The 1,153,433-nt window shown below is 43.3% G+C and overlaps 3 protein-coding genes across 3 annotated transcripts; all 3 read left to right on the top strand.

The window, feature by feature from the left end:
• The first annotated feature begins 32,418 nt into the window (after positions 1-32,418).
• HNRNPA0 (heterogeneous nuclear ribonucleoprotein A0) lies at positions 32,419-35,219 on the top strand. The gene has a single exon (XM_068535933.1). It carries the CDS (start codon positions 32,725-32,727, stop codon positions 33,634-33,636), a length of 912 nt encoding a protein of 303 aa, XP_068392034.1. The 5' UTR covers positions 32,419-32,724; the 3' UTR covers positions 33,637-35,219.
• Positions 35,220-54,257: 19,038 nt separating this feature from the next.
• On the top strand, positions 54,258-165,445 carry KLHL3 (kelch like family member 3). The gene is made up of 15 exons (XM_068534470.1): positions 54,258-54,429; positions 65,895-66,014; positions 82,346-82,452; positions 96,736-96,857; positions 105,717-105,879; positions 119,662-119,771; positions 131,775-131,891; positions 135,554-135,703; positions 148,647-148,764; positions 149,189-149,386; positions 150,883-150,984; positions 154,149-154,277; positions 157,641-157,781; positions 159,885-160,028; positions 165,061-165,445. The coding sequence occupies exons 1-15, from the start codon at positions 54,374-54,376 to the stop codon at positions 165,087-165,089; spliced, it is 1,806 nt and encodes a 601-aa protein (XP_068390571.1). The 5' UTR covers positions 54,258-54,373; the 3' UTR covers positions 165,090-165,445.
• Positions 165,446-281,127: 115,682 nt separating this feature from the next.
• SPOCK1 (SPARC (osteonectin), cwcv and kazal like domains proteoglycan 1) lies at positions 281,128-826,004 on the top strand. Its single transcript, XM_068534468.1, has 11 exons — positions 281,128-281,226; positions 281,845-282,030; positions 544,624-544,669; positions 664,459-664,573; positions 693,186-693,312; positions 743,119-743,233; positions 807,245-807,361; positions 811,076-811,297; positions 815,369-815,431; positions 824,359-824,496; positions 824,956-826,004. Exons 2-11 carry the CDS (start codon positions 281,845-281,847, stop codon positions 825,144-825,146), a joined length of 1,320 nt encoding a protein of 439 aa, XP_068390569.1. The 5' UTR covers positions 281,128-281,226; the 3' UTR covers positions 825,147-826,004.
• The last annotated feature ends 327,429 nt before the right edge of the window (positions 826,005-1,153,433 follow it).

The following is a 1,153,433-nucleotide window of genomic DNA, read 5'->3' as shown; positions in this document are numbered from 1 at the left end:
TTCACTTTCAGTCTATATGTGTCCCTAGGTCTGAAGTGGGTCTCTTGTAGACAGCATATATATGGGTCTTGTTTTTGTATCCATTCAGTGAGGCTGTGTGTTTTGGTTGGAGCATTTAATCCATTCACGTTTAAGGTAATTATCGGTATGTATGTTCCTATTACCATTTTCGTAATTGTTTTGGGTTTGTTTTTGTAGGTCCTTTTCTTCTGTTGTGTTTCCCACTTAGAGAAGTTCGTTTAGCATTTGTTGTAGAGCTGGTTTGGTGGTGCTGAATTCTCTTAGCTTTTGCTTGTCTGTAAAGCTTTTGATTTCTCCATCGAATCTGAATGAGATCCTTGCTGGGTAGCGTAATCTTGGTTGTAGGTTCTTCCCTTTCACTTTAAATATGTCATGCCACTCCCTTCTGGCTTGTAGAGTTGCTGCTGAGAAATCAGCTGTTAACCTTATGGGAATTCCCTTGTATGTTATTTGTCGTTTTTCCCTTGCTGCTTTCAATAATTTCTCTTTGTCTTTAATTTTTGCCAGTTTGATTACTGTGTCTCGGCATGTTTCTCCTTGGGTTTATCCTGTATGGGACTCTCTGTGCTTCCTGGACTTGGGTGGCTATTTCCTTTCCCATGTTAGGGAAGTCTTTGACTATAATCTCTTCAAATATTTTCTCGGGTCCTTTCTCTCTCTCTTCTCCTTCTGGGACCCCTATAATGTGAATGTTGTTGTGTTTAATGTTGTCCCAGAGGTCTCTTAGGCTGTCTTCATTTCTTTTCACTCTTTTTTCTTTATTCTGTTTCACAGCAGTGAATTCCACCATTCTGTCTGCCAGGTCACTTATCCATTCTTCTGCCTCAGTTATTCTGTTTTTGATTCCTTCTAGTGTATTTCTCATTTCAGTTATTGTATTGTTCATCTCTGTTTGTTCTTTAATTCTTCTAGGTCTTTGTTAAACACTTCTTGCATCTTCTTGATCTTTGCCTCCATTCTTTTTCCGAGGTCCTGCATCATCTTCACTATCATTATTCTGAATTCTTTTTCTGGAAGGTTGCCTATCTCCACTTCATTTAGTTGTTTTTCTGGGGTTTTATCTTGTTCCTTCATCTGGTACATAGCCCTCTGCCTTTTCATCTTGTCTGTCTTTCTGTGAATGTGGTTTTTGTTCCACAGGCTGCAGGATTGTAGTTTTTTTCTCTTCTGCTGTCTTCCCTCCGGTGGATTAGGCTATCTGAGAGGCTTGTGCAAGTTTCCTGATGGGAGGGAGTGGTGGTGGGTAGAGCTGGCTGTTACTCTGGTGGGCAGAGCTCAGTAACACTTTAATCCACTTGTCTCCTGATGGGTGGGGCTAGGTTCCCTCCCTGTTGGTTGTTTGGTCTGAGGCGACCCAACACTGGAGCCTACCCAAGCTCTTTGGTGGGGCTAATGGCGGACTCTGGGAGGGCCCACACCAAGGAGTACTTCCTAGAACTTCTGCTGCCAGTGTCCTTGTCCTCATGGTGAGACACAGCCCCCCCCCCTCCCGCCTCTGCAGGAGACCCTCCAACACTAGCAGGTAGGTCTGGTTCAGTCTCCTATGGGGTCACTGCTCCTTCCCCTGGGTCCCAGTGTGCACACTACTTTGTGTGTGCCCTCCAAGAGTGGAGTCTCTGTTTCCCCCAGTCCTGTCGAAGTCCTGTAATCAAATTCCACTAGCCTTCAAAGTCTGATTCTCTAGGAATTCTTCCTCCCGTTGCTGGACCCCCAGGTTGGGAAGCCTGACGTGGAGCTCAGAACCTTCACTCCACTGGGGGACTTCTGTGGTATAAGTGTTCTCCAGTTTGTGAGTCACCCACCCAGCAGTTATGGGATTTGATTTTATTGTGATTGTGCCCCTCCTTCCATCTCACTGTGGCTTCTCCTTTGTCTTTGGATGTGGGGTATCTTTTTTGGTGAGTTCCAGTGTCTTCCTGTCGATGATTCTAAACCACATTTTATTTTTAATCCTGTGGATCCTTATTGGCAATATGACACAGATTATGAGAAAAGCTTGTTTATAACAACATAACTAATGATTTTGATGATATTAAAGTAAGAAAAATAAATTTTATGGAATATATTACAATTTATGAATTAAGTATGTCTTTATTAATTCATTCATACATTGCCAGCTTATCATTATATCCAGACATATGCAATAATACTTAAATTCAATTGTCTTTGATATTTTGTCAACTTTAAGTTATATAAGAATTATTGATTTACACATTTTTAATCTTATCAAGTTAAGTATGTTAAACATTTTATTTAATAGATTGTTTTATAACTTTTGAATTTTTAGAGATATGGTATGAGCTTCCATTTATAATGTTGCCCTGGACCCTGCAAGTATTAGGCATGAGTCTGTTTAGATGTATCTTATTTTATTTGTTTATTTCAAGGTTTAATTATTTTAGAGTAAATGTTTTTTATTTTAAATGTAAGAACATTATTTTTAAAAACGGGAAATAACTTGAGGGGGAAAATAATCTTAATATCACCACTGTAGTGCAATCAGTTTTAGCATTTTAGAGGATTATTTTCTCCAAAATGTGTCTTAAATCCATCCTCTTCTCTTCATTACTATTGTGCTCATCCTATCCAAACCATCATCATTTCTCACCAAGACTAAAGCAATAGTATAGTTACTTGTTGCTCAACATTTTATTTTACTTCCTCCAATCCTTTCTCCACAATGTATCAGAGTGGATTTTGATAAAATATAAATTAGGTCATGTCACTTCTTTACCTAAAGCCTTTCATCAGTGTTTAATTGCTATTGTAAGAAAATCCAAATTCTTTACTATTCCTGACAAAGTCTTGTATGAGGTAGTTCCTGTCTACCTCTTCAACTTTATCTCATATCTCTCTCCTTCCCCACAATCCATCAAGTCCTTCCCAACTCCAATTTTAAGAAGTTTTAATGGGGGACACGGTATCTTCTTCACTCTATAGGAGGAACTCTGTGAGCTGGTGGGTAGCTTGATTGTTGAATGGCAGCTAAAATAATCCTTTATTTTTATTTTGTTGACAATGCCTACTTTTATACCTATCTTGTTATAGAATCCCACCTTCTCCTATCTCTCTTTGATGATGGTTGATCAGGTTTGGAGGGGGAGAGTAGAGGTAAGGGTGGGAATTGGTAACATAAATCAGGACATACTCCTGATAATACTCTTTTAACAGTAATAATCCATTTTATGGGTAGACCGTAATTTAACAAGTTTCCTATTGACAGTCCCCCCCATTACAAACAACACCAAATTATAAACAGCAACTTTATTTGTGGCTAAATATTAGCCCACATTCATTTTTTTTTTTTAAAGATCTTTTTTTTTTTTTTTTAAATTTTTAAAAAATTTATTTATGACTGTGTTGGGTCTTCGTTTCTGTGCGAGGGCTTTCTCCAGTTGTGGCAAGTGGGGGCCGCTCTTCATCGCGGTACGCGGGCCTCTCACTATCGCGGCCTCTCTTGTTGCAGAGCACAGGCTCCAGACGCGCAGGCTCAGTAATTGTGGCTCACGGGCCCAGTTGCTCCGCGGCACGTGGGATCTTCCCAGACCAGGGCTCGAACCCGTGTCCCCTGCATTGGCAGGCAGATTCTCAACCACTGCGCCACCAGGGAAGCCCCCACATTCATTTTTAGAGATTATCCCAAGGAAGTAACAGTCTGGGATACAGTGATATTTGAACATGTTGAATATATCCATATATCCAGGCCTAATCAGTGTCCTGTGATGCTGTGGCAGACAAATATGTCAAAGCATAATAAAAACCTCCCAAATAACTTTTTATTAGAGTTTCATTTGAAATTTTGGGGTCTGTTAATTCCAAATATTTCTTTCATCTCTATCATCCTTAGGTATTCTCAAAATATAAGCCCCTCCAGGCAGTGTGCCCCTCCTGCACCCTCTTGCCCATTTAATTCAGAGCTTCACATGGTGCTTCTCAGAGAATATATATATTCAGTTGATCCTCAGTCAAGGATTACATATTTACAAATTCACCTACTCACTAAAATTTATTCGTAACCCCCAAATCAATACTCACAGTGCTTTCAAGGTCATTTGTAGACATGTGCAGAGTGGTGAAAGTTTGCATCACACAAGGAGCAAGCACATTGAGTTTAAATAAGGCAGCTGTTCTCCCTTCTTGTTTCAGCTCTCATACTGTAAACAGATGTCCTTTTTTTAGTTTATTTAGTGCCATATTTTTCACACTTTTATGCTTTTTGATAGTGATTTCACTGTTTAAAATGGTCCCCCAAGTGTAGTGCTGAAGTGCTATCTACTGTCCTTAAGTGCAAGAAGGCTATGATGGGCCTTACAGAGAAAATGTATGTGTTAGATGAGCTTTGTTCAAACATGAGTTATATGGCTGTTGCCATGAGTATATTAAATAAAGTATCTTTAAACAGAAACATTCAAAACAAGGTTATGTGTTGATCAGTTGATGAAAACATGACTAGAGGCTCACAGAAACCTAACCCCATATTTCCCCTAGGAACAATGTTTTAGTATTCACTAATTTAGCATTCATGGCAACTTTATAGACCATAAGTACCACATATAATAAGAATCAGCTTTATTGATTTATCTCTCTATTTATTTATTTCTAGCTCCCCATTGCCATTTTAAATGACTTCTTTTCCAACTTTGTGAAATTTCAGTCAATTTGGGTGTACCCCTCTAACCTTTTACTTTGCTATCATTTTCTGATCCAGTTTATTATCTTCTTTCTCACCCCAGAGTTCAACAAAGATTAATGGAGTTGAATTTATAAATCTTCAGTGTTTTTTGCATCTTACTTAAGAAATTCTTCCCTATCTTGAGGTCATGAAGATATTCTCCTATATAATCTTTTAAAAGCTTTTCAGCTTGACTTTCACATTTAGGTTTATAATCTACTTGGAACTGATCTTTGATGGTATAAAGTAGAAGTACAGTTTAATTTTGTTCTCATAGATACTTGATTGTTCCAGAACCATTTATTGAAAAGGCAGTCTTTCCCCCTAGTACTTTACAGTGCCATCTCTGTCATTTATCAAGGGACTAAATAGGTGTAGGTCTATTTCTGGCTATTTTGTTCTGTTTGTCTTTTTAACCACACATGTCAGTATAACACTATATTAATCACTCTATTTTATTAGACTTGATATCATAGAATAAGTCCTCCCAGCTTGTTTTGCTTTTCAAAAGCATTATGGCTATTTTATTTTTATTTATTTATTTATTTATTTTTTTTAAGAATCTGAAAAATTATATTTCAATTTCAGTATTCCCATTAATCACATCTATTTTTTTCTTATCATTATTGGAGTATAATTGCTTTACAATGCTGTGTTAGTTTCTGGTTTATAACAAAGTGAATCAGTTATACATATACATATGTTCCCATATCTCTTCCCTCTTGTGTCTCCCTCCCTCCCACCCTCCCTATCCCACCCCTGTAGGTGGGCACAAAGCACCGAGCTGATCTCCCTGTGCTATGCGGCTGCTTCCCACTAGCTATCTGTTTTACGTTTGGTAGTGTATATATGTTCATGCCACTCTCTCACTTTGTCCCAGCTTACCCTTCCCCCTCCCCATATCCTCAAGTCCATTCTCTAGTAGGTCTGTGTCTTTATTCCCATCTTGCCCCTAGGTTCTTCATGACCTTTTTTTTTTCTTTCTTAGATTCCATATATATGTGTTAGCATACAGTATTTGTTTTTCTCTTTCTGACTAACTTCACTCTGTATGATAGACTCTAGGTCCATCATGGCCACTTTAGATCCTTGGTGTTTCCTTATAAATTTTAGCATCAGCTTTTAAATCCTATGAAGAAACTGCTAGTGACTTTTATAGGGATTGCATTGAATCTGTACTTCATTTTGGAAGAGCTGAAATGTTTCCAGTGTTGAGTCTTCCAAATTCCATAGATGTGGTATATCTTTCTATGTATTCAGATCTGTAAATTCTCTCAATAAAGTTTATAATTTCCATATAGAGGTTGGCATATCTTTAAAGATTTATTTGTAGGTATTTCATATATGTTATGCTAGCGTAGTTGGTATTTAAAATTTTTTTCATTTTTTAAATTGTTGCTGATATATAGGAATAAAGTGGATTTTGCAAATTCATTTTATATTCAGTCATCTTACTAAAATGTCTTAATAATTTGTCTTTAGATAGTCTTAAATTTTCCACATTTTTGATCCTATCATCTGCAAATAATGATAGTTTTGTTTCTCTCTTTCCAAACCCAATTTTAAAATTTCATATACTTGCTTTACTGGACTGGCTCTTCAGTACAGTGTTGAATAAAAAGTGGTTTCAACAGGCATCCTTTAAAGGCAAAACTTTGAACATTTCACCATTAAGTGTGTTGTTTATTGTAAGTTTTTTGTAAATGCTGCTTTCAGGATAAGAAAATTCTTTTCTCAGTACACTAAGATTTATTTTTTAAAAATCTTGACTAGGTACTAACTTCTATCAAATACATTTTCTGTCATTATTAAGATAATCATAGTTTCTCCTCTATTCTGTTGTTTGGTTAATAAGATTGATATTCTATTGCTTAATCGACTTTGTGTAATTTCTATAAACACAAATTAATCATGATGCCTTATCCTCTTTATACATTGCAGTTTTCTGTGTGATATTTTGTTTAGGAAGTTTGCGTTTATGTTCTTCAGTGAGCTTACCTGTAAGTTCTCCTTTTTCTTAGTGTTCTTAGTGGAGTTATGTTAGAGTATCAGAGTTATGTTAGCTTCATAAAATAAATTGGAAAAATACACTCTTTTTTTAGTGTCTAAAAGAATTTGGATGTTATTAGACTTATTTCTCCCTTGAATATTTATAGGCACTGATGGTGAAGTCATCTGGGCCTATAGTTTTCTTTATGGGAAGATTTTTGGGAAAAATAGAATGTTTGTAGTGTGAGTTAGTTAATATTGGTTGCATTTGATAAGCTATGACAGGAAAGAGATGGGCTTGAAAAAGAATTGGCTGATTTGCAAGTCAAAAAAGAATTTAATTCCTTAATTTGAGAGGAAATTAAGAGAGCACAGAAGTTCAGAACTTGCAGGTTTGGAAGATGTAAGTGATTCTCATTTCCATCTAGTGAAAGATAAAACTAAGACCTTTGAATGATAAAGTTTGATTAAAATTGCTTAGCCTCTAGGGCTTCCCTGGTGGCGCAGTGGTTGAGAATCTGCCTGCCAATGCAGGGGACACAGGTTCGAGCCCTGGTCTGGGAAGATCCCACATGCCGCGGAGCAGCTGGGCCCGTGAGCCACAATTACTGAGCCTGCGGAGCAGCTGGGCCCGTGAGCCACAATTACTGAGCCTGCGCGTCTGGAGCCTGTGCTCCGCAACAAGAGAGGCCGCGACAGTGAGAGGCCCGTGCACCACGATGAAGAATGGTCCCCGCTTGCCGCAACTAGAGAAAGCCCTCGCATAGAAACGAAGACCCAACACAGACTAAAAAAAAAAAAAAAAAAAAAATGCTTAGCCTCTAAAGCAAGGATCACATCAAGGATGTGAACATACACTCATTGTTAAAACCTATGAATGGGGGCTTCCCTCGTGGTCCAGTGGATAAGACTCTGTGCTCCCAATGCAGGGGCCCCGGGTTCGATCCCTGGTCAGGGAGCTAGATCCCACACGCTTCAACTAAAGATCCCTCATCCTGCATGCCTCAATGAAGATCGCACGTGCCGCAACTAAAAAAAAAAAAAAAAAGTATGAGTGGATCAAAGTGATGTTTATTAAGTTCTTTTTAGTTTGACAAAATGATCAAGGAAAAGAGACTAGAGGTGTGTCTACCCCAACAGAAGCTTGGTAGCCTCAAGTATCTGAATGGATTCTAATGAGGGGGGATTGTCTTAAAAAGAACTGTGGATGTGGCTATTAGTATAGGGAGCTGACTAAAATAAAATAAATTAAAAAATCAAGCATATTTTTGAGAAAGAATTGTACATCAGAAATACCACCAGACTGGATTAAAAGAGTCTGCTCCTGTTTGCCCCAATGTTCTATAGGAAGGAAACATGCAAAGAAAGCTGCTGAGTCCCCAAGGAGGGCATATTTTCCAATGCCCTCTTTACAGTGACTAAGAATAACTGAAAAGGAATGTTCTGCCAAAGGGCAGAACCAAGGGCCACGTGAACAGTGGATTAGGGAGTGGAACAATGGATTATGGAAATCAGGACCTATTCAAGAAATATCCCCCCACCCCCGCCCCAGAGTAGGACCCCTTATAATCATCTGCCCAGTGGGATTTTAGAATTGTTTCTTTCATCTTTCTTCTTTCCAAGTGGAAGTATTTATTGCAACTATCCTGACCCTGTTCCACTATTGTATATATATCGGGGTGGGGTGGAACAGATAATGTGTATTATTAATTCAAATGAACCTCATCTAGACCTTATATAGCGATGAACACATATCACTCAGAGATCTTGGACTTTAGGCTCAAAGTAGTGACTGTGTGGAATTTTAGGGTTTTCTCCCTTGGGGAGGAGATAAGTTTATTAGTATGTGACAGATGGTAGGAAATGAATATTTAATGATAAGGTGTGCTGTGATAGACTTTTTATTACTCATGAGATTTGGTACCCTTCCTTACAAGAGGATTGTACTTGAAATGTGAGCAGAAGTGACATATGTCACTTTCTAGCAGAAGATTTACGAGTCAGCATGTGCTTGGCCATAATCTCTTTCACTTCTTCCATGACAAGCATTAATATTTCAGATAATGGCTTATCTGTCAGTCTTGGTCCCACAGCAGAGAAGATGTGGGTCAATACTGCAGCTGACCTACGCTGAACATAGGGAGAAAGCAAAAAATATGTGTTTGTGGTTGTAAGCCATTGTGATTTTGGAACCACTTATTACTGTCACATAACTTAGCCTTCTATGACTAATACAAATATGTTTACAGTGTTAAAAGAGATAAAATACAAGCCTAAACTGTCTGCAGGGAATAGAAAATTATAAAAAGGAGAAGAAAATATTTGAAAAAGAACCAAATAGAACTTCCAGAAATGATGAATAAATCATCCAATAAAAACTCATTTGAAGGGTCTGACAGAAGATTGAGCAAAGCTAAAGAGAGAATTAATGAACTAGAGGATACATCAGAAGATATTATCAATGCTTTGAAGAGAGACAAAAAGACTGAAAATGTGGAAGAGAAATTAAGATGTGTTGTGGATTGTGTAAGAGGGTTTATCATTCATTTAGTTGGGGTTTCATAAGGAAAGGAGAGAAAGAATGAGGCAGAGGCAGTATTTGAAGATGTAAGGACTGAAAGTATTTTAGAATGAATTGAAGAAGCTCTACAATCTCAAGTAGGATAAATAAAAAGAAATCCACCCAAGACACATCATAGAAATTACAGCAAATAATAGGCAAACAGTATTAGTAGCACCAGAGGAAAATAGTAGATCATTTTCAAAGGAGCAACAGTTGGATTAACAGTTGGCTTCTTAACTGCAACAATGGAAACCAGGTGATAGTGGAATGGCATCTTTATTTTATTTATCTATTTTTTAAATTTATTTTTTATTGAGGTAACATTGGTTTATAACGTTATATGTTTCATGTGAACAGCATTATATTTCTACTTCTGTATATCCTATAACGTGCTCACCACCAAAAATCTAGTTTTCATCTGTCACCAAACAGTTGATTCCCTTTACCCATTTTGCCCTCTCCCCACCCCTCTTCTTGTCCCCTGTTAACCACTGTTCTGTTCTCTGTATCTATGTGTTTAGTTTTGTTTGGTTTGGTTTGTTCATTTATTGTGTGTGTGTGTGTGTGTGTTTTATATTCTGCATATGAGTGAAATCATACGGTATTTGTCTTTCTCCATCTGACTTTCAATTAGCATAAACCCTCAAGGTCCATCCATGTTGTTGCAAATGGTAAATTTTACCTTTTTTTTTATGGCTGAGTAGTATACCATTTTGTGTGTGTGTTTCTGCATGTGTATGTGTATCACATCTTCTTTATCCATGGAATGATTATCTTTAAAGGGCTGACAAAATATCTGCCAATCTAGAACTTATACTAGACAAAAATATCTTTCAATAAAGAGGGCAAAGGAAAGACATTTTTGCAGACAAACAAAAGGTAAGAGAGTTCATCTGTAGCAGATGCTCACTATAGGAAATTGCAAAAGGTGCCCTTCAGAGAGAAGGAAAGTGATGCCAAGGGAAGATCTGAGATGAAGAAGGGAAGAAGAACAAAGAAAGAAGGTAGCAAACATAGGGGTAAATCTAACAAACACTAATTATATAAAACAGTAATAATAATGTCCCAGTAGGGTTAAAAAATTAAAATATACAACAGTAACAACAATAATATCATCCAGGAGGGGGGTAATGCATTTTAAATGATACTCATATCACCTAAGCATAGGATAAAGAGATTCATTAATTTTAGTTTTGATAAGTATGCATGCAGTAATTTCTGGGATAACTGCTAAAAAAAATAAAAGCAATGCATTATTTCCAAACTAGTAGATGAAGAAAAAGGGATAATAAAATATTCATTCTTTACAGTGTGAGGGTTATGGAAGTAACAAGGATGACCTGAGGATTCCTGGCTTTGGCAACCAGGTGGATGATAGTGTTCTTAACTGAAACAGGGACTAGGAGGAAAAGAGAGTATGGAAGGAAGAGGGTGAGTTCAGTGTAGGACAAGTTGAATTTGAGGGTCAGCCACATGGGATTGATCAGGAGGCAACCATTAAGTTTCCTCAAGGAGGTCAGGGCCAAGGCAGTGGGTTTTGGTTTTTTGAAAAATTTTTGTTTTTGGTAGCTTCTTTTTAAGCTACTGTGATTCTTAGTTTTTTCTGAACTTAGAACTTGCCTACTATTCTGAGGTCATCTTGGCTATATTGTCTTGATACACATTTTTAACAAGTTGTCCAAATATCAATTAGAGGAAAATTGTGAAATTCATGTCTCTTCAAGCCTTTGAAAATAAGGTGCTTTTCCAGCAGAAGAAACCATAAATGAAACGAAAAGACAACCCACAGAATGGGAGAAAATATTTGCAAATGATGTGACCAACAAGGGATTAGTCTCCAAAATTTACAAACAGCTCATGCAGCTTAATATCATCAAAACAAACAACCCAATCAAAAAATGGGCAGAAGACCTAAATAGACATTCCTCCAAAGAAGACATCCAGATGGCCAACAAGCACATGAAAAGATGTTCAACATCACTAATTATCAGAGAAATGCAAATCAAAACTACAATGAGATATCACCTCACACCACTCAAAATGGCCATCATCAAAACATCTACAAACAATAAATGCTGGAGAGGGTGTGGAGAGAAGGGAACCCTCCTACACTGTTGGTGGGAATGTAAATTGGTACAGCCACTGTGGAGAACAGTATGGGTGTTCCTTAAAAAACTAAATACAGAGCTGCTATATGATCCTGCAATCCCACTCTGGCATACATCCAGAGAAAAAACATGGTCCGAAAGGATACATGCACCCCAATGTTCATTGCAGCACTGTTTACAGTAGCCAAGACATGAAAGCAACCTAAATGTCCATTGACAGAGGAATGGATAAAGAAGTTGTGGTACATATATACAGTGGAATATTACTCAGCCATTAAAAAGAATGAAATAATGCCATTTTCAGCAACATGGATGGACCTAGAGACTGTCATATTGAGTGAAGTAAGTCAGAGGAAGAAATATTGTATGATATTGCTTATATGCAGAATCTAAAAAAAATGATACAAATGAACTTATTTACAAAACAGAAACAGACTCACAGACTCCCTGGAGGGGAGGGATAGTTAGGGAGTTTGGGATTGACATGTACACACTGCTTTATTAAAATAAATAACCAACAAGGACCTACTGTATAAGAAAAATGGAGAGAGGACAAGAGAATGATATAGATGAGATGAGATTGGCCATGTGTTGATAATTCTTGAAGCTAATTTATGGATTCATGGGGATTTATTACACTACTCCTTCAACTTTTTTGTATGTTTGAAATAGTAAAAAAGTTAAAAAAAATAAGGTGTTTTTCTATTCTAAGATGTTTGGGTTTGCCACCTAACCAGAGGGCTGGGCTTCTTCAAGTGTAGGAAAATGGTTTTTTGTTTTTTGTTTTGTGTTTTGGGTTTGTCTGTCTGTTTGGTATTTTGGAATTTATTCTTTGCTCTTTTCTGCCATCTGGTGGTATGTGAATGGAACATTGCATTTGGAGGGAAAATAAGGAATTTCAACTATTTTGAAATACATACTGAATATATATTATATTATACTGAAAACATAATATATATTATACTAAAAATATATATAACATATAATATATTATACTGAAAATTGTAATATAATATACTGAAGAGAAGCAATAAATGGTTGTGTGTGTTTGTGATTCCAAACATTGAAACCACCAAATCACAGCAGTAGTTTGAGGGCGTGGAGATTTGTCTGCCTGTGGTATTTTATGGTTTCTCTACCTACTTTCTTCTTATCTTCCTTGCCCTGCTTCAGCATCGGGCATTTTCAACCTCATATGTGGTGCTAAGTAAACTGAGTAATCAAAGTTAAAATTTTCCTTCAGCGCTTCTCTTAATTAAATCAGTGTTGGCTTTATGACCTGTACAAATGCGTGGCCTCCTTTACTCCTCCCTGTGCTTCTTCTCCTCTTCTGTGTCTGTAACCCTGTGGTAGGCAGGATAACGACCCTTCAAAGGTGTCTACATCCTAATCCCCAGACCTACAAATGTGTTACCTTACATGGCAAAAAGTACTTTATAGATGTGATAAGGTTAAGGACCTTGAGATAGGGAGACTATTTTGTATTATCTGGGTGGGTACAGTCTAATCATGTGAGCCCCTTTGCTGGTTGTAGTCAGAGAGCCAGAGGGAGAGAGAGAAAGAGATAGATAGATGGATAGGTAGATAGATAGATAGGACAATGAAAGAAGGAGCAAGAAAAATTTGAAGTGTGAAAGCAAATAGACTCACTGATGCTGGCTTTGAAGATGGAGGGGGATGGGGAGCATGAGCCAAGGAATGTGAACAAAGGAAACAGTTTCTCCTCTTGAGCCTCCAGAAGGGAATGCAGCCCTGCTAACACTTTAATTTTAGCCCAATGTCATCAGACTTCTGACATACAGGACAGTAAGATAATAAGCTGTGTTATTTTAAACCACTAGATTTGAGGTAATTTGTTATGGCAAGGATAGAAAACTAGTATTAGCCTCCACCCCATGTTTTGATTAGAATTGGGTCTGGAAGCTCAGATTGGGAGGAGTGTAGAGCTAGCTTGAATTTGGGCTAGTGGCAAACCTAAAGAACTGGAGGTAAGGTGGTAATAAACTAGTTTCTTTGGCAAATTAAATGTTGTTCCTCTCTTTCCAGGTTATGTTATGACCCTTCAAGTGCTCATTACCCTATTATTTTCACCCTTCTCTTCGAGGTTATGTTGTGGCTTCCTTTTTCATCCTTTTCCTCTATTCTTGCCTAAAGGCAAGTGTTTGGAACAGATTAAATTATATTACCAATAGTCATTGAATACCTATCATGTGAGGACTATTTCACAGTCCTTGACCTTGAAAGATTAATCATTTAGTTGGGGGAAACAGATAAGTAAACAGACACTGCAGATCTTCCTGATAAAAGATATAATACAGGTAAGCATAGGATGGTGGAGGAGCATGTGAAAGAGACACCTAACCCAGCCAATGAATTCAGGGGGCTGACTGTTTGGCCGCACCGCATGGCATGCGGGAATTCCCTGACCAGGGATCGAATCCGTGCCCCCTGAAGTGGAAGTTCAGAGTCTTAACCACTGGACCACCAGGGAAGTCCCCTGACTAGTTATTTAAATTCATTATCACAGATCTTAAATGGGAACTCAAAATTTTCTGGAAATCTATTCAATTTTCCAGTAATCTTATATTCATTTTCTTACTCTCAGAAACAGGTATTTCTCACCTTCTCTCTTTGCACGCTTTCTCCATTCCTCCTTAAGGTAGTTTAACATATGTCCACAGATTCTTTGGTTATCTTCTTTTCAAGTCATGGAGCTTCATTCCTCTCCCCTTGAGTATGGGCTGGACCTAGTGGCTCATTTCAAACAAACTAATATGGCAGAAGTGACTGGGTATATGTACGCATATCAAAACAGCACATTGCACACTTTATATTACAATTTTATTTGTCAGTTACGCCCCAATGAAGCTGAAAATAAAGTGACTATATATGACTTCTGAGACTAGGTCATAAAAAGCATGTGGCTTCCGTTGCTCTCCCTGTCTCTCGAATTGCTCACTCCAGGGGAAGCCAACCGCCATGTCAAAGCATCTCTGTGGAGAGGGCCACATGGCAAGGAACTGAGTCCAGCTGCCAAAAGCTATGTGAATGAGCTCTCCTGGAAGCAGATCCTCTAGTCCTGGCTGACATCTTGATGACAACCTCTTGTGAGACCCTGAACCAAAATCACCCAGCTCAGTACCTCACAAATTGCTGACTCACAGAAACTGTGAGATAATAAGTATTTGTCGTTTTAAGCTGTGGAGTTTGGGTAATTTGTCATAGGGAGCTAATACAGACTTGGCGCTTGGAAGTAGAATTCCTCTATAACAAAAACCTAAAAATGTGGGAGTAGTTTAGGAACTAAGCAGTAGGCAGAAGGTGAACAGGCTTTGAAGAGAATGTTAGAGAAAAGTTTAAGTGGCTTAAATAGTTTGTTAGAAGATGCATTATGGCCTTTCAGGAGACTGTGGGTGAAGTGAGGAAAATATTAGTGGAAACTGAAGGAAAGGGGATCATATATATGTAGAGGCAGAAAGTTTAGCAACACTGTCACCTGTGTTAATGTGGAAGGTAGCAAATATACATAAAGAACTTGTTGATTTCGCTAAGGAAATTTCCAGGCAGACTGTTGAAGATATTTCCTGGTTTCCTCTTGCTGCTTATAGTGAAATGTTAAGAGAGATGCTAAAGAAAAGCTGGTTAAACACAAAGAAGCCAGGACTTACTTACTGGTCTTAAAATTATTTCTAGCATCTCCAAAAAGCAATGATTCTAAGTTTAAGAACTGGCTTCTAGGCAAAGATCAAATCTAGGAAACTGTGGCGAAAGCATGATCTCATGAGCTGCTATGTTTTGGGGAGTAATTTTGTTATACAGCAATATAATCAATACACTTTTACATCCTTACCCTAAGTTGGTCACCTTGCTTCAGGCCTCATGTAGAAAACAGCAGCACCTCTCTCGTCTTCCTAACACTATCTACAGTCTACTGACATGTATGCCTCGGCTCTCTGCCTTCTCCCTGTTGAAGTGAAGGCATGCCAGCCTTTTCATCTGTGCTTTTTAATCATCCCTTTTTCAAGGACTTTGATTCAACAGCAAACATTTTCTCTCTTTCACTGTCAAGTTCTGCCTCCACATCGATTCATTCTCATCAACAAACATGCTGTATTATCTCCCATCTTATGAAACATCTTATGAAAACAAACCCTCCCTGTATTCCATATCCCTCTGTTTCATTACCCTGTTTCTCTGCAACCCTTAACAGCAAAACTTCTTTGACTCTACTTCCTCACTTATTCCCTCTCAGTCCACCCTATTTGCCTTCTGTCTCCATCACTCCACTAAACATTTGTTTCTCAAGGTTACACGTGACTTTGATGCTAACCTATAGAGTGGTCTCTACTCCATTCTAATCTTAACTGATCTCTCAGCAGTATTTGCTTTAGGTGACCTTTCCCTGATTTACATACCATGCTATTCACCTATTTAAATTGTACAGCTCAATGTTTGTAGTATATTCACAGGGTTGTGCAACCATCACCCACTCTGATGTTAGAACATTTTTGTCTCCTCTAAAAGAAACCCTGTACCCATTAGCATTCACTCCTTATTTCCCCCTCTTTCCCTGTTCCAGCCATAGGCAGCCATTAATCTACTCTCTGTTTCTGTAGACTTGCTTATTCTGAACATGTCATATAAATGGAATCATATAATATGTGGCCTTGTGTCTGGCTTCTTTCACTTAGCAAAATGTTTTCAAGGTTCATCCATGTTGTACCATGTATAAATACTACTTCATTCCTGTTTATTGCCAAATAATATTCAATTGTAAGAATATGCCACAGATTGATAATCCATTCATCAGTTGGTAGATATTTAGATTGCTTTCATTTTGGGGTTCTTATGAATAATGCTGCTCTGAAAAATTTGTGTTCAAGTTTTCATGTGGACATATGTTTTCATTTCTCTTGGATTTATACCTAGGAGTGGGGTTTCTGGGTCATATGGTAACTGTATGTTTAACCTTTTAAAGAACCACCAGACTTTTCCACAGTGGTTGCACCATTTTACATTTCCATCAGCAATGCATGAAGATTCCAATTTTTCCACATCTTCACCAATACTCGTTATTGTCTATCTTTTAGATTATAGCAATCTTGTATAGACTGAATGTTTGTGTCCTCCCCCAAATTCGTATGTGGAAACCCTAATTCCCAATGTGATGGTATTTAGAAGTAGGGCCTTTGGGAGATAGTTAGGGTTATATAGGTCATGAGGGTGGAGACCCCATGATGTGATTGGTGCCCTTGTAAGGGTGTGAAGAGATCAGAGTACATGCTGTCTCTGTCTCTGTCTGTCTCTGTCTCTCCTCTCTTTCACTCTCTCATTCAGCCATGTGAGGAAACAGTTAAAGACTGTATACCAGAGTGCTCTAACCAGAAGTCAACCATGCTGGCACTCTGATCTCGGACTTCCAGCCTCCAGAACTGTGAGAGATAAATTTCTGTTATTTAAGCCACCCAGTCTATGGTATTCTGTTACAGCAGACTTTATTCTTGAAACACTTTCTTGTTTTGGCTTCCAGGACATCATACTATCCTGGGTTTTCTCCTATCTCACTTGCTGCTCTTTCTCATACGCATTTGTGTGTTTACCTCTTCTTCTTCCTCTTTATTCTCCTTTACTTCCGCTAACCTTCTAAATGTTGGGGTGCCCTAGGTCTGTGTCTTGAGATATCTTCTCTGTCTACACACTCTTGCTGTCATCTTGTCTCATGTCTTTAAATACTATGTGCAGATTGCTTCCAAATTTATAACTTTAGCCCTGACCCTTCCCTCATCTCCAGAGCCCTATATCCATTTGCTTATTACTTAACAACTCTTCTTAGATGTCTAATAGGAATTTCAGATAACATGTCCAAAACAGAACTCATGATTTCATCCATAGACCTGCATCCTTTCCCAGTCTTCCAAATTTCAGTAGGTGGGATTCTGTCCACCTGCTTGCTCAAGCCAGAAGCCTATGAGCCATTCTTTTTTAAAAAAATTAATTTATTATATTTATTTATTTTTGGCTGCGTTGGGTCTTTGTTGCTGTGCGCGGGCTTTCTCTAGTTGCGGTGAGCGGGGGCTACTCTCGTTGCAATGCGTGGGCTTCTCACTGAGGTGGCTTCTCTTGTTGCAGAGCATGGGCTCTAGGTGCCCAGGCTTCAGGAGTTGTGGCTCGCAGGCTCTGGAGTGCAAGCTTAGTAGTAGTGGTGCACTGACTTAGTTGCCCTGCGGCATGTGGGATCTTCCCGGACCAGGGCTCCAACCCGTGTCCCCTGCATTGGCAGGTGGATTCTTAACCACTGCGCCACCAGGGAAGCCCCTATGAGCCATTCTTGATGACTCTTATTCTCTTATACCCTATATCATGTCTATCAGCAAGTTTCTTTTGACTCTGTTATCATAGTGTATTTGAATTCAGCTCTTTCTTTTTATGTCTCCTAGCCTAGTCCCAGACTAGCCTAGTCCCAGACATCGTTGTCTCTTCCTTGGATTACTATAGTAGACCCCTACTAGTTTCCCTGCTTCTATTCTACAGTTCATAATTCATATAGCCACCAGTCATCTTTTACATTTTAAGGCATCACATCATGTAACTTCCTTGTTTGAAATCCTTCAGTGGTTTCTATTGCTCTTAAAATCTAAACTTGTTTGCCTGACTTAAGACCCTGCATGATCTAGCCCTTGCTAGATCTCTATCCTCATTTCCTACCACTCTTCTGTCAGTAGTATCCAGCCCACTGGCCTTCTTTCTTCCTTGGGACCTTTACACTAGCTGTTTCCTCTGTCTGGAAGGTTCTTCCCTTGTTCTTCACATGACTGGCTTCTTCTTGTCATTTGTGTTTTAGCACCTATCGTTTCTAATTTTTTGTGTGTGTTTATTTATTGTCTGTCTGCTCTCCCAACACCTGCTTTACCAGCTGTAAAATCCTTGCAATGAGGGCTTTGTCTATCTTGTTCAGGGCTGCATTCCCAGAATTTAACAGGGTGCCTGGTAGACACTTTTAAAATATCTTCTTTTTAAAAAAATTTCTTATTGAGATATAATTGACATAAAACATTATATTAGTTTTAGGTGTACGATATGTATTTATATATTGTGAAATGATTACCACAGTAAGTTTAGTTAATATCCATCACCACACATAGTTACAACTTTTTTTCTTGTGATGAGAACTTTTAAGATCTACTCTCTTATAACTTTCAAATATACAATACAGAATTGTTAAATGTAGTCACCATGCTATACTTTATACCCCCAGCACCTATTTATCTTATAATTGGAAGCTTGTACCTTTTGACCACTTTTACCTATTCCACTCTCCCCCTACCTCCTGCTTCTTTTTCTTCTTTTCTTTTTAAAAAATGAATGAATGAATGAATTTTTGGCTGCATTGGGTCTTTGTTGCTGCATGCGGGCTTTCTTTAGTTGCAGTGAGCAGGGGCTACTCTTTGTTGCAGTGCACAGGCTTCTCATTGCAGTGTCTTCTCTTGTTGTGGAGCACGGTCTCTAGGTGCGCAGGCTTCAGTAGTTGTGGCATGTGGGCTCAGTAGTTGTGGCCCACGGACTTAGTTCCTCCATGGCATGTGGGATATTCCCGGACCAGGGCTCGAACCCATGTCCTCTGCATTGGCAGGCAGATTCTTAACCACTGCGCCACCAGGGAAGCCCCTACCCCCTGCTTCTGGCAACCACTAATCTGTTCTTTGTAGTCTATAAGTTTGTTTTTTTCTGTTAAATTCCATATATAGATGAGATCATACAGTATTTGTTTTTCTCTGACTTATTTCACTTAGCATATATTCCCTCAAGGTCCATCTGTGTTGTCTCAAATGACACAATGTAATTCTTTTTTATGGCTAAAAAATATTCCACTGTGTGTGTGTGTGTGTGTGTGTGTGTGTGTATATATATATATATATATATCACATTTTTTTTATCCATTCATCTATTGACTGACAGTTGTTTCCATGTCTTGGCTATTGTGAATAATGCTGCAGTGAATATGGAAGTACACATATCTTTCTTTCCTTTTTTTTTTTTTTTTTTTTACATCTTTATTGTAGTATAATTGCTTTATAATGTTCTGTTGGTTTCTGCTGTATAACAAAGTGAATCAGCTATATGTATCCATATACCCCCATATCCCCTTCCTCTTGGGCCTCCCTTCCACCCTCCCTATCCCACCCCTCTAGGTGGTCACAAAGCGGGAGTGCACATATCTTTCTGAGATAGTGATTTTGTTTCTTGCAGAAGTGGAATTGCTGGATCATATGGTAGTTCTATTTTTAATTTTTTAAGGAACTGCCATACTGTTTTCTGTATTGGTTGCACCAATTTACATTCCTACCAACAGTGCACAAGAATTCCTTTTTCTGTACCTACTTGCCAACACATTTCTTTTCTTTGTGATAACAGCCATTCTAACGGGTATGAGATGATAGCTCATTGTGGTTTTGATTTGCATTTCCCTGATGATTAGTGATGTTGAGCATCTTTTAATGTACCTGTTGGCTATTTGTGTGTCTTCTATGGAAAAATGTCTATTCAGATCCTCTGTCCTTTTAAAAATTGAATAGTTTGGTTTATTTCTGTTGAGTTGTATAAGTTCTTTATATATTTCAGACCTTAACCCCTTATCAGATATATGATTTTGCAAATATTTTCTCCCATACTGTAGGTTGCCTCTTCATTTTGTTGATGGTTTTCTTTGCTGTGCAGAAGCTTTTTAGTTTGATATAGTTCCACTTGTTTACTTTTGCTTTTTGGCATCAAATCCAAAAAATTATTACCAAGACTGATGTCAAGGAGCTTACTCCATGTGCTTTCTTTTTATAGTTTCAGGTCTTATTTTCAAGTCTTTAATCCATTTTGAGTTGATTTTTGTGTATGACGTTAGATAGTGGTCCAGTTTCATTCTTTCGCATATGGCTACCCAGTTTTCCCAGTACCATTTATTGAAGAGACTGTACTTTCTTCATTCTATATTCTTGGCTCCTTTAGTGTAAGTCAACTAACCATATATGCATGGGTTTTTTTCTGAACTCTATTCTGCTCCATTCATCTGTGTGTCTGTTTTTATGCCACCACCCTACCTTTTTGATTACTATAGCTTTGTAATATAGTTTGAAACCATGAATTGTGATGCCTCCAGCTTTGTTCTTCTTTCTCCACGTTGCTTTGGTTTTTCAGGACCTTTTGTGGTTTCATAGAAATTTTAGGATTATGTATTCTATTTCTGTGAAAAATGCCATTGGAATTTTGATAGGGATTGCATTGAATATGTAGATTGCTTTGGGGAGTGTAGACGTTTTAACAATATCAATTCTTCCAATCCATGAGCACAGAATATATTTCCATTTATTTGTGTCTTCAATTTCTTTCATCAATAGCTTATAGTTTTCAGTGTACAGGTCTTTTACCTCCTTGGTTATATTTATTCCTAGGTATTTTATTCTTTTTGATGCAATTGAAAATAGGATTGTTTTCTTAATTTATCTTTCTAAATATTTGTTAATTGAATGAATGAATGATTTTGAACTTCTAAACTGAGTTCTGAATCAGAATAAGACTTATCTAGGCACAGAAGGGAAGAAAAAGGAGCCAGAAATATCCAATCAGAAAGAAGTCCAGTGGGCTGGAGATTACTGACAGAGCAGGAGAGTGTGAGGATGGATTATAGCCATACAGTAGATGTTAATCCCCTCAGTCTTTGATATACTCAGGTACAACCTGGGAACAGTGTCAAGAGCATCCCAGTGCTGAACTCCTTAGAGGGCATTGATGATGGAGCAGTGTTTGACCATAAGACCCATCATCCCTGCAACTAGCAAATATTTTTAAGGATATCTGGCATTTGCTGTCACGATGCAAGGTACTGAGTGCAGCCCAAGGATGTCATCTACCAGTTGGACATCTGTTTAGGAGCCAGCTGCTGCCTGTTAAGGACAAGAGACAATGGAGTCAATGGAACACATAGTGATCCAAGAGTCTAATGAGTATAGTGTATAGCTGGTCTGGAATATGAAGCAGAGGGGCTGAGCAGAGGATCCTGGTGGGCACAGCTTGGGATGGTGGCCCTGAATTATTGTGTCCATATATAAATCAGATACTTTTGTCTCTACACTTGGGATACACTTTTGGTGGGATCTGAGGGTAACTACAAGGTAACTATTCTATAGTTTATAGTATAGACTGCAAATAAGAGCTTCTTCATTACTTTAAAAGCCTTGATAAAAGTTTGATTGAATTTGAAATCCTTTTGCATTAGCACAAGAAATCTCCCCTATCACTCTCCTGCTCTGTCAGTAATCTCCAGCCCACTCGACATCTTTACGCTAGTTGTTCCCTCTGCCTGGAATGCTTTCATTTGCCACTGAAGGGAAATGCAGAAGTACTAGATTTTTTAAAGTATAATTTCAGTTGTGGTTCATTTTAGAATGGTTATAAAAACTGTTTTATATTTTCATCTACCTACCCATGAATAAAGTTTCTTGTGGATGGTGATTGTCAAAAATTGGAGAGATTATCATTAAATAAGTTATCAGGAATTACACCTGGCCATTTCAATTATAAAACCAGTTTTCTCCCCTCCCCTCCCCTCCCCTCCCCTCCCCTCCCCTTCCCTGTTTTTCTACCTTATGATTTTCCTACCTTCTTTTCATCCTTCCTAAGTAATCCAATTAAAAAACCATTAGGTAGGGTTAGCAAGGTAGGCATGTGCATTGGAGTGTGGTGGGCTGTTGGCTGCCTGGCATGGTGTATCAGAGTCTGAGTGAAGTGAGAAGGGTGCTTATGAGGAGGAGGGTGGTAGCAGCTTGTGTGGTTGTTGGGAGCTTGAGAGAGGTGAAGAGGTTGTCTGCACAGGATAGTGGTGACAGCGGCAGTCTGGCACAAGGTGTTGGAGCTTGATTGAAGTGAAGGGGGCATCTGGGTAGCATGGGCACTGGGGTATCATGTTGGTAATTTACTCTCAAGGGAAAAAAAGTTATTTATAGTGTTATCATTGACACTCTTTTGTAAGTTCAGAATTATTTTAACATGAAAAGAATAAAGTTATGTTTAAATGAGCAAACTAAAGTTTCTCGTTAAAATGTTTTGATATCTTATTATATTTTCTCTGTTGAATTTTCTTCCAACAAGGCCCATATAGATAATTCCACATTCCTTCCAGTTTATCTCTGTGTGTTGTATAAATATTATCCTTTTTTGTTTGCAACAAATTATGAAAAAGGCTGTGAAACATTATTTTAGGCAGAGGGAGTCACATATGCAAAGCCCTGGAGCTCAGAGAACATGACTTTTATGAGAATTGCAAGCAGTTCTGCACATCTGGAAAGTGTGAAATTGGTGGTGGGGCAGCTGTCAAAGGAAAAGACCTCTAACAACCTCAGCTGGACGGTGGTACCATTCACTGACATAGGGGATATATTCACTTCTATGACTCTAAAACTGACAACCGAGAGCATAATGTCAAAGAAGATGCTCCCCAACTGGTACAGATAATCATTTGTCTAAAAACTGCACACGATGCTTCTTGAGCTGAGAATTCAATCACAAATTGCCCTAAACTTGTGCCTGCAGGAGGCACTCCTCAGAAACATGAATAGGGATGGAGAATGTATCCTCTGTCATATCATACCCACTTTCAAATAATTTAGCAAAAAGGACACCTTACAGTAGACATATGCGATAAGATAATTTATTGAAATATTAATTTGCTTTTTATTCTGTTTTCCTGCCCTATTCCAAGAATACTTTTCCACTTTCTTTGTTTGAGCTTTTGCTCAACTGGACCAATGCGGAAGTACAATTGCCTTTTGCTTTTTAAAGCCTGCAGGGACCTACTGTGTAGCACAAGGAACTCTGCTCAATATTACGTGGTAACCTAGATGGGAGCGGAATTTGAAAAAGAATGGATGCATGTATGTGTATGGCTGAATCACTTTGCTGTATACCTGAGACTAGCAGAATATTGTTAATCAGCTATACTCCAATATAAAATAAAAAGTTTAAAAAAATCTCATCTTCTAGTTCTGCCTTAAAAGAAAGAAAACAGTCAAGTTTTGATGTTTATTCTCAGACTTAGTGATATTATGATTTCATCTATTTTTATTTTTCATTTGCTGGAATAAAGAGAGGAAAATTAAAAAAAAGAAAAAAAAGAAAGCCTAAACTCATTGAAGAGCTTATGCCAGGTGTTCCCAGAGGAGAGGAGAGAGAGGCAAGAGCCTAAGAGGGAGAGTCTACTATGGAGACCTCAAAGAGCGATTAATTCGGGGAGGGAGGGCTCCATGGAGTATCAGCGACCAGCATCCAGTTCCTCTGAGCTGCTCTTTTGTAATCCCCTGGGGATGCGGCCTGTCCTCAGTGTGGAATGGCTTTGTGGTACAGTGGGAAGCTGAACCTTTGGTGTTGGGGTTTCTAGCCTTGGTAAAAAGGAGTCCCAGCTTGAGCTGGGCGGCAAGTTTCAGGAAACAGCAGAGTCACTTTCCTGCAAGAGACCCTGTAGTCTTATCAGGAGGGACCAATCTGGACCAAAGATCAGGGGCCTGTCCCTAAGTATTCTGGACTGTGTACAACCTGAAGTCTTTATCCTAGGGGTGGGACTTGACCCTAGTATTGATTGAGGTTAAATTTCTATCAACTTGAGGAGTGGTGGCTTAAGATGAGATTTGATAATAGAAAAAGAGGATGATGTTTCCTTCTCCTAGACTGTGAAGTAACTTTCATACTCACCATACACATTTATAGCTTGCAAGTTCTGGGGGAAATTACTTACACATGAAAAGACTTTTTTTCCCCAGAAAAATTCGGCATAAGTCTAATTGTACCTTTTCTGTGAAACAGCTGAGATATTTCAGTTTGATATGTGCCTCCAGAAATTAATGCCAGATGGACTCAATATACCTCAACAAGCTTGGTTTTCTATTATTTTTTCTAATGCAAAAGCTGAAGTGGTGGGAAAGAAGGAACAAGCCAGCCCAACATTTGGTAGACTCAAATGTTCTCTTCGATTTCCCAGTGCTCCTGCAGCTGACTTGGGGCTGGGAGCAGGTATGGGGTGAATACTGGTTTAATTCCAGTTTTCTTACAGCTTTACCTTCCAGGTACAAGTTGTCATTCAAATACCCAAACCTCGTATTTCTTTTAATCTTAATTTGAGCCAGGAGAAATTGAGCTCTGAATTGAGTCTACTTCAGTAGACTTCGGATGAATGATGGCTAGAAGGATAGAATGACAAACCAACTCATTCTTTAATGATGTTTTTATTTTCCATATAAGAAAGCCGATACAGAAACTATACGAGCAAGACTGTTATAGGCGTAGCCATGTGTGAAAAAGCCAGTTGACTGCAGATTAGAAGTTGTGACTCTGCCGCTACCTGTCTGTGTGGCCCTGGGCGTGTCATTTTAACTCTCTGGGCCACATCTGCACATGAAAGTTTTGGACTGGATGACCAATAAAAGGTCTCTTCATGCTCTATTCTTCTTGTGATTCTAGAATGTAGAGTAAGAAGATTCTTTTAAAATAGAAATACAGGGTAATAAAGGAGCCTTACTGACATTACATGCTTAGATATAATGGGACTTATTATTTTTGGTAGAACTTTTGAATGTGCCAGTAAGATCAGATGAGTTCAGTGTTTTTACAAAACCATGATCAAAACCTTGTGATGAAACTTAGAAATTGTATTACTATATATTTTGGCTGTATGCAGTAGATAATCATATCAGAGCTTGGTGAAACATAAACTCCTCAAAACCAATGATGGGAATTAACAAATTATTAGAATTTGAACTGAATAATATGCAGTTTTAATCCTTGAAAGAAATCACTTTATTTGATTCCAATGAATGAAAAGTGCTTTATATGTTATTTCAGAAGCTGGAAAATTGACCATATTTAGAATCCTGGGCAGCAAAGTAAAACAGATTTTAGGTGAATTTTGCTGTACAGATAGTCAATCCCAAATAAACAAATCACTGCTAAATATATTGAGAGATCTCAGTCAGTGATTATCATATGGAATAGGTTCCTCAGGAAGCATTTGATTCTTGATTTCATAGCTGCTAATCATTAGTATACTGTTGTTGCTTGTATAAATCTTGGCTAATTATTTTAATTTTTTTCCACTGTTTTCCTAGTTTTATTTGAAAAAAAAAGAAGCGTGTAATTTCCTTTCTCTAATATTAATGTGCTGAAATTATGATAATAAATATCATTTGACTAAAAATGTTTAGATCCCGAATGATCCAGAAAGGCTCTGTACATAACCGGAGCTCACTGAACAACTACTACTCTTAACAGCTTATTACTGAGTAGACTAACCTGTTCTTTGCACTGTTCAGTGTATATTTAGAAATTAGGAAGGACCAGATTCCTGACGACTCAAAATGTATATGGTAGTATGAATATTACTTTATTCACAGGTTTGAGTATAGAATACTTCACAAATTAAATCTTACTCTGATTTGCCACTCTTTAGGTTGATGGAAATTTGATCTCAATCAATGCACATTATTTCCCTTTTCTGTGTAAGTGAGGAAAAGAAGGCTTTATTAAGCTGTTATACACATTTTGAACTAGACTATAGGCTAAAACTAGAAGTTGAAATGGACTTAACAGGTAAGATTAAAAACCTTCATTTTCACATGGATCCGATACATGTCTCCTGGAGAGGAAAATATTCTGTATAAAATTTGCTGAAGAAAATACATATTTAAAAAATTGAAGTTCTTACTGGACTAAGTAAAACAGTGCACTAAAAAAAATAAACTTTAAGAGAAATATAAGTGAAAGTTGTAAAATTCAAAACCAAAAGATGAATAATTTATGTAATTTTTAAGGAATGTAATTTTGTGACCTTGTTATGGAATTCATAGGTAAAACACTACATCTGGTGTAATCTTATCTAGGCAAGATGTGTACAGGAAGCTTTGCATGGACAGATGAGTGAGGTCTGACTCCCTGAATAATGGACGCTGAGAGCACTTCTTTTCTAGGTGGGTGTAGTAGTTTGCTAGGACTGCCATCACAGAGTACCACAGACTGGGTGGCTTCAACAACAGAATTTTATTTTCTCACAATTCTGGAGGCTAGAAGTCCAAGATCAAGGTGCCGTCAGGATTGGTTTCTTGTGAAACCTCTCTTTCTGGCTTGCAGACTGCTGCCTTCTCACTCCTAGAGCTTGCAGAAAGGAACACAGCCCTGCCAGCTCCTTGATTTTAGCCTAGTGAGACGTCTGTCTGATTTCCTTACTACAGGATAATAAATTTGTGTTTTTTAAGGCACTGAGTTTGTGGTAATTTGTTACAGCAGCAACAAGCCAATATACCATACACCGTCATACCCTTGATCGTCTACTTGTGTGACTCCAAACACAGCATGCACACACACTGTTTCCTGTACTTGAAATGCCATTACCTTCTTGTAGGCCTAACTAACTCTTAAACCTACTTCTGAAGTTACCTTCTATTAGAAGAATTTACTGAACTTTGGGTTTCTGCCCATTTCTATCTCAACACACTATATTTACAACATCTGTCTTCTCAACTTATTACCGTTGTTGATTTCCCCTCTTTTCCAAGACTGTTGAGCTCATGGAGGCCAGGGACTTTTATTCACAGCATTTAGCCTATGAATGAATTAAGTGGAATGATGAATAAATGAAAATAGAATGTTCTAAATACTTTTAATTTAGAAGGCTCATATTCTGTGTGTGAGTCTGTGGATATGTTTGTACTTAGGTGTGTGTTCTTTAGGGAAGAGGTAGTCTGAGAAATGTCAATTTGTTAAGTCCTCTGTTTTAGTCTGTTTGGGCCGAGATAACAAAAATACCATAGACTTGGTGACTTATAAACAACCAAAATTTATTTCTCATATTTCTGGAGCCTGAGAAATCTAAGATCAAGGTGCTGGCAGATTGAGTATCTGGTGAGGGCCTGCTTCCCAGTTCATAAGTGGCTGTCTTCTTGCTGTGTCCTCACATGATGGAAGGAGAGCTAGAAAGCTCTTTGGTTCTCTTTATAAGGGCACTAATCCCATTCATGAGGGCTCCACTCTCATGACTTACCTCCCAAAGTCCCTACCTCCAAATACCAGCACATTGGGGATTAGGCTTCAACATGCGAATTTTGGGGGCACATTCAGTCCATAACATCCTTTAATTCTGGTAATCTTCCCCAACCTCCCACCCAAGTGGTTGGCAATTAAATATCCATTATTATTGGAGTTTTACATATAAGAATTCCAGGTTTATTTGGGGCTACAGATGTGCATCTGGTCCCAAGACTAAGGTGATAGCCCTTGCTTTCAAGATAGTGTTCAGCCTGCACTGTTATGTGTGTGTGTGTGTGTGTGTGTGTGTGTGTAGAGGGGGAGGGTAAAGTAGAATGATGGGCTGTACACTGGCTGGGCTACTGTTTCCTCCCATGGACAAAAGCCCAGAAGCTTCTGGTCGTGTCTTTTGTTTCAAAATTAATGTTAAAAACTGAGGTATAATTGACAGAAAATATTGTATTAGTTTTAGCTGTACATCTTAATGATTTGTAATATGTATATACTGCAAAAATGATCACCACAATAAGTTTAGTTAACATCCTTCACCACATACAGTTAGTTTTTTTCTTGAGATAAGAACTTTTCAGATCTACTCTCTTAGCAACTTTCAAATATGCAATATAGTACTGTTAACTATAGTCACCGTGCTGTACATGATATCCCCAGGACTTATAATTGGAAGTTTGTACCTTTTGTGTGGTCATTTGTCCTAGACTTGGGAAACTGTCTTTTTCCAAGCCCTCCTCCTTTGACATCCCCTCCCATGTGGAGGAAACAAATATAAATCCCTTCTAAAAGCCTAGATTTTGCACCTGAGGCAAGAAAATATACAGGCACTGGAACAAGATACAGTTAATATATACACAGATTGAATATGTCTGTGTATGTTTTTGCCTTAGGAGAGTCTTTTAAGTTCAGTCCTCATTGTCCCCACCTTTTTGTTTTTTTAAATAAAAAGCATTTTATCAAGGGTATTGCTCTTAGATTGTCCAAGAGGGGACGGGGAGAGAGGCAAGTGCCTTTGAGTGGAAAAAGATGAGAGGAGCCCCAATAATGACATGTTGACATTATTGCCATTCTGTCAAGTATGTGGTTTAAAGTCAGACTTAATTTGATATGGTAAAATAAGTAATGTGACCTTTCACACATCATCATAATGGTGTAAGATTCATACCCAAGTACCAGTCATTGTTTTTCCTATACAGTATCAATTTAACTGCTTCATAATATTCTTACCTGAACTATTTATTTAATTATTTCCTTATTTGTTTAATTAGTCAGCTATTTGGGGGCAATTAGATAGTTTCCTATTTTTTTTCTAGTTTAAACAGTATTGAGATGTTGTAGCTGAACTCTTACACAGATCCTCAATTATTTCCTTAGGATAAATTTCCAGAAGCATCATTGCTGGTTCAGAAGAATGGGTCAGATTTTAAGGCTGTTGATGTGAGTTGCTAAAGAGTCCATTAGAAAGACTGTACCTTATCACAAATGGCAGACTGCCCTTTTGGAAGGTACCTTGAGTAAATAAAAATGGAACATGTATTGGTTTGCTAGGGCTGCCATAACAAAATACCAAAGAATAGGTGGTTTAAACAACAGAAATTTTTTCTCCAACTTTTGGAGGCTGGAGGTCCAAGATCAAGGTGCCAGCAGGGTTGAGTTCTTCTGAGATCTTTCTCCCTGGCTTGCAGATGACCACCCTCTCGCTGCCTCTTCACATGGTCATTGCTCTGTGCACATATGCCCCTGGTGTCTCTTCCTTTTCTTATAAGGACACTAACCATATGGATTAGGGCTCCATCCTAAGAGCCTCATTTTAAATTAATCACCTCTTTAAAGACCTTATCTTCAATTATAGTTACATTCAGAAGTACTGGGGGCTAGGGCTTCAAAATATGAATATAGAGGGGAGGGTGGGGACACAGTTCAGGCCACAACAGAACTCTTAACTGCAAGAAGAAACTCTTGGATATAATAAAAAGTTGACTTAAAAAAAAAAAAAAGCAGAGTTGCTGCTTTCTGAAAATATAGCTGGTCATAGTTTCCCCCCTCTTCTTCAGCTCATTCTTTTTCCTTTTCTCTAGTTCTCTTTTTCTTTTTCTGGGTATATTTAGGTACAGTAAAATATGCCCTTTTTATTGTGCATTTCTATGAGTTGTTTAAACACCATATTCAATTAGGTTTTTGTAATCACATTTGCAGGAGGGATGGAAAACAAAGGTTGTCTAAATTTCAGTTATATTTTTAAACTTTTTTGTTTTGGAAGGCTGACATACCTGTAAGCAAGGTAAAGCCAAGAACCATACTCAGGCAATGATCTAAAAGGTAAAGTAGAAAAAAAAAATGTTTTTCTCCTGAATGATCTGAGGGGTAGGAAAGCGACAGCATCATTTAAATGTTTATATAACACTGCTTATTCACTGTCCCTACCTTTACCAATCTAATCTCTGAAAAGAATCTAACATCCCAATTATCTTGCATTTATCCTAGCTTTCTAAATGTCTTTCAAACATGCTTGTGTTGTCTCCCATCATCCCTACCCTTCTATATGTAAGGCTTATACTAGACATACACTTCTTTGAAGCTTTCCTAGTCAATAGAAATTAAAATAATGGGTCCTCAATAAGGTGGTATGGAGGATTATTTCAAAACAATGTAGGAAAAAACTGTTACTTTAGAATTTACAGTTTAGATGGAAAAATAAGTTATGGTCTTATTCTCTTTCAGAAATTCACCTTTTACTGTTTTACATTTATTTGGATGACTCAAAAATAAATTTCTTCAGGTCTAATCTCTCATCTGAGCTATAGTCTTGGGCATCCCAGAAAACACTGCCCCATGAATATCCCAGTATCACCTTAAACATTAACAACTATGTTCATCATCTCCCCCACTTCCTCCAAAATAGTTTCTTTTGTTAGATTTTTCTAGTTCTATTATGCTGCAGTTTTTGGCTTCCAGATTTCAAACACTGGAATGCTTTTATTTTCCTCATTCTTTATCTGTTGGTTAGCAAATTCTGACATACCTGAATTGTGTTTTGTAATGACAAGGTAGTAGTTTCCTATTGTCCTTCTCTTTTAATTTTTTCAGTGGCACTTATCACTAACATGCTGTATACCATTCTTATTTATTGTCTGCTTCTCCCCACAAGAATGTAAGTTCCATGAGGGCAGAGATTTTTGTCTATTGTTTACTGCCCTATTCCCAGCACTCGGTATAGTATTTATTGGATAAATTGAGTACTTACTATGTGCCAGGCACTGTGCTCTGTGTTTACATGCAGAATCTCATTTAATTTTTACCACACTGGGTAGGTGTTTTATGTTGATTTTCAGATAATAAAACTTATAATTTAATTTTAAAAAGGTTAGGTGACCTGTCTGAAGTCACACAACTCGATGGTCACATGGTTAGTAGGTGTTAGAGCCAGACTATAGATTGTCCCCAAACTTTGAAGCCTATCTATACGCCTTTGAAATAATATTCATACTCCTTAATCTAAATTTCAAAACATTCCATAATACCAATACCCTTATTTTACTTTTTTCTATCAGAAACCTCCTGATCCAGTCAAACTGGTCCACACATTGTCCCTGGGAGCTTATAAATTTCCTCCAGATTTTGTTCAGATAAACTCCCTATAGAAATCTTATCTAGCCTTTGACTCTGCGATTCAGTGCAACTTCTACCTCTTTAATCATTTCTGAATACATTCCATTCCAGGATACAGTGAGGAATTCCTCTTCTAATTTACCACATGGTTTTTGGGCTTTCGGTCACATGTCTTACACCGCGTCGCACTCCTTGTATCTTGCTTGGCACACAAAAGTTCAATAAATGGAAGCCACTAACTTGCTTGCATTCCCATCTGGGTCCGTAAGGCAGTTCTCAGGGGTGCGTAATACTTTACATACAGTGTTCATGTGTTTAACTCCCTCGGCTCCCAGTCCGATTGGAAACGCCTTTAAAAACCTAACGTTTTAGTTGGGAAGGAAGCTCGCACAGATAACGTAAACATATAAAAAGATGTGTACACTAGGGTAATATGAAAATGTCCTCTGTCTGAATGCGTGAAGGGAGGCTGAGAGAGGTGTCGCGGGAGGGCTTCACGGACGGCCTAGGGGTGGCGGGGGTTTCGCACCACGCCTTGGTCGGAAAGTCTGGAGGCACGCTGCTGTCCTTCACATGGCCTCGGGCTCTCTTTTGCGCAGGGCCACGTGCCGGAGTTTTAGTCTAATCGCCGCTCGGGCCCACTATAAACGGTTAATAACCGCCTTCCCCGACTAGGCCTCTTCCCTCCATCTTTGTGCGGACGGGAGGGGCGAGGACGCCAGGTGTAGCGGCCCGGCCGAAACACGGCAAGTAAATCCAGACCCCCAATCTCAACAGTCAAGTTTTCAAAAAGCCCGCGCGTGGCGCCCCAGGCCGCATCCGTTGGGAACGGCCCCCAGCGCGTCCCCGGCTCGACCCCACCCCCGCTTCCCACCCCGCGGCCAGCCCAGGGCGGGAGGAGGCGTGGGGGTGGCAAGCGAGCTCTGCACGCTAGGGGCGCCGGGGCCAGCGCGCACCGGGGAGCGCGCCCGTCCAGCAGCTGCCGAAAACGGAAGTGGGTGCGAGCGGATCGCCGTGATTGGCCGAGCTGACACGTCTCTCAAGGGGCTGGCGCGAACGCCACTGCGGAGGTTGGCGAGGGGATACGGCTAGGGGAGGGGGAAAATCACCGGGAACAGCCGCGGGGCTGGGGGCAAATGAATCGCAAAGGTTCGCTAAGTGCAGGGAGAGTCCCTAGTCAGGGCGCACTGAGGATCCCGGGGGTGAAAGCGGGGCGGTAGAAGCGGTGGCGGGAGCAGCGCAGGCCGATGGCTTGAATAGACCGCGGAGGGCGGGGAGTCCGTGACCTAGAGCGGCGCGGCAGCGCGGTAGGCGGGACTAATGAGAGCGAGGCGGGGATTGGCGGGCAGCCCTGGGCTGTCGTACGTCCGCGGTGACGCACGCCTCGGCGAGGGTGCGCGCGCGTTCAGCGGCCTCTTTGTGTGGTGCCCAGATAGGGGAGCGGAGGTGGCGGTAGCGGCGGCCTCGCTTTCCTTTGAGTCTCCTCGGCTCGTCCTCTAGCCGGCACCTTTCCCCTTCCCTTCCCCTTCCTCTCTTCCTCTTTCCCTTCCCTTCCCTTCTTCCCTTCCCCGTCGGTGACCGGCGGGGGCGGCTCCAGCGACGGCTGGGCCCAAGCTGTGAAGAAGCCTTAGCCAACGATAACGGCGACGGCGAAACCTCGGAGCTCGCAGGGCGGGGGGAAGGCCCGGGCCGTGGAGATGGAGAATTCCCAGCTGTGTAAGCTGTTCATCGGCGGCCTCAACGTGCAGACGAGTGAGTCGGGCCTGCGCGGCCACTTTGAGGCCTTTGGGACCCTGACGGACTGCGTGGTGGTGGTGAACCCCCAGACCAAGCGCTCCCGTTGCTTTGGCTTCGTGACCTACTCCAATGTGGAGGAGGCCGATGCCGCCATGGCCGCCTCGCCCCATGCCGTGGACGGCAACACGGTGGAGCTGAAGCGGGCGGTGTCCCGGGAGGATTCGGCCCGGCCCGGTGCCCACGCCAAGGTGAAGAAGCTCTTTGTCGGGGGCCTTAAGGGAGACGTGGCCGAGGGCGACCTGATAGAGCACTTCTCGCAGTTTGGCACCGTGGAAAAGGCCGAGATTATTGCCGACAAGCAGTCCGGCAAGAAGCGTGGTTTCGGCTTCGTGTATTTTCAGAATCACGACGCGGCAGACAAGGCCGCGGTAGTCAAGTTCCATCCGATCCAGGGCCATCGCGTGGAGGTGAAGAAGGCTGTCCCCAAGGAGGATATCCACTCCGGTGGGGGCGGAGGCGGCTCCCGCTCCTCCCGGGGCGGCCGGGGCGGCCGGGGTCGGGGCGGTGGTCGTGACCAGAACGGCCTGTCTAAGGGCGGCGGCGGCTACAACAGCTATGGTGGTTACGGCGGCGGCGGCGGCGGCTACAACGCCTACGGAGGCGGCGGAGGCGGTTCGTCCTACGGTGGAAGCGACTACGGTAACGGCTTCGGCGGCTTCGGTAGCTACAGCCAGCACCAGTCATCCTATGGGCCCATGAAGAGCGGTGGCGGCGGCGGTGGAGGAGGCAGCAGCTGGGGAGGTCGCAGTAACAGTGGACCTTACAGAGGTGGCTATGGCGGTGGGGGTGGGTATGGAGGCAGCTCCTTCTAAAATTTTTTTAATGCCTGGGAGTGGCTATAGGGGTAGCTGTTTTCAACCACCCAACTAGGGTCGATTCCTAAGTCCTTTCCCCTCCCACCGCCTTCCCCATTTTGCCCTTGGGGAAGCCACTTCTAAGGCTGCTCACCCTTGGGGGTGTTGCCCTGTTTGCCTGCCACCTCCCTTGTCTCCCTCTGAAGATGGACTTGGCCCCACATACACATTTTTGTGTTACAGTCATTGATGGACTCTATTTTTTTATTATTACTTGGACCTTGGTCGTTTTTATACTAGCAAGATGTCTTGTTTTAATTTGTGTTTTTTTTGGGGGGAGGGAGTGAACTTGCTGATTCTGTAGCAAAACCTGGGCGGGGGTTGGGCGGGTTAGTTTACTTTGTTGTAAGGACTTGATATCTGGCTACAGCGTTTTCTATGAAATCTCTTTGGATCCCATGCCCGAAATTTGGAAGCATATGTACAAAAATCATTTTTACGTTTTATTTTTAATAAATCATTGTGTTTGACCGTACATGTCTAACATTTTTTTCTAGGATCCATTCCGTACCGTTTTAAGGGATGTTAGTTGAAAAATTTTCTTGTTAATTCTTAATTCTTGATGTGTACTTCGAGAAACTTTTAAAAGGTCCTGTGGGTTGTTTTTTTTTTTTCTTTTTGCTGTTGCCCTGGTAGTGACGTGTTGAATTTTATCCCTTACAGGTAAAACTTTTGAAGTGGTGGATGTGGCTTTTTAAAATTTTTAGTTTCTTTGCATCCATCTCTTGTACTAAATAATTTGCTTATCATCTTGACATGGTTGATCACTTCTTTCTATGAGAATTTACCTCAAAGTATGTACCGTGTAGTTCTAAAGAAATAGTTTGTATTAAGCATGTGTTTTCATTCATATAAACTGTTTAAAAAATTTCTTTTGGCCTAGTTTCATCCCTCTTACTGGTTTGTCTGTAATGAATGGTTACAAATAAGGGTTATGTTTTATCTTCAAACTAAAAGCGTTTTTGTATTTTCAGAGCAGGTTTAGACGGTTTTTCTTTTTCCCCTCTAGCCGAACTGTTGTCCCTACGGAAATCCTTCCCCCAACTTTTGTGGCACCATCTATTGGCAGAATGGCAGTATATCTGCAAAAGAATTCGTTTAAAAACTTGTTTAGGACAGTTGCGTCAGATTTAGAAGTTTTGCCATCAAAAATCTGTGCAGACTTTGGTTATACATTTACTTGTAACTAAGATGGGTTTTACAGGAATGTAGTTAACAGTCAATATCACAATTGCCCTTTCTACATGAGATTTGAAAATGTAAACTGCTATGCATAGCTTGGGCAGTGGCCCCATATTGCTATGACGACTAATGAACCAGCTTCGTGTACTGGTATTTTAGGTGCAAGTTGTAAAGCAAAATATCTGTGTTTTCTGCTTGGTTAACAAATGTATATTTGTAGCCCTTTCATGCAATAGAATTCAAGTTGTTGTTTATAAAAAGCAAAACAAAACAGTGATACAGGAGAAAATTGCCTTCCTGGATAGACGTATAGAATAGCAACGTTTATGGATATCACAAATAAAGAATGCAATTCTTTACATGATTGAGTGAGAGTATGTATAACCTGGTGGTTGGGTTCAGAGTACCTATTAATCTAGTACCTACATTTTGATTTAATGTTATGGTGAAATATTCGACTGGAGTTTTGTGGTTGAAAGCCCAAAGCTAGCTGTATTAAGCTTTCTGAAGGGAGATTACTGGGCTTTAAAGCAAAAAAATATATTGACCCTTTTTCTCTTAATTCTTGTTGCTGTATATTAAGATTTAATTCTTGCCAAAATTTTTTTTTCTAATTGCTAGGGTTCTGCTTTCAGGAGACAGGAAGAACGGTCAAGATTGCTAAGATGCTTAAGGCTGCTTAGTAGTCACTTTGACAAAGGGTAGCTAATACTTGGTACAAATACTTAAGTACCTCTACAACAAATGGGATAGTTATTTTTGCCTATTGAATAAATAAACAATATAGTCAAATTTTGCACTCACACGGTTTTACAATTTGCTTAAATTTCTGTTTTTTACTCTTAGTAAAATGCATCATACTGCCTTTCTTCATGTGGTAATTTGGTCCAGCTTTTGGGGGGGGGGTCCTCTAAGATACAGAAAATGATATGTGTAAATTTTTTATCATAATTATTACTCTGCTTATATTTTACTCAGTTTTAGGGGGAAGATCTGTTTCTTCTGGTTCAATTGGAATAGTCCACCTTTTGGAGGGTTTTCAAAGTAGTAAGGTTACTGTCATTTTGTATTTCCAACGTAGTGACTTGTAAAAAAAATTATGTTAAAGGATTTTCTCTTAATTAGAAAAATGACAGCGTTCTGTTCGTGGCATATTACCACTTCATTGTCATGTATATACCTTTACAAATTTATAATCTGGATTGGTATTTAGTGAAGGAAAAAGTAGTGGTATTTAGTCTTCCCGGAATTCCTCTTGTCAATTTTATGCAAGCATTTTTGGCATGTGGGACTTATTTATTCTTATGTTTTGATTTCTTTCACCTGTGAGAACTATCTGAACATTATTACTTCAAATTTAATTAAGACTTCATGGGAGGAGGTGGTACAGAACCTAATCAGTATTGAATATAATTTTTGTGCTATGCTTAAATTTAATTTGAAAGATTAGAAAAATAAAAATGAACTTTTTTTTTTGTCTCCCTATCGTGAAGAACTTTTGCATTTACAGTGTTTTTAGTATAAAGTCAATGGTAATCATTAGTTGTGGTGGTTTAAAAGATTGATAGTAATTTCAAATATTAAAAAGCTTGCAAATGGTTAACGTTCATAGTGATAACAAATCAGGATGATATACTGATTGTTTCCTCCTATAACTTAGTGATTTAGAACACAGATTTCATATTTAAACCTTCACAGTGAATTTTTGTTTTTAAGCAAGTTTAAAGGATTGAGGGTACTTAAGAATTTGCTATTTATGATTATTTCCCTCAAGACCAGAAATGGCAGTGTCAGTTATTTGATTTGTAGGCTTATGTATCTTTTAAGTGTGCTTAATTTTCTCAAGTTTGAGAATTTGCATTTTAAACGTTGTATGTCTTTGCTGATTGAAAGTGGGCATTTGGATGTTGAATTGATTTAAGCAAAATTGCATCTAGATAATGTAAGGATTATTCCCCAAAAGACAGTATTTGCACTTAGAAGAGGTAAGTCTCTTTCTGGAAGAAATTCCATTTTAACCAACTTACTGAGTCAGTGTTAAGATTTTGGTCACTGGGAAAAATTATTTCTTTTCCCTGTTTTAGAAGGCTTTATTTTTTTTCTGAAGCAGGGCAACAAAGATTGCCTCTAAACCAGTGTAAGACAATGCCTTTTCCTTAGTGTCTTATTGCAGATTACATTGCTGTGCCTTTGTCTAATGCTTTCTATTAAAAGTGAACATACATTGTAAATTTTTTTTCCAATAAAAAGTCCCTTCTGTGTTATTTTAAAAAGTATAATACTGCATATTTGGATTGTATTTCAAGTCACAGAAAATACCAGTATTACTAGGAAATAGAAGAAACAAATGTTACTGAATCTTCTTGAGGCTGGTGTATTTTCAAAAATTATTAGAATTAAATACTTAAATGACTGCTTGTAAACCAAACTAAACAAAGAATGAGTAAAAACCCTGCCAATATGAGCAAACTCTCTTCTCAAGGATAATCCTTGTTAATAGGCGTATGTTCAGCTACATCTTTTTTGTATGTACCTACATTAATTTTTAAAAGTAGGATTATATAGTTTTGCAGTTTATATGTATATCGACATTACATCAGGGCAAATAGACCTTTCTCATCCTTTTTAATGCCTGTATAATGTTCCATAGCATGGCTGTACCATAGCTGTTGATGGACATGAGGCTTCTTCCTTCTCTTGCTGTTACAAATAATGCAGTGATTGTTCTTGTTGCACATCATGTTCTTGCTCATCACATACACACTTAGTTGATGAGATGGCTACCTTAGAGTTAAATGCGCTAGATAATGAGAATGCAGCAGTTCTCTGGTATCATGTATTTTTTAGTTCTCAGTGTATATTCAGGGAAGGATACATGCTCATTGGCAGCATTGTTAAAGCCTTAGGGTACATTCAACTAAAACATTTTACTGAAAAACTTCAAAGCTAGATTATACATGATAAAACAGTTAATGACCTATGAAGACCATTATATTGTTCCTTCCTGTTTTCTCCCAGTACCTGTAGATAACCTATGTTAACAGTTTGTCTACTTCTAGTTCTTTTTATTTGCAGGGAGGTACATTTATCTTTTCTTAGGAACAAGAATTGAGTCATATATACATACATATATATATATTAACTTCATTGAGTCATGTCATATATACATACATATATATATTAACTTCAAAGACACCCATATCTGTACATACAGCTCTGTCTCATATAACTGGTATTCTATAGTGGAGAGGCACTATAATTTATTGATTAGCATGTTTCCATATTTTCTCTGATTATAATTTAAAACTACTTTTGCAGGGCTTGTGTTGCAATTTGCAATGTACCAAAGAGGATCAGCCCATGCTCACAAGGTACCCATAGGTTTTGTTTGAGTAGCGAGAATTTAAATAATCATGATAGAGTGTGAACATTTTAGTCAGAGATAGGTATGAGCAGTAGTGATGACTTTTTGTGGGTCAAGAAAAATGTTAACATTTGGACTAGTCTTGACATTAGGACTAGGTAGATGAGTTGGCAAAGGGTGTTCCACAACTTATGCCAAAACACAGAGCATGATGTATTGGCCTCCTTACAGTTTTTTCTTAGATTGCTGGACCACGAAGACTTTAGAAGCACATCATCCATTTTTATTTTGCATTATTTTATGACTCACGATTTTTGCTAAGCATTAATAGAATCAGCTTAAGGGAGATGGGACATATTCAGTGATAGAAATACAAATCAGTTGAGATCTTCAATGGGAATTGATGATCACTATATTAATGAATATTTCCGTAAGGAGTGCAATTCATAGTTTGGAGACCTCCTTTATTAAACCATAGTTAACGGTATTCTCACTATTCTTCCATTTTCTTCCTTTAATATGTCTTCCCTATATTTTGACTTATTAGCTGATTTTAAAATATAGTTTCGTTAGTAACTTTTGCAGTAAACAGTTTCTGATAAAACTTAATTTGCTATAATTGAAAGCTTAATATGTACTGTAAATTTTGTTTTAAAAATTAACAGTTGTATAATTTGTGGGGAGGCAGGGTTAGTTTGAAGAATAATAAGTGGGCATGAATTATTAGCTTCAAATTGAATTTGAGTTTAGCACATCCTGAATGTTCTTGGTGCTTAAATATAGTCTCTTACTAAGTATAATGTGTGGAAGTATCTCGTTGGGAAATATGATTTATTGCTCATTTTCAAGAGGGGCACGCAACTGGTTTGGGAAAATTAGTCTTTGACATTTGGAGCCTACTTGTGGGTGAACTTCAGATTCTTCCTAAATGAGAAGTTAAATGCTACCAGATAAAACATTTATCATAAAAAAGGAGATATCAGAAAGCTGCTTCTGAGAAAGGAATCCCATATTAGGAAGACTAAAAAGGGCAGTTGAGTCTCTTATGTACTGACCTATTCCATATACTTTTTAAACTTGCACCTGGAGCTGAATGATTTGAATCTTCAGAGAGGAAAAAAGGGTTCAAGAAGATTCCTTTTTTTTTAGTTCTGTGCTCCGTTCTTTACTCAGGCAGATTTTCTTTGGCCTCTTTGATTCTTTTACCACTTTGTAAGGTTTGCTTAAAAAAAAAAAAAAAAAAAAAAATTACCTGTAATGGGTTTGTGTCATCGTCTCCTGCTCTAAAATGATCTGATGTGAACTTGTACCATTTGGACAGTATGCTTATTTCCCAGTGTTTACTGTCAATTTCATTAGGTATTGATTACCTTCTTCATGCAAAACACATCTAGGATCTGGAGATACACAGCTGTGAGTCTAACACGATTCCTGTCTTCATGTAACTTGCATTTTGTTGGGAATTCTGTTTCTTTTGAAATCTTGCATCCTTTTCAGCATCGAGGCATCATCTCAGATTGTTCACACCATACAAACAAATAGTCCCATTGTCATTTAGTATATATCCTCTGATTAAGATTGTCTCACTCCTTCATTGGTTACTTGTTATTTGGATACCATATGAAAGGTATATTTTTTTCTTTGATGCTTATGTTGCAAATGTAATTTGCCTCAGTAGGCATCTGATTTAGTATTTCATAGTCCTTAAGGACATAAATTTTGGTATCAAGTAGAACAGGTTCTTTTCTTGACCCGGTCACCTTCTTGTTCCATGACCTTGAGCTAATTGGCCTGAACCTCAGTTTCCTTGTCTTTAAAAAGGAGAGACTACTATTAATACCTGTCTCACAGAGTTGTTGAAGGAATTCAGTGAAAGAATACATGTAAAGGGCATACTATCATCTCTGGTATATAGTAATTTTAATATTATGACTTCTGATAAGGGATGTGACTGACTAGCAAAAGGTGTACCTTTTTTTCACCCCCACCTCAACCACAAGGTATTTGCAAAGTTAACGAGGTGAATGAATAACTATCTTAAAGTAGTGACATGCGTATGTAGTCCGTAGAGCACTCAGTATCTGAGGTTTGGTTTTTAACCTAGGCCTTGCTCTTGATTTGCTGGGTGAGCTTGGATGTGGGAACCCTCTATACCTCTGCTGCTTCAACTCTAGTAGGAGAGATATGAACCGTGTTAGCTATGTGTGTTTATTTGTTATTATAAGAAAGATATAAATAATGTGTTGAGAGTGACTTCCAGGTAGGAAGAAAGATCAGGAAAAGCATTGTGGTAGATGTGGTATTTAACTTAAAAAATTGGCCACATAGAGAAGGTGAGGGGAGAAAGAGGTAATTTCAGGTAGAGGGACAAATAGGCAGAGATATGGGGCATATACAGAGAACTATGCCTACTCTGTGCTAAACATTGTGCTAAGTACATTTACAAATGTTCTCACTGGATCCATTCAGTAACCTGCTTCACAGGTAAGGTAGCTGAAGCTCATCTCAGAAAGGTTAAGAAACTTTCCCAAGGCCACCCAGCTGGTGAAATGATTGAGCTGGGAGTTGAATCCAAGTCTGACTGATTCCAATGGCCATAGTCTGCACAAAACTTCTTTACAAATGAAGCTTCCAAATACAAGTGGCTAATTTGTATTAAGGGTAAAGGAGAGTTGTGGGAAATAAATTGGGAAAAGTCGGGACCATATTACTGAGGTCTTTGAGTAGTCTATCTGGCAGTCGGTGGAAGTCACTAAAGGTAGTGAGACTGTAATTTAGAAAGATTAATAACACTGAGCATAATAGATGGCATTTGAGTGATGTTTCAGGTGGTAAGGCCTCTAAGACAGCTGATGTTAACCAGGTAAGAAAATGAGAGCATGAACAAAGAAGTAGTACTGGCAATAGACTGAAAGGGAATTTGAGGGAAGTTGTGAAAGTATAATTGGCAAATGATCGGATATGGGGGGCGGAATAAGGAAGAGGGAGTAGTTGAATCAGAATTGCTGTGTGAGTAGGAGGATGGTGATGTCACCGAAAATGGGAAGAGGAGATTTAGAAGGAAGGTTTGAACATAGGAAGTTGAAGATGCTGGTAAACACATTGAAGCACTGTGTCTTTTGCAGAAAGCTTTACAAAATGGTTATCTCTACTGGATATTCTCTTTTTGCCCTTCCTGTTTCACTCCATACCTTTCTGTTCCTCGCTTTGTGTTCTTGGAAGGTTGATTCTTAAAGAACTGTATACTCTCTTCTTTGGTTTCATGTTGAGTTTGGACAGTGGGAGAAACCAACAGGAGGTCTGGAGAGTGACAAAAAGGTGAGGTCAAGATATTTGTTCCCCCTGTCCCCCAAGTACACATGCTCAGCAAACAGGTTATCGGGGGCTACAGGTCTGCTCCCGTGGCCCTCCCTTACAGCTCTGGGTCTTTTCTGGCTTCTGGTAACCACTCCATCCTATTGCTACCTCAGGCTCCCTTTTTCTAGCCCCAAGATAGTTCACCAAACCTTGTTGGTTTTCCTTAACTGTGCGCACATCCTTGTAATTAGTTCCTTTTATTAAAACTCTTTAATAACCCTGTTTGTGCCATCTGTTGTCATCCTTTCAGTGAAAAAAAATCGCTTCCACGTTTTCTAGTGACTTGATCTCCCAGGCACCACCAAACTTGAAGATCTAGCTATTTGCACTAAGTTACTCTCCCCACCCGTCATGAGTTTTCCCACATTGTTTGAAATTCAGTGTCTCCCTGTCTCCTACTATGTCAGGTTAAATGTATGACTTCTCTCCTTCGTGATTCAGCTGGAAATGCAGCAGTGAACAAGAGACAAAAATCCTTGCCCTCAGTAGAGCTTATATTTTAGTGGGGGGAGATAGATAATGAAGCATAATAAATTCTATGGTATTTAGAAAATGATGTGTGGTATAGAAAAATTAGGGTAAGGAGCTGGGAGTGCTGCAGGGCAGGATGTTTGTGAAGGTAGTGCAATTTAAAATGGGGTGGTATGGGTAGTTCTCTCTGAGAAAGTGGCATTTGAACATAGACTTGAAGGAAATGTGGGAGTGAGCAGTGTAGATGTTTAGGGGAACAGCATTCCAGGGAGAGGCTTAGGAAGAGCAAAAGCCCTGAGGCAGGATTGTGCCTGGACTTTTTGAGGAAGAGCAAGTTGGTCAGGGTGGCTGGAGTTGAGGGAAGAGAAGCAAAGGAGTAGATGATCACAAAAGAAAGGGCTTTGTAAACTGTTGTAAGGATTTGGGCTTTTACCACATGATTGGTGAACCATTTCACGGTTTTGAGCAGAGGAGGATCATGATCTGCCTTGAATTTTAAAAGATTCTCTCTGATTTTCTTAGAACAAAATTTCTATTCCTTTAGTTGTTATGGTTGGTTTCGATGAGGGTTTATGAGAAAAGCAATCAGAACGATTTGGATTAAGGTGTAAAAAGACCCACAATCTCTTTAATTCTATTATAGGCACCTGCTTTTTGGAGAGAGAGATTATTCTTTTTGACTGAAATGAATCTTTAATTGTGATATGCTGTCTTTAGAAGGAACTACTTGCAAGATTGGCCCTTGCCTGGGCACTTGGATTTAGGGAGTGTTCCCACTGTTCCCTAACTGATGAAGATGGTTCACGGTGTCTAGACTGTGCAAGCAGTATGATTTATGCTAAATACCGCCTTCCTTCTGGGACTCTAGAGTTTTGATAGGTGCTAGGCAGTGGGTACCTATAAAACTTGGGAGTACTTAGTCCTTGAGCAGAAACATGACACACAAGTGTATTCTGTGTGACCCCTCATGGTCAGAGAGAGCATAAAGAGGCCTGCACTTGGGTTCCTCCAGACTGTCTGTGTCTTTTCTCCAAATGATCCTACTGTGTATCTTCACTATGTGTCTGTAATAAACTGTATCTGTGAGTGTAAGACTTAGCAGTACTGAGTTCTGTGAGTTCTTTTTAGTTCATCTCTGAACCCGGTGTTGTACTTGGGAACCCCTGAAACAGCTAACTTTTTTTTTTTTTTTGTGGTGTGTGTGTGTGTGTAACCAAGTTAAGTGGAAAACATCAGGTTGTGGGTAGAAGTTGCAGTTTTGGAAAACCTATCACATAGGTCAGTCAGCTCTGTGTCTAGTGGAGAGCTCTTTTGAGCAGTTTCTGCTTTGTTAATTCCTTTCGTTTTTCCAAAAGCTCTAGGTCTTTTCATTATTGCAGCTTCTAGCAGTTTTGAGCATGTGGAGACTCACTGCCACCATGTAAATCCTTTGTAAGCAAGTTTATAAAAAGGACTGCCTTGTAAAGATCTTTAAAATAATCTTAGTGAAGGCAATTGTTGACATAGGCACCATAAGTAATTCCTTAGGGAGGTAGGAAGTACAGCTACTAGAAGCAACAGCATCTGACAACAGGTGTAGGTATGTCAGTATGTTAGAAGGATCACACTTCGTTTGCCTGTATACACTGCAGTGAAATGTGTAACAAGGTGGTCTGATTTAACTGCTTTGTATTACTCCCCTTGGAAGGAAGTTATTCTGTTCTCATCATGAAGTAAGATTTTGGTATGGAGAATATGAAACGTGGGTCACAGAAGGGAGATTGTGGCAAAAATGCCCATTTGACATACCTCTTCTGAATTTCTATTTATTGCTGACTTCAGAGTCACAACCAGTTCCCTTCAAATCTCTGGATCCATATATTCATGAGCTTGAAAGCTTTTATTTTCATTTGGTGGAACTATTTGTTTGCTTCCCTTCATTTGAGTTTAATCACGGTTTTGTACTTTTATAACTGAAATTGCAGACAGTAACTTCTCCATCAGGCTGGAAAAGATGATGAGTGAGGAGGGTAAATATGGATTTATTTGGTAGGAACCACTAAAGTATCCATACCTTTTCTCTAGCACTCCAATGCTAGGAATTTAACCTAAGAAAACAATTCAGTGAAAGAAAAACAGTCATTGCACAAAGATGGTCATTATAACATCTATAGCAAGAGATTGGAAACTGATGTAAATGTCAAACATTAGGGAAATGTTTACTAAATTGTGCTCTGTGAAAATGTGGGATATTAAAAATCCATTGGCCATCAACAGGTGAATGGATAAACAAAATGTGGTATCTATATACAGTGAATTATTATTCGGCCATAAAAAGGAATGAAATTCTGATACATGCTACAACATGGATGAACCTTGAAAACATTATGCTAAGTGAAATAAGCCAGACACAAAAGGACAAGTATGACTGCACTTATCTGAGGGATCTAGAATAGGCAAATTCACAGAGACAGAAAGTAAAATAGAGGCCACCTGGGGCTTGGGGAAGGAGGGAATAGAAAGTTACTGTTCACTGGGTACAGAGTTTCTTCGGGGATGATGAAGAAGTTCTGGAGATGGAGAGTGGTAATGGTTGCATAACATCGCGAATGTACTTAATGCCACTGAATTGTGCCCTTAAAAAAGTTGATGTAAGCAACTATACTCCAATAAAAATTAATTAAAAAAATAAAAAATGCCTGCAAAAAATAAATAATCTTGTTGGCAAAAAAAAAAAAAAAATGGTTGACATGGTAAATTTTATGTATATTCTACCACAATAAAAATTATAATAAAATATGCAATAATAATATGTATTTAGTGTAATATAGTATGTCAGTGTATTAAAGTAGTGAGATTAAACAATTAACCCTTTTAAATTATTTTTAAAAATTTTAAGTGAAATCATGACAAATTGAAATTATCCAGTTGCAACTATTTACACTTACGAATACTTTTTTTAAAAAAATTATTTATTTATTTATTTATTTTGGCTGTGTTGGGTCTTCGTTTCTGTGCGAGGGCTTTCTCTAGTTGCGGCAAGTGGGGGCCACTCTTCATCGCGGTGCGCGGGCCTCTCACTATCGCGGCCTCTCTTGTTGAGGAGCACAGGCTCCAGACGCGCAGGCTCAGTAGTTGTGGCTCACGGGCCTAGTTGCTCCGCGGCATGTGGGATCTTCCCAGACCAGGGCTTGAACCCGTGTCCCCTGCATTAGCAGGCAGATTCTCAACCACTGCGCCACCAGGGAAGCCCCCTTACGAATACTCTTTTTAAAGCTCCATGGAATTATTTACTAAATTCACAACTTTATATCTACTCCTTGTGTCCTACTCCCTCCTTCCTCAAACTGGAAGCTGTCTCTTACTCCACTGAATTCCCGTAGTACCTTTTCTTCATTTCTCTTGAGTCTCTTGTTTTCTACCATTATTTATATGTGTCCATGTGCAGTTTCCCCAGTCAGTTTGTAAGCTCTCTGGCATTCTGTTCTTGTACAATTTATGGCAGCTTCCTGGTACAGCCCATCACATAGAGTAAGATATTCAGTGAGACTGAATTATAAGCATGCAGTCGTATGAAGGCAGAGAGTGACCAGAATGTCTGAGCATACTTTCTCATGGGTTTTACATTACTTTAACCATGTGCCTGCCTCAGTTCTCTGTACCTGCTAGATGGGCAGACCTGACCTCACCCACATACGCATCCCTGTATTCTTGACTTTGGGGCTATGTCTCATCTGTATTTTACCTCTTCATGTAAAAAACAGCTCAGCTTTCTTTGTAACCAGAAAGGAAAGGACTAGAGAGATGAGCCAGGGGCAGCAGATAGAGGACCGATGGAGTCAATTTAAAGTTGCAAGTACCTATGAAAAAGTTGTAAGTAGGAATTAATACTTATTCTTGAAGGAAGCAGATTTTTGAACCTTCCCTAAGCCATTGATGTAGTCATTAGGTTTTGCTTTTCTCATAAAGATATGCACATATTTACCAGCAGAGGGCACCAGTTGCAGGTTGAAGATTAGAGGAAGATGGAATTCTTAGGGGGACCCCGAAAGACAAGTGTTTGCAATGTGCTGGCCTGTGTGAAGCACCCTGCTTGCTGCTATAGTTGGTCTGGCTTTTCTTTGACTCACCCGGGGTCCAGTGATGTGCCTCCAGTTTTCCCCAAGAGCAATCTTTGGCTAGGCCTGCTTGGTAAGCTAAGGGACCAGAGGAATCCAGGGTTAAGGACTTTATAATAGTAGGTGTTGGGAGCCTTGGATGCCAGCTTGTGTTAATACCTTTAGGGGTTCAAATGCTGTTGTTCCCCATCTTCAGGTGAGGTGGAGAGGGCATTAGGCCAGGCATCTGAGGATCTGGTCCCACGCCCCACTTGGCCACCAACTCACTGAGTGATCTTGAGCCAGTTGCTTTCTCTCTCTCAGCCTCAGCTGACTTTTCTCTAAAATGGAGGTAGTAAGATAGGGGTAGTGCCTGCCAAGCACAGTAGTTAGTAGTGGTCTCTGAGGTCAGGGAGACCCGGGGTCAAACCTATGGGGCTGTGGTCAAGTCCTTATAAGTCTCAGAACCTCAGTTTCCTCACATTTATTTGTTTATTTATGTTCCAGTTGAGCTTATATTTACTGCATTACTTTTGAAAAGAAAAACATTTTTTCTTTTTACCTTTTGACCCCCTTCACCCATTTCTCCCTCCCCCAACCCCCTGCCTCTAGCAACCACCAATCTCTTTTCTGTATCTGTGAGGTTTTTTTTTAATTAAAAAATTTTTTAGATTCCACATATGAGAGATCATACAGTATTTGTCTTTCTCTAGCTTATTACACTTAGCATAATGCCCTCGATGTCCATCCACGTTGTCACAAATGGCAGCATTTTAATGTTCTTTATGGCTATATAATATCGCTCTGGGTGTGTATGTGTGTGTGTGTATCATCTTTATCCATTCTTTATGGCTATATAATATCGCTCTGGGTGTGTATGTGTGTGTGTATCATCTTTATCCATTCTTCCATGGATGGACACTTAAGTTGTTTCCAGATCTGGGCTATTGTAAATAATGCTGCAATGAACATGGGGGTACATACATCTTTTTGAGTTAGTGTTTTCGTTTTTCTTTTTTTTTTTTTAAAGAATTAATTTTATTTATTTTTGGTTGTGTTGGGTCTTCGTTGCTGCACGTGGGCTTTCTCTAGTTGCGGCGAGCAGGGGCTACTCTTTGTTGCGGTGCGTGTGCTTCTCATGCGATGGCTTCTCGTTGTGGAACACAGGCTCTAGGCGCGCGGGCTTCAGTAGTTGTGGCAAGTGGGCTCAGTAGTTGTGGCTCGTGGGCTCTAGTGCGCAGGCTCAGTAGTTGTGGTGCACGTGCTTAGTTGCTCCGCGGCATGTGGGATCTTCCCAGACCAGGGGTCGAACCCGTGTCCCCTGCATTGGCAGGTGGATTCTTAACCACTGCGCCACCAGGGAAATCCCTTGTTTTCTTCAGATGTATACCCAGAAGTGGAATTACTGGATCATGTGGTAGTTCTATTTTTAATTTTTTGATAAACCTCCATACTGTTTTCCATATTGGCTGCACCAGTTTAAATTCCCACCATCAGTGTATGAGTGTTCCCTTTTTTCCACCTCCTCACCAACACTTGCTTCTTATCTTTTTTTAAAAATTTTTTAATAGATCTTTATTGGAGTATAATTGCTTCACAATACTGTGTTAGTTGATGTTGCACAACAAAGCAAATCAGCCATATGCATACACATGTCCCCATACCCCTCCCTCTTGAGCCTCCCTCCCACCCTCCCTATCCCACCCCTCTAGGTCATCACAAAGCACTGAGCCGATCTCCCTGTGCTATGCTGCTGCTTCCCACCAGCCAACTATTTTACATTTGGTAGTGTATATATGTCGATGCTACTCTCACTTCACCCTTCGCCCTCCCACTCCATGTCCTCAAGTCCGTTTTCTATGTCTACCTCTTTATTCCTGCCCTGCAACTAGGTTCATCAGTACCATTCTTATCTTTTTGATATAGCCTTTCTGACCGGTGTGAGGTGGTATCTCACTGTGGCTTTGATTTGCATTTTCACGATGACTCATGATTTCCATGATGTTGAGCATCTTTTCATGTGCCTGTTGGTCATCTGTATGTTTTCTTTGGAAAAACATCTATTCATATGTTCTGCCCATTTTTTAAATCAGATTTTTTTTTTTGCTATTGAGTTGTATGAGTTCTTTATATATTTTTCATATTAAACCCTTGTCAGATATATGATTTTTTAAGTATTCAAATATTTTCTCCTATTTTGTAGGTTGCTGTTTCATTTTGTTGGTTGTTTGCTATGCAGAAGCTTTTTAGTTTGATGCCATCTCACTTGTTTATTTTTGCTTTTGTTACCTTTGCTTTTTCCCCAGCATATATTCTTGGTTCCTTTGTTGTAGATTAATTGATCAGATACCTGTGGGTTGATTTCTGGGCTCTCTGTTCTGTGCCATTGATTTATGTGTCTGTTTGTATGCCAAAATCATACTGTTTTAATTAGTATAGCTTTGTAATATAGTTTGAAATCAAGGAGTGTGATGGCTCGGCTTTGTTCTTCCTTCTCAAGATAGCTTTGGATATTTGGGGTTTTTTTGTAGTTCCATACAAATTTTAGGATAATTTGTTCTATTTCTGTGAAAAATGCCATTGAAATTTTGATAGAGAGTGCATAAAATTGGTGGATTGCTTTGGGTAGTATGAACATTTTAACAATATTGATTCTTCCAATCTACGAGCATGGAATATCTTTCCATTCATTTGTGTCTTCTCCAATTTCTTTCATTAATGTCTTGTAGTTTTCAATATACAGGTCTTTCACCTCCTTGGTTAAATTCATTCCTAGATATTTTGGGTTTTTTTGGATGCAACTGTAAATGTGGTATTTTTCCATATTTCTCTTTCTGATATTTCATTATTAGTGTATAGAAATGCAATAGAGTTTTGTGTACCGATTTTGTATCCTGCAACTTTACTGAATTTATTAATTCTAACAGAGGAGGGAACTCTACTAAACTCATTTTAGGAGGCCAGCATTAACGTCTTACCAAAACCAGACAAGGACACCACAAGAAAAATATTATAGGCCAATATTCCTGATGAACATAGATGTAAAAATTCTCAACAAAATAATAACACATTGAATGCAGCAATATATTTAAAGGATCATACACCATAATCAAGTGGGATTTATTCCAGGATTGCAAGGATGGTTCAACATCTGCAAATCAATCCTTGTGGAACACCACATTAACAACACGAAGGACAAAAATCATATGATCATTTCAATAGAAGCAGAAAAAGCACTTGACAAAATTCAGCATCCATTTATCATAATAACTTTTAACAGAGTGGGTATAGAGAGAACATACCTCAATATAATAAAGGCCATGTATTTTCATATTCAAAGGTGAAAAGCTGGAAGTTTTTCCTCTAAGATCAGGAACGGGACAAGGATGCCCACTCTCACCACTTTTATTCAACATAGTATTGGAAGTCCTAGCCAAAGCAATTAGGCAAGAAAAAAGTAAAAAGCATCCAAGTTGGAAAGGAAGAATTAAACTATCATTATTTGCAGATGACCTGATATTATATATAGAAAACCCTAAAGACTCTATCAAAAAATTGTCACAACTAATAAAATTCGGTGAAGTTGCAGGATAAAAAGTCAATATACAAAAATCTGTTGCATTTCTGTACACCTCACATTTAAAACAAGGATAATAGTCCCTTCTCACAGGGTTGTTGTGAGGATTAAATGAGAGGGGTACATGTAAAGTCTTGAGTACAGAGTCTGGCCCAGAGTAAAAGGTTAAGGGCTGAGAGCTGTTATTACTATTTGGGGGATGTTGTCTTAAGTCCAAGGCGATGAGGGACATGAAGAACTCTGTAAGCTTTAAAGTGCAACACAGATGCCACGGGTAATTATTGTCTTGAATATGTTCAGGGCATGGGTTCTTCTACCTCACAGGAGGAGTCCTGAGGGAAGCCAAGCATCTCTCTGGATAATATGCTGTTCTCTTTACCTTTTGACTTTTTTGGACCTCAAATTCCTTTTCATTTTCTGCCTGGCTTCCTGTGCTGGGGGCATGCTAAGCAGCTACAGGGAGAGTCTACTCTCATCAAGGGTCCAGAATCTGAGGGAAAGTTTTGGTGATACAGGTGTGGTGGGTCTTGATTTAGCTTTGGTCTTGCCTGGTTCTTGGTGACCTGTTGGTAATAGTGACCACTGAATGGCTCCAAGAGAGGCCCAGGGCTGGGCTTCCTGGCACAAGTTACCCTGGTTGACTTTCTTCTTGACCTCAAAACTAAGGACTCACAGAGATATAGTTTGGTAGCATTGGCATAGGCAATGCAAATAATAGCTGCTAATGGTTACTCAGTGCCTATTACAGGCCAGGCTCTCTGCTAAGTGCTTTATAGTCTTGAAACCTAACAACACTGCAAGGTAGGTACTATTATTATCTTCTTTTTACAGATGAGGAAATTGAGACTTGTAAAGTACATTGCTAAGGGTCATGTTTCTGGTAAGTATATTCAGACCCTGGTCTGTCTGATTCTGTTGGTCTGAGCTCTTTTCTTTGTGGTCTTTCCATTTAGCTGTGCATTAGAGTCACCTATGAAGTTCACTAAAATTCCTGCTCCTTGGGCCCCAATTCTATAGGTGTGTGGTAGAGCCTGGTACTGTAGTATTTTCTTTCTCCCAGATTTATTGAGGTATAATTTACATAAAATAAAATTCACCCACTTAAGTGTCTAGTTTGATAAAATGTAGTAGTTGTATACAATTGTGTAAGTATCATCACAGTCAAGATATGGAACACTTCCATATCCCTGAAAAGTTTCCTTGTGTCTTTTGATCCTCTGATGCCTACAGTTTTAACCCACTGGGCAGATGGTTCTGATGCACAGCTAGGTGTGGGGCTACTATATGTGTTATGGTGCCCGCACATGTGAAGAACTGAGGCTCTAGAGAAGCAGGATAAAAGCAAGAAAAGAAGAAAAAGACACTTAGAAGGAAGAATGATGGGCCTTGCTACCTCCAGATAAGCTGTGCTGTACAGGCTCCTTGTGGAGAGATGGGGTGTGGAGAAGAGAACTCTCTAGACCAATCCCACTTAAAAGTTTTTTCTCCTCACATGGTTTCTTCCTCAGCCACATAGAGCTGGAGGATGCTGAACAAAGTTGGTGTACATGGCTGGGTAAATTGCTCTGGGATGGAGAGGTGGGTACTATTAGTAAGCTGTGGGAGAAGCTTTGGGTATGGGGAGGAGGGCTAGCAAGGAGGTGAGACACTACAGCTGGGAATTCCAAGGATGGGACCTCTTCCTCCAGGTAGAGATTACTTTGGTTCCTCTGACTTTCCTCTACTGCAGGAATCCAATAGTGACTCTCCTTAATCTGAAGTCCAGTTAGGAAAGTTAGCCTAGAGCAAGCAGGTTCAGGCTGTGGCCCAGAGAACACTTGGATAATAATGTAGAAAGTGTAAAGTGTAGCTCTGATACTAGAGAAGATTTGGGTGGCAACTTTGCGCCAGGAGTCTGGAGACTTTGATTCTTGGTTTAGCTCTGGCCCTGGTTTTGCCTTTCTTTTCTCAATGTCCTTCTTTAGGTAGTCTCTGTTCAGTTTACCTCTCATGGATAGAGTGGGGAATAAAGTGAGCAGGTGGTAGCAGTATGGTTTCAACACATACGTTGTAGTGACGTTGGTTAGCTTGGCAAAAGTAGGTTGCAAAGGAAATTGTGTAAAAATTTTATACTGGCTCTCAGTAGTTGTATGTTGAAACCTGAATATGCTCAGCCCTTCAGTATTTTCTGATCTTTAAAAATTTTCTCTCTGGTTTGTTAGATGTGACACTTCTCCCTTTCCTTTTTTTTTTTTTTTTTTTTTAAATAAACAGGATTATTTATTTATTTATTTTAAAAAATATTTATTTATTTAATTTATTTATTTTCCTTATTTATTTATTTTTTTTGGCTGTGTCGGGTCTTAGTTGCCACACATGGGATCTTTATTGAGGCATGTGGGATCTTTTTTTCCTTATAGCCTGTGGTCTGCTTGGGTGTCTCTCTAGTTGTGGTGCACAGGCTTCTCTCTAGTTGTGGTGTGAGGGTTTTCTCTCTCTAGTTGTGGCGTGCAGGCTCCAGGGCGCGTGGGCTCTCTCGTTGAGGCGCGTGAGCTCAATAGTTGTGGCATGTGGGCTTAGTTGCCCTGCAGCATGTGGGATCTTAGTTCCCTGACTAGGGATTGAACCTGCAACCCCTGCATTGGAAGGCGGATTCTTTACCACTGGACCACCAGGGGAGTCTCCCCCACATCCTTTCCTATATGGTGAAGTTGTGAATGAGGGTATGAAGTTGTGAGAGACTCATCTTATTCTCGTATCCCTTTTATGAATCACCCACTCGTCTTCCTGGTGGATGTCTGCACTCTGGCACGGATTCTGGGATTCAGTTTCCTTATTTGTGATGTTCAGCTTCTGGTCCCTGTGATTCACCTCAAGAGGAAATATCTGGAGCAGCGCCACAAGGCTGATTAGAAGAGGAAGGGGCAGAGGGAGAAAGATAGGAGGGGTATTGTTGTGAAAGGAAGAAGTTGTGATACAGGGCTATAGGTTGTAAATAAAATCACCCGAGCCTCTTCTCACTTGAGAACGAATGAGTTTGGGTAGTGGCCTAATGGCCTCATCTAAGAGTACATTGCGGTGTCAAGGGCTGGGGGTTATTTTTAAGGGTAACACGCTAGACACTTTGAGTTCAGGAGGCTGTATAAAGTTTAGGTTACTCTTAGTTTCTGTTACCTCAGTGTCCAGCTTCCCTCCCTGTGGTCTCAGGGCTTTCTGGCAGTGAAGACATTTATCAGGTCAAAATTATAACTATAGTAGGTTTACTAAGCATCCCTCATACTTTCACATACATCACGTTATCCTCCCTGAAGCCCCCTCAAAACATTGGAGTCCAGTAAAAATTTCTTCTTAATCTTACAGATTACTCTAATGAGGAGAAAAATGGAACATTTAAGACATTTTTAGCATCATGTGATTTTAGAGCCAAAAGGGACTGTAGAGTCTGACCCTATGTTATGGATGAGGGGCTGAGGTCCAGAGTGGAGAAAAGACTTATTGAAAGTCACTCAACCAGCTAGTGGTAGTACGGGTCCTGAAAAGCACAGATGTGACCCAGAGAATTCCCAGAATATAGATGCTCATGTATGATTTTTCTGAGGCATCAAGGAAGCTTCTTAACCCATTTTTGTGGCTAACCAAACACCAGTGGCTGATTGCCCCCATTTCCTCTATGTCCCTTGACTGTGGCTATGAGGTACAGACTGGCCTCCAGCGTGCCCCAGGATTATGTGTTTGCATTAGGTGGGTCAAAATTGAGGCTCAGAAACTAGAGATTACAGGGTGCGAGAGATCTTTGGCTGCAGATAGGGATTCAGTGGGAGACTTACTGGTTGGAGCCACAGCTTAAGTCAAATTTCAACACGACAGACTTTAAGAAGGTATTTTAGGGTTGTGCTATGGAACTTGTGGTCTTTTGGTGTGGCCTGGGGAAATAAATGTACGTGGTACCATTGTGGTGGTTTTACTGCAGTTTAGCCTCTTGTAGTAAAATAGTGTTTGTTTCAGTTCCCTTTTTCTAATTTCTCTCTGCGTTCTTCTCAGTTCTATCAGGCTCTTTTGCCCTAACTTCTCTCCATCTATCAGACTCTCAGAGCTGCTGTAGGTTTTGGGAGGAGGAATTGGAAAATGAGCTGTGACCTACAAGTCAATTTCCCCAGGTGGATAAAGTCCACTGTAAGCCACAGAGGGGCCTCCTCATTCCAGCAATCTGACCAGGCTGACGGGCTCGTAGTCTATGGGGGCAGGGGAGGAGGTGGGGGCCCGTATTTCTTGGGCTAGTGAGGGACTGCCTGAGTCTTTGCAGTCTAGGCAGAGGAGGCAGGAGGCACTGGGGTTGGGCTAGTCGCCTGGGCTGGGGATGCCTGGGCAGATGTGGAAGCGGCTGGAAAGGTGGCACCGTACTTGGGTTGCTGGCGCTGCGCTGTTCCTAGGAGACGGAGGAGCAGCAAGCCTGTGGGGGAGGGGGAGCAAGTGGGTTGCTGCTTTTAGCAGCTGAAAGGGCTGCAGGGAGCTCTGGGTAAGACATTTTCTGCTGCTGCTGCTTCTGCGGTAGAAGCTGCCGCCAGTAAGAGGAAGGAGGATCAAGAGGGGAGGAGGCTTCATTTGCAGCCATGCTGAATCACTGTTGCTGATCAGATCTCCCGCTGGTTGGCTGGGAGAACCGAGAACAGGGCTAGGATCCTCCAGTGCATGCACAGCTCAGCGGCTGCCACCCTGGCTGGGCCTCACACAATGGACGGTGAAAGGTATGTTATGTATAAGTGCGTGCGTGCACGCACGCACGCGCGCGCGCCTGAGTGTGTGCGTGTGTGTGTGTGTGTGTGTGTGTGTGTGTTTGTGTGCGCTCGCGGTGCAGCCACCAGCTTTGCGTTGGCATTGGTTAGACAGGGTTGGAAGACCTGGTCACTGATGGATCCCAGCGGGCAGCAGAGTCAGAGCAGGGAAGCCCCTTTCCCCAGAGATCTGGCTTCCACAGAGGCAGGTCTGGGTTTGCTGGGCAGCGGAGCACCCTGAAAAAAGGGACTTGCTGGCTGGTGTTCGGGAATAGTTTCAGCATGGGCTGAATCAGGCTGTTTCAAGGAGGCGTTTCCCTTTCCTGGCTACTTTCCCGGGGTGGTTTTTCTTTGGTGGGGGTTTTTTGATATCATAGCAGGGCTGGCCTGACATAGAGTGCTTGCATTTTCACTCTGAAGTGCTCAAGTCGTCAACACGCATGCCAAGCTGATGTCTTTCCTAACAGTGTGTGTGTGTGTGTGTGTGTGTGTGTATACCTGTATACACACACAAGTTCAAGTAAGAAGGAGAGAAATCCATTCAGGTGACACTTGCTCTGAACTGACTTCCATTTGCATTGAAAAGTTTACAAATGATACTGGAAGTTATATTCTTTAGAGAAACTCTTGCTCCTTCCATCAGGGGTTTCTTTATGAAATAGAAATTAACAGATGGGAATTTAAGTATTTCTGTTGAGCTGGATCTAACTAGCGAGGGATTGTTTCCCGGCAGGCACATGCATTTTAATAAATTTTAAGCTGTTATTTGAGGATCTGATTCTTTCATCGTGAAGGTGCTCAGTGTGGTGCAGGGGCGGGTCATTCCTCTGTGTGCTAAAACGTCCCCTCTTCATTCTGTGGGTCTGCGGCTGGTAGAGAACAAGGCTTGCCATTTTCCTTGAGGTGAGAAGACTGCAAGAGCGGTCAGGCCATGGTAGTGGACAGCTGAGGAGGGAGGGCTGCTGCTCTGAATTGCCAGTTTGATTCAGATGGTAACCAGCTGGTTAAATGATAACAGGTTCCACTAAGTCAACACTGTCTCGAGAGCACCTCAGTACACTTTCTTTTGCATGGATTGTCCCAAATCTTGCCCCATCTCATGGGGCAGAATGATGTCATTAAACATCTCTAGACCCCATTAGAACTGGCATGATTGTTTGGTGTCCTCTTGTCTGAAGAGGCCCCCAGGGATTGTATTTCTTGATGTGACTCCCAGGAAGAGATCGGGACATTTTAGACTGAGAGTGGTGCTGGTACAGCCTCTCCTTGAGTGCCCTTTGCAACAGGAGCTTAGTGTTGGACTCTGTGTGGCCACTGGCCGACAGAGCATCTGAAAGCCTGCTTCCTTGGGACAGAGGTGCACAGTGTCCCCACCTTCTCTTACTGGTCTGGTAGCCAACAGAGGGCAGCAGTGATGTGAATGGAGGTTTAGAGATTCTAGATTTGCTTACATATTGGGGCTGAAAGGTCCATTTCAAACTAGCAGCAGCAGATCAAAGTACTGCTTCCCAAGCATTTTGGGGTACTTATTGTGTCCTCAGTTTTGTGTTCAGAAATGTAATGGGTCCTTGCCCCCAGGAGCTCTCTTGTTCTTCAACAGTCTGGTGCCTCTCAACTGGGATGGCTGATGTCTTTGGCATTACAACACCTAGTTTTTACACATGTTCTTTTAGTTTTTCCTATCAAAGGCAGAGAAATCGAAACCTTGCAGCTTCCAGTGTTCACCAGGTCACGAAGCTCACTACCTTTTGTTCCCACTCCAAGACCAGCTTACCCTGCCAGGCATTCAAGTCTTGTGAAATTTGGCTCCAGTCTCCATTCCCACTGCTCACCCATACCGCTACCAAGAGATCTGTGGGTCTCTTTTGTGATCACCCATCCTGTACAGTACTCCATCCAGTCTCAGATCCTTAGCTTCCAGAGTTTGTTTTTGCCTGGAATGCCTTTTGCTTCTACTTTTCCAAAAGTTATTCATCTATCAAGGCTGTTTTAAAATTCCACTTTGTCTTGGAAACCTCAGCTTTTCTGGTTCTGGCAGATGTTCTTCCTAATTCCAATTCCATAGTTGGGTACTGAATAATAGGCCCACCCACAAGATGTTTTTGTGCGTTTGTTTCATATAAGTCCCCAAACTGGGAGGTAGGTCCTCAAGGGCAAGGATGCTGCCTATATCTCTGAATACTCCACATTAACTACTATGTGGCTGCACACATAGTAGGTGTTAGATAATTATTTGCTGATTAGCTGATAACTTTTGTGGGAAGCTCTGATAACTAAAAAGGAAGCTCATGAGAGAGGTGAATGAAACCTTTGGCCAATAGGTTCATCCTTGGATATCAGCCTTATTATCTCAGCATGGGTAATTGACCCCATGGAATGCTTTGAGGTGGGGGCAGAAGAGGGGGAAGTAGCCTTGTTTCACAAGTTCCCTGGGAAACTCAGGGCCAGAGAAGCTGAGTGACTGGCCTAGGATCACATGTCAGACCTCTGGGGACGGGAGGGATCCTGAGTCTGGTTCTTCCACACTTAACCCGCTGAAGCTTAATTGGAGCTGTTTTTAAGCATTAAAAATGTTCAGCCAAGAGATTTCTAATGAACAATTTTCTTTCTTTGTCATGAGGGTACGAAAATCATGGGCTTTGGGGTAACATAGAGCTTGCAGTAAATCTATTTCATAAACTGTATGACCTTGAGTGTGTCACATTTTTTTCAGAATTAATTTTTCTTTTCAGTGTAGAGGGACAGTTTCCATATCTCATAGAGTTGTTGTGAAGATCAAAGGAGGCAATTTAGATAAAGCACCTAGTAAGTTTGTCAGGCACAGCGTGAGTACTCAGTAAATGGTAGTTGCTGTTATTGTTGGTGTTCATCTATTGCCCTGTTGTACTCCATGGTTTGTGCTTGGATAGTACCCAGGGCTAATTTTAGGGCCTTCCTATATTTATAATCCAAAGAAGATTTTGTGGGGCCATTCCCATGAGAAAATTAGAGAGCTCTTATCAGGTCATCATCTCCCATCCACCTAAACTTGTCTCCTCACAGTAAGATACCACACAGGGCGTGGCACTTCATCTTGTAGGATTCACCAACACCTACCTTAGTCCTCCTTTTTATAGACACCCTGAGGCATCTGGATGCTTTAGTGGTTTGGAACCATGAACTGGATACTCCTTTGTTCAGGCCAAAATCTTAAGAAGAAACTGTGAATTTACACTCACCTTTGCAGTATCCCCTAAGCGCTCCAGCTCTCTACAGAACCTTCTGATGCCAAGTTTCCCATCTCCCTCTGTGAAGAATCATTGTGCCTTGATCAGTCAGAGGTAGATGACTTTGTCTTCTGTTTTGCATAGGAAAAGGGTCTCCAGCTCTCAGCCACTACAGTGATGAATTGTGTGTGTGTGTGTATAGAGCAGATAGACATTGAAAATGACAGTAGCTCTGGCTACTGGGACTTAATTTAAGTTCTGGAAATCAGCCTTGTGGTTGGATTACAATAAATTCCCAACTTATATGAGGCACCTAGAATGGTCAAATTCATAGAAGCAGAAAGTAGAATGGTGGTTGCCAGGGGCTGGGGGGAGAGAAAAATGGGGAGTTATTGCTTAACGGGCATGGAGTTTCAATTTGGGGAAATGAAAAAGTTCTGGAAATGCATGGTTGCACAGGAACATAAGTGTACTTAAAGCCTCTGAATTACACTCTTAAAAATAGTTAAAATGGTAAATTTCAAGTTACATATATTTTACCACAGTTACAAAAATTTACAGGCAAAGTCTCTGGCATATCCACAAGAATTGCAGAGAACCACAACTTTTGGCAGAAGCATCGCAAAAAGGGGAAGTTGGTTGTCCATTTTTCGTAAAATTGTGGTGGTTTTCTTCATCAGAAGCATCGGGATGCCCCTGATTGTGAGGGCCACTGCGCGCCCAGCAGTGTGCCGTGAACTTGTGTGAGCAGTCCTCAGAGGGAGAACGGCTCGTCCTTATGGAGGAGAGCCTGCTCCTGGAGCTGCAGGAACTTATCTTTCCATCCTTGATCAGGAACAGATAGAGCATATTTTTTGAAAGAACATGACATACACAGCCAATGCTCTCCAAATGCTGAGTTTTGCAATGCCAGGTGTGACACTGGCAAGACCTAGGGAAGAGCAAATGTTCAGTGTCCTAGCCTTTCTCTTTTCCTCTCAGCCCTCTCCCACCCCTAGAAGGCATGGGTGGAAACTTCTGTAGAAATTTTTGGGCATCACTGCTGCCTGAAGCATATGTGCATTTCAACCATGATAAATGAAACCAAAGTTTCCATTTTGGAAATACCTTTTGGTGAAGCAAGGTTTTCAACTGCAAGAAAACAAAGTCAGTTGAAAGAAACCTCTTGATTTCCCCACGCCCAGATTTGGGATTTTAGGCTTCTGCTTCTTGCTGCGTTTTAGATTGTTAAGACACATCCAGACAAGAACATTTTTGGGTAAGTTTTCTAAAGCAAGTGTTTTATTTGATGAAATTTGCCATTGTAGAATGACCTAATTTTTTTCAAATTCTGGGTAAACCCTAAAACTAGGTTAGACTTAAAAAAGCATTAATGCACTATGTAAAAAATAACTTAAACATGTTTTGTTCTTAGATATTTTTTTCCCTATCAAATAAGTTCAGTGGTTGTCAAGTTCTAACTTGACATCTAATCTGTAACTTTTTATAATTTAAAAGGATTTTCAGACTCTCGGCCCAACTTTCCTGGACTTTTCTTTTTAACTTGTGAAAGTCTATTGTAGCCTCTATCAAAACCACACACATGGAAGAGCTCAGCTCTCCTAGTCAAACCAAATAGAAGCTTAGCTTCCAAAATGCCACATAATGAGGCTGTGTTTTCTTTTAGCCTTTCTCTCTCCTTGTCTCATTCTATCTGTCCGAACTCAAGTGTTTCTCTTATGTTTTACGTTTTTTATGCAGCCCGCTTAAGCGATTTTCCCCTTGGTTTTGAAGGAACCTATCGGTGAATTGGACTCTTAGGAATGTGATTAGTAACATACCTGTTCTCGAGCTTGTTTATGAAGGAGCACATTATAAGAATGGCAGCAGCTGCTGGCCAGCTTTGATGAATCATGACGGGCTTGTGTGGAAATTCTAAGTTCTGTATAATTAATAATATCAACTCCCGTACATAATGCAGTTCCCCACAATCAGTGGAGTGAAACAGTGCTATGTCACAGGTCCTAGGGGATTCAGTCTGTTTCATTTAGCCTGGTCTGGCCATACCATGAAGAACCTCAGAGAGTGGATCATAAGGATTGAGCTCCCATTGGCCGATGGGCAGTGGACATTATCCCACGTCAGTGGACATTGCTATTAAGAGCATAGGCCCTGGAGTCAGACCTGGGGTTGAGTGTCAGTTCTCTACTTTGTAGTTATGTGGGACTTTTTGACAAGTTTTATCTCAGTGCCTCGGGAGATAATACCTCATAGGGTTGTTCTGAAGATAAAATGAGATAGTAGAGGTAAAGTAAGCTTTCAGTAAATGTTAACTGTTACTGTTACCCAGGAGCTGTAGCTTACTGATACATATCTTCCCTGTGTCCATGTGTCCTGTTGCAGGGAATCAGCTGATGCTGTGAACTGAGGTGGCACTGTGAAAGTGTAGGAGAATATGGAGCTCTATAGCAGCCTGTGTGTAGGGGGTGTTTTTTGATGACAGGACTGTACCATCACACCCTGAATCCTGCAGCCTGGGTATCTTCAAGTGCCAGGTCCTTCCTTCATCCAGATGCAGAGCTCTAAATTTGGTCATTTTGTCCTTGAAGTTTAGGATTGAGAAATATGCTAGATCTGCAGTTTGCCCAGAGCCTGGTAGGTTCCGAAATCCTCTCTTGTCAGTTTCCTTTGCTGCCCAGACTTGGAGAAGTGGAGTCATGCTGATGAACTCATCATGACTGAGGTACAGCAGTCAGAGTGTCACTTTATTAATTTGCGATGAAAAGTATTACCGGCACGATGTTCCTGAGGGCCTGCTACCACTTTCTTGCTTCCTGAAGGAGAACCGTGGGGGAGGCCAACTTGATCAAGAGGCTCCATTGCGAGCTGGGGACTGAGTTAGGGCATTTGAGTGTTTATAGGTTTCAAGTTCCACAACAGGGATCTGACCTGAGGCTGAACCAAATGATTGTCCGATGATTAAATCATATCTTTCATAGATAGTGTTGGATGAGCTGGACCAAGGGCTTTCTCAGTCTGATTCTTTTTTTTCGATTTCCCTTTCTAAAGGACACTTTTGTTGAGGGATTTTAATGCATTCGGCATAGTCTTAACTCCGACTCAGAGTTGTGTTGCCCTCTTTAGGTGACTTTGACTCTCTTTATTCTGTCTCATCTATAGCCTGACCATAATGTGCTTGGGCTCTGTGTGTGTGGCCCACGCTGCCTGAACTTTATTTGCATCTCTTGAAGACTTGTAGTGGGGATGCAGTCCTTAACCCTCAGCAGCGTTTCTTAGACTCCCATTTCCTCTCCTCCCCATTCTCTCACACCCTGGATGCTCTGGAGCTCCTCGTTTGGCACATCTCCCAAACACTTCTGCACAACTGGATGCTCAGAGGTTTTTATGTCTCCTGCTTTGCTGACATGCCTTCTACTGTCCTTTCCTTTCCATTTTTTGCCTGGATTTTCCTTAGTGATGGAAAGAGCCTAAGAACTGACACAGTAAGCAGCAACCTTTCTTGCTTTCTTCCTTCTACTCTAGTTGAGTCTGGCTTTCTCTTCTCCACCCGCCTCCACATCCTCCTGATACTGTATCACCAATGCAGAGGACTAGACTGGCTAAGAATGCCCCTCCCCTCCCCCCAGCACCTCCTATGGGGAGGAGGGTGGGGGAAGTTGAGAGGGATAAAGCTATAATTATTTTAATGAGGGGATGTGAGGAAAGATGGAATAATTGACCGTTATACCTCATTTACTTATCCATCCATTCAGTTACTCAGTAATCATTTATTGAGCACATGCCATGTGCCAGAGGCTAAGACTATAGAGGGAAATAAGACACCGTCCTGGTTCTCATGGAGCTCAAAATCTAGGGTGGGCAGTGGTGTGCAAGAGCCAGCACTCACCCACTTGCCGGAGCTGCTTGTTAAATTTTTAAGAATTTTGTGAGTCAGTTATTAAATACAGCCCTTATTAAAAATTAAACCATGTAACTTACTAATAAATTATATTAAAAACAAGTGTAGTAAAGACTTATCACTTTCTAATTATTTTGCTAATATCTATGCCCTTTAGATTATGTCTATTATACTTGTGTAGTGGGAGTACTATATGGTGGTATAATGCACATCTCTTCCCAACTCCATGTGTTCAGTGAGATCCCATTGGTGGCTTGAAATCTGCCATGGTGGAGCTATCTACACCAAGGAAATTGGCAAATGCTACAAATCAGGGCTCCCTTCTTTGTAACCAGCTGTTACACATTTACCAGCACACACTCTGCGGGGGAGAGAAGAAGTAAGAGGAGTAAGAGGACACAGAGAAGTAAGAGGTAACTACAATATAATACAGAGGGAAGCACAGAGTACTGTGGGAACACAGAAGAGGGCAAGTTAGTCCAGGGTAGTGGAGGATGATAGAGAAGACCTTCAGCAAGAAGTTTGAAGTGCTGGTGGGAATGAGCTAGACATAGGGGACAGTGGGTGGGGATAGGGCAAAAGAGCCTGGTTTATTAAGGCAATTGTGAGTATTTTAGTACCTCAGTAACAAGAAGTCTTCAGGACAATGATGAGATTATGCAGGGCCAGGCTGGGTCTCTGACTCTTATTCTGGATGCAGTGAGGAACCAGTGAGAGGTTTCACACAGAACATGCCATGCGCACAATGACGTTCTGTAAAGATCATTCTGGAGTCTGTGAGGAAGTTACCATAGTAACCCAGGTGAGAGATCATGATGGCCTGGACTGAAGTTGTGGTAGCAGTGATCGTGAGAAGGGAATGGGGTGGAGAGATATTAAAGGACCTAGGACCGATGGGACTTGTGGTTATATGCGAAGTGAGAGAGAGAGAGGGAGGGAAGAAGATATCAAGGATGATATCCCAGTTTCTGCCTTGGATAGGCGAGTGGGTAGTTGGTTATACCTCTGGGATCGAGAATATAGATAGAAGAGTAGGCTTGAGGGAGGGTGGGGAGCATGAGTTGAGTATAAGTTACTGTGAATAATCTAAGTAGGGGAGTCAATTCAGACACTGGATACATGGCTCTGGACTTTAGAGGAGAGGGGAGGGTGGGAGAAAAGGCTGTGGGAGGTGGCATGCCATGAAGAGGGCCTGATGTTTAGAGTTTATGTATTTTTATGTATAACTTTTATAATTAATAGTTTGTGTGTATTGATTTGTAGTTTAACTCTGAAGACCAGCTCTACTTTCATTTTTTAAAATTGTTGGATTGGGGGCAGTGGTTGGGGCAGACCATCCCTTTCTGCTGTGCTGTCTACCACTGTGGGGACAGTGAGAGGTCTTCAGATTAGAGTTCATTGATGAGAACGATGTAATGAAGACCTGCTGTGGCCATGGCCCTATGCTGGGAAGGCTAGGCTGTATGAGAGTCCTTGGACGCACAGTCCTTGCTCACCAGGAATGTCGAATCTAGCATGAGGGGGCTGGGTGGCTAAATATGTGCTATGAAAAGGTACTCAAACACAGGTCAGTATTCTATGTGCCAACTGAGTTACAGGCCAGAAATACTACAGTGGTTTAGGGAAGGCAGAGATCACTTAGGACTGAAGTATTCAAAGGGCTTCACAGAGGAGGCAAAACTTAACTCACTGGACCATTCTGGAAGTCTGGAAAGTGCAAAGTCCAACACAACAAGGGAGAGCAAGCTTCCCAGTTACTAGTCACAGTGGAGGCTCTTGTCAGTGCTTCCGAAGTGGCTCTATTTGGTCTACATCTCTTCCATGTATGTAAAATAGAACTAATAATTTCTGTCCCCTGGGCTTTTATGAGCTCTAATCTTACTAGTTCTCTGTCAGAAACCTTCAGTTGTTCCTGATCAGTACCAGATTATATTTTCTCTTCCTGTCTTTTAAGTCTCTCTACAGTTTGAAGACAACATTTATAATGAATATTTGTGCAGTGTTTTACAGTTTCTAAATTTACTCCAGGAATGCAAGTATAGTGTAGTATTAGAAAATATATGTCATATACCACATTAAAAGATTAAGGGGAAAAATCTGTATGATCATCTCATTAGATTCACAAAAACATTTGATAAAATTCAGTTTAACTTTATGATTAAAAAATAAAACACAAGGGAGTTTTCTTAATTTGATAAAGGCCATCTGCAGAAATCCTAAAATTAACACACAGTGAGGAAACACTACAAACATCTTTTTTAAAAGCAGGAAGATGACAAGAATATTCATTAGCACACTTTATGTTCAACATTCTGTGATATATGACTAAAGGTGGCATAACAGGTGAGTGGGAAAAAGAAGAAGTATTCAATAAATGGAACTTACAAGAAAAAATTAGATCCGTATTTAATATAGTGACATAAAAATCAACATCAGATAAAATAAGGGCTTAAATATCAAAAGCAAAAGTGTTAAACTTTTAGTATAAAATAGAAATTTATATCCGTCTGGCATGGAGTAGGGAAGGACACTAACTACAAAAGAAATTATACTTGTGGAATTCTTAATATGAAGTTTTTTATCTTTACTGGGTTCTCCCCTTCCTTGATAACATTCTCTGTTTTGAGATTTTCTTCACCTTTTTAAACACATGATTCTAATCATCTGTCTTGATATTTATCATACTGTGCTCAGCTAACTTCTTTGCACCCAGAATGCAGGCAGTCCCCAAGTTCAGAGGTCTGTAGCTTACATTTTCATGCTGAACTGAAAGTGGGAAGGAAGCCAGGAGAGGCATCTATCCTGGTCAGACAAGCTGTGGGTCTGGCATGCTGGTTATATTGGAATGTTCCAATGGTTACCAATCCCAGTGTGAAATCGAGAGAGACTCTCAGGTCCCCAGAACTTCTTCTTAACCATAGCAACGCCTATCTTGAGCCAATTTGCAAGGCTAGGTGGTAGCATAAACAGAGGCCCACTAGGGGAAGGCAAAGGAAGCTACTCTCAGTGTCTTAGAGTTGGAGTGAACTGTGGGTCCCCAAATCTACACAAGTAGAGGAGGTTCTGTTTTTCTACTATCAAAGCAGAGCTTAACCTGGTCCAAACAGACATAACTCCAATGTCCTGGACTTGACTTGGAGCTGAATAGTTTTATCAGTTTGGGGAGAAGGTCCTTTCCCTGCTCATTTTTTGGATTCTTCTTTCCCACCCCACCATCAAGTTGAGACTTGTTGCTCAGGAGTGATTGGGCATCTAGCTGGCATCCCATAGGAATCTTGAGTGTTTTGTCTTTGGTATAGAGGGCTTTGAGATTATGGGTGGCTCTTGCTAGTCACCACCTGCTCATTTAGCCCACATAGGTAGTCTTTTTATAACCATTACAATCCCTTGTCTTTCTATGGGATTATGGTTTTGCCAAAGCTTTCACTCTTGTGCTGCTGTTCTCCATGCTGTAGCCAATGTGATCCTTCTAAAGCACAAATGTGTTCACCTACTTCCTGCTCCACTTCTTTGCTTAAAACTCTGATGGCTTCTCATTGTTTTAGAATGAAATCCAAACTCCTTAGCTTTGTTTATGACACTTAAAAGACTGCTCAGTCTTCTAGCCTTTTCTCTTGATACTCTCCTTTAGTTTTACTGAACTTCCAGTGCTTTGAACATACTTGACTCCTTTTCTCTGGGTCTTTGTTCATACTGTTTCCTCTGCTGTTTCCCATCTTCCTTTTTACCTGGCTAATTTCTGCTCTTCCTTAAGACTTCTGTTTTTCCTCAGCTTCTAGCAAGTTTTTCCTCAACCTGCCAGCACTGGGATAGTTGCCTATCCTTTGTGCTTCTGAGAAATGTTTACTTGGCTTTCTCTGTCACTGAACTCTAAGCTTTGTGAAAGCAAGGTCTGTGATTTCCTTATTGTTGTGTTTCTCTGGAATTTAAATACAGTGCTTGGCACATAGTAAACTCCTTTAAATGTTTGTTGAATGAACCAACATCCCTGTGAAGTGAGTGGTATAGTGCTTAATCTCCCCTCACCCCCTACCCTTTTAGGGATGGAGAGATGGAGGATAAGGACCTCCCACAAAGTTACACCTGTTCTTGATGGAAGAAGCTGAGCTCGGATCTGAGGGGTGCATTTTCTGAGGGGTGCATTTTGCACTGGAAGATCCTGAAGAAATTCCTGACCCAGTGATTTCCTTCCCTGCTGGGTCTGTGGTGAAGAGAACAGGCTGACAGAGATGCCCCTGGTGGGTGGGCAAATGCATGGGTTTGTGGCAGTTGGATGAACGAGTTTACCAACATGTGATCCTCTCTTTCCCTTCCCACTCCCTTCCTGTTCACAGCATCAAGCTGAGCTCCCAGCCCCCAATACAGGCTGGGGATGACGAAAAGAACCAGAGGACGATCACTGTCAACCCTGCCCACATGGGGAAGGCGTTCAAGGTTATGAATGAACTGCGGAGGTACTTTTCCTATTTTGCTCATGCCCTTTTGGAAGGAACTTGCTGGGTGAGCGTCATCAGGGACTGAGAACAAAGGTCAGAACACCACCAACCAGTGAAGTCTGACTCTTCCTCACCCACACTCGTCAGTTGGCTTTCCCTTTCAAACTCTGATAGAGACAGAATGGCTTCCTCAAATCTCTCTCTTTCCTTTGTATTTATTTAACACCTATTGTTTCAGTGCTTAATCACTGGGGACAAAAATCCATTATGGTTACAGCAGTTCTGTTCATAAACTTGATTTCCAACTGAACCAGCTGCATGAAGACCAGTAATAGAATGATTGCAACACCTACACACAATTGCAGATTAAAGATTGTGGATGCCAGGCATTTTCTTTGGGCCTCCCTCTCTCATGCTTTGGTCTGAACTTTTGTCTTTGTCAAGACAACCACATGAATGGAAGAATACCTAGCTTCTAAAATGCAGTTTAACTCTATAAAGAAAGAAATGAAATGCAGAAGCACTCATCCTCACTGAGCTAAACAGTGAGGGGTGCGCAGGCTATTTGTAAGGTCAATGTGCATGTTTGCTGAGCTTTGTTGAGGGACGACAGGTTCAGGGCACTGAACGTGTTTTTCTGTACGAAGGCTGTGCATACAACCTCTTCTTTATCAGAGAGCTCAGAAGCTTCCTTCGCCCATGGCATTATTTGTTATCTTTTTATTGAAATACAGTTGATTTACAATGTTGTGATAGTTTCAGGTGTACAGCAAAGTGATTCAGTTATATATATATATTCTTTTTCAGATTCTTTTCCATTATAGATTATTACAAGATATTGAATATAGTTCCATGTGCTATACAGTAAATCTTGTTTATCTGTTTTATATATAGTAGTGTGTATCTGTTAATCCCAAACTCCTAATTTGTCTCTCCCCCACCCTTTGCTCTTTGGTAAACATAAGTTTGTTTTCTATGTCTGTGAGTCTATTTCTCGTTTGTAAATAAGTTCATGTGGATCATTAGTTTAGATTCCACATATAAGTGATATCATGTGATATTTAGCTTTCTCTGTCTGACTTACTTCACTTAGTATGATAATCTCTAGGTCCATCCCTGTTGCTGCAAATGGCATTATTTCATTATTTTTTATGGTTGAGTAGTATTCCATTTATATATATATATATATATATATATATATATATATGTAAAAAATGATGGTGTATATATATCTGTCTATATCTATATCATATATATATATATATATATATGGTATATATATACCATATCTTCTTTACCCCTTCATCTGTCAATGGACATTTAGGTTGCTTCCATATCTTGGCTATTGTAAATAGTGCTGCTGTGAACATTGGGGTGCATGTATCTTTTTGAACTAGAGTTTTCATCTTTTCCAGATATATGCCCAGGAGTGGGATTGCTGGATCATATGGTAGCTCTATTTCTATTTTTTTAAGGAAATTTCATACTGTTCTCCATAGTGGCTGTACCAATTTACATTCCCACCAACAGTGTAGGAGGGTTCCCTTTTCTCCACACCCTCTCCAGCATTTATTATTTGTAGATTTTTTGATGATGGCCATTCCGACTGGTGTGAGGTGATGCCTCATTATAGTTTTGATTTGCATTTCTCTAATAATTAGTGATATTGAGCATCTTTTCATGTTTCTGTTGTGCCCATGCCATTATTTACCACATATTTCATCCTATTGTGAGTTGTAACTGTTTATACCCTCTTTTTTTTTTTTTTTAATTTATTTATTTATTTATGGCTGTGTTGGGTCTTCATTTCTGTGCGAGGGCTTTCTCCAGTTGTGGCAAGCGGGGGCCACTCTTCATCGCGGTGCGCGGGCCTCTCACTATCGTGGCCTCTCTTGTTGCGGAGCACAAGCTCCAGACGCGCAGGCTCAGTAGTTGTGGCTCACGGGCCTAGCCGCTCCGCGGCATGTGGGATCTTCCCAGACCAGGGTTCGAACCCATGTCCCCTGCATTGGCAGGCGGATTCTTAACCACTGCGCCACCAGGGAAGCCCTATACCCTCTTTGTAGTTCATGTGTTCCCTGAGGGCAGGGGCAACTTCTGAATCATTTTAATCTCTAGCGCCTCGTACTTCATAGGAGCTTTGAGTTAGCCACCAAAGATGCCCAGACATACTGGCTAGGCTCTGGGATGCGTGGGTGGGTGAGGGTGCAAGGTAAAAAATGATGATAAGTCAATGAAAATGGTCTTTCTACAGTACAAATAGGTGTTATGAAGGAAAACTGCATTAGGTGCCTGCCAGGTGGTAGGTATGCAATAATTGTTAGTTTCTTAAAGGGTGTCGTGAAAGCAAGCATGTCAAACCGCAACTTTGGAGAACACTTCCTAAAGGGGAAGATGCTTGAGCTAAATTCTGAAGAACAAGTAAGAGTTAGAGAAATGAAAAGTGGTAAGGTTAGGGGAAAGTCTTCCAGCCAGAGAAAATGGCATGAGCAAAAGCACATATAGCTGAAGATGTGTTTTTTGGGTAGGGGCTTAAACTACTTGTAAACAAAAATTCTATATTAAAAAAAAAAAATTCTATATTCATTTACTCATTTCTCCTTTCTGCAAGGCCTAGTCTTTGGCATTAAAAACCAAGTTAAATTAGATTTGTCTTAGGCCCTACTGATCAAAATTTTTAAAATTTATTTATTTTATTTTTGGCTGCGTTGGGCCTTCATTGCTGTGCATGGGCTTTCTCTAGTTGCGGCGAGCGGGGGCTGCTCTTCGTTGTGGTGCACGGGCTTCTCCTTGCGGTGGCTTCTCTTGTTGCGGAGCACGGGCTCTAGAGCGCAGGCTCAGTAGTTGTGGTGCACGGGCTTTGTTGCTCTGTGGCATGTGGGATCTTCCCGGACCAGGGCTTGAACCCATGTCCCCTGCATTGGCAGGCGGATTCTTAACCACTGCGTCACCAGGGAAGCCCTACTGATCAATTTTTATTAGGCTTCCTGCCAGATTTCCTAGAAGCTCCATCCATAGTTGTTTTAGGCAGTGGGCAGTGCTAACGTTCAATCCTAATTCTCTTTTGTCACTAAAGAGTTTGTGTTGTGTTCCCTAGACACTGTTGAAGTTCCTCATTTAGTTCCCTTGAGTATGGCTTGTGTCCTTTGTCTGATTTAAGACTTCAGGTCTCCAAATAAACAACCTAACTTTACACCTCGAGGAATTAGAAAAAGAAGTTCAATCTAAGCTCAAATTTAGCAGAAGGAAAGAAATAATAAAGATTAGGTAAAATGAAATAGAGACTAGAAAGACAATAGGAAAAAAATCAATGAAACTAAGAGCTGTTTCTTTGAAAAGATAAACAAAATTGACAAATCTTTAGCTAAGCTAACCAAGATAAAAAGAGAGAGGACTCACAATTATAAATGAAAGAGGAGACGTTACAAATGTTATCACAGAAATACAAATCATTACAAGAGGCCACTATGAAGAATTATATACCAACAAATTGGATAACCTAGAAGAAATGGATAAATTCCTTGAAGCATATAAACTATGAAGGCTGAATCAAGAAGTAGAAAATCTGAACAAACCAGTAATGATTAAGGAGATTGAATTGGTAATCAAAAATCTCTCAACAAAGAAAAGCATGACCAGATGGTTTCACTGGTGAATTCTACCAAACTTTCAAAGAATAATTAACACTAGTCCTTCTCATACTCTTCCCAAAACTTGAGGAGGAGGGAATACTCCCAAACTCATTACCAGCATTACCCTGATACCAAAGCCAGCTAAGGACACTACAAGAAAAGAAAACTGTAGGCCAATATCCCTGATAAATATTGATGCAAAAATTCTCAACAAAATTCTAGCAAACAGTATATGTATGATCTGGTAAAATATGATCTGATAAAAGGGTCGTATACCATGATCAAGTGAGATTTATCTCTGGGATGCAAGGGTGGTTCAAGATAATGAAATCAATAAATGTGATACACCACATTCATAGAATGAAGGATAAAAATCATAAGATCCTTTCAATAGATGCAGAAAAGCTGTTTGACAAAATTCAACATCCTTTCATAATAAAAGACTCCCAACAAATTGGGTATAGAAGGATCATACCTCAACATGTTAAAAGCCCTGTATGACAAACCCACAGCTAATATCATAATGGTGAAAGTTTGAAAGCTTTTTCTCTGAGGTCAGGAAAAAGAAAAGGGTGCCCACTTTCACCCTTCTTTTTGAACATAGTACTGGAAGTTCTAGCCAGAGCAGTTAGGCAAGAAAAAGAAATAAAAGGCATCCAAATTAGAAAGAAGAAGTAAAATCATCTCTGTTTGCAGATAACATGATCCTATATATAAAAAACCCTAAAAGACTCCACCAAAAAACTGTTAGAACTTAAAAACAAATTTGGTAAAGTTGCAGGATACAAAATCAACATACAAAAGTCAGTTTCATTTCTATACAATAACAAACTATCTGAAAAAGAAATAAAACAATCTCATTTACAATAGTGTCAAAGCAATAAAATATTAGGAATAAGTTTAACCAAGAAGGTGAAAGATCTGTACACTGAAAACCGTAAGACATTGATGAAAGAGATTGAAGAAGAGACACAGATAAATGGAAAGATATCCCATACTCGTGGATTGAGAGAATTAATATTGTTAAAATGTCCATACTCTCCAAAGCCATCTATAGATTCAGTTCAATCCTATCAAAATTCCAATGACATTTTCCACAGAAATAGAAAAAACAATCCTAAAATTTGTATGGAACCACAAAAGACCCTAAATAGCCAAAGCAATCTTGTAAAAGAAGAGCAAAGTTTGGAGACATCACACTCTCTGATTTCAAACTACAGTTGGCCCTTGAACAACATGGGTTTGAACTGCAAGGGTCCACTTACCTGGATTTTTGTCATTAACTGCCCTTGTACTACACTATCTGTGGTTGGTTGAATCCTGGATGTGGAATTGTGGATATGGAAAAGTTATACGTGGATTTTCGACTGCATGGGGAAGGAGGAGTTTGCTCCCCTAACCCCCATGTTGTTCAGGGGTCAACTGTATATGACAAAACTATGGTAATCAGAACAGTATGGTATAGACATATAGACCAGTGGAACAGAATTGAGAGCCCAGAAATAAACCCACATGTATATGGTCAACTACTATTTACAGAGGAACCAAGAATACTTAATGGGGAAAGGATAGTCTTTCATCAAATGGTGTTAGGATAACTGGACATCCACATGTGAAAGAATGACATTGGACTCCTATCTTACACCACTTACAAAAATTAACTCAAAATGGATTAAAGACCTAAATGTTAAGACCTGAAACCATAAAACACCTGGAAGAAAACAGGGGAAAAAAAGAAACAAGTGAGACTTCATCAAACTGAAAAGCTCCTTCACAGCAAAGGAAATCATCAACAAAATGAAAAGGCAACCTATGAAAGGGAGAAAATACTGGCAAACCATAAATCTTATGAAGGGTTAATATCCAAAACACATAAGGAATGCTTGGAACTCAGTAGAAAAAAATGATTAAAAATGGGCAAAGGACCTGAATAAACATTTTTGCAAAGAAGATACCCAAATGGCCAACAAGTGCGTGGAAAGGGGATCAACATCACTAATCATCAGGGAAATTCAAATCAAAATCACAATGAGGTATCACCTCACACCTGTTAGAATGGCTATTATCAAACAAACAAACAAAAACAGACAAACAAATAAAAACACACAAGAGATAACAAGTGCTTGTGAGGCCGTGGAGAAAAGGGAACCCTTGTGCGCTATTGGTAGGAATGTAAATTGGTACAGCCACTATGGAAAACAATATGGAGGTTCCTCAAAAAATTAAAAATTGATCTGTGGGCTTCCCTGGTGGTGCAGTGGTTAAGAATCTGCCTGCCACTGCAGGGGACATGGGTTCGATCCCTGGTCCGGGAAGATCCCACATGCTGCGGAGCAACTGAGCCCATGCACCACAACTACTGAGCCTGCACTCTAGAGCCCGTGAGCCACAACTACTGAAGCCCATGTGCCACAACTACTGAAGCCTGTGCGCCTAGAGCCCGTGCTCCGCAACAAGAGAAGCCACCTCAGTGAGAAGCCTGCACACCGCAACAAAGAGTAGCCCCCGCTCTAAGCAACTAGAGAAAACCCGCATGCAGCAGCGAAGACCCAATGCAGCCAAAAATTAAATAAATGAAAAAAAGAAATTGATCTGCTATGCAATGTAGCAATCACACTTCTGGGCATATATCTGAAGGAAATGAAATCACTATCTCGAAGAGATATTTGCACTCCCATGTTCATTGCAGCATTATTCACAGTAGCCAAGACATGAACACAACCTAAGTGTTGGTCAGTGGATGAACGGATAAAGAAGATGTGGTATATATACACAATGGAATATTATTCAGCCATAAAAAAGAGGAAACCCTGTCATTTGCAACAACATGGATGAACCTCGAGGGCACTGTATTCAGTGAAGTAAGTCAGACAGAGAAAGACAAAGACTGTATGATCTCATTTATATGTGAAATCTAAAAAAGCCAAACTCACAGAAAAAGAATAGGTTAGTGGTTGTCAGGGACTGGGGGTTGTGGGAAATGGGAGATGTTGGTCAGAGGGTACAAACCTCCAGTTTTAAGAGGAATAAGTTCTGGGGATCTAATGTACAATGTGGTGACTATAGTTAGCAGTACTGTATTGCATACTTGAAAGTTGCTAAGAGAGTAGATCTTAAATGTTCTCACCACAAAAAATAAATGGTAACTATGTGAGATGATAGATGTATTACCTTATTGTGGTAATTATTTCACAATATATGTCAAATCATCACATTATATGCCTTAAACTTACACAATGTTATATGTCAATTATAGCTCAATAAAACTGGGGGAAAAAGACTGCCTGGTTTAGCCAACTGTAGTAACTGCTTAAAGGTAGAGCTCAGGAAATAGATATGCACACAGAATTCCCCCAACCCTCACTTTATATTATTAGCATTTTTTCTTTTTCTTAAATACCTAAAAAAAATCCTGTAATGTCTGTTCCTTCTTTTGCAAGTTACCACATTTTTGCATCTTTCCTCAAAAGCGTCAACTTGGATTTAACCTCCTCCAACAGTCCTGCTGCTTCTCTTTTGTATAAGTCAGCGTTTGCCAAGGCTGTTCTGAGGAACATTTCCTCAAGATGCTCTGTGGGGAAAAAAGAGATCTGTAACAAAATGAGTTTGAAAAATGCTATATAAAACTGCTATACCCACCCCCCGAGATTCATAATATATTTAGGCATATTAAAATCTCTGAGAAGTCATACAATAAACTTGTCTAACTGAGGGTTTCCCACATGGTTTTGAATCCTCTCCGGTTGTTGTTGTTTTGTGTAGACCGAGTGTTCTGTGAAACTTATTTTGGAAAACACTGGTCCTTTGCTGAAATTTAAGTGAATAATCTTTGTATGAGTCAGGGTTTTTCAGAGAAACAGAACCAATAATATATCTATTTATATATCTATTATTATTATATTATTTATATGTATGTATTGCTTCTGTTTCTCTGGAAAACCAGATATATAGACACAGATATGTAAGAGGAGATTTATTACAGGAGTTAACTCACATGATTGTGGAGGACGAGAATTGCCGCAATCTGCTGTCTACAAGCTGGAGAACCAGGAAAGCCAGTGGTATAATTCAGTCCAAATTTGAAGGCCTGAGAAACAAGAGCCAGTGGAGTATGTCTTGCGGTCCAAAGGCCCAAGAACCAAGAGCTTCGGTGTCTGAGGGCAGGAGAAGATGGCCAGTACAGCTCAAGAAGAGAAAGAGAGAATTCACCCTTCCTCCACCTTTTTGTTCTATTCAAGCCCTCTGTGGACTGGATGATGCCCACCTACACTGGTGAAAGAGATCTTTTCTCAGTCTACCAGTTCAAAGGCTAATCTCTTCTAGAGAAACCTTTGCAGACACACCCACAAATAATATTTTATCAGCTATCATCTGGGCATCACTTAGCCTGGTTAAGTTGACATATAATATTAAGCATCACAGTCTTGTTCTTCCTCTTTTTGATTTTTTCAAATGGACCACAATCTGTTTATGTTTTGGTTGGGAAAATTTTAGTTCAGGTTTAGGCATGGATTTCCCTTTCGTTTTTCTTTTAATTTAAACCCTTTAAATTTTTCTTTAAAAATTTGTAAATTTTGTAAATTTTTTGTAAAAAGAATATATTATAGAACATTTAAAAAATACAGGTGAGCAAAAGGTCACAGTGCTAACCATTGTTAACCCTTAGGAGATCTTTTTTTTCTTTAAAATATATGTCTCAACCAGATTTTTTTTCCTATGGGTGATTTTTATTTTTGTTTTATTTTTATTTTTTTAAAAAATATTTTAATTTTATTGGAGTACGGTTGATTTACAATGTTGTGTTAGTTTCAGGTGTACAGCAAAATGATTCAGTTATACATATACATATATTCATTCTTTTTTAGATTCTTTTCTCATATAGGTTATCACAGAATATTAGGTAGAGTGCCCTGTGCTATATACAGTAGGTCCTTGTTTATCTGTCTCATATATAGTAGTGTACGTGTTCAACCAGATTTTTATTCTTAACATTATGTTGAACAAATTTTTTATGTTACTGTTCTACAACTTCATTTTAAGTGGATGAATGATATTCTATTTTTGTTCTTTTTAAAACAGTTCCCTGTTGTTGGATGTCTAGGTTTTCCAATCCCTCAAATAAATAATACCTGCAGTGGTTATGTGTGGAGCAGTATAACACAGTGGTCACAAGCATAGACTCTGGAGCCAGGCAGCCTGGTTTCAAATCTTGGCTCCAGTGCTGACTAGCTGTGAACCTGGGCAAGTTCATTAATATCCCCAACCTCACTTTTGTCAACCATAAAATGAGGCTAATAATAGTTCCAGTCTTGCTGGCTTGTTAAGAGGATTAATAAGTTAAGTGCTTAGAACAGTGACAGCACATATATTACTGTTGTTAAGTACTTGTGCATATTTACAATTATTTCTATAGAATTAATTCCTAGAAGTAGAATTGCTAATTTAAACAGCATGTTGCATAATAATAATAACAATAGCTATTCCTTAGATATTTTATGAGTCCTTGCAACATAGTGAACATTCTGTGTTAGCTGTTATTATGATGGTGATTTTTTTAAAAAGAAGTCTTTATTTATTTATTTAATTTATTTTTGGCTGCGTCGGGTCTTAGTTGCGGCACGCGGGATCTTTTGTTGCGGTTGTGGTGCGCGGGCTTCCCTCTAGTTGTGGTGTGCAGGTTTTCTCTTCTCTAGTTGTGGCGTGCAGGCTCCAGGGCACCTGGGCTCTGTAGTTTGTGGCACGTGGGCTCTAGCTGAGGCGCACGAGCTCAGTAGTTGTGACACGCAGGCCTAGTTGCCCCGTGGCATGTGGGATCCTAGTTCCCCGACCAGGGATCGACCCCACGTCCCCTGCATAGCAAGGCGGATTCTTTACCACTGGACCACCAGGGAGGTCCCCTGATGGTGATTTTTTTTTTTAATGAATTAATTAATTAATTTATTTATTTTTGGCTGTGCTGGGTCTTCGTTTCTGTGCGAGGGCTCTCTCCAGCTGCGGCAAGCGGGGGCCACTCTTCATCGCGGTGCACGGGCCTCTCACCGTCGCGGCCTCTCCCGTTGCGGAGCACAGGCTCCAGACGCGCAGGCTCAGCAGTTGTGGCTCACGGGCCCAGCCGCTCCGCGGCATGTGGGGTCCTCCCGGACCGGGGCACGAACCCGTGTCCCCTGCATCGGCAGGCGGATTCCCAACCACTGCGCCACCAGGGAAGCCCTGATGGTGATTTTTTGCTTCAGGAGTATGACAGTAGGTGAGACAAAGTCTTGCCCTCAATCTTGCTTGCATTCTAGTGGTGTTCAAAGACTATATCAAATTCTAAGGTATTTAAATGGCTAACTTAAAAAACTAGAGTGGAATGGGGGAGGCAGGGAGAGAAAGGGGGCCTGAATAGACACTTTATTGATTTGGGTGAGTTTAGTGGGAGCTGGAGAGAGGCATACTTTGTTTTGATGTAGGCCAGGGTGAAGCACCTTGCCATTCAGGACTCAGGCTAATGAAATGTTACCTGATATTCCAGGGACCTAGGGTTATTTCTTGCATTATTTTCACATTCCCCTCCCTCAATTTTAAGCTATTTTAGTTCAAGCACACATGTTCTTTGCAATTTATGAATCACGCAATTCTCGTGTTTCCTATTCTTTATACTTGCATTGTAGAAAATGGGCTGCTGACATGGTAACCAACCAGCTTTCCTCCTTTTGTACTTCCTCGCTCTGCTCTGGTCAGACCAACAGCTGCTTCTGGGCAGTAGAGCCCTAATGGCTCTTTGTCTCCTGACTTACCAGCCAACCAGCAAGTGGGCACGTGGTCCTTGTTGGAATAGCACCCCCTCATCAGGCCTGAAAAGGAGCGACAATCTTCTATCTTATCTTTACAGTTTGAATCTCTCATTTCTCCACTGCAAAAAGTTCTCTGCTTCATCTTTTTTTCTTAGATTGTTTTCCAGTATGGCTTTATTACTAGTAACGAGCCATTTTAGCACACCTCTTTTTGTTTTTCTTTTCTTTTCTTTTTTTAGCCTTTAAAATTTTTATTGCTTCTTGCTTTTAGTATAACTTTTTAAAACTGAAGCATAGTTGATTTACAATATTGTGTTAGTTTCAAGTGTACAGCATACTGATACATTTTTTTTCAGATTATATTCCATTATAGATTATTACGGGATATTGAGTATAATTTCCTGTGCTCTACAGTAAATCTTTGTTGCTTATCTCTTTTCTGTATAGTAGTTTATATCTTTTAATACCATACTCCTAATTTGCCCCTCCCCCCTCCCCTTTGGTAACCATAAATTTGTTTTCTATGTCTGTGAATCTGTTTCTGTTTTGTATATACATTCATTTGTATTATTTTTTAGATTTCACATGTAAGTGATATAGTATTTGTCTTTCTCTGTCTGACTTATTTCACTAAGCGTAGTATTCTCTAGGTCCATCCATGTTGCTGCAAATGGAGATTTTTCATTCTTTTTTATTGCTGGGTAATATTCCATTGTGTGTGTGTGTGTGTGTGTGTGTGTGTGTGTGTGTATCACATCTTCTTAAGCCAATCATCTGGACACTTGGGTTGCTTCCATGTCTTGGCTATTGTGAATACTGCTGCTATGAACATTGGGGTGCATATATCTTTTTGATTTAGAATTTTCATTTTTTGCAGATGTATATGCTGTTTTTCTTTTTTTGGTAACAGCTTCATCAAGATATAATTCATATACCATACAATTCACCCATTTACAGTGTACAATTTAATGGCTTTTATTATATTCACAGAATTGGGCAACCATCAGTCAGTTTTAGAATATTTTCATCACCCTGTATACTTTAGCAGTAATCCCCCAGTTATCCCTATTCACTCACCCCCCAGTACTAGACAACCACTAATCTACTTTCTGTCTTTATGATTTGCCTATTTTGGAATCATATAATGTATCTTTTGTGACTAACATTTTTTACTTAGCATAATGTTTTCAAGGTTCATTCATGCTGTAGCATGTCTCAGTATTTCATTCCTTTTTATTGCTGAATAATATTTCATTGTATGGATATACAGATTTGAGGCCATTTGGATATTATGAGTAATGCTGCTGTGAACATTCAGGTACAAGTTTTTGTGTGGATGTATGTTTTATTTCTCTTGGGAGTGGGATTCCTGGGTCAAATAACAGCTCTGTGTTTAACCTTTTGAGGAACTGTCAGACTGTTTTCCACAGCAGCTGTACCACTTTACATTTCTATCAGCAGTGTATGAAGGTTCCAATTTCTCCATATCCTCATCAACACTTGTTATTTTCTGTGTTTTTGATTATAACCATCCTAGTATGTGTGAGGAGTTATCTCATTGTGGTTTTGATTTACAATTCTCTGATGACTAATGATGTTGAGCACCTTTTCATGTGATCATTGGCCATTTCTGTATCTTATTTGGAGAATGTCTATTAAGATACTTTGCCTATTTTAAATTGGGTTATATGTCTACTTATTATTGAGTTGTAAAGTTTCAAGTTCTTTATGTATTCTAGATACAAGCCTCTTATCAGACATATGATTTACAAAGTTTTTCTTTCATTATGTAGGTTTTCTTCTCATTTTCCTGATGTCCTGAAGCACAAAAGTTGTAAACTTTGATGTCTAATGTATCTTTTTTTTGTTTGTTTGTGCTTTTGGTGTCCTATCTAACAAACCACTGCCTAATCCAAAGTCATGAAGATTTACCCCAATGTCTCTTCTAAGAGTTTTATAGTTTTAGCTCTTACATTTAGGTCTTTGATCCATTTTGAGTTAATTTTTGTGTATGGTGTGAGGTAGGGGTCCAACTTCATTCTTTTGCATGTGGATATCCAGTTATCCTAGCAGCATTTGTTGAAAAGATTATTCTCTCCCAATTGAATGGTCTTAGCATCCTTTTCAGAAATCAATTAACTGTGAATGTGAGGGTTTATTTTAAACTCTCAATTCTATTCTGTTGATCTATGTATCTATCCTTGTGCTATTACTGCACTGTCTTTAGCTTTGTAGTGTTTTGAAATTGGAAAACCTGAGTTCTTCAACTCTGTTCTTTTTCAAGATTGTTTTGGCCATTCTAGGTCCCTTGCATTTACATTTGAATTTTAGGCTCAGCTTGTCACTTTCTGCAAAGAAGCCAGCTGGGAGTTTGATAGAAATTGTATTGGATCTGTAGAACATTTTGGGGGAGAATTGCCATCTTAACAGTATTAATCTTCCAATTCATGAACACTGGAGATCTTTCCACTTATTTAAGTCTTCTTTAATTTTCTTCAATTGTGTTTTATAGTTTTAGGGTATAGGTTTTGAATTTTTTTGTTAAATTTATTCCTAAAGTATTTTATTCTTTTTGATGCTATTGTAAATGGAATTTTAAAAATATCATTTTTGGATTGTTCACTGCAAGTGTACAGAAACACAGTTGATTTTTGTATATTGATCTTGTATTCTGCAACCTCCTTATACTCATTTATTTATTTTAGTAGTTTTTTAGTGGATTCCTTGGGATTTTATATGTACAAGATCATGTCATTTGTGAATAGAGATAGTTTTATTTCTTTCTTTCCAACTTGGATGCCTTTTATTTCATTTCCTTGCCTAATTGCCCTGGCTAGCCACCCTAATGTTATCTTACTTATCAGCAGTATTTAGTACAATTGATCATTCCTTCCTTTTTGTAGCCCTCTCTTTACTTGGCTTCTTGGACACCACACTCTTTTGGTTTTCCTCCTATCCCACTGGCTGTTTTCTCATCTCTTTTGTTGGCTCTTCCCCTTTCCCCCAACTTCTTAACCATTTCCCACCTCTGAACTCCAGACCCTAGTATCCACTTGCCTACTTGACAGCCCCACTTAGATGTCCAAAAGGCAGCTCAAATTTACCATGTCCAAAACTTACTCTAATCTTGATTGAAGTATTTTGTGGAAAAAAGGAAAAAAAGAAATAAATATTTACTGAATGTTTACTATTAGTGCTATTCATTATGTTGTTTACAACACATGTCAATTCTATGATACTCAGGGGACATGAACCCTGGTCAGTTTGATTCCAGGGCCTGAGCTCCTTCCTAACAGCTCTACTCTGTTTCCTACAAATCACAGTGTGTACAGCCCTACTTTTCTCTCCTCAAGACTGTCCTTTGGAGTAGTGTATGATACTTCAGAAAAAAGGATCTCACAGGATCTCTGGTAATTGGAATTAGAAGTGCTTGTGAGCCATGCAGTGCTTGTAGAGCTGCCTCTTCCCTTCTCCCTGCATAGTGGAGACTGAGGTGTCTCCAGTGTGTAGACAGGCTTTCCCACCACCTGGGAAAGCCTACCTTGACTTTGTGGCAAGTTTTTCTTGGTCAGTCTCCCAGGTTAGAGTTTCTCTGGCCTTGAGATACACTTCCCACCTATCAGAACTGCTCTCATTTATTTGCTTGACTGGATTCTCCATCTTTATTCCTCATTCCTTCTTGTCTCTTTCCCATTTGTTCAAGAATTATCAGCTCTTCTGGGTTTGTGTAAGATATCCCACTTTGACATTTGCTTGCCCATCACCTGGCACTGAAAATTTGCTCAGCATTTCTGACCCATCTGTGTCAACACTTTTCTTATTAAAATACTGGTTACCAAAAAAAATTACTTGTACTTTTAAATAGCAGTGATAACTCTATTTTCTCCCCCAAATCTTTAATAGAAGTGGAAATGTCCAAGGTGAGTCTATACTGTTGGGAATACATTTTTACAATATATTTTATCCATATTTAAACAAGCCTATTCTCAAGTGGCATCTGCAATCTCATGTGGTCCCCACGGTATATGTCCCAAGGCAGCTAAGAAAGATGAGAAAATTGATGGGGTCAATTTGTCCATGTTCTTGTAGCCTGTTGGGGCAGAGCCAGTTCTGTTCCCAGTTGAGCTGGTTTGTTCTGATAAAGTTCGTGTGTAGGGTGTGCTGTTCACTGCAGGATGAGGTCCCACCCCCAGGTTTTGCCTCTTGGTGCTCAGAGGTCTCACCCTTCCCAGAAGCCCCCTCACTGGTACCTTATTCCATATGCTGAACCTTTCCTGATCACCTTTCCCCGTTGGAGATAACCTAGCTACTGTTTTTTCCATTCTAAGTGTCAACCAATCATGAGGCATTATGGTACTGTACCTGGAGTCAGAACTAGATTCAAGACTAAGGCTTCTGTGGCTTTGGGCCACCTCTCTGAGCTTCATACATAGGGTGATCTCTAAGGGCATTTGCGGTTCTAGCCTTCTCAGGCTTTATGACTCTATTTCTCTGAGAAGTGAACCTGGACTAATGTCTGAATAGTTGGCAATGGTTTAATATGCTATACCAGGGAGGGCAAATATGTAGCTTCTCTTCCATCTATTAACCATGACGTACTCATTATATTTATCTCATCACTGTCACGTGGAACCCAGTCATGACCTCAGACTTCTCAATCCAGTAGAGTGTGCTAAGTAACCACTACCAGTGGATCATAGTTGAAATGTGTTTATCCTCCCTGTCTTCCCTCCCACTTCTAGTGCTTCAGTCTAAAGCAGGGACTAGTGGTGACCAAGATACTATAGAAGTTAGGAGCATGGGTTCTTGGGTTCAGCTGCTTATATTCAAATCCTGAATCCACTGCTCCCTTTCTGTATGCCCTTGGGAAAGTTACTTAGCTTCTCTGGGCCTCAGTTTCCTTTTTTAGTAATATGGGACATAACAGTAGTCATACTTCATAGGGTTGTAGAGAGGATTAAATGAAATAATATGTATTTTAAAAAGTGCTTAGAACAGTGCCTGGCACATGTAACTCAAAAAATGTTGACTATTGTATTGATAATAACCATGATAAGAACTTGAAAGGCTGGTAGAGGAAAAATTCTTGGATTGATAGGGCTTGTGGTACCCCTTCAGTCTTCAAAGTAGTCAAATATTCATTCTGTCTCTGAGTGTGGATTGATCCTATTTAAAATTTCATTCCTTTATTCATTTATTTAGTAGAAGTTTAGGGCCTACTGTGTGCTATACATGCAACCGGGTGTCTAGGAAATAACAGTAAACAAGTCCTTTTTAAAGTTCATTGTGTATGGGGGTGACAAACAAGTAAAAATGTAGTTATAGTTTTCTTAATAATTGCAGTAATTGGAGTTTGCCCAGGGTCTTTAGGGAGCGCTGTGTGTACCGGCAGAGTCTTTTTGATGTTAGTGTTAAACCTGGGTGGGAAGAAATATACTTGAGTCCTCCAGATCTGGCTGGCCTCTTACCAGTGTTTCACAGGCAGTGGATTCCTTGGGGAAGAGTTAGTACCTGTTCTAGCTGGTGGCACACCTCAGTGGTGTGCTCATGCTCCTTGGCATTCATTCAGTTACTCAACTAACAGCCCAAAGCTTTTCCCACTGCTCCTTGAGCTGCTATCCCCCTGTCTCAGTCATAGCTGGTAGAGTTGTGGAGCAGAGATGTGAAGACAAATGAAGGAGCCCTGAATTTGCAGCTACATAGTAGTTAGATCTCTACAGAGTTGAGTGCCTTAGGAAAGCATGAATGTGGGGTTTATTAGGCACTTGGAAAAGTTAAGGAGTCCATCTCCCTGCCTAACTTAAGATATGGTAGGTCTGTATGACAGCTGTGGGTGGTGATATTATGGAATGTGGAGGGTGGGGGAGAAAAAATACCCTTGTGTGGCTGGGGGTGGGAGTTGGTGCTGTGACCCATCCTTTCTCCCACTGGTGTCTTGCAGCAAACAGCTATTGTGTGACGTGGTGATTGTGGCAGAAGATGTTGAGATAGAAGCCCACCGTGTGGTCCTGGCAGCCTGCAGCCCCTACTTCTGTGCGATGTTCACAGGTATGGTGAGGGGCAAACAATAACCCATGGTTGTGGGGCTGCAGCCCCACTGGGAGAATATTGAGGGTGGTGGCATGAGAGGGGGGAGGAAAGAAGGCTGTGACGCCCACCCTGAGGAGCTCCTGTGTGCCAGATTCTTTGCTTTGCACCATGGAGATGCAAAGCACCATGACAGGCCCTCAGCCAGGCCAGTCAAGCATGCAGTCCCTATTGCAGTTAACTCTGAGGAAAAAATGTAGAATCATATAGTCCATGAATTCTCAGACTTTGTCATGCATCATAATCACGTCAGGGAGCCTGTTAGAAGTGTAGACTCTTGGCTTCATCCCCAGGCTTCTGAGCTGTCATTTTGCAGATGGGGGGCCCTGAGGCTGAGAGAAAGGAAGGGACTTGCCTGAGGTCACACGGTGAATGAGTGGAACTTGGCTTCTGGATGCCTGGCCCAGGGCTGGCTGGCCTAGCCGGCCCACATCTTATTATTCCTTAGCTGTTCTTTCCAGGCAGGGACCTTGAGTCTCCTCTAGCCTTTATAGGAATGCGGTAGAGTTGGCAGAAGTGATCGTGGGGCTTGGGGTGGGGAGAGTAAGACAGAGGTATATTCACCATCTGCATTCAGTTTCAGTACCTTTGCCAACTTTCCAGGGAGTCCCTGTTTCCTGGACATGCCAAATAGCCTTGTCCAACTATTGCACATGTATTATTTCTGAGACTGAATTCCCTGAAACCCATGGGCTGAGCTTCTTGTCTGCAGTATCTCGCAGCACCTCCCCTGAGCCAGGTGCAGGCAGTGCTGTATCCATCACTGCTGACTGAAAGCCAGCTGGATGATGTCAGGTGTCTCTTCCACACACTCATCTGTACCCTGTGCTTCCTCTGATTGTGGTCACTATCACTCTGCACTCTCATCTGTTTCCTGGTGTTTGCGGTGGTCATGCTCTGGGGTCTCATGTACCTGCTGCTTCTCACCCTGTAGTTTACATATCAAATGTTGCCTCCTCTCTGACCACCCGAGCCATAGTTCCCCACTAGGTCTCTTCCTATTCCATAACTTGACTCTATTTTTTTCATAACATTTATCACTGTCTGAAAATCACGTTGGTTGGTTGTTTGTACATTTTTTACCTGTGTCTCCTTACTGGAGTATCAGTTCCATGAAGACAGGGATCTTGTTAGATTTGTTTGTTTCTGTACCCTGAGTACCTGATACATAATAGGACTAAAATATTGTTTTAATGAACAAAATGTCTCCCACCCTTGATTGTGAGCTTTGGGTGCTTGCGGATTATGTCTTATGTCTTGTCACTGTTGAATCCTTAGCGCCCACCCCAGGGCCTGATGTTTAGGAGAGTGAATAAGTGAAGGCTGAATGAATGAATGTGGGGTTGCTAAGGATGGGTGAGTGCAGGCACATCTTTGCTGAATAGGCTCTTGCCCTTTTCCTAATATAGTACACAGCCTGTGCTGGGCAGGAGTGGTTCTTGGTGGGGCGGGAAGTACTTAGCACTTGCGTTTGGAGAGTTCCTCACATGTATGTCTGCCTTGGCTCATCATGTGAAGGACCTGGCCTCAACTTGGAGCAGTGCTTTTGCTAAGTGGACCAAGCCACACTTACCTCACTTTGAGCCTTGGGCCAGGAATTCCACAGTGCAGCCTGGAAAACCAGCTAATTGCACTACCTGGAAATTTTGAGCCACATTCTCTTTGGAGTAGCCTCAGACTCTAATAGTAAGGTTTTTATTTCTTTTTTTGTCCTTGTCCTTCATCCATCTCTCTTTCTTTTAAAATAATTTATCTTGTCTACAGTAGTTATTTAGCTGCAACTTCAGTAAATAGCTCTGCCAGTCATTCTTCTCTGTTTGTGTGGTTTGGAAAGTCCAGAGTTGAGAGAGGAGTCTATTTGGAATTACAATAAATTGTACTGTTGGCTCCACTTTTTGCTAATGAACTTGACTCTGGGGGTAGTGGAAGTGCCTAAGCAAAACAAGGTGATTTTAAAAAGGGAGAGAAAAGGTGCTTCTGGATCAGGTCTTGGATTCTAGTGATTGAAGGGAAGAGGGAATCAAGAGAAGAAAGCAGTCTAATGTGTTGCCCAGCCCAAGCTTTCCATTGAATCTGGTTACCATTCATTCTTCCTTCCTTCCTTCCATCCATCCATCCATTCATCCATCATCTCTGTCTGCCCATCCATCCACCCACCCACCCACCTACCTATCCATCTACTCATCCAAACACTATTCACATATGTTCATTGCAGAATAAAAATTAGAAAATGTGGGCAAGCAAAAAAAATACATGTAATACATTTACTCTTGTGATAGCTTATGCTTCTCTTTAATATTACTACTTATCTCATTACTTCCTCACTGTCTGATTTGCCTGGTCAGTCATAAACTTTATGAGGGTAAAAACTGTACCTTTTAAATTCACTGCTGTGTCCCTGCTGCCTAGCGTGATCTTACATACAGTAGGTGCTCAATGAAAATTTGCTTAATTGAACTTAGCGCTATATTGTCAATATATTTTCATGGCAATGAAATCACATCTACATCATTATTTTAATGGCCTCATAAGATTCCATCATATGTATCTGAATTGAAAATCCATTTCCTTACTGGCTGGAAATTATAGTTCTTTCTAATATTTTGCTATTATAAATAATGCTAAAATGGGCATCCTTGCAACTTAGTCTTTACTTACATTCCTGATTATTTCCTTAGCTCCCTAGAATAAGAAATACTTGGTTAAAGTGTGTGCACATTTTGAATTCTTGTGAGACACGTGCCTCAATTCCACAACACTTAGAACAGTTGTACCAGCTTATGCTTCCATCGGCAGTATATCAGATTCGTGTATTTTCTGAGGCCCCTTGGTTTTGCTTAAACCTTGGTAAACGGGTACAAAAAAAAAAGTAACATTGCAAAATTTTGTTCTAATTATCAGGTTCAGCTTCAAAATGCATAAAATTAGTAATGAAAAGGCCCCGCTGACTCTCGTTGAGTCCATTTCTATCAGCATGTTTAAGGCCCCAAAGAAAAGGAAATACATGTGACTTTCTTCTGACTTGAGTGGTGTGATTAAGATCTTTTACTGAGGCTTAAAGTGTTTTTATTTCTTTGTCCTCTGAGTTCATATTGCCCAAATGTCCTGTGATGGGTCCAAATACCAGCTCCACTCCTTGACCATATCCTTCCCAGAATAACTTGTAATAAATGTGAAACTGAGGTCTGAGTGCCCACAGGAGAGTGTCCAAAGGCAGCCAACCTGTGAGAAGATCTGGGATGGGCAGTCACCTGAGCTGCTCTCCACTCCTTCAGCATAGTGTGATTGGAGAGGCCAGAAGGGCTGGTCTTGTCCTTCTTTTCCCTGCGAGTATGGAACACTTAAGATTCCCCTTGACCCCATCCTCCCCATCTAGCACCTCCATCCCAGGGGAAGATAATTTCCCCAAAATAGCCCAGTCAGTCTTTTTTCCCTCTTTTTATCATGCCCTTTACTATGGGTTCTGTGTACTATAGTATTTGTACTCCATATGGATCCCTTCATGTCATCCAAAACTTTGAAAACACCCATGTTATGGTGTTGAAAGAACCAAGTTCTAAAGAATATGTGGGCTAAGTGTCTTAGGCTCATCACCATGGCTAAAAGACATTTGAACTCCATCCCAAAAGAAGCCCTGGGAGTGAGCTGTCCCATCTTCTGGTTCTGTTGTGCTACATGCAGAGGCTGATTAAATTGGCTTTGTTTTTTTATTTTTTATTTGTTTTTATTTTTCTATTTATTTAGGCTCTGCTGGGTCTTCATTGCGGCATATGGATCTTTTAGTTGTGGCATGCGGACTTTTAGTTGTGGCATGGGGACTTCTTAGTTGCAGCATGCAGACTCTTAGTTGCGGCATGTGAACTCTTAGTTGTGGCATGCATGCGGCATCTAGTTCCCCGACTAGGGATTGAACCCGGGCCCCCTGCGTTGGGAGCACAGAGTCTTACCCACTGGACCACCAGGGAAGCCCCGGCCTTGTTTTTATAAAGAAAAGTTACTGTCCAGTTTTTATTAGATGTAGGCTGATATTCAACTGGTGTCTTCGAATATATGGTGAACAGAAATAGGGAGGAGAGTCAGGAATGTGCTGGAGGTAAGAGGCAAGGGGCTTGGAATGTGAGCACCAACTAGCCGCAAGCAGAAAAATGAGAGCCTGGCTCTCTTACCTCCAGGCATGCACTCATCCCATAGAACCATTGTTTCACCCTTTCTTTATGCCTGACTCTGCCAGGCCCTGGCCCATGTTTGTGTTCTGAGTGTTTGTATGATGTATTGATGTCTTTGAAGATCTTTGCATAACATGCAGTTTAGCAAGACTTAATCCAAGGCAGTGGGGCAGGGAAGGAGGGAGCCCTAGGGAGTAGAATCCTTTCTTTGTATAAAGAGGGCCTTGAAAATTAGAGTAGATAGGGTCTGGTTTCTGAGGGTTTTGCCTCTAAGGAAATGGTGAATTTTTTCAAGAATTGATTTGGATGTAGTTCAACATAGGCCTTTGTAGTGTCTAGGAAAAGAGACCACTATTCAGACACCCACCAGCACCCATTAAGGTGCAACTGATTTGACCAAGGTGATCTGCGGTAGACTTGTCTGGACTTGGAGTAGCTCAGCCTTGAAATTTAGATCATCATTGGAGAGGATCACTGGTAAGAAATGCTTTATGAATGTTCATAGAGGAGGTTTGGAGTTATTGATGCAGTGGGCTCTTTGCTAAGGATTAAACACAGGGGTGGTAATGCCACCTTGCATTGGGAGATGGTGTGGTGTCTTGGAAAGGGCTTTGGAGCCATCATGACCTGACTCCAGCACCTGATAGGTTTGTAGGGAATTCACTTAACCTCTGTGATCCTGTTTTCCTGTTTATGAGACTGGAATAATAACAATAAAACAATAATAACAATAACCAGGGAACAGATACAGGTAAGGGAAATAAGCCACCCAATACAGAATAGGTAATTAATAAAGTTTACTCTTATTATGTGTAGAGCACATCATAGTTTACAGGGCTCATGTGGATGTGTGGGGTGGCTCTGATACCAGCTGCCCTGATGGTGGTTAGGGTTGATATGAAACATCTCCGTTTCATATCAGGAAGGCATTTCCTTCCTGACTTGGTGCTCCATGTGCCTCTAGCTGAGCAGAAAGACCTTTCCAAGTGGAGGAAGGACAACATTCCAGGGAGGTTGGGTGCTGGGGTGATATCCATCATTGCAGCTCTGCTGAATCCTGCTGCCACAGTTCTCAGACTCTCATTATCTCCTTTGACTCTCACATAGCCTTGGCTTAAAGGCAGGGCCGGGAATGTCCTTACTTTACAGGAGACAGAGGTCAGCCTTTTGCAGTTAAATGGCATAGGCTGCTCACCTGCAGGAGGTTTAGCTGGGATTCAGGGAGGTGACAGGGTATTTCTTTTTCTCATGTGATGTTAACATGTGACATTGGTCTCAGCTTTAGCCAAATGAGTTGGCAACCCAGATATTAGGACTTAGACAGATGAAGGTTAGTGGTAAGAGAGTTTAATAACCATCTTAACACCCATGCAGGATCACTGTGCAAAGGATAAGGACCTTCTGTTTTCTTTTAACCCAGATCATGAAACTAAATTAAAACAGTAAGGATTCAGCTGAGGAGTGAGGAAGAGTTCCATAACACAAGGCTTCCTGAATGCACTTTTTCTTCCCTTTGCCATACAACTTTGTAGGGGTGGTTGGTGGTCTATGTCTGGTTCTTCAGAAAGACTTCGCAGCCACTCTACCATTCCTTTCTCACTCTTGAGGCTTCTTTGGCTGAATAATAGGGTTGGGTTTATACCAGTGATCTGGAGGATGAGCCAGTGATTTTATAGCCTTCCTAAATCTTCTGTGATGGTGAAAGGTTTTCCCTCCTGGCTGCTCAAGATGCACCTCCTCCCTCCTGTTCCCCCTTGGGCAATCTTCCACCTAAAAAGAGCTCTGTTGTGTATGTGGTGTGCTTGCTAGTCGAGAACCATGACTTGCTTTCCTGGGCTCTTTATTGTTCTTGGAGACTTCCAGGTGCAAGGTCTTAAAGTAGAGCCTGAGGATTTAAAGAAGTTCAAGACACAGACCCTTAGTCCAGGCTGCCATCATCTTTCACCTGATTTACTGCAGCAGCCTTCTAATTGGTCAACCTGCCTCCTATTTTGTTCCCTCACCCCCAACCCATTTTCTGTGCTGTAGCTTTAGTGATCTTTCCAAAATAAAAAATCTAATGTATCCCTTACTTGCTTAAAGTCTGTCAAGGGCTCCCCATTGCCCTTAGGATGAAGTCTAAACTTCTCAGCATGGCCCACAAGGCCCTCAAGTGGTCCAGACCCTGCTTGTATCTCCAGCCTCCTCTCCCCCTTCCTCCCTTTTCATGTTGTGCTTCTGCCAGACTCAACTTCTTATGGTTTCAGAATAGGTCATGTTCTTTCTTACCTCCGGACCTTTACATACACTGTTCTATCTGCCTGGAATAGTCTTCCCTCATACTCACTGCTCTTCTGAACAACCATGACTCCTCCAGATCTCATGTTAGATCAGTGGTTCTTAACCATTATGAATCAGTCTGATGAAAACAATGGATTCTTTCCACAAAAAATAGTAAATGTGTGCTCCTGCGTGCTCATCATTTTGCATACAATTCAGGGTATAGGCTTCCCTGCTTAAGAACCTTTTAAGCTGAACCTCCTTTTCTAGCATTTAACATACTTTGTAATTGTTGGTTTACTTATCCCTCTTTCTACTAGACTGAGCTCCATGAGGGCAGGGAACATGAGTTGTTCACCACTGTGTCCTCTGGGCCCTGCCCATGGGCACTGTTTGATACTTGTTTGTTGAGTGAATGAATGAACAAATATCTGCCCTTGAGTAGATCATGATCTATCTGGAAGAACAGGATATGGTGTTAACAGAGGACAAAAGATGTGCAACAAACAGACATTTTCTTTTTTTTTCTTTCTTTAATTCAAGTATAGTTGCTGTACAATATTATATAAGTTACAGGTGTACAATATAGTGATTCACAATTTTTAAAGGTTATACTCCATTTACAGTTATTATAAAATATTGACCGGGCTTCCCTGGTGGCGCAGTGGTTAAGCATAGACCTGCCAGTGTAGGGCACATGGGTTCGAGCCCTGGTCCGGGAAGATCCCACATGCTGCAGAGCAACTAAGCCCGTGTGCCACAACCACTGAGCCTGTGCTCTAGAGCCTGCATGCTACAACTACTGAAGCCCGCGTGCCTAGAGCCCGTGCTCCGCAACAAGAGAAGCCACTGCAATGAGAAGCCCACACACTGCACCGAAAGTAGCCCCTGCTCGTTGCAACTAGAGAAAGCCCACGCGCAACAACAAGGATCATACACCATGATCAAGTGGGGTTTATCCCAGGAATGCAAGGATTCTTCAATATCTGCAAATCAATCAACGTGATACACGATATTAACAAATTGAAGGAGAAAAACCATATGATCATCTCAATAGATGCAGAGAAAGCTTTCGACAAAATTCAACACCCGTTTATGATAAAAGCCCTGCAGAAAGTAGGCATAGAGGGAACTTTCCTCAACATAATAAAGGCCATATATGACAAACCCACAGCCAATTGTCCTCAGTGGTGAAAAACTGAAACCATTTCCACTAAGATCAGGAACAAGACAAGGTTGCCCACTCTCACCACTATTATTCAACATAGTTTTGGAAGTTTTAGCCACAGCAATCAGAGAAGAAAAAGAAATAAAAGGAATCCAAATCGGAAAAGAAGAAGTAAAGCTGTCACTGTTTGCAGATGACATGATACTATACATAGAGAATCCTAAAGATGCTACCAGAAAACTACTAGAGCTAATCAATGAATTTGGCAAAGTAGCAGGATACAAAATTAATCCACAGAAATCTCTTGCATTCCTATACACGAATGATGAAAACTCTGAAAGTGAAATTAAGAAAACACTCCCATTTACCACTGCAACAAAAAGAATAAAATATCTAGGAATAAACCTACCTAAGGAGACAAAAGACCTGTATGCAGAAAATTATAAGACACTGATGAAAGAAATTAAAGATGATACAAATAAATGGAGAGATATACCATGTTCTTGGATTGGAAGAATCAACATTGTGAAAATGACTCTACTACCCAAAGCAATCTACAGATTCAATGCAATCCCTGTCAAACTACCACTGGCATTTTTCACAGAACTAGAACAAAAAATCTCACAATTTGTATGGAAACACAAAAGACCCCGAATAGCCAAAGCAATCTTGAGAACGAAAAACAGAGCTGGAGGAATCAGGCTCCCGGACTTCAGACTATACTACAAAGCTACAGTAATCAAGACAGTATTGTACTGGCACAAAAACAGAAATATAGATCAATGGAACAGGATACAAAGCCCAGAGATAAACCCACGCACATATGGTCACCTTATCTTTGATAAAGGAGGCAAGCATATGCAGTGGAGAAAAGACAGTCTCTTCAATAAGTGGTGCTGGGAAAACTGGACAGGTACATGTAAAAGTATGAAATTAGAACACTCCCTAACACCATACACAAAAATAAACTCAAAATGGATTAAAGACCTAAATGTAAGGCCAGACACTATCAAACTCTTAGAGGAAAACATAGGCAGAACACTCTATGACATAAATCACAGCAAGATCCTTTTTGACCCAGCTCCTAGAGAAATGGAAGTAAAAACAGAAATAAACAAATGGGACCTAATGAAACTTAAAAGCTTTTGCACAGTAAAGGAAACCATAAACAAGACCAAAAGACAACCCTCAGAATGGGAGAAAATATTTGCAAATGAAGCAACAGACAAAGGATTAATCTCCAAAATTTACAAGCAGCTCATGCAGCTCAATAACAAAAAAAGAAACAACCCAATCCAAAAATGGGCAGAAGACCTAAATAGACATTTCTCCAAAGAAGATATACAGATTGCCAACAAACACATGAAAGAATGCTCAACATCATTAATCATTAGAGAAATGCAAATCAAAACTACAATGAGATATCATCTCACACCAGTCAGAATGGCCGTCATCAAAAAATCTAGAAACAATAAATGCTGGAGAAGGTGTGGAGAAAAGGGAACCCTCTTGCACTGTTGGTGGGAATGTAAGTTGATACAGCCACTATGGAGAACAGTATGGAAGTTCCTTAAAAAACTAAAAATAGAACTACCATATGACCCAGCAATCCCACTACTGGGCATATACCCTGAGAAAACCATAATTCAAAAAGAGTCATGTACCAAAATGTTCATTGCAGCTCTATTTACAATAGCCAGGACATGGAAGCAACCTAAGTGTCCATCATCGGATGAATGGATAAAGAAGATGTGGCACATATATACAATGGAATATTCCTCAGCCATAAAAAGAAACGAAATTGAGTTATTTGTAGTGAGGTGGATGGAGTTAGAGTCTGTCATACAGAGTGAACTAAGTCAGAAAGAGAAAAACAAATACAGTATGCTAACACATATATATGGAATCTAAGGAAAAAAAAAAAAAAAGGTCATGAAGAACCTAGTGGCAAGACGGGAATAAAGACACAGACCTACTAGAGAATGGACTTGAGGATATGGGGAAGGGGAAGGGTAAGCTGTGACCAAGTGAGAGAGTGGCATGGACATATATACACTACCAAACGTAAAATAGATAGCTAGTGGGAAGCAACCGCATAGCACAGGGAGATCAGCTCTGTGCTTTGTGACCACCTAGAGGGGTGGGATAAGGAGGGTGTAGGAGGGAGGGAGATGCAAGAGGGAAGAGATCTGGGAACATATGTATATGTATAACTGATTCACTTTGTTATAAAGCAGAAACTAACTCACCATTGTAAAGCAATTATACTCCAATAAAGATGTTAAAAAAAAAAGACCCAATGCAGCCAAAATAAATAAATAAATAAATAATAAATAAATAAATAAAATATTGACTGTATTCCCTGTGTTGTACAATATATCCTTGTAGCTTATTTTATACCTAATAGTTTGTACCTCTTCATCTCCTACCCTATATTGCCCCTCCCCACTTCCTTCTCCCCAGTAGTAACCACTAGTTTGTTCTCTATATCTGTGAGTCTGCTTCTTTTTTGTTGTATTCACTAATTTGTTGTATTTTTTAGATTTCACATATAAGTGATGTCAAACAGAATTTGTCTTTGTCTGACTTATTTCACTTAGTATAATACCCTCCAAGTCCATCCATGTTGCTGCAAATGGCAAAATTTCATTCTTTTTAATGGCTGAGTAGTATTCCATTGTGTATATAAACCACATCTTCTTTATCCACTCATCTGTTGATTGACGCTTTGGTTGCTTCCATATCTTGGCAATTGTAAATAATGTTGCTGTGAACATTGGGATGCATGTATCTTTTCAAATTAGTGTTTTGGATTTTTTTTTTTTTTTTTTTTTTTTGCTGTCTACCAAGGAATGGAATTCCTGGGTCATATGGTAGTTCTATTTTTAGTTTTTTGAGAAACCTCCATACTGTTTTCCACAGTGGCTGCACCAATTTACCTTCCCACCAACAGTGGTAGGAGGGTTCCCTTTTCTCCACATTCTCGCCAGCATTTGTTATTTGTGTTCTTTTTGATGATAGCCATCCTGACAGGTGTGAGGTGATACCGCATTGTGGTTTTGATTTGCATTTCACTGATGATTAGTGATGCTGAACATCTTTTCATGTGCCTGTTGGCCATCTGCATTTCCTCTTTTCTGGAAGTTCAGAGTCTGAAGTGGCTGGGCTGGGCCTCTTGAGAAAAACCAGCAGAACAGGTCTCTTGGGTTGACCTTGAATAGAGAAGGACTTATTGGCCTTATGTTCTGTTCTCTAGAAATATTTGTCAATGTAGCAGAGGTGAGTGAAGGAGTAAGAATGACCAAGCCTTTGATGATTTCTCCCTCTTTAGAATTATCAGAGTCTGTGGACTTATGAGAAGTCAAAAGAAAGCCTCTCTTCTTTCTTTCTTTCCCTGTACCAACAAATATTTTTTCAGTGCTTGTTATATGTCATGCACTTTGTTAGGTGTTGAGGACAAGATCCCATCTCTCTTCGTTCTTGCTTACTGGGTAATAAGTATAAGTTTGCTCAGAATTTGGACGTAGGCTTTGTTTGGGAATACTTTTACCAAAGCTATTAGTTAGGGTCAGGTTTAAACTATAGAGGGATTTATTAGAAATGACATGAGGTCTAGAGTTAGGCCACGGTTCAGATCCCGGCCCTGCCTCTTACTAGCTGTGTGCAAGTGCCTCTTGATATGCCAGTTCTATAATTTGTAAAATGGAAGGAATATCTAGTACCTCCTGGGGTTGTTGCAAGGACTAAATGAAATAATGTGTGTAAACCCTGAGGGCCTGCATGTAGTAGCAACTATTACTACTGCCACTTTCAGGGTTTGTTTAAACTGATGTCTTAGTTTGGTGCAGTGATTTCTACTGGTTCATAGAGATATTAAATTGCATTTTATGAGTCCTTATGATTTATATAGGTCTCCAATTTCCTATAAGGTAAATTTCTCAGAAAATACATGTCTTTGAGGCCCTAGGTTTTTTTTGGTTTTTTTTTTCCTTGCTTGTTGGAGTTTTAAGTACTTAATGTAGAAATTAGAAACTTTTGATTCCCATAAAGAAGCAAGAAAAAAAATCTCCCGAAGTCCCACCATCTAGAAAACTGTGTCTTAATGTTTTTTGGACATTTGAGACTGATGAAAATGATTTGTTCATCCCCCTCAGAAAATCAAACTTTTGCCCACATATACAAATGTTTTCATGCAATTTCAGGAGTTTCCATTTGTTTACCCCCAAGTTACAAAACCCTAAGCTGACTCCCAAGCTCTAATTCCATAGAGAGAAAGCAATCAGGCCAGGCTCTGATTTCACACTCACTAAGGGCTTCTGAGTCTCTTGGTTCTTGCAGTCAGGTTGCTGGTTGCTCTTTTTTTTCAGTCTTTTTTCTAAGGTCCAAGTTTTTTTTTAAATTAAATTTATTTATATATTTATTTATTTTTTGGGTGTTGGGTCTTTGTTGCTGTGCGTAGGCTTTCTCTAGTTGCGGCGAGCGGGGGCTACTGTTGGTTGCCATGCGCAGGCTTTTCATTGCAGTGACTTCTCTTGTAGAGGAGCACGGGCTCTAGAGCGCAGGCTCAGTAGCTGAGGTGCACGGGCTTAGTTGCCCCGCGGCATGGGGGATCTTCCCGGATCAGGGCTCGAACCCGCGTACCCTGCAATGGCAGGCGGACTCTTAACCACAGCGCCACCAGGGAAGTCCCTGTAAGGTCCAAGTTCTTAAACTAAGAATTGGCTATCTTTGATGATCTTTTGCAATATAATTACCAACTGGACCTTTATTTGTGAACGTCTTAGTAGCTGTTTGGAGAGATGAATTTAACTTCTGATTTCCTTGCGTGTATGTTCTTGTTTGTCTTGGAGTAAATTCAAGAAAGAGATTGTGAGAGCCTGTTTTATAGGTAGAGCAGAAACCCACCGTCTTTTCCTGTTTCCTCTTTGCCTCTTCGTCCTGTCTCAGGGCTGTTTGTGCTGAAGCCTTTTCACTGGCTTCTACTATAGTCAGAGAGAAGAGAGAACCAACTGGGGGTCTCTGGGCTACCTGATCTGGCAGCAGTGGGAGCCGGCAACGTCTGGAATAGGTCCCCCGCCCCCACTTTTCCTCCCTATTCAGAGTCATTCATATCTAGAACTGTGTCAGGGTGGGAACTGGGGATTGGTGGAGGAATCATGTGCAGTCCACGCAGCTTGGAGGTGGGCGTCTGCAGCCCACATGCTGTACTGTATTTTCTTGGCTCCAGTGCACAGATTCCACAGAGAGAAAACAACCGCCCAGGCTCAGTTTTCACACTCACATAAGGACTTCTGAATCCCTGTTTCTTGTAGTCATGTTGCCCTTCATTTCAGTCTACAAAGACACATGTCTTGCCTGTCTTTTCCTTCTGAAATCAGCAGCCCTTGTTGAAGGAGCCTGGCTCTAGATAGAGCTGTGTGCTGTATAGAGAGGGTGGGCTGAAGTCAGGGGCCTCGGGGCTGCACATGTGGTGCCACTGCTGCCCTAGTTCGCAGGCCTCTGTCTTCTCTTTTTTGGATGATTGTCAGGGCCTCCCATCTGTTCTCCCTACCTCTGACCCAGCTTCCACCAGTGCATCCAGAATTTCATTCAGAGACTCCCATCTGTTGATGTCATTCCCTCGTTTAAAACCTTTCAGTGGTGCTACTCTTAGGATAAAGTCCAAACTCATTTGCATGGTTTACTGGGCTCTGCAAGTCCTGGCCCCTATCTGCCTCTCCAGCCTCCTTCCTCTCACTGTCACCCCACATACCAGCCATGCTGCCCTCTCACTGTTCCCCACATTTATCCTTTTGGCACTTTTCTATCTTTGCACTGATGATTCCTGCATCCAGCTCGTCCTTCCTCACCTCTGCTGCATGTGGAATACCCAGCTCAAATGTGACCTCCTATTAGGATGCCTTCCTGGCTTCCCCAGACAGGGTTTGTTGCTCTATCGTCTGCATTCTTGGGATTCAATATACCATAGTGATTACAAGTGTGGGGCTCTAGAGTCAGACTCCCTGCTTTCAATCCCAGCCTGGCCCCTTCCTAGATGTGTGACTGTAGGCAAAATGAATTACCTACACTCCTGTGCCTCAGTTTCTTCATCTGTAATATGGGGATGATATTAATAACACTCATAGGTTGTTGATTAAAATAGGCAACAGTTTAAAGTGCTTAGCACAGTGCTTGGCCATAGTTAGCACTCAATAATTGTTTTTTTAAGAAATTGTTGTTCTACTGGTACTTTGCATATACCTCTATTAAGCTCTTATCATCTCATATATTTTTATTTATCTGCCCTACTAGAACAGGTGCTCCTTCTTGAGGACAGGTGCATATCTCGTTCACTTTCCCTGGCCCCCGTGTACAAGTTTGCAGTAACTTGGTTGAATGCTTTATCACATATAGATTTGCCTTCAGAGTGGAAATGGGCAACAGATAGAGTGGGGAATGCTTGAAATTGGGTTTGTGGATGATCGCAGACCCAGAGTTGTTGTGACCTTGATGTCAGCTGGTCTATCTTCCTCTGTGCCTGAGCCCTTCTGCTGCCTCCGGGAGCACAGACAGTGCTTTTATGTTGCCAAGACAGGGCAGGAGGCCACGTGAAAGTTAAGCACACCCTAGGCACCAAGTTCATGTCCATTTTGTTTTTGTTTTGAACTGTAGGTGACATGTCTGAGAGTAAAGCCAAGAAGATAGAAATCAAGGATGTGGATGGGCAGACCCTGAGCAAGCTGATTGACTACATCTATACGGCTGAGATTGAGGTGACTGAAGAGAACGTCCAGGTAAACTCAGCTCCAGCTAATAGCTCAGTGTATCGTATATTCAGGGCCCCCTGTTTTACATCATCATTTCATTTAACCCTCACAACAACTCAGTTGGTAACTGGAGAGGAAACTGGAGCTCCAGAGAGAGTAAGTGACTTGCCCTGGGTCACATGGCCAGGGTGAACGACCCTCAGACTCCTGCCTGCCTGACCATGGGACCCACGTTCTTCACCACTAGGCCAAAATCCCTCTGAATGAGCTTGGGCTCCAGAGCAGAAAGTCTTTAACTCATGCTGGTTTAAAGTCTTGGTGAAGGAAGAATTAGAAGCCTGGGTGACCCCTCTTCTCCCCAGTCATTATCTCATCTCAGGGATTTTGAGTATTGGCTTGTGAGGCTGTTAAAAGTTTTTCTTGTCTCACTGTTCGTCAGCGAAATGCCTCTGAGCCTGTGGAGGTGCCAAGCACCAGGCTTGAGTGTCAGTAGGGGCATGTTGCTCTGAGACATGTTGTCTGTGCCTTTTCCTCCTTTCGCCGCCCCGCCCTCATCCTAAGCCATCTGGAGCCTTGAAAGAGGAGCCAGCGAAGACACTGCTTCACCCAAAGGTGTGGATCTTTACTGTGGAGACGTGAGACATCAGCGTCATGCTTCAGAAGGGAAGATGGTTGAGGGTGTGGCCCATTCTGGAACGCTATGAATCACCGGGCCAAACACAGACGCAGGATACACTATTTCTTGTCATTAAGGATTTTACCATTTAATTAAAGTAATGGAAATTGTATGGGATATGGAGGTTTTTTCTTCCTTTTTTTTTTTTAAAGCAAAATTTCACCTTATTTAGGTGAATAGGCCGGTACCTCTGTGGTGACCAAAATACCTATTTCCCTTATTCAGAACACCATCCCCTTTTCTAGGATTGAGGTATTTGGGAGGCCGAATTGATAATCGTGTATTGATTCCATTTGGCCCAGATGTTTGAGTGCCTCTTACATGCCAGACACTTTATTGGGCACTGTGTTTGTACCAGTGAGCAGAGGTCATTCCATTGTCTGCTTTCATGGAATTTGTGGTCTAGGGGTGAAGACGGACACTCATCAAATAAGCACACAGGTAATGTTTATGCACAAATTGTGATAAGTCCTTTGAAGGAAAGGAACAATTTGGATGAAGGAGGGAATCTAGGAAGGGCTCTTTCAGGAGATAAGATTTGAGCTGAGGACTGCAGGATGAGTGGAAATTAGCTTGGTGTGGTGAAGGGTACTCTGCTGGGGGTGTCAGGGTACAGGCAGACTGAGGGTCTGAGACACCCTGCATTTGGGCCTGCAGAGCCTGCCCCAAGGTACAGATTGCTTTTGTCTCTGGCCCCTAGACAGACTTTTGGGTGGCATAGTTTCTACAGAGATCTGGTATAATCCTCCCCTGCCCTTTTAAAATTGAGGTTTATTTTATACACAGTAAAATGCATAGCCATTCCATTATTTCTGGTCTTTCCCATCCAGAGTGGGCGAGGTCATGGTTACATACTAGGTCTAGCAGCGGAATTTGAACAGCTGAATGACTTTTGGGCAGTAACAGTAAGTGCAAAGTAATTTAGTATAAAATATGTATAGGGCATGTATGGAAAAACATTTTTTTAATGGGTGATAGTGATTTCAAATCACCACGACATTTAAATTCATTTAGGTATTTTTGAGACTGATATAAATATTGAGATTTACAAAATGCCAGAAATTACATCCTTTCAACTCTAATGAAAAATGCTAGATGTCAACCTAAAAATATTCAGGGGTAAATAATTTTTAAAAATCTTGCATTAGGGTATATCAGTAACTCATTAATCATACAGTGTGGTAGGCAGAATAGTAGCCCCCAAAGATGTTCGTGTCCTAACCCCTGGAATTTTGTGAATATGTTAGGTTGAATGTCAGAGGAATTAATATTGCAGGTGGAATTAATGTTGCTAATCAGCTGAACATGTGATGGGAGATTAGCTTGGATTATCCAGGTGGGCTCAGTGTAATAGCTAGGGGTATTTAAATCGAAGAGGGAGGCGGAATGAGAGAACTAGAGCGATGTGACCTGACAAGGATTCAGTTTGATGTTTCTGGCCTTGAAGATAGGGAGGCCATGAGCCAAGGAATGTGGGTGCCTCTAGAAGCCTGAAGGGCAAGGAAACAATATATTCTCTCTCAGAACCTCCAGAAGGAACTCACCTCTGCTGACACCTTGATTTTAGCCTGGTGAAACCCATTTGGGACTTCCGACTTCCAGATGTAAGAAAATAAATTTGTTTGTTGTTTTAGGTCACTAAAACAAAACAAAACAAAAACAAACAAACTTAAAACACTGTTTAGGGGAGATTGTAGAATTGTATAATTGGAACCAGCTTTTTTCTCCCTTTTCTACATGTGTTTATTTAATAACCTTATTTTTTCCTGTAAAGTACAAAGTGTTTACAAGCTTAGATAGTTAGAAGATGTTCCATTCTGGATCCTTTTTGCCTGGCTGGGTATTTATCTTTGCAACTTTGGTCTAACCCAGTGGTGGTCTCTACAGCACCAGTTACCTTAAGGCAGGTAGCAACAGATAGCGTAATTGGAGGACTCTGGAGAAAATGGCGTCACCATTACTTTTAGAAACTACTTTGTAGGGGTGGGGGGGAGGGAGCCAGCGTGAAGACGTGCAGCTTCAGAGGGCATGCAGAACTAAAGATGAGGCAGGAATCAAGTCTGAATGGAGACCTGGCTCCAGGCCTCAGCTTTGACGTTCATTCACACAGTACTCTTATTCTTGCCTTTTCCCACTGCAGGGGGTCAGTCTCCTGACTGTAAAGTGAGGGCATGGGACTCAGTGACCTCTGATCAGAGAAGACTCTTACTCTGCCAGCCTCTGGTTTGTTCTGCTTCCTTCCTACTAGAGCTTCTCTGATACCCCCCCCTGACATCCCGCCTCAAGGATCAGTTTTCTCTTCTGTAAAACAGGAATCATAATAGTACCCATTCTGTTGGGTGGTCATGAGTTAGACTGTCTGCCTTCAAACCTTGACTCCACCATTTTCTAGCTGTGTGACCCCAAGAAGGTACTTAACCTCTCTGTGCCTCAGTATTCTTGTCTGTATTATGGGCACAATAATTGTACTGAACCTCATAGGGTTGGCGTGAGGGTTAAATGAATTACTATAGGTAAAGCACTTAGAGGAGTGCCACCCTGTGCCAACAGACAGTATGGGCACAGAGAGCACTGTGAACACAGAAGCTTTTTCATCTAGGAGCACATGGTCTGAAGGTGGAGACAGGTGGCCAGGCAAATGCGTGCCCTCCAGTGTGGTAGGGGCCAGGGTGGAGGTACCCAGGAAGCAGGCAATGGTCATCACCCCCTTGATGAGGATGGTCAGGGCAGGCCTCACTGAGGAAATGTTGTGTGTGCTGGGTCTTGAAGGAAGGTCTGGGAGGTCAGGCCTGCCTCCTCTTCCACCTGTCTGTGTCCCTACTGGTGTGTGAGCCCCTGGAGGGGCCTGTTGCGTTCATTTGTATGTGGGAGTGGGGAGGGGGCTCCCCTGAGAAGCACAATGTGGAACCTTCAGGAAACTGCATTGTTTGGAATCAGTCAGATATATGAACTATTTTCCTTTTTCTCCCTCACTTTAAACTATGGTTTGGTCAGGGGTGACCTTGGGGGAAAACAAAACAAAAAAAGTTGAGAAGAGAAAGTTTAGATCAAAATGTGGTTGCTTCTTACTGCTGTGATGCTGAGAGTTGCTCACAAGCTGTCTGTGAGGACAGTGTGTGTTGAGGATTTGGTGCACTGAGGCGGTGAGCATGGAGGCACCTGGGAAAACAAGGGTCAGAGACTTGGGGCTTGGTTAAGTGACTGGGAGATGATGCCCTAAATCTCTTCCCAGCCACATGTACCTTGGAGAGTCTGAGCTGCCCTTCTACGGTGGAGGTAACAAGTCATAACTGTTACTTATTGATACTCATTGTAAGCCATACTTATTGATACTCATTGTAAGCCAAGCATGTGTTGATTATTTCACATGCATTATTTCATTTAATTATCGTAACCACCACTGGAAAGTTCTACTATGATTCTTCTCTTACAGTTGAAGGAACTGATGCTCCAAGGGGTTAAGTGGGTAGTACCCACGGTCACACAGGTAGTAAGTGGTGGAGTTGGGGTTTGAATCCAGCTCTCCTCAGCTCACTGTGCCCTGTTGATGTGGTCAACTCGAGTTTCTTGTTCAATGAATGATCACAATCTTGACTTCAGCTCGTAATAATTAATAATAAAAAAAAACCAGTTTAACTGAGGAATTCCTATGCACCAAACACTGGGTTAGCTGCTTTAAATGTATTATCTCATTTAAGCCCAACAACAAGCCTTTAAGGCAGTACTATTATTTTCATTTTACTGTTGAGGAGTCAGAGGTACAGAGAGGTTAAGTAATTTGCCTTTAGTCACATGGCTGGTAAGTGGAGAAGTCAATATTCTAAGTGACACTATACTTCAGTAAAAAAATTAAAAAAACATTCTAAGTGACACATTTAATCACAGTACTGTTTTGCTAGCTCTCCTGTTCATCTATCTGTACACCCCTCTCTCTCTCTCTCTCCCTCTCCCTTTCTTCTTTCTCTCAGTAGATTTTTATTTAGCACTATTTCTGTGCCAGGCCTCATGCCTGGTGCTGGCAGAGGCAGACCCCCTGCTGTTTGGTGCGGGCAGAGGCCCTGGGCAGCCTTGCCACCTGGCCCTCTGGCTGGTACCCTCCCTCTGTGCATGGCCCTGCCTCTCTGAAATTCCAGGAGTAGGTGCATTCTGAGGCAGGGCATTTCCTTTTGTTTTTGTTAAAGGAAACAAACTCTGTGACGGGATATCCTCTGCTGTGTTTTCATGTTATCCGAGGGAGAGGAAAAAAAACAAAACAGCGCCTGCATGTGAAAAATGGAGGGAAGCCATTTGCAAGCTGGAGGGGAACCTGTAAACTCTCTGCTGAGGGTCATTCCAGGGCCTGTTTTCCCAGAACCAAAATGCTGAGACGGCGAGAGGCAAGCTGAAAGCTTTTAACCCAGGGTCGTCTTCTCTTCCTGCAGTGATTCCAGCCAAATGCTCCTTCTCAGGTCTCAACCTCCTTCCAGGGGCCAAGCAGCACGGCCCTAGTGATTCCACCAGGACAGTCTTGCTTCCAAGCTGAGGACCCGAGCTTGGCCTCTTGTTCCTAATCTTGTTACTGCTGCCACTTGAGGGAGTCGAGTTGCAGGCAAGATAAGAGAAGAGGAAATCCTCTTTTAGCCCGTGTTGTGGGAGAGGGAAGCGAAGACCACCTCCTGGACGTTTTTCCCTCTCTTTTCTTTTGCAGCCTCTGGGGATTTGTGTTGACTCGCCTTGTGTGCAGCCCCCAGAGCCCTACTGGGCCAGGCCCCCGTTTATCCCTGAGACTCAGCATTTGAGCAGTGATACATCCTCCAGCCTCTAAACCCTCCTCAGCATTCTGAATCCCTTTGCTTTTCTTCACGCCTTCCTGTATGAAGCAAGTGGATCGCAGCATAAGATCAAAGAGAGGGAGGGAAGGGGCAATTAGAGAAACCACCAGCCCCGCTCATTTTGGGAAGTCACCTTGGGAATGCTTTCGGGCAGAAGTGGACCCAAACAGGATGGGGGGAGGGTGTGTGGAGAGGTGGAAAGGCTGATCATTTTTGTCTGCTAAGTGGGTTTTGTGAACAGTAGGGAAGTTGAAAGCTGTGTGGGTAGCTCTATCCAGGGAGGTTCTAAAAACTGAAAGTATAACCTAAGGAATGTGTTCAGAAAGTATTTATTATTTCATTTCTTTGGATGGTTGTCATGAGCTTGAAAAACTAAGCACCAAACTGTGCGGCTGTCTTTGTGGGGAAGAAGAGGGCAAGGAGGCGGAGGAGGTGTGTGTCCCTGGCGTGATCGCATCTTGGCTTGGCGGGGATGCAATCTGGGAGCGGATTGGACTCTCAGAAATTCCTCCTCTGCGGACCTAAAGGGCTGCTGTCCATTTCGGCCTCTAGTCACACTTGACTCTTGGGGGCTTGCCACACCCGAGTAGGGTGTGTGCTGGACAGCATTGGATTACTCCTCTCCACCAGGGTTTCTTAGTGTAACTGGATACAGGTTTCTGGTCTCTGGGGTGAACCAACACCCCAGTTTGCCCAGGAGTGAGGGCTCTCCGGGGACACAGGACTTTGAGTGCTAAAACTGGCAAAGTTTCAGCAAACCAGGATGGTTGGTCAACCTATGGCCCTCACTCTAGGGTTTATAGCTGGTGCTGGTGTGGGCGGGTGTCATGGAGGTCATTTGGGGGTTTGGAACACGACTTTCCATTCCTGGTATGTATTCAGCAAGAATGGTTAATGGTTCTCCACTTAACTATCAGGGAGAGACTAATCTGGTCCTGGAATCTGTTTGGCTAGGCTGAGCAAGCTCACAGGTTAATTGAGTTTCCTAGTTTATGGCTGCTCCGTGGGGACGTGGCTGTCTAGTGGGGATGGAGCTCAGGTGGTCAGATTTGGAGCCTGGCTATGTTCACTTATGGTCTCAAAGTCTCCAGAACGGGTGATCTTATCTTTTTCCTTCTCTGGAATGAATCAGTGGTTCAGAAAATACCAGGGACAGGATGGTAATTTACTGCTGTATTGCTGGGGACATAGGGTAGTGGAAGAGAGAGGGCAGAGGAAGGAGAGAGGAGATGTTTTCTAGAATTTGGCTATCGTGAGGGAGAGGTTTAAGCCTGCAGGTAGGAAGAGCTTCCCTTTGAGAGCAGGCTTTTAAGCTTGGGAGCAGGACCACTGTTAGTGGAGGCTCTTGGTGGCATCTGTGTGTGGGCAGGAATGAGGAAGGGTGGCTAACTGCCCCAGTTTTTGCACTGAAAGTCCTGTGTCCTGGGAAACTCTTCGGTCCGGGGCAAACCTGGATGGCTGGTTACCCTAGTGGTGGGACAAGGCCCAAGAATGGGCAGTGGGGCAGAGTTTTTGGCCTTAGCCCATGGAGGTGAGGAGAGCTAGAGATGAGGCTCAGAGCTGTTTTGGGAGACAATCAGCCTCCAGGATTTAAATCACTCAAAAGAAAAAAAAAAAAAAAAAAAGACTTTTGTAGTGCCCTGAGTCAAGAAATTAAATGCATCTGCAGCCCTTGTCTTCCTGGGCAAGCCCGTGTGGATGGGAACACCTGGAGTCTGGCTGGCCCAGACAGTCCCCCTGAGAGTCAGGGGGGCAGCTGAGAGCAAAGGCCCAGGACACGGGGGTTGTTTTGGGGTGAAATGGATGCTGGGGGTCCCTGAGCAATGCAGTCTCAAGCCAAACTGTTCCGCTCTGATTTTTTTTTTTTTCTAAATTTCTTTTTGTTAAGTCACTCTCAGAACATCTACCCCTCCCACAGGGTCGGGGAGGGAGGGGTAGCAGAGCTGGCGTCAAGAAGGTCTCTGACAACTATCATGGTTTTTGATCCGAGGGCAGGCTTCGGCAGCTGTGGCAAAGTCCTAGGGAGCTTGACCAGGGTTGACAGTCTGAGCACCCATCTGGCCTGTTCAAACTAGTCTTCCCTGGCTTTTAGGAAAAACACATGCACACACACCAGAGCAGGAACTATTTCTGTCTTCCAGGATACAGCATAAATACTCATGTGTCTCATGACCTTTTAAAAGGAAACTGAGCTCTCCTTTTGCTGAGAATGTACTCAGAAATGTTCTTTATTATCTGTTGGATGGGAGAGTAGAGTGTGTCTGTTTGAGTCCCAGTGGATTTGGGGATGATGCTCTTGTTCCAGTAGATGATAAACTCTGTAAGATCAGGGGTCTGATTTCTCTTGCTTACCTACCACTGAATCGTAAAGGCTGGCACACAGGTGCTCAGTAATTAAATGGTGAATGAGCTTGTGAGCAAGTCAGTAAAGGCCTTTGAGTGAAGACAGTAGCTAAAGGCTGTAGGGCAGTGGTTCTCAAACTTGGCTATACATTAGAAGCACCTGGGGAACTTTAGCAATATCTCACTGTCCAGGCTACACCCCATTCCTATTAAGTTGAATCTTTGGGGGTGAGACCCAGGCATCAGTATTTTAAAAATTCTCCAGGTGATTCTCCAGGTAGGAGGACCAATTTGTCTTAGCTTGGGCTGCTGTGACAAAATACCACAGAGTGGATGGCTTACACAACAGAAATTAATTTTCTCACAGTGTTAGAAGTACAAGATCAAGGTTCCAGCTGATTGAGTTTCTGGTGAGGGTTTTCTTACTAGCTTGCAGAAGGCCACCTTCTCCTTGTGTCCTTGCACGGTAGAGAGAGAGAGAGAGAGAGAACTCTGTTATCCATTTCTCTTCTTATAAGGGCACCAGCCCTGCTGGATTAGGGCCCCACCCTTCTGACCTCGTTTAACCTATCTCCAAATACCGCCCAAATTTGGGGTAAGGGCTTCAACGTATAAACTTTTGCGGGGGACACAAACACTCAGCCTATAAGGGTCTTGTTACTCAAAGTGTGGTTCGTAGACCAGCAGCTGCAAGCATAGCCTGGGTATTCATTCGAAATGGAAGCTCTTGGGCCCCACCCTAAACCTATTGAGTCAGAATCTGCATGTTAATAAGATCCCAGGGGGAATTCATATACACATTAGCCACTGGGAGGCACTGCTGGGCTGTAGGGAGACAGAATCTGTTGGTGTTTAGGGTCCATGAAGTGGAGAGTAGTGGGGACTAAGGCTGGGCTTGCCTCAGTCTAGGCCAAGAAGTTTGGACTTACTTGGGCAGGTAGTGGAGAGCCGTGCAAAGACCTTGGGCTTGGGTGTGGTCTGATTAGAGCACTGCTTTGGGGAGATGAGACCCTGGCGTTGGGATCCTGCAAGTCAGAATGTCACCTTCTCTTCCAGGTGCTGCTCCCAGCAGCCAGCTTGCTGCAGCTCATGGATGTTCGCCAGAACTGCTGTGACTTCCTGCAATCTCAGTTGCATCCCACCAATTGCCTGGGTATCCGCGCATTTGCAGACGTGCACACCTGTACCGACCTCCTGCAGCAGGCCAACGCTTATGCAGGTAATGGGGAGTGGGGTGGCTGTACCTCTCTGAGCTTGTGGATTTAATAGCCTAGTCTGTGGTGGACTCCTCAAAGATGATGAGAAGTGTGCTCTGCTATGAACAAGTTATAATTTAGTCAGGGAGACAAGACACAGGTGGAAAGATAATTAACAATAGAAGAGTTCAGCTCATTGCCAAGTGGAATGCGATTAATTGTCGGATGAATGGTACAGACAGTGATTTTCATGAGAGAAGAGGAAGGAGATCTGAGAAGACTTCGTGGGGGAAGAGTAATTTGAGCTAGGTCTTGAAATAAATCTTTGTCATTTAGGAAAATTTCTATTTTGATCAATGTGTTCTATGACCACGATTTGAAAAGTCAAATACTATTGCAAGGCTTATAATGATAAGTAAGAGTCTCCTGCTCTGCTTTTCCACATGAAGTCTTGCTCTCTAGAGCCACTCACTTGCAATTCTAAAAGAATTAAAATACATGTGCTGATTTAGCTAAAAGCTGCTTTGTCTGATATTTGCCTCTATTTACCTAAATAAAATGTTTGTACCACTATTTTTGGATTTACTAGTTTTAGATGTTATCTGTTGACTTCTCACAGGAGAATAATTGTGCTTTCATAGACGTCCCCCTCATATACATACACTGTTCCCCTCTCTTTATTCTTCTAACATCATTTCTACAGCTGAGATAAGTTATAATTAGTTTTTTATCAGAAAACTTTTTATTCAGTAAGGCAGTTAATAAAATGCTTTTTCTTTTACACAGTGACTTCTACAACCACGAACTCTTGTAAGACAGATACACTGAACGGTCTTCTCAGTATATCAGATAATCTGTTGAGTCCGTTTTATTTTTCTTGGCGACATTCTCCCTGCTAGAGCTTGTCATCTTGCTATTTTAATGGGGTTTTCGGAGGGAGTAGTGATGAACATGAATGTTCAGCCCACCATGTTTAGCTGGAAAGAAGTCTTCATTGGTATTTATTTCAACTTGAGGACGAAGGTCATGAGTGACCTAGGAAACAGATCTGGTCATATGAATCAATAGATTCAGTCACGGCTACCTCCTTCCCTTGCAGTAAAGCCTCTCATTCTTCCCCCTGCCCAAACAAACGCCAGCATAGCTGCTGTCTGTTCTGTGTCTCATGTCCAGCTAATGTCTGGAAGTTAACTGAGGACCTGCTGGCTGCCCACCTGCCAGCCCCCTGCGCTGTGTTAGCCCCTTGATCCACAAGTCAACAAGCATTTCTTCTGTTTTCCAGCATCCTTTTTTGCTCTCATCAAGCCCCAGACCCCAGGAGCCTACACAGACTCTCATTTCTTCCTGAGGTCTGTTTCTGAGGGCACAAACGGGACCAGTTGTTAGGATGATGTCAGTGATGATGATTTTTGTGAAGGACATTCCCCAGACACCCCAATTCTGAATTCCTCTGACTCTTCCTGGCCCTAATCCTTGACTCTCCTGTTTCTCTGCTATCCCTCCTGTGTCTGCCTTTCCCAGCGTTGTACCCCACTTCCTTTCTGTTCTCAGGGAGCCGTCGCTAGTCCAGCCTTCTCTAGTCTAGCCACTTTCTTGAGGGATGTGTGCAGACTTTGCTTCAGCAGGAGCTGAGAACTTGGCCAAGGCCCAGATCAGCGTGTGGACATCTGCTGGTGCAGTGGCAAAGGGAGAGTGCTTAGACGCCAGAAGGTCTCTGTCTCTCTTCCTGGTCTCCCCTCCCCAGCCCTCTCCTTCTATAGAGTGCATATGCTTGCATGCACACAGCAGGTATCACATCCTTTTGTAGTTGGCTTACAAGGTCGTCTGAGGTTTGGGCCGTGTAGCGAACCCCACCTTTAACAAAGGCTCCCAGGTTCTTCTGGCCTGGCTCTCCCCTACTTTCAAAATCTGTGTTTTCTCCCTTTGCCCTTTTCACTGTCTGATGGTGAGACTCACCTGTGGGAGAGTGGGGAGGATGCAGTTGGGAACATATCGTGGTCTTGGTGCTCCTGGGTCCTGATCTGGGCACGGTGATCGGGTTCTGCAGCATTGTGGGTGTGTGTATGCAGTGTCCTGGTGAATTACTTTTAGCTAACGTTTACTGAGCTCTACTTTGGGTCACATCCTAGGCTAAGCATTTTATGTGCATTTAATGCATACAACAGCTGAGGAAACTAAGGCACAGAGGGGTGAAGTAATTTGTTGGGGTCATCTGGAAGAGACAGAGACAGGATTCAAACCCAAACAGTGTTTACTCCAGAGCCATGTTTTTAACTGCTACATTCTGTGGCTTCCAGGCCCAGTTTGGACGTAGGGTGGCTCTGTGAATCAGTAACTGTGGAGTGTTGGTGGCTAGAGCTGGCATTTTCCATCGGAAGTGTGAGCCTCGAAGTCTGTGCCATGCAGTTACCAAATCCCAACAGCCAGGCAGTGTAGACAGACGGCCAGCTGTCTCTGCTAGATGTGGGGTGTTTAGTCATCTTGGGGTGGGGAAGTGAGACGTGGATATCTTCTCTTCCCCCTTGGGAGGCTGCCTCCCCGGAACACGTGGAGGCAGCCCCCTCACTGCACGCGTGAGCCCTCCTCCTTGCCCTGTCTCGGTCAGCGTGACTTAGGGCTGAGAGCCTTCTGCCTGTCGTTCAGGCCTTCTGTGGAGCCTGGGACCAGCTCCTGGATAGTTTTCTTTGCAGCCGTCAGCTGTGCACAGCAGGGGAAATAAAAATCATATTTTTAAGGTAGTGTGGTAACGCAGAGGTTGATAAGACCATGATGAGAAGACAGAAGAAGCAGTGTGAAGGTAAGACTTCACACGGTGCAGTGCTTAGAGAAGGAAATAAAAAATGATTATCTGTGCTCCCTCCCTCGCACCCACCCACTGCTGTGGGCCTGCTTTGTGTCTTTGATCTTGCACCTCCTGACCTGAGATGGAACCTGGCGGCTCTGCCATTGCTGCCTGCTGAGACGGAGCAGCCACCTCGTCCCATTTTAACTGTGGGGGTGTGGGTACCGGCTGGAGTCACACACAAGGGGCAGTGTCAGCCCCTGTGGTCAAAGCCTTCCCTGGCCCGATGCCTCGAGTTAGGAGGTATTTTATCCCACAGACTATGAGGAGACCCTCCAGGTCAGAACCAGGGATCACACCAGCCGACACTTCGGAGCTGAGTGGCCCTAGGCCTGTTTTCTTCTCTCTCTGATGGGGGTAGTTCATCCTGCCTTGTTTCCAGGATGGTTTGGGGGTCGGGGGGACAAGGAGGAGAGCCCCCTGCAGAAGTAGGTGCCACCCAGGGCCGTGCTCTGGAGCCTCCCTGCCACTCACGCCGTCTGTAGTAAGAGAGCCTCAGAGCTGGGACCTGGTGGGGAGATGGGACTCCTCGGGTCACCACCACTGCCCCTGCTGCAGACTGCGTGCACTTTGGGGGAGGAGGACCATTTCCAGAGCTTCTGATTGTGGTTTCTCTGTATGCAGATACACAGCTGGGTATGTCCTGTCTCCCCCTCTTCCCTAGTCTCTGGCCAGCTGGCCTCTGCCTTCACCTGTCCATAGCCCCAAGCTGTGCCTCAATTCTGTTCCTCTTCCTTCTCTAAGATGAGCTTTCTTTTTCTGTTTTTATTATTATTGCTATTGTTATTGCTATCTTAATACAAAACCACCTGTGATTATTACAGAAACAGCTGACAGGCAGAAAGAGCAGGAAAAGCGCCACAATCCTACCCAGAGGGAGTCACGGGCAGTGCCCTGGTATATAGCTTTCCCAGTCTTTTTCATTCCACGTGTATGTTTTCCAGCCTAAAAAAATCTTAGCAGTATATTCTGAACAACTTTCCATGTTAGCAGACATATTTCTATACCATTATTTTAAAACTTTAGAGAATGTATTCAATAAAAGCAACTTGTACCCGTGATAAAAGTTTCAAACAGGACACAAGGTATAAAATGCTCAGCTGATCTTCCCCAGCCCCTCTTAAGGGAGCAGGGGACTCTCTTGGGTATCCCTACAAAATATGTATATATTACGCTTTTTAACTTACACAAATAGAAGACTTCTGTACTCATTATACTTAAAAAAAAATTTTTTTTTTTTTACTTAGTACAATATCTTGGAGTTCTTGGCAGACCCTTGTGTATGGCTACATCTTACTCTTTTTGTCTACTGCATCATAGGGATGAACTGTAATGAACTACAATTTATGTAACTAGTCCTCTCTTGATGAACATTAATGTTACCAGTTTTTTTCTTTTACATAAAATGCTTTAGCAAGAATTATTTTATGTAATATTTTGGAGTAAACTTGCTGCTTTGTAAGTAATAGTGAGCTTGTACCTGTAGGGTACCATCTTAGCAGCATAAAGTAGCTGAAAGAGAGTGAGCATTAAAAAAAGATACTGCCAAATTGCTGTCTAAAAGAGGAACTACTTTTAAGGTCGACAATGGCCTTCTGATAAGTCTTCATACCCCTGGCGAAGGTGGACACAGCGTGACTCTGCCGGGCTGGAGCACGACCTCTTTCCACCCTATTTGATTTCCTGTTTGGAATGGGCCTTTCTCTTCCTGCTGTGGCAGTCCCTTCTGCTTCCTCTGGGTCCAGTTTCCCCTTCAGGGTTATGCCCCCAGATTTTTGCTGTGATATGTATCATTCTGGGCTGGGGGAGAGTGAGCCCCATAGTTAGAAGCTGACTGCTCAGACCCTTGCCCCCAGCTGATGGTATCATAGTTCTCCTGGGTAACTGGGAAAAGGACCCTAGTGTTTTGCACAGACTGTTTCTTTTTCTTTTTTAAAAAATTTTTATGGGAGTATAGTTGCTTTACAATGTTGTGTTAGTTTCTACTGTACAGCAAAGTGAGTCAGCTATACGTATACACATATCCCCTCTTTTTTGGACTTCCTTCCCACTTAGGTCAACACAGAGCACTGAGTAGAGGTCCCTGTGCTATACAGCAGGTTCTCATTAGTTATCTATTTTATACATAGTAGTGTATATATGTCAGTCCCAATCTCCCAATTCATCCCACCCCCTCCCCCTTGGTATCCATACGTTTGTTCTCTACGTCTGTGTCTCTATTTCTGCTTTGTAAATAAGTAGTCTATGCCAATTTTTTCAGATTCCAAATATGTGTTAATATACGATATTTGTTTTTCTCTTTCTGACTGACTTCACTCTGTATGACAGTCTCTAGGTCCATCCACGTCTACAAATGACCCAATTTCGTTCCTTTTTATGGCTGCGTGATAGTCCATTGTATATATATGTACCACATCTTCTTTATCCATTCCTCTGTCGATGGACATTTAGGTTGTTTCCATGTCCTGGCTATTGTAAATGGTACTGCAGTGAACACTGGGGTGCATGTGTCTTTTTGAATTATGATTTTCTCTGGGTATATGCCCAGTTGTGGGATTGCTGGGTCGTATGGTAATTCTATTTTTAGCTTTTTAAGGAAGCTCCATACTGTTTGCCACAATGGCTGTATCAATTTACATTCCCACCAACAGTGAAAGAAGGTTCCTTTTTCTCCACACCCTCTCCAGCATTTATTGTTTGTAGATTTTGTGATGATGGCCATTCTGACCAGTGTGAGGTGATATCTCATTGTAGTTTTGATTTGCATTTCTCTAATAATTAGTGATGTTGAGCATCTTTTCATGTGCCTCTTGGCCATCTGTATGTATTCTTTGGAGAAATGTCTATTTGGATCTTATGCCCATTTTTTTTTTTTTTTTCCACACACACACACTGTATTTTATTTTTACAAGAGATAAATAGACTGACACCAAGCATTGTACATGGATGACCACAACAAAAGCAACAATGATTGCTTATGCCCATTTTTTGATTGGGTTGCTTGTTTTTTTGATATTGAACTGCATGAGCTGTTTGTATATTTTTGGAGATTAATCCTTTGTCACTTGCTTCGTTTGCAAATATTTTCTCCCATTCTGAAGGTTGTCTTTTCATCTTGTTTATGGTTTCCTTTGCTGTGCAAAAGCTTTTAAGTTTCATTAGGTCCCATTTGTTTATTTTTGTTTTTATTCTCATTACTCTAGGAGGTGGGTCAAAAAAGATCTTGCTGCAATTTATGTCAAAGAGTGTTCTGCCTATGTTTTCCTCTAAGAGTTTTACAGTGTCTGGCCTTCCATTTAGGTCTTTAATCCATTTTGAGTTTATTTTTGTGTGTGGTGTTAGGGAGTGTTCTAATTTCATTCTTTTACATGTAGCTGTCCAGTTTTCCCAGCACCACTTATTGAAGAGGCTGTCTTTGCTCCATTGTATATTCTGTCCTCCTTTGTCATAAATTAGGCGACCATATGTGTGTGGGTTTATCTCCGGACTTTCTATCCTGTTCCATTGATCTATACTTTTGTTTTTGTGCCAGTACCATATTGTCTTGATTACTGTAGCTTTGTAGTATAGTCTGAAGTCAGGGAGCCTGATTCTTCCAGCTCCGTTTTTCTTTCTCAAGATTGCTTTGGCTATTCGGAGTCTTTTGTATTTCCATACAAATTATACAATTTTTTGTTCTAGTTCTGTGAAAAATGCCATTGGTAATTTGATAGGGATTGCATTGAATCTGTAGATTACTTTGGGTGGTGTAGTCATTTTCACAGTATTGATTCTTCCAATCCAAGAGCATGGTATATCTCGCCATCTGTTTGTGTCGTCTTTGGTTTCTTTCATCAGTATCTTATAGTTTTCTGCATACAGGTCTTTTGTCTCCCAGGTAGGTTTATTCCTAGGTATTTTAGGCTTTTTGTTGCAATGGTAATAAATGGGATTGTTTCCTTAATTTGTCTTTCTGATCTTTTGTTGTTAGTGTATAAGAATGCAGGAGATATCTGTGTATTAATTTTGTATCCTGCGACTTCTTATATCTCACTGTTATTGTTTCCAGGGACTGCTTAATATTTAACTTCAGAGGCTTGGGCCCAGGTTTATGGGGACTTTGTTGTTTGGTAATTGGATGGCCATGCACTGGACCATCAGCAGAGCTGGTTGGGAGGGATATTAATGGGACCCTGTTAATGAAATGGCAATTAAAATTCTTTGGACATTTTGTTCACATCAGTCTGCCAAAGCTGAGCTGAAACCCTCCAGCCATGGGATGGAAAAGCCATCGAATTTCACGTGTTTGTGGAGAGAAGTGGCCTGTTTTTCGATTGATGGAGTCATTTGAGACCATGGAATGAAGTAATTAAACTAAGGGCAGCAAAAAACTTTGACAAAGCATTTTAAAACACACGAACCTCTGACTCATTGAGGGTCATCTTGTGAAATTGCTGCCTCCAACTTGGCATCATAAAGTAATAATGGTGGTGATGATCATGGTGGAAGTTTCTACCATTTCTGAACACTTGCAAGGTGCCAGGCATGGTGCTACACACTTCATAACTATAAGAGGCCACATAACTATCAGAAGTAGTTATTACTTTCCCAACTTATAGATGAAGAAATGGAAACCCCAGAGAAGTTTAGTAACTTACTTCAGATCACATAGTTTGTGAGTGGCAATGCCAAGATTCATGATGAGGCTGTCTGTCTCCAGGGCCTGTGCTCTGAGCCCACTGTTTATTTTCACATCTTCCCAGGCCAGTTCAGCCTCTCTGTCCATGGCAGTTGCCTCATTCCTACCTCTGCTTCTACCTTGAAGGTGGCAAGTGAAGCATTAGTGCAGACACAGGTATTTTTTGTTGTTAGTTGTTCTCCTTGTTGGGATTTTAGGAAACTTCCCTGTTCCTTCCATACTCTGGAGAACAGGGAACTTTGTTGTTGAATCAGTAGCACTGATAACTGGGTAGTTTTGATATAGCCCTTTGCTCTGTGTGTGTGATAGAGAGAAAGGGGAAGTACAACATATATACTTCTGGAATTAGGTCGACATGGAAAGAGAGCTTGTATCCCACCATCCCAGGGAGAGTGGAGTCAGTGAAATTTAGAGTCTGAGGGCTGGTGGTCGTGACCCCTTGTGGGAAGACGTCAAGGTAGATCTGTGTTACTTCTCTGTGGGAGCTGAGCCTTCTCCCTGGAGCAAGGAAACTGTGGGCCCTGAAAGCCAAATATTGATTAAAGAAAGCTTACCTCTGCCCTCCCAAAATAGGGTAATGGAGAGAGAAATTTAAATTAGCTGTTTTCTTTTTTTACCCTGCTAAAATGTTTTGATTCTGTTTGTGTGTCCACCTGTGTCAGCCATTCTTTCCTGGGGGCATGATCAGTGGTTCCATTCAGAGGCACTCATACCTTTTTTGCTGGGTCCACTGGCCCTGGAATAACTGGGTTCATTTCGTCTCTGCAGGTCAAAGAAGTCGTAGATGGGTTGTTGTCTGGGCTTGTAGTTTAGATGAACCTGATCAAAGGCTTAGGTTTATTTCATCCCATCAAGAGGGAGGAATGGACTTGGGACTTGCTTGAGAGGTTGCCTGAGCCCTAGGCAGTCCTGAAGAATGGACAAGGAAGCACAGTAATTTCAGAGCTCAATATCTGCAGACATTGTCCTGGACACTGAGGATTCACATTCACACAGACAGACTCAAATAAGACAGACCCTGCGCTCTTGGGGCTCATAGTCCCAGTATGAGAGGAAGACCTCAGGTGGTAAGACAGGTTGACTAGCAGTATGAAAATTTTAATTTCCTATTTGGGTGGCTTTGGGAACACAGAAGAATATCACGTCATCTAGCCTGGAAGACAGGTGGATTAGAGAAAGATTTCAATCCAAGGGTTGGGTCTGAGATTTGAATCCAGGTCTGATGCCAAAATGTTTAGAACACTACTACACTAAGATTTTTTTTAAAGAAACATCTTTAGATTCCTGTTTCTTTCTCTCTCTGCAGTATCCCTAAGAGGGATTCTTAGGGTGCTCTGATGTCTATATTGAATTTTACCAAAATGGCCTGCTCAGGACAAGTTTTTATTATCTTGAAGACTATAATACATATCAGAATGTTTGTTATTATATTCAGACAGCCTTAATTTCAAAACCTGGCTCTACCACTTTACTACCGTATGATACTAAGCTCATAACTTAGGCTTTCCAAGCCTCCATTTCTCCATCTGTAAAATGGAGATATTGATATTCACTTCAGCTGGGCTTTTGGAAGATATAAGTGACATAATATATGTAAAATACCTAGTACAGTGTTAGCTGTTTTTAGGAAAAGCCATTAACTTTCTCCAGGCCTGCTTCCTTGAAAAGACCCAATTATGCCCCCTTTCCTAGGAATGTGCCACCCAATTTCCTCATCCTTTCAACATTGGGAAGATATGTGTGTGTTGCTTGCCGGGGAAAGGATTTGCAGTTGTCTGGTGCCCCTCCCCTTCTCCAAAATTTCTCATCCAAATGGACAGGAACAGATCCATTAATGTTTCATTAATCAAAACTTGGATTTTTTTTTTTTTTTTTTGGAGAAGGAAGGCTTTATTATTATTTGCAGCAAGTAGGGAGAACCCTGGAGATCTTTCCCAAAGCAGTGTTTCCAAAACTTGGATTTTTAAAATATTTATAATAATAATTTTTATTTGAGTACAGAGGGGAAATAAAGAGCCATCTTTTAATCCTGATATTCTAGACTTACATATTTGTGATCAAACAGTATCTATAAATTTGTATTCTGCATTTTCTCTTAATGTTATGATTTTTTGTTATTATTATAATCTCTTAAATCATGTTTTCCCTCTTTATATTCCATAAGCAAAAAATTAGTCAAATGAAGAGAAAAATTAAATACCTAATAACTTAAACAACTCACTATTTCTATTCCAAAACTTGGATCCTAAACAGTGTTTGCTACTTATAGTAAAGCCTGGTTAATTGGGACTCTCAGTCAGAATGGTTAATTAATTGACTTTTTTTTTTTTTTTCCTGTTTACACTCCTCCCTAAAGGAAAAAAAAGCAAAAAGACAAGAAAAGTTAGAGTTTATTTTGGAGAGTCCCCCTTCAAGGGACTAGCCCATGGTTAAAAGATACTACGCCCCTGCATATTTCACCCATCCCCTAAGATTGAGCCTTGCCTGCCTCTCTTGTATCTCTGGGAGCCTGGCACAGGATGCTCTATACGTATTTGCTAGATGAATGAAGACACAGCCTAGCCTCTAGCTAGACTGAGCTATTGCTGTTCTCTAGTCATGCTCTGAATTTGCCTGCTTTTATTTAACTTGGAGTGCCTCTCCCAGTCATGGCCCTGTGGACTTTGGGTTGAAGTTGCTGGTGCCTTGTTTTACCCTTTTGTAAGCCAGTGGCCTCCTTGTAGGCATCGGCTCTGCTTTCTTCATTTTTGAAGAAACACTGTATTTGGCACATCATGTATGAACAGTTATTGAGCACTTACAGTGGTCTCAGGAAATGTGAGTTACATATATTTGCTTATCTAATGCCCATAACACCCCTATGAGATAGGTGCTATTATTTGCTCTATTTAATAGATGAGAATACTGAAGCCTTCAGTATTCTCATCTGAAGAAATTGAGTAACTTATATCACTAGAAAGTTTGTGGAACTCAGTGGAATAAAGTGGGTCTCTTAAGACCTTTGAGGTCCACAGCCTTGCCTGCAGGACCTGCAGTCTCAAAGGATGACTCTGATGCTGTGGAAGCGCTTCTCTGTTGGAGATCAGTCCTGCCCGCAGAACTGGACTTCGTGACTCAGGAACATGGGCGCATAATATTCCTCCTTCATTTCTAAAGAGTTTCCTATAGATCTCAAAATGGGCTAATACATAGTATCATTTTTGAACTTCAGAACAACCTGGAGACTGAGGTCAGGCATTACCATCCCATTTTATGATTCATGAAGCCAAGGCCTGGGAAGAAGTGACGGTAAGAGGTGGAGCTGGGACTGGAACCCAGGTCTTCTGATTGTTAGCCACAGTTTGTCACTACATTGTCCCTTAATACATTCACAGCAAAGCAAAACAAATTAAAAAAAACTCCAAACAAACAAACAAGTGTTAAAGGTAGAAGCTGATTCTCAGGGCGGTATCTTCTGGTAGCATAGTGGGTTCTTTCCAGGAAGAGGCTGGGAAGAGCGCTGACTTGAGTACAAAGTCTTCTGGGGAACTCCTGTTTCCCAGGAAATTGAGTTAGCCAGAGCATCCTGTTCCTGTGTTTTCTATCCTGTTGTGTCTTGAGTGTTGCTAACAGAAAGGGAGCTCTGGTCCCCAGACTCTGGGCCCTGTGTCCTCAGACCAAAGGGGGAAGGGAAGGAGTTTCTGTCTGGGCCCCCTTCTTTGTGTCCTCCTGCTCATGCCTCGCAAATCTCCTGGATCTCGGGGTGCCAGCCCTGGGTGAGAAGCTCCTGCCCAGTACCTCCCTTGTTGCCTCCTCCCCACCAGATGCTCCCTCCTGGGAGGATTTCTGAAGGTTTTCAGTGGGAGGTTCTTGATGGGCAAATAAGCAGCTGACTTCAGAGAGAAGGGACCCAGATTCATATCCTGCAGTGCCCCAGAGTGTGAAAGATGGGGAGGTGTGGGGGGCTGACTACTTCCTGCCTTGGTTTATCTTTGACGACTTCTGGTTTGTTCACCAAGTCACCTAGGATACACATCACTGCACTTCTATTTTCCTCCTTTTCAAAACCCAAGCTCATCTACTTTTGGCTTTCTGAGCTCTGAGGAAGAATTCCTTACAGCTCAGAATTTTACTTTCTCACCTCCTCCTGTTCTTTTCACTCCTCCAAATGTTAGGTTTTTCAGTCAACCAAAGATAAAGGTGGGAAGACCAGGTATGGCTCTGGGCCACAGGGATGTAGGCACTGGTTTGCCTGACTCACCTGCTGAGCTCAGCCGAGGCTGGTCCACAGAGCCTCCCTGTCCTATACTTTGTCAGTTTTCTCTCTGCTGTTTCTTGGGTGTTGCCAACACATTGGGAGACTCTGGTCCAAAGACTTCTTGGGCTAGAAAGAGTGTATAGGGAGAATCCTGTTACTTTCCAAGCCTCCGGGCCAAGAATGAATTCCCATTGTCCAAAGAAAATTGTTCACTTGCTTTTATTTAAAAATCTTTAGGAATGGACACTTTAAAAATAACTATCTAGTCTTAAATATTCCCATAGTTAGGGAGGTGCTTTGAATGTCATACTTAAAATCTATGCTTTAACTAAAGGCTTTTTTCTGTTGACATATAGAGAAGTAAGACCAGCTTCTTACGTTTTGACGGCTGCTTCCATTTGTAAAAGATCTGAACTTTTAAATTTGTCTTGTCTTGTACAAGCATCCCTGAGCCTCAGGATGGGTGAGCTTTAATTGTGGCTTCAGTTATATCCTTAGGCTGGTGGGGAGCAAGTGGGGAGCCCTTTTTGTCCAGTGAAAGATGGAAAAGATTATTTATAACTCAGTCATTGAGAGTAAAGTATTAACATTCAGGAAATCTGGATGAAAGGCATACGGGAATTCTTTGGATCTGAAATTCTTACAACATAAAAAGTTAAAAATGATTTTTGCAAGAAATTATTTAAACCTTAAGTTCTTCGTTTGTTTGGTTTTTAAGAAGTTGATGAGTGTGATTAGCATGCTCTGATTTTCCTTTTCATTGTGCAGCTGCGGCAGAGTTGATGTTTCAGCAGCCTCCCAGGCATGGAGGGACTCAGGATCTCACTCCAGGGGCCAGCCAGGCCAAGTGGGGGGTAGGGAGCTTCTGGAATTATCCAAGAAGCTCTCAGGGCAGAGCGGGGCCACCACAGAAGGAAGGGGAGAGGTCTGGAGGGCAAGGAGCACAGATGCTCCTGGGGCGATGGTGCAGGGTTGTGAGAACCGAGGAAGGAGCAAGGTCTGGGGCAAATGACAAAGGACGCTGTGACCTTCAGAGTCTGCTACACCAGGAATTGTCAGCCCTTGGGCTGGTTCACCTTCAAGGCGCTTGCAAAACACGTTCTCAGTTCCTCTCTCATCAGAGCATGGGAAGGGAGTGAGACGTGGTTTTTACCTCCACTGTACAGATGGGGATAATGAGACCCAGGGAGGTGATGCCATTGGCTCAAAGACACAACTCATAAATGGCAAAGCCGGGACTTGAATCTAGGTCCTTCTTTCTGAAGTGCATGCTCTTTCACTGGCAAATGCCTCTGTAATAGCCGGATGGCGGCCTGGGCGAATGTCAGGGTAGGAATTGTCCTTGGCATTTCCCTTGTGTGGTCCTCGGGCCTGTGAGTTTTATCTTGTTCTAGTTGTCCCCGAACTCCCCTCCGTCTTATAGCCTCTATAGGCTCAGCTGCTGTGGACTGTTCCCAGTGGTGGTGGTGCCAGCTGTGTTGGTGCCACACCTGGACAAAAGCTTAGTTGAGCCTTCTTGTGAACCAGATTCTCACTATAGCAGGCTTGACTTGGGCAAGATGGGATGAACCCTTCTGCCAGCCTTCTAGTGTTGACTTCCTACCAGAACCCCAGAGACTTTGAGCGACACAGCAGTTCTGACCCACTTTTGTTTGGCTGAGCTGCAGGGGGCACCGTCTGCAACTCTGCCAGCCTGTGCCTTGAGGGGAAATGAGCTCAATTAAGTAGGCAGGCCCCTGTGAGGCTTCTCTGCAACACCATTATTAATCTCATGGAGCATGGAAAAAATATAACCTTGCATCTCTCTGCCCCATTTTCCTCTGTGATGATGTTCAGGACAGAGGGTCACACAGGGGGATGCCTTTGCTGCTGAATTAAGAGGCTGGTTTCCCTCCAGCCAGGATGTCTGCCTTTCTCTCTGCCTCCTGCCTCCCCCAGAGCTCCCAGGACTCTGCTCTGAATCCCACAGATTGTCATGGCCTTGGTTCATGGAAGGGCAGGAGTGTGTTATAACTTTGTTTTCTGAACTTCTGCTTTTTTTGGAACAGAGCAGCACTTTCCAGAGGTGATGCTGGGGGAAGAATTTCTTAGCCTAAGTCTGGACCAGGTGTGCAGCTTGATATCCAGTGACAAGCTGACCGTTTCTTCAGAAGAGAAGGTATGACATGGCCCTTCTTTGAAACAGGAGCCTCTCTCGTGAGGTGGTCATGGGAAGGACTTGTGGTTCAATGAGACCTTTTCTCTTTTTCAAATAAAAAAAAAAAGATCTTATTTTTTTGTCCCTTTTTTTTTTAAAAAAAAGGCTTTCTGGCCCATGACCACTACATTCACTTTATGGACCCTTTAAAGAAGGAGTAATGGTGATGATGATGATGGTGACAAAGCTGCCTCCATTTCTTAAACGTTTATAGTTTGCCAAACCCTGTGCTAAGTTCACTCAGCCTTCACCTCAGCCCTGTGAAGCAGGCATCGCTGTTGTCCTCACGTTACAGATGAGGAAACAGACTCAGAGGATTTAATTAGCTTGTTCAAGGTCACTCAGCTGGTTTACATGTCACCTGGTCTTAACCACAGTCCCACACGGCCTCTTGTGAGTATCACTGAGCATTTAAGCCAGAGCAGACCTTTGGGGAACATCTACTCCGATAGGGAATTGGAATTTTTACTGATGAGGAAACCGAGCCCCAGAGAGGGGATAGAAACTGCTGAAGGTCACACACAGTTTTTCGGTGGCCAAGCCAGGACTAGAACCCAGGTCTCCTGACCCCAGTCCCCTGACTCACTGACCACACACCTCTTCCTCTGTGCTAGAAGCTTGACTTCTGCCCCTGCTTTAGCTGACCTGTGACTGCTGATCTATCCTACTTCCCGGCCTTCCTTATCTCTGACCCTCTGCTAGGAATATTCTCTACTTCCCTCTTCACCTGGTTGAATTCCCAAACAGTTCAGATTTTTCTTCTACCAGGAAGAATTTCTTTACTCCAGGAGATTCAGTCTACTATACTGGAAATAACATACGCTTCCATGTTGGCCACTGGGGTCCAAATCTCATCTCTAGTATTTACAAATCAGTTATGTGACCTTGGGCAAGATATTTTGCTTCTCCATCTATTTCCTCATTTGTAAAGTGTGGGTAGTAATAGAACATGTTCCACAGGGTGGTTGGGGGGATTGAATGGGATAAGGTATATACAATGCCTAGTATAGTACCTGCTACCTAGTGGGTGCCTAGTCAGTGTTAGCTGGATTGATTATTGACTGTGCTTCTGGAATTAATCCCTTTTTCCCCTGGGATAACACTTAACCTTGTTGTGCTTTATATTGTAGTTAGTTCTGAGCTGGTCTTACCTCCTCCACTCACTTGTGAGTTCCCTGATGGTAGGGACCACACCTTACTCACCTCTGCATCCTCAGAGATGCTCAGTAAATGTTTCTGGAATTGTCCTAGTCCAATCTTAGCATACAAGCTTGAGGCCCTTTCCTGAGGGAATATTCAAGGAAAAGCCCTTAAGAAGGATTTTATGTTGTAGATGAGACTGCATCCAAAGGTACATGTCCAGAGAATGGGTGTGAAATTCACAAGCCCCTGCCTGTTGTCCTGCAGAAATTTCATCAAGAAGAAAAGCAGTTGTCAGTTGGAACTATGGGCTGTCCTGAGACTTCAGGGAGATCCCCAGAAGGTGACTGGCACAAGCTGGACCCTCCCATAGGCTTAGGGAGGTCTCTGCTCCCATTAGCTGATGTGAAACAGCACCTCCAGGGGAAAGAATGCTTCTGGCCAGGCCACAGGCCCCTTCCTGCCCCAGCCTCAGAAATGGAGAGGCTTTCCTCGCTTCTTGCTAAGCTTGTGTACTTTCTTCTCTGGACTGTGCTACCAAATTGGCACAATTTGAAGGAATGAACCAGTCAATTGGCTCTGTGAATGTTGGGCTGTTGGCCAGTTTAGGGTCTGCTTGATCATGTCCTCAAGTGTAGTTTGAGAAAATGGAAGCAGGCACATAAGTAGCAGGAGTTGAATCAACTTAGGGTGTTGGATTGAGAGGGAGACCCTTCTATCTTAAATTCATCCTGGCCCATCCTTCCCTGAGATCATAGTAAGTTTTAGGTGAGGGCTTATCTATGCGTGCTATGCCAGGACAGGGGTGGAGGTGGGTTGTTAGTAGGGAGGGGCATTATAGTGCCCTGGAAACCACTTGGGTTTTGGACTTGGGCAGAACTGGTTCCGCACTCAGCTTGATGCTTACTGACTGTATGACCTTGAGAAGTCACTGGTTTCTTTGAACCATAATTTACTTACATGTAAAACTGAAATACTACGAGTGCCTCCCTTATAGAGTTGTCACGAGGATTAGAGATAATGGGTGAAAAAAAATCAAATACGGTGTTTGATACGGTGCTCAATAAATGGCAGCTATCATTGTAATTATCACAGTTCTCTATTTGGAGGTACCAGTGATAATGGTAATGGTATTGATTTGCCATTGGTAATGGTGAAACAAATCATGGTTTTAATTGCATCTTTCCAGAAACAAAGAAACATGACAATAGATGTACACTCTTAAAACTTTTCTATAGTGACTTTCATTTATTCATATGCTTACATATGGGTTCCTCTTTCTGTAGAATCAGTTTGGAGTGTAGGTATTTTTCACATTATTGATGTTGTGTATCATGTTTGGTTCTCAGAAGTTATGTGTAACTTCAGAGTTACGTGATGCTTTTCAGAAAGTATATTACTCATGATCTTGAACCCTTTGGTATGTTTAAGGTTAGCTATGTGATTTTGAGTCTTATTAATGAATAGTGGGGTTTGGCCTGCATTTTCTCTTTGGCAAAACGCATATTTTTTTTTTCCCCTTAATTGCTCACATATTGCTGGAAGTTAAATAGCTGGAAGCTTTTGACAATTAGATGTTTGTCATTTGAACGCTAGCCCTTAAGGCTTTGAAAATTCTGTGATCTGTTCCAAGAGGTTTGGTGATTTCTACTCCCTTTAATTACATTGCGTGTGATAGGCATAATCGCTTGCATGCACAATAGCTTTTTCTTGCGATATAGTGAAATTTTTTGAGTGTATTTGAAGTAGTATCAGGGATCTTCATTTAAGTTAAAATCCAACTGATTTAATGTTAACATTTGCAGAAAATTCAATTGCGTCGGCAGTCAAATAACCTGTATTTAGGGAAATTTACGCTTGAACCGCAGTATCAGTTATATTATGACTTACTTCTCTACCAGCAGCCCACAGGTTTCTTTCAACATATATTATAAAATGCAGCCAGGTTTCAGATGCATCTTAAAACTATGCATCTTAAAATAGAGGAAATGTGGTATCTTACTATTAATGATGATTTTAAGTGTCTGTGGCTGGGCCCAGGCAGCTTGCTTGTTGGAAGTTTGAAAGTATAGGTTCTGCAGCCAGAAGAACTGAATTCAATCCTGGCTCCACTACTTTAACAAGCTGAGTGATTGATCTTGGGCCAGTTATTTATCTCCTACCAAAATGTATACACCATGTATAGTCAGGAATTTTGACTATCTTATGGTTGCTGCCAGAGTGGTGTCAGAGTAGATACCAAAAAATATCTGTTGAAGGAATGAATAAAAGAGCCTAAGTCTCAGTTTTCTCATCTGTGAAGGAGGGTAATGATAGTGTAGTATCTATCTTATAGAGCTGTTCTGAGGATGAAATGAGGTGATACATGTAACCATTGACTGGGGCCTTTCTCAAGGGGAAGCTCTTCCCGGGCCCCATATTGGTCTGGGTGGTTGGCGTGACCTGCGGCTCTGTGCCAGGCAGGAGCTGAGGGTGGTAGCTGTCTCTGTGTCGCCAGCACCCTCAGCGCCACCTGGGCCTCTCCGAGGGCTCAGGTGCTGTTCTTCCTCCAAGAGCACTTGCTTTTGCCCACGACTCATCCCCTTCACTACGCTCAAGCTCCTTGAGGGCTGTGAGGGTACCTTAGCCGTCTCTGTGTCACGCACAGTCCTGACACAGAGCCCTGGGAGGCACTAGGAGGTGCTCAGCAGACGTTCCCCGAGGGAATGAAGAGGCAGACTGGGGCCTGACTCTGCCCTGAGCCAGCTGATATTATGGGGATAATTTTAATATTTTTCCAGAGAATAAGGAGAAATGTGGGAACTAGAGGTCGGAGGGAGGCATGGATCTTTGCCATTTTTTCTCCTGTTTTTCCTCCATGTAGTTTTTGTTTAAAAATTCCTGTTATTTGAGAGAGGACAAGTGGATGTGGTAGGAATCACAAAATCACTAGCTCTTTGGTTAGGACTTTCCTCCCCTCTCCCCTGCTCACCCCTGCCCAGTTGGAGGGAAAACACAGAGAAGCAAGCCCCTCCCAGGCACCTGATTCTTTCCTATGGGAGGTTTCACAGGGTTAGAGCTAACCCTGTGAGCAGATAGCCTGTTTTTTGCATACCCTTTGCAGACCCGATGTTCAGCTGTCACCGTGGGCAGCCTCATTGACCCAGGGGCAGGGTAAGCAACCTTCCAGGACAAACACACTGCAAGGAGAAGAGATATGACTCCTGAGTTCTACTGCAGTTTTGCCACTGAGCTGCTGGTTATTGGACTTTTCGGAATCTTTGCTTCCCTAGCTGGTAAATGTCTTTCTACTTCTCAAGAATTCCATGCCTTCTTATGAAACACTATTGAGGCTTCTCAGAGTAAGAACTAACGGGGAAATGGCCACATGTTAGATACAGGTCAGGAAGAAATTGGTTGAGTTTCTTCAAAAAATTAGATTAGTGCCAAGTATGTGTTATAGCGAGAAGAACAGGTTAGTTTCTCTCTGCATGATCACATTTTTATGTACTTATATCTCCTAAAACTCTCATCAGGGGACAAATTCTGATATTTTATCTCCTGGAAGGGATTGGACCTTGTCTTCTGGGATCATTAGTGTTGCAGGCTCTCCTGTCTGAATTCCTAGTCTCTCCCACCAGCGCCAGTGGTCGGTCTGGGGTGTGGGCAGGAGCTCCTCAGCCAGTAGGCTGGGCTTTAGTGCTTGCTGCTGAGGCATCATCCAGCGCCCAAGGAAGTACATCCTGTGCTTAGGCCGAGCTGTTGGCAGCCCCGCCACACTCTGAGGTCAGCATTCGAGTTGCCACATCCTCAGCCTGCAGACAATGATGTGGCCTGGGCCCCTGAGTCAGTGTTACTCTTCTTACTGCTCTCCTTTGGAGAGCGCAGTTCAGTAAGTGCCTATGACGGGAGTACCACCACGCTAGGACCAAAAATCTATCTTGGCTGATCACTGTGACTATTTCACACATCGTTGAAAAAAAGCTCAGAGTAAGTGAGCTTGGAGTAAGCTCAGAGACATGAGCAAATACAAAGTGCACGGCTCAACTTTTTACAAGGTGCAACACCCACAAAGCCAGCATCCAGATCAAGAAACGGAGCTCCAGGCCTTCCTTCCAGTCACTGCCCACCATCCCGAGAAGCCAAACTACTATTCTGACTTTGCAGTAGATCAGTTTTGCCAGTTTTTGAACTTTGTATAAATGGAATCCTGGTGTGTGCATGCTTTTGTGCCTGACTTCTTTTACCCAGCATACTGTTTTGCATATCATTTCTAATGCTTACAACAGCTCTCAAGGCCATTTGGAGAGGAGGAGACCAAGGCTTATTGACAATAGACAGCTCTGTGATTTGAAGCGGACTGTGTCTGCCACCCAGGCCCCTGGTCTTTATTAATGAACCCCCACCCCGATGGGGAGACCCTTACTCATTACTATTCAAGAGCTTGTTGGGAGTTCCCTGGTGGCCTAGTGGTTAGGACTCTGGGCTTTCACTGCCATGGCCCGGGTTGAATCCCTGGTTGGGATCCCATGAGCTGTTGGACCTTTCCCCTTGCCAGTAAAGGGCTCCCCCCTTTACTCAGTGTGCAGGAACATCTGGCTTGGCTGCCTCAGTAACTTAGGGGGTGGGGTAGAAGGATCGGGTTCATCTGGTATTTTCTAGCCAAGGCTTGTGCTTATGTTGGAGGTGTGAGCCGAGGACTATGAAATCCAATTTCCTCCATCTCCTTTCCACATAGCAACCTTGTAGCACTCAAGAAATTGGTTCTGGAACATGAAGCAGTGAGGAAATGATGCTATTTCTTTGTCTAAAAGTGAAACCCTAAGTGTGCCGTGTGGGCAGCCAATTATTTCATCGTGGGGCCCATGAAAAGTATTTTCATCTGAGTAGACATCACCCTGTCCCATGATTGAGGCCACAGGGTCTCTGCTTAGATTTTACAGACCAGGGGTTGACACAGTTTTCCTTTAAAGGGCCAGATAGTAAGTATTTTAGGCTTTGTGGGCCACAGAGTCCCAATTCAGCTCTGCTGTTGAAGTGTGAAAGCAGCCGTAGACGATTTGTCATGAGTGAGTGTGGCTGTGTTCCAAGGAAATTTTATTTACAAAAACAGGTGCATGTGGCCTGTTGGCTGAGGTTTGCCAGCTGGGTAGCTGCTGAGAATAACGGGTAAGAGCCTGAGCGCTGGCGATGGGCTGGTGTGGGCCCAGCCCTGCTGCTTTCTGGCTCTGGACTTGGATGAGTCAGTCAATAAGGGGCAGGAGTGTCTACTCAGTGGCCGTCAGGAGAGTCCATGGTTACAGTGTCTCTGGGGAGTGTGGCGCAGGGCCTGGCACGGCACGGACATGCACTGCTGCTGCCGCTACCTGTTGCCCCTTTGCCTTGCCCAGTCCTTTGATGGCAGGGGCCGTTGGGAGCGATTTTAGGCACATAGGCTAGTTGGAAGTTTATTTGCTTATTTTCCAAGCATGACGTCTAAATGAAAAAAAATACGCGGCCTTCTCTAGCTGCTGAGAAGGTCACCGTTGCTGCCGAGTGCTGTGGCTTTCACAGCTGAGTAGGTAAACAGTGCAACTGAGTGGAACCAGTTAGACAAGTCAAGCCAAAAATAAAGATAAGGTTAAATATCAATGTCATTACACTCAGCCTGCTTTGCAGCTTTTATAACAAAGACTAAGCTGGTTGACAGCGAAGGGCGTGATCAGTAAATCCCACCTACTCAAGGCCTTGCAGTTCATTCTTCGTGAAAGCTTTCTCAACCGGTCACCCGCTCTGTGCCTGGCACTGTGCTCGGTGGCAGGAAGTGCAGGGGCAGAGCTGGTACACTTCTCACGCTGCAAGCGTTGCAGTCCAGTAAAGGGAAGTGGAAGGAAGTGTGGGTAACCACAGTGCAGGGCAGAACGGGACCATGGCTGCCCACCTCCTAACCCAGCAAAAGCAAGGAGTCTCCAGCATCCTTTGGTCTGTGGCCTGGCTCTGCCCTCCCCACCAAGATACCAGCCTCTGCTTCCCCAATCCTGCTGTCTGTTCCAGCCTGCTTACATGCTTATTCTGAACTCATTTGTCCATTCATTCATTAAAACATATTTGAGTGTGTGTTATGCACCAGCAAGTAAGACAAGGTCCCTGTTCTCAGGGATCTTAAGGGCTACTTGAAGAAACACACAACTGTTTACAAAATAATGTGATAAGGGTGAGACACATAGCTCTGTGACAGTTAATAATTTTAAAAAATGAACTAGACAAGGAGGATTTCCATGGTGTGTGTGTGTGTCTGTGTTTGTACACATATAGGTTATTTTATATAGAAATGATAGCAAACTATACATACATACTGCTCCTTCCCTTCTGTTCCATTCCACTCATCTCTCTTCCCTTCCCTTCCCTTTCTGATGGATTCCTTCCTGATATCTTGTTCAATCTGAGTATGCTCAGCCTGACTTAAGTATATGTTTAGGAAATAGGGCCAAAGCATTATTAACATATCAATACACACAAAAATACAGTTAGGGTAAGAAAAATTGGAGGTTTTTTACCCACCCCGGGAGATGTAGCTTTCAACTTTGAATTTTGAAATTGTAAATTTTGTTGTAGGATTGAGATCAAATCGAGAAATTAATTGAGAACAATCAACGTTATACCACGTGGGAGATAGCTGACATACTCAAAATATCCAAATCAAGCACTGAAAATCATTTACACCAGTTTGGTTGTGTTCTTTTCTTCTCCCTTCCCCTTTTTATTTTGAAAAATTCCAAACCTATACTAAAGCTGGAAAGAATGAACATTCATATACTCTTTAGCTAGATTCACCACTTGTTAACGTTGTGCTTCACTTGCTTTCTCTTTCTCTCTCTATTTAATCTTTTATTTTGCTGAACCATTTGACAGTAAATTGCAGACATCATGACACTTTACCCCTAAGTATTTTAGCTTGCACCTCCTAAGAACAAGGAAATTCCCTTTTCTAGCCATAAACCATTATCATACCAAAGAAATGTAACACTGATACAATAATATTTTCTAATATCTAGTCAGCATTCAAATTTCCTAACAGTCTCAGAAAAAGTCTTTCATGGTTGTTTCTTTTTAATCCATGATTCAAACAAGGATCATGCCTCCCGTTTAGTTCTCATGTCTCTAAATCCCCTTAATCTAGAACTATCTCCCTGCCTTTTTTTTTTTTTTTTAAGTGTTTTTCATAATGCTAACAGTTTTGAAGAATCCAGGACACCTGTGTTGTAGAGTGTCCCACACATGGAGTTGTCTGATTGTTTCCTCACTATAAGATTCAGGTTAAACATTTTAGAAAGAATACTACCTAGGGGATGCTGTTTCCCTCTCATTAAATCACATTCAGGAATGTATTGGATTGGCCAAAAGGTTCGTTTGGTTTTTTCCATAAGATGGCTCTAGTAGCACTTAGTTTTTTGTTTTCCTTTTTTTAAGACTTATTATTTATTTATTTTTAAAATTTATTTTTGGCTGCATCGGGTCTTGGTTGCGGCACATGGCATCTTTGTTGAGGCATGCGGGATCTTTCATTGCAGCATGTGGGCTCTTTGCTGCAGTGCGTGGGCTTCTCTCTAGTTGTGGCATGTGGGTTTTTTTCCCTCTCTAGTTGTGGCGCGTGGGCTCCAAGGTGCGTGGGCTCTGTAGTTGTGGCATTCGGGCTCCAGAGCCTGTGGGCTCTGTAGTTTGTGGCACACAGACTCTCCAGTTGAGGCGTGCAAGCTCAGTAGCTGTGGCACGCAGGCTTAGTTGCGCTGTGGCACGCAGGCTTAGTTGCCCTGCAGCATGTGGAATCTTAGTTCCCTGACCAGGGATCGAACCCACATTCTCTGCATTGGAAGGCGGATTCTTTACCAATGGACCACCAGGGAAGTCCCACTTAGTTGTCTTTAACTTCATTTGAAACAACTTTGTTAGATTGTATTGTGACAGCTGTCACATTTGCATGCATTTAAAAAAAAAAGACATCAAAATTGGTGAATTTTTGTGTAACCATTTTAATATTGAAGATGGAAGGAGAAAAGCAACATTGTCAGCATATTATGATTTCTTATTTCAAGAAAGGTAAAAACCAACTGAAACACAAAAAAAGGTTTGTGCAGTGTATGAAGAAGGTGCTCTGACTGATCGAACATGTCAAAAGTGGTTTGCGAAGTTTCGTGCTGGAGATTTCTCGCCGGACGAGGCCCCACGGTCGGGTAGACCAGTTGAAGTTGATAGCGATCAAATCGAGACATTAATTGAGAACAATCAACGTTGTATTTTGTGGGAGAGAGCTGACTTACTCAAATACCCAAAGCAAGTGTTGAAAATCATTTGCACGAGCTTGGTTGTGTTCATCGCTTTGATGTTTGGGTTCCACATAAGTTAAGCGAAAAAAACCTTCTTGACCACATTTCTGCATGTGATTCTCCACTTCAATGTAATGAAAACGTTCTGTTTTTAAAGCAAATTGTGATGGGAGATGAAAAGCGGATACTGTACAATAATGTGGAACGGAAGAGATCATGGGGCAAGCGAAATGAACCACACCAAAGGCCGGTCTTCATCCAAAGAAGGTGATGTTGTGTATATGGTGGGATTGGAAGGGAGTCCTTTATTATGAGCTCCTTCCGGAAAACCAAACAATTAATTCCCACAAGCACTGCTCCCAGTTAGACCAACTGAAAACAGCATTCAACGAAAAGCCTCCAGAATTAGTCACCAGAAAATGCATAATCTTCCATCAGGATAACGCAAGACCGCATGTTTCTTTGATGACCAGGCAAAAACTGTTACAGCTTGGCTGGCAAGTTCTGATTCATCAGCCGTATTCACCAGACATTGCACCTTCGGAATTCCATTTATTTAGGTCTTTACAAAATTCTCTTAATGGAAAAAAGCTCAATTTCCTGGAAGACTGTAAAAGGCACCTGGAACAGTTCTTTGCTCAAAAAGATACAAAGTTTTGGGAAGATGCAATTATGAAGTTGCCTGAAAAATGTCAGAAGGTAGTGGAACAAAACGGAGAATATGTTGTTCAATAAAGTTGTTGGTGAAAATGAAAAATGTGTCTTTTATTTTTACTTAAAAACCAAGGCACTTTTTGGCTAACACAATAATACAAATTTGTCCTATTTATTAGTGGTGCTGACTTTGACCACTTGTTAAAGGTGGTATCTGTCAGATATACCCGTTTGAAGCTCCCCCACTCTCCCCATGTAATGAATAAATAATCTGTCAGGTGGCACTTTGAGAACCGTGAATATCTTTTTTCCCAACAACTTTTCACCCAATGATTTCAGCCTCTATGGGCGATCTTTGCTGAATCAGTTATTACATTGGTGGTTGCAAAACAATGTTTTTCTAATTCTGTCATCCCTTTTACCTTATTAGAAGGCCTTTCTCTGGGAACAGCAGCCCTTCCCACACTTTTTAAAGTGTCCTTATAGACTCATGGATTCTTTTTTTATTCTTTGGGTTATGATTCATTACTATCCTTTTCTTTTAACTAAAAATATTTTAAATTGAGGTATGATTTACACACAGTGAAATGTATAGATATTAAGTGTAAAATTAAATTCATTTTGACAAATGCATATGCTTACATAGCTCCCGCCCTATCAAGATAAAGAACATATCCATTACCAGAAGAAGTTTCCTTTGGCCCCTTCCCAGTCAGTGCAGAACTGATTTCTTCATCATTCTTTTTGATGTTTAAATTGTCCCAAACGACGGCAATGAAAAAGCGCCATCTAGCTCGCTCTGTGTTCGTTGTGTCCCCCTTAATCTTTGAGCACTTTCTTGCTTTCTGGCACAAGAAAGTGTTTTGTCTTATTACTAGTTGTTATTGTTATTATTGTTTTTTAACAGCTGAAAATATCCCATGGTATCGATACTAGTTTAATAATTTCTCCACTAGTGGATTTTGGATTGTTTCCTTTTTTATCCTGTTACAAAAACGCTGCTGCAAACATCTTGGAACACATATTCTTGCACCACTTTTGTGAATGTTTTTGTTGATTGGAGCTCTAGAAGTGATATTTCTAGGTCAAAGATATGCACATTTGAATTTTTGATTGATATTGCCAAATTCTTCCTTCCCTTCTTAAGCCGTGTTAGTTAAGTTTCCATTAACAGTGGTGGTTTCCCCGCTGTCTTACCAACATTGAAGTTTATGTGTCTCTGTGTATATGGTGGTGCAGAGTTTGAATTTGAACTTAACCTTGAGTAAGGCAAACATCCAAACCATAGATTCCCCTTTTTGGTTCCAAGCCCCATTTTGATTTGTATAGAAATGAAATCTCTCCTCAAAGGAGAGGTTTGACCCAAGGAGAAATTTTTGCCATTTTCTGTCATTCAGTGTCACATTCACCATTACAGTCAGCTTTTGCAGAGGATATCTTTATTGTTTTTATTCTGCATTAAATGAACATGGGAGATAGATGAAGAGATGGGGATGTGTGATGGGCATGATGACATTACCCCCAGGGCTTCTGGTCCTCTTAGACAGTCTTTGTAAAATTTGGTTCAGAGTTACTGCTCTGTATTTCTACCCTGAGGTAACTATTGGAATTGATTTTCATTTTGCGATGAACCTTGATGATTCTGTGTTTGGGGTAGCAGGTTTTTCTTAGCGTACCTGTGTGTGTGAGAGAGAGAGCACTCTCTGACGTCAGATAGTAGAGACTTTGTGTTTTTAAGTATTAAATTTAAAGGTGTTTAAATTAGCTTAAACACCTTTGTGGGTGACTTGTAACTTTTCTTTCTTTTTTCAGGTTGAGGAAGTTGTTTGAAAGCTGTTTAAAGTCATTGTCTCTTTGCAAAAGTTACCTATGTTGATTTTCCTTACAGGTATTTGAAGCTGTGATTTCATGGATCAATTACGAGAAAGAAACCCGTTTGGAGCACATGGCAAAGCTGATGGAACACGTCCGTCTCCCTCTCTTACCAAGGGATTACCTTGTCCAGGTGAGTGCTGTGTGAAGAACTAAGCACTTCCCTGCTCACCCAGGCCTCCTAGGAGTAGCAGTGGGCAACCCCGGTTGTATGGAGTGGCGAGTTTCATGGGTCTTTTCTGTGGAGTGAGGGCACCAACCCACTGGGTTCAGTGTGAGGCATGGTAGTGTAAGGTTTAAGAGCATAGGTTTGAGAATGAGACACTTAGGTTTAGTTCCTCCTCTTCTATTTCTTAGCTTTAAGCCTCAGTTTCTTTTTCTCCAGAAGGGAAATTATACTAGAGCCCAGCAGGGTTGTTGTGAGGACCAGAGGAGTTGTAAGGATGCAGTTCAGGTGTTAGCATGGAGCTGGGGGATAACACGTGTTCAACAGAAGTTATTAGCTGCTTTTGTTGTACAGGACTGAAGCAAGAAGGGTCATTTCCATCATGTTTCTATGTTCCCTTTTTGCCTTCGTGTTAGGCAACTTGGGGCCCAATTCAGGACTGTAAAAACCAGCTCTTAACAAGTGCCTGGAATACATACTGCATCTGCTTCCTCTAAAACATGGCGCCACATATTTTCTCATTTAATCCTTGTAACAACCCTGTGAGCAGAGGTTAAAATCCCCCTTTTACAAATGTGGGCTTTGAGGCTTATGGAGGTTGGGATTTATCTGGAGTCACCAGCTAGTAGGTGGCAGGGTCAGGATTCAAATCCAAGTCTGTCTGGCTCTAGAGCACCCACCTTCCCTAAGCAGGTGCCACCTTTAATACTTTCTCTTCTGTTTGTATATTACATGACTTAACTTTGTAGTGTCAATGGCATTAGATGTTTTCCAAGCAGGCAGAGGATAAAACTTAAATAGATAAATAACAAGTGCCAAGGCAGTAGGCCAGCCCTCAGCCATCCTCAAGAAGTCTCTGCGAGGAATGGCAGATGTGAAGCCAGGATAAGAGGAGGTTCAGCAGCCCAGCAGCTGAGCTCTGTCACTTCTTGACCGTAAGACACTGGGCGAATCCTCAACCTTGCTAAGCCTCTGTCTTCTCATCTGGTGAAAATAGCCCCTGCCCTTATAGGGTCGTTTGGGGACAGAATGAGATGAACCACGTAAAGCCTACAACCCTGTGTTCAGTGATATCTCTGTTGTCTTCACGACCACTGCTACCGTTGGTAGTAGCGGGAGAGAGTATCCTTACCAGCACTTATAAAGTCCTCAGCTTGTGATGCTGTTGATCACAGGCCTCAGGAGTCAGTGGAATGTTCTCTGAATCTCTGAACCTTAGCCCTCTTCTCAGGGGCTGGGGCGTATATTCTCAAGCCTTCAGACGTGCCCTGCGTTTTACACTTTGGATGGCACCACTGCCACCTGGTGGCCGCACATCCTTCGTGTAGGAGAGGCCCCCTCAGCAGAGGTACCGAACCCACCTGAGCTCCCCGTGTCAGAGCCAAACCTCCCACTATCCTGAGTGGGGCCTGACCACCGGTGAAGGCAGACACCTGGCCTCCAGCACAGTCTCACTTTCACAAGGAGGAAGGGCGGCTTGTGGACTTGGGTTCCGGAGAAAGCTAAAGGGGCTTTAGATACCCCTACGCACAACCTCCGTCAGGTGCCCACAATGGAAACTTAATGAAGACTTTAGGAAATAGTTCCTGGGTTATTAGGGCAAGGTCAGGTTTAGATCTGGAGAAGAAGGAGGTCAGAGACAATGTGCATGAGAACTGTTGTGTGGGACTTTTTTTTTTTTTTAAGGTTTTTTTTTTTTTTTTTCCAGAACACCTCTGGAAGGAGATGTTTCATTAACACTCATTTGACCTTGAAACGTCAAACTAGTCTAACCACTGGGGATGGCTGATGGTAGAGGAGGAGGAGGAGAGAAAGGAAAGCTCTGGGCAGACCTATACCAACACTGACTTCTGGCGGAGTTGTTTTGTTGTTGTTGTTGCTGTTTTCTTTTAATAGCTAACAGTTATTAGGCTTTTATTAAATATTTACAAATATTGTGCCAAGTGTATAACATGCCATGTCTTATTTAAAAATTTGTCCTTGTGATAAAATATGTACAATATAAACTTCATCATTGTAACCATTTTAAGTGTACAGTTCAGTGGCATTAATTGCATTCACTGTGCTGTACAACCATCACCATACCCATTTCTAAAACTTTTTCATCATCCCAAATTGAAACTCTGTACCCATGAAATACTAACTCTCTCAGGGAGCTTTTCATTCAAGCCGAATGAGTTCTTTGGGAGAAGTAGCTATTCATGCATTTTTCCTTCTTCCCAAGCTTTTAAAGAGATCCTCTCCCACCCTTTTTAATTTTTAACTGACCCCAAACGTTTATGATTTGTCCCTACCTGCCTCAATCCCTCAGTAAGAGGGAAAAAAACCTTCCAAGAAAACGGAGTGTCCCTGGGGATCGTCTGTGGGGAAGGAGGTCCAGAGATAACAGAGGCGCTCTCACTGATCCTTCTTTTCCTGCCATCTCCAACACTGCCCAGCAGGTGATGGCCCTGGCCACATTCGCATTCCTAGTTACAGGTGGGGGACCCAGGAGCGGCTCAGCCAGGCCTGTGCATGACAGCTTGAGGGCTGAGATAATTGAGGTGGGGAGGCCCTTCTCATTCTCTGACTGGACCTGAGGGCCTCTGGGTCAGAACCCTTGTCTTGTTCATCATTTTCTCCCTGGCGTCCAGCACTGAGCTGCCCAACCAGGAGACATTCAATCACTGTTAGCTGCTGAATGGAGCTGACCTTGCCAACAGCTCCCAAACAGTCCAGCAAAGAAGACATGAAGTAGCCTCCGAAGACCACACTACCCCTTACAGATATGCCACGTGGCAATCTGACCTGTGCCCAAGGGTGGAGATTTGAGAGTCAGGGTACCAGCATGGTTCACCCTTAGCTTTGCTTGTGAAATATTTAGGCCTACGCTTGCTGAGCACCTGCTTACGTCCTTGGCTCTAGAATAAGGCATGAAGAAGCCACTGCCCCAGCTTAGATGGGGTCCAAGTGGAGGTCAGTTGGTGGGGCTTTTGTGCAGGACATTCTTTCTGCTCTGATACCACTGCTCCGTTGGAGAGTGCCTCACTGGACACTTCTCCCTGAGGCTTGCGCTGTAAGATAATGAATATGAATTCTTCTTCTTGAATATCGCCTTATTATACCCAGTGCCTCCAAAGGTTGGCCGATGCATCCCACCATTTTCCTCTTTCCGTCCCTCTCCTTCTCTCAAATATCTGGCCATTTGCCTTAAACATTATAATACGTTCCAACCAGAAGGCATGTGGAAAGAAGCTTTAGGGACAATCAGCTGTCTTTGTTTTGCATAATCTCGTTAAGCCTATAAACAAGCAAACAAACACAACCTGTGAGGTTGTGGGGGACTTTAATATGCCCATCTTACATCTTACAGGTGAGGAAACTGAGGATCAGAGGAGTTAAATGGTAGAGCTGGGATCTGTATCCCTGTCTGCTTGATGCCAGAGCTTAATCACTTACTCCATTGTGCTCTTGAGATGCAGGAGGTGGGCACTAAGCTGTAACTCTGTGGACCTTTGTCTTAGGGTCTGAGATGGTGCGGTGTGGGAACGAATGAGTGTGAGAGTACAGGAATGACTCAGCCCAGGGAGATGGCTTGGGAAATGGGGCCGAGTTCTGCACCAGGATCACCTATGGGTTATTACCTCTAGACAGTTGAAGAAGAAGCTTTGATAAAGAATAACAACACCTGTAAGGACTTCCTCATCGAGGCCATGAAATATCATCTGCTCCCTCTGGATCAGAGGCTCTTGATTAAAAACCCAAGGACCAAGCCCAGGACTCCAGTTAGCCTGCCCAAGGTAAGCCTCAGCCCAGTCACTGCCAAGAGTTGGAACTGTGATCTGGGAAAATGGCCTTGTACTCCTTTCTCCAAGTCTCTCCTCACCCATGGCTGCCCTGCATCTCGGTTGTATTTACCACCTGGGAGATGGAGTCTGCTGGTTCCTCGTGAATCTGCTGGTACCTCTCTCTTCCGGGGTCTTCCTTTCCTAAGGGTTTCAAGGTAACCTTCACTGTCACTAGGGAGGTTTGAGAATAACTCAGGTCTCTTTCTTCTTCCCTTCCTGTTTTGCACCATGGTTTGGACTCTGTTTCTTTTGGAAGCAGAGGACTAGCTGGGTGGGTCTTGACGTAGTGATGGCCACAGCAGTCCTCTTTCTAGGCCATTCTTTGAGTCAGAACAGTCCTAGTCTGGTTTCTCCCCTCACCACAGAGCCATAAAGGACAATTAGGGCTGCCAGAGGAGAAAGGGGCCCATAAGGAGTCCTACAGGTAAGGAAGTGGGGGAAAGATATGGGGGAAATGAGAGCGTGTGAGGGGGCAGCCAGGGGGAGGGAAGGATGAGCGTAGGAGGGGACACCATGATGGAGGCTCTGTGCTGGGTACTGGCGCTCTGGTTCCCTGCAAGTCCCCTCCCCTCCGTGGTCCTCAGGTTCCTCCCCTGTAGAATGAAGGATGCTGCACTAGATGGTCTCTAAAGGCCTTTCTAGCTTGGCATTCGAGTCGTCTTTCCAGGATCCTAACGCGAAGTCTAGGGGGAGGTCCCAGCCAACCCAGGAGGAAGGGTAGAGGAGAGGAATGAGTCGTGTTGGCTCATCCACTACCAGTAGGCAGCACCCAGGGATTACCTAGGTCCTTGCCTTGTCCTTCTCTTCCTCTTTGCGGTTGGCTGCCTTACTCCTCGCCTGCTGCTTCCAGGAAGGGTTTCACGGGGCTAGAGAAGCATCTTGTCCAAGACCAGATATTTGGATTTTCCGAGGTTTGCTTCTCTCCACTCTGCTTTGTGACCCCAGATCATGGAGAACATAGTGGTTGCAATGTGAACAAGGGTTACAAATGTCCCAGATAATAATATAAGCAGCTGACATTTATTGAGTACTTACTGTGTGCCAAGCAGTGAGCTGAAGATATCACATAGAAAGTAGAGGCAGTTATCCTAGTTCAGGAAGGAGGAAACTGAGGGTCAGAGAGATTAAGTGACTTGCCCAAAGTCAACACAGCTAATGTGGTGGAACCAGGTTTTTTTTTGTTTTGTTTTAATAAATTTATTTATTTTATTTATTTATTTTTGGCTGTGTTGGGTCTTCATTGCTGCGTGCGGGCTTTCTCTAGTTGCAGCAAGCGTGGGCTACTCTTCATTGTGGTGCGTGGGCTTCTCATTGTGGTGGCTTCTCATTGTGGTGGCTTCTCTTGTTGCACAGCACGGGCTCTAGGTGCACGGGCTTCAGTAGTTGTGGCATGTGGGCTCAGTAGTTCTGGCGCATGGGCTTAGTTGCTCCGCGGCATGTGGGATCTTCCCAGACCAGGGCTTGAACCCGTGTCCCCTGCATTGGCAGGCGGATTCTTAACCACTGTGCCACCAGAGAAGCCCCCTGGAACCAGGTTTTGAATTGAGTCTTTCTCCCGCTCCAAACCTGTTCTTGAACCCTTACCATCCCGCACCTGCTCCACCTTTGTAAACCTGATTTTTACCTACCTGTCTGCCTCCTGTTGCACAGTGCCAGCTAGGAGGGGCAGCCACAGGGCATGGGTCTCAGCCTTGGGACCATTTGCCTTATTGCATGTTGATGCGTTTTGTTTTGTTGAAATATTGCATCAAAACTTCTTCATATTTTTCAAAATGAAAATAACTTAGCTTTCTTTGATTATAGAAATGTATGCTCATTGTAGATTATTAAAAGGATACTGCGATTTCGAAATAAAGTAAAAATCACCTGAAATCCCTCCACCCAGGGACAGTCACTGCTATCATTTGGATGAATTTTCTTCCAGACATATTTCTGTGCACTTATTCACAAATAGGTCAAACTGTACACTTTTAGATAAATGGACTCTTGCTACACAGATTGAAATCTTTTTCTCCTACTCAACCAGATGCTACAGACTGCATTCAATGTTATCAGTATAGGTAAAAACAGCATTTAAGTTGTAATAGGTGCATGGCATTTATTATATTTATGTGCTATTATTTGTGTAACTGTCATCTATTGATGGGCCTTGCAATAATTTCCATTTTTTAAAATATCTAAACATGTATGTGTCAAATATCCTTTAAAAGATGGCATCTTGTTTTGGTTTGCATTTCTTTAATTGTGAGTAAGATTAATCTTGGTTTCATAGGATTATTGGCATTTGTATATTTGGGGGGTGTGGAAATTCCCTGTTCATGTCCTTTGCCCATTTTTCTGTTAGACTGTATGTATCTTTTTTATTAATGGTTTTTACATGCTATTTTTAAAGAGTTTAGGTCCTTGTATGTGTTTTACATATTTTTTTCTTAGTTTGTAGTTTGTCTCTAAACTTGTTTGTAACATTTTGAATCCCGAAAAATAATAAGTAGTCAAATTAATCTATCTTCTGCTTTATAGCTTAGGTTTTGCTTAGAAATGTTTTCCCTGCTCTGAGATTTAGAAAAAAATACTCTGTGTTTTCTTCAAGTACTTTTATGATTTCTGTTTTACGTTTGAATCTTTGATGCACTTAGAATTTGTTTTGGTGTAAAGAGTGAGGGTAGGAATTCAGGTTTATTTGTATTGCAGATCATGAGGCTGTTGCCTCAAAGTTATCTTATTAAATAATCTCTCTCTCCCATGGACTTGAATATCACCTTCATTATGATCTAAATTTCTGCCAGTTTTGTGTCTGGAGAATATTGATTCTAAGGTGCGCTGTTGTTTTGTGTGCAGGCGTTTTTTTTTATATCCTGGGTTTTCAGCTGGCCTTATTGCTTGTCTGTGACTTTTCTCTTTGAAAATTGAGGTTCTCATCCTATCTAATATCAGGTTAATGACGTCTTTTCCTGGGGAGTGTATTCTGGAGCTAAGGAAATGGTGCAGAGCTGGCCCATTTTCTTTGTGTGGTGACCCTACCCAGTGGCCTCTCCTTTTCTAGGCTCCACGTCTGGCTTTTACCGCATACACCCATGAAAAGACAGTTTTGAAAATCAAAGCCAAGTTTGTGTCTGAGCCTGGACTAAGCATGCTTGAGACAACCCTCCCCCCGCCCCCCCCACCTCTGCAACATACCTTGTGTCCCTTCCCAGATATTGAGTCTATAATTGAGAAGAATCCACCCCTTGTTTCAGGAGGCCAAAGTTGTCCCCTGTCGCCTCTACTCCTTAGGAACCATTTATTTTCCAAATGAAAATGTTTAGGTTTCTGAGCACATAGCCTTCTGCAGGCGACTGGAACCATGATTTCCTTTGAATCTGTTGAAGGAATTTAAAAAAAGGCGTTGCTGCTCTTTGCCTCATTGTTCCCCCAGCTTTAATCCTTAAATGATTTAAGGTTATATTGTCCACGCTGCTTCTCAGACTCTACTCCTGTCACCATTGTGTGGGCACTTGAATTAACAAGATCCCCACTGTGGGTTTGAGGAGTGGGGTGTGCTGAGGGGAGCTGTCACTTTGAGGATTATGGACTGTGCCTTATCTCATTAAATCATGATAATAATAGGTCAGTGCTAGTCATATCCCTACTTTACAGAGTTTAATCAGAGAGGTTAAGTAACTTGCCCAGTGACACAGCTAGTAACTGCAGAGCTGGGGTTTGAACAAGGTCTGTTCCACTCCAAAGTCTCGTACCAAACTGCCTTCAGGGACAGGCTTTCAGGTTTTGGTGGCAGATAAAAAAAGATTCTTTTCTTTCTCTTCCTTTTCTTTTCTCTTTTCTGTCTTTTCCCTTCCCTCCCCCTATTTTCCCTTCCTTCCTCCCTCCCTCCCTTCCTTCCTTCCTTCCCTTCATCTTTCTTTTTCTTTCACATCAAAATATTCTTTAATTAAAGCTCTGTAATATCTCATTCATCTCACTGAGATGCATTTCTAATACATTTACTTCTTTTTTTTAAAGTTAAGACTTTATATTTTTAGAGCAGTTTTAGATTCATAGCAAAATTGAAGGGGGACTTCCCTGGTGGTCCAGTGGTTAAGACTCTACGCTCCCAATGCAGGGGGCCTGGGTTCAATCCCTGGTCAGGGAACTAGATCCAGCATGCCACAACTAAGAGCCTGCATGCTGCAACTAAAGATCTCATGTGCCACAATGCAGATCCTGCATGCAGCAACAAAGATCCCGCGGGCTGCAACCAAGACCCGGCGCAGCCAAATAAATAAATATTTTTTTAAAAATTGAGGGGAAGGTACAGAGATTCCCCATATACCTTCTGCCCCCGCACATGCGTAGCTTTCCTCATTATCAACATCCCATATTTTTTTTTAATTCCTATTTATTGAGGTACAATAATTTATTCCCAGTAAAATTTGCTCTTTTTAAAAAGGGATGCAGTTTGATGAATTTTGACAAATGCGCGCAGTCATATATCCACCATCCTCATCAAAATATAGAATATTTTAATCACTCCAAAAAGTTCCCTTGTGCTGCTTTGTAGTCAAGCGCCTTCTCCCACCCCCAGCTCCTGACAGCTACTGATCTGATTTCTGTCCTTACAGTCTTCTCTCTTCTAGAATGTCATAAATGTATTGTAATTATGCCATATGTAGCCTTTTGAGCTTGCCTTATTTCTCTTAGCATCATGTTTTTGAGACTCATCCATGTTGTTGCATGTATTAAGAGTTAATTCCCTTATATTGCTAAGGAATATTCCATTGTGTGGATGTACTGTAATTTGTTTATCCATTTACTGGTTGATGGACATTTGGGTGTTCAGTTTTTGGTTATTACAAGTTAAGCTGCTTTGAACATTCACTTACAGATTTTTGTGTGGACATGTATTTTAATTTCTCTTGGGTAAATACTTTAAATTCTCTTGGGAGTAGGATTGTTGGGCTGAATGGTAACTATAAGTTTAACTTTTTCAGAAATTGCTAAACTGTTTTTCAAGATGACTGTGCCATTGTGCTTTCCCATCAGCAACGTATGAGAGTTCTTGTTACTCCACTGTCTCACCACTCCTTGTATTATCTATTTTAAAAAAATTTGGCCATTCTAGTAGGTATGTGGTCGTATCTCACTGTAGTTTTAATGTGCATTTCTCTAATGATTAATGACGTTGAGCATCTTTTCATGTGCTTATTTGCCATTTGTTTGTCTTCTTTGGTGAAGTCTTTGTTCAAATCTTTCCCCATTTAAAAAATTATTTTCTAATTATTGAGTTGTAAGAGTTCTTTATAGGTCTGGCCAACTCAAAGTCTTTGCTTTTGACCATGACATGGTACTAACCCCACAAAGATGATAGGAGCAGGTCTAATTGCTGAGCACGTGCCAAGCACTGAGCTGAGTGATTTACATTTATTATCTAATAGGATTTTCAAAATTGTCATTATCCCCCTTTTACACATGGGGAAATTGGATCTCGGGTTATGTCACCTACTCGCTGTGTATTAGTTATCAATTTCTGCATTTCAGATTACCCTAACCTTGGCGGCTTAACACAACAGACGTTTGTTATCTTAGTTTCTGTGGGCAGGGATCCTGGAGAGGCTTAGCTGGGTCATCCTGGCCCAGGGCCTCTCGTGAGGTTGTAGTCGAGCTGCTGGTTGGGACTGCAGTCACCCCCAGGCTTGTTTGGGGAGGATCTGATTCTAAGCTTACTCTTGTGGTTGCTTGTAGGTATCAGTTCCCCACCCCACGGGCCTCTCCATAAGCTGCTCGGGTGTCCTCATGACATGGCAGCTGGCTTCCCCAGAGTGAGTGATTCTACAGCAAAAGAATGAGAGAGCACGCCCATGACAGAAGCTGTAGTCTTTAAATAACCTTCTCTCAAAGTGATGTCCCATCGCATCTGCTGTATTTTATTTGCTGGGTGCGAGTCAGCAGGTCTACCCCACACTCAAGGGAGGGGGTGGTGATTAAGTTCCATGTCTTGAGTGGAGGATTATCAAAGAATTTGTGATGTATCTGGAAGCACAGCTAGTAAATAGCTAAGCTGAGATTTAAGTCCAGGGTGACTGACTTCAGACCTTGCCTCCACATTTCACAAAAGCATTTTAGCTGAGTACTGGGTAGAAAGAAACCTGATTCCTACCCTCTGAGGGCTTTTAAGAAGTTCCTCTGAGAAAGTAAGATAGAAATATACAAGTGGCCAAATAAAAGGAGGAAGAAGAGAAGTTGAGAGACAATGGGGCTACTTGGAGGAGTGGCCACAGGAATTCCAAGGGCCAGCTGGCTTGTGCTTTCATGAATTCAGTCCAAGTTGGCTTTCTGACAGAGCTGACTTTGAGAAACAAAGGGGTGGAGAGAGATTTGCACACTGTTCTCAGCAATTCTCAGCAGAGAACCTGTTTGCCAGCCAAACCTCCTCCCTGAAAGAAACAAGACTCTGCCTTGGGATAGCTGCAGAGGCTAATAAGGGTGTTTTTTTTCTTGTGCCATATATGCACTGATCATACGGACATATTCAAGCCAGAACAGCTAATGGCATCGTCTAGGCTCCCACACGCTCACCACCCAGCACTTTCCCTGAGGCTGGGTTGCCATGGACAACCAGGGGCTGTCTCCCAGCCACTCACGATACTCCTGTGTTACCTTGTGCTGCAGATGGCAGCAGAGAAATGAGGTTCCAGGAAGATGCAAATAAACCCTTTGGAGATGTACTGAATCTGGCACTTTTCACTGTCATTTCAGCGCAGTTGACATCTTTATTCAACTCTTTAAAATGACACCAAAAGCCATTTGGGCTGGGAGTGGGTGGCTTCCTCCTGAGTTGGTCTGTCCTGCTTTCAGAAGACAGTGTCGGACACAAGGCTGTTGGCAGGGTGGGCAGGATGACTTCTCACCTGGGCCAGGCCCATGGATGGACACTGCTCCTCCGCGTCTCGGTCCTTTAAATGGACCCAGGCAAGACCCTGGGAAACACCCTGGGGTCCTGAAAAACCCCCATCATTATCCCTGGAATTACTGGCGCTCACTTTCCCATTCGCAGATCATAAGCGTCCTTCTCTACCATTTGTTGGGAATCTGTTTTAGCAACTGCTTTAAACGGTAGTAATGATGCTGGTGTTGATCAAATAATAGAAGTTAACATTTAGTGTGTGCTGTTTACCAAACGCTGTGCTAAATGCTTTATATCATTTAAGCCTCTTGACACCCATGGGAGAAACATCCTATTATCCTGATATTTTAGGTGATGGAAGTGAGCTTGGCAAGGTTAAGTGCCTGCCCAGGTTCACACAACTAGTTAGTGACGGGGCTGGTATTTGAGCGCAGGTGTGTCTGACTCCAAAGTCCGTTTCCCACTCCCACTCTCCTCCCTGGGTCTTGCTCCCGCGCTGCTGCTTCTTCACCCCTCGTGGTCCGTGCACCTTGGCTGTCAGTCCTTGCCTGGAGCACCTGTTGCTCAGAACCTGCTGGGACAAGTCTTCTGCCTCGACCTCGACATGCTCCTTCGGATGAATTTTTGGTGTTAGCCCTGCGGCCCCACGCACCAGGGTAAGAGAGACTCTCGCTTCCTGCCCTGGCCCGAGGGACCGACTGGCTGGGCCCGCCTTCTGCCCAGCTCACCGGTCATGGAAGAGAGTTTGGACACACACTCTACTCTTGCCTGATGAACAAGGTGTGCAGAGCCTGGGTTGTTCCACTCCCCTGAGTGCAGAGTCTAATGACTTAGGGTTAGGGTCCTGATGCACAAACGGGCTGCAAACCTCTGCGCTGTTCACTTCCTGCCCTTCCCCTGGCTAGTCTCTGCTACCTGATGGCTCTCAGACACAGAGCAGTTGTCATATTGTGAGGAGGGACCAACATGCCTTCACTGCCACAGTCACACTGGTGGAGTTCAGACTCATCCAAGTGAAAGAAACAGTGTTAAATGTTTTTTTAAAAACCATCTTGTTATGCTGGGAGTGAAATTTCCTTCCCAAGGAATCAGGTAGTCTTTACATGGTCTCACTAATGTCCTTAAAGTAAATGGCCATTTGACTTTCTAAAATGAGAGTGTTTTCCTTGGGAGTGGCCCAGTAGCCATGCCGCTCACAGTCGAGTCTGGCTCGCCAGTATTGTGTCACCCAGAGCTCTCCACTCACCAAGAGGTCTGCAGCCTTTAACACAGTGATGACTGAGACTTGGGGTCAGGACCCTGGGTGCCCTGCAGGGCTCCCAAGTACATTGCTGTCCTTGAGTGTGATGAAGTTATGTTTGGTCTAGCGTAATTGTTAGCCTGGAACCAGTTCTTTAGTATTTTATGATTCCCATATGACCACTGGTAGTTCTTACTCAGGGTTACCTTGAGGGATAAATGTTAAACATAGTGATCATTTAATAAGCTGATCTGATTCAGTAACTTCTTTTTTTTAATTTTTATTTTTATTTTTTATTTTTGGCTGTGTTGGGTCTTCATTGCTGCGCGCGGGCTTTCTCTAGTTGCGGTGAGCGGGGGCTACTCTTTGTTGCAGTGCGCAGGCTTCTCATTGCGGTGGCTTCTCTTATTGTGGAGCACGGGCTCTAGGGTGCGCGGGCTTCAGTAGTTGTGGCACGCGGGCTCAGTAGTTGTGGCTCGTGGGCTCTAGAGCGCAGTCTCAGTAGTTGTGGCGCACGGGCTTAGTTGCTCCACAGCATGTGGGATCTTCCTGGACCAGGGCTCGAACCCGTGTCCCCTGCGTTGGCAGGCGGATTCGTAACCACTGCGCCACCAGGGAAGGCCTGATTCAGTAATTTCTATTAAAGACATTACACATCTTTAGTAAAGTGGAACTTAGGGGTGTCAGGGGAAGAAAGAAATATGCCTATTGAAGTCTTTGGGCCTGAGTTTTTCCGGAAATGTCAAATGTGGGCTTGCAAGAAAGAACGGTTCAAGTCTCTTCTTGCCCTGACAAGAAGAGACTTAAGTAGCTGGAGGTTTACAGTTTCAGAGATGTAATACATGTAGACTTTGGAGAATACTCGTTTTTGTCTAATTGGTTGCTAAAATCAGGTATCTATGGAAACAACCATCCGTTAGCAGTCAAGATAGGAAACTTATTCTTTTTATGCTGCACAAGTACACAGTGATGAGTGTAGTGCTCCTTGTATGATGGCTTTTTGTAAGACCTGCCATAGAAATTGGACTTCTTTTGTCTATGAGAGAAGGAGAAAGTATACCTACTCCTCCCTCTGCCTTGAGCTACCTCCACATTTTCAGAAACCAATGGTCCTACCCCCACGAAACCTCATAATTGCTCTTCCCAGATTGTTGTACAAGTTTGGAATTTTAAAAGTCGTCTCTCACCAGTGGTTTTATAAGCTCAAAGGCAAGTTTATTTTGAAAACCTTGTTCTGTATCTTTTTTGTCTTTCTATGCAGGTTTTACTTTAACATTAAATTTTTTGCATTTCTATAATATCGCTTCTGTGTTACTATGAAAATTCTCAGAGATGAGTGCTGGATTTTCTCCAATATGAATGTACCTCCCTACCCTGGCGGAAGATGGTTTCTGGGACATGGTTAAGTCCCCTGAAGCTTTGCCTTTTTTGTTTATAGAAGAAGCCTTGATAGCTTATGGAAAGAATAAACAGCCTTCTGGTGGTTGAGTCAAAAGATGGGAAAAGCTCTCTCTTTCTCTTTTTGTTTGTTTTCCTCAGATTCTGTCCCCAGAATTGTAATCTGGTGTCTAACATGTTTTAACCCAAGAAAGAGACTAGCTCGTGTTTGTTTGTTTTTTTAATTTAACTGTGTATTTTTTTTTTTATTTAAAAAGTTTATTTATTTAATTTATTTATTTTTGGCTTTGTTGGGTCTTTGTTGCTGCGTGCAGGCTTTCTCTAGTTGCGGCGAGTGGGGGCCACTCTTCGTTGAGGTGTGCAGGCTTCTCATTGTGGTGGCTTCTCTTGTTGCGGAGCACGGGCTCTAGGCACGCGGGCTTCAGTAGTTGTGGCACGTGGGTTCAGTAGTTGTGGCTCACGGGCTCTAGAGCGCAGGCTCAGTGGTTGTGGCGCACGGGCTTAGTTGCTTCACGGCATGTGGGATCTTCCTGGACCAGGGCTTGAACCCGTGTCCCCTGCATTGGCAGGCAGATTTTTAACCACTGTGCCACCAGGGAAGCCCCGTAACTGTGTATTTTTTCATTTAACTCTTTGCATGTGGTCTTTACTATTCATTTATTCTTTATTCCAAATAAATATTTGAGTCATCACTTTTACCTGGTACCCTAGGGCCCTAGGGTTATCTTGGTGATTGAGGCAGGTACATTTTTGTGCGCTGGCAGGGCTCACTGTCTAGAAGGGAGACAAGATTACTGGACAGTTACAGCACAACATGGGGCACTTTTAGTGGGAGAACCCAGGGCATATGTGATCTCAGAGAAGGACCTGTAACTCAGCTTTGGAGGTCAGAGAGGTCCTCTTGGAGGAAGTGACGTGTAAACTGAGACCTGAAAGATAAGCAGGTATTGTGGGCGGTTGGGGGGGGGGGGAATCAGATGGGGGAAGAGTGTTTCAAGGAGAGGGTGTTGGGTACTTGATGTCACTGCAGAAAGAAAACTAAAAACTAGTTTTATTCCCAGTTAGCCCCAAAATCAGATTTCAAAGAAAATCCTTGTAATGGTTTGACTTCATTTCACCTTTACCAACTCAAAACCAGAAAGACAGTACAAGTTCTAGGTATGTTTATGAATGCGGGTCATTCAGCCCTGGAGGAATAAGTTGGGCATTGTCTGAAGTTTGCCAAGAGGCTGTGTTCATTAACATCCCCCTTGAACTTGTCATGGATGCCTAGCTAAGCAAAGAATTACAGATGGGAAGGAATGTAGAATTCTGCATCTCTCTGAAAAGGACTGCTCTTGACACAGAGCAGTGGACCTTCTGAGCAGAGGAAAGTCAAATGCAGAACATTTATTTCTGGAGGCAACAACAGCTCTAAGTCTGGACTATGTGTCCTGGGTTCCTTTGGCATGCTCCAGAAGTCAGAACAGAATTCTGAGTTTTTGAACATTGGTCACTTACATTCGGTCACAGAAGCACTGTAGACTAACTCTGATGACCAGTGACCACCCACATGGGCAGTAGGTGAGCCTGAATCTAGAATCTTGGGTCATAAATAATTGATCTTGAGCAATGATTGTCAGCCCTATACCTGTCTCCCTATATGGTGGATAATGTTCAGCTGAGGGCTGTACTCCTATGCACTCACGCAGATTTTGATGATCACTCTTCTCCCCAAAAATGCTTTGCAGGGAAGCAAAGAGCACTATGATAATTATAACGGCAAAAATGGTTGATGGCGCATCATCAGGAAATCTCTATGTCTGTGGGTTAAAACAGGGGTTGTCAAAGTATGACTCTTGGAAATGCAGCATCAGCATCAACCGGGAACTTGTCAGAAGGGCATATTTTCAGTCCCGCTTCAGACCTACTGAATCAGAAACTCTGTGGGGTAGGGCCCAGCAATCTGTGTCTCAGCTAGCCCTCAAGGGGATTCTGATGCACACTGAAGTTTGAGAACCACTGTGGTAAATCAGACGAGCCACAGATAATGAGAAGATCCTGTGACTGATATTGATTGTCTGCCTGTGACTTCATCCCTTTCTCTCCACTTAAGAAGGCAACTTGGAATGAGTGAGTGAGAGTGAAGTCACCGTGGGGACAGCCATGAATTTGTACAGACTTACTGACATATGTAAACTATTGTTAACTTTGGTGCTTTAATTTTTATTTATTAATAACACATGACAAAAGTCACAGCAATGGGGATACCACAGTGAACTGCTGAAGTTCTGTTGCTGCAGCCAGAACAGTGGCTTTCGTTGTTTTTTTTAAATACTACATCCTACACTAAGAAATATGTCTAAATTGCTCTCTAGGAGATACATACATGTATGTATAACCAGAACAAGTATTTCATGAAATAACATCCTTACTATATTTTCTGTGCTGTACTATTAAAAAGTATGCCGGTTGAAACCCGCTAAATTGATCTAGTGACCCACCAATGAAATGTGACCTGCAGTTTGAAAAACACGGTGTAGTGAGCTGTCCTGGCATAGACCCTGTCTCTGGAGCAGGAGAGAGGTGGGGCTGCACTCACCCCTGTGTCGGGTGCACTTGGCTCTCAGTCTCTCTTCTGCTGCTCTTAGCTGTGTGACCTTGGGCAATTTACCTATGTTCTCTGAGCTTTACTTTCCTGACCTGTCAATGTGGACGATAATATCTACCTTGCAGAGTTGTGGTGACAAACAAATGACAACATACTTCACAAGATGACTGGCAGTGGTGGCTACCACCTTACTTGTGGAAATAATACTATAGCACTGTTTTTTCACAACTTCATCAGTTACATGCATTTTTGTGGTGACCACCACAAAGCGGTGTTTTACAAATTTTTTCCCATACTGCAGTGAATAAGTGCCCCCTATAATCTATGCATTCAGAAATATTTTTGAATTAATTTTATCTTAAAAATGCATCCAAATTCTGTACTCTATTCCAAAATATATTCATATTTTGATATATATATATATATATATATGGGAATATTTTGTTTTGATTTAAAATTTAGTCCCCTTGCCCCCAATGCTTAAGGACACTCAGATTGCAGAAGATGCCCCAAGTGGCTATACCCCCAACACAGCCCTGAGCAGGGGCACTTGGGAAGCGTAGACTTTATGGTTGTGTTTCTGTGGGAAGATGCTCGTTAGACTTTTCTTGAATATTCAGACCTGTTGGTGATTAGGGGCAGCACCTTCATGTATATAGCTCTGTAAACTGGCATCTCAGATCATCCACGGACCCTGGGCAGTGAGCATGTGGACGTAACAGGGATTGATGACCCATGAATCTGGATGTTGGGGAGACCCAGCTAATGTCCACTTGTCTTTCTGGAGGTCATGATCGTGGTTGGCGGCCAGGCACCCAAGGCCATCCGCAGTGTGGAGTGCTATGATTTTGAGGAGGACCGGTGGGATCAGATTGCCGAGCTCCCCTCCAGGAGATGCAGAGCAGGTGAGCCGCACTGCCTCCCGGTGTGCAGGCTGCCTTTCTACTCCGCCCCACCCCTGCCGCCACCACAGGTCTCTACTGGGTGCCACAGTCCTGCTCCTTGTTTCCAAAAACATCTGTGCATTCCACACTCCCTTCCTTTCCCTTCCCCACCTGCACAGTTTCTAGCTGCACCTTCTGGGGTCAGTTCTCATGTGCTTAGGGACTTCAGGCTAATCCAAGTACTTGCTTGAATCAAACAAAACTAGAAATGCAAATGTGAGAAGAAATCCAGTGAGTCCCATAGTGACTTCCAAATATCTAAAGTTGGAGATCACCTTCTGTGGTGAATTATTTACATGCCTGCCTCGTTCCCCCATTGTCACTCATTAACGTGAGTTATCAGCCGTCTGAGATGACCTTGATGTCTTGGTTTCCTGTGCCTCAGGTGTGGTGTTCATGGCTGGCCACGTGTACGCCGTGGGCGGGTTCAATGGTTCACTGCGTGTGCGGACAGTGGACGTGTATGACGGGGTGAAGGACCAGTGGACGTCCATCGCCAGCATGCAGGAGCGCCGGAGCACGCTGGGAGCAGCTGTGCTCAACGACCTGCTCTACGCCGTCGGGGGCTTTGATGGCAGTACTGGTAGGTCCCGGACTCAGTCCCCATCCAGCCTAGGACACAGCTTCCATGCAACCCTGGTTTGGTCTGCCATTTCTTGGGCCAACCGCTGGTTCCTCTGCAGCTACTGCCCCAAGAGCATACCCATCCTTCCTCCTCCCCCAGCTTGCGCGTCAGAGGCACACCTTCCTACACACAGAATATGTAACTGCCCACGTGCTGTCATTTCTAGGGCTCTAGGAAGGACCCCACCCTCAGAAGAGGCCCTTTTCTCCTTTCCAGTGTCTGTTAAGCCATTTATTCTGGAGATGAGACTTAGAGCAAGCTCAGCTGGAAGGTGTCTCAGAACTGTGGTCTGAACCCTCCTCTGAACAGATGAGGGAGCTAAGGTTCAGCTATGGGAAGAGACCTGGCTCAGGTCACACAGCCTTTGCCCATTGCCCTTTCTACTGCCCCACCAAAGCTGTACAAGGTTGTGCCACTGCAGAAGTGTCCCCTTGCTCCTGGCTTTCATCTAGCTCCAAAGTGAGAATCACAAACTACTAGTGGACATGGACTCGGAGAGATTATCTCCAGGTGGATGTCTCTGTTGACAGCAACTCTGTTAAACTAAAGTGATATCTTTTGGCCCCCAGTGACATGAAAAACAATATATTTTACCTCTCTGAAATTTCATTTGTGTCTTCACCAATTGGTAACCTTTTTCAGCCTTCTCTTTGCCTGTTTCATTAATTCCAAGATCTGTAGCCCCTCCAGAGGCTGCTTCTAGTGAGTGGGAACTGGGAATAAAGAGAACAAAGGATAGTGGGGCATTGTTTCTTTTAGGCATCGCTTTTGGCTGCTAGTAGAAAACCTGACTAAACTGTGGCTTAAACAAATGAGAGCTTTTGTTTTGTTCATGAAACAAGAAATTCAGAGGTTGGCAGTTGCCACCTTCGTCCAGTTGCTCAAGGATACTGGGGCCAAGTTCCTGAAGAGTCTTTTGGACTTATCCTCATGGTCACAAGGTGGCTGTTATATACAGCCAACACATTTGTGTTCCAGGTAGCAAGAAGCAGGAAGGGGGGGTGGGGGCTTATCAGAAAAGCGAAGGCTGTTTCAGAAATCCTGCTTAGATTGCATTGACTTGGTCACCCACAGCTCCAAGGGATTCTGGGAAGACAAGTTTTCAGCTTTCCAGCCTCTAAAATAGAGGAAGACAAGGGAAAAGAGGGATAGAATAGGTGTTCAGCGAGGCAACCTCAGGTATTTATTCCATTCTGTCGGTTTTATGATTTACGTTATACCCCTGGGCCTCTCACAGCCCACCCTCTAGGTCAGGTCTTAGTGGTCCCCTCAGGCAGACACAGTGCAAAGGTGTTTAGGGAGGTGCCACGGGCTGCACAGTGAGGCAGAGGTAGTGCTGAGTCATACACCCAGGTTTCCAGCCCCCAGGTCTGCACAGTTCCCCCATCCTCACTGTTCGCACAGCAGGATGAGGCCTGGCACCATAGAAACCTCATGAGTCTCTTGTCTCCCAGGCCTGGCGTCGGTGGAAGCCTATAGCTACAAGACCAACGAGTGGTTCTTCGTGGCCCCAATGAACACACGGCGGAGCAGTGTGGGTGTGGGTGTCGTAGAGGGTAAGGAGCGGCAGTGGGTGGTGGCCTGCCCTGGCCCCTGGGCCTTCTCCTGGTGTCCCGACTCTATTCCTCCCGTTACTGCTGAGTCTGGTACTAGTATCCTGATTAGCGGATGAGAAAAATTGAGACTCAGAAAGGTGAAGCTACTGGCCCAAGGCTGGAAAGTGGGTGAGCTGGGTTGGGGGGAGTGGGAGGAGCCTAGAGGGGAAATGCTGGCCTGTTGCTTTGGCCACTTGTCTCTATTACGAGTTGGGGAATCCAGAGTCAAGATATAGCCTAGGAGTATAATGTGGAGGGGGTGAGAGTCAATTGTTTCTTTAATTTTGTCCTCATGTTCATATGTTGAGCATTATTAACAGAGCCCCGAGTGAGGTGGGCACCTTTCCCCAGTTCTGATTAGTCACTGCAAGGCAGGTTGGTGGGTCCTGCTCTAGTCAGGAAAGGTGTGTGCGGTGAGACAGGAGCGAATGGTGAGGTCTGGGGCCTGTTTAGATAGTGCACTGTAGTTTTTAAACGGTTTTCATCTCCAGTTTCTCATTTTGTTCCTAAAACTCTCCTGAAGGAGATGGGCAGGACTTAGATTTTTTCCATTCTCCAGAAGGGGAAACTGGTCCCAGAGGGGTAATCAATGTGCCCCATGCTAGTAAATAGCACAGCCACTCCTTGAACCCAGGTCTTCTAACTCCCAACTCAGACCATTAGCAAATGCTAATAGAGAGACGTTTTAGAAATATGTATGAATTCAACGTATTAAAGCATAGAGTATTATTTGCACTAAAACGCTATACTTTGCAGGACAACACTGATTCATTAGCCTGTCCTGAAGTGGGAATTTAGCTGGAAATCTGTGCATTCACACATGTACACAGGCATTTTCTATGTCACGTGCACACACAACACATACATGTGCTTCGGGGAGAGAGTAACGTGCGGTGAGTTAGACATTAATATAAAGATTCTTTTCTCTCGCTGCATTTCTTGGTCCATACCAGTATTATGTAGTTTAAATTTTAATTTAAAAGTATATTGTTCTAACATACTGAATGAGTCATCTTAGTGAGTGCAAGGATTTTTGTCCTCCTACCGAGATAAAATTGTTTCTTGCAATCTCATCCTCCCGTTGGAACAGAAATTGATTTGTCTGCCAAATGCAAGTGCTTTGTCTAGCCACCTTCCCATTTCCCCCCTTTTTTCCTTAGCCAGGAATATCAAACAATAGAGTTGGGGTTAAAAATAGCGTATCCCTGAAAGGAGAAACCTTGAGTGGGTATTTTTTCAGCTGAGGCAGAGTTGGAATGGTTGATGGGGGTTAGAGGAGATACCTTCCTGGTACTCATTTGAAATGCTCCCCTTGACAGAGCCTTCTGCGAGCATGTTCTGTGTGGCAGAAGTGCTGTGTGGTAGCACGCCCTGTTGACCCGGAGGACAGACTGGGGATTTATTTATCTTGTCCAACCTGAATCTGAAGCTCTTTCGGCTGAGAGTCACCCTGGGGCAGCAGAGTCCAATGCACAGCTTTGGTGAGAATGTCCAGGGAGGATCTTAAGTGGACGCTCCTTCCCCGTGGCCCTGAAGATACAGCTCCCCACGCTGTCTGCACAGAACCCGCCTCCCTCTCATCGTCTCCTTACCATGGCTACATAGCCTAAATAACACTGGGGAAAAAAGAAAGAAAATCAGGATCATCCGCTACTGGCTGCCTTGAAGAATCTCTACGTAGGAAGAGGGACAGTGAGGCTGGGAGATTAGGCAGAAGCTCTCCGCAGAGCAGAGGTCGTGTGTTACAGAGACTGGGGTTGCCCTCAGGAGCTTCTCTTCTCCTCCACACCCCGGGCCTGTCTCCTCCCTAGTGATGGACAGCTGGCTGGGCAGGTGGTTACCTCTGAGCCAGCACACACCACGAGAGTAGCCTGGGTCCTGGAGGAGCTCTGAGTCAGGATTTTGCCCTCCGGCTTAGGCGAGGGCAGAGTCAGGAGGAGGTGTCCCTTTCTTCTAGAAGGGCTGGTTGAGAGGGCTGTGGGGGCAGAACCCAAAACCAGGCTCAATGATAGAAGAAGAAATAGTTTTACATCTGATGCAGCAAACGTCCTGATGGTACAACATAGTTCTGAGCCTGAGAATCTCTTCCTAACGTAAAATAATTGCAGGTTTTTCACATACTGGTTGTACTCTTGGTACCTCTCCATTAAGAAAGCACATAGTGACCAAAAAAATCTTTTGATTGAGTAACCCTGTCAAGTAGATTTGCATCTGGTGGGGTTTATTTAGTCTGTAGCTAGTGTTTAAGATCCTTATTATAATTCCAGGGTCCCCCATAGGACTGAGACCCCAGGTGAGGTAGGACACCCACACCCAACACACACACACACCCCACACACAGAGACCTTCCCACTGTATTCTAAGACTACATGTTAAACCCAAATGTTTGAATCTCTCTCTGAAATCATTCAAATACCAATTTCCTGCCCCCTTGACCAACCTCACCGCCATCCTCAGAACAAACTGATGCTCTTTGATAGCCGTTTATGGTATTTTATTTTAAAAATAGGTGGTGGTGCTTCAGGGGTCTTGTGCATGGCTCAGAGATTGCAAGGGGGTCTGCAGATAAATTCCAGCCAACCCAGCCCACAGTGCACACAGAGCACTCCATTCACACGTTCTGCCTGCCTGGGTTGTGGACAGAGTACAAAACATGGAGGAGACAATGTTTGGGTTCTTGTTGGAGAATATTTTTCCTTATTTGTTCTGTCTGCTGTTGTGAGCCTTTACCCAGAAAGTCTGCCTGCCTGGCTGCACCTGGGGCCCTCAAGCTTTCCATCTCTCCGGTGCCTTGTTCTGGAGAAGATCTAATGAGTTCGCTAGCAAGAATATGTTGAGCCCCAGTGACAGCAGGCCATCGCTTTGCACTGGGTGTTTGGGGTGCTTTTTGAGAAAGAGGCTCAGTACTGCTTTGAGGAGGAACTCAGAGCTTAAGAGGAAGCAGGAGACAGAGTCATGAAGCATGCTTACCCTGGTTGGGGAGGGAGTTGTGGTCTTCCTGGGGGAGGGGGTCCTGAACCCTGATGGAGGTGAGGGTGCCCCAGTGAGTTACAAGTGGAGTTTCAGCCATGCTCCAGTTCCATGCGAGTCTGAAGCACCACCCTCAGCCACTTTGTCTGTTCCAGGGAAGCTGTATGCCGTTGGGGGTTATGATGGGGCTTCCCGCCAGTGCCTGAGCACCGTGGAGCAGTACAACCCAGCGACCAATGAGTGGACCTACGTGGCAGACATGAGCACTCGCCGCAGCGGCGCAGGTATGGGGCGGGGGAAGGTCAAGGGGCAGGCTGTGTCTGATCTCACAGGTGGGTCTGGAGGCCAAGAGCTTAACATTCTACCTTATTTTCCCTCCCTCTTCTCTCCTTTCAGTGTATATAATCCCACTTGCATCTTTGCAGCTGACACAAGCACTTAGGAGTTAACCCTTCTCGGGGGGATCCCTTTGGTAGGGAACAGATGAGATCATATTCCCTTCATCGTCATCTCTTCCATTTCTTTGGAGGCGTCTGCGTCTCTTGAAGAGTGAAGCTTGCTATGTGCCAGGCGCTGTCCTAATAAGCGCTTTCTGTGCCTCATTTTATTTAATCCTCTTCACAGCCCTGCAAGGTAGACACGACATAACTCCACTTAACAGATTTAGAAAGTAAGTCAACCAGGGGTTGAGTAATTAGCCCAAGGTCGTATCATTAGTCACTGGCAGAGTTGGGATTCCTACTCAGGTTTGTTTCATTTTGACGTTAGATTTTTTTGACCCCAGATTATCAGAGTCTCATTCTCATGAAGTAGCGTGACAAGCATGGCTGTCCCAGTCTTCCTTGGAAGAGCTAAACTTGCCTGTCTCTGTCTTGGGGGCTGAAAGCCAAGCTATTAGTGTTAGTATTTGGAGATAAACTTATGTCTCCCCCCAACTTTTCTTCACTTCAGCCCCCTCCCCCGCATGGGAGGAGAATAAATCCCCACATGGGGCCCACTTCCGCCTCCTGTGGGAAGACCAGGAGCTGTGTGGTCCTTTGGGATTTTCCAGGAAGTGGAGCAACAGCCCCTTCTTCCCTGCTCTGTCTGCCCCATCACCTAGGGGCCCAGAGGAAAGGGTCTGGGAGGGCAGGTGGAGACGCTGGAGGCTGGGCACTGGCTCTCTGCTCCCGGGTCCTGTGGGAGTGGTGGCTGATGACCAACCTGGCTGGCAGGAAGGCCACGTGACTTCTGGGAAGGGAAGCCACAACTGGGAGCTTTTCCCCACCATGTTATTACTTTATCTTTTTTTTTTTTTTTGTATTTTTGAAGATTGAGTTGTGATCTCATTTTATACAACCAAACACATGACCACTTCCTTAGTATTCCTTAAAAATTATGTTATTTTAATATTTTGCAAGAACCATTGTATGCTCACTGGTTAGAAAAGAAAATGCTGTATGATTCCATTTAAGAAACATTTGTGTTTGGAAGGCTATTTTTAGGGAGCTCGTCTCTGCTGATCCCAACAGGTTGGCCCTTCCTGAAGGTGCAGCAAATGCATGGAAGTCAGGAGGGCTGGATCTTGGTTCTGGGTCTGCTCGAATGTCCCTGTGGTCTTGGCCTCTGATTCCTCAGATGTGAAATGAGTGGGTTGCAATAGGCGTTCCCTAGGGCCCAGTTCAGTTCACAGATCCTCCGGTTCTCCTGCCATCATAGGGCTCTTTTAGTAGTTTTGGTTTATGGTACTGGTAGAGTCTTCTTTGTATTTCCTGGAAATCCTGTGTGTGACTTGAGGTGTGCAAGAAAGTGTTCAAAGCCCAAGGAAGCAGGGGCAGCTCAGCAGGAGTGGAGCAGCACACTGAGGTCTGTGGCTGTTTCTAGGAGCGCCTCAAGCAGGAAGCGTGGAGGGCCAGCTCCGGACAGAGCCACGCGCACAGACCCACCTTACAAAGTTCAGGCTCATCTTGTGGACGGAGCTGCCTTTGGAGGCCTTGCTGCTCTGTCTCTGTCAGGCTGCCCAGTTGTTATTGCTGAGTGGAGATCACTGGGGCTGCTCCTGCCTCTCACGAGGCACAGTGACCTCGATTTAGGGGGTGGTATCTCTCCCAGAGGTGGGTTCTTTCCTCAGGTCACTGTCAGTGCTCTGGCCTCAGGCTCCCAGGGCAGCCTTTCTTTAGTGCTTCACATCCCTAAGATTTGGAGAAACCTCACATCTGGAATTGGGAACCCACATACTCGTCCTCATAGGTGTTCTTTGGTGGCTAAAGACCCAGAGACCCTGGCAGCAGGGGCCCCTGTGGCTCTAGGTCCAGGAAAGCTCTGTGTGAGCATTGGCAGAGGAGGCGGCAGAAGGGCACTGGTGCCCCTGAATGCCTGGAAGGCTGCTTGCTTCCTCAGCAGGGTGTGGGCAGTGCTAGCAGATGGCTGTGAGGAAAAGAGGCCATTTCTGGGTCCCAGCATGTGCTAGTTCCTCCTGCACATGGAGGTGAGGAAGATGAGGCAGCTTGGGAACACACTGAATTCTATTTAACTCAAGTCCGTAAGGTAGCCACTGTTGATACACCACCACCATCTGCTGTTAGTTTAGGGCAACTGCGAGGAGCCATTTGCACACCTGCATAATTGCTGGTGGGATTTTACACATCTTGTCATTCAAACAATATTTGTTGAGAGCCTACTACGTACCGTCGCGCACAGGGAAACAGTCATGATTAGACAAACATGGTTCTTGTCCATATGAAGTTTATATTCTGGAAATCTAGTCCTTGGGTCTGAAACCTGGCTGCACGTTCCAATCGCCTGAGATAACTTTTCTGATTCCTGACCGATGTCTCTGGGAGTGAGGTTGTGGAATCTGTGTTTTCTAAAACTCCCCAGCTAATTGAGCTGTCCACACAGTGGAGTAGTCTGTGGTCCACTGGAACTACCGATCTAGTCCAGCTCCCTCACTATACAGTTGGAATACTGAGGCCCCGAAAGGGAAGCACCACCTGGCGGGCAGGTTAGAGACACAGGTCCAGAACCCAGGTGTCCCGGCCACCACATCAGCTGCTCTTTTTAGGCACTCCTGCTTTCTGGATTTTATTTCCTTGACTTGTATTAGAGGATGTTAAAAGGTTATGCTAAAACCTGTAAATGATGCAGTCCTGGCTCTCAGCTCAGGCTTACCACCATCGTGAGTGATTCAGTGACCCTCTGCCATCTAGGGAGGAGAGCACGGGGGCAGAAAGAACAGCTTCTGCTTCAAGACAAGCAGGGAGGTCTCAGCAATAGTGATCTCAGTACACGTGCTGTGTAGTTTCCATTTCAACTCTTCTTACTACACGCACACACAAACACACACCTATATATATTATATATATAATACTACATGCACACACAAACACACGCCTATATATATTATATATATACTATTTATTTTTATGTGTCTGAATGGAAATGAGGTTATATTTGCTTTATAATTGGCGGTTTTCAAGTTGATTTTATGAGGCAGGTAGGTGTCATTATATTTGTTTTATAGACGAGGACCCTGAGTTCCAGGGTGACAAAACAGCACTCCCCCTGTCACCCTGCCGGTGACGGCTGTCCAGGACTGGACGCCAGGCCTCCTGGTTTCTGGTCGCTGCAGCCAGCCTGAGGCTGGGACTCTGTGCTCTGCCTTTCAGGGGTTGGGGTCCTCAGCGGGCAGCTGTACGCCACAGGTGGACACGATGGGCCCTTGGTGAGGAAGAGTGTCGAGGTTTACGATCCTGGAACAAACACCTGGAAGCAGGTGGCAGACATGAACATGTGCCGGCGCAATGCAGGTAATATGACTGCTCCCTCCTTCTCTCCTTCCGGGGGAGGTTGTGGGTGTTTTCTCCCTGCAAACACTAGCTCTAGAAGAGAGGCAGAGAGGAGAGGCTCCCAGGGCCTGGGGCTGAGCTTGTACCCTGAGTAGGGAGTGTCCATTTGCTGGGCAGGGGAGAGCTTGGAACCCACAAAGCTAGCCACGGGGTGCCTCACAGGGCCCCCTCTTAGATGCAGAGGGTTCCTTCCCTCCCAGTGAAGGACGATGACTTTCACTGCACATAGATGGACACAGACCCAGAAGAGCCTCTGGTTGCCATCTGTGCCCCCGGCCCAGTGGCTTTGTTGGCTAGCTAAGCATAGGGCTGTGTGGACAGTGTCAGACAATCACACTGGTTCTATCTTTTCTTTGCCAGTGTCTGGCTATGAGAACCTCTCACCTCCCACCAGAAACCAATTTCCCTCCTTTCAGGGGTATCCATGAAAGGATTCGTGATCCATTCTCCAATAGGACCATTTTCCTTATTCCCTTCTTTGTATTTTCTGTCTCTCCTTCCCTTCCCTTCCCCTTTTCCTTCTTGTAGGAATGATTTTCCTTAGAGTGTTTAGGTTTTTTATGCCTGGAGCCTGACACCCCTATTAAACCATTTCCTTTTAGAACTTGGCCCTATGGGTTGTGTCCTATGTTGGTATATCTTGCTTTATGCCTTCTTACTCTATCATAGTGTTGGGTTAGCCCAATTTCCCAGGCTGGAAATACAAGCAGGTGACTTTCAGGCAGACTTATTTCCTTTTTACTCAAATTACCTGCTTGCTAAACCCATTTGGAGCTGACTTTTTGAAAGCGTAAACAAGAAAAAGAGGGGAGTTTATTAATTTGCTCATTGTCTAAGCCTGCTGTGATATAACCTGGCATTTGGCCTTGAGCCACACAAGTGAGGAATTATAGAACCTTCAAGCAGCTAATTCAAGAATTAGGTTTAGATGTAAATGCATGTGTATACACACATTCACATATAGATATTTCTATTTTTTATAAGAAAAATGGAATCATACTGTAATACTGGTTTATAACCTGCCTTTTTAATCCACTTTACAATCTTCTATGAATATCTTATTATAACACTAAACATATTTACATAATATTATTCTAAATGGCTATAGCATAATTTAAATAACCAAGCTACTATTGGACTTTTAGGTCATTTCCATCTTTTCTCTAAGTAATGCTTTGGTTATTATAAATAGTCTTTATAGCTGATTAATGCACACATTTAAAATTATTTCTTTAGAATAAAAGGCCAGAAGTGAAACTTTTGAATCAGAGGGAGTATATGTACTTTTGACACCACCCAGGAAGGTGATGCATTTTATACTCACCAGTATTTCAGAGTATGTTCACCAACACTGATAATTACTACTTTTTGAACATCGTTAATCCCTGAGTCTAATTTTGAAAAAATACACAGTATATTGGACTACAGCCTTTTAAATCTTGATGAGCAGTACTTACATTTTCCTACTCTTGAGTCCCTGCTACATGAGACCTTGCCGCCAAACCAGCTCACTCTGAGATCAGGGTGGGTAGGAAGCCTTTTCCCTGGGAACTGTATGTGGATTCAGACCCCAATTGTGTAAAGGGATCACAGACACAACCACTAGTGCCCCACAGTGTGGATAAAATGGTTTATCAGGGAACAGCTAACAAGCAGAGTAGAAGTAGTGTACGTGAAATCCCCTGAGTTGTCTCCTTCCGCACGTAGCTCAGACTGGGCGTGGGAGGCCTGCATGCACCAGTGGGCAATGCTGCAGTAGAAGGGGGTCTGTACCTACAGGGCTCTGCCTATTTATAGGGTCAAGGGCAGGGAACATCTGTGGGGCTGTGTCGTCGTGAAAGCTCCCTCGTCAGAGACATGACCTTGTTAGGAAGGGGGATCCTCAGATCCCAGTGGCTGTTGTGTGTTCCCCTGTTGAGCAAACTTAAACCCGAGGAGCCAGTTGTCTGTTATTCTAGCAGGGAGGGGAGGAAGAGCGCCTCCAGGGCCATCCAGACTTGTCTCTGGCCCATCCCCTTGGTGCTCCTGCTGTCATGCCTTCTCTGGCCTCTGTTTGATTCCCAGGGGTCTGTGCAGTGAATGGGCTCCTGTATGTGGTTGGAGGGGATGATGGATCCTGTAACCTGGCTTCGGTGGAATACTACAATCCTGTCACTGACAAGTGGACACTGCTGCCAAGCAACATGAGCACAGGGCGGAGCTACGCAGGTCAGTGTGCTCCACCCCCATCCTGGGGCGCAGGTGGGGTGGGGCAGGTGGGCGCTAGGTTAGCTTGCTTAACTTGGGGCTGAGTGCCTCCTTCAGGCATGGCAGATGATTGTCACATGTCACCACTCCTTCATTCTGCGCCCACGACAGATACCCATAATTAGCACTCGTTTCCCCAGCAAAGCTGAATGTAGCCATAGAATTCTTCTTGACACAGTGTTCCAGGGAGCCGCTTCCAACTGATCTGAGTTGTCATAAGAGGTTTTAGAATTTCATTGCCCTTCCTGATTTGTTTTGTGCTGGGCCCCTAGGTGGAATAAGATACAGTTCTTGCTTTCCAGAAATTAAATTGGAAAGATAAGACCTGCCTACAAAAATAGGAAATACAAGATGATGTACATGTAAGATCTAAATGAAATGTACTGCACAGGCTTTAGGACATGACATGCGAGAACTGGCAGAGTCAGGGAACACTTCCTGGAAGAGGTGGAGCCTGATTAAACTTTGAGGGTGGATCACAGTCATAGAGGTAGCTGCCCTTTGCCAGGTGCCCACTCCCTGGGCCACAAAGCAGTCTGTTAGGTACAGTGTATACATACACTCTTATCTTTTCAACAACCCTCTGGCTGAATGAGACTCTATTCCATTTTATAGATGATGAAACGGAGGTTTGGAATGTTTAAGTAATCTGCCCAAGACCATGTGGCTAAAAAAGTGTCAAAATCAGAATTCAAACCCAGGTCTGAGTCCCAAGCCCATGCCTTTTGTGCTACTCTAGCTCAGGGTTGGGGGAAAAAGCATTCTAAGCAAGAGGCTGGAGGGAAGAGGGAGGAATGAGGCGGCTGTAGAGGCTTATTCCTGGTGGGGTGTGGGATGGTTTTGACGAGGTGTGGGAGACAGGATCAGAGTCAGTGGGGCTGAGGTTGAGGGTCTATAGGGAGACAAGCAAACATAGATATCTATGAAGTATTGGTTTGGCCAAAAAGTTTGTTCATTTTTTTCCATAAGATGGCTCTAGTAGCGCTTAGTTGTCTTTAATATCATTTGAAACAATTTTGTTAGATTGTATTGTGACATCTGTCATATCAGCGTGTATTTTTAAAAAAACTTATCAAAATTGGTGAATTTTTGTGTAGCCATTTTATAATATTGATGGAAGAAAAAAAGCAACATTTTCGGCATGGTATGCTTTATTATTTCAAGAAAGGTAAAAACACAACTGAAACCCAAAAAAAGACTGTGCAGTGTATGGAGAAGGTTCTGTGACTCATCAAATGTGTCAAAAGTGGTTTGCGAAGTTTCGTGCTGGAGATTTTTCGCTGGACAATGGTCCACGGCCGGGTAGACCAGTTGAAGTTGATAGCAATCAAATCGAGACATTAATTGAGAACAAGCAAAGTTATACCACGTGGGAGATAGCTGACATACTCAAAATACCCAAATCAAGTGCTGAAAATCATTTGCACCAGCTTGGTTATGTAAATCGCTTTGATGTTTGGGTTCCACATAAATCAAGCGGAAAAAAAACCCTTCTCGACCGTATTTCCGCATGCGATTCTCTACTTAAACATAACGAAAACATTCCATTTTTAAAACAAATAGTGATGGGCGATGAAAAGCGGATCCTGTACAATAATGTCGAACGGAAGAGATCGTGGGGCAAGCGAAATGAACACCACCAACCACACCAAAGGCCGGTCTTCATCCAAAGAAGGTGATGTTGTGTATATGGTGGGATTGGAAGGGAGTCCTCTATTATGAGCTCCTTCTGGAAAACCAAACAATTAATTCTAACAAGTACTGCTCCCATTTAGACCAACTGAAAGCAGCACTCGATGAAAAGCGTCCGGAATTAGTCACCAGAAAATGCATAATCTTCCATCAGGATAACGCAAGACCGCATGTTTCTTTGGTGACCAGGCAAAAACTGTTACAGCTTGGCTGGGAAATTCCGATTCATCCGCCATATTCACCAGACATTGCACCTTCGGATTTCCATTTATTTAGGTCTTAACAAAATTCTCTTAATGGAAAAAAATTCAATTTCCTGGAAGACTGTAAAAGGCACCTGGAACAGTTCTTTGCTCAAAAGATACAAGGTTTTGGGAAGGTGGAATTATGAAGATGCATGAAAAATGTCATAAGGTAGTGGAACAAAACGGTGAATACGTTGTTCAATAAAGTTCTTGGTAAAAATGAAAAATGTGTCTTTTATTTATACTTAGAAACTGAAGGAACTCTTTGGCCAACCCAAGAACTCAGCTCCTTGTATTTGGTTCTCCAGAAACTGGAAGAATTAGAGCTAACGTTTATTTATTGAGCATGTACAATGTGCCAGCCATCATCCTAAGTATTTTATGACCATTATCATGTATAATCTCCATCACGACTCCAGTGGTATTCTTATTCCGTTTTCCATCTTGTTTGGATTTCAGTGCAAAGGAAGATTATGCCATGCAGGCTCAAAGGGGTTTGTATCGCATTCTGTCTGCCCAAGGCTTCAATTTATGAACTTATTTAAAATTTTTTTCTCATTTAGGATTTTTCTCAACTAAATAGAAAAGGTTTTAGAGGCATTTTGGTCCTAGAGTGGTTCTGTTCTCATGGTTAATTATTAAAAACCAGCACTGTCATTTTCTCTCCAAAGCTGAAGTGGGAAGTACAGGGCATTTTCCTGTATGAGGCAGTGAGGCCAGTGAGCGATCCCACCTTGGCTCCACGTGAGGCTTAATGAGAGGGGAAGGTGCAGGTGTGAGTAGTTAGAATTTTGTGTAAGTGCTGAGTATTTCATGTCCATTTCTTTAGTGTTTGCCCACCCCGTAAGTAGGTGGGAAGGAGATGAGCAGAGGTGCGATTTGTGTTCAAACCCATTGACTGAGTGAATCTCTTATCTTAGAATCTATGGATATGGCCTAAAATGCAAAGATGTATGGACAAAGTTATTTATTGGAGCAAAAAACTGAGAATTACTTAATGTCTGGCATGAGGGAAATAGCTAAATAAGTTGTGGAATATTTATACAGTGGACGTGTTTTTAATATGAGAAGATGTTTGTGACAGACTGGTTGAGAAAAGGATGATGCAAAATGTACGTACCGCGTGAGACTGGTTGAGAAAAGGATGATGCAAAATGTACGTACCGCGTGAGCTCAGTCGAGCAGTCCTGGGTCACGGGGGTTAGAGTAGCCCCTGCTTACAGAAATGGATGCTGGAGTCACATCTGAATTTGAGTCCCAGCTCTACCACTAGCCCTGGAACTCTGGGCAAGGTAGTCAGTCTGACTGAACCTCTGTTTTCTCATTTGTAAAATGAGAATAAAATCATATCAAGCATCTTAGGGCTGTTGTGAGAATGAAACGTGATAATACGTGGAAAGCACTTAGCACGGTGCCTGCCTGGCAGGTAGAAACCACTCAGTCAGTGATTGTGGTTATTATTAGAAGCCAGGAAATATTCCAAAAAAGATAACGGTGATTCTCTTTGTATGTAGGGATTAAAGTTCTTTTTCTTGGTGTTCTTCTGTGTTTTCCAAAATTTCCATAATGAGAATATTTTATTTTTAATCAGAAGAGAAAGTTTATATAAAAAGCAGTACAGGAGCCTGCTTTTTAAAGACATGCTCCCTTGAGAAAGAGGAGCCTCAGGTGCAGGCAAGATGTTCTCAAGGTCAGGCAGCACATCTGGGTCTGAGGACTTGGGTTCTCCCCACTTCTCATCTTTTATGTCTGTGGCTTTATCCAGGAATTAACATGAAATGCATGTCTTAGCAGCATGTCACCATTGGAGTGTCCTGGGCTTTCTTTTAGCAATGTTCTCTCAATCTCATCTTCAACCAGAAGATTTGATAGTGGTGGTAATATGTTAAAATAAGGCTCCTAGTTACACCTTAACTATAAGTTAGAATTTGGGTCAGCTGCAGGTACCAGAAAAACTGACAGATACTTGCTTAGACAAGGAAGTATCTTTTTTTATACGTATGTATTTGTCCCAGGCAGAAAGGAGTCCAGGGCTGGCCTGGTGGCTCAGACTGTCATTGAAGAATCAGGTTTCTCCTGTGTTTTCTGTTCTGCCAGCTTTATGAATAGCTGCTTCTGCTGCCCCTTGCACCTTGCGTGAGCTTCTTCCAGGCAGGACGAGGAAGAAAACCAAAGTTGCAGCACTGGCAGACTTGTAGTTACAATCTCATGGGCCAGGACTGGGTCACATAGCACCTCCAGCTGCAAGGTAGTCTGGGAAGCTGAGCTCATAACTTGCTGGTCTCTATAGCAGAGGAGAGCAAGTAGAAGGGATGTTGGATGAATCAGCCTATAGTATCTGCTGCATAACTGCAGCCCATTACAAGCAAGATTTTAGGCTCATAAGTTAGCTGTTGAGTATGGTTCAACCTGACCAAAACAGTAACACATACAGACATGTCTAGAATGTTTCTCCAAGTATAGAATTTAGTATTGGAGGGGTCTTTCAGTTAGATGACATTGAATATATGGGAATGGAGCCTAAAGAAGTACATGGACTTGCCTGAAGCCACAATGCAGCTTGACTGGTGGCAGAGCTAGGATGGGAATTCAGTTGTTCTTGCTGCCATGAAGTCAGTCTATTGTTCTTTCTACTTCATTTCAGTGTCTTCTAAAAGGAGACATGTATCACTCATCACTTCTCTTAAAGTGATACAGATTTAGAGCCGTGAGGTTTCCAGCGCGGGTGCTGAGTGTCATTACACTGAGCGCTGGGGTTGGGAAAGGGGGGTCACTACGATATGATGTGAGTCAGTGTGATGATGCAGGGTGAGATCACTCACCTGTGGTGTTGAGGGACTGTGCTCTGTGTTTAAACATCTTGTGGAGAATTGGCTGTTAGAGCGGGAAACAGCCAGCTGCTGGCAGCCTGAGTCCACAGGCCCTTCAGCATTTGGGTACAAATCGTGCCCATTTCCCATGGCTATGGCTTGGGATGTTGTGGGTCATGAACTCCTTGTGACTCTGAATAAGTTCGGAGAAGCTCAGATGGTAACTTTCTCCCCCTTTCATCTTAGGTGTTGCTGTGATTCACAAGCCCTTGTGACCCCAACTCCCACTGCCAGGAGGTGGAGGAAGGGAGGGGTGCTGCCTGTGACTCGGCACAGTGGGACCACGCTGGCTGGGTGCCACTCGCTGCCGGAGTCTGCAGAGGAGCGGGGACCGCCCTCCTCCAACTTGGCAGTGTCGTCAGGGTGGGAAGACAGTACCCACCTCCTGCTCCCGCAAGGTGTTTCATCTTCTGCCCTGAGCAGTGGGTTCCTGATAGCTCCGGCTGCACCTTTGAGCGTTCTTTTGTGTGTTTCTACAGGGACATCAGAGAACCTGGAACCTCTGTGTGTGTGTGTGTGTGTGTGTGTGTGTGTGTGCAGAATGTGGTGATTCACTAAAGTGGGGGGTGGTGATGGTCTGCTCCATTTCTATACTACTGATCCTTCCGCTATGCTAAAAATCAAATCACAGAAACCTCTCTTATGGATTTGCCCCACGGGGACCTTGAGACTACTTGAGCTGCTGTCTACTGGAAGTGCAGTTGGACATACCGGGAATGTCCAGAAATGACCAGGCCCATGTACCGGCCTAGACTACTGGCATTGTCTGCAGAAGAGTGGGGTGTTCTCGAAGCTGCCCCGTGTCCTCTGTGTGCTAGGACCACAAGTTCTCTAGCCCCTCAGCTGGGTGCTCTTCCTTGTGTTCTCCTCCTGGAACTTCTTATCAGAACTGCCCAGTCTCTGGGCTACTGGTCTTTGAGGTCAAGGATTCCAGGTTTGGGAGATTTCGTGTCTCTTCAGCTGGGAAAACTAGCTCTTCAGAGAAGCACTGAGTAACACACTGGAGGAAAAAAATACATGAAAAACAAAAACACAAGAAAACAAAGTGGTAAGGCTTCAGTCCTTGTCCATAGTGGTCCCAGAGAGGATCCTACTTCTGGGTTTTCCTGGGATAGGACAATCCCTGTTTATACTTATTATGCAGGTTTAATTTTTCAGAGCATCCCGTTTTACTCTCAAAAGTGTTCTGGTTTGGAGGCTAAGTAAAAGGTCACCATATGTCCAAACCCAAAGATAGGTTTGTCCCTGCACTGGATGGGGTCACGTGTGATTTACATGGACATGGATGACTTCAAAGGGGTGTATGCTTGGCACCCTGGGCCTGGCCCTCGGCAGTCGGTCCAGGCTGTCTCACATCCTTGTCTTCCTTTCCTTGTGCTCTCCCCCACTCCAGGCCTGTACCCTCTCGCCAATCCTCAGAGCACCCCCCTCCCACATGGCGGTGGGCCCTGAATGTGTGATCTCTCTCAGGAGTACTTGCATTTTGAGAGAGGAGCTTGATGAAAGCTTTGCTAATTCACGGGTAAAAATGATTAATGACAGAACTTCAGGCATCCGGAGGAGGGAGGAGGGTATTTGAGGGCTCAGGGAGTCATCTGCATTAAAAAAAAAAAAAAAAAAAAAAGAACCTTAAAGCTGTACTGTTCCTGAACTAGCAAGTTGCTTATATTGGAATTTCCAGCATAAAGAGGGGAAGTCTTGTGTCTGGAGAAGAGTCTCACAACTTGGGGGGCTGGAATTTACCCTTCCTGATGTCAAGGTCCACCTTCAGGGAGCCAAGGGGCTTTATGAACTCTGATGTCGGACTTCTCATACAACTGGGCAACTTCCAAGCAGATTTTGTAGGAGACTGTCATTCTCCCCACTTCACCCTGAAGTTATAAACCCAGGACTTTCCTCAGCGAGTTGGACACTTTGTGTATTTACTGTATATTTATTGTGCGTGAACCACTCAACTCCCCTGAAGGGGAAACATCTTCTGATGTTGAGCAGATGTTACTTCAGTGAGACATTTTGGAGAATACCAAGGTACCCAGAATTTTTAGTAACCTTGGGCAGAGGCTGAAATATCCAGCTTTGGTGGACTTGGAAGAACAGCTCCAAAGGGATCAAGACATGCTGTTAGCTCGTTTGTTCTGCTCTTACCTGGCACGGAGGTGACTGTGGTCTCAAAGCTCTGCCTGCCTCTGGATCGGAAGCTGATGGAATGCGCTTTCTGTTCCAAATGTTCTTCCTCCCTCTCCGAGGAAGATTTGGGACTTTGTTTCAGGGTGTGTGTGTGTGTGTGTGTGTGTGTGTGTGTGTGTGTGGGGATGAGGTTGGGGTCCAATGTGTGCCATCACACAGCTTCTGATTTCAGACGAAAGGTGAAGTTCCCCCCCAACACCTGGAAGCTGAACTTCCAGGCTTATCATGCTTATGTGGGGGGAGGCTATTGTTTGTGTGTCATCTTCCCAGAAAGGATCCCCTCCCTGAGAGCTAGCCAGCTGTGTTTCCTGCTTTTGGATTTTTGCTATTGACCCCACCTCCCGTCTCCCTTCCCAGGAAGCACTGCCCCTGCTGGTAGTGCTGCTGAGGGCATGTTCGTTTTATCCTCATGTGTCCTTTCTCATGGGGACTAGAACACTGGTACGTCATCACCAAATAGTCAATCTGCTCTAGCTGCCCACAGATGCCATCCAAAACCTGCTGTCCCTTTATCACCAGGTACAATTCTCTCTCCACAGTGGGCACAACAGACTTATTTTCAAGTCTGTGCTAGTCATGTGGTAGGTGAACCCCCCTGCATCCCCTCTTCTGGTGGCCACACCTGCTTGTGAATGCAGCTTTGCCAGTGGGATATCTGAAGTCTGATTACAGCGATGAAATGGAATTGCAGCCCAAGGTTAGAAGCAGCTTAGACACCACTTGGATTCTGATTTGGACACCAGAGAAGTCAGACTCTGAATTCCAAAGTTCTTTCTCATAAGTACCCAATGGCATCTCTCCGTCTAATAAGTTGCAGTATTATGCAAATGAAAGTGACCTCATTTTCTGCTATGCAATAAGAATACTTAATTCTATTTCATGACAGACCAGTTGCAATATCCCCTAACATGCTTTTTGAGCTGTCTTACTTTGATATCTGTTGTATAATGTTTGTATATTCCTGAGCCAGATCCTTTCAAAGATTGCCTTTTTATAAAACTGAAGCTACAGCTTTCAGGCTAAAATTTTAATGTAGATATTTTTATAAAATAATTTTTCACGATATTTGAATTGCTTTTTATTGTCCATGGTAATGAAATGTTATGTTCTATGCATCATTCACTCTCGAACATCGTTCATGCCTGTAGCTATCTTCCCTTTGTTTCCCACCCTCCCCAAACTTCAGTAGCTCCAGGTTGACTTGGAAGCTTCTTTCTTACACCACATTCAAGGGAGATTGCTGAAAAAACACAATCACTGGTGTTTCTTGAATTGTTTAGGGACTAACATTAAGCCTGACTCAGCACTTACACATCTATGTTGCCTATCTGCTTTTTTTGGAGTCTGTTTTTGGCAGGGTGAGGCAGGAGGGAGTCTGGTTGGCCCATCTCCTGGCATCTCTCACAGGCTGGCACGGAGCCTGGCATGCTGTGGCATGGAGAAGCCCAGGGAAAGGCCTGCCCTTCAGCACATAGTCCCGGGAGTTTTCCTAGGTCGAGCTGACTAGTCTTCATTCTTTTCTGTCTCCTTGTTCTTCGGAGCTTCAGGCTTAAGGCTTTTGCTGCTGGATGATGTCCCTTTGGAAGCATCTTGTTGATGAACTTTAAAAGAGGGGTCACTCCTCGTGATCCCCACTGAGAATGTGATCAGCATGTGCTTTGCAGATGTTCATACTACACTTTCAACTTACTTGTTTCTTGAGCTGTGTCTACACTCCAGGCTCTGTTTTGTGTATTTATCTGCCAATTAGTCTCATTTTAAAAAATCTTTATTTTTATTATTGTTGGGACAGGTGCCATTTGAATTGCCTCCACACTCCCCATTTGCACCTTGACAGATCAAATTGGGAAGTTGAGCAAATTCATAATCCAGTTAGCTGGAGGTTCTCTGTTTGCCTGCAGAAGCGAGGAGGTTGGAATGTGTGTGTTTTTTTTAAAGTGTTTGCACTATTTAGAGTCCTAAGCCCCTCATGTTCAGCTGTGCCGTGTATCTACTGACCAAGCAGGAGAGCCGGCAGCACTTCTGACATTTGGGAGTGCCTGAGGCCTCTTCTGTAGTGGATAATCACAACCTCAGAGCCCCTGTGCAGCCTCCATCGTGGGGCTCAGTGACTTGTAGATACAGCATCTGCCAAGGCAGTAACGCATGGGACAGTGGCACTTGGAGCAACAAAGTGCCCTAGTGCGGTGTTCTTGCCTTTGGTTTTGAGATTTCAAATTATTTTCCCCCCTTTTTAGTGGCAATAAGGACCCTCGTTGGACTTCTTGTTTAATTCGTATGTGATGTGTAAAATACTTTCTTTGAAAGAAAATTCAAGACACTGAATTTGTATGTCTGTGTGGGTGCCATGTCCATGTGGTTGTCCATAGGCAGGCAGACTTGATCCCTGACACCCTGTACACCACACTGCGTAGGTCGGGTCCTTGATCTGGTGGTCTCTGCTTGGACGGTAGGGACCACAGAGTTTGTAAAAGAAGACTTGCCACGTGCTCCATCAGTTACAGTGCTAGCTGAAGAAACAGTTCCTCACATGTATTCTTTTAACAGGAATTGTGTTCTAGGTTCCCATACTTTGTGTTCCTTTAACTTTAATAAAAGCTGAACTGTGAGAACCTTTCTCAGTATTTCATTTCTATAGTCCAGTCTCTTTACTCTGTCTCAGACATGAAAAGGGCAGACTTACTCCTGCATGTCTTCAGATTCAAAAGATTTTCCCTTCGAGATCTGCTGGACAGAGTCTGGGCTCCTTTGGTCTCTATTATCTGGCACAGTGCCAGACTCACAAAGATCTTCAGTGAGGCCCAGAGAGGCCAGTCTCTCCAGTGGGTGTTCGGTTGCGTGGACAACTGCCTGGTGATCACTGTGAGGCGGGTGAGATGGTCCCAGCACAGGAGGAGGAGGCAGAGATTTGGCTGTTAATAAACATTGATTTTTAAAAGTTTGTTACAATACCTAGAGATTTTTATAGATATTTTGTTATGTTTGAACCATTAAAAATGCAAATATTAATTACATTTATTAAATATATACAACTATTAAATATGTTGACTTATAAAATATCAACACGTATGAAATAATAATAATAGCTAACATTTATTGAGTGTTTACTATGTGCCAGCACTCTTCTAAGTGCTTTACTTATATCAATACATTTAATCCTTATCATGGTCTTCTGAGTTACTATTATTATCTTTGTTTTACAGATGAAGATGTGAGATGCACAGGGGTTAAGCGACTTGCCTGTGGTATCAGTGCTGCAGGATATTGGTTGCACTCCAGAGTCTGTGTCCTTAGTCTTCTCACTCCAGCAGTGAGGCGGTGATGACGGGAGCAGGGCGTGCTGAGAAGCACCAAGGAGAGGGAGGCCCTAAGGGTCGCTGGGAAGTGCAAACTTGGCTCAAGAAAAATACTGAAGCCCAAGTTTTCAGGCCAGTTGGACCACAATGTCCCAATCTTACACTGTTGGCAAATAATCACGTTTGTTACTTTGGTGATAGTAGCAGTAACCACTATTCATTGCGTCCGTACTGGGACAGAGGAGGCCCAGAGAGGTGAATCCGTTTGTCTGAGGGTATGTTATAAGTGAGCAGTGGAGCAGACCCAGATGGAAACTACTAGCTCTTTTGGCTCACGATTGAGTTTGAGAATCAGCCTGAGAAGAGGGCTTAGGATGCACTTGTTTCCATCATCACAGTGGCTAGCGTTTATTGTGCATTTACCACGCGCCAGGCCCTGTGCTTTAATGCCCACAACACCTCATAGAGGCAGATGGTGCCCAATTCACAGGATCGCAGGGCCTAATAAAGTGGCTCAACGTCATACATAACCTTGAGAAGCGATGCAGTCCCCATCCTCCCGCTGAGGCTGATTGTTGAACTGTGGCACTGCCAATCCCGGAGGGGCTGTACCTCGTGGGCACATTCTAGAGTGAGGAGGGTGCCAGTGTCTGGCCCTCCAGGGCAGGCAGTGAGGCAGAGCCCAGCGCCAGGCTGGAGAACTGCTCCGCCGCCGCCCTGCCGTGGGCCCACCCACTTGGGCCCTTGTCACCCCTGCTGAGAGGGCCCTGGGGAGGGACAGATGAGCAAATGAGTGCTTGTCCAAGCACACACACCTTTCCCTCCCCTTGACCCTTTGACCTGGTTTCCCCTTACCTTACCCAGAAGTTCCACAGTGAAATCATATTTGGTGGTTTCTCTACCAACTTATTCTTCTACAGTTTACAAATAGTGTCTTTCGACCCTACCTAGCTGGTCTATTTTAATATGAAATCTGTTGTTTCTGCCTGCCTCATGAGATTTTCTGTGAGCAGTCTGCGTCCCCCACTGGCCATTCCCTTCTGCCCAGGCGGCTTTCCCTGTAATGCTCTATATCAGGGCCCAGGGGGTGGGGCACCTGGCTGGGACTCTCGACATCGTCCACTCCAGCCCCTGTGTTTGCAGAAGTGGGGACTGGGGCTTGGAGCTGCAGGCAGGCCAGAGCACCTGCGGCAGAGCCGGGTCCCCCAGGAGGCCAGCGGAGGCTCCAGGGCCCGTGTCTGCCTGCCTGCCTCTGATGTTGTGCTGGGGCTGAGGAAAGGGAGTGACCACAAGCTTGAGAGCCACCACCCTTTCTGGGGTGGACAGAGGAGAGGTGGTCCTGTTGCGGTGGGCCTGGTCTTTCTGAGACTCCTGTCCTGTGGTCACTCCAGCTTCGAGGGCTGTTCCAAACTCCCAGGTGGATGGAGGGCCCAACTCCTCCTCAGTTGTCTGAGTCCTCCCCCGGCCTCAGGTGGGAGGAGGCCTTGTTCACGGCTGTGTGGCCTGCAGGGAACCCCTCCCCCTCTCTCGAGCTCCGTTCCTCATCTGTAAACAGAGGGCTCTTGTATCCGTAGGAACATTTACTCTACTTGCAGGGTCTTGTTCTTGCTCCCACCTGACTGGGGAGGAGATGAGGCTCAGGAGGCCAAGTGACAGTGGGGAGCTAGGTTCCGAACCTGCATCTTCCATGGAAGTAGTTTTGGACGACTATGCCCCGCATGTTTTTAAGCTCTTAGGCCACTGGGCCCTGCCAGTAAACACGCACGACCAAGATGGTTTGACGAGTCCTCTAACTGTGAGTTTTGTAAGGACTGGAAAAGTTGGCTTTAGACCTCTTTCCTTCGCTTTGTTTTCCTTCCCTTCCCATTCTCAGTTCCCAGCTGCCTCTGAGAGAGACCCTCCCCCATCTTTCCAGTGTTGGGGATCTTTTATTCTCCCTTCACGGTATGTTCAACAAACAGTTATTCGTTCAACAGAAATACATTCAGCATCTACGCCGCACATTGTGGTGGGTACTTGAAATGCAACTGCCAACAAAGCAGATGGTCCCTGTGGACCTGGAGGTTGGAGTTCCATGAGGGACACAGTTGGTAAACAGCAGGTACTGTATGATGTGCTAGTGAGGGGGTGGGTGTGGGGAGGACAGAGAAACACACACACCCAGAGAGAGAGGGACAAGCTCACAGAGACCTGGGGAAAGGGTGTGAGATGCACACAAAGCAAGAGAGGCAGAGACCAAGAGAGAGAGACTGAGGCACACAGAGACAGAATCAGAGGGAGACAGAAACACAATGAGCAAGACACACACACACACACACACACAGATGCACCCGTAGCAGACAAGGTGCCACTCATATAGAAATACATAGGCAGAGACCTAGAGCAAGCCAGACAGAACCAGTGTCATTTCTTTAAGTGGCAGGAGACAGGTCAGCCTAGAGCTTCAGATCAGAAGCTTCCGAGTCCGGAGATGTGGGTTCAAATATGACCTCAGTCAGGCGGTCTTGTGGTTTTGAGCCGGTCTCTTTGCCTCTCAGCAACAGTGCCCTCAATTTTGTGAGCTTATGCAGAAGACTGCATGAGAAGACCCTAAAACGTAGAAGGCAGCCACTCAAGGCCCCGGGGAGGCTGGACCCGGCAGAACAACCTCTGGAATGAGAAACCTAATCTCTGCAGTGACAACACAGAGGACATCCTGACTGCATGCGGTCACCACACCAGGCATATGAGCAGAGGGAAGACAGACATGAGAAAGGAGGCAAGCTCTCTGCCCAGGGTCTTGTCTGGGCTGGGGATTCACCCAGGGCTTAATTTCTGAAGGAGGTCCCTAAGGGAAGCAATGCAGTTGGGGCCTGCTTTCACCCGGCAGCCATGTGGCTTCTTTCTATTTGACACAACTGTGTTTCAGTCCCTGTTGTTTTCTCCTTTCCTCTGGGTGGTGACGGGGGCTTGTCTCATGAGCTTACTTCCTGCTCCAGGAGTACAGCATCTCCCTGGATTTGATTCCATCGACTGCAAAGAATGTGGGATTTAGTAGGCACTTGTATAGCTCTTTATTGCTAAGGAATTTCAAACGTGGTCTCATTTGATTCTCAGAAAAGCTCAATGAGATAGCCAAGGCAGGTATTATTTTGTGCAGCGTGTCTCTACCTATTATATACGATGGTCACTTTCTCAATGCAGTGGGTGGGACATTTGAAACACTGCATGGTGCCTGCACGTAGTGGGTGGTTTATTAGTGGTAGCAGTTATTACTCTCATTGTTCCCTTTATACAGAAGGGGAAACTGAGGCTAGAAACAGGTGAGGCAACTCACTCAAACTCCCAGTCAGTAAGAGCTTGGACTTTATCACCAAGATTGTGTTTGGCTCTGTGTGACAGCAAAATGACAACAGTGGCTTTAAACAAAGAGTGGATTTTTTTACCCAGATAACCACAAGTCTAGAGGTAGGCATTCCAGAGCTGGCACAAGCAGTTCCATGGTGTCATTGGGATCCTAGGTCCTTCTGTCTTTCTGCTCTTCCATCCTTAGCATGTTGCAAGATAGAGGCTTCACAGCTGTTTTCACATCTGCAAAAGGCATGAAAAAGAAGGGAGGGGGAGGCAGAAGGAGCAGTACCTGTAATTGGAAAGTAAAACCTTTCCAGAAACTCCTAACAGAATTCCTTGCAGTGCCACCAGCTGCCAGAGAGTCAGAGGAGGTGAATGCTTTTAACTGAGCACATTGCTGCTCCAAACAAACTCAGAGTTCTGCCTGGGAAAAAGAAGGGGAGAATGGACATTGGGTGGGTAATTAGCAATGTTGGCCACAGTCAAGGCTCCTATTAGCCTCCTGACTCCAAGTGCCATGTGACTCCCTCTCCAGCGGTCAGCCTTCTTGGATCCAAAGTCCACATCATTTTGGTCCATAGTCTAGCATCTGTCCCTGCAGTTAGTTTGGCTGGATACTGACCATATGCAGGGCCCCTTGTCAGTGAGGGATAATGGTGCTCCCTGTGTGCTTGGCATCTGCTGAGGAGGTACAGAGTTGGGGCTCTGGGACAGGGCTGGGTGGGGAAGTCTTCCTCTCCAGCCTCACTCAGCCATCTTCCTTGCTGTGTTGGCATCAAGGGTGGATGTCCCTCTTGCAGGATGAATGAGATATTCTAAACAATGGAGACCTTTAGGAGCCTATCGCTGAGGCTTTAGGGACAGCTCATTTAACAGCCGTGGATGCTTTACTGAAGCTCTGATTGAGGAGGCCGGTCAGCTGCAAGATCTATGACCTTCATCTCAAGAATGACCCACGTGTGCGGCACCATAAGTCTTTCTGAGCCGCAAACTGGGAGGTGGAGGTGGGTGAGATTTGGTGTTGGCTTTTTGGAGGCATTTCCCCAACTCCCATGTCATCCTGTACTCCAGGACATCCTCATATTTAATGGTGGCCCATCGAGTGGTGTCTGAGGTGTGCTAAGTTAAAGGAGGTCAAGAAAATGATGTGCACGGTCTGGCTGCCAAAAGGGGCTGTCCTAGGGCTGTCCTTGCCAAGTGAGGCTGCTGCTTCAGCCCTGGCCATGGAGTGGGAGGGGTCCTATCTGAGCTGGAGCGGCCTGGGCCTTCCCTGAACCTGTGAGGAGGGTGTGTGGCAGCATGGAGAGGGCCATGGAAGAACTGGATGATCTAGTCGCAAAGTAGAGTTTGACAATGTAGCATAGTGGTTAAGAGCTAAGGCTCTGAGCTGGACGGTGTGGGTTTAAACCCATGCCCACCAATTGCTAGCAGGGGGACCCTGGTAATAAAACCAGGCCCAGCCCCAGGCCCTCTGAGGACAAGGACAGACAGGCATTGCACCCCAGTCTGGAGGGAGCCTGCACTCTTGGGAGTTAGTGGTCCCCTTGAGGGCCTTCCTCTGGTTCTGGGCCTCATCTTCACCTTCAAGCTGCAGCCTGGACCTGGGAGGAGGGGATCTGGGGGGGGAAAGGCTGAGGCTACAGAGGGCATTCCAAATGTATTTTTCAGGCACAGATCCATCATTTTAATGTACCCCAGCCTCTTATTGAATGATTAACTAAAGAATGGTCTGTCCTGGTGCCTGTGACTTCTGCAGTGCCCTGATAAGGCAACCCATAAAACCCTCTCCAGGCAGCCAGAGGAGGTTTTATGCATGTCTCAGAAAGGGTGGTTTGATTTCTAGCAGCTTCTAGCAGAATTTTTTTGTGTGGACTTTTGTGAAAATGCTAGGCACCGGGATCCTGTGAATGCAGGAGGGCTTGCCCTGGGGGCATTCAGGAGGCCCAGGTAGAGACGGTGGGATGAGCAAGAGAACTGGGGTCTGCTGTGGTGCTGACTCCACAATACAGGGATGCCCAGTGGGCTGCAGACTCTGGAGTGGCTTCACTGGAGCCCTCCCACTGTTGGCCTGGGGGCTCCTGTGCCCTCTGAACCCTGTGCAGGAGCTTCCCTGTCCCTTCATGAGACAGTCCGTAGTTAGTCACTGCATTCTCTGGGCTGCTTCTGCACTTTGTTTGTATTCAATACATATTTATTCATTCAATGCATGTTTACTGAGCTCTTCTTGGATGTCAGGCTCTACACCAGGGGGTAAATGAGAGGGTCCCTGCCCTTGTGGGGTTCATGTTGGTCATGCAGACAAAGTAATAAGGAAGGCATTAGAATCAGTGTGGTACGCATAAGGGTGGGGTGAGTGAAGGGGCCTGTGGATGTACACAGAAGGGTCAGGGAAATCGTCCTGGTGGAAGTGATGGGCAGCTAGGGTTCTACTTTGAATGGATGATGGATGATAGCCAGGTGAAGGGATAGATGGAGGTGTGGGGGAGGGAGGAAGAAGGAATAGCAAGTGTAGAGGTCCAGAGGCTACGGAGATGGCCTTTCTGAGAGAGCATAAGTAGTTCAGTATGGCTGGATCACAGCGCATAAGGGGAACTTACGCAAGAATGGGGCTGGAGAGGTGGGTTGGAGCCGTGTCACAAAGGACTTGAAACCATGGGGAGGAGGTAATTCTCTTTCTTGAGGTCAGTGGGAAAACACTGGAAGTATTATCCCCAAAACATACTCCTAGATGCTGAGGTATTCATGCAGAATGTTTTTGGCAAGTGCTCTTAGCTATAACCCCCGTGAAGGAGAGAGGGAAGCAGGAAGAGGCAGAGGGAGAGTTGGACTATAATGCAGTTGCAGCAGAGGCCTCAGTCCATCAGGTGGGGAATTCTGGAGCTGGGATGGCCTTTCAGTACTGTCCTGAGTTGACACAAGGGGACTACTTTTTGAATCTTTGCAAAAATCAGTCACTGACAAAAAAAAAGAAGGCGAATTGGACTTCATCAAAATTTAAAACTTTTATCCTTCAAATGATACCGTCAAGAAAGTGAAGAGACAACCCACAGAATGGGAGAACATATTTGCAAATTATATATCTGATAAGGATTTAGCATTCAGAATATATAAAGAATTCTTACAACTCAACAATGGAAAGATAACCCAGTTAAAAAATGGGCAAAGAATTTGAATAGACAATTCTTCAAAAAGATATACAAATGGCCAATAAGCACATGAAAGGATGCTCAACATCATTAGCCATCAGGAAAATGCAAATCAAAACCACAGTGAGACACCACTTCACACCCAATAGCGTGACTATTATAAAAAAGACAATAACAAGTATTGGCCAAGATGTGGAGAAATTGGAATACTCATACATTGCTGGTGGGAATGTAAAATGGTGTAGCCTCTTTGCAAAATAGTTCGGCAGTTCGTCAAAAAGTTAAACATATGACCCAGCAATTCCACTACCTGTTATACATCCAAGGGAACTGAAAACATATGTCTACGCAAAAACTTGTACACGAATGTTCATAGCAGCTTTATTCCTAATAGTCAAAAAGTGGAAAGCTAAATGTCCATTAGCTGATGAATGGATAAACATAAAAAGGAACGAAGCAGTGATACATGCTACAACATGCGTGAACCTTGAAAACATTATGCTAAGTGAAAGAAGCCAGAATAAAAGACCATATATTGTATGGTTTCATTTGTATGAAATGTCCAGGATAGGCAATTCCATAGAGACAAAAACTAGATTGGTGGTTGCACGAGGCAGGGGGAGAGGGGAACAGGGAGTGACTGCTAATGGGCATGAAGTTATCTGGAGTATTTTTGAGGAGATGGAATGTTCTGGAATTAGATAGTGATGATGGTTATACAATTTTGTGAATGTATTAAACACTACTGAACTAAACTTTAAAAGGTCAAGTTTTTATGGAGTGTGAATTATAACTCATTGAAAAAGGTCATTTTTTTTATAAGAAACTATAGATGAGTGATTTTTTTTTATAAGCAGATATTCATTTTTAAAATTATTTATTTATTTATTTATTTATTTATTTATTTATTTATTTATTTATTTATTTATTTATTTATTTATGTCTGTGTTGGGTCTTCGTTTCTGTGCGAGGGCTTTCTCTAGTTGCGGCAAGCGGGGGCCACTCTTCATCGCGGTGCGCGGGCCTCTCACTGTCGCGGCCTGTCTTGTTGCGGAGCACAGGCTCCAGACGCGCAGTCTCAGTAGTTGTGGCTCATGGGCCTAGTTGCTCCACGGCATGTGGGATCTTCCCAGACCAGGGCTCGAACCCGTGTCCCCTGCATTGGCAGGCAGATTCTCAACCACTGCGCCACCAGGGAAACCCCCAAAAAGGTCATTTTATATGCATACTCTCACCTCCCACCCCTGCAGGTCATATAACCTTGGGTGAGGCAGCTCCCCTGGGCAGACAGCAATTTCTGGTGAGGGGCTGGGCTGTGAGCCATTAGCACACGACACTGTAGGAGGCTAGGGGAATGCGTGCCTCCAGGGAGCTTGGTTATGCACCAGTGCGTCCGCCGTAGGAGGCTTTAAGGGTGGAAGCGGCACAGAGTTTTGCTTTTGTGGGTGACCTTCATGACAACCATGAGAGGCGGGCATCATTTTCCCCCCTTTTCAGTTGAGTGAACTGAAACTCAAAGAGGTTAAACCACTTGCACAGGGTCTCCACAACTAGTGGAAATTTGCACAGGATTGTGATGTCGCATCTATCTGAGTCTGAAGGCCATGTTCTTTGCTATGATTCCATGCTATTTTGCACTCACTCATTCACAGATTTGTTTCTCCTGAAAAATTAATTGGTTTGAAAGCAGGGACCAGGTCTGAATGTGTCCTTAGCACCCAGTACAGGGCATAAATAAGGTGCTAAAAAATGTTTGTCGAACTGAAGTAAGCAGTTCCCTTTCCAACTTCTTAAAGATGCCATGCCATGGCTAATGTTCAGGGAGAGCAGTTTTCTCCAAGTTACAGGAAAAAAGGAATGGCATGAACAGAATTTCCTCATTGTTAATCCTTTTTATTGGGTGCAAATTTTTGCTCATACTTTGACAAAATCAAAGTACTAAAATCTAGTATCGGAAGGCATGTTATTTATCAAAAATTATAGGCTTATCTTCATCAATATTTCAGTGTCCTCTCAGATGCTCCCACACCTAAACACATTCCCTTGAAGACATGGGGAGAGTTATGGATTTCAATAAATTGAAGTCAGGGCTGACGAAGATGCAATCTGACTGCTGTTTTCCCCTAGGCTTCCCCAGGAAGCTGCTTCCTGGAGGCTGATGTAGAATCAAGGACATTATCCTTGACATGTACGCCACATACGCCCGCTGTCAGGCCTGCTGCTGCTGAGGCCCCAAGTTGCTGCCTCTTGGATACATCCTGGCTAGGGGTGGGTGGGTATCAGTAAGTGCAGCTGGGTTGCCTTTGGTAGATTTTTCTCCCTATGGGAGAGATTGGGAGGAGGTGTACAGGCGTGGGGAGGTTAGCTGGGAGACAGTATGAGTACTTGGAGAGACTAGGTGACTGTGGGGTGGTTTTCCAGAACTCAAGAAGGCCACACACATCTCACTCTGCTTACTTTACTCTGAAGTTTTATCCTTCAAGCTCAGAGGATCTTGATGCTGTTAAAGTGATAACGCCCCTGCCTGTCAAAGTTGACGGCTCAGCAGTTGTTCCTCTCTGAGTGTGAATGCCTAAGTACATTTTGAAAGGGGAGGGAAGCAGAGGGCACTGGGGACCTGAGTGGAGGCCAAGCGGGCAGGGAGGGGAAACTGGGGCCAGAAGAGCATAGCAGTGAAGAGCGAGGCTCCAGGGATATGCTGTCTAGGTTATATTCCTGGCCCTACCGCTTATAGGCTGCGTGACCTTGGGAACTATCTCTGAGTTTGTTACTTCATCTTTGAAGGGGGAGCAATAATAGTCCTCAACTCAGAGGGTTATTGGAAGGACTAAATGAGATAATACATATATGATGGGTATAATGGAAAGGCAGTCATATGAACAGAGAAAATGCAGTCTTGGTTTCTCTAATAGTGCTCTGGTTTTCCTCACAAGTCATCCACTTTCTGGCTAGCGGGAGGGAAAAACCCTTCAATTTTTAGTCCAATCTGGTAAATTCAGTCTTACTCAAAATTTTTAACAATCCCTTTTTAGGTAGTTCTTAGCCTCTTACATTTGTCTGGTCCCCTTTTCTTTTACCCAGAATGGCATCTAAGAATGTGAGGGGTTGGATCCTCATGCCAGTGGAGAATTGGTCCTTGTCTAGTCAGGGTTCAGTTGTAGAGAGAGCGACATGTAGCAGGATATTTAATGGCTTATGAAATTGTTGGGAGAGGTAAAGAAAGAGGCTCGAGGCTGCTGTGGCTCTCAGAGCTGTGCTGCACAGCTAGGCTGCCAGAGCCCGGCTGCCTCTGCCCCAGGTGGGGAACTGCAGAATCAGAGACGGCTGTCGCAGCTCCTGGCTGGATGCCTCCCACCTCGGCCACATCCACACCAGGAACATGGGTGCCCACCTCTCTCCCCATTCCCTTAGATCCCAATCCCTGTTTTGCTTTAGTGCATCTCATTAGCAGAACCTAAATCATATCTAGAAACATTAGTTGTAAAATGAGTCTGGGAAATGTAGTTTATTTTTTATTTTTAACATTTTTTATTGAAGTACAGTTGATTTACAATGTTGTGTTAATTTCTGCTGTACAGCAAAGTGATTCAGTTACACACACACACACACACACACACACACACACATTCTTTTTTATATTCTTTTCCATTATGGTTTCTCACAGGATATTGAATATAGTACCCTGTGTGGGAAATGTCGTTTTTTTGCTTTCCAGCATCTGCAATGTAGGAGGGGACAAGAAGGCCTATTGAGCTTTCAGTCCTCATGATCTGCCACATTCCTTCCATCCGCTACTCAATATCCATACATACCCTTCTTCCCACCTGTCTAAACAACCACAGCAAGAACAACTTGCTCTTTTCTAACCTAATGCAACTATCCTCTGCAAAAATTGCAATGTCCTTAACCTGTTTCCCCAAAGGGAAAGCAAATTTCATCAGTCACTGCCTCTCTAAGTGATATTATTCCTTTTCTAGTTCAGTGACAGTTCTGCCTTGATAGCATATAATCTGAAGCCTAAATATACACTTAACGACCTCAATCTATACCAGCGCCTCTATAAAGTGGAAAAAAGGAGAGAAAAGGGATAATTGGGGCGTGTGTGCTTGTGTGTATGTATATATGTATGTGTGTACTGTGTGTTACGTAACATGCATATATACACACGTGTCAGTTTCTGCTGCATAACAAACACTTCAAAACCAAGTGGCTTAGAATAACTGCTATTTATAATTTCTCACTATTCTGTGGATTTGCCAGTCTGTTCTTCTGGTCTGATGCAGACTGGCTGGTCTCTGCTGGGATTGCTCCTGTGCCTGGGGTCAGCGGCAGGTCAGCCAGTGGCTCGAGGATCTAGGATGGCCGCACTCGAATATCTGGTGGTTGGCAGGTTGTTGGGACGGGGCTACTTCAGGCTTGTTCACATGGTGATCTCTTCAGGCACAGCAAGAGGTCAAGCCCCAAGTGACAAATGCTTCTCTCACATTTGCTGATGTTCCATGGCCAACCCTGACTCAGAGAATGGAAAAGGAGACTCCACCTTTTGCTGGGCCATTGCTGGGTAAATGGCTTTTGCCATTTACCACAGCATATCTATACACCAAGGCCAACCACATGCAGGCCATAAAACAAGTCTCAATACATTTAAAAGTCCTGAAATCAGTCTACAATCCTGCAGCCTGTGGAACATAAACCACATTCACAGAAAGATAGGTAAGATGGAAAGGCAGAGGGCTATGTAGCCAATGGAGGAACAAGATAAAACCCCAGAAAAACAACTAAATGAAGTGGAGATGATAGGCAACCTTCCAGAAAAAGAATTCAGAATAATGATAGTGAAGATGACCCAGGACCTCGGAAAAAGAATGGAGGCAAAGATCGAGAAGATGCAAGAAATGTTTAACAAAGACCTAGAAGAATTAAAGGAGAAACAAACAGAGATGAACAATACAATAACTGAAATGAAAACTACACTAGAAGGAATCAATAGCAGAATAACTGAGGCAGAAGAACGGATGAGTGACCTGGAAGACAGAATGGTGGGATTCACAGCTGCTGAACAGAATAAAGAGAAAAGAATGAAAAGAAATGAAGACAGCCTAAGAAACCTCTGAGACAACATTAGACGCAACAACATTCGCATTATAGGGGTCCCAGAAGGAGAAGAGAGAGAGAAAGGACCCGAGAAAATATTTGAAGAGATTATAGTCAAAAACTTCCCTAGCATGGGAAAGGAAATGGCCACCCAAGTCCAGAAAGCACAGAGAGTCCCATACAGGATAAACCCAAGCAGAAACATGCCGAGATGCATAGTAATCAAATTGGCAAAAATTAAAAGACAAAGAAAAATCATTGAAAGCAGCAAGGGAAAAATGACAAATAACATACAAGGGAACTCCCATAAGGTTAACAGCTGATTTCTCAGCAGAAACTCTACAAGCCAGAAGGGAGTGGCATGATATACTTAAAGTGATGAAAGGAAAGAACCTATAACCAAGATTACTCTACTCAGCAAGGATCTCATTCAGATTTGATGGAGAAATCAAAAGCTTTACAGACAAGCAAAAGCTAAGAGAATTCAGCACCACCAAACCAGCTGCACAACAAAGCTAAAGGAACTTCTCTAAGTGGGAAACACAAGAAAAGAAAAGGACCTACAAAAACAAACCCAAAACAATTAAGAAAATGGTAATAGGAATGTGCATATCGATAATTACCTTAAATGTGAATGGATTAAATGCTCCAACCAAAAGACACAGGCTTGCTGAATGGATACAAAAACAAGACCCATATAAATGCTGTCTACAAGAGACCCACTTCAGACCTAGGGACACATTCAGACTGAAAGTGAGGGGATGGAAAAAGATATTCCATGCAAATGGAAATCAAAAGAAAGCTGGAGTAGCAATACTCATATCAGATAAAATAGACTTTAAAATAAAGAATGTTACAAGAGACAGGAAGGATACTACATAATGATCAAGGGATCAATCCAAGAAGAAGATATAACAATTATGAATATATACGCACCCAACATAGGAGAACCTCAATACATAAGGCAACTGCTAACAGCTATAAAAGAGGAAATCAACAGTAACACAATAATAGTGGGGGACTTTAACACCTCACTTACACCAAAGGACAGATCATCCAAAATGAAAATAAATAAGGAAACAGAAGCTTTAAATGACACAATAGACCAGATAGATTTAATTGATATTTATAGGACATTCCATCCAAAAACATCAGACTACACTTTCTTCTCAAGTGCACATGGAACATTCTCCAGGATAGAGCACATCTTGGGTCACAAATCAAGCCTCAGTAAATTTAAGAAAATTGAAATCATATTAAGCATCTTTTCTGACCACAATGCTATGAGATTAGAAATCAATTACAGGGAAAAAAACCTTAAAAACACAAACACATGGAGGCTAAACAATACATTACTAAACAACCAAGAGATCACTGAAGAAATCAAAGAGGAAATCAAAAATACCTAGAGACAAATGACAATGAAAACACAACAATCCAAAACCTATGGGATGCAGCAGAAACAGTTCTAAGAGGGAAGTTTATAGCAATACAAGCCTACCTCAAGAAACAAGAAAAATCTCAAATAAACAATCTAACCTTACACCTAAAGGAACTAGAGAAAGAAGAACAAACAAAGCACAAAGTTAGCAGAAGGAAAGAAATCATAAAGATCAGAGCAGAAATAAATGAAACAGAAACAAAGAAAACAATGGCAAAGATCAGTAAAACTAAAACCTGGTTCTTCGAGAAGATAAACAAAATTGATAAACCATTAGCCAGACTCATGAAGAAAAAGAGGGAGAGGACTCAAATTAAAATTTGTGTGGAGACACAAAAGACCCCGAATAGCCAAAGCAGTCTTGAGGGAAAAAAAACGGAGCGGGAGGAATCAGACTCCCTGACTTCAGACTATACTAGAAACCTACAGTAATCAAGACAATATGGTACTGGCACAAAACAGAAACATAGATCAATGGAACAAGATAGAAAGCCCAGAGATAAACCCACACACCTATGGTCAACTAATCTATGACAAAGGAGACAAGGATACACAATGGAGAAAAGACAGTCTCTTCAATAAGTGGTGCTGGGAAAACTGGACGGCTACACGTAAAAGAATGAAATTAGAACACTCCCTAACACCATACACAAAAATAAACTCAAAATGGATTTAAGACCTAAATGTAAGACCAGACACTATAAAACTCTTAGAGGAAAACATAGGAAGAACACTCTTTGACATAAATCACAGCAAGATCTTTTTTGATCCACCTCCTAGAGTAATGGAAATAAAAACAAAAATAAACAAACGGGAGCTAATGAAATTCATAGCTTTTGCACAGCAAAGGAAACCATAAACAAGACCAAAAGACAACCCTCAGAATGGGAGAAAATATTTGCAAACGAATCAACAGACAAAGGATTAATATCCAAAATATATAAACAGCTCAATATTAAAGAAACAAACAACCCAATCCAAAAGTGGGCAGAAGACCTAAATAGACATTTCTCCAAAGAAGACACACAGATGGCCAAGAAGCACATGAAAAGCTGCTCAACATCACTAATTATTAGAGAAATGCAAGTCAAAACTACAATGAGGTATCACCTCACACCAGTTAGAATGGGCGTCATCAGAAAATCTACAAACAACAGATGCTGGAGAGGGTGTGGAGAAAAGGGAACCCTCTTGCACTGCTGGTGGGAATGTAAATTGATACAGCCACTATGGAGAAGAGTATGGAGGTTCCTTAAAAAACTAAAAATAGAATTACCATATGACCCAGCAATCCCACTACTGGGCATATACCCAGATAAAACCATAATTCAAAAAGACACATGCACCCCAATGTTCACTGCAGCACTATTTACAATAGCCAGGTCATGGAAGCAGCCTAAATGCCCATCGACAGACGAATGGATAAAGAAGAGGTGGTACATATATACAATGGAATATTACTCAGCCATAAAAAGGAACGGAATTGGGTCATTTGTTGAGACGTGGATGGATCTAGAGACTGTGATACAGAGTGAAGTAAGTCAGAAAGAGAAAAACAAATATCGTATATTAACTCATATATGTGGAACCTAGAAAAATGGTACAGATGAACCGGTTTGCAGGGCAGAAATTGAGACACAGATGTACAGAACAAACGTATGGACACCAAGGGGGGAAAGCGGCAGGGGGTGGGGGTGGTGGTGTGATGAATTGGGAGATTGGGATTGACATGTATATACTGATGTGTATAAAATGGATGACTAATAAGAACCTGCTGTATAAAAAGTAAATAAAATAAAATTCAAAAATTCAAGAAAAAAAAAAGTACTGAAATCATACAGAGTACATTCTCTGATCACAGTGCAATTAAGTTGGAAATCAATAACAATAGTATATCCAGGGGGGAAAATCCCAAGTATGTAGAAACTAAACCAAAGTTCTCATCAGTTTTGGAGGAGGCTGACAGGAGTCTATCTTCATTTTTCTTCATCCCCATTTGGTTTTAATTTTTCCATTATTTTGGAAAGATTCAGGAAATTCATCAGCTAAGAGTTCTTTATGATCTTGGGCACAACCCGTTGCTACATTTGCTCTTTTTTTCCCCCCAAATTTTCTATTGACTAATGTGATCAAACGGCTATTTGTTAAGATGTTGTATTAGGATTCTCCAGAGAAACAAAGCCAAATAAAGCCAACATATATATATGGAAATTTATCATAGAAATTGGCTTCTGTTGATATGGAGGCTGAGAAGTCCCACAATTTGCCATCCGCAAGGTGGAGAAGCAGAAAAACTGCTGGTGTAATTCAGTCCCAGTCTGAGGCATGAAAACTCGGGGGGGGGGGGTGGCAATGGTGTTAAGTCCCAGTCTGAGTCCCAAAGTCCGAGAACCAGGAGCACCAAAGTGCAAGGGCAAGAGAAGATGGATGTCTCAGCTCAAGAAGAGAGCAAATTTTCCCTTCCCTCATCTTTTTGTTCTATTCAGGCCCTCAGTGGATTGGGTGACACCCAACCACATTGGGTGAGGGCGATCTTCTTTACCAAGTCTACCAATTCAACTGCTAATCTCTTCCAGAGACACCCTCACAGATTCACCCAGAAATAATGTTTTACCAGCTATCTGGGCATCACTTAGTCTGGTCAAGTTAACATAAAATTAACCATCACAGATGCCTCTCATCATGGCCCAATTGACTAAGTTTGGTTCTTCCACTTCCTTCTGAAAGGAGGTACATTTTCACCAAGCACTAAGCATTGGTCCATCCTCCTCCTGAGTAGTGCCTCTCCTTGGGGCACTCCCCTGCCTGCTTTAGCAACTGTTGAGCAGAATCTGGTCATTATTATTCATCTTCCTAAGTAGGTGGAGAATTAGCAGAGAATCTAGTGATGTCAAAAACATTATCACTAGAATCCTAGGTACCCTATTCTGCATCCAAGGCAGACATCACTAATCAATTATGACACCTTCTCACTGACCCCTGCAAGACAAGGCAACAGGCAGCCTCTTGCTAATCAATGAGAGTTGGCACCAGTGATGAACCTGATTTGTCATCTCAGTTTTGAGTACTTGTCCTTGTGTTCTTTTGCCTGGGGCAACCCTAATATATCGTTTTGATATTCCATGTATGGGAGCAGGGGAAGAGAATCATGTCTTAGAGATATGCTACAGTTGTCAAAAGTGCGTGATATTGGCTATGTAAAAAGGTGAAACAAGACACGACTCTTCTCCCCCTTCCCCCCCACCCCCTGAAATAGTGTAAAATTTGCAATGTTTCTCACAGTGGGAGAATTTTTTAAAGTTACCATAAACAATGTTATGCGGAGACTTAACACCAGGTTGTCTGTGACCCCCGCAAAGCATTTTTTTCCTAAAAGCTGTTTTCCAGCCTTATTCCTTATTGTATCTTTGAGAGATCCTAGAAGCTTTTTCCTTTTTGTGTGAAGAGAATCTCAAAGATTTTAAAAGGCAGTTCTGTCCTATAACTTAAGAAAATACCTTCCTTGCACACCAGAGGCCCCTCTTTGATCTAGAAATACAAATTGTTTAACAGCTACTGGCCCTTGAATTTCTTTTGAGTGCCAGGCACTCCCCTGAGTGACTTATCTACATCAGCTCATTTACTCCAGCAGTCCTGAGAGCCTAGTGTTCGCATCCCCCTTCTACTGATGATGAAATGGCTCAGGATCGTCAAGTGATTTGTCCAAAATTGCACAGCTAGGAAAGGGCAGAGTTAGGATTCAAATCCAGGTCTGTCTGGCATCAAGGCCTTAACTAATACTTTCCCTGGACTCTCTTTTAGGGGGCATGGTCCTCTGGGTTTGGTGGCATATAGACCCCCTCTGCCTTTCCTCTTGCTTTCCAGCTTCTTTTGCTTGAACTAAGTCAAACACTTTTCAATCTCTTTCTCTCCCCCTTTCTCTCTTCCTCCTTTCCTCTCTCCTTCCCTCCCTCCAGCCTCCCTCGTTCCCTTCTCTGTTAAGCTTGACATTGTTCAAATAGGGACAACACCTTTCATCCCAGGGACACAGCTTAAAATGCAGGAGTCCCAGGGCAGAGAAAAGAGCTAAGAGCTAGGTAAGTGATGGCATCAGGTCCTTCTGGGGGAGCAGAATTTGAGAAAGGTAGGAGGAAACTCAGTGGGGTAGGGGAGGAATGGGAATGGAGGGGGTAGGAATAGCAAAGTGCCTCTTTCAGTTAACCTCACAGACTTCAGGCCTTAGACCTAGTGACTTGGTCATTGTTTATCCAGTCCCAAGCCCTCCCTGGAGCACCCATTGTGTGCTAAGCCCTGCGCAGGACTCTGGGCACATCAGGGTGATTCAGCCCTGCTCTAGGCAGTTGCATTCAGAAGAGAGAGAAGGACAGGTACACATGGAAGCCTGCCACCCTGGAGAGGTGCATTTAGGGTAGGAAGGCAGGCAGAGGCCACAGGAGGAGAGAGCCTTTCCTTGGAGGTGGGTCCTGTTGGTACCAGGCCATACTGAAGCTTCAGGCCATGCTCTGCATCGTTCCTCTCTGCTCTCTGCTTGGCTAGTTGTGAAGACCAATTGGCCTCCCCTTTGAGGCTCAGGTGAGTCATTAAACACCATGAAATAAGTAAATCCCTGGTACTACTCGCTGCCCAGTAAGAAACTGCCCCATCACAAACCGTATCCTGAGGGCCAGGCAGTCTGTGTTTGAGACTTTCAGTTGAAGACCCACACTGAACACTCCTATTGTTTTCTCTGCCTGTATTGTCTTAATATGAATGTAACTATTTCACTGAGGGCCTGGCCTGTGGGCGCCAATAGATGCTTTGGAGGAGGAGGAGTTACCTCTCGGTGCTTTTAAAGTGACGAGTCTATGTCCCTGTGTTTTAAGTCAAACTGTCTCAAACACACCCTTAATTAGAAGGAAAGATATCACCAGCCTTTTTGGTGTACTGTGCTGAGACAGAAATGGAATTGTCCTTATGTACGTGCTTAAATACATTCTCTGCCCAGTTTCTCCCACTCTAGCCTTTGGAGGAGCCTTGCACATGATTTGCTCGAATCCCTGGTTCCAGCAGAATTCGATTCTACAGGCACCCCTGCAAGTCCCATCTGCTGCCTTTCTCTGCTCTCAGCCCACTGGGTTCCAATCATACACAGATTTGCCTGTGGGCCCACTCCATTTACAGACCCCAAACCAAATGGGAAAGCTTCAACCCACTGGACTGGACCCAACTGGAGAGGACAAAAGAGTGGCTGTTTGTTCTGATTTCCTCGAGGTCTGACACAGCCTGGTTTTGACTCCTTGGTGTTGGCCAGGCTTTCTCTCTTCTCCTGTTGTGTGCTCACTCACTTAGCACTTAACATTGGACCTGGTCCCCATGTTATCCTGCGGGACTGGGTAGGGTGGGCATCTGCAGCCCCCCCAGCCTCCGCCTCCTGTGTAAGCCCTGTGCTGACAATTCCAGCACCGTTTTTGCAGAAGTGCTCTCTCGAAATGGCAGGAGAGCGGCAGAGTACTCCCGAGGTCTCAGCATAATTTGGTTTTATTACAAGGGTTTTCATTTTGATGGCAACATTATTCTTTTCATGGAAGAAATTATCTTCAAATTATTTAATCTTACTCTTTTATCTCTGGGGATACTTTGGGGTACATTGCCGCAGTCTTTACAGATTGCCGGAGAATAGCAGCCCTGTCTATCATTTTATTCTCACAGGCCCACATTTGGAGGGGGGAGAAAGGACCTTGTTACCACAGAGACGTTTGGTCCCTGAAATAATCCTGAAATATCCATTCTTTCTGGAGTAGAACCGTTCAGGTTCTTTTATCACTCCAAAGGAAAATATGATTAGCCTATAAAAAGTTGAAATTTCCTCTCAAGGAAGGTTCTGAAGGAGATAGACTCAACTGTCTTTCTTGGGTAGCATGTGTTAACCATGAATTGCAGATCCTGGACAGAATATTCATTTTAACTAAAACAGTTGTTTTCCTTGGCCTGGAATGTAGTAAGCATTAAAAATTAGTAGTGGTTGTTGTTGCTAATAATAAAGCAGCTAGATGAGCTGGCTCAGTGAGGCCTGGGGAGGACCCTGGAGCTGGGAGTGGGAGAAGAGCCCTCAGGAATGAATGCTGTGACTCAACCTGGCCACGCCAGCACAGGTGGCACTGTGGTCCCCAGCTCCTGGCCCAGAAGCAGCCCTAGAGGGAGGAGCAAGGCGAGGGTTTCGAGTGGACCTGAGACCAAGGCTGCCTGAACCTTGGTGGCTTCTCCTGCCACAGTCGGGAGCTGAGCATGGCTGGACCACAGTGGCCTCCCGGAGGGCAGCACTTTGTGGGGTATCGTGCCTACTGGCTGGGAGAGTATTAGGTGATCTAAGGAGCAGCTTCTGGGCATTAACCAGGGGGAATTCTAGGAGAGTGGACCAGGGCAGCGCACAGACACAGGGAGACAGGAACCCAAGGCGTAGGTGACTGCTCCAGGCTCAGACTCTTGAAGTAGCTCTCTAATGCCTGGGTCTGTATTGTCCTCCCCAGCCTTGCTTGTCTTCCTGGCTGTGGTGTCTCTCCTCATGGCAGCCTTTGCTTTCTATCTTCCTCTCCCCAGCAGGGTTGATTGCCACCTCCTATGTGTCCCTAAGGGACCTTGTGCAGACACCCACGCCGTAAATTGCAATCATCTGTTTACACCGGTGTGTTCATCTTTGAGGGCAGAGCATAGCACAGTGTCTGGCCCAGACTGTGTTCTCCATAAATGAATGGTAAGATACTCATTGGCATGCTTTACGCAGGAAGGACAAACGATGATGTGAAATGATGGACCATGCGCTGGATCAGGGTTCACTTCTTCCTGGAGCACTGCTGCCTGGCTGTGTAGCTCTGGGTAAATCACTTTGCCTCTCTGAGCCTCCATTTCCACATCAGTTGCATAGAAAGGGTGATTTCAGAGGGTCTCTGGTGAGGCTCTAATGGGCTCCTGATCGTGCTGGTCAGGTGGAGGGCTGGTGCTCTGCCCTGCTCTCCCGCACGCGGATGTGTGCACACCCACAGCCAGAAGGGCTTCTTGGCAGAGCTAACGTGATCAGTGTCATTCTCGCCGGATGCATGAGCCCTTTCCGGGGACGGAAGGTGGGATGACGGCTAACACAGCCTGCCGTGTGCCAGGCTTCACCTGCACTGTCCCACCCAGCACTCACAGCAACCCCCACCCAGTGAGGACTATTAATGTCATTCCCATTTTGCAGAAGGGGAAACTGTGACCTCAAAAAGGGAAAGTCATTTTCTCAAGGTTCCCAAGATTAGAACCCCAGTGGTCTGACTCCAGGGCCCTGCTCTTAACCACCACACTCCACTGCCTCTCTGTACCTGGGAGGAATCTGAGGGCAGTAGGACAATGTCCAGTTAGACCTCCCCGCCAAAGGCCCTGGGGGATAATAGTGTCTGTCCTGGAGACAAGTGGAGAGGGGGCAGGGAGAGCCATCAGCCTCCACCCTGGATTTGGGGTTCCAGGGCCATCCTTTCTGGGAGCTGCAATCCAATGGCCTCTGACTACCCAGCGCCCAGGCCCTTGGCTTTCAGCTCTGAGGTTGTCTCTCCTTGTTTCAGCCCAGCAGGCAACAGGGGGCTTGCTGTCTGGCAGAGGACGGAGTGAGGACCATCATTCTCATTCTCATTACGGAAGAGGACACTGCCAGCCCTTTCTCCACTCTCTGGGCCCCAGGTGATTTATGCAAGAGTACCTTGAGGGGTGGCCCAGGGCGCCCAGTGGGAGATATAGCAAAGTGGTTAAGGGTGGCTCAGAAGTCAGACAGACCTGGGGTTTGAGTCCTAGTTACATCGCTTACTAGTTGCTTAACCTTTCTGAGTCCCAGATCCATCGTCTGTATAACTGCGACAACACAATCTGAAGTGTGGATCTGGCTCCCAATAGATGCTCCATAAATTGTAGCTATTATTCTCACTAGTGATGGAACCACCAGCCCTGGGGTGGGTGTGGGGTGATATTGAAAAGGGAGCTGTTCGCTCGGTGCTTTGTGTCCACCTGGAGGGCTGGGATAGGGAGGGTGGGAGGGAGACGCAAGAGGGAGGAGCTATGGGGATATATGTGTACGTATGGCTGATTCACTTTCTTATACAGTAGAAGCTAACACAATATTGTAAAGCAATTATACTCCAATAAACATGCTAAAAAAATAAAATAAATTAAAAAATAAAAACAATCCAATAAGACAACACACACCCCGCCCCCCCCCAAAAAAGAAAAGGGAGCTGTTCTGTGAACTGTTAGTGGGGACGGCTGTGTAGGGCTCTGGCTGGTCTGAAAGTGGGGAGTGACCTGGGACCTCCCCGTGGTCTCTGCCGGGCATGCAGCCTCCCTGGATGGAGTCATCACCTCTGCTCCTCTTTCTGGAGTCAAGCGTTTGATAAGGGCAAATGTGTCTATTGATCCTCCCTAGAAAAGTTGAGATGATATAAAGGATGGCATTTAGAAATGACTGGGTATATATTTGTAATCGTATCAGGATTTTTCTTCAATTAGAAAGCATTTATTTGGAGCTGGGCTGGGTTTGGGTTGGGTCTCCCTGCCTCTTCATATCTGAAACTTCTCTCTTTTGTGAGGCATATTGGCAACTTCTTGTCCTCTCGTCTGCTTTTTATCTGTTTTCCTCTCAGGAGTGCGACCCCCTCCCCCTGCTCCAGGGAGCCCTGGTTGGGGACTGCCGCTTAGCTCTCAGTGGGAAGGGTCCCACATGAGAGTGAAAGCTCGGGGAGCAGGTACCCAGACTCTGCTTAGCTTTCTGCACACGTGAGGGAGTAGTGTCGGAGAGGCTGAGACCCCCATCTCCTCATGCCTGGAGCTGCTGCGAGGTGGAGATGGGAAGGTATGTGGCTCCAACTCTTTCCAGTCTTATTTGTTACCCCCATCCCAGTCCCTGCCAAAAATGTCACCTGACTCACTGTATGTCTCACCACCATAATCTGCTACCCTTTCACTTTCACCTGGATGGAAGCATTAGCCTCATAACTCATCTCCCTGCTTCCAGCTCCCCCAAGCCCCCATCCATCCTCTGCACAACAGCCAGCGTGGCTTTTCCAAAACGAGAAACTGCTCCTGTCTCTTGCCAGCTTAGTAACTTCCCATGGTGCCTGCAAAGTGACAGAACACCCTGAGCATAGCCTTCAGAACTTGGTATGATCAGGTCCTGTGGGAATCTCCAGGCCCGTCCCTTCTGACTCACCTCGTCACAGTCTTCCACACTGGCCTTCCTTCAGTGCCTCAGACTTCAGGGCTTTACATATGCTGTTCCCTTATCCTGTAATGCTTATCCCACCTCCACCCTCCCTTTCTCTACACTGGGCTCACGCCACCCCTTTTCCCTCTTAAGACCTTCTCTGGAGATGATTCCCTTGTATTTTTTGAAATTTGTAAATTTTGACTGTACGGTGAATGGACACTCAGGAAAAAAGAAGCTCCTCTAAACATAAACACCAGGTGCCACCCACCCTATGTCCCTGTTCACCTCCAGCCTTTGGCGAGGGCATGGCTCGTCTCCCCAGGGTTGTGTGCAGGGTCTCCCTCATGTTTTGAGCACTGCTTTGCTTGCAGCCTGTTTGCAGCCCTGTGTGTTTCCTCCCAAAGCCCAGGCACTCTTCCCTTGCAGGGCTCCTGTCCTTCTACCATATGGACACCCCCGCTTTCCAGCAGGCGCTTGGTGAGCACCGGGCCCGTTGCCAGCCGCTAAGAGTACAGGCTGTCAGGTCAGAAAAACCTAGATGCAGCTCCCAAGTCCTTTACTTCCTAGTGGCGTGACTTTAACCAGTTAACCTCTGAGCCTCAGTTTTCAAACCCATAAAACAGCGATTACAAGCAGTGCCCACAGCACAGAGTCATGGAAAGGACTGACTGGGGTGGGCTGTGCAAGACACAGCACTGGGGGCCATGGGTGGCACGAGGTAAGAGAGCACAGATGGCCGTAGCTGCCGCTCTTATTAATATCAGGAAAGGGAAGTTAACCTTGGTTGGGCCAGACGCTTCCATAAATCCCTTCCGCGGTGTGGCTTGGTCTCTGGGGCTGTGGCTCTTGCTGTGAGGAGTGGAGGGCCGAGACAAGTGGGCTGTGGGGAGGCGCACAGAAAGTGGGTGTCTCCGTGGGGCTCTCAGGAAGTTTGTTTCAGTTGTGTGTATGTGGGCCTCCCACTCAGCATATGGGGCTGCCTGGCTGGGAGCCGCATTTCCATGGGAATCCGTGGGCTAGTGGGTCTGGGCTGCGTGCTGAGCATCATGGAGATCTTTCACCTGGAGAGGGACAAAAGAAACTTCCACGGGGCTTCTCGTTTCTCAGAGGACACCTCTCCCCCTCTGGCCTAGGAGGGCTTCAGGCAATGGGGGTTGGCCCCTGCGCACCAGGGAGAGAGCCAGTGAGCGTGCAAGATGAGACCCAGGTGTTCCTTCCACTGCCTGGGGGAGGTGGCTTCTTTACTTGTCTTGGAATCACAGATCTTAGAGATGGAAAAAACCTTATAGATCCTCAAGTTCAATCCTACAATTTCATAGATGAGGAAACTGAAGCCCATGCAAGTCATTTTGCTTTTCTGTGACCCAGTTTCCTCATTTGTAAAATGGGGCCATCTCCCCATAAAATAGCATCTCCATTGCAGAGCCTCCATTGTGAGAGTGTAGTGCATGGAACAGGCCCAGCATAGTGCTTAGCTTGCAGCAGGTGCTCAGCAAATTTAATTTCTTTCTGCTAGATTTCTCTGACTGAATTCAAGTGACAGGGAATTTCCTGGGGGTATTTCCAATATAATTTGTGTGTGTGTGTGTGTGTAATGACGAGCTTTAGTACTGGAACCACAAAGCTTGAATTTGAATCCTTCCCCTATTATTATTAGGGAAAAAACCCCACAAACTTGGGTAAGTCACAGAACTTCTTGGGAATGCAGCTTCTTCATCTGTAGGGCTGGTACAAAGCTTGAACAGAATCATGTACACTAAAGAGCTTCAAAATATACAACATCTCTGGCAAGTGGCAGGCACCATCCTTCCCTCTTAGTCTATGTTGTCTCTTGCCTGCCCTAAAGTGACTTTTTCTGCGAGAGGAATATGAGGTCTTAGGGAATGAGTGATGAGTGGGAGTATGAATTGGTGTTGGATCTGGTCCTTTGAGTGAGACTTAGAGCATGCAAAGGCTGTGAGCTAGTCTAACTGATTCCCACCTGCAGGTTTTCTCCCCTTGTCTCTTCCCTCTCCCCTGATTTGTGTGGAAGCTGGGTCTTCTTCCCTATATTTTAATTCTGTTAATGATCTAAATAACCGAAAGTGAACAGCTTCTGAATTGGCTGGAAATAATTCCACACTTATTGGACAAGAATGTTACAGTCTGGTCCTGATTCATAAGAGCCGAGGGTTGAATTCCATTACAGAGGAGACAAGTCTCTGTTTTATTTTCAGGAAAAAGGAGCAATTTAATCTGATGCATGTGATGAGGTTTTTTTTTTTTTTTTTTGTGAAAACAACAATGGTAACTGCATCTTTCTCATGCATAGTTAATCACATCCTTTAATATTTTTCCTCTATCAGCTTTCATTCTTTTATCTTCCAGGCATCCTTGGTAAATTCATCTCTTTTTTTCTTATTAACACGTTCATTAATCCTCAAACATTTATTGTGCTTCATTAAGCAGGTTAGAGGATTAACAAAAATTGGGATTTTGAGCAATGAAAGTTACAGGCAGGTCAGATATAGAATTTCAGTCTGCTGATGGCTTCATTGCCAGCCTGGGTTTTGAGGATGAGGAAACTGAAAGTGAAGGGCAATTTGAGTTTAGTTTTCTTTCTGGATATTAGAGCTCTCAGCCCAGCCCTTGGGGGCACTGGGGGTATGCGAGGTACAATCTTGCTGGCTTCAAAACATGTTTGTCCCAAAAAACGTATTCCTGAGAGTAATCATCTCAAGGGTCCATAACAAGTAAGGGTTTAGAGTTCAAAATCAATTATTTTGAAATCTTTTTCTCTTGTCAATCTTCTCGAGGCTCTAATACTTAGTTTCTTCACATGTAAGGTGGAAATATTAATAATAACATTAGTAATAATGAGAGTTCTCATTTGTTGAATATTTACTATGAGCCAGACACTGTGCTATGCATTTTACATGAATGATCTCATTTTATCCTCACATGAACCCAAAGAGAGAGAGGGGTTAATTATGTCTCCATTCAACAGATGAGAAAACTGGGGCCCAGCGGAGGTAATTAGCTTACTCATACTCATAGACAGTGAGTGGTAGAGCCCAAGTGACCATAATGTAATAAAGTAGGCACTGGATTGGGATCAGAGCCTTGGATTCCAGCCTTGATTATCTCACTAATTCTGTGACCTTAGAAGTCACCCAACCTCTCGGGGTTTCGGGGTTTTATTGTTGTTTGCTTGTAAATGAGAACATTGGAAAACGTGGAGTATATTTAAGCCCTTTCTATCTCTGACACTCTGGAATACTGAAAAATTATACTGAGAATAAAAACGGCCACCAAAATGGACTGAATAGAATTATCTCCCATGCGGAACACTCCATCTGACCTTGATTTCTATGTGATCCCTCTGTGCTGGTGCCCATGATTACTTTGCAGAGAAGTCCTTGCCAGGCTCTGAGAAGTTCTCAGCCATCTCATGCTCCAAGCCCCTTGAATACTGCCCTTAATTTTGCAGTTTCTCCTCATACGCCCTGAAGCCCAGATGACATGTAAACAAACAGACTAAGAACAATAATTCTGCTTTATGATATTGAGGAGCGTATCAATTTTCTGTAATTCCTCGTAGCAGAGTGAGCATACATTATAGAGTTCAAATGTTTTGAAAACAGGCTATGAAGAATTGTTATCTGCTGAAAGAACTGGCTATCTGTCACCTTCCGGTGGCTGAGTGGCTGAGTGCACTCTATGTGGTGTATGCTGTCAGTGCTGGTCTCGGAGAGGTATGGGTATGGGAGAAGGGGGACAGGGAGGGGACTGCCTCTTAACCTCTCAAAGAGAAAAATAATTTAGCTGTTGGAGACGTGATGGAAAGAAGCTATGAAGATGTAAAATAAAAGTAAAGAAAACCTGTAAAAACTTTGGTACAACACAACTCAATCATATCATCTCTACCTACCTGCTGTTCTCATCCAGCCCCAAGAACCTATTTACTGGTATCAACACCAGCAAATCTTCGCGTCACTTGGTACTCTTGATAAATTTACTACTTTCCTTCAGTAATTTTGTAATTCATTGTTCAGTTATGATTAGTCATGCCTTCTTGGTAACTACAATTGTTTGAAAAATAAAACAAAAAAATTCTTCTTTTTCACTTGGCTATTTATCTTTCAGTGGTCTCTACATTTGCAACTGTCTTTGCTTTTTCCCTTTCTCTTTCTCCCTCTCCCCCTTTTTCTCCCTTTCTTTCTCTCTCACCACTGCCTTTTCCCTCATATTTTAAAAGAATTCTTGGAAGAGGTTGCTCAGTGATCACATTGTCCCAGATTAGGAGAAAAAAAATGCACTTTAGCAGGCAGGATCAGAACCATCGACAGCACCACACACGCACATATATTTCCCCAGATTCATCATTCTTTAAATTTTTACTGACGTTTGGTTGATTTATAATATTATATTCGTTTCAGGTGTACAGCATAGTGATTCAGTATTTTTACAGATTATACTTCATTAAAAGTTATTACAAGATAATGGCTGTAATTCTCTGTGCTATACCACATAACCTTTTTGCTTATCTATCTTATACATAGTTTGTACCTCTTAATCCTACACCCCTATCTTGCCCCTCCCTACTTCCCTCTCCTCACTGGTAACCACTAGTTTGTTTTCTATATCTGTAAGTCTGTTTCTGTTTTTGTTTCTGTTTTTTTGAAGTATAGTTCGTTTACAATGTTTCAGCTGTTTAGCAAAGTGATTCTGTTACATATATGTGTATGTATATGTATATGTGTATATATATATATGTATATATATATATATATATATATATATATGAAGAGAGAGAGATTATTTTTCAGAAAAATTTCCATTATAGGTTATTACAAGATGTTGAATATAGTTCCCTGTGCTATACAGCAGGTCCTCATTGTTTATCTACTTTATACATATTAATATATATCCGTTAATCCCAAATTCCCAATTTATCCATCCCCTGCCTTTCTCCTTTGATAACCATAAGTTTATTTTCTATGCCTGTGAGTCTATTGCTGTTTTGTAAATAAGTTCATTTGTATCATTTTTTTAGATTCAATATGTAAGTGATATCACGTGATATTTGTATTTCTCTGTCTGACTTACCTCACTTAATATGGTAATCGCCATCCATGTCACTGCAAATGGCATTATTTCATTCTTTTTTATCACTGAGTAATATTCCATTGTATATATACCACATCTTCTTTACCAATTCTTCTGTCAGTGGACACCGAGGCTCCTTTCATGTCTTGGCTATTGTAAATCATGCTGCTATGAACATTGGGGTGTATGTATCTTTTTGAATTAGAGTTTTTGTCTTTTCTGGATATATGCCCAGGAGTGGGATTGCTGGATCATATGGTAACTCTGTTTTTAGTTGTTTAAGGAACCTCCATACTGTTCTCCACAATGGCTGCACCAATTTACATTCCCACCAATAGTGTAGGAGTGTTCCCTTTTCTCCACACCCTCTCCAGCACTTATTATTTGTAGACCTATTAATGATGACCATTCTGACCAATGTGTGGTGGTACCTCATTGTGGTTTTGATTTGCAATTTCTGTAATATTTAGTAATGTTGAACATTTTCCATTTGCCTGTTTGCCATCTGTATGTCTTCTTTGGATGAATGTCTGTTTAGATCTTCTGCCCATTTTTTGATTAGGTTGTTTTTTGTTTTTTTAAAAATATTGACCTGTATGAGATGTTTGTATATTTTGGGAATGAATCCCTTGTTGGTTTCATTGTTTGCAGATATTTTCTCCATTCTGTAGGTTGTCTTTTCGTTTTGTTTACGGTTTCCCTTGCTGTGCAAAAGCTTTTAAGTATACCACCACCAGTCCCTCCCATCAGGAAGCTTGCACAAGCCTCTTAGATAGCCTCATCCATCAGAGGGCAGACAGCAGAAGCAAGAAGAACTACAATCCTGCAGCCTGTGGAACGAAAACCACATTCACAGAAAGACAGACAAAATGAAAAGGCAGAGGACTATGTACCAGATGAAGGAACAAGATAAAACCCCAGAAAGACAACTAAATGAAGTGGAGATAGGCAACCTTCCAAAAACAGAATTCAGAATAATGATAGTGAAGATGATCCAGGACCTCTTAAAAAGAATGGACGCAAAGATCAAGAAGATGCAAGAAATGTTTAACAAAGACCTAGAAGAATTAAAGAACAAACACCTAGAAGATTTAAAGAACAAAGAAACAGAGATGACCAATACAATAACTGAAATGAAAAATACACTGGAAGGAATCAATAGCAGAATAACTGAGGCAGAAGAACAGATAAGTGACCTGGAAGACAGAATGGTGGAATTCACGGCCTCAGAACGAATAAAGAAAAAAGAATGAAAAGAAAAGAAGACAGCCTAAGAGACTTTTGGGACAACATTAAACACACCAACATTCACATTATAGGGGTCCCAGAGGAGAAGAGAGAGAGAAAGGACACGAGAAAATATTTGAAGAGATTATAGTCGAAAACTTCCCTAACATGGGAAAAGAAATAGCCACCCAAGTCCAGGAAGTGCAGAGAGTCCCAGGCAGGATAAACCCAAGGAGAAACACACTGAGACACAGAGTAATCAAATTGAAAAAATTAAAGACAAAGAAAAATTATTGAAAGCAACAAGGGAAAAACAACAAATGACATACAAGGGAACTCCCATAAGGTTAACAGCTGATTTCTCAGCAGAAGCTCTACAATCCAGAAGGGAGCGGCATGATATACTTAAAGTGATGAAAGGGAAGAACCTACAACCAAGATTACTCTACCTGGCAAGGATCTCATTCAGATTCGATGGAGAAATCATAAGCTTTACAGACAAGCAAAAGCTAAGAGAATTCAGCACCACAAAACAAGCTCTACAACAAATGCTAAAGGAACTTCTCTAAGTGGGAAACACAAGAGAAGAAAAGGACCTACAAAAACAAATGCAAAACAATTAAGAAAATGGTAATAGGAACGTGCATATTGATAATTACCTTAAACGTGAATGGATTAAATGCTCCAATAAAAAGACACAGTCTCACTGAATGGATACAAAAATAAGACTCATATATATGCTGTCTACAAGAGACCCACTTCAGACCTAGGGACACATATAGACTGAAAGTGAGGGGATAGAAAAAGATATTCCATGCAAATGGAAATCAGAAGAAAGCTGGAGTAACAATACTCATATCAGATAAAATAGACTTTAAAATAAAGACTGTTACAAGAGACAAGGAAGGACACTACATAATGATCAAGGGATCAATCCAAGAAGAAGATATAACAATTATAAATATATATGCACGCAACATAGGAGCACCTCGATACATAAGGCAAATGTTAACAGCTATAAAAGAGGAAATCAACAGTAGCAAAATAATTGTGGGGGACTTTAACACCTCACTTAACACCAATGGACAGATCATCCAGACAGAAAATTAATAAGGAAACACAAGCGTTAAATGACACAATAAACCGGATACATTTAATTGATATTTATAGGACATTCCATCCAAAAACAGCAGATTACACTTTCTTCTCAAGTGCACATGGAACATTCTCCAGGATAGATCACATCTTGGGTCACAAATCAAGCCTCAGTAAATTTAAGAAAATTGAAATCATATCAAGCATCTTTTTTGACCACAACGCTATGAGATTAGAACTGACTTACAGAGGAAAAAACGTAAAAAACACAAACACATGGAGGCTAAACAATACATTACTAAATAACCAAGAGATTATTGAAGAAATCAAAGAGAAAATCAAAAAATACCTAGAGACAAATGACAATGAAAACACGATGATCCAAAACCTATGGGTTGCAGCAAAAGCAGTTCTAAGAGGGAAGTTTATAGCAATACAAGCCTACCTCAAGAAACAAGAAACATCTCAAATAAATAATCTAACCTTACAGCTAAAGGAACTAGAGAAAGAAGAACAAACGAAACCCAAAGTTAGCAGAAGGAAAGAAATCATAAAGATCAGAGCAGAAATAAATGAAATAGAAACAAAGAAAACAATAGCAAAGACCAATAAAACTAAAAGCTGGTTCTTTGAGAAGATAAACAAAATTGATAAACCATTAGCCAGACTCATCAAGGAAAAGAGAGAGAGGACTCAAATCAATAAAATTAGAAATGAAAAAGGAGAAGTTACAACAGACACTGCAGAAATACAAAGCATCCTAAGAGACTACCACAAGCAACTCTATGCCAATAAAATGGGCAACCTGGAAGAAATAGACAAATTCTTAGAAAGGTATAACCTTCCAAGGCTGAACCAGGAGAAATAGAAAATATGAACAGACCAATCACAAGTAATGAAACTGAAACTGTGATTAAAAATCTTCCAACAAACAAAAGTCAAGGACCAGATGGCTTCACAGGTGAATTCTATCAAACATTTAGAGAAGAGCTAACACCCATCATTCTCAAACTCTTCCAAAAAATTACAGAGGAAGGAACACTCCCAAACACATTCTATGAGGCCACCATCACCCTGATTCCAAAACCAGACAAAGATACTACAAAAAAAGAAAATTACAGACCAATATCACTAATGAATATAGATGCAAAATCCTCAACAAAATACTAGCAAACAGAATCCAACAACACATTAAAAGGATCATACACCATGATCAAGTGGGATTTATTCCAGGGACGCAAGCATTCTTCAATATACGCAAATAAATCAATGTGATACACCATATTAACAAATTGAAGAATAAAAACCATATGATCATCGCAATAGATGCAGAAAAAGCTTTTGACAATATTCAACACCCATTTATGATAAAAACTCTCCAGAAAGTGGGCATAGAGGGAAACTACCTCAACATAATAAAGACCATATATGACAAACCCACAGCAAACATCATTCTCAATGGTGAAAAACTGAAAGCATTTCCTCTAAGATCAGGAAAAGACAAGGATGTCCACTCTCACCACTGTTATTCAACATAGTTCTGGAAGTCCTAGCCACGGCAATCAGAGAAGAAAAAGAAATAAAAGGAATACAAATTGGAAAAGAAGACGTAAAAGTGTCACTGTTTGCAGATGACATGATACTATACAGGGAGAATCCTAAAGATGCCACCAGAAAACTACTAGAGCTAATCAATGAATTTGGTCAAGTTGCAGGATACAAAATTAATGCACAGAAATCTCTTGCATTCCTATACACTAATGATGAAAAATCTGAAAGAGAAATTAAGGAAACACTCCCATTTACCACTGCAACAGAAAGAATAAAATACCTAGGAATAAACCTACCTAAGGAGGTAAAAGACCTGTACACAGAAAACTATAAGACACTATTGAAAGAAATCAAAGATGACACAAACAGATGGAGAGATATACCATGTTCTTGGATTGGAAGAAACAGTATTGTGAAAATGACTCTACTACCCAAAGCAATCTACAGATTCAATGCAATTCCTATCAAATTACCAATGGCATTTTTTACAGAACTAAAACAAAAAAATCTTAAAATTTGTATGGAGACACAAAAGACCCTGACTAGCCAAAGCAATCTTGAGGGAAAAAAATGGAGCTGGAGGAATCAGACTCCCTGACTTCGGACTATACTACAAAGCTACAGTAATCAAGGCAATATGGTACTGGCACAAAAACAGAAATATAGATCAATGGAACAGGATAGAAAGCCCAGAGATAAACCCACGCACCTATGGTCAACTAATCTCGGACAAAGGAGGCAAGGATATACAATGGAGAAAAGACAGTCTCTTCAATAAGTGGTGCTAGGAAAACTGGACAGCTACACGTAAAAGAATGAAATTAGAACACTCCCTAACACCATACACAAAAATAAACTCCAAATGAATTAAAGACCTAAATGTAAGACAGAACAGTATAAAACTCTTAGAGGAAAACATAGGAAGAACGCTCTTTGACATAAATCATGGCAAGTTCTTTTTTGACCCACCTCCTGGAGTAATGGGAATAAAAACAAAAATAAACAAATGGGACCTAATGAAACTTAAAAGCTGTTGCACAACAATGGAGAGTATAAACAAGATGAAAAGACAACCCTCAGAATGGGAGAAAATATTTTCAAATGAATCAACGGACAACGGATTAATATCCAAAATATATAAACAGCTCATGCAGCTCAATATTAAAAAACAAACAACCCAATCCAAAAAATGGGCAGAAGACCTAAATAGACATTTCTCCAAAGAAGACATGCAGATGGCCAAAAAGCACATGAAAAGCTTCTCAACATCACTAATTATTAGAGAAATGCAAATCAAAACTACAATGAGGTATCACCTCACAACGGTTACAATGGCCATCATCAGAAAATCTACAAACAACAAATGCTGGAGAGGGTGTGAAGAAAAGGGAACCCTTTTGCACTGTTGGTGGGAAGGTAAATTGATACAGCCACTATGGAGAACAGTATGGAGGTTCCTTAAAAAACTAAAAATAGAATTACCATATGATCCAGCAATCCCACTACTGGGCATATACCCAGAGAAAACCATAATTCAAAAGACACATGCACCCCTATGTTCATTGCAGCACTGTTTGCAATAGCCAGGTCACAGAAGCAACCTAAATGCCCATCGAGAGATGAAAGGATAAAGAAGATGTGGTACATATATACAATGGAATATTACTCAGCCATAAAAAGGAACGAAATTGGGTCATTTGTATAGATGTGGATGGACCTAGAGACTGTCATACAGAGTGAAGTAAGTCAGAAAGAGGAAAACAAATATCGTATATTAACGCATATATGTGGAATCTAGAAAAATGGTACAGATGAAGCATTTTGCAAGGAAGAAATAGAGACACAGATGTAGAGAACAAACGTATGGACACCAAGGGGGGAAAGCTGAGGGGGCGGGTGCTGATGGTGGTGGTGGTGGGATGAATTGGGAGATTGGAATTGACACATGTACACTAATATGTATAAAAGGGATAACTAATAAGGCCCTGCTGTACAAAAAAAATAAATAAAATAAAATTCAAAAAAAAACCCTACCCTCTCTCTAATGTCACATTTCCTTCTTAATCTGAATTCAGTCAGTCCTCATGTATGTTATACAACGTATGCTTGATAATTAAAAAATAAAAGCTTTTAAATTTAATTAGGTCCCATTTTTAAATTTAAAAATTTATTTATTTATATATATATATATATGTATTTTTAATATATATATTTTAACATCTTTATTGGAGTATATAATTGCTTTACAATGTTGTGTTAGTTTCTGCTGTACAACAAAGTGAATCAGCTATACGTATACATATATCCCCATATCCCCTCCCTCTTGTGTCTCCCTCCCACCCTCCCTATCCCACCCCTCTATGTGGTCACAAAGCACCGAGCTGATCTCCCTGTGCTATGCAGCTGCTTCCCACTAGCTATCTATTTTATATTTGGTAGTGTGTATATGTCAATGCTATGCTTTTATTTCCATTACTTTACTCTAGGAGGTGGATCCAGAAAAACTACTGCTGCGATTTATGTAAAATGGTATTCTGCTTATGTTTTCCTCTAAGAATTTTATAGTATCCAGTCCTACATTCAGGTCTTTAATCCATTTTCAGTTTATTTTTGTATATGGTGTTAGAGAATGTTCTAATTTCATTCCTTTACATGTGTCTGTCCAGTTTTCCCAGCTTCACTTATTGAAGAAACTGCCTTTTCTGCATTGTATATTCTTGCGTCCTCTGTTGTATGTTAATTGACTGTAAGTGCATGGGTTTATTTATGGGCTTTCTATCCTGATGCATTGATCTATGTGTCTGTTTTTGTGCCAGTATTATACCATTTTGATTACTGTAGCTTTGTAGTATAGTCTGAAGTCAGGGATCTTTTTTGCTATATACATTGGTTTGTTTTATTTTTTAGATTCCTACAAATAACAAATGATGAAATTTTGCCATTTTCAGGAATGTGGATGGACCTAGAGAATGTTATGCTTAGTGAAATAAATGAGACAAAGACAAATGCTATATGATATCACTTACATATGGAATGTAAAAGATTTGTCATTCTTTTTAATCGAAATGTGTTTTGGGGAGGGTTAAATTAGGAGTTTGGGATTAACAGATACACACTACTATATATAAAATAGATAAACAACAAGGATGTACTGTATAGCACAGGGAACTATATTCAATTATCTTGTAATAACCTATAATGGAAAAGAATCTGAAAAAGAATATATATATAAACGAATATATATGTATTTATATGTATATATATAAATGAATCACTTTGCTGTACACCTGAAACTAACGTAACATTGTAAATCAAGTATACTTAAATTTTAAAAATGTTAATACAATATGATACTTAAAAAATGCATTTAACTGTATCATCGTAGGGCATGACTGAACTTATAGAAAAAATTTATATAGTCATTTAGAAGCTACAGTGCTGAAACTGGACTACTATGTCCTCTGTTGTTCTAGGAAATAAAATAGTTTATGCTTAGGAGCCTGACAGCCAAAATTTGTGGCAGAAAGTTAATTGTTTCTAGTTTTGAGTAGGGAGGGAGGATGTGACACTTGATGAGATTGAAAAAGGAAAAAAATCTAGAGTTGACTTTGATCAGAGGTTGTGGGGCTGGAATTGGGGATGTGTATTCCTTAGAGGAGAGTAGTGACTGGTAAGCTAGGAATCTTGGGCAGCCTGCCTGAGAAGGAGACTTGTGGGCATTTATTTGTAGGAGTCATGGGTGGGAAGCTGGTACATATTTTGTTCTCAGAGGAATAGCGTGTTAAATAACATGCAAATTGGCTGCCACTATTTTGCTGCCATTAGCCCATGTGGTTTTCAGAATGTCACAGAGCTAGGGATGTAATAATCTAAATATCAATAACATCACCCAGAAGCAAAGGAGGATCTGATGGGATACAGAACCTTTTCCCAAGTAGCCATGAGTAAGGGAGGCCCTCTGTTGGGGGGCAAAGGCTGGGATGCTTTGCTACCCAGAGAAACTGGTCCTAGGATGCATAGTAAGGTAGAGAGAGGGACAGGTATGTTATGGGAATTTAATTAATTTAAATTAACATCTAAATATTAATTTTTTTACTATTAATTTTTGAATAGGTAGGACATGCAAAAGATGTGATATTTTTATTGTCCTCATGCAGGAGCCTTTAACTTTTGGGTATTTGAATTTCTCAGTCTATTCTTTTATGATATCTAGGTTTTGTGTCATATTTTTAAAAACCTTTGACTTTAAGACTTAATAAAAATTATAAAAATATACATTACTGTATACTTTTTCAATCATTTTTATGGTTTTATTTTTAAAGATGTCATGAAAATGTTCAAATAAGTCTCTTTTTCCTGTCTCCCAGCTATGTACTTCTCCTACCCAGAGACAAGTATTGTTATCAATTTTTTGTGAATCTTTCTAGAGATAGTCTATGCCTATAAAAGTATATACCTACTATATTCTCTCCCTCTTTATACACCAGAAGTAGCCTGCTATACACACTGTAATATATCTTACTTTTTTTCAGTTAACAAAACGTCTTGGAGGTATTTTCATATCAGTACACATCAGGTTGCCTCATTCTTTAGAGATTTCAAAGATTTTTAGGATATGTGATGCTTTTTTAAAAAACTTTATTTATTTATTTATTTAATTTTGGCTGCATTGGGTCTTTGTTGATGTGCGCAGGCTTTCTCTAGCTGGAGTGAGTTGGGGCTACTCTTAGTTGCGGTGCCCGGGCTCCTCATTGTGCTGTCTTCTCTTGTTGCAGAGCACAGGCTCTAGGCATGTGGGCTTCAGTAGTTGTTGCACACAGGCTCAGTAGTTGTGGTGCACGGGTCTAGTTGCTCCGCAGCATGTGGGATCTTTCCTGACCAGGGATCAAACCCGTGTCCATTGCATTGGCAGGCAGATTCTTAACCACTGTGCCACGAGGGAAGTCCAGAATATGTGATTCTATTTAAGCTTTGTATCAGCTCTGTGAGGTAAGTGGGCAGACATTCCTGTAATACAGATGAGGAAACTGAGTTGCCTAGAGATTTTTCAACTTGTCCAATTTTTATTTTCCCTAATAGTAACAGGGCTAGGATTCACATTCAGTTCTTGTGGCTCCAGCGCTAAAGCTCTTCTTCTGTTACACACAAAAATTATACCAAATATTCCCCAGAAACTTCCCTGTCATCTTATTTTATTAGAGTTGAATTCTCTCAGTGATCATTTGTCTTTATTTTATCTATATTGGTAGTAATTTTCTTTCAGTACATTGTACATGTAATTTCTCCATCTTCAGGCATTTATTGTTGCTGTTGATAAGTCAGCTGTCAAACTAATTCATTCCTCTTTATCATTTTCCTCTGAGTGCTTTTATGTTTTTTTTTCTTCCCCTTTATTTTTGGTGTTCTATGGTTTCATTATACCACATCAGGTGATTAAAAAAAAAACTTATCCTTCTTGAATTTGTTTGGCTTCTTGAATCTGTGGATTGTTATCTCTTACAGATTTTCTTTTCTCCTACTTTTGGAACTCTGATTAAACATGTTATATATATTTTTTCTACCCCCCTTGTGCCTTTGTTTTTGAAATAGCTTTATTGAGATATAGTTCACATACCATTCAATTCACTAAAGTATAGAATTCAGTGGTTTCTTAGTATATCCACAAAATTGTGAAGCCATCACTGAATCAATTTTAGAACTTTTAATCACCCCAGAAGGAAAGTACATGTCCTTTAGCTGTCATCTCTCAACCCACTATTCCAACAGTTATGGTCTGAATTTTTGTTTTCCTCTAAAATTCGTATGTTCAAATCTAATTCTCAATGTGATGGTATTTAGAGGTGGGGCCTTTAGGAGGTGAGTAGGTCATGAGGATGGAGAGCCTCATGCATGGGATTAGTGCCATTATGATAAGAGACCAGAGAGCTAACTCTCTCTTTTTCAGCCATTTGAGGATAAAACAAGAAATCAGCAGTCTGTAACCCAGAAGAGGGTCTTTAGACCCCAGCAGTGCTGGCACCCTGATCTCAGACTTCCATCCTCTAGAACCATGAGAAATAAATGTCAATTTATAAGCCATCTAGTCTATGGTACTTTGTTATAGTAGCCTGAACTAAGAAACTGTCCAGTCTTAAGCAACCACTCAACTACTTTCTGTCTCTATATATTTGTCTGTTCTGACATTTCTTATAAATAAAATTATATAATATGTGGTATTTTGTGAGTAACTTCTTTAACTTAGCATAATGTCTTCAAGGTTAATCCATGTTGTAGCTTGTATCCATATTTCATTCTTTTTTATGGCTGAATAATATTCCGTTGTATAGATATACCACATTTTGCTTATCTCTTTATCAATTGGTGGACTTTTGGGTTGTTTCCACCTTTTGGCTAGTATAAATAATGCTGCTATAAACATTCATGTACAAGTTTTTGTCTGGACACGTGTTTTCAGTTCTCTTAGGTATACAGCTAGGACTAGAATTGCTGAGTAACTCCATGTATAACTTTTTGAGGAACTTCTAGTTTGTTTTCCAAAGTGGCCATGCCATTTTACATTCCTACCAGCAGTTTGTGAGAGTTCCAATTTCTCCACATCCTCACCAACACTTGTTTTTTCTGACTTTTTGATTATATCCATTCTACTGGGTTTGAAGTAATATCCCATTCTGGTTTCAGTTTCCATTTCCCTGATACTAGTGATGTTGAACATCTTTTAAATGTGCTTACTGGCCATTTGTATATCTTCCTTGGGGAAATGTCTATTCAGATTTTTTTACCATTTGAAAGTTGTTATCTGTTTTTATTAATGAATGTGTTTTTTAGATTTTAGATACGACTCCATTGTCAGACACGGTTTGGAAATATTTTGTACTATTCTATGGTCTGTCTTTCACTTTCTTGATAGTGTCCTTTGAAGCAAAAAAGTTTTTAATTTTGATGAAGTCCAATTTATCTATTTTTTCTTTTATTCCTTGTGCTTTTGGTGTCATATCTAAGAATCCATTGCCTAATCCAAGGTAATGAAGATTTCCTGCTATGTTTTCCTCTAAGAGTTTTATAGTGTTGGCTCTTACATTTAGGTCTTTGATCCATTTTGAGTTAATTTTTTTTATATGTTGCTAGGTAAAACTACAACTTCATTCTTATGCATTGGCTTATCCAGTTGTCCCAGCACAATTTGTTGACAATACTATTCTTTGCCCCATTGAATGATCTTAGGTCCTTTTTGAAAAATCAACTGACCATGAATTATGGACTTACTTTTGAATTCTCAGTTCTAATCCATTGATGCATATGTCTATCTTTATGCCAGTACTACAGGGTCTTGATTACTGTAGATGTGTAGTAAGTTTTGTTAAACTTATTCAAACTCTTTTACTCTTTATGATGCTGTTGTAAATTGAACTGTGTTCTTAATTTCATTTTCAGATTGTTTATTGCTAGTGTATAGAAATACAACAAATTTTTAAATTAGTCTTGTATTCTGAAAACTTGCTGCACTCATTTATTCGTTCCAATAATTTTTTAGTGGACTTCTTAGGATTTTGTACATACAAGATTATGTCATCTGTGAATAGAGATAATTTTACTTCATCCTTTCCAATATGGATGTCATTTATTTATTTCATTTTCTTGCCCCGGCCAGAACATCTGGTAAAATGTTAAATAAAAGTGGCAGAGTGTACATACTTCTGTTGTTCCTTATCTTAGGAGGAAAGCATCCACTTTTGGTACTATTAATATGATGTTAACTGTATGTTTTTTCTAGATACACTTTATCATGCTGAGGCGATTCCCTTCTGTTCCTGGTTTGTTGAGCTTTTGTTTGTTTTTTATCATGAAAGGGTATTGGATTTTGCCAAGTGCTTTTTCTTCATCTATTGAGATAATCATTTTTTTTGAATTCTATTGATATGGTATATTACAGTAATTGATTTTCATATGTTAAATATCCTCCTTATTTCTCTTCCATATTTCCACCTTATTATAGCACTTATATTTTATTATAGTCTGTGTCTCCCCTATAGAATATGAGCCTGATGAAGGTAGATACCGCATCTACAGTAGATTCTTGACTTTCAGGAGGGAGACCTTTGTGGATCCTGAAATATCTGAATCCCTCTGCCAAACGCCACTGAGGAAAAAGAGAAAAACAAATTGAATACAGCTTGTATTCTGGGTAGTCATGGGGCCCAGTCACTAAGCAAGTGTTTTTTTCTTGTATACCAATCTTCAGGCAAGTAATTTGAATTTGTGCTTCAGCAAAACAACAAACCAGGGAACTTCAGGATCACTCTTGATAGCGTAAACTTTCATCGCTACATTCTCTAAGGCCATAGACCACTGGTGTTCATCCCTACAGTACCTGGCATGAAAGTTTGTTCATTTTATTAGGACTGTGTATCCTGTGCTAGGCACTGGGTTAGCTGCTGAGATTATAGAAATGCATAAAATAGGGTTCTTACCTCTAGGAGCTCAGAGTCAGTGGAGGGAAAGAGACAATTAAAATACAGGGTGAAAGTGGTATGATGGTGCAAGCACCACAGAAGGGGAGAGAATGAGGCTTCCTATAGTAAGTGGGGTGTGAGCTCTCCTCTCACCACCTTCAGTGGTATTTCTGGCCCACTCTCTCCTAGAATAATGTAGGAACCTCCTAACTGACCTCTCTGCTTCTACCTTGCTACCCACGCAGTCCGTTCTCAGTACACCACCCAGAGTGGTCCTTTAAAAGCTTAAGTGAGCTTATGTCTCTCTTCTACTCATAGTTCAGACTGACTGCCTATCTTTCCAGAGTTAAAGACCAAGTTGCCTCCTTGGTTCACAAGTTCTGCCTGATCTGACCTTTCACTATCTCTCTGACCTCTTCTCCTTCTTTTGCTCTTGATAACTCCACTGCCTGAACTCTGATCTCCTGCTGGTCTTCCAACATATCAGACTCATTCTGCTCCAACTTGGGGCCCTTGTATTTGTGGGTTCCTCTTCCAGAATGCTCTTCCCAGATATCATTCCCTCACTCTCTGCAGGCCTCTGATCAAAGCCTTTGGGAAAAAGTCCTACAACTACTCTACAGAAACTGATGGACTCCTTCCCTGCTCCCTTCCCACCTGAACTTGCTTCATTTTTCTCTATACCACTCACTCATTTAGTTGTTTATTGTCTGTATTCCCTAAGTAGAATATAAGTTCCATGAAGTCAGAGATATTTTTGCCCATGTTGTTCATTGTTGTTACTCCCATTGCCTAGTATGCTTCCTGACACATAGTAGGTACTCATTAAATATTTGCTGACCCAGCTAATATACTGCCATTCCAGAGGATGAGTGGGAGTGACTTAGGAAGAAGAAATGAGCTGGGATAGGAGGTAGATAGGGTGTTTATTGAATTGAATGATTTAATTTCCCCTTGTGTGGGGTTTGGGTTTTGGACTAGATGGTTGCTGATACCCACTTTCATCCAATCAACCCTGAAATAACACAACAAAATGGCAATTTTGCAGCTCAGAGTGGACCAAGAGTCTGTGTGAAAGCCACTGACAGCTTTAAGCAATCTGAGGGTGTAGGGGTGCCTGAAGTTTGGTGGCACCAAAACCTATTACCAGGCAGTGAAGATGGTTCCTGAGATCACAGCTGAATTATGGATGCTACCCAGCACTGTTTAGGAAGGCACCTGGTTCTGTCATCCCAAGAACAGCCCCTGCACCAAATCACAAAGCTCAAGGTTTATAAAAGACATCCCCAACATAATGTATAATTAATAACTGTTGTTTATTGAGTGCTTCCCCTATGCCTTGCTCAGTGCTGGGAGCTTTATAATGTTCTCTCTTATAACCCTGTGAGATAGGTACTGTTGTCATCTTCATTTTATGGATTAAAAAAACAGGTGCTGAAAAAATTCATAACTTGCCTAGGGCCATGGGGCTGGTAAGTGGCTAAGCTAGTAATTCCAGTCTGATGGAGTCTAAAACCCATGTTCTTGGCCATATTGTTTGTGTATTCTCCAGATCAGCCACCTGCAACAAATATTTTACCTCTGAGGGCAAGAACACATCCCTCCAGTTTCTGTACTTTTCTGCTTTCAGAAATGAGGTTTGGGATGTTCCAGAAACTGCAGGTGTGTATTTACCCAACAGCTTTGACAGTATAAGGGGAAGTCATTAGGAGTACAAGGGGCAAGGCAGATTAAGAAGGTAATGCTTCTTAGAATAAATATATTCTTGTCTAGGAAATGTGTTTTCTATAATTATTTTGGGAGTCCAAGCTCCATAAACTTTATTGAAAGGAGCCTGATATAGACTGGAGAGAGAGTTTGGAATAGCCCAAGTTCCCTTAGGGAAAGAGCAGGAGGTATGTATTGAAGTGTGATGGTGAGTTTCTGTAATTCTCCTGCAGAGAATTAGGGGGCTAGACGGGAGGGTGTGAGCTTGAGAAAAAGAAATGCAGACCACAAGTGATTGTAGACATTGTTTGCAGTTCAGATGATAAAAAGATTCTTTCTTTTGGGGGTTGGTGGTTCTTTTCATAGGCAGCTGGGGGAGGCTCACCCCACGGAGACTGTTCTTGGGATTAAGGAACCCAGTATTTTCAGAAGAAGTAGTGCTGCAGTTTCTGGTTATATCATGGGCAATGTTGTGACATCTCTGGATTATGTTAAGGGACAGTGTTGTGACACCCCTGGATTACATCATGGGCAGTGCTATGAGGCCCCTTGGTTTTCAGCACACTGTGAAGCATTGTGGAAAGAGTTGTGGCATTTGAAGTTAGAGAAGAACCACTCATGGGGGACTTAACATATCTGAGACCTGGTGCAAATCCCTCTACGTGTATTATCCTTTGATAACATCTGCCTCCTGGGGTGATCCTTAGAGTCCTGGCCAAGGCTGGAGGGGAACCCTGGGAATATTGAGAAAGCTATGACTTTGTCCAGCTTTCAGGGAGTTGCCTCTAAGCCTCTTTTTAAAAAATTTATTTATTTATTTATTTTTGGCTGCATTGGGTCTTCGTTGTGGTGCGCAGGCTTCTCATTGCGGTGGCTTCTCTTGTTGCGGAGCACAGGCTCTAGGCGCGCGGGCTTCAGTAGTTGTGGCACGTGGGCTCAGTAGTTGTGGCATGTGGGCTCTAGAGTGCAGGCTCAGTAGTTGTGGCGCACGGGCTTAGTTGCTCCGTGGCATGTGGGATCTTCCTGGCCCAGGGCTCGAACCCATGTCCCCTGCATTGGCAGGCGGATTCTTAACCACTGCGCCACCAGGGAAGCCCTAAGCCTCTTTGAGATGAGAAAAATACTCAGGATTGTCATGAGGCTAAAATGAGTTTTTGTAGGCTATTAAGTCAATTGCCAACAAGTTCAACAGATTGGGAGGTTGTGAAGAAAGCATGATATTTTGGCCTCTGTTTCAGATTCTTCCTCTTCTCTCTTGTGCTGGGGCTGTGCCCAGCCAGTCAAGCAATTTCCAAGGTGAGTCTGGCCAGCTTATGCTCATTAGCTTTATCAGCAGCCTGTTCTGTGGGGGAACGTGTGTGTGTTTAGAAGGCAGCTGGGAGGAGTCGAGGCCCGTGAGACTCTGTGAGGCTGTTGCACTGCCTCCACGTGGCGTAGGCACCCCACACCAGGCGGAACTCTCTTCTGAGCTGCTCACCTTAACATCCCCTACACCACCCTTCACCCCAGACCCAGCTGCCCACTCTCCAGGTGCATCTTTACATTTTCCTTTATTTGGACTTGAGTTTGGTTCCTCCATTCAATGTCTTAATTGAGTTCCCCCTTGATGGAGTTTCCTTACTCCATCGGAATTTAACTCTCAAAGAAAGCTGTCTGACATATCATTAATACTGCTTAATTCTTATGGTGCACTCTAACAGGGGCTTTATGGAGACAATGTCTCACTCCATGGAAGAACTCCAAAGATGACTACTGCAGTCACTGGGCAGGTCAGTGGTCCAGGTCCATGGTCACCTCACCATAGAGAGGAAGATCTGGCTGGGAGAGCCATCACCCTGAGAACAGGAGGGAGGAAAGAGGGAAGTGGGAAGGAAGAAAGCCCCATTGTGTAGGAGATGCTATTGTGCAGGGTAGGTTGGGCTCTGTGTATGTATCACAAGCTAATTAGTAGAATAGATTAAGCTGCGTTGGTGTCAAAATAGCTGTGGGGAAAACAACCTTCATAGCAGGTTGCAGATGAAAGAAAATGAAATGGGAAAGAAATGAGGAGCATGTAAAAGAAAACAATCAGGCTGGAGGGAATGGAGAGAGGAGGAGAGAGCAGAGCGTTTAAAATATTAAAGAAGTTGGTATGGGATGGCATATGCATTGCTGATGAGCACCAGGGGCAGAGAGCCTAGTCCCACATTTCCTCAGCCTCAGTGTTTGTCATGTTCAAAGCCTCAAAGTTCCTAGGGGACAGGAGACAGGAGAAGGGAGGTGGTAAGAAACTTCTGGGGCTCAGCCAGGAGGAGTAGCTTTAGGTGGCCAGGCTGTGCTCTGTTCCCGCTGCGTCTCAGCTCTGCTACTCCCTGTGATTCTGTGCCCAGTTTTCCTCTTTTCATTCCTCGCAGTGAGATCCCTGGTCCTTCCACCCCCTCAGGGCTTCCATCACCATCCCTTGGTGCATGACTCTCAGATCTGGGTTTCCAGTCCAGGTGGGTCTCCTGAGTTCTCCAGCTGCTACCCACCCCATCCTGCATGATCTTACCTCACACATCCAAGATGGACTCGCTTCTCTCCCCATGATGCCCATTCATGCTTCTCCTCTAAACTTCCCCATCGCAGCAATGGTTCTGCCATCCACCCAGTCACCCAAGCCAGAACACTAGGAATCTTTCTTGACTCTCCTCTCTCCCATCAGTCACTGCATTCTGTTGACTCTACCTTCTATATGTACCTCAAGTCAGCTCAGCATTTCTCTTCACCTCACTGCCAGTCTCTTGGTCATCACTTACCTGTACAGCTTCAGTAGCCCAAAGAATTGTTCTGCTCCATTCTCCCTACTCCCCAAACCATTCCCCACACAGCTCCTTCTGTAACAAATCTAATCATGTTACTCTCCTTTCTAAAAACCTTCATTGCTCCTTTGCTGTTCTGGATACTTATCGCTGCATAAAAATACTACTCCAAAACTTAGTAGCTTAAGACAACAGTCATTTTATTATACCTCATAAACTGTGGGTCAGGAATTCAGGCAGGGTTCAGGTGGGCAATTCTTCTGTTCCATGGGGCATCAACAGAGGTCATTTGGTCATATTCAGCTGGTAATGGGCTGGTCTAAATCCAAGATGGCTCCACTTACATATATGGCACTTTAGTGGGGAGGACCAAAAGGCTGGGCTTAGGTGGGACTGTCAGCTGGAGCACCCACATGTGGCCCCTCCAGCATGGTGGTCTTAGGGTAGTTGGTCTTCTTACACAGCGGCTCATGGTCCAAGAGTGAGAGTTCCAGTGAAGAAGGTGGAAGCTATGTGGTGTTTCATGATTCAGCCTCATAAGTCATATGCCATCATTTCCATAGTACTGTATTGGTTGAAGGAGTTACAAACCTGCCAAGATTCAAGGAGGACAGACAAAGACCCTACCTCTCAGAGGGAGGAGTGCAGCCATGTCTTCAGAGGACGGCCTTGGTATCATGGCGTGTGTGGCCCTTCATGGGCTGGCCGCTGCTGGCCTCCTCTCTGCTCACCATTCCCTAACTTATTGGATTTTATGCTCCAAGGGTCCAGCCATCCTTAGCAACTTATAACTCCTTGAGTAGTCTGAGCTCTCTCGCACTGTTGGATTCCTCCCTCTTTTTAGAGTGGCTTTCTTACCCCTTCTTCATCTGACAAACTCTTGTTTCCCTTCAAGTCTCAGCTTAAGTGCTATTTCCTGTAGGAGGCCTTCCATGAATCTGTTAGTCTAGGTTAGGTGGTTTCCCATGTGGCCAAGTAAGACTCATTACACAGTATTGTAATTACAGTCTACATCTCTCACTAAACTGAAAGTCATTAGAGCACAAGACTGTCACATTCATCTTTTTATCTTCAGGATCTAACACAAGACCTGGCACGTATTAATTGCGCAATATATGTTTATTGAATTCCATAGTCTCTCTGGGTCTCAGTTTCCTCATTTGTAAGTTTGGAAAGCAAATAGATTTATCCAGTATGCCGTTGTCTCACTCACTTTCTTCCTCAGAATAGAATTGAAAAGGATCCTGAAGCTACAACTGGGCTCAGCAAGAAGGAGGATTGTGATCCATTAGTGATATCTGCCATGGGCACAGCAGAGGGAAGAGGTAGCTTGTATACTGTGCATTTGGCATACCTAGATTAGATCATCTCCAACTGTAAATGTCTGTCCATAGCACTATCTATACCACATCCACCTAGAATCCTAGACTAAGAGCTGGAAGTTTTCCATGAGATCACTTAGTCCAATATTCTCATTGCATAGATGAGAATGCTAGCACTCAGAGAGAAAGGGATTCACCTGAAGTCTGAACCTGATTCCAGGGTGAGATCTATTATAATTTGCAGTCATGTAAACAGGGCAGGAATTGAGGTTTAGTGTCTAACATAGTAGATGTTAACTCCAGCTCAGTATTAATTTCCTCTCTTGTCAATTCTGAAGTTTCAGACAACTTGGCAATAGAACAGACTGGGTTTGAATTCTGAGCACAGTCACTTCCTAGCTGCGTGTTCTTGAAAAAATTACTTGACTTTACTAAACTTCAGCTTTCTCTTCTGCAAAATGTGGGTAATAGTAATACCTACCATATAAGTGAGATAATACAGGGAGAGACCTTTTTAATTGTTTCTGGAACATAGTTAGGACTCAACTGTTAACTATTATTAGTAACAGTTTAGTATCATGACCACCTGTACTATCAACACAAGGCTTTGATCTGGCTTACTGCCTCGAGTAACCTCCCTCGAGGCCTGGGCGGCATGGGTCGCAAGGCACAGGGCACATGTCATCTGAATTCTCAGGGCTGACTTGAGACTTGTTAAGGAAAATATAAAGGGTCTCATTTCCCCCAACCAGAAAGCTTTGCAGCTGAACCCAGTGACAAATTGTGGCTTGCACCTGGGAACTCTCTATCCCACTATCAGAGCAGAGACATTTTCAATCAGGATTTCTATAAGGCAGAAAGGAAAGCTCATCTAACAGGCCAGATGCTTTATCAGATCTAAATACTTTTGTCTTTGGGGAAGAGAAGGAAGAAATGGTAAAAGTTAATAGAAAACAATTGACTTCAGACAAGTTTTACATACATACATACACACACAAGCAAATATATACACATACACACACACACATACACACACATATATATTTTTTTTCCCCACGTATTAGGGGACAGGATCAGAGCTCCCTGGGGTTTGGGAGTTTGTTCCTAAATGTTGAATAGTAATGAATTAAGGTAAGCTGATTATGAAGTTTAAAAAATAAATAATTTGGGAAAAAGATCAATAGAGGGTTATTACTGCAGAGGCTGGCACTGCGGTGAGGACTTGGGGAGCGGCAGGAATGGTTAGGTGTTGATCTAATTTCTGGAGGGCTAATGAGTGAAGCTCTCCAGGCAACAATGGCAAATGCACTTCTAATCATCTCCATATTAAATTTAGCATCAAGGAGAGGGGCACTTCTCTCTCTTCAATTTCATAGGAATGTGATTAACATGGATATAAAAAAAGTTGAAGGAAACAGAATTTGATTTGAACTTCATAGTCTATTTCAGAGTGAAAACTAAGATGTATTTGTAGGATTTTCGTGGATAAGTTTCCAGGGACTCTAAATTGTGATTGAACCAAGTTCATCTTGTACTTTTCCTCCCTCCCTTTCCCCTTTCCAGGAGGTTTAAGTCTGCTGGTAATGAAGCAAGAGGGAGAAAAAAATAAAGCAGTGGAGTGTGAGGAGGATGCCATGCTGGGAGTGGGGAGGAAAGGCGCTTTAGCAACACTGCAGTGTAAAGGATTTCAGGCTGGTGTAACAGGGGAAGTGAGCCCCTTGGTTGGCAATGAACCCTCTGTCAGCCTGCGAATGGGGCTCTATGATTTTGGAACAAGCAAGTTGGACACAACCAAAAAGGAGTATCTCTAAATTGTATATCTGGTGGTCAGAAGTTGGCTTTAGTGCTGACATGTAATAGGCTGCAATTCCGTTGATAGTCATCCAGGTTGGGGACAACTCCAAATCCTCTTCTTTCTCTGGTCCCTCTCCCTCACCTTTTGACTAAAATATTTTGGATTCAGACACAGAGAATTTGAAAAGTTCTATGGGCATCTGCACCTGGAAAGGTCTCTTCTCTCCTAAGATTCTTTCTCAATAATTTGGAGGAATAGTGAAGGAAAATAAAGGGGGGGGGGGGGAGAAATAGGGCATCTCTGGCTTTGACAGTGAAAGTGCCTGTAGTTTTCCTGTCTTACATCATGTAAACAGGCTGTGCTTTGTAGCTCTCACCCTGTGGTATTTGAGATTTACTTTTTATAACAGAGATGCTTTTTTGGAATATGCTTACAAATTTATCTCCTTCTTTAGGGAGGGGCCTTCTTTGAACATGCTCTTACCTTTAGTAAGTAATTTAAGAAATATACTCCCTTGGTCTGGCTAAACATTAGATAACAGTGTAATTCAAGGGATGTATTTAGTTGGGAAATTGACCCGGAGCCCCATTTAGCATCATCATCTAGGACAGACAGGGCCAGGCTGACGTCAGCAGGAGTCTGGCTGCCTGAGGAGTCGGGACAGAGCTTGCTTGATTAAGATGTTTCCTGGGAAATGGAATTAAGCCTAATGATTTCCAATGGAAGGGACTGCTAATTGGGAAGGCAATGCTGCTTAATTGGGACACTTGCAGGTAATTAAAGGTTCCCTCCCGATAGCCTTCTCTGTACTTACGACTCTGGGAGGTTCAGACGATGTGGAGAACATGGGCGTTCTCAGCCCCTGTGCTGCGTCTTGGCCTTGACCCTCTGTCCAAGGCCTCTCAACTAGGCCACTTTTCTACGCTTTGGCAAACAGTGCTTTATGTGAGGCCTTCTATGGACTTTTAGGAGCTTGAGTGAGTTTACGTCTCTGGCGCTAACCTGCTTCTGGGAGTCTAGTGAGCTCCCTGGAAATGGGTGAAAAAGGCAGTGAGGTAACATGGCAGTGCCCAGGAGGGGCCCTGTGTTTGATCTTGACACCAGACCTTAGAGACTTCTGTATCAAGTGACTCTGGCTGAATGGGACTTAAGGTTGAAGATGTCACCTTCTGCAGAGATGGGCAGGCCCAGCCCCATGTGGAAGGGAGCCCTAGTGGAAAATCCTCTGGATTAAGAGTTGGATAAACTGATTTCTAGATCCAAGTCTATTGCCAATAGGCATTGTGACTCAGCTCTTTAGGCCTCACTTTTTTCAACTGTAAAATGGGAATGATTCTATCTAATTATAGACAATAAAAAGATCCTTTCATTCTAGGTGCTGGGTAAGGGACTGGAGAAGGATGAACTTCTAATCTATGTTCTAAGGAACTCAGTCTGGTGAGGTAGACAAACCTGTAAATCAACACTTGCCGTTTGTTGTTACAGGTCGTACTAGACAATAGAGGAGCAGACCAGTTATCAGAGAAGAACAGAGAAGGCTTCAGAGGGAGGTAACATTTAACTGAGTGTTTATGAACAGATAAGGCAGAGAGAGAAAACATCCCAGGCAGAGAGAAGAGCATACGCAAAGGCACAGGCATGCAAACCCTACGGCACACCCAGGAGTTGTCTCTGGTGGTGCATTTCTGTTGAGGGGGAAAGATGTGCATTTTGGGGAAGGAGAAGAGTGAGGGGAATACGAGACAGTGAAGGTCACAGGAGATGGATCACAAAAGGCCATATACATTACTCTAGGGAGATTGGTTGGACTTTTTCTAATAGGCAGTGGATGGTTGTTGAAATGTTCAGTGTGGGAGTGACAGAGTCACAACCGAGTCTGGGGAAAGTCACTCTGATAGAAGTGACTATGGGGGAGCTGGATTGGAGAGGCCAGGCTGGAGGCAGGGAGACTGCTACGATAGCTCAGAAGATGGGTGGCAAGTCCCTAACTTCAGGCAAAGCCAGTGGAAAGTGAGAGGAGAGAACGATTTGAGTTTGTATCATGGGTTGCTTTGTGCGCTGGTATTTATATTTTTAAGCTTTTGAGAACTCTGCAATCACAGCCCCGTTATAGCTCTTGCTTCCCTTTGAGCCAAAGGCACCTTGTTCATACTCATTTACCTGCTCTAACCCTTTGCTCTGCAGAGAGAGGCTCCTGGACCCGACTTTCCAAAGGAGCCTTTGGCAAGGCTTGGGACTCCCCACTCAATGTCCTCAGACAAGAGGAGTGATATAGGACAAGAATTTGAGGCCTCTGGCTTTCCTGGGAGGCTTAGGAAAGAGAGCTCTGGCAACCCACAGGAACACAGCCCAGCGCTTGAGTTTCAGTAGGTTTGAAAAAAAATACCTGATTGAAAAGCAGCGGAGATGGGGAAGCTCAAAGGTGAGCTGGAGCTGTCGGTAATTGCAGCTTTCACTGTGACAGTCATCTCATGTTCTCTCCTTTCATAGCTGGCAGTTTGGGTAATAGGCACAGTATTCATGCCTCAATGGATAAGATAGGGGCCCATTTCCAATTTTTTTTTTTGAAAAGCTGTTCCCAAGGATTGGGTCACCTTAAAAGCTCTGTATAGGCTGTTGATGCCAGTGAAAACTCTTGGGAATAAAGCTATTACCTTCTAGGCCCCATCAAAAAGCATCTTCAGTGTTGAAGCTTTTTGAAGTGTTCAGCTATGATTCTCCATAAAGTGCTTCTTTGAATAGCCCATGTGCAGGATGTGAGTTAATGGGGATGAGGTAAGCTAGATGGGGGATTTTCTTGCTTTTCCATCTGAAGAAGCAGAGACCCATCCTTCCCCCTCTTAACTCTTATAGCACTGACTATCAGGACCACCCTTTAGCTGAGAATGCCTTAGACTGAGATTGGAATGTGTGTGTCCATGTGACAGTATTGCTTGGTACATTTTCAGAATTCTCATTCCTAAGTAAAGTTCAGCTCCTTTCAACTTGTTTCATTTCCTTCTGAAGTCCTAAGTTAAAAGAACCCCATTAGAGCAGGCGTCTAAAAGGGCCTTTCTTGTCTGGGGAACCACAGACTGACCTGCCTTTTCTCCCCAGCCCCTTGAGGTCAGGAGCCTGTGTTTCCCGCTGTGGCCTCCATGTGCCCAGGCAGTGAATCACCTAGAATTTCTTTAGGACAGGCTCTTCCACTGACCATATGACACTGATTTCACCCATGGTGTGGGAGAGTCAGTCTTATTACCTTGGTATATAATTGCTGGATGAATGAACGAATGAATGTACTTTATTCTGGTAAAGTGTTTTCCAAACGGGAAAAGTAGGGACGGTGCTATAAAGTTTATGCCCAGACATCTTGCCAAAACCACAGAAAGGGCCGTCCCGCCGAAGTAAGTAACTTCCCATTGTGCCTACCCAGTGTGCCATAATCCAGCCTCTGTGGACTTCTGGGGCCTCTTCGTGCTTTGCTGTCCCCTTTGCTGGCTCTGTGTCAGCTGTACTAACCACCTGTCACAGTTCTGCCCCAGGGACGCAGCACAGACTGTTCCTCTGACGGGGATGCTCTTTTTCTCCATATCCAGCTAATTCTCACTCCTCCTTCAGTTGGCCCCACGGAGGTCTTGTCTGACCCCTAATCTAAATTAGGTTCCCTCTCTTCACTCTACCATCCACCCCCCACTCTCACTTCACAGCCCTTATTAAAATTTGTTGGGCCATGTCTACATGTCGAGATTATTGACTTAGTCTGTCTGCCTAGACTCTAAACTCCCGAGGGCAAGCACCTTGTCTATCTTATTCTCCAGTAAATTCTAGTTTGCAACTCAGTGCCTGGAACATAGTAGGTGCTTAACAAATATCTTTTGAGGAAATGAATGACTTTTAGTCTAGCGTGGCAGCCAAGGTGGGCAGAGCTGGAAAGCATTAGCCACAGTGCAGATGGTCTAGGTCTGGCCCATCTCAGAAACAACAATGGCCACACTGCTTCTAGAACTTTCCTGTGTCTACCCTATAGGGGCCATTAGAGTGGGGCAAAGAGGCTCGATCATTTCTGATATTTCTGACTCAGGAATAGTTCTGCTTTGGCTTCTCCCATCTTCTTTGAGTCCTGAGAGTGTCCTTGGTGTTTTATTCTGTTCCTGCAGGGTTGGGTGGTCTGATGGGCTGGGAGCCAGGGTGGGGAAGGAGGAGGGCAGAAATTGTTTGGCCAGATTGGAGGCTGGCAGAGCTGTTTCCTTAGCAGGATGTCTGTTGATGAAATACTCAAGAGTCAGTTGTGAGAGGTTATTAATCTCACTTAAGCCTGATTAGGATGTGATTGGATTTGGGCTGAGACTGTCCAAGTCAAGCCTGGCCCACTTGATAGTCTACTCAACAGCTGGCTTGTATCACACAGACTGGCTTTCACATTGGGACAGAAGGAGAGCTTCTGGCACCTCTGGGAAGGAGGGTCCAGATGCAGTGACTATTCAGGACCCCAGCCCCAGGGAGCTTCACAGATTGTAGGGACCTAACTTCTGCTGACTTCTTGGGAAGATGTGACATTCACAATAGGGAGATTATTAGTCATCACAATTATGGGATTATTACCTTGCAAAAAGATACTTTCATCATCTTCCTACTGAGGAGGTATTGGGAGAGGACTTGGTACTCAGTGTTGAGCCAGAGGAGCAAGTTGGCACGAGCAGCTTCCTGGCTCATACTGAGGGGCAGGTAGATTCCTTAACAGATAGGAGTATTGGTCAGTCCTGGCAGGCTGCTCAGGGCTCCAGCTGTTGAAAATCATGGCTCAGCTGTTGTTATCATAGGGAACAATGAATGAAGTCATTAGCATGTGGGCCAGACAGGCTGGACCAACCATGAAACTATGAGTCCAAGCCTGGACTCAGAGCTGCAGAGGCCTGGGGACCCTTTAGCTACTGAGTGGTAGGAAAATGTTAGCAGTCATACCCCTGCTTTTGTCCATAACATGTGCCTGAACGTACAGGTGAAAGTCAGACGTGATTAGGTGGATGTTCAATGATGGATGTTGAACGATAGACATGTGTTATAAGAGTGTGTCTGTTCTCAGAGAACTGAAAATGTAACAAAATCCTTAAAGCCTATTACCATTTAAACATACTCTTAAATGATATGGTCATGTTTCATGTGTGTTATTTTAAAAAATAAAATTTACTTTTATCAAGGTAGTATATGCACCGTCATTAAATACTTACAATGGAAAGTAGCAGTCAAATGTCCCCCCTCTCCTTACCTTGTGCCTTTTCAGTTCTGTCCCCCAGAGTCGACTGCTTTCCACATCTTTAATATTTCTTTGGGAACTTAACTCTGTATTTATAGGTAATATGCTAATACTGCCATTTCTTTCTGTTTATTTATTTATTGAGATAGAGCTGATGTACAATGTTATATGTTACAGATGTACAACATAGTGATTCACAATTTTTAAAGGTTGTATTCCATTTATAGTCATTATAAAATGTTGGCTATATTCCCTGTGTTGTACAATATGTCCTGTAGCTTATTTATTTTACCATTTCTTAATTTATCCACTTTGGACATTATTGAATTCTAATTTGAGTGGGTTTAGAATGCTTACACACAACCCTCTACTCACCTTCCACTCCTTACCACACTGCCGCCTCCCCATTCCAGTATGATTATGTAGTGTATTTTGCTTGAATTTGAAGTCAGTGGTTACATGATTATGCTTAATTTATGGACAAGCCAAGTTCAGTACTATAGTTGTTTTCTGGTTTTTTTGAGGAATTTTTATTTATTTATTTTTTCTAGAGTTAACGTCTCTGCCCACCCCCACTTTTTACTTGAAGAGTTTTCTTTTTTTTTTTTAAAAGATTTATTTATTTATTGATTGATTGATTGCTATGTTGGGTCTTCGTTTCTGTGCTAGGGCTTTCTTTAGTTGCGGCAAGCGGGGGACACTCCTCATCGCGGTGCGCGGGCCTCTCACTATCGCGGCCTCTCTTGTTGCGGAGCACAGGCTCCAGACGCGCAGGCTCAGTAGTTGTGGCTCACGGGCCTAGTTGCTCCGCGGCATGTGGGATCCTCCCAAACCAGGGCGTGAACCCGTGTCCCCTGCATTAGCGGGCAGACTCTCAACCACTGCGCCACCAGGGAAGCCCGAAGAGTTTTCTTTTTATGTAACCTGTATTTCTTTTTTGTCAGCAACCTCCACACTCTTATCAAAATTTTTTTCTCACTACACACATAGATATTCTGTCAATTCTGTGAATAGATATTCTGTCAATTCTGTGATGTTGTGTTCCTCCTAGAGTCCTCCTTCCTGGGAGCTTCCATCACCCTGCTTCTAAATTGGACGGATTATTCTTTAGGTCTGTGGCAGTGTCACCCAGAGGTACTGCAGCTTTCCTGCTTCAGAACCCCTGCTTAAGTTTCGAGTTATTTCAAGTCTGAAAATGAATTTATTTACTCTCACATGAATGATACTTTAGCTGGTTATGAAATCTCAGGTTAAAAACTCATTTGAAAGTGTTGCTCCATTATGTTCTGCATCCCAGGTTCAATTCTGTCCCTTTGTTTGGTCTCTCTTTCTAGAAAACAGGAAACTAGGTGAAAACTCTGCTTTTGAGGTAAATTCTTTATCTTTGTTTACCAGGCCTTCCATTGAATTTTTTATTTCCGCTATTTTATTTTTAATTTTAGATTTCTTTTTTTCAACTCGGTACACTTAACAAAGAGAATCCTATTTTTTTCTTGGATGCAGTATCCATTTTTAATTAAGATTTTGACATTTATTTCTCTTGATTAGCTTAGTTTACCTGTTTTTACTTTTTTGTTTGTTTTGATCTATCTTTCGTATCAGAAGAATTCCTCAGATGTTAGATGATCTTTGGTTGGCTGTTAATGTTTCACAGTAGGGTCCTAAAAAGCTGTTTGCTATGTGTGTGTGTGTGTGTGTGTGTGTGTGTGTGTGTGTGTGTGTGTGTGTTTGTGATTGGTCAAGTAGTATACTTCACTGTAGTGATATGTAGGAATCTGGCTAACTTTTCTCTGAATATGAATCCTCTAATCTCCAGCCTGGGAGGAGAATGGCCTGTTTCCAGCTTTCTGGGAATAGAGAGGAGGAATTAAGACTGCAGACTTTAAGTTAACCTATGTTATATCTCTAATATGCCTGACGTTCTTGAGTCCAGAGCCTGTCTGGATGGACTTCTGCAGAGAATAAACCTTTGGGAATAGGGTCGGTGGGGCTAGTCACCTGGTTGTTTGGGGATGTGGAGGCAAAATAATTCTGTGTTCACTTTCCACACGTCCTCCTTCTTTCAGCTTTGTGTCTCACGCTCCTCACCCACTGCCTTTGATGGCACCTAGAACCTTAAGTCCTCAGTCTTTCTGAGGTCTGTGTTGGGGTGGGTGAGGGAAGAAGGGATTAGTTTGTATATCACAGATATCTCTATTTTGTGGGCACATTGGTGGTTGTTTTTTTGCCTAGCTGTGTGGTTTACCAACCCTGCATCCACTTTCTGTCTTCCCAAAATCTGTGGAAAACGTTTATTCCCTGGTATCTTCTTTCTCATTCTCCTTTCCCTTGGTAGTTATACTTAAAAAATTACTAAGTGCTTAAGTACTAAGACATAAGTGCTTGTGGTCAATGGGTCATATTTAACTGCAAGTCTTATATGTTTATGTTTTTGAATACATAGTGGATTGGCTTAAGCCCATTGAGTACTATTGGGACTAAAGATGTACTACTCTGGGCTCACAAAATAGTTCTCCTCTTTTTCTAAATTGTACAAAATTTATGTGCTTTTTTCCCTCTTGTTATAGGCCTTTGTTTTTTTCCCCCATAAGCTAATATCAAAGTATTTGTAAAAATAAGGAACTACACACAAATGTAGTAAAGCTAACAAAACTGGACTGTTGTTAGGGAGCAAGGCCACCCAGTAATAGTTTGAAGTGTTTGTCCATTAGTTAGGAGAGTCCAGCTTTGGGGTGTAAGGACAGTCTAGCGATAACAGTATATAATGTACAAAAGTCACAGACATAGACAATAAGGGCTGTTGGTAGATACAAGAGTTTTGAAAAAATGAGGTTGGCACTGTGCTTCTCACCAACTGCCTTCCCTTCCAGTGTGTCTGCAGGGTTCTATCAACCACACCGATGGGAGCTCTTTTCATCCTTCAGCACTCAGCCTGGGTAACTCCTCCACTGGGAAACCTTCCTTTTTCTGTCCTGGGCAGGGCTAATTGCTTCTTATACAATCGGCCCTTGAACAGCAAGGGTCTGAACTGTGCAGGTTCCCTTACACAGATTTTTTTCAATAGTGAATACTAGGGTACTATGTGATCCATGGTCGGGTGAATTTGCGGATGCAGAACTGCAGATGCAGAGGCACCCTGTATACGGGGCACTGTGTGTACAGAGGGTGGACTATACATTTTACCTGGATTTTACATTGTGCAGAGGGCTGATGCTCCTGACCCTGCATTGTTCAAGGGTCAATTGTATACTTTGATCATGTTTTATTTTTCAAACCCTTATGTGGTAGTTTCTAAATTCTCTTCTGTGACCTGTAGGTCTCTTCTGGACTCTAGGGTCCTTAGAGAATACTCAGTACATGGATGAACTTGTCACATTCTCTGGTCACTGGGTCAGGCTCAAGGGCTTGCCTGCAGGGGGTCAACATTCCTAGCATGGGATTCAGGTCTTGGCATTAATGCCATCGTTGCATGTCTGTGCTGAGGCATTTCCCTGCCCTCCCACCCCGGCTGCAGCTTTGTTATGGCAGCAAGGCCAAGCGTGGCAGCATCACAGGGACCAGCATTCTTCCAGTGCTTCCCCCCCCCCTTCCTTCTCACTATAACGTGTCCTCCCCTTGCCTCTCCCACTGAGCTGTGAGTTCCTTAAGGGACCCTATCTGATTCATCACCACAACCTAGCTCTCTTCTGGCAAGGAGCTCAGTGCCTGAAATATAGTAGGCGCTTAGTTATTGTTTGTAGAATGAATTGTAAATAATTACGTCTAAAAATTTCATAGTGCCTGTATGAAAAACCCGAACAAAATTTTTGGCCAACCCAATAACTTACAAGTACCTCTATGCTTTAGCCATTTACTAGAAACAAACAAATGAATGTTGAGAAGCTTGCAAATCATAAATCTTAAGGAATTCATGGATGGCCTTATTGAACTTGTGAGCCTCTTAAGATTGTATGCAAAATCTTAGGTATATTTGGCATATGTGCCTTTTTCTGGAGACGAGTTTTCATAGCTTTATCTTTAAAAGGTTAAGAACCACCAGAGAAAATGAGGCTTGGAGCTATGCACAAATACATCTGAATATATGTATGAAGTGTTCTATCAGTGTAAGGAATTATTTTTGTCTGTAGGTGTCTCCTGCTTTCAAATAGCCATCCTTTCTTGGAAGAACCGTAGAGTTTGGGTCTATGGACCCAAAATATCTTTGGGTCTATGGTTACCGGAAACTAACTCTAGGATCTTAGGTTCAGAGTCTCTGAGCCTAGTGCATGTGAAGCTCCAGGTGACTCGAGGAGATTTTTAGGTTAATAACTAACCGGATTGGATAGAGCATTTTGTTTCACAAACATGAACATAATTTGTTATTGTTTACTTTTAAATTATAAATGTTATTCAGTAGTTTTTTTTCCTTCGTTTAAAACAGGCTCTTGAAAACATTGCTTTAATGAAAAATAAAACTTAAAAACAGCTGTGGTGTTGGTACGTAATGATTGAAGTATAATTAAGAGTTGTAATTATTCCCAATTAGGCATTTGGAATGCCAAAGTAGGGACCCCAATCAACTTAACCCAGGCAAGGGAGCATCAGGCCTGAGCCAGGGACAGGGTGCAGGGTAGGAAGGGGTTGACTTGGGGACCCTCTGGGATGGGACACCTCGGGATTGATTCCCCTTGTGTGCTGGGATGGAAGAGGCATGATCCCATCCTTCCCAGGCTCTGGAAGGAAAGAAAGCTCTGCCAAAGGGAAGACGTTTCTGAATAATATTTCCCTGAAGACTTCTGAGTCTTATCTACTTGAGAACATACCCTGGCAGAACCTCCTCCCCTTATGAAAATGTAACTCACTTGAGGGCATACCAGGGGCCAATATCCCCTTCCCCTGTTGCCCACAGAGGCCCCGTGACCTGGTGCAATTTCCAGGCTGCCAGCCCTCCTACTCTCATAATTTTGTGCTACCTTACTCACAGCCACTTTCCCCATGGCCCCACTAGAAACCATTGTGATCACCACCTTCCTTTTTTCACGGTTAACATGACCAAGATTCCATGACCCCATGGCCCTACTTTTAGCTTATGAATGAACTCAAGCTATGACCCGATGTCATGGTCCTAACATGGAGAGCAGGGGGTTAATGCCTGAATCATCTGGTTTATTGGGCTGGTCTTCCTGAGGTATTATTTCCCCTTGAGCCCTTCTCCTGCAATTGGGTGATACTGATGCCTAGATGGGGTGGGAGTAGAAGGCATATCTGAGAAATGACATACCTGGCAGATCTGTTAGTTAGCGGCACAGGCACCTGTGGCAGAGCCGTGGTGAGATGTGGCTGGAAAGGTCCCGTACTACCAGGTCACAGCAGTGGACTTTGACACTGGGGTATTATCTACCAGTATAGGCTAGTATGGGCTCACTGGAGGATTTTGAATGAAGAAGAGATCTGGCCAGAATTGGGCTTTGGAAGATTTGTCAGGTAGCCTATTTGTGGGGGGTCAATAGGTGGGGAGAACCTGGAAGCAGAAAGATGTATGGAGACCACTTCTGCAGTCCAAGGGAAAGTGGGGATGAACTGGGAGCAGGTTGGCCGTGGGCCAATGGAATGGTGGGGTTAAGAGGTGGGGTGTGGGAAGTGGCAAGAGAGGAGACCAGGTGCCTAGCAGGATGGTATGGTGTGGGGGGCTGGGAGGAGGGGGCGGTCAGCCATGTTGGGGTTAGGATATTTTGAACTTAGTTAACTGGAAGTATTAAGAGAGAGAGGAGGAAGTGAGACTGGGTGAGAGGAGGGAGAACATGAGTTTGGGATGAGTCATTATCTGAGAATGTCCATTTGCAAGTGTCCAACTGGCATTACCAGTATGGGGTCTGGGTTGGGGCATCCTTGGTGAGAGGGCAGAGCGGAAATATAAGAGGACTGGGGACCAAGTCCCTGGGGGATGCTGTGTGAACCCAGGGCCGGAAAAGGGCCAGCGGGAAACAGCCCTGCTATGTGACCTAATGGCTTTCTTTGGATCTTCATCCTTATGGACCAGCAACAGCTGTGAGTTGGGCCTGTGGACTTAGTGTGACTCTTATCTATCAGACCACGACAGGGAGCTCTGTGCTGGTTAGCATGCTCTGACCTTGGAACTGGGCAGATCTGAGTTCTCATCCCACCTCTACCACTTCTAGCTGTACAACACTGGCTAATTTATTTAATGTTCTGAACATCAGTTTCCTTATCTGTAACATGGGATCATAATAGGACCTTCCTCACAGGTTCATGTAGCAAATATTTCCCTAGCACTTTTTGTGTGCTGAGCACCATGGGTTTACAGGGATGACATGTGACACAGTCCCTGCCCTCAAACCACTCACCACCTAAAGGGAGACAGAGAGAATACCAAGTACAGTAGCACGTGGTGGGTGCTACAGAGACTGGGCCAGGGAGCTTTAGAAGCTCACGAGAGGGTCACCTAGACGTGTGTGTGCGTGTGGGTGTCTGTCTGTCTGTCTGTCTGGAGGGGCTGTTTCAGATGAACTTGAAGACTGAGCAGGAATGAGTCCAGGGCCTTTCAACCCCTGGCTGAGAGTGAGAATCACCTGGGAGTTAGGGCCCCACCGTGACCAGTTACATCAGAATCTGGGGCACTGGGGGCCAAGCACTGGCATATTTTTAAGGCATCCTATGTGAATCTAATGGGCAGCCCGAGACTGGAAACAACCGAATTAGCAAAAGAAAGGGCAAATAGGGAAGAGAAAGGGAATTCCACCGGGAAGAGCTGCATGTATGAAATCTCAGAGGGACAAGAGGGAGAGATGACTCAAATGGACTACAAAATCGGTTTTGTATATTGTTTTACAAACTGGGGTTCATGACTTGTTCGTGGGTCATGAAGTCAATTTAGTGTGTCATGACCAGCTTTAAAAGCAAATAGAATGATCTGGAATCAAAAGCATCAGGGCTTGTATATGGTAAGGATCAGTGTTTCTTGAAACCTGTGTCTCACGAGCCTGTGTGGGTATGTGTGCTGGGTCTCCCGCAAAGCCTCCTTCTTGCCCTGAGCACAGTCCCAGGTTTGTGGGAAATGCTGGCTGAGCTGGGCTGCGTGTAGGAGTGGGTGGTGGGAGGGAGGCCGGATGGACTGTGAAAGGTGCTTGGGCTCTATTCCTAGGGCAGTGGCAACCTCTGAAAGGTTGTAAACAGAGAGCAGCGAGGTCACGGCTGGGCCTTTGGTCTGGGCAGTGTGACGTGGGACGTGAGGCTGCCGCTGTGGTGATACTCCGCGTGAGAGGTGGTCAGCAGCTGGGGAAGGAGCGGAGGGGCTGGGGGACGGAGGAGGACCCCAGGGCCGCACTGCTGGCCTCTGCCCTGGCCTCTTCTCTTGTTTGCTCCTTCTGGGGCAGGGCCGTGGTCTCTAGCGTAGGTGCAAACTGCCCCTGCAGGCCCAGTCATAAGGGCTGATTAAGGACCATCTGTCCACCCTTGATGTTTCCATCTGGGGAGCTCAGCGTCCCTTCAGTGATTCAAATAGGGGAGAGAGAAGCCTCTGGAATCTTCTTTAAACTGAGGCACTGTTTCCCTAGATGTAGAAATAGCAGAACAGAGGTAACTGACGCTTTGAGACAAAATTTCCTTTGAGCTGGTGCCAAACACAGATGTTGGGCCCAAAGGGGATGTTCAGAAAGTTCTGGGTCGGAAAGTACTCCATTTTATCTCGTTGAAGGATGGGTGCTCTGTAGGTCTTCTCTCTGAGCAGGATTTGTGGGGTCTTAGTGGTGCTGGAGGCTCAGGGCAGGAGTAGGAGCCTTGCCCTCACATTTCCCTCCGGCGCTGGCGCTGGGGGTAGAAAGATGAGTAGCAGGTGGGTCTGTTCCCGGAGCAGGTGTGCCTGATAAATGGTGCCGCGGTGCAGCCCCTCCTCCCACGCTCCTCCTTCCGCGACTGGCCTTCCCGCTCTTCCTGCTGGACTCACTCCTGCCTTAGGCCTTTTGTGTCTGCCCTTCCCCCTGCTTGGAACACTCATCCCGGATCTTCACAAAGTCTCTGCTCAAATGTCACCCTTCCTGCAGGTGACCATCTAGATGCTTGCTCTTCCAACATTTTAAAATTCTTTCTTGCTTTACTTCTCTTTATTTGCCCGGATCCCTACCTGAAATGGTTCATTTGTCAGTTTTGGGTGGTCTTCTCCCCCATCTAGAGGGCAAGCCTCATGAAGGGGGGCACTGTGTCTGTCCATGTCTCCCTGGTTCCTGCTGTATCTCTTGTGCCAGAGCGGTTGCAGGGTGTGTGGCAAGTGGCAACGGGTGCAGAATGAATACTTCTTTCGTGGATGAGAGGAACAGGTAGGCCTCACTGATGGATTGACTCATTCATTCATTGTTTTTTATTGTTGTTCTTTGTGAATTTTCCTACTTATTTGCATGTTATGGGGAAATTATATACATAGTTTATTGAGGTATAGTTGATTTACAATATTATATGTCTCATAGGTACAATAGTGTGATTCATAATTTTTCAAGGTTATATTTCATCTATAGTTATTATAAAATATTGGTAATATTCCCTGTGCTGTACAATATATACTTGTAGCTTATTTATTGTATACATAGTAATTTGTACCTTTTAATCCTCTACCCCTATCTTGCCCCTCTCCTCTTCCCTCTCCCCACTGGTAACCACTAGTTTGTTTTCTATGTCTGAGTCTGTTTCTGTTTTATGTCCATTTGTTTGTTTTATTTTTTAGATTCCACATACATGTTATCATACAGTATTTGTCTTTGTCTGACTTATTTTACTTAGCATAATACCCTTCAAGTTCATCCATACTGCTGCAAATGACAAAACTTCACTCTTTTTTATGGCTGAGTAGTATTCCATTGTGTATATATATACACCACATCTTCTTTTTTTTTTTTTTTGATAATTAAACCAAAATGATTTATTAAGTAATACATAAATTAGGTAAAATACTTAGCGTGGTGTTGAGAATACAAGTAGTGTTTAATAAATTGTGGAAATTATTATTTTTATAATTCTTATTATTATAATCATCTAGCAATTTTTGATCATACAGAAAAGAATACTTAGGCAAATTTTTATTCTCTCCAAGTGGTAAAAGTATATGTGCTAGATTTTTGAACATATTTTCTTAATGGAATAAACACAAAACATATATCTGAGACTACTTATAGCATATAGATATAAACATATTTTCAGTTCAGTTAACAGGTCAAAATACGTCCAAATTGGGAAGCACACAGAATTGCTGATTACATGAAAAATCTAAAAATTACCCCTTGAATACATAGGCTAACTTATCAGTCTCTTTATGGCATTCTTAATCTCTCTCTTTTTTTTTTTAACATCTTTATTGGAGTATAATTGCTTTACAATGGTGTGTTAGTTTCTGCTTTATAACAAAGTGAATCAGCTATACATATACATATATCCCCATATCTCCTCCCTCTGCGTCTCCCTCCCACCCTCCCTAGCCTCCCCCCCAGGTGGTCACAAAGCACCGAGCTGATCTCCCTGTGCTGTGCGGCTGCTTCCTTTCTTCTTTATCCATTCAACTGTTGATGGACACCTAGGTTGCTTCCATGTCTTGGCTACTGTAAATAGTGCTGCTGTGAACATTGGGGTACATGTATCTTTTCCAACTAGTGTTTTTGTTTTTCCTGAATATATGCCCAGGAGTGGAATTGCTGGATCATATGGTAGCTTTATTTTTAGTTTTTAAAGGGACCTCCATATTGTTTTCCATAGTGGCTGCACCAATTTACATTCCCACTGAAAGTGTATGAGGGTTTCCTTTTCTCCACACCGTCTCCAGCGTTTGTTATCTGTGGACATTCATTCATTCTTCATTCAGCCATGTGCCAGGCATGCTTCTTGCTGGTGAAAGGGGTTTGGGGAAACTTGGTTCACATCCTGCAGCTTTTGTGGCGGGACAGCCACTTGCAGTGTGACATGGCATGGTTTTGCACCCCGGTGTCTTCCCTGAGATCACAACTCTTTGCTCAGAAGGTGCCCTACTTCCTTGGGGGCTTCCAGGTGGCCTTTAATGGTTTGTCCTTGGGGACAGAAAATAGTGTTCTGGGTACCTATTGAGACCAGTAGAGAAATTATATACAAATAGGCACTGTGGTTCCATAAGCAAACCTATTCTGCTGGTCCCAGACTTGGGGCACACTCATGCCCTATTTTCTGCTCCTAGAGCCTGTGCTGCAACTTCCTCCCACACGTTCTCAATCCCTCCCTCCACTGCATTGAGGATGACAACCTACACTTCATTTCTCGTGTCTCTGTCATTCGCTCAATTAGATTTGAGGCCAATGGGAATCTCTGGTCACAAACTCAGATGTGTAACATGTTTCATTTCTGTAAATCTGAGTCCTCATCCTACCAGGCTGGTTGAAACTCAGCCTCGGTCATTCCTGGGTCCTGCCTCTCCTCTGGGGAGTGCCAGGGTGCCATGTGTTGGGCAGCCAAAGGGTTGGGAAAGCCCTGGCCATTGGCAACTGAGATGCCCATCCTCCCAGCCACATGGTCCTCCAGGCCCGCGCTTCTGCTGTTTATTTGCCGCCCTTGGAGCCCCTGAATCTCATGTCCAGAATGCCTTCTGCATAAGCATGGCCATTCCAGCATCTGTCCAGGTTTTTACAAAGAGAAGTAGGAGGCCCTATTCTGCCTTGAGGGACCAGCCTGTTTAGCTGCCAGTCACAAAAAGATCCACATGTAGAAAAGATAATTAATAATTCAAGGAAGCAGACCAAGTGTTAAAAAGACCAAAGACTCCAGCAGTTGGGAGGAAAGTGAGAGTGGGGAAGGTTGGAGAGATGGTGGAGGGCTCCCTGGAGGAGACAACGGTGAACCTGAACCTGTAAGGCAGGCTGACTTGAGAGTTCGCTTTGGGGAGAAGTTAATTCCCATACCCGTGTAATGCCCAGCCGACCAACTCCACAGCCGGAGTGAGGTGAATTTACTGGAAGAAAGAGCCAACTTGAACTATTGAACTCTGAAGGACTTGCAAAAGTGTGCTTGGCGATTTCTGCATCAGTATTGTCCCCCCGGTGCCAGCCAGACCTGATAAAGTTGGGACTGGGGTGCTGCTGCCCGGGATGGAATTGCCTCTGTTTAATGCAGTGTGTGGCTTTGAAATGTAATGTGATAAGTTCGCCTGTCACATGCCTGAGAAGTTCCTCGGCTGTCGCTCCCAGCTCTCCTCCTGCTGCAAAGGGGCCATGTTAGAATCCAACCCCAGAGCAAACGAATCTGGAGTTCACTGAAGACAGCAGGTGCTTTTTATAGCTTTCGATGGGTTTTGAGTGGTGCACAGAGCTGACAAAACACCTCTCAAGGCAATGGCTTCGCTGGACACAGTGTTTTGAAATGGATTCAATTACATTTAAATGATGGCACTTTGAGTATTTTTCACATTCCGTACCCTCTGTCTTCCTTTTTATTTTCTATAGGGAAAGCTCACATGTGAATTAAAATCGCCCGGGAAAGTCTAGGCATAAATATTAAAACGTTTGGCTGCTGGTTGAAGGGAATTTATGTCCGCTTTTTCTCTTTGTTGCAGAAACTTGCTTTTAGTTTTGGCAGAGGTTGTTCTTCCAGACCTCAGAAGATGTCCTTCTCGGTGCTTTCTCCCTCTTTCTTTCACTGTCCCTGTGTCCCTCCATTCTGCCCCCACCTCTGAGTCTTGTGGTCTTGGGAACAGGACCATCATCTACAAAGCAGGAGGTCAGACTTCAGCGCCCGCAGGGCCCAGCGGGTAAATAAATGAGTGATGTAGGCTGGGGGCCCTGGGATGAGCTGGAGGGGTCGTGCCTGTCCAGAAGGACAGAGCGTACTGTGCCACTGATGCTGGCCACAGGAATGCAGTCCCCGGGTGGCCAGGTCTCCGGAGTTGATATTAGAATGCAGGCAGCTAAGAAACAACACCACTATTTAGACTGAACAAAACCCACTGGATTCAGCTCAGAGGTTACCTGTTTGCAGCCTCTGCCGTTGATGTGTTGGGCTCTCCCGGCCCATGGTGAGCTGGGGTTGTCTCCCTGTGTAAGGGAGTTCTCTCTGCTCGCAGACCTGCTTGGGCCAGCAGCTGTCTCTTCTGGAAGAGTCTTAGTTTGAAAGAGTGACCTCGTCTTGTAGAGGGAAGAGCCTCGGCCAGAGAGGCATAGGATCTGTCCTTTAGTTCATGCTCTGTAACTTCTGGGGCTGAGTACTTAGAGCAAGTCACTCACACCCCATGGGTCTCAGTGCCTCTATTCTTTCAAATAAGGAAAATTATATCTGAATTACCTACTGGGTTTCTTGTTAGACAAAAAGGACAACATCAGTAATGTGATTTGAAAAGTGTAAATGCCAATTGCTGTTCTTATTTTGTGTGGCCAGCATGTGATATGAAGGAATTGTGAACTTGAAAAGGACAGTGTTCCAGGTCTGTGCAGGTTCCAGCCTGGCTCTTAGTCCTGATTTAAACCCAAGGGAAGTGAGCCTGGGGCATTCTGTCCACATCTATCAGCGTGTTTTTTTTTGAACCTGGCACAGACCATGGAAGGAAGGGCAGGGATGGGGCAGGTAGGAGTCAGAGCCTGGGAACAGAAGATCCTTCACACCCCACTGTTACGGCTCAGAGCATTCTTGAAAAATTGCAGGTTCCCCAATTTGTTTAAATAGGATATTTAAAAACAGAAACCTTACCCAGGATAGTGTTTCCCAAACTGGTATTCTATGGCACACTATTCTCTCTAGGATATTGAAAGGAATGAGAAAAGGATTTCACACTCAGGTAACTTGGGAAACGTTGGATTAAAGTTGAATGAGTTTCTTTCTTGCAGGACCCCTCAGAGTTTTAAAAATAACATGTTGATGTGTATTGTGAGGTGAGAGTATTCTGTTGCTCAAACCGTTGTCTATTGAGCATGTGGTATCATTTTCTTACGACTCAGTTTGGGTAAGGCACGCCTAGGTCAGCTGATCATTTCCTCACTCTGCAGACTTCCGTTGTGCGTCACCCGAGTGCCAGGCACAGGGGACAAAATGGTGAGTGGAAGCAGACCTAGGCTTGCCCCTGCCCTCAGGATGTTGACTGCCTAGTGAGGGAAAACGGCATTAATCAAGTAAGCACACCCTGGATGTAAAATGACAACAGGAGAAGGTGCGCGCAGGAGAGGAGTGTGGTGCCCTCCGGGGATTTGCCCATCTTTGTGGCTGAGGGAGCTGTGAAGGATGCAGAGGCATCAACCAAGCCGAGAGGCCCTGAGCCAGGTGCGGGCACTTCCTAGAGGTGGGGAGAAGCCAGTGTGGCCAGAGCTCTGGGGGTGAGGGCTTGTGAGGGTCTGATGGAGTGGAGTGGGGTGGGGTGGGGGGGGGTACTAAAGCTTCCCTCGCCGCGTGACTTGGTGCAGCTCTTGCCTGGCTGGGCCGGGAACGGAGTGTCAGCACAAGGTGAGCTCCCGATCCCGCCCCAGGTGCAGGGGGCCTCTGTGGGCTGGGCACACAAAATAACAAATACACGATGGCTGCCTGGGGCCGTTCTGAGTTTCTCGCTGCTGTGTCTGGTGCCTTGACCTGTGGGTACAGTCAGCTTTCCAAGCAGTTGGAATGTTTCCCCGGGAAGGATGCAGCTGCCTGCTGGGAAACTTGTGCTGGGGCCTCCGACTGGTGACTCACTTCACAGTCAGGTTCTTCTTGCTCCCGTTTGCTCTGGAATCAAGAATTTTGTTGATTGTGCCTCCCTGGGGACTAATATTCTCCTGAATTTCATGTTCCTGAAGTGCAAAGCAGCAGAGCATCAGCTAGCAAATAGCAATGCCCTCTGTGTGTTCAAAGTTTACTGAGTAAAGATTAATTGAGTGTTGTTCGGGACACGGGAGGTAGAGGGGGTGAGCAAGGCCGTTGGGATCCCTGCTCCACTGGGCTCTCCTTTGGTGGGGAAGGGGGTAGGTTGGGGTGAAACAAGGCTGGTGAGACTGAGGGCTGTGGGAGGACCTGACCTCTTCCAGCAGCATCAGGGAAGGCTTGGCGGGCAACGCTGGCTAAAGGGAGACCTGGAGGTGGATGTGCCAGCAGGGGTGAGGTCAGGGACAAGAGAACCGGAGAACGGACGTAGTTCTAGAGCAAGGAGACTATGGCTCAGTTGTGTGGCTGGAGCTCGTGTGCACGGTTGGCCAGGGCACTGAGATTTCTGCTTTTCCTGGGTCTCCTGAAGACGCTTCTCTGAACTTTGTTGGGGGTCCTGAGAGTCTTGGTTACAATCATCTAATGCAATTGTATTTTTTCTTCTGAGCATATCAGGTCCCAGACACACCAAACCAGGCTATATTTCTCAACTACTGCCTGTATGAGGGGTTTGCCATACTTGTGGTGTCAGAGGTCGCAGGAAGTAATCATTGCAAACTCCTGGAGCATGCTTCCCCCTGAGAAGCCTTTGTATGGGTGCTCTGAGCCCGGCACCAAAGAACTGACAGAACTGCAGTGACAAGGGACAGCTTTTTTCATTGAACGAGAGGGATGGGGGTGGTGGGAATATATCGGCTGCAGTGACCTTTCACGGTAGGCAGAAGATATGCCAGTGTTGAAACAATTATCTCAAGTGCCCGTGGGTACCAGCTTCCTGTTGATAACATGTGGTGCTAATTACCTTGAAGTATTCAGGGCAGATGTTGGTGCTTGGAATTAAGTGGCCAGCAGAAGGGCTGAGCCTGGCTCAGGACCAGGAGCCAAGGTGGGGAAGCTCCACCTTCTCACAGCCCCCTTTCACGACTGCAGATGTGGTTCCTCTCCTCCTTCAGACACTGTGCTTTATTGCAGTCTCTTAACCTTTTCAGCGAACCAAAAATGTGATTGACTGACCAGTCACCCGCTCTCTGCTGATAGCCTTTTAGACCTGCAGGGGAGGAACAGGATGGCCAGTTAATCAAAATATCCTGCGTGGAAAAGGTCAGCATGGTGGGGCTCCTACTATATATTTTCCCAGAATGAGAGATATTAACATTCTGCCCCCTCCTTCCTTGCAGTATTGCCCAAGTTGAACCACGTGGTCTGGACATTGCAGCAGTGCTGTGCATCCTCGGTGGACACGATTTTAACGAAAGAGGGTGCTGGTGCCACATCTGATGACAGTTTCCCTTTTTCCTGTTGAACCACTTTTATCTGGAAAGGTGGGCAGCGACCCTGCTGCTAGCTCCTCAGCTCTGTTCTCTACGTTCTCTTCATTTACACAGCTCACTACGCGTGCAAGCGCTTGTGACAATGGTAGTGAACCTTCACCTGGGGCTGCTTCATGTCAGGCCCTGTGCCAAGCATTTCACCTCATTTAATCCCCTCGCAGCTCCACGAGGTTTATTACACCCCTTTAACAGACAGGGAAGCTGAAGCCCAGAAAGGTTAAGCCACATCCCCACGTGACCCAGCTGGTCAGTGGGATCCCAGGACTTAAACACAGGGAGTTTGACTCCAGAGCCACCTTTGTTTCAGCCCCCTCTCCCACCAGGTCCTGACCACGAGGATGGAGACAGTACCTGTCTTGCTCATCTCTACACCTCAGTTCCTGACGGAAGCCGAGCACACAGGGGAGGCTCAGTATGTGTTTGTTAAGTGAATCAATGACCCTAAACCCCCAACCTTGCTTGGGTGTGAGAGCAGGAAAGGCGGATCCGAGGCAGAGGATCTGGGCTGAGTGGATTTGCTGGGTGCTTTGTAGACATACTCCAGAGGGCTGGAGTGCGTGAGGGGCTGGCCAGAATGGTGGAGGCGGGGTTTGTTACTCTTGTAGAATCAAATGAAAGCTGCTCAGTTAGTCAAGGGAAGCTCACTTTTGCAGAATGGGGAAATTGTTGCCATTGTTGGTAGTGAACGCTGCAGGCCATTTGGTATCATTTCTTATTCTCCAAAATCTTTAGCTTTTTTTAAAAAATTTAATTTAATTGTTTTATACAGCAGGTTCTTATTAGTTATCTGCTTTATACATATTAGCGTATATATGTCAATCCCAATCTCCCAGTTCAAAATCTTTAGCTTTGAAAACCTTGGTCCATTTAGCTAGCTAGCTAACGAAAAATGGAAGAAAACTCTAGACACAGTCATTCACCTTTCACATATCCGTAGAGAATCTTGCACTCCAAGTGAGTTGGGTGTGTATGGGTGCATGTGTGTCTGTGTGTGGGAGTATCTCCATTACTGAATTTAGCAAGTTGAATTTTCTACTGTGAGTGCCTCTCCTTTTTACCATAGAAAGATGTTTCCTTTTGAAAAAATTACATTGTATAAATATAATGGAAAAGCATGAAGGGTAAAGTAAAAATCACTTGAAAACATACCACCCAGAGCTAACTGGTAGTTTGGTGAACATCCTTTCAACATTGGTGTGTTTGTAAAATATAATTTTACAGAGAGCAAAATAGTGTAAATACTGTTTTGCAATCTGCTTTTTCTCCTCCATTTAATATACTGAGATCTTTCCCTATCAATAAATATGATGCTGCATCATTCTTTTTATTTTTTTACTTTTTAATAAATTTATTTATTTCTTTCTTTTTGGCTGCGTTGGGTCTTCGTTGCTGCGTGCGGGCTTTCTCTAGTTGAGAGTGCAGGCTCGGTAGTTGTGGCGCATGGGCTTAGTTGCTCCGCGGCATGTGGGGTCTTCCTGGACCAGGGCTTGAGCCCGTGTCTCCTGCATTGGCAGGCAGATTCTCAACCACTGCGCCACCAGGGAAGCCCCTGCATCACTCTTTTTAATGGCTATGTAGGACTCCAGTGTATGGCGATTTCATGCTTAATCTAACCTGTCCCTTGTGATGTACGTCTATCCACACTTAGACGACACTGTAATTATCCATTTAATCATCTGTCTCTCGCTGTAGGCTGTGAGCTCTTTGAAAGCAGGGACATTTCTGAATCCACAAGCATCCAATAGGTGACTAATAAATTTTGGATGGATGGAGAGGAGAGTGAGAAGGAGAGGAAGAGGTTTTGTTTTGTCATTGCTGTGGTTTGTTTCTGGCTAAACCTGTGTTCTGAATGACAGCCCGGGGCTGGTGAGGGCATTTTAGCGATTATAACGCTGGACATTCACTGTTCTTTTGGTGTCATGAGTTTAAATCTTGGTGCCACAAGGAAGTATTTCTGACACCAATCAGATTAAATTCTGATCTTCTTGAAGGAAAGTGCTTGGTTTCTTAACCCTGTGGGTTACCTTCCATGCAGTTACAGCTCTGCTCTGCTCATCTCTTCCAAAGCCACACTGGCTGCCCAGGGAAAAAGCCTCTCACACATTCAGGGAAACACATTTAGGAACTGGCTTTTCGAGGGGAATTAGGGTGTAATGGCTTACCCTCTTGTCTTTCCTTAGAGTTATGAGCTGGGTGCCTTAGCCCCATTCCAGGGGAGTAGAATGTGCTACAAAATGAAGATGAAAAAAAAAAAAAACCTAACCATTCAAGACCATTAGCTTAAAATTCTACATGCCTGCTTCTGGGGAGGGTGAAAGACATTGTTAAGTTGGGATTCTTCACCTGGGATACACCAATAGGGGGCATATGGATTCCTTCACGGTATCTGCTAATCCCTTGAAACAGTATGCAAGACTTAGCATTGCATGCATATATGCATTATATATAATATATAGTATATTATACATATGCATATGTAATATGGTTCTATTATAATTCTTAAGCACATGTATTTTTCTGGGCGAGGGGGTCCATAGCTTTTGTTAGATTCTCACAGGTTTTTGAGACCTCAAATAGGTTTAGAACCTTTATTTTGGAGGAAAAGTAATTTAAGTGTATGAACCTCATTTTTCTTATCTGTAAAATGGAGCAATAACTCCTACCTCACAGAGTTGTGTGAAGATTGGTACACTAAAGTATTCAAAGTGCCTGGCTCAGGTGTACAGTAAATGGACACTACTGCTGATGCTCATGGGGTAATAGAGCATGACTCTTCTCTGTTCCTGGGTGACTGTCTACTCCAGCACTGCAGTGGACATGTGGAATGGGCTGTGACTAGAGAGGTGCTTTAGCAGCTTTGCTCTCACTGAGCTGTGGTCCAGCTATGGACCAGAGGGAAAGAGAGAGAGGAAGGCTGGAAACCAGTGAGGGGCTGTCTCATTGTCTGGGCATGAGGTTGGCAGAGCTGGGGCTGGAGGAAGAGGGAAGCGAGCAGGAAAGACCATTAGGATTTGGTGACTGGGGTTGGAGTTGAGAGACAGGAGTCAAGAGAACTCTGAGGGTCTGGTTCCCTCTGGGGAGAATGAAAATTTTGCTAACAGACACAGAAAGGGGGTAGTGGTAGGGAAGAGGTTATGCTTGCAGGAAGGGTTCAGTTTACCCATATTGAATCTGAGGAGAGATGGGCCATATGACTGAAAATATCTAGCAGGAAATATAGGTCTTGGACCCCTTTAGTTCTTTATTTGCAGGAGTTACAATTTATGCATCTTTTTGGATTTTGCCTAAAGGATGAGAGCTGACTTCTAGCAGCCAGAGCACCTGGAGCAGAGTGAGGAGAGGACAGGTGTGGTGGAGAGGATGCTCTGGGATCTGGTCTCAGCCCAGTCCCTAAATTTGATGGCAAGAGGGCTTAGGGATGGAAGCTGAAGTTGCTGTTTTCACAAAGGACCGCATAAACCATGGCAGTGCTGGAGGATGCTCTGGTGCCCACAGGATACAGAGACGCATGGTCAGGGAGGGGGCGTCCTCCCACATGGTTATGGAAGGCGGGTGGCTCTGTAGGCTCTGGGGGTGTCAGGAGAGAGCACATCTGGCGTGGATGTTGGTATGGATCGGTGAGGGTTTTTTTAATAAATTTTTTTTAAAATTTATTTTTGGCTGTGTTGGGTCTTCGTTTGCTGCACGCGGGCTTTCTCTAGTTGCGGGGAGAGGGGGCTACCCTTCATTGCGGTGCATGGGCTCCTCATTGTGGTGGCTTCTCTTGTTGCGGAGCACGGGCTCTAGGTGCTCAGGCTTCAGTAGTTGTGGCATGTGGGCTCAGTAGTTGTGGCTGGCAGGCTCTAGAGCGCAGGCTCAGTAGTTGTGGCGCACAGGCTTAGTTGCTCCGCGGCATGTGGGATCTTCCTGGACCAGGGCTCGAACCTGTGTCCCCTGCATTGGCAGGCGGATTCTTAACCACTGGACCACCAGGGAAGCCTCGATCGGTGAGTTCTGATGGGCGCTGTCGGAAGCAACAAGGGTAAGGCTGTCTTTTGTTGCAGCTCATGGGGAGGACATTGATAGGCAGAGGAGGGATGTGACGGGTCCTGCACAGTGGCTGCAGGTGATAGATGGGCCTATGAGCCTAGAAGGGACACTTCTTGGGGACTGTTTGGTGATGGAGGATCTCCAAGAACTGAAGGGCTTTTGTAAGTGGGTGGGGTAAGAGTAGGAAATCTGAGTTTTTGAGGTCAATGTGCCTTCATCTCCATCTGCAGGCTGGACAGGTCAGGGGATTTTTTTTATAGTGAGAGTAGCTCTCTGAATGTTGAATTCAAGGAAATTCAATTCAAGAGTTTGGGGACTCAGCTGATAACTTTATTCCTTTTTCTTAGTATCAGTGAGTCCTTTGTGAAATGCTTTCTCTCAGCAAAAATCTGCACTTCAGAGCTGTGTCCTGGCAGCAAAAGCTCATGGCTGGGGAGCCTCCCACTCTTTCTGGCCCACTGATGCAGACCTATCTCTTGGGGCTTTATCACCTCACAGTCTTCCTCAGGTGTGTGTGTGTGTGTGTGTGTGTGTTCCCCTGGAATGTGACCCTGTGGGTAGAAATATCTGGAAGCCCTCTGTTGAGAAGTGTATTCATATCCCAACCAACCCCGTGAGACTTGAGCTCCAAAAGACCTACTAGGCAGAGGTGTCCCGTCAGCTCTGAAATCCACTGATTCTGTTTACACTGTGGGCAACTCCCAACAAATCGGGGGCTGGACATACAGCCTGCAGGTCTTGTGAGATTACTAGATCAGATTGTAGAGTTGTTGTTTTAAAGCTCTTGATACATATGGCCACATGTCTTTCACGGACAATACCAGTTGTTGGTGATGGAGGAATTGGAACTCTATGTTGCTTGTGAGAATGTAAAATTGTACAACCTCTTTAAAGATGTGGTACATATATACAATGGAATATTACTCAGCCATAAAAAGGAATGAAATTGGGTCATTTGTAGAGATATGGATGGACCTAGAGACTGTCATACAGAGTGAAGTAAGTCAGAAAGAGAAAAACGAAATATATATTAACGCATATATGTGCAATCTAGAAAAATGGTACAGATGAACCGGTTTGCAGGGCAGAAATTGAGACACAGATGTAGAGAACAAACGTATGGACACAAAGTGGGGAAAGTGGCGGGGGTGGTGGTGGTGGGATGACCTGGGAGATGGGGATTGACATATATACACTAATATGTATAAAATAGATAACTAATAAGAACCTGCTGTATAAAAAATAAAATAAAATAAAATTCAAAAAAATAAAGTAAAATTGTACAAGCTGTTTAGAAAATAGGTTGTCAGCTTCTTAAAAATTTAAATATGCACCCACCATATGACCCAGCCATTCCACTCCTAGGTTTTTACTCAAGAAAAAAGGAAATACATGTCCATACAAAGACTCATATATGAATGTCAATAGCAGCTTTATTTACAGTAGCCCAAATTTGGAAATATCCCAAATCCCTTCAACTGGAAAATAGATAAACAAATTGTGCAATATCCATACAATGGAATACTACTTAGCAATAAAAAGAAATAAGCTATTTCTACCTGCAACAACATGGATGAATCTTTTTTAAATTGAAGTATAGTTGATTTACAATGTTTCATGTGTACAGCAAAGTGATTCTGTTATACGTGTATGTGTGTATATATATATTCTTTTTCAGATTCTTTTCCATTATAGGCTATTACAAGATATCGAATATAGCTCCCTGTGCTATACAGTAGGTCCTTGTTGTTTATCTATTTTATATATAGTAATATGTATTTGTTAATCCCAAATTCCCAATTTATCCCTCCCCCGATATCTCCTTTTGTAACCATAAATTTGTTTTCTATGTCTGTGAGTCTCTTTCTGTTTTGTAAATAAGTTCATGTGTATCATTTTTTTAGATGCCACATATAAGTGATATCATATGATATTTGTCTTTCTCTGTCTGACTTGCTTCACTTAGTATGATAATCTCTAGGTCCATCCATGTTGCTGCAAATAGCGTTATTTCATTCTTTTTTGTGGCTGAGTAATATTCCATTGTATATATATATACCACATCTTCATTATCCATTCATCTGTCGATGGGCATTTAGGTTGCTTCCATGTCTTGGCTATTGTAAATAGTGGTGTTATGAACATTGGGGTACATGTATCTTTTTTGAGTTAGCGTTTTCATCTTTTCCAAATATATGCCCAGGTCTGGGACTGCTGGATCATATGGTAAGTCTATTTTAAGTTTATTAAGGAATCTCCATGCTGTTCTCCACAGTGGCTGCACCAATTTACATTCCCACCAACAGAGTAGGAGGGTTCCCTTTTCTCATGGATGAATCTTAAAATTACTATGCTGAGTAAAAGAAGCGAACCAAAAAAGAGCACATTCTATATGATTCCATTTACATAAAATTCTAAAAAGTAAAAACTAATCTAGCATAGAAAGAAAGCATTTCAATGGTTGACTGGGAATGGGGGGGCAGGAAGAAGTGATAAGGAGGGTTTACAAAGGGACACAAGGAACCTTCTGGTGGGTGATGCATATGTTTGCTATCTTGATTGTGGTGATGATTTCACAGGCATACATGTATGCCAGATTTTATCAATAGTACACTTCAAATACGTGTAGTTTATTGTATGTTGATTATACCTTGATGAAGCTATTTTTTAAAGAAGGTCTCGTTACACATGGCCAAATTTCTTTCTAGAACACAGTACCAGTTTATATTGCAACTAGAAGTATGTAAATGTCTTTCTCATTAGGTTCTTGACATTATTAGGTATTATTTTTAAGTATCTCTGACCAGTTGGATAGGTAAGAAGCGATATCTAATTGTTTAATTTTGTACATGTTTGATTTCTGGTGAGTTTGAATTTTAAAAAGTGTTTATTGGTCATTTGTACTTCTATGCATTTTATTCATGTCCTTTATTACTTTGGGGTTCTCTGCTGTCTTATACATTAAGAGGTATATATGTGTGTGTGTGTGTGTGTGTGTATATATATATATATATATATATATATAATGTTAAGGTTATTAAACCTTTTGCTTATATTTATTTTCCCAGTTGGTGATTTAAATTTTTATAGAGACTTTTTGACTCACAGGAATTTTTAAAAATTCTATAGTTAAATCAATTGAGTGTCTTGAGTGTCCTTTATGTTCTCCCACATTACTAATTTGTAAATTTTATCTCTGGAAAAATAGGTAATCAAGCTTCTTAAGATTTCTTTCTAAACAAGAGTCACTGAGGCTGTAGCACAGGCCTGTGATTTTTTTCCTACATAGTAATGCATGTGAGTATGGTGACAGCTGTTCCAGCCATTTTGAGGTCACCACTTTCCAAGTTTATTGCATTTAGGAAGTCTTTTTAAGGTAAAAAACACTGTGGACCCCAACAGGATAGTGATTATACCTTTAGAGTCTGTTGATGGAGAATATATTGGGCTGGCCAAAAAGTTCGTTCAGGTTTTTCCGTAAGATGTTATGGAAAAACCTGAACGAACTTTTTGACCAACCCAATATAATGACCAAAACCTACACATTCAGATACTTTGAAATATGAATCTGCATTGTATTAATCACCACAGCACTGACACCCATTTGAGAAACAGCGCACCTAAGTGTGAAGCATGCATTCTGTCTACAGACAAATTTGGTGTGCATGTGGACGCTGGATCCCTCTGTAATAATTTTAAGACCCCAGGTTTGGGAACCTCTGTTGGGAATCACATCTTAGTAGGTGAAGAGACTCAGAACGTTTGCTGGTGCTGAAGCCTGCCTCTTCGTCTAAACTGTTTAGCTGGGAATTGTGAGGACGTGGGCTCGGGGCTTCTGGGAAGCCTGAATTTGGGATGAGTGGCAGTATTAGTAGGCTTCTAAAAAATTTTGTCTTCAACCCACCTTTTTCAGCTTTGAAGCACTATCTTATTCCGGTGTCCAGGGAGCAGATGAGAAAGACATGAACTCTTCTCAGCCATTTTCTTTCCAAAGGGAATTGTCTTTACCCAGAATGATCGGCTTGTGGCTTTTCCTGGTCCCTTTGTCATTTTCTCTGAGGGAATTCAGAGCATGCTTGTAGCAAGGGGATAACACATGCGAAGCGCCTAGCACAGGGCCTGGCCCACTTTCCAAGTGGCCCAGTTCACGCCGGAGGAGTCTTAGTTCTCCTTCTCCTCCTCCTGTGTTTGACAGCAGGTTTCAAGCTCATTTACAAATGTAGCATTGATCCCACTGCAAATATGTTTTGGCTTAGCGATGAGTCCACTCAAAAGAAGGGAGAGAATTGTTTAAATTATTGAAACACCTTAATCCATAAGCTCACATAAATATTGTTTTGAACTAATAGATTTATGCACTTCGCCTTCTGTTCCATCTTACGGGTGGTTAATGTCTCTTGCTGTCACCTACTTTAAAAATTCAGGCTTTTGAAATTTTCTTTTGTGTTAAACTTGCAGTGGAGTACTGGATTCCTTGATTTTTTGAAAAAAAAAAAGGCCCTTTATCAAAATGTTGAGCTTGGTTAATTTGCATAAAATATTTCCTCCGCAATGTACTCTCTCTTACTTTTGAAACGCAAATTGCCTCGGCTGCAGCGTGGGGTGGTTGTAGTGACATGCAGGCTATTAGAGCTCTCAGTTCCAGGGAATGAACAAGTCTCAGGTTTGGAGCGCAAAGAAATACATTGGAACCTGGCCTCGCCTCACTCCCTTGGGGTATCTGAGCTCATCCAGAGAAGAAAAGGAAGAAGAACCCAGGGTTGCCAAGGAAGGGTTCAAAGCATGTAGAAGTGTGTGGTGGGGAGCTGGGTGTGGCTGTGTGCTCAGGGAGCGCAGGCGGGAGGAGGGGAGGCCTTGGGCTGTTTCCAGGAAGAGGCTCGGGGAGGCAAATCTAATGGACACACACACCCAGGTTCTTCTGCCTAAGACACAGCTCCTGCCCCACCATTCCTCTGCCTTTACTGCCTCCCCACCAGCCCAGAATCAACTCTACATTCAGACAGGGAATCAGAGTAGCTGGTGGATGTCAATGCTGCAGGGAGTAAGCTTCAGCGCACCAAGCAGGTTTTGGGAAGCCAGTGGCTGAGAGATTTTCCTGGGGACAGGGACCAGGGTGGTCCTACTTTGCCCAGAGACACCGACTTCCAGCCTGGGTCTGAACACTTCCCACGCAGGGCTGTGGAATGGAGCCTTTTTGGACTTAGTAACCACCTCCAATTAAGGCAAAGCTTCTCAGCCTGAAAAAAAACACTGATATTCACAAATAACAGATGGGCAGGTGAGGCTGCAATTGGGTAGCTGCTGGCTCCTCACGCTCCCTTCTCCTAGAAAGGGGAAGACTCACAGAAGAGAGGGAGGGCTTCCTTGTTGAGGAGGGGTCTTCCCTTTGCACATAAGAAGCTCCTTCCCTGAGTCACCCTAGGCTTTTCTCTGAAAGCTCAGAAAGAGCTAATGTTAGTAGGAGCGAATGAATGTATCCGGTGAAAGGTGGGGTTGTGTGCAAGGAGATGGGGTTATATTTAGACCCTGTAATTAAAGATCCATTTATGTCTGAGCCTCCTTAAACAGACAAATATAAAACTCAGGAATACCAAATTCTATTTGGGTAACTGGCTGGAAGCACACATACTCACGCGTACATACTCCAAGCCTGTCTCTATTCAAATAGAAGAAAAAGCCACCCTCAGTCTCGACTGAGGTCTGATGAATTTCCAGCCTCACTCCTTAGGGCTACAATAAAGAATTTTGTATTTCTGGCTCTTTCTGCTCTCTCTGATTTTGAAAGTCTGATTCCCTGTTGCAGCATGAAACACTAGATGATTCTAGATTGATACTGACAAGGGAGAGACCAACATTTCTTCTGAGTTGCTTTTCCCTTGGGACCCAAGTAGATGTGATGTTTAAAATTTTAAAAATAGATGTCAATGATGTGTACTTGTGATATAATAAAAAATATAACTGGTCTTTGTGCCTGGTTCCATCACAGAGCTCTTAAAACCCTTGGATTCTCCTGAGTGATAGGAGTGTCTTTTGTTATTTATAATGAGCCCCTGTCAACCATACTTAAGTTTATGCTAGTGAGGTGACTAGCTAGTTGGTGGCCTTCAGGATGGGGCTGGTAGCCAGAGGAACCAGCGATTCAAGGGCTGGAACTTTCCGGTCACCCCCTGAGCAGGAAGAGTGGCTGGAGGTTGACTTCAATAACTAATAATGGCCAATGACTTAATTCTGCTTACTCAATAAACTTTCATAAAAACTCCTGAACCACAATGTTCAGAGAGCTTCTGGGTTGGTGAATACACTGCAGTGCTGGAGAGTGGTACGCCTGGAGAGGGTGTGGAAGCTCTGTGCCCTTTCCCCATCCCTTGCCCATGTATCTCTTCCATTTGGCTGTTCCTGAATTGTATCCTTTATAACAAACCGCTAATAGTAAGTTAAGCATTTTCCTGAGTCCCGTGAGTTGTTCTAGTGAATGATTGAACGTGAGGAAAGGGTCATGGGAATCCCCAGTTTATAGCCAGGTGGTCAGCAGTACGGATGGTCTGGAACTGGCACCTGGCATCTGAAGTGGGGGCAGTCTTGTGGGACTGAGCCCTGTGGGATGTGGTGCTAACTCCAGGTGGTTAGTGTCAATTGAACTGAATCGTAGGGCACGCAGCTGGTGTCTGGAGAGTTGGAGAATTGGTTGGTGTGAGGGAAAAAAAACCCCCAAATTTGGTGTCAGAAGTGCGGTGAGTAAAAATAGCTTAGCACCTAATGAAAAACAATTAGTTTTTCTCTTAAAAATACTTCAAAAAGAAGAAAAAACCACATTTACCTGATCTTTAAAAAGCCCAGCCAGCCTAGAAACTGGAAAAAAGTTTCCATTTTCAATGCCTTAGTGGTAGTGAGAGAAAAAACACTGATAGCTGACTTTTCCATCCGATATCACATCAGAGACAATCATGTGAAATGACTGCAGTCGTGTTGATTCCCTAAAAAGTAGGCACAGGCACATCTTTGGATTTTAAATGTGCTGGAGTGTGACGGCTGTATCCCAGCAGGGGCTCTTCTCCCTCCCTTCCTCCACCCTCCGAGGGCCACTGACATGGGGACACGTTCCATACAATTCTATCCTATTCTGCCTGGTGTTTACACCCCCTGTGATGCAGGATCTGAAGGAGAGAAAAAGCAGCCAGGGGAATCATGACTCTGGGTGTCATTCTGAACCACAGAAGGGGCTGCATGGGAGAGTAGAAGTGCCAGAGAATGTAGGGGCAAGTGGCCATGTCCTCCTAGAGATTTCTTCTCAAGGACTTGGGTGAGGATAGAGAGGGTCTGCTCATCAATTTGTAGGTGGCATAGATGGGAGGGTGATCAGTATACTCAGTGACAGATGTAGGAGTCAGAGAGATCTTGACTGGGCGGAGCCAAAGCCTGAAATCTGATGAGGTAAAAGCTAAGGGGGCAAAGGTCAGGTCTAAAATACCAAGGGCACAAACACGGCCAGGGGAGGGGGGGGCGGGACTTGGCCCGAGTGGATATAATTCGGGGTTTTAGCTGATGGTGAGCGCGTGCTCAATCAACAGTGGGATGTGGAATGTGGGGAAGCACATGACCTGTGGCAATGTTATTAGAGGCATGCTGGCTGGAGTGAAGGAGCTGATGGGCCCTCTTTAGTGCAGCCTGGTCCTGCTGGGGCATCCTATTCAGTGTAGGATCCCCACTGAGATCTACACAGACAGATGGGGGGCGTTAGAGGAGGGTTCCAATGGAGCAGCTGGAGACCATACCAGCGAGAAAGGAAGAAATTGGACTTTTTTGATCCAGAGAATAGAGGAGTTATTGAATTTATCTTACAGTATCTGTAGGACTGACCTGTGAAAGACAGACTTGACTTATTCTGGGTGGTCTAATGCAGTGGTTGACAAACTTAAGGTCTGCTGGCTTCCTTTGTAAATAAAGCTTTATTTGAAACAGCTATTCCCATTCCTTTATGTATCGTCTATGGCTGCTTTTGTGCTCCAATAGCAGAGTTGAATAGTTCCCAAAGAGAACATATGGTTCACAAAGCCTGTTTACTATCTGGTCCTTTCCAAAAAAAACATGTGCTGACTTCTGGTCTACTGTATGAAAGAAGGTCTAATTTGGAGGATTTGATGGTGGACACTTATTTTTATACAATAAAAGGAAGAAACGTTAAATTTAAGGTATTAATTGAAGGTAAGAGTTGAGTTACCTTCTTGGTGGGATTGATGTAGAGGCGATTTAAACATTGGTGGGTGTTTGGACTCAGGTGGCCCTTGATCCCTTTCCCGTTTTAGAAGTGTCTGACTTATTGCCTTGTGGCGTTACTTATATTACTTCTGGGTTTATTTTCTGACATATTTCAAATATGTCTCACCTCTGCTCTTCCCTGCACTGCCCCCTCTCCTTGTGCAGAGGGTCCACATCTCACTCTGCTTCTTAGTGCCTGCTGTGGCTAAGCTAAGTCTGCCCTGGATTCTCTCCACGTGTGTTTATAATGGGAGTTCCAAGGGAGCTTCTTCTTAGGAGGTTTAACCTACAAGGATGTCCAAAGGCAGGTACTTCAAGGGTAGTATTGTAACAAGAATCTAGGGTGGTGGTGTGGATTAAACATAAAGGCCTTAGAGCGAGGCAGCCTTGGGTTTGAATATCAGCTCTATTATGATATTAGGACAGTTTTTCTTTCTTCCCTTCCTCCCTCCCTCTTTCTTTCCTTCTTTCTCTTCCTTTTCTTTTCCTTTCTTCTCCTTCTTTCTTTATTTTTCTTTCTTTCTTTTCCTTCTTTCTTTTTCTCCCCTCCCTCCCTCCCTCCCCCATTCCTTCCTTCCTTCCTTCCTTCCTTCCTTCCTTCCTTCCTTCCTTCCTTCCTTCCTCTCTTTCTTTCTTTTTTCAGAAGCTACTATGGCCAAGCACTATTTAAGGCACTTATGATATATCAGTGAACAAAGGTGTAAAAATTGCTGCCACCCTGGAGCTTATAGTTTTTTGGAGGAGACAGATAATAAATAGTAAACATGATAAATATAGAAATTATATGTTAGAAGGTGACAAGTGCTATAGAAAAAGAAAAAGCAGAGCAGGGTAAGGGTATTTGGGAGCTGGGGCTTGCAATCTTAAAAACAATGGTCAGGTAGGCCTCATTGAGAAAGTGAAATTGAATCAAAGTGTAGAAGGAAGGGAAGGAATCGCCATCCAGATCTCTGCAGAGGGCCCTGTTGTGGGAGTGTCCCTGGTGCGTTCAAGGTAGAGCGAGGAGGTCCTTGCGGCTGGAGTGGAGGGGCAGGAGGGAGAGCAGGGGGGAGGGTGTCAGAGGAGTAATGAGTTGGGAGAGGTGGGGAGCAGAGCCTCTGGTGATCCAGAAGATCACGAGGGACATGGGAAGCCGCTGTAGGAACTCCCCTCATGAGCACAGGAGTGATCAAATCTGATTTGTGATTTAAATGGATCCTCTGGCTGCTCGTTGAGAGTAGACTGTAGGGGGATATATTAGTTTCCTGTGGCTGCTACAACAAATTACCACACATTTGGTGCCTTAAAACAACAGGAACATATTTTCTCACAGTTCTGGAGGCCAGAGGTCTGAAATCAAGGTGTTGGCCGGCTGCACTTCCCTAGGGTTCCAGGGCAGTATCTGTTCTTTGCCTCTTCTGGCTTCTGGTGGGTCCAGGTATTCCTTGGCTTCTGGTTGCATAATTCCAGTCTCTGCCTCTGTCTTCACATGGCCTTCTCTTCTTTCTCTCTCAAATCTTCCTCTGTATTACTCTTACAAGGACATTTGTCTTTGGATTTAGGGCATACCTAGATAATCCAGCGTGATCTCATCTAGAGACCTTAACTCAATTATATCTTCAAAGACCCCTTTGTCACATAAGGTCACATTCCCAGGTTCTGGGGATTGGGACACAGACACATCCTTTGGGGGGTGGGAGGGACATTCAACCCACTACAGGGGGCATGGGCAGAAGCAGGGAGACTGGTTAGATGGCTACTGCAGCACCCCAGGCAGGAGATGATAATGGTTTAGGCCATAGTGGTACCAGGAGAAATGGTGAACAGCCAAAAAGATTTGATGACAGATGGGATGTGGGTGTGAGAGAATGAGGAGTCAGGGTGACTTCAAGTTCTTCATGTGAAGAGTTGAAAGGACAGGATCGTTTTCCTCTGGGCTAAGGAAGGCTGGTGGTGAAGAAGCTTTTTGTTTGTTTGTTTGATTAGCTGTTTTAATATTTTTTGGTGGGGGTAGATCCGGAGTTCAGTTTTTGACACGTAAGTCTGAAGTGTCTATTGGACACTAATATGGAGATATTAGGCAGTGGTATTTACCAATCTGGAACTGAGGGGAGACATCTAGACTGGAGGTATGATTTTGGGAATTGTCAGTGTATGCAAGGTATCTAAAACCATGAGATGAAGTTTCTAAATCTCAAGGAATAAGGCTCCAACTATGGAAAATTGTGTGGGATCCAGGTTGTCTGTGAAGGATGAATTTCGAGTCCATGGGTTGAGACCGTCAAGTCCTTGTTACTCCTCAGACCAGCGGCATTGCCATCACCTGGGAGCTTGTTAGGAATGCAGACTCTCAGACCCCACCCTGACCCACTGAATCAGAGCCTGCATTTTATAAGCTCCCAGGTAATTTGAATGCACCTTGAAGTTTGAGAAGCTGCTCTTATCTGTGGAATTACCTCATTTTAGAGTTTCTGGGAACACTCAGCATGCCTCCTGGAATGAAACAAAGAATCAGGGAATGTTCTTTAGGAAAAGGCCAACCTCTGGTTTTAGTGACATTTGGGCCGCTTCATCATTGCAGTCTAAAAAGCCCCCAACCCTGTGGCCCAGCAAGGTGCATTAGCTTCGAAGGAAAGCAGGTGTGTGGAACGAACCTGGGAGAGGAGAAGTGACCCTCACTCCTTATACCAGCCTTTTCCCGGCAAGGAGTCCTTGTGCCCGTTCTTCTCTTCCTCCAGTCCCCTTTCTCCACCTCCCCGCATGCCAATTACAACCTGCACAGCCCTTAAGGTCTGCGGGCCCTCAGGGGAGTGGAGTAGGTTTCTTAATAGATAAAATGTGATTTCTCTAAAAGTCTTAAAATATGTATTTTAGAAGGCAAGTTTACCTCCCCCCCATCCCCAATAGTTCAATGATGTGTATGCCAGAATAATCTGTAAATCCTTGTGTGTGGAGGTGAAAGGACTTATTTTAGATGCTCTCTTCTGAGAGGCTGGCTTACAGCCTAAGGACAGAAGTACTGAAGTAATTCCTTTTGACCTGTGATTTAAGAAATCCACTTTCAAATACTTGATTTATGGGGATTGTTAATAGGTACGTCTTGCTTTATGTAGGAGACCCATTTCAGAAGATTTCTCCTCAACTATAACTTTAAGACCTATTTCCCCATTAACCTCTGTGATCATTACAGAGACACTTCACCCCCATTTCTGAGTAAGGCACAAGCAGAACTCATCCCAGCTGCTATCTGTTAGATCAATAAAGAATAAGAAAAACAAAAGTTTCGAATTTTACAATTTTGTATTCTTTCTCCAATACTCTTCCTTTCTTCATGTAGATAAGAATTTTTGGCCTGTATCATTTTTCTTTTCTTTCAAGAATTTCTTTTTAACATTTTCTGCAAGGCAGATCTAATAGTAATAAATTCTCTCAATTTTTGTTTATTTGAGAATGTCTTTTACCTTTACTTTTGAAGGATAATTTTGTAGGATACAGAGTTCTAGGTTGGTGGTTTTTTTCCCCTCTCAACACTAAATATTTCACTCCATTCTCTTCTTGTTTAAATGGTTTTTGAGGAGAAGTCAGATTTAATTCTTATCCTTGTTCCTCTATAGGTAAGGTGATTTTTCCTCTGGATTCTTTCAAGATTTTTTTTCTTTATCTTTGATTTTTTTTTCAGTTTGAACGTGATATACTTAGGTGTAGTTTTTTTTGGCATTTATTCTGCTTGGTTGTCTCTGAGTTTCCTGGATTTATGGTTTGGCATCTGACATTAATTTGAGGCAACTTACCAATCTATATTGCTTGATATATGGCTTCTCTTCATTTCTCTGTTTCTTTTCCTTTTGGTATTACCCATTACATGTATGCTATACCTTTTGTAGTTGTCCTATAGCTCTTGGATATTCTGTTCCATTTTTTTCAGTCTTTTTTTCTTTTGACTTTTTCAGTTTTAGAAGGTTCTATCGGGGGAGGAGAGAAGATGGCGGAAGAGTAAGACGCGGAGATCACCTTCCTTCCCACAGATACAGTAGAAATACATCTACACGTGGAACTGCTCCTACAGAACACCCACTGAACGCTGGCAGAAAACGTCCGACCTCCAAAAAGGCAAGAAACTCCCCCCGTACTTGGGTAGGGCAAAAGAAAAAAGAAATAACAGAGACAAAAGAATAGGGACGGCACCTGCACCAGTGGGAGGGAGCTGTGAAGGAGGAAAGATTTCCACGCACTAGGAAGCCCCTTTGCGGGCAGAGACTGCGGGTGGCAGAGGGGGGAAGCTTCGGAGCCACGGAGAAGATCGCAGCCACAGGGGTGCGGAGGGCAAAGCGGAGAGGTTCCCGCACGGAGGGGCGGTGCCGACCAGCACTCACCAGCCTGAGAGGCTCGTCTGCTCACCCGCCGGGGCGGGCGGGGCTGCGAGCTGAGGCTCGGGCTTCGGTCGGATCCCAGGGAGAGGACTGGGGTTGGCGGCATGAACACAGCCTGAAGGGGTTAGTGCACCACAGCTAGCCCGGGAGGGAGTCCGGGGAAAAAGTCGGCAGCTGCCGAAGAGGCAAGAGACTTTTTCTTCCCTCTTTGTTTCCTGGTGCGCGAGGAGAGGGGATTCAGAGCGCCGCCTAAACGAACTCCAGAGACGGGCGCGAGCCGCGGCGATCAGCGCGGACCCCAGAGACGGGCGTGAGACGCTGGGGCTGCTGCTGCCGCCTCCAAAAAGCCTGTGTGTGAGCACAGGTCACTCTCCACACCGCCCCTCCCGGTAGCCTGTGCAGCCCGCCACTGCCAGGGTCCCGTGATCCGGGGACAACTTCCCCGGGAGAACGCAGGGCGCGCCTCAGGCTGGTGCAACGTCACGCCGGCCTCGGCCGCCGCAGGCTCGCCCCGCCTCCTCTGTACCGCTCCCTCCCCCCGGCCTGAGTGAGCCAGAGCCCCCAAAGCAGCTGCTCCTTTAACCCCGTCCTGTCTGGGCGGGGAATAGACGCCCTCAGGCGACCTACACGCAGAGGCGGGTCCAAATCCAAAGCTGAACCCCAGGAGCTGTGCGAACAGGGAAGAGAAGGGGAAATCTCTCCCAGCAGCCTCAGAAGCAGCGGATTAAAACTCCACAAACAACTTGATGTGCCTGCATCTGTTGAATACCTGAATAGACAACGAATCATCCCAAATTCAGGAGGTGGACTTTGGGAGCAGGATATATTAATTTTTCCCCTTTTCCTTTTTTTTGTGAGTGTATATGTATATGCTTCTGGGTGAGATTTTGTCTGTATAGCTTTGCTTTACAATAGCTTTATTTTACTTCACTATATTATAGCCTCTTTCTTTCTTTCTTTCTTTCTTTCTTTCTTTCTATTTTTTCTCCCTATTACTCTGAGCCGTGTGGACGAAAGGCTCTTGGTGCTCCAGCCAGGCATCAGGGCCGTGCCTCTGAGGTGGGAGAGCCAACTTCAGGACACTGGTCCCCAAGAGACCTCCCAGCTCCACGTAATACCAAACGGCAAAAATCTCTCAGAGATCTCCATCTCAACATCAAGACCCAGCATCACTCAATGACCAGCAAGCTACAGTGCTGAACACCCTATGCCAAACAACTAGCAAGACAGGAACACAGCCCCATCCATTAGCAGAGAGGCTGCCTAAAATCATAATAAGGCCACAGACACCCCAAAATACACCACCAGACGTGGACGTGCCCACCAGAAAGACAAGATCCAGCCTCATCCACCAGAGCTCAGGCACTAGTTCCCTACACCAGGAAGCCTACACAACCCACTGAACCAACCTTAGCCACTGGGGACAGATACCAAAAACAACGGGAACTACAAACCTGCAGTCTGTGAAAAGGAGACCCCAAACACAGTAAGATAAGCAAAATGAGACAACAGAAAAACACACAGCAGATGAAGGAGCAGGGTCAAAACACACCAGACTTAACAAATGAAGAGGAAATAGGTAGTCTACCTGAAGAAGAATTCAGAATAATGATAGTAAGGATGATCCAAAATCTTGGAAATAGAATAGACAAAATGCAAGAAACATTTAACAAGGATGTAGAAGAACTAAAGAGGAACCAAGCAATGATGAAAAACACAATAAATGAAATTAAAAATACTCTAGATGGGATCAATAGCAGAATAACTGAGGCAGAAGAAAGGATAAGTGACCTGGAAGATAAAATGGTGGAAATAACTACTACAGAGCAGGATAAAGAAAAAAGAATGAAAAGAACTGAGGACAGTCTCAGAGACCTCTGGGACAACATTAAACGCACCAACATTCGAATTATAGGGGTCCCAGAAGAAGAAGAGAAAAAGAAAGGGACTGAGAAAATATTTGAAGAGATTATAGTTGAAAACTTCCCTAATATGGGAAAGGAAATAGTTAACCAAGTCCTGGAAGCACAGAGAGTCCCATACAGGATAAACCCAAGGAGAAACACGCCAAGACACATATTAATCAAACTGTCAAAAATTAAATATAAGGAAAACATATTAAAGGCAGCAAGGGAAAAACCACAAATAACACACAAGGGAATCCCCATAAGGTTAACATCTGATCTTTCAGCAGAAACTCTGTAAGCCAGAAGGGAGTGGCAGGATATACTTAAAGTGATGAAGGAGAAAAACCTACAACCAAGATTACTCTACCCAGCAAGGATCTCATTCAGATTCGATGGAGAAATTAAAACCTTTACAGACAAGCAAAAGCTGAGAGAGTTCAGCACCACCAAACCAGCTTTACAACAAATGCTAAAGGAACTTCTCTAGGCAAGAAACACAAGAGAAGGAAAACACCTACAATAACAAACCCAAAACATTTAAGAAAATGGGAATAGGAACATACATATCGATAATTACCTTGAATGTAAATGGATTAAATGCTCCCACCAAAAGACACAGGCTGGCTGAATGGATACAAAAACAAGATCCATATATATGCTGTCTACAAGAGACCCACTTCAGACCTAGAGACACATACAGACTGAAAGTGAGGGGATGGAAAAAGATATTCCATGCAAATGGAAATCAAAAGAAAGCTGGAGTAGCAATTCTCATATCAGACAAAATAGACTTTAAAATAAAGACTATTACAAGAGACAAAGAAGGACACTATATAACGATCAAGGGATCGATCCAAGAGGAAGCTATAACAATTGTAAATATTTATGCACCCAACATAGGAGCACCTCAATACATAAGGCAAATACTAACAGCCCTAAAAGGGGAAATCGACAGCAACACAATCATAGTAGGGGACTTTAACACCCCACTTTCACCAATGGACAGATCATCCAAAATGAAAATAAATAAGGAAACACAAGCTTTAAATGAGACATTAAACAAGATGGACTTAATTGATATTTATAGGACATTCCACCCAAAAACAACAGAATACACATTTTTCTCAAGTGCTCATGGAACATTCTCCAGGATAGATCATATCTTGGGTCACAAATCAAGCCTTGGTAAATTTAAGAAAATTGAAATCGTATCAAGTATCTTTTCCGACCACAACGCTATGAGACTAGATATCAATTACAGGAAAAGATCTGTAAAAAATACAAACACATGGAGGCTACACAATAGATTACTTAACAACGAAGTGATTACTGAAGAAATCAAAGGGGAAATCAAAAAATACCTAGAAACAAATGACAATGGAGATACGACGACCCAAAACCTATGGGACGCAGCAAAAGCAGTGCTAAGAGGGAAGTTTATAGCAATACAAGCCTACCTCAAGAAACAGGAAACATCTCGAATAAACAACCTAACCTTGCACCTGAAGCAATTAGAGAAAGAAGAACAAAAAAACCCCAAAGCCAGCAGAAGGAAAGAAGTTATAAAGATCAGGTCAGAAATAAATGAAAAAGAAATGAAGGAAACAATAGCAAAAATCAATGAAACTAAAAGCTGGTTCTTTGAGAAGATAAACAAAATTGATAAACCATTAGCCAGACTCATCAAGAGAAAAAGGGAGAAGACTCAGATCAATAGAATTAGAAATGAAAAAGGAGAAGTAACCACTGACACTGCAGAAATACAAAAGATCATGAGAGATTACTACAAGCAACTCTATGCCAATAAAATGGACAACCTGGAAGAAATGGACAGATTCTTAGAAATGCACAAACTGCCGAGACTGAACCAGGAAGAAATAGAAAATATGAACAGACCAATCACAAGCACTGAAATTGAAACTGTGATTAAAAACCTTCCAACAAACAAAAGCCCAGGACCAGATGGCTTCACAGGTGAATTCTATCAAACATTTAGAGACGAGCTAACACCTATCCTTCTCAAACTCTTCCAAAATATTGCAGAGGGAGGAACACTCCCAAACTCATTCTACGAGGCCACCATCACCCTGATACCAAAACCAGACAAAGATGTCACAAAGAAAGAAAACTACAGGCCAATATCACTGATGAACATAGATGCAAAAATCCTCAACAAAATACTAGCAAACAGAATCCAACAGCACATTAAAAGGATCATACACCATGATCAAGTGGGGTTTATCCCAGGAATGCAAGGATTCTTCAATATACGCAAATCAATCAATGCGATACACCATATTAACAAATTGAAGGAGAAAAACCATATGATCATCTCAATAGATGCAGAGAAAGCTTTCGACAAAATTCAACACCCATTTATGATAAAAGCCCTGCAGAAAGTAGGCATAGAGGGAACTTTCCTCAACATAATAAAGGCCATATATGACAAACCCACAGCCAACATTGTCCTCAATGGTGAAAAACTCAAACCATTTCCACTAAGATCAGGAACAAGACAAGGTTGCCCACTCTCACCACTATGATTCAACATAGTTTTGGAAGTGTTAGCCACAGCAATCAGAGAAGACAAAGAAATAAAAGGAATCCAAATCGGAAAAGAAGAAGTAAAGCTGTCACTATTTGCAGATGACATGATACTATACATAGAGAATCCTAAAGATGCTACTAGAAAACTCCTAGAGCTAATCAATGAATTTGGTAAAGTAGCAGGATACAAAGTACATGCACAGAAATCTCTTGCATTTCTATACACTAATGACGAAAAATCTGAAAGTGAAATTAAGAAAACACTCCCATTTACCATTGCAACAAAAAGAATAAAATATCTAGGAATAAACCTACCTAAGGAGACAAAAGACCTGTATGCAGAAAATTATAAGACACTGATGAAAGAAATTAAAGATGATACAGATAGATGGAGAGATATACCATGTTCCTGGATTGGAAGAATCAACATTGTGAAAATGACTCTACTACCCAAAGCAATCTACAGATTCAATGCAATCCCTATCAAACTACCACTGGCATTTTTCACAGAACTAGAACAAAAAATTTCACAATTTGTATGGAAACACAAAAGACCCCGAATAGCCAAAGCAATCTTGAGAACGAAAAATGGAGCTGGGGGAATCAGGCTCCCTGACTTCAGACTATATTACAAAGCTTCAGTAATCAAGACAGTTTGGTACTGGCACAAACACAGAAATATAGATCAATGGAACAGGATAGAAAGCCCAGAGATAAACCCACACACATATGGTCACCTTATCTTTGATAAAGGAGGCAAGCATATACAGTGGAGAAAAGACAGCCTCTTCAATAAGTGGTGCTGGGAAAATTGGACAGGTACATGTAAAAGTATGAAATTAGAACACTCCCTGACACCATGCACAAAAATAAACTCAAAATGGATTAAGGACCTAAGTGTAAGGGCAGACACTATCAAACTCTTAGAGGAAAACATAGGCAGAACACTCTATGACATACATCACAGCAAGATTCTTTTTGACCCAGCTCCCAGAGAAATGGAAATAAGAACACAAATAAACAAATGGGACCTAATGAAACTTAAAACTTTTGCACAGCAAAGGAAACCATAAACAAGACCAAAAGACAACCATCAGAATGGGAGAAAATATTTGCAAATGAAGCAACTGACAAAGGATTAATCTCCAAGATTTACAAGCAGCTCATGCAGCTCAATAACAAAAAAACGAACAACCCAATCCAAAAATGGGCAAAGACCTAAATAGACATTTCTCCAAAGAAGATATACAGATGGCCTACAGACACATGAAAGAATGCTCAACATCATTAATCATTAGAGAAATGCAAATCAAAACTACAATGAGATATCATCTCACACCGGTCAGAATGGCCATCATCAAAAAATCTAGAAACAATAAATGCTGGAGAGGGTGTGGAGGAAAGGGAACACTCTTGCACTGTTGGTGGGAATGTAAATTGATACAGCCACTATGGAGAACAGTATGGAGGTTCCTGAAAAAACTACAAATAGAACTACCATACGACCCAGCAATCCCACTACTGGGCATATACCCTGAGAAAACCATAGGTCAAAAAGAGTCATGTACCAAAATGTTCATTGCAGCTCTATTTACAATAGCCAGGACATGGAAGCAACCTAAATGTCCATCGACAGATGAATGGATAAAGAAGATGTGGCACATATATACAATGGAATATTACTCAGCCATAAAAAGAAATGAAATGGAGGTATTTGTAATGAGGTGGATGGAGTTAGAGTCTGTCATACAGAGTGAAGTAAGTCAGAAAGACAAAAACAAATACAGTATGCTAACACATATATACGGAATCTAAGGGAAAAAAAAAAAAAAAAAAAAAGGCCATGAAGAACCTAGTGGCAAGACGGGAATAAAGACACAGACCTACTAGAGAATGGACTTGAGGATATGGGGAGGGGGTGGGGTGAGATGTGACAGGGTAAGAGAGTGGCATGGACATATATACACTACCAAATGTAAAATAGATAGCTAGTGGGAAGCAGCCGCATAGCACAGGGAGATCAGCTCGGTGCTTTGTGACCACCTAGAGGGGTGGGATGGGGAGGGTGGGAGGGAGGGAGATGCAAGAGGGAAGAGAAATGGGAACATATTGTATATGTATAACTGATTCACTTTGTTATAAAGCAGAAGCTAACAAAAAAAAAAAAAAAAAAAAAAGAAGGTTCTATCGACATATCCTCAAGCTCAAAGATTCTTTCCTAAGCCTTGGATCCAGTCTACTAGTAACCCATTAAAGGAATTCTCTATTTTTGTTACAGTGTTTTTGATCTCTAACATTTCTTTTGGATTCTTGGAATTACCACCTTTCTGTTTATGTTATCCCTCTGTTCCTGTATGTTGTTTACTTTTTCCAGTAGAGTCCTTAGCATATACATCATAGTTTAAAAAATTTCTTGGCCTGATAATTTCAGCATTCCTGCCATATCTGACTTTGGTTCTAGTGCTTGTTCAACCTCTTAAAACTGTGTTTTATTTGCATTTTAGTATGCCTTGCAATTTTTTCTTGAGAGCCAGACATGATGTACTGGGTAAAAGGAACTGTGATAAATCGGCCTTCAGTGGTATGGTGGTGAGGTATAGGGGAAGAGAAGTATTCTATGGTCATATGATTAGGTCCCAATCTTTTAGCGAACCTGTGTCCCTGAACTGTGAATGTCACAATGTTTCTTGGAATTTTTTCCCCCTTGTGTGAGACAGGGTGGTTATTTCCCCTCTTCCATGTGGAAGGCTGGAGCAGGTTGGAATTGGGTGTTTCCCTCCCCCAGGTCAGCTGGGCTCTGATAAAACCCCAGTAAAATAGTTTCTCTTGTGGGTAGGCCTTGTCAGTAAGAGCACAATACTCTGGTGTATTTCAAAATGGCTACTTCCCCCTCCTCCTGCTTGAAGCATGAGGGAATTTCTCTTCTATCCTTACTGTGACTTACCTGGAGGGAAATCTCACAAATGTTAGGAGCTCCCTGTGACTGGGCCCTGCCAGTGTTTTTAACTCTCAGACTTGTCCATGATGAACCTTCAGTAATTTATCAGTTATAGTTCAGGTTTTCCTATCCTAGTACTGTTTTCTGCTTGTGGGTTTCTCTTCTAGTAAGTTATAATTTTCTGTATCTGCTTGTGTGTTTCCCCAATTTTGGGGGCAGTGGTTTGCCCTGTGACCTCTCTTCTCTGATAGATCTAAGAAAAGTTGTTGATTTTTCAGTTTGTTCAGCTTTTTACTTGTTGTTAGGATAGGAGTGAAGACTCTGAACTCCTTACATGCCAGACCAGAAACTGGAAGTCAGATGAGGGACTTGCAATGTTGAAATGAGTAGTTCTAGGCAAACCAGGATGGTTGGTTACCCTACTTGGGAGTAAAGAGAACTGAGATCTTGTCTGGGCTCTGGAGAGTCCCCTTGAGCATGGTGTTCAATGTCTTGAAGCCTCTGTTTCCTTTTGTGTGAAATGAGAGAGGGTTGACTTTGGGCTTATTTTCAATCCATAGGACCTGATTTTCTTTATGTTGGGTATTTTTAAGGCAAGGCATTTTTGGAACTAAACTAATGGAGTCTCCTTGCTAGGAGATGAATCGTAAATTCTCTTGTTAAACATCTTTATTTTTTGACTTGGAATTATCTTGGTTTGGAAGACACAGTGACCCTTTGCTCTCAGAGAAAGGGCTTCCCTGCTGCTTTTACCCATTATGAGGTTTGTAACACAGCAGGGTTTTTTTCCCCTTTGACACCGTCTATTTGAAAACAGAACAATCCCTGTTAAGAATGGACTTCGGATCTTCTGTCCCTTTTGGTTGAATTTGACTTAAAGGAACCAAGGTAGAAGTAGGAGTGAGGTGGGGGGATGGTGTGAAGGTCTGGGCCAAGCTGTGAGCTGAAGACACAGGTCTTAGAGGATGGCCTCTGGTTTACTTCTTTCCAAATACCTTTCAGTCTCTGCTTCTCCAATTATTCCATGGTCCCCGATTTGCCCAGCAACATAATCAGGAACATTAAGCACATCATTATCGTCCCAAGTCCACATCAGAGAAAGAGCTAAGACAATTTTTATGAAACTGTAATGTGCCCACTTGAACACAAACCCTAAAAGTCTAGCTCTAGTTTGAAGAATTGCCTGATTTATTTTAAAATTGAATTTTGCTGTCAGGGAAGCCGCCAGTACTTACCGCCAGCGTTGTTATTTTTCTTTACGTATTTTAGTCTTAGCTTCTGAGTATAAAAAGCTCTCTTCCTCCTTCTCTTCCAAGAGTTGAGTATCAACTGCGTGACCAGATTGTACAATTTTGCATGGGTTTCACATGCATCTTCTACTTCACAGGGAAGTAGAAGATGCTGCTGGCTCATTGTCTCTTCTCACAAATGACAGACTTTCCAGTGGCAAAGAGACATAGGGGGAGGCAAAACAATTCTAAAAAGTAGAAAGGGCCTGAAGAGGTGTCCTGCTGCAACTCTCTGTCCACTGGCAGGACAGTCTTCAAGCCATTTCAGGTAGGAAAGGGGATGTCACAATGTCCTTTGGTAATCATTTCATTCTCAAGAGGGTCTTGTCCAAGGTCTTTAATTTCAAGCCAATTCAGTCAACAACTGTAGAGGACAGCACTGTGTAACAAATATGGTTTCAAGTACTTGGGATATAACAATGAGCAGGACAGGGGAATAAATAAGAAAACCAGGGATTTTTGTTATCAAGAAAATGAAACAGGGACATGTGGTAGAGAGACCTAGGGGTTGATACAACTTGCAAGGGAATAGGCAAGGAAGGGTTGGGTTACATAAGTGCTGATATTTAGGATGCAATCTGGATGACAGTCATTTAGCTTCTATTCTATAGACAGCCGGGAACCTGCTAAGCTTTCTCAATTGGGTGACCACAGTGCAGTGTAGTCAGTCATCTATAACCACACCTAGATGAGTGTACGTGTCTCATCTTCTTAAAAGAAACTCTGTGAGGTAACCATTATTCCCATTTTACACATAAGAACACTGAGATTCGGGGGCCCCCAGTGACCTTACGCCTGAGGGGTCCTAAGTCCCTTATTTCTTTTGATTCCAAACATTGAGATTCCTTTTCCTTTGCCCATTCCTTTCCTTTGCCCAAAGTTGTACAGGTCGTCAAAGGAATCGGCCCTTTCACACATGTTGTGATTTGACCTTAGGTCAGTCACCTTTGGGACCAGTTTGCCCATTTATAGATGGATGAGATGCCCTTAAAAGACCTCACAGCCTTTAGATATTTTGAGTTTGAAATTCAGTCTTACACTGTGCCCCTTTTAGGCCCACCTAATCAGATCATGTCACTCCTCGCTCATAACCCTCCTGAAGTGGTTCCTGTTTCATAAAATTCAAAGGCCTTACAATGGCCCGAGAAGTCCTTCAGGATCTTGGCCTCCTTCTGAGCACCCCTTCTTCCTGTAGCCACACTGACATTCTTGCTGTTCTTTGGGTGCATGGGTAAATCCTTCCTGAGCGCCTTCACACTTAATGTTTCTTTCCCTTGGAGCGCCCTCCCCTTCCCCACTGACCCCGACTCCAGCTGCACGGCTTGGTCCCTCCTTTTCTTTCTCTGCTCCAATGTCACCTTCTCAAAAAGGCCTTTCTGGATGACCCTATTCAAACCTTTAATCTAGCACCCTCCCCATCTTCCTACTCGCTCTACAATTTCGTCAGAGTCCATGTCTCCATCCTCACATTTGTCTGTCTTCTGCCTCCCCCAGAATGTCAGCTCCATGAGATCTGCAACCTTCTCTGTTTTGTTAATTCTGTATCTCAGAACACTAAAAGTGCCGGGCCTACGTGGGCATTCCTATCCATTGTTCTTGAATACATGTTCATATCTGTGTTTTCATATAGCAGTGATAAACACTTAACAGAGAAGGCTCTGGGGTAAAGTTTCCCTAGCTTATAAAATGAGTTCCAGTTTAATTACTTTGGGCACTGTACTCAACCTGAGCCTCAGTTTCCTCATCTGAAAAATGGGGAGGAATAATAATGCCTACTTCATAGCATTACAGTTGAGGATTCGGTGAGGTAATCCAAGTAATGTGCCAGTCACTATATCCGCACATACTGTATGATCAAAAAAAGTTATTTTATTTAACTGATGTTTTTATTCTTCTGGTTCCTGCTTTTCTTTTTCTTTTCCCTTGATCTTGTTTCATGTACACAATAGCAAATATCATTTTTTAGGGCTACACGCTCTCTGTCCTCGTGATCTATGGCACTTGGCTTAGCCATTTCCCAGGTGATGGTTCCAGATTTTTTTTCTTCATTATAGTGTTGTGATTTGCCCCTTGGTACGCATTGGAAAGTTGCACTTTTTCTTCATCGTTGCTAATCTAAAGCGCTGGGTGAAAGTGTGGAGGTGGTTGTCGGGTCCTCTCTCCGTTTGGCAGACCCAGCTCTCCCAGCCCAGCTCCAAAGACACCAGCTTAACACACATGATCACGCCTGTGGCTCTTCTGCTCAGACTGGAAGCTGATATAGAGCGAGATGTAGAGGAAAGGGAGAGGCTCTGTGGTGAGGCAGACCCGGATTTGACCAATGGTGCTGACATCTCCTCGCTGTGGGATCTCAGTCAAGTTATTTAACCTCTTTGAACTTCAGTTTTCCTGTTTAAAAAAGGAGACTAAAATGACCTATCTCAAAGGGATGCTGCGAGGATTGGAGATACAGTTAGAAGCGTGTCTAGTGTAGTGCCTGGCACATAGTAGGTATGCAGAAAGTGTTTGCTACCAATGTTGCTATTCTTTGCTTGCAAGCAGGTGGTCTCTGCCCTTTTGGACGCTGGCTAATGGGGGAAGGTGGGTAAAATGTTAAGGCTGAATAAGAACATCGGGACTCAGGAAGTAAAAGTTTGTCTAGTTTCTTGGTACACTAGAAGATTATTTTCCTCCCTGCAACTTCCTGTCTGGAGGATGATGTGACTTGATGAAAAGCATGTTGGTGGAAAAAGCACCCTCTCCCATATAGTGTAACCCTTCCTTTCATGGCCTAAGACCTGAAGCCTATGCCTTTAGGTGTCTTGTCCAAGACTTCTGAACTGGTTAGTGGCTGCCATGAAAACACAGGCCGTGGCAAATTCCAGTCTGGCTTTCTCTCCTGTTAGAATAAACTTCCACGTTTAACCCCAGGATGACCATGCAAGTCTTACTCTTTTCCCCATCTCCCTTCCTTCCTTCCTTCCTCCCTCCCTCCCTCCTTCCCTCCCTTCCTTCCTCTCTCTGTCTCTCTCCTTTTTACTATTTATTTTAGAGCTTAGAGAAAATTCAAAGTCTGAGTTACAGAGATTTCAAATGTGTGACCCTTGGGGAAATGGGCAGGCGGGATGCTTGATTGCTCTGGGGAGAAGTGAGATTCATAAGTGTTGTTGAGGTGTGAGGTGAGAGGGAAGACCAGGAAAGTGAGGGAGAGGATAATTAAAAGAATTAGCAAGATAGGATTGCTTATAATGGTATAATAACAGAGTGAGTGAATTCAGAGATAGATCTGGGTGCTGACGTTTCAAGTAAATAATATTTTTTTGGCCTGGAAATCTTTCTTTTCAATTATTTACTCTGTAAGTATTAGAAACCAAACTAAAGCTGGCTTACAGAAAGAAAAAAACAAGAAAGAAAGAGAAAGGCAGAAAGAAAGAAAGAAAGAAAAGAAACATGACAAATGTACCTGGTTGGTCACCATCTCTCTTAGCTCTGCTTTCCCCCCGTTGGCCTCATTCAGAATCTCTTCCAAGATACCAGCAAGATGGGCACCCCTGACTCTGGGTTTACCCCGTATCATCTTAGTACCACCTGGAAAGGAGGAGTCCTTCTCTTTCCTAACAGTTCCAACAAAAGCTCTAGAAGGGAACCTTGTTGGCCAGGCTGGGGTCCTGGGCCCATGTCTGGAACTAGGGTGTGACACCTGCCCTCCTGAATTATATGGGCTACAAGAAGGGAGGAGGTGGTTTCTCAAAGGAAAATCAGGGTATATTTAGCAGAAGAAAGAGAAAAAATACTGGGCTGGCAAAAGCCACAGGCCTCTGCTCCATTGATTATGTGCTGATGTTTACTCAACTGAACATTTTCCTCTGTGCAAATGAAAGGGTGCCCCATGAATGGCTTGTGTCAATGACAACACCCAACTGTCATAGGAATATAATGATAATGTATCACCTTTTATAATTTTCCTACAACCTTTGTACATAGCACAAATAGGGGAATTGTACATGACTATTCAATTTGAGTTCAATAAAGGATTTGTACCACCTGAATGACACCTCTATACACAAGATAGGATACATTAACTTAATTACTGTTGGATTCAATAACATAGGACACTGCCCTGGGAATTTATCTTGTGTTGTACCTAGAGAGAGAAACTGGGCATCATTTCTAAAGGTAGTCAATTTCCAATGATCCATGCTAATGGAAGAACACAGCATGTGGAGACTCTAAGTAGAATTTCTGTTTGGTTAGGGAGTAAACATAATTTTTATTTTTTCTACCTGAGTTGTTTGTTTTACTTGGGCTTAGGTAACGCTAAAAAGAATTTGCATTACCTGGGCCTACACTTTCTTTTCCTTTTTCCTTGGTTTATAAAATGTGAAGTGTATTTTATTTTATTTTTGGATGTTTATTTTTTTTAACTTTTTCATTTTGAATTAATTTGAGACATAAAGGATTGCTGTGAAATTAGTATAGAAAGTGCCCTTATGTCCTTTACCCAGTTCACCCTAATGTTAACAGCACATATAACCATAGCACAAAACCGGGAAAGGAACATTGGTACAATACCCAACCAAACTATACACTTTATTTGAATTTTACCAGTTTTCCACCAATGTCCTTTTTGTGTTCCAGAATCTCACATTTATTTATTGTTTATCTTTAGTCTTGACAATTCTTCAGTTAAAAAAAATTTTTTTTCATGATCTTGACATTTCTGAAAAGTACCGATCATTATCGTATGGAATATCCCTCAATTTGGTTTGTTTTTTCCTGTTTGGAATGAGGGTATGTATGCCTTTGGGGGGCAAGAATACCAAAGAAATTAGTTACGTCCTTCTCGTGCACCAAATCAAGAGGTTCATAATGTCAAAATGTCTTATTACTGGTGATGCTGACTTTCATCACTTGGTTAAGGTGGTTTCCGCTAGGTTTCTCCGCTGTAAGGTTACTATCTTCCTTTTTTACTTAATATCTAGAAGAAGATACTTTGAAACTACTCACATGCTATTTCTCTTCAAACTTTCACCCACTAATTTTACCACAAATTGGTAGATATTGTCTACAAAAATTATTACTGTAGTGTTTGAGTAATGATGATTTTCTACTTCCCTCTTTTTTCTGCCTTTATTAATTGGAATCTACTGCAAGAAGAGCTCTCCTTTCTCCCTCCCTCCCTCCCTCTTCCCCTCCCTCCCTCTCCATTTTTTTCCTTTCTTCATTCGCTCATATCAGTATGGACTCATGGATATTTATTTTATTCTATGGGTTAAATTGAGTACTGTTGTTATTTTTTTCCCCCAAATTTCCCAGCTTTGGCCATTAAGAGCCCCTTCAGGTTGTACTCTGTTCTTTGGACAAGCCCACATCTTTTCGAGCACTTTCTTACTTTCTCGCACTACAACACGTTCCAAGCTCATCTTTTATTTTCCCTGCAGTAGTTCTACTATCGACCACTTCATAAGGAGCCCTAGTTTCTTTTATTAGAGAATAGCGTTTATTTAATTTATTTTTTAAATTTTTGGCCACACTGCATGGGGCATGCGGTGATCTTAGTTCCCCCGACCAGGGATCAAACCCTCGCCCCCTGCAGTGGAAGCGAGGAGTCTTAACCACTGGACCACCAGGGAAGTCCCGAGAATAGTGTTTAGAAACCAAGACCTGGCACTGGGTCTGCTCATTGCTACTGAGGTGTGACTGTTCTAACCCTCTCAGTAGACAGGACTAGGAAATATATGTATGAGTACTAACCCACACATGTACCTATATTTATGTTAGTTGCACAATGGGCTGATGTATGGAGTGGCCTTGGTGGCGAAGATGAAGGCTATTCATAGTCTCAACAACATGGGTTTTCTTCCCCTAAGGTTGATTAACTACTGCCATAGCTGAATGTTTGACCTGCGAAACCCAGAAATCATTGCTGAATCCTTTACATATCAGACCTCTTCCAACTTGGGGTGGGCAACATTTCTTTCTGACCGGGACTGACACATTCTGAGTTCAGGTTTACCTCTTCTGCCTGCAGTGTCTCAGCCAGCACCACCAACAAATATAAGAATCAAATCATTGTCAATTGTCAATTGACACGGGATACCATACAACATTGCCTTGGACCAGGGACCCATTTTATGGCAAAGGAGGTATGGCAGTGAGCACATAACCATGGGATCCACTGATCCTTTGATATATCGCACCCTCTGGAAGCTGCTGGCCTGACTGAGGATCGGAATGGCCTCTTAAAGATGTTGCTGAGGTATCAATTTAGAGATGACACCCTGCAAGGATGGGGCAACAGCCTTTAGGCTGAGTATACATCTTAAACCAATGGCCATTATATGGTGCTCTGTTCCCAGTAGACAGATGACATAGGTCTGAGGATCAAGGGGTGTAAAAAGGAGCATCCCTGCTCTTCATCTCTCTCTCTGACCCACCCAGAGAATTTGTGCTTCCTGTTTGCAACTTCAGTCTGTCCGTCTAGAGATCCTGGGTCCCAGAAGGGAGATGCTTCCACCAAGGTACATCGTAGGTGTTCCACTAAACTTAAGCTATGGCTGTTGCCTCATCACTTTGGATTTCTCGTCTCACACCAGAAGACCAGCAAACACAGAAAGGAGTGATTGGTCCTCCTCATCATGAGGAGGTAGGATTGCTGCTCTGTGACAGTGGTGAGAAGAAATGTTTTACATCACACGATCCTCTGTGGCCCCTTGGTACTTCCATGGTCCATTGTAACAGTAAATGGGCACGTACAGCAGCCATAGCCTGGTAAGAGCATGGTCATCAGGAGCTCAGACTCCTCAGGGATAAGGACCTGGGTTGCTGCACCAGGCAGGTCACCTGGGCTAGCAGAAGTGCTCGCCCAGGGGAAGGAAAGGACAAGGATCAGCCATGACTTCAATATCACGTGCAGCAGCAACTAAACACTGCTCCCCACTTGATTTCCCAGAGAGTGTAACCTGTCAGAATCCTGAAGAAACTCTGGGTGGATGGGGTGATCTTCACATGGAGAGCAAGTGGACAGGAGTGGTGCCCCTTCTCAGGAGACGTGCCCTTGGCAGAGGTATCTGGGGAAGTTATGCAGACGTGCCCTTGGCAGAGGTATCTGGGGAAGTTATACCCTGCTGCCTGCGGTTAGCAGCCAATGCTGTGGGGACGCAAAAGACCAGCTTCACAAGGGGCACCAACAAGGGGGTACAAGTCTGTTCCAGAGCTCCTGAGGGACCACACCCGTGCCTGGCTCTCTTCCCCTGCAATCTCTCATTCCCTTTGCTCCCTTCTCCCCACAGCATGCTCTCAACAAATCACTTTCTCAGGAATCCTTGTCTCAGGCTCTGATTCTAGAGAACCACCCTCAGGTAATACTGACTGGTTATTTTTATTCAATAATGTCATATGTTCCAGGCTGTTAGATATTCCCCCAAAACATGACTTTTAATGGTCACATAATGTTCTATTATATAAATGTAGTTTATTTAACTAGTCCTGTTTCTAGACATTAAGATTGTTTCCAAGTTTTCACTATTATAAATAATGCTGAGAAGAATAATATTGTTGATCAACCTTAGTAGACATTCTTAATTATCTTATTAGGTTAAATTGTTATGGGCGAGGTTGTGAAGTCCAAGGTCAGAAATATTTTATGGCTTTTAATGTAAATATCATGAACTTGGCCTCCAGGAGGATTGTGCCAGTTTATGAGCCCACAAACGGTGTAGGAGGGTGACTTTTCCCCATATCTGCCAACTAGAGAATAATGAGTTTTAAAAATGTACAAATTTGATAGGTGACATTATTTTAATGTACTTTTTTGGTTATGAGGCTGTTGACTGGTATATAGTTCGACGCTGTATTTCTTGGTGAATTGCCTGCTCAAGGCCTTTGCCTGTTTTCCCATTGATGTGTATTCTTTCCCTCGCTGATTTGTTTGACTCTTTTAATTGATTCAAAGGATATGGAGCTTTCAATTGTTAATGTCAAGGGCACCTCACGCTTCCTCAGAGAGGAATGCTGGGGTAGAGGCGCTGTGGCCCTCTCCCCTCCTTTTAGAGAGGAGAAATGGAGTCCCAGGGACAGCCAGGAAAATATGGCATGAATTGGGCCTCACAACTCCCAACCTAATTCTCTCTACCACCTTCATCAGAAGTGAGGACTGAGAAGAACTGACAGAATAGCAGCCACTATTGGCCAATCCCCACTGACAAGGAGGAAAGAGGCTCCACTTCTTATGCCTACTCATTTAACAGTAATTGAGAACTTAATACATGTCAGGTGTGGTGCAAACACTGTGTGTGTGTGTGTGTGTGTGTGTGTGTGTGTGTGTGTGTGTGTGTGTGTGTATGGTATTATTGTCTCAAAGTCATGATGGGTATGTGCTATCATTACCCCCATCTTTTTTTTTAATATATAAATTTATTTATTTATTTATTTATGGCTGTGTTGGGTCTTCGTTGCTGTGCGCAGGCTTCTCATTGCGATGGCTTCTCTTGTTGCAGAGCACGGGCTCTAGGCACGTGGGCTTCATTAGTTGTGGCTTGCGGGCTCTAGAGTGCAGGCTCAGTAGTTGTGGCGCACAGGCTTAGTTGCTCCGCGGCATGTGGGATCTTCCCGGACCAGAGATTGAACCCGTGTCCCCTGCATTGGCAGGCAGATTCTTAACCACTGCGCCACCAGGAAAGCCCCATTACCCCATCTTACAGATAAGGAAACTGAAGCTCCCAGAGAGTGAAAAAGTTATGGAAATCACACAGGCATTAGGTGATGGAGCTGAGATCCAAATCCCAGTCTCTCTAACTCCAGAGTATATGTTCTTCACGAAGGTTATACTGTTTATGTTACACTTCCATGTTGAGATATCTTTGGAAGAAGGAAAAGAACATTATGCACAGTTCGCCCCTAACATTGTCACTGCCAGTCCCCGGTGTGTTTTCTTTCTCTCTTCCCTCCTTCCTGCTGAAATCATTCTGTACATCCAAATCTGTAACATGACTTTTTCCACTCTATGTTTCTGCATATTGCTTCACAGATTTTATAGCCATCATTTTAATGACGTGCATAATATTCCATTGTTGGGCAGATGCTAACTTCCTGAGTTTAGTGTTCTCCCACTGCAGATCTGGGGAGAACTGGGGACCCCCCTGTCTTGTCTATAGTTCTCCCTGACTTGATAGCTCCCTTTTCACTTCATGCCTTGAATGAAATGATACAGATTTAACTTGCAAATTGCCTAAGGATGTCTTTCATAGTTGTAGGCATCTGTAAATTATATACGAATATGTGTGTAGTCAGGCAAATTCTTGCTAACACTTTGACTTTAAGAAACAGCTAGTGGAGAGGAGTGTGTAAGTGATTAAAATTTCTTCTCTGAGTTTAAGTTTTTCAGTTTTTAAAGGGGTGACTGACCTGCTTATGTGAGCCTCATATGTGAAACTTTAATAAGACATTGCTGGGTAAGTTGTTAAGCATCTTACAGGAATGGCAGTGACACTCCTGCGTCATATTTATAGTGCTTCTCATGTGCAGACACTAGGCACTGGGAGTTTTACATACCTCTTTATCCTCCCCATAGCCCTGTAAAGAAGGCACAACATTATTATGCCCGCTTTACAAGCAAGCAAATTGGTCTAGAGGGGTTAACTGACTAGTCTGAGAATCCATAGCTAGTAAGAGGCTGAGCAGATGTTTGAACCAAGGTCCCCAGAGCCTCTACTCCAGGCAGGTAGCACAGTGATGAAGATTTGGGTCCTCTTATCGAGCTGTCCAGCCCTCCGAGACTGTCTTGCCTTCAGATGATGCCTTCTTAGAGTTGTTCATTCTTGGGGGCTTAAGCTGGTTCAGTTTAGTGTATAGGACTTGGTGACCCATCTGTATTCCATTTTGGAAGTTGTGGTAGGAAATATTTACAGAAGGTTTCTTTTTGGTTCAAGCTAGTTTGCTGGGTGGTTTTAGAAATCCTTTTGAGTTAGTTCATGTTCCATCCAATAAGACTGTTAATGCTTGGGCATTTCTGGGGGCTGGGCAAACCAGTCTGGTTCATTGTGTTGTGTTTCCAAGGCTCACCTGGCTCTGTGTGGCTTCTCCAGCTCCAAGTTTGCTCTCTTGTTTCCATCCCAGTTGGAGAGCTGCTTTCACGAGGTACCCCGTTTTGCTCTCAGTCTTGGGATCATTGCTGAGTCGGGGCCTCTTTCAGAAGCCTTGCTCTCTGGAGGCACAAACTCTCCATGGGCCCGGCATTCCCCAGCCTCCATCTCCCAAAGGTGTGAACCTACGTCATCCCAAAACGGCAGCCCTTCTAAAGGCAGAGACCTGGCGTTGACCCTGAGAGGGAAGGAGGCCCGTGCTGGCCTATTCTGAATCTTTGTAGTATAGTGCGGAGGCTGATGCCAACCCCAGGGGTGCAATTCTCTTCTTGAAATGAACGTAAAAATGAGAGTGGGAAAAGGAAAAGGAGCTTGGATAGCTTTTCTGGGAGAGGAAAAGAAAATTGTCTTCAAGTCTCCGAGGGTGTGTTCTTCAGTCAACAGAGAGCAGGTATCTTCATATTTTCCATCACAGAACATAGTGTACGGGGAAGAGGGTGAGGCAGCCCCACATCGAGGTGTAGACGTGGACTCAGGAGCCAGAACGCCTGGGTTCAGGTCCCTCATGATCTTGAGCAAGTCATTTAACCTCTCCCGACCTCAGAGTCCTTAACCACAAAGTGGGAGAACTGTGGCATTTGTTTCACAGGGTTGGGTGAGGAACTTTTAATTTAACAGACAAGCACTTAACATGGCATTTATTATGTGTAAGGAACTGTTCTAAGCACATCAAAAATATGAAATACTTTAATCTTCTTGATACCCCTCTGAGGTAAGGCATTACACTATTCTATTGATTCTAAGATGTGCGCTGTGTTAACTTCTCTGAAATGGGATGCAGCTGACTGCAAGGATCGTTTTAACTGTTGGAGAATTGGGAGACCATTCCAGGCAGAAGGATGTCCTAGCTTTTTGAGAACCTGCAGGAGCACAGAGGAATCAAACAAAGAAGAACTCTTTCCAGCGGGGCCAGGCACATTTGCCTCCAGTGCTGCAAACAGCTGCTAAGGCTCTCCCTGCTAGAGGGAGCTCCATGAGGGCAGGGGCTGTATCTGTCCCATCCCCCTGTTGTGTCCCCAGCATCATCTAGCCTGGCACAAAGGGCCTGCTCCAAAGCTGATTGTTGAATGAGTAAATGAAGACTCTGAGGTTGCCTTCCCCGGAGTAACCCAGGCCCTCCCTTCCCACCCCCAGCGACTTTTCACAAATGCATCAGTCCCTGGAAGTCTCTCTCCCATGATCCCTGGCCACCTCATTAGACTCTGCCTGGAGGACCGCAGAGGTGGGTCGAGACACCACCTCACCTTGTTTCACCAGGCATCTTGTAAGCAGCCATCACTATTAGAGGTAGAGAGCGCCTCCGTATTCCTGGGTGAGGACCAAACATGTGGCCCCTGATAGCCAAATACTGTTTTACACTTAATATGACCCTGTGTCATATTAAGTTTTTTGGTACCATGTTCAATGAGTCACAGTTGCCAGTGCCTTTTGAAGCATATACGATCACAATCGTAAATAATTAGTATGACTTTCCATTTAAATCTTGCCGACTAGACCCTACATTCCACGGGAACAGACACTAAACTTCATGACGACAACATATACTGTGTATAAATGAACTAGTAACAGCATGTGTGCATCAAAAGGTACCTTTCCAGTGGTGTGAAATTTATCGTGGGAGGTGAGGGAAACAGGACGCAGTGAAGGAGACGGCAGCTGTGAGGTGAGGGCTGTGGTGGGTCATAGTGGGACTTTTGACACCAGGTAGCAGCCAGTTTAAATCCTGGCTCTTCCATTTCTTCACCAAGGGATACTGAATGGGCAATAATATAACTCTGGGACTCAGTGTTTCCATCTGTGAAATGGGGCTTATCTTGGTGCCTGCTTCCTAGGGGGTTGTCGTGAGGATTACATTAGATAACACACAGGACTGCGGTATCTGATACATCATAATTGCTCCGTGCACATCAGCAAATGTTACCGGTATTGTCACCTTCATGATTTTCTCTCTGTGGTCAGGACTTCAACCCCCCCTGCGCTGTCCCTGGCTAGTTACTTGGCCATTAGGCTTTTCTGCCAGTTATTTTCATTTATTTGTGAGGTATTCATTTGCTTAAAATCAATTCCTCCCAAGCTAGATTGCCCATCTGCCATGGCTCTGCATGGAGGGAAGAAAGCAAGAAAGTATGTGTGTGTGTGGGGGGGGGGATGGTGATGGCGATGGGGGATGCGGGGAGATGGAGTGAGCCTGGCTCTGCTGAATACATATAATCAATAGGTGAAATCGACATGTTCATAAAAGTAGCAGGCCCTGCTGGGTGAGCTGTTTTCAGCGGTGTCAAGAAATGCATCTATTTCATTGTCCTCTTCTTGGGGCCAGGAGAGTTTCCGGCATCACCCTCAAATCAGCAGAACAGCCTGTGAGTGGAGAGCTCAAGTCATCCCCCACTGTCACCACCTTCCATCCACGGAGCGTTTGGGGGTTAAGATATCAACATAAACCTGGCAGCTTCTTTGCTTCCAAGAAGAAAAGGAACTAAATTCACTGAGCCGTGAGCATTCATTGATTCACACAATATTTATTGTGTACCTGTCCTGTACCAGATGCTTTTTTAAGCACTATGGGTTCAGCAGCAAATAAGACAGACGCACAGCTGGACCCTGCCCTTGTGCCCTGAGTGTCTGGTGGGAGATGGACATTATACAGCTGTCATGAGTGCCATGAGGTTGTTGGGGTCAGGGGAGCCTTTCCTGACGACTTGGAGTGAAGCTGTGACCTGAAGGGTGAGTGGATCCTGGCTAGGAAAAGGCAGGGAGGGAGGAGAGCATCCAGGCTGTAGCAAGCCCCCCACAAAAAGGCCCTCAGGTGGAGGGGGCAGGGTGCAGGTGATCAGAAGGGGAGGGTGAGGGATGTGTGGGATGGAGGGGGCTGGCAGCATCCAGGCTTAGCAGGTGCATGGGGAGTTACAGTGGGGTGCCTGATCTTCACCCTGAGAGCACAGGGAGGTCAGTGAAGAGAGAGAAGTGATCACGCTTATACTGAGATAGGACTACTCTGGCGCCTGTATGGAGAATGAATTACACCTGGCCAACTGAGAGGCAGAGACCCTTGTAAGGGGCCCTGTGGAGTGGCGGTGGGACGTCATGGGAAAGTGGACTCTAGAAGTACAGGAAAGGAAAGGAGTGGGTGGAACTGGAAATATTGCAAAGCTAGACTTGACAGATGGGTGATTCATTAAATGTGGTAGCTGAGAAGGAGGTCAGAATGACGCTAGCATTCGGGCTAGTGGTGGTCGCTTTCCCGAGGTGGGGTTGTGGGAAGGGGAGCAGGTTTGGCTAGAGGATGCAGCTTAAGCATTCAGTTTTGGACACAATGAGTTCAAAATGCCAGTGAGACAGCCGCCAAATGGAGATGCCATGTAGCAGGTAGGTATATGAGTTTGCAGCTAAAAATAAATCTGGGTTGATGGCAATGTAAGTATTATAGGCACCTCTTTTATCAGATGGAGTCCAAAGGGTGCTTCCCATTCTAGCCAGCATAGAGTCATGAAGTGGGGGCTACACCTAGAAGTGTCCACTGCGAGATCCATCTTTCTCTCTGCGACCTTCAGCAATTCATCTAACCTTTCTGTGCGCCCCTGTCCCCAGCATAAAATGGTGGTAGTTATGTCTGCTTCAGACTACCAACAGCACATGTTTGAGGATCCATTAAACTGAAAATAAAACATGTGGGGCTCTTTGGAAATAAGAACTACGTTAAAACAAGGAGTTATTATAGTTGTGTGTAAGCCAATGACAAGCAGAAATACAGCCCCAAGGCTCAGTATTGATTTTGGTCCTGGTCCTTTCCGAAGCCAAATAAATCTGACATTCCTCCCCTCAAGTGCTGGCTGATCTGATGGCAGGTCTCCAGCTCCTAGCTCCTTGCCCCTGCTCCAAGGTTACGTCCTTTCTCGGCTCAGGCCATATCCAGCACCCCTACACCTGCCTGGGCTGCTCTGGCTGCCCTTGCCACCCTGGTGGGTGGTTACAGGGAAGATTCCAGTTGTGAAGTTGGAGCTTGGCCAAGAGCAGATGCCCTCTGATTAAACTGGGGACGGCCTGCCAGAAAAGCAGAACTTGGATCTGCAGAGCAAGGGGTTTAAGGGCAACCAAAGGAAACATCTCCAGACAATTTTCAAACGTTAGGGTAAATTGAGGTTTATGCAATTTGCTTCAATCATTCATGCAGGGTCTCCCCTGGTGGCGCAATGGTTGAGAATCCGCCTGCCAATGCAGGGGACATGGGTTCTATCCCTGGTCTGGGAAGATCCCACATGCTGTGGAGCAACTAAGCCCGTGTGCCACAACTATTGAGCCTTCGATCTACAGCGTGTGAGCCACAACTACTGAGCTTGCATGCTGCAACTACTGAGTCCACGTGCTGCAACTACTGAAGCCTGCGTGCCTACAGCACGTGCTCCGCAACAAGAGAAGCCACCGCAGTGAGAAGCCCGTGCGCAGCAGCAAAGACCCAACGCATGCAAAAAAAAAAAAAAAAAAAAAAAATCATTCACTCAATTATTGGATATTTATTGAATGGCCACTGGATGTCAGGCTGTGAGTTAAGCCTGGGGATACAGGAGTGAAAAAGACATTATTTTTGTCTTCCTGGAATTAATATTTGAATTGGAAGAGAATCAAAGGGACAAAATACTCTTAAAGGAACAACCAAATGCAAGGATGGAGAGTAGTGATGTGGTTGGGATGGGGAGGGCCTATTTTAGATGGGTGGTCAGGGAAGGCTTCAATGAGGTGGTGTCATTTGGGCTGAGATCTGACGCCCAAGGAGCTGACCTTTGAAGAGCAGTGAGAGGACCGTTCAGGCAGAGGGCACAGCCAGTGCAGGGGACCCAAGGTGAGAACATGCTTGGTGTGTGTGCAAAGCCATGAGCAGGAGTGTGGCTAGAATCCAGGGAATCACGGCACGAGGGCAGGGGCCAGATGGGGCAGGGCTTTATTGATCATGGGAAGGAGTTTGGAGATTTGTTTCAGTGTCATGGTGAGCCACTGAGCAGTTTTATACAAAGGAGTAATTTCTGTTTTAAAGATTGCTCTGACCCCTGAGTGGATATGGGTTGGAAGGGAAAGAAAAGCGTCAATGAAACTAGCCAAGAAGACACTCTTCCAGGTGGGAAGTGACAGCCAAGTGGACCTGGTGGTGCCCGTGGAGGTGGAGGATGAGGAAGGACTGGAGGGGAGTCTGGAAGTGGAGGGGATCGGCTTGCTGATGGACGGGCAGTGAGGGACCTGGGAAATGGAAGGACTGAAGATGACTTGTAGGTTTCTGACTTCAGCAGCCATGTGGGTGGGGAGACTGTTATAGGGAGGACTCAGAGCACAGGTTCATGGAGGGAAATCTAGACTTCTGATTTGACCTGGTAAAGTTTGACATACCCATGGGGCACCCAGAGGAGATGTTGAGTATGAAGTTGGACATACAGCTGGAAGTTATCAGATACTTCTGGGCTAGAAATGCAACTGGACCATCTCAGCACAGGACAGGATAGGAACACCCAGGGAAAGGGTTTAGACAGAAAGGACAGAGAGCTTTGGCTTGAGCCCTGAGAACTTCTGGTATATACGTGGGAGCGCCCAGCGGGAAGTAGGAAAGCCAGGAGGGATGGTGCCACGAGAGCCTGAAGGAACCTCTCAGAGGTTAAGGCGGGGTGTGGGGGACCGAGGGCTGCCCACGCGGAGGAGGTTGCTGATGGTGACAAGTCATGTCTGTTAGTTAGTGAGGATGAAAGACAGAGTGGGTGGAAAAATGAATTGGAGCTGAGAAGGCAGAAATGACACCTGGGGATGACTCTCTGGAGAAGTTTTGCCATCAAACTGGGCAGAGAAATGGGGCAGTAGCTGCTTACTTGGGTTTCTATGTGAAAGTAAGAAATGTACTCTCCATCATTTCTAAACCTCTCTCCTGCTCTGATACCCCCAGGACATGATATTGAAATCCCTAAAATAGTCCCACGGTAAAATAAACTGTGGATGACGTGCAGTCCCCAATATAATAGTTGTGACGTCACTCCTTTTCTCCCTTTTAAGAAAGCTTCTAGGAATGTAAATCAGTCAGAGTAATGTTGGGATAAGCATCTGCTACTTTTTAGGAAAAAAATCGTAATCCAACTTCTACACATTAAACTACATGCAACCAAATTATTCGCAGTACAACTGACAGCTGACCGTATCGCACATGCTGGGGCATGTGGGCTGAGAAGCGTGTGGTTCCAGACTATGGTTGGGTACCATTCATTCATTCATCAAGTATTTTCTGAGCAGTTGCTTCATGTCAAGAGCTTGGCTCTGGGCACGGGGAACAGTGGTGAACAAGCCAAACTTGTCCCCTGCCCTCACAGAGCTCCAGGCAGCCAGGGGCACAGACATGGAGTGAATGATTTCAAGTGCAGTAAGCTTACCGCTGAGAAGCATTGTGTTCTCAAGGAGAAAGTCACCAGCATCCTGGCCTCATCCACAGGTTCAGCAAGTCTGCCTGGAGAAGCCAGGGTGACTAAGCCAAGGGGTGAAATCAGTGAGGCCAGTGTTGGGGGTGGGTGTGGTCAACGGCCCAGGCAGAGGTCAACGCCCAGTGCTGGATGGAACCCATCTCCACGGAGGCCCATGCCAAGGCCAGTCTGTCCAGGAAGTCAAGGAAGGAGGAGGGGGTGGCATGAGAGGCAGCTGGAGAGGGGGGCAGGGCCAGCTGTGCAGGGCCTGGAGCCCTAGTCTTGAGTTTAGTCTTTATCAGAAAGCAACATGAAGAGATTTAGGAGTGTGCTGAGGGGAGATGGGTGACTGTGTCCCACCTGTGCTAAAAGAGCACCCAGCTGTCTGCGGAATGGGTTGAGATTGTACAGGAGAAAGGCAGCAGGTAAGTGTCCCCTGCACCCAGGCAGGGGCTGCACGAATCCCTTCCAGCCCTTTCGATCAGACTTGCCTGAGGATCTGGAAAGCCGATGGGGGTTGGGTCTCCTGCCTCTGTCTCCTGTCCCTGAAGCCTGGCCTGGTTCTCCTCCTTCCCCTCCCTCCCCTCTAGGAAAACCCAACAGGCTGGTGCTGGGGCTAGTTCCCAAGGGGGTGGGGACAGAAGTAGATAGGGGCTTCTCTGTATAAGAACACCAAGGGATGCCCACAGGGTCAATGTGGTGACACAAAGCTGTGGAAATGATAGAAATGGAGGCCAGAAGGACTGTCTTAAGAGACTGACAGCAGGTGGCATGGGCATGGACGTGCAGAGATGCGGGTGGGTGCATGACCTGGGATGGGCAGTGCAGAAATTCATTCATCTCGGGGAGGCTCTCCTAAGGAATGCTGATTCAGCAAGTCTGGGGCGTGAGCCAGGAATTCCCATTTTTAAGAAGCCCTCCCCTCCCCCTATCGAGGTGATTCTGACTTAAGTGGCCCCACCACCTTGCTTTTGAGAATGCCTCACACGTTGGTCCGCTTCTTGGCCTTGATCCTCAGTCTCCTCAGCCGTCTCTCACCAGCTTGGGCCTGAAAGCTTATTTCATCCCTGCATTGAGATGTGGCTAACCAGATCCCCGGCAGCTGGACCAGGGGCGGCGGGGCTTTCAGGCGCGTCCACAGCAGCGCGCGGCCGCCAGGGGTCGCCAGAGGCCTCGGCTCGTGCGCTCGGGATCCTCCGCCCGCGGACGCCGCGCCCGAGCGAGCCTGCGAGCGAGCGGAGTCAGAGCGCTGCGGGCTCACAAAGCGGCAGGACGCTGGGCGGCGGGTGGCAGGAGCGCAGGGGAGCGAGCCCGCCGGTCAGCCTTCTCGGCGACCGCGCCACAGGAGCTTGAGCAACTCGGACGCGGGGACCCGGGCCGGGCCCCAAGGTACGTGTCCCGCAGAACCCCGCGCCCCAACTTGGCGTAGTTGGGACCTCCTCGCGGCCACCGGGGGGCTGGCGGGTCAGGGCCTGGGGCTGTCTCCGCGCGCCCCTCTTTCCCCGAGGCGGCAGGGCGGGCGAGGGGAGACCCCCCCCCCATTCAACTGGAGCCTGGACTGCTGCTCGGAGCCCTCTTCCCCGTCTCCCTACCCCGGGGCTCTGGGCACCGTCTCTGGGAGTGCCGCTTGCGGACCGAGGGCTCTCCGTTTTTTGGGGAGGGGTACTGAAGCCCCTATCCGAGAGTGGCGGCCAGTGGGGCACCCGGAGAATAGATGACAAGGTCCTCTGTAGTTTGATAGCGGCCCCTAATTTGTGACGCAGCCTCTTCATTTGTAACTGAGCCCCCCATTCATGAGCGGGGTCCCTAGGTCTGTAGATCCGCCCCCGGTGTGCGAGGGCTGACCCTGTCCCTGCTGGGAGATCCCCCCACGCCGACAGCGGGGGCCGGTGGCGGAGGCGCTCAGCCCAGGTCGCCCGGCGCGGGGCTCGCCACCGCCCTGGCCGCCGGCTCACCGCCACCGCCCTGGCCGCCGGCTCACCGCCCCCGCGTGCCCCTGCCCCGCAGATGCCAGCCATCGCGGTGCTCGCGGCGGCCGCCGCGGCGTGGTGCTTCCTCCAGGTCGAGAGCCGGCACCTGGACGCGCTCGCAGGAGGCGCGGCCCCCAACAACGGCAATTTCCTGGACAATGACCAGTGGCTGAGCACAGTCTCCCAGTACGACCGCGACAAGTACTGGAACCGCTTTCGAGACGTGAGTACAGCCGCCGCCGGGCCCTGCGGGGGGCGGGGGAGCCTCTCGGAGGGCGCCTCTGAAGCGGGTGGGGAGGGCACTGGGGCAGCCTTCGCAGGCAGCTTGTCGGTTCGGGGTTCCTGGGCTTCATCTTGCCTGAGAGGAACTTTAAAGAGAACTTCGAAGGCTTGATGCTCTCCGCCTGTTACCTGTGGCCCAGGTGTGTGTATTCATAGGACTGGGGGAGGTGACTGTACTAAACATGGTGTAAATAGCGAGCAGCTGCGGAGGGAGAGGCTCCTTAAGCTTCCGAGTTCTCCTAACGCTGGTGGTTGACTTTGCCAAGCCCCCTGGAAGACCTCCCTAGGCAGCGGCGATTTAGACCATCTCTAGGGTGTTCCAGAAGAATGCCTGCTGCAGAGGTTAGGTTTGGGGTGAGCCCAGCTCATTGAGTAGGGAGGCAGGTGTCCCAGGAGGTTCGGAGAGTCATGGCCACAGGCCTGATACAATGTTGGGTGGGAGCATGGTGGTTTTGACCCTTGGCGTCTTTAGGGGAAGGGGAAGGGAAAGGGAGCAGGCAGCTCGTGGAGTTGGTCCACCGCCGTGAGGGGGAGCCTGGGTGGCAGAGGATTGCTCCTCTGAGGGAGCTGTAGGAGGGGAGAAAGTTATTCCTGGGCACCCAGAGGCAATCTGCTGCCCGTTTCTGCCTCAGGCTGGCTGCTGCTCCCCAGGTACGCCCCAGAGGATGCCGGACGAGAGGCACCTGACGCAGTCTTTCCAGCAGATGGCATCCCCTCTGTGCTGTGGGAGCTGCTGCCAGCTCTTTCAAAGGCCGCCCCAGGTGGCTGGGGCCTTGTGCTTCTAGGGGACTAGGAAAAACTTTGGTGATACTTAACATCGGGAACTCCTGCCTTTGGGAGAGACCCATACCGCCGAGCCCCTGTTCTTGGCACAGGGCTCCTTGAGGTGGGAGATGTGTGCGAGTCACCTCCTACGCTGGATTCCTCTTAGCCCCATGCCCGGCATGCCCAGTCCTTGCAGAGGGAAGGCCTGAGGAATCCAATGAACCCAGGTGTCTTCTAGGACTTTCTAAAGAGCACCTCTTCAGGTTCCATTCCACAGGAGCCTAGGCCTTGAGTGGGGGCTTACTTATCTCTCTTCTCTCTGTTCCTCTTCCCTCTCCCTCTAGTTGATGATGGTCTTTTCCTTGAAAGAGGCTATCAAACACTTTCATTGAACAAGTTATTTGAGGCCTTACTGCTCCCCCCACCACCTGCACCATGAGATCCCTGCCACACGTCCCCCTGTCCCTGATCTAGTCTGTTAACCATCTTCGATCCCCTTTTGGTTCCGCTCCAAGGAGCCCTGCACTGACTGCCTTTGCCTGCGGCTGAAAAAGATGGCCAAGATGCCCAAAAGATGCCCCAAGGAAGCTTCCATTCCCAGACTCATATAGGGTAGGAATTATCTTGCGTTTTTCTTTCTTTTTCCATTACATTTCAGATAGAGTTAAGGGCAGATGCTTAACTCGGCTGGAGCTGGAGAATTGGGCCAGGTGTGTAGGACAAGGGCCCCTTTGCACACGCCTTGGTTCGCGTGGCAGCTGGGTCAGATGGAAAGCGGCTGTGCTTGTTGGTCTTTGGGTATGGAATGGTTTACTCTGCTTTTGTGTCTGTTCAAGGTTTTCTAGTCTTGGTGTATCATAAATATGGAATTATTCTTTTTTCCCATTCAGATTTAAATTTTGAAAGATTGGGCTTTTCTTCAGTTCTCATCTTCCTTGCAAATGGTGACATTTTAAATTCTTGGATCAGTGTTTTTATTGATACAAACCCGGCTGATCATGAAGCTCTCACCTGGGGTGCTTGTTAAATTGTAGCACCCAAACTCACCCCTTCCTCCTCAGAGATTCTGATTCTATAGTTCTGGGATGAGTGCTGGGAATCCGTATTTTAAATGAACATTCTAGGTAATGCTTGGAATGATTAGGAAGTTCTGCCTCGTAAAAATGTCCAAAGCTTAACAGAAAGAGAAAAGCTTCTATGTTCAAATGCACAGCTTTTTTGTTTCTGGAGCAATTTTAGGTGTTAGACTAATACTTTTAGCAGCATATATTCTTTTAAAATGATAATTTAATCCAGCATACTATTTTAAAAACATCCAAAATGCTTCAAAATCACAAATATCTTCAATCATCAACCATTTTATATGCTTCCTGGAGTCTTCTGTTGCTAGCTGTGGGTCAGACATAATTTAATGCCATTAACCTCCTTAAAGTGTTGTGAAATGCAAACTAGATGCTCTTTTAGGCCAAGTCCAAGTGTCTTCAGTTGGGCCTTTTACTTGGAATGACCACAGAGCCTCGGTCCCCTGGGACCAGGGACTAAAAGTTGCTTCCTACAGGAGCCAGTAGTTCACTGGACAGTCGGTAAAGCCCCAGCTAATGGTGTCATTGCTCAGCCAGCCTGGTCGTTTTTCACTGAGCCAGGCCTTGCTTGAGGTTAGCAAAGCTCAGCTTCTCTGCTGTTGTTTTTGAGTTTTGTGGAAACCACTGATAACTTTGAAAGACCGGGCCCTGAGATTGTTATGATACTTGTGAATTTTTGAAAGTCACCGTGAAAGAAAACTTCTTGCCTTTCCCCTGACTTGTCACTTTTTTTGCATTTGGGGGAGAGATATTTAGAAGGGATTTTTGAACTTGTGAAACTGAAAACTAAGGGCTTCTTTTAGAGAGTTGATGATACCCATTGGCGGTGGTTATTGGCTAAATTTGAAATGGAAATGGTGGCGGGCCGTGTGCTCCGTGTTCCCCTGCCTGTTGAGTGTGCTGTGATGTTGCCAGAGATGACCTGATAGCCCCTACTTAATGCTTTGAAGAGGTCCTGTTGTTCTAGATACACAAATAATCTGTCGCCTTCTTTCCAGAAGTAAAACTTTCACAACTACTCTGTGGCTTGTTGCCTGGGGCAATGGAGCCAGGAGGAATATAACAACATACAGATGTTTGCTCCTAAATGTACTGGTGGCCTGTTAGTTTGGTCATTATTCTTTTATAAAGACTAGCAGTTGGGATGTTTTGGCCAGATGGAGACCCAGACTTTTGCACAGATATAGTATTAAGAAGGAGAAGATAAAGAAGGCAGATGTTTGTTTTAAGTTGTACAGTAATTTCCCACCTCCAGCTGCTCCAACTGGCGTGCTTTTAACTCCTCTGTGGTTTTTCCTGATTTTTTCTGAATCTCATTTGGCTTTGCATAACCATTACTATAAGGAAATTTCCTCTGTTAATTCCTACATTCATTTGTACGTCCATTCATTCCAGCAAATATTTGACTGTCTGCCATGTGCTAGGCAGTGGCCAAAAGGGTGAGCAAGTTAAATAAATGCGATCTCTTCTCTCAGGTAACCACTTGTCTACTGGATGAAATCCTTTAACTTACGCTGTCAGTATTTCTTTCTTATTCTGTTTTCTTTTTTAAAAAGTTTTTTTCTTATAAAAGTAATACATGCTGGTTGAAATTAAAAAAAAGAAAACATTGCAGAAATAGATGATACCTAACATTTACCCAGCACTTAATGTGCCAGGCATTGTTTAAGGTACTTTACATATAGTATCTCATTTAATATTCGTAACGATGCTAGGAGAAAAGTACTATTGTTCTTATTTACTGGGAGGTGAGGTCTCTTGCCCACAGAGCTGGGCTGTGGAGCAGCTGGACCGGACCCAGGCATTCTGACTCTAGACTCTTGCGAGACTCTTGCACTACAGCCCATCAAGAGCGGAGTGGATTTTGGCTGTGAGCCTTCACTGGTATCACACTGCAAGTCTTTGCTGCTTTATGTCTGAGGGAAATCAGTGAAGAGCCTTAGGTTGAGACAAAGTGGAGTGGGAAGCCAGGCGCTGGACACAGCTTATTGTCGGGGTCACATCAGGCCTTATCTTCTGCTAATAATGAGCTTCTGATTTGATTAAAATAATATTGTTGCTTACACCAAACATGACATTTTCTTTCTTTTGCACTCATGAAACTAGCCCTGACATTTAACTCTGGGATAATTACCTTTAGCAGGCCCGAAGACTCAAGTGTTGCCTTGGCTGGCATTTATCTTACTCCAGAGTGACCTGAGTTTGTAATTCTAATGAGACCGCAGGACCCAGCCCACGTGCTTTTTCCTTCTTGTGCACACGCTGTGGGATTTGGTGGTCTCTGTAGCAGAACTGGGGTGGCAGTGAGCATCTGATCTGCTCATTTGATCTTAACGTCTCAGCTATAATGAGTTTCAAGGGCAAGTGAGGCTTGTTGACAGAATGGTGGCTGGCTTAGTCGGTGGGGTTGGTGACAAGAGAGGTGATGTGGCTTAGTGGATCAGTCATTAATCTGTCACCACAGAAACTCGGCTTGTAATAGAGAGTAGCAGAAAATCATTTTGATTAAACAGGTTCAAGGAGAATTAAATGAGTTTGTCATCCTGACTTTGTTTAATGAACCCACTATCTTAAATCCCCTGTACTAGACGACCACTGGCAGAAGTAATTATTTCACAGGAATCATTATAAAGGGACAGTTTAAAAGTTGATAGCCCTAAGACCACTCTTGTATTTTCTGTCCTAACCTTCAGTTTGCCCTCGTAGAGAGAAGCTAGTTTTTGCCTGGCAAGGATGGCAGAGCTTTTGCCCCAGCTGACCCTCCCAGGCTGAGTTCCCCCGAGTCTCCTGGGCCTCCCAACCGTGCCTCCACAGTGCTTCAGCAGAACTGGATTGCTAGGAGGATAAGTATTCTCCTGTATGCTGATGAGATTATTGTCAAAAGCAAGAACTGGTCCCAAATGGATCATCGGACCTGTACCCGACCCCGGAAGAGTGGGACATAAACATTAGCTCAACTATTTTATCTCGCTTGGGGAGACACAGTAATGTTAGTAGTTAAATATTTTATAATAAATCATTTCTTCCTCATTTACTCGTTGTAGTATGTTTCAAACCAAACACACTCAATGTCTAAACTTGAACACCTTCAGGTATGGCTCATTTTACCTTTCCTCTGGGGAGGTGACTTTATATTCCTTAGGAGATTCCTCAGACCCAAGCTCATACTTGGTCTCATCTCCCCAGGTGAGATAATTACAAATGGAAGAGATTTCCTATAAGAGATTGAATAATTTGCCCAAGGTTACACGTATTTATTTTGGTCATATTTCCTCCAATATAAGATGCCGTCACTTGTAGGGTGTACCATTTTTGTGCACTACTAAGAAAGAAGACAGTGTCCAGAAGGAAGAGTTTAATAGACCCCTGGATAAAGCCGGGACCCTAGAGGAGTACTCCCTCTGGGTAGAGGTAAACAAGAAGTAAACTCACGATGCAGAAAAGGGACCATAGCCGGGCGACTCATGTGTCCCCACCTTGGAACTGGTGGATGAAGGGGAAAAATAGGCTCTGAGCAATTGACAGGCTGACTCTTTTGCAGGTTTCTGGTCTCAGTGCACACAGTCATTGTGCTCCCCCCCCCCCACGCCCCCCCACCCCGCCCCGTCAAGAAAAACAAACCTTAGACAGTTAATTTAGCTTCAGGCTGTTTGTCCTCTCTGAATCCCTGACTTCTCATTTAGTAACTGGGGGATGATCACTTTATATTGGTGAGGACTCCAAACTGCAAGTGACTGAAATCTAGTCCAAGCTGGCTTAAATGGAAAAGAAAACTTACTCACTTGTGTTAACTGAAAATTCCACTGATAAACTATGCATCTAGATAAGGCTGGATCCATGGGCTCGGGTTGCACCACCGGATTTGTGTGTGTATGTTTATCATTTTCTTTGGGCTTTATTTCCCCCATCTTTGGGCTTTATTTCTCCCATGTTGGTTGTGTTCTCAGGCTGATTAGTTCCATGTGGTGACTTATGGCAACTACACGTTTATAACATACTGTAGTTTTTATGTCTCCATATTGCCACAAAAGTCCCAGAATTGAGACTTGTCAGATTTACCTGTATTATGCACCCATTCTCCAGTAAATCACTGTGGCCAAGTTGGTAGAATATATGCTAATTGGCTGGGCCTGGGTACATGCCTAGTCCTGGGGCGGGGCCTGGGACCTGGGCATAGAATGGTGGTGGGGACTCCATTGGATTACATGGTTAAAGGAAGGTTAAAGGGTAGTTTCTTAAGGGGAAATGGATGCCTTGTGGGCAAACATCACAGGAGTCCACTATGTTGGTCAGCCTCCCTGGGTTGGCATGGCGAGTAAATTGGCTAATATAAGTGAAGCTGTTAGCAAAGCGTCTGGCTTAATACTCAATTAAGTGTTAATACTTAAGTGGAGGCTATTATTTTTATTAATATTAACAACTCCTATTACACTTTCATGCATTATTCCTCAATTTATGGTTGTATGTATTTATATTTTAGCTTCTTTAATAGTTGTATTCTTCCTGAAGTAAGAGCCTGAGTCTTATGATGCCTTGCACACAGTAGGTGGTCTGTTAGCATTTTACTGATTTGAATTATTACTTAAGCACACCTCTTGATGAATCGCTGGGGAAGGAAAGCCTGTAGAATTACTGGCACATGTGCGTTTATAGTGTTTGGTAGGTGGAAATTCTAGGTTACACACACATTGAAAAACATCTTTTTTTTTTTTTTTTTTGGTCTAACCCCTGTCTCTAAGCAGGACCTTACAACTTTATAACTCCTTTTAGTTATAGCTCTGATGTCCAGAGCTCATTGTCCCCAGACCTTTACCACTGAGCCCAGCACAGAAATCTGCTCAGTGAACATTTGATTGAATTTGAGTGAATGAATGAATGAAGGAGTGAACTATTCCGTACCAGGATTTTGCACGCCTCCAGGATGAGGAGGCGGTGTTCTTTGTAGAGGGCTGGGCCCAGTAAGTCATGCTGGCTTTTGACACGTGTCTTTCATTCTGTTAGTAATTGACAGTGATTATGGATACCAACAGATGGGCCGTGCTGTCGAGAGGCAGGGTGAGCCTGACAGAGAAGCTCACCCCCTTCACAATTCAGGTACAGTCCCTGAGCCTGTGAAAAGCTCTTCCTGGTGAAGAGGCCCCTCTTAACCTGTGCTCACCGTCCAGTCTTGTCATGAATAAGCTCGGGTCTTGGCTACAGCACCACTTTCCTCATCTGTAAAACTGAGTGATCATACGTGCTTTGTGGGGTTTTCGTGATCTTTCAGGGACTGGCGTACCTGTGATTCTGATACAATTTCTGAGGGTTACTTCTCTTACCTTGGGCCCTGGGAGCATGAGTGAGTTGCTGACACGCAGCTATAGATGTTGCTTTCTGTCTCATGTCTTGAAGAAATGTTGGGGAAATTGGTTCCATTTTCCTTGAGCCTGTCTTTATTCCTTGCTGGCTGGAAGGCTGTCTGCAGTTCTCTGTGGTTCGTTTTTTAAATTTTCTGGTTGTAGGTCCTGGCACAGACATCTCTGTTGTGTAAATAGCCCTCGCCCTGCCTCCCCCTTTAAAAAATACTTCCTGCTCCTCTGGTGTCTGGGGCCCATGAGTTTCTCCTTCCCTCTGTGGTCAAGTGTCCTGGGCTTTAGCGCTCCTACAGTTCCCACTGCTCTGTAGAAATCAGGGTACCATAGAATTTCTTGGACAGAGTGATTTGTGAAGTTTCTGTTTCAGAAACGAGACTGGTATATATGGACTGCTCCTTGCCCTCCTCCCCACCCACCTCCGCCCGCTACCATTTCTGAGAACCAGCTGGACGCCAGGCTTGGCAGCTAAAGATGGAAACCAAGATTTCCACACACAAGGGTCAGAGTTTAGACATGCATGCAGTTGGAGGGCGGGACAGTACGTGGCATCATAGCTCCTGGGTCTGGGTCCTTCCAGTGTCCTTGTGACAGACGTCAGGATGTTGATTTATTTTGAGGGAGGAGGTAAGGTGCGTTCACAGACTAGTGATGTGAATTACTGGGGACTGTCCTGCAAGGATAACACTGATGTCCAAATTAACTTCACTGGGTTGCTTTCCTTAGGATTCTATGCAAATACGTCCCTCAGGAGACCCTCTCCCTTGATCCTTTAGGACGAAGTTTTCTTTGGTGCAGTGGGGAAGGAAGGAAGGAAGGAAGGAAGGACATATTATACAATTATTTGTAATAATTTGCAAACTCTTCCTGTGTGATCTGTGACACGTCACACTACAGAAGACACCATCAACATTCCCCAGCATAATTATGTGGTGGGTGAGCAGGAATTTATGCAAAGTCCATTGGCGCCTATGACTGGAGCAGGGAAGTAGAACTTATTGCAGGTGTTCCAGGCAATCTTTGCAGAGATAAAGCGTGGAGAAAACAAACAGGCAGAGAGCAAACGACTCCACTTTGTATTTTAGCTCTACCCTTCCTTTCCCACCATGTAAATGGAATCACTTTAACTCAGTTCTAAGAAAGGCCAGGCCAAGTTGCTGATGACCCTTCATGGCCAAAACAAAAGGGAAGATGCCCAGAGAAAGGTGCTAGAGCAGCAGTTCTCAGGCTTACATCTTTATAATATTGAAAAAAAAAATCACTGGTGGGGCTTGTTTGAAATGCAGATCTCAGCCCCCTAGTCCAGAGCAGTCTCGAATAGGTCAAGGGTGGCACCCAGGAACCTGCATTTTAAATAAGCAATCCAGGTGATTCTGATGCAGGTGGTTCTCAGACTGTATTTTCAGAAAAACCCTGGAGAATTATTATTCATCCCTAATAGCCAACACCATTAGCGCCCATGAATAATACAAGTTTAGACAAAATGAGCATTTGAAGATGTGGAGTAAATTATGATGAGTGCTGTATTTCCCCCTTATGTCAACAGGGCTACCATTGACATCAATAGAAAGAAAGGGCTTGCTTTCCAGTGTGTGTATGTGCACGGGTCTCAGCAGCAGCCATTGTCATGAAGTGTTCCTGGAGTAGAATGACATTTGACTTGTCACTGCTTCTAGGGCATCAGGACTGCTTATGCACATGAGCTTGGTGGAATTGATGTGGGACCTTCTCCATGACAGACTCCCAGGTGGTCATCTCAGCAAATTTCCTGTCTCCAAAGGGGCCTGATCACAGCCGACTCTGGTCTGACTTTGCATCTTCTCTAGCAGGATTGATAATGTTTTGTGCACAGATGAACTGAAGGACATTGACTCCATTGACCCTGACATTGGCTTTGGTTTATGGAGAAGTGGGTATTGAAGATGGTGGATGTAGTAAACAGTGTTTAGTTTCACAGGAGGTGGGAACAGAGATGTAGATAACAGTCGTCCCTTGGTATCAACGTGGGATTGGTTCCAGGACCCCCTGTGGATACCTAACCCCACAGATGCTCAAGTTCCTTATATAAAATGGCATAGTACGGGTGGCCCTCCATATCCATGGGCTCTGTATCCATGGATAGAGAGGGAAGACTGTACTATCAGTTGGAAACACAGAGAAGGTCTGAAGGATATGGGCTGGACAGTGGTACTACCTGCAGCTCTCTTCTTGGTATAGTAAATCTTCATGCTTGGTTGGCCAGATCATTTTGGAAAGATCAGGGAACAATAAAAGCAAAGACTAGTCAAAGTTTAGAAAATTTATGAGGATCAGCAAGACATGGCAGTATTCCTTGTTGCCCACTGAACAGACTCTCAAACTTTGCTTTACTCTATGTTGCTGAATTTCCTCTAATTAGTGGCACCTACAATTGACAAAACTATTGCCAAGAGGAAGAAAATAGTTAAGTGTATTGAACAGACTTGTGTGGTTATTTGGAGTGTTTCAATAGCCCCATTGTTAAGGGATAATTGGGAAGTCTCCAGGTCTTTCTGTGCTCATGGGACATGCTGATTCCTCTGTGACTTTGGTGGGGTTGGTGTGTCCAGTACTTCCGTCAGGCCAAGGCATTGCTTCCCATCTGAGCCGGGCAGCCTTGCTGTGACTCTGCACCTGGTCTGTAACCTTTGACCAGCTATCTTGAATGAGATGAAATGAGTGAAAGTGTGAAAATGCCATCCATGGTAAAGATAAAATAATGCTGTCTTGCCTGGTGTTACATAAATTGTGTGATTTTTTTTTTATAAGATTAAGTTGGTAGTTTAAAAGTTCCTCCTACCTCAGAAAGACCTTTGCATGTGTTTTAAAAAATATTTCTTTCTTTCCATAGTCATCCTGAACCTAGATCCTCACCTTTCTAGTAACCAGAGCCTGGTGCACAGATTCAGTAGTTTTGTTTGTTCATGTATTCACATGTTCATATCACAGATACTCATTGGCCAGACTACTATGTACCAGGCCCTGTGCTGGGCAAGTAAGATGTAGCAGGGAGCAAAACACCCTCCCTGTCCTCTGGAGTCTACAGCCCTCTTGTCTAAGACCAAGAGAAGAAACAAAGGTGCTTGGTGTCTATTGAGGGTTCCTCTGCAAAGGGAAAGGCCTGGTCTACAAAGGGACGAGAGCAGTCCTGGCAAGCTGGATGTCCAGAGGCCAGAGGCCTTGGGACCTGGGCCATGTTTCTGGGAGAAAGTCACATAAGCCTTCATCTCTGAATCTGTCTGGTGGTCAAGCCACATGAGCTTAATTCAACTCTTACTGACATACATGAGCGGCCCCTACTATTTTGCCTGAGTTTAGACTCAGACACTGACAACAAAAGGGTGTCGGTCTATACAGTCGAGGTGGAGCATTTAGGTGAGACAGGACTTGATGCGTGTAAATGCTGAAACGTGATGTGTCGAACCTTGTCATGGCTCCAGGTCAAGGCCTGTAGCGAGTGGAGAGAGAATCGCAGAAGAGTCCTGGTCCTCAGCAGCCCTGCATAGGTAGGGAGTATGTTTCGCTGGAGTGGAAGGTGTGCAGGGTGAGGGTACCAGTCATGCATGTGCCGCCTGATGTGCTCTCACGCAGTGAACACACCACACATCCAGCAGCCCAGTCAGGGGACAGAATGTTACCAGCATCTGAGAAGTCCGTCTTGTGAGCCCCACACTCACTGCCTGTCCCCCTCCCAGGGAAGAGCTCTCCTGAGTTACAACGCTATAGATTAGTTTTGCCTGTTTTTATACTTTTATAGATGGCATCATAAGGATGTATTTTTGTGTGTGTGTCTGGATTCTTTTGCTCAATATTAAGTTTGTGATACATTGTTATGTGTGGCTGTAGTTTGTTCATTCTCAGTGCTGTGTAAATACTCCACAACTTATTTACCTATTCTTTTGTGGAGGGACACTTTGGTAGTTTCTGGGTTTTGGCTGTTATGGAATAGCAGTTTCTTGGGCATGTCTTCTGGTGCATCTATGTGTACATTTTTTCGGGTGCATACCTAGCTGTGGAATCCATTGCTCATACGGTAGGTGAATGTTCAGTGTTCAGAGATGTGGTTAAATCGTTTTCCAAAAATGGTTCTGCCAGTTACTCTCCCTCCATTAGTGTATGAAAGTTCACTGGGAGCAACATTTTTGTTTTACTGATTGTAGACTTTAAAAAAACTTTCACAATCTAATTCATAATCCAATTCAACCAAAATGTACTGAGCATCTATTACGTATCAGGTACTTGCCTACCCTTATGGAGCCTATGTTCTAGTCGAGAGAGAAAAACAATACACAGATTAAGATACAACAGTTGCTTGCAAGTGCTAAGGGCAAAAATAAACTAGGGTAGCTTAGTTGGGAAAAAATAGTCTCTTCAATGAATGGTGTTGGGAAAACTGGGTATTTGCATGCAAAAAAAATGAAATTGGACCCCTATCTTACACCACTCACAAAAATTAACTAGAAATGGATTGAGGACTTAAACATAAGACCTGAAACTGTAAAACTCCTGGAAGAAAACATAGGGGGAAAAACTCCTTGACATTGGTCTTGGCAGTGATTTTTGGAATATGACACCAAAAGCATAAGCAACAAAAGTGAAAGTCAACAAATGGGACTACATCAAACTAAAACGATTCTGTAGCAAAAGAAATGATCAACAAAATGAAAAAGCAGCCTACAGAATGGGAGAAAATATTTGTAGACAATCTATCTGATAAGGGGTTAATATCCAAAATGTATAAGGAACTCATATAACTCAATAGCCAAAAAAAAAAAAAAAAAAAAAAATTCAAATGAAAAATGGGAAAGGGACCTGAACAGACATTTTTCCAAAGAAGATATACAAATGGCCAACAGGTACATGAAAAGATGCCCAGTCTCATTATCAGGGAAATGTAAATCAAAGCCACAATGTGATATCACCTCACACCTGTTAGAATGGCTATCATCAAAACAACGAGCGATAACAAGTGTTGGTGAGGATGTGGAGAAAAGGGAGCCCTTGTGCAATGTTGGTGGAATTGTAAATTGGTGTAGCCACTATGGAGAACATGAAGGTTCCTCAAAAAAATTAAAAGTTGAACTACCACATGATCCAGCAATCCCACTTTTGATAATATATCTGAAAGAAATGAAATTACTGTCTTTTTTTCCTGTTTATGTGCACTTTTTAAAAATTGAGATACAGTTGACATGTAACATTATGTAAGTTTAAGATGTACAAAGTGTTGATTTGATACATGTATATATTGCAATATGATGACTGCTGTAGCTTTAGCTGACACCTCTATCATGTCACATACTTATCATCATCATTATTTTCTTTGTGCTGAGAACATTTAAGATCTAGGCTCTTAGCAACTTCAAAGTATATAATACAGTTGGTTATATCACTATGCTGTGCATTAGATCTCCAGAACTTATTCATCTTTTAGTTACAAGTTTGTACCCTTTGATGACATCTCCCAAATTCCCCCACCTCCCAGCTCCTAGTAACCACCATTCTACTCTCTGTTTCTGTGAGTTTAGTTTTTTTTAATTAATTAATTAATGAATTATTATTAAAAAAAAATTTTTGGCTGTGTTGGGTCTTCGTTTTCTGTGTGAGGGCTTTCTCTAGTTGCGGCAAGCAGGGGCCACTCTTCATCGCAGTGCGCGGGCCTCTCACTATCGTGGCCTCTCTTGTTGCGGAGCACAGGCTCCAGACGCGCAGGCTCAGTAGTTGTGGCTCACGGGCCCAGTTGCTCCACGGCATGTGGGATCTTCCCAGACCAGGGCTCGAACCCGTGTCCCCTGCATTAGCAGGCAGATTCTCAACCACTGCGCCACCAGGGAAGCCCGAGTTTAGTTTTCTTAGATTCTACATGTAAGTGACATTTTATGGTATTTGTCTTTCTCTTTCTGACATCTCAGTGTAATGCCCTCAAGTTTCACTTATGTTGTCACAAATTGAAGGATTCCCTTATTTTTCATGGTTGAATAATATTCCATTGCATATATACACCACATCTTCTTTATCCCATCTGTTGATAGACACTTAGGTTGTTTCCATATCTTGGCTATTGTGAATAATGCTGTAAGAAACATAGGAATGCAGATATCTTTTTTAACTCCTGTTTTCATTTCCTTTGGCTGTATACCCAGAAGTGAGATTGCTAGATCATATGGTAGCTTTATTTTTAATTTTTTTGAGGAACCCTTCACACTGTTTTCCATAGTGGCAGAATCAGTGTACATTCCCACTAACAATGAGCAAGGGTTTCCTTTTTTCCACATCCTCGCCAACACTTGCTATTTCTTGTTTTTTTTTTTTTTCTTTTTTTGATAATAGCCACTCTAACAGGTGTGCAGTAATATCTCACCATAGTTTTAATTTGCATTTCCCTGATGATTGCTGTTGTTGAGCGTCTTTTCATGAACCTGTTGGGTATTTAGATGTTTTCTTTGGAAAAATGTCTACTCAGTTCCTCAGCCTATTTTTTAATCAGGTTTTGTTTTGTCATTGAGTTGTATGAGTTTCTTATATATTTTGAATATTAACCCCTTATCCAATACAAGGTTTGCAAGTATTTTCTCCCATTTCATAGGTTGCCTTTCCATTTTGTTGATGGTTTCTTTCGCTGTGCAGAAGCTTTTTAGTTTGATGTAGTCCCACTTGTTTTGTTGCTTGTGCTTTTGGTGTCATATCCAAAAAATTCCTGCCAAGATCAATGTCAAGGAGCTTCTTCCCTGTAGAGAGGTGGATGGACCTAGAGTCTGTCACACAGAATGAAGTAAGTCAGAAAGAGAAAAACAAATATTGTATATTAATGCATGTATGTGGAATCTAGAAAAATGGTACAAATGGAACCTATTTGCAGGGCAGGAATAGAGATGCAGACGTAGAAAATGCACATGTGGACATGGCGGTGGGGGGAAAGGGGGTGAGATGAATTGGGAGATTGGGATTGACATATATACACTACCATGTGTAAAACAGATAGCTAGTGGGAACCTGCTGTATAGTGCAGGGAGCTCAGCTTGGTGCTCTGTGGTGACCTAGATGGTTGGGACGGGGGTAGGTGGGAGGGAGGGAGGGAGGTCCAAGAGGGAGGGGATATATATATATATATACATAGCTGATTCACTTTGTTGTACAGAAGAAACTAACCCAACATTGTAAAGCAACTATAACCCCCGCCCCCCAAAAAAGACCCGATACCATAAAACTCCTACATGAAAACACAGGAAATTACTGTCTTCAAGAGATATCTGCACCCCTATGTTCATTGTAGCATTATTTGCAATAGCCAAGACACAGAAACAACTTTAGTGCCCCTAGATACGTGAATGAATAAAGAAGATGTGGGATATATGCACGACAGAATATTATTCAACCATGAAAAAGAAGGAAATTCTGCAATTTGTGAGACTATGGATGAACCTTGAGGGTGTTATGCTAAGTGACGTTAAAGTCAGAGAAAGAAAATTGCTGTATGGTATCATTTATGTGGAGTCTAGAAAAACCAAACTCATAGAAACAGAGAGTAGAGTGGTATTTGCCAGGGAGTGGAGGAAATAAGGAGATATTGGTCAGAGGGTACAAATTTCCAGTTAAAAGGCAAGTAAGTTCTGGGAATCTAATGTGTAGCATGGTGACTATAGGTAAAAATACTATATTGTATACTTGAAACTTGTTAGGACAGTAGATCTTAAATGTTCTCACCATAACAACAACATCAAAGTGGTAATTATACGAGGTGATGGATGTGTTAACTAATTTTATTATGGTTGGTAATCATTTCACAGTATGTACGTGAATCAGATAATCACTTGTGTACCTTAAACTTACACAATGTTCTTTTGTAACATTGGGGGGAAAACTAGGTTAAAGGGAATATGGAGGGGATGTATTTATGCTCTATTGTGAGTTTTGTTCTTTTGACTTTAAATTGTTCTTTTCCTAGTTGAAAGACAGAGCTAATTTGGAAAGAGGATTTAGACGATACAGAAAAAGAGAAATAATTTACTTCCTTCCCATATGCAGTCACTGTTAACATTTGTGTGTGTGTGGGGTGGGGGGGAGGACTATTTGCTTCCCAAAGTCTTAATGTCAGAGTTTTTATTCTCATGGTTGATATCATGCTGTTAATATGATTTGGTTTTCTCTCTCTCTCTCTCTCTTTTTTTCATTTAATGACACAGCATAAACATTTTAGTATAGCATGATGCTGTTGTTTGTAAATGACATCTTAATGGTATATATTAGTCCATTGACTGTACATACTGCAATATACCAGACTAAAATATCTGACAGTAAACAATTGGTTGCTTCCATTTTTCCTTAATGTAAATAATTATATGATGAACATTTGGGCATATGAGCCTTTCAACAGTTAGATTTTCTTACCATCTATTCCCAGAAGTAGAGCTACATGGTGTACTGACATTGCATTTTAAAGGCCATTGATGTATGTTACCATGTTGTATTGATTCTACCCCCAGAATTATGGAAGGTACGTTTTATTGCACCCTTGCCAGCATTGGCTATTAGTGATTTTTTTGGTAAAGAAGGAGAATGTGATAGAAGCTTGACATGCCAAGATATGTGCAGGTACTGAGTTAATACAGGTAAGATGATGCCTGCAAGAGTCCCAAGTGGGAGGAATGTTTCTCTGATCCCTCCTGAGTTTGTTGTGGAGACCTTAAACTTGTTGTGGAGATATTAACAAATCCCAGCCTTGTTCATAATTAGGAGCAGGAGCAGATGCTCCAAGTCTGATTCTAAGTGAAATTGCTACCGACAGATCCCCTGCTACTGGTACAACGTATAGATGTTTTCATACCCTTGTGGTGGACGAGGGTGAGAGGAGATCATTAAAAACCGACTTCATTCCCAGCCTGGTGGTAAAATGGTTTCTCCTGTCGAATACAGACAAGGCTGGGGCCCCCATCTCAGTCTTCATTTGTGTTCAAGACATCTGCCTGAGTTTCATTACCCAGTATTTCCTCCTACCTCAGGCCTTCCGGTGCGCTCACCTCAGAAGACGCAGGGAGAAGGGTTTCCCTTGGCTGCTGTCTCAGCATCGTGCAGGAGATGGGAAACATGAGTTCTCTGCATCTGTCAGCTCTTTGGGAGCTGTCTGCAGGCCTAGAGCAGTGATTCCCAACTAGGGAAGAGTTTGCCCCCAGGGGACGTTTGGCAATGTCTGGAGACATTTTTGATTGCCACCACTGGAGGTGGGGTGCAGGGGTGGGGGGACGGTGCTACTGGCATCTAGTGAGTAGAGGCCAGGGATGTTGCTAAATATCCTACCATGCTCATGACTCCCTGCACGCCCCCCTACCCCGCAGTGTCAACTGTACCAAGGTTGAGAAATGCTGGCCTTAGAGATATGGTTGTTCCTTTTATGAGGATGATTTTTTAATGTGAGGTGTAGTCCAGGTGGATGAGGTGGAGGGTGAGGGGCATATGGGGGGGGGTGTCATTCTTTTCATCATTCATTTAAGGAATCAGTGTGACAAAATTCTCTGCCCCAGTGGAGCTTACATTCTAGGACACGAGCGCCTCAGGTTCTAGATACTTGACTTTGCCAGTGCCAAGAGAAGGAAGAATGAATCAAACACATATATTATTTTTTATATCTTGAGGAAATATGATGCATCATCGCAGCCAATCAGGTATGATAAAAAACCATACGATTTTTATTATTTTTTGCCAAGATAAATGGCCACAGGGAGTTTTTGTGTGAGATGTTGTGTATTTACCTGTGAATCAGGGTAAATTGCCTGCACTGTGAATCAGAGACACGGTTTGATTTTGTTTCCCTGAGGAGCAGGAAAATGCAGCATAAAAATATTTCTGTTCCCCCAAAGAACTGACAGTCTCCAGATGGTTGGGCTGGTGACTCTCCCTTGAATCTCGTTTTGCCGCACATCTTGGGCAGTAGCCGTTACTTCCAACGAGATGATCCTTGTTCACAACTCACTTCTTTCTCATATGCTGCACAGCAGATTTTAACGACCTGCTCCTCTGAATTCTGTAGCAGTGGCAGCCTGCACCACGCAGCTTCGCACTAGAGAGTGTATTCCTCACCCTCGGTTCTTGTTTTGCCTGTTGGAGGCACACCTGGCTTGTGAGCTTCTGTATTACAGGACCTTGGCTCTTTTTTTAAAAAAATTTTTTTTCAATTTATTTTAGCATCTTTATTGGAGTATAATTGCTTTACAATGGTGTGTTAGTTGCTGCTGTATAACAAAGTGAATCAGCTATACGTATACATATATCCCCATATCCCCTCCCTCTTGTGTCTCCCTCCCACCCTCCCTATCCCACCCCTCTAGGTGGTCACAAAGCCCCGAGCTGATCTCCCTGTGCTATGCGGCTGCCTCCCACTTGCTATCTATTTTACATTTGGTAGTGTATATATGTCCATGCCACTCTCTCACTTTGCAGGGCCTTGGCTCTTGAATTCTGGTCTCTCTGAGGCTGCCAGATGTTCATTACATGTTTGAGGATGTACTGGGAGGCCTTTTCTCTTTCCCTGTGTAGTTGTAGCACTTTGGGATGGGAAAGGGGGCAGAACCCATAAGAAAGTGACCAGGCCCACTCAGCCTCCCAGAGGCTAGCTGATCAAGCCTTTACTTCTGGTTTGCGTAGTCTGCCAGTCTGCACTGAGTCCATATGGTAGCGGAGATGAGGAGAGTAGTTTGTCTCGCCTATTTGCATGTTTCCCTGGCTTCTTTTCGTGGATGTGAAGCCTTAGGTCAGGATGACGGTGTACCATGTGCCCTGTCCCACTGGGCATTTCCATCGTGTCCCCCTTCCCCATTAAAAAGTGCTCTTCTTTTTGTCCTTTATTCTGCATCCTCCTCAAGGCCCATCAGTTTCTGTCCTTTACATCCCCCATGAGTTGCTATCTCTGCCCTGCCTGGTCTCACCCCTGGGGAAGGTTGGATGTCTTAGGCATCGGTAGGAGTGTGGAGAAAGATCTTCTTTTTGGTCTGGTCTGAAAGACCCTTTCCACTTTGAAGATTAACTTGCCGCCAACATAAGTCGTGTGTGATGCTAAGCTAAAAGTGGGTCATTCTCCTTTCTAGCCTTGAGTTAACGTCAAAAGGCTCATTGAGTTCTTGGGCGTACTTTTGGGGACAGGGAGCAAAGAGAAGAAAACCCGTGTTGCCCACCTCTGCTCCCCTTTCCACAACTCTGGAGGACCCCTTCTGTTGTGGCCTTTATACAGACCTGTGGCAGGCTTGGCCACTCTGTTCCTAGTTGTCTAAAGTGGGACCTTGACACACAAACCAATCTGCAGTAACTTTTTAGATACTTTTCTTCGGTCATAATTTTTAAATCACACACACTCTCCACTCTCCTCCCCGCTCCGCAGAGTTAGTATTTATGTGAGATGTTTTCACAGCGTACAAAACTGACACGCAGAGTAGCTGAGGCTCTGCAGAGGTAGCAGAGATGCTGGCGTACAGGCAAGAAACTCAGCTTGTGTTATGTGGCTAGGGGAGCAGGTAAGAATCACTTTCCTTTCATTATTTTGGTCAAGTAAGTTTTTGAGCTTGAGGGAGACTAGATCATCTTAATTATTGAATACGTGTGTGCTAGACATGGTGCCAGGCTCACAAATGTGGAAATTCAATACTAAATCTTGGCCCTATGGAGCTGATGCTCTACTTGGATAAACAGAAAAATAAACAGTCGTAACACAGGCGATGTGAGTGAACGCAGGGAAGCACAGGATGCTGTGCGGACCCCGGCAAGGATCATCCAATCCCATAAGAGAGGTCAGGAAGGCTTGTGGGGAGAAGGATGTTCTGAATTGTGCTGTGCCTTTTGGGGAGGATCGGATAAAGAGGGCAAGGGGAAGGATGTTGTGAGCAGAGAAGTTTCTGCAGTAGGATCTGCCACCCAGATAAATCCCAGGGCCCCACACAGTCAAGGCTTTGTTTAAAATTCCGCTCACAGATGCACAGTCCAGCAGCCAAAGGATTTCAGAAAGAATTCCAGTTTTTCTTTCTGTCTTTCAAAGTGTGTTAGGGAAGATCCAATTCATAACCCACAACTACATTCTCAAAACCTCTGTTCTCCACAGAGACTAGATCATCTTAATTATTGAATCTTTTGGTCCCTATGTTACTCAGGAGTCTTTTACATGACAGCCCCGTAAACCCTTCCTCTTCTCTCCCTTCCTTTTCTTCCAATAGCTTGTTATGTAGTTTGACTTTGTCTCTCTTGGCTGAAGACATGGAGTAGAAAGTCAGAGAACCTTTACATGTTAATGGGTCTCCTCCCTGTAACACCTGATGTCCACACTTTGGCTGTTCAGTGTACACCCTTCTCAGTAGCATGGTTGGGCTCTAAGCCTGCTTCTCTTGGACACATTATTTCGTGATATCATAATCGTTTCTATCTCCCTGTAGGGTGTAACTTCTTTGTGCAAAGAAAAACAACTCTCTCTCTAAAAGAAGCAGGAAGGCCACATAATAGGATTACTACACTATGGCTGGTAGGGCCAATTAGAGCTGATTGTCTTGGGGCAATATTGATTGTCTTTTTTGGATTATTTCAGTAATGTGTGTGTGTGTGTGTGTGTGTGTGTTTTAAGGAAATGGTGAACAGCTGCAGTTTTCTGAGATCAGTCATAAACACATGTCCCTGTTTGCCAAACATGTATGGGCAGCCAGCTTATTGAGGAGCTTCAATTTAGGAAATAAACATGAGACAATTTTGTTTATTTTTAATCGCCGCTTTCCCTTAATAACATCTTGGGCACATTCCATAGTTTTCCATCATTTTTAGCTTTAAAACTAAGGCCAGTTGAGTTTAAAACTTGCATCTCGTGACAGATTTGGAGTTTTCTCTTTCACTTCGCCTGCGTGGTCTAGACTTGTGGCTTGAGGAGCTGGTGTGGTGGTGAATATATAATTTATTGTTTAATCCTTTTCCTCCCAGGGTTGGCATCAAGGTGGGTTCTCTGGAGGGCCAGGCAGGGGACCTGCCTACTACCTAATTCCTTGGTGGGGTTGTTTGACTCCAGATCAACCTCTTCCTTCCTTTTGCTTTTTTATCAGTCAGGATAGGCTAGGTTATGCCGTGGTAACAAATAACTCCAAAAAAAGATATTTATGGCTTAAAACAAGGGCTTATTTCTCCCTGGTGCACCCATCTCTCACGGGTTGGTGGGACTCTGATCTGTCTTGTCCACAGGACAGCAGGCTGATGAAGACTCCATCTCTGTGGGTTCACAATCACCATGGCAGGAGGAAGCGTGTGCTGCAGGGCCTTGCACTAGAAGCTCAGTGCTTTGTCTTAAATGAGGCATTCTTTTGAATAAAGCAAGTCACGTGGCCAGATTCCACATCAGTGGGACAGTTAAGGGTGATCCTGCCATGTGCCTGGAAGGAGGGGAAGTCACCTGTTTGGCCAGTGGCATTAATAACATCCCTAGAGCGTCCTCTCCCAGATGTCTGTCCCATAGCCTTATGCTAATAAGGTCCTGTCACCTGGTCCCCATGCAGGGATGCCCATAAAATGGCTCCAGTTGAGCTGCCTTCTATGTTCTTTTGTTCCTTAAGCTCTCATCTCCTTGTTCTACTAAATAATCTGGACAGATGCTCCCCCAGTGCTGCCTGTTCTCTGTTTGGCCAGTCCTCTTGAATTCTCTCTTTCCTGTTCAATTAGTCATGGGACAGATGAGCAAGTCCATTGTTTGAGAAGATTTCCAACTGGGGAAACAAATCTTCCCCCCTTGCAGGTGCCCCCAGTTTTTAAGCTGTTCTGTAATACCCTCTTAAATTGCACTTGAAAGGGGAAATACACCTCACTGGGGGAACCTGGTCAACACTGCATATTCCAATGACCACCTTCTCCCCACTCTGGTCCTCTTCTCATACAGACTGGGGAGAAGGTGAGGGCCAGAGTGGGGTAATGGTGGGATCAGTTCTGCCCCGTTTTAGGAAGCCCTCTAGGTAAGAAGCATTCCTCAACATCTGGACGCTTGTTGCTTGACACTTTCTTTTTTTTAAAAAAAAAAAGAATATATAGGAATTTAGTGCTCAGCTTTGGTATTAATCATATTTGGAGGGCATCAGAAATCCCACTCACGCAACACACTCGTTATTTAAGGGGCCTAACTCTCTGCTTGGCAAAATAGTTCATTGATGAATAGGAAGTCCTACTAATATATTTACTTACTAATTTAAACAACCTCTAGACTTGCAACCTAGCTCATGTTGGTCAACATGGGAAGCTTTGCTGAATGCAATTGTTTTTTTTCTGTTCAAATTAACTAGGGACATGAGAGAGTTTAATTTCTTTTATTTTTTTAATAACATCTTTATTGGAGTATAATTGCTTTACAATGGTGTGTTAGTTTCTGCTTTATAACAAAGTGAATCAGCTATACATATACATATATCCCCATATCTCCTCCCTCTTGCGTCTCCCTCCCACCCTCCCTATCCCACCCCTCTAGGTGGGCACAAAGCCACCAAGCTGGTCTTCCTGTGCTATGCGGCTGCTTCCCACTAGCTATCTGTTTTACATTTGGTAGTGTATATATGTCCATGTCACTTTTTATTGGGTCATTTAGTTTATGTTCCATTTAAAGTAAAACCAGTGGTTATTTCAGATCTTATGTTCCTGATATATGTGGGACTTGGGTGTGATTTTTTTTTTTTTTTAATCCAGTAGCTTCTTCCTTTTTTGAGATACCAGTGCCAGTCTTATGTCCTGGCACTGGTATCCCCACAATGCCCACAGGGGATTGTGTCTCAAGCCCTCATGTTTGGTTTCTGGTCTGTTGGTGGATGACTCTAGCTCACTAATTTTTGTTCTAGCGATAGTAATAATTTATATTTACAGAGATTTAGTATCTGCCAGGTGCTTTTCTCATTTAGCTCTGTCACCATTTTGCTTTCTGTTTATGCATCCTCCTTCTGCGCATGTGCATACCCACACATAAACTAAACTTCTCTACCACGTGCTTTGCACATAGTTTGTTTCGTCTTCATAGCTCTCCTGAAGATCCGCGAGGAGCCTGAGGCTCAGAACGGGTAAGACACTTGCCAAACAGAAGAACTAAAGAAAAGAAGGGGAGCTTCAGATCTGGGTTGGACTTCAAACTTCCATTCTCGAGCATGCTGTGCTGCTGGTGGAGATAAGCCTCATTCTATTAACTGGCTCGGCAGCCAGCAAATTGATGGAAACTGGGGCTTTTTCAGCTTCATTACATGAAGCCAAGCGTCCCTCTTTCCAGAGTCACGAGGCTGTGCTGATGTGTGGGAGCTGCTTCTGTCAGCTTATTACAGGAGTCCTTAGCTTCAGGTGCTGTCTGAGCTGACATGCCAAGCTTAGCAAGGGGCCCGTGGTTGAATTGAGGCTATGTTTCCCCCCTCCAGTGTGATCATCCCCTGGGGAGTTAGCGGGGAAGCGTTGTCATGGTCCAGTGGACGTTGACCTACTCTTGTGGCAGAGCTGCTCTTAGGGGTTGTTGGCGGGCTGACAGGTTTGCTTTGATATCCTAGCCAGTGTGTTGGTTCCCCTCCCTTTTCCCCTTCCGCAAGTTATACTGAGAAACGTTACAGGCGCTAGAGACATGAGTTGGCAGTCCCCAAACTCTGAGTGATCTGCAGGTCTCTTCCTGACCTTGAAGTTGGTGGGAAAGGTGTCTGGATATACCTCTGTAGAAGCTTTCTGCACAAGGCTTTTCCAGTCCTATTTACAAAAATAAATTCACTTCTTAAAAATTATAGTTATTAAAATCTCACTTTTTTGAGGAAATTAAAAAATAGGAGGAAGAAGAAGTATCTGTAATCCCATCACCCTAAGATAGCTATATTGGTTTATGCATTTATTATACCTACATGTATATAATTTTAAATGAAATGATGTAATGCATATGCTCTTTTCACTTTAAAATGCTGCATAAACATCTTTCTATGTCATGGCATATACTTTGATCACGTCTTCCTAGTATTTCTTTGGGTAGATATTCCATAATTTATTTAAATAAGGCTTTTTTTTTTCTTAACATTTGGGCTTTTTCAGGTTGTCCCTATTATGACAGTGATGTGATTAATATTTTTTGGTGATTAAATCTTTGTTCATCTTTATAATTATTTCCTTATGATAAGTTTTTAGGAAAAGAATTGCTGAATTGCCAGGGAACAAGAATATGCAAACATCTAAGACTCTGGATGTATTTTGTTGCCCTGCACACCTGCTCTCCCCCACTCAGACTAGGAAGACCATGTTTTCCAAAACCAAGAACATAGTGACACCTCTCCTTAAAGGTCCCTAAGTTCTTTCACTGACCTAGTCCTTCCACTTTCTAGGTCTTTTTGTTTCTTTTCTAAAAAACAATGTTCACTGGTTTTTTTTGAGTAGATAATATCTACTCATGGTTCCAAATATTTTAAAAAGTACATGGTGGGTATACTTGCTCCCACCTCTACCTCTTATCTCCCTTGTTCTGTTCCCTGCTCCTCTTTGCTACCTGCCACAGGTAACCACTGTTATTCATTTCTTGTATATTCATCTAGAAATTTCACGTGCACATACAAGCAAATAAAACTGTGTATTTCCCCCCCACCCCACTTTTAAAACCAAGGTAGGATTCTTTATACACTGTTATGTATCTTGCCTTTTTAATGTAGAATAGTCTGAAGAGACTTTCAGAAATATTAGAACATAGAGAACTTCTTCATTCTTTATTTTTAAGACACATTATCTGATACGTTTTCTAAGAACCCCACATTTTAAATAATAAAATTATCAGACCCAAGAAACTTAACCTTTAATACAATAATGTTATCTGGTCTACATTACAATTTCTCCTTCTTTCTAAAAATACTATTAGAGCTTTTTTTTCCCCCCATTCTAGGAACTAGTCAAAATTGAATATTGAATTTGGTTGTCGTGTCACATTTTGTCTAGAAAAGAGGAATACCTCCACGTTTTTTTGGGCAGGGAGTCTTTTAGGACATTGAAATATTTAAAGAGTTAAGGCCAGTTGTTCTCGTGAATGTTTCACAATCTGTATTTATGTGATTGCTTCTTCACAATTAGATTCAGATTAGACATTTTGGCAAGAAGACCACATGGGTGATGTTATGTACTTAGCACTATATCGCATAAGATACCTAATACCAATCTGTTTCGCTATTACATGGGTGATGTTATGTACTTAGCACTATATCGCATGAGATACCTAATACCAATCTGTTTCGCTATTGGGGATGCTTAGTTTGATCATTTGGTCAAGGTGGTGTCTGCCAGATCCCTCATTGTAAAGGTATTCTATGCCCTTTGTATTTAATAAACAATCTGTGGGGTGGAATTTTGAGACCGTGTGAATATTCTGTTCTTAAAAATCTTTTATGCAGTGGTTTTAGCATGCATTGATGGTCCTTGCCTGTATCAGTTACTACATTGGAGATTGCAAAGTGATGATTTTCCAACTATATTCTTTCTATATTTTGTAGCTGGTATTTTTTTTTCTTTAGCAAAGAAGTATTACTTTTTAGTAACACTGTGGACACATGGATTTTTAAAAAAATTGAATGTGTTACCATTCAGTGTGTTGTCATTATTCCTCTTGATGCTCACGTTGTCCCAGGTTTGACTGTGGGAACCCATTCAAGCTTCCTTTTGTGTCCTTTTGGGCACTCTCTTGCTTTCTGGCATAGTAAGATGTTCTAGGATTATCTCATGTTTCTCCCTCTGCAGTCCTGGAATCAGACATTTATTCAAAGAGTCCTGGTTCCTTCTAATGAGAACTGATATTTAGAAACCAAGATCTGGGTGCTGGGTGTGCTTGTCAGTACTGGAGCTTGTCATTACTTTTAGGCTCTGTAAGTGCGTGAAGGTAGGGATTGTGTAAAATGTGTGCTCATACCAATACTTTCAGTGTAAATTGAACACCACGCTGCTAGATGCCATAAATTTGTTTTTCCTGCAATGAGAGCCCTGATTCCTAATATCAATACAATTACTCATGTTTTTTATTCTCCTTTGTACACAAAAGAGTCTAGGAACTACAGCATCAATGCTACTACTCACAACAAACCTGCTAAGTAAAGTTCAAGATTTGTTTGCAGTTCTTTTTGTCCTTAAAATGTGTCCCACTAAGGGTTTGTAGTCAGAGTAGTGTGTGTTCAAAATTGCTTGAATAAATTCTTATTTTTAAGTGATTTTGTTACCACTTTAACAGATGTTTGGTTTCATTTATTATTGTTTGTATTCAACTTTAGAGTTTGCTTTCTTGTCATTGAAATTTTTTTTTATTGAAAATGTGAAATATCTACATGTTCAAAATCAAAACTATATAAAAAGGATTATTTAGAAATCTTACTCCCTGTAGCTGTGCATTGCTGTCTGTTACACCTACCTACTATAGGTAACTGTTTTTATTAGCTTATAGTTTTTATTTCTGTGTTTCTTTCTATAAGTACACATATGTGTATGTTTTTATTTCCTCTTTTTTTAGTGTGTGTGGGTCTACGGATATATATCATATGTACTTTTGCATCTTGCTTTTTTCACTTAACAATATATCCTGGAAAGAGTCCCATAGCAGTTGATGGAGATCTTTCTCACTTTTGAGTATGGCTGCAGAGTTTTTTCCACCATGTGGATTTATAGTAGTTTATTCAGCCAGTCTTCTATGGAAGGGCGTTTAGGTTGTTTCAGTGTTTTCTGGCAAATTCATGAAGGCAAGTGAATAACTATGTGCATCTGTTGTTTTGTGTTTGTGAAGTTCCATCTTGGGGGTAAATTCCTAGAAGTGGGATTGCTAGGTCAGAGTAGAAGCATATGCAATTTTGTTAGGTGTTGCTAAATCCCCCTCCATGGAGTTGAATCATTTTGCACTCCTACCAGAGATGTGTGACAGAGCTGGTTTCCCCACAGCCTCACAGACAATATGTGATAAAGCTTTTGAATTTTTGCAAATATGATAGCTAAGAGATGGTATCACAATGTAGTTTTAATTTCCATTCTTCTTGTAACAAATGAAGTAGAGCATCTTTTAATATATTTTGCGTGTCTTTTCTTGTGGATTGTTTATAAATTTTGCCGGTGTTTCTCTTGGGTTCTAATTATTTTTTTAAAGTTACATAGTATTCCATTGTCTGGATATATGTACTTTAGTTACTTAGTTTCCTGTTGGTGGAAATTGGATTCATTCCTGTATTTTGCTGTTAAAAACAATGCTGCAATGAATGATTTATGGAAACTCCATTTCACTCATGTGCAGCTGTATCTGTAGGTTAAATTTCAGAAGTAGATTTGCTTGGTCAAAGGGTGTATGCATTAATAATGTTAATAGGTCTTGCCAAATTATGCTCCTCTCCCATGGGTTGCCCCAATTAACACCCTCACCAGCAATGTACGTGAGTACCTATTTCCTCCCAGACTGGGTTATAGCGTTTGCATTTTTGTCCTGATAGGTGAAACGTGAAATCGCAGTGACGTGTTAATTTGCGTTGAGCATTTTTCATGTACTTCAGATATTTGTATTTCTTTTCCTGCATTATATCACCTACGTTCCAAGGTTTGCTCACCTTTTTTTCCTGGCAGATCGCCCTTCTACCTGGACAAGGGGGCTAGGGGTGTCAAAGGGAAGATAGTGGCAGGGATAGCTCCTGTCTGACCAGGAACTCTGCCTCTGGAGAATTGCAGCCCCAGACCAAACCCTTCCTGAAGTGTCTCCATGCCTAAGGTCCAGTGTGAGTGTGCACATGGTCTGTGGGCAGTGCTTGACCGAGGTCTGCCTGATGGTGTGTCCTTGCATGAATTCATGGCAGCGAGTCCCCGGCGAGCTGCTCTCCAGATGAATTCCTTGGTGGAGAGAGTGCCTGCCACCAGGACCACAGCTTGCAACTTGAGCATTTTCATCACCCCTCTCTCTGCTCACCTTGTCAACTGCTTGCTTCCCCTCTCCTGCCCAATCTACCTGGGCTAAATCACTCTGTCCCATTATTTTCCATGCCCTCAGGGCCCGTGGACATGTAATTACCTCGGTGCTGATTGCCAGGCTGTAGAGTTCCCTGATCACCTTGTTCTCAGCCTCTCATTTCCCCGCTGAGAGGTGGAGAGAGGGCCAAGGCCCCTCCCGCTCTGAGGAGGTGCTCCTTTTCTTACTGCTGTGACTCTCCCCTCCTGCTTGGCTGCATTTGTGCTGGGTCTGATCTACTGACTGCTGGTCCCCAGGAGCCATCATTATGCTTGGTGGTAATGGGACTGCTTCTGGGTTTTCACATGAACTCAGAACAGCCACCAAGGCCCTGCAGTTTCCAGCCATCTTTGTTAACCATGCTACGGCAGCAAAAGCCATGGTGGTGGATCTTTCTCTTGATTCTGGAAAACGTAGCCACACAAATAGTAATAGCAACTCCTATTGATTGCGAATTTCCTATGTGACGGTCACTTGCTGTGTATTTCCATTTAACCTTTGCAGCAGCAGAACAAAGTAGGTGCTATTATCATCTGCATTTTTACAGATGAGGAAGCTGCCCAAGCCCTCACAGCTATTAAATGGCAAAGCAAGAAAGTACACAAGTACTTTGCCTTTGGGGAGTATTATCATCTGGTGGGGAGGGCAGCAAAATTTGCCAATCTAATTATGCAAAATATAATTTTCATTTCTTAAGCATATGTCATCGGAATAGATCAGGCCTGGATCACCCCCTGTGGCCGTGGGGACCTCAGCTTGGGGTGGAGAGTTGATCAGAGCTAAGTCTTGCATCAAGCAGACCGTGGTTAGGGGGAAGTGGTGATTAGTAAGAACGGCCAGTGTTCAATGAGCATTTACTGTGTGCCCAGTGTGGGCTAAGCGCTCTGTGCAATTGTCATATATTCTCACAACTTTATAAAAAAGGAACTGTTTTCACCCCAGTTTACATATGAGGAGACTGAAGCTCAGAACATTAACTGAATTGCCCAAGGACACTGGTAAATCACAAGAGAGCCATGATTCAGACCTAGGTGGCCTGTCTCCAGACACCCATGCTCCTGTCATGTGGCACCACCTCCCACTGGGGCTCGGGAAGTTCCCCCAGACCTTTGGGCGGCGCCTCCAGGTGGACCCTCCCTTCGGGTAGTGGAGGGAGGGAAGCCAGGATCTGTTGCTGTTCATTGTTGGTGAATTCCTTTCCGCCTCTGGAGAGCCTGCACCAAGGTGGTCTCCAGGCACTGCAGAGGGCGTGGCTCTAGGGCAGCATGAGCCCCCAGACTGGACTGGGAGACGGCTGACCCCCGTCAGGCGCTGCTGGGGTCTTGGAGGCACCATGCTCGGCAGCCACCGCTTCAGAAGCCTTTTTCAGATGTGCCTGTGGCCTCCTCCACCTCTGTTTGGATTTGGCCTTCTTACTGGTAACCGCATCACAGCAGGCGGGCTGGCCTCCCACACTGTCCCCAAGGATAAGACAAATAGCACAGCTCTTATCTCAGGAGGGCCAGTGCTGGGCTGGCTGACTTCTTTTCATAACAATACCTTGCATTTTTCTTTCAACTTTTCTTGGTCAATCAAGAAAAAATTGAAAGCCTATGTTCTCAGTGCTGCAGGGAGAAGCAAAGTCTCTGTCCTTGTGGAATGCATTGTTTAGTTGAGGATGTGCCTACAAATCCTTCCACAAAGAAACGGTCCAAGAGGACAGCAGTCATAAGAGGAAACATAGGAAGTGTCATAAGGCAGTGCCCGGGTAAGTGCCAGGAACATCTTGCAGGCCATCTGTGCTCTGAGTGGAGCAGGAAAAGGGCAATGTGGTCTGGAATCTTCCTAAAGGAGCTGGGACTTTGAGGGCAGGCGATACCTTGCATTGGAGTTGCATATGGGGGGTGGGGTATTCTAGGTCCTGAAAGGTTTTCATAGCCCGCCTCTGGGTTCCAGATCAGAGTATGAAGGTTGTGCTGCCCAGAAAGCCCAGCCCTGCAGCACAGTCAGTCGTGCAGCATGACTCGGGGGTGTCCAGTGCTGCCAGCAGGACCCAGCTGCTTGTTCAGGGTGGCCAGTGGCAGGAAGGCACTTTCTGTGCAGCAGTTCATCCTCCTCAGCAGCCCGTCGCAATGACTCAGGCCCGTGATAAGACAATTCTGAGCTATCAGGAGTGTTTATTTAAGGTGAAAGGGAAGTGTACAGCACAGTCTTTCCAAAGTACACGGTACAAAACCTTAATCCCATGAGAAAAATGATTCCCTGGAGAAATATGTCATGTCTCCTTTTAGATGCTCACAATACACATTTATTTTTTAAAAGGCTCTGAGAAGTCCTATAGTAAAGAATCCTATTTAATTTTCAACCCATTGTTTCTAAAACTTACTGACTGTGAGACCACCCAACTTTTTCAGACAATAATTAATATACAGCAGAACCTGTGTGTGTGTGTGTGTGTGTGTGTGTGTGTTTAAACACTTTGGAAATGCTGAGATAGTGTATTTCTGAAAGATTTCCATCTTAAAAGCACTTAAATGTTAAAAGCTCTTATACTTAAAGCTTTAACTCTCAACTCATGGAAGACTGAGTAACAAAGAGTCAATCCTGGCAGGTTCTGGAAGGTTGAGGTTCTATTGCATATATGTTTTTCATCCTGAGTTAAAAAATGAAGTTCCTTGAGGGCAGCGATGGAGCCTTAACTCCCCTGGTGTCAACCCCGAAGCTGGCTCAGTACTGAATACATAGCAGCTACTCAATAATTACTTGCTAATTGCTTGGTTGAAGATGTTTGCTAATGGCCAAAAAGTTAGTTAGTTGAGGTTGGAATCCAGTTCTTTCAACTTCTAGCCAGAGGCTTGTTTTGCTAGCCAACAAACTCTAAATTTAGGGGCCTCCAGTCGTCCGCTGTTGCCCAAAGCTGCTCTAAAAGCTTACTGAACTCTCTCATTTAGTAGTTTTCTCCTGGTCCATCATTCTTGACTCCCTTTCTCCACCGTATCATGGCTGAAGCTGTCATGATGCAGGTGACTAGACAACCTGTTTCTTTTTGTTTTTTTGTTTTTTATGGGCAGCCTTTCTTCCTCAGTTTTATCCCACTACACCTTCTTGCCCCAGAAAAGCATGCAACTTTGATCTGGTCTGCTTTGTTCTGACTGTGAGTTTTACCTTGGGAATTCCATCCTGGAGTTAGGTGTGAGGGAAGTGGGGCTGGAGGCGTGCTGTTCCCAGAGCTGACTTACCGTCGACACTCAATTTTTGAGCATAAGAAACGTGTCACCTTAATTGCATAATTATGTGTGGATTGACTACTAACAGTGTACTAGGGGTTTTCACAGCCTCAGTAGGAAAGATGGCCCTTTGTCAATAGGATTACAACGTAGGCCATTTATCGTAAGTATCTCAGCCCAGGTTAACATGAATATAGTGAGGATCTACAAATTTCTTTTCCTGTATAAATGTATCGGGTTTCAGATACATTGAGATGTGTCCTTTTGTGGCTGTTTGACACCTGAACCCGCAGCTTGCTGGCAAGCAAGAGAGGGCATTGGGCAGAATTTGAGTGCCTTGAAGGAAAGTTCTTTAAACTCCCACTGGGCTGCATCTGTTTTTGGTCTGTTCTCTAACCTTGAGAACCAACAGAAAAGAAGCTTTATTTTGAGTGTTTCGTTCTCCCTCGATTCCCGTGTTCTCTTTAACTCCAGGAGTCAGTTAGCCTCATTATTTATGGAAAAATGGATTGCACTTAATGAAATGGAATGAGAAGGAGTCGTCATGGTTCTAAGTGAGCGCTCTTGGTTAGCAATAATTCATCGGAATGAGATCTGCTTGTGGTTAGAGGTAGTGTGTCCTTTATGGAAGCCTGTCTTCATGGACACATTATTAAAATACAAGACATTGGAGGTTTGAAGGTCTGGAAAATTGAGACCAAAGTAGGTTTTATTAATTGTTTCTGCGGTAGTTTGTTGGTGGATATAACCCAAATCCTGGAGGGGCTGAACTATCTGAATTGTACTTCGCGAATTTAATTTAGTTGAGAACAGGGGCCGGTTAGAAACTTTAATGATGCCGGGCCCTGTCCTGCCTCCATCCTTCTGTCGGTGAGCCCGCCATGTGCAGGGTGTGCTGACCTCACAGCCTTCCTGTTGTCGTTCTGTTGTGTCTGGACCTCTTTCCTGGCCCTGCCCTTTACCAGGTTGACTCTTGCTCACCCTTTTGGTCTCAGCCTGGCTCTCTTCCTCTGGGAAGCCTTACATGAATCGGAGTGGCTCACATTCTTCCTGCGATATTACGTGATGTATTTTTTTCTTCATGGCACTTGTCACAACTTAAATTCCATAGTAATATGTCTTATTTCTTTAATGTCTCCTGCTAGATTATCAGCTTCCTGAGAACAAAGGCATGTCTCTGTTCTTTAATATATTCTCAGGGCTTTTGTGCAGAGCTTGGTACAAAGTAGGTACTCAAATATGTGTTGAAAGATGGAAAGAAGGAGTTGGACGCTCATTGCGAGGAGTTTGGCTTTTCACATTATAACTGGCAGAGCTCTAAGGTGTCCCTCAACGATCCCCACCTCCCGGTGTTCATGCCCTCGTGTGAGCTTTTCCCCTTGAATGAACCTAGTGACTCATTTCTGACAAACAGAATATGGCAAGAGTACAGGGTGTCACTGGTGAAATTAGGTTACAGACAGAATGTAGCTTCCATCTTGTGTGCCCTTTTGTGCTCTGTTTGCTTGCTCTGATGGAAGCCAGCTGCCTTGTTTTGAGCTGCACAATGAGAGGCCTAGGCCACGTGGCAAGGAACTGAGGGAGGCTTCTGGTCGCTAGCCCACTAAGACCCTCAGCCCAGTAGCCTGGGAGGAACTGGATCTTGCCAACAACCACGTATGTGAACTTTGAAGCAGTTCTCCCTCAGCTGAGCCTTCAGATGAGACCCTGACCCATAACTTGATTGCAGCCTGTGAGGATCCTTGAGGCAGAGGCACTGAGCTAAACTGTGCTGAGATTCCTGATGCACAGAAACTGAGATAATAAATGCTTGTGGATTGAATCCACTGAGTTTTGGGGTAATTTGTTATAAAGTCAGATCGTGAATACACAGATTTTTCTCTGTGAGGTTATTAGATATTATTAATGATGATAATGGGAACTTAATCTAGGCCAGGTCTTGTGCTAAACACTTAATATGCGCATTCTTATCTATTCCTCACATAAGCTCTCTGATGTAGGTTCTATTATTATCTCCAACTTACAGATGAGAAAAATGAGGCAAAGAGAGGTGGAGTAACTTGTCCAAGGGTCTTGGCAGAGCACGGGGAGCGTGATACTAGAGCCTGTGCTAAAGGCAGGACAGAACCTGAAGTGCTTTGGGGCTCCTTCCTCACCTAAAGACCAGGGCTCCTGACAATGTGGACTTCCAGGACTTAGTGCAGTGGGGTGTGCCACCATTCGGGATGAGGATTTGGGCAGTGGCTCAGCTTGGACCCTGTCTCTTTAAGGAGCTGGAACAAGCCCATCCAGGAGCGATCCAGCTGTCGCCTGATTTAGGCCTGGCCTCCTAATGCCCTGTGAGTTAGCATGCTTAGTGTGGAAGCCCACTCCTCCTGCGTCCAAGAATAAAATCCAATCAGGAAAATAAAAGATGGTGGCTTTTGGAATAAAATGAACAGCATCCACCGTGATTACAGCTTGTTTTTCAACTTCTGCAAGATGAAATTTAATTGAGTAATTGTTTGCACATTTAACCACATGACTCGGATCTGTCTGCGGCAGATTGTGGCATTGTGAATATTTAAACCAGTAATAAAGCCCTTTAAGCTTATGTCCCATTTTATCTCATTTATCTGTAGATCTAAAATGCAACGGAACAGAAGATGTTTTGGGGGAAAGGCTAATGTGGTGTAAGATCACTATGGATTGAGGTTACGCAATTCCAAGGCTTTGTGTTGGAAATGAATTTTGTATGCAGAATGATTCTGAGCCTGGGATTCTGGAATATACGTTCTTTCAGGGAAATTTTGGAAGACCAAGACTCCATTGTTATCCATTTTTCTGCCCCGTGGTGTGCTTGTATATCTCCCGCCTCAGAATTGATTTCTGCCCACTTCTTGAGTACTGTGGCGTTGCATCATAATTGCTCACCCAAATAGATTCACTTTGAGTGATGGACAAATAACCAGGCATGTATAGATTGCAAATAAGTGTTGGGTAAAAAAAGTATGTTGAATGTGTAACTATTTGAAATGTTGCTTCAGAGAAGACCTTATATTCTGCAAGCAGACCTGTGTGTCTGATGGTAAAACCCTCTAACAGTTCAACAGAACTTTTCTAGATAAACAATAATCAAGTCTGGGCTCTCATGAAAAGATCAGTTTACAAGTTGTCAAGAGTATATGCTTGTACGTTAATGGTCTTAATGTTGTTATGCGAGGGAGTTTGGATGGAACTTGGATTTTATATTCCAAGGCTCTACTTGGCCTACAGTGTTCAGCTGTCATGATTTTGGCAGCCTTTTGACACTGGAGTTGTTTTCTAATCTGAGTGAGATCACAAGTGAATTAAAGGAGTGTTTGATTTGGTATCCTGTTCAAGTATCTACATTTGGAGAAATGTGTTTTTATATTGGTAACTTATATTTTCCTCATGGAAGGAAATATATTTTATGAATATAACCAGAATGAATGGCCTAGGTGCTTAACAGTTGCTTCTTCCCATTCAGCCATGACCCTGGATTCTAGCATCACCTGGTATCACCCTCTTTTCCTTTAGCTTCTGCAGCACTGAGCTCTCATGGTTTTCTGATGTGGCCTCCCTGATATCTCTGGCTCTGGCTTTTTGTCTGGGTCCAGTTCTTCCTCTCAGCCTTTAAATATTAATGATTACCTGGGGGTTTATCCTCAGGCCTCTTCTCACTTTATTAATCTCTCCTGGATCATTTCATTCACTAGCGAAGTTTTTACAACCACATACCTGCTCACCCTCTAAATAGATATCTCCAGCCCAGGTTGGAGGTTCACGACACTGCTCATCCAGTTGCCTAGGCACATCGCCACATGCATGGCCTCTCTGCTCCGGCAGTTTGAACTCAGCATGTGCAAAGCTGAGCTCATCTTCCTCCTGCTTCTTGTCACTGTGAGTGGCATTGCCATCCATGCAGTCACCCAGGTCTGTGGGCTGGTGTTATCCCTGGGTCCTCCATCCCCAAGCCTGGCCATTGTATCTCCAATGCTCTCAAATAAATTTTTCTTCCCTGGCTTCCTGCGAGTCTCTCAAATTAGTACCACCTGCCCTCCACCCCACTTGCTGCACCATCTTTAAGCCACGTGGCTTCCAGCTCCATATTTCTGAAACCCACATCTGATCTTGTCGTGTCCCTGCTTAAAACACCTCAGCGGCTGTCCACTGTCCTCTAGGTAAAGTCCAGATTCTTACTGTGGGCTGTGACACCTCTCTATGATTTGGTTCCTGCTCACCCCTTTAACCTCATTCTTTGCCATTCCCTGAATTGCCCCAGCTCCCAGCCACATCACGCTACTTGTACGTAGTTCCGCAGACCTGCCATGCCACTGCCTGCCAGGGCACCGTGGGCATGCTCTTCCTTTATCCCAGTGGTTCTCAGCTGGAGTTGGTTTTCCCCTCCAGGGGACATTGGGGAATGTCTGACGACATTTGTGTTTGTCATAACAGGAGTTGGTGGGGAGGAGGTTGCTACTGGCATCTGGAGGCCGGGGATACCGCTAAATTTCCGACAATTCACAGGCCAGCCGCACAACAAAGAATTAACTGGCGCCAAGTGCCAATAGTGCCGAAGTTGAGAAACACTGTTATACTGCTTGGTGACTTCTTTTACTTTGTCCCAGGTCAAGCACAGTCCATTCCTGCAGTCTTTGACTAGCTCTGTGACCTTGAGCAAGTGAGCTAACTTCTCTGTGTCTCAATTTCCTCATATATAAAATGCAAGTAATAATAATTCGACCTCATATGTGTGTTGTGAGGATTAAATGAGTGAAGAGTGTTAGGACAGTGTATGGGAGGTAGTTAACTGCTCAATAAATGTTAGTTGCTGATATTATCATTATTATTGTTTGATCTATTCTTTAATTAAAAAAATTGTTTTTTACCTACTCAAGCAGAAATGATCACTCCTTCCTTATATCACACACAGCCTGGGAGCACCATGAGGAAATGATCTGTGACTTTTTTAGCATATCTCAGTGCCTGGCACAGACGAGGCACCTAATAAATGTTTACTGAATGAATGATTTCATTTGCATATATTTTTATATTATAAATTCAGAGTTCTCTGATGCAAATCAACAAAACTTTTAAGCAGGGGCTTAATAAATATTAAGTATTGCCATGAATACTTGATTGTGAACATAACTTTAGTTATGTATTATTAGATAAAATATAGTTCTCTCCTAATATAATTCTTAATTTTCAAACACTTGAGATGTTTTGATGTCAACACTTCATTACAAGTGAATTTTCCCCATGAAGGCTGTGGCTGGGGACACAGTCTCAGAGTGGACCATGAGTCCCTTGAGATCTTGGCAGTTTGCTGGAGGAGGCCCCTGGCATGAGGTTGTCACATGCACATACATGCTCCTTTCCTCAGGGAGGTGGATGAAGACCCAGGTTTTTCCTTCTCACATGGCAGATGTCCACTGGGTGCTGGTGTGCCCCTGCCCCTTGCTGTGATGGGGGGTACTGGGATAGGGGGTTAGAGTTGCCTGGCCGAACTGTATGAATGCTAGGCTCTAGGAGGACTGAGAGGAGGTTCAGAGCTTAAAGACAGTTTTATCACCCTGTGGAGCCCATGTCATGGGAGATCATCTGATTTGACATTAGACAGTCCTCTGGGACTTCTGCTACGGGCAGCACTTCAAGTCAGATATACATTTGTCCTCACGGTTCCCTACCGGGCACATCCTTTCTCAACCTGGGAAGTTCCCACTCCTTCTTCATGGCTCAGTTCAGTGTCCAGTTATTGGTTCAGCCAAATTTTTTGGTGCCTCTACTCTGTGTTAGGCATTCTTATGGGCCCTGGCGAAGCAATAGTGAGCAAAACACTCGAAGTTCCTGGCTTCATACAGCTAATACTCTGGTGGAGGAATTGGGCACTAAGCAAGTGAACACGTAAGATCATTTCAGAGAGTGACAAATACTGTGAAGACAGTGCAACAGGGTGATGTGATGGAGGGTAAGGGGAGGTCCCTTCAGATGGGTGGTCGGGGAAGCCCCTCTGAGAAGGGGACATGGGAGCCAGCCATGGGAGGATGGGGGCAGAGATCTTGCCAAGCAAGTGCAAAGACCTTGAAGCTGGAATGAGCTTGATGTTCTCAGGGAAGCTTTCTCTGTCTCTTCCAGTGAGTTTTTGGTTTGGTATTTGGCTTCCAGTCTGCTTTGTTCATCTCTCTGCAGTATTACTAAGCACGCTGCGTCCTAACATGTGTACATGTTTCTTCCCAGCTCTCATGCTTTGGAGATTCTCTTAACCTTTCAAGAACATTGTAACTGAATGAGAGCAATTAATGGCAACAGCTAACATTTCTTAAGCCCCTGCTTGACAGTGCTAGACACTAAGTGCTTTGCAGGTGTTTTCTCCCTTAATACTCACAGTAGGCCCCTGACATCTGTACTGTTATAAGCCTCATTTTTCAGAGGAAACTGAGGCACCAGCTAAATAACTTGCCCTGGGTCGTATAGCTGGGAGGTGGCCGAGCTGGGGCTCCGAGCCAGGCAGTCTGACCACAAATCTGCCCTCTGAGCAGTGCATCCTGCACTTGCCAGGGCTGCGGCCCACAGGAATCCGTCAGATCCAAGGAGGTTTTTGTCACCTAAGTGTGTGAGCTGGAGCCTTTTCTGCATCTAGCCACAGCGTCCCCAACGACCTGACAGCCTGGAGGTACGGGCCTCTGGCTGCTGCCAGGGGAATAGCAGGCACGGTGGGCATGGCTGTGCCTCTGGGCCTCTCCGTGTTGTGGTTGTTGAGGAGAAATGAGCGTTCGAGAAAAAAATTGGAGGAAGTTATGAAACAGCAAATCCCAGCAAGTGGGAGACAGGAGAAAATGAATACGTCTGTGAGGACTCAGGGGCGGTCCAGGTGGGAGGCGCCCGGTGCTGGCCCAGGGGACCGAGATCGGGGCCCTGCGGGACCGTCCCAGGTGCTCTCACGCCCACCATCGGGGAGGAGTGCGGGCCAGGTGGGGAGTTAATCCGGCAGCAGGCACAGGGTCTTGCCCCTTGTTCTGCCTCCTGTCTAGGACTCAGGTACGTCTCCTGTCTGGCTGAGCCGCAGCGTCTTCATCTGTAAGATGCCAATGATGCTAACGATGGCCTCGCGGGGAGTTTGAGAATCACAAGAGATGGTGGGATGTGAAAGTGCTTTGTGAGTGATCCCATGCTACAGAAATGACAGAAGTTTTTATTATTCGATCATAGAGAGGTTTGCTGGAAGGTATTTCTGAATTATCTGAAGGTTTCATTTATTTTTTCTCCACCTTGTTAGTCCAGTAGTTGAGACTTGGCTGCATTTTGCTGTTTCCAGGTTAGGATGAAATTTTCTTAAAAGGCAGCTCTGCTTTTCATAAAGCCTCATTAGAGCCCAGACGCAGGAGCAGAACAAGGTGTGGGCCCGGGACCCTGCCGGGACTCAGGGCCTAAGCCTTCCAGACTCTCTCCCTTCAATCGCGGTGGAATGCCAGCCTTCTTACCCCTCTCCCTGCCCTTAACTCCACAGTTAGGGGAGTTTTATTACTGACAATGATGGCATTTCAAGGGGCTGCCCCACAAGCCGCTTTCTTAATGAAGACATTTCTGGAAGTTTCTTTCTTTTTTTTTTTCACTGACCGCGTGTTCAGCACGTTCCCATTGCTTTCCCCCCATTTGATGCGAACACATATAATATGCAGCTGCCGACATTTTGGATGCAGATGGTTTAAAAGAAACTCTAGAGCTCTAGTCTCTTTAAGATCTGCCTGAGCATCACATTCTCAGACCAGATTTTCATCCATGACCCTTCAGGGAGGTGAAGGGTCATGGATCTCCCAAGACATGGATTGATTGATTAACTTTTTCACTTATTTGACAAATATTTATTGAGCACTAATATGGGCCAGGGACTTTTATAGACACTGGGGAGGCAGAATTGGGCAAGAGTGAAAAAGCCCCTGCTCGTCTAGGTTTCAAATTCTACTAGGAACACAGACAACACACCAGACATTTAGGTAAGTTAGGATTTCTGATAGAGCTGAGTGCAATTCCGAAGCCATCACAGGGTGATGAGATAGGTGTGCTGGTGTGGAATACTTCTGTGGACACAAAACTTAAATGAGAGTGGTCAGGAAGGTCTCACTGAAGAAATGAAAGTCGGGTGGAGGCGGCTGGGTTAAATCTGGGGAAACGCGTTCTAGGTGGAGGGAACAGCAAGTGCGGAGGCCCAGAGGTGGGAATGAACTTGCCTGTTTGAGGAACAGAAAGTGGTGCGTCTGGAGTATGTTCAGTGAGCAGCAGTGTGGCAGAATAGGTAGGCAGGGTTCGGTAGACCGTACAGGGGCTTGTAGACAGTATAAGGATTTAGAGTTTGCTCGAAATTAGAGATCACCTTCTCTACTCTTCAAGTTCAAGAGTCACAGGTAGAACCCCACTGAGTGAACTTGCCTGGAGAGGCTTTGTGACCCTGCATTACCTGCCTGTCTAATGGGGATGGTCAACCATGGTCCTCCCTCTGTGTGCAGGATGTGCCTGGAGCCTGGCCTAAGTCTGTTGGCTGACTGGACAAACTGGCCTTGTCTCCTGTGGGGTTGGGGCACAAGGGGAGGGCCCTAGGCCCTTCTATGTCCCCTAAACTGACTGGTCCTTGCCTTGTTCCTTGACCTAGAAGATTCTGCCTGGGGACCTCACATCCTAGGGGCTTGCTCCCCTGCCAGGAAGATGGTTAAGCTGATGGGACTGATACCGAAACTCAGGTCTGGCTGCTTGACGCTCAAAAGGTAGTACTCGAGAGGCAAGTGTTGGTGGAAGGGAAAGTTCGCTTTATTCCGGAGGCCAGCAATCAGAGGGGGAGGGCAGATTCGCGTCCACAGGCCAACTGCCCACCGCTGATCAGTGGGCAAGAGCTTTTAAGGGGGAGTCTCGGGGGTGTATTGGTGGAGGGGAGGGGGCTACGTGTAGAGCACCACAGACAGCTCTGACAGTCATCTTGAAATTGGGCATGCAGTGGTCTGATCTGCATCATCTTGATTGTTTTAAGTACAGTTAATCTTCAGTTCCAGGGTTCATTTGTTCCCATTTCTTTGAGGCCTCTTCTCGGACTTGTAGCAGCTTATGTCATGGCTACAGTCTGGTCATCATGTAGTTAATGCCTTCCACCTGGTGGGAGTTTCAGTATCTAAAAAATAGCTCAAAGGATATGGCTCAGGCTATAATCTATAGCCCTTGAGGAGGAACAGAGATCCTTGGCTTTGTTTAATAACTAAACTATTATTATTTGGTCTTGACTGTTTTCCTTTGCTTCTGCATTTTATCACTTCTCTGATTAAATTTATTCTTTGGCTAAAGTTTTTCTAGTCAAAAGGCAGGTGGAGGACACTGGGGGTGGGGGTCCTTCCTGGGAAGGCCCCATAGGGTCCTGCTCCGTTTCAGGGCAGGAAGGTTCAGAAGAATAATGGTCGGTAACCTCCTCAGCCCTGCAGATGCAGGAGGCAGGCATTCCGGACCTCTGGAGCCTTTCCCTATCCTCCAGCATAGGCTTTCCCCACCCCAGACCATGTTGTGGGCTGCTCCATATCAATCTGCCATATGGTGTTTAAATGTACCTGCTTGGGTGCTTTCACAACCAGCCCACTGTTGATGAATTAAATCCACACTCTCCGCCTGACCTTTAAGGCCCTTTACAGTTTCGTCCTATTTACTGCCCCATCCTTCTCACTCTTCTCCTACACAGATTTGCCCACACCCCAGACTTATTTATTACTTGCGGTCTCTAAACACCACTTGTACTTTCTGGCCTCATGAATTTGTGCAGGCCAAGCCTCTCTCCTAACACACCTTTCTATCATCCTAACACCCCCGGTGCACCGTGAATTTCTAGTTCAAACCTGCCCCTCCAGGAAGCTTCTCCTGATCGCTTTAGTTGATGAAGATCTTTCATGTACCTCTGAACAACTCAAGTGCTTACAGTTTTCAACTGTAATACCTCATGAGGTAGTTACTATTTCTTTGTGTCTCCCCCAATATACCATCAGCTCCTGAAGGAAGCAGGTGCCTTATTGATGATGATGATGATAAAAACCTCAGGGATGGTAAACATCAGTGAACACCCTGGAAACCACATGCACCTCCTTCAGGTCGCGCTGGGAGTCTCTTCCATATGAAACAGTTCAGAGAGAGGGAGCAGCATTGTTTAAATTTCTAGGCAGTCCCGGTCAGCTTTATAGATAGTTTCCAAAAGGAGTCCCTTGCTGAAATCTCTCTCCAGAACTCCAGCTGTGAGGAAAGGTGTTTTATCTCACCATAGCCTTGAATTAGCTTCCATCCCTTGCAGAGTGCAAGGACATCTTACTCTTGGAACCAGCTCTTCACTGATGGAAAAATTCCCTGAAGGCTTGGGGTTGAAGGTGCCCTTTTTAAGAAGTCTGGAGAGGAAGGTCAATTCTAGAGTTGGTTGAGCCTGGTCACAGGGACCGTCTTGTTGCTTCTGGCAATGATTTGATGAATGTTCTTGTCTCAGACCTCTGGGAGCTTCCCCTGCCCTTGAATTCAGTAATGAGTCTTGTTCTCAGGGGACCACGTGACACATACATCCACACCCACTCATCTTGTTCACCCTTTCTGTCCACCGTGCAGTCGCCAACACGCTCACTTGATACAGGGCGTTTAACCTGGGCTGCCTGTTCACGGAGCTGCTTACCCACGCCTAGTTGTGTGTGTGGCTTCAGCGAGGAGTGGCCTGGTGTGGCCAGCATTTGAGGAACACGCACTCTTCCCTCCTTGTGTGTATTCTGTTTCTCTGTTCGTAAACATCGTTTCAAATAGCACAACCAAGTTGGTGGTCTACGCATATGGGCTAAGAAGATAGTAAAACCATCCAAATCAGCTTTCCCTAATGTTCATTTTGGCATAAATGTTTCTAAGTGTTAGAAATAAGTATTTTATATTACTTGGGGGCTAATAGGTATGCTTTTGTCGGTGGTCAAGTATTTCTCTTTTACCCACAGATCGCATGTGTTTCCTCAAAGGTACAATAAGATATACTCAGGAATGTTAGATGTTTTCCTGTCTTTATTGGAAAAAGCTAAAAAAAACCAAGAAATGAAACTCTTACCCCAGGAGAAATTTAGGTGGAGGAAAATCAGATAACTGAATAACAGAAATGTTTCGCAAATTTCATGGCACACAAGTTCTTACTGTAAACACTTGACCGAAGGCCTAGACTCACTGACGTTTTCGGGAAGAATGGCTTATTTTGCAAAGTTAAGGCAGCTAGGGACCAAAGATGTTGCTCCAGGCGATATTTGGTACTTTTCTGGGTTTTTTCTTTTTAACGTTGTTTTTCTTATTATAAAAGTAATAAATATTCACTGTACGAAAGTTAGAAAACAGAGTTATCTCTTGGTTTCTTTCTGAGACTCTCCCAGGGTGGTCGGGATAACCTGATCTTGGAGCCAGTTTTGGCAATGATGACCAATGCTTGTAGCTGCTTCAGGAACATTCTGCTGGCGCAGTGTCTGTGTCTCGAACCTTACAGAAAAGTGTGTTTATTTATATGAGTCCTTTGCCAGGTTCAGCTCACCCGTGTTGTCTTCCCTTTGAAATGTGCTTCTCTGACTCATCAAGGAGATTTCAGCCTAATCCAGAATGAGGAGTCACTGGAACGATGGTGCTTAGTCCTCAAAGGAAGAGTCTTTGTTTAAGAAAGACACCTCAACATTACTCTACGTACCTGCTTGTATTGCCTGGCAATGAACTGACTGCCACTGTTTTATCTTCAGTAACCGCCGAACAGAAGTGAGTCACTTCTGTGGATTTTCTCATTTTGTGTCCTTTGGTTTATCCTCCACACGCAGCTCCCACTTAGTTTTGAACTGAAGGAGATTTATCTCGTTCGAGGAACAGGTTTCTCTTTTTGTTTCTTTGAGATAATTAGCAAAGCCAGCGCACTTTTGTTGAAACATAAGGGACCTGGTAAGTGCTTTGTAAGCTTTGCATCCCCAGTGCCTTTCACACTTTTTAGCACATAGTAGATACTCAAACGTGGCTAGTTGAATTACTGAATCAAACATCAACACATCTTTATTGGTTTATTTCCTTGATATAGGGCTGTCACACTGCGTAACCCCTGGGACATCTTTCACACGCCTTGTCCTGCCTGTGTGGCTGAGTGTAGTAGACCTGTCTAGAAACGATTGTCAATCCAGGGTATTAGATTTGATTAGCTTCTTGATTCTTGGTATCGTTTTAACAATCTCTGTGAGTGGCATTAGGTTGGAATAGTTGGGAACCGCTCAGACTCTCCCACTGTCCCACACTGATATGACCCGTTTGTCTCCTTCAGCCTCGGAACATTGTATTCTGCTCAAGCTCACCCTGCGTGGATAGACTTTATCTAAATTCCAATCCATGCCAGCACTGCTTCCACTTCATACCATTCTGCTCCAACCCATTCATGTCTATTTTCTCTTTGATCTTCCTCTGAAAAATTCATAAGGACCTCTGCAGGTATCTGCTTCTGTGTGGGTTTCTGCTCAGAACCAGCCATATGTGAAACTCCTCCTTGATAGTGAAGTCTCATCTTACCTAGTGATTTCCCCATAGGATGAGTTGCTCTCAAATTTCAGTTTTCTCTCTCCTAGATATCAAGCTAAACTGAAAAGCCCTAGACCATTAAGTGGAATGAGTAGGAGAAGACACTAGTAACTCAACAGCTTGCAGACTTTATTTCAGATTTATTGAACAGTCTCTTGAAACAAAGGTTAATATACCCACTACCAGATGTGTAGTAGTTGGTAGTGTGTTAGCAATGAATTTCTTCTGTAGATGTGAAGCTATCCTACGTGGAAGTAGAATGTTTGGTATAATTATTGTAGTCTCATAGATGAAATAAAATTTATACAGCTTTTCCATTGGATTTAGGTGGCCAGTTATTGTTTGGGTCCACCATCACATCCATGACAGACTTCTGTTGTAGTTCCTATAGATCATCATTGTACTGGCGATGGGTTCTTGCCCCATCATTAGTTGTTTTCTCCTTGAGGACAAGAATAATCTCTTTTTGTATACATTCCCAGTGATGATCATTATGCCAGGACAATTCTGTTCAGTAAGTGTTGATCGATTGAATAAATATATCAAAAGTCTTAAGCTGGCGGGTCAGAACACCCTTGGGTAGTTGGGTATGAAGATACCATCGGGGATCAGGGGTTACTGAGATTCTTTAGCATTCAATACGGTTGGAGAATCCGAGGGAAGGCATGAGGGGCACATTGCCTCTCGATGTATGGAAAGGGGAGAAGAAATCATTATATTAGTAAATAGTAAAAGATGTGTAGGCAGCTACATAAATTGTGATGCATGAGTTATTGGTGATGTTAGTTTCGAGGTACCATAAAATCATAGTTTTCACTCCTGTTAAAATGAGAACTATGAACACTGGCCTGGGCAGGAATCACCAGTGTCTGAGGATTAGAAGAAGCGACCGAGTGAGTGCCAGGGAGCAGTGCAGGTAAGGACTCCGGACAGCTACAGAGGTTTCTCCGGCCCATCCTGTGGCCCTCAATGTGACCAGTATGGCATATTAAATTAGACTGGGAACATAAATTGGTCTCTGAATTCTAAGCCATGAAGAAAGTTGGTGGCTGCCAGGAAGGAATGATCCCATTTTAAGAGCAGATCCTCCGAGCATCTCCGATTTCTGGGGCGGCAGGTACTAGAGCCAAGGAGCAACCTGCTGTTGTGGACCACGTCAACCCACAAACTTGAGAGTGGTTTCTACTGTTCCAGGCCATCTCAGGGTTGTGACTTTGACCACTGTCTCTGTAGCATTGTCTTCATTTAGGAACCACGAAGCAGCCCTTCCTCTCATATACCCTTTTAGGCCAACATGGTCCTGTCTCCTAGGAGACATGCTCAGTATTCTGAGAGCAGCTACCTTTGTTTGATTCAGGCAGCCTGGTGTCTATAGGGCTGCCCTGGAAACAAAACCATCTGTAAGGAAGGATCCTTCCTTCTTGATGAGTTACTGTGGGACTCCGGGCAAGTCCCTTAACCTATTCTGGCCTCACATCCCTCTCAGGTGGAGAAAATAACTTCTGTATTGTCCTTATAATAAGATCCAAATCCTTTGAGGAAATATGCTCTGGAAGATGACAGCGAAGCAGTGTCATCATGATGAAAAATGGGTGTGTTTTCTGGCGTAAGACACAAAATCTGTTGTTAATGCCTCAAAACTTGGCTTCATTTCTCCACAGTTTCTAGCTGAATGAACTCATCAAAGGATTAAGAACTGCATATGAATCTGGAGAAGCTCTTTAAGACAGTGGAGGTCTGGTTTGGTGATACATTTAATTTGGAAAGAAGAGATTGTTTTCTAGTATATTATTTTCTCTGGGTTAAAAAAAGAAATAGATTTATGCTTATCTTCAGGTGCTCCAAATTTTGTGTGACAGCTTTTCAATAAGCTGGTATCTGAAGGCAAAAAACCAACCTCTTTGCATATATATGACTTGACAGCATTCTTGGCCTGGGATTGTAGAAGAGCTGTCATTTATTGGTGTAATTCAGCAATTGTGATGAATTGTTCAAGGGCCTTCATTGTACTTTGCCAAAACAAAATTAAGGGAAAACAACATTCTCATCATGCAAATCATGTAACTTTCATGTTTATTAATTCTTCCATGGAGGAATCAACATCCACTCTTAAATGAGAGTGCTAATCACTGTGAACCCTTCTCAAACATTGCTGGGAGAAATCATTTTGAATTTTTCTAGGGGACTCACCTCATTATCCCAACAAGTTAGATCTCTTTGTGTACCTCTCCCATATCACAGGATTGTGAGGTGTCCTGTGGATTTACAGGCATGTGACATTTGCTTCAGGGTCTACTGGCCATGTGAAAGAGATTTTAAATGCTCTTTCATGTGATTGTTATTAACCCACATCTAAGAAGCAGCTCAGTGACCCTCTGAATGTGTTTTCCACTCTCCTAGGTACTTTGGAGGGTCCTGGTAGTTGAATTCACCTTGGTGATTCCAGTGATGGTGTTCCTATCTCTTGTTGAATTCTCGTGAACACCCATCCAGGCCCAAGTTTTGCTTGTCATATAAGCCAGCCTCAAGTTGTACAGACTGGACCACCCTAAAAGGGACAAATATCCTATTTTATTCTTCACTTTTCTCACCTACTCTATCCTTGAATACAGTGGATGGACTCAGAGATTTTGTTTCTCCTACATTTTCTTTTCCTGATCCCAAATAATATCTGTCTTCTATTACAGCTTGTGACATCCTTATGAACCATAATGTTTACCATTAGGGAACATGGTATATGTTTGCATTAATCCATGCGCAAAGAGCTAAATTTAGCTTGGAGAAGTGAAACCCAGGGGTCATGTTAGAATTCTAAGACCTTGATTTTTCATTTATATTTTCACTCCTCTTCCAACAAAACAGGGCAAAATAAAGCACACAGTGACATCATTATCCCTTGTCAGTCTACTTCCTAATTGCATCACGGTCATGATGTGGATATCTGTGGTGCAGTGGTTAATATTTATTTCTCAGTAACGCTACTCTGAACTGTCCATGGTGCTGATAGGCTTAAAAGAAAGCTCTTCTTGAGCGAGGACAGCCTCAGATGGAATCAAACCTTTTGCTCCTTGCACTTAGAGCTTTAGAGCCCCATGGCTGGGTTTTGCCATACTGAAAGGAGTGGGGAATTGAGGATAATTATTTCACTGGTTTGACCCAAACTAATGGTTTTTTTCTTTGAGTACGTTGATTTTTTGGTTTTAAGTTCTCTTGGTCCTAGATACTGGGAGAGTTTCTCACTTCTGGACTGTCTCTGGTAGGTACAGCTCATGTTTTCATTTTTCCTTTCTTGTAGCTACCCCAGAGGATCACAGAGAGCACACAGGGAATTGACAATTATTTTTAATGAGACGTGTGTGTGAAGCGGCTTCTCATTTTGAATTCCCTGCACTGCTTTTTAGTGGAATCAGGGGGTTTGGGATGTGCTTCTAGCGCTGTTTGCACTGACAGTGAGTTCCATAGTCATTTTCTGGCAGCACCAAATGGGCTTTGGTTTTGAGTTTTATTTCAGGAGCATGTCTTCCTTTCCTAAACAAAACAACTAGTTGTGACATTTGAGGAAAACACAAGCCGTCTAATATTTGTCTTTGGTTTGAATGAAGGTGAAGAACACTGTATGGTGGAAAGGGATTTAAAAAAATTAAATAACCTCCAACTTCTCTTTTCCTAAAAGCCAGATTCATAGGCTTGCAGGTGTCCTCGATTCATAGGCTACTAGTGCCCTAGAAGATTCTCAGGAAACAAGGGAAGGCTTTCTTTTTCACCTACATAGCTGTGCTACGTTGATACCAACACCAGGATCAAAAGTGATATTCAATTATATGTATTTTTTGTAGCTGGCCCCTCACATAGCCAACAGTGCAGTAGAAAAAACAGACATAAGATAAATGTCCATGTACTAAGGATGCCATATAAGCAAAGGGTGAAGCTATATGTTTGCAACTGAAAAGCTAGTCATAACAATACAAATACCACTGTCAGAACTATGTCCTGGGAATTTTTTCCCACTAAGAATTATTATATGAGTGTCAGTTGGAGCATTTAACATTACAATCTCAATTATTATGATGTCTCCTAGACACACCCAAAGTAAAAAGGGGGAGTTCTTCCAAAACTATTATGTTTAAAACCTTGACTCGGATCCATTTTTATTATGTTCTTTAAGTGGCAGTAGGCTGTAGCCAACTCAAATGGAAGAATAGATAATTAAATCACATGGGGTTCAATAAGCCCCACCCTTTCAAAAATGACTGCTTCATAATAACTAGGCAATGCACTCTATTTTTCTTTACTCTGTGTAACGATAAAACAGCAGAAATGGTACAAAAATAAACTTCCTTGGCAAAAGGTTGTCTAATCAGGATACCATTGTAGTGATATGAAAAACACAGCATATAGTGGTGAGATTACTGCAAATATAGATCATTAGATCTTGGTTTATTTTACAAACCACATCTGCAAGTTTCTCTATTAGCTAGTGATCTAAAATAAGCGATTATTATCATGTCTGAAATTATCCTAATCTGTAGAATTAGAAAACATACCATACATATTTACTTAGCTAAAAAGTTATAGGACTAGGCTTCCCTGCTGGCACAGTGGTTGAGAATCCGCCTGCCAATGCAGGGGACACGGGTTCAAGCCCTGGTCTGGGAAGATCCCACATGCCGCGGAGCAACTAGGCCCGTGAGCCACAATTACTGAGCCTGCGCGTCTGGAGTCTGTGCTCCGCAACAAGAGAGGCCGCGATAGTGAGAGGCCCGCGCACCGCGATGAAGAGTGGCCCCCGCTTGCCGCAACTAGAGAAAGCCCTTGCACAGAAACGAAGACCCAGCACAGCCAAAAAAAAAAAAAAAAAAAAAAAAAATTATAGGACTCACTGAAGGAAACTCATATAAATGGATGAAGCAAATCAATGGATTTTGCTGGCAGCATTTCATATAAACCAGAATTAACGTGCTGCAATAGGATTAAGATTTCAAATGGAGGCATGAAGTGTACGTGCAGGGCCAAACACAGCCTGAATGGGCTAAATACATTTTTTATTTCTACGTAGATCAAAGGAAAGAGGTTTTCCAAGATGATGCTTGTTAAGTATTCAAATGAGAACTAGATTTCAGTGGGTGTTGGAAGGAAAGCACATTAGCTGGATTAGTAAAGATCTTTCATATTACTTTGAGGTACATTTCAAGAGTCTGTTTATGCTTAATGTGATTCCCCGGTGTTTAATGTCACGAGAAAAAGGAAGAAGAAAAGGAGATGACAGATGTCCTGCAAAATTGAATACGGTGTAAAGAGTACCGTGATAGCATTGAATTCACCCCTGCTAAGGCTGAAACGTGAGCTTGGGGCAACACTGAAAATGTGTATTATGAGAAGTCACTTTTAAAAAATTCTGCATTGTGCTGGAGTGCTTGGCGTAAGCAGAGATGGAGTGGTTCAAGCATGGGTTCTGATCGCAGGGTGCATACAGTATAGTAAGGACGGTATGTAGATCAGAAAGAGGGTGCTGTTCTCTTGTAGAATAAGGATCAAGGAGGGAGAGGAGACCTTGCCCCTAGCCTGTGGCTTTCCTAAAATGTTGCAGAGTCCTGGTTAGGGTGGGTCTGTTGCTAGTCTGGGCCAGGGATGGGGTTGCCAGTAGCTTCAGAACCACAGAACTGCTGCGCTGGGAGAGAGCGAGGCACTGGGCAGGAGATGTTGTGGCTACTCCTGCCTGGGTGAGGTCCATCTGGCATGGGCGGGAAGGGTGGTTGAGTGAGAGAAGAGCCTGGAGGAGAGGGGAGGAGTTGGGAGGGTACTTTAATAATCCAGGTGAAAGAGAGAGCAGTAGAGCAACCATAATGGGGATGGAGAGGAAGATGTAGATGCAAGGCTGGAGCAGAACTGACAGTACCTGGCAGCTTTCATTGTTGCAGGGGGTGGGGGGTGGTGCTGGTGGGGGTGGCAGGGCTTGTGGCTGCAGAGTGTCTATGATTTTCAGGCCAGGCTGTGGGGAAGAGAGTGGTGCCATTATCATGAACAGGAGAGTAGGTTTGGGAGAAAAGGTAAATGCTGTGAAGATGGAGCTCAAGACTGGACTCAAAGCATGGGCTTTGTGCGAATGCACAGGTGCTCACCCATGAAGTCGGCCCTGATAGAACCAGAGGTACTGAAATGCACGTGCACCCCACGCTCGTCCTGGGCACCTGCCCGCCTGCCTGGGAATGTCCGGTAAGGGGACAGAGCAGGATTGTGTGCACTGGTGCGGGATGCCGCGGGGCTGCAACTGTGGCTGAGAAGGACAAGAATCACAGGCATCGCTGAGTGGAACGGAACCCATTCTATCCCAGTCATTGGTGATAAGCTCATTATCGGATGTGATTAATTCCTCAGAATAGGTGGGGACCCAGAAGTCCTCTGACATTTGTCTCAGTTGAAATTTGAATGAAAACTATGAAAGCTGAAGAGCTTTTAGAAGGTTCCCCATCTTTTTTGCCCTTTCTCCACACCAGCATCTCACACTCTCATGTGTATTGCCTGAAGGTTCTCTGGGCATTTTTGTGTTGAGGAAAGAAGATACTAACCTTTTTTTCTGGATATCTACCGAATTTGTGTCAGACACACTCTTCTAGAAAGCGTTTATGAATGCTACCTTATTTAATATTTTTTCCCCTTGATGCCTTTTTTAAAAAATTATTTTTTATACAGCAGGTTCTTATTAGTTATCTGTTTTATACATATTACTGTATATATGTCAATCCCAATCTCCCAGTTCATCCCACCACCACCACCCCCACTTTCCCCCCTTGGTGTCCATACATTTGTTCTCTACATCTGTGTCTCAATTGCTGCCCTGCAAACCAGTTCATCTGTGCCGTTTTTCTAGATTGCACATATATGCGTTAATATACGATATTTGTTTTCCTCTTTCTGACTTACTTCACTCTGTATGACAGTCTCTAGCTCCATCCGCATCTCTTCAAATGACCCAATTTCGTTCCTTTTTATGGCTGAGTAATATTCCATTGTATATATGCACCACATCTTTATCCATTCATCTGTCGATGGACACCTAGGTTGCTTCCATGTCCTGGCTATTGTAAATAGTGCTGCAAGGAACATTGTGGTACATGTGTCTTTTTGAATTATGGTTTTCTCAGGGTATATGCCCAGTAGTGGGATTGCTGGGTCATATGGTAATTCTATTTTTAGTTTTTTAAGGAACCTCCATACTGTTCTCCGTAGTGACTATATCAATTTACATTCCCAGCAACAGTGCAAGAGTGTTCCCTTTTCTCCACACCCTCTCCAGCATTTGTTGTTTGTAGATTTTCTGATGATGCCCATTCTAACTGGTGTGAGGTGATACCTCATTGTAGTTTTGATTTGCATTTCTCTAATAGTTAGTGATGTTGAGCAGCTTTTCATGTGCTTCTTGGCCATCTGTATGTCTTCTTTGGAGAAATGTCTATTTAGGTCCTTTGCCCATTTTTGGATTGGGCTGTTTGTTTTTTTTAATATTGAGCTGCATGAGCTGTTCATATATTTTGGAGATTAATCCTTTGTCAGTTGCTTCATTTGCAAATATTTTCTCCCATTCTGAGGGATGTCTTTTCGTCTTGTTTGTAGTTTCCTTTGCTGTGCAAAAGCTTTGAAGGTTCATTAGGTCCCATTTGTTTATTTTTGTTTTCATTTCCATTACTCCAGGAGGTGGGTCAAAAAAGATCTTGCTGTGATTTATGTCAAAGAGTGTTCTTCCTATGTTTTCCTCTAAGAGTTTTATAGTGTCTGACCTTACATTTAGGTCTTTAATCCATTCTGAGTTTATTTTTGTGTATGGTGTTAGGGAGTGTTCTAATTTCATTCTTTTACATGTAGCTGTCCAGTTTTCCCAGCACCACTTACTGAAGACACTGTCTTTTCTCCATTGTATATCCTTGCCTCCTTTGTCATAGATTCATTGACCATAGGTGCATGGGTTTATTTCCGGACTTGCTATCCTGTTCTGTTGATCTGTATTTCTTTTTTTGTGCCAGTATCATATTGTCTTGATTACCGTAGCTTTGTAGTATGGTCTGAAGTCAGGGAGTCTGATTCCTCCAGCTCCGTTTTTTTCCCTCAAGAGTGTTTTGGCTATTTGGGGTCCCTTGTGTTTCCACACAAATTTTAAGATTTTTTGTTCTAGTTCTGTAAAAACTACCATTGGTAATTTGATAGGGATTGCATTAAATCTGTAGATTGCTTTGGGTAGTATAGTCATTTTCACAATATTGATTCTTCCAATCCAAGAACATGGTATATCTCACCATCTGTTTGTGTCATCTTTGATTTCTTTCATCAGTGTCTTGTAGTTCTCTGAGTACAGGCCTTTTACCTCCTTAGGCAACTTTATTCCTAGGTATTTTATTCTTTTTGTTACAGTGGTGAATGAGATTGTTTCTCTAATTTCTCTTTCTGATATTTTGTTGTTAGTGTATAGGAATGCAAGAGATTTCTGTGCATTAATTTTGTATCCTGCAACTTTACCAAAGTCATTGATTAGCTCTAGTAGTTTTCTGGTGGCATCTTTAGGATTATCTATGCATAGTATCATGTCATCTGCAAACAGTGACAGTTTCACTTCTTCTTTTCCAATTTGGATTCCTCTTATTTCTTTTTCTTCTCTGATTGATAGGACTTCCAAAACTATGTTGAATAATAGTGGCGAGAGTGGACATCCTTGTCTTTTCCTGATCTTAGAGGAAATGCTTTCAGTTTTTCACCATTGAGAATGATGTTGGCTGTGGGTTTGTCGTATATGGCCTTTATTATGTTGAGGCAGTTTCCCTCTATGCCCACTTTCTGGAGAGTTTTTAACATAAATGGGTGTTGAATTTTGTCAAAAGCTTTTTCTGCGTCTATTGAGATGATCATACAGATTTTTTTCTTCAGTTTGTTAATATGGTGTATCACATTGATTGATTTGCATATATTGAAGAATCCTTGCATCTCTGGGATGAATCCCACTTGATCATGGTGTATGATCCTTTTTAATGTGTTTTTGGATTCTGTTTGCTAGTATTTTGTTGAGGATTTTTGCATCTATATTCATCAGTGATATTGGTCTGTAATTTTCTTTTTTTGTAGTATCTTTGTCAGGTTTTGGTATCAGGGTGATGGTGGCCTCGTAGAATGAGTTTGGGAGTGTTCCTTCCTCTGCACTATTTTGGGAGAGTTTGAGAAGTATGGGTGTTAGCTTTTCTCTAAATGTTTGATAGAATTCACCCGTGAAGCCATCTGGTCCTGGACTTTTGTTTGTTAGAAGATTTTTAATCACAGTTTCAATTTCATTACTTGTGATTGGTCTGTTAATGTTTTCTATTTCTTTGTGGTTCAGTCTTGGAAGGTTATACCTTTCTAAGAATTTGTCCATTTCTTCCAGGTTGTCCACTTTATTGGCGTGGAGTTGCTTGGGTTAGTCTCTTATGATGCTTTGTATTTCTGTGGTGTCCATTGTAACTTCTCCTTTTTCATTTCAAATTTTATTGATTTGAGTCATCTCCCTCTTTTTCTTGAGGAGTCTGGCTAAGGGCTTTTCAATTTTGTTTACCTTCTCAAAGAACCAGATTTTTGTTTTATTGATCTTTGCTATTGTTTTCTTTGTTTCTATTTCATTTATTTCTGCTCTGATCTTTATGATTTCTTTCCTTCTGCTAACTTTGGGTTTTGTTTATTCTTCTTTCGCTAATTCCTTTAGGTGTAAGGTTAGATGATTTGAGTATTTTCTTGTTTCTTGAGGTAGGCTTGTATTGCTATAAACTTCCCTCTTAGAACTGCTTTTGCTGCCTCCCATAGGTTTTATTTATTTATTTATTTTTATTTATTTATTTTTTTAAGCTGAAATCTTGAGTGTTACATCTGTTTTTTTTTTTTTAAACTTTGGGTTTATTTATTTATTTATTTATTTATTTATTTATTTATGGCTGTGTTGGGTCTTCGTTTCTGTGCGAGGGCTTTCTCTAGTTGCGGCAAGTGGGGGCCACTCTTCATCGCGGTGCGCAGGCCTCTCATTATCGCGGCCTCTCTTTTTGCGGAGCACGGGCTCCAGACGCGCAGGCTCAGTAATTGTGGCTCACGGGACTAGTCGCTCCGCGGCATGTGGGATCTTCCCAGACCAGGGCTCGAACCCGTGTCCCCTGCATTGGCAGGCAGATTCTCAACCACTGCGCCACCAGGGAAGCCCCATAGGTTTTATATTGTTGTGTTTTCGTTGTCATTTGTCTCTAGGTATTTTTTGATTTCCTCTTTGATTTCTTCAGTGATCTCTTGGTTATTTAGTAATGTATTGTTTAGCCTCCATGTGTTTGTGTTTTTTACGTTTTTTCCCCTTATAATTTATTTCTAATCTCATAGCTTTGTGGTCTGAAAAGATGCTTGATATGATCTCAGTTTTCTTAAATTTACTGAGGCTTGATTTGTGACCCAAGATGTGATCTGTCCTGGAGAATGTTCCATGTGCACTTGAGAAGAAAGTGTATTCTGCTGTTTTTGGATGGAAAGTCTTATATCAATTAAATCTATCTGGTCTATTGTGTTATTTAAAACTTGTGTTTCCTTATTAACTTTCTGCCTGGATGATCTGTCCATTGGTGTAAGTGAGGTGTTAAAGTCCCCTACTAATAGCGTGTTTCTGTCGTTTCTTCTTTTATAGCTGTTAGCATTTGCCTTATGTATTGAGGTGCTCCTGTGTTGGGTGCATATGTATTTATAATTGTTATATCTTCTTCTTGGATTGATCCCTGGATCATTATGTAGTGTCCTTCCTTGTCTCTTGTAACATTCTTTATTTTAAAGTCTATTTTATGTGATATGAGAATTGCTACTCCAGCTTTCTTTTGATTTCCATTTGCGTGGAATATCTTTTTCCCTCCCCTCACTTTCAGTTTGTATGTGTCCCTAAGTCTGAAGTGGGTCTCTTGTAGACAGCATATATATGAGTCTTGTTTTTGTATCCGTGCAGCAAGCCTGTGTCTTTTGGTTGGAGCACTTAATCCATTCATGTTTAAGGTAATTATCGATATGTATGTTCCTATTACCGTTTTCTTAATTGTTTGAGTTTGTTTTTGTAGGTCCTTTTCTTCTCTTGTGTGTCCCACTTAGAGAGGTTTCTTTGGCATTTGTTGTAAAGCTGGTTTTGTGGTGCTGAATTCTCTTAGCTTTTGCTTGTCTGTAAAGCTTTTGATTTCTCCGTCGAATCTGAATGAGATCTTTCCTGTAGAGTAATTTGGTTGTAGGTTCTTCCCTTTTATCACTTTAAGTATATTGTGCCACTCCCTTCTGGGTTGTAGAGTTTCTGCTGAGAAATCAGCTGTTAACCTTATGGGAATTCCCTTGTATGTTATTTGTCATTTTTCCCTTGCTGCTTTCAATAATTTTTGTTTGTCTTTAATTTTTGTCAATTTGATCACTGTGTGTCTCGGTGTGTTTCTCCTTGGGTTTATCCTGCCTGGGACTCTCTGCGCTTCCTGAACTTGGGTGGGTATTTCCTTTCCCATATTAGGGAGGTTTTCGAGTATAATCTCTTCGGATATTTTCTTGGGTCCTTTCTGTCTTCTCCTTCTGGGACCCCTTTCATGCAAATGTTGGTGCGTTTAATGTTGTCCCAGAGGTCTCTTAGGCTGTCTTCATTTCTTTTCATTCTTTTTTCTTTACTCTGTTCCATGGCAGTGAATTCCACCGTTCTGTCTTCCAGTCACTTATCCGTTTTTCTGCCTCAGTTATTCTACTATTTTTTTTTAAAGTATTTATTTATTTATTTATGGCTGTGTTGGGTCTTTGTTTCTGTGCGAGGGCTTTCTCTAGTTGTGGCAAGCGGGGGCCCCTCTTCATTGCGGTGCGCGGGCCTCTCACTATCGCGGCCTCTCTTGCTGCGGAGCACAGGCTCCAGACGCGCAGGCTCAGTAATTGTGGCTCACGGGCCCAGCTGTTCCGCGGCACGTGGGATCTTCCCAGACCAGGGCTTGAACCCATGTCCCCTGCATTGGCAGGCAGATTCTCAACCACTGCGCCACCAGGGAAGCCCTATTCTACTATTGATTCCTTCTAGTGTATTTTTCATTTCAGTTATTGTATTGTTCATCTCCGTTTGTTCTTTAAATCCTGTAGGTGTTTGTTCATTAATTCTTCTAGGTGTTTGTTAAATATTTCTTGCACCTTCTTGATCTTTGCCTCCATACTTTTTCCGAGGTCCTGGATCATCTTCACTATCATTATTCGGAAATCTCTTTCTGGAAGTTTGCCTGTCTCCATTCATCTAGTTATTTTTCTGGGATTTTATCTTGGTCCTTCATCTGGTACATAGTCCTCTGCCTTTTCATTTTGTCTATCTTTCTTTGTAATTTTTTGATATGGCTATTCTTACCGTATTTTACAGATAAAACTGAGATTTAGAGAGGCAAGAGTGTCTAAAACCTCACAGCTCCCAGTTGGCAAGATCCGTCTCTCCTTGTGTTGCTGCCCTCCTTTCCTGGTCATGAAAACACACATAGGCTGCTCAAGATTTTTTAAAAAGTTGTGGCAGAACTAACGTTAAAACTGTTTTCTGAGGGAATCAACTGGAATTTGGATGCAGGGCCTAGAGAGAGGAGAGGCTGAGTATGTTCTGGGGTGAAAATTGTTGTCAGGTGGCGTCACCTCTGACACAGGAGGCCTGTGGTCTGCCGGAGGACACGGCTCTTTTTTTGTCTCACTGGGCAGAAGTGTTTGGCCCTTGGGTCAGTTGAAGAGAAATCATCTTCCAGCGTGTGGATTGTGACCAGCCAGGAGGCTGTAGGGAGCATCAGGACAACGGGTCCTCCAGACACCCTGGAGGCCCAGACAAGGATTTTTCCTGGCTTCTTGGCTGCTCCAGTGCCTGGGAGCAGGGCCCGAGGGAGGGAGATCGTTGGGAGCTTGTGGAGAAGAAATCAGCACTTGAGTAGAAATGGCTTGGTGCCCAACTGACAACTCGGGATATCAGCTCTCACCTCCCTTGGTGCCCAACTGACAACTTAGGGGATATCAGCTCTCAGGCCAAATTGCTGCTGCACATCAGACCTTCCTCCTGAGGGCACGGCTTTCCCAAAGAGGGACCCTGCCTAGAGCTGAAGCAGGAACACTGGGAGGGGGTGGAAAGCAGAGCAGCTGCCAAACGCTGGGTGTGTTTGTACAAAGTGTCTGCTAAATCTATGAATGTCAGAACAACAGAGAACCTGATTGTTTTCGAATCTGAAATCCATCATTGAATTAATTCTAAATTAGTGGTTCACATTGACTGATAGGAAAAATAGGTCCTTCAGTGTACGGCTGTTTGAAAACTTAAGGTTCAAGGATATCTCACTAGGAAAATTTAAAAACATGTCTGATTTTTTTCACTCGCACATTAACTTAGCTGTATTTGGATTCTCTGGGGTGACTGTGCCTGGTGGAAAGGGGTGTGCAGACTCCCAGCTCCACTGACCCAGGTGTGGAGGAGCTCAGGTGGCCTCTGCAGGGGTTCAGGGATCACAGGCTGCACTTCACAGTGGGATTCATCTGTCCAATTTTCCTCATCCCAGGGGACCTGAAGAAACTGCCAGGTTTCTAATCAAATGAGGTTTGGACGGTGCCTCGCTCTCAGGGTGAGCGCCTCTCCATAGCACAAACGTGAGGTCAGGTGAGGTTCTGATTGTGATGCCAGTGAGCTTGTATTTATTTTTTCAGTACTAGTGCTTAAACCCTACTTGATGTGAGAGACTGAAGGTGAATATTAAGGAAAACCAGGCATTAGGCCCTTGGCCTTTGAAAAGAGCCAGATGATGTCATATACCTCAGAGTTATTAATGTTTCTGGCTGGCCTTACAGAGGTGGGTTAAGTTTATTTAGGAATTTTTTGCAGGCCTAGATGGAACGCTCATCATTTCTCGTACAGGTATGGGTGAAAGACGTCTGACCTGGTGGATAAGGGTGGTGCAGGGAGGCATTTCCCACCCCTGGACCTCAGATCCCTGGCTGGGGTGGTGGCTGTCGTGGTAGTGGTGTGTATCATCTGTGGGGTGGTTTCAAGTCTGTGACCCCTTATGCCTGCCAAGCTTTGCTTATATTATTTGTATATATTAGAGGATGCCATTGATGTAATACAAAACCAATTAATTTTAAACATCTCTGAATTACTAGTAGCTTTTTGTTACTGTGTACTTTTTTAAAAGTTTTTTTTTTTTTATGTTTAAATGCGTCTCCGTTGACTGAAACAAATACACAACCTAAAACTTGAGAGTTACATTTTATTCAGCAGACAAAACTGAGGACTTAAGCCTGGGACACAGCATCTCAGCTAACTCTGAGAGACTGCCCTGAAGAGGTAAGGGAGGGAGCCAGGATATATAAGAGTTTCTGCAACAAAGACCAGGTAGTTGGAACATCAAAAGATTACTGTTAATTAAGGAAAACTAAATATCTCAAGTTAAGGAATTTAGTGCTTTTCTTTTGAACATTGGGGTGCATTTATTTATTTATTTTTTATTTTTTAACATCTTTATTGGAGTATAATTGCTTTACATTTTTGTGTTAGCTTCTGCTGTATAACAAAGTGAATCAGCTATATGTATACATATATCCCCATATCCCCTCCCTCTTGCATCTCCCTCCCACCCTCCCTATCCCACCCCTCCCAAACAGCATAGGGCTGATCTCCGTATGCGATGTAGCTGCTTCCCAGTTGCTACGGATTTTACATTTGGCAGTGTATGTATGTCAATGCTACTCTCTCACTTCGTCCAAGCGTACCGTTCCCTCTCCCCATGTCCTCAAGTCCATTCTCTACGCCTGTGTCTTTATTCCTGTCATGCCCCTAGGTTCTTCAGAACCATATTTATTTTTTTTAAGATTCCGTGTATATGTGTTAGCATACAGTATTTGTTTTTCTCTTTCTGACTTACTTCACTCTGTATGACAGTCTCTAGGTCCATCCACCTCACTACACATAACTCAATTTCGTTTTTTTTATGGCTGAGTAATATTCCACTGTATATATGTGCAACATCTTCTTTGTCCATTCATTTCTCAGTGGACATTTAGGTTGCTTCCATGTCCTGGCTATTGTAAATAGAGCTACAGTTAACATTGTGGTACATGACTCTGTTTGAATTATGGTTTTCTCAGGGTGTATGCCTAGTAGTGGTATTGCTGGGTTGTATGGCAGTTCTTATTTTAGTTCTTTAAGGAAGCTCCATACTGTTCTCCATAGTGGCTGTATCGATTTACATTCCCAGCAACAGTGCAAGAGGGTTCCCTTTTCTCCACACCCTCTCCAGCATTTATTGTTTGTAGATTTTTTGATAATGGCCATTCTGACTGGTGTGAGGTGATACCTCATTGTAGTTTTGATTTGCATTTCTCTATTGATTAGTGATGTTGAGCATCCTTTCATGTGTTTGTTGGCAATCTGTATATCTTCTTTGGAGAAATGTCTATTTATGTCTTCTGCCCATTTTTGGATTAGGTTGTTTGTGTTTTGGATATTGAGCTGCATGAGCTGCTTGTATATTTTGGAAATTAATCCTTTGTCAGTTGCTTCATTTGCAAATATTTTCTCCCATTCTGAGGGTTGTCTTTTCGTCTTGTCTATAGTTTCCTTTGCTGTGCAAAAGCTTTTAAGTTTCATTAGGTCCCAATTGTTTATTTCTTTTTTTGTTTCCATTACTCTATGAGGTGGGTCAAAATGGACCTTGCTATGATTTATGTCATAGAGTGTTCTGCCTATGGTTTCCTCTGAGAGTTTTATAGTGTCTGGCCTTACATTTAGGTCTTTAATCCATTTTGAGTTTATTTGTGTATGGTGTTAGGGAGTGTTCTAATTGCATTCTTTTACATGTAGCTGTCCAGTTTTCCCAGCACCACTTATTGAAGAGGCTGTCTTTACTCCATTGTATATTCCTGCCTCCTTTGTCAAAGACATGGTGACCATATGTGCGTGGATTTATCTCTGGGCTATCCTGTTCCATTCATCTATATTTCTGTTTTTGTGCCAGTACCGTACTGTCTTGATTACTGTAGCTTTGTAGTATAGTCTGAAGTCAGGGAGCCTGATTCCACCAGCTCTGTTTTTGTTTCTCAAGATTGCTTTGGCTATTCGGGGTCTTTTGTGTTTCCATACAAATTGTGAATTTTTTTGTTCTAGTTCTGTGAAAAATGCCAGTGGTAGTTTGATAGGGATTGCATTGAATCTGTAGATTGCTTTGGGTAGTAGAGTCATTTTCACAACGTTGATTCTTCCAATCCAAGAACATGGTATATCTCGCCATCTGTTTCTGTCATCTTTAATTTCTTTCATCAGTGTCTTATAGTTTTCTGCATACAGGTCTTTTGTCTCCTTAGGTAGGTTTATTCCTAGGTATTTTATTTCTTTTGTTGCAATGGTAAATGGGAGTGTTTCCTTAATTTCTCTTTCAGAGTTTTCATCATTCATGTATAGGAATGCAAGAGATTTCTGTGCATTAATTTTGTATCCTGCTACTTTACCAAATTCGTTGATTAGCTCTAGTAGTTTTCTGGTAGCATCTTTAGGATCCTGTATGTATAGTATTTGCAAGCAGTGACAGTTTTACTTCTTCCTTTCGCATTTTATTCTTTTATTTCTTTTTCTTCTCTGAATGCTGTGGCTAAAACTTCCACAACTATGTTGAATAATAACAGTGAGAGTGGGCAACCTTGTCTTGTTCCTGATCTTAGTGGAAATGGTTTCAGTTTTTCACCATCAAGAGCGATGGTGGCTGTGGGTTTGTCATATATGGCCTTTATTATGTCGAGGTAAGTTCCCTCTATGCCTACTTTCTGGAGGGTTTTTTTTTTTAATCATAAATGGGTGCTCAGTTTTATCGAAAGCTTTTTCTGCGTCTATTTAGATGATCATATAGTTTTTATCCTTCAATTTGTTAATATGGTGTATCACATTGATTGACTGGCATATATTGAAGAATCCTTGCATTCCTAGGATAAACCCCACTTGATCATGGTGTATGATCCTTTTAATGTGCTGTTGGATTCTGTTTGCTAGTATTTTGCTGAAGATTTTTTGCATCTATGTTCATCAGTGATATTGGCCTGCAGTTTTCTTTTTTTGTGACTTCTTTGTCTGGTTTTGGTATCAGGGTGATGGTGGCCTCATAGAATGAGTTTGGGAGTGTTTCTCCCTCTGCTATGTTTTGGAAGAGTTTGAGAAGGATAGGTGTTATCTCTTCTCTAAATGTTTGATAGAATTTGTCTGTGAAGCCGTCTCGTCCTGGGCTTCTGTTTGTTGGAAGATTTTTAATCACAGTTTCAATTTCAGTGCTTATGATTGGTCTGTTTATATTTTCTGTTTCTTCCTGCTTCAGTCTGGGAAGGTTGTGCTTTTCTAAGAATTTGTCCATTTCTTCCAGGTTGTCCGTTTTATTGGCATATAGTGGCTGTAGTAATCTCTCATGATCCTTTGCATTTCTGCATTGTCAGTTGTTACTTCTCCTTTTTCATTTCTAATTCTGTTTATCTGAGTCTTCTCCCTTTTTTTCTTGATGAGTCTGGCTAATGGTTTATCAATTTTTTTTGCCTTCTCAAAGAACCAGGTTTTAGATTTATTGATCTTTGCTATTGTTTCCTTCATTTCTTTTTCATTTATTTCTGATCTGATCTTTATAATTTCTTTCCTTCTGATAACTTTGGGTTTTGTTTTGTTTTGTTTTTTTTCTTTCTCCAATTGCTTTAAGTGTAAGTTTAGGTTGTTTATTTGAGATTTTTCTGGTTTCTTGAAGTAGGATTGTTTGCTATGAACTTCCTTCTTAGAACTGCTTTTGCAGCATGCCATAGGTTTTGTACTGTCATGTTTTCATTGTAATTTGTTTCTCAGTAACTTTTGTTTTCCTCTTTGATTTATTGAGTGATCTCTTGGTTATTTAGTAGCGTATTGTTTAGCCTCCATGTGTTTGTATTTTTTACAGTTTTTTTCCCTGTAATTGATATCTAGTCTCCTAGTGTTGTGGTCGGAAAAGGTACTTGATATGATTTCAGTTTTCTTAAATTTACCACGGCTTGATTTGTGACCCAAGATATGATCTATCCTGGAGAACCTTCCATGAGCACTTGAGAAGAAAGTGTATTCTGTTGTTTTTGAATGGATTGTCCTATAAATATCAGTTAAGTCCATCTTGTTTAATGTGCCATTTAAAGGTTGTGTTTCCTTATTTATTTTCATTTTAGATGATCTGTCCATTGGTGAAAGTGGGGTGTTAAAGTCCCCTACTGTGATTGTGTTTCTGTCGATTTCCCCTTTTTTGGCTGTTAGCATTTGCCTTATGTGTTGAGGTCCTCCTATGTTGGGTGCATAAATATTTACAATTGTTATATCTTCTTCTTGGATTGATCCCTTGATCATTATATAGTGTCCTTCTTTGTCTCTTGTAATAGTCTTTGTTTTAAAGTCTGTTTTGTCTGATATGAGAATTGCTACTCCATCTTTCTTTTGATTTCCATTTGCATGAAATATCTTTTTCCCTCCCCTCACTTTCAGTCTGTATGTGTCCCTAGGTCTGAAGTGGGTCTCCTCTAGACAGCATACATGTGGGTCTTGTTTTTATATCCATTCAGCCAGTCTATGTCTTTTGGTTGGAGCATTTAGTCCCTTTACATTTAAGGTAATTATCGATATGTATGTTCCTATTACCATTTTCTTAATTCTTTTGGGTTTGTTTTTGTAGGTCTTTTCCTTCTCTTGTGTTTCCTGCCTAGACAAGTTCCTTTAGCCTTTGTTGTAAAGCTGGTTTGGTGGTGCTGAATTCTCTTAGCTTTTGCTTGTCTGTAAGGTTTTAATTTCTCCCTCAAATCTCAGTGAGTTTCTTGCTGGGTATATTAATCTTGGTTATAGGTTTTTCCCTTTCATACTTTAAATGTATCCTGCCACTCCCTTCTGGCTTGCAGAGTTTCTGCTGTAAGATCAGCTGTTAACCTTATGGGGATTCCCTTGTATGTTATCTGTTGCTTTTCCCTTGCTGCTTTTAATATTTTTTTCTTTGTATTTAATTTTTGTTAGTTTGATTAATATGTCTTGGCTTGTTTCTCCTTGGATTTATCCTGTATGGGACTCTGTGCACTTCCTGGACTTGACTGGCTATTTCCTTTCCCATATTAGGGAAGTTTTCAACTATAATCTCTTCAAGTATTTTCTCAGTCCCTTTCTTTTTCTCTTCTTCTTCTGGGACCTGTATAATTCAAATGCTGGTGCGTTTAATGTTGTCCCAGAGGTCTCTGAGACTGTCCTCAGTTCTTTTCATTATTTGTCTTTATTCTCCTCTGTGGTAGTTATTTCCCCTGTTTTTTCTTCCTGGTCACTTATCCGTTCTTCTGACTCAGTTATTCTGCTATTGATTCCTTCTAGAGAATTTTAAATTTCATTTATTGTGTTGTTCATCATTGTTTGCTCTTTAGTTCTTCTAAGTCCTGGTTAAACGTTTCTTGTATTTTCTCCATTCTATTTCCAAGATTTTGGATCATCTTTACTATCATTACTCTGAATTCTTTTTCAGGTAGCCTGCCTATTTCCTCTTCATTTGTTTGGTCTGGTGGGTTTTTACCTTGCTCCTTCATCTGCTGCATATTTCTCTGTCTTCTCATTTTGTTTAACTTACTGTGTTTGGGGTCTCCTTTTCGCAGGCTGCAGGTTGCTCAGTGGCTTGTGTAGGCTTCCTGGTGGAGGGGACTGATGCCTGTGTTCTAGTGTATGGGGCTGGATATTGTCTTTTTGGTGGGCAGGACTGAGTCTGGTAGTGTGTTTTGGGATGTCTGTGAACTTAGTATAATTTTAGGCAGCCTCTCTGCTAATGGGTAGGGTTGTGTTCCTGTCTTGCTAGTTGTTTGGCATGGGGCGTCCAGTGCTGGAGTCTGCTGGTCGTTGGGTGGAGCTGGGTCTTAGTGTTGAGACAGAGATCTCTGGGAGAGCTCTTGCCAATTGATACTAAGTATTGGGACCGGGAGGTCTCTAGTAGTCCAGTGTCCTCAACTCGCCTCTCCCACCCCAGAGGCGCAGGTGTGATGCCATGCTGGAGCGCCAAGACCCTGTCTGCCACACAGCTCAGAAGAAAAGGGAGAAAAAATAGAGGAAAAAAAATAGTTATTAAAAAAATAATAGTAATAAAAAAAGAGGAGAGCAACCAAACCAATAAACAAATCCACCAGTGAGTGATAACAAGTGCTAAAAAGTATACTAAGATAAACTTAGAAATTAGAAACAAATCAGTCGCAGACAGCAAACCCCACGTCTACAGTTGCTCCCAAAGTCCACCGCCTCAATTTTGGGATGATTCGTTGTCTATTCAGGTATTCCACAGATGCAGGGTACATCAAGTTGATTGTGGGGATTTAATCTGCTGCTCCTGAGGCTGCATGGAGAAATTTCCTTTTCTCTTCTTTGTTTCTCTTCTTAGCTCCTGAGGTTCAGATTTGGATTTGGACCCACCTCTGCATGTAGGTAGCCGGCAGACATCTGTTCCCACCCAGACAGGAGGGGGTTAAAGCAGCAGCTGAGTAGGGGGCTCTGGCTCACTCATGCTGCAGTGGGGGTGGTGTATGGTAGTTGTAATTGGAATGCGGGGTGAGCCTGTGGTGGCAGAGGCCCGCATGACGTTGCAACAGCCTGAGGTGCGCCGTGTGTTCTCCTGGGGAAGTTGTCCCTGGATCACGGGACCCTGGCAGTGGCAGGCTGCACAGGCTCCCGGGGGCATCTGGATAGTGACCTGTGCTTGCACACAGGATTTTTGTTGACTGCAGCAACAGTGTTAGCTTTTCATGCCCATCTCTGGGGTCTGAGCTGATAGCTGCGGCTTGCGCCCATCTCTGGAGCTCATTTAGGTGGTGCTCTGCCTTCCGTGGGCAGTCAGGGAAGCAATCCCCTCTCCTCGCGCACCCCGAAACAATGGCCTCTTGACTCTTAGGCAGGTCCAGACGTTTTCCCGGACTCCCTCCTGGCTAGCTGTGGCACACTAACGCCCTGCAGGCCGTGTTCACGCAGCCAACCCCAGTCCTCTCCCTGGGATCTGACCTCCGAAGCCCGAGCCTCAGCTCCCAGCCCCCACCTGCCCCAGCGGGTGAGCAGACAAGCGTCTCAGGCTGGTGAGTGCTGGTCGGCACCTATCCTCTGTGCGGGAATCTCTCCACTTTGCCCTCTGCACTCTTGTTGCTGCGCTCTCCTCCATGGTTCTGAAGCTTCCCTCCCACCCACCCCCCCATCTCCGCCAGTGAAGGGGCTTCCTAGTGTGTGGAAACTTTTCCTCCTTCACAGCTCCCTCCCAGAGGTGCAGGTCCCATCCCTATTCTTTTGTGTCTATTTTTTCTCTTTTTATTTTGGCCTACCCAGGTACGTGGCGAGTTTCTTGCCTTTTGGGAGGTCTGAAGTCTTCTGGCAGCATTCAGTAGGTGTTCTGTAGGAGTTGTTCCACATGTAGATATATTTTTGATATGAAGGTGATCTCCACGTCTTACTCCTCCACCATCCTGATGGTCCCCCCCCCCCCCGCCCCCTCCCCCCAGCGCTTTTCTATGTATGGGAAGATGCAAGAGTCTGGGCTCACTGAAATCACTCCTTTGCTACGCACCTCAGCTATCTGGGGCCAGTATCCTGTGTTTCCTCATCCTGAGTCTCCTTTGAACCTTTCAGCGCTCACTACTGGGGCAGCTGTAGTTTGATGACTTGATGGCTGCAACATCCTTTGTTTCCTGATATGGCAGGCAGTATTTTTCATCCACATCTCCTTATACAAACAAAGAAACAAACAAAAACAGCAAATAGGGAACCACTGGTTTAGGACCCTGATGCTGGGCTGTGATGGCACATTTTAGGAAGCACTGTGACATTCTTCCAGGGCAGGCAGTCTTCTCTTTGCTGCTGAAGGTCTTTATCAGTTCTTTCCCACCTTAGGCAAGAAGGAGTGATAGTTTATGTTAGGAATCAGTAAAAAAAAAAAAAAAAATTAGGCTGACTTTTTGGGTCAAAACAGGCATTTCGAGGGAATTCCCTGGCAGTCCAGTGATTAAGACTTACATTTTCACTGCTGAGGGCCCAGGTTCAGTCCCTGGCTGGGGAACTGAGATCTTGCAAGCCCCACGGTGTGGCCAAAAGAAAAAACAAAAGACAAAAAACAGGCATTTCGATTTATGAAAATCTACTTAACAAGAATCATTGCCACATTCATACAGCCAGGATGTAATCAGGGATTATTCACAGTGGCTAAGAGGTGAAAGGTACCCAAGTGTCCATTGATAGATGACTGGATAAACAAAATGTGGTATATACACAATGGAATAGTATACAGCCTTAAAAAGGAAGGAAATACTGACACATGCTACAACCTGGATGAACCTTGAGGATGTTATGCTAAGTGAAATAAGCCACTCACAAAAAAGACAAGTGCTAGGTGTTCCACTTATATGAGGTCCCTAGTGTAGTCAAAATCATACAGACAGAAAGTTGAATGGTGGTTGTCAGGAACTGAGGAGGGAGGGAGGAATGGGGAGTTGTTGTTTAATGGGTACAGAGTTTTGGTTTTGCAAGATGAGAGAGTTCTGCAGATCTTTTGCACCAAAATGTGTATGTATGTAACATCACTGTACTGTATGCTTAAAAATGGTTAAAACGGTAAATTTTATGTGACTTTTTCTTTTTTTACCCCGGTTAAACAAAAACAATCTTTTTTCTTTTTTTTCAGTCTCTAAACCATGTTTATCTGTGCCTGTCTTTTGTCTCTTCCCTGGTGTTGGCACATTTCCAATTTTCTCTTACTGTGCATCTTATATACCTTTTTCCTGTGGGGTTCCTCAGAATCCAGGTTGGACGTATTTTGGGATTGCTCACCTGTGGGCTCCTACAGAGACCAAAGGGAAGACTGCCTTCCCCTCTGGGGCCCTCCTGCGATGGTTTCTACTCTTCATCACTGGGTACCACCTATGATCTGTTTCTTCCTGGCCCAATGACTCTCCGGAGACCCAAATGCTGTGTTATTTTCTGTAGCTGCATTGATTAGTTGTATCACTGGGGTTGGTTTAATTGAAGTGACTCTGCTGTTAACAAATGTATACAAGGTTCATGAAGAAAAAAGTCTTTGGGTACTTGCATTTCCCCCAGAGAGAAAATGTAGCCTTTTTCCTGCATCTTTTGAATTTTTACTGCTAATAAATGCCTGACACTGCTTTCTGGTGTGATGTTTAGGTCCAAAGGGATATTGTGGCGCCTGCATGTACATGATTTAACGTAGAACATAGAATTTTAGTGTTGGAAGGGATCTCGGAGGGTTTTTATTTCAACCTCCTTGTTTTATAGAGGAGGAATTTGGGGTTTTGACTAGGGGAGTGGTCATGACAGAGCCAGAACTAGGCCAAGGTTCCAATTTGTATTGTGGGCTCCTTCTATTCCTTGATGCACCCTCTTCGTACTTATAAAACTGTATTTAGTTCCGGTTATCCAAACACCATCCATTTCAGAGCACAATATATCTATTAGCTTGAAGTGAGTGTGCGCTGGGTCTGAGAGCTACGAGAAGTGACTTTGCACCATGTTTGAAGTCCTACATGGGTTGCCCTCCCTTTACCCAAAAGATGTACTTCTGATGTCATGTATTGAGGAGGAAGTCAAGACTAAGCCGTGGGGATGGCAGTGTTTAAGGGGAAGATAAGAAAAGATGAGTCTACAAAGGACACTGAGAAGGACTAGCGGGAGAGGGAGGAGGAAATCTGTAATCATTAATTGAAGATCTAGAATGACTGAGGCACCACGCTGGGCACTTCATGTACCTCACTCTTGAAACCTGCAACAGCCTTCAAGTGGGTATTAGTCATGATTTATGGGCTCAGAGTTTAAGTAACAAGCCCAAGGTTAGCTGTCTAGCCAACATGGTAGACCTGACTTTTTTCAAAGACCATGTTCTTTTCCACCCCATGGGAAGGGTGGCTGCAGTAGAGAGGGAGGCACCAGAGTCCAGAAAACCCTCCTCCTTCAGGTGACCTCAGTAACTTGGGCAGATGTCAAGTTCCAGGAACTTAACCATTGCACATACAAGTCGGAGGTGGGGACCACTGACCTCCTTTCTCACTGACTAGGTCATGTAATGGTGACCTGGACCAGGAGACTGTTTAAAATGGAACATGGAAAAGAATGCCAGTGATGTAATTGCATCATGAATTGTGGCCAGAAAAGAAACCTAGCAACCAACTCATTTTCTGTTGAGCACAAGACACAGAGGACCTACTATAATTAATTCTGTTTTTTTTTTCTTCTTGTTGGCAAGTGCCTCTTTATTTTTTCTTCCTTGAGTGCACCTGATGGATTAGCTTTTACCTACAGTCTCAGTGTTGGCATTGTCTTGCTGGGCTGTGAAGGGTTTGGTGATGGTGGTAGTGGGGTGGTCCTCAGGTTGCATGAGCGTGGCCACACACCGCGGTGTGACATTTATGGAGCACTTAGTGTGTGCAAGGGAATGTACTTGAGTGTTGTCGCTGTGTTCTGGTATTTATCTCGTGTCACAACCCTGTGAGTTAGTTAATACAATGATCATTTGCTGATGGAGAAACTCTGCTGAAGGAAGTTAGCAACTTGCCCAAGACCCCTTGACAAATAATGGTGAATTAGGGATTTGAACTCAGCTCTCTGACCTTACCCTTATTCTCTACATCTTCCCTCATTTGTTGTGGGCTGGCATCTTGTCCACTCAGTCTCCTTGGCCTGAATCTATTTTTTTTTGGCCCTCAACTATGATCGTCCTGGAAGACCCTGCAGGGCTAGCAAGGTTGTTGAAGAGGTAACTGGTTGAGTGACCTGGAAGAGTTAAAGTAACTTGTGCAGAGGCCTTCCTCTGCAGCTGGAGTAGCTGACGCCTGGGGAGTAGGTGGAGGCCCAGGAGGAGTGGGCCACTTTCTGCAGGACCATCACCAGTAAGTGAGCACTGCAGGCCCATCACCAACGAAGCTTTGTTCTTCTGCTTCTTTAGAAGTGGAACGAGGCTCTTGCTGAGACTCTGGAAATTGTGATGTGACTGAACACCCTGGGCCTTTAGGGGCAGTTCTGGGGGCCCCTCATTCCTGCAGCGAGCATGCTTTCTGGTTCTGCCAGCAGCTCTGCCCCTGCCTGGTTGAGAATGGGTAACTGCTCATCCCCAGGGACCTGGACTGAATGTCTTATTGAGAGCCAGTGTCTTAATACTTAGAAACATTTCCTCTATTTGAGGCCTCTTGCTTATGGATTTCCATCTGTCACCAGGGTGATTCTGTGCTCTCTTGCTAATGAACTCTCCGGGAGTCAACGGCCTGGGCACAGTGGATGGGTATTACCATCAGTGTGGCATAAGACACAGCTGCCAGCCCTGTGGGACTGGAACCTGGGGTCAGAGCCTCTGAGGTAATTAAAAAGATGCACCATTGGGCTTCCCTGGTGGCGCAGTGGTTGGGAGTCTGCCTGCCAATGCAGGAGACACGGGTTCAAGCCCTGGTCTGGGAGGATCCCACATGCCGTGGAGCGGCTGGGCCCGTGAGCCACAGTTGCTGAGCCTGCGCGTCTGGAGCCTGTGCTCCGCAACGGGAGGGGCCGCGATAGTGAGAGGCCCGCGCATCGCGATGAGGAGTGGCCCCCGCTTGCTGCAGCTAGAGAGGGCCCTCGCACAGAAACGAAGACCCAACACAGCCATAAATAAATAAATAAATAAATAAATAAAATTTAAAAAAAAAAAAAAAAGATGCACCATTAGCCACTTTCCCATACCCTTCCTATACACGGTGAGTCCTGCAAATACGCCTTTGCTCACTAGCCTGTGGTGAGCAGAGGTTTAGGCCTGGCAGGCGGCCAAGACTTCTGATTGGATTTATCTTCCTAAGTAGTGTGATTTGATAAATGTTGGAATCGCAGACTTGGCGAGCTGAACGAACCGTGGTTCAATCCCTTTATTTTGCAACTGAGAAAACAAAGACAGGAGACAGGAGGTCATTTCCTTCGCTAGGTCTTGTGGGAGACACAGGGGTGAAAGCTGAGGCAGCCCCCTGCCTTGTGCCCCCAATTTTTCTGGGCTGCCACTTCAGCTATCTCAGGGGCAAATGCTTCTAAGGCTGATCCTGTTGCCTAAGAAAATGGGAAAGGAAGATGATAAAGACATTGGAGAAACCTCATCAGTCTTCCAGTAGACATTGGGTGGGTTTCTTCTCAGATGCTCTGATGTTGAACATTTGATTTTGCCTCACTTATTTCTATCCAGAATCACAGGAATAGTGGTGATGAATGCTCAACCACTCTCTGCCAAGTAAACAAGGATCAGCTGTTATGTTAGAACACTCCCTTGTTCTTCAGGTTATTAAAGAACTATTAGTGCCCTCTGACAGGCATGTAATAAATGAAGCCTCCCGAGGCTTCGATAGCAGTCATAAGTGCCTCATTTGCACCCAAGGATTCGCCTGCTCACTCAGCAGGATCTGGGTCAATAGACATCATTTTCATAAGACACTTATCCATCTTTTTCATATTAGGCTTCTGTTTTTCGGGAATTTGCTTTTGGGGCAGTAGGCTTTTGGGAAAAAAATAAAACTGGCAGATTATAAGAATAAAGCTTGAATAAAATTTAGGTATGAGAAGTAAAATATAGGAGGAGGACCTTCAAAATGGCAGAGGAGTAAGACGTGGAGATCACCCTCCTCCCCACAAATACATCAAAAATACATCTACATGTGGAACAACCCCTACAGAACACCTACTGAACGCTGGCAGAAGACCTCAGACTTCCCAAAAGGCAAGAAAATCCCCACGTACTTGGGTAGGGCAAAAGAAAAAAGAAAAAACAGAGACAAAAGAATAGGGACGGGACCTGCACCTCTGGGAGAGAGCTGTGAAGGAGGAAAAGTTTCCACACACTAGGAAGGCCCTTCGCGGGTGGAGATGGGGTGTGGGCAGGGGGGTAGCTTCAGAGCCATGGAGGAGAGCACAGCATCAGGGGTACAGAGGGCAAAGTGGAGAGATTCCCGCACAGAGGATCAGTCCCGACCAGCACTCACCAGCCTGAGAGGCTTGTCTGCTCACCCGCCGGGGTGGGTGGGGGCTGGGAGCTGAGGCTCTGGCTTTGGAGGTCAGATCCCAGGGAGAGGACTGGGGTTGGCGGTGTGAACACAGCCTGAAGGGGGCTAGTGCGCCACGGCTAGCCGGAAGGGAGTCCGGGAAAAACTCTGGACCTGCCTAAGGGGCAAGAGACCATTGTTTTGGGGTGTGCGAGGAGAGGAAATTCAGAGCACCGCCTAAATGAGCTCCAGAGATGGGCGTGAGCTGCAGCTATCAGCGAGGACACTAGAGACGGGCATGAAACGCTAAGGCTGCTGCTGCAGCCACCAAGAAGCCTGTGTGCAAGCACAGGTCACTATCCACACCTCCCCTCCTGGAAGCCTGTGCAGCCTGCCACTGCCAGGATCCCGTGATCCAGGGACAACTTCCCCAGGAGAAGATACGGCACATCTCAGGCTGTTGCAACGTCATGCCGGCCTCTGCCGCCGCAGGCTCGCTCCGCATTCTGGACCCCTCCCTCCCCCCGGCCTGAGTGAGCCAGCACCCCCTAATCAGCAGGTACTTTAACCCCTGCTGTCTGGGCAAAGAACAGGCACCAGAGGGCGACCTACACGCAGAGGTGGGGCCAAATCCAAACTGAACCCCAGGAGCTGTGCAAACAAAGAAGAGAAAGGGAAATCTCTCCCAGCAGCATCTGGACCAGTGGATTAAATGCCCACAATGAACTCGATGTACTCTGCATCTGTGGAATACCTGAACAGACAATGATTCATCCCAAAATTTAGGCGGTGGACTTTGGGAGCAACTGTAGACTTGGGGTTTCCTGTATGCGACTGACTAGTTTATGATTTTTATGTTTATCTTAGTATAGTTATTAGTGCTTGTTATCATTGGTGGATTTGTTTATTGGTTTGGTTGCTCTCTTCTTTTTTGTTAATTACTTTTAAATTTTAATAATATTTAAAAAATTTTTTATTTTAATAACTTTATTTTATTTTATTTATTTATTTATTTTTCTTCCTTTTTTTTTTTTCCCTCCCTTTTCTTTTGAGCTGTGTGGGTGACATTATCTTGGTGCTCCGGCCTTGTGTCAGGCCTGAGCCTCTGAGGTGGGAAAGCCGAGTGCAGGACATTGGACCACCAGAGACCTCCCAGCCCCATGTAATATCTATTGACGAGAGCTCTCCCAGAGATCTCTGTCTCAACACTATGACCCAGCTCCAGACAACGGCCAGCAGACTCGAGCGCTGGACGCCCCGTGCAAAATAACTAGCAAGACAGGAGCACAACACCACCCATTAGCATAGAGACTGCCTAAAATCATACTAAGTTCACAGACACCCCAAAATATACCACCAGATACGGTCCTACTCACCAGAAGGACAAGATCCAGCCTCACCCACTAGAAAACAGGCACCAGTCCCCTCCACCAGGAAGCCTACACAAGCCACTGAGCAACCTGCAGCCTGCGAAAAGGAGACCCCAAACACAGTAAGTTAAACAAAATGAGAAGACAGAGAAATATGCAGCAGATGAAGGAGCAAGGTAAAAACCCACCAGACCAAACAAATGAAGAGGAAATAGGCCGTCTACCTGAAAAAGAATTCAGAGTAATGATAGTAAAGATGATCCAAAATCTTGGAAATAGAATGGAGAAAATACAAGAAACGTTTAACCAGAACTTAGAAGAACTAAAGAACAAACAATGATGAACAACACAATAAATGAAATTAAAAATTCTCTAGAAGAAATCAGTAGCAGAATAACTGAGTCAGAAGAACGGATAAGTAACCTGGAAGATAAAACAGGGGAAATAACTACCACAGAGCAGAGTAAAGAAAACAGAATGAAAAGAATTGAGGACAGTCTCAGAGACCTCTGGGACAACATTAAATGCACCGGCATTCGAATTACGGGGGTCCCAGAAGAAGAAGAGAAAATGAAAGGGTCTGAGAAAATATTTGAAGAGAATATAGTTGAAAACTTCCCTAACATGGGAAAGGAAATAGTCAAGTCCTGGAAGCACAGAGAGTCCCATACAGGATAAATCCAAGGAGAAACATGCCAATCACACATATTAATCAAACTATCAAAAATTAAATACAAAGAAAAAATATTAAAAGCAGCAAGGGAAAAGCAACAACTAACATACAAGGGAATCCCCATAAGGTTAACAGCTGATCTTTCAACAGGAACTCCGCAAGCCAGAAGGGAGTGGCAGGACACGTTTAAGGTAATGAAAGGGAAAAACCTACAGGCAAGATTACTCTACCCAGCAAGGATCTCATTCAGATTCGACAGAGAAATGAAAACCTTTACAAGCAGGCAAGCTAAGAGAATTCAGCACCACCAAACCAGCTTTACAACAAAGGCTAAAGGAACTTGTCTAGGCAGGAAACACAAGAGAAGGAAAAGACCTACAAAAACAAACCCAAAACAATTAAGAAAATGGTAATAGGAACATACATATCGATAATTACCTTAAATGTAAAGGGATTAAATGCTCCCATCAAAAGACATAGACTGGCTGAATGGATACAAAAACAAGACCTGTATATAGGCTGTCTACAAGAGGCCCACTTCAGACCTAGGGACACATACAGACTGAAAGTGAGGGGAGGGAAAAAGATATTCCATGCAAATGGAAATCAAAAGAAAGCTGGAGTAGCAATTCTCATATCAGACAAAATAGACGTCAAAATAAAGACTATTACAAGAGACAAAGAAGGACACTACATAATGATCAAGGGATCAATCCAAGAAGATATAACAATTGTAAATATTTATGCACCCAACATAGGAGCACCTCAGTACATAAGGCAAATGCTAGCAACCATAAAAGGGGAAATCAACAGTAACACAATCATAGTAGGGGACTTAAACACCCCACTTTCACCAATGGACAGATCATCCAAAATGAAATTAAATAAGGAAACACAAGCTTTAAATGACACATAAAACAAGGCAGACTTAATTGATATTTATACGACATTCCACCCAAAAACAACAGAATACAATTTCTTCTCAAGTGCTCACGGAACATTCTGCAGGATAGATCATATCTTGGGTCACAAATCAAGCCTTGGTAAATTTAAGAAAATTGAAATTGTATCAAGTATGTTTTCCAACCACAACACTATGAGACTAAATATCAATTACAGGGAAAAAAACGGTAAAAAATACAAACACATGGAGGCTAAACAATATGCTACTAAATAACCAAGAGATCACTGAACAAATCAAAGAGGAAATCAAAAAATACCTAGAAACAAATGACAATGAAAACATGATGATCCAAAACCTATGGGATGCTGCAAAAGCAATTCTAAGAGGGAAGTTCATAGCAAAGAATCCTACCTCAAGAAACAAGAAAAATCTCAAATAAACAACCTAACCTTACACCTAAAGCAATTAGAGAAATAAGAAAAACAACAACAACAACAAAAAACCCCAAAGTTAGCAGAAGGAAAGAAATCATAAAGATCGATCAGAAATAAATGAAAAAGAAATGAAGGAAATGATAGCAAAGATCAATAAATCTAAAACCTGGTTCTGTGAGAAAATAAATAAAATTGATAAGCCATTAGCCAGACTCATCAAGAAAAGAAGAGAGAAGACTCAAATCAATACAATTAGAAATGAAAAAGGAAAAGTAACGACACTGCAGAAATACAAAGGATCATGAGAGATTACTACAAGCAACTATATGCCAATAAAATGGACAACCTGGAAGAAATAGACAAATTCTTAGAAAAGCACAACCTTCTGAGACTGAACCAAGAAGAAATAGAAAATATAGACAGACCAATCACAAGCACTGAAATTGTAACTGTGATTGAAAATCTTCCAACAAACAAAAGCCCAGGACCAGATGGCTTCACAGGCAAATTCTATCAAACATTTAGAGAAGAGCTAACACCTATCCTTCTCAAACTCTGCCAAAATATAGCAGAGGGAGGAACACTCCTAAACTTATTCTACGAGGCCACCATTGCCCTGATAACCAAAACCAGACAAAGATGTCACAAAAAAAGAAAATTACAGGCCAATATCACTGATGAACACAGATGCAAAAATCCTCAACAAAATACTACCAAACAGAATCCAACAGCACATTACAAGGATCGTACACCATACTCAGGTGGGGTTTATCCCAGGAATGCAAGGATTCTTCAGTATATGCAAATCAGTCAATGTGATATACCATATTAACGTATTGAAGGAGAAAAACCGTATGATCATCTCAATAGATGCAGAAAAAGCTTTCGACAAAATTCAACATCCATTTATGATAAAAACCCTCCAGAAAGTAGGCATAGAGGGAACTTACCTCAACATAATAAAGGCCATATATGACAAACCCAAAGGCAACATCGTTCTCAATGGTGAAAAACTGAAACCATTTCCACTAAGATCAGGAACAAGACAAGGTTGCCCACTCTCACCACTGTTATTCAACATAGTTTTGGAAGTTTTATCCACAGCAATCATAGAAGAAAAAGAAATAAAGGGAATCCAAGTTAGAAAAGAAGAATTAAAGCTGTCACTGTTTTGCAGAGGCCATGATACTATACATAGAGAACCCTAAAAATGCTACCAGAAAACTACTAGAGCTAATCAATGAATTTGGTAAAGCGGCAGGATACAAAATTAACGCACAGAAAGCTGTTGCATTCCTATACACTAATGATGAAAACTCTGAAAGAGAAATTAAGGAAACACTTCCATTTACCATTGCAACAAAAGGAATAAAATACCTAGGAATAAACCTACCTAAGGAGACAAAAGACCTGTATGCAGAAAACTATAAGACACTGATGAAAGAAATTAACGGTGATACAAACAGATGGAGAGATATACCATGTTCTTGGATTGGACGAATCAACATTGTAAAAATGACTATACTACCCAAAGCAATCTACAGATTCAGTGCAATTCCTATCAAACTACCAATGGCCTTTGTCACAGGACTAGGACAAAAAAATTTCACAATTTGTATGGAAACACAAAAGACCCCCAGTAGCCAAAGCAATCTTGAGAAGAAAAACAGAGCTGGAGAAATCAGGCTCCCTGACTTCAGCCTATACTACAAAGCTACAGTAATCAAGACAGTATGGTACTGGCACAAAAACAGAAATATAGATCAATGGAACAGGATAGAAAGCCTAGAGATAAACCCACACACATATGGTCACCTTATCTTGGATAAAGGAGGCAAGAATATACAGTGTAGAAAAGACAGCTTCTTCAATAAGTTGTACTGGGAAAACTGGACAGCTGCATGTAAAGAATGCAATTAGAACACTCCCTAACACCATACACAAAAATAAACTCAAAATGGATTAAAGACCTAAATGTAAGGCCAGACACTATCAAACTCTTAGAGGAAAACATAGGCAGAACACTCTGTTTCATCAGTCTCAGCAAGATCCTTTTTGACTCACCTCCTAGAGAAATGGAAATAAAAACAAAATGAACAAATTGGACGTAATGAAACTTAAAAGCTTTTGCACAGCAAAGGAAACCATAAACAAGATGAAAAGAGAACCCTCAGAATGGGAGAAAATATTTGCAAATGAAGCAACTGACAAAGGATTAATCTCCAAAATATATAAGCAGCTCATGCAGCTCAATATCAAAAAAACAAACAACCCTATCTAAAAATGGGCAGAAAACTCAGATAGACATTTCTCCAAAGAAGATATACAGATTGCCAACAAACACATGAAAGGATGCTCAACATCACTAATCATTAGAGAAATGCAAATCAAAACTACAATGATGTATCACCTCACACCGGTCAGAATGGCCATCATCAAAAAGTCTATAAACAATAAATGCTGGAGAGGGTGTGGAGAAAAGGGAACCCTCTTGCACTGTTCGTGGGAATGTAAATTGATACAGCCACTATGGAGAACAGTATGGAGGTTCCTTAAAAAACTAATAATAGAACTACCATATGACTACTGGGCATATACCCAGAGAAAGCCATAATTCAAAAAGAGACATGTACCACAATGTTTATTGCAGCACTATTTACAGTAGCCAGGACATGGAAGCAACCTATGTGTCCATCAACAGATGAATGGATAAAGAAGATGTGGCACATATATACAATGGAATATTACTCAGCCATAAAAAGAAACGAAATTGAGTTATGTGTAGTGAGGTAGGTGGATCTAGAGACTGTCACACAGAGTGAAGTAAGTCAGAAAGAGAAAAATAAACACCGTATGCTAACGCATATATATGGAACCAAAAAAAAAAAAAAAATGGTTCTGAAGAACCTAAGGGCAGGACAGGAATAAAGACGCAGACCTAGAGAATGGACTTGAGGACACGGGGAGGGGGAAATGTAAGCTGGGACAAAGTGAGAGTGTGGCATTGACATATATACACTACCAAATGTAAAATTGATAGCTAGTGGGAAGCCGCCGCATAGCACGGGGAGATCAGCTCTGTGCTTTGTGACCGCCTAGAGGGGTGGGATAGGGAGGGTGGGAGGGAGACGCAAGAGGGAGGGGTATCGGGATATATGTATACGTATAGCTTGTTCACTTTGTTATACAGCAGAAAGTAACACACCATTGTAAAGAAATTATACTCCAATAAAGATGTAAAAAAAAATAAAAATAAAACGTAACTTTCAGGGAACCAAAGCACTATGCCATTTCCATTTATACCAGCACTTCAGCATAATGAGGTTTAGAATCAAAATTCAATTCTGAGTTCTGTAAGATGATTGCTCATAAGGAAGCGTGCAGATAGGCCCACTAATAATAGTGATCAGGGAGGTTGGAGAGAGTGTGTAAGGAAGGTGATGAACAGCAAGTGGTAGAGGTTAACCCCTGACACAATCAGAAGATTCCACAGGTGAGCCTCCCGGTTACTTGCTCATTCCTGTTGATCTTGGTTTTGGTCTTTTTTAAAAAAAAATTTTATTGGCGTATAGTTGACTTACAATGTTGTGTGTTTCAGGTGTACAGCAAAGTGAATCAGTTATATATGTATATATCTATATATGTATATATATCCATTCTTTTTCAGATTCTTTTCCTATAGGTTATTACAGAAAATTGAGTAGAGCTCCCGGTGCTACAGAGTAGGTCCTTATTAGTTACTTATTTTATATATAGTAGTGTATGTATGCTATTCCCAATTTCCTAATTTGTCACTTCCCCCCACATTTCCCCTTGGATAACCATAAGTTTGATTTCGAGATCTACGACTCTGTTTCTGTTTTGTATGGGTTTTGCTCTTTGATGAATGTCCTTCCAAGGTAGGCGTACATACTCTGCCCTAGAGTTACATTCTTGGGCCATATAAACTCTTCTTCCATCTGCATGAAATGAATTGTGTCTCCCCAAAATCCAGGTGTTGAAGCCCTAACCCCCAATGCGACTATGTTTGGAGATAGGGCTCTTAGAAGGTAATTAAAGTTAAAGGGGGGGTTTGATAGCATTTCAGAGATTTCCTTCTCTCTCTGCCACATGAGTACACAGAGAGAAGACAGCCATCTTCAAGCCAGAAAGAGGATCTCACCAGTGCTCACCCATGCTGGCACCCTGATCTTGGACCTTTGGCCTCTAGAACTGTGAGAAAATTAATTCCTGTTGTTTGAGCCACCCAGGCTATTGTAGTTTATTATGGCAGCCCAAGCTGACCGATATCCGTCCTTCCTCCCTCCCTTCTTCCTTCCTCCTTCCCTCCCTTCTTTCCTTCCTTCCTTCTTATTTCATGTGAGCTTTTCCAACTTACATCTATAAATTTTGTTTGTTTGTTTATAAGTGAATCATTAGGCAGCTTTGGATGCATTTTGCCCTGGAAATAATGTTGTAGGTTATGACTGGGTTACCAAATGGCCCTGAAAAATCTGTGTAAGCCATTATGTAGCTAAATAGATTGTTGTGAGGAGTCACATGGTATTTAGACACCATTAAAGAAAAAAATGGATAACACATTCACATTGTTCAAAGAGGTCTAAATGGAGAGTTTCATTTTTATCCCATCCACCATCCGTCCCATTTCCAATGCTGCCTCCCCAGGTAACCGTTTGTACTAGTTTGAATACACACATGTACATAAATTTAACTTCCCAAGACCTTTTTTTTTAAACATCTTTATTGGAGTATAATTGCTTTACAGTGGTGTGTTAGTTTCTGCTTTATAACAAAGTGAATCAGCTATACATATACATATATCCCTATATCTCCTCCCTCTTTCGTCTCCCTCCAACCCTCCCTATCCCACCCCGCTAGGTGGTCACAGAGCACTGAGCTGATCTCCCTGTGCTATGCGGCTGCTTCCCACTAGCTATCTATTTTACATTTGGTAGTGTATGTATGTCCATGCCGCTCTCTCACTTGATCCCAGCTTACCCTTCCACCTCCCTGTGTCCTCACGTCCATTCTCTATGTCTGCGTCTTTATTCCTGTCCTGCCCCTAGGTTCTTCAGAACCATTTTTATTTTATTTTTTTAGATTTGTACATATGTGTTAGCATACGGTATTTGTTTTTCTCTTTCTGACTTACTTCACTCTGTATGACAGTCTCTAGGTCCATCCACCTCACTACACATAACTCAATTTTGTTTCTTTTTATGGCTGAGTAATATTCCATTGTATATATGTGGCACATCTTCTTTATCATTCATCTGTCGATGGACACTTAGGTTGCTTCCATGACCTGGCTATTGTAAATAGAGCTGCAGTGAACACTGTGGTACATGACTCTTTTTGAATTATGGTTTTCTCAGGGTATATGCCCAGTAGTGGGATTGCTGGGTCGTATGGTAGTTCTATTTTTAGTTTTTTAAGGAACCTCCATACTGTTCTCCATAGTGGCTGTACCAGTTTACATTCCCACCAACAGCGTAAGAGGGTTCTCTTTTCTCCACACCCTCTCCAGCATTGATTGTTTGTAGATTTTTTGATGATGGCCATTCTGACCGGTGTGAGGTGATGCCTCATTGTAGTTTTGATTTGCATTTCTCTATTGATTAGTGATGTTGAGCATCCTTTCATTTGTTTGTTGGCAATCTGTATATCTTCTTTGGAGAAATGTCTCTTTAGGTCTTCTGTGCATTTTTAGATTGGGTTGTTTGTTTTTTTTTGATATTGAGCTGCATGAGCTGCTTGTAAATTTTAGAGATTAATCCTTTGTCAGTTGCTTCATTTGCAAATATTTTCTCCCATTCTGAGGGTTGTCTTTTCATCTGGTTTATGTTTTCCTTTGCTGTGCAAAAGCTTTTAAGTTTCATTAGGTCCCATTTGTTTGTTTTTATTTCCATTTCTCTAGGAGATGGGTCAAAAAGGATCTTGCTGTGATGTATGTCATAGAGTGTTCTGCCTATGTTTTCCTCTAAGAGTTTGATAGTGTCTGGCCTTACATTTAGGTCTTTAATCCATTTTGAGTTTATTTTTGTGTATGGTGTTAGGGAGTGTTCTAATTGCATTCTTTTACATGTAGCTGTCCAGTTTTCCCAGCACCACTTATTGAAGAGGCTGTCTTTTCTCCATTGTATATTCTTGCCTCCTTTATCAAAGATAAGGTGACCATATGTGTGTGGGTTTATCTCTGGGCTTTCTATCCTGTTCCATTGATCTATATTTCTGTTTTTGTGCCAGTACCATACTGTCTTGATTACCGTAGCCTTGTAGTATAGTCTGAAGTCAGGGGCCTGATTTCTCCAGCTCCGTTTTTCTTCTCAAGATTGCTTTGGCTATTCGGGGTCTTTTGTGTTTCCATACAAATTGTGAAATTTTTTGTTCTAGTTCTGTGAAAAATGCCAGTGGCAGTTTGATAGGGATTGCATTGAATCTGTAGATTGCTTTGGGTAGTAGAGTCATTTTCACAATGTTGATTCTTCCAATCCAAGAACATGGTATATCTCTCCATCTGTTTTTATCATCTTTAATTTCTTTCATCAGTGTCTTATAGTTTTCTGCATACAGGTCTCTTGTCTCCTTAGGTAGGTTTATTCCTAGGTATTTTGTTCTTTTTGTTGCAGTGGTAAATGGGAGTGTTTTCTTAATTTCACTTTCAGATATTTCATCATTAGTGTACAGGAATGCAAGAGATTTCTATGCATTAATTTTGTATCCTGCTGCTTTACCAAATTCATTGATTAGCTCTAGTAGTTTTCTGGTAGCATCTTTAGGGTTCTCTATGTGTAGTATCATGTCATCTGTAAACAGTGACAGCTTTACTCTTCCTTTCTGATTTGGATTTCCTTTATTTGTTTTTCTTCTCTGATTGCTGTGGATAAAACTTCCAAAACTATGTTGAATAATACTGGTGAGAGTGGACAGCCTTGTCTTGTTCCTGACCTTAGAGGAGATGGTTTCAGTTTTTCACCATTGAGAACGATGTTGGCTGTGGGTTTGTCATATATGGCCTTTATTATGTTGAGGTAAGTTCACTCTATGCCTATTTTCTGGAGGGTTTTTATCATAAATGGGTGTTGAAGTTTGTCTAAAGTTTTCTCTGCATCTATTGAGATGATCATATGGTTTTTCTCCTTTAGTTTGTTAGTAGGGTGTATCACATTGATTGATTTGCATATATTGAAGAATCCTTGCATTCCTGGGATAAACCACACTTGAGCATGGTGTATGATCCTTGTAATGTGCTGTTGGATTCTGTTTGCTAGTATTTTGTTGAGGATTTTTGCATTTGTGTTCATCAGTGGTATTGGCCTGTAGTTTTTTTTTTTGTGACATCTTTGTCTGGTTTTGGTATCAGGGTGATGGTGGCCTCGTGGAATAAGTTTAGGAGTGTTCCTCCCTCTGCTATATTTTGGCAGAGTTTGAGAAGGATAGGTGTTAGCTCTTCTCTAAATGTTTGATAGAATTTGCCTGTGAAGCCATCTGGTCCTGGGCTTTTGTTTGTTGGAAGATTTGTAATCACAGTTTCAATTTCACTGCTTGTGATTGGTCTGTTTATATTTTCTATTTCTTCCTGGTTCAGTCTCAGAAGGTTGTGCTTTTCTAAGAATTTGTCCATTTCTTCCAGGTTGTCCATTTTATTGGCTTATAGTTGCTTATAGTACTCTCTCATGATGCTTTGTATTTCTGCAGTGTCAGTTGTTACTTCTCCTTTTTCATTTCTAACTGTATTGATTTGAGTGTTCTCCCTTTTTTTCTTGATGAGTCTGGCTAATGGTTTATCAATTTTGTTTATCTTCTCAAAGAACCAGCTTTTAGATTTATTGATCTTTGCTATGGTTTCCTTCATTTCCTTTTCATTTACTTCTGATTGATCTTTGTGATTTCTTTCCTTCTGCTAACTTTGGGGTTTTTTTGTTCTTCTTTCTCTAATTGCTTTAGACGTAAGGTTAGGTTTTTTTATTTGTTATGTTTCTTGTTTCTTGAGGTGGGTTTTTATTGCTATAAACTTCCCTCTTAGAATTGCTTTTGCTGCATCCCATAGGTTTTGTGTCGTCGTGTTTTCATTGTCATTTGTTTCTAGGTATTTTTTGATTTCTTCAGTGATCTCTTGGTTATTAAGTCCTGTATTGTTTAGCCTCCATGTTTTTGTATTTTTTTTACAGATTTTTTTCCTCTAATTGATATCTATTCTCATAGCATATTGCTCAGAAAAGATATTTGATATGATTTCAGTTTTCTTAAGTTTACAAAGCCTTGATTTGTGACCCAAGATACGATCTATCCTTGAGAATGTTCCATAGGCAGTTGAGAAGAAAGTGTATTCTGTTGTTTATGGATGGAATATCCTATAAATATCAGTTAAGTCCATCTTGTTTAATGTGTCATTTAAAGCTTGGTTTCCTTATTTATTTTCATTTTGGATGATCTGTTCTTTGGTGAAAGTGGGGTGTTAAAGTCTCCTACTACTATTGTGTTACTGTCGATTTCCCCTTTTATGGTTGCTAGCATTTGCCTTATGTTTTGAGGTGCTCCTATGTTGGGTACATAAATATTTACATTTCTTATATCTTCTTCTTGGTTGATCCCTTGATTGTTATGTAGTGTCCTTCTTTGTCTCTTGTAATAGTCTTTATTTTAACGTCTATTTTGTCTGATATGAGAATTGCTACTCCAGCTTTCTTTTGAGTTCCATTTGCATGGAATATCTTTTTCCCTCCCCTCACTTTCAGTCTGTATGTGTCCCTAGGTCTGAAGTGGGTGTCTTGTAGAGCGCGTATATACGGGCCTTGTTTATGTATCCATTCAGCCAGTGTACGTCTTTTGGTGGGAGCATTTAATCCATTTACATTTAAGGTAATTATCGATATGTATGTTCCTATTACCATTTTCTTAATTGTTTTGGGTTTGTTATTGTAGGTCTTTTCCTTCTCTTGTGTTTCCTGTCTGGAGAAGTTCCTTTAGCCTTTGTTGTAAAGCTGGTTTGGTGGTGCTGAATTCTCTTAGCTTTTGCTTGTCTGTAAAGGGTTTAATTTCTCCGTCCAATCTGAGTGAGATCCTTGCTGGGTAGAGTAATCTTGTTTGTAGGTTTTTCCCTTTCATCACTTTAAATATGTCTTGCCACTCCCTTCTGGCTTGCAGAGTTTCTGCTGAAAGATCAGCTCTTAACCTTATGGGGATTCCCTTGTATGTTAGTTGTTGCTTTTCCCTTGCTGCTTTTAATATTTTTTCTTTGTATTTAATTTTTGATAGTTTTATTAATATCTGTCTTGGCCTGTTTCTCCTTGGATTGATACTGTATGGGACTCTCTGTGCTTCCTGGACTTGATTGCCTATTTCCTTTCCCATATTAGGTAAATTTTCAACTCTAATCTCTTCAAATATTTTCTCAGTCCCTAATATTCGAATATTTCTTCTCTTCTTCTGGGACCCCTAATATTCAAATGTTGGTGCGTTTAATGTTGTCCCAGAGGTCTCTGAGACTGTCCTCAATTCTTTTCATTCTTTTTTCTTTATTCTGCTCTGCAGTAGTTATTTCCACTATTTTATCTTCCAGGTCACTTATCCGTTCTTCTGCCTCATTTATTCTACTATTGATTCCTTCTAGAGAATTTTTAATTTCATTTATTGTGTTGTTCATCATTGTTTGTTTGCTGTTTAGTTCTTTTGGGTCCTTGTTAAACGTTTCTTGTATTTTCTCCTTTCTATTTCCAAGATTCTCGATCATCTTTACTATCATTAGTCTCAATTCTTTTTCAGGTAGACGGCCTATTTCCTCTTCATTTGTTTGGTCTGGTGGGTTTTTACCTTGCTCCTTCATCTGCTGTGTGTCTCTTTGTCTTCTCATTTTGCTTAACTTACTGTTTTAGGGGTTTCCTTTTCGCAGGCTGCAGGTTCATAGTTCCCGTTGTTTTTGGTGTCTGGCCCCAGTGGCTAAGTTTGGTTCAGTGTGTTGTGTAGGCTTCCTTGTGGAGGGGACTAGTGTCTGTGTTCTGGTGGATGAAGCTGGATCTTGTCTTTCTGGTGGGCAGGACTGCATCCGGTGGTGTGTTTTGGGGTGTCTGTGGCCTTATTATGATTTTAGGCCGCCTCTCTGCTAATGGGTGGGGTTGTGATCCTGTCTTGCTAGTCGTTTGGCATAGTTTGTCCAGCACTGTAGCTTGCTGGTTTTTGAGTGGAGCTGGGTCTTAGCATTGAGATGGACATCTCTGGGAGAGCTTTTGCTATTTGATATTATGTGGAACCCGGAGGTCTCTGGGGGAAGTGTTCTGAACTTGACTTTTCCACCTCAGAGGCACAGACCTGACACCCAGCCAGAGCACCACGACCCTTTTGGGAAGTCTGAGGTCTTCTGCCAGCGTTCAGTAGGTGTTCTGTAGGGGTTGTTCCACATGTAGATGTATTTCTGATGTATTTGTTGGGAGGAAGGTGATCTCCACGTCTTACTCCTCCACCATCTTGAAGGTCTCCCCCTTCCCAAGACACTTAAAAAATTTTTTTCCCGATGGTCTTTTATTGTACCATGCTGTTCATATTTTATAGTTACAGTGTCTTTTTTTATCCCTCTGAGGATGTTAATCATAATTATTTTTGCTTTTTTCCCTCCCTGTAGAGTCTTTTTTCTTCCAAGTTTCTCACTTTACTTTCCCCTCTGTTTTGATCCCTCTCTCTCACGTTCACAGCTTTCCTCCAGTGTCTGATAATATTCAGCTGTTGGTTTGTCTGTAAGAGGGACTGTGAAGCTGTTTGGAGGCTCTGGTGTGTGGGTGGGGCTTGTTGATGCTGCGTCTCCCTGTAGGGTGATCTGGGTGGGATGTCTGAGTCTCCCTGTAGGGTGGTCTGGCTGTGATGTCTGAATCAGTGTTGGCTGAGTAGTATTCCATTGTCTTTATATAGACCATGTCTTCTTTATCCCTTCCTCCATCAGTGGGCACTGAGGTTGTTCCCGTATCTTGACTATTGTAAATAATGCTGCAATGTACAAAAGGATGCATGTATCTTGTTGAGTTAGCGTCTTTGCGTTCTTTAGATAAGTACCTAGAATTGGAATAGCTGGGTCATGTGATAGTTCTATTCCTATTTTTGAGGAGTCTTCGTACTGTTTTCCTTAGTACCTGGTGGGTGGTGGTGATGCATACATATGTGAGCACGCATATCCTGAAGTTGAAATGTCACATTGTACACATGAAATTTATGTAATGTTATAAACCAGTGTAACCAAAGAATCAGTGCTGATATCTTCTGATCTCTCCTCTTGGGCTGCTCAGACTCTCCAGAGAAGACTCTTAACATCTCTTCCCTGGAGTGTGAAGGTCAGACCGTCACTGTTACTGGTGGCCGGTGGAGAGGAGAGGGCTGGGGTGTGTGTATGTGTGAGATTATCTCAGCATCCTTCTTTGTTCGCTTAACCCTCTATTTTATGTGAGTTATCCTAACCTTCAACCTGTGCTAGGGTCCCTCAATGAAGAAACCCTCTAATAGCCCCTCTCCTGTGATCAACCTCATGTGTTTTGCCTTGGTAGAGAAAGTGCAGTACTCAGCTCTGCAGAGTGACAGAGGGCGTCTAGGGGCCCCAATTGCTTCTTGATCAGAATTTCAATTAACCCTTCTTACTTTAGGCCCTTACCCCATAACTCAGGAGGAACCCAAAAGGATGAATTCCTCAGCCTTTTGGGATTGAAGTGATTATGGGTTGGTTCTTAGCTTTCCCTGATGCTAGTTTATAAGTCTGTTTATCAGGTCAGTGAGACTTTAATGAGTGAGGAAGCCCAAGGCAAGAGAAGGCAGTAACTTGTCTGTTGTCACATAGCTAGTTAGTACAGAGCTAGAGGAGAAGCTAGGTCTTTTGACTCCCTGTCTAGCACTGAAACCACCCAGTGTACTTGACCACCCTGTAATGCACGTGCACACACACACACTCTCACACTCACACACACACACTCTCTCTCTCTCATTTATTCACTCACTCACTCATACTCTTCCTCCTCCTCTCTGTTTCATGTTAACTCTCCCACCAGTCCTTTAAGGTAAGCTTGATTATCTTGATTTTATAAATAAGGAAACTGAAAATCAGATAAATGATAGGATTTGCCTGTGGCCACAGAGCTATTTGGTGGTAGAGCCAGTGTCAGATCCCAAAGTGCACACTCTTAACCATTACATTGAATGCTTTTAAGTCCTGTGTTGGGCATTGACTGAAAGACTAAACTATCTGTATGCCTTACTCACTCTTGTGATGGCTTTGATAGCCAGCCTTGACTTGGGAAACCTAAGGAATGATTCTTTTTCCTATGACTGAGTGTGATTGTCTGGTCTACTTCTTACTACTCTGTAAGGCGGCAGCTTGCCCTTCAACTCCTTTTGGCTAAGAGAAGACTCTTTATCTTCCTTTTTTAATCTTTTGGTGAGAATTCAGACACATCATCAGGTTGAGCTTTGTGGCTTCTGTGTATGCATGTTTGTATGAGTGTGTGCATACGCACTCGTGTAAACACCTGGAAAGGAAATCTGATGAATAAAGTTTTCTTATAAAGCAAATAGTGGTGGTGAATTGGCCAACAGATTTTAGGGAAGTCAACTATAGACACTCCCTCCCAGGGCAGCCTTGATTTCACTGAGACGAGGCACTTGTACTTCTTCTTGGGCTTGTTTAGGTGTAGCTCCTGGGGGCTGCTTGGCTCTGTATTACCCTCCCCTCCTTTATCTGTCCCCTGCAGTCTTCCCTCTCTCAGGTACTCAAGGTACTATTCTGTAGTATTCCTCTCCCTTAGTCCCACATCACATCCATCAGCAAGTCCTGTCATCCTATCTTGAAGTATATTTCATTAATCCAAAATATATCTGAATTCACCTGTACTGTCCATCTCCCCATCTCCGCTGTAGGACAGACCACTATCATCTCCTGTCATGACCACTGCAGGAGCCTCCCAACTCCTGGTCTCTGCCCTTCATCCCTGTATCTCTCCTTGCTTCTCCCTCCCTCCCTTCTCTTCCCTTTAAAAAAGCTTATAATTTATTCAGCCTTAGAAAGGAAGGAAATCCTGATGCATGCAACAATATGGATAAACCTCGAAGACATTTTGCTGAGTGATGTAAGCCAGTCACAAAATGACAAATACTGTATGATTCCACTTACATAGAGTAGGCAAACTCATCGCAACAGAAAATAGAATAGTGGTTGCCAGGGGCTGGGAGGGAGGGGGAAATAGGGAGTTGTTGAATGAGTTTCAGTTTTGCAGGATGAAATGGTTCCAGAGATAGGTTGCAGAACAATGTGAAAGTATGTAACACTACACTACTGAACTGGACAGTTAAAAACAGTTAACATGATAAATATTATGTGTGTATTTTACCACAATTAAAAAAAAATAGTTTAAAATGCCTACAGGGTTTCTTTTTGGGGTGATGGTTACACAATTCTGTGTACTACAAACCATAAAGTCATACACTTCAAATGGATGAGTTATATGGCATGTAGATGGTATCTCAATAAAATTATCCCTTTTTTTTCAAACCACCTTTTTATAGTATTCATCAGGACTGATACCACCCTCAGTTCCAAAGGCCAGTGTCCTTCTGTTCAAAACTGAAGTTTCCTAGAAAGACCTTGGCTTGCTTGTGCCCACCCCTTGGGTTAGAGTTGACGATCAGGAATCTTGGGGAGAGTGTACCATGATGGACAGAGCTACCAGAGGTAGTTCTGTGAATATTTTAAGATGATTTCTTTTTTTATGAAAATATGAAGGGGGGTATTGATCATGATAGAACCGTCATGAGTCTGCTGTGTGGTCTAGCCAACCCAGTTCTTCAGCACCAGGGCTTTGGACCCATTTGTCATCCATTCGCTGTTCGTCCTTTCATTCATTTCTGAAATGGTGAGCCTCTCTGTCAGGGCCTGGAGAGACAAGCGTATCCTTCATGATGTGGTGTTGAAATTTAGCCTATTATTTCAGACCATCCTTGCTTGGTGTAGTTTACTTATGAGTAAAAATAAGTAAGACACACAGGAATAACATAACAAGAAATGTTGCAGAATCCATATGAAGAAAATCACAAAAACGTACTGACTGACAAAAAAGAAGACTTGAATAAATGGGGATGAGGGCTGCCAGTTTTTCCCAGTATGATAAAGATGTTAGTTCTTTCCGAATATTTTATCGTTTCACCCCAGTCCAATCAACATCTCAGCTGAGGGTTTCTTTCTTTCTTTCTTCTTTTTTTGGAATGTGTCAAATTATTCTCAAATTCTTGAAGAATCAGCCAGCTGGAATTGCCAAGATAGTTTTGAAAATGATGTATAATCAGAGGAGATTTGCATTTCCAGATATAAAATGTACTCAAACTATGCTAATTAAGACCATGTGGTTATTAGTGCAGGAACATACTGTTGAATGGAACAGAATAGTCTAGAAACAGAGCCTAATGTGAGAGAGGGTTTAGTGCATGATGAAGGGAAAGGAGGAACTGTTTAATACATCCTAAATTAACTACTTGGAAAAATATGATTATAGCCTTTCCTCACACAATATACCAAAATAAATTTTGGTTGGATTAAAGAGTTAAACGGGAAAAAAATTACCATCATAGAAAACAAAAACAAAAGTTGTATATGATGCTGACATTGGAGTCAACAGAATGAAAATTTCAAAGGAGGAAAATTATTACTTTACATAAAATGGACATTTCTAGAAGTCTAAAAACTTCCCCAAGAAAACAAAATTCCAGTAAAAAAAATCTAGGACAAAACATACCCGATAAAGGATTAATTTTGTTAATGTATAAATAAATAAGAACGACCCTAAAACCCTAGTAGGAAAATTGGCAAGGGCTATAACCAGGCAGTTCACAGAAAAGGAGATACAAATAGCTAATAAACGTGAAAAACGTTTCCAACCTTTTAAAAATCCCTCCCCTTACTTAAAGAAATACATTTTATATGATGGTCAAAAAGTCCTCACTAAGAGAATCATGTTTTCAAAGAACCTTTAAGGTCCCAATGTTAATTGTAATATTAATTGAAAACAGGACAAAATAGTATATCAAGATTTGTAAAACAAAGAGAAGCGTACAGGAAAAAATTGGCAAGGCATTCACTGAAAGTTTAATAATGCTTTTGGAAAGAAAAAAAAAGATAGTTCTCAATTTGGGCTATTCATTACACTGTTGGTAGAAATGTAGATTGGTATAACTTTTAGTTAAAGCAATTAGGCTCTTCTTATTAGGAACCTTAAAAAGTTAATGAACATTGTCCCAGAAGTTTGTTTCTGAGAATCTCTCTTGGAATGAATCAGAGCTGCAGATACAGGTTTATGTAAGTGGATGTGAATCAGTTTACTGATGAAAGCTTAAAACTTGGGAACAAGCTATAAATGCAGAAATAGGGTATTGTTTAAAAAATTATGTTAAATGTGCTTGAAATAATGTTTAATGATACAATGGGATATAAGACTATAAATATATTGATAACATGTTTACATTGTGATAAAAAATATGTATGCTTAGAAAATACATTGGAAGGAAAGAGACCAAAATGTTAATTGTGGTTAAATATGGTGGTTGTCGGGATTGTTGGCGATTTTAATTTTCTTTTTTGTATCTTTATGTGTTTTCTATGTTTTTTTCTTTGAGCATTTACTAGTTTCCTAATGAAAATCTTGTCCTCATGGATTACTTAGTATCTAAACAAGCAATTCATTGAGATTTCAGGAATTACAGAACTTATTGAGGCTCTTAATATTTGACTGTTAACCATTCTTAAGAAATTGAAGAAGGAAATCTTTTCTTCAACCACTTAATGATTTGCACCTTCTTCCTTGAGACCTGAGATAGTTTGGATGTAAGACCTGAAAGGTAAGTAGTGGGGGAGTTTCCACTTATCCTGGTCATCTGTCGAAGATCATTAGAATGAGGGATGTGTTTTAGAAGTTGAAGTAAATTCTATTGTGAAGTAAATTCTATTCTATTGACTGAAGATCAATAGAGAAATGTCTCTCTTTTTTTTTTTTTTTTGAAATGACAGTCGAGCAAGAAAGATAGATCATTACTGACTGCCTATTTGGAGGCTGTTCACGAACTGCTTTTAAAAACCAGCGCACGGTTCAGCAAGTTTGCTATTTCTTCAGCTGGCCGGTTTCTGTGGATCTATTTAATTAGATTTCAACACGGCATCTGTAGCCCCAGTAAATTCAAAAAATTAAGCTTCATGATTTCTTGTGTGTTATAAATGTCACTAAAATTGCCGTTGCAGAACAGATCATTTCTTTGGTAACTGCAATTTCTGTCATGAATTGTTTCATCACTTACAGCAATTAGAACTTTGAAATAATTTCTTAAAATTGGACTCATTTGAGGGTTTTTTTTGGCATTGGATCTCCTTATCCATTTTTCTTCTTTTTTCTCTCAGTTATTTGCAGTAGTTTACTTGCCTTCAATATAGAGAAGGACAAGGGCCAGTGCTCTCAAGGAGCCAGATGCCCAGATTTGGTGTTGAGCTGGGAGGAAGGTGGGCCAGTCTCCCTTTAGAAGGGAAGCCCTGCTCTGTCTGGTGGGGTTGACCCCATCTGGGAGCATGCATGTTAAAGGCTTTTGGGGGGCTTGGACTGGCCCGTGGTGTCCATTAGTAACCGAGGTCTTTGGAGGTGATTGTCGTGGCTCCTCATTCTTTGTGGAAGTAGCCCAGGTACCACTGTAGGAGGTGTCTTGGCAGCTGAGTGGGGCCTGCCCACTCTCATAACCAATGCTAGTCATTTGGAGCATCTCTCCAGATGCTGCAGTCCACTGAATGAGTTGACAGTTTTTGAGGACTCGAGTTGTGCTTAGAATAGTCTTAGGTGCTGTGGGTACAAACACACATCTTTATCTCAGGCGTCCTCTATTGAAATAAAGATATGACTTCCTTCCTGGTGCTTGGAGCTTTGTCTGGCTCTTATCTTTCCTGTTCATCCTAATGCACAATTACCTCCAACCAGACGAATGCTCTCCTACCTCTGCTCACATTGCCATTATTGCTAGCAGGAAACATCTTTAAAACTACTTCTGTTTCAGCAATAAACGTTCTTAATCTCCAAGTCTAGCTCCAGTGCCATCTCTCCTTTGGAACTTTCCTCAAACTCCAAAGCCATGAGCATTGGCTCCGACCTTTGAAAACTGCATCGTTTCTACCTTTCTGGGGGACAGGTGTATTCTCCCTTACGGGTGGCTATTTGTGGATATCTTTTTGACTTCCTCAGGGCAGGGAACCATTTGACTCACGTCTGGTGTCCTAGAGAGGAGAGTAGTTGTCTTTATTTGCTGCACGAATGAAATACTTTTTAGATCCTTTGGTCTGGGACAAATCCATAAGGAGGCAAGCATTGCTGGACTTCACCCAGGGTGGTGGTCAGCCAGTGGTGTGGTCTGACAAACTATGAATTCATTAAGATGGTTTTTGCATTTTATTTATTTTCTAAAGTTATGTTTTATTATTTATTTTTATTAATTTAAAAATTATGGTAAAATCAATGTAACATAAAATTACCATTGTAGCCATTTTTAGGTGTGCTGTTTAGTCACATTGAGTATAATCACACTAAGAGAACCCATCATCAGCACCCATCTCCAGAACTTTTTCCATCTTGCAAAATGGAGACACCATTCCTCTCCCCACGTCTGGCTCCTGACAACCACCATTCTACTTTGTGTCTCATGAGTTTGATTACTCTAAGTACCTCATATGAATAGAATCACATAGTATTTGTCCTTTTGTGACTGGCTTATTTCACTTAGCATAAAGAACTTTGAGGTTCATCTATATTGTAGCATGTGTCAAAATTTCCTTCCTTTTTAAGGCTGAATAATACTCCCTTGTATGTATACTGTTTTGTTGATCCATTCATCTGTTGACGGGCGCTTGGGTTGCACAAGGCTATTGTGCATAATGCTGCTGTGAGCATGGGTGTACAAATATCTTTTTGAGTTCCTGCTTTCAGTTTTTTTTTTTTTTTAAATATATACGCAGAAGTGGAACTGTGGGATCTCATGGTTGTTTTATGTTTAATTTTTTGAGGAACCGCCATACTGTTTTCCATAGTGGCTGCACCCTTTTACATTCTCGCCAGTAGTTGTAGTATTTTCATTTATAGAAGATGGAAACTGAACTCTGAGGAATTAAATAACTGTCCAGACTCATGTAGCTTATAAGTGACTGAGGTGGTACATAAACCCAAGCGTGTCTGGTTCAAAGGCATGTGCTCAGTCATGCCCTGAACTATGTATTCCAGGACTGTGTGTCTGCGGGTTAACAGAAATCCTCTGCTACAGTGGTTTACAATCAGGGCTTGGTTTTTCTTACTTCATAAATAGTGTGAAGGGATAGAGCTGCTGTCATTGTCTCAGCAGCTCAACTATAGCAACAAGAGTGATTCTGATTCTCTGGGTCTTTCCCTTCTGACTTGCTTGTTGCCTCTTGTTGGCAGGTTGGTTGGCTCTTACAGCTCCAAGCATCACATCCCTGTGTTGTGAACACAGCGATGAGGATTAGGGCCAACCTAGCTGGGACTGTCTGTTCTTAAAATCAGACCAAAAGCTTTCCTAGAAGCCTCAGAACAGATTCCTACAAATGTTGCAGTGGCTGGAACTAGGTGACCCCTCAGTGAAAAGGAGGCGGGCAAGTGTCTGACTCTTCAACCTCTATTGTGAGAGGTAGCAAAGGAAAAGGGGGTTTGCGATGGCTTTTGGACAGCCACTCAACAGTCTGCCACACTGTACATTTCTAGAGGAATCTATCGATTTTTTTCTTCCCTACTTAGAATTCTTTAGCCAAAAATGAGGGTAATTAAGCTCTTCTGCCTGATTTTAATCGGAAACAAATTTGACGTCAAATTGTTCTCAGACCAGAGAAGCCATAACAATAATAATAAAAATACAAGGAAAGATGGATAAAGGTTGAAGTGCAATCACTTAGTAGATTGTGAAGTACTGTGTAAATATAGTTCACAGGACTGTGAACTTCCTGGAGCAGAGGCTATATCTCATCATGGCTGAATCCCCGGGGCCTAGCACAGGGCCTGAAACATCATGAGAAAAAAATAGGTGATTATAGAACTGGCTGAAACTTCATTTTAATATGCCAGTGGTGAAAAAGCTTCCAGGACACTGATTTTCCTGCAAGAGGCTGAGGCTGTCTGGGCGTTGACTAAGTATGACCTGGGGTGATGGATGGTCTTGTTTGTCCATGTGGAAATCGAGCCTTTGGTATATTCAATAATGATGCTATGAGTACATTTGAATCAAAATTTAAATTCCTCATAAATACGTGGCTGGCAGAAATCAGTTAGCTGGCAATGCCATCTTTTTAAGATGGATCACCTGCCACGTGGCTCTGTGTGCCCGCTGTTGAACACACATCTGTGTGGTAAGATTAGTATCCTGTGTTTATCATCTTCATCCAACACTGTTTGCTGGCTGCCTGGCGGGGGAACAGTCACTGCTCATTTGGAGATGCTTTCCTGCCTTCCTAAGGACTTGGCTCTTCTGGCCTGATCAAGACGATGTGTGGGAATTGAAGAACACACTTCACAAGTTGTTCCAGGAACAGCTGGTCTCTAGAGAGGTTATATGTGCTTGATCCTATGCCGATCACAGTATACACATCACCTCATTTAATTCCTGCCACAGCCTTGTAAGGTTTAAGTGGCAAATCTAGGATTTGAATACACATCTTTGGTCTCTGTAGTTTAAGTTTTATTCTCTCCTTTGGATTATGGGTGGATCGATCTCTTGGTGCTAGAGCGACTTAGGTGTCAGTATGGGCTAAGGATTGCAGAGTCTGGGGTTCAAACTGTGGCTCTGACAAAGATAGCAAGATTTTGGAAAAGCGCCTTCCCTTCTCTGGGCCTCGTTTTTTTTTCATCTATGACATGGGGGCGCTGAGTCGACTAAGCCAAATTAGACTTACTGAGTGTCTACCATGTGTGGAGGTGCTGGGCACCGGGGACATAGCACAGAATAAGTTGAACACATGCCTGCCTTCATGGGGCTTAGATTCTAGCAGAGGAGACAGCTGTTTAAAGATTACCCAAATAAGTATTTAATTACAATTGCGATCAGTGCCACAGAGGATAAGTACAATATAATGGGTTTATATGTATTTTTCTTACATGTAATTATTTCCATTACATTATATATAATCTATTTACATGCATTATATTGTATTCAAAGCACAATATAATGTATATTACATGTAATATGTAATGAGAGAACTGAGGTAGTGAGGGTGGGGTGTGGGCTGGGAAAGCTTCTCTGAGAAGCTGACACTCTCTGCCACACACAGCTGTAGTGTAGTATCACCTCTGGGTTGGTGGTCTTGGAAGCCCTTGGAGACTGTATCCTTCGTGGAGATAATCAATGCTCTTGAGGTGCTGCTTGGGTAGAACGTTGCAATAGAGGGGAGCCAGACCGGGAAGGATTGTGTGTGAGCTTGTGTGTTTTGCTCCCAGAGATTCCTAGAAATAACTGGACGAGACTTCTGGAAGTCAGAGGTCTTACGTCTTGTTGGGACAGGCAGTGGGGAAAGGCCCCTTTGTTGATGAGGTTTGAGGAAACTCAGGTTTCATGTAATGAGAGTTCTCCATTGTTTTGCTAGGGGAGACACTCCACATTCTTTAAGTAGAAGCATCCTTGAAATGTAGTAGAATAACTCATCAGGCTGCCATTGTTAGAAATATCCTTTGAAAGTATGCCATTGCCTTGGCTCTCATTCTGTACTTATAAGGCAGACTTCTGCTGGGTGCTTTGGTCTCCTGGGAAGCCCCATTCAGCATGAAGGGGCCTCTTTGGTGAATGGCTGGCTCTTGATCATAGATATTCCTGTTGCATATGAATATGTAAGTGGGCATTCTAAGTTATAAATTGGTCTTATGTTTGTTCAGAAGGATTGAGTTAGTTCTTAAGCTCATCTCCACTGCAAAACTGAGCACCAAAGCTCGCTTCAGGTCACCTTTTGAAGCTCAGCCAGAAAAGAGTCTTTATTTCTTTTGCGGATATCAGCTGCTTTCCAGGGAGCATACTGTGTCTGAGTAAGAGTTCCTGAAAGGCTGTGCTTCCAGATTGGGTGTCCAGAATTCCCTCTGCATTTGAGGGTGAATAGTCAGGCATCTATTACTGAATGGATTGCAGTTGATATAAAAAAGTTGTGCTGTGGTATATAGAAATTAAAAACCATAATAAAACAGCAGTGATGATAAGGCAGCTAACATTTATTGATCACTCACTGTAGGCCAGGCAGTTGAACTGCACAATGCTTTATAAACTAGGTACTATTGGCATCTCTATTTTATGGATGCAGGAACCCTGGTAGTTCTCCCAAGATGGTAATGTAGATTTGTGGCCAAGCCAGAGTTGGTGTCCTGGCTGTTGGGCCTGGCACCTGACCCTGCATAGGCACTGGGGTAGACTGAGTTGGTCTAGGAACGTGCCAGGACCTGGGTTTTCAGATCTCTATCAGTTTAATGGCTTTGATCATACTCTGGTTCTTCTGGCAGCATTGTTTTTTTTTTCTGGACAATATAGAAGAGGGAACGTATACCCTAAAAGGATTTGAGGATTTTGGAATTGAACCTGAAGCAGCTATTGAACGTAGGAAATGTCTTGGAAGTGTCTTTTTAAAAATCTTAACCAATTATGTGAGTATTGCTTTTTATTCTGTAATATTGCATGACTGTTGTACCATAAAAACATCTTCTCTGTTCTAAGTTTCCATGTAAAATTCATGCTCCAGAGAAGACGCACCATGTTATTTTGTGGTTTTCTGTCCTCCCTAGTAAAACACAGGACACTGCTTGGGGTAAGCACTTCCCAGCTTGAGTACCTTCAATATGTTTTTGGCTAAACTAGAGGTAAAAGATGTATCATCAGGGGCTTCCCTGGTGGTGCAGTGGTTAAGAATCTGCCTGCCAAAGCAGGTAACTCGGGTTGGAGCCCTGGTCCGGGAAGATCCCACATGCCTCAGAGCAGCTAAGCCCGTGCACCACAACTACTGAGCCTGCACTCTAGAGCTCACGCGCCACAACTACTGAAGCCCGTGTGCCTAGAGCCCGTGCTCCACAACAAGAGAAGCCACTGCAATGAGAAGCCCGCGCACCGCAACGAAGAGTAGCCCCCGCTTGCCGCAACTAGAGGAAGCCCGCCCGCAGCAACGAAGACCCAACGCAGTCAAAAATCAAATCAAATAAATAAATTTATAAGACAATATGACTCGGGGCTTCCCTGGTGGCGCAGTGGTTGAGAATCTGCCTGCCAATGCAGGGGACACGGGTTCGAGCCCTGGTCTGGGAAGATCCCACATGCCGCGGAGCAACTGGGCCCGTGAGCCACAATTACTGAGCCTGCGCGTCTGGAGCCTGTGCTCCGCAACAAGAGAGGCCGCGATGGTGAGAGGCCCGCGCACCGCGATGAAGAGTGGCCCCCGCTTGCCGCAACTAGAGAAAGCCCTCGCACAGAAACGAAGACCCAACACAGTCATAAGTGAATAAATAAATAAATAAATAAATAAAAAACAATATGACTCTTAAAAAACATGTTCTTCAGGCTGTGCTACAAAGCTATGACACTCTGAAAAAACAACTATGGAAAATAAATCGGGATCACCCAAGTCAGTTTCCTAACTCATGCAGTCATGGGGTCTTAACAAAGTCTTAAAAAAAAAAAAAAAGGACGTGTCACCAGCCTTCAGGAACTGGGGTGTGAACATGGCAGCCTGGGCAAACCTCTGTACTCTGCAGAGCTGAGTCGTATTTGTGCTTCATCAACATCATTATGGATGCCGTTTGCTTCAGAAAATGCAAACCATATTTCTTTTTTTTTGGAAGTGAATTTGGTAGCAAAATTCCAGGTCATTCTCTTTTGCAGGGCAGGTTGGGAAGGATGTTTGCATGGTGCACAGACAGGAAGATACACATGTGAGCAGAAGATGTTATGCAGTGGGACGTATTTGTGTTGAATATTTCTGCTGTGTCTCTGGCATCATAGTCTTTTGCCATACCAATGGCTTTGTGGAACTCTGGAAAATAAACAACCAGGGCAGATCAATAAGTACATGAGTAATAAATGTTTCTCCACTAGGTAAGGCCATCCATTGTGCTAAGTCCAATATTAAGTGTGAGTTCAAAATATTAGCCTTGTGAAAGCATCTAGAAATAGTTGCTAGAAATAAGGGGTAGCCCAGACTCTTTATAAGTGTGATCTTTGATACTTAGGAATGTAGACAGACTCTTGGGTAAACTTTTAGAATAGAAATCCCATACTGATAACAGTGAAGACTGCTTTTTGAAAATCAATTTTATTGAGGAAAAATTTGCCTGCAATACAATGCACCCATTTTAAGTGTTTCAGTTTTAAGAAATGTACACACCCATGTAAATACCACTACAATTGAGATTTAGAACACTTCCATTACTGTAAGTTTCCTCTGGCCCCTTTGTAATCAGTCCCTTAGCCCCAGGAGACCTGATCTGCTTTCTGTCACTGTAGATCAGTTTGCCCTATAAGTGAAATCACACAGCGTTTAGTCTTTTGTGTCTGGCTTCTTTCTGTTAGCATAATATTTTTAAGATTTCTTTATGTTATAGTGTGTATCAGTGATACTTTATATTTAATTGCTAACTGCTATTCCATTGCATGGATATATCATAATTTGTTTATCCATTCACCTGTCGATGGGCATTTGGGTTATTTCTAGCTTGGGACTATTCTGAATAAGGTTGCCATGAACATTTACGTACAAAGCTGTTGTGGACATACCTTTTAATTTGGGGGGGTAAATACCTAGTAGTGGAATTGCTGAGTCATACTTATAGATCAGTGGAACAGAGTAGAAAGTCCAGAAACAGGCCTCTACATACATGGTCAGTTGGTTTTTTAAAAACAAAAATGCCAAGGTAATTCACTGGGAAAGGCAGACTTTTCAACAAATGGTGCTGGAACAACCAGATATCTATATGGAAAAAAATGAACATACCTCATACCACATAAACTTTAAATGGATTGCACACTTAAACATTAAAGTAAAATGTAAAACTGTAAAGCTTCTAGAAGGAACATAGGAGAAAGTCTTCGTTACCTTGAGGTAGGCAAAGATTTTTTAGGTAGGATACAAAAAACACTTATCATAAAAGAAAAAAAATGTATGGGACCTTGTCACTGTTAAAAACTCATGTCGGGAAATGGGCAAAAGGTTTGAATAAAAACTTCACAAAAGGACATGTACAGATGGCCAGTGAGCACATGCAAAGGTATTCATTGACGAAGATATTCAGTACTTTAAAGATGTTGCTCCTTTGCATTGTTTCCAACAAGAACTTTTTTTTCTTTTCCTTTCCCCCGTTCCTCTGTATGTCACCGTAAGTCATCAGGGAAATGCAAATTAAAACCATAATAATATACTGTTTCACATCCACTCTACTTGGTAACATTCAAGAGGCTGACAATACCGGGGTGCTGGTGAGGACGTGTAACACCTGGAACTCTAATGGATTGCTGCCGAGAGTGTGAAATGGTACAAGCAGTTTCAAAAAGTGTTTGGCAGTTTCTCATTCATGTTATCATTGATAGCCTTCTGATTTTTTTCAGTGTGTTAGTGGTTCCTTCTGTCACTGTATGTTTTATTTAATTTCCCCCAATTTTGTAGCTCTTTAGGGAGAGTAGTACATTTTCTCAAGTCCTGCCATTGTTATCTTTGAGCAGGGTTATATGAAGTTACTACTTTTGCTCTTCTGCTTAACCCAAGGCAATGTCAAAGAAAGCCACACTATACAGGCAGGAGTTAAAAGGTTAAAACATATGTTCAATAACATAATTACTGTGAAGAAAGCAGTTAATATATATATATGACAGTGTTGGTTCTGATAACCCATGGAGTTTCCTTTTCCAGAGCTCTTTATATCTTTGTGTAGATCCATATTTCCATCTGCCATAGTTGTCCTTCTGCCTGAAGCGTTTAACATTTATTGTAATAGTTCACTGTAATAGTTTATTACACTGTAATAATATTTATTGTAATAGTTCACTGTAATAGTTTATTGTAATAGTTCCCGTCTGCTGGTGAGGAATTCTCTCAGCTTTTGTTTGTCTGAAAAAGTCTTGATTACAACTTCATTTTCGAAAGCCATTTTTGCTGGGTATAGGATTCTCGGTTGACAGTTTCTTCTTTCAGTACTTTTAAAGGTGCTGCTCCTTTGTCTTCCGTTTGCATTGTTTCAATCAAGAAATTTGTTTGTTTCCTTTGCCCTTGTTTCTCTGTGTGTGACATATCTGTTTTCCCCCTGGCTATTCTACAGATTTTCTCTTTACTACTTGTTTCGAGCAATTGATTAAGATGTGACTTCAGATAGTCTTCTTCATGTTTCTTGTGCTTGAGGTTCATGAGCTTCTTGGATCTGTGGGTTTATAGTTTTTATCTGCTAAGATCTCTGTGAGTTAACAAGATGACCTGAGATTTTAGAATATTTAGGAATATGTGGTTTTTCAGGGTTGCCAAGGTAACAATCAAGTGTGCTAGCTAATGAATTTTCGTTCAGTTGAATGAGCAGGGAAGCAAGTATGGTGGTTCAGTGTCTTTGTTTTTTGTTTTTATTTTGTTGTTTGTTTTTTTTGTTTTTTCCAGAAGCAAGGTGGGCTTGCTGCCAGACTTTGGGCTAAGAAAATGAACTTTCTTAATGAATGAAATGAAAAGAAATTAAAATTTTGATTCATTTGGGTAACTGACTAGTTAGAGATTTCCCATGTGTGGCTTTATGGCTTGATCCTTGGGGTAGAGCTTCTGAAGTGTAACGAATGGCTTGTCTGGACCCAGGAATGACTGCCTATTTACCCCATGAGGGGGATCCAGGTGGTTTCCACTATTCTTTATAGTGGAGGGAGAAGGCAAGATCTAGCTGTCACCTTGATCTCACCCTGGAGGACCTTTCCCCCTACCTGTGGTGTAAGTCACTCCACCCTGGGCCTGTAGAGATCACAATTTTTCCCTCCGTTAGGAGCCTTCAACAGCTGCACAAACACACAGGTTGGATTTCTTCTCCTCATCTCATGAATTGTATTTCAAAAGTCAGCCCAGGGGCTTACCAGTAGCACTGATTCAACTTAGAAGTATCTGTGTGCTTGTAGTAGGAAAGGGCTGCCTTTTATGGTAGGAATCTTAAAACATTTGGGACCTTGTTTATCTGTCTTGCCTTTTTCTCTAATCCAGGAATTAGTCATAAATACCTATTTATCCTGAAATGCCTTTTTTCCTTATCTACTTGAAATTTGACACACACACCCCCCCCCGCCCCCCCGCAAATGGCTCAAGTCCTCAAATTAGGACTTAAAAACATCAGCCTGTATTTTCTGGTTTACTTATAACTGTGCTAGTTCCTAAATCTGAATGCTTCTCTGCCCTGAATTGAATGCTTCTCTGCCCTGAATTGAATGCTAATTTGTGGGTTCAGGCCAAATTCAGAATCAAGGAGGTCTGTGGTCGAGCAATCGTTGACCAGCAAAGCTGTAGCACACGGGGCACGATGTGTAATGTCCTCCAGTTAGTAAGGCTTTGGTGGGGAGGATACTGGGGATCACCTGTGACTCCTTTTAGCACCAGAATATGCAGCATTTGAAGCTCTGCACCTTAGGGGTTAAAATGTGAGGTCTTTGAAAATATTTTCTAACATCTCCCAGGAACACAGAGCGCTTATTGCAGGAATTACTGAAAATGTAAATTTCTGTTGTTTTCTTTTTCCAGTGATGCAGTCGATAGCTAGACACAGAGTCACATCCCAATTTAATAAAATTTCTCTAGCAATAAATCATGACCAGAAGGGTATTTTTGACGTTTTGCCACCAGCAAGAGAATGTCTTCCGTTTAATATAGGGAAATGTAAACAGAGCAAGCATTCCTGTTTCTTCAGGTTTTAAAGTCATTAATAAAGATGTCTTTACCCTCGAAGGGAAGGGTGGTGAGCAGTCACATTTTTATTATTCTACTGAATAAGTGAATTTACCCGGCACATAAATTAGCAAATGCATTTTCTCCCTGCAGCACATGTTGACATTTTCCTGCAGATGGCTCAGCAGAAGGGGAATGAGAAAGGTGGTTAGGGACAAAGGACAGGCATGTTTGGTCACTGTCTTTTACTGCCCAGGGACAATGGCCTGCTCGCCCCTCTCACCCAGCCAGGGGGCTTGCTGGACGGAGAAGGGCCTGAGGTTGCAGGTACTGTTGTAAAGAACAGAGTCGGGGTAGGAAGGAAGTCAGATCTGCCTTTCCCCGTAGAATGAACTTTTGTATATTAAATTTGTCCATACTGTTATGAGTTGGACAAAGCATTTTCTGTGTTTTCTTTCCATTTGGAATCATTTCTCATACTTTGTCTACAGATGATCTTTTCTTGTACCATTAGTTGGAAACAGGCTATTTGACCTGCAGAGTGCTCAAATTTTGCTCTCAGGAGAATCGGAGGCAGGATTTAGGGATAACAGGTGGGTGGACAGGGCATGATCTCTGTAAAAACCAAATGGGTCCAGAGATGAGTAAATACAGCCTGTTGACATCACACACGTGTTGGACCCTGGTGATTGACGAACTGGTTGTTTATGGGAACAGGTAGGGGCTCTGTATGAGTTGTTCGGTATTTCAGGATTGTGAGGGGTAAAGGTTTATTCAGGTATTTGGGACTGAAGTTTGTCTAGAGGCAGCAGATTTCCATGTAAGACTGTGAGATCTGGGTGTGGCACAGCTCTCTTCAAAGGTTGTGGTTTCAGAGAAGCCAAGAACGTAGCTCAGATCTTGGTTGAAGGCCTATGATTTATGCCCAGGGGGGATAAAGCTCATTCCAGGAGCTAGGAGTGAGTAGGTGTGGCAAAGAAGAACCTTCAGGAAGGTGGGAAAAGATCAGCTGGGGCTACCCAGATGTGTGACTATAAATTCCAACCATCTAACCACTCACCCACTGACTTATTTAAAATGTTTAAGAGCAAAGTCACTTTTTAAAAAAATACATAAATTTATTTATTTTTCACTATGTTTCATCTTTGTTGCTGCACATGGGCTTTCTCTAATTGTGGTGAGCAGTGGCTACTGTTCATTGTGGTGCACGGGCTTCTCACTGCGGTGGCTTCTCTTGTTGCGGAGCACGGGCTCTAGGCATGTGGGCTCAGTAGTTATGGCTCCGCGAGCTCTAGAGCGCAGGCTCAGTAGTTGTGGCGCACGGGCTTAGTTGCTCCGCGGCATGTGGGATCTTCCCGGACCAGGGCTCGAGCTCATGTCCCCTGCATTGGCAGGCGGATTCTCAACCACTGCACCACCAGGGAAGTCCCCGAAGTCACTTTTGAAATAAGGGAAGTTAGTAAAATCATGGATTATAGTGTATATGTGTTTGTTTTTTGCTCGTGTGTGTGGGTGTTTTTTCTACAAGCAAAAGAGAATCAGCGTGTGTACACTTTGAATGAAGTGTATACATAAGTGTATATGTACTTTTTGAATGAAGAATAATCCTGGGGGAAGAAGATAGAATAAAATTGCTTGCACTGATCCGTGGGAAGCAGTTCTGTATTCAGCAAACTAAGAGTTTTCAACTCATGCTCTCAATTATAAAATGAATTAGTAGTAGATACCTGTCCCATAAAGGATTAAATGAGATGGTGCCTATAAGTTCTTGGTACAGCACCCCAAAAAGTGAACTCTTAAGATTTTATAAAAATAGGGTCTGACTAATACACATTGTGTTCAAAAGTACTTTTTTTTTTTTTTTTTGCCCCCCACCTAACGTTAGATTTTGGCCAGCTTTCTATGCTAGAACACAGAGATCTAATCAGAGTGTGCTTGGACTCTTTTATTTTCCAAAGTTTTTGTTGAAATTTAGGTCCCCTGCGCTTGTCTCCCCTCCCAGGATGGCAGAGACCATTCTTGCACGTGTGTCTTGGTGTCCTTGTCACGCTCTTCTCTGGGGTGACATCTCTATCTCTCGTGCTTGAGGCCTGTGAAAAGGCAACACACACTCCCTGCCTTGGATCACAGGCCCCAGTGGAGACTCCACGGATGTTCCCAGGCTTCCTCGGATGTGGGGAAGTCGGGAGGGGCGGGGGGGAGTCTATCCTCTTTCTGTGCTGGGCGGGGGTCTTAGTGTCAGTGCTGTTTCTTCCTGTTGGTCTGGGAGTGATGCTTTCCAGGAAGAGACCTTGTGCTTCCCCTGTGTTCCTCCCTAAAGTAAAATGGACAGCCATACTGTTGCTCTCTAACTGCTTCATGTCAGGGTGGTGTATTTTGTTTGGGGAATATCTCCCCACACCTAGCTGTCTCCCGCGCGTCCCCTTCTTCAGGCTCGCCAGCTGTAGAGTGGAAGTCCAGCTAATGTCTCACTCTGGCCCAGCTTCTTCAACAGGCTGCCAGATGTTCAGCTTGGAGCAAGGCACTGCAGCTGGCAGCGCTCGGATGGCAGCATCAGCTCCACTCCGGCCCCTCGTCAGTGAGCTCCTCAGGCAGAAGGGGCCTTCAGGGCGCGCATCTGTGCTCTGATGAATGCACAGTTTCATCCGAGCTGAGGGAGACCCGGTGGTCCTGGAAAATGACTGTCCGGTGAGAGAAGGAATATAGAAGGGCACTGTTGCCTTGGGCTCACTCCATCTTCATGACATTTGGGTATTTCCCTCAGCACTTGGCTGTTGGGGTGGATTGTTCATCTTGGGGGAGACCTGGAGTCCAAGGGCTCTGCCTCACCGAGTCCTCGAGTGCCTCTTGTCCCACGTTCCTCTTTCTCCTCGGTGGCTGCATTAGCCACTCAGACCTCCTCTTCCTTGTGGACGTGAGGGCTGGAGAGAGCAATGGAAACTCCCATTCAACACTTATTTCTGTTTTTAGGTCTAAATAGATTTTTTTTCCTGGAGACGGCTAGAGCCGTGGGATGAAGTGAGACTTGGGCGTTCTGGGGACTGTCATCATCCGTTGCATTGGTTTGACCCGTTGCAGTTCACGCTGCTCTCATTTGGTGCCTGGAGCCTCACATGCCCTGGTGAGGGCATCAGGGCCTGGTTGTGCTTAGCCCCATTTTACAGATGGTAAAGTGAGGCTCATGAGGGGAGGCAAGTCATCCGAAACCACACAGCTGGCAAGCGGCAGAGGGGCCGGAAGCCTGGGCCTCCTTGCTGCCAGTGCAGGGTGCATTCCAGAACTTCATATTAGTTAACCAGAAGGACTGTCTTAAAATGCCAATCTAATTGCCCTTATTGTTCTTGAAATCCTTCAGGGCTCCTTGTTGCATTCAGAAGAGAGCCCAGATTCTTAACGAGCCAGGCAAGGCCCTGGGTGACTTGGCCTCACCTCTCTTTCCGCCTCCATCACTGTCACTTTGCCCTTCTCACAGGCTTGCTCCAGCCATATCAGTGCGCTCCGTCTTGGCTTCTGCCCCGGGAACATGCCCATCTCTCCGCTCTGCCCTGTTTCTGTGGATGCTCACGACCCTTCCTTCAGGCCCCGGCTCCGAGGCCCCTTGGTCTGGGAAGCCTTGGCTAAATCCTGATCTGGGTTAAATAGGTCTCCCAGCTTCTCGCACAGCAGCCTGTTGTGCTGTGCTGGTGTGTGTCCCCAGCAGGACCCTATAAGGCCTACTCAGGACAGATCCCTCCCCCATATCCTCTACCGTAGCTCCTCTCTGCAGTACCTAGATAATAGTATCCGATGCACATTTCCAGAGTTGTTTTACAGATGCTAAGACCCCCACCAAATGGAAGAAATTAACTACTTGATGCCCATGAGCACACAGCCCCCAGACCTACTGGCACCTGAGGACTGATAATGTTAAATTAACCACCCTGTTATCTCACCATCAGCCAGTCAGAGAATTGTGCACGAGCTGATCACAGACCCTGGGACGCCCGTCCCTCACCTGGCCTTTAAAAATGTTTTGCTGAAATCCTTTGGGGAGATCAGGGTTTTTGAGGCACGAGCCACCTGTTCTCCTTGCGTGACCCTGCAGTAAACCTTTCTCTGCTCCAGACCCCGACGCTTTGGTTTGTTTGGGCTCACTGTGCATCGGGCACGCAAACTTTTGTTCGGTAACAGCTGGACTTTGAGGGCAGGGACCTTGCTGTCCTGTTCTCCCCTGAATCCTCAGTAGCCCCCAGCACTGTGCCCGGTCTATAAGAAGGGACCGGGTAAGGACCTTCCTGCTGGAATCCGTGCTGCCACTGGTACCAGGAGCAAGGGAATTTGTGACTTGACTCTGGCTTTTATTCAAAGCGCAATGGTAGGAAACTTCCTTTCCTGAGGTCCCTGAACTTGATGTGCTCATCTGGGAGTATGTGTCCTTCTCAGGCAGCATTTCTGCCACTGCTGCCGTGTGTACCCCTTCTCCCTCCCTCCTCCGGTTGCTTCCTCTCCATCCTGGCCTCTGAGGGGAGAAGAACACCCTCCTTTGTGCCTGGGGTGTCTCTGACTGTGCCCCTCAGAGCGTGGGCCCGGCACACACCCCTCCTAACTCGAGCTCCTTCTCAGGGCCATGGACCGCAGGGGCAGTGCCCATTCTGCTTGCTGTCTCTTTGTGATGTGCTCTAGACTAAGTGGGACTCAGTCTGTAATACTTGTTGGCTCCATTAAAAAACAGAGATGTTTTTGTGGCCCGTTATCCAACGGGCACGAAACTGAACTTGTCTGGGGTAATGAAACTAATAACAGAGCCCGATGGCCTTGACCCCGCAGCCACCGAGGCAGTGATCAAAGCAGCCTTTTGTAAGTAGGTTCATTTGTACCATTTTTTTAGATTCCAAATATAAGTGATATCATATGATATTTGTCTTTCTCTGTCTAACTTACCTCACTCAGCATGACAATCTCTAGGTGCACCCATGTTACTGCAAATGGCATTATTTTGTTCTTTTTTATGGCTGAGTAATATTCCATTGTATATATGTGCCACATCTTCTTTATCCATTCCTCTGTCGATGGACATTTAGGTTGCTTCCATGTCCTGGCTATTGTAAATAGTGCTGCAATGAACATTGGGGTGCATGGAACCTATTTACAAAACAGAAATAGAGTCACAGGTGTAGAAACAAACTTAATGGTTACCAAGGGGGAAAGGGAGAGGGGAGGGATAAATTGGGAGACTGGGATCGACATATACAAACTACTACGTGTAAAATATATAACTAATAAGAACCGACTGTATAGCACAGGGGACTCTACTCAATACTCTGTAATGATCTATATGGGAATAGGATCTAAAAAAGTGGATATATATATATATGTATAACTGATTCACTTTGCTGTACAGCAGAAACTAACACAACGCTGTAAATCAACTATACTCCAATAAAAATTAATTAAAAAAAAAAAAAAAAAAAAAAAGCAGCCTTTTTCCCGCCTCCTGCAGCCGGCCTGCTCATACCATTTTAAAAAGGCCCTGTTGTCACGACAAACCTCCATGGCCACCAATTTCCAAAGGCTGGTTCCCACTAACATCTTGATCAGTTATGAAAGTTAATCATCATCAGGAACAAAGGAAATGATACCTCGGAAAGGTCTTTTTAAACACTAACAGGCGTGGCGGTGGAGTTCCCAGATAAGGGGAAATATGTCAGCTGGAAGATGTTATAATAAACCAGTCCAGCCCCTTGATTAAGTGCCTGTGAATGCCGTATCTCAGGAGCATGATAATAAGGGTATAAAAAGGGAAGACTTGAAAAGGTAGTAATGTGTTGGTGTGATGATTTGAGGTGTGATGGCACCCAGGGGGACAGTGAAGGTTACAGGGTGAGAGAAGGCAGCTCACGAGGGTCCATTGCAAGACCATCCGTATCTGATTCAGCTTCGCATCTCTTCCCCAGCCCCCTTTCTTGGCCCTGGCCTGAAACATACGAGGTGCCTGGTAAATGTTGAACTGAGCTAAACTGCATTTCCATTCACCCCTAAGCTCCCCAAGGGCCAGACATCTCTTTTGCTCAGCACTTCCTAATGAGCCTAGAACTTCATAGATGTTGAATCATTGAGTGAATGTGGGACTTGCATGTGTATCCTTTCAAACTGACAGAGAGACAGAGGAACCTCAGAAAGCAAAACAAAACTAGTGTTACCAACCCAATGACTGCTAACACGACAGCTAGTCTTCCATGAGCAGCTGCTACATGCCTCTTGTCCACGTAGTTATTTATTGTGTGCTGAGTGTTGTACGTGCATCACCTCAACCCTTTCAACGACCCTATGGGGTGGGCACTATTGTGCCATTTTACAGAAAGGAAAACAGAGGCATACACAGCGAGGACATGGCAGATTTGGGATCTGAGGCCAGCGGTGCTCTGAATCACTTGGCCAGACTGCCTCCCCCGATGTCCTCTGGCTTTCAGTTCAGTCCCACGCAGGTTTAGGAGCCTCAAGCCAGTGTATTCAGTGCAGCCTCCCTCCCTGTACACTGCTCGTGGATCTAGATTTCTCTGAACCCATGCTTTTGTTCAGCCCTTCTCCTCAGGCTCTGAAGCACATACCTCCTGTCAAGGGGATGACAAACAGGACTTGAACGCACCCTCTCGGTGTTTCAACAGTACTGTCTCCTTCCAGGCTTTGAATGAAGAAAGGGAAATCCTCTTGAAGGATGGGGAGGTGGGGGACCATGTCTGGCATTTCCTGGATGGGGTTGGGGTGGGTTGTCGTGACACTCTGGGGGTGTGGAGGTGGCCTGGGTCCCCTCAGACTTGGAAGTTCCTGCTCAGGAGTCTGATGGGCTGTATTCTAAGGTACATATTGGGAGAAGGGGTTGGGAAGGAGATGGGACTGACTTTCATGGACCATAAGCTGTGTGTCAGGCATAGTACTGGGCCCTATCCACCCACCGCCTGCACCTACCCACCCCCACCCAGAGAGGAGGGTGGGCTTATCCTCCCATTTTGCAGTTGAGGACTCTGAGGCTCAGAGGGTCTAGGAAGCATGGCCGAGGCCACACAGCTAGTGGGTAGTGGAGATGGTATGTCCCACAGTCTGTTTCATGCCAGAATTCGTGTTCTTTCCTTGACATCTTGTTCCACTTTCCAGGGGAATCAGTCCTTGGTGGATTTACCTGGTGTCCTTTACCACGACATAAAATCAGAGAATGTATGAGCTGCAAGTGACCTTAAAAGTCATGCAGTCTCACATAGCACAGGGAGATCAGCTCGGTGCCACCTAGAGGGGTGGGATAGGGAGGGTGGGAGGGAGACGCAAGAGGGAGGAGATATGGGGATATATGTATATGTATAGCTGATTCACTTTGTTATACAGCAGAAACACACCATTGTAAAGCAATTATACTCCAATAAAGGTGTTAAAAAAAAAGTCATGCTGTCTAAAAAATAAAGTAAGTGGGGTCCGGAGAGTCTCTTCCTTGTGTGTTGGCCACAGCTGGGAGCTCCAGGCTTTTCCCCTCTTCCTTTTCTTTCTTTTTTCTAAGGGTAGATTGGAGTCAAATATAAACTCTTTATCCTTGAGGAGGAGGGCAAGGAATGATGTGTTTCAAGGTCAAGAACACTGAGGAGGTATTGGTTTCCAGAGGTGGAGCTTACAAGGTGATGACGGTCCCAGCAAAGGGGCGTGGTCTCTCGTCTCTCTTCTTGGACATCAGTGGACCTAGGGTACGGCTGAGCCATAAGAGAAGCCCAGACATCTATCCATGTGTCCCTGTCTGTCTGTGTTCTCTCCTCACCCCACTCTCTTCCATCTGGTAGCCAGCCCCTGTCGTCATGGTGGAGTTGGGGGAGACTAGCCACTCTGCCTTCTGTTATATCTTCTGAGTGCTACGGACACTGCAGTGAATGACACAGACAGGTCGCAGTCCTCATGGGACTTACAGTCTAGTAGGGCAAATCGACAGTAAGCCAGAAAACAAACAAATCATATGTTTTCAGAAAGTCGTAAGTGCCAGGAAGGAAATACATCAGGATGAAGTGAAATAACCTTCCAGGGAGATGAAACGGCATTTGTGAAGGCTCCAAGCTGGTGAGAGCCGGGCCTGGTTGGGGGGAGATAGCAAGGAGGCCTGTGTGGTTGGAATAAAGGAAGGGGGAGGCGTGGGAGAACGGGCGAGCAGCACAGACTCTGCAGAGCCTGTGGCTTGGTAGCAGGACGTTGGATGTCATTCGATGCATGGGGGACGCTGCTTATGGGTTTTAAGCTGGGGAGTGATCTGTGTTTCAGATGTTTTCGTAATCTCTGTGTCCCTTTTCTCTGATGCTGGCAGGTGTACAATGGCTTGTTTTCTTGCAGAGCAGAAGAACTTGAGATCCAGTTTCATGTTAGGGAGAGAACGTGGCTCTTCGTAGCCCAGGTGATATAAATTCTCCATGTGGTCTAGCCTGGGTCACTGGGATTTTATGTTGGGGTTTGGACACAAGAAAGCAGTTTGTGCTTTTTTGGTCATATTTTTTCCCCAGGGACCTTGAAGAGGAGGGCAAGGTGGGCCTGGACAGGATTTAGGTATCCCTGGGTCACTACCTAATGGGATCACTGCATTGTTCTCTAAAGTAATCACCACTTCCCCTTGTCAGCTGCACCACCTGAGAAATGCCTGCGAGAACCCCAGGGGCTTGGGTCCCAGGCAGGTGTAATCTTTACTATAACGTCCTGCCCTCTGGGTTAAGCCTGTCACTGCTGCCCTTTCTCTGGCTCCTGTCTCTTCCTAAGTTCCTCCCCAGTTGTGAAATGTAGTTTAAAGTAGAAAAGCACAGTGTTGTCACTTTTCCCCAGAGAAAAAAAGATCAATTGCTCTGAAATGGCCCATTCTCCTTGGAAGAGAGCTGGTTTAAAGTGACAGCCGTGGACTTGAAGATCTTATACCTCTTTTTCCACACCATGAAATTATGTCCTATACCAGTACGTACTTCACTGCTATAATTAAGCTGTTAGTTCTCCCTGAGTTTATTTCAACCATGTTTCAGCAGCATCCCGGGATGCCGTTAGTGTTTCACAGTGGTTAAGGGTGAGACCTCGGTTCAAGACCCAGCTCTGCCACTTACTAGCTTTTTGGCCTTAGGCAAATTACATTTTTCCCCCTGAGCTTCTGTTTCCTCAATGTAAAATTGATATAACAGCAGGAGCTAGTGGTAGCTAATGTTCACACTTAGGCTATTGAAGCACTTACTTGAATAATTGACTTAATCCTCTTAACAACCCGACATGGCAAGTACTGTAATTATTTCCATTTTACAGGTGTGAACACTGAGGCATAGTTCAGTCATTGGCCCAAAGTCACTCAGCTAGAAACTAGAAGAGCTGGGATATGAAGTCAGAGCCTGTGCTCTTAGCAACTAACTAAAACCTCTTCGCGGGTCCTCCCTTGGAGGCATCAGTGGAAAATGCGAGCTCTGCCCTTATCACAGTGCCTGGCAGGTATTCTGTGCCCTTCTGGTGTTTTCCTCTAATTCTGAAGAGTTGTCCTGTTGGAAGCCTTCTAAGGAGAAGGGCAGAGGCCTTGAATCCAGATGGGCTTCCTGCTGATGGCAACAGTCCCTTGGCTCCCGGTGCTCAAGATGGATTGTGTGCTCAGCCGGCAGGCACGGACCCGGCAGAGCTGTCAGGAAAGTGGTGATCTGCTGGGACCCCCAGCTGTGTCGGCAGCCTTCGGGATGGTGGGCAGGTGTCCACTTCAGCCTGTCTTGGCTGCTCCTGTTGGAGTCTGGCATGCTCCTCAGCCCCAGAATTAATACCTCCCTGCAGATGTCTTCAGCACCCTCGCAGGCTGGCACAGGCGTGGAGCACCAGGGCCGACGCCACTTCTGTATGTTCCTGAGCGTGACTGCCCTGGTAAGAGGCTGTGTTGGTGAGGACGCCTGGCCCTGGGCTGCAGGTTCCTGTCTGTGGAGAGTCTCCTCCGTAGGATGCTGGGCCCCTCCAGTGGGGAGACTGCATCTTCTCATTTTGCCTCCTGGAACTGTGGATGTCGTCTCAGCGGGAGTGGGGCAGGACCCTGGAGGGCAGCGGCTTGCCCGGGGCACTGAACTGAGGGGTGATGGAGTCAGGCTGCTGCCCGGCCACATAAGCTTCTGTTTTCTCTCTCGTCTCAGTTGGCGGGGCCAGATTGGTGAACAGTAGAGCTGGGGCCTGGCTCTTGCAGGAAGCCTGTGGGTGACTCTGCTCGCCCCGTCTGTGTTCCTGGAGGCGTGGTGAGGCTTCACGGTTGATCCACAGCACAGCTGCGGGTTCCTTGCTTCCTTTTCTAGCCATGAGTAAATACGTGTCCTCTCAAATTAGGAATTTTACTGTATTTGGCTAAACTGGGAAGGGAATTAGCCAGACTCGTCTCTGTCCTTTGTCTCTGCAGTGGTAGCCTTGTCAGCAGGCTTGTCCCTTGTGGTCCTTCTCCCTGGGCTGCTGGGAGGACATCTGGAGCCTCGGAGAGCCCCAGGTTGGGGGAACAGGGGGAACCCCCTTTGGCCCAGCGGGGACCAGGGCAGCTCCTTGGCTTGTTCCTGGTGAGAGGGGTGGGACTGGGGTGGGAGTGTGGCACTTGCCCCTACGCTGCTGTTGGGAAGACCCTCGTTGCTGCCTGGAGGGCAGGACACGGGATAAACAGTTGCCGTCTTTGCCTTCTGCCTCCCGCCTCTGGCCCTTCTCCCACAGTGCACACCTCAAGCTTCCCTCCCCTTTCAGAGACATAGTAACTTACAGCTCAGCTGATTTATGGGACTAAAATAAGCTCATTATGTGAGTTGTCAGTAATTATATGAATTGATGAGGGGATTTCCCTCTTCCTTCCCTTGGATGCTTGCAGAATCATTGCAGGTTGATTTTGCATTTTTGACCTAAACAGTGATGGGTTTAGACATTAGCTTCTTTCCGTTCAGGATAACTTCTGAGCTCTGCATCCATCGCTTTGTAACAAACTTGTCTTAGGTGAGGTTTCTGATGACGTTTTCCAGCACCACAGGTGACAGAGGCTCCCTGCATCTTTGATGAGGTTGTGATGTCTTTATTTTCCTAATTATCAAATATTTATTAAGAGCATTACCTCAAAGAACTTTGGCCTTCTGGTTCCTTTTGTCAGTGCTGCTTGCATTTATAGTCAGGTTCAAAGTGACTGATGGGGTATTCATGAAGATAAAAACCGTAAGCCCCTGGAAATGTAGCTTTGTGGGGAGTGCTGATGCAGTGTAAGTCTTCAGATGTTAGTTGGCCAGTGTTTCAATGATGACTTAAACTGGTTGCATCGGTGCATCGGAGGTGACAAACCCATGGGTCAAGTCCAGCTCTCAGATGTGTTTTGTTTGGACAGTATGTTAAAAAAAAGTTTTTTGAATCAGTTGTTAACATTAAAAAATTAGAAGATATCATCCAAAACCCCACATATCTGGATTTCCTGTTTCTCTCAGGAAATCCTCAGACACGGCCACAGGGGCTCGTGGTCCATTAAGGAGACAGTTGGCTGGCGGACAGTGGCTGCCCCTTCCAATGGGGCACGCGCACCTTCTCTGCCAACGCACCTCCGTTTGCACCTGATCTACTTTGTTTATTTAATTCATCAGTTTGGCCCTACTTGGCATTTGAGTTTGCAACTCTACAACCGGAGTGAGTGTAGATATAACTGCCCAGTGGTTGACTGCCCATCAGCTCTTGTTGCACCTGTCCTGGCTTGAGCTAACATCTTGCTTCTGGATTAGTGCAGACGCCTGCCCACAGTTCTGCCTGCTTCCTCTTCCTTTGCATCCTCACTGCTCCGCAGGCTGTGCTCAGCACGGGAGTCAGACTGGACCTTTTAAAACATGTCAGACCATGTCACTCCTCTGCTCGAAACCTTGCTATGGCTCCCCGTTTCTCCCAGAGGAAGGGCCACAGTGCTCACTGTCCTACAGGCCCATCACGTCCTACAGGCCTCCTGTTACCTCTCTGAGCTGGTCTTCTCTCTCCCTCACTCATTCTGTTCCAGCCTTACTGGGCCCCTTGCTGTTCCCTGAATGTGCCAGACCTCAGGGGCTTTGCTCAATCTCCCTGGAAGCTCTTCTCCTAGATACCTGCTTGGTTAATTCCCTCACTTCCTACAGGTCTTGGCTCAGATCTCACCTTATCAATGAGATCTCCCTTCACCATGTTATTTATTATTGCATCCCACCCCTGCCCACCTTCTGTATTTTTTCACCATGTACCTGGCTCTACATTTTCATTTTTCTATAGTATTTATTACCTTTAAGCACACTAGATGCTTTCTCTAACACATTTATTGTATGCCTCCTCTCTCTGTTAGGATGTGAATTCCACAATGACAAGGCTCTTTGTTTTGTTCACCATTTTATCCTAAGCATCTAGAACAATGCCTGCCTGGCACACAGCAGATAGTAACCAATGCCTGTGGTTGGATGTTGCTGAAATCATGGAGTGTTTTCCGAGAGCTCCAAGGTGCTTGAAACTAAGAATGATGGAAATGGGGAGTTGTTTTTCCATCTCAGTGGTTGCCGCCCGGAAGGTGAGCTCACCAGAGGAAGTGGCAGCATGGGTGCAGTGGAGCCTGAGACGAGAGGGCCGGGACTCCAGGGCTTTCCCTGGTTCTTGTTTCCTACGTGGTCTTCTCACTCCTGTATCTTTTCCTCTGTAACTGAAGATGAAGGAGTCAGCGTCCTTGTCAAACAGAGCAAAGGGGAAATGGGGAAGGAGAGGGGAAGGGACACAGGTAGGTGGCTCCAGTTCTGAGTTTATCCAGCTGTGTCACCATTAGCACATTTTTCTGGGCTTCAGTATCAGCATCTATGAAATGAGCCTGTGGCTTTAGACCCTCTCCGAGGACATCTCAGCTCTTTATTGCTGTGGATCAGTAGTTTTGATGAGGTCTCCGTCCACACTGACCGTATTTCCCACTTTAAAGGAGAACCTCCAGGTAAAATCACTTGGGCCTCTCGACCTGCAATGTAACGTTCCGAATTGTTATTTTTGGACATCAGTGGACTTAGGGTACGGTTGAGCCATATGAGAAACCCAGACATCTATCCATGTGTCCCTGTCTTTTTCTTATTTTCCATATTTCCATTAGCAATTCCTCTTGGGATCAGACACTTTTTCCTTCCACTCAGTGAAATACAACATGATTCCCACGTGCTGCCTTACTCAGTGTGGTTTCATGTCCTCTCTCTTGGAGACATGCTGAGTTCTGACCCCCGGGGTTGCTTTTGGGAGCCCAGCATTCACACTGTGGTGTCTAATATAGTTGTGCAGCTTTTCACCTCCATTCGTACTTACTGATAGAAAATTAATTAGTCAAATATGAAATAATATGGGCCAATCATCACCTTGGCCAAGTGGCATAAAACACACCTCATCCCCACCCCAGATGGTTGTCAATAAAAAGTGCCATTTAAAAATGCTGACTAGGGGCTTCCCTGGTGGCGCAGTGGTTGAGAATCTGCCTGCCAATGCAGGGGACACGGGTTCAAGCCCTGGTCTCGGAAGATTCCACATTCCACGGAGCAGCTGGGCCCGTGAGCCACAATTACTGAGCTTGCGCATCTGGAGCCTGTGCTCCGCAACAAAAGAGGCCGCGATAGTGAGAGGCCTGCGCACCGCGATGAAGAGTGGCCCCGCTTGCCACAACTAGAGAAAGCCCTCGCACAGAAACGAAGACCCAATACAGCTATAAATAAAAAAAAAAAAAAAAAAAAAAAAAAAATGCTGACTAAATTCAAACCTGTGAGGTGCTTTCTTCCATAATTTAAATTCATTTTGGGGGAGATGCGCAAGTCTGTTTTGTTATAATGCCCACAAGCAGATTAATCTCACAAGAACTAGAATATTTGCAGTGGTCGTACGTTTTCCTAAAAGCTTTTCCAAGAGAAACCTAACAGCTTCTCCTGAAACAAATGCACACCCCCTCTGACTCAGGGGAACTGAAATAAATGGGTCTGTTTTCTCCCAGACACGACAACGTGGCACTCATAACCTGTCTTCCCTGGCTTTTCGGTGCTGGCCTCAAGGTGAAATCTTCATGAACAGATGGGGCTCCTTGGAGCTCCTCGGGCAGGGGATAGACATGCTTCTGAGATAACACTAGTAAATGTGCTTTCTCAAAGTGCCCCTTTCTTCCCAGAGAAACCTGAGGCTCAAATCTTAAGATCTCAGATGGATAGAAGCCTTTGTTATGTGGCCTTGAGCAAGTCATATAATCTCTAAACCTCCGTTTCCCAACTTTAAGACAAGAATGTTAATAGTACCTGCTGCACTGGGTCATTCTGAGGACTAAGTAAGACGATGTAGGTAGAGCCAGCACGTGGCTAGCACTGGATACATTTTGTTTTTATTAGCTATCATTTTGCCAACTTTCCCCCGCCCCTTGCTTTAGATTATTTCTTAACCATGTTAGAATAATGAAAATGTATAAACGCCCTCAGCACTACTGCTTTTTCTCCAGCTGTAGTGTTTCCATGAGTAGGACTTGGTGTATACCTCCCCTGATGACCAGGTCTACTAGAACCACCAGGGATGGCCCCTGGTTCTATGTCGGGTGTGGTGCCAGGGTGCTCTGTGGCCTCTGTTGGGAGACAGATTCTCTCTTTCCTCTGCCCTGCCCCATCCACTGACTCTTTCTAGGAAAGGCAGGACACCCAGGGGATGGGTTGGGGAGGGGTTTCCTGCAGATGCTCTGCTGGTTAAGTCTGTAAGCAGCTGTGGAAGGATCTCCCTCTGGGCAGCAGAACACCCCTGATTTCTCTGGGGCTGGACTTTCTTCTTCTCTTTGATCCACTCTTTTCTTCCCTCTTTGCCAGCTTTTCTTGGGACTATCTGTGCTTGTGTGTTTACCCACACAGCACCCAGCTCCTTGGCTGGAGCAGAGCTTAAGTCTTCTCAAGGGCCCTCTGAAACTGTGAGTGCTGTGCTAAGGGGTCCTGGCCACTATGGTGCTCAGCCCACACGCTATCTGTGAAACCCTAGAGACCAGTTATGGTAAAAGCTCTTCCTCTTGATCCCGCCAAGTAGGAATAATAGGTTGTAAGTCAAAGGCCCTCCTTTCGAGGAAATGCAGTGTTTCTTGGAGAATGGCTGTTGTGGCCGGATAGGGTGGACAGGGCAGGACGGGGCATGTCTTGGGCACAGGCGGAGGTCCAGACTCCATGTAGCTTCCCTGCAGACCTCAGTGGTCTCCTAGTCTGTTTGTGAATCTTCTCATACAGAGCTGGCCTGAGCCTTTTCTCAGTGGAAGCTCCGGTAGTCATGAGGATCTTTCCGTGAGTCACTTGCACGTGTCATGGGGACCTGCGGGCTGGCTGGGGTTACAGTAGGCTCCTAGGTGCAGCCTCTGCCTGTGGGGACAGGCTGCGTGTGGGACACTGTCCTCTTCCACCCTGTGGCCTGGCGACTGCCTGAGCTGGCTAGAGGTGGCCGGGTCCATGGCCACAGCTGCCCACAGAGAGGTGAGAAGACCACGGTCATCTTAAAGTCCATGTGTGGAAACCAGGCCTTTGCAGATGAGCCAGCTTATTTGTAGTTCAGTGGATGAGACTTGCTTCAGGACAGACAATTTTGAGAGATTGAAAAGTAATTGTGTTCATTTTGGGGGATTTTGACCTCAGAGATAGTGAGTCAGAAAAGAAGTTAGTTAAACTCCCCCAGAGTTAGCAAGTATTGTGATCTCTTTATTCTTTATTAAAAATAATTTTAAAAATAACATATATTAATTTGAAAAATATGGTTTGGAAAAGTCAACTGTTAATCCCTACACAGAGCTTTCCTCTGTTGCTGGTGGGGTCTTCCCTTTCCAGTGCAAATGATCTGGTCTTCACCCTGGACCTCAGCCGGTTGGGAGCTGCTATGGTGGTGGGCTTCTGCACGGAATCATTTTTCAATGCTGGAGACAAAGTCACAAGTTTTTTTTTTCTTTCTTTCTTTCTTTCTTTTTTTTTTTTTTTAATACTTAAAGAGGCAGTATAGCCCAGCAGTGAAGAACCTGGACTCTGGATACTCCCTGGTAGGTTTGCTAGAATTAAAAGAGCTCTTGCTTGCCGCACACAATGCCCGACTCTCAATAACTCTTAGTTATCATGGTTACATTATGCAACCTTTCCTTGACATCTCCACCCCTGGTATATTTCAAACACTTTTGGGCATCACTTTCAGCATTCTCCGTGGGCTGCTGTGTTTCAGAAAAATAGAACTTTTAGGGAAAATAAGAAGTTTACTGAAATGTTGATGGTAAGTGCACATCTCCCAGGTGACATGCATCCTCTCCCTGCCTTCCAAGGTGTACCCTTTGGGATGGTGTCATTGGTACACAGATGGCCCTCCCCCACCCATTCATTTGGCTAAAACCTCTGGCTGTCTTAGGTTTTCCCAGCTGCCTGCAGTGTCAGTTTGTTGGGAGAGCCACACGGTTTGGTGCACGGTGTACCCACCAGGTTGGTCTCTCTTTCCTGCTGTGGTCTCCAGGTTACCCCAGGTTGGTGCATTTGGAATCCATCATTAGGTGTTTTTCATGCCGCTTGTTCCTTTTCAAGAATAAACAGGTGCTATAGTATTAGGTTTTATTGATCACTTAACCAGCAAGAAATTATGGAAATAATATCCATAAAATCGCCATAAAACCCTGTTAACCTGCCAGATTTCCAAATTAGAGAATCAGTTAGATTTGTTGGGTATTTGTTTAGCTGTGGTCTCCAGGTGACTCCTGCTCTATTTACTCTCATGATTTCCCCAAAGATTTGTTTCTGTCTTCCTGAGAGAATGATGTGTTCTGCATATCCTATCAGAAACTGCTAGAAGGGATAGGGGCACAAAGATAAATTAAGCAAATATTTCAGATTTGTTACTTACTTTTGTGAGCCATATAAGTTAATGATCCAAGGCCAGAGACATTGCTTAATGCCAGATACAGTCACGCTAAGTTCTGCTTTTCCTGGGGGAGCTAGGGATGGATGGCAGTTCAGGTTTCTCTGGCCTGTCTCCTGGGGTGACAGGGACCTGCCTCGTGCCACTTTATCTTGGACCGAACACTCGGTCTCCAGGCACCAGTTATTTCAAAGGCACGAGTTGCTGTCATGGTGCCACCTTGTCACGACCCATCAGCTAACGAGACTGCCTCGCGGAGGTTTGCACATACCCGGAAACTGCAGGCAGGTCTCACCGAAAGTGCCATCAGGTAGCAGAACGGGCCCACGTGTGGGTGAGAGAGGCAGCCCCCTGCACCGTGGGAGCTGGTGGGGAGAGGGTTTCCTGGGCAGGCTCCCCGGGCTCCTGAAGATCGACCCTCCCACTACCCTTTCAGTAGTTCCTCTTCCTTCTTTTAGTGTCTGAGGATTCTCTTCTCTTTTGGAAATTCTCATTAAACATTCACTTGCTAAATATTTATTGAGCTTTCACTGTATGCCTGGTGTGGTACTAGCCTCTGTGGGCAGGAGAGCGGGTGTGTCTAAAAATGCTTCGTGGAGGAAGTGGTGTCTGGGATGAGTCCTGAAGAACGTGTAAGAGCCAGGTGGAATGATTCCTGCCGATTTTCTCAGTTGGACCCCTTCCAGCCGTGGGTAGTAGGCACTGATGTTATTTCTACTTGATGGAGGAGGAACTGAATCTCAGAGAGGGTGAGTGACTTGCCGGAGGTCAAGAATGGGTACCTGAACTCGGAAGTCTCTCTCTCTCTCGAGAGCCCACGTGTTCAATCACTGTAACTTCACACTGGACAGACAGGCCAGATCCACCCTTTGACTCTGGGTTGGCAAGGAAAAGAAGGAGGCATTTCGATGAGTGAGAGGACAGTGAGTAAACCTCACCTCCTTCAGGGCTGACTGTGTGAAAGGAGGGCAGCTTGAGGTGGCAAGAATGGCTTGATCCCCATCCTTAGGAGCTTATGATCTAGTTAGAAAGATAGGGCTCAGAAAGCTCGAGGTGAAACCTCATTTCTGCTCCTGCCTCTGTTGCTTACTTTACTGGGTCACCATGGGCAACCTGCTCACCATCTCTGGGCCTGTTTTCTTTTTCTGTTAAATGAAAGTAATACTTAAGGTAAGGGGTTGTTGATGGATGTGAACATGGTTTGAAAAGCTCAAAGTATAGAAGTGTAAGGCTCTTTGCAGAGCACATTCTTAATGCTATATAATACTTTCTTATTCTGACGGGTGGAAGGGGGTAACTTGCCGCTGACGTGCCCTCTCTTGTGTGGCAGTGCATTGGTCCAGCCACATTTCCAGGCCAGGTGACCCACTTCATACTCTTGGGATGAATAGGTGTGTTACTTTGGATGGCTGCCTGACCTCTCTGTGTTTCTCTTCTGAGTATCAAGTGAGGAGACGTGATCCTTGCAGGATCATTATGAACGTTAAACGAGATGACACATGAAAGGCTTCTGAAGCAGAGTAGGTGCTCAGAGAATGTTGGTTGCCCTTCCTCATCACACCTGAGCTGTTGTGTGTGCTCATAGGCGGCTGCAGGGGCAGCGGGTGTGGATCTCCCATCTCACGTCCAGTCCTGTGTCTCCCAGACTTGTGGGTACCACTGTCCTGATTTCTGCCCCATCTCCAAATACTTGAATTTATTTAAAAATATATTTTTCTTTAAAGCAATTCTCCTTTCCCTCCAATTTAGTCTTAAGTAATAATACATGTGAAACCACAGGTTTAATACACATAACAAATTATACAAATAAAAAAATTTGGGTACTTCTTAAAATCCTCAGTGATGTATGTGCCATACTTAGAAAAACACAGCGCAAATTGGATTCGTTTATGGTAACTTCATACCTATTCCAAGTATTCTCTCTGTTACTTCTCAAGAGTAAATACTGGGGTCATGTTGGAGGTTGGTTGGTGGAGGCAACACTTTTATCTGAGGGAGTTTAAGGAATAGAACTGGCTGAATTGCAGTGGGGAACCCCAAATCCATTTGGGCATTTGGGTCCTGAGGTTTGAAATCTCCATCTCTTTCCGAATAGTGGAACCCAAAAGTCTCATCCGAGGTAGTCCTTGACAAAGCTGCAAAAAATTGAGTAGTAGTACAGGCTGCAAAGAAATGTAACTTGTTTTGGGGAGACTTTCAGACCTCTGAATGGGCACCACTAACAAATGAAGCAACTGACAAAGGATTAATCTCCAAAATTTACAAGCAGCTCATGCAGCTCAATAACAAAAAAAACAAACAACCCAATCCAAAAATGGGCAGAAGACCTAAATAGACATTTCTCCAAAGAAGATATACAGATTGCCAACAAACACATGAAAGAATGCTCAACATCATTAATCATTAGAGAAATGCAAATCAAAAGTACAATGAGATATCATCTCACACCGGTCAGAATGGCCATCATCAAAAAATCTAGAAACAATAAATGCTGGAGAGGGTGTGGAGAAAAGGGAACACTCTTGCACTGTTGGTGGGAATGTAAATTGATACAGCCACTATGGAGAACAGTATGGAGGTTCCTTAAAAAACTAAAAATAGAACTACCATATGACCCAGCAATCCCACTACTGGGCATATACCCTGAGAAAACCATAATTCAAAAAGAGTCATGTACCAAAATGTTCATTGCAGCTCTATTTACAATAGCCAGGACATGGAAGCAACCTAAGTGTCCATCAACAGATGAATGGATAAAGAAGATGTGGCACATATATACAATGGAATATTACTCAGCCCTAAAAAGAAACGAAATTGAGTTATCTGTAGTGAGGTGGATGGAGTTAGAGTCTGTCATACAGAGTGAAGTAAGTCAGAAAGAGAAAAACAAATACCGTATGCTAACACATATATATGGTATCTAAGAAAAAAAAAAAAAAAAGGCCATGAAGAACCTAGTGGCAAGACGGGAATAAAGACACAGACCTACTAGAGAATGGACTTGAGGATATGGGGAGGGGGAAGGGTAAGCTGTGACAAAGTGAGAGAGTGGCATGGACATATATACACTACCAAATGTAAAACAGATAGCTGGTGGGAAGCAACCGCATAGCACAGGAAGATCAGCTCTGTGCTTTGTGACCACCTACGGGGTGGGATAGGGAGGGTGGGAGGGAGGGAGCCGCAAGAGGGAAGAGATATGGGGACATATGCGTATGTAGAACTGATTCACTTTGTTATAAAGCAGAAACTAACACACCATTGTAAAGCAATTATACTCCAATAAAGATGTTAAAAAAACCCCAAAACAAACAGGAAATCATAGCCGTCACATGGTAATGTGGGGTGTGGGATCATTTTGGAAGCAAACTAAGTGGTTGACCTCTGGTTGACATTCCAGGCTTTTCTCAGGGTACAAGTGCACCCCCAGGATAGAATCCTACCAGGCTAGCAGCATGCCTTTGGACTAGCCCCCTAGGCTTACCTCCTCACCTCCCAAGAATTTAGCCCCAAGGCTTTGCAGGGGCTGAGCTTGTGTCTCTGTCAGGCTGCATTGTAGGAACGCTATTTCTGCTTTGTCAGCCACCTCACCCCATCATATAGTCCTGCCTTCTCCTGTTTTCCAGGGCACGCACAGCGTAGCGGCTGCCTGCAGTTTGGCCGTAGATGCGTGATGGTTGTCATTGTTAAATGTCGGCCCTGGGAAGGAGTCACCGGGCACTGGGTGCCAGACGTGGTGCTGTGGGATGTGGGGAGATGGCAGGCCTGGATGGGGTGCCCTCCTGTTTACCACTCTGCCTCCTGACAGGGACCTGCTCATCCCAGACTGATGAAAGTGCATCCTCTTTGTCAAGACTGCACATTCATTCTCTTCTGAAGAGAAATGTGGTTTTAATTTCAGAGATCAGATGGGATGACTTGTGTTCATATGGCTGATAAATCATTTTAAAGAAAATTACTTTGGCATGCTTGACATTTGTATGGATGGCTGATGAAGGAAAGGAATGGATCCAGGTCACGTCAGAAATATTTTACCATTACAAAAAATTGCTGTCTGCGGAAAACAGAATCCAATAAAGCCATAAACCTGTCTGACCATCCTTCTAAGCTGTAGAAATGCGGCATTCAGGGACCATGACATTGGCATAAATATGCCACACGGTGAGCACTTTGTAAGAAAGAGAATACCCCATGATAGAAGTGAGGAGGCCTGGGTCCTGGCCCCAGCTCTGCCCACCGACCACAACTGCCATTGGGCAGAAGTCATTGCATCTTGCTGGGCCTCAGCTTCGCGGGGTTGGTGACTCCCCTTGAGAGTCAGATGAATGCTTTGCCCTCTCCCTGAAAAACATGCACACATCCAAAAAGTATTTTTCACGCAACGCCATGGCTTGGTGGACCTCTCAAAGCCCATCCGTGGGCCTCAGGTCAAGGGCTCCCAGACCCAGTGAGCCCTACAGTGTCCCTCTGCTCTAGAGACCATCTTGAATCCACCTACTTCGTAACACCCTTCTCTAGAGGAGGAGACGAGGAGAGCTGACCTCCTCAGTTCCCTGGGCTCAGCTGCCTGGTTCAGTGCAGGGAACATTTATTGAGCACCTTTTGTATGTGAGGCAGTGGGCCGGGTGAGGGCGTGCCAGGATGGACGCGACACACACCCGATCTCCTAAGGGAGGTTGTTCTCGTGGTCACGAGCTTTGTGGTGGGTGAAGGCCGTGAGGGTGCTGAACCAGCAGTGGGGAGAGAGTCAGGATTTGAGGTCCAGTTCTCGTCTTGTGATGAGTTCTAATTCTGCACTTCGTGATCATAGACAATCCACTGGGCCTCGGTTTCTTCATAAGTACAGTAGGGTCAGTAATTCTAGAACCTTCTGCCTCTCAGCATTGTTGTGAGAATCCAATATGCTCATGTGTTAATTTTAAATAAACTTGGTTGATAACTGCTCTGGGACTGTAGTGTTTAAACGGGTTAAATTATAAGCTCCTGTTATTATTAAGAGTTTTGCTATATACCCATGGAAACAAGACCTTTGCCAATAAAAAAGCAAATTAAAAATGTGAGAATGGATGACAGCAGACACAGAGTTGGGAGAAGGAGGGCATTGCCTGGGGGGTCCGGTCAGCTGACTGAGGCAGCTTCTACCCTGAATCCAGGGTCTTCACCTTGAAGGATTTTATTTGAACTCTTAGTCCCTTTTTATAGAAATCATCATGTTAATTGTAGAAGAATAGAGAATACTTTTTACTAAAAACCAGAAAGTAAACCTAAAACACATACCACCAACTGTGTAAGCAATTGAAGATAACCACTTTCGATCATTTGGTGTAAAACCTCTGGACCTTTGAATGCATGCACATACATGGAAATTCACTCATTTATTCATTTAACAATATTTATTCAGAGTATACTAGTTTTCCTGGCCTGGAGTTAGGCACTTCAATCTATAATGGTAAACATAGTGAATGTGGTTCCTCCAGGACCTAGTCGTCTAGGCTGAGAGACAGTTAAGTAAATAAATACTGCAATTGTGTCACTTCCTGTGAACGTAAGCACGGGCACGCACACACTCTCTCAGCTGCAACTGTGCTCTACGTTATTGCTTTGCTGTCAGTCACTTTCCCTCTGTAATGTGCTGTGATCTTTTCTCCATGCTGGTTAATACATGTATCAGTTACCTGTTGCCTGTCAAACAACGACAGAGCGTTATTGCATCAGTGAGCTTTGATGCCTGCAGTTAGCTAGGCTGGGCTCATCTTGGCCGGTGTTGCTTGCTGTGGGTCCTCTGGCTGTCCGCTGATCTAAGATGGCCTTGGCTTGGGAAAACTACACGTGTCTCACCTCCCTGCAGCTAGGTCAAGCATGTTCTCATGGTCATGGCCAAGGCACAAGAGCAGAAACTGAAATGCTCAAGTGCTGTGTCAAGCCTCTGCTTGTGTCATGTCTGCTAACAAGTCACATGGCTGGGTCAAGGGGCAGGGTGTGAGGGAAACCACTACAAGATTGTGTGATCAAGGGTGTGGATGCAGGGAGGAGAGAGGAATTGGGGTCTTTAGTGCAGCTGATGTACTGCAGTCTCCATCCTCATTACCCTTCTTAGTTGCTGCACAGGATTCTATCATGTGCCTGTAGACGAGTGAGGTTTTAAACACAGGCTGTTTTTGGCAACGGTGTGGAGGGAGCATGGGGTTTCTGGGAGCTGGATCTGCCTGTGTGCCAGGAACAGCGGGTGGAGGACATCGCATGCTGGGAGGAGGAAGTTGGACTTTATCTTGTAGGTAACTGGGGATGAGACGATAACAGTGGGACCTCAAAAGATAAATCTGAAAGAGGTATTTGGCATGTATTTAGGTGAAAAGAGGCTGGAGAAAGGGAGACAAGTCAGTATGTATTGGAATAATCCGAGTATGGGCCTAGAGGTAGAAGGAAATGGAAAGGAAGGGATGGACCAGGACAATTGAGTTAATAACTGCGGCTTTCGTTAGTTGAATTCTTCCTGTGTGCTATCACATGCTGTGCCACATGCTTTGGGTTATCACCTGGAACCCTTAGAACAATCCTATGAACTCAGTACTTACATCACCCTCCTTTTACAGACCAGGAAACTAAGGCATAGCCATGAGGCAGCTGGTCTACCTAAGGTCTCACAGCTCCTTAGTGGCAGTACCAGGATGTGACCCGGTGCAGTCTGTCTCCAGAGCCTGCAGCGTTTGCTGTAACTCCAGGAATCATCCTGGTAGCTGTTGAGGGAGATTTGCTAAGACATGGTAACAGTTTATAGAGGAAAAGAGGAATGTTCTGGAAAGAACTGAGTGTTCTAGTCATAGGACTAGTATTCTTGACAGAAGTAGGAAAACTTGATGAAAGGCGTTTTGTGTGCTGGGGTTTGGGTTTTTTTTTTTGTTTTGTTTTGTTTTTTAAAGATTTTTGTGATGTGGACCATTTTTACAGTCTTTATTGAATTTGTCACACTATTGCTTCTGTTTTATGTTTTGGGTTTTTTGGCCCCGAGGCCTGTGGGATCTTAGTTCCCCAACCGGGGGTCAAACCCACAGCCCCTGCATTGGAAGGCGAAGTCTTAACCACTGGGGCACCAGGGAGGTCTTGGGGTTGTGGTTTTTGAAGTTGCTGAGGTCAAGATGAAGGTGGATGTCTGTGGATGGTGAGTGGAAGCAGTGGTGAAGCGGTGGTCCTACAAGGTCTGGCTGAGAACAGGGAAATGTAAAGGGCCGTGGAGCCTGGAGGCCAGTTTGCATTGGGCAGTAGGAAGAGGAAGTAGAGCCAGTGAAGGGGTGATCTGAAAGGTAGATGGAAAACACGGGTAGAGTCCGTGTTTTCCATTCAGTTGTTCCGTTCAGACTGATGGAGGAGAGTTTCAAGATGGAGGGCTGGTCTGTGGTCTGGAGTGGGGAAGGCCATTAGGAGGAAGAACACTGAGAAGAGTGACAGAATCTGGCAATGCAGAGGTCACTGCAGGTGTTGAGCAGAGCACCTTTCAGGCAAGCTGCGGAAGCAGAAGGCAGGTCGCATTGCCGCCCGGGTGGAATGACTGAGAAGGACAGGACTCGCGTGTCCACTTTACAGCCTGTGCTGAGGGCGTTTGGCAACCCAGGCAGGACCACTGTGGCTGGCAGTGCCAGGGGCTCCTGTACATCACGGAGCTGGGGGGCGGTCAGGAGGAGACGGTTGGGGGCGATGGAGGATGCCTGAGAAAGGGGAACTAATCGAGGGTGCAAATCCCAGGGGGGGGACACGTGAGAGGGATGGAGATCAGGGACAGGCAGAGGAGGGGGGGATTAGCCGCAGAGAGCAGCAGGGGGAGACTGGTGGAAGCGATCTGGGAGCTCCGTGCCTGGGTTTGAGGTTAGGTGGGGCTGGGGGGAAAGGGAGCCGCCTTCAAACGCGGGGCGGCAGCATCATTGCTTTGCTTAAACTCTCTCACGGTTGCTCACCTCCCCCACAGCAACCAGTGGATCTTTTGAAAAGAAAACCAGTGATGGTCCCCATGCCCTCGGGATGAAGCCTTCGCTCCTTGAGGTGGCCTGCATGCTGGCTGCCCTTCATGTTGTGGTTGCTGCCGGCCCCTCGGCCCCGTCCAGCCGTGCCCTCCCCCCAGTGCTCCCGCCAACCCTGTTCCTTCTACCTGCAGTGCTCGACCCCCCCGCTCCCACCTGCTCCTTCCTTTCTAACTCCAGGCTTCTGTTCAGGCGCTTGACCTCTGGCTTCTCTCCTGCATTTCTCCTCTGGAAAGTGCCTTGATCTCTGCTGAATCCCCAGCACTCAGCACCATGCCTGGCACACAGAAGGGGCTCTGTACAGCTTCGCCGAAGGCAGTCAAGACAGGCAGCGTGAACACACGAGAAGCCCTTGCTGCCGCTGCTGGCTGAGAAGATCTCTGGAAGCGGGATTTGTCGGGTGTTTGCCCTTTGTGATGCTCGCCAGGAGAACTACTGTGTGTTTTTCAAGCCTGACCAGCTGCCCTCTGCCCTCTGATGCCCTTTTTCTCTTTTCTTTTTAAAAATGGAAACAGAACAGGCAAAGCAGACCTCGCAAGGACCTTTTTTCCTTAGACAAATAGCTGGTATTCCTATTAAAATGGTAATTTCCTTTGTTTAAAAAGGCAGATGTGGTCAAATTAAGCTAATCTAATTTGCAATTTTTCATTAAAAATATATAAGACTTAGGCTGGGAGGCTCTTTTGGTCCCAGGGGTCGTTGTGTTAGCAGCCGCGGGAACAAACGTCCTTTATCTGCTTAGAGATACATACAGCTTCCGGCAGGCATCATTTCCTCACGGTGACTTCTCCGTGACCTTGCTTCAGTCCACAGGGGATTTCTGTCTGCCAGCTTGTCTTCTATTTTGCCCTTTTTATTAAATAGAAAAATCCCTAAGTACCCCCAGGTTGCAGAGTCCCTTGTAACAGAGAAGAGGAGGAAGGGTCTCCTCTAACTTTAGGGAACGCAGGACAAAGACATGGGGTTTTATATGAGAGCAAGGAAGCATGCAGAATGCTGTGTGAAGCCAAGGGGAGGTACGGGTGCCCTGGACTCATATGCGTGGATCTGGGTGGGCAGGACCCTAGAGGGTGGAGTAGGGCAGGGGTGGTGGTATCCCTGCATGTTGAGAGGGCCCCGTAACATTCTCACAAAGCCCAGAATTCGTTGGTACCACTTATAGCCTAGGGCTTCCCCCACAAAAGGCCATCAAGCATGCCTGAAACCTACATGCCCCGTCTGAACCCTGATGAGAGTTCATGTGCTCGTGGCGATCGGGACAGCCCAGCTAAGCTGTGTGGAGCCCACGATGTTGTGCTCAACCAAGGTGATGCAGCTTTCCTTCCGCACTCCAGCCCTGAGGAGCTTGAGTCAAATGCATTCCTCAGCCGTAGTCGTAAACTGTGGCCCCCACCACCAGCACCAGCTCTGGGATTGCTTGTCAAGCGTTGGGACCAAGCAGGTTAAGTCTTCAAAGCCAGGGCTCCCTCCTGCTTCTGTTTCACCTTGGCAGTGACCCCTTGAATCCCGATGGGAGGGTGTGGTCCAGCATTTCCCTGTGCGGTCAGAACTTAAAACGAGTCAAAGTAGGATTAGAGCCCAGGGATGGAAACGTTTGGGGTCCACAGAGGCAGGCATCGCCTAACAGAGGAGAGGCTGTAGGCTTCTGAGGGGCAGACAGGACCTGGGCAGAGTGTCCTGGGAAGCATAGAAAGCCCTTGACCCTTCTCGTAGTCCAGTGTGACTCTAGAGCACGTGAGAAATTGGAGGTGCTTCTATACTATTTTAAAGAGGGCTGATATACCTGGAACTACAAGTTCTACTTGGATTAGCATTTGCAAGCCTGGGATAAAAATCATCTCTCGGGAGGTGTTTGGCGGTGTGCTTTATCTGTACCTCTTACATCCTGTCTTGATTGGTCTTTGGGACGAGCCTGCGGTATTTGGCCGTAGTTGGCCTATTTTCTTGCCTCCCTAAATTAAGCCAATCTGTGCAAAGCACGGGATATGATGACAAGTGAATGGTGTGAGGCGAATTCTCTGCAGCCCTTTTCTTGTCAGTGTCACAGCTGTGAGTGTTGGCAAGTCCTCCAGATAGATTTTCTTTTCCTCTTAAATGTTTGTCTAAAATTAATTTTGCCTGTTTTGAAGAGGTTGTCGAGCAGTCAGAGGGCTTTGCAGAGCAGAATCTGCAGCCCTGGCAGAGGAGCTGAAAGCTGCCAATTCAGTGGGATATGTGTCAGTGCCCCACCAAGATGGAAACTGGGTCCACGTCCGTGTGGAGCTGGCAGGTCAGAGCAGCCCTCGTGGCCATCGAGCAGACCTGGGCGGGGAGCCCTTGAGGTTGGAGCCTTAAACCCATCACACCGTGTGGACTTCAAGGGCAGGAGATGGCATGGGTTATCATAGGCCTACAAACTCTGGGCACCAGGCTGCATATCAGGAAAAATAGTTTTTGAAGCATGTAATTTTGTGACTTTGCTTTTTCTCTACAGTATCTTGTGAATTGAACGGCAACTCTCCCCATGCCCCTGCCCCCCCAGAGATCACATCAGAGAGCACAGGAAGAACTTAGCTCAACATTTGAAAAGGCTGTCAGTGTTCAGTGGGTTTCTTTGTATTCCAGGGGTTTGTATAATTTGTGTGACTTCCAGTAGCGTTTAGCTCAGTGCTTTCACCGACAAGATGAAGCTCTCATCCACTGGGTTGCGGGCCCCCTGAGGAGCTGGGTCTACTTTCCTTGCTGTTATGTCTCTGCCGTCTAGCAGAGGCTTGGCACACAGTAGGAACTCACTGAATACCTGTTGAATGTCTGTATGAACAGACTCTTCCAACTTGTTGGTCGGATTTTATATTACAAGTATTTCCTCTGTGCCATTGACACATGGTTTTGGTTTAACTGTTACTATTTTTCTCCCTGGTTTAAGTGTACTTAATTTTTCTTTTTAATTTTTAAAATTTAACAATTTTAAAGTAAAAATTTTAATTATTATACAATTTTTTAAAGGTTAATTTCCATTTACAGTTATTACAAAATATTGGCTCTATTCCCCATGTTGTACAATACATCCTTGAGCCTGTCTTATACCCAGTAGTTTGTACCCGCCCCTCCCCACCTCTATACTGGCCCTCCCCCCACTGGTAACAACTACTTTGTTCTCTATATCTGTGAGTCTGCATTGAAGTGTACTTTTCATCGATCCTGGGTGGACAAGGTAAGACATAGTTCGATAGCCGGATGTGGGGATGAGACCCCTGGATTCTGTTCTCTGCTTGTCCTTTCCTCTCCGTGTGGATGCTGAGTCTTACTCGTTTATATATCCTCAAAAGCAGGGGTCACAACCCATGGCCCAACACTTGTTTTTGTAAATAAAATTGTCCTGGAGCCCAGCCTTGCTCATTTGTGTGCACATTGTCTATGGCAGCTCTCGTGCCATGACCCAGAATTGAGTAGTTGCAGGAGAATCCTTATGGCTCAGAAAGCCTAAAATATTTACTCTCTGACCCTTTCCAGAAAAAGTTTGCTGATCCCTGCTCAAGACCATCCAAGAGGTGCTTGGTATGTGGTAGGTACCTACCTGGCAGAGCCTGAAGGACGGATGAAGGAAGTGGTTTATCAATTTGGGGGGGGGGGGTTCATTCCTAGGGCTGTGGAGGAGGTGAGGTAGTGGGCTCAATGCCTGCCCTGCCCGTGAGGTCTACGCAAGGATGTAGATTGGCTTAGTGTGATCTGGTGCCTTGATTGGACAATGAGGAGGAGTGGCTGGTGGCATCCACTTATTTTGTGATCAGATATTTATTGAACCAGACAGTTGCTGAGCACCAACAGTGCATCATGACTCTAGTTACAGAGCACATACTGTTTGCTGGTCACTCTGGACTATGTGTTATCTGAGGTGCTCATAACATTCCTGTGTGGCTGTAATATTCCTGTTCCTCAGATGGTAGTGACTGATAGCAGACCTTGATACACAAGTCTAAGGTCATATCATTAAGGTGGCAGAGCCAAGTTCCAGACATGGGTCTGTCTGACCTGAGAATCCATGATCTCGCTGCTGAGACCATGTTCCCCTACAGTCTTACGGGTGCTTGGGAAAATGTCAATAAGCACGGTCCCTGCTCTTAAGGAGGTTGTCATCTAGAGAGGCAGTTTGAATTGTCTCAGATTCTTTTTGGAATGAGGTATCAGGAAGGCTTCCCGGAGAGGGAGATAACGATGATGACTGTGATAATAGTAACTTATAATTTTTTTTTGTTTGTTTTTTGCTTTTGTCTGAGTTGGGTCTTCGTTGCTGCGCACGGGCTTTTCTCTAGTTGTGGCGAGCGGGGGCTATTCTTCGTTGCGGTGTGTGGGCTTCTCATTGCGGTGGCTTCTCTTGTTGCGGAGCTCGGGCTCTAGGCGTGTGGGCTTCAGTAGTTGCAGCTTTCGGACCCTAGAGTGCACAGGCTTTAGTAGTTGTGGCTTGCGGGCTTAGTTGCTCCATGGCACGTGGGATCTTCCTGGACCAGGGATAGATCCCATGTCCCCTGCATTGGCAGGCGGATTCTTAACCATTGCACCACCAGGGAAGTCCCACTTATAATGTTTATTGTTTACCTTGTGCCTGATCTCATGCAAAATATGTTACAGACATTATCTCTTTTAATCTGAGTCACCCTGTGTGATAGGCGCTATAGGGTTGAAACATGTCTCCCCAAAGGATATGTCCAAGTCCTAACCTCTAGTACCAGTGGATATGACCTTATTTGGAGATAGGGTCTTTGCAGATGTCATTAATTTAAGGATCTTGAGATGAGATCATACTGGATTTAACGTGGGCCCTAAATCCAATGACTGGTGTCCTTACAAAAGAAAGGATGAGGGGATTTGATACCCAGAGATACAGAGAGGATGGTCATGTGAAGACAGACCAGAAGGTGGAGGACGAAAGGAAGGGTTGTCCCTGAAAGCCTGTGGAGGGAGCATGGCCCTGTCAACACCTTGGGTTTTTGATTTCTGGCCTCTAAAAAGGTGAAAAATAAAAATTTAAGCCACCAACTCTGTGGTAATCTGTGATGGTAGGCACAAGAAACAAATACAGGCCCAATTACCATCCTACTGGGAGACGTTGAGTTAGTTGCCCAGGGCCACACAGCTGGCGAGTGCTGGAGCTTGGACTCAGACCCAAGTTAGTCTGCTTTAGCCGCTGGGCAGGGTTTGGGCTCAAGGTGGGACAGAGCCTGACTAGCAGACCGTTGTTGTGGGCAGAGCCCCACTGGTCAGCTCTGCCGTCCTTTCTAAGTGAGCATCTGTGGTTATTTCTGAGAGACCCCTGAGACGCTCCCAGCCCGAAAGAGAAGGCACCTCTCTGCCCCCTGTGTCCCCATGTGAGCTCGCCGGGCCATATGTCCCTGCTGTGCTGACAGCCTCGGCCCCAGCCCTCATGCCTGGAACAGAGCCCGTGTGGCTTGTGCCAGCTGGGGACGCAGAGGGCAGCCTTGGAAAATGTGGCCTCCATCCCGACTGGCTCTCTGCGGCACAGGACACAGAGATGGCAGGAGAGAAAGGCCTCTGTGCTTGTTCTGGGGGATGGGGAGGACAACGTGTCCCTTTTCTGGCACTTGGAATAACAGTGACCTTGCTTTGGTGATGAGGAGGGAGCCGGTGGCTGAGTTTCAGTGGGAGCTTGGACTGTAAAATTGCTGCTGCTTCAGTGCTCCTTGGGGAGGAAGGAGGTGGAATAGACTCCAAGGCCTAAAAGACTGAAGGCATTTCCTGAGAAGGAGCCGCTGGCTGGTGGTCTCCCCGGCCCGTGGCAGGTGCCTCCTGGCGCAGAGAAAGGGCAGGGCGATGCCCGGGGTCCGGCCTCAGAGGCTTCAGATGCCCCCAGTCTTGTTAAGTCATCTCCCTCTGAGTCAGGGCTGAGCTGACTTCGGGGTGCTCCCATCTGCCCTGAGCCTGTGCGCTGCCCTCTTGGGTCCTGGCCTGTGTCCCCTCCCTGGCCTGGGGGAAGGAGTCAAGTCGCCCTGACTGGCTGGCCTTGCGAAGGCAGCTTGCATCCTTGGGCGTGAGGAGTGTGATGAGGGGGATGCCGAAGGCTGCTCCTACTCTCCCCTCCCATCCCCTCTTGGGGAAGAGGAGTAGGTAAAACTCAGCTGCTGGTGTTGACGGGAAAAAAGTCATCAGGTCAGCTGTGGAAATCGAGGGCTGGGAGGGTGGGAGGAAGACAGTTGGGGCTGCCGTTTGTGGAGCCCTCTGTGGGCCAGGCAGTGTGCTGAGGTTTTTTAAAATTTCTGCATGGTTTTTTTTTTTTTTTAATTAATTTATTTATTTATATTTTATTTATTTATTTTTTTGGCTGTGTTGGGTCTTCGTTTCTGTGCTAGGGCTTCCTCCAGTTGCGGAGAGCGGGGGCCAGTCTTCATCGCGGTGCGCGGGCCTCTCACTATCGCGGCCTCTCTTGTTGCGGAGCACAGGCTCCAGGCGCGCAGGCTCAGTAGTTGTGGCTCACGGGCCTAGTCGCTCCGCGGCATGTGGGATCTTCCCAGACCAGGGCTCGAACCCGTGTCCCCTGCATTGGCAGGCAAATTCTTAACCACTGCGCCACCAGGGAAGCCCTCTGCATGTTTTTATATAACTTGAGCTTCACAGCAGCTCCTTGAGAAGTTCTTATATCCCCATTTTACAGATGGGAAGAGGAGGCTTGAAGGCCTAAGTGACTGACTCCAGGACTCACAGTAAGTGGCAGTGCTGGGATGTGAGCCCACGGTCTTTCTGACTCCAAAGGCCATGCTCGTCACTGTGCTTCTGGAGCCCGAGTTGCTGTCTTGGAGGGGCAGGCCTGGTGGGTAGTCTATGTGGAGATTGCGGAAGAGGGAAAGAAAGACAAGGGGACAATCTTTACCTGTTTCACAATTTTAACCAGTCCTGGCCCAGCAGCTAATCAAACTTCTGAGACCTAGTCATGTATTACATGCTTCCATCTTAAGGTGAACATATATAAGCTACTTTCTACCACTGGGCAGTTCTACCTACTCTCTTCCCTGGGGTCTCTCTTCCTAAGCCTCAGCTTCTTTCGGAAGGTCACGCTCACATATTAGATACACACAGACCGTTTCATTACCTGCTTAGGAAAATGCACCCAGATGACTACACCAATAAAGTAATTACATGAATGCATCTTCCTTTGAGTTACATCCATTTTTGGCTTTGAATGTTGTCTAACGTGTCATATTACCTCTCTGCACATTTTCCCCTCCCCCAGTGCCCCACCCTCTCTATTCCCACCTCTCTGCCCTTAGTGATTCCTGCTGGTAGAAGGCGGTTCTCTTACACTGCAGATGGAGCGTGATTCACACGTGTGACACTTGCTCTGTCAAGCTGTCGGTCTGGTGAGTTTATTTGGTGTGGGTCTTAGGCGGTTGTTATATCAGTATCTTAGTGGAAAAAGAGGGGAATGATGAATGCCTGGAAAGCTCTTCCCTGACATTCTAATTCTTACTAAGTGTTAAAGCGGCAATATTTAGTCCGATGATTCAGTCTGTGCAGGGGAATTGGTTTTAGTGCTCTCACCATTGGGGCTCATGAAGTGATCCACCACTAAGGTCTGAAGTACCTGAGAGATGAGTTTATTTGGACTCTGGAAAGAGAAGATAGTTTTCCTTTTTTTTTTTTTAAATTAATTTATTTTTATACAGCAGGTTCTTATCACTTATCTATTTTATACACATCAGTGTATACATGTCAATCACAATCTCCCAATTCATCCCACCACCATCACCCACCGCTTTCCCCCCTTGGTGCCCATATGTTTGTTCTGTACATCTGTGTCTCTATTTCTGCCTTGCAAACCGGTTCATCTGTACCATTTTTCTAGATTCCACATACATGCGTTAATATACGATATTTGTTTTTCTCCTTCTGACTGACTTCACTCTGTATGACAGTCTCTAGATGCATCCACGAAGAGAAGATAGTTTTCAACCACACTCATTCCACAGCCTCAGACGGTCAAGCCCTGGCTGGCGACTTGCATGATGGTACTGCCAGATGTGTCTCGGCTTATGGAAGGAAGATTTCACATTCCAATCAGACGCTGACTTAATGTATGATTTATAGCTATTAAGCCAAAGCAGTGAGTAAAAAGTTTAAAATCATGAGCTTGTCTTATGTGATTTTTAAGTAGCACCAGTACCCTCCAGTGGGCAATGGATGCCGTTCAACAGTATTTGCAGCTTGCTTGGGAAGCAGCAAAAGTCTTAAGAGACCTTGTCACTTAAGCAGTGTCTTTTTGAACATGAAACCCTCCTTTTTTGTTAGTTAAAGCCACAGGATAGCATAGAAACACATTCGCATATTACCCAGGATTTTTTTTTTCCCTTTGCAGTAAAGATAAATCTGTGTGTGTTTGATCTCTCTTGTGTTTGAAGGAGATTAAAATAGATTCATTATGATGAAACTCTTTTCAGATGGTTAGTCTGTCTTTGTTGCGCTGGAAAGGCAGAAGGAGTTTTCATGCTAGTGGCTTCCAAACAGGATCCTGACACCCTCAGTCCCCGGCGTGGGGGAGGGTCGGCCGGTGCTCCCTGCCCACCGACCACCATGCACTGCCTTGTGTAGCGCCCCCTGGAGGTAGGCCTCCACGTTAGATGGTGCAGGGAGCGGGTGCTGGGTTCTTTCAGGCTTGCTCAGGGCGCTGCAGGAGCGTGGGGTGTATCGCATATCTCGGGGCGGGGAGGGGAAAGGCTCAGGAAACAGTTGTGCAAAAGCCAAACCCCTCCAACAGCCAAGGCTGCTGAGAGCTGGGAGGTGGTTCAGGATACAGCAGCAGCCTCTATGGGCGCCTCAGAGTGTACCAGGCTGCCTTTCTGACCCTCTGCCGCCTCTCCCTTCTCTCCACCCGGCTGGGCTGGAGAGGACTCATATTCCAGCTCCCCAAGAGGGAACTGCGTTCCTTCTCGAGCTCACCATTTGCTGGCTGTTCTGTGGAGGAGAGCCTTTGCCTCAGGCGCTGAACCCGGCTTGGCCTGCCAAGGCCCGGGAGGAGGAGCTGCGTGCCACAGACACGCTGACCTGGGTCCTGGAACCCGTCTGGCCGCTTTGCTCAGTAAGGGGCCGTCTGCGCGGAACTGCGGGCAGCTCCTTAGTCTCCTCTCCCGGCTCGCTGGGGCGTCCGACCTCATCTGCGTGAAGGGCCTTTGGGTTCATTTGTGTTTCCAGCTCAGATACGGAAGCCATCCTTGTCTGAGACAAATTGCTGCTGCTCAACCTTCAAGATTGGCTTTGATCATCAGCCGGCCCATCTACATCTTACGGAGCTGGGGTGGCTGTGCCTGTCCCTCCTGTACTCCCAATGCCGCCTTGTTCTCCCCTCCCCATCCCTGGTCTCTCCCCTTCCTCCTCCAGCCCCATAGCCCAAGCATCTGCCTAGGTCTCTCCTGGGCTTGGTGTCCCTCAGGCCACAATTCCCATGCAGAACGAAGCTAAGAAACGGCGGGGAAGCGGTGATTGTGCTGCGTTTCTTCTAGCTCTGTCTCCTGGTTCTCATTTGTTTAGTCTTGCCTGATTTCTTTCAGACCTGGGCTAATTTCTCTTTGGGACAAGGACTGCCTTTCAGGACTGATCTGGTTAATTTGTTGCCTTTGGAATCTGTCCAGTGTAGAGAACGTGAAGGGGTTTCTTCTGAACACGTTCTGAAGAGAATCCTGAGTTCTGCTACAGCTGGTGATCAAGCGGAAGCATAAGAAGTAGCCCCCGCTCCCACGATTCACCTGTCAGCTTATTTAATGGCTCATGTCTTGCCTTGTTCCAAAAGTGTACTTTATTATTCCACGAGTAATACATGTTCCTTGTAGAGAATTAAAAAAAAAAAATAAAAAAGTAACAGGACCAAATTGTTTTTCAATGCTGGGAGAGCAAGACATCACACATTAAAATTTTTTCCTAAAGTTGAATCAACTTGAGGCACAACCTGCTGAGATAGACGAGAGGCCTGGTGTCAGGCATTTCTCAAGGCTCCTTCCCTTGAGAGAGACTTGGGAGGCTGAGAAGAAAGGAGGGAGGCGGGCCCTGAGGGCCTGGCCTGCACAGATGCCTCCCTGACCAGGGCCCTGTGGCCCAGAGGAGTCAAGCTCCCCCAGCCCACCCTTGGAGGCCTCCATTTGCTCATCCCTGCCCAAGACAGCCAGCTGTGTGAGGCCGTGCCCTGATTCAGTGCTAGAGCCCAGACCGGCATCTCTCGCCATGTGGAGATGCTCATAGAGGTAATTTTCCTCATTGGGCCAAGAAATTGAAAACACAGAAATTGGAGGAGGGCTTGTCCTCTGCCTCTCAGTTCCTCCCCCCTCATTCTGAAACCCACAAATAATAACATTTACTCCTCTGTGGAGCAAGGAGAACCCAGATCTTTAGAAGTTCAAGCTGGACTCCTCTTCATGGGTCAGGGAAGTGAGGTGCCATATTGGTGAGAATACTGCAGCAAAAACAAAGGGGCGAGCAAAAAGACACCATTACAGCTCTTAATAACGTACCCTTTTATGTACAAGTACGTACAAAGAGGAGGGCACAAGTCACCCTTGAGTCTGTTACCCTGGCTTCACAGCTGTTAACATTTTGTTGTCGACCTAGTCTTTTTTCTAGGCACATACAGAGAGGCACACCGGAAAGGGTGGGGACAGAGATCCAGTACACAGCACCATCTAAGAAAGAAGAAACTGATAGGGAAAGAACACAAGGGCATGAAAATAACATGCATCCACGACTTACTTTTCCCGTGAGGCTTACCCAGCGCCAGAAGGGGGTTTCTGCGAAAAAGACTCTTCCCCAAGGAGCTTGGAAGGGAAACCTGTTTGTTTGGTGGGTCAAATTTCCTTTTGAAAAGCCCCCTTCCTCCCTGCTAATCCCAAGGGCCTCTACTGTCTGAGGACTTGGTAATTGCTGAACTGTAATTCAAATCAGAGTGTGATTGTGATCAGACCCAGCGACCCTCATTACTCCTTAGCCTCTTGCATCAAAACCGTTCACAATGACGGCAGCAAAGGCCAGCACCCTGGCCTGTGATTCTCTGCAAGCCGGCTTTGCGTGTTGAGTAAGCGGGTGGGGAAGCAGGAGGGAGAGGGGCTTTGCTGGCTGCCAGGGGAGGCCAGGCTATATCTGTGCTGCTCTCTTCCTGGGACCAGGAGTGCCTGGTGTCCTGGGTTGCTTCCAGGGGCTGTGACTGGGTGGGTCCCTAGCTTTTATGCTAAGCCCAGTTTGTTCCCAGAAATAATTAGAGGCAAGTGTGCTCGGAGTGGTCTGCTGGGTGTGAGAGCCTGGTGGCCGCTGGTTTCCTTTTGTTATGTATGCCCATTTTACCTCATGTACTTGGTTGCTGAGATGGCCAGCGACAGTTTTATTGCATTCAGCGCTTTTAAGATTGCTTTTGAGTTTCTTGCGGTGCCTTCTGAAAAGGCCTGATGCTCCTGGGTGCAGAGGAAGAGAATATTCTTCCAAGCCCCTTTGAAGTGGTGGGCGTGGGCTTTGTTCTCTGCAGACACGTCTTTCCAGAATCAAACTGCATCTCCCCAGCGGGGCAGGCTGGGGGTCGCTGGAGGTCACGTATGACCCGTGCAGACCTGGAGCGTGAGGCTTCCCCTGGCTAATTCCACTGCTGAGTGTTTGATTGTTGCGGCTGAATTTTTGTTTTGGGGTTTAAAAAAAATCTTTATTTTTATCTTAACAACCAAGATAGGCAGTTGCCTTCTTTCTTAAAGGAGTCTGGGTTCATTCTTCCCTAAAGGCAGGATCCTGGATTAAATAACTTATAGAGATTTTCTTGGACTTTTATTTTATATTTTTATTGAGGTATAATACAGAAAAGTACACAGATCTTAAGTGTACAGCTCAATAAATGTTTATCTCTAATATTGCTCTGAAGCCTAGTCTAGATTAAGACATAAGATCGTTTGCAACACCTGCAAAGGCTCACGCCCTTCTCAGCCAATGCTCCCTTACCAAGGGTAACCACCATTCTGACCTTTATCACCATTGATTAGTTTTGCCTGTTTTTGAACGTGATATAGAATGAATTCATCCAGTATGTATTCTTCTGTGTGTCTTCTTTCATTCATCATGTCTGTGAGATTGCCATGTTGTATCTAGAAGTAGTTCTTTTTCATTGCTGTGTTGTAGTCCATTGTATGAATTTATTACCACAATTCAGCTCTTCTCCTGTTGATGGGCATTTGGCTTCTTGACATTTTTAAACATTGGACGTATAAGCCATCCTTCGATACTGGTCATCATTTATTTGAATGATTTTTTACAAATTAGCAATGGAGCTTTCTTTTTTCCCAAGTGAAATTCCACATGGAATTTGTACCTAGGAGCTAGATTGAATGTGACTGCTGCGGGTTGGTGGCTTCAGCTCGGCCCCTTTGCCTTCCCTTTCCCCTGGGGTGACCGCAGGTGGGGAGGTTTCACTCACACTGTGTCAGGATCTGGCCTCTAGAGTTGGACCACCTGCCTGGTTTCCCTTGCTGTGCATCTTTGGACAAATCGCTTAATCTCAGTTTCCTTATTTACAAACTGGAGGTTGAAAAAAGTATTGCCATCATAGGGTCGTTGAAAACGTTAAGGCAATAAATGCAAAGCAGCGTTGACACTTAGCGAGTGCCTAGTAAGTGGTATGCTAAGTGCTTCTGCCATCCTTGTAGGCATCCTCATGTCCATCTCTTAGGGTCCTAGTACTCCCTGGGGCGCCACTGCAAAGCCATGAACTCACGCCACTGGCGGGATCGCAGCCCTTACTGTCCTTGCAGCCCCATGAAGATGCCACGTGCCACATGCCACAGAGCCTTGGGGTAGCTCTGCGGCTCTTCTCCCTGCCGGTGTGTGAGCTCCTTGGAGGCAGGTACGTGGCTCCTCGTGGAGCCTGGCAGAAAGCTGGCCCTTTCCTGGGTAGTGGAAATAGATCCCCCGGAGCCCTATCCCAGACCCACCTTTTGCTGTGAACCTGGGCTTGATGGGACTGTTGAGCTTGCTAAATGAAGGCTGTCTGGGGCCCCATCCTTGTGGCAGGATGCCCTTGTGGTGCGAATCCAGAAAGATGTTAGGATGGGGAGAAGGGAGCCCCGCCTGTCCGACTTTTATCCCACTCTGGCTTCCAGCCAAATTGGATTTTTGGAGCCATGCCCAGCTGTAGCTGAAAGGATAGCTATAACTGTTATTACTATTCATATTAACAATAGCTTACATTTATTTAGTGCGTGCAGTCTGCGTTAGATGTGCTGTTTAATGGAATCTTCACGACAGCCCTGTGAGAGAGGCCCTGGGGTTATATTTGTGGATACATGTTGATCTGCCCACTGGGTACCTCCTTCTCCAACTAGGATTAAGTTCCACGTGGGAGAAGTTTTTTTTTTTTCTTTTCTTCGCCATTGTATCCCCCAGAAACTAGGAAGGGCCAGGCTCAATAAATATTTGTTAAATGAATAAATGATTCTCTCTATTAAAGAAGAAGAAATGGAAGCTCAGAGAAGTTAAATAACTCAACCAAGGTCCCTCTGTGAGTGAGAGCCGAGCTGGGTGTGTGAGATGCTGAGCTCCTGCTGGTAACTGCTGCCTGTGCAGGAGTTGGGGGCCCCTCCCAGATGGACAGAGGCCCAGGTTTGGGATGGGATGGAGAGATGTTACCCTGAGCTCAGCGTTGGCATACATCCCTGTGGTAATGAAGCCACTGTGCGTCAGGGAGGACCCGTCACCCACCACCCAGCTGGGGTCGTTCAGGACTCTCATCTGTCGGGGGTTGAGGCCTTGGCCGCCCTCACATGGCCTGGCAGGGCAGAGGCTTGGTGGTGGGCCTCAGGCTTGGCCCATCACTCATGTGCTGTAGGTCCTGGGCAGATGTTTCTGTCCTGGACCATTCTACGGGGATGCTGACGGGGGCTGGGGGGCAGGAGGTGAAACCCACCCTTGCCTGACGGGGACACTGGGTCAGTTTTGTGCTTTAGTTCCAGACAAAGCAGTTCACACTCGGGGGTTTTCACCCTTTTTGTCTTTAAGCTCTGGGTGTTCCCAGCAGCTGTCTCTGGGCTGGAAACTCAGCTGGGCATGCCGATCTCATGGAGGCCTTTCAAGCCATGTTGGTCCTTGAGTGCAGTTTTACTCACAGCACGATAGGAAGCAAGTAATTAGCATGATGCCATTATACCACACGTTACAACTGCCGAGAGTCTCTGGGCTGAGTGATTTCCATGTCTGTGAGGAGGCAACTCAAGATTCTGAGGTGAGATGCAGGCCGGGGAAGGGCTGCTCACCCGCAGCCTTCTTCACCTGCAGCTTATCTCTTCCGCTCTGTCTCCAGGGAAATATGCACTTACCTGTTCCCGGTTAAGCGTGTATTACTTCTTCGTTGACTCCATATTTTTCTGTGCTGAGCGTTGTCGTTTTCTGGTATTTTACTTTGGGATCCTTACCCAATCGTCTCTAGTCTCTAACACTCACTCTCGCCTCCCTCTCTGGGAAGTTCTGACACAGATTTGGACTTTTTTGGGACAGTTGTGAAACTACCCTCTGATGTCAGTTGGGTGCTGCTAAAAAATGCGTGTCTCCCCTTCTTATCTGTTTCTCACCCTGGGGTCATTTTTAGCAGGTTTTAGAGATGGTGCCTTGTCAGGATCTTTCCAAGTGAAATCGCAGGTGTCTCCCTCCATGCGTTTTCAAACCTCAGCACGCAGGAAGGGATTTGGAATGAAGGATGAAGCCCCTATTTCTTGGCACATGTGGTGGGCTGCAGAATGTGGGGTTTAATGGATTCAGCAAACAGGAGGCAGGAGAGCATCTGAGCTAAGAGCTTGGCTCTGGACGCCCTGCTTGGGTCCATGTGGGACCCCGACCAAGTTTCTTCATGTAGTTTCCTCATTGTCTAGACCTGCATGGTCCACCATGGTGACCACCAGCCACATGTGTCTCCTGAGCATTTGAATTGAGATATGCTGTGAGTGTAGAATATGCACCAGATCTTTTTTTTTTTTTTTTTGGAGTATAGTTGCTTTACGATGTTGTGTCAGTTGCTGCTGTACAGCAAAGTGAATCAGTTATACATATGTGTATAGCCCCTCTTTTTTAGATTTCCTTCCCATTTAGGTCACCACAGATCACTGAGTAGAGTTCCCTGTGCTATACAGTAGGTTCTCATTAGTTATCTATTTGATACATAGTAGTGTATGTATGTTAATCCCAATCTCCCAGTTCCCCCCTTACCCATTTGGTAACCATAAGTTTGTTCTCTATATCTGATGCACCAGATTTCGAAGACTTAGTATAAAAAAAAAAAAAAGGTAAAACATATCATTAATATTTTAAAATACTGATGACATGCTGAAATAATATTTTGGATATGTTAGGTTAAATAAAACACTAAACTTAATTCCACCTGTTTCTTTTTACTTTTTAATGTGACTGCTAGAAAATTTAAGTGACGTACATGGCTCATGTTTGTGTTCACATTATATTTCTGTTGGGCAGCGCTGACCTGGACTGATAGAGCCCTTTCTCCATGAGTTCTTGTGAGGATTAAACGGGCAAATAGATGAAAGTGTTTAGTTTGGTACTTGGCATGTAGTAAGCATTCAGGGAAACGTAGAGGCTGTCACAGTCAAGATGGTCATCATCTTGTCATCAAGGGTGGAAATCTAAGCTAAGAGGAGAAAATTTGGAGACATCTGGATTATGGTTCGAGGTGAACTCCTCTCCTTCCTCCAAAGAAATTATATATGATTGGGGGGTGCTCTAGTGATAGAATCCTGCTTCCCTCGGCTTCCCATTTGTGTTTTTCATGGAAGGTTGTTTGTATAATCCATGGTGAACCCTGTTACCTAAAGGGATGGCCTCTCACTGCAAAGTGCTTTGTCGAGCCCCATGAGGCCTCCTTATTTACCCAGCTACTTTGACTGTTGTACTGGAGAGAAAAACCCATTTTTTATGAAACCAGTTATAAGAGCTGCCCTTTATGAAGTGCTCCTCACATGCCTAGCCCTGTGCTCAGTGCTTTCCATAGTACAGGCCTCCCCAATTTGCACAGGAGTAAAGCAGGGTTGAGCATAAGACTGTGCTCAAAGTTTCATATCCAGCAAGTGAGGCAGTTGGGCCTGGAATCCAGGTCTGTCTGATTGGGAAGTCACTACACTCTTTATTCTGCCTCATTAGCACTCAGAGCAGGTCTCTCTTAATCAGGAAATCCAAAGCAGCCACAGACTGGGTGTTTCAGGATGTCTGGGAGGCTGGAGAGGCCATACGTCTGAAGGCATAGGAAGCCCAGAAAATGGCTGAGAATCCTCAGGCCACGGCTGCGCTGGGTTCTGGAACCAGAGTGAAGTGCAGGGTTGTGGCCAGGAACGATGACCAGCAGTCAGAGCAATGCTCACAGCAGTCAGAGCAAACCAGACAGGCCTGGTCTTGGGCTGTCCCTTCCTCCCAGCCAGGTAGATAGATGTTCTGTGATTCTTCTGTGGATGTGAAGTCCGTCCACGAGCAAGGCTTTCCTGAGACCCTGCAGAGGGAGAGAAATGCGCAGCCCCACACACTTGACACACGCATTAATTTTGTCAGTGCTTTCCTGCAGGAGGCATTTGCTATGACATTTCCAAGGCCACAGTGTTTTCCCGGAGAAATTTCACCGCAGCTCAAACTCTAATGACCGCGTGTGTCAAGAAAGGACCTTATCTTTCGTTGAGGCCTGGTGTAAATTTGCTGGTGACTTTACCGCGTTAGCTAAATGCCAGGAAAGGTACATGTCACGAATCTGGGTGTTTCTGTTGCTGCGGGACGCCGAGCGACACATTCTTTAATGAGTGAGTGTCACTGATTGGAGCAGCTGCCTTTCAGGGAAGCCCTTCCTCTTGAACAAAAGATTTCTATTTAGTATCCCGGTTATTTCCTCTTTGACCCTCTTTCAGTCAAAATATGCAAGGCTCATTCCTCACCTCTTGACCTCCAGTGCCTGTTAAGGCCTTATTAGCATTTGTTCTCATTGATGTTCAGTGCATTTTAAATCTGGCAGGGACGTGATTAAGAGGAGGAAAATTGCCAGACTTGGTCGGCATGCGACTGTCGGATCCCAGCATGATGACCAGCTCAGTCAGCATTTAATCACATCTCTTATGTGTTGCGTTTCCTTTCATACCCCTGGAGGGAAAAAGTTCAATTCCAAGTCACTCTCTGGTTTGGCAGAAGGAGGGAGGAGGGGTCGGTAGGGGTTGGGAGGGAGTGTGGATCCGGAGAGGCAGGCTGGGGCCCGGGAGACAAATTCCACCCGCCGCCCACCCGAGGCACCAGACCCGTGTCGATCGCAAGACCAGGCACGTCTCAGGGCGTTTCCATGGGCTCCGGGCTGGTCTAAGTTGGTGACTCTATGGGATCCTAGTTAGTGCCCATGCTAATTCTACCAAGCCAGGCCCTCATGGTGGGATGACTGTCCTTTCAAGAAGAGACACCAGAGAGCTTGCCGCTTCTCCCTCTGCCCTGTGAGGACACAGTGAGAAGGCAGCCACCTATTGATACAAGTCAGGAAGAGAGTCCTCACTGGGGAACCTTGATCTTGGACTTGTAGCCTCCAGGACTGTGAGATAGAAATTTCCATTGTTCAAGCCACCGAGTCTGCGGTAATCTGTTACAGCAGCCTGAGCTGACTAAGTCAGTGGTCCTGGTTGCTTTTACCACTGTGAGGATTTTACCCGAGTTGCCTAGCCAGTTAGTGCCCCCGGGGTCAGTCTGGGTAATGATCTGCCGTGTGGTCTCCCTGGCTCCTCTTCCCCTCTGGGAAGTGCCTGGGGATGGTGCCGGTGGGCATTTTGCTATTTGTGTTCTCCTTGGGAGGATTTCTCACGGTTCTGTCATTTGCCTCTGGGTCCCTCACAGAGCCTGTGCAGAGTAGCCACAGAGAAGATACCAGCAGAGTGAATGAATGACTGGGATGAATGAGTGAATGAATCAGTGAGTACGACAGCCTGGGATGAAAGCCAGCTAAGAAAAGAGACAGATGGAGGGAACCACGAGGCCCTCGCCTCCCTTCACGCACGTCGTGGGCGCCGCTCTCCATGAAAAACGGTCCCCAGAGAAGTTTCCCCTGCTGCATCTGGCCTCCCCAGAGACACCCGCCTGGCAGGGGGCATTGCCCTGGTCATCTGGAACAGTCCTGAGTGGTCTCACATTGTCCTGTCCCAGCTCAGCCGACACCTTCCCGTGGGTGCCCAGACCTCTGCTCCCACCTGGGCACCGGGCTGATGGGAAGGGAGGGGTTAAAGCCTGCAAGTGTGAGTCTGTGAGTCTGTTGTACAGAGCAGCATCTAGGTCATTCCTCCAACACAAAAGAAATGAAATACAGCTCGCCCAGCTGCCACTTGCCGCGTGAACCCCGCTGCTCTGTGCAGAAGAACACCAGGCGGGCACCAGGCCGTTTTCATAAGATACAGCAAGATTAATAAGGGAGCAGAGCACGCCCTCCCAGGGAACAAGCTGTCCTGTATGCAGGAGAAGCAGAAGCATCAGGGACTGAGGGCCTGGGGGCGGGAGAGGGCGGCGCCCGCCCGGGCCAGCAGCCCCAGAGGAGGTCGGCCTAGAAAACTTCCTGGGAGGAAGAGTAGCCTAGGCAGGGGTCCCAAACCTGGGTGTGTCCTGTGTTTCTCATGGTGTGGGGACGCCCTGGGGTGGTTGCAGGGTGCTCCGTGTGTCCCCGCAGCCCTGCCTCCCGCCTGGCTGGATTCGTGTGGGTGGCGTGGGGCCTTTGCTCGTGCTGTTCCTCCTGCCCGGGGCATCCTGTCCCTCTCCTTCTGGGGAGTCCCGCTCTTCCTTCAGGTCTCCTTTCTTGGGGGGAAGCTTCCCTGACCCCCAGACTGGGTTCCAGGTGCCCATTGTTCACTCTCAGGGGCCCATGCTCTCCTTTGTGGCACTTTGCACAGTTGTAATTTTACCTTAACGTATAACCCCTGGCCCCCATTTTCTTGGCTTGTCTAGTTTATTTTCACATGTCACTAGGTAAACTGGAATTCTCTTCTGGTTCGTTAGTATGTGCGTGTCTGAAAACAATTCTCCCTGCCCTCGCTCAACATCGTCTTCTGGTTCAAAAGCCCATCATTAGCTAACCACACTTTTTGAGGGAGAATTTGGTTGGATTATTTTGGACTATTGAGCGTGTCTTCTGGGGTCAGGTGTTCATCCCAGATCAAACAGTGTAGTGAGGAGAGGGTCATGAGATAGAGAAACGGCCTTTTGGGGTGGTTGGGTATAGGTTAAGCAGGGTGGGGAAGCCTGGGTGGGCAGGCATATGGGCTGATATTCCCTGTGCGTTTCCTAACCAGAGGTGGGCTCTTGCCCCCCTTTTCTACAACTCGGTTATAGCCCTTTTCCTGCCCCCAAAGCAATAGCTTCTCTGCGTCCTGCCCTAGACTTTGAAGGTAGCAAGATGCTCTTTATTTTTCTTTGTTGTTGTTGTTTGCTTGTTTCTTTTGTCGTTGTTGTTGTTGTGGAAGTGTAGTTGATTTATAGTATTGTGTTTCTGATGTACAGTGAAATGATTTTTATATATATATTTCAGATTATTTTTCATTACAGGTTATTACAAGATATTGAATATATTTCTCCGTGCTATACAGTAAAACCTTGTTGCTTATATATTTTATGTGTAGTAGTTTGTGTATGTTAATCCCATGCTCCTAATTTCTCTCTCCCTCCCCCCCTTCCCCTTTGGTAACCGTAATTTTGTCTTCTATGTCTGTCAGTCTATTTCTGTTTTGTGAATAAGTTCATTTGTATCATTTTTTAGATTTCACATATAAGTGAACCATATAATATTTGTCTTTCTCTGACTGACTTAGTATGATATTCTCTAGGTCCATTCATGTTGCTGCAAGTGGTAATATTTCCTTCTTTTTTATGGCTGAGTAATATTCCATTTTACATACACACCACAACTTCTTAAACCAGTCATCTGTTGATGGACACTTGGGTTGTTTCCATGACTTGGCTATTGTAAATAGTGCTGCAGTGAACATTGGGGTGCATGTATCTTTTCAAATTAAGAGTTTTCAGCTTTTTCAGATATATGCCCAGGAGTAGAATTGCTGGGCCATGTGGTAGCTTTATTTTTAGCTTTTTAAGGAACCTCCATTCTGTTTTCCATAGTGACTGTACCAATTTACATTCCCACCAACAGTGTAGGAGGGTTCCTTTTTCTCCACACCTTCTCCAGTGTCTATTACTTGTAGACATTTTGATGATAGCCATTCTGATCGGTGTGAGGTGATACCTCTTTGTGATTTTGATTTGCATTTCTCTAGTAATTAGCAATGTTGAGCATCTTTTTGTGTGCCTGTTGTTCATCTGTATGTCTTCTTTGGAGAAATGTTTATTTAGGTCTTCTGCTCATTTTTTGATTGGGTTATTTGTTCTTTTGGTATTCAGTTGTATGAGCTGTTTATATATGTTGGATGTTAACCCTTTGTTGGTTGCATGGCTTGCAAATATTTTCTCCCTTTTTGTAGGTTGTCTGTTTGTTTTATTGATGATTTCCCTTGCTGTGCAAAAGCCTTTCAGTTTGATTAAGTCCTGTTTGTTTACTTCTGCTTTTATTTCTTTTGCCTTGAGAGACTGATCTAAGGAAATGTTGCTATGATTGATGTCTGAGAATGTTTTGAACCTGTGTTCTCTTCTAGAAGTTTTATGGTGTCATGTCTTATATTTAGGTATTTAAACCATTTTGAGTTTATTTTTGTGTATGGTGGGAGGGAGTGTTCTAACTTCATTGATTTACATGCTGCTGTCCAGCTTTCCCAACACCACTTGTTGAAGAGACTGTCTTTTCTCCATTATATATTCTTGCCTCCTTTGTCATAGATTAATTGACTGTAGGTGTGTGGGTTTATTTCTGGGCTCTCTATTCTGTTCCATTGATCTATATGTCTATTTTTGTGCCAATACCACACTATTTTGATTACTGTAACTTTGTAGTATTGTCTGAAGTCTGGAAGGGTGATGCATCTAGCTTTGTTTGTTCTTTTTTTCCTCAGAATTGCTTTGGCAATTCAGGGTCTTTTGAGTTTCCATGTACATTTTAGTATTATTCGTTTTAGTTCCGTGAAAAATGTCATCGGTGTTTTGATAGGGATCGCATTAAATCTGTAGATTGCTTTGGGTAGTATGGTCATTTTAACAATATTAAGTATTCCAATCTCAGAGCATGGTATATATCTTTCCATTTCTTTGAATCATCTTCAGTTTCCTTTATCAGTGCTTTATAGTTGTCAGTGTATAGGTCTTTTACCTCCTTGATTAAGTTTATTACTGGGTTTTTCTCTTTCTTTTTCTCTTTTCTTTTGATGTGATTTTAAATGGAATTTTTTTTTTTACTTTCTCTCATTTTTTTTTATATTTCACTGTTACTGTAAAGAAATGTGACAGATTTCTGTATATAAATCTTGTATCCTGCTACTTTGCTGAATTCATTTATTAGTTCTAATAGATTTATGTGGAGTCTTTTGGATTCTTTATATAGAGTATCATGTCATCTGCAAAGAGTGACAGTTTTACCTCTTCCCTTCCAGTTTTGGATACCTTTTAGTTCTTTTTCATGTCTGATTGTTGTGGCTAGGACTTCTAATACTATGTTGAATAGAAGTGGTGAGAGTGGGCATCTTTGTCTTATTTCTGAACTTAGCAGGAAGGCTTTCAGTTTTTCCCTGTTGAGTATTATGTTGGCTGTGGGTTTGTTGTAAATGGCTTTTTATTATGCTGAGGTGTGTTCCCTTTATACCCACTTTGGTGAGAGTTCTTATCATGGGTGGATGTTGAATTTCATCAAATGCCTTTTCTGCTTTATCTTAACATCCCAACAGTTCAGCAGAGTTCCTGACAGGTAGTTGGTGCCTAACAAGTTTTGGTTCAAACAGTATGAAAGAGAGGAGAAGATGTATAGAGAGATTTCCAAACTTTTTGTGCTGAAAAACTTTGTTGGGATGTGTGGTTTATGTGGGACAGCGTGAAGGACTGTGAGCAGATAAAAATGGGGAGCAAGAGGAGCTTAACATGGGGTAGTAATGGTAATAATAGGTCCCATGTGTTGGCACTTCTGATGTTCTACTCACTGTATGCCCGTGATCTTATTTAATGTTCTTAGGCACGTCTCTAGTGGAGTTACTTATATTTTTTTCCACTAAGCTGTAAACTTCTTCAGCAAAAGTGTCTCTCATGTGTTTCATCCAGGGCCATGATCTGTTTGGAGCTGCTCTAGAAATGCCCAGAGACTTGATTTCTTTAAAATTCAGCTTTATTTTCTTTCCTGCACAGTGCTCAAGTGCTGCTTCCTGCTGACTGTTGACCACAGCATTGAGTGTGATGGTTCAGGGATGTTGGAGGCATAAGGGGGGGTCCAGGAGAGGCCAGGCTGCTCCTCTGCATCATACATTTCTCACCAGTTGTTGCTGACTAGTGATTGTCAGTGGTTCACTTTGGGGAGCCAAGGAGGGGACCCTTGGTCAGGGAAGCCTAGAGGGGGACAAACTCTAGGAAGTACAGGCAAACTCCCTCCCCTGTATCCAGGTTGATATAAAGTCAGTGCAATACAAGTAGTTTTATTTCATCTACACCAAAACATACTGAATAGGCGAACAAACAAAACAACACCACTCAAAGCACAGAATCACTGCTATTTGACTCAGTTGTCACAGCTTGTGCTCTCTCTCCCCCTCTCCCCTTCTTCTCCCCTTCTTCTCCCCTCCTTCTCCCCTCCTTCTCCCCTCCTTCTCCCCTCCTTCTCCCCTCCTTCTCCCCTCCTTCTCCCCTCCTTCTCCCCTCCTTCTCCCCTTCTTCCCCCCCCTCCCTCTCCCCTCCCCCTTCCTTTTCCCTCTTCCTTAACAATTGCAGCCATGGTTGTTTGCTGTTCTCTTCATTTACTTGGTCTGATTTGGTTTTATTTTGCTGCCAGCTGGTTCACACTGAGCTGGAGCATCTATCTCCCTTTCTCTCACCTTTACTTAGAGCCATGCTCCTTCTCCTCTGGTTCCCTTCTGATTTCCCTGGAAGCTGGAGATGGGTTCCCTGCCCCAGCTGTTTCTAATTAAACTCCTGCTCAATCGCGGAGGTCTCAAGGGCCTGCCTGTTCAAAGGAGCTGAACTATTTTGATGGATATTGATAGTTGACTGGTGGTTGATGGCAATGACTCTTCACCTGAACATAGTCCCATATGGTGGAGGTGGGAGTGGGGCGGGACTCTAGCTTTGACCTTCTAGGCTGGTTTGGAGTAAGGACTTAGGGCCTGGGTATTGGGGTTGAACAGGCCTCTGCTTCCAGCCTGGCTCTGCCACTCTCTGGTGTGGTGGCCATGGGCTAGTTGCTAATATCTCTGGCTGTCTTTTCTTGTCTGAAAAATGAAGATGATAATGCCCGTCTCATAGGATTATCGTGAGGATTAAGGGAGATCTTAATCTCTACGCCATTTAGCGCAACGCTTGGTAGTGAGTGCTCAGTTAATCGCAGCTACTTGTGGTATTATTATCTGGTTTATAGATTTTGATGAGAGGTTGTTCCAAGTTTTCCATTTTGAAAACATCACATTGTCCTGTTACCCCCTTGACATTCTGGACCTTAATAAGATTGAAAAATACTGTCTTGTCCTTGGAGTGCTTGGAGAGTGTTCTCGGAGAGAATTCAGTGAAATTCTTGATGAAAGTAGAGAACAGCCAGATCGTTGTCTGCTTGCCTACCCACGGAACTTCTGCGCAAAGAGTTCTTCTGGGGACCCGTCCCCTGTCTCTGCCTCCCACGGCATCTCGTGGGAGTCCATGCCCTGCTCAGAGCCTTTGATGCTCCCCCTGGACGATATATGAGGAGTCCCTTTATCCCATTGCTGCCCGAAGTTTTGGGACTGTACTTTTGTGTGCCATGATGTGTAAGTGGCGCTACAGAATATTTAATAAGGTCAGCCGTAATACAGGTTTGAAAACTGTGTAAGTTGACTTAGGAAGACAGCTTTGATTGCGTGAGTAATATTTAAAGCGCCTGTTAAAAATGCAGTAACTTTTCTGTCAATAATAGAAAATCTTCTGAGCTCTGGAGAGATTTTTAAAGCAAGATCCAGTGGCTCTTGCCTGTCTTGGTAAAAGTTTCCTTTAAACAGATGATTCATGTTACGAGAGTGGAATGATTAACGTGAATTATGGGGAAATTATTCTAAGACTCAAATGTCTGATTTATGAATGCATTAGGTGGCCGATTGTTCCACAATTAGCTTTTTTAAAGGGAGACTTTAGCTCATAAAGGAGGTTTGCCCCAATATTGGTGTTACTTTTAAGGGGCTATCTCAGGGTCCTTTACTCAAAGAGGGAAAATTTGTTTGCAGGGGAGAGAGGCTATCCACTTCTGTCACTTCCAGAGTAGACTCTAGAATTCCTCCCACACCTGACTTAATTAGTAAGGTTGAGGTCAGAACTCCCTCTTGAGGCGTGAACCTTTGAGTCCAAGGCCCGTGTGTGTGGAGGGCTGGGAAGAACCCAAGACTCATTTAGGTTGGCCAGAGACTCCCGTGCTGATGAAGGAAAAGGCTGAGGCTCTTCTCCTGCTCACCAGCCACAGCACTGCGCTCGGGAGGTTCTTAGTGGAGACCCCTGGGCTGAGCACTGCAGCCGGGAGGAGAGGGGAGGCTGAGCAGGGGGCAGCGGCGGAGAGCTGGGTGTTCTGCAGATGCAGCCTACAAGCTTGTGTGAGTGTCCTCATCAAAAGCATGACCTGTGCTGAGCGCTTGGATGCTAAGTGGAACCTCTCATGATTGCTCCCTGGGAGGAGCTACATTCCTTCAGGGACCACAGATGATGGGGTGACAGTTGTCACCCAGGGAGCACTAACAAGCAGTTTGCCTGCATCTAAGTCACCTGGTCCTGACAGCACCTCTTGGAAGGAGGCACTAGTGTTAGCCTCATTTTGCAGACGAGGAGACTTAGGGCCACGCAGACAGTGGTAAGTGAGGGAGTCATGCTTTTTGCCCAACTCCAACCTTGGCTCTTAAGTCCTGTCTGGTCCTAAGTGTAAAGCATTGGGCACAGTTCCAACAATATAGGCCCCAGGAACAGGGGGAGGGGAGGGCGGTCAAGATCCTGCCCTTTTTATACTCATCACTGTAGGTGTTAGTTGAGTGAGTGAGTGAATTTGCCCTGTTGTCTCTTTGCCAGGTATCATCAGGGCTCTGGGACCTTTGTGTAAAAGCTCTTCACGTTCTGTAGCCTTTTGTGTATCCATTCCTCACCCAAGTGCTTTATAAAAATGAGTCCACTTTTCTTTTCTTTCTTTTTCAAAAATTTTTTTTATTGAAGTATGGTTGATTTACAATATCATGTAAGTTTCAGGTGTACAGCATGGTGATTCAGTTATACATGATATATACAGTCTTTTTCAGATTCTTTTCCCTTATAGGTTATTACAAAATATTGAGTATAGTTCCCTGTGCTATACAGTAGGTCTTTGTTGTTTATCTATTTTATATGTATAGTAGTGTGTATCTGTTAACCCCAAACTCCTAATTTATCCCTCCCCCACCCCCCTTTCCCCTTTGGTAACCATAAGTTTGTTTTCTATGTCTGTGAGTCTCTTTCTGTTTTTGAAATAAGTTCATTTGTGTCTTTTTTTTTCTTTTAGATTCCACATATAAGCAATATCATATGATATTTGTCTTTCTCTGTCCGACTTACTTCACTTAGTATGATAATCTCTAGGTCCATCCATGTTGCTGAAAATGGCATTATTTCATTCTTTTTTATGGCTGAGTAGTATTCCATTGTATATATGTACCACATCTTCTTTATTCGTTCATCTGTCGATGGACATTTAGGTTATTTCCATGTCTTGGCTATTGTAAATAGTGCTGCAGTGAACATTGGGGTGCATGTATTTTTTTGAATTATGATTTTCTCCACATATATGCCCAGGAGTGAGATTGCAGGATCATATATGGTAGTTCTATTTTCAGTTTTTTAAAGAACCTCCATTCTGTTTTCCATAGTGGCTGCACCAATTTACCTTCCCACCAACAGTGTAGGAGTGTTCCTATTTCTCCACACCCTTTCCAGTGTTTATTGTTTGTAGACTTTTTGATGATGGCCATTCTGACCAGTGTGAGGTGGTACCTCATTAAAGTTTTGAGTTGCATTTCTCTAATAATTAGCGATGTTGAGCATCTTTTCATGTACCTTTTGGCCATCTGTATGTCTTCTTTGGAGAAGTGACTATTTAGGTCTTCTGCCCGTTTTTTGATTGGGTTGTTTGTTTTTTGGATATTGAGCTGTATGAGCTGTTTATATATTTTGGAAATTAATCCCTTGTCATTCGCATTATTTGCAAATATTTTCTCCCAATCTGTAGGTTGTCTTTTTGTTTTGCTTATCGTTTCCTTTGCTGTGCAAAAGCTTTTTTTTTTCTTTTTAGATTTTTTTTGATGTGGACCATTTCTAAAGTCTTTATTGAATTTGTCACAATATTGCTTCTGTTTTATGTCTTTTGGTTTTTTGGCTGAGAGGCATGTGGGATCGTAGCTCCCCGACCAGGGATCGAACCCTCACCCGCTGCACTGGAAGGCGAAGTCTTAACCACTGGACCACCAGGGAAGTCCCTGTGCAAAAGCTTTTAAGTTAACTTAGGTCCCATTTGTTTATTTTTGTTTTTATTTCAGTTACTGTAGGAGGTGGATCCAAAAAGATATTGCGACAGTTTATGAAAAATGACTCCACTTTTCTCTGGCATTGTGTGAATTCTTCTTTCAGGTCATTTGAATGGCAATGGCAGATAAACTGAAGTGGCAGTAGCACCTAGAAATGACACATGCAAGGTTCAGTATGGAAACTGCAGGGTGGGACTGTGCTATAATTTGAAAAAAGTGGTGGGCGATTTGTAATCTTGCTTTTCAAGAACTTAACATGGGTGGCAGATTGTGTGGATGTGTGCACGTGTGATTAATGCTTGTGCTAAACTCAAGGAAGATGATGTTTGGGCCTCCTGTCCGGGGAATATGTGTAGATGGTAGTTCGTTTGTTCGTTTGTTCATTCATCAGATTCAGTTGACCACCTGCCATTTGCCAAGCACCATGGGAAGTGCTTGGGTTTAGTAGCGTAGAAGTCAGGCATAGTTACTCCCTTCCTGGAATCCACTGTGTTGTTTGGTAATCAAACCACAAGAAAATATTCATCCACCTTGCCATTGGATTATAAATGCTATGAAGGAAAGACCCAGGGCCCCAGTGGAGGAGAGAGTGGTGAGGGTGGAGGGTTAAGCTGGACTTTTGTCAGGGGTGGTGGCCAGGAAGACTTTCCTGAGCAAGTGATAACTGAGCTGAGAGCCACAGGTTGAACAGGTATTAACCAGGTAAAGAGAAGGGGGAAGAACATTCCAGGGGAGGGGAGCAGCAGATTCTTAAAACAGAAAGGAGACCGCTATGGCTGGTGTACAGTGGACAAGGGGGAAGTAGGGCAAGATGGGCATTGAGTGAAGGTGAGCTGGAGAGCCCTTGGGCTTAGATGGACCTAGATTTGCCACCTACAAGCTGTGTGACCTTGGGCTGATGACATAACCCCTCTGTGCTACAGCCCCCTCTTAAACATGTGGGTGAAAACACTCTCAGGGTTGCCATACAGAAACCATCACAGAATTTGTGTATTTAGCCCCATGGTCCCTGGCATGCTGCCGATGCAGAAAATGTCACTTTTCTTGCCCATTCCCTTGTCTCTGGCTTCGGAGTTGATGAAGTAGCCACAGGTGTGCAGATGGTAGTTCAGCATTAGGGAAAAATGCTTGCAAATCTTCCAGTTTGGCAGCTTCCCAGAAAGGCTTGTGGAAGGGGAGTGGGGGGGAGGGTCAGGCTGGGTATTCACTCCCCTGCTTGCTGGAGGTTAATAAGGTCAGAGTTTATTCTAGAGTGGGAAACAGGAGGCGGGCAGCTTAGGGAAATAAACCAGCAGCAGGGGCTGGAGGCAGGACCAGGGTCCTGGAACCTCAGGCTGTGTTGAGATGGGTAAGCAAAAGCCATGTTGTACCCTCACTGCTTGCTTTAACTGCCATCCACACCTGCCTCGGGCAGAGAGAGAGACCTCCTGGGCTCACTCAGAGGGTATATTTGTGTATCTCCAGGCTGGTCCCTGGCCCTACAAGACAGCTGTGCCTTGCTTCCCGTGCTAGTCCTATTTTCCTGCTGACTTAATTTATTTCAGAAAGTCTCCATTTTAATTTCTCTTACTTCCGTTTATTTTGTACTTCCTGTTGATCCTGGTGTTGTGGATATGATGATGGACAAGATAAACACAGTCCCTGCCCCCTGTCTTGTGTCCTAACATCCCCAAGACAGTAAGGATTCCTAACCTCGGCTTACAGGGGAGATGGCTGAGGCTTAGCTCATTTGCTCAAGGTCACGCAGAGCTGAGATCCCCATCCAGGTCTTCCTGACCTCAGGTACTATGCTGTTAACCCTGAAGTGAAACTGTGACCTGGTACAGTGAATTTCCGGTAAGGATTCCTCATGCTCTGTCTTTGTTTCTTGGCTTCTGCCCTCATGACTTACAGATGTATAAACCAGTATTTAAAAGCCCCAAGTGAGCTCACTTCCTAGCAATATCCTTTGTGGAGAGCGTGAAACCCTTTTGTAGAGGAACTGGCACACTCAGTGTGTGTCTGGGCTGTGGGTGTTAGAGCTCCTGACGCCTGTTTTCTTCTGTTGGGACATACTTGTACTGGGGAGCGGGTGCCAGGTAGATACCTGTGGGGCAGATGCCCATCTTAAATTCTGAACTTCAGAAGGCAAGGTCTGGGTCTTGCTCACCCCTGGGTCCCCACCCTGAGCATGATGCTGGCACGAGGATATGCTCAGTATGACCTCCTGGTAAAGAGTGAGCTCTTTGGAGTCAAACTGACGTGGAGTTGAGTCAAACCCTGCCACTTTCTGGTGACGTAGCTTGGGCAAGTGACTTATTTCTCAGAGTTTGTTTCCCCATCCTAGGGTTGTGGGAATGAAATCAGAGGTTTAATAATGCCTGCCTTGTGAAGTCAGAGGTTGGCAAACTATAGCCCTCGGGCCAAATCTGGTCTGCTGCCTGTTTTTGTGTACAGAGTGTTATATGAACACAGCAATGCCCATCCTTTTATGTGTTATCTGTGGCTGCTTTGCACGACAACAGCGGAGTTGAGTAGTTGTCACAGAGACTCTATGGCCCTCAGAGCCGAATATATTTTCTACCTGGCTCTTTACTGTCGGAGTTTGCCGACCTCTGTGTTAAGCTCTGTACAGATGGTAGCTGGAGTTGTTACAATTATTATCGTACCTATAACTTCAGCCCCTTCTACTCCATAAAAAAGTTACCTGTAGAGCAGTGACCGTCCTCTGTTCCTTAGAGCTTTGGCAGGATCTCTTCAATTGCTTGGTGAACAGATTTGTGATTCCTTTAGTCTTGGTCTTCACGGTTCTCAAGATTTGGGTCAGCTTCCTTCCCCATCTTTTTCTGCTGGTCTGATGATTCCTCACAGTTTTTGGTCTGTCCTCAGAGGTGGCCCTTCCTTCACCTCCATCTCTGAATGGCTGAAGCTGAAAGAACGCTTAACAGGGAAGCCCTCTGTGAAAAGAGGAAGGCTGCGTGTGAGGATCCTGCATGCTTCCGGGAGACCCGGAGAGGTGTGAGCACCTGACCTCCGGGCACACGAATCTACCCGTGTCTGGGCTTCCCCACCCCAAGTCGCTCTGATTTTAGAGGAGAAAATCTCCTAAAATGCAAAGGCATTTGGTGTTTTTTCTCTTAGTAATTTCCTTTTGAAAAATGTAATCTTATTTTGGATCACAAATGTAATGTAATACATGCAATTTATGGAAACATGGGAAATGGAGAGAAGGGCAACAATCAATCCTAATCTTACCACCCAGAGACAACCACTATTAGCATTTTTAGCTTATTTCCTTCCAGATCCCTAATCATGTGTAAGTGTTCACATAATTGAAATCACATTGTTTATATAATTTTGTTTCCTGCATTTTACTTATTATGTCATAACCATTTCCTCCAGCATTGAATATTCTTCAAAACCATAATTTTCATCTTTGCTCGTACACATAAATCCATTCACTCACTCACCCACCCACCCACCCATGCATGCACCCATCCATCCATCCAACAGATATTTCCTTAGTGTCTCTTACCTCCCAAACCCTATACTAGGTGCCAGGGATGCAGCGGAGAGCACAAATAGACCTTATCACTCCCTTTACAGAGATCACAGGGAGTAGAGAGAGAGAATTAATCATTGTAACATTGTCTTAGTCAGCTTGGGCTGCTGTAACATAATACCATAGACCGGGTGGGTTAAACAGCAGACATTTACTTCTCACTGTTCTGGAGGCTAGAAGTCTGAGATAAGCATGCCAGAATGGTTGAGTTCTGGTGAAGACTCCCTTCCTGGCTTACAGATGGCTGCCTTCTGACTTGTGTCCTAACTTGGAAGAGTGAAGAAGCTCTGATGTCTCTTCCTCTGCTTATAAGGACACTAATCTCATCATGGGACCCCACCCTCACAACTTCCTCTAAACTGGCCCCACCCCCTAAACACCATCACCAAGGGGTTAGGGTTTCAACATATGAATTGTGGGGAACACAGACATTCAGTCCATAACTAACATCATACGATAATGCTTTAATGTGGGGAAATAAAGGATCTGTAGGAACATGTATAGAAGGGACCCATCATTGAACTCGGAGTGGTGCAGAAAGGCTTTCCACAGGAAGTTAATCCTAGTTATCTCGTTGAAGGAAGCTTGAGGAATCCAGATAAACAGCTCTCTTTGGAATGATAGAGTCTTCTGAGAAATGTGCACTTGAATGGGATGGAAGGAAAGGAAATTAGTAGTTACTGTTAGTGGTGGAACCACCTCCCCCCCCCCCAATTGCTATACTATGTTATTATCAAGACTGTCTTCCCAGCATGGGGCACTTTAGAAATCAAGTGAGGCACTGCAGAGATAAAAGCAGGCAGACTCATTTGGAGATGCTGAACTTACTCCTGAGACAGGAGACAACGTTCCAAAGAGAATCCCCTCCATAGACTCAAGAGCACGTGTGAGGATGGGTAGTATTTGGAGAGGCTCTTGTGTTGTGAAGATTCCACAGCACTGTGGAGAAATCCTGGTTCCCCTCTGCTTCCTGGTGACTTTGGAGATGCCCCAGACCCATGTGGTCCCGATGACCATGGGTTTACTGTGGAAAAGGCTGCATGCCTTGTAAAAGGCGAAGGGACACACGACATTATTTCAAGGTCAAAGCTCAGACCCAGTGCTCTTCCAAAGCTCTGAGCACCCACATGCCGCTGCCTTCTGCCTTTTGTCTTGATTCTTGTATGTGTGTTTGTTTTTACATTGTTTCCCCTGAGGAACGGCAGAGTGAGCGATGGCTGTTGTGACAAACTGATTGCAGATTGAATCTTGCACGTTTGTGTTTGACAGCTGAGCTGGGCCCTAGAGTGATGCATCTGCTGAGGGAGTAGTGGCACCAACTGCTATTTTTCTTAAATCCTCTCTGAGTTATTGAAATGGAAGTTGGCCCTCTTTGTTGCTTAGACATTCAGGGGATGAAATTGGTCAGGGAGGGCCTGGTGGGTACTTAGTCCGTAGCGCGTTTGTCACCACGAGGATCTCTGAAGTTGTGGCAGGGTGAATCTCTGGGTCATAACCACCTCCCAGCAGTGGACAGGGCAGCCACTGTCACACTGGGTGTGTAAGTGATGTGAGGAAAGCTCAGTGCTACATTAAGTCCATCACAGAGGGGAAAAAAATCCACTTCAGGAAATGTATCAGTCTAGGTATCTCCTCCTGGCTTTTTGTCTTTATCCAAGTTGGGCAATGATGTAAAATGCTGGCTGCATTTGCTTCTTAGTATGGAATGCAGTGTTTCATAAAAAAAAATAAAAATAAAAATGACTTTTCATTAACAAAGGCCTGCAAGCAAGGCAGAAACTAACAAAATTTGCATTTCCTCACCTTCATCTGTACAGTGTGGGAGTTATCACTACCCTGTAGGGTTTGCTCTTAGATTAAATTAGAGAGCACCTGTCCTGGTGTATGGTAGGTACTCAGGAAATGGAAGTTATTATTTCTATTGATATAGTAGCTAATTTTCATTCAGGGTTCAAAGTGCTTTCTGTGTACTAACTCTCTTAATTGATTTTATATGCTCTGGATCACCTCTATTTTGGTTTTGAATCAGAGATGGAGCTGTGCATGAGAATGGCATGACCATGCCTTGCTTACCTTTCTGGGGGTTGCTGCTGTCCTGATGATGAAAACTCAGAAAAATATTTTGTAATCAAATGAGAGTATCATCCAAACGCAGACTTCCAGTTCAATCCTTAGGTTGCTTTCTAAGATACAGTAACATACTATAACATAATCCAAAGTTTCATTCCTAAGAGGGTCCTGTGCCCTAGTTAGAGGGAGAATTCTTGCCTCATATGGACACAATGCTCAGAAGATTGCTCCTGATATAGGCTTTATGTTCCACTGGCTCCCCAGTGGGCTTGATTTATTTAGGCTTCCTTTGAGGCTAACTGGCTGTGATAGACAATTTTTAGCCTTCATCCTAGACATGATACCTTAAGAAGCTGTCCTCTGTTCTCCCATACTGCAGGCTTTGTGATGCGTTCATACCTTCAGTGCCATCTGAAAGTGCCTATTAAATTGGAGTTCAGGGTATCTAGGTTCTTGATTTGATCGTGGAAGTCTTGAAATTTTGTCCGGGAGGCATAGAAAAACCCTTCAAAGTTTTGAGTGTTTAATCTATTTGAACAGAGTCTCAGAAAGGGTTTAGCCAAAGAATATCAAACTGTGATATAAACAGCTTATCAAAAACCAATAGAGAATTTCCCTTAAATACACAACCACCTGGAGCACTCAAGTTTTGGAGGACACAGATGAAGAACTGTTGGATGGATTCAATTTCTTATCCTGGTTGGTGGAACGTTATGGCTGCCCGGGGAGATATTGTTGGGGAAGAGAGCAGGTCTTTGTCTGTCTGTCTGTCTGTCTGTCTGTCTATCTGTCTATCCACTGTCTATTGACTTCGTTGCATGAAAGTGAACAGAGCCAAATGTGGTGACAGATGAAGGGCCGAAGAGCCATGCCCTGGGTCAGTACTGTGTCCCTTTCTGTCGAGGGGGCAGTGGTGTTGGCCGAACCTCACCTGGACACAGCGCCTTGTGCTGGGCACAGTTGGCAGGTATGAAGGAGGATAATGAGATGTTTTACCTGGGGGAAAGCGACTGGGCTTATTCTGTCCTTGTCTGGTGACGTCTCGCAGGGACACACGGCATGCAGCCACAAAGCCCCTTCACCCTTCCCCTCCCTGCTAAGCAGGCCTAATTGGGTCACCTGTTGCTTGCTGCATAGAAAACCCATCAGATTTTCAGTAACTGGTATAGTCTTCAGGGAAGAAACAGGGCTCCAGAAGTCCTTGTTGGAAGGCAAAAGCTTCCATTCTTTCTTTCGCATTTGTATCTCAGGATGGGGTGAGTTTGGCAATGATCTCTTGGTTGCCAGGAAGATCCATAAGGTTTAAGTGGAATGGTACCTTAGAGTTATAATATTTTACTCTGGTGAAGGGTGGGTTATTAACAGAGGGCGAGAAGAGGGGGCTGCATGGGTTCTAGTTCTTCTGTTACGAAAGAATGAGAAAAATTCCATTTCTTTCCACCTTCACAAAGATTCTGTGAGAATCATCAGTCACAGATGAAGCGGAAACACACTGACCTCTTTAAAGGAAGAGCATATATCTCGCCCCCCGCACTGCTCCCCCCGACAGCAGCACCCTCAAGGCTGCATCTCGCCCTTAAAGTGTTCATGTATGCAAGCCCACCTGCAGTTCCCTCTGTGTGCTGCAGTTACCTGACTGCAGCCTTTGCGCATGTCGGGCCTTCTTCCCAGAATGCTCTTTCTCCTTGTCTGCCTGGCAAACTCCTACTCATCCCTCAAGACCCAGCTCAGGCATCTCTTTCTTGGTGCAGCCTTCTTTCACCCTTTCCCCATGCGAGCAGAGCTGATCACAGAATCTTTTGCATCCCCACTGACCTTGAATATAAATGTATTACATAGAGTTCTCATCGCCTCAGATTGTGCCTAGAACAAAGTGGACCTCAGATCTCATTTGTTTTGTAGTGCTGTGTTTGCATGAGCATCTTAGCCTCTGGTCTGTGAACTTCCTAACAGGGAAGGTATTCTGTTCATGTTTGTGACTTAGCAAATAGTACAGTACCTGCATCATAGTAGTAGACATTCAGTTATGATTACTCAAATGGGTGGATTCGGCACAGTGGCCTAAGAGAAGGATGCACTAGTGTCCAATGGCAAACTCCATGAATGGTACCCTCATTGGGTTCCATTGTCAGCTCTTATCCCCTTTTTAGGGGAGCTTCTATTGTGAATACTGAGCTGTGGGTGAGTGAAAATCAGTTCTTTTTATCAACTTGAGGGGAAGAGAGGAGAAGTCTCTGATAATTACCAGGTCAGCAGTAGGTGATGGTTCTCTTTGTGTTCTTGGGAGATAAGACAGGCTCCTGTGATACATGTGCCTGTAGCTGTTGTGAAGGTGGAGCAGGGGAGGGACTTGGGGAGGGAGAGGGACTGGGCGAGTGGCCGCCCTCAGGATGGGCAGCGCACAGCTCTCCAGTGGCTTTAGGTGGAGGGGAGTGGGGTCCATCTGCTCGGGTTCCTAGCAAATAAAACGGCAGCAACAACAACCAAATTGAGTACTCTTTGCTTACTGACACGATGCTGGGCAAATGCCCGCTTCCCTTTTAAACGTCCCCCCAAGTTCCCTAAATGTCCAGACGGCAATTTGTGGTGAATAATTTATAATAAGATATCTTATGCATTATGCAGTGAAGTTTTAAATTATGAATTGACCTCGCTTGGCAGTGTACCTTAGTTGATAGGTGGACTTGGTGGGGGGTGGCCTTGAAAGGCCAAATCAGGCCTGAGTTACCGTTAGTGAGATGGAAACGGGACGCCTAGCCTCATCCAACTGCAGCAACAAGGTTGAGCCGGTGGGAGGAGGGCCAGAGCGTGGGGTGCTTTGGCTCAGAGGAGCCTCTTCTCTGAGGGTGAGCTCGGGGCTCACTAGGCCCGGCACCTCAGTTGTGGTCCCATAGCAGCAGCAGTGCACAGCTCCCTTCGCATGGGAGGATGGGGGGAGAATGGAGCCGCTCCACCAGTCTGCTTCCTTCTCAGGGGAGCTTGCTGCCCCCCAGGCCGAGTTCCAGGGGGGCGAGTTCCTAGAGCCCAGCTCTGATCCGCATGGCCTGCCGTGTTCTAGACTCTCTCTTGGCGAGGCGTGCAGGACCCCACCTGGGGGATGGGCGTGAGCTGGGCCCAGGGAAGCAGAGAGGAGGGTGGAGGGCGCTGGGGGCACAGCCCAGAGTGCTTCGAGGTGCATTGAACTGATCAGATCTTTAAAGCAAACCTAATGAAAGAGGTGTGGCGGGAACGCTGTGACAGTGTCACTGCAGACATTTCTGGTGTCCAGCCCCACCCCAAGCCCTGGACCTGCATCACTTCACTGGGGCCTCATGACAGCTCTTGGAGAGGATACTGCACTGTTCTCCTGTTTTACCGAGATGGGAACTAAGGCTTAGAGCGAGTCCCTGACCCAAGGTGACACAGCTAATATAACCGGCAGAGCGGGGACTTGAGAGTGGATCACTGAATTAGTAAAACATTCCCTAAGTGCCTCCTGGGGTCTGGCTCCTCCCCTGGATGCTGAGGTGCAGGGGGGACCAGGCAGACCGACAGGCCTGTCTCCTCAGGCAGGTTACCTTCTAGAGGTGGAGACACAAAATAAAGCCGTCAGCAGGCAAGTACCGGATATCTGCGCTGCTGCCAGGGCCCTCATTCTAGACATTATGCTGTGTCGATGGATTAGGTAGTATGTTCAGCGAGTATCGATCAAACACTTGTGGTGTGTAAAACTCTCGACACCTCGAGAGGTGTATGCAGAGGTGATGAGGCCTAAGCCGTACCTTCAAGGAGCTCCGAGCTGGGGGTGGTGGGGAGAAGCAGAGCGCACCGTGAGGGCTGAGTGGAGGTCGGCTTCCAGGCAGCCCTTGGGGAGTGTGGAGAGGATGGGGCGGGGGCGGAGGCTGCGTGGCTGGAGTGAAGGGTGTACGTGGAGGAGTGCAGGAGCCTGGGTGGGCGGAGGCCGTGGTCAGGGATTTGTGCTCAGGATGGCAAAGCGGGGAGGCTCCGGCCATTGGGTTTCCTCCAGCGGTGGGCTGGAGGCCCATTTGGGACGAGTTTGGGGATGGTGTTGGGAGGCGGGTGCGGGCTGTGGATTCAGGGAGACCTGATGCCGGAGCGCCTGAAGATCTGGATGTGAGGGAGGGTGCTGGGTGTGCAGAGAAAGGGGCTGCAGGAGCTTCCGGCGGGCAGCCTCCCTGGGGCTTTTTTTTGTTTTTTAACATCTTTATTGGAGTATAATTGCTTTACAATGGTGTGTTAGTTTCTGCTTTATAACAAAGTGAATCAGTTATACATATACATATATCCCCATATCCCCTCCCTCTTGCATCTCCCTCCCACCCTCCCTATCCCACCCCTCTAGGTGGTCACATAGCACCGAGCTGATCTCCCTGTGCTATGCGGTTGCTTCCCACTAGCTATCTATTTTACATTTGGTAGTGTATATATGTCCATGCCACTCTCTCACTTTGTCCCAGCTTACCCTTCCCCCTCCCCGCGTCCTCAAGTCCATTCTCTAGTAGGTCTGTGTCTTTATTCCCGTCTTACCCCTAGGTTCTTCCTGACCTTTTTTTTTTTTTTCTTAGATTCCATACATATGTGTTAGCATACAATATTTGTTTTTCTCTTTCTGACTTACTTCACTCTGTATGACAGACTCTAGGTCCATCCACCTCACTCCAGATAACTCAATTTCGTTTCTTTTTATGGCTGAGTAATATTCCATTGTATATATGTGCCACATCTCGTTTATCCATTCATCTGTTGATGGACACTTAGGTTGCTTCCATGTCCTGGCTATTGTAAATAGAGCTGCAATGAACATTTTGGTACATGACTCTTTTTTGCTGGAGAGGGTGTGGAGAAAAGGGAACACTCTTGCACTGTTGGTGGGAATGTAAATTGATACAGCCACTATGGGGAACAGTATGGAGGTTCCTTAAAAAACTAAAAATAGAATTACCATACGACTCCCTGAGGCTTTTTAAGGACTGTGAGTGACTTGGGGGGATACTCACCGAGGAGCCCAAGGCACCTTTAACACACACATTGAGAAGTCCAGCTGGCCGTGCTGCTTGGAGGGAAAGGGTGGTGTTCAGCTTTGCCTCGTGGTGCTGGAGAGGCTGGCAGGTATCTGTGGAGGGAGGATGTGGTCCAGGAATTAAAGCCTGGAAGGAGATGGGCCTGCCGGGGAGCAAGACGTGGGCCAGAGAGCCGAGGAAGGGCCATCTCTGCTCGCCCCTGCTGGGCCTCCCGTCCAGGAAGGGGTTTTAGGTCACGAACTTGTGCTCGCCGAGTGTGCTGTGTTCTAGGGACATTTCATTCGTACGTGGCTACCGTGCCTGCTGGTGGGATCATAATGTGGTGCCCAGGGGTGATCTGGCAGTGTTACAGAGTTCTGACGGACTGAATAATCTGTATCTGTTTAAGGGGCTGCCCTATCTGATCCGGAGCCCAGTGTTATCTGATCAGAGACGTTTGTTTCCGATGTGCAGAGGTAACCCCACCGCTGAGGTGGTCGGTGGCCCGTGTGGGCCCAGCAGAAGGCTTTGTGATCAGGCTGCCTTCTGGTTTATCGGGAAGAAGCCAATGGGTCCACTTCTCATCCTGTGTTCCCTGAAGCTCTGCATATTTTTCTGTCAGTCTGTCTGCTCTGACTTGACCAGAACGGTGGTGGTCCTGGATAAATCCAGAACTACAAAGCTGTGTGCTGTGTAAATGCCAGAAAACGGCTTTCAGGAGGACTTTGTACATTTTTTGCAAGTACAGAAAATAACGTGTGTATGTGTGAAGAGAGAAGAGAACGTGGAGGTAGGTCACTGCCAAGCCCACCCCGTCCAACCCACACGTGAAAAATCACCCATTCTACCTTCCCCGTCTTTATTTTGAGCTAGAGAAGTTGCTTCACTAGCCTTTACAGGAAGTGCCGAGTTCTCTTTGACTACAGCCTGTCAGTAAGTGGTGTGGCTGTTTTTTTTTTGTTTCAGGGAGTTTCTGACTTGAGTGTCTCCCCACCCTCACCCCCATCCCCATTTCTCCTTGCTGAGCTCCTCCTATGAGGGCTGTGCTGGGCACTCTCCCAGCTCTGTGACAGATGTGGCCTGGTCCTTCCAGGGGTTTCCCTTTAGTGGATGCCACGGTTACATCCATAAAAAGATTATTCACAACTTGATGAAAAATACAGAAAATTCTTTACAAATCATGTGACCAAGAATGGAGAATCTTCAGCCGTCATGACATTATAGCCACCTTGAGGTTGAGACATCATGCATCTTGTTTGTTTTTCTCCTCCACAGTATTTGACTATTTTAGGGGCTCATTAAATATTTAATGTGTGATTAACAGAGATGTCTTTTTAGATGAAATTTAGTTCTCTGCCTTGAAGAAAAAAAAATCTATGAAAATATTTACTAGCACAATAATAACAATAATAGTAGCTGCTGTTCGTTGGGACCTACCTTTTCTCAAACCTTCTCAACAATGTGGCAAGGCTGGATTTTAACTCATGAGGAAGGGAGGCGGCACAGAGGAGTTGAGAGACTTACTTCAGGACACACAGCCAATAAATTGCAGTGAGGGTTCCAACGTTGTTGTGATTCCAGAACCTGAGCCCTTCGTGTCTCTCCACGTGGCCTTGCTGGTGATTGGCCTTCAGGTCTCCCAGAGCCTCAAATAAGGAAGCTTCTCATGCAGCATCTCTGCTATGCCTTCTAGAGCAAGGCTGATTAGATGCGAAGTTATGACTGATAGTTCCCTATTGCTGTCATATAATTTTGGTTTAGACGGGCCCTACTTATATCAGGGTTTTGTAGATATTCTGATCTACATGACAAAATTACGTGTCCTTTAAGTGTTTTAAAAGGTGCTGCTGTAAAGGGTGGTGACACTTGACATGTTGGGGAGACATTTTATTTCCATATGATTACAGCAGTGTGTGTGAAATTACTGTCCTCTGATGTAGTCGTCCCATGTCATGGCTGTGCATTCACACCGCCGAATGTTGGGCCTTTTTGCACAGAGGGTGGCTGGTGGTGACACAGAACTGGGAGGGCCTGGAGGGCGTGATGCTGGGGTTTCTTCCTCTCCGGGAAGATGGATAATTCTCAAGCTGGATTCTGGCCCAGCTTGTGTTCTCCTGTCGGGAGGAGGTGGACCCTGACAATGAGAGTATCTTGCATAGAGGGTGCTTTCCACCAATCAGCCTGTTGTCACGACGCCCTGGTGAGAAGCTGCGTTGTGTTTCTATGTGATCAGTGGGGAGGCTGAGAGCTGAGCGCCCGGCTGCAGCCATGGCGGTGAGTGCCAGCGCCAGCCATCGGGCCGAGCTCTTTCTACAGCCCCCCTGCTCTGCTGGGAGGGGGCATTGCATCCTCGATGTTCTGCCTTTCCTGGCCGTCCTGTTTCCACGCCAGCATTCCTGCTTCTTTGATGCGCTTGTCTTCATCCAGATTCTTCTCCATCTGGGATCACCTCAAGTGCAGTGATATTTGATGGCTCAGGGCTGTTTTCATGCCTGTTTTCTGGAACAGGTGTGGCCACTTGTTGAACCTGCTGCTCAGTCCTAGTTGGAAATTATGACCATCTGCACTCTACCGGGTCCTGATGGAATCAGCTGTCCTGACCTAGAATGAAATATGTCCTTCATATGGCATTCATGGGAAGCATGCCTATTGATAAGATAGAAACTCACATCCCAACCAAATGCCATGAAAACGGGTCAAATTTAATGCTTTTAGTGTAGTGGTACTTTCATGAGGACTTTAATACCAAGTTTTACATTTTTTCACTTTTGATTTTTAAAAATAATTTGATATTTGACAACATAAAATGGCATCAAATATATTTAAATATGAAACATGTAACTGCATTTTCTAAATCACATTTTAAACCAATATGTTTAAGTAACTTGGATGCTGTCAATAATAGTCGTGCCTGAATAAATTAACTTGCTTACCTCTGATTCACTCAATAGCAATGCTATTCTCCTTGTAAGAGCTTTTCTTTTCAGGGAGAGTATACCATCCTCTAGTTAACTGGAAGTGTGCAGATTTTCTTTAAGTTTTTTTGTTTTTTCTTTTTTAAGTCTTAACCATTTTTAAAGCTTTATCATTTTTGAATTTGAACAGACTTATTCCCTAACTCCCTTTATGCCCAGCCCATCCCTCCAAAAGGTAATGCTGGTTTATAAAAATAGCTACCAAAATGCCTCTGGAGAGAGGGAAATGGATGTGCATATTGCTTTTCATAACAAGCCTTCTAGAACTGGCTAAATCATAGCAACCGTATAATGGATGATTAATGTGTGCCAGACCCTGTACCTGGTCTTTACCTGGTTATCTCATTTAATCCTTTTCTTTTCGTTGTGGTAAGAACCCTTAACATGAGATCTATCCTCTTAACAAGTTTTTAAGTGTACATTATTTTTCTTACTTTTAACGACACTTTTTCCTTCTTTTTGTACAAGAAGTCCCGCGGTTTCATTTTGCAGCCGAAGATTGATTCCGCTGGGACCAGAAGGATAAAGAGGCACAAACCAGATAGAACCTGCCCCTGAGACCACAGGCTGCAGAGTCCATGGGTGGGCGCTCCGCAGGACACGTGCGGCTGAGTCCAGCCATTTCCCCTGCCCATCTTCCACCCCCAGGTGCCAGACATGGGAGGGAACAATATTGGACCCTCCAGACCAGTTCATCCCCCAGGTGAATACCACCCAGTGACCCCAGTTAGTGCCACGTGGTGCAAGAGCATTGCTCCAAGCCCTGCTTAGACTCCTGCCCATGGAACTGAGAGATAACAGGTGATGGTTGCGTTAAGCTGCCAAGATTTGGGAAGCTCGTCATACTGTCATGGACAACTGGGATTCCTTGATGGAAGCAGTGACCCTTCCCTTCAGACCTTCTTTTCCCTGGGCCTCAGCGATGTCACCCTCCTGGGTCTTCTCACACCTCCACAGCAGCCCCTCCTCCCTCGTCTACCTCTCAAGTGCTGATGTGCTGAGGGTTCCCTGCTCGGTGCCCCTTCTCTCCGAAGCACTGTAACTTCTCTCGGGGCAATCTCATTCATGTCACAGCTTTAGCCACACCATCCTCACCGAGAACCTGACCTTCGAACATCTGTTTCTGTTTGAACCGATACATGAACATATCTCTCTCGACTCTATCTCTCGTTCAAATTTTTCTCCTGGTCTGAGGACCCATGCATGCACAGATAGCTCACCCTCACCAGGCCGAGAACCGGGCTTATCATCTTCGCTCGCTTCCGTGTTAGACGGTGAATTGTGCCCCTCAAAAAAGATGCATTGGGGCTTCCCTGGTGGCGCAGTGGTTGAGAATCTGCCTGCTAATGCAGGGGACACGGGTTCGAGCCCTGGTCTGGGAAGATCCCACATGCCGCGGAGCAACTAGGCCCGTGAGCCACAACTACTGAGCCTGCGCGTCTGGAGCCTGTGCTTCGCAACAAGAGAGGCCACGACAGTGAGAGGCCCGCGCACCACAATGAAGAGTGGCCCCCGCTTGCCACAACTAGAGAAGGCCCAACATAGCAATCAATCAATCAATCAATAAATCTTTAAAAAAAAAAAAGATGCATTGAAGTTCTAACCCTTGGGACCTCAGAATGGGCCTGTGTGTGGAAACAGGGTCTTGGTAGAGGTTAAAATAAGTTAAAATGAGCTCATTAGCCCTTAATCCAATATAACTGATGTCCTTATTATGAAAAGAGTAAATTTGGACACCAAGATAGATGTGCACAGAGGGAAGATTATGGGAGAATACACAGGGAGAACGCCATGTGAAGATGAAGGTGAAAGTGGGGGTGGTGGATCTACAGGTCAAGGAACGCCAATGATGGCCAGCAAACCATAGGAATCTAGGAGAGAGACCTGGAACAGATTGTCCCTCACAGCCCTGGGAAGGAACCAACCCTGCCAACACCTCGACTTGGACATTTAGCCTCCAGAACTGCGAGGCAGTATGTTTCTGTTGTTTAAGCCACCTAGTTTGTGGTGATTTGTTACGGCAGCTCTAGGAAGCTAATATACTCCTCTACGCCATCCGTGCTGCCAGCTTACACTTCCTCTTGTATTCCCGGTCTTGGTGAATGGCTCCTCCACTTGATCAAGCCAGAAACCTGAATTCTCAGCACAGAGAACCGGGCCAGCTTGAAGTTAGGCACTCAATAATATCGACTATTTAAATAGATGCCCTCAACTATTGCAGGTCTTGGGCAATTATAGATATTAGCTCGAGGATGTGCAGAATTGGAATTAAAAAGAGATACAAACCCCAAACTCCTTTTATATCCATCCTATCCCTCTGTACTTCAGGTTTCCTGTGGGAAACTATTGATTTCTTCTTTCTGCCATGGGGCAGGCATATACTGAGAGCCACATGTATGTAAATCAACACTCAGCAGCATGCCTGCCTGCCTTTCTATTCTTCAGAGAAATATCGGTTTTGACTTGGGAGAGTTACCTAAAATTTCCCTTTTCACCAGTTCCTTCTTCATTGTGTACGAGCTGAACCAGTGTGTTGAGTTCTACAATGTGATCTTTGTAAGGAATCGTGCAAGTCGGGCTGAGTTCTTTGGAAGGCTTAGGGCGAGGAGGGCAGCTTTCTAGCTGTATTGATCTGCTGCCGGTTATTGGAGTTGTTGCAGATGCTTACCTCCACTTTTCCCATTCAGTGATATTGAAATCATTGGTCTGCAGAATTAAGAGCCTGGCTGCCGAAGAGACGTTATGCTACTTTTCTCCTTTTCTCTTGATAGTGATTTAAACAAGACCCAGTGCCTCATCCTTTCAGATTACCCTTGGAACGGAGGCGCAATATAATTGTTGCAATTTCGTTTTATATTGAAACAACTTCAATACATTTTCTATACTAGGTCTATGCAAATTGGTTTTTTTTTTTTTGCAAAGAAATTATAGTTGTGTGTGTGCAAGCCCTAAGCAGGGCACAAAGACATCAAAGTCAGCCATAATCATAAAAAGCACATGCAAATCTTTCACATTAATAATTCACAGTTAAGCACAGGTGCTGCGGCCCTCTGCCTGAGATTGCAGCAAGTAGCAATTTGTTTAGCTTTGGTAAAGGGCACAAAATCACCAAGTTCAGATGTTCTATTTTGGTCTTATACTTGCTCTGTGAATTGGATTCAGGTGGGAAATCAACTTCGTAAATGGATACTTGCGTATTCCTCAGGAAGGTCTGATCTGTAAAGGACAGTATTAATTTTGTGGACACTGTCAGCCTCACTATCTCCTATGGCTCTAATGAAACTCTTATCTGAACCCCAAACTGCCGAGTGTGTGTCTCCATCCCCTCCACCTTCCTCGTTGATTCGTTCTGTCACAGTTTACTGAGTGTCAACACGTGCTAGGTTAGGACCTGGTGCTAGGGTTATACGGTGAACAAGACGAGCCTGGCCCTGCCTGGTCCATCGTGGCCCATCCGTGGTCCACAGCCCAGCAGCATCAGAATCAGCATCAGCATCACCTGGGAGCTGGATAGATGTGCAGCATCACGGGCCCCACCCCAGACCTACTGAATCCAGTTAACAAGATCTACAGGTGATGCCTATTCCTTATAGAAGGGGAAATCACATTAAATGAGTAATTATAATAGGATGTGAAAACGCTCCGGTGTGAATTGCTTTACCTGTAGGGCAGACTGACAGGGCAGAGCAAGTAATGCCTCTGCTAGAATGGGACGGGCTCAGGGAAGGCTTCAGAAGGAAGAAATCTAAGGATACGGAAGCATGATCCAGGCAGAGATTGAGTGGGTATGTGACATACTAGGTCCCATGTAAGCCGCTGTGCTTCAACTCTGAGGGAAGAGATTCCAGCCTGCTGGAGGAGCTCAGAGCACAGTAGGAGGCTGGGAGAAGAGAGGCAATGAACTTTTTAGTGGGCTTCAGACAAGAAGTTTGAACTTTCCCCAGAAAGTTACAAGGAGCCATTGAGGTGTTTAAGTGGGGTTGGATTTCAAAACATGATGGATTGTAGAAAGATGACTTTCTCTGCAATGTGGGAGATGGATTGGTGCAGGGGAGAGTGGAGCACCGTCCAGGCAACAGATGATGGGCTTGGACCGAGGGAAGACAGTACAGGGAGGTAAGTGGATGCCTGGGAGACAGGCCTAGGGGCCAGAACTGGAAGGTCTGGGTAACCTCTTCTGACTCTCACCTCCTGTAGACATGTGCCCTGGGGCTTGGGGTATTTCTCTCCTCCCCTGTTCCTTAGATCATGAGCTTCTTGAAGCCAAGGCCATGTCTCACACATTTTGGTTTTCCTTAATGGCGCTTAGCAACAGAGCCTGGTACTCGGTGCTGTCTGGAGTCCTCATCTTGAGCTGTGACCCACTTTTCTGAAGAACTTGCCCTTCTTCAGTTGAAGAAGGTGAGTCTCAGAGAATTGGCTGGAGAAAGCTATGTTTCCCTCTTTGTTTCTCTTTAATGTGAATGATAACTCCTCTTTGTGTGGCGCTTTCCAATTCAGGCAGCATTTTCCTAATGCCGTCTCATTTGCATTCCTCCCATCAGCCCTCCCTGCAGCTTTGGAAAAGGTGGTGCTTTCACAGCTCAGTGTTAATCAAGGGCTGATTATCTCAGTCCTTCTCTCCTCCCTGTTCTGACTTCCCGCCTTTTGACTTGGGAGTTGCAGCTGGAAGCAGGTAGTAGGTCAAACAATGCAGAGTTGAGGCCAATAAATTCTCTGCATGTGAATCAGCCATCCAGGAGAAAGGACAGGGCAGAGAAGAGGCTGAGTGAGGAGGGGAACAGGTTCCTGCTCAATTTGTGGTTCAGGCTCCCATGGGACTGGTAACCGAATCTGAGGACCGGAGGAGACGGCAGGGAAATGCGAGCTCCCAGCCTTCCTGGGCTTCGCATTCTTTGGGGGGTGGAGGCGGGGGGGGGGGGGGGGGGGGGGGGAACTCTTCTGTTGTGCCCTGGGAGAGGAAGCTGAAAGGAATTGAGTGCAGGGAAAGGGAAAGTCAAGGCCTTGGTGAAATTGCCTCTCACCTGTCAAATGAAGACCGGGGCTTTCGGTGCAACAGACCTGAGTTTGAATCCTGGCTCTGCCACTCACTAGCCCTGTGGTCTTGGGCAGCTACTTAAGTCTGTTCCTCATAATGAAATGGTGGTGAGAATCTCTTTTGCACAGGTGTGAGAGGACTAGATGAGGCAGAGATGTATGCTAACAAGCAAGGTGTTGCCCCCAGTGTGGGTGGAGTGCGTGCAACAATCTGACACATTTGTGTCTCCCCAGCTTCCCCCAGCCCCTTGCTCGAGATGATACTCCCATCAGACAAGGAAGGGCATCATGCCATAAGTGGTTTCCATAGAGAATGTAGGGGTCCTCAACCTTAATGTGCAAAAGGATCGCCCAGGAGTTTGTTAGAATAGACAGTCCTGGGCCCAGCCCCCAGAGGGTCCGATCGATCTGACATGGTGCCCAGGTGATTCTCATAGGGACCACATTGTGGGAAACTTGGGGATGAAGCCGGAGGTGGAGCGTCCTCTAGCCTCAGCGTTTGCTCAGAGGTATTCTCAGCCCTGCTCCGGACCTGCTGCAAGGGGTTCTCCAGAGGGAGGTCCTACATTTTCACCAAGTCCCAGGCGAGTCTTAGCATGAGGCAAGTTTGGCTAACACTGGGCTGTGGAATCCAGGTAAGGCCCATCTCTGGGGGGGCGGTATTTTGTGCAAGAGGTTCAGGCAGCTGGGGATATGTTTTTAAGCCATGCGGGTTCAGCGCATAAATGGGAAGAGCCCCTCAGAGGCGGAACTCTGTGGTCTTCCCTGAAGCGCTGACGGCTGGGACTCTCGGTGGGCACAGCCTGGCAAGGTCACAGGCTCTAGAAACCAGCATGTCCTTGTCTGTTCAAATGAGGCTGTAGGACTGGATGACTTCAGTCCTTCCATTTCTGAAGTTGCTTGACTTTGAAAGATTCGGTTTAAGTTAATTTAGGCAGAGGAGAATATTTGCTAGCAGGTGCCTCCAGTGTTTGACGTTTGCATTCCTTTTGCCCTTGATGTTGCACTGTATTATGTGGGTTTATTCAGTTTCTGTATTTAGTCCATATTGCTCCTTAACTGTGGTATGAAACAGAACATATGTGGTTCTATGAGATTCTCCCCAAGAACTTTGGGTGAAGTGTTTGTTGCCCAAGCTAAGAACACTGCTCCCTGGTGGCAACTCCTGGAATTGCAAGCCCATGCTTTTGAGGCATCAGCGAAAACAAACCCCTTGCGGAAAGGGGAGCAGTTTCTGTTGTTTTATTTGAAAGCACATTCCCACCCTAGACCACCTGAAACAGAGTCTCTGGGGGTGGGATCCAGAAACCTGCATGTAAAGTCTTCATGTAGACCTTATGCCCAGTGTGGTTTGAAACCTGTTGCTCTGCATCAGGGTTTCTTAACCTCAGCACGGTTGACTTTTGGGGCTGGAAAATTCCTTGCTGTGGGAGGCTGTCCCGTGTAGTTAGGACGTTCAGCAGCATCCCTGGCCTCTCCCCAGTAAATGTCAGTAGCCCCTCCCACTCCCCATTTGTGACAATCAGAACTGTCTCCAGACATTGCCAGTGTCCCCAGGGGCAAAATTGCTCCTGCTTAAGCACCACTGCTCTGAAGCATGCTGTGAACATCCAGACCATTTCAATGACAGCACGTGTCACAGGGTCACTAAAAGCTAAGATATGTCAACTGTCTTTACACGAGGTTATTAATGCAAATGTGAAATGACTTCTGACTTGTAGTAGAATAAACATGCTGGCTTTATGACCTTTGTTTTGATTCTGGAATAGTCATAGAGGAGAGTCATTCATGAAGGATGGACTGGCATTAATGACTCAGCACACTTGGATGGGGACATCTGGTCATACTCTCGGAGGCCACTTTCCCAGGTTCACGTGTTGGCTTCACACTGCTGGTGCCTGGAACACTTGGAGGAGGGAGTGGGGAAGGTGTAACTTCATTTCTTCATTTCTCTTAGAATCTCTCTGAAGTAGTTAAATTCTATTAGCTTTTTCAGCTTTTTCAGTTGCAAGAGAGGGCTATTTATTGCATGAAATATCTTTCTGTACTGCAAACACATATTCCAAGAGCGTTACGGACGAGATTCATTGTGAGGCAGAGAATGACTGGTCCATGTGGACCACAGTCTGGTTAAATGAACGTTGCTAAGCCTGCTCTGGGAGCTAGAGCTGAATTCTCCAGTGTGTACCTGTTGCGTCCAGAGATGAACACCTGGACTTAACACCTTCAATGAGAATCAGCTAGCCAGGGAGGGCACCTCCACAGCATGGATAGCCGAGCCTTCCGGTCTTCTCATACTGGGACAGAGGGTCTTGTTAGCAGCCTGATACTCAGGGACCTGTCACAGGATGAGTCCTCGGTATTGCAGAAGGGATTGACACCTTGTTGTCTAAAAGCAGAGGAGACCCTAAAGAGGATCTGTGTGCGTATGCTTCCTGTTGCAGGTGGGATTTCACACAACAGGGCTGAGAGCCTGGAGCCTCCCAGGTGGCTGTGATGGGGAGTTGGAGTAGATGCAGCTGACGGGGTTGGAAGCAACAAGGGGCTTTTTGTAAGGCTCTTCGGCCAGTCCTCTGAGTGAACCTGGGAAGCCCCTCCCCTTCGGTCCCCGTTTCTTCCCCTGTTGGATGGGAGTGTTGAACTTGGACATCTCCAGGGCACTTAAAACTCCACTGTGTGTGGTTCTTGTGCAGGGAAAGATGGTGGCCTTTGTAGCTCTTCTGCTGTGGGTGAGCCTGAACTAGAGGGTCCTGAGCAGGGAGGGGAAGGAAATGCTGTGGGGTTTCTGATCTCAGTCTGCTCTGCTCTTCCCCCTCAGCTCCTCTTCCTCTCCCAAAGCTCTGCAGATGCAGCTGGTCTCTGCCTCAGCGTGGACATGGCGGCTTGACCTGCACCAGGTGTGGCAAGCCCGCCCCCCCCGCCGCCACCAGTGACTGGTGCTCCTGCAGCATCTTTCTCTGACACCTAGGGGGGCAGATAAGTTTCGCGATGTACTTGGACTTGATCGAAGGCGCTTCTGCTCAAAGAAACTTACCCACCAGCTCTCTGATGTCCAAAACCCTGCTTTGGCCATTGCGGTTCTTTTGCTTTAATACTGAATCTAGGACAAATCATTTATCTGGTATTAGTCATTACATTCTGGTGTGAATGAAGTTGAGCTTATTTCCTGAGATGCGATGAGATTGTGCTGGGAGAGGAGGATATAGGTATTGCACTCCCGGGCGGGTCAGGTCAGCACAAGGGGTGGAACAGAAAAGCCGGGAGGAACTAAAAGGGCACAGGGCTTGGAGACCAGAGTTGGTAAAAGAAACTTCCACTGCCCAGTGTTGCCAAGGGGCAAGGTTCTTGGACTCCTGCGTCAGTCACGGGCCGTGGACTCTGAATAGCCGAGCATCTCCCATTTCAACCTGCTCTGCTCTTCTGGTCTGAAACTCTAGCCCGACTTTTTTTTATTTTAAACAATCCATGAAGATCCTCATTCTCTTGCAGGACGTACAGCTTCTGTTGCTCTACAGCACTCTTGTTCATCACTTTCGCTGGCCACTCTTTTTGGTCCTGAATGGGCAGGAAGGAGGTCACAAAGATGCCTCTTGAGATAACAACAATTTCCACCTTCAGTGGACACCATAGTGATTGGCTGGACCACTAAACGTCTTTATTTATATTGTCACTTATTCACGGTGATGAATTTTGTGAGGTGAGCTGACAGAAGTACCCAAGATAAGATACTTCTTAGTACCCTAAGGAATAAAATGCCTTTCAGATGGCTTTATTCAATTTAATTTTCCTCCATGGGAAAGAAATTCTTGTTCTGAGAGAAACATAGGAGTGAGTCTTGGCATATCGAGGAGATGGCATAGGCAGGTGAGCAGGGACCAGGTGGTGCAGTTTTCTTGCCACAGTGGGTCTACTTCAGCCACCTGCTTGATGGCAGTGTTTTTACAAAGTGCTTTCTGTGGAATGCTGGTCCATCAAAACACCCCATGGATAAGAGTTTGCCTGATCACATACGTTTTTGCAAACCTTTGCTGGCCTCATAGGGTTGGGCGGGCCCTGTGCGCCCACACGCTGCAGCCCTGGTACCCTGTTGGCATGTGACCAAGCACATTCCCGAGGTAAAGGATGGGAGACATCCTTCAGTAAAGAAACTGGTGCGCCGGCTTTAAAACCAGTCCTTCTAGGACTTCCCTGGTGGTGCAGTGGTTAAGAATCTGCCTGCCAATGCAGGGGACACGGGTTCGAGCCCTGGTCCAGGAGGATCCCACAAGCCGTGGGGCAACTAAGCCCGTGTGCCACAGCTACTGAGCCTGCACTCTAGAGCCCACGTGCCACAACTACTGAGCCCTTGTGCCACAACTCCTGAGCCTGTGTGCCACACCTACTGAAGCCTGCGTGCCTAGAGCCCATGCTCTGCAATGAGAGAAGCCACTGCAATGAGAAGCCCGTGCACCGCAACAAAGAGTAGCCCCCGCTCGCTGCAACTAGAGAAAGCCCGCGTGCAGCAGCGAAGACCCAACACAGCCATAAATAAATAAATAAACAGACAGACAAACAAACCAGTCCTTCTTAACTAATTTGGCCACAAAAGCTTTTTGTTTTCTTCCCTTGACACCTTATTAGAAGGAACAAGTTTTCCGAAATGTTGCTGCATGAAATGATTTTCTCTTGGGATTAGCTGTTCGCCACATCACTGTGAACACGCAGTTTTTGCAAACCTGTTTGAGCCACTGGCAGGGAATGCAGGGCCCTGGGAGGTGTTGGCTCTGCTCCCTATGGGAGGGCAAGGGCCGTACCTGGCACATTTAGGGTTATAACCTGAGGTTCTCCTGTAGTGCCTGCCATGTAGGGTCTCAGTGAAAATTCTTGGAAGAAATGAACACAGGAAGGTATGTTAAAAATTTGGTAGTCCTGTGGCACTCTTATGGTTTATGTAAATGTCCTCTGTGCTAGTAGGCACAGCCTCAAAATTCAGAGAGTTGACACTTTTTTTTTTTTTTTTTGGCCACGATTTTTTCAAACCTGAGACAATACAGTTGCATCCTTCAGGCCTAAGGCATCTGCCCTGGCAGCATCCTAATTTCCTTTGTATGGCAATAAACCTGTTCGATTGCTGGGGCACCTTGACCTTTAGGAAGAGTAAAGGCTCCAGGAACAGGTTTTCTTTATTCTGAGCAGACCTTAAAATACAGCTACATTTATAATATGCCTGCAAGGCACCCCGAGCAAGCACACACATTAGGAATTAGAACTTGCTTCTCATCTCTGAGACCTTGCTTCCTAGAACATAAAGTTGCTCCCAAGTGTGTGCAGAACAGTAATGTTTGAAGCTGTCCCCCTCGAGAGACTGCAGGCTGGATGCCACAAAAAGTGCACGTGTAGAGCCAGTCAGGGGAGCATCGCAGGTGGTATGTGCACTGACTGTCAGAGTTGTGGGACGCCAGAGAAACAGCCTTGCAGACATGGGGAGGGATGCAGAGGGTCGGGGATCTGATGTCAGACCGAGATGCAAGTCCAAAATCCTGAAATCCTTACCTCCAGGACCTTGGCACGTCACTTATCCGCTCTGACCTCTGCTGTCTTCTTGGCAGAACTAAGTTAAGACCTGCTCCCCACTCAGCCTGTAAGTCACTCCTCATTTCATCCTTGCAACAACCTTGTGAGAGGGTAGGGTTACTAGCCTTGTTTTACAGATGCAGAACCTGGGGCTCGGAGAGGTAAAGTGACGTAGCAGGGTCAGGAATCCAGTGCCAGCAGTGCTAAAGCTCTAGAATGTGGCACTAGCCACTCTCCCACATGGCCTCTTGGTAAAGACCAGCTTGTGGGGAGCTGGCTGGGGCCAGAAGGGGCCGACAAGAGTTCAGACGGCCTTGATGTCAGGATGACGACGCACTGCACCTGTGCCGTGGGGTAGGGCGCTTCACCCCAGGTGTTCAGAGTTCCTTGTCACAATCCAGGATCAAGCTCTCCTCCAGCGATGACAGCTAGAGATCCTAAGTCCCTTAACGGTCCACCTTCTCCTGTGTGCGTTTTAACCACGTGTTTGTTTTTTTCCTTGAAGGCAGTCAGTAAAGTAGAATTTATGAGGAGCTCCCAAGCTGTGCTGCAGGGAGCTTGGCCCTGGTAAATGTCCCGGTGCCTCCCACCCAAAGGATGGGATGGAGAGGAAGTCAAGCGCTGTTCTGTGCAGGGGCACCTGCACATCAAACCCGGGCTGGACCCCACGGCTGGCCTCGGGTTTGCGGGTTAGAGGGTGGCGTCCTCAGGTTAGGAGCATGCCTCCCAGGGTTTTGGGTTTGCTGGGTCAGGTCCGGCAGCTTCTCCACAGTCCACAGTGAATCTGGGCCTCTCTGCTTGCTCCCTCACCTCTAACCAGCCCCACATCCTTTCACTCTGTGTATCAGTCGGGTCTCTCCCAGTATCGGGAGACACAATTCTGACTTACAATTGATTGGGGGAAAAAACCCATTAAGACAAAACCAAGAATTCAGCAGGTAGCTGTGACTTGAGATCTAGCTTGATGCAGGCTCATAGATACCCACAGGGCCTGGTTTCCCACCTTCCGTCTCCGAGCTCTGTTCTCTTCTGTGCGTTGCATCTGTTCTCAGGTGCACGATGTCCTCATGGGGGTGAGCTGGCAGCAGTGGCTCCAGGCTCCTTGCCTCGCACACTACCATGTCTTAGCAAATGCCTTCTAGCCATCCTGGCAAACATTTCTCATTACCTTTCATTGGCTCTGATTGTACCACGTGTCCGTCCAGATGACCAGAAAAATTCAGTGCATTGAGGGGCTTAGGTTTGGGTCCCATGCTCTGTCCTTAGCTGGGGTGACCCAAAGCCAAGAACTAAATGAGGGGGAGAGCTGGTTCTCCAAAGGAACCCAAAGAAGGGGAGGTAGATGCTGGTGGCCATGATGTGAAAAACCACTCACTGCACTTGCTGTTCTGCTAGATCTCTTTGATCCCCAGTCACCGGCCATTTCTGGGTTCTGTGTGCACTTGTGACTATATTCCACAGGCAGGTATGTGGTTGTACCCTGGCCACTGCTTAAACTGACATGATAGCTCACACTAGGTAAAATCAGTACTTATGGTCACAGATGCCATTTGTTGAGTCCCTGCCACGTGACAGGCACTGCTAGACTCTCTGATGTGCATTCTCTGAATTAATCTTTGAAATAACACTGTGAGGGAGTATTATTAGCCCCACTTTACAGATGGAGAAACAGACTCTGGGCGATGAAATGCCTTGGAAAGTTGCATAGTTACCTGGGTTAATTAGCGGAGAGGCTACAGTGAAAACTTATTCTGGTCTAGTGGCCGGTACTCTTTCTATCGAATCACTCGCCCCCTCCTATAGACATACTTACTGAAAAGTTAATTGGATATTTATTAATGCTTCTTGCTAGGCAAAAACTGGAAAGTGTCTTCATTTAGGAGGGCCAGGATTCCATGCAGTTATCAACTGAGTTCTCTGTGTGTGTGTGTTAGTGTACAGGTGTGTGTCAGTGTGCTGTTGCAGAATGGAGAGAGTTGAACCACTGGTCTTCGGGTGAACTGATAACTTGTTCTCTGCCTTGAGCTGGATGGTTGCTGAAGCTGATGGGGCCTCTCCTCTCCTGTCACGTGAGCTGTTAGGTGCCTGTGGTCAGAACATCCAGAGGTGGAAGGTGCTGGCGAGTCTGAGACCATATAGGTCTCTGTACACTTAGGATCTTCATGGTACGTGATACGGAAAGAGAAGGTGCCTCAAAATCTTCCTGGTAAGTAGGAATATCTAGAAGGTAGAGTGACGAAGCAAAGTAGGAAGTGTGATTTAAGGAACTGCAGTGGAAATGACTTCCGTTCCATAGATATTTTAGCTGTGGTGTGTGTGTGATCTGACCTTCAGGTGAGTCAACTTGAAGATGACTTCTTTAGCTTGATACTCAAGGCTTTCTCTCTTGTAGTTGCAATCTGTAGCTCTGCAAACATGCTTGGTATTTCTCCCAGATGGGGCTGTTTCCTGCTTCCTGGAAAGACCCTATCTTGGGATATGGAACTTCTGGATCCTCTGCCTGGAATGGGTTTTTGCACAAAGTAAATGCTCACTAAGTGTTTAGGCATCTGCTGGTTAATTCAGAGGGTACTAGTTGAGCCCCTTCTATGCTGCAGATGCTGTTCTAGGTGCATGAGTTACGACGGTGAGCGAGGCAGGCGCTGTCCCTGGTCCTTGCCATTGGGGAGTATCATTCTGATCCATTGAGTGAATCGATCACTCTGGAGGCTCCACTGGGCTTCCAGCCTGGACACCTGACCTGGGCCCCCTTTTCTGAGGAAGCTTGCCTTCAGTCCTAGAGAGGAGAACATTCATTTTTCTGCCTCTCTCTTTGTTAATGAGTCCAGGCAGAGAGCCAAGGGAAGTATTTCCTATTTTCAGAGTGGAATGTATTTTGTACATTCTTTATCGAAGGCTCCTTTGGATGCAAGTCACAAAAACGAAGGCTAGTTTAAGCCAAAACAAGGAATAAAGGAATAGTTTGTACAACCTGAGAGCTGATCTCACAGGGACTGTCACGAGGACCTAGCAAACTATTGGAGACCGAGAAGGCCACACACGCTTTCTCACAGCTGTGTTCTCTGCATTACCGTGCTGTCCCCTGAGCCTGGCTCTACCTGCTTCACCAGGCGCATTGCTGGGACATGGCTGCTCTGGAATTTATAGATCCATGTTTCAAAGGACCAATGGAGAGAATAATATTGCCAATCTTGGTTCTAATGTCAGGAGAGAGGATAATTGGGCCGGGGTTTTGCCCACAGCCCCGGCAGCTGTGGTCTGAGAGGGGATATGGGTTCTTGGTGCAAACCAGGCTGCAGGGCCTGTCCGTGTGATAAGTGGGGGGCAGTTCTTGGAAAACTGCTGACAGGCTGAGGATTCTACCCTCAAGATTCCCTACTGGGCCAGGTCAAGGAAACATGCTGTTTGCCTCAGTTGAGAACACTTTTTCAAACCAGCAAATGGCAGGAATGGCCTCGGGTGACCCTTGTCCTCAATCTTAACACCCCTGATGGAGAAACTCCTGTGTTAGCATGGTCCAAAGTGTTTATTGTTTTAGAAAATTCTGTATCAGCAAAGTACCTAGAGATCCAGTGTGTGATATTAATTCTGAAGGATAGGAACTCATTAGTTGGGGCCAGTAAATCCTCTATTACGGTAAGCCTGTGTATTCCAAGAAAATAAAGAGCCCTTCTCATGGGGGAAAAAAAGCCTTTGTACAAATAGGCTGTGTTGTGGGTTAGGGATGGGCACCTCAGGGCTCACGCTCGCTAATGTCATTCCAGCTACTCTCATCCACATTTAATTGAATTGAACACATTGAAATTTGTTCCAGTGCATTAACAGGGAGCTGGTGAATGCGTGTGCAATCCATGACTTAATTAATGTTTGCTTTCCCTGTGCTGACCCCCTTCTGGGAACACACACTGTAGACCCACTGAGGAGAGAGGGATGTGCTGACTTGAAGAGAGAGGCCTTAATTCTTTCAAGCCCCTGGATTGCAGCAACAGCCAGGGAATTAAGAATGTACTCAGGTGATGGGGCCCAAAGTGGTATCTTCTCAAATATTGCTGTTAACCCTTCCAGTTGTGTACACTGGGCTGATGACTTCATACATGCATTATTGAATAAATTCATTTCTTAATTATGAGAGTAGTACATGTTCATGATCAAAATTTGGAACATACAGAAATTGTAAAGAAGAAAATTAAAATCTAATAATATATCTATAATCTAATCGTATATAAAATAACCACTATAAATGTTTTGGTTTATCTTTTTAATTGAAATACAGTTGATTTATAATATTAGTTTCAGGTGTACAGCATAGTGATTCAATATTTTTATAGATAATGCTCCCTTTAAAGTTATTAAAAAATAATGGTTATAGTTCCCTGTGCTGTACAGTATATCCTTGTTCTTATCTGTTTTATACGTAGTAGTTTGTACCTTTTAATCCAATACCCCTGTCTTGCCCCTCCCTCCTTCCCTCTCTTCATTGGTATCCACTAGTTTTCTATATCATGAGTCTGTTTCTATTTCGTTGTGTACATTTATTTTTTTAGACACCACATATAAGTGATAACATACTTTGTGTGTTTGACAAAGTTAGCATACATTTGTCTGACTTCTTTCACTAAGCATAATACTCTCTAGGTCCATCCACACTGTTGCAAATGAATGGCAGAAATTCACTCTTTATGGCTGAGTAATATTCCATTGAGTGTGTATGTGTGTGTGTGTATCACATTTTCTTTATCCATTCATCTGCTGATGGACACTTGGGTTGCTTCCATATCTTGGCTATTGTAAATAACGCTGCTATGAACATTGGGGTGCATGTATCTTTTTGAATTAGTGTATTTCTTTCTCTTATTTCTCTTATGCCTTTGTGTGTGCCAATATGTAGTTTTAGCAAATTACCATGTGATTTGACAGCTGGTGTTCTGTTTTGTTGTTGTTGTTTTTTTACTTGTCTCATTTTCCGTATCTTTCACTACTCAGTGAATGCACTTTTTAATGGTTTCATTGAAGTATTATTTAATATCATAACATTAACCCATTTAAGTGTACAGTTCAATGAATTGTAGTAAAATTTTAGTGTTGTGCAGCCCATCATCACAATCCAGTTTGAGAACATTTCCAGCATCCTGCCAAATCCCCCGAGTTCCCACTTTCACCCCGGTCTCTCTGTCTCTATAAATGCACCTTTTAGCAACATGCCACGTGAGTGGACTCATACACATGCAGTCTTTTGCATCTGGCTTCTTTCCTGGAGCATGATTATGGCCTCTGCATCACTGAGGAGGGCCCTCGGAGGCAGCACTGGCATGCCAGCAGCGTATATACCAGTGTTTGGTTTAATGGGCAGTGCAATCTGAATGGTGTGGGCATCTCTCTCTCTAGAGAAAGGCAGGACAGCACAGGTGTCTTTCTTCAGGATTGGGCTGGATTCTTGCCTAAGTGCCAAGACAAATGTTGACATGATTGTGAGAAAAAAATGAGGTGTCTGTGTCAGCATCCCATTGACCTCGCCAGGGAACCTCATCTTTGGGCCAGGGTTATTGCTTCATTCTGAACCAAAGACTGCATTACAGCTATTGATTTTCACCATGAAGGTTATCTTTGAAGCCAGAAGGGCCAGAAAAGCATTTTCTTCTTTGGAGAGAACGTGAGGCGACAGGGCAGGAAGCACGGGGACCTGATTTCATGACAAAATTCTTCCTGGAAGATTTGCCTGGAATTGAAATATTTTTGCTCTCTCTTTGCCCTCAGCTAACTGGAGAGACGTTTCTCAAACCATTTCCTTTCTTATGTGGACCTTAAAGGAAGGACTCCCCCCAAATCTTGCTGGAATGTTTACAGCCTGTCTGCTATCAGACAAGTGGAAACAATGTCAGTTCTTTTGGCTGGAACCTTGTTCATGCATTCCAAAGAGGGAAGCTTTTAAAAAGTCACCTGTTCTGTTTATCTCAGCACAAAAGGAAGTTGTTTGGATGTTCATACACTTCATCCTTTGGAGTCCAAGTTATGTAACTACATTGTTTTGAGGCGAGTCTATCTCACAGAATCCATGTACTCTTGTAAAGATAGTCAGTAGCAATACTCACAGTATGAGAGCCATGTAGACGTGGGATGGAGGGAGGGAGGGAGGGAGGGAAGAAGAGACGGCTCCCTTGACAGAGACCCCCAGAGAACGAGGCTCTGCTGGGCTCTAATGGGGCCTCTTTTAAATTCCCCAGTCAGGATAGAGACTATCCGCTGTGCTTCAGTTTAATAGTGATGCTTTGGATGTGATGTTTCTATATGCACCCTCTCCTGATTTCTTTCTTTCTTTCTTTTTTTATTAAATAGTAGAGGCCATTGAGATTCACCTCCCAACAAACAGATGCGTCTGTTTAGAAAATAACGCTCTTACATTCAGTGTTGATGGAACTCTTTGCTCATTTATAGATGCAACAGGCACGTGCCGGCTTTCCCCCAAAAAGCAGGTTCTTGGCTTTGACCGGATTACGGTTACTATTTATTTGTCTCCAGGAACTTGGGCTCCTGGCATACTGCCCATCTCTGCCAAATACCAGTGCTTGAGCACTTGAATTCTGAGGGATCTCTTACTCTCTTGGCCTGCAAATAAGATTTTCTCACTTGTGCCTTGAGATCCTGTGTGTTTCCTCTGTCAGAGCGTCCTCAGGCCTGGACTTATCAGGAAGGCCAGAGAGGATGCCTGTGAAGGAGACTTGGTGTCTGTGTGTGGTAGTGGCCAGTGGTAGCCACCCCCGTGAAATCCTTCATGGGGCCCTGGGAGATGGGGGGGGGCCCTGGGAGACAGGAGAGGGCCCTGGGAGACAGGGGAGGGCTCTGCCGACCCAGTGTCTGCTGGATCCTTCTGTGACTCCCTGACTATCTCCTCTGCTCTCATCCAGCTCTCTTCCCCATCCTTCCTGAGCTGTTTTCCTCTCTTTCTGGAATATTGCAGTTACTGTGTCATGACTTTGTCCCTAAGTCCTTTCCCTATAGAATCCGGACCTAGCTCTTGAACCTGACATTCAAAGCCCCTCATTATTAGCACTAACGTGTATTTCCAACTTTTAATTCCCTTTATGCTAGATTTTTCCAAGTTACTGTCCTACCAACACTGCTGGGTGCCCTCAGGCCCTTTTGCCTGGTGGGCTTCCGTTTAGCTGGGTGATTACTTTTCTTTAGTGAGCATCAGAATCACTTAGGGATGTGGTGAAGCGTACAAATGCCCAGAGCTTAAGCCGGTGAGTCGGGGGTGAGGCCGGGATCTGTGCTCTTAACCAACGCCTCCGGTGATCACCCCTGCACTGGGTAGGGACCACACTTCAGCTCTTCCACCTATTGATGTGTCCCGGGGCTGTGCCTCTTTCAGGGCCCGGCTGAGTTCTGTTTCCCCGGGGAAACCTCACCTGCTCCCTCTTGCACTCTCTCACCCTCGTTTGTGATGCTCACTTTGCACTTAGCATATTCTGCCTTGGACCACGATTTAAGTGTTTGTCATAGATGTATTTTCACACCAGTTATTTATATCTAAAAGAACCGCCTCATATTTGCATGGCAGTTTATAGTCTGGAAACACTGTCGCGTGTGTGGCTTTGCTGCTACAGAGCAGGGAGCTTGCTTTTCTGCGCGGATCTCGGCACCATCGCCCCCTCCCGCCAGGCAGCCTGCAGCTGCTGAGGAGGACCCTTGAGATTGGCTGGCCGTTTGCTGCGGCAAGCGGACAGGGTTGATCAGGATAAGCAGTGTCGTTCTTTCTGACGTTGAGCTCGTCTTAACCGAGGCAGGTTTTGCGCTGGGCACTCTGCTGGGTGCAGGTGGCAGGTGAAGCAGAGTCTTCAGCGGGGGAGCCTCAGTAGAAAAATGACTGACTGTGGCACCTGCTGTGAGGAAGCAGATGGGCTGAGATAGCGAATACCCAGTGGGATGGCCTCTCACAGGAGGGGACCCGTAAGCCCAGGCCTAAAGGACAGGGGGGCTGTGCCGTGGAAAGAGAGGGGAAGAGTGTTGCAGACACGGAAGGGCAAGAGCACCTGGTGAGGTTGGAGGAGGAGCCGGGGCTGTGGGCCCAGGTGGGGCCGGGGGCCAGAGTGAGCCCCTGGGGCTCGCAGGTCGTGCCCAGGGGTTTCCGTCACCAGCGACTGGGGAATATTACCTTTAATGCAGGGGAGAGATGTGATCTGAGTTTGCTAAAATTCTAATGTAAACTACACAGCGCTCTGTCGGCAAGGGCGGTGAGCTAGGGGAGGAGCACGAAGGGCAGCCTTGGCTTCATGTGTGACAGGGACGTGGCTGGGCAGTTTTCCTGGAGCCGGCTTATCTCTGGGTGGCTGCCCGTCAAGGCCTGGCTGTGGGGCTGCGTGCCCTGGGAATGAGCTAGCACCTCTTGGCCGCACCTTGGCAGGTCCTCCAATTGCAGGGATCCAGAAGACCCTGAGGCTGGAAGACATCCTTTGGATCCCCTTATTCCACTTGCTCATTTGATACATGACAGGGCTGACTCAAGGAAGGGGAAGCAACACGTCTGGGGCCTGCTGCTACAGCCCTGCCACTCACGTAGCTGTTCTCAGAGGAGTCAACAGTCCCTTAGCCTCAGGGGCAAAGTGGTGTGAAGGTGATCGTATGGCTGAGTGAGGAGCAGGCCTCTTTTGAACCCGTTGGGAGTCATAGCAGATGCCCGGGAAGACCAGAGCTTTGCCAGCAGACAGATGAGGAGTTTGAATCCTACCTCCACCACCGTTTGCTGGCTCCATGACTTTGGGCAAGTCATTTAAGCTCTCTGGCCCTCAGCTGTAAGCTAGTGGTGCTCATACCTACCTTGCAGAGAGGTCAGGCGGATTAAAGGGTATCATGTGCATAGTGCGTACCTATCACAGTGCCCGACCCAGGTGCTCAATAAACAGAATGATGACAACTACGTATGGCTGAGTTATGCTCGGCATGCAGCTCCCTTAGATAAAAGCTCTAAGATTATCAAGATGAATATTGGGCCAGGCAGGTCTCTGCCCAGATTCTCAGAACCCTTTCTTGGCAAATGGAGGGGGTTTGGCAGAGTCTATGAGTGGATGGGGACTCTTGCAGACCTCCCCTGTCCATCTCTGTGTCTCCACGGCCTGTGCCTGGCACGTAGTCAGTCCTCAACATGTATTCATTGAAGCATTGCATGGATGAATGTTTTTACTATCGAGAACTTAAAACAGGCTGCATAACCAAGTACCAATCCTGCATTTACATCCATTTTAAAATTTCTGCTTCTAGCTTTCCATGTGATTTTTCATAATGCATCTGATGATAGATTTAGAGCAGGCTCATGTCTTGAGATGTGAGAGATAGGGGGCTTTAAAATAAGTGCTGATGTATTTAAAAAGTGAGTTCAGCTGGCTTTATCCTAGTATAACTGTGGACGTAGTGTCAGTTTGCATTTTGGTTAAATTTGGTGGAAGGAGCTGGGAAATGTGAGGAGCACAGTAGATGCATAGCCCTCACCCTAAAAGTTGCCCACGATTGGGAATTGCAGTTAAAATTTCCATGGCCACAATGTCTGGGGGCCTCTGATTCAGCCAGCCAGAGATACTGAGCAGAGATAGAAGGCAGGGAAGTGGCAGGAACATAAATGTTGTGAATTGGGCCCATAGGTCAGCTCTTAACTTCTGAGCTTTGGGCAGCTTGTCATGATGAAGGAGCTAATTTTCAGAAGCAGAGCCCTGGCGGGAGGCCTAGCAGGGCAGAGGTGGGGTCCCAGGCCTGTTTTCTGTGCAATATGCAATAATGGCTGGTCTGACTCCAGCCCCATGACAGATGAATCCCCACTGAGCCTAGCTGGAGGGCCAGGGGAGTCTGTCTTGTACCCAGAAGAGAGACAGGAACTGCAGAGGAGGTTCTGACCCGACCATGACTTGTCCAGGCTCTTCCAGACCCTTCGGTAGACTCAGTAAGATGAGGAGGCCTGTGGGTGATATGCTTCTCAGGCCTGCTCCATGGGGTAGCGTTTGCGCTCCAAGGGACATGCTGTGTTAGAGGAGCTGATGAAACAACAGTAATGTGGAAAGGTACTGAGTAGGGCCACAGGAGCACAGCTCTCTTGTATCCCCCTTCCTCTCCCCCTGGAGCTCCCTCTTCAAATCACTTCCCATTTTATTTTCAAAACAGCATTTCTTCCTGTTGGACATTTACTTAAGGTTCAGTTTTAAAACTGGGCTGTTGGATGCTTAATGTGTAAACAGCCCATAAGAGGGCTCCACTGTTAACAAAGTGGAGCCTTCGGTGATACTTGGCGTCTGTTATTATCCAGGACTCTCCAGAGAAAGAGGACCAACAGTATGGAGATAGATAAATCCATGCAACATGCAGTAATAGCTGATCTGACTGGGCCGATGACAGATTAATTCCCACTGAGCCTAGTTTGAGGGCCAGGGGAGTAAATATAAATATAAGAATAAATAAAACAGAAACTGGCTTATGCAGTTATGGAGGCTGAGAAGTCCCAAGATCTGCAGTCGGCAAGCTGGAGACCCAGGAGAGCAGATGGTGTAGGTCGGGTCTGAGTCTGAAGGGCCTGAGAACCAGGAGAACCAGTGGTGTAAGTTCCAGTCCAAAAGCTGGCAGGCTTGAGCTCCGAGGAGAATCAGTTTTTCCATTTAGGTACTAAGGCAAGAAGAGCCCAGAGGCCCAGCTCAATTAGGCAGAAGGAATTTCATCTTACTCAGCCTTTTGTTCTATTCAGATCTTCAGTTGATTAGATGGAGCCCACCCACGTTAGGGAGGGCCATCTACTTTACTCCGTATACTGATTCAAAGGTTCCTTTCATCCAGAAACACCCTTACAGACACACCCAGAAAAATGTTTGGTCAAATGTCTGGGTACTCCATGGCCCAGTCAAGTTGACACACAAAATTAACCATCACAGCTTCCAGAGTCTGGCATGGGGGAAGCCTGCCAGGTGAGAGGGGCCATTTATGGCTTCATATATCATTTCCAAGTCCCCAAAGACTTTGACATAGCAAAACTATTGTTCAAAAATCACGTGGTCTATGGAGACGATACAGTTTAGAGGGAGTGTTGCAGAAGGCTTGGCTTGGTGGTGTAAATCTGCCATGAACTAGTTATGTGATCCAGCAAGTCTCCTGGCCTCTCTAAGCTTCAGTTATCTCGGCTGGAATGTGTAAATGATAATAGCACCTGCTCCTTGGCGCTGTTCTGAGGAGTGAATAAACAAGGCATGAAAGCACTTAGCATCACGCCTTGGCCTGCGGCATGCTGGCTGTTGTTGTAGCTGTCTTCTGCGCTGAGGAGGTGGGTCAATGTTTATAAAGTGAACACTGTGTGCCTGGTACTGTGTTAAATGCTTTCTCTGCCAGGACTCCCTTGTGGCCTGTCTGCTCGGGAACCAGGTTCAGGTCTTAGCATCTGATCTGTTCTCTTCCCTGCAGACCACGTGGATCATTTTCTCTTTTCCGGAATTTTTCTTTTGTCATTTAAAGAAAATTTTTTTAAAAATTTTTAGCTGCATTGGTTCTTCGTTGCTGCGCACGGGCTTTCTCTAGTTGCGGCGAGCGGGGGCTACTCTTCATTGTGGTGCGCGGGCTTCTCATTGTGGTGGCTTCTCTTGTTGCGGAGCACGGGCTCTAAGCACACGGGCTTCAGTAGTTGTGGCATGTGGGCTCAGTAGTTGTGGCTCGTGGGCTCTAGAGCACAGGCTCAGTAGTTGTGGCACACGGGCTTAGTTGCTTCGCGGCATGTGGGATCTTCCCAGACCAGGGCTCGAACCCGTGTCCCCTGCATTGGCAGGCTGATTCTTAATCACTGCGCCACCAGGGAAGTTCTCTTTTGTCATTTTAACAAGAGATTTATTTCTTTGAGGAGGAGGTAAGTCATCCTTTGGATGGCCTTGGCCAACGGTCACTGTTCCCGGGTCCGTCCTCATGCTGCTCTCCCTCTCTCCAGAGTGCAGAGGAGGATGGGGGGGTTGGAGACAAGGGCCCTGATGGGGACATGGCCTAGGGATCGAGGTCCCTGACCTAGGGACTCCAGCACATTTGCCATCCAGCTGGGTAGTATTTACAGATTCTGTAAAATCACAAGTTTGTCCTTCAAGAGGGTTCCTGGCACATATTTACTGATCCGCCCAATCATGTTTCATAATTGGTTCCCCGGTTACCAGGAAAGAGTAGTTCAGCGATCAGTTGGATGTCAGGCAGCCCAGACAGCTACGAAGAGCCGCTGCTCTTTTCACCTGCAATGGTGTCACAGGTGGGCAGGGACAGTGGACAGTTAAATCCAAGGGGTGATCTTTCAGGATCTGAGGGGCTGCTGCTGGAAGCATACATTCGTGTTCTTTTTTTCTTGCCAAGACATTTTCCTCCTGTTTCTTTAGCTTGAGAATCTGGATTATTTCCCGAGTTATAAAGACTCACTCCATAAAAGGCAGGGGGATGTACCTTCCCCGCAGTTCATCAAGCTGGCCAACACTACGTGTGGGTGGCAGGACTTACCTACTCTGACATACTAGTTCATTTTCTTCACAGCAGCTCTGGCAATGGTGTATTTTTATTATTCCCCACTTTACAGATGAGGACTTTGAGGCACAGACCGGTTATTTGCTTTGCCCAAGGTTACACAGCTTGAATGTAAAATTAAGGGTTATATTTAAAGAATGTACTGGCCTATGGGGTTAGCAAGCCCCGAGGCACCGTACAGAGAGTTGTGGAAGGCTGGGCGTCTTCCTCTGTGTCCCCTTCCTTTTCTCTGGGATGTTAAGAACCAGTTCCTCAACCACTGGTATCTTAATTTTCCTGATGGCAAAATGAATGTAGTTGTGTTGGCTTTTGCCAATGCCATAGGGATATTTAAGACTTCATTATGTTATATTTAAGACATTTTTAAAATTATTCTTGTAGGTTAAGATTATGAAAATAAACTATTATTTTTATATCAGAAAAATAAAGTTATTAAAAACTGCTAGTTACATGTTTTGACTAATATCAGTCTGCATTATTGGGGTGCACCAAACCATAATAATTGCAGCTGATACTTACTAAGCACTTACTATAGGGCGGGCAGCACATTAGGTGATTTACTCATGGATTCTTTAAAACCTCCCTGTCCTCATTTTACTATTGGGAAGTGGTGGAGCTGCGGCAGGGACTCAGTATGACTCAAGATTTTGTGCCCTTAGCCATAGCGCTCCACCCCTCCTGCAACAGAAAGCACAATGCTTGGGCTCTTAGAAAGGTTCTGTTTAAGTCAGTGATGAACGCAAATGATTACTTTTCAGAATTTAGGTGAAGTGTATTTAGAGTGAGGCTCTTTTAGACAGCGTCTCATCCCAAATAATGAGGTTTAATGTAATATGTATTGAGATGCCCTCTGTTTGAGGATGTCCCAAGATAAATTACTTGGTTGATTCTTACAATGGGCATAAACACAATGGGATGATAGACAACGCGAATTCAGGTAATGTCTGGATTAAAATTCTGAGCAGTCAAAGAGCATCTTTTGCAAAAGGTTGAATCTCCTGATAAGCTCCAAATTATATTCCCACCTTATTTAAGAATATGTGTTGGCAGGTTTAACAAGATCTTGGCACATTCTATCTAATTTGAGATTTATTACAAGATGTGTGCATGTTTAATAGGGGCTTAATTATTCATAGCCACATCTTCCTGACAGTAACTTACTTCAGCTGTAGATAAATTCCTGGTGCATTGGGAAACACTGGCTTCTAATGTTGAAAAAATCCAGTGAAAGGAAAATTAAATGCGTATGCAAGAAATTACCCAGGATAATGAGCTCCACTCAGGCGGGAGGAGCTTTGAGTAGGTCCCCGTGTCACTTGTATGGCATTGCCTAGGGCGCTTCTGTACCTCTGGCTGGGAAGCCCAGTGTCACAGAAAGAGTCCAGGCTCTGGAGTCAGGCTTACTGGAGGTCAATTCCAGTTTTGTCCTAAGGATTGAGTGCCCTTGGGCTGATTTCCCAAAGTCTCTAGGCCTCAGGTCTTTTGCATGCAAAAGAAGGTACCTATGCTTATCTCTTGAATGGTTGATGTGAGGATGAATTGAAACACCTGTAAAGTAAGGAGCAAAGTGCATGGTATGGGAAGCACCAGATGGAAGCTGCCTTCCTTTCCTGTCCTCTGCTCCCATCATCCATTCCTTTGAGTCCATCTAGCCGAAGCTCTTGAAGAAAACACAGCGGTCATTGTTTTCTATAGAAAATTAAAAAAAAAAAAAAGTTAAATGAGATGCTCGTGAAAATGTAGGGAAAGAGGCACTCCCGGATGCTGCTGGTGAGTGTGAGCTGGTGCAGCCCTTTTAGAGGTCAACTTGTTGATACCAATCAAAATAAAAGGCCCCAGGGCCTTAGCACTTGCTGTTTCCTCTGTCTGCGGTGCTTTACTCACAAGTGTTTGCATGGCTGGCTCACTCTTTATTTCAGGCCTTGGCTCTGGCATGACTTTCTCAGAGAGGTGGTACCTAACTATCCCATGTAGACTAGCACCACTCATCACTCTATAGATTATTATTATTATTTTTAAAAATTTTATTTAATTATTTATTTTTGGCTGCGTTGGGTCTTTGTTGCTGTGCGCGGGCTTTAGTTGCGGCGAGCGGGGGCTACTCTTCACTGCAGTGTGCGGGCTTCTCATCGTGGTGGCTTCTGTTGTTGCGAAGCACGGGCTCTAGGTGCGTGGGCTTCAGTAGTTGTGGCGCGTGGGCTTCAGTAGTTGTGGCGCGTGGGCTTCAGTAGTTGTGGTGCGTGGGCTTCAGTAGTTGTGGGACGTGGGCTCAGTAGTTGTGGCTCGAGGGCTCTAGAGCGCAGGCTCAGTAGTTGTGGTACATGGGCTTTGTTGCTCTGTGGCATGTGGGATCTTCCCGGACCAGGGCACGAACCTGTGTCCCCTGCACTGGCAGGCAGATTCTTAACCACTGTGCCACCAGGGAAGTCCCTCTGTAGATTATTTACCCCTCCTTGTTTTCTCCATAGCTCTTAACTCTCTGTGACATTGTTACACATCATGTGTGAGTTGGTGTGCCCATCTCCACACCACTCACAAAGGTGAGTTACAAGAAGGCAGGGTCTTTTGATTTGCTCTTAGTGCTGTGTATCCAGCACTGAGAGCAGTGAAGTGTCTGGCACAAAGTGGGTACTTGATAAATAATTGTTGAATGATATAATCACAAGTTATTGCCTTCGAGTTCTGTTTGGGCAAACATTCCATAAAGCTGGGCTATTAGTTCTTGGGAACTGCATATGTGCTGTTAGTTTGAACAAAGACAGGGGTGCTGAGAAGAAGTGTCTGTACATCAGGTCTGGCTCCCTTGATAAAGGGTGGATGGGATACTTTGTCCTGGTCTCAAGGAACAAGGACAATGAACTCAGTGGCCAGAAACAGTGTGGATTGTCACGGACAGAAAGGTGAAATTTCCCTGTCTTAAAAAGGGATGTCATGCAAGAGAGGGCTTAGGTGTTTTTATGTATCAACGACATATATTGAGAGATAATACCACAACTGATGGGTAAATAGTGTTTTTAATCAAGAAATTTTACTTTCATTGTTTTAAATTACACAATTAAGTCATTACCATTTTTCTTTTAAAAGATTCTCTTACTACTCCCAAGGCTAAAGTATCCTGACCATCTCTTGTCTCAGTTGTCCCCACCTTCTCCCTCTCCCCCCAGAATGTCAGCACTGTTATCAGTTTGTCACCTCTGTTTCCAAGCATACTTTTGTGTGTTTACATACATGTATGTCAAACTGAAGGTCTGTAAGTGGATTGGTAAATGTTTATCTTCCAGGACGAGTGCTGACCCCTCATTCTGCTTTGGGGATTGAGCCATCAGACTTTCCTGTATGGCTTAGTGATGGTGGTGCGTTGCTGTTGTTCCTTTGGAAGCTAAATTTAGGATGGAGAAAACTGCTTGTGAGATGGCATGGGGTTCGGATTCTTCTGAGACTTTAGGCTGGGACAGGAAGTATTATTTTTATTTTTTATTGTGCTGAAAGTATGTAACTTGAAATCTACCTTCTACAAATTTTTTGTATACAGTACAGTATTACTGGTATGCATGTTGTTGTACAGCTGAGCTCTAGAACTTTTTCATCTTGCATGAACATTGAACAGCAGCTCCAGTTTATCCCCTCCCCCAATCCCTGGCAACTGCTAATTCATGCTTCTAAGGTTTGACTACTTTAGATACCTGATAAGTGGAATAAAGCAGTGTCTGTCCTGTGATTAGTTTATCTCACTTAGCGTAATGTCCTTAAGGTTCACCTCACTAGAGATGGTCATGTGATTTTTATCCTTCATTCTGTCAGTCACATTGATTGGTTTTCATTTGTTGAACCATTCTGGCATCTGAGGGATAAATCTCACTTGGTGTATGATCCTTTTAATGTGCTGTTAAATTCAGGTTGCTAGTATTTTGTTTAGGATTATTGCATCTATATTCATCAGGAATATTGGCCTATAGTTTTATTTTCTTGTATTGTCTTTGTGTGACATTGGTGTCAGGATAATGCTGGCGTCATTAAATAAGTTTGGAAGTGTTCCTGTTCAATATTTTGGAAGAGTTTGAGAAGGATTGGTGTTAATTCTTCTTTAAATGTTTAGCATTCTCTAGTGAAACCTTCTGGTTCTAAGGTTTTCTTTTTGGGTAGGTTTTTGATTACTGATTCAATCTTCCTATTCATTATAGGTCTGTTCAGATTTTCTGTTTCTTCATGACTCAATCTTGCTAGGTTGTGTGTTTCTAAGAATTTTTCTATTTCATCTAAGTTATCCAACTCGTTGGCTTATAACTGGTCACAGCACTCTCTTATAATCCTTTTTGTTTCTATAAAATTAGTGGTAATGTTCCCCCATTTTTATTTCTGATTTTAGTAACTGAGTCTTTTTTTTAAGTCTAGCAAAAGGCTCGTCAAGGTTGTTTATCTTTTCAAAAAACCAACTCTTAGTTTCATTGATTTTTTTTCAATTGTTTTCCTCTTCTCTATTTTGTTTATTTCTGCTCTAATACTTATTTCCTTCCTTCTGCTAACTTTGAGCTTAGTTTTTTCCCTAGTTCCTTGTGGTATAATGTTCAGTTGTTTATTTGAGCTCTTTCTTCTTTTTAAATGCAGGCATTTGCTGCTGTAAGCTTTGCTCTTAGTATTACTTTTGCCATATCCCATAAGTTTTGGTATGTATTTTTGGGTCTCAAGGTGTTTTCTGATTTCCCTTTTGATTTCTTTGACCCATTGTTTGTGTTGTTTAGTTTCCACATATTACATTTTTTTCCATTTTCTTTCTACTCTTGACTTCTCCTTTAACTCCGTTGTGATCATAAAAGGCGCTTGATATGATTTCAGACTTCTTAAATTTGTTGACTTGTTTTATGCCCTAACATGTGGTCTATCCTTGAGAATATTTCATGTACCCTTGAGAAGAATGTGTATTCTGTATTCTTGTTGGGTAGGATGTTCTATATAGGTCTGTTATGTTCATTTGGTCTATAGTGTTGTTCAGTTCTTCCACTTCCTTATTGATCTTCATTCTGGATGACTTATCCATTATTTAAAGTGGAGTATTGAGATCTCTTCCTATTACCATGTTGCTACTTTTTCCTTCAATTCTGTCAATGTTTGCTTCATATATTTGATTGTTCTGATGTTGGATGCATATAAAATCATCCCTCAGTATCCAAGAGCTCCTGCTTATTCCAAAATTGATGGATGCTCAAGTTCCTTATATAAGATGGCATAGCACAATGAATACAGTCTGCCCTTCATATCCACAAGTTTCACATCTGTAGATTCAACCAACTGTGGACAGAAATTTCAATATTGGGTTGGTTGAATCCATGGATACAAACAGGGAGGGCCTGCTGTGTGTTTGTTTATTGAAAAAAAAATCCCTGTATAAGTGGACCCACGCGGTTCAAATCCACGTTGTTCAAGGGTCAACTGTATATTTGTAACTGTTATATCTTCCTGGTGAATTGACCTTTTTAATCATCATATAATGTCCTTCTTTGTCTCTTGTGGCAGTTTTTATCTTAATGTCTATTTTGTGTGATATAATTATGATCATCCCTGCTCTCTTTTGGTTGCTATTTGCGTAGAATATCTTTTTCCGTCCTTTTGCCTTCAGCCTATGTGTGTCCTTAAATCTTGAGTGAGTCTCTTTTAGACAACATGTTTTTGGATTAAAAAAAAAATCCATTTAGAGACTCTGTCTGTTGATCTGGGAGTAATTACTCAGAGGGGAGGGCTTAATATTGTCATTTAAAAAAATTGTTTTTAAAAAATGTTTTATTTCTTTCTTTTAGCCTTTTCATCCCTATTTTCCTCTCTCACTGTATCCTCTTTTCTTTTCTTTTCTTTTCTTTTCTTTTCTTTTCTTTTCTTTTCTTTTCTTTTCTTTTCTTTTTGGTAGTGATATGCTTTGACTCCCTTCTCAGATAATCTCTTTGTGATTATCATGAGACTTAAATAAAACATAATTATAACAATCTATTTTGAGCTGATAACTTCCATTACATACAGAAACTCTACTCTTTTACTTCTCCTGCCATGCACTTTGTATTATTGATGTTACAAATTATATCTTTTTATATTGTGCAGCCACTAATTAATTTTTAGTTATTTTTGTTCTATTGTCTTCTAACTCCTATACCAGCACTAAAGATGATTTATGCACCATCATTACAGTATTATAGTATTCTGTATTTGTGTATATATTTACTCTTGCTGGTGAGCTTTATACTTTGATATGCTTTCTTGTTGCTGTGTAGCATCCTTTCATTTTAACTCAAAGGACTCCCTTTATCATTTGTTGTAACACAGGTCTAGTGGTGATAAACTCCCTTAGCTTTTGTTTGTCTCAGAAAGTCTTTATTTCTCCTTCATTTTTGAAGGACAGTTTTGCTTGTTACATTACTGGTTGATACAGTATTGGCAGTTTTATTCTTTCAGTTTCTGAAATATGTCATCCAATTGCCTTCTGGCCTGCAAGGTTTCTACTGAGTAATCCACTGATAGTCTCTCAGGAGTTCCTCTGTACACCACGAGCCACTTTTCTCTTGATGCTTTCAAACTTATTTCTTTGACTTTTGACAATGTTATTATAATGTGTCTCATTGTGGATTCCTTTGGATATGTCTTTCTGGGATCTGTTGGACTTCTTGCATGTGGATGTCCATTTCCTTCCCCTTTTGGGAAGTTTTCAGGCATTCTTTCTTCAAATAAGCTTTCTGCTTTTTCTCTTTTATTTTGGGAATCCTATAATGTGTATATTAATCTTCTTCTTGGTGTCCCATAACTCCTTCAGGCTTTCTTCACTCTTTTTCAAAAAAAATTTTTTTGTTTTAATTTGTTCCTCTAACTGGATAATTTCAAATGACCTCCCTTTAAGTTCTCGGATCTTTCTTCTGCTTGATCAGGTCTGTTATTGAACTCTTCTAGTGACTTTTGCAGTTCATTTATTGTGTCCTTCAGCTGCAGAATTTTGAGTTGGTTTTTCTTAAATTCTCTGTCTCTTTGTTGATATTCTCATTTTGTTCAAGAATAATTTTCCTGAGCTTGTTGAGCATCTTTATGATGGTTATATTGAATTCCTTGTTAGGTAATTCATATATCTCTGTTTTTTGAGGGTTGGTTTCTGGAGATTTATTTTGTTCCTTTGCTTGCGCCATGTTTCTTTGTTTCTTCATGAGACTTGTAACTTTGTGTTGGGATGTGTGCATTTGAAAAAAAAGTCATTTCTTTCAGTCTTTACAGATTTGCCTCATTCAGGGAAAGAACTTCATCAATCAGCCGGGCTAGAGATTTGGGGAGCCTCTCAACTATTTTCTGGGGATGTGTAATCTCTGGGCTTGTGCAGTCGCTGGGCTTGTGCAGTCGCTGGGCTTGTGCATGTGATTTCCCAGTTAGAGAGGTTTGCCAGTTTCTTTTTCAGGAGTTTCTTGTCTCTTGATCCCTCTGGTGTCTGTCTGTGGCACTGCAAGTTCTCTGGCACTGCCACAAGCCACTGAGCTCTGTTTTGTTCTCTGTGGCTCCCAGGTACCCAAAGTATGCCATTTCTGTCAGTGCTCTGAGTCATGTGAGACAGAAACCCGTCCCTCGGGCAGCTCTCCAAAAAGCTAGAATGTCTGATGCACGTTTCAGTGTTCTTTTCTTCTCCCAAGGGAGGAGCCACAGCTGGGCACTTTCTCCCAGTTGCAGCGAGCTGTGTCCATTTCTTTCTGCAGTATTACAAGTTCTCTGGTGTTGCCATAAGCTGCTGAACTCTTTTTTGTTCTCTGCTGCCCCCAGGCATCCAAGGTATGCTGTTCCTCATCAGTGCTCTGCGTTGGGCAAGACAGAAACCACTCTCTTGGGCAGCCCCCCAAAAAGCCAGCGCACTGATGTATGTTCCACTGTTCTCTCTCCCTTCCAAGGGAAAAGCCACAAGTAGGGCTTTTCCTCCCAATCATGAGCATTACCAAGGTAAGGGAGGGGCTGACATGGTTGCAAAGAAATGATTTTTATTACCTCCTTTAATGTATTTGTTTTTGGCTTTGAGCTTGCCTAGGCTACGATGACTTTCCGATTGATTTATGGAGTTCTTATAAAGGCTTTTTGGACCATATGTTGTTCTTCACTTGGATTTTCTGCAGGGGAATGAAGTCTGGGGCTTTCTGTTTTGCCATCTTTGCTGAAGTCACTTGAACACTAAGTATTGTTTTATGGGATTTCCTAAAATTGTAATGCAGCATTACTCAAGTGGTGTCATAGCTAGTTTTATAATTGATGCCTTCCAAGAAACCATTTTACAAGTATTAAAAAGACTTTCTCTTCAAGGGATGTCAATCTATTACTTATAATGAGCAATAAACATATTGGAAAAATGTGCTGGATGAAAGGAAGTGGTAATAAATGGCTTTAAATTAATAGGTATTTCATCCAACACTAGGCACAGAGTGTTGCTTGCAAATCAATTAAAGACCAAAGGGGAGCTGAATCATTGAGCTCTCTCTGGATTTTTACTCACAGATTTTCCTCCAAATGTAGTTTATCTGGGAATCCATGAGTCCTCAGTTCTCTGGGGAAAAGCAGCTTAAAATTCAGCTGGGTAGTTCTCATGATGTCTCAAACAGGCTTCATAGCCTTCATGATATACAGCCTTGGAATTTGGGTGCATCTCCTCTTTTCTCTGAGGCAGAGATTCAACAAACTGGAACTGCTGAGGTGGAGAAAGTGACTGATTATGTTTCTTAGCTTACAACTGCATCCGTTGGCAAATTTTAGGGACAAAAATGTGACTTGTTTGCCCTAGGTAAAATGGTGTTCACGAACCCTCCTCAGTGACTGAGCAAGTCTGTAAACGAATGAAGTTTTATTTCCTGCAGAGAAGCAGGTGAATCGCTCAGCAAATCCACATCACTGAGTGTCTCTGCCTTCAGCGGCATGTCTTGGAGTTAGGAAGAAATTTTATCTTGACTAGGTGAAATGTCCAAAATGGGCCTTCTCTGTGCTTTCCCATGCATGCCTTGGTTTACAGAGTCCCAGCTTTCCGCCTGTGTACTCTGTGTATAATGGAGGGAATATTCACAGATAGGCAATACTTGTTTCATCTTTGATTTCCCTTTTCGTCAGAGGGTGGTTTTCTCTCTTCTTTATTTTTTTTTAATTATTTTATTTTATCTGTTTATTTTTGGCTGAGTTGGGTCTTCACTGCTAAGTGCAGGCTGTCTCTGGTTCTGGTGAGCGGGGGGTACTCTTTCTTACGGTGCGCGGGCTTCTCATTGCGGTGGCTTCTTTTGTTGTGGAACACAGGCTCTAGGCAGGTGGGCTTCAGTAGTTGTGGCTCGCAGGCCCTAGAGTGCAGGCTCAGTAGTTGTGGTGCACAGGCTTAGTTGCTCCGTGGCATGTGGGATCTTCCTGGACCAGGTATTGAACCCATGTGCCCTACATTGGCAGGCAGATTCTTAACCACTGCTCAACCAGGGAAGCCAGAGGCTTCTTTTTTTTTTTTTTAAGGGACTTATTATTTATTTTTTTAATTATTATTATTTTTAGGTATCCAGTGGTTGATGGGTTGCTGTTTTATTTATATGGATGCTTTCCATAATTTACTTAAAATTCATTTTTTAAAACATCTTTATTGGAGTATAATTGCTTTACAATGGTGTGTTAGTTTCTGCTGTGTAACAAAGTGAATCAGCTATATATATATATATACATATATCCCCATATCTCCTCGCACTGCGTCTCCCTCCCACCCTCCGTATCCCACCCCTCTAGGTGGTCACAAAGCACCGAGCTGATCTCCCTGTGCTATGTGGCTGCTTCCCACCATCTATCTGTTTTACATTTGGTAGTGTATATATGTCCATGCCACTGTCTCACTTTGTCCCAGCTTACCCTTCCCCCTCCCCATATCCTCAAGTCCATTCTCTAGTAGGTCTGTGTCTTTATTCCAGTCTTGCCACTAGTTTCTTCATGACCTTCTTTTTTTTTTTTTTAAGATTCCATATATATGTGTTAGTATACGGTATTTGTTTTTCTCTTTCTGACTTACTTCACTCTGTATGAGAGACTCTAGGTCCATCCACCTCAAAACAAATAATTCAAATTCGTTTCTTTTTATGGCTGAGTAATATTCCATTGTATATATGTGCCACATCTTCTTTATCCATTCATCTGTCGATGGACACTTAGGTTGCTTCCATGTCCTGGCTACTGTAAACAGAGCTGCAATGAACATTGTGGTACATGACTCTTTTTGCATTATGGTTTTCTCAGGGTATATGCCCAGTAGTGGGATTGCTGGGTCGTATGGTAGTTCTATTTTTAGTTTTTTAAGGAACCTCCATACTGTTCTCCATAGTGGCTGTATCAATTTACATTCCTACCAACAGTGCAAGAGGGTTCCATCTCCACACCCTCTCCAGCATTTATTGTTTGTAGATTTTTTGATGATGGCCATTCTGACTGGTGTGAGATGATATCTCACTGTAGTTTTGATTTGCATTTCTCTAATGATTAGTGATGTTGAGCATCCTTTCATGTGTTTGTTGGTAATCTGTATATCTTCTTTGGAGAAATGTCTGTTTAGGTCTTCTGTGCATTTTTAGATTGGGTTGTTTGTTTTTTTGATATTGAGCTGTATGAGCTGCTTGTAAATTTTGGAGATTAATCCTTTGTCAATTGATTCGTTTGCAAATATTTTCTCCCATTCTGAAGGTTGTCCTTTTTGTCTTGTTTATGTTTTCCTTTGCTGTGCAAAAGTTTTTAAGTTTCATTAGGTCCCATTTGTTTATTTTTGTTTTTATTTCCATTTCTCTAGGAGGTGGGTCAAAAAGGATCTTGCTGTGATTTATGTCATAGAGTGTAGTGCCTATGTTTTCCTCTAAGAGTTTTGTAGTGTCTGGTCTTACATTTAGGTCTTTAATCCATTTTGAGTTTATTTTTCTGAATGGTGTTACGGAGTGTTCTAATTTCATTCTTCTACATGTAGCTGTCCAGTTTTCCCAGCACCACTTATTGAAGAGGCTGTCTATTCTCCTTGTATATTCTTGCCTCCTTTATCAAAGATAAGGTGACCATATGTGTGTAGGTTTATCTCTGGGGTTTCTATCCTATCCATTGATCTGTATTTCTGTTTTTGTGCCAGTACCACACTGTCTTGATTACTGTAGCTTTGTAGTATAGTCTGAAGTCAGGGAGCCTGATTCCTCCAGCTCCGTTTTTCTTTCTCAGATTGCTTTGGCTATTCGGGGTCTTTTGTGTTTCCATACAAATTGTGAAATTTTTTTTTTCCAGTTCTGTGAAAAATGCCATTGGTTGTTTGATAGGGATTGCATTGAATCTGTTGATTACTTTGGGTAGTACAGTCATTTTCACAATGTTGATTCTTCCAATCCAAGAACATGGTATATGTCTCCATCTGTTTGTATCATCTTTATTTTCTTACATCAGTGTCTTATAGTTTTCTGCATACAAGTCGTTTGTCTCCTTAGGTAGGTTTATTCCTAGGTATTTTATTCTTTTTGTTGCAGTGGTAAATGGGAGTGTTTCCTTAATTTCTCTTTCAGATTTTTCATCATTAGTGTATAGGAATGCAAGAGACTTCTGTGCATTAATTTTGTATCCTGCTACCTTACCAGTTTCATTGATTAGCTCTAGTAGTTTTCTGGTAGCATCTTTAGGATTCTCTATGTATAGTACCATGTCATCTGCAAACAGTGACAGCTTCACTTCTTCTTTTCTGATTTGGATTCGTTTTATTTCTTTTTCTTCTCTGATTGCTGTGGCTGAAACTTCCAAAACTATGTTCAATAATACCGGTGAGAGTGGACAACCTTGTCTTGCTCCTGATCTTGGAGGAAATGGTTTCAGTTTTTCACCACTGAGAACGATGTTGGCTGTGGGTTTGTCATATATGGCCTTTATTATGTTGAGGTAAGTTCCCTCTCTGCCTACTTTCTGGAGGGTTTTTATCATAAATGGGTGTTGAATTTTGTTGAAAGCTTTTTCTGCATCTATTGAGATGATCATATGGTTTTTCTCCTTCAATTTGTTAATATGGTTTACCACATTGATTGATTTGCATATATTGAAGAATGCTTGCATTCCTAGGATAAATCCCACTTGATCATGGTTTATGATCCTTTTAATGTGCTGTTAGATTCTGTTTGCTAGTATTTTGTTGAGGATTTTTGCATCTATGTCCATCAGTGATATTGGCCTGTAGTTTTCTTTCTTTGTGACTTCTTTGTCTGGTTTTGGTATCAGGGTGCTGGTGGCCTTGTAGAATGAGTTTGGGAGTGTTCTTCCCTCTGCAATATTTTGGAAGAGTTTGAGAAGGATAGTTGTTAACTCTTCTCTAAATGTTTGATAGAATTTGCCTGTGAAGCCATCTGGTCCTGGGCTTTTGTTTGTTGGAAGATTTTTAATCACAGTCTCAATTTCAGTGCTTGTGATTGGTGTGTTTATATTTTCTGTTTCTTCCTGGTTCAGTCTCGGAGCATTGTGCTTTACAAAGAATCTGTCCATTTCTTCCAGGTTGTCCATTTTATTGGCATACAGTTGCTTGTAGTAATCTCTCATGAGCCTTTGTATTTCTGCAGTGTCAGTTGTTACTTCTCCTTTTTCATTTCTAGTTCTATTGATTTGAGTCTTCTCCCTTTTTTTCTTGATGAATCTGGCTAATGGGTTATCAATTTTCTTTATCTTCTCAAAGAATCAGCTTTTAGTTTTATTGATCTTTGCTATTGTTTCCTTCATTTCTTTTTCATTTATTTCTGATCTGATCTTTATGATTTCTTTCCTTCTGCTAACTTTGGGGTTTTCTTGTTCTTCTTTCTCTAATTGCTTTAGGTGTAAGGTTAGGTTGTTTATTTGAGATGTTTCTTGTTTCTTAAGGTAGGATTGTATTGCTGTAAACTTCCTTCTTAGAACTGCTTTTGCTGCATCCCATAGGTTTTGGGTCGTCGTGTTTTCACTGTCATTTGTTTCTAGGTAATTTTTGATTTCTGCTTTGATTTCTTCAGTGATCTCTTGGTCAGTAAGTAGTGTATTGTTTAGCCTCCATGTGTCTGTATTTTTTACAGATTTTTTCCTGTAATTGATATCTAGTCTCATAGCGTTGTGGTTGGAAAAGCTACTTGATACGATTTCAATTTTCTTATATTTACCAAGGCTTGTCTTGTGACCCAAGATATGATCTATCCTGGAGAATGTTCCATGAGCACTTGAGAAGAAAGCGTGTTCTGTTGTTTTTGGAGGGAATGTCCTATAAATATCAATTAAGTCTGCCTTGTTTAATGTGTCATTTAAAGTTTGTGTTTCCTTTTTAATTTTCATTTTGGATGATCTGTCCATTGGTGGAAGTGGGGTGTTAAAGTCCCCTACTATGATTGTGTTACTGTCGATTTTCCCTTTTATGGCTGTTAGCATTTGCCTTATATATTGAGGTCCTCCTATGTTGGGTGCATAAATATTTACAATTGTTATATCTTCTTCTTGGATTGATCCCTTGATCATTATGTAGTGTTCTTCTTTGTCTCTTGTAATAGTATTTATTTTAAAGTCTATTTTATCTGATATGAGAATTGCTGCTCCAGCTTTCTTTTGATTTCCGTTTGCATGGAATATCTTTTTCCCTCCCCTCACTTTCAGTCTGTATGTGTCCCTAGGTCTGAAGTGAGTCTCTTGTAGACAGCATGTATATGAATCTTGTTTTTGTATCCATTCAGCCAGTCTGTGTCTTTTGGTTGGAGCATTTAATCCATTTACATTTAAGGTAATTATTGATATATATGTTCCTAATACCATTGTCTTAATTGTTTTGGGTTTGTTTTGGTAGGTCTTTTCCTTCTCTTGTCTTTCCTGCCTAGACAAGTTCCTTTAGCATTTGTTGTAAAGCTGGTTTGGTGGTATTGAATTCTCTCAGCTTTTGCTTGTCTGTAAAGGGTTTAATATCTCCATTGAATCTGAATGAGATCCTTGCTGGGTAGAGTAATCTTGGTTGTAGGTTTTTCCCTTTCATCACTTTAGATGTGTCCTGCCACTCCCTTCTGGCTTGCAGAGTTTCTGCTGAAAGATCAGCTGTTAACCTTATGGGGATGCCCTTGTATGTTATTTGTTGTTTTTCCCTTGCTGCTTTTAATATTTTTTCATTATTTAGTTTTTTCTGTATTTAATTTTTAATAGTTTGATTAGTATGTGTCTTGGCGTGTTTCTCCTTGGATTTATCCTGTATGGGAGTCTCTGTGCTTCCTGAACTTGATTAACTATTTCCTTTCCCATATTAGGGAAGTTTACAACTATAATCTCTTCAAATCTTTTCTCAGTCCCTTTCTTTTTCTTTTCTTCTTCTTGGACCCCTATAATTTGAATGTTGGTGTGTTTAATGTTGTCCCAGAGGTCTTTGAGATTGTCCTCAATTCTTTTCATTCTTTTTTCTTTACTCTGCTCTGCAGTCATTATTTCCACTATTTTGTCTTCCAGGTCACTTATCCGTTCTCCTGCCTCAGTTATTCTGCTATTGATTCCTTGTAGAGAATTTTTAATTTCATTTATTGTTGTTCATCATTGTTTGTTTGCTCTTTAGTTCTTCTGGGTCCTTGTTAAACGCTTCTTGTATTTTCTCCATTTTATTTCCAAGATTTTGGATCACCTTTACTATCATTACTCTGAATTCTTTTTCAGGTAGACTGCCTATTTCCTCTCCATTTGTTTGGTCTGGTGGGTTTTTACCTTCCTCCTTCATCTGCTGTGTGTTTCTCTGTCTTCTCCTTTTGCTTAACTTACTGTGTTTGGGGTCTCCTTTTTGCAGGCTGCAGGTTTGTAGTTACCATTGTTTTTGGTCTCTGCCCCCAGTGGCTAAGATTGGTTCAGTGGGTTGTGTAGGCTTCCTGGTGGAGGGGACTGGTGCCTGTGTTCTGGTGGATGAGGCTGGATCTTGTCTTTCTGGTGGGCAGGACTGTGTCTGTTGGTGTGTTTTGGCGTGTCTGTTACGTTATTATGATTTTAGGCATCCTCTCTGCTAATGGGTGGGGTTGTGTTCCTATCTTGGTAGTCATTTGGCATAGGGTGTCCAGCGCTGTAGGTTGCTGGTCATTGAGTGGAGCTGTGTCTTAGTGTTGAGATGGACATCTCTGGGAGAGCTTTTGCTATTTGATTTTATGTGGAACTGGGAGGTCTCTGGTGGACCAATGTCCTGAACTCGGCTCTTCCACCTCAGAGGCACAGGCCTGACACCTGGCCGGAGCACCAAGACCCTGTCAGCCATATGGCCAGTTACATGGGGAGTTCTTTGCCTTTTGGGAAGTCTGAGGTCTTCTGCCAGCATTCAGTAGGTGTTTTGTAGGAGCTGTTCCATATGTAGATGTATTTCTGATGTATTTTTGGGGAGGAAGGTGATCTCCACGTCTTACTCCTCTGCCATCTTGAAGGTCTCTCCAGAGGGTGGTTTTCTTAGTGACATCCTGAATCTGTTTCTTTTCCCACTTCAGATCCACTTGCGCATGTAAAGAATTATCTGGTTCATCACTCAGCAGAAACCTAGTTATAGGGAGAGGCATATTGAGCCCTCTTACCTCTTCTCAAGGCACTTGAGAGTGGTCCTGGGGAAGAGAGCTGAGAAGACAAAGCCCCTCATGACGAGCACGTGGTCCTTTACTCTTGCTTTATGGAAATAGGAACTGTGCTTGCATTTGAGACAATAGAGCCATACTTTTTTTTTAAAAAAAATAATTTAAAGACAGCTGTTTCTTTCTTCTCAGGTTGACAGCTAGCAATTTAAATGAGTTAGGTTTATGGATGGCTGCAGAAATCATCCTCACTCAAACCTGGTGTCTATGCATCAGGCACCATGCAGCCCTTTACTGAGGAGGCAGCAGGGCAGGGGGACAGCTCTTCAGAATTGCCCCAGTGGAATGTAATGACAGAAAAAGAGAGGAATAGATTACATAATTATGTGGTCTTTGAAAATGCAGTGGGACAGGACGATTGCTTGTAACGTCTGCAGTTCCATTAAGTGACTATTAACCTTCACTGGTTGCAAATGTCTGGCAAATATGTTTGTACCTGTGTGTGTTGCGTGGCTTGAAAAATTAATGAGACTTTTCAAATAATCAAATTAAAAGTGCTTGTTACCCTAGGTTTTGGTGAGCTATCAAAACAGAACTGGGTACAGTTCTCAAAAATAAAGTGTCTGCCAAGAGAAAGAAAAATGTAAATTGCTGGGGAGGTGGGGTGGGAAATTATAGCTGTTCAGATCTTGGAAGCTGGCTTCATCTGATGGAGTAAAAGAAGAGAAAATACGCCTATTGTAATTTGGTTTCACTTGCGGGTCACGGTTGGTGAATTCCTTCTTTTGTCATAAATGCATCACACTGGTGGAAGGAGGCAGCCTTTGCAGTAATGTTTTATTTCTGTGGGTGTCAGACTTTTCTCTAGCCCACTGACTTGTCCGGTTGGTTTGCCAGACACGATGAAGAATGGTACCTGCTGAACCGAACTTTCACTTCCTGAAGCAGGATGTTTCGAAGATGCTCTTCAGATAGACAATTTGAATCTGCTGTTGTTTCAGTCATACCAGTAGACTTTTAATTTTTCACACATTCTCACCTGACTTTCATATAACCACCCCCCATCCGTTTTTGGAACGCATGCACTGCTGATAAGCTGGAGGCCACGTTCTCCCTAGTATCCTGCACTGCACCAAAGCAGCGGCAGTGTAGGTCAGGGACGAATTCTTGGAGCCTCTGAAGGTCAGAGACCATGAGTTCTCTGTGCCCTCATTCTATGGTCGTGAGACGGGAGGGGTGAGAAGGTAAGGGATTCTAGCAGTTTCACTGGAGGGGCCAGCAATAGAGGCCCTTTCTCTTTTGATTTTAACATTTTTTTTTTTAATTTTAGTTATTTATTTACTTATTTATGGCTGTGTTGGGTCTTCGTTGCTGTGTGAGGGCTTTCCCTAGCTGCGGCAAGCGGGGGCCACTCTTCATCGCGGTGCGCGGGCCTCTCATTATTGCGGCCTCTCCCGTTGAGGAGCACAGGCTCCAGACGCGCAGGCTCAGCAGTTGTGGCTCACGGGCCCAGTCGCTCCGCGGCATGTGGGATCTTCCCAGACCAGGGCTCGAACCCGTGTCCCCTGCATTGGCAGGCAGATTCTCAACCACTGCGCCACCAGGGAAGCCCTGATTTTAACATTTTCCACAAAGCCTTTTAATTTACCTAGCTGTAGTGGAAGCCGAGTGGGGAGACAAGGGCTGTAGATTGGTGACTGGGGACTGCCGGTAGGACATCAGCATTGAACTCTGCCTGAGGAGCTGCCCCTCCGCGTCAGCCACGCAGCACAGGGAGGGAGCAGGTGGGTTGTACCCAGAGCCCTCGGAAGACAGGTGGGCTGCCTGTTCTGCCGGACCCAGTGACCATTCAAACCTCTTAGCAACGAGGAGAAAAGCGTAATCTTCAGAAGTGTCCCCGGTCTTCTGCGACAAGGCACTGTGAGGGCTGTGGCTCTTTCATGCATCTCCTCCGAAGGCAGGTGGGTTTGCTCTCTAGTGGGACACAGCAGGCGCATGCCCAACACAGAAACCATGTCATTCCAGTTGCAAAACGAGAAAAACGACACATTGTGAGTTAGGCTAATTGATCTGCAGAGTTCCGGTTTCCTGCAATTTAAGACGCAGTCCTGGGCATGAATGAAATATGCAGAGGGCAGAGAAGCTAGAGATGAAACCTGCAGGGAGAAAAAGTTGTTACAGTGAGGCTCGCCGTCTACAGTTCTGAATTCTGGGGATTCGAAAGCAGAAGCATCTGCTCACGCCCCTGTGGCCGTGGCTGGGTTGTTAGGAATAAGCTGTGTGAGCCCTGGGTCCTGGCCGTGGGCGTGGAACCCGCAGAGAGGGGAGTAAGCCCAGGGGCTCCCGGCCTTTCGGGACTGAAGCTTCACTCTGAGTTTTTGGAATCGCAATAGCAAGCATCAGGAGGGTGTTCTCATGACAGAGCTGAGAGAAGGGACAGCTCCAAGTGCCTAGGAATGAAAAACAAGTTGTTTTTTGAAAAGAAGAGGATTAGCTCAAGCTGGCTGAGCCTCCAGTGACGCTACCCTCACGTCTCAGAGTGTGCCCTGCTTTCCAGCCGCCTTCATATCACCCAGGACTTGTTAGAAATAGAGACCGACTCTCGGGCTCCACCCCAGCCCTAGTGAATCAAAAATCTGCGTTTTAACCAGCTCCCCCTGGGATTTGAAGGCCCAGTAAAGTCTGACAGGTGCTGAGGGACAGGTAAGCCATTGCCTTCTGGCAGCAAGTTTTATGGGAGCCCAGCCTAGCCACCCTGTTGGGCTGGATGCCGTGAGAGGAGATAGACTGATGCCGGGTATTAGGGAGTATACCATCTAGAAGGAGGAAGCAAATAATTATGAAACAGGATAAACTGATGTCATAGGTGTGTTCTGACAGCCTCAAGCCTCCAAGGCCGCAGGGGGCCGCCCAGTGTGCCCTAGTGGCAGGTGTCCTGGCGTGGAGGACTCCTTTCCCCCCTGTGTGGAGCAGAGGTATCCCAGGTGAAGTGCTAAGCCCCTCTCACCTTCGGTTTTCTTGTGTACAAAATGCAGCGGAAAAGCAGTATCAGCTTCACAGGCTAAGATCGTTCAATAAAAGTTCGTTGAGTGTCTGCTGCGTACCCGAAACCTTACTCGGTGTAGAGTTGAAGACATCTCACAGCTCACGGCTTTGTCGGGGGGTGACATATGGGTTGCAGAGGGAATTACAGTCCTGTGGAAACTGAATTGGGCGGGGCCGCTGAGGAACAGCATAGAATTCTGTCCGGGTGGATCCTGGAAGGCTTCCTAGTGGAGAGAGATGGATTTTCAGCTGAGACGACGCAACTGTTCATGGGCGTAGTTCCAGCTCCAGCTTCTGAGATTCTTTGCTCCTCTCGGAGTGGCGCGGTCATTGCTAAACTCCTGCGGAGGAGTGTCGCGGGCTGACGGAATTGGCAGGGGTAAGCAGACAGAGGAGGGTTCTGATTTTAGAGAAGCTGCGGGATTTCTCACACATAGTTGGATTTGGTGCCTCACAGCAACTTTCCCAAATGTTCCTGAGGACAACTCATTTTTTGCTGGTGTTGAGACCGAGCCGGTGCATGTTGATGGACAGACAGCTTTCAGTGCTGCTGACTTCACTCGGGCCAGTTCAACACGTGAGACTGGCTGGGGTTCTCCTGGGAGCCTCGTTTGTGGAGTACCTGCTTGGTGCTGAGCTCGGGAGGAGGTGGGGTTCGGGGAGTGAAGAGGGAAAAGGCGGTCCATGCACTCCAGAAACTTCAACTGTAACAGGATTTGTATGTCTTTTTAAATAAAGCCAGGGTATAAATCCATAGCCAAGGATTCCACCTGGGGAGAAACAATGGGCACATGACAAATATTAGTCCTAACTGTATTTCATAGAGGACGGGGTGTTATCTCCATACCTTTTGTGTGGTATTTAATTTTTTTAAATCCCCAAAGCGGCTTTGATTATCTTTGACGTATAGGTGAGGAAAGTGAGGCTCAGAAAAGTTACGAGGGCCAGAGCTGGGATTTGAGCACAGCTTTGTCCTGTGGCAGGTCCCGTCTTCTTTCTGGTGTACCATATGTCAGTTTTTAATCAAGCCGGGAGAAGTTGGCAGGGTTACTATAGTGCAAAACTGAGAGTGTTGGTGAGGCTGGATTTTGGAGCTCTTTGAACTGTTACCAGGGAAGTTAGGATTTTCCCGGTGTTGTATGAGGGAATGATGTTTCCGTGTCCTTTATTCACCAGTGAGCAGGGATGGGACTGTGTGCCTCGCTCAATGAAATAAGCCCGGTGGGGGAATGAGGTGGGTCCTGCTTGTCGGGAGCAGAGAGGTCCTTCCAGGCCTCCTGATGGCAAGCTTAGGATCAAAAGGATCAAACACAAGGGCAGGGAAGCCTGAGGGGTAGGGTTCCAAGCCTGAGGCCAGACCAAATTGAGAAGATGCAGGGACCAGGAGCTCCTACTGAGAGAGAGGCTGCGTGTCTACAGGTGGGGCAGGGGATGGGGGCAGGACCCATCTGGAAGGACAAACAGCCAGCTCCACATCTCCCAGTGAGGAGCTTCTGTCAGTTCTACTGCTACTGTCTTCCACAAGGAGCACTTGCAACAGGGTTGGTCTTCATTTCCCTCAAGATGCGGGCCCCTGAGTCCTGCGGTAAATGTACTCGTTAGGAGAACCGTCCTTTTTCCTGTCCTGCCTGAACACAGCCCCTTGGTCCAAGGAGCTCTGAGAGAACTGTGGGGACAGCCCATAGGGCAGGGTGGGCTCCTGGCCAAGGGGTGAATCGTAGCTTGGATAGATTTGAACTCTTCTTTCCCAGAGCATCAGTAGGTGTGCAATGTGGCAGTGTGTTCTGGGAGCTTAGAGGAATGGGGTCAGGTTCCTTTTGAGGGGATGGAAGGGAGGCTGGAGCCGGGATTCTCCTTCTGAGGTGTTTGGTGACCCTGCAACCCTCCATTGTTTGGGTGACCCAGGTACCCAGCCTGCTCTCCAGTTATTCTGGAACCACCACTTGCAGCAGGCGAAACACCTTCGGCAGCAAGATGCCAGGCTGGGCTCTACCCTATCTCTCTTCCACCTCATCCTCCTGTCAAAGCCTGCCTCTTGGGTGTGGCCATACCTCATCCCTGCTTGCAGCCAGATGATGGGAGTATCCTACAATGCACTGAGTGAACTAGTTTAGTATGGACCAGTTGATGCGTTACCCCTTCAATTTCGCAAAAGCATAATGCTTTATACTTATTAAAACTCACACATTCCCACTGGGTGCTTAGCAGAGACTCTAACTTTGGGGATTTTAGGTGCTTCAGAGAACAGGTGGTAGGGGCGCGTTTGGGTTCAGTATACCTAAGCCCCACCCTCTGTGACCCCATGTAGTTGAACCATGTTCCTCTGCTGGTCCAGACTCGCCCTAATCCAGGATGATGCAGAGGAGAACAGTCACGCAGGGTCCTCGGGATTGGGGTTTATGTCCACCTGATGATGGAGAAACAGGCCTCGCCCAGGAGCCACCGTTGTCTGTGTAGCTCCAGTTATTCAGTTCCAGTCATAAGTGGGCATTTCTCTTCCAAGGGTATCTGAAATCCTTCTATCACAGAGGAACCTCCTGTTGGTGGAATATTTACCAGATGGGATGGGAGAGGGTAGGATGGGGAGAGAAGAGGGTTTGGAGCCAAGAAAGCATTTGTTCTCAGATCCTCAAGGCTTGAGCCCCAGTGGGCCTCTGTGATGCTTCCTGTGCACCGTCCCCTGGCTGCTGGACCACGGGGCTCACTGCTTCTCAAAGAGCCTGGGTTCCCGACCTGAACCATCCTAGGCTCCTGGTGGCTGCGGGCTACTGTGCTGGTGCTTCTTGGCATAGCCTATTTTATAACTTGATTTCTGAATTTGGATTAAGAAAAAGAATAACAACAACAAATCAGGTCCCTTCCTCACTGGTGTAGTGATAAAGGGCCTTGAATGTTTACAGCCTGGTTTTCCCGAGGGGTTCTGCAACTTTCTGCTTTATTCTCAAACCCTCCTGGAGGAGAGATTCATTGGTTGAGGGATGCTGCTTTCATTTGAGAGCCGCAGGGATGAAACTGCGTGGATCTGTGACCCTCTGAGATCACGAGCCAAATCAGACCTGGGCCTGAACCCGGTCCCTGGAACCTGCAGTGTTGCTTTTCTCACCACTTCACAACTCTCTGACAGGAGGCTGTCCTGAGCCTGGCACTGGGAGCCCTTTCAGTGCTGTCTTGCTGCTGGCAATTTAAGGGAGCTGAGTTTTGAATGTGGAGACACATCCTAGGCGGTTTCCAGGCAGTTTTTGCCATGAGATGTGTCTCAGATCCCTTTGAAAAAGAAGTACCCTAAAGAAGTGGCATATTAATGCAGCGACATGCCAAGCAATGAAAGGGTCTCCACACTTTCAAATACCTGAGTACCTGCTTCTTCTGGTTCGGGTATAGAAATGGAAGACTAACTTTTGTCAGACAGTAACCCCTAGTTAATTCAGACGAGCTAAGAAAATGAGGGCACACACATACACTGCGACCCTAGACAGCCACTCAGATGATGCTGTAGACTATTTAATGACATGGGGAAAAGTTCATGCTTTATTAAGTGTAAAAAGCAGGTTACAAAAGAGTAGGTACAGAATTATCCTATTTTCTTGTAATGTAAAAAAATATATAGAAAAAAACTGACAAGGCAGGCATCAGATGTGAACAGTGGCCCTTCCTGGAGTTCACTTTGCAGGTGATGATTGTTTTTTCTCATTTCTACATGTTGGTTATTTTTAGTATACATGCGATAGTTCTCAAATAAGAGGAGGAAAAAGCAATAAAAGTATGTGTGTGTATAAAGATCGGACGTGAGAAAAGAGGAAGGGAGTTGACACTTGGAACTTATTTAAAAGTATGTTCAACAAAATGACTTCTGCTTACAGATGAAGAAACTGAGAGATTCAGCAGAGTGGGAGTAACCTTATCTGTTATACAGGCTTGTTGGAATTATCAAATGGGAGTGTCTCTGAAGAATCTAAGACATTAGTATTTTTTAATACTTTCCAGGTGCTTTTGATATATAGACAGGATTGAAAGCCAACCAATAGCATGGAGCTCAGGAATAGACATCACTTTGGCCAATCTTCTTTCCCCACTGCCACCCCCACCCCAAAAAATCTAAGGCAGTGGCTGATACCTAGTCAGTACATAGAAAATTGGCTTCCCTGGTGGCGCAGTGGTTAAGAATCCGCCTGCCAATGCAGGGGACACGGGTTCGAGCCCTGGTCCAGGAATATCCCACATGCTGTGGAGCAACTAAGCCCATGCGCCACAACTACTGAGCCTGTGCTCTAGAGCCCGTGAGCCACAACTACTGAGCCCACGTGCCACAACTACTGCAGCCTGTGCGCCTAGAGCCCGTGCTTCTCAACAAAAGAAGCCACCGCAATGAGAAGCCCGCGCACCGCAACGAAGAGTAGCCCCCGCTTGCCACAACTGGAGGAAGCCCGCGTGCAGCAACGAAGACCCAATGCAGCCAAAAATAAATAAATAAATAAATAAAAATTTAAAAAGACAAAAGAAAATGGTCAGCCATCATTTTCTGAAATCAGGGTTTACCTCTAATTACAGTAAAACCCTGACATCCTGCAGCAAATGGGAAAAAGAAATGACTTTGAATTTATCCCTTTGGATTCGCTGTGTTTGTTAAACCGACAATGGAGGCTCTACCTTATGGCCTGAGAGATTAATACCCGCTTTGAAACATGTGCTTTTTAAGATGAAAACAACAGAGATTTCTAAACCAGCCTGTAGGAGGTTTGTTCTTGAATGAGCAGAGGGTTCCCTGAGGCCTGTCCTCTCTCAAGGAGTGCCTGTGTTTGGGAACACAGTAATCCTGTTACCTTCTAGTAAGCGCCAAATTGATTTTAATGCCGTGTCTTACCTGCATCTGGGAGATGCAGCTTTTTCTCGTGTTCAGTGTCACAGCTTCTCATTTCCTGGGTTGCTTTTGCAGTATTTCATGGACAGTACTCAGTAGAAAATAACAAGTAATGTTTGCTAAGTTAGTAATTCATTAATAAACCCATTAGACTCTTGCTGCTTTGCAGTGATTAATGATGGAGGCCCATCCTCCCCTGGAACTGTCATCCCCAGGCACAGAGTCCCACTGCTGTGGAGTGAAGCAGGGCAGGGCCGGGAGAAATGCTGATGAATTGTTTGATGACAGAGCTATACCGTAGATTTTTGTGCAAATTCTCCTTTCATCACAGAAAGAAAGCTCCGTGGAGGCCTTCTCATCAAATGTATGTTACTATTCTGATGATTAATGATTCTGGCATGTTGATCCACCCTGTTTTCTTCAAAACAATTATTTCAACTGTAATCTCCCCTGAGGAATTGCTTCTTATGGTTAATAAATCAGTTGACAATATGAAATTCTTAAATGAAGATGACACTAGCGTGGTTCCACCTGGGTGCCGTTATACTGTGGTGTTCATAACTGCAGCAAGGTTAGCTTGCTTATTTTCATGAGTTGAAAAAAGACTTGGTGTCATCCATTTAAATGGGAGGGATTCAGGCCAGTATTTTCAGAGCCCTCCCATGCCAGGAGCTATGTGATGCACTTGGTATACATTTTCTTCTTTAATCTTTAAGAGAATTCTTTTCAGAAAGTATCATCCCCCTTGTACAGAAGTGGCTCAGAGAGGTTCAGTCACTTGTTTTGAGGCACACAGCTAGTGAGTGGCACAATCTGAATTTGAACAAAAGGGCCCTGTATCCAAAGTCTATACCCTTTCTAGGCTTTTGTGGGATTATTGTGCAATGAGGCAGGCATTTTCCTGTGAGGGTTCCTTGATGACAAGATGATGACGACTGTGTGTACAAAGGGACATTGAACAACAACTGTTTACAGAATGCCTGCAGTGTGTCAGCCCCGTTAGTGAAGGCTGGTCCTGTGAATGATGGGGGAGCCCAATGTCTGAGTGCCTACTACGTGGCAGCTTTAATACCAGATAATTCACCTGAGTTCTTATTTAATCTGCGTGATAATCCTATGTGATAACTGTCTGTAGTCTGAAGTCACAGCTCAGTGAAGAAGAATGATCTGCTAGAGGACACACAGATTTGAAATGGCAGAACTAGGACTTGGACTCAGGTTTGAACTTCTTGTGAACACATAGTTATAGTCGGTGGGAATCATGCCATAACATGCTCAACCCGCAGTAGAGGATCAATGTATTTAGCAAACGTTTATGTTGTGCCTTCTTCTCGTGCCGAGAAGAAAGGGAGCAGGCACGCTTGGGAAAAGTAATAGCATTGGCTGAGAAGGGCGGGGAAGGCTTCCGGAGGAGGAACTGTTTGATTTGGTTTGTAGGAGGGATCTATCTGGAGGGAGCCGGTGGAGAAGTGGCCGGGGAGGGCAGTGTGGGGTGATGGGGAGAGGCCCACAGAGGGGGTACATGGTACCCATTACTCTGAGCGGGAATTCTGGTGACTCTCTGCCACCCTTTCTCATGGCCCGTACCATCTTCCTGTGGGCTCCCTGCTTCCCCCCTCCTCCTGCCAGGAACAAGGTTGGAACGCCGTCTCCATTAGGAGTCTCAGTTAGGCCCAGGAGACAGATGGCAATGGGATACGTGACCCATCACTTCTTCCTGAAGATCAGTCTCCTTTTAGGCGATATTTTCCCCTAAAGTAGAATTGCCTTTTTTTTTTTTTTTTGGTGTTCTGATAGAAAAGTAATTCCTACTTATTACAAAAGAATGAAACTCCAGAGAAGCACAAGGAAGTTAAAAAGAAAATCATCATCTCACCACCTGGAGATAGTCAAAATTTCATATATACTTAGGTTTTTTTTTTTTTTTAAGTGCATTTTTTTCAGTGCCTAAATGAACTTGCCTCTCACTGTCTGTCTTTCCCTAAGTACAGTAGTGTTTCACATCGTCTTATTCTCTTAACCGTAGCCCTCAGTCCTCTTTATATGTCTGTACATTGAAGTGTGTATCGTTGCTGCTGAGTGCTCCATTGAACGGTTGTGTAAAAGTTCTTCTGAAGATGGTGTATCGGTCAGGGTCCAGTTAGGAAAGCAGAAACTATTGGGTGTTCTCAATGCGGAAAACTGCATACAGAGAGTTGGTTACATGGGAGATGGAAGTGCTGAGAAGAGCAGGAAGTTGTTCCACTCCTGGGCTGGGGGGCATATGGGAGGAGGTGGTGGTACCGGAGGTCGGGAGCCAGGACCAGGGTGAGGGCGGCGGCCCTGCCTGAGCTGGGACCGCAGGGAGTTGGGTCATGGTGGAGACACAGTGACTGCTGAGATGCCACTGGAATCAGGGGAAAGTGGGGGGAAACACCCTGGCTTCTCCCGTCCCCTGCCGTTCATCCCGCCTGTCGCTGGACAGCCTTGCTGCAGCCAGTGGTCAGAGGAGTCAAGAAATGCCTCTGTCTCTCATACAGAGCAGAGGAAGAGCAAGGAATTGTTCTGAGACTGGCACGTATGGGAATTGGGCAACTTAGTCTAAAGGCTTTTTTTGTGTGTCTGAAAAAACTTGGTAGAATGAATCAGGTGCTATCTTTTTAGCACTACTGTATGCCCTGCGCTGGCAGAAGTCCAGTCGGGAATACAAAGAACTATAGGCCATTACCCTGCCCTGTAGAGAAGTTGAGCAGGGGGCATAATAAGAATTGCTAACAGCTGCTGTTTATTGAGCATTTACTAACTGCCAGGCACTGTGCTCAGTACTTTATGTATATTATCATTTTAATCTTCATGGCTCATAGAACAGCATTCCATTTCTTCTTAATGCTGATCTCATTCTGTCATTATATAAACGCAGACCTTGTTCGGTGCAGGATGTGTTCCTGGAGAAGAAAGTGCGCACCGAATCGGCAAGGTCGCCGTACATGAGCCCCTGCAGTGCTGCGTCCTAGGCTGCAGACGCCTGCGGTCACCCTTCAGCTCAGACTCCCCGAGGTCGTGCCAGACGTCCATCTGCTCTCACTCCTCTCCCTGTTCCTGACAGCTGTGGGCTGGTCCACCCAGGCTGCAGTGGCTTTTATGATGCCCCCCCCGAGTCCCCAAGGTGGTCACCAATCCCGAAGGGTCTGCTTCTCTTTGCTCCCTGTGTCCTGTAGTTTTCATCTGTAAACTTTGCATTTTTATCACCACATGCCAGATTCTCCCTTGGCTGCCTATCTTTTGCCAGCCGTTATGGGTGTAAGCCACAATAAGTAAAAGTTGTTGACCAGAACACAAACTCCGTGGTGGAAAAAGAGGCCACAGCAGAGTAAACACACCACAGAGTAGAATCAACTCAGGGTCGTGTGGCAGAGCACAGGCTGCCCGAGAGGCTCAGCCGTCCCGCGAGCTGTGCTTGTTCTCCCTGCCTGGGAGCAAAAGTAGTTCTTGGAGAAACATAGATGCATATGAAATCTGTACTAATATGGCTTGTGTGTATGTATGTATGTTTTGGGTTGTTAGGAAAAGATTTCAGAGGCAGGGGTTAAGTGGATGGGCGTTAACAAAGGCCTGCTTCCCCTCCAGTCTCTATGCCTCACGACAACAAGGGCCATGCTTTTATGTCCGTTTTTGCTCACGATTTTATCTCTAGCTCCTAGCGCAGTACTTGAAAAAGCAATATATATATATATATATATATATATATATATATATATATGGGGCTGAATATGTAAGCTGCCATATAATGTATCCCCGTTTTATTGCAAAAAATCGAGTCTCAAAGAGGTTGGATAAACATCCACGAAGGGATAGAGTTAGATAAGGACGGGGTCTGCCTTGACCCCTGAGTGGTCCTGCCTGAGGATCTGTGTGTGCACAGTGTGTTCTGAGACCACTTGATTTTCCAGTGAGAGTAAACTCAGAGATCCACAATAGTGTGAGCCTGGGTGGATCCAGGTTTTGCGGGGTATGAAGTTTATATAGGGGACCCTCTTTATGAAAAAGAACACAGATATGTATATATATACACACACACACACGCACACACAAATTTAGGAGTAAAATTATTTGTTGTTTAGGCTGAGAAAATAAATCATCACAAATTTACAAATTCCAGAAAGCCTAAATGACTCAGCCCAGTAAATAACAGATTTATATTGTAAGTTAACTGCCTGACACACCTCTACAGTAAATTTTCCCTGTATGTGTTTTGGGGCTGTTCATATGACATTAATTTTGTAATATTTGCTACAGAGAGATTAGAAAGAATTCAGTCTTTCCTCCAGCATGGCTGGTGAAATTTGTTTTTTATTTTTGATGATTGGATGCACAAAGCACACAACGTCTCCCACAGATCTCTTCTGCCCACTGTTCGTAATGTTGTACCCCTGAAGCACAGGGATTCTAATTAATCTGATGTCATCTGACTCCCACCGAGAAAGAAAGGAATTAAGCTTGAACATTTGCAATCGTGTGTGCTGCATTATCTGGGATCCTTCTGTTGGGAGAGAGCTTCCATTTCGAATAGGCCTTAACAAGCGCCGTTGTACGTGTCTGATTTCTTACTGGCAGATTGTTCCGTGGCCTGGATTCTGTCTCTGTAAGTTTCGGACCTTGGTTCTTCTCCACCCACATACTTCCAGTGCTGGGCCCTGGAGGATGTGTTCCTATCTTGGTGTGACTTCCAACCCTGTTCTTATGTGTCACCATGACAGTGGGTGAACGGGATCATTCCTAAAAACCATTCCCATACCTTGACGGCTAGTGGTAATTTTGCCCCTACATAGAGGTGCCCACAAACTACATAATCCATCCCACTGAATTTTCCCTGCATGTATGTCCACCTGATTCCTCTTGGCTGGATTCCGGTGCTAGCTGGAACCAGCTGGGGTGTGACAGATTGATTTTGGATTTCTATTGTTTCTGTTGTTTCCCGCCCCTCAGTTTGTGATGCCCTGTTACAGCAGCCCTAGGAAACCAGTACCCTGCCCTCTCCAACAACCGTATGAGGGCAATAAAATCGTAACCGCCACTGGCAGATGAGGAAGCTGAGGCACAGAAAGGTAAAGTTGCTCGTCGAGGGCACACAGCCAGTCGTGGTAGCGTCTGGTCAGCTCTCTCCCCTCTTCTCTGGGAGAGGCTATCCTGGTGGTGTTCGTGCAGCAAGTGGATCACTGGCTCAGAGCAGCGTATGGATTTTGCTCCTCTTTGGACCAGGACGACCTGCCCACTCAGGGCATCAGGATGGGAGCTGCTCCCTTGTCAGCCCTGCTGGTTCCCAGTGGCACAGACCCCACCACAGTGCCTTCTGGGGGACATTCATATTCCTGCCACTATAAAAATCCTATTCCTGACTGTTCCATACATTCTGCAGTTTCTGCCCCCAGCCCTGCACAGCTACACTTATATTTCATTGGTCACACTTGAAACTGCTGAACTTGGCAAGTCACATGCCTTCCCTTTGAGAACCCTGGAAGGCTGTGGAGGCCAGAGTGCTGGGGGGCCTGGGAGGAGATGCGCTGGAATGGGGTTTGTGTATAGCTGTTAACAGGGGTTCATTGGCAAGCCTGCTGTGTGCAAGGGCCTGTGTGAGGGGCAGAGATAAACAGAACATTGTTCTTTTTCTGCTTTCAGTGTTAGGTATGCATTCGGGCCTTAGAACATCAAAATCGAATTTCTCATGGATGAAAATATTTCAATCACTTTTTATTACCAGCAACGCCGTCTTTCGTGTTTTCAGTAGGTAAAGGCTATTTAATGTTTCACTGTTTATTTGTTTGTTTGTTTGTTTATGCTCTCCTTGTTTGAAGTTTCTGTTTGCTGATTCATCAACAGTATTTTCAACCATCTGTGTTTAGGGAGCACCTACCTTGTACGAGCCCTGTACCTGTTCAAGGCTCTGAAAATGGGGTGCTGAAAGTGACTGCAACTCCCCTAGCCTTACAACTCCCATCTTTATGCACCAGGATGGAGTGACAGGGTGGGAAAGGAGAGATGCACTGTTGAGCTTCTTAACCTTGAGTTATGAACTTCTAATGAATGTGAACATTCATGGGCACTTTCAAGTGTGTACCAAACCACTGAAATTATTTGTAATGTATGTGTGTGAATGTATGCTTTTTAGAGAACTTATAATGTAAGTAGACTTTCAGTGGGATCTAAAACAGCTTTAAAGGAACCCCAAGGTTAACTCCTTTTGTAAAGGAAAGGAGTCTCCTACAGTATGCATGCCCTCCCACAATTTATTTGTTCAGAGCAATTTAAAATCTAATTTGATTTTTGTCTTTGCCTTTACATTCTGATTGTAAAAAGTCCATGAAGGAGGGCTGGACTTGGTAAGACTTTTCTGTGGCTTTTTGCTTGCGGGTACACTCCAGTTACTGCAGCATGGGTGGTTAGAGGTCAAGCAGAGAGCTGTGATGCTACTGAGTTGAATAGTTGGAGGACAGAGTTCAGAGCTGCCAGAACAGCTGGAAAGTGAGGGGAGATATTTCAGAAAGGAGGGAGCTTGAGAAGGAGGATCGTGAACATCTTGTAAACTTTGCCCGAATCATTGGCTGATGCCTGAGCTCATGTGAATGGGGGAGACTTCAAGGTTCCCAACAAAAAGCAATAGCTGAAAGGCTGAAGAAACTGAGAAGTTTTAGCTGCTACCCACTGCAGGGGATACTGAATTTGCAGTTTGAGTCTAGCCAAATTAACTGCCTGCCAGAACACAAAAATAAATATTTTTAAAAGAGATAAAAGATTTTATACCCTCTGCATTGTATCCTACACAATATCCACTATACAATAAAAATTACTAGAGGAAACAGGAATGTATAAGCTGCAGCTAAGAGACAAAGCAATTAAAGCTGACTAAGATGATCCAGATATTGGAATTAAGAGATAAACACTTTAAAGCGACCATTATAAATATGTTCAAAGACTTAAAGGAAAGAGTCTTAATGAATAAACAAATGAGGAATCTAAGCAGAGAAATGAAAACTATTTAAAAAACGAAAATTCTAGCATTGAAAAGTATAGTATCTGAAATAGTTTATTAGATGGGGCTAAGAGCAGATTGGAAATGGCAGAAGAAAGAGCCACTGAAGCTGGAGTTAGATCAATCAAATGTTATCCAATTTGAAAAACAGAAGGAAAAAAAAAGATAGAAAAAAATTAACAGAGCATCAGGGAACAGCGGGACAATATAAAGTCTAATATGTATGTAATTGGAATCTTGGAAGGAGAAAGGAAGAGAAAATGAGGCAGAAAAAATATTTGAAGAAATAAAGGCCTAGCATTTCCTAAAATTGGAGAAAAAATCAACTTAAAGATAGAGCAAGCTCAACAAACTGAAAGCAGGACAAATACAAAGAAAGCTGCCTTTTAGGTACATTACAGTCAAAAGTGTTAATAACCAAAGAAAGAGAAATCTTGAAAGCAGCCACAGTGAGGAAAAAGATACATTATATACAGTGACAATAATACTAAAAAACTGACTCTTTATTAGAAAGAATGGAAGTCAGATGAAAATGAAACATTTAAAATAGTAAACACTAAAAAAATCTGTCACTGCTTGAATCTGTATCCAACAAAAATATCCATCAAAAATGAAAGTGAAATATTTTCAGGGAAGTAAAAGCAGAAAATTTGTTACCAGCATAATTGCACTGCAGAATATGCTAAAGGAAGTTATTAAAGCTGAGGGAAAGTGACACTGGATGACAATACGGATCGACAGGAATGAATGAATTTTATATATATATATATATATATATATATATATATATATATATATAGAGAGAGAGAGAGAGAGAGAGAGAGAGAGAGAGAGAGAGGGAGAGAGAGAGAGAGGACTGTTTAAGTATATATTTTTCTTCTCTTTATTTAAAATCTCTTGATCTATTTAAGACATAAAACTATTAAAAGCAAAATATACCACTGTAGAACGAGACAAGGATGTCCACTCTCACCACTATTATTCAACATAGTTTTGGAAGTCCTAGCCACGGCAATCAGAGAAGAAAAAGAAATAAAAGGAATACAAATTGGAAAAGAAGACGTAAAACTGTCACTGTTTGCAGATGACATGATACTATACATAGAGAATCCTAACAATGCCACCAGAAAACTACTAGAGCTAATCAATGAATTTGGTCAAGTTGCAGGATACAAAATTAATGCACAGAAATCTCTTGGATTCCTATACACTAATGATGAAAAATCTGAAAGAGAAATTATGGAAACACTCCCATTTACCATTGCAACAAAAAGAATAAAATACCTAGGAATAAACCTACCTAGGGAGACAAAAGACCTGTATGCAGAAAACTATAAGACACTGATGAAAGAAATTAAAGATGATACCAACAGATGGAGAGATATACCATGTTCTTGGATTGGAAGAATCAATATTGTGAAAATGACTATACTACCCAAAGCAATCTACAGATTCAATGCAATCCCTATCAAATTACCAATGGCATTTTTTACGGAACTAGAACAAATCATCTTAAAATTTGTACGGAGACACAAAAGATCCCGAATAGCCGAAGCAGTCTTGAGGGAAAAAAACGGAGCTGGAGGAATCAGACTCCCTGACTTCAGACTATACTACAAAGCTACAGTAATCAAGACAATATGGCACTGGCACTAAAACAGAAACATAGATCAATGGAACAAGATAGAAAGCCCAGAGATAAACCCACACACCTATGGTCAACTAATCTATGACAAAGGAGGCAAAGATATACAATGGAGAAAAGACAGTCTCTTCAATAAGTGGTGCTAGGAAAACTGGACAGCTACATGTAAAAGAATGAAATTAGAACACTCCTTAACACCATACACAAAAATAAACTCAAAATAGATTCGAGACCTAAATGTAAGACCGGACACTATAAAACTCTTAGAGGAAAACATAGGAAGAACACTCTTTGACATAAACCACAGCAAGATCTTTTTTGATCCACCTCCTAGAGTAATGGAAATGAAAACAAAAATAAACAAATGGGACCTAATGAAACTTCAAAGCTTTTGCACAGCAAAGGAAACCATAAACAAGACCAAAAGACAACCCTCAGAATGGGAGAAAATATTTGCAAACGAATCAACGGACAAAGGATTAATCTCCAAAATATATAAACAGCTCATTCAGCTCAATATTAAAGAAACAAACACCCCAATCCAAAAATGGGCAGAAGACCTAAATAGACATTTCTCCAAAGAAGACATACAGATGGCCAAGAAGCACATGAAAAGATGCTCAACATCACTAATTACTAGAGAAATGCAAATCAAAACTACAATGAGGTACCACCTCATACCAGTTAGAATGGGCATCATCAGAAAATCTACAAACAACAAATGCTGGAGACGGTGTGGAGAAAAGGGAACCCTCTTGCACTGTTGGTGGGAATGTAAATTGATACAGCCACTGTGGAGAACAATATGGAGGGTCCTTAAAAAACTAAAAATAGAATTACCATATGACCCAGCAATCCCACTACTGGGCATATACCCAGATAAAACCGTAATTCAAAAAGACACATGCACCCCAATGTTCATTGCAGCACTATTTACAATAGCCAGGTCATGGAAGCAGCCTAAATGCCCATCAACAGACGAATGGATAAAGAAGAGGTGGTACATATATACAATGGAATATTACTCAGCCATAAAAAGGAACGAAATTGAGTCATTTGTTGAGATGTGGATGGATCTAGAGACTGTGATACAGAGTGAAGTAAGTCAGAAAGAGAAAAACAAATATCGTATATTAACACATGTATGTGGAACCTAGAAAAATGGTTCAGATGAACCAGTTTGCAGGGCAGAAGTTGAGACACAGATGTAGAGAACAAATGTATGGACACCAAGGGGGGAAAACCGCAGTGGGGTGGGGATGGTGGTGTGCTGAATTGGGCGATTGGGATTGACATGTATACACTGATGTGTATAAAATTGATGACTGATTAAAAAAAAAAAAGAAAATATACCACTGTATTTGGTTTATAATGTATGTAGATGATGTGTATAAAATATATATACATATATTCATATGTATGAACATCAACAAGAGTTCATAGGAAGAGAATGGGGGAGGGGGAAATGTAAGATCTGAGTCCAACCATATCCATTATTACATTAAATGTAAATAAACATTAATTTAAAAGGTAGAGATTGTCAGACTGGATAGAAAGGAAACACAACTAAATTCTGTTTACAAGAGGCCCACTTTAAATATAGAAGGTTGGATAGGTTGAAAGTAAAAGCATGGAGAAAGGCAGACCATGAAAAAATAAGCATACGAAAACTGGAGTGACAATATTAATATCAGAAAAAGTACACCTCAAGACCAGGAGTATTATCTGAGATTAAGAGGGACATTTCTTAATAATAAAAGGGTCAGTTCACCTAGAAGAGCAATCATCAATGTGTATTGCCTAATAACATAGCTTCAGCATACTTGAACAGAAACATACAGCTGAAGAGAGACATAGATTCTTCATTGTAGCTGGAAATCTTAACACTGCTTTCTCAGTAATTGGTGGAACAACCAGACCGAAAAATCAGAATACAGAGGATCTGGCAAACACTATCAGCCCTCTTGACCTAATAGATTTTTATAGAACACTTCACCTAATGGAAGGGTATACTTACTTTTCAGGTGCATGTGGAAATATGCCGAGGAAGACCATCCTGTGTCATAAAATAAGACTCAAATTTCAAAGGATTGAAATCTTAGAGTTCTCTGACCACAGTGGAATTGAATTAGAAATCAATATCAACCAAATCCCAAGTAAATGGAAATTAAATCATGCCGTGTGCACAGTTCCCACAGGACCTCTGGGAAGACCCCAATCTGGTGTCCAAAAGGACACCCTGTACTCGGGGTTGGGTATGGTCAGCCCACCACAGTGAGAGGGGAAGGCACTCAATAAGTCCTCACTGCACACATGGCTCTATGTTAAGACGTGCTTTAGACTCAGTAATTCATGTCATCCTCCCACAGCTATCCCTGTTGGAAGGCTGAGACTGAAGTGACTTGCCCAAAGTTTCATAGCCAGTGGGTGGGACAGCTGAGGTCGGGGCTGGGTCTCTCTGACTCCAGAGGCCCTCCTCTGGACCACATTAGTATGGTCTCTTAATCATGTTTGTATAGTTGCATTTCCTTTCCTGATAAGAATTTTGGAACTATGGTCTTGTCTGATGAAAATGTGTCCGTTGTCAACCCTTATAGTTTATAGCTGTACTTTTTCTATTTCATGTAATTATTCTGTTTCTATTAAAATTAAGTGTGCACAGAAGTTACCCTTTTGCACCTCAATTGAAGGTACCCACTGACCTCCCTAGTTGTAGGTGAGGTAACCTCTGACACGTATGTACACACACGTGTATGTATATATGTGTATGTGTATATGTACCCACACACATATGTATGTATACATGTATATATATGTATCATACGAATAATGTAAACAAATTATGTATATATGTAGTCTCTTCTGTCATTTCTTGAGGTTCACTCAAACTAAAATTCTGTAAGCAAATGTATTACAGTTTATTGGGGTTAGCTGTGCTACTCATTGTTTTGCTGGAGGGCTCGGGAAACCTGCTGTGCAGGTCTGTGCTCTTCTGTCTGTGTGCCTTATCAAATCCCAGGTCCCCAGTCCCTGCTGTATGAGCTCGTGTTGAGATTCTACGTGGTATTGAGTGCAACTTTTAACCTGTTTCCCTGGGATGATGAATTGTCCTAGTGGAGTGTCAGGACACCTCCACTAGCCCTTCCAGAGGAGAGCCCTAAACTGGGATTTATCTGTACTTGTCACAGATGAGTGCTATTTACTTACCTGACCTGCATTAGTGTCAGGCCAGTGGGAAAACCTTTCCATCTACCAATTCACTGGGCTGCACTTGTCAAACACTAATGTTCACAGGCAGAGCCCGGAGCACAATTTCACAGCCTGGATGCTGCTGTAGTTCGTATTCAGTCAGCCATGCCACACTTTGTAGCTGCCCATCACGTCTTCTCTATTGTCTGGACACCCTTCCTTGCTACTTTGCTCATAACTCTCAAAACTAGAGATTATGTCCTTTAACTCAGCTCCACCTACATGACTGTCTACCTACGTGACTTGGGACATGTGAGGAGTCATTTCTTTTCTGTGCTTTAGTTTCCTCAACTTCTTAACAGGAATACAAATAAAACCCACCTTACTGAGTTGTTGATAAGACTCAATAAGGTAACGCAAGAGGAAAAGCCTTTTGTAAAATGAAGGGATACACCATGTGCCTTTACTGTTTTACGTATGATGCAACTCTGCTGATTGATTGATATTAAGCAGAGACCACATCCAACAATGCTTTTTTCTTTTTCCAGTAAAACAGGCGTTATCTAAGCATGCTTGGTTAGTGAGGTTGAGTATACCCCCAGCTTCCTAATGCTAGCATTAAAAAGAGTGTTTAGAGTTGGCCTTTAGTGGGAGAACAATGTGTAGCTATTTCAGCAAGTATGGAGCCTTTTAATTCTTAGCCTCTGATGCAATTGTAAAATTGTCAGAAATGATGGAGTTATATTTTTTAAATGAATTTTGATTTTCGAGTATGATTCGTTGGCTGGCCTCTGTGGTTAAGCTCCTTGGGTCCAGCAGTTATGATGAAATACAGACGTGACCATCTCTGTCTCCAGGGGCTAGTAGCTCCATGCTGTTGTTAGTGGAGCTCAGAGGAGGAAGGGTGGAGAGTAGGGGCAGGTATGAGATAAGACTTCATGGAGGGGGTGGCATTAGGGCAACACAATGATAACTGAGTAGGATTATGTGAAGAATATTTGTTGATTGAATTATTTATTGATTTATGACCGCAAGGGACATAGATGTTTATTGTGGAATATTGGGGAAATACAGAATTGTGTGAAGAATGAAAGAATAATACCTATATTGCAGCCATGAAAGAAAACTTCTGTTGTAAATTTATGTATTTATCCAGAGTGTTTACTGAGTGCCTCCTATAGGCCACGTGGTGGGATACATTAGTGAACAAGACAGAATTACTCTCCCCATTGCAGCTTATATCCCAATGGGAACAGAGAAAGACAGACGATAAACAAGTGATAAACACTACAAAGAAAAATAAAGGGAGAGAGGCAGTGCCAGGACTAATGGCTTGTGGGAGTGGAAAGAGGAATTTAAAAAATAATAATAGTGAAGGAAGGACTCATTTTAAAGGGACAGTCGAATAGAGTTCTCAGGAAAGAGAGAGTAAGCCATGTGGATATCTGAAGACAGAACATTTCAGGTGCGCAAACAGCTAGTGCAAAGGTCCTGAGGCAGGAGAGTGCCTGCTATGTTCCTGCAGCAGTGTGGCTGGAGCAGAGGGGAGAACTGGAGAGGAAGAGGATCAATGAGGGCCAAATCCTGCAGTGTGTGGTTGGCCCTGGAACCGTTTCCTTTCTCAGTGTAATGCTGTGTTTGTTTATTCATAGAACCCTGCATAGGAATACCAATTGATAGGTGGAAAAACAATGAAAATTTTCAGGAGTTTAGGATAAGGGAGGTGACAGTTCCATTACACTTCCTTTGTGTTTTAGGTTGAGCTCATATATGTGGAGGCAGCGTGTTGTAATGGAAGCATCACGGTGCTGGAATTGCACGACTTGGGTTCGCATCTTGTCTCTGTTATATCCAGCCATGTGACTTCATTTAGCTTCTTTGAGCCTCAGTTTCTTCATTTATAAAATTGACCCGATAAGAGGTTTTGAGAATAGCAGGTACTCAGATCATGCCATTTTGCATATGTTAAAGAAATAGCTGACAATTTGCTGAAGATAGAAAGGAATATGTTCTAATACAGTTAACTTCCATTTTTTTGTTCTTAAATGCTGCTGTTTTATCGAGAGCTGCATAGTTCAATAACTAAGCCAATAGACACATGTGACCATTTAAGTTAAAATTAATTGAAATGAAATGAAATGAAGCATTCAGTTCCTCAGTCCTACTACTTATATTTCAAGTGCTCATTACCCACATGTGGCTCCTGTACGCGCCATGCTGACTACAGAACCTTGCCGTCATCGCCGGAAGTTCTACTGGACGGTGCCGCTCTAGAGCAAGTGGAACACCTCTATTCATTCTGAGCTCTGGTCCATGTGTGTGGTGAGAGCAATAATACCTTTCTTCGTAGTGGCATTTCAGAATACTGTCCCTGGACCTCCACGATCACCGTCACTTGGGAGAGGAAGTGGGATGGGATTTCTAAGCCCCGTGACAGATTTCCTGAATCAGAATTTCTGAGGGTAAGGCCCTGGGATCTGCCTCTTCATCATGTCCTCTGTGATTCCAGTGCAGGGTAAAGTGTGCGATTTGGGGCTCTAAAGGGCACTGTCAGAATTAATTAAGGCGTGTTGCACATCCTAATATGCTCTGGTGTTGCGAGCTACAGCACTGCACAATATCATTACTAATTGCAAGTTGCTTTGATGAATCAGTTCCCTTCCTCCTGGTCCACTTGAGATTAGACTAATTCGTTGGGCCCTGTTAACTCCCTGCAGATAGCATTTCATGTGTTCTCACAAAAGCTGCCTGTGTCTTATTTGTACTTTCAAAATATTCCTGAAATAAATGGTACTCAGTATTGGTTTATTAGATTTATTAAAAAAAAGAAAAATACCAATACCCAACGGCCTATAGTTTACATTGAAAAAAATTCCACAAACCAATCATCAAGTTGGATTACATAGTAGTGGCCACAGTTTTCTTCTAGGAACATGCCAGATGGGCGGTGGCCACAGGGGATTACTAGACCAAGAAGATAAAAAAGATTAAAATGGAATTGTTTCTCATTCCAAATCAGGATTTTCCACTGTGTTTGCAGTGATGACTCTGGGGGAAATACCGCCTGCAAAGAGTTTACTGTCATGGTGCCTGTTGTGTGTTTGTGCAGTGATAAATCAGTGGATTTATGGATTTAATTTCCTCTTACTGCTAACCCCCTTTCTATCTGAAGATACGAATTTAAAAGGTAAGGTGTGTGTCTGCAGGTAGTAAAATACCATTTTGATCGTTCTCACTGGCTGAATCTTGTATGGAATTAAAATCGCAAAAAAATTCTCGTTAAAGGTGGGTCGATTCATTGCACCATAGAGATTCATTTGTTGGAGACAAGCCTGGCTGTGCATTTAGTGCTGCCACAGAAGAGCTTAGTTCTGACATCTGTTTGCGCTGGAAGATGATGGGTGACTCAGCAGTTTCAGATCACATCTGCGTCCCTGGTAGTTGCCCCAGCATTTTGGTCTGCCTCCCTTTCACTTTTTCTTTTTTTTTAAACTATACCAATGAGTGGGAACAGCATAGAGTTTTCTCATGACACCATGCTGCCTTCCTTTCTTGGAAGCTGAGTAAGAATTTTGGGGGTTCAGCCTCGGGTGGTTCCAATTTGAAAACCTCCTTGGAGGTAACTCAGACAACTTGGCCTCACCCCATCCAGTTTGCCACCTCTTGTTTTGAAAAATGTCCGTACTCTACATCATACCTTATTCAGAGACCTCTGCTATGTTAGGACCTTTAGGGTTGCAGGCAAATGAAACCTGATTTAGACGAGCTTAAGTAGAGAGCCAAGTTAATGGTCCACATAATTTGAAAGTCCAGCGGTGGACTTCAGGCAGGGCTGCATCCAGGGATTGCTCTCACTCTCTCCTCATCTCTCTGCTGCACCAACGTTGGTACATTGGCTTTATTCTTAGACACGCTCTTCCCAGTGACTGGAAAGATGTTCTGTGGCAGTTCCAAGATAACTCGTCCTAATGGAGAACACTGTCTTTCCCGCATCCATATGCAAACCCTAGGAAGACTCTTACTAACCTGTGGGATCATGTACCCCTTCCTGGGTGAATCCCTGTGGTGTGGCAAGGAGGGAGAACTCACATTGGCCATGCCTGAGTCATGTGGTTCTCTGTGTGGTTGGGGAGTGTGGTCAGCTAGGCCTCAACCAAAAGTAAAGGGTTGTCTTAGAGGAAAAGGAGGACCCTGTGGGCCAGACGAAACATGTCTCCCCCACCATGCTGGCTGGGGCGTCTTCAGACCTCACTCCAGCTTTTGTCTGTGTGGGAATCCTTATGCCTTAGTCTACCCCTCTCCCAGCTGCACTCTTACTAGCTGGGTTTGGCTCTGGCCTGGGTCTGTGAAGCAGCTGTGCAAGCATGAGCTTCCCCTCCCATATGCCATTTCAGTGGGGTGGCCTCCTGGAGTTGCCGTGGAAACACCATGATGCCAGGGCCTATTCTGGCTTGTAGGATCTGGGAGACTACTGACCTTTTAGGTGGGGGAGTTTTGGGTTCAGATCCTGCCTGTGCCCATCACTGGCTGTGTGAAGTTGGTTAAATTTTCTCAGCCCATTTTCTTCATCTCCCAAATAGGGATAATACTACTAGCTACTTCATAGGGCTGCTGTGAAAATTAAACCAGGTTTGGCACGAGGAGGGTATTTAGCCCATTGCTTGGCACATAGGTGCTCTGTGAATGGTGGCTCTTCTCCTCCTGGCCTCTGTCTTCCCTCTCCCCATCACTGGCATGAATGCCTCTGCTGAGGCAAGTGGTTGGATTTCCTGTTCTTCCTCAGATTGTCAGGTAGTCTAGGGAGGTGGTACAGCACGTGGCTAAGTGTGTGGGGTTCTGGAGCAAGAACACCTGGCCTGGATCCACACTCTGGCTCTTGCTAGCTGTGTGACTTTGGGTTGGCCACTTAACTCCTCTGTGCTTAGTTAGCTCGTTTGAAAAATGAAATGGGGACTTAGGAGGATTACACGAGTTAATACATTCTAAGTGTTTAAAACAACACCAGGACTTTAATAAGTGATTAATACATTTGTTGTTATTTGTGCCATTATTAGGTTTTCCGTGTACCTTTCTGGCTTCCCATGTACCTTTCTGTCAGGGTTGAGACTAGGACAGTGCCCCTCCCTTGCAGTGACTGCGGGGTGTACCCATCCAGCAGTGCCCCAGGTGTCAGAAGAACACGTTCTGCCATGTGAATGTTTCCCTGGAAATGGCTGTTTCTGGTTCAGAGTACACCTGACCCTTGAACAGTGTGGGAGTTGGAGCGTCGACCCTCTGTGCAGTCAAAAATCCACATATAATTCATAGTCTGTAGATGTGGTTTCTCTGTGTTCACAGTTCCTCATGCATGGATTCAACCAACCCTTGACCATGTAGTACTATAATGTATGTATTTATTGAAAAAAAAAATCCACGTATAAATGGACCTGCACAGTTCAAACCAGTGTTGTTCAAGGGTCAACTGCATCTCTTTATTTCCAACTAAGCAATGACCCAGCTAGATCACATAAATACAACAGAATGTACTGTATCTGTTTCACTCATTTCTTAAACTTTTGTATTGGAGTGTAATATGCATATAAGGTGCACAAATACAATAGACTTATTACCAAGTACGCAGACCCGTGTGACCAGCCCCTAGATCAAGAAACAGGACATGAGCAGCACCCCAAAAGTCTCACTTATCCTCCCCTAATCTTATTTCCTTTCTGACCTCTGCTCCCTTCTCCCCAGAGGTTACCATTAGTCTAACTTTGCAGTGAACGCTAGTTTTGCCCTTTTCTGAATGTCATGTAAATGACATCCTACAGTTTATATTTGTTGGTGTCTGGCCCTTTTTTACTCTGTATTATATGCATGTGGTCTCATTCAGGCTGGAATGTATAGTATAGTTCACTGGTTTTCATTGCTGTCTAGTATTCGGTTGTGTGAACAGACCACAGTTTATCCATTTTGCTATTGATGGATTTTTGAGTTGTTTCAAGTGCAGATTACTTTGAGTGCTGCTGCTTATGAACATTCCTGTATCCATCTTTTTCTATACCTGTACTCATTTCTGTTGGATATATTCCCAGGGGTGGGGTTGCTGGGTCACAGGGCCGATAGGAATATCTTCCGTTCACACTGTCCCGTGGTTTTCTGAACTGGCTGTACCACTGCAGGGCTCCACTCCAGCCAGTGGGGCAGGAGAGTCCCAGTTTCTCTACATCTTTTCTTATACTTGGTGTGGTCAGAGTTCCCCGTTTTAGCCCTTATGGTATATTTTGGCCTAGGGGTATCCTATTATGTAAAGTGCCTGTTCACATCTCTTGCCCTTTACTTTTAACTGGGTTGTCTGTCTTCTTTTTAATTGATTTGTATAAGTTCTTTATATATTCTGGATGCAAGCCATTTGTTGGTTTTAAGTGATGCCAATATCTTCTCTCACTCTGTGGCTTGTTTTTTTTCACCCTCCTTATGGTGTTTTTTGATGAGAAAGATTGCTTTATGAGTTTTTGTCTTTGCATACCATTTCCCTTACATATTTCAAAGAAGCGTCTAGGGAAATGTGGTTGCCTGCTCTTGTTCAGCAGAATGCACAGCTCTCTGTGGGTTTATTCTGGCTTCAACCAACACAGAGACATGTGGGTCTTTCCTCCTGAATTGCTTTTTCTTGATTGTAAAACAGAACCACTTTCCCTCACCTTTGCCTCTGACTTACATGTTAGGGTATTTTTTCCCTCCTTTTTAAAAGACTAAGTCACTGTCTTTTGGGGCCTGTTTTCAGACCATGGAGCCAGAGAATGCTGTTTTTCAAAGAAAAGCAAGAGGCCAAGCAAACCTTCCTTTTAGACTTTTCCCCCTAAAATCCTAATATGATGGGCTAGCTTTGGAAAGAAGAATCATCGAGGGTTAAAATGAACATAAATGAGAATCATATATTAAATAGCAGTACTATTTCTAATGGCTACTCTTTATGAGCATTCGTCAGTCCTTTACATGGATTACCGCGTTTGGACTTTGTAAACTCTATGAAGTTGGCCCTATTAATAACCTTGTTTTATAGATTGGAAAAGCGAGGTTCAGTACCTTTCCAAGGTCACACCGTCAATGAATGTTGGGGCCGAGGTTCAGAGTGGGCTCTGTTGGACCCCAGAGCTCAGTGCTCTGCTGTGCTGCCCTCCTGGTGAAGATGCATTCTTGCTCTTTGCAGTTTGAGTCAAGCCAATCAAACCACAAGTCAAGCCTCCTGCTATGAATAGCTCAGTACTGATGAGAAACTGGTAGCTTCTCCTTCCTCAGTTTTCTATCTCAGAAATGAATCAATGGAGCTGACTGTCTCCTTAGTGCCTTTTGAAGTGGTTTTATTTCTCCTCATTCCAGAAGGCATTGCATCTTGTTCCCCAGGTGCAGTCCGGAGGACCTGGAAGTTTTGAGTAAAATAAAGCAGACTTCAGTGCTTAGCAACAACCTGGTCTAGAATTATGTCTGTTTAAAATCATTCTGAGTCCAGATTTCCCTTTTAAATGTAACCTGATGTCCAAGCTTGGCAGCAAATGACTGCCTTGTCTCAGGAACCTAGGAGAGGCCAGTGATTAGAACCTCTGGCTGCTTCTGGATGCTCTCTGTATTCATTGGTTAAGGACCATTACCTTCCAGCCCACTGGACCAAATTCTCACAGCCATGAGGGTGGGCATTGGCCCTGGTTGGGGTGATAGGACCTTCACAAGCAAAGCACTGAGTAGGATTCAGGATGCTGTGCTGGGCCCTCTCTGTTGCGGGCAGCTTATTGTCAAGATTGGGACAAAGTCAGGGTTGGGTATGTCCAGGGGTTCCCAAATCTCTTAGATTCTCGGGTTACGGCTGGGAGGGAGTAGTAGCTGCCATCGCCTGTTCTTTCAAAATGCCGCAGAGCTGCTCCTGGAGCAGCACTGATTACCACAGTTGATTTAGACGCTCTCTCTGTGTTGTAGGGTTGTGCGCTTGGAAGGAGAAAATCATCCAGAAGCTGGGGGCTGGGCCTGGCTCCCTCTTGCTGGGTGAAGCACCTTCGTTGCTCTGGGGCTGGCGACAGTGGTGAAGTCCAGTCCCTCTGCAGCTATCGTAGCTCAGTGACTGGTCACTCGGAGGTGACTCGTGCCACTTTCCTTCTCTCCGTCACCAGAGGGTCTTGTCCTGTAGTGCTTCTCCTTGACTATTGATTACCTCTTGCAGAGGGAATTCCCTTCACGTGTAACCTGAAAATAGTATTTTCTCAATTTTATGGCTTGTGACTTCCACCGGCCCGTCACTTCTCTCTCCACGTAGGTACCACCTAAAGCATAAACAGCTGTTCTCTGGGTAATTTTCTCATTGCCTTTTGAACATTGAGCAGTAAGGGAGGGCTCAGGGGATGATTGCCCTCACCTGAAGCAGCCGTCCACAGACACAGCTACACTGGCGGCATAAAGATTGGCTGTTTAGGGAGTTTGGAGCTTAGTAATTGCAGAGAGCGATTTACTTTCTCTCCTCACTAGTGTCTGGAGACAATAGCAAAAACTTTTAGAGGCATCTGAGAAAAATCTTGTCCTTGGAGTTGGAGATGATAAAGGAAAGAAAATGCAGTTTCTTCCACTGGTTAACTAATTCCCAACAATTTAAGTTTTTGCCTGCTGAGGTCTCAGGAAGACAATTATGAGTGTTTTTTTTTTATTTACTTACTTATTTTTTATTAAGCAGTTTTTTGTGTTTTTTTTTTGGCTGCGTTGGGTCTTTGTTGCTGCGCGCGGGCTTTCTCTAGTTGTGGCGAGCGGGGGCTACTCTTTGTTGTGGTGCGCGGGCTTCTCACTGAGGTGGCTTCTCGTTGTTGCACAGCACCGGCTCTAGAGTGCAGGCTCAGTAACTGTGGCTCACGGGCTTAGTTGCTCCGCAGCATGTGGGATCTTCCCGGACCAGGGATCGAACTTGTGTCCCCTGCATTGGCAGGCAGGTTCTTAACCACTGCGCCACCAGGGAAGTCCCTATGAGTGGTTTTTTTTTTTTATTTTCCCATTTGGGTAGGGTGTGGGAGAAAGGAAGTCTCATGGGTCCTTAAGGACTCTTTCCCAGCGCTGCCCCTCCTGGGACGTGTCACCATGTGCTGAGGCAGGGACAGGCCTCTGTGTTTCGGGACCTCCTGCAGCCTTTGGCTCAGCTTGCCTCCTGCAAGTTAAGACCAGGGCATCTGAGCCCAGGAGGTAGAGTATGAGGCAGGTACACATGGGCCGTCTCAGGGCTGTGCCTGGGCTGTCTTCTGCCGGGGCACTCTGGGTGGAAACGGTTCATGCCACGACAGCTGTGTGGGGTGCTTGTAGGTCCCCGGTCCCTGTACTGTGTGAGTGATGGGGAGGGGTTATAATGGCCTGGGCTGCAGCGGTCAGAGCTGCAGCAGAGGAGCCCGCAGGAACCCAGCGGTCACACTGGGTCTCACCCATTCTGCTTTGTGATTAAGAGTCCATTTTTGTTAAGGATGACACCTACACCATGTAAACTTCATGATGTTAGGGAAATTCTGCAGCTGCTCCTGGCTTCCTTTAATAAACTCTTAGGTCATGATCACTAAGAGAGTCAATAAGTGTCTGTTGAACTGAATAGAATTTGTGTAAATCTTCCTTTAAAATACCTGTTTTCCACTCTTATCACCTTTGGGAGTAATGAAGTCCATTAAGTCACGTGGTGTGTGAAACTGGCCTTTCTCCTGACTGCAGAGCTCTATCCTAAGACTTGAGGGTCGAGTGAGCTTGGTTTTCCTTAGCGACTGAGGCTCGGAGCCGTGGTTCCTGTGTCTGGCTTCTCCTATCGCCCTCGTGTTCTGCGAGTCTGCCCGCTTGGACTCTATTCTGTCTCCCTTGGCTGTCCCAGGCTGCAGGTTGCCCTGGCTTTTGGTGAGGCTCTTCCTCTCGCATCCTGCCCTCTGGGAGATACACCAGCGGGACTGCTACAGCCACCGTGGTGCCTTCGAAGTGGAAGGAGGTGCTCCCTCTGGGTGGGTGCAGCCTTGCTCCAGGGTGTGATTGATGCATGCAGTGCGCATGACATTTCAGCCCCCACTCCTTTCCTGACCTGGCAGTCTTTTTTTTTTTTTTTTTTTTTAATTGAATGACAGAGTCTTTAAATTCTTTGGTGCTTTACAATTTTCAAAAGTTTCACGTGTGATTTCATATTATCCCATAATAACTCTTCCCCCTACCCCTGTGTTGTCCCCCGCTCCCCGCTTCTCTCTCCCCACTAATAACCACTACTGACCGGGCATTCCTGTACAGTGAGTGACTTATACAACTATCCACGCTGGCCCTGTGCACTCTCATGTGTAAAGTCCATGGCCAGGGCTCAATACACGCTAGATGTTCAACAAATATTAGTTCCTTTGTCATCCCTTCTTATTCATAATATAAATTCACTCTTTGCTGAAAAGAGAGTTGCCAAATTCAGAGTCTTTTTGAGGCCATGAGGTATGGTGGGAGGAGTATGACCTTTGAGAACCAGTGGGCCTAGGCTTGGCTCCTGCCTGGCTTTGTACTTTGACATTTAAGCCAAGTGTGTGAACTCAAGCAGGCTTCCTAACATCTCAGCACCTCGTTCCCTTTGTCTTTAAAATGGGAGCCCAAACAGCATCTACTGCAGAGAGTAGTGGAAAGAATTGAGACAAGTAGTCTGTTTAGAGCAGGGATGGACAAACTCAGCACGAAAGCCAAGTCCAGCTGAGGTCACTAGTTTAGAGTGATTGGTACATTTTTTTTGAATTTAATTTTTATTTTATATTGGAGTATAGTTGATTTACAGTGCTGTTAGGCAAAGTGATTCCGTAATACACATATCCATTCTTTGTCAGATTCTTTTCCCATATAGGTTATCACAGAATATTGAGTAGAGTTCCCTGTGCTATACAGTAGGTCCTTGTTGATTACCTGTTTTATATATAATAGTGTGTATAGAGTGCTTGATATATTTTTAAAGGGGGCAGGGAGAAGAGGGTGTGGTAGAGTCTGTTTGTGACCCACAAAGCCAAAAAAATGTACTCTCTGGCCCTTCATAGAAGAAGTTTTCTGACTCCTAATTTGGGGGGTTGAGCTCTGCCTGGCTCAGAGTAACAGCTCTCCATGTGGTATTTTCCCCTCTTCCACCTCTTACGAATCTTTCCCCAGGGTTCTCTCTGTCTGAGCATTTGGTGCAAGAGGCTCCCATCACCAAGATCAGCCCCAAAGGCCAAAGAAATGAAGATCTGTTCAAAGTGAAAATCTGTAGCAGTTGTGTGTTTTACGTCTCTTTCCCACCTTTCAGTATAAAACTCACTGAGGACCTTGTGTGCTTATAGTTACCACAGGTGTGAGTAGCTTTCGATAATTTCTAATAAATAGTCATGTTTAACCTGAGTACCAGTGGAACATTTTTCTGACAATCTTTAAACGGGTTATTTATTTTCTTGGAGAAATATAACCCAACATGGCTCAGTAATGAGCTGCTATTATGGGACTTGTTCACCTTATGGTGAGGAAGATTTACGTTCCCAGGTAGATTTTAGTTGTGGAAAATTTAAGAATAACGTGGTAGAGAGGCATTGTTAATAAGCACAGGAGGTCTGGGTAGCTGTGGTTGAGTGTGTGTCCATAATTTATTCAATATTTTCTCCAGTTCTGTCATTCAGGCCCCAAGGTTGTGTGGCAGAATGCAGGGACCAGCAGGAAGGCAAGCAATGACCCAAATCAAATTTGTGTCTAATTTTTAGTTAGTTGGGCCCCAGGTCTGTTAAGGTGTGTGTGCTCCCGTACACGAGCACGTGGGAGCCGCCCGTGGCCCGCGTGGCTGTTGGCCGGGGGAGGAAGCACGTTAGTCTGGGGTGATTCATGGATCAGACTGCAGGCTGGTGCGCTTAGCAAGCTGCTCTCGCTTAGGATGGGAACTGGCCACTCCTGGAACGTGCTCGATGCTGTACATCTTATGGGCAAGGATCCTGCTTCACCCTCTGTCCTCCAGCCCCGACACCACACAGACATCTGGTGTAATAGCTTGTTCCTCCCCCATCCCTCCAGATGCCTCCTGGGATTTCTCTCCCCTCCCTTTCTATACTCTGGCTTCACCCATATCTTAGCCCTAGAGGCTCAGCTTCCCTGGGCTTTGTCAAAGGTGGGACTTTGCCTTCAAAAGGATTAAATTACGAGTTTCCAAGATAATCATAATTTCTCCACATACCAGCTCTGATTCAACCAGTAGCTGTTCTGAGTCTTCGCAGGTTGATCAGGTCTGAGTCGGGTCCAGTGGAGTCCATCCTTCGGGAGCTGATGGTCTAGAACTTGGTGGGGTGCTCAACCGACTGGTGGCACTGGGCTGTCATGGTGTGTGGAAAGAGCCCAGGGCTCTGCTGTTGGACAGAGCTGGAGCTGACCCCCTGCTCAAGTTACGCAACCTCCCTGAGCCATAGTTTTCTCTACTGTAAAATGTAGAGGCTACCTCCATCCTTGCAAAGTCATTGTGATGATTATGGGGGATAACGTAAAGTGCAGAGCAGAGCACCGTGCTTGGCTGGCAGTAGGTGTTCAGTGGACACTTGTTACTTCCCACTGTAGGCTGAATACAGGCTTGAGTAGCTATTTCTTGATCTTCCTTTAGAAAATGGCAAGTTCCCAGCACCTCCCTAGGACCTGGGTCCTTGCTGTACTGCCCACTGGCTCCATTTTGGGTCTGTAGTAGAAAATATTCTCACATTGCCCGTGTTCATTTTCCTGGTTGCTGTATCTTTTCCCTTCAAAACCATTTGCAGACTCTTTTCATTCCCTTTCCCCGACTCCACTAGTTTTTTTTTTAATTAGAGTACAGTTGATTTACAGTGTTTTGTTAGTTTCTGGTGTAGAGCGAAGTGATTCAGTTATCCATATGTATACATATTCTTTTCCATTATGGTTTATTACTGGATATTGAATATGGTTCCCTGTGCTATACAGTGGGCCCTCATTGTTTATCTGTTTTCTGTATAATAGTTTGTATATGCTAATCCCAAACTCCTAATTTATCCCTCCCCCCAGCGCCTTTCTCTTTTGGTAACCGTAAGTTTGTTTTCGTAGTCTGTGAGTCTGTTTCATAAATAAGTTCATTTGTGTCATATTTTAGATTTCCCATAAAAGTGATATCATATGGTGTTTGTCTTTCTCTTTCTGACTTACTTCGCTTAGTATGATAATCTCTAGGTCCATCCATGTTGGTGCAAATGGCATTATTTTATTCTTTTTTATGGCTGAGTAGTATTCCATTGTGTATAGATACCACATCTTCTTTATCCATTCATCTGTCGATGGACTGTTAGGTTGCTTCCATGTCTTGGCTATTGTAAATAGTGCTGCTATGAATATTGGGGTGCATGTATCTTTTTGAATTAGAGTTTTCTCTGGGTATATGCCCAGGAGGGAGATTGCTGGATCATATGGCAACTCTATTTTTAGTTTTTTTGAGGGAATTCCATACTGTTTTCCATAGTGGCTGCACCAGTTTACATTCCCACCAATAGTGTATGAGGGTTCCCTTTTCTCCACACCCTCTCCAGCATTTGTTATTTGTAGACTTTTTAATGGTGGTCATTCTGACTGGTGTGAGGTGATACCTCATTGTAGTTTTGACTTGCATTCCTCTGATAATTAGTGATGTTGAGCATCTTTTCATGCACCTATTGGCCATCTGTATGTCTTCTTTAGAGAAATGTATACTTAGGTCTTTTGCCCATTTATCGATTGGGTTATTATTATTTTTTTTGTTGTTATTGAGTTGTATGAGCTGTTTGTATATATTGGAAATTAAACCCTTGTTGGTCTCATCATTTGCAAATATTTTCTTCCAGTCTGTAGGTTGTCTTTTCACTTTGTTTATGGTTTCCTTTGCTGTGCAAAAGCTTATAAATTTGATTAGGTCCCATTTGTTTATTTTTGCTTTTATTTCTATTGCCTTGGGTGACTGACCTAAGAAAACATTGGTGTGATTTATGTCAGAGGTGTTTTGCCTATGTTCTCTTCTAGCAGTTTTATGGTGTCATGTCTTATATTTAAGTCTTTAAGCCATTTTGAATTTATTTTTGTGTATGGTGTGAGAGTGTGTTCTAACTTCATTGATATACATGTGGCTGTCAGCTTTCCCAACACGACTTGCTGAAGAGACTGTCTTTTCTCCACTGTACATTCTTGCCTCCTTTGTCAAAGATTGACTGTAGGTGTGTGGGTTTATTTCTGGGCTCTCTGTTCTGTTCCATTGATCCATATGTCTGTTTTTGTGCCAATGCCACACTGTTTTGATTACTGTAGCTTTGTAGTATTGTCTGAAGTCTCCTACACTAGTTCTTAATCCTCCTCACCTTCCATCTTTACCAGGACCCAGGCTGATGAGTGTGTTTTAAATTCAGGGGCTAGCAAAGGCCCTCTCCCCAAATATTTCTCACCTTTCTACTGGCAGAAACTCTGGCAGGATTTTGTCACCTTGGGATTGGATCCCTTACTGAATATGAGTGGAGCTGCCCCAGTCCTCTTTACAAGTTTTGATGAGAAAGAGTAGAGGAGAAGACCATGAGGGCACCCTGCTGGGAGGTAAAGGCGGGAAGGGCAAAATCTCTGATTGCCTTGTTGCAATCAAAGCTGCCCATGTGTAGGGAGATCTGTGTGAGCAAAGGCAGCAGGTGCCTTGGTGAACCTGGATTTCACATTAAGAAGTGACCGTCACGTCCTTTCCTGTGGGTATTCCAGCCCGTGCCCCAACAGACACACACATCTTTCTTTTTTTAATTAATTTATTTTTTCAACATCTTTATTGGAGTATAATTGCTTTACAATGGTGTATTAGTTTCTACTTTATAACAAAGTGAAACAGCTATACATATACATATATCCCCATATCTCTTCCCTCTTGCGTCACCCTCCTTATCCCACCCCTCTAGGTGGTCACAAAGCACCGAGCTGATCTCCCTGTGCTATGCAGCTGCTTCCCACTAGCTATCGGTTTTACATGTGGTAGTGTATATATGTACATGCCACTCTCTCACTTTGTCCCAGCTTACCCTTCCCCCTCCCTGCGTCCTCAAGTCCATTCTCTATGTCTGCGTCTTTATTCCTGTCCTGCCCCTAGGTTCGTCAGAAACTTTTTTTTTTTTAGATTCCATATATATGTGTTAGCATATGGTATTTATTTTTCTCTTTCTGACTTACGTCACTCTGTATGACAGACTCTAGGACCATCCACCTCACTACAAATAACTCAATTTCATTTCTTTTTATAGCTGAGTAATATTCCATTGTATATATGTGCCACATCTTCTTTATCCATTCATCTGTCGATGGACACTTAGGTTGCCTCCATGTCCTGCTATTGTAAATAGAGCTGCAGTGAACATTGTGGTACATGACTCGTCTTGAAGTATGGTTTTCTCAGGGTACATGCCCAGTAGTGGGATTGCTGGGTCGTACGGTAGTTCTACTTTTAGTGTTTTAAGGACCCTCCATACTGTTCTCCATAGTGGTTGTATCAGTTTACATTCCCACCAACAGTGCAAGAGGGTTCCCTTTTCTCCACACCCTCTCCAGCATTTATTGTTTGTAGATATTTTGATGATGGCCATTCTGACTGGTGTGAAGTGATACCTCATTGTAGTTTTGATTTGCATTTCTCTAATGATTAATGATGTTGAGCATCCTTTCATGTGTTTGTTGGCCATCTGTATATCTTCTTTGGAGAAATGTCTGTTTAGGTCTTCTGCCTATTTTTGGGTTGGGTTGTTTGTTTTTTTGATATTGAGCTGCATGAGCTGCTTGTAAATTTTGGAGATTAATCCTTTGTCAGTTGGTTCATTTGCAAATATTTTCTCCCATTCTGAGGGTTGTCTTTTGGTCTTGTTTATGGTTTCCTTTGCTGTGCAAAAGCTTTTAAGTTTCATTAGGTCCCATTTATTTTTGTTTTTATTTCCATTTCTGTAGGAGGTGGGTCAAAAAGATCTTGCTGTGATTTATGTCATAGAGTGTTCTGCCTATGTTTTCCTCTAAGAGTTTGATAGTGTCTGCCCTTACACTTAGGTCTTTAATCCATTTTGAGTTTATTTTTGTGTATGGTGTTAGGGAGTGTTCTAGTTTCATTCTTTTACATGTACCTGTCCAGTTTTCCCAGCACCACTTATTGAAGAGACTGTCTTTTCTCCACTGTATATTCTTGCCTCCTTTATCAAAGATAAGGTGACCATATGTGTGTGGGTTTATCTCTGGGCTTTCTATCCTGTTCCATTGATCTATATTTCTGTTTTTGTGCCAGTGCCATACTGTCTTGATTACTGTAGCTTTGTAGTATAGTCTGAAGTCAGGGAGTCTGATTCCTCCAGCTCCGTTTTTCTTTCTCAAGATTGCTTTGGCTATTCGAGGTCTTTTGTGTTTCCATGCAAATTGTGAAATTTTTTGTTCTAGTTCTGTGAAAAATGCCAGTGGTAGTTTGATAGGGATTGCATTGAATCTGTAGATTGCTTTGGGTAGTATAGTCATTTTCACAATGTTGATTTTTCCAATCCAAGAACATGGTATAATACCTCTCCATCTGTTTTTATCATCTTTAATTTCTTTCATCAGTGTCTTATAGTTTTCTGCATATAGGTCTTTTGTCTCCTTAGGTAGGTTTATTCCTATGTATTTTGTTCTTTTTGTTGCAGTGGTAAATGGGAGTGTTTCCTTAATTTCACTTTCAGATTTTTCATCATTAGTGTATAGGAATGCAAGAGATTTCCCTGCATTAATTTTGTAACCTGCTCCTTTACCAAATTCATTGATTAGCTCTAGTATTTTTCTGATAGCATCTTTTGGATTCCCTCTGTATAGTACCATGTCATCTGCAAACAGTGACAGCTTTACTTCTTCTTTTCTGATTTGGATTCCTTTTATTTCTTTTTCTTCTCTGATTGCTGTGGCTAAAACCTCCAAAACTATGTTGAGTAATAGTGGTGAGAGTGGGCAACCTTGTCTTCTTCCTGATCTTAGTGGAAATGGTTTCAGTTTTTCACCATTGAGAACGAGGTTGGCTGTGGGTTTGTCATATATGGCCTTTATTATGTTGAGGTAAGTTCCCTCTCTGCCTACTTTCTGGAGGGTTTTTATCATAAATGGGTGTTGAATTTTGTTGAAAGCTTTCTCTGCATCTGTTGAGATGATCATATGGTTTTCCTCCTTCAATTTGTTAATATGGTGTATCACATTGATTGATTTGTGTATATTGAAGAATCCTTGCATTCCTGGGATAAACCCCACTTGATCATGGTGTATGATCCTTTTAATGTGCTGTTGGATTCTGCTTGCTAGTATTTTGTTGAGGATTTTTGCATCTATGTCCATCAGTGATATTGGCCTGTAGTTTTCTTTCTTTGTGACATCTTTGTCTTGTTTTGGTATCAGGGTGACGGTGGCCTTGTAGAATGAGTTTGGGAGTGTTCCTCCCTCTGCTATATTTTGGAAGAGTTTGAGAAGGGTAGGTGTTACCTCTTCTCTAAATGTTTGATAGAATTCGCCTGCGAAGCCATCTGGTCCTGGGCTTTTGTGTGTTGGAAGATTTTAAATTACAGTTTCAATTTCAGTGCTTGTGATTGGTCTGTTCATATTTTCTGTTTCTTCCTGGTTCAGTCTCAGAAGTTGTGCATTTCTAAGAATTTGTCCATTTCTTCGTGGTTGTCCATTATATTGGCATACAGTTGCTTTTAGTAATCTCTCATGATCCTTTGTATTTCTGCAGTGTCAGTTGTTACTTCTCCTTTTTCATTTCTAATTCTGTTGATTTGAGTCTTCTCTCTTTTTTTCTTGATGAGTCTGGCTAATGGTTTATCAATTTTGTTTATCTCCTCAAAGAACCAGCTTTTAGTTTTATTGATCTTTGCTTTCGTTTCCTTCATTTCTTTTTCATTTATTTCTGATCTGATCTTTATGATTTCTTTCCTTCTGCTAACTTTGGGGATTTTTTGTTCTTCTTTCTCTAATTGCTTTAGGTGTAAGTTTAGGTTGTTTATTTGAGATGTTTCTTGTTTCTTAAGGTAGGATTGTATTGCTATAAACTTCCCTCTTAGAACTGCTTTTGCTGCATCCCATTGGTTTTGGGTTGTTGTGTCTTCACTGTCATTTGTTTCTAGGTATTTTTTGATTTCTTCTTTGATTTCTTCAGTGATCTCTTGGTTATTAAGTAGTGTATGGTTTAGCCTCCATGTGTTTGTATTTTTTACAGATTTTTTCCTGTAATTGATTCTAGTCTCATAGCGTTGTGTTTGGAAAAGATAGTTGATATGATTTCAATTTTCTTACATTTACCAAGGCTTGATTTGTGACCCAAGATATGGTCTATCCTGGAGAACCTTCCATGAGCACTTGAGAAGAAAGTGTATTCTGTTGTTTTTGGGTGGAATGTCCTATAAATATCAATTAAGTCCATCTTGTTTAATGTGTCATTTAAAGCTTGTGTTTCCTTATTTATTTTCATTTTGGATGATCTGTCCATTGGTGAAAGTGGGGTGTTAAAGTCCCCTACTGTGATTGTGTTACTGTCAATTTCCCCTTTTATGGCTGTTAGCATTTGTCTCATGTTTTGAGGTGCTCCTATGTTGGGTGCATAAATATTTACAATTGTTATACCTTCTTCTTGGATTGAACCCTTGATCATTATGTAGTGTCCTTCTTTGTCTCTTGTAATGGTCTTTGTTTTAAAGTCTATTTTGTCTGATATGAGAATTGCTGCTCCAGCTTTCTTTTAATTTCCATTTGCATGGAATATCTTTTTCCATCCTCTCACTTACAGTCTGTATATGTCCCTAGGTCTGAAGTGGGTGTCTTGTAGACAGCATATATACGGGTCTTGTTTTTGTATCCATTCAGCTAGGCTATGTCTTTTGGTTGGAGCATTTAATCCATTTACATTTAAGGTAATTATCTATATGTATATTCCTATTACCATTTTCTTAATTGTTTTGGGTTTGTTATTGTAGGTCTTTTCCTTCTCTTGTGTTTCCTGCCTGGAGAAGTTCCTTTAGCCTTTGCTGTAAAGCTGGTATGGTGGTGCTGAATTCTCTTAGCTTTTGCTTGTCTGTAAAGGGTTTAATTTCTCCATCGAATCTGAATGAGATCCTTGCTGGGTAGAGTAATCTTGGTTGTAGGTTTTTCCCTTTCATCACTTTAAATATGTCCTGCCACTCCCTCTGGCTTGTGGAGTTTCTGCTGAAAGATCAGCTGTTAACCTTATGGGGATTCCCTTGTATGTTAGTTGTTGCTTTTCCCTTTGTGCTTTTAATATTTTTTCCTTGTATTTAATTTTTGATAGTTTGATTAATATGTGTCTTGGCGTGTTTCTCCTTGGACTTATCCTGTGTGGGACTCTGTGCGCTTCCTGGACTTGATTGACTATTTCCTTTCCCATATTAGGGAAGTTTTCAACTATAATCTCTTGAAATATTTTCTCAGTCCCTTTTTCTCTTCTTCTTCTGCGACCTCTCTAATTCAAGTGTTGGTGTGTTTAATGTTGTCCCAGAGGTCTCTGAGACTGTCCTCAATTCTTTTCATTCTTTTTTCTTTATTCTGCTCTGCAGTAGTTATTTCCACTATTTTATCTTCCAGGTCACTTATCTGTTCTTCTGCCTCAGTTATTCTGCTGTTGATTCCTTCTAGAGAACTTTTAATTTCATTTATTGTGTTGTTCATCATTGTTTGTTTGCTCTTTAGTTCTTCTGGGTCCTTGTTAAACGTTTCTTGTATTTTCTCCATTCTATTTCCAAGATTTTGGGTCATCTTTACTATCATTATTCTGAATTCTTTTTCAGGTAGACTGCCTATTTCCTCTTCGTTTGTTTGGTCTGGTGGGTTTTCACCTTGCTCCTTCATCTGCTGTGTGTTTCTCTGTCTTCTCATTTTACTTAACTTACTGTGTTTGGGGTCTCCATTTCGCAGGCTGCAGGTTCGTAGTTCCCATTGTTCTTGTTGTGTGCCCCCAGTGGCTAAGGTTGGTTCAGTGGGTTGTGTAGGCCTTCTGGTGGAGGGGACTAGTGCTTGTGTTCTGGTGGATGAGCCTGGCTCTTGTCTTTCTGGTGGGCAGGTCCACATCCGGTGTTGTGTTTTGGGGTGTCTGTGACCTTATTATGATTTTAGGCAGCCTCTCTGCTAATGGTTGGGGTTGTGTTCCTGTCTTGCTAGTTGTTTGGCATAGGGTGTCCAGCACTATAGCTTGCTGGTCGTTGAGTTGAGCTGGGTCTTGGCGTTAAGACGGAGATCTCTGGGAGGTTTTTGCCATTCGATATTACGTGGAGCTGGGAGTTCTGTGGTGGACCAGTGTCCTGAACTCGGCTCTCCCACCTCAGAGGCACATGCCTGACGTCTGGCTGGAGCACCAAGACCCTGTCATCCACAGAGCTCAGAATAAAAGGGAGAAAAAAGAAAGAAAGGACGAAAAAATAAAATAAGATAAAAGTTATTAAAATAAAAAATAATTATTAAAAATGAAAATTTTTTTAAATATTAAAAAAGTAATTGAAAAAAAGAAAGACAGAAAGAAGAAAGCAACCAAACAAAAGAATAAATCAACCAATGATAACAAGTGCTAAAAACTATACTAAATGCTAAAAACTATACTAAAAAAACATACAATAACAAAAAAGACACAGACAGACAGAACCGTAGGACAAATGGTAAAAGCAAAGCTATTCAGACAAAATCACGCACAGAAGCATACACATACACACTCACAAAAAGAGAAAAGGGGAAAATATATATATATTGTTGCTTCCAAAGTCCACCTCCTCAATTTGGGATGATTCGTTGTCTCTTCAGGTATTCCACAGATGCAGGGTACATCAAGTTGATTGTGGAGATTTAATCCGCTGCTCCTGAAGCTGCTGGGAGAAATTTCCCTTTCTCTTCTTTGTTCGCACAGCTCCTGAGGTTCAGCTTTGGATTTGGCCCCGCCTCTGCATGTAGGTCGCCTGAGGGCGTCTGTTCTTCACTCAGACAGAACGGCGTTAAAGGAGCAGCTGATTTGGGGTCTCTGGCTCACTCAGGCCGGGGGGAGGGAGGGGTACGGATGTGGGGCGAGCCTGCGGCGGCAGAGGCCGGCATGACGTTGCACCAGCCAGAGGCCAACGTGGCGTTGCACCAGCCTGAGGAAGTTCTCCCTGGATCACGGGACCCTGGCAGTGGTGGGCCGCACAGGCTCCCGGGAGGGGAGGTGTGGAGAGTGACCTGTGCTTGCACACATGCTTCTTGGTGGCTGCAGCAGCAGCCTTAGCGTCTCATGCCCGTCTCTGGGGTCTGCGCTGATAGCCGCGGCTCGCGCCCGTCTCTGGAGCTCCTTTAAGCGGCGCTCTGAATCTCTTCTCCTCACGCACTCTGAAACAGTGGTCTCTTGCCTCTTCAGCAGCTGCAGACTTTTTCCCGGACTCCCTCCCGGCTAGCCGTGGCGCACTAGCCCCCTTCAGGCTGTGTTCATGCAGCCACCCCCAGCCCTCTCCCTGCTATCCGACCAAAAAGCCCGAGCCTCAGCTCCCAGCCCCCGCCCGCCCCGGCGGGTGAGCAGACAAGCCTCTCGGGCTGGTGAGTGCTGGTCGGCAACGATCCTCCGTGCGGGAATCTCTCTGCTTTGCGCTGCGCTCTCCTCCGTGGCTCCGAAGCTTCCCCCCTCTGCCACCCACAGTCTCCTCCCGCGAAGGGGCTTCCTAGTGTGTGGAAACCTTTCCTCCTTCACGGCTCCCTCCCACTGGTGCAGGTCCCGTCCCTATTCTTTTGTCTCTGTTTTTTTCTTTTTTCTTTTGCCCTACCCCAGTACGTGGGGAGTTTCTTGCCTTTTGGGAGGTCTGAGGTCTTCTGCCAACATTCAGTAGGTGTTCTGTAGGAGTTGTTCCACATGTAGATGTATTTCTGATGTATTTGTGGGGAGGAAGGTGATCTCCACGTCTTACTCTTCCACCATCTTGAAGCTCCTCCCACCCACATCTTTAGAGCATGCTTGTGGTTGGATTCTGAATTGGCTTTTCTAGAAGTTCTGCATTTATCCAGAGTGTAAATGGTCTAAGGACCAAATATCCCCAGTTAGTGCTTGGCACCCTTGAGGGCAGCTCTGGTTAAATGGAAAATGCTGAGATTTCAGAGCCCCTCCTCAGAAAGAAGGTAGATTTAGTCCAGCATTGCCGGTTGTCTCCTTTGGTGTTTAGTCTGGTACTCAGCACTGCTGAGTCAAAAGTAGGCCATATCACGGCATCTGAGGAGACTCCATCCCTGCCTGGCAGGGGCTGGGAAGATTCAGCTAGGGATCCCAGACTGCTCTGGGAGCCCCTGCGAACTGAGGAAGGGACATTTAATGGCCGACCTAGAACCTAGCAGCCCTTCCCCAAGCAAACGTTTCTGTTTGTATTATCACCTTATTATGAAGGCATCGCCTCCTTCCTGCTGAGTCTGTTCTCATTGATAGTGGGAGTGTGGGTCCCATCAGGAGCTAATGTAGACGTTCCCAGTCAGGATGCCTGCAGACGCTTGGATGGGCTGCAGTGGCAGCCGACAGATGAGAAATCCATCACAGACCTGCTTGCTTGTAGCTCTGGATCACATGCATTAAGCTATGAGTAATGTGATTATTTAAGTGGCATTTTATTTACACTTTTGCACTGAGCAGTGGCTGCTGCTTTTCCAAAGCAGCCATTACCCAGATTTGATTTCTTAAAAATTTCTGCAGAGTCAGGATGGCAGTATCACAAATATACTAATCCAGAGGAAACTAGCGTTATTTATTTATTTATTTATTTATTTATTTATTTATTTATTTATTTATTTATTTATTTAAATTCTGTTATCAGCTTACAGCAGAGGATGTACTGAGGTTAGTTAAAAAAAGCAGTGACCGGGCTTCCCTGGTGGCGCAGTGGTTGAGAATCCACCTGCCAATGCAGGGGACATGGGTTCGAGCCCTGGTCTGGGAAGATCCCACATGCCACGGAGCAACTAATAAGCCCGTGTGCCAGAACTACTGAACCTGTGCTCTAGAGCCCGCGAGCCACAACTACTGAAGCCCGTGTGCCACAACTACTGAAGCCCGCGTGCCTAGAGTCCGTGCTCAGCAAGAGAAGCCACAGCAATGAGAAGCCCGTACACCATAACGAAGAGTAGCCCCCGCTTGGTGCAACTAGAGAAAGCCTGCGCACAACAGTGAAGACCCAACACAGCCATAAATAGATAGATAGATAGATAGATAGATAGATAGATAGATAGATAGATAGATAGATAGATAGCAGTGACCATGTTTGGATATTTGGTGCATACTACATGCTGGACATTTTGCATCTATGTCCCAAGTAATCCTCCCAGTAATCCTAGTAGAGTGGGCACCATAGCCTTCATTTTACAGATAAAGAAACTGAAGCTCGAAAAGGTTGGAATGTTTACCCAGAATCACTTAGGCAGTGACAGTGGACATCAAGAGGAGTTACCAGTTAAGAAACTGCCATAGGCTTTTATGTTTGTTTATGTTCCAGATCCAGAAGCAGAACCATTGATTTTAGCTCCAAGCTGGGTTAAGAGCTGAGTTTTGTTAAAAGAGAGGTGTGTGAAACAGACGTATGAGGCTTTGATGGGCAACACCAAAATAACCCATGCAGTGTTGTTCCCAAATAATTCCAGCAGGCAGCCCTGACAAGGTGTCTCCGATTCTAGCTGTGATTTACGTTTCCTGCTGGTAAATCAGATGAGGCATCTGAGCCTCGGATGCCTTATTAAATTGAACCACAATTTGGGTTTGTTGCAGGAGCTGTCACTGCCTTGTGAGTAAATGTATGATTTCTACTGTGAGCTCTGGGTCCTTCTCCTACCTGTTTTTGGCAGGGGCCGGGGCTCTGTGCTAGTGAGTGAGCTGAAGGTCACGCCGTGCTTATTCCAGATCTTTCATTCCATAATAGGGTGCCAGGACAAAAGGAATAAATGAATGCTTACCCTATGTGCCAGCCCAGAGACAGGGTAATTAGAAGGGCTTGTGATTCCATTCAGCTGCCTGGAAAGGTTCCTAGTCATTGTTCTAGGTCATGGCCCAAGAGGTTCTTCCTTCTTATTCCCCATGTCTGGGCTGTGAGTACAGCTCTCAGTCTAATCTTTTGGTGTACGTAGATCTTATACTGCAGATTTTAGTGCTGTGTGAATTCATTTAGAAATGATTTTACCTCTCTGGCTAGAGTTGCCCCAACCATAATGTTAGGGTAATGCTGTCTTCATTTTCCCTATCCCATAGAACTTTGAATGAATGAATGAATGAAGAATGGGTAAATGGATGAATGAGGAGACAACATACAAACACATGAATTAATACAGGTTATTTTTTAATTGAAAAATAATAAAGTAGAAGCAGGAAGAAAACTCTTGTATTCCTCCAACCATTGATAACCATTGTTACCATTTTGACTTTTCTCTAGTTCTTTTTTTGTATTTTTTTTCTTCTTATGGTAAGTCATGGGCACTCTTTTATTTTTTTAAATTTTATTTATTTATTTATTTATTTATTTATTTATTTATTTATTTTTGGCTGTGTTGGGTCTTTGTTTCTGTGAGAGGGCCTTCTCTAGTTGCGGCAAGCGGGGGCCACTCTTCATCGCGGTGCTTGGGCCTCTCACCGTCGCGGCCTCTCTTGCTGCGGAGCACAAGCTCCAGACGCGCAGGCTCAGTAGTTGTGGCTCACGGGCTTAGTTGTTCCGCAGCATGTGGGATCCTCCCAGACCAGGGCTCGAACCCGTGTCCCCTGCATTGGCAGGCAGACTCTCAACCACTGCGCCACCAGGGAAGCCCCCATGGGCACTCTTTAAGGACAGTTGAGATACCTAGAAAATGTGACCATGCAACTGGCTAAATGAGAAGATCGATTTTAATGAGCAGGACCCAGCGCTGCTTCACGCTTGCTGGTGGCCGTGGCTGCCCCTTCTTTCTTCCCAGGCCTCTGAGGGGTGGGCTCTGGGCATGGGGAGGGTGTGGTTATTGAGTGGAAGAGACAGTTACATTGCATCGTTGGTCCTTTTTATTGCTTCTTGGTTTCTTTCTTCCCATGTTTTTGTATGTGACTTTCTAGGAGTCTCCACCTCTCACAAGAAGGTAATTTAGCTAAAGAATTAGATCTTGGAAATTTTTTCCAAAAGTTCTCTCTGAGTAACATCATGTGAAAAAACCCAACTGGACTCTTTCTTTAATGCTCATAAGTTATTTAATAGGAAAGGGATTTTAAAGATCTAGGACATAACTACTGTTTGTGTTCTTGCTGGGCTCTTAAAATTTGGAAGCAGAAATAAAAATCAAAGACAAAGCAGCTTATTGCTTTGGTCTTCCTTGGATTCTTCCAGTATACTGTAGTCCTTGCTAGTCTGAAAATTGCTCCCACTTTATTTACACAGAGCTGTCAGGCGTATTTGATTTATTATCTGACACATTTAGAATCATTGAATTTTAGGACTGGAAGGGGCCTGCATTGTTATTAACATTCCTCTTATTTTCCAAGTAATAAATTAAAAGGAAGCATAAAAATAAAAATATTGCATGGCTTCTGCTGGCTGAGTACTCTTCCACAAGAAACAAATATGTCCTTATTGATGTGTATTTTGTTACCATATAAATGGTGTAACCTGATAATTTTGCCCTGGAGTGTTTTGATTTTGAAAGATGGGTAAAAGGGAACCCTGGTTCCCTACCACTGTCCCCTGCAAACAAGAGTGGAACCTTTCAAAGGCATGGTGAGAGCAAGAGGCCCTTAATTGTTGTCATTGACTGCGGGTGTGGAGGGGGCACCTCCAGGGTCTTGGTTCCCAGAGCATGGTCACATGGCATGGCCTTTGTTCTCAGGGATCTCAACTCCAAAGGGAGAGATGTTTATTTAATAAAGGAAGGTGGAACAAGCTGGCGGTGTGTCTCTGCAGCACAGAGAGAGGGACAGGCACAGAGACTAGTTGGTTCCAGTTGTGGCCCATATGACTTACACATGTTCGTAACAGGTGGCATGGGGACGCTTGCTGGTCGGAAGGGCCAGGATGTGAGCTGGCTCTTGTCCCTGGGGTGGCATGCCATGGGTCAGTGCGTCTTCTCTAGACATAGTGTCATTGCTCAGCCTTCCAGCTGGAGTGGACAGACCAGCCACAGCAGCTACAGGATTTCTGGTCGCAGAGCAAATGGCACACCTAGTGGTGTGGCCGTGGTGGGTTGGAGACCCTGGGCAAAGCCGGCAGATGTCTCCTATTGTCCTGTCTCTGTGGCTGCACCTGGGCTCAGGCTTCCTCTCCTGTTGCCTGAGCTGAGGGCTGCTGCAGCAAAGAGCCCTGCTCATTGCACTTGCTGGCTCCTTGTCCCACCTACTCCACGTTCCTTGCCTGGAAAACTCCTTGTCCGTCCAGACCCAGCGTTAAGTCCCACTGCTTCAGTAGACTCAGCCCTGGTTCCCTGGAATCGTTGGTGGCTTCCTCCTCTGTGTTCTGTAGCTATTTTCTTTTTATAATGAGCACATTGCCTGGTAGTATTATGCCTTCATCTGCTGACATTTCTGCTTCCCTTTCCCCGAGCCAGACTGTGGGCTTCTGAGGGTAAGGGCTGGGTGTTCCTCGTGTCTGTTTTCTGGCACGAAGGCAGATGTGCAGCAAATGCTGTAAGTGATAATGTGCGCACGTGGAATGAACTTCTTCATTGGTGTCCTTGGTTTCGGTTGGGCTCCTTCTAATCTGTCCCACACTCAGTCAGCCCAGCTCCTTCGGAAAGTACTGGTGTGATGGGATCCACCTCCAAGTCCGCCCACCTGTGGCTCCTCAGTGCCTGGAGATTAGGCGTGGATATCTCTTCAGGCACTGAGGTCCTCGAGTCTCTGCCCCCAGCTTCCTTGCAGCTTCGACCTTGCTCTGTCTCTGTGGGTGCCCCAGGCCCTCATTGAACATGGACAGATTATGGAAACAGCCCTGGAGGGCAACAGGACAGCTAGATGTTCACAGAGCACACAGATCCCCATTAGTCAGGGACTCACGCACACTGATCTTGGTATGAGGACAGTTCTCTTATAGCTTCTCTGGACTCTCTGTCTTGTCATACGACGTAAGTACATCATCTACCTGTCCAAGTGGCCAGGTGAGCAAGTTCCCAAGTGTGGAGCCTGGCTGAAGTCCTTTGGGATTGTTTCTCTAAGTCTCCTGAGTCTACCAGGCATCTATTTGGCAGTGCTGAGCGAGAGAGACTGGGTTACATCCATCATAGAGTTGCGTAAGTGCTTGTTGAGTGAGAGGAAAATTAGCCCATCTCCATGGTCCAGGATTGGTTGGACCCAGCGGCCTTTGGGAGTGTGGGTCCCATGGAGGGTTTTCAGTCAGTGTGAGAGGATTGTTCTACCCTCGTGGCGAGCCCTACTTACAGCAGTGGCTGCACCTCAGACAGGGCACACTCCCCCTTCTCTGTGGAAGCTTTGCCAGTGATCACAGAGGGAAATTGTGGCTTGGGAGTGTGGCTTTATTTGGCAGCCTTGTCTACTCTGGTGACCTCTTACCATGGGGGAAAGAAGTTCAGAAGTTGCAGATTTCAAATGAACCCTCTCAGATTCTGACGGTAACATCATTGCTTTGAAGTGGACGAAAGACCTTGACCAGATTTATTTCTGGGGCTTTGGTAAGGAGCATCTGCTGTGTACATGGTCCAAGGGCCAGAGCCTCAGGATGCAGAGGAGGGCAGGCAGGGAGGCTGCTAGGATGCTTTTAGGGACCCAGTGAGGGAGTTTTTATTGCTAACTTTCCCAGATGCTCCTTCCAAGAGAAGAGGCTGAATGGTAGGGCTGGGAGGAACCGCAGCAGGCCTTGCTGTGCTGCTAATGAAAATTTCATGCAAAGTCTGTGGCCATGGCTTCTCAGAGAGTTAGGCAGTGCCGAAGCCACCACGTCCTCTGTGCAGTGGCTTGATGTCGGCATTGGATGCTCTACTTTGAAGGGGGCCCCAGAGAGTGTGGTGGCAGACAGATGTGGTGGCAGTGCTTGGTCCAGAGCCCACAAAGTGCTCCTCAGGGGGGCTTGCTCCTGAGGCTGCTGTCATCAATGCTGCTGGCCATGATTCTGAAGCCCGGGGAACCATCTGGGGTACGGGGTGGTCAGGACATCTGGATGTCCTGACTGCTTTCTTGGGGCCAGGCACAGGACAGATGGACCTGCTGTCCAAGCTCACAAAGAACCGTGAGGCAGGTGTTTGAATCCCCCCTTTCACAGATGGGAAAACTGAGGCTCAGATGAGAAAGATGAGCCTCTTGGGAGGCCTCAGGCCTCTGTGCTCATCTCCATCCCTTGGCATCTCCTGCAACCATCGTGTTCCATCTCCAATAGGGAACGAGCCCCGTGTTGTCTCCCAGGGCCTCCAGTCTTCACATACCTCCCTGGTCCTCCCTTCACATGGTGCCGTTAACGCAGCATGGAGTGGTTAGAGCATGATCTTCGGAGTCAGGCAAAACTGAGTTCAAATCCTCCTGCTTCTCGCTAGCTGTGTGACCTTATATAGAAATGCGATCTCTCTAAGCTTGCTTTCCCAGCTATGTCATCGGGGTGCTGACTGTGCCTGCCTCACACGGTTATCATATGAGTTCAGTGAGCTAAAACACAGTTGGCTTGGACAGCGCCTGGCGCATGTGGAGCGCTCGGAAAATGGTAGCTGCCGTTATTCCTATATGATCAACGTTAACGTTGCTATCAATATCACTTGGATTTTTTGGATTGGATTTCAACTTTTTCATTTCAATTTCAACTTGATGCAGGTCCTGAATCTTGCATCAGATTTCTGCCAGCTGTGGTGAGCCAAGTCATGAAGTCTGTTTGTTCCTTGCGGCGACTCGGGGTGTTAGCAGACGTGGGGCGAGGCTGTCGGGCAAGGGTCCACCTGTCCTCCTTGGTCGATCCCTCCAAGGTCTTCTGCCGTCATCCCTGCTGGTGCCAGGTTCCCGTGACTGCCCCAGTTTAAGTTACACTAAGGGAGTTGCCCATTTCACTTTCCTCGGAAACCTCCAGGTCACGGAGCCTGAAGTTCTGAGTCAACGGGGAATTAATGGGGGAGTTGCGGCCCAAGATACTGGTGTAAAAGAAGCAACAGAGGTTGAATGGTTCTTTCTTCACAGGAGGTGCTCACTGAGTACCTGTTGCAAGATGGGCATGTGCTGGGCTCTGGAGGTGTGGAGGTGAAGGTGTGCCGCCCCTGGCCGTGGGGACTGCCGGCTGTGTGGTTGAGCGGCAGGAGAGTGGTGGGCCACTGCAGAGCAGTTGCGTCAGTGCTCTGCTGGGGGCTGCACAGGGGGTGTAGACCACACGGCTGAGATGTCTTTGGTGTGGAGGGATTGGGGATGCAGAGGTTTGCGCACAAGGAGCATCGTTTAATCTAGACTGGGATTTGATAGAGCAGTGAATGTTCATCAGAGGAGGGCGAGGAAGGGTACTTCAGGCACAAAAGGAGCAGCATGTGCAGAATTTCAGAGCTCGAAGTAAGCATGGCTGTCGCAGAACCAAGAAGTGGTTCATGTGGGGCTGGAGCGCAGCGTGTGGGCTGGGGTGTGGCTGCAGGGGGTCTGGAGGATGCAGCAGGGACTGCACCTTGCAGGGTCCTGTAAGCTGCTCCTGGGCTTGGCCTTTGCCTGGGAGCTGTGGGGAGCAACTCGAGTGTTTGATACTGGGGGCCGATGAGGACAGACGTCCCTTCAGAGGGTCCCCGTGGGAGCAGCATGGAGAACAGCCTGAGCAGGGTGCAGGGAGCGGAGGCTGGCTGGGCACATGGTAGTGACCCGAGGGGCAGCTGGGGGCCCGACTGAGGGAGGGGCTGTGGGTGCAGAGAGTGGGAGGTGTGACAGGTCCAGGGAGGGAGGGGGCCTGGTTGATGCCGGAATGGCAGAGGGAGGGAAGAGGGACCAGTCCAGCCTGGGTCCTGGCCTGGCCAGCAGGGAGCCCAGAGGTACCGTGTACTGAGCCCGGGAGGTGTTGAGGCCGGATCTGACAGTGGAAGGTGAATTTAACTCTGGAAAGCTCCGGAAGCTGGGGGAAGGGAGGCCTCTGATGGGCCGCACCGGGTTTGCTGTTTGTGGTGGACCTGATGGTCCCCTGGTCGCCTTTCAGTCACTGTGACTGAATCAGTGTGTGGCTTCCTTTAGCCAATGGGGGCTACTCATTAGAATCCTCTGAGGAACTTTAAATGTCCCATTGTGGAGGCCACGACGCAGACCACCGAATCAGCATCTCCCAGGTGGTGCCAGGCATCAGTGTCTGGAAGGGTCCTCAGTGACCCCAGCGGTCAGTCAAGGATGAGAACCACTGCTTCCCAGTGCCTGCGGCTGGCACCTCCCGTGCAGGGTGGGTGGGGAGGAAGGGGTGTGGTGATAGTTCATAGCCAGTGTTGTATACTCCAAAAGGCAGCATCTGGATGTTGATGGAGGCCTGCCGGCCTAGGGGGTGGTAGGAGTGGCATTCTCAGAAAGACAGAGGGACCTAATTAACTTGGAGTTCGTGAGACTCGGACAGGGCTGGGCCTTCGGCAAGTACAGTTTGTATTTTCTGTAAAGTGAAGGTTTACATGCTCCAAGACGGCAAGGGCCTTACTTGGTGTGTCAGTGAGATGGACCTTTTCAGGGTTCCTTCCTCTGTTTTCTACATGTCAATTAATGATTATGTGGAAATTTTACCTGTTCAGAGCAGGTCCAGTCCACTTAATGGGATATAGTGAGTCAAAATTGAAACTTAAATTGACTTAGAATTATATGATGTGTAATTGCTAACAATGGTTCAAAACACCTCACTGGTTGCACAGAACAGCTCTATGGTGTAAGTATTATCTTTTTCTAATAGACAGGGTCACTGAATCTTAGAGAACGGGTGCCTGACCTTTAAACAGAGATGTGCCTGCAACTCATGCTTTCATATTTCACTGCATTTTTTCTAAGTCACTCTTCATTCATAAGACTAATAAAATTGCATGCATTTGAAATATTTCATAATTATTGTTCCCAAGTGCAATTGGTCTCCCTTCATTTGGGCCTATTTGGTAAGATTCAAATGCGCAAGAGTCACATTACTGAAATTTTAAGCATGTCATTGTTTCTATAAAGCCTGTTTCTCTCAATGTTTTTGAGACATGTCAACATTATGAACCTCTGGAGATGGACACAAAAGTGTACATTTTTATTTATTGAGTCCTTCTTTGTGCCTGGTAATACGCCAGTCACTTTGCCACATTGTCGCGAATCATGGTGACCCATCCTCCAAGGCAGGTGCAGCGGTCTTGCTTTGTGGATCAAGAGACTGCATCTCAGAAGCTGAGGGGTTTGTGCAAGGCCAGCTGGCTGGTGAGTGTTCAAGGCAGGATGTGAACCTGTATCTGCTTCACAGCCTGTCCTGTTCGTAGTGTCTCCTCTGTCTTTGACACCATAGTCCTGCCTGCTTCACTCCCATCTGACATTCAGAAGCCCGCTCCTGGCTAGCTCAGGTGTTTTGATCATTTTGCTAATGAGGTCAAGGGTGTGGGTGGCTTTGCGTCTGGGGAGACGCCCCTTGTCTTGGTCAGAGTACAAATGCAGCATCGTAGGTCCATTTGTATTTCCAGAAGAAGAAGCCAGATATAGGGCACACTTTCTGGAATGGACCCCAGACTCAGTTTTTCTCTTTGAGAAAAGCCCAAATCAGCCGTCACTCCCCCTGACCCCAGCTTGGATGGACAGAAATGGACAGGCAGACATCATGAGGAAGGGGACTTTGTGGCAGTTATAATCCATTAATCACCTGAGGGGCCATGACAGTCCTATTCACTTTACATCCCAAGACCGTAAATCCACGTCTTTCTCAGGTTTTAGACCCCTTCAAGCTATTTTGGAGCTGCGAGACAAAAGAATTTCTTTGCAGAAATGCAGAAGGTCTTTTATTCTCTCTCTCTGATGTCACCTCGGGACTTTTATTGAATTTCACCCTTTGGACCAGTGTCATAGGAAATTAATCATTTGAAATTCTCAAAGATAATAATCATGCCTGCGTATTTGGGTTTAATCATGATGTTGCTATTTGTTCTACAGTAATGACACAGATCACCAGAGGACCCTCTGATTTCCCTGCACTTCACTTATTCCACTGAGAACCTAATGTTCTTTTCATGAACTTAGTGAACAAGGGGACCTTTTCAAGGGAGTGATGGTCGGGAAAATGTCTACCTGTGACCTTTCTAATGTTATGATAATTTGAAGTTTTGATGCAATTATCGAAAATGTTTACATTCCTTCCTATTGTTTGATGTGATTCTTTTATTTTTTTCTCATTTATAATGCTTTCGTACTCAGGAAGTTGAGGTAGGTTTTTGATTTTTCCACTGTGTGTAGACATAGCATCAAAATAGTTGCCAAATAGAATGTAAATTTCACTCTAAATCCTAAATCTCAGTGGTAAATATTTGTTTTAGTTCAGTGAACCAGGACCACACACATTTATTTTTCATGGGTATATCCAGGGGATGCAATTTATCAAATGCATATAAACAGTCCATTTGCTGCTTTATCTTTTCTCATTAGTTATAGTACAAGTATGATTGTCAGTTATTATCTGTGTTTTACTGGTGGGTTATTTATTGAAAGAGCAGAGCAGCTGACATTGTTATTTTCTAAATCATTTTGTCTGAGGCCTGCAGGACTTTATACCAAATGTCAGACCAATTTATCAAAGAATCACTCTATTCAGGAAGAAAGTGGTTTAGAGTGTCTGTATAAACCTACACCCACCTGTCCTTACGTGCACACCAGGAACAGTTATGGGCATTTCACAGGGACACGGAGATGTTAAAGCTGGAACAGCTTACTTAAATTATATACAGTTCGGCCAGGACTTACTGTGTACTGTTGAGTGTTGCCCTGGGGGAATGTGCAGGTGAGTAAGACCCATCCCTGTTCAGAAGTAGCCTGGGCCCAGGTGTGTGAGTGTGATATGTGCCAATGGAAGATGTATTCATGGCCCAGCTTCCAGTCTCTGGTGTACAGGGTTCGCACGAGTGGGGTCTGTGGAGTGATGGGGGGTGGGCGGGGGACCTCAAGTCACTGCCCAAGCTGGGCTGGTTGGTCGATCGCTTCGTTCAGAAGGATTGTCACTGGGGCTTTTCACCGAGGGTGGGCAGGACAGGCCTGATGGAGAGGAGACCGATAGCACATTGCTTGCCCAGAGATGTGACTGGAAATAGCTCAGAGGTAAGGTGGTGTCTGGGAAGCTAGCTCCTTCCCAATAGATGGAATGTTTTGTATTTCTCAACAGCGTGATTAGTAGGGGTTTCCACTGCACACAAATTGAAATTACAGGAAAATTTCACATCATACAGCTGATGCACTTAGATAATGTCATCTGGAAATCTCACATTTCCAGTGACTTCTATTGTCATTTCAGAGATACTTTTCCCACCTGCCAGCCACCCCTCCTTCCTGTTCTCCCCAGTCAGTTAGTGTGAAAAATAACTAGTGTGCACTGAGTCCTTTGGAGAGCAGTTTGCCTATAGCCTCTTAACTAATCTCTTTGTAAAGGTTTGGGGTTTGATAAAGTGGGATTAACCTCCATCTAGGATCTATAAACCTGGCTTTAGTCCACCTGGCCCTGCAGGGCAATGCTTCTCCTTTTTGTATTTATCTGCAGGGGGTCTTCAGATGACCCCAAGGGGCTGCCTGCCCTCAATTCACCTTACTTCCTTCTGTACATGTCTCCACTGCTCACTCCTGGTCGAGACAAAGGAGGCTTCCATTTATTTTCTAGGCTGGTAATTTTTATTACCTCAGGTAATCTGCAGATGATACTTCAGTGTTCAAACAACTTAGCTAAAATATGTGTGAAGGAGAAATGATCTGTTCCATGAGAGCTAAGTGTCTTTGATCTGTAGTAGCTAAAGCTGTAAGGTATATATAAATTACATCATCATCTTCATAAGTGGGAGTAAAGCATTTGGATCTCAAAAGTGGTTTCCATTTGATTGTGCCACTTCATCTCTTCCTCAGAGTTGCTTTGACATTCTTTGGAGCTGAAATAAGCATCTCTGGAAAGGCAACCCCATGGGGAATAGTTGAGCTAAATTGCATCAGCCATTTGGGGGCTGTGAGACAGGGGAAGAAAAATTCAGGTTCCCAATCAAAATGGGCTAAACCCAGAGACTTTCCAATTCGTTATGACATCCATGATGAGGGGACTTAATCACTAAAATTATGGCAGGAATATTTTTGCATCATTTCATGGTAGGGAGGCTTCAAAGTTTTCTTGGAAGATGCATTATAGATCAGAATGTCCTTTGGTATGTATGTATATATACATATTTTATTAACATGTCCTGATAAATATATCCTTATTAATATCTATTATATATATAATATATATGTGTTATATATGTATATATTTTTAAAAGATTTCGCTTCCCATGGATATTTATCAAAACTGGGTATCTCTAAAGTAGTTGAAAAACCAGAGTTAAATTCCTTTGCACCAGCCACTGGGTGCCAATAATTTCACAGGATCCAGTATTGTGTTTAATGGAATATTTATTTAGTGAAATGAATATGGTTTTACCTCTTTTGATCAGCAGTGGAGGATTTAAAATAATAATTGGGGCCATGATCATTCACACGACTCTCCCTCCACCACCAGCACCACTCCCTTCGTCATTCTAGACGTTATCATTTGTCGCTTTCTTACTGTGATCTGTATGCTTTTTTTTTTAAATTTTTATTGGAGTTTGGTTGCTTTACAAGGTTGTGTTAGCCTTCACTGCACAACAAAGCAAATCAGCCCTACACATACAGATATCCCCTTCCTTTTGGACTTCCCTCCCATTTAGTTCACCACAGTGCATTAGGTAGAGTTCCCTGTGCTATACAGTATGTTCCCATCAGTTGTCTATTTTATACATAGTATCAATAATGTATATGTGTCAATCCCAGTCTCCCAATTCCTCCCACCCCACCCCTTTCCCCCTTGATATCCATACATTTGTTCTCTACGTCTGTGTCTCTATTTCTGCTTTGCAAATAAGATCATCTATACCATTTCTCTAGATTCCACATATATGTGTTATTATACAATATTTGCTTTTCTCTTTCTGACTTACTTCACTCTGTATGACACTCTCTAGGTCCATCCACGTCTGTACAAATGACCCAGTTTCATTCCTTTTTAATGGCTGAGTAATATTCCATTGTATATATATGTACTACATCTTCTTTATCCATTCCTCTGTTGATGGACATTTAGGTATGCTGACTTTTGATGTGTTTTTACTATGACTGTATGCTCACCTGGAATGTTTCATGATTTTGGACATAACTCAATATGCTCACATTTGAGAGTCTTTTTAAATTTATAGGTTCTTCCGGGTTTTAACAGTCCCTAAAGAGTTGGGTGATTTTCATGTTCAAAGTGGTATCATGAAATGGAATAAGCCCTTCCTCGTGTGGTGAGAATTTAGAGGAAGACTGTTCTCTGCCTTGTCCAGCAGAGGCCTGATATAATTATCCTGTGCAGTGTAGCCCATAAAGTATACATGCATGGTAACCTGCCATCCTTCACTCTTCAGCCTGTAGAATGCACTAATAGGAGTTACTGAATTTAATAAATGACTGTATCTAGGTGTGCGAACTTCTATTTAGGTGTATGTTTTAAGAATTAACTGTTGCTGAGGTCCTTGCAAGTCATTTTTAAAAGCTTCATCAGTAGAGATAAAATTACCAGTTAAGAGGCCAACACAGGCAGATACACCTTGCCTGGCAAGTGTGATCTAGTACGTCCACCATGCCTTCCACCACAGTCTGAATTTTAACAGGCCACATCTTTATTGGGCCAGAAGGAAGATCAGAGGTGAGGGCTTTTCAAGTCCTGTGCTTTTCCGGTCTCTGGACCAGGCTCTGGGGTCCATGCAGCATAATGCCCTTAGGTACCGGGCAGCACCTGGGTGGTGTGGGGCTGGCACACTGCTTCCCACGGTGGGATTTGTCACTGTGAGAAAGGAGGTAGAAGTGTCAACAGCACAGCAAGTCCTGGGTCTGTTTTAGGATAACCTAAAATATATGCTATATTTAAAAATTGTAGATAGAAAATAAGATGAAGAGCTGGGCTGGTGCCCCTGGATGTTAAGCCCTGAAGAAATGACCAGCCAGCCGTCCTTTGTCCCTTGAGCATAATGACTGTTAAGTGGGACTCAGGGGTGAGGTGAAGCTCTAGAAGGGCGTTCTTCTAGCTTTGGCTTTTTCCACACGGGTTTGGATGCTCCGCCACCAGACGTTGCCCCAGAGGCAGAGTGGATTGACTGGCACAGGCCCAGCTGCTTGGACTGCCCATGTCTGCAGACCTGGCTGGTCCAGTGTGGAAGGCTGATCCGTGAACTCCGGCCGCTCACATTTGGACCTCGCTGCTGCAGTGACCGCTAAGTGGCCCCTTTCCCCGTGCTCAGCGGCCATCCCCCAAGTGGGCTCCGGTGCCTCCCTCTCAGCTGTAGCCACAGCGGTCACACCCAAGGTTGTCCGGGCTGCTAGCTCATTGGGTTCTGCTTTGGCACCCGCTTTCCTAAGGCAGGGCAAAAGCAATCAGATGCAGGGAAATCATTTTCCTTCCCCACTTGGCCTTGCTGGGCAAGAGGCTGTTTGAAGGACTCATTTTGCATAATGAGCTTTGACTCAGGTGTACCTTCAGATTTGGGCAGCAGTTAGGCAGTATTATTACATGTGCAATGAGTTTTTAAATATTCTCATGCAGATAGCCACTTTTAGAGGTTTTATATTTAAAACCATGATTTTCCCCAAGAAATATGTAAAAATGGCAGTTATAGTTAGCCCGGAAATGTGGCAAGGTCCAGAAGAATACTTCACGTTCCATCCAAGTTATAACGTATGTTGAAATCACTAGGGAATATTCAGTTCTTGAGACTGGCTCAAACCTCACTTGGATATCAAAGAGAATGTGACATGTGAAATTAAAGCAAAGGAACTTGTCTTTGGCTCCAGTCCTTCCTTGTTAGACACACATCCTAAGCTTCCAAGGACTTCCATGTATTAGAACAGCATGTTCAAGTAGAAAATAGTTCACGTGATTTTAGATTGCGGTTGGGTGGTGCCATCCTCTGGATGTGCAGAGGGCACTGATGAACCACAATTGGAAGGGCAGAGGTTTTGTTATGTTTTCTCCAGTGGTGAGGGTGAGTTCATCCTGGGTTATCTCTTCTCTTGCCCTTGTGAACAGCAGAATGTCTGAGTCACTTGCTTATATTTAGTGCTGAGTATATTGGCCATCAAAGCTGAGAAATCAAGTGGTAAATTTCCCACCAATCATCCAGCACTTAACTTAGAATCATTAACTCTGGCTGCCACATAATTCAAAAGACTAGGATTATATTTAAAATAATAAATGGAGGGAGATGTGGCAGAGGGATTCTTTTAAACTTTCTCAGTGATATTTCATGGTGTAGACCTCAGGGACTTCCTAACCAGACGGGTGAGAAGACCAGTTATGCCATAAATTTAAAGCCAGAGCAAAGTGGGCCAATTCCTCGGAGTTAAAAATGATTTAATGCTGAATCCCCAGGATCTGGAGGAACCCATTCATGTTTATTCATGCTCTGGAAAATGGAATCACTGCCCAAGGAGCAATGTTCTGATTTTACTCTAAATCCAGTTTCCTAAAATCTATTTAAGAGCTTAGGTGAACTCAACCAGGATCTAATAAAGCCAGGTAATTGAATGACACAGAGGCCAATAAAATTCACAGGAGATGGTGTCAGAGATAAACAGCCGCAGGAGATGGCATGGACCATAGTTGAAACTAATTGTGCACTTTGATCTAAATGAACTTTTCTGGAAGAGGCATCAAGGCCTCATTTTGGACAGCTTTCTGGAACTGCAGCATGCAGAGTACCAGCCGAAAACACATCCAGCAGATCATTTGAGTATATGCAGGAGGAAATTAACTGCATGGTGGGGGCACATGCCCTAAAAATGGTGTGGAGGTGTTTTCCACGGGTGAGGCCTCTGCATGTTGCAGACAGTTGAGCTGAGCTCGGCCGCAGTGGGGTGGGTGAGCACTTATGGGGAGGAGGAAGAGCGGACAGTGGAGGTTTGGAAGGGAAGGGTCATTAGAAGTGGGGAAGAGGTTAATGTGACGATAGAGAAGTGAGTGACCTGGACCCTTGCAATTTCAAAGTAGTGAAGTGTCTAGCCTCAGAGCATAAATCAAGGCAAGCTTCATGCAAGAAGGACATGGTTATGAACGAACCAGATTGACCAGCCTTTGTGTTTTTATCTTTACACACCCGGGACACATGGTATTAAGCTGAATATATGCCTGTGGTTAATTCTCACATTTGAATGGCCCTCTGTTTTTTGGTTTGGGGAGTGTTAGAAAACTGGAACTGTGCGCCAAAATTACATGTCTTCGTGTAGGAGAAATGTTGACAGTTGAATTATCAGTGGTTACAAACACAGAGGCTTAATCCCAAATGAGAACAGCTAGGCATCACCACTAGCGGTATAATTGATAGCAAATACGTCTTGCACTTAGAAGGTGTCTCCGTTTATCTGTCAAACCAGGAAGAGCAGTGCTGTTTCCATATTAGGCTGAAATGTATTAACTCTTCCTAGTGTATAATCCATACAGTTTGAAAGACAAGAATTTAAAAAGTCAATTGATATTTTTGATTGCACGTGAACGCCTTGGAAAGATTTCTAAGCCCTTAGTGTTTTCCTTTGTGTTTTGGGAGGTGGGGGGAAAGGCAGCTTTTTATGCATTTATGTGCGAAGCTTCTTGAAATCTGACCTTTGTTTTCTATTTTTTTTCCCTCATATAGGATGATTATTTCAGAAACTGGAATCCCAGCAAGCCTTTTGACCAAGGTAAAGGATGCACTATTTCTTGCTGTATATTCCATGGGAAATGCTGTCTCATTTTTCCTTCCTTGAATGCTGATTCACTCTTCCCTTAAAGGCCAGCTAGCTGTCTTATTTTATTGACTTTTGTGGACTGAATTGAGTGGGGTGATAGAAATTATTTTTATCAAATTGGTTATTTGTCTGAGGTTGTCTAAGACAGATTAAAAAATGTTTTTATTGAATTGACCACTATAATCATTGGTTGGTTTTGTTAGAGAACAAACACATAAAGAAACAAAATAGTAAAATGCTTATCAGACTAACCCGGTGGATTGTTGGGCTGAGTCCAGTGATTTCATTCATGGAACAGACTGTGCCTGGAGACGCTGTCCAATTCACAGGAGCCCCAAAAATGAAACTTTCCTGTCTAGAAATAGGCTAATCCCGGGAGGCTTTCAGGGGCGCTGATATTTCCTTTGTTAAATAACTTCATCATGTTTCTAAATAGAAGCTTGTTTCAGGGGCAGCTCACTGACCGCTTGGGTTTTAGCTTGGTCTTCAGAGGGCTCTTTCCTCTCACACCAGCAAGCACAAAGCCAGGCTCCTGAAGGCCATTGTAAATCTCTGTCCTCCTGTGAGTTATTTAAGACACAGCGAGGACCTGCTGTGAATCACATCCCTGTTTCTATTGTTCCATGTGGGGCTGCTGTTGGCGCAGACCCTGCTGCTGAAATGGTGGCAGATTGTACTTCAAGTACATATATGCAATTAATGCTGCAACTCAGAGGGAAAACGTTACCTACCAAGTCTCAAAGGTTCACGCTTCTGAGAATCAGCTTCAGTTCTGTAGATTGAGTATTTCATGTGGTCACGATGGTCAACTTGACACAAAGAAGTCAAGGAAAGCATTGACGTGTAACACGATAGAAGGCGCCCCTTTCGGCTCTCTCCTTTGTCACTTTAATGGGTCACTCCATCCGGACTCTGGTTTTCTTTTAAGCAAAATTGGCATTAAAATTTTCTCATAGACATTTAGCGTATGCCCTCAAGTAGTGCAACACTTTGTTCATTCATACATGCATGCATTCATTCATTCTCAAACATTTATTGACCTAGCACTCTGGAACAAGCACCAAGCCAGGTCCTGGGGATAAAACAGAAAACCTGTGGTGCCCATCCGGGAGGAGCTCAGAGTGGGGAGTGGGGAAATAGCTCAGTGAACAATTGCAGTGGGAGATGTGTTAATGGCTATGATGCAGGTATGTGCAGGTGAGACTATAGGTGGGAGACTTAGTGGGCATGCATGTGTGTGTTGTGGGCAGGTGCTAGGGAAGGCTTTCTTTTGAAGGCCCCGTCTGGGCTACACCTATGCCAGTGGGCTCCAAGGGCCTCACACTTAAGCAACTTTAAAAAAATTAAAAAAAAATTTTAATTGAGATATAGTTGATTTACAATATTGTGTTAGTTTCAGGTGTACAGCAAAGTGATGAAGTTATACATAGGTATAAATATTTTTTCCAGTTCTTTTCCATTATAGGTTATTACAAGATATTGAATATAGTTCCCTGTGCTATACAGTAAATCCTTGTTGTTTATCTATTTTATATATAGTGGTGTGCATCTGTGAATCCCATACTCCTACTAATTTATCCCTTCCTCACCCTTTCCCCTTTGGTAACCATAAGTTTGTTTTCTACGTCCACGAGTCTGTTTCTGTTTTGTAAATAAGTTCATTTGTATTATTTTTTAGATTCCACATATAAGTTGTATCATATAATATTTGTCTTTCTCTGTCTGACTTATTTCACTCAGTATGATAATCTCTAGGTCCATCCATGTTGCTGCAAATGGCATTGTTTCATTCTTTTTTACGGCTGAGTAGTATTCCATTGTGTATATATACCACAACTTCTTTATCCATTCATCCATTGATGGACACTTAGGTGCTTCCATGTCTTGGCTATTGTAAATAGTGCTGCTATGAACATTGGGGTGCATGTATCTTTTTGAATTAGTGTCGTCTTTTCTGGATTATATGCCCAGGAGTGCGATTGCTGGACCATATGTTAGTTCTATTTTTAGTTGTTTAAGGAACCTCCATACTGTTCATAGTGCACCAATTTACCTTCCCACCAACAGTGTAGGAGGGTTCCCTTTACTCCACACCCTCTCCAGCATTTGTTATTTGTAGACTTTTTGATGATGGCCATTCTGACTGGTGTGAGGTGGGTGGTACCTCATTGTAGTTTTGATTTGCATTTCTCTAATAATCAGCAATGATGAGCATCTTTTCATGTTCCTGTTGGCCATCTTGCTGTCTTCTTTGGAGAACTGACAACTTTAACAGTGACTGAATCATCACAGTAAATCACAGTAAAACATATGAAGGTATTTGTAATTTAGAAATTTTCCATCAAAAATGGTCAAAATTTCTAAAAATTTCTCAAAAGGCTACACCTTCATGTTGGAAGAACACTCAGATGTAGAGCAACACGTCCCCTGTGTGTACCTGGTAAATGAGCCCTTCTGCAAACACCCCTACCAGGATCTTTCTTATGGAGCTACCACAGGTGATGGCGACCATGAACTGACGCTTTCCAGTCCAGAAAAAGATTTAGGTTCTAGTCCTGTAAGCATCAAATGTTGCCTAAATAAATGCCAGATTTACTCTTCCCCAAGGCCTGCAAACAAATACTAAAACTTTACCAAGGAACATTTTAATTTTTACTAATTCACATTGGGAAAGGTTATACACGAAGGTGGGCATCATTTGTCACTTCATATATGTAAATGACATATCTACATATATGATATAAATGATAGCTTCCTTTGAACATGCTATTTAAATCTGCCTAACCAAAAAGTCCAAACAGGGATTTTTCTCTCCAAGGAATGTTAGCGACTATATCCAGCAGCGTCCTGCCCCTGCTCCCTCTTTTCCTAGCTCTGCAGGCTTGAAAGCTCGATCTGCTGAGATAAATCCTTGCAGAAAACCTCATGACTTTCTGGGGTGTAATTGAGGACCTTAGCTGAGAAGGCCCACTTTGTACCTCAGGTGTAGCTGCTGTTGGCTATTTATATCCCGAGCTGGGGGGAGAGCAGGCAGGGCTGAGAATAGCCTTCACTTAAAATATTGGCTCCAGCAGATGTCATCAATTACACTGGGTGCCGCTCAATAAAAATGGGAGGTTACTATATCAGCGCTGACGCGGCCTGGCGCAATATAAACCACCGGCATGGAAGAGATCGGGCGTTTCATCTTCCAGAAAATAGGAGGATTGCCGAACTCCAGTGGAGATTGTCAGCTGCAGAGAGAAGTCGTTTCCCCTCCCGAGCTAAAAAAGAATCCAACGTGGTTCAGGCAGTTTTGTGGTTGGGGATGACTTTCAGTTTATAGAAATGGAACTTGCTGGAAAGCATGTTAGAGGGCCAGATGACAAGCATGTTCTGAGATGGAGGTGGAAGTGGCTTCATGATAGAGGTGGGTGTGAAGTGGGCTTGAAATGCAGGGGGAGAAAAGGGGAAGGAAGGCCATACACGGGGGATTCTGGTAGAGAGTAGCCAGACAGGGGGATTTGAGGCAGGCTGTGAAGGGCATTTCATACCAATCTATGAAGTTTAAACTTTGTTTTCTTGGCAGTGGGGACCCATAGAAAGTTTTTGAGCAGAGGAGTGACAGGTTGAAGGCAATACTTTAGAGGACCTAGTTTAGTGGCTCAACAGCAGTGATTCGGAACCCAAGACACACCTGCTAAATGTTGCCCCTCCTACCGGACTCTTAGGTAACTTCTCCATTGCATCATTCACTGTCTTGGATCCCTGGGCTTTGGTCACAGATGGTCAGACTTAACCATTCAGCTCTGTAGCTTGACCTCTGAAATGCCCTGTAGCTCCTGACTGCCTCAAGTATTGGTGTGAATAGTAAGGACACACGTAGTATTCAAGAAATAGTTACTTCCCTGTAATTGCTCTTTCTGCTGAAGGATAGTTACTGAACTTTGAACAACAGGGCTTCATAGAGCAAGCACTTATCATGTAATGACTTCAAGGTAGTTAGAAGAAAAGCGCCTCACTGGAAGTCTCCTTCCACAAGGCTGAAAACGTCTTTAACGTGTTATCTTTAAGAGGATCACGAATGTTTCTGTCAGCGGAGTATAATAGCTATCACCTTGAGGCTTTTCTAAGAATTCTCTCAGAGATTTGGATAAAGTAGTCTATCCTTTTTGATTGTAATGACTTAACGCCACATCTCCTCACAGACGGGACAGACTGGGAGTTCAGAATTGAAGGCAACAATTATTAACTCAGGTGAGAAATTTCCTTTGTGAAGTCCACAAAGATAGATGCCCTGCGGGGAGTTTGACAGGCTGTATAGTTCAAGAGGGCAACTGGCAGATGCAAACGGCTTCCTGTCTTATATGGGCAGGAGGAGTGGAGGCCCTCAGAGTGGACCTCTGCAGGAGGCTGGCCGAGCCTGGAGGGCTCTGGAGTGATTCCAGAGTTTTGGGTGGCCTCTGCCGCTTTTGCCTTTGGCACCTTCCCTCCACTGGCCCCTAGCAAACCTGGAGCACAGAGTGGGTGTTGAGCAGACGTGAGTTTTATGCTTCTGAAAGTGGCATCTGGTCCAGCAAGTTGCTTCCCCAAGAAAACAGTCCCTGCGCAAATAAGTTTGGGACACACATATGCTCTGTTCATCTCGTGGAGATTCACAGTGTTTGTTAGCAATTTAAAAGCTCTAAGAAGTCTTTTAGTAAAGAAGCCCATTTAACTTACCATGTGCTAAATTTGCCTTTGACCACATGCTTTTGCTGTTATTTTTTTCACACCATACCTGTCATGTCCCCAGCAAAAGTGGTATCTTCTGTGGGATACACTTTGGTGAGTGCATTATGGGGTCCCTGGGTTTGTAGTCAGATCCTCTAAATTTGGAACTTGACTCTGCCAGTTACTAGCTGTGTGATTCTAGGCAAGTTGCTTAACCTCTCTGATTCTAAGCCTTCCCATCTGGAAATGGTAACAATAAGAGCACTGAGAGGATTAAATGAGTTAATGTGTCTGGCAGATAGCAAGCGCTCCGTTAAGTGTTGTTTTAGCCAGCAATTGATCTTTTTCGCTCCCTCCTCTTCCTGTCTAGCTGCCTTTCCGTGTTGCTTCCCTCCCTTCCCATGCAGGTTTTCTTTCTTTCTTCTTGTATTCCCTCATGGGGGCGCTCACAGTTGCAATGCTCTGGAGCTCCCGGGCTAAATTAGAGCTGGCCTGTCTTACACTAGGCGAGTCATTGCCTTTGCGCCTCCACATCCTCATTATTGGGGCTGAAAAGGTTCAGGCACTTAATGCTCATTCATTCATTCATTCATTCATTCAACAGGTACCGAATGCTGATGTTTAAACCCCCTACGCTAGATAGTAGGGACCACACTAAAGAAGGTCTTTCTTGGGACACTCGGGATTATAAATCATTAGTCATCTGTCCAAGTTCTCACACCAGCACGGAGTGTGTGTCCGTACTGGGGGTGACGGGGTGGGGAGCAGGGACAAGTGCTGGTGGGGGTGGGAAAGCGAAAAGTATTGGCCTGGGAAGCTCATATGATGTCAACTGTTTTACCCTAGTGACACAGGGCAGTTTTAGTTGGGATGACAGTTTTTGCGACCCCCTGGCCTCACTCAGTCTGTGTCTGTTGACTGCGGATCAGGGTGCCCCCAGCCTTAGCTGATCAACATTCCCTTCGGGGAGACGCTGAGGGTGCAGTCTCACAGATCCTCTTTTTCCTTGGAGTCGGGTGGCTGATGAGGAAGGTTATTCAAAGGGCCTGGAGGGGAAAGAGAGAATTGGTTGAACCACAATACTGTGGTACAAAAATAAAAGGTGTTGCTTTGGGGATTCACCGAGGGAGGGGATGAAAAGGAGCAAAGTGAATTCTAACAGGCAGCTTCAAAACTTCTAGACCAGTCCTTTTCGAAAAAGAAAATTGGAGCTTATTCATAATGCTTTTGCCAAGTAAAAGGTTTTTATTGTTGTTGTATTGCGGGGTTGAGAAGGTAATTTGTGTATAAAACCATTGCATCACTTTAATATAAAATTCTGATTACCTGAAGATGTCCGAAGTGATGGAATGCAAATTAATCTAGGTTCCATACTGCAGCCATGGTCTGCTCAGGAAAGAACCCACTGATGTACTTGGGTAAGAAGTTCCACTTGATGGGACAAACCATTTTAGGAAAAATGGCTGAAGGGGATTTATCATGGAACTTTTTCTGAGACGAGTGGCTTCCTTTAATGTGGAATAAATGAATGTTTGAGGTAAAGTGTGGAAGTGTTGGTTTAAAGGATAACGCTTTTCCTTCTGGAGTGAATATTAATCATTTTTCCTCCAGAGCGGCCCGGCTGTGACTAAATCTCAGATGATGCTGGTGATCTTCAGAGCAGAATATGAACTCGTAGAAATTGATCTCCAGATAAAAATAAAGCTCCGAAAGGCAGGGTCCCCTTTCATTTATGCTGTTCACTTGAGTAGAATAAAAGAAGAAAAACCTTGCCCTTTGACTTCCAATCTATTATACCAAGATCCTGACAAGCTCAAATCCTCACCAAAGCCTTGAACTGTTTTCAGGCGAAAATTCTAAAACTCGAAAGGAGAGAATTCTTCCTGTGTTCCAGCCGTGTTTCTGGAGCCAGAGCCTCGTGGACCATCACAGCAACATGTTTTGTCCAAATTTTAAAGAGCTCCTGGGGGAGCCAAGATTGCTTATTTCTAATATTTTTCTTTAGAAGGAGATTTCTTTCCCTCTAGATTAATCTGAAATTTTACATGATAGGCTTTATAGAAATCTTAAATCCCCATAGCTTTCCTCTTGATGTGGAATTTAACCTCACCCCAAAAGGAGCCTCTGATTCGCATTTGTAGGGCCTTGAAAATTTTTCAGTGTTTAAGGATCTGTTCATCCTATCTGATCCTTCGGGCTACTGATTCTCAGAGGCAGCTGGCCTGGTTTGTGGGAAGCATCTTAATTTTCTCCGGGTTCCCTCATGTTTGGTCTGGTTGGTTCCTCCCTCTCACCTTGGCCTTTGCACATAAGTTAAGGACCATTCTCTCCCCTTAACAGAAATAACTCCTGTTATTTAAAATAACCAATTCCTGCCCCAGACATTCACACCTCACTCCAGCCACCTCAGCCTCTCGCCTCCTGCCATCTCTTCTTCTCTTTCTTGATTATGACCATACAATGGTTACTATTTTTAAACATTTAAAGTATTGATTTTTAAATTTTCCAAGTCAATTCTGCCAGAGAAGCAGCAGAAAATTGTTAATTCAAATATTGGTTTGCTCCTCGTTTAACTCAGCCTATCTGCTTTGAAGTTAGATCAAGTTGAAAGTTTTATCTTCCATCTCTGGCTGCCTTTGCCTGTTTGCTTATTTTAAGGAAATAAAACATCAGATATAAGACTGAAATCCCCCAGGGGCCCCTCCTTGGTCCTCTTTCCCATTTTCTTTTCTTTAAAGGTGACCGTATCGTTAACATGCTTTTCTTTCCATGTTCTTGTCCTTTTATGTCATACGTGCATGTCTACAAACACTGTTATACATATAGAAATGAGTGTTTTCTCCTCTAACCTGTTTATTTCACTGAAAATCGTTTTCGATTGGTTAGCTGTCGATACAGTTAATTCCTTTATATTGTGATGTTCTGTGGTACTAATATGCTCCAATTTATCCACTTACTCCCCTGTTGGTGGACATTTATGTTGTCTCATTTGCTTTGCTGTTGGAGCTGCTTTCTCCTAGCATTTCTAACACATGCTGACTGATTCGTCCATCCAGCCCCTTGGCCTGGAGAGTGTGGTGTCCCCCAAGGGAGGCCGAGGTGGGACAGGACTCTGCCACTCTTAAAATGTGCGACTTCAGGCAAATCACTGGCCTTTCTTGACTTCCGTTTGCCCACCTCTGCGATAAAAGGGGTGGGCCAGGTGGCCCCTGAGGTCCTTTCCTTCTGATAGCCAAGCTATCATGGTTTCAGGCAATGTAGAATCTGTGTATGTTTTCCTCATGAAGGAAGGAAAAATGAAAAATTTGAAGTCTGATGCTCTTATTTCAAAGGTCACAGTTTAACCAATGAGGTATGAATATCGCTTCAATAAAACCAATGGAATTAAATGAGCCTTTTAACCATCAGGGGTGGGGAGGGAGGCTCAGAATAAAAAGCAAAAAGGACGAAAGCAGGAGGTACTTTGTTTTCTGACAGAGTCCTGAAGGCACTGCAAGAGGTGGAGGAAAGAGCCAGGGTTTAGAAGGCTCGAGTTCGAATTTCGGCTCCCCCGTGAATGTGGGACATCCACTTGAGGCATCTGACTTATCTAGGCTAACGATATCCATCTGGTGGACATTTGTGATGACTGTGTGAGCTCATGATTGCACAGAGCTGGGGAGTTGGTATGTGGCGTGTGCCCAGGAAAGCTCAGTTTCTTCTTGGCTCAGCCCTGCCGGGGACCCCTGTGCAAGCTCCATCTCCTCACAGGAGCCTGCCACTGTCGGTGTTAAGTTCCCTGCTTCCTCTGGCTCCTCTAGCAGCTGCCAGCACCCTGGCCCTTGAGAACCAAGGAGCCAAAGCCATTCTGGGTTGTGTTCCACCCTTTGGATGGAATCACGAAGGCTAGTAAAATTTCCCGTGCAATTATGGGGCGCTGTGGCTTTCTATTACTGTGTTTAAGAGGTTCTTTTAGCATGAACAGATCCATTTAAAAGACATGTTTATCACCTTTCCCCAAACTCATAAAACGTAGTGTTAGTTTTATAAAAAGAAAAAAGAAAAAAAAAAAAAAAGCCAAACCCAAACCTTCGGCTATTCCATCTGCTAGAACAACAGCCCCTGAATTAATTACATAGTATTTGTTGAGTCCTAATGAAACAGCCTTGGTTTGGGGAAATTCTCAATAGGGGAAAAAATGTCAGTTGAATTTTTAAATGGATCAGTAATGCTGGTTAAATTGTCCTCACTGGAGACCACAGAGTGGATGAGAGCATTTTCCCAATGGGAGATGGCTGCCTGGAGAAGCACTCGCCAGAATCACCTGTGCCCCATAGCGCTTCTGCCTAAGATCCAGAGTTTTCTTCTGTTAAGTTCTTCAGTGTGTGTTATGTAACACTTCATTGCTGGAGGCCTATCAAATGTTTGTCCTGCCCTAATAACCGTGTATGATGAAAGGCAGTGTGAGGTATTGGGAGGACCCTGGGCACTGCAGTCTCAAAGATTGAGTTCAGCTCCAGCTCTTCCCTCTAATAACTGTGTGTACCTAGGCAAACGCTTCACTTCTCTGGGCCTCAATTTCCTTATCTGTAAAATAGAAATTATGATGTTTTTCCCAGCTGTGACATGAAGGGTCTGTAAAACTCTGGATGTAGTGCCTGATCCAGTCTTATTATCACGTACATGAGAAAGGCAATAAGGCTTTGGTAAAAGGAGGAGGGTTGATGTTTTGTTCTGGACTCTCAGTGTGAGAGGCTCTTAGGGGTTTTGATGTGTCTGCTTCTCCCTTTTGGTGTGTGAGCTAATTGATCAGTGAATTGTTCCCTGATCACTTAGTAGGTGCTGAGTTGGTTTCATGCAGGAACATGATGAGGAATGTGACGGCAGCTTTCTTCGGGGCGCTTGTAGTCTGTGTAGCCGAGACAGAGACAGAGGGACACGTGAAATAAAATAACCCAGGGTGTGTGCTTGGGACGCCCAGACAGAGTCTTGCAGATGGGGGCGCTCAGGGGATGGGAGAGCCAGCCCTTCCTGGGTGGGAGTCAGGAAAAGGATGGTGGAGAAAGTGACCTGGAGCCTTTCTAAGGATGGGTAGATGCTGGGAGGTGAGCTGGAGGGACAGCCTCTGACGGAAAGAAACGTTTCCTGATGGGTGAGACTTCGGTTACCAAAGAAGTGAAGTTTGATAGGATGCTTTAAAAAAATACATTTATTAAGAGAGAGGAAGAAAATGTAAGTCATGACTTCAGTAGGCTGCTTCTGTCTGTCGCCAGTTATCTCTCCAGATCCTTCTGATGTTGAAATACCCCTAGAGTGGGGACTGCAGACGGTGAGGTAGGTCTGGTGCAGGAACACTGGGGGTGGGGCGTGGGGTCTGGGACAAGCCAGCACCTACTCCACCTCCAGAGAGTGACCGTGACCCGGCTGTCGCCGAGGGTGGTCCTGAGGGTGCTGGGGCCCAGCATCGCCAGGACTTCTGCTTGCTGCAGAGGAACGAGAAATGAAGAAGTCTTTGTATGTGGGTACAAACTCCTTATTCGTCAGTATTAGCAAATAAGTCCATTATTTAAAAAAAAAAAAAAAAAACGAGAAGAGGGTAAACATGTCCTTGGACTGTCTGTGGATTCTCCTAGAGGAGAGCCGAGGGTCTCGTTGTCAGACCTCGTCTCTCGCCTGTGGTGTGTAGGCTCTGGAGGCTGATGAGTCCTTGGCGTGCCTCTGACCTGGAACAGCAGGGTGGCCCGAGGGTAGAGGCAGCGCCTGGCGGAGCAGGGGCATGCGGCCTGGATGGAGTCATTGTTGCCAGGCTACGATTAGATGCCAGGAGGCCTGCAGCCACGTGTAATGAGCAGGGGAGCCTGAATGCTGGGCCGACCTCTGGGTTATTACTGCTGTTTCTCTGCGGCCTCCCACACCACTTGCAGATGGATTGTTTTAATCTCGAGAAGAGGGAAACACACCCCTGCCCTCTCACGTGCATTCAAGCACTCACACAACTCACACGAAATAAAGTGCTATGGGGATTTAGAGACACAAACCGTGTCCCAGAGAGCCGGAGCCAAGTCCCTTTGATCTTGTGGTGATCATGTGAGGCGCTGAGTCTCCTCGCCGTGGGGCAGCTTGGGGCAGGGCTGTGGGCAGTGCCATCCCTGAGGAGCCCTCAGCAGGAGGTGAATGCTGTGTACAGCAGTTGGCCCTGCGCTGCCCCTGCTCTTCCTTGGCCAAAAAATATTGGTAGAAAGGGATCAGAAAGGTGGGAAATGTCAGATGCCCTGAATGCCAAGAGGAGAAGACCCCAGTTAGGTGGAGGGTGGTCCTTCTGAGCCGACATTCTAGCGCCGAAGTGGCCCAGGGTTTGTGCCACCCACGAGCCCTGGCCTCTACTCCAGCCCCTGTCTTTCCCCCTAACTTCAAAATGTGGAGATAACTTCACTTGAGTTCTCCTGCTATATTCACTTCAGGTCTGTAAATGCTCAGTTTCCGTGCAGGAACTTACTTGAAATGTCACTCAGCTGTCCTCAGATTTGTAACCAAATGATGGTAACCTGACATTTCTGTCTTTTTTAAAAAATATGTTTTTTCTGTCTCATTCATGAAAGGGTAACTTTCAGGAATTTATAATATCAGGTAATAAATGAATAGATGACAGTATTTGGATCTAAGGAAAAAATGTGAGTGAATTAAATAAAGCTGCAGCAAGGGTAACACTCAAAACACACGCACAGTACATTTCTGTGCACTTCTAGAGCGGGCCCTGGGGCTTCCTAATAACCAAAGGAAGGAAGGAAGCACACGGCCTTATGTGCCCAGGAGATGAAGAAAAGGCAGCTTTTCATGAGAAATACAAGGTGTTCCTGGTATGGAGACCAGAGATGCCTTCCTTCAGTGAGTTCTCAAAAAGGGAGTTGTGTGGGCATGGACCACTTTCTTGACAGTGTCTGACAGTAAATACCACAGTAAATTTTTACCATTGCTCCCTCCAGGATCTCTCGGTGTATGCCAGTGGCATAGTGCCAAAGTGCAGTCCTATAAGGTAATTCGATGATAAGCCAGGCTAATAAAGAGTACACAGTCTTCTAAAGGTCTGGCTTGATACATGGATAAAATTGACAACATCCGGAAGAATGGATGGCCTGTCTCCATCAGAGAATACTCTGATTGTTTTGTTTCTGGTAACTGATTAGCATTGGGAACAGAGAGTTCTGGGCTTTTCCTGGCAGAAACAAGGAGTTCAGATCATCTGTGCTGCCAATTAGTGGAAGCAAATGGGTCTCCTTCATCAGCCAAGTGGTGGGTAGAGCCAATGTCCTCAGTCAGACATGCAGAATCCAACCCAGAACTATGATACCTGAACACAGAGTCACCTTCCTGCATGCCAAGCCTGTAGGTGAGTTCAGACCCACAGACAGTGGATGATTATGAACATCAGTGTTCTGCCCTATATACCACTGGAACCGCAGGGGGTCACAGAGATGTCACATGGGAGCTTTATAATGTGATTTAGGCTTTACGAGGATGGGAAATGCTTTCCTTGCACACACTTATATATTTACACCCCTGTTTCTCAAATGTGGGCAGATGCTGATGTGCTCAGTAAAACTGACATTTTATTTAGAGGTATTACCTTTACGGTTACCTTTATGGAACTTACGGTTACCAGGGGGGAAGGATGGAGGGGGGAGGGATAGGGAGTTTGGGATGGACATGTACACACTGCTGTATTTAAAATGGATAACCAACAAGGACCTACTGTGTAGCACAGGGAACTCTGCTCAATATTATGTAACAACCTAAGTGGGAAAAGAATTTGAAAAAGAATAGATACATGTGTATGTATAACTGAATCACTTTGTCGTACACCTGAAATTAACACAACATTGGAGTATCAACTGTACTCCAATATAAAATAAAAAGTTTAAAAAAAAGTATTACCAAATTCATATTAGATTTAGTTGTTATGAAATTCTCAGCCATCAACAGAACTATTAGCATGATAGGTACCTTTGGAGGGTGAAGGGGAGGGTGCCGTTTACAGGTGTTTTTTGACAGTTGAAAAGGGGTCCTCATGGTAGAAGGATTTGGGCATATTGCCACAGCACATAGACACAGGAATTTTATTCCGGAATATTTTCAAACAAGTGTTGTGAAGCACTCATTGAGAACTCAATAGAAACTCATAGAATGCCTAATTTTCAGCCGTGTCTCTTCTCAGCAGTACTGCTAGGATAAATTATTTGAAAAATAAAGATATATATTTTTCCCTTAGGAAAAAATACAATTTGGGGGTGTGGGCCATATAAGTGTCGGCAGGCATCTGCTAATAATGATGATTTTCACTTTTAGAGAGGTCAGTCCTTTCTGTTAGTGATGGGCCTGGAGGAGAAAGTCCCAGTTAGTGATGACAGAATTACACTGCCAGATTAGGGGTGAACATTCATCATTCTGTTGTCACAGCAAGGTGTAGATTTCTTCATCCAGGAAAGGTTTCAAGTGCTTTATGTATAGTTTTGAAAGTAGGAGTGGGGTGATAAGACGCAGGGATGTGGGCCAGTCGCCATATTAAGCCAGCACAGTGCATGGCGTTTTGAACTCCTTCTGGTATAATAGCTGCACTTGGATATTTGTTGGGTTGCTTGTGGAGAGGGAGTTGAGGACGCTGTCTGGCTCCCCAGGACAGCCCTGGAAGCAGTGGGTGGGAGTTGCAAAGTGACAGACTTTGGCTGAGTTCAAGTTTGGCTGTTCTACAGCCCAAGCTGTGTGGGGACAGGATGGGCCACCTCGGGGTAGGTGGGGGTAAAGTCACCATTGCTGGGATATGCACACCTAAGACTGGCCAACCACCTGGTTGAGGGAACCAAACTCTGGATGGGGGTAGGAGCACTTACCATTGACATGGCTTCTGACTTTGAGTTGATGTAGTTCTAAGATAAGGCAGGTCTGTTGAGAAGCGATCATTTATTTTATAATAGAAATTATCCCCTTTAGGGTTTTCTCAAACAACTTGCCTGATTGGTACATCTGAGGTGGATTCAGTTTACCAAAGCTATGTCTGCGCAGCTGTGTATAGATTCCTGATCAGTAGGTGGGGCTGATCAGAGGTGATTGAAGCCTCATTCATTGCAAAGACAAGGGACTGAGAAAGTAAAATGGCTGGCTTACTGGGTGTTCCTAGTAAAGGAAAGTAATATATCTAGTCAGTTGAAGGCTTCGGTTCCTGCATTCCTGCACACTGCATTTGAATAGATTCTGTTGTCTTTGGCAAGAATGGCTGGGGAATAAATGGCCCTGGTGCTATGTTTTATTTTGCCAGAGCCATAGATACAGGCATAAATTTCCAAATGCACTGTGATTTATCAGCATGAGACTCACATAGAGAGATCGGTGTCCTCTGTGGAGAAAGAAATGTTTTTGTCTTACATTCAGATGATGGAGCAAGGGGGAGTGAATAAAGTGGGTCTGGGGAAGCCTTCTTCTTCACAGAGAAGCCAGGGAGGGCCTGTAGGAATAGATTAGGCTGGTCTCCGCCCTCCAGGAAAGCCTAGAACCTGCCGTGGGCTGTTGTCCAGATTCAGAGTCTAGCGCCACATCCTTGGATCCCCTCCCACAGCCCCAAAGGCATGCTTTGACAAACGCCTGTCATCTGACTGAGCTTATGTTGTTGGAGAAATCTGCAGTGCAGGCAGGATTAAATGTGGTTTTGTTAGCGTATCAAATGATGACTCTCGAGATATTTAGAACCTTGTGCTATCTCAGACACCAAGGAAGAGACCCTGCAACTCTCAGATAAAGATAAAGCAGAAACTAACAACAACAACAAAAAGATGGATTCTTGTGTGTTGGGAAAGTATGTGCCTAGTGTCAACACTGAGCGGTCTGCTCTGGAGGAAAAACAGGAGGGACCATCCCTGCCTCTAATGCCATTCAGGCTGAGCCATCAGGTCAGGGGAGGGAGGTGGGGTATCAGTCAGAAATGATAATGCCCACGCCTTGCTTTCCCTCGGAAGCACTTGGGAAAATCAAGGGCTAGCACGTTGAAAGTCAAAATTGTTGTCTTCAGGGGGTCCACCTCCTTCTTTATGCTGTCCCATGGAGAACACAGACTCACTAAATTGCATTCTACACCTTTTCATTGAACGAGCAGAGTTGCCTTGAGCCAAAGTGGAGCCCAAAAAGTCCTCCCGAGAGGGGCCTGGTGAGTCCCCACTGTGCTGTTGCTTCTCCGGAAAGCAGACTCGTCGTGTAACTAGTCTTTACTTTTACCAACCTGCTTTGGTAGAGTGATGATAGAAAAAGTCATACACTTGGAGGCTGGGGACTAGTAAAGCATTTGTCTAAATATATTAGAGAACGAGAATAAGGCAGACCTAGAATATAAACTCAAGCCTATCTAATTCCAGGTTCCTACACTATAGTAAAATCACTTCATAGATTTTTCTGCTTATATAGTGAAATAGAGTACAGAAAGGACCTAGCACATATAAAGTACTTAACAAATGTTAGGAAGACTTTAAAAGGGAGGAGAACAAACCATGATTGGTGGCCTTCCCTTATCTCAGACTTTCTTTAGTAGTAGTTGTTATTACAGTAGCAGTCATGATAATATTTACAGCTAGTGTTTATTGAGTGCTGACCATCAGGCGTTTTGCTAAAAATTTTACATTCATCGTCCCAGTTAAGACACTTCTGGTTGAATATGAGGTTAACCTGTGGGTTTGTCATAATGGCCTTTATTATGTTGAGGTATATTCCTTCTATACTTATTTTATTGAATTTTTATCATAAATAAATGTTGAAACTTGTCGCATGCTTTTCTGCATCAATTGAAATGATCATGTGATTTTTTTTTATCCTTCATTTTGTTAATGTGGTGTATCATGTTGACTGATTTGCAGGTTGAACGACCCTTGCATCCCTGGAATAAATCTCATTTGATCATGTTGTATGATCCTTTTAATGTGGTGTTGTATTCGATTTGGTCATTTTTTATTGAGGAATTTTTGTATCTATGTTCATCAGTGATTTGGGCCTGTGATTTTTCTTTTTTGTGTGTTGTCCTTGTCTTGTTTTGGTATCAGGGCAATGAGCCTTACATGAACAGAGGAATCAGGCGAGTTATGAAGGGCCCGTTTATCAAATGTAAGGAGTTCAGGTGCAAGAGACCACGGACCGACCCAGTGATTCAAGAGCAGGAACAGGTTAGAAGGGGAGAGCTTGGTGACCCAAAGGAAAAGGATTACGTCACTGAACGCAAAGTTGGAGTAGAAACATTTGCATGTTTGCATTCATGCTGTGCCCCCAGCAACAGGTCATTATAGCCATGAAACCCTGCCTCCTTGGTCTGGTCTCAGGAGGTAAGCAGGGATCAGACTGGTAGTTCTTGGGTGGGAAACCAGGTGAGATTGGTCTGCTTAGCGTCAGCATGGATCCAAGACGGAGTCATCCTATCCTAGATCTAAACTGTGAGTCCACTTTATGACCTTGGGGAGGTTACTTAACATCCCTGACTTCAGTCTGTAGATTGGAGAAGGCTAAAACTACCTTATTTGGTTGCAGTCAGAGATTAATTGAGCAAAATGTATATGAAGGTTCTACTTTGATGCCTGCCCATGGCAGGAGCTCAGGACATGTTAGATCCCTTCTCTCTAGTTGATGGGCTGAGTATCAGTGGAGCTGAGTGCCCATGGCAAAGCAAAGATGCTGGGAGGTGCGCTCCAGGGAGTTTCACAATTGACCTGGCAAAGTGGGGGAGGGGACCGGGCTGTTCTCCAGAACTGCACACAGAAGTGAGTTCTCAGCTGGAGCGCCAGTATTTGAGTCCTTGGGGATTTGACAGTTAGACATTTTTTGCAAGGACATCATTTATATACCATTATGGAAATCACCATGACTTACCCTCCCCCACCAAACAAAAAAAAAGAAATGATAATGCCAGTCATCTAATCGTGCTATAGGAGCTTTTCTGTAGAATATTCTTAGCTGTTGGTATGTTCATAACTCTGTGGTTTATATTTTCTTCTTTGTATGTTTTCCATTTTTCTTAGAGAACCATGTTTTCCTATATAAGTGTGATTCTTTAAATGTACAAAATGGAAAGTTATCTGGGTGGTATAACTTTTCAGATAGTATGGAGGGAGATAGGTGAATTGTAACTAAGAGCAAATTTTAGTTATTTCATCTCTTGGCTATTTGACTATTCCTTTAAGTATTAATATTAATGCTATAATATTATAATAATTTGCAAATAGTTTGCACCAGGGCCTTTGCACGTTCTGTGCCCTCTGCTTAGCATATTTCTGGCCCCCTGTCCAACACATCCCTGAGGTCTCAGTTTATGTCACTTACTCAAGGAAACCTCCTGTCATTGACCCTAGACTAGATTAGATCACACTCTCCTAATAGTCTATGCTTTGCATTGTTACACAGTTGTAGTTTAATAATTTTTCAGAATTATTTACTGTTTGTATCCCTGGTAAACTGTGATCTCTTCAGGACGAGGCTTATATGTCTTGTGTACTTCTGTATCTCCAGGGCCCGGTGTAGGGCTGGGCACAAAGTAAGTGCTGAGTTAATACTTGTTGGAAAAAGTAGTTACTGTTTATTGAGCACCTATTGTATGCCAGTACTATCTAGCCCTCTTTAAAAAATGTGTGTGCACAGGCATATAACCATTAATACTTACAACTCTATAAAGAAAACAGGTTCTTCCCATTTACAACTGGAAAACTGGGTTCAAATCTTGAGAGTAGAATATTCAGGTTTAAAAAGGGTTCAGGAAATTCATAAGTAGTCATCTGGAAAAGTATTCATGATATAAATGTGAAAAAGCAAAACTGTACCTAATATGATTTTACTTATGTGAAACAAAGTGTTTATGTATGTATATAACTGATGAATGTGCTTGTATTTGCGTACAAAATACCTTAACACCAAATTGTAACCATTTATCTCTGAGGAATGGGCTGGGAGGGGCATGAGCAATTTTACTTTGCAGTTTTTCATATATTGTCATCTAAAAATTTTTATTGTAAGCCTCTCTTTTTAAATAAATAGAGAAAGAAGACGCCTTGCCTAAGTCCACGTAGGTGGTTTGGTGATTGAGGGGGGATTTGAACCCCAGCCCACCTGGCTCTATAGCCTGGGTTCTGTTCCCGATACCTTTGATGTGTCTGCAACAGTAGTTTCAATACCCCCCAGAGAACATTTGGCCGTGTCTGTAGACAGTTTTGGGTTTTACACTGTGGGGGGCGGGTGCTCCTGGCATCTGTGGGTTGAGGCCAGGGGTGCTGCTAACATCCTACACTGCAAAGGACAACCCCCAGTCCCCACCCAGTTATCCACCCCACCAGGTCAGTAGTGCTGAGGCTGAGGAAGCTTGTTCCAGAATGGCGTCCTGTCCTATCCTGATTCTGGTGAACTTGGTGCCCAGCTAGGCCCCACAGGGCCATCAGCCATGTGGCCAGGGGATGCCCGGCCCTGGCCTAATGAGCCCTGGTAGCAGAAGGTAATTTCGGTGCCCAGTGGAAACAGTAAAAGTTACACCACCTATCGGCGTTATCCCCAACCAAAGCTTTTAAAAGAGAGCTGGAGACAGACAGATGGTAATTGGGCTGTTAGGGAGGCGATCGCTAGGAGAGAGAGAGGGTCTTGAGGAGGTGCAGGGTGGGTGGGAGCCTCTGTGTGCCTTAGCACGACCTGAGGGAAAACTGAGAGTTCTTTTAGGAGGGAGGACGATTCCCATCACCTCCTTTAGTGATTTACGAGGTTATGTGCTACCTGAGATCAGGCGTCGTGCTGGCCTCCAGAAGCCAATCAGCAGCGCTGTTCTGCGGGTGCCTGCATGGCGAGGTCTCATCCGTCAGGCCGTTCCTTAAGGGGGGACCCCCCTCAAGGAGCTGCGCGGATCCACAGTGAGCGCTGCGGGTGAGAAGGCTGCTCTGCCGGCATCCTCGCATCGACCTTGCTGTTCTGCTGGGAGTGTTCTTGAGAATCATCCCATTTGACCTTCTCACATCACAGAGGGGAAACGAAGGCCACAGAGGGGAAAGAATGCCTCAAACCACCCAGCTAGTTGCTGGCCAGTCAGGACTGGACCGCTGACCCCTGGCTCCTGGTGTTGCCATCAGCCCTAAGACAACAGTGGGAAGAAAAGAGAGATCTTTTTCTTAAAGACAAAGAGACAGATAGACAAGAAAACCTTCTCCTTGTGTGGGTGAGGTTGGAGAGGACCTGGTTCAGCGGGCAGGACGTGGGGGTGATGGTGAGGGGGTGAGGGCTTTGCTCTCCCGTGACTCAGCAGTGTTCGGCGGCTCTCAAAGTGTGGCCCTCCGGCGAGCAGCATGCCTTCGCTGGAGAGCCTGTTAGAATGAAAATCATCCAGCCTCACCTCAGACCTGCTGAATGGGAGCCTTTGGGAATGGGACCTAGCAATCTGTGTCACCTTGACCTAGCCCCCTGGGTGATTCTGATGCACACTCAAGTGTGAGAACCAATGGTGAAAGGGAAAGACGATGGGACTTTGCTTTCCCATGTTGCCTTTCCATTAGCTGGGACCTGGGACGTGTCACATGACTTCTCTGGGCCTCAGTTTCATTGTCTGTAGAACAGACAATATAGCAGACAGGAGAGCTGTGCTGTGAAACTGAGCCAGGTCTGTGCATGGACCATGCAAACGACCTGGGGAGACTGGCTCTGAGAAAGGAGGGCAGTCACAGCGAGAGACAGGTGAGCGTAACCTGTGTAGGATTACGGTGAGGGTAGTGGTCATCTCAATTATAGTCAGAAGTATCAGGCAACCAGCATGTGGTAGGTTCAGCTTGCTTTCATCTAATCTCAGACACCACGGTTTGAAGATACATTAGCACCACTAAAAAAAACAAACAAAAAAATACCCAACACGAATCAAACTGGCATAGCATTGATTGTTTTTAAAAAAAATCCTGGGACTTCCCCAGTGGTTAAGACTCCGCACTTCCACTGAAGGGGGCACAGGTTTGATCCCTGGTCAGGGAACTAAGATCCTGCACGCTGCATGGTGTGGCCAAAAAAAAAAAAAAATCCTGATTTCACTGTTAAAATATGAAAAACTATATAAAAAACAGTAAGTGCTGAGTACTATTCACACATTATTATGTTCAGTCTTCACAGCTGCCCTGTGAAATTAGTGCTATTACTGTACCTACTTTACAGATAAGAAAGAGACTCATTTGAGTCCATTGTGTAGAATAGGGATTCGGCAAACTTTTTCTGTAAAGGGTCAGGTAATGAGTATTTTAGGCTCTATGTGGTTTCTTCCGCCACGATGCAATCCTGCCTTGCAGTGTGAAGGCGGCCACAGGTGACGTGCAAATGATGGGTGTGGCTGTCTTCCAATAAAACTTTATTTATGGGCACTGATATTTGTATTTCATCGAAGTTTTGTGTGTCATCAAACATTAGCTTTAATTTTCAACTGTTTAAATAGGTAAAAATTATGCTTAACTCTCAGGCTATGTAGAAACCGGTGGCAGGCCAGATTAGTCCTGAGTGTAGCCCCTGGGGCAGTAGGTTTTGACCCCTGGTCTAGAGTCACCTGGAGTCAGGGTTCAAATCCATGTGTGTCTCCACAATGAGGATTTAATCTCCACTACACTGTGCTGTCTATAGTAAGGAGAGGTAGATGATTGTCAACTTACTTGTTTCCAAAAACAAAGAAACAAAAAGTCCTGCACTAAAAGTACTATTTGCCTTAATCATGGAGTTTGTCAAGTTTTTCAAGGGAGATCTAGTTTTAATTCCCTCTGAACTTATTCTTAGCTCAGTGTTCATTATAACTGGGAGATGCATTTTGACCTTGGAACTGACAGTTTGAAATTGTCAAGTTATAAAAAGTGAAACAAACATGTACATGGTATACAAAATTCATGTCAAAAGTGTATAAAATAAAAAGTAAAGTTCTTTTACTCCTTTGTTCCCTTTTGTTATGTAATTCCTCTTGCCATAGATAACCACCACCGTGAACAGGTCCTTGGGCATCCTTCTAGAAGTTGACTAGGTGACTACAGCAGTGTGTGTATGCATATTCATTTCTCTTTGCATACTTTCTTTTTCACGTACTACATCTTGGAGAGCTCTCCTTATCAATTCCTCCACTGATACATTATTTTTAGTGGATGCATAATATTCTCCTGTGTATGTAACTTGTGCAGTACTGCTAGTTATTTAACCGTGTTCCCATATTTGGATTTGAGTCATTTCCAGTTTTTTAGTTATTACCAAAAATGGTTCAGTGAATATTGCTGTAAGTCAGTCTGTCATGCTTCTATAAGTATTTCTGTAGGATAAGTTCCTGGAAGTGAAGTCTCTGTATCAAAGGAGATGTGCTTTTTTGGTACCTTAGTTAATGTTTTTCTTACAAGAAATTTCAAACAAGTTATTCCCTGGAGCCAAGAAAGTCTGCAAAGAACAGCATTGCTGGTGGGAAATTGTCTCCCTCCTGCCTCCTGTAATATTTCCAGTTATCTGTTTTTTTGTTTGGTGAGAAAATAGGTCATGTTTCATCTTCAAAACAGTTAGTAGAGAATTCGTACATGGTGACACTGAGGTTTTGGGCTCTGGATCTTATCATGATATTTGACTTCTATTTAAAGAACAGTCACCTTTTATTTAAGAACATAAGAAATGTGTTCTGGCCTGCCTGGCCAGAATTCTCTGATGAAGCAACAGTGGTTTGTGAAAACTGTGCTTAATCTCCATGAAGTTTTCTTGAGGCCTAAGGGAGGATTCGTTAATAGCTTATACATCCATTAACCCTAGTAATTTTGAGTATTGCCTCTGTGCCAGCTTCTGTACTAAGCCCTTTCTATGAGTGATCTCCTTGAATGTGCACAGTGATCCCAGAAGGCTGGAACTCTTCTCATCTCTCTGTTCAGATGAAGAAACTGAGGTTCAGAGAGACCCACATAGCAAGTAAGTAGTAGGGCCAGGCTTTGAACCCAGCTCTAACTCCACAACTCCCATTCTTGACCACCAAGCACACCGTTTTCTATCACTAGTTGTCTAAAAATCGTGGAAGTATCTTGTGCTCCGTGATAGAAATTGATCAGTCAGTAATTATGGGGGAGCCCATAGAAGTAGGTGCTGCTTCTGCCTTTGGCATCACAGCTCGTGGTGGGAACAGGCTTTTTCACTAGACTGTGAGTTCCAAGGACAGGATGGTACGTCACTTATACTTGCGACCCTAGCGTAGAAGGGTGCTCGGGAAATGTTGAATGAATGAATGAATTAGGCAAATCCATACGAAGTAATGAGAGACCCCTTTAAGCCTTGGTATGATTAGGGGCTAAGTAGTAGGGTATAGAGAGTAGGATGTTACAGGTGTTTAAGGGAAAAAAAGGCTAGACAAACGTATACTTCCCTATATTTCCTCACCTATGAATGAAACCAAAAAAAGAGCGAATTTTATTTTTAGTATGTTAAACCTTTGCTTGGTAGCTAACTTTTAGCCTCCAAGTTATATGTAGGAAAATAGGCAAGAGTTAACACAAGCCCTTTTTTTCTAGGAAGGAAACATCCCGCGCGCGCGCGCGTGTGTGTGTATCTTGTGAACTTCTGTGACGATGACTGGTTGTGTGGCTGGGGTCCAGAAGAGGTGTATCTGCTTTGCTTTCTGCGCTTGGGATTGTTATGGGCAAATAAGCAGAAGGGATATTGCAAAGAAAATACGCAGCTGCATTAATTCCACACCATAAGGTGGTGTGGGTCCTAATCAAATCAGAAACAGAATTTCTGGGTGGCTGGTGGCACCTAAATCCGGAGTGGGTGTAACCCAGGTGGCTTGCACAGGAACTGTGGGTCCTCCCTGGGCAGGCACCGCCTCCACCTCGTGGAGCCCTGCCCCACCCTTTCCACACTTTGCCACCTGGCCTTGCATCGTGCCTTGGCCACGCTCTGCCTTTGCCTGCCATGTTCCCCCTTCCCCCCGTGGTCTCTTCTTTGATCTGGTTAATGCCTCGTCATCCTTCAGATAGTTCTACCGGTTCTTCATTGAGTTGAGTCCAGCTTCAGACGTCCTCCACACTGTGGGGTAGTGGTCCTCCAACTTGAGTCACTGGAGTGCTTGTTAAAACACAGATACTGGACTCCACCCACAGAGGTTAGTATTGAATAGGTCTACGGTGCTGATTTAGGTGTTTCAAGGACCCACCTGAGAACTGAGGAAGCAGGAGCTCCATACATGTGACTGAATGCAGCTGCTAGAAACGCACTCTGGCCTTTAGCTTCTTCTCCCTGACTTCTTGCTTCCACTGCCCCATCTGCCTCAACCAAGGTTGCTTGCACAATTTCGGGGCAGGACGTGTGGGGCAGAATAAGATCCAGGGTGGTGAGTGAGTGTGGTCATTCATGGCAGACTCCAAGTGTGAAGATCCCCTCAAATCACACTGTCCTCACCTGGATCACGCCTGGGCCATCCATCAGATTTAGGGAGTCCAACAAAAGTGGATAACAAACTCGCAGATAAGAGAAGCAGTGAGATGTGGAGGTGACAGTGAAGGGTCTGGAAGCCATGGGGAAGAGCTGGAAGACCTGAAGGTGTTTAGGAAAAAGCCACCATGGAGGATGGAAGTGGGATAGGATATGTTCTATCTGATTCTGAGAGGTAGAGCTAGTTAACTTGGAGGTCGACTTGAGCTCAGTGTAAGGAAAATGTTACATCATAATGACAGTTGTAATAGATGCTAGGAAACTGACTGGTCACTTTATATGTAGTGTCTCTTGATATTTACAGCATCACTGTAAATAGTTACTATTGCCCTACTAGATAGATAATGGAGCCGGGGCTCAGAAGTAATTAAAAAGGTTGCCAAGATTATACAGTGATTAAATGGTTAGTGAGAATTCAAGTATTGATCAGATTCACTTTAAAACCTGAAGTGTGTCCCCTGTGCTGTTTTCTCTTGATAGTTAAGAGTTGTCTGTAATGATGTTGGGTGCTCGTGGGGTGCTGAGATCTCAGCACTGACTTAGTGATGTAGAACGGGGAGACCTACATCACTTGAACAAGAAGTTCCTTGTACTGTTAATAGGTATTAATAGTTATATATGTATGTATATTGGGGTGACACTGATTTAAACGAAGTTAATTAGGTGTTTTACCGCTAGACTTCTCAGAGCCTTTAATACACTAATGCACATTGTGGTTCTCCGAAGACAGCGTCATAGATGGTGATTCCCAAACTTAGTTGATCATGGATTCCATTCTTGAAGAGTATCTCAGAGCAGTTAGAATTCCTTAGAAGTTTTTTTTGTTTGTTTTGTTTTTTTTAATACAGATGCAGCTGTGAGAGTTCACATTTCAGAGATTACATGATTGGGCCGTGTGACCACAGATCCTTTGATGTTGCTGATGTCACTGTAATTCCCATTTCATAACCAGCTGGTGGGCTTTGCAAAGCATGAGCCCTCCGTGCCTGGGCGATATTTTACAGAACTTGTGTTTTTTTCACTCCCACAAGTTCTTGAGGCTTGTGTTGCCCTCAATTTTGTTTTCATTTTTAAGGAGCAATATTGAATGTGTAATTAATTCCCTTTCCTGCTTGTGTCCTTAACTATTGATTAGAACCAACAATTGGTATAATAATCATTTGAAGTATAATTATTTCTTATAAATGTTATATGAGTCCTGGGAATGGCCTTGAAAAGCTCCAGAAAGTAATGGAAAGATACTTACGACCATTCTTTTTTCCATTACTGAAACCAATTATTTTTCTAAAATTGCTTTTCAGATTGGCTATTAAGTTGAAAAGATCATTGATTTTTTTTTTTTAATACTAGCATCAAGGAGAATCCTAATGAAACATGATGTGTTTACAATTAATTATGTTAGCTCTCACCTGGCAGCATAATACCAATGATGTTTATTTTCTAGTTCTGCTAGGACAAGTGGTCTTGTTCACTAATATCCTCAACTTTGTGGCGGTTGGAAAGAGGGAGTGAATATCTTTTTATTGAAATCCTTAGAGGATTATTTTCTGTTACTCAGAGTTTAAAATCAGACCTTTAAATTTTTTATCCATTTTTGTGAGCTATTTTCTCCTGATAGATGCAGGTAAACTTTGTCCTGGACATTGGTAAGTTGTCACATTTGTGCTTAAAAAATAATTTATCAAAGGTCTTTGTTGATAATCTGGCTTCCCCACTCTATAGGGGGTTTGATCTTTAGTTCCCATGCTGGAGGACACTAGGCCAAGGTGACAGGTGCTGGCACCACAGCGCTTCTGGTGGCAAGAAGCCTGCCAGGAGCCAGCAGTCATGTAGAGCCTTGCCCAGTGGAGTCATTGGCAGTCGTAAATGCAGGTCTGGCAGCCCCAATTCCTTTCCTCTGGGTGTTAGCACCGTCCTTTGAGGGTGGAATAAAACCTTGAGGACCAGGGTCAGGTGGGATTCCATCTTCTGACAGGACACTCTGAAATTGAGAGCCACAGACTTGATGTTCTACTGTTTTTCAGCTCAAGACTGCTACCTCCATTTTTTAGTTCTTCTCTCAGTAATCAATTTTTCCATTTTGGCGCCATGGCTTTGGGAAGACACCTAGAAATCAGCCCTGGTTTTGCTGATTCCTTTCAAATACCTTCAAAACATTTTTTTTTCTAGTTCTCTTATGTGCCTTTTCTCCGAATGTCCTTCATTTAGTAAATCCAGTCGGTCGTGGAAGCTTCAGGCTCAGTTACCTGAAGGACAGTGTGTTTCCCAGCATGGTCTCCTAGTCCCAGCTTCAATCTGAATTTTGTACATGTTGAACTGTGGAGGTTCATTTTCTGTGGATGCCTTTGCCACTAGCAGTCTCTTTAAATCCCTTGCTGTGTGTGTTTGTGTACCTGTATCGAACGCAATATAGTTTCTTTGTAGCCAACATGTTATTTTTATGTGCCTTACTTTATTACACATGAAATGAAACCGTCTCTGACATTTTTATATGCACTGAATTTTTATTAGAGTTATATCTTTCATCAATAATAACATAAGCTGCAACACCCTTCTCTCCAATATTTACTGAGATTGCTGCCACTGTTTGCATAGAGTGCTGTTGCCGCCTTATTAGAAATGGTTTCCTTCTCATTGCTTTTATCTCGTTAGATAATCCTTTAATCCCTGTTCATTGCCCATAGATTCTGACTCTCCTTGTCAGTGCTGTGAATGCAGAGCCCCCAGAACAGTGTGGTGGGTGAGGCTGGCCGGCTAGTTGATCATTTTCAAGTCATTACAGAATCATCAGTTCTGGTGGCTGCAGTGATTAGAACCGGAGGTCTCATACCTGAGGCCAGCCGTGTTCATTCATAATAAGGGATTTAGCAGATATTTATGCAAGCAGAAAATTGAATCAGCAGCGCCATCAGTGCATTAAATTATGGCGTTTTCCTGCAGAATTCCTGTAAAAAAGTGTAATAGCAGATTTGGACAGAACCATTTCTTATGCAAGTTAGTTTAGGGCCCTTGGTAACACAGTAAGATAGGAAGTTTTCTCCATGAATAAGTCCTCCCTTATCTCAGAGACTCCAAACCAGTTTGTTCTGGTTGGTACCCACATACAGATATGCCAGTCCGCGATTAGATACTAACCATTTTTCTATCAATTTTGGAAAATCACCTTCTTGATGACATCTTTGGTCCTAGGAGAATGAGACTGAAAACCCAAGGAAACAGAAAGGCTCTAGTGCTGCATTTAAAAGGCAGGCTCTAGCCTGCCTTTGACATTTTGTGGAGTTTTAGCGTAACTTTGAGAGATGTAAAATAACTCCCAATTATGTGGTATCCTAAGACCTCAGTGTGTTCTTCCCTAGATGCTAGCTGTGATGAAAAAGGGAGCAGGGGCTCAAGAGAGAGCCAAGGCGAACATCAGAGGCTCAGTTGTAAGTTGGATGAGGCACCTCCTGGGGTGTATTTGGATAACAGTTTCTAAAAAAGTCACCCTACAAAGGATGATCACATTCATTTTTATTTTCTTTGTTCTTTAATTAAGATTTTTAGGTAGGGGATACATTCAGATGGTTCAGAAATAAATAGGAAGGAAGACAGGAAAAAGTCTCTTTGTGCCCAGTTTTCTTACCCGGTAACTACTGTTATTAGGTTCTTGTGTATCCTTCTGGAGATAAATTTAAGCATTTATTAATTTGTGTGTGCATGTATATTCTTTTTCTTTCTTTTTTTTGAAAAACATAAAAGGATGTTATAGGCAGTGTTTTGCACCTGCTTTTTTTTTACAAGCATGAATATATCTTGGAGATCTTTCTAGTTAGGTACACAGACACCATTGTTGTCTTTTTTCTTCTCCTTCTACTATGTGGTAGTCCAATGTAAAAGTGTACCATAATTTATTTAATCAATCCCCTATTGGTGGGCATTCAGGTTGTTTCTAGTGTTTTACTATCAAAAGCAGTGCTAGAATGAATAACCCTGTATCTGTGTCATTTCACACATCAAGTGCAAGGTCTTCAGTATGCTGAATCCTCAGAAAAGAAATTAGTGGATCAGAAGATAAATGCATTTATAATTTTGATGACTGTTATCAAATTGCTCTCCCCGCCAATAATGGTAAGTATTTGACACTATCCAAACAGCCTTGCCAATAGATATGTCTATTCAAGTCCTTTGCCCATTTTTCTAGTAGGTCCTTGGTTTTTCACGTGCTAAGTTCTGGGAGATCTTCATATATTAGAGAGATTAGCCCTTTGCCTCTAATTTGAATGCAAATACGAGATTCCCAGTGGTGATGTTTGCCTTTCAATTCTACTTATGGTATGTTCCCAGGTAAAAACTTCATTTTTATGTGTTCATATTTATTGACCTTGACTCTTGTAACATCTGGATTTTTAGGTAAGACTCAAAAGGCCTTTTCCACTTCAAGGTTAATAAGGAGTTTTCTCATTTTTTCTCCCACCATGTTTTTACACATTTGGCATTTATTTTGGTGTATGCTGTAAGATACAGAAGCCACTTTTTCCTTCAGGTGCTATTCAGTTGTCCTTACATCACTAGTTGAATATATATATTTTTCCCCACTGATATGAGATGCCCACCTTTACTGTGTTCTGAGTTTGTATTTGGATTGACTTTGGACTTTGCACTCTGATCCATGTGTTTGTCTTTATAGTCATATTCCACTACCAGTACCATGCTGTTTTAACGTTATGGCTTTATAATATGTTAGACTCTTTGATAGGGCTGCCTTTAATTATTCTTCTTTTTTCAGTCTTGTATATTTTTTTTCTTTTCTTGATAGTCTTACATATTTATTTTTCAAAATATGCTTACAGATAAACTCGTGTAATTCCCAAACTGAAAACAGTGTTTTCATTAGAAGAGCATTAGGTTTATAAATTACCCTCAAGAAAAAATGGACGTCTCCGTAAGTTTGTCTTCCTGTCCAGGAAAAGTGTGTATCTTCTTATTCGTGCAAGTCTTTTGTGTCCTTTAGAAGGGCTATAAAGTTTTCTTTTATAGGTTTGTACATTTATTATTTAGTCAGTTTCTTGATAGTTTATTCCACGTGTGCTACAGTAAAAGGAATTTTTTTCTTGGACAGATGTCCTAATTAGTGGAGGTTTGTATAGAAGGAAATTATGGGTATCTTCAAGTTAATTTTTGTATCTTGCTAGCTTTTTGAATTGTCTGATAGTTTTTAGTTGGTCTTTTTTTTGGCTTTCCAAGAGTATATGTAACTTGTCTTTAAACAGTCCTAGTTTTATCTACTCTTTTCCAATTCTTATACTTCTTAAGGCCTTCCCAGGTTTCCCTTCATATGATGTGAAATAATAGCAGTGATAGTGAGCACCCTTGTCTTGGTCCTGTCTTGGCCCTGATTCTTTTTTTTTTTTTTTAATTTAAAAAATTTTTTTATTGGGGTATAGTTCTTTACAATGTTGTGTTAGTTTCTGCTGTACACAGAAGTGAATCAGCTATATGTATACATATATCCCCTCTTTTTTGGATTTCTATCCCATTTAGGTCACCACAGAGCATTAAGTAGAGTTCCCTGTGCTGTACAGCAGGTTCTCATTAGTTATCTATTTTATACGTATTAGTGTATAAATCTCAATCCCAATCTTCCTTTTCCCCCTTGGTGTCCATACATTTGTTCTCTATGTCTGTGTCTCTATTTCTGCCTTGTAAACAGGTTCATCTGTACCACATATATGTGTTGATATACAATATTTGTTTTTCTCTTTCTGACTTACTTCACTCTGTATGACAGTCTCTAGGCCCATCCACGTCTCTGCAGATGACCCAATTTCATTCCTTTTTATGGCTGAGTAATATTCCATTGTATATATGTACTTGGCCCTGATTCTTTTTTTTTTTTCGGTTCCTTCTTTTTTTTTTTTTAAACATCTTTATTGGAGTATAATTGCTTTACAATGGTGTGTTAGTTTCTGCTTTGTAACAAAGTGAATCAGTTATACGTATACATATGTTCCCATATCTCTTCCCTTTTGTGTCTCCCTGCCTCTCACCCTCCCTATCCCACCCCTCTAGGTGGTCACAAAGCACCGAGCTGATCTCCCTGTGCCATGCAGCTGCTTCCCACTAGCTATCTATTTTACATTTGGTAGTGTATATATGTCCATGCCACTCTCTCACTTTGTCACAACTTACCCTTCCCCCTCCCCATATCCTCAAGTCCATTCTTTAGTAGGTCTGTGTCTTTACCCCTAGGTTCTTCATGACCTTTTTTTTTTTCCTTAGATTCCGTATATATGTGTTAGCATACTGGCTCGTATTCTAGTGTTGCCTCATTAAGTATGATCCTAGCTTTGGGTTTGTGTTAAATATATTTTATCATGTCAAAAAAGTGTACATTTTATTCCTGTTTGATTGATTGATTCATTGTTGTTAAGAATGATTGTTGAATTTTGCCCAAATTCAATTTTGCCCAAATTCATCCCGTATTCTCTGTCTAGGGGATGGTTACATGATTTTACACTAGAGCTCTATTAATATGATGAACTAGTTTGATGGATTGACTAGTATAGTACTGAGCAGTCTTTGCTTGTATAAATCCCACTTGGTCATGATGTAATGTGCTTCTTGATACCATGTGTTAATTTTTTTGTATTGATATTCATGGATGAAATTGGTCTTGAGTTTTCTTTGATACCTTATAGTTGTGAGGTTTTTACTTACTTTGTTTAATAACTTACTTTTTGTGTGAAGGAGGGTTTTCTAAACAAGTTTGTACTGTGAACAAGATTTTAGGAAACATATTTGACTTAAGGGAACCAGTAGTTTCTAGGGCTACTTACAAGTATGTGCATGTATGTGGGTGCCAGTTTAAACTTAATGAAGGTAAGCTTTGTCTCTTTGGGGAGGCAAAGTATGGAAAATAATGTATTAGTATTTTACTGGTACTAATAAGAACTAATAAAGTCAATCATTAGTTAACTAAATTAATTAGTTTAATACATAGTAGGTTGGCTTTACATGTATTAGCCCATTTTAATCTTCCGTAATCCTTAAAAGAGGCATTTCTTTTAACTTACGGAAGAAAAAACTGACTTTGAAGAGGTGAGCATGACTTGGCCAAGATCACACAGCCAGTAAGGGATGGAATCACACTTTAAACCTAGATCTCTTTGACCTGGCATACATATGCCTAACCTCCATGCTTGGTCCAAGCTTGGTCCTGTCTTGGCCCTGGAACTATATACCCCAAGTCCTCCAAGCTTCCCTTTGGAGGCCTTATTAAAACACAGACTGTTGGGCCTCATCCCTGAGTTTCTGCTTCAGATGCGGGTGTGGGCTTGAGAATTTGCGTTTCTAACAAGTTCCCAGGTACATTTCTCCAAAGAAGATATACAGATTGCCAACAGACACATGAAAGAATGCTCAACATCATTAATCATTAGAGAAATGCAAATCAAAACTACAATGAGATATCATCTCCCACCGGTCAGAATGGCCATCATCAAAAAATCTAGAAACAATAAATGCTGGAGAAGGTGTGGAGAAAAGGGAACACTCTTGCACTGTTGGTGGGAATGTAAATTGATACAGCCACTATGGAGAACAGTATGGAGGTTCCTTAAAAAACTAAAAATAGAACTACCATACGACCCAGCAATCCCACTACTGGGCATATACCCTGAGAAAACCATAATTCAAAGAGTCATGTACCAAAATGTTCATTGCAGCTCTATTTACAATAGCCAGGACATGGAAGCAACCTAAGTGTCCATCATCGGATGAATGGATAAAGAAGATGTGGCACATATATACAATGGAATCTCACTCAGCCATAAAAAGAAACGAAGTGGAGGTATTTGTAGTGAGGTGGATGGAGCTAGAGTCTGTCATACAGACTGAAGTAAGTCAGAAAGAGAAAAACAAATACAGTATGCTAACACATATATATGGAATCTAAGGAAAAAAAAAAAAGGTCATGAAGAACCTAGTGACAAGACGGGAATAAAGACACAGACCTACTAGAGAATGGACTTGAGGATATGGGGAGGGGGAAGGGTAAGATGTGACAGGGTGAGAGAGTGGCATGGACGTATATACACTACCAAATGTAAAATAGATAGCTAGTGGGAAGCAGCCGCATGGCACAGGGAGATCAGCTCGGTGCTTTGTGACCACCTAGAGGGGTGGGATGGGGAGGGTGGGAGGGAGGGAGATGCAAGAGGGAAGAGATATGGGAACATATGTATATGTATAGCTGATTCACTTTGTTATAAAGCAGAAACTAACACACCACTGTAAAGCAATTATACTCCAATAAAGATGTTAAAAAAATAAAATAAAATAAATAAGGCCTCCGGACGATGCTAATCTCCATACGCTGAAGTTTGGGAACCGCTGCTTTAGGAACTTCAGACTACTCTTTCTTTCTGCAGTCTGAATTTTAGGAGTTGTTAACGTGTTGACTCTATGAATAGGGCAAATATTCTTTATTTTCTCCATTTACTCTTCAGAAATAAAGGCTAATCATTTGTGTAACACCTTATGGCTTGCTCACAAAAGAGAGTATTTGCTGAGCCTAGCTCCCTAGGAAACTTGTGAAAATTAAACATTCTTGTGAAATGTCAACAGAGCATCATTTACTCACAGCCTCAGTCCAGGCAGAGGTCGTAAGTAAACTAATTAGACTTCATTTTAGGAGTGTGAAACAGTTTGAAGATTTGCATGTTTTCTGCCTATGGCCCCAGTGCAGGATGTACTTTGCTGGGACTCAGTGTACGTAGGAAAGGGGCTGTGATGGCAGGGACCCAGCAGCCTCAGGTCTCTGCCTCTGACAGGCTCACGAAGACTTTGTTCTGTTCCCCTGAATAAGTAAACGCCAGGAGGAAGGTGAAGTGCTGGCAGTCTGCCCACTAGACCTCATCTCCTCACAGTGCCACCAGACTGAGGAAATAATGATAATTCACTTAACCTAAAAGGCTCATGCCAATTAATGATTTCCATGCAATTGACAGTTGCTTGCCCTTCTCTTCTGGGTGCAGAATTCATTTCATTGGCATCACTGATTTACAAAAGGCAGTCTGCTTGCAAGCTAATTGGGTGAAGTCAGTACAGAGGGCAGTGTGGCTGGGAGCGGGAGCGCTGCTAAAGTGGTTTTCGATAACGTGCCTCTCGTCCCTGCATTATTTGTCACCCCCAGAGTAATTAGATCGGAGTGGTGTCAGCTCGGGGCTCTGAGGGTGCTGTGGGTTTACCAGCGACCAAGTACAGTTTGCTGAAACTAGCTTTTAATTATATTCAGGTATCTTGTCCAGTTCTGGGAGCTTGCAGACTGACGTATTTCTGTGCTTAGTAAATGCTTTCCTGGTGGGTGTGCGCATCTGTTTATATGTGTGCATGTGCATGTATGGGTGTGTGTGTGTGTGTGTGTGTGTATGGGGTACGTGTGTATTTGTGTGTGTGTATGTACAGGGCGCGTGTGTGTGTACATGTGTATATATGATGGGTTAGGATTGATGTGTTAAATGAACCACTTCCCAGGCACTGCAAGTTGTGTGTCCCTGTGTGAGCTGACTCTAATTGAACCACACCGCCCAGCATCCGGGACAGAACTGACCCACCCTCGGTCCATAGTTCTTCTGGGGTGAGGCCTGCGGGCTGGAGACTGGGGTTGGCAGGACGCAGGGGAGCTGGGGAGCCTGCCCCCACGCGAGTCTCCGCACAGGCTGGGTCTAATGACTGCGGGGACCTGTGACAAGAGTGTAAACAGAGACTCATATTACCTGACGTCTAAAGAGCCAAGTTACAGTATAAGCAGGCCGACAGACTCTCCAGCGGCAACATATGCTCTGTCCTCCTACCTTGACAAAGGAACCTTCATAATGACCTGGATGTGGCTGTGTGAACAAAGAGCCCCTTCTCATCCCACCCTCGGCCTCCTCCTGCTCCGTGCAGGGCCTTGCGTGCCCGCTTGCAGGCACCCAGCCTTCTCGTCCAAACTCTCATCCTAAGCCCCCTCCTCACTGTGGACCCCTGCCCTGTTATAGCCTCTTAGGCTTAAGGGGCCCTCACTGGCAGCTCAGGCCACCTGTCAAGGTGTCAGTGCACCTCGGAGAAAAGGCCCTGGAAGTTGGCTCAGGCCTCTTTTCGCAGGAAATTCTTATTCTAGGGAACAAGGACGGCCCAGAAGGGGGAGCATGAGTTCTGGGGAGGCCTGGCTTCCAGATGAGGGCCAGAGGCAGGTGTCCCTCTGCCTGGTCTAACTGGGTCTAAGTGAACTTGTGAAATGTTAGTAGGATTTCATTTGTCCAGGGCCTCAATCAAGGGAGAGGCCTTAAACACGGGCTTGTGTATTCATGCACACCCCGCCCCACAGATGTTTCTATCCTGTGATGGTGCACAGAACCTCCTGTGTGAGCCTCACGTGGTCCTTGTGCGTTCTACCCTTACACACACACACTTTGACACACTCCCAGCAGATGTATCCGTGCTACTCTTATATATACATACACACACTCAGCAACTGTCACTTGTCTGCTTTACTGTGGTACCCACACACCTGTCATCAATCTTCATGCACAGACATGTGTATCTCTTAGCCACGCACACGTATGCACGCCCACAAACATGTTGCTTGTTCACACGTCCCCCAACCTAGGCCTCTTTCTGCCCATACTCACTTCTCTGACATGTAGCCCCACTTACTTCATCTGGCATGTTTCTCTTGTCACCGGTCATCATCGGTGTCATCAAGGATCAGGTTGAGACTTGCAAGTGAAAGTAAGGCTTCCGGATTTTAGGAGCGGTTACTTTATTGAGATTCTACTTACGACTCATCGGCGGACAATGAAAACTGAACGTGTTGCATTTACTGATGACCATTGGGTAATCCAGACACAAACATCCACACATCTGCTGTGTTTCTGTTGGTGGCGCAGTCCTGCCGAAGGTTGTCGTGTGTCATCCCGCAGGGCAGAGCAGTTGGCCCTGGCTCCCTTGTCCGGGTATTTTAGGAGCAGCACACAGGATTCCTTATAGCATCCCACATCCTTTCTCCCCTGGCACAGAGAAACTCATGCATGGGAGACTGAGTGACCCCACATGTTCCTGTGGCCTCAGCTCCTACTTAGCCAAAGATACGGCTCCAAAAATCTCATCTCCGGGTCACTGCCTCAGAGGCAGATGCAAATAGCTCACTCTTTCTAGTCACTTCCATCACAGCACCGTCTCTGTGATGGAACCATATGGGCTTAGTGAAGCACTTTCAGGTCAGCAGTAGTTGGGCCAAAGCCCTTTCATGTCGGTGTCTTGTCTGCCTTAAAGTAAAAGATGTCCAACTGTGTGATGGGACATTTTGTTGGAAATATGTTTGGTATTCAGTAGTAGGATTCTGTATCATTTGACTTAACTTTGTAAAAATGAACTTCACGTTGGAATGCTTTTAGATTTGCAGAAAGGTAAATCTGAAGTGTATCTGCAAAGATACACGGAGAGTTTGTGTATACCCATCACTCAGTTTCGCCCATTGATAGCATCTCATATAACCACGGGACACTTGTCAAAACTAAGACACTGGCATTGGTGCATGACTGTTAGCTTAACTCCAGACTTTCATCACTTGGTAAAAGCAGCGTTTTCCAGCGCTCTCTTCTGTAAAGCCACTTTTCCCTTTCTTCACACTCTTCTTCGGCAGCAAGTCACTACTTCTAGTCTACCCTCAAATGGGGAGGGCAGGAGCTAAGCCCCACCTCCTGGAAGGAGCAGTGTCTACACATATTATTTGGAATTCTGCTGAAAGAAAGACGTCACTCCCTCTCACTTTTAAAAAGCTGTGAAGGTATTTGGTGCAACTTCTGGGTCTGGATGAAATGGCATAGATGTGTTTATCCCTGCTCCTCCCTACTAAGAGTGACAGTAAACCCTGGATAAAGCATTAAGAGGCAACCGAAGGCGAGTCTGAAAGGTGGTAAGAGGAAGGTGTTGGCTTGCGACCCAGGACTGGAGGAACAGCACAGTGGCAGAGTGTCTTACGGCCTTTCCTGACCTACAGCTTAGCACCAGGAAGTAGCCCAGGTCGGCACATCCCTCCCTTGATACAATAAGAGTACCTTCAACGTTTGGTGAACCCAGTACCTTGGCTTCACCAACAATGGTAGCCACGGGAAGTGTTCTTTCCTGCTGGTGCCTGAAACTTTTGTTTCTCACTGAGGATTACAAGAGTGGCTGGGGGGCCACCAGCAAAAGAGGCCCTTCCACAACATGCGGCCTGGCTTGGGAAGCTTCTTTGTTCTCCCCTCCCCTACCCAGAGACCCCTGGATGGCTGGAGGGTGGCCTCTACAACAAGCACTCAGGGACACCTCTTTATCCTCATGGCCCAAGACTCTCCTTCTCAACCAAGAGACACCGGTGGCTTGGACTGGGGAACCCCTTGCTTTGAGGAGTGAGGCAAGGAAGTCTGCTCTCACCACTCTTATTCACCATAGAACTGGAAGTTCTAGCCCTTGCAATAAGGTGGGAAAAAGAAAAGGCATTGGTAAGCAAGAAACAAAACTGTGCCTGTTTGTAGATGACACGGGGTTCTATGTAGAAAACCCCAAGGAATACTTTTTTAAAAAAAGCCTCCTAGAACCAATAGGTAAGCTCACAAAGATAACAGGATATAAGACAAATGCACAAAAATCAGTCATGTTTCTGTACACTAACAATGAATATGTGAAAATTGAAACTGAAAACACAATACCATTTATGGTGACTCCAAAGAAATGAAATCTTTATATATACGCTTAAGTCACGCATAGGATCTGTGTTCTGAATGTTACAAAATACTGATGAAAGAAATCAAAGAATACCTAAACAAATAGGCATATCTTGTTCATGACTTGGGAACCTCAACAGAGTAAAGATATCCATCGCCCCAAATTGGCGCACAGGTTTAAAGAAATTTCTATCAAAATTCCAGCAAGGATTTTTGTAGATGTAGGTAAGTTTATTCTAAAATTTATATGGACAGGCATAGGCCCAAGATAGGTAAAATGATCTTGACAAAGAAGAATAGGAGGACTCCCTCTATTTTATATTAAAGCTTACTAATTATATAGCTATAGTAATTAGTCAGTGTGGTATTGCCAGAGGGATAGATTTGTGGAACAGAATAGAAAACCCAGAAATATAACCAGACAAATACGCTCAAGTGATTTTTGACAAAGGTACAAAAGCATTTCAATGGAGGAAACACAGCCTTTTCAACAAATGATGCTAGAGCCATGGTCATCCATGAGGAAAAATCCTAAACCTCATGCCTAACATAAAAGTTCACTCAAAATGGATCATGGACTTAAATGTAAAATGTAAAGCCATACAAATTTTATAGGAGAAAAAAATATAAGAGAAAGTCTTCAGGATCTAGGACTAGACAAAGAATTCTCAGATTTGAGAACAAAATCATGATCCATAAAAGGAAAATTTGATAAATTGGACTTCATCAAAATATCAACAACTTGTAGTCTGTGAAGGACCTTGTTAGAAAGATGAAAAGACAAGCTATATACTGGAAATGCTTGCAGCACACACATCCAACAAAGGGCTAGCACCTGGCCCTGTATAAAGAACTCTCTAAAGTCAAGAGTCAAAAGACTGGCAAGCCAATTAGAAAATGGGCAAGAGTCATGAAGAGACCTTTTACCAGGGGGGATACACAGATGGCAAATAACCACATGAAGTGGTTTTCCGCATCATTAGCCATCAGGGAAACGCAAACTAAAATAACCATGAGATACCACTACACACCTAGCAGAATGGCTAAGATGAAAAAAATAGTGGCAACACCAAATGCTGGTGAGGGTGTGGAGACAAAAATTACTCGCAGTTGCTGGCAGGAGTGTAAAATGGTATAGTTGCTCTAAAATGCAAGTGCCATACAATGCAGCAATTGTACTCTTGGGCGTTTATCCCAGAGAAATGGAAACTTGTGTTCATGTGAAAACTTGCACTTAATTTTTTAACATAAGATTGTTTTATATGATTGACCAAGACTCAGTGTATAGGAGATAATCTAAATCAAATGATTTTTGTAACCATTGACTTTAAAAGCATAGAAAAAATATACAGCTCACATATAGAAAAATATACCAGTTTCCAAATGGCCAGATGAGTCCTACCACTTTTTTTCCCTGTTATTCGCCTGCCCCCTCCGGCTTTATTGAGATAGAATTGATATATAACATTGTGCAAGTTTGAGGTGTGCACGTGAATGTTTATAGCAGCTCTATCTGTAACAGCTAAAACCTGGAATCAGGCCAGAGGTCCTTCAGTGAGTCAGTGTTAAACTGTGGTACATCCACACCATGGAATAGTACCCAGCACTGAAGTAGGAATGTGCTATTGACACATGCAATGGTCTGGATGAATCTCCAGGGGAGTTTGCTGAGTGAACAAAGCCAATCCCGTAAGGTTCCGTACTGTATGGTTCCATTTATAGATAAAATTTTCAAAATGACAAAATTTTATAAATGGAAGAAAAAGTAGTCATTGCCAGTGGTTAGGGATGACTAAGAGGGGTCAAGAGGAAAAGGGTGTGGTTATAAAATGGTTATGCCAGGGATCTTTGTGGTGATGGGACCGTTTTGTATTTTGACTGTGATGGTGGATGCACAAATCTACATGGGATGAAAGTATATAGAGGTAAACTTCACACAGTGCAAGTAAAATTGGGAGAAATCCGAGTAAGATGGATGGAATGTATCAATGCAGATATCCTAGTTGTGATTCTGTACCATAGCCTTGCAAGAAGTTACTGTAAGATGAGACTGGAGAAAGGTATATGGGATCTCTCTGGATTATTTCTTACAGTTGTTTATGAATCTACAATGATTTCAATAAAAGTTTCAGTGAAAAAAGATATATGATGTGATGGAATCAGGTTTAATATATTTTTGAAGGCATTTCAAAAGCATTTAATATCCTGTGAAAACATTTCATAGTCCTATGAAATTTTCATAGAAGTATATAGAAAAGGAATGAGCAGTATGCCATCTAAAATTCCTGTCCCCAAATTGATAGATTAACAGAAATTAATATATATCCATTTTATTCTGATCTAATGCTTCAATATATTTTTTTAAATGAAGCAACTTTTATTTTTCTTCTTACAAAAGTACTAAAGATTCATTGTATTTGGAATTTCCAAGTAAGCCCAAAGAATAAAATAGACATCCCTTGCGCGTGTTTGTTTTTAATAGACATCAGGCGGCGGTCCTGTGGTCTTTTGCTCTCACTGGCTCCTCTTACTGTTCCTTTTGTCGTGGGTGGGTGAGGCGACCTTTCCTTTCCAAGGAGAGTCCCCAGGTCCTTGGGTGTGAAGGTGTTTGTCCACTGAACCTAGTGTGTCTTCAGGGATGCTGTTGATTTGAGACAAGGCTCTTGCATAACATTTCAGAAGCTAGCTGCTCACAAGATAAAACCAGCCTTCCTCCATGCCCTTAGCAGCTCTGAGCTGACAGTAGGTGGTAACTCAAGGGGTGCCAGTGGATGTCTGTATATAAAGAAAGATGGGGAAGGCTTAGGGTCTGGAGTATGTAATCCTGTATGTGACGAGCCCCTTTCGTTATAAGGGCTTCTCTCCTGCATCTAAATAGCAGAGTGCTAGGGAGTCTTGGTTTGCTTTTCTTTCAGAGGCAAAAGGCTATCTTTGTTGCCCATCACTCTATGGCAATGACAAGACTGCTCTCAGTGTAATTCCTCTCCTCTCTGAGCCCCCTGTCCTGGACCTCTGTCGTTTTGTCTGCCCAGAGCAGTAGCCATCGCATCTACCTTTCTAGGAGATGTGTCTTTCCTTCTCTGTAACCCTGTGATTCAAATGAGAGTATCATCTTCCCATAGAATCTGTGCCCCTGATGGCGCTAGGGCTCTGAGCGCTTCCATGCCTCCCTGACCTAGTGATGAAGCAGCCCCTGGTACCAGTCACCCCTAAGACTAGCCACCCTTTGAGCTGGCTGTTTACAAAAGCTAGTGAAGTGTGTTCCTTGGCTTAGCTAGCTCATGTTGAATTCCCTTCACGTGTGTTCAAGTGTCCTGACTCATACCCTCTGTAACATCGAAATTCATTATTTTCTTTCTCAGTTCTTCCCTACATCTTCCTGTTCTTAGCCATAGAAGGAGAGGCCAAAATAAGTGCCTCGTTTTATTCTGTTCTTTAAGTTTCCTGCCGTGTCCCAGACAAGATTAGATGACGATTCCCTTTGTGTGTCTAGCGAGCACCAGGTGCTTCTGCAAGAGCGGCTCCAGTCTCATCAAGAATCCACCCACAATCAGAACTAAAAAGGCCTGGAGCAGAGCAGCTCAGGCTGCTCCCAGTGCCTTTTTTTTTTTTTTTTGCAGTGTCTGTGCTCACCTTGTTGCTGAAGAGACCGATGTCATCACCCAGTCCTAGCGAATTCATGTATCAAGACCGATGAGTGATTGCGGAGGTATATTTAGATTGTTCCTAAATTCTGACATTGCTTGGAGGTAAATCCATTATCTGGGCAAGGGCTGCTATGTAGTAATTAAACTGAAAATATTATATTTGTAGGTGCTTTCTGCCCCTCGGCAAAACATTTAAAATATTCATAGAGGTGATTTTTTTAAATCTTTGCACTTTGGTACTGCAATTCCACTGGAGTAACACGCAAGCAGTATTCTGAAGATGATTAGTGTTTCTATCCTGTTGGGTAGTGTTGGGTGGGATCGCGCTTCCGTGGTGTGTGCAATCTGAGTCTCACTCGGATGGCCTGGGAGCCACCTCTACGGAGGGTGGGCCACTGCAGCCTCCTCGTCCTGGAGTTTGGCCAGAGTCCTCCCTGCTCTTGCACCGGTGATGTGCCATTTGTAAGTCCCCAAGCTTGTTTGAGTCATTCAGGGCTTCTCAGGTCAACTGGCAACAATCAGAAGCCTCGCATTCCTCTCTGCTGGTAAGTGGAGAGGGGGACATGAGAAGAAAGCAGGCTTGGTTTGCTCATCATTGCTTTTTGGTCTCGTCAGCTTTGTTAAAGAAATGGAATTTACACTTTTTCTGCGTTGGACATTGATGGGGAAATGTCTAGGTCGCAGAGTTTTGCAGTTCCTGTTCATAGGTGTATCAGCCTCGCAACAGCCCCTGTTAACCACGGAAGCTCCCAGGGAATAGGACAGCAAAGATCCAGGGGATGGGAGTGTCTGAGAGGCTTGCTAGTATGTCACAAACCTGCTTAGGTGGTCTGTAGTCTATAATTAATGGCAGTATTGGCTGTTGTTGCTTTGCTTCTACAAGCCCTATGATAACGTGCCTGATCTCTGTTTGCGAAGCCCAGGGGTCTGTTCTGAAGCCATAGGCCTTTCTTCCAAGAGAGTCCCTGGTTCAGGTCATTGCCTCTGTTCCCTCGTCCTACAGACACTGATGCGCGAGTTGGCTTGTTCTTTAAACCAAAATGGAAGGACCTCAGGCTCCTTTGCGCATTTCAATGCCTGGCACTGAGGTGGGCAATAGATGCCAGACTCTCACAGATTCTTGTTTTATTTTGATTCTGCCAGAGCCAGAGGATCATCAGGATTTCAAGACCCTATGAAATGGTTGGCTTAAGTCATAATATGGCAAATAATTCAACTTGCTATCCTTACAAAGTTCTTCCTCCTCATGAGTAATGCCAACTGGTGGGATTGAAGCTTTAGAAAACAACCACCACTTTCTTTTTTTTTTTTTCCTTCTAATTTCTATTGGAGTATAGTTGATTTACAATGTTGTGTTAGTTTCTGCCATACAGGAAAGTGAATCAGTTATACATATACATATATCAACTCTTTTTTAGATTCTTCTCCCATGTAAGTCCTTACAGAGTATTGAGTAGAATTCCCTGTGCTATACAGTAGGTCCTTATTAGTTATCTATTTTATATATAGTAGTGTATATATGTCAATCCCAATCTCCCAATTTGTCCCTCCCCCCAACTACCCCAAAAATTAAATTTAAATTTAATTTTTTTCTGCTAAGCAGAAAAATCTATTTTTCTGTCAAATAAAATTGCACCTAGGGCCTAGTACATACAACTGATTAAGAATTCCTAAGGCTAGCCTAGCCTTGCGCCTACTACAGTAGATCCTGAGGCACTTTCTTGGATGCTCAGGGTTTGAGGGTCCTTCCTTTGTGGGCTGCTGGCTTTCTGAGTCCTTCTGCACTGCCTTAAATGCTGAGGTCTGAGCAGCTCACATAGTACAGAATTAGCGTGGGGTAGGGTCTTCTGATTCCCTGTATGCTCTGAACTTGAGGCATTGCAGCAGCTGTGGAGCCTCTGCTGTATCCCTTGTTCACAAATTTTGTTAGAAATCCTCAGTCAAAATGGCTCACTTTTCAGATGGATAAAGGGAGGCTCTGAAAGGGGTGGGGAGGTACTCAGAGTTACCCATTCATTCATTCGTTTGTTGGTTTGTTCATTCATTGATAAATATTTGCTTTACTATGTTCTGGAGATACCCTGGCCAGTAAGTGTCCTTGGATTCACACAGTTTATAACCTGGATACAAATAATTATCAGAAACAGGAATGCTATGGTGGGGACGTATAAGTCAGTTTGGGCTGCTATAACAAAATACCATAGACTGGGTGGCTTAAATAATAGACATTTATTTCTCATAGTTCTAGAGGCTGGAAGTCCAAGGTCAGGATGTTGGCTGCTTTGGTTCCTGGCTTGTGGGTGGCAGCCTTCTTGCCGTGTCCTCAAGTGGCAGATACAGAGCTCTGGTGTCTTTTCCTTTTCTTATAAGGGCACAAATCCCACCATGGGGGCCCTAGCCTCATGACCTCATCTAACCCTAATTATCTCCCAAAGGCCCAGTCTCCAAATACCGTCATATTGGAGATTAGGACTATTTTTTTTTTTTTTTTTTTTTTTTTGGTTGGGGACACAATTCAGTCCATAACAGGCACTATTGAGGCACACAGTAGTGATACTTACACTAATACCAGAAGGATGAGTAGGAGTTAAACACACAGAGAAGTGAGGAGAGGGCAGTGTGTGCACAGGCGCAGAGATGGGGGAGTCCTGAACCCTTGGTACGATGCCTAGAGCACAGGGAATGGGAACAGAAGACATGAATGCTGTGGGAGTAGATGAGAGTCTGAGCATTTGGACTCACACCGTGCTAGAGGGTTTGGCATAACCCTGAGGGACGTGGTGAAGCATGGTGGATACACGATGACCCTGTATCCTTGTCGCTTTCTGAGCATTAAGGCCCCTGCCTGTGTACGGGGCCGTTCATGGCCCAGCATTACTTACTGAGAACAAATGTAGACGCCTCTGCAGCACGACACTTCAGCCCTCAGGGCAAGAGGATCAAGCCACAGTGTATGTGGTAAACCGATTAATTTGGTCAGTAGTTTAATTCTGGCAGTAGCCGAATGACATTATAAAGAATGCAGTGGCATTTCTACTGGAAATGTCTGCCATCATTTTCTTCTTGACATGAGGAAAATAAAAGCTTCCCAACTCCAGAAAGAATTAGCATGAAATGTGCCCATCAGTCTCCCTGTGAAGAAGCATTAGGCTGCGGCATTGTAGGTACACGGAGGAGGAGGCGATCCCAGAGCAGGCTGATGTACAGCTCACTGGTGGTCTTGTGTCCAGAAACCCCCTCTCTTCAGGGCCCGGCTGTGGTCTGGATGTCCCTGTTGCGCGGTGGCCTTGGGTCAGCCCCACAGCGCAAGTTGCAGGAGTGTGGTGAGGTGCCTCGAGAGGGAGGACGCCTGCCTACAGCCTTTCCGGATGCTCACGTGGGGTCCCCTCCTGGTTTTGTCAACGGCTGGACTCCAGCTGGTTCTGAGCTTTTTGAAGGTAACTTTTGTTGGCACATTTCCCTTTCTCAGTTCTTGAGCTTGTCTCCTATTTCTCCTTCCTTTAGCGCAGTGGTTCTCAAAATGTGATCCTTGGACCAGCGCATCAGACACGCCAGTTCTTAAGTCCCACCTAAGACATACTGCATCAGCATCTTTGAGGATGGGGCCCAGAAACCTGGGTTTTAACAAGCTTTCCAGGTGATTCCTTCGCAGGGGGAAACCCCTGCTTTAGCAAGTGTGTGTGCACCGGGGCGTCACGCTCCATGCCTCAGCATGCGAATGTGTGGAAGGTCGAAGTTTGTGTTGGGGTGTGGGTGCACACGTCTGAACCACTTAGGAAAGGTTCTGTGCAGGGAAGTGACTATAGGGGGCACCTGGGTAGGGGCTGAGTGACGATGGAGAGATCTTCCATACCTCTTGGTACCTAATAGTGATGTTGATGATGATCGCTAACAGCTGTTGAGCGTGGCGTGTGCCCGTCACTGTGCCAAGCATGGTGCGTGTTCTCATTTTATTTTCATGATACCCTCTATGAGGTAGTTTTATGATCCCCAATTTATAATGAGTTAGAGTGAGGCTTATAGCAGGTAACTAACTTGCTCAGAATCGTCCCACTAGAAAGTGGCAGAGAGGGAACCCAAGCACAGATCTGCGCTGTGTCCAAAGCCTGCGCTCCCGGGAGCTGCAGCCTGGCCTTCCTCCTGCTCTGCTCAGGTACTGGTACTTCTGGGCATGGCCGGTCTCAGCACTGCCTGGGTTTCCTGGGGGCCCCTTGAGCTGGCGTGGTGGACGTGTTGCAGTACAGAGCCCTGCGAAGGCATTGAGTGTTGAGGGCTTTCATGCTGTGGGGGGAGAATGGTACTTCATCTCCTCTCCACAAGTAAGTAATATTAGAAGCACAAACAAGAACCAAGAAAACCAACTGAACTGTTTCACACTTGAAATGCACCGCGTGCAATCGAGTGCCTATGAAATTGGACTGGGCCCAAGCTCCCAGTCTCCAGTGACTGAGGCCCTTAAAAGAAGGAGCTGAACTGCGGGGCTGGCTGGTTAATTGTTTTCCCAGGTGGTTGGAACAGCCTGCGAGAGGGACGTGGGCGTCTTGCTGCCTGCACATCTCTCCATGCACTTTCCTCTTGTTATTAAACAGGCAGCAATAACAATTTTATTTTATTTAAGGGGAGGGGAAAAAAAAAAAAAGACTGGGCTGAGATTTAGAAATCGTCATGAAGGCATGTGTGTGAGTTTACTGCTTTATTAGGCTTAGCAGAGACAGTTTCTGAATCACAGCTTGCTGCTTCCAGGGTGATCTCTGATGCTTTTTCAAGTTTCTAGCTGTCCCTGAAATCTGTAGGAAGGTGGGTGCTTTGGGACCTGGGTATAAACTGGCCTTTTGAGTTATACCAGCTTCCTTTCCCAGCTTACATTCTTTAAGGATTTCTCTTTGGCTGTTTCCTCCTTATGGACCATGATTTTGCAATCTGCTCCTTGAAAGCATGTCACTTATTCCAAAGAAGAATTTGGCAAAATGCACAGTAAGTCACATGTACCCATATATCCTGCCTACCTGGTAAGCAGTCCTCTGTCCACTAAGTGTCTTAGCATTTTCCAGATTTGTATTGGCGACACCAGCAGTAAACAGCATTTCCCCATGATCTCTCTTTCCCAATTAGCTTGTAGTCAAGTTCCAATAATATATTAAGCCGAGAGCTTTTCTTGTTAATTTCCCCGTAGAAAAGATGTGGCAAAGCTACAGGGAGGCTGAACTCAGCCTACAAACCGGGCTGAGCTATGCTGTTCTTCCTTTCAAATCATAAACTGCTCCCCTGGAGAATAACTTTGCCTAGCATCTGTAAAGATGTTCCAGTGTTATGGGAAACTGGAAACTTTGTAGCATTATTAGTTAGGAGAAAACTACCTCTGGAGTAAACTTCCTGAAGTGACTCTTGAAACTTCTCTTATGATCTAATAGGGGATGCACTAAGGTGGTCCCGACTTTTTCAGATTCAACTTTTGCGTAAACTTCGTTTTAGTACGCTATGGATTGATGCCCCTGTGCATCTTTACGTTCGCTAGTTTTGTGTCACTGTTCAGATGTGCCCTGGCAGACAGACATTCTGAGCTCTGGCAGAGCCTGACAGCCAAGAGTTCATGTTATTGGCAAGATCATCATCTCTGCTTGTATAGCCTTACATGTTCCAGCAATTCTTTAAACTTTCAGTGCATTTTTCCTCATGATTTCATAAACATGTGTGATAAAATGAGAATAATGGTGTTGAAGCTTGGGTCTCATAAATGTGAAGATAACACTGGGAATCATTAAACATGCCCCAAGTAGCAAATCATTAGTCTCAAATGGGTGGACATTGGAATTAAGATAGTCAACTGTGTATTCAATTGGGAGGAAAGAGAATATTAAAGGACTCATATGAACTGCTGAAAATATGTCATCAAAGATGGTGTTTAAGATGGGGTCATTAGGAATTTCATGCTGTTTTTCAATACTTGAGACTACCCCTGCCACGTATAAATCTCTTGTTTGACCATAATACTTCTTACTTTTTTTCTATATTATAGCACATTATGTATTATATAATGGAGCTGTGCTGAGTTATAGGGACTACCCTTTTAATTTGTCATCAGATTTTAATTTTTCTCACATGGAAGTTACATTAGCAGCCACAATTGGGAGGAAAATTGATGAATTAATCATAGAACTGGTAGTTTTCTCCTGTTTCCCTCCTTTCTGTCCCTTCCTGGCCAGTCTTTACTTGCTTCCTCTGCTTCATTTTCCTCCATAGCGCTTATCCTTAATAAACCACATTTTACTTGTTGATCGTCTGTCTGATACCAATAGAGTATTAGCTCCATGAAGGGAAGAATTTCTGTGTATTCATTACTCTAGACCAGTGTTTTTCAGCTTTTTCCCCACATTATCACTCTCCTATGGAGACTTTTCAGATTTTTTTTTTTTTTTGCTAATTGCCCCCCTCCATGAAATTTTATTGTCACGCATATACCATACATCTGTTTATGTACTATATCTGTACTTTGTATATAAAAGGAGTAAGAATTTTTTCATCCCTCAAAAAACCCCTCGAGGAGCAGTGGTGCCCCTTTGAGAATGCACATTCTAGACCTACTGCCCACAAGGGTGCCTGGAGCATAGCAGGCGCTCAATAGTAGTTTACATGTGTCTATTTCTAAAATTTCATCTTCTTTTTTTTGTTTGTTTCAGTAGCAGCCAAACAAATGTTGGCTAACCACTTGCTAGGTATGTGAAGGGATCCTTCGCACAGTGTGTGAAGTGCTCATTCTTCTTATGAGTCTGTGATCAACCAGTAAAGGGAATACTTTGATAGATGGTCTTATTTAAACCTGTAATCATCCTTGACAGTTGATGCATGAACAAAAAGCCAGCGCACAAATCTACTAACTGCTCTAACTACTGGCATTACCCTTTGTTACCACTTAAGCTGTGGTCCTGAAACTGACCTGTTTGATGACAGAGCTCCCCTCCCCCAGTGGTGGCCTTACCCCAAACAGAGGATTACCCCAGAATGAGGGTGGGGACCAAACAGAGGCACTTCAGAAAGCTTCTTAGTATGCTGTGGACTTACCCAGACACCTTGCATGTTTTCAGATCACTTGATAATCTGCAGCTTCTCTGTCCTCCTTCCTGATGGACTATATATGTGGCATGATAAAAGCCAGCAATTTCTATTGCATTAAACAAAATAAGAAAACTTGAGGCTTCATGCTGTCCTGTGTGTGTTGGGAATAGTAATAAAAGCAAGGTAATTGGTGTGTGTCTTTTAAGATGCCAGAGACCAGGAAGACCCTCTCAGACTAAGTCTGACCAAGGCTTTCCCATCTGATACAAACTCAGTGCCTGAAGCTTTGTGCAGGTGTAGATTCTGCTTTCCTTGAGAGGCCTTGGGAGAAGTAACTGGCTGTGTGCTTTCCCAGGAAGGGAAGTGTTCATTCATCATTTTAGGTAGCTTGTTTCTCCACAGAAATATTTCAAATGCTAATTTCCTTAGAAGAGAAGGCCAACATTCTCACTTACTTTTATACCAGCAATTACAGGAAAATATGAATATTCATGTCGAGAAAATGAATTTAATTACAGGCTAAGCAGTTATCATAATGAATGGTTCTGATCGTCTGACCCTCATGGCTTAATAATGAAGTTAAATTCCTAAAATTGGGATCTGTTGTCATCTTAGTCATCGACTGAAAGTGAAAAGACCTTGAATTTTTTATTTGCTTTGTTGGGGCAGATTCCTTTCAATGAGACCTAAGTGTGTCATATAATACTGCCTTGTAAGAATCCTCGTTTTGGTGGGGTTAGGAATGTTGTTACATCTTCTGGAGCTTTGTCACAGACAGATGTCCCTAAAAGTTTCTGATATTGGCTTGGACTTTTATGACATGAAGCCTTGTCCTCTTCTTAATAAGTATAACTAATTGGTCATTTTCCTTAGGATGGACATAGCTCAAAAGATGTGTTTATTGAAAGGTGTTGAAATCAGACATTTAAACCCAAAATTTCCAAGGCAATGGGCTATTTGGAGGAAACTTATGGTGAATACTTTTTATAATAAAGTGCCTCTCCTTATATAGGTTTCTACATGGATACTTGGGATTTGTATCTCAGTTTTTCTTAAAGTGACACATACTTGTCTAAGCAGATGTATTTCTGTTGGCCCTGCTTCTGTGGCTGTTGTTTTACTGTAGGGGGATGTTAATTTAAGTGAGTCATTTTAAAAGAGAATTATTACAAAAAACTTTGAAAACATGGATATTAAGTCAAACATCTTAATAAAGTTGAGGGACTTTTTCACTTGAATTTCATTTGAATGTTGCATGTTTCTACTCTGGAACTGTCTTAGATGGCCGAGGATTCAGCATGGAGACCAGCAACGTTCACCAATTGGCTCACTCACTTACTCGCTCACACATCTACTTGGTGGCCATTTGCTAAGTGCCCACTGTGTGCTGGTCCCTCTGAGAGGTGCTGGGGAGGCAGAAAAGAATCTGACTCAGTCCTGGCGTTCAGTGTCCTCACAGTACAGTGGACACTGTTACGTAGTCCAGTGATTACAGTAGGACGCAGTGGAGTTCAGTGGTTAGGAGACTAGATTTAGGTGTCAGCCCCGTGTGACCTCGGCCAAATGCCTTATATCCTCTGAGGCTTAGTTTGTTCATCTTTAAAGTGGGGTCAAAAAGAGGACCAACCTCACAGGATTCCTTGAGAATTAAATGATCTAAATCCATACAAAGTATAGTGCCAGGCACCTGGTAATGCCCAGAAGATGTTCATCCATTTGATAGATGGACAGACAGGTCCTGTAGAGAGGGACTCACCACACATCCAGGTACATGCCACCAGGCAGGGCAACTCAAGTGACAGAATCACCTGTGTGCCCATAGGAAAACATGGGAAGGGCATTTTCTTTTTCCACAGCACTTACCAATATAGTGCTTTGGTGGGAATGAGGGATGGTCAGCACAGGATGTGTAGGATGTGACTTGGAAGTTGTTTGATTTTGTTCTTCACTGCTCTGTCTTTGTTCCCGTCTTCTTCCTCCTGCCCCACCCCCCAACTGCTCCGCCCAGAAACACCAGCCTCCAGGGTCAGGAGATGCAGGGGACCCCAGTAGAGGAGGGCCCTCTACTGGGGTAAAATTCATGAATTTTACCTTCATGAATTCAGACTCTTTCAAGATTCAGACTCTTTCAGGATCTGCTGCTGAGGCAGACAGAGCTGGGTCTATTACCCCAGACTCTAGAGCCAGAGAATCTTGCAGGCCGGGGCTCTGTAAAGGTTCATTTTTTTTTAAAAAAGTGGCTTCTGCAGGACCTCCTCACTTTTCGAAGGCAAAGCATCTCTAAAAGCCAGGACTAGAACCCTATAAAACCATCACATCACTCCTGGAAAAAGTTATCTTCAGTAAACTAGGCTGGGACTGAGACCTCTCTTCCTAAGCACTTAACACAGGGCCCCGTGCTTGGCAGACATTTGTGGACTGAAGGAATGGATGAGGGATGAATGAGTCTTTTGACTGTGATGAGACACAGGACGTTAAGTAGAGGCCCCGTGCCAGTCAGTGTTTCTCCACATCTGTGTGCATTTCTGGTAACGTGGTACGCTTGCTCGTGGAATTTGACCTGGGATTTTGTTTGGCAGTATTTTGAGCTTCTATTCATTTGGCGAAGAAAAGGCATGATTCTTAACTGCTGTAATTTTACCTTCATGAATTCAGAAATGTGATTCTGGGAATAATGAGTTCCCTTTTTAGAAGGAAACTTATTCGCAGAAATGCCAATTCCTGGCTCATTAGACCTGTTCTAACCCTGCAGACACATGACTATCCCTGGAGCAGGCCCTGTCAAGTTTGGGGACAGTCTTCCATTTTCCATTCTCTGCTGCCCCCAGCCAGCTCTCCCTCTCACAAGTAAGAGTTAATATTTAATGAATGGACCTTTGAGACTTTCACCGTCAGAACCCTGCTTGCTTACCGCTCTGCAGATAATTTTGGATGAGTGATTTTTATAACCTTAGTATCATTATTCCTGTTCACACAAAGAGCACAGTGTATTTGTGGAAACAGGCTATTGCACAGGTTGATCCGGTGATGAGAGCATTTCCTGGGTGCAAAGTTGTCAGGAGTCATCTATCTGGAGAGGTTCCAGGTATGCTTCCAGGGAAGAAAGCTTGGTATCAAACAGGTTTCTTCTGATGTGCCTGCTTAAGACCCCCCTCTCCCCACACCCAGAGATTGCAAAGAGGAGTACCTCGGAGGGAACCCTGAATTTTCTGATTGCCCTATTTCTGATTGCCCTTTTGGAGGCAGCCTGGGCGCTGCTTTCTTCCTTGCTAATGATCTTCCTTCCTATTTCCGTGCCTGCCTCTGCCTACATGCCCAGCAGCTTGGTTACCTGTTCCTGACTTTTGGTGGTGCTGTCTGGGCTCCCCTACCCCCTCTCCTGACATGGTGTCTGATGAGGAAGAACTCCTTCTGGGCATGTCTGGGACCACCTGTCCTGTATGCCTCAGGGGTAGGGGAAGAGTCTGGCTGGTTCCTAAGGACCTGATTCTGGGAGCTTGCTTCTGCCATGTCCTGGGAATGGGATGGATAGCTACTCCTTTGGGTGTAGGTAGCTGAGTCGCTTAACTTGTCAATTTTCCCTGTAAAGCTTGAAGAAAATCCAGTCTCTCCAGAAGGAACTAAATAAGTAGCATTATTGTTCTTTTGTTTAATTCATGAGTTTTCTGGGATTCCCATTTCAAATATTCGTTAGCTTGAAAAAAAAGTTAATTTCTCAGCTGTATGAACTATGTGTTTCAATCAGAATTAAGCAGAAATGCTGTTCTGTAGTGGGCCGTTAGTTGGAGGACTTACAGTATCTGAGAACCACATGTTAGGGCTAGACACGGGACATTCTCCTTCTGGAACTTGGTGTTGTGGTCATCTTAGGTGTATCTCTTCTCCTGTTTATCTCTACTCCATTAGAAGAGGCTCTGTCCTTTGCATAGGGAGGTCTCCCCCTCAGCCTGCTAAACTGGGAGTCAAGAGATGAAGATGCTAGTTCCAGCTCTCATGAACCAGCTGTGTTACCTTAAACACATCACATCCCTCTAACAGGATTCAGTTTTCTCTGGCAAAGGTGAAGACAAAAGATCAGGTTTCATCTTGAATTCTGACCAGTTAGAAATGGATCTGTGATCATAAGTCAGTTGGGGAAAATTCTGTGATTGATTAGCCATGTCTGCCACAGGTAAGGAGAGAGTGAGGGGTGGCATCCCTGAGCCAGGTAATGCCAAAGCCCCTCCTGTTTCTGATGTTCTCTATCTGTATAGAAACGTCAGAGAGGTGGGCTTGTGCAAGTGAGATAGTACGGCGTAGGGGATGGGAGTGTGGTTGGAGCCATATGGACTGATTTCTGTCCCAGCTCCATCACTTACTAGCTAGGCTACCTTGGATGAGTTACCTATCCTCTCTAAGCTGCCGTCTCCTCTTGAGCAAAAGGAGAATGCTGTAGTCCTTACCTCATGAGAATGGCACGAGGGTTGAGTCAGGCATTTTTAAGTCCTTTGCATAGTAGGTGATCAATACAAATGTGATTGAGCTGTGTAAGGAGTGTACTCAGTACCTCCTCCGGTAACAATGGCTGACTGCCAGGCAGTCTTCGTTTCTTATTTTTTTTTAATTTTTAAAATTTTTTAGCCACGCCGCACGGCACGTGGGATCTTAGTTCCCTGATCAGGGGTTGAACCAGCGCCCTCAGCAGTGAAAGCACAGAATCCTAACCACTGGACCACCAGGGAAGTCCCTCAGGCAGTCTTCATTTCTAAACCGTAGTGGATTGGTCCACATTTTGGGTGTGGATGATGACTTCAGAGAAGTACAGGTGTCATGGCCAAGCCTGGAAAGGAAATTCCCATCGTTACAATCAGGGAGCATATGAGCTACAAGGGGTCACAGGAGCCCTGTTTTCCAGGTGGGACGTTAAACTTGAGGCTGGGGTGGGGAGGGTCTTGTCCAAGGTCACCAGGTGAGGTGGAGGCAAGGTGGGCCCTTTTCCTGAACTCTACCCTCTCTGCCCTCTGCTTCGAGCTGCCTGGCTAAGTGGCCCCTGCAGGGAGAGGAGGGGGCTCAGCTCCGTGTGCTGGGTGTCACGCAGGGCTCCTAGGACTGGCTCTGGGGAGCGATTTAAAGGGAAGCAAAGTGTTGCTTTGTAGTCATTGGAAGCATATTTATTTATTCATTATGTTTGAGGAGAGCCTCCAGTACTGGAAAGAAATGCTTCAGTCAGCTGAGTTTTATTTTCTCTGTCGGTTTATCTTGAGTCTGCATGGTTTCCCCAGGCCCCCCTGTCTTCTCTCTGTTTGCAGCGTGAAGTCTCGACTCTCCTGCCCCTTCTGCAGAAGGGCACCTTTAGAATCTCGCCTCCTAACCCACCTCCCACCCTCTGGATTCCCTCTCGATGCCCTTAAGCCCCCAAACTCCTGCCTGATGCCTATTTTAAAAACACACATCTGAGCACATCGTGCCTCTGCTTAAAACTTGGCCCCTTGTGGCCTCTGGCACCCCCACCCCCAACATGGCCCTGCCCCCAACACAGCCCCACCAAGCTGCATCCTCCAGGCTCTGGCCTCTGCCCATGCCTTCCTCTCTCCTTCGTGCCTTTCCCCCACTCCTTTCCTTGTGATTTCCTATTTAGTCTGAAAGATAGGCAAGTGTCACCTCTCTTAAGCCTTCCCCACTGATGGCTTCACAAACCACCCCCAACCTGGGCCCATCCAGGCAAAATTGGGTGGGGATTTGCTCACCTTTATTCTCTGCTCTCAGTTCATACTTGTTTATCTTACTAATATGTTGCATGATCCTTAATGGAAATAATGTTATATTATACAATTCTTTATCTACTATTTGCTATTACAGGGGCTTTCTTGGAGCAAATATTTAATAAATGTTTGAATGACTGAATGAACCATAATAGCTAATGCTTGGCCATGTACAAATATCTCACCTGATTATCTGGAGATTTTTTTTTTTTTTTTTCGCTGTAATGATGTTGAACCATGCTCCTATTTTTTTTTTTTTTAATTTTATTTTTATTTATTTATTTATGGCTGTGTTGGGTCTTCGTTTCTGTGCGAGGGCTTTTTCTCTAGTTGCGGCAAGTGGGGGCCACTCTTCATCGCGGTGCGCGGGCCTCTCACTATCGCGGCCTCTCTTGTTGCGGAGCACAGGCTCCAGACGCGCAGGCTCAGCAATTGTGGCTCACGGGCCTAGTCGCTCCGTGGCATGTGGGGTCTTCCCAGACCAGGGCTCGAACCCGTGTCCCCTGCATTGGCAGGCAGATTCTCAACCACTGTGCCACCAGGGAAGCCCTATCTGGAGATTCTTGTGTGGTACTGTCAATTAGGATCTCCACTTGAGAACTGAGAAAAAAGGACAAAGAGAATAAGTTGTCTACAAGGCATAGGCTAGTAAGTGATGGAGTAGGGATTTGAATGCAGGATATGAGATTTCAGATCTCCTACTCCTTATGCTATGGTGAATGAAAGTCACGCATGGCAATCAGTCTTTGTCCAGGATGGTCTTCACCTAGCAAATGCATTGCCCACTCTCACCTGTCTGATTCCTTTGTGTCTTTTAGGGTTTGCTTTAGTGCCCCATCCCCCTGCCATGCCTTGGATCGCCCTGTGGTCACCACTCGTTTGATAGGGAGCATTTTGTGAGGAGTCATCTTTTCATTGTACATTTCACTGTGCCACCTGGATCATTTGCTCCTATAAGTGAGAGACCGTATTTTGATTTTGAACCTGGATCGACCCCCAACCCTGCCACTTTTTGACCTTGGTCCAGTTACTGACCTCTTTAGATCTCAGCTACTTTATCTCTAGAATAGGGAGTTATATGTTCCCACGCACTTGTAGCTAGCCTAGTGTCTGGGGATTCCCCTCCACAGTGAACCCTCATGCATCAGATCAGAAATAAGCAGTCACCGCAAAGATACTTTGTGGTTTCCAGATCTGCCTGGAAACTACAACATTTGACTAACACAGGGCCTTATGGAACTTTCTACCACAAATACCCAGGTAGAGGAACATGAGCCACACTGCTGAGAAGTTTGGGGTGTGGCCTGAAGCAGTCTTCCACAAACCTTAAATTCCTTTGGAATCTCAGGTTTCATCTTTAAAAATTCATACACATTTTGAATTATATTCCTTAATGTCTGTGTTTACTGTGGTATGAAAATGTGTAAAATTGCCACCCACTAAAATTTATATTCCAGGAAGGTGCTACCATCATAGCTACTCTGGTTTCCTTTGTACATTAGATATGGTGGCGCTCCAGCTTTCTCTCTTGTCCCAAGAGCTTAGTTGATGTGTCTTCTCTGGGTGAATGGGGGGAGTCTAATCTCAGGGGCCCTACAGAGTGCGGTTCTCCTTTTGCTGGCTCAAAGGCTGTACCTTGTTGGAGTGTGAATTCTCTGAGGGGTTGAGGCTGCTTACCTCTTTGCTTAGGTGGAAGCTGGATTTTTGACATTTCTTAGAAGGAATAGACCTGTTTTCTATAGGGGCAAAACCAGCCTCCTCTCAGGTCCTAGATGAGAAAGCCTAGACAAAGCTTGGTTCTTGGCATGTAATAAACGTTCAAAACGTTTTCTCCCACTGAAATTACATACCCTGCCACCCATCAACCCCGGCTCGTATTTATCCCTCACTGGACAAGGGTTTATCTTTCATTTGCCTGAGTCATAGTGCTTGTGAACGTTTAGTACACGGTATTCATTTGGTCTGCACCTAATTAAGGAGCAAATATTTATTTTTTCCTTGGAATGGAAACATTGAGGATTTTTTAAAAATTGGGATAGAACTTGCTAATTAAAACATATATTTGCATAGGAATGGAATATTTCTACAATAAAATTATCATGATTTAATGTGCTGTGAATTCTGCCTCCCATTATCTCTAATTCACATATTAACTTCCTTAAAAATGAGCTCAAGGGCAGATTCCTCCTCAGGCCCCAGCAATTTCTCCCTCCACCCCTGTTATTAGCCCCGATCGTTTATGTCCTGAAACTGGCACTTGGTGTGTGAGGCATTGGTTTTGTTTGTTTTATTAAGCCTTTGTCTCATTATTGATCCTAATTGGTTTGAGGGCCAATAGACCACAGCTATCAAGAAACGCTTATTCACTCATTGAATATTTTGTAGTTGTTGAGTAATTGCAATGTGCCAAAAGTGTGCTGTAGGGAAATAATGGTGAACTAGATAAACTTGAACCCTTCTTTCTGAATGAATAATGAAATCAGTGCCCCCTGTGAGGGCACACTGGTCCTCAAGAAGTGACATAACTTTCTGGTGTCTGAATGGTTCTGATTGTACTGAGGTGGCAGTACATACTACATAGAAGGGCTCTGGGTTTGACTCAGACAGGCCTGGGTTGGTCTGGTTTCACCACTTAGCAGCTCTGTGACCGTGGCCGACTTATTTCTCCTCTCTCAGCTTCAGTTTTTTCATTTATAAAATAGGAATAAAAATAATATCTCTTTCATAGGTTGGGAAGATTATAGTAAGTCCCCTACCTACGAATGAGTTCCGTTCCGAGAGTGCGTTCGTTAAGTCCAATTTGTTCCTAAGTCCAACAAAGTTAGCCTAGATACCCAACTAACACAATCGGCTATACAGTACTGTACTATAATAGGTTTATAATATTTTTCACACAAATAACACAAGAAACACAAGAAATAAAACATTTTTAATCTTACAGTACAGTACCTTGAAAAGTACAATAAGACAGTACAACAGCTGGCATACAGGGGCTGGCATTGAGTGAACAGGCAAGAAGAGTTACTGACTGGAGGAGGGAGAGGAGGTGGGAGATGGTAGAGCTGAAGGATTGTCAGCAATAGGAGACGGAGGGCAAGCTGCAGTTTCACTCACGCCTGACGTTGATGGAACGCACGTTCACATCTTTGAAAGTTTGCAGCTTGAAGGTTCGTATGTAGGGTACTCACTGTAATTGAGATAAGACAGCACCTGGCTCTTAGCAAATAATAGTAATTGGTTAACTATTCAGTATAATTTAGAAATATTTGAGCTCCTATTGTGTGATAGATCCTGGGCTAGATGCTATGCCAAGTATTGGGGTCTGTGTGTATGTGGTGACAAAGCTCCTTACCCTTAAAGACTTCTGGTAGCAATTTTCTTTGGTCTAAAGTTTCCTAGTGCTGATATAAATTGAATGCAGACATGAATGGACGCACATTAAATTTGTGGCTTTTTTTGGGTGACATATTCTGTTGCTACCCTTCTTGCTTTAGGAATAGAATGAATAAAAATGGTAGCACCAGGACAGTATTTTGGTCTGGTCTGGGACCCTGCTGCGTCGAGCAGCAACCTGGGCCAGGAGGAAGGTCATTGCCATCACAGTGATATCTGCTCTCCCAGGTGTGTGTGTTGCCCCCTTCCCTGGAGCCTTGCTAGAACTCCAGGAAGCAGGGATTGCTTCCCTGTTTCACAGATGGCACCAAGGGCCCATCCAGATTGCTGACTTAGCTGAGGACGTGCGGTCAGTGAGTGGCAGAGTGGGGACCAGGGCTTGGTTTCCTGATTCCTAAGCTAGTCCTTTCCCGGTGCTTTGGAGACTCAGGGTTTAGAGTCAGACGCCAGCCGTGGCACCCATTTTGAGCTTCAGTTTCCTCTTCTGTACAATGGGAAATAGCACTCATTGCTAGAGGTTTGGTGGAGATGACGTGAGAGAACGTAATGGCCCTGCACGGAGCTTGGCTCCTGAGTCTGTGAGTATGAGCCGTTGGGAGTGCTCTTGTCGGTATAGACATGCGGAGAATCTCTGAGGCCCCCTGGGTGTGAAGTCTGTTTCTGCAGCTTACTTGCTGTGTGACCTTGGGTTAGTCACTGATCCTTGCGAAGCCTCAGTGTCCTCATGAGTGAAATGGGGACGGTGCCAATTAACACACGCAGTCCAAATAGCAAGTGCTCAGCAAATGCTCGTTACCACTGTGATGGCGATGATTTTGCTTTGCCTCTCCGCTCTTTCCCCCTCATCCAGAATGAAGCCCATGACTGTGGGCCTCAGACCTGGGCCTTTTGTCATCTCTAGCTGCTGCAGTAGCTGGCTCTTGCCTTCCTGAAAGGGTCCTCAGTGAGTTGCAGAGGCTGCTGCAGTGCCCTGAAACCAGGTCTCATTCCCTTGACCTCTCCCAGGCAGCCAGCAGCTGGAGTCTGGGAGGTCAGAGGCAGAGCCTGGGGCTGTGGATGCCTCCTGCAGCAGACAACCCAGAATCCTTGGTCCAGCCACCGCCTGGAGCTGTTATCCGTGTGTAAGACGCTGAGCCTCTGACCTTGTCTACTGCAGGGAAGCTCGGCGGCAGGGGAAGCAAATCTGCCAATGCACGAAACACTAATTCAGGAAATTTTGGAAATTCAGCCTGAAAGGGCTAAGACTCCTTGCCCCTGGCCCTGGGCTTTTAGGTCAGTCATGGACTAAACAGGTAACCACCTGGTGTCCTCCTCACCTGACCAAGATGTGATTGTTAACCCGGCAGCCTGCAAACAATTCGGGCCAAGGTTGATGAGAGATTCCTGCCGCGGTTTGAAGGAATACCAAGAAATTACACCATCATCACCAGGTTAGCTGCACTGTATTGCATTGCTTATTACATACCAGGCACCGCACTAAACACTTGATGCAAATCATCATGGATTCTTAGCAACACCCCTATTGAAGTAGGTGCCATCAGGCCCCTCATTTTATAGTTGTGGGACCTGAACCTCAGATGCTTAGTGACTTACTTGCTCAAGGTCGCACAGCTAAGGAGTAGCTGAGGTGGAAATCTGAGCTGTGTTTGACATTGAAGATCTTGCTCTTAACTATTACGCTAAAAACGTGACCCAGGGTAACGGGGGCTCAGGTGAAGGATTGTAGTCCCTTACCTCTCTGAGCCTTAGTTTCCTCATCTTTAAAGAAATAGCACCAGAGTGGGGCTTGGGAGTTTCCTTCCAGAGCTGTCCTTCTCGGTCTTCTTTCTCTGTGGGCATCAGGTGTGCATAGGGCTGAGTGCTACCCCAAGCTCGTCTCCCAGCAATGATGTTCCAGCTACTGAGGAGAGGGGGACTGTGTTTGCATATTGTTTTGGCTCATTGGCAGGAATCATTGCTCACTGTCTTGTGGACAGACTGCTAAGCGGGATGAGATAAGCTTGCAAACCCTCATCACATCATGCAGGCCAGGCTTATTGGCGGTTCTGGGTCCTTAACTGGCACAGAACAGGACTGGAGGAACGCAGTTAGACAATTAGAAGACGAAAGCTGTAACATGGACCCCTGGGCAAACTTTCCCCTCACCCCAGCCACTCCCGCACACCTTGCCTGACGGATGGCTTACGTTGAATATGAAAGCTCTGGGACTCGCAGTGATGACTTACTGGGTAAAGGCTTTCGTTCCCTCTCCAGATGACCCCTCGTCCCAGACTGGGTGCTCAACCTGTGTTATAATTGTATCTTGTATTCTGTGTTCTCTCCTGTACTACGCTGAGTTAATAAACAGGGTTGCTCAGAGGTTCTAAGGAATAGAATGACATGACTCTTGAACAAAACTGATCATTGGCAAGCATTTCAGACACAAGTGCACATGGTTCAGTCTTAATTCTCCAAAGACGAAGATGTGATATTGCTTTGACTCCCTTACCAAGTTAAGTAGTTTACTCAGTTCTAGCCTGAGAAGTAACAAGGAAGTAAGGGAGCTCTCTGTTCTTTGATCATTCCATTTTCAGTGTTTCTTTGAGATGAATTCATACAAAACTTGGCCCAGTTTCTTTTGCCTGTTATATGATGCGTGGGGGGGGGGGGTGGGTATGTGTGAACATGTGTGTATATGTACAAAAAGAAGGGAAATTGAAAGTCGCTTAACTGATATTATGCAACTGACATCTCCCATCACTTTGCCTCATTGTCCTGTGTATAACAGGGTGAAAATGTCACCCTGAAATTCTGTAGAATTGGAAATACAAGGAGGAAAATCAGCTATCCTGGATCATATATTTGGTCCCAAGCTCTTTCAGTTCCTGGCTTTGTAACAAAAAATCAATATCAAATCTAGTTGTGCTGACAAAGACACAGGCTCGAAAAGGCTACAGTGGAACATTGAAAGCACTAAAAGTCCTTGAGTCTTAATGCCCAAAAACATAAAATATGGATTTATTACATTTAGTTTTCGGAAGAGTTTATATTTCCCTGCTTTTCTTGTGGTTTTATATTTGGGTACGAAGTGTAGTATATGAATCTTTTTAAACTTGATCCCAGTAACTATGTGCTCATTGACCATATGAGTCAGTTTTCCGCCTTCTAACATAACATAACTTTCCTGGCCATTCTCAGGCTGGAAGGTTGGGTTTTGTTTTGTGTTGGATTTGACTGACACTGGGACTGAACTCCCAGGGGCCCAGAATGGAAGCACAGAACAGTCAAGCATTTCATGGTTGGTCTGATTTAATCAAGTTTGGCTTCTTCTTATCTGTCGCATGAGCCTCTCTTGTGGTTCTTGGCTCAACAAATCATTATGAAAATGGTTTCACATTTGCTGCCTGCTTCCAACTTTGGGAAGGATATTTACAGTGTTTCTATCAGTCTGAGTCATATCGGAGCAACATCAAGTACCCTCCATATCTACTTAGGGTTAGAACTAATTTGTTTATAGCCGGAGGGTCATATGCAGTGCTGGCTCCAATGTGGCCTGGCTCTTTAGGGCTTTGGGAGCCTTAACAGCTTTGAAGTACCTAATGGAAAATATATTTTGGAAATAGGAAATAGTAAACACTCTTTGTGAGTCATTCTTACCATGGTGTGGGATTTGATAGTGAAAGGGAGAAAACGTTGTTGCTGCCACATTCAGGAGAGGACAAGTAGAATGTATCTTTTGTTTTTTTTCTTATTAGTCATCCGTTTTATACACATCAGTGTATACATGTCAATCCCAATCTCCCAATCCATCCCCCCACCCCCCCCACCCCCCCCACCGCTTTCCCCCCTTGGTGTCCATACGTTTGTTCTCTACATCTGTGTCCCTATTTCTGCCTTGCAGACCGGTTCATCTGTACCATTTTTCTAGGTTCCACACACATGCGTTAATATACGATATTTGTTTTTCTCTTTCTGACTTACTTCACTCTGTATGACAGTCTCTAGATCCATCCACGTCTCTACAAATGACCCAATTTCATTCCTTTTTATGGCTGAGTAATATTCCATCGTATATACGTGCCACATCTTCTTTATCCATTCGTCTGTCGATGGGCATAGAGAAGTCTTAAAAGGACTTTTCCAAGAGGACTTTGCCTGCTGTGGTGAGGCAACCACAGACTACAAAGGCTGATTTTTTTTCCAGATTCATGTATCGTTTTTTTTTTTAAGCTGGCTCATCAGGTGAAAGGGAGGAAATAACCTTTACTGAGTGTGCGCTCTGAATTCTCACAGCAACCCTATGAAACAAGAATTATTATCCCAAGTTCGTGAATGAGGAAACGGAGGTGGGAGGGGTCAGGGAACTCGTGGATTGGTGCTCACGCCATCAGGAAGGGATGAGACAGGGCTTCACACTCGGGCAGCGCTCTCTCACATCTGCATTCCTTTTGCTCCACGGGTAGAGTTCTTTGTGGTTTTATTTCAGATATAGAAAAGGTGTCTGGATGGCACAGCCTCTTTTAGGGAGGCTGAATGGAGTTGTGAAAACCTCAGTCTCTCCCATCTATGGGCGTGTGGCCTGGGCAGTTTTCTTAACCCCTCCAAGGTTTCATCTCCTCATCTATAAAAATGGGGACACTATCCCGAAGTTCACATGGTTGTCCTTATTAATAATAGATACCAGGATTGGACAAAATTATTAATATGGGCGTGTCCATGGGGCTCCCTGCTCTGTCAGCCACCAAAGAGAATCCTGGAATTGCCAACCCCATTTTTTCTCTCCTCCTTCCTTGTAAATAGGGCAAAAAAAAAAAGTCTCTCTGGCTGGGAGAGAGGCTAAGCCGGTCAAAATAATTAGGGCCAAAGAAAAAAAGACATTTCAATTGGGAGAGGATGAGGGATTTTGGTGGAGAGTGTGTGGTGAGGCCAGGCTCTTCTGGGGGTGGTGGGGGGAGGATGGCATGTGGATCACTGTGGCTGGGGACTCTGTGTTTGCATCCTTTTCACATGCGTTTCAGAGATATTAAAGGATGGAATTCATTTTTTAAGTTAAATGAATAAGCTGTGCTCTGATTTTAAGCCATGTAGGATTTGGGATGCGTAAGGGATGATCTTTAAAAAGAATAATCATGATAGTAAATCACAGAAAGTACAGTCAGCGTGTGTGGAGCGTGGGCTGAGCCCTTCACATGCTTTTCATCTCGTGTAATCCTCAAACAACCTAGGAAGCATCCAGCACAGGGCCCAGCATATCTCCTACGCTCAGGAAACGTTCCTTTGTCCCTCTGTCATAACGCAGGGTGGCCACTTCCTCCGCTGCCCCGCTCCTGCTGCCACCTCTCCTTAATTCGGCCCCTGGTGGTGCCCCGTTTACCATCTCACGCTGGGGGAGTAGGAACCTAGGTGGCCTGTTGTAATCTGGAGGAAAAGCTAATGCAAACCCAGGGCCAGTCTTCAGTGAAGTGCTGTAACTGAAGCCTATACCTCTTTCCTGACAGTTAAAAAAAAAAGTTTGATTGAGAAGATCATGAAGGAAATATATGTGCCTCTATAAGTCATTTATTCACCATCCCTTACACATAATAATAAATCAGGAGAATGCTGGTGCTGGTATTTTGGTTCCAGCTTACAATAGACCCCACTGGAAAGGCTCTCTGCTGGTGGGCCTGCTCCGAGCCTGCAGGTGCCCTTCGTGGTCAGTGCGGGATGTCAGCAACCCAGACAGAAGGACAGTTGTGCTGACCTCTGATAGGACTGGACAGGACTTGTCAACAGGCCATTCAGAGACCCCAGGCTGGATACCAGAGAACCTGGACAAAAGGAGACTCCAGCGGCCTGAGTTGAGACTGGACCTGAGAAAACCTATGTCACTTAGGACAAAGGACTATACTTGTAAAAAAAATATGTGTGTTCAGTGAAAGTGTGCTGTACTCTCCTATTCCAGAGAGGCTGGTGCGATTCTGGTTTAGCGTGTGCCCTCTGCCGTCACATGGCTGGGTTCGTCTCTGGGCTCTGATACTTATTCGGCATTGTGTCCCTTTGGCAAGTTCCTTGATTTCTGGTTCTCAGTTTCCTAGCTTGTGAAATGCGGTTAATTGTCCTATCTTTATGGAGCATTTGAGAACTAAATAAAACAACCCAAGTAGATTGCATAAGACATTGTCTGGCACGTAGTTAATGTTTAGTAAATGTCAACTATGATGATATTTATGTGCAGTTTTTCCTGTTTATATTAATTACGCTGGTTGTAACAGATTAAAAGCAACTTCAGTTGTAGGACTATACTAGCATTTCCTAAATATGTCTGTTAACTTGTATCATAACAGCCCTAAGAAGCAGTCGGGTAACACAGGTGAGGAAACAGAGACCCAGAAGGGCAAGTCATTTGTCTTACGTGCCCACGTGGTAAAGAGAAGGGCCAGAAATTCAGCTGAGTGGCTGCCTGGGCTTCTCCCTTTCTTCTGTGAGCCTCTCTAAAAGAATTTCCCCTTGTCTGGCTTTTCCAGCTGGCAGGGACTCATACCTACCTCTCGGTGTGTTTGGCAGTCCCCTGTAATTGAGAAGCCCTTGTGGGGGGCGTGCAGGTGGGCTCAGCACGGGCCGCCTGGGAGGCCCGAACACCTTGGTACATAAGCTGCAGGTGCTTGACTGGAGTTCTCAATCACTCCAGGGCTCTGTGTTTGCATTCTTGGGAACCCCTTCCTTGAACCCACCCTTCCGTGTGCTCTGACTTAGGGGTTCCAGTTGGCTTCTTGGAATCCATTCTCGTCTGTCAGCCTTATTAACAAGTGTGTTCAGTGGGTTTTTGAACACCACTGATGGTTCTTCTAGAGCAATTGAAAAAGATGATACGTAGTGAATCTTGCCTTTCGAGTTTCTGTGCTACAGGATAGTGTTAGGGTTATGAGTGTGTTTTCTGGTCTGTCTGCCCAGGTCCTCATCACGGCTTTACCACTTGCAGAATGTTTGACCTTGGGCCTTGTGTGTTGACCTCTCTTGGCATCTTCATGTCAGCTCTCCATCCAGTCGTGGCAGTGGCAGTGGCAGCGATGGTACTTTTCTCCTAGGGCTCTGGTGACTACCAGGTGAATTAACTCGTGCAGAGCGCTTAGAACCTTGCCAGGCACCTGTAAGTGCTCTGTAAAGCTTCGTTAGTCGTTTGTTTTTCCTCTCACTTAACTGTCGCTCTTTCCGGAGACTAACCTGGGCCAGCCTGCCACAGACATTGGCCTCTGTCTGTGTTTGCGGAGCAGTGAGAGGTGTTGTTTTGCCTTCACCGGTAGCTGGACCTGACTGTGCATTTCTCTAAAACTGAGGCCAGGAAGCCGTTTCAGGGCCTGAGGACACTGGGACGCTTGCAGCCACAGCCGCAGCTGGTAGAACTGCTGGATCCCGGTGCATAGTCCTGCCATCTACTTTCTGCCGCCCTGCTGCAAGGACTCATCGCTGCCAAGGCCTGAGCTTTTTCATCTCGTAGAGTCTTGGAGGTGAAAGCCACCTGCCAGATTGTATGGTCCAATCAGTCATTTCCTGTGAACTGTTGACTAGTCTCTGCTTGAATACTCTAAAGGACAGGAACCTCACTACTCAGAGGGAAGGCAGGTCTTTTGCGACAAGGAAGCCTTCCTTTCCCTTAGATGTGTCGGCTGCCTCATAACTTCTGCTCATATGAGTTTTCTCTTTACCCTGAAACCGTGCAGAATAAAGTCTAAATCTTACTTGACCCTATGACAACACCAGACTCACTCATTTTTTATCAAGTTACTACTGTTTGCCAAATACTTTGCTAAGTGCAGGCAGCACAACAGTAAATGAAAGGCGGGCCCCAGTTGCTCTTGCAAAGCCTGCGGTCTCGTGGAGAGATGCAGGTAAACAAGCAAAAGTGGCATTCAGTTGGAGAAGACTGTTGTAAAGAAGCAGACGGGGCACCGTGACAGGAAATAAATCATCTTCTTCGGAGCCACTGGATTCTCACTTCTCAGGAGGAAATGTTTCAGCTGCATCCTGATGACAAGGAGGGAGCCCGCTGAGCAAAGGGCGAGGGAGTCGCCTGTCACGCAGAGGAAGCCACCTGTGTACGGCCCAGGGGTGGGAGTGGGCCGATGTATTCGGGGAGCGGGGATGGTGCCCCCGGAGTGCACAGGGGGAGGGGACCGTGGCGGGATGTGAGATTGCAGGGTCAGCAGAGGCCTGTTTGAGAGTTGGACTTGACCCCAAAGGTGATGGGCGGCCATGGAAGGGTTTTAAGCTGATGAGCCTGGCAGTTGGATGGAGACTGGATTTGGTGGGGCTGCAGGGGACAGGAGATAAGAAGTGGGGGCTAGGAGCAAAGCTAGTTGCAATATTGCAGGTGAGCAGATAGATGACACCCGGGGTCAAGGGCCGGAAGTACGAGCAAGGGAGGAGTGGGGAATTGGGGATGTGATTTAAAGGCAGAACGTATGGGACGGCACGATGTGTTGAACAAAGGGTATCAGAGAAAGGAGGTGAAATGAAGGCTGACTCTTAGATTTCTACCTCGACTGTGAGGTGGGGGCGTGATGCTATTTATTGATGACTCTTAGAAACCAATCAATATGTTTCCCTTTTGTCAGCCTGCCGCCTTGCTTCTGCATCAGAGCTGAACCAGATCTGGCAGGGCAGTGCTTTCTCCCAGACACAGTGGGGGGATGCATGCAGCTCTCTAGGTTTTGTTTGATCAAGTTTACAAAAACCTCTGCTCTTTTGAAAACTGTTATGCTGCTGGCTGGACATTACTAATAATATTAAGAATAAAATTAAAAATAGCATTAGCATCTATGTTTATCAAGCCAGTGCTAAGGACTTTGGAGGCATGATATTAATTGATGCCTCATAACAAAGCAAGATTAGGGGTAATGATTTCCATTTTACAGAGGAGCAAACCAAGGCTTGAGCTGATTTATTGAACCCGCCCAAGGCTGCCAAACAAATATATAGCACGGATTAAAATCCAGATCTGTCAGGATCCAGAGCCTAAGCTCTTACCCACTAGCCGGAGGTATTCCTCATGTTGACAATATCCCATCTTTTGGAAGAATTCTACTTTCCCCCTCCTTTTGGAAGTGGCAGCATGTCATTAATCCACATTACTTAAGAGGGATTTTCTCTGATGTCCCTCTCATCAGCCTGATTAATTTATGAAGGAGAGACAGTTATGCAAGAGTGACATCGCTCCTCATCTAAATAGTTTCTTGTTTACATGTGCAACGTTAGAAAGCACGCTACAAATCAAAAAGTTGTAAGCCAGGTAGAGTAAACAATTTTTGTTGATGACTTGGTGAGATACTTTAAATTGATTTAAGCAGTATCGTATGCAAAATTCTTAAGGCTCAGAGAGACAGAATGATTTTCTCATTTAGCTAAAGCACGCATTACCCTTCAGGTAAACACGGTAATGCCATCCTAAGGAAAAAGGGGTAAATAGCAGTAATGATAAGGAAATCATACACTGAACACCAGTAGTTAGAAGCAGCTCTTGGGATTTCCCTAGGGAGGTAACGAGAAGACTCTCAGGCCTGGAATCCCTGCGTTGTCCTTTTTACTGAGAGACAGTCGTCTCATGCTTTAGCCTTGATTTTGGGAAATGGCCTCATCCCAAGCGGATAGTGATACTGAAGCTCTCATGAGCCTCATTGTCGAAGGTACCAGATCAGGCACCCCTTTCCCTCCATCCTGAGGCTGAGCAGTCACTTTGTGGGGTGGGAGGACCAGATCATCACCCTTTGACTTGTCAGTGGCCAAGCCCAGAAAAGTGTTCAAAGTTTATCAGCCATGTCCACAGTGTCAGTTACCAAATTTAGGGCATTAAAAGACAGAAAGTCCTCAGTTAGTTGTTTGTTAAACCGAGGTAATCATTAGCCTAAATGAAGTTTCATTAAGGGTAATGTACTCATTAGGCATAAAATGGCTTGAAAAAGCTTAACTGTCATCATTTCTTAGAATAACTCCAACCTTGGCTAATATGGTTGACTTTCACCCTTGTGCAACAAGCAATCAGCATTTAATTAGTCGAGCACTTTGATTTGTTGATTAGAGCGCATCCAGGACGTGAATATGGATGACGCTCTTCAAGTAACATGTTCAGATCAGCCGCCGCTTTTCTGAAACTACTTGTCCAGCGAGTTTCAAAGGCTCACAATGAATATGGATGTTAGTGATTATTTATAGAAGAACTCCTCTATTCCCATCCTTAGCCTTAACAAAGTTATTTTTGAGTTAGCTGTGACCTGATTTTTAATTCCAGGAAAAGAATGCTTTGCTGTTATTTTCCTTTTCCAACTCTGAGCTCCTCAAAATGAAGGAGACGTCTCAGGCTGGGAACATCTAACTCATTTACAAATAGGGGAAACCATTTTTGAGCTCAAATAAAGCCTCCAAGCGCTGTTCAGCACGATTTTTACTCATTACTGCTCCTGGAGGCATGTATGCATGCTGGAAACACCGAGAAATTGATATGTCACGTGCGTTTGTGTGTGTATGTTCTTGTGTACGTCTATATCAGGGTGCATAAATCAGGTCTCAAGGGGAGCTGCATACCGGCTTGTCCTGGGCTTTAGTCTGGCTTCTCTGGTTTGTCCTGTTGCATGATACCTTCCGGTTTTCCCTTTTATTTCCAATACAAGGAGGACATTAAAATATGTATGTGTATACTAGCAGTATATTCCCATGACAAGTGTTTTGTCCAGATTATGAACAAGCAGGCAACACCTCCTCCTCCTCCTACTCCTTTTATTTACCATTTCACTTTCTCCTTCGCACTATTCTGTTACTTGTTTTCCCTGCCTTGGGATTGGAAGTCCTGAGGACTTGCTGCAGCTACAGGAGGCTGGGCTGTCATTAGAGACTGAGTCGTGGGAATGGGATCAGAATTGTTTGGACATGATTGTATCCAGTGACGCAGGGCCAGGTTCTGCTCACAGGGTTGGCAGCACACTGTGCCTTGAAGCCCTGGGCATCCCTGTGCGATGGAGCATTCACCTTCACCCTGCGAAGCTGCTGGGCAGGGGGCCGAGGCATGGGTGCCACATCTGGGCCTCGCCTGGGTTGGGAGTTGCGTGGCCTGCTCTGTTGCAATTTCAATGTATATAGAAGTCACATGGGTTTTCTCTTCCTATTTTCCCCTCTGTGGAGTGGAACTGGCTATATTTATAATACAGATTCTTTAGCACTGAGGGACAGTTGATGTTGTGAAAAAGATGCAGAGAAAGAGGCAGAATGTACCATTCACTGTAGTCTTTGTCAAAATTGGGATTAAACAGCCTTTTTCACTGGGGTACAGAATTTCCTTTTCTTTTCCTTTTCATTTTTCTGGGGGAAAGCTTATATTGCCTTACTTGTTCAAATGAAGTGTCTACATGACGTATTTTCTAATGTTAACACTGGAATTGGCACCGGGGCTTAGATTACATCCCAAATGTCACATCTCTGGGACCCACTTAATAAGGTTCTATTTATATTAACAGGGAGAATATTAAAGTTCTCCCCAAAACAGCTTGAAATGTTACAGTGGCTCTGTTTCTGAGGCATGACAGGAATGAAGTGCATTATTAATTTAGAAGCAGCTAGGTAGAGCGGGCTTCCTCCCCCCTTAGAATTAAGTGATGAGAACGGGCATTTGTGAAATTGGCTGAATGCTCTTTGGGGGATGCTTATTAAAATCCTAACATCATTCCAGAGTTTTGTAGCAGATTCATTATCAGCTGTAATCTTATTAGGACTGTTTTGTTTGGTAATCACCATTCCATTCATGGAGCCCCTCCATGTGTATCATGCTTCTCTGTTGGTCTAGGCCTTCTGGTCTCTTTTGTTCTGATGAATTAATTCCTCTCCTTTTCTGTCAGTCAGGTCCCTCACCCTCTCTCTCACTCGCGTTGGGCATTGTCTTGCTGATGCCTTTTTTTCTTCCTGGGCCAACTCAAGAGGACAGTTCCCCCGTGTCTACATTGTTCCTTTTAAATTTTTTTTTTTTCCTGCGAAAACTACATGCTAAAGCTGTCAGTGGAAAACTTGCCTACTGCATTGTGAAACAGAGTGGGCTTGCTAAATAGATCCCGTTTCTATTCATGGTGTCACCGTCTCAACCCCTCAATTCGTATTCACGGTGTTATGAGCAGAGGCCTCCTTGTAGAATCAGTTCTGGGCTCAAGTTCCAACCCAAGAAGGCTTTCTAATTACTCGAAGCCTCCACTTCCTTGTTTGTAAAAGAGGGATTCATAAATCCATCCATCTATGCATCCATTCATTCATTGAGTACCTATTATGTGCCAAGCAGTGTTCTGATACTATCCTATTACACCTATGGCAGTAAACAAAAATGCCTGCCTTCGTGGAGCTTAGATTCTGGTGAGGGAGACAGTCGACAGTCAAGCTAAATAGGTAAAATCTAGAATCTGTTAGTACAAGTACCAAGGAGAAAAAGTAAAGCAGGGAAAGGAGATATAAAGTGGAGAGTTGATACTTTTTTTTTGGCGGGGGGTGGTGGTTGACATTTTGGATGGGGCTGGGGAAGGCCTCACCGAGAGGGTGACAGTGAGCAAAGACCAGGGGAGGTGAAGAGTCAGATGAAGGGAACACTGGGGTGAGGGGGCAGCAGGTACAAAGGCCCAGTAGAGGAGGTGAGCCTGGCTGGTCTGAGGGATCGCAGGAGCATCTGGGGGAGAGTGAACAGAGGGGAGAGTATTGGGAAATGAGAACAGAGAGGTGATGGGCCGTGTAAATATAGTAAGACTCTGACTTTACTCTGAAGAGGGTCAAAGGGCAAAAGCAGGGAGACCACTTAGGAGACTTGTTCTGCCATAGGCTGGGGTGATGGTGGCTTGGACCAGGGTGGTGGTAGTGAGGGCAGTCAGAGGCAGTTGAATTCTCGCTGTCTTTTGGTAAATTTGCTGATGGGAGAAGACTCTGGGAGGAGCTGGTTTGCCTCGGGTACGTCAGGAGTTCACGTTGGGACATGTTAGAATTTCTCTTGTTGATTGCTGGATATATTGGTCTGAATGTCAGGAAGGGACCCAAGTTGGCTATGTAAAGGTTTTGGGCGTCATCAGCCTGTCCTTGGCTTTTAGAACCATGATGTTGGATGAGATCACCATGGGAGTGAGTGTAGGCAGAAAAACAAAGAGGTCTGATGACTAAGACCCGTGACTCAGGTCCCCAGTGTTCAGAAGTTGGGAAAATGAGGAGGAAGCACTAGAAGAGGCTGAGAGGAAACTTCTCGAGAGAGGGAGGAAAACCAGGAGAGTGTGATGTCCTGGAAGCCAAGTGGAGAAAGTGTTCAAGGGAGAGGGGGAGATCAACTGGGTAAAATGGCTGATGGAGCAAGTAAAATAAAGACTTAGGACTGATGGGGTTTAGGTAGCGGCCATAGATAGCTGAGAACCATCCTTGACATCATCGACTTTTCTCTTGATGATGGCTCTGTGGTGACTCAGGCAGCCAGCAGGTTTTTTCATGACCAGTCTGGACTTGAGATAATATACACAGGACAAAACAAATCATGGCTTGGAAGAGAATCTGTGAGGGGAGGTGCTGAGCCTGAATGATATTAACAAAGCAGAGACATGTGTCAGGCTGGCACTCGTTTTTCCACAGCACGGGGTCGTCATACTATGCCCAGGCTGGTTCTGTGACAGGTGGTGGTTGTCTGAAGGAAGACGGCAGCAACTCAGGTCCTCTGGGTCATCATCTCACAGCATCCACCGACTCAGGCTCTGAGGAAGATGAGTTTTTTCCCCCTTAAGAGTTCAGTGTGAATGATGTAAAAAATCAATGGACAGAACGGTGGACTGGAATTCACAAGTCAAAAATAAACCCTCATAGTCATTGGAAGGTCTTTGGCGTATGATTACAGCAACAGCACAAAAAGGATTATTTTACCGATGGTGCTGGGAGATTTTGCAAAATACTTTAAGATAGGTAGTTCTCACATATAAATCACTCAAACACATTTAGTCATATTGTTAAGTATTTATTCAGAAGAGTTATGTATAAAAAAATGAGAACACATAAAAAACGAAGTCATGGTTGAATTCGCGTCTAACCTAAGGACCCTAGACCTTAAAAGTAAAACTAGAAATTTTGACTACACTAAAGTTAAAATATGATCTGGGTCAAAAACAAACCACAAAGCAAATTAAGAAAAATATTACCGCAAGTAAGTCAAAGAGATGATAGCCTTAATATATAAAAAGCACTTACAAATTAATAAAAATGCTAAAACTTTACAAGATGGACAAATACATAAATATAAAATTTCATAGGAGAAATATACACAGCATGAAAAAATGTTTAACTTCATTGGCATTCAAAGAAATATAAAATAAAGATACGATCTTTCTTCTGTCGTTAGACTATATTTTTTAAAAAGACAATGCTTATTCTCTTCTCTCCTTTTGACAGCTCTTTGTCCAGCCCTTCAGTGGGTTAAGTACTCTGCTAGGCACCATATGAATTCTGGAAAGCAATTCATCATACCCAGTACTGAGAATAGAAAAAAAATTTACTCTGTTAAACAGTAATTCATCCTTTAAGAGTATGTCCGAAAGAAATAATTTGAAATGAGGACAAATGCATATGTAGAAATGACATTTATTGCAGCATTATTTACAAGACCAACATTTGGTTAAACTTTATGATGGATTAATTTTGGTCCTACCACATGATGGAATAGTACAGAAACTTTAACTTCTTGTTCTTAATAATTAGGACATAAGGAGACAGAAAACATCAGAATACAATAAAGTTTATATTGTATGAGCCAAATTTTGTAAAATTAAAATAGTGATGTGATTATTAGAAGAACACTAAAATGTTAAAATGTTTATTTATGGATGGTGGCATTTCAAATTATCTTACCTTCCCCATATTTTGTATCTTCCTGACTTAAAAAAGTCTCAACAATAGTGATGATGATGATGATTGAAGTAGTGTTTACTGAGTCCTCACCATGTGTCAGGTGTTATATCAAGAACTTCACATAGTTTATCTCATTTAATTGCTACAACTAGGCTATAAACTGGAGGATACCATCATCTCCATTTTCATGGATGTAGAGACTGAACTCCAGGAAGTTACGTAGCTTGCCCAAGGCCAAACAGCTGTGAGGAACTGGTGCTAGACTTGAATCCATTTAATGGGTCCTCATCTCCTGCGTATTGCCTCTCAATGAAAATGCACTGCTGTGATAATCAGAAAAGAAGAATCTTAAAAAAATGTTTTAAAGAATACAATGTGTTCCCAAATTTTATTTTTAAGCTTGTCTATTTTTGTAGAGAAGTAGTATCAGGATTTTTCTCTTGTAGTGGAGTCTGGAATTTGAGTATCTACTTTGTGCCAGGCATGCTGCATATATTATCTTAGTTAATCCTCAGAACGGCCTTGGACAGTAGATACAGTGATTCTTATCCTGACTCTATGCATGAGAAAACTGACCTGGAGTGGCACAGTGGCTTGTCCGTGGCTTGTCGTGCATAGCAGAGCTGGGATTCAAAGTGATTCTGCTTCCTTTCTAAGCAGGAACCCTCATACCTCATCCCACAGGGTATCGTGGTCTTTCTGTGTTTGTTGAGCAACAGTTTTTTTTTTTAGTTTACCAAAAGCAAGCAGACATCAGTATCTCGCTCAAGACAGTCTCTCCTGTTGATGCACATGGGCCCTGGAACTCCAGCATGTACAGGGACCAGAGTAAGTTTTGGTTGTGCGATTGGAGAGACACATGCCTAAGTGGGTTCTGAGGGCTTTGCAGAATCAGTGAGCTTCCCACAGTGGTCCAAAGCACCCAAGATCCTGACTGTGTTGTCAAGATGGAGGTGATCGTCCTCTTATGGGTATCTTGCCCAAAACATTCTCTTTAGGTCACAGGGCAGCTTGAGTCATACTCATCACCCAGGTCCTCCAGCTTTTTTGGGTGGCTGTGTTATTTTCATTGCTGGATGTCAGTTTTCACGGAGCTAGTTGTGGGTCATCTCGTGAACTAGACAGCTTTTGCAAGCCCCTGGGGGCCAAGATTCTTTAACTCAATGAATATACATCAAACTCATAGTGTATGTGGGACACCCTGTTGAGTACTGGCCACACAATGATGACAAAATCAAGCATGGCTCTTGCTCTCCTGGAGCTTATAGTTCAGGGAGGACACATAGTAGTAATCAAATGATCACATAAGTCAGTGTAGTGTTTAAACAGTGATAAGTTCCAATTAGATACACAGAGCTCCAGCAGGTTATAAAGGGAAGATTTGACGTAGTTAGAAATGACCTGGGGAGGCTTCCCTGTGGATGTTGCATTGGAGCTGCAACTTGAGGGAGCCGAATAAGTAAAGCAGAGAGGAAAAGCATTGCAGCCAGAGGGAACAGCATGTTTAAATGCCCTCTCATCACAGGTAGTGGGGTAAGCAAGAGGGTTTAAAGGAAGGCCAGAGTGCAGAGAGCAAGGGGGCGGGGCAGGAGATGAGGAAGAGGGACTGGCTGGGGCCAGACCACACAGGGCCATGCAGGGCACCTTAAGGAGTGTTGTCATTACCCTGGCAGCAGTGGGAGCCCACTGAAAGGTTTTCAGCTGGATGTGGAGGGTTGGATGACAGATTTGCGATCTGAAAAGTACCCACTGGCTGGATAGGAAGGGCTGGGGCTTGGGGTCTGCAGGTGGGAGATTGTTTCTCCCAGCCTTAGGCTGGGCTAGGAGGGATTGCCTGCAGGGAGATGGACTCAGTGTGGGGAGGGGCGGGAGGGACTGAGGCCGTGATTGACGAGATAATGGGGAGGAAAGGAGAGTTTCTGAGACTCCTATTTCTTAGTATACTTCGCAGCGCTTAGCTTAGTATTGTGCTGGACACACAGTAAATGTTAATTTTGTTAATTTGATGGACTCAGGGGCCCTTGGATGGCCTGAAAGAGTAATTCTCTTCCTTCAGGAACCTTTTCCACTTCCCAGGCGTGGGGCATCTTAGTTACCTTAAGGTAACTAAGGTCCATGTTGTCACCTGTGCTTCTAATCAGCCAGCTATAGATTTGAGGTTCCCATGGGCCCCAACTTGGGTTCAATTGCTTTGCTAGAGTGACCCACAGAACTCAGAAACTTTTTGCTTACTAGATTACCGATTTGTTATAAAAGGCTGTAACTCAGGAACAGCGAGATGGAAGAGATGCACAGCGCAAGGTGTGGGGGGAGGCGGAGGAGCTTGCAGGCTCTCTCCAAGAGCGCCACTCACCCTGCACATCCCTATGTTCAACAACCCAGGAACTCTCCAAATCCCCGTCCTTTTGGGTTTTTAGAGAAGCTTCATTACATAGGCATGAGTGATTAAGCCATTGACCATGTGTGATTGAACTCAGTCTGTGCCCCGCCCCCTCCCTGGAGTTCCGGGGATGGGAACTGAAAGTTCCAACCTTACAATCACGCAGTTGATTCCATGGGCAACCAAGGTGTTTTCCAAAAGTCACCTCCTTAATATAACAAAGACACCTTTGTTGTTCTCATTACTTGGGAAGTTCCAAGGGTTTTAGGAGCTCTGTGCCAGGAATGGGGTTGAAAAAGAACTACCCCATTTCTTATTATAAATCACAATATCACGGGGGTGGGCGGGTACACATGATCCTGCATATTCCCTGCCACCCAGAGTACTATATCTGCATCCTTGGCTTGGAGTAGCCTACACCAGCCATCTCTGGAGAGATGTTACCCCTGCTGCTTCCAACCAGCACGTACTCATAACTCTCTCTTATTTCCAGCTATAGGGGGCGGCGAACCTGGCTGGGCTGAGTCACCTTCCTTGGAGTGGACAGTTTGGGTGACACATCTGGAAATGTGGGCCACCCCCATGTCATGCCATACCACTGGCAGCTGTCCAGTCTCAAGGCTGGCCTGCTATAGCCTGTGGCCAAATAAGGTGGCCACCATGCCTGGGCCCCATCCTTCATCCATTGCCCCAGCTCCCACATCTTCTCTGCTTCCTGCCCTTTGAAGGTGATAGTGATGTTTGGGCTGGATCTCAGCTAATTTCACAGTCACCCATGTGCTTTGTTAAGATATCTTTTTTTTTTTTTTTTTAAATGATGTTAGACAAAACCAGAGCTCTGCACAGTTACTGTTTTAAGTGTCTGTGAAATTCAGGTGAATTGCTTATTGCCTGTATCAAGGCAGCTTTGGCAGGGTGGTACCTGTGAAGATCACCTTCTGTGGAATCCACACCACTGAGTAGACAGAGAATTATTATGGCTGGAAAGAAGTACAGTTAAAACTCGGAGAGGGGATATTGGAAACCTGTGCACAGGCAGTGGGTATGCTTTCAGTGAAGGGGGATTAAAAGGAGAGGCCAGATCAGGTTATTCACGTCAGTTTTTTAAGAGGGTAATTTTACACTGTTAGAGCGAGAAGAAAACAAAAGAAGTGATGGATGACCCCTTTGCTGCTTGGTGAATTTAATCACGGACTGCCGCCAGGCTGTTCTGTCGTCCTAATTACATGCTGGATGTGGAGGGAGTCCGGATCGTGTTGGGGGGGAGGCTGCTCTTAGCATTTTATTTTCATTACGGTTAAACCCGCTGACCCTGACCAGACAGGACCGGGGACCCTTGTGCTGCTGTACGCAGTGTCAGCACCCTTTACAGAAGGCTCTGCCCAGAAATGCGGCTGTAACTGCTGGCCCAAGAGGTGGTGTTTGTGGAGGGATCAGATGGAAACTTTCTGCTGAGTCCTGGTTTTTCTCTGGGCCTGGGCGGATAGTGGTCAGCAGAGGCTCTATGGCAGAGGGGTGAGAGCTATCTTCCTGGAGGGAAATCAAGAGGGGCCCAGTGGAGGGAGCAGGGTCTGGGGGAAGGGGAGGCTGTGGGAAGAAAGACAGGAGCCAGGAGGGAGAGGGCAGGAAGGGCGGGGCCGTCCACAAGTCTCTCTCTGCCCAGCACAGGGTGGCCTGGGGCTGAGTCTGGGGAAAGCAAAGACCGTGCCCTTGCTCACCCCGCCACTCTCATCTCTGCACGTGCCACCCGCCACTCTCCGCTCTGACAAGACTGAATCGCTGCAGTTCCGCTGACAGGCCACGTGTTCTCTTACGCCTGGGGCCTTGCACATGCTGTTCCCTCTGCCTGAAACACTCTTCCACTCCCTTCCTCTGGATAACGCTCTCTGGTCCTTCATGTCTCAGCTTCTGTTGGGAAGCCTTCCCAGCTGTGAAGCGGGCTCCCCTAGACACCCTGTGTCTCCCTGTGCTGTCGCCCTTCTCCCACAGTTCTTTGTTGCCTGCTCACTTGTCTGTCTGTCCCCTGCACCAAGAGCCCCCTGAGAGCTGGGCACAGTGCCCGGTATAATCAATACTTAATGCCTTATTTAACGAATGTGAATGACCAAGTCTTCAATGCCACTTCTCTCCCTTTGGTGATGAAAGAAGGGTTATTGATGCTAAAACATGTGGGAAAATAAGTTGCTGTTGCAGCCATCTCTTTTTTCATCTGTGGGTGTTACTGGGCAGAGTGGCTGGCCTCGGCAACTAGCCCTGCTTCTAGGAATATTCAGTCTGAAACAGGCACATTGGTGTATCAGATACACAAAAACCAAGACCCTGGGCGACTTGTGAATTAAGTGAGCAATTAAGCACTTTCCTATTCAGCCTAACAGAATGAGGTGTGCATTTGGGGGGGGTGGGGGTGGAGGAAGAAGCTTTGCAGGGGGCCTCAGAGGTGCCTATGAGAAAGGAGAGCAGACCTAGGGCCGTCTGGGGGCTGGGGTAGCCTGATGGGTTATCTACACAATTGCAATATCATCTCTCACCCATTCTCATTTCCACACTATTAAATCTGCCTTTTCTAACATATCCTTAAAGGGGAAATAAATTACCAGCACCCTGTACCTATAGCCTACCATGTTATTACCGCTAATGTAACTTCTCAGGGGCAGCCAGACGCTGTCCATATTTCATAGTCTTTGGCACCCCCAAAGCTATATTGAGCTATCAAGTATTCATGGACACCATCCAGACCTCCCATTTTTCTCTGCTGGTTGTACCCAGAGGTTTGAGGGCAGAATGAAGCACCGGCTGCTTTATTTTACTGGGGGGCTTCAGCTCTGTCCTTCCCATCCCTTTCTTAATTGGGTTATTTCATCAAAGCCAGGTGCCAGGCATGGCTTATAAAAGAATTCTCATGATATTCTATGGTGACAGCCCATTATGAGTCTGGGGAGATGTCCGTCTCACTTCATTTGCTGGGGAATGGTGCTGGGGGCCATTGGTTCTGGATCTGTCCCTGGGTTGACCAGATGTTTCTCCTCCACTGCTTTCCGCCAACTTCAGTGTTTCTACCACCCACTTACTTAACCAGGAAACTGGACATCACAATGCCTCCTCCCCATCCATGAACCTCCAGCTACCCTAAACATCCCATCAATACCCAAAGCCTGTTGGATCACTGCCAAGATGTGTGCTGAGTCTGCCCATTTTACATTACTTCCACTGCTCTCCACCCCCGTCGTCTCTTGTCTGAACTGTGGCAGTAACCTCCTGGTTGGTCCCTCTGCTTCCTTTCTTGCCCCCTCCAATCCCTTTGCCCCATAGCCATCAGAGTGACACTTTCTTCTTTATAACTAACATAGTTTTTAAAAACGTATGCCTCTATCTGCCTACCAGCTCTAACACAGCTATGTCAGCTTCAGATCATTTACTTAAAGAAAAAAAATCATAGATTTGTTAGTAAAGACCTCAGTATGCCCTTCTTTTCTCCCAAGAGGTAACTGAATTTCTCATTGTATGTTTTGCTTTGTATGTGTATGTTTTCACTACATATGTATCCATAAGTAAACATATGTACTAATGTTTTTGTGTGTTCTAAACCTCACATTACGGTATCATACTGTGCTTTTTTCATCTCAGCATTTTTTTGAGGTTTATCCATGTTGATTCATGTAGTTCTAGCTCATTCACTTTAGCTTCTGGGTGGTGGTCTATTGTGTACACAGTTTATTTGTTCATTCTCTGTTGATGGATACTGAAGCATGTTTTCAAAGTATAAGTCAGATTGTGTTTCTTCCTTGCTTAAACCCTTCAGTGCCCTGAGAGGCAGCTGTCCCAGCCCACGTGGCCTTATTTGTCTGTGCCCAAGCTAGGGACTGCACAGCCCAACACAGGCAGCCTCCGGAGTGGGAGAAACCCTCTAACTTAGGCTAACTCTAGGCTTCTCTTTATTCTCAACTGGCACTGGCTGCTCGTGGTGGGTGAATAACAGATCACATTGGACTCCGATGCCCTGGTCTTCAGGTCTGGGGAGCTCTGTTTATACTCTTCTGATGAGCTTTCACATGTGCCAGGCTCTCCTACAAGACTCATCCCCCCTCAGTCCCTTTGCATAGTGAGGATTACAGAACAAAGGGATGGAGGGAAAGGCATGTCACATTAACTAAGGGCTCACTATGTGCTTTATAAGGCACATGGTAACTTACTTCTTCTTCTTCCAACCCATTTGTGGGAAGTTTAACGTTTCTCATTTACAGAAGCGGAAGTGCTCAGAGAGGTTAAAGAACTTGCTCAAGGTCACATAGCCGGGAAGAGTTGGAGTCTTTCTTCTGCGTCTGCCAGGTCCTGGCCCTTTGCAGCTTCTAAGTGGGAAGATAAAACAGAGGAACTAAGAGAGAAGAGGATTAAAAAACACCCTAGAACATTCTGTCCTTAGATGCAAAGTGGGAACACAGACAGGAAGCCCTTTCAAAGCTCCCTTCTTGCCCTGTGCAGACTTGCTTCTCCTGGCCCTGCAGCAGGTGGACCCCACAATGAGTTCTTTGTTTGCCCAGGAAATACGTGTGGGGCTGTATCCATTGCCAGAGGCTAAAGTAAGCCCTGGGTAGACAGGGCAGGATCAGGCTCCAGCCCTGCCCCACCATGTTCTGGATATCATGGTGGATCGGGGAGGAAGACCACGGACAAATGGAGCTCTGGAGGCCCTGAGGAGGGAAGCAGGTGGTCATTTGTTCCTGGGCTGTAATCTGTGACCTGAAGGATGGTAGACATGGTGGAAACAGCATTTCAGGCAGGGGATAACAATCTAAGAAAGGTCCCAAAGTCTTGGGATCAGAGTATAGTCAGAAAATAGTGATCAGGTATGGCTGGAACAAGGAGCAAGTTGGGGACAGGTGTGAGATGGATGGACCTGGGCTGGACATGTTATGTGGCCCTTAGACACCATAGCGAGAGTATCTCAAAGGCCAGTGGCTCCCTTCCTTTCTCCTACAGTGACTACCTGACCCAGGATGTCCTGTGGACTTGTCTGGGATGTTGCTCACCTTATAGGATTGTACTTCCTCCGCTGCAGACTGCAACTAAGTAACAGGGCTATTATTATCAGGCAGCCTTATATCTGTTCTACTGTATAGAAAGATAATGGTCTGAAAACTCCTGTTCTTGGGCCCTAATTGTTTTCACTAATATAGGCTAACTAATTACTTGGGATACCTCATAATGGGTCCCCCTCTCCTGTGTGTCATGACACCACCACTGGCGGCTCTGTTGAGGGCATCTACAGGGGAGTCCCTGAAGGTTGTTGATAGGAAGTGACACGATTGGCTTTTTCAGTCTCCTTTCCACACTCTCACAGCACTCCACATAACTCCCGTTTTAATATATTTAATTTTAGTAGTCTGTTTATGTCTTTTGTAGAATTTACAGCCACCAGGAACATGCCCAGAGTGAAAGTATTTTTTTTTATAGTGCCCAGAACACAGTGGGTGCTCAGTGCATGTGTGAGTTATAGATAAGGATGGCAGTTTGGAAGGTGGGTCAGAGGGAGATTAAGCTTGAACCCAGCAAGATCTCAGTAAGGAGGTAGTTGCTGTAGGTCAGAGGAGAAACTAGGATGGGTTGGTGGGGAGGGGGACAGGTAAGGCGGGTACTGGAGGGTAGAGAGAAGGGTGAGTTTCGATGTAGGGGGACAGAGAAAAGAAGGAGTTACAGGTGATGAAGTTCCTAGAGTTACAGGGTGACTAGACAGGAACATGGAAAGAAGAGATGGTTTGGGGAGAAAAAGGGTGAGGTGAGTGTAGGGCCTGGGTCGCTGTCATATTGCCTGTGGATCGTCCCTGGAACGAGGACCAGCAGGTAACTGGACAGACGGGCTTGGAGCTCAGTGGTGAGGCTGGGCCTGGAGAAACATTTGGGAGCCATCAGCACGAGGGAGGTATTTGAAGCCATGGAGCAGGGTAGATGGTTGCTGTGCTCTTTCAGGGAGAGCAGACTGGGTGAGAGAGAGAATTAGGAGAGAACCCCAAGGAACAATAATATAGAAGGGATAGAAAGCAGGAGGAGTGCTCACAGGAGACAGAGGAGGCGCCAGCAAGGCAGGAAGTTGACTGGGAGCGGCATAGCCAGAGTGTCATGGGAACCACAGGGAGGGACGCATTCAGGAAGGAAGGTGTGGTCAGGGGACCGGAAGGAGCTGAGAGCCAACCCAGGTAAGGATGCAGATGTGGCCTTTGGAGTTAGGAGCCTGGAGGTTGTTGGCCTCCTGGGAAGAGTGGAGTAAAATGATACAGAAGGAAGGCCAGGTGGGGTCCGGGGCACTGGAGACAGCGGGACTAGACCAGATGCAGATGAGCCCGGCTCACCGCCTCATCCCTCCCCAAGCTGGACACCTGAGGATTCGGAGATAATGAAAGGGATGTGGGGAACACTCAGCTCACAGACTGGGAATCTTGGTGGCTTCACGTGTGTCAGTTGTGCCCTCGTTTAAGCCTGCCCCAGCTAGTGAGCCTCCGTGAAGTTTATAGTTAACAGTTGCAACCTCCCAACCCCCATTCCTTCTGTCCCTTTCCTGATGTCTCCTGGGGCTAGAGGAAGGTTACCCATGCTAGCTTGTCCAGTTTGGTCCAGAGCTTTGCAGGTGTTTTCGTGGAGTGAAATTGAGTCCTTCCAGGACAATGCTGGTGACAACAGGTGCAATCCAAACAGAGAGCTGGAACAAGAGCCATAGCTAATATGTAGCTGTTTCCACCAGGAGGAGGCCGGGGAAGGGCCTGGCTTACTGGCCTCCTTATGGTCATCAATGTTACTGCTCCACAGACCCCTTTGAGAAGGTTGCTTGTGAAAGGTAAGCAAGAGGAAAGCAGCTGAAGGGGGCCGTGGGCCCAGAGGTGTTGGGTTCGAGGTGGGGGCGGCTCAGCCTGTTCAGCTGGCGCACGCGCCGGTCCCGACTCAGGGAGGCATCGTGCCCGCGAGGACGGAGACTCGTTGGATGCCCGGTCATCGCCTTTGTCCTGCGGCGCAGATAAATTTGGTCTCAGAGGGAATTGGCTTCCACACGCTGCCATCCCCACTTCAGCCCCTTAAGAAGACTTCATTTCTCATGACTTACCGGGATGGAGCAGTGTATTTTGTTACTGCCTGTGTCTTGTAGCAATCCCTCATTCATTTTGTTTTCAATTACCAGGCTGTACCTTGAAAGGCCTTATCTAGCGGACTCAAAGCTTGCATCTTCCCTGTGTGGTATTGCTCTGTGGTCCTGCAGGAGCCTCCTTAGATGCCAGCCCGGCTCACATCTCTTTTCTGTCCCCTCAGTGAGATGGCCTCCTCTGGGCACCCTGGCACCACTGTAGCCCATCACCTAATCACACAGCAGTCCCCACTGTGTTCATCTCCTTCCTCCCTGAAGATTTTCTTTCTTTCTTTATTTCATGAAGACTTAGAGGGCCCTGGGTTGAAAACCCGATTGCTACAAGACTGTCAGGTATTGAAGTCATGCAAGTGTAGCTTGTAGCTAATTTGCCTGCATCTATTTCCTGAATTCAAAAGAGAAACTCAACAGATTAAAAATAATCGCCGGGACTCCTTCAGTGCTGGAAGCCGGTGCCATCTGCTTGAGAAATTTCAGGATTCTGCCCCGGCTCAGAACCTACAGGTTTCTTCCCAGGGGCAGCTGGACAGTGTGTGGGGGGGGGGGGCAGCCAGTGATGGTAGTGGCTTCAGAGAAGGGGGCCTTAGCGCTGGAGCAAGTCAACTTGATACGGATGTAGTGGAACCTGTGTAGTGCCTCCAAGCAAAGAACAAGAAATAAAACTACCCCTGGCCACCCAGGACCCAAGAAAGGCACTTTGTCTTCTGTTCTGTTTTGGCCTCGCTATTTCTTCCTTTCCCTCCGTCTCCCAACGGAGCCTTTCTGTTTCCTCCTCCTCCTGCCTTGATTTCACCCCCGCCCCCTCCCTTTGTTGGTCCTTTCATTCACTCACTCTGGGCCGTCTGCTCCGCTGGGTGCTGGAGGTGCGATGGTCAGCAAGATAAGCACAAAGCGGAATAATCGCAAGCATGGTGAAGTTCTCTGGAGGGGACGTGCAGGTTCCGGTGAGAGAGAATAAAAGGGACGGGGTCGCCAGGGGTGGCCTCCCTCTCTGAGATGGAGCCACTGAAGATGAGGCCTGGAGGATAAGATTATCCTAAGGGGCAGGGCGAGGAAGCAGGGGCAGGGGCTTCTGAGAGGAAGCAGCAATCTCAAGGCCTCCGAGCAGGACAGAGCTTGGAATCCTCTAGAAACTGAAAGGGGCATTGAGGGTGAGATGGGGGGGGAGGCCAGAAGGGTGGTCGAGGAGGTCGGAGAGAGGCTGGTGCCAATCCACCTACTTCTCGATTTTCTTGGAGAAGCCCCTTGTCTTAGTGCCGTAGGCCTTCCGTGCTCGTGCTCATGCCCCGAACCGGACGCTAAGTGGCTGCCCTAATGTTCTCTGCTCCGGGCCGTGAAGGGCCAGGAGGCCTCTTGTTTGATTTCATCGGTGTATGGACATGGGTGTTGATTTTACTTGAAACCCTGCGGAGCTCCAGCCTGGGGAGTTCTTTACCTTTTCCCCAAACGACAGGAGTGTGGGTTGAGGTGGGTAGCAGATGCCAGGAGATGATGGGACATTCCGGGTCAAGGAAAGGGGTGGATGTCTGGGTCAGGAGTAACTCGTGTGGGGCTGGGAAAGAGAAGGGCTTTGCGCGGCTGGGCGCTGGGGTCAGTCGAGGAGACTGGCGGAACCGCTCCTGCGCCAGGCTGGTGCCTACTTCAGCAGCTTCCTTTGGCTCTGGGTGTCTGAGTCACATCCACTCAGGAGCTGATTCCGCTAGCCTCTTCAACAGCTGTGGATCCTTGGGAGAAAGCCCAACCCCAAATGCTCACTGGAGAATGCCTGCTTTACATAGTAATTAAAGAAATCAAAGCTATGTTTTAAAGCTCTGATAAAGTTTGTTCCTGTCCTGGGGAACCCTCCTTCTGTTGGTGGTCACTGGGCTAAATCCTAAGGCCACACCACCATCCCACGGTGAGGATGGTGGTCGTAATGGCAGATAAGCAGTTCGTGAATGCCGGGTATCAGCCGCTGTGCGAAGTGCATTGTGGATCTTCTCCTCTGAGTGGATAGTATTCATAGCTCGATGTTATAAGGAAGGAAAGCTCCAGCACAGAGAGGGCACGAGTGACTTGCCCAAAGTCACCCCACGGGGAAACCAGGCAGTCTGACTCTGAACCTTCGTACCTTCCAGCCTGCCGGTGAGGACAGGGGTTCCGAGAGGCTGAGTGACTTGCCCTTGTCTACACAGCTAGCAAGAGCTGGAGGTTGAATGTAAATGCCAGTCTCTTCGCTTAAGAGTCTGAGGCTCTGCAGCCTTCCCTGAACCACCTGCAGCCCCCTCAGTGTTCTCGGGATCCCTGTATCCTGGAGCAGTGGCTCCAGGACCCCATCCCTAGACCTGTGAGAAACAGGCTGCGCAAGAGTCACCTGGGGAACTTAAAAGTGCAGAATCCTGGGCCCTGCCACCCAGGTTTTGATTTCAGGAGGTGAGATCTAGGAATCCATATTTGGTTGTGCAGTTTAGAACATGGACCCAGATACTAACAACTATGAATAATGTTTTGCAGGCCAGGATGTCTTCCGTGTCCCTTTTCCTGACCTTTTCCCAACTTTCATCGTTCCAGAATTGGCCGGTCCTCCATTTGCATCCCCAGGCAGGTCTCTGTCTCACCAGGGGCTCTGTGGTACTGGCTCTTATTCGTCTTTTTATGCATAGTCTCTGCCACGTAGTGAGCACTGTGTAAAGATTTGTGGGAGTAAGGGGTGTTTGAAAGGGATATATTTATACAACACATAATGAGATGTCATGTGTTTACACACAGAGTTACCCGTTCTTTCTTGGTCGAGACTGGGGGTTCTTATCCCCTTCATACCAAGAACACAAGTGCTGGTACCTTGTCCCTAACAAGTACACTAGGAGTTGTTTCTGAAATGGAGTGCCCCTCTACTAAACCGTTCACACTTCTTCATCAAGTCTCCCTGAAAATTGACGACCTGGGCCTAGAAGTTGGTTGGCCAGAGTCCAGGGCGTGTGGGTCTAGAGAGGAGAACATCCAGAGTGGAGGAGCTTAGCCTGATGGTGCTGTGGGACCGCTGGCTCTGGGACTCTTTTTTTTTTTTTTTTAATAAATAAATTTATTTATTTATTTTTATTTTTGGTTGTGTTGGGTCTTTGTTGCTGCGCGCGAGCTTTCTCTAGTTGCGACGAGCGGGGGCTACTCTTCGTTGCGGTGCACAGGCTTCTCATTACGGTGGCTTCTCTTGTTGTGGAGCATGGGATCTAGGCTCGCGGGCTTCAGTAGTTGTGGCACGTGGGCTCAGTAGCTGTGGCTCACGGGCTCCAGAGCACAGGCTCAGTAGTTGTGGCACACAGGCTTAGTTGCTCCGCGGCATGTGGGATCTTCCCAGATCAGGGCTCAAACCCGTGTCCCCTGCATTGGCAGGCGGATTCTTTTTTTTAACATCTTTATTGAAGTATAATTGCTTTACAACAGTGTGTTACTTTCTGCTTTATAACAAAGTGAATCTGCTATACATATACATATATCCCCATATCTCCTCCCTCTTGCGTCTCCCTCCCACCCTCCCTATCCCACCCCTCTAGGTGGTCACAAAGCATCGAGCTGATCTCCCTGTGCTATGCGGCTGCTTCCCACTAGCTATCTGTTTTACATTTCGTAGTGTATATATGTCCGCGCCACTCTCTCACTTCGTCCCAGCTTACCCTTCCCCCTCCCCGTGTCCTCAGGTCCATTCTCTACGTCTGTGTCTTTATTCCTGTCCTGCCCCTAGGTTCTTCAGAACCATTTTTTTTTTCTTTTTAGATTCCATATATATGTGTTAGCATATGGTATTTATTTTTCTCTTTCTGACTTACTTCAGTCTGTATGACAGTCTCTAGATCCATCCACCTCACTACAAATAACTCAATTTCGTTTACCTTTATGGCTGAGTAATATTCCGTTGTATATATGTGCCACATCTTCTTCATCCATTCATCTGTTGATGGACACTTAGGTTGCTTCCATGTCCTGACTTGGCAGGCTGATTCTTAACCACTGTGCCACCAGGGAAGTCCCGGCTCTGGGGCTCTTGACTGAGCCCCTGCAGCAGGCCAGTATCCCTGTGCTGGCCAGAGAGATGCGTTGGGCCATCTCTGCCTTCAGGGACTTGACCATCTGGTGGAAAAGACAGACTAAGACAGAGAAATGTTGGTGCAGAAGTTAAGTGTGAACAGGGCAGTCATTCAGACCACAGCTCCCAAATCCAGACTGGAGTGTGGAGTGAATCCAGACTTTGTTTCTGTGACCTCCAGCAAGTTAACCTCTCTGATCTCCCTCAGTGTAAAGCAGGGATTGTAATAATACTTCGTATACATACAGTAAACGCTGACAAGTATTGGCTGAATAACTGAGAGCTGAAAACTGTTGAGGAAACTTCCCAGAGAAGGAGATGTGTGAGTTGTGTTTTGAAAAACAAGTAAAATTTAGCCAGGAGAAGAGGGGCAGCGAAGGTGGAGGGAACTGTCAAAGCCAGGGTGTGGAGATGTGTGTGTCTCGTGAGGGGGGCTGCAGGCTGCTCATTTATTAAGGGGTTTGGAGTTTTAGGTGGTGAGGAGCCACAGGTGGCGAGGGCTGGACAGGTGTGCCCGACAGCGCATTTTAAACTTTGTCTCAGACTTGATGGAATCTTCCAGCAGATGTTAAGCAAAGGAGGAGAGGGGCACAGTTGAGCTTTATGTATGGTCTGTATACAGAGGGGGACTCTGAACTCTTTAACCATGCACTGATCAAGCTGTAGGTTTCTTCCTACGGACCCACTGCTGCAGAATTATCGGCAGATTGTTATCCTCATGTCCCTTCTAGCCAACAGTGGAGGTCCAGCAGATGGGTGCCTTGGGGACTGGAGCACTAGGGACGTGTCAGCTTTGTGACTAGGTCTTGGTGTGCCATGTCCTGCAATCTCCTGGAGGATGGAAGGGAATCAGCAAACAAATCCCAATCAGATTTCCCAGGCAGGCGTTTGCCGGGCCAGATTTAGTTTACCATACATTATCCTCAGCTCAGAGAACTTGTAATGATGGCAAGATTAGCTCACACTTTGCATTTGCCCTGGGAGTTTACACAACAGTGAACCTGTTTGTCAGCTAATGCTCCTAAGTTTCTAGCTTCCATGGGGACCACAGTTCCAGCTCTGTTTAATGCTTCATTCGAACGCAACAGAAGAGAGGGACACAGCTGATGGCAAGTTGGAAGCTTCGAGCATGGGGAAGCTAGCCTCGGGGCCCCTGTGACTGTTTCTCTCAATCCAGCTCAGAGGTTTCATTTCTAAGGCTGGAATTGGAGAGAGCCCCGTGTTGTCAGTAGAACCACGGTCACCACTGTCCCCTGTTGATTGGTCCTTCTAGTTCATAGCAATCCCCATGGCTGATGGAGTGAAGGACCCTAAAGCACATCCCTTGGTGTCACTCTCCCCCCAGAAACTGACAGTGGGGCTTGCACTGACTATGGAAGAAAGTCCAAACTGACTAGTGCAGGGCTTAGTGGTTCTTCTGGTCTACTTCCGGCCTGGGCCACCCTCACACGCATCCAGACTAGAACATTCCACTCCACATCTTCAGTTTCCTCTCTTCCCATGTTCTCTCTTGCTGCTGCTTCTACCCAGGGTGCCTCATTCCTGCTGGAAATCGCATCTTCTTCTCAGTGCCCAGCGTAATACTTGTCCTCCCCTGAGCCTTTCCCTTTCTGCGAGGGGGCATCCGTGTTTCCCCTCTGTGTTTTCGGCCCTGAATTAGGGTTGTTTGTGAGGGTCGCGCTCTGAGATGGAAGATCCTTGAACTTACGAGCCCAAGGTCACCTTTACTACCCACGTCTTCCCCCAGTGCCCAGCCCAAGACCTCACACGTAGGTAGCATTGGATTCTGTTCCAAGTCAAATCTAAGCAAGCCATCTACTCGATCACACATTCAGTTTTTTGTTTTGAGGACAAGGATAGTGGGCAGCTCATTCATGGCCTTTTTGTGTTTTTCCATCATCCCAGTGCCTGAACTCTGGGGGTTTCTATTTTGAGACTGTGCTCATCAGAGTGTGGGAAGGAGGAAAGCTGAGGAGGGGAAATGAGGCCTCCTCACAGCTCTGACCTGCATATTCTGGAGCCACTAGCTCTCCTGGTTTTCCTTCAGCCAAGCATTGGAGTGGGGGGTCTTGGTCATAGCTGGAGGTGGCCAAGAGCATGGTGCCAGGGAATCAGACGGCCCCGGGAGTGGTGACTGTAATCCCTGAGGATCTTACAGCAGGGTCTTTGGGAAATAAAACCCACTGGCTTCAGGCTTAGGAAGCTGGAGATTTCTTTGAGTTTGATGTTCTACCCTATAAAATGAGGATCATAATGTATAACCCAGGGTCAGTGAGGAATAAGATGCGATAATTCAGGTAAGGGGCCTGGCGCTCCAGAGCGTCAAACTCTTCTTTCTTTCCCACCTCACCCCTTTATTTAGGCTGCTCAGGGGAGACTTATAAACACTGTCATTACAAAAGGTAATAGAAGTGGACAGCAGCATCTTACAGTCGCATCTTTCCTGCTTGCTCTGAAAAGTGTGTTCAACTCAGCTCGGTAAGTGCTGGCGAGTCCCGGGTGCCCCGTGTTCCGGGCCAGCTGTGAAAGAGAAGGGGGGGGCGGGTAAAGCTGGGGCTGTCACCGCTGCAGGATTCCAGTGCCCCCAGCTCGGCCACTTGTTGATGGTGTGACCTTGGCAGATGATGTAACCTTTTGGAGTCTAAGTTTCTTCGCTGTAAACTCATGACACTGACAGGCCCTGTGTGGAGTTATCCTGGGCAGGGAAGGAGATGGTTCCTGTCAAGCTCTGGTATCTGGCATCTAGTGAGGGCACAGTCCACGAGTGAGGGGCCTTATTGGAGGGAGGCATGGGCCAAGGGGGAGGTGGCCTCACTTAGGCTGACTCCTCACAAAAGCCCTAAGCGTTAGAAAGACCCAATGCTGTAAGTCCATCCTTCTCCATAAAGTCAGGGCCCTGCCACAGATGTCACCACTGGCAAGTGGCTGAGCTGGGGCTTGGAGCAGCTCTGCTTCCTCCCACTCTTGCTACCGAACCTGGGAATGAACTTTGGTCCATCTCTGCTGGGGAAAGAGCAGGGCAGACAATCTATTGGTATTAGTGCTGTGCGGGACTTAGGCTGCTGCTTGGAGGAATTTTGGGCTGTAAAAGTGGTTGGAAAAATAGGTGTCATGAGAAGGTGTCCCTCCCTTAAAGACAGGAATAGTTCTTAGGGCTTCAAGACACCCCAGCAAAGCAGGGAGGAGACAGGAGGACCCCTGAAGGTCTGCCAGCTCTGGGAGCCTGTAATTCACCCTGTGTGTCACCCTGTGTGGGTCAGTTAACTAATTGGTGACATTATGCCCTATTAAGGGTGAGCAAATGGCAGAGCCTTTCCTCACACAGAATCAGAACTTAGACTCTCTCTCAGGGACTCAAAGCAGGGCCTTTATTTTTAGATCAGATGAGGAAAAGGGGACAGATATCTTGCTTTTTCACTGGGTATAGATAGACAACTGGTCCCTTTAATTTTTTTAACCCATGATGAGTGTGGTTCTTAGCAGACTCAGGATGGAGTTGGCCTTTTCTGCACAGTCCCACTTTTGTAATCAAAACCTATTTTTCATATTGGAGGAAAATAATACCAGAGTTTGAAAAACCTGAATGGCCTTAGAAACGCTCCATAACCAGTCACTTATTAATTGGTGTGGAAACGAAAGTTGCCATCCTCTACCAAACATGTCTTCATGTTTCTGGGCACCTCCTTTTCTGGGCCAGGTGTGATGCAGAGAGACATTTAACCCCTTGTTAATTTTACACTGAGCTCCTGCCATGTTCTAGGCATTTTTCTAGATCCAGGGATACACAACAGAAAAGATCACTGCTCTCATGGGCATGCATTCTACTGGGAGAGATAAATAATAAAATATCAAAGACTGCTAAATGCTGCAAAGAAAAGTCAGGCTATGGCAGAGGCGGCTTCTTCAGAGGGGTGGTCTAGGAGGGTCCTTAGGAGACACAGAGAATGTAAATGACAAAAGGAGCCAGCAGGCGGTGACCTGGGGAGGACCATTCCAGCCATAGTGAAGGCTCTGAGGCTAGAACTAGCTTCCTGGCAAAGGGTCAGAAGGAAGGTGAGCTGCCATTGTGGCTGGACCAGAGGGTGAGGGGGGCCAGGGATGAAGGCAGAGAAGTGGGCAGGGTCCACATTGTGTAGGATGTTATAGGCCATGGGAGAGGCTTTCTGAGTCACGGGGACAGATTTCAAGCAGGATTCAAGTGCTAATGGGATTCACATTTCTGAGCGATGACTCTGGATGCTGCATGGAAGGGAGACCACAAGGCCCTAGGGGAGGAGAGCGAGTCCAGTTAAGAGGCTGCTGCAGGTGTCCAGAGAGGCCAGGAGGATGGAGAGAAGAGGCCACTTGCAGGGTGTGTTTAAGAGGGCCAGTGAGACTGATGGGTGGATGGACGTAGGAATCGAGGTGACCTCCTAAGTGTCTGGCTTCAGGGCAGAGTCAGTGGTGCTCTCGTTGACTGAGATGGAAAAGACTGGACGAACATGTTTTGCAGAATCAAGAATGTTGTTTTTGGATACACGTGCCCCTATGTTCATAGCAGCACTATTCGCAGTAGCCAAAACATGGAAACAACCTAAATGTCCATTGACAGATGAATGGATAAAGATGTGGTACATAGATACAATGGAATACTACTCAGCCATAAAAAAGAACAAAATAATGCCATTTGCAGCAACATGGATGCAACTAGAGATTATCACACTAAGTGAGATAAGTCAGAAAGAGAACGACAAATACCATATGATATCACTTATATGGAGAATCTAAAATAGGGCGCAAATGAACCTATCTTCAAAACAGAAACAGAGTCGCAGACATAGGGAACAGACTTGTGGTTGCCAAGGGGGAGTGAGAGGGATGGACTGGGAGTTTGGGGTTGGTAGATACAAACTATTACATTTAGAATGGATAAACAACAAGGTCCTAATGTATAGCACAGGGAACTATATTCAATATCCTGTGATAAACCATAATGGAAAAGCGTATTAAAAAAGAAGGTATGTATGTATGTAACTGAATCGCTTTGCTGTACGGCAGAGACTGGCACAACATTGTAAATCAACTGTACTTCAATTAAAAAAAAAAAGAATGTTGTCTTTGGACATGAAGTGTGGGCTCTGAGCGGACACGTGGAGGTGTCAGGTGGGCAGTTGATGTCACAGGTGGGCCCTCGGGAGAGGTCAAGCCCGGAGCCGCAGAGCTGGGGCCCAGTGTCCTCACAGAAGCCCAGGGCGCCTTCTTTCCCTCTCTAGCCAAGGAACACTAAATGCTACTCGTGTGCCCCCAGAAGGCTTCTCCTCTGACACTTGCTGTGATTCCAGAATTGGTCCCTGCGTCCACTGGAGCTGGGAATCCAGAGGCAGAGATGTTGTCGGTGTTGGGCCAGCACCAAGCTGGGTCTGAACAAATCACGCTGCTTATCTCTGCCCCCTTCCCACCCTGAGCGTGCGGGACCAGGATGAGGGTGACTCCAGCTGGGCTCTCAGGGCAAGACAAGATGGCTGGGCTGCCGCCAGACTCTGTCATCCCCCAAGCTCTGTAGAGAAGGACCTTGGGCTTCTGAATTTGATTTCTTGCTCTGCTATCCAGGTATGCAAAAAGTCAAGTTTCTCGGCCTCCCTGAGCTTCAGTCTCTTTATGGTGAGATGTGCCTAGGATGCTTTCCTCTGGGAAGCTGTAGGGACGGCTTGCGGTCAGGTGCCTGCTGCCTAACAGACTTCACGAACAGGCCCAGCACGACCGTTCCCCTCTTCAGCCCCTAACAAGGTGGTACCCACAGCAGTACACTTCTGTGAGTAACAGCTGGACGAGTGGAGAAATCCTTTGGCTTGTTCCACAAATATGTGTTTACCATGTGTTAAGCACAGGGGTTTGAGAGGTAAACAGACAAATTCCTGTTCTCGTGGATCTTGTGTTCTAGCGGAGGAATCAGTGGTCAGTAATCAAACAGACAGATGAGGCCATTTCTGGGCAGTTTGGTGTGAAGGCGCTGGACGGTCGGGATGCCTCTTTGATGAGGCGGCCCTGGCTGTGAACTGGGCAGTGAGATGGGCTGACGGTTCTGGGGCGGGGTGGGTGTGTGTGTGTGTGTGTGTGTGTGTGTGTGTGTGTGTGTGTGTGTGTGTGTGAAATGGCCCCAGGGATTCATCTCTCTAAAGCCGCCGCCCTTCCTCTCCTCCGCGGGTGTGGAGGTGATTTCTGGAAGGTGGCCACAGAGCAGACGCGTCTCCCTCCCAACCTGTGGCCCTGGAGGTCCTTCCCTTTCCTTGGCCTAACGGCCACACCTTCTCTTACCTGGACTGGCTCCACGTAGGACCAGAGGCCATAGGATTTGTTTCTCTGAGCCCCCACCTGGGAGGCTTTGCAGATAACTCTCTGCTCGCTGTCTCCACCCCCGTCCCATGCTCCATCAGAGATCTCCGTCCTCCCCAACTCCTCCTTTCTCTCACGGGCTGACACCAAAGACATGTCTTAAAAAGACTCTTCAAAGTGAATGCTTGGGGCTACCCTTCCTCTTATCTTTGAGTCTGACAGCATTTTGGTGAAAGAATTTTTTTCAACGTGCGTCCGTGTGAAAGGGAGGTTTATTTTATTTTATTTAAAAAAATTTTTTAACGTTTTTATTGGAGTATAATTGCTTTATAATGGTGTGTTAGTTTCTGCTTTATAACGAAGTGAATCAGTTATACATATACATATATCCCCATATCTCCTCCCTCTCACCCTCCCTATCCCACCCTTCTAGCTGGTCACAAAGCACCAAGCTGATCTCCCTGGGCTATGCGACTGCTTCCCACTAGCTATCTGTTTTACGTTTGGTAGTGTATATATGTCCGTACCACTCTCTCACTTTGGCCCAGCTTACCCTTCCCCCTCCCCATGTCCTCAAGTCCATTTTCTAGTAGGTCTGCGTCTTTATTCCTGTCTTGCCCCTAGGTTCTTCATGACCATTTTTTTTTTTTAAGATTCCACATATATGTGTTAGCATACAGTATTTGTTTTTCTCTTTCTGACTTACTTCACTCTGTATGACAGACTCTAGGTCCATCCACCTCACTACAAATGACTCAATTTCTCTCCTTTTTATGGCTGAGTAATATTCCATTGTATATATGTGCCACATCTTCTTTATCCATTCGTCTGTTGATGGACACGCAGGTTGCTTCCATGTCCTGGCTATTGTAAATAGAGCTGCAGTGAACATTGTGGTACGTGACTCTTTTTGAATTATGGTTTTCTCAGGGTATATGCCCAGTAGTGGGATTGCTGGGTCATATGGTAGTTCTACTTTTAGTTTTTTAAGGAACCTCCATACTGTTCTCCATAGTGGCTGTATCAATTTGCATTCCCATCAACAGTGTATGAGGGTTCCCCTTTCTCCACACCCTCTCCAGCACTTACTGTTTGTAGATTTTTTGATGATGGTCATTCTGACTGGTGTGAGATGATATCTCATTGTAGTTTTGATTTGCATTTCTGTAATGATTATTAGAGAACGTATAATGAGCATTCTTTCATGGGTTTGTTGGCAATCTGTATATCTTCTTTGGAGAAATGTCTACTTAGGTCTTCTGCCCATTTTTGGATTGGGTTGTTTGTTTTTTTGATATTGAGCTGCATGTGCTGCTTGTAAGTTTTGGAGATTAATCCTTTGTCCGTTGCTTCATTTGCAAATATTTTCTCCCATTCTGAGGGTTGTCTTTTGGTCTTGTTTATGGTTTCCTTTGCTGTGCAAAAGCTTTTAAGTTTCATTAGGTCCCATTTGTTTATTTTTGTTTTTATTTCCATTTCTCTAGGAGGTGGGTCAAAAAGGATCTTGCTGTGATTTATGTCATAGAGTGTTCTGCCTACGGTTTCCTCCAGGAGTTTTATAGTGTCTGGTGTTACATTTAGGTCTTTAATCCATTTTGAGTTTATTTTTGTGTATGGTGTTAGGGAGTGTTCTAATTTCATTCTTTTATATGCAGCTGTCCAGTTTTCCCAGCACCACTTATTGAAGAGGCTGTCTTTTCTCCATTGTATATTCTTGCCTCCTTTATCAAAGATAAGGTGACCATACGTGTGTGGGTTTATCTCTGGGCTTTCTATCCTGTTCCATTGATCTATATTTCTGTTTTTGTGCCAGTACCATACTGTCTTGATTGCCGTAGCTTTGTAGTATAGTCTGAAGCCTGGGAGCCTGATTCCTCCAGCTCCGTTTTTCTTTCTCAAGATTGCTTTGGCTATTCGGGGTCTTTTGTGTTTCCATGCAAATTGTGAAATTTTTTGTTCTAGTTCTGTGAAAAATGCCAGTGGTAGTTTGATAGGGATTGCATTGAATCTGTAGATTGCTTTGGGTAGTATAGTCATTTTCACAATGTTGATTCTTCCAATCCAGGAACATGGTATATCTCTCCATCTGTTGGTATCATCTTTAATTTCTTTCATCAGTGTCTTATAGTTTTCTGCATACAGGTCTTTGGTCTCCTTAGGTAGGTTTATTCCTAGGTATTTTATTCTTTTTGTTGCAGTGGTAAATGGGAGTGTTTTCTTAATTTCACTTTCAGAGTTTTCATCATTAGTGTATAGGAGTGCAGGAGATTTCTGTGTATTAATTTTGTATCCTGCTACTTTACCAAATTCATTAATTAGCTCTAGTAGTTTTCTGGTAGCATCTTTAGGATTCTCTAAGTATAGTATCATGTCATCTGCAAACAGTGAGAGCTTTACTTCTTCTTTTCCGATATGGATTCCTTTTATTTCTTTTTCTTCTCTGATTGCTATGGCTAAAACTTCCAAAACTATGTTGAATAACAGCGATGAGAGTGGGCAACCTTGTCTTGTTCCTGATCTTAGTGGAAATGTTTTCAGTTTTTCACCATTGAGGACAATGTTGGCTGTGGGTTTGTCATATATGGCCTTTATTATGTTGAGGTAGGTTCCCTCTCTGCCTACTTTCTGGAGGGTTTTTATCATAATTGGGTGTTGAAGTTTGTCGAAAGCTTTCTCCGCATCTATTGAGATGATCATATGGTTTTTCTCCTTCAATTGGTTAACATGGTATATCACATTGATTGATTTGTGTATATGGAAGAACCCTTGCATTCCTATGAGAGGGAGTTTTAAACTTGGTTATCTTACAAGCTCTCCATTTTCGTGCCCCTCCTTCCCGGACCCCTACATTTCCTCCCTCCCAACCTCCTTAAGCCTCTTTTCCTGAAGTATTTTTGCCTTTTCTTTCCTTATCTGTTTTCCTCCTTTCCCCTGTGTCACTCCCTCTTGATTCTCGCCTCTCCCTGTCATGTGTTGCTCCCTGGTTCTCTCTTATCCTCACTCTTGTCCAAACTGGGCGCCCGCCCCCGAGCTTCTTAACCCAGCTGCCGCCCGGGGCTGTTTTCCCAGTGAAGGGGCCTCTGGACTCCCTCCCACCCCGGATCCCTTTGAAAATGCCTTCGATAATGTGGAATGGCTCCCGGCACACCTGTGCACAGAACATCTGCTTTGCCCACTGGCTGAGGTTGCCCTGATTTCAAAGAAAGCAAATGTTGTCTTTAACTCCACATGCTGGATTTTCTCTGGGAGGAATTTCTGCAGATGCTAAGAGAAATGCGCCCCCCACATTCCATTATCGAGGGGCAGACCCTGCTCTATGGGCTGACCATTCTCCGTTCCCTGAGCACACTGTGTCCAGCCTTACGTTAATTAATTCCTCTAGTCTCTGGGGATTGACTCCCTTCTGTAAGTTGCAGTTCCAGGCATTGGGTGCTGCTAAAAAAATTCTGGCAGAGGAGAACATAATCAGAACTTGCAAAAAAGGAAAGCAGAGGGAGTTGTGGTTATGCTCTTATGTTGTCAGACCCGGTCACCACCCTTCTGCCCACCCCTGGCCACCATCACCACCACCACCACCACCACCTCTACCACCAGGAATGCCCTTTAGGAGAAGGTCATAAGAAGGGGACATGGAATCCTCAGGATTTTGTTGGCATTGCATCAACTGTCGTTGCACTCGATTAACCATATGCAGTTTAGTAGCATCATTTTTCTTTTTTATTCACACTAGTCTTCGGCCTGTCCTCCTCCTATGGCTGATTTTTATTGATGAGAATATCATTATTACCTTTAGGGTTATTGCCTTCTCTGATGAAGGAGTAATCTTTCTGAGTACTTAACAGGTGGTGGGTTCTTATCAGTTTTAATTATTGATGAATAAAGTGTGTGTGTCTGTATACATGTACACATATACACACACACACGAAAACACACAGTAGATTGAGGTGAGGGAGATTTTTGTAATCACGGGAAGCCTATCAGGATTCTGAGCCTTTCAGTAACAACATTTCAGGTTCATTTTACCAGAGTCTAAATGTCCCTGGAGACACACACAGATCTGCCCAGCTTAGCATGTGCTAAGTCGTGTCACCAGCCCACTTGTTACTGTGTCCACAGCCAAGGAAGGAGCAGGGCTTCTTCTTCCAGGAGTTTTGGGAGGCCTGAAGAGAGCCCTCACTCTGAGCCCGTTCAAGATAACCTTGATGGCATACGCCTAAAAGAATTGAGGACAAACTGGCCATTTGTGTGATTAAGGAATGGGCTTTTTCTCCCTTGAAGACAAGTAAAACACGTTGTGGGATTTGCTGTGTGCTTTTCATTGTAGGAGCTTATAAAGCAAGACGGGTTACTGATTTTAATGGTTGTTGCCTTAGGTTAATTCAGTCATTAGGAAGATTGGGTAAAAATTTAACGGTGTTGGCAGCCCCCTGGGGTTGCTACCCAGGTCTAGAGGCCTCTTTTTATAGCAGTAGAATTAGCATCAGTGTAGTCAAAAATAGATGTGGGCAGTGCAAGCCTTCTGCCTTTACTCTTATTGCAAATACATTTTAATTTTATTGTGCGTTTTGAACAAATATGTGTCTTTTCCAAAGGAGTCACTGCTTATTGCTTGTCATAAGCAGATATGTGTGTGTTGAGGTATATCTATTATACATACACAGATCTAAATCATGCTCATCCAAATGGATAGTCTTGGGGACATTGCTGGGGCTTCAGGGGGTGGTTTAGCAGCTTTTTTGTACACTGTCATATGCCTGGTTCTCTGCGAAGCGCTTTGTATGGATTGCCTGCCTTATTACTTGACAACTCTTTGCAGTAGCTGTAATTATTTTTCCACTTCAAAGATTAAGAAATTGAGGTCAAGAAAAGTTAAGTAACTGGTTCAAGGTCAAGTGAACGGTAAAGCTGGGATTAGAAACTGGAGCCTAAGTTCTTAATCACTACACTATATTGGCTGACAGTAACACTTAATAGAACAATCCAGCAATTCCCAGTAGTGGATAGACCAAACCATAACACACAGTTATCAATCTCCTACTGTCCTTTTTCACTGGTGCAACATTACTCTGCCCCAAGCGGCTTACATGGGAATTATAGAGATCAAACATTTGCGCTTTGTGAAGATGTTGCATTTAATTGTAAATCATGTGCAGTTCCACTTATATCATGATTTTGCTCATAGGCCTCAGTCCCCACCCACCCACCAAGCCAATCTACCAGTGCTTTTATTGTTGCCTCTGATCACTTGTTTTCCGTACGCACAATTTCTTCATGTCTTAGACTACCCATTTTTCAGAGCCTACTTCCAATGTCCCCAGTTCCATTGCTCCCTTTCTATAAGCCTTCTTCGTGCCTGGTGTAGGTCACAATTTCTCTCTCTTCATGACTCTCATTCCCATGGTAGTCTGTCATTTTTTCTCTCTTGGACACCTGGCACCTTTCGTTATGTAATTATGTAAACTCCTCGAGGGCAGGGACCAACTGAATTGTAGACACCTGAAGAATGAGTAGGAATTAGATCTGCCTGGGGGGGGGCGGCGGGGGGTGGGGTGTGTGTGTGTGTGTGTGTGTGTGTGTGTGTGTGTGTGTACCTGTGTTGTTTGAGACACGGCATGTGTAAGAAGGTGATGGTGGCCCTGTCCCTGGCAAGGTATCATTCCTTGGTGATGCCCTCTCCATGGGGCACATGGTACCCCTTCTCCTTTCACTCCTTTCCATGGACGTGTGCTGGACCCCTCTTTTCTGGCTGTTTCTGTTACTCATCAGAGGGCACCAGGGCTGGTCAAGGGCCAGGACTTCCCTGATGCCAAGCCCGGATGGTGTTTCTTCCCTATCTAATACCAACTCCTGGATGCTTGGACCTGCCGATGAACCAGCTTTGGAACAGAATCTCTGATCAAGGCACATGCTACCTTTTGGAGTGGAGGCCATCACCCATCTTGGGCATGAACCTTTTTACCTCTGCCCGTCTGATACAGATACCTAAGTCGGGCATAAGAGGATGGATAAAACCGGGCACCAGGGCGTGATGCCATGTGTCAGGACCACTAACCGCAAAGGACAGCTAGGACACGGTTCAAAGGAGAGCAACAGATTTGATTGTGGAGTTGGAAATTAGGGCATGTATGAAAAATAATTAGGAATTGTAGCCTCAGGAAAAGAAGCCTGCAGGGAGACCTAGTAATTGTCTTCAAGCACATGAAAGCGAATTATACCACCGAGTCAGGTCAGCCTGTCTCTTTCCCATGGAGAGGAGAGAAGAGTACGTTTAAACTTGAAGAGGAAGGGTTTCCGCTAAATGTGGGATAGTTCCCTGCTGGCACGAGCCATTTCAAGACTGCTCACATCAAAGTTGCAGAAGGTGTCCCTCTTTCTAGAGGAAAAGCTTAGGCAGAAACTGGGGACTGGCTTAGTTATAGCTCACCGTTTTTTTAGCCTCCAGGACTTGGTCATTGGATTTGACTGTGAAAGGCACCGTCATAGGTGCCTGCGAGTAATCAGTAAGTGACATAATTTGGTGGTGAGGTTAGACCCAAAGCTCTTGGCTCTGCCTCCTACCAGCTGTATAAATTCGGACAAGTTACTTACCTTCTCTGGGCATCTCTCCCCTTTACTACAAAATGGAAATAATAATGCACACTTCGTGGCATTGTTGCGAGGATTAAATGCTAACAGGTATACACAGAATATAGTAACTACCTAACACAGTGGTAGTGCTAAATATATAGTAGCTAAATATTTAGGACAAGAAACATCCAGTCTTTACCCTGAAGGACTCGGTACCCTGAGTTAGGAGATGTGATAAATGCAGAGATGTGTGTTCAGCAGGCAGAGCCAGACGACGATGGTTCAGATCCCTAAGCTCTGACCCCATAGATAGGCAAGTCAAAATGAAAACCAAAAGAAAACCATGCGAAACTACAGAATAAATGCAAGAAGGACCAACACAGTTCTCACATTTACCCTGATTCTAGTCCACAGCCTGATGGTGTTGAGTTGTTTTTGAAATACCAGTCTCATAAAAAATACTTTTGTACCCTAAGCACATGCTTAGTCTGATGGCTGGCTAATCCGGACTGGTGATGAGATGGATTGCAGCTTCCAACTTTTGCTCAACGAACAGTTCTTGATTCAGGCAGCATCTTGGGTGCAAGAAACAGAAGCCAAGTCTCTTGGCTGAAGAAAGCTTCAGAAACAGGTGATTTGTGGGAAGGATGACAGGAGCTCAAAGAACAGCTGCGGTTGGGGGTGGGCTTGAACATAGGGCAGAAACTGAGAGCCCTGCTGAAGGCCGTGCATTGGAAGCCATCAAGTCCAAGTGCTCTCACCTTGGCTGTGATGAATGTAATCTTCGGATTTTCTGAAGACTCTGAAAGAGGTCTGGGGCTGGGCTCAGACCGCCTGCTTGTCCACTATACCAGGCCTCAGGAAAAAGAAGGATCTGGTTGCTTCACCGCGGGGTGAAAGGCAAGCATCAGTGGAAACCACATTCCCACGAATGCTACGCACAAACGGGGAGCCTGCGTGCTGGAAGGAAGGGAGTGAAACATTGCATGGAAAGAAGAAGGCAGATATCTACACGTCATATTCACGTGCCGGGCCCTGTGCACCACCGACGTGGTAAGCTAGTCGTGTGCTTATCTGGTTTGCAGCCTTCATCATTTGCCTGCCCGTGTATTTTCATCCTGTTTCCACAGGGAGCCTCTAGGTTCCACGAGGGCAGGCATCCTTGTTGATAAGCTTTGTATCCCCCAGCGTGGCACTCAGTAAGTGTCTGGTGATCTGGTGATCGATTGCATCACTGTTGATTGGATTCTGAAGGTAGTTCACCTCAGGCAGTGGGAACAGAGGATGCCTGGGTGTCCCTGGGGTCAGACACCGGGAGTGCGTAGTTAAGGCTGGAAACAGCCCCTTGGTCTCAAAAAAAATCCGCAAATACATCGCTCTGATTGCCAGCTGAGTTCCAGCATCGTGTACTGTAGGCCTGGGTCTTTGGTGCGGAGGTTGAAAAATAAAAAAACCCTCATCCCCTCAATTGCTTTATTAAATAATGTACAGATGACAGGGCATGAAACATTGATGCACAGAGAGCTCGTCCTCCTGCAGGGGAGAGGGACCGCTGGATAATTGGTTTTTACCTAGCAACTAAGCTAGCTCGGGTATACTGTTACTATCCCCCATCTATTAGTGGAGGGATGGACCAGGTGAGTCTTGTTCTCCAAATCCTCATTATCCTGCCCTCACCTAGGCAGCCCAATGAATGGAAGGGCACAGCAAAGTATCGACGTTTCCATAGAAATCAGCTTGCAGGATCAGACACTTCTTGTGGGTTCAGTCTGAGGGCCATTCTGACCACCTTTTTACCGATTGGTGGAGAATTATTACTTTTTAAAATCCATCTGGAAACTTGAGAATTGTTGGTGTTGCAGGCCGGAGCTGCATTCTGTGATGCTGAGGGTTTCACTGCAGTCATCACTGAATTCCTCGAGAAGGCTGTTCTGCGGAAGCAAAGTAGGAAAACGTACAATTCAAAGGCCAGATGCTCAGGCCATTCGATGGCCGGGGAGGCAGACTGTCCCTGGTGATTTAATACATGAGACGTGCATGGTGCACTTGAGCAGCTGCCCTGGTTCTCGGACTGGAAATTTAAGTCACAGTAACCTTTATAATTGGAGGCACACAGATAACATATGTTTAGTAGAAAGGTATGGTCGTTGTCATGCTGCCCTCTCAGACGTGAATGGCACTTCAAACTCCAGCGTGAGTTTCTCTTGGTAGGAATTGTTAGCTGATGAGTTCAGCAGGCCAAGGAACACTGTTGGATGCCTACTGTGTGCCAGCATGGGCTGTCCTCTCTTGCCTTTTTTTGTTGTTGTTGTTGCTTTTTGTCATTTGTAATGTTTTATGACAGCTATTTTGATCCAGGAATAAGTGAAAGCTGTCTTGATGTAAATACAGGTAGCTCTCAGTTACTTAAAACCCATGAGTGTGTTTTCCTCTATTCAGCAAACTTTTACAGAGCACCCATCATGAGCTAGATTCTGACACCACTTAAGAGACTGGTGTAATGGAAACACCTGTGAAAGGAGAGCAAGAGCTTGGATTTAGAACAATAGATTTGCTCTTGGCCTGGCCATGTCCTAGCTGTGTGCCCCAGGGCAGTGACTGAACCTCTCTGAGCCTCAATTTTTTTCTGATCAGTGAGATGGGAGAACTCTTGATTTCCCAGACTTCTGGGGAGGCTTAAATGAGACAACCTGTGTGAATGCACCTGTATTTTCTGATACATAGCGGGTGTTCTCTAAACGTTGGCGGGATGAGGTGCTCACACATTTATCCATGAGGCGTTCCTAGAGCTGGCAGAAGTCAGTCAGCTTGTGGTCTTAACTCCTGTGTTGCCTGGACTCTCCTGCTCTTTGAGACCCAGAGGGTGTGAGCCTGGGCATGTAGCCCTTTGAGGAGATTCTTGAGAGGGATTAAAAAAACAAAAACAAAAAAACAAAACTTAATTTGGTAGGGGAGTAATGATTTAGATCCAATATTCACATAGAAAAATGGGTTATTTTGAATGTTCTTGATCCCATTAACAAAATTTAATCTGGTGATGAAAATTTATGGGGCAGCAAGCAATCTGTCTTGCCTGATGGTGCTCAAAAGTGCAAATGAATACTTCATCTAACCTCCCTGCTTTTCAGAGTTTAGCAGCGTGCGAACATTTACATTTCATACAAGGTGGTCCTTATGCTGATGTGTCTTTTTATGGTCTGTATGAAATACATGGCTTTGACATAGATGGTCTGCTGACAACTTAAATTTTCTGAGAAGCCACATTGAACAGACAGAAATACAATGTATATTAACGAAGATGGTTGTTTGTTTGGTATAAGACCTTATGGGTAAACTGCAGGTATGCCGTTTGGCCCATGTAGGAGGGACAGGAAAATTGAGAGTCCCACACTGGCGCAGAGTGGCCGCCATGCTGACTGTAGGTCTTAGGCTGAAAGCTTAGAAAGTCATGATGTCATCCAGCCTCATCATTAAGTCTGGGAGGCAGACAGACCAGGGTGTGAGTTCCTCTTGCTATGTGACCTTGGACTAGTTATTTGACATCCCTGACCCCACTTTCTGCATCTAGCAGTTAGGGTACTGATACCTCCATCGCAGGGTTGTTAGGAGGATTTAATGAGATGGATGGTGTATGTAAAGTGCAGAGCACAGTACTCTGCACGTACATCCGTATCCGGGAAATGTTGGCCATTATTACTACTACTACTACTATTGCATTACCTAGTAGTGCGTTGCTAGGTAATTACTAAGTAATGGAATAGTTAGTGACCTGTGAAAGCTTTAGAGCTTGAAGCAAAATGTTGCATCAGCCTGTAACATCCTTTTTAAAGGTACTTAGGGAGTTTGCCTTTTGATAGGTCTCTGAGCCCTGGAGGGGATATTAGAGTACCGGACTTACCTTAAACTTCTGTTTACCTTTGGCCTTAGCTTTCCTGCCTTTCCCTGGTGGCCACGCCTGCCACTGTTGCACCTATCACCAGGAAGTCTGTCACGTGACAGCAGGCACTTTGTCTCTCCATTCACTGGTGTGCTTCCAGCACCTAAACCAGAGCCTGGCATATAGTAGGTGCTCTACATATTTTGTGTTGAATAAATCCATTGCCTTTCAATCTTCATATTGTATGTCTGGTTCCTTCCTGGGTCAGAAAGGTCTCTTCTTACTTCCCATCTCTCCTAATGAATTTAAAGGCCAGTGGTAGTTTTGGAGCTGTATTTCCTTTTCTCTTTTTCTGGAGATCAGCGTGACAGAGTAGATGGAGCAGTGGGCTGGGTGTACGAGACCAGGTTCTGGTTTCAGCTCTGCAGGCAGCTGGCTTCGGAACCTTGGACAAGTTAGCCTCCCCTCTCTGGACATCACTTCCTCAACAGTGTCATCTGGAATTTGGTTTATTAATTTATGAATGACCTTCCAGTGCTGATGTTGGGCAGAGATGTTCTCTGAAGGTTCTTCTTAAGGACAAACCCCACTTTCCTGCTCCCTCTTTTTCATGCCTCCCTTTCCTGCCAGGCTCACTTACTTCTCATCCTCCACATAGACGTGAATCCAGACCCAAAGGATGTTTTCAACAATAGCTCCTACCAACACACCTTGCCTGTCTAAGCTAGGCTGTATCAGTCTCAGAGCTATGGACGTTTGGGGCCAGATAATTCTTTGTTGTGAGGGGCTGCCCTATAGATTGTAGAATGTGTAGCACCATCCCTGACCTGTACCCACTAAATGCCAGTAACATCCTCCCCAGCTCCCCCCCACCCCCAACGCCAGCTGTGACAAGTGCAATGTCTCCAGACATTGTCAAATGTCTCTTGCGGGGGGTAAGGGTGGCGCTGGGGTCGTCTGTAAATAATCCCTGATGGAAGCACAAATTCTTCCCTAGTCTTATTTCAGATGGTGTTGTAAGAAGACAGACGATTTTCTCAGGAGACTAGAGCAAATAGGCAGAGTGTATTGATCAGAGGCTTCTTTTCCCCTGAGGGATAGAGGAAAAGAAAAGAAGAAGAAAACAACTTTCTTACCCGCTTAAAAGTAGAAATATAAAGCTAGCCCAAATATTGTGCTGGGGCTCTGGATTCACACCAAGATAATTCTATGTATAATACATCACCAAAGACGAGATTAGAGAATGACAAGTCTTAGATCTTACCCAGACTTTGACAGCTATTGCATCTTATTCTTACATCATGGAAATTGGATAGTGGTGGCACTGAATACTTGATGAAAAAGATAGGTTTTTAAAATCTTCCATCTTGCTCACATCTTAGATGTAGGAACATCCTAGAGATTTTTGAATACAGGAGCAATTTGGACAAAACATTTTCAGTGGTGCCAGGATATTATAAACAATGTGTTATGTGTTTATTGTAAACTGGATGGTAACATTTTGTCAATGGAAGTATGATATTGGCTGCTCTGAGGCAAGTCAAAGCTGTTTATAAGACAGGAGCTCATAATTCAGTAGGTGACACAAGATAAAAGTTGGTGGAAATTTAAACCATAGCTAAATGTGTAGGTGAAAGCAGTAATGGTTTTACAGCATAAGCAGTAATTGCCACTGGAGCCCAAAGAGATACAAATGTGAGCTCAGATTGACAGGAACAGAGGCGAGCCTTACTTGGGGAGAGAGTTTAGAGGTTCCCGACGAACACGGGATACCCTGAAGGACTCTGTCTCGAGCATCGGGGGGTTGATTATGATCCTAATTAGCTCTATTTGGTGACTGGTGAGACAACATACCCTTGACATCAAGTGTCAACTCTAGTGTGTTACAGTGGCTTAGACTATTCAAAACAGAGGTGAGCCCATTTTAAAAGGCACGTCTTTTCTTGCCTCATGTGCTTCCTGAGGCTGATATCCTTTGAGGTATCTTCCCAACTCAAAATGACCCATTCTCTAGGAATATTGTGTCTCCATCAAAAAAGAAGAAGAGAAATTCCCATGGGTGGGCTTCTGGTCGCCATGCTTGCTTTCTGATAGCAGACCCCCTCATCCCAGGCTGTAGGTGACTGGGTCAAGGTGGACACCTTATTTCAGCTGGACCTGATTCTGGCCTGAGACTTTCGACTTAGGACTAAGAGGCTCACGACTGGAACTGTGCCTGTGAATCTGGGAGTCGCTGCAGCCACCTCTGCCCTGTGAAGCCTGAAAAACCACCTGAGAAGTTGGTGGTTTGCCTTCTCTGAACGAGATCCTGGGTATACGGGTCACCGGTACCCTGACCCGGTCATCACAGGGCCACCCTGTGGAGAATGGGGTTTGCCTAGGGGTCTTCTCACAGCCCAGCCTGTTCTCTCTTAAAGGACCCTCCCTCGTCACAGTGCCCCCAAGGACTCCTGCCCTTCTAAGGCACAGCCGGCAACCCCTCCCCTGCTGACCTTCGTGGGAGTGTTCTGCGGAAATCTCACGACCCACATTGCCATGATACGCACAGTATTTTTCATCTCCAGGGAGCAGCCTCTGAGAGCTGTAATGTTGAGAAGGGTCTGCCCACCCCAGTTACTCTGCGCCTTCACAGCAGTGATGGTTCAGTGCATTAACTTTCCAGATATGGCTGCATTTCTACTAACAAGGACTGCTCAACACCCTGAAACTGTGGTTTCTAACCACAGAGCCTGTGATGGTCTCTACAGACCATGAATCTGTATTGCTTAAGGGTTCTCTGGATGGTAGCAACACAGCCTGGCTCAGGTATCTCGGGAAGAATATCCAAGACTCACAGAGGCTGCGAGAGGCCGGGTGGGAAAACCCTGGCTTAGAAATGGGAGAGGACTAAGGCAGCGCCAGAGGGTCGGGCAGTGGGAGCCACAGACTAATGATCCCCAATGTCCCCTCTGCCCTGGGGCCCCCCTTCACCTTGCCGAGTCACTGGGATTGAATGAAGCAGGGCACGGGGAGGAAGGATCAGATGGCACCCGTCACTCCTGTCTTTTTAGTGGGAAGGAGGCAATTTGAACGACTGTCCCACCTAGCCCGTGCTCAATGGGGAGAGGTGATTCTGCGGAAAGGAAAACAGGATGCTGCTTGGAAGGGGGGATTGAAGGACTCAAGGTAAACATCCACGCGGGGTGCCTTGCATCACAAAAATGTCCATAAAATTTGGGGTGCAGGTTTTAGGCCCCCTGAAGCCTGTCCACAGACCCCTGGTTAATAACCTTTCGTCCAAAGGAATTTCTGTTTGGTCATATCATTCCAGACATTAGTGCCCAGGGAATGGGATTTCTGTGGGTTGTGATGTGGAGAGGATATAAATTGCAGGCCATGCGAATAGCAGAAACCTATACAGGGAGGGAGGCCACGTAGAAGATGTCCTTATCTGCCACTTGGGGATACATTGATGGTGAATGCCCCACCTCAAGGAAAATATCGGGGGGATGAGGCCCCTTGGTTGCTCCCCTGCCAGAGAGTCACCTCTGGGATCTGACAGCACTAAGACTGATGTTCAGCACAGTCAAGACTCTAAGAAGAAAAAGCAGGGTAAAGCCTGTTAGGAGGGAAGAAGTCTGCAGGGCACAGGATTGCTAAATTAGTTACACAGATGCGAAAATTCAAAGGAAGAAAAATTAGTTTGTTAAAGCTAAAAAAAAAAAAAAAAAAAAAAAGTATGTTGTTTTGCCAAATGCTGAAGTGCTTTCCAACTAAAGAAGACTAACCCTTCAGGAACACTTCATCCTGATTGTCTTGGGAATCTTTGCTAAGAGAGGGAAGTATAGAATTTGCATCGTGCCGTTGTTCATTTTGTAAAGAAAAGGCATGTTCTTATGAAGCCGTGGGTGATACAAACACTAGTGCCTTCAGGACCAGGCAGGCGAGTCCTGTAGGAGAGAAGGGGAAAGGAAGGGACCGAGGTGAAAGCGAGCGTAAAGGGGGCACAGAAGATACGGTGGAGAAGGCAGCCACGTGGGAATGCAAGCCGGAGTGGCCAGCTCTTCCACTAAAAAGTAACGCAGAAGTGTGTGCTGGAGTGCTATACGTTATTCTCTAATTCGTTACTGCTAACAACGTATTCAGACTTTCAAAGCCCTGTCTCGGCTGGTCAAAGCACGCCAGTGGGATGTGGACCTGCCCTCTGGAGCCTCTGGAGCCGGGTGGCTCTGGATCCACTTCTGTCTGATTTCTTGCTCTGTCTCTTCTGGCCCTAGATGCCTGAGCAAGTTCTGCGTCCTTTCTTTACAAGGTCCTCTGTTACCTTAGCTGTAAAACTAGCATGATGGTACCACCTGTCTCATGGGGTTGCTGTGGGGATTCTGTGAGATCAGATGTGGCAGGTACCTGGCATCACTCAGGGGCCTGGCAGTGCCACAAGCATGGGGAGAGGCTGTCTCTTGTTCAGCACCCGGAATGATGGCTGGCACATAGTAGGACTCAGTGAGGGTCTGTGCTTAATCAGTAGATGAATTATTAGATATCAAACTCCTTTAGAGTAAACTGTGTTCTCCTCTCGATTTCTTCTTGAACTCATAGGGAAGGGGTTGCTAAGGAGAGGTGTTCCCATAAGGAATTATCCGCTAAGAGATGAATATGGAAGCTCTTGGTGGGGGGAGGGATGGGTTGAGACGGTACTTCTGACCTGGGAAACGTATAGTAGCAGATGCCAGTGGGGCACATCAGACCATGTCTGACATGTCGCTTCATTTCTGCAGCAAGACTTGATGGTCATCCTGCCACCGCCCCTCCCCACATCTCAGGATGCAAAGGCACTTCTGTTTCCCCGTGAAGGTACTCCTGAGGTCCCTTATTCTGTGGTTCTGGGAATTTCTCCCGTATCTGTTGAAGCTTTGTCATACTCCCATCTTGTTAATACCATTGCCTGACACAGTAGGGAATTCAGTCTGAAATGTTGTCAGCTTGCAATTTTGAAATGAGTTAAAAATCACTGGGCTGCTTCATCAGTCTGAGTTCAAAATCTGGGATTTGGGCTTGGCTTCCAATGAGGGTAACTTATTAGGAGGGAGTGAGATGGCCCAGTGGGGCTGCCTTTGTGACAGTGACTTTGAATTGGCATCAGGGCCCGTGGCCCTTTGATTGGACAGGACCCACAAAGAGAGCAGACAGAGTTTTTGTTTGTCAGAGGAAGGAACACACCAGGGAGATTTGTTGCCCGTTTTCAAAAACAGTTGGGCATGAAATGGATACTGTTTGGATTACAGAGAAACACATCTTCTCATTAGCTTTTTCAGGATCACAAAGGGCCTGATGGCTGATTTAGCCCCAGCCAGTGGGATCTGGCGCCAGAAAATCTCTGTTACCCATTTGCTTAGGGAAGCAGTGTTCAGGACAAAGGGAATCTCTTTCATGTCATCATTGGTCTTCTCGTTTCACTCTGTTCCGTGTATTTACGGAGTGCCAGGTATGCGTTTCCAGCGTGACCTCACTGAGAGGAGGGGGGAAACCTTCCAGTCACCTTCGCCACGTTGGCTGCCTGCTTGGTGATGGGTGCTGAGTGGGGCGAGCAGGTTTCTGATGCAGGGGGTGGCGGGGGGGGGGGATGAGGAGGGTGGGCTGGGGAGACAGTCACAGGCGGGAACGGCTGCAGAGAGCAAGACCAGGCTGGCAGTGGAGGTGGCTCTCCGGAGGTCCCCCTGGGAAGTAGAGAATAGAGGCAAGATGACTTCAAGGCTGCACTTGGCTTAAAGATGACCTAGTAGAGAAATCTAGAGAAGAAAATGGGTCCATTTTGGGCTGGTGCCACTGTAAGGAATGTTTAAGAGGAATCCTATGGGAAAGAGTTGAAACTAACATGTGTTGATTACTTGCTGAGAGTAATGTTAAGCTTTTGATATGTTGTCTCCTGCAGCCCTCCTAAGCACCATGTGAGGGAGATGTTACCCCTCCCCTTTACAGCTCAGAGAGGCTGCATAACTTGCCCAGGGTCACACAGCACCCAAAGGAGCTGAACTCATATGTGAAATGGGATCTCTCTGGAGCCCATAGTTCATGCTCCTTTGACCTTACCGTATCATCCATATCACATGTATTGGTGATTTGCTTGTATGAGCAAAGACGTGTCCAGGAAGCCTGAGATTTGGGTTCTCTGCAGTCTGTTCACCTTTAGCTTGAACAACATGAGCAACAGCCAGTCAAGAGCCCTGCATTGAAGCACAGTCCCTGGCCTGCCATGTCTTGGTGGTCATGAAGATGGATCCAAGTTCCCTGACTACTTAATCCATCGGGGCTACTCAGGAGCTCTCTTTTGCCTCACTCTTTTAAAATGAGCTGCTTAGCTTTCACTAATGTCTAACGTCCCCTCCCTCCCTCCCTCCCTTCCTTTTTCCCTTCTTGCCTTCCTTCCTTCTCTTTCTTGTTATTCCTCTTTGAGAATGTCAGTTCCTTAAGAGCAAGGGCTTCTTTTCTCTTGCCCATCTCCAAATGCCCAGTGCTTATGACAGTACTTGGCATGTAAAATGAGTTTCATAAATGTTTGCAGAATTGATGGGCTAAAGTCTTTCCTATGCTAAATACAAACATGTTTGTCTAGAGGCAGACGCTTCAGGGACACCTCTAGCTCTAAATCTTTGTGACCTAGAAATAAAAGATTTATCGAAAGATACTCCTGGCACAGACAGTTTATTCAGCCTTAACTGAATATATCCCTTGGAGCAGACATAATGTCAGGGGACTTGGGGTTCAGAAATGATGAGCCAGACTTGTCCCTGGCCTCACAGAGTAAGACAAAGGAGTGATTAAGCCCATGGGCTGGGGGCCATTCACGCACTCATTCAACAACCGTTAGCATCCCCATGATATTCCAGACTGTGTGGAGGCGAGGGGCAAGCAGGTGTGAGGAAGAAAGATACTGTCTGTGGTCTCCTGAGGCTTCTACTAGATTTTTGACAGACTTAAGAGTCACATCCCAGCTTTGCCACTTACTAGTTGCATGACCTTAGGCAAGTTCTGATATTTTTTTCTCATCTCTCAGGTGGAGAAAATACTGGCCTTATAAGGTAATTTTAAGAATGGAATGGTTCTTTGTATCGGATGTTGCAGTCTAGGCTCCAGAGGCATGAAGGAATACCAGGTGTTTGAGGGCTTATGAGTTGTCTGCTGTAACTGAGGGCAGGGTAAATCTTGGAGGAAGAGGAGAGAATGGGCAGGGAATGGGAACTAAATTTTGGAAAGGAAGTTTGAGGCCAGACTGTGGAAGAGAGAGTCATGAAGCTCTTTCTTAAAAAAATTGTTTTTAAAATTTAGAATCCATAACTTTAACAAAAACAAGAACATCAATTCCCCTCCTTTAGTGGGGGGAAAAAAAACCCCAAAACTTTGCAGCCATTATAGTATCTAAAGATGATTGTCTCCCCACTCTGTCTTACCTGCTGGGTACCCAGTATTTATTGGTAAAGAATGAAAATGAAAGATTTTACTCCTTGTGTTTATTCCACATTTGTCTTAGGGAAACCTCATAGGTACTTGCCCATAATTTATTATTGCATCTGTCTTCCATGTGCAGTTTAGACCTGATTTATATTTTATATTAGCACTACCAGCCTTAGCTTAGAGTAGTGCAAGGGGTGGGGGGGGGGGGGGGAATTGGCCCTTGAGTGGCACATTGGTGAAGAGACAGGCAGGAAAGAGAGATAGTTGTGAGCAAGGTTGGAACTGTGAATTGCTCAACTTATTTGGATGCATGTGGAAAATTATATTTCGAAATGATTGAACAGTGTGGGACACAAAAACCAGAGGAACAAGAATACACAAGATTTAAATGATACGGCACTCTCTAAAACCTACAGTGGGAGATGCAAGCATTCTTTTCTCAGCTTGAGTTGGTTTCTAATAGCTTAGAAGGTGCTCCAAGAAACCTCAGCTCCAATCAGCACTAACTTTGTCATGACTGCTTCAATGTTAACAGTTAAGGAATGGAATTTAATAACCTTGGGAACCATCCCGAGAAAGCAGAAATGAATCTGCCCTAATTGGAGAAAGAAAGGACTTGGAAATGAATAGTCTCCGATTACCCATTTTTAAATCCGGAGCTAAGAGTTTCTGAAAACAGTGGGAGGGATGAAAGTAATAACAGCTTTAATTTTGATAGTTATACCTGGAGAGCCACAAATGCTTTGTAGCTCATTTATAAACCTCACCCGATGCTTGGCACTCTTGAAAGCTCTCAAGAAAGCTTTGGATTTTGCAGGTTTAGTTCTCTAAAAAACCCTGGGGCCTTTCACCAGTGGGACTGTGATAGAGCCCTGGGACAGATGGCATTGGGCGGGGAGGGGGTCTGTTCTAGGGGGCATGGGATATGTTTTCGATTGACCAGCTTTAACTGGAGCTGCTTTCTGGTCTTTGCAAGAATGAACAATTTGCTTATGAAGGTTCTTTGTATGTACTTATACTGCTATAGATTTTTCATCTTAGATGTCACTACCCTGGAGGGCTCTCTGCTTCATTCTAGGACCCTTTAAACTCGGTAAACCCTTTAAACACTTCTCAAACTTTTCTACTAAAACACCCCTAAGGGCAAGTGAGAGCAAATACCTACTCTGAGGTTTAGGGGGCAGAATCCACTGTGAGCCCATACATTTTTGAAGCCTCTTTGATCCAAGTTTATGAGAATTTTGCATCGTATTCCATAGTAGACCAGTGACTGACTTAATAATAAAAAAGTTTAAAATTACCTACCATCTGGTAACATAGATGTTGCAGGCAGAGTCACTGTGAATGTGCAGCCTCCTGGGCCCACCACAGTCTGAGAAGCAAGGACTAGATTAGATTGTGGAAAACAGGGAAAGGAGACCAGGCTGTGATAGACACATATGGTGTGTGACCGCCCGTTTCCCCACCTTCCACTGATTGTTAGACTTGTCGGGGGTGTCCAGTGAATGAACACCATGTTACTTAACTAGAGCTCTGCACCGAGGTTCTGCCCCTCAGAATGATGCCACACTACGCAAGGCTCTGAGAGGTCACTTGAGCATCTTGATCTCCAAGCTGGGGCAGGCTTTCCCCGCAGACTTTACTGTTCTGGTTTCAGTTAACAGCTGTTCCTGCCAGCCTCTCTAGGGCAAGGCAGAAAGAGGCCAGATGGACATCCTCTGGCTGAGGATCGGAAAGCACCAACTTTGTCCACCAAACCTGCCTGGATGAACCTTGCTGCCCATTTATCCCCAGCATACCACATGTTACCAACCTTCCTGGGCTCAAGCCCTTGGCTGCTGGGATCAACGGTGTCTGCCAGATTCTCTCCCCTTAATTATTCCCTCTTTTTCTAGCCTTTTGCCAGTGACGCTTGAATGTAGGCCCTTAGGATACCTTAACACTCAAACTCCTTGACTCTCCGGTAGAGACTTTTCAAAGCCCAAAGACCTTCTCTTGAAAAAGAGAAAAAAAAAGAGTATGACCATGTAGGTTGTGCTCTTGGTGAACATAATTTAGGGGAAGGAAAGGTTATTATTCTTCATTTGTAGACCTTACAGTCTCTGAGATGAGAAAAGGCAGAGCACAGCCCTATTAGAGATATACGAATGCCTTAGTTGTCATACGCTGGCTTCAGCAGTGGTAAAGATCTGGTTAGTCAGCAGAAGTGTTCTGGGTAAACTGGGCCCTGAGCTTGATGTTCAAAAAGAAATTTTAATGTTTCTTCCTGTGGAGATGAGTCTAATATTTGGGATTGGAAAGGCTGAACAGTATCATAGCTCCAGGATCTTGAGTCTCTGAAATACCTGGGGTCACTTGCCCTTGGTATACATCCCCTTTCTTTATCTGAAGAGCTGGTAAGAGTGGTGAGGATGAGAATTTGCCCCATATTCCAGGCCCTGTGCTCAGCAGCTTTCTGCGTTATCCTGTCAGATCCTCATGACACCCCAGTGAGGTACATTTGTTGGTCTGCAACTGAATCCTAAGGAAGTGAGTGACCCGTCAAGAGCACATCAGCAGGAAGTAGCCAGCTGTGCCTCTCCTCTCAAACCCACACCTCTCTGATCCAAACCCTTGGGCAATCTTCTAGGTGCACTAATTTTTATTCTTTTGGAAATTAGTGGAGTTTCTGAATTTCCACATTCTTACATGGTCAACTACTACAGCTGCAGAATAATGGCAGAATCATGCTCATTAGCACCAAAGGAGTTAGTGCTCTGAGGAAAGCTATGTGCTTTATAGGAATTTTAATGGCAGTGAAGTGAAGCGCAGGTACAAAAGATAGACTTTATGAGCTATAGCATTCTTTTAAGTATGCCTTTTTCCTGGAAATATTTGATTTTTGTTGTGCTTTTTGTATCCTCTTATTTTCCTAGGTTATGGAGCTGGTCTTAAGTAATTCTGTCCCCTTTGTTCATAAATGTCTGATGAATAATTTCTGTCAATTACAATGAAATAGAACCCAAGTGCTTCAACTATTACAACATTTTAATAAATTCGGGCCATTTTGATGGATGAGAAGGTTAAGACTTCTCTGTGCATGGTGTCTTGTCCCTCTGCTGAGAGTTGTGACTATTCCCAGGTCCCATTGATCATGCTGCCTGTCCCGTGTCACCGCCAGCCATCCTGCGTTTCCCCAGTGACATGGACCATATAGATGCTTCACAAAACCCACTCCCAGAAGGAACGACGAGGTTCACTCGTTCCGTGTTGTTTCTTATGTCAGAGAGAGAGAGAGTGTTAAGTTCACTGGGCATCGACATTGCCTTGGAAAGAAACTTTGACTTTTGTATTCATTATAAAAATCATATAAGTTTATCCACACATCCAAGCAGTTGGCTTTGACTTCAGTTGGTACAATGTTTTCTTCACAGTGAGAAGTTCTCTTAGGGATCCTATGGGTGACATGATTCTTGGGGGAGGTGGACAGAGGGGTTCCGTATGCTGCTGCTTGGCACTGTAGTCATGACTTTTACCCCCATCATAAGCTGTTTTTGTGAGAGGTGTAGTGGCTCCAAGTATCATCTCTGGTGTGAGACTCACCTAGATTGAAATCCAGACTTAGCAACTGTGTGACCACAGACAAGTTACTTAACATCGCCGTGCCAATTTCCTTATTAGTAAATTCATATTAAACTGATCTGTATATCAGTTACCTCAGTGGTGAATTAGAATAATAGTACATTATTCTACAGGTCGGTGGATGTCACTGTCTCTGTCAGCCCCCTGACGAGGTGATGCTTTATGTGATAAAATGCTCTTTTCTTCCCTTTTTTCCACTTAATTCTTCTCCTCTCCTCTCCTTTTTCTTCCTCTCCTCCATCCCACTTTTGAAGGGAAGTCAGTTTCTTGGTGAAAACGCAGAGTGAGCGTCCTTGCTTTCACCATCCCAGAGCAGCTGGGGGACGGGAGAAGGTGTGGGATGAGAGCTTTGAGAAAGAGCATTGACTGGCCAGGCTAATAACATTTTGGCCTGTGGCCTGTGATATTATGGCACCTATTTTCACAGCTGCCCTAGTAGACCCCTCTGAACACGTTCGTTTCTAATGATCAGAATGTGTAAATTAGCCATGTTGGACTTATCGGTGGTTGCTCATAATGTCTTGTTTTGCACATGAGCAGGGGGTTAGAGCTCTTCCCTGCCACTGCTATTACTTCTAGCCCAGCATAGGGCATCCTTAACTCTTACGTCTCAGAGGCAGAAGTGCCATACTCTCACAAGGCTGGACACTTGCTCTTGCCTCCAGCGATGGTCATGACTTGTCATTGTCTCCCTGCTGTAGAGATTCTCCAGGAAGCAGGAGACTCTGCCTTTTGTGGGTAATGTTTCTAGCCTACTCAGTGACGGGCTGCAGTGGTGGTGGCCCGCAGCCGTAGGGCATCTGAATTGATTCACTGCCTGTTGCAGAGATGGCCCCAGGAGATAGAGGACATTCAGGAGGATGTCCTTTGTGTGAATGGGTGGAGGTTGGGGCTGGTGCTTCTTTTCAAGGGAAGCACGATAGGAAAGGGAAAGGACATCTCCTTTGGATGTAGACAGACCTGGTTTTGAGTACTGGCTTTGCCATTTATTAGCCGTGTATTGTCAGAAAGTTACTTATCTTTTTCAAATCCATTTTCTCATCTTTACCTTCCTTTTTCACTTAATGTACCATAAACATCTACCTATGTTAATACATATAAACCTACTTCTTCCTTTATAGTAGGTGGACAGTATCTCATAAATGGACGTCTTATAATTAAGGTAACCATTTCCCTGTAGATGGTGTGATGGAATGAATGCTTGTGTTAAAGCCATAATCCTCACTATGGCTGCTTCTGGAGATGGAGCCTTTAAGAAAGTAATTAAGGTTCAGTGAGGTCTTAAGGGTGGGACCCTGATACAATAGGATAGGTATCATTATAAGAAGAGGCGTCAGAGAGCTTAGTGACTCTCTGAGTACACCTAGAGAAACCCATGTGAGGACACAGAAGGTGGTCGTCTGCAAACCAGGAAGAGAGCACTCACCAGAAACTGACCATATTGGCACCCTGATCTCAGCCTTCCAGCCTCCAGAACTGTGAGAAGATAGGTTTCTGTTATTCAAGCTACCCGATCTCTGGTATTTTGTGGCAGTCTGAGCAGACGGATATAGATGAACCCTCAAGTTGTTTATAATTTCCCCTTATTGTAGATCATTAAGATACATGTTTTTGCTTAACACATTCACCTGCTAGGTCGCAGGATGTTTCTTTTTTCCATTCTTTCCATTTATTATTAAAATTTTCATATATATAAAAAAGTTGAGGGAATGATATAATAAATACCTATCTACCTATGTTTAATGGTTATTATCATTTAAGGACATGGTTGAAAAACTGCCCTCCAAAAGGGCTCTTCATAGTTTATACCACCCCCTGCAAACACACACACACGCACACACACACACACACACGCACGCACACACACACACACACACACACAAATATAAGAGAGACGATGCTTTTAGTGTTGACAGAAAGAAATGTGTCTTCAGACCCTTGGTTTGAAGGGGGAAGAAAAGGTCTCTTCCCAGGAGGGTATTTTTGGTCAGATGCATCTTTTTATCCTCTTCCCTTTGTCCTTGTCTGTCCTATGTCCCCACCCACTCCCATCTCCCAGTCCTTGGACACACATATTCAGCCTTCTACATCACTCACCTGTCTGTCCTATTTAGATGCATGGCCAATAGGCCCCTTTGTTTGGCCTCAGAGAACATGGCCAACCCCTTGATTTGAAAGCTGAGATCAGTGATGGAAGCTTTGCAAGCTGCCATTCTTCTATGGTTCCAGCAAAATCCTATGGGTGGAATCTTCTGTTTTGTATTCTGTGAGGCTCTGTCGTCAGCTAGTAAACAAGCCCCTCTGGAGGGGGTCGGGGGAAGCAAGATGCATGCACGGGTTACCATGGGGACAGACAAGCTGTAATAAATGTTTGGGATCTTAGCTTGACAAGGTTTTAGCAGTTTGGAGTAATTTCTTTGTCAATCTTCCATTAAGTCACTCCTAATGAATCACTGGGAGCGTCTTTGCTCTTCAGATGAACCTCACATGAGCACGATTCGGGCAGAGAGCAACCTTAAAAGGAAGAAGGAGACAACAAACAGTCATTAATTTGTCAACACTTTGAAAATTGAGTGCCCTTTTGTCAGAGGAAGTTTCCACAGGTCACAGGAGTGGAGCACAAGTTCACATGGTGTTTTTGGATTAAATCTTAGCTTCTCGGTCTCACCAGGTAGCTTAATGTCCCCAGGGAAAGGGGTCACGGAGGTTCCTCAGAGGAGGAAAGGGGGCACTAAGAGTTGACCACTGGGCCCTCCACTCGACACCCCCTCTCATTTGGAGGGTACGAGTGGTGTAGAGTTTGTCCGTTCTTATCAAAGGACCAGTTTCCATGTAAAATGTGTATAAAGGGTTCTCCCTTCCTACCCCCTCTCCACCAACTTCAGCATGGGAGGGTGTGCCATATCTGTCATCACTGTGGAACTTGGTGGCCACGCCCCCCCCCGAGTCCTCATTGTGGTTTCAAGGCCCCCCATGACGATGCTGCCAGTCTCTGCAGTCGTGTCTCACGCCACCCCTGCTCCAGCCTGCCGCCAGCCTGACGAAACATTGCCCTTCCCCAGACTCGCCACAATTTCTCTTACATCTGGAATGGGAGCTTCTTTTTACCTAGAATGTTCTTCCTCATCCTATTACCTGGGTTAAACCCACTTTTCCATAGATAGCAGTCTGTCCAGGAAGTCTCACCTAACCCACTGAAAGGCTGGATGAGGTACCTCCCCCATCTCCCATAACATACAGAACTTACCCTCATATCGCGTGTCTCCTCTGTTGAGCTGTGAGCTTCTGGAGGGCAGGAATGACATCTCGTTCACTCTAGAAGTGCCAGCCTCCAGCCTGAAAAAATGGGCCTGCACAGAACTGATGCTCTGCAAATATTAATGGAATAAACCCAAGCATATGTCACACCCCCAGGTGACTCTCAGGGACCCTTTGGTCAGCCCTCAAAATGGAACATTCTCTCATCTTAGCATCTCTGAGGTGGTACCCTGCTCTCCTGTTCCAGGTATTATGACTGTTTGACAGTGAGCTTGTAGGATGTGCCCAAAGACAGCAAAAAGTCTTGATTCAGAATTTTAAAATCGACGTAGCTAATTAAAAATTAACTCATACTGAAAAACAAGTTCAGAAACAATTACAATAATTAAAATATCACTACCTTAATTGAGACCAAGCAGTGAGCTTAAAAAATAAAATTACTTTCAAAAAAAGCTTACATGAAGCCTGTAATTAACTGGCTTTTGAATTTGATGTTTTTCAGCTTGACAAATTTCTGTTTAAATTAATTCATTCTTGTTTTTTTTTTTTTCCCTTTGAAAAAAGTTTTTGTAAAAATTATTGAAAAAATTAATTGGACATGTATCCTATGCCAGTTGACACTTGATTGGTTTTTGTATATGGGCAGGAAAGATGAAATTAACCTCCCATGGGTATCTGCTCTGTGTTAGGCATACTCTCTTGTTTGAGTCCTCATGAGTCCTGCAGGTATTATGGTAGAAGAGGTAGAGGGGACGCAGGGCTTCAGCGTCTTGTGGGGAGTGCTGCGTCCTATCATCAAGCATGCACTGGGGAAGAGAGGAACTTGGAGCGCAATTTCCAGAAATCATTAGCACCTTGACAAGGAAGCTTCTACCCCTGGTAAGGGTTATCATGAACTCTCAGCCCTCTCTCCCTACCTCCTCACCTGCACAATTTCCCTGCACCTTATTAAAGGGCCTCTCAAGTGCCACTTATTATTCTGCTCTCCTATCATTTCCTCTAGAAAGTGGAGCGGCACAGCCCTGCCCAGTACAGGTGCGGGTGCCTTTCAGTCACGGCGGGCCTCGGGGCTGCTGGGAGAAGTGTATTTGAGAGGCAGCATTTACATGGAAGTGGCACGCTCCTTTACCATCCTCATCCCCTTTCAATTCCAGTACTGCTGTTTTTCAAAAACAAGATGCGTCCTGGTGATTAAATAAACGCTGACGGCTTGATTTGTTACTGTTTTGTTGTGCTGTGAAGTTCATTTACTCTAAATAATTCCCATACATGTTTGAAGTATTCAGACCCTGGTAATTAATTTTTAGCAGACTTGATTTCTATATGCAAATTGTTAAGTAAGTATGTGTTTGAAGTTAAATAGCTGATGATTTTTATTTATTAGTATTTCTGGTTGGAGTTTTTTTTTTTTTAAGAAACGTTAGCCTTAAGAATTGGAGGAGGGTGATCTATAGCATTAGCCTAATGGTAGGGTGACAGATGTAGCAAGGTTGCAGGAAAAAAATTGACAACCACTGGTCAGATGACTCCTTTGGGGGGTTGCTGCATTCAGAGGGGGTGGGCAGAGGGCACAACTGCCCAGGGTTGACATCCCCACCTTCTGGGGAGCACTGGGGCCGTGGATGGCGCATTGGGGCATCCTGTATGGCCCAGCCAGCCAGACCCCCTGGCTTCCCTCTACTTTTACTCCTTAAGTCTCAGCCTGCCCTGAAGGCCTCTCAGGAACATGGCACATCTGGGCTCAATACTTGGTGTAAGGTGGGACCCCACATCCACCTTTTAAAGGAGACTCTAGGTGATTTTCATGCCGCTGGTGCATCGTGGTGAGGAGTTTGGGTTCTGGAGTCAACCGACCACGTGTCACATACCGTCCGCCCCTCTCGTCTTCTTTGTACCACCGGCACAGGAACGGCAGCCGCCGCCTTGGGTGTTTTCGAGAATTAAGTGCGGTAATCCAGTTAGAGGGCTTCGTTCCCTGCCTGCATGTCAAAAGCACTGGATACGTGTGAGCTATTGTTCTGGTTATTTTGGAGGCTTACTATTCACTCTGGGAACAAAATCCACACACACAACAAATAACAAACACCTATGAGGTGCTTCACATGTTTCAGGTCTGTTCTCAGCACTTACCAAGATGAATTCATTTCATCCTCATGATAACCAAAAGTGGTAGGAGGGACTGCTATTATCCCATTTCACAGAAGAGAAAATTGAGGTATGGAAGGTCAGGAAGCAGTGAGGGCAGCATTCACCTTGATCACTGGGCCTAGAGGCTGTGCTCCTCCCTGCTGCTGTGCTCAGCTGACTTCCTCTCCTTGAGATTGCGCTGCCCCTTGAGGCCATCTGGATCCCAGTGTGGACATTGCATGTCTGTGAAGTTGGCTGCAAAAGCAAAAAGAAGCTCAAATTCGGCAATAAATCTTGTCTTACGGTCCTGCAGGTTTTGAGACCCTAGGCAAGCCTGGTGTTTGCCATCTCTGAGATCCACTCCAGTGAAAATCCCAAGCGTTCTACAGCTCTTGACACCTGTCAGGAAATGCCTCACTTGGTACCTGTGGCCCAGGCTGCCAGGGGCCTGGTCCCCAAGTTTCTTCAGATCCCTAAGTGTCTGTCTTCATCCTGTGGTGGCCAGGAGTGTGAGAAGGGGCAGTGAAGGGCCAGCATGGTCATCGTCAGCAGCCATCTGATTGTCATTCATGGTTAGCTCGGTGCTGCTTGAGTCCTGGAAGGCAAGTCACAGCTGGCTGGACTGCTGCCCTGGGGTGAAGGTGGAGGGCAAAGCACAAGGAGAAGGCCACTGGCCTGAGACGCACCAGCCTCCTGGCTTCTCGTGAGGACGTCTCAGGAAGCAAGAGAGCTCCACCTGGGACCAGGAAGTCCCTGCTGCAAGTTTCTGGAAGGCCCAGCCTCGGAGGGCTCTGAGGGCAGACACAGGCCCCCAGCCCCTCACTTCCCAGAGGCGAAGCCCTTAGCTTAGGAGCTCGGAGTGAGCGCCCTTTCCCTGGGGCTTTAGCCTCTCTCTCTTGCAGCCCGTCTCCTGCTGCTAAGCACCAGGCAGCCGGGCACGTCCGCTGGGGAGTGGGCTCTGCCAGGTGACTCCCCTGGGACCATGACCTGGGTCTCGTTGCTCACCTGACCGGCCTGAAAATACACCCTGGTTTCTGTTTGCGGAGGCTGAAGCTGCTTCAGTGGAGGGATCCGCCCTGAGCGGTTCAAGCCCCGGAAAGAAATACGTTCGGGTGTAGTGTGTTCAGGTCCCTTGAGGAATTCCCAGCAGCCGTGGGAAGAAAATGGCATTGCGATTCTGGGCCTGGGCGGTTTGACAGGAATCCTGACTTCCTCTAAGTGCAGGGGGAATCATGATCGCTGAGGGGCCAGGGTTTGATGGGAGTCCTCCCATTTCTTGTAGCAGTTTTGCTGTCCCTGCTTGGGACGCCGATTTGTTTAACTGAATGTTTGTGTGGGGAACATGACCTCGCCTGGCTGTGGAGGGCAGTTACGGCAGATTGACCGCCTGATAGGCTTTAGGCCGCAGAGCTGGGAGCTGGCACCGTTGCTTTTGTTTTGCGGAGGATTTCCTGTGGCCTCTTGTCTGCCCTAATGAGCGTGTACACCACCTCAGCCTGTGGAGCATTGCTTAGCCAGGGGCCCGCTGCCCTGCCTGTTCTAGGAAACGCTGCAGGGTATGATCTGCTGGCTTTGGAGACCCTTCTCCAGTGACTTGGTCGAATCAACCCCTGCCCTCATTATTCCCACCCACAAGGGCCACTTTCTAGTCAGACTGAATATCTTAGGATTGCCCAGCTGTGCCTCTCTACCTTGGAGTGTGCTGGCCGCCCTGCCTAGATTGCCTTTTCTAGCTTTGCTTTCTAAACTCCTGCCCATCCCTTAAGATCCAATTCACATATTAATGCCTCATTAATTCTCGCCCCAGAAATTGATCTCTCTTCTTCTCTCAACCTCCGTTATCATTTTATATGCCTGTCATGGCCCTTATCTAATTCTCCCTTGCACAATAAATATTTATGTGTCAGCTCCCCCCCCCCCCACCCGTTTATATCATAAGTTTGTGTGGCTCAAAACTGTCCTGAAGTTCTTCACAAAACTTAAAATAGGCTTCTTTGTGCTCAAAGTCTGTGTTGATGGAACTGAAGCCAAAAAACTCCATCCTCTGGGACTTTCTATTATAGGAAATAAGTAAAATTGGGCACAAAGTCATAAAAAGCAATAGCAGACAAATAACCCAAGAGGGAAATGTAGCTTTTGGTCCTCTGAACACACAAGATTCTAAAGGATTTTTAAAAGTAATTCCTGGCCAAGATGAAGATACTGAAACTCCCCAAAGCACAAAAGAATCACTCTCCTGATGTTGAAGAAAACCACGTGGAATAGACACAGAATTCCCCCCGGTGTGGATTTTCATTCCAATCCCCGCCAGCCTAAGTAAACAGTGCAGGGTGCAAACACATGGTCTGTTTATTTCCCTCTTGTTTATTTGAGTAGAAATAGAAATTAAATTTCCCTGGAGGTCCTAACTCCTCTCTTCATGCTCTTTTTGCCTCAGCTCTGGACCCATCCAAAGACCCCTGCCTAAAGGTGAAATGCAGCCCTCACAAGGTGTGTGTGACCCAGGACTACCAGACTGCCCTGTGTGTCAGCCGCAAGCACCTGCTCCCCAGGTAAGCCGCAGGCTGTGAGGTACTCTCCAGCCAGCAGATCTGGGGTACCTGACCTCTGACTGGGGGACAAGGGAGAGAGGGGGAGCAGGTGATGGATCTGTGTCTCATATGGTACGTGGTGTAAGAACTCTTGCTGTGGTACGAATCTCAGTTCTCACATGCATATTTGCAAAGAAAGTTAATATCTTAATTTCCTTTGAATCAACTTTATTTGACTCTGAGCCCTCATCTGAGCAGATGAACAGAAAGTCCCTTCCTGGTGATTATGGCGGCCCTTCTTCCTCCTGGGTGACCTCAGGATCCAGGAAGCTTCTAGCTAAGAAAACAGGGGCTGTACCTTTAGTCTTCTGGTTGCCACTGGCATCCTCCCTATGATAATCCTTGGAGGTCCCTTGAGGTTGGCGGGGCTGGGGGTTGTCTGCTTCCATGCTCCGTGGGGCGTGGTCTTTGCCAGGCCGAGAGTCCTGGTGTGGGGTCCTGCTGCCTCAAGACCGCTAGTCCGCCATTCCTTCTGAGAGTGTGCCTTTCTATTTCTCCAGCCCAGGGGAAGTCTCTCCCCTCCTCTTCAGGGTTGTTAAAGCCTTTGTCCCTTACCCCCCACCCATTCCCAGCATTCAATGGGCTTAGGTTTTTACAGATGACAGAAGGAGCCTTTGAATTCAGGCTACATCTGCCTTCAGTCCTGCAGAAATACTTAAAGCAAGAACACACACACACACACACATACACACAGACACATACACACACACACCCCCCCCAATAGGCTTGCTTTTTTCTTTTTTTGTTTTTTTAACATCTTTAGTGGAGTATAATTGCTTTACAATGGTGTGTTAGTTTCTGCTGCATAACAAAGTGAATCAGCTATACATATACGTATATCCCCGTTTCTCCTCCCTCTTGTGTCTCCCTCCCACTCTCCCTATCCCACCCCTCTAGGTGGTCACGAAGCACCGAGCTGATCTCCCTTGTGCTATGCGGCTGCTTCCCACTAGCTATCTATTTTACATTTGGTAGTATATATAAGTCCATGCCACTCTCTCACTTCGTCCCAGCTTATCCTTCCCCCTCCCCGTGTCCTAAAGTCCATTCTCCACGTCTGTGTCTTTATTCCTGTCCTGCCGCTAGGTTCTTCAGAACCTTTTTTTTTTTTTTTTTGATTCCATATATATGTGTTAGCATATGGTATTTGTTTTTCTCTTTCTGACTTACTTCCCTCTGTATGACCGATTCTAGGTCCATCCACCTCAAAACAAAAATTCGATTTCGTTTCTTTTTATGGCTGAGTAATATTCCATTGTATATATGTGCCACATCTTCTTTATCCATTCATCTGTCGATGGACACTTATGTTGCCTCCATGTCCTGGCTATTGTAAATAGAACTGCAATGTACATTGTGGTACATGACTCGTTTTGAATTATGGTTTTCTCAGGGTGCCCAGTAGTGGGATTGCTGGGTCATATGGTAGTTCTACTTTTAGTTTTTTAAGGAACCTCCATACTGTTCTCCATAGTGGCTGTATCAATTTACATTCCCACCAACAGTGCAAGAGGGTTCCCTTTTCTCCACACCCTCTCCAGCATTTACTGTTTGTAGATATTTTGATGATGGCCATTCTGACCGGTGTGAGGTGATACCTCATGGTAGTTTTGATTTGCATTTCTCTAATGATTAATGATGTTGAGCATTCTTTCATGTGTTTGTTGGCAATCTGTATATCTTCTTTGGAGAAATGTCTCCTTAAGTCTTCTGCCCATTTTTGGATTGGGTTGTTTTTTTTTTTTATATTGAGCTGCATGAGCTGCTTGTACAGTTTGGTGATTAATCCTTTGTCCATTGATTCGTTTGTGAATATTTTCTCCCATTCTGAGGGTTGTCTTTTCGTCTTGTTTATGGTTTCCTTTGCTGTACGAAAGCTTTTACATTTCATTAGGTCCCATTTGTTTATTTTTGTTTTCATTTCCATTACTCTGAAGAGGTGGGTCAAAAAGGATCTTGCTGTGATATATGTCATACAATGTCTGCCTATGTTTTCCTCTAAGAGTTTGATAGTGTCTGGTCTTACATTTAGGTCTTTAGTCCATTTTGAGTTTATTTTTGTGCATGGTGTTAGGGAGTGTTCTAATTTCATTCTTTTACATGCAGCTGTCCAGTTTTCCCAGCACCACTTATTGAAGAGGCTGCTTTTCTTCATCATATATTCTTGCCTCCTTTATCAAAAATAAGGTGACCATATGTGCATGGGTTTATCACTGGGCTTTCTATTCTGTTCCATTGATCTATATTTCTGTTTTTGTGCCAGTACGATACTGTCTTGATTACTGTAGCTTTGTGGTATAGTCTGAAGTCTGAAGGGAGCCTGATTCCTCCAGCTCTGTTTTTCGTTCTCAAGATTGCTTTGCCTATTCGAGGTCTTTTGTGTACCCATACAAATTGTGAAATTTTTTGTTCTAGTTTTGTGAAAAATGCCATTGGTAGTTTGATAGGGATTGCATTGAATCTGTAGATTGCTTTGGGTAGTATAGTCCTTTTCACAATGTTGATTCTTCCAGTCCAAGAACATGGTCTATCTCTCCATCTGTTTGTATCATCTTTAATTTCTTTCATCAGTGTCTTATAGTTTTCCGCATGCAGGTCTTTTGCCTCCTTAGGTAGGTTTATTCCTAGGTATTTTATTCTTTTTGTTGCAGTGGTAAATGGGAGTGTTTCCTTAATTTCTCTTTCAGATTTTTCATCATTAGTGTATAGGAATGCAGGAGAGTTCTGTGCACTAATTTTGTATCCTGCCTCTTACCAAATTCATTGATTAGCTCTAGTAGTTTTCTGGTAGCATCTTTAGGATTCTCTATGGATAGTACCATGTCATCTGCAAAACAGTGACAGATTTACTTCTTCTTTGCCGATTTGGATTCCTTTTATTTCTTTGTCTTCTCTGATTGCTGTGGCTAACACTTCCAAAACTATGTTGACTAATAGTGGTGAGAGTGGGCAACCTTGTCTTGTTCCTGATCTTAGTGGAAATGATTTCAGTTTTTCACCATTGAGAATGATGTTGGCTGTGGGTTTGTCATATATGGACTTTATTATGCTGAGGTAAGTTCCCTCTCTGCCTGCTTTCTGGAGGGTTTTATCATAAATGGGTGTTGAATTTTGTCAAAAGCTTTTTCTGCATTTATTGAGATGATCATGTGGTTTTTATCCTTCAATTTGTTAATATGGTTTATCACATTGATTGATGTGTGTATATTGAAGAATCCTTGAATTCTTCGGTTAAACCCTACTTGATCATGGTGTATGATCCTTTTAATGTGCTTTTGGATTCTGTTTGCTAGTATTTTGTTGAGGATTTTTGCATCTATGTTCATCAGTGATATTGGCCTGTAGTTTTCTTTCTTTGTGACATCTTTTTCTGGTTTTGGTATCAGGGTGATGGTGGCCTCGTAGAAAGAATTTGGGAGTGTTCCTCCCTGTGATATATTTTGGAAGAGTTTGAGAAGGATAGGTGTTAGCTCTTCTCTAAATGTTTGATAGAATTCACCTGTGAAGCCATCTGGTCCTGGGCTTTTGTGTGTTGGAAGATTTTAAATTACAGTTTCAATTTCAGTGCTTGTGATTGGTCTGTTTATATTTACTATTTCTTCCTGGTTCAGTCTCAGAAGGTTGTGCTTTTCTAAGAATGTGTCCATTTCTTCCAGGTTGTCCATTTTATTGGCCGATAGTTGCTTGTAACAGTCTCTCATGATCCTTTGCATTTCTGCAGTGTCAGTTGTTACTTCTCCTTTTTCATTTCTAATTCTGTTGATTTGAGTCTTCTCCCTTTTTTTCCAGATGAGTCTGGCTAATGGTTTATCAATTTTGTTTATCTTCTCAAAGAACCAGCTTTTAGTTTTGTTGATCTTTGCTGTTGTTCCCTTCATTTCTTTTTCATTTATTTCTGATCTGATCTTTATGATTTCTTTCCTTCTGGTAACTTTGGGGTTTTTTGGTTCTTCTTTCTCTAATTGCTTTAGGCGTAAGGTTAGGTTGTTTATTTGAGATGTTTCTTGTTTCTTGAGGTAGGATTGTATTGGTATAAACTTCCCTCTTAGAACTGATTTTGCTGCATCCCATAGGTTTTGGGTTGTCGCGTTTTCATTGTCATTTGTTTCTAGGTATTTTTTGATTTCCTCTTTGATTTCTTCAGTGATCTCCTGGGTTATTTAGTAGTGTATGGTTTAGCCTCCATGTGTTTGTATTTTCCACAGATTTTTTTCCTGTAATTGATATCCAGTCTCACAGCGTTGGTGTCGGAAAAGATACTTGATACGATTTCAGTTTTCTTAAATTTGCCAAGGCTTGATTTGTGACCCAAGATATGATCTATCCTGGAGAATGTTCCATGAGCACTTGAGAAGAAAGTGTATTCTGTTGTTTTTGGATGGAATGTCTTATAAATATCAATTAAGTCCATCTTCTTTAATGTATCATTTAAAGCTTGTGTTTCGTTATTTATTTTCATTTTGGATAATCTGTCCATTGGTGGAAGTGGGGTGTTAAAGTCCCCTACTATGATTGTGTTATTGTCGATTTCCCCTTTTATGGCTGTTAGTATTTGCCTTATGTATTGAGGTGCTCCTATGTTGGGTGCATAAGTATTTACAATTGTTATATGTTCTTCACGGATTGATCCCTTGATCATTATGTACTGTCCTTCTTTGTCTCCTGTAATAGCCTTTATTTTAAAGTCAGTTTTGTCTGATATGAGAATTGCTACTCCAGCTTTCTTTTGATTTCCATTTGCATAGAATATCTTTTCCCATCCCCTCACTTTCAGTCTGTATGTGTCCCTAGGTCTGAAGTGGGTCTCTGGTAGACAGCATATATATGGGTCTTGTTTTTGTATCCATTCAGCCAGTCTGTGTATTTTGGTTGGAGCATTTAATCCATTTACATTTAAGGTAATTATCGATATGTATGTTCCTATTACCATTTTCTTAATTGTTTTGGGTTTGTTATTGTAGGTCTTTTCCTTCTCTTGTGTTTCCTGCCTAGAGAAGTTCCTTTAGCATTTGTTGTAAAGCTGGTTTGGTGATGCTGAATTCTCTTAGCTTTTGCTTGTCCGTAAAGGTTTTCACTTCTCCATCGAATCTGAATGAGATCCTTGCTGGGTAGAATAATCTTGGTTGTAGGTTTTTCCCTTTCATCACTTTAAATATGTCCTGCCACTACCTTCTGGCTTGCAGAGTTTCTGCTGAAAGGTCAGCTGTTAACCTTATGGGGATTCCCTTGTATGTTATTTGTTGCTTTTCCCTTGCTGCTTTTAATATTTTTTCTTTGTATTTAATTTTTGATAGTTTGATTAATATGTGTCTTGGTGTGTTTCTCCTTGGATTTATCCTCTACGAGACTCTCTGTGCTTCCTGGACTTGATTGACTATCTCCTTTCCCATATTAGGGAAGTTTTCAACTATAATCTCTTCAAATATTTGCTCAGTCCCTTTCTTGTTCTCTTCTTCTTCTTCTGGGACCCTTATCAATTCGAATGTTGGTGCATTTAATGTTGTCCCAGGAGTCTCTAAGACTGTCCTCAATTCTTCTCATTCTTTTTTCTTTATTCTGCTCTGCAGTAGTTTTTTCCACTATTTTGTCCTCCAGGTCACTTATCCGTTCTTCTGCCTCAGTTATTCTGCTATTGGTTCCTTCTAGAGAATATTTAATTTCATTTATTGTGTTGTTCATCATTGTTTGTTTGCTCTTTAGTTCTTCTAGGTCCTTGTTAAACGTTTCTTGTGTTTTCTCCATTCTATTTCCAAGATTTTGGATCATCTTTACTGTCATTGCTCTGAATTCTTTTTCAGGTAGACTGCCTATTTCCTCTTCATTTGTTTGGTCTGGTGGGTTTTTGCCTTGCTCCTTCATCTGCTGTGTGTTCCTCTGTCTTCTCATTTTGCTTAACTTACTGTGTTTGGGGTCTCCTTTTCACAGGCTGCACATTGGTAGTTCCCGTTGTTTCTGGTGTCTGCCCCCAGTTGCTAAGTTTGGTTCAGTGGGTTGTGTAGGCTTCCTGGTGGCGGGGACTAGTGCCTGTGTTCTGGTGGATTAGGCTGGATCTTGTCTTTCTGGTGGACACGACCGCGTCCGGTGGTGTGTTTTGGGGTGTCTGTGACCTTATTATGATTTTAGGCTGCCTCTCTGCTAATGGGTGGGGTTGTGTTCTTGTCTTGCTAGTTGTTTGGCATAGGGTGTCCAGTACTGTAGCTTGTTGGTCGTTGAGTGGAGCTGGGTCTTAGCGTTGAGATGGAGATCTCTGGGAGAGCTTTTACCATTTGATATTATGTGGAGCTGGGAGGTTTCTGGCAGACCAGTGTCGTGCACTCAGCTCTCCCACCTTAAAGACACAGGCCTGACACCCGGCCAGAGCACCAAGACCCTGTCAGCCACACGAGTCCCCGCCCCTCCTCGAAGCTCCTTTTGGATTTGCTCACGCTTCCGGTCTGGAGAGTTCTGGACTCTAGGCTTGCTTTAAGAATGGAGTTGGGTGGGGTGGGGGTGGGACAAAGGTGATTTTAATGTCATTTTCACCCTTCTCCCTTTACTACCTGTACGATGGAGAGGCGTTGCGATGGGCATTAGAGTTACACACACTTAGACCTGGCGACTTTCTCTGCTATTCACCTGCACTGCACCGTAACCTTAGGCAAAGAAAGCAGCCTTTCTGGAACTCGATTCCCACTGAAATCGGCCTCCCTGTAACTTGCTCTTTAGTTCCAGTTTGAACCTGGGACCATGTAGAATGGGTACTGTGCCACCTCTTAGTTCTTTATTTTATTTTTTAAAAATAAATTTATTTATTTATTTATTTTTGGCTCTGTTGGGTCTTTGTTGCTGCACACGGGCTTTCTCTAGTTGCATCGGGTGGGAGCTACTCTTTATTGCAGTGCGTGGGCTTCTCATTGCGGTGGCTTCTCTTGTTGTGGAGCAAGTGCTCTAGGCCCGCAGGCTTCAGTAGTTGTGGCATGTGGGCTCGCTAGTTGTGGCTCGCGGTTTCTAGCGTGTGGTGTCAATAGTTGTGGTGCACGGGCTTAGTTGCTCCACGGCATGTGAGATCTTCCCGGACCAGGGTTCGAACCTGCATCCCCTGCATTGGCAGGCTGATTCTTAACCACTGCGCCACTGGGGAAGTTCCAACCACCTCTTAGTTCTTGAAGTCTGAGCAATGCTTGCCCCTTTGGCTGCCCCTCTTGGGACATGCTTTAATTTCCCTCAGTCCTGTCCGTGGTTTCTGCAGGATGTGTGTGGGGAGCTCCCATCCTTGGCATTGTGGTCCAGCAGAGGATCAGCATCCGGGGAGTGGCCTGAGAGCACGGAGCAGAGCCTCTGCCCCCTCTGCCCCTGCAAACCCGGCACTGCAGCAATGGACTTGGTCTCTCTGGTCACCTAAAAATAGTCAATCTTTGTCTCCATAAGAATGAGATTCAAGGTATTGTAACATGCTTTGCTCTTCCCCCAGGCTGGAGTGTTCTCCCTGGAAGCAAAGATAGATCTCACCCCTGAAACCTAGCATATGCCAGGCATTGTGCGCAGAACCTGCATCCTTGAATTCCTTCATCCATTTTGTCAAGTTGGTACTTATTTTTGTCTTCATTCTAAAAATGAGAGAACTGAGGCAGAGAGAGGAGTCAGTCATTTGCTTGTATATCTAGTAAGTGGCAGCCATGATTCAAACCCCGGGCTGTCGAGGTCCAAAACTTATGTTTTTCGTCAGTACCATGTGTTGGCCTCGTCATTCTCTCCATTCATTCCTTGTCATTTAACAAAAAGGTACTGAGTACCTACTATGTGCCAGGCCTGTGTTAGGCCCTGAGGCTACAGAGGTAAACAAGAGACCCTATTCCTACCCTCAAGGAAAATCAAGTTCACTGCAGAGTGGGATGTGAAAAACATTTTTTTTGTTGTTGTTATTCAAAAATACTTTTAAGGCATGCATACTCTGAAAAAACTCTCCTAGATTCTCCTGCCACACATGACTTCTTCCTTCTCTGAAGGAGGGAAGATGTGGCCTCTTTTGCAGCAAATACCAAATACTCTTTGGAGAAGTGTTGTATTGTTCAGCCATGTGGTTTTGTGTGTGTGTTTGTGTGTGTGTTGTGTGTGTGTGTAACATGGATAGTCCATTGCCTGTTTCCTCCTAGAATACAGCCCTTTCTATAAGTCCCAGACAGGAGATTTTTATTTATAAACTCAAATCTGTTTGAGACAGAGGCAGCAACCTCACTGGTATTTGGGCATATCCAGGTGTCAGTGGTGTTTTTCAGGGCACGCCTTGTTTGTGTGTTGGAAGCACCACCACTTTTTTGCTTGTGTTGGAAGTGTAATTCTCATCTCCTGCATCTCCTGGTGGCCACAGAATTGCAGTGGTTAAGAGCATAGATTTGGGAATGACACCATTCTAAGCTCCATTTCTGGGTTGGCTACTTTCTAGCTATGTGACCTTGGCAAGTTACTTGACCTTTCTGAATCTGGGCTTCCTTAGCTGTAAAACAGGTTTAATGAAAGTACTTACCCCTTTCATCTTTACCATTTGCTGGGATACATCCGTTAGTAATTCTTGCAGAGAGGGTTTACTGGTGGTTAAGTTTTACTAATACTTTGCTTAGGGCGTTTTGTATGTATTTCATTTTGTGGGAGGTCAGTAAGATGGAGGGGTGTAAGGTACATAGTCCAGTGTCACGTAATGACAACCACACTTACAATTACTAAAACAATTATGGTAAGAGGTATTATTATCGTCTGATTCATTCTGGAAGGTCAGCCAGAAAACCTTCAATTTGCATGCTCCTGAGAAAAAGTAGCTCACTCCAGGGGCCCTGCCCACTTTCTTGTTCTGGCCTTTGGAGTTTCTTCCCGAGGAAGCCTGCTGCCCGCTTTGTGATTCACAGCACGTGAGGACTTGGAAGAAGATGACATTCCTGATGATAGGTACCCTTCATTCACTGGAAAAACAGCCCAAAGAGGAGGCTTTGACTGAGGGGCATGCCCACTCCGTCATCAGGATTTGGGAGGTGGCCTGCACCGGCGAGAGGCTGTACAGTGGTGGTGGCTATAGTTGTGGGTCTAGCCTTCCCCCTCCCTCCCTCTGGGAGGCCGAATTACTCAGCCCGTACCAGCCCAGTGCACACCTCTTCTTAGGGTCCTGGACCCCTTCCTAGATGAAACATCTGTCCTTCCTCATTATACTTTAGGGGTCCCCTCTGACCAGGGAGGCCATGTTGACAACTCTATTTATTCATCAATCAGGGAAGTAATGTTTCTCTCTGTGAAACATCTGCAAGCAATCTCATCAGCCAGTCTGGCCTCTGCAGCAGCTCAAGAGGTAAATCCCGCCTGCCAGACAGTCAGGAATGCACACACATGGAGAGGCAGCCGGGTCGGCCTGGGGCTGCTTGTGAGGCTGCAGATTTGGGCTGTCTTTGCAAGCGGACTGAGACAGGAGGACAGTAAACGCATCCGCGAGAGAATTTCATTAGCTTTCTTTGCCCTCAGAGGTGGAGTGAGTGGAGACATGGTTTGACACATGGGTCTGTGACTGCACAGTGTCAGGGCGGCTGGACAAGCAATTTCAGTGGGAGACCGAGTGGGGCACCTCCCCCCAACCCCTGCTGGAACGCTTCCCCTTTATTAGAATGGCATTTGGGTTTGTAGCTGGTTTCATTGAGAGGCTTCAACTAAACTCACATTCCCTTTGGAGGATTCTCTTTGGAAATTCTGTTTCATCTTTTCCTGCTGTTGAGCAGTATTGAGCAGGGTTGGGAGAGGGTAAACTCTTGGTAGCTTGTTCATCTTTTAGGTGCTCCAAGGGGGCCATTTATGCACTTAAGAGCATTGTGATGGCAGCCTGGAGTCACGAAGCCTTCTCTTTAGGAGGAGTTCCACGTGTAGATGTATTTCTGATGTATCTGTGGGGAGGAAGGTGATCTCCGCGTCTTACTCTTCCGCCATCTTCCTCAACTCTCTCCACGAAGCCTTCTCGTAAATGACTTTTTCTTAATATTCTAATTTATTGCTGATATGAGTAGTTGATTCTCATTACAGAAAACACTGAGAGTGTAGACAAGCAAAAAGAAACAGGAAATAGGCGATAGTCACATAATCTAAAAACAGGAATTAAAATATTCCAGCACATTGCCTTCCATTCTTTCGTCTAGTTGTAGGTTTTGTCCACTGGTTTGTTTTTGTCAGAACTTAATTATCAAGTGGTGCCTATCCTGTACATAAAAATTTGTATTGGGCTTCCTTCAATTGATATTTATAAATGAGTATTTTATGATACTTAAAACACCTTATAGATATAAATCTTAGCGATTGCATAATATACAGTACAAAAAATTAACTTGAAATGGATTGTAGACCTAAATATAAGAGCAAAGATGATACAGCTTTTAGAAGAAAGCAAAAGTAGTAACCTTGGGTTTGATAAAGGTTTCTTAAATAGCAGACAAGGAAGCCATGAACTATAAATACCAAAAAAAAAAAAAAATCAACAAATTGGATTTCATCAAAAGTAAAAACTTTGATCTTCAAAAGACACTGTTAGACTAATAAAAGGACAGGCCACACTGGGAGAAAATATTTGTAAAACGTATGTCCAACAAAAGGTTTGTTTCTAGAATATGTAATGAAAGCATATGTCCATATAAAGACTCACTCACAAATGTTCATAGCAGCTTTACTTGTAATAACTGGAAGCTGGAAACAACCCAAATGTCCATCAACAGGCGAACAGATAGCAAGTTGTGGTATATTCATTGCAATGGATTAATACTGAACAGTTAAAAAAGAGTAAGCTATTGATACATGCTATAACATGGACGAATCTTATAATAATTAGGCTGAGTGAAAGAAGACAAAAATGTATATTGTATGAGTTTCATTTATAATGAAATTTTAGTGAATATAAGCTAACCTATGGTGACAGAAAACAGATCATTGTTTGTCTCGGGGAGCAGGTCATTGGGGTGCCTGAGCATTCTTTAATGCTTGATATTACACAATGGACCTCGGGGAAACAGTTCAGTCAAACTCTGGTCTTAGATGCCAAAGATCCCATTGGCAAATGGCTTTGTTTGGGGAAGAAGAGTTTTTAATGCAGCAATGTGTTACTCTTTCTGATTTAAGTTTTAAAAATATTCTCTTAGCTCTTCTTAAAGAAAATACCCTCCAGGGGGTGATTTATGGGAAAAATGGACAGAAGGTCATACTACCTGCAGAGGGATCTGCTCTCAGGAATTCGCTGCCCGTGGGATGGCTCGTTCTGATTTATTGTTCTGGGTGGGCGAGAGATGGGGAGGGCTTCTCCCTTCAGAGCACTGAACATTGATTTTACCTCTCTGTTGCCATTGATTTTCATTTGGAGAATGGAAAATTGAAGCATTTGTTTTAAGTCTTCCAGATAAGCTACATTCTCAAATTCTGCACGTGCATTGTGACTGGGAGGAAAGGATGTCAGGATGGGACTTTGGGTGTCTGAGTGTGCCCTTGGAAGCCTTCCGGGAGCAGTGGGAACTACTCTGTTTTTAAATAAGGAGCCGACAGCTGGTCTTCCCAATGGGCCAGGCCTCTCTAACGTAATGGCCCTTTCTCTCTACTTCCTAATTATCTGGAATAACAACGAATTCTCTGCACCAGTGACGAATTCAGATCCAGTCGAGGCTGGCAGTGCAGTAGACCAATTTGAGAGCTCTCAGTCTTTTATGTGAACTTGAAAAAAAGAATCAAAGTGTCTGAGGTCAGAGAGAATTACATCACAGAATGTGCCTCAAATACGAAACTCTCAGAGGATATTTGAAAGGATGACGGTTATTTCATCTCAGTTTTGTTTTACAACAAAGCACTGCCTCCTGCTACAAGGGCTTTGAACAGGTTGATTATACACACACGCCTGTCTCAGTTTGGGAGACACACGGCCACGTGGAAAGTGGGTGAGTCCTAGGCTTTCTGGTGCTTCACAATTCAAGGCGTTGTTTCCAATTACCAAGCAAAATGTGATAATGCCCACATCGCTTGCTACGATTTTATATTTGTATAGCTCATACCCTTTCTCCAAGGGGCCTTTGAATTGCCTTGCGTTCTGTGCTAACCTCGAGGGATCTTCGTTTGCCATCTTCTCTGGGTAGGGTGCTAATGAGGGCTTGGTGCTATCTCTAGGCTATTTGTGGAATTAGTGCAGCTGAGTTTTGAGTTTGGGCCAACTTCTGAGTCAGTCACCTTTCTAAACAGAAAAAGCACCACTGTGGTCTGTTGTATTGCAAACACCTACCACTGGGCACTGAGGAAAACGTAGGGAGAGTGGTTGGTTCCAGAGCTGCCACTCACTGACCACCTACCATGTTAGGCTCACTTAGCAGAAGCATCCTTGCTGATTTCCCACAGCAGTCTGTAGGTCTGTATTATGATCCCCATTTTACAGATGGGACTATTGAGGTTCCATAAATAATTCCCTTGGTTGCACAGGGCCGTAAGGGGTAGATTTGGAACCAGGATGGAGGGATGCCATACAGCCTCCTCTGCTGCAGAGCTATGGGTATGAGCTCTCACTGGCTGCTTTTGCCTGCAGGGCTGCACCAGCCCACCAGCCAATCTGTTCCTGATCCTAGATGCCCGTGACACATAGGCCTGGGACGGTCTCTCCTAACTCTTGCCCCTTACGGAGCGATTGGTGGGGGCCCAGGTATTAACCCCATTTCTTCCTTTCTGTGCCAAAAGCAATAATTCTGGATGCATTTTTTCCCTTTGTGGTTTTTCCAAAAGCAGTCATTCAAACCACATGTCACTTAGACGTAGAGATATTTAATTACTTTAAACTGCAGCAATTTTTTTTTTTTAAAGAACAGAAGGATTCTATGCCTCTGCCCATGAGGACACAGCTGCTTCTGAGGCCTTCACTGAGCAAGATTTCACAGCTCAAGCAAGCCAGTTACCTACTCTCTGCCATTATCTTCCTCTCTGAAGCTGAGGGTATTGATTAGATGAGCTTGAGGACCAAAGCAGCAGAGAGTAAAAAACAATTCATAATGGAGATGTGAGTAATTGTGTGGAATTTGTAGTCCCCTGGAGCAGGGGAGAGGAGTGAGAGGCAGATCTTACATTGGAAGGCAAACTCACTAGGCAAGTTTTATAAATGCATTTAAAATATGTTAAAATCACGACTGCCAGTGAAATGTCCCAGACTCGTATCTTGCCCTGCCTTGGTTTCCTTTCATTTTTTTTTTTTTTTAAAACCACACTTCCGGTGCCAAAGCAGTGTTACGTCGGAAGACAAGAGCGGATGAGGACAGGGTTACCTGGCGAGGCCTCCTGGTCTGTCTCGTGGCCTTCTGCCTGGCTGGGCAGTTTCTGGGTGAGGCTCTCTAGGACCAGAGCCTCTGCCCTGCCAGCATTCTCTCCAGCACCCTCCGCCAGTCTGCCATCTCCGCCTCCCGGGCTGCACTGCTGGAGCAGGGCCTCCTTCCAGAGGGGGCAGTTCAGTTTCTAATGGACCCCAAAGCACTGGATCCTTGTCTTTTTTTGAACCAAGTACTATCTGGAGGAGTTGGAGAATGTTTTGTGGTGGAATTCTCAGAAGGTGCATGTGCCCAGATGCAAAGCTGCTGGAGGGCTAGTGAGCCAAGCATCTGTGGAGATGGGAGTGGCTGTTGACAGGGCCAGGGACTGATCGAACGCCGCTCTCATTTCCTCCCCGTCTCTGTTAGAAAGCATTAAGTGTACCACCCTGCTCTGTGGTTCTGCCCCAGATCACTGGGTTGCAGTTGCTGTGCTTCCTGGTGCCCTTGCATGTTAAGGAATGCACGGAGTGGCATGTTTTATGCATCAAATTGAAATGGATTAGAAAGAGGGGGTTAAGGGGGGTGTGCAGGTTTTGGAGAGGTCATTGTGAGGCATGATTTCCACCAGGGCTCAAGGCTTGCTGGGTGGCACACAGGTGTGAATCGTCGTATTAGCACACCTGCCCTTAAACATAAGGAAACAGACAAGCTCAAGCCCCCCTGCAACTCAGCGAAGGTGGGTGTTGCCTGCACATTCTGGGCCACTTTCCAGGATCCAGGGAGAGCAGTGTCGTGGTGTCCAGGGGAGCAAGGCCGGTGTGGCCTCAGGACACATCATCTTTTACAGAAGTGATCAGATTGATTTTCCCCCTTTCACTTACTTCTGTTTTAATTTTCTTAAACTTCTTTCCTTCACCTTTGTTATTAATAAACCTACTGTGGCCGGCTTGCTGCTCTGCTGAAACTCATCAAGATCCCAACTCACAGGTTTCCAGTTTAGACATTTTATATCAGATTAATTCAACCAATGAACCGTGAAAGACATTCTTTATGGATATCAGGCGCCAGAGTAGGGCCTATCTGGGGCACTGACCATGAGGGTTCTGGGGCCAGAAAATGGACTTGGGATGATTTAGATGGGCATCCGAGGCTATCTTTAGATGTACTTTTGTTTTAAATAGAATGTTCTCAAGCTAATATCCTGTCTTTAATGTTCCTCACAGAGGGGATGGGCAGCCGGCAAGGCCTTCCGTGAACAGAGGGACAGGAGAGATGAAAGTTAATTAGTCTGGGGACCTTGGTACCTTTCCAGGGCACACTTTTAAGTGATGTTTTCATGGGTACGCACTGAAATGAATGTGGCTGTCTTACTGTGAAAGGCCCCTCTTCCAGACTGTCTTTTCCATGGTCCTGCTGCAGCTGGGGTGCTGGGGTGTCCTGCTTCCCATTTACCTGACGTGAGGGAGTAGGCTCTGGCTCAAACCTCCATGGCTCTGAGGATTCCCAAGTGGAGGGCAAAGTGTCAGGGCTCCACTCCGGCCTGGAACTAGTGTCCTTCTCTTGGCAGGTACCAGGGAGGCCATCTGTGAAGGTGATGGTGATGAAGGGCTTTCGGGCTTGAGTCCCTCCTGTCATCACGTTGGCAGGACTAGTTCTCAGAAAGGGGCTCCCATGCACTGGTGATGGTGGGTTAAAGGTCATTAATTCAGATTCCACGAAGTTGGAGTCTGCGATCATTTCTTAAACAAATACTGTGCTTTCCACTTGCCAGACACTGCTGTGTGTTTGGAATTCTGTGATGAATGGACACAGTCTACCCTTGTGGAGATTAAAGTCTGTTGGAAAAGACGGGTGGAAAGAAAGTATCATATAAATTGTGCTATGCGTTAAGTAGGATAAGAGGAGGGTGCCATAAGAGAGAGTCACTTTAGGTTGGTTGAAGGGGGTGAAAGGTGAAAGGTGCCAGCTGGGGAGAAGGTACAGAGTAGGGAGAATTGTTCTTTTTTTTTTTTTTAATCTTTATTGGAGTATAATTGCTTCACAATACTGTGTTAGTTTCTGTTGCACAGCAAAGCGAATCAGCCACGTGCATACACATGTCCCCATATCCCCTCCCTTTTGAGCCTCCCTCCCATCCTCCCTCTAGGTCATCGCCAAGCACCGATCCAATCTCCCTGTGCTATGCTGCTGCTTCCCACCAGCCAACTATTTTACATTCAGTAGTGTATATACGGTAGATGCTACTCTCACTTCGCCCTCCCGCCCCATGTCCTCAAGTCCATTTCCTATGTCTACCTCTTTATTCCTGCCCTCCAACTAGGTCCATCAGAACCTTTTTTTTTTTTTTAGATTCCATATATATGCATTAGCACGTGGTATTTGTTTTTCTCTTTCTGTCTTACTTCACTCTGTATGACAGGCTCTAGGTCCATGCACCTCACTACAAATAACTCAGTTTCGTTTCTTTTTATGGCTGAGTAATATTCCATTGTATATATGTGCCACATCTTCTTTATCCATTCATCTGTCGATGGACACTTAGGTTGCTTCCATGTCCTGGCTATTGTAAATAGAGCTGCAGTGAACATTGGGGTACATGACTCTTTTTGAATTATGGTTTTCTCAGGCTATATGCCCAGTAGTGGGATTGCTGGGTCATATGGTAGTTCTACTTTTAGTTTTTTAAGGAACCTCCATACTGTTCTCCATAGTGACTGTATCAATTTATATTCCCACCAACAGTGCCAGCTGGGGAGAAGGTACAGAGTAGGGAGAAGTGTTCTTGGAGCTGGGGAACAGCCTTTGCAAAGGCCCTGGTTCAGGGAAGGGTAAGGGCCTTGGTGTCCTAAAGGAAGTGAGAGGAGAGAGGCCTGAGCTGCAGGAAGGCAGTGACGGAGGGGACCTGGCTGCATGAGGCCAGAGAGGGAGGCAGGGCCCGACCCTACAGAGCCTCGAAGGCCATGGATGGGGTTGGCTCTCAGGCTAGGTATGAAAGGAAGTTTTATGTGGCTTTAAGCCAGAGAGTGACATAAAAGTGTGGCTTAGGATGGACTGAATTTTTTAATTACTTTTGGATTATAGTTTATTGCAAAAGCTTTTAAGAAAGCATCAGAATAAAACAATTGTCTATGCATTGAAGAAGATTTAAAATGACCACTGTTAAAGATCTGGTAAGAGCTTTTTATAATATAATCGACAAGAAAATGTGGACTGAATTTTCTTGAATTCTCGATCTTAAAACCAGATTGTGTGCTATGTGAGAGGAGCTGGAGGACTCTGGGTGTGAGAGTGTGTGTGTGTGTGTGCGTGTGTGTGCACGTTCACGCACGTTCACGCACGTTCATGCACACATACGCTCACAGGGCGATCCTAAAGCTCCCCTCATTGGAGCTGGTAGCCTAGTAGAGGGGACTAGGGACACAGGTGCATACAGTCTAGGCTAGAAAGTCAAAAGTCCCATGAACTAAATTTAAAATTCCAAGAAGGGAGCAGCCGCTTCCCCCGGCAATTGGGGCTGGGCCATGGGTAGAAGGCAGGGAAGGGGCAGCATGGACCAGTGGTATTTACTAGTATCCCTAGTAGTTTAAGAGCATGTAAGGACTCTGGCTCAGACGCTGTGTGACTTGCTCAATCCTGCACAACCTTTATGTGAGGTCACCTAGAGGAAGGGTCACCTAGAGACGGGGGACCAGGGCAAGGCTGCCTGAAGCCGTCTTCTGTGTAAGGGCCACTTGGCCTTCCAGACACTTTCCTGCCTGGAATCTGCATTTTCTTATCAGAGGATGACTTTAAAGTAATGCTGGAACATAGAAGGTGTCCAGTGAAAGCTAGTCGCCCATCTGAGCCTCCAGTTGCTCAAGGAGCCATCAGGTGGGTGATGATCCTTGCCAGCCGCACGTGAGCTCATCTGCAGAGGCCCTGCTGTTCTTCACATTCTGGCTGGCTGGTGTCAGCAGTCATGGCTAGTGGGTTCCCTGCCACAGAGCACATTCCCCCCACCCCACCCCGATCATGCTCATCCCACTCACTTGTCATACCTAGTTCCCTCTGGAGTATAACTCCAGGCCTTGGCTCTCTGCAGGTATTCACAGTACAGCATTTCTGGTGGGTATTTTGGCCCCATTGGCCCCCTAGTTCCATTCTGGAGAATCTGTCTCATGGAAGCAAATAGAGATACACGTAAAGATCTGTATTCAAGGCTGTTCAGTGCCCTTGACTACAGTACGAAAGAAGTAGAAACAACCGCCTCCTTGTCCATCAGAGAAGAATGCTTGCACCCATCAGAGTGTGCCTTCTGTGGAATCCCCTTCCTCTAGGTGACCTCTGCGTTAACTCTTGCGGTATTGGGGGCCTCCTCCCCAACCTCCTGAGACGGAACCTCTGTCCTGGGACAGCTCTCACTCACTGTGTTGAGAGATCTTCCTTATACTGACTCAGAAGGTTTTCTCTTGGTAACTTCTAGACATTGGTCCAGGTTCTACTCTGGAATAGCATTAGGGCACAAGGTTACTGCTCCCTGTGCCAACACATTCTTGAGCATCTTGTCCGTGCATAGGAGCCGCTGGATACCTGAATGAACATAGTCCAAAGTAGCCAGTGATAAAGAGCTGCAGGGCACGAACAAGGGACTGGGAACACAGGACAGACATGCTTCAGGGAAGGGGCGGGGCTGTCTGAGACATCTTCTGCGAAGAGTAGCCTTGGAGCTGGCCCTTGGGAAAAGGTGGGAGGACCCTGGCCAGAGAAGGTAAGTGTTGGAGAAAACACAAGACCAAGGGAGCTAGGCTTCATTCTTGGCCGCCCACCCAGAAAATTCCCTACCAGTGAAGGCCACAGAGGTGAGAAGGAGCTTGTCAAGGGCTCCAGCTTCTCTCCTCTGACCTTGACTGTGAAGAAAACTTTCAGAGCAGGAGAAAGTTATGATGTAGATGTGGCCATGCCTGTGTTCTGCGGCACTGGTGGTGAATGGCGCCATGTTGATGGTTTGCGGATGATGGTGTTCAGCTGGGTCTCCTTGGATCCATGTCTCTGTCAGCTTCCAGCCTGTCTCTGGGCCTGTCCTGAAAAGGCGGTATCCCCGATGCCGTCTACCCACCTCTGCTTCATTTTGCCGACTTGTTCTTCCTAAAGTGGATCATATGCGGCCCTCCCAGAATGGGGTTGCTTTGCTGCTGGTGACTAGAAAACAAACGTGGCTATGTTTTCTCTCATACGCATGTCCCATAATAATTAACTGCCCCTCAAGAATGCAAGCACGTATTTTCTAAGATGATAGCAGCAGAGCCTATGGTAGAATTGCATGTGCCTGCACTCACCCTCGTGTGCACACCTGAGCTCACACACACACTTAGCTGGAAGTCGTGGTAGCAAAACCCTCAGTACTTCTGGCCCCTCCCGAGAAGAGGCAGGATTATGAACACTCAGAGAGGGAGGCAAAGGAAATTCTTGGCCCTGGGCTTTCATTTGATTTTTTTCCAATGAGCGTATCCTTTGCTAAAGATTTCCTCTAAGGTCTCAGGGCTAGAAAGGGACCTTGCTTTCTTGGGCCAGCAAACAAAGACAATCAGCAAACAAGAAATCAAATGGGAATGCCAAAGGCCAGTGGGTAATTGTAACAGTTCCTCTCCTGCCCCCTTTTAGGAAGAAATGGAATTTTACAACAGTACTCCGCTATCCATGATCCTAAGGGAATAAAGAAAGCCCAGCCGTTCACTTACATTTCCCTAATAGCTGCTGTTACACTGCTGGCTTGGCACTTTGCATTAACAAAGCAGAGTTTTAGCTGGGGCCTGTAAGTGTATGTGTACGTGTGTGGGTTTTGCCTGCAGGCCCCAGTGGCCGAGCTCTTCAACAAGCTGAACTTTGAGTTAAAACCCCACCTTTGCTGCCTCATAGAGCCCCTTGGTGCCAGTGGCCATGCTCTGTCGTTGCCTCAATGGAAGGTGACTGCAGACACAGAGACTCAGGCCACTTAGTGGAATTTACATAATCACATCAGCCTGCTAATCTTCATGATTTGATGTGGGCACGCTGAGGGCACTCTGAGTTTAGGTGAGAGCTAGGTTTGATTAGGATCCCTGGACATATCTATTTGGTTTCAGGTATAAGGAAACCTTGATTCAAGTAATGTCCAGAAATGTGAGGAACACCAGAGATCTGGGTTTGTAATTCGGCAGGTTCCTTTCCTTCTTTTCTTTTGCCCATTGGTCACACAGATTGCTTCTGACGCTCTTAAATGTGGAATGGCTAGAGGGTGGTGATGGGGGTCCTGAAATTAGTAGCACATAGAAATTTTCTTGGATAAGTTAGCATTCTCAGAGAATCTTTACCGTTTCAGGAGGTAAGAATAAAAACAGTTAAAGTAACACTTACCCCAAATAAATTCAGCCATCCAGAGTAATTAAATATCATTATGCTAATTAATAATTGTTACATGTGATGTGTGTTGTAGGAGATACATTTAACACAAATCTAGCATTATCTTTGAATTCTTTGCCCAATTTCTGGCACATCGTAGGTATATAATAAATGTTTACTGAAAAAGTAGACTGTCTCTAGGATCCTAACCACCTTTGGAATACTTATACCTTCAGTTTTGACGGCTTTGCTTAAACAGGCCCTCAAAATGCAGTAATGTAGAAACTTAGTTCAGATAGATCTGACCCCTTGTTCTTCACTGAAGCCTTTGAGGACTGGTCAGGCGGCTTTTACATAGATAAACTCCCTTTTTTCAGCCCTCCTTCCTGCACCTGGGAGATCTTTCTTCTGTTTCAATCACCTTGACTTTTTTAAACACTACTGGAGAAATGGCGGGTTGGCAGACAGGGCTAGGCTTGACAACATGCATTTCTTTAAAAATTCTGAAAATGCATTCCTTTTTTAGATTTTGATCAGTTTAAACCAGCAATACATGGTTGTAAGAGAGTCACATACTAGACGTATAGAGTAACAAAGTGGAGGTCCCCTTTCTCACGCCCTCAGTCCTACCTGGCTAAGGGTGTGTTCCCTGTGGTGTGTTCCCTCTTAAACATTTTCAGCTCTTTTACACATGCACGTACAGTGCTGTTAGAAACTCTCCTCTGGCTACTGAATCTTGTCATCTATGAAGATTAGATGCTTTTCACCTGCCTGGGCCATTACACAGCTCAGGTGAAAGGCAGGTCATGGAGGCTCAAGTTGAAATGAACTGCTGCCCAGAGGTTGCCGTTCACATACACCCAGGGAGACGTTCCTGCTTTTGGAATTGCATCCATACCAGGCACATATCTTTTTGGTGGCCCTGGTTCTGCTCTAAAAACTTAAAAAATACGTCCTTTTCCTATGGGTTTTGAAGGTGCTTTAGAAAGCTGGCTTGGTGGTGGTTTGGAAGCATGCCTGGGGACTGATGGCTCTCTGCTAATTCTGGCACCTGCTTATCTCTTCTGATGGATCTGAGCCTCGACCTGGCGTATGTCAAACCCTCAGCCTCCTTACCTGGGCCAAGCCAGATAGGGTGAAGACACACAAGGGTGCTGGCTTCCCTGTGAGTGACATGCCAGCTTGAATCAGTGGATCAGGAGGTGCTCCACCCTGATGACCAGGGCCCACCTTGTGAGTCTGGGTCCTCCCATCAGTCTGCTTTGCTCACGAAGTCTCCTCGACTCATACTCACTCCCGACACTTCCCACGTTCTTCCCATGTTGCACTAGCACTTCCCTCCTTCTTGGAGCTGCCGGGAGGAGTGAATGTGACAGTTCATGTAAAGAACTTTGCGAGAGCTCAGAACATGGTCCTTATTGTTGCTGGTAGTGATAACAGTAGTATCAGCAGAATCATAAGTCCTCAATAAATGTGTAGCTGCTATTATCATTATTATGCATTTGCCCTTTTAAATTTCAAGCTTCTGTAAACAGCATGTGCTTATACCATGTGAGGGCCCAGTAGCCCTTACAACACTCCGAGATGCACAATATAGTAACAATAGTTACTCCACGGAGGCTGGGCGTTCTTTCCACAGTTCTCTAATAGACATCTGTTTATTAGGAAACTTGGACTCTCTTTGGACAGGATCTTGTGTCTGGGACCTTCTTCATCTGGAAAAGGAAGGAGACTCCTGAGCCCACAGGCACCAGGATGGAGCATGTCTCATGTGGGAGCCTTTCTCTCTCACAAAACAGCTTTTGTAAATGACACAGGCCATTATGCTCCTCCTGTGTAATTTTATGACTTGGTATAATGACTCAAATAATCCTAACAATGGAGGAATTATAGCCTCATTTTACAGGACAGATTATTTCAGTGGTTAACGTGTTTTCATTCCAATTAACATTCATTATTTTGTCTCTGGTTCAAAATAGCCACCATATCAACTATCTGAGTATCTTCCATCCTTGTTTCAGAAGCAATTAGTTCTGATCTTGCAAACAAATTCAATCTTGGTTTTCAATGGGCAGTCGGACATTAACATGAAGGTAAAAATGCAGTAATGCTGGCTGCCAGCAAACAGGCACTGTGATTAATGGAAAGGGTTGGTTCCTGGGTGGGTTCTCCAGGCCTCTGAGCTGACAGGTCTGCCATAGAGATTTGGCGAGAGAACAAAGACAGGACAGAGAAGAAGGGCCTGGGACTGGTTATGCAGGCCTCTGTTTTTTCCTTCCATTAAATGGAGTAATGGCAGCATCTGCTGCCAGGGTGTTGTTGTGGGCGAGGAGTCAGGGAGAAGTGTTCAGGGCATTTAGACTGGAGTGGAGCAGTCACAGAAAAGAACTGGAGTGCTGTTGCTACTGTTTGTGACCTGGAATTGCTCTTCTCTTTTACCAGCTGTTCATATGCAGAGTGAAACAGTTCTATCAAAAGTTATGCAAACACGTTAGAATGCACAGTGTGTTAAATAAAATGAAGAGGTCTTGTCTTCTTCAGTAACTGAAGAAAGGACTTCCCTGGTGGCGCAGCGGTTAAGAATCCGCCTGCCAAGGCAGGGGACACGGGTTCGAGCCCTGGTCCGGGAAGACCCCACATGCCGCGGAGCAACTGAGCCCGTATGCCACAACTACTGAGCCTGTGCTCTAGAGCCCATGCGCCACAGCTACTGAGCCCACAAGCCACAACTACTGAAGCCTGTGTGCCTAGGGCCTGTGCTCCGCAACAAGAGAAGCCACCACAATGAGAAGCCCGTGCACCGCAACGAAGACCCAACACAGCCAAAAATAAATAAATAAATAATTTTTAAAAAAAATTTGAAAAAAATGTCAGCAGTTCTATACAGCTGCAGCCCCTACCCCACTGCATCATTCAAGTATTTTTGATACACTTTGTTGAATTTCATCCTGTGGGATTGATATAAGGAAATTTACACCTGCATATATATTGATTGCTGGAAAAAAGTTCTCTAGAAGTCTTTGTTCTGACACTTTTACTGTGGGCCCTGATTATGGCCCTACTCTGCCCATGGTCATGTGAAATACTGGGTCACAACTCCTGTCATCAAAGACTCCCTTGCTTGTCAGCTGGGGAAGTGGCAGGACTTGGGACTTGCCTTGATTGGTGAGGGTAGGGATCTCTGAGTGAAGAGTGGCAGGGTCCAGTGGGAAGCAAGAGCAGGAAATGATGACATGTGGACCTGAGGGTTAAGGTTGACGTTTCCAGGAACTAGGACAGGAAAGGGCAGTCATGATCTGGTCTGTCCTGCCTGTAGCTATTGCCGTCTTATAAGAATGTGGTCGTCATCCACTGTGCTGCCAGTGGTGAGTTGCTCTTGTAAATAAAATGAATAGTAATAAATGTATTTGCATAGTGTACCTTATAGAAATCCTCTGAGTGGTGTTCCAAAAAGTAGTTTTAGAACAAGTATCAACATGTGATTCTGTGCAGTGATGTTAACTTGCTAGAAGATCCAAATAACACATTACTTGAATACTACCCAATCACGTTTGCTGGCAGTTTCTAGTGTTTGAATTTTCACTTAAAGCTACATTTCTTTATAAATACTACTAAACTTAATATTTCCTATTTGTTTTAAAAAAACACATAAATATAGTATTGAGAAGAAGACAGGAAAACTTATTATTTCAGCAATTCTCGAGAGTTCTTGAGAATTCTCATCTCTCGTTCCCGGGTTTGAAAATTACCCTCAGTTGGGAATTTGGAAGCTCTGTCTCGGAGGTCCTCCCCCAGCTTTGGAGACAATCTCCCTTCAAGAGGATGGGGGTCCCTCAGCCCTCAGAAGCACAGGAGAGTCCTCCCTACCCACTTTTCTGCTGTCTTCAGACATTTTTGCTAATTGTTTTTTGCAAGTCTGAATTAGGATTTCTTAGTCGGTCAAATTCTTACTGCTTAAACAACATGAGATTTTTGTCTTCTGGGTAGTGCTAATAATTTCCAGAAATAAAAGGAGAAAGTTCTAGAAGTCCAAATTAATAAATTCACTTATTTCACTGAGCACACCCATGTGTCAAGGGTCAACCATGTTTCCAAGCACCAGGGGCACAAATATGATTAAGACACAGTCACTACCCTTGAGGAGTGTACAGTCTATTGAGGAAGACAGAAACAAAAGGAACTGCTTTGTGCTGTGGTGACTGTCACAGTTGGGTCTGAACAAGGTGTGTGTTGGGACAAATAATGTCATGGTTAATTCTGCTTGGGGTAGGGCTCCCAGGGGGAGGAGAAACTTCATGGAAAGCAGTCGATTTGCAGCTTAGACAAGGGGCAGATATTTGCTCTGTAGGTAGAAAGCGTTTACCAAGTCAATACAGACTTGAGTTTGCATGGCACATGTAAGGGGCTGATATGGCTGGCTGGAGGTAGAATCAGTAGGACCTGAGTGATGGGGAGAAGTGGTGAGGGCAGGGAAGGGAGGTGTCCAGGATGGGCTCCAAGGCTTTTAGCTTGGGTGTATGCCAGGTTCTATCTGAATCATAATAGCGTCTTAACATTTGGTCCAGTCAATCAAGGTGCTTGCTTGGAGACCAGTGGGGGAGACTGAGCAGAAGTGATCACAGGGCCATGCTGGGCTGAGAGTGCGGCCTGCCTGCCTGTGGAAGGGCCCCCGGAGACTTCCTGGGGGAGGGGATTTTTGAACTGGGCCTTGAAGGAGGCCTTATGAGGCAGAGAGGGTTGGAGGGGAGAAATGTGGGTGAATGAAGGTGTTTCAGATCTGGGAAAATCTCACACGATGGCACAGGGGTACAGAGCCCTTTGGTGGCCTCTGGGAAGTAGCAAAGGGTGGCTGGAGAAAAAATATTTGGCATTGGTGGTCAGTGTGCATGTGCACATTGTGTGCATGGGTGTGTATATGCGTGCACACGTGCGTGTGCATGGGGTGTGTGCGTGTGCATGATGTATGTGCGTATGCACGTGCATAGGTGTGAGTGTGCATGGGGGTGTGTGTACATGGGGTATGTGTGTATGTGCATGCATAGGTATGTGTGTGTATACATGGATGTGTGTGTGGCGGGGAGGTTGGAGAGGGAAGCAGACAGACAGTGACCCAGTGAAGACAGGCTCAGTCAGTTTAACAGCAAAACTAGGAGTTCAGACGATGCCCTAGGAGGTGGGGAGAAGATGGAGAATTAAAGCATGGGAGTCGCGTCACCAGATTTGGACTTAAGAATCATCACTCTGCTTCAAAAACATACATGCTGGGAATTTTGGTAAACTTAAAAAAAAAAGGATCAAGAATAAGGAACTGAGCGAAAGAGAGTAAGCAATGCCGGCGATCTTCCGATTGTCTTTCTTCTCTCCCTCTTGCCGGTTGGGATGTTCTGTGCCGCGCTGTGTGTAGGGTAGGAGGCGTGGCTGCCCCCAGCAGCAGCCAGGCTGGGATGGAGTTAGGGCTCTGTGGCCAAAGGGAAGGCTGGCAGGACCTGCCTCCTGGACTAAATTGCTTGTGTCGCCCCAGTTGATGAATGTCTCTGACATTGGGAATAGCAATCCCATCAAGACACCTTCATCGGATTTCACTCTTCATTGACTCAAGAAGTGAAATATCTTAGAGCCAGAAAGCTTAGTCCCTTGCCTTGACTGGGTTGGTTATTTTTTATGGTTTGCTCTGAATTGTGGGGATTGAAATATACACACAATAACCAGGGAAGTTATGCCTCCTTGGGCTCACATATACTTGTACATTACTTTGTGTAATTTGGCCTCTGGACGGAGACTATAGGTTTGGGTGCCATCTCCGCTAGGGTCCTAGTGGGGTAAGGAACACCTGGGTTTGCCTGGATATAATAAGTATGTTTGTCTCATTAGAATTGGGAAAACTCAGAACGGCTTGGCCTTTGTACCTCTAGTCCCCAAGGCATCCCAGGAGAAGTCAGACGTGGTTCCTCCTGGGCATAATCCGTGACCACCTGGCATCAGGTATGAGAGAAAGCTTTCTCCACTGCAGGTGCAGAGTCAAGGACAGTGCTTCACGGGGATTTTATTTATAAAACTGAGCCCTGATGGTGAAAATATAGATGCCAAAATAGGGGAATTAAAATGGTCCTAGAGCAATGCAGTCATTTTCAGGATGACTTCAACCTGACAGATATATATGGAGGAACTTGGCCATATTTCTTTGTGACACTGGGCAGTTCACTTCTGCTATGTGTGTCCAATTCCTCATTTATAAAATAAAGTTCTTAGACTAGATTCATTTTAAGGTATTTTCTGGCTCAGATAGTCTGTGATTTTGTGATTAACTGCTAGTAACCGCTGCAGTGGTCAGCACGCAGGGTACCACCCACTCACCCAATAAGGATATATCGAGCATCCTTGATGCATCAGGCCCACTAGGAAGCACTGGCCAGCTTCACCTCTTTGCCTCCCCTTAACGCGCTTGATAGTGACGTTCAGGTCCAGAGACAGGGATAACCAACCCACCACTAGCTGGTGATTAATAGGTTGTTCTATCTTTTCCTCAAAGCCAGTGGCTCAGTGTTCACTTCTCCCTTGTCTGCCTTTGGCTGAGCTCCTTCAGGCTTCCTTCCTCTGGGGCATCATTGCACACGGTTATGTCTGCTCCAGCAAAGCAGCCCACTCTTTGGACTTTATTGCCGCTTTCTGGGAACTCAAAACAAGAACTGCTTCAGTTGTGGCAATGCACGCTGGGGACTGACCCAGGAGAAGGGCTGCCAGACACCAGAACTGCTGCCTGTGTTTGCTGATTCATTATCAGCATCAGACAGTCTGCTCTGCGAATGATGATAAATGTGTGGTGTTCTTCTGAAGGAATCACGTCCTCTGAGATTAACCCTGTGCCAGCAGCCGGCTTGTCCGCTGCATGGCATCCCATCCCCTACGATCCCCTTTTCAGTAGTCCAGGACACACCTTGAAAGAAGAAAGTGTGTTTGGTTAAGGATAATAGGAGACCTCATGTCCATGTGATTTAGAAATGCAAACAGTAGGTGTTTTTATTCCAGACAGAGAGGCAGGGACAAGGTGGGTAGCTGCTCTGGAAGCGGGGAGGCGTTGGAGACAGGAGCCCCAGTGACAAACATGCAGGTGCCCCAGCAAATTTTCAGGCTGCTCATCTAGGTGGGACTGAGATGGGTTGAAGAAGAGTCATCCCTGGACACACTACAGCTATGTGAATGTTACCACACACCTAGACACCCGTTGTCTCCATCACTGTGGGCAAGACTCTTCCCCAGCTTGGCTTTAGTTGCTTCTGTTAGGAAAATGAGTCACCTGGACCAGGCCATCTCCAAGTGCCCTCGTAGGACTTCCTCTACCAGTTCATTGGTCCGACAGGCTCAGCCCTACAACCCGTCCAGCCTGGGATCCCTGATGGCTCCAAGTGTTGTGCTGTGGCTACGTGGTCCTCCTCTCGATGTCAGCCTCCAAGGCAGTTCCCCAAACAGACCTTCCTCCTCTTACTGCCTCCCCCAAATCGCTGGGGCAGGTTTGAAGTAGGATAAGAACCAAGTTGGTGGGTGCCGTTTCTTTCTCATTTTCCTTCATTTGGAAGAGGGTAGGTTATGTCAGATGCCAAACCCCGATTCCTGAGGAGCTGGAGATCCATTCCACACCTGGCAGAAAAGATGTCCTCCTTGGGGCCCATGAGTTCTGGGGAGTTCAGCACCGTTCCAAACCTAGGGCTTTAAAATTAAGTCATATTTCTATGGCAACGGTACTTTCATTCCCTATACCTCCATCTATTGGGGCAAATAGTAATGATAACAGCAGACACCAATTTTGTTGCTTCCTATTTTCCAGGCATTATACTGAGTCGTTTACATACATCAGCTCATTTCAAACCTCATACCATCCCCTTGAAGGAGATACTATTCCCAGCCCCCCCCCCCAACCCCCATTTTACAGATAAGGAAACTGAGATTTACAGCATGAAATATCCTGCTGCAATCACACTGTAAGAGGCAGAGCTGACTTTTGAACCTGTGTTTTCTGACTCTAGCGCCCGAATAAGCACCTCACAGGACTGCCAGAGCAAAGCACTTCAAGGGCACAGTGCCCGCCTGATTGATGGGCAGCTCACACTCACTTGTCCTCCACCCAGAACTCGCCCCTCAGCTGGGAGAGTGGCTCCCAGTGGTTTGCTGGGAAAGCAGCCTCAACTAAGAGAGAAAGGGAGGCCGTAACTGCAGGCCTTTATTTCGGTGGTTTATGACATGGTGATGGGGTTCCTTCCATCGACATAAGCCATCCTAATAGCACCATTTATCATTATGACAAAGGTCAGGATAGGGGGAGACTGGAGCTGGAATGAAAGAGCAGAATTATGATGATTTTAGCAGTTGAAAGTGACATCACCTCAGAACCGCGCTATTGAATGGCAAATTGAAAGCCGGACTGAAATTGCTTTAAAACGTATCCCGAGATGGTTTTCCACAGCTGTGATAAAGTCATTTGGTTGTGTTTGGAGATGCATTTCTATCTAGACTGTTCTCTGAGTTGTCTCTGCACCCTCCCACTCGGAGGCTGCTGGTCGGCCCCGGAGGCGTCTGAGGCTCTGGGTGCTGTTTGGGGGCACCTGCGATCTGCCACACCCCAGATGGGGCGCTGGGGAAGTTGACGGAGTCATTCTCTCATTGTCTTTTTAGTGTGTTGTGAATGTCTCTTCATGTCAATAAGTCATGTGTTTACAGCATTTTTAATGGCCACATTGCTTTCCTCCATCCATCTGGTGGGTTGAACCTAGGCTTTTGGAGCTGTCTCCTGCCCCCTGTCAGCAAGTTGGAACAAATGGGGTTGCTGGCCAGGGGCCTTCAGGATGTGCCTGGCTATTTGACCAGCCTTTATTTATTTGGCCTGTATCCAGGTAACCTGGAGGAAAGACCATGGAGACCAGAGCTTCAGTTACTTTATGCCCTCTTTTTTTCATCCTCAGGCAAAAGAAGGGGAATGTAGCCCACAGACACTGGGTTGGACCTTCGAATTTGGTCAAGTGCAAGCCCTGTCCCACGGCACAGTCAGCCATGGTCTGCGGCTCCGACGGCCACACCTATACGTCCAAGGTCGGTCTTCTTCGTTCTCTTTTTTGTCATCAAAAAGTACTCTGTGTCTGTTTGTTCTGACAAGGCTCTCTGGGCCAAAACGGGGGCCTGTGAGTCTCGGTGGACTTTGGGGCTTGCCCTTGAGAAGCTGCCACACGAACAGACTCTTTGGCCTAAGAGACAAGATAAAAGCGTTCTCTCCTATGTAACTGGAGTGATCAAGGGCTTAGGGGAGGGGTGATTCTGAGAGTGGTGTGTGATCCTGAAGTGAATCTAGGCCAGCTTCCTGGAGGAGGTGAGGAAGTAAGCTGTTCCAAAGCTCAGCTGATGGGGAGCAAAGATGTGAGGGAGGCCCAGGATGCCTGCCTTACAGACAGAGTGGTGATAGGGAGGTGTATGATGTCGGCACACGTTTAAGCTGCATTTATTGTGTCTCTAGAATGTATCCAGCACGACACCAGGTCCTGGGGCTAGAGGGGCTGCTGTTCCTTTCTCTGGGGACTTCCGGGCTTACAGTCTAATGCGGTGGGGGGGGCAGGGTTGCTAGTATGGTGACAGGTCATTTTAACTCAAACCAGTGAAGAGAAAATGGTTTCATAGAAAAAGGGACTAGGCATAAAGGGGGTCTATTTATTCTTGCTGGAGCAAGGAGGAGAAGTTTCACAGAGGAGGAGCATTTCATCTGGGCTCTAATAAAAGGAATTGCAGGCAGGGAAGCAGGGATCACCAGGGTGGAGGAAGGAGGTGACCATTTGTTCTTGGAACTCCAGGCAGTGTCCTTGGGCTAAGGTTGTCCATTTGTGTTTGGGAATGGGTACATTTCGGTGGGATAATGAACGAAAGAAACCACAGAATCGACAGGGGTTTGCTTATTCTCTCATTCAACAAATATAAATCAGCACGCGCTCCCACACCCTTAGTGCTAGGCGTGAAGAGTTGTGTGTGCGTGTCTGAGACAGGGTGGGGGGCAAGGAGTGGGGCTCTGACTCTCCCACCCCCTCCAGCCAGAGCTGCACCGCTTTTATCTCTCTTCTTGTTTTCTCTGTAGGGATCATTTGCAGAAGGGAGTCTGGGGCTGATAAGAGTTGTAACTGGTGACTCCCTGTCACTTGTTGCCTTGTGGTCCTTGGGCTTGGGCCTTTACGCCGGTCCCACCTCTGTCCCTCCCCCACTGCACACATAGCTTCTGTTCTCTGCGATCCCCTCACCATCCTGACCTTTACAGCGTGGAGACTGCATAGGCCTGGGGGTCCCTCACTGCCTGCTGTCCTCAGAAGCTTATCAGGATTATTACAAGTAATAATGATAATCATGTATTATTATTCACCAAAAGAGTGAGTCATGCACTTTTATTCACTGAAAGTAGATGTTTATTCTCTCGGATTTTCACAGTTTTCTAACCAAAGGGAATATATGTAACAAAACGGGAAGCCAGAGGGTTCATCTAGCTTGCACCCAGACCCGTGTAAGCTGCCTTAGGATATCAGTATCATAATTACTGCTTGGTAGTTCCTTTGTTCTTTCAACAGGTATCACTAGAGCCCTTCTTATGCACCAGGCTCTGTGCCAGGTGCTGGGGAAACTTACGATATAGTGGAAATAGAAAAGTTGGCTCTTCTTCACGGGCAGAGTCAGTAAGCCACACCTCCCCAGCGTCAGACCTGCCGTGTGAATTACAGCTTCTCTGCCCAGGGTCACAGCCACAACATCCTGGCTCAGTAGCTCAGCCCAGCTTGGCTGAGTGTGCCTACCATCCCTGCTTCGCGTCTCTCCCTGACCCCAAAGGAACCGCAGGCTTGCTTCTAACACCCTGTGCTGTCTGGACTAGTGCATTTATAATAACATTGATGACTCAGATCCGTCCCCCACTCCCCGAAGGCAGATCAGGCCATCATTGTCTTTCACCTAAAGCCCAGCTTCTAGGTATGTGAACAATTGCCTGGAGATTCTGTTAAAATGCAGATTATGACAGAGCAGGTCTGATGTGGTGCCTGAGATTCTGCATTTCTGGCAAGTTCCCAGGTGACGTCCATGCTGCTGGTCCACGGACCACACTTTGAGTAGTGAGGACTTTGGTTTCTATAGACACCTCCTAATGGGACTCTTTACCTCCAGTCTGCCTTTCCCCGGCCCCCCAAATCCATTTCCACATGACATAGGAGGTGAGGGTAATTCTGCAATAAAAGTCTGTTTGTACGTCTCCCCCACTTAAAATGTATGGATAGCTCTCCTCTTGCAGTCACAACTAAGCTGAGACCCTTCACCGTCAACAGCAAAGCCCTCCAGAGTCTGTCTCCGTAATCACCTACCCTAGACAGATCCTTCATTCGTTTGTCCAGCAACTATCTCTTGGACACTTGTCATTGTTCTAGGTACTGTGCAGAGCATGGAAGGGCAGTGGGGAACCAGACCGACGCCATCCCTGCTCACTTGGAGGTTACACTCTGGTAGGGGAGACAGACAGAAATAACTGACCAAACAAATCAATAGGTAACTTCAAATTTTGGTAACTGGTACCAACGAAATACATGTGGTGCTCTGAAAGAGACAGAGTGCTTTATAGCTTCAAATGCCAGCTCCCCCTGACCCCCGAGCTACAAGGAACAGTCGTAACCTGTCAGCTGTGGCTTGAGATGCTGTCAGCTGCCCAGGGAATGTCTCTGCAAATGTATGCTGGTCAGGGCCCCCCTGCAGTTTGAGCAGGAAAGTTGGCTTTTTGTGTTAGAGAAGGTTGCCTGCTGAGAAGGCCTTTCTGAGGAGGTGTCCTTTAAACTCTGAGAGGGGGCATTGGTAGAATGTTCTAGATAGAGGAAACAGCATAGGCCAAGGCTCTAAAGCAGGATGATGAGTTTGAAGAGCTAAGAGGATGCCCTATTGGTGGCTGTGACAGTGAGGGGAGAGGCACAGGAGATGAGGAGGAGAGGGCGGATGTGAGGACAGTCCAAGAGGAGACATTCAGCCAAAGCTTGGAAAGTGAGCAGGTGGTGAGGCAATGCCAGGCTTGCAGGACGCTTGCTACTGTAAGTGCCTTCTTGCCCACGTCTGCCTTAAGTGGCAGGCTTAAGAGCGTGTGTGGCCCTAGAGGTAGAAACAATGCCTGTCTACCTTCACCAGGCACAGGACACACAGTGGGTGCTCGGTATCATGGATAAGAGAGAAGAGCCACTGAGGACCCCAGCGGAGAAGGAATGGAGAGATTCCAGTCTGTGCAACCCTTCCGGGATTCGAGTGAAGGGGTTGCCGAGAGCTTAGTGATTGAGAGAAATAAGCCATCCCCAGCCTGGGCCAAGTTGCTTAGCTAAACCCCCAGCCTGGGCCAAGTTGCTTAGCTAAACACCCAGCCTGGAGCCCCGGCAGAGAGAGGCTCTTTGCAATGATTCTGTCTTTGTGAAGATCAGTTTGTGCTGTTCAGTTATTCCCTCCAGCTCTGGAGTGAACTGTCTGATCCTGGAGCCTGCGGTTAGAGACGAGCCATGAAATGTCAGTGAGTGATCGAGGCTGTTTGGGCAAGTGGCACGTTGCACATCAAACTCCAGCAGCAACCTGCCCGCTTGCCTCTGTCTCTCGTTCGCAGAAGGAGCTTCAAATGCCAGCTGCCTATGACCCCTGAGCTACAAGGAGCAGTCATAACCTGTCAGATGTGGCTTGCAATGCTGTCAGCTGCCCAGGGAATGCCTCTGCAAATGTTTGCTGGTCAGGGCTCCCCTGCAGTTTGAGCAGGAAAGTTGGCCTTTTGGGTTAGAGAAGGTTGCCTGCTTACAGGTTGTTTAAGAGGCAGGATCAGGATTTGGAAGGCTCCTTTGCAATGATTTTTCAAAACAGGAATGGCTTCCAGATACTGCTGGGCAGAGCCCCAAAGTCTGCCCCAGCCTGCTCTTCCTCTAGTGCCCTTGAATTCCTGCACCTGCCTCAGTCCTGAGTTTCCCAGACCTGGTCAGCTGTCTTTTCTTGGAGCAAAAGAAGAGACCTAATGCCTTCTTATCAGAACTTGTAGTGCCTTTCTCCCCATCCTCCATGTGGGGTAGACTGAGGCCCAAAGAGTCAAGGGCAGTGGCAGAATTTGACACTCAGAGTCTCTTGCCTGGGTATCTGTGATCACCTGCTTCCAGTTAAAACAAAGGGGAGAGGCTGGTGGAGGGGCAGCAGTGCAGTGGAAAATGGTGTGGGTGTTGGTTTTTGACATTAATCTCCTAGTTTTCTATCCACTTCCAGAAAGTTGGCGTTCTCTTTTTCCTAAAGAAATGAATCAAATGACTCATGCTGAAGGCAGGCGTTGACTGCTCAAGACCTCTGAAGCCAAGACCAATTCTAAACCCTCGTGGTGTGCAATGGGACTTCCTTCCAAGGGGGATATTTCAGACTGGTCGGGTTCAGTATTGGAGTGATTTAGCTATTGCCCCTAAACATATGGCCACTTCTTTATTGAGGTTCAAGAACATATGTTAGTCTCACAGGCAAAGCTGCCACAGGACCACCAGTAGATGGGCAGTTAATAGAGTGAATGAGTTAACTGTTAGTGAACAAGTGACTTCCCATTCCCTGGAGTTATGGCCTTTTTTGGGTCATTGGGGTCAAGAAACAAAGGACAGATGAGACCAGGATGCATGCACAACTGGAAATGATTTGATGTCATAAATCACATTCACAAAAATCAGTTTTGGCAAAAATATATTGCAGCCCAGTCCTGTCATCATCAAGGAAACCTGTAATAAATAATCCCAGTCCTCCAGGGGAAGTGTTCACCCTTTCACAGATGGATCTGAGGTCTGTGGGGAGCACTGACAGGAGAAGGGGGAGGAAAGAGCGTGGGTATCAGCTCTGTCCTTGATGCCCGGTGTTTGTCTTCGGGTTCCATCAAACAAGCTTGCTTTCTGCTTCTGGGCCCTGAACAAGCAGAAGCTCCTAGAATGGGAGTGGGGATGCATTTAGAAGCCTCTGTCTGTAGCAGGGCTCTTCCAGTGTCCTGGCACCAGGGACACCACTCAGACCTCTGTGACTCCCCCAGATCAAAGACAAAATCCACAAGAATGCACAGCATCTTGAGATGAAGGGATATAAGATGTTACATGGCAATAAATGACTCTATATTCAGACTCTACAAAACATAACTCACAAAAGATAAGGAACAGAAAACTCCCTGCTGGGAATAGGCAAGTGGAGGCCAGCACCGCAGCTGGTTTGAGAATGTGGTAGAGACCCTGCCCCTCGACGTGGCTTCTAGGTAGTAAGGATCACCCTTATCATTTAACTTGCCCTGATGTCACATTCTCCTGGCCAGGAAAACTGAAGGAGTCCAGAAATTCAGCAAGTGTTTATTGAATTCTTTCTTACTCTGTGTCACACATTGTGCTAAATACTGGGGATATGACAGAAGATGAAGCCCCGGTTTTCACGGAACTTACAAGGAAGGTAGACAGATTACAAAGCAGTGTCCTTTCATTAAAATAGGTGTTCAGATAAGGGATGTTCGGGGTGCTGCAGGACCCAGAACAGGGCCTCCTCAGCCAGTCTGGAGGTGTGACTAGTCTTCTTAGAGGAAGCGATGGTTCATTGAGATCTCAAGGCTGGAAAGAGTCGCCTGGAGTACGAATGGAGGTGGAAGGTATAGAGAGTTCATTCATCAGAGGAAAGAGGGGGCTGAAGAGATGAAACAAAGCACAGACCCTCTTGAAGGAACCGGTGAATGTGTCACTGTGGCAGTGTCACATGGGGATTGGGGACAGGGGTTAACTAGACACAGAAATGAGGCTAGAAAAGTGTCAGGGGCCACTTTTCCAGGGCCTTGAAGGCCAAATGAGAGGGGTTGCACTTTACCCTAAGAACACTGGGGGTCTTATTAAGGACTTTGATTTTTTCACTGGCTTACACTGGCTGCAGGATGGGAGTGGTTGGGCAAGCCTGGAAGCGTGGACTTGTATTGTGGTTGCAGAGATGGATGGGAAGCAGTCTGAAGAGGCATTCAGGAAGTCATAGCTGGACTTGGTGACTGTCTCAATTTCAAATACAGAGAGTCATTTTAGTTGAGCTCAGCAGAAGGACATCTTCACCATCTGGATCCCAATGGGACTTGCGGTTGCTCTTGCCAGCAGCTTTGTGGCCTCAGCCTAAACCAGAGGGACCCCGTCGTTTGTGAGTGTCGTTCCTTTCTCTGCTGTTATCCCCGTAGAAAGATGAAGGCTCCTGGGGTCCTGGCTGCCAGTTTCTAATTTTGCCTGTAAGAAGGGAAGCAGCACTGTGGCTGATGGAATCTGGCCAGCCCAGGCTTCAGGTGGGCAATCTCAGCTTTCTCTCCCTTTAGAGGGGAGAGCGGTTTGTGAAAACTGTGAGCAGATCTGGAGTGGTGCTGGGGACCTGGAAACTCAGAAGGGAGCGGGAGTGGAGGTCCCCGCTGCTCCAGGTTCTGGCCCTGGTAGGTGTCTCCTGGCTGGGCCTCTTTTAATAGGACTGCCTTGACATCTCTCCCCCTGCACCCACCTGACCGGAACTCAGACGTCAGGGCTGGGACTGCTCGTGTCCAGGCAGAAGCTGCACGGCCTGACCTCTGAGGGGAGGGCCCTTGGAGTGGCCCTGGGAGCCCTGTTCACCCTGCTAGCTGGCATCAGCCCGGCTGCTGGGAATGGACAAACAAGCCGGCAAACACCCGTCTGCTCTTCCCCTCCTCCCACGACGTTTAGTTCATTGACAGCTGTTAAACAATTAGCAAATGGCTCATTTCTGTCCAGATGCAGAAGAGAGATGCAGAGTTAAGAAGCGCTGTGAAGGAAGATGGTTCTCCTCTGTTCTGAGTGCGCACACGCGAGGGAGGGGGAGAGAGAGCTTGCCTTACAGCGTTGGCATTTCTTTCAACACGTTGTTGCTGCGGATTATATTATTTTCAGAGTCGTCTTAATAGTTTCGAACAATTGCTACCAAGTAAAGGTCATGTTTGAAGTTCTTGGCAAATGGAGACTCTGTTGGCCGGCATTTCCCACGAACAGGCTGTTCTGAGGGTCAGAGCCAATCCAGGGCATGGATTTGTTAAGCCTTCTCAAGACAGTGTCGAGCTCGGTATGTCTTAGTCTCCCCAGACTTTTATGGCCCTGCATCCATGACAGGCGTGGGTGCTTTTTATGTGCGGCTCCTCTTCTTTGCTTTTTGGCTGAGTCGAGGCTGTCGGTGTTTTTGGGGACATTTTTAGATAGCCCTGCCTCCATAGAACCTGCCGGGTGAGAATTGTCTTCACTTGCAAATGGCTCATTGGCAAGGGGCTCACTTCTGACTAAGCAGAAGAGAAGATGATTGGACACTGAGGTGGAAGGCTTGCATTTGCACATTTTGTGCATCAGGAAACTGGAGCCTGATGGCCATGGTCACGGCCCCAGGAACAAGAGGTGTAGAAGCAATTAGGCAAGACATTGGATGCTGCCATCTGGGCAGCCCTGTGGAGGGCCAAGAAGTAGTAAGTACCCTGCCCCCATCCTGCATGCTCTCAGGTGGTAGCGGGGGAGAAAAAGGTCGGGTCGTGTGCCCATAGACCACAAGGACACCAATGGTCTGATGCGGGAGTCGGGTCGTAGACTTCACTATTTTGATTTTCTGTTGCTTAGAAAAAGCTAACACAAGAGGTGTTATGACTTTGGAGACATACTCAGTGGCATCTAACCAACTCTAAGCAAGTTTGTTTTATACATTAAACAGTTGGAGGTATGGGGAGAAGTTCCCCATGGCAGATGCCCCAACTTTGCTTTTCCCCCTGAGGCCTTGTCCATTTTCATTGTCCTCTCTTCAGTCTGTGGTAGCCAAACATCACTGGATAATGAGAAGCTAGTGTTCATAGTACGAAGACCCTCAACTATTAGTTTAAATAGAGTTCTTGCCCTTGTTTGGTTGTCGTCCCCTTTTCTCTTTCACAGGGTTTTTGGAAGGAACAAGTATAAATGATACTTGAGATGTTTACTGTGTATTACTTCTGGCTGCTATAGCAAAAATTCAAACGGAACAAAGGCTTGAACAGGATACAGTTTTATTTCTGTCTCACGTAGACATTCTAAAGATAAGCAGCCTGGGGCTGATATGCTGCCTCCAGACTGTCAGTGACCAGCGTCCTTTACCTTGTTGCTCTGTCGTCCTGACAGTTGGAACTGTTGAGCTTCTGCCTCTTGGTCCAAGATGGCTGCTGTGCCCCAGCCGGTAGGAAGGAGGCGAGGGAGGAGGCACAGTCTGGGAGTCATGTGTCATTTCTGCTCACATCCTACTGGCCACAACTTAGTCACAGGGCTACGCAGAGCTGCAAGGGAGGCTGGGAAATGTGGGTTTATTCTGGGTAGCTCCGTATCCAGCTGAAATTTGAGAGTTGTGTTGTTATTAAGAAGGATAGAGTGAATATTGGAGTAATCTAGCCGTCTCTACCATAGTCATATTTTAAATGATGACAGTGACAATAACAAGAAAACAACAGTACTTCATTGTTGAACATGTATTAAGTACTGTGATATTGTACTAAGTGCCACAGAATTATTTTACTTCCTCTATTATTCCATCTAATTCTCACAATGAACCTTTGAGGTAGGGGCTATTAATAGTCTCAAAGAGGAGAAAACTGCAGCTGCAAAACTTTGTCCAAGATCAACACAGCTCTTAGCAGCAGAGTAGATATTGGAACCCTGGTCTGTCTGGTTCTCGAGTGACAGTCTTTACTTCTACGAGGGAAATGCCATCTGAAAAGTAATATAAAATACCAGCTGTATCATCAGGATGCTTTTGATTTCAAGTGACAGAAACAGAACTCAAACTTGGCTTCATCAAAAAATGAAGATTTACTGGCACAGAAGGCTAGAAAGTAAACTGGGGTGGGCAGACCTCAGAGAAAGAAGGGGAAATTCAGTGTGGAAATTCTTCTCATCTTTGTCCATCTCTGCTTGGCTTCATTCTGCCAAGAGGCTCTCTCCCCTTGGCAGGGAAGATGGATTTTGACAGCCCCTGATTCATCTGCTTCTAGCCTAGAAACTGCAAAGAAATTTGTCAGTATCTGTGTTTCAATCCCAGGGAAAGATTTCAATTGGCTGTTTTTGAATCATGTGCCCATCCTTTAATCAAATACTATGGTAACATGACCCTCTTTACCCCCACCCTTCACTATGATCAAGGGTAGTATTTTTTACCAGAAGAAGAGGGAAAGAGTATTTACTGGACTGAATAAAAATGTTAAAGTAGTGTACTGCATAATCACCTTTTAAAATATCAAATATTATTAAGTATTTGTGTCATTAAAGGCTTCAGCTAAATGCCACTAGCTTTTGAGCCTGTAAGAATGTGTTAAGGTGTACTGTGTTTCTAGGAGTGGTAGGCAAAAAGGAGCATATAATACAGGTCCATACCAGACGTGTTAGTGATCTAGCTAAAGGGAAAGTTCATGCAAAATAAAGTAGATTCAGCACCACTTTAATTCAGAAATCTTTTAAACCATTTGGCCTAATGTTGTAATACTTCCTTCTAATCATGAGGCACATCTGTCCTCAGTTCTATTAAGCATTTCTTTCTTTTTGGAACATGCCAAGATAACACAGTCTTTTTGGCTCCCGAGGATAAACTTTCAGGTAAAATGGTTATTGTGACATTTTCAGAAAGCACAGATGTTCAAACACCGTCCACGGTGAAATGCATCCTCAGAATTTACATGGTCTACGTCAACATGCAGATTAGTTATGAAGTTACAGCAGAAGGAAGCAATTCAACTAAGTATTTTACCACTTATTTCTATGTTGTATGCGCAAACATGTGCTTAACCAAGATTTGAAGAATAGGTTTTCATGTCTTCTTCTCAAATGCCCTGAGTAGAATGCCATGTAATTAGTTAGCGCTTTTGTTAAAAACACGTTAGGAAGAATAACCTTCTTGTTGTCAGTGCTGTTGAATGCACAATTAAACCATCTGATAAAGCAATTACCTGAACACGATTATGCTTATCCTCACCTCACCAGGAGATGAAACGAAGGATTAGGAAAAAATTGCAAAGCACATGAGATCTCTGCCAACCAATCCTTTAGAAGAGAGAAGCGTCCCTGGCCAGAATAAATATGCCCAGTGCTATAAATCTAATTAAATCATTACAAAAAACTTTAATGAAGTTCAGGTTCATGTTGCTTTTGTTTTTCTTAAACAAACAAACAAAACATTCCCTGTTGGCATACTGCTCAAATGAATACAGTCAGACTTATTCATGACATTTTCCAAGAGAACGTTTCGGGACTAGATATGGGTAATGCTTGCAGAAGCTGATCTCACTTTCTATGCCTTGGGCTAGGACCTGTATGTTATGTCAGAGAATGAGGGAATATTTAGCTGGGTTAGAATTTACCATGAATTGATACCATAACTGCCTATTGAGAGATATGACGTAAATGATGCTCTCCCTTTTACCGTAGCAAGCTGGTGGTTTTTTCCCATTCTAAAGCAAATGAAACATTTTTGCATCTTTATATACAACGCATGAGATAGAAATGCTTCATCCTTTGGCCAAGGGTGGCACCTTCCTGCGATGCTGGGTTCTGTCCAGCGAGGTGCTCAGAACAGCAGACCTTCCGCAGCAGGGAAGACCCTGTGTCCAAAAGAACAGTTTTCCCCAAGTTCTTATCGAAAGGCACTGGGGATTGCTTTGGGATGCAAACCTCCCCAAAGGCAGGCTATGCAGTGGCGGTCAGGCAAGAGATCAGATGACACCGGAACCCAGGGACCCTGACCAGATTGATCAGATGAAGCTCTTTTTAAGGGTTTATTTACTTTCTCCTCTCCTAGTAGAGAGACCAAAAGATGCTATTAGGTGTAAGTGGGGTGGGACTCCCCAAAGGTGGTTCTGAGCAAGATCTGCTACATCTCTCATGTCTTCCACTGTTTCCTGCTGGGAGCTCTCCAGAACAGCCACCTGGCCCATAGTAGTAGCACACCACCACATGACCCAATTCCCTGGCACCAAACCAAGCAAAATAGAGGTGGAGTAGAGAGGATTCATCAATCATTTTTTTGAACTTTAATGCACGTAACGGGATAGAATGGGTTGAGCCTCCCTTACCCTCACCCACCTCTGCCAAAAACGGCGTAAACACCTTCCTGGGATTTCAACTCGAAGGCTCTGCCTAAGCACCATCTCCTCAGTGAAGCATCCTTGAGCTCTTGGTGCTAGGATAAGCCATTTCTTTCCTCTGAGCTACAACAGCACCATGTGCATGGTTCTGCTGGAGCATTCATTGTACCACACTAGAACTGTCTGTAGATAAGTGTGTATATCCATCCATATGGTGAGCTAGAGATCCTAAAAACTATGATATAAAACTCCTAGATAAGATAAGCATCCTTTAAAATAGATGAGCTTGTCAGATGTAAGAGAAATCCCTGGTTAGGGGGTAGGGAGAAGGAAAACCAGAGTGGATACTGACCACTTCCCTTTGGGTGGGGAGGTAAAGGGCAGCTGATCTAGCCAAGAGGTTTTGGGGTAACTGCTGCCTGCAGACTGGAGATAATGCCTTAAATGCTTACAAGGTGGGAAATTGCAGCTGAGACCCCACACATGAATCCAGAACTTTCAGCATGCTTGTCCTGAGTTGAAGGGTGGGCTTGGTTTTAAAAAAATAGCATTCACCTCGAGTTAAAGGGTGGGCTCGATTGTTTTTAAAAAATTAAATATGCTTGTTAGTAAAGTGAGACAATAACACTTCTCGACTTCGGCCTGGGATCTGGTTAGAGAGGGAAAAGATGACCTGCGAAACTTTTTAACAAAGAACCTGCATTTATTCAGATAAGGCAACGGTGGTACACAAAACCTTTGATGGCTGATATAGGACACAGATGTAAACCAATCAGAACAGGTAACTGCTGTTAAGGTGTCCTGTTGCTTACTGTGTGAATAGCAGCCCAAGTGTGTGGTTCCAGTTTACCCTCTTTGTGCTGGAAACCTGAATTGTAAATTGACTTAAAGTGGCCCTGGCTATGGGATGCTCAAGGGCTCCTGGAAGAAGCATGTGTAAGTCCTCTCTGGAGAGCGGAACCACTAACTCAGGCTTTACAGGATTCCCTCAAAATGCCAAACGTAACTCATAATTCTTTAAAGCATAGAAGGAAATAAGCCACCATGAGCAAGAGGCAGCACAGATTAAAAGATAGCAGAATTAGACCCCCAAAAACTTTGAGAGATGGATTTTTCAGGTACAGAATGTGAAATCAGTTCAAATGTTTAAATAAAAATGGTGATTCAAAACGTAAGCAATGAATGATATGGTAGCAAAACATACCAGATCATTTTGAAACTTCTAAAAGTGAGAAATACAATCATTAAAAACACATTTAATTAGTTTATTTATTATTTTTTTCAAATATTTGGATTTTATTTCATGGTAGGCTCAAAGCAATTAACCTTGTGTATTTAGTAGAGTTTTCCAAGGTAATTTAATAACCTGTCTGAAGTCATAAGAAATTAATTTCCTCATGGTATTTTTTTACATGGTAATTCAGTACTTTTATAGATTATGTACCATATGAAGTTATTATAATATTACTGACTATATTCCCTGTGCTGTACATTACATCCCTATGACTTGTTTATTTATTTTATAACTGGGAGTTCATAATCCTTCTCATCTATTTCACCCATCCGTCTACCCACTTCCCCTCTGACAACCCCTAGTTTGTTCTCTGTACGTGTGAGTTTGTTTCTATTTTGTTATATTTGTTCATTTGTTTTGTTTTTTAGATTCCACATATAAGTGAAAACATAAAATATTTGTCTTTCTCTGACTTATTTCACTAAGCATAGTACTTTCACTCGTGATGCTGCAAACGACAAGATTTCATTCTTTTTTATGGCTGAGTAATATTATTCCTCTGTGTGTGTGCGTGTGTGTGTGTGTGTGTGTGTGTGTCAGAGAGAGAGAGAGAGAGAGAGAGAGAGAGAGAGATCTTCTTTATCCATTCATCTATCAGTGGACACTTAGGTTCATTTATCTTTGCATAAATATCCAGGAGTGGAACGGCTGGATTGTACGGTAGTTCTACTTTTAATTTTTTGAGAAACCTCCATACTGTTTTCCATAGTGCCTGCACCAATTTACATTCCCACCAACAGGGCACCAGGGTTCCCTTTTCTCCACATCCTCACCAACATTTGTTATTTGTTTTCTTTTTGAAAGTAGCCATTCTGACAGGTGTGAGCTCTGTCTCCTTGTGGTTTTGATTTGCATTTCCCTGATAATTAGCGATGTTGAGCATCTTTTCATGTGCCTGTTGGCCATTTGTATGTCTTCTTTGGAAAAATGCCTATTCAGGTCCTCTGCCACTTTTTAATCAGATTTTTTTTTACTTGAGTTGTATGATCTCTTTATATATTTTGGATATTAACCCCTTACCAGACATAACATCTACAAATATCTTCTCCTGTTCAGTAGGTTACCTTTTTGCTTTATTGATGGTTTCCTTCAATGTGCAAAAGCTTTTCAGTTTGATGTGGTCCTATTTGTTTATTTTTGCTTCTGTTGCACTCGTCTGAGGAGACACATCCAAAAAAAAAAAAAAAAACCTGCTAAAACCAATGTCAAAGAGCATACTGCCTATGTTTTCTTCTAGGAGTTTTATGGTTTCAGGTCTTAGTCCATTTTGAGTTTTTGTTTTTTATATGGTGTGAGAAAATGATCTGGTTTCATTCTTTTACATGTAGCTGACTACTTTTCTCAACACCACTTATTACAGTGACTGTCTTTTCCCGATTGTATATTCTTGCCTCCTTTGTCATAGATTAATTGACCATAAGTGCATAGGTTTATTTCTGGGCTCCCTATTGTGTTTCATTGATCTATGTGTCTATTTTTGTGCCATTACCATACTGTTTTTGATTACTGTAGCTTTGTAGTACAGTTTCAAAACAGAGAGTGTGATACCACCAGCTTTGTTCTTCTTTCTCAAGATTGCTTTGGCTATTTGAGGTCTTTTGTGGTTCCATACAAACTTTAGGATTATTTCTGTTTCTGTGAAAAATGCCATTGGTATTTTGATAGAGATTGCATTGAGTCTGTAGATTGCTTTGAGTAGTATGGACATTTTAACATGATTAATTCTTCTAATCCATAAACATGGAATATATTTCATTTTACTTGTGTTGTCTTCCATTTCTTTCATCAGTGTCTTATAGTTTTCCAAGTACAGGTTTCACCTCCTTGGTTAAATTTATTCCTAGGTATTTTATTCTTTTTGATGCGATTGTAAATGGGATTGTTTTCTTGATTTCTTTTTCTGATAGTTCATTATTAGTGTATAGAAATACAACAGACTTCTGTATATTGATCTTGTATCCTGCAACTTTACTGAATTCATTTATTATTTCTAATAGTTTTTTGGTGTAGTCTTTAGGGATATATATATATATGTAAATACTATATATACATATATAGTATATATATAGTATCATATATATACTTTAGGGATATACATATATATATAGTATCATGTCATCTGCACATAGTGACAGTTTTATATCTTCCCCTCCAATCTGGATTCCTTTTATTTCTTTTTCTTGTCTGATTGCTGTGGCTGGGGCTATCAAAACAATGTTAAATAACAGTGGCGAGACAAGGCATCCTTGTATTGTTCCTAATCTTAGAGGAAAAGCTTTCAGTTTTTCACTGTTGAGTATAATGTTAGCTGTGGATTTGTCATAAATGGCCTTTATTATGTTGAAGTATGTTCACTGTCTACCAACTTGAGAGTTTTTGTCATGAATAGATGTTGCATTTTGTCAAAAGCTTTTTCTGCATCCTTTGAGTTGATCGTGTGATTTTTATCCTTCATTTTATTAATGTGGTGTATCACATTGGTTGATTTGTGGATGTTTAACCATTCTTGCATGCCTGGAATACATCCCACTTAATCATGATATGCGATCCTTTTAATATACTGTTGAATTCAGTTTGCTAATATTTTGTTGAGGATTTTTGCTCTTACGTTCATCAGGAATACTGGTCTATAATTTAATCTTTTTGTCATGCCCTTCCCTGGTTTTGATGTCAGGGTAATGCTGCCCTCATAGAATGAGTCTGGAAGTGTTCCCTCTTCTTTAGTTACTTGAAATAGTTTGAGAAGAATAGATATTAACTCTTCTTTAAATGTTTGGTTGAATTAATCTATAAGTCTGGTCCTGGACTTTTGTTTGTCAGAAATTTTTTGATTACTGATTCAGTTTCTTTACTAGTAGTTGCTCTGTGTAGATCTTCTATTTCTTCTTGATTCAGTCTTAGAAGATTGTATGTTTCTAGGAATTTATCCATTTCTCCTAAGTTTGCCAATTTGTTGGCATATAATTGTTCATAGTATGCCCTTATGATTGTATTTCTGTGGTATCAGTTGTAACTTCTCTTTTATGTCTACTTTTATTTATTTTGGGCCCTCTTTTTTTCTTGATGAGTCTGGCTAAAGGTTTATCAATTTTTATTATCTTTGAAAGTACATTTTAGTGATGAAAACACACATGTAAACTCCTTCACTATGGGAACAAAACTAGGATTCCAGCTCCTTATTCTAAATTTTGCAATGAAAAAGTAATTAAATCCATACTGTTTCTGTACAAATCATATTTCAGGGTACCCCTAAAGCTCTATTCAATAAGGGAAAATTATTTACAGAAGGAGTATAGCTAATAAATGCAAAAGTAACACTAGAATTAGAAAATTGACATTTTCAGCCCCAAAAGATATAGCTGATGTAGGCAACAGTCAAGCACGGGTGAAACCATTAGACAAAGGTTGATGATGAACTTCACACTATTACCACCTGAGTCATCGGATAAATCATAGAATCACTTCAGTGGGCAGCTGGCATTTTTTGTCCTCTGGTGTCATGTGGTGTCTTCTGGTGTCACAGTCATATGTGTGCTTCATAGGCATGTGAAGTATTTTTGCCAAAAAGAATTGAACCTAAATCTAGTCAAGGCTACAGTGCTGACTTCCGTTAACAGAACGAGCAGGGGTTGAGGAATGTGTTAAAGGAGGCCACGCAGAGGCAAACAGACAAATTCAGAATATGAGGTATGTTGGGAGTGTGTGGAAAAAATGGATCCAGTTTCTTCATGAAAAAAGGTGGAGTGGGAGACATGGCTACCAAATGTTTTGTGAACACTGGTTGAACCCAAAGTGAAAAAAGCCAACAAAAACTTTAAAAGAAAAAGATGTTTTGGGGACTTTAAGGGAAATTGATTATGGACTGAGAATTAGATGTGTCGATAGCATTGTAGTTGAATAAGGAAAACATACTTTTTTTAAGAGATACACTGTGAAGAACATAGAGGATTTGCTTTAAGATAACTTAAGATAATTTAGGTAAGATCAAGCAAATGTGGCAAAATCTTGAAAATTATTGAACGGAGGTTATTGCCAACTGAAAAAAAATGCAAAACGTGAGAGTTGTGAGTTAAGTTTTATTTGGGGCAAAATGAAAACTATAAGCCTGGGAGACAGCCTCTCAGCACTGAGGAACTGCTCCAAAGGGGTAAGTGGGGGAAGTCAGTATATATGTGGGTTTGGTGAAGGAGGATACAGGCAATCAGGCACACATTTTGGCAGAAGGTTGCTGCTAGTCACAAGGAACAGATGTCCATTAGTGATTTTAGTACTTTTCTAGATATGAGAAGATGCAAGAAATTGGACTCATACGATCTTCTGACAATATCTAACTATCTAAAGGCCTGTTCTGCCAGTTTTTCCCAGAGCACAGAGGGCCTCATTCCTGATCTCCACCCTGAACCCCTTTCAGGGTGTGTTGAAAGTCAGCGACTGCAGTGGCTATTGACTTCATTCTTATAGAACCAGGTGGCGAGAGACAGTTTTTAGTTGGCATTATGGAGATTCATTGTACTAATTTCTCTACTTTGGCATATGTTCAAAATTTTTCCTAAATGAAAAAAAGTACACTCTTTGAGGGGAGAAATTACCTCCTGCTAATCTTATTATCTCCAGTGTTGAATGCTGAAAATGAACATGAGTGGAGGAAAGGAAATTATATTTGCAGGATGGTTTTAGGAAAAGCAAAAGTGATAAATTTATAAAAGTATAAAAATACATACCTCATATACATAAATATAAAACCTAAAATTGTGTACTTCTCGGAAAAACATAGAAACATCTGTGTGACCTTGGATTAGGCAAATGTTTCTTAGATAAAAAACCAAAAGCATGAGGCATAAAATAAAAAAATGATACTTCAAAAAAAATTCTCCCTTTGAAGGTCACTGTGAAGAGAATGAAAAATGAAGCCACGGCCTAAGGACAACATATTTGAAAATCATGTATCCAATACAGGACTTGTGTCCAGAATATATATAGAACTCTCTAAATTCAGTAAGTGAAGAAACAGCCCAATAACAGTGGGCAAAAGATTTGAGCAGGCATTTCACCAAAGAAGGTATACAGGTGGTAAATAAGTACATAAAAATGATCAACATTATTTATCATTGAGAAAATACAAATTACAACCACAATGAGATACCACTACATGAGAATGTTGAATATTAAAGAAACTGGTCATATGAAGTGTTGGCCATCAGGTGGAGAAACTGGAACTCTCATATGCTGCTGGTGGGAGTGTAAAATGGGCAACCCACTTTTGGAAAACAGTTTGGAAGTTTCTTTAAAAAAAAAAAAAAACCTACCATATGATCTAGCCATTCTATTTCTGGATCTTTACCCAAGGAAAGGAAAGAATATGTCCGTAGGAATACTTGTTCATAAATGCTCATAGCGACTTTATTTGTAATAACCAAAAACTGCAAATAACCCTCGTGTCTATCAAGTGAATGAATGAACAAATGTGGTTTATCCATACAGTTGAATACTCCCCAGAAATAAAAAGGGATGAACTGCTAATGCATGTAACATCATGATGGAATATTAAAATAATTATGCTGCATGAAGGCCAGATAAATAATAGTGCATACTATTTGATGACATTGATATAAAACTTCAGAAAATTCATGCTAATCTGTAGTGTGAGAAAGCAGATCACTGGTTTCCTGTGGTGGGGGGAAGAATAGGAGGGGCATGAAGAAACTTTGGGGGATGATAGATACAGTAATTATTTTGATTATAGTGATGGTTTCTTAAGTGTGTGTATATTTTTATTGATCAAGTTGTACACTTTAATTATGTGTAGTTTACTGAAGGCCAACTATACCTCAATACAGCTGTTTAACAGTTTTTCGAAGGATGATCAGACCTGTGGAGTGTGTCTCAAGATTAGCACATTCTTCCAAATACCCACATTCGTTTCCATGCTTCTCTTTTTTGACACTGGTAACCTCCATCATTCAGAAGCATCCCACTCTGTAGCCTCAACTAGGATGAGCAACGTCAGAAGGTAAGAGTTGACAGTTTTCAAAAATTTTTCTAGTGAAAAATCAAAAGATGAAAAAGATGTAGGTTACCCTGAACACCCAGTCACTTTGGATTCTTCCTTCTGGAGAATTCTCTGTCCTGGAAGTATGTCCTGGATTTTTACATCCCTTTGGGTACAGAGCCCAGTTTTCATTTGTTGGCATTGCCCTGCTGCCCCTTCTTTGAGAAGCAGAGGTCTTGGGGGACTGAGCAGTGGCCAGAAGAGCCACCCAGCGCATGACTGGGATGGTGGGGGGCAGATCTCCTGGAGTGGCCCTGTGGGACCTGAGGACCCTTTGGTCCCTTTGGCTACTTGGGTGAGAGGGATGGTTCAGGGTCACTGTGTGGCAAGAAGAAACTACTCAAAGTGTATAAACGCCTGGGAGACAAGAATCTGTGGTCAGTGCAGGTAAGGGAAGAACAACGTGCTTGACATGGTCCCTGTGACTGATGTGACAAGGCCATTAGTCCTGTAGGTGACAGGGGAACAAGCGAGATGGCACCTCTGCAGGCCACATGGGTGGGAGGGGCTGCTTCATCTTCTGACTCTGCAAGTGTTCAGTTCATTCTCAGATTCCCATCTCAGACCTCCAAGTCTGCAGAGTTGGAAAAGGCTGCAACTTTCCTGGTGCCTGCTTTGGGACCCTCTTCCAGGGTGGCTCCTCGAGAGTCATCAGACATGCCCACCGTGTACCAGGCCCATGCCAGACCCTGGTCCTGTCCCCAGGGTGTCCCCTGGTTCTGGAGAGGACAGGCGTGTAAACATAGATAGTTCACAGGTTAGCAGGTGAGGGGTGTGGTAGAGGTATGAACGGGGGAGGTGCCTCGTGGGAGGACAGGGGAAGGGTTGACACATCACTGTCAAGGTTAAGAGCTTGTTCAGTGGAGCTGGATGGCATAGGCTCAAATCCCAGTTTGACTTGGTAGCTCTGTGGCCTTGAACGAGTCATGAAGCCCCTTGGTGCTCCAGTTCCCTTGTCTACAAAGCGAGGATGGGGATGCCTACCTCAAAGAGTTTTTGCGAAGGTTACATTAGTTGTCACGTATTACATTCCTAGAACAGTCTCTGGCACACAGAAAAGCCATCTGTATATAGTAATTGCCCTCTCCCCAAGGAAATCTGAAGGACCTCTTCGAGAAAGCCACTCCTCCCTGTGGCCCCAACGGCCCAGCTTTTATATCATACTTTCCATTTTCTCCCCGAGGTCTTTTCTGCCTCTCTCTCCCAAGTAGGTGGGATTGCTTCATATTCTGAGCCGTGGAGGTGGTGATGGGGATAATGACAGAGGCACCTTTTGTTGAAGGCATACTCTGTAGCAGGCACTGGCCAGCACAAGGATTCTCTCCCTCACTATTGGTCCCGTGGCAGCACCCACCATGGTGGATTCTCCAGCTGTTGGTGTGAAATTGTGCTGAGGTCCATCTCCATTCATTCTGTGCACCTGTAGTGAGCGTGCGGCCGAGCAGGTTCAGGTGTGGCTGAGTTTCTATTGGTGAAATCAGGGTGGGCCTGAGTTCAGAGTGGTCGTAAGGAGATGGTGAGGAGGCAGTAGGAAGTAGACAAAGGCCTGCACAGTATGGCAGGTGGGAATGTTTTTTGCACACTCACCCCTTTACCTGACTCGCCCTGATGTCACCTCATTCTCACCCCACTACTCATCCATCCATCCATCCATCCATCCATCCATCCATCCATCCATCTATCCATCCATTCATCCATCCATCGCTTGCTGAGACCTTCTTCTCTGCTCGGCATGTGTACAGATCACTGACATGGGTGGGCTGAGCTGACTGCATTTTCTAGAGCTGGAGTAGCTTTGCTGGGATTTCTGAGCTGGGGTTTATGTATCTCTGAGACAGGGCCTTGCTGGAGGTCTAAGTGACCAGCAGCTTTCGTTGCTGGCCTCACCGTTCCTTTGCTGGAAGGGAAGGACAGAAATGTGACCCTAGCCAAGTCTGCCAGATGTGCAAGGGGAGTAAATAACTGGGCTCAGGCCTGCCCCTGCCTGGAAAGCCCCCCACTTTAAGGAATGAAGCAAAGGCAGTCCCTCGCTCACAAGACCAGAGGCCAGGGTCTGCTCCAGAACCCCTCTCCGGGGACCAGCTTCATGTCTCCTGCCCTGGGCGTCACACCCCAGCCCCCCATGTGCACTGCTGATCACACAAACACCGGTGCCCATACCACATCGAGTGTCTGTCCTGTGTCATCCCCTGTGCTGCATGAACATGCAGTGATCTTGCTGAATTCTCACACCCATCCTATGAGGTGGGCCCTAGTGTTTAACCCCTTATTCATATAATGAAGCAGGTCAGACTCAGCTATTAACACTCCTGCCGTCCCTCAGCAACTAAATGAGGAGTCAGTCTTTCCCACAACATCACCCTGACAACTTGCCATGTCCAGACAGACATAATTCCCACACTGCTGAAGTCAGTACAACAGAACTTGCCCAATTCAGACTCATCTAGGAGGTGTTGAATTCAGTTAGAATTGGCAAGAAAAATGGATTTTAATCATATTTCTAAGGAGTTTTTTTCTTTAACTCTCAAGAAGTACTATGGCTGCAGCCTGAAGGGCTATTAATCCTGCCTTGGCAGATACTTACAGATAATGGCTTGGGCTGGCTCATCAATTTCTTAGATACAACTGTGCTGCTCTGATGATTTGTTTTCAAGTATCATGAGCAGCCCCTTCTCCTGAGTATTTGAAATGTTCCTTTCGCGGTTGTGTCCGCATTAATTCCTCCCCGTCAGTGGACTGCTTCGTTCCCAAACTGGTTATTGGTGACCCTGGGCCCAGCCCAGGATGATGTTTCACAGCGCCCTGAACAGGTGCTGGGTGTTGGTGGGGTGTGATGGACGCTGGGTCTCCGTGGACCACAGCTGGTCCCACTGGCGCTGCCTCTGTGCGGTGCCATCCCAAGTACCTTGCTCAGAAGTGCTTGTCGTGGAAACCTGTTTCCTTGTTTGTTTGTTTTTGTCTTGGGCAGCGATCATTACTTTATCATAGCCACGTGGGAAGAGTGGAGTGCCCATCCACGGGAGGTGAGCCGCAGGAGCAGAGCTTGTGACTGAGCCGTTTCAGGGGCCACAGCAGACAGTTGGGGGTTGAGGATGGGGCAGGCCTAGGGCGCCCTCAGGGAGGGCCCTGGCCGTACCACCCCATTATTGTGCCGTATAAACAAAGGGCTTCTGTCGCACACCCTGGGTGCTGACGGCACTGACAGCTGCCTGAGTCTAATCTCCTCGGTGACTGCCCTCCCCCTCCCTCCTGCCCACCCACCCAGATTTCTCTGTACTGTTGCGATCTGGTCCTGTGGGGAGCCAGGGAGGGTTCCTGAGGTTACTTGGTTTTCACAGCTCACAGGTTTTCTTGATTGCATGTTTTGTAGATCCACGTTTTTATCCCTATAGCTGTCATTTTTCTTGACCTGCTTTTTCAGTCACTCAAGACAGTATTACCGTATTGCTTTGGAATTGCTCGGGCTTTTTTCCTTCATAAAGTTTCCATCAACCTAGGGAGAATCATAAATAATGAGAAGAATGGAGAACCACAGCCGCCTCCACCCAGGCTCTTGCCGGTGGGTAGGGCCTGGCCCTCAGGACCTGGTGATCAGCCTGCCTGCAGTGGCCTCCCCTGCCCGCTGTCACTCTGGGTGTTTGCCACTCACCGTGGACTCTGCCCTCCCAGCCCTGGGGTGAAACAGTTTTGTCCTCACTTTTACAGATAAAAGAAACTGACACAAAAAGATTATTCCCTACCTGAGATGGCACAGCCTAAAGTCACGGGTGGATCTGAGTGTAGACTTAGCCGAACCCACACGGTTTTTTTTTTTGCCAGTACTTGAAGTGTGTGAAGTACTAAACTTTGCTGGTTAATGGCAGTGGATCGCAGGAGCATGGTGCATTTATAGGGTGGCTTTGAATGGCCGGCTAGAACTCCTCTCTGATCAGCGTCTCACGTCAGGCTCCTGATTTTCCTCATCCCCCAGGGCCTCCCCCTTTGGCCACACTCTACCCCCTCCCCGGTGGCTGGGCCCCACACCACAAGGTCGTCTTTGACTCCTCATTTTCTGTCATCGCCTCCAGCCAGCCCATTAGCAAGCCTTGTATCTCTCTCTCTTTTTTTTTAATTGGACAAATTTGACTGTGACGTGTAAATTTAAGGTGTACGTTGCGTTACTTTGATACATTTATATTTTATAATATGGTTGTTGTCTTAATGATATTTATCACATTACATACATAGAGTACAACATTATTGTCTATGTCCAGTAAGCTGTACATTAAATCTCTATGGCTATTTTACTACTCATCATAGTTTGTACCCTTAAATACCATCAGTCTTACCCCCCACCTTCCATCCCCTGGTAACCACCATTTTACTCTGTTTTTTTTTTTTCCCCACGTTTGATTTTTTTTAGATTCCACGTATAACTGATATCACACCACACTTGTCTTTCTGTCTGGCTTATGTCACAGCATAATATGCTCAGGGTCCACCCACGTTGTCACACATGGCAGGATATCCTTCCTTCTCGTAGACCCACCATACCATCCAGCAATTCCACTTCTGGGAATATACCCAAAGGAAATGAAAACAGGAATTTGATGGGATATAAGCACCCCCATGTTTGTGGCAGCACTGTTCACAGTAGCCAAGATATGGAAAGAATCCAAATGCCCGTCAACAGATGAATTGATAAAAAGCCTTGTCTTTTTTCCCCCAAAACTGTATCCTGATGTGACCTCTTGCCACCATTGCTCCTCCCCCAACAGTGATGCAAATCACCGTTGTCGTGAACCTGGGCCACTCCTGGCCCCCTCACTGCTCCCTCTGTTTCCATCTGCACTCCTCCCAGGACAGCTCAGTGAGCAGCTGAAACACCCCATTTGCTTCCCATCACTTGAAGAATGACATCTGAACCCTTACCCAGCTCCCCCAGGTCCTTCATGACCTGGCCTCTGTCTCACCATATCTTAACCACATCTCTCTCTCACCGCTCTGTCTGGCCACCTCAACGTGCTTTTCTGTCTCCAACATTCCGAGCTGGTCCCACATCAGGGATTTTGTGTGTATGGCCTTTCTCTGCTGAATGTTCTTCTCCCAGAACTTTGCATGACTGGCTCCTTCTCATCCTTTGAGTCTCAGTTGAAAGGTTCCCTCTGATACCACACAACAGAGCCGACCTCACCCTCAGTTACTTTCTAGTCCATTGTTCTGCTTTCTTCAGACCGATTATTGGGATCTGATGTCATCTTTTTTTAATTGCTACGCAATACTTTGCTCCCTGAAGGCAGTGACTGTGTCCGTCATGTTCCCTGCTGAGTTTCCAGAATAGTATCTAACACGTGATGGATATTTGTGAGTGAAAGAGTGAATGATCAAATGGAGTAAAGGATTCTCAAAATGTGCCAGAGTAGCTGCTGCGTGGAGCTTTGGGCTTCTTTTAGTCCAAAATCTCTTGGCGGCTGTGGGAAGATCCTGTTCTTCTGCCCAGTGAGGAGGATGGCAGGCTCTTCTGGCTGTCCTTCTGGGAGCCCAGGGAGAAAACAGAATCATGATACTGAATACAAAGATGCTGTTGACTGCCCAGATACCGACGTCTGCAAACGCCCTGCCCAGAAGAGGCAGGAGAGGGGAATGGGAGTGACCAACACTACGTTCATCCTTCCTTCCTTCCTTCCTTCTTTCCTTCCTTCCTTCCTTCCTTCCATCCTTCCATCCTTCCATCCTTCCTTCCTTCCATCATCCATCCATCCATCCATCCATCCATCCATCCATCCATCCATCCATCCATCTCCATTCAGCAGGAATGAACTGGGTGCTTGTTCCTCTCTAGGCCCTAGAGAAGTAAAAATGTATTAGGCAAAGTCCCTGCCATTATAGAATCCCCAGTTCTGAAGGGGAGCTGGACCAGTCATGTTAAGTGACCTGATAAAGGTAGGCATGTACAGGGCACCATGTGGGCATACGGGAGAGCATCTGACCTCGCCTGGGCAATCATGGGTGGAGGGCCTCCTGAGGAGGTGGTAGCTGAGCTGCGTCAGAGAAGCGTGAAGGGTGCCTGGCACAGAGAGCAGCGTGGGCAAAAGCACGGAGGTAGGAGTGAGCCCTGCTTGCCGCCCCCCTGCTTCACACACCTGTAGCAAACTCCACTCATCCTGCGGGCCTCAGCTCCTAGCTCACTCCCTCAGGAATGCCTTCCCTGAGGCCCTGGAGCTGGCCAGGGCCTGTTATATGTCTCAGCAGCACCACATACCTTTTTTTCTTGGCTTTCACCACAGATATTGTCTAATTTTGTATTTGAAAGATGATTTAATTAACCTCTCTCTCCCCCAGTCAACTAGGAGCACCTTGGCGTAAGAACTATATATATTTTTGGCCGGCTGTTTTATACCCAGCAGCTTGCACAATGTCTGGCACAGAGAAATGACTCAGTAGACACTTAGGTATCGAAAGGCAGGTGGGTAGGGACGAGGATGAGGCAGGAGAGGTGATCAGGGCAGGTCATGAAGGTCTCTGTGTGGCCCCTGAGGCACTTGACAGGAAAATAACGGAAATGTGAGTTTATCACGTCTATGTGAACCGACGTGATTGAGTGCCTTGGGGAGTCTTTTTTTGTCTCGGTGGATGGAATGGTTTTGTGAGCCAATAAAGAATCTCTAAGGACAAATGAACTCCCATATGCAAAGAGCTTTCAGTTCTGGAGAAAAGGGTTAATGAACTTCACCATCCGCATACACGTACCGTCGTGCCGGACTTCGTGCCCAGCCCTGGGGGTGACAGACACGAACACCTGAAGACCCCTGCCTCTCCACTGGGAGGGCAGAGCCAACCTGCAATCCTCCAACAGTGAGCAAACTTGGACTGCTGAGGCGGAGGGAAGCTCAGAGAGCCGGGAGCCAAGGAGAGCCAGCAGTTAAATTAAACGTGGCTGTCCACAGAACTGGTATTTTTATTTGTCCTTACCCAGAAACCAAGCCTAAACGTAAAGGCTGCCGGTGGGCATGTCTCTCAGTGGAAATGTGCACGGACCTTTTCCAAGTACAGCCCAGGGCATTTAGCTGCCTGGTATTGATGCTTTTTTCTGAAGGGGTTGTTTCTCAGCTTCAGCTGAGGCGAAGGTTTTATCATTTCAGTTTAGTGTCTCCCTTGGGAGTCTCTTCTCATCTTGTCCAGGCCCTGTTTTGCTAGAGCTGTTACTTTATATCCCTGGCAACCTACTCCCATGCCTAACAGCTAGTATGCTCAGTAAATGCTGGTAGAAAGAAAGGATGGCGTAGAGAAGAGATAGTCCTTGGGAAGATGGAGGAGATGACGTTGCCAAGTTTGAAGGCACTGTCCCCACACTCATAAAGAAGCAGATTTGTGAGATATATCTTTGCATCCCATTTGGCCATCTTCACCGTGCCTCTCCCTTTGTACCCCTCTGCTCCCCTGTGCCTCTCGGCCGCTAAACACAGGCGGGGGAAAGGGAACCTGCGACCCAATTTTCATTGTTCTTGTGTTGCCTTTTTCCCCTGGGTCTTGGCTCAGTTCCACGGCTGTATAAGCACGTAAGGAGGTGGGGGAGGGATGGAGGGCAGCTGGAATCTGAAACTGAGCCAGCGAGGACCATAAGAAAGGAAACTGCTTCATGACGACAGGTGCCTGAGTCTCAGGAGAATCATGTTGCATCTTGTCAAGGCTCCTGACTTAAAAGCCCGGGGGAACAAACGGATTTTCCTTTCACAAAATCTCCCTATTCTGTTTGGGCGATGACCCTTCTTCTCTCCCAGCTTGGGGACTATGGAGTGTTTGAGAGGTGTTTCATGCTTTCAAGACGAAACTACATGGCAACCGAACTGGACTGATTTCTGCTGTTTTGTTAACTTCAGTCGGCAACAGGGCTTGCTGAGTTCTGGTCCCCATGCTTGGGGTGCCGTGGGGAGGATGGAGGTGGGCTGGACATGGTGCCTGCCCTCGAAGAGTTGGCATTCTTCAATCTTAGCTGCTGCTTACTTATGCCATCTGTACTCTGAGCAGCACTGAAGTGGAAGTTCAAGGGTTCCCAAGCTATCTATATCTGTGTGCCAGATGCCTGCCGTGCACAGAGCGGGAAGGTCTGGATATGACCAGAGGCAGAGCCCGGGGGTGAAATACTGTCTTCCAGACCAGGATGAGAGAGGCACTGTGGGGTGGAGAACAGAACAGGGATTCTTCTCTTTATTCCACTGTGTCATGACTCGTGGAGGTGTTTGTTGGCTAATTGCTTCTCTGTGAGAAGTTTGGAAATGACACAGCAATTTTGTTGACAAAGGGACAAACTTCAAATTGCTGTTTTGCCAAAAAATGGTTTTGTTCTTGTGGCAAGCTCAACCCTCGCTTATTGAAGTAGAACCTTCAAACTAGCATCTCGAGTGGGAGTTGCTCGTTTTGTTCTAGAAAGTATTGCTTCCGTTTCTGTTGTTCTAAACGATGGACCACCTCCACGTTGAGTCCATTTCTCCACGGATTCCCAGCTAAGTCAGTGAGCAAAAAATGTCCAGTGTCCAGGTGTTAGGGTGTGTTCTTATACCCCGGCTGATTATTTGGGGAGTGGAAGTCTCCGGCCAGCTGGCGGCCTCTGTCTCATTCCTGTCTCACCACAGGGGTGTATTTTGCCCTCCTTTTCCTCCTTCCAGCTCACACCGTGGAGCTCTCCTTTGTAGTTACAAAGCCCTCTAACCCAGGGCTTCAGAAAGCGTGCTTAGAAACTTAAGGTTTTTAAAGCTTACTCTCAATTTCTGTGCTTATCTTGTTACTACAGATTAGGGTACATTTGGCTGTTTTTGTCTCAGTATGAGATGATACATCCGATGAACTTTGAGGCTGAGCGGACATCCAAGCTCCGGGGAGAATACTTCCTTTGTAAAGCCTCGTCCACTTTGCATGGCTTCCTGAAGTCAGCCCCTGCTTTTCTGGGTGAATCAAGTCACAAGCAGGTCTGGCTGCGCGAGGTCCCTGAGGAGGCACCGAGAGGCAGCCGTACAGTCCTCCAGGTCCTGGGAGTGAAGGTGACCTTGTTGGTGTCCCACTGCCCTGGTCACTGGTACTGAGGCCCTCAGCTGTCACGTTGTGGCAGGTGTCCGAGAAAGAAGAGGGTGGCCACATCCGGGGAATTAACGTGTCGGCTTCTAGGGTTAGTGCATTCAGTGTGAGATAGGAGCTGTCACTACAGTTCTGAGTCTGGAAGCTGGAAGGCATGTCTACTTGCTTTCCCCAGCTAACCAGAGAATTCGAAGATGCTGTTGAGACAGGGTGGCTTTGAAGGTTTTTGGTTTTGTGTTCTTCCAGTTTGATTCAGAGGGAGTATCAAAGACTGTGGTGGGACAGGGGGAGGGATGGGAGGCCAGGGAGGGGTGGCAGTGCCTTGGCTCTGTCAGGAACAGACCCTCTCCTCCCCTCCCTGTGCCTGCGTGGCTGTGCTCCCGCCCTGTTTCTGTCCCTCCCCAGTTCTCCCGTGCAGCCTCTCGGCCACGTTCAGAGTGCTCTTCCTGGCCTCCTCTCCTGACACGTGGGCTGTGCTTCTCCTCTCCTCGAGCAAATGCAGTAGCTGCTTCCTGCTGCGACTTTGGACCAGAATCCGATTTGAATTCTAAGCCTCTTTCCTAATCTCTCTCTTTGCTCCTGGTCTCCCACATGCCTCATTCTTTCCAAATCCTCAGAACTTTGCACCAAGTTGCAAGGTCACCCCGAACACGTCTCCCCACTGCCGTTTTCCATCTCTCAAACCCTGCAGTGCTCAAGGTCACTTGCCATGGTCCACCATGTAATGGCGGCCAGTCTGGAAACTCTTTGAGGACAGGGACCGTGACCTTGCCACTTCTTTGTGTATCTCGCAACATGCAGTCTCTACCAAAACAAAAGTGACTGGCCTGACAGGCTAAGGGTAGCCAGAAGGGTGGGGGCGATGGTGGATGAGAGGAGAGGCAGGATGATTAGCAAACTTCCTCTAAGAGGATGATAGGTTGGACATCCTGACACCATTATTTTTATCTTTCTTTACAAATGCCTTGGAGGGAGCTGATCCGGTGACTTGTATCCAAAAGTAGGAACAAGCCCATTTGGGAGACAGATGCTCCTCATCTTGCAAATCCATGAGAGATTGCTGAGCAAATGAAAAACATGCAACCAGCTCACACTGATAGAACCAGTGGGGTGATGAAGTTAAATTTTCCTCATGAATATGCAGGAGGCAGGGATGTGACTTCAGATTCCTAACACTGCTCGGGACTTCAGTCGCATTCCCTGGGAGGTGTGTAGGAGTAGGAGAAGGAGCCCCTCCCTGGAGGGGAATCCACATCAGTCTTGAGGTAGGCTGTTCTGCTGGCTCGTGAAGGCACAGTGGATCTGAGTTGGAGGAAAGCCTAGAACCCAACTAGCCCAGCCCCTCCTGGTCCCCGCTGCCGCCCTGCAACCGTGTTTACAGATGTGGGAACTGAGACCCGAGAAGTCAGATTATTCCGAGTGGAAACAAGAACCTGAGTCACCTGACTCCCAACTGAGAGCTTTTCATGGGAGGGTGGTAGATGCTTCTGGACACCAGTTAGCTTAGAGAAGCACGTAGTGTCACCAGCCCCAGCAGAAATCCTGGGTGGGGGGGCTCCAGTTAAATAGAGCTACCCATGCATTTCCCCTGGTTCACATGTTTTTTTCTCTTTTTCTGCCCGTTTCCTGACCTCCTTTTGGAGACTCTTCCGTGTTCTCCCTCCCGTGTGGCATGGGGAGCCCTCTCTGGGCCCCCTGAAAGATCTGACGGATGCTGCGCTTCTGTCACCAGCCTCTACTGCATGTCACGGTCACAGTGCTCCCTGGGTCCCCCGCCCTGACACACATCCTGTGCCGTTCAGTGGGAGAGATGCTGCTGGGTACTGCTTCACAGAGAAGCAAAATCTCCAGCCCTCCCTGCCATACCGAGACCTAAGGATGCAGGGTTTTTGAGGGCGAGAGATCTTGAGGAGATAGCTCTTTCAGATGAACTTGATGACATGGATAACAGTATCAATAATGATGATGATGACGATGATGATGATGGAGATATAATAGCTACTGTTTATTGAATGCTGTACCATGCCAAGAACTTGACCTATATTATCTCACTTAGTACATAACCCAAAAAGGCCAGTGGTACTGTCCCTGTTTTCCAGAGGAAGATGTGGAAGCTCAAAGAGCTGAGGTGACTTGTCTGAATTCATGCGTCCAGGACACACCTGACCTACCCTGGGCCTCTTGGGCAGAGCAGAGGTCCGAGGAGTGGAGACCTCTAGCCCTCAGCCCTTTCAGATCCAGCCTGTGGGTGTGGTTGTCACCTTAAGCAAGGAGGTCGCTCAGTGACCCTTCTGCCCTCTGGTCCTGCTGCAGTTAATCAGTTGGGAGGGAAAGAAGAACAGGCTGTGCACTGCTGACTTCATCATTCTCTTTAGGAAGCTTTTCCTGGTGTATCCTTGTTGTTTTGATTTAATTCATTTCAGCAAATACCTACAAGGACTTCCCCAGCAGCTGGGGAAATGACAGCTTGTTACATAATAAGAGCATCTCATGAGGACTCAGGAAACATTACTCAAGCCTCAGCTTTACTTCGTGTTCTCCTGGTGACCTCGGACGGATCACGTGATCCCTGAGTCTCAATTTCTTCATCTCTCAGAGAAAGCTAATGATGCCGGAGACGCTCTTAGTGTCCTTGCTCAGTTTCTGCACTTAGCTGGGGGCGGATTGAGGGACCATGAGCCCTTGACATCCTAGAACTTTTGGGGTGGCTTGTTTTGTCCCGAACAAGACACCCTGTGGTGGGACAGAGTGTGGCTTGCGGGGAGAGATGGCGGAGGGGAGCAGAAGGAAGGGGTCGGGGTCGGGGGGAGCTTCTCTGGGTCCTTAGTGGGGCTCAGGTGTCATCAGCTGCTGGGAGACAGGTTAACCTAGGGAGCGGGACAGGACAATGCAGAGGCCTTCTTGGTGAGGAAAAGGGAAGAAGGCCAGATGAGGAGTTCCCGTGCTAAACGTTCTGTGAGCATTTTTATTTCATTTGCCTCAAAGTAAGCACCCTTTGAAGCAGGTACATCGTTGCCTGCCAATGGGAGAACCGGACTTAACTGGAGTGGGATTAGGGCGAGGGCTGTCTGCCTGTGGAGCCCTTGCCCCCAGCCCTGAATGGCACTACCCTGTGGAAACAGGAAGGGAGGGGTTTACGTTGGTGAGACGATCGCGTGAGATGCAATTTTTCACTCATCAGATCGGCAGATATTTTAAGAACCAAGCACGCTTACCTTGGAGGCTTATGGTGAGGTTCAAACGAGCTCGTGGGTACAAAGCTCTACTTTCAGCAGTTACTGTCGTCATGTTTCTGCCACTGTCCTCATCATTGGACACCCACTTTCGTAATGGCTGAGCAGCAATGAAGGGGGCCATTTCTTTTGCCTGGGTGTGCACCTGGCTTTGTCTTTCTTTGCTCCCATGGGAAAGGTAAGGTTCTTCCTCCCCAGCGTAGAGAGCAAAAGTGCTCTCAGTGTTCGCAAAGACCCTGATCTCTCTCTCTCTAAGACCACCCCTCCCAGCCCTCTCTGTCAGCAGCCCCCTCCCTCCTTCTGGGGTGGGAAAGCCAGGAGGGGAGGCAGTTTGACACCCGTTACAGATGGCGAGTGGGATCGTTTCGCTGGAGCTGAGCTTCTGCTTGGGGAAATGTCACTTTCCTGCTCTTGCCTCCCAAATGCCTCAGAGCTGTGGTTTGTCATGGCCCTAAATTTAAATCTTGGTTTTTCCTTTTTAGTAACTTATGGGTTCTTTCTGACAGTTACCATTAGGTCCACTTCACAGGTGCTGTCCTTGGTCGCCTGCCCTGTGTGTGTGTAGGGGACGGGGGTGAGGGTCAGATGGGGGCAGTTCTGGATGGTCTCGGGGGTGCTACTTAGGGAACCCTCCAATGTGTGACCTCCTTTTGTGGTTTGTCACTCTGGATGCCGAAGGTCCCTTCTGTTAGGATCACATATTTGGTTGTCTTCTAGATACAAGGAAATTTTATTTTTCTTAATACCAGTTTTACTGCTTTGTTCTGATTAGAATTATAATAAATGCAGAATATTTGTGTGATTGTGGACAGTTATGGGCTTTGTCTAAATCCCCTGCCTTCTGCAGATGATGGGTCCCTAAATGGGCTCTTTGCTTCCTTAGCGGGATATGAATACGAGGAGCCAGTGGATTGGGGGCTGGCCTGGAGAGCTGAAGCAGAGACTGGGTCCGTGGCCGCTGAAGAGGAACTTCTGGAGGAGACCGAAGAATCCAATAGAGATTTTCTCTTGCGTGAGGTTTAGGGACCCGTGATACAACTTTCTCCTCTGGGGCCCTGCAGAGTCTGGAGCAGAACATTCGTTTGCACTAATGCTTCTTACAGAGGACTTACTGTGGGGGAATTGGAGTGACAAGTCCCCCTCTAACAGTGGCTTCTCCATGCCCCCCTGGACTGCTCCTGCTTCAGCTGCTTTCACCCCTCAGGTATTTTCCGTGCCCCTGCCACATCCGGGCACCGAGAGGGATGCTCAGGCCACTGCCCTGCAGGAGCTCACAGCCTGGCGGGGGGAGGAGGGTGGTCATCTGCTGAGGCTCCGGGTTGAGTGGGGAGCCGTGCGCTGCCCCCGCTTCACAGTCCCCAGGCCCCTCTGTAGCTCCGAGGTGCACCTGTGTGCTCAGTGCTGTTGTTACAAGCAGAAGGGGGCAAAGCCATCTGGTGGGGATGGAATTTATGGCATTTTTATGGATGACAAGTGAAGCGACTCAGGCACCCTGGGCGCATTCTCAGCAGTGGAATGGGGGCAGCGTAACAGCCGCAGCTGCTCGCGTCCACACGGGGTGGGGCGGGGGTGGCGGAGGGGGTGAGCCCTGACCCGGTGCCAGGCACTGGGCTGAGCCCTGACCGTAGCCCTGGCCGATCCTCTCACAACGCCAGGGGGCAGGTGCCACTGTCACCCCCACTTCACAGAGGCAGAAACTGAGCCTCGGAGGGTTAAGTGACATGCTCAAGGTCGTGGAGTGAGGAAGCGAGAGCTGGGGTTTGAGTCTGAGTTTGTCTGCCTCCAAATTCCTTCCTCTCCACGACACTGCCTCCCTCCTGACCACAGTAGGATTCTTACTGAATCATTGTTCACTCCTGTCACACTGCAGAGATGCAAGCCCCGCGAGGTTCTGTGGGCAGGCATGGCAGGGGAGATGTGTACCCAAATGCAGCCAGTGTTTCAGTGTGCTCGTGAGCCCACGCTCTGTGTCTGGCATTGGGCTGAGCACTTTATATTTTATATACATCATATCATTTCATATTAATTTTTTCTAGTATGTGGCTTGCTACTCTAGAATGTAAGCTCTGAGAGGACAGCAGCTGCGCCTGTTTTGTCCCCTGCTGTATCCCTGGCACCTAGAACACCGCCAAGCACACAGTAGGTGCCCAACAAACTTTAGTTGAAAGAATGGATAAAGGCAGCCCACTGAGGCATGTATGATTACTACCCCCATTTTACGTATTAGGAAAATAAGCCACAAGAGGGTTAGTTAATTTTCCCATAGCTCTAGAGCCAGAGAGGATTGGAACCCAGTGTGGTTCATTCTAGAGCTTCTGCTTTAACCACTCAGCTCTTCTGGGAAGTCAGCAGCGCAGTTCCTGAGGGTTTGAGTGGCTGATAGATGAGCTTCCTGTGAGCCTCGCAAGTGGCATCATTCTAAGGCAGCAGAGGGAAGGAGATAATTGATGAGCTTAATTATTTGTGGCAATGACATGATGAGGGTGCCACAACGGGAGTGCTCCTTATTATTTGGCGGCGCAGAATTCCTCGAAATGGGAGGGAGCCTACTACAACGGGAGCCGTCCCAGTTTGCTTTGCGGGGGTCCCCCCTGGAGCTCGGTGTTACAGTGTTTGAAAAATCGCTCGGCTGTATGACGCACAAATTATACTAGATGGAGAGCAGCTAGCTTCCTGGAGATCACGGTTGGCCTTCATTAATGAATTTTGGCCTGATTAACACAGGTTCTGTATTGACATCAAAATATGCAAGTAGAAACTTGGTAGCGGTGGGAGAAGACTAGGGTGAACTTCCTAACTTTGAAGTCAGGGGGAGGAAAAGCTTGTTTGAAGCCTGGAGCTGAGGACTGAGTGTGTAATGAGTTTCCAGATCTTTGAAGCTGCACCGCTTTGCTCAGACCTCTGTGGACTGAGGCCCAGCCCAGACTCCAGGTGCTTCTTGGCCCCATTCCATGCTCAAGGACACACAGCCTTGGGTGGGGGGATCTAAGGCTGATTGCCCCTCAAAAGCTGTACCAGCTGCTTCTCTCGTGCCCCGTTCCCTCAGCACCTGGATAACTGTCATGCATCCTCATCTAAACTCACCATCCCCTGCAATCTTCACGAGGACTTGCAATGGCTTCTTGCTTCCAAGCCCGCCTCCTTATAGCTGGGTCCCTATTCCTGCCCCTCCTGCCTGGATCCGTGTCAGTTGTTCACCCCTTGGATCTACCTACATGACCGTCCCCCCGCCTGCCTGGTTGGGTCCTGGCATCTCATCACAAGACTGTGCTTTTTGTAAGTGCCAGGCATGTCTCTGCTCCCTTTGTCCCCAGGGCTGACCTTCTACTTTCAGATCTGCCTCTCTTTGTACATCCCAAGGAATTAGGCGGGTACCTACATTTTAGTATCAGATGCCTACACCTCACCTACCCTTGTAAGTTTGCCAGTGTTGTCATGGCCATCTCAGGATCTACAGCCTCAAGAAAAAGTACAAAAGGAGAGGGGGTCCCCATGACTGATGGGACTTAGACATTTCTGGCCATGGGATGAGCAGTGGGAATCATCAGCTCATGCTTGCCTCACAGGGCAGGATGGGGGCAAGGGTCACCTCATGGAGGCTCCTGGTCTAACTGGATCCCCTTTTCTCAGGTTTTGGAGAAATAAGATGAGACTTGTTGGGGAAAAACTGTGTAATCAAAAGAAAAGGAAAATGACAGACTTTGTCCAACCCTCACCAGTTTCAGAGAATGAACTCTTGGAAGGGTGTTTTATTACTTAAATGTATTTCTCACAGAGGTGATACTGAGCAAAGAAAATCCTCTTTGAGTTACATGGCTTTATCGTTCAGCACTGCAGGATCTTTCATCTCTAAGCAGTAAAATCAGGCAGCAATTCAAAGTTTAAGTTACTGTTTCATTTTTAAAATATCACCTTAACCTTTTGCACTTGGTCAAAGTCTGCTTTGGCATTTTTGGTCAGCTTTATCTATAGCTTTATTTTGTTGGCTCTTATGAACATATGCAGGCTTTATTCAGAAAGGCATTTGGGGTTTATTTTCTCCAGCAAGCAAAGGGGGAGGGAGGAAGGAATTGGGCTAAAGAGCAGACATAAAATGAGGCTGAATGGCTGGTGATGGTTATCTTATGTGAGGCCACTGTGAGATGTTAATGGCTTTTTTTGACCTTGGCAAGTGTTAGCTTTGGGAAAGGAGTTGGTGGATATGCTTAGCTGGCATCTGTTTTCTCATTCTTCAGAATGTCAGGGGCAGGTTTCCCTGGTGGCACAGTGGTTAAGAACCCGCCTGCCAATACAGGGAACACGGGTTCGAGCCCTGGTCCGGGAAGCTCCCACATGCCACGGAGCAACTAAGCCCATGTGCCACAACTACTGAGCCTGTGCTCTAGATCCCGTGAGCCACAACTGCTGAGCCCGCATGCCACAACTACTGAAGCCTACGCTCCTAGAGACCGTGCTCCGCAATGAGAGAAGCCACCGCAATGAGAAGCCCACATGCAGCAACGAAGAGCAGCCCCTGCTCGCCGCAACTAGAAGAAAGCTCACGCGCAGCAACAAAGACCCAACACAGCCAAAATAAATTTAAAAAAAAAAAAATGTCAGGGGCTGCTGGGGATGCGACCTGGACGCTTTATCACTCTAGAAATCTGCTGCTTCTCTTTCTCCGTCTGTATTTCTTCTCCCTCATCTGTGAGGTCTCTGTTTCTAAGTGAAGGGAGGGGTTTTTCTGAAGAGGCCCTACGAGAAGTCATTGCTTCAGAAACCAAGACTCAGGAGCCTGTCTCTACAGTGTGTTCGTGATGACAAAGAAATGAAGACAACGCGCAGCAGGCGCCCTGGGACCACCCCTCAGAGATGCTCTGGGGCAGGAGGCCACACGTCCTCCTGCTGCGGGGACCAGAGCAGAAAGGTGACGTCACCATTTTCTGAGCCCCAAACGATTAAGTCCTTACGAAGCCTGCATTCTCAGGAGTTTAGAACAGGAGAAAATTAGTCTGAAGCCACAGAAGAGGCCTTCGCTGGGCTGCTTGGCAGAGGTTGTGGATCTGATACACACTTCTCACTCTGACCTTCCTTCTATGGGTGACGTGGTCCTCCCAGTCTTTTGCTGGCTGCGAAGCGCTCTCTCTGCTGTAGCCACTTCAAATGTCTGTGGTTTTCTTCCCTCATTTCTCTGAGAAACTCATTCCTTCTTTGGTGATAGGTCTGGCAGGGCTTGTGGGAGGTGGAGGAGGTGCTTATCTGTTGTCATTCGTTTCTTCCTTCATTGAACAAATAAGGGTTCCTAGTATGTACTGGGCACACCTTTAGGTGCCCGAGATGCAGCAGGGAAGATAAGGTCGAAGATCCCTGCCCTCCTGGAGCCCAGGGTCCAGTGGGATCATGACAAGAGCCCTGCAGAGATACTTTGGAGGGACACCACCTCTTTGCCTTTTCAGATGCAGAACATCGTAACCCTAAGGATGTGCTGCCTTGGTACACGTCACAGAGAGTGCCTCCCAGATGCGTGACTGAGAGTGGTTCCTGCAGGCACCATGGGTGGGCTGACCAGGTGGACCGTAGTCAGCTCAGCACTGGACTTAGTAAACATCTAGACATGAGACCATATAATTAAACTCTTAAGAACACAGCCTTTAGAGTCAGATGGCCTGGGCTTGAAATCTGGCTCTGCAACTTAGAGCTGGCTTTCCCTGGGCAAACAACATTTCTGAGCCTATATGGCTATTATAGTAGTTCTTACCTCGCAGGCGCTGGGGTGAAAATGAAAGAAGGAAGTGTAGGTAAAGCTTGTAGCCCAATGTCTGGGGTTCCGTGACTAACTGCAGTGAACATTATATATATTATTAAGGCTTTATAATCCCTTTCTACCAGCGTTGTGGAGGATACAGATATACTTAGTGTTCGTAGCTTTACTCTGAAGGATGCTCAGGTGTATTACATAAAAGCCCTGCAGTCCAGCAGTGAAATGATAAACGGGGAGAACACATTAGGGGGACGGAGGCAACAAGAAGAGCAGGCCGGGGGCCTGGATGTTGGGTCGTGGAGGCTGGAGATGTGCCTGGAGCAGGGGTTCTGCTGGAGCAGGAGAGGCCGGGATGTGTTCGGGGAGCCCTAGTCTGAGTGGGGAGGCTGGGAAGCAAAGGATGAAAGCGTTCGGGTGAGAGGCACATCTGAGTGACGCAAGGACTGGGGAGTGGGGTGGAGAACAGATGTTGAAGGAATGGGGCACTGTTGCTGGAGAAGCAAAATCAGGACCAGAGGTGACGGGCCTCAGAAAGAAGGACTTGAGTTTAACCCGGGCCTGTGGGGAAAATGTCAGCATTTGGGGGTCTTCGGTCTGAGTCCCCAGTAAGCAGGGAGAATCACACTGGGTAGTAGAAAGGACTGTCCAAGCTTTGCATCTGGTAGACTCTGAGAGTCCGGATGTCATTCACGGGGCCAAGGAGCATCAAGGCCTGGAGTTGTGTGGTGAGAGATGACATCGTTTGGGCAGCTTGACCGGACACGATGACCCAGAGCCATGTGGAGTCGCTCAGCAGGCGGTGAGGTGGGTGGGACCACCATCCATCCATTCATCTGTCCAAGCAGCTATTTGTACATCCGCTGTTAATTTAGCACCTACTATTTCTTAGATGCTGTGCTGGGTACTGGTGCTAAACAAGTGAATGAAAACCTCCGGTTTATGGAGCTCATGAGAGAAACCGGCAAGAAAGCAGTCATGGCAGTAGAGGGCCGGCGTTGGGGTTGAGGTGGGCACAGGGGCTGGGAGCCTTTGGGGACACCTGCTACAGGCTCTGTGGGGGGCCTGCAGACAGAGCAAGGTGTCGAGACAGAGGGGCCCAGGTGGAGCGTGTGTGGTCAACTAGGGGGTCTGTACCCTGGAGCAGAGTGGGCGGGTTTGGGAGAGAAGCAAAGGCATGAGGTTGGGGCCATAGATCACCAGGGGCCTTTCCTGCTGAGCTCAAATCTTTATTTCCATCTGAGGATGACAGGGAACACGGAATGGGTGTGAGTGGGTGGAACATCACAGACATATTTTTTTTTAATTTTTTTTAAAATTTTTTTATTTATATATTTTTTATTTACTTTTGGCTGTGTTGGGTCTTCATTTCTGTGCGAGGGCTTTCTCTAGTTGCGGCAAGCAGGGGCCACTCTTCATCGCGGTGCGCGGGCCTCTCACTATCAACGACCTCTCTTGTTGCGGAGCACAGGCTCCAGACACGCAGGCTCAGTAGTTGTGGCTCACGGGTCTAGTTGCTCCGCGGCATGTGGGATCCTCCCAGACCAGGGCTCGAACCCGTGTCCCCTGCATTGGCAGGCAGATTCTTAACCGCTGCGCCACCAAGGAAGCCCATCACAAACATATTTGCATTTGACAGAACTCACTCAGGTGTGGAGAAGCCCTTGGAGGCACGGCTGGGAGGACCGGAGGAACAGGAGAGCTGCCAGCGCAGGGGATCCCTGGGCTGTCCTTTCCACTCTCCGGACAGCTGCGGGAGGAGGATTCCTTTTGTTCAGCGATACGGAGGGGAGGCTTGGACAGGTTATGCACATCGCTCCAGTTCTCTCCTCCAGTAAGCAGCCGGAGCCCTGAGTGTCAGATTTCCTTCTAGTTGACACTGAGAGCTGCAGGCGGAGCAGGGGGCAGAAGCCTGTCCCTTTCCGTCATCACAGCTGCGGAGGTGAGAGTTTCGGAGAAATCAGGTGCCACCTCGACTGGACTCGCCTGCCGCCTCCTGTGAGTCCTGTGTGGGAGGCTCTGCCCCAGAGGTGTCAGGGGACCTCGAGTGGGAATGGCGGCTGAGAATAGGCAGGGCCTCCAAGGAGGCCGGGAAAGAGGGAGAGACAGGCATCCCAAGGGCATTTCTAGCAGTGGAAACATTTTATTTTAAGCAGGTGCCAGCACCTCGGAACACTCTCTCCCTTTCTCCTGGAGCTGCCTGAGCCCGCCTGAGACGCCTGAATGGGCCCCTGCTCCCGCCCGCCCCTCGCACCTCCCAGAGGGTTTCTGCTTCTCCTCCGCTTGCGGCATTGCCCCCACCCTCTTCCTTGTATTTCTCCTCACTGTGCCTTCCGCCTCTCCTTCTCCCGTGCCTTCTCCACTGTCGTCCTTTCTTCCTCTCCCCTTTCATTCTTATTTGTGTCCTCTCCTTCCTGACCTGTGTTTCTCCTCATCTGTGAGATGGGAGTGGTGGTCCCTGACCTCCTAGGGTTCCTGGGAAGATGATTAGTTCATTATTTCAGCAAGCCCTTTCTACCCACTTTCCAAGTGTGGGGCTTCTGTCTGGCCCTGGGGGGTGTGAGTACAAGCAGCGTCCAGTTCTTGCTCTCAGGGAGCTTCCCGCCAGGTGGGAGTCAAGTTCAGAGGCCTAATCGCTTGCTTGAGGCCCCGGCTGGGCCACTCTGGACCGCCAGCCTCTGAAAGTGCTCTGCTGGGGAGAGGCCCCGTGTGCTCCGACAGTTACTCTGTTAGCCTGGAACAGCTTCAGGCCCTTACACCTCCAGGGGAGGTAAGTCTGGGTGCCTTCAGCTTCCGGAACGCGAAGGAAAGGTGCCCACATCATCTTGTCCAGTTCTGTTGGCTAACCAGCTTGACTTCTGTGAGCTCTCTTAGCTAATTACAGTAATTCAAAGTGACTTTGAATAACATCACTATCAGTAGTGCAGCTGACAAGCAAGGGTTTCGTTTGGCATGATTTAGGGAGATGTGGCCAGCGGTTCATTTCCCCACTAGAGCTCAGCGTCGTGGCAGCCTCCTTCCTGCATCTCCCCAGCTCTGGATCACTCCCCTCCTCTTGACCTCTCCGTCTTCATCCAGCCCTCCTGGGATGCCTGGCAAGGCTTGGCCAGACCCCTGGCAGTGGAGGAGTCTGTGAGGCACCACACACAGCAGTAGACTAGGGGGAGGTGGAATGATCTGGATTAAAAGTGAAGCTGCCATCAACAGCTTTGTGACCTTGAGGCCATCATTTGCTTTCTCAAGCTTGCAAAGTGTTTTGGTCTATAAAACCAACACCAGCTCTCACCCAGCGTTATGTGAGGTGCATCACATAAATCAACAGGCCCATCATAAGTACTTGCTGTGTGCTGGGGCTGAGACGCAGGGGCACATTTCCTTCAGGACGCAGCCCTATGCACAGGTAGCCGAGGTGCCTGCGGTCAGGGCAGCGAGGAGAACAGCACTGGGCACTCAGGCAGGAGCCCACGGAGGCCTGCCTGGAGGGGGCGTGGAGCCAGGCAAGCAAGAGGGAAGGTCTGACTCTCTGCTCTCATGCTTAAGTGTTGGGAGTGGCATGCCTCTTCTTTTTTATTAAACCGGTTTCATGGTTTCATTTCTACTTGGAGCCCCTTTCCTACAGGGCTGGGGGGAAACCTGACCTCAGTCGTTTTCTGAGTTTTGCGTCCTTCCTGGGTCCTGTCAAGGGTCTGAGCTCTTACTCGGAGTCAGACACTGGGCTGGGGTGGAGGTGCTGCTCTGCCCGTCACCTCTGCACAGAGGCCCCTGCTTTTGTTCCCTCATTCCTTTACTCAGCTTATTTTCATTGAGCACCTACTATGTGCCAGGTACTGTTCCAGGAGCTTTGGATATAACAATGAATAAATCAAAGATCCCTGTCCTCATGGAACTCACATTCTAGCAAGACAAACAGAAAGCAGCAAATCAGTAATTTAAGCAGTGTATTACATGATAGATTTCATATTTTAAAAAGGCAAAGTAGAACAATGTTAGGGCATCAGAATGCCAGGTTGTCATTTTAAAAGGGTACTGAGAGAAGGCTTCAGTGAGAGGGTGACATTTGAGCAAAGGCCTCAAGAAGATGAGGGGATGCAGGGAGGGGCCCTTCACCATCCCTGTCTCCAGGGCCCCTATGGGTCTGGGGCTCCCTGCTGCTTCCGGGCCATGCTTGGCCAGGCTGTGTGTGGTCCCATCTCTTTTGGTGCATACCTGGCGGTCCTTCCTCCCAGGTGTCTCCCCACGAAGCCGACAGGAAGCAGGGCCTGGGAACTCCAACTCCTTCCTCATCTTCACTGTCTTCCCCAAATCCCAGATAGAGGAAAAATCCCAAAGAAATTTGAAATTTTTAAATAGTATCTAGCCTTAAGAGGATCCCACGCAGAGCAGACATCAGGAGAATGACTCAGAGGTGAGAAGCAGTGGAGGTGAGGCCGGGAAGCCCCAGAGGTGTGATGTCTGGGAGCAAAAAGCGTGGACCAGGGGCAGGGAGTAGTGGAGATGAGGCTGAGGGCGTGTGAGGTGGGACTGACACAGGTGACACCTGCAGGGGGCGCTCGCCTCACCAGGGTCTGGTCAGGGAGGTGGGATGCAGCCCCTGGAGGGCTCCCCAAGTCAAAGGCTGTAGGAGTTGGCTGCCTTTAGAGAGAGGGTATCTTTTTCTCAGGTCTTTGGGGAGAGGGCATCTTTTTCTCAGGTCCCCTCAGGGTATCTTGTCCCTTTGGCGTTTCCTGTGCAGGACCTTCCACTGGCTTTGTTATGCGAGTTAAAGGAGCTTTATTCAGCCTTGCCCCTGAAAACAGACCTGGGACATTCTTTAGATGAATCCTCATTTGCTCAAAAGGGTTTGCTAAATTGTTGACAAGATGAGCAAGGTCGGGAGCAGGTGAGGAAGCTGCTTAAGAGAATGACCTCCCACGAGATGCATGACTTCTTCCAGCCTCAGTTTCCCCATCTGCAACATGAAAGACAGTCTTTGCAAGACCTCAGATGCTGCAATTCATGGTGCCCGTGTCGAGTCTTCTCGCTGTACTGGTGCCTGTGTACGTCAGTGAAGAGAATGTGTGCTTTAGGAAAGCCTCAGTCCATCCTTGGTCTCACCAATCCCTGTTATCCCTGTTGAAGGCCTGGTCTTTGCAATCCCAGACACGTCCTGTAGGCGGCGGTGCAGGATCCTCTCTGCGCACACCCCCACCCCGAGCTCGCCCCCTAGTGGGCAGGCGAAGGAGAAAAACTCAGCGCAGTACCGAGGGAGGGAGCAGTTCAGGGGAGGAGATAGGAGCGGTTTCTGCGAAGAATTCTAGCACCGCCAGGCAAAGCAACGTTTACTTTTCCCTAGTGATTGGTTGAATAATTATGAAACATATGCAAGAGTTTAAAGAATATTGGGATGAATACTGTATACCCATTGCCAAGGTTTGACAGTTATTAACATTTTGCCCCACTTCCTCTCTCTGTACACATGTGCAATTTTTCCCTGGACCATTTAGAAGTAATTTGTAGACATCGTGACATCTCACCCCTAAGAAAATAAACAGGCATTTTCCTATACGAGCCCCTTAGTAGGTATTATTACACCTACGAGAGCAATAATTCAGCATCACCTAACATATAATCCGTATTACAATCACAGCATTTTCCCAGAATGCCTTTTATAGCTTTGTATAATTATTATTATTATTCAAGAACCAATCAAGTCTCACTCATTGCTTTTGTTTCAACTGTTTAATTTCTTCTAGAACAAGGACCTACTCACTTCAGGGGTTTTTTTGTTTGTTTTATTTTTTGAGCATTTAGGCAGTCATCTTATAAAATATCCTCAATTTTGGATTTGGTTTGTAATGAATAGATTCAAGTTAAGGATTTTTAGCACTGGAACTTCGAAGGCACTGTTATTACTTCCTTTTGAGGCGCATCAGGAGGGACATGTCAGGTGGTCCCACTGCTGGTGGCACTAAATTGGCCCCTTTGTCCCTTTGTTAAGAGGTGACTGCCAAATGTTTATTGAAAAATATACATTTCCTCTTTTAATTAGGTATTCTATGGGGTGACACTTGGAGACTGTGTGAATGTCCTATTCCCCAGTGACTTTCACCCAATATTTTTAGTAAACATCAAAGGATTCCTTCCTGACTCAATTATTACATTGGGGGGGGTAGCAAAATGATAATTTTCTCATTCCAGCATTGCTTCTAAATTTATTTAGCTGGCATTCTTCTGTAAAGAAGAGCTTTTCTTTCACATTTTTAGTAACTTGGTTTTAAAGTTTAAGGTTCTACCTTCTTTGGAACTCTTAATTCAGAAAAGGAAAGTGTGTGTGAGAGAGAGAGCATGAGAAGGAGTGTGTGTGCGTGTATGAGAGAGACAGAGACAGAATGAGATGTAAAGGCTGAGCCCTGACACACACAGGCCTTCTTGAGAAGGCCCACCATCAGCCCAGTTGAGCTGGTCCCTTCCACTCTGCTCCCTGCTCACTCCTCTCCAGCTTCACTGGCTTCCTGGCTATTTCTCGAGTGCAGTCAACATCCCCCACCTCGGGGCCTTTGCACTTCCCTTTGCCTGGAACCCCCTTCTCCCAATAGCCCCATGGCTCACTTTATTCAGTTCCCTGCCCAGATATCATCTGGTCAGGAGATTTCCTGGTCACCCATATAATGTACCAGCTCCTCCCCATTACTCTCTGTCTCTTACTCTCCGTTGTGCATCCTCCACAGCCCTCATCAGCACCTGCCCCATGCACTTCATGAGAACAGGCCCCTTGTCCCATTGGTTCAGAGCCTAGAATGGGCCCTGGCTTACCATAGGCCCATAAGTATTTGGTGAATGCAAGAAGGAACACACATATGCATGCATGTTTGGTCAAGCTCTGAACGAGACCAGAGCCCCTTCCCTTGTTTCTCCTCGCTGCTCCCTCCAGATGACCTCAGAGACCCTCCAGCCCTGGGTAGACAGGACAGCTGTTCCTCGGCCCCGGGATAACGTGTGCCATCAGCAACCGCTAGCTTGGCGCCCAGTTATGAAAGCCTGCAGAGTCGGGAAATTATCTGCCCCCCACCACCTCCACCTTCCTTGACATGATTTTTGGGGAATAAAAACAAATCAGAATTCATCAACTGTGAACAAAATTGTCAACTGTGAACTGTCAACAGTCTGGTTTTAAAATAGATGAGAAGTTGATGAAATACAGCGGGGAAAGCAATTTAAATAAAATGTTAAAAATAATACCCAAAGCGGGCGAGGCAACAGGAAAAGTGCGGTGCGGTGGAGAATGTGAGCAGCGGAGACCTGAGTGAGCAGTGAACCAGAGAGAGGTTATTAGTTTTGCTTTACAAATCACAGAGGAGAGAGATTTACTGGCCATTCACGGGAAAACATTCACTCATTCCAACGTGTTGGCGTGTTATGCGAAATGGAAGGGAAGATTGGTTGGAAAATCTGCTGGCGCGTTTATTTTTAAGTAGGTCAACATTTTGAATATTTCTGCCAATTTGTGAAATCTCTGGCTCTTCTTCTGTCTTCTCTGTTTCTGTGATGATTGGGGAAGGCATTTCTGTCCCAGCAGGTCAAGGGGTCTAGAAGCTTCAGGGGTTTGTATTTATTTTTATATTTGTGTTTGTATGGATATGGGTTCCAGTACTGTATGTAAAGTCCTTAACTTATTTCCCACTTCTTCAACTCTCCTCCTTTCAATAGTTATGGCTAATTATTTATTTAACTGCTTTATCATAAAATCAATATAAAGCCTTGAGTTTTTCATATTTCTTCTCTTCTGGGCATGAGTCTCAGCCTATACATTGGCCAAGTTCTTCATGTCCAACTGCCCCGTATCCTGAGGCTGCCGTTTCATGTTACCTTCTTTCTTTTTAGGAGAATTGAGCCATCTTGGCACAAGGTCTGTGCTTTATGAACCTAAGACAAGGTGATCCATCCCTTAGAGACTCTCTTTTTAAAAATGGAAGGTGTATTAGTTTGCGAGGGCTGCTGTAACAAAGTACCATGAGTTGGGTGGCTTAAATAGCAGAAGTTTATCATCTCACAGTCCCAGAGGTATAAGTCTGAAATGAAGGTGTGAGCAAGGTTGGTTCCTTCTGGGATTGCCGGGGAGAAGCTGTCTCTTGCTTCTTCCAGCTTCTGGCAGCCTCAGGCATTTCTTGTGGATGGTCCTCTTCCCCCCATGACTCTTCACATCATCTTCCCTCTGTGTGTGTCTGTCTCTGTGTCCAAATTTCCCCTTCTTATAAGCATGCCAGTCATATTGGATTAGAGGCCACTCTAATGACTTCATTTTAACATGATTATCTCTGTCAAGACCTTATTTCTAAATAAGCCACACTCTGGGATACTGAGGGTTAGGACTCCAACATGAAGGATGTAATTCAACCCATAGCACAAGGTGTAAATCTTTCCCTCCCAGAGGGTGAGCAGGTGGACAGGACAGTAGTTATTCATCTCTTTTTAGACCAGCTTCCAGTGTTGGCCAGGGCTAGAAGGGTTCTCCCCCATGGGCCACGGTGACCTTCTGGTGGTAACTCTACATTTATTGAGCTGTGACTCTTTCCCCTTGTGATGGACAAGCTCCAGGGAGCACCTCTGCCTTTGGCTCTTTGTGAACTTTGTAGACTGAATGGCTCTCCACTCCAAACCCATATACTTTGTTTGTACCTGTTTGTTCCTCTTCTATCCCCCAACCCCAATTTTTTTCCTAAAATGAGGAGTTATGGGTGTCACTTCCCAAGAATGTCATTTTTCAGTTTGTTTTTAGAGTCCACCTCCAGGCTACAGACTCTTAAGAGGTAGGCTCACAGGCCACCTGTTTAACTTGGAGCTCTGCAGACCCTGTTCTGACGCAGGACAACAGCCCAGGTGGGGCAGGGCAGGGTAGGGTGCCGGCTGGCTACCTGGAACCTCAGGACCTGCAGGGCACACGTGGAGGAAGCGGACACGTGCTTTCTGAGCAAGTCCTAAATGCCAAGAAATCACCATCCATAATTTTGCCAGTTTTCAACTCCTGTTTTGAGAACACTGTGAGGGTGAAGGTGTGGGAGTTCTGAAGGCTTGTCATTTGGCCCTGAGGTAGGGCGGGAGCTAGTGTTGTCCCTGTGGTGTTGGGGGACACTTATTTCTCCCTCCCCATATCTCCCTGGGAGGACCCTTTCACTCCCTTGCTCTCTGCTCCCCGCTGCCCCGTTCCCAGGAAAGTTGCCTATGTCCTGTTGGGTGGGAGCCCGGCATCTCTTGGATCAGGTTCATAGTCACAGCCAGGAGCGGCATTGGCTACATTGGCCAGGTAACGTGGGCACTTCTTTTTCTCTTGGCTCCCATTCTCTTGGCGGGTCTATACTAAAGGGGTAGCATACTTGCCTTATGTTTGCAAAACCTCTGTGTGCACAGACCCGGGCACACTTCTGCCAGGTCCACCCAGGTCTGTGTGTTGTCTCTGCCTGTGATTGGTGGTAAGTGGACCAGGGCTTTCCTAGGCCTCCGTTCCCTGCAGGTTGGGAGAGGCAGTTGGAGGTGTGAAGGTCCCAGGCACGCTGTACAGCCCGGTCTAATGGGAAGCCCAGTACTGTGAGAGTTTTGTGTCCCCTCTGGGTGAAGCTGGTGCAGTGACCACCTTTTGGCTTCTATATCTGTTCTTGCCCAGCAAGGACCTGGGGAAGAGGGGATGGGGTAAGAGACTGGTAGGTAACTCCACGGGTGCGACTTGGAGAAGAGCTGTAGGAAGGGAACATGTGTGAGATGCCTGGGTTGTAGGCCCTCAGATGCCTCTGCCCAGAGATATTCAGGGTTCGCCACCCTTCCCAGGGGCGTCCCCGCACACGTGCTCTCACTCCTCCTAACCAGCTTCCTCGGGAGATGTGGTGATAGTTGGTCCTTACCTGGATAGAAGCCTATAAACTGTTTTATGTTTGATCATAAAGTATTTGACACGTAAACATATATGTATTATTCATATGTTGCCAAGGCTACTAACAAAACAAAAGCCTCAGAATCCAACGCCCAACTTAAGAAATAAACCATTCCCAATTTTCACGATGCGTCTGTGGGCCCCTGTCTGACGCCGTCCCCTGCCTCCTCTCTGGAGGTGACCTCTATCTTGATGGTGTCTGTCAACAACACCCCCCCACAGGCTTCTTTAAAGTAGCTTTTACCACATATGTGTATATCTCTAAATAGCACATTTTGAGCTTTATAAAAAAATGAAATTATAGCCTTTTGAGCTTCATTTAAATGCCACATATTGTTCTGGAAGATAAAAGGCAGATCTGTGTCCTTGAAAGATGCATTTTCACCACTGCAGATAAATGTTGTTTTCTCTGGTGGCCCCTTCCTGGAGTCGGGAAGAGGCCTGGCTGCCGCCACAGACTGAGACAGCAACTGTGCGGGAGAGGGGTGCCGGGGCCGGCCACGGAAGCTGTGTTACTAGAATCACAGTGCGCAGGAGTCCCTAGGCCAGGAGAGGCCGCCCAAGAGGCGGTTGTTCTGGGCACCTGGGAAGCAGATGGACTGATTCCGACTCCAGTGATAGACTCGGGTGAGCGGGGAGGCTGAAAGGCAGAGCGTTAAATGTGGAGCTCAGAGAGAGGACCAGGGAGCGCTGTGAGTCAAGGATGGTTCACGACGAGCATCTCAGATGCTGAGCTCTGGCACCTACACTCCTTGCGCAGGCAGACTGGTGGCTCCTGGTGGCCGGAACAGAGGTTCAGAGCTGCAGAGCGAACAGGGACCCCATTCTCCTGCTTTTATTATTCAGCAGCTATTGACTGCACACCTACTGTGTGCCAGGGCTATATGTGTATCATATCATGCCAGGGATAAGACCGCGACTAAGACTTTTCCCTGCCATTAAGTACTTTAGGGTCTAGCAGGAAGTCACCTTTTGCTAAAGTATGCTGTGGTAGCAAGCGATCCCCAGGCATCAGTGGCTTGTGACAGCAAGCATTAGTTCCCTGTTCATGTTGCATGCTGGCTGTGGGTTCGCTTCAGCTCTGTTCCGTGTCCTCTGCCATCTGGGACCCAGGCAGAAGGAGCGGCCCTTATGGGACACATGCCGTTTCCATAACAGAGGGAAAAAGCAAGAGGGGAAAACCAAGCAGTGGTTTTTCCAATGTCACACAAACCTGGCTTGGATCATTCCTACTCACCATCTGCTGGCCAGAGCGAGTCATGTGGTCAGGACTGCTGTCACCACAGAGGGGACATCAGATTTCATGACACACGGCCCTGAGCAAAGTATAGATTCCTCTTCCGGGGAGGCCAGAGAATGTTTGGGAAGAGGATTACCATCTATCACAGGTACAAGCAGGCAATTGCAGTCACAGTATGACAAAGCTTTAGAGCGAGTCACTGTACTAATTTTGACTTCATAAAGTAAGTTGACATGTAAAAACAAAGTGCATTTCCCCCTCTAAATTAGCTTTAGGAATTCTGTTGAGAAAATAGTACGAGAATCACTAGCCTGAACCTGAGGATTGTTCCAGAGAGCTAGCCCAGGGGAGGAGGAGGGGGCGGGGCCAGTAGCAGTGGTCTCCCCTCTAGCCCTGGGCACGTGCACACAGGCTGTGCTAGTTGAAAAGAAGCTTCTTACGCTGGGGACCCACGTGCCGCCTTCCAGCGTTCTCCTTGGTGCGTCTTCTGTCCATTTGGACCATCTGCAGGCACGGCGCGTACCTGGGGCCTCTTTTGCGCTGCATCCCTACATACACATATATCCCTCCTCTCCTCATGCCACATCCACGTGGTCGCACAGTTTTTGTTTCCTCACTACGTCCGTCAATCGACGTTCGCAGTCTGGGCCGTGGCTTCCTTTCATACGGCCCCCAGCACGCCTGCCACCACACTGGGCCACGCCAGACACCCAGCAGTGTGCACAAAAGGGAGTTTTGCATCGAGAGGAAGCCAGCTCCCCGTCGGCTCATCTGCCGTGCTCTCTCTGCAAGGGTCGCAGGCGACTGTGTGGCCGACGGACGGTAGGAATTACACGAGTGACTCCAGCACATGTAGGTTGAAAGCCCTCTCTCCCTATCCTCGGTGTGTAGTCAATGTGGGGACTGCATACCCCGTCGTCTCACAAGGAGCCGGGATTCATCTGCACTCGTGTGTTGCTTTGCAAACGCTGGCGGCCTTTTCAAAGGTATGCATTTGTGCTTTCCGAGGGCAGGGACCCTATCTCCCCTTTTCTTCCCTTTGAAAGATTCCGCGTGGCGCCTGGTAAGAGCTGCACGCACTGTGGGTGCTCCGTCCCTTCTGCCCGTCTCCCCTTCCTTTGAACCTTCAGCAGATACCAGTGTGATTCTGGGCCCGTGGGCCTTTGCAGAAGCCTGATTGCACACAGGCCTTGATCTGGAGAATTTTGCAGGTCAAAAAGGGAGGGAACTCTCAGACAACTCAGACCCAGGCCAATAGCCCAGCCGCATAATTAGCCACACACAGAGTCCAGTGCAGGCCATCTGTTCTCTCCGTCCCTCCACGTGACAGACACAGTGATGGTGACGGTTAAGTGCTTGGCCCTGGAGTCGGTCAGACGGGGTTTGGAATCCTGGATTGTGCGTGTCCTGAGCTTTCACAAGTTATTTAGCCTCTGAGTCTCCATTTCTTATTCCATAATGTAGTAATAATGAAATGCTGTTAATCGTTGTGGTCTTCTGCATCTGTAAAGAACCTCCTTCTTTCCTGCTTGGGTTCTGAATCAGTTGAGACTTAAGGGTGAAGAACTGGAGAGAGCGGCCAAAATATGAAGGGGTTGACAGGACGTTGTATGGCTTAGGGGCTTCTAATTTTGAATCCTAGAATTCCGTGGACGTTTCCACCCAGTCCCAGGCTACTTAGACAACCACAGGCATCCTCTGGGGGAAAAGACTGTGTCACACTTAGGTTTGGGATGGTTGAGGCCAAAGCATTCACTCCTCGCTTGCTCCCGGGGAAAGGGCTGGGCCTCACACACCATCCAAACTTACTAAGTAGATTGTTACCCTTCCTCCCCAGGCAGAGGGTGAGCAGCTGAGTGGGCCTAGGAGGGCTACACTGGCAGAGCCTCCCTAGTGGGGGTAAGGGAACGAGTTGGAGCAGCCTTCAGCCTTTTGTCTTTGTGGACCCTCTGGGACTCCACAGGTGTTAAGTTTCATCCTGATACTCGCATAAACAGTTACGGTTGAGTTTACCACTTACTAAACTAAGCCTCCCTGGGCAGTGCTTTTAGATGTTATCCTGTGCATTTGGGAAAACATAGAAGGCCATTCCTTAGTTAGCATCCTGTAATTCAGACCTTTAACAGAGGTGAACGCCTCTTCGCTCTGTCTTTGCTTCTGTGAGCCTAACTGTGGTTAGAAGGGCACTGGCGGTTTCCTAAGGAAGCTGGGGAGGGGTCTGCGTGGCAGTATTCTTAAGGCTTGTTCTGTCTGTCTTTTGCAGTGCAAGTTGGAGTTCCATGCTTGTTCTACTGGCAAAAGTCTCACCGCCCTCTGCGACGGGCCCTGTCCATGTCTCCCGGAGCCCAAGCCACCAAAACTCAAGGCAGAGAAGAATGGTGAGTGGGCATCGCAGGACACCCCCTGAAGGGGGGCTGTGTGGTCAGGGCGGCCTGACATGGCCAAGGTCCTCCCCAGACGCCAGGAACCTGGCCCTTAGCAGAGGCATTCTAGCTCGGGCTGGGGAGACCGTTATGCTCGGCAAGTACTCTATTTAGGGACGCCAAACTGAACCGCCTTCAGCTGCCATTAAATAGAAAAAGAAGAGCTGAGAGTCTTTGAAAATAATTCTGTTAGACCAAGATATGCCCTAGGTTTATGAGATTCACTCTCAAATATGACTCTCCAGGTATGGCCTTGGCTGTACCATCTATTTGTTCAGTTACTTACTGGTGAAAACTAGAACAAATTCTTATCGAGCCTGTGCGAGAATAACTACATTGGCATTGAAAGTAAAAAGACTCAGAAAAAAAGTGTTGTTCCAGAATTCTGAGAGGTTAGTGAGAACAAGATTACCACTTGAAAGAGTTTCATTTCCAAATGTTTGTAAAAGCACAGAGCACTAAGTTAATAGCGAGAGATGGGTCAGGAAGAACGCAAAAGGACTTCATTATATGCCTATCAGAAATGAGAACAATAAAAAATAATACCAGCATAATCTAAAACCAATGATCAAAATTATGTTTCCTTCATTAGTTCCTGCAATCCTGTCTAATTATTTTTTGTTCCACTGGCTCTTGGGTCAACTGTCTGCTCTTATGAAGTCATCAGAGTCCTGGAACTCCACACTCTGTCTCTAGTATCATCTGGCAATTATCTAAGAAATATCACCTTGGAAGCCTGTAACAAGGCATCTGTTATTTGAAGTATCCATCAAACTTGGTACACTTCTTTCCATGAGGCTCTGAGATTGTCCTTCTTGGTTAAAGACCCAATTTCTGCTGTGACTTAAAGCAAATATTTTACATAAGCATGAGGGGAAGCAGGAACTACCTGTTGGTGATAAGACTGAATGTAGTTAATTTATTACATATCCAACAATTTTCTAATGAAGGAGACTATAATCCTCTATCAGGATAGGATGCTTAACTATTTAATATGGATTTGATCTGTGTTTCCCTGGAGGATAAGGGCATATTACGGGCAGTGAGGGCACTGATAGATCCCTAGGGTCGTTATGTGAAATGAAACATTTAAATGAAGAACATTTTACCCAGACAGAATCAGTCAAGGGAAGGCTGACTTTTTCCTTTAATTTGACGATTCTTTCCACGTAGCTCTCGCAATAGTTTGCGCCAGGCAGCGAGCGCTGAACTGAGGTTGTGGCAGTTGGGATGAGGAGGAGGGGATGGATGCACAAGACGGATTGGAGGTGAAATGCAGGGCAGCTTTCATTTGGCCACTTGGCTGTTGGGTGAAAGGCGGAGGAGGAGTGCCCACCCGTCCACCCGTCCACCCCTTACCTGGCAGCCGCCCCTCTCTGAAGCTGCAGTGGGAGTGGCGTCTACAGGCAGACTCTATCCACGAGACACACCGTGGCTCTGAACAGCATCCAGAGCAGTCTTGTGTCTGTGCCTATTACAGAAATGACATTTGGCAGTCTCACAAATGCACGTGTGTCAAAAATGTGACATTACTGTTGTTGATGATGATATTTTATTTTCAACCTTACCTCTATGTTGAACCGTGGTGCCTTCTGGTAATACAAACATTAGTGGAGTCATTTCCAGGTAAATTCTGTCAATTCGGGACTATATCTAAATTCTAGGAAGTAGGGGTGGGATGAGGGCTTATGAGCTACCATACTGGTGTGAGGTGGCTCCTGGTGTGTCTCTTTCTTTGGAATCTCCCTCTCTGGGGTTTTGCAGTTTTTAATGAGCTGTCCAGCAATGTTTCATCCTCAGTGCGGCCAAGGAGAGATGCTTAAGATCCTGTCCGTGACCTCTGCTCACTCATACCGAGTCCTCTTTCTTCTAAGCCGACTCTTCTGAGTTCACTCATCCTCTCACTGCCCCACCTTGGCCCCCTTCAGGGCTGCACGTAACTTCTGTGACCTTCTGGTGTCAAGAAAGACCGTGGTGAGTTTGCTCTCTCAAGCCGTCTCTCCTTGGATCTGCCCAGCAGCCATTTCTCTTCCACGCAGAGGACATCTTTATGAGACTTACCTCAAAGTGGGCTTCATATTGGTAGAAAGACACAGGTCCTCTTTGCTGCGGGGCCTCCAGCTGTCTGGGGTTTCAGGAGTGCGTCTTCCTGCCCAGGCCCCAGAGCTGAGTTTGGAGACCGGAAAGCTGTGGTGAGCGGAACGTTTCCTAGGGACTCACGGGCCTCTGCCTGTCCGCCTTCCTTTTGTAGCCCCAGCTGCGATCAGTACTGGATGTGAGTGTCCAGGGTGTGTGAGGCCAGGGTCTAACTAGCTCTCTTTCTGATCTCACTCTGCTTCTTCCAGCCTTTGGCCATTTGAGTTACAGCAAACCTGGTTCTTGGAAATCAAAAGTCTCTTGTCTCAGCTTTGGTTTTGTGATCATTTTTAGGAAGTCAGAGACAAATGGTTGATTTTTTTGTGTGTGTTCTCTTTGTTTTTTCTGGCATCTCTCCTTTGATGTGGCCCCTGGGGAGATGGTGGAGGGTGGAGTCATCCTTTAACACCTCTGAATATTTCCTCTCACACCTCTCAGTTACTCATGACCTTGGACAAGTTACTGAATTGCTTTCTCTCTCATCTCTGTGATACCAGACCATCCTCAAGAGTATAGCCTAATGATTGTCCAAAGGAAGGGGAAAGTTAAAAAGAAGGAGATTGAGTCTGGGGGAGAATGGATACATGTATATGTATGGCTGAGTCACTTTGCTTTGCACCTGAAACTATTACAACATTGTTAATCGGCTATACTCCAATATAAAATAAAAAGTTAAAAAAAAAAAAAGAGAGGGAGATTGAAGTCTACACATTAAGCCTGGGTTTCTGTACCTTTTCTAAGAGTCTCCTAGGAAAGATCCCTCCCCAGTTTCTCTTGGTATTTTCCAGTACCCAAGAGCCAGCCCAGTTAGGAAGTCACCTCTCACATCTAATGTTAACCCTTTAGTTCTGGGTTTTGCTGCTGCTTTTTCTTCAGTCCTCAGTAAAGAATATGAGGAATGTCTGAAGCACTTGTTTCTTGATTTCTTTACAGTGGTTGAAATTTTAGGGGTAAAATAGAGGACTGTTAGGGTCTTGAAGACACATTTTTAAACTAGCCCCCCCCCATACCTGCTGCTCTCCCCACCCTGACTCCCCTCCCCTCTGCTCGTTCACAGAGACAGACCTCTCCCCTTGGCCTGGGCTCAGCAGCCTTGTTCACTCCCTCATGGCTGAGGTGAAAACTTTGTAGTTGTAGGGTATCAGGTCAGGAAAGATCTCCCCTGTCTTCCTCCATACCATGCACGAGGGGACCCTTGTGTTCCTCGAAGTCGCCTCGGGTTTCCCCACGGGGACCAGGGGTAGGCCCAGTGGGTCAGGCCTCCGACCTCCCCTAGAGTGGCTCCATCTTTATACTTTACCACCTCAGATCACATCTGTAGGAAAGGAGTTTGGCACCAGGAAGCCATTGTTCAGTTCCCATTTACCCCAAGAGAAAACTGGAGGCCTATGGAGAGAAAGCATCTCTCCTCAGGTCAGACAGTGGGCAGGTGTGGGGCAGGGTCAGAGCCTGGGCCTCTCGACGCCTGGGCTAGTGCCCTTGTCCCCCGTGTGTCCTCCCTTAGGTCACAGCCAGCCAGGTCCTCCACCTAAAGATGGTCGAGGGTCTGTAGCTGAGTTGGGTGGGAGTTAGATTTATTTCTCCGGGGTGTGACGTCGCTTGCCTAGATCTTGAAGTGTGAACCATCAGGCAGAGAATGGCCCTGTGTTCCCACAGGCAGCAGTGTTTGGAAGGCATCCTGCAGAGTCTCTCCCGCCCCGTCCTCCTCCACCTTTGGAGGAGAGAGTAGAGCATACAGCACTGTCTCTAAGGCCAGCTCCTTCTTTGCTTCTGTTGTCACAGGTTAGCTTTTGGAGGAGGGATGGGGGCCCAGCCAGTCGGCCTCAGGTGTTCTGGAGACGGCCGTGGAGCTGTAACCCCTTCCTGGCCTGACTGTGCTGGGAGGTGGGGAAGGAAGTTCCACAGATCCTTCCAGCAGGGAATGCTAAAGAGGAAAGAACACCTTCCTCCAGCTGAGCTCTTGGGAACAGTAGAAAAATAGTCTACAGTGATTTTCTTTTCTCAAATGGTGATTTCAACCTGAGGGCTAGATTCTGGGGCGAAAAGTCCTGGGCTGACAGACGGTTGTCTAATTCCATTACTTATCACAAGTCGAGCTGGGGAAATGTGTTTAAACGGGAACAGGAGGTGGTGCCAAAGAGACGGGATGAAAAGTCCTTCCTCGCTGTGATGTCTCAATGGAAAAATCCTAAAAGGGTCCTGCTGCAGAGGCTCCCAGCAAAATGAAGGTTTATCTTTGCAACCACGAAAGAACATTTTTCTTTAGTGCCTATTGTGTAACAGGGTGAAGGCCTCGGGCTTGCAAACTTGCAATTTAAAAGCGGTTTATATTAACCTTTTCCATACCCATTCAACTTCGCTCACTGATTATTCAGTACTACAGTATGGTCAAAAATTAAACATGTAAAGGAACATTTCATTTTTAGGGCCTTGTTAATAGAAATGTCATGAGCTTTAAAGAAAAAACAATTGGGGGTTAAATTAGCAACTGCATCCAAGAAGAAAAACGTATTTGTCAGGACTCTGGAGGTAAGTGCCGACTTTGGCTTTGAACTCAGATTCTTCTTCTGTGAGTTCAGCTCTGGGAAAGTAGACCACAGGTTCTCCTGGTCATTCTGAAGCTTCCTGGGTAGCAACTGATTGGAGAAAGCTAAAGATGAAAAGACAGAGAAGGGTAAACTGAGGGAGAGGGTGGCCAGGGTCATAGCTGGAGTCCAGAGAAGGAGATAGAGGTTGGTGTTAGAAATTAATGGCTTTGATAATTCACTCAGCACTCTTCTCCTGCCCTTATTTTTTATTTATAAATTAATACCCATTCTTATATAAAATCCAAGTATTATGGCAAAAGTGTCTCATATTCCCAGTTCTATTAGCTTTCTGTTGCATATGCTTCCAATTATTTTTTGTAAACATATACTAATATACTTGTAAAACTGTACCCATCCAAAATCAAGATCACATTCTACATAGTATTTTGCACCCTGCCTTTTTTGTGTGTCGTACATATGTTTTCATGGAGGGTCACATCTATCTGTCTGTCTGTCTCTCTCTCCTCCTGCCCAAGCCCCCTGCCCCCACCTTGCTCTCTTTCTAGCCACCCTGCCAGCTCTGCTCCCTTGAACTCCAGACTTAAATATGTAATGACTGCTCCACATTTCTGTTTGGACGCCCATAGGCATGTCAAACTTAACATGTCCAAAATGAAACTCCGGATCTCCCCCGAAATCTGTTCCTTCTTCCTGTAGTATTTGCCATCTTAATTAATGGCAGCTTCATATTTCAATCTGCTGAAGTAAAAAAAAGAAAACAAAAAACCTTCTTCCTCTCATGCGCCACATATAATCATCATTTGAGTCTACTTTCAAATAGATTTTCAAATATGAGCACTTCTTACCACCTCCACGGTTACCACCCTAGTGGTCCAAGACATCCTCATCTTTTATTTCAATAGCTTCCTAATTAATTTCCTGGCCGCTACATTCTCTTTTGAACATAGGAGTTAAACATTCTGTAAACTGTATGTCAGATTGTATAATTCCCTGTTCAGGACACTCCACTGACTACCCATCTTGTTAAGAGGAAAAGAGAAAATCCTTTCAGTGACCTGCAAGGCCCAGCATGATCAGGTCTCTGATCAGGTCCCAGTGGGTTTCTCAAATGTGCCATCATATCCTGCCTCAGCCTGGACTGTCTTCCCAGACATCTACATGGCTCCTTCCATCAGCCACCCTTCAATCTCTGCACAAACATGGCCTTCTCAGGAAAAACCTCCCCAGCACTTCCTATCTCTCTTTCCTCCTTTATTTTTCTCCATACCATTTATCACCTTCCAATATATTAGATAATTTGTTTACCGATTCTGTTTATTGTCTGACTTGCCCAACTAGACTGGAAGTTATATGAGGGCTTTCTGTCTGGATTTCCAACAATTATTGGTCAAGTGTTGAATGATTCTACCTCATTATTTTTAAAGCATTGTCCATTATATAGATTTACCATAGATTATAATGTTTAAAATGGTCCAAAAAAAAGATCTACTGTGACAAGAGATCATCTGTAGAAGGTGCTTAATACGTGTAGTAAGCCCTTGGTGTATATGTTTAATTCTTCTAAGAACCAAAAAATGTCATCTGCAGTGCTGGTGAGAAAATTTGAGATTTGGAGCTTTCCGGCACCTTGCCTAAGGCCACCCAGCTAATAAATGAAAGAGCAGGGATTTGAAGTCTTTCCTAGAACGTGTGCTCTTATCCTCACGTTATACTGTGTTTTTAACCTAAATTGAATATCCATCGAAAGGGCAGACTGCCTTTGGAAAAAGAAAAAAAAATCCAAAAAACCACACACGTACATTCACGCATTTTAAACTAAATTTCCCTGTGCTTTCAGTGCTCAGAGAATGCACTCCGCCACTGATATCACAGCCCTCTCTGATGGGATTTTTCCAAGGTGAGAGAATCAGTGCCCTCACTCATTTTCTCCTCTTTCTTTCTGTAACGCGCCTTGATCTCTGAAGTTTATCAGAACCCTGGCGTGAGCTCATTCCTCACCACCGCGTAGTACGCTTTCCTGATAGCCACAAGTTTCCGACCTAGCTTCTTAAAGATAAAAATTCATTTGTAATCTGTCCTGAAGTCGACTGTTCTTTCATTGCCCTGCTATCTATTGCTGTGAGAAGAAAAGACAGCATCACAATACAAAATAAATTGAAATTATAATCGAAAGAGAGCAAGTGGCTGTCCCGTCACCAAGGCAGCTGCTTAGTAAAATCTTGGTAGGTCTCGTCCTTCCTAGGGCCAAGGGTTGTAGTGGGCACCGGGGCCTTGGCCGAGGGGTGAGCAAAGGAAGGGGGCAGCACCTTCCTAACGGGTGCAGTGAGAAGTAAATGAGCTCAATTTCCACTATAGATGTAGAGTTCAAAAAATACAGCTGTATCATCATCATCATAATCATCATCATCTTGATGATGGTTCTCTGTTTAAAAACTCAAATGGTGGGGCTTCCCTGGTGGCGCAGTGGTTGAGAGTCTGCTTGCCAATGCGGGGGACGCGGGTTCGAGCCCTGGTCTGGGAAGATCCCACATGCCGCGGGGCAACTGAGCCCGTGAGCCACAATTACTGAGCCTGCGCGTCTGGAGCCTGTGCTCCGCAACAAGAGAGGCCGCGACAGTGAGAGGCCCGCGCACCGCGATGAAGAGTGGCCCCCGCCCGCCGCAACTGGAGAAAGCCCTCGCACAGAAACGAAGACCCAACACAGCCATAAATAAATAAATAAATTAATTAATTAAAAAACAACAACAACAACAAAACTCAAATGGCACTTAGACATAAAGGATGCAGGATGTCACTTTGACTATTGATCTTGAGGAATATATAATGACACCAGGTAAAGCTCAGAATAAGCAGTTGTTTGAATATATGGTAATAGATATTCAGATCGCTCGGGAGCATAGCCACAGCAAAAACAACGAGCCAGCTCTCTTCAGCCTGTGGAGACCAAAAGAGAAGAGAGATCTGAGAGACGCATCCAAATCACGGTGGTGTCATGAGGGCGAGACCTTGTGTTCCACTTCTAGTCCCGGGGCCCCTCCCTCCTGCTTGAAAAGAAGGAGCTTTGCAGGGAGAGACGGTAGATCTCCTTGTACAGCGGAGGTTCTGCTTCTGTTTCTCATTATTTCAAGACCTAGAGTGAGCTAACAGAATAGTTTCAGCACAATTTAGGGGCAGCTCTGAGAGGTGGAGGAGGCACCATGACGTTGGGGCCGAGGCGATGATGAGGATGGTCATGGGTCCATAGAATGTAAAAATTGCTGCTTTCAGATTTCCCAGTGATGCAATAGCAGGTCGTCTGGGGGGCAAGTCCTTCAGATTTGACTAAACTTCACCATGTAGAAGGCTGTATGTAAGGAACCAGTGCAGCTGTCCTGTGACATGTCCGCCTGGGAATCTCAGGAAGGCATTTGCGTGGGCCTTTTTCCTCTCATCTCATCCTATGAAGAATCCATTTATTTTGGCATCCTTGGCCTGGTTATGCTTTGTCCAAGCTTGAATCTTCTAACTGGCCCTTTCCATTCTGTCATGTGTTGGAGGTGTGGGTGTGGCTATCACCCCAGTGAGTCCTCTGTGTTCTACCCTAGCAAGGGCTGCTGAGTGTAGCTCCAGCTTCTAAAATCACCTAGGCAAGGGGCACTCATGCTATGAAACCACATTTAGAAGATGAATGTCAAAGACCAGAAAATTAGTGCTGACAGGGGGTTTGATCAGAATTGTGATCACGTACCAATGCACAAGGCCAAGTAATACTCCAAAAAAAGAAAAAAAAAAAAAGATTTTCAAAACATTACTTGAAGCCAAGTTTTTAAAAAAAAAAAAAAAAAGCCCCTTTTATGGGGGTTGCTAATCCTATGGAACTGCTACCCTGAGGAGTGTTACTGAGGCTGAAGAGGTCTAGATCCCTGTCCCTACATCCCTCCAGATCTTAGAACTTAGGAGACGCTGTCCCGCACTAGGCTAATCCTGTGGGCTGTTCAGAGCTTCATGTCAGTAGCTTGGAGAGAGTAGAGTCGTATGCCCTTATTCCTTTAGCCTGATCTGCATCTGGATCCCAGTCTGTGACTCGGTTCCTTCAGGGCCTCCCCAGGCTTCAGGCTCTGGCATCGGCACTTCTCCCGGAAGCCCTCCCCCACTTCTTTTCCCCAGGTGTTGAAGGGTGGCTGCCGTGGGCGCCCTTCCCTGCTGGGCTCCTGTCTGTGATTCTGCACCTGCCAGTCTGTCCTCTTCACCTGGATCTTCTGTCCCAGCTTTCCCTTCAGCTTCCTGCTGTGAGCACCGTGCCCAGCACATGCATGGGCCAGTGGATGGCACAGATTGGGCCATCTTCAATCATTTGTAGAACAAATTAACTGAGGAAATGTATAGGCTCTTAAGGTTTTCAAAGTACTCTGATGTACTTGAGCTTGTGGATGTTGCAGCCCTTGAAGAGGCTGGGGACGGTAGGTGAATTAGGTCCCTAGGTTGAAGAGGCCGGCTCAGCGATTCTGAGACAGCCGTCTCTGGCCTTCTTTGCATCAGACATTCTGGGGCATGAGCTCAGACTGGAACGTAAGTGCTGCGTGTGTTTCTGGCTCCTCTGGTTTGGGACAGATGGCATCATCCAGCCTGAGCTCACCCAGTTCTTGTATCTGCATGTATCCTGCCTCCCCAGCTTAGGAAGAGGGCTCGAGTTGCCTCGGGAAGCAAATGTTTTTTGCCTTGATGACAGAAGCATAGCATCCTTTGGGATAGAACATTCTGTTCAGTTCATGAACGGGCTCTCCTGAGAACATTCCTAGGCAAAGGAGGGAGTATCTGGAGATAGCAAGAGTTTGTTCTCATTTGGGTTGAGGGCTTCTGGTGCAAGAACTGTGCATACTTCTGTTGTGAGATAGCTGGATTAAATACTGATTACCTCTGCGCCCAATAGGAAACTTACCTATTCAGGAAAAATGTAGTGAACTAGAACAGCACTGATCTGTGACTTCATGTACCTTGCTTCTGAAGGCCTCTAAGCCCTAATTAAAATTAAAATGTAAAGCTTAAGGCAATACTCTGACAGCTGTTCTGTTTTGTTTGCTTTTTTCCTAAAACTGAGGGCAGTGATTGAGTCTGGAGGTAGTGGTGAGCAATGTGTCTTCATCCACCCAGCATCCGTCTGTCTGTTCATCTGTCCATCCATCATCCATCCATCCAGCACTTATTAAATGCCGCCTATTCTGTGCCCAGGTCCTGTGCTGTCCTTCCTGTAAGCAGATGAGAAGAAATCAACACCAAGCATATCAGTAATTTGTTATTTCAGTGTCTGCATAGGGAGCTCACTTCTGTCCCAAGGTAACAATTGTCTAGGGCTGGGCTGTTTTCCATCCCATTTTATAAGTCTGGGACTCCAAAGGCTTTTTTAAAAATTATTTTCCGAGAGCTTTGTTAGAATTTAGACCTGCTGTTGCAGTCCCAGTGGTCAGAAGAGCTAGACTTCACCTCACATGGTTGAGACAAGGAAACTAATCTAACTTAAATACCATCTATCCACTAGATTGTCATAACCTTGAAAGCAAGGATTATGTCTAGTTTATTTGTCTTTATATCCCTAGCATAGGGTCTGTGGCATGAGTGGACACAACTAAGTATAAATATAAATGTGTACCATATCTGTTACCTATTTAATTAGAGCAATATTTAAATAAATAAATATCCAGGTTCAGTTGGGTGCCTTTCTCCTTCCTGTCTGTTGTGAGTTATTATTCTTTCTATGTACCGTGGAGACACATCTCCTCCTCAGTTTACTCTCAAACTTCTGATTTGGGTCTAAAATGTCTGCATTGTTTTACCCAGTCTTTTCTGTGATAACCATCCTGAATACTTGGCTCTTTGGGGTCCTGTGTACGTGGTTTGTTGCCTCCTTGTCCATGAGCAGCAGTTAAGGGAGAGATCAAGGTCAAGGTCACTAGCATACCTGTTGCCCACAGAAGGGTGCTCCCCATCGGACCTCCCATGGGTCTTTGTGTGCATCTTCAAGTTTTGATGCGAACACATTTATAAGTCCCCTTATTTGCCCTCCAGGTTACATATGATGGAACTTGCCAGGAGGCTAGTGTTGTATACTAGCAGACGCAGGGGCTGGGGGATTAGACAGCTGTGTGATTGAAGTCCAGCCCCAAAACTCCCTGGCTGTGTGGCTTTGGGCAAGCTACTTCTCTGAGTGTCAGTTTCCACATCTGTAAAAACAAAGAGAATAAGGCCTATCTTGAGAGATTATTATAAGAATGAAATAAACTCAATGAGATAATTATGAAAGCTGCTGGTTCTGAAGGATGCTCAGTGAATATAGGTAACACACACATACACACACACACACACACACACATACGCGCGCACACACGAGTAACCTGGTCTGCTGTTTGTGCAGTTTGGTAACACACTGCCTTCTGAAAGACCTTTGCATTCTAGAATCAGTCTTGCCAACACTAGCAGGCACTGTCAGTTGTCGATCCCGTACCCATTCAATTCTGGTTTTCTTTGAGGAAAACCAGAATTCTTAGTTTCTCAGTCTTTCTTCCAGCTGGCGGTGTGGCCTGGGGAATCAGTCCTGGTCAGTGGAATGCAAGTAAAGTCTTCTGGAGATTTCTGAGAAGGCTACTGCTTTCATGAAAATCAGAGGTTTGAGTGGAGCTGTGGCAACCATTTTGTGACTACAAGGCGACAAACCCAAGAATTCCCATTAAGGATGAGTGGGCAGGAGCTTAGAAAGTGGGCAGTTGTGACTTTGATTCCCTGCTGAATCAGTCACAACTGCCTCTCTCCTAACTTATGTCACAAGGTGAACCTCCAAGGACTTATGCCACTGTTCATCAAGCTTTCTGTTATTTGCAACTAAATACATTTTCTAATTGATACAGAACACCTTCCTTTTAAAGAGCATTTGCTTAGAGACGGGCCATGCTTGTGTGACGCCAGGAGCCCCCAAGTAGTCAGGGCCAATGGTATCTTGGTATCTAGGGCAGGGGAGACCCGAGGTGGTCTCAGGAGCGTCACTCAGTGTCAGGAGAGTGTGTAGTCCCCAGAACTAGGCACCAGTCCAACTAGGACTTGGATTGTTCTGGAGTGGGAGCATCTGATCTGTGAGTAAAGTACGTTTGTGTATCAGGTGTTCCGCAATCTCTTGCAAAGACTTCTGATAAGGGAGCGGAAAGGATATTTCTTGTTACAAATGAGTGAGGCATGTTGGACTAGAACACAGTGTACGTGAAGGTGAGCGGAAGGAACTGCCCAACTGGAAAACACAGGTGTGTGGTAAAAGGCAGTAGACACATGCAAATTTTTAAGTAGCATTTTTTTAAAAAATAGAAGTTTTACATGTTCGTTACAGAATATTTAAAGAATTCTAAAAAGTACAGGAAGAAAGTTTTAAAATTACCCGTAGTCTCCCAATCTGAGGATAATCACATACTACTTTAAAATCATTATTATTAGCTTAATACTACTTAATAATATTCCCATATCATCAATTATCCTTTTAAAACTTGATTGTTAATGGCTGTCTGGTGTCTGATTTTATAAATGCACTATAATTTTTATAACTAGTCCTCTATCGAGCACTCAGCTTCTCTCTAATTTTTCGTTATTATAAGCACTGCTTCTTTGAACATCATTGGATATTAATTTTGCATATGTCTTAATTATTTTCATAGGATACAGTCCCAGCAGTAGAATTTCTGGGTAAAAGGGTATGCATATTGTATGTCTTTTGTTACATACTGGCAGAATTTCTTCCGGAAAATGTATATCATAAGCAATGTACGAGAATGCCTATCAGAAGACACTTATCAACTTTGGATACTATGATTTTTAAAGAATTTTTCTATTGTGTGAGTTTTTTAAAAGGTACTTTTATTAGTTAGGATTTGGCTCAGCAGTACATGATCAACACTCTGGTGCTCAAGTAACAGTGGTTTAAGCAAAAGAGTGTTTATTTCATTTTCATATAAGTCAAATGGTGGAAGTCCAGAGCTGGTATGGAACATCTCAGTCATCAAGAACCTTTTCATTTTGTTGCTCTGATGACCTTGGTGCAACCTCATGGTCCAGCATGTCTGCTAGAACTCCAGCCATTCCATCTGTAGTCCAGTCAACAGGAAAAGGGAAGGAGCAAAGAAGGGCACACTACTTTCCTTCAAGCAGACCCTTGTGAATTTGGATATAATTCACTTTACATCTCAGTGGTCAACTTAGTCTGAATTTAATTTGAGTCTAGTCACATGGTCTACCTAGATGCTGGGGAATGTAGAGTTTTAAGCTGGAAGGCAGCTAAAAATCAGAGTTCTTGTCAATAAAAAAAAGCAGAAGAATGGATCCTGGGAGACAATTACTTGGCTCTGTCGAAGTTTGATTTTTTTTACTTCTTTGACTACACTGCAGGTTTAACATTTTTTTTCATATATATATGTGGATATACACACATATATATATAATATTTGTAATTCTTCTTTATGAATTGCCTCATATACTCTATTCTTTCCCTTTCACAGTATTTTTCTCAAAAATTTATAAGGCAATTCTTTTACGTATTAAGGGTATGAACCCATCATGTATATTTCACAATTTTTTTCCCCTAATTTGTTGCTTGCCTTTAATGGTGTTTTCTGATAGACTAAGATTTTGATGTTTTTATCCAGTTAGGTCCATCTTTTTTTTTTTTTTTTTTTTTTTTTTTTTCTGTTGGAGTTTCTGGCTTTGATGTATGTTTAGAAATCTCCCCCACTCTGAGACCAGATAAAAATTTCACCTGTGTTTTCATTTTGTTCTTTCACGGCTTGAATTTTTCATATTTGATGCATTAGGCCAATGGCATTCAAACAGGAAGAAATAGTTTATATTGTGAGCCAGTACTTAAAGCTTCCACCAAGCAATACTCACTCTTACTCTGTATAATATGTGCTATTTTCTATTCTCTGCCATTATACTTCATATTTTAGAAAGTTACATTCATCACTCACTCATGCATTGTGACCACTAGTTGAAAAAAATATGATTTTAATCAATCTAATACTTATTCTGGGGTATACTGTGAGAAATGGAACTATAAGGTTTTTTTTTCTTTTTTAAATAGCCAGTTTTCTTAATGGTTTTTACTCTGTAATTCATCTTTCGTCTAACAACAAGCTGTCCTCTTTTTCACATTTTTCATGGCCCTTCTTGCGTGTTCTCCCAGATGATATTAAAAATCATTTCGAAAACTTGCAGGAGATGAAATTTAGATTGGATTTACAAAGTAATTTGAGACGAATTGATAACTTTACACTTAAGTTGTTCCATCTGGAAACATGGCACAGTTCTTCCCAGTTTCCTCAGGAAATGTCTGCAGTTTCCTTTCATATGGGCTCCTGTAGTCCTCATTACACCTATGACTAGAGAGTTGATGTTTGTGATTGCTTTTTGTGAATGAAAACTGTTTTTTATTTTTGTTAAAATGATTATTTCTTTGAAACAGGAAATCTTGATTCTGATAGTTTTTTATTTTATCATTTTGGATCTTCTATAGAAGACTATCTCATCTACAGATAACGGGCGTTTTATCTTCCTCTCCAATGTAAATTTTAAGGAATAGCTGCCATTTGGGGATTACCAACTATTGCTAAACACTGTGTGTCGTGTGTATGTTTCCATATAGTCATCCTGAAAGCCCAGTGATGGGAGGTACTGTTATCTCCATTTAAAACTGAGAAAATAGACCTTTGTTCATTCCAGTTGCTCAAGGTCACACATCTAGCAAATGGCAAAGCTAGGATTTGAACCCAGATCAGTCTGATTTCTAGTCCCCCACTTCTAAGTACTTCACTCTACTGCCTGTAAGTATGTTACACTTCTTTTTGTGTCTCAGTGATCTGGATAAAACTTCCAGAATGGAGTAAATAAGGTACTTGTTTACTAAGATGCCCGTGGTGTGGCATTTTTAAGTTCTGCTGGGGCACCAGTGTGAATCAGGGCTTGTGAAGGCTTTGGCACCCTTCGTCCCTCTGTGACTGGTCTCCTCATGCATCGCCTGCAGAGGGCCCTTTCCTCGCTTCCTTGGCTTCGTCAATCCTTGGTCATTCTTCATGCTTAGAGCACTGTGTACCTCTTTTTTTCAGCAATTGATATCCAACAAGATTTTATTTCCCAATACCCTTAATTCAGTGTTTGTTTTTTTATTTTACATAAACTTTTTATTTTAGGAAAGTTTTAGATTTACAGAAATATTGCAAACATAGGTACAGAGAGTTCCCATATGCCCCACAGCCATTTTCCCCTTATATCAGGTTTCTCCACTGTGATGTTACTCTTTTTCCCTCTTTTCATAGTGTACGCGTACTCTTTGGGTGAAGGTAACTATGCACAATCCACACTTAAGGAGTGGAGAGTTAATGCTCTATCTCCTTGAGGATGGAACATCTACATAAATTATTTGCAATTCTTCTGCACCAAAGATTTGTTTCTTCTTCCTGTTTAATTATTTATTTATGTATTCATTCATTTGATCAATCAAACATGAATTTATGGTTCATAGACATTTATTTGGTACCTGAGGTTATAATCTAATACTATTAGATTAATCCAGTGCTAAGGTTTTGTTGTTCACGTTGTTCCAGCTTTGGACATAGGGAGCTCTCTTTGGTGGCTCCTGTGTCCCTTTGATATACTCTCATCGTGGTTTATTTTATTTACTTACATTTGAGTACTTCTTTACTTTCTGGCACTACAAGATGCTCCAGACTCATCTTGCAGATTCCTTATCCCAGCCATGGAATCAGCCATTTCTCCAGGCAGCCCTGGTTACTTTTATTGGAGAACAGCATTAGAAACCAAGATCTGGGTATCTGGGCACTAGGTGTGCTCACTACCACCACAGTGTCACTCTTCTGCCCTCTCAGCTAACAGAACAAGGAAATATATGTGTGCATACTAACACACGTTTACATTTGTAAATTCTTCTGTATGTATCCATCTGAATCTGTATTAAGCTAAATATGAGTTCATACTAATGTCTGCAACTGTGACCCATCACCACGTGGATCATTATAGTCTCCTCCATTGCTTGTCTATGATCTCCCACTCCAGCAGTGAGAAACTTGGCTCTCAGCATCCACCATACATTTACTTAATTCTGCAATTATGGTATGCATGTACATACCGTGGTATCAAATTGCTGATCCCTACCTCTGTGGGAAATGACTTTATCAACTAGAGCACAGCATTTATGTATGGTCCTTTGGCCTTTAGTCTTACAGGCTCTACTCATTTCCAAAGCTACTCAGGTCAGCACCTCTGTAATACACTTAGATTGTTTTGTCATATTCTGCTTTTCAGCCTGGGAGCTCCCAACCTCCTAAATGACTTTTTTAAAATTTGCATACATCAAGGTTCATTCTTTGCGCTGTAATGTTCTATGGCTTTTGACAAATTCATACAGTCATATAGCCACTCTTGTAGTATCATAAAGAATAGTTTACCACTCTAAAAAATTCACTGTGCTTCACTTTTCAACCACTCCCCCTCACCCACCTCAAATCCCTGGCAACCACTGGCAGAGCAAATGCAAACTATAGCAAACTATCTCTACAGTTTTGCCTTTTCTAGAATGTCCTGTAAATGGAACCATACAGTAGGTAGCTTTTTGTACTTTTTTCACTTAGCAATTCATTTAAGATTCATCCACGTATTTGTGTAGCTTGATAGTTCATTCGTTTTTATCAATGACCAGTATTCCCCACTGTATGGATGTTTCATAATTTGTTCATACATTCACCTTTTAAAGGACATCCTGGTTGCTTCCAGTTTGTGCAATTATGAATAAAGCTGATACAAACATTTGACTGCAGCTTTTCGTGTTACCACAAGTTTTCAAATCAGTTGGGTAAACACCTAGGAATGCTATTGCTGGATCATATATGGTAAGATGTTTAGCTATAAAAAAAATTGCCAAACTGTCTTCCAAAGTGGCTATACCATTTTATTCCTACAGCGATAGTGAGAGTATCTGTTGCTTCACATCCTTGTCAGCAATTGGTATTTGTGGTTTTTTGGGGATTTTTCCCCTCACATTTCCCTCCTAGGTGTGTGGTGCTATGCCACTGTTGTTTTAATTTGCATTTCCCTAATGACAACTCAGGTTGAGAATCTTTTCACATGGTTAGTTTCCATCTTATTTGGTGAGTTATCTGTACAGATCTTTTGTATATTTTTTAACTGGGTTGTTTATTTTCCTGTTGTTCAGTTTTAAGAGCATTTCATTTTGGATGCAAGTCCTTTGTCACATATACATTTACAAATCTTTTCTCTTGGGCTGTGGCTTGTGTGTTATTTCTCTTTATAGTGTCATTCACAGGGCAGAAGTTTTTTATTTTGATAAAGTCCAACTTATCTATTTGTTTTCATGAATCGTGCTTTTGGTGTTATATCTAAAAATTCATCACCAAACCCAAGGTTACATAGATTTTATCCTGCATTTTCTTCTAGCATTTTTGTAGTTTTCCAATGTATAATACATTTAAGCTCATCATTCATTTTGAGTTAATTTTTGTGTAAGGTGTAAGGTCTCTGTCTAGGTTCATTCTTTTGTATTTGGACATCTAGTTGTTCCAGCACCATTTATTGAAGACTGTCCTTTCTCCATTGAATGGAATCCATTGGCTTTTGCTCCTTTTTCAAAACTCAGTTGACTCTGTTTGTGTGGGTCTACATCTCAGTCCTCTATTCTGTGCCATGGATCAATTTGTCTATTTCTTTCTTTTTTTTTTTAACCATTACCATACTGTCTAGTTATAAGGCTACGGCTTTATAGTAAGTCTTGAAATCTGGTGGTATAAGCATTCCTACTTTGCTTTTTTCCTTCAGTATTACAATATTCTTTTTACATTTTGTAATATAAAATATTTGTTAAAAAGGAAATGTGTTTGGTTCTCAGCCTTCTTGCCTGAAACATGTACTTTGTCCTGGTAATGCAGTGCTGGCCAAGCACATAGTAGGCCCTCGTTTACCAGTTGCTCACTGCCTAGAAGGAAAGCATGGGGGACAGTTCCCTTGGCTAGTGTGTGAGTCCAGCAGATGGTCAGGCATGGTCATCTCAGTGGACTCTTGCGTCTCAGCATCTTTCATGAGGTGATAAACACTCACGGTTCCCAAAAGAAAACTGATTTCTAGTGAAGATCATTCATATGAAGAGATGTGAAGAGGTTTATGAAATAATGGTTCTTAATAAAAAACTAGAGATGTGAGATAAACTGGAGCTCAGAGCTGAGTGAGAATGAGAGCAGTGACCACACCAAACAGAAACAAGAAAAGCAGTTCATGAAATGGTTTCAGCTGAGGCTGCAGCCGATGTAAAGACTTGTGTGGGTCACTTGTATGCTCTGGTGCTGTCTGGCAGTTTGGGTGTTGGTGAATGTTTCAGGAAGTATCCATCCCTTATGCATTTTGTGGATCTATCTTTGCAGAATGTTCTCCCCCACCTGCCTTCCTTTGCTCCCAGATATGCTTGAAGACCATCTCCAGCACTTGTCTCCTCTCTGTAAGGCAGATACATACTCTGTGATGAATTTTCCAGCCAAAATGCAGTGCTGGGGCGAGGAGACATATGCCCGGTGTAGATTGGCAGCAGATGGAGCTCATCAGGATGCATTAGAACAGTTGTCCAAGCCCTCATGAAGTGCTAGCCTGCTTTTAACAGTCTTTCCTGCCTCTTTGGATTGCGGGGCGGGCCCACTTCAGCAGGAAGCCCATCAGTACTGACAGCCCTTTTGCTCCAGGCTCAGAGGCCAGTCTCTGCCGGCACCAGTGGCCAGCAGGCACTGGGCAGCTGCTGGACAGAACCAGGGCAGGGAGACAAGGGCACGCGGAACAACAGAAGCCCTAGTGGAAAGCTCGCTGTGCATGACAGCACCACATTAACCTTCGGAGAAGCACTCCCTGGCAGACCCAAGCCAGCAGCTGGGTTTATTACTTTTCAAACCTTCTGAACAGTGAATGGGTTACTTTTGGGGGGAATTTGATCCAACCGTAACCTGAGGAAGCCTGGCATGGGCAGGAGGCTGTCGTTCAGGTGACCGGCCAGCCACCTGTGCACCTGTGAATGTGCAGCGTTGTCCTGGGTGCCTGGAAGGCAGGAGCCAGCATTCCCTTTGAGTGCTCTGTTCTCCTCCTGCAGGGCCTGCCCAGTGCCATGGCTCAGTAGTAGCTACCAGCAGCAGCGGGTGGATAGCCTAGATCCTACTCAGGGCCCTGATGCCAGGACCGTGCCTCTCTCTGGTCTGTGGTTAACAAGCCGTGCCTGCTGAACCTATGGGGCCTTGCTCATGGGCTGAGGGGCCCTGGTGCAAGGGTGCCCTGGGTTTGTGGGGGAGTCAGAAGGGTGGCAAATGAGGCTTTATAATCTGAATTTGCATCTTCCAACTCGGGTCTCCTGCAAGGCGGCATGAAGGGTGAGATGACATTGCAGAGAAGTGCTAACTGAAATTCAAGCATCCATCAGACCATCAGCATGGACCTGGGCACTGAGGTCCTCCAGGATCAAGATTCACAATTTCTTTTGTCTGCACATGTCTGGGGTTTCCCTCTGTCCTCCCAGAGCTCCTGGTGTGAGCAGAATGTCCCTGCTGTGAAAGGCGTGGCAGGACAGACAGAAAAGCAGAGTGGTGAAAAATCCTGCTTCCAGATTCAGACAGATCTGTGTTCAGTCCAGAAACCTACACTTTGGATGACTTTTGGCAGATACTTTAACCAGTTTGTATTCATGTCTTCATTGGAGGAATGGCGATACGGATAAGGAGGCGTCCTCATGGAGTCGTTTTGAGGTTTAAATGGAATAATCAATGTAAAGCTCTTGCAGCGGGGCCTGGTATATCACCTCACACATTACCACCACTGTCATCACCATTACCATCATCAGCCACATTATGATTGCTAATAGGAAGGTCCATTGAACAGCACCCTTTTTATGCTCTGTCGTTAGCACCTTGCGTTAAAACAAAATCGTAAAACCCTTCTTGATTCCTGCTGTATTCAGGAATACAGACAGGTACGTGCAGCTTCAGTTCCTGCTGTCATAGAACTTACACTTTCCGGGGGTGAAAGTTCATAAATTTATTACATTTCAATGGTAAGTATAAAAATAAGCAATGCCATATGTGGTTACTAATTGCTTGGAAAACCAAAGTAATGGTAGTAGCTTGTTTACAAACAGCCCTGACCCACAAGGTCTTTCCTTGGTTCGTATCACTGTCAATCTGTGTCACAAAAATACTGCTGCCATGAAGGGTCAGGGAGACCCAGAGAGTACAGAGAAGCAAATCACAGCCACAAAGCTCCTCACCATTCTTTTGTTTCGGCACTAAATAGATATTCCCTTTCCCCTCCTCTGCCTTCTTCCTTCTCTCCCTCCTGAATCCCCCCCGATTCCACCTGCCCTTTCCTTCACTCTCAAACCACACAGGCATTTGACACCTTGGTGCTCTAAAAATTTCTTTGGGAGGAGAAGGTAAGATGCAGATCATGTCTGTTGTGATCTTCTCCTCTTCCCGGGCTTGCTTCTGGGTGTTGTCATCTACCTGCTCCTTCCCTGCCAGGTGCAAGCATCCTGTATCCTGGGAGGTTCCGTGGGGGCCCCAGAGGTGCAGATTTCCCCTGAGACAGAGTAATTTGGCATCCAGTGAAATCACTCATGAGTCCCAGAGTTTGGTGACCAGAAGTGTGGATTTAGAATAGCTGCTTCAACTGTTTCGCGCCCTCTCCAAGTCAAGGGGAGAGAGAGAATTAATTCAGTGCATTTTCTTTCTTTAAACCACTCCTGAGGGCTTCTGTGCAATGTTTCCCATAATAACAGGCCCGTTGGGGAGATGGCTCCACCCTCAGGCAAGAGCATTCATCTCAGCTGGTCCCTAATGCCTCATTTCCCAAAGGCATTTTTCTATTCTGTGACAAATCTGATGTTTCCTCTTCCACAAACCCCCATTCATGTGATCATTAAAATATGTAAATGCAGCCACTGGCAGTGCTCCACCGGTGACTGAAGCCAGCACCTCTGGGTTACCTCTCCCTGCTCAGCTGTGCCTTGGCCCTCAAATACCAGGTACAGGTGACTGGGGTTTCTGAAACTGCATTTCTGTGTTTATTATTTCCAATGCATGTTTACATAACAGGAGACTGTGAGTTTAAGGGGCAGAGCCCACCTCAGTAAATGAGGCCAAGAGTTTATATGCATGATGATCTTGCAACCCCCTTGTCTTAGTTGGAGGGGACAGTGAATGGTTATATATTTTTTATATTAAACCACTTAGATGTTGAGGATTATATCTGTTCCAGTAGCTACCATTACCCTAACTCATGCAGAAATTAATTCAAAGAATGTTGGTGGAGCACCTGATATGAGACAGGCATCGTGCTAAGTTCTGGGACCCTGCCTTAGCTCAGGATTGCTGTAACAAAGTACCACCGACAGGGTGGCTTAAACAATGGACATTTGTTTCTCATAGTCTGGAGGGTGGAAGTCCATGATCCAGGTACCAATAGATTCTATTCTTGGTGAGGGCCTTCTTCCTGGCCCACAGACTGCCACCTTCTCTCTGTATCTTCACATGATGGTGGAAAGAGATGGGGCTCTGGTCTCCTCCTCTTCTTATAAGGGCACTAATCCCATCATGGAGGCTCCACCCTCATCTAAACTTCATGACCTCCCCCAAAGCCTCACCTCCTAATACCATCACATTGAGGGTTAGGGCTTCAACCTATGAATTTTGGAGGGACACAAACATTCAGTCCATAACAGACCCCAACAACAGAGAATAGGGAGGAAGGTTTGCTGTCACGGAGCTGATATTCTAGGGGGGCACCATCTAGCTCTATTCAAGGACAAGGGCTCTGTTTTTATGCACCTTCATGTCCCTGCTACCTATTCCCATGCATTTATGTGTCCAGCACCTAGTATGGGTTGGAAAATGTTGTCCATGGTGGCCTGACATTGATCCTGGCTCCTGGAGAGGTGAGGCCTCCTGTCTTTCTTCCTTAATAGGAGAGAAAGATGCCTTGCAAGCAAGTACACTGTCTGCAGTCAGCTTTATTTTCCCTCATCTCATGGAAAAGGGAGCTTAAGCCTCTAATTGCTACTGGTTCTAGTGGCCACCTCCATTAGCATGTTGCATCTCACCCCGGGCTGCCAGGCTGGTGATCTGAAAGGGAAATAACTTCTGCACAGGGGTGGAGGGGACTCATTGTTGCTGGCTGCTCACCGTGTCTATCACTGTCTCACCTCTGCTTTTGAGGGGAGAAATCAATAGCGTCTTAAACGTCTTGCTAAGTAAGTGTTTATGAAGCAGATTCCCTGGGGACTGAGCCTGGGGCAGTGCTCAGGGCAGCAGGAACGCCTGGAGCAGGAAAAGCTGCTAAGGTTGAAGGGCCTCACTCTCTTCCCATTCTTGCCTGGCTCCTGAGTGGCCTGGGCTCTTTGAGCTGCAATGCAAATCAGCCCGCTTGGGAGGTAAGAAGGAGTGGCAGTATTCATTCATTCACCAGGATACATCTTCTGAGCTCTGTGCTGATAGCTGGCCACACCACCCTGGCCCTCAAAGAGCTTCCTGTTGGAGGGAGACAGACAGGTCAGTCATGGTAGTTGTGTCATTTGTGTCCTGATGGAAGAGAGGCAGACAGGCTGGGGGAGCACAGAGAAGGAGCCTGGGGGGAAGGAGGGAGGGGGGTCGTCAGAGAGGAGGAAGTCTTCGGATTTCCTGTCACTGACTACCCCTTACTCCTTTGCTCCAGAACTCCTGAGTGTGGCAAAAGTCATTGGTCAGGGTGTGGCAAGCACAGAAACCTGGGACTGTCTGATCAGCCCCTGCTCAGGTTACTTGGTGGATACGAATTGATAGAAAATAAAGTGATGTAGACGAGAGCTAGGGCCCAAGTGGGTATAGGTCCCTTCCCTTCAGGAAAATGGATAGACTGTGCCCCAGCCTCTGCTCCCAAGTATGGCTTGGCCCTTTGCTGCTGCCGGGGCACAAGATTTCTTACATAAGCCCAGCTCTCTCTCCCCCGCTGCCCCCAGGTGCATTCTCACGGTGGCCTCCTTTTTGCCAGGCTCTGCATTCTTATCTTTGGCGGGGGGCGCTTCATGGTTCAAGCTCCGCATCTGTCTTGTTCCCTGGTTAATTCCCAGCACAGAGCAGCATCTGACACACACAGGGCATCCAAGCAGAGAGAAAGTGCAGCCCTGCTCCCACCCTAGCAATTGGTCTTTCCTTTCTGAATGGTCCTCACCACCCTTGTAGAGCTTAGCCAAAGAGGGAAGGTGAATTGGGTGTTCACCCAGGCACTGTGGTTGAGGTGCCAGCAGACACATGGCCCACCTTAACATCGCAGCTTGAGTTAGGCATGGTCCCAGTGTTAACAAACTCAGGTTTGGCTGCTTGCCACTCAAAAGCCAATAATCAAGAGGCAAGTATCAGCAGAAAGGGAAGTTGCTTTAATCAGAAAAGCTGGCAATCTAGGGAGAAGATAGACTCATGTCCTGAGACCAACTCCGAAGAGTCTGCTCAGCCATGACAGTTTCTAAAGGGAAAAAGGGGAAAGAAGCTCAGTGAATCATCGAGGCAGGAGGTTGGATTCTGCATCATTCTCCATTGCATGCAGACTGGCTGACTCTTTCTTCAGATGTTATCTTGCCCACGTGATCTTCCTGCAGGATTGCTAAGGGGGCTGATGGGAGTAGACAGCTAGTCATTCTTTAACTCCTTAATTCTTCATATTTACTTCTTTTAACCTAGGAATAGAATCAACAGGTTAGGCAAGGCATGGTGTGCATTCAGGAGAGCATAAGTCAGGAGTTAGGTTAAACTGCCTAGTGATCTCATTCTTATAATTAGGTTCTTTTAAGGTTAGAGGGGAACAGAAATGGGCAAACAGGAAAGGGGCAAAAGAGCTGCTTTCACCAGCAAGGCTTGGTTAAGATTCATTCATGTGACAAGGGAGGGCAAGGGCGCACAGTGACCTCAGGGCCATGCTTCCCTGCCATCTAGTCACAGGTGCTGGATGCCCCACCCCTAGGGCGTGGTAAACAAGACAGGCCAGCCATGTAGGGCAGTGGCCAGAGGCTCCCGAGAGCGGAGGGCCCAGGTGAGCATTCTCTCTGGTCATGGCTCTTCAACCCCTTCCCCTCCTAGCTACATTTGCCCTGCTCCAGTTTTGCCATCCTTTCCCCCATCTGCCCGTTCCTTCTGGAAAAGCAGCCGCCTTGCAGAGGTATCTGCAACTGTGCCCTTTCTCTGCTTGCAAGTGGCTTTCTGGATAGTGTGAAGATCTCACGTCTTCCGCAGGTCTTCTCTGATTCAGACTAACAGCACGCTGGCTGGGGGAGCTGCCCTGCAGGCAGCCGACGCTGGTCGTGACGCAGTGACGCTGCTGGGCTGCTCATTTTCTCCCTCTCCTCCACTAGGCAGAGGGAGAGAAAAAAGAAGCTGCAGCACAGACACCTGCAGGAATAGCACGAAACTGGCCTGATTTAAATTCGGGTGCTAAAGTGTGCAGTCTTCTGTACGCCAGGCCCAGGGTCTGCGGAGCTGCTTATGGTCTGACTTGTAGGGAAAGAGGCCATATACGGCAGGACTCCTGGTGGCCAGCCATCTGCAGCCGTATCTGCCCTTTCCCCTCCGCACAGAGGAGGCTGGGCAGGCCTGCACCTGGACCTCTCTGGACCACCTGCTCTTACCTTTTTGTGCCGCCTGATTTTCCTTAAGCTTTGTCAGCTGGCAAAGACAGCTGCCCGTCATCCATGCCCATCGTCTGTGCCAGCCCTGCCCTGGATGCCAGGTCCGCAGTGCCCTTTCTCAAGTATCGATCTGTCATCACCGTGTGGTTCCTCCAGGGGCTGCATGCTTCCTTAACTACAGATCAATAGTTCACTCTGGAGTCCCGCAGACCTGGGTTTCATCCCCAGTTCTGTTACGTCTGAGCTTTGAGCCTGGACAAATCTTTTAACCTCTCTCCGCTGTAAAATGTACATGAGGATCATGCTTAGCTCATGGGAGTGTGACAGAACCATGAGATGTTGCCTGTAAAATACTTCATACGGGCCTGGACCCTAGTAGATGCTCAGTCATGCCATCTGCTGTCACCGTTGTTATAACAGCTGCCTATAGGGGCTTACAGCCCACCGTGGAGACCCTCACCTCTTGGCTGTCTTAGGGATACTGCACGGAGCTGCGCGAGGCCGTCTTTGTGACACGCTTCCAGGGAGGTCGGCACCTGCTAAGTTCTCCGTAAGCGGGAGCGGCCCCCCCTCGGTGTTGGTGCTGTACATACTCTCGCCGTGTTCTTCACCCTCTTTCCATGTGTCTCCCTCCGAGGCCCAGAGTTCCTTGAGGGCAGGAGCTGTCTCATTTTCCACCATCTCCCTGCACCCGCGATGGGGCCCGGCCCTTAGGAGAATGTGCTGAGCCTGGGAAGAACTCCGTTCTCACAGGTCCCTTATCGTCACAGGGTCTGAGGACTCAGGGTCTCCAGCTGTTCTGATGCCAAACAGGGAATTGAGGCCCGGGGTGGGGGGTTACCACCCTCCCTAGCCAGGCAGGCCGCCCATCAGCAGGCGGGCCCTTAGGGAGGACCTCCCGGGGGCCAGGCCCTGGGGAACCACGGGAACCTGAGACGGTCCTCCCCTGTGTGGGAGAGAGTGTAGCACGTAAACAGTCGGAGTCCAGCTCACTCGCCTGCTGTTTACCTGGCAAGGGCTTCCTGAGTGCCCACGCGGGGCCAGCCACTGTGCTAGGGGCTAGGGTGTAACAGTGAGCAAAAAAGATCAGCTCTCTCTGCTCTCATGGAGCTCCATATGAGAGAGGACGGTCATGATAGGACCGTAGAACACATCACTGGTTGGGAGGGTGGTAACCCTGGAAGGGAAGCGCCGAAGGTCAGGTGCCGGGTGCCTGGCAGGGAGGAGGGCGGAGCTGGCCCTGCTGCGTGTGCTCAGGGGCCGACGCGCCTCCATCGGGAGTGGCACCTGACCCGAGGCTGGAGGGATTAGTACGCGTCAGTGAGGCCCAGGGAGAAGTGTCCGCTGAGCGGCTGGTGGGGAGGCACCTTCATGCATCTGAGGGGCTCTAGGACAGCTTGCACGGTGAGTCCCTGGGATGAAGGAAGAACGGATTTGACCTGCAGGAGGAGCAGGGAGGAGAAGGCACTTCCTTTCGTCTTCTGTCAGCCCAGCCGCAGCCCTGCCTCTCTACCTGCCCTGTCCCTTCACCAGGTGGACCGCCTCTTGAGGTTGCTGCCCTGAGGCTGTGAGAGCTGAGCTCTTTGATTCTTTGGGTGCCCGTCCATCCCTCCTCCTCAGGAACGGGAGGAGAATTCCTTCATTCCTGACGCCCCTCCATCTTCCTCTTTCATTGTGTAGAGTGTACTTACCACATTCCTTGTCTCACCTCTCACCCCTTCCGAACCCTGCTGTTTGGTCCTCAGGCCCACAGCAGCAGTCCTGACGCTAAATCCTGGGTTCTCCCTCCTCCATGCCTTCTTCCTTCTGAAAACTCTTCTCCCTTCTCCTTTCTCCTTAGTGGAATGCTGGGCTTCTCCACGAATTGTGCTGATCTCTCCTTCCTTGGTGTTCTCACCTGTACCATCTTCTCCACGTTTGGCTAGTCCGCATCTTCTATTCATTTGACATCTCTTTCACATTTTTCCGCTGACTTCACCTTGGTCTTCATCCCCTCCCACCTCCCTCACTGCAGTGTCTGCTCACAGGGTGTCCTGCCTCTTCTTTTCTCCTTCCCACCCTGCTGTACCCCACCTCCAGACCAATCTTTTAAAACCACTCCTTGGGGAACATCTGGCCCTCCCTTTTGGTATAATCGAGTTCATTAACTCACTTTCCCCTGAACTTGGTTTCTCACTCTCACTTATCATGTTCCCAAGCCTTGCAATACTCTCTTCCCTTCTCAACCCACGAAGCCACCCTAGCCTATCTGGGATAAAACTTTTCTGGGGGTGAGGGGAGGGGGGTCTTTCTCATTGGTGTTCACAGCTAGCCAGCAAACATTTATCGAGCTCTTACCACATATCAGGCCATCCAGAAATGTTTAGTGTACGTGCGGAGATTGACAGATGTAGAGAAAGCTAGAGAAATCATTTCTTCTCCAGAGAAATTATGGTATATACTGATATAGTCTAAACTCCTCTTTGACAGTTCACCCACAAGCTAGGTCTGTATGCTATCTAGTTGTTAATTGTTCTTGCCACTGTCATTTTTACAACCCTCTCAATTCCTGATCTTATGATTATGATAAAAAGAGTTTTTATAGAATAAAGCAAGGCTTTGAAAACTTGATATTAATCCCATGGTTAGTATCTACCCTTTAAAAATAGAGTTAACTAATTCTGGACAGTTCCATAGTGGAGGCTGTGTTTTGTGTTTATTAAAGGGAATGCTTTAAAATGGAATCACTTTGAAATGAGACCCAAAGCATGGCCCATCTTGTTGTAATTATGCCATGTATAATTTACAAGGAAGAATGTGCTTTTATGATTCTGGGGAAAACGCTTACGAAACAAAACTCTTCATTACAGAACATATTATAATTTTTAAAAAATTCTTTGGGGAGAATTAGAATTTAAAACATATGGTAGCTGCTGGGTTCTCCCATTGGGAAATATTTACATCTAGGCACGTGGCGTAATTACATTTGCCAGTTTCAAATGCAGTTGGGTTATGTGAACTCTGAGAATTTCACCGTGAGATCTGATGAATTTTGGAAATTGGTACCGGTTAAGGGTAAATCCAGCTCTAGTGTAATGAAGAGAATTGTACTCTTGAAGCGAGAGAGCTAAGTGTGAGGCCAGCTCTGGGATTTAGTTAGTAGAAAGCGTGGACAAGTCATTTCATCTCTTTCCACACCAGGGCTACCGTGGGGGATGAACAGAGAGCACGGAGACAGGATGAGGTCCCACGTAAGTGTCAGAGGTTACCGTTGGTTTTTTTTGTGAGACTTATGGTATTTTCAAAATAAAACTATAAAATTTTATCTTATAAGTCTCTATATACTTGAACATAGAGAAGAGAAAATATAGAGAAAAATCGAGAAAATGTGGATTTTTGTTGACAAAACGCAAATGATTTTCTAGGTAGTGCTCTGAAACCTGCTTTTGTCGCTTTGAAGTATGTTACAAACATTTCCCAAATCAACTTCTTGAGGAGTTGGTTATTGATGGCCACGTAGCATTGTTATATGATGTATCTAACCAGTCCCTTGGTTTAAGCTGTCGGCTCCTTTTTATCATTTTTTGTTTTTTTGGTGCTATTCTGAATAAACATCTTTATACATAAGTTTTCATACACATCTTTTTTTAAAAAAATTATTTATTTATTTATCTATTTATTTATTTATTTTATTTTTGGCTGTGTTGGGTCTTCGTTTCTGTGCTAGGGCTTTCTCTAGTTGCGGCAAGCAGGGGCCACTCTTCATCGCGGTGCACGGGCCTCTCACTATCGCGGCCTCTCTTGTTGCAGAGCACAGGCTCCAGACGTGCAGGCTCAGTAGTTGTGGCTCACGGGCCCAGTTGCTCCGCGGCATGTGGGGTCTTCCCAGACCAGGGCTCGAACCCATGTCCCCTGCATTGGCAGGCAGATTCTCAACCACTGCGCCACCAGGGAAGGCCCATACACATCTTTGATAGGATAAATGGTTTTAATAAAAATACAAATTCAAAGATACAGATAATTTTAGGTCTTTTGATCCATACTTCCAACTTACCCACCCCAAAATGATGTACCAACATATAGTCTGTCATACTGACCATTTGCTAACATCCTTTCCAGTCCTGAATATTGCTTTGAAAGACGCATTTTTTTTTAATGTGGCCTATTTGCTAGACACCCCAAAAATCAATTCTTATTTTAGTTGGTATTCCTTTGATCACTAGCGAGGTTGCACCCTTTTTCTTTTTTATTTGGTGATCTGTAGTTCTTCTTGTGTGAACTGCTGTTGGTGTCCTTTGTATTTAGAGGCTGTGTTAAACATCTTTGTTCTTGCACTGAATTGCTGAGGCATAGTCACTAATGGTTCATTAAGCTGTGTTGAATCATCTTGGATCAGATCTTTCAACTGGTCATTTGTCTAACAATCAATGTTTGTGGAATGATAATGTGGTAGGTGGGTGGCCATAAGGCCAAGAGCTCTTGGTTGCTCTCCCCAGGAGTGGCAGGACATTACTTCCTCTCCTCCTCCACTCACCCATCACTCTGCCCCATATGCTTTTTTAAGTGTGCTAGACTGTGCGTTAGGCTTTTAGTTCCTGCTTTCCAGAACTTTAATCTAAAGGAGAGGTGTTTACTATACAGTGTGTTAATTCACTAAAGGAAACCCTTCAGAATACAAGTCCATCTTAAAGAGGATGTGTTTGACCCCTAGTAAGTGCACATGTTTTCATGAACAGGCAGAAGTTTCTCAGCGCACCTTATTTTAGAGGATGTGTGCCCCTTCTCTTCTTAAATGCATCCTCTGAGAGGCAAATTTCAGCACCAAACAGGTCAATTCAGCTTGGAGAAAACAAACCCAAACTTCCTTTAGTGCATTTTTTTGTGGAAGCTAATAAATGTGGTTCCTTCTAGGCCTCCACCTTTTGCCCCTTAGCGTGATCTCTGACCTCTCTGCCAAACTAAGCGCGAAAATCACTGCTGGAGTCAGGTGTGCAAGGGCTTTGGAGTCAGCTAGGCCCACAGCCTAATCCCAGCTCTCCAGCTCATGACTCATCTTCTCTGGGTCTCCGTTTCCTAGCATATAAAGTTGGGAAATAAACCTTATTTCATCAGTGCTGTTTTAAGGATCAGTCAAGGTGATGATTTAAAGTATCTGGTGCAGAGTAGATACTAAATAACAGCTATTATCATTATGGTAAAGTCATATACGTTTACCATTAAGGAAACCTATGGTTGGTTATGACCAAAGATCGTGCAAGTTGGCTTTTACTTCAACACACTGGCCACGTTCTGGATCTGTTTGGACCTTGGTTTCACAGATCTGAAACTAGATTTCATTTTCTCTTTGAGAGTGGTATGAGAGCACATTAACCAAAATTCCCAAGAGACCATTGTATAAACCCCAAACAAGATAGCTTATCATGTTCAGCCCATTGTCAGACAGGCGAGGACTGGGATACGCACACCCCAGGTCAGCCCTTCTCTCCCTCTAGGAGAGCTCTGTGAGAGCCAGCTTATAATCAGTGCTTGTGAGGTGAGCAGGGAATGGGAACAATGGGATTTCGTTGATGGTAAGAAGCCAACGTCCCCCCCAACACTCCAGCTAAGATACCGTGATGGATTCTTAGCTCTTCTTATAGGATTAGTCTTACATGACCATCCATCTACCATGGATCCTTCAGGGAGAGTTTCGATGGGCACTGCCCATACTTGCCTCTTAAACTCTTATTTTCTTCTTGGTTCTCCACTGACCATTTCTTTTGCTGACTGACACATTGCCTGTCTGGCTGTGTCACTGTCTTTAAATCAGTTACTAATCACCACTGAGTCTTTCGTTCTAGAGTTGAGTCTCTGTAGGAGGTTTTGCGTGTGTTCCCTTGGGCATCGATTCTGTCATTCACCTCTCTGAGGTCAGTTTCATTTCTGGAGAGCCCTTGAGTGGGTGGGTAGGTGAGAGGCACATACCTCACTGCCCTCCCTACCCCGTGACCCTTCTGCAGACTTGCTACCTTAAGCAGTGGTATTGGATATGAAACCCACCCCCAGGTATGACATCCCCACTGACACATACATTATCTCTTGGTGTCCCCAGAAAGCTGGGAGAAACCTCAAGGGCCGCCTGCTGTTCAGAGGTGCCCCTGACTATGTTTGTGACCACGCTAAAAAACCACCAGCCCCGTGCTGCCATGCCGGCTGTGCGAACGTTCTCCGCTAGGTCACGTTTGCCATCATTTACAGTCAGCAAGTGGTAGTGGTATGAATTACATTTCCTCTGGGACATAGCGTTTTGCCCAGTGAGAGTCTGGCTGAGATGATTTTTCTACTCTGTTTCACATGGTCAGAGAACACGCGTCCTCTCCCTGTAATTGCCACTCACTCAGCCTGTCACCTCTGTTCCTGGGAAGGCAGCTTGCCTCCCACAGAGGAGACTCACAGCTCTGACACGATGACAAGTCTCCTTTGACAACTAGACCCTCTGATGTGTCAGAGTCATCCTGACTTAAAGGGAGGAGCGAAAGAGGTGTGGGTACTCTGAGGTAGAAACATCCCCTCCCCCTCCGCCATCGCATTTTGGGGAAAATGGGAAAGTTGACCTCCTACAATCTGAAGGAGACAGGCGTTTAGGGTGATACGTTTATTCTGACCATAGAGCTTCATAGACATCACTCTGCCGTCATCCCCCTGTGGTCCCTCCCGTCACCCTTATCAGTTCCTTGCTCAGCAGGCTTTTCAGTAGGGGGCAGCCACAAGATTTCCTTGAGGTTTAGCTCCATGCCTGCTCACGTGCAGAAGAGAATGAGGGCCACAGAGGGGTGGTGGGTACTGGGGCCGGAGGGGAGATCACAGCCAGACTACTGAGGAGCCAATCTAGCAGTAATAGGGTAGATGGAAGAGGTGTCCCCATGCCTGGATAGCCCTAGTCTGTTAAAATACCCTTTAACAACTCTCTCCTGTTAGTCTGGGGCTGTGCTGTCCAATATGATAGCTACTAGCCACATAGGGCTATTAAAATGAATTTAAATTCAGTAAAACTAGAAGTTTGATTGCTTGGTCACATTAGCCACATTTCCAGTGATCCACTTGACAAGTGGCTACCATATTGGATACTATGATATAGAACTTTTTTTTAAAATTTATTTATTTTTTGCTGCATTGGGTCTTCGTTGCTGCGCACAGGCTTTCTCTAGTTGTGGTTAGCGGGGGCTACTCTTCGTTGCGGTGCACAGGCTTCTCATTGCGATGGCTTCTCTTGTTGCAGAGCACGGGCTCCAGGCGCACAGGCTTCAGTAGTTGTGGCTCACGGGCTCAGTAGTTGTGGCTCACGGGCTCTAGAGCTCAGGCTCAGTAGTTGTGGCGCCCGGGCTTAGTTACTCCGTGGCATGCGGGATCTTCCCTGACCAGGGCTTGAACCCATGTCCCCTGCATTGGCAAGTGGATTCTTAACCACTGTGCCACCAGGGAAGCCCTATAGAACATTTCTGTTGCCACAGAAAGTTCTATTAGTACCACTCTAGGAAGTGATCGTTGGCTCTGCAAAAGAATCAACCTTGGGGGTCCTTTAACCTAGAATATTTTTATAAGCATTGAATTTATATAAAACTGGCCTTAGAGCTTTTGATAACTACATTATTTGTGTAAATTGGGGCCCGTTTGTCTCTAAAGGCATAGTCTCTCTGACACATACACATTTCCACTAATTATAGAATCAAGTTTGAAAGATAAAAAGTGCTCAAGGAGAAAATCTCCAGATTGTGAAGGAGGGTCCCAGAACCCTTCGCCTCTCATTAGGAATTCTTGCCACTGTCACCCTAGCCTGTACAGGATCCTTGCCCTCCTGGTGTCTTGACCTGGGTTCCAGATTTAGTCACCTGGGTTTGGAGTTCTTTTTAAAATGTAACAATCATAAAAATAAGTTTAATTTTTTTAGAGTGAAGGTTTTACTTATTCAGTAGGTCTTTATCGAGTGCCTACTGTGTACCAGTCAGAGTCCAGATTCTCCAGCCCCTAACTCAGGGCATGGCACATAGTAGGCACTCAATAAATGTCTATCAAATGAATGAATAAATTATTCACCTTGAAAAAGTCCATTGAGCCCTTCAGTCTGCTGATCCTCTTTGCTTCCCATGAATTTTGTGGGGGTAATAGGCCCAGCTACTCAGACCAGCACCTAGGAGGCAGAGTCATCCTGTATTAGGCGTGGTGTGGTGGGATTCTCTGGGCCATGGAGCTGGTTCCCTAGTTCCATAATTTAATGTGGTTGTATTAGTCAGGGTTGTCCAGAGAAACAGAACCAATAGGATGGATTGTGTGTGTGTGTGTGTGTGTGTGTGTGTGTGTATACATGTGCATATATCTAGGGAGAGACTGATGGATGGATGGATTTTAAGGAATTGGCTCATGCAATTGCAGAGGCAGGCAAGTCCAGAATCTGCCGGGTAGACAGGTAGGCTGGAGACTCAGGAAGAGCTGATACTGTGATTCAAGTCCAAAGATAGTTTGCTGGCAGAATTCCTCTTCTTTTTCAGAGAAGGTCAGTCTTTATTCCGGTCAGGCCTTCAACTAATTGGATGAGCCCCACCCACGTTACGGAGGGTAATCTGCTTTACTCAAAGTCTACTGACTTACATGTTAATTCATCTAGAAAAATACCTTCACAGAAACATCCAGTATAATATTTGACCAAATATCTGCGCGCCGTGGCCTAGCCAAGTTGACACATAACGTTGACCATCACAGTAGTCTTATCTTCCCTCCACTTGGTGGAGTTGTTCTTGTCCTGGTCCCTACCACACTGAGCATGAATGTTCTTTCTTACGTGGTTCTTTGCTCAGGCCACTCCTTCTCCCTTTTATGTCCAGCATGGGGGCTAGATGATCTCAGGCATGTAGAAATGCACCTCTTGCATATATGTGTCTCTGCACATCTTCTATTTAGCAATTGTTTTACCATTTCTCAAGCCAGCTTCCTCACCTATTTTTTTACAGATGATTCCTTGAGCCCAGTTTTCATTGGCCATGTAGTCCCAAGTAGGGGTACCATCTCCCCAGCTGCCTTCAACAGTTTCTTCTCCCTCCTGCACCTAGAAGGAAGCTCATGATAGGGTGGGAATATCACAGGTTTGGAGCTAGACAGATGTGGATTGCAACCTTGGTTCTATTGCTGACCAGGGCTAACCTCTCTGAACCTCAGTTTTATTATCTGTAAAATGGGAGAATAGTTGTCTCATGGTACCTTTTGTAGCACGTTTTATTCAGTTTTGGAATCTCCTCTTCATCTGCTTGTTCTTCTTGTATTTGAGGACAGGGACTATGTATTGTGTACATAGAACAGTCACTAGAATATAATAGATGGTCATGAAATATCTGTTGATTAATTGTTGAATGAATGAATTGCAAGGGGGTGATGTGAGCAGGCGTATTAGTATGTAGCAAATACTGTAAGTGTAGGTTTCTTTCCCACTACTGTTGGGCTTGTTGTTAGGTCCTGCTTCCAGGCTGTCTCACCTCTGCTGCCTCTAGTCTTACATCGCCTGCATAGTAGAGATGATTGACATATCATGACATCATTGGCTATTCAATCTTTTTCTTATCCCTGCCTAGCTTTCTGGTTCTCCTACTTTTCTTACATGCCAGGTCGCCCCCTTCCTAGGAATTGCTTTATACTAAAAGAGGAGATTAGCTTTCATGATTAAGGTGTCCAAATTGTAGAGTAACAGTGGAGTGGATAGCAATAACCAGGGCATTTTTCTCACATGATCTGCATTAGTACCTTAAACATTTCTGTGGGTCAAAGGTTGGTGCTGTTTTTGTTCCAAAGACCTGGTGAGATTTCATTAATCACAGTGAAGTTCCAGGATCCCAGCTTTAAATCAATGTTGTATTCAACAAAAATGAGCAGTCAATTGTAACTTTTTTCAGTAAACTGATGCAATTTAGTGCTTATGGAATTTATCTGTCTGGCAGATCAGCAGCTGAACATAATTTTAATTACACCTGTCACCCTCGTCGCCTTCCCTCATTCTATGCTAGTCTTATCAGAGTAGCGCTGGCTATGCTGTTGAATTTTGCTGCTCAAAAGCCAAAGTTTGCTTTCCTGTCATTTAAGGAGCTTCCTGGCCCTTGAATTTCAGAGAGAGGCTACCTTATTAATATAAAGAGACTTAATAGGAAATACAAGCTGTTAGGTCACGTGTCTGACGGAATCTTCTGTAGACTTCCTGAAATAGCCAAGAATGCAAGTGTTAAAGTTAGCAAGGAGTAGTATATTGACATTTACTAATTAGGTCCAATTTCACCGTGCAGCCTGCTATGGTTATGTGAATTTTATTTTATTTTTTAATTTAATTAATTTATTTATTTTTGGCTGAGTTGGGTCTTTGCTGCTGTGCGTGGGCTTTCTGTAGTTGCGGTGAGCAGGGGCTACTTTTCATTGCAGTGCGCAGGTTCCTCATTGTGGTGGCTTCTCTTGTTACGGAGCATGGGCTCTAGGCTTGCGGGCTCAGTAGTTGTGACTTGCAGGCTCTAGAGCGCAGGCTCAGTAGTTGTGGCGCACGGGCTTCGTTGCTCTGTGGCATTTGGGATCTTCCCAGACCAGGGCTCGAACCCGTGTCCCCTGCATTGGCAGGTGGATTCTTAACCACTGCGCCACCAGGGAAGCCCTGGTTATGTGAACTTTACTGCCTGTATTTGCATTGTTCTATAGAGGCATTTCCTGCTTACGATACTCAGTGTATTTTGGTGGAGCCATCTTTTAAAATAGCCAAATCAGCCTCGTTCTCCTTCATTTCTGTGAGAGCAGACAGGGTGAAGGGACAGACAGGGGATGAACATCCCTTAGGATGACAAAGAACGGGCATTTTTTCTCCTGTGTTACATAATTAGGGTATTGAACATGTCTGGGTGCTGCATTGCGGATGAAAGGATGTCTTCTTCATTGAGCCTTTTCTCCGTCAGTAGCACACTTTCTCACTTTCTAAACTATGCTTCTAGGCACTGTCTGGTATTGTGAGTCACACTTTTCATGTCGATTATTTCGGGGCACACGTTGTCTGTTGCAGACTTTAGAAGTACAGCAGCTCTTGGCCGATCACATCCGGCCCCCAAATCTGTCCCTAGTGGCTCTTGAGCAATGGCTACTGGAGTTTCTTTTCAAGATGCCACTGCAGGGGCCCATGTCATGTTCCATTTTGGTATTTTCTAGTTCACAGAGGGATGCTCCCCATGGGTACCATATTGTTGTGAATAGGGTTAGGCCAGACCTACCTTAATGAATAAACATTTTAAACTAGCATACTTACTATTTTTCATTTTAGAATTATTTTTATTTAATATAAAATAGATAATCATTTTTTATCTATGAAACACATAAAAGGATAAATGGTAACAATACAAAGACCACCAGTGTATCTATCAGCAGCAGTGAGAAATAAATCATTGCGGTTAACTTTGAAGTCACCCATGACATCCCCTTCCCTCCCCACTTTAAGGTAACCATTATCCTGACTTCTGTGTTTATTGCTACGTTGTTTCTTTATAGTTTGGCCCATATTTGCATCCCTTAATGACATTTTGTTTAGTTTTGCTTGCTTCAGAACGTTTTCATAGTTGGAATCATACTATATTCTTTCACGAAATGCTGTGTTCTTGAGATTTTTTTAAAATTTATTTATTTATCTTTGGCTACATTGGGTCTTCGTTGCTGCACGCTGGCTTTCTCTAGTTGCAGCGAGTGGGGGCTACTCTTCGTTGCGGCGCACAGGCTTCTCATCGCGGTGGCTTCTCTTTGTTGTGGAGCACAGGCTCTAGGCACTCGGGCTTCAGTAGTTGTGGCACTTGGGCTCTAGAGCGCAGACTCAGTAGTTCTGGCACACGGGCTTAGTTGCTCCAAGCATGTGGGATCTTCCTGGACCAGGGCTTGAACCTGTGTTCCCTGACTTGGCAGGCGGATTCTTAACCACTGCACCACCAGGGAAGCCCCTGTTCTTGAGATTTATCTGTGTTGTTGCATACAGCTGGATGTCAGTCACGTTCACTGTTATATAGTATTCAACACTGTGAACAGTAACATAGTCTATTGTTTGATGGACATGTCATTTTCCACTTTTTCTATCATAAACAATGCTAATATTAACATTCTTACATGTCTCCAGGTATACATGTGCAAACATTTCCCAGGGCATATACGTAGGAATGAAATTTCGAGGTATAACAAATGCTTGCTTTCAACTTTATTAGAAATGCCAAATTTTGTTCCACAGTGATTGTTCTATTTACATTTGTACTGTCAGCATATGAAAGTTCTGGTTCTGTGTGTGTGTGTGTGTTTTAAACATTTGTCAACCTGATGGGTACGAAGTGGTGTCGTTTTGTGGTTTTCTTTGGCATGTATGAATATCTTTTCTTATATTTATTGTTCATTCTAGTTTTCTTATTAACTTCCTGTTCAAGCTTTTTGTTGATTTTTGTATTGAGGTGTCTTTTCCTCACTTATAGGAGTATTATTATTCTTTTCTGGACACTAACCTTTTTTCAGTTATGTGCTCCAAATATCCTCTTGCCAGGTTGTGGGCTGCTTCTTTTAACTTTCTTTGTGGTGTCTTTTAATACATAGAAATTGTTCATTTAAAACTGTCAAAATTTTTTTAACTTTTCCTGTTGTTTGCACTTTTGTGTCTTAACCTAAAAGATCCTTCCCGACCTTGAGGTTGTAAATAAATATATTCTCTTATAGTTTCTTCTGAATGCTTTTATTCTCTTATAGTTTCTTCTGAATACTTTGCCGTGTTTTCTTTGATACTTTAGCGTTCAGTACGCCTGGATTGCCTTTTGTAATATTAGCTGCAGGCATGTTTGGGAAGACTGCTTTCCTAGTGATGTGAAGCTCTTATCATTGTGTTTTTTCAGTAGTCCTTCTGCTTTAAGTTTTGATAATTTAAGAATTCTGATGTCAAAATTCCAACAATTCTAATGCTGTAGTTACATCAGCTCTCTGAGTTAGTATGAGCCTAGGATACCTTTTTTGGTCCTTTTGCATTCAGCCATTCTTTGTCTTTTGGTCTTAGTTGTCTGTTAACAGCAGACAGCTGGGTTTTATTTTTCACTTTGTGTTACAATCTTTATCTTAACTAAAGCGTTCAAAGCACATATATTTACAATAGTTCCATTCTCATTAATATTTTCTGCTTTTAATTTTGCCTTTTCCATGATTCTTTTTCTTTCTTTTTCCCCTTTGTCTTCTTTTGGATTATTTTTTTCTAATTCTGTTTTTTTATTTGGTCCATTAGTTTCGAAGCTAGTCACTCTGTTTCTATTCTTTTAGTGATTAATCCAGAAATTTTGACATCATACTTTATGATGTTGATCAGTATCTTTGCCCCCCTCCCAGGCAATACTAGGAAGAACCTTAGGGTACTTCTACTCCAACTTATTTGCTATTGTTGGTATGTGTTTGAGTTCTACATCCTTTGTACTTCCAAGATGTTATCATTGTTTTATACAGTTAATTGTTATTTACTTTTACCCACCTATTTGCCTTTTTCTTTGCCCATCACCCCTCTTTGCACTTCAGAATTTCTGTCTGGGATCACTGCCCTTCTGTCTACAGCATATCCTTTGGAAATTCTTGTGATGAAGGTCTGTCGGTGGCAAAGTATCTCAGTTTTTGTTTGTCTCACGATGTCTTTGTTTTCCTGTTATTCTAAGAATAACCTAGGCAAATAGCAATTATTGAGGATACAGAAAACATTGAGTCACAATGATGCTTTCACAGCCTTGTTTATGACAGACCAAAAAAGAAAAAAACTTCGTGAAAAACCTACAGGGACAACAGAAGGGGAGTGGTTTATCATACAAATACATCCATATGACATATTATACAATCATAAATTATCACATTTTTAAAGATAATGTGATGGCAGAGGATCATGCTCACACACAATACTGAGTGAAAAAAAAAAAGCAACGTACCAAGCTGTATGTATAATACAGTACACACGCTTACGTAAACACCCTAAAAAGGGACTGAGGAAAATACAGCAAAGAGTTAAAATTCTTTGTTTCTCAGGTGTCGAAGCGCTAGGTGATTCTGATTTTCATTGGTATACTTTTCAGTATTGCATAAACTTTCTGCAAAAGCAAGTACAGATCTTCCTTGACTTATGATGGGGTTATATCCTCATGAACCCATCATGTGTTGAAAATATGGTAAGATGAAAACGTATTTAATACACCTAATCTACCAAACATCACAGCTTGGCCTAGCCTGCCTTAAACATGCTTGGAATACTTATATTAGTCCACAGTGGGGCAGAATCTTCTAACACAAAGCCCGTTTTACAATAAAGTGTTGAGTATCCTATGTAATTTATTGAATACTGTACTTAAAGTGAGAAACACCGTGGTTGTAAGGGTGCAGAATGGTTGTAAGTTTATGGGTTGTTTACCCCCATGATCGCGTGGCTAACTGGGAGCTGCGCCTCACTGCCGCTGCCCAGTATCATGAGAGGGTATCATACCACAGATCACTTGCCCTGGAGAAGATCAAAACTCAAACGTTGACGTATGGTTTCTACTGAACGCGTACTGCTTTCGTACCATCATAAAGTTGAAAAGTCGTTAAGTTGAACCATTGTAAGTTGGGGACCGTCTACATAGTATTTATAATTAGAAACCAGTTATTTCTTTTAAAAATTACCCATAATCAAAATGATTTGCAAGAAGATTGGATCATTTACACTCACATTCCACCCCAGCAGTGTAGGAGTAGCAATTATATTTTTAATGTTTGCCAATTTTATAAGTATACTCTAGTATTTCATTGTTATTTCCATTTACATTTTTTATTAGTATCGAAGTAGAATGCTTTGTGTGTGTGTGTTTATTGGCCATTTGTATTTCTTCTTTCACTAGAGCATTTGTTCATAACCCTTTGTCGATTTTTCAATTACATTCTTAATGGCTTTCCTATTGATTTGAAAGAACTCTTTATATATTAAGAATATTGACCCTGCCTTTTTTCAGAGTGCTTGCCAACTTGTCTTTTAAATATCACTTATAAAAACTTGGTTCTTTTAATATTTCATTTTTAAAATGACTCAGGTATACATTTTGAAAAAAGAAGAGGAATAATTATGAGTAAGGTGAAATATACATTCAAAAAAGATTCTAATAAAAGGGAACCCTTGTACACTGTTAGTGGGAATATAAATTGGTGCAGCCACTGTGGAAAACATTATGGAGGTTTCTCAAAAAAACTAAAAATAGAACTACCATATGCTCTAGCAATTCCCCTCCTGGGTATACATCCAAAAAAACCCCCAAAACACTCATTCGAAAAGATACATGCACCCCAAAGTAAATAATGCACCCCAAGCATTATTTACAATTGCCAAGATATGGAAGCAACCTAAGTGTCCATCAATGGATGAATGGATAAAGAAGATATACAATGGAATACTACTCAGCCATAGAAAAGAATGAAATTTTGCCATTTGCAATAACACGGATGGTCTTGGAGGGTCTTATGCTAAGTGAAATAAGTTAGACAAAGACAAATACTGTATGATATCACTTATATGTGGAATCTAAAAACTACAACAAACTAGTGAATATATCTAAAAAGAAGCAGACTCACAGATATAGAGAACAAACTAGTGGTTACCAGTGGGGAGAGAAGACAGAGTATTCCCTTAGAGTTTTTAATTGACGGGAGGATGGTGGTGACTTGTCTCATGCTTTGCCCTCTCTGGATGTACAGATCCATACATTATATCTATATATTTAATAGGCTATCATTTTACCCTTCTAAAGGTTGTGGTTATTCATGATCCCTATAAAGTACACTAAGGAGTGGATAAAGTGAGAGGAAATAAAGGCAGAAGCAAACTGCAAGATAAAGGTTTATGCAGTTCAGAGTAGGAATTCACCCTGTGATTTTTCCATTTTCTACTGATTGTCCTGAGGTTTGGACCTGTATCCATTTCTTCCTGTATGTCACCTGAGCAGTCATCACTGTCAGTCATGAAAACCACAAGGTACTTCCCTTTTCTCTTCTGGGCCAGGGCTTCTTAACCTTGTTGCTACTGACATTTTGGGTCAGATTAATTCTTTGTTGTGGGGCCGCCTGTGCATTGTAGGATGTTAACAGCATCCCTGGCCTCTGCCCACTAGATGCTACTAGTACTTTTGCAGTTGTGACAACCAAAAGTGTCTTCAGATTTTACCAGATGTCCCCCGGAGGGTAAAATTGGCCCTGGAGACCTTTAAGTTGAAGCTGACACAGGGCAGTGAAAGCTCGAGGTTTCCTTCTAGGCTTTGGGGGCCTTTAAGTTGAGTTGTAATTTGCAGAGGTTTTAGGCTCAACTTGTTTTGATGCCAATTTGATAGGATTGAGGCCGGCTGTCCACAGGTTTCTCTTCCATAGTGTGGGCCTATGGTGAGTCTTTTAATGAACAGAAACCTTTTATTTTTATCCTCCACTTTATTAACACTTTTGTAATGTCTTTTGTTGCTTTGATATATGCAGAGTCCTTCTTTATTTATTGTGCAATAGTTGGTACCGCTAATTGTTTTTACCTTAAGCCTTTAATCCATATGAAACTTACATTGATGTGTATTGGGAGGTGAGGCTTAACTTTTTGTTATGTTTTTCTTTTAAAATAACAAATGTGATGATGCCATTGGTTGAGTAATCCCATTATGGTGTTCCTTAAGACAAAGAGTTAATAGATTCTGTTTTCACAGTCAATAGATTCTGTTTTCACAGTCATGTATTCTATTTCTTGGTTCTTTCTAAAGATTCTTGCAATATTTATCATGCATTTAAACAAAATTATTAGAGTGAAGAAGCTCCTTACACATTATTTGTTTACACACACACACACACACACACACACACACACACACACACCCCTAGGTGTTGGGAATAACCTAATGTGAAAATTTGATCCTAGTTTTCTTTTGTGATTTTTTAAATGTTTCCCTTGGAATTTGACTCAGAAAAGAAACAACAATGGCAGCCTGAGCCTCCCTCAGTGGGGCACCAGTAGCAACTGTATCTTAAGCTCCTCCCGCATCAAGGTTGCACCACGAGAGAGACAGAAATATAACGCTGCCTGGAGCCGCTAAGGTCTTGTGGCCTGGTGGGGAGACGGCCTCCACAGTGAAGTCTCCTCTGGCCGTGTTCACTCTGTGTCACCCTCACCCTGGTGGAGACGAGCCTTCCTTCACGTGAACAGCAGGTAGACTCGAGAGCGCCCATCACAGGCCAGCTCAGGCAAAGCCTCTGGCTGTGGGGCTTCTTTTCTCAGTCCTTCCTTCCTCCAGTCAGTGAGGCCAACCTGGAGGACCCGGGAGGGACACTATGTCTGCCACAGAGTGATTTATGGCCTGATGGACTTGCGAGAGTCGGCAGGAGGAGCCCCAGCTGCTCTCCAGCACCCCAGATGTGCTTGAGCACACACAGTTGGTTCAAATCTTGGACCCAGAACTAAGCCCCCTCATTCTTGATCTCCCCCTTGGCCCTCCCCAGGGGCAGCCTCACAGTACTGTCTACATGGGGCTACATTGGGCTGGTACTTCTGGGTCTTTTGTCCTTTTAAAATATCACAAATGGTTCGGGTGCCGGGCAGCTTCATTGGGTTCCTGAGCAAGCTTTCCTTGACCTAACTTTTAACCCTAAGGTTGGTTAGTTGGCTTCCTTCCAGAAGTCTAGAAAAACATACCAGACCCCTGTGGTCAGAACTATATGAGAAGGAGGTAACCCCTTCCTGTTACAGCCGGTAGACACTAGTGGGTATTAAGCTGACCTATCTGACTTTTCCAAGGCTTTATAATCTGGGTTCTGCCTTTTGGGTATGAGTCTGTTTCCTACTGATTTCTAAATCTCTTATCTTAGACATACATTTGAATGTGAACTTCAGAATGTATCAGCTATTTGACTCCTCGCTCGTGAGGAGCCCTAAGTGAGCAAGCCCAAGAGTGAGCGATCTGGGAAATACCTGACGCCTTCAACACCCGCCGCGTGCCGTGCTCATGCTTGAGGCTCTGCGGGACCTTCATTTCCTCTTTATGACAGAGTGTGAGGTGGAAACAGCATTTTTGCTGGTGTCCACGTGAGTGCTGTTTCAGAACTCACGGAGGAGCACAGCAGCTCCTTAGTGACGCTCGTGTCTGCAGAGGACCCAGGACAGACATGCAAGTGTTGGTTAGTGGTCCGGTTGTGCAAAGCAGAGTGGCGTTGGTGCAGAGGGGCACCTGTGTCCTGAGTCCACACCCTCACCCACCCCAGCTTCCCTCCCTTTCAGCAGCGGCCTTGGCCTGCTGGACTCTAGCCATTTCATTCAGAGTATCTTTCAGACTCCAAATCTTGAGTCCAGGATGTGCATGCTTTGTCTCCTTCCCTCCACACCCCCCTGACCCGGTGGGATTCCCTTCAAGGCTTGTGTTGTCAGGCTCGGCGTCATGTGCTCCAGTGCCAGGCCCTTCTGAAATGCTGTCCTGACCTGGTAGCATGAAGAAACAGTTCCACTGTGGGTCTCCTTCTCCCCCTATGCCTCCAGAGGCCTGGACCACACTGGTGGCCCAGAATAAATCTGGCAACTCGTGGGTGTGTGACTGAGGGAGGATAGGCTGGGACTCTGCCCCTCTGTGGTCTGTTATGTTCACATGTCTGCACACAGCTAAGCAGACCCCCTTTGCCTTCCCCATTGAGACCCGGTAAGGGGGTGACAGCATCAGAAGCAGGATCTCTTAGGGCTCCGACTGTTCTTCCCAGCAGGTCTTTGGGTTCCTTGAGTCTTCTGTTTGGGAGGGGAGACTCTCGGAGGGAAAGGGGCCCTGACGCGAACGTGAGCGTTACCGATACAAGCACCTGAATCCCTGCTCTAAAAATGGTTCTGAAGAACCTAGGGGCAGGACTGCAGTGAAGATGCAGACGTAGAGAAAGGACTTGAGGACACGGGGAGGGGGAAGGGTAAGCTGGGACGAAGTGAGAGAGTGGCATGGACACATATACACTACCAAATGTAAAATAGATAGCTAGTGGGAAGCAGCCGCATAGCACAGGGAGGTCAGCTCGGTGCTTTGTGACCACCTAGAGGGGTGGGATAGGGAGGGTGGGAGGGAGACGCAAGAGGAAGGGGGATATGGGGAAATATGTATGCATAGAGCTGATTCACTTTGTTATAAAGCAGAAACTAACACACCATTGTAAAGCAATTACACTCCAATAAAGATGTTAAAAAAAAAAAAAAAAGCACACTGATGTCTCTTTCCCAAGACGAATGTGATAACCACACTATAAACTCTTCTCCACAGCTACTTAAGCCGCCTCTTGGTGAAAGTGGAAAATTGAGTCTTTTAGAATTGACTTTTACCCCAAAAGACTTTTCGAATCAGCCCCAGCCTAATTTCCCAGGATCACAATCATCTGTCTTGGGGAAGTCACCTCCAAACGATTTGGCCTTTGCCTCTTCCCCCTGCCAAACTGTCTCGGGAGAGACCCTCACTGGCTCCAGAATAACTCCTGTCAGAGAAATGGGTGGTTTCTGTCACAGTCATTGGGGGTTTTCATATCATTACACAGGATTTAAAAAGGAAAACAAACTAAATAAAAGAGGATGTATCCTGACCCTCTAAGGAATTTGTTCCTCTCAAGATTTTTATATCCCTTAAGATAGAAAATTGGATTAATGAGTCTTAGCTATGTACATATTTCATTATGGGTGATAAGCTTAGGCGTATTGACATAGAACGTCACCTTTCCAGTAGAGTTCAGGGAGCTAAGAGGGTCGGTCTCCTCTCTCTCTATCTTGGGCACTTATAATCTTGACACTGCAGGCTTCACTAGCTGGTAAATTATGTCTGAGGCCACATTTCCAATAAGTCCCCAAATACTGATGCCCTGAGACCCACACACATGGAGTATAAGGAATGTCTTTAGGCCACACCACCACTGGGCACCACGAGGCCAAGGAAAACTTGGTTCAACAAGGAAGCCTTATAATCAGAGCTATCACTCCCACCCCACTGCACGCTGTGCCTCCGGATCTGGCCACCGCTGTCTCAGCCACCTGCCAATCTCCTCTGAAGGGTATGAAGGCTTGCTGATATGGCTCCAAACAAGTTCTCCAAAAAAAGTATATACTCAGTGATAACACTGGTGTTAACAGCAGCAGCATTAAAAAAAAAAAAAAAAAAAAAAAGCATTTCATGCATCTCAAAATATTTTGACTTCAGATGATGTCTACAGTTCCAGGTGTCCCATGTCTTAAGGAAATTAGAATATTTCTTCTTTTTTCACTTAAACTCTGAAAGTATGGGGGACACTTAAAGGAAAACATTCATTAGTGTCACAGGTGTTAGAGAAAGGGAATGCCTGGGAGGGGGAGGCTGATATCTGGACCATGAGTAGGCTCTAGAGATGAGTAAATAACAATCGTAGGCAAACATTTTCCAAACTGTGTTCCTCTGAGCTGCTAGATAGTAATGGTGTCCTGCACACGAAAAGAAGTGTTCTGTGGCCAGAAGAATTGAGGAACTTCCAGGCTAAATTAAACTCTCTTTATTTTTAAAAAAATTTTATTGGAGTGTAGTTGATTTACAGTGTTGTGTTAGTGTCAGGTGTACAGCAAAGTGAATCAGTTATACAAATACATGTATCCACTCTTTTTTAGATTCTTTTGCCATATAGGTCATTACAGAGTATTGAGCAGAGTTCCCTGTGCTGCACAGTAGGTCCTTGTTGGTTATCTGTTTTAAACATAGTAGTGTGTATATGTCAATCCCCATCTCTTAATTTATTCCTCCCCTCCTCTCACCCGCTGGTAACCATAAGTTTGTTATCTACATCTGTAATTCTATTTCTGCTTTGTAGATAAGTTCATTTGTACCCTTTTTTTTAGATTCCACATATAAGCGATATCATATGATATTTGTCTTTCTCTGTCTGACTTACTTCACTCAGTATGACAATCTCTAGGTCCATCCATGTTGCTGCAAATGGCATTATTTTGTTCTTCTTTATGGCTGAGTAATGGTCCATTGTATATATGTACCACATCTTCTTGATCCATTCCCCTGTTGATGGACATTTAGGTTGCTTCCATGCCCTGGCTATTATAAATAGTGCTGCAATGAACATTGGGGTGCATGTGTCTTTTCGAATTATGGTTTTCTCCGGATATATGCCCAGGAGTGGGATTGCTGGATCATATGGTAGCTCTATTTTTAGTTTTTTTAAGGAACTTACATACTGTTCTCCATAGCAGCTTTACCAATTTACATTCCCACCGACAGTGTAGGACAGTTCCCTTTTCTCCACACCTTCTCCAGCATTTACTGTTTGTAGATTTTTTGATGATGGCCATTCTGACCAGTGTGAGGTGATACCTCACTGTAGTTTTGATTATCATTTCTCTAATGATAAGTGATGTTGAGCATCTTTTCATGTGCTTTTTAGCCATCTGTATGTCTTCTTTGGAGAAATGTCTATCTAGATCTTCCACCCATTTTTTGATTGGGTTGTTTTTTTGACATTGAGCTGCATGAGCTGCTTGTATATTTTGGAGATTAATCCCTTGTCGGTTGCTTTGTTTGCAAATATTTTCTCCCACTCTGTGGGTTGTCTTTACATTTTGTTTATGGCTTCCTTTGCTGTGCAAAAGCTTTTAAGTTTCATTAGGCCCCATTTGTTTATTTTTGTTTTTATTTTCATTACTCTAGGAGGTGGATCAAAAAAGATCTTACTGTGATTTATGTCAAAGAGCGTCCTGCCTATATGTCCCTCTAAGAGTTTTATAGTATCCAAACTTACATTTAGGTCTTTAATCCATTTTGAGTTTATTTTTGTGTGGTGTTCCAATTTCATTCTTTTACATGTAGCTGTCCAGTTTTCCCAGCACCACTTATTGAAGAGAATGTCTTTTTTCCATTGTATATTCTTGCCTCCTTTGTCATAGATTAGGTGACCATGGGTGCTTGGGTTTATCTCTGGGCTTTCTATCCTGTTCCATTGATCTATATTTCTGTTTTGTGCCAGTACCATACTGTTTTGATTACTGCAGCTTTGTAGTATAGTCTGAAGTCAGGGAGCCTGATTCCTCCAGCTCCTTAACATGAGACTCTGCACTGTAAATCACCAAAGATAAATAGAATGTTTGCCAAATGAATTTCTCCATGAAACTCTTTTCTGGGAACATCCATGCACTCCAAACTCTGGGAAGTGCTGCTCTGGTCTCCAGCAATCTTTTCAGAGCCTCAATGGACTGTTTTTATCTTAGGCCTAAAAAACTTTTAAAAAATCACAAAATAATGGATATTTGTTGATTGTAAACAATTAGACAACATCAACAGGCAAAAGACAGAAACTCAACAGAGAAACCTCCCACATAACAGACCCATTTTTAGTCTTTTATTGTATATTTTCCCATCTCTGACTGTCTCTGTCTGTCTCTCTGACTCACTACATGACTCACTACACTACCCATTTTGTGTTACAAAAGTGGGATCAGTCCATAAATACCAGAAAGTATTCTGCTTTTTTTTCACTTAATATATTGTAAACATTTTGTATGTCATAATATCCTTCTTTTCATACTTTTTAATGGCTTCTCAGTTTTCTAGCATATTTGTGAACCATAGTTTAATCCCTGTTATTGGACATTTGTTTCTAGGTTGTGTGTGTGTGTGTTGTAACCACTGTAGTGTTGGTAAGAATACAACTAAGTCTTTGTAGCCATCTGTGCTTGCTTAAGTCTCATATAAAATCTGCTAAAGGGTCATACTTTTCAGTGTGTGTTCTTCATCCTGAGCCAGAACCCTAATTAGAACCGACTCTTGGGCCATCCATACCATGTCTCTAATGACTAGATTGACTCTTTTGTGGCCGCCTGGCTGAGGGTACAGGATCAGAGTCAGACAGCCTTGGTGCAGACCCTGACCCTGCTGCTTAACACGTCACTGACTTTGTGGTGTTTATGTAACTTCTTCAAGCCTCAGTCTCTACAGCTATAAAATGGTAATGATAATAGTGCCTTCCTCAAAGGGTTCTTGCAGGGATTTACAAGTCTATCACTTGGAATGGGGATGGGGTGTGTGTATTTGGGAGCATGTTGTCAGGGGTGGGGGGGGGAGAGGATGGGAGGGGGAGCATTGGGTACCAGAGACCAGCATGACTTCCGCAAGCTCAAGATGCTCCTTCCCCCACTCTTCCTCCTTTTCCGGCAATGGGGACCTCTTTTCAAATGGTAAGAATGCAGCACACAGTGGGACAGACATGGCTGTGGCTGTGACCTGAATGTGACTGCTGGCTCTACCCTTTATTAGCTTGACTTGAGACATGGAATGTAACTTCCTTCTGGTTCACAGCTTGGGAAATGGATATTAATGAAACTCCCCACCTCATAGAGAGTTGGGGTGATGATTCAGTGAGGTCATGTTTGTGTGTATAGCACTTGTCATGTCATAAGCACTCAGTGGCAGCCAGAAAAGAAGTCACTTAACCTCCCTAACCTATTTCTATCAGTAAGAGAGAAGTAATAGTAACGATTTTGATGAGTTATCACCAGGATTAAATGAAGGCAAGGTGCTCTTATGGTTCTCAGCAATAGTAGGTATTTAATATATGGCAGCTCTTGGAACATAGTATCAGTACTGGTGTTAGTATTGATGAAAGCAACGCAGCCAAGCTGCCCTGGTGACTTTGTCTCTTACAGTCAATGGTGGGCTGTTCGGGCCCTGCAAGTTAGTGGGTCCCTTGGAGGCAGTGCCTGCGGACACGTGCAGCACCTTCACTTTGGTCTGCAGGCTGGAAACCCTCAAGTTCAGGCACTCTAACCTGCCCTGTCCAGGAGTTCTGAAATCCGCAGTGCTGGCTTGTAAGGTTGCCCTGCGTGGAGTGATAACGTTAAGTTTTCAGTGCAATTAATTACTGATGAGACACTAGAAGGGACTTAGGCAATAGGTCTTAGTGGAGAATAGAAAAGATAATCGGTTTGAGGGATGCTTTAACTCTTGCAATTCTTTTTGAGCTAAAGGTACACCTAGAATTCTCTCTGTAGGCTCAAGGAGAAAAACATATGCTGGGAAATTGTGTGAAACGTTGAGTCACAGAGGAACTGAGTTTGAAATGCACGACCTCATCATACCATGAATTCAATCTCAAAGCACACCATGGGCTATAATTCTTCTGAAGTCCTTAGAGACACCTTAACACCACTTCAAATTAGACCTGTTCAAATTCTGCTTATGCCCACCCCCTGCTCCACAGTGTAAATCATTATTTTCCATTTGTATCTGAGTTCAACTATTCTTACAAACCAATAATTCTGTTCCTTTCAGAATGGCTCTATTGCACTAAAGCTTCCTTGAAAGGTACCTTTGTTTTCTTCAAGGCTCTGAAGTGTGAAGTCTACATAATTTGCTAAATGTATCATGTTTACATATGCATAAGCCAGTTACCTCCAAATCACCATTTCCTGCACTATTGGCTGAACGCTTAAAGTAAATGAAGCTTAATTTTCCGTAAGTGGTGTTCCATGTTTTCCAAATAAGCTCACGGAGACACAGGTAAACTAAATTACTTAGTGGTAACTATCCAGACAGGAATGAGAAGCCAGTGCTGAAACAAGCCAAGTGCGTGGAGTCCTTCTTGCACCCTTCCATCACAATATGCAAATAAATAGGACAGTGAGATCCCAGGGACCCCCGGATGCTGCCAGGCCGGCTGAGGTGTTAGCAGGGTGGGTTAGCGCCAATCTGTAAGCCCGTGAGCCAGACTTCAGCCTATGGAACCCTGAGCTCAGAGTTGCCAGGCTTTCTGGTAATTTCCTTCCTTGGATAGGGGGAATCAGTATGATATCTGTGATAGAAGAATAAGCCCTCCCTTCCCATAAGCGAGTCGGCGTGGGTGGAGTAAAGAGCACGGACTAGAATCATTTGGTCCTGGGTTCTAATGCCAGCTTTGGCCTTTACATGTGTGTTGCAGGGAGACGAGGTGAGAATGGGCAAGGCCCCAACCTGTCTAGACCTTGGTATTCTCAAATGCGAAGTGGAGGTCATAGGATCACCCTCCCAGGACTTCCTGAGGCTTCTCTAAGACAGTGTGTGTCTTTGTATATAGTTAGCGTCATAGAGTCGGGCACCCATGTATCTCTCCCGCCTCTTCCCCCACCCAAGTCCAGTCATCTTCTGGCTGGAAGTTATTTGTCTTGGTGGTAGTTATAACTCTCTCCCTCATCCTCAAATGCACACACCGGCACTTTCTTATTTGACCTCCTCACCGTGTTTATTCCTGGTACTTTTATGGTAATGGGAACAGTGTTTTCACTTAGCTCAGAATATTCAGATTACTTCCCTTGTACCCTCTGCACATATGCCTACCTTTGACCAGACACTCTGCTGGGAACTGCGGGTGAGTACAGATGTGACTGTTGCAGAATCCTTGCTGTGTTGGCTCAGAGTCCAGGAGGGATGACAGGCTGTGACGTAGCACATAAAAGTGGAATTCTTTTAGTATAGGGCTCTGGGGACACCCCATGAAGGGGCGGTCGAACCTTCCTGGGTGGGTAGAGAGAGGATTCCACAGATGAACATATATTGGAACTGAGCCTTGGTTCTCCAGCAAAGAACATTCTGGGAGAAAGGTCTTTGTCATTAAAATTCCACAGATACAGTGAATGGAAAACGTTGTCCTTTTACAAATAAGGAGAGGGGAGACTGAGCACCAGGCAAGGGCCATGTCCTAATCATCTCTGCATCCCCCCGCGTGTCTGACTCAGGGGGTGCTGAAATTGAATTTAGACCTGCCCAAGGTCACAAGGCAGGATGGAGGACAGCACACAGATCGTGTTGGTTAAAAAATCTGTGTTTAGGGATTATTTTTCCCCTTTGGGTTAAAAAGACAACTTGGTTGATACTAAGTTGATCTTAGTATCAACTATTCTAGGTTGATTTTCCCTGGCTAATGCTGTGCCTTTTCAATACGTATATTCAGTTCTTCTTTTATTTTAGGAATGGTCTAATGAATTGCATTTTAAACATATGTCCTGTTCCATTGTTTTCTTTTGTGTCTTCACAGGCTCCAGCTATGCACCTGTAGTATGTCCTTTGCCTCCTCTCTATAGCTGTCTTTTGCTCTCTAATCCTTTGTAATCCCTTATTTCCTTTCCATGTTGTTCACTCTTCTCATTTCCGGCATCCTTCTCTCTTAGTGAGTTTCCCACAGTGTCCTCCCTTGTGCTTCTTCCAATTTGGCTTCATTTTTATGATGATTTGGGTTTTTCTTTCTCCTCCTTTCCTGGGACCTAAATGCTCACATGCCATCTCCTCTGTGGTCTCTTCATCTCTTCTCTGAGTTCTTGTATACTGTTTTATTGTCTTTCTTCATAAAAGTGATTGTTTTAATTCATGGTGTCATACTCGGTACACATTTTCACCTTTTCCATTTTTCTGCTGAGTGTTCTGTGGTAAGTTTTGTTTTGCTGCTCTTTTCCATAATTTTCATACATACATATGGAAACTGCATACGTATATATAAAATATCAACATGACAGCATCTTTTAAAAAATATTGGAAAAAAAATATTGGAGTAAGTTAGACTTTAATGGCCTACCTATTCAAAAGGGAGTCCTGTGGATGAAAGGGGTGGGGGGAACCCTTCTATTTTTGTAGCCTTCACAATCCAAAAGCACTCTGCTTCAGTGTCACCAGTGACAGATGGCTTCCTGCTAAAATGGCTCCTCTGTGTTTCTTTCTGTTTCTATGAAACAGATCAGCCTCAAGAGGGTTTCTCTCATCAGCTGTCTCCGCTGCTCTTGCACTTTGGAATGCCTCTTGCCAACAGGAAGAACAGTGCTGTGAGCATTTTCTGAGACCTGCTGCCCCTAGGCCACTACACTCTTTTCCTGCTTTCTTATTGGTTTTCTTCTACATGTATGGCTTCTGCTTGATCTGTGCCCTGTCCTTTCTTCAGATCCCTTAGTTTTTGCTGAACAGGAAATGCTTATCTATCACTTCAGGAGGAGTCCTTCACTTATCAGAAACATATTTTTGATATTTTTTTACTGGCCTGTCTGGACATTATACTTCCATCTGGGTGGCTTCTGCAATATTGTTCAAAGCTAGGGATTATATCTCTTTTCTAGTTTTACTGAAAATGGAATTTGTGGTATTTTTTCTGTTTACATTGTTGATTATATATGATATTTAGGAGGGGAACAGGGAAATTGCTAGCTGTGTCATGCTGCCTTATTAGATACTAGATGTCTAAACAGGCAATTGTGATCAAATATAGAAGTGTTTCTAAGAATAGAAATAATAGTAGCTACTATTTCATCTTTGTGCCAGTCACAAGGTCCTCTGTGAGTCCAGAGGAGGTCCCTTGAGGCTTGGATACCATCATCTTATCATGTCAAGTCACTATACCCATTTGTGCCCTAAGTCTTCCAGGGTAAGGTGGAGACAAATTTAGAGTGAGTTGCATAACCTGAAGAGTGAAAAGAATAGTGAGTCAGACACTGAACCTGGCAAGTCTTGGAATAGCTTAAGACACCCTTTATGGCTTCAGAAGGCAGCTCTTCCTTAGACATTGCCTTATTTATCCTGGTCCTCTATCAGTTTGTCCACTAGAAGCATGAGAGTGAAGATGCCAGGATGCGTCTGCTCCAGGCATCTCCAGGATCACTCTGTCCTGGCCTCAGTTCCAATTGGGAGTTTTCAGTTCCAGGTCCCACCTCTACCCTCTTACCCTAGACTCCAACTACAGTACCCCTGGAGGTACTGCTTGACCTTTGTCACAGGAAGAGGTTGGTGCTACCAATCTTCCAATCAGCCCCTATACCCATGTCACCATCCACTCTAGACCAGGAAGGGGAGGAGTTCTGGGGAAGGACTAAGAGGAGCTTGTGGTTTTCTGTATTTGGGCTAAATATACTCCTGGTCCCCACCTAATCTGATGTCCCCCTCTCACCCACAAATTAAAGAGGCCATCTCAGGTTCCGTACACGTCCCAGGCCATTCGCATCAGATCTCCGTCCCAAGCTACGTCCCAGGCCATTCGCATCAGATCTCCGTCCCAGGCTACGTCCCAGGCCATTCGCATCAGATCTCCGTCCCAAGCTTGGCAGTCATGGTCTTCTGCCAATCCTTTGTGGCTTCCTGTCCCATTAAATAACAAAGTTTATGCCATGTTTAAGGGTAAAAACATACACGCATGTATTGGTTCTTTAGGTATTAAAAAACACGGAAACTTAAATTATGTTTAAAAATGCCCAGATTTGGACGTTGAATTTGAACAGATTACACTGGACACACATTGCCAGTTAGGAATGGAGACTCTTCTTTGTTTTTTAATTTTTTTTTTTTAATAAGCAGATATTCATTTTTAAGTCTTATTTATTCATTTATTTATTTTTGGCTGTGTTGGGTCTTCGTTTCTGTGCAGGGGCCACTCTTCATCGCCATCGCGGTGCGCGGGCCTCTCACTATCGCGGCCTCTCTTGTTGCGGAGCACAGGCTCCAGACGCGTAGGCTCAGTAGTTGTGGCTCATGGGTCCAGTCGCCCCGCGGCGTGTGGGATCTTCCCAGACCAGGGCTCGAACCCGTGTCCCCTGCATCGGCAGGCAGATTCTCAACCACTGTGCCACCAGGGAAGCCCCAGAGATTCTTCTTATATGTACCTTAAAGATATGTTTTCTGTTATTAAAACCTCTTGCAGATACAGGCTAGTATCAGTCCTGGAAAGTAAGTGTTACCTGGTCAGAAAATGGTCCTTGGAATGCACGTAAGCATTTATATACTGTGTAAAATAATGGAATATCTTTGAGCAGATACACAGAAGATTTTATATATACACACACATTTATATGTTTGATTTTTATATATGTTTATGATTTAGAATTAGAGTGAATTATGCTAAAGTTGGTGTGTTTAATTCGAGCAGAGCTAATTTAAATATAAATCAGCTGTAAAAATCAAACAGTCACTTCATTTCAACTGGCTTCCTCATTATTTCTAAGACCTGCCTGGAATGTCTTCTTTTCAAAGTCCTCCCTGCACATGAGCCTCAGATGAGGTCCCGCCTCCTCATAGAAGTCTTCCCTGACTGTCACCAGCCATTTGAGCTCATACATTAACAAACACAAAGTGACTTGCAGACACTGAGTCTGCCTCTCTGCGGTGGGATGACCCAGGCAGGGACTGACCCTCCCCATCCCTGCCCCTTTCCCAGGGCTCTGCCCACTCCCACTGCTCTCAAGAAGTCCAGGTGGAGGCTGCATCCCACACCTTGTCCTGAAGCAGCTGCCATTGCTGATTTTAGGTGAGAACAGATGTCATTTTTTCCAGCTTAGTCTTTATTAGTTGAGGACCTAGGAAATCTGGTTGGCTATGAAATCCTTTAGTAAAACTGCTGTTTTCTGCAGTACTGCTCATCTAGTCTAGTTTCCCATGTAGGGAAATGCCTACCCACTGCCTGGGAAACACAATTAAAGCCAGAGTTGGCATTTTTAACCAATATTTTGCATATTCAACATTTTGTTTTGCCCCAGAGTGTGGAAAATCTGTGGATCTTATCAGAAGCTTTAAAAGCTTATTTCATTGAGCTAACCTCCCTGCTCCAGATTATTCAGGGGGAAAAATAAGTGCTACTCCACTAATGCACATTTACAAATGTTGTGCAAGTTCTAAATGTATTTCTTTTTCCAGGTGAAGGATTATCATTAGAATCAAGAGAACCATTAAAGTCTCCTCAAATCTGGTTACTAAGAATAGTCTTAAGGGGTTTAATAGGGAAATCTATCTGTCTTTTCTTGTAGGTTGTACCATTAATTAGTTTAACTCATCTTCCTCCCAGTTTAATGTCAGTATCTTAAGCTCTTTCAAAGGTTGCTTTTTAAAAAGGACTTTATTAGTGAGCTCCTGAATAATGGGGCCCTAATTCCTTTGCTCATGCCTGTCTTTACACAAAACGATGCACTCTCTAAGGGTGAGAGAACACGCATGTACATTGATGTTTTAGGCACTGAAAAGTAAAAACTGGAATTACATATAATAATGCAATTTAATCCGAGCAGGCACAACCTGGCTCAAATCTCTGTTAGATGATCTCCAATTAGAAGTGGGGATTCACCTTGTATGTGCTTTGAAAATCCCGTCAGGAAGCCCTGATTGTGTTTTCTGCCACTAAAACCGCTATGGCTGGGAGCGTATCTCTTAGCCTCCCAAGGGTAAGTGCTACCAGCCCTTGACGTTCCTCAGAAGAGGAGATGCCTGATGGCTGCCTGCCGGTTTCTGAAAGCTTCATCTTCACGGTGAATCCCTACCACAACCCCATGAGGCTGAGACTGCTAATGTCACCATTTGACAGATGAAAAACCCGACGCTTGGAGAAGAGCAGTGGACTTACGTGAAAAACAACCACTTGTACACTGGGAGCTGGTGTTCAAACCCAGGGCTGTCAGACCCAGAAGCTTGAACTCTTTTTTAATTTTTAAAAAAATTTGATTGAAGTAGAGTTGATTTACAGTGTTGTGTTAATTTCTTCTGTACAGCAAAGTGACTCAGTTATATATTCTTTTTCATATTCTTTTCCATTATGGAAAATATCACAGGATACTGACTACAGTTCCCTGTGCTCTACAATAGGACCTTATTGTTTATCCATCCTATATATAATAGTTCGCCTCTGCTAATCCCAAACTCCCAATCCTTCCCTCCCATACCCGCCTCTCCCCCTTGGCAACCACAAGTCTTTTCTCTATATCTGTAAGTCTGTTTTTGTTTTGTAGATATGTTGATTTGTGTTGCATTTTAGATTCCACACATAAGTGATACCATATGGTATTTGTCTGTCTTTCTGACTTCACAGTATTGATAATCTCTAGGTTCATCCATGTTGCTGCAAATGGCATTATTTCATCCTTTTTGATGGCCGAGTAATGTTCCATTTTGTGTGTGTGTGTGTGTGTGTGTGTGTACATACATTTTCTTTATCCATTCACCCACTGATGGACATTTAGGTTGTTTCCATGTCTTGGCTATTGTAAATAGTGCTGCTATGAACATAGGGATGCATGTATCTTTTCGAATTATAGTTTTGCCTGGGTATACGCCCAGGAGTGGAATTGCTGAATCATATGGTAATTCTGTTTTTAGTTTTTTAAGGAACCTCCATACCGTTCTCCATAGTGGCTGCACCAATTTACATTCCTACCAACAGTGTAAGAGCGTTCCTTTTTCTCCACACCCTCTCCAGCATTTGTTATTTGTAGACTTTTTAATGATGGCCATTCTGACCGGCGTGAGGTGGTACCTCATTGTAGTTTTGATTTGCATTTCTCTAATAATTAGCAATGTTGAGCATCTTTTCATGTGCCTATTGGCCATCTGTATGTAGAAGCTTGAACTCTTAATGCAGTGCCAAACCCCTGTTTGTATTCAGGGCAGGGAGTGGGGTTCTGACCCCTGTAGTCAAGTGCGTGGTCTTTAACTTGTGGAAGAGGGTCTCCCTTGCTTATGGGGCCGGAGTAGAGGCACAGGTGCAGGCACCAGGCATCGTGGTGTGTGAGCAGATCAAGTGAATGTCAAATCAGGAGAACTGGGTTTGAATGTCCGTTTTACTGTTGACCATCTGTAGGACCTTGGCAATGTTGCCTAACCTCTGAGAAAGAGCAGGGGAGTATCGTATCTTACTAGCTGGTTTCAGGGGTTGTTTCATGTGAAAATACCACACGCATGATCTGGATTCCCATACTCTTCCACTTGGTGGATCCACAAACACAAATAATCTCAGAGCCGCTGGTTACCGAGTGCTGAACACTTAAATCTGTTCTAGTCCAGTCCTCCCATAATGCTGCGAGCTTGTTCTGTCATCACCTCCATTCTGCAGATGAGGAAACTGATGATTGGAAAAGTCACCTGTCCAGTCTCAGCTAGGACGGCAGAGCTGGCTTCAGAGCTCAGCTCTTTCTCCAGAGCCTAGTTACTCTCTCCTGCCTCCCTGGGATTCTTTTAAAGCAGTATGACTGGTTATTGCTCCTAAAAACCATGCTAAGCAGAATCAACCAACCCTCACCTCTTTGAGTTCCAGCTGATTAGCGCCCACGTTCTAAAGCTGTAGCCTTGCTCCTCCTCCCTGTCTTTCAAGCTCCCGTGGAGTGTAGCACCCCCTGCTCAGCGTTCCTGCACACTCCCCCCACCAACACTGGGGCACTTGCCGCGTGCTAGATATTCAGCGGCACGAGGGACCCAGTCCCTCTTGGGAAGAGGAGGCTGAAGGCTCCCAGCAGCATGAGGATGCCAGGGTAGAAAGAAGAGGCTGGACCCTAGGCAAGGCGGTTCAGGAACACTTCCTTGAGTCGATCCAGTCCAGGCTCTGCCCAGCATCTACTTCGGCCCTGAAGAAGGCTCAGCTGGACCTTTTACAGAAGATGCTAATTGCAAACACTCTGAGTGCATCGATCCGCTGCTGCTCTGATTGTCTAATTATGCACAACAGCACCTAGAAGGGCTGAAGGAGATTAGTTTGAAAGGACCAGCACCAGGTCTCCATTTCTGAGAGGCCTCCCGGCCTGCTCCAGAGAAAACTCCAGTCTGGCCCAACTCTTTAATTACCTTCAGAGGCACTAAAGTTTAAATTACATTCTTATTGTTTTCATATTAGCTTCTGCCTGAGTCCTGAGCTAAGCATTGGTGAGGCTAGGGTTGGGGAGGGAGGGTCCATACGACAGGCGGGGTGGTTTTCTCATTTGGCTCTTTAGTTGCAAGATTTCATGAGTTTCAAGAGTGTACCGGTAATTGGTTCCCTAGCAGAGGCTTACAGATATCCTATAATGCTTGCGTGTCGGATTTGCCGTTTTCAGACATACCCAATTGGGTGTTCAAATGTGGCTTCCGTTAGGATTTGTAATGCACAGACACACTCACGCCTGCTCTCTCTGTTAGATATTAACACTGTAGCTCTAAATGCAGAATGTCTACGGTCTGTCCCCACTTCTGTTTTTTACCTCATCTCTTACATATTTTTATACCTCGGATTGTTTCCTTACCTTCCCCTTTCCTAATCCTCTAAGAGGGCTTTGCAGCGTGTCATTCAGCCCCCAAAGTCAGCAATAAGCCGAGATCAGCTTGGAATACCAGTCATCGCCCTTGGGAGCACTTTTCAAAGGAGCACAGGTTTCCCAGCTCCTCTCTCTCCCCTTCCAAAGACTTTACCTCTTTTGAAACTTCCTCAGTAGCCCTTGGCTTTGTCTGAAGGAAGACAGAGGAGCCAGGGAAGAAGGGGTGATGGCGGCAAGTAGACGCTCATTCAGTGGAGGAGGGATCCGCTCTCTCCCCCAGCGGTGCTTACCTGGGCTAACTTCTCCATAGGCAAACAAACACTCATAGATCAGAGCGCCCCCCTCCTCTCTCATGACCCCACCAGGGCTGCAGTGACCTTGTCACCGCTTTCTACCCTACGATGTTGGCCACAGTGCATCCTTCTCCCTCCCGTCAGCTGGGCCACTCATGATGCACTCCGGGCTTTGTTTCAACACTGTCTGCATTCAGAGCCCATCGCGCTTAATACCCCTTAAAGCTTCAGGCCTTGTGGAGAGGCGAGAGAGTGCCCAGGTAGAAAAAGTGATTTCTACATTTTCTTTCCAGGGCTATATACCTTCCACAGAGGCTGCATGTGCCTTATGTACACTTGCTTATTGCATTCTGTTCATATATTCCAAACAAACAGACAGGGAAAGCCCACTGGGAGAGCCCTTACCTGGGCCCTTCTCTGCCCGAGCGCTGTGCTTTCCTTGGGGAGGGAACTGTCTTCCTGCGCATTTGGAGTAATGCAGTGGCCCTGTACTTTCCTCTAATGAAGCCCCAGTGGCTGCACAGGTGATACATGCTTCTGGGAGCATAGCAGGAAGGCAGCAGGCTGGATGCAGTCCTTCCAAAGATCCACTGTTCTCACAGCAAAGCTAATGAAGGTGGGAGCCTGCACGCTCCCTCCATCCTCTGATACTCAGCTAGCTTCCTCCCATGCACTCTGCTGGCAGAGCTTCCTTTACCTGTGAGGGCCTGATGTTTCGATTTTTTTCAACCCAGAGCATCATGGACCAAGAATATTAATTGCCTCAGTTAGTACTGGCTACCCACAAGCCCAATCAATCCAAAAAGCTGGTCCAGGACCCAGGGGCAGCCCAGCAAGATAATAGCCGAGATCCAAATCCTGTCTCTGCCACTTGATAGCTGTTTGACCTGGGGATTTTATAACCACTGTGTTCATGTTTTCTTTCAATACATATATTTTGAACAACAATTATGTATCCATCCTTATGGTAAGTGCTGGGAATATCAGGTGTGGGGAAATCAGACCAATCCCTCCCATCATGGAGCTTTTCCACCTGGAGGAAGGCAGCTATATATTACAACCTGAATCTCTTGGACTTGTATTGACCCACGTACAAAATAAGGAGAGGAGAGATGTCATTCTTTATATCCCAGGCATCTCCTCAGGCTTTTTTTTGAAAAAGCAGAAGAATAAAATTCTAACGTGTTATGCAGACAATTGGGAAATGGGAAGGGGAACATACATTTATCAAGTCCCTGCTGTATGCCAGTAACTGTGAGCTATGTTTTATTGATGATAGCGTCTCATCTTACTCCATACAGTGAGGCTATGAGCTAAGCTTTATTACGCCATCGTGCAGATGGACGGACTGAAGTTTAGAAAAGGCAGCAAGAGCACTGTTATACCCAGTTAATAAGTATGCGTTGAGAGCATTCTTTTTTATTTGTTTGTTTATTTATTTATTTATTTTTGCCTGTGTTGGGCCTTTGTTGCTGCGCGTAGGCTTTCTCTAGTTTCGGCGAGCGGGGGCTACTCTTCGTTGCGGTGCGCGGGCTTCTCATTGTGGTGGCTTGTCTTTGTGGCGGTGTGCGGGCTTCAGTAGTTGTGGCACATGGGCTCAGTAGTTGCGGCTCATAGGCTCTAGAGCTCAGGCTCAGTAGTTGTGGTGCACAGGCTTAGTTGCTCCGCGGCATGTGGGATCTTCCGGGACCAGGGCTCGAACCCGTGTCCCCTGCAGTGGCAGGCGGATTCTTAACCACCGTGCCACAAGGGAAATCCCATTCTTTATGCCAGGAGCTGAGGGCATAAGGTGCTGGGCCGCAAGGGCTGAGCCAGCCTCGGGGCATGTTTTGTGCTGCTATGATCTAGAAGGGGAGATAGATAGACACTGAGCCAGACGTTACAGGTGTGCTGAGTGCCATCTGAGGAGCAACACTTCGAAAGCATTATAAACGGGAAAACTCACCTGGTTTGAGGGTTAGAGAAGTCGGAGAGAAAATACCTTTAAAGCAGAGATCTGATGGAGAACAGGCATTAGCAAGACAAAGAGAAGAGATGTGCTCCAGGGGGAACAGGTGTGTGGAAAGGACAGTGAGGGCAGAGCCTGGAGGCCGAGGAGGAGAGACTAGCGATGGATCACATAGAGGAGTTTGGGTGAGCAACTGGGAGCCTCTGGAGTAGCTAAGTGGGGAAGCGACTTGATCAAATCTGCATTTTAGAAAGATCACTTTGGCTGCTGTTCGGCGAAGGGAACGTGGGAGCAGGACGGGGAGACCGATTAGGAGCCTGTTACCGTTGTCTTGGTGGTGGGAGGTCATGGTGGCACCATGGGCTGGCAGTGGGCTAGCAAGAAGCAGGCAACTTTGCGTGGGAGTCCAGGACATCAGGCCCAGGTGTTTGCCCTGAGGCTCTGAGGGCCATTCTCTGACTACGGGAGGAGGCGGGGATTGGGGTCAGTGGATCTCCGAGACGCCGCCAACACACCAGCCATGCTGGGCAGACTGAGATCATGGAAGGAAGATGGAGACTAACCTGTAGGAACAGGAAGGCAGATATGGAAAGACTGAGGAAGAGGATGCCGGGCAGAGACGACTGGGAGGATGACAGCAATTAAAACTGAGCTGAAGCCAGGGCTGGGGGCGAGAGGGAAGAGAATGGAGAGTAGGAGGGCAGGGCGCTGACTGCGCCCACCACTTGGGAAGCTAAGGTAGTGGACAGGGATCCAGTCCCGGCCTCTGTGACCGAGCCAGATCCCTTCCCAAGGCAGAAGCATCTTTCCCTCTGACGATCTGATGCCGGTTGCCTGAGGACCTTGCTTCTCTCGCCAGAAGTGGAGAGACCGTCAGACACCCATCTAGAAATCACAGGAGTTGCCCACCTCCAGGCAGAGTGTGAGACGGCAGGTGGATGTGGTCTTATGGTTTCCTCCACACAGAAATTACTTTTCCCCCAGGAAGGAACCGAGTGTGTGAGAGGTACCCTTCGGGTCCCCTCTTTCTCAAAGCGTTAGTCCTCCTGTCCGACCTTTATCAGGGGCTGTAATAGGCATCTTAAAAGGCAAGCGCTTTTCTCCCATTGCCAGCCTGTTATGGCTAGAATACCAAATCTGAGCAAATAGTTCTCTGTGTGCTGTCGTCTTTGATTATTTTTTTTCCTCTGGGATATATCTGGCTCCAGGCAGACTGTGCCTGACTTTCTCCTTGTAAGGACCGTTCGGTTGAGGACACTGTGAATGAACAGGGCCCAGTAATTGAGCGCCTCCTATCTCCGATTCAGCTTTCTGATCTCTCTCTACCCAGGCCAGTGGCGTCCTGCTTGAGGACTTCTCCCTGAGCGACAGATTTCCTCCTTCAAGACCCCAGCCCCTGATTCCATCAGCCATCCAAAGCCTGTGTACTTTGGGAAGTCGGCTGGGAATTCAGCCGTCTTCTAAAGATATAGATTAACTGCACATCTGTCAGGGTTTAGTTAAACATGACTGACTAATTTATCCTGCAGTGTGAGATGGGGATTCATTTCCTTTGCAAGTTGACTTGGCAATTTTCTCTGCTCAAAGAACATTTAGAATAGATGGTGTGCATGGCAATCAGGAAGAAAGAGATGCTATTAATTTTCCATTTTCCAAATGTGAGATTGACTGTAGAGCCCATTCTCCTCGGAAAAGCAGACCACATCCTCTCCTGTTTAGAGCTGTGCACTGTCTGAAAAGTCTGAAAAGTCAGAAAAGAGGGCCTTCTATTCCCCAGAGGGTCTGATTTGGGGCCGATAAGCATGTTAGTGGGGGCCTGCGCCCGGGGGCCAGTCCTGGTACCTGGCAGAGCCGTGTGGCGGCTCCATCAGCCACAGTTTCCTCCTCCTCCTATTTGTGCACGTGGCTCAGCATGAGATGCGGGTTCCCAGCTTGAGCGAGCTTGTGATCTCCTTCCTCAGCTAATCTCCACAGATTGGAGGGAAGGACGGGAGGCACAGGCTTGCGTGTCAGGATATCATGATGGACCTCCAAAAGCTGGAAATCCCAAAGGGATAGCTAACTTCATCCAGCGCTCGCCATACAACGTGCTGCCGTGCTGGAAATAGTCTGTATCTGCGCTCTCCCAGATGGAGTCATTCGCCAGCTAGCCGAGTGTGACTACTGAGCACTTGGAATGGGGTGGGTGCAACTGAGGAGCTAAATGTTGACTTTTATTTCATTTTAGTTAATTTAAATGAAAATAGCCACATATGGCTCATGGTAACTGTGTTGGATAGCACAGGTATCTGTGTTCACCTGTTTCCTGTGTGGCCAAAGCCGGCTGTGTTTAGGTATATTTGTCTTACTGGTTTTCTGAATGCTGTTCTATTTGCTCTAAACTTACCGATAAGATGTCAATTTAAAAATAAAAACAATCGTAGAGGTAATAAAAATCATAGCTGGCACATGCTGAGTAATTACTATATACCATGTGCTTTGCTAAGCCCTCTAACACACCTCATCTAATTGATAGTCACATCATGATACCCTGAGTTTACAGGTGACGAAATGGAGGCGCTGAGGGGTTAAGTGGCTGGCTTGAGTCACCCAGCCAGTGGTCCAGCTGGGATTCACAGCAGGCAGTGAGACCCCAGAGCCCTTATATACCCTGCTGCCTCTCCAGACGGTCCTCAGTGCCATTGCCTGCCTGGTGTTTTAAGATACAGTCGTGTCCTGGTTGGTGAACGCCAGGTATTGTCTTGAGGTCGTTAGCAACCTGCGTATAAACAATGGCCACACACTCCATGCTTTACAGAGTTTAGCTCTGGCTCCTGGCTGGAAGGAAGGAAGCAGCTATACACGAGTGCACTGAGGTTGCACAGACCCAGTCTGGGTCTGCTCACCACCTCCCCTCAGATGGAGGGCAAGAGAGTCCTTTCCTGCCTGAGGGCTGGGAGGTTTGGCTCTTGTTCTCCATCAGGGACCAAGCCCCAGGCTCAGGAAAGATGGGCTTTCCTGAAAGCAGACATGAACTATAAAAATGAGGAGAGGCTCTGCATAGTATTGTCTTCTGGAGGGGATTCATCCCTTTGCAGCGCAGGTGGGGGCTGATCGCCTCAGTTGAGTGAGAGCCTGCACTTAGTGAAGGCTGGATGGGAGTTTGAGTGAGACCCTCTGCTCATCCGTCACTACCCCCGTGCCTTCCGCTGGGGTCTCTCCGCACTGATAGGTTCTAGCCTTAATCTACATCTTGTCAGCACCGTGAGACATTCAGAACCTGGCTCTGCATTGTAATGTGGCTTGCTTGGCTTCACAGCCTGACTCCTGCAGCTTTAAAAGTTGGGAAAACTGTCAGTTGTGGGGTTCACTTCTTATTTACTGAGGCTTTACCTCCTCAGGTCTCTAATTCCTGTCCCTCCAGATGCAAACAACCGCTAAATGCATTGCTGGTTTTTCTGCCTCTTGGGAGTGGCCCACTGCCTGGACCCTTTGTCAGAATTCTCAGCACCCAGAATTAGGGTAAAATCAGGCAGCTAGGGAAAGTCAGCTCCCTCCTCTGCACCATTGTCCCTCCTTTGGGGATTTCTCTCCTCCAGTCTTAGCTCTCTCTGAGACTGTCAAATAGCCTGCACCCACCTACCCATCCACCCATCTGGATTTTCTTCTTGTTCTCAGGAGTATTCGTTGGCCTTGCTCTGTCATACCCTAAAAGATGAGCCAGATAGCTAAAGATGGGCTGCATATAGAAAGGACTCTTCCAGGGACAAGGCATCCATCTGCCCATAGGGGAAAGTCAAGTCAGCCTGTTCAAAGGCCGGCAACATAAGCCACATCCACAAACCCAAACATGGGCTTAAAGCAAAATTGAGAGTCGCTCTTACTGGGATCTTTTGGCGTCCCAGGCAGCCTTTCCCTAAGAGCATTAGCTATTCCTAAATGTTCATCTCTTGGCATGGGTTCAGTGGAAAACATCTTCTCTGGCAACTGCAATAGCAAGTTTGATCGGGTTAGCAAAAGGGACCCGTGACGGTCTTTGGAGGCTGGTGCATGATCGCGAGGCCATCCCAGCTTGCTTTCAGAGCGCCAAGGCAGTCCAAGTTCAGTTGTGCGTGGTGCTGCTTGCCATGGGCGTCTCGGCTCTCACTTTGTCATACTCTGTACCTGTGAGAGCAGCATCTTCGGGGCATTTTCACAGTGGCGTAAGGAGCTGTATCCTGTGGAGAAGGAGGTCTGTTAGGAGCATCCCACGTTGAGAGTAGAGAGCTCAAAAGAGGAGAAGGCCCACGGACTCACTGTTTCTTCCATCTGCTTTTCTCCAGCCTGCACGGACAAGGAGTTGAGGAACCTCGCTTCCCGGCTCAAAGACTGGTTTGGAGCCCTTCATGAGGACGCAAACAGGGTCGTCAAGCCCACCAGCTCCGACACAGCCCAAGGCAGTAAGACCGCTTTACTCTCGCTAATTTATTTCATTTTAAACACCACATTCCCTCCTCAGTTATTGGATGTCGTTGATTGACCACCCCGAGATGCTGTTGTTAAAAGAAACACTAAGTTAAACGTATACACTGACTTGAAATATGCCCCAGTTTCAGAAACGTTAAAATATGGAGGAGAGGGAAATGCCTTAGAATCAAGAAAATACTACAACAACTTATGTTTTTTAAAGTCTGCTTGCGAAATTATCATGTGTTTAGTACAGTCCTTTTGGAAAATACATTTAAGTATATGTAAAGATACCAAAACAACAAACTACTGTGTATAAAACAGATAAGCAACAATATACTATATAACATAGGGAATTATAGCCATCATCTTGTAATAACCTGCAAAAATACTGCATCACTATGCTGTACACCTGAAACTAACACAATATTGTACATCAACCATACTTCAATTAAAAAATGTATAGAAACACACCATTTTAACAACTGTAAGCACGTTGTGGCATGGCATATACTTCAAATGTTTCCTTGCCACGTAGAAAAGAATATTTATGTCTGTGTGTGTATGTATATACACACACACACACACTTTACAGGCTGTCTTATGGCCTTCTTTTATCATCCAGCAATACACTATGACTATCTTTCTAGGCTGTTGAGTAGTATTCTGCCTTGTAATCACTATATAGAATCTCAATGTATAGATGCAACATAATTTATGTAATTAGACCTTTATTTGGGAGGTTTGAAGTTGTTCCTAATGTTCAGCTATTATAAGCAACACGGTAGCAAACATCTTTGATAACTTAGCTTTATGGACGTTAATCAGATTGCATTTTGTTTTCCATAGATAAACTCCCAGACAAGTGTTCCCTCCGCCATCACTGAACTGGCAGAGACCATACCCAGAGCCTCTCCATAAGCTGGAGAGAAAACTCAGAGTAGGTCTGCCTGTTCGTACCTTGACGGAGCCTCTCACTGCCTTTAACAAAAAAGGCCATTAGGGGAGAGCTCGTGCACACTGTGGCCGATTGGCACAGAACGGCTTACTCAACAATACAGTTGTTGAGATGCGTGGAGCTTTGCCACGGCCTCTTCTGTGTAGAGATTTTTATATTGATTTGTCAAAATATAAAAACACACGTTATTTAAAGCAGAGAGTATTTCACCCCATCCCTGATGCCACACTTGTGTGGACAGGATTTCTGAATGTAATGCTCCTGGATTGAACTAAGTAGGTAAGAAGTGATACTGGCAATTGGTGGGACCCAGAGTTTGACCAGCATCTGGTCCTCAGCCCAAATTAGAATGATCTTCTTAATTTCGGGTTTATCCTTTGCTGTTCATAGCCATCTAGAGATACTAGTAGAGAATGTTGATACTAGTGGACAATTCTTTCACCAGTTTGGATCTTTTTTACCTTAAGGGAGAGGTAGATTCTGGGAAGCAAATGCTAAGTGTCCACAAAGAGTGGGTCCTGGGGTTGTATCTGTGGGAAGGGGGATGTACGAGTCTTTCTTTCCATCCCCGCCAAAGGTGTCCTTGGGAGTTTGTGGACAGTTAATTCACAGATAGATAGTCTCTAGAAGCTTTTCCCAGGGATCTTCCAGGAGCCGCTGAGTCCCTGGGCTTTCTGAACAAAAACCACGGAACCCTAGAAGTGCCATGAGCTCGGGGCCAGCCAGAAGGGCTGCTCTGTTCCCCTGGATATCAGATGCAGGTGCCTCTTTTCTAGAGCCTTCCAAATAGGTGTGGGTAGGCTTGACCTTAGCCTACTGCCCAGCCAGCTTGGCACTTCTTTTCGGTGGTCAGTCAGCAGTATTAAAATTTCCCTTTCCTGTGTATTAAAATGGTAATATCCTACAGCATTGACGCATATTACATAAAATATTCTGTACAAAAGTGTGGAGCCATTTAGCGTCAGAGTCAATTATCTTCCTTTCTTCAGTCGCCCCTGAGGACATCATCGTCACAGAGATTGTTCAGTCATGACCTTCAGTCAAAGAAGAGGCCAGACGATGTTCCATAGTCTCTCTTCTTGAAAATCAGGATCTTTTCTAAGATGTGCTTTAAGATATCAAAAGGTATAAATTTAAAAATGGAAAGATTTTTTTAATGTTGGAACGGGTAAGTAAACTTTGCAGTAGCTGGAAAACTTCTCTCAACAGGTTCTTCTGTGGAGCACCTCCTGTGTGCCTGTACTGGCTGAGGCTACTGAAGGGAACAAGAGAGTCTTTGCCCTCAGGAGCTTAGGGTCTAATTTACAGGCACTGACAATGAGGGGAAGCACAGGCTTCTGTGAGAGCTCAGGGGAGAAGGTGCAACACTTAGGCTACTGGCTTCTGGACGGCGAAGACCCTGGTGTAAAGATGCTACTTTAAAGGGTGGGCACGCTTTGCTCTGTCTTACATCCTGCTGACTAAGCAGGGGTCCCTGGTGAGGCACATAGAGCCTGATGAGCAGGCTGTAGGTTGGAACCCTAGAGGGTCAATCGATCCCATCAGGATCCTCAGTGACAGTCACTGCAGCAGCCCTGGCATTGCTCATCCCTAAACTTGGCACCCAAGCCAACTGGATGTCCTCAGGGTAGGAGGTGCCTGTGTCATGCGAAGAAGAGGCAGCCCTGGGAGAGGAGGGACTGAGAATGTAGACTCAGGGTTGGGCCACCTGGGCTTGAATTCCAGCCCCACAATTGTATGACCTTGAGCAAGTAACTTAAATCTTGAGCTTCTTGTCTGTAATCCATAGGGAGGATAAAAGCATCATCTCTTAGGGCTGTTATAAGGATTCAGTGAGATAATTAAGTATAAGATGCTGAGAAGAGTGCCTTCAGTAACACAAAAGTGAACTCTTTTCATCATTTTTCTGGGGAAAATAAAACCAGCCCTAGAAATCCAGATTATGGAATAATTTAACATTGCCTGGTGCTTTGATTCCGAAAGAAAGATGAGTTTTACATGTGGGGCATGCCTTCTCTGGGGTTTGTCTACAGTACACTCAGTATCCCGAGTGTTAAGCCAAGTGTTATTATTCGCGTGCATACAGTTTCCACTGTAGAAACAAAGAATTCTTTAAGAAAACCCACCCTCCTCCCCGCACCCCGGGAAATAAAAAAGAAATAATTTTCTGAGTCATACATGATTCCATGTCATGTATCTCTTGAGGGGATTGCAGAAAAGAAAAATGGGGAACAGAGGCAGGTACCCTGGCTTGTTTTCCCATTAATGTTCAGACCGCTTGGATTGAACAGTCCTTTGGGATATGATCAGTGCTTCTGGATTGTGCCACAGAGTTTCATCTCACTACCATCCTTTTACGATAGTTGTTTTGTTTTGGTTTTTCAAGTAGTTTTTTTTCCTCAATATAAAAGCATAGTTTGCAGTATTATCCTTTAGTCCTCTTACTAACCATGTTTGTACTCTTCCTTTCAGGCATCCCCTGTTTTAAGCAAGTCTGGTAAATGAAAACCCCTATTTACATCACAGATAAATTAGCATTGGGGATTTATTCCCTTTAGAACGTATTCTCCTCAAATGCTGACTTCTGTTTTAGCACATTTTAGATTGTTTCATTTAAAAACCAACCAACCACCACCACATGTTGTGGTAGAAGGCTGCTGAGACTGTACCCGTGGAGGGGGAAAGCATCAGGGGAGCAGGTGGAGAGAGAGGGCTTGGTGGCAGCTGAGACATGTCCTTCCCTCTACAGGGTTTGACACCAGCATCCTTCCCATCTGCAAGGACTCCCTGGGCTGGATGTTCAACAAGTTGGACATGAACTATGACCTCCTGCTTGACCACTCAGAGATCAACACCATCTACCTGGATAAGTACGAGCCCTGTATCAAGCCTCTCTTCAATTCTTGTGACTCCTTCAAGGATGGCAAGCTCTCTAACAATGAGTGGTGCTACTGCTTCCAGAAGCCTGGAGGTAAGGCAGGAGGGAGGTGGGGCCCAGAGGGCAGGGCCGCCATGCTGTGCAGGGAAGGGCCCCCTATCACGTACTGGGGAGATAGGGATCAGCAAGCAGAAAGACACAGCTAGAGAATAAAGCAAACGCTCTTTTCTCCTCATTGATCTCCACTTTCAGCAATGGTAGGGAAAACCCAGGAGCATAATTAAGGAGTGTGTTATTCCACTCCTCCTTTTAGGAAAATCTTTTAACTGTTGTGCCTCAGCTTTTCCATCTGTAAGATGGGCGTAGGAACCTTTGCTACATAATTCCCAAAGTCAGTGTAAGATCCTTAATGTCTTTGTTTTTTGTACATTTTCTTCAGATTAGGTTCTTATGTGTTTCTGTTTTTAGTAGGCACTCTCTCTATACTAAGACATTAGAATTGGTCTCATCACATGTATTGCAAATAGATTTTTTTCCCCAAATTTGACTATGTGCGTTTTTGCTAGGGTGAAATTTAAAATTTTAAGACGGTCAAATTTCTCCATCTTTTATTTTGGGGCTTCTTAGAAGCCATAAGGCTTACGTTAAGCTTAGAAAGGCATTTCCCACTGTGAGATAGTAAAGCAATTCTCTTTTGTTTTCTTTAGTACCTTTGTGGGGTTTTGTTTATTGAAGTCTTTTATCACTTTAGTTTTGTGTGTGTGTGCAGTCAAGTAGGGTCCCAGCCCCGATCCCTTGAGATGGTTGTCCACTTGCCCATTTGTCATTTATTGACTAACCCATCTTTCTCCCACTAGTTTGAAATGCTTCCTCTATCATATATAAAACTCCTATATGCTCTATGTATATCTGTCTATTCCTGGGTGCTCTGTCCTACTAGTTGACATGTTTTATTATTTAGTGGACCACTCTCTCCTACCATTAATCTTTTTTCAGAATATTGTTATATGTCCTATATGTTTGAACTCTTTGAATTTTATAATCAGTTCATTCAATTAAAAAAAAAACTTACTGGTATTTCTTTTAGAATCAGGCAAAATTAGATTAATCTAGAGAGAGTTGATAGCTATATAATATTGAACCCTTTTATCCTAGAACAGGATTTGTCTGTTAACCAGCAAGCTACAAGTTTTGTTTTCACAGATGTTATACTTCCCTTGTGTTTACTGTTGTTGCCAGTATAGACAAAATCCATTTTTTCCCATTATATTTCCTCACTGGTGATTGCTTCACTATTAAATTTGTTCCCGGCCACCATACTAAATCCTCGCTTTATTTATGATAGTTCTTCTGGTTGGTTTCCTTGAATTTTTCAGGTGTGCAGTCATATTATCTGCAAATAGTGATAATTTTTTCTCTTTTCAATTTTTATACCTCATTTCTTTCTAATCACATCAGGTAGTTCTTCCAAATCGATGTTAAATAATAGCCATGCTTTTTACTTCAGTAGGAATGCTTGTGGTGGTTCAGCATTAAGCTTAATGATAGCTTTGGGCTTGAGTTCATACGAATTCATGTGGCTTTAGCTCCAGGTTGAGGCTGAGTGAAGTGAAGCCTCGTTGCTAATACTTCACCTGGAGGTGTAATGCCAGGGCCCCGAGAGGGAAGTAACTGCCTTAACCACGAGACACAGCTGAGCCCCTAGCCACATGCGATGTCTCCAGATAGGCTGCCCTTTCAGCAACTGTGGGAGGGAGCCAGGACCCACCTATGGAAAAGAATGGCATCTAGGAGGAGTTGAGCAAAATAATTTGTTGTCGTTCTTTGTTTCTTATTTTGTGTACTTCTCCCCTTTAGCTATAGGCCATAGGTATTCATAGTTTGTATTTTTATTATGGTTAATTTGTAGATATTCTACATTTAAGGATCTGGGTACCTCTTTGGCCCAATAAAGCTTTTAAAGAGCACTTTTAAACTCTTCGTGTTGACTGGTTCTGAGATCATTCTTTATTGCCAAGTTTTAGAAGTTTTTTCAGAAGTTCTCATGGGAATTAGTCTTTGAATGTTTGAAAATATATAAATTTCCTTTATACAGAAGCAAAGATGCTAAGTATAAACTTCCTGGAATCATAGTTTGCTTTCTTGATACCTTAACAACGTTATTCTCCTAGCCCTGGATGTAGTTACTGAAAGAGTGAACCCATACGAATTTTTCTCCCTTTTGGTGGTGTTGCGACCATTTTGCCTGGAAGCCAAAAGGATTCTTTACCTTTCACGGATATGAACTTCCTTGGACATGTTTTAGTTTTGCTCAGGCTATATCATCAATCAATCGCTTTTTCCTGAGACATGTTATGCTCTTTTGAGCTCTAGAATTAAAACTTTTTTGTCCCACGTGTTTAGTCTCTTCTCATCAGTCACATGGACGTTTCACATCAGTTTTGTTGCTTCAGATATAGCCTTCCTTTCTTTAACGGCTTAATTTTCCTCTTTTTATGTCATTTATATCCTTGAGCTTTTGTATCACCTGTGCATTAAAATACTTGTAGACGGTCTTTTTTCATTAGAATTTTTGGTAAATATTTTCTTCTCAGCAGCATACATTTTCTGTTACAAATTTTTCATCTGAAGTTTTTTCTTGTTCCTCTCTTTTTCTTGCAGCATTTTGAGTAGGTCTCAGTCTTGATTCATTTTTACTTATCTTTCAATAAGTAGAGTTTTTAAAATTACTATAGGACGGTTTGAGAAAGGGGCTTGACAATTAATTAGAAACTCTCTTCCTAGTAAACTGGGCGAGTGTTTATGATTGTGATGCTTCTTCAGGAGCAGTCTTCTAAACGCCTAAAGAAGATTTTTTTCTCCGTATTTCTTCATAGTGAGATGAGCATTTCCATTTGTACCTACCTCATATGGTGACTGTAAAGATTAAATTAATTAGGAGAAAGTTCTAAAACATTCGCTGGTGCATTCTGAGAATTCAGTGAAAAATGTTCAGTATTTGCTATAGATGCTACTTTTAATCATCAAAGATGGAGTTTGGGCTCTTTTTTGTTGGTTTCAGGTGGTATCTGTCTCCTGTACTCTGAAATCATCGTAAACCCAGAAGTCGAAAACATGTATTTGATTGATAGTCAGTTTCTCTCAAGGAATGAGCAGCAAGACCAGGTGGCATTGTGAAATCCGAAGGGTAACAGAGGTAAATAGGCAGTCAGGTACCTTCTGCAGACCCCACACTTGTGCTTACAGAGGTAGGGTAAGTGCCCTGAGAATCCAAATGTCATGGTCTTTGCTGGAGAACCATGAGCAGAGCCACAGCATCTGCAAAGGCCGGTCACAGTAAAATTAAGATTAGTGAGGTCGCCTTTCTTTTTGCTTGGAGTGGAAGTCAAAAGGGTACCCCACACTTTCATATGCCCTACTTTAGCCATGTGGCTCCCACTGTATCAGCCCTTCACTTGAGAATGGACAGTTTTGAGCTCGTTTGTAATAACACATGTTTGTTTTATCACTGAAGACTTGGAGGCTGAGAGACAGAAAGAGACAGGCCCAAAGTACTTACCTAGGAGGTGGCAAAGCCCAGAGTTAAGGTGTCACCCTTCTGTCCCTCTAGATCTCCTCTTCTGTATCTTCATAGTTGTCCCTTGAGGCCTGTGCTTTACTTTCCTGGGGTAGTGAGCCCATGAGGTCGGAAGTAGCCATTCTAATCATCTTTCTATCCTGCAGTAAGACCTGGGGTAGATTAAGTATTTGTCCCAGTCTGTGGATTCAACACACGTACCCACTAGTAACCTATCAATCATCCTGGTTCTCAGCTCATAGAAGTCTTGGCTGATAAAGAGACTTTTTTTCTTTATATAAGGAAGTAAATAATGAAATCACTGATGAGACACTTGGTATTTGCTTGAATGGGTGGTGGGAAGAAAGATTCCTATACAGTGCAAGTAGCCCCCCAATACTATTTTAAGTACCTAGCGGTATAAAATGTTGTTTTTTTAAAATGAGTGCCACTAATGGCCTGAATTTGTTTTGCTGCATAGTAACAGCAGATGGAGTAATTCCACTCCCAGGTGTGTCATTGTCTACATTTCATGTCAAGAGTGAAGCCAATCATTAGCAATCATATCCCTTACCATCTGGAAACTGACTTTCATAAATTATTTTTAGGTCTCCCTTGCCAGAATGAAATGAACAGGATTCAGAAGTTGAGCAAGGGGAAAAGCCTGTTGGGTAAGTACCATTTCTTGCCACTCATTTAAACAACTAATTAAACCATCCGTGTCTCTTGTAATATTGAGCACAGCCCTGGTTATTCAATTAGGGACCAGTGTTTTGTGAAAGAAATGCCTCATTTTACCTGAGACAGGGCTCTTCCAGGAAGCTGGTGATATGTGGTAGTCCACAGGACGTCTCTGAGGCTCAGTTAGCTGGCTGAGAAATGCTGCATGCGCCATCAGTGGGAGGAGACGTCAAAGGTCAGCCCATGACCAGTGGGCAGGTCACCAGGCTGAAATCGAGCTAACCCCTCCCTGATCTTGGCTTTTCCTTCTTTCACGTATGGCCATTAAACGGAGCTCTCAAGTGTTCCTTCCAAGTTAAAATGATAAGATCTATAAATTATAGAATTTCCTATATTCTCCAGATCAAGTTGTCCATTCAAGGAGGAAGATGAGCTGAGTCCCTTCTAAATTTATCAGACAGGGTCCAAGGACTCGAGTGCACTTAAACATATTTCTGCTTCATGTGCATGATCACTGGACCCTGTCTCTACGTTTCTCCTCTTACCTTTTGTCCAAACGTTGAGGTGGAAGGAAGCAAGTGGGTTGTGCGAGTGTGTTTTTTCCCTGACGTGCAAATCTGTGGGCAAGGTAAAGGTAACAAATGCTGGCTGTTGAAGGCTCCCTTTAGCTCCAAACCCTCCTTTCTGCAGCACGCAGACCAGGCCATTCATTGCCCAAAAAAGAGCCTGCACTGCTTCCCTTGCTTTTTAAAAAGAGAGCTGACAGACAGCTACAACACGAATTATTCTTGTTAAGCATTCAGAAGCAGGTTCACCCCCTAAACAGCCTGCCATTTCAGGCATTTATCTATTTTCTTGAAGGAAACGGGCACGTTTTTTGCAGATTGGTCTGTGAACTCTGGCCATTCCTCTTCATCTGATGTTTGTGCCACCTCAAAGTGCATCTTACTTCCGTCCTTCTACTTTTGAAAATTACTTATTTCACTGGCTTGCCTTAGACTTTCCACTTCTGATAACACCCTTTTCAGCTCACCAAGAACTCCAAAGTCATTGTGATCTGGACCTGAGTGTAGGTTCTTCTCCAGCGTTGAAGACATAAAAGCATCTTTCTGGATCTCTTTTCCATTGGGCTTTCCTCCAGTGCAAGGACTTGTGCTCAAGGATCTGATTCTTCCATGTGCGAGGTTATTTTGGGTTTGAGTGATGTGCTTAAGAGAACTAATAGAGAGTGCTATTTTTGGATGCATGGATATCTTCTTACTGCTTCATTGATAATGAGATATTTTTAAAGTATGTGGCCTCAGATAAAATGTCTCATCTTTTATTTTCCCCAGTTCACAGGAATGAAAGGCCTATCTTTTTCCTACTGTGAATCCCACTTTCCTACTGTGAATCCCACCTAGGTTTAAAGCTCACTTTACCACATCTCCCCACATAGGGATATTATTCTAGCTGACTCATAAAAATACCATTTCTCTGCTTACAAATTATTTTTTGCATGGGGAAATCTCCTAATATAACACATGTGTATTCAGGGGCATTCAGATTCCTAGCAATAACAAATTATAGTTAGTTATAATTACTGCCTACTTAGAAAAAAATGGTAATTCTATATTACATTATAGATATAGAGCAGCATCTGCTTCCTACCAACCTGGGGCCTCAACCCAGTATGCTTTTTTTTTTTTGGTCTATTAACTGCTCTTGTTTTCCAACTGCAGCTCAAGGAGGAGGATCAGCATTTCCTCAGCTTTCTACTTGTTCTCAAAAACTTCTCTGCTTTTTGGTTATTGAAAGCATCTGCTTTTTTTTTTGTCCTTCCTTCTGTTCCCTCAAGACCAGGGGTGCTGGCTGAGCAACTAACTAAGAGTATGGGCACTACTTCTAATTGCAGCACCAGCAGACTTACCTGTCACTTAGGAGGGATTTTTCTGGGGGCAACTTCCTAGCTGTGATCTTTGAGAACGTGGTCATCTTGGAATAGCTTGGTGAGCAGTTGCTACAATCAGCTGGATCTGAGGTTGCTGTCTGCCATGCCACTCTTCTTTCCAGATCTGTTCTATGAAATAAAATAAAAGGTCAATTTAAAAACACAGTCACTCTAAAAAAAATCACAAATAAAATTAGGCAGTAGAAGCCAGTGGTAAGCAGAAACCTCCATCTTCACATGGCTGATTAATGTTACTACTCAGGTTACACTGAGGAGAATTGTCCCATAGTAGATGAGCACACAATCATCAAACAAACACACATGCCCCCTAAGAAAAATGAAAACTAAAAACTGTCATAAATCTTACCTACAGTTGAGTGAGAATCAGATTGGTACCACTGATTTAAGCAGAGAAAATATTATCTTCAGAGTGCTGAGAGGAAATCACTTTGAACCTAGAATGTTAAATTTATCTCAGTGATCATCCAAGTGTGATGACAGACATGTTCTCAAACCACAGATTCAGTAAGCTTACTAACCGTAGACTTACTAAAGGTTTTAATATGCAGAAGACAAACAATACCAGAAGGAATTATTGAGATAGATACAATGTGGAAAAGAAATAAGGCATGCTGCTAAATCTAAACAAATATGAACTATAAAAATGGTTTGATATCAAGGTAGAATTAAAATTTCAGACTGCTGGGGTCAGTGAGAAAAATGTGTCTGGTTTATTCAGGAATAAAAGAAAATATAGATTAACTTTAGACTTAAGAAGAATATGCTTCTCAGTGCATATTTTAAGGTAACAGTAAAAATATTGGAAAAAGAATATATAGTTTTTAAACCTATGGAAGACAGAATAAAGAAAACTTGATCATTTCAACAGAAAGCAGGAAAGGGGGAAGATGGATAGCAAACACAAAATACAGTGGTAGATATAAAAACACGCATATCTGTAATCACCATAAATGTGACTGGGCCAAACTCATTTATTATGAGACAGAGACTGAGAAAATCTGACAAGAGCAAATACTTTGTTTTCAATTCTTAAGAGAAAGAGGTATTATTATCTTGCTGAAATGTTACATTTACTATGTTGTTACGTCATCAATTGGTATACCCATAACTTTAAAACAAAATGTAACATTATAAAAATTGTAACTATAGATGTAACCAACATAGGAGCACTCAATATATAAGGCAAACACTAACAGACATAAAAGGAGAAATTGACAGTGACACAATAATAGTGGGGGACTTCAACACCCCACTTTCATCAATGGACAGGTCATCCAGATAGATAGATAGATAGAAAATCAATAAGGAAACACAGGCCTTAAATGATATTTATACAGCATTCCATCCAAAAGCAGCAGAATACACAGTCTTTTCACGTGCACATGGAACATTCTCCAGGATTGATCACATCTTGGGTCACAAAGCAAGCCTTAGTAAAGTTAAGAAAATTGCAGTCAATATCAAGCATCTTTTCTGACCACAGTGCTGAGATTAGAAATCAACTATAAGATAAACACTGGAAAAAAGCACAAACATGTGGAGGCTAAACAATATGCTACTAAACAACCAATGGATCACGGAAGAAATCAAAAAATACCTAGAGAGAGACAAATGACAATGAAAACAGGATGATGCAAAAGCAGTTCTAAGAGGGAAGTTTATAGCAATACCCTCTTACCACAGGAAGCAAGAAAAGTCCCAAATAAACAACCTAACCTTACCCCTGAAGCAACTAGAGAAAGAAGAACAAACAAAACCCAAAGTTAGTAGTAAGGAAAGAAATCATAAAGATCAGAGCAGAAATAAATGAAATAGAAACAAAGAAAACAATAGCAAAGATCAATAAAACTAAAAGCTGGTTCTTTGAGAAGATAAACAAAATTGATAAACCCTTTGACTCATCAAGAAAAAAGTGGAGAGGCTGAAAATCAATAAAATTAGAAATGAAAAAGTTACAACTGACACCACAGAAATACAAAGGATCCTAAGACACTACTACAAGCAATTATATGCCACTAAAATGGACAACCTAGAAGAAATGGACAAAATCTTAGAAAGAACTGAACCTTCCAAGACTGAACCAGGAAGAAATAGAAAGCATGAACAGACCAATCACAAGCACTGAAATTGAAATTGTGATTAAAAAATTCCCAACAAACAAAAGTCGAGGACCAGATGGCTTCACAGGTGAATTCTATCAAACATTTAGAGGAGAGCTAACACCCATCCTTCTCAAACGCTTCCAAAAAATTGCAGAGGAAGGAACACTCCCAAACACATTCTATGAGGCTACTGTCACCCAGATACCAAAACCGGACAAAGATACCACAAAAAAAGAAAATTACAGGCCAATATCACTGATGACTATAGATGCAAAAATCCTCAACAAAATACTAGCAAACTGAATCCAGCAATACATTAAAAGGATCATATGCCATGGTAAAGTGGAATTTATCCCAGGGACACAAGGATTTTTCAATATCCACAAATCATTCAGTGTGATACACCACACTAACAAAGTGAAGAATAAAAACCACATGATCATGTCAATCCCAAACTCCCAGTCTATCCCTCCCCCACTCCCCCTGGTAACCATAAGTTCATTCTCTAATTCTGTGAGTCTGTTTGCTTTCTACATAAGTTCATTTGTATAGTTTTTTTTTTTTTTTGGATTCTGCATATAAAGCAATATCATATGATACTTGTCTTTCTCTGTCTGACTTCACTTAGTATGATAATCTCCAGGTCCATCCACGTTGCTTTTCAATGGCTGAGTAATATTCCATTGTTTCCATATATCACTTATATGCAGAACCGAAAAAAATGATACAAATGAACTTATTTACAAAACAGAAGCAGACTCACAGACATAGAAAAACTTATGGTTACCAAAGGGGAAAGGTGGAGGTGGGGAGGGATAAATTGGGAGTTTGGGATGGACATGTACACACTACTACATTTAAAATAGATAACCAACAAGGGCCTGCTGTACAGCACAGGGAACACTGCTCAGTATTCTGTAATAACATAAATGGGAAAAGAATTTGAAAAAGAACAGATACATATATATGAATAACTGAATCACTCTGTTGTACACCTGAAACTCACACAACATTGTAAATCAACCATAGTCCAATATAAAACAAAAATTAAAAACACACACACACACACACACACACAAAGTAACAGAACTGCAAGGAGGAGTTTTCATATCTATAGCCTAATCAGAGACTCCAATATACCTCTTCTTGAAAACTTACAGTTCAAGTATACAAAAGAAGAAATGAACAACATAATTCATTAGCATTTTTATATATGTATTCCTGTACATAGGCATAGAATAGACAGTCTTTTCAAACACACATGACATTTGTCATAGATTACACAAAAGAAAACAAACTAAACATCTCAAAGAAGTATCATAGATGATATTCATTCTCTACAACACAATACAAATAGAAGTAAAAAAGGAGGTTACACAATCTTATATGTCTGGGTTTTTTTTTTTTTAATAATTAGTCAAAGATGAAATAAAGTAAAAATACAAAACATTTAGCCCTGAATGAAAATGAAAGCACTATGTGCCAAAAACAGAGAAGCAACTAAAATGAAACTTAGAGGAACATTCATAGCTTCAAATGCATTTCTGGAAAAAAAAAAAAAAAAAACTAAAATTTCAAATCAAAAAGCTATAAGGACAACACAGTTAAGACTAAAGCAAAAAGAAATCAAATAGACAAAACTTTGACAATGTGAAAGCCTCAAATACTCTCATGAATTTAAAAATGGGCTGTAAACCTCAGATATAGATGAATAGTATAAATTTGTAGTTCTCAAACTTCACAGTTTGAGAACTACAGAAACACTTGAAGAGTTTATTAAAGCATAGTTTGCTGGGCCCCACTCTCAAAGTCTTTAATTCAGTAGGTTTGAGGTGGGCTCAAGAATTTGCTTTTCTAAGCAGTTTGTTTCCCACTGATGATGCAACTGCTGGTCCTGGGCCCACACTTTGGAAACCATTGCTATAAACCAACTTACAGCAATTACGAAAACCTAGTTGAAAAGGATACTATGAGTATGGGCCATGAAGAAAAAGAAGACCCAACAGGATTAAAAAAAAAAAAAAAACACATTAATTTTAAATCAAAATACTACTGTCACCTCCTAAAATAGGCACCAGGCTCAAAATATTTTTATGGGTGAATCCATGGAAGAGATCATTCTCATTTTATACAAAACTTCTGGAGTATAGAAAAAGAAACATACCTGAATCACTTTACAAATTAGTAGCTTTGATACAGAAATTGAAGAAACAAAACTATATGCCTCCATCACTTAGTAACGTAGATGCAAAAGGATCAGCAAATTGAATCCAATATATCATGACCAAGTAGTATTTATTCCAGGAAAGCAAAGATATATTTATAAAAATTGTGCCACTCATTAGAAGCATATAAAGGATAAAAAATCCTATGATTCTCTCAAGTATTAATGTTATTGAATCAGGAAGGAATAGAAAATCTGAACAGACCGGTTACTAGTGAGGGGATTGAATCAATAATCAATAATCTCCCAAGAAAGAAAAGACCAAGAGCAGATAGCTTCACTGGTGAATTTGACCAAATATTTAGAGAAGAATTAACACCAATCCTTCTCAAACTCTTCCCAAAAAATTTCAGAGGAGGGAACACTCCCAACCTCATTTTATGAAGCCAGCATTACCTTGACACTAAAGCCAGAAAAAAACACTACAAGAAAAGAAAACTACAAGCTAATATCCCAGATGAATACAGATGCAAAAATTCTCTAGCAGCACATTAAAGGAAAGGAAGATGTAAAATTTTCTTTGTTTGCAGATGATACAATTTAACCAAGGAGGTGAAAGATCTCTATGCTGAAAACTGTAAGACACTGATGAAAGGAATCCCATATTCATGGATTAGAAGAATTAATATTGTTAAAATGTCTATAGTACCCAAAGTCATGTATAGATTCAAAGCAATTTCTATAAAGATCCCAGTAGCATTTTTTTTTACAGAAATAGAAACACAATCCTAAAATTTATATGAAACCACAAAACCCCCAAATAGCCAAAGCAATTCTAAGAAAGAACAGAGAAGAACACTTCCTGATTTCCAGCTGTATTATAAAGCTACAGTCAGCAAACAAGGTTGTACTGGCATAAAAATAGACACATAGAGTAACAGAACATAACTGAGAGCCCAGAATAAACCCATACATATACAATCAACTAATATATTCAAAAGACAGTCTCTTCAATAAATGGTGCTGGGAAAATTGGATATTCACATGTAAAAGAATGAAACTAGACCCCTATCTTACACCACTCGCAAAAATTAACTTGAAATTGATCAAAGACCTAAATGTAAGACTGGAAACAATAAAACTGCTAGGAAAAAAACATAGGAAAAAAGCTCTTGACCTGGGCCTTGGCAGTGAGTTTTTGCATATGACACCTAAGACACAAGCAACAAGATCAAAAATATGTGGGACTGCATCAAACTTAAAAGCTTCTGCGCAGCAAAACAATCAACAAAACGAAAAGACAACCTATGGAATGAGAAGAAATATTTGCAAACCATATATCAGATAAGGGGTTAATATCAATATATATGAAGAACTCATACAACTCAATAGCAAAAACAAAACAAACAAAAAACTCCACAAATAATTCAGTTTGACAAATGGACAAAGGAACTGAACAGACATTTTTTCCAAAGAAGATATTCAAATGGTCAACAGGTACATGAAAAGGTGCTCAGCCTCACTAATCATCAGGGAAATGCAAATCAAAACCACAATAAGATACCAGGTCCTGCCTGTTAGAACGGCTATCATGAAAAAGACAAGGGATAACAAATGTTGGCAAGGACGTGGAAAAAGGAGAACCCTTGTGCACTGTTGCTGGGATTATAAATTGGTGCAGCCCTATGGAAAACAGTATGGAGGTTCCTCAAAAAATTAAAGATAGAACCACCGTATGATCCAGAAATTCTACTTCTGGGAATATATCTGAAGGAAATGAATATACGATGTCAAAGAGATATCTGCACACCCATATTCATGGCAGCATCATTTACATTAGCCAAGATGTGGAAACAACCTAAGCATTCATCAACGGATGAATGGCTAAAGAAGTTCATATATGTTTTTATATATATATATATATATATATATATATATATATATATGAGAAGAACATCATTCAGCCAGAAAAAAGAAGGAAATCCTGCCAATTGTGATGATATGGATGGACTTTGAGGGCATTATCCTAAGCGAAGTGAGTCAGACAGAGAAAGAAAATACTGTATGATCACTTGTATGTGTAATCTAAAAACAAACTTTGAGACTGGTGGTAAACACAGGCAGTGGGAAAATGGGATGAAGGTGGTCCAAAGGTACAAACTTCCAGTTATAAGATAAATAAGTGCTGGGATATAACATACAACATGATATCTATAGTTAACACTGCTGTGTGGTAGATATGAAAGTTGTTAAGAGTAAATCCTGAGAGTTCTTCTCACAAGGAAAAAAACTTTTCTATATGAGATGATGGATGTAAACTAAGTTTACTGTGGTAATCATTTCACAATATATAAGTCAAATCATTGCGCTATACACCTTAAACTTATCCAGTGCTGTGTGTCAGTTATATGTCAATTACATTTCAATAAAACTGGAAAAACTTCTGAAATAAAAAGTTATTAGTAAGAGTAGAACCACAGGGAAAAAGAGAACTCATCCAAGGAGGAATCCTATCTAACCTTGAGCAAGTCCTAGGGCCCTGTAATTCTGATTAGGTAATAACCAAGCATGCCATTCTTTCTCGATGGCTTTGCAGTAAATACCCTGTCTGATGTGTGAGCCCTCTTGTCTGTTTTTGAGGGCATTAACTCAAGTATCTGTGCACTTCTCTGATTCAAGTTGCACCTTTCGTTCTCCCAGGAGCATTCATACCTCGGTGTAACGAGGAGGGCTATTACAAAGCCACGCAGTGCCACGGCAGCACAGGGCAGTGCTGGTGTGTGGATAAATACGGGAACGAGCTGGCTGGCTCCAGGAAACAGGGTGCTGTGAGCTGTGGTGAGTAAGCCCTTCTGCAGCAGCCCCCAATGACCTCTGGTGACTCAAAGGTACTCACTGTATGAGGATCTGGGCAGAAGAATTTGTAGAGGTCGTTATGGTCTACAGTGAGTGAGTTTACAATGGAGATAAAGTAACCCTGAAATCACATGAGGTAATGCATAGCTAGTTTTCCGAGTGCCAGGAGCTCACTATGACCAATGAACTGGACAACAGTTTTTGACAGTCAGAAACGGTGGCAGGCAAAGAGCGACTCAGATAAACCTCCCAAAAAGGTAGAAACATCTCAAGAATTCTGGGGCTCATATCAGAATAAAGCCTGTGGTCCATGCCAGGTAGACAGGGATGCTCTCATGTTCAGAAGGTGAACTGCATGATTTTGCCTTACAGTTAAGGAAGTCGTGAGGCATAAGCAGAAACTAACCTCAGACCTTTTCTTCCTTCTTAATGATGTTTCAGAAGAGGAGCAGGAAACTTCAGGGGATTTTGGCAGTGGCGGCTCTGTGGTCCTGCTGGATGACCTAGAGGATGAATGGGAGCTGGGACCAAAGGACAAAGCGGGGAAGCTGCGGGTGCACGCCCGGGCAGTGACGGAGGATGACGAGGACGAGGACGACGAGAAAGAGGACGAGGTCGGGTACATATGGTAGTCCCCACAAGGAGGACACGAGGTCCGCACAACACTGCAAGTCACTTCCTGTTCCTGCATTTGTATCTGAGACTCCACGGCACACGGCCTCTTCTCCATTGTTGCCCTCTCCACCCAACCTAAGGTTCGGAGGAAGACAACTCCTGGTTCCCGGAGCATTCTGATTTTGCATACGGCGTGTGGGAAAAAGGGTGTTGTGTTTTGTTTTTTAGACAGGGGAAGGCTGGCTGAGTTAGAGCCTCCTTCCCTCCCGTGAGTTTTTTGCAACAAGCATGTGATTTATGTGGGACTCTGACAGCGCAGGGAGCCCCTACCCTCAAACGTCAAAGACCCTTTGCGATCACCGACACTGGTGGTTAGTACAGCATGGTTCCCGGCCTTACCGTGTCTAAGTGCTTCTCTTGTGTCCTGTAGATGTTGTGGAAAACACACCGCACTGTACCTTGTTCCCCCTGCCCCCCACCACCCCTGGGGTCTATTATTACAAATTAGTTTTTCACATTACTCGATCTGGCTTCCTACAAACAACAGCCTTAATTCAGTCAAGAGTCCCTTTGGGGAACTGATCTCCTTTATTAGAAGAGGTGTCTGGATGCTTCTCTCTGTACGTACATAAACACGTAAGTACGTACAGAAGAGACTAGACACACCTCTCAGAAAAAAAGGGTTTGGGTATCTATTAAAAACTCATTTGAAAAACAATTACACGTTTGTCAGCTTGTCCAGACCAGGATCATCATTTCTGGAATAGGAAATGTGTATCAGAGTCCTTTTTTGCACTAACAGTTGGCACTTGTAGCCTGCAGACTGAGGAGGCTGCTTCCGTCTGCGGCAGCAGAGTTATTGGAAGCCTCTTTGATTTGGATAGGCCTCTGTCTGCCTAAATTGCTTTCCCTGCAGAAGCCATGCGACTCCCACGTGGGCAGCTTCACAAGCCATCTCTCTCATTTCAGCTCAAGCCCCCCTCGGGCTTGCAGCAGTCCTGTGTGCGGCAGGCCCCTCCCTTCCTACCTACTCAAGGGCTTTTTCTGAGGCATGTACACATACCCTCTGCTCTCTGAGAAGAGACAGTCCCTCGCTGTTCCTTAGCAGAAGAAAATTCAGGACGCTTAACTCAATGTTTCAGTTTTGCCGCTCTCTATCCACACATCATGATGAGGCTATAAAAGCTCTACAGATTCTTGATCGCTCATCATTTGTAAAGAATCTCAGATGGAGGCCTAGAAAGAACTCCATGACAGCACATGGGAAGCTAGGGCTAGATTTTAAAGAGCTAGTCCTGCCCTCATCCCTTCCCCGACACAAGTGTCAAGGTACTAATGAAGAAAGCCCTTTACCATTGCGTTTCTTTTCCCTAAGTTAACTCATGACTAGAGTCTATCTCCAAATTTGGCAGGGTCATCATCTCTATAGTCTTTAGGATTTCTCCCCCTATCAAGCTGGCCCCCACACAAGTACCAAAGAGTAGTCTTCAAAGTGGCCCCATTTAGCTCAGTACAGGGCCTTAAGCTCCTGCCCCACCTGGTTTCCACCCACATGGATGCCCTCATCAGCCAGCCAGCCAGGCTCTCTTGCCCACATTTGTTTTTCTTCCCTTCCTGCACTCCAGCCAGTCTACAAGGAAACCACATAAACTCAGGCGAAAAATGTACTCAGCCAAACCGTGATTACAGCGGCAGCTGACCAGCCCCTGCCCCAAACTGACCATTTGTTTATACTTTACCAGCCCACCTCAAACTAGTATTTTCCAATCCCTGCATTGGCCAGACCCACTGGCATTATCCCCGGACTTGGCTCAGATGGGACATGAACTTACTTGATATGGCAAACTCATTTGGCCTGATAGACATGAGAACAGCCAGGACCCTAGGTATCGGATGACCATAGGCAAGCTGTGTATTGGGACCTCAACTCCTTCACCTCTGTTTCAGTTGTTGTGTTTTTTTTTTTTTCTCACTTGAACAAAACTCGGAGATGATAATTTAGAAAACAGGTGCTTAATTGCAGCTAAATTACAATTGAATGTATAAAAGAATCGAGACATACTAAAAAAAAATCTCAGTTTAGACCATCAAAGAAAACCATGGTTACTATCTCCTCTGAGCCTGGAAAAATGCACAAGGGAACAAATTAAAATCGACAAGTTGATTTCACTTGGAGAAACTTCTAGGAACAGAGTGAACCACACTGATTTTAATTTGCCTAATTATCTTATGACGAGTGTCAAATTAAGGTGACACTTAAAGATCCTTAGCATTAACTTAATGACGGAGAAGAGTGCTCACCAGTCAATTCCCAGGAAGGTAATGAGATGCTCATTTTCAGAGACATTCCAAGAAGATAGTTTGATTCATTAAAATGTTAAATAAAAAGCCCTCCTACGACTGGAACCCAAAATCAATGGAGAAACGTTAACGCCACGTTTCATGCCTCACTTTGGCAAGACAGCATTAGATTGTTTTTTAAAGGTACTTTGCGCAAGTAGTAAAGATTTGATATTTTAGTTACCTCATCCTTAGAAGAATGTTTGCTTTCCTCTTTTTTGGCAGGAGCCCTTTAGCTAGTGATGGAGTATGCATGAAAATCTTGATTACAAAAAAAATAGTGCTGTGATAATCATTTCCTAGTTGGAGACGGATATGGAGTCGAAATTTCACTGGCTCATTTTTGGAACCTCCTTAGTAAATAGTTTTATTCTTATTCCATAAATGGTTCTTTTGTTTGATACCATTTCCTTGGCATCTAAGTTAAGCCCCAGAATTTTCTTCCACAATGGTTAGTTGTCTACCACATGACTGTCTTTTTGTTTCCACGAACATTCTAGGCATGGGAATACCTTCACACTGAATTCGAGGTATTATATCAGGTCCTCCTCCTTTATGCCCGTTTTCCCACGCCCAGCAGTGAATGACAGCATGTCTGTCCAGGTCTGCCCCTCTCCTCTTCACGGGATGCCATCTACAGTTTTGTTTAGTTTTTACCTTGACCACACTGTACAGTAACATCCAAGAGCCCTTTCTACGGTGGGTGGTTTTGGTCTTTTTATACCTTTTTCTCAAAGTCACTGATGTTTGTCTCTGTTCAATGTGTAGCATTGTAATGAGAGCCCTCCAAATCCTGAGTGTCAGTTTGTTGTCCCTATTGTAGATGAAATAGCGAAGTAGAAAAACCTAGTAAATTCTGAATGCTTTCCCACATAGACTTATCTGGAATGTGAACACGACTCTTTGGTTAATAGTAAATGCTTAACTGTAGTCCTGGGTAGGTGCATTTCTGTCTGTCTCAATAAATTTTAATTTGTCTGCAACATCTGAGTGTTTGTATTTTGTTAGCTTGCACGTGCACTCGCCAGGCCATGTCCACACATGACCTCTGGAGAAGAGTATGGGCAGGTCAAGGGGATCACCAATGCAGGGCCCTCTGTGAGGCCAACCTGCTGGTGGTCCAGCCTGTCCTGACACCCTGGCCCATCCGTGCCCTGTGACCCCTCAGCCTAGAACCTTCTCACCCGACCCCTCTTTCTGCTGCTTTCTCCTCTCTCAAGCCACAACTTTCTTACTTAGTCCTTATCCATCAGATTTCACTGTTGTCATCCTGTTTGCAACCTTACGCTTTTTCAATTCTTCTTATTCCTTCCCTCCCCAGTCAGTTATTCTCCAATTCTCTTGGGGGAAAAAAAAAAAAAAAAAAAAAAAAACAACTCCTTTACAGGGACTCTGAGATGTGCTCAGTTTATGGCTGAACACACCAGATGCTTGTCAAACATCAGAAAACACCCAAATTGGAACAGGAATTATTTCCTTTCCACCTTTATCCACATTAAAGCCAGGGTATCCATGACTTACTTATACCCTGAGTGAGTAATTTCACCACCAGCCGAGGTAGAAACTATCTTATGAATAATTCTAATTCTTTACCCAATGGACTGCATCTTACAGACAATTTACAGATTGACAGTTCAAGGAAAGGTGCTTCCTAAATCTACAAAATAACTAAGGTCAGAAGAACAGTGGCCAATATGAAGCCTCCAGGGTAGGTACAGGGTACGTTAAAGAGCAGCTGGCATTTGTGGACACTCCCGAAATTCCTCTTAAATCATCAGATTTACAGTCAAACCCCACATGTCTCCTCAAGTTGTGTCTTCATGGAAGCCACCTCTGTCCATTAAAGGCCAGGACCAAAGGAATATTAGTTATATGGCGTGAGTAAAAACGTCCCAGCACCTCTCAAAATTCTGGGTCAGTTTTCAGATTTGCTTTGACAAACTGGTTCAAGGAAAGAGGAAGATTTCAAAATTTATTCATTCAACAAGACTTTAAGGTTAATTAGAAGATTTGTATATATATAGATTAATATATGACGGATGGGTGAATGCCACTATGGGCAGGCACCACATTCAGTGCTAGGAATATATCAAGAAAAGTGAATAAGACCTAGGGGGTCCTGCTCTGTAAAGTTATCTCCTTGAAAAAGACAAATAACTGTTACAGTATGGGTTGATGGATATCATAGTTGACACCAACGGCTACTGCAGCCTTGTTTAAAGCTCACCTTCCTTGGTTTCTCATATCCATCATTCCCTGATTTTCATCCTACCTCTCTGGCTATTCCTTTTAGGTCTCCTGTATTTCCTTTTGTTCACCCAGTTCTGTTCATATACGTGTTCCTCAGATCTGTGTCCCTGGCCCATTCCTCTTTAATTTTACATGCTTTCTCTAGACAATCTTATCTACATCAGTGGTTTCAACCAACTCCTCCACTTGGAGAAGCCCCGGTCTATGTTTCAAGTGCAGGTTTTGATTCCATTCTGAAAAAGTCACCTGACATTTAGATAATTCTACTCAAATTTCCCATTAACACCTCAATTTCAAACCTTAAAACATCAAAATGATAGAATGAAATATAGAGTGAAAATGCCTGTGAAAATAGGAGTCAGCAAGGCTTCTTTAAAAACAATTCCTAGCAAACGTGAGCCATAAAGGAATAGATTAATAAATTTTCCTCCATCAAAATTAATAGCACGTCATGAACAAATTTAAAAGATAAACGAGAGACTAAAGAAGATAATGAGGACATAAAACAGATGAAGGATTAGGATATAAAATTTTTTAACTCCTACAAATCCATAAGAAAAATAGAATTCAACAGACTAATGGGGAAAGATAAAAACAAGTGAGCCATAGAAGACATACAGATGGCAAAGAAACCATGCCTAACCTCACTCATGATCAGAGAAACACAAATTAAGCAATGATCTCTCAGTTTCACTCAGAAAAAAATCATGATCATGTCAAGTGTTGTTGAGAGTGTAGTATAAGGAACACTCTTACACACTGTACAGTCCAATCAGCCATTGGAGGGCAGTTTGGTAACAGCTATATAAGTAAGAGTGAATACCCTAGGACTGAATAATTCCACTTCTCAGTAATTACTCCTAGAGGAAAAAAAAATCACACTAATTTACAAAGATATATGTAAAATGTATGTATATCCATTGTAGCATCATTTGTTAGAACAGGAAATTTGGTACAAAACTAAGTATCCATCAGTGGGCACAATGGGCAACTCTATGCTGTGGAATACTATGCAGCAGTCAAAAATAATGAAGTAATTTCATATGCACTGACTTATCAAAACTTCTAAAATGTCTGTTGTATGAAGAAAAAAATCAAGTGATATGGAGTATGCAATATGTAAGTTAGATATATAAAAGGTTATACAATCCACTTTCTCTGAGTAAATATGGAGATACACAAAACAAGGTCTGAAAGGACACACACCAAGCTGGTAGCAGTGGTGACCTCTGAGGAAAGGACTGGGACTTGATCTGATCAGCCTCATCTCTCTGTTTCACTTTTGCTTTTTATCATGAAAGCAATACACCATGTCTTGTATGATTTCAAAATAATTCATTAGCTTCCTCTTCAAGACTTCTTCTCCTCATACACTCCTTGACTTCAGAAATAGCACCACCATCTACCCCTCTCTCCCCAACTCCCAAACTGTAGTAAGTCACCAAATTCTGTCAATTCTTCTTTCTAAATATCTCTTTCTCTCTATCTCACCACTGCTGTCATGGTTCTGACCACCATCCTCTCTCTCAATTGTCTTAGAAATTTTGTAACCAGTGACCCTGCTTTATTCTTGCCCAGCTCCAATACATCCTACATGCTGCTTCTGCCAAAGTAATTTATTCTCAAAGGCAAATCTGATCATGTCACTGCCCTACTAAATTTTCAAGGTTTCTCATCACTGTCACGACCAAATCTAAATTACTTGGCTTGGCAAATACACTCCTTTGTAATTGATCCCTTTCCACCTCTTTGTCTCCTTGCATTCCTCACATCTCAAATTCTAATCTTTTTCCCAAGCACCTCCACCCTTCTCAAGCTTCTGCCTGTGTTCCTGATAGTTCCTTTATCAAAACACCCGAGAGGTACCAGCTCAATTATTATTCCTCTAGGAATCCTTTTCAACTACGCTGAGAATTACCAAGCACTCCTCCCCTTTTCTCTAGAACCCTGTATCTGCAAACCAGTGCTTGGTAACTGCCATGTCCAATTCTCTCATCAAATATGAACCTTTCAAAAGCCAGATATAAAGCAAAATGGCAGACTAGGAAGCTCTAAGCCATCATTCCCCCAGAGAGGCATCAAAAATAACCCAAAACTGGCTAAGATAACCTTATAGGAATGCTATTAAGTGGTTAAAGTCTACAACAACCAAGTGAACACCCAAGCAATAAAAAGCCACATTCAAAATGGTAGTAAATTCCATGGTGTTTTACTTGCCCTGAACCACTGCTTCCCCAGAGCATAATGGTCTTGATCTGGAGGAGGTGGCAGCAGAGTTCCTAATTCTATCCCATGAACCAGAGGGAACAAAAAAGACCTTTTCTGCAATATTCTAACCTATCTTGGGGCTTCCTAAAGGACAGGACTTTGTGAGGCCTAACTCAAAGCTCAGGCAGGGAGAAACAGCTAGCACTGCTCATGAAAGCTGCAGGGTACTAGAGACCTGCAGACACCTGAGACAGAAGAGTATGGGTAAAGTGAAGTAAACTCTTTGGGAAATTAAGACACTTAAAAGCAACTGTGTACATAGGAGAATCAAAAAATGCTGCCCACAGGCTCAGGCAAAATGCATGCTCAGCTAAGACACATGAGAAAACCTTACATCTTCACCTTGGACTGATCCCAAGCCTCAGATATGACCAGTTAATTAGCGAAGGACTTCCTTGGTACAGAACTGGTATGCAAGGTCTGAAAAAGGTGGATTTTTTTTCAAATGCCCTATTTTTCACAAGGTACACAAACTATCAGGAAAATATGGCCCATTCAAAGGAAGAAAATAGAGTGGCAGAAATAACCCCTGAAGAAGCAAAGGCAATGGAATTTAAAACAACTGTCATAAATATGCTCAAAATGCTAAAAGAAAACATGAACAAAAGACTAATGGAAACAAGGAAAATGATACATGAACAAGATGAGAATATGAACAAAGATAGAAATTATATATATGAAAAACAAATAGAAATTCTTGAGCTGAAAAGTAGAACTGAATAGAATATTTCAATGCACTGGTTTGACAGCAGATTTGAGCAGGCATAAGAAAAAAAATTGGTGAAAAAAATCAAATTAGTACATATGACATCATCAAGTCTGAGAAGCAGAAAAAAAAATGAAGAAAAGTGAACAGAGCTTAAGGAACTTATGAAATGCCATGAAGTAGACCAGTATATACATTATAAAAATCCCAAAAGGATAAGAGAGAAAGGGGTAGAGAGATTATTTGAAAAAATAATGGCTGAAAATGTGACAAATTTGAGGAAAGACATGAATTTGCACATCCAAGCAGCTCAATAGACTGGAAGTGGGGTAAATCCAAAGAGACACACACCAAGACACATCATAATCAAACTACTGAAAGAGAGAGAATCTTGAAAGCAATAAGAGAAAAGTGATTCATCATATACAAGGGATCCTCAGTAAGATTACCAGCCAATTTACCAGCAAGAAACCTTGGAGGCCAGAAGACAGTGGAATGAAATTATTTAAAGTGACAAAGAAAAAAGAAAGAAACATAGCAACAAAGAATTCTATAACTAGTAAAAATATCTTTCAAAAAAATTAAGACACTGTCAGATAAACAAAAGCTGAAGGAATTCATTACCACTAGACCTGTCCTATAAGAAATGTTAAATGGAGTCCTTCAGGTTAAAATGAAAGGAAGCTAGATGGTAACTCAAAACCATATGAAGGTATAAAATTCTCTGGTGAAGGTAAATACATGGTCAAATATTTTTTAAAAGTATTGTTGTAATTCTGGCTTTTAACATTTTTATTTTCAATAGTATTTAAAAGACAAATGCATAAAAATCATTATAAATCTATGTTAATGGGCACACAATATAAAAGGATGTAATTTGGGACAAGAGTAGATAAAGGAGAGGTAAGAAGCTATAAAAGGGTAGAGTTTTGTATGCAAGTGAATTTCAGTTGTTATCAATTTAAAATAATTTTTATAATTTTAGGATGTTATATGTAATCCCCATGGTAACCACAAATATGTATAGAATATTCAAAAGAGGAAATGACAAAACAATTAACTAAACCCAAAGAAGGCAATAGCAGAAGAAAAAAGGGACATAAAAAAAAAGCTGTAATACATGCAGAAAACAACAAAAGGTCAAAAGTAAGACTTTTTCTATCAATAATTAACTAAGTGGGCTTCCCTGGTGGCGCAGTGGTTGAGAGTCTGCCTGCCAATGCAGGGGACACGGGTTCGAGCCCTGGTCTGGGAGGATCCCACATGCCGCGGAGCGGCTGGGCCCGTGGGCCACAGCTGCTGAGCCTGCGCGTCTGGAGCCTGTGCTCTGCAGCGGGAGAGGCTGCGGTGGTGAGAGGCCCGCGCACCGCGATGAGGAGTGGCCCCCACTTGCCGCGACTGGAGAGGGCCCTCGCGCAGAGGCGGGGACCCAACACAGCCATAAATAAATAAAAATAAATTAAAAAAAAAAAATTAACTAAGTGCAAATGGATTATATTTCTCAGTCAAAAGGCATAGATTAGCAGAATGGATTTAAAAAGCAAAAACAAAACATGATCCATCTATATGTTGTCTACAAGAGACTCACTTTAGATATAAGGGCAAATATAGGTTGAAACTGAAAGGATGGGAAAGGTATTTCATGAAAACAGTATTCAAAAGAGAAAGGGTGGCTATACAGGTATCAGACAAAATTGACTTTAAGTCAAAAACTCTTACAAGAGACAGAGAATGGCATTATATAATGATAAAAGGGTCAATTCACCAAAAAGATGTCACAAAGACATATATGCAACAAAAATTACACTTACAAAATATGTGACAAAAATGTTGATGGACTTGAAAGGAGAAATAGACAGCCCTACAATAATAAGTAGAGACTTCAATAGCTTACTTTCAATAATTGATAGAATTATAAAGAAAATCAATAAGGAGAGAAAGGACTTAACAGTATAAACCAATAGGACCTAAGAGACATATACAGAGCACTCTGTCCAACAACAGCAAAATACACTTTTCTTACACGTGGACCTGAACATTCTCCAGGATAGACCATGTGTTAGGCCACAAAACTCATCTTATTGTTTTAATATTTTACATTGTATAAATTAAAAAAGATTAAAATCATACAGTATCTTTTCTGATCACAGTGGAATGAAACTAGAAGTCAATAATAAAAGAAAAACCAGAAAATTTACAAATGGGTGGAAATTAAACAGCACACTCCTAAATGACCAATGGGTCAAAGAAGAAATCACAAGGGAAATTATAAAGTATCTTGAAACAAATGCAAATGAAAACACAACATACCAAAACTTACAGGGTGCAACAACAGCAGTGCTAAGAGGGACATTTATAACTCTAAATGTTTACATTTAAAAAATCTCAAACCAACAATCTAACTTTACATCTTAAATAACTAGAAAAAGAAGAACAAAATAAACCCAAAGGTAGCAGAAGGAAGGAAATAAAGATCAGAGCAGAATAGAATAGAAAATAGAAAAATAGAAAAAATAAACAAAACCAAGGTTGGTTTTCAAAAAGATTAACAAAAATCAGCTGTGCTTCTATACACTAAAAGTGAACTACCTGAAAGAGAATTAAGACAATAATTTAATTTACAATAGCAGCACAAAGAATAAAATACTTAAGAATAAATTCAAAAGAGTAGGTGAAATAATTATGGACTGAAAACTACAAAACTTTGCTGAAAGAAACTAATGAAGACATAAATAAATGGAAAGACATCTGGTGTCCATAGATTGGAAGAGTTAATACTGTTAAGTTATCACTATTAGCCAAGGTAATCTACAGATTCAACACACTCCCTATCAGCATCCCGATGATGTTTATTGAAGGAAAAGAAAAATCCATCCCCAAATTTATATGAAATCTCAAGAGACCCTGGATAGCCAAAACAATCATTAAAAAGAACAAAGTTGCAAGATTTAGACTTCCTGATTTCAAACCTTATTACAAAGCTATGGTAATAAAAATTATGAGATACTGGCATAAAGACAGACATTTAGACTAATGGAATAGAATAGAGAGCCTGGAAGTAAATCCTTGCATATATGGTCAAATGACTTTCAATGAGGGCGCCAACATCATTGACTGAGTAAAGGACAGTATTTTCAACAAATGATGCTGGGAAAACTGATATCCACATGCAAAATAATGAAATTAAGCCCTTTATTTATACCATATACAAAAATTAACTCAAAGTAGAACAAAGGTCTAAATGTAAGGGCTAAAACTATAAAACTTTTAGAAAACAACATAGAAAGATAGCTTCATGACACAGAATTTGGTAATGATTTCTTCGACACCAAAAAGCACAGGCCACAAGAGAAAAACAAATTGGACTTCACCAAAACATAAAGAATTATGCATCAAAGAACACTATCAAGATAATGAATCAGAGAAAATATATGCAATCATACATCTGATGAGGGATTAATATCCAGAATAAAGAAAGAATGCCTACAGGTCAACAACAAAAGAACAAATAACCCAATTAAAAAAGGAGCAAAGGACTTGAGCAGACATTTTCCAAAGAATATATACAAATGACCATTAAGTCCATGAAAAGGGGCTCAACATTGCTAATGATTAGAGCAGTGCAAATCAAAACCACAATGAGATAGCACTTTACACCATTTGGATGGCTATTATCAAAAAATAATAGCAGAGGGCAGACAGCAGAAGCAAGAAGAACTAAAATCCTGCAGCCTGTGGAATGGAAACCACATTCACAGAAAGATACACAAGATGAAAAGGCAGAGGGCTATATACCAGATGAAGGAACATGATAAAACCCCAGAAAAACAACTAACTGAATTGGAGATAGGCAACCTTCCAGAAAAAGAATTCAGAATAATGATAGTGAAGATGATCCAGAACCTCGGAAAAAGAATGGGGGCAAAGATCGAGAAGATGCAAGAAGTGTTTAACAAAGACTTAGAAGAATTAAAGAACAAACAAACAGAGATGAACAATACAATAACTGAAATGAAAAATACACTAGAAGGAATCAATAGCAGAATAACTGAGGCAGAAGAACGGATAGGTGACCTGGAAGACAGAATGGTGGAATTCAATACTGCGGAACAGAATAAAGAAAAAGAATGAAAAGAAATGAAGACAGGTAAGAGACCTCTGTGACAACATTAAACACAAAAACATTTGCATTATAGGGGTCTCAGAAGGAGAAGAGAGAGAGAAAAGACCTGGAAAATATTGGAAGAGATTATAGTCGAAAACTTTCCTAACATGGGAAAGGAAAGAGCCACCCAAGTCCAGCAAGCACACAGAGTCCCATACACGATAAACCCAAGGAGAAATATGCCGAGACACATATTAATCAAATTTGCAAAAATTAAAGACAAAGAAAAATTATTGAAAGCAGCAAGGGAAAAACGACAAATAACATACAAGGGAATTCCCATAAGGTTAACAGCTGATTTCTCAGCAGAAACTCTACAAGCCAGAAGGGAGTGGCATGACATATTTAAAGTGATGAAAGAGAAGAACCTACAACCAAGATTACTCTACCCAGCAAAGATCTCATTCAGATTTGATAGAGAAATCAAAAGCTTTACAGACAAGCAAAAGCTAAGAGATTGCAGCACCACCAAACCAGCTCTACAGCAAATGCTAAAGGAACTTCTCTAAGTGGGAAACACAAGAGAAGAAAAGGACCTACAAAAACAAACCCAAAACAATTAAGAAAATGGTCATAGGAACATACATATCACTAATAACCTTAAACATGAATGGAATAAATGCTCCAACCAAAAGACACAGGCTCGCTGAATGGATACAAAAACAAGACCCATATATATGGTGTCTACAAGAGACCCACTTCAGACCTAGGGACACATACAGACTGAAAGTGAGGGGATGGAAAAAGATATTCCATCCAAATGGAAATCAAAAGAAAGGTAGATTAGCAATACTCATATCAGATAAAATAGACTTTAAAATAAAGAATGTTACAAGAGACAAGGAAGGACACTACATAATGATCAAGGGATCAATCCAAGAAGAAGATATAAAATTATAAATACATATGCACCCAACATTGGAACACTTCAATACACAAGGCAACTGCTAATAGCTGTAAAAGAGGAAATTGACAGTAACACAATAATAGTGAGGGACTTTAACACCTCACACCAATGGACAGATCATCCAAACAGAAAATTAATAAGGAAACACAAGCTTTAAATGACACAATAGATCAGATACATTTAATTGATATTAATAGGACATTCCATCCAAAAACAGCAGATTACACTTTCTTCTCAAGTGTGCACAGAACATTCTCCAGGATAGATCACATCTTGGGTCACAGATCAAGCCTCAGTAAATTTAAGAAAATTGAAATCATATCAAGCATCTTTTCTGACCACAATGCTATGAGATTAGAGATGAATTACAGGGGAAAAAATGTAAAAAACACAAACACAAGGAGGCTAAACAATACATTACTAAATAACCAAGAGATCACTGAAGAAATCAAAAAATACCTAGAGACAAATGACAATGAAAACACAATGATCCAAAACCTATGGGATGCAGCAAAAGCGGTTCTAAAAGGTAAGTTTATAGCAATACAAGCCTCCCTCAAGAAACAAGAAAAATCTCAAATAAGCAATCTAACCTTACACCTAAAGGAACTAGAGAAAGAAGAACAAACAAAACCCAAAGCTAGTAGAAGGAAAGAAATCATAAAGATCAGAGCAGAAATAAATGAAATAGAAACAAAGAAAACAATAGCAAAGATCAATAAAACTAAAAGCTGGTTCTTTGAGAAGATAAACAGAATTGATAAACCATTAGCCAGACTCAACAAGAAAAAGAGGGAGAGGACTCAAATCAGTAAAATTAGAAATGAAAAAGAAGAAGTTACAACAGACACCGAAGAAATACAAAGCATCCTAAGAGACTACTACAAGCAACTCTATGCCAATAAAATGGACAACCTGGAAGAAATGGACAAATTCATAGAACGGGATAACCTTCCAAGACTGAACCAGGAAGAAATAGAAAATATGAACAGTCAAATCACAAGTAATGAAATTGAAACTGTGATTAAAAATCTTCCAACAAACAAAAGTCCAGGACCAGATGGCTTCACAGGTGAATTCTATCAAATATTTAGAGAAGAGCTTACACCCATTCTTCTCAAACTCTTCCAAAAACTTGCAGAGGAAGGAATACTCCCAAACTCATTCTACAAGGCCACCATCACCCTGATACCAAAACCAGACAAAGATACTACAAAAAAAGAAAATTACAGACCAAAATCACGGATGAATATAGATGCAAAAATCTTCAACAAAATACTCACAAACAGAATCCAACAACACATTAAAAGGATCATACACCATGATCAAGTGGGATTTATCCCAAGGATGCAAGGATTCTTCAATATACGCAAATCAATCAATGTGATACACCATATTAACAAATTGAATAAAAACCATATGATCATCTCAATAGATGCAGAAAAAGCTTTTGACAAAATTCAACACCCATTTATGATAAAAACTCTACAGAAAGTGGCCATAGGGGGAACCTACCTCAAGAGAATAAAGGCCATATATGACAAACCCACAGCAAACATTGTCCTCAATGGTGAAAACCTGAAAGCATTTCCTCTAAGATCAGGAACAAGACAAGGATGTCCACTCTCACCACTATTATTCAACATAGTTTTGGAAGTCCTAGCCACGGCAATCAGAGAGGAAAGAGAAATGAAAGGAATACAAACTGGAAGAGAAGAAGTAAAACTGTCACTGTTTCCAGATGACATGATACTATACATAGAGAATCCTATAGATGCCACCAGAAAAATACTAGAGCTAATCAATGAATTTGGTAAAGTAGCAGGATACAAAATTAATGCACAGAAATCTCTTGCATCCCTATACACTAATGATGAAAAATCTGAAAGAGAAATTAAGGAAACACTCCCATTTACCATTGCAACAAAAAGAATAAAATACCTAGGAATAAACCTACCTAGGGAGACAAAAGACCTGTATGCAGAAAACTATAAGACACTGATGAAAGAAATTAAAGATGATATAAACAGATGGAGAGATATACCATGTTCTTGGATTGGAAGAATCAACATTGTGAAAATGACTCTACTACCCAAAGCAATCTACAGATTCAATGCAATCCCTATCAAACTACCAATGGCATTTTTCACAGAACTAGACCAAAAAATTTCACAATTTGTATGGAAACACAAAAGACCCCAAATAGCCAAAGCAATCTTGAGAAGAAAAATGGAGCTGGAGAAATCAGGCTCCCTGACTTCACACTATACTACAAGGCTACAGTAATCAAGACAGTATGGTGCTGGCACAATAACAGAAATATAGATCAATGGAACAGGATAGAAAGCCCAGAGATAAACCCACGCACATATGGTCACCTTATTATTGATAAAGGAGGCAAGAATATACAATGGAGAAAAGACAGCCTCTTCAATAAGTGGTGCTGGGAAAACTCGACAGCTACATGTAAAAGAATGAAATTAGAACACTCCCTAACACCATACACAAAAATACACTCAAAACAGATTAGAGACCTAAATGTAAGACAGGATACTATAAAACTCTTAGAGGAAAACATAGCAAGAACACTCTTTGAAATAAATCACAGCAAGATCTTTTTTGATCCACCTCCTAGAGTAATGGAAATAAAAACAAAAATAAATAAATGGGACCTAATGAAACTTCAAAGCTTTTGCAAAGCAAAGGAAACTACAAACAAGACAAAAAGAGAACCCTAAAATGGGAGAAATTGTTTGCAAACGAATCAATGGACAAAGGATTAATCTCCAAAATATATAAACAGCTCATGCAGCTCAATATTAAAAAAACAAACAATCCAATCCACAAATGGGCAGAAGACCTAAATAGACATTTCTCCAAAGAAGACATACAGATGGCCAAGAAGCACATGAAAAGCTGCTCAACATCACTAATTATTAGAGGAATGCAAATCAAAACTACAATGAGCTATCACCTCACACCAGTTAGAATGGGCATCATCAGAAAATCCACAAACAACAAAGGCTGGAGAGGGTGTGGAGAAAAGGGAACCCTCTTGTACTGTTGGTGGGAATGTAAACTGACACAGCCACTATGGAGAACGGTATGGAGGTTCCTTAAAAAACTAGAAATAGAATTAGCATATGACACAGCAATCCCACTACTGGGCATATACCCAGAGAAAACCATAATTAAAAAGACACATGCACCCCAATGTTCATTGCAGCACTATTTACAATAGCCAGGTCATGGGAGCAACCTAAATGCCCATTGACAGACGAATTGATAAAGAAGAGGTGGTACATATATACAGTGGAATATTACTCAGCCATAAAAAGGAACGAAATTGGGTCATTTGTAGAGTTGTGTATGCATCTAGGGAGTGTCATACAGAGTGAATTAAGTCCGAGAAAAACAAATATCATATATTAACGCATATATGTGGAACCTAGGAAAATGGTACAGATGAACCAGTTTGCAGGGCAGAAATTGAGACACAGATGTAGAGAACAAACATATGGACACCAAAGGGGGAAAGCGGTGGGGGTTGGTGGTGGTGGTGTGATGAATTGGGATATTGGGATTGACATATATGCTCTAATATGTATAAAATGGATAACTAATAAGAACCTGCTGTATAAAAAAGTAAATAAAATAAAATTTAAAAATTCAAAAAAAATGCAGTGCTTTAGAGAAAAAAATAATAATAATAACAAGAGTTATTAAAGAGTTAGCAAAGATGTAGAGAAATGGAAATTCTCATGCATTGCTGGTGGGATTGTAAAATGTTGCAACCACTGTGGAAGATATAATGGCAGTTCCTTAGAAAGTTAAACACAGAATTACCATGTGATCCAGCAATTTCACTCCTAGGTATATACCCCAAAGAACTGAAAACAAGAACTTGGACAACTACTTGTACAACAATCTTCATTGCAGCATTATTCACAATAGCCAAAAGATAACAATCCAAATGTCCATCAGTGGATGAATGGGTAAAGAAAATGTGCAAATCCTGATACATGCTACAACTTAGATGGATCTTAAAAATATTATACTAAATGAAATAAACCAAACACAAAAGGACAAATACTGTGTGATTCCACTTATATGAGGTACTTAGAATAGTCCAATTCACAGAGACAGAGAAGACTAGAGGTTACCAGGGCCTGGGGATGGGGGAAGGGGAGTTAGTGTTTAATAGGTACAGAGTTTCAGTGTGGGATGATGAAAAAAGTTCTGAGACAGTGGTGATGACTGCACAACAATGTGAATGTACTTAGTCCCAATGAACTGTACACCTAAAAATTGTTAAAATCGTAACTTATGTATATTTTACCACAGTAAAAAAGGGGGGAAAAAAGAAAGAGATGCCGTTCTATCTTGCTCTTTCTCATTCCTCAGTGCCCAGTACATCGTTATCATTTACTGTCTGTTGGATGAGTATTGAATACAAGCAAAGAGTAACGGGAACAAAAAAAAGACTGACAAGTTAATTCTGCATGGAAAGATTTTTTTCTAAATAGACCTCGTAGAAAGGATGACGTTTGATCAATACCTTCACACAGGTTGGGTTTTTCCATCAATTCACATAAGGTTGGATTTTTTAAACAGCTTTATTGAGGTATAATTTACTTAGTATAAAATCTATCCATTTTAACTGTGACATTTATTAAATGTATAGAGTTGTCAACCACATCACATCTAATTTTATGACATTATAAAGAAAATTCAGAGAGACAGAGTCAAGATGGCATACTAAGAGGACACAGAATTCACGTCTCCTCACAACTACGGCACCTAACAGGCACCAGTAGGGGACCAAGGACACCTAAAGGGACTGGAGGAACCCCCAGCGACCAGTTGTTTCAAATATAGTTTTATTTTTCCTAATATATTTTTTATCTTTCTAATTTTATTTTGTTTTTTATTCTTTGATATTGTACTGCTCCTTTTCTTTCTTCCTTCCTTTTTTTCCTTTTTTAGTTTTTTTACTGTGCCACGAAGCTTGCAGGGTCTTGGTTCCCAGGGCCGAAGTCAGGCCCGAGCTCCTGTGGTGGGAGCTCTGAGTCCCAACCTCTGGACTAACAGAGAACCTCACACCCCAGGGAATATCAATCAGAGTGAGGCCTCCCAGAGGTCCTCATACCAGCACCAAGACCCAGCTCTATCCAACTGTCTGCAAACTCCAGTGCTGGACATCTCAGGCCAAACAACCAGTAAGATAGGAATACAGCACCACCCATTAAAAAAAAAAAAAAAAAGAATCGACAAAAAAAATTTGTTACAGACGAAGGAGCAAGGTAGAAACCTACAAGACCGAATAAATGAAGATGAAATAGGCAACCTACCTGAAAAAGAATTCAGAGTAATGATAGTAAAGATTACCCAAAATCTCAGAAACAGAAGGGAGAAAATACAAGAAACATTTAACGAGAGTTTAAAAGAACTAAAGAGCAAACAAATAGTGATGAACAACACAGTAAGTTAAATTAAAAATACTCTAGAAGGAATCAATAACAGAGAAACTGAGGCAGAAGAACAGATAAGTGACCTGGAAGATAAAATGGTGGACATAGGGCTTCCCTGGTGGCGCAGTGGTTGAGAGTCTGCCTGCTAATGCAGGGGACACGGGTTCGAGCCCTGGTCTGGGAAGATCCCACATGCCGCGGGGCGGCTGGGCCCGTGAGCCACAACTGCTGAGCCTGCGCATCTGGAGCCTGTGCTCCACAACAAGAGAGGCTGCGACGGTGAGAGGCCCGCGCACCGCGATGAAGAGTGGCCCCCACTCGCCGCAACTAGAGAAAGCCCTCGCACAGAAACGAAGACCCAACACAGCCAAAAATAAATTTAAAAAAAAAAATGGTGGACATAAATGCCAGGGAGCACAATAGAGAAAAAAGAATGAAAAGAATTGAGGACAGTCTCAGAGATCTCTGGGACAACATTAAACGCACCAACATTCGAATTATAGGGGTCGCAGAAGAAGAAGAGAAAAAGAAAGGGTCTGAGAAAATATTTGAAGAGATTATAGTCAAAAACTTCCCTAACATGGGAAAGGAAATAGTCAATCAAGTCCAGGAAGTGCAGAGTCCCATACAGGATAAACCCAAAGAGAAACATGCCGAGACACATTAATCAAACTATCAAAAATTAAATACAAAGAATAAATATTAAAAGCTGCAAGGGAAAAGCAACAAATAACATACAAGAAAATCCCCAAAAGGTTACTCTGCAAGCCAAAAGGGAGTGGCAAGAAGATAAACAAAATTGATAAACCTTCAGTGAGACTAATCAAGAAAAAAAGGGATAAGACTCAAATCAATAGAATTAGAAATGAAAAACGAGAAGTAACAACTGACACTTCAGAAACACAGAGGATCACGAAAGATTACTACAAGGAACTATATGCCAATAAAATGGACAACCTGGAAGAAATGGACAAATTCTTAGAAAAACATGACCTCTGAGAGTGAACCAGGAAGAAATAGAAAATATAAACAGACCAATCATAAGCACTGAAGTTGAAACTGTGATTAAAAATCTTCCAACAAAAGCCCAGGACCAGATGGCTTCACAGGCAAATTCTATCAAACATTTAGAGAAGAGCTAACACCTATCCTTTTCAAACTCTTCCAAAATATAGCAGAGGGAGGAACACTCCCAAACTCATTCTACGAGGCCACCATCACCCTGATACCAAAACCAGACAAAGATGTCACAAAAAAAGAAAACAACAGGCCAACCAATATCTCTGATGAACATAGATGCAAAAATCTTCAACAAAATACTAGCAAACAGAATCTAACAGCACATTAAAAGTATCATACACCATGATCAAGGAGGGTTTATCCCAGGAATGGGAGGATTCTTCAATATATTCAAATCAGTCAATGTGATACACCATATTAACAAACTGAAGGATAAAAACCATATGATAATTTCAATAGATGCAGAAAAAGCTTTCAACAAAATTCAACACCCATTTGTGATAAAAACTCTCCAGAAAGTAGGCATAGAGAGAACCTACCTCAACATAATAAAGGCCATATATCACAAACCCACAGCCAACATCATTCTCAATGGTGAAAAACTGAAACCATTTCCTCTAAGATCAGGAACAAGACAAGGTTGCCCACTCTCACCACTATTATTCAACATAGTTTTGGAAGTTTTAGCCACAGCAATCAGAGAAGAAAAAGAAATAAAAGGAATCCAAATCAGAAAGGAAGTAAAGCTGTCACTGTTTGCAGATGATACGATTCTATACATAGAGAATCCTACAGATGCTACCAGTAAACTACTAGAGCTAACCAATGAATTTGGTAGAGTAGCAGGATACAAAATGCACAGAAATGTCTTCCATTCCTATACACTAAGGACGATGAAAAATCTGAAAGAGAAATTAAGGAAGCACTCCCATTTACCACTGCAACAAAAAGAATAAAATACCTAGGAAGAAACCCACCTAAGGAGACAAAAGACCTGTATGCAGAAAACTACAAGACACTGATGAAAGAAATTAAAGATGATACAAACAGATGGAGAGATATACTACGTTCTTGGATTGGAAGAATCGACACTGTGTAAATGACCATACTATCCAAAGCAATCTACAGATTCAATGCAATCCCTATCAAACTACCAATAGCATTTTTCACAGAACTAGAACAAAAAATTGCACAATTTGTATGGAAACACAAAGGACCCCAAACAGCCAAAAAAATCTTGAGAAAGAAAAACGGAGCCGGAGGAAAGAGGCTCCCTGACTTCAGACTATACTACAAAGCTACAGTAATCAAGACATTATGGTACTCACACAAAAACAGAAATACAGATCAATGGAAAAGGATAGATAGCCCAGAGATAAACCCACGTACATATGATCACCTAATCTTTGATAAAGGAGGCAAGAATATAAAATGGAGAAAAGACAGCCTCTTCAATAAGTGGTGCTCGGAAAACTGGACAGCTACATGTAAAAGAATGAAATTAGAACATTCCCTAACACCATACACAAAAATAAACTCAAAATGGATTAGAGACCTAAATGTAAGACCGGACACTATAAAACTCTTAGAGGAAAACATAGGAAGAATACTCTTTGACGTAAATCACGGCAAGGTCTTTTTTGACCCACCTTCCAGAGTAATGGAAATAAACAAAATAAACAAAATAAAAACAAAAGCAAACAAATGGGACCTAATGAAACTTAAAAGCTTTTGCACAGCAAATGAAACCATAAACAAGATGAAAAGACAACCCTCAGAATGGGAGAATATATTTGCAAACAAAGCAACTGACAAAGGATTAATCTCCAGAAATATACAAGCAGCTCATGCCGCTCAATATCAATAAAACAAACAACCCAATCCAAAAATGGGCAGAAGACCTAAATAGACATTTCTCCAAAGAAGATACACAGATTGCCAACAAACACATGAAAAGATGCTCAACATCACTCATCATTAGGGAAATGCAAATCGAAACTACAATGATGTAACTCCTCACACTGGTCAGAATGGCCATCATCAAAAAATCTACAAACAGTAAATGCTGGAGAGGGTGTGGAGAAAAGGGAACCCTCTTGCACTGTTGGTGGGAATGTAAATTGATACAGCCACTATAGAGAACAGTATGGAGGTTCCTTACAAAACTAAAAATAGAACCAGCTTATGACCCAGCAATCCCTCTATACCCTGGGCATATACCCTGAGAAAACCATAATTCAAAAAGAGTCATGTACCACAATGCTCACTGCAGCACTATTTATGATAGCCAGGACATGGAAGCCACCTAAGTGTCCATCGACAGATGAATGGATAAAGAAGATGTGGCGCATATATACAATGGAATATTACTCAGCCATAAAAAGAAATGAAATTGAGTTATTTGTAGTGAGGCGGATGGACCTAGAGTCTGTCATACAAAGTGAAGTCAGTCAGAAAGAGAAAAACAAATACCGTATGCTAACACATATATATGGAATCTAAAAAAAAAAAATGGTTCTGATGAACCTAGGGGCAGGACAGTAATAAAGATGCAGACGTAGAGAATGGACTTGAGGACACGGGGAGGGGGAAGGGTAAGCTGGGACCAAGTGAGAGAGTGATATGGACATATATACACTACCAAATGTAAAATGATAGCTAGTGGGAAGCAGCTGCATGACACAGGGAGAGCAGCTCAATGCTTTGTGACCGCCTAGAGGGGTGGGATAGGGAGGGTGCGAGGGAGACGAAAGAGGGAGGGGTATCGGGATATATGTATACGTATAGCTTATTCACTTTGTTATACAGCAGAAAGTAACAAAACATTGTAAAGCAATTATACTCCAATAAAGATGTTTAAAAAAAAAGTTAACTATAAAAAAAAAAAAAGAAACTTCATGCCCAGCTATAGTTCTTCCTTTTTCCCATCCTGAACCCCAGGCAATCACCAAACTACTTTCTGCCTCTATAGACTTGCCTTTTCTGAACATTTCATATAGAGGCAATCCTATAACATGTGGGCTCTTTGTAGGACTACTGATGACAAATATACCATGCCAATGAGTTCTATTACTCACAAGTTTAAAGGTTACAAATTCGGATGGCCATCCTGGTGCCAAATAATGATTTGCAAGTCTCTGTAAGAGGGGGTCTGTTAACACATGTTGTTAACAAAGCTGATAACACATGTTCTCCAAAGTTGGAGAGCCATCCTCTTTTCCTGACATTCCTGATGTTTTTACTCTTCTGCTCTACTATTTCTAGTTTTACTATTAACCCTTTTCCTTTTCTTTTTCTTTTTTAAGGACTTAGAGATTGTGTGATTATACAGAAAAATTTCTTCCCACTTTTTTTTCACAAATTTGAACTCTATTCATATAAATCTAAGCTTGATTTTTTGAAGTGGTAGTACTAATCACATTTTGTCAAAAGAAACAATGAAACTCATTAAAATCTATAACGTAGTTCTTCTCAAAATTGTGGCTAGTTCTTAAAATAGGGACCAGATGACACTGTTTCCGTGTCTTGTGGATCTGGGACCCTAGGCAGCCTTTATTATCTCCTGGTCATCTGGGCTCATTTTCAAAAACCATTGAAAACATCAAGTCTACTCAGTGGCTCCACTCATCCCCCAGTGGGGACAACACTGCCTGGAGCCGTCTTTGCAAGCCAGGAAGAGCAGCAATGCTGTGACAGGCAGCCAGAGAAGGTTGTGTCTCAAATGGACGCAGTTCAACCTCTGCACCTCTAACCTGTCATGGCAAAACTGGTACGGGAGTGAGTCAGGATGAGAAGGAAATAATGTAACAACCATCACTAGATGCCAAGGCTGACTGTAGGCTGCTTACTTTTATCTATATTATCTCCTACAAGTCTCACAACAGTTCCGTACATAGGTGTGATTGCTCTTCCTCTTTTACAGAGAGGTTAAGCAACTTGTCTGAAGTCACACAGCTAGTAAATGGCAGAGTGAGGATTTGAACCAGGATGGGCTGTCTCCAAAGCCCATGTTCTTCACTATTAAATTACACTGTGGGGCTGTGTGCTGACTTAAAAAAATGAAATATAGATAAGTAAGTGAAATAAAAGATAACCACACACACACACACACACACACACACACACACACACACACACACAAAAGAGATACCCTGGACCTTGGGAAAAGGTCTGGCAATACATCAATTCACAACATTTATCACCTACCATGTACCTTGCACTGTCTGCTGAGGCAATCAGACCTTGTCCTCAAAGAATTCCAGATGTCAGTGCTAGAGCAGAGGACAGACAGACACAGCCTGGGTTCACTGTCGAGTGAAGAGGCTAGCCTGAGTATAGGCCATCGTGAATTAAGAATTGCACTGGCTCCCTGTGATTCCTTAAGCAAGTCCCTTCCCTTTCTAGGCCTCAGCTTTCTTGCCTGTGAAATGAATGTGCTGGGTGCTCTGGTCTCTGAGTCCCTATGATTTCTGCACTCACTGCGGCCTGTGGTCTTTGCTTCCTGTGTTTACACCATTTCTTCATATCAAACCCTGACTGCAGAACTGCTGATTTCCACAGCTTCGAGGACAACAAAGCCTCCCATATTTCTTAAACACCCAGCTGTATTATGTAGCACAGCTTTCTCTTCAAAATGGGCATAGATAAAGATGAATTTTCCTTGGTATTGCTTTTCACTTTCACCACACGCTGCCCTCCCCTCTCTCGCTTGATCTCAGCCTCTCTGTGGTTTCTCCAAGTTCGATCTCAACTTCACTGCACTGGGCGCCTCATTCACCACAAACTGCCATATTTCTTTATTTAAAAAAATTTTTTTTAACATCTTTATTGGAGTATAATTGCTTTACAATGGTGTGTTAGTTTCTGCTTTATAACAAAGTGAATCAGCTATACATATACATATATCCCCATATCTCCTCCCTCTTGCGTCTCCCTTCCACCCTCCCTATCCCACCCCTCTAGGTGGTCACAAAGCACTGAGCTGATCTCCCTGTGCTATGCGGCTGCTTCCCACTATCTATTTTGCATTTGGTAGTGTATACATGTCTCAAGAGTGCAAATGTATATTCAGGGTTGACATATTTTCATTATGGAAAAGCCAAGCTCTCAAACATATGCTGCCCATAGAGATTAATGGGGGGAATGGTTATTTACTCTGCCGCTTGACATTTTGTGCGTGCAGAGGAATTCTGAGTTGTTTTATACTTTAACAAATAGTTCGCCAAAAAAGGATCTTAGCACTTTGGATGAGCACCAAGCCAGGATTTAGGAGCTGCCTAACGTTAACTGATAGAAATGAAGCCACATTCCAGAATCACATTGAGTGTAATGACACTACTTAATGTCACAGCCAGCGGGCCATCCGTTCCTGACACCAGACAGTCCCTGCTCACCTGAAACCAACTGTACCAGTCACTCGGAGGGGAACTCTAGAGACACCCTGAAACCGTTCTACCCCAATGTAAAATGTCTGGCCTGTGTATGGCCTGGGTTCAAACACCTCTGTTAACATGAAAATATCCTGGGCCGTTTTTGATCAGAAGTCCAGAGTTCCCTTTTGCTACGTAAATAATATATAAATTCCACAACTTCTCTTCAATGTACTAACACTATGGGCCCTGACTTCCTTTACCATCTTAATCCTTCCCCTCAACATGCTTTACCTGTATCCTACAGTAGTTTTCTTTGTTTCTGGAATATTCTCATTTCTTACCATCTTTGTGCTTGACTGAAGCCCATGCCTCATCCCTGACATCTTTCAGGTGATGGTCTAACCACCTGCTATGGTTCCCCTCAACCATCAGAAGGTGCCAATTCTCTATTGCTCCACAGAAACATAGCCCTGGGCCTTTTGGCTGCTGCATGCTTAGGGACCATTTTCTGAACTGAATATAGCAAATATCAAGTTTATTTTTATGTGGTTTGCACAGAACAAGGTATAGTACATGTTGCTCAATACAAACATCTTGAAAGAACAAAGAACTGGTAATAAACCAGGGCCCATCATGGACTAGAACATCTGGTAATATTCCAAGGCTCAGAGAAATCTCTGCAAATTCATCCATTCGACAAATATTTATTGTGCTCCTATTTCGTCCTGTATTAGTTGATGGGTACTTTTTTTTCCACCCTAGGATCTATGACACTCAGAGCAGAGGGAATGTCCACTCTCTGGGGCCACATCTGTGGGACTGCAGTCTAGATCTAAGATACTCAGTGTACTGTTGCCGCTACTCTATGGCTTCTGACCTGCAGCCTTCTTGTTTGTGCTTCCCTGACATATTTGGGCCTGACCCTGCTGAGCTCAGATAGAAGGAAAATTTTCGGCGGGTATGACCCCAAAAGGCCACCTCCTTCAAGTTGGCTGTCAGGTTATCTCAGGTCAGGACACTTTGGGGAAGCCAGGGTGAAGCTTGGGCTCTTTTGGACAAAATACCTACAGGCCACCCAAGGCATCTGAAAGTGCCTACCACCCCATCTCCCGAGCCTATGAGCAAGTGAATTCTCCAAACTATCCACTGAGTGCTGGGGCCAGCATGGTCACTAGTTCCAGGATGCTCGATTAGGAGTATGGATACTGATAGGAGGGGTTAGAATAAAATTCAAGTGATCTCAACGTTTGGCAATAGGGCTGACCAGGTGTTCAGAGAAATTACTCCTGATACAGTATTTCCCAAAATACTGAATAAAATTCATTTACCTTCCTGATAGCTCAGCCATCAAGCCATCCTTGATCAGTTATTGATCAATACACTAATTACTTAATTGGCAGGAAAAAACCCAAAAAAACAAAAAAGCAAAAATCCACAGGGTTAACCTAATATTAGAGCTAGCTTTTGCTTACCTTTTGGCGGTCTCTAGCTGTGTTTTAATAGTTCATAGGTACAGGAGATAGAAGACAAAGACTAGGCCTCAGCAGGATGGGGTTAAGCTCAGAAACACCAGGGAAGCCAAGACCTTCAAAAGGCAATGACATCAGGGGATTAATTTTTTTTTAAAAAATTAGGAAATGAGGGGAGGAAGCTAAGCATCCAAGTCTTAGCCTTGGCTCACTTTAGAGCAGAATGAGAAAGAAAGAAAACATTCCCATGAGAATACCTAACACAATCTGAATTCACATGGGTTTGAGGGTAGAATTCATATCTCTTATGTGGTCCAAAACCCCAAGATGTAAATCAAATTTAATGTGCCCCAAGCAGAAGCAAATATAAATCATCTTTGGGGGATAACTGGCAAAATGACCCCAAATATAATAAAGATAACAAAGACATATAAAATGTGGGTAAATAGTTAAATATAAGGACTATGAAGTAAGAGGGTCCAATGTAAGTCTAATGAAGTTCCAGAAGAATACAGTAGAGGAAAATGGGTAAAAGAAATATTTAAAGAGGTAATGGGTTACAGTCTTCTGGGATTAATTGAAGCCGCAAATCCTTAGATTCAGGAAGCCCAAGAAATCTTAACCAAAATAAATTTTTAGAAATTCCTATACTCATCATAATCTATACAACACCAAAGACAAATAAAAAATCTTAAAAGCAGCCAGAAATAAAAGATTACTTTTCCCCTTCAAAGGAATAACGTTATATCAACGGCTCTCAAACAACAGGATACATCAAAATCACCTGGAGGATTTTTAAAAACACATATTCCTATGTTCCAACCACAGGGTGTGGATTCAGTAGGTCTGGAATAGTTTGAAAGAAATGCATATCTAATAAGCTCTAAGGTGACACAAATGCTACTGGTGTAGGAGCCACCCTTTGAAACCACTGAATTAGACTGATACTTGCATTATAAAGAGCAAAAGTGTCAGACAAAAGAAAACAGAATGATATCTGTAAGCACCAAGAGAAACATCACTGTTAACCTAGAATTGATACCCAGGAAAATTATCCTTCAAGAGCAAGTGCAAAATAAAGATGTTGTTAGACAAACAAAAACTGACAGTTTATTACCAATAGACTTTCACTGAAATGACTTCTAAAATATGTGATTTTAGAAGAAAAATTATCCTGGAAGGAAGGTCTGAGATGGAAGAAAGAGTGTGGAAGTACAGAAAGTGGTAAATGTGTACCAACATTAATTGTGCAAAACAAAAATATTACGCTCTAATCTGTAGGGCTACAAAAGTTAATTTAGAAGTAGTATCCAAGAATAAAAAAGCATACAAAATTGGAATGATCAGATTTAAAACATTCTAAGATCCTTTTTATTTTTTTATACATCAGGTTCTTATCAGTTATCTATTTTATACATATTAGTGTATATATGTCAATCCCAATCTCCCAATTCATCCCACCCCCACTTTCCCCCTTGGTATCCATTCATTTTTTCTCTACATCGGTGTCTCTATTTCTGCCTTGCAAACCGGTTCGTCTGTACAATTTTTCTGGTTCCACATATATGCGTTAATATACAATATTTGTTTTTCTCTTTCTGACTTACTTCTCTCTGTATGACAGTCTCTAGGTCCATCCACATCTCTACAAATGACCCAATTTCATTCCGGTTTATGGCTGAGTAATATTCCATTGTATATATGTACCACATCTTCTTAATCCATTTGTCTGTCGATGGGCATTTAGGTTGCTTCCATGACTTGGCTATTGTAAACAGTGCTGCAGTGAACATTGGGGTGCATGTGTCTTTTTGAATTATGGTTTTCTCTGGGTATATGCCCAGTAGTGGGATTGCTGGCTCATATGGTAATCCTATTTTTAGTTTTTTAAGGAACCTCCATACTGTTCTCCATAGTGGCTGTACCAATTTACATTCCCACAAACAGTGCAAAAGGGTTCCCTTTTCTCCACACCCTCTCCAGCATTTGTTGTTTGTAGATTTTCTGATGATGCCCATTCTAACTGGTGTGAGGTGATACCTCATTGTAGTTTTGATTTGCATTTCTCTAATAATAGTGATGTTGAGCAGCTTTTCACATGCCTCTTGGCCATCTGTATGTGTTCTTTGGAGAAATGTCTATTCAGGTCTTCTGCCCATTTGTTGATTGGGTTGTTTTTTTAATATTGAGCTGCATGAGCTATTTATATATTTGGAGGTTAATCCTTCGTCCATTGATTCCTTTGCAAATATTTTCTCCCATTCTGAGGGTTGTCTTTTCATCTTGTTTATGGTTTCCTTTGCTGTGCAAAAGCTTTTAAGTTTCATTAGGTCCCATCTGTTTATTTTTGTTTTTATTTCCATTACTCTAGGAGGTGGATCAAAAAAGATCTTGCTGTGATTTATGTCAAAGAGTGTTCTTCCTATGTTTTCCTCTAAGAGTTTTATAGTGTCCTGTCTTACATTTAGGTCTCTAATCCATTTTGAGTTTATTTTTGTGTATGGTGTTAGGGAGTGTTCTGATTTCATTCTTTTACATGTAGCTATCCAGTTTTCCTAGCACCACTTATTGAAAAGGCTGTCTTTTCTCCACTGTATATTCTTGCCTCCTTTATAGGTGCATGGGTTTATCTCTGGGCTTTCTATCCTGTTCCATTGATTTATATTTCTGTTTTTGTGCCAGTACCATATTGTCTTGATGACTGTAGCTTTCTAGCATAGTCTGAAGTCAGGGAGCCTGATTCCTCCAGCTCCATTTTTTTCCCTCAAGACTGCTTTGGCTATTTGGGGTCTTTCGTGTCTCCATACAAATTTTAAGATTTTTTTGTTCTAGTTCTGTAAAAAAATGCCATTGGTAATTTGATAGGGATTGCATTGAATATGTAGATTGCTTTGGGTATCATAGTCATTTTCACAATTTTAATTCTTCCAGTCCAAGAAGACGGTATATCTCTCCATCTGTTTGTGTCATTTTTGATTTCTTTCATCAGTGTCTTAAAGTTTTCTGAGTACAGGTCTTTTACCTCCTTAGTTACGTCTATTCCTAGGTCCTTGTTCTTTTAGTTGCACTGGTGAATGGGACTGTTTCCTTAATTTCTCTTTCGATCTTTCACTGTTAGTGTATTCTAGATTTATGAAAGATCTAGATTTCTGTGCATTAATTTTACATCCTGCAACCTTACCAAAGTCATTGATTAACTCTAGTAGTTTTCTGGTGGCATCTTTAGGGTTCTCTATGTATAGTATCATGTCATCTGCAAACAGTGACAGTTTTACTTCTTCTTTTCCAACCTGTATTCCTTTTATTTCTTTTTCTTCTCTGACTGCCATGGCTAGGACTTCCAAAACTATGTTGAATAATAGTGGTGAGAGTGGACATCCTTATCTTGTTCCTGATCTTAGAGGAAATGCTTTCAGTTTTTCACCATTGAGAATGATGTTTGCTGTGGGTTTGTCATATATGGCCTTTATTGTGTTGAGGTAGGTTCCCTCTATGCCCACTTTCTGGAGAGTTTTTATCATAAGTGGGTGTTGAATTTTGTCAAAAGCTTTTTCTGCATCTATAGAGATGATCATATGGTTTTTCTTCTTCAACTTGTTAATATGCTGTATCACATTGATTGATTTGTGTATATCGAAGAATCCTTGCTTCCCTGGGATAAATCCCACTTGATCATGTTGTATGATCCTTTTAATGTGCTGTTGGATTCTGTTTGCTAGTATTTTGCTGAGGATTTTTGCATCTATGTTCATCAGTGATATTGGCCTGTAGTTTTCTTTCTTTGTGACATCTTTGTCTGGTTTTGGTATCAGGGTGATGGTGGCATCACAGAATGAGTTTGGAAGTGTTCCTTCCTCTGCAATTTTTTGGAAGAGTTTGAGAAGGTTGGGTGTTAGCTCTTCTCTAAATGTTTGATAGAATTCACCTGTGAAGCCATCTGGTCCTCGACTTTTGTTGGAAGATTTTGAATCACAGTTTCAATTTCATTACTTGTGATTGGTCTGTTCATATCTTCTATTTCTTCCTGGTTCAGTCTTGGAAGGCTATACCTTTCAAAGAATGTGTTCATTTCTTCCAGGTTGTCTATTTTATTGGCATAGAGTTGCTTGTAGTAGTCTCTTATGATGCTTTGTATTTCTGCAGTGTCCATTGTAACTTCTCCTTTCTCATTTCTAATTTTTTTATTTGAGTTCTCTCCCTCTTTTTCTTGATGAGTCTGCCTAAAGGTTTATCAATTTTGTTTATCTTCTCAAAGAACCAGCTTTCAGTTTTATTGATCTTTGCTATTATTTTCTCTGTTTCTATTTCATTTCTTTCTGCTCTGATCTTTATGATTTCTTTCCTTCTACTAACTTTGAGTTTTGTTTGTTCTTCTTTCTCTAGTCCCTTTAGGTGTAAGGTCTGATTGCTTATTTGAGATTTTTCTTGTTTCTTGAGGTAGGATTGTATTGCTGTAAACTTCCCTCTTAGAACTGCTTTTGGTACATCCCATAGGTTTTTGATTGTCCTGTTTTCATTGTCATTTGTCTCTAGTTATTTTTTGATTTCCTCTTTGATTTCTTCAGTGATCTCTTGGTTATTTAGTAACATCTTGTTTGGCCTCCATGTGTTTGTGTTTTTTACATTTTTTCCCCTGTGATTTATTTCTAACCTCATAGTGTTATGGTTGGAAAAGATGTTTGATATGATTTCAGTTTTTTAAAATTTACCAAGGCTTGATTTGTGACTCAAGATGTGATCTATCCTGGAGAATGTTCCGTGTGCACTTGAGAAGAAAATGTAATCTGCTGTGTTTGGATGGAATGTCCTATAAATATCAATTAAATCTATCTGGTCTATTGTGTCATTTAAAGCTTGTGTTTCCTTATTAATTTTCTGTCTGGGTGATCTGTCCATTGGTGTAAGTGAGGTGTTAAAGTCCCCCACTATTATTGTGTTATTGTAGATTTCCTCTTTTATAGCTGTTACCATTTGCCTTATGTATTGAGGTGCTCCTATGTTGGGTGCATATATATTTATAATTGTTATATCTTCTACTTGGATTGATCCCTTAATCATTATGTAGTGTCCTTCCTTATCTCTTGTAACATTATTTATTTTAAAGTCTATGTTATCTGATAAGAGTATTGCTAATCCAGCTTTCTTTTGATTTCCATTTGCATGGAAAATCTTTTTCCATCCCCTCACTTTCAGTCTAGGTCTGAAGTGCATTTCTTGTAGACAGTATATATATGGGTCTTGTTTTTGTATCCATTCAGTGAGCCTGTGTCTTTTGTTTGGAGCATTTAATCCACTCACATTTAAGGTGATTATAGATATGCATGTTCCTATGACCATTTTCTTAATTGTTTTGGGTTTGTTTTTGTAGGTCCTTTTCTTCTCTTGTGTTTCCCACTTAGAGTAGTTCCTTTAGCATTTGTTGTAGAGCTGGTTTGGTGGTGTTGAATTCTCTTAGATTTTGCCTGTCTGTAAAGCTTTTGATTTCACCATCGAATCTGAATGAGATCCTTGCTGGCTAGAGTAATCTTGGTTGTAGATTCTTCCCTTTCATCACTTTAAATATATCATGCCACTCCCTTGTGGCTTGTAGAGTTTCTGCTGAGAAATCAGTTGTTAACCTTATGGGAGTTCCCTTGTATGTTATTTGTCATTTTTCCCTTATTGCTTTTAATAATTTTTCTTTGTCTTTAATTTTTGCCAATTTGGTTACTATGTGTTTCGGTGTGTTTCTCCTTGGGTTTATCCTGCCTGGGACTCTCTGTGTTTCCTGGACTTAGGTGGCTATTTCCTATCCCATGTTAGGGAAGTTTTCGACTATAATCTCTTCAAATATTTTCTCAGGTCCTTTCTCTCTCTCTTCTCCTTCTGGGACCCCAATAATGCGAATGTTGTTGCATTTAATGTTGTCCCAGAGGTCTCGTAGGCTGTCTTCATTTCTTTTCATTCTTTTTTCTTTACTCTGTTCTGTGGCAGTGATTTCCACCATTCTGTCTTCCAGGTCACTTATCCGTTTTTCTGCCTCAGTCATTCTGTTATTGATTCCTTCTAGTGTATTTTTCATTTCATTATTGTATTGTTCATCTTTGTTTGTTTGTTCTTTAATTCTTCTAGGTGTTTGTGAAACATTTCTTGCATCTTCTCGATCTTTGCCTCCATTCTTTTTCTGAGGTCCTGGATCATCTTCACTATCCTTATTCTGAATTTTTTTTTCTAGAAGGTTGCCTATCTCCACTTCATTTAGTTGTTTTTCTGGGGTTTTATCTTGTTCCTTCATTTGGCATATAGTCCTCTGCCTTTTTATTTTGTCTGTTTTTCTGTGAATGTGGTTTTCATTCCACAGGCTGCAGGATTGTAGTTCTTTTTGCTTCTGCTGTCTGCCCTCTGGTGGATGAGGCTATCTCTAAGATCCTTATTTTATTTGAGGATAAATAAAACATTTTTATTAAATTTAGACTTATAAATGTAAATATAAATTTAAAATGTCCAGTGTATTCACTATAAGAACAGCAACAGAATATATACTAACAAAATCAGTAGAAGGGAAAGTATAGAATGAAATGAAAAGAAAAAATATAATCTAAGGGTATTTACAAAAAGAAAAACATTAGTAGAAAAGAATGCAAACATATCAATAATCATAGTCAGTATACATGGACTAAACTCTCCAGTTAAAATATAGACTGTCTGATTGGATAAAAATTAAGACTCAGGCACCTGCTGTATATAAGATACAGCTAAAACACAAGGATGTAGAATAGTTGAAAGGAGAATGATAGTAAAAACTGTATGAAGCAAATACAAAACCAAAATTTTGTTACTAAAAACTTTATTACTGGGCTTCCCTGGTGGCACAGTGGTTAAGAATCCACCTGCCAATGCAGGGGACATGGGTTTGAGTCCTGGTCCAGGAATATCCCACATGCCACGGAGCCACTAAGCCCATGCGCCAGAACTACTGAGCCTGTGCTCTAGAGTCCGTGTGCCACAACTACTGAAGCCCATATGCAGAAATGAAGACCCGACGCAGCCAAAAATAAAATAAATAAATTATAAAAAGAACTTCATTACTCTCAGACTAAATACACTTTACAAAAAAGAAATTACTGGGTTTTATAGGATCATAGATAGATAGATAGATAGATAGACAGATTAAAATATCAATTTATCCACTCAATAAACATTTTTTAGAGTTTACTATGTGCTAACCACTATTTTAGCTACTAGGTATACAGCAGTAAACAAAATTAAGAAACTCACAAGAAGTGGATTTAAAATTCTAGGTTTGTCTATACCTAATGACATACTTCTAACCCTAAAAAAGCAAAAAAAAAAAAAATCAATGAACTACAAGATAAAATTCACAAATTCACCATAATAATATGAGAGTTAAATAAAACACACCTCTCTGATAAATCAAACATGGGGAAAAAGAGTTAGGCTATAAAAGAATTGTATGCTATAATTAACAGCTGGTTTAATAGACAGGTACATAACTAAATCCTGCATGAGAAAAGAAAATACATAAGCCAGGCCATGAGGCAGAGCTTAATAAATTTCAAGCAGCTGCTCCCACCTCGTTGGAAGTGAGCGCAGCTGGCTGCCACTGCCGCCGAGGGTCCCTCAACCAGGAGCCAACTGCTGCCCCTGCCTTCCTGGGAGCATGTGTGGGCTGTGCACCCGCATACCCCCTATCAAGGGCCTAACTTCCAGCACACACTGAGGAAAGAAACGGCAAGCATGCAAACCTAAAACAGCCCTCATGCCAAAAAAATATTAAACCACACAAGCTATGCAGGGATGCTCCCACATATAAACAGCCCTCCAAGACTACAGTAGATAATTGTTTCTCCTACACGCACAGAGTAAGAGAAAGATAAGAAAAATGAAGAAGCAGAGGAACCACTCCCAGTTAAAAGACCAAGAGAATTCTCCTGAAGAAACAAACAATGAGACAGACCTCTTCAGTCTAACAGACACCAATTTCAAAATGGAGGTAATGAAAATACTGAAGGAATTAAGAAAGGCAATTAATAGAAATGCAGATTACTGTAAAAAGGAACTAGAAACCATAAGGAAGAGCCAAAAAACTTAGAAAGTTCATTTGCTGAGGTGAAAGCTGAGTTAAGGTAATGAATAGCAGAATGAATAATGCAGAAGAAAGAATAAGTAACCTGAAAGATAGAATAATGGAAATTACCCAATCAAAACAGCAGACAGAAAGCCAAATGAAAGCCATATAAGAGATCTATGGGATAATATAAAGCATGCCAGTCTATACATAATAGGGATTCCAGAAGGAAAAGAAAGAGAAAAGGGGATTGAAAATGTATTTGAAGAAATTATGGCTGAAAATTTCCCAAACCTAAAGAAGGAAACAGGTATCCAGGTACAGGAAGCACAGAGGGTCCCAAACAAGATGAACACAAACAGACCTACACCAAGACATATTATAATAAAAACGGCAAAAGTTAAAGAGAGGATTCTAAAGGCAGCAAGAGAAAAACAGAGTTAATGAAAAGGGAACCCCCATAAAGCTGTCAGCTGATTTCTCTACAGAAACACTACAGGCCAGGGGACTTCCCTGGTGGTCCAGTGGTAAAGAATCCACTTTCCAATGCAGGGGACATGGGTTCGATCCCTGGTCAGGGAACTAAGATCCCACATGCCACAGGGCAACTAAGCCCTTTTGCCACAACTACCAAGCTTGCGTGCCTCAATGAGAGAGCCCGCGTGCTGCAAACTACAGAGCCCACGTGCTCTGGAGCCTGCATGCCACAACTGGAGAGAAGCCTGTGCACTGCAACCAAGAGCCCGAGTGCTGCAATGAAGAGCCCATACCACAATGAAAGATCCTGCGCGCAGCAACTAAGACCCGATGTAGCCAAAAAAATAAATAAATACAAGAAAATAAACAAAATAAATAAACATTAAAAGGAAAAAAAACAAACACTACAGGCCAGAAAGGGGTGACAAAATAAATTCAAAGTCTTAAAAGGGAAAAATCTGCAACTTAGAATACACTACCCAGCAAGATTATCATTTAGAATAGGAGGAGAATTAAAGAATTTCTTAGACAAGCAAAAACTAAAAGAATACAGCAATACTAAACCTATCCTAAAAGAAATATTGAAAGGTCTTCTTGAAATAGAAAAGAAGCAAGAAGATATAGGAAAAAGGAAATCACACTTGGAAAGTAAATCACTTAAATTAGCCAGTATACAGATAAAAAAAACAAAACAAACAAACAAAAAAACAAAAAACCTATTTGTGAAAGCAATGATCAACATAAAGAACAGCTAAAGGATAAATATGAAGATGTAAAAAAGGACATCAAATCATAGATATGGGGAAGGAGATTAAGAATATGTAGCTTCTTTTTTTTTTTAGAATGTGTTTGAGCCTAAATGACTCTCAGTCTAAAGCAAACAGATCCAGGAAGGGGTTAACATACAGGGCAACCACAAATCAAAAACATACAATAGATTCACAAAAACCAAAAAGAAGAGAACACAAGCATAAAATAAAAGGAAATCATCAAACCACAAAACAAAAAAGAAAAAGGAACAAAGAAGAAACAAAGAATCAACTGGAAAACAAGGTTTAAAATGACAATAAATACATATGTATTAGTAATTACCTTAAATGTCAATGGACTGAATGCTCCAATAAAAAAACACAGAGTGGCAGACTGGATTAAAAAAAAAAGAGCCTACAATATGCTGCCTACAAGAGACCCACCTTAGGGCAAAGGGCACACATAGATTGAAAGTAAGAGAATGGAAAAAGATATTTCATGCGAACAGAAATGACAAGAAAGCAGGAGTTGCAATACTCATATCAGACAAAATAGACTTTAAAGCAAAGGCTATAAAGAAAGATAAAAAAGGACACTATATAATGACAAAAGGATCAATACAAGAAGAGGATTTTACACTTGTCAACATATATGCACCTAATATAGGAGCACCCAAATACATAAAACAAATACTAACAGACATAAGGGGAGAAATTGATGGGAGTACAATAATAGTAGGAGACTTTAACACCCCACTCACATCAATGGACAGACCTTCAAGACAGAAAATCAGTAAGGCAACAGAGATCCTAAATGATACAATAGAATAGTTAGACTTAATTGATATTTTCAGGACATTATATCCAAGAAAACCCAGAATACACATTCTTTTCAAGTGCACATGGAACATTGTCTAGGACTGACCACATACGAGGGCACAAAACTAACCTCAACAAATTTAAGAGTGTAGAAATTATTTCAAGCATCTTCTCTGACCACAACAGCATGAAACTAGAAATCAACCCGAGGAAAAGAAATGAGAAAAAAAAAAATGACTACATGGAGACTAAACAACATACTACTAAAAAACCAATGATTCAGTGAGGAAATCAAAAAGGAAATTAAAAAATACCTTGAGACAAATGACAATGAAAACACAACCATACAAAATCTATGGGATTCAGCAAGAGCAGATCTTAGAGGGAAGTTCATAGTGATACAGGCCTTCCTCAAAAAACAAGAAAAATCTCAAATAAACAACATAACCTACCACCTAAAAAAAATAGGAAAAGAAGACCAAACAAAACCTAGAGTCAGCAGACGGAAGGAAATACTAAAGATCAGGGAGGAAATAAATAAAATAGAGATTTAAAAAAATAGAAAAAATCAATAAAACCGAGAGCTGGTTCTTTGAACAGGTAAATAAGATTGACAAACCTCTGGCCAGGCTCACCAAGAAGAAAAGAGAGAGAACCCAAATAAACAAAATAAGAAGTGAGAAGGAGAGATCTCAACTGATACTGCAGAAATACAAAAAACCATAAGAGAATACTATGAAAAATTATAGGCCAACAAATTTGACAACTTAGAAGAAATGGACAACTTTCTAGAAACACACAGCCCACCAAAATTCAATCAAGAAGAAATAGATAATTTGAACAGACTGATCAATAGAAGTGAAATAGAATCTGTAATTTAAAAAAAAAAAACAAAAAACTTCCTACAAACCAAAGTCCAGGACCAGATGTCTTCACAGGTGAATTCTACCAAACATACAAAGAATAACTTATAGTGATTCTCCTCAAACTCCTCCAAAAGACTGAAGAGGAGGGAACACTCCCAGAGACATTCAGTGAAGCCACCATCACCCTGATACAAAAACTAGACAAAGACACCACCAACAAAGAAAATTACAGGCCAATATCTTTGATGAATATATAATAGATGCAAAAACCCACAGCCAATATAATACTCAACAGTGAAAAGCTGAAAGCCTTCCCACGAAAATCTGGAACAAGACAATGATGCCCACTCTCACCACTTCTATTCAACATAGTATTGAAATCCTAGCCACAGCAATCAGACAAGAGAAAGAAATAAAAGGTATCCAAATTGGAAGGGAAGAGGTAAAACTGTCACTATATGCAGATGACATGATACTATATTAGAAAACTCTAAGGACTCCACACAGAAACTACTAGATCTAATAAATGAATTCAGCAAAGTAGCAGGATATAAGATTAACATTCAGAAATCAGTTGCATTTCTTTACACTAACAATGAAATATCAGAAAGAGAATGTAAAAAAAACAATATCTTTTAAAATCACACCAAAAAAAAAAATACCTAGGAATAAACCTGACCAAGGAGGTGAAAAACGTATATGCTGAGAACTATAAAACATTAATAAAGGAAATTAAAGAGGATTCAAAGAAATGGAAAGATATCCCATGCTCTTGGATTGGAAGAATTAATATTGTTAAAATGGCAATACTACCCAAAGCAACCTACACATTTAATGCGATCCCTATTAAATTACCAATGACACTTTTCACAGAATTAGAACAAATAATCCAAAATTTTATATGGAACCATAAAAGAACCAGAATTGCCAAAGCAATCCTGAAGGGGAAAAAAAAAAAAAAAAAAAAAAAAAAAGCAGGAGTCATAACTCTCCCAGACTTCAGACAATACAAACAAAGCTACAGTAATCAAAACACTGTGGTATTGGTACAAAAACAGACATATGGATCAATGGAACAGAAAAGAGAGCCCAGGAATAAACCCACACACCTATGGTCAATTAATCTTTGACAAAGGAGGCAAGAATATAAAATGAGAAAAAGTCTTCAGCAAATGGTACTGGGTAAGTTGGACAGCTGCATGTAAATCAATGAAGTTAGAACACACCCTCACACCACGCACAAAAATAAACTCAAAATGGCTTAAAGACTTAAACATAAGACATGACACCATAAAACTCCCAGAAAAGAGCATAGGCAAAACATTCTCTGACATAAATCGTACCAATGTTTTCTTAGGTCAGTCTCTCAAGGCAATAGAAATAAAAGCAAAAATAAACAAATGGGACCTAATCAAACATATAAGCTTCTGCACAGCAAAGGAAACCACACACACACACACACACACACACACACACACACACAAAAGCAAAGAAAACCTATGAAATGGGAGAAAATATTTGCAAATGATGCGACTGACAAGGGCTTAATCTCCAAAATATACAAACAGCTCATACAACTCAACAACAAAAAAAGAAATAACCCAACTGAAAAATGGGCATAAAACCTTAATAGACATTCCTCCAAAGAAGACATATAGATGGCCAGTAGGCACATGAAAAGATGCTCAATGTCACTAATTATTAGAGAAATGCAAATCAAAACTACAATGAGGTATCACTTCACACTGGTCAGAATGGCCATCATTAAAAAGTCTACAAATAACATATGCTGGAGAGGGTGTGGAGAAAAGGGAACCCTCCTACACTGTTGGTGGGAATGTAAGTTGGTACAGCCACTATGGAAAAGAGTATGGAGGTTCCTCAGAAAACTAAAAGCAGAATTACCATATGACCCAGCAATCCCACTCCTGGGCATAAACCCGGACAAAACTCTAATTCAAAAAGATATATGCACCCCTATGTTCACAGCAGCACTATTCACAATAGCCAAAACAGGGAAACAACTTAAGTGTTTGTTTAGGTCAACAGATGAATGGATAAAGAAGATGTGGTACATATATACAATGGAATACTACTCAGCCATAAAAAAGAAATAATGTTATTTGCAGCAAATAATGCCATTTGCAGCCATAAGAAAGAAATAATGCATTTGCAGCAACATAACTAGAGATTATCATATTAAGTGAAGTAAGTCAGAAAGAGAAAGACAAATACCATATGATATCACTTATATGTGGAATCTAAAATATGGCACAAATGAACCTATCTGCAAAACAGAAACAGACTCACAGACATAGAGATTAGACTTGTGGTTGCCAAGGGGGAAGGAGAGAGGGAGAGGGATGAACTGGGAGTTTGGGGTTGGTAGATGCAAACTATTTCATTTAGCATGGATAACAACAAGGTCCTACTGTATAGCGCAGGGAACTGTATCCAATCTCCTGGGATAAACCATAATGGAAAAGAATATTAAAAAAGAATGTATATATGTGTATAACTGAGTCACTTTTCTGTACAGCAGAGACTGGCACAACATTGTAAATCAACTATACTTCAATTTAAAAATATTTAAATATAAAAAACAAAAATAAATTTCAAGCAATAATTATCAGACAGACTTCATTCTCTGAGCTCAAAGTTAGAAGTCAATAACTAAAAAGTAAATAGAAAAAAAATCATTTGTTTGGAATTTAGGAATAATAGAGAAAAAAGATACAATAAAAAATGTGAAACTGAGTAAAGATAAATTAATAGTGATTCTTTTAAAATATATAAATTTGACAAATTAGTAAGAACAAAGAAAGAAGGAAAAAATACAAATACATACTATTAGGAATGAAAATGGGACAGAACCACTGATGGAGCAGAGATTTAAAAGCTCCTACATAAGTAATAAAAATAATTATGAACCTTATGCCCACTAATTTTACAACCTAAATGAAAAGGAACACTACTTGGAAAAAATATAAACTACAACAGTTGACTCAAAACTTTAAAACTATTTTTAAAAATTGAATAATTAACTTTAAAAATAACAACTTCTTTTAAGAATACCCAGGCCCAGATGATTTTATACAAGCATTCTATGAAACACTGAAGAAACAGATTATAATGTTAGGCAAACTTTTTCAAGACTAAGAAAGAAGACTGCTTCCCAGTCCTTTTTATCAAGTTAGCAAAATCTTGACACCAAACCTAGGGAAGGATACTACAGGAAATAAAAAATTGAAGACCAATTTTACTCAAGAAGTAGACATAAAATTCATTTTTTAAAAATGCTAGCAAACCAAGTAAAGCAATGTAAGAAAATAATATGACACCAAGTATTAAAACTCAGATTTACCTCAAGTAACCAAAGCAGGACCAAAATTGGTTTAATACTAGAAATTGTTAATCCATTTCACCATACTAATTAATTAGAGATGAAAACCCATAGAACTTTATCAATAGATACAAATAAAACATCAATAAATTAATATCCAATTTTTTAAAATATATATTTTTAATTAGCAAACTAGGAGTAAAAAGAAATTTTCTTAAGCTTATAAAGAAAATCTCCCCCTCATAAAAAATGTACGTGTACAAACATCATATGTAACACAGAAATACTAGAAGTTTTACTTTTAAAATCTGTAGCAAGAAAAGAATACCACCCTCACGAATGTCATCAATTCTATCCAATGTTATATGAAGGGAAGTAACCTGAGCAACTAGACAACAAAAAAAGACAAGGGCCGAAAGGAAGAAATTAAATTGTCATTAGTTGCATATGATATAATTGAACTGCACAGTGTCCCCCCAAAATATGTACAATGAATTATTAAAATTAATAAGAGCTCATCCACTTATTTAACAAATATTTATTCAATACTTACTATAAGCAGAATACTACTCTTGCTGGAGGAAATGCTGGAGGAAAAGTAGTATACAAAATAGAAAAAGTACCTGCCCCAATGTAGCTTACATTCTGGTGAAGGAAAATGTACAATAAACAAAATGAGGAAGAAAATTATACAGTATATTAGAAAATGATAACTACAGAAAAAGCTCAAGTAGGAAAAAGGATAAGTACTCGGGATAATGTGAAAAGAGAATGGTTTAGCAACCTAATTGCATTTCTATATACCAGCAACTTCTTAAAAGATGTAATAAAGAAAGACATCATTTGTAATAGCAACCAAATATATGTTTCTTATATAAAAGTAAATAAAAGGTGTGCAAGACTCTTTTGGAGTACATTAGAAAACTCTGTTGAAAGACATTCATAGAGGATCTAATACATGGAGTGATTCCACATGTAGAGATTGAAAAACTATAACCATAAAGATGCATTTCTCCTTAGATTGTTCTATGGTTTCAATTTAACTCCAATCCTTCTAAACTTTGATGAAATTTGACAAGCCATTTCAAAATGTTTACAAAGAAGAGCAAAGGGGGAAGAATGGACAAACACTCCTGGGAATAAAGAACCATGCTGGGGGCAGGAGAGTAGACTTACTCAACCAGATATCAAAATTTAGAATACAATTATAGTAATACTATATGGAAGGCACTGTGTAATTAGTACAGTGATTGATAACAGAACAGAGAGCCCTAAAGCAGAGCCACACTTATATGGACATATGACAAAACTGACATATGACAAAACTGACATTGCAAGTGATTGGGAATGGAGTATTGAATGCAGGAAAGTATATGGGAATAACCGGGTACTTTTATGGACAAAAGTGAATTCGGATTCCCACCTCACACTATGCTTTAAAATAAATTCCAAGTGGATTAAATAGAGGAGATAAGCCTATCAAACTTTTAGAATATAGGAAAACATACACAAGACCATCAACTATAAAAGAAAATATTTATACATTTGACTGTATTAAAATTAATAATTTTATTCCCAAAAGGGTTTCAGAAAGGCCATGAAAAACCAAACCACAAACATGAGATAATTGTAATGTTTATATCTGACAAAATTTTAGTATCCTGGCTGTAAGAATCACTAGGCAGAGGACAGCAACCCAAGAGAAACAAGGATAAGGGAGTAGGACAGGATTATCATTGAAGAGGAAAACTAAATGGTAATAAACATAAGAAAAATGTTTAGGGAAGTGTGAATTAATCCCACAAGATAGCCTATACTTCCCCCAAATAGAGGAAAAGAAAATGCTATACATTATCCAGTGTCACTGAGGACAAGGAGTAAACAGAGCTTGTATATACTGAAGAATACATTAGTGCATGCACTTTAGAAAACAAACCCATCCTTGGGTGCATACCTAGGATGTATTCGGGTGTGTACACAAAATGGACATATAAAAATGTTAATAGGCAGGAATGTAGAATGACACAGCCACTCTGGAAAATAGTTTGGCACAGAATGACAAATACTCCACCCAGCCGTCAAGCCACACTTACCCATTCTCACCATACACAGTTCATTCAAAACAGTACACTTGGTAAGGCCCCACAGCACAGAGAAAACAGATAATTTAACAGGAAATGTCAATCACTGAGATAAACACAACCAAAAATCATCCAATACTGGAGGAAATTCAGGAAAATCACCCAAAATTGAAAGAGGCAACAAACTCAACCAATGGCAGAATTTATATCTGAGGACAAAGAATTAATATTGCAGTCAGAAGAGGACTTTTTAAAAAAAGATAATTACTGTACTCAGAAACTTTAAAACAAAACACATTGTTTATTAACTCTTTCAAGTGACAAATATAATTGATAGGGTTCCAGAGTATTAACAATAGATGGATTAAAAAGCCAAATAGAGAGAAAGAATTAGTGAGCTGGAAGACTGAGTTAAAGAATTCTTTCAGAATGAAGCCAAAGGGATAAGATGAAAAAGAGGACAGGTAAGTTAAAAAATGTGAAAGACAAATCCAGAAACCAAAAAGTTTCTAAGGGAAATTCTGGAGAGAATGAGAACTGATAATGGAGAGATAGCAATAAGAAAAGGAAGAATAGCCCAAAACTGAAGATGGACACTGATGAGTCCTCCGTCTGAAAGAAACCACTGAGTGTCAAGCAAGATAATATCAAGCACGCGTGTAAAACTCTAAAATCTGCTAGGAAACTCAGAATAAATACCTATACATGAAAAAACAGATTGACGTGGGAGACTGAATATACAGACAGTACTGGGAAGACTATACATAACTACAACTCTCACCCACAATCTGCAGCAACCAGCCCAGGAAGCCAATCCATGATCTGTAGTATGTACGCTAGGAAGGCAGACTGCTTTCTGTAAGTTAGACTTGTGGGAAGCCAAACAATAACTTCTGTCATAGTCATCCCCAAACGACCAGGACTTTATTAACAACTGATAGCTTCCCTAATTTTACCCCTGTTTCCAACTAAGAACCAACCAGAGAAAGCAAAATATGTACCCCTAACCAACCACATAGGATGTCCCACTTCTAGTTAGCCTGCCTACAACTTCCCTGCACCAGCAGCCTACAATCAGGGCGTAGAAGCCTTCCCCTTTTTTCCACTATAAAGCTTTCTTACTCCTCTGTCTGCCTCTATAGCAACCTCTGAATAAATAACATTAGCTTATTCTCATTTGGTTGTATTTCCATAGTTACCTTCAACCATGTGTGGTACCCATAGGGCCTCCTTGTGCCTTGCTGCTGGTCTAGTCTATGACCCATCACCAGGTCTGAACTCTTCTCTCTTTGTGTTGAGTTGCTCAGCTATTTATTCTCTGTGTGGTACATAGACTTTGTTATTGGTTTGCATTTGTTGGCCTCCTTGGTTGAATGAGACCATTCTTTTTCATCTCTTTTTGCTTTCTTTTGTGTTACTGTTTGGTGTTGTGTTGTCTAAAAGTGTTTTTTTGTCCTATGAAGGAGGACAAAACTGCCCTATGAAGGAGACTCAAAGAGCAGAATGCCTGTTATTTGAGCTGGCATCACAGACCTTTGAGTTTTCAGTTCTCACCAGATTGGCATCCACTGAATAAACTTTGCTGGTGTGTCACCAATAGAATCGGATAAGGTTTCCCTTCTACATTATGTCCTAAAAGGTTGGCTTTAATCTAAAGAGAGTATTCTCTTTGGTTTTCCACCTGCCAGGAGCACAGATTATTGGGTCTGCATTAGGAGGTGGTCAGCTCTCAGGTTGGTGCCCAAGACACAAGGAATATAAGTATTACATTCCTGCCAACCATCTCCAGCTCTCCTGGGGTCATCTTAAGTCTAAATCCTCTCTACTACCTAGAAAAACTACTGATTATTATATGTACTCTGATTAATATCCTAATTCTTGTGTCTAACTTTCTAAGTGGCATAGCCTCACGAAGGATGATTTGGGCCTTCAGTGGCGTCTCTTGGGAACATTTGATTTGAACAAAACTGTTCATTTGAGAGGTGCCTTAGAAAAGAAAGGGAATAAGATTTCACAATCCCATTGAGCATCATTTTTTGATTGGTATGCAGAGGCCTCCCAATGAAATTCTGAATAAGCAATTACTTCACTAAGAGATTCTTTGCCCCAAGCTAAGGAAAATTTGACAAACTTGCAAGAACGAAGGAGAATTCGTTCCCTAATAAATCCTCCCCTTTTTGTCCCCTGGCCGCCTCTCTCCATTCAGCCCTCCCTCTTCCTTCTGTTCTTCTGCCCTCTCTCCTTCCACACTTCCTCCTCCCTCCTCCCCTTGTCCAGACACCCTACCTTTTCCCAACCACTTACCTAAAACCTCAAAATACCAGTTGCCTGTAAGGATCCATCCCTCCCATGAGCCAGGTGTACAAGAAACTACAGAATTTAAGCTTTGGACCTGAGCTGAATTAAGAGCTATAATTAAAGATTTCCTTAAATCCAAACAAGATCACAGATATTCACAGAAGAATTTAAAATTCTTTGGGTACATATGACCTAGGATTACCTGACATGTCAACTTGTACACATGTTGGCTGGAACTTCAGATGCTAAATCCTGGGTGGCAAAAGCTGATTGGACTTATCTGGAAAGGGACCTACAGGCCCCCTTTTCCACAATAAACCACAATAAACTTAAAAAGAAAATATAGTGCCAGAAAAGAAATTCATCTCCTAAAAGCCATACCTGAAGCATTTCCCCCTCCAAAGTTGACTGAACCATAATTCAGGTATGCAAACAAGACGAAACTATAGGAGATTTTCAGGGTTGACTAGAAAATAACTCCTGACAACACTTGTGAGTTAAAGAAGGTGCTGATGTAGCAGCAGCTCTCCCATCTCATTTTGATGACGGAGTTAAATGTGAAATTGGAGATCTAATTCAAAAACAGAAAACAGAATGGAAAATAGGCACTTGAGCTAAACTGTAACTAACACCTAGCAGAATATTTTGATAGGGCTTTAGAACAAAAATGAAACAAGACTTTAACAAAGTAAACTTAGCCCTGCAGATCAAACACCTAGGTGGCTCACAACCCAACCAACCACCTACTGACAAGGACACTTGTAGATATTGTTTACAGAAGAACATGGAGGGAAGATTGCCCCAGCTTATGAAAGAAAACCAAGACAAAGGAAGATCCCTCGTTTAGGATCACTGAGGGTCTTCTTATCCATGGAGTTATAAGGTCAAGGCCCTGGGAGGTGGGGGAATCATATCAGGAAGTTACCTTGACTTGTGCCCTTGCAGGCTATCATCTCTGGCGTGCACTCCAGGGAGGGGCTAGTGTCAGTTCAAGGCCCCTGCAGGCCACTTGGCCACACAAAACGAATGCCGAGGCAGCAATATTATGCAGTGGTTTTGTTAAATGCTGGACACATATCCTTAAACACTCAAGGCAAATTAACTATAAACACAAAGTCTTTCTCACCAATTCCTGCCACTCATATTCAAGGAGATATGGGTGCCACTCTTTCTGCACTAAATCCTGCCACTTTTGCTCAACCTCTTCCTCAGAGTAACATATCACACGGATGGTACGTATTTCAAATAAGCCAACAGATTTCCCATATGAGCAAGCCCTTAACTGATAAAAACTTCTTCCTGCTCTGTGATATCACCCTTTCAAATTTAATACGGAGACACTTACTTTGCCAATGGAATTGCAAAATCAAATGCACACCAGAAGGACTATTTCTTGAGGTTCTAGAGGACTTGTCTATTCATAATTAAGTTGTGTCTGCTCTGGAGGAACCTTTGCTTCCTTCATTATATTTAGTACATACCACAAACAGCGATCTTGACATTGTACCTGACACTCTACGGGCTAAAAATTTCACATACATAGGCAAAATAATTGGAATAGAATCTCTAAAAGTTCAGATACATCCAACCACACCACCATCTAAACTTCTACAATATTCCTTGACACCAGAAGCAAAGAAGAGGCATCAAATCTATTTGGAAGCCTTATATCCAAAGGTCTTCTCATACCCTATACAAGTCCTTGTAACACTTCCATCCTGCCAGCAAGGAAACTAAGTGGATGGCAATATCCATTTGTTCAAGACCTCAGGGCCATCAGCAAAATTATTATCCCTTGCTTCCCTATAGCACCTAGCCCAAATACAATCCTGTCATCAATTCTTCCTGAAGCCACTTGCTTCACCATAGTGGATCTTTGCTCTGTCTGTTTTCAGGATACCTCTAGACCAGGACTATCAATTCCTCTCTTTGTCTTCACTTGGGGAGCACAATAGTTTATCTGGACAGCCATGCCCCTGGGGTTCACTGAAGCCCCCCTCCTACATTTCCCAGGTCCTCAACCATGACGTAAAAGACCTAAATTCCCCCTTGTTTTTCAGTTCTGATACAATATGTAAATGATCTACTTTATTCAGAGAACAAAGAAGCCTAAGAAAAGGATGCCATATACTCGTTCTCAGTCTTAGCAGAAAAGGGACATAAAGGTTCAAAAAAAAATTTAAATTCTGCCAAACAGTTTATTAGTTAGGGCATGACCTATTTAAGAGGGAAAATCACTCTCTCCTAATGGACTGAAGGCTGTTCAAATATATCTTAGACCCTAACAAACAACAATTGAGGTTTCACTGGATATTGCAAACAAGGGGTGCCAGATTTTTCTGAAATTGCAACGCCTTTTATGAATTGACCAAGTCCTTGGTAAGAAGCTCTCTGCCCTGAGAGCTCAAACAAGAACCAGCTGTATATAATCTGGAGGAGGCTCTTCAACAACCTCCTTCCCCAGGCATCCCTTACCACAAAAAGCTGTTTCAACCATTTGTGTGTGAGCCATCTAAACAATCTCTTGGGGTTTTAACTGAGCTCCATGGGAAACATTGAAAACCCATCTCTTAATATAGCCTTATCCTTGACCCAGCTGCAAAGACTCATCCCCCTTGTCTTAGGGTAACAGCTGCCACATCACAATGATGTTTCTGTCGGAACCAGTTCTAGGCTCCCCGCTTGACCTCATGGGTACACGTTCAGTATACAGACATTACTGCTGACAGAGAACCCAAGGCACTTTTCAGCCAACTGATTAACCTCCTAGGAAATTCTATTACTCTCTCCCTCTCACTTTACCATTCACCACTGCAACACCCTGAATCCTGCCCCTATGAGAAGGGGAGCTTCAACACTGGTGTACCTCAGTTAGGAAACTCTCTGTACCTTGCTTAGATTTAGTAAAGACTTCTATTGAGGCCTCAGCCTAATGTTATTTGCTGATGGACCAGACCTCAAAAGTGAAACTAGAGGATATCCAGCAGGATATGCTACCACTAATCCAAGCTCTCCCTTAGAATACTGTACAGTCCTCTACCTGAGGTAAAACCAGCCCAAATGGCAGAACTTACCATGCTCACAAGAGCTTGTCAACTAGCCAAAGACCAGAGAGTAAGCATATATACACATAGTAGGTATGCCTTTGGAGTACTACATGGCTTTGGGATGCTTTGGAAACAAAGGGGGTTTCTCACCTCTGCTGGAACCCCCATCACACATGAACAGCAAGTTAAGGAACTTTTAGGTGCACTCCTACTTTCTAGAGAGATGGCTATCATAAGGGTTGAGCCCATGTAAAAAGAGATAAAAGATAAAGCCAATGCTCTACAATCATTATGCCAAACAAGTTATTTAACCAAGGTTAGGATCCCATCTAAACCCTCAAAGGATACACCTCTCTGGAGAGAATCAAAAAGGCCATTATAAAATATCAACACAACAAATACCAACAAGGATCAACAAAAGCAGAGATGTGCTTTGACAAGGAGAACATCTGAAATAAAGTGACATAGGAAGATGGAAAATAAAGGAATGAAAAAACATGAAAGCAAGTATTAATAACCAGAAAGTCAATTGCTAATATATGATGAGGTAGAAAAGAAGGCAAAAAAGGATGAAATATTTTATGCTGATTAAAGAAAAACCAACTACAAACCCATTTCAGTCATAAGTAGTCCTACCTTGTTTTGGGGTGTGTTTCTCAGAGTCTGCTCCCTGCTTGGTATTTCATCTTCCCAGTCTTCCCTTTGCCCTGCTTCCCAGAGAAAATCTCTCTCCTGCGCTTCTTGTGTGCATATTCCACTGCTATTTTTCCTTGATACTCATTAGTGTGGTGCTGAGAGATGCAGGGACGGAGATGTCCTCTGACCCTCGACTGACTGAGGCTCAGCTGTGGGCAATCACCGTACCCCTCGGGCTGGGGGCATGGTCTCACGAGTGATCTTGCCCCTCCTCCAGACCTAGTGCTGGGCTTTACACTATGCCTGCCCCTCTCCCTGGAGTAGAGCTTTTTCTCTTCCTTTCCCCATATCCAGCTGCAAAGGATTGGCTCCAGCCTCCTGTTCCTCAGCAAGATTAAGGCATTTGTTTCATGGGGAGATTGGTCTCAGTGGAGTTTCAGCAGGGCTGCCATCCCCCTCCCCCAGCCAGCACCCAGCTGAACGCCTGGTGCAGTTCTTGAGAGAAACACACCTGTAAGACTTTGCAAACCTCCCTATGTCTGGGATTCACACTCTTTAACAGAGCCCACCACCAGCCTTTAGGAATTTTTTTAAGTTTCTGCCTGGATCTCCTGTGCACTTCTCTGGTAGCTGGTAGTCTGTCCCTGGGAAGCAGCTGCAGACTGTTAGACGCCCTTAGCCACCTGTCGCTCCAGTGACAACGTTGAACTTTACCTCACCCTGTGCTCCCATCAAACAGTGACAGTAAGAAATCCCCCTACCATTCTTTGTTCCAGGAAATAGCTTACCACAAAGAACCACCCTTCCCCATATGACTCAGATAAGACTTGCTGTTTACTCTTTGTCATGACTGGCATAACCCTCAAGGTGACTCCCATGTTTACCTGACAGGGGCCCAAACACAGACTTTTCCCCCTTTTGCCTGAACCTGCTGACAAAACCAGCCCTTCCCCTTTCACCTCAGGCTGACTCCCCGTTTTTTGTCTCATGAGGGAATAGCTAAAGTTAGAACTGTTAGTTCCCCCTGAAACCATCCAGACACAGAAATAAACATTTCCACTTCGGCTGAGACTGTCCCTGACTGCAAAACAATCCCACCTCTAAATCCCCCACTTGTAACCTGTCTACTGCTCCCTATAAAAGTCTAAGGCAAAACCACCACTGAGAGGCCTTGATCTCTGAATCTGGGTGCGGCCCTACTGCAGCAGTCTGAATAAAATCATCTCCTTAATGGTCTGCTGCTTTATGTCTTTGACACCAGATTTCAGGTTAGTTATTTGCCCTGTGACCTCAGCTCACTATAAGTTCAAGAAAAGACACTCGTTTGCATTTATCCAGGTTTTTCCTGCTGTAAGTGTGGGAACAGCGCTGCTACCAGCTCTCTAGATCTCTGAGGCAAAACAGGAAGTCATGATTCTTTTATTTACTACTTTCAGGTAACCAGTCAGGACTTTTTAAAAACTACCATTATGAACTAATGGATTTTAAGACTTTCAGGTTTTCATGCTATTGCAATTATTCTTTTTATTCTTAAATTTCCACATCTTTGCCCAGTGGGAGCCCCTTCAAGTTGGCCTCTTAGACCTTTTGAAACCAGTCAAGTAGTGTTTGACAGCTTCCTTGTTCTCTGTTTGGCAAGATGTTTCAGCCTCATCCTGTGCACTTCCCACCCCGGATCTGGAATCAGCCACTTCTCTAGGAAACCTTGTTTCTTTTCCTGGGAAATGGTATTTTAAGACCATAATCTAGGCTCCAGTGGTACTTTAACACTTTATATGAAAAATACATTCGGGGGAAGTGAGAAGAAAGGAGCAAGAGTCAGGAGTAGCATCCAGGTGAACAGCCACCAACGTGGATGAGGAGGTGGCTGTGCCACCAAGGGAAGCGGACAGTATGGTGGAGAAGAGGGACATGCGCTCATTCCCACTGGCGAGAGCACCGGCATCACAACTAACTGCTGAACAGTCATCGACAGGAAGACACTGGAACTCACCAAAAAATATACCCCACATCCAAAGACAAAGGAGAAGCCACAATGAGATGGTAGGAGGGGTGCAATCACAATAAAATCAAATCCCATAACTGCTGGGTGGGTGACTCACAAACTGGAGAACACTCATACCACAGAAGTCCACCCACGGGAGTGAAGGTTCTGAGCCCCACGTCAGGCTTCCCAACCTGGGGGTCTGGCAACAGGAGGAGGAATTCCCAGAGAATCAGACTTTGAAGGCTAGCAGGATTTGATTGCAGGACTTCAACAGGACTGGGGGAAAGAGAGACTCCACTCTTGGAGGGCGCACACGAAGTAGTGTGCGCATCGGGACCCAGGGGAAGGAGCAGTGACTCCATAGGAGACTGTACCAGACCTACCTGCTAGTGTTGGAGGGTCTCCTGCAGAGGCAGGGGGGTCAGCTGAGCCTTACCGCCGGCACAAGGACACTGGCAGCAGAAGTTCTGGGAAGTACTCCTTGGTGTGAGCCCTCCCAGAGTACGCCACTAGCTCCACCAAAGAGCCTGTAGGCACAGAGCTGGGTCACCTCAGGCCAAACAACCAAGAGGGAGGGAACTCAGCCCCACCATCAGCAGACAAGAGAATTAAAGTTTTACTGAGCTCTGCCCACCAGAGCAACAGCCAACTCTACCCACCACCAGTCCTGCCCATCAGGAAGCTTGCACAAGCATCTTAGATAGCCTCATCCACCAGAGGGCAGACAGCAGAAGCAAAAAGAACTACAATCCTGCAGCCTGTGGAATGAAAACCACATTCACAGAAAGACAGACAAAATGAAACAGCAAAGGACTATGTACCAGGCAAAGGAACAGATAAAACCCCAGAAAAACAACTAATGAAGTGGAGATAAGCAACCTTCCAGAAAAAGAATTCAGAATAAGGATAGTGAAGATGATCCAGGACCTCTGAAAAAGAATGGAGGCAAAGATAGAGAAGATGCAAGAAATGTTTCACAAAGACCTAGAAGAATTAAAGAACAAATGCCTAGAAGAATTAAAGAACAAACATATAAACAATACAGTAACTGAAATGAAAAATACACTAGAAGGAATCAATAGCAGAATAACTAAGGTAGAAGAATGGATAAGTTACTTGGAAGGCAGAATGGTGGAAATCACTGCTGTGGAACAGAATAAGGAAAAAAGAATGAAAAGAAATGAAGACAGCCTAAGAGAGCTCTGGGAAAACATTAAATGCACCAACATTCTCATTATCGGGGTCCCAGAAGGAGAAGAGAGAGAGAAAGGATCCGAGAAAATATTTGAAGAGATTATTTTCGAAAACTTCCCTAACATGGGAAAGGAAATAGCCACCCAAGTCCAGAAAGCGCACAGAGTTCCAGGCAGAATAATCCCAAGGAGAAACACGCCAAGACACATAGTAATCAAATTGACAAAAATCAAAGACAACGAAAAATTATTAAAAGCCACAAGGGAAAAATGACAAATAACATACAAGAGAACTCCCATAAGGTTAACAGCTGATTCCTCAGCAGAAACTGTACAAGCCAGAAGGGAGTGGCATGATACCTTTAAAGTGATAAAAGGGAAGAAGCTACAACCAAGTTTACTCTACTCAGGAAGATTCTCATGCACATTCGACAGAGAAATCAAAAGCTTTACAGACAAGCAAAAGCTAAGAGAATTCAGCACCACCAAACCACCTTTACAACAAATGCTAAAGGAACTTCTCTAAGTGGGAAACACAAGAGAAGAAAAGGACCTACAAAAACAAACCCAAAACAATTAACAAAATGGTACTAGTGGGCTTCTCTGGTGGCGCACGGGTTAAGAATCCACTTGTCAATGCAAGGGACACAGGTTCAAGCCCTGGTCCAGGAAGATCCCAAATGCTCAGAGCAACTAAGCCCATGTGCCACAACTACTGAGCCTGTGCTCTAGAGCCTGGGAGCCACAATGACTGACCCCACATGCCACAACTACTGAAGCCTGCATGCCTAGAGCCTGAGCTCCACAGAAAGAGAAGCCACCGCAATGAGAAGCCCGTGCACAGCAACGAAGAGTAGCCCCCACTTGCCACAATTAGAGAAAGCCCATGCACAGCAACGAAGACCCAATGCAGTCAAAAATAAAATAAATTAAAAATAAATTTAAAAAAAACAGAAAATGGTACTAGGAACATACATATCAATAATTACCTTAAATGTGAATGGATTAAATGCACCAGCCAAAAGACACAGGCTCACTGAATGGACAAAAAAACAAGACCCAAATATATGCTGTCTACAAGAGACCCACTTCAGACCTAGGGACACAGACTGAGAGTGAGGGGATGGAAAAAAATATTTCGTGCAAATGGAAATCAAAAGAGAGCTGGAGTAGCAATACTCTTATCAGATAAAATAGACTTTAAAATAAAGAATGTTACAAGGAAGAAAACTACATAATGATCAAGGGATCAATCCAAGAAGAAGATTTAACAATTAAAAATATATATGCACCCAACATAGGAGCACCTGAATACATAAGGCAAATGCTAACAGCTATAAAAGAGGATATCTACAATAACAAGGTAATAGTGGGGGACTTTAACACCTCACTTACACCAATGGACAGATCATCCAGACAGAAAATTAAAAAGGAAACACAAGCTTTAAATGACACAACAGACCAGAGAGATTTAATTGATATATATAGGATATTCCATCCAAACACAGCAGATTACAGTTTCTTCTCAAGTGCTCACACATCAAGCCTCGGTAAATTTAAGAAAACTGAAATCATATCAAGCATCTTTTCCGACCACAGTGCTATGAGATTAGAAATAAGTCAGTGGGAAAAAAACCGTAAAAAACACAAACACATGGAGGCTAAACAATACATTACTAAATAAAAGAGGTCACTGAAGAAATCAAAGAGGAAATCAAACAATACCTACAGATAAATGACAATGAAAACAGGACGATCCAAAACCTATGGGATACACCAAAAGCAGTTCTAAGAGGGAAGTTTACAGCTATGCAATCCTACCTCAAGGAACAAGAAAAATCTCAAATAAGCAATCTAACCTTACACCTAAAGGAACTAGAGAAAGAAGAACAAACAAAACCCAAAGCTAGTAGAAGGAAAGAAATCATAAAGATCAGAGCAGAAATAAATGAAATAGAAACAAAGAAAGTAATAGCAAAGATCAATGAAACCAGAAGCTGGTTCTTTGAGAAGATAAACAAAATTGATAAACCTTTAGCCAGACTCATCAAGAAAAAGAGGGAGAGGACTCAAATCAATAAAATTAGAAATGAAAAAGGAGAAGTTACAATGGACACTGCAGAAACACGAAGCATCATAAGAGACTACTACAAGCAACTCTATGCCAATAAAATGGACAACCTGGAAGAAATGGACAACCTGGAAGTAATGGACAAATTCTTAGAAAGGTATAACCTTCCAAGACTGAACCAGGAAGAAATAGAAAACATGAACAGACAAATCACAAGTAATGAAATTGAAACTGTGATTAAAAATCTTCCAACAAACAAAAGTCGAGGACCAGATGGCTTCACAGGTGAATTCTATCAAATATTTAGAGAAGAGCTTACACCCATTCTTCTCAAACTCTTCCAAAAACTTGCAGGGGAAGGAACACTCCCAAACTCATTCTATGAGGCCACCATCACCCTGATACCAAAACCAGACAAAGATACCACAAAAAAGAAAATTACAGACCAACATCACTGATGTAAAAATCCTCAACAAAATACTAGCAAACAGAATCCAACAACACATTAAAAGGATCATACACCACGATCAAGTGGGATTTATCCCAGGGATGCAAGGATTCTTCAATATATGCAAATCAATCAATGTGATATACCATATTAACAAATTAAAGAATAAAAATCATATGATCATCTCAATAGATGCAGAAAAAGCTTTTGACAAAATTCAAAACCGATTTATGATAAAAACTCTCCAGAAAGTGGGCATAGAGGGAACCTACTTCAACATAATAAAGGCCATGTATGACAAACCCACAGCAAACATCATTCTCAATGGTGAAAAACTGAAAGCATTTCCTCTAAGATCAGGAACAAAACAAGGATGTCCACTCTCACCACTATTATTCAACATAGTTTTAGAAGTCCTAGCCACGGCAATCAGAGAAGAAAAAGAAATAAAAGGAATCCAAATTGGAAAAGAAGAAGTAAAACTGTCACTGTTTGCAGATGACATGATATTATACATAGAGAATCCTAAAGATGTCACCAGAAGACGACTAGAGCTAATCAATGAATTTGGTAAAGTTGCAGGATACAAAATTAACGCACAGAAATCTCTTGCACTCCTATACACTAATGATGAAAAATCTGAAAGAGAAATTAAGGAAACACTCCCACTTACCACTGCAACAAAAAGAATAAAATACCTAGGAATAAACCTACCTAGGGAGACAAAAGACCTGCATGCAGAAAACTATAAGATGCTGAAGAAAGAATTTAAAGATGATACAAACAGATGGAGAGATATACCATGTTCTTGGATTAGAAGAATCAATATTGTGACAATGACTATACTACCCAAAGCAATCTACAGATTCAATGCAATCCTTATCAAATTACCAATGGTATTTTTTTTACAGAACTAAAACAAAAAATCTTAAAATTTATATGGAGACACAAAAGACCCCAAATAGCCAAAGCAATCTTGATGGAAAAAAATGGAGCTGGAGGAATCAGACTCCCTGACTTCAAACTATAGTAGAAAGCTACAGTCATCAAGACAATATGGTACTGGCACAACAACAGAAATATAAATCAATGGAGCAGGATAGAAAACCCAGAGATAAACCCACACACCTACGGTCCACTAATCTATGACAAAGGAGGCAAGGCTATACAATGGAGAAAAGACAGTCTCTTCAATAAGTGGTGCTAGGAAAACTGGACAGCTACATGTAAAAGAACGAAATTAGAACACTCCGTAACACTATACACAAAAATAAACTCAAAATGGATTAGAGACCTAAATGTAAGACTGGACACTATAAAACTCTTAGAGGAAAACATAGGAAGAATACTCTTTGACATAAATCACAGCAAGATCTTTTTTGACCCACCTTCCAGAGTAATGGAAATAAACAAAATAAACAAAATATAAACAAATGGGACCTAATGAAACTTAAAAGCTTTTGCACAGCAAAATAAACTATAAACAAGACAAAAAGACAACCCTCAGAATGAGAGAAAATATTTGCAAACAAATCAATGGACTAAGGATCAATCTCCAAAATATATAAACAGCTCTGCAGCTCAATATTAAAAAAACAAACAACCCAATCCATAAATGGGCAGAAGACCTAAAGAAGGTCCAAAGAAAACATACAGATGGCCAAGAAGCACATGAAAAGCTGCTCAACATCACTAATTATTAGAGGAATGCAAATCAAAACTACAGTGAGGTATCACCTCACACCAGTTAGAATGGGCATCATCAGAAAATCTACAAACAACAAATGCTGGAGAGGGTGTGGAGAAAAGGGAACCCTCTTGCACTGTTGGTGGGAATGTAAACTGACACAGCCACTATGGAGAACAGTATGGAGGTTTCTTAAAAAAACTAAAAATAGAATTACCATATGACCCAGCAATCCCACTACTGGGCATATACCCTGAGAAAGCCATAATTCAAAAAGAGTCATGCACCCCAATGTTCACTGCAGCACTATTTACAATAGCCAGTTCACGGAAGCAACCTAAATGCCCATTGACAGATGAATGGATAAAGAAGATGTGGTACATATATACAACGGAATATTACTCAGCCATAAAAAGGAACGAAATTTGGTCATTTGTAGAGACGTGGATGGACCTAGAGACTATCATACAGAGTGACAGTAAGTCAGACTGAAGTAAGTCATAAAGAGAAAAACAAATATTATATTAACGCATATATGTGGAATCCAGGTAAATGGTACAGTTGAACTGGTTTGCAAGGCAGAAACAGAGACACAGATGTAGAGAAAAAACGTATGGACACCAAGGGGGGAAAGCTGGAGGGGGGGTGGTGGTGGGATGAACTGGGAGATTGCGATTGACATATATACTCTAATATGTATAAAACAGATAACTAATAAGAACCTGCTGCATACAATAAATAAATAAAATAAAATTCAATTAAAAAGAAAAATACATTCATTCTTTTAAGTTAAAGATATGGGAATAATAAATTGTATTATTTATAGTATTTTACTAATTAAATGAGATAGAAATATAATCAAGACTTAATAAAGATTAATAAATATTAAATAAAAGTTAATAAAGATCAATTGGTCAAAAAATATTTAATGAGAACATGCTTTGAGCCAGAATTGTTCCATGCACTGAAGTGTGGGGTAGTGGAAGAAAAGAAAAAAAAAAGACAAAATCATTTCCTGTATAGGATATATATTCTAGTGAAGGAAGGTAAATAATAAATAATAAAATAAATGATAAATATAATAAGTGTTATGGAGAAAACTAAGGCAAGGAAGGGGGCTTCACGGGACTGCTACTGTTATTTGTAGTAATACTATTATTATTATTATATTTATGTGACCCACTCCAAGTACAGTCATTCTTTGGTATCCTCAGGGGATTGGTTTCAGAACCACCTTGGATACCAAAATCCATGGATGCTCAAGTTCCTTATATAAAATGGCACAGTATTTGTATATTAACCTGTACATTTTCTCCCATAAACTTTAAATCGTCTCTAAATTACTTATAATACCTAACACAATGGAAATGCTATGTAAGTAGTTGCCTGCGTACAGCAAATTCAAGTTTTGTTTTTTGGAACTTTCTGGATTGTTTTTTCAAATACTTTTTGATCTGCAGTTGGTCTGTGGATGGGGAACTGACTGTAATACAACTGGGCAGGCAGGTGTAACTTATGAATGCAAAAGTCTATTTTCAATGTCCTATCAAACCTCCTTATTTAAACAGATTATAGATGAATCATTTGGCAAAGTCTACATATCATCCTCCTCTTCAGCCACATCCAGTGGGTAAAAATACCACCATGGACTGAGTTCGCTTGAAGAAAGGGAAACCTTCATACTTTCGTGTCTGGAAAGAAGGACATGTGTGATCTGCAGGACCCCTCTCCTGTGCTGCAGAGACACGAGGCACAGGGATATGGTGATCCCCCTCTGGACAGGTGAGGTACATCTTAATAAAATTCTATTATGCTCCCTCCTTCCCAATAAAGCTGAAGTGGCCAAGAGCAAAGCCATCCTTTTAAGAGGTAATAACCCCCCAGCTCTGCCTCCTCATCCCCCTTGATGGGTCCTTAGAGACCCTCCAGCTCCCCTTGAAAACATTCTGAAGGGAGGTATAGCACCTCAGTACAAGGAAGTTTTTAATTTAATGTCTATTGACGTATCATTGAAGAACCAAATAAAAACATTTTATTTGGTGATGCTTTCCTAAGGCAGCAACTATTTGTGGAAAACATTTAAGTGCCAGGGATGAATGACAGCCCTGACCACATTTCCAGTGTATCCGCATAAGAAATAGGAACATTGTTGCCTGAATGCTATAAAGTATTTTTATTGAGCTCTAAATTCTGTTGGTGTATAGTAAACCAGGCACTAGAGACAAACTTCCGAGATTGTGTATATATCAATATAATAGACAGTCCAATCTATTTCTAGGGTAATCGTTGTGTATATCTTAAAGATACATTTTTATTAAAAATGAGATTTATTCTATATGAACAGCATAGCAAAGTTGCTGCCCAATGGTATGGCATCAACTTTTTTGGAAAATTATGCATAGTTGGCACTACAGATTAATGTCTTCAGCCTGTTGTTTTGGATACCAGGTCACCGTAAAAATCCCCAAAGTTTTGGCCATTTGATGATTAGCTCTCTTTTAAAAATCTCCTTCAGGGCCCTTTAAAATGATAGAGACATAGGGGAACTGCAGTAGTGATGTTCTGGATTTAATTCTCTGCTTTCCCTCTTTGCCATGGCAAAACATGGCTCATATACTGAGAAGCCAAAATCCACAGGTGATGTTTCCATGTCTGAAATGTGCGAAGAGCGTGCCTGTTGTTTCCATCACTTACCCCTCTGTCTGCTAGACTGTAGAATTCTCAGTTTGAGCTGCACCTCACTCGTCTCTTCATGTCCAGTGCCAAGTTCCTGAGCCTGCCATACCACCATAGGGATCAAGAAGTAAACTGAATAAATGAATGGTGGTAATTTCATTAGTTTGTGCCTTTACTGAGCTTCTTTTTTTACAAATCCCACCGTTTCCAAAGCATTTTTCTGCTTCAGTTAGACTGGTCACCTGCCTCTTCCCTGCACAAACCACAGTCTTTCCTACTGCCAAGCCTTTGCTCATGCCATGAGCTCCAGTAGAATGCCCTTTCCTTGCATCCTCCAGGAAGTTTTCTCAGATAGCATTTATCTTACAGGGTTGTTGAGAGGCTGGAATCAGGCAAAACATGTAAACACATCTAACAGATGCTTGTCACGGTAAACACGAGTTTCCTTCTCACCAGTACAGACCCTAATCACCCTCTGAACTTCTGAGGACTGCACCTGGGCCATATCATTTAGCTCTTGAGTAACACTGTTCATATTGCTCAGGAATTGTCTCTTCCAGGTATTCCTGGTCTCCCCAACTAGGCCCTTAGAGGATCACGGTTTATTCCCTAGGCATTCATCAGGGCGTCTAGAATACATGTAAGATAACCCATCGGAACTCAACAAAAGCTGGCCAGCTGGCATTCCACCTCTGTCCTCCTTCCTCTCCTTTTCCTGTGGTATACACTTTTGCGGGGGTTAGGGGGAGGCCTCTTTATCCCTAGCCCATTGCCTTGCTTACTAGCTTATTCTGTGATCATGCCTATCTGGGCCACAGCAACATGGACAAGGGTGGAATGCTCATCCAAGCTGGGTCAATCAGGTCCTCTCTCCTAGGGTTAAATGTAACTAAAAGATATTCCAAAAGTTTCTGGACATCTGAGATAAGAATATATAACCTTGACTCTGTGAGGCAACCATATTCCACCTTGCAGACTGGACAAAGCAACTGTCATATGGGAAGAGCAGAGAACGAAGCAGTTAAGCAATGAAGGGCAAAGAACAAGAGGCGGAAGGCATTCTGTCCAGTTTCTACATCCTAGTTCTGCTAGTTCCCTTCCCAAGGCCCAGACACTTTTCTGCTCTTGGGTTGTGCGGGATAGCACTCTTCTTTCATTAAATTCCTCCCCACCCCCTTCCCAAGTTAGCTTGCAACTCAAAGATTCTGATTTGATATCTTCTCTTTCTTTGGCTTCCCCCTCCTCCAATACATCAAAGAGTAACCTTGGGGAGCTCTGAGGGCGTGGAGTGCTGGGATTTCTCTGTCCCCTTTGTCTAATGGATCCAGGTCTGGTGTAAGGGAGACTGGGGAGGCGTGGGAAAGTAGAAGTTGACAGTAGCCTGGCCATTTGGAAATCAACTTCATCTCTGCATTATACCTGTTCTTGGCCAGCAGTGGCTCCTCTGATTATTGGCTCTTAAGAGCACCACAAAGTGGGTACAGAACTGTGCCAAGAGCAATGGCTTCAAGGCCAGACACACCCCAAATCTACTACTTACAGGAGGTATGGCACGGGGACTCCTTTGATGTGTTTCTCCTGATGCAGCAGATATGAGGATTAAATGGGCTAATCTTGGGCTGTGGTGCTTGGCCCGGTATCTGACACATAGTGTCCTCACTGTTTCTTCCATGCACCTTCATGTGAAGAGAGTAGAGGAGAGGAGGAGGAATGCAGAAAAGGGATATTGATTCTCAGACAACAATAATGTCTGTGGTCCCTAATTCAGGGAAATGTACACAAGCCCTTGGGGCCCTAGAAGCCAGTTCAAAGGACACAAGAAACAAGCATTCTTCCCTGAGTGGGCCAAATGTCAAAAGCCGGAAAGAATGTTTAGATGGGATAAGGAAGATATGGGATAAGAGAGAGAGAGAGAGAGAGAGAGAGAGAAAGCTCTTCCTCTTCTTATAGGTTACTAGTTCTATTGGATTAGGACCCCACACTCATGACCTCATTTAACCTTAATCATCTTCTAAAAGCCATATCACCAAATACAGTCACATTGGGGGTCAGCGCTTCGACATATGAATTTTGTGGAGACACAATTCAGTCTACTGCACTGGGGGGTTGGGAGACTGGGTAGGGGATGGCAAGGAAAGAACAAAATGAATGCACCTATCCTCTCTGCCACAGTCATAAATAAACATTAGAAAGGAGCCAGATGCAAATTTAGGAAAGAGCAAGATATCATTGCTATCCCAGGAGGGAAGAGACTGTTACATTTCAAATCATTAAAGATTCAAGCACATGCACAGAATAAATGTATCTCATTTAGGTCTGGAAGTTTTCTGCCTTTATTCTTATTTAATTAGAGCATTTGCTATGTAAAGACCTCATATTTTTGTGAGAAGCACCATCAGCAAATTTAACTCCAGAAGAAAAGTAATTAATTTCAAAAATGGAGGCCGTCAGTCAGTTACACGCTGGCATCGACCATGTCACATGCGAGCAGCCACAGCCTCTGGGGGTTTGTTTCTGTTGCTTCTGTCAACATTGTCGGGCTGAGCAGACTGCTCGGATTGGGCAGGAATGGTGCTTATATTGGTTTGAAGTCTTACGAATACTGATGTTACCCAGACTAACCTGGTAGAGATGGCCAGTTTACACCCCCTCTACACATACACACACGCTTTTTTTTTTCTTTTGCTAGCTTTGAAAGTTTTCTGATTTGCATCATGATATTTGGTAGCATTAGAATTTCAGACAAACCAACCACAGCAATGATTAGTAAAGGAAACCCTTACTCTGAGTGTTGAATACAATGAAAGGATTTTTCTACTTGTAGGATATGAGGATACAGCCTTTCTCCTTTGACCAACTGATAGGATAAATGATATTAGCAGATTTCTTGTATCAATCTACCTTTGGAGTTTGTCCCTTATCAAATGTTGCTGGATTTAATTTGCTAGCATTTTATTCAAGGATTTTGCTTTTTCATCTGCTCGCCTGTAGGTTGGATGTTTGTTCCACACTCATCAGTTTTGGTCAGATTAGAGCATCAGTTAGGGCAGCTTTGTAAAATGTATCAGGAAATCTGAAAAGTATCACGATGGATAAACAAGGTGTTTGACCAAGTCTCTCTTGATTCTGTGTTGGGGTGGGAACAGGAATAAGCCTGTGGACCTAGCCAGTCAGCTGCTCACTTGGCACTCCTCTGACTTCTTTATCTACATAGCCCCTCTCCCTCATTTCCTCTCAGACCATGCAGCTCATTCCCCTGTGCGGCTCAGCACATTTTATAGCTATATATTAATCGGTTTGCTTACTTGTTTTACTGTCTCTCACTGAACTTTAAGCTCAATGAGGGCAAAACCATGACCATTTCTCTGCCGATGGACACTTAGGTTGCTTCCACGTCTTGGCTATTGTGAATAGTGCCACAATGAATATTGGGTGCGTGGATCTTTTCAAATTATGGTTTTCTCTGGATATATGCCCAGGAGTGGGATTGAGGGATCATAAAATAGTTCTATTTTTAGTTTTTTAAAGGAACCTCCATACCGTTCTCAAAGATGTGGTATAGGGCTTCCCTGGTGGCGCAGTGGTTGAGTCTGCCTGCCAATGCAGGGGACACGGGTTCGAGCCCTGGTCTGGGAAGATCTCACATGCCACAGAGCAACTGGGCCCATGAGCCACAATCACTGAGCCTGCGCGTCTGGAGCCTGTGCTCCGCAACAAGAGAGGCGCGATAGTGAGAGGCCCGCACACCACGATGAAGAGTGGTCCCTGCTTGCCGCAACTAGAGAGAGCCCTCCACAGAAACGAAGACCCAACACAGCCAAAAATAAATAAATAAATAAATAAAAATTTAAATGTAAATTTAGAATTCCTTTAAAAAAAATGTGGTATAGTTATACAATAAAATACTACTCAGCCATAAAAAAGAATGAAATAATGCCATTTGCAGCAACATGGAGGGACCTAGAGATTATCATACTACATGAAGTAAGCCAGACAGAGAAAGACAAATATCATATGATAATCATCTATATGTGGAATCTTAAAAAAAAAGATACAAAACAGAAATAGACCCACAGATATAGAAAACAAACTTATGATTATCAAAGGGGAAAGGGTGGGGGGAGGATAAATTAGGAGTTTGGGATTAACATATACACACTACTATATATAAAACAGATAACCAACAAGGATCTACTGTATAACACAGGGAGCTATACTCAATATTTTGTAATAACCTATAAGGGAAAATAATCTGAAAAAAATAGATACATATGTATATGTAACTGTCTCACTTTGCTGTACACCTGGAACTAACACATTATAAATCAATTATACTTCAATTTTTAAAAAATGCCCATTTTATTCACTCAAATATTATCCAGTACCAAGCACACTGCCTGAGCACAGTAGGGGCATAAGAAATATTTATTGGATAAATTATGGATATTAGGCAACTTTCAATTTGACCCAAGGTAAGCTTTACTGCTGAGCTAGAAGACAGAGAATTTGTATATTAGTAACTACTACTAATTACCATTTACTGAGTACTGACTATATACTATCTATACTATACATTATAACTATATACAATAAACCACATACTAACAGCCTTCTGTACTCATTAGTTGATATATGTTCTCTCATGTGATCTTTTCAAAAACTCTTTAAAGTAGGCTCAGTAATAGTAAATAATTTTCTTAAAGTCACCGAGTTAGTAACCTAGGATTTGAACCCATATCTTTCCGACTTCAAAGGCTGTATTCTTTACAACTATGAGAAACTGTTTTCTCCCTAAAACGTGTTGCAGCAGACAGAAAACTGGGTTCAATAAGTTTTCACTAATGTGAGGCCATTTCTTGGTTTATTTATTCCAAATGTGAGGTTCTTGGGCCAATGTTACATTAACATTTAGAAGGATTTTCACTATATATAATGAAACTATTGTTGCATGTAGAATAAATGTGACTGTTTAAATGCCTAGGGAACATTGTTTAAAATGCAGCATTCATCACGAGAAAATAATCTTCCTCTCCCTTCTTCGTTCATGATAATGTGCCCAGAGTGGGAGAGAGAAAGGGGTGGGGTCTTCCTCCCTCCCGCCCCGCAACTCTAGGTAGGGAGTCTGGTGGGTAGGGGACTGGAGGCTACAGAACTGTGTTGCCGGCTGTGACGGGAGCTCAGAGATGTGCTGGAGGACTTGAGTGTTTCCACATGATGGTGATTAGGGACCCACTCCTGCATTTCTCCCTCCTAAGCCAGCACCCACCCCCGACCACCACCACTTTGTGTTTCAGTGATTAGCTTGGGTCAGCTCAAGAAAGAAGCAATTCTGTGGCAGAAATATTAATGATTTTCACTCCTTTGGGAGTGGCTCCCAGAAAATGAGTACGGTCTACGTAGTCAGGCAGATTGTATGGAGCTGATTCGTGCAGTAAATATTTATTGAACAATTTGTGGATGCTTGAATACAGGCATACAATCAGGGATGAAACCCAATGAAGTGAGTATCCAAAAATTTTTATAAGCACACTTGTGTTACACACTGAGATGGGAAAATCATGGGTGCTCTGAGAAGGTAAGCTACTACACTTGGGCTGAGGAGAGGTCTCCCTGGGGCAGTGACATTTAGAATAAAGTCGGAAAGAAGGGTAGTAGGTGGCCAGTCATAGGGTTTGGGACACAGTAATAGCATCCTAGGTAGAAATAACCTTGTGAACAAATTTTCTGATGGAGGAAAGACATAAGGCCAAAATAAAGAAGAGAGGGGACTGGTGTTGGGAGAACAGGAAGTAAAAACAGGGTGAGTGGCAGGAGACACAGAGCCTTCTAGATTCTATTAAACCCTGTGCCTGTCAGGATCAGCAGACATCTATGAAAGGGCTTGAACAATGGAGTGACATAGCCAGATATGCTACGCACTCCAGTCTGACTGCAGCCAAGAGAACCGACTGGAAGGGGTGCGGAGTGAGGGGTAATGTTTGAGACCAGTTGGCTCTTCAGTGTAGACAGAGAGCCGGTGTCTGGTGGTTGACAGCAGAGATGGAGAGAAAAGAGAAGGGTTACGTTCTATCTTGGAGATGGAATTGTCACGTCCTGATGGCTGATTGGATGTAGGAGGTGAGAAATGGAGAGGTATAAAAGTTGATGTTCAACATTTTGAGCTGAACAACCAATCAGGTTGCTGGAGATGCCACTGTTGAGAAGCAGGACACGGAGGGGAGGGAAAATGTGCAGAGCTAAATGAAAACCTTGTTTTAACTGTGTTTTGGTTGAAAAGCTTGAGACATCATGTGGACCACTGGATATATTTATCTGGAGCTTAGAAGTAAGCTCAGGGTTGGAAAGTGAAATTAAATTTCATGTGATAAACACCGAACACTTATTCTGAGCCAAGCATCATGCTAGGACCTTGTCTTCCCAGAGAATCAGTCTCAAGCATAAGACCATATGTTGGAAACGCTGAGAGTAAAATAATCACGTACAATGGAAAGGACCCTAAAGCTCAAAACTATGGTAACCAGTGGCAAGGGAGAGGAGAGAGAAGGCATGAAGATGGGAAAGGAATCCATAAAAGTTCTGTGGAAGGGGTAGGAGTCAGTCCAAGTCTCAAAGGTTGAGGAGGATTGTAATAGGCAAAGAGGTAGCAGAAGATCACTCCAGGCAGAAAGAAAATTCTGAACCAGGGCATCGTGAAAGCGCAGGGTGTTACGACGAGGATAAAAGTTCTGTCTGAGGGACACGGCAAAGATAGGCAGTAAGGTTGGAAAAGCATGCTAGAGCCAGATTGCCCAAGACCTTCAGGTAAAATCAAGGAGTTTGGATTTTATGACATGCAGTGATTTCCAATCCTTGCAGCACATCAGAAATCACTTGGGGAGATTATAAAAATTCATAGACCCAAGCTCCGACAATTAAAATTCTGACTATAATCTTCGGAAGGAAACTAGAGGCCCCTGGAGGTTCTCACAGAGCTAATCTGGAGACTGTCATGGGGTACTACCGATGTCCATGATAGGAGAAAAAAGTCCACACCTGCTCTAAGTACCTCATATAAATAGAATCATACAGTATTTGCCTTTTCATGTCTGACTTATTTCACTTAACAAAATGTCCTCAAGGTTCATCCATGTGGTAGCATGTAGAGTGACTAATATTCCATTATATGGATATACCACATTTTGTTTATCCATTCATCCACTGACGTACACTTGGGGTGCTTCTACCTTTTGGCTACTGTGAATAGTGCTATTATGAACATGGGTGTAACCTCCAGGGAGTTTGAAAACAACTCAGTGTCCAGGTTGCACCTAGACTATCCAAACAGTCTAGGGATCTCTGGATAGGATCCAGACATCAGTATTTTTAAAAACTGTCCAGGTAATTCCAATGTGCATCCAAGGTTGAGAACCACCATTTAAAGTAAAAGGAGGCAACTCCCGGCTCGGGGTCTCTTCCCTCCACTGTCACGGAACTGCCCCGGAGCCCGAGGGGAGGGCAGCCTCACTGAGGCTGCCGGCTCTGGAGGGGCCCCGGTGGCCAAAGCCGTGACAGTCATGGGGATGAAAAACAAGGAGGTTTGTGCCTGAGATCATGTTGATGTGAAACCAAGGATGGCCAACTTGTGCCAGGAGAAGATGGTGGAAGAGTAGGACACAGAGATCACCTTCCTCCCCACAGATACATCAGAAATACATCTACACGTGGAACTGCTCCTATAGAACACCCACTGAATGCTGGCAGAAGACCTCAGACCACCCAAAAGGCAAGAAACTCCCCACGTACCTGGGTAGGGCAAAAGAAAAAAGAAACAACAGGGACAAAAGAATAGGGACAGGACCTGCACCAGTGGGAGGGAGCTGTGAAGGAGGAAAGGTTTCCACACACTAGGAAGCCCTTCGCGGGCGGAGACTGCGGGTAGCAGAGGGGGGAAGCTTCGGAGCCACGGAGGAGAGCGCAGCGCAAAGCAGAGAGATTCCCGCACGGAGGATCGGTGCCGAGTAGCACTCACCAGCCCAAGAGGCTTGTGTGCTAACCCACCGGGGCGGGCGGGGGCTGGGAGCTGAGGCTCGGGCTTCGGAGGTCGGATACCAGGGAGAGGACTGGGGTTGGCTGCGTGAACACAGCCTGAAGGGGCCAGTGCACCACGGCTAGCCGGGAGGGAGTCTGGGAAAAGGTCTGGAGCTGCTGAAGAGGCAAGAGACTTTTTCTTGCCTCTTTGTTTCCTGGTGCGCGAGGAGAGGGGAATTCAGAGCGCCGCCTAAACGAGCTCCAGAGATGGGCGCGAGCCGCGGCTATCAGCGCGGACCCCAGAGACGGGCATGAGATGCTAAGGCTGCTGCTGCCACCACCAAGAAGCCTGTGTGCGAGCACAGGTCACTCTCCACACCTCCCTCCCGGGAGCTGGTGCAGCCCGCCACTGCCAGCGTCCCATGATCCAGCGACAACTTCCCCGGGAGAACACATGGCACGCCTCATGCTGGTGCAACATCATGCTGGCCTCTGCCGCTGCAGGCTCACCCCGCATTCTGTACCCGTCCCTCCCCCCGGCCTGAGTGAGCCAGAGCCCCCGAATCAGCTGCTCCTTTAACCCCGTCCTGTCTGAGCGAAGAACAGATGCCCTCAGGCGACCTACACGCAGAGGCGGGTCCAAATCCAAAGCTGAACCCCAGGAGCTGTGCAAACAGAGAAGAGAAGGGGAAATTTCTCCCAGCAGCCTCAGAAGCAGCGGATTAAATCTCCACAATCAACTTGATATACCCTGCATCTGTGGAATACCTGAATAGACAACAAATCATCCCAAATTGAGGAGGTGGACTTTGGGAGCAAGATATATTATTTTTTCCCCCTTTCCTTTTTTTGTGAGTGTGTACATATATGCTTCTGTGTGAGATTTTGTCTGTATAGCTTTGCTTTCACCATTTATCCTAGGGTTTTGTCCATCTGTTTTTTTGGTTTTTGTTTTGTTTTGTTTTGTTTTTTGTTTTTATTACTATTTAAAATTTGTTTCTTAATAATTATTTTTTATTTTAATAACTTTATTTTATTTTATCTTTATCTCATTTTATTTTATCCTCTCTCTTTCTTTCTTTCTATTTTTTCTCACTTTTATTCTAAGCCGTGTGGATGAAAGGCTCTTGGTGCTCCAGCCAGGAGTCAGTGCTGTGCCTCTGAGGTGGGAGAGCCAACTTCAGGACACTGGTCCACAAGAGACCTCCCAGCTCCATGTAATATCAAACGGCAAAAATCTCCCAGAGATATCCATCTCAACACCAAGACCCAGCTTCACTCAACGACCAGCAAGCTACAGTGCTGAACACCCTATGCCAAACAACTAGCAAGACAGGAACACAGCCCCATCCATTAGCAGAGAGGCTGCCTAAAATCATAATAAGGCCACAGACACCCCAAAGCACACCACCAGACGTGGACCTGCCCACCAGAAAGACAAGATCCAGTCTCATCCACGAGAACACAGGCACTAGTCCCCTCCACCAGGAAGCCTACACAACCCACTGAACCAACCTTAGCCACTGGGGACAGACAGCAAAAATAAGGGGAACTACGAACCTGCAGCCTGCAAAAAGGAGACCCCAAACACAGTAAGATAAGCAAAATGAGAAGACAGAAAAACACACAGCAGATGAAAGAGCAAGGTAAAAACCCACCAGACCTAACAAATGAACAGGAAATAGGCAGTCTACCTGAAAAAGAATTCAGAATAATGCAGTAAAGATGATCCAAAATCTTGGAAATAGAATAGACAAAATGCAAGAAACATTTAACAAGGACCTAGAAGAACTAAAGAGGAAACAAGCAATGATGAACAACACAATAAATGAAATTAAAAATACTCTAGAAGGGATCAATAGCAGAATAACTGAGGCAGAAGAACAGAAAAGTGACCTGGAAGATAAAATAGTGGAAGTAACTACTGCAGAGCAGAATAAAGAAAAAAGAATGAAAAGAACTGAAGACAGTCTCAGAGACCTCTGGGACAACATGAAATGCATCAACATTAGAATTATAGGGGTCCCAGAAGAAGAAGAGAAAAAGAAAGGGACTGAGAAAATATGTGAAGAGATTATAGTGAAAAATTCCTTAATATGGGAAAGGAAATAGTTAATCAAGTCCAGGAAGCACAGAGAGTCCCATACAGGATAAATCCAAGGAGAAACATGCCAAGACACATATTAACCAAAGTATCAAAAATTAAATACAAAGAAAACATATTAAAAGCAGCAAGGTAAAAACAACAAATAACACACAAGGGAATCCTCATAAGGTTGACAGCTGATCTTTCAGCAGAAACTCTGCAAGCCAGAAGGGAGTGGCAGGACATATTTAAAGTGATGAAGGAGAAAAACCTACAACCAAGATTACTCTACCCAGCAAGGATCTCATTCAGACTTGATGGAGAAATTAAAACCTTTACAGACAAGCAAAAGCTGAGAGAGCTCAGCACCACCAAACCAGCTTTACAACAAATGCTAAAGGAACTTCTCTAGGCAAGAAACACAAGAGAAGGAAAAGACCTACAATAACAAACCCAAAACATTTAAGAAAATGGGAATAGGAACATACATATCGATAATTACCTTAAATGTAAATGGATTAAATGCTCCCACCAAAAGACACAGACTGGCTGAATGGATACACAAACAAGACCTGTATATATGCTGTCTACAAGAGACCCACTTCAGACCCAGGGACACATACAGACTGAAAGTGAGGGGACGGAAAAAGATATTCCATGCAAATGGAAATCAAAAGAAAGATGGAGTAGCAATTCTCATATCAGACAAAATAGACTTTAAAATAAAGACTATTACAAGAGACAAAGAAGGACACTATATAATGATCAAGGGATCAATCCAAGAAGAAGATATAACAATTGTAAATATTTATGCACCAAACATAGGAGCACCTCAATACATAAGGCAAATACTAACAGCCATAAAAGGGGAAATTGACAGTAACACAATCATAGTAGGGGACTTTAACACCCCACTTTCACCAATGGACAGATCATCCAATATTAAAATAAATAAGGAAACACAAGCTTTAAATGATACATTAAATAAGATGGACTTAATTGCTATTTATAGGACATTCCATCCAAAAACAACAGAATACACATTTTTCTCAAGTGCTCATGGAACATTCTCCAGGATAGATCATATCTTGGGTCACAAATCAAGCCTTGGTAAATTTAAGAAAACTGAAATCGTATCAAGAATCTTTTCTGACCACAATGCTATGAGACTAGATATCAATTACAGGGAAAGATCTGTAAAAAATACAAACACATGGAGGCTAAACAATACACTACTTAATAACCAAGTGATCACTGAAGAAATCAAAGAGGAAATCAAAAAATACCTAGAAACAACTGACAATGGAGACATGACGACCCAAAACCTATGGGATGCAGCAAAAGCAGTTCTAAGAGGGAAGCTTACAGCAATACAATCCTACCATAAGAAACAGGAAAACTCTGAAATAAACAACTTCACCTTGCACCTAAAGCAATTAGAGAAAGAAGAACAAAAAAACCCCAAAGTTAGCAGAAGGAAAGAAATCATAAAGATCAGATCAGAAATAAATGAAAAAGAAATGAAGGAAACAATAGCAAAGATCAATAAAACTAAAAGCTGGTCCTTTGAGAAGATAAACAAAATTGATAAACCATTAGCCAGACTCATCAAGAAAAAAAGGGAGAAGACTCAAATCAATAGAATTAGAAATGAAAAAGGAGAAGTAACAACTGACACTGCAGAAATACAAAGGATCATGAGAGATTCCTACAAGCAACTATATGCCAATAAAATGGACAACCTGAAAGAAACGGACAAATTCTTAGAAATGCATAACCTGCCAAGACTGAACCAGGAAGAAATAGAAAATATGAACAGACCAATCACAAGCACTGAAATTGAAACTGTGATTAAAAATCTTCCAACAGGGCTTCCCTGGTGGCACAGTGGTTGAGAATCTGCCTGCCAATGCAGGGGACACGGGTTCGAGCCCTGGTCTGGGAAGATCCCACATGCTACGGAGCAACTAGGTCCGTGAGCCATAATTACTGAGCCTGCGCGTCTGGAGCCTGTGTTCCGTAACAAGAGAGGCCGCGACAGTGAGAGGCCCGCGCACCGCGATGAAGAGTGGCCCCCACTTGCCGCAACTAAAGAAAGCCCTCGCACAGAAACAAAGACCCAACACAGCCGTAAATAAATAAATAAATAAATAATTGAATAAATAAGTCATTAAAAAAAAAAATCTTCCAACAAACAAAAGCCCAGGACCAGATGGCTTTACAGGCGAGTTCTATCAAATATTTAGAGAAGAGCTAACACCTATCCTTCTCAAACTCTTCCAAAACATAGCAGAGGGAGGAACACTCCTAATCTTATTCTACGGGCCACCATCACCCTGATACCAAAACCAGACAAAAATGTCACAAAGAAAGAAAACTACAGGCCAATATCTCTGATGAACATAGATGCAAAAATCCTCAACAAAATACTAGCAAACAGAATCCAACAGCACATTAAAAGGATCATACAACATGATCAAGTGGGGTTTATTCCAGGAATGCAAGGATTCTTCAATATACGCAAATCAATCAACGTGATACACCATATTAACAAATTGAAGGAGAAAAACCATATGATCATCTCAATAGAGGCAGAGAAAGCTTTCAACAAAATTCAACACCCATTTATGATAAAAACCCTGCAGAAAGTAGGCATAGAGGGAACATTCCTCTACATAATAAAGGCCATATATGACAAACCCACAGCCAACACTGTCCTCAATGGTGAAAAACTGAAACCATTTCCACTAAGATCAGGAACAAGACAAGGTTGCCCACTCTCACCACTATTATTCAACATAGTTTTGGAAGTTTTAGCCATAGCAATCAGAGAAGAAAAAGAAATAAAAGGAATCCAAATCAGAAAAGAAGAAGTAAAGCTGTCACTGTTTGCGGATGACATGATATTACACATAGAGAACCCTAAAGATGCTACCAGAAAACTACTAGAGCTAATCAATGAATTTGGTAAAGCAGCAGGATACAAAATTAATGCACAGAAATCTCTTGCATTCCTATACACTAATGATGAAAAATCTGAAAGTGAAATTAAGGAAACACTCCCATTTACCATTGCAACAAAAAGAATAAAATATCTAGGAATAAACCTACCTAAGGAGACAAAAGACCTGTATGCAGAAAATTATAAGACACTGATGAAAGAAATTAAAGGTGATACCAACAGATGGAGAGATATACCATGTTCTTGGATTGGAAGAATCAACATTGTGAAAATTACTCTACTACCCAAAGCAATCTACAGATTCAATGCAATCCCTATCAAACTACCACTGGTATTTTTCACAGAACTAGAACAAAAAATTTCACAATTTGTATGGAAACACAAAAGACCCCGAATAGCCAAAGCAATCTTGAGAACGAAAAATGGAGTTGGAGGAATCAGGCTCCCTGGCTTCAGACTATACTACAAAGCTACAGTGATCAAGACAGTATGGTACTGGCACAATAACAGAAACATAGATCAATGGAACAGGATAGAAAGCCCAGAGACAAACCCACGCACATATGGTCACCTTATCTTTGATAAAGGAGGCAAGCATATACAGTGGAGAAAAGACAGCCTCTTCAATAAGTGGTGATGGGAAAACTGGACAGGTACATGTAAAAGTATGAAATTAGAACACTCCCTTACACCATACACAAAAATAAACTCAAAATGGATTAAAGACCTAAATGTAAGGCCAGACACGATCAAACTCTTAGAGGAAAACATCGGCAGAACACTCTATGACATCAATCACAGCAAGATCCTTTTTGATCCACCTCCTGGAGAAATGGAATTAAAAACAAAAATAAACAAATGGGACCTAATGAAACTTAAAAGCTTTTGCACAGCAAAGGAAACCACAAACAAGACCAAAAGACAACCCTCAGAATGGGAGAAAATATTTGCAAATGAGGCCACTGACAAAGGATTAATCTCCAAAATTTACAAGCAGCTCATGCAGCTCAATAACAAAAAAACAAACAACCCAATCCAAAAATGGGCAGAAGACCTAAGTAGACATTTCTCCAAAGTAGATATACAGATTGCCAACAAACACATGAAATAATGCTCAACATCGGCCTTCCCTGGTGGCATAGTGGTTAAGAATCCACCTGCCAATACAGGGGACATGGGTTCGAGCCCTGGTCCAGGAAGATCCCACATGCTGCGGAGCAACTAAGCCCATGCGCCACAGCTACTGAGCCTGCGCTCTAGAGCCCATGAGCCACAACTACTGAGCCCACGAGCCGCAACTACTGAAGCCCAAGTGCCTAGAGCCCGTGCTCCCAACAAGAGAAGCCCGCACACCGCAACGAAGAGTGGCCCCCACTCGCCGCAACTAGAGAAAGCCCGCGCGCAGCAACAAAGACCCAACGCAGCCAAAAATAAATAAATAAATAAATAAAATTATTAAAAATAAATAAATAAATATTTTTTTAAAAAAGAATGCTCAACATCATGAATCATTAGAGAAATGCATATCAAAAGTACAATGAGATATCATCTCACACCAGTCAGAATGGCCATCATTAAAAAATCTAGAAACAATAAATGCTGTAGAGGGTGTGGAGAAAAGGGAACACTCTCGCACTGCTGGTGGGAATGTAAATTGATACACCCACCATGGAGAACAGTATGGAGGTTCCTTAAGAAACTAAAAATAGAACTACCATACGACCCAGCAATCCCACTACTGGGCATATACCCTGAGAAAACCATAATTCAAAAGAGTCACGTACCAAAATGTTCATTGCAGCTCTATTTACAATAGTCAGCACATGGAAGCAACTTAAGTGTCCATCAACAGATGAATGGATAAAGAAGATGTGGCACATATATACAGTGGAATGTTACTCAGCCAAAAAAAGAAACGAAATTGAATTATTTGCAGTGAGGCGGATGGAGTTAGAGTCTGTCATACAGAGTGAAGTAAGTCAGGAAGAGAAAAACAAATACCGTATGCTAACACATATATATGGAATCTAAGAAAAAAAAAAGTCATGAAGAACCTAGGGGTAAGATGGGAATAGAGACACAGACCTACTAGAGAATGGACTTGAGGATATGGGGAGGGGGAAGGGTAAGCTGTGACAAAGTGAGAGAGTGGCATGGACATGTATACAGTACCAAACGTCAAACAGATAGCTAGTGGGAAGCAGCCGCACAGCACAGGGAGATCAGCTCGGTGGTTTGTGACCACCTAGAGGGGTGGGATAGGGAGGGTGGGAGACGCAAGAGGGAAGAGATACGGGGACATATATATATGTATAACTGATTCACTTTGTTATAAAGCAGAAACTAACACACCATTGTAAACAGTTATACTCCTAATAAAGATGTTAAAAAATAAATAAATAAATAAAATAAACTAAAAAGAGGCTGTTCACAGCAGAAGCAGAGAAAAGAAAAAGAGTAGTATTTGCGTCTTGGTTCCTCTTCCCTCTCTTCCTGCTAAGCCCTTCTTCCTGACTCCCCAGGACAGAAAGCAACAGCCTGAAAAACGCCCTGGGATGAGGTACATGGCAGTGCATGGCTTGGCAGTTCTCTAGATCCCTTTGATCCCCTTTGTCAGTCAACTGAAGTGCCTGTCAGGCACTTGAAAGGTGCATTTCACAGCCATTTTTAAGTGATTTGATTTTGATTGGAAACAGCCTTTTTTTTTATTTTTATTTTTTTTACTGTTTCTCAATCATTTCTTTTTTTTTTTTATTTTATTTTTTAAACATCTTCATTGGAGTATAATTGCTTTACAATGGTGTGTTAGTTTCTGCTTTATAACAAAGTGAATCAGCTATACATATACATATATCCCCATATCTCCTCCCTCTTGCATCTCCCTCCCACCCTCCCTATCCCACCCCTCTAGGTGGTCACAAAGCACCCAGCTCATCTCCTTGTGCTATGCGGCTGCTTCCCACTAGCTATCTGTTTTACATTTGGTAGTGTATATATGTCAATGTTACTCTCTCACTTCATCCCAGCTTACCCTTTGCCCTCCCCGTGTCCTCAATTCCATTCTCTACGTCTGAGCCTTTATTCCAGTCCTGCCCCTGGAAACAGCCTTAATCTGGTCCTTGGTTTCCAGGACATCTATGACCCGAGACTGTCATACTCAGTTGGTGGTGGTGCAGGGTTCATGGGAATGGGACCTGGCTTTCATAAAGCCTACCTTCCTTCAGCAGGCATGCTGAGGCTTCAGGATAGGAGGAAAAACTGAGAGGGCCAGACTGAGAAGGCAGAAGTGCTTTCTAGAAGTGCTGCTCTGCATACCTACAGAAGGAATTCTTAATTTGACTACTGGGAGAGGGGGCATATGCCTACAGACAATAGTTAGATCAAAGGAACCTGGAAGGGTTTGCAAACGGATCTGGAGAGGAGAGAGTCATGCACACCTTAGTTATTTCCTAGCTTCCTAGATAGACAGCTGCAGCTGATGGGGCTAACAATCCAGTTCTAACAGGGTGGGTGGCACTGTAAACTCCCTACCCCTTTCCAAGTAATAGTTCTACTTGGGGAGAGCTAGGCTTTCTCAGGTAATTTTGGAAAAGTCCAGTTGTGGTTAGCTCAGAAGTTGACAGTCTTACTTTACTTTATTTTGCTCTCACATGATTACGCTGAGTTCATTCCTCATATATAACCAAGAAAATAATAAATTTTCCCAACTGTTTTTTTTTTAATGTTTTTCTTCATTACGCAGCCCAATGCCCAAACTCCCATGTTAATATAAAAGGTGAGAGAGAAAACAGATCAATATTTGTAATTTGCTACAAACACACAGTGGCTTGTTTAAAGACAGCAGCAGAAAAGGGTAAAGTGCAGAGAGGGAGAGACTGCCCAAGAGTAAACTTGCTGCATCTCAAAATCCTACAGGGAAAAGCAATGAACCACAGCTACATTAAAGAAAACATATATCCTTCCAAACCAGGCGCAGGGTAGGGAGATGGCTAGACCAGGGAGAAGAGCATAAATCCAATGGGAGTAGAACGACATACAAATGACCTCATTCAAACTCTCTGCAGAAAGACAGCATCCTCTACAGTGCAGGGGAGTGGCTGGTCCAGGGTCCTGGAGTACTCCAGACTGAAGTTCAAGCCCCTGGTCTGTTACTTACCAGATCTTGGGGAGGTTACCCTCTGTCAACCCGTTTCCCCATCTGTACAATGGAAATACAGCGCCTACTATTCAAGGGCTTGTGAATCTGAATGAGATAATCCATGTGAAGTGCCGGCACTGAGGGGTAGTTGGCTTCAAATGCCTCTCAGAGGTGGCACAGGTCTCCTTCTCTAGGGCCAACTGTGTGCTGGTTATTGATCTTGGTAAGTGGAGGAAATCCTGTTTTGGTTTTTCTATTTCCATTTTCTAGCATTTTAAAGATGTGCAACCTCACTCCTAAAACAAATGCAAATTAAACTACCCTGAAATGGCATTTTTCACCCATCAGGTTGGCTAACATCCTAAAGTTTGATAACAAACTCTGATGTAGAAGCTGTTAAGTCTCGGGTACTCTCAAACTGCCAACTCAATGTAAACTGGTACAACCACTAGGAGGGTAACTGACAATATGTCAAAATTACAAATGCACAAACCCTTGGTGTACATACAATATTAGCCATTAAAGGATTTTTTCTAACATCCAGAGATTAGAAATAACCCAAATATATAGAAACATGGGGGCATTTAATTAAATTATGTTACATCCATTCCATAGACTACTTTGTAATAGCTTAGTAAAGGTAGTTCTTTTTGTACTGGTATGAGAATTCTCCAAGATCAATTTTAAGTTAAAGAAAAAGCAAGGTGCAGTTGAGTGTCTGTAATATGCTACATTTTGTTTACCCAAAAAGGAAGTAAATAAGAATAGTTATTCACATTTGGCTTATATAACTGTACAGAAACTGTGGAAGATACGTAAGAAACTAAAAAAGTACATACCTATATGGTGGGTGGTAACTGGCCTGGTGGGGGACAGGCAAGGGAAAGAGACTTCTCAACATCTATACCTCTTTATTCTTTTAAGGTTTCAAATCATGCCATTGTATTACCCATCAAAAATTAATCAGGTAATAATTTTTAAAATTCAATTTTCTGGAAAATACCTCTGTATTTTGTGGTCAGTCTTATGGGCTTGAACCTAGCTCTGTCAGGGTCATCAGGGTCATCTCTGCTTATTAAAAGATATTTTTCATGGAGTTGCTTTTTTGTGTCCCAATCCTTGGTCACTTGGAGAGAACTAAAACAGGCACTGCTTGTCTCTTCAGCAAGTGGTGCTGGGAAAGTTGGACAGCTGCATGTAAATCAATGAAGTTAGAACACACCCTCAGACCATACACAAAAATACACTCAAAATGGCTTAAAGACTTAAACGTTAAGACATGACATCATAAAACTCCTAGAAGAGAATATAGCAAAACATTTTCTGACATAAATCATACCAATGTTTTCTTAGGTCAGTCTCTCAAGGCAATAGAAATAAAAGCAAAAATAAACAAATGGGACCTAATCAAACATACAAGCTTTCACACAGCAAAGGAAACCATTAAAAAAAAAAAACAAAAAAACAAAAAAACCTACAGAATGAAAGAAAACATTTGCAAATGATGTAACTGACCAGGGCATAATCTCCAAAATGCACAAACAGCTCCTACAACTCAACAACGAAAAATACAAACAACCCAACTGAAAAATGGGCAGAAGACCTAAACAGACATTTCTCCAAAGAAGACATACAGATGGCCAGTAGGCACATGAAAAGATGCTCAACATCGCTAATAATTAGAGAAATGCAAATGAAAACTACAATGAGGTACCACCTCACACCAGTCAGAATGGCCATTATCAAAAATTCTACAAACAATAAATGCTGGAGAGGGTGTGGAGAAAAGAGAACCCTCTTACACTGTTGGTGGGAATGTAAATTGGTGCAGGTACTATGGAAAACAGTATGGAGGGTCCTCAAAAAACTAAAAGTAGAAATGCCATTTGATCCAGCAATCCCACTCCTAGTCACATATCTGGAGAAAACTCTAATTCGAAAAGATACATGCACCTCACTGTTCACTGCAGCACTATTTACAATAGCTAAGACATGGAAGTGACCTAAATGTCCATCAACAGAGGAATGGATAAAGAAGATGTGGTACATATATACAATGGAATATTACTCAGCCATAAAAGAGAGAGAAATAATGCCATTTGCAACAACATGGATGGACCTGGAGATTATCACACTAAGTGAAGTCAGAAGGAGAAAGACAAATACCATAGATATCACTTATGTGTAGAATCTAAAATATGGCACAAATGAACCTATCTACAAAACAGAAACAGACTCATGGACACAGAGAATAGACCTGTGGTTGTCAAGGGGAAGGTGGGGAGGGAGAGGGATGGCCTGGGAGTTTGGGGTTAGTAGATGCAAACTATTACATTTAGAATGGATAAACAACAAGATCCTACTATATAGCACAGGGAACTATAGCCAATCTCCTGGGATAAACCATAATGGAAAAGAATATAAAAAAGAATGTATATAAGTGTATAACTGAGTCACTCTGCTGTACAGCAGAAATTAGCACAACATTGTATACTTCAATAAAGAAAAAATAAAATAAAATAAAACAGGCACTGCTTTCTCTGAAGGGGACAGGAGTACTCACCAGGTGAGGATAGAGCAGTGTGCAGTGCAAACCAAGTTTCTGACCTTACCTCTGCCTCTAACTGCTTGATTGACCTTGATTGGACAACTTGCTTCCTTTGCCTGGGCCTCAGTTTACCAGTTGGTAAATTAAGGATGTTGCTCTAGAATTTGTTCCTTTTGGATATTAAATTTTAAGACAAATATCAAATGACATTTGCCCTGTTTCCACTTAGTCCCCTAACGTCCTTTGATTTCTTCACCACATGCCTCCTTTTTCAAACATTTACTAAGTATCTATTATGTGCCCTGTATGGTGCTAGGTGCTTTAGGAACACAAGGATGAAAGACAAAGACCTTGCCATCAAAGAGTTCATGGTTTGGGGAAAGAGAAAGGCAAAAGGCAATTATAATACAAAGGGAAAGTTCTTGCATTAACTAAATCCTACCAAAAAAGCTCTCACAAATACAGAATGCCAATATGACCCAAAGGAGCATGGAGTGTCTTGGATGACTGCAGTCTCTGTAAGTAATAAACCAAACGCCTCTTTTCCCCTAAACCCACATATCCCTGCTGCCTTAAAACTTGAACATATTTGATTCCTTTTCCCTACTCTTTGGCTTCTTTCCTGGCCAACTTTCATTCTTTCCTTTTGCTTCTGCTGCCCTCATGTTCCTCAAGACCCTCTTCATTTCTTGCGTGGGTTGATCCTGTAACCTCATTACTGGTCTTTTACCACTCCCATTTCTTCTTAATCCTTTCTATCATATATGTACTTGCCAGGTGAGTATTCCTAAAATATTTCATCCCATTTAGTCTTCTGAACAAGCAATCTCTGAATATGAAAATGGGAAATGAGCAAAATGAATGGTGAACCCTTGCTATTCGGCATTTGGATAATAAGAGCTCTCTAATGCATTTTATTTCCACATATCTTCTATACAGTAAGGAATGATGAATGGTGACCCCTCAAGGCATTCTAAGATCTTGAGGTTCCTACTTAATGTCAAAGAAAAATACCAGTTTGATCCAGTTTAGTGATAGACATTTTTTGTATTCTAATTGTATTGTATGTGTGGTAACATTTTATTAGCCAGTGTATTTGAAGAACCAGGAAGCCCAGTTCCATAAGTCCTAAAGCAGAGTTTATACTACCTAATTAATAATTTTGTACCGCAAGCAATTTTGAAGATTGTGGATTTGTACATTTTGTCAGTGGAGACACCAAGTTGATTCTGATTTTAAAAATCAGAAGAGATTATCATTGTACCTTACATGTGATTTCTATTAAGTTGTTACCACCCCCTCAAAAGAAAAAAACCTCAGCAGATGCATAACAGCTACAAATAATCACCAATAACAAATCTACACAGACTAGAATAAATATCATTATAATCACCTGTTCAGTAAAAAAAAAAAAAAAAAAAGTAAAACAATTGGGTAAATTGCTTAGCAGATTATATGATGGCTGTTTGGGAATTTTAAATGTGTCTCAACGGAAGTGCAAATATTTATCTTTTCCATTTCTCAGTGTAATAGGTAGTCAATAAACATTTCCCTGGAATGTGCAGCTACCTGCAGTGTCACTCACAGGAATTTAATTCATTTGCAAATCCTTTCCCACTGTCTGGGGATGATGTGCTTCCAACCTGACTATTGGGGTCCAAAGGTGATCAAATGTATTTTTTCCTTTGATACTTGGACAGTCCCTAACTTACCTTAGTGTCCTGCAAGGCACTCAATACTCTTACTCAACACAGAGAAAAAATGGATATTTTAACCAGAAAGCTCGGGGAATTACAATTTGGAAAGCAAGGAGGACCATGGCTTTACTTACATTTATCAGAATTTCCCTTGGTGGGGGTATAAAAATGTCAATTCACAGCCACATTTGAGGAAATGACACTACCTTCAAATGGCAAAATTATAAGTTATTGTTTAATTTCAGACTGCCTGTGTTAGCCCCTTTATCCCCATCTTTGAGGTCAGAATCTTGCTAATTGTCCCTTGGTCTTTCAAAGCCAGCAATTCTGACACTGATCCGTGTTCAGTGGGTCCCTCACTCCTCAGCAGGTTCACTCTGACCCTGCGAGGACCCAGGCTGCTGGGAGCCTGTTGGAACTCTGTCCAGGCAGAGCTTTGGGGGTCTGGGGAAAGCCCCTTCTCTGTGGTTTCTTATCCTCTCCCTGCTTAAGCTGGCAGAGGCAGTGCTCTTGCTTCCTCCTTATACCTTCTCTTTCTAGCCAAGTACCAAAGCCATGAAGAAACATCAGGGTGGGTGCCACCACCATTGCCAACCACCACCAGCCCTAGAGATCACTGATCTCAGCTAGGCAGTGTCAACAGCCCATTATAAAGACAATGCAGCAGCCTGGTTTCTACAGAAGGGCCAGATCTCTCTCATTTCCAAGTCTTTGCAAATGCTGTTCCCCCTGCTTAAACACCCCTGCCCCCCCCCATTGTCTTACAAACTCCCACTCATCCTCTGTGATGCTGCAGCACGGCTATTACTTCCTCCAAGGAGCCTCTCTTAATCACAGCTTCTAAACCAAGTCCCATAGGGTTTATCGCAAGACAAACAATTGCTTGCTTGTTTTCCCTACTAGACCTAAACTCCTAAGGCCCTCAGACTGCACCTGTATTGCCCACCATTGTATGCTCAGTGCTTAGCATGATGCCTGACTTACAACAGGCCACAAAACAAAGATTTGGGGGATAAATGGATGAGGGACCAAGGGAATGAACGAAGGGTCAAATGTACCACACCACCACGTGACTGACTATGATTTAGTCAATATCAAGGAGCGATCACATCTATTAGCATTGTTAAAGAAAGATTTATAGAATATGCTGTTGAGTGAAAAAAAAAAAAAGTTAGCTATAAAAATGCATGAGTGTTAGAATCACATTTATAGAAAATTATATTTCTCAGAAAAGATAGAAAATGCACTATCTGGAAGATGTTTACCAAAATGTTAATTAATATTGGGATCAAGACATTGGGGGAGATTTTTAAAAATTTCTTCTTAAACATCTCCATATGCTTGACTATCTCATATAAGAATAAGTCAGATTTATAATAAGACCTCCTAAACAACACTACCAATTTTGGAAAGATAAACAAATGCAAACGTTTGTGTTTTGTTCTTCTGAAGGTTGCAGGATTGAAGTGTAGCTACTTGCCATCAGGAGCCATGAGCACAGCAGTGTAATCAGAGCGCAGGGGTGGAAAAATTTTCCCTTCTTCCCTTCTAGGTTCTTTCACTGGTCTAATAATTAAATTGATACAAGACAGATTAACAGGAGAAAAACAAATTTAATTTTATATGTACGGGCTCTCCAAAGATATGATGAGCCCCAAGAGCAAGTCAGGCAATTGAGATTTACATGCCATCCTGAACTAAGGAATGTGAAAGGGGCCTGGGGCTTCAAAGGGGAGGAGCTTAACTCACAGGATGTTAAGAGGAGATGATTGGTAATTAGAAGTTTGCTCTTCCACGTAGAGAGGTCTTTCAGATTAGAAAAGTTCTCTCTGCCAATAGCTCTCTTTCTGGTATAGGACCCCTGTCTAAATTCTTTTAGGTAGTTAAGGGAGAGGTAAAAGTTTCTCCTGAGTCTTTGGGGTCTTGATTGCCTTCAGCTCAAAACAATCCACATACCAAAGTGGCATATTTTGGGGTGGCATACTCTGCTTCCCTTCAAGAGCTTGTGGGGAGTACAGGAAGTAGCATTTACATGGAGTGCCTGGAGAGAAACAGGCTCTCCACATACCTAATACATGCTTCCTAATTAAGAGTTTGTTTTCCTCATCTGTCCAGGAGATTTCTGCTGGTTTCCAATTAAAAACACAAAAAAGCCAAAATGAAAATAACAACTATGTGTTTCCTATGGTTTGGATGTCCTTTTTTATTGTCTGAAAAATATGTAACTGATCCCAGATGTGATATCTCAATAGTTATCATTTGTATTTTTAGCTTCTTTTTTTCCTCCCTTCCCCTCACCCCCTACCACTCTCAAAATAAAGTGCAGATAATCCTGTCTGTACTCTAGTACTGGAACTGAGGTTTTGAAATCTGTCTGTGTGAGCTACACACTACACTTGGCTGACTATTGGCATCCTCTTATTGCTAACAAGGAAGCTAATAAACGCTAAATACCCCAATTATAGAAATTTACCCTTGTGTGTAATAGCAAGAGGAAAAAAGAAAAGAAAAAGAAAACAACCTAATTCTGCTTTAGTAGGGAATAACTAAGTAAAATTTGGTGCTATGCTGCTATGGACAATGAAATAGGAGTTTAAAAGAAGGGAGCCAGAACTGTCTTAGCAACACAGGGAAATATCCAAGACATATTGTTGAGTGTGAAAAGCAAATTGCAGCATGAAACACAGTGATGATTCTATTTACAAAACAAACATACACACAAAACCACACTCCTATATCTATTTTACAGGAACATATGTATGTAAGTACATAGAAAATTCTGGAAGGACACAAAAAGGTGAAAAAGCTGTTACCTTTTGGTAAGACAGCAGAATCTTGGGTGAGGACAGGGATTGACATCAAACTGGACTTCAGTGTTATTTAAATTATTTGAATTTTTATAAGGCGAATGTAATTATATATTATTTTTATAGCCAAAAAATTAGTTTATAAAATTATATAGCACTTGTACAGTGCCTAAGTATTGCCTGGCACAAAGTACACATCCAACAAACGGTAGCTGCATTTATTATTTTAAAAAATAAACAAGCAACGCTGACTGAATTAACTGTAAACGTGCATATAACTACGTGCCAAAAATTATGTTTATCAAAGGTGTGTGTTAGCAGAGAAATTTCATTTGCCCATTTATGTACTTTTTAATCCAAAAAGTAGAAAGCGAGACGGATAATAAAAGATTAGGCAGTGATGCTATCAGGAAGCAAACTGCCTCAGAGCTTCTCAAAGAACACACACTTCTATTCCAGCCTAAGCAAAGTCACATTTCACCTTTGCATCCCTCTTAATGGGCTATTGAGGCTGAAAGAATATTTTAAATATTCCATTCACTCCCCAGAGGAACCAATATGACATTTCCACGGAAAAGAAACTTTACACCGTATTACCTCTTAGAAGTATGTAAGCTCATGACTGTACAATTTGATAATTGAGAAATCCAATGGCTCTCTCTGAGGCAGGGAAAATGGATTTTAGAGGAGACGGAATTTGGGCAATGACTGTGAGGCAGCCGGTCAATAGCTCTAAGAGGCCAGATTGATTGCAGGCAGGAGTGAGCCGAGGAGGTGGAGAGGGCCTGGGAGTGGATGGGAGAAACCAGGCTTCTGGTTGATTGCCTCTTGCTGCTCAGCTATAAGGGGCTGGAGGAAACTGTCTGCTTCAGCCTCTTTCTCACTGAGTCCCTGCATCCAAATGTGGGCCATTTCCCTTTCTCCAGGTTAATGTTCTCTAGCCCTTGAGTGCTTTCACCCTGATGAAATGTGTGGGGATAAGTTATAAAGTGGTGGCTCTAGTAATTTGTTATGAATAATGATCAAGATACTGCAATGTGCAAATGACTTTTTCTTTTCTTAAATTAATTGAGATTCATGGTTAAATTTTTTTAGCAATGGCAGCCTTGCCCATTTGCTTTTCAATTTGCTTTCTTTAATGGGTGATAAAGATCCACTATCTGTCTTACTTATACGACAGTAAAGATTGAGAACCTCTGATTCAGAGAATGGGTCAAAGTTCTCTCTCTTCTGGAGCCAAGCAGACCATGATTCAGACTGAATCTTCCACTCCCTAGCCATGAAATACTGGGCAGGTGATAAAAGCTGTCTGAGGTTCAATTTCTTTCTCTGCCAAAGAGGGGCCATAAGGCAGCTGTGGCAGCTCCAGAACACTGTGGGCACTCAATACCTAGCTGTCCCCGCCCCCTGGAACACATGTCCCAAATGGACCTATTGAGCATCGCCTTTGTCTGCCCATAACTTGCTCCTGACTTTATTTCCCAGATGGTTCAGTAAGTCAGTAATAATAAACTCCAGTACTTTTTATACTTCTATTTCCCTATTTGAATTTCATGATGGGTCCTTCCTGTCTTCCTCCAGCTTCCAGCCCTTCCTGATTAATTCTCCTGTGTTTGAGTTCTACAAGACCATATATACTATCCTCACTGGAAAATACTGGTGACAAGAGTCAGGGAAGTGTCTTACTCATGCAACAAGAGATTCTGATTTCCAGACTTAACTCACATCCTACTAAACACATCTGAAAGCCAAAAACTTTCCACATAGTTATTGTAGGCATGTCACTTTGAGGCCACCTGTTCGGAAGGCCAGTGTGTCTGGGCATTTTGGATAGAAAGAGAAGTGATCTGAGCCTATTGCCCTTATCCTAGTGTTAGAAACAAGGAAATTCACTGGTGAATTTATATCAAATGGAGCAATAGGCCAGTCTGGAGCCTGACTCACTGCCATTGGGTTCCTCTTCGCCTCACTGCCCTGATGGAATTCTGAAAGAGGACTTCCACTTCTGGGTATGACTGACTAAGACATTCCCCTTCTCCTGCAGAAAACAACTACTAACCCTGGATGTAACTGAAAAGCCAACTTCCTGAAGGTGCTGGAAAATGAACAGAAGCAGACTGACTGGTGAGGAGTGCATGCTAGCTTGGAGGAGGGAGCCAGAGAGCTATACAAATAAACTCCCACCTCCAAGGCTTTTAGCGTGGGGCTAAGCTTCATACACAGAGCAGGTAGGGTTGCATGAAACAAACAAACAAAAAACCCTATAGTTTTTCTGGCCTGGGGAACCAGAAAAGTGAGCCTGGGCACTCACAGGTGCTAAAGAGAGTGAAGGACCCTCAAAAGGGAAAGAGCCAGATGGGGGATCTCTAAGCTCTGTTTACCCCTATCTCTGTATAACCCCTGAATGACTCAGGCACAGAACAGATTCAGAGCACCTAAGCTAAAAACAAAAAATCTGCATTAAGACCAAAGTTGCTGCCTCCAAAAATAGAATTTGCAATCCAAACCCAGCCAAGAAAATTACTCACTAAAACAAAAGAAGAAACTCAAATTGGGTAAAAATAATAGACTCCACAATTCTCATAACTTAACATTCATAATGTTCAGGATATAATCTGAAATTACATGACTTTCAAAGAACCAAGAAAATGGAGCATATTCTCAAGAGAAAAGTCAACTGAGTCCAAATCTAAGATGAGCTAAATGTTGAAACCAATATCGAAGGATTTTAAAGCACTAAATAACTATTCTCGATGATGCAAAACAAAACATGTTTCAATAAAGGAACACCTCAGCAGAGAATAAAAATAATAAAAAAGAAAGAAATGGAAATTCTAGAACTGAAATATGCAATTTCCAAAGTTAAAAAAAAAATTCATGGGATGGACTTAACAGCCAAATGGACATGACAGAGCAAAGAGTAAGTGAACTTGAAGATAGATTAATTGAAATTATACAAGATGAAGAAGAAAGGTTGAAAAAGAAAGTAACAGAACCCTATGGACCTATTAGATGATATCAAGGCGGAAGCACACACATATTTGAAATGCGACAGGAGAAGAGAGCGTCAAGGTGCAAAAAAATACATTTGAAGTAAACAATAACAATAAAGTAACCAAGAAAATCCCTAGTATTTAGAAGTTAAACAACATAAGTATAAATAACCTTTGGTTCAAAAAAGAAATCACATGAGAAATTAGATAATATTGAACTGAATGATAATAAAAATACAAACATCAAAAATCTTGGGATGCAGCTAAAGCAATGCTTAGAGGAATGTTATTAGTTTAAAAGGCTATACTAGTAAAGGAAGGACTCAAATTGATGATCTAAACTTCCATCTTAAAAAACTAGAAAAAGAAGAGCAAACGAAACACAAAGCAAGCAGACAGAATGAGATAAAAACAAAAGAAGTTAATAATAACAGACCCAAGAAAAAATAGAAAACTTGAACAGACCTAAACTACACAAGATAATTTATAGACATAATTATATATGTAAAAGACCCAAAATAATCCACAGAGAAATAATTAGAATAATAATTGAGCTTAGAAAAACTGTTGGTTATAAGATCAGAACATAAACATTAATTGCATTTCTATGTATTCGTTAAAAAGTGAAATTTTAAAAGAAACAATTTACAATAATGTTAAAAGTATCAAATATCTATGAATAACTTATGTGTAAAAGCTTCACATAAAAATCTGTAAACATTACTGAGAGAAATTAAAGAAGACCTAACTAGAAAAAGAGATGTGCCATGTTCCTGGATTTGAAAACTCGGTATTGTACAGAAATCAGTTCTCTCCCAACTTCATCTATAAATTTAATGAAATTCCAACCAAGACCCCAACAGGTGTGTGTGTGTGTGTGTGTGTGTGTGTGTATAACTTGACAAACTGATTCTGAAATGTATACAGAAATTTTTAAAAAGAAAAGCCAAGAAACTTGAAGAAAAAAATGAAAAGACAGGGTCTACTTGATATCAAGATCTGCCGTAAAGTTACAATTATAAAATTACTACAGTAATTTTTACCATGTGGTATTGAATCTAGGAGAGACAAATAACTTGATGGAATAGAATAGAGAGCTCAAAAAGAGATCCATGTATATATAGACACTTGATTAAGGTAAAGGGTAACATTGCAGAGCAGCAGGGGAAATGATGGGCTTTTTAATATATGGTGACTGGCATCACTGGATATCCAGTGGGGGGACCCTAGACCTTACCTCACACATACATAAAAAGCAATCCCTATTTAGACTGTAGATCTAAATATGAAAGGCAAAATAACAATGCTTCTAGAAAATAACAGGAGAATTTCTTTGTGACCTCAAGGTACAGAAAGATTTCTTAGCCAGACACCAAAAACACTCACCATTGTAAAAAAAAAAAAAAGAATGATAATTCTGACTGCCTTAAAAGTAAGGACTTCTACCATCAAGAGACACTCCTATGGGGATGCAATGGCAAGCTATGGAGTAAGAGAAAGTATTTGGAACACAGTAAATAACAAACTATATCCAGAATACATAAAGAGTTCTTACAAATAAATAAAATAGATAATGCAAATTTTTAAAAAAAGAAAGATTTGAGCAGGTGATTCACAAAAGAAGTTATCCCAATAGTTAAAATCCACATGAAAAAGCGCTTAACAACAATAGTAATCAGGAAAATGCTAATTAGCAGCACAAGGAGATACCACTGTTTACTCACCAGAATGTTACACAACAATGAAAACAAACACGTTCTCCACACAACAGGATGGCTGAATCTCACAAACATAATGTTGAGCAAAAGGAATCAGCTGTACAACAGCACATGCTAGATGATTCCATTTATTAAAAAAACTTTAGGGCTTCCCTGGTGGCACAGTGGTTGAGAGTCTGCCTGCCAATGCAGGGGACACGGGTTCGAGCCTTGGTCTGGGAAGATTCCACATGCCGCGGAGCAACTAAGCCCGTGAGCCACAACTACTGAGCCTGCGCACCTGGAGCCTGTGCTCCGCAACAAGAGAGGACACGATAGTGAGAGGCCCGCGCACCGCGATGAAGAGTGGCCCCCGCTTGCCACAACTAGAGAAAGCCCTCGCACAGAAACGAAGACCCAACACAGCCATAAATAAATAAATAAATAAATAAAAAGAACATGTAAAGTTGTGAAAAAAAAACTTTAAAATAGACAATACTAAACTGTAGTGAACTGGGATAAACTGAATTGATAAAACCATAAAGAAAAGTAATGAACTGACAACTATCAAAGTCAGGATGGTAGTTTTCTTTTGGGGTGGGGGGCTGTGTGGTGGTGAGGAGAGAGATTAGGCAGGAACCCGAAAGGGAACTTTGGGGATGCTGGCAATGTTCTATTTCTTGACCTGGATATTGATTATATGTTTGCCTGTCTTATGATAATGTATTGAGTTGTATATATTTTCTTTACATTTTTCTACATGTGTGTTATATTTCATAATGAATAAGTAAAAAATTTAAAAGAAAAGAGTGAATGGGTGGGCTTCTTCCTTCCTTCCCTGATGGAGGAGGAGGGCTACTCAGTACAGACAGCAGAGGGAAAATAGGGCTCCCGGTCATTGTGGAGACACCACGTCAGTCCTGGACTGCCTACCTCTGAACTCCTTTCACCCAACAGACAAACCAACCCCAATCTTGTTTAAGTCACCATTTAGGGGATCTCTGTTCCTTGCAGCCAAACCTAATCCTAACTTCTACAAGATAAGATTTGGGTTCAATTCAACTCACACATGGCAAACACCTATTAGACATCAGGCCCAGTGCTTAGTTCTGGGGACAGCAAGAGGAATAATGAACTTACAGACTACAGGGGATCAAGAAAAAGTGAGACACACAATAAGAGATCACAGAGAAGCCTTTAGCCCATTATGATTTGAACTGCACTACAGTCAATTCTCTATTTCCTGGAAGAGCTTAGATTAGCTGCGAAATGTCCAGTTGCTACCCTGTAAGCTTCTCTTGCACCATGGATGCTGGTCTTACATTCACTGCCCCAAAGTGAAGGTGTTTTTATTAAAACTGGCTGTAGGCCAACTCTCTGCTTAAAATGGGCTTCTTGGGCCTTTTCAACTCTCCTTGGATCCCAAGCACAGTCAGACAAGGACCCTGAAAGATTTATTTTTCAGAACTGAGCTTCATGTCGCTTCATGTGTGGGGCATTGGGGTCTCGAACTGAACACTGGGCAGAAAGTGAGGAGAGGTCACGCTCATTTCCAGAATCAGATGAAGCCCAGCTTATTTTAAAGTGAGCTATGAAGCAAATCAAAGTTGTTTTTAAATACATGCATCCAATAAGCCAGTTGGATTCAGGACTACAGTTGGATTCAGGACTAAACCTGTATCTTTTCTAGAATTATTCAACCAGAAAATCAAAATATTCCCTAAACTGAATCTGAATTGAATTGTACTGTTATTTCATTTGGTTCAAGTCCTCGCATTGCGGAAGGAGCAGAGGGCCGTGTTTGTGCAGGGGGAGCTTAAGAGACGGAGCGTATGTGGGTGGCAGAAGATTCCAGGAGCCTGCTTGTGTCTGGAATGTAAAACAAAACCCTGTCAGGGATCTGACATGTAGCAGCTCCAGCTGCACGCTAGCAATTCAGCCATCAAAGGGGAAGATGACCTATATTTGTCTGTACAGACTTTGCATTTGCCGTTTAATCAGTGTTCCAGAAATCAGCTGTGGTTCAGGGAAGAGAGCAGAGAGTTTGGTCTTGTGCTTAATGCTCCCACAGATGGGCAGCCTACCTGACAGGTATGACTTGTTACTCTGAGAATGCAGTGTTTTCTTCTTGAAATACACTCCTCAGGCATAGTAAAGAAAGCGCCATGCTGTTCCAAACGCTCAACAGTAGTTGTAGCGTTTGATCAAGGGAAGGTTTCACCAGCACAGACACCTTGGCTGGGAACACAATGTATTGTAATTCAAATGACTTCAGTCCTTCTTAGGGAATCCGGAGCTTTGCAAAGAGGTATAAGAGGAGGGAACAAATGGCTGCTGAGAGCAACATGCAGAAATAAAACTAAAAGCTGTGTCACAGCATCTTGTCCCTGTGAACCTCACAGTTTCCTAAAATCAGAAATAAATTTGACTCAGGCTGTGCCAGGGCTTCAGGGCAGAAACCCAATGGGCAGGCCCTCTGCCCCAGTCCCACCTGCCAGAGCCACAAAGACCAGAGTGAAAGGTGAGCCGGGCATGGTGTGATGAGCTCCTGATGACGTCATCGTGGTGATGGTTCGGGACCACTTCATATCACACCTCACACTGTGTGAGGCACTGAGGGTGGGATTCGAGAAGGACAAGGATGTATCACCATTTTCCTCCAGAGTATGTCCTCGTACAGGGGAATGCCAGACAGAATGGTTGAGGCCCTGAATGTCCAGCCCCTAGAGTTTTCTCACATGTGTTCCTGGCTTTGAGACTGCTGAGATGGATTAGCTAATGAAGATATGCAGAAGGAAAACATTAGGATGACCCAGTGGCCAGAGGGCCATGTCCTAATCTCACCTTGTAGCTCCAAAGATAGAACAAGGCAGGGAGAAAGTGGCCATATCGCCCCCCTGTTTTAAAACCCTTGGTGTCTTCCGATGCTCTCTGAATCAAGCCTAGCATCCTTACCTCGCCTCCAAAGTCTGCATACATCTCCTGCTTGGTCACCCTCTGTCTTCCCCACCACAACACCATTCATTGCTCACCTAGGGCCTTTGTACCTCTAGCTCAGATTCTGCCTTTGGCCTGGTCAACTCACCCTAATCCTCACAACCTGGTTGGACTGTCACTTCACTGGGGGATCTTCCCTCAAGCCTTTCTCTACCCATTTCAAGTCCCTGCTCCACTGGCCTACTGTTGTTCCCTTTCCACTGCCTTCTTAGCACTTACTACAATGATAATTATATTTGTATAATTATTTGTAGACCATCATCCTCTCTGCTAGGTGGTAAGCTTTGTTAGGTCAGGGATGTATTTTTACACACCACCATATTCCACACCCTAGCACAGTACCTGGCTCATAATCATAACAACAGTTAATATTTGTTGGATACTTTCCATCTTTTTAACCCATTAATTTAATCCTCATAATCACCTATGAGATAAATACCACTGGGACACTCTCTTTGCAGATGGGAGTTTGAGGAATTGAGAGGTTAAGTAACCTGCTCAAGGTGACCCAGCCAGCAAATATCTGAACAAGAATTTAAACCCAGATAGTTGACCTTCAAAGTCTGTGGTCTCAGCAACTACACTGCAGTGGCTCAAAAAAAGATGTGTCAGATGAATGAGTTTATAGAAGAATGAATGAAAGTAAGTTTGCATAATGTTTGTGAGACTAACTGGACAACAGAGGTAAGTGTGGGAGGGGCGTTTTTTCTCCCCCTGATAGGCAAGCTAACATTTATTGTATGTTTATTGCAAGCCCGCTCCCTTGCTTTGCTGATAAAAAAACTGAGGCTTAGCGAGTTTACTAACAGGTCACAGAGCTAACAAGTAGCAGAATTTGGATTCCAAACCCTTTGAAACACTGTATTATTCTGCCTCCCACAAAAATCAGGAATAACAAATGCTGGTACAAGAATGAAGGGAGAGCACCACACTTGTAAATTTCAGTCACGTGCAGCCAGGCACACAGACAAAGCCCTTTCAAATGAAAGAGTGAAGTGGATGGGATTTAGATTCCTTTCTTCCCTTCCTTTAGGAATTCAACCCAAGTTAAGGCATAGAAAATGGCCATCTCAGAAGCCCTTGGCATCTCAGATCAAGAGACTGCTATATAGATAGTAGGTATTCCATCTCCTCCTTTTGTGAGGTCGTACCTCCTTCCCCACATCCTGACCCCTCTTCTCCCAACTGCTCATCCAGGTTTCCCCAGCTTCTCTCACCAATTCTGGTGCATGGATGAGGACTCACCAGTCATCCCCTCCTGGGTTAACAGAGCTCACCTTTGTGGGCAGGCAGGTTCTGATCTGGGGCACTGGTGTGATGGCTCCTTCATTCATTCAGCAAATGTCAGCTGAGCACCTGTGACAAGAGTGGAGAGTGTTGGGGATATAACAGTACAATCACCGCCACCACAGAAACACAGCCACAAAGCAAATGGTTACATAGTTGATTATGGAATGCTGGGACAAGATGATGTAAAGTGTCACCTGAAAGATGCCTTCCCTTCTCTGTCCTGTTATCCACTAGTCCCTTCCTCCAACCAAATACCCCCCATTATAGAAGAGCAAGCTCATAGCTGATAACCAGAGAGGTTAAATCCTTCGTCTCCTAAATGACAAGAGATATACTTCCTAGGGCCAGACTCCCCCAATCTGTGCCAAGTAGAAAGTAAAGCACAAATGATTTGGAGGTTTTTGCCACCAAGACAGAGGTTAAAAAAAGACTGGGGGGACTTCCCTGGTGGTCCAATGGCTAAGACTTGGTGCTACCAATGCAGGGGGCCCGGGTTCAATCCCAGGTCGGGGAACTTGATCCCGCATGCGTGCCACAACTAAAGATCCCACACCCCACAACAAAGGATCCTGCGTGCCGCAACTAAGACCTGGCGCAGAATGAATGAATGAATGAATGAATGAATAAATAAATATTACCAAAAAAAAAAGAAAGACTGGGAAAGAGAGGAGAGGGGCTTTGGGGAAAATTGACAAGGAGGGCAAACTACATCTCTGGGCTGACCCCTCCTCTCTGGGTGACCTCAAGAGAATGTTCTTGGTACCTCGGGGGTGACTATGAACATAGGGTCTGGTACTTGCTTCTCAACTGGTATTTCCTGAGCAGAATCCCTGTGGGGAAATGAACAAAACAACAATGACAGTAGGTTGGCAGACTGAGGGAAGAAGGTGGCAAAGCTTGGTCCCTAACCTGCAAGCCCGATCTGGCACAGCAGATTCCTGTGGGCCTAGAGTGGGCAAGAAGGCAACAGGGACATGGGCCAGCGTAGCAGGCAGAACCAAGGTCACTCAGCAGGGCAAGACCAAGCCAGAGAGCATAACAAAGGCTGGTGGAAACTTCCATACCTCCAGTTCCAGGAGGGTGGGGAAGGAGGACCCAGAGAGGCACCCATAGGTAGACCCCTCCTCCTCCTTCTTTCTGGTCTTTCTAATGGTGTGAGGTCTTATACAGATTGCCAACAAACACATGAAAAGATGCTCAACATCACTAATTATTAGAGAAATGCAAATCAAAACCACAATGAGGTACCACTTCACACCAGTCAGAATGGGCATCATCAAAAAATCTAGAAACAATAAATGCTGGAGAGGATGTGGAGAAAAGGGAACCCTCCTGCACTGTTGGTGGGAATGTAAATTGATACAGCCACTATGGAGAACAGTATGGAGGTTCCTTAAAAAACTAAAAGTAGGGGCTTCCCTGGTGGCGCAGTGGTTGAGAATCTGCCTGCCAATGCAGGGGACACAGGTTCGAGCCCTGGTCTGGGAAGATCCCACATGCCACGGAGCAACTGAGCCCGTGAGCCACAACTACTGAGCCTGTGCTCCGCAACAAGAGAGGCCGCGACAGTGAGAGGCCCACGCACAGCGATGAAGAGTGGCCCCCGCTAAAAAAAAAAAAACAAAAAAAAAACTAAAAGTAGAACTACCATATGACCCAGCAATCCCACTACTGGGCATATACCCTGAGAAAACCATAATTCAAAAAGAGTCATGTACCAGAATGTTCAATGCAGCACTATTTACAATAGCCAGGACATGGAAGCAACCTAAATGCCCATCGACAGATGAATGGATAAAGAAGATGTGGCACATATATACAATGGAATATTACTCAGCCATAAAAAGGAATGAAATTGAGTTACCTGTAGTGAGGTGGATGGACCTAGAGTCTGTCATACAGAGTGAAGTAAGTCAGAAAGAGAAAAACAAATACCGGATACTAACGCACATATATGGAATCTAAAAAAATGGTACTGATGTACCTAGTGGCAGGGCAGGAATTAAGACGCAGATGTAGAGAACGGACTTGAGGACACAGGTGGGGATGGGTAAGCTGGGACGAAGTGAGAGAGTAGCACTGACATATATACACTACCAAATGTAAAATAGCTAGCTAGTGGGAAGCAGTCACATAGCACAGGGAGATCAGCTCCGTGCTTTGTGATGACCTAGAGGGGTGGGAGGGAGGCTCAAGAGGGAGGGGATGTGGGGATATATGTATTCATATAGCTGATTCACTTTGTTATACAGCAGAAACTAACACAACATTATAAAGCAATTATACTCCAATAAAGATATATATATATATATAAAAGAACTTCCAAAAGGAAAAAAAAAGAAGCTTGGAATCAATTGTATGTGTGTGTGTAAAACCTGGAGGGAGAACTCTCAATTGAGAAAAGTTCCTAAATAATGACAGAATGTAAATTTGACTCAATACCTTGGCAAGACTTTTAAACTACAAGTGACTAAAACACTATAGGTTGAACTGAATATAGTGGATTAGGCTAAATGGAATTTTCTCTTTGCCAAACAGAAGCATGAGGGCTTGCCTGAACTGGTCTTTTCCTGCCCTAGAAGCCAGAATTTGTCCCCTACCAGGGACCAGCCCCATCCCTCTCTGCCAGCACTGGCCTAGCCTCTGTGTGTCCAGTGTTGGCCACCTGTGGGTACCACCACTGTATCAAGATGGGCCAAGGCTTTGGGTCTCTGGCTTCAAAATAAGCCCAGTCTCTACACGTGCCAGAGGCTGAGGATATGGGGAGAAGCGAGCAAACTAAACTTTCAGGAGCGGTTTATGCATTTAACTCTGCGGATCTAAAAATGCAGCTTGTAGCAAAAAGTGTCCAAAATTTCCAACATGGCTTCTCCAGAGTGAAATAAGAGCTCTCCTCTGCTGAAAAGAATCTCATATTTCTAATTTTCCTGAGGATACTAATGGAACAAAATGAACCCAACAGGGTGCCCACTGGGCAGGTAGGGCACAGCCTAGGAATTCATTTACATAAGGAATTCATTTACATTCATTTGCTTAGAGACTGCAAAGTCCTCTTACAAGTAATGCTTTGTCATAAAAATGACTACAGGCTCCCTGAAGGCCAGATCCAATAAAATGCAGAAATAAAACAAACCTTCAATCTCCCCTTGCTCCCAGGTTTATCAGGGATGTGAGAAGCAACTGTATGGAGAGAAGAAAGACGGTGAGGTTTGAGAGAGGGAGGAGAGGTGGAAAGAGATGGAGGGGGAGAGCAGGGAGACAGCAGAATTGAAGGCAGATAAGGTAGAGTGGAAGAAAGAATAATGCAGAATACGAGACTTAATTATGCATTCTGGTTTTCCCATCTAAACTGTGATATTACAGGAGGCCCAGTTTTATGCCCATGATGAAATAATAATGATAATATTTATGCTAGAGAAACAGAACTATAAATAGCCTGACTCTCCATCAATAGGAGGCTGGTTGAGGCAATTACAGCAGCAATATATTATGCACAGATTATATTATTAATAAGCTGTTTAGGGTAACATGTGGCTCTTCCAAAGAATATGTTTATTTGGAATACTGACCTAGAGAAACATTTGTGACATCAGAAAGAGTAAGTTTGAGCCCCGTATGATCCCATTTTTACAAAAAACTACAGAAACCCACATACACACTTAGGGGGGGAAATCCCTGATATTTATGAATGTGTTAGTACGAATAGAAAGAAGGGTGTGAGGGGTACCCACAGAACTTAGCAATGGATACTTTCTGGAAGGGCGTGTGAGGTGGTGGAAGGGAAGGAAGGAAAAAAAAAGATTTTATTTGCACACTTCTTACTGTTTGACTTATGACGAGCACACATTACTGGAATCTGAGATTAAAAAGAATAATAAAATGGTTAGAAATATTAAATTGCTTAGCATCTAAGATAACAAACAGTACTGAATGATAACAGTAAGCACTGCCTTGCAGCCTATTATGCATCTTGCCCACTGCTGGGTGTGTCAAAAACACCCGTTTGCATCTTATGACAACACTATGCTTCCATTTTACAGACTCAGAAATGCTCAGTAAGTTGCCTAAAATTGCACCACTGGTAAGGGACATAGGTGACTTGAATCCAGGTCTGGTCTACTGCAGAAGCCTTGGGGAAGGATGCAGCTGGAGGGCTGCCTCGTACCAAGAGGTCAAGCTGGAGGCTACGGAACAGGGGCATCAGGTGAGATGGTGAGCAGTTTCCTTCCGAGCCCGGTGGTGGGGCAGAGAGAGTAAGAGCTGTGAGCTGGACTCAGGGTTAGAACTGCTTCCCTCGCATATCAAACTTTAATATCTCAATTCTCAAGGCTGGACTCCACTGAGCGAGCCGCTATTACCCGTCAGCTTCTACACAGCATTTCCCAGGGAATGGGCTGTTGGGAACATTCTATACCTGGAAGCATTTTATCATTGAAGAGTCTTAACCAAGACGCAGTAACACCGCCGAGCTCACTTTCCTACTCCCATGGGCAGGGCTATTAGGGGCACTCAGGTCCAGCTGGAGTGCGGTGTTAGGCAGTCAGGTCTTATTAATGTGGGGTTTTGTGACAATTTCACATAAGCCTGGCTGAAGTTTGCCTCTGCAACATCTGTAGATAAAAGGCTTGCCAGATATCTTGATGAATAAGGAAAACGGACAAGTGAGGATGGAAAACGTTTAACCTACTTGAGAGATTAAAGTGACTTCTTTTGTTTTATTTGTGAAGAACTTAAGCAAGGTGTCTGCCTGAAAATGCCAGCTCCTAAATAGTTGTTATTAATGGCAAATGCAGATTCAGCAAGATTTCTAGGTCATAACTTTTTAGAAGTAGCCAAGTAACTCTAACTGCTTTGAAATAACAGTCTATGTCTCCAACAAGGCTGTTTCCCAAAATGACTAGATATTCTGCAATCAGAGTTGATGATGTCAACATCATCTCTCTGAGACTGAAAATGTGAACCTAGTAGGTGTCTCCATCGTTCCTGCTGTTCATTCATCTCCGTCTTTTAGGATGACCATAGTCCTGGTTTGGGTCTTAGCTTGAAAACTTCAGATTCCTCTGTCTCTCCAGGCCCCAGCAGATGCGAGCCTTACACCGCCTCAAGGAGGAAAAACACCTCCTTCTCTTCCCACAGGACAAATCTGCGTGTTCCTTCCCTCTTAGCCCCTTCTGGGTTTTCAAAATGACATCTTCTCTGGCCTTTTCATTTTTCCTGGACTCCACTTCCTTGTCTCCAGGGCTGCTCCTGTCTCCTCTTAAAGCTACCCTCCCATCTCACCCCTCTGGAGATCTGCAGCTGGGAGAAGAGCCATCCACATCTGCAGCCTCCACGGCTCAGACCTACTCACTCCTTCCTTCTCTGTCTTCCGTCCCCACCGTCACAGAAGCCACTCTCCCAAAGGTCGCCAGTGACAGCCCATCGGCAAATGCAGTGACCTTTTCTCAGTCTTCGTCCTGCTCGACCTTTCTGAGTGTCTCACACTGTAGGCCATCTCTTCTCCGCTTCTTTGGAAAATCCATTTTTGCTTCCATTACCCTGTAGTCTTCTATTCTTTCCCTACATCTGGTTAAGGTTTCTGTTCTCTTTCTTGGCTTCCCTTTTCTCCCTCTATTTCTTTAAATACAAACTTTTTTTTTCCCCCAAATTCTCTTTCTTCTGACTATAAATGCATCTCTGTGGGTGACTTCCAGATCTAGAGCTAAAATCAAGTCTTGCTTTGCTACTAAAATCTTACCTTGCTCTTCTTCCTAGTGGCACCATCACCTTCCTGTTCCTGGGCTTGACATCTTGAGATTATTTTTACAACTCTCCCTTTTTTCTTGCCCACTCACCCCAACGGTAAGTAAAGCCCTGTTGGTTATGACCGCAATGTCTATGGCAAACTAGCATTTGGCATTTCTTTGCTGAGTGACATCAGATCAACTTCACAGTTCTGAGCTTCAGTTTCCCAACCCTTGCACATAGATCATGGCAAACACACTGCAGTGCTGTAAGGCTTCCTAGCCCTGACACTAAAACACAGAGGGACTGGGGCAGGGTAGACACTTCCAGGTGCCATTGCTACAAGAATTACAGTTGAGTCTTATTTTTCCTGACAGTTAATTACAGTTGAGTCTTATTCTTCCTGATAAATGCGCTCTATGACGTCACCGGGAACACTGAATTAGTGAACACTGAGCCACGGCTCCCAGGGAAATCCAGGCTTAGCTTCCTACCAGCCTCTGATCACAACATTCTCATCAACTGATCAATACATAACCTTGTTTATGCTTGTTTCTGTTTTAAAACACCTTATTTAATATACATGGTTGATTCTTTAACATTGAACTCATGCCCACCCACACTCTCATTGCTGCCTGAATGAAGTCTACCTGACACGTATTTTTTCCCTAAGGCACATGGCAGCCTTCTTGTGCTTAGGAACCTGGACAGTGCCTCACTGCTACACTTGGGGGTTATTTTAAACAGAGAAACCACCAACAAAAAGCACAGAAATGCAAAAAACAGGGCACTACTAAGTAGACCACAAAAAGGACATGTATTTATAGTCTGAGAGCTAAAACAGCAATTGCCTTGCTCCACCTCAGCTGGGAACATGCACGCTGGGCACCTGGATTTTTTCACCACTCTGTGCAAGTCTGTGAATATCAGCGAAAGCACCTTGAGTATTGATTTGCAGGTTACAGATCCATCTCAGCTGGCAGGTGAAACTGCAAATAACGGAATGCGCGAATGATGAGAACTGGTTGTACTTTCTCCTTCTCGTACCCAGCACTCTTGCCCTCGCTGAAGCCTTCACTTCCCCTTGCCTGGATGAACTTTCCTGCGCAATCTTTCTGCCTGAGCTTCAGACTTTCCATGTCCACCTTACACTCTCCATTCTCTGGGACTGGATTTACAGGCTCTGGCTGTAAAATTCCCTTCCCTCTACCTGCTGAGCTCCTTCTCTCTGAATAATACCTTAACCAGCTGCCACATTATAAATGTGTCATCTTCTGTAAAACTACTTAACTTCTCCTCTGTTCATCTGCCTAATTTCTGGTATGGGCTGATGGTGCTGGCCCTACCTAATTTATCGGATTTTTTGGAGGATCATGTAAGATAGTAGTTCTCTAATTTTCGTGTGCGTAAGAATCACCACAGAAGTGGACCAGAAAGGGAAGAGAGAGAACTTCTTTACAGTTCAGGTTTCTGTAGCCTAAGCTCAGAGATTCTGACATAGAAGGTTGGGGTCAGCCTCAGGAATCTACTTTTAACAATCTCTCTGTTTCTCAGACCACACTTTAAGAAACACTGGTTTAAGTCAATGGTGTCTTGTAAACCAGGATGCATGCTACCTTCATCCATCAGCAAATAACAATCGGATGCCTACCACGTGTTGCTCAGGGGCAAGTGTAGGGACATAACACTGAAAGGGATAGAAGAATAAACTCAAATAGGAGATGAGAAAGGGTGGTTAGTATTTTTGTGTGTGTGCCCCTTTTTCACAAGAACAACACAAAACTAAACCATACTTCCATAAAGAAAAAAGTAGGCAAGCACAGAGTTCCAGAAATAAGTGTGCCACCACACCCCAAAATCAAGCTCAGCTGCTCCTTCCACTGACCACCTTCTGTGAAAACGGTTTGCATGTACCTCATTTCTCCCCTGTCAGACGATGCTCTCCTGGAGGACAAAGGGCCAACAGTTTGTGCCTCCAAGAAGTACACTGTGGGCCTTTGTACCTGAAGTGTGCTCAGCAGATGTCTGAATGGATGATCTGTTTATACAGATGTCAGGTGGATAAAGCCCCATTCAATACAGCGAAACAGATGGCCATTTAAAAAAATAGTTAATTGCTAACTTTTTATTTTTTAACTGGCTTGTGGACAGGGATAGCTGCTGGCCACTCAAAGAGGCAGGTAAGGAATGGAAAGAGAGAAGATTACACACCTATATTAAAATGCCTACTGTGTGCCAGCTGCTGTGCTCACACTCTTGTAACTAGAAGCTCTGTGACCCATCTTTCAACCTCAAGGCAAGACACCTCATGGAGGAACTTAGAAGAGCAGAGATCCCTTCCGAATGGCCAGAGCTGTCTGATCTACAGATTTTGCATCAGAGGCACTTAGCCGATCGTGTGCCATGGACTCTTTTGGCACTCCAGTTAAGTCTACTGACCCCTGTTCAGGGGCATGTTTTTAAACACCTAAGATTAAGAGACACAGGATTCCAAAAGGAAACCATGATATTGAAACATGGTTAGCTTAAAAAAAAAAAAAAAAAAAAAGATACGGCAGTATGTATTCTTCTTTATTATTGCATTAAATAATAAGACTAAGGAACAGATCTGTGAAGCATTATCTATGATAATTTCAAAGTAATAATAAACATAACAATAAAAACATCTGGGGACTTCCCCGATGGTCCAGTGGTTAAGACTCTGCCTTCCAGTACAGGAGACATGGGTTCGATCCCTGGTCAGGGAGCTAAGATCCCACATGCTGTGGGGTGTGGCCAAAAACTAAAAAAAAAAGAAAAATCTGTAACATGACGTGAAAATACATGGGCTTTCTATTGGTGACAAAGTCATAGGCGCCACTAATAGTGGTTTTGGAAGGAAGTTCTAATGTGTAGCTGGACAGTTAAGAAGATTAAGATGCAGTTTCCTTCTACCCAAGTTCATGGACATCCCTGATTCTATCCAGGGACCCACGGAGACCCAAGTTTAGAATCCCTGTTTTAGGTTGGAGTACTTGGGGAAATGACTGAGCACTTGAGCTTCAGAGAACCTCCTTCTTGCTCTGTATAAAGCCATGTAGCTCTAAATCTACCTCTGCTGAGTACTTCAATTTTTACTCACTACTAGTCAAGAAAATCTTTAGAGAGTTCAACTGAAACCTATTTCTCTTCAGCCTGCTTTGTTTTATTGTCCACTGAGCACACTGCCTTTGGATCTTCTATTTTCCACTTGAGATAAAAATGAACAACTATTAACTGACTTTGCTCTGTTTTTCAAAGACTTCAGGGTGGGGAGCAACCTTTTATATTAAACAAGTAAAAATGTGTTCAATGTAGAAAAAAATAAGAAGCAATCAACAAAAAGAACAAAGTAAATGCCAGGCACAAGCCCACCCTCCAGACATAAATTCTATTAATAGTTTGATGTATAGATTTTGAGACTTATAAAGATGTCTGTATATACACAGGAAAATATACAGATACTATTTTTTAAACAAAAATGAAATCATATTGTATATACTCTTTTGTAACTTATTTCTCACACTTAATACAGCAGAGACATCTGTGTATGTTAAAAATATTCTACACCATTACTTTCAATGTCAAGATGGCTGAATTCCATTGAATAACTGAGACATAATTTAACAAATTCCTGTATTAGAATTTTAAGCTGTCTCAGTTGTTTTTCATAATTAAAACAATACTTAACAGGAAGCAACTATTTTATTTTCTAACTGCCTACTAGTTGGGTGACCTTTTCTTTCCCCAGACAAAGAAATAATAGTACCTAACGGTCCCTGTCTCACAGGATTGTCGGGAAGATTAAGTGGATAAAGCAGGAAAATTGCTTGGCAGACGGCCTTGAACATAGTAAATGTACAGTAGGCATTAGCTATAAGCCAATTTTTTTTATTATTCTATAGGGTAAATACTTAGGTGTAAAATTTCTGTGTCAAAAGACCCAAATTTGAAAAATGCTACCAAATTGTGACCCAGGAAGACTGCTTCCCTGAGGCTATATGTATGCTCCTGTTGAATGTATTCTATTTCTCTAAATTATGTCAGTGATCCTCAGCCTCCATAGTTCATGCCACCTGTGAACTCCAAGGGTAACTCAACAGAGTTACCACCATTACAGGCAGAGCTGAGCTCTTTAGAATTCAGTGCATTTTTTGGTCATCCGCCTATGACATCCAAGCCATGTATCACAGAGCCAAACTTCAAATGGAGAAGTAGAGAGCCATTAAGAAAATGCCACTCTTCCCTCTTCCTTCCAGCACACACTTCTCTGATTTGTGTAGGACATAACCCAGGTCTCATAAAAACAAACTTGTTCCTATGTCTCAGCTATGATTGAGCCCAATGTCCAGACTGTATTCAAGGTCTCCAAATCCTATGTCCTACCTTCAGCAACTGGCCCTCTCTCCCACTGCCCTAACCCTTACCAGAGTATGCCATGTTCAGACAGAAAGGAAACTCTCCAACATTGAATGTATTTATTGGTATGTTCAGCCAGTGATGGGAGGAAAACTACAAACCAGGTAAATAAATCTAGAAAGTAGACGGAGACAATGACAGCCAGAGAATCAGTGGTACACTCTAATATCCCCAACCCTCTTCCTTCTAACTCATCCTTCTCTGAAGTGTTGGCTGTTAACAGGGGCAAAGAAATACATTCTACTTGGAAGCCAGGTGGGACGAGAGGAAGGTTTAAAACTGCATTTGTCAAAACTTGGAGAATGTCCACTGTGCATATCCAAAAATGGACAGGGGCAAGTGGAGACCAAGGGAGCTGCTCAGCTTTTCCTGTCTACCACCGGCCGCCTCTCTAAATCATGTCTCTTCCCAACCCCAAAAGCCCAGATCATATCTGGTGTACAAAGTTCATGGTGTTATTTCTTGGTCTCCTCACCTCAAGTCAGACACTGGTAGAGAGAGGTCTTTTCTCAGTTATCTGAACTGGCATCAATGTTACCCTTCCAGTGGGTGCAGGATTGGTTTTATTTCCTCAGCTCTCTTCCTTCCCAAAGATTCCCTTGTTCCCCTTTTTGTCCAGGTCCTACTTTCAAAGATCCAGCTATGCCTTCACCTCTTCTAAGAAGCCTTCCTTGGCATACCGAGATTCTCATTATCTGAACTCCCTATGCTGGTACCATACCAGAAGAGACCCTATAACACATCAGCTCCATACTTTTTGTCCTCTGTCTTACTCTTTGAAGAATACACATGGAATTCTCATGGTTCCTCGACCTAGTGAAGTCTGCAAAACCTTGAAACCAAAATCATAATCTCTTCTTTACCCTGAGACCTCAACTCCAGAGTATACTAGAAATAAAATGATGTACCATGAAGTCCAACAGGTACCAGGGTGATCCCCCATGCTAACAGGAGCTAAAATTCCAGGGCTAGTAAACTATTGACTCTTTCTAAGTCTTAGTTCCCTCATGTTAAAAGATGAGTAATTACAGTCCGTACCACATGATATCCATTTGTAAGATAAGATATGTATACACTAAATACAGTGCCTGGATCAGGAAAATGTTAATTGCTATATTTTCCCTCTTCCTTCTACTCACTACTCCCCACTGTTTTCTTCACCCACTTTTACTGAAAGCACACTCTCTATTGACACTTAACTTACTACTTTCCACTTTGTTTCTGCTATTTAAGGCCATGACTTAACACTTCTACTCGACTATAATTAAGCCTACCACGGGCATGGCCCACATCTAGTTCTCCTGGAACTGCCCGCCTCCATTGGGCCCCCTGCCTTATGTATGATATGTACTGGTATGAATGAATAAATGAATGAATAAATACCAATGCCTTTCTTTTTAAAACTAGTATCTGCTTTAATATACGTTTGGCTCAAAACTGGCCCTTGCTTTGTCTGCCCACATCAGTGGTCTCTGTGTTCCGAGAACAGGGACTGTCAGAATAATTGGTTTTGTACCACAGAGCATGCAGAAAAGACCGAATTCATGATGACATTTCAGTAGCCAGCAACTCGAAGTCAGGAAGGATTTTCTTTAGCATCATCTTTATATTTAATGAAACGTTCATCCCTCCGCCTTAAGAGTTTTATTTTCTAATTTCCTCAAGCCACATTTCTAGTTTCTGCATGTTGCCTGTCTCATGGTGACAGTTTCAGGCATTTTCCCAAATGCTAATGATACAAAGGATGAATGATAACGTGGGTAAATTGCTGTGGAGCCAAGCTTTTGAAAAGATAAAACAGAACAAGAAATGGGAATTTTCTAGCTTCTGTTCAATTTCAGTGACACATTTCTTATTAGGTTCTTTTGTTTTTACTCTGTGGGTATTTAAATTTTAGCAAATTGAGTAGTTTCTCCCAGAGAACTACCAATTGAGCATTTTTCAGCCATGGCAAACAGCATTCTTCTCATAGGAAGTAGATTATAGTATTGCCCCAGAATAACTGAAAAACACCGTTCAACTGTTAACTTGGTTCCCAAATGGGCTTTTACTTGCAGGGAACATGGAAAAGCAAGAGTGTTTGGAGGGGGCCATTCTTCGTTCTAGATTCTATTTCCGGCATCTTTATGGGTCTCCCCTGCCCTCCTTCAATGGTAGTCCAGGCTGCTATCACCGTGTGTTTTCTAACCTGCATATCTGAGCATGTCCCTCCCCTCCCAACACTGTAATGGCTCTCCTTTATCTTCAGTGCAAAAGCCAAACTTCTACCTACAGGCTCAGCTACTATCTGCACTTTATGTCCCAGCCATCCTGAACTAACTTCCATTATCGTTCTCTTCCTGGCCTTCGAAACTTATATATGTGTTCCCATTGTCAAGAAGCCAGAACTCACTCTCTGTGTGCCTCCCCAATCCTCGCCCAGCTCACCTCGAATTCTCTTAACTCCTGTTCATCGTTTAGAACTTGACTTTGAGGTCACTTCTACCAGACATCTTCTGTCTCCACTGCTGGCCTAGGTGCACCTCTCTGTGATCCTCCAGTTCCATGGATCTCCCATACCCTAACTGCACCATAACCCTGTATTGTCATGACCTTATTTTTTGCCATTACCTATTTCATATTCCTCAGAAGACTGCTCAGGGGAAATGAATGTCTTATTCACAACCGTGCTCTGCAGGATCCAGTATAAGAATGGCTCACGTATTTGTTGAATATTGCTGTGCTGGTGGTATATTAGGGATAAAAAGTAAGACCTAGAAATATTAGGATCCTCGGCTCATTTTGCTAAAGGTAAATCCAGACATTTAGCTTGAACCTCATTTGTACTTGATTACTTCCTGAGTTGTTTCCCTAACAAAAACATGCAAGGACCTGCATGCAGTAGGTAATAAATATATGCTGTTAGCTATGTGAATCATACTTCTCTATAAATAGTTACTCTCTCTCAATGGCCTACCAATAATTAATGAAGTTTAACAACCCAATCAAAAAATGGGCAGAAGACCTAAATAGACATTTCTCCAAAGAAGACATACAGATGGCCAAGAAGCACATGAAAAGCTGCTCAACATCACTAATTATTAGAGAAATGCAAATCAAAACTACAGTGAGGTATCACCTCACACCAGTTAGAATGGGCCTCATCAGAAAATCTACAAACAACAAATGCTGGAGAGGGTGTGGAGAAAAGGGAACCCTCTTGCACTTTTGGTAGGAATGTAAATTGATACAGCCACTATGGAGAACAATATGGAGGTTCCTTACAAAACTAAAAATAGAATTACCATATGACCCAGCAATCCCACTACTGGGCATATACCCAGAGAAAACCATAATTCAAAAAGACACATGCACCTCAGTGTTCATTGCAGCAATATTTACAATAGCCAGGTCATGGAAGCAACCTAAGTGCCCATCGACAGATGAATGGATAAAGAAGATGTGGTACATATATACAATGGAATATTACTCAGCCATAAAAAGGAACGAAATTGGGTCATTTGTAGAGATGTGGGTGGATCTAGAGACTGTCATACAGAGTGAAGTAAGTCAGAAAGAGAAAAACAAATATCATATTAACGCATATATGTGGAACCTAGAAAAATGGTACAGATGAACCGGTTTGCAGGGCAGAAATAGAGACACAGATGTAGAGAACAAACGTATGGACAACAAGCGGGGAAAGTGGTGGTGGGGGTGGGTTGGTGGTGGGATGACCTGGGAGATTGGGGTTGACATGCATACACTGATGTGTATAAAATGGATACCTAATAAGAATCTGCTGTATAAAAAAATCAAGTAAAATTCAAAAAAAAAATTAATGAAGTTTGAGCACCTAGTTCCTAGTTATCTTTGCAACCAAGGATAACACATGATGAAGAATAAATTTCAATTATAAAGGAAGAACTTGTTGATCATGAAGACTATGAACATTGGGAGAGTTTGGTCGTTTATACTAACCACCAATTATTTCTTGAACATTTTCCTGAAACTAGCAATAATCATAAAGATAATAATTTATTGCAAACATAATCAATTCAAGAAAGATAATTAGCATGAACAATTACTGTAGGGCAATATGAGCTGTCCGTAAAACATATGCCTCAATCTGTTTCTTGTTCCCTTTGGAAGAGATTAGCTACATATGGTTTATGTGGTATGCCTCTTGCAGATGTTGATACTTAAAAAAAAAAATACGAACTAGCATTATTAATCTTTTTGTGAAGAACAAAAGAAGTAATTGAGAACCTTATTATCATAGATGATTGAGGTTTTAGATAATAATGGCATTTTATTTCAAAAGTCCATCAAACAGAGGATTTTAATTGTGAGGCTTGACTAATCATGACCACTTTGACTCCTGATAATTATGTATCAAGATGGAAGTTTTTAATGAGTCTTCTTGAAATTAAGGGTACATTCTGCCATTGTGCATTTGATACAGAAAAAAATATGCTCCAATTCTAATATTTGAAAATGTCAAAAACCTACTTCTAAGCATACTTGTTCTAAAAATACATTCGAAGAATTTAGATTAGAAGTAGATGAGCTGAGAAACAGGAACGTAGGAGTGGTTTCCAGCCACTGAGAGGGGAGAGTCATGGGGCCTACTTAAATAATTAACAGTAGAAGTCAACACGTGCTCTGTGCAAGGAAAGGCTCTCTAACTCAAAGCAAAGGGGTTAAGGTGCAGGTCAGAGGATTCCAAATGCCCAGCCACTAGTTTGAACCTGAGGAAAGCATCCTGCTGCAAGTTCTTCTATTCCTCAAGTTCCCCATGACAGATGACATAGAAGAGTAAGTCCACACTCATTTCAGAATATTACATAGTTGGCATTAAGCACCATGGCTGATGTCTAACATCTGCGATGGGAGCATACAAGTGTTCCTGTAAACAAGCTTCTTTTGAGCCTGTGTAACCTTCAGAGCTGAAGCTAGATAAGGATGACACTGATTTCCCTGCAAATTAATGATCTCTCTTTCACCCCCAATTAGGGGGGAAACTGATCTGCTATTAGAAAAGCTTTCTGTTACAGGTTGCATTTCTAAAATGGGACTCAAGAAGTGAAGTTATCTCTCCTTTTACATAAAGAAAGAGAAGCTCAGAAAGAGTATGAAGGATTAGAGCGCTCTAGGCCCTCTAAACCTTTTCCTAGGGTCCCACAGCTCTCTGAGCACAATCATCATTTCAGTGGTAGGATATAATCCCTGATCAGCGACGTTTCCAACTAACTATAACCAAGTCAAACATCAGAAGAAACTTAGGGCATATTCAGGGGCTAATTGATACTGAGACACGTCACTAGAGAATAGTTTTTTTTGCCCATGGAATGTTTGTTGACACTTCCCTAAACTGATACCTTTTTTGGAACCTTGGTTTCCAGAACCGCAGACAGAGAGAAATTTCATATCACACAATACACTATTTTCTTTAAACAGCACACATCCTTCTGAGGCAGGACAAAGAACCCGAGAAATAAAGACCCTAGGTAGATGAAATAGGCTCTGTGAGCTAACATGCGGAGCAAATCCACTCAAAGGCTGCAACAGGAGAACATCAGCTGATTACAGAAGTGGGAAGAAAATGCACGTTAAGTTCCAACACTCCTTGCCTGAGCTCGGTTTGCATGGAGGTGGAGGGGGTGATCAAGGATCTGTTTAAAAGTGTCCAGGAAGATGCAGAGCCTCTCACTCCATCTCTGTTTTTAGCCATAGCTGCCAGAGGGGACAGAGGTACCAGGATGAGGGTGAAGACTGGCAAACACTTCTATTAGGAAAAGGGTGATCAGCCCAATTTGAATTGAACAATAAAGTGGACACCGAGTCAAGACTTCTACTAGCCTACACAGTGTTTTTGTGAAGACTGGAAAAGGCACAAACCCAGTGCCTGGGAATCTGACCTCGGCAAGCTGAGCCAAGTGTGTGAGATGGCACAACTCAGAAAATACAATGTGAAGTAAATTTAGACGACATGGGCTCAGTGCTGAGACCACAATTAAAGTCAAGGGAAATAGACACATACTCGCTTATCTATGCAGTTACCTACTCTCAGGGGGAAGAACAAATAGGCTCACAACTGTAAAGCCAACAGCTCATATTTGACTTGAGCATGTAGCATTTCACATTGATTCTAACAAACCTGTGGTCTGTCTGGTCCCTGTAAGTCACATGAACTCACCCATGCATGCACCCCAATACACCTTTCCCCGCCAGAGTATAAAAGAAATCTGTGTTCAACTCTTTCACCTTCCAATCCCAGCCCTCACCCACCTACCACATGCACAGACACTGGTCTCAGCCTGATCACTCCCGGATCCCCGTGTCACCAATTTCTGCTCTGTTCCTCACCTCTGGTAGATGATAACTACCTCTGGAGCTTTTAGTTGCCTCCTTATGGTCTCTTGGCCTCACCTTCTGGTCCCTTTCTCAGCTTGTCTCCATCTCCTGACTTGCCTTAAACTTCCTGCCCTAGCTCTGACCCCCACAGTGGTCATCTTTCCTAATTATAGTCTACTCAGACTGACCATGGCTGAGTTGGCATTCCCTTAATATCCATCTTTGACAAAGGAGATAGTCCTAGGCTTGACATGCATAAAGTAGACACACAATAAGTATTTGTTGAAATATTGCTAGATGAATTGGATAACTGAATATTGCCAATGGTCATCTCTGGACTGCTGCTTGATCTTACAGACTTTCGGATTTATCTAATTTATTGAGCTTCAATTAGGGCTTTGTTAATCAGTCTCTCTCCAAACCATATTAGCTGCATGGTTAAGCCTATGATGAGGACAATTTATGCATTGGTGAATGAGAAATGATTGAATTAGCTAAAGATGGTTGGACTACATTAGCTGAAGAAAAGAAGAGCCTTAGACACTTGGGGTTAGTTTGTCATCCCCTGAACAACTCACCGAATCTTCTAGGCCAAGACCTCATCAGAGCCACCAATGGGATTAAGCACCAAAGAGCTACCATTCATTGAGCAGGCAATAGGCTACGTGCGCCTTAGTAAAGAAACCTCACAGCTGAAAGATAAGCCTTATTTTGCCAAGACATGAAGAGACTTGTCCAATATAAAGAGGTTGGTAGATTCTACAGCCTGACTTCAAACTCGGATCTGATTAATTCCAAAGACCATACTGTCTGCATATTTCCACTTAGCTTCTCTGTTGTGGTGAGGCGCAGGGCAGGAACCCAAACTTCAGAATCTAAAAATTCAGAGCTCTAGGTCCCAAGGATCTAACTCACAGTCACATTTGAAACAGGCACATGGCCAGAAAAAGGTAGGAAGATAGTCATGAGGTATGAAGTGGTCCACCACCTGGAAGAAATTCAAGGATGGTCATTGCACACTCTCTGGTCCTCTTCTGGTTTCCGCCCTTCTACTCTGCTATGCGAAGCCCTGGGATCCCCTTTGGGACAGCGGCCTGAAGACACGCCATTCCCTGTTGGCTGATTTCCCCTGCTGGACTCTCTGCTCTGTGCTGCCCGGTCATAGGTGTAGGTGAGATTCACTTCACCCCTCTCAATCTCTGGACTTCCTGTGAGCCTCCCAGACCCTCAAATAACAAACAGGTCCCGGAACTGCACCAATCAGCCCTCAGACCTGGGCTTCCTGTACTGCCAAACTCAGCATGGTTCTTAAAGTTCCAGATCTTAAACTTGGTTATTTTTCTTGCTGGTTAAGTGCTACACCATTGGAGCCAGTTTATACTCCTCCATCATGAGCCCCGCTACTTGCAAGAACCCCATTTCCACCAGTAACAAGGGTGCTTATTTGCTGTGGGGCTTCCAGTCAACGCAAAAATGTGATTACCACGGGGGAACTAGGGTGCGAGAGCAGTGAAAGGGACTTCAAAGAAGTCAGCCCTCAGGGTTTGAAGGGAAGACTCCATAAAGTAATTCGAGAAGGACACAGGCAGAAGAGAACTAAATGTGAGAATGGTTGGAAGTGATGGGATGATGATAGTAATAATCGCTCCTTGAATATTTACTATGGGCCAACCACTGGATTATCTCCAATCCTCACAGTAAAGGTATTTTATCTCCATTTTACTGATGAGAAATCTGAGTGTGAGAGATGAAAAAGCCTCAAGTATACAGTTTACATATGGCAAAGTCAGCTTACAGACATAGGTCTACTAGCACCCTGTTCATGTTGGTCCCACCATACCATGCTGCAAAAAAAAGGGTGAACAGAGCTGGGCCTGCACATCTCAGTGGGGTTTTAGAAGGCAGGTGAAGGCACAGCATGAAGCTGGAATGTGCATCTGTACCCAGGAGACTGTCCTGAAAACCAGGCAGGACATCTAGGCGTTAGGAGAAGGAATATAAGCTGAGGGAGGAGAGGCAGGGGCTGTAGTCAGAGGTCAGACCAACCTTCAGCCTTGAGTGGCCCTGCTACCCTTCTCCTTTTGCACAGAGGACAAGGGGACACGCAGGCCTGAATCCTCTGGCGGGCACAATGCCTTGCTACATGGAGTTCAAGCTGAGCCACAGAGAAGATGAACTGCCTTGGCCCCAAAGGCAGAGCAATGAGTAAAATCCAGCTTTAGTTTCCATCCACTGGAAACCAGACCTAATCAAACGTCCACCACAGTTTTAAAGAGAATGTTAGTTACAATCCAGAGCTAATGAAAACTTTCCATAAAATGACTCTTTAAAATTTAAGTGGCCTTGAATGTTAAAAGCTCAGGCTTGTCCCTAACTGCAGATTTATTATTAACACATTAGCACAGCAATACCAGCCATTGACTTTGCTCAGTAATTTTGAAATAATGATGTTTTGAGTGTTTCCAGCTGAAATGATGTGTCCCTTTAAATTCTTACCCAGCAGGTCATCAACTTCTTCCCTCCATCACTTCCCCAATACCGATATCCTCCTCCCTCTGAGGCCAACAGAGTTTCTGTTTCTTGCAGCTCTGTCTGCATGCATCTGTCCACAGCTCCTAGGTTGATCTCTGCCATGATGCCCACCTGCTTAGCGTGGACTTTTTATGTTTATCTCCCCCTGAAAGCAGAGACTGTTCATGTGGGATACAGTGTAATGTATAGGGAGGGTACAGACATTAGAAATGGACACAGTTCATTCCAGTCCTAGTGCTTTCCTTTACTGGCTCTGGGACTTTAGAACAAGTTTTTACGGCATTATCACTACTAACAATAATAACTGTTAACATGTGTTGAGGCTTACTATATGCCAAGCACAATTTATACACACTATCTAAAACCCCCCAGCAAACTTTATCTATTCTGTTTAACAAAAAGCTTTAAAATACTCACTGTAACACTCCCTATGTGCCAGGCACTGTTGTGTTTTATGTACATTAAATCCTCAGAAGAATCTCAACGAGGTAGGTACTATTACTATATCCACTTTCAAAGGAGTGAACTCAGATTAAGTAACCTGTATCACACAGCTAAAAAGCAGAGTCTTGCCAGGATTCAACCCATGGAGTCAGGATCCAGAATCCATGCTCTTAACCTCTACACAACTGGTTTTCCAACTCCAAAAATCAGAATCACCTGGAGGGCTTGTGAAAACACAGACTGCTAAACCCACTCTCTGAGATTCTGGTTCTGAGGTGGAATCCGAGAGTAGGCATTTCTAAGACGTTGCCAGGTGATACAGATGTTGATGGCACCAGGCTGCTCTAGATTATGTTGCCAATTTTCCTATTATCCTCCCCTTTTTACAGATGAGAAGACTGAGTCTCAGGTTATCTGAATTACCCAAGATCACACAGCTAGTAAGGAGCTGAACTGCAATTTGAAATAGGTTGATCTGACATATACCTGAACCACCCAGAACCTCAGCTTCCCCATCTATATAATGGGGATATTGATATTACCTCACTACAAACCTGTTAATGCTAACTGAAATAATGAACAGTATAGTCTATGGCATATAGTAGGTACACGTGGAGAGTTTGCTTTCCAAGTATCCTGCAGAACCCTGTATACCGTGTGTGCCAAATAAATGTGGGTTGAATGGAGTCGAATCCATCCAATTGCTCCAAAACAGATTTTTGTTGTTGACGCTGTCCAGATACTCCTGATTTCTCCAGTCCATAGTGACACCCTTCTTTTTGGTGCCCAATGTCAATGATCTGAATAGCTCTATCCCTCTCTGTAGTCCAAGTTCCCAGGGCTGTCACATGCCATAACTCCTGGGGGACAGTATTCAATTTCTACTCCATAAACACAGCACCCATGGAGTTGGCAGTATGGCAATCATGCTGGTTCCCAGCTCTTTGTTTATTTTGAGGTCCAGAGTGAGAATAAATCTAGTTTCCTCATTACTTCCAATTTTAGGCCTGCCTCCTGATGGAGATCTGCAACAGTTAAGTTTAACTTTTAAATTATTATTACACTCAAGAGTTTGACTCCTCATTGCCTCAGTTTTTGGTACTTTTACATAACCAAAATATTCTTATATGCTTCCCCACACCTCCACAATACAAAAAAATAATAAAATCTGCTTTCAAAATTGAGTCTAATTGTTCATGGCAAGTGAAAAATAAAACCCTGAAAAACCCTTTGTTTCAACTTCTAGGAACTTACCCTGAAGATTTATCTGCAATAATATCAAAAAGAAACAAACAGCATGTGAGCAAGATTATTCACTGAGGCATTATTTATTGTAGCAAAATACTGGAAATGAAGTAAATGCCTATCCTTAGAAATTTGGTTGAATAAACTATTATACATTCACATAATGAAGTACTATACATCTGTAAAACTAAACGAGGAGGCTATTTATGAACTGATATGGAGTGATCTTCAGGATATGCGTCTTTAAGTGGAAAGAAGCAATGCGCAAAAGATTATATATAGTATTTTACTCTTTATGTAAAAAAATCAGAGAATAAGAAAATGTCTATTATTTTTGCAAAAAGAAATACTAGAAGGATAAATAAGCCAGAAACTAATGAAATTAGCTACCTAATTAATAACCCAGAGGGGATGGGTGGGAATAGGGTGCCAGAGCAAGAGAATCGGTACATCTCTGAGCATATCTTTTTATTTAGTTTTTCCTTTGATTCTAGGTTTACACGCTCAAACAATCAAAATATATTGACAAAGATAGGAAAAAGGATAAAATTTAATATAAACAGGCAATTTATCTTTTCTTTATAAAAAACAGACATCAAAATTACACAAAAGATAAATAGGATTTGTTCAAGTAAGTTTTGAACACACTACTCCAGATACCTTCATTGAGATTTATTCTAAAGACAAAAAGAACAGCAAAGAAATCTTGAAATTTATTTAGGAGATTTGTTGTTGGTAGTGGTATTGATGTAGCAACTCTGAAACTATTTATTTTTGTGTATTGTAGATTTGAGCAAATGAGTAAATATATTGATGCTGGGAACCAGAGTTATTACTATGCTTATTTGTACAATATTGGTCCTCACAATGAGAGAAGATACAAATATGGAATGCAGAAAAAAGATGAAGAATTCTGTGATACTGGTTTGAATTAAAGATATTAGAATGAATAGGAGTTTAAAAATATGTTCTAGCTTTGTCCACCAAAAGGGGATAGGAGCAATGGCACCCCAGTAACAATGAGCACACTTAGTGCCCAGATTTTGATTTCTAAATACTGTTTCTCACTAAAAGGAATCTGGGCTCTTTGAGAAATGATTGATTCTAGGTCTTCCAAATAGAAGGAATAAAGCAAACCTGGAATATCTAGTTGTAACAGAAAATAAGAACTTGTTCAAAGACTAAAGGGAACGTGTCAAAAGGATTCCACAGCCAGTTTTAAGAGGTAATCACTGGACAAATTAGAGTATAACTGAGTATAAAAATAACAGGAATGGATTATGATACACTAAATAAAAAGGATCCCAGGAGCTCATGCTGATATTATCTATAGCTGTAGGTGCTAGGGGCTTCAAATTCCTTTAATGCCCAGTATGTATACACACATACATACATACATACATGCATTCTTACTAGTATTAAAAAATAAAGAGAGAGGAGGTATGAAGTTCTATTTTACAGAAGAATGCCAAGTAATAAATATAGAGGAAATGACAGAAAAATTACCACCATTCTATAGCTAAGGACTAAAAATTGGTTCAGGAAGGAAACATCAATGATGTTTAAACTACTGAGGAAAAGAATTCTGGGGAACCAAAGATTCACAACATCTCAAAATGTCTCCCCACAAATTACTTATTAATTACAAATGTGAAAAGATTCCTGCATAATAGAAAACTCTGGTGGGTCACTTTAAACAGGTGATCAAATGTAATGTCACCAATGCAGGTAAAACCTGATGTCCTGTGTCCCCTGAAGTGATTCCTTAAAAGAACACAAAATAACCAATGTAGAATCCCTGCCTGAGATGTTCAACCTGAATCAAGTCATCAGAAAACAATAAGACAAATACAAACATAGGGACACTCTGAAAAATATTCTGAATCCTTAATAATTGTTAATGTCATAAAAGAACCCCTGAAAAAAAGTTTGGGCAACTATTCTAGATCAAAGAAAACTTAAGATACATGCCAATTAAATCAAGTCAGTATCTTTGATTGAATAATGGATCAAAACATTGCAATAAATAATCTCTTGGGAAGAATTTGGGAAATCTTAAACGAATTGGATATTAGATAATCATATTAAGTCTATATTAAATTTTCTGAGTGTGATTATTATATTGTAGTTACTGAGGAGAATTCCTATTCTTAGGAGATATATAGAGAGAAGCATTAAGAAGTCTGCAATTAACAAATAGTTCAGACAAAAAAGGATCTGTCTATATATAGTGGATGATTAAGCAAATAATACAAACATTAACAATGAGTTAATAAATTTCTGCCTTAATAAAAGAAAAAAAAAGAAAAATGCTAGCAAATGAGAACAGTATGTTTTCCAGCTTCGGGCCATCTGCTAGAGCACCCAGACATAATATGACATAGATATCATGAGCAGTTCATGCCCTCCCTCCATGCCACATCAGATGAAAGCCTAAGAAACCTGCCTTCTCTGAGTTTTAGTTACCTCAAATTGGTTGAATGGATGTCTCACCATCTCTATGGCTGAACATCTTATGCTGTATGCTCACAGACTCCTTCATTTGATGGGAGAAAAAGTAGGACACAGCTGAAAATCTTTTCTGAGACTAAAAATATAAAATTATAAATCTGCACCTCTCTTGTAATTTATTTCCTTGCCTCATTCTCCCAAAGTTTTCTGGTTTCATTTACATCATGCAAAAAGCTTGGGAATCATCACTCCCATACTTACAACAATAACAACAAAAAAAGCTTAACAACTGAAAATCAACAACTTTTCTTGGGCTTATCAGATAATTGAGGTTGCAGGACAAATCACCATCCCAAAATACAGAAAATCATGGCCAGGGGATTCTTCAGGAACCCAGGGGATTCTGCTTCCCTGGTGTGAAAGCCCTTGGTGTCATAAACTGGTAGGAATATTTAAAAGGCAATTTTGATGAATTGCTGGAGGTAGAATGTGGGCAACTTGACAGTGAGAAACCCCTGGGGGCTGTTTCTTGAGTGGGCTAAACTTTTGTGGTTTTTAACTTCAGATACCCAACAGGTTCTCATGATGAAGAGCCAAAAAAAAAAAAAAAAAAAAAAAAATCACCTCATGGTTCTGGCAGGAGGAGGGGAAAAGTGAACACTTTGAAATGTACTCTGAGCATTCTCTATAACAAAGGCCTACTCTCCAGTGAAAAAGAATTTATCATCACCTTATCTTACCAAGGCAGAAGGTAGAAGGGCAATTACCCAACCTCAGCCCCCTGTAGCCTTTCTGTCTCATCTAAAGAAACAGAAGGTAAAGCTAAGAAACACTTGTGAGGGTGTTAGCCCAGGGAGAAAGGCCCACTAAAAGACTGAGACCTAATTGTAAGATCATAGAACATTTTCTCTTCCCTGTGCCTTACCACCACATCACCAGTGCTCCAGTACAATAATAGTGCAATGCAACTAGAAGAGTTGCAAGGCACAGACTCTATTTAAGAAGGAGTACTTAGGGAAACCCAAAGACAACAGGGAGGAAAACCAAAGACACTAGAGAGGAATTTGAAGCCCTTGCACCCACAGCTGCATCAAACATTAAACACAACTCGAGTCATAGATAGATTAATATAAAGCCTCACACTGAAGGCCAATTTACCTCAGTTTCTATTGCCCAATGTATCATGTCCAGCTTTCAACAAAAATTACAAGTCATGCTAAAAGGCAAGAAGAAAAGATTCTAAAGAGACAAAGCTAGCATCAGAATGAGACTCAAATATGACACAGATTTTGGAATTATTAGACTGAGAACTTAAAACATTTATGATTAATCTGTTAAATCCTCTAATGGAAAAAGTACATAACATGCAAGAACAGATGGGTAATGTAAGTGTAGAGATGGAAACTTTAAGAATTAAAAGGAAATGCTGAAATAAAAAACACTGTAACAGATATAGAATGCCTTTAATAAACGGTTTTAGACACAGCAGAAGAAAAATATCAGTGAGTCTAAAGATACGTTAGTAACTTCCCACACTGAAATACAAAGAGAAAAAAGGAATGAAAATAAGTCGGAAAATAATACCCAAGACCTACAAGATAACTTAAAAAGGTATATAACCTATGCTTAATTGGAAAAAATAAATGAAGTAGAATAAATACAGAAGTAAAAATTACTGAGAACTTCTCTCAATCAATAACACCAAACCACAGATTCAGCAAGCTGAGAGAATACCAAGCAAAATAAAAATAAAAATTCTACACCAAGGCATATCATATTCAAATTTCAGAAAACCAAAGACAAAGAGAAATTGTTGAAAGAAGCCAGAGGGAAAAACACCTTATCATTAGAGGAAAAAGAAGAAAAATTATAACGGACTTCTCATAACAAACCATTTAAGAAGTTAAGTGTGTGGAGTAAAATATTTAAAGTGTTGAAAGGAAGAAAACCTCACCACCCTAGAAATCTGTATCCAGTGAAATAAACCTTCAAAAGTGAGGAAAATAAACCTTTCACAAACAGACAAACAAACACAGAGCTAATTCATTGCCAGCAAACCAGCCTTGCAAGAAACGTTAAAATAAGTTCTTCAGGGATAAGAAAAATGATATAGCTCAGACAATGGGACCTGCATAAGGAAGGAAAAGTATCAGAGAAGGAATAAATGTAGGTTAAAAACCTTTTTTTTTTCTTATTCTAAATTGGTATCATAGATAACTGTTCAAGACATATTATGTGATTATACCATATATATAATTAAAATGAATGACAGCATTTTTATAAAGGATGGAAGGGAAGGATTAGGAATACTCTGTTATAAAGTTTTTGCACTATCTGGGAAGCAGTATAGTTTTATCTGAAAGTGGACTTAGACTAGCTGTAAATGTATATTGCAAACTATAAGGAAACCACTAAAATTTTTTCAAAAGAAATAGAATTGATATGATAAGAGATGAGAGAAAATGGAAGCATATAAAGTGCTCAATTAAAACCATAAAAGGGGGGAAAAAGGAAGAAATAAAGAAATACAATGAAGAAGAAATAGTTATAACCATAGTAAGTATTATCCAACTAGATCAATAATCACTTTAAATGTAAAATGGTTTAAGTACATCAATTAAAAGACAGAAACTGTAATATCAGATAAAAATCCAACATCCAACTACATGTAGTCTATGAAGAACCCACTTCAAACATAAAGACAGATAAATTAAACATAAAGGATTGGAGAAAGATACACCATACTAATACTAATTTTAAAAAGAATTTGGAGTTGCTATATTAATTTCAGACAAAGCATATTTCAGAGCAAGGGACATTATCAGGGCTAAAGAGGGTCATTACATAATAATAAAGGGCTCAATTCTTCAAAAAGATATAACCCTTAATGTATATGCATCTGAGAACAGAGCATCAAAATACATGAGGCAAAAACTGATAGAACTACAAGGAGAAGTAGACAAATCTACTATTATAGTCAGAAATTCAATAACCCTTTATCAGTAGTTGACAGATCTACCAAGCAAAAATCACTAAGATAGCTGAACTAAACAATATCATCAATCAACTGGACCTAATTAGCATTAATAGAATACTTTATCCAATATCAGCAGAATACATATTCTCATCAAGCTCATATGGAACATTCACCAAGATAGACCACATTCTGGGTCATAAAACATAACCTGACAAATTTAAAAGAACTAAAATCATACAAAGTGTGTTTTCAGACCACAATGAGATTAAGCCACAAATCAATAATAAAATGACAGCTGGATAATCCCCAAATATTTGGAGATTAAACAACGTTTCTAAACAACAAATATACCAAAGAAGGCATCTCAAAGAAATTTTAAAATATTTTGAACTAAACAAAAATGAAAATGTAACATCAAAATTTGTGGGATGCAGCAAAGCAGTACTTGAGGGAAATTCATAGTACTAAAATGCATATATATATATATATGCATATATATGTATGGAAAGATGAAAGAAGTAAAATCAATAATCTAAAATTCCACTTAAAAAACAGAAATAGTATAATAAATCAAGCCTAAGGCAAGAAGGAGAAAATAAAAACTAGAGCAGAAATCAAAGAAATTGTACAGAGGGAGGGAAAATGATTATTTGGCTAACCAAGGAAAAAAGGAGAAACAAATTACTATATCAGATATGAAAGAGGGGTCATCACTATAGCTCTCTTGGACATTAAAAGAATAATAAAAGAATACTATGAACAACTCTATGCCCATAAATATGAGAACTGAGATGAAATGGACCAATTCTTTGACAGACACAAACTATTAAAACTCACTCATGGAGAAATAGACAATCTGAAAAGGTCTATATTGAAATGTAGTCAATAATTAATAATGTTACAAAAATAAAGCACCAGGTCTACATTATTTCATTGGTAGATTCTATCAACCATTTAAGAGTAAAATAATACCAAATCTCTTCCAGATAATATATAGCATCAGAGGGTACACTAATGTGATTGTTAATTTTATGTGTCAACTTGGCTAGACTATCATGACCAGTTGCTTGGTCAAACACTAGTCTAGATGTTGCTATGAAGATTTTTTTTTAGATGTGATTAACATTTAAATCAGTAGACTTTGAATAAACCAGATTACCCTCTACAACATGGGGAGACTTCATGGAATCAAGTGAAGGCCTTAAGAATAAAGACTAAGGTTTCCCACAGAAGGAGGAATTTAGCCTCAAGACTGCAACACAGAAACCCTCCCAGAGTTTCCAGCCTGCCTTCCTTGCCCTGAAAAATGTTGGACTTAAGACTGCAACATCAGCTCTTACCTGAACTTCCAGCCTACCAGCTTGACCTACAAATTTTGGACTAGCCAGCCCCACTAGAATCCTGTGAACCAATTCTCCCTTTCTCTCTCCCCCTCCCCCTCTCCTCCTTCGTCTCTCTCTTCCTCTCCAAAATCCCCTCTCTCTTTCATATACCAATGTAATCTCTCAATTCCAATGAACAATTGGAATTTTAAAATTTAAAAACACAACACCATTTACAGTAGAACAAAAATGAAATACCTAGTTATGTATTTAACAAAATATGTACAAGGTCTGCATGCAGAAAACTATAAAATGGATAAGAAAAATAAAAGAAGATCAAAATAAATGGAGAGAGATTCTGTGTTCATCAATAGGAAGACTCAATATTTTTAAGATGTCAATTCTTCCCAAGGTTTCTTCTAAAGATTCAATTCCATACCAGTCAAAATCCAGGCAAACTATTTTATAGATATCGATAATCTTATTCTAACGTTTATATGGAAAGGCAAAAGACTGCAAATAACAAAACACTGAAGAATAAAGTTGGAGGACTGACATGATAGGATGTCAAGACTTTCTACAAAGCTACAGTATGGTATTGGTGGGGGTGAAAAAGACACATTGATCAGTGGTACAGAATAGAAAGCCCAGAAATAAATCCATACAAAGAGAGTTAACACATCAATGCATCAAAGGCTATTGAGTAGAGAAAAGATAGTCTTTTTAGCAAATAGTACTGGAACAACTGGATGTCCAAATGCAAAAAAAAAAAAAAAAAAAAAAAAAGGGCTCTGGACATGACCTTGCACCATTCACAAAAATTAACTCAAAATGGATTGTATATCTAAATGTAAAATGCAAAACTATAAAACTTCTAGAAGAAAATATAAGGGAAAATCTAGGTGACCTTGGGTTTGATGATGAGGTTTTTTCGATGCAACACAAAAAATATGATTCATGAAAAAAATTGATAAATTGGGCTTTATTAAAATTAAAACATTCTGGTCTGTGAAAAACACTATTAAAAGAATGAAAAGACCGCCCCAGACTGAGAGAAAACATTTGCAAAACATGTATCTGATTAAGGACTTATATCCAAAATGCAAATACTTTCAAAGCTCAACAAAAGGAAAACAATCAACCCAATTAAAAATTGGGCAAAAGATCTGAACATACATCTCATCAGAGAAGATAAGCAGGTGGAAAATAACCATATGAAATGATTTTCAACAATATCTATCATTAAGGAATTTCAAATTAAAACAACAATGAGGCACTACAACATACCTATTAAAATGGCCAAGAAAACAAAACAAAAACCAACCTGACAATACCAAATGTTGGCAAGGAAGCAAAACAATAAGAACTCTTTTTTATTGCTGGTGGAAATGAAAAATAGTACCGTCACTTTGAAAGACAGTTTGGCGTTTTTTTAATAAAACTAAACATATTCTTACCTTACAATCTAGGAATCACACTTCTAAGTATTTACACAACTTAACTGAAAACTTATGTCCACAGAAAAATCTGCAACTGAATGTTTTATGGCAACTTTATTCATAATTGACAAAAACTGGAAGCCACCAAGATGTTGTTCAATAGATGAATGGATAAACAAATTGTGGTTTGCTCCCAATGGAATATTATTCACTGATAAAAAGAGATGAACTATCAAGCCACGAGAAGAATGGATGAACCTTAAATGCATATTACTAAGTGAAAGAAGCCAGCCTGTAAAGGCTACGAACTGAATGATTCTGATTATATGACATTCTGAAAAAGACAAAACTATAGAGATGGTAAACAGATCAGTGGTTGCCTGGGTTTTCAGGGGAGAAATAGAGGGTTATATAGGGGAAGCACAGGGAACATAGGGCAACTATCTTGTATGATTCTTTAATTGTAGATACATTATTTTCAAAATTATTTGAAAATTATTGAAGATATTATTTTCAAAACCCACAGAATTTTACAGAACAAAGCATGAATCTTAATGAAGACAAATTTAAAAACAAAACAAACAAATGAGGTCAAGGAATTCCAGGAAAGAATTCAGACTGTGACAAGAGAATCTAATTGTATCAAAAATAAATGGGTGGGAGGGAGGGAGATGCAAGAGGGAAGAGATATGGGAACATATGTATATGTATAACTGATCCACTTTGTTATAAAGCAGAAACTAACACAACATTGTAAAGTAATTATACTCCAATGAAAATGTTTAAAAAATAAATAAATAAATAAATAAATAAATAAATAAATAAATAAATAAAACTACCTCATTAAAGGGGTGAGAGGAAAGGTGCTGCCCTATGTAACTTTGGAGTCTGCAAGACTAAAGGCAAAAGGAGCCATACATAAACACTGTACACTAGCTGAAAAAAACTGTTTCCTATGGGGGTTCAGATGAACAATTCAGACACTGGAATTGAACAATTAAGTAAATGGATGGTGGACTGAGGGAGCCAGGTTTCTTACTGTTCAAGCGGGGATCACAGTTAAGCAAGGGGAGAAGGCTGGAATAGTCCATGTGGTAATAGATGAGAGTTGAAGACATCAGTATGAACTCAGTATTAATATACCTACAGATAGCTACATATGGAAATATTTATGGATAAATGTATACAAGTGGTTTAATATACACACATACGTGTCCTTGTTTTGTCAGCGGAGATGGTGCAAAAGCAAGAAGAACCCAGCAGCAATGAACACATCTAGCACCCAGATCTTGGTCTATAATACCATCTTCCATTAAAAGGAGCCAGGACTCCCTGGAGAAATGGCTGATGCTAGTACTGGGGCAGTAAATATACAAGATGAGCCTGGAGCTTCTTTAAGTGCCTAAAAGTAAGGAAGTGCTCAAAAACGAAAACAAAACCTGCACTGATGAGTTATGTTGAAAGAGCAGAGAAGCCAACTGAAAGAACTCCCAGGGGTCAAAGCCAGAAGAATTTGAGCAACAAAATAAAGTAGTATTGGATTACAACCCAAAGTATGAAATGAATATCCGTGAGTCCTTGCTGATATAAATAAATAACTGAATAAATAAATAATTGATGAAGAGAGACATTTCCCTTGCAGAGGACTTCCAAATGAATTATGTAGATACTCCACTCTCAGGGGATGGGAAGAGAGCATAAATCCCACTCATTAAGAGTGGGCTTCACACAGTGACTTCCTTCCAAAGAGGACAGCAAGGAAAAGTGGAGAAAAGTGACTTTACAGGGGAAAACCTGATAAACACTATCCCAGTCAGGTGATCGAGGTCAACAACAACAGTGACAAACTACATATCATATGAACCCTTGACATGAGGTGATAAAAATGGTACTTTATCTCAGTGGTTTTCCTCCCCCAAACCCATAATCCTAGTCTAATTATAAGGAAACATCAGACAAATCCCTTTGAGGGGCATCCTACAAAATATTTGACCAGTACTCCTCAAAACTGTTAAGCTCATCCAAAACAAGGAAAGCATGAGAAACTTCTGCAGCCAAGAGAAGCCTAAGGAGACATGACACCTAAGTGGAATGTGGCATCCTGGATGGGATCCTGGAAAGGCATTCGGTGAAACTAAGGAAATTTGAATAAAGTATGGACTTAAGTAAGCTAACAATATTGTGTCAGTATTAGTTCACTAATTGTAATAAACGTACCATACTAATGTAAGCTATTACAATAATAGGGGAAATTGGGTGTGGGGTATATGGGAGCTCTCTGTACTATCTTATCAATTCTTTGGTACATCTAAAACTGTTCTTAAAGTTTACTTTTGTTTGTTTGTTTTAAAAAGCCTCTCCTTGTTCTGATTCCTTTTTTATAGAGAATTTGAATCAGGAAAAAGAATTCAATTCCTCACCCTTTGACCTAGCTCTCTTTTTTCTTTTTTGTCCCAAATGGGTCTTTCAGCTGCTATGTCACATCTTGTTCTGCTGCTGCCACCCCAATTCAGTCACTGGGCAGTTCTGATAGCTTGGAAATTCTGTCATTGTGCTTTACTTCTTTATGGCTTCTGCCCTCCTAGAACAACACAGGAGGAATTTACTTCCACAAAGGAGTTCTTCAGTCATTCAAAGACACTTTTTCTGAAGGCTACCTCCCAGGATTAAAATTAGGCTAGGCAGCCTCTGTCGTTCCTCACATGATGCAGTTTCTAAATACTTCACCACCCTGGACACTTTTCCATGAGAATTTATGTTTGTTAAGAAGAGGAGCCCAGATCTAAATGCATTTTTTCCCATTGTATCTGATCAGAATTGAGTAGAAGGTTATTTCTTGGGTTGTGTTTACTTTTATTTACTGCTTAAAGTCTATGTCACTCTGGTTTTAGATCTCCATTTCAAGCAAGTGAGCTAAATAACATGAAGGCTCCTTTATATATCCTCCCACTCCTCATTAAAACCACTGCATTAATGAATTTCAAACAATTCATTTAAATTCCATACCTCATGCAGATGTTCTGTTTGAAATCAACAACTGCTTTGACCAACTTTCTAAATGAACTGACAGCTTATATCAGCAACACGACTGAATAAGGCATACCCTGTCATGTCCCTCTCCCAGCAATAACAATTTGGCATCCATCCATAGACAAAAGTGTCATTGTGAGAATTCTGGGACCCAGCACCATATGTCATGGGACCCGAGACAAGTCTCGCCTGCCCGTGCATCAGGTAATAGGCATACAAGACCTCTGGTCCTAGCAGCAGACCCTACAGTGGCTCATGAACCAGCTCCAGCCCCTGTCAGGTGTGGTCCAGAAGACCCTGGAAAACACTGGCTTAAGAAATCACCCACAGACAAGAAAGCATTTGCGGGAGTCGAGGTTTCCCGTGGAGAAGTCCTAGCACACCAATGGAGCAACAAAAGAAAAAAAAAGGAGTTTGGACACATTGGAAACTTTTTCTGCATCACCCCTCCCCGAAGGCAGCATAGCTCAGGGCCAAGAGAGACTTTCTCAGAGTATGATTTCCTCTCAAGGGAAAGTGAAATCATGCGAGAGAGTACCCAGCCTCCCCAGTTATGCAGGACCCCGCCAAAAATACCCGTTTCTCTCTCCCTTCATCCAAAAAAGAAGTGGCGGTTATGTGAGGTGATGTAGGTTTTAACTAACTCTATTGTGGTAATCATTTTGCAACATGTAGGTGTAGCAAATTAACACAGTTGTGTACCTTAAACTTACAGAATGTTATACATCAATTATTTCTCAATAAAGTTGGAAAAAATAGAAAGTTACCATTTTAATAAATAATAAATAGACACTTTCTTCATTGTATAGAGAGCCTTACACTCATGCCAAGGATGCATCATGAACACACTCAGATCCATGTCTTTTGCTCAGCAGCGTGCTTTGTGTAATTAGCACAATCATAGCTCTCTCAAACGGGAATACATCTCAAAAGTACTTTCCCCAGAGGAGTTAGCTAAAGTATAAAAAAAAAATTGAATCAGCATTATGGAATCTGGTGGCTCAAAGTTAGCTTTTCATGCTGTGCATAGAACTGAACACAGTAATGAAATAAAACTATGATGGAATAACTCCCAGGGGAATATAGAAATTATAGTACTCAGATATGAAAGCTGGAATTTGCTGCTTACATTTTGTGTTTCAGAGTAAGCCTTTCTGAACATTGCAGAGAAGTAACTCGTGTTTGGAAAAATGTCTTTACCTGTTTTCAATGATCATCCTTTCAAGATCTGCCAATCTGAGGCACCCTTGACTGTCTCCTTGGGAAGACTGTTCTAGATGTAAGGTGTATTGTGTCAACTCAAAATTTCTGAACATGCTCAAGGAAGCCACTGGATGACTTGCTCAACAGCTCAACTGTTTTTTTTTTTCAACTCCTAGCATTCAGTTTATGTCTCCCCCTCTTCCTTTGAGCCTGCAGCCTTGGTTAGCAATACTGTGCTATACTGTTACTCTATATCCCATTGTACTGTAGTGTTATGTACTGCATCGTTAACTATGCCTTGTTGGTTTTTCCTCACTACCCAAATCCTTTTGTTTGGTCAGTCGATGTTAACTCTGTTTATTAGTCTGCCATGTGTTTGCCTCTGCTGATGTCACATGGATAAAATGTCACTTAATGATGGCAATGATGTTGAGGACTGCAGCTGTGCCCTGAGTTTCTTGCTTGTCCCTCTTACCACTAGGCTTCAAAGGAAACTCAAATATGGGAGTGTCCAGCGGTCTTTTTGAATCTACCAAGTGGATACAAACTAAATGCTGATCTAGGCCAAGTCCACGTAACTCCAGAATAATAAAGTTGATCCATTCAGACACAATCAATCTCATGTGATCACAGCCCTGTAACTGAGTGTGCAGAAAAATGCTTGTTCTTGAAAGGACTGACCAAATATTGGATTTGGGACAGTCAGTGGCAAATCCAGTTTTATCATTCACCTCTATGCATGTGTTGGGGGGAGAGAAAGACTAGTTTCTTCTTTTATAAATAATTTGAGGGAAAAATGAAGCTGGACACTCATGCTGCTGGGAATCTTGCTTGGTTCAGAGACTCAGGATTAATTTTTGGTGTTTGACAACCTATCCGTCTCTGTCTGAGCTTGTGGTAGCTGAAGCTGCCCAGCTCCTAAGGTGCCCTTCTGAACAGCTTCCAGTCATCCTTCTTTGCAGACCCAGAGGCAGCTCTGATGGTTCAAAGAGACAAATGCTTTCTTGGAGAAGTCTCTGCTGTTCCTCCCTGAGCTGTTGCTGCCTTTGCGAGAAGCAGGCTCTCTGAGCTGGTATCTCTTCCTCCTTTTCTGGCTGGGGAGCCTACTGTGTGACCCTCACGGCCCCTCGTGGCCAAGCTCCAAGGGGCTGCGATTCTGCTCCCCTCCTGGAAAGGTAGTCCTAGAAATTAGGCTTGCAAGCCTAAAGGATCCTGGGCAAATACATTTGAAGCTTCGGAAATGCTGATTGTTGCAGAAATTCATTTTCATGCCTTGCCCAAAGAAATTGAGGGTGGGGAATTGATCTAATCTTGCAATTTAGATCAATTGGTATGCACTGGTGAACTGTGTGGAGAGAGTCTCAGGCCATGTCTAAACGCAGGGTAAAAAGAAGGCTGATCATTGAGAGGTGTCTGACTGGGGTGGGAGCCGGCCCCACCAAGATGCCTGAGCCATGTGCCACCATGGAGAGAGGCTTCCTTGGGCCACAATGATCATGGAGCATAATAAACATACTCAGCAGTGTCCCAAGTGCACAGAGGGGCTCTGACACAGTAGAAAACACTCTCAAGGAAAGCGTTCACAGGACAGCAGGACACACGCTACCATTAACCAGGTGTCTTTGTTGGGATTTAGTATCGTCCCTGTCTAACACACACACACACACACGCATGCACGCACACATACTAAATAACACAAATGTTTCCTGTAGATGTTCCACACTGTGCAATTCCTACACGACCTGAAAATGTTCTAAGCCGGTGTTTCTCAAACTTTAATATGCACGCCAATCAAGTGGGGAAGAGATTCTGTTTCAGCAGTAGGTGTGGGCTGGGCCTGAGCTCTGCTTTTCTAACTTGCTCCCCCTGTGACGCCCATGTTGCTGATCCATGAACCACACTGTGCTGCAAACTTCTCAGCTTGCAAGTGGCTTCTCATTTCTCTTGGGATAAGGACGAAACTTAACGTGGCTGACGAGGCCCTTCATGGTCTTGCTGCCGTCTCACTCAGCAGGCTCCTCCTCCCTCTGTGCCTTGCCTTTGCTCTTCCAGAGCACTGGTATTGAGTTCGACTCTATCCTTTCTACTAGTCAAGCCCTGCTCATCTCAGGGCCTTTGCACATGCTGCCCGTGCTGTCTGGAATGCTCTTTTCTCCCCTATTCACCTAGATAAATTCAAATCTCAGCTCAGACATCACTTCTTCAGGACAACCTCCCTGACCTCCCCAGCTAGAAAAATTCTCTCTATTAGCTACTCTCTTAGTACAAAACATTTTCACCTTCAGTTTGGTGATGATCAGTTGATGTCTGTCTCCCCTGTGAGAATAAAACCTTATCAGGGCAAGGATCTCGACTGTTTTTCTCACCAGTATATTCCTAGTACTGAGTACGCTGCTTTTTGCTTCAATTTCTAGACTTTAACTTCCTTGGAAATGGCAGTCTTCAGAGTAGGCTTTTCAGGAAAATGAAGCCCTTTATCCTCCAAACTGCCCCGTAAGGGCACTAGGCTGGGGACAGGAGGTGAAATGACCTTACCACTACTTGGTAAGAAACGTGTTCCCTGGCTGTAAGATAAGACATAGGTTTGTGCTGTTTCAGAATGTTACTGATTTATCTCTCTTTTCAACCTTCAAAGAATGAGGACAGGATCCTATCATGCCTCACATCAGTTTCTTGTAGACTTATCTGACTGCCCTCCACTCACTACCCTACTACAGGCCTAAAAGCTCTTTATGGACAGAAATTGGGTCCTTCCTTATTTCTGCTACTGTGAGTCTTACACACAGTAGAAATTTAATAACATGTGAGGCTAAATCAAATCTGGAAACATATACAGGAAAACTCTGGGTCCATGGGAGTGTACAGTTTGGCCCACCAGTATCTCCCCTAAGATTGCCAGGATAAAATTATGATAATTTGACATTCGGATGGCCAAAAAGCACATGAGAAGATGCTCAACATCACTAATTATTAAAGAAATGCAAGTCAAAACTACAATGAGGTATCACTTCACACCAGTCAGAATGGCCATCATCAAAAATTCCACAAACAATAAATGCTGGAAAGGGTGTGGAGAAAAGGAAACCCTCCTACACTGTTGGTGTGAATGTAAATTGGTACAACCACTATGGAAAACACTATGGAGATTCCTTAAAAAACTAAAAACGGAACTTCTATATGACCCAGCGATCCCACTCCTGGGCATATATCCAGAGAAAACCATAATCCGAAAGGATACATGCACCCCAATGTTCACTGCAGCACTATTTACAATAGTCAAGACATGGAAGCAACCTAAAAGTCCATGACAGAGGAATGGATAAAGAAGATGTGGTGTGTGTGTATGTGTGTGTATACGCACACACATACACACACACACACACACACACACACACACACACACACTCAATGGAATATTACTCAGCCACGAAAAAGAATGAAATAATGCCATTTGCGGCAACATGGATTATCATACTAAGAGATTATCTAGAGATTATCATACTAAGTGAAGACCTAGAGATTATCATACTAAGTGAAGTAAATCAGACAGAAAAAGACAAATATCATATGATGTCGCTTATACACAAAACAGAAAGAAACTCACAGACTTCGAAAACAAACTTATGGTTACCAAAGGGGAAAGGTTGGGGGACGGATAAATTAGGAGTTTGCGATTAACATATACACACTACTATATATAGAATAGATGATCAACAAGGACCTACCATATAGCACAGGGAACTCTATTCAATATTCTGTCATGATCTATATGGGAAAAGAATCTGAAAAAGAATGGATATATATATATACATGTATAACTGAACCACTTTGCTGTACACCTGAAACTAACACGACATTGTGAATCAACTGTGCCCCAATATAAAATAAAAATTAAATTTTAAAAATTGTGATAATTTGCCCTGTGGTTATGTGAGTTATATAAAATGTCATTATTCCCTTTTTGCATTGGATGTTGGAAAGCTTAGCATTAAATTCTGTGCAAGTGCATCATGTTTTATGACAAGAATTTGTTAAGCCATCTCAGTTTCTTTTCAGACCAAGGCAGGATATAGAAAGAGGTGACAAATATTTAGTGAGACGCCTATTAATGTTTATGATGTACTAAGTGCCCTACACGTGTTAACTCTAATTCTCTTTATCAAAATATTAAGTTATAGTACCTCATTTTAAGATGAGAAAATTGATTAAATAACTTACCAAAGTCATAGATCTAAACTCTGGTCTAGACAAAGAAACTGAGGCTCAGAGAGAATAACTAACTAGTTCAAGTTTACTCAGCTAATTAATGACTGTATTCATTTTCTAAAGCTGCCACAACAAATTACCACAAACTGGATGGCTTAAAACTATAGAAATTTATTCTCTCACAACTCTGGACACTAGAAGTCCTAAAACAAGATGTTAGTAGGGCCACACTCACTCTGAACCTTCTTGCTTCTTCCTTACTTTTGGTGGCTCTGGCAGTCCTTGGCACTCCTTGGTTTGTAGCTTTATCACCCCAATCTCTGCCCCTGTCTTCACATGGGCTTCTTCCCTGTGTGTGTCTCTGTGTGCCTTTCCTCTTCTTATAAGGATATCAGTCATTAGTGTGGCCCACCCTAATCCAGTATGATCTCATCTTAACTTAATTAATTATATGTATACAAAACCATACAAAACAATTAAAAAAAAACCCCTATTTCAAAATAAGGTCACATTTGGAGGTTCTGGGTAGACATAAATTTGGGGGGCACACCCTTCAACCCAGTACAGTGACTGAGCTAGTACTAAAAGTGAGATCTAACTCAAGGCAATGTCCTTTATATTATACCAAACCAGCTACCTCTGAAATTCCTTTGCCTTAGTGATATTTCCCACAATGCCTCACACCTGACTGAGCCTCTCTACGGGGAAGATGACTGGCAAACTCGAGAGTTAATCTGACAGCTTCTCTTAAAAGTGGACAGGTGGTTTACCTGTAAGGAAGAATTGCTGAGTAGTCAGTTTAGAGATGTCATTGCTGCGCTTAGGTTTAGAAAAGAGTTAAGTTTTGAGAAGCCAAATATTCAGAGAATAGGGCCTGGTGTAGTCAACATAGAGTTTCTACCCTCACAGCAACAGCCTCTTCATCCATAATCATCTTCCCTCCACCCAGCATCCAAACCCCACTGGCAAGAAGAGTGCTTACCTTGAAAAATACTCTCTCCCTTGCAGGGCCAGAGCAATGCTGTCTCCCAATTGCTTGTTTGATGTTAACATTATTCTGAGAATTACATCTCGTCCAACATGATATTGTAATGAGCCTTTGTCTGTTCTAGTTAAGTCAGTTGATGCTGAGCTAATGAAACACAGGAACAGGGAGAGATGGTCCTCAGTGATGTTGGCTGTTTTTGTAATTCCATGGCTTGGAATAGCAGTTCCCTTAGCTTCGCTGTTCACCCCAGCAGTGAGAAGCTGCAATTTCTGAGAATATCTCTGGGAATGTTCTTTTCTAGGTGTGATCCCCGCATACAATTTCTTGTGGTGAGGAAGGTGGAGGGAGGGAGGAATGGTGTTCATGAAGACTCCTCGTCCAGGACCTGGATAAATCAGTCACACTACAGGATAGGAGGAAATGCGCTGCCTTGAGACGCATGCTGGTCAGGACATGCATCAGGATTCTGGGTCAGCTAAAGAAGGATGGCAAGAGTGGGGTGGAGAGAAGACAGCTTGGCCACTTCCTGGGCTGGGCTGTAGGGAGGCAGCCTTGGGAGAAGGACCACTGCCAGCTGGTGGTATGAAAGTCAACTAAGGAGGTTCATATACTCAGTCTACTAGCCATCTCTTCTCCCCACACCCCCGTCTGGCCTTGATGACACCTTTCATTTTTCTTGGTGACTGATTCTTTTCCTTGGTGACTTAATCTCCATTTTGATCTAATTTCTTCTGTGGTTCTTGGCCTCTGGGTGATATTTCTTTGTGGGTAGGTCTTGGCACCTCCTTTATGAGACTCGTCAACCACTTATACTTTATTGTAAATGTTAGACCCTTGAAAGTAAGTTCTGATAAGCGAAGAGTTGGAAATTACAAAAGGAAAAGAAAGAGTGTGACTTTTGGCCCCAAATAGAAAACTTTTTGACACACAGAACCAAATACTGGCTTCAACAATATTGTTTGGGGGCAAGGAGAGCTTCAGCAGAGATGTAGAAGGAAACGAAAAAAGAATGAGAAGAGAAAGAGAAAAGGAGACAGAGAAGGAGGGAGGAAACGGGACATTCCAGAACATCGTAGATTCCTTTTAAGTTGATCAGAAATCCTGGGCCCTCTGAATGACCCCGGCCGCATCTAAGCATGGTTAGCAAGAGGGTCAGCAAGTTCTTGTACAGCAAACGCACTGCAAGAGATAATTAGCCTAATGATTTAGACTGTGGGTGCTAGAGTCAGAGAAACTTTGGTTTTAATCTTGGCTTTTCTCCATGACAAATATGTAAATTGGGGAAGATTTTTCACTTTGCAGAGTTTGCTTCTTCATTTGGAAAATAGGGATAATAACAGACTTTGGGAGAAGATTAAATGAATGCCTAATACTTGGAAAGAGTGCCCAGGATAGCACTAGGGGAAATGCCAAGTGTTTCTTACTATTTGTACCAAGCAGTGTGCAACAGAGCTGGGAGGGTTTGGGACAACCCTCCCCCTTTCCCCCTCAGGAAGTACTTGGTCCTTAGAAGGGCCCAGCTCAGGCTCAAAGCACATGCTTAAAGGCTGGTCCTGTATTTCTCTCATGGTTGATTAGTTTCTGTTTCTGAAGCCTTGCTTCCTTCATCCCAAGGATTTACAAGCTGTGTGCATGCCTTCAGTTCCTTCCTTTTGGCGCTTTCCACCTACTTACACTAGCAGTAGCAAATGCCGGTGCCCTGGGCAGGAACATGGCAGGGAAATGAGATTTCTTGATGCTCTTGAACTTCTTGCCCACCAGCTCCAGTGCTTCTGGCCATTGCCAAGTGTCTCTCCCTCTTGACTCTCTTGCTTCTCCTGGGCTTGTTATTCTAGTTCTTTTGTAGTCTTTTGCCTCCAAACAGGGTTGCTCCTCAAATGTGGTTGGGGATTTGAGATGACAAGCCGGGTGAAGCTGAGTGGATCATGTCTGTTTGAGCTAATATTGTGCTGGCAGGTCAGAGACTCAGAGGGTGGACAAAGCAGTGGTTTGAAAAGTGGCAGCCTTTCTCTTTTTCTAAAACTACTTGCATTTCTCAAGCTAGGTCTCTGAGGGCCTGGAAACATCCTTCTTTACAGACCCCATCAGTGATTCATGAGAGCATTTGTCCTAGATTTACTTGGCTCTGTAACTGAAAAGTGTAGCGGGCAGAAAGCTAACTTTGGAACAGTTAGAGGGTTTACCTCCTGACACCAGCATACATTTTCTTTTCTAGCTGAGGACCAATTATATAAAGAACCATATGGAAAAACTTCACTGGAAAAGAAAGAAAGTATGTCTAAGTTTAGATCCAGCCAGCCAAGAGAGGCCTGTCACAGCCTGGGATGGAGTGAGCATTGGCAAGATAAGGAGACTACCCGAGGAAAGGGGAGTGTCATGGGACTTGACATTTCAGGACACCTGAGGTCCAGCCTAGCTTTGTCCTGCATCACTTTGTGACCCTGGGTAAGTAGGTCAGTTGACCTCTTTGGGCCTCAGTTTCTTCATCTGTAAAGGAAAGGATTGTAACAGTTTAGGTCCCTTACAGTGTAAAGATGCTGCAAGGCAAAGGCAACAATGCTGCTGGCCAGAGAAAGACAGGTGAGAATGGGACCTGTATTCAACATGACCTTGGTTTAGATAGAACATCCCTAAAATTTTGTGTATTAATAAACCTTATTAAACATATACTTAGGGAGCTCAGTTTCTAGAGACCAACTCTTCCATTTAAAATTGTTACCATCTGGTAATGGGTATGTGTCTTTACTGGTGGAGAACACACAGAAGCCTGGATAGACTACGAGTGGAACTCTTAGAGGCCGGAGATGGAGGTGAGAGCGTGTACACACACAGGCACATACACACAAACACCCTGCACCAGCAAGTATTACTCAAAAGATGGCTTACTTTCATCAAACAAAAACGTCTTAGTCAGAGATTACTGATAGCAAGGAATAGACATCCACCTAAATTAGGACCCTTTTTAGGGCATTCATCATCAGGAGGCAATCTCCCAGTTGCCCACAGGCAGGTCACTATACATAGCTTCGGAGTCTGTGTGTTTGAATATCTTGATTTTTTTTCTCCTGTCTCTCACCCACCACAGACTCTCACTCAGCCTGGCTGTCTCTGCTCACTGTCTAGGCCTGCCCTTGCAACAGGCTATCTATGGATGGAGGGAATTCCTAGAGAATAGGGCTGTGGGCAGAACCACAAAATTCAAGGAAGCTTATTGAGAAAAATACAATGTGCACAACAGAAAAACTTGGAATCACTTTTTTGCTTCCCTACTTTCTGGTCTACCCATCCCCTCTCAAAGGGGAACGACTGATAGACAGTAATCCTCTAAGAGTAGAGTAATAATGAGCCTAAGACTTACTTTCTATTGAGCCTCTAGGTCTCCAATGTTATTTATCAAATAGGGCAAAAATCATATACCAAATCCTAAAGAATATCTCAGAGATAAAAAACATTTTGTCTTTTATCCCATCTTCCAAAGCCATGTATCATTTTCAAATAAAGAACCACCTCATGTTTTCCATGTTAAAAAAAAAAAAAAGCATCTAATATTATCAGTTCAATAAACTTCTTTGGATTGCCTACTACATCCCGGTGACACCTGGACCGGAGAATTGGGCAGTTAACAGATTCCTGCGGACTGATGAGACAGACAGGTGCACAGGGAATTCCAGCTCAAGGGGTGAGCGTGATATTATACATTTGCCTGGTGATTTCATCTCATTTCTCTCACAGGGCTTTCACAAAGCTCACAGATGCATTGCCTGCTAGAAATACATTCAAACGTGACCAGAAGCAGGCTTGAAGATTAAGACAAAGACAAGAGGGTTCGCTTTACCCAGTTTTCTTACAAGTTCCATCTGTCCTTACCACATGGCATTCTTCCTCCCAACACCCACATACAGCTTTATCCCTCTCTGAAAACTTACACATAGTGATAACTTATCTACTGAAGATTCTTATGTTATACCAAATGTAATTTCACTGGAATGGATATCCTCTCAGATCCATTCCACCCGTGAGATACGGGGTTTCTCTGGTCGTAATATATTATCTGTATTTACAGGAAAACTGCGTTTCCTCCATCATTTATCTATGTTTTGGAACCCAAATTCCACATTATCTTTGCTTGCTTTCTTTCTTTATCTTTAATAAAAAATTGAGGTGCCAGTATTCCCCTGATAAACTGTAAAAAAACAAAAAACAACAAAAAAACTTCTTCTGTCCACTGTCCTGTCACTTCTCCTTTGAGATTTCACATACCAAATGCATGGAGAGGATGCCAGGTGAAGTCTAGGCTCATATCCATACAAAGTGAGGACAAACAGCTGACCTCTTCTCATTGCCAACTAGAGAAAACAATGCTGCATGTATCCTTGGAAGAGGGGGTGCTTATGAAACAGCCCCCCACTCTTCACCTGCAGATTTCTTATTCTCCTCTAATCAGTCATTTGATAGAGGGGATGTGAATTTATTGGTCATTTTATTTATTAATTACCAATGTATTGATGTATTTCAATGTTGCCTTTTTACAAAGGAGTTATTTATCATTTGACAAATATTGAGTTCCTGCTGTGTGCCAAGCACAGTGCTGGGCCTTGGGGCTAGCATATAATTAGTCCCAAATATGTAACACACCAGCATTTCATGCATTGTCCCTCTCTTCGGGAAGCTAGTGTTAAAAAGAGAGTTTGAATCAACAATTATGATATAGACGGGGGAAGTGGAAGTACAGGGTGCTATGAGAACACAGAGTAGGGAAAGAAGCTTAGAACCTAATTCGGATGTAATGCTGTAAGTGGTGTGTGCACGTGCATGTGTGTGTGTGCACACGCATGCTTTTATTTTTGTGAAGGGGTTAGGGAGAGATGGGGGTATTGTTAGCTTTGAGAGAGAGAGGGAAATGTAATAGCCATTCTTCCACTCATGGATCCATGAAAAACAAGAATTTTTGTTTTTCCTTTATATAATGCAAATCATGCCCTATGAATCGTTTACTGACTGGCCTTTCTCACTGACAAAGAAAAATGCCTTGGAAAAAATTTTGTGTCAATACATATGTATTTACCATATTCTTCCTAGTGACTATAGTTTATGTGTATCAACAGTTTATTCCTCTAACAATGGGCATTTCCCCCAACGTTTTTACATGAATCTTGAAGCAAATGTGTCTTTCTTTGGAATAAATTTCGAGATACAGAATTTCTGGATTCAGGGGTGTGCACATTTAAAATGTTAATAATACTGCCAGGTTGCCCTCCCAAAGACTTTGATATGAACAGTTCAAACAAGGAGGATGAGTGTCTATTTCCTTAACAACACAGAATATGATCAATATGTTTAATTATTTCCAATCTAACGGATAAGAAATGTTAGGTAATTGTTGATTTAATTTTCATTTCCCTGATTACTAGTCAGTTTGAACTACTTTTCCTATGTTTATAATCTGTTGGCATTTCTTCTTAATTGCCTATATGTATTCTTTGTCAATTTTTCATTTTTTGGCATTTATTGTTTTCCCAAAATTTTATTATGAAAAGTTTCAAACATTCAGCAAATTGAAACAATGTTGCTTACTTCTTTTAACTTCCCTTATGTTTTTTGTATACAGAGTTTAAATTTATTTCACAATCTGTTAAAAGTGGTTTTTTTTTTTTTAAACTTCTGGCATTTTGCATCCTACGTAGAAGCTCTAACTTACTCTAGGGTTATCAAAATATTCTCATTCATTTTCACCTAATATTATTATTGCTTTGCATAAAGAGCTCTTTAGCCCATCTCACTGGCACCGGGAGTGGTGATTTGGGGCACGTCTAGCTTCACTGAACCAATGATATTGGGATAACTAGCTCTCAGTTTCAGGGGAAATAGTTCATCCTCTTTCTACCCATGTGAAATTCCATCTTTCCCACAATCTAAATTCCTCTATATACATGGAACCATTTTTGTATTTTGTTTTATTCCAATGATCTACTCACTTAATTTCTCCTGTTTTAGTTACTGTCTTTGTTGTATATTTTGATAAATGTTAAGTCAAGTAATCCATCGCTGGTCTCTTTCAATTGTTCTTTATTTCTTTTTTTTTAAACAGCTTCTCTTCCATATAAACTTTATAGTCATTTTGACAGCTTCTATGAAATATCCTGTTGGGATTTTGATTTGGAATTCAGGGAGTGTTGACATTTTAACAACACTGGATCTTCGTATACAGGGACATTGTGCATCTTAGTCTTGGCTCTCTGTCCTTGAGAAGGAGGCAGCTCTGGTTCTCTAAGGGGAATATGCTGGGGGTGGGGTCTGCACCTTGGGTGACTGCCTTGTCCCTGTGGGCCCAGCATCCTTCTGTTCTCTGGCTTAGAGATAGGGAAACATCTCCCAGTCTGATAGAAATCATCCCTTCCCCCTGGAGAAGAGACAGGAAAGAGCTACCCCATTAGACCGAAGCCAAAGTGCCATGATACCCTCTGTGCGGGACTCTGGAGCCATCCAAGGAAACAGGGGCTGCTGGAGACATTGCACTTTGGCCTCTCGATGCCCAGTAACTTGAGATGGTGACCACTGCTTCACAGATTCACAGAGAAGAGTGTTACCTTGTTGATGCTTAACTCAATTTGCAAGAAAAATTTAAAAAATGGGCAGAAGAACTAAGTAGACATTTCTCCAAAGAAGACAGATGGATGGCCAATAGGCACATGAAAAGATGCTCAACATCGCTAATTATTAGAGAAATGCAAATCAAAACTACAATGAGGTACCACCTCACACCAGTCAGAATGGCCATTATTAAAATGTCTACAGATAACAAATGCTGGAGAGGGTGTGGAGAAAAGGGAACCCTCCTACACTGTTGGTGGGAATATAAATGGGTGCAGCCACTATGGAAAACAGTATGGAGGTTCCTCAAAAAACTAAAGATAGACCCAGATATGACCCAGCAATCCCACTCCTGGGCATATATCCAGACAAAACCATAATTCAAAAAGACACATGCACTCCAGGGTTCACTGCAGCGCTATTTACAATAGCCAAGACATGGAAACCACCTAAATGTCCATTGAGAGATGAATGGATAAGAAGATGTGGTACATATATAAATGGAATACTACTCAGCCATAAAAAATAATGAAATAATGCCATTTGCAGCAATATGGATGGACCTAGAGATTATCATACTAAATGAAGTAAGTCAGACAAAGATAAATGCCATATGATATCACTTATATGTGGAATCTAAAATATGACACAAATGAACAATCTACAAAACAGAAACAGACTCTCAAATATAGAGAACAGACTTGTGGTGCCAAGGTGGCAGGGCTGTGGGGGAGGGATGGGTTGGGAGTTTGAGATTAGCAAATGCAAACTACTATATATATACATGTAAACTGAATCACTTTGCTATACACCAGAAACTAACACAACATTGTAAATCAACTATACTGCAATAAAATCAACTAAAAATTAAAAAATAACCGTACCTATCTTAAAGAGGTTTTGTGAAGATTAACATAGTACATGTAGTATGCTTAGAATTATACTACCTTATTCATAGTTAAGTACTCCGGTTAGTGGTTATTATTCCATAATTAATGTTAGCTATTCTTCTTCTATAATTATCACTTCTGGACAGGTCATAAGACTCAAGTTTGGCTCCCAGAACGTAATGATGCCGATGGCTAACATCCTATGCCTGGCTCTTCTGTCAAGGCTGCATTGAGATCCAGGCAGGTGTTAGGATCCCATTAAGTGTTCCTGCACAGCACACACTGCAAACAGCCCACATGGATCATAGGTGGTGATTGGTTTACAGCACTCAGAGAACTGATTAAACCAGAAACAAATGGAGATTCTCTGCAAATAAGCCCTGCAAACATCACATGCACACTTGCTTGCTCGGAATGGCAGGGGCCCTGCGATGAGAGGGAAAGAATGCTGCACAATTTTCTAAGCAGTGAGAGCCTTTAGTTCAGTTGAACTAGGAGATGGTTTATTACAGTGTTACCAGAATCTTCTACCGGCTGCCTGTCTCAGCTAGGTTATCACCACTCTCAAAATCCCTTTGTCACAGTTTCCATTCCAATAATGAATTGCTAATGTCTATGCTCTCTCAGGCTGAAGCCCTATATAATTTTCTCGTTCTCTAATTGCCCTTTTCATTCGACCCTGTAAAATAACTGGAAGGTTGCCACAGTGCTACCGGAATTTGAAAAGTGAGGCAAGGTTCTCCCGTTGTGGAATTCACTCCAGTTCAGCCAGTCTGTGTGGTGCAGGCCATCTGAAAGTGCACTCAGTGAGTTATAGCAATCCCTAGGATCGAAAATGGGAAATCACAGCTACAAAGTTGGTGAGATGCTCTCCAACTCGGGGGGCTGCCTTGACGTGGCTGCTTGCAGGAAAGCATGTTGAGGATTTAAACACCTAATGGACACTGAAATCCCAATTCATATGTACCTTATGTCACCTCCAGGTTTGCTTGTGCTGATGGTTCCATTGGAATGCCTTTACCTCACCTCCTTTCTGCTTTCCCATTTCCTCACTCACCCTTTAATTTCTTTCTCAAATGCTACCTGAGGAATAATAATCTTTATTTTTTTCCATTATTTTCAAAGTTATCTTTTATTGATGGGAATACTAGCAAAGCCTTATCATCAATATAAAAATATTTTAAAATATAATGAGATTTTACCTACACAGTAAATTGGAAAATTAGGGAGCAAATCAGGAGAACATTTTAATTCCTGTTCAGATAGTATTAACCAATCCATAGTTAGATATAGAGCAAGAAAATGAGGCAGCTCTGGCATGGATTATGCAAAATAAATATCTCTGAGAAAAAAAACAAAACCCAAAGTCTATTATTAGGTAACAATTTGTTGATTTAAATTGGAAATACTTTACTGCTTAACAGTAGAAATAAACAATAATTTAATGTGTAAAGTATCAAAAAATCATTTGTCCATCATTATATACTCACATATTTATTGAAAAGAAAATGTATTTTTTCAGTGTATTTACGGCATTATTTGACAGCATCTTATTGCAAGGTATAAATACACAGACATATTGAAAGTACTTTGTTCAGGAATAAAATACATGAATAAGTGAAATCTTTAAGGGATACCCAATCTTTATTTAAATTAAGGGCTTTTCTTAATCCCCAACTATACCTAAAATTCAGGTTATCATTTTACACAAAATCAACTAATTTTGCTTCCAAGGCCATTGTCTCTCCTTTTTGCTAACAATGGAAAAGAAAAGACAAATATTGAGAAACAGGACATGGAAATAGATTAACTGGACAACCAGCTTCTGAAAAGTTGATTCTAATCGACATCTTTATAGTCTAATGATGGTTCACAGCTGGAACAGACCATTGAAACACCTTAAAGTATCCCCATCTTTCCACCTTGGTACATATTCAAAACTGTAAGGAAATGGTACTTATCTATTCAGTAGTTTAATCACAAGTGATACCTTTAGATTGCTGAATAACTGAATTATTTCTCTATGACTACAAAAATTGGAGTTTTTAATCCTGATTACTTGCCCAAGATGTAAAAATTATTTCTCCTTTACCCTGTTATTCATAGTCACCTAGCTTCTCTCATAACTGACTTTCGCTTTTGTTTGTTCTTCACAGAAGTACCCACTGTGTATAACTCACACCACAACCATTTCACTTTCTCACTCTGTACCTGGTTATGAACTAGCCAATAATATTTAAGCAGAATTATAAGCGTCCCTCCCTTTCTAATTTTCCAATTTACTTTCATCTTACATTTTGCATTGTTTTTTGATGACTAAGAATAAAAGAATCACTGAATACCATACTGAATTTCTAATATTACAACATAGTTAGCAATATATCAGTGTACTATTCACTAACCTAAGTTATATAGACACTTACTGACACTTTTTTTTCCTTATAAAAGTATATTTGTAAGGTAGAAAAACATTTTACTTGGCAGCTTATTGTCTTGGTTTATAAATTTTATTGATTTTTATCCAATTTATTTAAACTTTAAAAAAAAGTTCACCCATTTCTCCTACCCCCAGCCCCTGCCTCTGGCAACTACCCATCTGTTCTCTGTATCTATGAGCTTGATTTCATTCATTCATTCATGTATAGATTTCTCATATAAGAAAGATCATATTGCTATCTTTTTTGTGGGCTCACTCTCAACACCACATGGATATAAACTCAGTGGTGGTGCAGAGGGGAGCATGATTTTTCTCCGCTTTTATTCCCTGATGTATACCGGTGCTTAGAACAGGGCCTGGCACATTGCAAGGGATCCATATACACTTGAATTATGAATGAACAAATGAATGATACTAAGTACCCTACATGGATTACCTACCTCGCTGCATCCTACAGGAATCCCACAAGGTACGATTATCATCCCCATATTAACGTGAGGAAACCAAGGCTTAGCAAAATTAACTTACCCACAATCACACGGCCAGCAAATGGTGCCAATTGCCCTCAAACCAAGCTGTCTGAACCCAAGCTCTGAGCCTCTCTAACTATGTAGTCAAACTCCCAGGCTCTGAGCCACCGTCCACACCACTTTGGGTTTCTCCCCACATCTGTGCTGACCTGTCCCGCAGGATTTATCGGGCTGAATTTCAACTGATTGCTTATGTGTGTAACTTGAATCACAGGGACATGTATTCCACCAGCTCTTCTGTCAGGAAATGCCCTCTTCCACCTGTCCACCGATTCCTCAGGGGCCCCCTCACAGGGGTCATGTCTGAGCACACAGAGCCTTCATGCCTCCTGCCCCAGCTTCTATTACCACACGGCCTCAGAGGACTCTCCGCCCCAGTCTTGTCTGCTTCCCCATGACAGGGGACCTGCCCTTCCCTTCACTACCTGTAGTAGGGCATGGACCAGGTGTAACTTTGAAATTTTAGCAAAGTTTCAAGAACGATGACAGAGATGCATGATACAGAGGAATAGCATTCAACGGCAGGGCAGCAAGTCCCATCCTTGGGGCTCCTCATCCCACTGCTTCTTTTACTCACAAGGGAGTGGCTTCCTTTGGGCAGGTTAAGCTCATCTCCCCTCTATCTACCCCTCAATCAGGACCCCTCCATGCCTCAGAGTTGGGTCAGATGGACCCTGGGGTGGGGGGGAGTTTTGCCTGACGCCAACCTACAGCCTGCCTTCCCAATCACCTCCTGCCCTAGATGATGAATAGCACATGGTTTCCATCCCTTCAGGATTCCCTCCATCACCAGTCTGATCCTAAGGGCCTCAGATGAAAACGACACAAGAGACCAACATCAATATACCCCAGAGTCTGGGTTATTCAGTCTCAAGACAAACCCGTGAGATGCATCCCCAGACAGTCCACTCCAGGCAGGGCCACAAACCCAGGTCAATATGTTTCCAGCCCACTCCCCTCAGGCTGAATCTCCTCACTGCCCACCTAAGTCTCTCAGAGTCACTCTAAGGCCCTCGGGGGCAGAGCTCCCCCTCCCCCGTGCTTTGCTCAGCTCCCAGCACATAGTTCTCTTCAGAGACTGGATGTGGGAACCAAAAACCCACTGTCTCTCCACCACCTCTGAACCCTGGATGAACATTAGCTTTCTGCAGCAGAACATCTGTGGACTCAGCAGCCTGAAGCCAGAGGAATCAGTCTGAACAGTTAAAGCCCTGGAGAGAGAAAGCCTTTTCCTCATGTTGCCCTGAGGGTAGGTGCCAGGCACACCCTGGGATTCTGGAGACGATGTATAAGACAAGATGTGGAAAAGACAAGGTTGATAGAGCTTGGTTTTAATGTTCTTTTCCTGGTCTGTGTTGACAAGACAAATAATGGCTTTCAAACAGTATTACCCAAGGACGGGACAGAGGCAGACTCAGGTAAACAGACAGGTTCAGGCTGAAAGTCTGACTTCTCTGCCAGTTAGTTCATTTGAGGATACCCAGGGACCTGCCCTGATTTGTGCAAAAGGAAGAGGCCAGTGTGGTCAACTTCCCTGCACTGTGTGTGAATTCTTTAACCCATTTGGCATACGTAGGCACTACCCAAAAAAATTGCAAAGGAGGATGGGAAAGAAGTTTTCCCTTCACAAGAAAATGGTTGTTTAGAAAATAAACTATGGAGATGTGACCAACTTGAGAATCTTCTAGATATATTTATTTTTATGAGTCTCCATTGATTCAAGAGCCATTAGAGGGTGTTATGGGTTGAATTGTGACCCCCCCCCCCACAAATTCACATGTTGAAAGCCCAGACCCTAGGACCTGAGAAGGTGACCTTATTTGAAGAAAGGGTCTTTACAGAAATAATCAAGTTAAATGAGGTCATTAGGCTGAACTCTAATCCAATACAACTGGTGTGCTCATAAAAAAGGGGAAATTTGGACTCAGAGACACACATAGAGGGAAGACAATGTAAAGAGACACAGGGGGAAGATGGCCATCTACAAACAAAGGAGAGAGGCCTGGACCAGATCCTTCCCTCACAGCCCCAAGAAAGAACCAACCCTCTGACACACAGGTTTTAGACTTCTAGCACCAGAACAACTGCGAGACAATATATTTCTATTGTTTAAGACACCCAATATGTAGTGCTCTGCTATGGCAACCCTAGAAAACTAATGCAGAGGGCATCTGGGTATTGATAGTTTATATCATTTACTTGCTGCTAACCCTGATGGTAGTTCGACTTTACTTAAGAGCTGTGACTTTATCACATCACCAATAAGGAACCTCTCCTGACCCTTAGGGCCTGAGGATTGTTTACACTCAGGACACAACTGGAAGAGGTCAACGAACCATAAACATGCACACTTCATAACTAATCAGACCCCAAAACAGGCGGTCTTTTTCAGATTTGTCTTTTGCTCCTTCTCTGTGGAGAACTTAACACGACCATTCCTAATTGGATTGGCTGCCCAATTTTGGTGCTGCCTTTGCTAACAAACATCATCCTTCACCTGGATTCCTGCAGTCTGAGTCAATCAGATAGTTAAGATAATTTGCTGGCCATGGCCCCTGGGTTGACCACAAATGAAGGGCATGCTGGTGGCCCAAGGCCGTGCACCAGACCAGCTTTCTGGCCCTCCAGAAGTGTCCAGCACTCTGAGAATGCCCATCACTGCACTTATCTTTGTAAACCAAACTAAAGTTGAATGAGGAAAAGAGCTATCCAGACATATTTGCAGACAAAAGGGAAGAATTCCTTGGAGAGAACGAAGTTGCAAAAGCGGGAGGGAATATCGATATGATTAAGGGCACACAAGAAAAGACTGTCCTGGTAAGGATATATGCCATTTACTAAGGCTTCCTATGTGATAGGTCTCAGCCTATGGACTTAATACCCACAACAGCCTCATAAAAACCCTGTATTATCATCATTTTGCAGAAGTGAAAACTGAGGTGCACACAGATTAAGCGGTTTGCTCAAGATCATACAGCAGGTAAGATTAAAACAAAAATGTCCATCCATTATACCGTGCTACCTTCCATGGGATAAAATAGTCCCTCTATTCTTGGATTGTCTTCTCCTTGCTCCTCCAGACCCATCTCCCATCTCCCGTCACCACTCTGCCCTGTGCCCAGGGGTTGGACCTCTAAGTATTGCTTCAACAGGCTCTCTTACCTTCTGGCCTCTGGTTGAGGTCACCTGCAGTGGAAAATCACTGCACTGATCTGTGGCGGTGGAAGCCAAGGCAGGAGATCAGAAGACAGGAGAAGAGGAATGTTGGGGCAGCTTTCCTTGGCTCTGTCTCTGGTGGGTGGCCCACAGGTTGCCTGTGTCCCTTTACCACAGGCCAGTTCCCATCCTCACCGCAGAGCCCCCTCTCCAGGTGCCAGGAACATTCACCTCTGTCTCCAGTCCCAGATGACTGTACCATCCCTTGATTTTTCTTTATACCCTGACTGTACCTTTGTAAAACATCCCTTTATCAAATTCTTCCTAAATTATCCAGCTTGTATATGCTATTTTTCCCTGTTGGGACTCTTACTGGTACAGAGAACACAGAAAGCTTTAGACAGAGAAGAGGAGGGGCTGTCAGTGAAGTAGGCCCGCGAGCATCCCTGAAAGAGGGGGCTGAAGGTGGAAGTGGGGTCTGTGGTAGGTAGAGAAGGTCAGAGAGGTGCTGCAGGGCTGGGTGGGGAGGGGGTCCTCTGGACTGGAGTAGGGGTCATGCTGAATGGCGCTGCCAGCCCCTTTCACGTTCTGTGGAAGGAGCTGAAATAGAACGAATCTGTCTGACTTCTGAGCATGTTGAGTCTGAGAACAGAAATAGAATAATGAGTGCCACGAGGTTGCCAGGGGTAAAAGGAAAAAGAGATGAGCTCCTATTCTAGCAGAGGAGACAAGACTGAAAGACACCTGCAGCCCAGTATGTCACACACTGTAACAGCTGTGCCCCCAGCCTGGTAGGTGCCCTGAAAGATGTGTGGCTTGGGTTAGCCTCAAGTCCTGGGTGCTTTCTGTCCCAGATCAGGGTCTCCCATGTCTACAGACTCTGGACTCTGCCTTCAGATCCTGTGGTTCTGGGACGCAGCATGAGAGAAGGAACACGCCTGCCAAGTTGCAATGGTGCCTGCAGGTGGCACTGATGGTGATTCTGGGGTACTGTTAGATACTGTTTTTGCTAAGCACTCTTGGGGACTCCTTAACCCTGCCCTGCCAATCCATCTTCCTCCCTCTGAGGTCTCAGAGAGAGAGAGAGACAAATATGGGAAAATGCCTGGCAAAAATAAAATACAGCAAATATAACAAAACAATATATTATTAGCTGTGGGTTCTGCCTCAAACCCCAAAACAGAGAACTCTAGCAATCTGGTAAATACCTTTTTCCTGAGCCAGTTAGGCCTAAAGAACTGCAGACCAGAGTTTGATCCAGTACAAACCCATCAATAAGGGAAATGCTACCAGAGAGAAGTGGTAGCAGAAGAAAGGGTCCTTAGCATTGAGCCATCCTGGTCCTCAGCTGAGGCAGATGTCCCGGGTACACTGCCTAGCGGGAGAAAGAAGAGCATCCCGGGAAAAACAGATATTGGCTGAATGAGCTGGAGGGAGTGGACCTGTGTCTGCCGGGCCCTTTGCCACAGGAAGGGAAGCAGTTAAAAAGAGAATCATGCCCATGTACCAAGTGTTAACTCAGCAATTCCACTCACAGGGTCCTGGAAGCTATATTAGTATTATTCATTCTGGGTAGGACCCCAGAGGGAAGTGAGGACGAGGGAAGGAGGAGGCTTGAGAATGTCCCCTCCAATGTCCCATGGCCCTTCCTCTCCCCTGTGACTGGATAGCTCCTGATCACGCTACCTTCCTGCGAATAACAACTAGACCTAACAAAATACCAAAAAACAATGATCCAAAGGCACTGGAGAGTGAACAAAATCAGGCAGATTCTGGAGGGGACATGACACTCAGAACAAAGGAATGGCATCATGCGGTCGAGATTTTTAAGGGGATTTTTGGTCTGATGGCCAGTGGGAATCTGCACTCTGTGTTTGCCGGGGGTGGGGCGGACATGAAAACGCCAGTGGAAACCAGACAGCTGAGTGTGGGACGACCATAGCTGCTGAAAAGTGAGGGGGGTACCCAGAAAGGAGAAAGCCCCAAATTCTACGTTTAAATTCAGTCTCCGGCTGAGCCCTGAACCACACACATACACAGGACAGACCGCAGGAATGCACTGAGCTGCTGCCCCAGAGACAGAGCTTGCCTTTTGAGCCCAACCAAGTGCATTGTCTACTGGTGAACAAAAACGAAGACAGAAACCACTCTTCTTAGGATATAACATAACCCAGAGTCTCCTCGATGTGACATTCACAAGATCCAAGGCACAAACCCAAACTACTCCACACATGAAGACCTACCAGTATCTGACCTAGAGGCCTGACCTCCTGCCGGAGAGACAGTGAGGTGCAGCAGTTCTCAAAGCGGGGGTCCCTGAGACGCTTTTAAGGCCTACAGTGTCGAAACTATTTTTAGAATGATGCAAAGATGTTATGAGCCTTGTTTCTTTCTCATTCTCTTTCAAGTGTACAGTAGTTTTCCAGAAGCTACATGACATCTGATGTTAAGACAGACTGAATATAAAAGTAGATATGAGAATCCAGCTGCCTTCTACTAAGCCAGACATTGAAAAATTTCACAAAAATGGAAAACAATGCCACTTTTCTTACTAATTTTTTTCTAATTTTGAAAATCTAGCTTTTTCCATAAAATTATAGGCATTTATTGTTATTTTAACAAACCGATAGACTATTTTTTTAAAATCTCGTAGTTTTAATTTCTAGTGTGGTAAATATAGGTAGATATTACCCACATAAACAAAAGCTCTTTGGGGTCCTAGGTAAGTTTTAAGACAATCAGGGGGTTCTGAGACCAGAGTTTGAGAATTGCTGGCGTGAGACAGTTACTCTCAGACACCAGGCTGCAACAGAATCACCTGGGAAACCTGTTCAAACAGATTGCTAGGCCCCATCCCCTGAGGCCTTAAAAGCTTGCATTTCTAACAAGTTCCCAGCTGATGCTGTTCTGGGGCCCACTCTGGTGTAAGGGAGGGTTGGCGTGCAGACCAGACCCCTGTAAGGCCAAGCATTCATTTCCCATCCCAGCTGCCATGAGTGTTGCCTGCTGGGTGGCTTACAGCCACGGCCCTCCTCAGGCATTGCCCTTGGCAGAGGGAGCTGCCTGTCCAACACCACCTCCGCTCCGGGGACAGCCCACATCCCATGACCGGGGTGATGCGGCCTGCAAAGGCCTGGCCCTGTGCCTCACAGCAAAACAGCCCTGAAGAGCCCACCCAGTGCTGGGGCTCCCCAGGGCATCAGCTGGGGCCCTCACTGCACCTGCATCACAGCTCAACTTCTCCCTGCCCGGTCCTGCGGCCTCCACTGCCTCCCAGGTGGTGTTCCCAACCACGCGCCCCAGCAAACACAAATCTCTGTTTCAGAAACACCCTGACCTCCAGCAACCCAGCCTCTAGCAAGTGGAGGAAAGGACGGACCTGTTTGTAGCCTCTGTGGTCTCCAATCTCTCTGATGGCAGAGTGGCAGTTCTCCAGCCGGCCAGACTTTCTTCGCTTTTCTGTGTATCTGAGCCAGTTTGAGGCTCAAGTCTCCAGCCCTGGGAGCGTGGATTCTCCTACCAAGCGTTCCCTTCGGTGGGCGGAGTCCTGGAGGGGTGGTCCTGGCAGTGATCAGGGTTAGTTACCCTGACAATGAGGCTGGAGCTGGCCCACGCCCCCTCACAGGTGCTGATTGTTAACATTTTTAGGCATTTTCCAAGCTGGTTGTTAAACACAGCCATGTTAAATATGAAGTTATATAAATTTATGATTAAATAAAGTATATTAAAACAAAAGTAATATATAGTCAAAACATCACTTCATAGTTATTTTCCTGCATTTTACTATTATCTTTGCTTTTAAGGTTATTTACATCTATTGTATCTCCATGGTGTACCATTATATAGTATTTTCACCTACAGATACAGTAGATGTACATAAGCTTGAGAGATTAAATAATAGTAAAGTGTAGTAAACTAATTAGGAAAAAAGCAAAGCCAGGTAGCAAGGAGGTAAAAGAGTTGCTAAGCATTGTGGGAAAACAGCCAATAAGGGGTTGATATCTTCCATCTCAGCTCAGAAACTGACCATTTCAGCTCTTCTCACCTGGAGACTATCAGAGGCTCCATTCCTCTCAGCTCTTTGCTGATGGCAACTCTATGCCTTCCCCACTAATGTGGTTGGAATTAGGATCTCTTATCTATGCACTTGGTCCTATCTATTCGCATCTAATTCCAACTCCATGCTGAGCATTGGGATAGGGAGGACACGACCTTGCGTTTGGGTAGTTCAAGTCTAACAGAGACATGTACACACGTCATCAAATGCAGTGACACATGCACATCGTAATAAAAAGAGAACCTCATAAATGTCTGTTGAACAGAACTGGAAGCATCAGGTGATGGACGGTCTATTAGGGAAAACCTCACAGAAGGGAGGACACATAAGCTATGCTTTTCTAGAACGGCAGGGATCTTGCCAGGTAGGGTGCCAGTTGTAAAGAACATTATGGGCAAAGGTACAGAGGTAATTCGGGATATAGTCTTTGATTTGGGGTCATGGGGACTCTGCAGAGCTGCCCATGCTCTCCCCTGCTCCCTGAAGACCACAGGTTATCCAATCAGCATTAGGTCTGCAGGCATCAGAGAGAGGCCAGCTGGCTCACGTGGGAATCACAGCCCTGACCAAGGCCAGGCTCACAGGCTTTTGTAATCCTCTGAGCTAATTGGACACTATTTCTATATTTGTGTGCTCTCACGTCTTTGTATGATGATTCAGAGGCTTTATGAATAATCTCATACTGGAAGGGGCATCCGTGAACTGACTCCCCTGAAAATCTTCCAAAGATAGAATTTATTCCTTGTTGGGGATGGTTCAGACAGATCTGCTGGGTGGAAGGTGTTGAGAGGGTATCAGGGGACTGCCAAGCTTTGCTGTCTGGCTCTAGGATCAAGTCCAGAGTTGGCCCACTGACCCTCAGCTTGGAAGAACCGGTTTGGATGGATTAAAATCCTGGTCAAGTTCCTAGAAGCTCCAGCAGGCTATGTTGAAAAGTTCTTCCATTTCCCACACAGTACAAGACGAGGTTACTGAGGCCTTGGAATCAGGATAGAGCACAGGTCCCTCCAGACCTCAGTGTAGCCATAGCTTCCAGCTTTTCCTCTGGGACCAAGAGGCTTCAGTGAGCAGCCAGGAGCGATGGGCAGAGAGCACACTGCAGCCAAATGAGAATGCTCTGTCTTAGCTGCCGCATCAATGGGGAAGTTGGCAAGTCCTAAGCCCTTCAGGTATATCACATCATAATCAGTGTGCTCACATTTCTGTCTCCCTAGTGAGACTGCCAGCTCCTGAGGGCGAAGATTGGGTCTGGTTTGCCTCTGGGTCCCAAGTAACGGACAGATGGATGAATGGATGGATAGATGACCAATCTTGTCATATAGGAGCTTACTTTGAAAAACATAAGCAACTTAAAAGATGTTCACTAAACACTTAGCTATGTGCAAGGCACTTTTCTGCTTTTTAATTTAATCTTCATAGCACTTCTATGGGGAGTGTACTATTAGTATCCCTACTTTACAAGTGAGGAAACTCTTCCTTAGAAAAGATCAGTCGCTTTCTCAAGATCACACAGCTAATAAGAGGAAGAGCCAAGATTCAGATCTATTCTGTCTGGCACCAGCGTCCTAATTCTCAAACACAACTGAGTAAGGGGAGTAACTAGTGCCACAGCTGTTGACGGGAGGTAGAGAATGAGGTGGGCTGGGCCAGGGAGAGCAAGATTCCTCAGGCAGTGAGATCAGAATGAGGACTAAAGGATGCCTACCACCCGGAGAGCTACAAGGGGATCTAAGAATGCTTCAGAAGGGAGGGCAGGGTGGTCTATGCCAGTCAGTGAGAAGACGAGAGGAGGACAGGGGTGAAGCAGTAGTCTGGGGCCAGCTACGGCTCAAACTCAACCTTCCTCCTTCGCCCTTGCCTTGGGGTCTGAACAGAGATGTCTGTCCTGCATGTGAGGTAGCTGTCCGCTCCCTGTGGTTTAGCCAGCCTGGCTGAGGTCTCCACAGGGGCTAGTGCTGCCACTGTGAGAGGCAAAGAAAACAGGTTGGATCAGAGGCAGATCTGCAGGGAGCAGGACGCCACTGAGAGCTCCTGCCGAGAGGGACTTAAGTGCTCAGTATTCAGTTAGAAAGCGCAATAAAAGGGGGCGCTTGGAGCAAGTTACAGGGCAAAGGGACCGGTCCCATTATGTTTGAAAACAGGGCATAGAGTGCTGCCCGTTTCAGATTAAGAGGTCAGCGTGTCTAACGGACCATCAGTGTGGATGCTGAAGATTCTGTGACAGGGTAGAGAGAGTCAGTAGACATAAGCAGGATCTATATGCCAGGAAATGTGCCTGGCGCTCCATATGCCTCATCTAATTAAATTCTTAGAACACTTCCGTGAGGATACAGAGATTCAGAAAGGTTAACTGACTTACCTAAAATCATCCAGCTTTTAAGTTGCTGAGTCATATGTGAAAACCAATTCTGTCAGACTCCAAGCACTTTGCATGACAAGTCTCCTTCTGCAAAAATATGCCACATATTCTCCTCTCCCGAGTAGAGTATGATCTACTCCAGTGAAAGCTAGGTGTCTCAACCATTAGTCCTGTGAGAACACTCCAGGTCATGCAAAGTGTGGGGAATTATTAAAGGCTATTAGACCAGTTGTTAGAAAACCTGAGATACAGTTTCTTGACCTTTTGATGAATAAATAAATGTATGACAATTTTTAAACTTGGAGGGATTATATTTAAAGAAATTATAGTGACTAGCACACAACCAATGTGTAATAAATGTAGTTTGTTATTACTTGAAGCACTAAAAATGGCTTGAGGAGTTCTAAAATGGGCTCATGGTTGGGAATTACAACAGTAGACAATCACGTAAGTCCTTTCGAGTTCTAAAATTTTATAATTCTTTCTGCCTTCTCCATCCTGACCTTCAAGGTTTTCCTAGAAAATTTAGAAACTGCACAAAAGTATAAAGCTCAATCCTAATCCCCCTCCTTAGGGACATCCACAGTTGACATTCATTATATTTTCATCTAATCTATTTTCTTTGGTGTTTTTTACATCATAAAGGTTATTCTACACAAACTCCTACCATGTTTTCTTCATTAAACTTTGTGTCATAAATATTTTCTCACATCCTTAAAATTCTTCCTAAATATCACTTTTAATGAATGAATAATGATCCATCATTTGGATATTTCTATGATGTTAAACATTTAGCTTGTTTACAACTTTTGCTTAAAGAAATAATGCTTCAATTAATATCTTTGAACAATAAAATGTAGAATATAAAATTATTTCCTTAGAACAGAAACTTCAAATGCAGCAGAAATTCCAGTGCTTTTATACATATTGTCCTAATTCTTGATTTATGAGACTCTTTTTACCAATTGAAGCCATATCTTCAAGTTGTGGGTTTTTTTTTATGGGATGGCTTTGTGAGTGGTACACTTACTTAACATCAGTGTGTCTTAGAGTATTTTCCTATTGCTTTCACATATGGATTACTGGAGCTCACTGTTTTCCCCTCAAAATTTTTGTTCTCTTATCCTCTGTTATTTAGTATCAGAAAAACAGAAGAAAAGTTTGGGGTCAGCCAGACATATGTTTCTTTGTGGGTCATTTGTGTGTCATCTGAAAGGATGCTTGCAGAACTATGTTCTTTTTATTTATAAATACAATAAATAAAATAGTTAATTTCAGGTTTATATTTAGGTATAGTCATTTTCATTGATTCTATGTGGGAATGTAGTAACTTCTGCCTCCCCTACCCTGGGAGATCTTCCTATTAAAATACCTCCTTTAAAAAAAAAAACAAAACTGCAGTATTTTCTTTGCTTATGTTCTTGATTAACAATTCAATACCAATTATTCTGGATTTTTCCTCAGAAATTCTTATCAGTGTTAAGTGGGATGTCTAGTGTTTTTTTTCTATATATATTATCACTCCCATTTTAATATTTGTTCCATTCTTCTAATTATCAAACATGTTTTAAAGCATATTGATTTTTTTTGCAATTTCTGATTATTGATGTCTCCAATGTAGATTTAATTCTGCATTTTTAGTTTACCTGAAACCTCTTTCTATCTTTATTTTCTCTATTGTCCCTGAAATCCTTATTTTGTTTATGCTGTATTTTCGTTTTAGCTTATCCCATCCTTGAGGATTTCTGCTTCTGTTTCGCAGAGGCCATATCTCCTGGCATCTTATAAGGTAGTCTAATAATTTTCTAAACTTCTTTTCTGATTCCTGTAGTAATTTATCTTCAAAGATTTGCTATTCCCCTGTACCTTCAGAATAATATACCTTTCACCAATCCTAGAGACTATTCTCATAAACCCATAGTGTTTTTTTCTCTCATGTGCTTGAATAAGTGAGCTTTATCCAGAGCTAAATATTGCTATATGTGTTATCCATCTCTGGTCCCTTTGGACACTAGTCAACTTTTCTTTCTTTATTTTATAACCAAAGAGCAAAATGATATGCAGAGCTGCCAGCCCAATTGCTTGTTTCCATGAGGCACTCAGCCAGAGTCCTTATTTAGCCTGAGAAGGCATCTACTAGCCTTCCTGGACTTCTTACATTCTGAATGAATGGAGAATGTGACAAGCTATGACTCCAAATATGCCTTATTACCAGAATACCTCTTTCATGCGTATCTGTATAATTTTACTTATGACTGAGAATTAAAAACAAAGCCCCCCCCAACAAAAAACCACTCGAGGAAAACATGCTTGTACATACAAAGAGAGAGTTGCACACACCATACACACTCCCCTCCTAACACACATTTTCTTTAGTTGTTTTCTCAGAGTTTATGTCCCTGAATAGTAAAAAATTTGCTGAAAAAAGTGTGTGTGTGTTTGTGTGAATAGTGCACTGAAGAAATAAAGGAGCAATATTTTGTCTACCCAAAAAACAACATCCAAACAACTGAAAGGGACTGCCCCCTTTTCTTTGTTGTGTTTTGAACCACGTGGACAGTGGTGAACAAAGATTCTATCTACTTCCTTTAGGATGAGAAGGGCTTTTCCATAGGTGGGTTAATGGAAATTTGAGAAACACTGTGTCTGGCTAAGCCAGAAGCCAACATTTTAACAACCAAAATGTCTACCTGATTTTCATAGGTCATAGAGGCTATGCTAATCAATTCTAGACTGTATTTAATTTCCCTAAGCTGAGAAGCAAGTTTTACTGGCATAACCCCTTTTTTCTACTTGCCCTTATCATCAGCTTCCTAGTATCTCTGTCTTCTCTATTTTTCCAAGAACCTCTTTGATTTAAAGTCTTTACTTCTTTCCTTTGGACCACCAAGTTTTCAAATATTCCTCTTACTAGGATACATTTTATGCGATAATGAAGAGATCTTTCTGTAGCAATGAGTTGTAAGAATAATCATTTTCTCCTACATGTCTCTAACTTACAAAACACAGATATCATCAATTTCTAATGGAATGGATAGTTACATTTAATTATTTTTTACATCATTTCCCACTAATGTATTTAGGGGAAGTGATTATTGGAGATGTGATTGAAGCAGTAGAAATGCCATTTGGTAGACAGATGGTTCATCTCAAGCTAAGAACTCTATCCACCAATAGGAAAATGGAGTCATGCCCCATGTGGGATAGTGGATGTGTGAAGCCTCATGTCTGCATGCGCGTGCACGTGCAGGCATGTGCTTATATAGGCTATTAGTTATAACTCTCTGTGTGCGTATAGGACCAGTACAAAGAGTTTCAAGACTCATTAAAATAGTGTACACTGTGAAGTGACAAGCTCCATAGATCTCTGAGTGAATAATGTTCCCTTTAGTGACCTTCTACATTTCAAGATGTAATGATCATTCAGAACTCATTACCATATGAAAGAATATGGGGAGTTGGTAGAAACTTGGCAATTGACTTTCACCAATGTTAATTCCTGCCACTGGGAGCAAAAATAGAAGCTGTAGGAGGAGGAATAAATGCCCATACTCACCCTTCTCTCTCCTTCCTAACTCACTCTTGTTATCTCCCATCTCGCCTGCCCTAGAGTGTGACAAACCAGCTCTCAAGGATCCTTGCTTCCCTCTCCACTTTAATCTTTCTGTTTTCTTCTGCTAAATACTCGGAGCGAGTTTCCCTTCTTACCCACTAGAAACTCTCCTTTCATTGAAATTACACCTCTGTCAAGAAACTTATGCTGGTCTTGGTCCAAATTCTAGCCTCAGATATCCTCTTTCCAAATAAAATCATCCAGAAGAAAGACATAAAAGTAAGCATAAACAAACATTTCCATCTCAAGTATGAAATTATAAAATTATGAACAATGATAGCTTAGAACCTCTAAAAAATTTTAGAATGATATATATATGGCATGTTGCCAGATTACTGAAGTTGATGGAAAGCCTCTCTATCCAAATGCAAATGCAAATAACAATAGTTGATTGAGGATCTATTACATGCCAGGCATAAGCTTAGCTAAGCTTAGATGAAGTGATATATGAAATATGGTCCCTTTCCTGTAAGAGCTCTCTGTACAGAGGTACTGATGGACAAGCAGAATGAAAAACAGCAGCACGATGTAGACCTACAAGCACCCATGAGAGTACCAACAGAGAAGTGACTGTGCCTGGAGATTTGGAGAGAACATCAGGAAGAAGTGGCTTGTCAGCTGGGTTTTGAAGAATGAGCAGGAACCTGAGAGGTTGAAAAAAAATGGTGCAGAACTTCCCAGGCAGAGGGAATAGAGGTGTGAAGCATGGAGATGTTAAAGGGCAAAGCATGTTGGGGGGAAGGCAAGAAGTTCAGTGTGGCTGGAACACAGTAGTAGGAGGGGTGCAGGAAGAGTGGCATAAAATGGGGTTGGAAAAGTGGGGGGGGGGGGCTTGATTTTGAAAGTAGGGTAAGACACGCAAAGACTTTTATCTGAAAGGTGGTGGGGAATGACTACGCGGTTTTCAGGACAGAGGTGATGGGATCCAAGTCTTTCTTAGAGAGTCCATTCAGGCCGCAGTGTGGGACAGGAGTGGGGTTGGAGATGTGGCAGTGGGGGAGGGAAAACCAATCAGGAAAACTATGGCCACGGTCCAGGCAAGAATAGAGCTCAGATTGCAGCAGAGAAGAGATGGCTCTGTCCATCCTCAGTGAGCACAAACCTGCTTTCAGCTAACATTTACGGAACATCAACAGTTGTCCAAAGAACAAAATGGGAAAATGTCCAGAGATGGTTTCTGATCTTTTCTAACACACTCAACTCTATTGCATGCTAAAAGGAAATTTTGTATTTAGCCCTACTTCTCCATTTGCATTTCACTGTTGTCTGCGATGGTGAGAACTATACTAAGAAATATCTGTGATGGTTTCCACTTAAAACACCTTAGGGTGACTCCCGTTTCATTTTGAAACAAGGTAGTTTGTTTGTGTGGCTAAATCACCTGAACAAAGAACCCCGATGAGTCTCACTGGAAAACAGCTCTGTATGCCACACAACAGCTTAATTTCCTTCAGGAGAAGGTCTCTCTCTCTCCTAGGGAAACCATCTCAAAAACTGTCAGCCTCCTCTTGAGAGCTTTTCTGTTTATTTCTAAAGCATATTATGGGCCAGCAGTGCCCTCTCCTGGCATCTTGAAGTTATAGCTTGACATGCCCTTTTTCAAACACAGAGGAGGTTTTTCCCATAGAAAGAAGCCATTGTTAATACTACTCTCTACTTGGAGACCTAAATTAATTAATTAATTAACTAATTAATGGGACGAGTGGTGGCTGGAATAAAGGTCAAGGAGAAGGCTATTTTTCAACAGCAGTGTAAAGGAGACAGCTGAAGCATTAAACAAAACAAACAAACAAAAAGCCTAAACTTGTGGTCCAAAGCTGGGTTCAAGGGTCAGCATTGCCCCTTACCTACCACGTGACCCTAGACAGGTCATTTCCCCTTTGCTCACCCTCGTGAGCACTAAAGTGCAATAATGCATCTGAGGGCATCTGCACATGCTAAATGCCCAATATATCTTATATAAAAATCTGAAATTTCCCTAAAGGAGTATAATTGATACAATTCTTCTGGAGAAAAAAAAAAAAATCTGTTAGCAAATATCAAGAAACCTAAAACAAAGCTTATGGGTCTTTGACCCAAAACTTACACTTTTAGAATTTTTCCTAAGGAAAAATAATTGAACTGTGGAAAAAGTTGAATGTACGAAGATGTTCATTATGTTATGTATAACCTGAGTTATAAACAATCCAAATGTCAAATAAACTAAGGAAATGGCTAGATAAACTTTGCATATCTGTACCATGTTTTTATGCTGCCACTTGAAATCAAGGTTTATAAAAGTTTTTAATTAGATTAAAATATTTATGATGTTAAAAAGAACAGCTATTTTGTCAAGTATAATATCAAAAGGTAAATACAAAAAAAAGAAAAAAAACTTTTAAATGAAAAATTTGATGATATCAAATATTGGTAAGGATATGGAAAAAACAGTTACCTTCAGATACTGCTGATGGAAGTGAAAATTTGTACAGACCATCTGGACAACTCTTTAGACATATGTGTTAAAATGTGTTCGTATAATTTTATTCTTGGGTAATTACTCCAGAGAAAAACTTGCATATGAGCACCAGAAATGCACATAAGGATGTTTATCAACACATTTTTATGACAGTGAAAAACCTGAAACAACTTATATGTCCATCCATAGGAAAATGATTACCTGAGTTAGGATATGTGCCTGTCTGGATAGACCAGGTGATGCTGTAGGAACAAACAACATCCAAATCTTGATGCCTTAAAACAACAGAAAAGACTTATTTCTCAGCCACACTGTATGCCTATCACGCTTTGGCTGTGAGCTCAGCTCTGTGTCCTCCTGAGATCCAGGTAGGACTGTGCCGTCCCATATGGAAGCTGCTATCTATTGAGGCTATTGCGAGTGCCTACTGAGCCCTGGGAATGTGGCTGACTGGCACGGATACACACTGTGAGTGTAAAATACACACTGGATTTCAAAGGCTTTGTCTAAAAAAAAAGTAAAGTATCTCAATAATGTTTAATCTCGATTGCATGGTGAAATGATAATAGTTTGAATATATAGGATAAATAACATATAATCAAAATTAATTTTATCTATTAAAAAAATGTTTAAAATGTGGCTTCTAGAACATTTCAAATTACAGAGCAGCTTGTATTACATTTTTATTGGACATCACTGGTCTGAAACATTCCTAGTCCCGGTAGCAGAGGAAAAGAGAGAGATGGGGAAGCTTTTGTTGGCTCTTACAGCTTGTCCCTGCAAGTAACACATGGGACTTTGGTTTATATGTCCTTGACTGAAGGAAACTGCACTGGCACACCTGAGTTTAATAGAGAAGGGAACTGCAATCTTGCCATGGCCCCTAAAGTCGAGAGCAAGAAGCACGATATTGGGAAACAGGCTTCCCATGGACCACACTGGGGAACACCTTGCAGTGGGTTAAAATAACATGTTAGCTCTACACGAGCTGACACAGAAAAAGTCCACGATATACTGTTGAGTGAAAAGGCAGGTTGTCTAACAATACCAGCATCATACCATTTATAACCCCCGCCCCACATATACACAGAACAAAACTGCACATTTTATGATGGCATATAGTATATACAGTTAACTACCTAGAAAAATGTCTGAAGGATCTGAACCACACTTAAACCAATGGTCACCTCTTTGTGGAGAGGGGTAGTTTTATCCATAACGTTTGAATATTAGACCACAGAAACGTGCTCCTGTTTGGGCTGGATGTCTGTCTGCTCCTCCGGATTGGCCCTCTACCCTTGCCCACCCTGGCATGTGCTTCTGCAACCATGCTGACTGGTTTCTGGGGCCCCTGCAGGGAGGCAGAACTGGAGGACAAGGTATTTACTCCCTTCCTGTGATGCCCAATCACCCCTCTTCTTCTCAAGGGATCCTCCCCAGACACAGCCTTCCAGCTCACTCTCTGTCTTGGGTGTGATCACTGTTTCTCCCCCATCCTCTTTAGGCTGGGGGTGGGGATGGTGCCTCCCTGTCACTAGACCCCGGGGTGGGTGCTGCACTATCTCTTGCGGTTTCCTTACAAACTTCCCACTCCCTTATTAACAGTAACTTTACTAAACTCTCTTCAAGTATCACTTATTTTTTGCTGGGACTGTAATACGACACATTACTTCTAAAAATAAAAATAGGACTTCCCTGGCGGCGCAGTGGTTAAGAATCCACCTGCCAATGCAGGGGACACGGGTTCCAGCCCTGGTCCGGGAAGGTCCCACATGCCGCGGAGCAGCTAAGCCCGTGCGCCCCAACGACTGAAGCCCACGTGCCTACAGCCCGTGCTCCGCAACAAGAGAAGCCACTGCCACGAGAAGCCCGTGCACCGCAACGAAGAGCAGCCGCCGCTCACCCCAACTAGAGAAAGCCTGTGCACAGCAACGAAGACCCAACGCTGCCAAAAATAAATAAATAAATAAATTTATAATAAATAAATAAAAATCATGGAAGAAAAAAAGCCTTGACAAAATTATGATAAAAACGTCAAAATTGTTTGCTGCACTCTCTTTGGCAGTAGGATTATTGTGAATTATCTTCTGTGCCATTGCACTTCTTTGTATATAGTTACTTTTTCTGTAATAAATATTACATTTATCATTCATTTTAAAAGAGTCTAAAATGAACAAAACCAGTAAACAGAAAATGTTACTCTAAAATCGAATTTGTTCAGGAATTGCTGACCTTTGTTTTATGAGACTGTGACTAACAGGGAGTAGGTCCTCTCTTATCTGGCAGAGAACATGCTGCCTCCTTTGCCATATCCAGCAGAAAAGTCCTGACCAGCAGTTACTGAAAGTTCATAATGGGCTAAACACTGTCTTGCTCTCTGCCTGTGACTTTGTTGTGACCTGCTGTTAACAGCTCCACTGTTTTGTCCTCACGGCGGGGGGGGGGGGGGGGGCAGGGTGGCTTTCTGATGCGTTGAGGTGACTCTCATACACACCAACCCCCAAGGACAGGCTTCAGCATCCCCAGTATGGGAGTTTGCAAAGTCTGTTTCCCACGGACGAGGCATTCCAGCACGTGTGTGGCCCGCTGCACTGAGACACACCTGCCAAGTCCCTTCACTGAGACATTTCTGGTAGGTTATCCAAGAGCTAGGACCACAAGATTCCCTTTAGTGGCCTATCTGGGGCCTGGGCCCTCACCAACCACTCGTAACATCTATTTAATTTCTTCATTCATTTACATCACTGAATAACACACTGCAAATGTCTTATAGCTCCCACAGGGCCTTCCACATACAATAAAAGGGAGATGTGGGGCGAGTCTGGGATCGGAATTGCTCCCTTCTTTAATTCAGCGTGCACCATTTCTGAATTATAGGCTCAGCAGCACACTGAGCAGGCAGGGGCAGGAGAAAAGACTAGCACACCAAGGAGGGCTAAGTACCTGAATGAATCAATCCCTCCCCATAGAGGTCTTCCCTTAGGGCAGTGGTTCTCAACCAGGGGAAAATTTGCCCCTCGAGGACATATGGCAACTTCTGGAGAAGCGCTATATTAGGGCAATGGACAGATGCTGCATTAGAAGGAATGGTAGCTGCCTAGCCTCACGCACTCATCCACTCCCCTGGGATGGAGAAGGTACAGCTGAGGACTAGACCGCTGGAGAAAAGCTAGTCTTCCTCCTTAGCTCAAAAGAAATCCCATTTCGGGCTTCCCTGGTGGCGCAGTGGTTAAGAATCTGCCTGCCAATGCAGGAGACACGGGTTCGAGCCCTGGTCCAGGAAGATCCCACATGCCGCGGAGCAACTAAGCCCATGTGCTACAACTACTGAGCCTGCACTCTAGAGCCCGTGAGCCACAACTGCTGAGCCCGTGCGCCACAACTACTGAAGCCTGCGTGCCTAGAACCCGTGCTCCACAACGAGAGGCCACTGCAATGAGAAGCCCGCTCACCGCAACTAGAGAAAGCCCACGCGTAGCAACAAAGACCCGACGCAGCCAAAGATAAATAAATAAAATAAACAAATTAAAAAAAAAAAAAAAAAGAAATCCCATTTCATGTGCACCATTATTTGTATAGAGTTCTTGTTAGCAGAAGATCTGATTGGCCCAGAGAGCATATGGATTTGGTTAGAGCTTTCCTGTTATCTTAATTGTGACTGCTTCCAAAGTAAACTCAGTCTTCAGGTCCACGAAACCTTGGAATCTCATTAAAACTCATCTTCAAATGGCAGCTGTTAGTCCACCCCTATCAGGGTCTGCTTGGACTGAGGCTGCTTTCCCGAGGGGGAGCCTGCTGGGATGCTTACATCCAAGTTCAAGGACCTAAGTTCAAGGCCAGACTCTACCAGTGCGGAGCTGACAGGAAAGCACTTAAGCTCTCCTCTTCTGTGCAAAAGAGAAATAATAGCTTCTATTCTGGTGGTAGTGGAGTACACAGAGTACACGGGAAGGTATTATTAGTGCTGAGAATCAGTATCAGTAGGTAATCAGCCACAGCATATCATCAAGAAATGATTTCTCCATTTGTATCTTGCAGGTCTGTCCCCTCTGACTATTTTCTAAGCTCTTGTGACAGTGCTTGGTTTCCCAGGATATTTAATTTTTTAATTTAAAAAATATTACTTTTTACTGTGGTAAATATACATACCATAAAACTTACCATTTTAAACCATTTTTAAAGGGAACAATCCACTGGCATTAAGTACGTTCACAATGTGCAACCATCAGCACTATCTACGTCCAGAGTTTCTTAATCATCCCAAACAGAAACTCTGTACCAACTAAAGACTAAACCTCCTCCCCACCCCCTAGTAATCTCTATTCTACTTTGTTTTCTTTACGTATGTGACTATTCTAAGTACATCATCTAAGTGGAGTCACACAATATTTGTCCTTTTGTGTCTGCTTTATTTTATTTAGCACAATGTTTTCAAGGTTCACCCATGTTGTAACATCCCAAGATATTTTAAGTCAGGCCAATGTCATTGAACTCTAGCACCTTCTCTGTGCCAGATGCTAAGGGCAAGGTGGTGAATCTGCTTGGCCCTGCCTCGGGGAACTTCATCTCCCTTGACGTGGCCTCACCCCTGCGGTCCATCATCACAGAGGGGGCAGATGCAGGATACGAGCCCCAACCTTCCGACTCAAATCCAGATTCATTCCATTCTACCACGACGCTCACTAAGTGCTAGACATTTTACTCAGTATTTTCTATATCCTCTCTTTTCATCAGTTTGGGCCTTAGAGTCAGACAGAAATGGATGTGGTTTGAATCTTTAGCTCTGCTGCCTACTGGCTCCTCTTCAAATAATGCATGAAACTGCACAGCGTCTGGCACGTAGTAAGCACTCATAAATATTAGCCATGTTTTTATTCATTCATCAGATGCCTATCTTCGAGATGTAACCCTGAAGGCTCCATGAAGCAGGGACCATGCTTATCTTGTTACCATAACATCCCCCAGTGGCAGCATGGTGCCTGTCAGTCAGTGTTTACTGAACGAGCGCATAGCCAAGGCCCCAGAGCTGGGCTGTAACTCCAGGGTCTGAACTCTCCCCCTGATGACTCCTCACGGTCTCTCCAGGACCCTCCAACCACCCCATGGGGAAACTAACAGGCCAGCAAACAATGGCCACAGAATGTGACGTGAGCCACTCTCTTTTGACCCATGGGTCAAAGATGTTGCCGTGGAAGCTTAGATGGGGAGGAATTTCCCAGTGCTTGCCTTTGGTCCCTGCTCTGATGTTGACGAAGAAGGGTTTATACCTCACTGACCCTATGCTGCCAGTACTTTCTACACTGGTTTAAGAGAGGAGGAGCTTCTGCAATGGTAACAACAGAAGAAAGAAAAGAAAGAGTGAACCAACCCAAGAGACTGGGAGGGGTCCAGGTGGAAGGATGCAGAGGGGAAAGGTATTTGATCATCTCTGACTGGCTTTGCCTCTGCTGTGGTTCTGCTGTGTAGCTCTTGGCTTCAGCATCTCAGTGCTTCGTGCCTCAGTTTCGCCACCTGTAAAATGGGACATAAAATTCCCACCTATATCTTTTTAAATTTGTTTTGCTCTAGCTCTATCAAGCTTGAGGACCACCCCATAGGTTTGAAGGCAGAGGATTCAAATGTGCTTGAAAAAAGGAATGCTGAAGGCCCAATAACTTACTTGGTAAGCATGTAATGATCACCTATGATGTGTCAGGCACGGCTCCAGGCACACAGAGGGTACTAAGATATAGCCTCTACCCTCTAGGACTCACTGTTTAGCAGCTTTAATTTTAAAAGGAAGACACTGAGAGGAGAGGTTACTGTGTGACTGCAACAGCCTTCCCACAAACTGCCACGGGGAAAGATAATGAAAGTCACTCTGGAGCCGGAGCTGGAAATTTTAAAGAACTTACTATTCCAATAGAGAAGTTTGGGATATACTGTAAGGCAGATGAACTTTTTTTGCCCTTTCATGAAAAGGATTTTAATTCCACAGAAAAAGTAATGATGATATAATGGGTGACAATTAGGAGCATTAAGATCTGTCACTTGGAGAGTGATAGTGCCCTGAAAGCGTTAGATGTGCACTTGGCAGAGAGAGCTGCGAGCAAAGGCAGGGAGTCGGCAGGGCAGGGCAGCCTGTGTGGAAAGACAGGCACCCCCCAGCGAGCTCCACGGGTGCTGTGCTATGGGTCCATCAGGCTAGAAAATCAAGTCATCATCTCCCTATTCAAAATGGGGGAACAGGCCAGACTAAATTAGTAAGATTATTGAAAAGAGGAGACGAATCAATGGGAAGAGAAAATGAGTTCGGTGTCAGAAAGATGTGGGTTCTGATCTGATCCTAATAATTAGTAGGTGTGTGTCCTTCAGCAAGTTATGCAACCATTTAGTACTGTTTTTGTGCCTATAAATGGGAATATCCTAACTACCAACCTTACAAGGTAGTAAAAGGATATCTTGGGGGCCTGATCAAGGTACAAACTCAGTAAGCAGTTTTATATGCATATATATTTGATCATCTCTGACATATATACATATATATGACTGTAGAGACTGGCAAGTCCAAAATCTTCAGGTAGGCTGGCAGCTGGAGACCCAGGGAAGAGTCCAAAGGCTCTCTACTGGCAGAAATCCCCTGTTCTTCTGGGGAGGTCAGTCTTCTATTAAGGCCTTCAACTGATTGGATAAGGCCCACTCACATTATGAGGGGTAATCTGCTTTACTCAAAAGCTACTGATTTAACGGTTACTCTCATCTAAAAATTACCTTCACAGAAACATCTAGAATAATGTTTGAATAAATATCTGGGTACTTACAGTGGAGGATTACTGGACTGAATGTCAATATTATGACATAGTATGAGTGTGTTTCATGTTTGGTAATTGCAATCATTGTTGCTTTTGTTGTGGTCATCCATGTATAATGCTTGGTGTCAGTCTATTTATCTCTTGTAAAAATAAAATACAGTGTGTGTGTGTGAAAAAAAAAAAATCTGGGTACTGTACCTAGTCAAGGTGACACATAAAAATTAACCATCACAACCTTCCTAGTTAATTGAAACTTTTATCACTATATCTCTTGATCTTTAGCAGTGCTTTTTGCCTTAAAATCTAATTTGTCTGATATTAGTATTGGTATACAGCTTTTCTTCTGCACACTTGCCTTAGTCCATTCAGGCTTCTATAACAAAATACCACAGACCAGATGGCTTAAAAACAGCAGAAATTTACTGCTTACAGTTTGGAGGCTAAAGTCTGAGACTGGGGAGCCAGCAGGGTTGAACGAGGACCCTCTTCCAGGTCACAGACTTCTCACATGGTTGAAGGGGTGAGGGATCTTTCTGGAGCCTCATTTATACGGTCACTAATGTCATTCATAAGGACTCCACCCTCCTGACCTAATCAACTCCCAAAGGCTCCCACCTCCTTGTACCATCACTTTTGGGAGTTAGGATTTCAACCTATCAATTTTGAGGGCCACAAACATTCAGACCATAGCAATACTGCTTACAGAGTCTTTCTTTTTTCATCGTTTTACTTTGAATCTTTCTTTATCCTTATATATTAAAGTGTGTCTCATGTAAGTGACAAATAGTTTTTAAAAAAATTTTCACCCAGTCTGACAATCTTTGTCATTTAATTGACATATTTAGTTTATTCATAGTTAATGTGATTGCTGACATATTTGGATTTAAATCTGCTATCTTTCTGTGTGGTCTATTTATTCCATCTGTTCTACAATCTTTTTTTTTTCTCTTTTGTCTTAGTTTCTCTTTAGGATAATAATTTTTTATTATTTTATTTTTCTCCTCCATTTGCTTATTAGCCATATATTTTTTTACTAGTCTTTTATTTATCATTCTAAATATTAAAACATAGCTTGGTATTTTTTTATACAGATTGGTTATTTTTTATACTTCTTGGACAATTCAAAGACCTTAGAATATTTAATCTCCAGTTTTACTCTGTCCTGCCTATTGAATATTGTTGTTGTTTACTTTAATATGCATGTATTATAATTTTCTAATATGTTTTATATATTAAAATATTTTAATAAATATGCATACATATATGAGGGTCTGTATATTCACATATATTTAAATATCACAAGGCAGTATTATGCTTATAGCTTAATGAAACCTTTTTATAGATTTAACCACATTTTACCTCTCATACTCCCATTACTATTATCCCTCCAAAGTTAACCTCTGTTCTGATTTCATTCACTATAAATCTATGCTGATTTTGTTTCTTTTTTGTACTTTAAGATTTTTATGGACTCACAAATATATGCCCTTTGGGGACTTCCCTGGTGGCACAGTGGTTAAGAATCCACCTGTCAGTGCAGGAGACACGGGTTCAAGCCCTGGTCCGGGAAGATCCCACATGCCGCGGAGCAACGAAGCCCGTGCACCACAACTACTGAGCCTGCGGTCTAGAGCCTGTTGAGCCACAACTACTGAGCCCTCGTGCCACAACTACTGCAGCCCATGCGCCTAAAGCCTGTGCTCCGCAACAAAGAGAAGCCACCGCAATGAGAAGCCCGCGTACCCCAATGAAGAGTAGCCCCCGCTCACCACAACTAGAGAGAGCCCACGTGCAGCAACGAAGACCCAACACAGCCAAAGATAAATAAATAAATTTACTTTAAAATATATATATATGTATGTGTATATATATATATATATATATATATATATATATATATATATATGCCCTTTTGTGTCTGGCTTCTTTGCTCAGTGTTATGCTTAGATATTTTAAAATGTTCTTGCAAGCAATTATAAATTGTTCATCCCTACTGCCGTATAACATTCCATAGTGTGAATCTATCACAATTTATTTGTCCATGCTTTTTTTGACACTGTTCCCACTTTGCCTTTGATTGTTTTCTTTTAATGAGACTTATTATGATGTACTTACTCAGATGTGGTTTTCATTGTATTTATCTTATTTTGTGTTTTCAGAGCCTCTGGAATATGTGTCTTGATTTCTTTCATCAGTTTTGGAAAATTCTCAGCCATTAACTCTTCCAATATTGCTTCTGGTCCATTCTTTACCATCCCAATTTTTGGGACTCGAATTATATGTATGTTTCCTATGCTCTTTTGTGTATTTGACATTATTTTGTCTCTCTGTGCTTCAGTCTTGATATGTTCTTCTGATCTATGTTCTGGTTTATTAACTATCCTTAACTATATCAAATCTTTATTTCAGTTATTTATTTATTTTTTTTAAATGAAAGGCATTTTATTTATTTATTTATTTATTTATTTATTTATGGCTGTGTTGGGTCTTCATTTCTGTGTGAGGGCTTTCTCTAGATGCGGCGAGCGGGGGCCATTCTTCATCGCGGTGCGTGGGCCTCTCACTATCGCAGCCTCTCTTGTTGCGGAGCACAGGCTCCAGACGCGCAGGTTCAGTAGTTGTGGCTCACGGGCCTAGCTGCTCTGCAGCATGTGGGATCTTCCCAGACCAGGGCTCGAACCCGTGTCCCCTGCATTGGCAGGCAGATTCTCAACCATTGCGCCACCAGGGAAGCCCTATTATTTTTTTTTTTATTTCTTAAATTTCTATTCTTTTCTTTCTATGTTTTATGGTTTTCTACTGTAAGTATCCATTTGTTTTTTTAACTCTTTGAACACATGACTCATGGCCCTATTAAAGTGCTTGTCTGATAACTCCATATCTGGATCTCCCATGAGTCTGTTTCTACTGTCTAGTTGATTTTATTTTGGGTGATATCTTATATTCTGTTATGTCCGGTCAATTTTGACTGAGTATGAGGCTTGTGCATTTAAACAACTATAGAGATCATTTGAGGCTGTGGATAGTGTCCTCCTCCAGAGAGGATTTACTGTTACTTCCAGCAGGCAGCTAGCCTGGGAGCAAATCATCTTAATGCAGTTATGGATTAAGCTTCATTCTTTTTGGAGGTTAGCCTAACCCATTGTGAAGTCCTCAGGGGTAAGGAGGTCAAGACTGAAACTCTGGGATATTTACCAGGGCCCCCTCTCTATGGCAAGCCCTGAATTCCAGTTTCCCCCCAATCCTATGAGACAGATAAAATCTCTGCTCAGATCCTCAGCTTCTCACCTACTGCGTTCTGCTCATCTTTTTGGTCTTTGTCACGGCTTTCCAATTTCTAATTGTTTATGCAAGGAGCCTTTGCAAACGTTAGGTCACCTCTCTGGGCTTCCTATGTCTTAAAAATCTTGAATCTCTCAAGTTTCACTTGTTTTTATACCTCTCTTCTAATATCGTCAGCAAATTTTTCTCAAATTTTTTTTCAGACTTTTTAATTGTGGGAAAAGGGTTGGCCTGAAATACGTTAGTTAGATATTTCGAGAAGCAGAAATTCACTACAACATGCTTTTATCTTTGTCAGTTTGATAGCATAAGTGGTATCTCATCATGATCCTCTCCCCATGTCTAAGGTTAGTACTAGAACAGTGGAGAAGTCCACCTTCAAGTGATTGGAAAATTAAATCACTGTGTTTAAAAGTGACCAGAGGTCATTTTTATATCTGAAAGTCACCACAAACGTCGTTAAGACCCAACTTAAACTTAAGCAATGTGTGAAGGGGAAAAAAAAAAAACTAGCCCACCAAGCAGGTATAAAAGTACAGTAACTTGGAATGAGTTTTCTTTTATGCTGGTATCCTGTTAAATTCTGCTCTTTCAATGAAATGCTTACATACCTATAGCAATGAGAACAACAACAAAAACACCACAATTAACACTGCAACAAATTATCCTTCCATTCATTAGTTGGTTGACTTCTTCAATGAATACTGATTTAACACCTAACATGTGCCAAACTTTGTAAAGTACTTGGAACAGAGTTGTGAGTGACAAGGACCCAGGTTTTCCTCTCTCCTAAGGGATATAAAGGAGTTGAGGGACAAAGTTTGAATTAAGAACTCTGGCTCTGGAGTCCTTAGGGACTTCAGAGAAAGTGATATAACGTAGGGAACAAAGAATACAATTTATTTTTTCCAATATTATACAAGAAAAGGAACACATGCTACAAGTGAATGAATGTATGAATGAACAAATGAATGAATGAGATGATTAATCCTTGCTACGCTGCCTCTAATTTTGGCAGGTTGAGCCTGCCTTTCCTCTCTGGCCCCCGGTTTTCCACCTATACAAAGGCTGATGATGTTCACTAGACTATCTCTAATGGTTTTTTCATTGAGTTCTAATATTTTTCCAGTGACTATAAAATCCATAGCCAGTGGTGAGAAGGCATTTTTAGGTTCAATAAGTCCTTAACACTCTGAGACACTGGAGGGCAGTAAAACCACACTCAATTAAAAATGCACACCCTGTTGTTGTGGGTTCCCACAGTGAAAAAAGGCTCTTGTTAAAATGCATACTTTCTTCTTGCCTAGGTTGATTCTGCCCTGACTACTACACGTGGACTCTCCTCATCACTTGCATGTCTGACAGGTCAATTTCACCACCATTTTCCTGCTCTTAATCTTCACCGAAGTGACTGTTTTCACAATAGAAATTTAAAACTCCTGATTTGGAAATAGAATGTAATATTTGAAATCGGGACTCTGCTAGGGGATCCCTGGCATGAGGTGGTGATATTTAAGAGCCTTTTGTGTCTGATTACAGTCCCTTCAGGTTCAATGCATGTATTGAGTCAGAGTGGAAATAGGCAAACTTGTATACTGTGTACCAAATCCTTGTTTGTGTGAAAGCAACGGAGAAAGGACACAGAACCAAAGCATTTCAGGGATGACGCGACATCCATGGTGCCGACAGCCAGCACCCTGGTTGTCACAGAGCTGAGGCCAGGAACCTCAGTGTGAGTGGGCAGCAAGAAATCAGAAACCAGAGGAAGGATGGTTCTGGGAGCTGGCAACAGTGAAAAGCTCTTCCTTCTCTGTTTAAAACAACAACAAAAACATACTTCAAATACAGCAGGAATTATTTTGATTCAAAACCAAGGGAAACATTCGCTGATCCTGAGGTATAAGTTTCCACGTGCAAAGGTTTACACTATTGATTGACAGAGTACAAGATTAGGGAGGGTCCTTTGTGCAGACCCAGCCTACTCAGTGCGTAGGTGCACAGAGGAGGGCGCAGCAAGGGGTGGTCTTAAATGAACTCTCACTGCAAGCTGATGACAAGGGCACCCTATTGCAAGTCTTGGTCCAAGATAATAATTCCTTAGACTAAAAGTCCAGGTTTACGGAGTAAGTGATTTGGGGGCGACCAACTGGTATTCAGTTGTTGCTGGCATGGTTCCCAGAATGCGTTGAAGTGGCCCACTCAAACTTAGGATGGGCAACTTCCAGCTAGCCATGATTTTGAGATCTATAAAACCATCATGCTTCTAGAACATACTTTCAGACAAAGGTCTTTGCTCAGCAGGTCAGCTCTTATGTATTCCAATCCTCCCATCACCCAGAAGGTTCAGTGATCACTAGGAGAGGTTGGAGGGCTTCTGTGTGATGAAATCTCTCACCCTTTGCTTTATTAAGGAACTGAAAGCTACCTCGCCCAACCTGATATTTCCACCTTTTGTCATACCAAACCCTGCATTTTTGCCCTCTTCAATTAGTGAAGATGAGCTTTTCAATTAGTTGAGATCACTCAGAGGGAAATGGAGGTGAACTAATGTATATCTTACACTCATTGTGAACCAGATAGTGAGAATGCTACTTTGAGCACGCAGCTTTATTCAGTTCTCAAAAACGTCCTTGTTAAGGAGAGATTATCGTTCCCGTTTTACAGATGTAGAAACTGAGGTTCAGAAATGTTAAGAAACTGGTCAAGGGTCAAGGAAATTCTAAGCCCCAAAGCCAAATGGGTTTCATTCTACAATCCATTTTCGTCCAGAGAGAATGAGGACCTTGATTAACGAAGTTAAGTTCTGGAATATTAGGCACCCAAAGCAGGTTAGAGAGAGCCAGAAAAGAAGGGGTTTCCAGATAGACAGAGGATCTCTCCAGGTGGGCTCAAGGCTGAGCCCAGGCCCTGTGGTGTAAGCTCAGGTGGACAGGGTTGTGATTGGAGGCAAGCTGACTTAATCATGCTGGATACTAATCCTGCACAATGCCTTGTGCTTTATGGAGAAATTTTATGTGCATTATCTCATTTGTTTCTCACCGCAATTCGGCAAAACATGAGGAGATGGTGTCGCTGATGTTAGGCTACGTTTGAATGGAGTTTTATATCATTTGATACAGCTTGATAAATTTTCAGAAGGAAGGAAATACCAGGCCTGTGTTCAAGATGGGAAAACTTGGGCTCAAAAGAATCAATTTCTCCACTGTGATAGGAGAAGGCATTGTGGATAAATGAAGGGACCTTGACTGTCAGCCTCAGAGAAAAATGCCACTTGGGGCAATACCCAAAGGACCTTCTATTTAGCCAGGTGTCTGGGTGATGCTGTGTGCGATATATAGCATGAAGCTCTGGTGTGTCCATTCTCATTCATTTATCCACCCGTTCATCCATCTACAGAGGGGCACTGAGCTATATGCCTGGCACTGTGCTAAACTCATAAACAAAATGGTGAGCAAAAACAAATACTGTCTCTGCCTCATGGAGCTGTGACTTTTCATTTTGTGCCATGACGATAGGTATGTACTGATCTCTAATTGTGGTTGCAATTTTCATTTCTCAGGTTGCTAATGAGATCGAGTACCTTTTAATGTGGGCAGCCATTAAAATGTCTTATGTGAGGGGATGAAATGGACACACTTGTGTTTCTATGAGGTCTCTCCAAAGGGGATGGCAGCTCAGGTCAGGGTTATAGATAGGGCACCAGACTCTAAGAGAAATTTAGGAGATATAGTTGAGGGCAAGGAAGAATTCTCGGGAATTCTCTGGAATTTCTGAAATCATAAGTTTTTCTTGAAATACTTCTAAGACTCTTTATACTCAATCAATATTATGATAATCTGAAAATTTGTTTGATATATAAGTATAAATAAGAAGAATAAGAAATTTTAAGTTTAATGTCATTATGAAGAACTGTAGCTAACAGCAATATTCACATCCTGGATAAACACAAGCAAACATTATAAGATAGCATTCCAATAATGTAGCATTCAGATCTCCCAGGAAGAGTAATGACATGACACAGAATCACATATTAAAATTGCCAATTTAAGGACTTCGTTTGTTTGCAAAACTTATTACTTCTTGGAACATCACTCATAGGATTTGTAGAAAGTACACTATGTGTATAATCTTATTAATATTTATTTTATTTGCAAGAATGACTCACCATTAGCAGCAGACAGGTGCAGGGTCACCCACTTACAAGCACGGCCACCCACTTACAAGCATGGCAAAAGCTACAAGGGGAATGGATTAGATTGTCAACGACTAGGTTCCCAGAAATGTCCCCCTCAAACTTTCACTCCCCTTGTCAGCTTCTCTGCTCTTGCTTTCAAGTTGAAGTCAGTGGATTCCTTCCGACCAGCAAAGTCTCTACAACTTGTTAAGCTTTAATTCTCAAAGGAGATTTCTAATACTTGTTTCCCCTTTTCCAGACTTCTTGATCCATTTTTCTCAGAATTGGGAATTCAGAAAACTGGTGGAGAAACACCATTAAGGAATTCTGGTATGGAAATACAGGGCTTGTGAAAGAGCGGCATACTGGGACAGTCTAGCTGAGAGGGGGCTGATGAATCTTGTGTCTGTTTTTACCTGTGTTCTCTCCAAACTGATTAGTCTCCTTAAGACTGGTCATCATGGGGCAGGTCAACAATTAATACAATCAGATAAATAACCAACCCCACCCTATTAGCCAAAACAAGAACTAAATTTCCAAACAATGCACTTTTACTCCTCTTTGAAAAAGTAATACACCTTTGGAAAGAGCAGAGAACAGACTGAAAAACAAGTCTTCCCAAAATCTAGGGTCTTTTCCACGGACCATCAAACCCTGGACTGGGGAGGAGACAAGCTGGGTCCACTAAAGATTTGAGCGTGATTCCTGGTGGTCGATTTTCTTTTAGACATACGAAACATATCTTTTAGACATATTTGATTTAAATCCTGAAACAAAACATTTTGCTCAGTCATTAGCTACTCCTAAAGATTAGGTGGTTGACAACCTGGAAGCATGCCTAAGTGTGTCATACTAAAGGATGCATGGTTTAAAGATAGGAACAAGACAAAAACATGAATGCAGAAATTAGGTGAATTGATTGAGATAAAAAATAAAAATAATTTGATTATCTCAAGTGGCAATAAACAAAGTCCCTAAGTCACCAAATGATCTCAGTTCTTTTCATTTCGTTCTGAATCCAAGCAGGTTTTCCCCAAGATGCATTAGAGATTCAGAGCAGAGATGAAAGCGGAGATTGGACAGTCAGTCTATCTAATGGCTTATGGTAGTGGCCGCTGGCAAAGTTTATAACAGCACAGTTTTCTCTAGGTATTTCTCCAGAACTGTGACATATATATTTACCTAGGAATGTGTGGTGATTCCTAGTGCTGAAATCTATACCTGGGCTAGAAAGACACTCTGCTATTTTTCCATTCATTCATTAATTATTAAGCACTCTCTGAGCACTTGGCACGGTCGCTTTTGTTTTAGGGCATTTGTCATAACTTTCCCCACAGGGAAATATTTTTCAGGCTGTGTAGGTATAAAAAAACTGGGAAGAAATTGAACACTGCAGAGAGAAGAGGAATACAATATGCTAGAAGAATCTTAAAAAAACCAAAGCTATTTATAGATCTTGAAATAAATGGCCGTCCTTTGATTGGAAGAGGCACTTCTAAAAGAATTTTTTAAAAAATAAGACAAGAGAATGGTGGTGAAGTGGGAAAAATTATCTAAGACCTGTCTGTCTGGTGTAATTTTTCTTAGAAAAAATTCAGAATTACCACATTCTCACATGTACCAAAAAAATGTTACTTGAAGAGGTAGCAGATCTCCCAAAAAGGTGATTTGTTTTTTGGTTTTTTTGGCTGCGCATGATCTGAGCAGCTGGAGGTGCAACTCCACAGACAGACAGAAACACACACACACACACACACACGTACACGTACACGTACATCGGGTTGGCCAAAAAGTTTGTTCAGGTTTTTCTGTAACATCTTATGGAAAAACCCGAATGAAATTCTTGGCCAACCCAATAGTTTTTCTCCTTTTCTTTTGCTTTTCATTCTTTTTTGTTTTGTTTTGCTTTGTATTTACCTTGATTTTAAAATTTTGTGAATCTTAAATAGACACAAAACAAATGGAATTGTGACTTCTGCTTCCTAATCTACGTGGCCGGCTTCCTGTAAGGTCATGTTCCATATACTAAGACGTTTTTTTTGAAAACCATTTCTATCTTCCCATTGGATATTGCCATGTGACCCACCAATGCCCCCCATCCCTGTGCGGACATGTGACACGCAGGCACCCCAGAAGAGTACCATGTAGCTGCTGCAGAGCAATGAATTTTCAACACAGGCTTTTAGACAGAGCTCCTACAAATTCCCTGCTTGCTTGATTTTGCACTGCTCCCATAAGGAAGATCCAAAGTGTGGAGTCATGGGAAAGTGTGTCTGCCAGCTGGATGACTCCTTGCACACACAGTATAGCTGCATTTGGACTGTCTGTCCACATGAAGAGCCCAGGGTCAGCCCGACCTGCAGCAGAGCACAGAGAAACAGCCACACAGGAAAGGATGGTAACTGTCCTTTTACTGTGAATTTCAATCTCTTGCCACCACCTGCAACTTGACCTTGGCCAGGCCTCAGCAGACAGTGCCTCAGATAAGAAGGGGTCAGGTCTTCTGAGCTCCCACGTTCAGCACCTCCCCCCAACCTAGCTGCCTCTTCCCCCTCCCTTTCTTCCTCCTGCCAACTGTCATTGTCTCCCGGTGGGCAGGGCTGGGGAGGAGGCTGCCTGCCCTCACAGCTGCAGGCAGAGCAAGTATGCTTGCTTCTTGATCCTGAGACACTGAAACCAAACCCCCAGGGACTCAGACTTTTGTGGTCTGGACAAAAGGAGGAGTAGAGTTTGGCTGCCCTGGTCATGCTCAGGGCTGGTGAGGTCTCCCTCGGCGCAGCACCCACTGGCCAGGCAGAGACCCTTAAGACCACCACTGTGGTGCTGTCCTCGTCTGATGGGTTAGCCAACTGGAGTCCCTGTTTGGGTTCCTTAAATGTTCAACAGTGCAGAGCCCATCTCCCTGTCCTCTCCACGGGAGCCAGCCCTGAGGGTGAGGGTCAGGTTCAGGGTCGGCTACTGCTATAGCTCAAGAAGCCCTCTGGCATCACCAGATGGTACATATTGAAGGAAACAAATCCCTTTTGCCATGCACTTGGGTTGGTTTTGAGTAAACTCTTCATTAAGCCATCCAGCCTCCAGAGCAGTGGTTCTCAAAGTTCCCAGGTCACCAGGGAACTTGTTAAAAATGGAAATGACCATCGACTGATGAATGGATAAAGAAAATGTGGTATATTTATACAGTGGAATATTACTCAGCCATAAAAAAGAATGAAAGAATGCCATTTGCAGCAACATGGATGGACCAAGAGATTATCATACTAAGTGAAGTAAAAGTCAGAAAGACAAATACTATATGATATCACTTTTATGTGGAATCTAAAAAAACGATACAAATGAACTTATATACAAAATAGAAATAGACCCACAGACATAGAAAACAAACTTATGGTTACCAAAGGGGAAAGGGACGGGGGAGGGATAAATTAGGAGTTTGGGATTAACACGTACACACTACTATATATAAAATAGATAACCAACAAGGATCTACTGTATAGCACAGGGAACTGTACTCAATATTTTGTAGTAACCTACAAGGGAAAAGATCTGAAAAGAACAGATATATAGATATAGATATAGATATATATACACACATATATATGTATATGTACAACTGAATCACTTTGCTGTACCCCTGAAACTAACATAACACTGTAAATCAGCTATACTTAAATTTAAAAGATGCAAATTCTCAAGCCTACCCCAGACCTATTCAATCAAAAATTCTGTGGATAGGGCCTTCCAGGTGATTCTGAGAGCCACTGTTTTAGGTACTGTATCAAAATGATTATGAACAGAGAGGAAGGAATCAAACTGACCAGTTTATGAGCCCTTGAGCAAATTACCTAAGCTTACGAAGTCTCCCTTTTCTCATCTGTAAATCAGGAATATGACAATTCTGCCCTCACTGGGTTGTGATGATGTTTATATTGGAGTGGAGCACAGCCAGTACTTAGCAGGTCAAATCCTAGTAAGCATGAGCCCTGGTTTTGCCCCTGAGTTGCTCGAATGCTGGCTTTGCACTGCCTCTTGTGTTTCTGTTACTCAGTCATCCTGGGCCCACGCTCAGGGAGTGGAGATCATTGCCGTCCCATCTCTGGATGTGTGTCTGACCTGCTGCTGAGTTATTTCTCCCCCAAAGGCAAGCCCTCAAAATGAAGGGAATGCCCGTAAATGTTCAGCTCCAGGGGAAAAGGGTTCTCAAGGGAGATGGCAGGGGTGATTTTCAACAGGACATGCTGAGGGGCCCTAGCAGAGATCTCAGGGACATTTGTTCCTAACCGTGGCCTGTCACAGGACCTGGCAGTGGAGGTGCTCAGGGGAGCAGGGACAAAACTGACAATAATACCAGCCAGGCCTGCTGGTGGGGGTGGGGACTGCGTGTGGCACTTGACTTCCTTGGAGGGCATGTGCTCTTGACTGCCTGTGACAGGGCAGATGTTTAGGGATGGGGAGGGGGGCTTAGGTGATAGCCAGCTTCGGCTGGGAGACAGCAGAACAACTTTTCCAGGAAAACTCTCAGTCGCCAGATTTTAACGGCAAGAGGGATACATACCAGAACCTTGTGATGTCATAAAGGATCCTGGGTTACCAGACACACCACTGCTTAAATTTTAAATCATATCTCAGCCACCCATTACACGATGAGTCATGGGTATGTTACTTCTTCGGGATTTTATTTTCTTACCTGTAAAATGGAAACACCACCTCCAGCTTCATGGGGTTGACAATGAGGATTAAATTTACAACATATGAGAGCACCATGCAGATTATGAATTCACACGCAGGGTTAGCTGTTGTTGTTATTAAGGGGCAGCCAGTTGTGGAATCTCAGAGGGGTTTGAAGCCCTGCTTGGCCACTTACGAGCTGTGTGACCTCCTACTTGACCTCTTTGAGCCTCAGTTTGCCCGTTTGTGAAGTGGGGACAATTTTTCATGCCTCCCACACAAGACCACTGTGAGGCTTAACTAAGCCAGCAGGTGATAAGACACCTCACATGGATCAGACACATTCAGGCCATCTTGGGTGTCAGTACCTCTCCTCCTCCATGGATGAGCTACTTCAAGGAGGCGGGGGCAGGCTGGACCTCTGAAGGGCTCCCTTTATGCTTATTACTCCTGGAGCCTGTTGAGTTTACCAATGCCACGCTCAGCTTCAGATACATCTTGCATCTGTTTTGAGATTCCTGAGATTTGAAGGGGAAAAACTCCTTTCCTCCGGCCTTCAAGATGTTCCCTATGCTAGAAGACTCAGCCAGGGTCACTGTGCCCCTCTCCAGTGGCAAATAAAGCTTCCCAAACTATCCTTTGGTTTTGCAACAATAAGGTTATATATGGGGTGCCCATGTGGAAGGGTCCCCCTCAACCACAACAGTTACCATGACCTGGGTAAGAGGCATATTCAGCAGGTGAATATACCAGTCATCTTAAAATCAGTCCCACGTGGCTTGCATGGAAAGCATATCAGCTGCTTCCTCTGGGGTTTCTACTTGGCATTCACAGGGGGAGATGGGCAGTCCCCCTTCTCAGGGTAAATAGACCTTACAGAGTTCCCTTTGGGAGTAACCTCCTGTATGTCCAGCTCATGTACAGACATCTGTGATTGTTCCATAGTGAGCTGTGGGTTCTGTGTCAACCCAAACATGCTCTTCCACTCTGCAGCACTCAAAACCAAAGACAAGGCTCCTAAATTAGCTACTCTCACAATCCACTTCAGTAAGGGTTCCTCAGGAAGCTGATGATACTGATACAAAATGAGACAGTTCCTTACACTACACTCCTTGGTTTCAGGAGTTTCTTGGTTTTGTCCTCGCCCTACACTGACTACTTTCTTGGTAACCAGAGGTCTTGGAGGTACTTTCCGTTGCCCCTGCATAATTTTTCCCTGTCTGGGCAGCTTGGAGGCTAGTGGCCAAAGCTCAGATGGATCCAAATCTGAGCCTGGTTTAGCATCAAGGTCCAACCCAGCACTTTCTTCTACTTTTGTTTTAGCTATTACAGATAACAATAATCAAGTGACTATATCTTGAGCGTGCTTATTATTTTGCATTTCCTTATATATCCAGTGATTCCATGCCCCAGGATCTGGACCCATCTCTAAATTCCACTGGTAACTTTTACCTTCAGTAACTGACTGCTGCTCCATGCCACAGGTGACCATGTGGCCCAAGAATCAAAGGTTCTTCATTCCTCACTGTTTCATCCTTTCTTCCCAACCCATGTTTCTGTGAGCCAGGGACGATCTAGCAAATCCCACTCCTGACACCAACTGAAAGGGTTCTGAAACCCAATGCCCATATGTGTGTTGGGGGAGAGGGGTGGTTTCCTCTTACACCATCAAGCAATTCTCAGACTCCAGCTGAGTGTCCTGCAATTCAACTCAATCCTGACACTAGCCACCCAGAGAGGGCATCAAATCACATAGGTTAAGGGCTCAGTCCCACAAGACTGCTGCCCCTCAACTTCAGATGTCAGTCACAAGCCCAGGTTGTGACCTGCACTTCTGACTGACAAGCTATAGATGGGAAGTTCCAGGGGCCCCTTCCTTGAGTTCAAATAATTTGCTAGAGCAGTTCACAGAACTCATAGAAACATGTTACTTATTAGATCAGCAGTTTATTATAAAAGGATACACTCAGGAACAGCTATATGGAAGAGATGCCCAGGGAAATGTATGGGGAAAGGGTGACGAGCTTCTATACCCTCTCCGAGTGCACCTCTCTCCCTGAACCTCCAGGTGTTCACCAACCTGGAAGGTATCCAAACCAGTCCTTTTGGGTTTTATGGAGGTTTCATTACTTAGCCATGATTGATTAAATCACTGGTGATTAATTCAACATCCAGCCTCTCATCTCGCCCTGGAGGTCAGAGGTATGGGGCCACCCTGGAGGACTGATGGGACTGAAAAGTTTCAACTCTCCTAATCACATGATTGGTCCTCCTGGAAACCAGCCCCAACCCCGGGTGCATTCGAAAAGTCACCTCATTAACCTAACAAAAGACACCTTTACCACTCTCATCAATCAATAAATTCCAAGGGTTTACCACTCTCATCAATCAATAAATTCCAAGGGTTTTAGAGCTCTGTGCCAGGAACAGTGGACAAAGGTCAAATATATATTTCTTACTGTAAATAATAATCTCACACTTTTCTGAGAGTACATGCTGTCTTATTTGGCTTCAGTGTCCCCTTGTGGGTATGCCTTCACCTCCTGGGGAGTTTTTATTCTTTTTAGGGCAAGCACTGCATCTCTTACAGCCCTAGGGAGAGGGTTAGGTGTATGGCAGGAATGCAGTGTCTAAAGTTTAAGGGAATTAAGGGAAGGCTCAGCAGTCAGGGTGTAGTGAGCCTAGTTAGACACTGGGGGGCAGTGGAGGACAAGACTGTGACCGTGTCTGGGGCCTCTGGACAGGAACCCAGGTGGGTATTCAGGTAACAGTGTCATCGTCACAGCATAATCAGGGAGGATGACCCAGAGAGAGCTCTCCAACAAGATTCGGAGGAGGGTGAAAAACCCAGGAGAGGAAATGACCCAGAGCCAGGTCCTTCCAATCTTCCCACACTTGTAGGCATGCCCCCTATAACCCCAGAAGTGCCTGCGGCTGACACTGGGGTGCCCAGAAATCTGGTGGGGGGGGGGCATTTCTTCCATTTGACTATTCCCCCTTTGTGCCAGACACAGTGTTGATGCAGTGGGGGCCTGTCCTTCAGGGAAGACAGCTTAACCCTGGTACAGACCCCAGCCAGAGTCATGGGGAGGAGAGACCACACTAAGGCCTCAGGAAGCCAAGAAAAATACCCCAGAACAGAGGAATCCATGGGCTCAAGCAAGCTTTGCTCTGAAAGCTGCTGCTAAACACAGCCAGCACCAAGAGTTGCCAGGAAACCTGCCAGACTGGCTCTATCCCTGCTGGAGTCCCCAGCACAGCTGTCCTGCCCCACCACAGGCCCCTGCTCTCTGCTCTGAGCTGACACAACCCGCCTCCCTCTGCTGGTGATGTGGAAAAGTTGCTCCCCAGGGCCTCACCCACAGACAGCCTCCTAGAAACCTTCTGGGCTGGGGAGGGGAGGGTCCAAGGGGGTGGGTGGGGTATGCAGCACAGAGAGTGTTTCAGTATTTTTAGCAGCTGTGTTTCCTTTAGGCCTTGTCCTTGGCAGGAGGGCTACTTTCCAACTGTGTTCAAGGCAAGGGTTTTTGAGGACAGGACTTGTCAGCAAAGAAGTTTGATTGCAGTTGCAGGCGTCCAGCAGGGGCGCGTGGGGCTAGAACACACAATGGATGGGTCCTGATGGCTGAACCCAGTGGGGTTTCTTTCCTCTGGTGTCTATGAGGGGAACTACCCTCTGCATGACAGCTGCAATTAATTCTGATTTATGGTCCCTGCACGTCCCTCCGCCCCCTGGAGAAGGAGCTTCTGGAAGGGCTTTGTGGCAGGCGATGCTGATCGTTCCATGCTTGGTGCTCCCTGCCCTGGCCCTGGCCGAGCACTGCTCACTCTCCCTCTGCTAGCTGCGGAGGAGAAGAAAAGGCCAGCCTGGCCTACCCTGCCTGCCTCTGCTCCCCTCCCACCGGGCCTGGCCCACCTGCCCTGGGTCTGAAAGTCCACACTGCCCCCTCCTGCCTGCACCTCACAGCTCCCCACCTGCTCCAGCTCTCTTCTTGAGCCAGCCTTGCCCAGGTGCTTCGGCCAGACTCCATATCTGCCCCTTTGTCACTAGGTGTTCCTTTGGCCCTGTCTGCACTGATTCTTTCTTACATGTGACTAATAATTAGTGACATCTCCTCCTTTCCTGGGCTGTGAGCCCCTGGAGTACAGGGCGATGGTTCCTGTTCTTTGTTAAATTAATTTAGCAAATGTTTGTTGAGCAACCACAATGTGCCAGGCACTGAGCTAAGGGCTAGGAGCAAGAGAGCCATGGTCCCGACTCTCATGGAACTAACAGACTCGCAGATAAACAGAGGAATAGAAAGGTTATGTGTAGTGATAAATGCTACCAAAAAAAAAAAAAAAAAGCAAAAACAAAAGCAAAACACCAACTTATGTGACTGGGAGGGGATGGGAGCTACTTTCAACACATGAACAGGAAGTGACAGCCGTATTGAGATCTGCAGGAACAAGGTGCCTGAAGGTCAGAGCGCTGTCTAGCCGACAGCTGCTCCCCGCTGCCTAAGCGGAGTCAGGGAGCAGCTGGCCAAGGGAGCAGCAAGTGCAAAGGCCCTGAGGTTAAAGGAGCTTTATCTTCTAGAAGCTGACTGACGGCCAGTGTGAGAGCGCAGTGAGTTCAGGGGGAGTGGTAAGAAATGAAATGCTGAACTTGACATGCCCAAGCGGAACTCCTAGTTCCCCGTACAAACCCTGCCCCTCCTCCATTGTTTTCCCCATCTCAGTAAAAAGAAAAGCTATCCTTACACTGTACAGGTCCCAAGTTATCCTTGATCTTCTCTCACACCCTATAGCCAACTACTGCCAAGTCCAGTCAACTCCACTGTACGTGTAGCCTCCGACTGCCTCTTCCCACCTCTGCTGCTGCCATCCTAGTCTACCCTGACCTGGAGTATGCCTACTGGTCTCCTGCTTCCCCTCTCACCCCCCACCCCCCCAGCAGCCAGAGGCACCCTTTTAAATCGTAAGTCAGATAAGGCACTGCTCTGCTCAAACCTCTCACAGCTCCCATCTCCTTCAGAGTGTAATTTAAAGCTCGTGTGGTCACCCATGAGACCCTACATGCTCCTGAACTCTTCTGCTACCATTTCTCCTCACTCACTCTACTCCAGTAGCCACCTTGCTTCCCTGAAACACACCGAGCACGCACCCACCTCAGGGCCTTTGCACTGGCTCCTTCCTCTGCTGGTGCATGCCCCGCCCCACCCTGCCCCACCCACACATACTGGATATCCACATGGCTCCCTCTCTTAAAGCCCTTTATGTCTCTGCTAAAATGTCAATTTATTATGGACACTCTGTCTCCTTCCCCTCCTGCTGCCCCCCTCACTCACCCCAGGCACTTTCTTTTTTTCCCTCCATGACACTTGGCACTATCTGACACATTTGTTATTTGTTTGTTTGTTTGTTGCCTGTCACTCCCCACTATGACGGAACTTTGCTTTGTTCGCTGCTGTTATCTCCAGCACCTAGCACAGTGCTTGGCATGTGGCAGACCCTCAAAAAAATATTAGTTGAGGTCAGAAACATAGGCAGGGCCAGACCATGGAGAATATCACAGACCATTTAAGTGGTATAGATTTTATTCTAAAAGCAGTAAGAAGCCATTGGAAAGCTTTAAGCAGTGAAGGAAGTGCTCTGCCTTGTATTTTGAGTTTACTGTGGCTGCGGAGAATGACCGGAAGCAGGGGGCTAGAGATGGAGCTGGCAGGATAGCCCAGAAAAGAGGCTGGTGGATTGGACCATAATGGTGTCCGTGGATACAAAGGGAAGGCTGTGAGAAATAATTGGTGGATCAGCCAGGACGAAGCTGGTGTCTGGGGCCAGAAGGACACCTCATGTGACCCCAGCCCTCTGTGACTATCCCTCTGCAGGTTGGGCACCAAGGATGGCCTCACTGTGCTGGCTCTTGGGCAGAGGCAAGAGGACTCAACTCTGAGCTCATCTGCAGATGGGAGTCTCAGCTGAGCTACCCATGTTTCTCCCCTCGTGCCCAATGATGAGCATCTTCCGAGCAAGGGCTGTGCTGTATCTCTGTATCACTCTCCCCCACCCACCCCTCACACACACATACCCCTACAGGCTTCAGTACTGTTGCAGACTCGAGTCTCCCAGAGCAGATGCTGAGATAAGACGGTGGAGTCCAAGATGTTTATGAGGGATGAACCCATGAAAGGAATGGGAGAAGGCAGCGCTGGGCAGAGGAAAAAGTCGAATTATGATGGAGGCTCCACAAAGCCTTGGCCAACCTGGTGGGGAACCTGAGAGCCAGAATCACCCACCCCATGCTGAGCTGAAATAGCCTGGCCTTGCACCACTGAACACGGCTGCCCCAGAAGGGTGTGGCCCCAGGTGTGATGGCCCCCTGCAGCTGGGGCTGACAGTGTGGGGTATCTGTTGCCTGCACTCCCCCAGCTGGACAGCAGGTCCTTCCCTGAAGGGATCGGGGTGGTGCTTCTCTGTGTCTTCCATGGAGAGTATCTAATTGCTGTGGGCTGCTCAGGCGAGGCCTACAGTCCCCGCCTCTGTGATATGAACTGGCTCCCAGGAAGAGTTTCTGCAACAGCTTGGCTCTTTCTAGGTCTCTGAGCTAACTGGCCCGATTGGGCTCACGAACAAGCCACTGGCTTTGTATCAGCGCATCTCTTCACACTCCTGAGAATGCTTACAGATGGAGGCAGGTCATGTGAAATTCACTTAGAGGGCCATTTCAGAGTCACTTCAGCATCTGTTGTGTCATGCAAAGATAGATCTAGGCTTTGTGGTCAGATAGTCTAGTGTTCTAGTCCTACATCTGCCACATGCCAGCTCCACGACCCCAGGCAAATTAACAAGCCTTCTGGAAGTATTTTTTTCTCTTTTATAAAATGTGTGGAACGATGACGAAAAGACAGGCAACTTGCGATTAAGGGCTGTGTCTAACTAGCCTTGTCTTCTCACTGGTCTATAGGTGCTCAGTGAATGGAGGAGTGCTATGTGCTGTCAGGTATTTGTGCCCTTGTCTTATGCAGGTCACAGCAGCCGTAAGCTCCGGAGGGCAGTGAGGACCTGTTATTTACACTTGCAGAGGTGCGAAAAGGAGCTACCCCTACTTTAGCACTTCTCACGCTGCGCGACCTCTATTCGCTTGACTGCCACTTCACCAAACCCTGGGCACTGCCAGTATCATAGCTGAAAACTTAGCCCAGCCCACAGCCTGGCGCAGAGGTAGTGCCTGCCACGCGTTAGCTGCCATGATTGAAACCCGCCATCACACACTGGGATCTCAAGAGCACCCCAGAAGTGAGCTCACAATATCCTCTGGGAATAAGTCCCAATTTTCCCTGACCTCAGCCCATCTTCCTGGCATTTCATCTGCATGGCAGGCAGCGTGCCGCCCCCCAGCTGGATTATAAAGTTGTTCATGAGTGAACCATTTGCCGTAGCTCTCTGGCTCACCGGCGATTTAACAGTACCCTGGTAAGCCCTCCTGGCCTCCTTCCTGGCAGTTCTGTTCCATGGGCAAATATTAGTTTCTTCTTTAGGTTGTAAGAGGAAAGACTGCAGTTCCACAGAGAAATACCACAGCCGTCGGTAAGACTGCAAAGAATCTCGGTTTGTTCATTTCAGCAAATGGCCCCAACTGGTTTTCCAAATTGGAGCCCTTCATTTTCTTCCATAAAGTCTGATGTAGTGGGATGAACACCTGCTATGGGTCTACCAAGACCCGAGTTCAAGGCCTGTGTGGTCTTGAGTAAGTCTGCACAACTTCTGAGAACTTCCGTTGTTCGCTTATCTGCGATGCTTATCTTGCAGTTGGGTTGAGGGCTTAGAAAAGTAATTGCCTGAGATACAGCACGGGCTCAAAAGCAGGCTGTTATCATTTCCTTTCCCCAAGGGCAGGGAACAAAGGTGAGCGGTGCTGGGGTCGGTCTTACATGATACTATGTGATGTGCACTCAGTGTGGAGAGATGGAAAGTTCTGGCATCTGCTGCACTAGATCATGACCGAGGAGGTCAGCAGGAGAACAGGCACCTGGAAATGGGAATAGCTGCAGCGTGGCCTTGAGAGCAACTGTCACGGGCAGTAGGAGCCTCTGGATAGCAAAGCAGAAGACAGAAACATATGCTTCTTTCCCACCACTGCCATCCATTTTACATGATCCTTTCTCCAGGGAGGACTGGGAATGTGGCCCAGACCCCTACTCTGTCCTCTACACACAGGGGAGGCTGGCTGCACATCCCAAACACCGAGAAAGAGACTCTGAGGCGGATTTCCCCAGGTCGGGAGAAGGAAGGGAGTTGGGGCTCATAAACTTATAAACCCAGCTAGAAGCTCCTTAAAGGCAAGAACCCTGACTGTCTGGTGACTGTTGAACTCTTAGCACTAACAAAATGCCTGGCACATAAAAGGTATTCAATATCTATTTTATAAGCATTGTGTGTAGATTTTTATCCATCCATCCATGTATGTGACAACCATTTGCTGAGTACATCCTCTGCTGGGCTGGGTTCAACTTAGCAGAGATAAATAAAGCCAGTCTCTTTTTTTTTCAGATTCTTTTCCATTATAGGTTATTACAAGATACTGAATATAATTCCCTGTGCTATACAGTAGGACATTGCTGATTATCTACTTTATATACAGTAGTATGTATCTGTTAATTCCAAACTCCTCATTTATCCCTCTCCCCACCCCCTTTCCCCTTTGGTAACCATAAGTTTGTTTTTTATGTCTGTGAGTCTGTTTCTGTTTTGTAAATAAGTTCATTTGTATCACATTTTTAGATTCCACACGTAAGTGATATCATATGATATTTGTCTTTGTCTGGCTTACTTCACTTAGTATGATAATCTCTAGTTGCATCCATGTTGCTGCAAATGGCATTATTTCATCTTTTTTTTTTTTTTTTTTTTTTTTGGCTGAGAAATTTCCATTGCAACTGTACACCACATCTTCTTTATCCTTTCCTCTGCCAATGGACAGTTAGGTTGCTTCCATGTCTTGGCTACCGTAAATAGTGCTGTTATGAACATTGGAGTGCATGGATTAGAGTTTTCTCTGGATATACGCCCAGGACTGGGATTGCTGGATCATACGGTAACTCTATTTTTAGTTTTTTAAGGAACCTCCATATTTTTCCCCACGCAAGCCAGTGTCTTGCGACTCACAGCCTAACAGAGGGAGACAGGTACGTTTAACAGACAACGCCAGTGCGGGGGGTGGGGGGGGGGGGGGCGGAGGGGGGAGGAGTGGTCCGACAGAGAGAAACCCAGGAATCTATGGGGGCACAGGGGAAGATGCTCACCCCGTTATGGGGGAGGGAGGGAGGGCAGGGAAGCTCTTCCACAGGAGGAGGCATCTGGGTCACGCCCCAAACGAAAAGCAAGCAGAAAGAATAAAGACTCTGGGGTAGGTGACTCATCTAGTCCAAGCTGTGTTTCCCCATTGCCTCTTTATAAAGTTCCTTCAGGGCCCACCTGGGTCATCCTTGGGATCTGGGGGAGCTGTGCGGGTAGTGCAATTCCCTGAGGGTCCAGGGCTTGATCTTGGCTCCACCTTCTTTCTCAGGTCTTCCCCTCCTCAATGACAGCTGGGTCCTCTGCCCATGAGCTCAGAGCAGCCTTAAGAGAAGTGGGGAGGGAGTCTGGCTCTGCTGCAGACTTGAGGTTGCAGGGAGGGGAACCGAGGGACACCATTACTGGTTTCAGGCAGCACACTTTGTCCAGGGAGCTGGACACATGCCCAGCCATCTAGGTTCTTTCCAAAGCTCCCTGTTCTGAGTCTTGGCCCCGTGGTGGATGTGAGACACTGCAGGCAGTCACATGAGGGAAGACTGAAGGGGAACCCAAGATTCCAGCCTTCCATCAGACCACATTGCCTCAGCCTCAGCATGGTGAGCACCAGCTCACCGTCGACCCACTTCTGCTGCTTCCTTTTGGCAAGGTGGCACTCGGATGGGGAGGTTTCCGATTGACCCAAATTCCAACGTACCACACTCAACCTCTGGTCGGTGGGCAATCTAGCAGTGAGTGAGGTCTCACAGGACTGGCTGTGCTCTAGTGACAGGCAGAATAGGATCTAAAAGATCTAATCAAACTATTCAAATTAATTTACTTCTGCTCAGTTCAGAACACTGGGGTTATAGTATTCAGCACTTCTATTCTCTTGGCATCTGGTTTCTAAAATCAGTAACATGGCCTTTGTGAATGCTAAACGTGAATTATTTTTATACACTCGATCTGTGTGTATGTGTTTTACAAATTATATTTTGTGTTTATAATCACCTTCGATTTAAATGCATGCACTGATAGAATTTACACATTTGGGCTAAAGAGCTTAGAGACAAGAGACCCAATACTCAGCCTTTCTACGGTGAATTAGTGAATTATCAAGTGAAGAAACAGTTCCAGCTGGAGGAAAAGGAAACCGGCAAAAGCCACTGGCAAAATTCACTATGGTTTGCTTTCTCATATTCACATGATCTCATGCTCATTCTCAGTCTCTTGCTGGCTTGTGTACGTGGCAGGAGGTAAAGAGAGGAGGGGGTTCTGGAAGGTTCTGGAAGTTTAAGGAGTTTGTTCCCCTTATTTAAGTTTTCAGAAATGGAGATAAGGCAAAATATTATGTGTTTTTGATTGTGGCTAGATTTGACTGTGGCTCTGATAGACGCACACTGTATTTTTTTAAGGAATCTTCCTCAGACCTGTGCACCCTAGTGAGTTACCCATTTCTATGTAACAACTCTGAAAGGTCGTATACTTATTCCAAAGATGCTTTGGTTGCTCCAAACAGACCTTTCAGTAACTCTTCTATTCTTCTTTTAAGATAGTTCTTAGGGTCATTTTACAAACTGTACAAGAAATTTAGCTTCATTACCTCACAATCACTTTGCAGAGGATCAGGGGAAGTGATGGGATGGTATAATTCAACTTACCCAACAGATGAGACTCTTAATGACCTTTGTCTGTTTTACAAAATTTAAATTCATCCTCAAAAGACAAAGACTTGGCATCACTAAGGAGATATCAAAAGAATGTATCACAAGCTTGGGAAGTAATTTTGAAGCTGGAGTTGGCCAAACATTTTGAGCAAAGAAGCATTTTTAGAATAAGTATCAAGTCTGCCAAGAAAACTCCTTTGAAGAACAACACTCACTTGGTCGTGTGATTTTTCATTGTTAAGTTCCCAGATTCTTTTCACCCTAAACAGCCACTGTGTTTTCAAGTCTTCATTTTCTGCTGTTCTGTGTCATAAAAATCCTGAGAGTTCATGGCTCATAGTTTGACTTTTCTTCTTCCTTTCTCAGAGTTACTAACATTCTTAATCATTCCCCTTCCTCTGCAGTCAAGACTCATGTGTGGATATGGATACGCTTTGTCTATACCTGCCAGTGATCACCTGGGATAATAGGCTAGGAGATATGGAGCTTCTGAAAGGTTCCTTGGAATCTTTCCTACCTGCTTGGGCAGAAGCAGGCATTGCTGGTGAGCCAGGCTTTGATATACACTGCCATTTGAGACCTGTTGCCTTCTCCTGGCCCTGTCTAGAGGAGCCAGTCAAGCACTGGGGTAAGGGGAGGGGCCGTCGCAATTAACAAATGCCAGAGAACAAGTGAACCTATCTATGAAACACAAACAGAATCACGGACATAGAGAAGAGACTGGTGGTTGCCAAGGGGAAGGAGGGTGGAAGAGGTATGGATTGGGAGTTTGGGACTAGCAGATGCAAACTGGTATATATAGAAGGGATAAACAACAAGGTCCTACTGTAAAGCACTGGGAACTATATTCAGTATCTTGTGATAAACCATGATGGAAAAGAATATGAAAAAGAATGTATATATATGTATAACTGAGTGACTTTGCTGTAATTAACACAACATTGTAAATCAACTATACTTCAATAAAACAACAACAACAATAACAAAAAAATGCTAGAGAAGGTTATTGTTAGCCATTGCCTATTTGAAGTTAGTTCAAGAGCCCCCAGGTAATCTTCCCTCTGGTTACCACAACACTTAGATTGGAATACTGTGTCAATGGACAACCTAAAAGAAACAGATAAATTCCTAGAAATATACAGCCTTCTAAGAATCACAAAGAAGTAGAAAATCTAAACAGACTAATTACCAGTAGGGAGATTTAATCAGTAATCAAAAACCTCCTAAAAAGCAAATGTCCAGGACCAGATGATTTCACTGGTGAATTCTACCAAACATTCAAAAAAGAATTAATACCAATCCTTCTCAAACTCCTCCAAAAATGAGAAGAGAAGGGAACACTTCCAAACTCAGTCTATGAGGCCAGGATTACCCTGATACCAAAACCAGAAAACAACACCACGAGAAAGAAAAATTACAGGCCAATATCCCTGATGTAGATACTTGCAAAAATCCTCAACAAAGTATTAGCAAACCAAATTCAATAATACACTAACAGTATCAGACACCATGATCAAGTGGGATTTATCCCAGGGATGCAAACGTTCAACATCCACAAATCAATTCATGTGATACAACATATTAACAAAATGAAGGATAAAAATCACATGGTCATTTCAACAGATGCAGAAAAAATATGTGACAAAGCTGAACATCCATTTACAATAAAACCTCTCAATAAAGGGAGTATAGAGGGAATGCACCTCAACATAATAAAGGCCATATAGGACAAGACCACAGCTAACATCACACTCAGCAGTGAAAAGCTGAAAGCTTTTTCTTGAAAATCAGGAGTAAGACAAGGATGCCCATTCTCACCACTTTTATTCAACATAGGACTGGAAGTCCTATCCAGAGCAATTAGACAAGAAGAAACAAAAGTCATCCACAATGGAAAATAAGAAGTAAAACCATCACTATTTGCAGATGACATGATATTATAAATAGAAAAGACTCCACCAAAAAACTGTTAGAACTAATAAATGAATTCAGTAAATTTTCAGGACACAAAATCAATATACAGAAAATCTGTTGCATTTCTATACACTAATAATGAACTATAAGAAAAAATAAGAAAACAATCCCATTTATAATTGCATCAAAAAGAATAAAATACCTAGGAATAAATTTAACTAAGGAGGTGAAAGACCTTTACACTGAAAATTATAAGACAATAATGAAAGAAATTTAACAAGACACAAATAAATAAAAAGATATTCTGTACTCACAGATTGGAAGAATTAATATTATTAAAATGCCCATACTACCCTATAGCGATCTATAGATTCCACACAATTCGTATCAAAATACCAATGGCATTTTTCCATAGAACTAGAACAAATAATCCTAAAATTTGTATGGAACCACAAAAGACCCCAATAGCCAAAGCAATCTTGAGAATGAAGAACAAAATTGGAAGCATCACACTCCCTGATTTCAAACTATATAACAAAGCTACAGTAATAAAAACACTATCAAACAAAATAGAGAGTCCAGAAATAAACCTATGCATATATGGTCAATTAATTTACAAAATAGAAGCCAAGAATATACAATGGGAAAAGGACAGTCTCTTCAACAAATGGTTTTGGGAAAACTGGACAGTCACATGCAAAAGAATGAAACTAGACCACCATATTACACCATACACAAAAATTAACTCAAAATGGATTAAAAATTTGAATGAAAAACCTGATCATAAAATTCCTAGAAGAAAACATAATCAGTAAGCTCCTTGACACTGGTTTTGGTGATGATTTTTAAAAATTTGACACCAAAAGCAAAGGTAACAAAAGCAAAAATAAACAAGTGGGACTACATCAAACTAAAAAGCTTCTGCAAGAAAAAGAAAACCATCAATAAAATGAAAAAGCAACCTACCAAATGTGCAAACATATTTGTAAAGCATATATCTGATGAGGGTGTTAATATCCAAAATAAATAAGGAACTCATACAACTCAACATCAAAAAAACAAACAATCCAATTATGAAATGGGCAGAGGAGCTGACTAGACTTTTTTCCAAAGAAGACATACAGATGGCCAACAGGTACATGAAAAGATGCTCAACATCATTAATTATCAGTGAAATGCAAATCAAACCCACAGTGAGATATCACCTCACACCTGTAAGAACGGCTATTATCAAGAGGTAAGATGAGGATGTGGAGAAAAAAGAACCCTTGTGCTCTGTTGGTGGGCATGTAAATTGGTGCAACCACTATGGAAAACAATATGGAGATTCCTCAAAAAATTAAAAATAGAACTACCATATGATCCAGCAATTCCACTTCTTGGTACTTACCGATGAAAATGAAAACACTAATTCAAAAAGATGTATGCACCCCCCAGGTTCACTGACGCATTATTCACAATGGCCAAGATGTGGAAACAACCTAAGTGTCTGTGCAGGGAAGAATGGGTAAAGAAAATGTTGAACAGTCATCCCTCAGTATCCATGAGGGATTGGTTCCAGGACCCCGTGCCATATATCAAAATCCTTAGATGCTCAAGTCCCTTATATAAAATGGAATAGTATTTGCATATAACCTATGCACATCCTCTGCATACTTTAAATCAACTCTAGATTACTTATAATACTTAACACTATGTAAATGCTATATAAATAGTCATTGACATGCAGAAAATTTGAGTTTTGCTTTTAGGAACTCTCCAGAATTTTTTCTCAAATATTTTCAATCTGTGGTTAATTGAATCCAAGGATGCGGAGCCTGCAGATACAGAGGGCAAACTGTATGTATATTCAATGGAATATTATTTATCCATTATAACAATGAAATTTTGCCATTTGTGATAACAAGAATGGACCTTGAAGGCAACATGCTGAGTGAAATAAGTCAGAGAAAGACAAATACAGTTAAGATCTCACTTATATGTGGAATCTAAAAAAACAAACAAACCAAAAAACCCTCATAGATACAGAGAACAGATTGGAGGTTGTCAGGGATGGGGGTGGAAGTGGGCCAAATGGGTGAAGGAAGAAAAAGATACAGACTTTCAGTTATAAAATAAACAAATCATGGGGATGTAAGGTGTATCATGGCAACTACAGTTAATACTACTATGACATATTTGAAAGTTGCCAGAAGAGTAAATCTTAAAAGTTTTCATCACAAGAAAAAATATTCTGTAACTATGTGTGGTGATGGATATTAACTATATTGCGGTGACCATTTCACAGTATATACATGTATCGAATGTGGTACAACCAAAACTAATAAAACATATGTCAATGTTATACCTCAATAAAAATGAATAAAAATAAAAATTAAAAAATAAAATAGTAGCAATTACATGATTTTAATAAATAAATAAGACATTAGTGATATATGCCAAGAAAAATGTGATAAAGATAAAAATTTAAAAAGAGAAGTATATATCAGATCACATATATTTTGGGGTCCTTTGGGAAGTATTTTGGTTACATTGAGACTTTTGGGGGAATTCACAGGGAAGAATCAATCACATCAAAGAATAAAAATTGGAAAATGACTTATTCAAAAGGAATTGTTTTAGAACTGTAATTATTTGATTTACAGAGGGGAAAACTAATGTGTAAAACCTCAATGATTTTCTTCTTTTACATAACTCCTCTCTTAATCAAAGTAAGACATGTAGTTAGTTTCAAAAGGCAAACAATTTTTCTTAAAAAAGATGTTGTCTCAGCTGTCTCAAGAAGCCCTTGTTAAAACAGGAATATATCACCTGGTAGGCAGAACACATTAACCAATACCAGTTAGGGAGAAAGTAGCTCAAGTACTCACCAGGAAGCTGTTTCAAGATTCTTTGGAGACAGAAGCCAGGGTGGGTCTTTTCCAGGAGTGAAGGTTGGGAGGGAGACGGCAAAAATGGCAAAGGAGGAGCAGACAGGGCTCTGCCCAGCAAGGCCTTCCTGGGGGCAGAGAGGGAACAATGCATAACTATAGGCTAAAGCTTGGGAAAGGAGGCCTCTGGTAAGTCAAATTCTTCTCCTTGTTTATCAAGGGGTGGCCTTGACCCTTTTGCAGCATTAGTGTTTCCCCTTCAACCCACCTACCTGGGAGAGCTGCAGAGGATGGAAGTGCTAGAAGGGGATTAGGTTTGAAAACAATCCTACTTCCCACTCTTTCCTAAGATGGACTCAAGATGGTATTTTTCAAAGGGTTGATGCCAAAATGCCATATTCTCTGAAATGGCAGTCCAGTGTTGCCAAAATGCTATCTTTTATTCAAGCCAGGAGGTGCCTAGAGCCAAAGGGGGAACTTCTTTGTGTCTTTTCAGCATGGTCTTAGGATTTCTGGCAGTGCCATGGGCCCAGGCAACCTGCCTTCTGGGAACATAAAACCTTCAAATGTCAACAAACCGGTATCCTAGAGAGATGAGGGGAAGAAAGTCAGCCTGGGCATGGCATTCGGAATTCCCCTTGCCACCACTGCTAAGCTTTTTGAATGCCTTTATTTACAGTTAAAATTTTCTCAGTCACCCAAGTATGCAAAATTCTAACTATATTTTTTCATTAAATATCTACTCTCAGAATCCAGTCTCATCTCATTCAAGAGAGTGCTTCCTTAGCTGTATAATGGTGGGATAACAGCACCCAACTCGTAGAATGAGAATTCGATGGGGTAATGTTTCTAGAAATCTGGAATCCAGTAGTCTGGTCTCTGTAGCTATCATACTATACGAGAAATTTTGTGTAACTTTCTTCTGACTCACCTTTCTCAAAGGCAAAATAATAATTATTATTATTCAGGGGGATGCCATTCAGTTTTATTTCATTGTTTAATGCTTGTATTTGTGTAGTGTTTTCAAGTGCCTTAGTGTTAGGGGAAGTAAAAGCATGAAAATGAGAATCGCAAAGGTAATGATTATAAAACCTTCTTCAATAACAGATGGAAACCAGGAGGGTGTAGACAATCATCGGTGAGGCTTCCTCATAGCTCATTTAGATGCAGCCCAAACAGCCATTTCAGCATGTAATAAGACCAGGCCTTTAAAAATTCATACTAAATCTCATAGCTTCTGTCCATGTACAAATTCCATGCTGGCTCGTGGTAATTTCTGCAAAATGACTGTGCCTTTCCCATAATTTATGTTCTCTCTTCACTCCGCGGGGGCTGAACGCCGATGCCTGCAGGAGTCTGAGTCTGATTAAGTCATTGCAGGCTGTAGCCCGCGTGGGTGGCTCTGTGCTGTTCCTGGCTGGGCTGGTGCTTCCAGATCCCCCTGGGAAGAAGGGCTGAAGGAGGACAGTTCTCAGTTTGTGTATCAAAAAGAGTGTGATGGCTCAGCTAGTAACACCAATAACAAACAAGGAAAAGAGTCGCATTACATTCTCTCAGCCAGAGCAAGCTCTTTTATATTCCTCCAAGGGATATCCTGAGCAAAAGCTTGGAAACTCACCTTGTTAGGAAACTGAAAGGCTGATCCCTGGGGTCAGTGTAATGGGCCTCTAGGCTGCTGAAGAATTTCCTGGTCCAGGAAGAATGAGGATGGGATGGAGAAAGGGGTGTGTGTGTGGTGTGTGTGTGTGTGTGTGTGTGTGTGTGTGTGTGTGTGTGTGTGTGTGTGTGTGTGTGTGTGTGTGTGTGTGTGTGTGTGTGTGTGTGTGTGTGTGTGTGTGTGTGTGTGTGAGAGAGAGAGAGAGAGAGAGAGAGAGAGAGAGAGAGAGAGAGAGAGAGAGAGAGGTAGGGATGGAAGGGTCTGCCATTACTGAGAACACATGGTCCTTCTGGGACTAGGCTAATTGCACCTGTGATGTAATGAGGCCCATGTTGCAGAAGGCTCAAGTCAACAGCCTCCTTCAGGGAGCACTAGGTCCAGTACTTTCACTTCCAGACATTTCAGGGGGAAGTTCTCTCCTGGCTTTAGGGTTAAGTCTCTCTGGGTAGCTTATCTCACTATCAAGACGTTGCTCTTTTATCTCCAATTCTGGTCTGAGAAAAGGATGGTTCTCAGTGGGTCACAAGTCAACTCAAGTCACCAAAAAATACTGAGCACTTAATGTCAGGCATCCTGCATCAGAAACTGAGGACAGTGGTGAACAAGATGGTGGTTCTGATTTCAAGGAACTTACCAAACAATAACAGCTTCCCATGTTCTAGCCATATACCAGGCCCTTTCCGAAGCCCTTAACATTTAATCCCCACCACAACTCTATGTAGTGGTTATATTAATATTATCCCCATTTTTAGATGAGAAAACTGATTCACAAAAAGATCAGTTAACTTACCTAAAATAACACAGCTAGTTAGCTGCAGAGCCAGGATGTGAATCCAGGCAGTCTGACTCCAGAGTTGATGCTTAAACTATTACAGTTTGCTGCATTAGACCATCAACGGGGGTCTGTATAAGGCAAATTTAATGTATTAAGTGCCGTGGCATTAATTACAGAAGCTATAAGAGCAGAAAGAGTCACACGTGAGAAGATGAGGGGACTAGACACTACTTCCCAGAGAATGTCATGTCTGAGCTGAGACCTAACGTATGACTGCTTGTTAGCCAAGCTGAATGGGGGTGTGGATTCTAGGCGGAAGGAAAAGCAAATGCAAGTCTCATGGTGAGAGAGAACATGCCTGGTTTATATTTAAAGAAAAGAAGGAAATTGGTGTGGTTGAATCACAGATTTCATAGGAGGAAATATTTGGAGATGAGGTTGCAGGGGTTTCTTTATCCATTCAACAAACTTGCTAGGTGTCAAGTATTGTGAAAAGACAACATTAATTGATATAAATAAGGTGATGCCCTCATGGAACTTATTGTTTGTAAAATGAAATGATATTTCCTGTCTCGCCTGTTGAGAAAAAATTAATTAAACTTGGAAATAAGGCAAAAAGGTGAGTGGCATGTTCTTTCAATGTCAACTGGGGTATTGTTTAACATACTTACTCAAAGATTATTTAATTATCTAGAGTAATGTACCTGTGTTTGACTTGGCTGTTTACTATTAGCTATGAAATTAGATTCTTGTGAAGTTAAATGCACCATGTAGGGATCTATCCGGTAGAAAAGATAACCTCAAAGGTTATCATTTTATTGGCCTATAGGATATTAACAAATTTTATCTCTGTCTCACTGTGTTAGTTTTCTACTGTTGCCATAGCAAATTATTACACACTTAGGGGCTTAAGATAACATAAACTTATTATTTTACATATTTGGAGGTCAGGAGTTCAGCACAGGTCTCATGTGACTAAAATCAAGTGGCAGGCAGATTGTGTTCCTTCCTGGAGGCTCTGGAGGAAAATGCTTTTCCTGCTCATTCCAGTTTTTAGAAGAATTCAGTCCCTCTCAGGTGTAGGACAGAGGTCCCTGTGTTCTTGCTAACTGGAAGTTGAGGGCCATGCCCCGCTTGTAGAAGCTGCCATGTTTCTTGGCTCATGGCCCCCTTCCTCCACCTTCAAAGCCAGCGGTAGCAGGTCCTTCTCACATAGCATCATTCTGACCCACCCTTCTGTTTTCCTCTTCTACTTTTAAAGACTCATGTGATTAAACTGAGGCCATTCAGATAATACTGGATGATCTCTTCATCTCAAGATGCTTAGCCTAAATAGCATCTTCAAAATCCTTTTTGCCATTAAGATAACATTCACAGGTTCAGGGGAGTAGAGAGTTGACATCTTTGAGGAATCATTTTTCAGCTTACCACATTGTAAGAACCATCATTATTTAAGAATGCTTTTGAGGGAGGGGGCGGTAAACTATATAACCTCTGTCCCTCAAAATGCAATTTTAACTAGCTTTACTATCTTACTGGTTCTCTTACTGATAAGTCAGTAAATCTTTGACACATGTTCCTTCTATAGCTATATGTTTTTAACTTTTTGAAAATTGTAATAATTATAATCGTCAGTTTGGGAGACTTCAATGAGATTGCCAAGTGGACTAACCTATCAGGGCCAATTCAGCTGTGGTGCAGGGAAGTGCACCTCATGTTCAGCCTAGCATGTTTTTTGGCCCCTGGGATGGATCCCAAATGGTAATAAAAATTCATCTTCCCTGACACACTCTCTCTCTCTAACTTAGCTCTGTGTTTTTCTTTTTACTTCTGGTCCTTGACCAGCTTTAGTCCTCATTCTGATTTATGCATCACCAGTTTGTTATTTGCCATTGGTGACTGCAGTGATTGGGACTCCAGTCTTATGGTCTGACCACTTCTACTGGGATAATGGGATCTATTCTCTGTTGGGTGAGAAACAGATAATGCAGTTTTGTAGTCTTTTCTGTTTGTCTATTTGGCTAATTGTGAGCTCAAAACAACGAAAAAAAAATTTTGTTCATCCTTGAATAGCCCTTTGAGATCTGGACCAATGAATTTTTGTGTTTCTATGTGTGTTCTTGATCTATGACTGAGTTTGTAGAACTGAAGCTGCAAGTTCACTGTAGGTTTGTGTGTCTGAAATTAAGAAAGGCCTTTGCTTCTTATTATGAGGGCATGAAATATTTTCCTTCTCCCAAAGGGCATTAATAAATTAGAATACAATGTCTGTTAAATTCAGTTAATTAATTGGTTCATAGAAATTTTAAACACACAAATAATATTGCCAGAATTCCCCAAAAATAAAAAAGCTTAACTTCTAATATTTTAAATGGGCTGGCTTACAAAAATCCTTTCTTACAGAAAATCCTTGCTAAGAGGCATCTTTATAAAGAATCAAAAATCTGAAGATGGTGGAGCAGAAGGACGTGACCACACCTCTTCTTACAAAAACACCAAAATCACAGCTAACTGTTGAACAACAATCGACAAAAAACAACAACAACAACAACAACACTGGAACCTACCAAAAAATGTCCTACATCCAAAGACAAAGAAGAAGTCACAACAAGACGGTAGGAGGGGTGTAACTGTGATAAAATCAAATCCCATACCCACTGGGTGGGCGACCCACAAACTGAAAAATAATTATACCACAGAGGTTCTCCCACAGGAGTGAAAGTTCTGAGCTCCATGTCAGGCTCCCCAGCATGGGTGTGTGGCAATGTGAGGAGGAGCCCCCAGAGAATCTGGCTTTGAAGGCCAGCGGGGTTTGATCTCAGGAATTCCACAGGGTTGCAGGAAGCAGAAACTCCACTCTTGGAGGGCCCACACAAGGTCACACGCACACCAGAACCCAGGGGACAAAGCAGTGACCTCATAAGAGTCTGGGCCAGACCTATCTGCTGGTATTGGAGGGTCTCCTGCAGAGGGCGGGGATGGCTATGGCTCACTGTGGGGACAAAGACACTGGCAGCAACAGCTCTGTCAAGTACTCATTGGCATGAGCCCTTCTGGAGGCTGACATTTTCTTACCAAGACTTGGCCCCGCCCAACAGCCTGTTGGCTCCAGTGCTGGAACACCTCAGGCCAAACAACCAACAGGGCAGGAACACAGCCCCACCCGTCAGCAGACAGGCTGCTTAAAGTCTTCCTGACCACCAGCTGCCTGCTAAACACACCCCGTGACATGGCCCTGCCCACTACAGGGACAAGATTCAGCTCCACCCACCAGTGGGCGGGAACCAGCCCCTCCCACCAGAAACCTGCACAAGCCTCTTAAATAGCTTCATTCACCAGGGGGCAGACAGCAGAAGCAAGAAGAATGACAACCCTGCAGGCTGCGGAACAGAAACCGCAATCACAGAACGTTAGACAAAATGAGATGGCAGAGGAATATGTCCCAGATGAAGGAACAAGATAAAACCCCACAAGAACAACTAAGTGAAGTGGAGATAGGCAATCTACCTATAAAAGAATTCAGAGTAATGAGAGTTAAGATGATCCAAGATCTCGGAAAAAGAACGGAGGCACAGATCCAGAAGATACAAGAAATGTTTAACAAAGACCTAGAAGTACTAAAGAACAAACAAACAGAGATGAACTATATAATAACTGAAATAAAAAATTCACTAGAAAGAATCAATAGCAAAATAAGTGAGGAAGAAGAACAGATAAGTGAGCTATAAGACAGAATGGTGGAAATCACTGCTGTGGAACAGAATAAAGAAAAAAGAATGAAAAGAAATGAAGACAGTCTAAGACATCTTTGGGACAACATTAAACGAACCAACATTTGCATTATAAGGGACCCAGAAGGAGAAGAGGGAGACAAAGAACCTGAGAAAATATTTGAAGAGATAATAGCTGAAAACATCCCTAACATGGAAAAGAAAATGGTCACCCAAGTCCAGGAAGTGCAGAGAGTCCCAGGCACGATAAACCCAAAGGGAAACATGCCGAGACACATAGTAATCAAATTGACAAAAATTAAGACAAAGAAAAGATTTAAAAGCAACAAGAGAAGAGCAATAAATAACATACAAAGGAATTCCCATAAGGTTATCAGCTGATTTCTCAGCAGAAATTCTGCAGGCCAGAAGGGAGTGGCATGATATGTTTAAAGTGAAGAAAGGGCAGAACCTACAACCAAGAATACTCTACCCAGCAAGGCTCTCTTTCAGATTCGATGGAGAAATCAAAAGATTTACAGACAAGCAAAAGCTAAGAGAATTCAGCACCACCAGATCAGTTTTGCAACAAACACTAAAGGAACTTCTCTAGGCAGGAAAGAAAAGGCCACAACTAGAAACAAGAAAATTATGAATGGAAAAGCTCACCAGTATAGGCAAACATATGGAAAAGGTAGGAAATCATCCACACACAAATATGATATCAAAACCAGCAATCATGGGCTTCCCTGGTGGCGCAGTGGTTGAGAATCTGCCTGCTAATGCAGGGGACACGGGTTCAAGCCCTGGTCTGGGAAGATCCCACATGCCGCGGAGCAACTGGGCCTGTGAGCCACAACTGCTGAGCCTGTGCGTCTGGAGCCTGTGCCCCGCAACGGGAGGGGCCGCGATAGTGAGAGGCCCGCGCACCGCGATGAAGAGTGGCCCCCGTTTGCCGCAACTAGAGAAAGCCCTCGCACGAAATGAAGACCCAACACAGCTAAAAATAAATAAATAAATAAATAAATAAATAAATAAATAATCTATTAATTAAAAAAAAACCCCAGCAATCATGAGGAGAGTAGAAATGCAGGATATTGGAAATGCATTTGAAATTAAAAGACCAGCAACTTAAAACAATCTTGTTTATATATACACTGCTAGATCAAAACCTCATGGTAACTGCAAACCTAAAATCCACAATAGATACACACACAAAAAGGAAAAAGGAATCCAAACACAACACTAAAGTTAGTCATCACATCACAAGAGAAGAGAACAAAAGAGGAAGGGAAGAAAAAAGACCTACAGAAACAAATCCAAAGCAATTCACAAAATGGCAATAACAACATACATATTGATAATTACCTTAAATGTAATGGATTAAATGATCCAACCGAAAAACATAGACTGGCTGAATAGATACAAAAATAAAACCCATATATATGCTGTCTACAAGAGACCCACTTCAGATCTAGGGACACATACAGACTGAAAGTAAGGGGATGAAAAAAGGTATTCCATGAAAATGGAAATCAAAAGAAAGATGGAGTAGCAATACTCATATTAAACAAAATAGACTTTAAAATAAAGACTGTTACAAGAGACAAAGAAGGACAGTATATAATGATCAAGGGGTCAATCCAAGAAGAAGATATAACAGTTGTAAATATATATGCACCCAACATAGGAGCACCTCAATATATAAGGCAAGTACTAAGAGCCATAAAGGGAGAAATTGACAGTAACACAATAACAGTGTGGAACTTTAACACCCCAATGGATAGATCAACCAGAGAGAAAATCAATAAGGAAATACAGGCCATAAATGACACATTAAACAAGATGGACTTAATTGATATTTATACAGCACTCCATACAAAAGCAGCAGAATACCCATTCTTTTCAAGTGCACATGGAACATTCTCCAGGATTGATCACATGCTGGGCCACAAAGCAAGCCTCAGGAAATCTAAGAAAACTGAAGTCATATCAAGTGTCTTTTCCAACAACAATGCTGTGAAATTAGAAATCAACTACAAGAAAAAAACCTGTAAAAAACACAAACACATAGAGGCTAAACAATATGCTACTAAACAACCAATGGATCACTGAAGAAATCAAAGAGGAAATCAAAAAATACCTAGAGACAAATGAAAATGAAAGCACAGCAATCCAAAACCTATGGAATGTGGCAAAAACAGTTCTAAGAGGGAAGTTCACAGCAATACAATCTTACCTCAGGAAACAAGAAAAATCTCAAATAAACAACCTAACCTTACACCTAAAGCAATCAGAGAAAGAACAAACAAAACCCAAAGTTAGTAGAAGGAAAGAAATCACAAAGATCAGAGCAGAAATAAATGAAATAAAGATGAAGAAAACAATTGAAAAAATCCATGAAACTAAAAGCTGATTCTTTGAAAACATAAACAAAATTGATAAACCCTTAGCCAGAATCATCAAGAAAAAAAGTGAGAGGGCTCAAATCAGTAAAATTAGTAGTGAAAAAGGATAAGTTATAATGGACACCACAGAAATACAAAGAATCATAAGAGACTACTACAAGCAACTATATGCCAATAAAGTGGACAACCTAGAAGAAATGGACAAATTCTTAGAAAGATACAATCTCCCAAGACTGAACCAGGAAGAAATAGAAAATATGAACAGACCAATCACAAGTACTGAAACTGACACTGTGATTTAAAAATTCCTAACAAATGAAAGTCCAGGACCAGATGGCTTCACAGGTGAATTCTATCAAACATTTAGAGAAGAGTTAACACCTATCCTTCTGAAACTATTTCAGAAAATTGCAGAGGAAGGAACACTCCCAAACTCATCCTATGAGGCCACCATCACCCTGATACCAAAACCAGACAAAGATACCACAAAAAAGAAAGTTACAGGCCAGTATCACTGATGAACATAGATGTAAAAATCCTCAACAAAATACCAGCAAACAGAAGCTAACAATACATTAAAAGGATTATACACTATGATTGAATGGGATTTATCCCAGGGATGCAAGAATTTTTCAATATCTACGAATCAATCAGTGTGATACACCACATCAACAAACTGAAGAATAAAAACCATATGATCATCTCAATAGATGCAGAAAAAGCTTCTGACAAAATTCAACACCCATTTATGATGAAAACTCTCCAGAAAGTGGGCACAGAGGAAACATACCTCAACATAATAAAGGCCATACATGACACTACAGCACACATCATACTCAACGGTGAAAAGCTGAAAGCATTTCCTCTAAGATCAGGAACAAGCCAAGGATGTCCACTCTCAGAACTTTTATTCAACATAGTTTTGGAAGTCCTAGCCACAGCAATCAGAGAAGAAAAAGAAATAAAAGGAATCCAAATTGAAAAAAAAGTAGTAAAACTGTCACTGTTTGCAGACGACATGATACTATACATAGAAAATCCTAAAGATGCTACCAGAAAACTATTAAAGCTCATCAATGAATTCGGTAAAGTTGCAGAATGCAAAATTAATACACAGAAATCTGTTGCATTTCTAAACACTAGCAATGAAAGATCAGAAAGAGAAATTAAAGAAACAATCTCATTTACTATTGCATCAAAAATAATAAAATACCTAGGAATAAACCTGCCTAAGGAGGCAAAAGACCTGTATTCTGACAGGTCATGTGCATTATAAAAAAAAAAAAAAAAAAGACAGCGATGAAAGACAGTGATGAAAGACATCAAAGATGACACAAATAGATGGAAAGATATACCATGTTCTTGGATTGGAAGAATCAATATTGTCAACGTGAGTATACTACCCAAGGCAATCTACAGATTCAATGAAATCCCTATCAAATTACCAATGGCATTTTTCACAGAACTAGAACAAAAAATTTTTTAATTGGTATGGAAACACAAAAGACCTTGACTAGCCAAAGCAATCTTTTTTTTTTTTCAAGATTTGTTTATTTATTTATTTGGCTGCATTGGGTCTTTGCTGCTGCGCAGGCTTTCTCTAGTTGTGGCGAGCGGGGGCTACTCTTCGTTGCAGTGTGTGGGCTTCTCATTGCGGTGGCTTCTCTTGCTGAGAAGCACAGGCTCTAGGCATGCAGGCTTCCATAGTTACAGCACGTGGGCTCAGTAGTTGTGGCACACAGGCTTAGTTGTTCCATGGCATGTGGTATCTTCCCGGGCCAGGGATTGACCCCGTGTCCCCTGCATTGACAGGCAGATTCTTAACCACTGTGCCACCAGGGAAGTCCCCAAGGCAATCTTAAGAAAGAAAAACGGAGCTGGAGGAATCAGGCTCCCTGACTTCAGACTATAGTACAAAGCTACAGTCATCAAAACAGTATGGTACTGGCACAAAAACAGAAATATAGATCAATGGAACAGGATAGAAAGCCCAGAGATAAACCTAAACACACCTATGGTCAACCAGTCTACGACAAAGGAGGCAAGACTATACAATGGAGAAAAGACAGTCTCTTTAATAAAATGGTGCTGGGAAAATTGGACAGTTACATGTAAAAGAATGAATTTAGAATATTCTTGAACACCATACACAAAAATAAACTCAAAATGGATTAAAGACATAAATATAAGACTGGATACTCTGAAACTCTTAGAGAAAAACATAGGAAGAACACTCTTTGCCATAAATCGCAGAAATACCTTTTTCAATCTGTCTCCTGGAGTAATGAAAATAAAAACAAAAGTAAACAAATGGAACCTAATTAAACTCAAAAGCTTTGGCACAGCAAAGGAAACCATAAACAAAACAAAAAGACAACCCACAGAAGGAGAGAAAATATTTGCAAATGATGCTACTGACAAGGGATTAATCTCCAATATCTACAGACAGCTCATGCAGCTCAATATCAAAACCAAACAAACAAACAAAAACCCAATCAAAAAATGGGCAGAAGACCTAAACAGACATTTCTCCAAAGAAGACATACAGATGGCCAAGTGGCACATGAAAAGACGCTCAACACTGCTATATTAGAGAAATGCAAATCAAAACTATTATACAATGAGGTATCACCTCACACCAGTCAGAATATCCATCATCAAAAAGTCTATAAACAATAAATGCTGGAGAGGGTGTGGAGAAAAGGGAACCCTCTTGCACTGTTGGTGGGAATGTAAATTGGTACAGCCACTTTGGAGAACAGTATGGAGTTTACTTATAAAACTAAAAATAGAGCTACCATATGAGCCAGCAATCCCACTCCAGGGCCTATATCTGGAGAAAACCATGGTTTGAAAGGATATGTGCACTCCAATGTTCATTGCAGCGCTGTTTACAAAAACCAAGACATGGAAGCAATCTAAATGTCCGTCCACAGATGAATGGATAAAGCAGATGTGGTTCATATATACAATGGAATATTACTCGGCCATTAAAAAGAATGAAACAATGCCATTTGCAGCAACATGGATGGACCTGGAGATTATCATACTAAGTGAAGTAAGTCAGACAGAGAAAGAAAAATATCATATGATATTGCTTATATGAGGAATCTAAAAAATAATGATATAAATGAGCCTATTTACAAAACAGAAACAGACTCACAGACACAGAAAACAAACTTACCAAAGGGGAAAGGTGGGGGGTGTGTGTGTGATAAATTGGGAGTTTGGGATTGACATGTACACACTGCTATATTTAAAAGAGATAACCCACAAGGACCTACTATATAGCACAGGGAACTCTACTCAGTATTCTGTAATAACCTAACTGGGGAAAGAATTTGAAAAAGAATAGATACATGTATATGTATAACTGAATCACTTTGCTGTACACCTAAAACTAACACAATACTGTTAGGCTATACTCCAATATGAAATAAAAATGAAAAAAAAAGAATAAAAAGTCAGGTAATCAAGGTGAATCCTTGGTCAAATCAGATTGATTTAAAAATTTTAGCTTAACCATAGTTATCTATGTTTTCTCTGGTTTTATCACTATGAGGTATCATGCAAGATTTTTTTAAGAAGTACGGTTTTGGTATGTTTTCATGAAAAGACTAGTTAATCTGAACTTCTTAAACTTTTTAGACTAATTTACTGATCAGATAATCTAAAGTTACTCCTACATAATATTTAGGATTGTGAAAAATGCAAAAATTACAACTAAAATGAATTATAATTCTGACAAACCTTTTATATCAACAGCAATTACGACTGTAGTTTGCCAGTTTGAACATAATTTCCAACACTCTTAGTTAACTTTAAAACCATAGGCTAATATTAAATTGAGTTAATTGATAAATAATTTTTAGATACTTGGATAATTTGTAGGTGAAAGAGAATACAGAAATCTTGGTTACAGAGTATAGTCTTATTATATAAATAAATATATGTACTTTTGCTTCTTATTTTCATATGTCATAGAGCAGCTGTATCTTTGCATCTTATTAATGAATGTGTTCCTTTTTGTCATGTGAAGAGGGTATAAAGGAATGTGGGTAGCTGTTGGGGATCATAGTATGTGTTCTGTGAGCTTTTTGGTCTGCTGAAGTCCTTGTGTATGATGGGAAATTCTCAGCTACTTACCTACCTCACAGTTCTTTCTTTAAAATAGAATTTGGTTACTTTAGTTAAAAGTTTTAATCAATATGAATGGTTAAGACTATACTAGGAGTAATGGCAAGGAAATTCAACTACTTGTAAGATAATGGAATGTGTCTCTCAAGGGAAAAAAAGGTTAGATTTGACCTAAAGTATAGTATCTGGCTGTTCTTGAATGTGGAAAAGAATAATTAAAGACAAAACTTGGATACAGAAAGTTGCAGAGGGTTTGTAGAAATGAAATTTTATTTACCTTGGTTTATAGCACCTGCAAATAATGATTCTGCAAGAAGTAAAGAAGTGCGCTAAAATTTTGGAAAACTGTGTTCAGTGTTGATGGGCTTATTCGTAAGCTAAGTTTAATAAATGGAGTGGGAGGAGCTAGAGAGTTCTTACTGTCAAATCTGATATTAACATACAGCTGGAATCTGATTTTTCTCTGTTAAAAGGTAAATTGATCTTAGAGCATTTAGTCTGCTCTTAAAAGGGGAATAAAAGCTTATTCTTTACATTCTGTTATCTGCCTGGATAGCAAGGATTACAATTCTCATTGGAATAATTTTCCGTGCTTTGTGCTAACTTTTTTATGCCCTTGATTCTCAAGGCGCTCAGGTTCCATGAAACTGTGTCACCTTCCTCTCTGTTTATTTAAAATATTGTATTGCCACTTTGATTAATGGGTAACCAAGCTATTATCAGGTGCCCAAATTTCCTCTAATCATTCTTGATTTTGCCACCCCCAAATCGGACTATAACTTATAAAAAATTAGCATTTCTTTTACACATAAACATCTTTGTGATGTTCCAAAGTTCTGCTGGGAACTCATGAAGATTTATTCTTTAGTTTTATAAAAAGAGGGATGCTTCAAATAATTAGGTTTGTTTTGCATATTTCTTAGTCTGCTCAGCACAGTTGTAAGAGCTGAATGATGAAAATTGATCTGTCAAATCAAATAGTTTTGTACATATAGGTAAAATGTTATTAATAATAATGTTCCAGAGGTGTATACTTTACAGAGGGGAATGGCAGGTGCTAGAGGTTTTCCAGCACTCTCATTGTCTATAACATGATCTTGTCCAAGACGGACATTGACTACTCAGGAAAAAGTTATATATTATATCCCAACGAAGAATTTAATTGTCCTCTATTTTGATATTATTCACTAAAAAGTTAACCACAAACATATGGTCTCATCTACAGGTGGCTTCCACTTTCCTCTGATATTTTCCTGAAGGCCCACAGGCTAGAATCTGTATCTTCAACAAAGAAGAAGAGACTCAGAGTCTTGAGGAAAGGACTGTACCAGGTACCAATAACTACTGATGTTTCAAGGACTAGACTCATGGGTACAAGCTCCACAGTGTAAAGCTGACATTACTTAGACAACTGTCAGGCTGTATCAGGGGTCTGGTCAGAATATCCAGAATTCTTTGGTTAAGAAGCAGACAATTTCAGGAAAGCAGCTGCTGACTCAAGACCCAGTGAAATAAACTTAATTACATAGGACTGAATTAACTGATGAGAGAAACATAATTATACTTATTTACTTTGAATATTGTTATCATTTTTTAATATTCTTTCTTTCCTTTTAATCTATTTCTAGTTTAGTAGACGAGGCTTTGGCAAACTGAAATATGACACTTTTAATGGTATCTGTTTCTCACTGATACCTCAGAACTCAAAAACTAATACTGAGTTTCTTCATTTTACACATCAATATTGTTGTTTGCATATGCTCAGTGAGAATTTGGTCTCCTTTTCTACCAAGATGTACTTTGATAAATCAGCTGTGCAACCAAGGCCATATCTGGAGTTCCATGTTGAAAGTTGACCTCATTTAATCAAGCATGACAAGCTCACCTTTAAAAAGGTACACTTAACATGTGGTGCCCATGTTTACAAAGCCCACTTAGGACATCTGTCCTGAGACGTGTCTGTGGCTTACAGGATCCCAGACTCACGGGAGGTGTGGAAGGGCACTTTCTGCATGCCAGTGACCTTAATAAAATTCGGAGAATCTAGAAGAGAGAAGAACTCACCAGTATTGATTGATATGGCATATGAAGTCTGGTGGTGTTTCCTGGGCCTAGTTTCTAGCCTCAAAATAGAAGAGCAAATAATCAAACCTTTTGAATAGCCCACCCTTAAGGAGATTTCTTAATGAAATTTCCAGATAGAAGTTAATTCTCTGGCCTAAGTATTTGCTCAATACTATATGCTCAAGGAGGATTGTATAGTTAATTAATACCTCTTGCTTCACCTTTGTAAATAATCAAGCTAAAATATAATGAGACCAGCCTTTTTTTGTGCTCAGGAATAATTTTTGCATATTATTTATTATCAAAATAGGGGGGCTGTTAGGAATAATCTTTTGATGCTTTTAAGTAAGGCAAAGAGGGGGCAACATGTCTCTTTAATGTTATTTTGGAGAATTGTTTCACAGCCTTATCTAGGGGTTAATTACCTATCTAGAGGAATATGCCTGTATTTGGCTCTGCTATTACAGAATTAGACCCAATGAATTTACCATGTAGACTTCTCTCAGGTGAAAAAGATAACCCTAGAGGCTATGTTTTGACTGTAGGATATTTCGGCTTTGTGTCTAACTCAGCAAATTTATTTCAGAATGCCTTTTCTCATAGACCATATAACCCTTGTTCTTCAAAATGCTCTTTGAACCAGCTTTACCATCATCATACCAGCTCCCTCATTACTTTAGTTTAGAATCTTTGACACATATTCATTCTATATTACAAGAGTTATTGCTTTTAAATGTTTGAAAATTATAATTGTACACAGCTTCCCTTGCAGGATGGAGAATGGGGAGACAGCCTCTCTTTCTTTCCCAGTTCCAGGAGTGTGTTTGCCCTGGCTTCTGATTTAATGGCACTTCCGCCTATCTGTCTCTTTCCCTTATCCCTACCGGAGCTGGGCAGCACCTGTGGGTCAGTCAGTCTCTTTCTGGGTCTCTTGTTAACTGCCTCAGAGAGTCCTGTGGCTGCATCACAATTTATGTCTCACTTCTACGAGAGTAATCAGCGGTGGCTCTAAGCTGACCCACACATAGCTAAGAAGACACAGGGAAGAAGACATTTTTGCCATCTTACCCACTCCTGACAGCACTGTTTATTTATTTATCCAATGTTTATGTATCCATTGTTTATGTATCCGATGACTTATTCAATATTCATTCATTAAGACCTCAGGACCATAGTGGATGGTTTATTGACTTAATTAGGTGAAACCCTAAAAGCTGCCATTTAACTGACTGTATGCCATGAAATAATCAATAATGCAAATACCATTTTTGTATGTAGGCAGGCATTTTTATATGCAGCTAGCTGCTGTAACAAATAAACTCCAAATTTTCTGCAGGTGAACACAAAAGTTTACTTCTTACTCTTGCAAAGTCCAATCTGTAGTGGAGACATTCATTCAGGAACCCAGGTTACAGGTTTCCATCTTTCAATATGTGACTTCTTTCAAAGTTGCCCTGGGCATGGGTACTCAGCTGACAGATGGGTAGAGAGAGAGACTTGAGGGTCAGGTGAGAAGTTTTCATGAGTCACACTAGAAAAGGTATCTTCTATCCACATTCCATAGGACAGAGCTCAGGAGCAAAGTCACACCTACCTGCAAGGGAGGCGGGGATACTTAATCCAGCTGTGTTCCCAGGAGAGGGAAACGGCCTTGGTAACCAGCTAGTGAGTCTCTGCCATAGCTTCCAGGACCCAGAATCCCAGAATCCATTCAGTCCTCACTGACACTGACCCTGGGGGTGGGGGGGTCCCTAGAAGGGAGAGGTCATGCCTGTTTAAAACCTCTCATCACTCTGTTGAACTGCTGGCTTAGCAGAAATTGCTATGTTAGAAAGTACAATGGTGAAAGTGACTTTATTTCTCACCTACAGATCCGGGGGGCAAAGATAGTCCCTTTCCTTTCTTTCCTTTATCCTCAGAGATAAAAATATTTCAATGTTATTCTCAGAACTTTGTTCCAACAGGGATTGCGAAATAGGTTGAAAGTTTGGGGGAGGGGATTAATAATATTACACTTGAGCTTCTTGAAGATAACTCTTGGTTGATGCCTCTGGCTTCACCTGCAGTACTTGGTAGATGATTTGGTACAAGGTAGGCACCAAGAACTACAGGGTTTCAAATTGTCTCTAATTTGATCCTTAATTTTCCAGGTCGGCACTCTGAGACTCAGAGAGGTTACACAGTTTCCCTAAACCACCAGACTAATTCACAGCAGAGCAAAAACAAAGCTGAGTTGCTTTGTTTCCGCCCACCCTATTATGCCAGGCAGCATTTCATCAAGCAGGGCATGATTGATCTTCCTTTTTAATGCAAAACATAACAAAATGTTGAGTCACCAGGAATATCAGTGAATATAGTATTTTCTGAACTGAATTTTCTGGTTAACTCTATTTTAGCCATAGAAGCTTTTAATTTCAACCTGCGGGGTTGAAAATCTTCCTAAGACATATCAGCTGGCTGTCCTGCTTTAATAAGCAAACAATGGTTGTTCATATGGACAATTATTATTCCGAAACAGGGAAGGAAATGACAATTTTCAATAACCTAAAGCTCAATCATGGTGACCTGAATAAACTGTAAAAAGCTGTTTTCAGGTAGTTTCTCGCTTCAACAACCTTTAAATTTCAGAATTCAAATCAGAGTACAAACTGTTTACTAAATGTACTAGACAGAATGTTCTTGCTATTAGCTAAGGGAACCTGGGAAATTAATACACCTGGGCCTCTGCTACTCCATCACCCACAGTTAGGGAAAAGGCCTATATAGGTCTCTGAGTACTTACAAAAAATAACAAGAGTTCACTTTGTGCCTTGTTTTTGAATAACATTCATCAAATAAGAACCATGCTAATTATGGTTCCCATATTCATATTTCATGATGACAGTGTAAATAAGAATTAGGCCATAAACCCATATGGTGACTGTGTATATGGAATAATAATGATAAAAACTTTTTCTTACAGTTATCCTTATTTCTAACTATTTTACATTCCTCTATTCTTAAAATTATATTATCTTACTACTATAAGAGACTGTAGGTATGGTTCCTTCTAACCATGGAGAAAGTGAGAGAATCTGTGATAGCCCAATTCTCCTGACTCCAGTTCAGTGTCTGTCTTTCCATTTGGAATAAGGACTGCACAAAATCATCTGTTTTTGACTAAAGCCTTGGAATATGCCATCTCTCTTTCCCTGGTACTTAGACCAAAATCATTTGTAAAGCAAAAATCCCATGGCCATAGAGTTGAGTACTGGGATATTCTGATGGGATTTACCCTTCCAAGATGGGAAGGATGCCAAAGAAGAGAGAAAGAAGAAATGTTTGGTGCCTTCTGTGGACCACACAGCTCTGCTGGGCTATATACCTCTTTTTTTATTTTCACAAAGTTCTAAGAGAGATGTCATCTCTCCAGGAAACAGTGGCACTGAGTTACAGAATTCGCCCCAAATCAGAAAACTGATACATGGAGACATCAGCCTGGAACCCAGCCAATCTGGCTCTATTTTGGGGGGAGACTCCTCCCTCCATTCAAGACCCCAGAGGGTCCTATTTATTCCCTAGTTCCTGTTAGGCCTCTATTCCAGCTATACAGAGGATCTCCTAAATAGTGACTCTCTCCCAACCTGACAGTTAGGCCCCACTGAGATGGAACACCCCCTGGGTCCCACAAATCATCCTGCTGCCTAAAGAAAAGTATGGGTAATTTTTAAAGTGCCCGAGAGGTTGGATCAAGATGGCAGAGTAGGAGGACATGGTGCTCACCTACCCCCACAAACACATCAAAAGTGCACCTACATGAGGAACAAATCTCACAGAAAACTAGAAACCGGCAGAAGAACTCCTATACAACCAAAGCTGAAAGACAGATTTCCACATAACCAGGAAGGATGGAATAAAGGCATAAGGTTGGGGTCTGTGGCCCCTGGAGGGACCTGAAAGGAAGAGAAGGTCTGCATAGGCAGACTCTCCCCCTGGGTAGCGAGCAGGTGGAGCCACAGACTGAGTGTCCCAGCCTGGGGTCCTACAGGGAAGAGACAAGCCCCCGTGGCTGCTGGGAGAACCATTCCCTTCCCCAAACCCCTCATCCTCTTGGGCTTACATCTGCCCTCTGTGACTGAGCCCCAGAGGACAGGACTGGATGCTGCCTTTGTGCCGGCTGAGCACAAGCTGGTTCCTCCTCTTCCCCAGGCAGTACTGGGCACTGGTAACCCCTTGCACCTCACTTGGCTTTGGGGGCTCTCAGGACCCAAATAAAAGACTGACCTTCCCCTGCTTTTGAGAAACAGATCCATTTTACCACCTACCCTTGAGCATAGGGTATCTCCAAAGGGCCCTGGAAGAGCTCTGCAGTGGATGAAAGGTCCCAGGTACCCACCTGCTCAACTAGTGCTGTCCTCCACTACACCAGGACAGATAGAAGGGCTAGAGAAGCCTAGTCTCTGCTTGTGGGGAGTGCATGCATGCTGGCTTGCCAACAATCAGGGTGGAGAGAGCCTTGCACTGGTGGCTGCCACATCACTGCACTTCCCAATGTGAAAAGAGCACACACCACAGCCCTGCTCACTCCACACCCCAGCCTGGCACAAGATCTGGGCCAGCTGAGCCCTGGGAAAAGACTTTCGTCTAGTTTTGCATGGACAGCCCGGGGACTTGGGGTGTGGTCCCGGTGGGGCTGCAGCGGCCGTTGTCAGAACTTAGTTGGGCAGTGCTACAAGAGATACCTCATCTCGCATGCCTGGTCCATCTCCCAGCCAAGCCAGTGTTCTGGCTCTGCCCACTGCATGCCACAACTTGGTGCTGGATCTGGGGCAGACAGGTCCTGGGAGGAGAGAGGCACAGAGGCAGCCCAGATCTCTGGCGGCAGCATGGCCACCTCAGTTCCTACAGGCACAACACCCTGACCCCCAGTCCCAGCCTAGCAAATGCTCCAGCCCTGCCCACTCCACACCGCAGCCCTGTACTAGATCAGGGATGACCACAATGGGGGTAAAGACATGACCTTGGATGACGTCTAAGTGGAGCCATGGATGCCTACACAGGTGGTTTACTGGTCTTCTGTGACTGCACAGGCCTGGCTTGCTTCAGCACTCCCCTCCTTTAGGGCAGGGCATGCACTCAAGAGGGATGGAACCTAATCAAGCCCAACCCCCAGGGCTCCTACTCCAACAATTGGGGAGCGGATCCTGCTCCTGATAGGGCAGCAACAGCCACAGAGCAGAGAGGAAGTCCCGCCTCACACCCTGCACAGGCTTTAGATCCTCCAACACCAAGCACACCTGTATCAAGGTGACAGCAGCCAACACATCCTGAGGAAAGATGTGGCTGGCATTCATAGCAAAACCAGCCTTCTCACCAAAGACATCAGACACACGGTCTACACAGGGATGCTCCCACATAAAAACACTCCTTCAAGACCACAGTGCATAACTGTTTCTCCTGTATTTATAGACACAGAGAAAGTTAAGTAAAATGAAAAAGCAGAGGAACTACTTCCAATTAAAAGAGCAAGAGAAATCCCCTAAAAAAATAAGTAATGAAATAGAGCTCACCAGTCTACCAGATTCTGAGTTCAAAACACTGGTAATAAAAACGCTAACTGAATATTATTAATAAAGATTATCAATATAAATGCAGACCACTGTAATAAGGAACTAAAACTATAAACATGAATCAATCAAAAATAGATAATTCAATTTCCAAGATAAAAAGCAATCTAGAATCAATGAATAGCTGACTAAATAACACAGAAGAATGCATAAGTAATCTGGAAGATAGAATAATGGAAATCACCCAGTCAGAACAGCAGACAGAAAGACATATGAAAAAAAAATGAAAGCAACATATGAGATATATGAGATAATATAAAATGTGCTGAAATCTGCATTATAGGGGTCCCAGAAGAAGAAGAGAGAGAGAAGATTAAAAAGGTATTTGAAGAAATTATGGCCGAAAAATTCCCAAAACCTAAAGAAGGAAACAGGTATCTAGGCACAAGACGCACAGAGGGTCCCCAAAAAGATGTACCAAACAGACCCACACCAAGACATACAGTAATTAAAATGGCAAAAGTTAAAGAGAGAATTCTAAAGGCAGCAAGAGAAAAATAAAGAGTCATATACAAAGGAACCCCCCTAAAGCTATCAGCTGACTTCTCTGCAGAAATTTTGCAGGCTGGAAGGGAGTGGCATGATATATTCAAAGTTTCAAAGTCCTGAAAGGGAAAACCTGCAACCTAGGATACCCTACCAAGCAGGATTATCATTTAGAATAGAAGGAGAGATAAAGAATTTCTCAAACAAGCAAAAACTAAGAGAATACAGCAATATTAAACCTACCCTAAAGGAAATATTGAAGGGTCTTCTCTAAATGGAGAAAAAAAAAGCAAGAACTTATAGGAAAGGGAAAAACCCACTGGGAAAGGTAAATATATAGTAAGGACTGAGGATCACTTAAATAAGCCAGTACATAGATTAAAGAACAAACAAAACTTGTAAAAGGAATTATAGCTTCAATAAACAGTAAAAGAATAAGCATGAAGATGTAAAGTAGAACGTTAAAAATCATAAAATGTGAGGAAGGGGAGAAAAAGATGTAGACCTTTTAGAATGTGTTTGAACTTGAATAACTATCCATTTAAAGCAAGTATATATAGTTATGGGTCAACACACATGAACCTCATGGTAACCACAAACGAAAAACATAGAATAGATTCACAAGAACCAAAAAGAAAGCAACTCAAAAGAAAATCATCAAACCACAAAAGGGAAAACAAAAAGAAGAAGAAATGAACAAAGAAGAACTACAAAAACCACCAGAAAACAATAAATGGCAATAAGAACATACCTATCAACAGTTACTTGAAATATCAATGGACTAAATGCTCCAATCAAAAGACACAGAGTGGCTGACTGGATTTAAAAAAAACACAAAAACCTGCAATACTCTGCCTACAAGAGACTTACTTCAGGATGAAAGACACACAGAGACTGAAAGTAAGGGGATGTAAAAAGATATTTCATGCAAATGGAGACAACAAGAAAGTGGAGGTAGCAACACTCACATCAGTCAAAATATACTTTAAAACAAAGGTCATAAAGAAAAACAAAGAAGAGCATTATATAGTGATAAAGGAATCAATACAAGAAGAGAATATTACACTCATTAATATATATGCACCCAATATAGGAGCACCTAAACACATAAAGCAAATACTAACAAACGTAAAGGGAGAAATTGACAATAATATAATAATAGTAGGAGACTTTAACAACCCACTGACATCAACGGACAGATTATCCATACAGAAGATCAATAAGGCAACACAGTAAACCAGTTAGACTTAACTGATATCTAAAGAACTCTATATCCAAAAAAAGGAGGGGACACTTTCTTTTCAAGTGCACATGCAACATTCTCCAGGACAGATCACATACTAGGTCACAAAACCAGCCTCAACAAATTTAAGGGGACAGAAATTATACCAAGTATCTTGTCTGACTACAACGATATGAAACTAGAAATCAACCATAGAGGGAAAAACAGGAAAAGAACAAACACATGGAGACTAAACAACATGCTACCAAAAAACCAACAGGTCAACAATGAAATCAAAGAAGAAATCAGAAAATACCTCAAAACAAATGAAAATGAAAACACAGCTTTACAAAATCTATGAGATGCAGCAAAAGCAGTTCTAAGTGGGATGGTCATAGCAATACAGGCCATCCTCAAGAAACAAGAAAAATCTCAAATAAACAAGCTAACCTACCATCTAAAAGAATTAGAAAAAGAAGAACAAATAAAGCCCAAAGTCAGCAAAATGAAGGAAATAATAAAGATCAGAGAGGAAATAAATAAAAAAGAGATCAAAAAACAAGAGAAAAGAGCAATAAACCCAAGAGCTGTGTTTTTTGTTTGTTTGTTTGTTTTAAAGATAAACAAAATTGACAAACCTCTAGCCAGGCTCATCAAGAAGAAAAGAGAAAGGACCCAAATCAACAAAATAAGAAAAGAAATAGGAGAAACAACAGCTGATACCATAGACATACAAAAAAATCATAAGAGAATACTATGAACAGTTATATGCCAACAAATTGGGCAACCTAGAAGAAATGGACAAATTTCTAGAAACATACAGTCTCCAAGACTAAGTCCAGAATAAACAGCCAATTTGAACAGACTGATCACTAAAAGTGAAATAGAATCTTTAATTTCAAAAACTCCCTGAAACAAAAGTTCATGACTGAATGGCTTCACTGGGGAATTCTACCAAACAAATAAAGAATAAGTTATACCTATCCTCCTCAACTATTCCAAAAAATTGAAGAAGAGGGCACACTCCCAAATTCATTTTATGCATCCCCCATTACACTGATACCAAAACCAGACAAAGGCACTACAAAAAAATAAAATTACAGGCCAATATCTTTGATGAATATAGATGCAAAAACCTCAACAAACTATTAGCAAACCAAATCCAACAATACGTAAAAAAGATCATACACCATGATCAAGCTGGATTCTTTCCAGAGTCACAAGAATGGTTCCACATATGCAAATCAATCAATGTGATACACCACATTAACAAAGGGGAAGACATGATTATCTCAATAGGCACAGAGGAAGCGTATGAAAAAATTCAATATCCATTCATGATAAAACTCTCATCAAAGTGGGTATAAAGGGAACATATCTCAACATAACAAAGGTCATTTACAACAAACCCACAGCCATCATCATACTCAACAATGAAAAGCTGAAAAGCATTCCTCTAAAATTCAGGAACAAGACAAGGATGTCTACTCACATGGATTCTATTTAGCACAATATTGGAAGTCCTAGCCACAGCAATCAGAAAAGAAAAAGAAATAAAAGGTATCCAAGTTGAAAGGGGAGGGGTAAAACTGTCACTGTTTGCAGATGGCATGCTACTCTATATAGAGAACCCTAAAGTCTCCACACAAAAACTCTTAGAACTAATAAATGATTTCAGCAAGGAAGCAGGGTACAAGACTAATATAAGGAAATCTGTTGCATTTCTACACACTAATAATGAAATATCAGAATGAGAAAGTAAATAACCAATTCTGTTTAAAATCACATCAAAAAGAATAAAATACCTAGGAATAAACTTAACCAAAGAGGTGAAAGACCTATACCCTGAAAACTATAAAACACTGATGGAGGAAATTGAAGATGATACCAAGAAGTGGAAAGATATTCTGTGCTTTTGGATTGGAAGAATTAATACTGTTAAAATGGTTATAGTACCCAAAGCAATCTGTAGATTTAATGCAATCCCTATCAAAACACCCAGGACATTTTTCAAAGAACTCAGAGAAATAGTCCTAAAATTTATATGGAACCACAAAAGACCCAGAATTGCCAAAGCAATCGTGAGAAAAAAGAACAAAGCTGGAGGCATATCCCTTCCAGACTTTAGACTAAACTACAAAGCTACAGTAATCACAACAACAAGGTACTGGCACAAAACTAGACACATAAATCAATGAAACAGAATAGAAAGCCCAGAAATAAACCCATGCTCATATGGTCAATTAATCTTTGGCAAAGGAGGCAAGAATATATAATGGAGAAAAGACAGCCTCTTCATCACGTGATGTTGGGAAAGCTGGAAAGCTACATGTAAAACAATGAAATCAGAACATTCCCAAATACCATATACAAAAATAAACTCAAAATGGTTTAAAGACCTAAATGTTAAGACATGACACCATAAAACTCCTAGAAGAGAACATAGGCAAAACATTCTCTGACATAAATCATATCAAGATTTTATTAGATCAGTCTCCCAAGGCAAAAGAAATAAAAGCAAAAATAAACAAATGGGATCTAATCCAACTTAAAAGCTTCTGCACAGCAAAGGAAACCATCAACAAAATGAAAAGACAACCTACAGAATGGGAGAAGATATTTGCAAATGATGGGACTGACAAGGCGTTAATATCCAAAATATACAAACAGCTCATACAACTCAATATCAAAAAAAGGAACAACCCAATTAAAAAATAGGCAGAAGACCTAAATAGACATTTTTCCAAAGAAGACATACAGATGGCTAACAGGCACAGGAAATGATGCTCAACATCATTAATTATTAGAGAAATGCAAATCAAACCACAATGAGGTATCACCTCACACCAGTCAGAATGGCCATCATCAAAAAGTCTACAAGTGGGACTTCCCTGGTGATCCAGTGGGTAAGACTCAGTGCTCCCAATGCAGGGAACCTGGGTTCAATCCCCGATCAGGGAACTAGATCCCGCATGCATGCCGCAACTAAGAAGTCCGCATGCCGCAACTAAGAAGCCCACATGCCACAACTAAAGATTCTGCATGCCGCAACGAAGATCCCGCATGCCACAACTAAGACCTGGTGCAGCCAAAATAAATAAATAATTTTAAAAAGTCTACAAGTAATAAATGATGGAGATGATATGGAGAAAAGGGAACTCTTATACACTCTTGGTGGGAATGTAAATTGGTATAGCAACTATGAAAAACAGTGTGTACGTTCCTTAAAAAAACTAAAAATAGAACTACCATACGATCCAGCAATTTCACTCCTTGGTATATATTCAGAAAAAAGAAAACTCTTATTTGAAAAGATACATCCACCCCAATGTTCACTGCAGCCCTATCTATAATAGCCAACACATGGAAGCAACCCAATTGCCCATCAAAAGAGGACTGGCTTAAGATGTGGTATATATATTATATACATACACAATGGAATATTACTCAGACATAAAAAAGAATGAAATATTGCCTTTTGCAGCAACATGGATGGACCTAGAGAATATAATGCTTAGTGAAAAAGTCAGACAGAAAAAGACAAATGCTCTATGATATCACTTCAATGTGGAATCTAGAAAATAATACAAATCAAACTATACAAAACAGAAACAGACTCACAGACATAGAAAACAAACTTTTGGTTACCAAAGGGGAGGGAGGGGGAAGAGGGACAAATCAGGAGTATGAGATTAACAGATACAACTATTATATACAACATAGATAAGCAAAAAGGATTTACTGTATAGCACAGGGAATTATACCCAATATCTTGTAATAACCTATAATGGACTATAATTTGCAAAAAAATGAAAAAAATAATAAAGTTCCAAGGAGTGGGGCAATAGGGTGAGAATATTCACCCAAATCTGATATCAGGTATGTATGCTAATGAGAAATCATCTTGCTGAGACAAACCTGTGACCTGGGTATGTGTGGGAGTCTTCAAACTAGCAGAAGCCTTTTCTTCTGTTCATTCTCTTTCAAAAGCACCTTATTATGAAATTATTTTGAACGCTCACCTCTTCCTTGGTCTCAAACCTGCCGATCTTTGGATCAGAACGACACCAGTGGTCCTCCTGGCTCTCCAGCTTGCCGACATTCCCTGCAGATCTTGGGGCTTGTCAGCCTCCATGGTCACACGAGCCAATTCCTGATTATAAATCTCTTTCTATGTATACATGCATCCTACTGGTTCTGTTTCTCTGGAGGTCCCTGACTAAAACACAAACAAAGCTGGGCCTTTTTATGTAAGGCTTCTGTACACCTAAGAAAGGGACTCTGGGACCATCTACCTTTATTTGCCCAGGATTCCCTCTTTCATTCAAGTTATCATCGCTGTAAGCAAGGTAGACCCTCCATTTCCTCTGTGAAGCTTCATAATTTCCTCTGATTCCTTGGCTGTGTTGGCTTCTCCCTGGCAGCACTGGTGCCTCCTTCACGCTCTGCCCCAGACCTTCTCAGGTAACTGTTATATTCTGTCCTGACACCCCCACCATCCCTTTCTCTTTCCCTTCCTTCCTTCCACCACCAGTGGCTCAATTACGGTGTTCCAGGCACTTCGGCAGTGCGGGAGATTGAAACCAGTGTTAACATAGCCCCTGCCCTTGAGGAGCTGAGTTCAGGAGTAGTGATAGACAGGTAAACCAACTACAAGCAAACCTGTAAGTTAAGGTCATGCCTGTCAAGAGAGCCATGCCAGGTGTGGGCAAGGCCCTGGGGAGAGAGTTGGGCCAGGCTGGCTGTCAGGAAGGGGAGGACAGCCATGGGAGGATTCTTAGAAGAGAAACTCTGCAGCCAGGTCTGAGGGATGTGTGGGGATTTCTCAGTTGCACCAGGGAGGAGGAGATGGAGAAGGGAGGAGACATTCTGGCAGAGAGGAGGGTTGGTAGAAAGCATGGCGCTAGGAAACAGCTGAGCGAGATCAGTTCAAAATGAGCACAATGAGGATGAGGCCGGGGAGGTTGGCCAGGGCCGGATAGTGGAGGCCTGCTTCCGGTGACGAGAGGTTACCGAGGAACGTAAGCCGGGCTCTGCTGGAATCTCCCCCAGCCCTGGGCCACAGCGGGTACCCCAGTCACACAGTTTATTTAGCTTTCACTTACCAAACAATTGTCTAACATTTTCAACAAAACTGAAATAAACTGTGTGATGTGTATGTCCACATGGATGAGACTTATAAATAAGAAAAACAAATGTAGGTAGAAACTATCTGAAGTTCTTCCTATTTGGTTTTCCTGATTTTCCTTAGCTTCACATTTCTGAGAGTCAGAACCACAATGAATCTGGTGTGGTTTTTGCTGCACTGGTTTTATGGTGAGGAGGGGCTTCGTTGGGCGTCTGTGACAGGAGGAGATGTAAGAGCTGCCTTTCAACAGAAAAGGGCCTGAGGCATAACTTCCACTGTCAGAGACATCAGCCTTCTTATTTCAGAAACAAAACTAACTTATTCTGCTCATTTGATCAGTGTTTTCTTGAAGAGTAAGGAGAAGAAAATTCATTTTGAGAAGCTGCTATTTTATTTGGTTTTCCTGGCTCGTTCTCCCAGAAAGGAGCTTCCCCTGTTTTAATTACATAACGTAGGGTTTCAGCACTGCTGCCAAGGAACCGAGGCTTTGCCAGGGGCAGCCTCTCTGACTTCAGGGTGCTTTGTCACCACAATCGAATTGATTTAATGAAGGAGCTTATTTTTGCCTGCTGTTAAAATCACCTACATTACGCCACGCTGAGTAACAAATACATTTTATGCGCTTATTTACTTTTTTTCCTCAAACACCCTTATCTGGTTGCTTCTCATAGTAGTAAAATGGGCAAAGTAAACATAAGGTGTTAGTGAGACCCAGCAAAGCTACGTTTGTCTTTGCGTCTGTGTCCCTCCCCACTGGTGGTGGGTGACCTGTTTATATGAGTTTGCCTGGATTACTCTGTGGGACCCCTGCCTCACCCAGCCAACTATAGAAGGGCAAATACTTTTCTTCTTTTTCCCTTTTCGGTCTCGACCTAGAGCTCAAAGTGTGAGAGCTCATTTTCAATATGCCACTCTTGCCACTGTAGGCTGTTCTGAAAAATCCCGCCTGGAAGTTGAGTTTTGCTAGTTAGTTAAGTGACGAACATTTTATTGAACTCTTCCTGGGAACACTGTACTAATTACAGAGAAAAGAACAACGATTCTTGCTCTCTCTTTGGCTGCAGAAGACCAAAACAAGGGAGGGGCAGAATGATTTGTGAGACGCTTGCTTCCAGGTATCAGCTCTGGGGTAAAGGTCAGGTTTTTCTTGGTGATGGCTACACCCTTAGCATTTAGCTCAGCTTTTGGCACAGAGAGGCGCTCAGGAAGTGCTAGTGGAGAAAAGAAGGAAGCAAAGAGGCTGCACAGGACAGGGCCCTGTTCTTTTTATCCTCAAAGCTACCGTTATGCACATTCATGGTTTTCAAATTCAGCTTTACAATAGGGGCGTTCTTTTTGTCATCTCATTTCTTCTTTCTAACAAAGCAGCAGGTTCAGTGATAAGGGTCTTGTGTCTAAAGCCACACATCTAGCAAGTATATCAGCAGTAGGATTCCATTCTGAGTGATTCTGTGGCCAAAAACTACTCTTCCCAGTGTACCAGCTGCCTCCCAGCAAAAAACCACTCGTGTGGGGCTGCAGGTGGTTCTCAGAGGGGATGATTGCTGGCCTGAATGAGGCTGCACTCAGCATGCATGTGAGGACTCAGTGAGAAGATCAGGGAGGCAAGCAGGGTTGAGTAGCACCTGGCCTCAGCCTCAAGATGCTCCTTGCAGGCGATGATGGCACAGGGCTAGGAACGGATATTTCAGGGAGGATATTTGCACAGAAGGAAGACAGTTATTCCTTTAATCAACACCCTCGACAGTCCCAGCATCAGAAATGGGGATTTCCTATATGATCATCTGATGGTTCCAAGGTTAGGCTGCAAACACTGACTGATCAGTGCATCCCTTCTATCGACGTTCAAGGTCAGGTACAGGGCATTGCAAATCAAGGCTGTTAAAATTATGAGTCAGAGCACTCAGTGGGAGGCTAGAATGCCCACTACTTTTTCCTGTTGAATTACATATAATTTAATGTGAGAGTTGTTTGAAAGTTCTCCTCCAGGCAAAGAGACATCATGGAGAGAAAAAAAAAAAATCCTAACATAAACATTACGCTTATCCAGCATTCCTGAGTTATGCAGATGGTTTATCTTCTTTTTGACCACTGTTTTGACTTAAAAAAGAATAAGGCCATTTTATGGCTTTTGTTCTTAACTTAGAAAATGAGTATGAAAAAATCAGTCAGCACTCTAGGTCTTTGGGGAGGTGGGAGACTGACCAGAGATTGCCAGTGTGTTTTGAGAAGCCTGACTTAGAGTGTGTGTTCCACTGGGGGAAGGGCATCCTGGCTCAGGGGGTGCTCAGTAAGTACTCACAGAGGACAGGAGGAAGGTAAGAGATGGCATGTGGCACGGGTCCATAGCAAAGCTACCATGTTTGTGGCTTTCAGTTTTATCTTTATGATGCCTGAGGATGAACAACTGTTTCAAAATTCATCACAGAAAATTTAAAATGTTTTGAAATAAAAGGCACTTGCCAATATATATGCCTATGACCCAAAGAAGGGCTGGGCTGTCCAGCTTATGCCTGTACCGCAAACTAATGAACAGTGAGCCCCATACAACAAGGTAATGATCACAGGTTTTCTTCTTCTGCTAAGATGTGGACAACCCTGGGTTCCCCAAACAACACTGATGTCTTGATTGCATAATGGGGGCTGGCACCTCAACCTATAGCAGACACTAGTTTTGGATGACTGTGCCTTTAAGACCAGAGGTGGTAGAAACTCTCAGAACAGTGGGGAGATTGTAGACAGGCTTGGCCTCTCTGGTCTTTTATCCCCAGAAGGGATTTTTTTTTTCAGATGGCCAAGGATTTGATCTGAAGGCTGGCCCTGCCATTCTAACAAGCTCTGTTTGCCCTTGAATCTGACTCCAAATTCCAATTTTCACACACTGCTCAGATTAGATGTCTCCTGTAGAGCTGACCCAGCCTCAGACTCCAGACCCCTCCATCCTCCCTGCCCCAGCTTGGCCTCATTTCACACTCCCAAGTCTGACACTGGCCCCACTCCCCTACACCTGACCTCAGCTCCCCGCTTTTGCTTCTCCTGCCTCAGTCCTGACAGCTGGCTGCGACAGCTTCCAATTGAACTGCTAAGGAAGAGAGGCTCCTTCCCACCTGGGTACATCTGAGTTGCTTCTTAATCAGGCCCAGAGTCCTGGAAGGGGAAAAAGGGCAGCCAAGCTGTGCTTTTGGCTTCACCCAGAAATGGGAACAGGCCAGCCGGCACTGCTGGGGCCTACAGCCCCATAATCCTATATAAAAGTAGACCCAGAATTCTCTGCTTGGAAGGAGACCCCATACGCACTTACTAAAAGAAAATCAGAATGTAGCATCCTACAAGGGTTTGCCTATTTTGCAAAACCCTTAGATTTTTAAATTTTTAAAAATTGTTTTCTAGTTCCTTTTCATTTTTCTTCTCACCATAATAGCCTTCCCTGGAGAGGCTGAGGTATAGGTGGCCCTTTCTCAGAACCTGAATTCTCTAATAAGCCATGACTCGTGGGCATGCGGGGGCCACTCTTCCTTAAGCAAGATCACTTTCTGATCCTTGTCCTGAGCTCTGCATGTGTTTCCTCTTTCCAAGAGCAGAGATATGATCAGATTCACATTTCATAAAATCACGATGGCTTCAGGATGCAGGATGCATCAGAAGAAGACAAGGCTGGGGAATGAGAGACTTCTGAAGAGTCATTTTAACAGTCCTGATAAAGGACGGTGAGGACACTTTTTGTCTCTGGACATTTGTGAGGACTGAGTTGAACTTAAGTAATTTTAGATAAAAGAAGCCATGAGGACATTCTGCCTATTCCCCACCTACCACTGCTTCCACACCCAAGTCTTGAGAATCTTATTATTATCAGGCAAAATAGACATTCACCAGCTAAAAGGGGGATGAAATCAAAGAGAATGTGTCTGTCCACTAGGGCTTGTTTATGCCCTTAAGACTTGTCTCTTATTGGAATCTGACCAATCAGATTAATACCTCCCTGAGAGTGAAATCAATGGAGTTAGAGGGAAACATGGATTTGAATTCCATCCTCTAGAGGAAGCAGAAATTATTAAGAAACTAAGAAATTATCAATTCTTAAGAGCCTTTGGGCTTATTAGTAACTGAGGCCACTTATGCCTATGCACTAGCATCTTCCCCTGACTTCGTGCAAGGGCACTAAAGGGAGATTTAGGCCCAGCCTGGGAAGCCAAGGGAAGATAAGATCAAGCAGAGAAAGTTTTCTAAAAGAGGCAGGAAGGTTTCAGACTTCAGTGAGAGTAATATTATTTAAGAAGAGCCTCAGAGACAACATGAGATGGTGGGACATAAAATACCCCCAAGACAGTGGGTGACAGCATTTTCCGTTATAAATTAAGAGACATTGGAGTCAGAGGTACCAGCTCATTTGGCACATAAGACTGTCTATGTTATTAACAATGAAAGAGAAAGTTTAAATGACCCTTTGTTTAAACTTTCCAAGATATGATTTTTATGAAAACCATTAGAGTATATGAGCTGGTGGGGAGAGGATGAAAAAATTACAACCCAAGCAGAGGGTTGTGACTCAACTCAGAATGAGGGGAAAACACAAATGGAGGAAGATCAATGGAAAACAACGCTCTCTTATCATTGGCTGGTAGGAGTTAAGGAAGGAGAGGAGATACATGGCAGGGTTTCAGTGACCCGTATCCAAGAATGTGACATCTTTCTTAATAGCATGAAATCTGTGGGTACGCAGCCAAGCTTAGAACAGCAGGAGATCCTAGTAGGAAGCAGCAAGACAGGGACAGTACAAAGCAGTTTCACTCATCTTCTGGTCCAAATTTTAAAAAAAAAAATGCAAAAGGGCTTAATCTTTGTACTAATTTTATGAATTAGGAATGGCTTCTTGAAACTTTGTATTGAAAAGAAGTCTGAGGCTAAGTGTGGGAGCTATAGTAGAGTACCATTATTGATTAGTGATGTCTGCCACGGGCCCAGGGTTAGAGAGTGGGCACAACTAATGTGGCCCAGTCTAATTTACTGTCATTCTTATATTGGGGTTTAGGGTCAAAGGCCCAGCTAACACTAAACTGAGCCTGTCTTTTATCTTTGTCCTGTACATTACTTCTCTTGGGGATTCATACGGAAAGTAATACATTATGGGCAGGCAGTGTTCCTGGACCTCTTGGCCCTGAAAAAAATCTGACAGAATCTACCCTTGATGCCCCATGTTTTATATGCAGATATTTTTGGAATTTGGGACCTAAATCCCTTGTAGGGTCAGGTAGGGCTTCCAGAAGTCTTGTTGGTTACTTGGGGATTCGGATGGGGGTGGCACTTTTGGGTGGGCTTCAGTGAGCAAGAATCATTCCCAGGCTCCTGCCCTCTCTCCCATACAGAGAAGTGATGTTCAAGTTTCTTGTGCTATGGTCCAGGACATCATTAATCCTGGATGCCACTGGCCCAGGCCAGGAGGGCCTAGGGGAACATAAAGACTTGAGTTGAGATGACATGATTCACCTTCACTTAACACCCAAGTGTCATGTGGGGGATGGTGACATTATCTATCTGGATCTAATCATTGCTTTTCCCTCTGACAGCCAGAAATAGATGTTCAAGCATCCATGTGAAAAGCTTCTCGGCATTAAAGTAGATTGAGTATTGATTCTCATTTATGGATTCGGAGGTCCCTCCAGGAGATAGGACAAGGAGTCTACATGGCAGACCCAACAGCTTAACTACAAAGACTGACCTTTCTTAGAATGACAACTCATGTTACATGGCCTAAGTGTGAGTACAAATAGAACAGTTCCCAACTGCCTTTGGGTCGGAGCTCATTTTATTTTGTTCATAAGAACATATTAATCGAAACCTTGGTCAAGTGCTAAGTACCAGGTCAATAATACTTTTGTTTTGTTGTAATGTTTGCACTTTGGCATCAGGAAAATACAACAAGCAAAACAAAACAATGTTTTTTTTCAAGATAAAACTACAAAGTTGAAAGGACCACATAATTATTTATGCCTGTATATCATCTCCTTTCCTATATAACATTTATATTCTGAGGGCAGCATTGTAGAGCTCATTTCCATGTTCCCTAATGTGCCTTGTGCATAGTAGGGATGCTTGATAGAATTGTTAACTTGAAAAGATGAGTTGCAGTGTTAAGTGGTGGAGAGAGCCCTGTACTTGCATTTGAATGTTTTCCTCTGTATTCCTAGCCCCTATAACAATATGTGGTAGAAGCTCTTTCTAGCAATTTGAACAGTACAGTTATAAGCAAACTTTTAACCTGTCTGAGCCTCAACGTTTATAAGTAAAATGGGGATAAGTATGTCTACACTGCTTCATGCCTTTGCTCCAGGTAGTTTCCTCTTTAGAAATGTCTTGACTCTCTCATTTCAAAACTTTGCTCGGGGTCACTTTTTCTTTGAAGCTTTCCTCACTTGACACCCTCTTGCTTCCCAGGAAGAAATGACATCTCCCTCCTTTGGGCTCTGCTAAATCCCATATTCAGTTCTTTCAAAGCACCTAAAGCCCTTTGTGACATTTATGTATTCACAAGTCTATCTGCCTTTGCTAGACAGTGATTTTCTAGAAGGTAGGCACTATGTCTTATTCACTCCTGTATGCCCAATGCTGAGAACAGCAGAAACTTGATATATAATTTCTAGAAGGATAAAGGAATGAATAATGAAGGACTACAATCAGCCAAGTGATGTGATCCATTTAGCATTTTAGAAGAATCCCCCTGACATGGTAGGGGAGATGGGCTAGAGTTCAGATGGGGGTAGGAAAAAAGCATCAAGACTCTTTGGGGTTCAGACGCTGTCTCCAGAATGCTTCTGTTACCTTCAGAGGCAACCCTGGGTCATGCAAGCCACTACCGTCCACCAGTACATCATCTGAACACTGAGTCTGCAGATCCTGAGACAGAGAGCATGTGTCATGAGGGGGTCCAGAATGGGCAGAAAATGCTGGAGCATGACGCCCTCTAGAAGGGATCGGCCGTGGTGGGTGTCCTGGTGTAGTGGGGACAGCACTGGTTGAGACCCTTCATCCACTGCACAGCTCTTCCAGGGCCCTTTGGAAATACCTTATGCTCAAAGATAGGTGGAAAATGGACCTGCTCCTCAAAAGCAGGGGCAGGTCAGTCTTTTATTTGGATTCTGAGAGCCCCCAAGCCAAGTGAGGTTACCAGTGCCCAACGTTGCCTGAGGAAGAGGAGGAACCAGCTTGTGGTCAGTGGGCCCAAAGGCAGCATCCAGTCCTGTCCTCTGTCACAGAGGGGCAGGTGTAAGCCCAAGGGGACGGGGGTTTGGGGAAGGGGGTGGCTCCTGCTCCAATTCTTCTCCTGAATAGCAAGCGACTTAGTCATTCAATCCTAGAGCAAGGACTAACTTGACATTTACAGTCTGTATTAAATCTAAAAGGCCACGTCTGGTTGTTTCCAGCTTCTTCTTCTATATATACATTTTAAAACAACTTTATGGAGGTTTAGTTTATCTACAATAAACTGTACTTAATTAAAGCATAGAAATTGATGAGTTCTGACAGATTTATACAGAGATTGCTATGGACTGAATTGTGTCCACCCAAAATTCATATGTTGAAGCCCTAACCCCTCAATGTGACTGTATTTGGAGATGAGGCCTATAAGGAGATAATTAAGGTTAAATGAAGTACCTGACACAATAAGATTATTCTCCTTATAAGAACAGAGACAGCAGAGCACTCTCTCTTTTTCCTTCTGTCTTTCTCTCTTCATGTCTCTCTCTCTGTCTCTCTTTGTATCTCTCTGTCTCTGTCTCTATTTGCTCTACTTGTCTCTCTCTCTCTGTCTCTCTGCATCTCTCTCTCAGTCCCTCTCTTTCTCTCTGTCTCTTTCTGTGTGTCTCTGTCTCTCTCTGGGTGTCTCTGTCTCTGTCTGTCTGTCTTGGTCTGTCTCTCTGCCTCCGTCTGTCACTCTCTGTGTCTCTGCCTCTCTGTCTCTCTTCCTCTTTCTCCCTCTGACATGCAAGCACACGGTGGGAAGGTGACCGTCTACAAGCCAGGAAGAGAGCACACACCAGAACCTGACCGTACTGGCACCCTGATCTCAGACTTCCAGCCTCCAGAACTGTGAGAAAGTAAATTTCTGTTGTTTAAGCTGCCCAGTCTACGGTATTTTGTTATGGCAGCCTGAGCTAAGACACTCATGAAGCCACCACCACTACAGTCAGGAAACAAAACAATTCTATCCACCTACCCCAATTTTTTATTCCTTTTACAACAGACTGAAAAACTTTAAACTTGAGACTAGGAAAGAGAAATCTGCTGTAGAAAAAAAAAAAAAAACCATAATCCTTTCCAAAATGCCCCTTGAAATATTTTGTTGCCTATGATATCATTATGTCAAATTTTAACAAAGAAAAGAAGCCATTATGCAATTAAGGCAAAGAATTCACGGTAATTCAGCCCTGAGCATCCAGTGAGGCTGCACGCAGTTGCCAGCTCTGAACTGGTTCTGGAAACCTGTATAAACTTTCTAGCTGAAGCTTGACAGCGATTCCTCAGAAGCAACAGGTTCTCGGAGCATAGAGAATTCCGGAGTGTTTTGGAAAAGGAAGCCTTTGATGCTTTCTGGCCTCTTCCTTCCCTCACTTCCCAGGAATCAAATTCCCTTCTCCTTCTGGACACACTTTCTTAACCCTTGTCACTCCCCCCTCACCCCCGCCACAGGCTTGGTCAGTGCAGCTCCCTGAGGGGAGGGCGTCCTGTGGTTCCCTGCTGTGCCCCCGGGGCCCACACAGTGTCCAGCAAGAGTTGCTGCACAGGAAGTGTTCGTGGAATGAACACCAGATTAAATTAAGTGAAAAGGAGTTGACCAAAGAAATGGCAGCCATTTGAGGTCGTAGATTTTGATATTTAATGCATATTAAGGCAGCCTAGAATGTCATCTAGTAAATTGCCTTTTGATTTTTATGAGATCTCTGGGCAGGCAGGGCTGGCAGAATAGAGAAATTATTCTAGCCGCCTAGAGGAAATGGCCGGAACGCTGTATCACAGGATGAAAGGCCCCTCTCTGGTCTAATCCACACTCCCAGCTACAGCTCCCACCTGCCCTGCACGCAACTGATGGTCCAGATACCACGGACTGCTTATTAGAATTTATATAGATTGTGTGTCCTGTCTCTGCTTTTGCCCATCTTGTCACCCTCTGTAGAACCAAACTAAAATGGAGTCACTATGTCAGGGACAAAACGCAGTAGACCAACGCAGGCACATTAAGAAAATGCAACTTAACCTTACCTAAGTTGTAGGAATTTACAGCTCTTCTCAGAGATCAGCAGAGGATGCCAGCCAATCCCCAAACACCATCTCTGGACTTCCTTGTTCCCCTGACTCAGCTACCTGATGCAAATAAGGAAGAAGACCACCAGGTGACCAATCAGCTGAAAAAGCAAAAACTTTGGCATTCACCCCTTGAAAATCCCTTAGTCTGTGAACAACTCGGAACTCATCGCCTCTTGCAGCCTTGAGTTTCCTGGCTTGTGGATTGAAACCCTCGTGATAACCTCACCTTTCTGCTTTGTTTCACTCGGTGTGCAGCTGGCTTTGACATGTTTCACATATGCACTTCCCACTTTGTCTGCTGTGACCTCCAGCACAGTCTTCGAGTCCAAGCTCAAAGCCTCCTTTCCTTTGGAGCCTTCTCTGAGTCCAACTCTCACAGTGCATTGCTGCTTGTCTGCCATAGGCTCTCCCACATCACTTCCACCATCTGCCTCTTGTTTGTCTTTCACGCTACACAGTGAGCCCCTTGAGGGATGCTGTTGAGTCTTAATCATCTTATAAACCCGCTGCCTAATCCGGGGCTATGCACCTAAAGCCTCTCAGTGAACACTTGTAGAGTTTAATTGTCCAATAAGCCCTTCTCACTTTCTCCCCCCGATGGAGTAGAGGGCAGAGGAGGTAGCTGCTGCAGTGGGACGAGCCCGGCCGTAGTCCTAACAGCCTTGGCTTTAAATTCTGGTCCATCACCTTCTCTATTCGTTTTCTATGGCTGTGCAACCAATTAACACAAGCTAGGTGGTTTTAAACAACAGCTGTTTATTATCTCCTGGCTTCTGTAGGCCAGGAGTCCAGACACAGCTGAGTTGCGTTCTCTGCTCAAAGCTTCACAAGGTTGTAGTCAAGGCGTCAGCTGAGTTGAGTTCCTTTCTGGGGCTCAGGGCTTTCAAGCGCAAGTGGTTGTTGGCAGAATTCAGTTCCTTGAGGTTGTAGGATGGAGGCCCCATTCTATTGTTGGCTGTCAGCTGGGAATGTGTCAACCCCTAAGGCTACCTGTGTTCCTTCTCACATGGCCTTCTCCAACTTCACAGCCAGCAATGGAGAGTGTCCTTCATGTCTAGCCTCTCTCATTCTTCCAATCTCTGACTTTCTCGGTCTCTGGCCTCTCCACACAGATTTAAAGGGTCATGTGATTTGTCAGGCCCACCTGCATGTTTTCCCTTCTGATTAACTCAAAGTCAGCTGATAAGTAATCTTAATTACATATGCACAGTCCTTTTGCCATATAACATAACCTAATCAGGCCAGTTCTGACCCATCACATCCACAGGTTCTGTTTACATTCAAGGGAAAGGAATTATACAAGGGCAAGGTTCAGTGGTTTCATCTTAGCTTTCTGTTCACCCCAGCTCCTCAGGCTACATTAGCTCCTTTTGAATGTCAGTTTCCCTACCGGAAAATTGGATAAATAAACCTATCTCCCAGACTTGTGGGGAAGATTAAATAAAATTCGTGAAAGAGCCACTTAGTAACTGCAGGTCTCTTCTCTTCTTCCTAAACGTTTATTCTGGGCTGCCTGTCTCTTAACTGTTCCCGAGTTATCCTGAGAACAGACACCAGCCAGACTGCATGCCTATGAAATGACTCTATGAGATACTTAGTAACAAATGTAGATTTAAAAGCAAAAACTAATAGATAATGTCCGGCTCTCTGATTTTTGGAGGGCAGTGAGAGCTGAGATCATCCAGAATTAGCCCATGTCTCAAGTGAAGATGATTTTATAAAGACTGAAATCCAAACTCCTCACGTAGAAGATTACTCCTATAAAAGGCTTAGACCACCATTTGTCTTGATAAAACAAACAAACAAAAAAAGTCTTGTCCATGGTGCTTGAGTTTTAATAAATTAGATGCTATGAGAAAGAAAACCCAGGGCACTGGCTTTTAAACAAACTAGATGCTCTGAGCCCAGACTTAAGGATGCTCTCAGCGTTCAGGATAGAGCTGATACAGGACAAGGCAAAGCTGGTGCTCTCAGCTCTCTTTCTCAGTCAGTCCTTGCTGCGGGCGTCTTCTGCCAGTGCCGACTCCCTGCCCAGCTGCCCGGCGACCTTCACAGTGGAGTCCCATCTGGGCACGTTCTCCTCCAGAAATATCTAATTCTTCCCCACACAGCCCATCACTCCTAGGTTCTATCACTTCAGTGCCTGGCTGGGTGCCCGCCTAATTAAGCACAGGAAGAGCGGCAAGGTCAGCCAGTGAGAACTGCTGAATATGACAGCCTCTTCCTGGTCACCTCTGCACTTTACAGAGGCGTTCAGTGTTATTCAACCAAAGGAGACTTCCTTCCCTCTGGGGACTGAGGTAGACCCCTCCGCTTCCCCAGCACACAGAGCCATAGCTCTCCCCTGTTGGAGTGGAAACCTACTGCCTACAAGGCTCCGCCAGTGGCATATGGCACACCGCTCGCACGGAGGGTCAAGTTCCATCACTCCAAACCCTGTGGGTCCTAAATGCAGAATGACTTGCGGTCCCTCACGTGGGTCATGTGCTTTCTTACACATAGCCCCAAGCGTGAACGATCCTCCTCACACTTCTCTCTGCTCCTTCCCACACTTCTCTCTGCTCATCCCCACTCAGTCTTCAGGATTCGACTTAGAGGTCACCCGCTCCAGAAAGCCCCTCCCCTCTGAAGTCTGGGATCGGTGCCCTTCCCTCTGCTTCCACAGCCCCGTCACAGTATTCATCACACTGGGGCTGAAACTGCCATGCAGGTGGGCCAGTCTGTCACTCCCAATAGTTGGTGAACCTACACAGTCTCCAGTACGGTACTTGACATTTGCTTAACGTTCAAAAAACTTTGTGGAAGGAAAAGAGGAAGGGAGGGAGGGAGGAAAGAAGCAAAGAAAGGATGGGAAGAGAAGGGAAGGCAAGGACCATAAGGACATTATATTGACATGATGGGCTCGAGGCAAAGTAGTTGGCTGGGGAATATGGTGGAGTGACAAAGCCAACCTGAGCTCTTGGGACATCCTGAAGGAGGAGCAGTCACAGACACCTTGTATCAGCACTTCAGCCGGGTGTCAAGGGCAGGCAGCCAGTCCTGGTTACAGGCTCTGCCACATACTCACTGTGAGACCCTAAATAGGTCCCTTCCCCAGGAAAAGTCTCAGCTTCCTGCTTGAATAACGTGTGGCGTAGCTGGATTCTCTGGCTTCTGGCGTCTATGAAGAGAAGCTTGCTGAGAGTCGTGATGCCCTGAGCCACCAGATATCAAGCATTCTCTCTGCCCAAAGCCTAGCCCTGAGTTTTCTGCTTGTTACTTAGTCTGAGGGGGCTCATGTTTGGGTCGATGAATGAGCTTCCCAAAGCTGAGATTTCACCAATTAAGACTGAAGTTCACTGCAGCCCTTAAGTGGTCAAACAAACCATAGCAAATGAAAACTGACTGGGAGCGATCAGGAGATGTTTTCTGGGTCAGATCCATCAGTTTCTCCGTTAATGTGTTCCACCAGCAGCAGTGATACAGGATTCTCAGGAGAGGAGTCACAGAGCAATGGAGAGGCACCCATGCTGGTTTCACTTAGCAGCATCTGACTCAGTGAACTGGTCCTCATCTGGCACAAATGCCAAAGTAGGGCACTTTGTGGGCAGAACATGGGTTGTCAGGTTTCTGCCAAGCCAGGGAAGGAGGGTAGACAGCCCCCCCCCCAGTGCTCTCATATCCCTCAGAGGAGGAGCTCTGCAACAGAGCAAGTGATTCAAATTCATGGAGCTGAAAATCCCCAGTAGAAGGGACTGAGAAAGTAAGCCGGGACCATGCTCTCAGATTATGTCATTTACTTTTTAAAATGTTAGTTACAAAAACACAGATAAAACAAGGGAAAATGTTTATAAGGTAATGTTAAAAGAAAAAGCAAGATGCAGATTTGTATCTGTAGTGTGGTTATAATTATGCAAACCAACAAAAGCGAAAAACCCAGAAAACTCTGTATAAGGACAAATAATGACATAGAGATCTCCGCCTGGTAGAATGATTATCATTGAAAAATTCTATTTTCTCCACTTTTCTGAAAAGTGCCTATATTTTATGTTATTAAAATATAGTTAAATATTTTAAAAATAATCATCTGAGAAAGAGCCCTTAAGGATCATTTAGTTCAGTGGCTGCCAAGCATGTTTTTTTCTGAGTACCCAGCTGGCTGCCTCAGCGTCTCCAGGGAAGCTTATTAAATATGCAAGGGTCTAGGCCACAGCCCTAGACATCTTTACATAGCAAGCCTGGCATTGGACCCAGGAATCTGCATTCATTAAGCCAAAAATAAAAAGCCCTCTCATATATCTGGAGAAAACCATAATTAGAAAAGATACATGCACCCCAATGTTCACTGCAGCACTATTTACAATAGCCAGGACATGGAAGCAACCTAAATGTCCATCAAGAGAGGAATGGATAAAGAAGATGCGGTACATATATACAATGGAATATTACTCAGCCATAAAAAAGAACGAAATAATGCCATATGCAGCAACATGGATGGACCTAGAGATTGTCATACTGAGTGAAGTAAGTCAGAGAGAGAAAGACAAATATATGATATCGCTTATACGTGGAATCTAAAAAACAGGGTACAAATGAACTTGTCTACAAAACAGAAATAGAGTTACAGATGTAGAAAATAAACTTATGGTTACCAGGGGGTGAGGGCGGGGAAAGAAGAAATTGGAAGACTGGGATTGACATATATACACAACTATATATAAAATAGGTTAACTAACAAGGACTTACTGTATAGCATAGGGAACTCTACTCAATATTCTGAGGTGGCCTAAATGGGAAAAGAATATAAAAAAGAGTGGATATATGTATATGTATAACAGATTCACTTTGCTGTACACCTGAAAGCAGCACAACATTGTAAATCAACTATACTCCAATGGAAAAAAAAAAAAAAAAAGCTTGCCAGGTTCTTCCAAAGTGGACCCAGAGTTGTAGGTGGTTGTTCTGGTGCAGTCCATCCTCACACTTTGCAGAATGAGGAAACTGAGGCCCCAGAGAGCGGACTCCCCTACCAGGTATGAGACAGAAACAGGACCAGAGCTCAGAACCCATTCTGGTGGAGCACAGTGGGCTCCAGATAATTAGACAAAGAATTTTGAGCTGTGAGAACTCTATGCCCTTTCTGTGTTTCTTGTCATTGTGTGGTATGGCTCCAAAGACAGAGCCTTCCGGAATGGTCTGACCCAGGAGACTGCTTAAGAATGCTTACTGGAGTCAACATGCTCTTCTTGTGACCTTTTATGAACAAAGGCGTCCGACCCTCTGGATCTGAAATTGACATGGAGGAATTGGATTAAAAGGCTCCGATTCTGCCCTCTCTCCCTAAGGGCTAGCATTACAATGTCTGTTTATTTTGGCCTTCAGGGCAGAAAGTAAAATTGCTCATCCTCCTTTGATGTACAAGGTTGGTGTGTCTAAATGGGATGCTGGAAGGGCGGGCTGGCCCCAGCCTTTTGGCCACACCTCTGCTCATGAAGGGGGCTAACCTTCAGCCTGGGAATGGAGCAGAAATGGCAGGAGCAGTGGGAGATCAGAGAGGCAGCAGCAGTCAGAGCTGCCGAGTCAGTTCTGCGCATGCTCCTAATCATTACCCCACATGCCGTCAGCCAGGTCCTTCCCTGCAGCGGCCTGTCAGAGCTGCCTTCTTTCTTATGTATTTCTCATTAAAAGATGACATCGGAGATGTTAGGTATCAACCTCTCCATTTTTTTTGCCTCCTGTGGACACAACTGGATGCTTCCTGTGGAAGCACCTGGATGGTGCTCCCTTCTCATCTCCTGCAGCATAAGCAGCCCCTGCCCCACAGTGTGAAGATCAGGGGGTTTGGAGAACAGCTGATGTCCTGGCCAGAGGCTCACTCATGCTACTTCAAAGGAAAAAAGGGTTTAGTGTTGGGATATCCAGGGTCTGGAGCAGAGACAGAAAAGCAGTCAAGCAGCAGGCAGTTCTAGGTGCCAGCAATACCAATGATAATGATAACAATAACAATACCTAACGCGGGCAAGATAGGGTTTCCTTTCATCCTCATGTCTTCCTTCCCTCCCCTCCTCCTCCCTAGTGAAGAGGGTATCTGTGATAAGACAGTGTAGAGAGACTGAGGCTTTGCTGAAAGTATCCCAAGTCCCAAGAGGCATCCACACTGCAGCATCTAAAGACCCACCATAGATGGCCAGGAGGAGGCTCAGAGTGACCACGGAGCATTTGCAGCCCTCCTCCTGGATGAAGATGAAGGTCCTGAGGAGAGAACTGAGGCTTGGCTCGACAGGATATAAAGACAGAAAGACTCAAGGGCAGGGTGACTGGAGAACACAGGGAGAAAGGAGTCCTCTGGACAGCCCTCCAAGGCAGACTTCATTTATACTGCAAGTGAATCAGGGGGAAAGTCAAGAAATATTTTGCACCACCATCTGAATTCAGTGTGCTTAATCTACTTCTCTTTTTGGTGATGGGGTACCTACCTGTCATTTCCAAACTTGCAGATAGACTGAGGGGTTACACAATACCATTTAAGTCACTTAATCCTTTAACTTTTACTTTAAATTGGTTCAGATGCCAAACCCACATGTAATAGTAAACTCACAACTTCCACTACCACCTCCACCATCACCAACCAATTCATCTGGAAATTCCTGGGAAGCACTGCACTGCACCTGGCCACCTCTACTTAAACACTCTTACTCTCTGAATTAACTATCAGTTTGCTTCTGGCATCTCACAGCAGCAACCATAAATCCACTGCACATCAGTCTTACTTCCCTCAAATACCACCAAGATCTGCATATTCTCCTTTCTTTTAATTAATGGGCTTTACGTTTTAGAACAGTTTTAGATTCATAAAAAAACTGAGCAGATAGTATAGAGTTCCCATATCCTCCCTCTCCCTTACACACAGTTTCCCTATTAACATCTTGGATGAATGTGATGCCTTTGTTATAAGTAATTAACACATACTGACACATTATGAAATACTTTATATTTATACTATGAACTAGTTTATATCATGATTCAGTCTTTGTGTTGTACAGTTCTATATGCATGATAGCATGTACCCACCATTATAGTATTGTATGACTCAGGGTTCAACAGAACCAGTAAGAGATATATAGGTATAGGTTCAACAGAACCAATAAAATATATTTTAATTTATATTATTAATATTAAATATTACTTAATTAAAATGTTATTTTACATATACATACATACTTAAAATAAGAAGTTGGCTCATGCAATTATGGAGGCCGACAAATCCCAAGATCTTCAGCCAGCAAGGCTGAGACTTGGGAAAGTTGATTGTATTGTTCCAGTCTGAGTCCAAAGGCCTCCAGGTTCAAGACTCGAGAGCTGATGTTTCAGTTTCAGTCTAAAGACAGGAAAAAACTGATGTCCTAGTTCAAGGCAGTCAGACAGGAGCAAATTCCCTCTTACTCAAGGGAGGATTGGCCTTTTTGTTATACTCAGGCCTTCAACTGATTGGAAGAGGCCCACCCATATAAGGGAAGGCATCTGCTTTACTCAGTCTACCCAACTCAATTGTTCATCCCATCCAAAGCATCCTCAGAGACACACACAGAATAATATTTGGCCACATATCTGGGCACCCCATAGCCTAGTCAAGTTGATACATAAAATTAACCATCACAAGTATCCTACAGAATAGTTTTACCACACTAAAAAGGCCCTGTGCATAAACTATTCATCCATCTGCCTTCCTCCAACTCCTGGTAACCACTGATCTGTTTTCCATCTCTGTAGTTTTAACTTTTCCATAATGTTATTTAGTTAGAATCATACAATAATCATATAGAGGACCCAATGACTGAGAGAAAATATTTGCAAAACACTTCTGATAAAGGACTTGAGTCCAAAATATACAAAAAACTCTTAAAACTCAACATTATGAACACAAATAATCCAATGGAAAAACAAACACAATATGTGAACAGATACCTTACCAAAGAAGATGCAAATAGGCATAGGAAACCCATGATATTTTTCACAGAACTAGAACAAATAATCCTAAAATTTATATGGAATCACAAAAGACCCAGAATTGCCAGAGCAATCCTGAGGAAACAGAACAAAGCTGGAGGCATAACCCTTCAGACTTCAGACAATACTACAAAGCTACTGTAATCAAAACAGCATGGTATTGGCAGAAAAACAGACACATAAATCAGAACAGAACACATAAATGGAACAGAATAGAGAGCCCAGAAATAAACCCACACACCTAAAGTCAATTCATCTTCAACAAAGGAGGCAAGAATATAAAATGGGAAAAAGACAGTCTCTTCAGCAAGTGGTGCTGGGAAAGCCGGACAGCCTCTTGTAAATCAATGAAGTTAGAACACACCCTCACACTATACACAAAAATAAACTCAAACTGGCTTAAAGACTTAAATATAAGACATCACACCATAAAACTCCTAGAAAAGAACATAAGCAAAATATTCTCTGACATAAATCGTACAAATGTTTTCTTAGGTGAGTCTCCCAAGGCAATAGAAATAAAAGCAAAAATAAACAAATGGGACCTAATCAAACTTAAAAGCTTTTGCACAGCAAAGGAAATCATAAACAAAAGAAAAAGACAACCTACGGATGGGAGAAAATGCTTGCAATGACGCAACAGACCAGGGCTTAATTTCCAAAATATACAAACAGCTCATACAGCTCAATATCAAAAAACCAAAAAGCCCCATTAAAAAAATGGGCAGAAGACCTAAATAGGCACCTCTCCAAAGAAGACTTACAGGTGGCCAACAGGCACATGAAATGATGTTCAACATCGCTAATTATCAGAGAAATGCAAATCAACACTTCAACGAGGTATCACCTCACACCAGTCAGAATGGCCATCATCAAAAATTCTATAAATAACAAATGCTGGAGAGGGTGTGGAGAAAAGGAAACCCTCCTACACTGTTGGTGGGAATGTAAATCAGTGCAGCCACTATGGAGACCAGTATGGAGGTTCCTTAAAATATAAAAATAGAGCTACCATATGGTCCAGCAATCCTACTCCTGGGCTTGTATCCAGAAAAGGCAAAAACTCTAATTGAAAAAGATACATGCACCGCAATGATCATAGCAGCACTATTTATAATAGCCAAGACATGGAAATAACTTAAGTGTCCATCAACAGATGAGTGGATAAAGAAGATGTGGGGTGTGTGTGTGTGTGTATGTGTGTGTGTATACACACACACACACACACACATATATATATATACACACACACACATATATGGAATATTACTCAGCCATAAAAAATGATATAATGCCATTTGTAGCAATGTGGATGGACCTAGAGATTATCATGCTAAGTGAAGTAAGTGAGACAGATTAAAAATATCATATGATATCACTTATATGTGGAATCTAAAAAATATGATACAAATGAACTTATTTACAAAACAGAAACAGACTCACAGACATAGAAAACAAACTTATGGTTACCAAAGGGAAGCAGGGGGAGGGGTAAATTAGGAGTATGGATTAACAGATACACACTACTGTATATAAAGTAGATAACAAGGACCTACTGTATAGCCAGGGAACTATATTCAATATTTTGCAATAACCTATAATGGAAAAAAGTCTGAAAGTATATATATATATATAAAACTGAATTACTTTACTGTACACCAGAAACTAACACAACACTGTAACTCAACTATACTTCAGTTTAAAAAATAGGCATAAGAAAAGATGCTCAACACCATATGTCACAAGGGAATTGCAAATGAAAACAATAATGAAGTATCACTACACACCTAATAGAATGGCTAAAATCCAAAACACTGACAGCACCAAATGCTAGTCAGGAGCAACAGGAATGCATTCAGTGTTGGTGGGAATACAAATGGTACAGCCACTTGGGAAGGCAGTTTGGCAGCTGCTTACAAAACTAAACATAAGAATCAGCAATCACCATGTTCCTAGGTACTTACCCAACTGAGTTCAATACGCATGTCCACAGGAGGAGGACCTTCAAGATGGCGGAGGGGTAAGACGTGGAGATCACCTTCCTCTCCACAAATACATCAAAAATACATCTACATGTGGAACAACTCCTACATAACACCTACTGAATGCTGGCAGAAGACCTCAGACTTCCCAAAACGCAAGAAACTCGCCACGTACCTGGGTAGGGCAAAGAAAAAAGAAAAAACAGAGACAAAAGAATAGGGACGGGACCTGCACCTCTGGGAGGGAGCTGTGAAGGAGGAAATGTTTCGACACACTAGGAAGCCCCTTCACTGGCTGAGATGGGGGGTGTTGGGGGGAAGCTTTGGAGCCACGGAGGAGAGCCCAGCAACAGAGGTGCAGAGGGCAAAGCAGAGAGATTCCCACACAGAGGATCGGTGCCGACCAGCACTCACCAGCCTGAGAGGCTTGTCTGTTCACCCACCGGCGCAGGTGGGGGCTGGGAGCTGAGGCTCGGGCTTCGGAGGTTGGATCCCAGGGAGAGGACTGGGGTTGGCTGCATGAACACAGCCTGAAGGGGGCCAGTGTGCCACAGCTAGCTGGGAGGGAGTCCGGGAAAAAGTCTGGAACTGCCTAAGAGGCAAGAGACCATTGTTTCGGGCTGTGCGAGGAGCGGAGATTCAGAGCACTGCCTAAACGAGCTTCAGAGAGGGGAGCGAGCTGTGGCTATCAGCGTGGACCACCAGAGACAGGCATGAAATGCTAATGCTGCTGCTGTGGCTACAAAGAAGCCTATGTGCAAGCACAGGTCACTATCCGCACCTCCCCTCCCGGGAGCCTGTGCAGCCCGCCACTGCCAGGGTCCCGTGATCCAGGGACAACTTCCCTGGGAGAATGCATGGCTCGCCTCAGGCTGTTGCAATGTCATGCTGGCCTCTGCCACCGCAGGCTTGCCCCGCATTCCATACTCATCCCTCTCCCCGGCCTGAGTGAGCGAGAGCCCCCAATCAGCTGCTCCTTTAGCCCTTTCCTGTCTGGGTGAAGAACAGACGCCAGATGGCAACCTACATGCAGAGGCGGGGCCAAAACCAAAGCTGAACCCCGGGAGCTGTGCGAACAAAGAAGAGAAAGGGAATTTTCTCCCTGTAGCCTCAGAAGTAGCGGATTAAATCTCCACAATCAACTTGATGTGCTCTGCATCTGTGGAATACCTGAAGAGACAACGAATCATCCCAAAATTGAGGTGGTGGACTTAGGAGCAACTGTAGACTTGGGGTTTGCTATATGCGACTAACTAGTTTCTGATTTACATGTTTATCTTAGTTTAGTTTTTAGCACTTGTTACCATTGGTGGATTTGTTTATTGGTTTGGTTGCTCTCTCCATTTTTTTTAGTATTTTATAAATTTTTTATTTTAATAATATATTTTTTAATTTTAATAACTTTATTTTATTATTTTCTTTCTTTCTTTTTTCTCACTTTTCTTCTGAGCCGTGTGTCTGACAGGGTCTTGGTGCTCCGGCCGGTGTTAGGCCTGAGCCTCAGAGCTGGGACGGCTGAGTTCAGGACATTGACCACCAGAGACCTCCCAGCCCCACGTAATATCAAGCGGCGAGAGCTCCCCCAGAGATCTCTGTCTCAACGCTAAGACCGAGCTCCACTCAATGACCAGCAAGCTCCAGTGCTGGACACCCCATGCCAAACAACTAGTAAGACAGGAACACAACACCACCCATTAGCAGAGAGGCTGCCTAAAATCATAATAAGTTCACAGACACCCCAAAACACACCACTAAATTCGGTCCTGCCCACCAGAAAGACAAGGTCCAGCCTCATCCACCAGAACACAGGCACCAGTCCCCTCCACCAGGAAGCCTACAGAACCCGCTGAAACAACCATACCCACTGTGGGCAGACATCAAAAACAACAGGCGCTACAAACCTGCAGCCTGCAAAAGAGAGACCCCAAACACAGTAAGTTAAGCAAAATGAGAAGACAGAGAAATACACAGCAGATGAAGGAGCAAGGTAAAAACCCACCAGACGAAAAAAATGAAGAGGAAATGGGCAGTCTACCTGAAAAAGAATTCAGAGTAATGATAGTAAAGATGATCCAAAATCTTGGAAACAGAATGGAGAAAATACAAGAAACGTTTAACAAGGAACTAGAAGAACTAAAGAGCAAACAATGATGAACAACACAACAAATGAAATTAAAAATTCTCGAGAAGGAATCAATAGCAGAATAACTGAGGCAGAAGAACAGATAAGTGACCTGGAAGATAAAATAATGGAAATAACTACCGCAGAGCAGAATAAAAAAAAAAGAATGAAAAGAATTGAGGACGCTCTCAGAGACCTCTGGGACAACATTAAAGGCACTAACATTCAAATCATAAGGGTCCCAGAAGAAGAAGAGAAAAAGAAAGGGACTGAGAAAATACTTGAAGAGATTACAGTTGAAAACTTCCCTAATATGGGAAAGGAAATAGTCAGTTAAGTCCTGGAAGCACGGAGAGTCCCATACAGGATAAATCCAAGGAGAAACATGTCAAGACACATACTAATCAAACTATCAAAAATTAAATACAAAGAATAAATATTAAAAGCAGCAAGGGAAAAGCAACAAATAATATACAAGGGAATCCCCATAAGGTTAACAGCTGATCTTTCAGCAGAAACTCTGCAAGCCAGAAGGGAGTGGCAGGACATATTTAAAGTGATGAAAGGGAAAAACCTACAACCAAGATTACTCTACCCAGCAAGGATCTCATTCAGATTCAATGCAGAAATTAAAACCTTTACAGACAAGCAAAAGCTAAGAGAATTCAGCACCACCAAACCAGTTTTACAACAAATGCTAAAGGAACTACTCTAGGCAGGAAACACAAGAGAAGGAAAAGACCTATAATAACAAACCCAAAAGAATTAAGAAAATGGTAATAGGAACATACATATAGAAAATTACCTTAAAAGCAAATGGATTAAATGTTCCAACAAAAAGACATAGACTGGCTAAATGGATACAAAAAGAAGACCTGTATGTATGCTGTCTACAACAGACCCACTTTAGACCTAGGGACACATACAGACTGAAAGTGAGGGGATGGAAAAAGATATTCCATGCAAATGGAAATCAAAGAAAGCTAGAGTAGCAATTCTCATATCAGACAAAATAGACTTCAAAATAAAGACTATTACAAGAGACGAAGAAGGACACATCAATCCAAGAAGAAGATATAACAATTGTAAATATTTATGCACCCAACATAGGAGCACCTCAATACATAAGACAAATGCTAACAGCCATAAAAGGTGAAATCAACAGTAACACAATAATAGTAGGGGACTTTAACACCCCACTTTCACCAATGGACAGATCAACAAAAATGAAAATAAGTGAGGAAACACAAGCTTTAAATGGCACATTAAACAAAATGGACTTAACTGATATTTATAGCACATTCCATCCAAAAGCAACAGAATACACTTTCTTCTCAAGTGCTCATGGAACATTCTCCAGGATAGATCATACCTTGGGTCACAAATTAAGCCTTGGTAAATTTAAGAAAATTGAAATCGTATCAAGTATCTTTTCCGACCACAATGCTATGAGACTAGATATCAATTACAGGAAAAGAACTGTAAAAAATACAAACACATGGAGGCTAAACAATACACTACTTAATAACCAAGAGATCACTGAAGAAATCAAAGGGAAATCAACAAATACCTAGAAACAAATGACAATGAAAACTCGATGACCCAAAAAATATGGGATGCAGCAAAAGCAGTTCTAAGAGGGAAGTTTATAGCAATACAATCCTACCTCAAGAAAAAAGAAACAGCTCAAATAAACAACCTAACCTTACACCTAAAGCAATTAGAGAAAGAACAAAAAACCCCCAAAGTTAGAAGAAGGAAAGAAACCATAAAGATCAGATCAGAAATAAATGAAAAAGAGATGAAGGAAACGATAGCAAAGATCAATGAAACTAAAAGCTGGTTCTTTGAGAAGATAAAGAAAATTGAGAAACCACTAGCCAGACTCATCAAGAAAAAAAGGGAGAAGACTCAAATCAACAGAATTAGAAACGAAAAAGGAGAAGTAACAACTGACACTGCAGAAATACAAAGGCTCATGAGAGATTACTACAGCAACTATATGCCAATAAAATGGACAACCTGGAAGAAATGGACACATTCTTAGAAAAGCATGACCTTCCAAGATTGAACCAGGAAGAAACAGAAAATATAAACAGACCAATCACAAGCACTGAAATTGAAACTGTGATTAAAAATCTTCCAACAAACAAAAGCCCAGGACCAGATGGCCTCACAGGCAAATTCTATCAAACATTTAGAGAAGAGTTAACACCCATCCTTCTCAAACTCTTCCAAAATATAGCAGAGGGAGGAATACTCCCAAACTCATTCTACAAGGCCACCATCACCCTGATACCAAAACCAGACAAAGATGTCACAAAGAAAGAAAACTACACCAATATCTCTGATGAAAATAGATGCAAAAATCCTTAACAAAATACAAGCAAACAGAATCCAATAGCACATTAAAAGGATCATACACCATGATCAAGGGGGGTTTATCCCAGGAATGCAAGGATTCTTCAATATACACAAATCAATGAATGTGACACACCATATTAACAAGCTGAAGGATAAAAACCATATGATCATCTCAATAGATGCAGAAAAAGCTTTTGACAAAATTCAACACCCATTTATGATAAAAAACCTCCAGAAAGTAGGCATAGTGGGAACTTACCTCAACATAATAAAGGCCATATATCACAAACCCACAGCCCACATCGTTCTCAATGGTGAAGAACTGAATCCATTTCCACTAAGATCAGGAACAAGACAAGGTTGCCCACTCTCACCACTATTACTCAACATAATTCTGGAAGTTTTAGTCACAGCAATCAGAGAGGAAAAAGAAATAAAAGGAATCCAAATCAGAAAAGAAGAAGTAAAACTGTCACTGTTTGCAGATGGCATGACACTATACATAGAGAATCCTAAAGATGCTACCAGAAAACTACCAGAGCTAATCAATGAATTTGGTAAAGTAGTAGGATATAAAATTAATGCAGAGAAATCTCTTGCATTCCTGTACACTAATGATGAAAAATCTGAAAGAGAAATTAAGGAAACACTCCCACTTACCACTGCAACAAAAAGAATAAAATACCTAGGAATAAACCTACCTAAGGAGACAAAAGACCTGTATGCAGAAAACTATAAGACACTGATGAAAGAAGTTAAAGATGATACCAACAGATGGAGAGATATACCATGTTCTTGGATTGGAAGAATCAACATTGTGAAAATGACTCTACTACCCAAAGCAATCTACAGATTCAATGCAATCCCTATCAAACTACCACTGGTATTTTTCACAGAACTAGAACAAAAAATTTCACAATTTGTATGGAAACACAAAAGACCCCGAATAGCCAAAGCAATCTTGAGAAAGAAAAATGGAGCTGGAGGAATCAGGCTCCCTGACTTCAGACTATACTACAAAGCTACAGTAATCAAGACAGTATGGTACTGGCACTAAAACAGAAATATAGATCAATGGAACAGGATAGAAAGCCCAGAGATAAACCCACACACATGTGGTTACCTTTTATTTGATAAAGGAGGCAAGAATACACAATGGAGAAAAGACAGCCTCTTCAATAAGTGGTGCTGGGAAAACTGGACAGCTGCATGTAAAAGAATGAAATTAGAACACTCCTTAACACCATACACAAAAATCAACTCAAAATGAATTAGAGACCTAAATGTAAGGCCAGACACTATCAAACTCTTAGAGGAAAACATAGGCAGAACACTCTATGACATAAATCACAGCAAGATCCTTTTTGACCCACCTCCTAGAGAAATGGAAAAAATTACAAAAATAAGCAAATGGGACCTAATGAAACTTAAAAGCTTTTGCACAGCAAAGGAAACCATAAACAAGACATAAAGACAACCCTCAGAAAGGGAGAAAATATTTGCAAATGATGCAACTGAGAAAGGATTAATCTCCAAAATATACAAGCAGCTAATGCAGCTCAATATCAAAAAAACAAACAACCCGATCCAAAAATGGGCAGAAGATCTAAATAGATATTTCTCCAAAGAAGATATACAGATTGCCAACAAACACATGAAAGGATGCTCAACATCACTAATCATTAGAGAAATGCAAATCAAAACTACAGTGAGGTACCACCTCACACCGATCAGAAGGGCCATCATCAAAAAATCTACAAACAATAAATGCTGGAGAGGGTGTGGAGAAAAGGGAACCTCTTGCACTGTTGGTGGGAATGTAAATTGATACAGCCCCTATGGAGAACAGTATGGAGGTTTCTTAAAAAACTAAAAAGAGAACTACCATATGACCCAGCAATCCCACTACTGGGCATGTACCCTGAGAAAAATGTAGTTCAAAAAGAGCCATGTACCACAATGTTCATTGCAGCACTATTTACAATAGCCAGGACATGGAAGCAACCTAAGTGTCCATCGACAGATGAATGGATAAAGAAGATGTGGCACATATATACAATGGAATATTACTCAGCCATTAAAAAAATGAAATTGAGTTATTTGTAGTGAGGTGGATGGACCTAGAGTCTGTCATACAGAGTAAAGTAAGTCAGAAAGAGAAAAACGAGTATGGTATGCTAACACATATATCTGGATTAAAAAAATAATAATGGTTCTGAAGAATCTAGGGACAGGCCAGGAATAAAAACGCAGATGTAGAGAATGGACTTGAGGACACAGGGAGGGGGAATGCTAAGCTGGGATGAAGTGATAGAGTGGCATTGACATATATACACTACCAAATGTAAAACAGATAGCTAGTGGGAAGCAGCTGCGTAGCTCAGGGAGATCAGCTCTGTGCTTTGTGACCACCCAGAGGGATGGGATAGGGAGGGTGGGAGGGAGACGCAAGAGGGAGGGGATATGGAGATATATGTGTACGTATAGTTGATTCACTTTGTTATACAGCGGAAACTAACACAACGATGTAACGCAATTATACTCCAATAAAGATGTTAAAAAAAATTACATGTCCACACAAAAACCTGCAAATGAATGTCTACGGTAGCTTCATTCATAAGCACAAAGCAGGAACAAGATGCCCTTCGATAGACGGATGGATAAACAAACTAAAGCAGCACAGGGAGGAGGGAGAGAAGTGGATGAGTTTGTGAGATCTCCACTGCTACATAAGAGGTCAAAGCCACACCTTCACCTGCGAGTCAGTGGTATCACTGGAATCCACAGGATGGTCTGTCCTATTAGAAAGCTGAGCACGATCAGCACTGGAAAGCACTTAGCACTTTCTGGAAAGTGGTAGGTGCAGAATACATGTTATAATGCTTTCCCTTGCTGCGGATTCCATAAATCAGAGGGAGGGGCTTGTTGCCTTCCTGAGGTGATGTCTAGGTGTCGTCTGCTTTTTGTTCTATATCTTATCTTTCCATCTGCAGCAGGATGGTGGAATAGCCAAAGGCTGACTTGGAAGGTACTAAAAGACACACCACGCAATTCAGTTCAGCTCACCCAACACTTGTTGATACCTGCTGTGTTACCAAACTAGTCTCAGAATATCTTTCTCATTGGCCAGGGTCACAATGTGGCCTTTAAGGACCTCAAATGCAGGCTGCACTGAAGTGAACTAAAGGCCCCTACTGAATGCAACTTTGTTATTAGGCAGAAGTAAGACATTAGTACCTGCTGACAAGAACCAGGAGGAATCAGCGTTCAGAGAAGAAGGGATGGAGGCATTAGGATTTGGCAATAGAAAGGTCTAGAGCTCAAAGGTGGGATGTGCAAATTTGAGGCTGGAGGGCTCCTCAGATCTAGAGGCAACATGTGGGCTTCAAATAGAGTGTGAATTTCTGAAACCTGATCGACTCTCTGTTTGCTAACATGTTATTTGCACGCAGGAGATTCTGAAAGAACATTTATCTTGATAATTTTAAGGGACTAGCAAGGAGACTTGCTTAGCGTTACCAAAGGAATTCATTGTAGGTCTAGGTCAAGGACTCAAGTGTCTACTCTCCACCCAGTGGTCTTTCATCTAGCTTGTGTGACTGCTTCTAACCTCACTTCTTGGGTTGTAAGTACGCTCTCAACGGGCCTCTCAGGATGTGACGGAGGAATGGAAAATGCCTTGAGATGAGCAGAGTAAGAGAACTGTGAAATATGAACTCAGTGATAGAGAAAAGATGACTTGCTTGAGTCTGAGAAAGGAAAGACTAGAATCTTGGGGGAAGCAGCAGGGTTCAGTGGGGTGGTGAGCAAGCAGTGCCCAAAGAGGTCTTAGGGAGTCACTCAGGGAACTGGGAGGAAGGCCAGCCTTAAAGGCACAGGTGCAGTGCAGGCTGCCACCACGGCTTGACTTTTGAGTTTGCTCACGCACATTTTCATTTCTAGTGGCAGACAACTTGAGGCTCCAGAGAGGCATGTATTACACATCAGTTCAGGTTAGGTGTTTTTCATTCCATTCTGGCCAAAATTGACTTGATATTTTTCTGATGTAAATTAGGTTGGAGTACTCTGGGAAGCAAATTCTGTCTTCCAAGTTCAGTTTTCAACACTCATAATAGTTTCTGCCATTGGTAGATCTAACGTGACTGGCTGAGTATGAATCACCATAAAATTGATAAAATTGAAAAAGGAAAGAGCAAGAGGCCAAATTATAATTCAGAGTTGATATGTTTGTACAGTTATATCTACTAGGGATATGTATAACATATTTAGATGAATTGTAGGGTAAAAAGGTCCTTGGAAGAAATGCCGCATGTAGCTCTCTACAGAAAGACCTAACTTCTCAATCAGCTATGATAGCTTGTCTAAATCACACTAACTCACTGGGAATTTCTTTTAAGGAGTCATATCCCAAGACAAAGAGCCAATTACCAGATATGAGGTTAGTGGTCATGTTGTAGATCAAAGACCACTGAATGGAAAGTGGAGGTCGTTGACCCAGACAAACAAGTTCCTTTTTTAAACCTGAGCAAGTGCCCTCCCCTCTCTGCACTGCCTACCTCTCTTCTCGACTGAGGGGATGGAGTAGATGCAGGGAGAAAAGTAGGTTTCAGCTCTCGTCCCTCCTCCAGTGATATGAGTAGCTCCTGGAAGTGGATGCAGACATTACTTCCAAAGTCGATGACAAAAGTGTCCTGATCATCTCCATCAGCTATGACTAACAGAGAATAGATTTGACTATCCTGGACCATATAATCTTCATGGGGTCAGCCTTGTGATCTCCACACAGAAGGTGAATTTGTTATTTATGGGCTTGGTGAGTTATACAAACCTAGGTGGGAATTCTGGCTTCTTACCAGCTGTGTGACTACCTCAATTTTCTGAGCTCTATAAAGTAGGAATGATAAGTGTACCTACTCTATAGGGCTATTGTGTAAATGGGAAAATAACTATATGAAGTGGCTTACCGCATTGTAAATGCTCAAAATTCCTATCTGCTATTATTATTGATGTTATTAATGATGAAGATATTATTATTTATATTAACATCAGTGCACTCTCTCCAAACTTCTTTTCAAAACATATCTCCAGGGCTGCCTCTACTATGCTGGGTACCAGACTAAGCACTGGGATGTAGTGATGCCTTCAAATGCCTTGTGAAAGTGAAGGAGCCCAAAGTCTACATGAACAATTTCCAAAAGTGTTTTACGAGAGGCTGGAAGGGGTACAGTGATGAATTAAAGGAAGGGAAGAGAAATCAGCTTTGCTCTGGAGATCAGGAAACACTTCATGGAGCTGGAATTGCAGCCTTGAAGGGTAAGTTCACCACATGTGTGAAGAAGGAACACATTTTAGCCTGAGGTGACAACAACGGTCAGCAGCCTGGTATCTTGCCTTGGTCACAGAGGGGCACTTGAGTCAGGAATCTGGTGGCAAGACTTGCATGGTGGGCCATGGAATAAACACTAAGAAGATGAAATTATTTATTAGTGACCCCCATCTTCCCATCAATACCCTCTGTTCCCTCCAGACAGAGGCAGTTTTACCCAAAGCAAAGGAAGCTTATGACTTAGGTCCTGGGAGGGATCTAGTAATCTCTACACATTGTCATATGTTTCTGTGAAATTTGAAAAATCAGCTATTTGAACCACAGATGGTTGAGACTGCTATCTCTTTCCCATGCCAACTTCCCTTCTGTCACTTTCCTCTTGTCGGATGGTGCTGGAGTAGCTGTGACAATTTCTTTGGATCTGGCTCAGGAGAAGGTGGCTTCTGAACACATTTAGTTTGGGTCTAGTGGGATATGTTTATGGGGGGTGCGTAGTCATTGCTAGCCATCTGGTGGACGAATACTATCCAGGTACACTGCTGCTCTGCTCACTCACCTGGGCCCGTGACAGCGAAGGTGAGGCTGCCAGCACAGACACATGCTTCAAGGGCCTGGCGCTGCAAGTATAGGAGGGACAAGGTTTAAAATGCAGAGCCAGAAGCCAAGTCAGGGAAACTTCATTAGATGTGTAAAATTCTAAGTGGAGAATTTGGTTCTCATCGACACCTTGTCAAAACAGTCAGGAATGCAATGACACTTACACCGTACACATTTTTCCCTTTTCTGAATGGAATTGTGTGAAACAGAATTTAACCGAATGCCTGCGTTTGTAGGGCACAAGCCTGAAGCAGTGCAACAAGCAGTGAGGACATCTGTGTGAGACGTCATATGTTTTACATATTCTAACTATAATAAAAAATATCTTTTTTTAACCAACTATGCTAGAAGACTGAATTATCTTCCTAAGCTAGCTATGAAATATATTACAAGATCATCATCAGTATGAAGACGTATTGAGTACACAGGCAAAAACTGAAGGAAAAATTACTCAAGAGGTGTGTCAGCCAGTTAATAAAAATGATGTCATTTTCTGGTTTTTGTCATATTTTTTAAATTTGTAGTTTATTTAGATCTCTTTCTTCATTCTAAATAAATATTCACTTTTATATCTAATTTTATACTTAGAATTTTTTCTTTTTCTTAAAGAAGACCCTTCAAATTGTATAAGGTTCAGATCCCCTCAGACCTGGACTGACCCCTGTCCACAGGATGAGTCTTTTTCCATGTACCCTCTCTTTCCCAGAAGAAAATGCTGAAAACCTTCATAACCTTTTCACTATGAAAATCTTTAAAAAAAAAAAAAAAAAGAAAAGAAGGCTCCTTTCTGCCTCCCTGTGCTCTCCAATTTCCCCTTTCCTTTGCCATTTTCACTTCTCGATTCTCCATTCCTTTGCTCTACCCTTCCCCTGTTGTGCTGGGTTGTTTTTGTTCTGTTGTCTGTATCTCATGCTACGGCCCCTGAACCAGTGGAGCAGAAACTTCATGCAGGTCTTACACTCTTCCTTAGTATGTCTCCAAAAGGATTCCACAAATACTCGACATTTTCTGGGCACCACCTTCTCCAGTCTTCAGGTGTTTCTCTTTCTACAGATCTGTGGCAGACGCCCTTCCCTCAGCCACCCCTGATCTTCCTTATCCTGTAGGCAGCAGGTAGGCAGCAGTGGCCTCAGGGAAGACTGGCATTTTCACCTCCCCGGGGTGAGCAGTTTAAGCTGGCCAGGTAATGCCAGTCACCTCCATCAGGGATTGCACTGGATGAGGGTATGTGACCCAGTGTGGCCATTGAGACTAAGGGGACATCTGTTGGGGGAGCCTTCTCCTTCATAATAAAAGAAAGAATATTGCAAGAGGAAGGTCCCCTTTGCTACCCCTGCCCTACAGCCTGCCTGGAATATTACTTAAGAATATGTTGCTTAAAGTTTCAGTAATCATCCTGTTACTCTTAGTGAAAGGCCAAGAGCATTGCAGGGTGTAGACCCAGAGCCCTGGCACTGCTAGTCCTCTGAATCAACCCTGGAATCATTTATCTCCAGATGTCCTGTATTTTTTTGTAAACAAGAAATATCCTTACAGATTTAAGCCACCTTTACTGTTTGTTGTTGTTACTTGCAGCCAAAACATCCTCATCGATATAAGTACACAGCACAGAGTCTTATATTAGACCACAGTCACCTCCAGCTTGGCCTAGTCTTCTATGTTCCTAGAAGCAAATAGACTGGAAACTACTGAGTTTAGAAGGGACCTCTATGGCTAAAGAAAGCCCCAGTCTGGCTGACCATAGCCTACAAACCTAATTTCTAAGCAATCCCTTGACCTTGGAATTTGTCCTATTAGGCAGTGGACTGCAGAAACTATGCATCCCCCAAAGGAGCACAAATCATCCCCCAGTACACATGTCAGGAGTAGCCATGGAGGAAACTGCAACAAGAGAAGTACTGTCCCAGATAGTAGAATCAAGGAATGTCAAGTTGGCTGGCCAAAGATTCATTCCATTCCCAGGGCAGAAGTTTCCTACCAGCTTTGTCGAGCAGCAGGATACACCACTACTAGGGACCGCTGCACAATGTTTCCTTTTTCTCCTTTCTAAATAGAAAGTGTTAGGATTATTAACCCATTCCTTCTTTACTATTGAGTAATGGTTTGGCTTGGGAATTTAAAAACATAATTGTCTCTTAGCCAAAGGCAGAAATACACTTACCGTGAAGATAGTGAAATTTCGGCACCAAGGATCCTCACTTGCATGGGCTCCTTCCAAGGCTCAGTGTGTTCTTGGTGTCATGGGAGAGATAAGACACAGCAGCTGGAGGCATGGAGTGCTGTCCAGTCTGGGGTTTTACTCTCTGTCGCCAGGTGTGATCCTGACGCTTCAGGCGGGGTCAGTGGACTACCAGCTCTACCCCTTTATCTGCCTGGCCCCCAGGAACACCTTGCCTCTGCTGGACCACTTTTCAGCATGGGGGCTGTGATGGTTAATTGTATGTGTCAACTTGCCTAGGCCATGATACCTAGATATTGATCAAACATTAGTCTAAATGTTGCTGTGAAGGTATTTTTAGATGAGATTAACACTGAAACTAGCAGACTGAGTAAAGCAGCTTACCTAAGATAATGTGGGTGGGTCTGATACAATTAGTTGAAGGCTTTAGGAGAAAAAAGAAGGAGGTCCCTGGAGGAAGAGAAAATCCTGCCTCCAGACTGCTTCAGGCTCCAAAATCCAGTATCGGCTCCTGCCTGAGTCTCCAGCCTGCCAGCCTACCTTGCAGATTTTCCACTTGGAGCTTCCACAGCTGCGTGAGAAGGTTGGTTAAAATTAATCTCTCTCCCTCCATATATACACACACATCCTATTGGTTCTATTTACAATACAAGAGTCTACCTTTAACCCAAAAGAGAACTACGTGATTGAGAGGCTGAGAGGCTGCTCTGCTCCTTGCTTGGAGGCCAAGACAACCGAGAATTCACCACCACCTGGCCATGCCCCTTACCCCAGGTCAAGAGTGGTGGGGACGCAGGCACTGGAGGTGCCAAGGACCAGGTTGAATTGGCTGCTGTGGGAGCTGCAATCTGGACCTGCGTCCTGGGAGATCAAAGGCCTGGAGTTCTCTTGGAGTTCATCTCGAAGCAGAAAGACCTGCCTAAGTAAGAAAATGCAGAGAGTGTTACAACTGTGGTATTACAAACAAGAAAACAAGCTGTAGAGTTGAAAACATTTTTCTGGGGCTTTAGGATGAAGTTGACGCTGTGCATGGCAGTCCAGACAGATGAAAAACCCATGGCTCCACCATGATATGGCTGAACCCCCAACTCCATCAGCCCCAAATCCTGCCTTGCCTCTTGACTTGCTTTTATGCAAGAGCAGCATTTCTCTTATTTTTAAAGCCAGTTGAGTTACTATTTCCTGCATTTAAAATCATCTTAACTGATAAATTATGTGGTTTAAATTCAATATATCAAGGTTCTTGTCAGCTTGTTTTCTTCAAACTATACCATTTAGGAATTTTACAATATTCACTCAATAGGTTTAGCTAAATTAGAGCCATTATTTCATTGCTGTAACATTTATGATGATAAGATTGCTTTATAACTTGTAGATTTGAAAGCATATGCATTTCTATACATCTTGATAATGCTTGGTATAGTGTTCATAGTTTATTTCACACACCATCCTTTTGGATTTTGAATAAGTAATATACCGTCATTTTTATTAGTAAATCAAAGTACTACACACTTTAATACTCATTGAAATGAAAAAAAAACATTTATTTGCTTTCTGAAAAAATACTAGCATCTCTATTTTCAACTTAAAAAGTAATCTAGAGAAAGTAGGCTTCATTGTTGTTTCTGTAAATACACTCACTGTAAGATTGCATATTGTGAGAGATTTAAGCAATTCACTGTGAATCTAACAATCAATTTCCCTTAACTTGTTTCTGTAAAATGCAAACAGCTCCCGGATAATCTGGGACAGAAATAGGGAGCTGAATTTTGTGCTCCCAGATAATCTGGGACAGAATTAGGGAGCTGAAGACTAGAGATGACCTGAAGGAGGCAGGAAAGCAAATAGCTTTCCCTATAATCACAGTTGAACCTCTAAGACTTGGTTCAGATTCCTCAGGGGTTACGAAATCCAGGCCCCTGTCTGGCTAAACTAGACAGGAAAGGTGGTGTATCAGTTTCCTCCCTGAAAATTGCCAGTGATAGGAATCCTTGCCTCAGCAGCATCCAGTTCTAGGGTTATAGCCCCTGACAACCAGGAGACTCTACCTCATGTGTCCTTGAAGTTTCTTCCTTTTTCACTATCTACTGTTGTCTTCTTTTGTTCCTCACAACCCCAACCTCAGTAATGGACAAGAAATGATTCCAAAACCTGCCATAATTCGTTTTTCTAAAATCGTCCTTATTTCAACAGGTTGACTGCCTTACGATTCTTGAGTCACTTCTGTTGTCACCTGTACCTAAGTTATTCATTCAAGGCTCAAAACTATCAATGACATTAAAATGCATTTGATGTCTACTGCTGCCCTTCACCTTTGCTCATACTTCTGTTTTGCTCTCTTGGACCATTTTTCCCATTCTAGCACTGAGGCACATCATCCTCTGAGTTTCTTCTCAGAGTAAATTATATCTATGTTCTCTGTCACAGTTTGCATGACCAGGAAGTAGCTGGTCAAGGTGTTGCAGACAATTGTCAATGGCATCGCCGTCAAGGGGTCTCCCCAGGGAACTCAGTCTGTTCAATTAACCACAGTCCAGGGGCTGGCCTTCAGTCTCATAGGTCCAGATGCCTGATTTTGCTGGACTCTCCGAAGGAGAGCTGCCTCTTAGGACAGACTCACATCATTCCAGCTCTCATAGCCTGAAGTAGACTCACAGGGCCAATTTTATGATAAAAAAAAAAAAAATCACTCTCTATAGGCCGTGCCAATGCCAGTGCTGTCTCTCCCCAAAAGAGATAAACATAAGAATCCAAACTTAAGTTAGAAGTTGCTGCGGATATGAAATCTAACACTAAAATCTCTTAGAACATATCGCCAAGTCTCTTTTCAGGAGGGTGGCACATACCAACTTATGATCTCACTGGTTGTGTATCAGTGCCTGTTTTAATACGCGCTTGCCAACGCTGGTCGTCACCAAAACAGTTTTAGTTAATGTGCAGGCTAACATCCATTCTCATTGCCTCAATTGGCATTAAATGACATTTTTGAAATGCTCTTTCCATCTTTTGGGTGTGTTAACAGTACCATGTCGATCAATGTCACACACAGTTCTAATGAAGAGGTTGTTTTGGGTCTTTGTGAGGCTCCACAGAAAGACAACTGGATAGAAAGGACCTTCATGGCTTTATCTGAGCCTAAATACTGGATACGCCTAAAGCTGAATTTGGAAAGAAACTTTTTGCCAGGGAACAATATGAAAATACTTTTGATTCTGATTCTGAAGCACTAGGTTGTAATCCTTCCCAAACCACATGCATATCCTGTGCTGAAAATACTAGAGTACAGAGCTTCCCTTGCATCAGCTTTTATACATCCATAAGAACTTCAGTGACAGCATATGAGTCACTTCTATTAGCTGTTAACATAAAAAGCAGAAATCAGGGCTTGAGAATAGAAAAGAACAAAGTAGAATGGAGGATTTTTATGGTGATGACTTGGGAGAGAGTAAAAAAAGCTAAAGGAGGTCAACCAGGGCTCAGAGCTACATTCTGACATGTGTTTGGAAGAGAGAGGTGAGTTGTACAAATCTCCAGGAGGATACTGATGGATGTGCTTGTACTTAGGGCTCAGTCCCTGGGATCACAATAAGACCAGGGGGATGGGAGTCAAAAAGTCTGAGTCATCTCATCAAAAAGGAATTATACATTTAGATTGAAAATCAAATAGCAAAAAATATGTCTATGACAAAGCAAAATGAATTTCCAGGTATTCTTCTGAAGCCTCAAGGAAGGGTAATATTAAAATTTTCCATGACACATAAATTAATTGTATAGTACCAGTTAATGTTATTTTTAAATGTATTAAACACAGCTGATATTCTTTTAATTGGACTGAGTTGGATTTATTTTGTAGTGATGAATGTGAAAGTTTTATAAGGGTGTTCACAGGGTTTCTGTGACGTTGGTCCTCTCAACTCTATTTTTCCTATGCTGTTAAGATTCTCAACCATGCATTTTTCTTCCCTCCTAAAACTTTTTAGAGGAAGGTATCTACATTGTGAGTGATGCTGAGATTACCATGGCTTTCCCCCTCTGGATGTGGTTTCATTTCTACAAGTATCACACTGTTAGAATCCAGTCAGCATAACACAAGGGTGTGTTTCCACTTTTCACTAAGGCGCCTTTACAAGCCATTGGATCCACAGCTGCTTGAAGAAGAGACCTCTTGGGTGAACAGTTGGGGACTTTATCTTGCCTTCTAATCATCTGACTCGCTCAATTTCCTCAGTTCATTACTCCTTTGGCTTCATGTCAGTTTCCTAGCATCTATTCTATGTCCCTCTCTCCCACCCACACATGCACACACCCTCTTGTCTGAGTCATTTCACAGACAGCCATTTCAACAGAGTACTCCCTGGGACCATTAACTTTTCCCTCTCCCATCCTCCTGCCTCATCCATCCCTACCTTCAGTCAGCCTTCCTTCTGGATTCTCAGACCCCAAGCCACTGAGCATCATTGAAAGTCCTGCAACAAAGGGACAAGTCAATTTGGCAGAGTGATTAAATTCATGAGCTTGAGCATCAAACTAAAATGGCTTCAATTAAAAAAATGAGTGTTTATTAGTTATGCAACCTTGGGCAAGTCACTTACCCTGTAAGAATTTCAGTTTCCTCATCTATCAAATAGATATAATAAAAGCACCTACTTAGAATGTTAAGCTAAGTGCTGGGCATACAGTTGGCGATCAACAAACATTAAATGTTATTGCTGCTACATGATGATGAGATGATGATGATGATGGTGATGAACTAGGCACTCTGCTAGGCACTGTGTTATCTCATTTAATCTTCACACCAATTCTTTGAAGGTAATGGCGTCTCCATTTTATAGATGAGGAAGATGAGGTTCCCAGGGTAAATGAAGAGGGGTTATTTTGTTAAGTACTGTCCCTGGATCACAATTGTAGGATTCCAAAGCACATTTCCTTTCTTCCATACCACACGGTGCACTCAGTGTACATTTAAAAAGGATCAGAAAGTTTTTTAAACTAGTATTTACTGAGCTAAATACCAGGCTGTGCTGCCTGCTCTCCTTGCATCGTCTCATTAAAGCCTCACTGAACACCTCTTTATTAATGCACCTGTTAATTATCCATATAACTTTAGAGAACCCATTCATGACTCCAACGAGAGGTTTAGGCACAAAGCAAAATCATTTTTCTCTTCAACCAGGGGAAAGTTCTATGGCTTTTGGTGCCACTTAACCCTGCTGCCTACCTAACAGGTGCTGACAACCAGATGCTGCAATTCCTAATTCCATTTTTTTCATGGTTTCACTGCCAGCTTATTTTGCGTTGTTTTCCCATCCCCCTCCAGTTGGAACACTTTGAATTACTGCCACACAGATGCTAATGTTTCAGTGATTAGATCCTGCAATTAGACTGAAATTTACAGTGTGTCAACAGTGTTGCATAATGGAAGGATTACTGGTGTTTTCTGGGAGATATTGTACTTTGTTCCACTGTGGGATTCAAATTAACTCAAATATTGGATGGTATATGATAAATATCCCTTTTAAGTAAAGCATAGAGATTCTTCATAGATGAGATTTATGCACCTGCTTGGGAACACCCTACACTGGAGCTTTTATTCAGTGCCATGACTAACTCACAGCAAAGCCACAGCATGGCAGGGAAGCCGCTCTCCTGAGCTCACGATTGTTCTAATAGAATTCAGGTGGGGGGTTTCAGGGCAATGCTAAGCTGGAGTACTGAAAGGCAGAGAGACAGAAGTCCGTGTGCATGAGGGACTGGGGACCATGATGGGAAAGTACTCATCCCAAGGGAAAGAGCAGCTAGGTTCCACCAGCTTCACCCTGTTACAAAGCTTTGTTACTGGAGCTGGGTCTGAGCACGGCATGGTGGCCGCCCTGCCACTGGATGCCTCAAGCTTAGCTTTACCCCCATGCATTCACGTCTGGTTTTAGGGAGAGAGGACACTGGCAGCAAATGCTGAAAGTGCTTTATTGCTAAAGTAAAACAAAAAACAAAATCCAAGCTGGGTAGCCCCTTTAGGACAATGTACCAGCATAGAGAGGTAGACATGTGCCCGCACGTCAACCCAATCTCCCACACAGCTCTGGCACCCAGCTCCAGGATGGTGCTGGCAGTCCCCACGCAAGTTGGTGGAAGTGGCAGCAGTGGATTATGGGAAATGGCAGTGCTTAATGAAAAGTATAGGCATGCCTGGCAGGAGTGTCAATGGTTGAGAGATGATTTAGGTTTGGACAAGGCAGTGATATTCACTGGACTTGGTGATGCCCAGTTGATGCCCAGTTGAAAGGGCACTTAACTACAGTGGTTGACCAAGTTTGCCTGTGAGCTCATGTGTGGGCCCTGCTGGTACTCCCAAGAATGGTGTCAGGGAGGGAATTCCCTGGTGGTCCAGGGGTTGGGACTCCGAGCTTCCACTGCTGGGGCCCCGGGTTCGAGCCCTGGTGGGGAAACTAAGATCTCACAAGCCACGTGGCCAAAAAAATAAAAATAAAAATAAAAATGTAAAAACAAATTTCATTAAAAAAAAAAAGAATGGTGTTAGGGACTTTACAGGAGGTTGTAGCTAGAGAAGAACGATCCTGGGAAATGTAGCTTATCAGGGTAACCATGACTCCATGCGTAAGCGACCAGGTGAGGCCTGGCTGCCTCAGGCCTCAGAGAACTATGTCACATGATAATATTAAATATAAAAGTGTGTATCACCCCACAAAATGGATCAAAGACCTAAACCTAAGACTTGAAACTATAAAACCGTTAGAAGAGAACATAGGGGAAAAGCTTCATGATGTGGTATTTGGCAAGGATTTCTTGGATATGATACCAAAGGCATGAACAACAAAAGTAAATTGGACTACATCAAAATTAGGATTAATCTCCAAAATATAGCAGCTCATGCAGCTCAATATCCAAAAAACAAACAACCCAATCCAAAAATGGGCAGAAGACCTAAATAGACATTTCTCCAAAGAAGATATACAGAATTCCAACAAACACATGAAAGGATGCTCGACATCACTAATCATTAGAGAAATGCTAATCAAAACTACAAAGAGGTATCACCTCACACCAGTCAGAGTGGCCATCATCAAAAAACCTACAAACAATAAATGATGAAGAGGGTGTGGAGAAAAGGGAACCCTCTTGCACTGTTGGTGGGAATGTAAATTGATACAGTCACTATGGAGAACAGTATGGAGGTTCCTTAAAAAACTAAAAATAGAACTACCATATGACCCAGCAATCCCACTACTGGGCATATACCCTGAGTAAACCATAATTCAAAAAGAGTCATGTACCACAATGTTCATTGCAGCTCTATTTACAATAGCCAGGACATGGAAGCAACCTAAGTGCCCATCGATAGATGAATGGATAAAGAAGATGTGGCACATATATACAACGGAATATTACTCAGCCATAAAAAGAAACAAAACTGAGTTATTTGTAGTGAGGTGGATGGACCTAGAGTCTGTCATACAGAGTGAAGTAAGTCAGAAAGAGAAAAACAAATACCGTATGCTAACAAATATATATGGAATCTGAAAAAAAAAAAAAAGGCTCTGAAGAACCTAGGGGCAGGACAGGAATAAAGACGCAGACGTAGAGACTGGACTTGAGGACACGGCGAGGGGGAAGGGTAAGCTGGGACGAAGTGAGAGAGTGGCATGGACATATATACACCACCAAATGTAAAATAGATAGCTAGTGGGAAGCAGCCGCGTAGCACAGGGAGATCAGCTCGGTGCTTTGTGACCACCTAGAGGGGTGGGATAGGGAGGGTGGGAGGGAGACGCAAGAGGGAGGGGATATATGTATATATATAGCTGATTCACTTTGTCATAAAGCAGAAACTAACACACCATTGTAAAGCAATTATACTCCAATAAAGATGTTTTAAAAAATGATATATAAATGGAATCATGACGTATAAAAAAAAAGAAACAAAACTGTGCATCAAAGAACACAATTAACAGAATGAAAAGGCAACCCAGAAATGGGAGAAAATATTTGCAAATCATATAATTAATAAAGGGTTAATATCCAGAATATATTAAGAACTCATACAACTTAACAACAACAAAAAAACAAATAACTCTATTAAAAGATGTTCAAAGGATGTGCACAGACATTTTTTTCAAAAATATATAGGCCAACCAGCATATGCAAAGATGCTCAGCATCACTAATCTTTAGGGAAATGCAAGTCAAAACCAAATGTGATACCACCTTACATCCATTAGAATGGCTACTATTAAAAAAAAACAGAAATAACAAGTGTTCCCTAGGATATAGAGAAATTGGAATACTTGTGTGCTCTTGTTGTGAAAGTAAAATGGTACAGCTACTATGAAAAGCAGTATGGCAGTTCCTCAGAAAATTAAAACTAGAATTACCATCTGATCCAGCAATTCCAATTCTGGGAATATACCCCAAAGAATTGAAGCAAGATGTTGAACAGCTATCTGAATATCCATGTCCACTATTCACAATAGCCCAAAGCAACTCAAGGGAGTCCACCAATAGATGAATGAATAAACAGTATGACGGAGTATTATTCAGTCTTAAAATGGAAGAAAATTCTGACAACATGGATGAACCTTAAGGACATGATGTTAAGTGACAACCAGTCACAAAAACACAAATACTGTATGATTCCAATTATGTGATATACCTAGAGTGGTCAAACTCAAAGAGAGAGAAAGTAGAATGGTAATTTCCAGGGGCTAGGTAGAGACAGAAATGGGAAGTTGTCCAATGGGCATAGTGTTTCAGTTTGGGAAGATGAAAAAGGTCTGAAGATTTGTTGTACAACAATATATATAGACTTAGCAACATCACACTTAAAAATGATTAAGGTGGTAAATTATATGTTACGTGTATTTTACCACAATTAAAAAAATGTGTGCCAAGTTGAGGGCATTCTTTAGAAACTAAGCTCTCTTCACAGCCACCTGAGGTCAGGGTGGTGAAGCATCTGCTCCTTCCCTTACCCTACCCAACCTTTTCATAAATGTCTAGCTTGGTCTCCAGAAGTCAAGTAAAGGCAGTGTGGATGGTTTAGAGCAGTGATTCCCAGCTTGGGGAAATTGACAATGTCTGGAGACATTTTAGTTGTCACAACTAGGGAGATACTACTGGCATCTACTGATAAGAGGCCAAGGATGGTGCTAAACATCCCACAATGCCCAGGATAGGCTCCCAAAATGAAGAACGATCTCCAAAATATCACTAGTGCTGAGGCTGAGAAATCCTGGTTTAGAGCAAGTCCATTCCTCCTACAGTGAAAACATTCCCATTGGTGATGGGTAACTGACTATTTTCACAGGCAGAGGTATGTGGGTATCTGCAGATAATTGGGACTATCTGTCCTTTCTCCCACAAGCTTTCAGCCAGATTTTAATGTGCCTCAGAATGATGTGTCCAAAGCACAATCTGTCTCTTTTTGTTCTCAGTGAATATGCCCCAGATCAGCCATCATCTTTCACTGATCTTCAGAGAGCTGAAGCCTGAGAAGAATAAAAGGAAAAAATTGCTATCTCTGCAGACATGCAGTGAATCTGTCCTGACCACGTGTGACAATTTTATCCACACATCCAGACTGCTTAGTCACACACTCAGCTTCATTGCACAGATGTGGCCTGTCCCTGTATGAAATCCTCACACTAACCTTCCTGAGAGTTAGAGGAAAACCATGGTTCGCCTCTAAATGATTGTCCAGAAGGAAGCTGGGTTGAATTATCTGACTATGTGATTCACAATGGGAAGTATTAGTGTTAACAGCAGCAACAAAAAAGCTATTTTCCCTGGCTGATGTGCAAATTCTCAAAACCAGATGATTAAATGAGTCAGGCAAATAATTTCCTGCTCTTTGGGGGTTTATGTTCAGGTGGAAACTAGGGGGTAAGTTTGCACTGGAATAAACTATTTCCCAAATGAGTGACAATGCAGGGATCAGGGACCCAGAAATAAGATGCCTCTTTCCTTTCTCCTGTCATAAGGTAATTATAAGTACGCTGATTTAAAAATTACAGATCCTTAGACTGTTAGAGCTGGAAGGGTGAATTGTGGCAACCTTTCTTTTTTATACACAAAGCATAGAAGCCCAGAGAGGGAAGTCATTTGCCTAGAAGTCACGGAGCTAGAAAGTGGGGCAGGACTTTCTACCCTCAGGCCACTAGGTTCTCATACATTAGTTCTCATACTGTTCTACTCACTGACAGATGCTGGGCAAGTCAGGATTTAATGACAGAGAGCAGGTAAAGTGTGTGCCACATTTAAGTGCCCAGTGTGTGGTTTAATACTACTTAGAATTTCCCTAAGTAAACTCTAAGCTCAATAAAGTTAGAAGCAATGCTTTCTCCTTTGTAACATCATTCACTACTGGGCACATACATTTTTTCCCAACATTTTAAAGTAAAATTTCAAACATATAGCAAGTTTTAATTGTCTCCTATTCACTCCATCTGCCAGGGGGGGATCCCACCCTGGAGTAATGGGGATGGCTGGACACACAACACCCGACACGGGACAGATGAGATTTTTTTTTTTCATATTTATTTTTTATTTTAACTTTTTATTTTATACTGGAATATAGCTGATTCACAATGCTGTGATGGTTTCATGTGCACAGCAAAGCGACTCAGCCATACATATACATGTATCCATTCTCCCGCAAACTCCCCTCCCATCCCCATCCAGGCTTCCACATAACATTGAGCAGAGTTCCCTGTGCTACAGAGTGGGTACTTGTTGGTTATCCATTTTAAATACAGCAGTGTGTACATGTCAGTCCCAAATCAGTCACATATACTCACAGCCTGGGGAGGAGGACACCACACACTGGACAGGATCCCATAGAGGCTGCCTCCAGGAACAGAGTAGACAACCAGGGCTGGGAGCAAGCTTTGTAGTATCAAGGAGATGGGGTGCCCCTGGCCCCATGGGAGGATGGGACTGACTTGGTTGAATAATTCCTCAGACTAGCAGGGAACTGAAGCCCCCAACTCAGGGACTGCCTCTACAGGCAGTGCATCTGGTCTCCTGGGTAAAGAGGATTGTTTGGCTGGGGACCTTATCCATGCAAGCAGAGTGGGGAGGGGAACCTGAGGTAAGGCCATTCGAGGCCCTCCTGATTTTACCAGGTGTCAAGGCAGCACATAATGCTGAACCTTACTTTCAGGCCTTTCACCATACAGCAAAGTTGAAAGAATTTTACAATGAATACCTATACATCCATCATTTACGTCCTAGCATTGACACTCAACTATACTTGCTCTATCACATCTTCATCCATCTACCCATCCCTCTCTCCATCCACTGATCCATCTTATGTTTTTTGTTTCAAAGTAAATTGCAGACAATAGCATACTTCCTCCTAAATACTTCAGCATGAAAATCATTAAGGTTAACATTTGTGTACAGTTTTCTATTTTGATGAAAATTTACATACAATGAAATGCCCAAGTTTTAAGTGTACATTCTCAGTTTCCACAAATGCAGACACCTGAGTAAACCAAACTGCTATCAAGATAGAGAACAGTACCATCATCCTAGAAAGTTCTGTCATGGCCCCTCCCAGTTGATCCCTGCCCTCAGCTCCCTCAGAGGCAACCACTGTTCTGATTACTTCTATCATAAGTTGGTTTTGCCTGTTCTAGAATTCCACATGAATGGAATCACACAATATGTCCTCTTTTGTGTAAGGTTCCTTTCATTCAGCATCATATTTTCCAGGTTCATCCATGTTGCAGTATATATCAGTAGTGTGTTCCTTGCTATTGCTGTGTCGTATTTCACTGTATGACTACGTCATAGTTTCTTTATACATTCTTCTATTAGTGAACACTTAGGCTCCTATGTACATCTGCGTAGAAGTCTTTCTATGAATGTGTTTTCCTTTCTCTTGGGGCAAGGCCTAAGAGTGGATCATAAGACAAACGTATACTTAGTCTTACAAGACGAAAACCTTTTTCAGAGTGGTGGTTGTACAATTTTACACTTAACCAACAACAGATGAGAATTCCTGTTGCTCCAAATCCTCACCAATGTTTGGTATTGTCAGTATCCTCATAATTTCTTGTTGAATGGAGTTTGAAAGTTAAGAAGTTGTGTGCAGAGGAAGTCAGGACACTGGGGACAGTACAGACCTTTTGGAGAATCTTGCCCCACGCCTGTCAAGTTGTCATCAGACATTTCCCCGTTAAGTCCTGGGTGGCACCGTCCCTATTTGCTTTGACATTTAAGAGCTGTGACGTCCCTGAAGCCTAGTAAGGTCCTTGAGAAATCAGCAATCAGAAGCTGCAGTGTTGGAAGCCATGCCATTCAGGGGCCATGGTTATGCTTCCTGACACTTCATTAAGGGTACTCTCTGCATCAGCTAACGATCTGCTGATGCCTTATGACACGCCCACTTAACACGGCTCTGCAGACGTGGGAGCCTGTGAACCCACCAGGGACCCAGAGAAGGTAACACACATTCAAGGCTTTCATTCCCTTCAGTGGGGCTGAGTCAACCAACAGCTGGCTCGCACTATCAATTTGTGGCCATTTGCAAGCAGAGCAGGTGAAAATGGAACTGGTCCTCTTCTACCTTCCCATCACTAAGGAAAGGGACTTCTGGAGCTGGGGAGCTGGCACGGTGGAAGGCTTGCTGCAAATACTGTTACACTGGCTGAGAGAGAAGTCTCTCGAGCCCTCTATTCTGTTAAAAGAAAACACTGACTGGCAAGATTGGTGCTGAAAGAGACAAAGCAGGATGAGAAAGCAAGTGAGCTTCTAGATGTAAAGAACAGAGGTGTCTCTCAGCTCTGATCCATTGCTAAACTGATAGCGTCCCCCGAGGATGGGTGAAAAGGGAAGAAAATTCCAGGTGCACGTGTCCACGTGTGCTCAGTGTCTCCAGGCCCCATGACTAAGACGGGCAGCGACAGTGAGGAACAAGCTATGGTATCTGCCCTCCCGGAACAAGTACAGGGCAGAGCGAGGATGGAGGCTGGGGAGTAAATCACATGAGGACACGCTCCTGTCCCTCACAGAAGGGATCACTCAAGTCTGTCAGGCAGAGCATATGCCAAAGACAGAAGAGAGGAGACCAAAGGCCATGGGCCCGGAATAAAGAACGGTCCCGTCTGGTCGAGAACCCAGGGAGCAGGAGACCTGAATGCAAATGAAAGAACTTCAGTTCTGCAATGATGAGCCGAGGAAAAATCAGGGGAGTGATGTTCTGAAGATTGGGGTTTGGAAGGATGAGTCAGATTTCGAGACAGGCCTGATTAGCAGAAGACATTGGAGGTTCTAAACCCAGTTGCGAGGGAAGTTAGAAATCTACTACAGCAAGCCAGGCGAGAGGAGGTCAGGGCCCAGACTGAGACACTGGCAGAAAGGCTGCAAGAAAGGAGACAGACAGGAGCTGGATAGATGGGTAAATATATTCATACCAGGTGTTTGTTTATCACCAAAGGACAGAGACACGCAAGGGCAAGAATCCTGCTGGTCAGGTGGGAAGCAGACCTGCAGCTCTGCTGGTCCTAGAGGACAGTGCGGATGAGAATAAGGACACAGCGGCAGGGCCAAACTCCATCCTGGCCGCCTCATCCCTCCAGATACAGAAAACACAAGTGCTGACTTGCAACGGACATACCTGCCGCTCCCTCTCCTCACGGATACAGGCAAGAGACAGGTGAGGTTGATCAGAAGGGCGAAGATGCTGTGAGCCATCACCTCTCTCCTTCCCTCCTGTGTCCTCACATCCATTAGTGCTTCTCCAATCCTTTCTCCACCTGGACGGCAAACAGTGGTCATGTAATCTCTCCATCTACTCCCCCAGCAGACCCCCACTTAAACTGCCCTCAAGGCTTCCTATGGGGCTCAGGATAAAATCCCAAGTTGCCCCCTTGGCTTCCAAGGCCCTAAGTGGTCTGTCCTTACCTCCCTCTCCCACCTTCCTAATATCCTTCCTGCCCTGGTTCACTGCCTCCAGTCCTGCTAATTCCTTGAGGGATGGGTAAGCGTTCCCTCATAAAGCCCCCTTCCCGGATACTCCTCTCCCTCTCCCTTAGCCACACCTGACTCATCCCTCAGGCCTGGGGTGGCTGCTCTGTCCCTCCACCACCATCCAATCTCAAGGAGACTTCCTCTACTACTTTGTCTCATGGCATCATTTTTTTCTTTCTCAGCACGTATCACAATTTGTAGTTGTGGACTTATGTGACTTTACCATTTAACGTCCATCCTCCTCATTAGCCCATGAGCTCCCATAAGGCAGGGCCACGCTCGCCTTGTGTACTGCTAGCCCCTGGGGCGTGCCAGAGGCTGGGGCAGGTGCTCGTGGCATGAACATGCCGGTGGATGGATGTGTGAGCGAATCCTGAGCTCTGGCTTTACGTGGCCACCTTACCTCCCTCAGCAGCCTATCAAACAAAGCTCACTGGAACCAGTCTGCATTTCAGACTCTTTTCTGAAGAAAAGGGGCTGGCTTTCCAGAAGGAGGAGCCAGTCACTTTCCTGGGAGCGGCCGAGCTTTCTCACAAGCCCTAGTGTATGCTACTCTGCCATGATTTTACTTGGGAATATAAAAATTCAAATTGCTAAATATTTTCCTGGCTCCACTAGGGGGGTAAGGCTATCCAGGAGCAATGGCAGGTGTAAAACAGAAAGAAGGTAAGCAGGCTTTCACCTTTACTGTAGTTGCACTGGAGCTGTGTGCATTCAACGGTTCCAGGTGGCACAGACTTTGGAAGACAAAAACACTCTATTTTTAGAAAAGCCCTTCATATTACAATGGCGTTTACGAAGTGACAGTTTCACCAACTATAGGGATTAGTATAAATAGTCTGAGACACAGCACTGTGCTATTACACCTAAACACACACCCTTCAAGGGCCCAGTGGTGAAGGACATGCAAAAACAGGGATCTGGCAGCTACAGGCATGTGTGTGAAGCTGTGTTATGGAAATGTGATGGACCCGAATTTTCCCTTTGGCTGTGTGTCTAAACTGACACATTGTGTGTGTGTCTGCTTGTGTCACCAACACCTGGGAATAAAATCCATCAGATGGAGTGCGATGGTCCTGGCCAGGTGAATGTGCTACTTGCTCAGGTCTGTTAGAGCCAGGCTTCTCAGCCGTGCTGTGCATCAGAATTACCTAAGGAGCCTTCAAAAACCCTCACGCTCAGGACGCAGCCCAGATCCATTCCCTCAGAACCTTCAGGATGAGACCTAGATATTACTACTTTTTGAAGCTCCCCAGGTGATTACAACAGAAAACCAAGTTTGAGACTCTCTGTGTAAGGGTTTTTGAGATTCAAAGGAGTGGCTTGCAATAAGGATTTCATGGCTCCAAACAGAAATCAAGGCCTTCTTGCCAGTACAGACAGTTTATTATACAAAAGGAGAAAAAGAGGAAGTGACACTGGTTGAATACTTGCTATCAGAGGTAGTGACAGAGTAGTAACTAAGAGCACTGCCTCTGAGACCAGACTTTTTAGCATCAAAACATGGTTTTACTACTCACCAGCTGTGTGACCTTTGGCAACTTGCTTAAATTCTCTGTGCTGTATTTCTGCCTTGTTTCAAAGCAGAGGTATAGCCCCCAAGTGTTCCTACATCTGCCCCACATCATGCATCGAGGAAGTTCAGGAGCTGGTAAGAGGCCTGATTCAAGAGTGTAATGAGCCTTAATGGGTCCAAATGCACGAGAACAAAAATCAGGACACATGGATGAGAAGTTCAAGTACTCCCATGGGAACTACCTGGGAAATCAGAGACATGGGATCTTGTACCAGAATAAAGTTCTGATCGGACTAGAATGATTGCCTGTGCTGAACGCCTGAAATGCATGGAGGCCCAGGGACAAAGAAATTACATGAAACCATAAAATAGGGTTTTATGGGGAAATGCATCCAATTTGTGACTGTGCAATCTGTACATATAAGCTTGGCACATAGAAGCTTCCCCCTGTTCCCTCTCTAGCTCTTAGAATGGTTCTTTATACGATAAATATGATGAGTCCAAATTCTACGGTTCGTGTCATCGTAAATCTCTCCTAATGGCCATTGAGTTTCTATTAAGTTGGACCCCTGGCAGCCAGTACACTTTACTGAAGGTAAACACAGAGCAGCTCTTCAAGAGCAGGCAGGCAGAGACTAGTGCGGAAGGTGCTCCCCTACACCTCGGCTCCTGGGAGGCTACCAAGATCCTGGCTGCTGCAGAAAGGTAGTCTGTGCAGATTCTGATTTCTAGGGCTGTCTCCTTCACCTGGAGAAACTTCTGACTAGTGAACATAAAGTGGAGGAGAAAGTGACTCCACTGAAAAGAGGGAGGAGGAAGGGGCATGTGCTAACGTGACTGTGTGTGTGCATGCGACTGGAGATGACTGGGTAAGAGAGATGTAAGTAGCCATCCACAACTGTCCCAGCACATTCACAGGGGCATCGGACTAAAAGGAAAGGGCACGCTATAAGGCTGAATGAAAAGAAGTAATCAGAGACCTAAATTGAACCCCAGCTTATAAATTGTGTGATCTTGAGGCTGCTATGCAACCTCTCTGAGCCTCATCTGTAAAGTGAAGATGCAATAGTAGTACCTGCCTCCTTGGATGACTGCAAGAATTAAATGAGATGACATTTGTTAAAGAACTCAACACAGTGCCTGGCCCCCAGATATTCAATATTCAATTGTACCTAGCATATCAGTATAGCTATTATTCTCTTCATAGTAATTTGACTATTTAATTTTTTTCCCTTTGTTATTCTTTATTTTTCACAGCCATCATATTGTTTGGTTATCACTATAGAAAAGCAAGTGGGCAATACTCATCATTTCTAATATACAGATGAAGAAACTGAGGCTCAGAGAGTCTCGGAAAGAGGATTCAAACCCAGCTCTCATTGTGTGCCAGCAGTGCGCTATGCCTCCCTTCCCCTTTCTTTTTCCCACTTTTCCTCTGTTTTACCTTGACCTCTCTCTACAGGGATTCAACCTTGGAAGGACTCGAACATCTAAGAACTTTGTTTCCATTTAGACTTTAGAGGAAAAAAAAAATGATTTCAGGTCATCTTTTTCTCCTTTAGGAGATGATCCTCCTAACAAGTGATAGCTTATGATAAAGACAGGACGCAGTTCACTGTAAGAAATGGTTTATTTTCTAAACCATTATCACGTATTGAATACTTACTGTGTGCCTGGCGATTTACCAGGATTACCTCACTTAAGACCTGTGATGTCGGTCTTCATGTATTAGAGAGCTGCAGATTGTTGGTCCTGTATTCTCTCTAGCTCTTCCTTTTGGTAGCAGCATTTCCTTTCTCCTCTGGAGGCCACACTATTCCCAGCCATGTGAGGCATGTGGAGTTGATGTATCCTTAGCTCCAAAAGGGCATGGGACCCAGGCCTGGCCAATCAGAACATCATGTTTCTCTAGTCATGGTGACTGATTGAGGGATGGGCATTTGGCCCAAAGGGAATGATTTACAACGAGATGCTTGCTGAGATTGCTCAGGGAGGCACGAGCATTTGTTCTCTCCCGCTGGACATGATTAACCTGGGAAGATATATGTATAAATGGAGCTGCTGGCTGCAGCCACAGGGAGCTTGAGAATGGAGTCTACAGGGAGGAACACAGAGCCAAGAGATGGGGAGCAAATGGGTTCACATGAACTCATCTGAATGCCTAGATTCGACTCTGCCTGAGGCTAGCCCTACCTCAGAGCTTTTGGAGTCGAGATATTCCTATGTATGTATATATGTATGTTTGTATGTATGTATGTATATATTTTGCCAGATTAATGTGGGTTTTCTGACTCAACCAGAGATTTCTTACCCATTGAATTTGTTACTTTTACTTTGCACATGAAGAAATTGAGGCTCAAAGAGAATAAGCAACTGAATTAAGTCCACACTGCTCAGAAGCTGCACACAAAGGATTCAAACCCAGGTCTGCCCAACTCCAAAGCCTATACTCAATCTTTTTACCATCCTATCTCCTTTCTTACAGAGAAAAAGGAATTGCTGTGTTCTACAGATCACTGAGAGAGTCAAGATACCAGATACTGGTGCCCTTAATGACAGCTTGCTCTCAGAAAGGTGGCTTACATTCTTCCCAGGAGTGGTCAGATGATCTGAAATCTGCAGGTATAAAGATAGCTACCTCTTAATATGAATAGCCTTGGTGATTTGGGTGGATTCAAACTTGGTCTGTAAACAGATATTTAATAAAATCCAAATATAAATTTATGAATCTGTAATGAGAAAGAAGCTAATAAGCAGAATGTCAACATGACCACCACGTTCTTTCCTAGTCAATGAGCAACTGGGAAATCAAGCGCTCGTATGTTTGGCCAGGAGAAAATGAGAGCAAGAAGAGTTGGATGATGTGCTCGCTGAGTGGCACCTGGCTCAGTGTTCCTCAGCGTGAGTGCTGGTGGATACTACCTGCATCAGGACCAGCCCAGTAGACTCTTCACAAGGCAGATTCCTGTGCCACACCCTGAATCTACTGCACCTGAATCTCTGGGATGGGGCCCAGGAATCTGTACTTTCAACAAACTTTACCACACTTTGAGAATCCCCACAACTATAATAGCAACGGCACGGGCAGAGAGCCCAGCAGGAGACCCTCTCCCCCGGACAGAATGTGAATGGATGCAACCCATCCCAAATATGGGCCAGAAGCTAAATGTAAATTAAGTGCATATGGAGTCTTGTCCTGCTTTTGTCAGTAATCCTTCATCATGCCCCTCCTCCGGATTGGACTTGAGTGGAATTAAGCATGAACAGTTCAAAGTAATACAATTAATTATCTTCAGCTTCAAACAGTATCACCAATAAATCCAAATCTGTTACTTGATACCTACCAGAAGGAGATTATAAAATCGTAGCAGTGGGTATGTGACTTGGTCCTACTGATCTAATTGATTACTTGGGTAAAAACTTCAGAAAAATCATTTTTTATTAAGTCTCAGTAAACTGCAAGGTTGGATGCCAAGTGTTTTAAAGCAACTGAATAACATAAACTCTGAAAAATCTTCTCTGAGTTATTTCAAGGGAAAGAGTGCTAACTTATATTTGATGTTTATAGAAAGAAGAGATTTTTAGCACAACTACGTGTATGTAGAAGAAACTATAACTATAAACGCTGCTGGAAACACAGCTTTACTAAACTGAGAGAAGTCAAGTCAATAAATAAGCTTTAATGACCTACTAGGTACCTACACCTATAGGAAGGGCACAGGGCTGTGTCGTGGGAATGAGGCCGACTGTTCTCTGTCTTTCCTCTTAGAAGAGGGCTACCTCCAGCAGGACAGCATAAAGAGCTCCACTGACCTGCTCCCCAGTGACACTGGTGGAAATGATTAAAGACAACAATTTAAAGCCTCTGGAAATAGTCCTATGTATAAACAGCAGAGGAAGAAACATATGTTCAAGAAAACCTAGAAAACTTTGTTAAGAAAGACTAGAGTTTGCGGTATCTGAGCAAAAACCTTCCTTCCTCCCCACCTCCTAGCTCGGCAAGGCCGAGGCTCCACTCCTGACTGCTGCCCTCAAGAACACAGGGCGCCCTCTCCTGCCAGCTCCCAGTTAGAGAGTTTTCTTCCCGGAGGGAGCAAGGCTTCAGCATTTCTCATCATGCCCCAAGCTACTCGTTGCTGATGCTAAGTCCCAGTTGAATCCAGTCGAGAGATGGGGACTCCCTTCTTCCACCCAGGCCCCATTTGTGGAATGCAGGTTCTACCTTGGGCACAGCATGCTGAGAATACTGATGCCCTCAACACTCTTGCTGGCTCATGACATCGTGGTTCCACGGCTGGGAGGACCTCAGGCTACTAGCCTCTCCTCTCCACACCCACACACAATGAGCATTCAGGTCCTAGAGCAGAAGTGTCACTCAGAGAGCAGCTCGTCATTGTCCCCACCTCTAGCTCCAGAGCCCTGCCTGGGCGATTATGCCTGGAAGGGAGAAGCAGACCATAAAACAGATAGCTCCTAATATCTTTGCAAAGGAACTAACTTCATTTGCAATAGAGAGTGAAGAAGTTCAAAGGTGCTCTCAAGAGGAGAGGAGGTTGAGATGAGAGGCAACTTGGGAGGAGATCTGTGGATTTACTGAAGATACAGCCTGGACTTTAGGCTGGTTAGTTGGTAGCAGAAAATCATGGAATAAAAGAGCTGAGAGCAGCCCCTCGTCCTCTACCGACCCCCCGCCCGGGGACAGAGCAAACATCAAACACCAACCTCAGAAACTATGTCCTTCCGCGGAGCCACAATTTGACTGGATTCGTCTGTAGAGCAATTTATGCCCAGGCCATTGTTGAAAACAACAGAGCAGTCAATGGCATGTACACGTGGATGTGATCAGGGAAAGGAAGAAAGAGAGCCCTGCCCAAACCACTGTCATCCCGGGGTGACTGGGCTCAGCCAAAGCTGCGCTTCCCTCAGGAGCAACACCAGAGGCTACACACTGTGGATGGGGAAGGGAGCGGGGGGCAGGCTCCACTACAGTGATCCAGCCAGCCACTAAAATATATACCAGCAAATAACGGTAACAAGCCCCGGAGGAGGGAGACCAGTGCCCAGAGTTGCTATGCTGGTGGAGAAAAAAGCAACTACACAAACAACCTGTGAGAGAACACATGTCAGATTTATCAGAAGAAGACTTTAAAATAGCCATTCCAAATCTGTTCACAGAACTAAAGGAAATCATGATTAAAGAAGTGAAGGGAGATATAATGACACTGTCACATCAAATAGAGAATATCAATAAAGAAATATAAATTATGAGAAAAGAACCAAGTGGAAATTCTGGAGTGGAAAAGTACAATAACTGAAATTTTTAAAAAATCACTAGAGGGATGCAACAGTAGATTTTAACTGGCAGAAAAAAAATTAGCAAACTTGAAGATGGAGCAACAGAGGTTGTGTGAGCCAAGGAACATTGAAAAAAGAATGAAAAACAATAGACAGAGCCTCAGAGAAATGTGAGAAACCATCAAGTGCATCAGCATGCATATAAAAGGAGTAAAAGAAGGAGAGGGGAGAGAGAGGAACAGAAAAAATATTCAAAATATAATGGCGAAAACTTCCCAAATTTTTTGAAAAACAATAATCTACATATCCAGGAAGCTCAATGAACTACAAGTATGATAAAAAAACAGAGATCCACAAAAAGACATATCACAGTGTCTGAAATTCTGAAAGTCAAAGACAAGGAGAATATCCTGAAAACAGCTAGAAAAATGACTTAGTGCTTACAAAAATAACACAATAATATGAATAGCTGACTTGTCAGCAGAAACAACGGAGACCAGAGACAGTGGACAGCATTCAAAATTCTCAGTAAAAAAATCATCAACCAAGAATCCTATATCCAGTAAAGCTATCTTTCAAAAATGAGGGTGAAATAAAGACTTTCCAAGATAACAAAAACTGACGGAATTGTTGCTAGTAGGACCACCTGATAAGAAATAACTAAAGGAAGTTCTCCAGGCTGTAGGGAAGTGACCCCAGATAGTAATTCAAATCCACATGATAAAACAAAGAGCACTGGTAAAGGTATAAAAAACAGTATAAATGCATATTTTCTCATTTTTTCTGACAGCTGTTTTAAAAAGCAACTATATAATAATATGTAAATATCATAATGTTGGGCCTATAACATATAGAAATGTAACATATGTGTATTACACTTGCCAATAATAGCACAAAGGTGGTGGGTAGGAGCAAAACTGTGTTGGGATAAGGAAACTACTGCAGATGGTAAAACAATAATTTTAACAATGTATTACTAGGTTTGTAACACTGATAGATGTAATATGTATAACAATAATACCACAAAAGGAGGGGAAGGGAATACAGCTTTACAGGAGTAACATTTATATACATCACTGGATTTAAGCTAATATAAATTTGATACTGATTTTTTATGAGTTTAGATATATAATAAACCCTAGAGTAACCACTAAAAACATAACTAAAAAATATACCTTGCAAAGAACATAAAACAAATTAAAATGTTATTTTTTAATTTATAATGTGATAGTGATAAGACCTTAAAACTTAAAAACAGGTGAGGAGTCACATCAATTTAAAATTTTAGGGAGTCTGCTCTAGACAGGGGGGAGAGGCTGGGGCTCCTCTTAACATGGTTGAGTTTCTCCGAAGAAGACCGGATTCTGAATGTGTAGTATTTTCAAAGCTCCTCCAAATACTATCCTTTTATCTTGTGCTATGAAACAGTCTTATTGTTATGTAAAAAATGCCAAATGGGAGACTGACTTACAAATACTTTTAAGTAATTTAGTAAAAATAGTTTTATTCACATTTTATTTGACTTCAAACATATAATAGGCAGATGCTGTATTTATCTAGTAATTGGTACGATCATCTTAACCTGTCCAACCTTTGAGAGATTTTAGGTTTACTGGATGATGGTTATCTTTCTTTTTTTCTAAAATAGATTGTTTGCCACCTTGGCATCAGCAGAAAGTTCATAACTTTGAGGACACTGATGAAAGCTAAGTGTCTACTTGGATCCTGCTCTGTCTAATATGCATTAATATTTTTGAAAGATTGAGAACTGCATAATTAACTGACTATATTTAGTACCAAAGAGTTGCTACTGACATCTGTATTGTACAGTTTTCAAAAAGTCTCTCTGATAATCCATAGAGGCAAATGCATCACTTTTCTAAAAATCTAATCATTTAGAGAAAATATTAAAATTAAGGGATAGAAACTACATGCAGAAGTTAAAACAAAATACTGGGGAAAATCAAATAAGACTTAAAAGATGTGTCAAATAAAATGCGGTCCTGAACAGGAAGTCACTATGTTATAAAGATATCAGCTCTTTACATTATTTTATCATCTTACTGTAATCAGCCCCACCTCCCCCCAGAAAAACAAACCACCTAATAGGATTTGGGGGACATTTAAACATGATTAAACATGATTTTAAAACCCATATATAAAAAAGAAATCAGTGAGAGTAACCAAAAAAGTTTGCAAAGTAATAGTGAAGTTGGGCTTGTGTTGCCAGATAACAAAATATATTAAAGAGTTACAGGACTTCCCTGGTGGCGCAGTGGTTAAGAATCCACCTGCCAGGGGGCTTCCCTGGTGGCGCAGTGGTTGAGAATCTGCCTGCCAATGCAGGGGACACGGGTTCGAGCCCTGGTCTGGGAAGATCCCACATGCCGCGGAGCAACTGGGCCCGTGAGCCACAATTACTGAGCCTGTGCGTCTGGAGCCTGTGCTCCACAACAAGAGAGGCCGCGATAGTGAGAGGCCCGCGCACCGTGATGAAGAGTGGCCCCCGCTTGCCACAACTAGAGAAAGCCCTCACACAGAAACGAAGACCCAAAACAGCCATAAATAAAATTAAAAAAAAAAAGTTCACCTATGCTGACTCCTGTCCCTTCCCTTCTTTCTTAAAAAAAAAAAAAAGAATCCGCCTGCCAATGCAGGGGACACGGGTTCGAGCCCTGGTCTGGGAAGATCCCACAGGCCGCGGAGCAACTAAGCCCGTGTGCCACAACTATTGAGCCTGTGCTCTAGAGCCCGCGAGCCACAACTACTGGAACCTGTGAGCCATAACTACTGAAGCCCGTGTGCCAAGAGCCCGTGCTCTGCAACAAGAGAAGCCACCGCGATGAGAAGCCCACGCACCACAACGAAAGGGTAGCCCCCGCTTGCCGCAACTAGAGAAAGCCCGCTCCCAGCAACAAAGACCCAACGCAACCAAAAATAAATAAATAAATTTATTTAAAAAAAAAAAGAGTTACAATTACTAAAGTAGTATGAACTAGTATAAGAGGAGAACAGATAGATATTCACAAAAAAGACCAGGAAACTATCCAACAGGCCCGGGTGTAGTACAGATATAGATAAGGATACTATGAATCATAGGGGAAGTGTTGTCATTTTCTATAGTGTTAGGAGTTCCCTGCGTTCTTTGAAAACTTGATCTTTATTTCATATTATTCACCAAAATGTACATTAAAGAATTAATATAAAAAATAAAACCGAGAAATAACTAGGGCAAAATATAGATGAATATCTGTTCTCTGTGCGAGAAAATACTAAGCACAAAATCAAATGAAGAAAGCAGGAAAAAAAGATTCATAGGTCAAAATTTTAAAACTTCAATATGTTGAAAAGTTTGGAAGTAGTAACAATATTTGTAACACATACAACAGAGGGTTAATATTTAAAATTTAAAGAAAATTTAGTAAATCAATATGAAGGCAATACATTTGTAGGAAAATGGCAACAGACATAACAGATGGTTCACAAAAGAAGCAACATAAGTGGCCAAGTTATAAAAAAAAAAAGCTCAAGTTCAAGTTCAAAAAAAGCTCAAGTAATCAAGAAAATGAACATTAAACCAATTGTATATCATTTTTGCAGGTAGGATGTTTTTCATTGCAAATTACAGAAAACCTGGATAAATGTAGCCAGAAAATCAGAACGTTTATTACCTCATACAAGAGTCTGGTCTGGACACGTTCCCTGGTGGTGAATTTGGTGCCTCCACACTGTCAAGGACTCACTTTTCTCATCTTCCCCTCTGTCATCCTCTGCACACTGTCTCTTGTCCTCTGTGTATGCACCCTCATGGTCACTCTCTGGGTGCAGAAGCTCTTTCCAGACATCCTCTTCCACTTCAAGAACTGGAAAAATGACCAGTTTTCCCTTCTGTGTCTCTTTTAATCAAAGAGGAATACATTTCCTAGATGCCCTCAAGGAGATGTCCCTTCAGTTTTACTGACCAGGACTGTGTAATGTGCCCATGACTAACTTAGTCACTAGAAAGGGATATGGAATTCACCACCACTGGCTTAAACTAGCTAAGATTTATCCCCTGAGTCTGAATTAAATCTTATAGGCTGCTAGTAGAGTATAAACTGATGCAAACTTCCCAGGCAAAACGTCAAAAGCATTAGAACTACATATGCCAATTAACCCACAATTCTACTTCTTCCATAAGAAATGCTCTTAGACGGGCTCATAGATGTAGCTAGAAGGCTGTTCATCACTTAGGTGTTTCTAAGAATAAAAAAAATCAGAAACAAGTCACATGTACAAAAATAAGACGTAGGTTAAAGAACTAAGGATATCATTACAAGGTGGAGTACTCTGGAACCATCAAAATTATGTTTTATATCTAACTATTTATATGGACATATACTCATGTTCTATTCAGTGGGGAAATGATGCTAAAATATTATCCCACCTTTTTAATATATATGTAAAAGTCTGGAAGGATATATACCAATATCTTAACAATGATGTGATTATAATAAATTTAACTTTTTTACTGTACTTGGGGGGAATTTCCAACATTTGCTATAACAAATGTTATTTTTATAATTAAAATGGAGATAACTTTAAAAAGGAAAAATGTTTAATATTGTTACATTCTTTCTTTCCTTTTACAGGTGAGATGAAGGATCTGATCACTACATTAGCCTGGGACGTTTGCCTCAGTGCAGAAGAGATGGGTTTGGCTCGGAGCTGCCTTGTTCCTGGCGCCAGGAGGAGCTTGTAGGGGGCCAGAATTCCAGCAGAGTGCCCTGTGCCTAATAGTGAGGATGACTCAGGCTCCTTCCGCCTGGGGTGCACCATTGTTTCCTCAGCTGACTCTCTCTCCCTTGTTCAGTTCTTAAAATGAAATAGGAAAGTGGCTTTGCCTTATTTTTACGTGGAAATTTAACTAGGTACACATAGCTTATTCTGAGAACCAGCTGGAAGCAACAGAAAGGAGCTGAGGGAAAGAATCTACAGAGGTGTCTAGCAATTTTGCTTTATCATTAAATACTACAAACCTCTGCCCTTCTTTCACCCTCCTTTCTGTGTGAAGTTCAGAGCCAATATTTCATTAACTGCAGAATCTCTCTATTTGGGAGAGTTTCAGTCACAACCACAGTGAGAGCTAACAACTACTGCACACTTACTTTGTGCCATCTGGCTAAATTCTTTGCACATTTTATCGCATTTAATACACATGACTAGCTTGGGAAGGTGATGCTATTTTTATGCTCTTTTCACTGAACAGGAAGCTGGTAACTGTTCTTTTCTTTTGGTAACTTTTTTCAGGTCACAGGGCTAGTAAGTAGCAGAGGTCAGACTGTATCCTTATCTGTCAGGCTCTGAAGCAGAAACTGTCCACCTCTTTACCATGTTGCTCTTTAAACTGAAGGAGAAGGGATTTAAGGTCATGATATGAAGCTGAAGAGCAGGGTCAGAGAAGGTATCTGTGACCTATATACCTCCCAGGGAAGTGTGCATGAGAGCTGGCTGTGAGAGATGGAGCCTTTATGTTAGGGATAAGAGGGCTGTGTTCAAGAGTGTGCACGAGTGTGTGTGTGTGTGTGTGTGTGTGTGTATAAGAGCACTGGGCCTGTTTCACTTGGGTGAGGTACTCAAGTGTTTCACTTGTCCTTGGATCTTAGAAGGAGAAGCAAATTAAATTGCAACTACATTTCTCAAATTCTATGGACAATTTCTCATTTTAAGCATCCATTCTGCAACTCCTGGCCCTTGATTCAGAGTTGTGAGCTGTGACCCTATAGTCAAGGGTTTTCCCATGTGCTCCTCTAAACACACACACACACACACACACACACTCTCTCTCTCTCTCTCTCACACACACACTCTTACACATGCTCACTCACAAACCAGGACTTGTCACTTTAAATCGTTTGGGTCCAGGAAGGGTGAATTTATAAGCCTTAACGAGGTCTGAACGTGAGTGGGCTCTCTCTGATCTCCAGGGCACATTACCTTATGGTAGAAGTTTCCTTCAGAGGTTTTCATTTTAAATGCTAAGCCTAGAGGCAAGTTAAGCATGAAAGTCACCATGACCACCATCCATACAACAGCTTTTGTGAAACACCTAACATAAAACAGAAACAGAAATGATGTAAGAATGACCTTCTCATACATTCTCTCTCTTTTCCTCTCTCTCTCTGTAGATACATATATAAGTATATACATATATATCCTTATATATTGTATTTTTATATCCTCATATATTATATATATAATACATAGGACCTTATATATTATATATCTCTGAACTTCTGAGTGTCTTTGTATGACTATTAACTTAGTGTTCTACAAGTATGATTTGCAGAAATGTCTTTCCAGATTTCCTGAAAAAATCTGGAAACTGGTCTAGGTAGCATTTCTAGGTGAGCCATAATAAACCTTTATATTTTAAGATGGAGGAGTTTTCGTTCATTGTCTCATGGTAGTTATTTGGGGGCTAAATCCTTAATTATCATGACTTTACTGTCAGAAGACCTTGTTCTAACCACTGTCAGACGTCCACAGCACACTTAGCATCTCCAGAGATCACTGTGTTCTACTGGGCACAGTTCCTGTTGTGAAGAAGCAACTGTCTATCATTGCTGTCACATTTACTTTACTTTCAGTCCTGAAAGCCAACAAAATATGTTAAGATATTGTATTCCCAACTTCATCCCACAACTTATCAATTTTTTAATAAAGAAAAAGTTTGGAAAAGCAGTTTACTAAAGAGGAAGAGCCAATAAATGTGTGAAAAGAATCAAAGATATGCAAATTAAAAGAAGATTGATATACTATTTCCATCTTTCAAGTTGGCAAGTTTTTTAAATGACTATACCACAGTTAACAATGGTTAGGAGAAACCAGAATTCACCGGACAGGAGTATAAACTGATCTGGAATCTCTGATGGAAATTTGACAAGATGCAACAAAAGCCCTAAAATATGTGTATATCCTAGAACCCCAAACTTCTGCATCTAGAAGTTTTGATAAGAACATAATAGCAATATGCACACATATATGTTTCAAGATCTTCATCAAAATGTCACTTAGAATATTTTTTAAATGGAAATAAATTTCAAACAGTCGATGAAGTCAACTTTTGACACCATACAGCTATTAATTAGGTAGAATGGAATAGTCACAGTATTTCACTCAGTGAAAAAAAAGGGCTACAAAATATTCTATATGTTATCATCCCATTTGATTTTATGTAATACTGTGTGTGTATGTAAATAGAGGGTGGTGAGGGCAGAGAAACAGGTTGGAAGAACAGACATCAGAATATTACGTAAGGCTTTCTCCACGTAATGGTCTTAGAAGTGATTTAAGAATTGGCTGAGGAACGTTGTAAGACCAAAATATTATTTAGTGGTGCAATTTTCTGTATTAAAATAACCAGTTGTTCGGTGACTTTAGTGATCCACTCAATGCTTTTTGGAAAGCTGATATTTAGTTTTCTGCAATTGTAAATCCAGATACAGGTTCACACAAGTCCTGACGTGAGGATCTCAGTCAATAATAGTATTAAGACTGGCCAGCCCCTGCACTGAAGTCCTTTGTAGTAATAACAGCTACGCTGTGATGAATACTTAACGTATCCTGGATTCAATGCTAAGCACCTATTGGTATATATATATATAAATTCATATTATCCTTTCAGTAACCCTCTGATCTAGGGATAATCAATCTCCATATTCTGAAAACCTCAAGCTTAAGAGAGGTTAGGAGGCCTGCCCAGGTCACATATTCAGTGAGTGCCAGAGCAGGCATTAAAATCCAGCTCTGCGGCTCTATACCTTTATACATAACCTATCTGTAACACAGCCTCCCATCCACAAGTCCACTGTTGGACTGCAAGGAAACTTCAGGGCAATCATCTCATTAGCCCTTCAACTCCATTACTCTCCCAAAGCACACTAGCTTCCTGCTCTTCTGGCCAACTGAAAGTTAACTGAATACTAGAGATAATCTAACAAATATCTAGTGAACAAAGAAGAAAAGTGATACATTTGCCAAAATTCTTCAGGTATGTGTTTATAAAAACATGTGTATTGGAAGTAGGAAAGAGGCCCAAAGAAGCTAATGTGTTTTGCATAAAGATCATTATTCCTGTACCTCGGAGCAAAGCAAATACTGGTTTATACATTGCCTAGAGAGCCTTCGGGGAGAAGTTAGCATGAAAACCATTTGCTTCCTAAATACAAAGCTTAACTCACAAAATATGGCTGAAATAAAGATGGCACAGTGAAATAAATCTGACAGAAAACATCTCTGAGATGTCTTGGGAGAAACAGAGGAAACCTAGAAGAGTTGGTCAAACTGTCCAGTAATCTGGTGTGTGGTCCCCTGAGGCCTGATGCTTTGCTCTTCACTTTGCTGGCTTGCCCTGCAGTGAGCTCTTACTGAACCAGACAGGGGCAAACCATGATCTGGGTGGGCTGCCTACAGAGCCAAGGCATGTCACCAGGAGGAAAAAGGTATACACACTAGACCTAAAAACAGCTTGGCAAGACCAAAATGCTGATCATTCTCAAGGGCCCTTTGGCATTCACAAAACTTGATCCTGCCCCCAGGACCTAGTCTGAAACAATATAAGAAGAGCAGTTCTCTAGCATGTGCCCCCTGGCAGATCTATAATTGTTCACTGTCTTGAAGTTCAGTCGTGTTATGTTTGTACCAGAACAACCAGTCCAAAGCTAAGAAGGCCCTGAGTCCTAGTATTTCTCTGAATAGGCTACAGGTCTGGATCAGGTAAGGGAGTGGAGGTGGGAGGTGGGTTGGGAGCCAGAATCCTGGCCAAACTCTGTGGGGACCCCCAGCCTTGAAAATCCCTTTGGTCTTTCATCGCTTCGTCTTTTACACCAGCACCTCACACCACTAGGGGCTGGCAATGTTGTCCTCATCCTACATTCAGCCAAGAGGAAAAGCATGTAAGATGAAGGGATACAGTTTCCCAGCTCCTGCTCAAATCCATTGTCTACCAGGGAGCAAATGTAGCCCGCCGATCACAGACTTGGCAAAGAGATGCAGACTAAGAACTGTTGCTCTGCATCCGTCTCTAACAACCCTGGGAAGAATTCCCAAACAGCATCATTTATAAAAGAACCAGCAAATGACCTTTTCCTGACATAGCCCACAGCTTGTCACAAAATCCATATATGCTATTCCAAAAATCACTTTAATTTTATACGTTTTATATGTTTTCCTCTTCAACGATGCTATTTGGGTAATTTAGATTTTAGAAATATAAGTGCTTTAAATACTCTAAGATAGCTTTATATGTATGTTTCGGTGGCTGCTGTTAAAATTATGCTGTGCTCATCTTTATGGCTTTAAAACATCTTTACTCTACTATGCTACTGATCAACATGTTCCAAGGAAGCAATTTGAATTATACCAAGAAAAACTGGAATGGAATTTAGCAAACTTCAACTCATTTTTCTTATGGATTGTGAAGGAAATATAAAATAAGTATTCTATAAGACTTTTGTAGAAAGAATTGATTTTCAATTAGTCAGAAAACAGAAGAAAATAAGGGTGCTTTCCTCAGAGGGCAAAGGATCAACCAAGTATGCAAATTAAGCTCTAATTAACCGTCGCAAGATGTTTACTCTAAGACCTAGTTTTTTCATCCGTAAAATGAGAATAATAGCAGCTGCTGCATGGAGATCAAATTTTAAAAGAGGTACCTAGCCTTTCAAGCACTTCTTAAAGGCTCACCATCATCATCATCATCATCACCATCATTATTGCCATTTTTCATTTCAAGTGTATGTACTTACAGACAACACTGAATCAAGGAAGATGGGAATGGTGTGCTATGGGAAGTCGGGTGGTTACAGGGTTAGGAGAATGAGGCAAGACCCATATTCTGTAGGTAGATTGATGGATCTTTTGATCACATATAGTACATCTAACCTCAGAGAGGTGTTTTGTAAACAGGTACATCCAGTCACATGAAGGTCTGGGTAAAGTCATGGTCTGCTCATCAAACTCATGGGTCTCTACCTGAAATACACCTATGTCTCAGGTGGTACACTGACTGGTACTAGGAAGCCAGCTAAGTGGCTGAGTTGGTCCCTCTAGCCACCATCTGTCCATATCTCTGGATGCAGGAAGTCTTGAGGGCCATATTTTCACTGGGTACAGATGGAGCTTACTCTAAAAGACACAATTTATAAACCGGCACCCAAGTCCCTTGAAACTCTGCTTATTGCTATGTTGTGATCCAAGTTACTTCCCCTTGAAGAAAAGCCTTAGTCCTCTCACACATGGATTCCTATGGACTTTTTTCATTTGCCATTCATTCATCTACCATTTTATTGAGTTTTCTCTTTGTGTAAGGTAGCGAGCTAATTGTTGGACCTATGGACTTACAGTGATCAAGGAATAGTGTCAAGGAGTCATTTGGGGGAGAAGGAGACACTTCATTACACTATACCTTGGGGTTGTGGGGTACCCACTTTCAGAATCATTGGTCCCTCTTATGCCTATAACCACAGGCAGCTCCTTATGAATGTCCCGGGCCTGAATCCTGCATCCCTCCATTCTATGAGGTCAGATGAGGGTTAGCTATTCTTATAAGGTAGGCTTTTTAACTTCTCTAAAAGTGGAATGTACAGGTGGCTATGGTACCCACTTATTGGGAATTGAGAGTTTTTTTGCAGGCAAGGCTTTGAAGGCCTATCGGTTCACACAATGTGACTCACTGCAGTGGTCAAATAAAGAAGAGCTGCATATAGCTTCCTGCCTCTGGATGTGTGGTGATACGCACACTTAAGAGATGGGATCAGGGTGCTGGTGTGAGAAGGCGAATTATAACGATGGCATCAAAAGCTTCATCATCCTTGAATGAAACGTTTGTGGTCATCCTTTGGAAAGAATGATACAGTTTGCCCTTTGCGAGGCTAATTTTTGGCATAAGAATATTTATCACACAGCTTGTGGAGCTGGAACTGGAGAGCGATTCTTGAAAGGGAAAGATTTTTAAGGAGGTGAAGTGAAATTTGAGGCTTACATTCACTCTGACATGGGGGCTGTCTGAACACCCAATCCTTGCTTGGCAGGAACATCCCTGGTGAGTCACCTTGTGAGCGTGCTGATTAACGCCTCTCAGTTGCAGCAGATGAAGGATACACGTCACCATATGAGCTAAGTCACTCATGGCTCATGAAAATAATCCTTTCGAGAGACTAGAGCACTAACGAGGGCAATTAAACAGGCAGGCACATCAGCACCAAAGTCCTATGTGTTTGAGAAAGTCACCTTGCTGGGGTTTTTAGTCATAAATTCCTTTTTATAAACCCAGTCCTTTTCTTTGCCAGAAGAATGGCCAGCATAACTCAGAAATAGCCTCATGTAAGAAAGAATCTGCATAATCACCAGGTAAAGCATACAGAGCCCTCAGCATGAGGCATTTGCTACATCGCAGGGACTGGTGGTCTTATCATTATCATCTATTTTTTATTATCATTTCTATTTCACATGTGTGTCAATCATGAAAACAGAGCCTCTACAACTATTATGAGAATAAAGGATTTAGTGGAAGAATCATTGTTCATACAAATGGTGATACAGGAAAATGAAAACCTTGAAGTAGACGTCAGAGAATCAGAGTCACAAGCCACACGCACCTGATACACTGGTGAAGGCGGACAGGTCAGATCTTGTAGGAAGACATGAGAAGCTGCGTGCACCTGGCTGTCAACAAAGGGCTACAAAGGGGAAGTTCTTGGAGAGGGCTGGGAAACTCCTGCTCTGTAGAATAGCTGCCCCTTAGGAATTCACCTGCAGCCGGGGGCCAAGCACGTGGGAGTGCATCTGAGGCTGCTGCTGGGTGGCAGAAAACAGATGAACTGCACGAGCAACAGGAAGAGAGCAGGGGCTGGCTGAGGCTTCCCAGGCACCTGGGCATCATTCGTCATCGTGCCTGGCTGCTCCCCCTCTGAGAGGACAGCCTCTGCTTCACTTCCACTTCCCAAATCTCATACAAGTTCCTCTGGTGGCCCTAACTCAGGACCACGTGGAGAAGGAGGTCCCGGGAAATGTTCCCTGCCTTACACAGGAGAGGCAGTGCCAAGTTAATTAATAGAACAATGTCTGTCTTAGAGTTTCGATGACACACATGGGCTCTGGAATGAGACTTCCGAACACGGCTCTACCACTTACCAGCTCTGCCAGCTAGACACGTTTCTTAACTTGGTGAAACTTCAGCTCTTCATTATGGAAAATGGAGGTAATAGAATTGATTTCAAAAGGCTGTTGGGAGGATTAAAAGAAATAAGACAGGTCAAGGGCTTTGCTTGGGAACAAAATAATAACAACAGCGATAACAATAATAAAAGTAGTATTAGACCGTTTGCCTTGTAACAGCAAGGGTATTAAGTCCAGTATGGCCTTCTCCACTCAGTACTCTAGAAACTGGCCAGGACTGTAGTGATTGATAGCTAGAGCAGTCTAGTGCACTCCATATTCACTCTTTGACAAGATGCCATGCTCTGTAGGAGAATATATTTTATCCTATTCTTTTTTTTTTTTTAAACATCTTTATTGAGGTATAATTGCCTTACAATGGTGTGTTAGCTTCTGCTTTATAACAAAGTGAACCAGTTATACATATACAATATTTTCCCATATCTCTTCCCTCTTGCATCTCCCTCCCTCCCACCCTCCCCATCCCACCCCTCTAGGTGGTCACAAAGCACCGAGCTGATCTCCCTGTGCTGTGCGGCTGCTTCCTACTAGCTATCTATTTTACATTTGGTAGTGTATATATGTCCATGACACTCTCTCACCCTGTCACATCTCACCCCACCCCTTCCCCATATCCTCAAGTCCATTCTCTAGTAGGTCTGTGTCTTTATTCCCGTCTTGCCACTAGGTTCTTCATGGCCTTTTCTTTTTTTTTTCCCTTAGATTCCGTATATATGTGTTAGCCTACTGTATTTGCTTTTCTCTTTCTGACTTACTTCACTCTGTATGACAGACTCTAACTCCATCCACCTCATTACAAATACCTCCATTTCATTTCTTTTTATGGCTGAGTAATATTCCATTGTATATATGTGCCACATCTTCTTTATCCATTCGTCTGTCGATGGACATTTAGGTTGCTTCCATGTCCTGGCTATTGTAAATAGAGCTGCAATGAACATTTTGGTACATGACTCTTTTTGAACGCATGAGCCCTAGCCACTAAATTGCATGAGGAAATGTGCTTGGATGCGAAGAAATTCCTTTGGGCTAGCTGTGTGCTCAGAGTGGCATATGGAGAAAGTGGGGATGACTCTCAAAATGACTTGAGAGATGCCACAGAGAGGCTGACTGACTGTCAAGCTAGACCTGAGGAAACTGTTTCTAACATTGTGGGTTACTTCTGATGATGTCTAGTCAATTCAATTCTCTTCAATCCAACACCCATGTCTGAACACTTATTCTGTGTGTGTGTATGTGTGTGTGTGTTCAGTAAGCTAGGTTTCCATTTATTAGGCAACTATTAAGTGCCAGGCACTATGTTAGGTATTAGCCATTTGATTAGATGTTATAATTAGAAACTAGAATTTAAAGCTACTTCAGTGAAAGGGATAAATAAGACATAGTTCTTTCCCTCAGGAAGCTCATAATCTACCACATTGGGCCAGGAGGTAGAGGGAAAACGAATATCACGTAGATTATGAGAAGTATTTTATAAGTGGTACAAACACTCTGCTGTGAGCCCTGGACGAAGGAAAGTGCACACATTCAAGTGTCAGCCCACGTGTTACCTTCTCAAAAAGGCTTCTTTCCAAACTAAAGCAGTCCACCTCCCTTTGTCACAATACTCTCTTTTCTTCACGGCCGTTACTACAATTGGTGATTTTAAAAACCTTTACTTTCTTTACTACTGTCTCTTTCAACTGGAAGATAAAATTCCACAAGATGAGAGAATTTATCTATTTTGTTTGACACTAGTTCTTCAGGGACTAAGACAGTGCTTCTCACTTAAGAAATGTTCAATAATATCTGTTAAATAAACGAACATTTAATTGATAGGATCAGAGACTTTGTAAAAGAAGTGGCATCATTCAGAATGTTTCCTAAAAAAGGAAGGATTTCAACAAGTAGGGTTTGGAGTTAGAGTAGAGGGGTCATCATGGCAGAAAGGAGCAGGGTGAATAAAAGTCCAGAGGTGGATGTCTCAATTCTCAAGGAAACTGGAAAGTCGGAATACGCACATGTCCTGGGGAATGAATGGATGTGTTAGTTTAAAGAAAATGTTACCAAAGTGGGCGATGGTTGAAAGGACAGCTGAGTTTCATGTCAGGAACTCACTAGCCCTGTAGACAGATTCATTCTCCTTGGGGGACTCACACAGGAGCCCACAAGGTACCAAGCCGCCGCATGAGGTACATGAGCTCCCTGATGGGAACAAACTGTTCCAGCTAGAATGCAACAATTCACTTCCTGCCTGTGGCAGAGGCTGTAACTCCTCACTGAATAGCCAGTAACTAAGCATCTTTTATTTTTTTTGGGGGGGGGGTGTCATATGAATTAAGAATGGGAGTGCTTTCTCTTTAGTCCCTCTCTCTGTCATCTATCTGAACAGTCAGAGGCAAAAGACTCCAAGATGTTGCAACAGCAGGATGGAAGAGGCCTTGGTCCCTGAGCCACTGACTGTAGAGAAATCACTCAGGAAGTCTCCAATCCACATCAGACTGATGTGAGAGACAAATCTTTGTTGTTGTAAGCCTAAGACGTTGGGGGTGGTTTATTCTACTGCAGCACGGACGAGACTAGCCACCCTGATGAAGACACTCTTTTTTAAAAAAACTTTTACCCTTTGTTTCTTTTTGGGGGGCTGGGGGGAGGCGGGAGTTCAGCTTTGATTGAATCTTCATATATACTATAATCATAATGTGCAGCCACTTAAAAAATTTAGCCAATCAAACTAATGACCCTGCTTTAAACCTACTGTTCCCATTCAAACTTGGCACATTACAATATAATATTAGTAATATACAGTATTGATTTGATCACAATTTCCCATAACAGTAGAGTCAGTAGACCTCGATTTAGGAAGTGAAGCTTAAAACACTTGCTATTTTAAGGATTACAGAATCTGATTTGGGTAAGAACTGTCATATTTCCCCACATTTTTAACTACCTCCACCTCCTCCTCTGATGTCTATATTGACCGCTATTTCAGTTTCTGGTTAATATAAACAATTCCCAACTGAATTATGAAGTTAGATGGGAGAAGAGAGGTGAGAAGTCAAGTACAGCAGGAATTTGTGTAAAATTCAGGGACCCTGCTACTCCAGGGGGCATTGTCCACCAGAATGCTATGTGGAAACTGCTTCCTAGGGGACAGTTCTCAAGATGGCTTGCATGGGGTGCTCCAGGGTGTGCTGAACACAGAGAACGGTGCCTTTCACAGTTGTACAGTCTGGTGGCAATGTGAGGAATGCAGCAATAAGCCAAAGCCCATAATGAATTATAAATGCCAACCCCCTCAAATATGAATGGATCAAATTAGAACTTGGTCTCTGAGCAGAATAAGCATTTATTTAGAGAAAGACAGAGGCTGATTAATGCACCTGCTGGAGTATCAGCTTCTGAAGATGGAATAACATCTGACCTCAGACCCTCTGGCTCATTTGAGTTGTGTGCCTTTGCATTTCCATTTAACATGATTTCCAAATAATTGGTGGGGTTTTTCTAGATATTGGTTCAATAATTGCATAAGAATTTAATGTTGAATTTAGGGGAAAAATTACATGAACATAAAAATTTATATTCATTTAAGCCTCGATTGCTCTCCTCAGAGTTTAAGTAAGCAAACCTCTAACTCCCAGGGTTTAAAGCTCCTTCTGATATGAATTTTTCAATGGATATGTGTGTGTATGTGTGTGTATAAACCATGTTCACTAAAGAAAAGTTAAACGAAGTAGAAAAAAAATATGCGAAAGTCACCCAGTATTCTGCCATCCAAAGCTACCTACTGAACATTTTTCTGTATATTTTACAGAATTATAATTATATTTAAAACATATTATATTGTGAAGAAAGTTTGAAAGTCACATTTTTCTTTTCACAGTACACACTGTGCTTTCGCCCAAATCTTTAGAAACCCTTTAAAAATGTTTTTAAAGTCTGCATAATAGTCCACACTACAACTGTATCAACATTTATGTAATCCTATATATCCTTTTTACTGCATATTTAGATTATTTTTAAAAGTATAGCTCATTCACTGTTACAAAAACTAGTTTGTTATAGATCATCATGTTTATACATAACTGTATTTCCTGTGTTTTAAATTACTAACCTAGGATATATTCCAAGAGGCAGACCATTGAGTCAGAGGACATAGTCCTTTATTGAAATATATTTTTGGCCATATCAATATATTTCTGAATATAAAAAATAATGTGGAGCATTATAATAACCTATGCTCTATCTACCAGAAGATAATCACTGCTAATACGTTTACCTTTTTTACTGATACATATATTTCTTCTCATGTGCAAATACAAACTCAAATAAGAATGGTATTAGGACTAAGTAATTACCTCTTATACTAAAATTTTCTGGGGCCCCTCTTATCCTAGAGTCCAGAATCCCAGGGTTGGGGCAGGTGGGGCGGGGGGGGAATGAATGTCCAACTGTAGGACAGGACTGGATTTGCACATGAAGGAAAGGGGACACATAAGTGGACCATGTCAGCTGTGTTTAAAGCAATCTGCTTTGAGCCCGCCACCTCCCTCCCTCACTCCTCCATATTCAACATTCTGCTCTCAGAGCCTCATTAGAAAGGGCCTGCCACTTCACTTCCCAATGTATTCTGCCAAGCAGGATTGGACCCTCTCCAGATACCATCAGATTCATAGAAATCGATGTGGTGGTGGTTGACCATTCCAAGAACAATCACTTTAGAGACCCCTGAATATATAAAATCAGTAGCAAGGCAAGTCACCACAATCCACACAGCTAAATCACTCCCAAACACCCTCATTTTTCTCTCTAAACAATTGTGATAAGAGTCCAAGTTGACAGAATCTCCTTTAGGTGCCTCATCTGAGCTCCAGAAGGGCCAATGCTTGATTCAGACCCATCTTGTTCCACAGTAGTCAAGGCTTCTGAACTCAGATAACAAAGCCAGAGCTCCAGATATAGAAGGAGAGAAGCCAGGTGGGAAAACAAGCACTCCTACTCTTGTGAGAGTGGCCAGCTGTGTGTCTGGTGGGGTAACTGCATCAAAGTCAGTCACTGACCATTGACTACCATTTCTCTACCAGCAGGCAGTGGTTGATGCCCCCTCGAGAGGCATGACCAGTGGCAGGCTAACCTGTCAGCCAGGGGATGGAATACATCCGTGGCATTTCCTCCTACATGTGAGGTGCTGAGGTGAGGCATGGATGAATTAAAATACAGTGTCCTGGGTGTAAGCAGTGGTGGGAAGGAGCATGAATGCAAGCATAACTCCCATTGTCGGAAATACAGGAGCACACTGAGCAGTACAGAACCAGACAGGATATGCTGAGGGAAGAGAATGGAATGGGGATGATTAGAGAAAGCTTCATTGAGAAGTAAGTCCTTACAAAGTATTCAAAAATAAACAGGAAAGGGAGTTCTGCTTCTGGGAATGAGAGATTAAAGGCCAACCTCCCCACTGAGAACAAGCAGAAAATATGTGTGTGTGTGTGTGTGTGTGTGTCTTAGAAGATCCCCATGCGTTTCAAAATTAGCAGGCATGGTTCCATATAAACCATGGGTCAATATGGAAGTTATAGTGGAAATCTGAAAATATTTGAACAAAATAATTAAAAACATAAACATCAGAATTGTAACATGAAGCTAAAAGTGTATTTGAGACACATTAATGGCCTGAAATACATATAAGTGGGGCGGAGGGAGAAGGTTATGAAATCAGAAGTCTAGGCATTAACAAAAGGTTTTCTCAAAAAATTAGAAAAATAAAAGTAAATTGAATCCAAAGTAAAAGGAAGTGAACAATAAAGGTACGAGCAGGAATCAATAAAATAAAGAGAAACAGTTGGTCTTATAAAGACTAATAAATCAGATAAACCATGACAAGACAGATCAAGTTAAAAAAATTGAGAGCAGACACAAATACCAAACATCAGGAATGAAAAAAGAACACCATAAGATAAGAATACTATAAGCTAATGTATGTAAATAGATTTGAATGTTTACATGAAATAGTCAGATTTCTAGAAAAATAAAAATTTCAAAACTGATGGAAGAAGAAATAGAAATATGAATGCTCCTCTAAATATTACTGGAATTTAATCCATAATTTAAAACTTGCCCCTCACCCCCACCACCAAAATGCAGACTCAGGTATCTCCTCATGTAAGATCAAGCATTTAAGAAAGGGATACAAAAAAAAAAAAAAAAAAAAAAAAGAAAGGGATACAAGAATTTTTAGAACAACTCTTCTTGATGATAAAAAAAAATGAAACACTTCCCACCTCATTTAATGAGGCTATAATAATTCATGTACACAGCTGCAAAAATTCTAAAAACCAAAATCTGTTAACCAAATTCAGCAATACAAAAAAGGGATAATACATCTTGATCACATTTATTCTAGGAATTCAAGGTTGATTTTGCATTTGGAATTGATCAATATATTTTACCACCTTCACAAAATAAAAAGAAAAATCCTATGATCAATTTTATGGATACAGTAAAAGATTTCTTAAAATCCAACATCTATTCATAATAAAAACTCTTAGCAAAACAGAAATAGAAGGGAACTTTCTAAGTATCACATAGGTTATTTCTATACCTAATGGTAAAGTGTTGAAAACTTTCTCTCTGAGAGTGAGACAATGATACTTGCTATAACTACATCGATTTCACATTATACTGAAAGTCCGTGTCATAAGGCAGAAAAAAAGATAAATGTTTAAGGATTGAAAAGGAAGATGTAAAATAGTCATTTTTCACAATAGATATGATTTTGTACCCAGAAATTTCAGAAGAATCCAAAGAAAGTTTTTAGATTAATAAGTGAATTAGTAAGGTTGTTAGATGGAAGGTCAACATGCAAAAATAAATTGTTCTTTTAAATACCAGCAAAAACAGCTCAAATGAACAATTTAAAAAGATACCACTTATGGATCTTACTGCTTAATTTCTGTCCCCTCTCACCCTCTGAAGGTGGGCTAGGCTTAGTGACTCATGTCTGAAGAACAGAGGGAAATGGGAAAACGGTAACTTTGCAGTGGAGAGATGTGGCAAACACCACCCTAACCAGGTGATGAAGGTTCACTTCACCAGTGTTGTCATGTGATGTCACGTGTCCCCTGGTATGATATTACTTCTTTAACCTCTGTTTATTCTTTCAAAAGACCCATAACAGCCATATAACAATGAGAAAAACATTAGAAACACTCAAGTTTGGGGGACTTCACAGGGTACCTGGCTAGTAATCCTCAAGATCGTTAAGGTCATGGAAAACAAGGAAAGACTGAGAAACTGTCACAGACCCCAGGAAACTAAGGAGGCATAACAACTAAGTGCAGTGTGGTTCCTTGGATTTCTCTGTAACAGGAAGAGGACATTAATGGAGAAACTAATGAAATCCAAACAAAGTCTGGAGTTTAGTTAACAGTAACGCAAACAAAGCCTGCACTCCTAGTCAGTCTTGATAGAAGGGAAGATGACATTCATCAAGGCCTACCTCTACCTAAAGTTTGATCCCTCAATATCATCATTAAGAGGTGACCTGCCTTCTTATGATGACAAGAAAGTCACTGCCTATAAGTAGCTGCTGACTAGGAACTTCCTCCCTATATTTTCCTAAATACTTTGGATCATGGGTTCTTATTCTGCCCTCTGGAGATGGGCATGTAGGGCTGGTGCTGAGAAGATAACACCAATTTCCAGCAATCTCCTGGATAGGTATCTTCCCCAAGATTGTCTCTGAATCTTCCTCACAATTATTCCCACTGCTGACAGCTTGGAAGCCTTAGGATCTTGGAATGTATATATAATGGGAGTGAGTGTAGAATGCAGCTTTTATTAGGACAGCTGCCAGAGTCACTCAAGTGATTTACAGCCTTTCTACGAATGCATGTGTAATTTGGGCTGCTTCTTCTTTATCCTGAAAGCTTGTAAACACCTTGTGTTGTTGTCAGGTGGGAAATACTGATTCATTTTTCATAGCGGTCTAAACAAAACATAATTTGGAAAGGAAGTCGAATCTTAGGATTACTGATACTTTGATTTTATCTGTAAGTTTTCCTTACTTCTAATACCTTAAAAGGAATTTTTGGAAGTAACTGTAGTACCTGTGTTAAGGAAAAATGATACGGTGATAAGATGCTAAAATTAACATATATGAGTAGTGGCCTTGAAATTAATATAGGTCTTGAGTATGAATATATAGTATCTTGAAATGACGGACTGAAGACTTCATTGAAATAAGTATTCTATGGGGGGTACGCCCATTCTGCGTGAGCGTGAAACGATCAGAGAAGCAACAGGAAGAGGTCCTTAGAGATAACCCAATCTAACCATCCCCTTTTACAGAGCAGAAAACTAGAATCCAGAAGATGGAAGGGATTTGTCTAGGTTCACACAGTGAGTTACTAATACACTGGGATTAGAACACATTTCCTACTATTCCCAGTCCAGGGCCCCTTCTGATTGGCCTTGAGATACAGTAGAAAGTACTAGCTTCTAATCATCTATAAATAATTGGCCACTGCCAGGAATAACAGAGGAAAAATTCCCTCCTATCCTAATCCTTTCACTTTACCTTCTGGGATTACTCCCTTTTTGCCCACAGATTTTTTCTAGGTCTCAGAAATCAAACAAACAAAACCAAAAAATAAAATAAAAACTAATAAAAAAAAACTTTATCTAAAAATTATTATAGTAGCTACCATTTAATGAGGGCTTCCTGTGTTCCATTCGGTACACAATTTTACATAATCCTCCCAACAAACCTTGACGTAGAACTTTTTCATCCATTTGGTATGGACACCTGTTGTTTTAAGAACATAGATTTCCAGAGTCAGATAATTCTAGGTCTGAATTCCTTTTTAGGCAACTTACTTGCCAACCTCAGCCTCAGTTTTCTCATCTGTACGATGGAGGTGACACTCGCTCTATGATGCATGTAAAGTAGGCAGCACAACTCCTGGCACAGAGTAATTAATGGCAATCAGTATTTATGTGATTACAAAGAAATGGAAATTCCAGAAAAAAATTAACTAGGCTATTTAAAGTCATAAAGAGCTGGAATTTGTAGCCAAGCTTGTCTGACATTATATTATAGGTCCATATCCACGCCCACACCCACTGTAAAATGGAGACTTTTTTCTCATGTAAAATAAACCCACAGTTGACAGTCCAGACAGCTATGGTGGCTCCATGATGCTTTCAACGGCCCAGCCTCCTTCCACTTTTCTCCCCTTCCTCCTTGGTGCTTGGCCCCATCCTCAAAGTATGCTCAGGGTCACACAATGGTCGCTGCACCATCACCATGTTCAAAAAAGGCAAAAAGAGGAGGGAGAAAAGGGATAGAATAAAAGATGTCTTCTTTGGTAGTGTAAAATAGCTAGCTAGTGGGAAGCAGCCGCATAGCATAGGGAGATCAGCTCGGTGCTTTGTGACCACCTAGAGGGGTGGGATAGGGAGGGTGGGAGGGAGGGAGATGCAAGAGGGAAGAGATATGGGAACATATGTATATGTATAACTGATTCACTTTGTTATAAAGCAGAAACTAACCCACCATTGTAAAGCAATTATACTCCAATAAAGACATTTAAATAAATAAATAAATGAATAAATAAAATGATATCATGGGGATAATTAAAAAAAAAAAAGATGTCTTCTTTATATTTGGGTTCACATACACTGGCTGGCATTGTGCATTATGCCAGGTACTGAGACACTCCTAGTTCCCAAAGCAAAAGCTTATTAGCAGGGAAGTTTTCCCCATGCAAGGCTATTTATTTGTCCTGGTGTATAGTATTAGGTCTAGTGGAAAGAGGAAACTAGGGGTTAACAGCCGGGTTTCTCAGATTACACTGTCCCACCGAGTAGAACAGTCTTTGTCCCGTATTTCAGTTTCTCTACCTGTGTAACGAGGAAGCTGAGTGGGATGATCTTTTAAAGTCCTGTCCGGTATACTTCTCGGTGCCAATAGCTGCGGCATCCTCGGGAAGAGAAAGACGGCGCTTTGCTGCTGACCAGGTGGCCACCTGGGGCACAGAGCAGAACATCACCGCCGGTCACACAACTGGTCCTTGGCTCTCACTGTGTACTGCAGGTCCACGTCTTGCTCTGAGCCATGGTGTCAGGGATCCAAAGTGTTCCCTGGAGCCCTCCCATACTCATCCCTGCATTTCCTTCCTTCTCTATATGCCTCTAAGGCCTCCACACTTTACTGTTTGCAGCCAGTGGGGTGCAAGCCCTGGGGGCCCTGTGCCCCATATATTTGAGTGCTCCTACATTTTCAAATCCTTTTTTCTATTCCTCACCATTGCTCCCTGCCCCCACTCTGTGACAGGACTAATCTAGTGAATTACTCATCCTGGTGGTGTTACCAGCTGACTGTGGCTCACAAAGGGCAGGAGAGGCAAAATGCCCTTTTAAAACACCCTACCAAGTGCCTGCCACTGCACTTGCCACCTTCCCAGCTAATCCTCATATTAGGTGTGTGGCAGTAGCCCCACTTTATGGATGAGACATCTGAGGCTTAGAGAGGCTAAGTAAGGTCACAGAGCTTCCGTGTGGTGTCAGGATAAATACAGGTCCATCTGATCCCAAGTTCATGAAATATTTGCAATTCAATTTCAGGAAATACTGGCATTTTATTAAGCCCTCCCCATGGTAGACAAATAGTAGAATTTCTGGTTCCCTCTCAAGTTTGAAGTATGAAACATTTTGTGCACAAGGACATTTTCCTGTGCCCCAAGGTCATTCTTTGCCTACTCCAGGCTCTACTGTGAAGCTGAGCAGCAATGGATTAGCCTCACTTACTCTGGAGAGTGACACTGAGGTTGGAAGCTCTGTATCTCTTTTCTCTCTCTTCTTACCTGGTGGTGCGGATCAGGGAATGCCCTGGACATCTTTGCCAGCTGGCTTGACGGCCTCACTGTCACTTCTGAATTCTAAACAGGACATTTGCTCTCACAACCCAGGTACAGATGCCTCGAGCTGGCTCTGGGAAAATGCCGTCAAGCCTTCATGCTGTGATGCCCGCTGTGTAACTCACCTGAATTCACTGCCCATTGAAAAGGATCTTTTTCACCCCTCTGCAAAAAGACAAGACTGAAAACCAGTTTGCTAATAAAGAGACAGGAAGAAATACACCAAGAAAGAAGTTCCAAGAGAGAGAAGGAATCAATAGCACTGAAGAAAAACAGGATGAATGTGACACCTGGAAACACATTTTTCACAAGCAGTATTGTCATTGTAATCTAAAGAATAAGCAAATGAAAGATTCTTGCCTGGGGCTGCCAAAAACAGCTAATTACAGAGAAATATTAGCTTAGTTCAGCCTCTGAAATGTGCTCAGCAGAACACTAACTTTTAAAAGATGATTAAAAGGTCTTCTGCAGAGAAAAACAGACTGTAGTCAAAACAATTTGGAAAAACCTAGGTTAAACAAAATTAAATGGATTTCTTCACTTCTTTATTGAAGATTTCTCAGTCTTTAATATGTTAACGAACATGAATTTCGAAGAGGGGAACTATAATATGCAGAATTTTTCAGACTTCACAACCTTCCTTGACCTTCACAAGGTAGGTCCCACCTGTTACTCTCTATCACCAAACCATGTTCATTTTTTCCCCAGGCTGAACCACAATTTGTAATGTTAGATTTATTTCTTGGTTTACTGGTTTGTGGGTCTTCCTCTCTGGACTCTGGGACCTCCAGGGAGGCTGCGACCAGGTCAGTTCATTTACCACAGTATCCCTGGCATCTGGTGCTGGGTCTGACACACAGACAATGCTGTGTAAATATTGGTTTATAGCTTTTTTTTTCTCTTACTGTGTACTATTTATTGAAGGCTTACTACGTGCTGGACACTTTGCTTTACATGGATTATCTCATTTAATCTTCATATCAACCCTACATTGTAGGTACCATTACTATCCCCTTTTTACAGATAACAAGACCAAGGCTCAGAGAATTCAAGTAACTTGCTCAAGACTGTAGTAAGTGGTGGAGACAGGATTTGAACCGTGGCATTCTGAGACCAGAGCCAGCATTATTACATTAACTGAATGGATCAAGTCTGTGCGATGCCCGGAAAGAGGCATAAGTGAATGATTACAGTACATCTGGGTTCAGAGGCCAGCCACGATCCTTTGAATTAAGAGGAGATGATCTGGTGAGTTCTCATTGATCATCCACTTTGTGGCGGACTTTGTTTTAAATGCGGTCGCTCACTTAATCCTCTAATGCACTTTAAACAGGAGGAATATCAACTCCTTCCATAGAGAACCAAACCGAGGCTCAGAGAAGCTAAGGAAGCTGTCCAGGGTCACTGGTCTGGGAAGCAACAGAACAGAGGTTTGTGTAATAGCAAAGCTCCTGGCCTGGGCGGCCCAGCTAGAGTTTGGAGGAGCACAGAGGCCTGTAGGGAGTTCTTGGAGCAAAAGCTGTACTCCCACATCCCTCCCTCTTCTGTTGCCTGCCATGGTCCCATTCCAGAAAGCCACGCGTCGTCAACACTTCAGCACTGATATTGCCCAGATTCCGACCAAGGCACAGAGAGGCTTCACTCCCACTTTGCTACTTAGCTCACCTCTCCTTAGCGATCTGGCTGAAGTGTGGACTCTGGAGCCTGAGTTCACACCCAGTTCCACCACCGGCTAATTCTATGTCCATAAGCTATTTCGCCTCTCTGAGCCTCACATATAATAATACGTCCGACTTCACTAGATCGTTGGGACCATTAACTGAAATGACACATATAAAGTTCTTTAGCTCACTGCCTGGCACATTTTAGATATGTATGAAGCAGTCGTTATTAATAAAATAGTTAATAATCCCTCATGATCTTAACTGGTGACTCATGTCCTCAGCTGGGGGCGCAGGGATATGTGGGTAAGCACAGCACTTGGCACACAGGAGGTGCTCAGTAAATGCCTGTTGAGTGGACTGGGCTTCTTCCCCAGTAGCAGCAGAATGGAAAGGTAGGAGGGGGGTGTGGCACATCCACAGAGTAGGGTGGAGAAGCCACACAGTGGGAAGGAGACTTGTCTTCCTTCTCTGCTGTGTAAATCTCAAGGGCTCTGGTGGCTCTGAGTGGCAGCTTCCAGAGTCCTTTCTCATGAAAGCTCTGCTGTCTCCAGGAGACTGGTGTTTACTTGGCTCTTCCAAGGGGGATGGACAAGGTCAAAAGCGTCTCAGGTAGTGGATCAGCTCATCTAATTTTGTCACCTTTGTGGGCTCTGTCTCCAATTATGCTGTGAAGCAACCTTCTGCCAAGTAGTAAATTTGAGACCCCATTTTTCACAAAAATGCCACACCTGGGGCCAGAGTGATTCTGTCTGCTTGTTCAGAGATGGACTAATAAGGTGTCACTGTACTCAGCACTTACTGTGTGCCTGGATGCCTGCTAAACCCTCCTTGATGTGCTACCGTCAAGCTTCGAATCCAGTCTCCCGTCCCCTGGCCACGTAAGAAACTCTTGAATATGTCTCTGCTTTTTTTGCTTATTTGAGACACACTAAGGTGACTGGGAATTGCTCCTTGACTCTAAGCTGCTGGCCTTGGACATGGCAGGTATGCACTGAGTCATGGGATGATGACCTCACACGCATATTGTACACCTGTGCCTGCAGGCTGCGTGCACGTACACATCCTCACATTGGATGTGTATATGGTGTGGTAGTATACATCTTAACATTGTGTTTTCCAACAAATTTTAATTCATTATTTCCAAGCTCAGCTTCTTTTTGCAATTTTTACCACGTTCCACTCCTATTCTACTGCCTTTGAGGTAACTGAGGTCCATGTGGTCCCACAAAACCAGGGTAAATGGCATTGGCAGAACTGAATGCAAAGCAATGCAAACAGGGCTTCTCCATTCAGGGTTCTCAAATTCAGGGCAAGGGGAATCAGAAGAGCTTCAGCTTGGCACAGCTCATAAGGATCCTCTCCCACTCTCTCTTTACCACAGGTTCTTTCAGCCTCTTCCAAAGAAGCCACGCAGAGGCAAAGACATGGAGAGGATGGTCAAGGATCAGATGGAGGGGCCTGGGATCTTCTGCCATGTCAGCAGCTCTTCCTCCAGGGGCAGGTGCTCGTATGGACAACTGCTACTGAGAGATATCATGTAGCTTCAGCTCTGCGATGAGGTCACTAAGGAACCAAGTCATGCACCTAAGATAGAATCTCATATGTCTGCTTAACGTTAATCAGACACCTCCACTCCTTACCCAGCGAGGCCTGCCCTATGATGGGATATTAGTAGAGTTTTATAGACACATTAACAGACGGTGGAATCCAAGTGCAGAAGGACCCTGTCAAAGGAACTTCAGAAAACACATGTCCTCGGTGGGTAATGGTCAGAAGCCTTTGTCATCCACTGGAGCTCAAGGCTATGTGGGCAGGGTGCAGAGTGGTCTCCCCTCCCCTGTACAAACCTTCCAAGAAATTAATAATGGACACATCGGGGACGTTGAGGACGTCTTCTTGGTATTAATGATTTGTTAAGTCTGGGAATCTGGGCTAGGTGAGGAGTCCCATAATAACAAGAGGGCTAATGAGCTTAATCCATTCAATTCGGTTCAACAACCAACATACCTTGAGTCACCATGCTAGGCAGTGGGGATGCAGAGCTACAAGAGAGTGCTGTCACACTGAGGGTCTCCGAGTGTACTTGTGGGGCAGGGACGGTGTGGGAGGTGCAGACTTCACAAAAGAGACAAAGGAATTCGAATCTGCTCCTCATGCACAATTAGACTGGGTGGAGACTCCACTGGACTTACGACCAAATCCCATAATTACCTGCGGTGGCTCTTTGAATACTGTAAAATAGTTCTCAAATGGCATAGAATAACATTCCTATTTTAGTTTCTCATTTACCAGTAAGTGATATCTGCTAGGGGCCTCCCCCGGTCCATGCTCTCTGCTGCCCAAGGCTGCCTTTTCCAGGGGTAGGTGGTTTAAGGAGATTTGACCAGCCTGCTCAGGAGATGCTGACAGCTTCTTGAGGAGTCCTGAGGCTCATACTAAGGTGGTGGCAAAACCTTCTTCTCTTGTTGCTTTGCCCACCTCAACAGTCCCTGCTCTCAGGAGGTGCTGCTCTTGCATTTCTGTTCTGTGGATGGAAAAATTCATATTAAGGTGGTTCTGTAACGACCAGAAATGACAGAGCTCTCTTCAAAAGTAATCCCTGAATGCTCCCCATGTGATACCCAAGTGAGAGGCTATGCAATATTTCTTATAGGTCCACACAATACGTACTATGCTCAGGATGAGGGTGGCCCAGAGCCATCTTGTCTGTTGTTCAAGTGCCCAAATCCAATACCCTCCATGAAACTTATGTCAGGCCAGGAAGAGCTTTAGGAGAAACCATGAGCCACTTGCAGGCAGGCCTACTATGTGTCCACACCTCTGCTTTCCTCTTTAGGACTTAGTGTTTACTCTTTAAGAAAAAGAAAGGAAGCACAGGCCTGGAGCAGACCCCAGCTATACCAATTACTGGCTGTACGTCCCTAGGAAAGTGACTTAGCCTCTCTAAGCCTCTGTATTCATGAACAGACTGAAGAGGATAATAATAACTATCCTGTAGCGTTGTTATCCAGGTCACATTTGATAATGTATAAAAAGTGCCCCATCTGCCAACACCCAATACATGGGAGCTATTACACGTGAAGATACAAAGACCGACGACTCAGTGAGGGCTATTCAGTGCTGTCACCTCTCCCTAATTCTCTAAAGAAAATCTTATTACTGCAAGCTCAAAATCTCCCTTTGGCCTACTAAAAATTGGGGGAATGCCTGGGCTGCAAAAAGGCTCCATGGAGGAGAGTGGTGCCTCCTGGTAATGGCAAAAGACCGCTTCAGGAGCCCTGAACGTAGGCTGGGTCTTTCAACATGCCTGGCTTGATCTCGAAGCTGCTCCTGAGAGGAGCTGAGCTGCTCCGTCTCTGTGATCTGGCAGGTGCTGGCAGGCAGTGGAGCGGGGACTGGGCGGAGAGCTGCCCAGGACATGCAAACCTTCCAGTCTGGCTCACCTGTCAGCGAGGTTTCCTCAGTTAACTTAATGATGCCCTTGGAGCATCAGCTGGTTCTGTACCTGGCTGAGAGGGTGAGAGGGACACGGGAGTTTCTCCTGCCTTCTTAATGAAAAAGATGCTTTTTTTTTTTTTCTTTTTTGAAAGAATCTTCAAGGAGATTTTAGGGGCTCTCAGATGAGCAAGACTCCTTCTTTCTGTTTTTGATTGACGTACAACGCCTTCCCTGGTGTGTGTGTTTTGTTTGTTTTGGGTTTTTTGGCTGTGATTTCCTTAGTCTATTTGTCTTGCTGACTGAAATAATAGAAAAGGAAATATTTGGAGAGAGATTTTCTACTCAAAAAAATGGCAGAAAGGATTTAGATAACAGCATTTTTACATGCCACAAAACTAAAGAAAAATTGTATTTCTCACACGCACATATATTTAAACACATATATATGTATATATAGTGGGACAGAGTTTCAAGTTTATAAGTAGAGTGTATTTGCCTGTCATGTTTATCAAATAGGAGCTTAGAAATAGTGGCAAACTAGATCAGAAAGAAAGCAGAAAGGGAAAATAAAACTCTCTGAATGCCTATTATGTGCTAGGAATAGGCCAATGGTTTTCATATGTTATTATCCCGCCAAAAACCCCATAAAATAAATGCCACTTTTATCTCCACTTTACAAATGTGGAGATTGAGACTGTCCAAAATTATGCAGTTTTCAAGCGGTAGAGCCTGGAATTGTCCATGGTCTTGACCACTATTTTGTCTCTAGACCCCAAGGTAGCTGGGTAGAAGAAATTTTGCATTGCTCCAGTAAAAGAAAATAAATACTAGCACTCAAGTATACAAGGTCCTACTGGGCTTACTTTGACTATTTCCAACTTTGACCTTTTAGAAGTTGTTTACAATGATTATACTCCATTGAGGTAGAAAGAAAATTAATTGGGGTAAGTAAAAGCTAATAAAAACATGCATTTAAAATTATTATTCTATTTATTGCATTATTATTAATAGCTACTCAATTGTTATCTACTCAGTTGTATAGAAACTAAAGAGAAGAAGAAATGTGCGGTGGACAAGATTTTAAAACTGAATGGATCTCAGTTCAAATCTCTGCTAGTTTACTAATCAGCTATGTCAGCTGAAGGCAAACAACTTATTTTTCTGCTCTTAAGTTTGCTTACCTGTTAATTGACACAAATGACACCTCCCTTAAAGGGTTCTTACGAGTATTACATACTCACATTTAAAGTATGTAAAACTCTTAGGTGCACGCAAGTGGCTGGAGCAGATCTGGGCTGCCGCTGGGGCTTCGTGATCCACTTCCTAGGTGCCAAGGGGCTGCTGGGCTGGGGCGAAGGCGGGCAGCAGCCCTCAGAGACAGCGGCGCAGAGGTGCCTCTGCCAGTTAGCACCACTGGAGACAAAACTGAGAACTGGGAAGAAGTACAGGGATTTCATATGAGAAAATGTTTGGATTATCAAGAGACACCACATATTACATCATCATCATCATCATCATGGTTATGATTATTAACTGTGGATGAATCCAGTGAAGTGTAAAAGAAAAGATACCCCAGATCCTCAGTGGAGAGTCTTTCAAGTCAAGAGCGGGAAAGAACGTCTGCCAGTTTCGCAGTAGCACGATTTCGTATCAGTTTCATGCTGTGTGGCTGACAGGGTCTTGGTGCTCCCACCGGGTGTCAGGCCTGAGCCTCTGAGGTGGGAGAGCCGAGTTCAGGACTTTGGTCCATGAGAGACCTCCCGGCCCCATGTAATATCAATCGGCAAGAGCTCTCCCAGAGATCTCTGTCTCAACACTAAAACCCAGCTCCACTCAACGACCAGCAAGCTCCAGTGCTGGACACCCCATGCCAAACAACTAGTAAGACAGGAACACAACACCACCCATTAGCAGAGAGGCTGCCTAAAATCATAATAAGTTCACAGACACCCCAAAACACACCACCGGACACAGTCCTGCCCACCAGAAAGACAAGGTCCAGCCTCATCCACCAGAACACAGGCACCAGTCCCCTCCACCAGGAAACCTACACAACACAGTGAACCAAGCTTACCCACTGGGGTGCAGACACCAAAAACAATGGGAACTACAAACCTGCAGCCTGCGAAAAGGAGACCCCAAACACAGTAAGTTAAGCAAAATGAAAAGACAGAGAAATACACAGCAGATGAAGGAGCAAGGTAAAAACCCACCAGACCAAACAAATGAAGAGGAAATAGGCAGTCTACCTGAAAAAGAATTCAGAGTAATGATAGTAAAGATGATCCAAAATCTTGGAAATAGAATGGAGAAAATACAAGAAACGTTTAACAAGGACCCAGAAGAACTAAACACCAAACAAACAATGATGAACAACACAATAAATGAAATTAAAAATTCTCTAGAAGGAATCAGTAGCAGAATAACTGAGGCAGAAGAACGGATAAGTGACCTGGAAGATAAAAGAGTGGAATAACGACTGCAGAGCAAAATAACGACTGCAGAGCAAAATAAAGAAAAAAGAATGAAAAGAATTGAGGACAGTCTCAGAGACCTCTGGGACAACACCAAACGTACCAACATTCGAATTATAGGGGTCCCAGAAGAAGAAGAGAAAAAGGAAGGGACTGAGAAAATATTTGAAGAGATTATAGTTGAAAACTTCCCTAATATGGGAAAGGAAATAGTCAATTAAGTCCAGGAAGCACTGAGTCCCATACAGGATAAATCCAAGGAGAAACACCTTAAGACACATATTAATCAAACTATCAAAAATTAAATACAAGGAAAAAATATTAAAAGTAGCAAGGGAAAAGCAACAAATAACATACACGGGAATCCCCATAAGGTTAACAGCTGATCTTCCAGCAGAAACTCTGCAAGCCAGAAGAGTGTGGCAGGACATATGTAAAGTGATGAAAGGGAAAAACCTATGTCTATAGTTAAGAAGTGCCCCAGGCATTCTGATGATCATCCATGCTTGGGAATTAAGACTCTAGAGCAGTGGTTCTTTCATTTTGGTGTACATCAGAACTTCCCGGGGCTGAAAAGTTTTACTGAGCTCTGACCGCCACAGCAACAGTCAGCTCTACCCACCACCAGAGCCTCCCATCAAGCCTCTTAGATAGCCTCAACCACCAATGGGCAGACAGCAGAAGCAAGAAAAACTACAATCCTGCAGCCTGTGGACCAAAAACCACAGTTACAGAAAGATAGACAAGATGAAAAGGCAGAGGGCTATGTACCAGATGAAGGAACAAGAAAAAACCCCAGAAAAACAACTAAATGAAGTGGAGATAGGCAACCTTCCAGAAAAAGAATTCAGAATGATAGCGAAGATGATCCAGGACCTCGGAATAAGAATGGAGGCAAAGATTGAGAAGATGCAAGAAATGATTAACAAAGACCTAGAAGAATTAAAGAACAAACAAACAGAGATGACCAATACAATAACTGAAGTGACAACTACACTAGAAGGAATCAATAGCAGAATAACTGAGGCAGAAGAACGGATAAGTGACCTGGAAGACAGAATGGTGGAATTCACTGCTGCGGAACAGACTAAAGAAAAAAGAATGAAAAGAAATGAAGACAGCCTAAGAGACCTCTGGGACAATATTAAACGCAACAACATCCGCATTATAGGGGTCCCAGAAGGTGAAGAGAGAGAGAAAGGACCAGAGAAAATATTTGAAGAGATTATAGTCGAAAACTTCCTTAACATGGGAAAGGAAATAGCCACCCAAGTCCAGGAAGCGCAGAGAGTCCCATACAGGATAAACCCAAGGAGAAACACGCCGAGACACATAGTAATCAAAGTGGCAAGAATTAAAGACAAAGAAAAATTATTGAAAGCAGCAAGGGAAAAACGACAAATAACATACAAGGGAACTCCCATAAGGTTAACAGCTGATTTCTCAGCAGAAACTCTGCAAGCCAGAAGGGAGTGGCATGATATACTTAAAGTGATGAAAGGGAAGAACCTACAACCAAGATTACTCTACCCGGCAAGGATCTCATTTAGATTTGATGGAGAAATCAAAAGCTTTACAGACATGCAAAAGCTACGAGAATTCAGCACCACCAAACCAGCTCTACAACAAATGCTAAAGGAACTTCTCTAAGTGGGAAACACAAGAGAAGAAAAGGACCTACAAAAACAAACCCAAAACAATTAAGAAAATGGTCATAGGAACATACATATCGATAATTACCTTAAACGTGAATGGATTAAATGCCCCAACCAAAAGACATAGACTGGCTGAATGGATACAAAAACAAGACCTATATATATGCTGTCTACAAGAGACCCACTTCAGACCTAGGGACACATACAGACTGAAAGTGAGGGGATGGAAAAAGATAATCCATGCAAATGGAAATCAAAAGAAAGCTGGAGTAGCTATACTCATATCAGATAAAATAGACTTTAAAATAAAGAATGTTACAAGAGACAAGGAAGGACACTACATAATGATCAAGGGATCAATCCAAGAAGAAGATATAACAATTATAAATATATATGCACCCAACATAGGAGCACCTCAATACATAAGGCAACTGCTAACAGCTATAAAAGAGGAAATTGACAGTAACACAATCATAGTGGGGGACTTTAACACCTCACTTACACCAATGGACAGATCATCCAAAATGAAAATAAATAAGGAAACAGAAGCTTTAAATGACACAATAGACCAGATAGATTTAATTGATATATATAGGACATTCCATTCAAAAACAGCAGATTACACGTTCTTCTCAAGTGCGCACGGAACATTCTCCAGGATAGATCACATCTTGGGTCACAAATCAAGCCTCAGTAAATTTAAGAAAATTGAAATCATATCAAGCATCTTTTCTGAAGTATGGAAATATGTATGGAAATATGTTAATATAAATGTTTCAGACATTACATGAAATTTCTAAAAATCTTATATGTTCTGGTATAATGTTATAAGTAATAATCCTAGTTATTACTTTAAAATGTATATCTCAGAAATAACTAATTTTCTTGTCACCTGCATTATTATGAACTTTCATCAAATCTTTAACAGTGGTCATTTTTAAGTCTTTTGTCATTTACAGACAGTTCTGGGTGTACTCTGATGATTTTGCAAATATGTTCCTATAAAAGGCTTTCATCTTCAAGAAATTCATGGAAAAGACTCTGACAAGCACAGGTTTCTGGTAACTGACTGTACTGCTGAACTGAATGAATAAGCATTTTCAGAACTCTAATGAAAAACTGATGAACTCATAAAAGTGCTAACAAAAGATCAAGATGAAAAAAAAAATTAATTACATGGGACTGAGTGAACTGATGAGGATGAGTATAATTTTTGTGACTTTCTGTCTGAATTAAAAAAAAAAAAATCCCACAAGGACTCAGAGGCAAAGAATATACAAATCAATTTTCACTGCAAAGTAAAGGAGCTGTTACAGTGGAGGATTACTGGACTGAATGTCAATATTATGACATAGTATGAGTGTGTTTCATGTTTGGTAATTGCAATCATTGTTGCTTTTGTTGTGGTCATCCATGTACAATGCTTGGTGTCAGTCTATTTATCTCTTGTAAAAATAAAATACAGTGTGTGTGTGTGAAAAAAAAAAAAAAAAAAGTAAGTTAAGAACTTCCCGGGGCTTAAACGGCTGAGCCCCACCCATCCCTAGAGTTTCTGGCTTGGTAGGTCTCAGGCAGAAATAGAGAATTTACTTTTCTACCAAGTTCCCAGGTGATACTCAAGCTGCTGATCCTGGAACTGCAATAGGGAAGAACAAATCTGACTCCATATTAGATCTGTTTCATTTACTTTAACCTTTGTATTCTATTGCTTTTGCTTCAAGTTAAGAATGTTGCCTATAGCCTGAAATATACAGGATAGCCCATTCTCAAGGCTCTGACCTTTAAGGGTATAACACTTTTCCATCCATATAGAGATAAAAAGTTGCAGAACAGAGAATAATATTTGTCTTGCTGGAGACTTACAGGAACATCGTGACCTGACCTACATAGACAGCTGCAAGAACAAAGGATTCCAACACCAAGAAGTCTGCAACAAGCAACCCCCTCCCTCACCTTGCCTTTAAAAAATGCTTTGCTGAAACCCTTCGGGGAGTTTGGGGTTTGGGGTGGGGGGCATGAGCCACCCATTTGCCTTGCATGGCCCTACAATAAAGCTTTCTTTGCTACAAACTCTGACATTTCACTACTGTTTGGCCTCACTGTGCATTGGGCACACAAAGTTGCATTTGATAACAGAAACCACACCTTGGGAATCAGTGATCTAAGACAGAGGTCAGCAAACTATGGCCTGTGGGCCAAATCCAGCTGCCCCTTGTTTCTGTAAGTAAAATTTTATCAGATCACAGCCATGCTCATTCATTTATATATTGTCTATGGCTGTCATCAAAATATAATGGCACAGTTGAGTAACTACAACCATATAACACATAAAGACTAAATTGATTACTGTCTGGGCCTTTACAGAAAAAGTTTCTCAGTTCCTGATCTGGGAGAGAATGGTCTGATCTTGGGCTTTTATTTGGGGATAGAATTGCCTGCCAGATAAAATACAGGGCACCCAGTAAAATTTAAACTTCAGATAAACAAGTAATTTTTTTAGTATAAGTATCCCAAATATTTTATGCATAAAACCAGTTTGGAAAACAGTCCAGAAGTTTCTTGCAAAGTTAGATACACATGTGCCATATGATGCAGTCCTTATACTCTGAAGCATTTACCAAGGTAAATGAAAAATAGGTCCATACAAAGACTTGTATATACATGTTTACAGCAGAAATAAAGCCAAAATAAATAAATATAGAATAAAACAAAATAAAGCAATAATTGACAAAATCTGAAAACAGCTCAAATATCCATCATCAGGTGCATGGATAAATAAATTGTGGTATACAATTGAATATTACTCAGCAACAAAAAGGAATGAACGACTAATGCATGCAACAACATGAGTGAATCTCAAAATAATTACCCTAAGTGAAAGAAGTCTGACAAAAGAGTATACATAGCATGATTCCATTCATGTAAAATTCTAGAAAATGCGAACTATTCTACAGTGACAGAAAGCTAATCAGTGGTAGCTTGGGGATTGGGAAAGCAGGGAAGGATGGAAGGAAGGATTTACAAAGGGGCACAGGAAACTTTTGGGGGTGATGGATATGTTCATTACCTTGTTTGTGGTATGGATTTCACAGGTGTATACAGATCATAAAACATATCAAATTGTACATTTTAAGTACGTGTAGTTAATTGTATGTCAATTATCCCTCCATCACACTGTGTAAAAACACGTTCAACACTTCACTTTCTAGTCTCATTCACTCTCCACAACCTCCAAGCCCTATCTGAGAATTAAGGCTGGAGCAGATGCTGAGTCACCCTGGCAACAACTGCATTTATCTGAACTCTTTTTAGCTGGGAGTCTAATCTCTCCTATTAGATTATAAGGTCCTGAAAGGCAAATTCTCATACTTAGATACCCCCAGTGCTGCACCTGCTGGCTTCCCACTCCCTGCTCTGCCACCTTACTAGCAGCTCCCATCTAGTGTGGGTCCTGAGTCTGCTGTGTAATTAGAAGTCAGCCTGACCCCACCCTGGCAACTGCCTTCTAGCCCTGCCAGAAATGCCTGCTGGCTGCCCAGAGTCCCCAGCTCTCAATCCCGGCCTGAACCAGCCTCAGGCCATGTCACTGAAAGATGCACATGCCTTGTGCCCGTATGTATTTGCATCTCCCCAGGGGCTTCTGTTGGCTTTCTGGGTCAGGCTTCTCTACCATGTCCCAGAGAGTAGACTGAAGAGCAACCCTGATCTAATTTGTCTGGGAGAGAGGTCTGAAGGTTCAAACTTGAGGCTGGTGTCGCTGAAATGATGTCGTTTCCCTTGGCTATTTGCCCTGGCTAGCAGGATCTGATGAGAGCAGAGAGATGTCTCAGTTCTGTCCCTGCCCCAGAAAGAGGCAGCCTGTGAGCCAGACAGACACGTGGGCCTATCTCTCCAGCAGCAACTGAGTCAGGGAATTCCAAGGCGAAAAGACATCACTACATGGGAGCAGTGTTTCCCCGGCTATCTTTCTGAAACCCTAATAACTTCCCTCAAAACTGATCTCTGTGTAGAGCTCATCATGATTCTCAAATATTAAATAAATAAGTACAAAATGATATAGAAGATTGAAAAAAAGTTCTCATAAATGAGTGATGATGTGATATTGATACATTCCTTGCACTACATGGAATTAGTAATCAGTACTGATGTCTAATTAATAAAAAGATGCCCAATCCAAATAGCCACACTTTCCTGTTCCGCAGCTCAGTTGTGCATGAATTGCTTGCAGCTCTCTGAGATCTTAAAGGGGTTTTCCCAGTTCAGATACTGGACCTCACAAAGTGAGGGAGACCAAGGTGGACTTCACTGGGGGGAGCAGGGGAGGGGATAGCTCAGCACGGCAGAGCACTGCAGCTCAACACACACTTGTTCTTTGCAGGGATCAAGGCCCCTTAAAAAGTACAGCAGACCTACTAGTGAATGGACTTGAGGATATGGGGAGGGGGAAGGGTAAGCTGTGACAAAGTGAGACAGTGGCATGGACATATATATACTACCAAACGTAAAATAGATAGCTAGTGGGAAGCAGCCGCATAGCACAGGGAGATCAGCTCGGGGCTTTGTGACCACCTAGAGGGGTGGGATAGGGAGGGTGGGAGGGAGGGAGACGCTAGAGGGAAGAGATATGGGAACATATGTATATGTATAACTGATTCACTTTGTTATAAAGCAGAAACGAACACACCATTGTAAAGCAATTATACTCTGATAAAGATGTTAAAAAAACAAACAAAAAAAGTACAGCAGAGACCACAGCCCCTACTCAAACCTGGGCCACAGGGAGACTATGTACCCCTCCCAGTTCCCGCTGGTGGGCTGGGAAGCCTGCTCCACTACAGTGCTTAAGTCTCAATGGGGCAGACCCCAGAGCCCTTAATGTGGGCCACCGCAGACTCCTGCTTGCTCCCAGGGCAACATTCATTGAGCAGAAGCAATAAAAATGTTTCCTATGTGCTCCGTTCTGCAGTAGACTCTCTGAGCATGTTGCCTTATTCAAGCCTCACACAACCCTGTAAGTTCGCAGTTACTATGCCCATTTCACTGCTGAGGAAGTTGAGGATTAGGGGCCTACTGATGCTTTTCAAACTTGAGTGTGTATCTGAATCACCTGGAGATCTTGCTAAATGCAGAGACTGGTTGGGGCGGGACTCAGGATTCTGCATTTCTAACCTGTGCCGGTGAGTACCACAGGCTCAGCGGTTGGGTATGTAAGCAGCCATAAGAGCGGAGCTGGGATTGAACCGGGTTCTGTCCGACTCCAAGACCTGGGCCCTTCTACTCGCCTGTCAGTCGTGTGAGGCACAGGGATGAATGAGGACATGCGCTGCCCTTGAGGACTCCCCACCTGGTCAGGGAGGCAGACACCTCCCCAGGCGACACAAGCCTCGAAGTGCTGTCTTAATGCTGGGAACAAATTCCTGCTGGTGGGAGCCACAGGTGAAGAGGGAGCGAGTCGCCCCGTCTGCGGAGCAGAGGGTCAGGGAGGAACTCAGGGAGCTTAGCCTTCAAGGAGGAGCACAGCTCAGCCCCAGAGGAGGAGAGAGCTGGCATCAAAGGACATTTCAGTCTGAGAGGGCAGCACAGGCAAAGGCCCGAAGCTGTGACAGCGAGTGCTGTGTTCCGGAAAGGTGAGAATTCTCCTGTGGTTGGAGTGTGTCCCCTGCTCCCCATCTGCGCAGTGTCTGGCTTTTGTTAACAATTTCTGCTCTCCTCCAGGCCCGAGTCGCTCACACTGCAGGCCCTGAGTAAGTAGGTCAGAAGGGTGGGGTGGGGCTGCAGCCAGGTGCTGGGACGGCTCAGGATCTGCCCAGCTTCTGCCTGGTTCTGGCCACTTGCCTGGGCCCATTCCCTCCTCCTTCTCTTCCCTGACCATCCCAGACCCAGTGAGACAGAGAGGAAGGCAGGGGCTAAGGATGTGCTCTCTGGGGCTCTGGCTGCTCCCCAGAAAGTGAGGGCTCTGCGGATCAGGGGGAAGGGGCTCACTATCCAAGGATTCTCAACCCTGGCTGCACAAGAGAGTCACCTGGGAGACTAACACACACACACACACACACACACACACACACACACACACACACACACACACACACACACACACACACACACACACACACACACCTTCTGCTTTAGCAGGTCTCGGGGGGCTGAGGCTCTGGCATCAGTATTTGAAACACTGCCCAGGAGATTCAAGCGTGGAGCCAGCACTGAGAAGGCCTGATGTGCACAAACTCAGAAAAGCTTGGGGCAGAGGGAGCCAGCACGATTCCTGGGGGAGGAATAAACATTTCAGACTCATACAGATGGAAAAAAAAACAAACTTTGCTTCTTTTATAATATAAAGGACTGAAATGAAAAAGGGTAAGAGGAGTGTGCCTAAACTATATGCAGTTTGTCAGGATTTTCTAATATCAAATTCTGTTTTTAATAATATTTATGGGTTTCATCTGATTATATCAGAAGTATATAGCTGCTACAGAATACTTGAAAATTTTCAAAAACGTGTAAAGAAGAGAATAAAAATCTGACCACCCAGAGATAATCACCCTTATGGTATGTGTCTTTCTAGTCTTTTTTTTTTTTAGTCACATATCCACATGTAGCTATCAATATAGGATCACATTGCCTATACAACTCTCACTCCCTGATAGTAGATTTCATGTTTGTTTCATTGTTTATGGTTCCCCCCCACATCCCAGAAGAAATCTCTGCAGGCAACAACTTTGCCTATTCTCCTCTCCTCTACATCCCCAGTGTCTAGAGGATCTAGCACACAGCCAGCACTCCATACTTACTTGTTCAGTGGTGAGTATAGTATTTGTTTAAGGTCAAGGGCATTGAAGTTGGACCTGGATCTGACCCCACCTTTGTCACTTACTTGAACAAACTACCTAAATCTGCTAACCCTCAGTTTCCCTCATCCATACAATGGGCATAAGAAGAAAACCAGCCCGACATAGCTTCTATAAAAATGCTTGATACAGGGCCTGGCACATAGCAAGTCCTGAGCAAAATGTTAGCTATCACATCATGTATTTTATATTAAGCAAATCCTCTCAGAAGTTTGAAAAGAAGGGATAGGCCACACAGTCTACTGGTATGGAGGGAGGATTTGTATATCTTAGGGACACAAATACCCAAGAAAAAGAAGCACTGAACTTCAATTGACCTTATCTACGAAGTTCATTTTTAGAAGTCCAAGGGGAAAAAAAAGCAAATTCAGAGTACCCTATTTCCTTAGATCCTAGGCACTTTCTTCGAGACATGTGAAAAGCACCTCGGGATAATGCTCAATACAAAGCTAAATGTAATTCTATAACCATTCTTTCCCCTTCTTCCAAATCCTTATTCAAAGTGCAGGATCGCGTCCTGGCCCCTTATCTGATACTCCTGAAGACAGCCTTGCTGGTTTACAGCGTCTCCCTGCAGGACTCCTTGCACCAAGAGGCAGGCTTTGGCCCTCGCTCTGGGGGAAAGCTGACTTGGATCCCATGTCATCCTTTAATCATCACCGGTTGTCTTTAATTACATTATGATCTGAGAACTATAATAGAAGCTTAAGTGGAGGAAAAAATCTCCATCATCTAGGACAGAGCTTTCCACAAAGTAAACTAAATAATAAATATTTGTTGAATAAAAGACTGAAATCATGAGTACTGATTTCATGTGACTGGGTTTCGTTTTACTAAATGCTACCTGTTTCATCTATACTGAACACAAATGAGTGGCCTTATATGAATGTTCATAATTCTATTTCACCCTGAACATGACATGCTCGCTCACATGTATCTCTTCTTTCTTTAAAATGTTCAAGACCTTTAACCTGGAAAGCAGAGAAAGACCTTGAATTTTTCCCTTGGTTAATCCAGACTGGTTCTTGTCTCAGTGCCTGGGAAGCATTCTTGATTTGTCACTCTTACTTTTGGAGAGACTGTCCTATAAGTTATCATCACTCTGCTATATTATCCACGGTAAGGTTGGAGGTTGTGGCCTCAAAGAGCTATGGAAACCACAACAGACTATAGCCTAGGACAGGTTGGTGGCAGCGGCCACTGAGTCAGAAATGCCAGTGCTTACCAAGCAATGTTTAACCTGCTCCTGTGGAAGCCACCACAGTGGTAAAGAGTATGAACTTCTGAATCAGACAGACATGAGTATAAGTCGTGGCACTGCCAGTTCCTTTTCTGTGACTTTGGACAAGTCATTTCATGTCTCTAAGCCTTGGCAATTGATGGAATGAATGCCAAACTTATAGGATCATTGTAAGGACTAAAGGGGATAAATGCAGAGTATGGGTTTAGCACAGCGTCTGGGATATTGAAAATATGCAATAATGGTAGTAATCATTCAAATTACAATTACAAGTTAAAGTAACTCTAGCCAAGGTCCATTCTTAAAGATGGTACAAAGTTTTTCAAATGGCTCCCAAAGACCTGCTACTTAGCCCTTCCTTTAGGTCAGCTGATCAGTATGGAAGTTAAGATCAGAGCAATGCAATGAAGAGACAAGAGCTTGGCCTGGCATGGAAAACACTCCCTCCCTTGGACACCACCCTCCCGAGGCAGCAGTGAGAGTGCCTTCCATATTTCCCTACCTCTGCTTTAAGTTTCATTTTCACTAAACCCCAAGGCTTCTGGAAAAAGAGGAAAGTAAAGCCCTGCATGATATTTCACCTAAGGTGAAAATAGTTTCCTGGGATGAAACCAGTAAGACAAGCTGTTTTTTCATTGTAGGTTAAATTCTTTTCAGATTCAATGTAGAATAAATTTAGATCATAACATTCAATAGCTAAACAGCTACACAGCCACTAAATTGAATAAAAATCTAACGTCAGGGCACCTCCAATGAATGCAGTCTTTGTGCAAGCCACTTTTTATCATTTACTAGCTCATCTTTTTCAGTGTAGAATTGCCTTCAGGTTGAGTCTTGAATCATTTTTTCCTCCCATGTATGAATGTTTCAAAAGCAAAGCTTGGGCTCAGAAAGAGATGCAGATGGAGAGAGGATCTGCCTGAGGGAGGCTGCTGAAGAAACTGGCCAAACTTGACTTCTCTCTCGAGAATGGACTCACTAAGCGCCCAGGGACTGATGTATACGTCAGAGCACCAACTTATCACTTTGCAGTGAAATTAGAAATCCTAAAGAGATTACACACGTTCTTCTTTTGACTTGCACCCCTCTCCCTGTGCACCCTCTTGTCATGCGAAGGTCGATAATAATCAGAAAGTGTCTTCTAAACAGGGGAGCAGAACAATTTATTCATTCAATAAGTGCTTATTGAACAGTTGCTATGAGTCTGGCTCTGTGCAAGGCACTGTGAATGATAAACAAATCATACTTCACTTTTGCCATCATATAATCCACAATCTATTAATGGACATAAACAGGTAGAGAAGTGAGTATGAAATGATGTGGAACTTGCATAATGTGACATGGAAGGTGTATGATGCTATGGGAGCCCGGGGCAGAGACCTCTCTCCCAGTAAGAGGGGCTGAAGTGGAGGGGAGTTGGAAAGAGTTTAAATGCAGTGATCCTGGAGCTAAGACCTAACGGATGGCTTAAGAGTAGCAGATGAAGTTAGGAGAAGGCTTGTAGGGGGAGGTAGGGAGAGGGAGGCAGGGAAGAGTGTCCAAGTCTTAGTTCTCTCGGCTCGTTAACCATAGGCCTTTTGCTCTGCAGGGTTGTTTGAAGACGGATGTTATTTCCACAGTAGAGATACAGTTTCCTCAAAGTCCAGACCAGGTGTCCTTGGGTACCTTTTCCTCTGGACGTTACTAGGAAGGCTAATTTCAGTGTCTCCCTTGGTGAGTATCCCATTGAGTAGCATCCTCTTTTTGAAAAATCAAACTAATCCCACTGGCCTAGAATATTTTCTAGCTTTGACTTTGTACATGACTACCCCGATCTATTATGTTTTGATGTTTTGCTCATTTCTCTGAAGGCAATTAGATATTTGTTATGGCCAAATTGTTTGTCCAGGGAACATATCCCTTGATGTATATCTATGTATTACCTATATGATGACTTTTGCAAGTTATAAGGAAGATTGCTTCAGATTTGAGGTCCAGTGAAATGTAACAGGTTAAGAGCACTCTTATATTTTAGTGGATACCACACCTCTGGACAATTATTTCTTCATTCTTCATTTGCTCACTGGTAAACGGATCATATAGGTATCCTGTCCCACAGAGTACAGATAAGATGTTGAGCAAAAGGCAGACATAGTCAGGTCTCTAATGGAATTCACAGTCCAGTGAAGGAGAGAGAGAATAATCAAGTAATCAAGGTCTTAAATATAAAATTAAAACTGTGATAACGTTATATATAAATAAGAGACTATAGAATAATGGCGGCAAGAGAGACAGGAGAAGCTAAAATATAAGGAATGTAGACATTTTCCACGTGATAGGAAAGGAGTTAGTTTCAGTCCAGGTAGGGTGAGTAGACCAAACTCAAATCAGAAAGAGGTTGCAGTTTTCTAAGAACTAGGAAAGGATGCAGAGCCTGACTACAAAATAGGGCTCAGCTTTTAAATCTGAGGCTCAGGTAGAATTATTCTGGACATGTAGCCAAATCCATCAATATCCCGTGTCCTAGGCCAGTGACCTCAGTTGATCAGAGATGGCAAATCTGCTCTGCTTATCTGGGTAAGTGTCTTTGCATTCTGTGAGGTCTCGAAATAAACCCAAGAGGTGGTAAAATATGTAAAACACACCCATAAGTATTAACACTTCTGTTATCTGGCTTTGACAGGTTTTGCAATCATAATAATTTGCATGTTTGTTATCTGTGGCAGTGCTTCCCAACCGTTACCATGTCATGAGACAAAATAATATTTCAAAGGAATACTGGGGTTGCTAAGTGGAGGGATTTGGAACCCCATATGAGGCTGTTCTTGGCAGGAGGCAATCCGGCCACGGACTCTGACCACCTGAAGCCCCACCTGCCTCACAGATTGAGGACATCAATTCCTGAGACACACTGGGCAGACTGGGGGATAAACGCTGATTTACACTGTATGAAATGGGTAAGCTGACTGACCCACTGGACTTGTTATTTTGATTTTAAATGGTTAACTGGTAACATGATTTTAATTGGAAATGTATAGGATAATGAGATTGATTGTATTTGTAAACTGTTTATTTGATACTCTGATCCCTTACATCCAAAATTTGAGATTTATTAGTTTTGAAAGTAGTGCTCAAGTGTCTAAGAAAATTGTGTTTGAGTTTTAGATCTGCCTATAACTGTGCCCTGGGAGAATCAGATCTATTACATTTGTGATTGTAATTTGAAACATCTAAGGAGATATGATTAATTAACTAAACAAGTTAGATTAAATGTTATGGAAAACGTAATCTGTTAAATTTATAACTAATACTACTATTAATCAAATTATATTAATCAAATAACAAACTAGACAGTTCTTATATTTATACAGAAAATAACTAGATTTGTAAATTTAAAAAGTGATTCATCCTTGAGATTAAAACTTATTAAGAGAAGCTAGTTTTTAAAAATTTCAATTTCAGTAATTTTAGTATTAATTAAAATATAAGTAATAGTAAATATTCCACTGAATGTGTAAAATCCACCCACATACATTACAAAACTCAACTGACAACATGAAGATAAGGGCATAATCAGTAAGAATACATGATAACAAAGTTTGATTTGGTCTAGGGGGCCAAAAAGGTTTTTCCTAGAGGAAGTGAGTTTAGCCTGGATCTGAAGATTAGGAGAAAAAGAGGTCCAGTGAGGAGAGGGGAGAAGAGCATTACAAGTACTGGAAGAAGAGAAAAAGAAGAAGAAGCAGGGGAATAAGAGGAGGTAAAGAGGAAGCGCTGGGGGTATGTGTAAAGGCCCTGGGGTAGCCTTAGGCATTGGGGAATACAGAAACTGTCAGCCAGTCTAGAGCACAGAGAACACGGGAGAGCAGAGAGCTAGGGCCCCAAGTATGCTCTCACCTCCTATAGTATTCTGCATGGGAGTTCTCTCTTTAAAGAGGCTTCCTCCACCTCCTTTCTAAAATTACTCCTAGCTAGTTACTCCCTAATCCCTTATACTACTTAATATTCCTTCATAGTCCTTATCACCCCTGAAAATAAATCTCTATTTTTTATACTTTTTAATTGTTGATCTCCCCCACTAGAATATATATTCCATGCCTCCATGAGGACAGGAGCTTTATTTGTTTTCTTTACCACTGTTTCTGTGGTGCTTTGAACAGTGTGGGCATTCAAAACACATTTCTTAAAGGAATGAATCAAGCAATGCAACAATAAACACAAGAAGGGCCTTATAGGGACTTCCCTGGTGGTCCAGTGGTTAAGACTCCGCCTTCTGGGACTTCCCTGGTGGCACAGTGGTTAAGACTCCATGCTCCCAATGCAGGGTGCCCAGGTTCAATCCCTGGTCGGGGAACTAGATCCCACATGCATGCCACAACTAAGAGTTTGCCTGCCACAACTAAAGAGCCGGAGAGCTGCAACTAAGGAGTCTGCCTGCCACAACTAAGAGCCAGTGCAACCAAATAAATAAATAAATAAATAAATAAAGACTTCGCCTTCCAATGCCGGGGGGTGCAGGTTCGATCCCTGGTCGAGGAGCTAGGATCCCACATACCTCCGGGCCAAAAATCCAAAACATTAAACAGAAGCGATACTGTAACAAATTCAATAGAGACTTTAAAAATGGTCCACACTAAAAAAAAAAAAAAAAGAAGGACCTTGTAGACCATTCTAAAGATTTTGGTCTTCCAGCTAAGAGTAGGCAGGAGGCCTGGTCAGTTTGCATTTAGAAAAAACTTGGCTAACCATATAGTGAAGACAAATGAAAAATGATGGCTGCTTGGGCTAAGATTGTGACAGTGGAAAGAGGTATGTACAGATTTGGAAGTTGAGAGAGCTTGTTGATAGACTGGATATGCAAGAGTGAGGGAGAAGGAGGTCAAGTCTGGCTCCTAGGATTCTGGCTTATGGAACTAGACACATGGGAATGCTACTCACTGAGACAGAAGACAATGGAAAGGGACTAAACTGGATATTGTGCATATGTTGAGATCAAGGTACCTAGAAGTATTCAAGTGTACATGCCAGGTAGACAGGTCTACGTGTTGGAAGCTAAGCTGACGATTTATATTAATGGTTCATCATGTGTAAGTAATAACTGAATCCATGGATGTCAGTGAAACTGAGGCAGAAAGTATAGAGTAAATAGTATGGAGTGCAAAGTAGAGGGGTCCTGTGATTAAGCCTTGACTAATTCTAATATTTAATGACCTAAAGAGGGATTGAACAGAGATGTTAGAGGAACATCAGGAAAATGTCATGTCACAGAAGCCAAAGAGAGAGTGTGATTCAAGAGGGTAGGGAGTGGTAAGTTAACACGAAGAAATGCTCCAGAGAGATTAAATAATGGAGAGCTGAAAGGTGGTCACTGAATTTAGAAACGTGGTGGTTACTGGTCATTTAATAAGCACTGTGATGTTGGCTTGATGTGATCATAAGGCATTTTGGACTGGGTGAGCAGTAAGAGGTGAGGAAATGGAGACACGAGTAAAGACAATTCTTACAAAACGACAGGCTGTAAAGGGAAGGAAAGTGGAGAGGGACATAGTATTAGGAGAGGAATTTTTAACAGGAGAATTGGTTTTGCTTGTTTGTTTTTTATAAGAGGCACTGGAACATGTTTAGATGTTGATGGTTTCAAGAAAAAGATTGAAAGGAGAAAGAGAAGGACAATCTATCGTCCACGTGCAGTCCTGGAGAAAAGGGAAGTAAGCATGAGAGAAGGAAGAGAGAGTGAGAGCAGGTGGAAATAGGTCTGTAGATTTAGGGTTGGGAACTGAGAGCATTTCCCATATGATAGCTGTACTGTCATGGATTATCCTCCAGTGATGTTATGTGTGTAATTCTTGTCACCTCCTCTATGAAGCCTTCCATGATACCCCTTAGGACTCCTTCAGACTTAACCAGGTAATCTCTGTGCTTCCCTGGTATCTTGTGCCTTTCTCTCTACTGTAGCAAGTAATACTGAATTGCATTTTAATTTACATGGAAATACCTTTTCTATTATACCATACCTTCTTGGGACTTCTTGAAGGCAGACTGTGCCTTACTCACATCTTGATTCCCAGGACTGGTACAGGATGGGTGCTAATGAACTGAACTGACCCATGCTCATATTATAAATCTTTAGAAGGTGGATACTGCTTTTTTTACTGTCTTCTGACTACTCTCTAATAAGGCTGAGTGTCCACGTGATAATGCTTTCTGTTTAAAGATGCCTCTTCCACTAGCCATCCTACTCATGTGATAACCACTGGGACACAAGTAAGGTGGAGGTTAATAAGTGGAACAGGAATAAAGTTTCCACATCAAAATAAGTTTAATAGAATAGGTAACTTTCCAGAATCTTTCATATGGTAATATTGGTTATGACTCTTCAAGAAAGGGGTATAAGTGAAACTCAGTGCTCTTTCTACTGTAGGAGTAGGGAGTGGAGTCTTGTTTTCACATCACATTATTTTAGGAACACTGCAGAGACCAACGCGGCCATAGCCCGTCAATGACATAATTCAGAGCTGCTGGGTTATTAGAGGCTGCTGACTTTTAAAATCACGTGGCTCTAATTTGTACGTTCCATTGAACTAGAGTTGTGATACTTGTAAGGCCATGGTTTACACACGTATACTCTATCTCTTGCTTGTTTCAGAGTTCTTATTGCTCCTTCCATCCCCCCCCTTCCCTCCTTTCTTTAATTTCCTTTCTTTCTCCGTAGCCTTTGCTTTCTTCTCCTTCTCCTTCTTCGCCTTCTCCCTCTCTCCGTCTCTCTCTCTCTCCCGCCCTTTCTCTCCCTTTTTGTTAATTCACTCATTGTGGTTCTCCCCCAACATACCTACCATGAGAGAAGGAAGTTTATCTGTCTTTATACCACCAAAATCCCAGAACGTCACCTAGTGTAAACTAAGGCCTTGATAAATCTTTAGAAATGAAAGAACTGTCCCTCTTTGATCATGTAAAGTTTAAATAAATGCTGATCCGACATCAGCCCTTGAGATCTGTTTGCTGAAATGACCCATTATTTGACTTTTTAAAGAAAATCACCTAGTTGTTTATGCACACGGCATAACAGTAGAGTAAATTTCCTACTGAAACACTGAATCAATTCCTAGACAAATTATATTTGCAAGAAAGGGAAATCCCTGAGGCCATGCATGGGGATGAAGCACAGACTCAGTGAAGCTAGGGTCTTGGGAGATGAGCCACGTGCCCATCTTGGAGAGAAAGAGAAAGAGGTACTTTTAGCGGAGACACAAAGATGTGACTGATGGGCCCATGAGGGATTTCTATTTTGCTTGAATTCCTTTTCCTAGTTTCAAATTTCATTTGGGGCTTTTTATAAGATGATTGATGGTAAATCCCTATTCATCTTGTTGGTAAGTCAATGAGTATTTGTATTTGTCACCGTCACTTAAGACTAAAGACCTAGTCAATCAGTGGATGGAAACACGATATGTGATGGTGTTCATATTCCATCACGTTGCAATAACACAGATAAGTCTTCAGGGACAGATTCCCCTGTCCTTTAAAGAGATTTCTCCTCACCTATGACTGTAAATGACAGCATCTAGCCTAACATCTCAGGAAACTGGCCAAAGTAATTCCTTTTTGTATCTCTTGTTATAATAGCTTGAATGGTCAGGTATTGAAACACGTACAACTTAGATTAAAGGAAATGGCAGCATTATATCCCAATGCCAGGGAAGCAATTATTGCAAACAAGGACATTTACTAGAAAATGCCTATCTCAGAATTCACCTTGGCAGGAAAAATGATGTAAGACCTTCTGCCAGAGTCTATTCCTTTTTTAATATCACAAAGGGAGAAAAAGCTTCTGGAGCTCACTAAGAAAGCATATTTCTAAACACCTCTAGGACATTTGTTTCTTCACCTAATAATATGTGTATTTTATCTTTGGGCCTCTTAAGGTCTCTTTAACTTTTCTGAATTGTTTAATTGGTTCTGTATGGTGAGATTTCTACTGTCAATATTTAATTCATGACAACAGCAGGGGCATTACCTGAAGAAGGCCAGCTGTGATCACCATGGCCAGTCCCCATGGATCAGAAAATGGGAGGCTTCATTACTTCAATTTAAAGTTTAATATGCAGAAGGAAATCTTGTTTCCTTATTTCTTAGTTATTTGGAGATGGAAAAGAGTCTTATATACTAAAATTTGGTATATTCAAAATCCATGTGTTCTAAATTATGTTGAAGTTTATATTTAATAGATTGCAAAGAAAAAAGATGATTTAGTCATTTTAAGTTGAGGACTATGAGGGCTGGAAAAACTTTGAAATCCAGATAATATGCATCATTGATCAGAAGCATCATGTTTATTGGGTGATGGTTTTCAACAGAAATATGTCAGACCTAATATTCTACCCCCCATACTCCCTCAATGCCTAGCACAGTGTTATAGTGAAGGTGCCTGCTGGTTTTTTTGAATTTTGTTTGTATGAAAAGTGTGTGAGTGAATGAATAAATGAATGAATGATGCAGCAAAGTAGAAAATGAGGTGTCTTTAAGTTCAAAAGTGGTTATTTTTATAGCCAGCCCCTATTGCCAATGACACATTATGGGATAGGGGAAAATGCTCTTAAGTTATATATTTGCTGAGAGGATTTTTCTCTGCATCGAAAGGGTTTGTTCCATGAAATGAAGACCTCATCTGTTCTGCTCACCATAGTTTTCTAAAAGCTCTAACATGATATTTTTGAATCAATGAATGGCTTGCTCTGCAATAGTCCATGAAAAAACATTACTCATTCTTCAATATTTCCTCCCAGTCCTCTACTTCTAAAAATGAACTAGCATCCATTCAAAGGCAATCTGCTCCCAGGTACTTTGTTTGAATCATCAGCCTTACTTTAAGGATTGTGATATGCCAAGTCTAGACTTAGTAGGGAACTTTTATGAATGGATGGCTGTCTAAAATCTTATGGGCTTTATTGTGAAAGGGGTTAGAGAAGATTGTGTAGAGTTTTAACATAAAATTAAGCCACAAATATTTTTGCTGACCTTACACATTCATTCCAAATTTTGGTCTCTAGGAGTCTACCTTTTTCAATTGCTCAGAGAAAGCAAATGTGGGCAGCAAATGTGCCCACCCAGAAACTGACGAACAGTGAGAACCTAACATAAAGGTAACCACGTGCCTAAAATCGGAGGCATTATGCCTCTTTCAGGTGCTTAATTCCACTTGGGGAGATAAGCTTATCATTTAGACACACAGGGAATAAAGTGAAAATAATTACAGAGCGATATATACACAAGCATGCCGTGTTGTCTTAAAATATTCTTATTATGATAAAACTAATGCATAAGCAATGTAAACATTCTGAAGAGAATAAAGAAGGGCAGGAAATTAAATGGTAATGCCATGATTCAGAAATTTTGAACTATTAATATCCTGACATGTTTCCCAGTATTTTTATGTCCATCTGCATGTGTGCATGAGGATAAGAATAGGATCATATTCGTGTTTAATTTTGTGACTTTTTTTTTTTTTTTTTTTACTGAGCATGATAATACAAACATTTGTCTATATCACTCATTCTGACCTCTTATAGTATTCCATGGCTGGAAAATGGATGTGTGGCTCCCAGTGGTTCGCCATAGTGGTCCCACCGAAAGACTCTCTCAAAGTATTTTTTGCCTATTTTCAAGGCTAGATGTGATATGAAAACCTAGTGGAATCTCAAAAGAGTTCATCCAGGGACACAGATCCAAAGTAGCACTGCAGAATGTGAAGATCACAGCTTTTTACTCTGGCATATCTAAGTCTTCAGCATGTGTGTTCATTATATCTGTAACTTGATGAGATCTAAGCCTGTTTCCATTGTCATTCCTCCTCCCGACATTATCCTAAGTAGGTTACCTGGCCTTCTCTCTGTTCTTCTTGTTATGGAAACATTATTTACGAAGAGTGGCTAAAATAGTTTCTTTACTCAGAAGCTGTCCTATACATCACTAATTAAATCCAAACATAAGTTACAACAGATCCCTTTTCATGTTGAGTAATGCCACGATTACACTACCCACTCCGTGTTCTGTGTCTTTTCATGGCTGGAATCTTGGTAGAGTCCTGAAGAACTGAAAAATGGAGGAAGGGACAACATGCTAACAATATAATCATAAAAATCTCAGCCTTTAAACTCAATGCTTTACTTAGTTCCATGTTCACTTTTTCTTACCATAAAGGTATGTTTTCATTCATTACCTCATAAACTTCCTTAAGCATAACAAAAAATTTGTCTGCTGCTTGTCCTGTTTCCTGGTGGAGAGCTTCTAAAACCCTTGATATTCCCTGAGCAATAGGAGTGTCTTTGTTATGCTAATAAGGTGACTCATGGTGCAGCCCTTAGCTTCAGTTGTGCTAGCTGGGCCGGTCAACAAAAAGACCTACCATGTCATTAGAGGTTTGGGACTTGAGCCAGCCCAAACTCTGGAGAGAAGAGGGAGCTAGAGATTGAGTTCAATTACATGACCACTGATCTAATGAATCGTCCTTACATAATGGAACTCCAATAAAATCTCTGGACACCAAAGCACAGTGGAGTTTGGTGACTGAACACATCAATGTACTGCGAGAGTGATACACTCTGATTCCATGGGGAAAGGGCACAGAAGGTCTGTGTTACCTCCCAGACTTTGCCCTATGGTCATCTTTTATAACCAAACTGTTAACATAAGCACTCTTTTCCTGAGTTATGTGAATGGTTCTAGCAAATTATCAAATCTGAGGGGCATTGCAGGAAACTCACGGACTGATAGCCTGTTGGTCTGAGGTGTAGGTGGCCTGAGGATCCCAGTGGCTAGTGTCTGAACAGAAGTCTTGTTGTGGACCATGCCCTAAACCTGTGGTGTCAGATGCTAACTCCAGGTGGTTAGTGTCAGAATTCAATTGTATTGCAGCATTTCCAGTTGGGATGGAGACAAGAGTAGTTCCCAACTTTTTGATGTAGGAATTATATTTCTAGTTTTATAGGGGAAAATGCTAATGTTTAGAAACATTAAGTAATTCTCATCAGGTAATACAGGTAGTAAGTGAAAAGATATAGAATTTAAACCCAGATCTATGTGATTCCAAGCTCTGTGATCCTTCTGTCTTATGCCAATCTTCTCTAACTTTCACAAAGTTCAGATATTATAAATGCTTATCCCAGTGCCATTACTGGGAATGGTGCTGAAAATAGAACTGCTAAGGGAAACATTTCTGGTCCTAGGTCTTCAGTCTCCTTAGTGTGAGAAGTGTTCAGAACAATGTAATTTTACAGAATAAACCTGTAAGCGCTCAGACAAAGGAGAATGTCCTGGGATATGGCCTGCATAAATAGCTTTCTTATGTGGCACAAAGGTTTCCTGATTTCCTCTAAGGAATGAGAGTCCCACAATCTTGAGTAATAATCAATAACTACTGAGCCCCTGATGTTCAAGGCCACTGTGTTAGGCTCTGAGGATACAGGAAGCAGGAGTTAAGGCCACCTCCCTTGAACAGCTAACAATCCAGTTTGGAAGATAGATTAAAGCAGAGCATGATAAATAATTCAGACAAGAAAGATCACCCAAGGAAGATACTGGGTAAGGGTGATTGTAGAAGGCTTCCTGGAGGAAGAAGATCTGAAACTCGGCCTTGAAATGTGTACATGACTTAAAAAGGAGTGACTTCCAAGACTGGAATAGAACAGCACATGCAATGTGCCTAGTACAGTGTCTACAGTGAAAATGATGATGATGATGGTAATTCAAACAATTCTGCAGCTTGTAGGTAGATACACTTCTTACAGTACCCAGGAATAAAACAGCTAAGTATACATTTTGAAATGAAACACAGACTATTTAATTTTGTTGCTGGAAGTCTTTGAATTAGAGGTACTTTTATACTTGACAAGAAGGGGAGGTCCCTGCTAAGGGCAAAACATACCTGTAGATGCCCTAAAAGGAGGCATCAGCTATGTGATAAGGAAATTCCCAAAGCCTGGGGTTTATAAAACAAGGAAAGGACTGAATGTGATGCAGTATTACACTTCTTAGGTCACCATCTCCAGACAGTGATAGCAAGATGCTAACACAGGTGCCAGGCCAGTGTCCCCAGACCACGGTGGGGAACCATCCCTCCCTGCCTTCCTCTGACACTCTGTGGTTCCGGTAGGGTTGACTCACACTAAGTTCCACGGCCAGGCCCTGAGGGATTTAAGCCAGACACGGTCTCCTCCTCCCCTAACCACCATGATTGATTCAAGAGGGACACATGAACAAATGTGAGCCAATAAGAGATAGGATATCTAAGGATTTAGGCAGGAACAACCAGAGGGGACCCGTCCTCTTCCCTTGGACAATGTAGTTCAAGGCTGGTCATGAGCTTGCAGCTAGCAGCAGCCAGCTGTAAAAAAGAAAAGAGCTGGGAATGGGGACTGGGCAGTGTGTAGAGCCTGAAGATGAAGCCAACACTACAAAAGATGGAGCAAAAGAGAAAAATCAGGTTCTGGTTACAACACATATGTTATCGGATAAAGCACTGCTTGAATCATTTCTGAATCATTCAGATCTGTGAGCCAAGAACTACCCTCCTCACTCCCATTTTTTGCTTAATTTGGTTGGAGTCGTTTTTCCTCTCTTTTACAACCAAAATATTCCTAACTGGTGATGACAGACAAGCAGGTTCTGAGATTATTCAATTTATTGCCTGAGAATGTTCACGCCAAGTATTAACCATTTGTGTAAAACAAATACCTAGCAATATTTTCTAAGCATAAGTCACTATGGATATTTGCAATTTCAGCTGATATCTGAAAAAATGACTTGCAAATATCTGTCAAATCTATCAGATCATAATGATCACTGCATAATGGCATATTCTAATGAGGTTTCATTTACATTCACATATGTCAAATTTTAAAGCACTATGCATATGAAACAATTTAGATGAAGCACTTACCACTACTCATTCTCATTTTGAATTCAGTGACTCTCTTTTCATTCAGGCAGTAGGACCCTGCCTGATATTAGAAGGCTTAGAGTCTCCTCAAATGAGAATCTCAGTTCAGAATATGAGCTGGCACTACCAGGGTGAGAGCCAGGGGTATGTGAAGCAAAGAGAGACGACAAGCATGCAAAGCACTGCCCTTTCTAATGCCAAGATACCCACACTTTGCACATCGCATCTTCATTCTCATTTCTGCCATAAAGGCCATAAGGCTATGTGATGGGAATAATGGAGGGCTGCTCAGAAAGACAGAGAGGACCATCAAAACCACCCCATCCTCACTGGTAGCTCTACAATTACATACCAAAAAAAATCTCTCAATCTCTCCAAGCCCCAATATTTTCACCAGTGGAGAGTCACTCCTGTAAACCAGATCATTCTTATCTTCAGAAGACCTCATTCTCTCTTTGCCTTTGCCCTATTCCATTTTCCTTGCAAAAGGTGAGTGATGGGTGGTATAAAGATCCATCCGTGATTTCTTATGCAGACTCACTGGATGCTAAAATTCAGACGGTATATCTTTCTAATAGTGTGCTGTGCAAAATCCCTGCTGAGCCTTGACAAAGAGCTTCCTGGGGCCATGGTAGAGAAGGAATGCAGTATGCCTATGTCTGAGCAGGGAGTAGTATTTTCTAAGCCCAGTGTTACATGGAAGACTGATTTCTTTCCTTTATAGGGACTTTCCCTTTGCACTTAGCCTTCATCTCTCTGGTTGTAACAGCTAAGGTTAGAAACTGCTGCTTTAATGGAGGCCAGAGTCAACAGAACAGTATGTATGACTTGCCAAATGAAACTACATCATATTTTTATTTACTTTTAATAACAGTAATAATGCATGTAGAAATAAATACGTTTATGTATTTTTATATTTCTTTAAAATACCATATATCTTTTAATTATACTTTTATACATAATTGCTTAAAGACTATTAACTTTTTCTCATTTTCACATATCTTTAAAACATAACTGACTATTTAGGGTAAAACTAATATCAATATACTATAGGGTTTATAAACATATTTATTTCTACATACATTATTACTATAGGGTTTACTTTATGTAAAAGTAAAATATATAGCAAAAAGAGCACAAAGGTCAGCTTGGGGTAAATGGAATAATAGTGTGGTAATATTCTTAGAATGTTCATAAGTGGTATAATATTTGAAGGTAGCTGTGAAAAGTTAAAGTTGCAGATAGTAATCTCTAGAGCAACCAACTAAAAAATAATACAAAGAGGTAAAACTAAGAAGTCAGTAAAAAGTATAAAATGGAACACTAAAAATGTACCTGATTTATCCAAAAGAAGGCAGGAAACGAGGAACAAAGGAACTAAGGACCTTTGAGACACTGTTATGGGCTGAACTGTGCCTCCTCGCAAAATTCATATGTTGAAGTCCTAAGCCCCAGTACCTCAGAATGTGACTTCATTTGGAGCTAGGGCCTTTAGAGAGGTAATTAAGTTAAAAGTGGGCCCTAACCCAATATGATTGATATCCTTATAAGAAGAGGACATTTGGATACAGACATAGGGATAGAGGGAAGACAATGTAAAGACAAAGAGACAAGACGGTCATCTACAAGCCAAGGAAAGAGGCCTGGAACAGATCCTTCCTTTATTGCCCTCAGAAGGAACCAACTCTGCAAACACCCTGATCTCAAGACCTTCAGCCTCTAGACTGTGAGAAAATAAATTTCTGTTACTTACCCAGTCTGTAGTACTTTGTTATAGCAACTCTAGCAAACTAATACAGACATATAGAAAGTAAATACCAAGAAGCTAAACTTAAAATCCAACAATATTGATACTTACTTTAGGTGTAAATGGATTAGCACTATATGTAAAATGCAGACACTGTCAGACTGAATAGAAAAGCAAGATCCAACTATATGCTGTTTTCAAGAAACATACTTTAAACATAAAGTCACAGACAGGTTGAAATTAGAAGGGTTGAAAAAGATATACCATGCATACCACAACATATAAGAAAGGGACACAGCCATATTATATCAGAAAAAGAAGACAGAACAGGGAAAGTTACAAGAGGAAAAATAAGGACATTTCATAATGATTAAAAGAGCAATTCACTGATAAATCATAACTATCATAATATATACCAATATATAATACATGGATTAATTGTATTGCATTATTCTGGTAATAAACAATTGGAAAATAAAATTAAATTTATAATAGCAATCAAAATATCAAACACCTTAGAATAAGCCCAATGGAAGATATGTAAGACCTCTACATTGAAAATTACAAAACATCCTCAGAGAAATTAAATAAGATCCAAATAAATGGAAAAGTATACAATTTTCATGACTCATAAATCTTAAAATTGTGAAAGTGTCTATTCTCTTGAAATTGACCTATAGATTTAATATAGTCCTAAGCAAAATCCCAGCAGGCTTTGTTGAAGAAAATTGCAAAGTAATCTTAAAATTTATATAAAAATTCAAAGGGTCTAAAATAAGAAAAAACAATCTTAAAAAAGAACAAAATGGTAAAACTTATACACTATGAATTCAAAATAAAGCTATAGTAATCAAGGAGGCATGGCCAAGTTGGTAGAGTAGGAAGACCCTGAGCTCACCTCCTTCCACAGGCACACAAAAATTACAACTATTTACAGAGCAACTGTTGATGAGAAAAGCCAGAAAACTCACAGAAAACATCTTCTACAACTAAAGATATAAAGAAGGAACCACCTTAAAAAACTAAAAATAGAATTACCATATGATCCAGCAATCCCACTATTGGGCATATACTCAGAGAAAACCATAATTCAAAAGACACATGCACCCCAATGTTCACTGCAGCACTATTTACAATAGCCAGGTCATGGAAGCAACCTAAATGCCCACTGACAGATGAATGGATCAAGAAGATGTGGTACATATATACAATGGAATATTACTCAGCCATAAAAAGGAATGAAATTGGGTCATTTATTGAGACATGGATGGATCTAGAGACTGTCATACAGAGTGAAGTAAGTCAGAGAACAACAGAGAAAAACAAATATCGTATATTAACGCATGTATGTGGAACCTAGAAAAATGGTACAGATGAACCAGTTTGCAGGGCAGAAATTGAGACAAAGATGTAGAGAACAAACGTATGGACACCAAGTTGGGGGAAGCGGCAGGGGGGTGGGGGTGGGCTTGTGATGAATTGGGCGATTGGGATTGACATGTATACACTGATGTGTATAAAATTGATGACTAATAAGAACCTGCTGTATTAAATAAATAAATAAATAAATAAATAAATAAATAATAAAGATATAAAGAAGGAACCATAATAAGAGGGTAGGAGAAATAGAGACATGGTATAGTCAAGGCCCATATCCATGGGTGGGCAACCCATAAACAGCAGGATAATTATAATTGTAGAGGTTCTCTCCAAGAAGTACGTGGTCTGAGTCCCACATTGGGGTCCACAGCCTGGGGGTCCTGCATAGGGAAGATGAGCACCCAGGACATTTGAAGCCCAGTAGAGCTTACTTTCAGGAGAGCTAGGGGCTGTGAGAAATAGAGACTTCACTCTAAAGGGTGCACATACAATCTCACATGCTCTGGGACCCAGGGTAGAAACAGTATTTTGAAAGAAGCCTAGATCATACCCACTTGCTGATTTTGGAGAGCCTCCTGGAGAGGCAGAAAACTGCTGGGGCTCGCCCCAGGGAAACAGACACTGGTGGCAGCCATTTTGGGGAGCATGTTCTAATACGAGCACACTGGTGCTGGCAAGTGCCACTTTGGAATTCTCCCTCTAGCTTATTAATATTAGGACCTAGCCCCACCCAATAGGCTCTTAGCACCAGTACCAGGTTGCCTCAGGCCAAGCAACACCTGAGCAGAGACACAGCCCCACCCACCAACAGGCCTGCTGCCCCAGGACCCAGCCCTGTCCACCAGAGGGCTTTGGACCTGGCTTTGCATGCCAGTGTGCTGAAACTAGCCCCGGCACCACCAGGGCCCTGCAGACAGAGACCGTGAGACCCAGCTACACACACCAGTGGGCTCACACTAGCCCTGGAACTAGCCTCACAACCCAGTTGTCAGGCACCAGCCCTGCGACCCCCTGGGCCCCAACCCTGACCACCAGTTGGCAGACACCAGCCCCAGGACCACTAGAACCCTTCAGCCAGCCACCCTGGGATTTGGCCCCACCCACTGGTAGGCCAACACCAGCTTTGGGACTCCCTGGACCCCATAGCCAGCCATCTCAGGAACCAGCCTTGCCCACCAGCAGGCTGACATTCTATCCGAGACCCCAAGCCCTACGTCCACCACTCCAGAACCTACATCTGCCCACCAGTGGGCCAGCACTTGTCCCAGGACCCCCAACCCTGGGCCCACAGCCAGTAGCCT

This window comes from Eschrichtius robustus, chromosome 2, assembly GCF_028021215.1.
Source record: "Eschrichtius robustus isolate mEscRob2 chromosome 2, mEscRob2.pri, whole genome shotgun sequence".
In the NCBI taxonomy this organism is placed as follows: Eukaryota; Metazoa; Chordata; class Mammalia; order Artiodactyla; family Eschrichtiidae; genus Eschrichtius; species Eschrichtius robustus.
This window is presented reverse-complemented; position numbering and strand designations above follow the sequence as displayed.

Excerpts from the sequence above, each read along its gene's own strand:
- HNRNPA0 (XM_068535933.1), top strand. The coding sequence starts at position 32,725 with ATGGAGAATTCCCAGCTGTGTAAGCTGTTCATCGGCGGCCTCAACGTG.
- KLHL3 (XM_068534470.1), top strand. The coding sequence starts at position 54,374 with ATGCACAGCTCAGCGGCTGCCACCCTGGCTGGGCCTCACACAATGGAC. Across the intron at positions 149,387-150,882 it reads GGGCTTTGATGGCAGTACTG|GCCTGGCGTCGGTGGAAGCC; the intron begins GTAGGTCCCGGA and ends CTTGTCTCCCAG. Across the intron at positions 157,782-159,884 it reads CATGTGCCGGCGCAATGCAG|GGGTCTGTGCAGTGAATGGG; the intron begins GTAATATGACTG and ends TTTGATTCCCAG.
- SPOCK1 (XM_068534468.1), top strand. The coding sequence starts at position 281,845 with ATGCCAGCCATCGCGGTGCTCGCGGCGGCCGCCGCGGCGTGGTGCTTC. Across the intron at positions 282,031-544,623 it reads ACTGGAACCGCTTTCGAGAC|GATGATTATTTCAGAAACTG; the intron begins GTGAGTACAGCC and ends TCCCTCATATAG. Across the intron at positions 664,574-693,185 it reads CGCAAGCACCTGCTCCCCAG|GCAAAAGAAGGGGAATGTAG; the intron begins GTAAGCCGCAGG and ends TTTCATCCTCAG.